General features: G+C 22.6%; 358 protein-coding genes across 358 annotated transcripts; 174 read left to right on the top strand and 184 right to left on the bottom strand.

The window, feature by feature from the left end:
- Positions 1 to 2,785: 2,785 nt before the first annotated feature.
- SRAE_2000192400 (La-related protein 1) lies at positions 2,786 to 4,785 on the bottom strand (the record flags this gene model as incomplete). Its single annotated transcript, XM_024652934.1, has 2 exons — positions 2,786 to 4,281; positions 4,344 to 4,785. 2 exons carry the CDS (start codon positions 4,783 to 4,785, stop codon positions 2,786 to 2,788), a joined length of 1,938 nt encoding a protein of 645 aa, XP_024506460.1.
- Positions 4,786 to 5,245: 460 nt separating this feature from the next.
- On the top strand, positions 5,246 to 7,571 carry SRAE_2000192300 (Hypothetical protein; the record flags this gene model as incomplete). The annotated part of the gene is made up of 6 exons (XM_024652933.1): positions 5,246 to 5,308; positions 5,350 to 5,809; positions 5,858 to 6,754; positions 6,857 to 7,253; positions 7,299 to 7,493; positions 7,544 to 7,571. 6 exons carry the CDS (start codon positions 5,246 to 5,248, stop codon positions 7,569 to 7,571), a joined length of 2,040 nt encoding a protein of 679 aa, XP_024506459.1.
- Positions 7,572 to 8,791: 1,220 nt separating this feature from the next.
- On the bottom strand, positions 8,792 to 9,652 carry SRAE_2000192200 (Mrj; the record flags this gene model as incomplete). Its single annotated transcript, XM_024652932.1, has 3 exons — positions 8,792 to 9,485; positions 9,546 to 9,582; positions 9,631 to 9,652. The coding sequence occupies 3 exons, from the start codon at positions 9,650 to 9,652 to the stop codon at positions 8,792 to 8,794; spliced, it is 753 nt and encodes a 250-aa protein (XP_024506458.1).
- Positions 9,653 to 21,479: 11,827 nt separating this feature from the next.
- On the bottom strand, positions 21,480 to 22,108 carry SRAE_2000192100 (Hypothetical protein; the record flags this gene model as incomplete). Its single annotated transcript, XM_024652931.1, has 2 exons — positions 21,480 to 21,973; positions 22,045 to 22,108. 2 exons carry the CDS (start codon positions 22,106 to 22,108, stop codon positions 21,480 to 21,482), a joined length of 558 nt encoding a protein of 185 aa, XP_024506457.1.
- Positions 22,109 to 23,025: 917 nt separating this feature from the next.
- SRAE_2000192000 (Hypothetical protein) lies at positions 23,026 to 23,621 on the top strand (the record flags this gene model as incomplete). The annotated part of the gene is made up of 3 exons (XM_024652929.1): positions 23,026 to 23,103; positions 23,319 to 23,443; positions 23,489 to 23,621. The coding sequence occupies 3 exons, from the start codon at positions 23,026 to 23,028 to the stop codon at positions 23,619 to 23,621; spliced, it is 336 nt and encodes a 111-aa protein (XP_024506456.1).
- A 185-nt stretch (positions 23,622 to 23,806) lies between these two features.
- SRAE_2000191900 (Hypothetical protein) lies at positions 23,807 to 24,349 on the bottom strand (the record flags this gene model as incomplete). The annotated part of the gene is made up of 2 exons (XM_024652928.1): positions 23,807 to 24,192; positions 24,241 to 24,349. 2 exons carry the CDS (start codon positions 24,347 to 24,349, stop codon positions 23,807 to 23,809), a joined length of 495 nt encoding a protein of 164 aa, XP_024506455.1.
- A 239-nt stretch (positions 24,350 to 24,588) lies between these two features.
- Positions 24,589 to 25,041, top strand: SRAE_2000191800 (Hypothetical protein; the record flags this gene model as incomplete). The annotated part of the gene is made up of 1 exon (XM_024652927.1): positions 24,589 to 25,041. The coding sequence occupies one exon, from the start codon at positions 24,589 to 24,591 to the stop codon at positions 25,039 to 25,041; it is 453 nt and encodes a 150-aa protein (XP_024506454.1).
- A 386-nt stretch (positions 25,042 to 25,427) lies between these two features.
- SRAE_2000191700 (Transcription termination factor 2) lies at positions 25,428 to 28,305 on the bottom strand (the record flags this gene model as incomplete). The annotated part of the gene is made up of 3 exons (XM_024652926.1): positions 25,428 to 27,826; positions 27,872 to 28,178; positions 28,219 to 28,305. The coding sequence occupies 3 exons, from the start codon at positions 28,303 to 28,305 to the stop codon at positions 25,428 to 25,430; spliced, it is 2,793 nt and encodes a 930-aa protein (XP_024506453.1).
- Positions 28,306 to 29,972: 1,667 nt separating this feature from the next.
- On the bottom strand, positions 29,973 to 35,184 carry SRAE_2000191600 (Brefeldin A-inhibited guanine nucleotide-exchange protein 3; the record flags this gene model as incomplete). The annotated part of the gene is made up of 2 exons (XM_024652925.1): positions 29,973 to 35,041; positions 35,094 to 35,184. The coding sequence occupies 2 exons, from the start codon at positions 35,182 to 35,184 to the stop codon at positions 29,973 to 29,975; spliced, it is 5,160 nt and encodes a 1,719-aa protein (XP_024506452.1).
- Positions 35,185 to 35,546: 362 nt separating this feature from the next.
- SRAE_2000191500 (YL1 nuclear family and YL1 nuclear, C-terminal domain-containing protein) lies at positions 35,547 to 36,887 on the bottom strand (the record flags this gene model as incomplete). Its single annotated transcript, XM_024652924.1, has 1 exon — positions 35,547 to 36,887. One exon carries the CDS (start codon positions 36,885 to 36,887, stop codon positions 35,547 to 35,549), a length of 1,341 nt encoding a protein of 446 aa, XP_024506451.1.
- A 275-nt stretch (positions 36,888 to 37,162) lies between these two features.
- SRAE_2000191400 (Hypothetical protein) lies at positions 37,163 to 37,870 on the bottom strand (the record flags this gene model as incomplete). The annotated part of the gene is made up of 1 exon (XM_024652923.1): positions 37,163 to 37,870. The coding sequence occupies one exon, from the start codon at positions 37,868 to 37,870 to the stop codon at positions 37,163 to 37,165; it is 708 nt and encodes a 235-aa protein (XP_024506450.1).
- Positions 37,871 to 42,066: 4,196 nt separating this feature from the next.
- On the top strand, positions 42,067 to 43,925 carry SRAE_2000191300 (Calponin repeat-containing protein; the record flags this gene model as incomplete). Its single annotated transcript, XM_024652922.1, has 2 exons — positions 42,067 to 42,700; positions 42,835 to 43,925. 2 exons carry the CDS (start codon positions 42,067 to 42,069, stop codon positions 43,923 to 43,925), a joined length of 1,725 nt encoding a protein of 574 aa, XP_024506449.1.
- A 249-nt stretch (positions 43,926 to 44,174) lies between these two features.
- On the bottom strand, positions 44,175 to 44,619 carry SRAE_2000191200 (Hypothetical protein; the record flags this gene model as incomplete). Its single annotated transcript, XM_024652921.1, has 2 exons — positions 44,175 to 44,468; positions 44,521 to 44,619. 2 exons carry the CDS (start codon positions 44,617 to 44,619, stop codon positions 44,175 to 44,177), a joined length of 393 nt encoding a protein of 130 aa, XP_024506448.1.
- A 4,173-nt stretch (positions 44,620 to 48,792) lies between these two features.
- On the top strand, positions 48,793 to 54,153 carry SRAE_2000191100 (Myoblast city; the record flags this gene model as incomplete). Its single annotated transcript, XM_024652920.1, has 2 exons — positions 48,793 to 52,390; positions 52,427 to 54,153. 2 exons carry the CDS (start codon positions 48,793 to 48,795, stop codon positions 54,151 to 54,153), a joined length of 5,325 nt encoding a protein of 1,774 aa, XP_024506447.1.
- Positions 54,154 to 55,687: 1,534 nt separating this feature from the next.
- On the top strand, positions 55,688 to 57,967 carry SRAE_2000191000 (Macrophage erythroblast attacher; the record flags this gene model as incomplete). Its single annotated transcript, XM_024652916.1, has 3 exons — positions 55,688 to 55,777; positions 55,820 to 55,942; positions 56,819 to 57,967. The coding sequence occupies 3 exons, from the start codon at positions 55,688 to 55,690 to the stop codon at positions 57,965 to 57,967; spliced, it is 1,362 nt and encodes a 453-aa protein (XP_024506446.1).
- Positions 57,968 to 58,059: 92 nt separating this feature from the next.
- On the bottom strand, positions 58,060 to 58,809 carry SRAE_2000190900 (Hypothetical protein; the record flags this gene model as incomplete). The annotated part of the gene is made up of 2 exons (XM_024652915.1): positions 58,060 to 58,616; positions 58,668 to 58,809. The coding sequence occupies 2 exons, from the start codon at positions 58,807 to 58,809 to the stop codon at positions 58,060 to 58,062; spliced, it is 699 nt and encodes a 232-aa protein (XP_024506445.1).
- A 1,164-nt stretch (positions 58,810 to 59,973) lies between these two features.
- SRAE_2000190800 (Bifunctional glutamate/proline--tRNA ligase) lies at positions 59,974 to 62,148 on the bottom strand (the record flags this gene model as incomplete). Its single annotated transcript, XM_024652914.1, has 1 exon — positions 59,974 to 62,148. The coding sequence occupies one exon, from the start codon at positions 62,146 to 62,148 to the stop codon at positions 59,974 to 59,976; it is 2,175 nt and encodes a 724-aa protein (XP_024506444.1).
- A 2,597-nt stretch (positions 62,149 to 64,745) lies between these two features.
- Positions 64,746 to 65,222, top strand: SRAE_2000190700 (Proteasome maturation factor UMP1 family-containing protein; the record flags this gene model as incomplete). The annotated part of the gene is made up of 2 exons (XM_024652913.1): positions 64,746 to 65,032; positions 65,078 to 65,222. The coding sequence occupies 2 exons, from the start codon at positions 64,746 to 64,748 to the stop codon at positions 65,220 to 65,222; spliced, it is 432 nt and encodes a 143-aa protein (XP_024506443.1).
- A 1,732-nt stretch (positions 65,223 to 66,954) lies between these two features.
- On the top strand, positions 66,955 to 68,112 carry SRAE_2000190600 (F-box domain-containing protein; the record flags this gene model as incomplete). Its single annotated transcript, XM_024652912.1, has 2 exons — positions 66,955 to 67,518; positions 67,567 to 68,112. The coding sequence occupies 2 exons, from the start codon at positions 66,955 to 66,957 to the stop codon at positions 68,110 to 68,112; spliced, it is 1,110 nt and encodes a 369-aa protein (XP_024506442.1).
- A 485-nt stretch (positions 68,113 to 68,597) lies between these two features.
- On the bottom strand, positions 68,598 to 69,515 carry SRAE_2000190500 (Hypothetical protein; the record flags this gene model as incomplete). Its single annotated transcript, XM_024652911.1, has 3 exons — positions 68,598 to 69,014; positions 69,064 to 69,393; positions 69,441 to 69,515. The coding sequence occupies 3 exons, from the start codon at positions 69,513 to 69,515 to the stop codon at positions 68,598 to 68,600; spliced, it is 822 nt and encodes a 273-aa protein (XP_024506441.1).
- Positions 69,516 to 69,673: 158 nt separating this feature from the next.
- On the bottom strand, positions 69,674 to 71,170 carry SRAE_2000190400 (FAS-associated factor 1; the record flags this gene model as incomplete). Its single annotated transcript, XM_024652910.1, has 3 exons — positions 69,674 to 70,013; positions 70,061 to 71,058; positions 71,111 to 71,170. 3 exons carry the CDS (start codon positions 71,168 to 71,170, stop codon positions 69,674 to 69,676), a joined length of 1,398 nt encoding a protein of 465 aa, XP_024506440.1.
- Positions 71,171 to 74,163: 2,993 nt separating this feature from the next.
- Positions 74,164 to 75,285, top strand: SRAE_2000190300 (Nucleosome assembly protein (NAP) family-containing protein; the record flags this gene model as incomplete). The annotated part of the gene is made up of 3 exons (XM_024652909.1): positions 74,164 to 74,169; positions 74,317 to 74,622; positions 74,671 to 75,285. 3 exons carry the CDS (start codon positions 74,164 to 74,166, stop codon positions 75,283 to 75,285), a joined length of 927 nt encoding a protein of 308 aa, XP_024506439.1.
- A 317-nt stretch (positions 75,286 to 75,602) lies between these two features.
- Positions 75,603 to 77,564, bottom strand: SRAE_2000190200 (Zinc finger, RING-type domain and Zinc finger, RING/FYVE/PHD-type domain and WD40/YVTN repeat-like-containing domain-containing protein; the record flags this gene model as incomplete). Its single annotated transcript, XM_024652908.1, has 1 exon — positions 75,603 to 77,564. The coding sequence occupies one exon, from the start codon at positions 77,562 to 77,564 to the stop codon at positions 75,603 to 75,605; it is 1,962 nt and encodes a 653-aa protein (XP_024506438.1).
- Positions 77,565 to 78,542: 978 nt separating this feature from the next.
- Positions 78,543 to 80,249, bottom strand: SRAE_2000190100 (Zinc finger, C2H2 domain and Zinc finger, C2H2-like domain-containing protein; the record flags this gene model as incomplete). Its single annotated transcript, XM_024652907.1, has 1 exon — positions 78,543 to 80,249. The coding sequence occupies one exon, from the start codon at positions 80,247 to 80,249 to the stop codon at positions 78,543 to 78,545; it is 1,707 nt and encodes a 568-aa protein (XP_024506437.1).
- Positions 80,250 to 80,618: 369 nt separating this feature from the next.
- Positions 80,619 to 81,242, bottom strand: SRAE_2000190000 (Zinc finger, C2H2-like domain-containing protein; the record flags this gene model as incomplete). Its single annotated transcript, XM_024652905.1, has 1 exon — positions 80,619 to 81,242. One exon carries the CDS (start codon positions 81,240 to 81,242, stop codon positions 80,619 to 80,621), a length of 624 nt encoding a protein of 207 aa, XP_024506436.1.
- Positions 81,243 to 81,372: 130 nt separating this feature from the next.
- SRAE_2000189900 (Zinc finger, C2H2 domain and Zinc finger, C2H2-like domain-containing protein) lies at positions 81,373 to 84,336 on the bottom strand (the record flags this gene model as incomplete). Its single annotated transcript, XM_024652904.1, has 2 exons — positions 81,373 to 83,009; positions 83,052 to 84,336. The coding sequence occupies 2 exons, from the start codon at positions 84,334 to 84,336 to the stop codon at positions 81,373 to 81,375; spliced, it is 2,922 nt and encodes a 973-aa protein (XP_024506435.1).
- A 1,179-nt stretch (positions 84,337 to 85,515) lies between these two features.
- SRAE_2000189800 (Vacuolar protein sorting-associated protein 11 homolog) lies at positions 85,516 to 88,155 on the bottom strand (the record flags this gene model as incomplete). The annotated part of the gene is made up of 2 exons (XM_024652903.1): positions 85,516 to 87,846; positions 87,892 to 88,155. The coding sequence occupies 2 exons, from the start codon at positions 88,153 to 88,155 to the stop codon at positions 85,516 to 85,518; spliced, it is 2,595 nt and encodes an 864-aa protein (XP_024506434.1).
- Positions 88,156 to 88,436: 281 nt separating this feature from the next.
- SRAE_2000189700 (Hypothetical protein) lies at positions 88,437 to 89,411 on the bottom strand (the record flags this gene model as incomplete). Its single annotated transcript, XM_024652902.1, has 2 exons — positions 88,437 to 89,135; positions 89,181 to 89,411. The coding sequence occupies 2 exons, from the start codon at positions 89,409 to 89,411 to the stop codon at positions 88,437 to 88,439; spliced, it is 930 nt and encodes a 309-aa protein (XP_024506433.1).
- A 1,083-nt stretch (positions 89,412 to 90,494) lies between these two features.
- On the bottom strand, positions 90,495 to 92,927 carry SRAE_2000189600 (Gemin6 family and Uncharacterised protein family TMEM39-containing protein; the record flags this gene model as incomplete). The annotated part of the gene is made up of 4 exons (XM_024652901.1): positions 90,495 to 91,022; positions 91,262 to 92,204; positions 92,246 to 92,740; positions 92,791 to 92,927. 4 exons carry the CDS (start codon positions 92,925 to 92,927, stop codon positions 90,495 to 90,497), a joined length of 2,103 nt encoding a protein of 700 aa, XP_024506432.1.
- A 3,687-nt stretch (positions 92,928 to 96,614) lies between these two features.
- On the top strand, positions 96,615 to 99,071 carry SRAE_2000189500 (Hypothetical protein; the record flags this gene model as incomplete). The annotated part of the gene is made up of 5 exons (XM_024652900.1): positions 96,615 to 96,930; positions 96,973 to 97,150; positions 97,221 to 97,450; positions 98,215 to 98,417; positions 98,499 to 99,071. The coding sequence occupies 5 exons, from the start codon at positions 96,615 to 96,617 to the stop codon at positions 99,069 to 99,071; spliced, it is 1,500 nt and encodes a 499-aa protein (XP_024506431.1).
- Positions 99,072 to 99,459: 388 nt separating this feature from the next.
- SRAE_2000189400 (GDP-Man:Man(3)GlcNAc(2)-PP-Dol alpha-1,2-mannosyltransferase) lies at positions 99,460 to 102,417 on the bottom strand (the record flags this gene model as incomplete). Its single annotated transcript, XM_024652899.1, has 7 exons — positions 99,460 to 100,032; positions 100,284 to 100,960; positions 101,027 to 101,107; positions 101,154 to 101,365; positions 101,566 to 101,700; positions 102,157 to 102,252; positions 102,329 to 102,417. 7 exons carry the CDS (start codon positions 102,415 to 102,417, stop codon positions 99,460 to 99,462), a joined length of 1,863 nt encoding a protein of 620 aa, XP_024506430.1.
- A 373-nt stretch (positions 102,418 to 102,790) lies between these two features.
- Positions 102,791 to 103,325, bottom strand: SRAE_2000189300 (39S ribosomal protein L35, mitochondrial; the record flags this gene model as incomplete). The annotated part of the gene is made up of 2 exons (XM_024652898.1): positions 102,791 to 103,089; positions 103,142 to 103,325. The coding sequence occupies 2 exons, from the start codon at positions 103,323 to 103,325 to the stop codon at positions 102,791 to 102,793; spliced, it is 483 nt and encodes a 160-aa protein (XP_024506429.1).
- A 5,965-nt stretch (positions 103,326 to 109,290) lies between these two features.
- SRAE_2000189200 (EG:8D8.7 protein) lies at positions 109,291 to 110,035 on the top strand (the record flags this gene model as incomplete). Its single annotated transcript, XM_024652897.1, has 2 exons — positions 109,291 to 109,590; positions 109,637 to 110,035. 2 exons carry the CDS (start codon positions 109,291 to 109,293, stop codon positions 110,033 to 110,035), a joined length of 699 nt encoding a protein of 232 aa, XP_024506428.1.
- Positions 110,036 to 111,933: 1,898 nt separating this feature from the next.
- SRAE_2000189100 (Ubiquitin-like domain-containing protein) lies at positions 111,934 to 114,423 on the top strand (the record flags this gene model as incomplete). The annotated part of the gene is made up of 3 exons (XM_024652896.1): positions 111,934 to 111,987; positions 112,026 to 112,169; positions 112,228 to 114,423. 3 exons carry the CDS (start codon positions 111,934 to 111,936, stop codon positions 114,421 to 114,423), a joined length of 2,394 nt encoding a protein of 797 aa, XP_024506427.1.
- A 202-nt stretch (positions 114,424 to 114,625) lies between these two features.
- Positions 114,626 to 115,582, top strand: SRAE_2000189000 (Domain of unknown function DB domain-containing protein; the record flags this gene model as incomplete). Its single annotated transcript, XM_024652894.1, has 4 exons — positions 114,626 to 114,703; positions 114,746 to 115,081; positions 115,135 to 115,230; positions 115,274 to 115,582. The coding sequence occupies 4 exons, from the start codon at positions 114,626 to 114,628 to the stop codon at positions 115,580 to 115,582; spliced, it is 819 nt and encodes a 272-aa protein (XP_024506426.1).
- Positions 115,583 to 115,703: 121 nt separating this feature from the next.
- SRAE_2000188900 (Gamma interferon inducible lysosomal thiol reductase GILT family-containing protein) lies at positions 115,704 to 116,210 on the bottom strand (the record flags this gene model as incomplete). Its single annotated transcript, XM_024652893.1, has 2 exons — positions 115,704 to 116,102; positions 116,154 to 116,210. 2 exons carry the CDS (start codon positions 116,208 to 116,210, stop codon positions 115,704 to 115,706), a joined length of 456 nt encoding a protein of 151 aa, XP_024506425.1.
- Positions 116,211 to 119,736: 3,526 nt separating this feature from the next.
- Positions 119,737 to 120,227, bottom strand: SRAE_2000188800 (EF-hand domain pair-containing protein; the record flags this gene model as incomplete). The annotated part of the gene is made up of 2 exons (XM_024652892.1): positions 119,737 to 120,023; positions 120,062 to 120,227. The coding sequence occupies 2 exons, from the start codon at positions 120,225 to 120,227 to the stop codon at positions 119,737 to 119,739; spliced, it is 453 nt and encodes a 150-aa protein (XP_024506424.1).
- A 5,469-nt stretch (positions 120,228 to 125,696) lies between these two features.
- Positions 125,697 to 129,922, bottom strand: SRAE_2000188700 (Nipped-B-like protein; the record flags this gene model as incomplete). The annotated part of the gene is made up of 2 exons (XM_024652891.1): positions 125,697 to 129,856; positions 129,898 to 129,922. The coding sequence occupies 2 exons, from the start codon at positions 129,920 to 129,922 to the stop codon at positions 125,697 to 125,699; spliced, it is 4,185 nt and encodes a 1,394-aa protein (XP_024506423.1).
- Positions 129,923 to 130,088: 166 nt separating this feature from the next.
- On the bottom strand, positions 130,089 to 130,967 carry SRAE_2000188600 (Alpha-ketoglutarate-dependent dioxygenase alkB homolog 4; the record flags this gene model as incomplete). Its single annotated transcript, XM_024652890.1, has 1 exon — positions 130,089 to 130,967. The coding sequence occupies one exon, from the start codon at positions 130,965 to 130,967 to the stop codon at positions 130,089 to 130,091; it is 879 nt and encodes a 292-aa protein (XP_024506422.1).
- A 446-nt stretch (positions 130,968 to 131,413) lies between these two features.
- SRAE_2000188500 (High mobility group protein DSP1) lies at positions 131,414 to 132,031 on the bottom strand (the record flags this gene model as incomplete). The annotated part of the gene is made up of 1 exon (XM_024652889.1): positions 131,414 to 132,031. The coding sequence occupies one exon, from the start codon at positions 132,029 to 132,031 to the stop codon at positions 131,414 to 131,416; it is 618 nt and encodes a 205-aa protein (XP_024506421.1).
- Positions 132,032 to 134,466: 2,435 nt separating this feature from the next.
- Positions 134,467 to 134,807, bottom strand: SRAE_2000188450 (Crustacean neurohormone family-containing protein; the record flags this gene model as incomplete). Its single annotated transcript, XM_024652888.1, has 2 exons — positions 134,467 to 134,634; positions 134,691 to 134,807. 2 exons carry the CDS (start codon positions 134,805 to 134,807, stop codon positions 134,467 to 134,469), a joined length of 285 nt encoding a protein of 94 aa, XP_024506420.1.
- A 436-nt stretch (positions 134,808 to 135,243) lies between these two features.
- SRAE_2000188400 (Asator) lies at positions 135,244 to 136,466 on the top strand (the record flags this gene model as incomplete). The annotated part of the gene is made up of 4 exons (XM_024652887.1): positions 135,244 to 135,316; positions 135,371 to 135,929; positions 135,978 to 136,131; positions 136,173 to 136,466. The coding sequence occupies 4 exons, from the start codon at positions 135,244 to 135,246 to the stop codon at positions 136,464 to 136,466; spliced, it is 1,080 nt and encodes a 359-aa protein (XP_024506419.1).
- Positions 136,467 to 136,747: 281 nt separating this feature from the next.
- SRAE_2000188300 (Zinc finger, nuclear hormone receptor-type domain and Nuclear hormone receptor, ligand-binding domain and Zinc finger, NHR/GATA-type domain-containing protein) lies at positions 136,748 to 137,602 on the bottom strand (the record flags this gene model as incomplete). The annotated part of the gene is made up of 2 exons (XM_024652886.1): positions 136,748 to 137,418; positions 137,506 to 137,602. The coding sequence occupies 2 exons, from the start codon at positions 137,600 to 137,602 to the stop codon at positions 136,748 to 136,750; spliced, it is 768 nt and encodes a 255-aa protein (XP_024506418.1).
- Positions 137,603 to 138,153: 551 nt separating this feature from the next.
- SRAE_2000188200 (Zinc finger, AN1-type domain-containing protein) lies at positions 138,154 to 138,869 on the bottom strand (the record flags this gene model as incomplete). Its single annotated transcript, XM_024652885.1, has 2 exons — positions 138,154 to 138,761; positions 138,812 to 138,869. 2 exons carry the CDS (start codon positions 138,867 to 138,869, stop codon positions 138,154 to 138,156), a joined length of 666 nt encoding a protein of 221 aa, XP_024506417.1.
- Positions 138,870 to 138,929: 60 nt separating this feature from the next.
- On the top strand, positions 138,930 to 140,713 carry SRAE_2000188100 (Transmembrane protein 161A/B family-containing protein; the record flags this gene model as incomplete). Its single annotated transcript, XM_024652883.1, has 3 exons — positions 138,930 to 138,998; positions 139,244 to 139,401; positions 139,447 to 140,713. The coding sequence occupies 3 exons, from the start codon at positions 138,930 to 138,932 to the stop codon at positions 140,711 to 140,713; spliced, it is 1,494 nt and encodes a 497-aa protein (XP_024506416.1).
- Positions 140,714 to 140,892: 179 nt separating this feature from the next.
- On the top strand, positions 140,893 to 141,957 carry SRAE_2000188000 (Protein TSSC1; the record flags this gene model as incomplete). The annotated part of the gene is made up of 1 exon (XM_024652882.1): positions 140,893 to 141,957. One exon carries the CDS (start codon positions 140,893 to 140,895, stop codon positions 141,955 to 141,957), a length of 1,065 nt encoding a protein of 354 aa, XP_024506415.1.
- A 135-nt stretch (positions 141,958 to 142,092) lies between these two features.
- On the bottom strand, positions 142,093 to 142,862 carry SRAE_2000187900 (Hypothetical protein; the record flags this gene model as incomplete). The annotated part of the gene is made up of 2 exons (XM_024652881.1): positions 142,093 to 142,581; positions 142,626 to 142,862. The coding sequence occupies 2 exons, from the start codon at positions 142,860 to 142,862 to the stop codon at positions 142,093 to 142,095; spliced, it is 726 nt and encodes a 241-aa protein (XP_024506414.1).
- A 583-nt stretch (positions 142,863 to 143,445) lies between these two features.
- On the top strand, positions 143,446 to 144,993 carry SRAE_2000187800 (Polycomb protein EED; the record flags this gene model as incomplete). The annotated part of the gene is made up of 2 exons (XM_024652880.1): positions 143,446 to 144,799; positions 144,851 to 144,993. The coding sequence occupies 2 exons, from the start codon at positions 143,446 to 143,448 to the stop codon at positions 144,991 to 144,993; spliced, it is 1,497 nt and encodes a 498-aa protein (XP_024506413.1).
- Positions 144,994 to 145,098: 105 nt separating this feature from the next.
- On the bottom strand, positions 145,099 to 146,802 carry SRAE_2000187700 (Major facilitator superfamily and Major facilitator superfamily domain, general substrate transporter and Major facilitator superfamily domain-containing protein; the record flags this gene model as incomplete). The annotated part of the gene is made up of 4 exons (XM_024652879.1): positions 145,099 to 145,747; positions 145,789 to 146,209; positions 146,254 to 146,605; positions 146,644 to 146,802. 4 exons carry the CDS (start codon positions 146,800 to 146,802, stop codon positions 145,099 to 145,101), a joined length of 1,581 nt encoding a protein of 526 aa, XP_024506412.1.
- A 1,939-nt stretch (positions 146,803 to 148,741) lies between these two features.
- Positions 148,742 to 150,190, top strand: SRAE_2000187600 (Phospholipid/glycerol acyltransferase domain-containing protein; the record flags this gene model as incomplete). The annotated part of the gene is made up of 3 exons (XM_024652878.1): positions 148,742 to 149,131; positions 149,177 to 149,783; positions 149,826 to 150,190. The coding sequence occupies 3 exons, from the start codon at positions 148,742 to 148,744 to the stop codon at positions 150,188 to 150,190; spliced, it is 1,362 nt and encodes a 453-aa protein (XP_024506411.1).
- A 467-nt stretch (positions 150,191 to 150,657) lies between these two features.
- On the bottom strand, positions 150,658 to 163,932 carry SRAE_2000187500 (7TM GPCR, serpentine receptor class g (Srg) family-containing protein; the record flags this gene model as incomplete). The annotated part of the gene is made up of 3 exons (XM_024652877.1): positions 150,658 to 150,888; positions 150,938 to 151,518; positions 152,193 to 163,932. 3 exons carry the CDS (start codon positions 163,930 to 163,932, stop codon positions 150,658 to 150,660), a joined length of 12,552 nt encoding a protein of 4,183 aa, XP_024506410.1.
- A 249-nt stretch (positions 163,933 to 164,181) lies between these two features.
- SRAE_2000187400 (Tubulin binding cofactor A family-containing protein) lies at positions 164,182 to 164,590 on the bottom strand (the record flags this gene model as incomplete). The annotated part of the gene is made up of 2 exons (XM_024652876.1): positions 164,182 to 164,367; positions 164,411 to 164,590. The coding sequence occupies 2 exons, from the start codon at positions 164,588 to 164,590 to the stop codon at positions 164,182 to 164,184; spliced, it is 366 nt and encodes a 121-aa protein (XP_024506409.1).
- Positions 164,591 to 164,808: 218 nt separating this feature from the next.
- On the bottom strand, positions 164,809 to 168,022 carry SRAE_2000187300 (Hypothetical protein; the record flags this gene model as incomplete). Its single annotated transcript, XM_024652875.1, has 2 exons — positions 164,809 to 167,364; positions 167,405 to 168,022. 2 exons carry the CDS (start codon positions 168,020 to 168,022, stop codon positions 164,809 to 164,811), a joined length of 3,174 nt encoding a protein of 1,057 aa, XP_024506408.1.
- A 92-nt stretch (positions 168,023 to 168,114) lies between these two features.
- On the top strand, positions 168,115 to 169,584 carry SRAE_2000187200 (Hypothetical protein; the record flags this gene model as incomplete). Its single annotated transcript, XM_024652874.1, has 5 exons — positions 168,115 to 168,147; positions 168,348 to 168,363; positions 168,416 to 168,651; positions 168,689 to 169,420; positions 169,459 to 169,584. The coding sequence occupies 5 exons, from the start codon at positions 168,115 to 168,117 to the stop codon at positions 169,582 to 169,584; spliced, it is 1,143 nt and encodes a 380-aa protein (XP_024506407.1).
- A 440-nt stretch (positions 169,585 to 170,024) lies between these two features.
- On the bottom strand, positions 170,025 to 171,592 carry SRAE_2000187100 (Hypothetical protein; the record flags this gene model as incomplete). Its single annotated transcript, XM_024652872.1, has 2 exons — positions 170,025 to 171,496; positions 171,568 to 171,592. The coding sequence occupies 2 exons, from the start codon at positions 171,590 to 171,592 to the stop codon at positions 170,025 to 170,027; spliced, it is 1,497 nt and encodes a 498-aa protein (XP_024506406.1).
- An 807-nt stretch (positions 171,593 to 172,399) lies between these two features.
- Positions 172,400 to 172,930, bottom strand: SRAE_2000187000 (PRKR-interacting protein 1; the record flags this gene model as incomplete). Its single annotated transcript, XM_024652871.1, has 2 exons — positions 172,400 to 172,774; positions 172,820 to 172,930. The coding sequence occupies 2 exons, from the start codon at positions 172,928 to 172,930 to the stop codon at positions 172,400 to 172,402; spliced, it is 486 nt and encodes a 161-aa protein (XP_024506405.1).
- A 2,286-nt stretch (positions 172,931 to 175,216) lies between these two features.
- Positions 175,217 to 175,552, bottom strand: SRAE_2000186900 (Hypothetical protein; the record flags this gene model as incomplete). The annotated part of the gene is made up of 1 exon (XM_024652870.1): positions 175,217 to 175,552. The coding sequence occupies one exon, from the start codon at positions 175,550 to 175,552 to the stop codon at positions 175,217 to 175,219; it is 336 nt and encodes a 111-aa protein (XP_024506404.1).
- Positions 175,553 to 175,841: 289 nt separating this feature from the next.
- On the bottom strand, positions 175,842 to 176,388 carry SRAE_2000186800 (Protein yippee-like CG15309; the record flags this gene model as incomplete). Its single annotated transcript, XM_024652869.1, has 3 exons — positions 175,842 to 176,058; positions 176,126 to 176,253; positions 176,311 to 176,388. 3 exons carry the CDS (start codon positions 176,386 to 176,388, stop codon positions 175,842 to 175,844), a joined length of 423 nt encoding a protein of 140 aa, XP_024506403.1.
- A 3,849-nt stretch (positions 176,389 to 180,237) lies between these two features.
- Positions 180,238 to 181,725, bottom strand: SRAE_2000186700 (Protein kinase domain and Serine/threonine-/dual specificity protein kinase, catalytic domain and Protein kinase-like domain-containing protein; the record flags this gene model as incomplete). The annotated part of the gene is made up of 1 exon (XM_024652868.1): positions 180,238 to 181,725. The coding sequence occupies one exon, from the start codon at positions 181,723 to 181,725 to the stop codon at positions 180,238 to 180,240; it is 1,488 nt and encodes a 495-aa protein (XP_024506402.1).
- Positions 181,726 to 181,973: 248 nt separating this feature from the next.
- SRAE_2000186600 (Acyltransferase ChoActase/COT/CPT family-containing protein) lies at positions 181,974 to 184,256 on the bottom strand (the record flags this gene model as incomplete). The annotated part of the gene is made up of 2 exons (XM_024652867.1): positions 181,974 to 184,109; positions 184,155 to 184,256. The coding sequence occupies 2 exons, from the start codon at positions 184,254 to 184,256 to the stop codon at positions 181,974 to 181,976; spliced, it is 2,238 nt and encodes a 745-aa protein (XP_024506401.1).
- A 415-nt stretch (positions 184,257 to 184,671) lies between these two features.
- On the bottom strand, positions 184,672 to 185,668 carry SRAE_2000186500 (Serine/threonine-protein kinase 16; the record flags this gene model as incomplete). Its single annotated transcript, XM_024652866.1, has 2 exons — positions 184,672 to 185,597; positions 185,653 to 185,668. 2 exons carry the CDS (start codon positions 185,666 to 185,668, stop codon positions 184,672 to 184,674), a joined length of 942 nt encoding a protein of 313 aa, XP_024506400.1.
- Positions 185,669 to 185,704: 36 nt separating this feature from the next.
- Positions 185,705 to 187,362, bottom strand: SRAE_2000186400 (Glycosyltransferase 25 family member; the record flags this gene model as incomplete). Its single annotated transcript, XM_024652865.1, has 3 exons — positions 185,705 to 187,076; positions 187,115 to 187,202; positions 187,287 to 187,362. 3 exons carry the CDS (start codon positions 187,360 to 187,362, stop codon positions 185,705 to 185,707), a joined length of 1,536 nt encoding a protein of 511 aa, XP_024506399.1.
- A 694-nt stretch (positions 187,363 to 188,056) lies between these two features.
- Positions 188,057 to 188,894, top strand: SRAE_2000186300 (Zinc finger, C2H2 domain-containing protein; the record flags this gene model as incomplete). The annotated part of the gene is made up of 3 exons (XM_024652864.1): positions 188,057 to 188,075; positions 188,127 to 188,410; positions 188,448 to 188,894. 3 exons carry the CDS (start codon positions 188,057 to 188,059, stop codon positions 188,892 to 188,894), a joined length of 750 nt encoding a protein of 249 aa, XP_024506398.1.
- Positions 188,895 to 189,078: 184 nt separating this feature from the next.
- SRAE_2000186200 (Coenzyme Q-binding protein COQ10, mitochondrial) lies at positions 189,079 to 189,627 on the top strand (the record flags this gene model as incomplete). Its single annotated transcript, XM_024652863.1, has 1 exon — positions 189,079 to 189,627. One exon carries the CDS (start codon positions 189,079 to 189,081, stop codon positions 189,625 to 189,627), a length of 549 nt encoding a protein of 182 aa, XP_024506397.1.
- Positions 189,628 to 189,765: 138 nt separating this feature from the next.
- Positions 189,766 to 190,921, bottom strand: SRAE_2000186100 (Transmembrane protein 144; the record flags this gene model as incomplete). The annotated part of the gene is made up of 3 exons (XM_024652861.1): positions 189,766 to 189,961; positions 190,041 to 190,683; positions 190,726 to 190,921. The coding sequence occupies 3 exons, from the start codon at positions 190,919 to 190,921 to the stop codon at positions 189,766 to 189,768; spliced, it is 1,035 nt and encodes a 344-aa protein (XP_024506396.1).
- A 6-nt stretch (positions 190,922 to 190,927) lies between these two features.
- SRAE_2000186000 (Hypothetical protein) lies at positions 190,928 to 192,203 on the bottom strand (the record flags this gene model as incomplete). Its single annotated transcript, XM_024652860.1, has 4 exons — positions 190,928 to 190,946; positions 191,144 to 191,627; positions 191,679 to 192,064; positions 192,109 to 192,203. 4 exons carry the CDS (start codon positions 192,201 to 192,203, stop codon positions 190,928 to 190,930), a joined length of 984 nt encoding a protein of 327 aa, XP_024506395.1.
- Positions 192,204 to 192,426: 223 nt separating this feature from the next.
- SRAE_2000185900 (Hypothetical protein) lies at positions 192,427 to 193,413 on the bottom strand (the record flags this gene model as incomplete). The annotated part of the gene is made up of 3 exons (XM_024652859.1): positions 192,427 to 193,080; positions 193,120 to 193,262; positions 193,335 to 193,413. 3 exons carry the CDS (start codon positions 193,411 to 193,413, stop codon positions 192,427 to 192,429), a joined length of 876 nt encoding a protein of 291 aa, XP_024506394.1.
- Positions 193,414 to 194,163: 750 nt separating this feature from the next.
- On the bottom strand, positions 194,164 to 197,122 carry SRAE_2000185800 (Mei-P26; the record flags this gene model as incomplete). The annotated part of the gene is made up of 3 exons (XM_024652858.1): positions 194,164 to 194,334; positions 194,383 to 194,801; positions 194,848 to 197,122. 3 exons carry the CDS (start codon positions 197,120 to 197,122, stop codon positions 194,164 to 194,166), a joined length of 2,865 nt encoding a protein of 954 aa, XP_024506393.1.
- A 1,022-nt stretch (positions 197,123 to 198,144) lies between these two features.
- Positions 198,145 to 201,379, top strand: SRAE_2000185700 (Isoleucine--tRNA ligase, cytoplasmic; the record flags this gene model as incomplete). Its single annotated transcript, XM_024652857.1, has 2 exons — positions 198,145 to 198,248; positions 198,289 to 201,379. 2 exons carry the CDS (start codon positions 198,145 to 198,147, stop codon positions 201,377 to 201,379), a joined length of 3,195 nt encoding a protein of 1,064 aa, XP_024506392.1.
- A 233-nt stretch (positions 201,380 to 201,612) lies between these two features.
- Positions 201,613 to 204,208, bottom strand: SRAE_2000185600 (Formin, FH2 domain-containing protein; the record flags this gene model as incomplete). The annotated part of the gene is made up of 7 exons (XM_024652856.1): positions 201,613 to 201,720; positions 201,765 to 201,796; positions 201,836 to 202,162; positions 202,217 to 203,555; positions 203,610 to 203,966; positions 204,006 to 204,082; positions 204,124 to 204,208. 7 exons carry the CDS (start codon positions 204,206 to 204,208, stop codon positions 201,613 to 201,615), a joined length of 2,325 nt encoding a protein of 774 aa, XP_024506391.1.
- Positions 204,209 to 205,008: 800 nt separating this feature from the next.
- Positions 205,009 to 206,241, top strand: SRAE_2000185500 (Organic solute transporter subunit alpha/Transmembrane protein 184 family-containing protein; the record flags this gene model as incomplete). Its single annotated transcript, XM_024652855.1, has 2 exons — positions 205,009 to 205,409; positions 205,452 to 206,241. The coding sequence occupies 2 exons, from the start codon at positions 205,009 to 205,011 to the stop codon at positions 206,239 to 206,241; spliced, it is 1,191 nt and encodes a 396-aa protein (XP_024506390.1).
- Positions 206,242 to 206,279: 38 nt separating this feature from the next.
- SRAE_2000185400 (Diphthamide biosynthesis protein 7) lies at positions 206,280 to 207,251 on the bottom strand (the record flags this gene model as incomplete). Its single annotated transcript, XM_024652854.1, has 2 exons — positions 206,280 to 206,878; positions 206,939 to 207,251. 2 exons carry the CDS (start codon positions 207,249 to 207,251, stop codon positions 206,280 to 206,282), a joined length of 912 nt encoding a protein of 303 aa, XP_024506389.1.
- Positions 207,252 to 207,419: 168 nt separating this feature from the next.
- Positions 207,420 to 212,732, bottom strand: SRAE_2000185300 (THO complex subunit 2; the record flags this gene model as incomplete). Its single annotated transcript, XM_024652853.1, has 3 exons — positions 207,420 to 211,820; positions 211,870 to 212,403; positions 212,454 to 212,732. 3 exons carry the CDS (start codon positions 212,730 to 212,732, stop codon positions 207,420 to 207,422), a joined length of 5,214 nt encoding a protein of 1,737 aa, XP_024506388.1.
- Positions 212,733 to 215,261: 2,529 nt separating this feature from the next.
- SRAE_2000185200 (Hypothetical protein) lies at positions 215,262 to 216,567 on the bottom strand (the record flags this gene model as incomplete). Its single annotated transcript, XM_024652852.1, has 2 exons — positions 215,262 to 215,953; positions 216,018 to 216,567. The coding sequence occupies 2 exons, from the start codon at positions 216,565 to 216,567 to the stop codon at positions 215,262 to 215,264; spliced, it is 1,242 nt and encodes a 413-aa protein (XP_024506387.1).
- Positions 216,568 to 216,806: 239 nt separating this feature from the next.
- On the bottom strand, positions 216,807 to 222,539 carry SRAE_2000185100 (Adenylyl cyclase V; the record flags this gene model as incomplete). Its single annotated transcript, XM_024652850.1, has 6 exons — positions 216,807 to 217,021; positions 217,080 to 218,163; positions 218,217 to 219,499; positions 219,572 to 219,785; positions 219,992 to 220,192; positions 222,498 to 222,539. The coding sequence occupies 6 exons, from the start codon at positions 222,537 to 222,539 to the stop codon at positions 216,807 to 216,809; spliced, it is 3,039 nt and encodes a 1,012-aa protein (XP_024506386.1).
- Positions 222,540 to 225,055: 2,516 nt separating this feature from the next.
- Positions 225,056 to 227,484, bottom strand: SRAE_2000185000 (Transducin beta-like protein 3; the record flags this gene model as incomplete). The annotated part of the gene is made up of 3 exons (XM_024652849.1): positions 225,056 to 227,270; positions 227,330 to 227,378; positions 227,469 to 227,484. 3 exons carry the CDS (start codon positions 227,482 to 227,484, stop codon positions 225,056 to 225,058), a joined length of 2,280 nt encoding a protein of 759 aa, XP_024506385.1.
- Positions 227,485 to 227,701: 217 nt separating this feature from the next.
- Positions 227,702 to 232,364, top strand: SRAE_2000184900 (Cytosolic carboxypeptidase NnaD; the record flags this gene model as incomplete). The annotated part of the gene is made up of 10 exons (XM_024652848.1): positions 227,702 to 227,739; positions 227,894 to 228,254; positions 228,305 to 228,318; positions 228,487 to 228,560; positions 228,609 to 229,379; positions 229,423 to 229,596; positions 229,660 to 229,824; positions 229,874 to 230,001; positions 230,040 to 231,927; positions 231,982 to 232,364. 10 exons carry the CDS (start codon positions 227,702 to 227,704, stop codon positions 232,362 to 232,364), a joined length of 3,996 nt encoding a protein of 1,331 aa, XP_024506384.1.
- Positions 232,365 to 232,430: 66 nt separating this feature from the next.
- Positions 232,431 to 234,465, bottom strand: SRAE_2000184800 (Transglutaminase; the record flags this gene model as incomplete). The annotated part of the gene is made up of 3 exons (XM_024652847.1): positions 232,431 to 232,523; positions 232,569 to 234,193; positions 234,243 to 234,465. The coding sequence occupies 3 exons, from the start codon at positions 234,463 to 234,465 to the stop codon at positions 232,431 to 232,433; spliced, it is 1,941 nt and encodes a 646-aa protein (XP_024506383.1).
- Positions 234,466 to 235,131: 666 nt separating this feature from the next.
- On the bottom strand, positions 235,132 to 235,720 carry SRAE_2000184700 (Hypothetical protein; the record flags this gene model as incomplete). Its single annotated transcript, XM_024652846.1, has 2 exons — positions 235,132 to 235,443; positions 235,496 to 235,720. The coding sequence occupies 2 exons, from the start codon at positions 235,718 to 235,720 to the stop codon at positions 235,132 to 235,134; spliced, it is 537 nt and encodes a 178-aa protein (XP_024506382.1).
- Positions 235,721 to 235,867: 147 nt separating this feature from the next.
- SRAE_2000184600 (Hypothetical protein) lies at positions 235,868 to 236,218 on the bottom strand (the record flags this gene model as incomplete). Its single annotated transcript, XM_024652845.1, has 2 exons — positions 235,868 to 236,006; positions 236,058 to 236,218. 2 exons carry the CDS (start codon positions 236,216 to 236,218, stop codon positions 235,868 to 235,870), a joined length of 300 nt encoding a protein of 99 aa, XP_024506381.1.
- Positions 236,219 to 236,670: 452 nt separating this feature from the next.
- Positions 236,671 to 239,054, bottom strand: SRAE_2000184500 (PDZ domain and LETM1-like domain-containing protein; the record flags this gene model as incomplete). The annotated part of the gene is made up of 6 exons (XM_024652844.1): positions 236,671 to 236,982; positions 237,034 to 237,256; positions 237,294 to 237,376; positions 237,424 to 237,754; positions 238,092 to 238,943; positions 238,999 to 239,054. The coding sequence occupies 6 exons, from the start codon at positions 239,052 to 239,054 to the stop codon at positions 236,671 to 236,673; spliced, it is 1,857 nt and encodes a 618-aa protein (XP_024506380.1).
- Positions 239,055 to 240,935: 1,881 nt separating this feature from the next.
- On the top strand, positions 240,936 to 241,987 carry SRAE_2000184400 (Hypothetical protein; the record flags this gene model as incomplete). The annotated part of the gene is made up of 4 exons (XM_024652843.1): positions 240,936 to 241,209; positions 241,269 to 241,478; positions 241,519 to 241,855; positions 241,894 to 241,987. 4 exons carry the CDS (start codon positions 240,936 to 240,938, stop codon positions 241,985 to 241,987), a joined length of 915 nt encoding a protein of 304 aa, XP_024506379.1.
- A 1,562-nt stretch (positions 241,988 to 243,549) lies between these two features.
- On the top strand, positions 243,550 to 245,565 carry SRAE_2000184300 (EPS15 homology (EH) domain and EF-hand domain pair-containing protein; the record flags this gene model as incomplete). The annotated part of the gene is made up of 3 exons (XM_024652842.1): positions 243,550 to 243,646; positions 243,693 to 244,193; positions 245,102 to 245,565. The coding sequence occupies 3 exons, from the start codon at positions 243,550 to 243,552 to the stop codon at positions 245,563 to 245,565; spliced, it is 1,062 nt and encodes a 353-aa protein (XP_024506378.1).
- Positions 245,566 to 245,929: 364 nt separating this feature from the next.
- On the top strand, positions 245,930 to 247,936 carry SRAE_2000184200 (Hypothetical protein; the record flags this gene model as incomplete). The annotated part of the gene is made up of 5 exons (XM_024652841.1): positions 245,930 to 246,112; positions 246,183 to 246,676; positions 246,868 to 247,192; positions 247,378 to 247,421; positions 247,555 to 247,936. The coding sequence occupies 5 exons, from the start codon at positions 245,930 to 245,932 to the stop codon at positions 247,934 to 247,936; spliced, it is 1,428 nt and encodes a 475-aa protein (XP_024506377.1).
- Positions 247,937 to 248,014: 78 nt separating this feature from the next.
- SRAE_2000184100 (Beta-1,4-galactosyltransferase 7) lies at positions 248,015 to 249,003 on the bottom strand (the record flags this gene model as incomplete). The annotated part of the gene is made up of 4 exons (XM_024652839.1): positions 248,015 to 248,173; positions 248,213 to 248,468; positions 248,512 to 248,850; positions 248,891 to 249,003. The coding sequence occupies 4 exons, from the start codon at positions 249,001 to 249,003 to the stop codon at positions 248,015 to 248,017; spliced, it is 867 nt and encodes a 288-aa protein (XP_024506376.1).
- Positions 249,004 to 249,285: 282 nt separating this feature from the next.
- SRAE_2000184000 (Hypothetical protein) lies at positions 249,286 to 250,966 on the bottom strand (the record flags this gene model as incomplete). The annotated part of the gene is made up of 3 exons (XM_024652838.1): positions 249,286 to 249,937; positions 250,345 to 250,796; positions 250,961 to 250,966. The coding sequence occupies 3 exons, from the start codon at positions 250,964 to 250,966 to the stop codon at positions 249,286 to 249,288; spliced, it is 1,110 nt and encodes a 369-aa protein (XP_024506375.1).
- Positions 250,967 to 253,754: 2,788 nt separating this feature from the next.
- Positions 253,755 to 255,266, bottom strand: SRAE_2000183900 (SWIB/MDM2 domain and Homeodomain-like and SWIB domain-containing protein; the record flags this gene model as incomplete). Its single annotated transcript, XM_024652837.1, has 1 exon — positions 253,755 to 255,266. The coding sequence occupies one exon, from the start codon at positions 255,264 to 255,266 to the stop codon at positions 253,755 to 253,757; it is 1,512 nt and encodes a 503-aa protein (XP_024506374.1).
- A 757-nt stretch (positions 255,267 to 256,023) lies between these two features.
- On the top strand, positions 256,024 to 257,301 carry SRAE_2000183800 (Protein phosphatase methylesterase 1; the record flags this gene model as incomplete). Its single annotated transcript, XM_024652836.1, has 4 exons — positions 256,024 to 256,194; positions 256,245 to 256,354; positions 256,644 to 256,712; positions 256,761 to 257,301. The coding sequence occupies 4 exons, from the start codon at positions 256,024 to 256,026 to the stop codon at positions 257,299 to 257,301; spliced, it is 891 nt and encodes a 296-aa protein (XP_024506373.1).
- A 41-nt stretch (positions 257,302 to 257,342) lies between these two features.
- SRAE_2000183700 (Translation initiation factor eIF-2B subunit alpha) lies at positions 257,343 to 258,322 on the bottom strand (the record flags this gene model as incomplete). The annotated part of the gene is made up of 2 exons (XM_024652835.1): positions 257,343 to 258,142; positions 258,184 to 258,322. The coding sequence occupies 2 exons, from the start codon at positions 258,320 to 258,322 to the stop codon at positions 257,343 to 257,345; spliced, it is 939 nt and encodes a 312-aa protein (XP_024506372.1).
- A 214-nt stretch (positions 258,323 to 258,536) lies between these two features.
- Positions 258,537 to 259,471, top strand: SRAE_2000183600 (ER membrane protein complex subunit 2; the record flags this gene model as incomplete). Its single annotated transcript, XM_024652834.1, has 3 exons — positions 258,537 to 258,582; positions 258,624 to 258,938; positions 258,981 to 259,471. 3 exons carry the CDS (start codon positions 258,537 to 258,539, stop codon positions 259,469 to 259,471), a joined length of 852 nt encoding a protein of 283 aa, XP_024506371.1.
- A 49-nt stretch (positions 259,472 to 259,520) lies between these two features.
- Positions 259,521 to 260,681, bottom strand: SRAE_2000183500 (Cht11; the record flags this gene model as incomplete). The annotated part of the gene is made up of 2 exons (XM_024652833.1): positions 259,521 to 260,053; positions 260,114 to 260,681. 2 exons carry the CDS (start codon positions 260,679 to 260,681, stop codon positions 259,521 to 259,523), a joined length of 1,101 nt encoding a protein of 366 aa, XP_024506370.1.
- Positions 260,682 to 261,287: 606 nt separating this feature from the next.
- On the top strand, positions 261,288 to 262,317 carry SRAE_2000183400 (Hypothetical protein; the record flags this gene model as incomplete). The annotated part of the gene is made up of 2 exons (XM_024652832.1): positions 261,288 to 261,396; positions 261,446 to 262,317. The coding sequence occupies 2 exons, from the start codon at positions 261,288 to 261,290 to the stop codon at positions 262,315 to 262,317; spliced, it is 981 nt and encodes a 326-aa protein (XP_024506369.1).
- Positions 262,318 to 262,501: 184 nt separating this feature from the next.
- On the top strand, positions 262,502 to 263,842 carry SRAE_2000183300 (CstF-50; the record flags this gene model as incomplete). The annotated part of the gene is made up of 2 exons (XM_024652831.1): positions 262,502 to 262,554; positions 262,603 to 263,842. The coding sequence occupies 2 exons, from the start codon at positions 262,502 to 262,504 to the stop codon at positions 263,840 to 263,842; spliced, it is 1,293 nt and encodes a 430-aa protein (XP_024506368.1).
- A 781-nt stretch (positions 263,843 to 264,623) lies between these two features.
- Positions 264,624 to 266,300, top strand: SRAE_2000183200 (Pre-mRNA-splicing factor CWC22 homolog; the record flags this gene model as incomplete). Its single annotated transcript, XM_024652830.1, has 1 exon — positions 264,624 to 266,300. The coding sequence occupies one exon, from the start codon at positions 264,624 to 264,626 to the stop codon at positions 266,298 to 266,300; it is 1,677 nt and encodes a 558-aa protein (XP_024506367.1).
- Positions 266,301 to 266,566: 266 nt separating this feature from the next.
- On the bottom strand, positions 266,567 to 268,161 carry SRAE_2000183100 (60S ribosomal protein L3; the record flags this gene model as incomplete). Its single annotated transcript, XM_024652828.1, has 3 exons — positions 266,567 to 266,824; positions 266,976 to 267,552; positions 267,797 to 268,161. The coding sequence occupies 3 exons, from the start codon at positions 268,159 to 268,161 to the stop codon at positions 266,567 to 266,569; spliced, it is 1,200 nt and encodes a 399-aa protein (XP_024506366.1).
- Positions 268,162 to 274,124: 5,963 nt separating this feature from the next.
- On the top strand, positions 274,125 to 277,698 carry SRAE_2000183000 (Formin, FH3 domain and Formin, GTPase-binding domain and Formin, GTPase-binding and FH3 domain and Formin, FH2 domain and Armadillo-type fold domain-containing protein; the record flags this gene model as incomplete). The annotated part of the gene is made up of 3 exons (XM_024652827.1): positions 274,125 to 274,301; positions 274,350 to 274,830; positions 274,886 to 277,698. The coding sequence occupies 3 exons, from the start codon at positions 274,125 to 274,127 to the stop codon at positions 277,696 to 277,698; spliced, it is 3,471 nt and encodes a 1,156-aa protein (XP_024506365.1).
- Positions 277,699 to 279,259: 1,561 nt separating this feature from the next.
- Positions 279,260 to 280,559, top strand: SRAE_2000182900 (Astacin-like metalloendopeptidase; the record flags this gene model as incomplete). Its single annotated transcript, XM_024652826.1, has 5 exons — positions 279,260 to 279,384; positions 279,446 to 279,564; positions 279,611 to 279,734; positions 279,785 to 279,922; positions 279,977 to 280,559. The coding sequence occupies 5 exons, from the start codon at positions 279,260 to 279,262 to the stop codon at positions 280,557 to 280,559; spliced, it is 1,089 nt and encodes a 362-aa protein (XP_024506364.1).
- A 114-nt stretch (positions 280,560 to 280,673) lies between these two features.
- Positions 280,674 to 282,314, bottom strand: SRAE_2000182800 (Prolyl 4-hydroxylase alpha-related protein PH4[alpha]EFB; the record flags this gene model as incomplete). The annotated part of the gene is made up of 1 exon (XM_024652825.1): positions 280,674 to 282,314. The coding sequence occupies one exon, from the start codon at positions 282,312 to 282,314 to the stop codon at positions 280,674 to 280,676; it is 1,641 nt and encodes a 546-aa protein (XP_024506363.1).
- Positions 282,315 to 283,355: 1,041 nt separating this feature from the next.
- Positions 283,356 to 285,026, bottom strand: SRAE_2000182700 (Hypothetical protein; the record flags this gene model as incomplete). Its single annotated transcript, XM_024652824.1, has 3 exons — positions 283,356 to 283,827; positions 283,875 to 284,733; positions 284,783 to 285,026. The coding sequence occupies 3 exons, from the start codon at positions 285,024 to 285,026 to the stop codon at positions 283,356 to 283,358; spliced, it is 1,575 nt and encodes a 524-aa protein (XP_024506362.1).
- A 306-nt stretch (positions 285,027 to 285,332) lies between these two features.
- Positions 285,333 to 287,598, top strand: SRAE_2000182600 (Kinesin, motor domain and P-loop containing nucleoside triphosphate hydrolase domain-containing protein; the record flags this gene model as incomplete). Its single annotated transcript, XM_024652823.1, has 2 exons — positions 285,333 to 285,376; positions 285,414 to 287,598. The coding sequence occupies 2 exons, from the start codon at positions 285,333 to 285,335 to the stop codon at positions 287,596 to 287,598; spliced, it is 2,229 nt and encodes a 742-aa protein (XP_024506361.1).
- A 38-nt stretch (positions 287,599 to 287,636) lies between these two features.
- SRAE_2000182500 (Hypothetical protein) lies at positions 287,637 to 291,187 on the bottom strand (the record flags this gene model as incomplete). Its single annotated transcript, XM_024652822.1, has 3 exons — positions 287,637 to 287,795; positions 287,834 to 288,577; positions 288,635 to 291,187. The coding sequence occupies 3 exons, from the start codon at positions 291,185 to 291,187 to the stop codon at positions 287,637 to 287,639; spliced, it is 3,456 nt and encodes a 1,151-aa protein (XP_024506360.1).
- A 152-nt stretch (positions 291,188 to 291,339) lies between these two features.
- SRAE_2000182400 (Hypothetical protein) lies at positions 291,340 to 292,749 on the bottom strand (the record flags this gene model as incomplete). The annotated part of the gene is made up of 1 exon (XM_024652821.1): positions 291,340 to 292,749. The coding sequence occupies one exon, from the start codon at positions 292,747 to 292,749 to the stop codon at positions 291,340 to 291,342; it is 1,410 nt and encodes a 469-aa protein (XP_024506359.1).
- Positions 292,750 to 293,268: 519 nt separating this feature from the next.
- Positions 293,269 to 295,929, bottom strand: SRAE_2000182300 (GPI ethanolamine phosphate transferase 3; the record flags this gene model as incomplete). The annotated part of the gene is made up of 6 exons (XM_024652820.1): positions 293,269 to 293,424; positions 293,473 to 293,567; positions 293,628 to 293,822; positions 294,724 to 294,738; positions 294,789 to 295,408; positions 295,445 to 295,929. 6 exons carry the CDS (start codon positions 295,927 to 295,929, stop codon positions 293,269 to 293,271), a joined length of 1,566 nt encoding a protein of 521 aa, XP_024506358.1.
- Positions 295,930 to 297,429: 1,500 nt separating this feature from the next.
- SRAE_2000182200 (Oxysterol-binding protein-related protein 9) lies at positions 297,430 to 299,775 on the top strand (the record flags this gene model as incomplete). Its single annotated transcript, XM_024652819.1, has 5 exons — positions 297,430 to 297,651; positions 297,701 to 297,859; positions 297,910 to 298,152; positions 298,351 to 298,662; positions 298,720 to 299,775. The coding sequence occupies 5 exons, from the start codon at positions 297,430 to 297,432 to the stop codon at positions 299,773 to 299,775; spliced, it is 1,992 nt and encodes a 663-aa protein (XP_024506357.1).
- A 521-nt stretch (positions 299,776 to 300,296) lies between these two features.
- SRAE_2000182100 (Locomotion-related protein Hikaru genki) lies at positions 300,297 to 303,053 on the bottom strand (the record flags this gene model as incomplete). The annotated part of the gene is made up of 4 exons (XM_024652817.1): positions 300,297 to 300,991; positions 301,033 to 301,206; positions 301,256 to 302,044; positions 302,456 to 303,053. The coding sequence occupies 4 exons, from the start codon at positions 303,051 to 303,053 to the stop codon at positions 300,297 to 300,299; spliced, it is 2,256 nt and encodes a 751-aa protein (XP_024506356.1).
- A 1,818-nt stretch (positions 303,054 to 304,871) lies between these two features.
- Positions 304,872 to 305,939, top strand: SRAE_2000182000 (Galactose-1-phosphate uridylyltransferase; the record flags this gene model as incomplete). The annotated part of the gene is made up of 1 exon (XM_024652816.1): positions 304,872 to 305,939. The coding sequence occupies one exon, from the start codon at positions 304,872 to 304,874 to the stop codon at positions 305,937 to 305,939; it is 1,068 nt and encodes a 355-aa protein (XP_024506355.1).
- A 118-nt stretch (positions 305,940 to 306,057) lies between these two features.
- On the bottom strand, positions 306,058 to 306,454 carry SRAE_2000181900 (Alpha crystallin/Heat shock protein family and Alpha crystallin/Hsp20 domain and HSP20-like chaperone domain-containing protein; the record flags this gene model as incomplete). Its single annotated transcript, XM_024652815.1, has 2 exons — positions 306,058 to 306,067; positions 306,117 to 306,454. 2 exons carry the CDS (start codon positions 306,452 to 306,454, stop codon positions 306,058 to 306,060), a joined length of 348 nt encoding a protein of 115 aa, XP_024506354.1.
- A 622-nt stretch (positions 306,455 to 307,076) lies between these two features.
- On the top strand, positions 307,077 to 307,409 carry SRAE_2000181800 (Alpha crystallin/Hsp20 domain and HSP20-like chaperone domain-containing protein; the record flags this gene model as incomplete). The annotated part of the gene is made up of 1 exon (XM_024652814.1): positions 307,077 to 307,409. One exon carries the CDS (start codon positions 307,077 to 307,079, stop codon positions 307,407 to 307,409), a length of 333 nt encoding a protein of 110 aa, XP_024506353.1.
- A 337-nt stretch (positions 307,410 to 307,746) lies between these two features.
- SRAE_2000181700 (Alpha crystallin/Hsp20 domain and HSP20-like chaperone domain-containing protein) lies at positions 307,747 to 308,238 on the top strand (the record flags this gene model as incomplete). The annotated part of the gene is made up of 1 exon (XM_024652813.1): positions 307,747 to 308,238. One exon carries the CDS (start codon positions 307,747 to 307,749, stop codon positions 308,236 to 308,238), a length of 492 nt encoding a protein of 163 aa, XP_024506352.1.
- A 163-nt stretch (positions 308,239 to 308,401) lies between these two features.
- SRAE_2000181600 (Iron-sulfur cluster assembly enzyme ISCU, mitochondrial) lies at positions 308,402 to 308,992 on the top strand (the record flags this gene model as incomplete). Its single annotated transcript, XM_024652812.1, has 3 exons — positions 308,402 to 308,444; positions 308,529 to 308,870; positions 308,919 to 308,992. The coding sequence occupies 3 exons, from the start codon at positions 308,402 to 308,404 to the stop codon at positions 308,990 to 308,992; spliced, it is 459 nt and encodes a 152-aa protein (XP_024506351.1).
- A 505-nt stretch (positions 308,993 to 309,497) lies between these two features.
- Positions 309,498 to 309,818, top strand: SRAE_2000181500 (Alpha crystallin/Hsp20 domain and HSP20-like chaperone domain-containing protein; the record flags this gene model as incomplete). The annotated part of the gene is made up of 1 exon (XM_024652811.1): positions 309,498 to 309,818. The coding sequence occupies one exon, from the start codon at positions 309,498 to 309,500 to the stop codon at positions 309,816 to 309,818; it is 321 nt and encodes a 106-aa protein (XP_024506350.1).
- A 946-nt stretch (positions 309,819 to 310,764) lies between these two features.
- SRAE_2000181400 (Alpha crystallin/Hsp20 domain and HSP20-like chaperone domain-containing protein) lies at positions 310,765 to 311,235 on the top strand (the record flags this gene model as incomplete). Its single annotated transcript, XM_024652810.1, has 1 exon — positions 310,765 to 311,235. One exon carries the CDS (start codon positions 310,765 to 310,767, stop codon positions 311,233 to 311,235), a length of 471 nt encoding a protein of 156 aa, XP_024506349.1.
- A 2,445-nt stretch (positions 311,236 to 313,680) lies between these two features.
- Positions 313,681 to 314,088, top strand: SRAE_2000181300 (Alpha crystallin/Hsp20 domain and HSP20-like chaperone domain-containing protein; the record flags this gene model as incomplete). Its single annotated transcript, XM_024652809.1, has 1 exon — positions 313,681 to 314,088. The coding sequence occupies one exon, from the start codon at positions 313,681 to 313,683 to the stop codon at positions 314,086 to 314,088; it is 408 nt and encodes a 135-aa protein (XP_024506348.1).
- A 2,080-nt stretch (positions 314,089 to 316,168) lies between these two features.
- SRAE_2000181200 (Thioredoxin-like fold domain-containing protein) lies at positions 316,169 to 318,379 on the bottom strand (the record flags this gene model as incomplete). Its single annotated transcript, XM_024652808.1, has 3 exons — positions 316,169 to 316,534; positions 316,578 to 318,202; positions 318,253 to 318,379. The coding sequence occupies 3 exons, from the start codon at positions 318,377 to 318,379 to the stop codon at positions 316,169 to 316,171; spliced, it is 2,118 nt and encodes a 705-aa protein (XP_024506347.1).
- Positions 318,380 to 323,753: 5,374 nt separating this feature from the next.
- SRAE_2000181100 (Lamin Tail Domain domain and Intermediate filament protein family-containing protein) lies at positions 323,754 to 325,481 on the bottom strand (the record flags this gene model as incomplete). The annotated part of the gene is made up of 2 exons (XM_024652805.1): positions 323,754 to 325,229; positions 325,284 to 325,481. The coding sequence occupies 2 exons, from the start codon at positions 325,479 to 325,481 to the stop codon at positions 323,754 to 323,756; spliced, it is 1,674 nt and encodes a 557-aa protein (XP_024506346.1).
- Positions 325,482 to 327,319: 1,838 nt separating this feature from the next.
- On the top strand, positions 327,320 to 328,044 carry SRAE_2000181000 (Peptidyl-prolyl cis-trans isomerase B; the record flags this gene model as incomplete). Its single annotated transcript, XM_024652804.1, has 3 exons — positions 327,320 to 327,442; positions 327,485 to 327,996; positions 328,038 to 328,044. The coding sequence occupies 3 exons, from the start codon at positions 327,320 to 327,322 to the stop codon at positions 328,042 to 328,044; spliced, it is 642 nt and encodes a 213-aa protein (XP_024506345.1).
- An 11-nt stretch (positions 328,045 to 328,055) lies between these two features.
- SRAE_2000180900 (Pyridoxal kinase) lies at positions 328,056 to 329,023 on the bottom strand (the record flags this gene model as incomplete). The annotated part of the gene is made up of 2 exons (XM_024652803.1): positions 328,056 to 328,810; positions 328,855 to 329,023. 2 exons carry the CDS (start codon positions 329,021 to 329,023, stop codon positions 328,056 to 328,058), a joined length of 924 nt encoding a protein of 307 aa, XP_024506344.1.
- A 1,208-nt stretch (positions 329,024 to 330,231) lies between these two features.
- Positions 330,232 to 332,910, top strand: SRAE_2000180800 (N-acetylgalactosamine kinase; the record flags this gene model as incomplete). Its single annotated transcript, XM_024652802.1, has 4 exons — positions 330,232 to 330,265; positions 330,301 to 330,870; positions 331,420 to 331,530; positions 331,676 to 332,910. The coding sequence occupies 4 exons, from the start codon at positions 330,232 to 330,234 to the stop codon at positions 332,908 to 332,910; spliced, it is 1,950 nt and encodes a 649-aa protein (XP_024506343.1).
- Positions 332,911 to 333,363: 453 nt separating this feature from the next.
- SRAE_2000180700 (Hypothetical protein) lies at positions 333,364 to 333,670 on the top strand (the record flags this gene model as incomplete). Its single annotated transcript, XM_024652801.1, has 2 exons — positions 333,364 to 333,465; positions 333,512 to 333,670. 2 exons carry the CDS (start codon positions 333,364 to 333,366, stop codon positions 333,668 to 333,670), a joined length of 261 nt encoding a protein of 86 aa, XP_024506342.1.
- Positions 333,671 to 334,916: 1,246 nt separating this feature from the next.
- On the top strand, positions 334,917 to 335,438 carry SRAE_2000180600 (Hypothetical protein; the record flags this gene model as incomplete). The annotated part of the gene is made up of 2 exons (XM_024652800.1): positions 334,917 to 334,979; positions 335,028 to 335,438. The coding sequence occupies 2 exons, from the start codon at positions 334,917 to 334,919 to the stop codon at positions 335,436 to 335,438; spliced, it is 474 nt and encodes a 157-aa protein (XP_024506341.1).
- Positions 335,439 to 335,573: 135 nt separating this feature from the next.
- On the bottom strand, positions 335,574 to 336,566 carry SRAE_2000180500 (Eukaryotic translation initiation factor 3 subunit I; the record flags this gene model as incomplete). Its single annotated transcript, XM_024652799.1, has 1 exon — positions 335,574 to 336,566. The coding sequence occupies one exon, from the start codon at positions 336,564 to 336,566 to the stop codon at positions 335,574 to 335,576; it is 993 nt and encodes a 330-aa protein (XP_024506340.1).
- A 218-nt stretch (positions 336,567 to 336,784) lies between these two features.
- SRAE_2000180400 (Ubiquitin-conjugating enzyme, E2 domain and Ubiquitin-conjugating enzyme/RWD-like domain and Ribosomal protein S27, mitochondrial family-containing protein) lies at positions 336,785 to 338,897 on the top strand (the record flags this gene model as incomplete). The annotated part of the gene is made up of 5 exons (XM_024652798.1): positions 336,785 to 336,878; positions 336,925 to 337,360; positions 337,466 to 337,506; positions 337,652 to 337,736; positions 337,796 to 338,897. 5 exons carry the CDS (start codon positions 336,785 to 336,787, stop codon positions 338,895 to 338,897), a joined length of 1,758 nt encoding a protein of 585 aa, XP_024506339.1.
- Positions 338,898 to 339,076: 179 nt separating this feature from the next.
- SRAE_2000180300 (Protein MEF2BNB) lies at positions 339,077 to 339,583 on the top strand (the record flags this gene model as incomplete). The annotated part of the gene is made up of 3 exons (XM_024652797.1): positions 339,077 to 339,137; positions 339,179 to 339,356; positions 339,406 to 339,583. The coding sequence occupies 3 exons, from the start codon at positions 339,077 to 339,079 to the stop codon at positions 339,581 to 339,583; spliced, it is 417 nt and encodes a 138-aa protein (XP_024506338.1).
- A 431-nt stretch (positions 339,584 to 340,014) lies between these two features.
- SRAE_2000180200 (Trehalase) lies at positions 340,015 to 340,739 on the top strand (the record flags this gene model as incomplete). Its single annotated transcript, XM_024652796.1, has 3 exons — positions 340,015 to 340,466; positions 340,504 to 340,633; positions 340,695 to 340,739. The coding sequence occupies 3 exons, from the start codon at positions 340,015 to 340,017 to the stop codon at positions 340,737 to 340,739; spliced, it is 627 nt and encodes a 208-aa protein (XP_024506337.1).
- Positions 340,740 to 340,762: 23 nt separating this feature from the next.
- On the top strand, positions 340,763 to 344,528 carry SRAE_2000180100 (Trehalase; the record flags this gene model as incomplete). Its single annotated transcript, XM_024652794.1, has 5 exons — positions 340,763 to 341,655; positions 341,695 to 341,932; positions 342,681 to 342,871; positions 342,911 to 344,059; positions 344,099 to 344,528. The coding sequence occupies 5 exons, from the start codon at positions 340,763 to 340,765 to the stop codon at positions 344,526 to 344,528; spliced, it is 2,901 nt and encodes a 966-aa protein (XP_024506336.1).
- Positions 344,529 to 344,701: 173 nt separating this feature from the next.
- Positions 344,702 to 347,333, bottom strand: SRAE_2000180000 (MSP domain and CRAL-TRIO domain and PapD-like domain-containing protein; the record flags this gene model as incomplete). The annotated part of the gene is made up of 8 exons (XM_024652793.1): positions 344,702 to 345,317; positions 345,358 to 345,659; positions 345,708 to 345,839; positions 346,326 to 346,550; positions 346,601 to 346,749; positions 346,794 to 346,877; positions 347,070 to 347,229; positions 347,274 to 347,333. 8 exons carry the CDS (start codon positions 347,331 to 347,333, stop codon positions 344,702 to 344,704), a joined length of 1,728 nt encoding a protein of 575 aa, XP_024506335.1.
- A 2,367-nt stretch (positions 347,334 to 349,700) lies between these two features.
- Positions 349,701 to 350,881, top strand: SRAE_2000179900 (CMP-sialic acid transporter; the record flags this gene model as incomplete). Its single annotated transcript, XM_024652792.1, has 3 exons — positions 349,701 to 350,219; positions 350,267 to 350,633; positions 350,682 to 350,881. 3 exons carry the CDS (start codon positions 349,701 to 349,703, stop codon positions 350,879 to 350,881), a joined length of 1,086 nt encoding a protein of 361 aa, XP_024506334.1.
- Positions 350,882 to 351,234: 353 nt separating this feature from the next.
- On the bottom strand, positions 351,235 to 353,084 carry SRAE_2000179800 (Hypothetical protein; the record flags this gene model as incomplete). Its single annotated transcript, XM_024652791.1, has 3 exons — positions 351,235 to 352,668; positions 352,719 to 352,915; positions 352,958 to 353,084. 3 exons carry the CDS (start codon positions 353,082 to 353,084, stop codon positions 351,235 to 351,237), a joined length of 1,758 nt encoding a protein of 585 aa, XP_024506333.1.
- A 2,304-nt stretch (positions 353,085 to 355,388) lies between these two features.
- On the top strand, positions 355,389 to 356,472 carry SRAE_2000179700 (CMP-sialic acid transporter; the record flags this gene model as incomplete). The annotated part of the gene is made up of 2 exons (XM_024652790.1): positions 355,389 to 355,847; positions 355,888 to 356,472. The coding sequence occupies 2 exons, from the start codon at positions 355,389 to 355,391 to the stop codon at positions 356,470 to 356,472; spliced, it is 1,044 nt and encodes a 347-aa protein (XP_024506332.1).
- Positions 356,473 to 356,874: 402 nt separating this feature from the next.
- On the top strand, positions 356,875 to 359,199 carry SRAE_2000179600 (Nuclear pore complex protein Nup107; the record flags this gene model as incomplete). Its single annotated transcript, XM_024652789.1, has 2 exons — positions 356,875 to 356,953; positions 356,999 to 359,199. 2 exons carry the CDS (start codon positions 356,875 to 356,877, stop codon positions 359,197 to 359,199), a joined length of 2,280 nt encoding a protein of 759 aa, XP_024506331.1.
- A 224-nt stretch (positions 359,200 to 359,423) lies between these two features.
- On the top strand, positions 359,424 to 359,847 carry SRAE_2000179500 (Tax1-binding protein 3; the record flags this gene model as incomplete). The annotated part of the gene is made up of 2 exons (XM_024652788.1): positions 359,424 to 359,606; positions 359,644 to 359,847. The coding sequence occupies 2 exons, from the start codon at positions 359,424 to 359,426 to the stop codon at positions 359,845 to 359,847; spliced, it is 387 nt and encodes a 128-aa protein (XP_024506330.1).
- A 195-nt stretch (positions 359,848 to 360,042) lies between these two features.
- SRAE_2000179400 (Basic-leucine zipper domain-containing protein) lies at positions 360,043 to 361,638 on the bottom strand (the record flags this gene model as incomplete). The annotated part of the gene is made up of 2 exons (XM_024652787.1): positions 360,043 to 361,559; positions 361,611 to 361,638. The coding sequence occupies 2 exons, from the start codon at positions 361,636 to 361,638 to the stop codon at positions 360,043 to 360,045; spliced, it is 1,545 nt and encodes a 514-aa protein (XP_024506329.1).
- Positions 361,639 to 368,637: 6,999 nt separating this feature from the next.
- On the bottom strand, positions 368,638 to 373,056 carry SRAE_2000179300 (Vacuolar protein sorting-associated protein 53 homolog; the record flags this gene model as incomplete). The annotated part of the gene is made up of 3 exons (XM_024652786.1): positions 368,638 to 370,161; positions 370,212 to 370,337; positions 370,696 to 373,056. 3 exons carry the CDS (start codon positions 373,054 to 373,056, stop codon positions 368,638 to 368,640), a joined length of 4,011 nt encoding a protein of 1,336 aa, XP_024506328.1.
- A 278-nt stretch (positions 373,057 to 373,334) lies between these two features.
- On the top strand, positions 373,335 to 374,009 carry SRAE_2000179200 (40S ribosomal protein S12; the record flags this gene model as incomplete). The annotated part of the gene is made up of 4 exons (XM_024652785.1): positions 373,335 to 373,383; positions 373,522 to 373,569; positions 373,619 to 373,688; positions 373,730 to 374,009. 4 exons carry the CDS (start codon positions 373,335 to 373,337, stop codon positions 374,007 to 374,009), a joined length of 447 nt encoding a protein of 148 aa, XP_024506327.1.
- A 1,316-nt stretch (positions 374,010 to 375,325) lies between these two features.
- Positions 375,326 to 376,396, top strand: SRAE_2000179100 (Adenosine 3'-phospho 5'-phosphosulfate transporter 2; the record flags this gene model as incomplete). Its single annotated transcript, XM_024652783.1, has 1 exon — positions 375,326 to 376,396. One exon carries the CDS (start codon positions 375,326 to 375,328, stop codon positions 376,394 to 376,396), a length of 1,071 nt encoding a protein of 356 aa, XP_024506326.1.
- Positions 376,397 to 377,534: 1,138 nt separating this feature from the next.
- Positions 377,535 to 378,302, top strand: SRAE_2000179000 (Hypothetical protein; the record flags this gene model as incomplete). The annotated part of the gene is made up of 1 exon (XM_024652782.1): positions 377,535 to 378,302. The coding sequence occupies one exon, from the start codon at positions 377,535 to 377,537 to the stop codon at positions 378,300 to 378,302; it is 768 nt and encodes a 255-aa protein (XP_024506325.1).
- Positions 378,303 to 379,656: 1,354 nt separating this feature from the next.
- On the top strand, positions 379,657 to 381,556 carry SRAE_2000178900 (Drab5; the record flags this gene model as incomplete). Its single annotated transcript, XM_024652781.1, has 5 exons — positions 379,657 to 379,744; positions 379,792 to 379,992; positions 380,575 to 380,623; positions 380,820 to 380,923; positions 381,003 to 381,556. The coding sequence occupies 5 exons, from the start codon at positions 379,657 to 379,659 to the stop codon at positions 381,554 to 381,556; spliced, it is 996 nt and encodes a 331-aa protein (XP_024506324.1).
- A 538-nt stretch (positions 381,557 to 382,094) lies between these two features.
- SRAE_2000178800 (Anosmin-1) lies at positions 382,095 to 387,063 on the bottom strand (the record flags this gene model as incomplete). Its single annotated transcript, XM_024652780.1, has 3 exons — positions 382,095 to 383,945; positions 384,537 to 384,611; positions 386,938 to 387,063. The coding sequence occupies 3 exons, from the start codon at positions 387,061 to 387,063 to the stop codon at positions 382,095 to 382,097; spliced, it is 2,052 nt and encodes a 683-aa protein (XP_024506323.1).
- A 5,049-nt stretch (positions 387,064 to 392,112) lies between these two features.
- Positions 392,113 to 394,831, top strand: SRAE_2000178700 (Amine oxidase domain-containing protein; the record flags this gene model as incomplete). Its single annotated transcript, XM_024652779.1, has 3 exons — positions 392,113 to 392,205; positions 392,248 to 392,579; positions 392,737 to 394,831. The coding sequence occupies 3 exons, from the start codon at positions 392,113 to 392,115 to the stop codon at positions 394,829 to 394,831; spliced, it is 2,520 nt and encodes an 839-aa protein (XP_024506322.1).
- Positions 394,832 to 395,313: 482 nt separating this feature from the next.
- SRAE_2000178600 (INO80 complex subunit E) lies at positions 395,314 to 396,566 on the top strand (the record flags this gene model as incomplete). Its single annotated transcript, XM_024652778.1, has 2 exons — positions 395,314 to 395,850; positions 395,892 to 396,566. 2 exons carry the CDS (start codon positions 395,314 to 395,316, stop codon positions 396,564 to 396,566), a joined length of 1,212 nt encoding a protein of 403 aa, XP_024506321.1.
- Positions 396,567 to 400,177: 3,611 nt separating this feature from the next.
- On the bottom strand, positions 400,178 to 402,133 carry SRAE_2000178500 (Calcium channel, voltage-dependent, beta 2b; the record flags this gene model as incomplete). The annotated part of the gene is made up of 3 exons (XM_024652777.1): positions 400,178 to 400,218; positions 400,378 to 401,950; positions 401,993 to 402,133. 3 exons carry the CDS (start codon positions 402,131 to 402,133, stop codon positions 400,178 to 400,180), a joined length of 1,755 nt encoding a protein of 584 aa, XP_024506320.1.
- Positions 402,134 to 405,630: 3,497 nt separating this feature from the next.
- Positions 405,631 to 407,809, bottom strand: SRAE_2000178400 (Hypothetical protein; the record flags this gene model as incomplete). The annotated part of the gene is made up of 2 exons (XM_024652776.1): positions 405,631 to 407,545; positions 407,784 to 407,809. The coding sequence occupies 2 exons, from the start codon at positions 407,807 to 407,809 to the stop codon at positions 405,631 to 405,633; spliced, it is 1,941 nt and encodes a 646-aa protein (XP_024506319.1).
- Positions 407,810 to 408,472: 663 nt separating this feature from the next.
- SRAE_2000178300 (Hypothetical protein) lies at positions 408,473 to 408,829 on the bottom strand (the record flags this gene model as incomplete). The annotated part of the gene is made up of 1 exon (XM_024652775.1): positions 408,473 to 408,829. One exon carries the CDS (start codon positions 408,827 to 408,829, stop codon positions 408,473 to 408,475), a length of 357 nt encoding a protein of 118 aa, XP_024506318.1.
- A 136-nt stretch (positions 408,830 to 408,965) lies between these two features.
- SRAE_2000178200 (Hypothetical protein) lies at positions 408,966 to 412,328 on the top strand (the record flags this gene model as incomplete). Its single annotated transcript, XM_024652774.1, has 6 exons — positions 408,966 to 408,987; positions 409,028 to 409,525; positions 409,564 to 410,654; positions 410,873 to 411,135; positions 411,176 to 411,717; positions 411,805 to 412,328. 6 exons carry the CDS (start codon positions 408,966 to 408,968, stop codon positions 412,326 to 412,328), a joined length of 2,940 nt encoding a protein of 979 aa, XP_024506317.1.
- Positions 412,329 to 412,455: 127 nt separating this feature from the next.
- SRAE_2000178100 (Hypothetical protein) lies at positions 412,456 to 413,046 on the bottom strand (the record flags this gene model as incomplete). Its single annotated transcript, XM_024652772.1, has 1 exon — positions 412,456 to 413,046. The coding sequence occupies one exon, from the start codon at positions 413,044 to 413,046 to the stop codon at positions 412,456 to 412,458; it is 591 nt and encodes a 196-aa protein (XP_024506316.1).
- A 147-nt stretch (positions 413,047 to 413,193) lies between these two features.
- SRAE_2000178000 (Nucleoside phosphorylase domain and Uridine phosphorylase, eukaryotic family-containing protein) lies at positions 413,194 to 414,099 on the bottom strand (the record flags this gene model as incomplete). Its single annotated transcript, XM_024652771.1, has 1 exon — positions 413,194 to 414,099. The coding sequence occupies one exon, from the start codon at positions 414,097 to 414,099 to the stop codon at positions 413,194 to 413,196; it is 906 nt and encodes a 301-aa protein (XP_024506315.1).
- Positions 414,100 to 415,353: 1,254 nt separating this feature from the next.
- Positions 415,354 to 417,662, bottom strand: SRAE_2000177900 (Ribosome biogenesis methyltransferase WBSCR22; the record flags this gene model as incomplete). Its single annotated transcript, XM_024652770.1, has 5 exons — positions 415,354 to 415,893; positions 415,933 to 415,973; positions 416,022 to 416,443; positions 416,810 to 417,585; positions 417,627 to 417,662. The coding sequence occupies 5 exons, from the start codon at positions 417,660 to 417,662 to the stop codon at positions 415,354 to 415,356; spliced, it is 1,815 nt and encodes a 604-aa protein (XP_024506314.1).
- Positions 417,663 to 418,089: 427 nt separating this feature from the next.
- SRAE_2000177800 (Nucleolar complex protein 4 homolog) lies at positions 418,090 to 419,515 on the top strand (the record flags this gene model as incomplete). Its single annotated transcript, XM_024652769.1, has 3 exons — positions 418,090 to 418,736; positions 418,781 to 419,450; positions 419,504 to 419,515. 3 exons carry the CDS (start codon positions 418,090 to 418,092, stop codon positions 419,513 to 419,515), a joined length of 1,329 nt encoding a protein of 442 aa, XP_024506313.1.
- A 102-nt stretch (positions 419,516 to 419,617) lies between these two features.
- SRAE_2000177700 (TBP-related factor) lies at positions 419,618 to 420,601 on the top strand (the record flags this gene model as incomplete). The annotated part of the gene is made up of 1 exon (XM_024652768.1): positions 419,618 to 420,601. A coding segment is annotated over one exon (984 nt), but the record flags the coding sequence as incomplete, so codon positions are not given.
- Positions 420,602 to 420,886: 285 nt separating this feature from the next.
- SRAE_2000177600 (Tetratricopeptide repeat protein 27) lies at positions 420,887 to 423,217 on the top strand (the record flags this gene model as incomplete). The annotated part of the gene is made up of 1 exon (XM_024652767.1): positions 420,887 to 423,217. The coding sequence occupies one exon, from the start codon at positions 420,887 to 420,889 to the stop codon at positions 423,215 to 423,217; it is 2,331 nt and encodes a 776-aa protein (XP_024506311.1).
- Positions 423,218 to 423,524: 307 nt separating this feature from the next.
- SRAE_2000177500 (Fas apoptotic inhibitory molecule 1) lies at positions 423,525 to 424,130 on the bottom strand (the record flags this gene model as incomplete). The annotated part of the gene is made up of 2 exons (XM_024652766.1): positions 423,525 to 423,968; positions 424,008 to 424,130. 2 exons carry the CDS (start codon positions 424,128 to 424,130, stop codon positions 423,525 to 423,527), a joined length of 567 nt encoding a protein of 188 aa, XP_024506310.1.
- A 2,747-nt stretch (positions 424,131 to 426,877) lies between these two features.
- Positions 426,878 to 429,820, top strand: SRAE_2000177400 (Protein kinase domain and Serine/threonine-/dual specificity protein kinase, catalytic domain and Protein kinase-like domain-containing protein; the record flags this gene model as incomplete). Its single annotated transcript, XM_024652765.1, has 2 exons — positions 426,878 to 427,151; positions 428,643 to 429,820. 2 exons carry the CDS (start codon positions 426,878 to 426,880, stop codon positions 429,818 to 429,820), a joined length of 1,452 nt encoding a protein of 483 aa, XP_024506309.1.
- Positions 429,821 to 433,063: 3,243 nt separating this feature from the next.
- On the top strand, positions 433,064 to 435,381 carry SRAE_2000177300 (GPI inositol-deacylase; the record flags this gene model as incomplete). The annotated part of the gene is made up of 4 exons (XM_024652764.1): positions 433,064 to 433,204; positions 433,240 to 434,283; positions 434,461 to 434,762; positions 434,814 to 435,381. The coding sequence occupies 4 exons, from the start codon at positions 433,064 to 433,066 to the stop codon at positions 435,379 to 435,381; spliced, it is 2,055 nt and encodes a 684-aa protein (XP_024506308.1).
- A 3,269-nt stretch (positions 435,382 to 438,650) lies between these two features.
- On the top strand, positions 438,651 to 454,139 carry SRAE_2000177200 (Megalin; the record flags this gene model as incomplete). The annotated part of the gene is made up of 2 exons (XM_024652763.1): positions 438,651 to 438,792; positions 439,906 to 454,139. 2 exons carry the CDS (start codon positions 438,651 to 438,653, stop codon positions 454,137 to 454,139), a joined length of 14,376 nt encoding a protein of 4,791 aa, XP_024506307.1.
- Positions 454,140 to 454,984: 845 nt separating this feature from the next.
- On the bottom strand, positions 454,985 to 455,632 carry SRAE_2000177100 (MSP domain and PapD-like domain-containing protein; the record flags this gene model as incomplete). Its single annotated transcript, XM_024652761.1, has 1 exon — positions 454,985 to 455,632. The coding sequence occupies one exon, from the start codon at positions 455,630 to 455,632 to the stop codon at positions 454,985 to 454,987; it is 648 nt and encodes a 215-aa protein (XP_024506306.1).
- A 354-nt stretch (positions 455,633 to 455,986) lies between these two features.
- SRAE_2000177000 (Cyclin-dependent kinase 1) lies at positions 455,987 to 456,964 on the bottom strand (the record flags this gene model as incomplete). Its single annotated transcript, XM_024652760.1, has 2 exons — positions 455,987 to 456,397; positions 456,446 to 456,964. The coding sequence occupies 2 exons, from the start codon at positions 456,962 to 456,964 to the stop codon at positions 455,987 to 455,989; spliced, it is 930 nt and encodes a 309-aa protein (XP_024506305.1).
- Positions 456,965 to 457,376: 412 nt separating this feature from the next.
- On the top strand, positions 457,377 to 458,572 carry SRAE_2000176900 (Protein-tyrosine phosphatase, receptor/non-receptor type domain and Protein-tyrosine/Dual specificity phosphatase domain and Protein-tyrosine phosphatase, catalytic domain-containing protein; the record flags this gene model as incomplete). The annotated part of the gene is made up of 3 exons (XM_024652759.1): positions 457,377 to 457,702; positions 457,774 to 458,386; positions 458,441 to 458,572. 3 exons carry the CDS (start codon positions 457,377 to 457,379, stop codon positions 458,570 to 458,572), a joined length of 1,071 nt encoding a protein of 356 aa, XP_024506304.1.
- A 237-nt stretch (positions 458,573 to 458,809) lies between these two features.
- On the bottom strand, positions 458,810 to 460,281 carry SRAE_2000176800 (UDP-glucose 6-dehydrogenase; the record flags this gene model as incomplete). Its single annotated transcript, XM_024652758.1, has 2 exons — positions 458,810 to 460,222; positions 460,267 to 460,281. 2 exons carry the CDS (start codon positions 460,279 to 460,281, stop codon positions 458,810 to 458,812), a joined length of 1,428 nt encoding a protein of 475 aa, XP_024506303.1.
- A 4,539-nt stretch (positions 460,282 to 464,820) lies between these two features.
- On the top strand, positions 464,821 to 465,747 carry SRAE_2000176700 (Hypothetical protein; the record flags this gene model as incomplete). The annotated part of the gene is made up of 1 exon (XM_024652757.1): positions 464,821 to 465,747. The coding sequence occupies one exon, from the start codon at positions 464,821 to 464,823 to the stop codon at positions 465,745 to 465,747; it is 927 nt and encodes a 308-aa protein (XP_024506302.1).
- A 65-nt stretch (positions 465,748 to 465,812) lies between these two features.
- Positions 465,813 to 466,599, bottom strand: SRAE_2000176600 (Thiamin pyrophosphokinase 1; the record flags this gene model as incomplete). The annotated part of the gene is made up of 2 exons (XM_024652756.1): positions 465,813 to 466,510; positions 466,554 to 466,599. 2 exons carry the CDS (start codon positions 466,597 to 466,599, stop codon positions 465,813 to 465,815), a joined length of 744 nt encoding a protein of 247 aa, XP_024506301.1.
- An 829-nt stretch (positions 466,600 to 467,428) lies between these two features.
- SRAE_2000176500 (Probable ATP-dependent RNA helicase kurz) lies at positions 467,429 to 470,820 on the top strand (the record flags this gene model as incomplete). Its single annotated transcript, XM_024652755.1, has 2 exons — positions 467,429 to 470,158; positions 470,200 to 470,820. 2 exons carry the CDS (start codon positions 467,429 to 467,431, stop codon positions 470,818 to 470,820), a joined length of 3,351 nt encoding a protein of 1,116 aa, XP_024506300.1.
- Positions 470,821 to 471,858: 1,038 nt separating this feature from the next.
- SRAE_2000176400 (Transcription elongation factor SPT5) lies at positions 471,859 to 475,238 on the top strand (the record flags this gene model as incomplete). The annotated part of the gene is made up of 4 exons (XM_024652754.1): positions 471,859 to 471,869; positions 471,937 to 472,018; positions 472,056 to 472,133; positions 472,179 to 475,238. The coding sequence occupies 4 exons, from the start codon at positions 471,859 to 471,861 to the stop codon at positions 475,236 to 475,238; spliced, it is 3,231 nt and encodes a 1,076-aa protein (XP_024506299.1).
- A 401-nt stretch (positions 475,239 to 475,639) lies between these two features.
- Positions 475,640 to 479,953, top strand: SRAE_2000176300 (DNA topoisomerase 2-beta; the record flags this gene model as incomplete). Its single annotated transcript, XM_024652753.1, has 3 exons — positions 475,640 to 475,663; positions 475,718 to 476,112; positions 476,152 to 479,953. 3 exons carry the CDS (start codon positions 475,640 to 475,642, stop codon positions 479,951 to 479,953), a joined length of 4,221 nt encoding a protein of 1,406 aa, XP_024506298.1.
- Positions 479,954 to 482,173: 2,220 nt separating this feature from the next.
- On the bottom strand, positions 482,174 to 484,004 carry SRAE_2000176200 (AMP-dependent synthetase/ligase domain-containing protein; the record flags this gene model as incomplete). Its single annotated transcript, XM_024652752.1, has 4 exons — positions 482,174 to 482,689; positions 482,739 to 483,251; positions 483,298 to 483,903; positions 483,951 to 484,004. 4 exons carry the CDS (start codon positions 484,002 to 484,004, stop codon positions 482,174 to 482,176), a joined length of 1,689 nt encoding a protein of 562 aa, XP_024506297.1.
- A 1,287-nt stretch (positions 484,005 to 485,291) lies between these two features.
- On the top strand, positions 485,292 to 487,227 carry SRAE_2000176100 (Dystrobrevin; the record flags this gene model as incomplete). Its single annotated transcript, XM_024652750.1, has 5 exons — positions 485,292 to 485,315; positions 485,360 to 485,486; positions 485,527 to 486,059; positions 486,106 to 486,666; positions 486,712 to 487,227. 5 exons carry the CDS (start codon positions 485,292 to 485,294, stop codon positions 487,225 to 487,227), a joined length of 1,761 nt encoding a protein of 586 aa, XP_024506296.1.
- A 174-nt stretch (positions 487,228 to 487,401) lies between these two features.
- On the bottom strand, positions 487,402 to 488,117 carry SRAE_2000176000 (LysM domain-containing protein; the record flags this gene model as incomplete). The annotated part of the gene is made up of 2 exons (XM_024652749.1): positions 487,402 to 487,872; positions 487,920 to 488,117. The coding sequence occupies 2 exons, from the start codon at positions 488,115 to 488,117 to the stop codon at positions 487,402 to 487,404; spliced, it is 669 nt and encodes a 222-aa protein (XP_024506295.1).
- Positions 488,118 to 489,022: 905 nt separating this feature from the next.
- SRAE_2000175900 (Isocitrate dehydrogenase [NAD] subunit alpha, mitochondrial) lies at positions 489,023 to 490,114 on the top strand (the record flags this gene model as incomplete). The annotated part of the gene is made up of 1 exon (XM_024652748.1): positions 489,023 to 490,114. The coding sequence occupies one exon, from the start codon at positions 489,023 to 489,025 to the stop codon at positions 490,112 to 490,114; it is 1,092 nt and encodes a 363-aa protein (XP_024506294.1).
- A 223-nt stretch (positions 490,115 to 490,337) lies between these two features.
- Positions 490,338 to 493,755, top strand: SRAE_2000175800 (Myosin heavy chain 95F; the record flags this gene model as incomplete). Its single annotated transcript, XM_024652747.1, has 2 exons — positions 490,338 to 491,736; positions 491,783 to 493,755. 2 exons carry the CDS (start codon positions 490,338 to 490,340, stop codon positions 493,753 to 493,755), a joined length of 3,372 nt encoding a protein of 1,123 aa, XP_024506293.1.
- A 3,493-nt stretch (positions 493,756 to 497,248) lies between these two features.
- On the top strand, positions 497,249 to 497,853 carry SRAE_2000175700 (Phosphatidylglycerophosphatase and protein-tyrosine phosphatase 1; the record flags this gene model as incomplete). Its single annotated transcript, XM_024652746.1, has 2 exons — positions 497,249 to 497,398; positions 497,440 to 497,853. The coding sequence occupies 2 exons, from the start codon at positions 497,249 to 497,251 to the stop codon at positions 497,851 to 497,853; spliced, it is 564 nt and encodes a 187-aa protein (XP_024506292.1).
- Positions 497,854 to 497,880: 27 nt separating this feature from the next.
- On the bottom strand, positions 497,881 to 500,164 carry SRAE_2000175600 (Armadillo-type fold domain and Telomere length regulation protein, conserved domain-containing protein; the record flags this gene model as incomplete). The annotated part of the gene is made up of 2 exons (XM_024652745.1): positions 497,881 to 498,510; positions 498,548 to 500,164. 2 exons carry the CDS (start codon positions 500,162 to 500,164, stop codon positions 497,881 to 497,883), a joined length of 2,247 nt encoding a protein of 748 aa, XP_024506291.1.
- A 450-nt stretch (positions 500,165 to 500,614) lies between these two features.
- Positions 500,615 to 501,344, bottom strand: SRAE_2000175500 (BTB/POZ-like domain and BTB/POZ fold domain and BTB/POZ domain-containing protein; the record flags this gene model as incomplete). Its single annotated transcript, XM_024652744.1, has 2 exons — positions 500,615 to 500,985; positions 501,026 to 501,344. The coding sequence occupies 2 exons, from the start codon at positions 501,342 to 501,344 to the stop codon at positions 500,615 to 500,617; spliced, it is 690 nt and encodes a 229-aa protein (XP_024506290.1).
- A 536-nt stretch (positions 501,345 to 501,880) lies between these two features.
- SRAE_2000175400 (Thioredoxin-like fold domain-containing protein) lies at positions 501,881 to 502,487 on the top strand (the record flags this gene model as incomplete). Its single annotated transcript, XM_024652743.1, has 2 exons — positions 501,881 to 501,980; positions 502,033 to 502,487. 2 exons carry the CDS (start codon positions 501,881 to 501,883, stop codon positions 502,485 to 502,487), a joined length of 555 nt encoding a protein of 184 aa, XP_024506289.1.
- A 1,468-nt stretch (positions 502,488 to 503,955) lies between these two features.
- On the top strand, positions 503,956 to 505,728 carry SRAE_2000175300 (Calreticulin; the record flags this gene model as incomplete). The annotated part of the gene is made up of 1 exon (XM_024652742.1): positions 503,956 to 505,728. The coding sequence occupies one exon, from the start codon at positions 503,956 to 503,958 to the stop codon at positions 505,726 to 505,728; it is 1,773 nt and encodes a 590-aa protein (XP_024506288.1).
- A 193-nt stretch (positions 505,729 to 505,921) lies between these two features.
- On the bottom strand, positions 505,922 to 506,326 carry SRAE_2000175200 (Hypothetical protein; the record flags this gene model as incomplete). The annotated part of the gene is made up of 1 exon (XM_024652741.1): positions 505,922 to 506,326. One exon carries the CDS (start codon positions 506,324 to 506,326, stop codon positions 505,922 to 505,924), a length of 405 nt encoding a protein of 134 aa, XP_024506287.1.
- A 1,251-nt stretch (positions 506,327 to 507,577) lies between these two features.
- SRAE_2000175100 (Hypothetical protein) lies at positions 507,578 to 508,555 on the bottom strand (the record flags this gene model as incomplete). Its single annotated transcript, XM_024652739.1, has 3 exons — positions 507,578 to 507,672; positions 507,729 to 508,076; positions 508,543 to 508,555. 3 exons carry the CDS (start codon positions 508,553 to 508,555, stop codon positions 507,578 to 507,580), a joined length of 456 nt encoding a protein of 151 aa, XP_024506286.1.
- A 1,453-nt stretch (positions 508,556 to 510,008) lies between these two features.
- SRAE_2000175000 (Hypothetical protein) lies at positions 510,009 to 513,302 on the top strand (the record flags this gene model as incomplete). Its single annotated transcript, XM_024652738.1, has 5 exons — positions 510,009 to 510,167; positions 510,217 to 510,530; positions 510,589 to 510,919; positions 512,955 to 512,972; positions 513,288 to 513,302. 5 exons carry the CDS (start codon positions 510,009 to 510,011, stop codon positions 513,300 to 513,302), a joined length of 837 nt encoding a protein of 278 aa, XP_024506285.1.
- Positions 513,303 to 513,319: 17 nt separating this feature from the next.
- On the top strand, positions 513,320 to 513,737 carry SRAE_2000174900 (Calponin repeat-containing protein; the record flags this gene model as incomplete). The annotated part of the gene is made up of 2 exons (XM_024652737.1): positions 513,320 to 513,493; positions 513,612 to 513,737. The coding sequence occupies 2 exons, from the start codon at positions 513,320 to 513,322 to the stop codon at positions 513,735 to 513,737; spliced, it is 300 nt and encodes a 99-aa protein (XP_024506284.1).
- Positions 513,738 to 517,194: 3,457 nt separating this feature from the next.
- SRAE_2000174800 (Cysteine-rich repeat-containing protein) lies at positions 517,195 to 518,496 on the bottom strand (the record flags this gene model as incomplete). The annotated part of the gene is made up of 1 exon (XM_024652736.1): positions 517,195 to 518,496. One exon carries the CDS (start codon positions 518,494 to 518,496, stop codon positions 517,195 to 517,197), a length of 1,302 nt encoding a protein of 433 aa, XP_024506283.1.
- Positions 518,497 to 519,992: 1,496 nt separating this feature from the next.
- On the top strand, positions 519,993 to 522,983 carry SRAE_2000174700 (Translation elongation factor EFG, V domain and Elongation factor, GTP-binding domain and Translation elongation factor EFTu/EF1A, domain 2 and Small GTP-binding protein domain and Translation elongation factor EFG/EF2, domain IV and Translation protein, beta-barrel domain and Elongation factor G, III-V domain and Ribosomal protein S5 domain 2-type fold, subgroup and Ribosomal protein S5 domain 2-type fold and P-loop containing nucleoside triphosphate hydrolase domain-containing protein; the record flags this gene model as incomplete). Its single annotated transcript, XM_024652735.1, has 2 exons — positions 519,993 to 520,112; positions 520,158 to 522,983. The coding sequence occupies 2 exons, from the start codon at positions 519,993 to 519,995 to the stop codon at positions 522,981 to 522,983; spliced, it is 2,946 nt and encodes a 981-aa protein (XP_024506282.1).
- A 541-nt stretch (positions 522,984 to 523,524) lies between these two features.
- SRAE_2000174600 (Pre-mRNA-splicing factor RBM22) lies at positions 523,525 to 524,588 on the top strand (the record flags this gene model as incomplete). Its single annotated transcript, XM_024652734.1, has 3 exons — positions 523,525 to 523,578; positions 523,620 to 523,673; positions 523,713 to 524,588. 3 exons carry the CDS (start codon positions 523,525 to 523,527, stop codon positions 524,586 to 524,588), a joined length of 984 nt encoding a protein of 327 aa, XP_024506281.1.
- A 353-nt stretch (positions 524,589 to 524,941) lies between these two features.
- SRAE_2000174500 (NADH dehydrogenase [ubiquinone] complex I, assembly factor 7) lies at positions 524,942 to 526,295 on the bottom strand (the record flags this gene model as incomplete). Its single annotated transcript, XM_024652733.1, has 3 exons — positions 524,942 to 525,380; positions 525,419 to 526,026; positions 526,083 to 526,295. The coding sequence occupies 3 exons, from the start codon at positions 526,293 to 526,295 to the stop codon at positions 524,942 to 524,944; spliced, it is 1,260 nt and encodes a 419-aa protein (XP_024506280.1).
- Positions 526,296 to 526,460: 165 nt separating this feature from the next.
- SRAE_2000174400 (40S ribosomal protein S14) lies at positions 526,461 to 526,959 on the bottom strand (the record flags this gene model as incomplete). The annotated part of the gene is made up of 2 exons (XM_024652732.1): positions 526,461 to 526,771; positions 526,815 to 526,959. The coding sequence occupies 2 exons, from the start codon at positions 526,957 to 526,959 to the stop codon at positions 526,461 to 526,463; spliced, it is 456 nt and encodes a 151-aa protein (XP_024506279.1).
- Positions 526,960 to 527,401: 442 nt separating this feature from the next.
- Positions 527,402 to 528,456, top strand: SRAE_2000174300 (Etoposide-induced protein 2.4 homolog; the record flags this gene model as incomplete). The annotated part of the gene is made up of 3 exons (XM_024652731.1): positions 527,402 to 527,476; positions 527,520 to 527,692; positions 527,745 to 528,456. The coding sequence occupies 3 exons, from the start codon at positions 527,402 to 527,404 to the stop codon at positions 528,454 to 528,456; spliced, it is 960 nt and encodes a 319-aa protein (XP_024506278.1).
- Positions 528,457 to 528,572: 116 nt separating this feature from the next.
- Positions 528,573 to 528,932, top strand: SRAE_2000174200 (60S ribosomal protein L36; the record flags this gene model as incomplete). The annotated part of the gene is made up of 2 exons (XM_024652730.1): positions 528,573 to 528,772; positions 528,815 to 528,932. The coding sequence occupies 2 exons, from the start codon at positions 528,573 to 528,575 to the stop codon at positions 528,930 to 528,932; spliced, it is 318 nt and encodes a 105-aa protein (XP_024506277.1).
- A 164-nt stretch (positions 528,933 to 529,096) lies between these two features.
- Positions 529,097 to 529,565, top strand: SRAE_2000174100 (Acyl carrier protein, mitochondrial; the record flags this gene model as incomplete). The annotated part of the gene is made up of 2 exons (XM_024652728.1): positions 529,097 to 529,273; positions 529,320 to 529,565. 2 exons carry the CDS (start codon positions 529,097 to 529,099, stop codon positions 529,563 to 529,565), a joined length of 423 nt encoding a protein of 140 aa, XP_024506276.1.
- Positions 529,566 to 529,965: 400 nt separating this feature from the next.
- Positions 529,966 to 532,654, bottom strand: SRAE_2000174000 (Ricin B lectin domain and Glycosyltransferase 2-like domain and Galactosyltransferase, C-terminal domain-containing protein; the record flags this gene model as incomplete). The annotated part of the gene is made up of 6 exons (XM_024652727.1): positions 529,966 to 530,639; positions 530,686 to 531,207; positions 531,265 to 531,783; positions 531,834 to 531,860; positions 531,965 to 531,985; positions 532,594 to 532,654. The coding sequence occupies 6 exons, from the start codon at positions 532,652 to 532,654 to the stop codon at positions 529,966 to 529,968; spliced, it is 1,824 nt and encodes a 607-aa protein (XP_024506275.1).
- A 2,185-nt stretch (positions 532,655 to 534,839) lies between these two features.
- On the top strand, positions 534,840 to 535,433 carry SRAE_2000173900 (EB domain-containing protein; the record flags this gene model as incomplete). Its single annotated transcript, XM_024652726.1, has 1 exon — positions 534,840 to 535,433. One exon carries the CDS (start codon positions 534,840 to 534,842, stop codon positions 535,431 to 535,433), a length of 594 nt encoding a protein of 197 aa, XP_024506274.1.
- Positions 535,434 to 536,691: 1,258 nt separating this feature from the next.
- Positions 536,692 to 536,986, top strand: SRAE_2000173800 (Hypothetical protein; the record flags this gene model as incomplete). Its single annotated transcript, XM_024652725.1, has 3 exons — positions 536,692 to 536,715; positions 536,760 to 536,923; positions 536,962 to 536,986. 3 exons carry the CDS (start codon positions 536,692 to 536,694, stop codon positions 536,984 to 536,986), a joined length of 213 nt encoding a protein of 70 aa, XP_024506273.1.
- A 1,411-nt stretch (positions 536,987 to 538,397) lies between these two features.
- SRAE_2000173700 (CD2 antigen cytoplasmic tail-binding protein 2) lies at positions 538,398 to 539,368 on the bottom strand (the record flags this gene model as incomplete). Its single annotated transcript, XM_024652724.1, has 4 exons — positions 538,398 to 538,443; positions 538,500 to 538,873; positions 538,919 to 539,131; positions 539,177 to 539,368. The coding sequence occupies 4 exons, from the start codon at positions 539,366 to 539,368 to the stop codon at positions 538,398 to 538,400; spliced, it is 825 nt and encodes a 274-aa protein (XP_024506272.1).
- Positions 539,369 to 539,776: 408 nt separating this feature from the next.
- On the top strand, positions 539,777 to 540,654 carry SRAE_2000173600 (Thioredoxin-related transmembrane protein 2; the record flags this gene model as incomplete). Its single annotated transcript, XM_024652723.1, has 3 exons — positions 539,777 to 539,929; positions 539,982 to 540,533; positions 540,574 to 540,654. The coding sequence occupies 3 exons, from the start codon at positions 539,777 to 539,779 to the stop codon at positions 540,652 to 540,654; spliced, it is 786 nt and encodes a 261-aa protein (XP_024506271.1).
- A 571-nt stretch (positions 540,655 to 541,225) lies between these two features.
- Positions 541,226 to 544,686, top strand: SRAE_2000173500 (DNA-directed RNA polymerase II subunit RPB2; the record flags this gene model as incomplete). Its single annotated transcript, XM_024652722.1, has 3 exons — positions 541,226 to 541,419; positions 541,458 to 542,419; positions 542,462 to 544,686. 3 exons carry the CDS (start codon positions 541,226 to 541,228, stop codon positions 544,684 to 544,686), a joined length of 3,381 nt encoding a protein of 1,126 aa, XP_024506270.1.
- Positions 544,687 to 544,824: 138 nt separating this feature from the next.
- On the top strand, positions 544,825 to 545,859 carry SRAE_2000173400 (Cyclin-like domain-containing protein; the record flags this gene model as incomplete). Its single annotated transcript, XM_024652721.1, has 2 exons — positions 544,825 to 545,111; positions 545,163 to 545,859. 2 exons carry the CDS (start codon positions 544,825 to 544,827, stop codon positions 545,857 to 545,859), a joined length of 984 nt encoding a protein of 327 aa, XP_024506269.1.
- Positions 545,860 to 546,658: 799 nt separating this feature from the next.
- SRAE_2000173300 (Myosin light chain alkali) lies at positions 546,659 to 547,188 on the top strand (the record flags this gene model as incomplete). The annotated part of the gene is made up of 2 exons (XM_024652720.1): positions 546,659 to 546,671; positions 546,746 to 547,188. 2 exons carry the CDS (start codon positions 546,659 to 546,661, stop codon positions 547,186 to 547,188), a joined length of 456 nt encoding a protein of 151 aa, XP_024506268.1.
- A 1,575-nt stretch (positions 547,189 to 548,763) lies between these two features.
- Positions 548,764 to 550,587, top strand: SRAE_2000173200 (RNA polymerase I-specific transcription initiation factor RRN3; the record flags this gene model as incomplete). The annotated part of the gene is made up of 6 exons (XM_024652719.1): positions 548,764 to 548,832; positions 548,877 to 549,009; positions 549,055 to 549,263; positions 549,332 to 549,359; positions 549,406 to 549,958; positions 550,002 to 550,587. The coding sequence occupies 6 exons, from the start codon at positions 548,764 to 548,766 to the stop codon at positions 550,585 to 550,587; spliced, it is 1,578 nt and encodes a 525-aa protein (XP_024506267.1).
- Positions 550,588 to 554,769: 4,182 nt separating this feature from the next.
- SRAE_2000173100 (G protein-coupled receptor, rhodopsin-like family and GPCR, rhodopsin-like, 7TM domain-containing protein) lies at positions 554,770 to 559,122 on the bottom strand (the record flags this gene model as incomplete). The annotated part of the gene is made up of 6 exons (XM_024652717.1): positions 554,770 to 555,393; positions 555,580 to 556,528; positions 557,285 to 557,439; positions 557,491 to 557,712; positions 557,768 to 558,007; positions 558,898 to 559,122. The coding sequence occupies 6 exons, from the start codon at positions 559,120 to 559,122 to the stop codon at positions 554,770 to 554,772; spliced, it is 2,415 nt and encodes an 804-aa protein (XP_024506266.1).
- A 3,317-nt stretch (positions 559,123 to 562,439) lies between these two features.
- Positions 562,440 to 563,503, top strand: SRAE_2000173000 (Cyclin-T; the record flags this gene model as incomplete). The annotated part of the gene is made up of 3 exons (XM_024652716.1): positions 562,440 to 562,660; positions 562,757 to 563,094; positions 563,145 to 563,503. The coding sequence occupies 3 exons, from the start codon at positions 562,440 to 562,442 to the stop codon at positions 563,501 to 563,503; spliced, it is 918 nt and encodes a 305-aa protein (XP_024506265.1).
- A 1,334-nt stretch (positions 563,504 to 564,837) lies between these two features.
- SRAE_2000172900 (CD36 antigen family-containing protein) lies at positions 564,838 to 566,586 on the bottom strand (the record flags this gene model as incomplete). The annotated part of the gene is made up of 5 exons (XM_024652715.1): positions 564,838 to 564,888; positions 564,966 to 566,030; positions 566,091 to 566,417; positions 566,473 to 566,498; positions 566,547 to 566,586. 5 exons carry the CDS (start codon positions 566,584 to 566,586, stop codon positions 564,838 to 564,840), a joined length of 1,509 nt encoding a protein of 502 aa, XP_024506264.1.
- A 4,625-nt stretch (positions 566,587 to 571,211) lies between these two features.
- SRAE_2000172800 (Cyclin-like domain-containing protein) lies at positions 571,212 to 572,310 on the top strand (the record flags this gene model as incomplete). The annotated part of the gene is made up of 5 exons (XM_024652714.1): positions 571,212 to 571,402; positions 571,453 to 571,666; positions 571,713 to 571,773; positions 571,813 to 572,124; positions 572,171 to 572,310. 5 exons carry the CDS (start codon positions 571,212 to 571,214, stop codon positions 572,308 to 572,310), a joined length of 918 nt encoding a protein of 305 aa, XP_024506263.1.
- A 1,388-nt stretch (positions 572,311 to 573,698) lies between these two features.
- Positions 573,699 to 575,882, bottom strand: SRAE_2000172700 (CD36 antigen family-containing protein; the record flags this gene model as incomplete). Its single annotated transcript, XM_024652713.1, has 2 exons — positions 573,699 to 574,937; positions 575,535 to 575,882. 2 exons carry the CDS (start codon positions 575,880 to 575,882, stop codon positions 573,699 to 573,701), a joined length of 1,587 nt encoding a protein of 528 aa, XP_024506262.1.
- Positions 575,883 to 581,900: 6,018 nt separating this feature from the next.
- Positions 581,901 to 583,913, top strand: SRAE_2000172600 (Homeotic protein distal-less; the record flags this gene model as incomplete). The annotated part of the gene is made up of 2 exons (XM_024652712.1): positions 581,901 to 582,518; positions 583,308 to 583,913. The coding sequence occupies 2 exons, from the start codon at positions 581,901 to 581,903 to the stop codon at positions 583,911 to 583,913; spliced, it is 1,224 nt and encodes a 407-aa protein (XP_024506261.1).
- Positions 583,914 to 586,091: 2,178 nt separating this feature from the next.
- On the bottom strand, positions 586,092 to 588,921 carry SRAE_2000172500 (Nose resistant-to-fluoxetine protein, N-terminal domain-containing protein; the record flags this gene model as incomplete). Its single annotated transcript, XM_024652711.1, has 4 exons — positions 586,092 to 586,421; positions 586,480 to 586,619; positions 586,690 to 587,203; positions 587,650 to 588,921. The coding sequence occupies 4 exons, from the start codon at positions 588,919 to 588,921 to the stop codon at positions 586,092 to 586,094; spliced, it is 2,256 nt and encodes a 751-aa protein (XP_024506260.1).
- A 1,837-nt stretch (positions 588,922 to 590,758) lies between these two features.
- On the top strand, positions 590,759 to 592,813 carry SRAE_2000172400 (Exocyst complex component 1; the record flags this gene model as incomplete). Its single annotated transcript, XM_024652710.1, has 1 exon — positions 590,759 to 592,813. The coding sequence occupies one exon, from the start codon at positions 590,759 to 590,761 to the stop codon at positions 592,811 to 592,813; it is 2,055 nt and encodes a 684-aa protein (XP_024506259.1).
- Positions 592,814 to 594,419: 1,606 nt separating this feature from the next.
- SRAE_2000172300 (Ribose-phosphate pyrophosphokinase 2) lies at positions 594,420 to 595,424 on the top strand (the record flags this gene model as incomplete). Its single annotated transcript, XM_024652709.1, has 2 exons — positions 594,420 to 594,533; positions 594,582 to 595,424. 2 exons carry the CDS (start codon positions 594,420 to 594,422, stop codon positions 595,422 to 595,424), a joined length of 957 nt encoding a protein of 318 aa, XP_024506258.1.
- Positions 595,425 to 597,408: 1,984 nt separating this feature from the next.
- Positions 597,409 to 598,019, top strand: SRAE_2000172200 (Hypothetical protein; the record flags this gene model as incomplete). The annotated part of the gene is made up of 2 exons (XM_024652708.1): positions 597,409 to 597,509; positions 597,554 to 598,019. 2 exons carry the CDS (start codon positions 597,409 to 597,411, stop codon positions 598,017 to 598,019), a joined length of 567 nt encoding a protein of 188 aa, XP_024506257.1.
- Positions 598,020 to 598,214: 195 nt separating this feature from the next.
- SRAE_2000172100 (Hypothetical protein) lies at positions 598,215 to 598,986 on the top strand (the record flags this gene model as incomplete). The annotated part of the gene is made up of 2 exons (XM_024652706.1): positions 598,215 to 598,435; positions 598,488 to 598,986. 2 exons carry the CDS (start codon positions 598,215 to 598,217, stop codon positions 598,984 to 598,986), a joined length of 720 nt encoding a protein of 239 aa, XP_024506256.1.
- A 4,866-nt stretch (positions 598,987 to 603,852) lies between these two features.
- On the top strand, positions 603,853 to 605,115 carry SRAE_2000172000 (Zinc finger, C2H2-like domain-containing protein; the record flags this gene model as incomplete). Its single annotated transcript, XM_024652705.1, has 3 exons — positions 603,853 to 604,002; positions 604,043 to 604,168; positions 604,213 to 605,115. The coding sequence occupies 3 exons, from the start codon at positions 603,853 to 603,855 to the stop codon at positions 605,113 to 605,115; spliced, it is 1,179 nt and encodes a 392-aa protein (XP_024506255.1).
- A 101-nt stretch (positions 605,116 to 605,216) lies between these two features.
- Positions 605,217 to 605,592, bottom strand: SRAE_2000171900 (Hypothetical protein; the record flags this gene model as incomplete). The annotated part of the gene is made up of 2 exons (XM_024652704.1): positions 605,217 to 605,437; positions 605,484 to 605,592. The coding sequence occupies 2 exons, from the start codon at positions 605,590 to 605,592 to the stop codon at positions 605,217 to 605,219; spliced, it is 330 nt and encodes a 109-aa protein (XP_024506254.1).
- A 600-nt stretch (positions 605,593 to 606,192) lies between these two features.
- SRAE_2000171800 (Tetratricopeptide-like helical domain-containing protein) lies at positions 606,193 to 607,775 on the bottom strand (the record flags this gene model as incomplete). The annotated part of the gene is made up of 3 exons (XM_024652703.1): positions 606,193 to 606,558; positions 606,603 to 607,289; positions 607,335 to 607,775. The coding sequence occupies 3 exons, from the start codon at positions 607,773 to 607,775 to the stop codon at positions 606,193 to 606,195; spliced, it is 1,494 nt and encodes a 497-aa protein (XP_024506253.1).
- A 269-nt stretch (positions 607,776 to 608,044) lies between these two features.
- Positions 608,045 to 608,573, bottom strand: SRAE_2000171700 (Adrenodoxin-like protein, mitochondrial; the record flags this gene model as incomplete). Its single annotated transcript, XM_024652702.1, has 2 exons — positions 608,045 to 608,309; positions 608,356 to 608,573. 2 exons carry the CDS (start codon positions 608,571 to 608,573, stop codon positions 608,045 to 608,047), a joined length of 483 nt encoding a protein of 160 aa, XP_024506252.1.
- A 228-nt stretch (positions 608,574 to 608,801) lies between these two features.
- Positions 608,802 to 610,447, bottom strand: SRAE_2000171600 (Endoplasmic reticulum lectin 1; the record flags this gene model as incomplete). Its single annotated transcript, XM_024652701.1, has 2 exons — positions 608,802 to 610,313; positions 610,364 to 610,447. 2 exons carry the CDS (start codon positions 610,445 to 610,447, stop codon positions 608,802 to 608,804), a joined length of 1,596 nt encoding a protein of 531 aa, XP_024506251.1.
- A 4,005-nt stretch (positions 610,448 to 614,452) lies between these two features.
- SRAE_2000171500 (Cathepsin D) lies at positions 614,453 to 615,695 on the top strand (the record flags this gene model as incomplete). Its single annotated transcript, XM_024652700.1, has 2 exons — positions 614,453 to 614,514; positions 614,570 to 615,695. The coding sequence occupies 2 exons, from the start codon at positions 614,453 to 614,455 to the stop codon at positions 615,693 to 615,695; spliced, it is 1,188 nt and encodes a 395-aa protein (XP_024506250.1).
- A 1,313-nt stretch (positions 615,696 to 617,008) lies between these two features.
- Positions 617,009 to 618,216, bottom strand: SRAE_2000171400 (Hypothetical protein; the record flags this gene model as incomplete). Its single annotated transcript, XM_024652699.1, has 4 exons — positions 617,009 to 617,201; positions 617,259 to 617,616; positions 617,660 to 618,010; positions 618,060 to 618,216. 4 exons carry the CDS (start codon positions 618,214 to 618,216, stop codon positions 617,009 to 617,011), a joined length of 1,059 nt encoding a protein of 352 aa, XP_024506249.1.
- A 391-nt stretch (positions 618,217 to 618,607) lies between these two features.
- SRAE_2000171300 (Hypothetical protein) lies at positions 618,608 to 618,889 on the top strand (the record flags this gene model as incomplete). Its single annotated transcript, XM_024652698.1, has 1 exon — positions 618,608 to 618,889. One exon carries the CDS (start codon positions 618,608 to 618,610, stop codon positions 618,887 to 618,889), a length of 282 nt encoding a protein of 93 aa, XP_024506248.1.
- A 92-nt stretch (positions 618,890 to 618,981) lies between these two features.
- Positions 618,982 to 619,979, top strand: SRAE_2000171200 (Protein phosphatase 1 regulatory subunit 7; the record flags this gene model as incomplete). Its single annotated transcript, XM_024652697.1, has 2 exons — positions 618,982 to 619,074; positions 619,131 to 619,979. 2 exons carry the CDS (start codon positions 618,982 to 618,984, stop codon positions 619,977 to 619,979), a joined length of 942 nt encoding a protein of 313 aa, XP_024506247.1.
- Positions 619,980 to 622,212: 2,233 nt separating this feature from the next.
- SRAE_2000171100 (Sugar/inositol transporter family and General substrate transporter family and Major facilitator superfamily domain, general substrate transporter and Major facilitator superfamily domain-containing protein) lies at positions 622,213 to 623,825 on the top strand (the record flags this gene model as incomplete). Its single annotated transcript, XM_024652694.1, has 3 exons — positions 622,213 to 622,341; positions 622,392 to 622,917; positions 622,996 to 623,825. 3 exons carry the CDS (start codon positions 622,213 to 622,215, stop codon positions 623,823 to 623,825), a joined length of 1,485 nt encoding a protein of 494 aa, XP_024506246.1.
- A 3,175-nt stretch (positions 623,826 to 627,000) lies between these two features.
- Positions 627,001 to 628,593, top strand: SRAE_2000171000 (Sugar/inositol transporter family and General substrate transporter family and Major facilitator superfamily domain, general substrate transporter and Major facilitator superfamily domain-containing protein; the record flags this gene model as incomplete). The annotated part of the gene is made up of 2 exons (XM_024652693.1): positions 627,001 to 627,114; positions 627,157 to 628,593. The coding sequence occupies 2 exons, from the start codon at positions 627,001 to 627,003 to the stop codon at positions 628,591 to 628,593; spliced, it is 1,551 nt and encodes a 516-aa protein (XP_024506245.1).
- Positions 628,594 to 628,715: 122 nt separating this feature from the next.
- On the bottom strand, positions 628,716 to 629,369 carry SRAE_2000170900 (Epidermal growth factor-like domain-containing protein; the record flags this gene model as incomplete). Its single annotated transcript, XM_024652692.1, has 1 exon — positions 628,716 to 629,369. The coding sequence occupies one exon, from the start codon at positions 629,367 to 629,369 to the stop codon at positions 628,716 to 628,718; it is 654 nt and encodes a 217-aa protein (XP_024506244.1).
- A 553-nt stretch (positions 629,370 to 629,922) lies between these two features.
- Positions 629,923 to 630,683, top strand: SRAE_2000170800 (Myc-type, basic helix-loop-helix (bHLH) domain-containing protein; the record flags this gene model as incomplete). Its single annotated transcript, XM_024652691.1, has 2 exons — positions 629,923 to 630,198; positions 630,249 to 630,683. The coding sequence occupies 2 exons, from the start codon at positions 629,923 to 629,925 to the stop codon at positions 630,681 to 630,683; spliced, it is 711 nt and encodes a 236-aa protein (XP_024506243.1).
- A 1,556-nt stretch (positions 630,684 to 632,239) lies between these two features.
- Positions 632,240 to 634,809, top strand: SRAE_2000170700 (Actin, alpha cardiac muscle 1; the record flags this gene model as incomplete). The annotated part of the gene is made up of 4 exons (XM_024652690.1): positions 632,240 to 633,031; positions 633,082 to 633,399; positions 634,420 to 634,542; positions 634,600 to 634,809. 4 exons carry the CDS (start codon positions 632,240 to 632,242, stop codon positions 634,807 to 634,809), a joined length of 1,443 nt encoding a protein of 480 aa, XP_024506242.1.
- A 2,132-nt stretch (positions 634,810 to 636,941) lies between these two features.
- Positions 636,942 to 639,642, bottom strand: SRAE_2000170600 (Protein argonaute-2; the record flags this gene model as incomplete). Its single annotated transcript, XM_024652689.1, has 3 exons — positions 636,942 to 637,372; positions 637,418 to 637,584; positions 637,625 to 639,642. 3 exons carry the CDS (start codon positions 639,640 to 639,642, stop codon positions 636,942 to 636,944), a joined length of 2,616 nt encoding a protein of 871 aa, XP_024506241.1.
- Positions 639,643 to 640,294: 652 nt separating this feature from the next.
- On the top strand, positions 640,295 to 641,030 carry SRAE_2000170500 (Thioredoxin-like fold domain-containing protein; the record flags this gene model as incomplete). The annotated part of the gene is made up of 2 exons (XM_024652688.1): positions 640,295 to 640,360; positions 640,401 to 641,030. 2 exons carry the CDS (start codon positions 640,295 to 640,297, stop codon positions 641,028 to 641,030), a joined length of 696 nt encoding a protein of 231 aa, XP_024506240.1.
- A 134-nt stretch (positions 641,031 to 641,164) lies between these two features.
- Positions 641,165 to 642,064, bottom strand: SRAE_2000170400 (Ethylmalonyl-CoA decarboxylase; the record flags this gene model as incomplete). Its single annotated transcript, XM_024652687.1, has 4 exons — positions 641,165 to 641,406; positions 641,464 to 641,595; positions 641,644 to 641,835; positions 641,884 to 642,064. 4 exons carry the CDS (start codon positions 642,062 to 642,064, stop codon positions 641,165 to 641,167), a joined length of 747 nt encoding a protein of 248 aa, XP_024506239.1.
- A 775-nt stretch (positions 642,065 to 642,839) lies between these two features.
- On the bottom strand, positions 642,840 to 644,772 carry SRAE_2000170300 (Hypothetical protein; the record flags this gene model as incomplete). The annotated part of the gene is made up of 2 exons (XM_024652686.1): positions 642,840 to 644,645; positions 644,692 to 644,772. 2 exons carry the CDS (start codon positions 644,770 to 644,772, stop codon positions 642,840 to 642,842), a joined length of 1,887 nt encoding a protein of 628 aa, XP_024506238.1.
- A 1,277-nt stretch (positions 644,773 to 646,049) lies between these two features.
- On the top strand, positions 646,050 to 647,419 carry SRAE_2000170200 (N-acetyllactosaminide beta-1,3-N-acetylglucosaminyltransferase; the record flags this gene model as incomplete). The annotated part of the gene is made up of 3 exons (XM_024652685.1): positions 646,050 to 646,198; positions 646,245 to 647,103; positions 647,150 to 647,419. The coding sequence occupies 3 exons, from the start codon at positions 646,050 to 646,052 to the stop codon at positions 647,417 to 647,419; spliced, it is 1,278 nt and encodes a 425-aa protein (XP_024506237.1).
- Positions 647,420 to 647,688: 269 nt separating this feature from the next.
- On the top strand, positions 647,689 to 648,466 carry SRAE_2000170100 (Hypothetical protein; the record flags this gene model as incomplete). The annotated part of the gene is made up of 2 exons (XM_024652683.1): positions 647,689 to 647,810; positions 647,854 to 648,466. The coding sequence occupies 2 exons, from the start codon at positions 647,689 to 647,691 to the stop codon at positions 648,464 to 648,466; spliced, it is 735 nt and encodes a 244-aa protein (XP_024506236.1).
- Positions 648,467 to 651,355: 2,889 nt separating this feature from the next.
- SRAE_2000170000 (Hypothetical protein) lies at positions 651,356 to 652,057 on the bottom strand (the record flags this gene model as incomplete). The annotated part of the gene is made up of 1 exon (XM_024652682.1): positions 651,356 to 652,057. One exon carries the CDS (start codon positions 652,055 to 652,057, stop codon positions 651,356 to 651,358), a length of 702 nt encoding a protein of 233 aa, XP_024506235.1.
- Positions 652,058 to 652,816: 759 nt separating this feature from the next.
- On the bottom strand, positions 652,817 to 653,988 carry SRAE_2000169900 (Arf GTPase activating protein family-containing protein; the record flags this gene model as incomplete). The annotated part of the gene is made up of 2 exons (XM_024652681.1): positions 652,817 to 653,883; positions 653,934 to 653,988. 2 exons carry the CDS (start codon positions 653,986 to 653,988, stop codon positions 652,817 to 652,819), a joined length of 1,122 nt encoding a protein of 373 aa, XP_024506234.1.
- Positions 653,989 to 654,883: 895 nt separating this feature from the next.
- Positions 654,884 to 656,157, top strand: SRAE_2000169800 (Phosphatidylinositol-glycan biosynthesis class S protein family-containing protein; the record flags this gene model as incomplete). Its single annotated transcript, XM_024652680.1, has 3 exons — positions 654,884 to 654,944; positions 655,058 to 655,518; positions 655,564 to 656,157. 3 exons carry the CDS (start codon positions 654,884 to 654,886, stop codon positions 656,155 to 656,157), a joined length of 1,116 nt encoding a protein of 371 aa, XP_024506233.1.
- A 157-nt stretch (positions 656,158 to 656,314) lies between these two features.
- Positions 656,315 to 657,374, bottom strand: SRAE_2000169700 (Immunoglobulin subtype 2 domain and Immunoglobulin subtype domain and Immunoglobulin-like domain and Immunoglobulin I-set domain and Immunoglobulin V-set domain and Immunoglobulin-like fold domain-containing protein; the record flags this gene model as incomplete). Its single annotated transcript, XM_024652679.1, has 4 exons — positions 656,315 to 656,806; positions 656,870 to 657,075; positions 657,121 to 657,212; positions 657,253 to 657,374. The coding sequence occupies 4 exons, from the start codon at positions 657,372 to 657,374 to the stop codon at positions 656,315 to 656,317; spliced, it is 912 nt and encodes a 303-aa protein (XP_024506232.1).
- Positions 657,375 to 661,514: 4,140 nt separating this feature from the next.
- SRAE_2000169600 (Hypothetical protein) lies at positions 661,515 to 662,312 on the bottom strand (the record flags this gene model as incomplete). The annotated part of the gene is made up of 2 exons (XM_024652678.1): positions 661,515 to 661,861; positions 661,925 to 662,312. 2 exons carry the CDS (start codon positions 662,310 to 662,312, stop codon positions 661,515 to 661,517), a joined length of 735 nt encoding a protein of 244 aa, XP_024506231.1.
- A 504-nt stretch (positions 662,313 to 662,816) lies between these two features.
- Positions 662,817 to 663,796, top strand: SRAE_2000169500 (Transcription initiation factor TFIID subunit 8; the record flags this gene model as incomplete). Its single annotated transcript, XM_024652677.1, has 3 exons — positions 662,817 to 662,881; positions 662,930 to 662,970; positions 663,021 to 663,796. The coding sequence occupies 3 exons, from the start codon at positions 662,817 to 662,819 to the stop codon at positions 663,794 to 663,796; spliced, it is 882 nt and encodes a 293-aa protein (XP_024506230.1).
- A 630-nt stretch (positions 663,797 to 664,426) lies between these two features.
- On the bottom strand, positions 664,427 to 665,167 carry SRAE_2000169400 (Hypothetical protein; the record flags this gene model as incomplete). Its single annotated transcript, XM_024652676.1, has 3 exons — positions 664,427 to 664,851; positions 664,904 to 664,937; positions 664,991 to 665,167. The coding sequence occupies 3 exons, from the start codon at positions 665,165 to 665,167 to the stop codon at positions 664,427 to 664,429; spliced, it is 636 nt and encodes a 211-aa protein (XP_024506229.1).
- Positions 665,168 to 665,506: 339 nt separating this feature from the next.
- Positions 665,507 to 674,694, bottom strand: SRAE_2000169300 (HAP1, N-terminal domain-containing protein; the record flags this gene model as incomplete). Its single annotated transcript, XM_024652675.1, has 6 exons — positions 665,507 to 667,229; positions 667,274 to 667,347; positions 669,021 to 669,202; positions 671,040 to 671,072; positions 672,749 to 673,078; positions 674,664 to 674,694. The coding sequence occupies 6 exons, from the start codon at positions 674,692 to 674,694 to the stop codon at positions 665,507 to 665,509; spliced, it is 2,373 nt and encodes a 790-aa protein (XP_024506228.1).
- A 113-nt stretch (positions 674,695 to 674,807) lies between these two features.
- On the top strand, positions 674,808 to 675,316 carry SRAE_2000169200 (Hypothetical protein; the record flags this gene model as incomplete). The annotated part of the gene is made up of 3 exons (XM_024652674.1): positions 674,808 to 674,875; positions 675,076 to 675,114; positions 675,163 to 675,316. 3 exons carry the CDS (start codon positions 674,808 to 674,810, stop codon positions 675,314 to 675,316), a joined length of 261 nt encoding a protein of 86 aa, XP_024506227.1.
- A 3,164-nt stretch (positions 675,317 to 678,480) lies between these two features.
- SRAE_2000169100 (Zinc finger, C2H2 domain and Zinc finger C2H2-type/integrase DNA-binding domain and Zinc finger, C2H2-like domain-containing protein) lies at positions 678,481 to 679,758 on the top strand (the record flags this gene model as incomplete). The annotated part of the gene is made up of 1 exon (XM_024652672.1): positions 678,481 to 679,758. One exon carries the CDS (start codon positions 678,481 to 678,483, stop codon positions 679,756 to 679,758), a length of 1,278 nt encoding a protein of 425 aa, XP_024506226.1.
- A 1,397-nt stretch (positions 679,759 to 681,155) lies between these two features.
- SRAE_2000169000 (Zinc finger, C2H2 domain and Zinc finger C2H2-type/integrase DNA-binding domain and Zinc finger, C2H2-like domain-containing protein) lies at positions 681,156 to 683,441 on the bottom strand (the record flags this gene model as incomplete). The annotated part of the gene is made up of 4 exons (XM_024652671.1): positions 681,156 to 681,291; positions 681,350 to 682,341; positions 682,409 to 682,704; positions 683,351 to 683,441. 4 exons carry the CDS (start codon positions 683,439 to 683,441, stop codon positions 681,156 to 681,158), a joined length of 1,515 nt encoding a protein of 504 aa, XP_024506225.1.
- Positions 683,442 to 683,626: 185 nt separating this feature from the next.
- SRAE_2000168900 (Obg-like ATPase 1) lies at positions 683,627 to 684,817 on the bottom strand (the record flags this gene model as incomplete). The annotated part of the gene is made up of 1 exon (XM_024652670.1): positions 683,627 to 684,817. One exon carries the CDS (start codon positions 684,815 to 684,817, stop codon positions 683,627 to 683,629), a length of 1,191 nt encoding a protein of 396 aa, XP_024506224.1.
- A 204-nt stretch (positions 684,818 to 685,021) lies between these two features.
- SRAE_2000168800 (Small nuclear ribonucleoprotein-associated protein B) lies at positions 685,022 to 685,694 on the bottom strand (the record flags this gene model as incomplete). The annotated part of the gene is made up of 3 exons (XM_024652669.1): positions 685,022 to 685,503; positions 685,554 to 685,647; positions 685,692 to 685,694. The coding sequence occupies 3 exons, from the start codon at positions 685,692 to 685,694 to the stop codon at positions 685,022 to 685,024; spliced, it is 579 nt and encodes a 192-aa protein (XP_024506223.1).
- A 254-nt stretch (positions 685,695 to 685,948) lies between these two features.
- On the top strand, positions 685,949 to 686,367 carry SRAE_2000168700 (NADH dehydrogenase [ubiquinone] 1 beta subcomplex subunit 7; the record flags this gene model as incomplete). Its single annotated transcript, XM_024652668.1, has 2 exons — positions 685,949 to 686,167; positions 686,215 to 686,367. 2 exons carry the CDS (start codon positions 685,949 to 685,951, stop codon positions 686,365 to 686,367), a joined length of 372 nt encoding a protein of 123 aa, XP_024506222.1.
- A 125-nt stretch (positions 686,368 to 686,492) lies between these two features.
- Positions 686,493 to 688,139, top strand: SRAE_2000168600 (Hypothetical protein; the record flags this gene model as incomplete). The annotated part of the gene is made up of 1 exon (XM_024652667.1): positions 686,493 to 688,139. One exon carries the CDS (start codon positions 686,493 to 686,495, stop codon positions 688,137 to 688,139), a length of 1,647 nt encoding a protein of 548 aa, XP_024506221.1.
- Positions 688,140 to 688,335: 196 nt separating this feature from the next.
- On the bottom strand, positions 688,336 to 689,007 carry SRAE_2000168500 (Acidic leucine-rich nuclear phosphoprotein 32 family member A; the record flags this gene model as incomplete). Its single annotated transcript, XM_024652666.1, has 1 exon — positions 688,336 to 689,007. The coding sequence occupies one exon, from the start codon at positions 689,005 to 689,007 to the stop codon at positions 688,336 to 688,338; it is 672 nt and encodes a 223-aa protein (XP_024506220.1).
- Positions 689,008 to 691,268: 2,261 nt separating this feature from the next.
- On the bottom strand, positions 691,269 to 692,359 carry SRAE_2000168400 (Alpha-(1,3)-fucosyltransferase C; the record flags this gene model as incomplete). Its single annotated transcript, XM_024652665.1, has 2 exons — positions 691,269 to 692,258; positions 692,303 to 692,359. The coding sequence occupies 2 exons, from the start codon at positions 692,357 to 692,359 to the stop codon at positions 691,269 to 691,271; spliced, it is 1,047 nt and encodes a 348-aa protein (XP_024506219.1).
- A 128-nt stretch (positions 692,360 to 692,487) lies between these two features.
- On the bottom strand, positions 692,488 to 695,014 carry SRAE_2000168300 (Serine/threonine-protein kinase D; the record flags this gene model as incomplete). The annotated part of the gene is made up of 3 exons (XM_024652664.1): positions 692,488 to 692,679; positions 692,726 to 694,570; positions 694,610 to 695,014. The coding sequence occupies 3 exons, from the start codon at positions 695,012 to 695,014 to the stop codon at positions 692,488 to 692,490; spliced, it is 2,442 nt and encodes an 813-aa protein (XP_024506218.1).
- A 905-nt stretch (positions 695,015 to 695,919) lies between these two features.
- Positions 695,920 to 696,873, top strand: SRAE_2000168200 (Ribosomal RNA-processing protein 8; the record flags this gene model as incomplete). The annotated part of the gene is made up of 1 exon (XM_024652663.1): positions 695,920 to 696,873. One exon carries the CDS (start codon positions 695,920 to 695,922, stop codon positions 696,871 to 696,873), a length of 954 nt encoding a protein of 317 aa, XP_024506217.1.
- Positions 696,874 to 697,550: 677 nt separating this feature from the next.
- On the bottom strand, positions 697,551 to 697,932 carry SRAE_2000168100 (Zinc finger, LIM-type domain-containing protein; the record flags this gene model as incomplete). Its single annotated transcript, XM_024652661.1, has 2 exons — positions 697,551 to 697,729; positions 697,818 to 697,932. 2 exons carry the CDS (start codon positions 697,930 to 697,932, stop codon positions 697,551 to 697,553), a joined length of 294 nt encoding a protein of 97 aa, XP_024506216.1.
- A 5,401-nt stretch (positions 697,933 to 703,333) lies between these two features.
- SRAE_2000168000 (DNA repair protein complementing XP-C cells) lies at positions 703,334 to 705,212 on the top strand (the record flags this gene model as incomplete). The annotated part of the gene is made up of 5 exons (XM_024652660.1): positions 703,334 to 703,880; positions 703,947 to 704,447; positions 704,499 to 704,779; positions 704,820 to 705,080; positions 705,123 to 705,212. 5 exons carry the CDS (start codon positions 703,334 to 703,336, stop codon positions 705,210 to 705,212), a joined length of 1,680 nt encoding a protein of 559 aa, XP_024506215.1.
- A 559-nt stretch (positions 705,213 to 705,771) lies between these two features.
- Positions 705,772 to 708,272, bottom strand: SRAE_2000167900 (Transmembrane GTPase fzo; the record flags this gene model as incomplete). Its single annotated transcript, XM_024652659.1, has 6 exons — positions 705,772 to 707,195; positions 707,272 to 707,278; positions 707,326 to 707,755; positions 707,800 to 707,929; positions 707,970 to 708,113; positions 708,170 to 708,272. The coding sequence occupies 6 exons, from the start codon at positions 708,270 to 708,272 to the stop codon at positions 705,772 to 705,774; spliced, it is 2,238 nt and encodes a 745-aa protein (XP_024506214.1).
- A 483-nt stretch (positions 708,273 to 708,755) lies between these two features.
- On the top strand, positions 708,756 to 709,901 carry SRAE_2000167800 (Cytoplasmic tRNA 2-thiolation protein 1; the record flags this gene model as incomplete). Its single annotated transcript, XM_024652658.1, has 4 exons — positions 708,756 to 708,851; positions 708,888 to 709,435; positions 709,502 to 709,724; positions 709,764 to 709,901. 4 exons carry the CDS (start codon positions 708,756 to 708,758, stop codon positions 709,899 to 709,901), a joined length of 1,005 nt encoding a protein of 334 aa, XP_024506213.1.
- Positions 709,902 to 710,129: 228 nt separating this feature from the next.
- SRAE_2000167700 (ATP-dependent RNA helicase SUV3 homolog, mitochondrial) lies at positions 710,130 to 712,292 on the bottom strand (the record flags this gene model as incomplete). The annotated part of the gene is made up of 4 exons (XM_024652657.1): positions 710,130 to 710,791; positions 710,855 to 712,028; positions 712,069 to 712,204; positions 712,246 to 712,292. The coding sequence occupies 4 exons, from the start codon at positions 712,290 to 712,292 to the stop codon at positions 710,130 to 710,132; spliced, it is 2,019 nt and encodes a 672-aa protein (XP_024506212.1).
- An 844-nt stretch (positions 712,293 to 713,136) lies between these two features.
- SRAE_2000167600 (Splicing factor 3B subunit 5) lies at positions 713,137 to 713,450 on the bottom strand (the record flags this gene model as incomplete). Its single annotated transcript, XM_024652656.1, has 2 exons — positions 713,137 to 713,270; positions 713,309 to 713,450. 2 exons carry the CDS (start codon positions 713,448 to 713,450, stop codon positions 713,137 to 713,139), a joined length of 276 nt encoding a protein of 91 aa, XP_024506211.1.
- Positions 713,451 to 713,846: 396 nt separating this feature from the next.
- On the bottom strand, positions 713,847 to 714,197 carry SRAE_2000167500 (Hypothetical protein; the record flags this gene model as incomplete). Its single annotated transcript, XM_024652655.1, has 1 exon — positions 713,847 to 714,197. One exon carries the CDS (start codon positions 714,195 to 714,197, stop codon positions 713,847 to 713,849), a length of 351 nt encoding a protein of 116 aa, XP_024506210.1.
- Positions 714,198 to 714,342: 145 nt separating this feature from the next.
- Positions 714,343 to 716,126, top strand: SRAE_2000167400 (Signal recognition particle subunit SRP72; the record flags this gene model as incomplete). Its single annotated transcript, XM_024652654.1, has 2 exons — positions 714,343 to 714,386; positions 714,425 to 716,126. 2 exons carry the CDS (start codon positions 714,343 to 714,345, stop codon positions 716,124 to 716,126), a joined length of 1,746 nt encoding a protein of 581 aa, XP_024506209.1.
- Positions 716,127 to 716,233: 107 nt separating this feature from the next.
- SRAE_2000167300 (Cirhin) lies at positions 716,234 to 718,265 on the bottom strand (the record flags this gene model as incomplete). The annotated part of the gene is made up of 2 exons (XM_024652653.1): positions 716,234 to 716,419; positions 716,463 to 718,265. 2 exons carry the CDS (start codon positions 718,263 to 718,265, stop codon positions 716,234 to 716,236), a joined length of 1,989 nt encoding a protein of 662 aa, XP_024506208.1.
- A 424-nt stretch (positions 718,266 to 718,689) lies between these two features.
- On the top strand, positions 718,690 to 720,982 carry SRAE_2000167200 (Zinc finger, nuclear hormone receptor-type domain and Nuclear hormone receptor, ligand-binding domain and Zinc finger, NHR/GATA-type domain-containing protein; the record flags this gene model as incomplete). The annotated part of the gene is made up of 3 exons (XM_024652652.1): positions 718,690 to 718,860; positions 718,911 to 720,104; positions 720,953 to 720,982. The coding sequence occupies 3 exons, from the start codon at positions 718,690 to 718,692 to the stop codon at positions 720,980 to 720,982; spliced, it is 1,395 nt and encodes a 464-aa protein (XP_024506207.1).
- Positions 720,983 to 723,990: 3,008 nt separating this feature from the next.
- On the bottom strand, positions 723,991 to 724,554 carry SRAE_2000167100 (Hypothetical protein; the record flags this gene model as incomplete). Its single annotated transcript, XM_024652650.1, has 1 exon — positions 723,991 to 724,554. The coding sequence occupies one exon, from the start codon at positions 724,552 to 724,554 to the stop codon at positions 723,991 to 723,993; it is 564 nt and encodes a 187-aa protein (XP_024506206.1).
- A 312-nt stretch (positions 724,555 to 724,866) lies between these two features.
- Positions 724,867 to 729,061, bottom strand: SRAE_2000167000 (Frizzled-4; the record flags this gene model as incomplete). The annotated part of the gene is made up of 4 exons (XM_024652649.1): positions 724,867 to 725,718; positions 725,816 to 726,388; positions 726,923 to 727,064; positions 728,946 to 729,061. The coding sequence occupies 4 exons, from the start codon at positions 729,059 to 729,061 to the stop codon at positions 724,867 to 724,869; spliced, it is 1,683 nt and encodes a 560-aa protein (XP_024506205.1).
- A 2,244-nt stretch (positions 729,062 to 731,305) lies between these two features.
- On the top strand, positions 731,306 to 736,280 carry SRAE_2000166900 (Hypothetical protein; the record flags this gene model as incomplete). Its single annotated transcript, XM_024652648.1, has 5 exons — positions 731,306 to 731,315; positions 733,049 to 733,348; positions 733,649 to 735,618; positions 735,682 to 736,059; positions 736,110 to 736,280. The coding sequence occupies 5 exons, from the start codon at positions 731,306 to 731,308 to the stop codon at positions 736,278 to 736,280; spliced, it is 2,829 nt and encodes a 942-aa protein (XP_024506204.1).
- A 570-nt stretch (positions 736,281 to 736,850) lies between these two features.
- Positions 736,851 to 740,098, top strand: SRAE_2000166800 (Phospholipase DDHD1; the record flags this gene model as incomplete). Its single annotated transcript, XM_024652647.1, has 4 exons — positions 736,851 to 736,983; positions 737,030 to 737,838; positions 737,909 to 738,979; positions 740,057 to 740,098. The coding sequence occupies 4 exons, from the start codon at positions 736,851 to 736,853 to the stop codon at positions 740,096 to 740,098; spliced, it is 2,055 nt and encodes a 684-aa protein (XP_024506203.1).
- A 2,718-nt stretch (positions 740,099 to 742,816) lies between these two features.
- SRAE_2000166700 (Hypothetical protein) lies at positions 742,817 to 743,302 on the top strand (the record flags this gene model as incomplete). Its single annotated transcript, XM_024652646.1, has 1 exon — positions 742,817 to 743,302. One exon carries the CDS (start codon positions 742,817 to 742,819, stop codon positions 743,300 to 743,302), a length of 486 nt encoding a protein of 161 aa, XP_024506202.1.
- A 756-nt stretch (positions 743,303 to 744,058) lies between these two features.
- SRAE_2000166600 (Low-density lipoprotein (LDL) receptor class A repeat-containing protein) lies at positions 744,059 to 745,243 on the top strand (the record flags this gene model as incomplete). The annotated part of the gene is made up of 5 exons (XM_024652645.1): positions 744,059 to 744,112; positions 744,179 to 744,280; positions 744,358 to 744,513; positions 744,566 to 744,781; positions 744,857 to 745,243. 5 exons carry the CDS (start codon positions 744,059 to 744,061, stop codon positions 745,241 to 745,243), a joined length of 915 nt encoding a protein of 304 aa, XP_024506201.1.
- Positions 745,244 to 747,032: 1,789 nt separating this feature from the next.
- Positions 747,033 to 750,259, bottom strand: SRAE_2000166500 (SWI/SNF-related matrix-associated actin-dependent regulator of chromatin subfamily A member 5; the record flags this gene model as incomplete). The annotated part of the gene is made up of 4 exons (XM_024652644.1): positions 747,033 to 748,684; positions 748,892 to 749,473; positions 749,510 to 750,088; positions 750,130 to 750,259. The coding sequence occupies 4 exons, from the start codon at positions 750,257 to 750,259 to the stop codon at positions 747,033 to 747,035; spliced, it is 2,943 nt and encodes a 980-aa protein (XP_024506200.1).
- Positions 750,260 to 750,782: 523 nt separating this feature from the next.
- SRAE_2000166400 (Zinc finger, C2H2 domain-containing protein) lies at positions 750,783 to 751,091 on the top strand (the record flags this gene model as incomplete). Its single annotated transcript, XM_024652643.1, has 2 exons — positions 750,783 to 751,019; positions 751,068 to 751,091. 2 exons carry the CDS (start codon positions 750,783 to 750,785, stop codon positions 751,089 to 751,091), a joined length of 261 nt encoding a protein of 86 aa, XP_024506199.1.
- A 108-nt stretch (positions 751,092 to 751,199) lies between these two features.
- Positions 751,200 to 751,574, top strand: SRAE_2000166300 (Hypothetical protein; the record flags this gene model as incomplete). The annotated part of the gene is made up of 2 exons (XM_024652642.1): positions 751,200 to 751,375; positions 751,427 to 751,574. 2 exons carry the CDS (start codon positions 751,200 to 751,202, stop codon positions 751,572 to 751,574), a joined length of 324 nt encoding a protein of 107 aa, XP_024506198.1.
- Positions 751,575 to 751,647: 73 nt separating this feature from the next.
- Positions 751,648 to 754,028, bottom strand: SRAE_2000166200 (DNA excision repair protein haywire; the record flags this gene model as incomplete). Its single annotated transcript, XM_024652641.1, has 2 exons — positions 751,648 to 753,528; positions 753,570 to 754,028. 2 exons carry the CDS (start codon positions 754,026 to 754,028, stop codon positions 751,648 to 751,650), a joined length of 2,340 nt encoding a protein of 779 aa, XP_024506197.1.
- Positions 754,029 to 754,657: 629 nt separating this feature from the next.
- Positions 754,658 to 755,009, bottom strand: SRAE_2000166100 (Hypothetical protein; the record flags this gene model as incomplete). Its single annotated transcript, XM_024652639.1, has 2 exons — positions 754,658 to 754,831; positions 754,872 to 755,009. The coding sequence occupies 2 exons, from the start codon at positions 755,007 to 755,009 to the stop codon at positions 754,658 to 754,660; spliced, it is 312 nt and encodes a 103-aa protein (XP_024506196.1).
- Positions 755,010 to 757,665: 2,656 nt separating this feature from the next.
- SRAE_2000166000 (Hypothetical protein) lies at positions 757,666 to 757,974 on the bottom strand (the record flags this gene model as incomplete). Its single annotated transcript, XM_024652638.1, has 2 exons — positions 757,666 to 757,755; positions 757,816 to 757,974. 2 exons carry the CDS (start codon positions 757,972 to 757,974, stop codon positions 757,666 to 757,668), a joined length of 249 nt encoding a protein of 82 aa, XP_024506195.1.
- Positions 757,975 to 758,136: 162 nt separating this feature from the next.
- On the top strand, positions 758,137 to 761,793 carry SRAE_2000165900 (E3 ubiquitin-protein ligase TRIM71; the record flags this gene model as incomplete). The annotated part of the gene is made up of 6 exons (XM_024652637.1): positions 758,137 to 758,207; positions 758,295 to 758,599; positions 758,652 to 758,716; positions 758,770 to 760,915; positions 760,970 to 761,484; positions 761,602 to 761,793. 6 exons carry the CDS (start codon positions 758,137 to 758,139, stop codon positions 761,791 to 761,793), a joined length of 3,294 nt encoding a protein of 1,097 aa, XP_024506194.1.
- Positions 761,794 to 770,045: 8,252 nt separating this feature from the next.
- SRAE_2000165800 (Formin, FH2 domain-containing protein) lies at positions 770,046 to 774,375 on the top strand (the record flags this gene model as incomplete). Its single annotated transcript, XM_024652636.1, has 4 exons — positions 770,046 to 770,076; positions 771,419 to 773,202; positions 773,256 to 774,170; positions 774,250 to 774,375. 4 exons carry the CDS (start codon positions 770,046 to 770,048, stop codon positions 774,373 to 774,375), a joined length of 2,856 nt encoding a protein of 951 aa, XP_024506193.1.
- A 425-nt stretch (positions 774,376 to 774,800) lies between these two features.
- Positions 774,801 to 775,585, bottom strand: SRAE_2000165700 (Bardet-Biedl syndrome 7 protein; the record flags this gene model as incomplete). The annotated part of the gene is made up of 3 exons (XM_024652635.1): positions 774,801 to 775,064; positions 775,125 to 775,228; positions 775,345 to 775,585. The coding sequence occupies 3 exons, from the start codon at positions 775,583 to 775,585 to the stop codon at positions 774,801 to 774,803; spliced, it is 609 nt and encodes a 202-aa protein (XP_024506192.1).
- A 395-nt stretch (positions 775,586 to 775,980) lies between these two features.
- On the top strand, positions 775,981 to 776,292 carry SRAE_2000165600 (Hypothetical protein; the record flags this gene model as incomplete). The annotated part of the gene is made up of 2 exons (XM_024652634.1): positions 775,981 to 776,130; positions 776,182 to 776,292. 2 exons carry the CDS (start codon positions 775,981 to 775,983, stop codon positions 776,290 to 776,292), a joined length of 261 nt encoding a protein of 86 aa, XP_024506191.1.
- A 141-nt stretch (positions 776,293 to 776,433) lies between these two features.
- Positions 776,434 to 778,096, bottom strand: SRAE_2000165500 (Bardet-Biedl syndrome 7 protein; the record flags this gene model as incomplete). Its single annotated transcript, XM_024652633.1, has 3 exons — positions 776,434 to 777,534; positions 777,588 to 777,902; positions 777,962 to 778,096. 3 exons carry the CDS (start codon positions 778,094 to 778,096, stop codon positions 776,434 to 776,436), a joined length of 1,551 nt encoding a protein of 516 aa, XP_024506190.1.
- A 320-nt stretch (positions 778,097 to 778,416) lies between these two features.
- Positions 778,417 to 779,220, bottom strand: SRAE_2000165400 (Putative L-aspartate dehydrogenase; the record flags this gene model as incomplete). The annotated part of the gene is made up of 1 exon (XM_024652632.1): positions 778,417 to 779,220. One exon carries the CDS (start codon positions 779,218 to 779,220, stop codon positions 778,417 to 778,419), a length of 804 nt encoding a protein of 267 aa, XP_024506189.1.
- A 203-nt stretch (positions 779,221 to 779,423) lies between these two features.
- SRAE_2000165300 (Methyltransferase type 11 domain-containing protein) lies at positions 779,424 to 780,465 on the bottom strand (the record flags this gene model as incomplete). The annotated part of the gene is made up of 3 exons (XM_024652631.1): positions 779,424 to 779,788; positions 779,843 to 780,356; positions 780,403 to 780,465. The coding sequence occupies 3 exons, from the start codon at positions 780,463 to 780,465 to the stop codon at positions 779,424 to 779,426; spliced, it is 942 nt and encodes a 313-aa protein (XP_024506188.1).
- A 5,625-nt stretch (positions 780,466 to 786,090) lies between these two features.
- Positions 786,091 to 786,439, bottom strand: SRAE_2000165200 (Hypothetical protein; the record flags this gene model as incomplete). Its single annotated transcript, XM_024652630.1, has 2 exons — positions 786,091 to 786,228; positions 786,281 to 786,439. The coding sequence occupies 2 exons, from the start codon at positions 786,437 to 786,439 to the stop codon at positions 786,091 to 786,093; spliced, it is 297 nt and encodes a 98-aa protein (XP_024506187.1).
- A 138-nt stretch (positions 786,440 to 786,577) lies between these two features.
- SRAE_2000165100 (Prospero homeobox protein 1) lies at positions 786,578 to 795,106 on the top strand (the record flags this gene model as incomplete). Its single annotated transcript, XM_024652628.1, has 6 exons — positions 786,578 to 786,625; positions 787,244 to 787,306; positions 792,129 to 792,362; positions 792,522 to 792,933; positions 792,996 to 794,106; positions 794,782 to 795,106. The coding sequence occupies 6 exons, from the start codon at positions 786,578 to 786,580 to the stop codon at positions 795,104 to 795,106; spliced, it is 2,193 nt and encodes a 730-aa protein (XP_024506186.1).
- Positions 795,107 to 798,376: 3,270 nt separating this feature from the next.
- Positions 798,377 to 799,782, top strand: SRAE_2000165000 (Platelet-activating factor acetylhydrolase IB subunit alpha; the record flags this gene model as incomplete). The annotated part of the gene is made up of 4 exons (XM_024652627.1): positions 798,377 to 798,414; positions 798,469 to 798,547; positions 798,591 to 799,265; positions 799,324 to 799,782. The coding sequence occupies 4 exons, from the start codon at positions 798,377 to 798,379 to the stop codon at positions 799,780 to 799,782; spliced, it is 1,251 nt and encodes a 416-aa protein (XP_024506185.1).
- Positions 799,783 to 800,279: 497 nt separating this feature from the next.
- SRAE_2000164900 (Lissencephaly-1 homolog B) lies at positions 800,280 to 800,810 on the top strand (the record flags this gene model as incomplete). Its single annotated transcript, XM_024652626.1, has 2 exons — positions 800,280 to 800,684; positions 800,730 to 800,810. 2 exons carry the CDS (start codon positions 800,280 to 800,282, stop codon positions 800,808 to 800,810), a joined length of 486 nt encoding a protein of 161 aa, XP_024506184.1.
- Positions 800,811 to 801,060: 250 nt separating this feature from the next.
- SRAE_2000164800 (Ribonucleases P/MRP protein subunit POP1) lies at positions 801,061 to 803,459 on the top strand (the record flags this gene model as incomplete). The annotated part of the gene is made up of 3 exons (XM_024652625.1): positions 801,061 to 801,785; positions 801,826 to 802,814; positions 802,864 to 803,459. The coding sequence occupies 3 exons, from the start codon at positions 801,061 to 801,063 to the stop codon at positions 803,457 to 803,459; spliced, it is 2,310 nt and encodes a 769-aa protein (XP_024506183.1).
- A 3,744-nt stretch (positions 803,460 to 807,203) lies between these two features.
- On the top strand, positions 807,204 to 809,391 carry SRAE_2000164700 (G protein-coupled receptor, rhodopsin-like family and Cholecystokinin receptor family and GPCR, rhodopsin-like, 7TM domain-containing protein; the record flags this gene model as incomplete). The annotated part of the gene is made up of 6 exons (XM_024652624.1): positions 807,204 to 807,383; positions 807,445 to 807,604; positions 807,728 to 807,987; positions 808,106 to 808,817; positions 808,884 to 809,108; positions 809,348 to 809,391. The coding sequence occupies 6 exons, from the start codon at positions 807,204 to 807,206 to the stop codon at positions 809,389 to 809,391; spliced, it is 1,581 nt and encodes a 526-aa protein (XP_024506182.1).
- Positions 809,392 to 809,719: 328 nt separating this feature from the next.
- On the top strand, positions 809,720 to 810,302 carry SRAE_2000164600 (Fer3-like protein; the record flags this gene model as incomplete). The annotated part of the gene is made up of 2 exons (XM_024652623.1): positions 809,720 to 809,961; positions 810,020 to 810,302. The coding sequence occupies 2 exons, from the start codon at positions 809,720 to 809,722 to the stop codon at positions 810,300 to 810,302; spliced, it is 525 nt and encodes a 174-aa protein (XP_024506181.1).
- A 1,108-nt stretch (positions 810,303 to 811,410) lies between these two features.
- On the top strand, positions 811,411 to 812,567 carry SRAE_2000164500 (Hypothetical protein; the record flags this gene model as incomplete). Its single annotated transcript, XM_024652622.1, has 3 exons — positions 811,411 to 811,501; positions 811,544 to 811,682; positions 811,778 to 812,567. 3 exons carry the CDS (start codon positions 811,411 to 811,413, stop codon positions 812,565 to 812,567), a joined length of 1,020 nt encoding a protein of 339 aa, XP_024506180.1.
- Positions 812,568 to 813,676: 1,109 nt separating this feature from the next.
- Positions 813,677 to 814,393, bottom strand: SRAE_2000164400 (ADP-ribosylation factor 1; the record flags this gene model as incomplete). The annotated part of the gene is made up of 4 exons (XM_024652621.1): positions 813,677 to 813,838; positions 813,916 to 814,040; positions 814,088 to 814,198; positions 814,246 to 814,393. The coding sequence occupies 4 exons, from the start codon at positions 814,391 to 814,393 to the stop codon at positions 813,677 to 813,679; spliced, it is 546 nt and encodes a 181-aa protein (XP_024506179.1).
- Positions 814,394 to 816,330: 1,937 nt separating this feature from the next.
- Positions 816,331 to 816,554, bottom strand: SRAE_2000164350 (Mitochondrial import receptor subunit TOM7 family-containing protein; the record flags this gene model as incomplete). Its single annotated transcript, XM_024652620.1, has 2 exons — positions 816,331 to 816,407; positions 816,455 to 816,554. The coding sequence occupies 2 exons, from the start codon at positions 816,552 to 816,554 to the stop codon at positions 816,331 to 816,333; spliced, it is 177 nt and encodes a 58-aa protein (XP_024506178.1).
- Positions 816,555 to 817,396: 842 nt separating this feature from the next.
- On the bottom strand, positions 817,397 to 821,151 carry SRAE_2000164300 (Alpha/beta hydrolase2; the record flags this gene model as incomplete). The annotated part of the gene is made up of 7 exons (XM_024652619.1): positions 817,397 to 818,432; positions 818,479 to 818,580; positions 818,675 to 818,746; positions 820,233 to 820,245; positions 820,489 to 820,879; positions 820,917 to 821,103; positions 821,144 to 821,151. The coding sequence occupies 7 exons, from the start codon at positions 821,149 to 821,151 to the stop codon at positions 817,397 to 817,399; spliced, it is 1,809 nt and encodes a 602-aa protein (XP_024506177.1).
- A 710-nt stretch (positions 821,152 to 821,861) lies between these two features.
- Positions 821,862 to 822,395, top strand: SRAE_2000164200 (Hypothetical protein; the record flags this gene model as incomplete). The annotated part of the gene is made up of 1 exon (XM_024652617.1): positions 821,862 to 822,395. The coding sequence occupies one exon, from the start codon at positions 821,862 to 821,864 to the stop codon at positions 822,393 to 822,395; it is 534 nt and encodes a 177-aa protein (XP_024506176.1).
- A 1,008-nt stretch (positions 822,396 to 823,403) lies between these two features.
- SRAE_2000164100 (Histone-binding protein RBBP7) lies at positions 823,404 to 824,729 on the bottom strand (the record flags this gene model as incomplete). Its single annotated transcript, XM_024652616.1, has 2 exons — positions 823,404 to 824,585; positions 824,631 to 824,729. The coding sequence occupies 2 exons, from the start codon at positions 824,727 to 824,729 to the stop codon at positions 823,404 to 823,406; spliced, it is 1,281 nt and encodes a 426-aa protein (XP_024506175.1).
- A 328-nt stretch (positions 824,730 to 825,057) lies between these two features.
- On the top strand, positions 825,058 to 826,726 carry SRAE_2000164000 (Nicalin; the record flags this gene model as incomplete). The annotated part of the gene is made up of 2 exons (XM_024652615.1): positions 825,058 to 826,531; positions 826,572 to 826,726. 2 exons carry the CDS (start codon positions 825,058 to 825,060, stop codon positions 826,724 to 826,726), a joined length of 1,629 nt encoding a protein of 542 aa, XP_024506174.1.
- An 86-nt stretch (positions 826,727 to 826,812) lies between these two features.
- SRAE_2000163900 (Iron sulphur-containing domain, CDGSH-type, subfamily and Iron sulphur-containing domain, CDGSH-type-containing protein) lies at positions 826,813 to 827,360 on the bottom strand (the record flags this gene model as incomplete). The annotated part of the gene is made up of 3 exons (XM_024652614.1): positions 826,813 to 826,932; positions 826,976 to 827,284; positions 827,334 to 827,360. The coding sequence occupies 3 exons, from the start codon at positions 827,358 to 827,360 to the stop codon at positions 826,813 to 826,815; spliced, it is 456 nt and encodes a 151-aa protein (XP_024506173.1).
- Positions 827,361 to 827,561: 201 nt separating this feature from the next.
- On the top strand, positions 827,562 to 828,383 carry SRAE_2000163800 (Peroxisome biogenesis factor 2; the record flags this gene model as incomplete). The annotated part of the gene is made up of 1 exon (XM_024652613.1): positions 827,562 to 828,383. One exon carries the CDS (start codon positions 827,562 to 827,564, stop codon positions 828,381 to 828,383), a length of 822 nt encoding a protein of 273 aa, XP_024506172.1.
- A 2,642-nt stretch (positions 828,384 to 831,025) lies between these two features.
- On the bottom strand, positions 831,026 to 832,600 carry SRAE_2000163700 (Alternative protein ASNSD1; the record flags this gene model as incomplete). The annotated part of the gene is made up of 3 exons (XM_024652612.1): positions 831,026 to 832,033; positions 832,074 to 832,538; positions 832,580 to 832,600. 3 exons carry the CDS (start codon positions 832,598 to 832,600, stop codon positions 831,026 to 831,028), a joined length of 1,494 nt encoding a protein of 497 aa, XP_024506171.1.
- Positions 832,601 to 833,047: 447 nt separating this feature from the next.
- On the bottom strand, positions 833,048 to 833,948 carry SRAE_2000163600 (Hypothetical protein; the record flags this gene model as incomplete). Its single annotated transcript, XM_024652611.1, has 3 exons — positions 833,048 to 833,167; positions 833,228 to 833,837; positions 833,884 to 833,948. 3 exons carry the CDS (start codon positions 833,946 to 833,948, stop codon positions 833,048 to 833,050), a joined length of 795 nt encoding a protein of 264 aa, XP_024506170.1.
- A 234-nt stretch (positions 833,949 to 834,182) lies between these two features.
- SRAE_2000163500 (Mediator complex, subunit Med24, N-terminal domain-containing protein) lies at positions 834,183 to 837,361 on the bottom strand (the record flags this gene model as incomplete). Its single annotated transcript, XM_024652610.1, has 2 exons — positions 834,183 to 837,166; positions 837,214 to 837,361. The coding sequence occupies 2 exons, from the start codon at positions 837,359 to 837,361 to the stop codon at positions 834,183 to 834,185; spliced, it is 3,132 nt and encodes a 1,043-aa protein (XP_024506169.1).
- A 1,164-nt stretch (positions 837,362 to 838,525) lies between these two features.
- Positions 838,526 to 838,960, top strand: SRAE_2000163400 (Protein lethal(2)essential for life; the record flags this gene model as incomplete). The annotated part of the gene is made up of 1 exon (XM_024652609.1): positions 838,526 to 838,960. The coding sequence occupies one exon, from the start codon at positions 838,526 to 838,528 to the stop codon at positions 838,958 to 838,960; it is 435 nt and encodes a 144-aa protein (XP_024506168.1).
- Positions 838,961 to 840,807: 1,847 nt separating this feature from the next.
- On the top strand, positions 840,808 to 841,539 carry SRAE_2000163300 (Cleavage and polyadenylation specificity factor subunit 5; the record flags this gene model as incomplete). Its single annotated transcript, XM_024652608.1, has 2 exons — positions 840,808 to 840,929; positions 840,969 to 841,539. The coding sequence occupies 2 exons, from the start codon at positions 840,808 to 840,810 to the stop codon at positions 841,537 to 841,539; spliced, it is 693 nt and encodes a 230-aa protein (XP_024506167.1).
- Positions 841,540 to 841,628: 89 nt separating this feature from the next.
- Positions 841,629 to 842,113, bottom strand: SRAE_2000163200 (Hypothetical protein; the record flags this gene model as incomplete). Its single annotated transcript, XM_024652606.1, has 2 exons — positions 841,629 to 841,731; positions 841,788 to 842,113. 2 exons carry the CDS (start codon positions 842,111 to 842,113, stop codon positions 841,629 to 841,631), a joined length of 429 nt encoding a protein of 142 aa, XP_024506166.1.
- Positions 842,114 to 844,251: 2,138 nt separating this feature from the next.
- On the top strand, positions 844,252 to 845,640 carry SRAE_2000163100 (Zinc finger, C2H2 domain and Zinc finger C2H2-type/integrase DNA-binding domain and Zinc finger, C2H2-like domain-containing protein; the record flags this gene model as incomplete). The annotated part of the gene is made up of 4 exons (XM_024652605.1): positions 844,252 to 844,417; positions 844,466 to 844,614; positions 844,781 to 845,372; positions 845,525 to 845,640. The coding sequence occupies 4 exons, from the start codon at positions 844,252 to 844,254 to the stop codon at positions 845,638 to 845,640; spliced, it is 1,023 nt and encodes a 340-aa protein (XP_024506165.1).
- A 192-nt stretch (positions 845,641 to 845,832) lies between these two features.
- On the bottom strand, positions 845,833 to 846,776 carry SRAE_2000163000 (Exosome complex component RRP4; the record flags this gene model as incomplete). Its single annotated transcript, XM_024652604.1, has 2 exons — positions 845,833 to 846,604; positions 846,649 to 846,776. 2 exons carry the CDS (start codon positions 846,774 to 846,776, stop codon positions 845,833 to 845,835), a joined length of 900 nt encoding a protein of 299 aa, XP_024506164.1.
- A 1,220-nt stretch (positions 846,777 to 847,996) lies between these two features.
- SRAE_2000162900 (Dynein heavy chain, cytoplasmic) lies at positions 847,997 to 861,985 on the top strand (the record flags this gene model as incomplete). The annotated part of the gene is made up of 2 exons (XM_024652603.1): positions 847,997 to 848,249; positions 848,298 to 861,985. The coding sequence occupies 2 exons, from the start codon at positions 847,997 to 847,999 to the stop codon at positions 861,983 to 861,985; spliced, it is 13,941 nt and encodes a 4,646-aa protein (XP_024506163.1).
- Positions 861,986 to 863,266: 1,281 nt separating this feature from the next.
- SRAE_2000162800 (Polyglutamine-binding protein 1) lies at positions 863,267 to 864,093 on the bottom strand (the record flags this gene model as incomplete). Its single annotated transcript, XM_024652602.1, has 3 exons — positions 863,267 to 863,784; positions 863,833 to 863,946; positions 864,084 to 864,093. 3 exons carry the CDS (start codon positions 864,091 to 864,093, stop codon positions 863,267 to 863,269), a joined length of 642 nt encoding a protein of 213 aa, XP_024506162.1.
- A 140-nt stretch (positions 864,094 to 864,233) lies between these two features.
- Positions 864,234 to 870,023, top strand: SRAE_2000162700 (ARID/BRIGHT DNA-binding domain and Chromo domain-like-containing protein; the record flags this gene model as incomplete). Its single annotated transcript, XM_024652601.1, has 5 exons — positions 864,234 to 864,245; positions 864,298 to 864,737; positions 865,316 to 868,326; positions 869,049 to 869,078; positions 870,001 to 870,023. The coding sequence occupies 5 exons, from the start codon at positions 864,234 to 864,236 to the stop codon at positions 870,021 to 870,023; spliced, it is 3,516 nt and encodes a 1,171-aa protein (XP_024506161.1).
- Positions 870,024 to 870,156: 133 nt separating this feature from the next.
- On the top strand, positions 870,157 to 871,013 carry SRAE_2000162600 (Transmembrane protein 98; the record flags this gene model as incomplete). The annotated part of the gene is made up of 3 exons (XM_024652600.1): positions 870,157 to 870,343; positions 870,406 to 870,888; positions 870,958 to 871,013. 3 exons carry the CDS (start codon positions 870,157 to 870,159, stop codon positions 871,011 to 871,013), a joined length of 726 nt encoding a protein of 241 aa, XP_024506160.1.
- Positions 871,014 to 874,039: 3,026 nt separating this feature from the next.
- On the bottom strand, positions 874,040 to 874,468 carry SRAE_2000162500 (U6 snRNA-associated Sm-like protein LSm1; the record flags this gene model as incomplete). Its single annotated transcript, XM_024652599.1, has 2 exons — positions 874,040 to 874,326; positions 874,384 to 874,468. 2 exons carry the CDS (start codon positions 874,466 to 874,468, stop codon positions 874,040 to 874,042), a joined length of 372 nt encoding a protein of 123 aa, XP_024506159.1.
- Positions 874,469 to 874,882: 414 nt separating this feature from the next.
- Positions 874,883 to 877,685, top strand: SRAE_2000162400 (Translation elongation factor EFG, V domain and Elongation factor, GTP-binding domain and Translation elongation factor EFTu/EF1A, domain 2 and Small GTP-binding protein domain and Translation protein, beta-barrel domain and Elongation factor G, III-V domain and Ribosomal protein S5 domain 2-type fold, subgroup and Ribosomal protein S5 domain 2-type fold and P-loop containing nucleoside triphosphate hydrolase domain-containing protein; the record flags this gene model as incomplete). Its single annotated transcript, XM_024652598.1, has 2 exons — positions 874,883 to 874,933; positions 874,989 to 877,685. The coding sequence occupies 2 exons, from the start codon at positions 874,883 to 874,885 to the stop codon at positions 877,683 to 877,685; spliced, it is 2,748 nt and encodes a 915-aa protein (XP_024506158.1).
- A 2,397-nt stretch (positions 877,686 to 880,082) lies between these two features.
- Positions 880,083 to 881,426, top strand: SRAE_2000162300 (Transcription factor HNF-4 homolog; the record flags this gene model as incomplete). Its single annotated transcript, XM_024652597.1, has 4 exons — positions 880,083 to 880,092; positions 880,155 to 880,237; positions 880,287 to 880,977; positions 881,038 to 881,426. The coding sequence occupies 4 exons, from the start codon at positions 880,083 to 880,085 to the stop codon at positions 881,424 to 881,426; spliced, it is 1,173 nt and encodes a 390-aa protein (XP_024506157.1).
- A 4,446-nt stretch (positions 881,427 to 885,872) lies between these two features.
- On the bottom strand, positions 885,873 to 887,093 carry SRAE_2000162200 (Hematopoietically-expressed homeobox protein HHEX; the record flags this gene model as incomplete). The annotated part of the gene is made up of 3 exons (XM_024652595.1): positions 885,873 to 886,025; positions 886,370 to 886,557; positions 886,652 to 887,093. 3 exons carry the CDS (start codon positions 887,091 to 887,093, stop codon positions 885,873 to 885,875), a joined length of 783 nt encoding a protein of 260 aa, XP_024506156.1.
- A 1,613-nt stretch (positions 887,094 to 888,706) lies between these two features.
- On the bottom strand, positions 888,707 to 889,480 carry SRAE_2000162100 (Protein ARV1; the record flags this gene model as incomplete). Its single annotated transcript, XM_024652594.1, has 3 exons — positions 888,707 to 888,906; positions 888,958 to 889,336; positions 889,379 to 889,480. The coding sequence occupies 3 exons, from the start codon at positions 889,478 to 889,480 to the stop codon at positions 888,707 to 888,709; spliced, it is 681 nt and encodes a 226-aa protein (XP_024506155.1).
- A 1,408-nt stretch (positions 889,481 to 890,888) lies between these two features.
- On the top strand, positions 890,889 to 893,872 carry SRAE_2000162000 (Sterile alpha motif domain and Sterile alpha motif/pointed domain and Sterile alpha motif, type 1 domain-containing protein; the record flags this gene model as incomplete). The annotated part of the gene is made up of 3 exons (XM_024652593.1): positions 890,889 to 891,051; positions 891,091 to 891,318; positions 891,375 to 893,872. The coding sequence occupies 3 exons, from the start codon at positions 890,889 to 890,891 to the stop codon at positions 893,870 to 893,872; spliced, it is 2,889 nt and encodes a 962-aa protein (XP_024506154.1).
- A 1,965-nt stretch (positions 893,873 to 895,837) lies between these two features.
- Positions 895,838 to 900,929, top strand: SRAE_2000161900 (RNA-dependent RNA polymerase, eukaryotic-type family-containing protein; the record flags this gene model as incomplete). Its single annotated transcript, XM_024652592.1, has 3 exons — positions 895,838 to 896,085; positions 896,124 to 896,549; positions 896,594 to 900,929. 3 exons carry the CDS (start codon positions 895,838 to 895,840, stop codon positions 900,927 to 900,929), a joined length of 5,010 nt encoding a protein of 1,669 aa, XP_024506153.1.
- A 353-nt stretch (positions 900,930 to 901,282) lies between these two features.
- SRAE_2000161800 (Hypothetical protein) lies at positions 901,283 to 901,719 on the bottom strand (the record flags this gene model as incomplete). The annotated part of the gene is made up of 2 exons (XM_024652591.1): positions 901,283 to 901,393; positions 901,435 to 901,719. The coding sequence occupies 2 exons, from the start codon at positions 901,717 to 901,719 to the stop codon at positions 901,283 to 901,285; spliced, it is 396 nt and encodes a 131-aa protein (XP_024506152.1).
- A 733-nt stretch (positions 901,720 to 902,452) lies between these two features.
- Positions 902,453 to 903,935, top strand: SRAE_2000161700 (Hypothetical protein; the record flags this gene model as incomplete). Its single annotated transcript, XM_024652590.1, has 5 exons — positions 902,453 to 902,495; positions 902,563 to 903,030; positions 903,094 to 903,518; positions 903,572 to 903,856; positions 903,909 to 903,935. 5 exons carry the CDS (start codon positions 902,453 to 902,455, stop codon positions 903,933 to 903,935), a joined length of 1,248 nt encoding a protein of 415 aa, XP_024506151.1.
- Positions 903,936 to 904,080: 145 nt separating this feature from the next.
- On the bottom strand, positions 904,081 to 906,108 carry SRAE_2000161600 (BcDNA.GH03163; the record flags this gene model as incomplete). The annotated part of the gene is made up of 5 exons (XM_024652589.1): positions 904,081 to 904,341; positions 904,409 to 904,650; positions 904,718 to 905,425; positions 905,488 to 905,846; positions 906,068 to 906,108. 5 exons carry the CDS (start codon positions 906,106 to 906,108, stop codon positions 904,081 to 904,083), a joined length of 1,611 nt encoding a protein of 536 aa, XP_024506150.1.
- Positions 906,109 to 907,872: 1,764 nt separating this feature from the next.
- On the top strand, positions 907,873 to 908,391 carry SRAE_2000161500 (Hypothetical protein; the record flags this gene model as incomplete). Its single annotated transcript, XM_024652588.1, has 3 exons — positions 907,873 to 908,043; positions 908,089 to 908,155; positions 908,213 to 908,391. 3 exons carry the CDS (start codon positions 907,873 to 907,875, stop codon positions 908,389 to 908,391), a joined length of 417 nt encoding a protein of 138 aa, XP_024506149.1.
- Positions 908,392 to 908,532: 141 nt separating this feature from the next.
- SRAE_2000161400 (Thioredoxin-like fold domain-containing protein) lies at positions 908,533 to 909,236 on the top strand (the record flags this gene model as incomplete). Its single annotated transcript, XM_024652587.1, has 2 exons — positions 908,533 to 908,607; positions 908,658 to 909,236. 2 exons carry the CDS (start codon positions 908,533 to 908,535, stop codon positions 909,234 to 909,236), a joined length of 654 nt encoding a protein of 217 aa, XP_024506148.1.
- A 91-nt stretch (positions 909,237 to 909,327) lies between these two features.
- Positions 909,328 to 910,455, bottom strand: SRAE_2000161300 (Protein C3orf33; the record flags this gene model as incomplete). The annotated part of the gene is made up of 3 exons (XM_024652586.1): positions 909,328 to 909,507; positions 909,553 to 910,200; positions 910,237 to 910,455. The coding sequence occupies 3 exons, from the start codon at positions 910,453 to 910,455 to the stop codon at positions 909,328 to 909,330; spliced, it is 1,047 nt and encodes a 348-aa protein (XP_024506147.1).
- A 195-nt stretch (positions 910,456 to 910,650) lies between these two features.
- On the top strand, positions 910,651 to 911,097 carry SRAE_2000161200 (ATP synthase, H+ transporting, mitochondrial F0 complex, subunit g; the record flags this gene model as incomplete). The annotated part of the gene is made up of 2 exons (XM_024652583.1): positions 910,651 to 910,875; positions 910,927 to 911,097. The coding sequence occupies 2 exons, from the start codon at positions 910,651 to 910,653 to the stop codon at positions 911,095 to 911,097; spliced, it is 396 nt and encodes a 131-aa protein (XP_024506146.1).
- A 540-nt stretch (positions 911,098 to 911,637) lies between these two features.
- Positions 911,638 to 913,122, top strand: SRAE_2000161100 (Speckle-type POZ protein; the record flags this gene model as incomplete). Its single annotated transcript, XM_024652582.1, has 4 exons — positions 911,638 to 911,667; positions 911,910 to 912,038; positions 912,083 to 912,946; positions 912,994 to 913,122. 4 exons carry the CDS (start codon positions 911,638 to 911,640, stop codon positions 913,120 to 913,122), a joined length of 1,152 nt encoding a protein of 383 aa, XP_024506145.1.
- Positions 913,123 to 915,249: 2,127 nt separating this feature from the next.
- On the top strand, positions 915,250 to 916,400 carry SRAE_2000161000 (Speckle-type POZ protein; the record flags this gene model as incomplete). The annotated part of the gene is made up of 4 exons (XM_024652581.1): positions 915,250 to 915,333; positions 915,376 to 915,787; positions 915,845 to 916,224; positions 916,272 to 916,400. 4 exons carry the CDS (start codon positions 915,250 to 915,252, stop codon positions 916,398 to 916,400), a joined length of 1,005 nt encoding a protein of 334 aa, XP_024506144.1.
- Positions 916,401 to 918,521: 2,121 nt separating this feature from the next.
- Positions 918,522 to 919,698, top strand: SRAE_2000160900 (Speckle-type POZ protein; the record flags this gene model as incomplete). Its single annotated transcript, XM_024652580.1, has 3 exons — positions 918,522 to 918,605; positions 918,651 to 919,523; positions 919,570 to 919,698. The coding sequence occupies 3 exons, from the start codon at positions 918,522 to 918,524 to the stop codon at positions 919,696 to 919,698; spliced, it is 1,086 nt and encodes a 361-aa protein (XP_024506143.1).
- A 1,888-nt stretch (positions 919,699 to 921,586) lies between these two features.
- SRAE_2000160800 (Peroxisome biogenesis factor 10) lies at positions 921,587 to 922,890 on the top strand (the record flags this gene model as incomplete). Its single annotated transcript, XM_024652579.1, has 2 exons — positions 921,587 to 922,517; positions 922,739 to 922,890. 2 exons carry the CDS (start codon positions 921,587 to 921,589, stop codon positions 922,888 to 922,890), a joined length of 1,083 nt encoding a protein of 360 aa, XP_024506142.1.
- A 64-nt stretch (positions 922,891 to 922,954) lies between these two features.
- SRAE_2000160700 (Hypothetical protein) lies at positions 922,955 to 925,741 on the bottom strand (the record flags this gene model as incomplete). Its single annotated transcript, XM_024652578.1, has 1 exon — positions 922,955 to 925,741. The coding sequence occupies one exon, from the start codon at positions 925,739 to 925,741 to the stop codon at positions 922,955 to 922,957; it is 2,787 nt and encodes a 928-aa protein (XP_024506141.1).
- Positions 925,742 to 925,976: 235 nt separating this feature from the next.
- On the bottom strand, positions 925,977 to 927,273 carry SRAE_2000160600 (Trimethyllysine dioxygenase, mitochondrial; the record flags this gene model as incomplete). Its single annotated transcript, XM_024652577.1, has 2 exons — positions 925,977 to 927,088; positions 927,150 to 927,273. The coding sequence occupies 2 exons, from the start codon at positions 927,271 to 927,273 to the stop codon at positions 925,977 to 925,979; spliced, it is 1,236 nt and encodes a 411-aa protein (XP_024506140.1).
- Positions 927,274 to 927,898: 625 nt separating this feature from the next.
- Positions 927,899 to 928,354, top strand: SRAE_2000160500 (EF-hand domain and EF-hand domain pair-containing protein; the record flags this gene model as incomplete). Its single annotated transcript, XM_024652576.1, has 4 exons — positions 927,899 to 927,911; positions 927,968 to 928,065; positions 928,145 to 928,244; positions 928,311 to 928,354. 4 exons carry the CDS (start codon positions 927,899 to 927,901, stop codon positions 928,352 to 928,354), a joined length of 255 nt encoding a protein of 84 aa, XP_024506139.1.
- Positions 928,355 to 929,198: 844 nt separating this feature from the next.
- SRAE_2000160400 (Nematode cuticle collagen, N-terminal domain and Collagen triple helix repeat-containing protein) lies at positions 929,199 to 930,383 on the bottom strand (the record flags this gene model as incomplete). Its single annotated transcript, XM_024652575.1, has 3 exons — positions 929,199 to 929,224; positions 929,274 to 930,132; positions 930,189 to 930,383. The coding sequence occupies 3 exons, from the start codon at positions 930,381 to 930,383 to the stop codon at positions 929,199 to 929,201; spliced, it is 1,080 nt and encodes a 359-aa protein (XP_024506138.1).
- A 3,012-nt stretch (positions 930,384 to 933,395) lies between these two features.
- Positions 933,396 to 937,281, bottom strand: SRAE_2000160300 (Solute carrier family 12 member 1; the record flags this gene model as incomplete). Its single annotated transcript, XM_024652574.1, has 5 exons — positions 933,396 to 933,860; positions 933,981 to 934,143; positions 934,200 to 935,850; positions 935,919 to 936,924; positions 936,985 to 937,281. 5 exons carry the CDS (start codon positions 937,279 to 937,281, stop codon positions 933,396 to 933,398), a joined length of 3,582 nt encoding a protein of 1,193 aa, XP_024506137.1.
- Positions 937,282 to 939,119: 1,838 nt separating this feature from the next.
- Positions 939,120 to 940,848, bottom strand: SRAE_2000160200 (Two pore domain potassium channel family and Two pore domain potassium channel domain-containing protein; the record flags this gene model as incomplete). Its single annotated transcript, XM_024652572.1, has 4 exons — positions 939,120 to 939,542; positions 939,591 to 940,144; positions 940,187 to 940,343; positions 940,402 to 940,848. 4 exons carry the CDS (start codon positions 940,846 to 940,848, stop codon positions 939,120 to 939,122), a joined length of 1,581 nt encoding a protein of 526 aa, XP_024506136.1.
- A 1,922-nt stretch (positions 940,849 to 942,770) lies between these two features.
- Positions 942,771 to 943,310, top strand: SRAE_2000160100 (Protein of unknown function DUF1301, TMEM70 family-containing protein; the record flags this gene model as incomplete). The annotated part of the gene is made up of 2 exons (XM_024652571.1): positions 942,771 to 942,797; positions 942,864 to 943,310. The coding sequence occupies 2 exons, from the start codon at positions 942,771 to 942,773 to the stop codon at positions 943,308 to 943,310; spliced, it is 474 nt and encodes a 157-aa protein (XP_024506135.1).
- An 80-nt stretch (positions 943,311 to 943,390) lies between these two features.
- On the bottom strand, positions 943,391 to 945,032 carry SRAE_2000160000 (Hypothetical protein; the record flags this gene model as incomplete). The annotated part of the gene is made up of 6 exons (XM_024652570.1): positions 943,391 to 943,840; positions 944,018 to 944,408; positions 944,467 to 944,546; positions 944,648 to 944,733; positions 944,793 to 944,946; positions 945,009 to 945,032. 6 exons carry the CDS (start codon positions 945,030 to 945,032, stop codon positions 943,391 to 943,393), a joined length of 1,185 nt encoding a protein of 394 aa, XP_024506134.1.
- A 5,245-nt stretch (positions 945,033 to 950,277) lies between these two features.
- Positions 950,278 to 962,298, top strand: SRAE_2000159900 (Brain tumor protein; the record flags this gene model as incomplete). The annotated part of the gene is made up of 5 exons (XM_024652569.1): positions 950,278 to 950,291; positions 958,430 to 958,563; positions 959,089 to 959,156; positions 959,796 to 962,093; positions 962,149 to 962,298. 5 exons carry the CDS (start codon positions 950,278 to 950,280, stop codon positions 962,296 to 962,298), a joined length of 2,664 nt encoding a protein of 887 aa, XP_024506133.1.
- Positions 962,299 to 964,204: 1,906 nt separating this feature from the next.
- SRAE_2000159800 (GPCR, family 2, secretin-like and GPCR, family 2, extracellular hormone receptor domain and GPCR, family 2-like domain-containing protein) lies at positions 964,205 to 965,876 on the bottom strand (the record flags this gene model as incomplete). The annotated part of the gene is made up of 4 exons (XM_024652568.1): positions 964,205 to 964,504; positions 964,570 to 964,993; positions 965,050 to 965,141; positions 965,205 to 965,876. 4 exons carry the CDS (start codon positions 965,874 to 965,876, stop codon positions 964,205 to 964,207), a joined length of 1,488 nt encoding a protein of 495 aa, XP_024506132.1.
- Positions 965,877 to 969,548: 3,672 nt separating this feature from the next.
- On the top strand, positions 969,549 to 970,380 carry SRAE_2000159700 (Hypothetical protein; the record flags this gene model as incomplete). The annotated part of the gene is made up of 3 exons (XM_024652567.1): positions 969,549 to 969,603; positions 969,649 to 969,955; positions 970,005 to 970,380. 3 exons carry the CDS (start codon positions 969,549 to 969,551, stop codon positions 970,378 to 970,380), a joined length of 738 nt encoding a protein of 245 aa, XP_024506131.1.
- Positions 970,381 to 971,930: 1,550 nt separating this feature from the next.
- Positions 971,931 to 975,188, bottom strand: SRAE_2000159600 (Histone-lysine N-methyltransferase SETD1; the record flags this gene model as incomplete). The annotated part of the gene is made up of 3 exons (XM_024652566.1): positions 971,931 to 974,043; positions 974,092 to 974,861; positions 974,907 to 975,188. 3 exons carry the CDS (start codon positions 975,186 to 975,188, stop codon positions 971,931 to 971,933), a joined length of 3,165 nt encoding a protein of 1,054 aa, XP_024506130.1.
- A 1,098-nt stretch (positions 975,189 to 976,286) lies between these two features.
- SRAE_2000159500 (Cytochrome b-c1 complex subunit 1, mitochondrial) lies at positions 976,287 to 977,838 on the top strand (the record flags this gene model as incomplete). The annotated part of the gene is made up of 3 exons (XM_024652565.1): positions 976,287 to 976,305; positions 976,352 to 976,431; positions 976,483 to 977,838. The coding sequence occupies 3 exons, from the start codon at positions 976,287 to 976,289 to the stop codon at positions 977,836 to 977,838; spliced, it is 1,455 nt and encodes a 484-aa protein (XP_024506129.1).
- A 335-nt stretch (positions 977,839 to 978,173) lies between these two features.
- Positions 978,174 to 979,523, bottom strand: SRAE_2000159400 (Sequence-specific single-stranded DNA-binding protein; the record flags this gene model as incomplete). The annotated part of the gene is made up of 2 exons (XM_024652564.1): positions 978,174 to 978,617; positions 978,666 to 979,523. 2 exons carry the CDS (start codon positions 979,521 to 979,523, stop codon positions 978,174 to 978,176), a joined length of 1,302 nt encoding a protein of 433 aa, XP_024506128.1.
- A 1,728-nt stretch (positions 979,524 to 981,251) lies between these two features.
- Positions 981,252 to 983,428, top strand: SRAE_2000159300 (Hypothetical protein; the record flags this gene model as incomplete). Its single annotated transcript, XM_024652563.1, has 2 exons — positions 981,252 to 981,728; positions 981,767 to 983,428. The coding sequence occupies 2 exons, from the start codon at positions 981,252 to 981,254 to the stop codon at positions 983,426 to 983,428; spliced, it is 2,139 nt and encodes a 712-aa protein (XP_024506127.1).
- Positions 983,429 to 984,712: 1,284 nt separating this feature from the next.
- SRAE_2000159200 (Hypothetical protein) lies at positions 984,713 to 986,465 on the bottom strand (the record flags this gene model as incomplete). The annotated part of the gene is made up of 3 exons (XM_024652561.1): positions 984,713 to 986,164; positions 986,209 to 986,361; positions 986,406 to 986,465. The coding sequence occupies 3 exons, from the start codon at positions 986,463 to 986,465 to the stop codon at positions 984,713 to 984,715; spliced, it is 1,665 nt and encodes a 554-aa protein (XP_024506126.1).
- A 1,575-nt stretch (positions 986,466 to 988,040) lies between these two features.
- Positions 988,041 to 989,063, top strand: SRAE_2000159100 (tRNA pseudouridine synthase-like 1; the record flags this gene model as incomplete). The annotated part of the gene is made up of 4 exons (XM_024652560.1): positions 988,041 to 988,302; positions 988,351 to 988,629; positions 988,675 to 988,763; positions 988,803 to 989,063. 4 exons carry the CDS (start codon positions 988,041 to 988,043, stop codon positions 989,061 to 989,063), a joined length of 891 nt encoding a protein of 296 aa, XP_024506125.1.
- A 1,910-nt stretch (positions 989,064 to 990,973) lies between these two features.
- On the bottom strand, positions 990,974 to 991,861 carry SRAE_2000159000 (Collagen alpha-5(IV) chain; the record flags this gene model as incomplete). The annotated part of the gene is made up of 1 exon (XM_024652559.1): positions 990,974 to 991,861. One exon carries the CDS (start codon positions 991,859 to 991,861, stop codon positions 990,974 to 990,976), a length of 888 nt encoding a protein of 295 aa, XP_024506124.1.
- A 1,659-nt stretch (positions 991,862 to 993,520) lies between these two features.
- On the bottom strand, positions 993,521 to 995,365 carry SRAE_2000158900 (Vesicular glutamate transporter; the record flags this gene model as incomplete). Its single annotated transcript, XM_024652558.1, has 1 exon — positions 993,521 to 995,365. One exon carries the CDS (start codon positions 995,363 to 995,365, stop codon positions 993,521 to 993,523), a length of 1,845 nt encoding a protein of 614 aa, XP_024506123.1.
- A 2,340-nt stretch (positions 995,366 to 997,705) lies between these two features.
- SRAE_2000158800 (Transmembrane protein 194 family-containing protein) lies at positions 997,706 to 999,078 on the top strand (the record flags this gene model as incomplete). The annotated part of the gene is made up of 2 exons (XM_024652557.1): positions 997,706 to 997,802; positions 997,856 to 999,078. The coding sequence occupies 2 exons, from the start codon at positions 997,706 to 997,708 to the stop codon at positions 999,076 to 999,078; spliced, it is 1,320 nt and encodes a 439-aa protein (XP_024506122.1).
- A 1,005-nt stretch (positions 999,079 to 1,000,083) lies between these two features.
- SRAE_2000158700 (Hypothetical protein) lies at positions 1,000,084 to 1,001,424 on the bottom strand (the record flags this gene model as incomplete). Its single annotated transcript, XM_024652556.1, has 1 exon — positions 1,000,084 to 1,001,424. The coding sequence occupies one exon, from the start codon at positions 1,001,422 to 1,001,424 to the stop codon at positions 1,000,084 to 1,000,086; it is 1,341 nt and encodes a 446-aa protein (XP_024506121.1).
- Positions 1,001,425 to 1,001,660: 236 nt separating this feature from the next.
- On the top strand, positions 1,001,661 to 1,004,489 carry SRAE_2000158600 (Hypothetical protein; the record flags this gene model as incomplete). The annotated part of the gene is made up of 5 exons (XM_024652555.1): positions 1,001,661 to 1,001,716; positions 1,001,774 to 1,001,828; positions 1,001,872 to 1,001,911; positions 1,002,109 to 1,002,927; positions 1,003,027 to 1,004,489. 5 exons carry the CDS (start codon positions 1,001,661 to 1,001,663, stop codon positions 1,004,487 to 1,004,489), a joined length of 2,433 nt encoding a protein of 810 aa, XP_024506120.1.
- A 2,026-nt stretch (positions 1,004,490 to 1,006,515) lies between these two features.
- On the bottom strand, positions 1,006,516 to 1,008,060 carry SRAE_2000158500 (Hypothetical protein; the record flags this gene model as incomplete). The annotated part of the gene is made up of 1 exon (XM_024652554.1): positions 1,006,516 to 1,008,060. One exon carries the CDS (start codon positions 1,008,058 to 1,008,060, stop codon positions 1,006,516 to 1,006,518), a length of 1,545 nt encoding a protein of 514 aa, XP_024506119.1.
- A 10,288-nt stretch (positions 1,008,061 to 1,018,348) lies between these two features.
- SRAE_2000158400 (Sema domain and Plexin repeat and WD40/YVTN repeat-like-containing domain and Plexin-like fold repeat-containing protein) lies at positions 1,018,349 to 1,022,392 on the top strand (the record flags this gene model as incomplete). Its single annotated transcript, XM_024652553.1, has 5 exons — positions 1,018,349 to 1,018,391; positions 1,020,186 to 1,020,731; positions 1,020,785 to 1,020,882; positions 1,020,936 to 1,021,074; positions 1,021,137 to 1,022,392. 5 exons carry the CDS (start codon positions 1,018,349 to 1,018,351, stop codon positions 1,022,390 to 1,022,392), a joined length of 2,082 nt encoding a protein of 693 aa, XP_024506118.1.
- A 350-nt stretch (positions 1,022,393 to 1,022,742) lies between these two features.
- SRAE_2000158300 (Cell differentiation protein RCD1 homolog) lies at positions 1,022,743 to 1,023,752 on the bottom strand (the record flags this gene model as incomplete). The annotated part of the gene is made up of 2 exons (XM_024652552.1): positions 1,022,743 to 1,023,535; positions 1,023,574 to 1,023,752. The coding sequence occupies 2 exons, from the start codon at positions 1,023,750 to 1,023,752 to the stop codon at positions 1,022,743 to 1,022,745; spliced, it is 972 nt and encodes a 323-aa protein (XP_024506117.1).
- Positions 1,023,753 to 1,024,308: 556 nt separating this feature from the next.
- SRAE_2000158200 (Glycoside hydrolase, family 1 and Glycoside hydrolase, catalytic domain and Glycoside hydrolase, superfamily domain-containing protein) lies at positions 1,024,309 to 1,025,918 on the top strand (the record flags this gene model as incomplete). Its single annotated transcript, XM_024652550.1, has 2 exons — positions 1,024,309 to 1,024,474; positions 1,024,519 to 1,025,918. 2 exons carry the CDS (start codon positions 1,024,309 to 1,024,311, stop codon positions 1,025,916 to 1,025,918), a joined length of 1,566 nt encoding a protein of 521 aa, XP_024506116.1.
- A 103-nt stretch (positions 1,025,919 to 1,026,021) lies between these two features.
- Positions 1,026,022 to 1,026,456, top strand: SRAE_2000158100 (Hypothetical protein; the record flags this gene model as incomplete). The annotated part of the gene is made up of 1 exon (XM_024652549.1): positions 1,026,022 to 1,026,456. The coding sequence occupies one exon, from the start codon at positions 1,026,022 to 1,026,024 to the stop codon at positions 1,026,454 to 1,026,456; it is 435 nt and encodes a 144-aa protein (XP_024506115.1).
- A 3,891-nt stretch (positions 1,026,457 to 1,030,347) lies between these two features.
- Positions 1,030,348 to 1,031,664, top strand: SRAE_2000158000 (Protein-tyrosine phosphatase, receptor/non-receptor type domain and Protein-tyrosine/Dual specificity phosphatase domain and Protein-tyrosine phosphatase, catalytic domain-containing protein; the record flags this gene model as incomplete). Its single annotated transcript, XM_024652548.1, has 2 exons — positions 1,030,348 to 1,030,808; positions 1,030,854 to 1,031,664. 2 exons carry the CDS (start codon positions 1,030,348 to 1,030,350, stop codon positions 1,031,662 to 1,031,664), a joined length of 1,272 nt encoding a protein of 423 aa, XP_024506114.1.
- A 596-nt stretch (positions 1,031,665 to 1,032,260) lies between these two features.
- SRAE_2000157900 (Putative methyltransferase KIAA1456) lies at positions 1,032,261 to 1,033,490 on the bottom strand (the record flags this gene model as incomplete). The annotated part of the gene is made up of 3 exons (XM_024652547.1): positions 1,032,261 to 1,032,811; positions 1,032,858 to 1,033,069; positions 1,033,117 to 1,033,490. 3 exons carry the CDS (start codon positions 1,033,488 to 1,033,490, stop codon positions 1,032,261 to 1,032,263), a joined length of 1,137 nt encoding a protein of 378 aa, XP_024506113.1.
- A 1,510-nt stretch (positions 1,033,491 to 1,035,000) lies between these two features.
- On the bottom strand, positions 1,035,001 to 1,036,589 carry SRAE_2000157800 (Bile acid:sodium symporter family-containing protein; the record flags this gene model as incomplete). The annotated part of the gene is made up of 3 exons (XM_024652546.1): positions 1,035,001 to 1,035,668; positions 1,035,898 to 1,036,421; positions 1,036,471 to 1,036,589. The coding sequence occupies 3 exons, from the start codon at positions 1,036,587 to 1,036,589 to the stop codon at positions 1,035,001 to 1,035,003; spliced, it is 1,311 nt and encodes a 436-aa protein (XP_024506112.1).
- A 537-nt stretch (positions 1,036,590 to 1,037,126) lies between these two features.
- SRAE_2000157700 (Probable ATP-dependent RNA helicase DDX20) lies at positions 1,037,127 to 1,039,408 on the bottom strand (the record flags this gene model as incomplete). Its single annotated transcript, XM_024652545.1, has 3 exons — positions 1,037,127 to 1,038,910; positions 1,038,953 to 1,039,174; positions 1,039,222 to 1,039,408. 3 exons carry the CDS (start codon positions 1,039,406 to 1,039,408, stop codon positions 1,037,127 to 1,037,129), a joined length of 2,193 nt encoding a protein of 730 aa, XP_024506111.1.
- A 270-nt stretch (positions 1,039,409 to 1,039,678) lies between these two features.
- On the bottom strand, positions 1,039,679 to 1,040,401 carry SRAE_2000157600 (Hypothetical protein; the record flags this gene model as incomplete). The annotated part of the gene is made up of 3 exons (XM_024652544.1): positions 1,039,679 to 1,040,190; positions 1,040,233 to 1,040,307; positions 1,040,347 to 1,040,401. 3 exons carry the CDS (start codon positions 1,040,399 to 1,040,401, stop codon positions 1,039,679 to 1,039,681), a joined length of 642 nt encoding a protein of 213 aa, XP_024506110.1.
- A 1,570-nt stretch (positions 1,040,402 to 1,041,971) lies between these two features.
- SRAE_2000157500 (Hypothetical protein) lies at positions 1,041,972 to 1,043,339 on the top strand (the record flags this gene model as incomplete). The annotated part of the gene is made up of 1 exon (XM_024652543.1): positions 1,041,972 to 1,043,339. One exon carries the CDS (start codon positions 1,041,972 to 1,041,974, stop codon positions 1,043,337 to 1,043,339), a length of 1,368 nt encoding a protein of 455 aa, XP_024506109.1.
- Positions 1,043,340 to 1,044,947: 1,608 nt separating this feature from the next.
- Positions 1,044,948 to 1,045,950, bottom strand: SRAE_2000157400 (Nematode cuticle collagen, N-terminal domain and Collagen triple helix repeat-containing protein; the record flags this gene model as incomplete). Its single annotated transcript, XM_024652542.1, has 2 exons — positions 1,044,948 to 1,045,685; positions 1,045,747 to 1,045,950. The coding sequence occupies 2 exons, from the start codon at positions 1,045,948 to 1,045,950 to the stop codon at positions 1,044,948 to 1,044,950; spliced, it is 942 nt and encodes a 313-aa protein (XP_024506108.1).
- Positions 1,045,951 to 1,047,087: 1,137 nt separating this feature from the next.
- On the bottom strand, positions 1,047,088 to 1,049,216 carry SRAE_2000157300 (Tyrosinase copper-binding domain and ShKT domain and Uncharacterised domain, di-copper centre-containing protein; the record flags this gene model as incomplete). Its single annotated transcript, XM_024652541.1, has 4 exons — positions 1,047,088 to 1,047,344; positions 1,047,394 to 1,048,163; positions 1,048,227 to 1,049,041; positions 1,049,097 to 1,049,216. 4 exons carry the CDS (start codon positions 1,049,214 to 1,049,216, stop codon positions 1,047,088 to 1,047,090), a joined length of 1,962 nt encoding a protein of 653 aa, XP_024506107.1.
- Positions 1,049,217 to 1,051,578: 2,362 nt separating this feature from the next.
- Positions 1,051,579 to 1,053,215, bottom strand: SRAE_2000157200 (Hypothetical protein; the record flags this gene model as incomplete). The annotated part of the gene is made up of 3 exons (XM_024652539.1): positions 1,051,579 to 1,052,630; positions 1,052,697 to 1,053,138; positions 1,053,177 to 1,053,215. The coding sequence occupies 3 exons, from the start codon at positions 1,053,213 to 1,053,215 to the stop codon at positions 1,051,579 to 1,051,581; spliced, it is 1,533 nt and encodes a 510-aa protein (XP_024506106.1).
- A 2,972-nt stretch (positions 1,053,216 to 1,056,187) lies between these two features.
- On the bottom strand, positions 1,056,188 to 1,057,210 carry SRAE_2000157100 (Fringe glycosyltransferase; the record flags this gene model as incomplete). The annotated part of the gene is made up of 3 exons (XM_024652538.1): positions 1,056,188 to 1,056,423; positions 1,056,557 to 1,056,840; positions 1,056,885 to 1,057,210. 3 exons carry the CDS (start codon positions 1,057,208 to 1,057,210, stop codon positions 1,056,188 to 1,056,190), a joined length of 846 nt encoding a protein of 281 aa, XP_024506105.1.
- Positions 1,057,211 to 1,058,574: 1,364 nt separating this feature from the next.
- Positions 1,058,575 to 1,059,194, bottom strand: SRAE_2000157000 (Hypothetical protein; the record flags this gene model as incomplete). The annotated part of the gene is made up of 2 exons (XM_024652537.1): positions 1,058,575 to 1,058,736; positions 1,058,811 to 1,059,194. The coding sequence occupies 2 exons, from the start codon at positions 1,059,192 to 1,059,194 to the stop codon at positions 1,058,575 to 1,058,577; spliced, it is 546 nt and encodes a 181-aa protein (XP_024506104.1).
- Positions 1,059,195 to 1,061,673: 2,479 nt separating this feature from the next.
- SRAE_2000156900 (Phosphatidylinositide phosphatase SAC1) lies at positions 1,061,674 to 1,063,751 on the top strand (the record flags this gene model as incomplete). Its single annotated transcript, XM_024652536.1, has 5 exons — positions 1,061,674 to 1,061,736; positions 1,061,900 to 1,061,993; positions 1,062,052 to 1,062,114; positions 1,062,175 to 1,063,584; positions 1,063,642 to 1,063,751. The coding sequence occupies 5 exons, from the start codon at positions 1,061,674 to 1,061,676 to the stop codon at positions 1,063,749 to 1,063,751; spliced, it is 1,740 nt and encodes a 579-aa protein (XP_024506103.1).
- Between the last annotated feature and the right edge of the window lie 2,679 nt (positions 1,063,752 to 1,066,430).

Below are 1,066,430 nucleotides of genomic sequence, written 5' to 3'. Positions count from 1 at the left end.
AAGGAAAAAAATATATAAAAAAAATAAACTATTAAATCTTAAGCTTTAATTATTTTAAGAAAAATATTATTAATCTATATTATCAATATACTTATTAAAAGTATAATTAAAATTTTTTTTTTACAAATTTAATATTAATAGAAATTAGAATAAAATAAATGCAAAAAAGATATTATTAAAAAAATATGCCTTATTTTATAAAGAAATTAAATAAAAATTATTAAAATATATAAGTTTTTTTTTTCAAGTTTATAAAGTAAGACAATAGATAGTTATATTTAGTAAGAAAAGCTAAATAAAAAAAAAAGTATATAATAAAATAGGAAGACAATAAAAATAATGTTATAATTTAATGTAACAATTGAAATAGATAAAAAAAAATAATCTTCAATATTATAATACAATTTTTGTTATGGGTTTAAATTAAATACTACACATTGGTTGACAGGGATAAGTGCTAAGAATAGGAAATAATGTTGTCCGTTGGAATGGTGCATATTAAAATTGAAATATTACCACACATAAAATAAAATAAAATATAATTTTTCCTCTTTCCTGCCTTTCATTGAAAAGATAATAACAGTTAAAACATATTTTATTCTAGAAAATCTTTAATACAACAAACTAATATAACACTATTTCTTTTATAATAGTGTGGTGGTCGAAAAAGTGAATATAAAATTTTTATCAATTATAGCATTATTAAAAACAAAATTTTAATATATTATATTTTTAATACATTTTATCTTCAATAAAATTATTGATTATCAAATATTTAAATTCAATGATAATTTTTTTTTCCTAAAAAAGAACTTATAAAATTGGAATATACATAGGTTAATGTTTATTAAATATAAAGTTACAAAGACACATGTAGTTTATATTTTATATAAAGTGAATTTTTATAAAATTTATAATAAACTTTGTTAAAAATTAAAATAAATATTTTTAGTTAATAATTAATATTTGCACAACATGTTTATAAAAATTGTTTTATGATTTCTGGAACAATTAGATGTTTCACACTTTGAGAAAATTAAATCTTTATATTTCTTTCTTCAAGTATAAATGTTTTTGAAAAAAATTTTTTTTTTTTATAATTTACACAACATTTTAAAATTAATGAAAATTGTAGCTTACCAAATACACAAAAAAATATGACAAATTATTTAATGAATATCACAAGAGTACTTTTTATTTTTTAAATAAGTGTAAAAATAACAAAAAAAAAATAAAATATTATCTAAATTATAATATCATTATTATCAAAGATGCACCTTAAAATATCTTATTAAACTTGTATAAGTTGTCTATCATTTATTAATGACTTTTGAAATATTTATTAAAAAAAAGATAACGATACATATAACACATTATTTATATTAATTTATTAAAAAATTATATTTTATATAAATGTTAAATTTACCATATAATCGTACTATACTAATATTTTAATTACATATTAATTAAAGATTACTACATTAGTTATCTTTTATTTATAATGGGTAATTTTAAGATACATTTAATGTTATCAGTAAATTTTGAATGACACATAAAATATATAAATTACTTTATTATAAGCATATATATTATTATTTTTCATTCTTCAACAAAGGTTAAATCTTTACTGTATAAATTTGTACTGTAATTATTTTGAAAAGGATTAAAAAAAAAGCTATAAAAACAATGATGAAATTTTTTTTTTGTCAAATAATATTTATAGATAAAATTTTTCCTTTACCAATAGTCATAATAAAAGAAAATTATTAAATTAGTAATTCTTTTTGTTTAAATTCAAAGATAGAATCATAAATTTTACGCATCAAATTTATAAATATTGAATCTTAATTTTATACTCTTTTATACAGAAATAATTTTTTAATAATGTTAAAATCATTTAAAACAATATGACATCATCAATTTCTAACAATGTAAATTTTACTAAGTTATAAAAAAAAAATTATTTTATTTTAAAACAATAAAACTATATAAAAAAAATTTATTTTATATGGGTATGGTAGAAAACAAATAAGTTAGCTATTATACCAAATAATTTTTAAAAAGTAATAATATAAATAATTAAAAATTTTGTTATGCAATGTTACTTCACCAATCAGAAATTTTATAAAAAAAAAAGAACTGTCAAATTAAGCTTCTTTGTTGCTTGTCGTAATTACAAAAGCAGGTGTCTCATAATGTTTACAGCATATACTTCATTCATTGAAATTTCATTGTTAGTTTTAATTTACATTATTTATCAAATAATGCATAAATTAATATTGATACAATTATACGTACAATTAAATTTTTATATTATTTATAGACTAATTGATAAATATAGTATACTAACTACTTTGTTAGTAAATTGTAAAAAAAAAAATTGTAAAAAAAGATAGTTTTCATTATAGCGTTAAACAATACTACCAATTCAAAGCAAAAATTAATGATAAAAATATTGTATTAACATTATGAGAAAAATTGTAAGATAGTATTATATAGTCTTCAAAAAATTCATAAATCATTTGTTTTCGTTAAAAAAAAAACAATACAAATTTTTCTGTGTATACAGGTGTATAACAATTTACATCAGAGGGTATATATACGTATCCTTCTACCCCTGAAAAATTACCCATGCATACCAAAAAGTAGACTTAAAAGACTCAACTTAGGCACTTAAAAGTCTAATGTTGCATAAAAACAATTAAAAATAACGCTTGAGTAGTTATAAAGCTATGTACAATTTTGATTAAAAATCTTTTTTTTTTTTTTTTTTTGACTTTTTTTTTTAAACCGTCACAGAAACATTATTTGTCTCCTCTGTCGTATTTTTTGTTTCGTCTATCAAAGGCCAACTTTCAGGATTAATCTTTGTTCTAATAAATTGATAATCATCGGACATTTCCAGTGTAGTACTACATTTCATAGCTTCAATAACAAGATTTATATCATTAGTTAAATTTTTGATTTTTGGGAAACCTGCAACTAATGATAATGAAATATATCCATTTTCATCCATTTTTCTACGTATAAAGAAATCTTTAATAAGATTTTCTTCTGATAGATAATATTCTATTTGGCGTAAAATACAATCTTTAATTTGATCTACACTCATTACACTTCCAAAAGATGGATTTCTATATTGTGGTTGAAAGTAAGGAGTATAAGGCACATGAGGCAATGAAGGGAAAGCAGTAGTGATAAATGGCTGGTTTGAAAATTTATTAAATGTAGCTATATCTGGTGGGAATATAACTGCTTGATGCGTTAAATTTGGTATGGGTATAAATAATTGTGGTTCAACTGATACTACTGCAGCCGTTGCTTCAGCAACTTTTGTTGAGTCAAATGATGGTAAACTATAATATGGTCCCATTTTTTTAAATTGGTTTTCAAGTCTTTCCATATAATCTTCACCATCTTCTGTTCCATCTCCAGTATTTGGAGCCCCCTCATCCCATGATGGTAATTGACCACGTTCTTTATAATGATTATTTTGTTTATTACCACGATAATCATATTCATTAGAATTATGTTCTCCAGAACGACGTCCTCTATAAGGTTTATGACGTCTATTAAAATTATTACTACCATCTTTTGATTGATCATTTACTGGAATTTCACCATTTAAATTATTACACTCTGGAGGACCTGTTATTCTAGGTGAAATATTTTTTTCAGGAGGTGATGAAACATTATTTTTTCCATTCTTCTTCCAACCTTGATGACCTTGATTTTGATAATAATAACCATCAGTTCCCTTGTCATAGTAGCAATATTGAGTATCATCTTTGAAATTTTCACTATCCTTCCAATCACCATCAAAACCATCATCCTCTTGATTTCCATTAATAGGTGATTCATGGTATTTCTTGACGGTTTTACTAAAAACTTTTTTCCTTGTTTTTTCACCAGATTGTTGGTTGTCTACATTATCATTAGAAACATTGCCCGAAATTTCTACACTATCAACGTTAGCCGATATAACACTCTCTACTTTATCATCGTTTATAAATACTTGCTTATCTACATGTTCACCAACTTCTCCATTATTGTAATTTTCAAAATGTTTTTTATCTTTTTCTTTTTTATTATTATTTTTTATTTTCTTATCTCTTTGATTTGATTGATCTTCTTCACTCTCTATCTTAACAAATTGTCCTTCCTTAACATTTTTTTCACCAGTACCAATTGATGGTACTGTTGAGAAAGGAAGAAAATTATTCTCCGATGAAATAGGACATTTTGCTTCCTTTTCTAAAATTAAATTTTTACGCAAAATTTCTAAATAAACAATAATAATTAGTAATAATAATTAAAATTTAATATATTATAAAAAAACTTACCACTATTTCCACTAAACCAAGCATTTTTAACTGGCATTGGTGCGGGAGACAAGACAACTTTACCACTATTTTTGTTGCTATTTTCAAAACTAACAGACATCTTACCTTTAGCTTCATTGATTGATTCCTGTAACTTATCATTAACAAGTGTCTTAAGATCATTCTTTATTCTATTTCCATTTCTTCTTATGTTTCTTTTTTTGTTGTTCCGGTTGCCCTTGTTTGAATTTCCATTTGTAATACTAGAAGAATCAATATCTGTTGTGGGTTTGGTATTTTTTGAAGTAGATGAATAAACAATAGTTCCTTTAGAAGAATTGTTATCACCAGATAATAAAACTTTAGCAAAGGACATTTTTCCTTTTTCAGAATCCGATTTTTCTAGGATACCATTACCTTGAACAGCTGAGGTAGATTTAGGGTTGGTTGTTTCAGAAGTCATTATCCAACCTCCTCAATTGATTAACTAACTGTAGTACAAGGACCCTAAAATTTATATAGACAATAAAATTATTAAATATTAGTAAACAATAATTTATATTAAAATTAAATACGACAGCAATATGGTGTGACGCTTATTTTATTGGAGAGAAATAAATACCTAATGGGATTGAATAAAGAACGACTTTGGAAACGCGAATACACTTTTTTATCTATATTTTGGAATAATATGTATTAATATTCGTATATTTTACCATCCAGAGTACTTTTCCGACCGCTTGTAACTTTTTGTTCTCTTACATTTTTATATATAATTTTTATTTTATATTAATCAAGTATTGTCATATAATGCTTTAATTTATATATTTTTTACCATTCTTCTTTATCTTATTTTTAACTATTTTTAATTAATATGTTATTATATTCTTTTAGTATTTACAAGTCATAATATTTATTTCTTTATGAATATAAATCTTGAAGACGGTGAATTAACTCCTTCTCCAACAGAAAGAGAACCTTCAGTTGTATGTTTTAATATTTTTTTTGATGTTTATTATAATTTCAGTTGAAAATACGTCAGTCTTTTCAAGGATCTACAACACATTTAGATGATGATCCTGAAATTGCCAGACTATATCAAGAGGCTCTTTATACTCTTCCTGATACAAAAAATCAACGTGAAATACCTCATCGTTTCAATGGACAAATTGCAAATGTTTCTTCACTACCAAATCATAAAAAAAGAAAGCGTAAACGTGCAAAAAACGTTCCTTCATTAAATCAAAATTTCCTTGGAACTCAGAAAAATATATATCCCGGTGAAACATCTCCAAATAAAATCAATAGTCCTGTTAAACGTAAACGTGATTCTTCAGCTTATTCTAATAGTGTTGATTCTCGAGGAAATGCTAAACGTTTCAAATCTTGTAATTTTAAAAGTAATATTAATAAAATTACTAAAAAACCAACACTTCCTAAAATGCCTTCTTCTTTGGCTGCTGAAGTAAGCCGTTATTTTAATACAAGTAAAAAAATGCAGTATTTATTTGATTTACCATCTGTAAATTTTGTAGAAGGTATTGGTACTTTTAATGCTGAAGAAATATTTGAAACTGTTTGGGATATGACAGTAAATGAGCTTCGAAAATTGGATAAAAAATGCAAAGAACTTCATTTAGAAACAATAATTGCTGAAAATATGGTTCAAGAACAAATAGGTACTGAGAAGCGATATAAAAGAGAATTAGTTGATATCCAGGGGAAGTATATGAAAAATGTTAACTATACTGATATATCTTCTGGAAATTTAAGACTTCCTGCAAAGCTTAATGAAGCAATGATGAAACATGATTGTTGTTTAAAAATTTTAGAAGAATTGAAAGAACAATATACTCTGAAATATAATAAGTATCAAGTTGTTGCTGTATCTTTTAAAAAATTTACCGCATTTCACAAACATCTTTTTGAGTACAAAAAATTACATGATAATTTTCTTATGGAATTGGATTCTTATAATCAAGGTACAAATGATTACAATAACAAACATAATGAAAGAGATATAATTTTTGATGATGAAGTAAGATCAGTCAATTATAATCGAGATTCTGATCTTTCTGATCATAGTAGTGATATGTCACTCTGTTCTCGGAACTCTCCTTTCCGTCCACCACCATCTCCACCATTATTTAATCAAGAAAATAATTCTTCTTGTGGTCCTATGAATACTTTTTCTTCATCATCATATGGTCATGAAAATAGAAATAATCTTTTATCGAATTCACCAATCTTTGACAATAATGATAGAAACAATTTTGTTAATAATTGCCGTGGTATTGAATTTTCACCCTCACTTGTGAAATGTACTACATCAGATAGCAAAGATAAACAAAAAGATTTTAATTTAGTCGACAAAAATATCTCCTATGGTAACACAAATTTTAACAGTCCTAAATCTATAAATAATTGTATCGGTAAGCGTAGCACACCAAATGTAACCATGGAAATTAAAACTAATTCGAGCTTTGTATATAACGATGATAACAGTAATAGTGATAACGATGTTATAATTATAGAGGAAGTTGTAAGATCTGAATCATCAGTACAACCAAATTCAACATCAAATTTAAAGGATGGAAATTCATTGTATGGTCGTGCTGGATCGTGGACTAATATGCAAACATATACAAAAAAAAATGAAAATTCTGATGATTTAAAAAAACGTCAATTAATGGGTCCTGTACCTATAAATAATTGTAGTAATTTTTTCCCATCTACTTCATGTAATGGTACCATATTACAACCTGTTCATATTAATAATCATATTGAACCTGAAATAAGTCCACCAAAAGATAAAGAAAATGGTATGACACCAGCTATGGTTAATAGATATAATTCATCCATAGAAGATATAGATGAATTATTATGTTACTATGATTTGTATGGTCAATGTAAAGACAATAAATGTAAAAGGTTAGTTATTGATAATAAAATATTAATAAAAAAAATAATATTTAGTCTTCATGGAATGCATAAAAAAGTTTTAATGGATTGTATTGATTATTGTATACGTTCTGAAGATATTTTTATTAGCTTACCTAAGCCAATTGATGAAACATTGGCATATTTTGTATTTACAGTCTTAAGAGAAAATAATTATAACTACAAAGAAACTATAAAAAGATTGCAAAATTTTGTCAACAACGGGTATAAGTAATGAATTAAAAAAAAAGGCACTTATAAATATTTTTGTTATTTTTTAGTACCAGCAGCGTTAGGGTCTTTCAATGATAGTTGCCTTATTTTCTTACAACCAAAGTTGTTTTATTCGGATTAATATGTTATTTCTAAATATTTTTTTTTCTTGAATTAAATTAATATGTACGTAAATAATTTATTTATATGTACATACAAATTAAAGTAGTATGTAAATAAAAACTTTTAATTTAAAAAAATCAATTTATTATATAGTATATTTAATCTTTTTTATTCGTGACATATTGTTAAAGGAAATATTTTTATTAATATGTTTTCAAAATAAATTTTTAAAAATTTGTTACAAAAAGTTATATCAAGAAAAAATTTATTATTAATTTTATAAACAATGTTTTAAATATTTCATTTTTAGTTTGTTAAATTACATAATAATAATATATCAAATTTTAAAAATTCACATGAACATTACCCTTGAAATTTTTTTACATTTGGATCTAGTTTATTTTTTGCAGTGTCATTTACTTTTTTTTCCTCCTGTAGTTCTTTTAATGCTTTGGCCTTCCGGCGGCATCTAATTACAAAAAAGATAATAAAACCAATTATCAGTAGAATTAGAAAACTTGTCACTCCTATTGCAATATAAATATGAACATCAGTAAATGTAATACCAAAAATATCAACCTTCTTAGGAATCATTTTTTTTTCTTAAATTAATATTCTAATATTTTTTTTTTCTCAGAATATATTTATAAAATAAATTTTTAAATATTAAAATGATAGAAAAATAATTATATTTATATTTTATTAATACATAGAAATATTACATGAATTTATGAAAATTATATATACAAAATATTTTATGAATATTATTTTATATATTTGTTTATAATAAAAAGATTCTTATAATATTTCAAGAATACTTTTTATTTAAATTTCACAACATATATCTCTACTAATTATTTATCTTTTTAAAATAAAAAAAAATGAAACAAGTTCTGTATTTTTAATTGTAATTAAAAAAAAGACTGTTATATTTAATATAATTTATATAAAAATATTTGATGAAAGAACTAGGAAAGTGAAATTGATATTAGAAAAATATTAGATTTTTTTTATATCAAAATATTAATATCACTTTCTTTAACAAAATGCTTTGTTGAGTGAATTTATAGTTGGTATCTATATATCACTTTTAATATTATCTATAATTTCAAAGACCTCCAGTTCACTTATAAAAAATTTTTAATGTATTTTTGATATTGAATACTTCAGAGAGATTATTTAATGAGAAATTCTTAGCAAGCACCAATAGCAACTTCTTTACCATTAATTAATTTACTTTTAAGAATACCATCTTCTGTTATTTCAATAGTTTCTATTCCATTATCTTCTTCTTTTTTTGTTGTTACTCTTTTACCATCAATTATTCTTGTACTTGTTGTAATTTTCTTTGCATTTTTTCCAGGTTCATTACTGGAAGAGAAACGTATTACAGATGAATATCCACTATCATTCTCATCCTTCTCATCTTCAAAACTTTTGGCATGTTTGAAGAATCTATGTGGCATTGATTTTTTGTGAAATGCTGCAAAAGGATCTTTTGTCTCGAAAAATGAATGAAATGGACTGTGGTGGGTGAATGCTGTATGGTGATCTGGAAATTTGAATGGATCTCCAAAAAATTCATTAAAAATGTCAAAAGGACTACGGAAAGAGTTATGTGTAAAGAAAGGATTTTGATGTTGGAATGATCCAGTTGAATTACGATGGCGTCCAGAGGCAAAATTTGCTCTGGCTGATGGTGCATGATGTCCTCCAAATGAATGACGGCTAAATGTTGGGCGAGTTTTAGATTTATCATAATCTGCCCGTTTCTTTGTATCAGAAAGAATTTCATATGCTTGGGCAATTTCTTTAAATTTTTTTTCTGCTACCTCATGATTGTCTGGATTTTTGTCTGGATGCCATAAAAGAGCAAGTTTACGATATCTAAAAAAAATTATTAAAGTTAATTATTATTCTTTTAAACTTTATAAAAAAAAAACTTACGCTTTTTTTATATCACCTTCTGCAGCATCTTTGGCAACTCCTAAAATTTTATATGGGCACCTTGATTCATTAAAGTCAAAATTACATTCACTTGTACGTGGAGGCATATTTTAATTATATAGATTTGTCGTAATGATAAAAAAAATAGAAGTAATTAATTATTGATATCAATAAAATATGTTAAACAAGTATGTTTCAAATTTAAGAATAGATTGAAAGATAATATTTTGAAAGGGTTAATTGAATTGTAAATATTGTAAATAAAATTATATTTTTAAAAATTTATATATATATTTAAAATTACAATACACTCTTTCAAAAATAGTCCTCTATTTTGACTTGAATTGTTTTAACAATTTTCACTTTATTGTAAGTTTATTGATACAATAGAGACTATATCTATTAATTAAAGCCTGTTGTTAGAACCTTGACAAAATCAGCAGGAACCAAAATATGTATACCCCTTTCAGAAGTAATAACGTCTTGCCCAACGTCTATTTATATAAGTTCTCTGGTGAGTCGTGAAAAGTTTGAAGATATGATTTTTATCTATAAATAAATTCATTAAATAAATTAAAAAATTTTTTATTTAAAAAGTATATTCAATTTTTTTACGAATCATTGGTAAATAAATATTATAACAATCCTTTAAAATTTTTGTAAGAAATAAACTTTTTTTTTTTTTAAATGATCTTAAAAGAAAAGAGGTATAGAAAATATTTTAAGAAATATAATGGAAAATTTGTGAACATGAAACAATAAAAAAAAAATTTATGTCATTTATAAATATATATATATAATTATATATATACATATATATATATATATTTTATATTAAAATATACTATTTAGGAAGTTATAATAATAAATAAATTTAAGGTCTTTTTATTAGTAATAAAGTGATGAAAGATGTAATCATCGTTATTTCTATAAAAAAAAAAGCAAATAAACAAAAATAAGATGAATAATACAATAATTATGTATAGTAAAATTAAATAAGGAAAAAAAAAATTGTTTATTAAAAATAAATAAAAAAAAAATATATAAAATTATAAATATTTTTCTATATAGTACTATTACTTTTAATAGTATGATGTTATTATAAAAAGTAATCGTTTAATAAAAATTATAATATTATCTAATTATATTAACAATATTTTAGTTAACATTTTCACACTTCAATTGGTTGATTTATGAATATTTATAAATAATACTATTTCTTTTTGGTTATCATAAATGGTCAGTGACACGAAATAATACTTGAATGTTAACTTATTTTTAATACATAGGCTAATAATATTTATAATAAAAGAAATAATATTCATGGAAACATTTAACAATATAGTAAAAAAAAAAAAAGAAATATAATATTTTTATGATTGTATGTAAAAGTTCATTGGAGAACAAAGATTATTGAAAGTCATAATAAAAATTTAATCTTTATATCATTATAAGATACTGTGTAAATTTGTCAATCACTTTCTTCAATAAATGGTGGTCACTCCTCTTTCACTTTCATATAATACCTCATTCTGAAACACAAACAATGTATATGTAGTTTTACTTAGAAACATCTATTTTATTACTATTATATATTTATATAAAAATAAGAGGTTCATTATGTCTTTATAATATCATTTTAGGGAAAAAGAGTATTTTTAAATAATAAAATGAACAAGTCTAAGGTAATTTTAATTGAATCATAGCACTTTCATTGCCCTTCAAGAATAGAAAGTATATATCTTTTATTTTTATTTACTTTTACAATAGACATAAAATTTGTAATCACATCTGACTTGTAGGAAAGGATGATCAAGTTTCAGTAATCACTTCATATCTTTCAATTATAGATGATTATTGAATATCATTACAATTTTTAAAATGACTTTATGATACTTTGAAAAAATTGTATTAAAATAATAAAACTTTTTTATTTTTTTTTTTGAATAAAAATAAATAATAATGAGTTTTATTTAATGTTATTTGAATAAATAAATCAGATATAAAAATATATCTTTTTAAATCATAAAAAAGTTTTATAATACTAAATAATTTAATATATATATAAACAATAAAATGTAAAAAAATTTTAATTAATTAAAAAAAAAAATTTTTAGGTAAATAAAAAGAAGTAATAAAATAAATGAAAAAAAAAGGTAACAAATAAAAAGTTTCTATATTATGATATTATAATGATCCATTACAATATAAATTCATAAAGTACATATTATCTACCTTATCATATCAAGTAGTATTCAATAGAAGTTTTAGAGTGTTGTTAGGGTTATATGATGTTACGATAGAAGAAAATAGGAATCTATCTATTTTATTGATATAAAATAATCAGATGGAAAATAAAAAGTATTTATGAATGATTTTATCATTTTACTGATCCTTTGACAAACTACGTCATTATCATATGAAAGTATATAGTAATAATAGCTTGTTCCCTCTTTTATAAATATCATGTTATATTTAGGTTGTAAAAATATAATTGAATAGGTTTATTATATTATATATATATAATATTATATTTTATTAACTTAAAATTTTAATTAATTATATACTACTATTTACAATAAATAATTTTTACCTCTTTTGTTTAAATATAAAAAGAGGAAGGAAATAAATAAAGTATCTAAAAAAAACATGGTAAAATTTGAAATGTCAACATAAATATGTTTATTTAATTTAATTTCAAATTAAATAAAAGTTATTCAAACATTTTATATTAAACTTTGAAAATCTAGTTAAAGAAAATAAATTACCTAACAATATTTTAATAACAATAAATAACAATATAATTTTAAGATTATCTTTGTTAAAATTAATATAAAAGAGTAATATTTAAAATTGCAAAATTAATATTTTTATATGCCATACTAATAATTAAGCAGAAGATGCCTGGTAAATATCAATTCATATTATATATATATAATATAATATAAAGATATTTAGTAAATTAATTTTAAATAAATTTATATTTAAAAGATGTAAGATAATACATCTCTATCCTTGTTATTTATTTGTGTATTGCCCTCAAAAATTTATTAAAAGGTAAAAAAAAAATAAATAAAGAAATTATTTTGTAATTAAAAAATCTTTTTTATTTTAATAACAAAGAGTTATTATTATTACAATATAATATATAACATTAAGTTTCTTTTTGACATAATATTTTAATAATAAATAAAACGATAAAGTGAATAAAAATTTTATTAGGCGTAAAGTTAAAAAAGAGTTAACACAAATAGGAATATTAATATTTATATGAATTTTAAAAAATGTTATTATTTAGAATGTATATAACAAAAATTAAAGTATCTTGATTTTTGGAAAAAATTTTTGTTAATTTTCTCATAATCTACTATAAAACTAGACACTTTAAGAAAGTTTTATTTAATCATTTTGTAAATTTAATATTTTTAAAATATTAGCCTACAACACATATATATATATATATATTGTTTAATAAAAATTTTTGGTTTTATTATTATAGTAAACTAGAAACATTTTCCGGTATGAAAAGTAACTAGGTAACAAATTTTAATAATAATGTGATAAGGATTCTTTTGAAGTATGTGGTGATTACTGTTTTTAATGTGATTACAAAAATGTAACTATAAAATAATAGGAGTAGGAGGGGGGAAGTAAAAAAACAATTTTTCTTTTTTGAATTAAATAAATGATATAAATAGGTATTCAGGCATGTTGATTTAGGAGAAAATATAGTTGTTGAGACATTTGTTATCAACTAAAAATTAGCTGATTATTTTACAATAAGACAAATTACGCACGTAGTAGAAGTGTTATATTGTAGAAATATTAACTATTTTCTTTGTTATAAAAATATTTAATATCAAACAGTAAATATGACAATTATAGTATCATTTTAATAAGTAATTAGAAAACAATCATGATAAAAGTAAAATATATAAAATATACCGGCTTTGGAATTTAATATTTTTATTGATACAGATTAATTTTGTATCTCTAATATATTTTAAAAATCTTTTATTAATAATCTATCATCAAGTATCAATTGATACTTTATAAATAATTTCTATTAAAAAAAAATTAAAATAATTTTATGTAGGGTAGTGGGTAATAAGATCTTTTTAAAAAAAAAAAAAAGAAATATAATTACAATTGAATCAGGAAAATTTTTATATTTATGATTATAGGTTGAAATGAACATTTATATATTGTCAATATCAACATAAAAGTAATATATGTTGATATGATAATTAAAAAGAGAAGCTTCAAAAATAATATAGATGGAGAAATAAATAAATAAATAAAGATTATATATTTGAAAAAAAAAATTAAATAATTAAATTTTTATATAATATAATTCACTAAATAGTTAAATAATAATAAGAATAAAAAACCTTGACAATTTGTATTCTCTTGGTCAAGATTTATAAAATTAGTCAAACTATATTTTTAATTTTATACACCTAATTATTTTTCTCTTCTTCTCATCTCTAAAAATTTTTTCTTTTTTTTTAAAAACAAATTTAAACCTTTGTAGTTTTTTTTTTTTTTTTTGAAGAAAGTAAATAAAAGATATATTAACTTCCTACAATATTATGTCTTCTTCTAGTTAAAGGAGGAAAAGAGGAAATAAATAACTAGTCTTAAGGTGGTCATTATTTCTAACAAATATATTTTTTATTAAAATCTTTTGAAACAGAAGCTTTTATAACTAGAAAAGCACTTATATTCTTGAAAAAGGTAAACTAAAAACATTTTGTTACTTCATCTTTTTAGAGACTAGTTTAAGCAACTTTTTTAATTATCACATATTTTAACAATTTGATATCGAGATGGTTTCCAGTTAAATTATTGGGTAAAAAATATTTTAGGGATATTTTGTTAATGGGAAATGTTTATCTTTTTTGACAAATTAAAATTGTAAATTATTATGGTATGGTATATTGACAAAAATGTTAATGTCGAATGTAGTAAATTAGGCTTATTTTTTTTTTTTTACTTATTCAAAGTTAATATAAATAAATTAGGTAGAATATTTTAATAAAATAAAATAAAAAAAAGTGAGATAGTTTTAGAAATATTCAATATAACATAAAATCTTAAAAATAATTTGTTTGATTAACCAACAAAATGAAGAAAAAAAAACTAGTTAATTAATAGGACGTATATGTTATATATATAAAGTACATTATTATTAAAAAAAAAAAACTTTTTTTATACTATACAGTATCTATTTTTTTTTAAATAAAAGGACACTTGATAAAACTAAAAATTATTTACTTTACCATTTTAAGAATATTATAAAAGTAAGATTATACTTCAATAATTTTAATAAAATTTTTAATGAAAAAAAAAAAACAATATTTTTGATGTACAAATTACTTTGATAGATGATGTTTAATTTTAAATGTTTAAAACATCTGTTTTTAAAAATTAAAATCTAAGAAGAGAGAGATAAAATAAGTTCTTATATTCTTTAATATTATTATAATAAATGTGTAGTAAAATAGACAATGCCAATATATATTAAAATATATAATACATAATAAATAAAAGAAAAAAAAAAGTTTATAGCAAGGTGTGATATATGTAGTTATAACATTTATATTGATAGAAAGTCTCCTACTGATTTTTTTTTTAATATTTTTTATTAAACTCTTTATTTAATCCTTCAATGACCAAAGAGAAAAAAAAATTTTTTTTTATTGTTATAATAATGACACATCTTAAATAATCTGTATAGTTTATTGAAAAATGATAAATGATGGCGAATGGGATTTTTTTTTTTATTTTTACAAAACTTTGCACATAAATAAAGCACAAAAATAATATTTTATTACTACTAGATAGGCAATCTTTTTTTTTTACTATTATTGTTTGTATATATATATATATAATGATAAATGACAATTGTTAAGTCAAAAATTGTAAATTTGAAAAATGAATAAAAGATAAAACGATTAACAATGGTGGATGTTAATAACAAAAAGACATTATTATATTATTTAGTGATTAAAATAATAAAGTAATATTTTTGCAAAATAAGAATAGTATAATCTTCAATTTTATAAAGATAACTGACCATTGAAGTGATTAATAAAAAGGGGGAACATATACATATGCATTTGATTTAGCTGACAGTTTATTATTATTAAACTAGAACGTTAATTTTTAAATTATATATTATATAATAAAAATATTACACTATTCAATTAATTTATGTTGTAGTAAATTTCATATAAACAAAATATATTCATATTTATCTCCAGAATGGATAATTTAAAATATTATATATGATAGTATATAGAATTTAAACAATTACGTGCAGTTAAATTAATCGGTATATTTAATCTTTATGAAAAATTACTTCCACAATTCTAGTATTAACAATTTTAACTAAGGAACCTTCATTTAATTAAATAACGTTAAAAAGAAAAAATGTAAAAGCAAAGAGAATAATGAAGTTCTTAATGTTATTAGAAGGTAATTAATTCATCAGCAAATATATAGGATTAATTTTGAATAGTTTATGAAACTGATTATATATGTATAAGATTTATTATAAATAATTTTAGATTAAAATAAAAATTTAAAAAAAAAAAACCAATAAGTAAGAAGTTTAGTATTATCTTAAATTTTATATGAAAAACTTTTTTACCCTTGAATAATAGAAATATCTAAACTTGTAGAGGATAAGAAGTAAAATTTTGAAATTAAACTAGCTAAATGTGTTATAAATGTTGTCCTACTACAAACATAATAAAAATATGAGTAGATCAGATTATATATACACTTATATCTTGTTTTCAGTTTAATAAAAAAAAAAAAGAAATAATAATTTCCTATGATAGTGTAAGAAAACTTTGTTCTTAGTTTGTTTTTGTTAAAAAAAAATTAAAATATAAATTTTAAGTAATATTATAAGAAGATTTAATTAAAAAAAATTGACCATTACTAGTGGTGATAAGGAAAAAGTATCATTATTTTTTTTTTCTTAAAAAATATTTTTGTTTATCAATAGAAGAGGAAAAAAGTTTTTTTTTCTACTTATATACCAAAATACTTAATTTTAAAGCTAGTTTATAAAAATGATGGTAATGACAAATGAGATTAAAATTAAATTATTATATAATATTTTCATTACCGATTTATAAACAAATAAGAAATTAAATGAAATTTTATGAGAAATTAGGAAGAGCAAAAAAAAAAAGAAAATAAAAAGTATAAAATTTATTTTGTTTGATAAACTTGAAATATAATATATTATTATTTTAATAAAAAAGATGAGAAAGATTATCAGTTGGTGATTTTAAATAATAATAATAAATATACTATACTTATTACCTTTAATAATATATTTCAATAATAAAGTATAATTATGTAATAATATAGTAATATAAACATAATATAAAATATTTGGTAAAATTATTGATAGAAATAGGAAAAATTAACAAAATATAATAAGACATTATTCAATTACCAAAAGAGATAATTAAATATTACTTAGTTAAGGATATATATGTTTATCGTTTTGACAAAAGATAATATATAAAATAAATTGATAGAAGGGTCATAATGATATAGTTTATAAAGATAAATAAATGACAAATTTTTATTTTTACTACAAAAAAAAAAGAAGAAGTTGATATTTATAATATATTCACAAAAGCATTAAACAAATTTATTATCAACAAAATATTAACTAACTATAATATTTACAACAATAAAATTATTTATTTATATGTTATACTAATATTAACAAAATTCTCCTGATTCCATATTTTAATAGCTAGAGAAATTGTAATGCCATGACAACATGATTATTATTATACTAAATATAGTAAGCAGTTGTTACAACTATTATTGTAAAAACTGACCATTTGATATAATTTTATATATAAGAAAAATAAATATGTATTAAATGCATTATTTATTGTATACTCAGGCTTTTAATATTTTCTTTAAAAAAAATTTTTTTTACTTTAAATAATAGTTTTAACTTTCCAAAATTAAAAACAATAAAAAAACAGATTAAATTTATTTTTTTTTAAACTTTATATTTAAAAATATAAAGTTAGAAAATAATTTTCATTTAAACATAAAAATAAATATAATTGGAAGGAAATTAATCTGTCAAACATCTTATCTCATAACTAAGAAAACGGAAATTCTTCTCTAAACTTACTAAAATAAAATAAGTAATAAATTTTTAAGTTTGATGTATGTTAAATTAAAAAAAAAAAAAAAACGGAAAAAAATTAGTTGCAAGTAATATAATTTAGTAAAAATTATTAAACATAAAATGTTTCAAAAAGAAATAGTAAAGTCAATTTTTCATAGTAAAAATGTAAATGTACTAAAATGTATAATTTTTGTTAGATATGTGTATATATATTATATATAAAAATTTTTATAAGATGAATAAAATATTTAAAATATATTAACAAGGATGAATAAAATATTACTTGTGTTCTAAAAAAAGATATACGGCATAAATTAGATTAAAGGGAAAAAAATTTTTTTTATTAGTATTAACCTGAATTATTAATAAAATAAATGTTTTATGATAAAATATTATATAATAATAATGGTGGCTAAAAAAAAAATGATATTAAATAAAGTTATAATAATAGTATGGATAAAATGATACAAAATAATTGATAATTTATAAAACAAATTAGAATGGATTATAATGTGTCATGGTAGATTTAAAAAAAATATATATTTTTACTAAAAAAACAACATAAAATAAAGATTTTATTAGAAAATTGATGTGATATATAAATATATACCTATATTTAAAGATATTTTATATGATAATATAAAATAAGACTTCAAAATATAGGATAAATAAAAAGTTTTGTCATTTATAAAGAATGGCAAAATGAATGGTAAATATAAAAGTTGACATTGATTATTATATATAACAAACTATATAGTTTCTTTCTTTCAATATACTATAGCATCTGGTCATTTTTACCTTCTATAAATGGCCTTCTCTGTAAAATTATAGAAAAATTTTTAGATGATTTACACAGTTATGGGTAATATAACATCAATTTAATGAGGCATATATATATACATATGAAATTAAAATATGACATATTATATATTTGATAACAATAATAATACTAAATAACAACAAAAAAAAAGAGTGTTTTTAAAAATTTAAACAATTAAAATATGAAAATTTGTAAAGAGATATATTGAAAAAATATTTTTAAAAATATACTTTATAAAAACCTATTGTAAAAGCTTAAAAAAGGTATAAAAAGAGTATATTTGATTTCTTTTAAAACGATTGATTATTATTATTTGAAATTTATTAAACCATTTACATTTTACTCTGTGTGACTCTTTAAGAATAATAATAAGCACTTTACACTTTCAATGAAAATTATTCAAATTTTTGTCTATATAAGTATATACATAATAATCAGTTATATAAAAGTATCATATACTCTGTTATGATAAAATAGGTGTAAAATTAATAGTGAAAAGAAAAAATAAAAATAAATATTTAATTCTAAATATTATATTAAATATAAAATAAGTGGAAAATTTAAGATATTTATTATATTTCTTTTAAATAATTTTTTCACGTTTTCATTTTTTCTTTGTTAATTCTCCTTAAACTGAAGAACAGGTTTAAAAGTCATATATGGATTTATATAAAAAAAAATTATTTTAAAAAAGTCAATAAATGAAAGGATATATTCATTTTTTTTTTGTTATAAAAGAAATGACTGGAAATGACTAACATTTATAATAAAATAATTTTAATAAGTGTTAATAATATTTAAAAAAATAAATAAATAGTTTTTTTTTAAAATCATTTTATAAATATTATTTTCAAAATTTATTATGATAAATACTATAAAACCAAAAGAAAAAATGAATCAAAAAGATCCACGATTGACTTAGTTATTTTCAAAGGTATATTTTTAAGTTTAACCTTCATTTCACCTCATTAAATTATGGTATGAAGTATTTTTAACTGGAATATTTAAAGTGAAGGTAGATTTTATAAAAAAAAAAAGTCATTTATATATATATGTATAATGAATTATAGACTTCAGAAAAATAAATGTGCAATTAACAAATCTATTTAATATTTGAATGGATGAAAAAAAAAATGAAATATTTTTGTTACACCAAAAAATGATTAAGAAAAATTAAGTAAAAAAAGAAGAAGTAACAAACCAGAATAATAAATAATTATTCTAAGGTTGGTAAAACTAATAAGAGGATGAAGTTTCAATATATATATATATATACATTTTAAAACATTAACAGTTAATAGTATCAAAGTTTTCAATCAAAGTAATTAAAAATATTGTAGGAAGCTTAAGTGGAACTAAATTTTGTTAAAATATTTATAAATGAGTTTTTAGAAATATTTTAATTGTTATAATGTTAGGTAAAGTAATAAATATAATTAACCTTTTAAAATTCTTTTATGTTTAATAAATATATAAGATATTCTTTTATCTTTTCATTTTTTTTAAATTAACCAAAAAAAAAATTATATTGTTAATAGGGTTATTAATAATTTTGAAGATAATAGAAGTTTAAAACCATATTTTATTAGTTCAATGTTAATTTTAAAAAAAAAATATTTCATATAAAAAGGTCATCACCAAGTAACAGACATTTTATACTAAATAGAAAAGTTTTTTTTTCCTCAATACTTGTACCGAAAAAAAAAAGTAAGAATGCTTAAGTAAATAATAAAATTTTTAACAAAGTTTAAAGTTCCGTTTTTAAACTTATTTATTTTATTTGTATTGAGGAGCAGTTGCAAGGTAGGATTTTGTTAAATATATGATTAAATATATGAGTAATAATTAGGTATTATATAACATTTAAAAATTCTTACAAACTTCACAATAAAACTTTTATTCAAAAAAATTTAACTTATATTTAAATATTATTAAATAAAATTTTTTTTTTCTTTTCAATTATTAGAAAAATTTCTATATTTGAGTAAAATGATGATAAATAGTAATAAAAATAAGTTGATATTTTTTTTATTATTTTTCTAGGTATAGTAAAACGTTATATTTTACTTGATATTTATATACATGTTTGCCTGAAGAATTTGTTTTAAAAAAAATAATAAGACCAAAAAATTTATTACTCCTATGTTATAAATTTTTTTTAACAACATTTAATATAATAGAATGATTTAAGATATAAATAAAAATATTTGTAATATTTATGATTATACTAAAAAAAATAATTTTTTTTTATTTTTTTTAAAAACAAATAAATATTTATGTTAAAAATATATTATAATAAAAAAAGATAGAAGGTATTATTTAAGTTAATAATACTTATGAATGTGTCATTGTAAACAAATAAATAAATAAATAATATAGATACTCTTCATATCAATGTATATTAAATATACATTGTCAACAGTTATCTTTAAAAAATAAAGAGTTCTTATTAATTAAAAAAAAAAGGAAGTAAAAATGAAATGTGAGATAAATATATATTGATGTATAATGTCGTACAAGTATATTTTAATTCCTTAATTAATGAAAAACACGTTTTTATAAATGATTTTTATATAAACTTTCGTAATTTTGTTAAAATATATCATTTAAGGAATATAGATATAGGTACTATTATTTATATTATGTTTATATATATATATATATATATATTTATAAAATATTTTATAATAACATGTCCCTATTTAACTGATGACCTTGCAATTTATCTCTTCTTCACCTTTATTTTATGAAGAAATTAATTTCAAGGCTAGTATAAATGAAAAATTAATAGTAAAAAATAAAGACAGTACATAAAAATTTAAGTTTTACTTTTTTTTTTTATAATTACAATGAATAATGTTTTTAAGTTAAAAGCTAAAAAAAGATAATACAAGGATGATAAATAAAAATAAAAAAAAAACAACACTTAACTTATTTACCAACTCATCCATCCTTGAAATTTACCTTTTCCAAGCCATTTATCTAATAAACGTTTTGTCACCCTCCAAAAATTTAATCCTTGAATCATGTCATTATTTGATGGTATCATATAAATTTGCCCATACATAATAATATCGATAGCTTTCCAAGCATTATTTTTTAATAACTTTGAAATATGATTTTTTTTCTCTTCCGGTAAGTCATTTAAAGAATTTATCAATGTAGAAGGAGGATGATACTTTTCCCAAATTTCTATCATTCTCCTACTAACGACATCATTTGGTTGGTGATTACTAATTAAATTTACAATATCATTTCTTAGTAAATTTACATTGAAATTAAAAAAATTATCGTATAAAGTATTTAAACTTTCTTTTGAAATATTAAAAGATTTAATCGTATCATAAATTCTTTTGATTTCTTCAGTATTTCTAAAATTTCTTGTTATATCATAATTATAAAAATAATTATCATAAATTGATCCAAAACCTAAGAAAAAAAAAAGGAGAAAAAAAAGATTTTTATAATAAATTAGTTATAATTGGAAAAAAAAAATATACCATGACTAAGGTATCCTTTAATTAATACAAAATTTAATAGAAATATTAATAAAAATAATTTCATGGTTGTGAAAAATATATATATAGTTAAAATAACAAATTTAATATTTTTTTATAATACTTAAACTTCTAATACTATTATAAATTAATATATTCATTGAGTATTATAAAATTAACTTTCTAAATATCATGATATATTAAATATTATTTTTATGTTTATTTAATTTTATTATAAAGTTATATTATTCTAGGATTTAAATTAACATATATATCAAATAAAATCATATATATATATTTTTTTTATACATAAAAATAGTAATAAATTTTTATAATTTGTACAAAAATTACTATACAATACTATTAGCAAGTCAAATTGATATTATTTCTTTTTATACTTATAAATAAAATGTTATATAAGTAATAGATTTGTAATATTTTTAATTGATCCTCACAATACAACACAACCTCTGAGTAATAAAATATAATATAAGAAAAAAAAAATGTTTTTAAATAATGAAAATAAATTTTTATAATTTATTTTTAACAATAATGAATATTTTTACCTTTATTAATAATTTTTTTAACAAAAGTAAAGAAAAAAAAAATGAAATATGGTTAAGGTTGTCTGAAAATTTTTGTGTATTTCTATCAACATTATTAAGATGGATATCACTTTCATTAATAATTTGGTCAATTGTTTCTGTTATATTTTTATCATCATCAAATACTAAATCTATACCAACATATAATTGTATTTTTTATCCTGAGACAGAAGAAATTAATAATATTACTTATATATCAACAATATTTAGTTTTCAAAAACCTTACAATATAATACAAATCACTCTTTACATCATACTTTTTATTTTATCATTTGTAACAATGTATATTTCAATACTTCCCTACTACTTATTACCATCACCTATGGGAAAAAAAAAGATGTTCCTAACAATATTACCATTATTTACCTATTTAATAATAATGATAAGTATAAATCTTCAAGTTACATCACTCCTTCGCAGTAACAATATACTTTATAAAAATTTTTGTCATTCCACCGTAAGTTTTTTTTTTTTCTTTTTTCCATAAAATATTATTATTTCTATATAAAGAATAAATATCTTATCATCCCACACTTTGTATTTTAATCTTCTTATAATTAAACTATTTACTTTTATTCTAAAAAAAAAAAAAGTATAACATTATTTAAGATGATGATTATATTTTTAAATAGAAAATATACATTTTTTTTTATTAATTCGTATGTATTTTAGACATTATTAATAATAACTGAATTTGTACTTACAATAGATACATTTCTTGCACTTTTAGGATGGTTATTATATAGAAATGAAAAGAAAAAGGGAATGCTTAATGTTAAGGTTCTCGAAACACAAAGGTTTGTTTTATTAAATATTATTATAATAATTTACTTTTTATATAGAATTGTTAGTAATAGTAATTTTAATAATATAAATATTAATGAAACATATAGAAATTATGATGAACCATCATGTTGCCAAGAACATTACTATTATAATAATGCACAATATATTGAGGAACAAAATATTGAATAAAAAATTAATTTTATTTACCTATTTTTAATATATATATATATACTTATTTAAATTAACTATTATTATAAATTAATAAATTGTAATAACTTTGAAAATAATAATAAAACTTTGAAAATAAAAATTTTTTTTATTTTATTTTATATTTATAATAATGTACAAAAATATGAAATAAAGATAAACTTTTTCTATTGCTTGTCATAGGTATAAAAGATAGATGTACAGTATGCAGCAAGTGTATCACAATAATACATACATGCTTCCTCATTTTGGCAATTGTTAATCATTTCAGTAAATGGACCATCTATGAAATTCTTGATTTTTTCTAAACCCTGTGATTCATTATTATTGCCTTCTAAAACATCTTTATTGTACAATGAAACACATTGGTATAAAATATTATCAAGAATAGTATTACTACTTTCAGTATCTTTAATTTCTTTGTCAAATGTTAAATGCTCCATATTATCAAATGTTGAAGATTTTCTTAATTTTTCTGTCTTAAACATACTATCACCCAAGAGAGTCTCTGGAACAAGTGTACTTTCTTTCGTTAAACTGACATTTTTTAAATCTAAAATATTAATTAGTATTATTATTTTCTAGTAATTGTTAAACTTACTTTTACGTCTTTTAGTAATTTTAGAATCTGATATCATAATACTTTCTCGGAAGTATTGTGATTCAGTTAAACTTTTTAAACTTCTAGAAGAACAATTGGCAGTAGTCATCTTTTGATGTTGTTAGTAATCTAGTATAATAAAAAATAAAAAAAGTGATGAATTAAGCTAATATAAATCATGATTTTAAATCAAGGTATTCGTTTTAAGAATTGTATCCCAATGTATGTCACCTAAATTTTAAAAAAATTTGTTTATTCAAATATTTATAAAAATTTTTTATTTATAAAATTATATGATTATTTTGATAAAATAATTATCTTTTTTTTCTTTATAAATTTAAAATTTTAATGATTCCTACAAATAAACCTGGTCCATCATTACGTTTTGTTCCACCAATTGGTCAGACATTAGGATTAACAAAATTTGAAAATAAACTAATTAATGTATTTAATAAAACTTTAAAAACTTGTGGCAATAAAGTTGAGAATTTAAATCATGGTAATTATGAAACTGAAGAGTCCAGTTGTGATAGAAAATATCCAACAATAAACAAAGTAAATGGAAGAAGAAAAATGGAAATATATGAAAATGAAAATTGTTTACAATATTCAGATTCAAGAGTAGCCAGAAAAAATGATACTATTTATGGAAAAAAAACTTACAATCATATAAATGAAAATAGGTTTACATCTGTAAAGTATTCCTCTGGTCATAATAAAAAATCATTTAATGCTTTTGCTAAAAATCAAATTCTTGAAGTATTGGAGGCAGCTTCAATAGCTTTGGAAAATAAATTTTAACATATGATAATTTAAATATACGAACTAGTTCTTACTACTAAAATAATGATATTTATGTGTGATCTCTTAATAACAAATAATTTTAATCACATAACTATTTTATAATAAAAAGTTTGAGTACGTTAAATAGTTAAATAATTTCTTAAAAAATTTTCTTATTGAACGTAGCAGATGACATTAACTTTAGGAAACAGATTAAATATGCACTTATATTTCTAAACTTCAAACAGATTTCTTATTTGATTTTATTTTTTTATTATAATAAGTGTAAATAGAAACATCACTTTACATTAAACTTATTTATTATTAATATTTTTATTTACAACTATATTAACAATATTGAATTTTATGTAAAAAAATTAATAGATTTTAATGTTTTAGTAAATTTAACAATCAAAGATAAAAGCTAAGTCTTCATTATTAAGATGATTAGCCTTCTTGACCCTTGTTTCTCCAAGAAATTCCTTAGATAGTTCTCTTTTTCTATTTTGTAATTCTAAAACTCTATTTTCAACAGTATTTTTGCAGACAAATTTATGAATAAATACTTCCTTAGTTTGGCCAATACGATAAATCCTATCACATGCTTGATCTTCATTAAAAGGATTCCAGTGAAGATCTAACATGAAAATATGATTAGCACCAATCAAATTTAATCCAACGCCACCAGCTTTAAGTGATAAAAACATTATCCTCACGTTGTCACTTTTGCTGTTTATAGCACTTTGTGCCTTTTGCCGATCTTCCTGCGAAACTTCCCCTGTAATTTCAACATATGGAATTCCTTTTTTATTAAGATGACTCTGGATGATAAAAAACATTGAAGTCCATTGAGATATAATTATAACTTTATCTTTTGTTTCATTTAAAATTTTGCTCAAGTGTTTAAAAAGAGCTTTTACTTTGCTACTAAGAAAATTACGATTGAAAACTTCTAAATGATCATCACTTTGTGCATTACTCATCACAGATTCATTAAAAGATTCAGCCATAGATATGTCATCTTTCATTAGTTTAGCTGATTTTTCATCAATAGCATCAAAACAGTTAAGATCCAATCCAGCTTTTGTTAGATAAAGATGATTACAAGCCTGACGTAATCGTAAAAGATAAACTAAAATACAAGCCATCTTTTGAAACTGCCCATCACGTTCACTCATCTTTGCGTTCAAGAAAGGATTTTTAGAATCAGGAAGCTCATTATCGTTGCGTTTATCAGAAAACTCATCCAAGAAATTCTTTACAAATTTTTGAGCTGCTTTGAACATTTGATCATAAATTAATCTCTCATTAGGCATCATTTCTAGATTAACTTGTTTTACATGTCTTTTTGGCAAATTGACTAACTTTTCACCACTCTCTTCTGATGTATCATTTTTTGTTCTTCTAAGAAGTGTAGCTTTAACAAGAGTTTCAAGACGAAATGGACCTTCTTGTGAACCTGAACTCATGTATTGTCTCCACATAGCCTCCTGATCAATTGGATGACAATGTAAAAAACGGAACAATGAAAAAGCATCCATCATTTCATTGTGAACAGGTGTTCCAGTAACACACCAGCGATATAAAGAAGACAAAGCACTACATGCTCTAGATACTCTACTATTCCTATTCTTTATTGTATGAGCTTCATCCAAAATAACTCTTTGAAAGCAAACTCTATCAAGAACAGAAACTTTAGGAATTTTGTTTCCAACAGATTTCTTAGGTACATGTCCTTTCTTAAACTTGTGACCATTTTCTTCATCCTCACTATTGAAAACTGATGTAAATTCAGAAGCAATTGTATTGTAAGAAGAAATGACAACATCATATTGTCCCAATATATGTGGATCGTTGGTTCTCTTTGGACCGTGAAATTGATATACAGTTAAAAATCCACTTGAAGTAAATTTTCTTATCTCCGATTCCCATTGATCCATCAAACTAAGTGGAGTTATAATTAATGTAGTCTTAATAGGAATAAAAGCATTCTCTTTAGCTTTTACCCTTCTTATATGTTCTATTTGTTTATTAGCCAAAGCATTATTTTTTTGATAAACAAGAAGTGATATCATTTGAGCAGTTTTACCTAAACCCATGTCATCAGCTAAAATTCCCCCACATGGATAACTCTTCTCTCTTTCAATAAGAAACGCTAAACCTTTTTTTTGATAAGGATTCAATTCCATGATGAAACAATCAGGAGTTTCTACTTTCATTTTAGTGTCAAATCTTTCTATAAACGTTAACAATGTCTTAAAAAGATCTGCCAATTTAGATGTGATAGTAATCATTCTATTTTCATTCATTAATCCTCCAATAAGACGTTTTGTTTTGTTTACTGCAATAATAGTTTCTATTGTATCCCCATCTAAAGTTATTTCCTTTCCAGTAGATTTTATTTCATCTATTGCATTTTGTACTGCTCTATTATACTTAATTTCTTGTGATATTATCGGATTCAATACAACATCTCTTAATTCTTTTTTATCTTTTAATTGTTCTTTAACAACTCGTTCAGTTAGTGGCTGAGGTGAGCATAGTACCGGACCAGGTTTCTGCATCTTTCTGAAAGCTGCCATAGGTTTAACTTTTGGTCTATCTGGAGTATTAAACGTTGGAGGAGGTGACCTTCTTTTGAGAGTTTTTGCAATTTCACTAATAGTGTCAAAATTTTTCACATCCCGTTGATTCAATTTATTGTTGTATAGGTTGATACCAGTGTTTGAAGAAACTCCTTTGGTTATTTCATTATTAGTGATATTCTTATAAGAATTTCTAACATTTTGGCCAACTGTAGATCCTAAATGCAACTTATTATTATCGTTCCGTAGAAAATCAAAATAACCGTTCTTGGCTGTTCCACCAAATTTAGAATCAGTTACTTTATTTGCGTTACTGTTAACTTCATTATTCAATGCAGTTCTTTCATCTCCCATTCCGCTTAAACTTTTCCTAAATCTCTCACCTAAAGAATTTACTACATCTGGATCCATTGTCGACTTCTTTTCTATACAAGGAAGTTCAAATACTGGATCTTCATCATCAGAAATAAATATTGTTTCATCTATATCCTTAGTTTTATAATCTAAAACATTACTTTTAACAGGAATATTTGGTGGATGATGCTTTGGTATTATCGGTGATGGCATTGCCTACAATTAATTATAAAAATTAAATCAAAAAATAACTTACAGAGTTGTTATCTAAAAATCTGCTACTCGCCTTTAAATTCTTATTTACTGGAGTAGAAGTGACAAATGAGTAATCTCCAAATTTCATTGTCAAAATAAGATATTTAATCTAGAAACAAAATGCAAAAAATAAATAAAACACAAATTAAAAAGATAATTCGGTAAGAAAAATATTAATAACTGTTATTACATTGTACCAAATTACTTTTGTACGCCACTTTCTAACTTTGTAGAATCTTAAAATTATTAAATATAATAATGAAAATATAATGACATGAAATTATATGTAATGGTAGTGTCAGTAATCTTTTAAAACAAAAAAAAGACTACCGTTAAATTGAATTAAAATACTATAAAAACACTTCCGTATTTGTGTATTAATCTTGTAAATATTGTAAATAACACTAATATCTTACAACATGAGATTTCAAAATTTTTTGTCATTTCAAAAACAACTTTAAATGGTGTTTGATGAAATATATAATTATTTATAAATGGATAACGCTATGTAAAATGTTTGGTTGATTAAACGCAAACATACATAAGCATGACTAAAAATAGAAATGTTGGTAAATTACACATAAAATCTTCCAAGAAATAACTTTTTAGTACTTTGGAACACTTATATATGTACTGTGTAATTTATTACTATGATTAATTTTTTAAATTGTTATGTGGTGAAACTCATGTATTAGTCTTACTACACATCACTGATAATACTACCAGTAGGTATTTTAAAATATATTGGAAATTAAACTTTTAACTAACATTCTACATAAACCTTTGTATATCAACAAAAAAAATAATGTTTTTCCACATACAATTAATCCTTAAATTTATTCTAAAGAGAAAAATCAAAGTATAGTGGAGTTTTCTTGAATACAATATATTTAAATTTTAAAAGTAGTTTAATTATATTCAATTTATTCTCAACTGAATTTTAAATTGAAATTAAAAATCAAATTAAAAATTTCCATCGTCAATGAAGAAATAATAAATAGAAAGTAACTTACAATTTAGTTTGTACAATCAAAAAGTATTTGTAATGTTATAATTTTATAAATAAATGAGAAAATACATAAAATATAAAAATAAAACTATTTCTGATATGATTTTTTGAAAAATATTTTAAACGTCTTTATGTAGTTTATAGGGTAAATAAAATCTTGTTTAATTTTAGCGCCATCTGTTTTGTTAATAGGCACATTTCTTATAACGATAACCTAGGACTATACTACTAAAACTTTTATTTACATACAAAACTAAATATTATTAATAATAAAGCGTTAATAATAATTTTTAATATAAATAACTTATAAAGGAAAAAATAAAGTTTTATTAAAATTGGTTTTTTTATTTTAAATTTATGAATGTTTCAACAAAATATTCAAATTTTAAAATTACAATAACAACATGTATATGATTTTTCTAATAGTAATTGATTCAATAAAAAAAGTGAAATTATTAAAAAGTACAATTGCATACTAAAAATTTAACAGTAGTAATTTTTTATCATATAATGTAACATACAATTGATAATTTATATTAAATACAAACAATTTAAAATTACATATTCAGTTTTACTTTTTAAAATATAAATATAGTTTAAATTATAAATAAAATTTTTTTACTAATAATTAATATCTTTAAAATAATATTTTTTAAATTGAAAAATTTATTTTTTTATCAATTCCTATATTATTTCTATAATATTTCAAATAAAAAAAAATCAATTAAAAATTTATTTAAAAAAAATTATTTAGTAGTTTCTACTTGTGAAGCAAATCCAAAATTATAGTTATTTATAATTCTTTCCATATACAAACTAATAGCATTTCGAACATCTATGGATGTTGAAATTCTGTTTAAATCAGGAATTACAATATTAAATAAAGGCAACATTTTTTCAAAATTAATTTTTTCATCATTAACAAAGCGTAATATTAATTTTGATAATGTTGAAGATAATGTCATAATATTTAAATCTGTATCCATAATATACGACATATACGAATTTTTATCAGTATCTTCAGAAAAGTCTTTTGTTAACGTTAAATTAGATGTACTTGAAAATGGATTCATTCTTTTTGGCATCGCATTTATTGAAACACGTTTCTTTTTAAGATTAAATTCATCAATACTATTTTCTGTTTTTATTATTTTATAAACTTTCTCTTCATCATTGTTTGAGTATTCACTATTATCTAGTTGGATGAGTGTAAATTCTGTTGATAATTCACATCTTTCTCTTATTGCTGCAGAAATTCTGCTACCAATAGATTCATTTTCTAAAACAACTATCGTGTCTTTTAAACAATTAAATGTTAGAAGAAGAAGTGTAACCCAATGACAACTTTCTGAATTATAGAGGTATTCTTTTATATTAGCTTCATCATTATTAACAGAAAGACTATAAAAAGAATTGAGTAATACGGACCATGTTGCTCCAGTTAATTTATAAAAATTAGCCTCCCTCTCTTCATTAACTATCTTTTTGATAATATTTTTCAAGGCTGGTCTTTTATCTGCTTCTGAAGTGACGTAACTTGAACATAGTAACATTATTAAAAAAATTTTTTTTGATGTCAAACACATGTCAAAGTTCTTGTCTTTAAAACATGGTGTTAAAAGAATTTCATCAATAAAATTCAGAAGTAGTCTATGATTGACAAGATTATTGAAAATTTCTTTTATTAAAATATTTTTAGAAACATTTTCACAATCTTTTACATTTTCTCTTATTGTAATAATACCATTAACCATAACACAATTATTTTCATTTGAACAATTTTCATTTTCAATAAAAAACATTTCTTTGGCTAATAAAAATAATTCCTTTCCTTCAGATGTTTCAAAATTTTCTTTTAAAACTAATTCAATACTACCCATTTCATTAAATTTTGGATAAAAAACTTCACATAATTCTCTTAATGGTTGTAATGTTATTAAAAATGTTTTATATAATGAGTAGGATAAGATTAACCAACAATTAGGTGTAAAAATATTACACAAAGATTGTGTTAAATGTTTCAAACAAGAAATTGCTATTCTTGGTATTGCTAAATTACAAGATTGTGATATTGAATTGTTGAATAATTCCAATAAATCTAATAATATTTTTTCTGTCCATAAATTATTCAAATTTTCTGAAATGTATTCTTGTGCTAAATTAGTTATCAAACCCATCGTTTGCCTAAAATTTTTTAATCCACAACTAATTTCTCCTTGTTCTTTATCAACAAAAGAATCTGTCGTAAGCCAATTATTCATTATTGGAAGAAGATTATTACAAAATATGTATCCTGTTAAATTTGGTCCAATTTTTGAACTACTAATAGTCATTAAAAAATCAACAAAATTTTGTCGTATTTTACTGTGCATCTGTTGATTACAAGTTATTAATAAAGCAGCTAATTGTTCACATAAAGATAAAATTAATTCAATAACACATTTTTGTGAATCTGAAAATTTATTCCAACATGATTCTGTTATTTCAACATTATATTCTTTTGATAAATTTATATTTGAAGAGGTTAATTTTTTAAAAATTTTACCAAAATACATGTCTTCTTCTATTGATAATTGAATATCCTTTAAATTATGAATTCTTTCATTAATTTTTTTACTTATTTCATTTTCATTTTCTAACTCAATAACTCTTTTATCAATTCTTTTTAATAATTGTCCAATTGGATTAAAGTCATTATCATTAAAACGACGGAGTAATAAAATTTGTATTTTTGAAATACAACATAAAGCTGCCTCCCCAAGAATTTCATCTTCTTCCTCTTTATCTGAGTTGATGTCACAAGTTCCAAATATCATTCCTTTTGACTGCATATGTTGTGTTAAACAAACAATAAACTCTGACATTGTACTCATTTGAATAAAAATGTCTTTTATTTCCATATATTTGGCAAATACATCCATAATAGCAAATGATATATATGTTGAGACTGAACTTTCCCCATATCCAGCGGCATTATTAATAGATTTAAGAGCCGAGAAGAGTGGCTTCCAACCAGTGCCTAAAGATGAGTTATATCTTGTTACAATATCACTAAATATATGAATTATTTGTTCTTTACCATCAATTGTTAAAACATCTTTTACAACTAATAATTGAAATGAATCAAAAAAAAACATATTTGTATTAAAACCTTCTTTTTCATTTCTTAAATGAATAATAGTAGAATCTTTCATACATTCAATAGAATTTGTAACAACTTTATCTTTATTTCTAATACTAGCCATATCAATAAGATGAATTTTTATTAAATTCCAAACACTCATCGTATGTATTAATGGTTTTCCTTTACTTTTAAACATAATAGTTTTTAAAACACTAAATAAATCACTCTTACTTTCTACAGCAATTTTTTCATCACACCATTTCCATTTATTTTCAATAGCATTTCCAATAGCAATAACAAAACGTCTTAAATCTGGTAAAGGTAACATTAATGATGCTGTATCAATAAATTTAGTAGCAATATGATTTAAATAATATAAAATTTTAACAATATCTTTTGTGGCAAAACTATTTTCAGCAGTTGGTATTGGTAATGGAGAAGAGGGAATACAATTTTCATTTGTTGAGGTTGTAATTAATTCTTGAGGTAAAAGAAATGACATTTCATAAATATATTCTAATGTTGTAATTATATGTTTCCAGGTTATTGAAGCAAGAATTCCAAAATTAAGACCATACTCAATAATAAATGAAATTCCTTCTAAATCTTCAATTCCATCTTGCCATATTTTTCTAAAATCCATATATTTAGGTTTTGTAAAATCTCTTGTTCTTATTTCTTCTAGAGGGCAAATTAAATCAACAAGATGTTCTAGTGCAAATTCAACACCTGTAGAATAATTTAATGATAATGACATTTTTGCAAGAGATTGTAAAGTTTTTATTTCACTTAAACATTTTTCTTTTAAAAAACGTTTTTCACCTTTGATACTTTGTTTAGCTAATAGTATACAAAAAACTTCCCATCTTGATGAAATTAAATAATGTAACATATAATGAATAGTTTTATTAAAATTTTTAATAAAATTTTCATTATCATTATCTTTATTTATTGATGAATTACCAATACCTAAAACAAATCCAGTAATATCTTCAATCATATCAAATAATAAATTAACTTTTCCATCTTTATTAAGTAATTCTTTACCATTAAATATTGAAACATCGTTACTTCTAAGAAGATAAAATACTTCATTAACAAAATTTTCATTCATAAATAATAAAGATCCTGAATGAGTTATAATTGCTAGAAATACCTCTTTGTCTAAATTATGTTTATTTAATTTTACAGATTCATACATAAATGTTGACCATATTGTTAGATATATTAAATCACTTACAACATAGTGTGAATTTATATTTTCTAATGTTTGACTTTTTTTATAAATATCAACAGATAAATTTTGTACAATTTCATCTATCTCTCCATAACTTTCACTTTCTAATATCTTATCAAGTTTCTCTTTAACAAAATTAACAAAAATTTTTGCCAATTCTTTTAAACAAATATCATTGTTAGTATTTCCTTCATCTAAAAATGTTTCATTTTCTATATTTACTTTTTTATTTATTTCAATACTAGAACCATCTTCATTTATCTCATTGATATAAAAGACATCAACATTTGGTTGATAAGATGGAAAATTTTCTTTAATAAATTCAATATTTCCTTTCTCATTACATATATGTTTTAATTCACAAAATCCATTAGAAATTGTTCCAAGAATCTTAATAGCTTCAATTAAAATTTGAGGAATATTACATTGACTACATTCTAATAGACAATCCATAATAATATTCCAAAAAAATGATTTTTGTAATAGTAGTCTTCCAATACAAAAAAGCATCACTTGATTTGTAAATAATCTTTTTATCAATTTTAATGCTTCACCTCTAACTGAAACTGGTGGTTGAAGGAAAACTAAATGAAATAATTTATTTAAAGTATCTTGTGATTCTTCATTTTTTGAATATATTCTAATTAAATGCTCTATTATTTGATATATACTTGAAACCATTTCATTAGAAAAAAATATATCAGGTATTATAACTTTGGAGGAATTTTTTTCTGATCCTAAAATACTAGGTAATTGAAGTCCCTGTTTTGAACGTTTTGGTGAACACCATTCAAACATTCTTTTTATCAAAACACCTAAATCTTCATCTAAAGCATTCAAAAATGGTTTATGTTTACAGACACTAATTGGTTGTACACTTAATAATGAATATATAGCATCTAATAATAGTGTTATTTCATCAACAACCAATTCTTCTGTTCTTAGTCTTGTAATAAATTTTTTTATTAATGCTGTCATTTCCATAAAAACAGCTATTTCATCTTGATTACCAGGTATAGTTTTAGCATACTTATTTAAACAAAATGAATTTATTATTTGTGTTATTGTTCCTCGTACAGCTAATTTAACACTAGTTTCTTCAGTTTCTAGATACGTTTTTATACATAATTGCATACACTCATCTATATTTCCACTACTTATTCTAATATTAGATGATGAAAAAAGTTGCATAATTAATGTTAAACTTTGACACTGAATTTGTTTATCCCATTCTGGCATTTTTTGAAAATTTTTAACCAATTGTGATGGTAATGTATCTTCTTCTTTTTTTGTTGAATAATCTGAAGAGTATGTTGAATCTTGAATGATAAATTGAAGACCTTCAAATGCCACATGAGATAAACGACTTTTTCCATTTATTAAACATTGTGAAAGAAATATTAAACAATCTCCTCTTTTACATTCCACTGGTATATGGGCCATTTTTATTGAGTCTAAAAATAAAAAAAATTATTAACTAATTAAAAAATAATTAATTAATCATGCCTTTTGCTTTTTCAAAATAACCCTTAACTAATGCATTACTAGAGGTAGTCTGGTCAATTAAAAGTGCCAATTTTTCAAATATTTTCTCCATTGTATAAAAAATTAATAAATGGTTAGTAGAGTTTTTCAATATTTTACTTCATATGTAGTGATAATATTGTATAAAAAGAATCAATAAACATCCATAGTTGTATATATTCATATATAGCATTAAAAGGCGGTAGTAAGCCTTCCAGTTATGGCACATGTAACTGAGTGGTGTAGTATTTATTTTTGTTTACATAATATATTAGTCGAATTCTAATTATTCTTAATCTTTTTATCTATTCTTAATTATAAAAAAAAATTTTATTTAAAAATAAAGATACTTTTTTTTTAAAATATATGTTAACTATAAATTTATTCAAGTAATATATTAAAAATAGGAATTAAAAAAAAATTTCAAAATTATTATTAACAATCCACATTTTTGGATACTTTTAAATTTCTAAGATCAACTTCAACACTATTTAAATATTCCTCATACATTTTTCTTATTATTTTAAATTCTTCAATTGAATAATATGGAATTTCTGTTAAAGGGTCAAAATATTTAGCTGGTTTACCAGATATAGCACAAATAAGCCTTTCTCCTTTTTTAGGTACATTATGAATTGGTTCAACAGCTAAATGTAACAATCTTTCATCACCCTTCTTAATAATAATATCAACATCCATAGGCCTCATTTTTTTCTTATTTTTATTAAATCGTTTATTTTTATTTTCAATTTCCATTGCTTGATACTTTTGGAGTGAAGCAATATTTTGTTCGGCAGTTTTTACACTTTTTTCTAAAGCCTTTTCATGTTCTTCTGGTGTCAAAACATTTGGTTGAACATTATAAGCAGATATAGGAATATCTAAAACTGTTGATTTGTACTTCCTTTTTAATCGTCGCTTCTCTTCTCTTTCAATTGCTAAAATACTCTTTTCTGCCTCATCGCCATTTGCTTCATCATCAGTTTTATCACTATCTAAGAAATCTGAATCAATTTCATCACCAGAATCATCGATATCTTTTTCACTAAATAAATCATTTTCCCCCTCCGGAACAGTATTATCTTCTTTTCTATAAAAATAATCTTGATATTCAGGTGGTTCTTCTGCCATTAATTCTTTTTCTTCTTTTGTTAATAGTAATTCCATTCTGTTACCAGCATTAGCTCTTCTTGGTCTTCCTTTTGCAACTGTTTCTATTTTAGAAAAGTCAATAGACTCTTCATCAGATGACTCTGTATTCGTACTTTCATCATCATCCTCAACTTCTTCTTTTTCAACTGACATTCTTTCAGTTTTTTCCTCTTCATGAATTACTTCTTTAGATGTTGTCTCTAGTAATGGAATATTATTTTGATCTATTGAATTATCATCATCCATAGATGTTGTTGATAGCGATTTATCTTTACTAGATGATGCAAATGTTGCCTGTTCTCCTGAAATATTTTTACTTTTTCTACCTCTAGTACTTTTTCTTCGTGCTATAGAATCATTATTAGAAGTATCATTTAGTTGAATATTTTTTCCTGAACAACCACTATCCTGAGAATTATCTCTTATATTACGAGACTTTCTACCTTTTTTATTAAAAACAGATTTTTCTTCAACAGGCTCTGATGTTTCTTTACTAGCTGGACTATTTGTATAAGATATCTCTTCATCAATGTCCGAATCAATATGACTACTTTGAGTTACTTTGACTCTTTTAGAACGACGTGTAGGCGTCTTTTCAATAGGTTCATTACTTGGACGTTTCATTAAGAGTAAAATTCAATATAACGGATTTCAGAAGTATGAAAGAGGGATGCATTTATATCAAACAGTTATTGTTTTCTTTACAAGACGCATTTGGAAAAATGTATCTTAATAAAAAAGTAGAAATAAATTTATCATTAAGTTATTAAATAAGAAAAAGTAGCGTTTATTCAATATAAAGATTTACTAAATCAACTGTTATTAACTTTAAAATTATTAGAATAACTAGGCAATTGAATAATAAAAATATTATTTTTAACCAAAATTTTATTTTTGATTTAATGTGTATTCCTTTTTTTGTTATTTTGATGTACTGAATTCCTTTCACTATGTTTTCTCTCTTTATCAGATCTATATGTTAAAGTTTTATCAGCATTAATATTTAAATTTGAATCAAGTCGACATCTGGCTGCTTTATTAATTTTCATTTCTTCTTCTTTCAATTTTTTGGCTTTCATTTTTCTTTTTGTATAAACTATGCATAAAATGATACCAATAATTACAGCTATTACTACTACTATACCAGCACCTATTCCAACAAGTTTAAAAGTATTATTTTCTCCAACTTGTCTTCTCTCAGTTTCATTAAAACTTTTTTTATTTATGTTTATTGGAGGTTCTGTAGCTGATTCAGATAAATAAGTATTATCCATGTTATTTAGATGATCTTGATTTTCATTATAACTTTGATCATTTGGTGATTCATCTATATTTGTTGGCATAATAGTAGTTGTTGTAGTGATTGGTTTGATTGTAGCCGTCATTGGAGGTATTGTTGCAATGGGTTTTACTGTAGAAGGTTCTACTGTAGAAGCTTTTATTGTAGAAGGTTCTACTGTAGAAGGTTTTATTGTAAAACTTTCTGTCGTTACTTTAATGTTTTCTTCAGTGGAACTTATTGTGGTCCTTTGAGTTGCAGTATCTAATATTTCATCTATCGGTTTATTTGTAGATGAATTGTTGGAAGTTACATTAGCTTTTACCATTGTGTAAAAGATATAATTGAATAATTCCACTGATGTGTTTATTCAAATTGTTTTTATTCTTAATTTTTAAACATAATTTAAAATTTATGAGCATTTGATAAAATTCAAATCAATAATTTTAAAAAATTGTCATTTTTACTAATATAATATATTCATCAATTGTAATTTTTTTTTAAATAAAAAAAACGACATTTGTTCTTGTTTATAATAAAAGATTACATTCAAATGATCATCGAATATTATATTACAAAAATAGTTAGAAATTATAGAATCTTTTAAAAATAAACTACATTTTAACAATTATTATAAATTTAATGTATCAAGTTTGATGTTTTTAAAAATTGTTCCAATTAAGTTAAAAATTAATTTTCAAAAGTTTTTTAAACACATATTTATTATTATATTTTGGTCTGGAAAGATATCTCTGTAAATCAAACTAAATATAATTAAATTCTTAAAAAAATGTGATCAATTATCATTCCCTCAATTTAAAGTTTCTTGACTATACCATGAAATTCACTTTTTTTATAAATATTTTTTTACCATCAACCTTAATTTTAATTGATCATAACTTTTTAAGTATACTTTTTTTTTGTATTCACAGTTACATTCAATGTTTGTTGTGTTTGAAGAAATATCAGATGAGTAAAATTTTATTTTTATATTCATAAAAAAAAATGTTTTTATAAGATTAATATTGATATAGTAATAAAGACAACATGTAAATTAATCTCATATTAAGTAAACTTTAGATAGAAATTATTTCAATGATTTGGGTAGAAAAAAACAAACATGATATATAAAGTTAAAAGAACAATAAATTTTTTTTTAAACTTGATTTTCAACAATGTCAAAGTATCAAAATTATCCAAGTATTTGTAATATATTTTAATAATTTCAATAAACTTTTAGATAAAGTTAAATTTATATGGAAAGTATTTGATAATAGATTTTGTAAAGAAAATTAAGTTTTTTTTTTTACATAGTTATGAGGTAAACATTTTTAAATAATAAAAAAAATTATTTATTTCTAATCTGTTTACTATATCGTTTAAAAAATTTATATTTACAATTTTGTGATTCGTCATTTATTTTAAAAGTAAATGTATTTTAATCATATTTTATTTGATTCTTTCAATGAATCTTTATAACGATAATATTTATTACATTTTTGTAAATATAAATATAAGTTACTGATAGGTATTTATAGTGTATTTTGATATAAAAAATATATATAACAATACATGAGTTCGATGTTTTTTAGTACTCTAATCTTAAAGTATTTTTAACAATCAGCAATTTTTCAATATCTTAACTTTATAATCTTTAAATTTCTATTTATTTGTGGTAATTTTAATCAGGTAAGAAATAAATTGAAAAGTTAAATATTTTTTTTCTCCTATATATTGACAAAGACAAACAATTTTTTTTTCTTTAAATAAAAATCTTGAAAATTTGATTTTATCATATATAGTCAAAACAATAATGTTAAATGTGTAACCTTATTTGAAAAGTGACACAGCGATGGAGTTAAATAAAATGAAACAATAGTAGGACCTTGTTACTTTTTTCCATAAGTTATTTTTCTTTGAGTTTATATACAATTATACTCAAGTTTGTTATTTTTTTTTTTAATTCTTTTTTTTGTTTAAGAATTATTATAAATTTCTTTTTAAATAAATAAATGTAAAGATAGATGAAACAAATATATGTTATTTGGAAACTGAACTTTTAATCACATAAGAAAAAATTTTAACTACCTATAATTGCTGTAAATTGAACAATGATCATTCTTAAACAAAATAAATTTATTAAAATAAATATTTAAAAGTAAATGAAATCAAAAGTTAAAATTTATTGATGTACTTTATTTTCCATTTTAAAGATTTATAAGTTACAATAATACAGTCTTATAATCTCGGGTACATTCTAAAAATTATCTCGGTAAAATTAATTATCCTCAACAAGTAAAAGTTTGAAAAATTTACAATTAAGTAAATAAATTTCTTTCTTAATAGTTTATTTATATAGTTATAGATTAAATTTGTAAATAATTATATTAACAAATAAATACTAATTAAAATTTCTTATATATTTTTTTTTATTCTTTTAACCAATTTTATGATTTTTATTTTAATGTAACACTTTTAAAAATAATACATATTATATGAATTGAGATGACATAGAAATTCTTTTTTATAAAAAAAAGTTATTGAAAATTTTTCAAGTAACAAAAAAAATGTTTTAATGATCAATATGTTTAAATATTTGAGATATAAATAATAGTTTGTACATAAAAGATAATATTATCAAAAAATTTTTTGTATTAAAATACCAAATTTAATATTTAATTGTTTTAATAATTTTTATCTTTTATAATTAAAATTTTTTTTTGGATTATTTTAAAATAAAAAAAATAAATTATCAAATTTATAGTTTATAGTTTATGACAATATATTATATAAAATTGAAATAAATTAAAATTAAAAAAAAAATAAAACATTTATGTTTTATTATATCAAGATTATATATAATCTTTACAAAGTATTATTTAAAATTATTATGGTATATTTTAAAATCCAAATTTATAAGTAAAAAAAATTTTTTTTTAATCAATATACTATTTAAAGTGACAAATTATAATAATACATTCATCAATTTTGATTGTTATTAATTAATGATTTTTTCGAAAAATAATAGAGAACTAATTTGAAAATCTATTTTTGATTGTGTGAAATTGATGAAAGTGGGCGAATTGCAACGTCAATGATAATGTTGATTGTTTGAACAAAATTTATGTTATTTTAATAAATGTTATAATAAAATATAAGATTCATATGATGATTTAAATATATATATATGTAAATTGTTTAAAAATTTTATATTAAGAGGTGTATACCAGGAAAATCCCTTTTATTTAAGTGTTGTTTCCATTAAATTTTTTATTATAATCGTATCCTCATTTCAATAATAATAAATTGGGATGAAGGCAAGTTAAGATTTTGTGTAAATAAGATATATCCACCTCTGCTAATGTGGAACAGCTTAACTGATAGAGTGGGCGCTTTTTAGTAACTTGTAATCAACGTACATAAGAATAATTGATATATAGAAAGAAACTTAAAAGATAGTTGAAAATAATTTGTGCAAAGAATCAAAACAAAAATATATATGAAGCTAGTTACATTATCTTCTGGTAGAGAAAAGAAAAATAGCAATTGATAAGTATTAATAATACTAGGAAAATAAATTTACCCATGGGTTGAACAATATATTGCCATTGAATGGGAGACTCTGTAAAATGTTAACAATAAGATTGCTAACAACATTTGCTTCTGGCACTGATAATGATAGAGGTATGTGACTATGCCAATCATCTATTTTCTTTTTAATTGACTCTTTGAAAATAAGTTATTTGTTTTATGGCATAGCTTATGTAATATCACTTATTTATACTAATTTTCATTTTAAATTATATTACTATTTTTAAAATCATTAAGTTCTTAATACTATTAAATTAAGAATTAATAAATAATTTAATTATATTTTCGTATTCTAATATCATTTTGGGTAATCATATTTTTATATTCACTAATTTTAGATAAATCATGCCCGCATCCGCTGAAACTGAAGTTGCCCCTCAACCTGCCGGTAAGTTCATGTTTTGTGAGAAAAAAAAAAAAAAACTAAAGAAATATTTAAAATATAATATTAAACAAATTGTGTACTTTTATGTTTAAAATATATTTCAATATTACTAATCTTTTTATCAAATAAATTTTTACCACTCACATAACTAATCTTTTTGCTCATTTTTAACTGTTCCTGTTCTTTATTTCTTATAAACAAATTGAAAAAAAAGATTATATTCTTTAAAATGAATGCATGTTAATCAGCTTTTTAATGAACTTCTACCTCCATGATAGTATGATCCTCCGATATATTTGTTAAAAAAATAAGTAAGTCCTACTACCTTACAATTATTCTTTAATGAAGCTAACTACATAATATATTTTCATATTGCGCAATTTGAGATTGCAAACAATCGTGATACAATAGAAAGTCTGTAGTTGAGACATTTATTTTAACTTCACATAATATTTAAGTATTCCACCACTTTCATTTTTGTTATACTTTTATTTGTATCGTTAAAGTGGACTCAATTCTCATTATCATACTATCAATTATAATTTACCATGCTATCAAATTCATTTGATAATTCACGTTTCCAAACATTTGGTATTGATCCTAATAATTATGGTCCACAAATTTATCATTGTGTTGAAAGGTCAGTATTATCTAATAGGATGGTTTCTTCAACACCTGATGGCATGGTTAGCGAAAAATGTCACCGTCAGATGACAGAAAATACAGAAAGTAAAAATTATCTCTCAGCTATATCAGCTACACGTATACCACCAGATTTTTATTCATCTAACTATCAAAAAGAACGTTGTATTGTACCATCAGTAGAATTATCACCTAGGCAAGCTGAAGCTATAGCAAAAATTTATCCAAATAAAAAATATTCTGACAATTTGACTGTTCCTATTGATAGTTATGATAGTAATATATTTCCTGAAAATGTTAAGTATGGTAAATATCCTGAATTATCTGGAAATTATAATATATTAGGAAATAATAAAAAGACAAGTTATAATACTTCAGTACCACTTTTATCTAAATCACCTGTTGTCTCTTGTCCAACAAATACTATTCCCATATCATATAATAAGGTCAAAAAAAATGAAGAATTAATACATGATGATTTTTTTAATAATAAATCTAAATTGAGTCCTACACATGATAATTATTTTAATTCAATGCATGGTGAGTCATTATAGTATGAATTTTTATGTAAAGAGTAAAATATTAATATTTATTCTTTTAAAATATATGTTTACTTTAACAATTTAATATATTTTTAAATAAATATATAATATAATTTTTTTTTCTATTTTTAGAAGCTCAACCAAATGCTACAATGGAAACAACTGTTTCCGCTCCAACTCAAAAAAGAGTTGGACGCTGGACATTGGCACAACTCCGTCAAACTGATGGAATTATTCCATCACAAGCTGGTTGGAATAAAGGAGATTCCCAAAAACTTATGACAAATTTTGGTACACCACGTAACACTCAATTAAATGTAAAAGCTGAATGTTTAACTGAAATCCCTGAAGAAATTCGTCTTATGTCAAATGCTGAAGTACGCCTCCAATCTGGTACAAATAAATATTGTTCTCAAAGAGGAATGGTTGGATTTGGATCAGGTCGTGATGTTTGCCGTGAATCAAATCGTGTAAACACCAATCCTGCTGATCTTCCAGAACTTCCAGAAGAAAAAATCCGTGCTTCTGAAGGAATTGTTCGTCTTCAAGCAGGTACCAATCAATATGATTCACAAAAAGGAATGACAATGTTTGGAACATCCCGTCGTGAAACATGTAAGATGGTTGATTCTAAACATCCAGAATATGATCATACCCGCCCAGATCAAAGTGAAATACCACTTCAAGCTGGTACTAATAAATTTGCATCACAGAAGGGTATGACTCAATTTGGTACCAACCGTCGTGAAACTTCTAGAATTGTTGATGATAGACATCCTGATTATGATCCAGAAACAAGTATTGATCAAACAACAATTTCATACCAAATGGGATCCAACCAATATGCTTCTCAAAGAGGAATGACATCATTTGGACAAGGACGTTGGGAAGTTCTCGATCCATCAATTTCTTGGCAAAACCGCAAATCTCAAGGTATGGTTCGTCTTCAATCTGGTACCAATAAATTTGCCTCTCAAGCTGGAATGACCAAATTTGGTACCCCAAGAAATAATACATTTGAAGCTGAAGGTGGTGAGCTTCCATATGATGATATGAAAAAATCAGAAACTATTATACCTTCTCAAGCTGGTTGGAATAAGGGAGATTCTCAAAAAGGATATACATCATTTGGTGCTCCACGTGACGTTAGAGGAAAACATCTTAAACGTATTTGGGAATTGGAATATCCAGAAGAAGCTGAAATTTCACTCGACAAGTTGTAAGCGGTCAAATAATAACAAAATTGTGATATGCCTTCAACAAAAATACAATTATTTACGCTGTGTATTGACTAACTATATGAGATATCTTATGAAAGAATATATATAAATGTCTCATTTATTAGATTCTTTTATTAACGAAAATGTTTTCTAAAATTACAGTTTCATGCCATTGCTTTTCTTATATAAACTTTTATTTAAAATTTTATGCCATTTAAAAATTAAATTCTATATTATTTTTTTATTTTAAATTTAAAAATACTTTTCTTGTTTGACATCAATATGTTTAGTTGAAGTTATTTCAATTTTTTTTGTTCTATTTTGAAAAATCCAAAATCTAATTAATGATATAACATATAAAAATTTTCCAACAAAAGCATATACAGTTGCATGAGCCATATTTTGAATGTACCATTGACCTATTGAAGCAAAGAAAAATTTAGTATGTTCCATAACAGCATAATAACGAAGATCAACTTCTAATGAAAGTTTAAATTCTGAATATTTCATACCAATCATATAAATAAATGATAATCCAATTAATGTCTATAAAAAATGAATAATTATATATATTTTTTTTTAATTTTTTTTAACTTACGTAGTCAATACTTTCCCAAGATGCATCTGCATTAACAACTGAAGTTGAGGCACTTATTATTGCTGGTACAAGTAACATTAAACTTGTAATCATACACATATTTAAACAAAAGTTATTAAAATTTATATTACTATCATTTTTTATAGTTTCATTATATATATTCTTAGCATATAAAAGAAAAAATCCTTTACTAATAGCTAAAATTGGTGTAAATATTAATGTAAATGTATCATATTCAAGATTTCCAAATTCAAGCCATGATAATGATGCAAAAAATGCTAAAGGATATAATAAATAATAATCTTGTGTATCAATATTCCTTTCTTGTTTCTTTTCTTTTGTACTACTTTTTGTTGAAAATATATTCCAAAATTTTAATATAATTATAGTAGTAATACAATCACAAATTCGTAAAACATATAAACTTCCATGCCTATTTCCCGAATGAGCAAATGAAGTTAAAAATGTTAGAATTGTTTGAAAAAATGATAATGGTAACAATTTTTTTATTAAAGATAAAGAAAAAAAACATATTTTTGATGTTTCATTAATATTGGTTAATTTTGTTAAAAAATAAAAAAAGATAAAAGAAAATAAATAATGCATAAAATGGAAGACAAATGTTCTTAAGTCTAATACATAGTATAAAGCATTATGACTTGCTGCTACAAATAATGATGAGGTAACATTCAAAAGAAATAAAAAGAAAATATCCAATTTTTTTAATTTTAGTAAATCCATATAGTCTGTTATATATAGATAATTTATGAAAATGTTTTAAAATATTAAAAAGGTATTAAGATTGATCAGATAAAATCACAATTTGACCCATTTAAAAAGTATTATCAATTTAAAATTACGATACAATCTTGTAATATCTAAGTTATGTAACATTAAATTAAAATGGAAAATATTAAATGACCACTTTATAAATTTTATCCAATATTATTTATTGAAAATTGATTTTCAAATCTTGATTTATTCTATTGTTTTAAACTTTACTTTAAGTAATAAAATAATTTTTTTTACCATTAATATAAATAAATTGAAATTTAGTATAAAATCTAAATTTTATGACAACTTTTACCATATCAAATTTATATTTATTGTTTTTATAAAATTATAGTAAACGAAATATATAAACAAATCTTTTCAATGATTATTTATACCATAAAAATTTTTAGTACATGTTGATTAATTTTTTTTACCTACAAAAAAACTTTATGTTTTTTTATCATTAAAATAAAAAGATTTAATTTAGTAAGTTACTGACATACTAAATTTATAAAAATTATAATAAATAAAGTATATAAAAAGTATTAAAAAATTAAATTAAATATATAGTAAATAGAGCATTTAATAGTTGATAAAAAGTAAAAAAATGATGTTTTTTTATGTCACATTTTTAGAGGTAAAATCAGAAATCTAGAAAAATTTCCGCCAATTTCTGAATCTCTGAAAATAATAATGTTATAGCTATGAAAATTTATATTCTAGACCTACTTTTAAATAGAAATTGAATGAGACTAGTCCCATCTTCATAGGATAAGTATTTCCAGAGATACTGAAAAGTCGAGAACAATGAATATTTTAGAAAAATTTCCGCCCTTGGTCATATCTTGCTTCAAAATGAAGCTAAATACAAGCAGATTTCTGCAATCGTCTTCAAATGAGTTTTCATATGGGGTCTACCTTCAAAATATTTTTATATCTTTAACCACTTTAGAGATATAAAAAAATGGTGACAATGGATTACGCGCGAAAAAGTACCAAGCATAGTATTTCAAGAACGGTTGAAAATTTAAAAAAGTTTTCAACGTAGGGTATACCTTAAATTGTAAAAGAAGCCCAGCGCATTAAATTTCATGGACCTGTGACTTCATTTACCTGAGTTATCGCTAGATTCTGAAAACTTTTTTTGAAACGTATTTCTTATCATATCTTCATTTTTAGAAGTCCTATAAAGATGTAAATAGGCTTAATGAATTTCTCGTAAAAAATTGATCTAGAAACAACTGTTTATTTGTAAAATATCTCATTGTATCATAGAAGTCGAAATTTACATAAAAATATTCCCCAATTTCGCCTTCAACTTTGAATCCTTATAACTCCTGAAGTTTCAATTTTATAATATTGTTGATTATATTCAAAATTCATCCCACTTCAAGGGCTATCGAATGACTATAGTAGCATATTCAAATTCAAAAAAAAGTTGTTCGTTTATGGTCACAGTTTTAAAGGCAAAGTCGGAAATTTAGAATATTTTTAGCCAATTTCTGAATCTTTGAAAATAATAATGACATAGCTGTAAAAATTAATATTCTAGACCTACTTTTGAATAGAAATCGAATGAAACTAGTCCCATCTTCATAGGATCATTATTTGCTGAGATACTGAAAAGTCGGGAACAATGAATATTTTTGAAAAATTTCCGCCTTTGGTCATATCTCGCTTCATAATGAAGATAAATGTAATCAGATTTCTGCAATCGTCTTCTAATGAGTTTTCATATAGGGTCTACCTTCAAAATTTTTTTATATCTTTAAGCACTTTCGAGATATAAAAAAATGGTGACAATAGATTACGCGCGAAAAAATACCAAGCTTCATATCTCAAGAAACATTGGAAATAAAAAAAAGTTTTCAACGTAGGGTACACCTTAAATTATAAAAGAAGCCTAGCGCATCAGGTTTCATGGTTCTGTGACGTCATAAACTTGAGTTATCACTAAGTTCTTAAAACTTTTTTTTAAAAATATTTCTTACCATAACTTCATTTTTAGAAGTCCTATCAAGATGTGAATAGGCTTAATCAATTTCTCGTAAAAAATTAGTCTAGAATAAAGTATTTTTTTTAAAAATTTACAATATCATCATAGAAATCGAGATTTTAAGAAAAATATTCTCCAATTTCGCCTTTCAACTTTGACTCCTTATAACTTCCGAAGTTTTAATTTTTGAATATTGTTGATTATATTCAAAATTCATCTCGTTTCAAGGGCTATCGAATGACTGCAGTGGTATATTCAAATTCCAAAAAAAAGTTTTTTTTTTAAATTTTTATTAAAAAAAATTTTTTTAATTATTTATTTTTCTTTATTTGTTGTTCTAGAAAAATTTTTTTTATTAAATAAGCATTGTAATTTTAAAAAATATTATACATATGTATAATATTAAAAAAAAGTTTCTAGTATGTCAGTAACTTTTTATATTAGCCAAATAAAAATTACTAATTATAAAAAAAAAACATAACATTAAATTTATTATCATTAAGTTTATTTTAACATTATGAGTGTAAAATTTTATATAAAACGTAATTTTGTTGAATGAAATTCTTAATAATTGCTCGTTGATGTTACAATTTTAGAACAAAAGCAAATATCTTATCAAAAGAATTACTTAATTTATAACATATATTATTAAACTTTTTTTTAAAGTAAAATTAAATTAAAAGTAATTATTAAAATAGAATACAAATTGATCTTAGAAACATTTATTATAATTTTGAGTAAAAATATATTTGAATGGTTGATTTTTTTTTTTAAGTTTTTAAATTTTTACAAAAATTAGCATAATAAAATAATTTTCAACAAAATATTATTTCCAGTTTAATTAAAAAAATTTTGGTAGAATGATTTTTATTTTTAAAAATGACTCTACCGATACTGAATAGTATCATTTAATTAAATATTTTAAAATAAAAATCATATTAGTTTGGGTAAGATAAATAACAAAATTTGATCAACAATCATATTATTAAACTCTCAGTATCTGTTTAGAAATAATTTTTTTTTCTGAAAAGTACACTCTCATGAAATAAATATATTTTGATTGATCTTGTTAAAAAAAAAGTAGGAAAGTTATAAATTTAAATATTAATAAATCATATTTATTTTTTAAAACATATATTCGATAATGTCACTACCACTGATAGTAGTGCAAATGTTGACACATTATTTATTTATTTTAAATTGTCTTGAAAATAATTTTTCTTATAGAAGTTTTAGTTTAAATTTAATACTTTATATATTAAAAAAATGTTCTGAGTATAATAATTAAGATCAAGTAATTTGGCACATGCCATTAAATGTAGTAAATCGACGCGATTTATTTTTGGAATAATATTTTATAATATCGTTTTACTGGTAAATGTTTTTATTATGTTTACATTACTTATTATAATAATTTGTTATAGTTTAATCATATACTGATGTATCTTACAATAGTTTTTTTTTTAACTGTATAACTTTGTTTTTAGAGATAATATTAAATAATGAAAGAAGAAAATAATTATACATGTTGTATCGCTGCAGATAGTTTTTTACTTGAAACACCATCAAATTTTCAAGTACCATATTTAAATTTTTTTATGGGTGAAAGATTAAGAATATTACAAAATAATGGTGATTGGTGTTATGGTTGTTTAGATGAAGAACCAGAATTAAAGGGTATATTTCCATCTAATTTTATTTTTTATTCCGCAAATGATTTTGATGTTATAAAACAACCAAATAGTATTGAAATATTTGAAGGCGATGATGAATCAAGATCATTATTGAATGAAATTACAAATACTGTTAGAAATTGGTGGGCGCATATTCGCAATAATTTTGATATTGTTAACACATCATCAAATTATGATAAAGCATTCAGTATTATGGAAGATTTAATAGTAACAAGAAAAAGAATATTATTAAGAAGTATTCCTGCTGAAGAAATAAAAGAATTTAAAAATAAAGTATATAGAAAAATTGATATTGTAGATAATATACTTGGTTTAGAAATGAAAATTCATGATGATTATAGAAGAATTATTGAACCTGGTAGTTTATCAATTCTTGAAACATATGAAGAACATGTGTCAGCTTATGAAGAAATTAAAAATATAACTCAAGATAATATGTTAACAAAAATCAAAGGAAATTTTGGTTTATTTTTTCGTTTTCATTCAACAACAATATCAGTTAATTGTGATGTTGAAATAAAGGTATCTCTTTATGATTGTGAAAAAAATGAATTTTATAGTGAATCTTATGTTTTTGTATGGAATTATAAGACTGGAACATTTTATGATTCTTATTGTCAATTAATGTTTGTTGAATTAGATGATACTTGTAAGGAATCCGGTAGAGTTTTTGTTGTTTTTCAAGTTAGCAAAATAAGTCCTTTAGAAAATAAAATTCCAAATAAAAGAACTGGTAATCCTGAAGTTTGGGGTAGGCAACCATTAGCCTTTGGAATGAAAGATATATATAGTATTTTGGAAAATTCAATTGAAGGAGAATGTGGTGATTTGAATTTTAAACTTGATAAAGTATGGTCATTTGATTATTTTTCAAAAGGTGATAAAACTCTTCGTCCAGAAAGAAATGATGCAAAAATTGAATTGATGTGTACGACACAAATTTATAAAGGACATCTTAATCAAATTAGAGAAATTGCTTTTAAATTATTTTCTGTTAATCCCACTGTCATAATACCTCCTATTAAACATTTAGAAGTTGTTTGGGAAGACGATCCAGTTAATGAATTTTTTTTAACTCTTATTAACGGTGATTTTAATGGATTTAAAGTTACAGATAAGAGTATTGAAGTTCGTATACAGGTAATGGATGAAAAAGGAAATACATTAATGAATAGTATTGAATATACTACTCCTAATGGTACTCAATATAAAAGTATTCATGAAAGTAATGTTATCGTTGGAAATGATAAACCTCGATGGAATGAATTTGTCAAATTAACTGTTAAAAATCATTATCAAGAAAACATTTATCTTCGTTTCTTATTTTTTAATAGAAAAATGAATGATAAGGCAAAAACTGAACGTGGACCTTTTGCTTTATCTTTTGTTCCATTATTAAGAGATTTTAAATTAATTTATGAAGGTGAACATGATTTAATTGTATACAAATTAGATCCAACAAAATTTGAAGAACATGATGTTTCGTATATTTCATTACCTTCCTATCGTCATGAAACAAAAACTAATCCAAAATTTGTTTCTAAGTTAGGACATCCTTTTTTATCTATTTCAGAAAAAAATTATTTTGTTATACATATGAAAATGTATTCAACAGTACTAACACATAATCAATTAGTTATTAATGTTCTTCAATGGAAAATGAATAAACTTGATACTAGAAAAAATTTAAAAGAATTGATGAATAGTAATGATGTTTTTAGTGATTTAGAAATTTTAAGAATGTTACCTTTTATTTGTGATACATTATTTGAAATATGGGATGAGTTAACAGATCTTGAAAGTCAAGTTTTTAAAACATTGATCCATGTTCTCAAAGCCACCCATGAACCTAAACTTCGATCTTTTGATGCATTTTTTGATAATTATTTAAGATCATTTTGTTACAATACAGCATACTCTAAACTTATTAATCAAATGATTTTTCACTTAGAAAATGCTAATGAATATTATGAAGAAGTTGGAAATATATTTAAATCATTAAATTATTTAATGGCAATTATCGTATCTTCAAAAATTTGTAATGATTCTCTTGGACTTAGTGATAATGTTGAATTTTATATTCTTATTCAAAAGTTTCTTCATACTGTTAGTGATTTAATGACAAATAAAGAAGTTAGAATAACAATACAAAATCGAGTTGTCCAAAATATTGCCTCATTCATTCCTCATTTAACTGTTCGTGGAATTTTTGATATAAGTGAGATAACAAATTTTGTTAGTACAATGATGGATTATTTCGGAAATAATATTGTTCATAGAGAAAAATTAAATTATATTGAAAATATAATAAATTCAAGATTATTTGAAATAGATGAGTCTAGGTGTGTAATTCTTCCCAAGATTTTAATTATTCTTCAAGATTTTTTTTCAATTAATTTTAATGAATCCATTGATTTTGGATGTATTGTTGATTATATTAGACATAGTTGTAGAATCATATCTACAATTATAAAATTTTTATTTCCTTATTCAGCATTAGAAGATATTAAAAAACCTGGTGATCAAGAAGATTTTATGTTAATTGTGTGGAGAATCTTAAGACCACTAAATTCAATAATAATTAAATTATTAGGAACTCGTTATGATAAATGTTTTTCTGATTGTATAACTGTTTTCTATAGCATTCTTGATATGTTTTCAGCAGAAACATTTTTACGTTATGTTGAGGAACATGAAAATGTTGTTGATGCTTATAATATGACATATGAATTAAGTAGTATTGCTGCTGATTTAATTACAGAAGGGGGATATCCTAAAGTTTGGAAACAAATGTATACTATTCAAAGAAAAACAACTGCAAAAATATTTATGTTTTTGAAAGAAATTTTTATAATATATTTTACATATGAATCGTTTGATGAAATAAAGTGGAAAGAATTTATTAAATGTGTTGTCACTTTATGTATTAAAGCAAATGAATCTTGGTCTTCGATGGATGAATCTGAGAAAGAAGTTATTAGAAGTACAGTTATTTCATTAAGATCTTTATGGTATGAAATGCCAAATGAACAAAAAGGTGTTTTTATACCAAGTATTGTTGGTGATTTGTTAAGAGTTGCTGCTATTGATGATGAAGATATACGTGGAGCGATAACTTCTATTTTTATTGATATGATGGTAGTTAATTATCATACAAAAGGTAGTAAGGATATTATAGATAAAATAGAATGTGAAATGATAAGACAATTAGATTTAATGCTTGAAGAAAATTATGGAGATAATAAATTTAGAATTGATCTTATATATAATCTTAAAAAATGGGGAGAAAATGATAGAAATTTTTATAATTTACGTGGTCAAGATTTATTTGAAAAATTAGATAATCTTCTTATTTTACTTTTAGAATATAAATTTATTTCTTCTGGATCTGATTGTCTTGAGAATTGTATGATAAAAATAGCTCAACTTATTAGATTTTTAGATTCTATTCAACAATATGATTTATATGTTCGATACATTTATAAACTTTATAATATGAATATGTTATGTGATAACAAAGTTGAAGCTGCTTTAACTTTATTAAAACATGCTGAACTATTAAATTGGTCTCAAGAACCTTTACCAGAGTATTTATATCATGGAAATGTTAATAGAAAATGTACAAATCATATTCAATTAAAAGAATTACTTTATATTGAAATAGCTGATCTTCTTGATGCTGGATGTTTATGGGAGAAAGCTATAGAAATTTTAAAAGAATTGACATCTGTTTATGAATCAATTACATATGATTATCAGAAGTTATCTCTTCATTATAATCGTTTAAGTGAATTATATAAAAAAATTACTACTGTAGGAAGAATTGAAAATTCATATTATTTAGTTAATTTTTATGGAAAAGATTTTCCCCCTTACATCAATGGAGGAAGTTTTGTATTTAAAGATATTGAAAGGAGAAGTGCTTTTCAATCAAAATTAATTAATTCTTATGGAATATGTGAAATTGTTAATAAAATGGATGATGTTAGTAATCTAAAAGATGAAAAAGGTCGTTTCATACAGATTATTCCTATTAAAGCAATTCCAACTTCAAGAAAAATTTTAGATAGTAAAACAATAAGTCATGACATAAAATGGTATTATAAATATAATGGTGTTTGTAAATTTGAATATGGAAAGAAAAAAGAAATTCTTGAAAGTAAATGGACTACACTAGAAGATACAGAAACAACTAGAATGTGGGTATTGAAAACATTTGTTGAAACTGTTGATGTTTTACCTTTTTTAATGCCATTTTCTAAAGTAAGATCAATTAGTGAACCAATTTTAAGTTGTCCATTAGATGAAGCAATTATTGTTATTACTCAAATGAATGATGATCTTTATGAAACAGCTTCAAAAGTTTACAATAATCCATTAGAGAGTGTCTCAACATTAAGTGGTAAAATTCGTGGAATTGTACAAGCTTTCGTAATGGGTGGTGTTAAAAATTATAATGTTTTCTTTTCTAAAGAGTGTTTTGAGATTTGTGATGATAGTGAAAAACAAAAAATTGAAGAACTTCGTGATTTATTAATAAGACAAATCGTTATTATTGAATATAGTCTTTTTGTTCATGCTAGTCGAGCTTCTCAAATTTCTATTCCTTTCCATCAATCTTTAGTAGACAGTTATTATAGTTTAAAAAAAGATATTGAATCCAAATTTAGTGAAATTAATGATTCCTTACTTAATCCAGGTGATTCTATTGTTATATCAGAGCCTTCCACTGAAAAAACTCCATCTATTGCTTCAATGGCAATAAGTTCAGGAAGAGAAACGTTATTTAAAAAAGCATCTCAATCAGTATTAAGAAGTCCATTACATACACTTACCTCATTAAGATCTTCTAAATCTAATTTATATAATGATGAGAATAATGTATCAATTGAAGGAACTAGTTTTGATAAAAAATTATTGGAGAATTTTTCAAATATGTCTTTTGATACAACTATGGAAAGTACAACAATTCCAACCAAATATCGTAAACAATCTTCTACTTCAGACGTCAGATTCAGAAAGATTCCCTCTATATATTCTGACAAATCTGATAGCCAAATAACATCACCTCGGACTTCTGAAACACGTTTTGAATGTTCTCTAAATGAAGTTGATCCAAAGGAGCCAACCAAATCAATTAGTAAGACATGTTTGATGACAGAATTATAAGGGTGTATCAATTCGGCTAAAATATAATAATAATATTTAACAATTTGAAAATAATTTTTGTTTATTTATATAAAATTACTAATTATAAAAAAACTTTTATATGTATAATATTTTTTTTTTAATTTGTAGAAATGTTTTAGAGATTATTAAATAGTAAATAAATTGTTTTTAAAAAAAATTTTGATTAAATTTTTTGAAAAAAAATGTGTTTTTGCTAAATTTTTTTGATTATAATTAATTAAAGTAAACTTTTTAAAAAAAATTTGACGACTACATACATTTTATGTGTTATAATTTTTTTAATGTAAGCCTAAATACAAAACAAGGTGATAAAACTAAAGATAAATTAGAAAATTTTACAATAAAACATTGCCAAATAAAAAAAGTTTCAAATTTGAATTCTTTATCGAAATATTTTATGCATATAAAATTAATCTAATTTCAAATATGATCATTTTTAAAAAAAATTTATATAATTTTTTTTTAAATTTTTAAATTATATTGCATTATAATTTACCAATAGCCTTTTGTTGGTCTATAAAATAACTATAAAGCTGAAAAAAAATATTAAATTCAACAAAAACTATTTACGAAAAAATGGATATTGAGTTATGCTACACTTTGTAACAACTTAAAATAAATTTTTATTTTTCTGGACTTCTTTTGTTAATAAACTTTTGCTTTATAAAACCTTTTTAATACATTTTATATATTAAGTGATATGAAAATAATTTCTAAGTTTTTTGGGTAATTTTTTTTATCATTTTTCGGTGACTTTTAAAGTTATAGTTTTTTGTTCATATTTTTCTATTGTAAACATATTTAATATAAATGTTTGATTATAAATAAAAAAAAATATATAAATTTATGAAGTGGTTATTGATGTAATAAAAATAAACATGAAAATAAATTATTTTTCCATTAATGTTTATTATACATTTACAATCATTCTTGATTTAATTAAAATTTAGGAAAAAAAGATTTTTATAACTCTCATGACATTCTTCGATGACTAATAAAGTTTTAATTCTAATGAATTATTATGTTTTATTGTGTGAAGCCATAAAAATTTTATAATACTAAAATAGTAAGTATCTACAATTTTATAAAGGTTTCTTCACATTCATTTCAAATTTTAGATCTTAAAAATTTCACTATTATTTTAAAATAAAGAAAAAATTATGTCAAAGTTAATCAACAAAAATTTATTTTAATAAATAAACTTACTTAGATGTTTTATCTAACACACAATCATATCACCTTTGAAATATTGTTGAATGAAAATTAGATAATCAATTAAAAGATTATAATGTAAAAGATTTTGAGAAGTTGTTAAAGACCTATTTATAAAATCACTTTTCTCTTCTAAATTTATTTAAAATATCAAATACTATAACTTCAGCAGACAAATACACGACACTCCAAATGTCATTTTAAAAGTAAATTTTGTAAACAAAAAATTAGTATTGTTTTTTTTCTTCGTATATACGTGTCTTCATAGTGACTGATAATCATATATATAATAAGATATCCAATGACATTAACTTTCTATAACCTAATAGAAGCTAGTTTGCTTGTACTTAATGGTATTGCCATTATCAATCGTGAACGTGTCTTAAATAAGGTTAGTTTAATGTTATTTTATTGTTTAATTTTTTTTTTTTAGTGGCTCAAATCTCGCCAAAATACTTTTGAGTATGGACAGCCGCATACATCAACAGGAGCTGCTGATCAGATTTTAAATCTTATTGTTTCTGTACAAACTGTTATGAGAATACCATTAATTTTCGTAAACATATTAGTTATTTTTTATAAGTTAATTCTTGGTTAATTAGCATATTTCTATGTTTTTTTTTGTTATTTTTAAATTATTTCTACAAATAAGGTATGTGTGAAATTTAACTAATTTTACCATCCTAAATATATAAAATATAAAATACTATTTGTTTATATTTTTTAATTTTAATCGGTATATAATAATTCCCGTTATATTTTAAAAAAAATTTAATATTGTTAATGTTGCTATGGTTATCAAAAAGATAAGTCTTAACATCAGCACTTAAATACTAATTATGTTTTTTTTTGTCCAAATATTTGTATACAATGGAAACAACTAGGTACATTTTTTTTATATAGACTGTGTTTGTTATTGTTTTTTTTCTCTAACAGGTTAATATTACAGCTGAGGTAATAGTCATTTTGTTGAAGTTTTTAAACTCTCTACTCTTGATAGTTGATTATTATTTGTGTAGTTATTTTAATAGGTTTTTTTTCTAATGTGTAATTTTTTTAGAATAGAAATTGTGATCATGTAATTTCTGTAAAATCTACTTTTTTTTATTGATTAACGTGGTTTATTATAACACCAAAACATTTGTTTTCCAGTTTTGTTATACAATTTAAAGTGTTACTGTTTAAAAAATTTATTTTTTATTATTAAAAATTTATTTCGTGAATAGTTATATTATCCCATTAATCATATTTTATCGTTTAATTAAAACTTTTTACTTTAAGTATGTTTTGACTAATGGTTAATTAATTATAAACGAAAATAGTCAAAAATTTTAAAGTATTTATTTTGAATTTTTTTTCAATTGGTTATTATTTATTTAATATAATGTATTAAATATTTTAGATTATTATAAATTAAATAAAATATATTAAGAATATGGAACGTATAACTGAAACTACATGCCTTGAAACTCATTTAGTAAAAGGAATTTTTGAAACTTTTAATAAGCACTATAGATTAAATCAAAAAAATATTGAAAGAATGGCTATTCGTATTAGAGAACCTTTAAAAGTTTGTCGAAAGGCAATGGATGACGGTGATTTAGAAAAAGCTAAAAGAGCTTTAGCGCTTTTGAAAACACGTATTGAAACTTTGTCAGAAGAGATGACGGATAATTGGTTAAAAGAGCAGGCATTAATTAAAAATTTTAAAGAACGTTGGTTATACATTAATAAAGTTAGTATTGATGAACAACGATTTACACAACAAAAATTTCACAGATATTTAACGGAACATTTGCTTCGAATTGGAGCATTAAAAACTGCTAGTAAATATGCGGCAAAATATGGAGTTGAGAATTTGGCAAATTTTGAATCATATAATGAGATTAACAATATCATTACATCTATTGATCAAAAAAATTTAGAACCTGCAATAATTTGGTGTGCCCAACATAAATCTAGATTAAAAAAAATTAATTCTTCATTGACAATTGAGTTAAAAATTCAAGATACTTTATCAAATTTACAACCTAATAATAAACTTGAAGTTCTAGATGCTTTGAAAAAAGTCTTACATGAAAATAATTATGAATGTTCAAATTCAAAAATTTCAGAGATAATTGGAGCTATCATTGTTGCTGGTGGTTGTAATATTCAAAAATACAATGATATGGTGAATACAAAGCGATATATACAATTGCGAAAACTTTTTATATCAGATGCTTCAAAAATTTACGGTTTTTATGGTGGGACTCCGTTTTCAATATCACTTTTACTAGGTATATGTGCATTTAAATCCACTAAATGTTCAGAACAAAAAGATTCTAAATGTATTACGTGTCGCCCATTATACGTAAAAATTGGAAACAAATTGCCTACTGCTTCTAGACGGAATTCTATTATACTTGATCCAATAACAAAGGAAATTTTAAATGAAAATAATGTCCCTATGATGCTTCCAAATGGTTTAGTTTATGGAAAAAAACAAATAGATAAAAATTCTAAAGATGGTGAATTTTATTGCACAATATCTAATGCTTCCTTTCCTGTTGAATCATGTTTGCGTGTATATATTCTTTAGGAAGATTTTTTTATGTAAGATTATTTCAAGGTAAATAAAAGCACTGAAATCATTAGCCTTTTTATAATACAGTATATTTACAATATAAAAAGTCATTGTAATATTTTGAAAATACGAATTCTATTTTTTTTGCATTTACGAAAGCTATAATCTGTGAAACCTATAGACCCTGGAGCAGAATATTTATAGATGTCTAGTCCTCGACCAAGATCAACCTCCCAACCATTGTTAAATCGTATTAACCGATCGTGGAATTCACCATAATTAATGTCTAAAACGATATTTCTTTCAGCTAAACTTTCTTTTAAATTTTGCACTATATCATTACATTCGGTAGCACTTGTTTTTAATGATATCATTTTTAAATTTTTTGCATTTTTAACTAGAAACTCGCAAAATACGGCAAAATTTATTGTTTGACTTTTTGACTTTATGTATGGATCTTCAATACGTACAGCTGTAGTTGTATCATCAATACATCTGCCAAAAATTTTAGAAAATGGATAACCTTTGTCATCCTCATTAATTTCTATTGTTTCATTTAAAATTTTAGATGAAACATAACAACCACGTAATTTTTCCACTTTATCAGTATATTCCACAAGAACTTTATTAACAGGAGCCCTACGCTGATCATTTTGGTTTAATTCTACATTGTTATACAAATTAATTTCACCAAAAAAGAAAAAAAAAAACAAACCTTTAAGAGCTTTCTGGAGAATTAGACACACTTGTAAGTAAGCATCTGAAGCATCTTTTGCTTTTCCATCATCTTCAAATGCTTTTCCTTGAACAATAAATTTTCTTGCATCTGAAATGTATTCATCAACTTTATCTGGCATCCTAAAATAAATTATTAAAATTTATCTTTAATTTCTTTTATAAAAAAAGTGTATATATTAATAAATGTTTATTATTGTTCAATAAATAAATACTTAAATTGATAACATTTGATATAATGAACGTTTTTTCTATTTAAATTATTTAAACAAATATGTTAAGTAAATATATAATAAACTTTTTAAAAATTAAAAAATAATAAAATAATTAGATTAAAAGAGATTTATTTTTATTAAAAATAAATGTTATAACTATTACATTTTATTAGTAAATTTCTTTAAGAAATTAAAACTAATAAAATTTTCTAATAAATTTTAGGAATATTATACGTAGTTAAATAATTTTTAAAGTCATTAAAAACATTCTTTTAATTTTTACAATATATTTTTATTTTCTTATTACGGGATATTTGAAAATCAACTAATTTTAAATATTTTTAGATTTTTGTTTTAGAAATGTTTTCTTCTAAAATTTTTTCTTTAAAAAAATTTGTTTTTATTTCTTCATTGTAAAAAATATAATTATACTAAAAAAATAAAACAGAAAAATATTTTGTTGTGAAGACAAGTGTTAATTTTCGTTTTAGGATAAAATACATTTACCAGATCAAACTTTAACCCTCAAAAATTTTTTTTTGAAAATTAAAAAAAAAAAGCCAAAACTTTTAATTAAATTTATCTTTTCTTTAAATCTTAAATTAGTTGATAAAAGTTTTTGAAAAAAAGTACAACAAACAAAAATAAGCATTTTTGTACCGCTACTTATTTTTTTATATCAATATGTATTTATATTTCTGTTTTGTTAGAAACCTAGTTGTAGTTGATTAATGTTTAAGATTTTTTTTAAATATGAAAAATGTTTATAAAGTATATTGATTTTTTTTCACTTTATTACAATAATAATTTCAAGTTATTCAACATTTCCTGTTGAAAAATTGGAATTTTTTTTCTTCACTGTCATTTATTTATTAATATCAATACAATTAAAAATAACACTATTGTTTTTAAAAATTTAAAATATTAAATAGATAACAACTTACGTAATAGTTATATTTTAATAAAGCAACATAACATTAGAAAACAATCTTTTAGCAATAACATTATATATTTAAAAAAAAGACAATCATACTTTTCAAGTTAAACTATTCTTGTATTTCATAGAAAAAGTTAATTTTTACTTGATGAACCATCTGGAATTGCAATAAGTTTTAAGATATTGTCTTTCTTATCATAATCTTCATCGCAAATATAGAAAGACTTTCTTTGAATTTGAATTATATCTCCTTTCTTCAATGTTTTCAATGATTCTTCTCCAACCATTTCAATAATTTTATGACTATTTCTATTGATAAAGTCTTTCCAATCTTCATCTTTACCAACAATAGGTTTTGAAATTAAATAATCATATTCATTACAAATTAAATTAACTAATTTTTCATTCTTAGATTCCGAAAGCCATGTAAATTTCAATGTTTTCTTGAAATCAGTATTATTTGGATCATATTCAACAGACATCTCTGTAATAACATCGCCATTTTTGACGATTTTCTTAACATTCATGTTGCCCCAATTTACAAAGGTTACAACGTCTCCTTCTTTTAATGCTTTAGCATCTTCTTGTTCTAAGTATACTTTTTGACAATAATTAACTTTTTTCTTTCCAACACTTGGATTCTTTGGATGAAGATCAATTTCTTTACTAATTTCTTCAGTTTGATTTAAGACATTAACAGTAACTAAGTTTTCCTTTACAAGTCCGGTGTATCTTGGAGCAATTGGATCTATTACTTTCTTATTAAATGCCCAAATTTTATCCCATTCCATTGTTACAACAGATCGACTTCCACCCTGAGCTACAATGAAATTTTTTAAACCTTCAACAGTAAGACCTCTTCTCATTATTCCTCTAACTGTAGGTAATCTAGGATCATTCCATCCATCAGCTATTCCTTCATCAACCATCCAAGTTAATTTTCTTTTAGACATCATTGTATGTGTCATGTTTAATCTTGCATAATCCCAAATATATGGTTTTCTTATTCCTAAAGCATCACAAATATAGTAATATTGATCATCACGATCATGATATTCAGTTGTTCTTAAAGCATGAGTTACACCTTCAACAGAATCAACAACTGGGCAGGTGAAGTCATATGTAGGATAAACTTTGTACTTGTTACCAGTTCTAATGTGTGGTTCTGGTTTACAACGGTAAATAGTAGGATCACGCATTGCTCCATTATTTGAATTCATATCAATTTTCATTCTAACACAACATTTAATACCTTCTTCTGATCCTTTCTTCATTTCTTCCCACATCTGGAGATTTTTCTCAACTGAATTATTTCTATTCTTAGACTCCTGTCTTGCTTCACGCTCATTCTTCATAGTCTCCGCATCGGTATCATCAACAAAAGCTTTTCCTTCTTTAATACATTTCTCACAGAGCTCCAAAAGTAAATCAAAGTGATCACTTGAATGTGTCCATCTATCAGGTTTGATTTTCAATATTTCTAAATCACCTTTGATTACTTCTTCAAAATGAGCATTTTCTTTAGCTGGATTAGTATCATCAAATCTCATTATAAGTTGACCTTCAAATTCTTGTTGATAGTACTGATTTAAAAGAGCAGCTTTAGCATGTCCAATATGAAGATAACCTGATGCCTCAGGTGGAAATCTAACGACAACTTTACCTTTTTCAGCTCCAGGTAATTCAACAAACTTTCCCTTATCCTTTGTTTTCTCTTTAGGTTTAGTCTCAATTTTTTCTACCTTTGAAGGATCAACTTTTCCAACAAATTTATGAACATTTTCAAAAGTTTTGTCACCAAGAATCTTGTTATACAAATTTTTAAAATGAGTTTGTTCCATGAGTTTTTTGTCTTCAACTAATCTTACAAACAAAGCAAGATCAGCTAATGTTGTCTTTTTTGGGATAACTGTTGAACTAGAACTACTAGCAAGACTTTGTGAAACAGAATCTGGTATTGCTGTTTTTAATAAACAAGCAGAAAGAACATTTTCAATAAGTTGAGAATCATTAAAATTATTACCAAGAAGTAAAGCACGTTTATTGCTGTTTCTTGCGATAAATTTGGCAATTTCAACATCTTCACTATACCATTGTCCACCAACAAAAATTCCTGTTTGATCTTTGTTGTTTTCATCAAGAACTAGTAAACTTTTTTCATAGTCAAATCCAGAGAAAGCCAATACTAAAAGAGAAGTATAGGGTAATGAAGACTTTTTGACAATTATTGGAAGTGTTTCATTATGTTGAACTTTTGGAGCAGCTTTTACCAAAGTTGGTACATCTTTTTTTTCATTACAAGAAACCATCTCTAAAATTTTATTTTTAAATGAACATGGATTTTATAACTTACTTCTAGACAATTATTATAATGATAAATTAAAATAAATTTAAAATCTCGGTTATTAAGATATACTTCTCCAAAAAGATATCAATTTTTCGTAGTGAAACATTGATTCTGTTAGAGCTGGCACTAAAAATAAAATGTCTACATCTCCGTCCTGGTGCCATTATTGTCGTGTAAATATTTTTGGTCCATAGGTCAAAAATGTCTACATTTAAAAAAAGTTAATTTCTTTTAAAAACATGTAAGAAAAAGGAGCTTCAACTAAAAACTTCTGACAAGGTAAGGAAAAGAAAGAAAAGCCAGAGATCAACTGAAAATAAATGAAGAAGTAACACATAAAACTATTGAATCTGTGATTCAAATGAAAATAATTGAATGGAACTTCAACTAATCAAGAATTTTTAAAATAAATGAATAATGACTAATTTTTTTTTGTATTTGAAATAAATGACGTTGATGTCATACATTCTATAAATTAAAAGTTAATAAAACCAATAAATATTTTGTTATCAATTAAATAATTTTCTTATATTTTTATGACAAATATAACAATAAATAAATAAACAATTTTATTTAAAAATAATATAAATAGATGTTTTATAACAAAAATTATATGAAATAAATATATTTTATTACTTAGTTATTAATGATTTAAAATTTCTTTTATCTAAAATTTAATTTATCTATTAAACCTAGAAAATTATACATCAATTAATTACGATATTACTTTTTAGTTACCGTTTAATGAAACTTTTTGACACTATAATACATCTAAAAAAATAATCAAACAAAAGATATAAAAATTTTTTAAACATACCTAAAAAGAATATTTATTACAACAATTTATAAGAAAACATTTTTTTAACAAAAGCACAAAAATAGACAAATCAAACAACAAATATAAATATCATTCTTCTAGTTTTATAAATTAAAAGGACAGTATATGAAAAAGGAAAATATTAAAAAATATTAATGAAATAGAAAATTTATTTAGTTGATTCAAAAAGATTTTCTTTATACAAATAAAGTTTTATCAGGAGTTAGAAATAAATGTACTTATTTATAAGTTGAGTTTGATTTCTTCCCTGAAATTCATATCCAGAAAGTGCTCAGAATAGTATATATATAGTGAGGAACTCTGTGTATAAATAATTTTAGTGTTTGTAATGTTTTTTGTACTTTTGTAATTTTATATTCTAATATGTTTGATACTTATGATGGGTGATTTTTTAATTTTATTAATTACTTTAATAATTGTGTTGATTAATTGTAGAAATACGAACATTAATTCCTTTAAATAAATTTTTACTATAAAGTTATAAAAAAAATATTTTATTTTATGTAATTTAAATTTATAAATAAAATTTTATAATTAAAAATAATTTTTCTTATGAAAAATTAAAAGATCATCTTAAAGTCAATTTAACTTTTGTTGAAAAAATATTGTTGATCTAAAAATAGAAGTTACTAGTAAAGATTATAAAAAAAGCAAACGTTTTTTTCAAGAAATATTCAAAGAGAAAATACTTTAGACATGTTAGACAAGTCTACATATAAAATTTCTACTATTCTTTCTGACGTAAAAAATGTTGAAATGTATCCAATAATATATTTTTAAACTATAGCACTGAAAAAAACCTGTTTGAAGATACAAGTGAAAGAAACTGTACGTAAATATTGAAAGAAATGATGTCAATTTTTTTCTTCGGTGTGGAGTAGCCTTAACCTTATTAAAAATTTCTACTAAACATATTAATCAGTATATGAGATATATTAAGTATTTTTTTTAAGAAAAAGTGAATTTAAATTATTTTTTTCTGTTTTTTTTATTCCATAAAAATAAATCTTCAATATTTGTTAAAATATTTAAATTTAGAATTATATTTATAAATATATCATGATTTTTTTGACTCATCGTATATTTGACTATTCGTCTATATACTCCATTTTACGTCACCTCTTATGTTCTTAAAAACAGTGAGTGATTAGTTTTTTTTTTATATTTCTTTTTAATTATATGTAGATTTTAGTTTAAAATTAAATACTCCATGTATTTTTAGATATAAGTTAAGAGAAATTTTTCATAAAGAAAAACATCTATTCTTATAAAAATTAATAAAAGTATGTTATTAAATAAGTTACTTATTAGCAAGAAAAAAATTTTTTATAATTAAAAATGTATGAATATTTTTATTTTTTATTTAGTAATAATATATTTTTTATTGAATTTTATATATTAAATAAATTAAATACTGTAACAAAACTTTTAATTTGTAGTATTCTTACAACTTTTATAGTTTGTTCAAAATTAAAAAACTTATACATTATCAAAGTATAAGTACGTGTTAAAATATTTATGTAATTATGATTCCATTAAAAATATTCCTTTAAATAAATAGATAATATATATCTAAAAATAGGTAAAAATGTAAAATACGTTTGCATATCGTTAAAAATTAATATTTTTTTGTCTTAATATGATTTTTTTTTATTATTGGTATGTTGTATCCTTTGTCCAGGCGTCATCAAAATTTAATAAAAGTGTAGTTTATTTCTAAAATGTCAGAATCTGTTGTTTCCCTTTCTAAAAGACAACCAGATCTTTTAAAATCTCAAGAAGATGGTCCATCAACATTCACTACAGCAATTCATGATAACTTACATAAAGGCAATAGTTATATGACTGAAGCCACAAGAGATTCTCATATGGGAAATGCACCTATGTCTGGAAATATTCCACCTCATGAGTTATTAGCAAAACATTCTCACATGATAACTACTGTTGAAGATATGTTTAATCAAAGACAAAACCTTCTTGGAAGTGCTTTTGGAGAACAATTTTTAAGGTATTTTTAAAATAAATTAAAATAATTAATTATATTTTTTTTAAGGGAAATTGACTGTGCCAGTAAAGTAAATAGAGGACCAGAAGGATTTTCAAATTCTTCAAGACTTCATTTAGATGTACTTCTTGGAACTGATGAATCAATAAACTTTTGTGACTACTTGAATTATGAATATCATCTTCGTGGATAAACGTTTAAAGAAATTATTTTTATATATTTATTTGGATAACATTTTTTTTTAATCAAAAATAATACCAATAAACGTTTCTATAAATAGAAATTTGTAAAAAAATATTTTACCATCTTTGATTATTATCAAAGTTGACTTTTTTAGTAGTTATTTTAATTTATCACATGTTAAAAGTTATTATGATCAGTGATTTCAAGAATAGCTTTTGATTATTTCTTAACTATATAATATCGCCATATTTTATCACTATATTTGAATGACAATTGATTGACAAGTATAAGAACCTCGGTCAAATATGTAGATAGCCATTACTATTTATTATTTAGTTTAATTAGACGATTATACTATTTGTGACCAGTACCACGTATAATTAAGAATGTTCTTGTCTAGGCAAAGGTATAAGTATTTCTTAAACATTAATATATTATTAATATATATATATATATATGATTTTAACCGCCAAATCAGACCACTTATCTGGTAACGTTATAAATATTATAATACTATTATTCATCGTATTTTGTTAATTAATTAGAAATAAATTCTTAATTTATTCAATTACTATCAACATTACCATAAATCTAATTAATATTTTTATATGATTATAATGTGACTTTTTTTAGTAAACAATTTTTAAAGTACATGAAAATTTTAGTACGTTCTTTTTTAAAAATAAAAAAAGTATTTAAAGAAACAATGTGATTGTTAGAGTTGCTCTTAAGTAACAATCATTGACATAAAGAGGCGTTAATTAATTATTATTGTTTATATAGATGAAACCATTTGCTAACTTAATTGTTGTTTCCTATTTTACGTCATTATGTAACAGTTTTTCGATATAAAATTTTTTTTTATTGTATATTTTTTATAGTTATATAAAAAACTACCTAGTTTTTTTTTCTCTTATTTTTCATGCAAATGTTTTATCATATAAAAATTAATATATTTATAAATAAATAATAACATTTATCTAGTTAGTCAAATGAATATTTGTTGATTAATGAACTAGAACTATTTATATTTGTGATAACTTTATTCAACAGGTATTATTAGTAATTAATGTGTTTTTTATAAGAATCTTAACATTAAAGTTCCAGCACAAATTTGATTTTGAAACAAAAAAAAACTATTCCTATCTTTGTACTAATATATTGTAGCATGACTAATCAATTGAAACGCCATAAGATGTACTTAGTTAATCTTAAATTGATATAAAAACAGAATGAACGACTAAATTGCTTGAATGGGTATAGGTATATATAACTTGTTATTTTTAATGGTGGTTGTCATTATTTATTATATATATATAATTTTCTTATGTAAAATTTTCTCGACAATTTTTATGATATCATAAAAGTTTGTGATCTTGGATGTTATCTTGTAATTTACACTAAAAATATTTATTAAACAATCAACATTCGTGCTTTCATAAAATATATTTATATCTATTTTTAATTTTTTTATTTTATGATTAAGATTAATTATTTGACATTAATACTTTGTGTAATTCATCTTTATTAACTTAAAATCATAAAAAAAAATTGGTTTTTAGGTTTTTTTTATTCTATATTTAATTTGTATGCTGCCCATTTCCGGTAAAATTTTAATTTCCTAGTATTTTCTGTAAATTGTATAAATAAAATGTAATATTTTAGATATATTAAATTATACCAAAGTTAATATTATATTGACTACATTTTCTATATAGTTCTATTATATAATATAATATATAATGCATATTCAATTGAATGGGATATTTCGAAGATTAGATCTTCGGAGAAAAAGTAAAAAGTTGGACAAAAATAGGATGAATTTATCATGCTCATTATCTTCTATAAGTACACAAACTTCAGGTTTTGCTTCGATGGGTTCTATTGAGTTTTTATCAGAACAAATACTACCAAACAATATTATTTTTAAAATTCTAGATTATAATGATAATATTTATGATTTAGTAAAATTACGAGAAGTTTCGAAAGATTTTAAAACATATATAGATAATCGTTTATCATATTTACATTTTATGGATATTAGAAAAGGCAACATTAATTTTATTATTGGATCCAATTATACATATGGAAATTGGTATTTTAATAAATCTAAAAATTTGGCTTTACGAATAACTAGACGTTCCAAAGTAACCTCAGATAAAAATATTAATTGTATTCCTCATTCACTTGAGGTTATTGTTGATGATGAATGGTCCTCAACTGATGTCAATCGTTTACTTTCTTTATTAAAATTTTTTCAAAATTATCCAAAACAATTAGTTCTTGATGCTCCAATAATTGAATTGGTATGTTTTTCAACATGCATATATGATTATTTGCGTCCTAAATTTTAGATTGTGGTATCATTATCTTCAATTGATGTAAATAGGTGGTATGCATTTCAATGTTTTATGAAAGTAGCTAATAACTATGAAATGAGGATGTCTTCTATTAATGCAAATATAAAAAGACCATCAATCACCATGAATAATTTAGTTTCTGTATCAAATAATAATAGATTTATAAATAATAAAGAAAAAACCACACTTTTTAAAAATGTATTTTGGCCAACAGTATCAATATTTACAATAAGAATTTTCAAAGGACAAGAAGGGCATTTATTACGGTTGATTGACTATAATGTTAAGATGGATAAATTTTTTGACAAAGAAATATTAAATAAATTAAAAATTCAAATAAATGAGGAGTCAATAAATCTACCAAAGTTATCTGTTTCATCAGAAATATCAGTCTACTCTCATATGTCTGATAATTCACTTTCAAATCATACGTTTTCATCAGATTCTTTAAAACGTGGTGTTTTTAATTTTCGTTGTTGGGCAGGATCTTGTGGATTTGATTCACAATTTTGTCAAATTATAAAATCAACTGTATTTTAGTTTATAAGTTATTTATGACTTTGTATTTAAATTTTTTTAACCCTAATTTATTAATGATTTTTTTTTAATCGTATGAAAACAGGGTTTTTAATAGTATTTAAAATAATTTTAATAGCATTTATTAATTATATTTGCATATGAAGATTTTTTTACAAAAGTTTAGCATGCTTTACCAACTTTTTATTTTAAAATCATCAAATAAAATCTGTATAAATAATTCTAAAAACTTTTTTTATTACTTTTAATGAAATTTCATTATCTTTTCTTTATATTTATCAAGTTTCTGTACTTGATTATATTATTTTGTTACCATGTTATATTATCAAATTTTAATAAGTTAAAAAAATTTTATATTTTAAACAAGAATTGGTTATTGATAAAAATAATAAAATTGGAAAATTTTGTATTTTACTATAAAAAGACAATTCATATAAAAAAAGCAATGGTTTAAAAATACGGGAGACTAATTTTTAAAGAAAGTAATATTAATTGCTAAAAAATTTTCCAATAAAAGCAGCAATAAAAAAAAATGGAAAACCTGTCCAGACAAGTTTAGATGATAAATTTTTGATTGAACCAAATAATTCATGAGAAATTGTTGGATGTGACCATGATATTTTTTCATTACAAAAATCAGAACCTTTACAACAACAATATTTTCTTTTCTTTTCAACATTATTATCCACAAATGTTGTATCTATACATGCAATTTTTGTACCATTTTCATTAGGTTCAACATAATTTAACATCTCTGAACATCTTGGACTATGAAATATATATTCAAAATCTTTCCATTGTGAATTATTGCCAATTATTTCATCTTCAATTTTAGCAGTTTTATATTTATAAATTGATTTAGTTTCACAACCATGAAAAACTTTTGATACACCACCGATTAAATCCTACAAAAAAAAAGAAGAAAAATATACTATAAAATTATTTTTTTATTACCTTTTCCATGTAAAGTAAACAATATGGTTCAATACATTCTTTATAAACAATTGTCTCTTCATCTGACTTTTCTTTAGCAAAATAACATTTCTGAAGATCATCGTTTCCTTCATATTGAAGAACCATCATAGCTAAATTACATAATTCTCCTTTATTACAACAACATTCAGTACTTTCTTCACTATTTCCAGATTTATAACATCCTCCAAAATTTGTCCTACCTTTAAGATTTTCTTTATTTCCACAAAAATTATTTTCATCACAATTATACTCATTACTTGTAATATTATGATAACACCAACCACCTAAATCATCAACTTCACAAACACCCTAGAAAAAAAAATATATTTTTTCTAAACAGGTAAAAGTATTCTTACTTTTTTACTATCACTACAGGAACGTGAATAAACAAGATAAATATTTAGAATAAAAAAAAATATAGATAACTTCATTTTGACAAAATTTCTAATAGTATAAAAATTGCCTTTCCACATCATATCCACTACTTATTATATATTTATTAATCTATTAATCTTCAATGACTCTAATGTATAAATTTATTAGAAACCCTTAAATATTTTACAAAAAAAAATTAGCAATAAAAGATAAGTTAAATTTCTTCTACAAATACTTGTTCTCTAACTGGCCAAGATGCATCTTCAAATGTTAAGTTTAAGTCTTTATCTGAAACTTTACGTTTTGGCCTGTCAAATTTATATATAGCATATTCTGCTGTAGGATATCCAAGAGACACAATGAAATTTACCAAATCACCAATTTTATTATTCTTATAAAAACGACGCATACTTTGTTTACTATCTGGAAAACGAATTTTTACTGTTACAGTATCTTTTTCATCACTTCCAGGTTCATCAGGAACTTTTAAAGCAGAACTTGCTATCATTTCACTTTTTTTTATTTCCTCTAAACGTCGATTTTCTTCTTCCAATCTAGAAATAATTTTGATTTTTACATATTATTAATTTTAAAAACAAACCTTTGTAATTCAGCAAGTCTTTCTTGCTCCAATTTTCTAGCTCTATCTCTCGCCAGACTTTCTTCATAACCTTTACTTTGTTCATTGATTGTATTTTCACGATCTTTTCTTGCAACATGCTCTTTAATATCACGATCCTTAATAGTATTATATTTTTCACATGTCAAAAGTAACTTATTAATAATGCTATCATCAGAATCCTCAATTGAAAAACTATCATAAACGGAAAGAATTGCACGTTCTTTGATGAGTAAAAATACTTTTGGTAAATTACCTTCAGTAAGTTTTAATAAATTGTCACTTTGAATATTAAGCTTTTTAAACATATCATTTAAAGCTTTTCTATTTACAGTACTTGTAACATCCCAAGCCCATGATACGTATCGATTTGTAATAATTTCCTTGATAGTTTCGTTAAAAAATATTCTCAATGGAAAAATGTTATTTGATACAGACTTGTCATGAAAAATATAAATAAGAACAGGTTTTCTGTCTTGAATATTTGGATACGGTACATTAAGGGATTCTTGTATAACATCTGAAAGACTCCATTGAGTAAATGGTGGTGTAATCCCATATCTAGCTTCAAAAACAGTACTTAAATTATGAAGAGCTTCTTCCACACTGGTAAAGTCTTCAGGAATTAAAGGAACACCATTGGCTCCTAAATCACGATCATCATCAATAATCATACAATCATCATCTGATGAATAGATATAATCATCATCATCGATTTCATCATCGTCAATAATAATCTCCTCATCTTCATTTTGTCTTCTTAAATTATTTGATGAAGTATGATTTTTAGGAAGAGATTCATTATTTACTGAAGAATCATTAGAAATTAAAGCAGATAAAGAACTTTCTCCTGTATCACGTGTTAATCTTCTATCTCCGCCGATAAAGTCAAAGTTTTTAGACACAGCATTTTCAAGATTCCAATCAGATGCAACCATAACATCAAATGCCTCCTCTGTACTCACAAGATTCATAATTTCCTATGATTTATAAATGTATAAAATTATAAAAACATTTATAATAATAACAAACCTTATATCTCTCAATAAGTTGGCGTTGATGAGTAGATAGGGATATAGGAAGCTCATCCATCTTTCAAAAACTAAAATTGATTTTTTATTAAAAAGCTGTATAAACAAAAATTCACTAACAATGTAAATAAGTATTTAAAAAAACGATTAACAATTGTCTTTAGATAATAATACACATTTAAGCGCGTCAAAAGAAGGTGTGGTAAAACGTATCCATAGAATAAAATCAGTTTGGGCAAGTTGTTGTAAGAGAAATGAAAAAAAAAAAAAATTATGTAATGGACCTATTTGGATTTAGAACTGCCCAAGTAAACATATGTAAATTATTGATATGAATATGTTAAATAAAAGTTTTTCATTTTATTTGATTATATGTATATCATAGAGTAGTGATTGTGTAACAAATGTGTTCTTTTAAAATTGACATTTTTTTTTTCTATTAAATAATATGATAAATTTATTTTATACTTTCTTTTTTGTATTTTTATATTTTTATCATTAAATAATACAGTCATTTACTCAATGTGATAATTTTCTTATTTTAAATTATAAAAAAAATTTTTTTTTATATTTAAAGTTATTTTTTATCAAATTATTTGATACATGTATATATATTTCACGAACCATATGTGATTAGATATGCTAATATATAAGTTAGTAATAAATAACATCTTTATATACAATTATATATATATATATCTTTTTTTGTGTATTATAAAATTTTAATTATAACATTATTTATAGAATTAAATAGAATAAATCATCAAAAATATAAAGTTAAAAATTAGTTTAAAGATATAATATATATATTTATAAGTATGTATGTTAACAATAATGAGTTTATATTATAAATATTTACAAGTAAAACATTTTTTAGATAGTAAAAAAATACATTAATATTTCAGTGAAAAAACATATGACAAAAGATTTTTATAAATATTTATTCTATATCTGTGATAATTGAATTGTTATTACATTCTTACTTTTAAATATTGTTATTTTGATCGATAAATATTTATTTGTTTAAAATATTATCACCTATAAAATTTTATTTTACCTTAATAAGTTTAAAAAAATATAGGGTAATACTACTTAGTATCGAGTATGTTATTACATTTGTTATATTAACCAGATTTTTTAAAAAAAAAAACAAAATTTGATTTTAAAATATTTATCTGGTATTTAACAATAAAAAAAACACTTATTGTCAATATAAACAAAGTTTAAAGTTAAAATTCTTTTCTTTTTTTTTTGCTATTTTACTAAGTCATTTTGAAGAAGTAATTAATTGTAATTATTTAAAATTGTTTTAATATTACAAAAATAGTATTGAAACAATTTCTTAATTTTAAAATAACATTAAAAAATAAATATTAAAAATTAGTCTCCTACATTAAAAATCCATTTAAGTGAATTTACATATTCCGATGAACTTTTATCATATTATATCAATATACTTTGAAATATTTGTAGTATTATATACAAATTAGCCGAAAAAAATTGAAAAGTAGATTTAAAGTGTTATTAAATACTTTGTCTAAATATATTTTGTGTTAGTAATAATTGTAGATAAAAACAACTAAATATTATACATATCATGATTCTGGTATTATTAAATATCCCGTAACTATCAAATTTTGAAATATTTGTGTGCAGTGTATTTTTTTTTATCTCCTAATATTGATAGGAAAAAAAAAATTATTATTGGTATAAAAAATCAAATAATTACATATTTATTTTAATCAACTCAATAATAATCACTATTTCTAGGGTATATATTGGTCACATATTCAAATATTTTGTCATTTACATTAATATTTCGTCAATAAAATAAGTTAAAAAGTTCACTAATTATTTCTAATTAAATATAATTTTTGAATATATAAAAATAAAAAAAATATATGTATATAAATAATATTTGTAGAAAGGTATACTATTTTTATAAGAAATTATATATGTTAACTTTAAGGTTGGAAAATTTAATAAATTAAAAAATAGGCAGATGACTACTAAAATAATATTATATTCTGTGATAATATTTTTAAAAAATAAATTTTTATGTACTTTCATTAGGATGAATGTTTAATTGACTAAAAAATAAATCATATGGTTGGTGTGATATTGTTATAATGTATTAACTCTTTTTTTAAAAAAAAAAACATTTTTTTAAAAATACTAATCTAATTAATGAAATTTAAATTCTTAAATTTTATCTAACCTTTGTTATTTTTCTTTTATAAGCTTTTAATACAACACTCCTATGATTTTTATTACATCGACACAACATTACTACTATAATTCATAAAATTAAAATTAACTCTTAAATAACATGTCAAAAGTGCAATCTGATACATATATAAAAGTACACCTTTCTGAAGTCATTTTGCTTGGAGTTTATCTATCCCACCTCTTTGTTAAATATTATTTTACTTTTTAACTGTATAATTGATGACTGACTGTTGGAAAATATTATAAAGTTCCTTGTTGTGAGTTATACATTCCATACTAATGTATGGCTCCAAACAAATTTAATATTAAAATTTATCTGTCACTACCTACCCATAGAATTGAATAACACTGAGTTATATATAGCATTATTGTATCTATTAATACACATATAGGCTATTCTCACTATTCAAACATTTAATTTTATATACAAAATATTTCATCATAATAAATTTGAATAGCTTCAAAATTACACTTTTATATTTACAAAAAAAATGATAGGAATTATTATTATTTTAAACCATATTTTCGGGGTATAAATCAAATGAACTATTTAAAGTCTTTTTTTTTTTTTTTTGATAAAATATTTTATAAAAATTATTACAGTATATTTTTTATTTTAAATATTTAGAAATTTTCATGTATTTTACTTGGTAAAAAGCGTATGAGTTTAATCGAAAAGAAAGTGTACATATATATTTTTAGTTGAAGAATAAGCGCATTATTTCTTGATTAAATATTTGTCGTTATAGGACCGACATTTAAATAAAATTTAAGTAGTGGGGAAAGTATTACGATAGATATTTTTTACAGCTTCAAAATTTTTATATGGAAGTTGGTATATTTTATATATTTTATTTTTTTTTAAGTGACTAATTATTTTATAATATTGATGATAAAATACTTTAAATCAATCGTTGTATTTTGAAATATTTTTTTTTATATAAATATTGTAATATTATTATTATTTTTTTCTTTTAGGTTGACGACAACTTAAAAATGAGCTTTCCACGTATAAGTGATGAACTTTCTACTATTCCAATCTATATTGAAAAAGCACCATCTAATCAAAGAAAAATTGTTCAAGCTTTAAAAAAGAATCAGAAGGAAGTTTTCCTTGCTGAAGTTGAATTTTATAAGAAAATTCTTGAACTTCAAATTGAACACCAAAATAATGTTAATAAAATATTAGATGTTCGTGCCGCTATTATTAATGGAGAAAAACAAATAACCGATGAGGATTGTGCTGATGAGGCTATCTCTAATTTGACAGATGAAGATCAAGAGGTAATATTAAATGTAGTTATAGTATGATTAATGTAATTTTTTTTATAGAAAATCTTCCAAGGACCACCAACAAATGAAAAGGGTATTAAAGGATTTTGGCTTCATGTTCTCCAAGGATTCACTGAAACATCAGAAAGAATTCTTGAGAAAGATGAACCAATTTTAGAACAATTAAAAGATATCAAGCTTAACTTGTTCAATAACGGAGAAAATGACCAAGGATTTACTTTATCCTTTGTTTTCGGTGAAAATGATTTCTTCGAAGAAAAAGAGTTAGTCAAAACATATAAAACTTCTTATCGTCCAGAAGAAGGCGAAGAATTTTGGCTTTATGATGGAAATCATATTGTTTCTGTTGAAAGTTCCAAGATCACTTGGAAGCCAGGTAAAAATCCATTAGTAGGAAGACAAGGAAAAGATTCCTCATTAGAAGAAGCTTCATCCTTCTTTGAATATTTTATGGTTGCTATTAATATCAATGAGTGTTCTGATGAAGAAGACAAAGAAACAGCTTTTGTTGATTTTGAACTTGGTCAATTATTCCGGGATGAGGTTGTTCCACGTGCTACTTTAATGTACACTGGTGAATATATTGGTGATGATAATTTGGATATGTATGAAGATGATGAAGAGGAGGAATCAGATGATGATGAAGAAAATTAAATTTATACTTGTTATGCTACCTATTATGATTCGTTTATAGTAATTCAATTTAACATTATATATTGTTTATTGGTAATTGTAAACTTCGTTGTTGATTCTTGTTAAATCGCATAATTGAAAATTTTATAAAATTTACCACGATTTTATCAGGTGTCCATTAATATATGTAATGGAATTGTTTATTGTACAATAGGTAGTTGTGTAAATATTATCACCAAAGCAAGGAATCAAACTATTAAGTTAAAAGTAAACAAAATTTTTATCTTTGGATAATAATATTTTGTTATAATAGAAAAAAAAAAGATATAATTTATGTACTACACTGAATCAACTTTAGATAATTTGCTGTACATTTCAATAGTTATTGTCCTTTCTCTTTTATCAATTATTTCATCACAAGTATTTTCTAAGCTATCGATGATTTCGTTTTCTAAATATTTTATATCACTTTTAAAATTTTCAACAATTTCGTTAATTTTTTCTTTACTCTTTAAAAAGTAAGTATCTTCATTATTATTATTGTTTTGTTCTTCTCTTTCAATGGACGTTTGGTTTAATATTTCATTAATGTTTTTGTTAAGTCTTTCTCTTTCAATAGATAATAATGAATTTGTAATGGTTAAATAAATTGATTCTTTAAATGATTCAAAAATTTCTTCAATATTTTTATTAACTTCTTCTTTTTTATCACATATAAATGTTTGTCGTTTAATATATTCTTTTAAACATATATAAGAATGATTTCTATGTTTTATTATGACACAATTAGGACAAATATTTTTATATTCTTCTGAATTAATTATATTGTCTTGTGTTTCTTCATTAATACATGATAAACAAACAAATGATCTAGTCATTTTGTGTGACATTTCACATGAATGACACATAATTTCATCAGTAGTATCATTTTTTGTTTTTAAAATAAAAGCTATTGCTTCCTCTAAACAATAATTTTTTGATAATCCTTGTATTGGTACATCAGTCTTTTCTCTACAAATAGGGCATGTAATAATTTTTTTAATATCATTTGATGAATTAATATTTGTTTTTAAAACATCACAACAATTAAAACATAAACTATGACCACAATTTAAATTTCTTGGATCATTATATAAATCTAAACATATTGGACAACATAACTCTTTTTCAACATATAATGAATCATTTTTTGTTTTTCTTTTTATTATTTCATCATCAATGTTAACTTCTCTTTCAATTTCACTATCACTCTTTTCAATTTCTTCACAATTCATTTCAATTGCCTTAAGATTAATTTTATGCAATTTATCTCTGTACTTTTCAACATCATAATGTATAAATAATGTTTTATTTTTAATTATTCTAATTCCAAAATTTGTTGCATTTTTATCAATTTTTAGTATTATATTATACTTTTTCCAACAAATAGGATTATTTCTATTAGAATCTTCAATTTTCCATATATGTAAAGAATGTTCTTGATTTATATGATTTTTTACAATTGTTACAAAAATATGATAATTATCATACCATGATACACACCATATTGCATTTAAATGTTCAGGAAATGTACAAGTTTTCTTATCTGGTAATAATTCATCAACACCAACTGTCATAAATGATTTATCAGATGTTATTGATTTTGTATATTTAGCCATAAAATTATCTTTATTTTTTGATATAAATATAACCTGTTCCTCTTTTACAAATGGAAATTCCCATATTTTCAAGTCTTCCTCTGAAGTACTACTTTTTCTTTTCTTACCTCCACTAAGTAACTCACCTTTTCTTTTTTTTAATGTAAATGATTTACAATCTAATTGATAAAACCAAAATTCAAGTTCATTTTTTTGATAAAAAATAATTTCAATTAATGTATCTTCATTTCCATGTCCAGAAGAGTATTGAATATCATGATAATTAAAATTTTTTAACTCTTCACTAAATTTTATTTTTATTTCACGTAATTTAATTAAAATTGAATTATTATTTGATATTGAAAACATCACAAATTGATAAAATTTTTTTACATTATTATAAAATAAAATTACTATATGGGGAATTGTTTCAAGTGATATGACAAACAATGATATTTTAATCCATTTTTTATGGTAATAATCTTTATCAAAAATTTTCATTACTTCTTTTTCTCCATTATTAAGGTTAAGTCTTATGATATTTGAAGATATATTATCATAAAAATAACCATAATTTCCATCATTAGAAAATGCTATATTATTTAATGAATTATAACCACCAGAGTATGGAATTAAATAGTCAGCTTGTATATTAGTATTCATTATAGATTGATAAATTTTAAAAAAAATATATATATTTAAGATTATTGATAGGTAAAAATAAAATTATAGAAATGATATATAAATAAAATCAAATAACAAATTTAACAATGTTTACTCTCTACAATACAGATAACTCAATGATTCATGAAATATATATATATATATATTTTTATTATTAAAATACAATTCAGTTTTAAGATACAATAATAATGAAGAATACTATACACATTTATATTTGATACAGGTCCTTATGACCACCTTTCTATCTAAGCAATGCCCTTATAAAAACATTTAACAGTATTTATAATCAAAAGAAAAACTTAAAGTCCTATGATTGATAGTAATAGAAATAAATTTTATATATATGTATACTAATATTGTCCCATTTATATTCAGATAAAGATTTGACTTGTTATTTACTTTACAAAGTAATTTTACTATAATTATAATTTATTACAATACATCTTTAAATGTTTTATATTAAAAGTTAAAAGCAGAAATATTTTATCACATATTTAATAAAAAAAAAATGTTTCTAAATCTTTTATAAATAATAATAAATATATATAATTATAATAAAATTTTATAATAATAAAAAAAAGTTATTATTTATAGAAAATAATTCAAATATTTTTAATTACATATAAGAGAGTGTGCTAAAAATATTTTTAAGTAGTTTTAAATAATAATATAAAATATTTATAAAAATATTTATAATTTTATCAGGGCAAAAATTCAAATTCAAATAAATTTATTTATTAATAAAATAAAACTAAAATTTATTATAAAAAAAATTATAAACAATAATGAATATAGTTTAAGGTGATAGAAAAATATTAAATTTGATAAATATATTAACTTTGATTAAATAAGTGAATATATCAATCTTAACTAGAAAGAAATATGATATAGTACAGCTAAAGACTAAATATTTAATAGTTAATCATTCTAAATATTTTTCAAAGTATCAAATATTTTTTATAATTCAATTTTAAGAGATGGGTATGCTTGCTCAAAAACAATTTCATATGCTTTTAAATCATCTTTTGACATTGTTGATGCTACACATGTATATTGCATTGGAATTTTATCAAATTCTATATGATAATTATTAAAAAATGGTCCTATTTTACTGTGAACTCTTTGCCAGTGTTGCTCTAAATCAGATATATCATAATACTTTGGTTCTTTACATTCTTGACATGCAAGTATATTGTACTTTTTATTATTTCTATCCATGTGACTTTCCATGACATGGCGGATTAAATACCTTTCAACAGGAATTTTTTTATTACATATGCCACACTCAATATGACTTTTTCCTTCTGCTTTTTTATAAAAATATTCTGAATTAAGGTAATCACATTTTTCAGAACTATATGATAAAAAAAGTTGAACATTTCCTCTATTTTCTATTGGTTTACCACAATATGCATATATTAAATTAGGAAAACAATCTATAAAAAGTTGTTCATATTTTAATAAATTGTTTGCTGATATATTAACATATACACATTTATCTCTTCTTTTTTCATTAACATCAATATTATTAACAAATTTTAAACCACTGTGATAAATTCTAAAATGTTTTCTTAATTCATAGATATCATCAAATCCTTTTTCACATCGTTTAATGGCACATGAAAGAATTGGTGATTCAAATTCTTGATGATTATTATGATAAAGTTGTATATGTTGAAGAACATCATACTCATTTCTAATTTCTCTTCGGCAAAGTTTACAATTTGTTATATTTGATAAAGATAGTAAATTACTAATTTCATCTCTATCAAGAATAAAAGCATACTCTAAAAGGTATTTGTTTGTAGATAAGGTTGGTTTCAATACATCATATGAACATCTTAATCTTTTATTTGGTTTTTCATAAATGTCAACGCAACTACTGTCATCAAAATTATCCTTCTCAAATGTAATTCTTTCACGGGCTTTACGTTTATTTCCTAAAATTTCCTGTGATTCTGTTGTGCTTACACTAGTTCTATCCCTCTTTCTACTGTTATCAATATTTTTTGTGCTTAAAATTGATATTTCATTTATTTCTTTAGTTTTATTACTAGATCTTCTAGAAGAAATGTCTAAATCAATTGATAATTTACTAAAACTATTATTAATTTTATCATCCTTAGGTGTAGTAAATTCTTTATCATCAAAAAAACTTCTATTAACATTATTAAAATTTCTGTCCTCTAAAAGTTTGGGAACATTATAATTTTTTTGGACAACATTCTCATCTGTCAAAAGTAATCTACTGTTTTCTGTATTATCAAAATTTTTTTCATTGATAATATTACAAGAATTTTTTGAATCATCAATATTCTTGCTTACAGTATCACCATTACAAATAATATTATTGACTGCCATTTCCACTGAAGGTCTTAAAATTCTACACCTATCTAAATTTTCTTCACCAAATTTTTTTATATATCGCATATCACAATAAATAATACTAAAAATTCTAAAATTTGAAGAATATTTTTCAGATTCAATCATAGTATGAATAGTTTCATTTTCATGAACATGTTTATCAGTAATAGTATATGCTTTAAAATTACATTTAGAACATATCCATGGTATGTAATTCAAATGATCTTTAAAAATATGTTTCACCGCTTGTCTTTTTGTTAAAGATTCTTTATTACATAATGTGCAATTAAGTTCATCCATTTTCTTTTTTGAATGAATAATAAAAAAAAAAAAATTAATAACAATACAATAAAATAAAATATGGTAAATTGGAAACTAAAAAACCAATATTACATTAAAAAAAAGTGATAAAGAAATTTTTAACAATTATGTATTTTACAATCACATATAAAAAAAAGAATAGTTCAACAATAATTAAATATAAGAATTTACATATTAAAAAAAAAACTCTTTTTTTTTGGAAAGTTATATATCAATAAAAGACGGTAAAAATAAATTAGCAATATTAGATTAATAGTAGATACGTAATACAAAAAAAAAATTCATAAAATGAATATCTAAACATATCAAATGATAGAAATTTTTTTTTACAACTTTACTCAAATTTTTCTATATACTTAAATTATTTTCTATAGATACTTTAATAGGAATTGAAAAATAATAAATTTTTCCACTATTCTCTAATAATACATTTAAACCAAATTTTGCAGCATACAAAAAATCATCCTCAATCATTTTTGATATACATTTTACAAGTACATTTTCATTTAATTTTTTGTAAATATCATCTGAATCAACTTCATTTGTAAAATTGTTATTTATTTCTAAAAAATTTAAATGTAATAAAATGTGTTTTGTTACATCGGTACATTTGAGTTTTTCTTTACAAAAAAGGCAAGAAATGAATGTTCTAATACTTAAAATTGTACATTTTTTATCATTTTTAGAGTCTCTTAAAATTTTAAAACTTTGATTTTTAAAATTAAGTTTGTCCATATGTGCATAGTGTGTTATTTTTTCTAATCTATCAACAAATAATTGAACATAGGCATTTTTTAGTTGAGATGACAAATGATAAGTTTCAGATATATGATCAAGAAATTCTGTATCTTTGTAACATTCAAACTTACATTCACCACAACGATATAATGGGTATGTAATATGGCTTTCAATATGACTTTTTAGTAATAAAGTTTTAACCACTTTACCACAAAATAAACATGCATATACCATGTTATTTAATTCTTTGTAACCTGAAAACTGGAACAATAAACTTTTTTTTATAAATATGATATAAATATAAAAGTGCATTTTAACACATTTTAAAATAAGTTTATTACACAATATTCAATTATTTAAAAAATTATTTTTTGATAAAATTATAACAATTAATGAAAAAAGTTTTGTAATTATCCACAATTTTAGCATTATTCCTGGAACTAATTACAACACAAAAATCATCAGGTACCTGGTATTTTTGACATCTTGCTATAAAATTATTAACAAACTTTCTAATACGAGAATGTTTATCTTTCCAATGTCTTTCAATAACTGATATATCATTTGATTTAAAATTACTACAAAGTCGACATTGAAACATGAAACGATTAAATTTTAAATGTTGTGTTACAATATGATTTATTAAATCCGCACCAGTTTCATCAATAGCTTTTTTACATAAATTGCAAAAACATTGAATTCTTTTATTTTTTATTGCATCATTAAGATTGTTAGAACAGAAAATATAACTAAATGATAATCTTACATTGAATGACCAATTAACATCTCTATCTTTTGCACAATTGGATGCTTTACGAAACTGAATATTTTTGCAATTATCACAACCATCTTCACAATAAATTAGTTGAAATGGATACCCTCTATTTTTATTGTTAAAACTAATTTCATTATTTTTTTCATCATTTGATTTATGTTTATTACTATTATTAGAAGAAATTAATTTATCATTTGCTTTATTCAAATTCACCATATTTATATTTTCATTTATTAAACTTTCACTAGTATTAGTGGTTTTTATTTTATTAAAATCTTTCTTATAGTCATTTTTAGTAGAAGTAATTTGACAATCTGTAGAAACGTTATCATGTTTAATACTTTCTAAACAAGCCTCATTGTTATTTGAGGTTGCCTTATTTTCAATGATTTTATTTTCTATCTCAAAATTCGATTTATTTTTAAATTTATTATGTAATGTTGATTGCTCATCACTTGATTTACCATCTGAAGATTGACAATCATTTTTATTTTGTTTTAAATTTGAATTTTCTAAAGAATTTATACTATTTGTAGGGTTGCTATCTACCGTTGCTTCGTCATTTACAATAAAGTTTTTATTTGTACTATTGGTAATATTATCATAAGGTACAGATGTAGTGGCAAGATTTTCATGTGTTTTTTGTGTTAATGATTTTGAAGAACTTGTCACCGTATTATCAGAAATATTCTTATCTTTGATTATTGTATTACTATTATTTTTTTTTGATATATCAGGAATATTATCTAAAATGATATCAGGATATACATTTTCTTTATAAAAAGTATTGTTTATTGATTTTTCTTCATTTGCATTCAAAAGATTTTTACTAGTATTTGGTATTAGTTTAACATCTTTGTTACTAGAAACGTTTATATTCTTCTTAATAATTTTATCATTATTAGAATCGTTATTGCTTAGTGGTAGTATATCACTATCGTCATCACTTATAGGTTCACATCCAGAAACAATTAGTTTAAGAGATTCTGAGGGCATTTTTTTTAATTTTTCTTTTTGTTTAGATATTTGATCAGAGGGAATAACAGGTTGGTAATCTGTATCATCATCACTTATACTTTCGGCACCAGCTATTATTAATCCTTTTGATGAAATATTTTTTTCTAATTTATTCAAAGATGGTTGAAGATTCTCCAAAAAATCATTTTTTTTTGATGGTAAGTCAGATGGTTTATCATCTATTAAGATAGAACTGTTTATTGGTTTATCTGAAAAAAAAGAAAATTTAGCCATAAAAAAGTTTAACTTACCCAATTCATCAGGAGATTTGGGTTTAATATCATCTATCAAAGTTAAATCTGGAGGTGGTGAAGGAATATTTTGAAGTACAGCAATAGGTGGACCACAATATAATTCTTCAATGTCAGAATTACTATTCGATTCATGATCTTCATTATCATTATCATTGATTACAATAACTTCAGGTACTTTATCATCAACTTTTCTTTTTTTAACATTTTCTATGTTATGATTAACATTTAGATTTCGTTTCATAGAATCACGACCAATTGGTAATACAGGTTGGGATTGAAGTATGGGATTAGGTCTACAAACAAAACATTCTTCAAATTGTTTTTCATATTTTTCTAAAATATCAAAATCACCATCTATATACACACACACATTTCTTCCATTGTAATTACAAGAAAGATTGTTTACAAAGGGTATTCCTTTATGATACATAGTATTATTTATAAAATGATTCCTTATAGATTCAAAATCTAAATAATTACGTGAATTCTTATTTTTTCTATGGCATATAGCACACTTCAATAAATTATAATCATTCAACTTTAAATGAAATTGAAATACATGCTTAATCATTAAATTTTCAGTAACAAATGCTATTTTACAACACTTACATTCCCTTGAAATATAATGTTTTTTTGCAAAATTTAGTTTTGACAGCATTCCAACATCAAGATACCCAGTATTTCTCATTTTTTTTGGAGATTTAATTTTTTTCTCAACAGAATTAGTTGTGACAATTGTATTTGATGAATAAGGTATACTACAATTCCTTTCGCTGTCTATTTTATCTATTGTAGTAATATTACAACTATTTTTATCAATATTGTCTGGAAACGATATCATTGTACTAAAATCATTTTGTTCTTTTCTATTTAAAAATTTAAATATTCTTGATTTATCAATAGAATTGTCTTTTGCATTTAATAAATTAGAAATTTCTTTTGATGAATTGTCTACCATTATAAAATTTAACTTTTTAATTTCTTCCTCAGAAACTTCTTCAAGAAAATCATACAAACCGGTAAAATAATTTAAAAAGTATTCAAATTTATAATTTCTTTTTATTCCACAATTTAAATGATTGGATTCTTGTGAATGTTCTTCAAGATTAATATTATCAATAAAACTTAAATCACAATCGTAACAAATGTATGGTTTATATTTGAAATGATTCTGGAAATGAGTGTAAATTTTTTCTTTATTAGAATAATTCTTTTCACATATAAAACAATAAAATGTATTACTATTATTTGGTTTTTTTGTTCTGAGATCAATTATATCCATAATTCTGAAACAATATTTAAACTATAATGTATAAATTTATTAAATGAAAAACATTGGAATAAAATATTGAAAGAGAAATTAAGAATATAATGACAATGTACTTTAAACAGAGTGAATTAAAAAATCTTACAAATAAGTTTGTTGGTTTAATGTTCTATTTCTTTTATATGCATGATCTTGTTATATACAATAATTCCTTTAAATATCAGTGTAGATTAATTTGACATATGTCAAATAAACAAATCCTAATATACATTAGTAACTAAAAGTAAAAAATTATTTTTATACAGATGTAAATATATTAAAATGATTTTTTTTATATATAATAATTTCAAATTATTAATTCTGTTAAATTAACTAAACTAAAATATTCTTACTTATTATAGCTGAAATATGCAAATAAATATTATTATTAGATAATTATAATAAAATATATTCAATGTTGCTCTTTTCTATTAAACTATTATCAATATAAAAAGAAAGAAATTCCATTAAATTATAAGTTTAATATTGGTAGTTTATATCAAAAGTTTAGTATATAGAGTTTCAAAGTTTTATATATAATAATATATGCATCAAAATAATTTTAAAACATAGTGTTTATGTTGAATGAAATAATAATAACATTTAATAGACAGGATAATTACAATTTTCACAAAGATTAATGTAAGAAAATTTTGAAATTTTGACAATATTGAATTTCTTATAATAAGTTAATCTGAATTGTATTAAATTTTTAAATTTTTATATAATTTAAATTTTTTTTGAAACATGATTATAATATTTTAGAAAATTATTAAAAGAATCATAAAAATATTATATAATATACAAAACCATTATTGGGATTATGACATTATTGTATACATAAAAGTAAAACTTGAATTTTTCTGTGATTATATTTAGTTAATCAAATATAAATTGTTTCATGATAATTTTGATTTAACCTGGCTTAAAATAATTAAAAATTTTTTTTTTTCAAAAATTATATTTATTATTAAAAATTATATATAATTTAAATCAAAAATCAAATAAGATTAGTAATTTTTATAAAAGAAGATATAAAAAAATTTACTAAAATAAATTGTATATTTAAAAATGTTAATTTTTAAAAAAAAATTAATTTTTAGAAACAGGTAAATTTTAAATGTTAATTTCATTCAAATTTTTAATAAGTATTTTCTAACGAAACAATCCATTTTTAATCTGTTCTGCTAAAACATCAATAATATTATCACCTTCATTAATTTGTTTTTTTAAGATGTTGTAAGAAAATTCTTTATCAACCATTGGTAGAGGTTCCTTAATTAATTCTCTTTTATTATCACACCTGGGACATGAATTTTCATTAATACTATAACTTACAACACATTGAGAATGAAAAGAATGTTTACAAATAAAGCTAATTATTGGTAATGTTAATTTTTGATCACAAAGAAGACATTTATTTTTATCAAAAACATGAATTTTTGTATTTAGTTGATCCATTTCTTTAATTGTATTTTCTAATTGTTCCTGATATTCTAACATATCATTTTTTATTGTTATTATTTTTTTATCATAATTTTTTAAAATATCTACTAAATATGGTTTTACAGCTTTAAATTTTTTAGAACTATTTTTACTTAAAATATTCATAACCAAATAAGGATGTAATCCATTATTTTCAAAAATTACTTTTAATCCCTCATTTAAAACGTCATCAGATAATGGAGCATTAACTAAATAATTTACTGCTTGTTGCCAAGCACTACTTGTATTAATTTTTCTACAACATTCAACAATTTCTGGGAAATTTTGATTTTCCATTGCAACAGACAACTTTGCTTCATAATAATTAAAGAATCCATAACAAAAACCAAGAACCTCGGGTATGTTAAAAATTTGAGCATAGTGTATGGCTTGTGAGGCATTTTTATCATCAATTAAATCTACTAAATCTGTTTTATTATACTTTTCACCATCATAATTTTGTATAACATGCCTTAAAATAATATTTTTTATTGCTGGTGATACAATATTTTCTTCTTTACACAATTGAATTAATTTATCATATTTATCTTCATCTACAGTTGTTGAATTTGCTAATATAATAGATAATAATTCATCACTTATATTAGTTCTTTTAACTCTAATTAATGTTAAAAAATCTTGTGTTACTTCTTGTAATAATAATGTACTATATATTTTTAATATTTTGTCAAAAGTATCTTGATCAATATCTCGTTTAATCATAAAATTTACAAGAAGTTTTGAATTTTTTTGATCCTCAATTACAATTTGTGCAAACCATAAATATGATTGGTACTCTAGAGCAATAATGACTGCAGCATCAAATAATTTATTTTTTCTTAATAAAAACATTCCTTTATCAATGTTAAATTCTGATGGATGTTGACTTTTAAAAAATTCTATTAACCATTTCATATCTTGAAGTTTTATACAAATATTTACAATCAATGTTATATGATCATCATTTGAACATTTACATGAAACTAAATGTTCAAGATATTCACGAAGTAACATTAGTTTTGAACCTTCTAAATAACTTTTAATGACAAATGATGTCTCAACATCTCCAATTGCTTTTTTAAAATGCTTAAGAGCATTATCGTAGTCATTCTTAGCCAATAAATAAATTGCATATTTTTTATGTACATGTGATAATGACATTCCATTAGCTTCACCAAGTTGAATAGCAACATCAAACATATTTTTAACTAAAAGTAAATCCATTTTTTGTTCAGTTGTACTTTCAATTAAACTAATTAAATTTCCATCACTAGTTACAAGATATAAAATTCCACTAATTGTAAAAATAAAAGATTTTAAGGGTAATTGACGATGATGATATGTATTAATATTACATTCAGTATCATAAATTGTAAGATTAATTAAACTATGTGATGATTTCCATAAAACAGCAATACTTTTGCCAACATGAATTATTTGTATTTTATCAATACCTTTATGAATATTATCATATTTAATTGATGCACACATATGATTAGAATTGACAGAAATTTTTTGTACAATATCTTTTGATGCAAAAGCAATTGAATTTAAAGATGGATTAAAATCCCAAACTTGAACCATTTCATAATCTTCATTATCAATGTAACTATCAAATGAATCTCTTCTTATATCATAAACAAGGACAATACTTTTTGACATAATATATAAAATTGGATTTAATAAATTATTATTAACAATTACAATTTTTATTCCTGTTATAGCGTCAGATGATGTATTTTCTTGTTTCATATCAACATGAAACCATTCATATCGATGACGAGTTTTTGCTAAGTCACTTTTAGTATAATAAACAGAACCATTTGAAAAACTAATGATAACATAACGAAACAATTCATCAATAGTTATAAATTTTGGCTTTACTTGAGTATCAACTTTAATTTTTGGTAATTTAATTGTATTTTTTAATGTTCCTAATATTGCATCTTCTTTTTTTTCGATAAAAAATATTTTAATACAATATTCTCCATCTTTATCTTTCTGTAAAAATTTTTTAAACTTATTAAAAAATTAAAATTAACTTACACCTAAAGCAGCAAAACCTTTATTAACAACATCAAAATAAATAAGTTCTTCATCAAATGCATTAATATGATCAATCTTTAATTTTTTATCTAAAACAAATATTACTCCTCCATTTACAGCAAAGAATGTATGATCTACTAAAGTTTTTATTGAAACAATATCTAGTGAACATAAAAAATTTCCTATTTGTTCTTCATCATCTGACAATGAAACTAAATTTTCTTCAAAAAAAGCTGCCTTTCTCCAAGCTAAATTAGCATACATTTTGAAGAATAGATAAAAAAATAAATATTTATTAGTGAAACATATATTATTTAGGTAAACACTTTACCAATTTCATAATAAAAAACAACTTTAATTAAAAAAAAAATGTTTTAACAGTATGATTAAATATTATTTTTTTTTGAATTATAAAAGAAAACTTTTTGTATTTTTTTTTATTAAATTTTAAAATGGAAAATATTAAGCAAGATTAGTTATATCTGATTAAAAGGACATTTTATGATGAAATAAATTGTTAAATATGTAGTTTATAAAAAAAAGAATTAATCTTCATAATCTCCAACCATCATTTTTTTTTCAAGTTTTCTATCTGGTCTTGGTGTATCATATCTTGAACCATCTCCACTTATCATTGAACTATTGTTAATTAATTTTTTTAAATCTTCATGAATATTAAGTTGTCCACGAGAAGGATGAATAAATTCTAGTTGTTTTATGTATTTATTTTCATCATACTCAATTTCATCATCTGCATCATTTTGTTCCATAATATCATTATAATAAGCATCAATTTCTTCATTTAATGTTGTGTTAAAGGTTGGTTTACGACGATGAGTCCAATTGAATTTTTTTGTCAATTCATAAATTTCACTATTTTCATGAATAACAAATATTGGTTCCTTCCATTCGGATATTTCATCTTCACTAAGTGTAATTGTTACAGATCCAAATGACCATTTTAATTTAATTGCAACAAGTTTCCCATTATTTTTTATTGAACTAGCATATCCCTCAAAAACAATTTTTTCCATTTTTTTTAAATCTAATAAATATCCTTTATCTTCTGATGTTGATGAGTATATAAGTAAATGTCCAGTTTCAATGATACAACATCGTCTGGAGGAGGCTGATTTAACAAAATTTCTCAAAAAGTTACTATATTCTTTTACATTAATTTTACCAATTGCAACGACATCCCTTCTATCACTAATCAACTGATTCCAAGGAGGAAGTGGTACCTTCTATAATAATATTTTCTAAATTATTTTTCTAATATAAAAACTTACTTTATTCAATGTTTTACTTTCTTTATATTTTACACCAAAAATATCAACATTTTTTTTTAATTTTTCATTATCTTGAGTATTTTCCTTGTAGTCTTTGTCAAAATCATTTTCCATATTACAATCTGTATCATTGAAAATATCTATTTTATTTTGATTATTTTGTCCAATGTTAATTTTATCTTCAATATTAATATCTGATTTATTGTTAGAAGGAATTTGAAGAGTTTCCATATTAATTAACTATAAAGTCTAACAAAACTAAGAGATATTTATCATATTTTTTTATTTTACAAATTTGAATATATTTGGTTTGTACATCTTTTTCATATTAAGAATATAATTTTGTATTTTTTTTTGCATAAATTAAGTTTATAGATCAATTAAATAATTAGTTCAACAATTAAATGCAAAATTTATTGAAATCTAATTTAAATAAATTGCAATTTATTTTATTAATTGAATCCTATAATTTTTATATTTTCATAAATAAATGCCAAACATATAATGTCTAATAATTTAAAAATAATCTGTCTAATGAATTTTTAATAATTCAATTAAGTTTATTAAAAAATAAATATAATTTTTTATATCTTATAAATGACCAGATATATAAAAATGCTTTCAAGATAAAAATAAAATCTAATTAGAAGTAGATTGCAGAAATCCACATATGTTTATATTTATTATGAAACGACAAATGACTAAAAGCAAAAAATTTTTCAAAATGATCATTGTTTATGGTTATTTATTTCGTCAGCCAATTTTTATCATACAATAATGAAATTAGTGTCAAATAATTTCTTTTAAATAATTTATATAATGTGTTTATTTTTTAAAAGTATGAAATTATTTCTGCTTCATTGTTTACCAGGATAACATCGTTACTAACAAATTATATATTTGGTATATATTTTTGTTAATGTTTTATTCATTTATTATCATTTTTTATGTTGATTTCTTGAAGCACTTCTTTATGGTATAGTAATACATCTTTTAATATTAAATGTTAAGATTATTTTTAAAAAAAGACAATTTGTTAATAAAAATAAGGATTATAATCAACCGTTTTATAACACATATTATAAGTTTTTTTTTTTAAATGCATCAATGTTATCAATAAAAGTAAAAATCATTAAAAATTAATTTTATTAAAGTAAATAATAATGTAACCTTTTAAAGTTTTAAATCAATTATGTAAAGTTAATTATTTATTAAAGTATGTATAAATATACGATTTATACCTTTATACAACTTCATATATACACCAGTATTTATATTAATATTAAATATTATAATTATCAAACAGCAAAAACTTTAATAAGATTCATAAAATGGTTGAAGTACAACCTTCATTCGTTTTAAAATATGAGGCATAGAACAAACAATATCATTGATTTCATAAGGTGGATTTATACGAAAATTTTTTGCTATTAAAATTGCTTGTGTTTCAGATTCAATTTTTACCTGTTGAATTTTTTTTATTTCAAGAAATTCCAATAATGATTTTTGACGTTTTAACACATCTTCTTCACAATAATTTTTTGTATTTACTTCATTTGGAAGAAATTGTTCAAATATTTTACTAATAAATTCTTTATCTTTGAAACATGCTTTAGGATATTCTAACATTTGATCTTTATTTAAAACTTTAAATTCAACAATAGTCATTTTTGGTATAAATTCAATTGATTCAATTTCATTTTCATTTTTAAATATTGTTATAATAAAATTAAATGTTTCTGGATCAATTGAAAATACATTTCCTACTACTTTTGTTTTATTTTCAAGTAAAATTTCAACAGGCATTGTTATTAATTCAACTATTTTATTAGAATCCATTATCTAAAAATAATTAATTAAGTAAACTATTTAATAAAAAAAAATATATTTAAGTAATATAACTGATGGTATACATAAATCCAAAAACATAGTTTATATAAAAATGAATAAAAGAATTGTAAAAATAAATATTTTTTATTTTATAATAAAAATATTTTTAGTGTTTAATAAATATATTTCATATATACAAATTAATTAATATACAAAACTATAAAACAATTAACTTATTCTTTGTTAGAAACTTTCTGTTTTTCTCTCATAAGTGTCATTGAAAGTTCATTTTTTAATTCACTTATTAATTTTATATCTTCAAATGTTGGATTATGTATCCTTCCTAATACAACACGATCTTTAAAAAATTTTGCTAATAACAAAAAATTGGCAAACATTAACAATACTAGTGTTACAATATGTTGCCAATCTATTGTTAAACATAACATCCAAAATTGAAAAGCTATTAAAAATGCCTGATAAAATATTAAAATATTTGGAATAAAAACAGGATCAGCATTTAATTTATAACAAAGATAATGAGAAATATTTCCTGGTTCTGCTACACATGAATTTACCAATTCATGGGGTATTGCTAAATATTGAACACCATTATGTTCAACAATAGTATTTGCCTTATATTCATAGTATGGTTCCCATTTTTGTACTTTGGCTCTATATTCATTTTCAGGTAACTTTTCAAAACATCCTAAATGAACGGCATTTTTGTGAAATAAATCAAGATAATGAATTGGAATAAGGAAAGCAATATAAAGTGAAAATGATGTAAATGCAACAATAATAAATAATTCAAATATCCACATATAATCCAAATGCATATATATAGGATTACCAGTAACAGATTTTACCGGAGTAAATATACAGGGAATTAAAATTGCAAGGTAAGCTGTTGAAATACCAACAAATAATGCATGTCGGATACGTAATGATAAATCCATTGATAAATACTGGAATTCACCTTTTGCATAATATGGATTAGCTCCACAAAAATGTTGAACATACTCCACATCAAGATAATAAGGATCTTTAAAAAAATTTAAAAAGAAATTCTTGAGATTTTTAATTAAATGTGTCATAGTATAATCGAATCGTTTTAACTCTGCAAAACAAAGATAAAATTGTTTTATTTTAACAAATATTTCATTACGAAATATTATTATAAATAAAATTATTCTAAAATTTATATATTTTATTAAATGAAAAAAAAAACTTACGGTTGTAAAAAATACATAACTTTACTTATTGGATAGTCTTTATAAATTTTGACAAAAGAAAAGAAAAAACTTGATGTTATCAGAGTCATCATTGGAAATTTTAAGATAAAATATTCAACAAATGTTACAAAAAATGTTTGATATTTAGGAAAATAATTTCCAGCAATTTCTAACGTCTGAGAAACTGTTTCCCAAAAACATTTCGTCACTCTGGCACCTAAAATAAGACCAACACATGATAATAAGTATGGATTGACAAGATGTAGTTTCATTGAATAATGCCAATATGATTTTGGTAACCACCACAATGTTTTGTAAATATTTAAATATTGAAGAAATAATGCCAAAACTGAGTATAAAAAAAGTGTACATTCAAAAAATAATTTTGATTGTCCTTTAGGAATCTTTGGCCATGGTTTATGAATTGATGTTTTGTATGTACGAATTGACATTTCCATTCTTTTTCTAATTATTTCTTCATTTATACAATCAGGACTTTAAAAGTTTTATATTTAATGAAAAAAAAAGAAAGTAAATAAGCTTACAAATCGTCTTTATTTTGTTCAACTGGAACATTACTAGTTGTTGGTGGTATATTGGGAGATGTGTCTTGATGTGAATTTTGTAACTTGGCCAACCTAGAAGCAGGAATCTTTGGTTTTGACAATTTTTTTGAAAACATAATTTTAAACTTAAAAAAATAATTGTTTTTTTTTTAAAAAAACTATTTTTTATTTATAAATAAGATAAACTTTACTCCAATAAGTTTAAAATACGTGGAAAGGACATGATATTACGATTGAACATGTATTTCATAAAGTTAAAAACTTTATTTCAAGGTTATCCCTTTCATTGATTCTTAATTAATTACAATATTTATATTAATAAACAGTAGCAAGTTTTTGATGTTTATATAAATTTAAAAATCATAAATATATATAATAAAAGTGTGATCTAAATAAATAATAAAATATTAGTTTTTTTTTTATCATATATAAATAATTTTTTATTTCTAATATTGATTATTAATGTTTTCAATGAAATTATGAAATTGATATTTGTAGAGCATGAAATTTTTATTTTATGGTGAATTTAATTTTTTGTTAAAGTGCCACTTTTTTTTTAGATATCACATAATTGCCTAACCAAAAGTTATTCTTTAAATCTTTTAACTACATCTTTTTAATACTAAAAATTATAAATAACAAGAATTTTTATGTATTCAAGTTTATAACTTTAATACAAAATTAAAAAATTATTTTCAATAGCCACAAATTAATATATAAATAGAAAAAAAAATTTTTTCTCACTTGTTTTTATTTATCAAAAAAAAAAAAAATTAAAAGAAATAAAGTTATAATTCAAAGATTACATTTTAAAATATATAAATCACTATAAATTTATTAATAATCAAGATAAAAAAATTTCTAAAACATAAAAAAAAAGTTTGTTAATAAAAAATACTGTAAGCTATAGAAATAAAATATATTATGTTATAAGGTTATTTTTAAAGTAGCATACTTCTTGTTACTCTAATAACCATAAAACTATTAAATGTATTAAAATTCTTTAAAAATACTTATGTATTTGATTCTAATCTTTGAAATATAGATTTATTTTTGTGTATCAAAAAAAATTATACATGACAAATTTGTTGTTTTATTATTTATTTTTTAATAGTACTATTAAAATGATAATTTTAATAAAAAATTCATTTAAATATTTGATATTAAAAATGTATTTACCTTTGTATAGTTGTAATGTTAGCAAAAAAAATAAATGTATTATAAGTTATATTTAAATTATTTTTATATATTATTTTAATAAAACATGATAGATATATATAAAAAAAATTCCAGTTTATAATATTTCTTTCTTTACCATTTTTCTAGTAATTAATAATTTTCCTCATTATAATTTATAAGAAGCTATACAAAAAAATTATTAAAAATGCAAATTATATTTTTACCTTCATTTACAATGTTATAATATATATATTTATAAATCAACATTCTCAATATAGTATATTTTTTAAAAAGTTTTTCTAAATACTATGACTAATATACAATACTATAATATTTATTGATAGTGTTTTTTTTTATATATTACTAATGAAAATAAGTAATAGAAACTTTAAATGACAATAGTAATTTTTTATTTTTAATTGAAAATGTTACTCTTTTAAAATGTTATATAAATTTTACTACTTTCCTTTTTTAATTCCCAATTCGAAAAATATATCATATTTTGGTGGATATTCAAAACCATTACAGAAATATTTAGGAAAAAAAAAAAGTGTCTCCATCAATCTGTACTTAAACATTTATGAATATTTATTTATACAATTAAACTAAAAACATTGTTTAACATATTTATTTGTTATTCAAGGGAATGATTTATCACGTTTCACATTTTATCTATTTATCATGTATATTTAAGGAATATTCTTGAATTTTTATTGAAATTTTAATAAAATATGTTAAAAGTATTGTTTAAAATAAATGGTAAATAGATTATGAAATTTAAAGTGACATTATTAAAGTAATATATATTTTAACTTTTATTATTTTTTTTTATATTAAAATCTTATAATTTTATGTTAATTTTTTTTATAACATTATTATATTTTGATTATATTTATCATATTTATTATTTTACAAATTACTTATTTATTTAACAGTTTTTTTTTTCTTATATTTATAATATTAGTTTACAAAAAATTTTATATGTATAATTTAAATATTGTTTAAAAAGCTAATCGAAATGACAGCTGGAAGGATACTTTTATTTGGACTCAATATGTATAAATATATATATATATATATATAGATGATGAGATATAACAAATATAATATAAATAGACATATATATGTATATGAAGATGAGAAGTAAATGATATATAGTAAAATTGAAAACTGCGCAATACTCTTGTGTTCAACAGTTGAAAAACAAATTTTTTTGTTTTCTATGTTTTTTTTTTTATGTTGATAAATTTTAAACCTATATAAATTTAAACTATATTACTTTAATATATAATAAAAAGTATATATATTCTTGTATACTATTTTAATAAATATAAGTATTATTGTGATTCTTAAGATACTAAAATGTTTAAATGATATTACTAGTTTAACAAAAATTTATTTTATAAAATGAGGTAAACATTAGTAGAAAATTTATTAATCTAATTACTATACCAACAATTATATATCTTTTAATACCTTTCCTTTAAATAAAAATATTTTATATTATATTTAATTGTTACTATGTATGTATTCTAAAAATATTATTTTCTTTAATAATATTATATTTAAAGCTATTTATGTTCCCAGGGCATAAACTTTATTTCTATTTAAAAATTACCAAGAAATATTTAAGTTTATTTTCTTTTACTATAATCTATAATGCTTATTAAAAGTTATCTATTAAATATTTACATATTTTTCAACACATTTAACTTTTATTTTTATATTTATAATTCAATATAATATTCAGTTTTTAAAAATTTACGTGTTATTTTTTTTAACTTTTTAAAAAAATTGAGTGCATATAATAATTTATTTATTATACAAACACCTGATATACCAACAAAAATTTGATATTATTTTTATATAATATTATTTTATATAATTTTATTTATTAAAATCAATTTTTAAATTTAATATTATTTTATAACAAAAAAATATATTCATTGTAAGCTTTACAAAATTAATGCCTTATTTTCTATATTTCTTCATATTTTTTTTTTATTCAAATTCAAAAATATAATAAACTTTTTTTTTTATTATACTTATTTTATTTCAAAAATATCAATATATAATGTATATATATATTTTTTTTTATAAATTCTTTTAATATACATATATATTTAATAAAATTGTTTTATTTCATTGGAAAATATATAACTCTTTATAACACTTCATTGAACTTAATTTATCATTTATTAATCGTCAAATTTTCTATAGTCAATTTTAAAATATTACATTACATTAATAATGTGGTCATATATAAGATTTATCAATAACCAATTGCTATGTAATATTTAATTTTTTTCATTTTGGTCATTTTTAATAAATAATAAATTATATATTTTTATCTATTAAAAACAAAAAAAAATAATTTTAGTAAAATATTTATAATTAAAATTATCAATATATTTTTATAAATCAAAGTATAAAAGTTTATATTTATCTTAAAAAAGGTTGTGTAAATTGTTTAGACATAAATATAAAGTATATAAAATAAATATAAGTATAGTTTTTAAAAAAAAAAAATTTTTTTGAATAGAATATAAAGAAATAATAACAATGAAAATTGATTTATATAATAGTTTAAGATATATCTTTATTTTAGAAATATTTATTATATCATGCCTAATATTTTTCAACTTACTACACCAGATCTTATAGCCATATTGAGAATTTTAAAACCAGATATTTTCACAAGTGGAAAAATATCAGATATTAATAGTAACGATGAAAATTCTTTTGATATTTTTGTTGCAAACAATTTTTCTATGTATGAGGATTGTAAAAAACTTCGATCACAGATAACGGAATGGTTATTGTTAAATGGATACTCAACTATGCATCAATTTAACAAAGATCCTATAACTGATACTTGGATAATACCAAATGACAAATCTCGACCAGTAGAATGTGGAAAATATAGAGTTGCTCAGAAAGGTAAATTTATTTTTTTTTTACATTTATTATTTATATATTTAGTTCCTATAATTATACCAGATCCTTTATTTGATGAGACACCTTATTTATTCAATCCTATTGATGATTCTGGTGACAGTGGTTTTAATAGTAGTAGAACATTCTCAAATTTCTCAAATGACAATAACAATAACAATTTAATTAAAACAAAAAGTGCTACAGATAGAGTTTTAATGAAAAGGTTTGTTTTTATTATATATATATATATATATTTTTTAACAAATATATAAACTTTTTTTTCTTTCTTATAGTTTTGCACCAACACCAGCCCGTCATCCACCCTCCTACTACAAACAAACATTATCTCCAATGGAATGTCAGATTAGTGGTTATAATGATTCCTCCACAACAAATTTTAAAGATCCCCAATTATTTTCAACATTTACTATTTCATGTCAAAATAATGGGACAGAAAAATTTATCCACTTACCAATAGAAAATTCATCACTAACATCTTTAGAAAATGATATGCTGCCATATTGTAAAAATAACAATGCTTCTTTCTGTTCTGGAATATTTAAAATATTCATGTGTCAACAAAGAATATAATCGAAAATTATTATTATTATGATACTATTTTAAACCTATTATTTTTATATAAGAAGAGACTATTAGTTTTATTATAAAAATGCATATTATTTTTATAATATTTTTCAATAGAATTTATAATTTATATTTGAACTTTTATTTTAAAGGATAATATTATACAAAAATAAAATATTTTATTTATTATATCTATATATATAAATCTCAAACTAGATAATCTACTCTTTAAAGTTAATCTCATTTTGAATTAAATATAAAATTGATCTGGTAAAGCTTTACTCATTCTATTTCAAGTAATTAAATTTATCAAGTAAGCTACAATTTCAATTATCCAATAATAATAATTATAAAAAGTAATAGTTTTTAATATCATTTCCTCAATTTAATTTTTATCAATTGTATATCTTATAATAACAACTAGTTAATTATCAAAATATATTTTTCATTCATCGCGTCATTTATCAATCTAATGATACAACAATAGTCTCTCCCTATGATTATTTTATTATCATGGATTATAATTTAAACTAACAATATAAAAGAGTTTGGAAAAAGACTATATAAAGAACCATATATAGGAAATAACTTATTATTTTCTTTTATACATTTACTATACTTCTATAATGAAACTATTTTATTTTATATTTTCTTATACAATTTTTTTATTATTTTTTATAAAATATATTAATTGTAAGGAAGGTATTTTACAAAAAGATATAACAAATGAACAATATGATATAAGTAAAGGATTTAGTTATCAATTATCTTTAAAAGAATTAATAGAAAATTGTGTAGCAAAAATTAAAGTAGCAGCTACATTAGATCATGATTATAATTCTTTAATAAGTAAATCATTAAATGAGGGACGCCTTGATACAATTATTATACTTTTACAAAATAAGGTAAAATAAAAAAAAGATAACTTTTGATTTTTTTATTTTTATTTTTTTGTGAAAAAATTAATACTATTTAAAATATTTTAGGCAAAAAAATTTTGTACAGGTTTTGAAGAAAAAATGTTAAATGATTATTTAACAGATTTATTACCCTCAGTACAGGTTATGAGTAAATATTTTATAGAAAGTAGTGTAACTGGAATTAGAAACAAAGTTTTAAATGTTTTAAAGAATGTACTTGAGGAGGGTGATTATAAAGAATTTGAAAATGATTTATATAAAATAAAAAAACTTTATAATGGAGCAAAACTTGATAATTATTATAAAAATTTTTATGGAAAAAATCATAAAATTATTGATGGTTTAATTTATGATAGTATTGATAAAAAGAATGTTTTGAAATTTATGAAAGAACTTGAAAGTAAATTAAAAGATGATCCAAGACATGAGGAGTTAAGACAATTTATAATTAACTTGTATTCTATTAGACATGGAGAATTTAATAAAGGTGACATTTCAGAGAGTGATACTTTTGTTGAAGAGAGAGAGGATTTAGTTTTAAACAAGTTTAATTCTAAGAATAATGAAGAACAAGAAAATAATGAGATACCAAAAAATATTGATACTATTAAAATATCTAACAGTTTGAAACTTGAATAATTTGTCTCCTATAAATATCTTTCAATAATAATAACCTAAAATTAATATACTAAATTTAACCTTTTTTTTTTAAGGACAATAATTTCATAAAAGTTAATAATAAAAATTATTAAAATTTATTTTTAAAATCATTTTTTTCATAGGTATATCTTAACTACAAAGTAACATTTTATATTATAATTATAAATTTGGTAGACAATAAAAATTATATTAGAAAATACTGTATCAAAAAGAAATAATTTTTATCTATAAATATAGATTTAAAAATAAGTATTATTTCTTTTTGTTATAAATCTTTATACATTAAGTGTCCATTCTTGAATAATTTCTTTCAAAATAATAAATAAAATATTTTTATTTATCTACAAATATTTTTTTTATTAAATTATTAAGTCCAATTACAACATTTGTTCATTTTTTTAGCTTGTGTATAAAACATTTTACTTTGTTCACTTAAACTTTCACTTGCCTTTACTATATCATCTAATTTTTCTCCTCTATGTAAAATTGATTGAATAGTATCATGAAGGATAACTTTTGTTTCTTCCACTTCTTCTTGGACTCTTGTCATTGCATCAGCCTGTGATGGATTTTGCCATTTGACTAATTGTTCATTTAAAATGGTATAACTACAATCTTTCTCCTGATTAATAGAATTCCATTGAGATGGATGAATTTTAGAAATAAAATCATCTAAAACTTTTCCAAGCATTGTAAAAGCTACATGAGATTGATATTCAGAATCTGTTACACAAACACCAGAAAGACCATCTGAACGAACATAAGTATGACAATAGTATTCTTGTTCTTTAACACTTGTTCTAGCTGGTATAGCTGATCTTTCAACTAAAAGTTTTCCTGTAAATTCCATAAATTCTTTTACAGATCCACGTTGAAAAAAGCTAAAACTTGTTAGGTCAAAAGCTGTCTTAAAAGTCCGAACTTTCTTTTCCGCTTCATTCTTATGGAAAATCATAATAGCGTACAACTTCATTGTTAATCTAAAAAAATTATTACAAATGTCATTGATTGTTGCAACTATTAAATAATTAAAGGCTATCAATACCATTTTTTTAAAAAGTAAATAAAAGAAAAAATGTTTGCATTTTTGTAAAAAAAAATAATATATAAATATACATATAGTAAGTTTATAAATATCTTCAGTTATTTCATAAAAAATTTAATTTCATTACACCAACTATTTTCAAATACAATATCACTAAATTTTTCAAGTTGTTTTTTAGCTTCTTCTCTAATTTTATTTCTTTTATCAATACTTAAATTTACTATATCAATTATTGCTTCACTATATTCTGAAGATGTTGTTGCTAAAAAACCCCTACATTTTGATGAAGGATACTTATCAACAACAATATCCATTAAAGGTCCTCCAGAATTGTGTGAAATCATAATATTTCCAGCTGCCATCTGTTCAACAACAGATATACCAAAATGTTCATTAATCATTGTATGTATTCCAATTAAAGAAGTAGACATTAGTTCTAATAGTACATTAAATGGACAGTTCACTTTCCAAATAACATCATCTAATATTGATAATTTCCCACTATAATCTTTAAGCATTTCATAACGTTGAATGTCATCTTCATGACGACAACCACCAACAATAATAAGTTTAAGTTTAATATCATTTTTTTCTAAAACTTTTTTAGCCATTGCAAATGATTCAAGTTGTAATCTATGATTTTTTTCTGGCCTAATTTGTCCTACTGATAATATCTGTACAACTTTTTTATTTTTTAATACATCTTCTGATGTATTTTGAATTTTTAAAAATTCCTCAACATTACATGGTGGATAAACTTTTTTAGATTTACAATTCCATAGTGAATTAATATGTTTTTCTGTCCAACTACCATTAACCATTACTAAATCACTAGCAAATCCACAAAATTTATAAAATATAGCAAATAATTTGTAATAAATTAATTTACCATAACTAAATATAAAACTTTTTGATATCCATTCTGCATTATTGTAACTTGATTTACGATTTTCAATTAAATTTATCATATCTAAATATTATCTAACTAAAATCAAAATTTATAAAATTTGAAATACCTGTACTTATAGTAGGATAATGAACATAACAAGCAACTTTACATCCACCAATCCATTTAAATAATGGTAATATAATTGGATAACCCATCGTATCAATTACTATTTCTGGATTGTATTTTAATAATCCTTCCAATCCAACATAATATCCAGCTAAAGTTTGAAGAATTAATGTAAAACGAGGATAATTTGATGATTCTAAAAGCCAACGCCATCTAAAATATATAAATAATAAAATAAAAATGAAAGTATTGATAATTATCAAATTAATTAAAAAGTAGAACAGTAAAATTAGTAGTTCATCTTTTCTTTAATATCAATCAACAAAATATTATAAATTTATATATGTAAATAAATTATAGATTTTTGTATGTATGTATTATATATATATATATATAAATAGTAATAAAGTTACCTTAAAAAAATAAATTTAACATTATCTTCTGAAACTTCAACATTAAATCTTTCTTTAGCTTTTTGCAAAATATCTTTTGCTGTTACATCAGTGTCTCCTGAATAAATGACAAACTTAATTCCTCTGTTGCCATATCTAAAATGTACTATTTATACCATATGTGTGTTATTTACTATACATATTTAAAATGGTTATCTTTAAAAAATAAAATTATTCATCAATAAGATGGTTAGCTTGAAACAAATGAATGAATCTAAATAAAGTAACGTGCTTATATTTATTTTTGCCAACATAAAAAGAATATAAATTTCTCTATGACATCAAATAATATCTATAATAAGAAAGATGTTGATTCATTATAAATTAAAAATATTATAATTTCATTAAAAATACTATATATTCTGTAACATAATAGATATAGCATTTTTCATAATATAAAAAATATAAATGACGTTGAAAAATAACTATTTACAACAATATTGTCAAAAGAGAAACAATTACCATAGTATATCATTTAATATATTAAATTTCATTTCATCCAAGTGAAAATATATTACGTCATCATAAAATAAAATTTATAATAAGACTAACCTTTTTTGCATGCCATTTAAAGCACACCATAGAACTCTTTCTCCACCTCCACCTGCATTGCAGTATGGATGAAAAAATGCTACTGAATCTTTATTTCTACAATTAAAAAATTTTATTTTAATAACTAAATATATAACTAAAATCATTTTATAAACAAAAAATGAAAACTTACTTTACTCCTCGTAAATAAATTGATAAAAATATCAAAAATGGTACAGAAGGAAGGAAAAATATTATAATAAATGAAACTAAAATACCCATCTAAAATCCCTTATTTTAAAAGAAAATTTAAGTGTAAATCATGGCATGAATAAATAAATTAAAATTACTGAGTTCTGTTTCCAGATATTTACTCAATAACTAAAAAAAAACAAATTAGATATTTGTGAATAAAATACACTACATTAAAATAATATAATAATACAATTTTTTTTTTTCAAATTTACTTTATAATATATCAAAATCTTGGGACATATTTTAAAATTCCATTAATATATGACTTTCGGATATATTATTAAAGTTAATTTTGTGAAATAAAATATGTATGTTAAAAACAAAAATACATTTTAATTTCCTAGAATAATTTTCATTATGTTTCATAACAAATTATAAAATGAGACAAAAATAACAATTTTTAACGATCTTGAAAATATTTTAATGCTGTTATGTCATCCATTAGTATTTTGTTTCTTTCACGAACAAAATGACCCCTATCATCTACTCTTGGAGAATCTATATTATGGCGGACGTGGTAAGCTTTGTAAGGGTCATTAATGTAAAAACGTTTCTTTAACCAAAATGGTGTCATTAACTTGTCAAGCATCTCACATTCTCTTTTTGTACATGTTACATATTGTTCTGAAGTTTCTTGAAAATGTTCATCTTTAGCATATCGTTGTTTATGTTTTCCAGGTTTTGCATGTATCCACATTCCTTTAAATTAATAATATATAAATAAAAATTTAATTAATAATTTAAATCTTACCATTATTCAAACGTTTAAATCTATCCAAAACATCCTGACAAACTCTTTTTCTTCCTTCTTTACCATCAAAACGAATATGATATTCATAGTGAGGAATTCTGGCAATATTTCGTACCGAAACTACAGAACCAGGATTACAAGAAGTTTGAAGTAATGATGTAGCCTGTCTTAGAAGACCAACCATTTTATAAATTTCTTATTATAAAAATATTTCAATATTTGAAATCTAATTTTTCATAACCAATGTTGTCTTATGGTTGGTATAAAATATATTTAGTTCGTTTTAAGACCAAATAAAAGTTGCTCGTGAAAACAAATAATTACCCGATGACGGAGCATTCAAGTCTGTTAAATATAAGTTTCAGGCTGGTATATGTATATAATCTTATGAAAATAATATGCTTTTAATAGAGATTCAATAAATGTTGATTAAATACAGGCTACCTTTAAAAATATTTAATTTAGTATTGTTTCAATAAATTTTTAATAACTTTATAAAAAGTTTTTCTTCATAAACTATCATAAATATTTATGTGATGGTGGTATTTTATTGTTAAAGTAAGATTACATAAAATTATAATTTTGTTTTCATTAATTTAAATATACAATAATAAAAAAAAACTGTTTCTTATAAATGAAACATTGCTTATCTATTAACAATTTTAATTTCGGATGATATCATTTCTACTGTAGTTGAAACACCATTAAAACATTATATTAGCCAAATTTAAAAAGCATGTCAATTTATTTATTTCAATATTTAATTATTTTTAGATACTTATGGTCAAATGAATTAATTTTTTTTTTTTTGTATTCTATAATGTTTTTTTTAATAAACTTGTTTTTTTGATAAGACTATTTTTTGATAAAAATATATAAATTAATTGTTATTTATTATTTTTCAGGATTTCAATGTCATTTTTATTTAGTTATTAAGATTTTGGCTAATTGTATTTACAATGAAAAAATAATTTTTATGGACAAAAAAAATGGAATCACCATAGATGATTTTTTTTACAATAAATATGTGTTGCTTTTTTTTGGAGAACCTTAGAGGAATATATTTTTAAAACAATTTTTATAATAAATCATGGAAATGACTTTTAAATAAAGATAACTACATTTTCTAAAAATTTTATATAATGTAAAAATGATATAGATAACCCATATGAAAAATAATAAAATTAAGTTTGAAATTCTAAAAATAACAAGATAAGAAACTTTCTTATAGTCAACATTTTAGAAATTGTATAATATCATTCTTGAGGGAAAAACTACGAATGGAATGTTTAATTATAATGATAATCATATTGTTAATGGAATTAATTCATTAAAATAAAATTGATTTTTGAAATTTTTTTCCTAAAATTAAAATTTTAAAAAAGTAACTAATAAGAGAAAAAAAGTTAATAACTTTTTTAAAAATGAAGTTATTAACAAGCGGATGTTATCAAAAATTGAAAAAGTCTTTTGAGAACGTGATTCTTAAAATTTTAAAAGTAATAATAAAGATACAATTTAAAGGAAACGATTCATACTTCAATAATAAAAAAATTGAACCACATATTTAAAATTTTAAATAACATTCTTAAAAAAAAAAACAACATTAAGATTACAATATAAGATTCATGTTATGATATAATTTATGAATCATTTCCAATAATTTTTTCTAAAAATAAAAATTTTAAAGTTTACTAATTTAAAAATAGAAAAATTTGTTAATCATTGGAATATTTAAAAATTGTAGTCCAATAAATTATTCTTATCATACATTTTTTCGTTTTATGTTACTAGTCATTTTTAAACAAAGTGGAAGGATTAAAAAAAATTTAAAAATACATATTATAACATTATAATTTTTTTAAATTAAGTACAAATTCATATTTTATAATATATTTTTTAATATCCTGTAATATTTTTGTTTATTATTATATTAAATAATCAAAATATTTATATTGAACAAATATATTTAGTCAAAGAAATTTATTATTTAAATCGAAAGTTTTTTATCAATTGAAAAAAGATGCCAATAGTAGTACAATATAACATAGTATTCTTTTTGAAAGAAAAAATTTTGAAAAATATCAGATGAGGAAACAAGAAACAGTGGTTATAAAAACATGAATATATTTAACAAGTTAATAATATATGAAAATGTTAACTGTATTTAATGCGGATGCCAGCTACTCATCAAAAACACTGGAATGTTGACTACAGGTAGTCGGGTACATAGAAAAAAAATATATTAAATTTGTAGGAGAAAATTTTAACTAATCTCAATTAAAAATGGTGTTTTTTTTTAATTATTTTTATTATATATATATATATTATTTTATTCAATTATTTCATATATAATTTTATGACTATTATGTAGAAATACAAAGTTTTATATGTTCTGTTTATATTTATTATTTTTTTTTAGTTTTTAATATATTAAAATTAAATGATCAAAGTTTAAATTCATTGACAAATTATGATTAATATTTAGTTAACTTTTAATAGCGAGAAAAAGTATCATTGTAAAATATACATTATTATTAAGTATCTATATGAATAATGTATGACTAAATCTTTTATCATTGGATACTTTAATATTGTTCTAACAACACTTAACTTATTCTTCATATTTTAAAAGAAAGTAATAAGATTGCTTATTATTAACAAAATGAATTTCATTTACAGATTAGCCAACTAAATTAATATGCTTATCTTCGGTAAGTGATATAGTAAAATTTAATTATACAAGATACTATTTACTTTATTAATATCTTAAAATTTTGTCATATATTTATAAAATTAAATTTGGTATCTTGTTTTTTTAAATTTTAACGTAACACTAACCGTGAAACTTTCTTTTTATAATAAATAATTATTCAATTTATTTCTCTCATCTTATTGAAGTCATTGATGAACTTAATTTTTTTTTTAAAATTCATTCACCAATAAACAACATTTATATTACTGTTTCCTCATACATTAATTTTTGACTGTTACTTGACATTGTTTTAACATTCATTTTATTTAACATTTCATTTAATATGTTATTCCTTATTTTATAAAAATTTTATTGACTATATTGCTGTTGATTTTTAATTTAAAGTTTTAATTATATGATTATTATAATGAAATAACTGTGGACCAGTTATTTATGTATGTTATCTGTATTTTAAAGTTAATATTTAATTTCAATATGTTTTTATAAATTAAATTTTCTTAATTCTGAAAATACAACTTTGAAATATTTATAATTCTAATATCTTTGTAAATATTGTTATATAAATATATTGGAAAAAAAAATATTTTTAGTGTAAATGTATTAATTTCAACATTAAGAGAGAAAAATTTGATAATGAAATTTAAACATTTGATCTTTTTTTACTTTTTTGTTTCAATTTACCTGGAACTTTATTAGTTTTATAGTTAAATGTTAATGGATAGATAACAATCATAAAGGTTCTTGATTTTTTTAAAGTCATTAAATAATTTTAAAATATTATAAATTTGTTCTACTTTTCTTTTTTTAAATTATTATATATCTAAACTTTATATATATATATTACTTTTATAAGATTAAATTTCCTTTTGAACAAGCATATTTTCCTTTGTTGTTTCATATTCTGTTGATTGCTTTTTCCATATTTATAAATTTTATTTTAAGAATTGAACAGTTCCTTTAAAATCATTAGGTCAACTATAAACTTTTAAAAGAAAAGATGCTATTTTATTAAAATAGATTAATAATAAGAATTGTCTACTTTAATGTTGTTTTAAGTTTTATTAAAAGATACATTATATAATATAGTTGTTAAAGTGTCCATCTTTTTTAAAAAAAAATATGCTTCATAACAACTTTAAAACATTTTTATGACACATTTTTTTTTTATCAAAATTGTAATGTTTATATGAAAATTCTTTATTTAATTTTATAAAAAATATAATATAAAAACATAATTTTATATTGAATTTATATATATTTATGTGATTTATACATTGAATGGTAAATTGTTAGTTCTATAGTAATAATATTCTTAAGCTGTAAATAACTTGTATTTCATTTGTTTTTACAACCCTTAGTTTACATTCTTTCTTTATTTTTATCTTTTGAATTGATATTAAAATGAAGGAAAAAAAAAGTGTTTCAAAAATTACAAAAAAAAAAAAAAAAATCCCAGAATACCATTTATTTTTTGTCCTTTATTTATATAAAAATTGATTTAATATCAAAAATACAAAAAAAAAAAAGTGGAGGATAAAAATTTTTATCCCCATATTATTATAAAATATTATTTGATTGTAAATTGTTGTTATATTTAAATTAAATTTTATCTTTTCATTTCATCAATTTATAAGTTATTTATGAATACTCTTTATAACGATGTATATATTATTTAAAAAGTTTAATTCACAAAATTTTTCAATAGACTTTATTTTAAATGTTATCCACTATTAATATATATTTCTATTATTACTCATGCAATCTAACTATATATATATATATATTATAGGTATCATAAATACATGTTAATTTTATTTCTTAATGTTCAATAAAAATATCATCATTCAAAAACATTTATAGGTTTATAAAAAAAAAAAAAAAATTATTTCGTATACATTAAATGAAATGACCTTTATTTTATTTTATATTAAATGGTAGTACATTTTTTTTTCTCATTTTTACCTAAAAATATATTTTATTACGTGTTAGTAGGAATGATTTTTACTATAAATATAATGATTCACTTTTTCAGAGGTTATTTTTTATCATGTAACTTTTATTATATAGATTGTTATATATATACATATATATTTAAAGGTTTAAGATATATATATATATATCAATTGAAAAAAAAGAAGGTAATATTAATTCTTTATTGGATGTCAAACATTATTAGAAGTGATAGTTTTATTTATACGTTTTTTTTTATATATCTATTTTTATACTATATCAATGTTAAAATAGTTTTAAGGTTCATCATATAATATTAATGTTATTTTATAATGATAAGATATTATAAAATAAATATGTACTTTTTATTAAACTAATATTATACTTTTTTTTAATTAATCTTTTTAATAGTATATTATATTTAATTTTGTTATGTATATGTTTTTATAATATTTTTTTAAGAAATAATATTACTTATCCATTAATAATATATTATATTTTTATTAAAAATGTTTTGATAATGTTATATTGATCAATTAATTGTTATATTCTAAAAATATATTCAAGTTAAAAGTCCACTATTTAATTACATATATAATTAAAAAGCAAGAAATTTTAAGAATCATATTTTTATTGTTTTCTCTACTTGACTAGTATATGTCATGAGAAAATAATATTTATAATAATTTTCACAAATATGCTTAACTATTTTAATTATTTATATTTATTATATATGATGAAGATACTTGTTTTTAATATTTAATTTTGTATTTTTAAAGAATTATGTTAATTCAAATTTATTATTTTTAAAATAATTTACTATGAAAAATATATTTTATTACTTTTTCACAAATATAAATATATATAAATTTATTAAATAATATTTATAGAATTATAAAAGAAATAGTCACCTTATCATAAGTATAAAATTTATTATAAATAAATAATTGCCTACTTATTTTCAAGTTTATGGAAAAAATCTTTGTCCCAATATTCTTTTTTATTTTAATATACTCTGGAGAGGTTCTCCTTATTTATTTTGCCCATAAGAATTTGTATACTTTCTTTCTCCTTATTATTGATGATAATTTAGGCACTTATTGAAGTTGTCTCTTATCAAATGACTTCTATAAGGGTACATTAATAATAACTTTTTTTTTGGCAATATTTTGTTAACTTTAAATTACGTGTAAAAAAGATTGTATTTCTTATTGTGAGTATATATATATGTATAAATATATTTGTTAGTAATATTAGTGATATTTTTTGATAGAATAAATTTTTATATGTTTTCTATTTTTGTTCTTAATTTTTATCTTTCTTTTTTTTCTATTATATAGATACGATTATTTATATTATCAATTTTTAACTTTTTAGTTTTTATCATACGACAGATACATATATATATATATTTATATATCAAATAAAATAGAAAATTGTTTCATTTTAAATATAATATATTTATCATTTTAGTTATTTAAATATGGTTTATGGATGTGGAAACCAACTTATAAAATTTTTTGTTTTTGCTTCTAATTTTTTAATTTTTTCATTGGGAGCAGTAATTTTTTCTGTATCACTTTGGGCAAATTTGGATACAAAATTTTCATATCACCTTCGTCAATATTTTGAATCATTAAGTTTATATGATAGTTATGTTGAAGAATTAGCCAAGTATCAAGCATCTTTATGGGTATTAGTTGCTATTGGTGCATTACTTCTTTTTGTTGGTTTTCTTGGTTGTTGTGGTGCTTGTAGTGAAAATTCTGTTCTCCTTAGTTTAGTAAGTTTTTATTTATTTATATGATTATTTATTCTTGTTTTTGTAGTACGGAATTATTCTTTTTATTCTTACTTTAATACAAATTGGTGCAATTGTTATGGCTTTAATGAGTAGACCTGAATTTGAAGAGATAATAATGAAAGCATTGAAATATTCTGCTAAGGATGATCTACGAAGAAAACAACTACTTCCAATTGAGAAAGCATTTCAATGTTGTGGTGCTACCCCTGATACAAAAGAAATGTTTATACAATTAAATGAATGCCCAGAAAATTATACTGAATTTCCAGATTGTTACACGGTTATTACAGATTTACTTTCACAAAAATCTGAAGTTTTGGCTGTTGTTGGATTACTACTTATTATAATTCAATTTTTCGGTATTATATTTTCTTGCGTTTTATGCAAAGCATTCCGTGACCGTGGATTATCATATTATGCTTAAAATATCTTATGTCAATAATTATTAAAAAAAAATCTATAATTTAGATTTCTGTAATTTTATATTAATTGTCATTGTATAATTGTTTTTATAATTTCAAATGACTTTTATCAACCGCATTTTTAATTTTCTGGGTTTTTCTTGCCATTGAGATTTTAAATAATATTTTAGTTTATTTACACCTTATAAAATTTATTTTACACTATAATTACTTTACTGTAAAATAGTTATGTTCTTGTTGAAAAAAAAAATAAAAATTATTTATAAAGTATTCATTTTTAATTATCAATATTTCAAGATGTGAAAAACTAATTTCTTTTTTTTCTTAATACTTTATCAATACAGTGTAAAGTGCCTTTCAAGTCTTCTATAACAATATATAATATGCCATAGAAAATTCTTTTTAAATAAAGTTTTAGACTGAAACAATTATATAGCCAATTTCATTTGTATTGGGGATGAAAAAAAAATTTCAATAATGAAAATTTTTGTTATTACTTTTTTTAATTAACTCTGTGAAGTGGAATTTTGCAATTATTAAACTGTTACTTAAATTTCTTTGTAAAGTAAAATTTTATAGTAAATATTTTCATAAATTATTAGAAATTTTATTTAGTGTTACAAAGGCTAAGTAAAAACAATTACAAATCTATTTTAAACTTTATTAAATTAACACAGTTAACTCAGGCATAATTAACTCTTAAAAACTGGGTTTTATAAAAAAAAAAAACAAACTTTCAATTAAAACTTTTTCTCTTTTATATTAAAAACAAAAAAAAACTATTAATTATTATCTGTTAATTTAGTGCTCTTCATTTAAAATTACATAAAAATTTCATAATTTTTTTTTAATTTTCTCTTTAACTGTAAAAGAAAAACATAACACTTAAGTTTAATTATAATAAAATATTTACATAAGTGTGATAACTAGAAGAATATAAATTTTTTTTTAAATGAGGGAATACCATTTTGTTTATAGCTAAAAACTTTATTTTTAATTTTGTTCTTAATTTACCAGTAAGATATGTTGAACTAAATTTCTGTTGCATCTTAAATTTAAAAGAGTACAAAAGTTTTTATAGAATTCAGTTTGAAAAGATAATTAATATAAAAAATAAAACTTTAAACATCTCTTTTTAAAGAAAGTTTTAATTAATAAATTTTAAATAATCTTGAAAGTGATAATTAAAATAATAATTTTTTATATTCTTTTTTTTCAAGTTTATTTAGATGGTCAAAAGAATTTTAACTTAATATAATAGGAATTTAAATATTTCTGTCTTCTTTTTTTTTATAAATGTTGGCATCAGATAAAAAACTTGACACTTTTTTAAATTTTTATTTAACTGTAGAGTAAGAAAATATTTTTTGTAATCTTTAACATTTTACAGTTTCTTGTAATTTATTCTAATACATAATTATTATTAAAGGTGAATAAAAAAATTAAATATTTTTAATTTTTTTCATATAAATATCCTTAAAAAATGAAAATTGTCATAAAAATTTTATACAAATAAATTTGTAACTTTAAATTTTAAGATTAAATTTAAATAACAAGATAAGGAAAGTGCAACTTTATTAGTTATAAAATTTTAAAATAATATAAAATTTTTAATTATACTTAGAAATAACTTTAAATTTCTATACAAAAATTATTATTAATATAAATAAATATAAAACATTTTTAATTATATTATAAAAAAAAAATTATTAAACTAATATAAAAAAATATAACTTTAATAATAATAATAGATACATATAATTCCAAACAAATCTTTCAAAAAAGTATTGGTACAATAAATAGTTAAAAATAGCGTCAACAAAAAAGGTATTGTATTTACTTGTAAATTAATAAATTATATATATATATATTTAAGAATATTTATGATTGTTTTTGCATAATGACTGAAGCAATTACTGAAAAACTTCATTTTATAGATTTTTTTTCCTCTTACGTAAGTAAAATTTGTCTTTTATTTTTATCTTTTTATAGACACTAATTATTGGAATATTTTTATTAATATTAAGTTTTGCTTATCTCCATGCAACATGGATAACAAGAAATGATTTATTTAATATTGATAAAATTGCATGGATTATTGAAGAAATCTCTTTACCAACAAGAACAATCATTAGGGTATGATTATATTTTGTAATCAATGACAAATTTTATATAAATAATCTTTTTTTTTTAGGTTTTCCCTTTAAGTGAACGTCAAATGATAATTGCTTCAACAAATAATAGTTCACAATATATTAATAATTTATTACGTGAAGATAATACTGGTATTAATGTACCTGTGTTTCAAAATGATATATCAAATTTAAGAAAACATATTCTTGTTGTTTATGGACCTAAAACATCTGATAAAAATGGAAAATTATTAAAACATCTTAGTCATGTTGCCGGTAAAAAATGTTTTTTTTCATTTCATAAAGATGATTCTATATATGATATTTCATCAGGAATTGCAGAATTGACAAATTTTGCCTTTGCATTACTAGTTACAAGTGCTATTCATAAATTAAGAAATATTCAACCATCTCATAAATCAACAATTTTTTCTTTTTTACGTGTTTTACAATCTAAAGATTTTCATAATGATGAAAGAATTTATAGGCATAGTATTGAAACAAGATATTTATCTCCTACAGATATGCAAAAAAATTATATAAAAAGATTTTCTAGTAAAAAAAGTATTGAAGAAATGATTTCATCTTATACTGATTGGATTCCAGATGGTCCAAATAAAGAGGAACTTGTTAAGAAGTATACTAATCAGGCAATTGAAAAATATTGTAATTATATTATGAAAGCAAAATTTTTTAAATATAAAATGGATATTACAAGAATATTAGTTGAAAAATATCCACAAGTGATGGAGGAAGAAACAGAAAGATCAGAACTTTTAAAATTAATTAATATATCAGCAAAAAAATTAAGTAAACAAAGTGAAAATAATTTTTCATCAGATGTTTCTCTTGACAGTATAGTAGATCGTATTTATGAAAAATATTTTATAAATAAAGATAAAGAAAATACACCATATAAGTTATTAACAAGTACACTTAATCAAGATGAAAATGAAATTAATTTAAATGAGGATGAAAATGAGGAAGAAAAAGTAATAAAACGTGTTATACATTTGAGTGATCATTCTGATGAGCCTTATAATCCTCAAATAATGACAATTGAAAATGCTATTTATGGAGATTTTACAAGTAGAAGACAATCTTTTAGTCCATTCAGTAGTGATGATAGTGTGAACTCTTTTCTTTCAGAATCATTATTTGAAGATTCCCCAACCTCAATAAATGGTTCCAGGATTACTAGATTTAACACAGTTCCTAATGATAATTTATTATTAGAAGCTAGGAGGCGTCTACAATTTTCAATTAATCAAGGAATATCAAATTTATCTAGAAATAGTGATAACAGTAATGTTCACATTGAAAGAAATAATTCATCCTCACCTCAAGAAGAAGATATTATAATTGGTTTTGATAATCAACAACATTTTAATGTACCCAGTGGTAATGAAGAGTCTGATGGAGTTCATGAGTCAAATACATCTTCAGAAATTTCATCTGAAGAAAATAATGATGATGATAATTTGAATGAGACAATTAAATTAAAGTTTTTGAATGATGAAGAAAAAATTATTCCTTTTAGAAATACTATGAAAGTTGGAGATTTAAAAAAAACTCACTTCAAAGATGCTGTGAATCAACGTAAAATGATTCGCCTTATTTATTCAGGACAATTATGTCGTGATGATGATAAAAGACTAACCTATTATGGTATTAAAAATGGAAGTGTTGTACATGTACATATTTCAAATATTCCAGTAACAGTAAATAATTCACCCACCCAAGAATCAGAAACATTTAATACAAATGGCCAATTAAATATTGGAAATAATAGAAATTTTAATACAGAACACCAAAGTTTACATCCTTCTACAAATAATTTTGAAGGTGATGTTAGAATTGTAACACCATTAATTGATAATATTCAAGGATATCTTATAACATTTTTACAGACATGTTTTAGATGGATAAGAAGAGAAACAGAAAATGAAAATATTTCACCAAATTCACGGTTTTATTTTATATATACATTGTACATAAATTTTCTAAATAATATATTACAATACCTTGAAACATGGCGGTTAGAAATCACTCGTCCTAGAAATCGTCTTTCACTTGGAGAACATATAAGAAATAATTTTTCAACTCTAATTATGTTTGTATTTCTTCCACCTATAATTTATTTTCTTAATACTTCAATGACAAGTTTGGCCGTTGGAAGTGCTTTTATTACTTGTTTTATTTTCTTTATTACTTTGATAATTCTAAAGTATATTTACAATTTTTGGATAACCTCTTAAATAATCCTGTAATTATATAAATTAAATAAATCTTTTTTTATTATATTTTGTTAAGTTTCTTAACAAATTTTTTTTTAATAATTGAAATTTTAATATTATAATACACTTTACTTATATTTATAATTTGAAGAATTAATTATTTGAAATGTAAATAAACAAATAATTTTATATAAAACTTTTTGATAAATTTAAAATTTGGTAAATGAATTGTCAAATGAAAAAGATTTTAATCATATCATTAATATTAATAATTTTTCATGTTTATTCTAATATAAATGCTGTAAGTTTTAATTAATTATTATATATATCTATTACTATATAGTGTATGTCATCTGGAGTTTGTGGATGTGGACATTCATCATCATCATGTGGTTGTAAAGTTAAAGCAATGGGAGCTGTTATAAAACAATGTTTTGATGAAACTTGCCCACCAGGATACTCCTGTGAAAAGTATGGGTGTAAAAAAAATAAAGTTTATGGATCAACTATTACTAAAAGTGGTTTTATAATTTCTGATAATGAATATGTTAATCAGACAAATTTTTTAATAAATGATTTAGTTTCAAACTTAAAAACATATAAAGAAGAAATGGTAAATAAAAAAAATAAGTTTATTGATACTAAAAAATTAGATATAATTACTTTTCAACAATTAACAGTATGTTTTTTTTTATTTTAATATTAAATTTAAAAAAATATTTTTTTTTATAGAATCCAAATTTTTTATTTAAAGAATGTTGTAAAGCACGAAGATTACCTGATGAATGTTTAGAAAAATGTGATTTTAATAATTTTACCAAAACAACGGTCAGTTATATATTAATAAATTAAAAGATAAAATTATTTTTAGCTAAATAATATGTTTATTGGATACGATATTTGTCCATTACAGGCTACAGCAGAGATGCAATATTGTGCAGCACAAGGTAGAGATCACAGAAAATGTTGTAAAATTCGTGGAGTAGATAAAACTATAGCTGGTGATAAATGTTTGGCATTTTGTGATCAAAGACCTGGTAAAATATTAAATCTTGATTATAGTTATATTCCATGTTTTGATGTTTTTGAATTAATGAAATCATGTTTCTATGAAGAGGTTAAGTATCATGCACAACATCTGTTAATGAATAAATCAATCTTTCAAAAAAAAAATATCTAAAGGTATAACAAACAAAAAAAATTTTTATATATTTTTATAACATTATATTATTTACATATTAAAACAAGACATTTCATTTTAAGTATGATATATTTTATGTCTTTTTAAATAGTTTAATAAATTAACACCAAGCAGTATTTTCACAAATCTTTTGCTCCATTGAATAACTTCTATCAAAGAATTTTCCATTAACATAAACTGTTGGCCAGAGATTAACCTGAGCTCGATGAGTATTAATCATTGAATAATAATTTAAAGTTTCCCCAATTTGAGTTGAAGCACATTGCATTAATCTTTGTTGTGTTATTGGTGAAAGTCGAGATAAACAACGTTGATGGGCTTCTTGTAGATTAGCTAATCCCTGAATACATGTAACTAAACCAATATGTCTTTGTGGAAAATATGATATTGCACAATTTTGAAGTCTATTAAGTTCACATTCTGTTGGTCCATGCATGCAACTACATGCTAATTGTCTTTTTTCATTAAAAATACATTGACCTTTACCATATGGAACAATCTAAAAAAAAATTTATTTATTTTTTATTAATAATTATATTATTTAATATACCTGTAAATTCATAATACCTGGTCTTGTTATATGAAATGGCCATAGTTGTTCTCTCATTAATTTAGTACAATATGGGCATTGAGATTCAACAAAAATTGTAACATTTACTTGTTGACAGTTTGTCAATATAAAGATCACAAATAGTATAAGAAATGATAATGTTTTAATAAAACAATTCATTCTTTTTTTTTCTAAAAATAAAAATAAATGTAAAAATTTAAAGAATATCAATATATTTATTATTTATATAGTTAATGGCATATATATTCTACATTGAATCTCAAGGTAATTGTAATGACTTAAAAATATTTAAATATTCTGATGTCAATTAGATACCAAACAAACATGTAATTAAATAGTATAATTTAAAAAATTTTCTATCTTACTTACAAAAATAGCATTATTATTACAACAACTATTAAACAGGAATAAGTACAAGATTTAGTTATTATAATATTGTTAAGAAATTTATCAACATTTTGACAATTAACTACCTACGCAAAAACTATAATTGTTTAAGAAATGTAATTTTAAAATAATATAAAATATCATACCATATAATCATATAATATTTAATATAATTATTATTTATATTAAAAATATATAAGAAAAAAAAAAATTTTTTTAGTTAAAATTTTTAATAATAAAATGAATAGCTAATTGATAAAGAATATTACTTTGGTTATTGTATAAATTTCTAACACAAAGCCATTTATTGATAGTCCTACATTTATATAAGTATTTAAAACTAGATATCACCAGAACAGCTTTTGTATTTTTAAAAGGCATTTTCAAATGATTAAATGAATAAAACTAAAATAACACTTTGAAATGACGATAAATTTTTATAGATATATATATATATAATTAGATGAAATAAATGAAATTTTTATAGATAAATTATAAAAGTTATCAGATATTTTGTAACATTAAAAATATATGATATCTATATTTTGATTAGCAATTTGAATTGAAAAAAAAAAGATTTTAATAAATTTTTTTTTATCAACTTGTTATATTGTTGTTAATAAGATTAACATCACTATAAATATTTAAAAAATAAATACATATGAAAACTTTAATTTTATCTAATGAATCAAATTTGATTATGAGCTTAGTTCCTTTAAGTAGACAAATCTTTAATTAAAAATAATTTTGCTTTTATTTTACATGAATTTTTTTTTTCCTTAGTTTAAGATATCTATAAAGTATTTTACATTGAAAAATGACTAACTATCCTGTTTATAAAATGTTCATTGTTAAAATTTTAAGGATGGCGTAATTAATTTTTGTTTTTATTAAGATAAGGAAAAAAAAAGAGTAATAAGTGATTGTAAAATAAACAATATATATGTAGATAAAAAAAATTTTTTTTCCTGTTTCAGGATAAATGTGAAACAATTATTAAGGTATATTTGTTTGAAATTAAATATGCAACAATCTTTACATTATCTTTTATATAAAAAAAGAAGAAAAATCTTCAGATAAAGTAATTAAAAAGAATAATTGTTGGTAGGAAAATTTGGTTAACTGGATTACTTAAATATTCCTCATCAATGTCATCTGGAATACAATAATAATAATAATAATAATTTTTTTTTTAATAACAATACATTGAAATGGTAAATTGTCTGGAAAGTAATAAAATATGACAACAGTTTATTATAATATAATAAATAACATAACTGTTAGATATATGTATATATTAATATTCAGAAATTTTATACCAAAACTTCACAAAATATATTTAAGAAAAGACATATTACTTTTGATATTATTTCTGTTACTATATAAGATTAAATAAATGCTTTATTTAAACAAATGCTTAATATGTTTATTACAAAATTTGAGTTAATCTATGTTATGTAATGTCAATTAAAAATTTAAATTTTATTATCATTAATATTTTTAATTTTAAATCTACTTTTAATTTTCTAAAAAAAAAAGTAATGTTGTAATAAAGTTAAAAATTTACATAAATAAAAACTATCATTTTTTTTAAACTATATTAGATAAAAATCAAAAAAAAAAAATTTCCTTTTCTATATGATGAATAAAATATACCTATTCATGATAAAGAGAATATAATTATAGTAATAAAAATTAAAAATATTTTTTTTAATGTCTATTTCTGGTTAAATGATTACACAACATTAAAAGTGATAGAATGAATTTCATCTTAACAATGTATTACCAAAACTACTTTCTCTAATCCATAAATATTTCGTAAAAAGTTTTATATCCGTTTGTCAAATAGATATCTTCTAAATGTCCGTATCTATTTAATTTTGAATACGATAATTAATAATATTATTTCTTCAACTTGTTATTCATCTAACATAATCACATTCTTATTAACTTTAACTTTTAAAATTTATATTTTGTAAATTAAAGTTTAAACAATAATAATCAAAGAGAAAAATTTTAGGTATTGAAAAGAATATACATATATTAATATTATATGATCTATAAATACTTGAAGTAGTAAATATAGTTATTCTTTTTTCTTCAATTTTAGCACAGCTCATATTAAAAATTTTAGTATTATGTTACATATTAATTAGAAATAATTTATGATGCTCTATTTAATTAGAAAAATTTTTTATACCATAATATGATAAGATATCTTTCAAGTAAAAAAAAGAAACTTTTTAATTAATTATTTTTGACGAGAAATTTCTTTAAAATTAGATAATATTCTATTTAAAAGGTTTAATTATATAAATTTAAAAAATGTACAACAAAAGAAATAATATTATGTATAAAGTAAAAGTTTTCATTTTTCTGGTATTTTTTTAAATCACAAATTTAATTAAAATTGTATTTAAGATATGATGATTGAAGATAATTAAAAATAAAATTTGTATGAATTGAAACATATGTTCTATTTAATGAAACAAATTTCTATTACTATAATTTTAAACATTTAAATAATACAAATTAATGAAGAAAAAAATGTATTTTGATGAAATCTAGAATATTAAAAATATAAATACAAATAAAAAAAAAAGACTTTTTTAGTTTTAACATAATATTATTAATTATTAAACATAATTTTAATACTCATTTTAATAATTAACGTTATTTTAAAAATATGTTTTATAAAATAATATCATTATATTATTTCATTAAATTAATATAGAATCAAAAAAAGAATTCAAAAAATTCAAAAATAAAAAGAAAGTTTTAAAATTGTAGTAATAATATCTATGTCAAAAATAATAAATTTATAGTTTAACTATTTATACTTCAAACTTAATATTAATAAATTCTTTTATATAACATTTTTGTTATATGAAAATTAATATTAAATAAATTTTTATAGATCTATGACATAATTTATCACTATATAACAAAAGAAATCCTCCAGTATTAATAAAGATTACTATATTTATAATGTTTATAAAAGTTTTAATATTTAATTTTTAAAATATTTTATTAACATACAAAAAAAAACCTAATTATTTTTAGTTTATATAATAATAGTTTTATTTAAGTAACATATATTTTTTAAAATTATTCAATAACTTTGTTTATATAAAAATTTTTTTAATTATATTTACAAATGTTTTTATTTTTTATATTAAAAGGTGTCAAAACATATCTCTTTAATAAAAGATTCTTTTGAGATATATCCATCTTCATTTATAGGTAGTGATGAAAAAATTGAATCCATTTCTAAATTAGATAACTGTTCACCATATGTTTGGAGCATAAGACGAAGATCTGATACCTTAATAGATCCTGTTCCTTCGCGATCAAAAAAGTTTAATATAGGTTCAATTGTTTTAATAGGATTTTCAACATTTACCATATCTTTTTTTAATTCATTATACATTGGTATGAGAACATTTGCCCCAACACGCTCATCTACAAAATTAATTTTTAACAATTAAATATAAAATTACCTGGAGTATCAAGAAGACTTCCAAGTTGTTTATTAATACTTTCCTCTGATGGATATAAACCACAAATTCTTAAAGTTTTTCCAGCATCTTTAACATAAACACATCCATCACCAATATCATCAAATGAATTTATTGCATCACGTAAAATTTCTAAATCATCATTCATTTTTTAACAAAAATATTTAAATAAATGTAATTTTAAAATTTTACATTTATAACATTTATGATCAAGAAATATTTTATACAAAATTGATGATTAATAAAAATAATGTTTTTATCTCATATTAATAATAAAAATATAATTGTTAGATAAAAAAATTCTTATGTTATAAAATGTTATATTATTTTAAAATTTTTAGAAAAAAATAAATAAATACAAATTATATAACATTGAAAATAACAAAGTTTTATATTGTTAGGTATGTTAATCATATTCTATATATAGAAAAATAAAGATGTTTATATGATACAAAACATAACAATTTTTTTTATCATTTTTAAAGTTCATTTTATTTAATCTTGTTATATTATTTAATTAACAATTTCTTAAAATCCGATTTGGAAGTTGGCAAATAAACATTTTTTTTATAATATTTTTGATAAATATTAACAAAAATAATATATTCTATACTCAAGATCATCTTTGAGATGTTTTTATACTGACTTCTTGTTTATTCTAGTTTTATTTCTTATTTAAGTTATTAGACATTCCAGGATGTCTTTGGTAAAAATTTTTAGAGTTTATTAAAAATAGCAAAAAAATATTCGTTATAGTCATGAAGTTTTTTTTTCGTTTTTGAAAGCAAAATTTTCCTTAAGGTTTCACAATAAACTATGAATCACTTTCATTTTTTAAAGCATCACTCTAAAAAATATTTTAAAAAAAAATTACTTTAAATTTATTAAAAATATTATATCAAGATTTCATAACTTCAATAGATAAAATTTTTTTTTCATTCAGATATTTTTTGATTGGATTCAGTGAATATCAGTCATAAGACCAAGCAAATAATAAAAGTTCTCTGTATACTGAATCAATTTTTTTTCATTGCACACTTAACAAATTTTCCACAACAAACATCCACATCATATTCATCTATATGTTTCGATGAAATCAATTCAAAAGATTCACTAAGTCTCCGCTTGAAACAATTTACATCCTTGACATTTTTCTTTTGTGACTTTACATTTTTAGAATTATTCACACTTTTTTAATAACAAAAGAAAATAAAATAAAAAATGAATTACTAAAATTCATTAGAATACTTTTGTTTAAAAGAAATGATTTGATATAAAGATAACAAATAATTTCAAAGACATTTTTTTTTATATTAATATTAGTTATTTTTCATACATCATTAGCCTTAACATTTGATTACATCTTTTGATATCTCTATAATAATGTTATTTTAGATTTTTTTTTGTGTGGTTTATTATATTTGTTTTTTTAAAAAGAGAAACCAAAAAATTTGGTTTAAGATAAGTGGATCTCTTTTAGAATTACTGACGTACTGAATTAATAAAAAATAAAATAAAAAACTATTTGAAAATTTTTTAAAAATTTGAATAAATATATAGTGATTTGAATATTTGATAGTTAATAAACAGTAAAAAAATTGTTTTTATTTTATCACAATTTTAGAGGTAGAATCAGAAATCTAGAAAATTTTCAGCCAATTTCTGAACCTCTGAAAATAATGATGTTATAGCTATGAAAATTATTAATCATGACCAATTTTTTAAAGGAAATCGAAGGAAATTAGTCCCATATTGATAGGACAAGTAGTTTCTGAGATACTGAAAAGTCGAGAACAATGAATATTTTAGAAAAATTTCCGCCCTTGGTCATATCTTGCTTCAGACTGAAGATAAATACAAGCAGATTTCTGCAATCGTCTTCGAATGAATTTTCATATAGGGTCTACCTTCAAAATATTTTTATACCTTTTACCACTTTCGAAATATAAAAAAATGATGACAATGGATTACGCGCGAAAAAGTACCAAGCATAGTATTTCAAGAACGGTTGAAAATTCTAAAATGTTTTCAACGTGGGGTATGCCTTAAATTGTAAAAGAAGCACAGCGCATCTAATTTCATGATTCTGTGACTTCATAAACTTAAGTTATCGATAGATTCATAAAACTTTTTTTTATGCATATTTCTTATCATAACTTCATTCTTAGAAGTCTTATGAAAATGTAAATAGGCTTAATGAATTTCTCGTAAAAAAGTGATCTAGAAACAACCATTTATTTGTAAAATATCTCATTGTATCATAAAAGTCGAAATTTACATTAAAATATTCCCCAATTTCGCATTCAACTTTGACAGCTTATAACTCATGAAATTTTAATTTTAGAATATTGTTGATTATATTCAAAATTCATCCCATTTCAAGGGCTATCGAATGACTATAGTGGCATATTTAAATTCCATAAAAAGTTGTTCTTCTTTGTTCACATTTTTAGAGGTAAAGTCAGAAATTTAGAATATTTTTAGCCAATTTCTGAATCTTTGAAAATAATAATGTCATAGCTGTAAAAATTAATATTCTAGACCTACTTTTGAATAGAAATCGAATGAAACAAGTCCCATCTTCATAGGATAAGTATTTGCTGAGATACTGAAAAGTCGGGAACAATGAATATTTTTGAAAAATTTCCGCCTTTGGTCATATCTCGCTTCATAATGAAGATAAACGTAATCAGATTTCTGAAATCGTCTTCTAATGAGTTTTCATATAGGGTCTACCTTCAAAATTTTTTTATATCTTTAAATACTTGCGAGATATAAAAAAATAGTGACAATGGATTACGCGCGAAAAAGTACCAAGCAAAGCATTTCAAGAAGGGTTGAAAATTCTAAAATGTTTTCAACGTAGGGTATACCTTAAATTATGAAAGAAGGACAGCGCATCTGGTTTCATGATTCTGTGACGTCATAAACTTAAGTTATCACTAAGTTCTTAAAACTTTTTTTTAAAAATATTTCTTATCATAACTTCATTTTTAGAAGTCCTATAAAGATGTGAATAGGCTAAATGAATTTATCGTAAAAAATTGATCTAAAATCAACTGTTTATTTTTAACATTTACAATATTATCATGAAAGTCGAGATTTACGAAAAAATATTCCCCAATTTCGCCCCTCAACTTAGAATCCTTATAACTCCTGAAGTTTCAATTTTTGAATATTGTTGATTATATTTAAAATTCATCCCATTTCAAGGGCTATTGAATGACTATAGTGGCATATTCAAATTCTAAAAAAAGTTGTTCTTTTTCTGTCACATTTTTAGAGGTAAAATCATAAATCTAGAAAATTTTCAGCCAATTTTTATATATCTAAAAATAATAAAGTTATAGCTATGAAAATTATTAATCTAGAATAACTTTTGATAAGAAATCGAATGAAACTTGTCCCATCTTCATAGGGTCATTATTTGCTGAGATACTGAAAAGTCGGGTACAATGAATATTTTAGAAAAATTTCCGCCTTTGTTCATATCTCGCTTCAAAATTAAGATAGATGCAATAAGATTTCTGCAATTTACTTCAAATGAGTTTTCAAGTGGTGTCTACCTTCAAAATTTTTTTATATCTTTAAGTACTTGCGAGATATAAAAAATGGTGACAATGGATTACGCGCGAAAAAGTACCAGGTTTCATATCTCAATAACGGTTGAAAATTTTAAAATCTTTTCAACGTAGGGTATACCTTAAATCACGAAAGAAGCACAGCGCAACAAATTTCATGAACTTGTGACTTCATAAACTTGAGTTATTACTAAATTTTTAAAACTTTTTTCTAAACATATTTCTTATCATATCTTCATTTTTATAAGTCCTATGAAGATGTGAATAGGCTTAATGAATTTCTCGTAAAAAATTAGTCTAGAATAAAGTATTTTTTTAAAAATTTTTCTACATTATCATAAAAATCGAGATTTAAAAAAAAAATTCTACAATTTCGCCCTTCAACTTTGAATCCTTGTAACTCCTGATGTTTCAATTTTTGAATATTGTTGATTATATGCAAAATTCATCCCGTTTCAAGGGCTATCGAATGACTATAGTAGCATATTCAAATTCCAAAAAAAGTTGTTTTTTTTTTAATTTTTATTAAAAAAATTATTCAATTTTTAAGTTGAAGAAAATATTAAAACCATAAATTTTATTTTTAAATTTTAAGGAAGGTAAATAAAGCAACATAAATTAATATTTATTCCGATTTTTAAATATTTTTAGAGATGATAAAATTTTAAGATAGATAAAAAATCTTGTTATCAAATGATATTAATTTAAATTTTTATATTTAATATAAATATATGAATTATTATTAATTTATTTTTTAACAATTTTAAAATACATAAAAGTGTTGATAAATTAGATTAAATAAATTGAGTATATTTGTCTTACAAGTGTACTTGCTTGCAGGACATGATAAGTTTGCTGTTAACTATTTAATTAACTAGAATTATTTGTGAAATTACATAAAATTTCAACATGAACAATATTTGCTTTTTTTTTATTTTATATAATTTAACTTTTTTTTATATCTATAATAAAGTTTAGTATTTATTATTTTAGTTGGTTGCTTAATTTTTTTTTATACTTTATCAATTCTTAATTAATAAGATAAAAAAATAGAGAAAATTTCAATAGAAAAACAAAATAAACTCAAATTAATTTATATACTTTTTATAAATTATGATTACTGATGCTATTAAAAGTATCATTGATCCATATCAATAAATAAATTAAAAAAAAATTAATTTCTATCCCCAGTTTTTGTTATCTGCCGCTATAAATAACATGTGAAAAGCTTGATATGATTTGAAAAAGAATTAATTTAAAAACATTTTAATATCCAATAATTCTAATAGTTGAATTTAATATTATCTTATATGTGCATAAAAAAATTAATTATATTTTGTCTGATTTAAAATAATCACTATTTTTATTAGTGAAAAATATTTAATTTATACAATAAAAGCACAATTTTTAAAACTTTTTATTTTGTTGTATTTTTAGAAATAATAAATAGTAAAGAGGAAATTGATAGCAATGTAAATAAGATAGTTTATTTTATCAATGTGAAATTTCTTATTGAAAACATTTTCATTGATGTATAGTGTAAAAATGAATAAATAAGAATTATTTTTTTTATTTTATTGATAAGTCTTTTTTTTGAAAAAAGTTATGGTATCTAAAAATTCTAAGCCTAGCTTCAAAAATTTATATCTTGTCTAAAAATTATTATTTACAAAATGTTATTTAAAAAATGGTTTCTTTAATCTTTTTTTACTTTTGTAAAAAAATTTACTTCAAAATCATTTGAAACAACAATTTTGCACCAAATTCTAATGTTGTTCTTTTTGCACTTTATGCAGTAGTATCTTAATGAAAAAAATTATTTTTTATTTAAAAATGATTATATTTATCGTTGTCAGTGCACTTTTTTATGATATAAAAATTTATTTAATATTTAAATATCAAAATTAATTTTTCAAAACTCATTTCATTTTTTTATATTTAAAGGATTTAGTTATTTAATATTGAATGAAAAAAAGAATTAGATAAATATTTATTTTATAATTTAAAAAAAAACCACGGTTAAAAAAATATTTACTTTAATCAAGTTCGTAGATGGATGAATAAAAATAGCAAATATACTCTGATAAAGTTTTTAAGCCACCATCAAGTAGAGGCATTTGAAAATTAAAAATATGCTTGTAATTTATAATTGGAAGATCTAATTCATTTAATCCACGTAACTTAATTTCACCTTCATCATCATCTTTTATTTTATAACGTTTTAAAAGATAAGAACGCAATTCACACAAAACAGCAAATGAATAACTTTCCATAACATAGTTAACTAACTGTAATAACTTTTCTTCATCTAAACTTTTTAAAACTCTTAAAACTTCATTAAATGTGTAAGGATCTTTAAGTGATTCTTTAAATTTTGAATCCGTCTCTAGTATATTGCCAATATATTTTAAGTACTCTGAACCAGAAACATCTAAAATTGAACCACACTTCTCGACAATAAATTTTAATGAATCAGTCTCTTTGTAATTTAATGTAGCTATACTATCAACAATAAACATTTTTTCCCTGATTATATCATAACTTCTTGAAATAACTGAAATTTCTTCTAAAATATTCTTGAAAAATGAATTTTTATAATATTTATATTTTAATATAAATTTATATACAATGTTGAAATAGCTGGTAACTTCCATACTTCTTGAACTTTTTTTAATATTTTTGTTTTTATCTGCCTTCAAATAAAATCCTCTGAATGTTATTTCAGAATCATTTTGAAGTAAAATATTTCTTCCTTGAACCATACCCTCAATAATAAATTGTAAGAAAGTTTTAGGCGATTTTCGTTCAACATTTAAAAGTAAGCTTAAAACTTCATTTTCAATAATAAGCTTAGAATCACACAAAGATGCTACCAGATATCTAATACTATCATGTGGATTTATAATTCCAGTCAATACATTCAATGAAATTAACTTATAACAATCTACACGAGTAGTTGAATCAATTTTAAAATAAATACCCAATATTAAATAATAATATGCACTCATTATTTTGAAAGGTAAAGAATCCTCTTCTAAATTTAATATTTTAAAGTTCTTATCAGCTTCAGCCTGAATTTCTGACACTTTGTCGTCGTTTTTTATAACTTCATATAAAGCTTTTACAATAACACTACAAGTTAAAAAGTTTTCTGGTGATCCATCTAAATATTGTTTAAAAAAGTTGAGAATCTTTTCTTCAATAAAATATTTTGGATAAGCTATCAATGCTTCTGTCAAACTTTTAACTACTGCTTTTATCATTAAGGGATCTTTACAATTCTTTGAAAATTTAAATAAAAATGATATAAGTTTTTGTTTAACAAATTCATCATGTTTCATATCCTCTAAGTATGTACATCTTTTAAAAAAAGATATATGATAATATCTTATAAAAAGTCCAAAATGATAAATCATAATTCTTAAATTTGCATCTGAACTTGTTATGTTATGTTCATTAAAATGTTCAATACATTTAGTTACATATTTAATTGGTTTATCTGTCGTTTTTTGAGATATCATATCCATCTTACCTAAAGTTTTTATTGATCTATCCCATAAATTGTAATCTTTAATTAACATAAGACTACACAATGACTTTTCTAATGAATCCATTGTTGTTTTATTTAAAGCAATTTTTAAAGAACATATTGTATTACAAATTATCTCCACTAAATCTAAGACATTTTTTTTAAGCAACTCATCACTCATAAATAATTGTATATAAGGTAATGTAAGATCAATAAAATCTATAAACAAATCTGGAAGTACTTTACTTATCAAATTAAGAGCTGAAAGACATTCTGATAAATTTTCATTTTTTGTTGTATGATTATCTTCAAGATGATATGAAATTTGATTCCAAAAATATTTTACAAATTGTTTCATAATTTTTTGAACTAAAATACAATCCGTATCTTCTATACATTCAACAATCTGACAAAAAGAAACCTTTTTTTCATCATTATTACAATGTGATGCAACTGACTTAATTTCATTAAAAATATCACTTGGAATCTCAAGCGCATATTCCTCTTTAAACCATCTATTTTTTAAAAATTGTACAATTTCTTTTAGTATAGTTTGTTCCTCTTTTGGCATTACAAGGACATCTTTAATAACTTCAATTTTTAATTTATCTTCCATAACAGGTAAAAGAATAGACAATGATGATATAACAGCTTTTCTTACACTAATATTCTGGTCATTTAAACGTCCATAAAAAATATGAAAATATTTCTTCATTAAATCAGGTCTTTTTGATATACATTTAGCCAAAAAATCTACATGAACTTCTCTTGATTGTGCACTTAAATCTAGAGCCCTAAAAGTCATAAAAGGAAGTAACAAAGGCATATTAATAAGATCATAGTTAAGTTCAAAAATTGAACTTAAACATTTTGTTGTTGTAACACGTAATTGAAGAGGAATTTCTTTTCTTAAACATGATACAACTACTTTAAAAAAATTACGAACATATTCATTTATTTCTCTTTGAACAATTACCATTTTATTTGCCATCTCTACTTCAGATTTCGTCATTCCCAAATATTCTTCACAATCACTAAATTGAAAAAGATTTTTTAAATTCCAAATAAAAAATTTATTCATATTTCCAATCATTTTTTTCATTTTATTTTTGGTTCTCTCATTTAATCCATCATTATCTATAGTATTATTATGTTCTCTATTTATGAAATCTAAACATTCACCAATATGATAATATCTTGACAATTTGAAATTGTAAACTGATTGATTATTATCAGATTTATTTAAATAATCAGTAACAACACTTGAAAATAAACAATATTGTAATGGTGTCGCCTTCAATGACTTTAATACATTTTTTTTAACCATAGACAAACTTTCATATTGACGATTTTTAATCTCATCTAATTTTCTAGAAAAAATATCTCCAAATTTGTTTAAATCATATAAATTTTCTTTTACAATCATTTTACATAACTCAGAAGATATTTCGATACACATACATCGTACAACGATATCATTATCACTATGTAAAAAATTATATGACAATTTTTTAGCTAATGATATTAAAAATCTTTCAGATGCAGGCCATTCTGGTTTAAAAAGTAACTTTATTAGTTCCCTGACAAATTTTAACATTGATAAACGTTCAACCTTCTCAATATCTTTTTGTTTCATTTTTATCAAAAATGTTGACATGATGACGTCAATTAACTTTTCAGCTCTCCAAAATTTTACCAACAAAGCATTTACGGCATTTTCAATGTTATCATCAAAGTCATACTCATTATCATCTTCCTCAGTATGGAGAATACTTTGAATTAAATTTAGTAGCAGTACTGTAAAATCACTTCCCTCCTCTCTTTCTGTTTCATTTTCAAATTGTGTTGAAACAGTTGAATTTAAAATTAGTTCTGTCAAAATTTGACATTGATCCTCCGAATTTCGAAAGATAGTTGTAAGACACTTGTTAATAGGAAGTTTAAATGAATCTTCAAATATATTTAAAAACATATATGCTAATTCGTTTAAAACTTTACTTGCAAATCCAATGTAACCTTTTGCATGTTTAAAAAAATTTCCATACAATTCAAATACTGTAAATAATTTCCCTTTCAAAAAATTTATCTCTTTTAAATTATTTTTTTCACAATTTTTGCAATATTCATCAACTTTATAAATTAACTTTACAAAACAATCAAAGACAGTTTCTAAAAATTCTTCATTATTCAATTTTAAACCAACACGTGAGGTAATTATTTGTAAACCAATTATTGAAATATCAATAAACCTTGAACAATAAGATATTTTATCTTCAAAATCTGCTTCAAAATTTAAATTATCAAAGTAAGAGAAAATATCTATCGGAAAATATGAAATTGTATTCATTATATATTCAAGATATGAATGAGAAATTTTACTAATTTTTTTAAAGCAATAAAGAATATTAAATTCCTGATTTAAATTATATAAAATCATATTATTTAATTTGCTTTCCACTGTCCAAATAATACTATTTGCTTCATTAAATTGTATCCATTCCATAATAATATTTTGAACATCATTTAAAGCCTCTGTTTCAGAAAGAATTAAAGATGACCACGCAGGTTCTGCCATTTTAATTCCCTTATTTACATCAACTTTTAAATTATCTATCGTCTCACTATTTTCTTTATCCTCATAATCCACATCCATACTATCATCATCAACTGGAAATACATAAAAATAATTAATATTAATGAAAACATACATTGTAAATTTTCTTCCCCAAACATTACTTAGATTAAAAATTACAAAAACAATTACAACAACTTCTTATAAATGCTGCGCGAAAATAAATATCGTTATAAGAAACAAAATAAATGGAGTAAAATTTATTCAACAAAACAATCACCATTAAAAACAACATATTTTAACAAACCGTTATTTCACCTTATTATTTTATATAGTTGGTATTCTTATTTTCCCAATTCGAATTAATTCTTTTCCAAAAGATTCATACATTTCACCACCTTCTAGAAAAGCTGTTGCAGGTTCTCTCATTGTTAATGCAATTCTTCTTCCTATTATGTGTTTTGGAAAGATAGCATGATTCCAAACATAACGGGAATCATCAAACATACATAACATTGAACGGCGTGGCATATCAACAAAGCACAATTTTTTTTCCTCTGAATGTTCTAAAGTCATAATTGAACCATTAATTAAATTTAAACTAATTAAACGATTTCCCCAAATCCAAGTGTCATCTTTATGCATATCAATTGAGGAAAGACGGGATTCATCATACTCTAAATTACATAATTCAAAAGGCTGATACCGCCCGAGATCAGATTCCGATACATCTTTCATTCGTTGGAGAATTAAATCAGAGTAGTCCGGCATACCAACAAATCTATGTATTTTAACTTTTTGATATTTAAATGCAACCTGTGGCCCATAATCTTGTTTTCTACGTCCACTCTGTGACAATTTCCATTCTTTTTTATCAATACGATCAACTAAAAATTTTTCTTCTTCATCATTAATAAAATCTTTAAAAAGTAATAGTCCACCAATATCTACATAATCTTTATCTTTAAGTAATGCAAATGATGAAGAATCAAGTTTTTTTGTCTCAGCAACAATCTCTTCTCTACTAGCTTGATGAGACAATTCTGATAAAAATGCTTTTTTATGAACACTACTAAAAACATATACTGTATGATTTTTAAATGGATCATCTTCAAAATTTAATCTTTTGACACGTTCAGAATCTTTGCAAAATCTGCAAAACCTCACACCTTTGCAGCCGCATTTAACTGTACCCTCTTCACTCATTACTTTATTTAGGCCAACTAAAAAAAAAACACTCAATTGGAAAATCCACAATAGCTAAGTAAAATATTCCAACGTTATACATATTCTGGAACACTAATTTTATTATACTTTATTATTAAAACATAGTAAACATTAATTAAAAATCATAAAGTGTTATTTTGCATGATGCAATTTATATTCAATAAATGAAATCTAACAATGCCCTACGATGAGCACTAAAAAATACTAACTCTGCACAAACCACAAAGTTAACAATTGAGCTACCATAAAAATGCATAACTCTTTTAGAATGAAAATCTTTGTACAACTGAGGAAAATATAAAAATCAAATTAGTCAATAATAGAGGGTGTTTAAAATCGGTCAAAAAATATACAATAATAATAAAATATCATGAGATACAGAAAATGGGCAACAGGTATGATGGGATTAGATGGAATTCTTCTACTTATAGATCTTCGTCATGAAGATCCCCAACTTCGTGCTGATTTTCTAAACTCATATCTGTCATTGCTGAACCATTAGATGTAGATAAACCACTTTGTCCCGCTCTAGAAGGGCCGTTTTCGCCTCGGTATGTTTTCATTTCCTCTGCATATCGTTCTTTGTCCTCAGTTGCCTTTTTTTCATAAATCGCCTTCTCTTCATCAGGCAGATTTTTCCAAAACTTTCCTAGCTCTTGTGCTACCTGTCCAACTTTCCATTCTGGATGCTGACGTTGTACTTCCGGTCGTTTTTCATTTGAAAAAAAGAAAAATGCAGATAAAGCACGTTTTGGTGCATTTGGATCTTTTTTAGTTCTTTTACGCTTTTTAGTTACATCATCACCGCCATATGCAGCTACTTCAGCTTGATATCTTTCTGCATCTTTTTGTGCTAGCTCGTAAAAACGTCTTTTCTCATCATCAGACATTGTTTTCCATTTTTCAGAACATTTTTTTGAAATTTCTGTTACTTGGACATTTTCAGTTGGATACTTTTTTTTATGCTCTTCGTAACACATTTTTACAAAAAATCCATAGGGAGAAGTTTTACCCCTAACTGGAGGCTTAGTTTCACGCATCATAGCAAATTATAGTAAGACGGTTTAGAAATATAACTTATAACCTGAAATATACTAAGTTTTATTATTATTTAATATGTATAAATATATATATATATATTATATATACTATACATATATATATATAAATGTAAGACAAATACTCTATATACCACGTAATACGTAGAAATATTAACTCTCACAATCACTAATAAAACAGCTGGTTATATGATAATGTACGTTAAAGCTTTTATATATAGTTTGTTAGAAATGCGCGAGTCTATTAGGCAAATACATTGGGATATCCGAATGTTAAAAAGACATATTAGTATACTAAAGTGACATTAAATAATTTGAACATACTTTTTAAAATACTACTCTAAAAAGTTACATGTAATCATAATATAACTTATTAAATATATTATCTATATCCAAAACACAAGAGGTTAAATAGTGATAGAAGAATGTTTAATACATATAAATATATATAATCATAATTATATATATATATTTAAAATAATTAATCAAAAGCTTAATAGCTAATTATTCTAATAATATAAATTATTACCCGCCAAAATATTGTGCTACTTCTTAACATAAATGGTATAAATCAACATACAAATTTAATCAATCTTCATTTTTATATATAAAAGGAACTGGTTAGTTTTATCAAAGGTTCCCGAAAAGATCAACTAAAACATTAGAAAGTGTAAAAATTTAAGTTATAAAGAAAAAAACAGTGTATTAATAATATAAGAAATAAAATATATATTAAAATAATTGAAAGAAATACCGTATTATTTTAGTAGCTTTAATATAATATTAATTTAGGGAGAAATCTCTGAAGGCGATTACGGTAATTTTAAATAAATTTAATAAGGATTATATATGGTATCTCATTAAGTCACAAAGCCCCAATTATACTTGTTATTATAACTTGAAGCGCAATACCCCAATATAACTACTTTTCTATATTTGTATTATTCATGTTGATGTAAATAAAAGACAATATTAGTGTAGAACAACATATTTTTCTAAATAGTATTGTATGCATATAGGCGACACACCACCATTGCAATAATTTAGATGCGACCGGCGCGAATGTTTAAGAGCACTTATGACTATAGTGTGTATATAGGAAAGTTTAGAGTTCGCGACATAAGCAGTAACGTAAAAGCGCTTGTTAACTCAAAGATTAGATTCTATTTAGATGAAAAGAAAGACTATAGTAAGTTATGGATTGATAAAGCATATATAAAAATGGATCGTTCGCCACTTCTCGCATAGTAAAGTAAAAAGAAGAAAAAATATGACCATATTAAAAAAGAGAATCCAGAGATATGAAGTAAGGACATTTGTATATGTTAATTATTGAATAGTATATACGAGGCCAGAGATAGAAAGACTTATTAATAATAGTACTCTTAGGCCTTTCGACCAAGCATTTTTATATTTTAATGTTAGTAAAAGGCAGAAACGTAGAAATATAACATTATATTATATGCATAACATTGAATGTCAACCTTTTGCGCTCGAGTCACTTCTTAATAGTATTTACATACATAGTTCAAAACTAATATATATATAAAAGTATAGGATATCTATTTCAACATAAATTTTAGAGTAGTAATAATATCACATAGTGTAGATAACGTTTCAAATGTTAAATGGAAGGGAATAGGCAAGCATTACACGTTTTATTTTGTATTGATTGACTTGTCGTGTAGGTAAATTTTGTGACCTTAAAATATTTTTTTTTTAAGATAAATATTTTGTAAATTGAATATTAATATAGTAAAAAAAAAGGAAATTTTTTCTACTAATTATTATGGATATAACATTTTAAATTATTTTTAATTTTATTGGAATATTAGTAAAGAAATTATTTGTACTTTTTCAATAAAATTTTTATTTAAATAGTTGGAGATGTATTATATTTTACCTGTATTTGATATTTATTTTTGGTAAAAAAAAATGCTTTTCTATATTATTGTTTATGAATAAATAATAGTAAACGTTAGTTAAAATTGTTAATAATTTCAAAGCTTAAAATCTTAATTTATTTATCATTTAATGATAAGTTTGATTTGTTATCTACTGTTAACTATACATCGTTATATATAATCTTAAATGTTTCATATTATTCAAAGTGAAAGTTTAATGTTAATGGATAATTGATATAATATTACTTTTAAAAAAATTTAGTTTTTAATTAGTAGTATCAATTTTTATGTTATTTATGGAATATATGGATAGTTATAAAATTAAATTTAATATTTATTATTTAAAATTTAATATATCATTTTTTTGTTTGAATGAGACCAAAAAAAATTATAGTTTGAATATTTATTGTTACTTATGTTTTCCAATTTATATTTGATCATTTGATATAAAATGTTTTAGTAATAAAAATATTGTACTTTTTTTTACTTTTATTAATGAATTTAAATAAAATAAAATTATTTAATATTATGTGGTTCAAAGATATTCAAACATTTAATGAAAATTGAATTATCAAAACAATTTGTTCTGCATTGTGCTCTTAAATTTGGTGAAGTATAGGAAAAAAATTCATGACATTGAATACAAATTAATTCTAGTACATTTTTGTAATCTAAATTATCAAACTGAAGACAAATGTTTGTTCATAATATTAATATTTTGAAAAAAAAAATTTACTTACTTTACAAGTTTTGACGATTTTATATTTTCGTGGTGTACTATTTTGTAAAGATGCTTGGAAAATAATGATTATGATAAAAAGACAACAAGTAGGATATCTTTTTATTTTTAAAATCATTTTTTTAAAATAATAATAAAGTAAATGATAAAACAAAAATACTTTTGGATGGTTTTTTTAGTATAGAAACTTTTATAAAAAAGTTTTTTTTTTGAGTATTGAAATTTCGTTGGTAATTTATTTATTTATGAAATTTTATCACTGTTATTTTGGAATTTTTCAAACGTCATAGAAATTTCTATTTATAGTTAAACATGAAATAATAATTGTTTAATGCATTTTAAATTTATTTGCTATATTAATAAACAAATAATATTATGTTTCAAGGTAATTATGGCCAATAGATTTAAAAAAATTTAACATTTTATGCCAAAATTAAAATTTAACTTTAAAAAAATGTAAATTTTTAAAAGATATACTTAATTATAATATTTTAAAATGTTCATTTTTTAATATGATATTTTGATATATATATATAAATATATATATTTTTTAAATGACCATCAAACGTATTGAAGGTGGATTAATTATTGGATCTCGATTTAAAATATTAGAAAAATTAGGCGAAGGTATTTATTAAAAGTTTTACTTATTATCAAAAAAGAAAATTTTTTTTTTTCCAGGAGGATGTGGATCTATTTATACAGCAAGAGATATTAATACAGGAATTCGTGTTGCTGTAAAAACATCTGAAAATGGAACAGATGAGGCAAATATTTTAAAGATAGAAGCTGCAGTATTAAAACGTTTAGAAGGTAGAAATAATGTTGCTCAAATTTTAGCAGAAGGTAAAAAACAATCATTCTCATATATTGTAATGACACTTCTTGGTGGTTCTTTTACTGACTTAAAACATAAATGTAAAACATTTACAAGTTCTACATTAATAAGAATAAGTATTCAAATATTAAATGGTATCAAAGAACTTCATGAAGTAGGTTTTATTCACCGTGATATTAAACCTGATAATATTTGTATTGGTCGAAAAGGTGGAGCATTAAAAGTTATTCATTTATTAGATTTTGGTTTATGTCGTGAATATATTATTACAATTGATGGAAAAGCTACACTAAGGGAACCACGTCAATCAAAAATATTATTTAGAGGAACACCAGTTTTTTGTAGTATTGATGCTGGAAATGGAAAAGAGCAAGGAAGGCATGATGATTTATGGTCTATGATGTATGTAATAGCTGATTTAATATCATCATTACCCTGGAGATTTCTTAGAGTTTCTCGTGATGAAATAACAGCATATAAAATTGAGACAAAAGATGAACATCTTTTTCCAGGATATCCAGAGTTTATTGAAATAACAAAATATTTACGGACACTAACATATTATAAAAGACCTGATTATGGAAAAATTTATCTTGTATTAAAAGTAAGTAATTATATAAAATATTATTTTAAAATAATTTTTAGACTGTTTTAACTTCTAATGGTTCATTATTTACTGATCCATATGATTGGGAGGTAAAAAAAGTATATGAAGAGTCAATGGAGGTAGATGAACCAGATTCAGCATTTATGAATCAACCGATTCAAGAACGAAAATCTCAAAAATCAACAAATAAAGTTGGTAATACAAGTACACGTACAATATTTAACTTTTTAAGAAGTAAAAAAGTTAATGTATCTCTTTTACCTGAAGATTTAAAAATTCTTGACAATTGTTATACATTAGAAAATTTTGAAAAAACAAATATGAATTTTTAAAATATGACTTAAAAATTTTTTAATAACTTAAAAGTAAAAAACATATTTACTTATAACTTTCATAAAAAACATACAATTTAATAAATGTAATTTCATAATTTCATTTTAATTTAAAACGTTTAAACTTTAAAATTCTTACAAACGATTAATTTTTATATAAATAAAATAAAATAAAAAAAAAAAGTGTTATGAGTAGTTTAGGTAAAAAACTATTTTAACTAAAATATTTATATGCATACAATTTTTATATTTAATTATTCAATTTTTTATTATTTACCATTTTATTTTAGGTAATTAATTATTGGTATATCAGGAATTATGTCACATATTTTATCAAATTCTTTATTAAATATTCCATGTTCATAATTTTGAGAAATATAGTCAATAATTAAATTGATCTTGAGTAAACGTTGAATATCTGATTTATAATAAGTAATTGAATAATTAAATAATGCTACATTATATGATGCATACATTGGAGCAACAAACATTAAAATTGAAATTTTTTGACTAAGTTTACATAATAATAAACAATATATTATACGTAATTCTTCATCATTAACTGTGACGTGAGTCTCATGAGGGAAAAATTTTGCTAAAATATACTTAGCTTCAGGGAATTTTATAGAAGTTTTGTTATTAAAACAATATAATAATGAAAATAATCTCCAACATTTTTCTATTATTAAAGAAGACTGATTATTGTCAAGAATTGCAATTGGAGGTAATTTTTTTACAAATTCCAGTGCTTCAAATATCAATGAATAAATATTTCTTGTTATATAATTTTTAAATATAGAACCATCAAAATTAAAAAAAAATTTTTTTCTTCCCTTTCTTGGTCCTCTTTCTTTTTGAACAGCTGCTTTATTCATTTGTAAATCATAACATTTTCTTAATCTACATGCTGGACACCAATTTCGACGAGTTTTGTCAACAGGACAATTGTTATCTCCAGAAATACAAACATATTTAATATTTTTTCTAATACTAAACAAATTATAATTTATAAAATTATCTTACCATCGTTTCCAAAAACATCCACAGCCATCACAAGCATAAATTCCATAATGTCTACCATATGATTTGTCACCACATATTTGGCATGGTGTTTCAGATGGTGGTCCTCTCCCCATACCTTAACGTTATAAAAATTTTTTAAAATAAAATTAGCAAAACGTTAGGTAAAATGTATATAAAATGTTACTGGTAAACTCAAGCACAATCTTTTAATCCTGATATTATAGTGCTAATTATAATGTAAACTGATATACCTTATTTCTATATGTAATCAACAGGGATTTACACTCATTTGCACTTTTTCTTTTCTAATATAATTTTTACCTTTTCTTATATTAATTCATTAACTTCTGCCATTTCATGTGAATATTAAAACTATGCCTTGTGACAATAATAGGTCTTCTACTTTGGTTAGTTAACTTTATCGTATCTTTTTATATAATTATTTAAACAAATACTTTGTTTGAATATAATTTAAATTTATACTTTTTTTTTTATTGAAGAAAGCTATATTATCTTATATAAACATTAAGTGTTAAAATAATTGAATGGCAAATGAAACATTTAATCTTTAAATACATTTATTTTATAATCCAGTATATGTTAAAAAAAAACCGTTGTAATTTATATGGTATGTATTGAAAAAAAAAACTTTAAAATATAAAAATTATTGAATTTGACAAACATTTTGATTTTGGTTATGATTCAATGGAACTTGCCTTCGACTATTTTGCATATGAAGTCTAATATTTTCCATTCGTTCAGCCAATTTCCGATCTATTTCTTCTTGTGATAAATTTGGATTTTCCATTAAAATATTTTGCAATGTTTTAGCTAACATTTCATCATCTAAAACATCATTTCTACAAACATTGTTTTGTGTTATATTTGCCCTTGAAACCACTGAATTTTTGACATTTGATATTGTTTTCCTTTTTTCACAATCATGGTCTTTGGGAAATCTATGAGAAATACAATAATTTAATCCACATTTACTACATTCTATTGGAATTAATTCTTTTTTTTTACAATTTTCTACATTACATGAATTAGTAAATATTTTCTTTTTCTTTATTTTACAACCACTATCTATATGATGACTCATTTTTATATCAATGTTTTCATTTCTTCCTACAGGAACAGGTTTATTACACATAGGACAAATAGGGACTTGATTATCTTTTTCTAAACCTTTTTTACATTCATGACTTATATATTGAATATGTTGTCCACAAAAACATTCAGAACAAGCATCACATTTCATTGGAAGAAAATCTTTAAATAATTATTATTATTAATATATTATAATAAAAAATATATCTTACCTAATTTTCTACAATCAACATATCCACAATGTGTTCCTAAGTCAAAAAATTCTGCCATTATGATATGATAATATATATTTTAAAATTATTGTAAGTGAAAAAATTTAAGTGTATAATTATGGATGAAGGTATCAGATGTGCTTTTGAAATAAAGGGACGTCCTACCAATCTTGGGAAACTCCAACAGGTCTAGATGCTGTTATTGGGTATAACTTATTTAATGATAAAATTTTGTATTCGTAGGAAAATTTTATTAATAATAATATTATAAAACTTATTTAATGATTTAATTTTTATTTTTTTAATATTTTTAACAACCATCGACAATTTTTAATGACAGATTTTAATTCCAGCCTATCATTTAATGTCTTTCTTCATTTAACTAGACTCTTCTAGTAAACACAATATAACGTCATCGTAATCAATTTTAAGTTATCTACTGCTGTTTATTTTACTCTTGATATATCTGTTATCGTCAAAAATACTATGGCTTTACTAGGTTTTCATGTTATAGTTTCACTCATACTATTGTTTCTTTTTAATAGATTTAAAAGTAAATTTTCTTTTATAAATTTTTTTATCTCTAAAAAGTAAGTTGAAATTTTTTAAAAACAAGTATTTTACTTTTTTTTTAGTTTATATCGATACTTGCCACCAACATTAGAAGAATTAAGAAAGATCAATGAAAAAACATTTGGTAAAAGTTATCGTGGAAAAAATAAAAAACAAAAAAATCAAACTGTAGAAAATGATTTTAAAGTACCGAAAAATATTGAATATAGTTTACATGCATTCCCAGTTATTGATAGACATATATGTCAATTGAATTATTATCCAACATTATATTGGCTTATTGATTTTTCAATATTTGCAATTTTTGTTTTTACCATTTCTGAGACATTCTTATTTTTCTTTCCATCAAATCAAGATATCAATATTTCAATGTTATGGCTTGTATTGTCTTTTGTTTTTGCCCTCCAATCACTACTTACCTTAACATATTCATTTTTCTTTGATGAAACTTTTACCTCTGAAAGAAATCTCATTTTAAGTTCATTGGCAATTTATTTTGTTGGGTGTATGACAATAACAATGTTTGGAAACAAATTTTTGGATATTAATTTAGATCAGGCATATAATACTTTGACAGATATTATTAATAATTTTATTGAGTCACAGGAAATTGAAGGAATATCAAAATTAGAGAAACGTTCACCACTTCTAGTTTATTTATTATTTTCTGTTATATTTTCATTAATTGGATCAGCCTTAGTATTTCCTAGTCTTAGGTATGCCACAATGTATAATGGTGCTTTAAAAAGTGTATCAAAAATAGAAAAATTATTACTTCATTCAGTATTTTTATTACCAGTATTTATACTTACATTATTTACAACACCTGTAAAAAATGTTTTTGTTAATGGAGAAGGAAAATTTAATGTTACAGAACATCAATATGAGTTAATAAGAATGAGTTTTATATTTATATGGGTAATATTACGCCTTGTTGTTCGTATACCACATTTACAATCATTTTTAAATCTTGGTTATGAAAATGCCATAGCTTTAAAAAAAGAACATGGTAATATTAGTGCATCATTACTTATTCGTTCAATTCAACAATATTTTGTCTACTTTTGTGTAGCTTGTATTCAATATATAGCACCAATTATCATGACTATATGCCTTTTGTTGATTTATAAAAATCTTGGAAATATTTGTATTTTTTCAGAAAAGTGTACTTCACCAATAGAATCTAAAGTACCAGGGAGATTAGGTCATCTTCTAGAACCATCTGTTCAAGCTATTATATGGCGATACTTTTTATTTATGACATTATTTACAAATACTGCTTTTAGTATTTTTGGAATGATTAACAAAGTATATTTTGATACTGCATAGATTTATTTTTTTATAGGTTTTTTTATATATGTAATTTTGTTAATAATTGTTTATCTTTTGTTTTTTTTATTATTATTATTATAATTAAAAGTAAGAATTACTGTTTTTATCAGTTGTTATATATATATATTTTTTTTTTCTTCATATTATCATTATTTATATAATTACAGTATATAATTATGTGTGAACCTCCTATAATATATGGAATAGATTTACCTGCACGATGTTTAATTTCACTTCCTTCTGAAAATGATCAAAATTTCTTTCTAGTGGGAACACATGGTGTGAGAAATAAAAATGAATTACATGTTTTATTATATGATGAGGAAGTTGAGAGAGTCTCCACAACTTCATGTATTTTTGATAGGGGAGAGATAAAAGAAATGGCAGCAAATAATGGTAATCATGTTGCTATTGGAATATCAAGTGTTTCTAAAAATAAAGTAATTGGTAGTGTTGAGATTTGGGAACATGAACTTAGTGGAGATGATAAAATAAAGTATTCTACAAAAATAGATGTACTTGATAATTCAGATAATCAACCAAAAATAATAGAAAGTGTCAATTGGAGTTCTGATAATTTGTTAGTTGCTTATGATAATTTTATTCAAATATTTAATATTTCTGATAATTGTAAAAGTAATCAAAAGCCTTCTGAATTTTGTCAACGTGTCCTTTATTCAGCTTTTGATCCATTTTCATTGTGTAATGTTGCTTTTGCTTCCTCTGAATCTCATCTATCTCGTTGGGATTTACGTGAAAATGGGTTAGAAGATATTTTTGTAAATAATAATGTAACAAGAATAAGAACATTTGATTTTAATCCTAATAATCAGTATTATGTAGCTTTAGGTTGTGATGATGGAAAAATTATAATATTAGATACAAGAAATACTTATAAAATTTTAAATTCATATAATAATCACTGTCATTGGATTCAATGCGTAAAATATAATCCTGTGCATGATCAACTATTACTTACTACAGGAAGTGACAATTTAGTTTGTCTACACAATTCTATCTTAGATGAAAATAAAAGTTTTGATGACTCAAATGAAACTAGTAGTTTTTCAAAAAGTATTCCTGATGGTTTAATTACTAGACTAGTTGATCACGAAGATTCTGTTTATTCATGTGCATGGGGATGTGCGGATTCATGGATATTTGGAACATTAAGTTATGACGGTAGAGTTAATATTTATCGTATTAATCGAGATATAAAATATAATATTATGAATTTATAAAGATATATTTATTTCTTATTATGTGTGTACTTTATTATTAAAAACGTTATGTTATAATTTGACAAACTTAATCAATCTTCAATTAGCCTTTTTTTTTAATATTTATATTATAAAGTATCAAAAAAAAATTATAGATTAACATTTCAAAATGCAAATTTCTTCCCTTTTATTTTCATCTTCTTTATCCAAGTTATAGTCAATGTTAACATCTTTCTTTTCAATATCTTTAAGATTCATGTTTAATTGTAGTATATCTTTATCACTACCTTTTTTATCATTAACATTACTATTTTTACATTTTTTATTGCATTTACATGATCTAGTTAAAGGTAAATAATACTGCTCTTTTTCTGCTACAATACATTGTTCCATAGTAGGTGGAAAATTTATACAATTGCAATTTATTTTATTTTTATGTGAACATGACTGATAAGTACATGAATTATAAAAATTTTCAATAGGTATAACATTACATGATGTACAAATTGAAATATTATTAAATTTTGCCAAGCCCTCATCATTTAAACAACATGGTGATTTTGTTACTTCATCTCTACACAAAACATGATTAATATTATAATTTTTTAATGGATACTTAGATAAGTTATGAAATGATGGTTGTTTCTATAATAAAAATAAAGTAATAAAAAAATATACCATTGTCTTACCAAATTTTGAATACATTCATTTTCTTTTTTTCTCTTATTTATTTTAATATCCTCTTTTTTTTTACATTCATACAAATACCAAGTCAAAGTTATTAACAATATTAAAAGTATTAAAAAAATGATAATTATAACTCTCCAAATATTTACACAAAACTCTTCATGTATAAAACCATTTTTAAAATCAGTAATATCTTCATAAGGAAAATACCAATAATATTGTGGATGGTCATTAATCATTTGATAATGATATTAGTAATAAAAATAATCTAAGATTTTTTTATGTTCCAATAAAAAATTTCTTTATTAATATTATCATATAACAGAAGGATTTGCATTTTAAAATTAATGAAATTATTTTTCATTGGTTATTATATTATAAATATTAAAAAAAATATGACGTTATTTAAAAACTAAAATTGATAATAACAATAAATACATAAAAACATATTTATTTAAAAGATAAATATATAAAATATTTAAGATAAATAGATACAATATCGTAAAGTTTCAATAAATTTAATTAAAAATAAATACTTATGTTATAAACACTATAAAGTTAAAAGAAAATTAAATATTATCACAAAATAAAAATACAAAACCTTGAAAATTTGTTTATTAATCATAAACTGATAGTAAAATTTAGTTTACCTAAAAAAAGTCATGAAAATATAACAAAAAAAGTTAATGTTTAAACTGAGGAAAGTTTCAAAAATACACTTTATTCCAAATTTTCTAAGTAAAAGTTTCTTTTTTTTTTGCATCACAAATAGTTTGTACATTTTTTTATTTATCTATTATTTTTATTATATATTACTTATTAATGGGAGATTCTTTAGATGACCAAAACACAGATGTATCAGAATCAAATTTTTTTTCTATTGAAAAAACTAATTGTATTGATGAAAATGATTTACTAACACTAAAAAATGACAAGAGGATATCAGAGGCTGTTTTAGAAATGTTTAATCGTAATTTAGGTCTTAATTCTAGTATTTCACATTTTCTATGGAAAAGTAATTTTGATAAAATTTCCTACATTAAAATGAGGAATCAAAAATCACATAAAGGGACAGGTAAACAATTAAGAAGTACAAAAGAAGTGGAAGAAGAAGAAATTAATGAGTTTCAGTATAAAAATATTGCTCAAATAAGAATCAAGGATAGATCATTATCATCAAGTTCATGTTATGATGTAAAATTTTTTAAATCATTTGAAGGTGAACCAGAATGTTTTATAACAGCATGTAAAAATAAAATTTTTGTATATAAAATTGGAAATAGGGAAAGAGTTAGTGAGGTTGTTCATATTGGAACAATTGCATCAGGAAATGAGGATGAAGAATTTTTTGCCTTAAATGTAGGTTGTATTGAGAATAATACTAGGAGAATAATTGTAGCTGGTGGAACATGTAAAGTTGTTCAAGTTTACCGTGCTACTGATGGTATTTTAATGCATAATTTATATGGACATTCAGAATATATTAGTTCTATAAAATTTTCACCTATTGATCCTGAAATAATTATAACAGCATCAGGTGATGTAACATGCCGGATGTGGAATATTAAACATGGTGTTGCTATTGCTTGTTTTAGTGGTGCTTTTGGACACCATTATGATGTGTCTGATTGTGATTTTTCTTTGTGTGGAAATTATATAGCAACAGTGGGAAAAGATTATAAAGCTTTGTTATGGGGAATTAATAATGATGAAAATTCTGTTTCAATGAAATTTCCTAATTTCTCTAAAGATAGTGTATTATATCAATTTAAACTTCCTGAATTTACAAAACCTTTAAAAGAATTAAAATTAGAACAAAAATTAGAAAAATGCAAAGAAGAAAGTGTAACAAGTAATCTTCGGGATGATGGTTCTGTTAGTCGGACGACATTTAGAAGATTTCCAATTGCTGTTAATCAAATTCTTCACTCAACCATTATTGATAGTGTACGTTTTTTTAAAGATTATTTAATTACAAAAGATCAAACAAATATTATAAAAATGTGGAAATTTGGATCTCCAACAAATGGAATACATGGTTCAGGAAATATTTTAAATGCTGAAACAAGATATTTTGTTCTTAAAGATTTTATATTACCATCACCATCAGATACATGGTATAGAAAAATTTCATTAAATAAAAAATGTAATATTCTTGCTGTACCTACTCAGGAAGGTAAAATTTATCTTTTTAATGTACTGGAAAAAAAGACTTCATCTTTTCCAGTTGCAATTTTAGATCACAAATTTGGGAAATTAAAACAAATTGAAGTACGAAATATAGCTTTTAGTAATAACTCTAATTATATTGTGTCAGTTGGTGACAATCATACAATTAATGTTTTTAAAAAAATAAAAAAAAATATATAATTCCTATTTTACTACATTTTATGTATTGTTTCTAATAACTTTTTTCGTTTGTATTTTACAAATAGTGTAAATAAAATTGTATTAGTATTAAGTTTGCTTTTAAATTTAAATATTAAAATTTTTTGAATAAATTTCAGAAACTCTTGTAAGACTTTCAGATATTCTTGGATTAGTCGTAGAAATAGTTTCAATATTTTTTGTTTTTGATTCATTTTTTGAAATAGCATTAATTGATAATTCTTCTGATATTGTACTATTATATTTATTTATATCAGATTGTATAAAAGAAACCATTCGTTTGTAATATACTAACCATAATACAATTGCTCCAGAAAGAACAATGATATGTATAATCCAAACAAGTTTTAAACCTGCATAATCAAAAACAAATCCTATTAATGGTGGTGATATCATTTGAGAAATACCCTTTGACATATTAAGTGTACCTTGTTCAAATGCCTGCCTTCTTGGTCCAATTATTTTTGAAAATAATGTATTTAAACAGATATTTATAGAACTATAGGTACTACCAATCATAATTGTATGTGAAATATAGTATAAATAAGGATTACAAGGTGATAATTCTTTACACCATAAATATCTTGCTACATTACATCCAACAAATGAACTATTAAATGAGTTACCCGGTGAGTAATAAGTTATAACATTTTTGTAAAAACCATAAGGATATGTAATAAAATGAAATAAAAAAGCAGATAATGTACAAATGATAATTGTATTGCGTAATGAAATACTTAAAATATAATAATTATAAATAAATTTGTATATACTTACTATTTTTCAATGTTAACAAACACAAATAATAATGCTGTTAAGAGTGCAATAATGGCCCTACCTGTATTAACTAAACTAATTACATTAATTGATTCTGTTGTTGTGTATGAAAAAACAGACATTGATATAACTGCAGCTAATGTTTCAAGATTTGTTGAAATAAAAGTTTGACAAAATCTTGTTATATAACATAATAATACAGCTATACGATCATATGGTGGAAGTGATATATCATTATCTTCATCTTTTACTAAAATATCAACATATATTTCTTTAAAAATATATAATACAAGGATAAAATTTATGACAACAAATAAGATAGATACAAGTGCTGGTAGATTAAACATATGAATCTGAAAAAATCCAAATACACTATATCCAGGATATCCTAAAGGTGTAAATAATAATTGAAAAGCAGGTCCTAAATTAAATTTCAATTAAAAAAAAAAAATATTAAAAAATTACCAATAAATGCTCCAACAGCCATTGATCCTGTAATGTATGCAATACATTTTGATCTATCATCTGGTGAGCTTGCTCCAGATATGTATGCTTTCATTAAACTAACATTACTAGCCCCAATACCAGTAATAAATCTTCCAATTAATAAAAAAATTTTTCTATTAAATGGAATTATTTCTACATAAAAATAAACTAAATTTCCAAAAAATTGACAAAATAATCCAAAAAATAGTAATATTTTTATTTGTTTAATTTTATTACTTAAATATCCCATTATAGGAGAAAATAAAACATTTCCAATACTATATGATGCTATAATAAGTCCATAAAAAAATTCTGTAGCATTTGGATCAAGCTAAAATTAAAATTTTTTATTTAACTTGCCACACTTACAGTTTTTAGAAATTGATTAGTAGAAGAAAAGTAAAGTGTAAACTGTACAGCTGATGAAAATGCAAGAAGGCATATTACATGAATAGAACTCCAGGCAGTTTCTTTTTTTTTATTATTAATTATTATATTATTTTCATTACTAGTTAGTATTTTTGTCATTTTTAATATTTAAATATAATATTTTTTTAATAAAATAATATTCATGTAATTTTATATTAATTTTAAATAAACCTATAAAAGATTTTTATTATTTTGAATAGCTAATAAATGTATAATATTTAACTATTATAAAAAAATTAAATAATTATAATCTTTAATATTAATTTGATTATGCAAAAATAAAAATAAACTGTACATTAAATAATGATTAAAAAACAATTAAAAAAATGTACTTTATATGTGGTGAATTCTAACTTTTAAAGAAAAATCATATCATATTTAAAAGCTGATTTATATAATATATATTTCTTGCTTTTATTTAAATCATTAATAATCCATAATTTTAATTAAATACCATACCAAATGTTTATATAATATTTAAATTAAAACATTTTAATATTTTTTAAAATTAAATCATAAACTTTATTATATAAGAAATTTTCATAGATTATCTTTTTCTAAATAATATTTATTTATTATATTAATAATTAAGTATAATAAATCATCTTTTAAACTTTAATTTTATTGTTTCTGGATATTTTTAACTATATGATTAATTAATATGTTGATTTGTGTACAAGTTGATTATTCATAAATTTAATTAAAACTTTTTTCAATAGTTTAAAACTAAAAATATTAGAACTAGTTCCTTCATGATTGCATAAATATTTATTTAACTTGTAATAAAAAATTTTTTAATAAATTAAAAGTTTCTTTATAATTAGAAAAAAATTTCATTTACCATTGTTGTAAATAGTAATATTTGAAAAAAAAATTATGTTTATCATAGAAAATCATTATATTATAAATTATTATGTAACAACTAAAGAAATTTTTTGAACATCTACTATTATCTATCTTTAATCTTAAATATTTACAACGAAAATAAGAATTTTTACATTTAAATGGCAAAAAGTTTTTTAATTAAAAAACTATAATAATAAAATATAAAAAACTATGCCGCCAGCAGGGGTCGAACCTGCGACCTTGGGCTTATTAGACCCACGCTCTAACCGACTGAGCTATGGCGGCTTGAAAATGGACAATTTTTATTTATAAAATAGTTAATAGAAATATTCTAAGAAAAAAATGTCGTTGTAATTCTAGTTAAACATTAATTCTTATTTAATTAATTAATTTCTGATTATCACAAAAGTATTATATTATTAACATATTTTTTTGCCTCACTTTTATTATTTTTAAATTTAATTTCAATAAAATATGTAAAGCACATTTATATATTAGTGTTAATTAATTTAACAAAATTTGTATTTTTACTTGAAAAGTATTAAAATTATGTATATATATACTATAATTATAAATAATTTTTACATTTTTAAAAAATATGGCTATCAAAAAAAAATTTTTATTTCTAAATAATTTTCCCGAATAAAATTTTTATAATTTTTATCCTAGAATTTTAGACTTTTGACATATATATTGAAATAATCTTTTTCTCCAGTAAGCAAAAATAATTATTCTTTAATCTTTCAAAAAAAATATTTTCAAATTTTATTTATTTAAATAATTCTCATATAAAAATATTTTATTTTTTATTATTTATTTTGCTTATCATCTAAATTAAAAAATTATATAATTATAATTAAAAATTTTATATTATAAAATATCCTGTGAATTTTCCATAATTAAAATATTTTTTCATATAAACATATTCACCATCAATGGTAACATTTTCATAATTTCATGATAATATCAATTTTCAAAGAAATAAATTTATCAATATTTTTAAAAAGTGAGCATATATAACAAAAAATTAAGTCAAATAAATATGATCTCGTGGTAAAGTCGAAAGTCCAATTTTTCATATACCAACGTTCAACTGCATTAACTAAATAGAATATGGTTTTTTTTATTGTATAATATTCAATGTTTTGTTCAAATTTTAATATCTCTTTTTGATTGATTCAATAAATTTATTATGTTATCCTCTTTTATATATTTCTTATATTTGTATTGGATTGTAATTTTATGGTTAAGTGGATTTGTAATTATTTTATCTAGTTTTGCTTTTTCTACTGGTATTGGAGAATGGTCAGTAGGTATATTATGTTGGTTTTTTAAGTGGGCTAGTAAAATTCATGAAAATTTGGAAAATAATATACTTGAGGATGAATTTAATGATCAAAATCATAATTGTATTGATAAAAATGGGTTTAAAAGAAAATTATCAATGAATAGTTTAAAAATTATAGAAAGAAATGCATTGGAAAATTTAAAATCCAAATTGTTTGAAGAAAGTAGTGAGGGTGAATGTACTATAAATGAAACTGGACAAAAAATTATCACTGATTCCATTGATTTTATAACGGTAAAAAAAAACCTATTTTTTGTAAATAATTTTTTTTTTATTAAGGCTGGTTTTGAAGTAATAATAGATGATGAAGTTACATCTCGTTTTAAGGCAGAAACTTTAGTTTCATGGAATTTACTTTCAAGAACAAAAAATAAATACATTTATGTAAATTGGAGGGTAACATTAGTATGGGTTTTAGGTTGGATTACACGATATACTATATTACTTCATATACGTATGACTATTTTTTTATTTGGTCTTTGCCTCCTGATAATTTCAACAGCTCTTATTGGATTTTTACCAAGTAATTGGTTTAAACGATGGTTAAATGTGAAAGTTATGTTAATGTGTTTAAGAATATTTTCTCGTTCATTTGGATCTGTAATACGTTTTCATGATCGTCATAATAAACCTAAAAGATCTGGTATTTGTGTAGCTAATCATACATCACCTATTGATATTATGATATTATCATGTGATAATTGTTATGCTATGATAGGCCAAAAACATTATGGATTTTTAGGTTTTCTTCAAAAAACATTAAGCCGTTCAACAGACCATATATGGTTTGAGAGAAGTGAATCAAAAGATAGACTAGCTGTTATTAAAAGAATGCAAGAACATGTAGATGATTATAATAAACTACCAATAATTATATTTCCAGAAGGTACTTGTATAAATAATACATCTGTTATGCAATTTAAAAAAGGTTCATTTGAGATTGCTTCAACAATCTATCCCATAGCTATGAAGTATGATGCTCATTTAGGTGATGCATTCTGGAATAGTTCTAATGAAGGATGGATTAAATATTTATGGATGATGATGACGTCATGGACAATAATATGTGATGTTTGGTATTTACCACCAATGATTAAAGGAGAAAATGAATCTGCAGTTAATTTTGCAAAAAGAGTTAAAAAAATAATTGCTAATAAAGGTGGTCTCGTTGATTTAGAATGGGATGGTCAATTAAAAAGATCTAAAGTTTCAGAGAAATTAATTAATGAACATCAAAAAATTTATTTTGATCATTTGAAACGTAAAGGTTCTTTTACCTGTTTTAGTACATAATTTTTATTTATAAAAAAAAAATAAATTTAAAAGGAAGTTAATATCAATATTCTTATACAAAATAAAAAGTATCACAAGTCAATATTTTTAATAAAAAAAAAAGTTATATTTATATATATATATTTTTTTACACTAAAAATTATAACTTCACAGATTACTTTTAAAGATTTTATAAAAAATATTAATTTCAAAAATTAAATTATAGTATTTTTAATATTTATTTTACAATACATTAATATCTTGTTTAATTGAAAAGTTTTTATTTTCTGTAGTTGTTTTCCTTGAAATAGGGAGATGACAAAGATTGTCAAAAGAGATGTGCAGTTTCGATGTCTCTTGCAATCTCTGGGAACAATGATGACCGTATAGTTCAGCTGATAAGTCTGTGCTGAATATCAAATTTAGTCTTTCACCCCTATCTGACAATTCCCACTTATTTTTGATTTAAGAAAAAAATAAAATAAATATTAAATTACTAGACTACGTCTAACAACTGTGCAATTTACTGGATAAGTTGTATCTGGAAGTCTTTCCTTTTTCCTTATTTTTTTAAAAATAAATTTTCTGATTGGTGTTGAAACGTATAACAATATCCAGGTACCTGGAAAGATTGATAAATCATTAACAATTGGAAATATCATAACCATAATATAAAAATTGTCATATTGTGCATTTTTACTAAAATAACCACTAACATACTGGAAAAAAAAAGATCATATTAAAAAAATAAAAAAAATTTAAACATACGTTATCAATTCCTAGAATTAATTGTCCAATAAAACTAATAAATGCTGTTAAAAAGAAATTGCGTTCTCGGATAAAATTAAATTTTGTTTTTACATTACCATTACCATTTATTTTATTACTTCCTTTACTTATTTTTACTAAAATTAATAATGTAGACATATTAATTAAAAGACTTGCAAAAATAAAAATAAAAGTTAATATGCTCATTATTAAAAATGAGTTATACCATGCTGCATAATTCGTTATCCATTTTGCTCTAAATCCAATTTTTATATTTGATGAATTTTGTAAAACATAACACATTTTGTCACATAAAATTGGCCATGTTAAAATAAGTGGTAACAAAAAAATTGTTATCAAAGAGAATGGCAATAATTTTTCCCATAGAAATTTATGTTTAATAGGATAAGCTAATGAAGTAAATCTATTGAAACTAAGAAAAAATGTTCCAACTAATTGACAAACATTTGAATATGTTCTTAAAAATTCTAATATTCTTACATCAGTCTTATTTATATAAAGATTATAGTAGATATTTAAAAAAATTCCATAATTAGGAAAACGATGATGAAGTGTAAATGCTAAATATGATAATATATCAATAATTCCATTCCAAAATAGTAATGAATAAAATGTTGAATTAAAATTATTTTTCATTGAAGGTAAAATTAAAATTATTTCAATAGTTATTAAAAGAATTAATGATGGAATTTCAAAAATACAAGCACAAATAAATATTATATTTTGATATATCATTATTTAAAAGTATATAAAAAAATATCTAGTTATTCATAAATCATTTTGTAAAAGTTTACATAACATAAATTATAATTAACTTTTACTTAACTTTTTTATACTAAAATAATTGAATATTATATTACTAATAAACAAAAATATTTTATATAAAAGTATTAAATAATTTCAAAATTTAACTTTACTTATGCGGACAATTTAATACCCATAATAATATTTAAATTAAAGTAGTTTTCAGTGTAACTTGTGAATTTTAATATATTTAAAATAGTTTTTCACAGGGTTGTTAACAACTTTCTGTTAATATAATTAAATTATTAAAATAGCTATTATTTATAATATAAATAGACATTATTTAAATTGTGATTTAATTATGACATAATTTATTTTTAAATAATTTATTTTTTTAAAATAAATTTTTTAAACAAGTTAAACAATTTTTTTTTTAGTTAAAGAAAATATTATCAAAATTTTTATATTTTCTATTTAAATTTTTGCATACATGACTGGAATCGTTGCCTACATCTTTTATGTTCCTTCAACTTTGATTTGTTTGCTGTTTTTGGTCTTGTGCCACATTTTCTACATACATGTTTTGTCTTGATATTACAAACACCTTTTTTATGAGGTTTCTTAGATGACTTTGTTATTTGTTTCTTTATACGTTTTGTAACTTTCTTTGTTGTAACTTTTGTAACTTTCTTTTTTGTAACTTTTGTAACTTTCTTTGTTGTAGCTTTTGTTACTTTTCTTGTTTTTTCTGTTTTTTTTACCGGTTTATTATGTACAACTGGTCTTTTGGTAGTTACTGGTTCAGAAATAGAACCACCTCTTTTTATTTCATAATGATGTAAAATAATTTTTTCATTATAAAATCTACTTTCTGGATGAACATAACCATAAAATGAAAATATTGGTAATTTTGATACTTCTTCACTACTTCTAATTGAATAATAATCACTCTTCTCAATTGGACTTGAATCTTTAGGTAAAAATATACGAATTGTTGGAAGTACAATACTACCCTTTCTAATAGGTAACCAATCAGTAAATGTATAAATATGAAGTGTACGTTTACGATCATTTTTTTCACCAATATATTTATAATATAATTGTGGACCATATGTATAATGATTATCAAAATCAATATTTTTAGGTAATGGTGCAATATCAAATGAAATAACAGCATTTGAATTTTTTTCCATAAAAGCTCTAGGAATTCTATCATTGATTCTATTTGGTGATTCTTGTTTAAGTTTTAATGTTTCAAGTTTTAAGACATATGGTTGAATACAATAATAACATAAATGTTGAGGATATTTATTAGTTTTGTGATTAAATTGTAATGGAGCAACATCTTGTTCATAAACAGCAGTAGGTAATTCTAACATTTTTACTTTAGCTTCAGGTAAGAAGAATCTATTATTTTTAGATATATAAATATATGGTACTTCATATAACATATTTCTTTCATGAATATCATTCCATTGTGCTAACATAAAGATTTCTAATTGATATTTTAATGATGTTGGTTTATCTTTTTTAATATATCTATAAAATATAACTCTCTTATCACGATATCCAGCTGTATTTGGTTTCATATTGTAAGAAAGATAAACTAAATCATACTTGTGTTCAATATTATCTTGAGTCTTTTTTAAATAAATTGTTGGTCTACTATTAATTTCTTTTGTTGGTATTGATTTTATAGTATTTTCTAAAGTTTCACTTCTTGTTCTTATAAATGGATATGTTATTTGAGGATATTTTCCATCTTTAAAACAACTAATTAATCCTGTAATATCTTTATCATTATATTTCTCCGCTCCAGGGAAAATTCCCTCTGGTGGTAATGGATATTTACTATCACCATTGATAGCATAAACTTCTGGTAATGTAAATTTAAAGTTTTTAACCATTTCCCAATCAACATGATAATATAATGTAAAAACAGGAATTGTTGCTTGATGAAGTTTTCTTGTAACAAAACCATAATAAATTGTTGGTTTTGTTGGTGGAGTAGTTTTATTAGCCATTGGAAGAACATCAATACTTATGTCTTTGTCATCTCTTGGTCTAACATAAATTGTTGGATTATTATTTTTTCCAACAGTTGGAATGTCATCTGTTGGTTTTAATTTTTCAGTTTCAATAGTATATTCTGGTTCAGCAAATGGATTTGTACAATCATCTGGATAACCATTTTCTTTATGTTGTTGTAATAAACAATCTAATTTATTCATACCTTCTGGAACTCCAAGATATTCTACCTTAGCATTTTTTTCAATAAGATCATCATTTTTATCAATATAAAGATATGATGTTTGGTAGAATTTGTTACCCTTTAATATAGCTTCAAATGGAGCATAAATATATAAATATAGAATATATTTAACTTCAGTTGTTTTTGGTGTTTTTTTATGACTATAAAATATAACTTCATTATCAGTAAATTTCTTAGTATTAGGTGTCTCATTATTATTTAATTTTACCATTTCAACTTTTGGCTTCATTCCATTATTATATTTTGTTTTATAAATTGTTGGTCTATTATTTATATATACTGTGGGAATTTTCTCATTTTTTTCCAAATAATCTAATGAAATTGTTAAACCTGGATATTCTATAGCTGGATATTGATTTTTATCATGATTATAATTTGATATTAATTGTTTTGGTATTTCTAAATGTTTACCACCCTCTTGAATACCTAAATATTTTTTAATAATTTCAAAGTTTCCAATTGTATTTGGAATATAAATATATATATCAGGAATAAATATATCTCTTTTTTCAACAGCAACCCAATTATTATAAATATAAAAAGTAATTTGATGTGTAAAAACATTTTTAATATCATCATACTTTTTATTAATATTCATTACTCTTTTAATTTGATACCACATATGTGGTTGATTTCCAAGTTCTGTAAAACTAGGAGATGTTGTAGCATTTATTGGATGTGATTTATAATTATACTTAAGATTAATAGAACTACGAGGACGTTCATAAATAGTAACAAACAAATTGTTATTTCTAGATTTTTTTGGAATATCTTCAGATGTTGGTAAAGTAAAAGTATCTACATGATGAAGTGAATCATCAAAGTAATTAAGTGGTTGATTTGTTATCATTCCATTAGAGTCACTTGATACAATCGCTGGAGAAATAATTTTATCATCAAATGGACATTTCATAAATTTAGATTTAACATCATTACTAATAATTGGATCAGTTGGATTAACCATAATATATGCTGTTTGGAAGTAAGCAGATCCATCTATTAATTTGTCATATGGTGCTTGAATATACAACATTAATGTAAACTTTGGATCTGTATCATTAAGATTAACATACTTATAATAAACATTTTCTTTATTATTTTGTTTATCATTACTTTCTTCTTTTGGTTCTTGATTAATTTTTAATTTCATAATAGATATATCTGGATACGTTCCATCTAAATAACTTTTCTTATACATTGTTGGAATAAATTTATTATTTATTGGTGGTAATGTATTAAGTTTGTTAAGATATGATAAATCAAGTAATAATCCTGGATAAGAGAAAGAACTATATTTATCTTTTGAATGATCATAATATGAAATACATGGTTCTGGGGAAGTTTTACTATCTAATTCTGAAAAATCACCAATATTTTTAATTGATGGTTTTGAATCAACATAAGGATGATTTTTTGGAATATAAACATAAACTTGTGGAAGAATAATTTGCCTTCTTTCTACTTTATACCATGGTGCATAATAATATATTTTTAATTTATATTTTGGATCATTTTCTGAATTTTTCTTTATTTCCATAAATTGATAATAAATAATTGGTTGATCACCATCTCCAAGACCATTTGGTTCATCTTTATTATTCCATAATTTTATTTGTGGTATTACATCATTTGATGTTCTTGATCTAATATAAATTGTTGGTTCATTATTTTTACTACTTCTTGGAATTGTATCTTTAGGGTTTAATGTTTTAGTTTCAAGTTTATAACCTTTATCTTCATATGGATTATTGACATCTGGATAATTAGTATTGTTATTATTTTCATAAAAAGCTTGTTCAATAAGTTTTTTCTTTGGTCCTAGTATACCAAAGAAAGATAATTTTGCTGGTTTATTAATAAGTGGATCATCTGTTTTAACATAAATAAATGTTGTTTGTAAAAACTTTTTAAATGATAAAACATCATGGAAATCTTCAAAGAATGTAATTTCTAAATTATATTTCATTGATGTAGGTTTTTCTCTAATATATTTATATAATATTGTTTTATCATCTTGATTAGACATACTATTAATTTTTTTATCATTATTAAATTCAATAAGTGTAGCCATACTCTTAGAACCATTTGGGAATGATTTTTTATATATTGTTGGATATTTAGTTAAATATTCAGTAGGTGGTGATTGATTAGCTTTAATATGATCCATTTCAACTTTTAAACCAGGATATAAAATTTCACTAAAGTTGTAGGAATCATGATTATAGACTGAGACAAATCCTTCTGGTGATTTACCATTTGGAAGTGTTTCAAATGATCCAAGATAATTAATGATTGGTTTCTTATTTACAAAAGTATGATCTCTTGGTACAATAACATAAAGATCAGACAATAAAATTTCTCTCTTTATAACTTTGTCCCATGGTGCACTAACAAAAATAATAAAATCATATTTCTTTTCTTTACCAGAAGTTTTTTCAAATTTAATAAATACTGTTGGCTCACTAGTACTTTTTGGTTCTTCATTCTTTTTTAATTCTACAAATTTAAATCCATCACCTCTAACTCTTTCATATATAGATGGTAATCCACGGTAACCTTCTGTTGGAACAGTATGAGTTACTTTTTCAATTCCACTTTTTAATAAAGCATCAATAACAATACCATCAGGATAATTTTCATTAGAATAATCTTCAATAACACTATGTTTTAATGCATCATGAGTATTTTCATCTTGATTAAGATATGTTACAATAGCTGGTTTTTTTACAAGTTGATCTTGAATATCAATAAATAAGAAAATATTATGATTTTCAAGTTCTTTATTTTGATATAGTTTCCATGGTCCATCAACAAATAATTGAAGACTATACTTTCTATTATTCATTGGGAATTTAACATAAGTATAATATATTATTGTTTCATCATTTTTTCTTTCTTTATTCATTTTTATTTCTCCAGTAAATGGTATTAATGTAATCTTTGGTTTATTTCCATTTTCATCCATTTTTTTATATAATGTTGGATATTTTTTATAAGTTTCAAGTGGTACATCAGCATTTGCCTTAACATATTTAAGCATTAATTTTAATCCTGGATAAATAATTGGTGTATATGCTTTTGATGGATGATGATAAGTTGAAATCACTCCTTTTGGAGCTTTTTCTTCAGGTAATAATGAAAAATCTCCAATATATTTAATAATTGCAGGATCTTCATAATATTTACTTGGTTTTGGTATATATGCATAAATATCTGGAACAATTATTTCTCTATTAACAATTTTATTCCATGGAGCATAATAATATATAATTAATTGAAGTTTACCATTAGATTTCTTATTAAAATTATACATAATTGTTGGTGTATCTCCTAAATCTGATGACAATTCTTCTTCATTCTTTAATTCTTTTGTATTAATTTTTTTATCATAATAACCTCTTTTTTTAATATAAACTGTTGGATGATTTTTTTTAGCTTCTGATGGTACTATATCATCTGGTTGAAGATATACAAATTCAACATTTTTAATTTTTTCACAAAATTTACAATCAATATTTAATGGGAATGATGGATTATTTTCAATACACATATTACCTGTATATGGAATAATATCACTAGGTATATTAATAAATTCTATATTAGCTGGTTTTGTAACTAAATAATTATTTTTATCAATAAATACAAATAATGTTTGGAAATAATATTCAAGATCATTACTAGATGATGATATAATTAATTCCCAATTTGCATAAATATATAAATATAATTTATATTTTTCTTCATATGCAGATGGTTTCTTATACATATAAAATATTACTTCTTTATTTTTATATTTTGTTATATCAGGATTTTCACCTTTTTTTAATTTTATTAAATGTAATATAGGTTTTGTTCCATTACCAAACTTTTTTCTATAAATTGTTGGTTGATTATTTATTTCTATATTTGGAATAGGTAAATCACTATCAATATATTCAACATTAAGAGATAATCCTGGATAAATAAATTTATCATATTTATTATATGTATAAGAATAACCAGGTATTAATTTTGTTTTACTAATATTATCAATTCCACCAAAAGTTTTATCAATTTCATTTTTATCTCCAATATATTCAATTGAAATTTGTGGTTGAAGGAATAAATGATTTCTTGGTATATATATATACATTGGTGGAATAAATGATTGTCTTTTAGTAATTTGTTTCCATGGTGCAGAATAATAAATCTTAAAAATATATTCTTTCTTATCATTCTTTTCAACACGATAATATAATATAATTTTATTTTCATCTGTTACTAATTTTTTTTCATTATTTGATTCTAATTTTATAACAGTTGTTGGAAGAACTTTATCATCAGATTGTTGAATAAATATTGATGGATGGAATGATTTAACTCCTTCTGATGGTTTTTGACCTTTGGCTAAAGGAGAAACATTTAATCTAATTATTGATGCAATTTTATCAAAATTAGGATTATTCTCATCTGGTCTAATAATAACAATTATTGGTTTCTTTTCTTCTGGTATATTTTCAGGTATTTTAATAAACTTTTTAATTACCACTGAATCAATATATTGACTTGATGGAATTTTAATAAAAATAACAGAAAGTTCTATTTTTCCTTCTATAAATAGATTCCATGGACAGTATACATTTAATTCAATAGCATATTTTATATTATTATGATTTCGTTTAACATATCTATAGAAAATTAAAACATTTTTTGAATTGTTAATTTTAATATCAGATGGTTCATTAATATGAATCAATTCAACATCAATTTTTCTTCCAGAATATATTTGAGGATTTGGAACATAAAGAACTGGATATGTTGGTTTACCTATATTTGGAAGACTTTCTTCAAAAACAATAAGATCCATAGGTTCATTTGGTTGTGGATGTGTATATACTGGATATCTATCCATTTTACCATTTGTAATTATAATAGGATTCAAATGATCTGGAAAACCAATTGGACGTTTAATCCAATTAACTTGACATATTGGATTAAAGTATTTATGATGATGTGGTGTATATACAAAAGTAGTTTCTGGTTTTGTATCATTTCTTAAAAGTGAATGCCATGGTACATAAACATCTAATATTAAATTATATTTTCCATTTGCCATTATTTCATAACTATAATAAATAACTTCTTTATTGGAGAAATTATTAACATCAATAGGGGCATTTCTATCTGAACGATAGAAGAAAATTATTGGTTTTCCTCTTTTATATATACCAACACGACCATAAATTGGTGAAGCTGGAGGTATTTCATCTGATGAGATATATTTTATCATTATATTAACTTCTGGACTATAATTTTCAATATATTGTAAGATATTCCAGTCATATGGAATAATAAATACTGGTGGATATGGATTTGGTGAATTTAAATAGAAAATAGAATCTGGTCCAAAAATAATTTTATCTTTTGAAGCAGAAACATAAAATTGTGGAAGTTTTTTATTTTCTTTTGATAACATATCCCATGGTACATAAGTAAAGAATATCATTTTAAAAATATGTGGAGCTTCAGGAATAGTTAAATATTTAACAAATATTTTAATCTTTTTATCTAATCCATTAATAGATGGTATATTTGTTCCATTATATACTTCAAAGATATAATCAATTGTTGGTGTTCCACTATGTGGTACATATATAATAGTATCTTCAGTAGAAGGATTTGGTCTTCCAATATTTGTATCATATGTAATGATTTTTATTCCATTACCAGGATATGATGTTGGAATTACTTGTACTGGTGGTGGAATTGTTGTAGTTGTAGTTGTTGTTGTAGTTGGTTTAACTGTTGTTGTTGGATAAACCCATTCAATTTTATTTGATGGACAAGAAACAATTATACATTTATCTTGAGGAATATTTTTTGGTCTATTTAAATAATTAATTTCAATTTTTCTAGCAAATTTTCCAGTTCTTGGTACAACAAAATATACATTAGTACATTGATATTCTTTTTTATCAACTAATAAAAATGGAACTTGATAATATAATGTATATTGAAATCTTCCATCAACTGTTGTAGTTGTTGAATAATAAACAACTTCATTATTAGAATTAGCTTTAGGATTTGGTGATTCACCATTTTGTAAATAAATAATTTGGAATTTAGATGGTCCTTGTTGTGGAATTGGTTTCCAAATTGTTGGTCTCCAGTCAATTGGAATTGCTCGTGGTAACATATTTATAAATTGAAGATATATATTAGTATCAACATTATAATCTTTAGTATATATTCCTAATTCAGGATTATACATACTAATAAAGTTTCTTTGGAAAGCAACATTTTGTAATGGATTTAAATAAAATACATTATCAGATCTTATGAAAATTTTTTTGTGATCTGGTCCAATAACATTAACTAAAGGAAACTCTAATCCCATTTTTGTAATATGTTGCCATGGAATAAAAACATATAATTTTACCTCATACTCCTCATTAGTAGTTGGAAGTTTGACAAATTTAACAAAAATATATATTTTTCTATGAAGACCATCAATACTTGGTGATCCAGTTCCTCTAAATTCTTCAATTTCATATTCACAAACCATTAAAGAATTTTTACGAACAAAGAAAGTTATATCATTTTTAGTATGACTTTTTGTTGGTACTGAATTTCCTGAATAAAGTGGATAATTAATAACACCTGGTTTTGGTGGAACAGCAATTATTGCTTGACTTGGTTTTCCAGGATAAAGTGGTACTTGTGGCCATTCTTTTACACCAAATGGTGCAACTAAAACAACTGGTTTTTTGTATGCTGGTACACTTTCAGGACATTCAATATATTCAACATAAATATTTTGATCAAAATTTTCATTTGGTAAAACAATGTATAAATTTTTTAATGTTAATTTATTGTTTATGATATCACTCCATGGTGCATACAAATAAAATGTATACAAAATTTTTTCATCAGAAGTTTTAGTTACAGTATAAAAATATACAGTTTCTCCAATATATGGTTTTGTATTTGTTTCATTAACATTATGAATTTGAACAAAAGTAATTGGTGATTGATTTGGATTATATAAAACATAAATTGTTGGTTTATTATAAAAAGTTTTAACTAATGGAAGTGATTCTTCATGATCATGATAAACAATATCAAATGATGTTTCATAATCATAATTGTTAACATAACTAATTGTATATGGATTATATACATAAATGAATTTTGTATTATATTGTTGAAGATAAATAATACTTTCAGTAGTAATAATTTGTTTTTTATAATTATCAGGAATTATATAAATTTTTGGTAACATACAATTATTATCTTTACATTTTTCATAAAGTGAAACAAAAAATCTAAAGAAATATTTATCCTTACTTCCTTTCATTTTTATCATTTTTATATAAATAGTAACATTATCACTATTTGATGATACAATTGGAACAACATCCTTATTATTTTTAATTACTTCAAAATTAATATTTTGAGATTTTGATTTAACATAAATTGTAATATGATCTTTATAATAAGTAGTTTTTGGTATAATATTTTCTATTATTGGTGCAACAATTATTCCAGGTATAAGTTTTGATGCTTTATAAATATAATTAACTTTAAATTCTGGTTTTGGTGTTGTTGTTGTAGTTGTTGTTGTTGTTAATATTGGCCATTGACCAGATGAAAGTAAAATTATAACATATCTATTTGGTGGATTAAAAGTAACAGGATGATTAATAAATGTATAGTCAATATTTTCTTCAAATTTTATTCCTTCAATTTTTGGGAAAACAACAAATAATCTTGTTAATTTATATTCTTTTGTTACAATCTTACTCCATGGAGCATATATTTCAAATGATAATTTAAAAACATTTTTATTAACTTGAATTATTCTATAAAAAATAACTTCTTTACCAGTATAAAATTCATAATTAGCCTTTTGATTATCAAAAAGATATACAATAGAACATGTATTATCATTAAATTCTTTATAAATTGTAATAGAATTATCTATTGATTTTACTGGTGGTTTAGAATTTTTAGGAAAATATTGTAACATGACAGAAATTTGAATAAAGTATTCTTTAATATATATATTAGAATCTGGATTATATGGTAAAATAAATATTGGTTGTTTATATTCTACAGGTGGTTTAATAAGATATATAATATTTGCTGGTGATATAATATATTTATTATAATCAGGAGATATTATTCTTAATTCTGGTAATTCTAAATTATTTTGAATAATATGATTCCATGGAACAAATACATAAAACATTATGTTATACTTATTTTCAGTTTCAAATATTTTTACAAATTGTATAAATATAACAATTTCTTTACTATCTGTTGGAATTTGTGGTTTTTCTCCAATATTAAGATAAATAAATTTATGATTAATAACTTTTTGTGAATTACTTTTTGTAATATAAACAGTAATTGAATTTTCAATAATTTTTGTTGGAGGAACAGATCCTTGTTCATAAATAACTGAATAAAGACCTCTTTCTTCAATTGATTTTGGTTTAAAAATACATATAGTTGGATTAATTGCTGGTAATGTATTAATTTCAATATCTTTATTATTAAAAGTTGTCAATTCTGGAAGTTTACTTCCTGGTGAAACTATATAAATTTGTGGTTTAAGACTATCTCTTAATGTTGATGGTTCACTAATATATCTCATTTCAACATGTGATTCAAGAAGACTATTAGTAGCTGGAATAATAATATAAGCATTAGTTGCTTTAATATCTTCTGAAGCAATAAGATTATAAGGTCCATAATAATGAAGAATAATTTTATATTTTCCAGAGGTTGATTTTGTTAACTGAACAAATATTACTTCTTTATCAATATATTCTGAAATATCCATTTTACCAGATTCATCAACATAAACTACTGAAACACAAAATGTATTTTTATTTTTACAACGGAAATATAATGTTGGCATGTTATCTTTTGCTACAACTGTTATATCATCATAGATACTTGTATAGACAGTTTTAATTTGAACACCAACAAATTCCCATATAGAACTAATATAACTTGTTATTTTTGGGAAAAGATTGATATCAAAATTTTTTGGAGCTCCAATTACATAGACACTAAGAGTTCTATAAAGAAGATTATTTGATGGATTAGTGAAAAAATATGACTTTCTTAATACATATTCTTTATCCATAATTTTTTTCCATGGAGCACAATAATTAACAAAAAATTTATACTTATTAAATTCATTAAGCATTGTATAATAAATAATTTCATGATCAGAAACATCTTTACATTCACCACGTTCATTTGGTCCAAGAGGTTTAACTAAAATAGATACACGTTCTCCATGTGATGCTTCTCTAAAAAGTGTTATTTGATTGTTAATTCCACTAACTGATGGTTTTTCTCCAATACCTATTAATACAATCTTAAGTTCATATCCCATAGTTGTTGGATTAATTTGTTTTGATATATCCCAATTATCTACATATTTTTCTTCAGTTACAGTTTCTTGTCTAAAGAAATGTTTCATATCTAAATTTCCTGGATTTGTTAAGAAAGTCATTTTAAATTTTGAAACAAGTCTATGTTCTTTTGGTGTTGTTTTATAAGTAAGTTGTGGTAAATATGTTCTCATAGTTGACATCATTGTAACCGGAAAATATACAATAAATTCTAATGAATAACTATCTGAAACTGATTCCGGAACATATTTATACATTAAAATAATATCATCAGTATTTTTTCTTATCAAATCAAACTCATAATATGTACTAATATTTAAACTATCTGTTGGTTTAATTTTATATAAAATAAAACGAGAATTACATGGTTTATCTTTTGGATAAACAACATTCAAAGATGGTTTATTATTATCTACAACTTCTTGAATTCCCTCAATTCCTTCAGTCAATAGTTTAATACTTGATGGATAATTTGAGGCATTAGAAAATTGAAATAATAAAAGCAGACAAACTATTGAAGAAACTTTCCATTTATGAAAAGTCTTCATTTTTAAACAATACAATAAATCATTTTTTTCTTTCACTATTTAAGGAAAAATTTTTGTAAACATTATTAAATTAAATATCTATTAAAAAGACAAATATTTTCATTTCACACGAATTAATTTCTTTTCAACTTCGGAAAAAATATATAAAACAAATATATGACAAAAATTATATTTATAATATTCAAAACTTTTTAATTTTTTTCAAAATATTAAAAAGTTAAATAAATTTTTATAGCATTTATTTCTTTATTACTTTTTAAAACTGTCAGCTTTTTCTAAATATTCTTTAACTTGATTAATAAGTTGGCGTGCAGAACTTTCGGTGTCGTCATCTTCTGGTTGGTAAATTGATTCAAACTCTTTTAACTCTTCTAATAAATTTAGTTTTGATGAATCAATACGATCTAAGGCATTTTGTGTCATAACATGGTTTTCCTATAAAAAAGTTATATTAAATATTAAAAATATATAAACTAACCTGAAGAACTTCAGTTGCTTTTTTAATATCATAAGGGTCAGTATCTTCTTTAGCTTTAAGATTTTCAATATATTTTTCTGAAGATGAAATTTCTTTTAAATAATATTCATAATCTTTAAGTGTTCTTTTTAAAATATTAGCTTTAATAGACAAGGCTCTTTCAGCTTTTTTAACATCCATTTTAAAATAATATCAAAGAAAAATGACAATAAGAGTAAACTTTTTCCTTGTCTGGGGAAACGACATCTGTTATTCGTTTTAAAAAAATTGGTATTAAATAGTAGTTAATTACCTCTCATGCATTAAAAATTTATATATAAAAGATGTTATATAGTATATTTTATTTAAGAATTAAAATTATAAATTAATAACAATATAAATATATAATTGTGTTTATATTACTTTCTTAAAGCTAATCTAGATAAAGCATGGTGTGCAAATTCGCACTTTAAATCATTACTTAATGTTTTATTGCATTCTAAAATAGAAAATATTTTGATACTTATTTTATCGTAAAATTCAAATCGTCCATTACTAATATTTCCGTCAAATAAAAAACATGCTTTTATATTAGTAAATAAATCTTCATATTTTTGCCATGGACAAAGAATTATATAAGCATACACCCATTCAAGACTCATTTCAATGACTTTTTTTAATTCATTATTAGATGTTAAGAAAAACAAAGTTTTGACAGAAGACAAAAGATCTTTTTTTCTATCCCATTCTTCTAACAAATGTGATGACAACAACCCAACTTTTGAAAGTCTTAATGCAACATGATTAAAATAGAATTTAGAATATTCTTCATTTCCAAGTTTAAAATATTGTTCTAAAGGTCTTTTATATCTTTTACCAAATACTTGAAGTCTTTTTTTAGAAATTTCGTTATTAGCATTTTCATCAAGTAGTGATAAATCTTCAATAAAAGGAGAAACTTCGAGAGATTTTGAACCAATATCATTGAGTTTATCTTTTGTAGGTGAGTTTAGATACATTGCTTGAATATTAGAATTCTGTACATCAAAATAAAATGGTGTGTCACCAAAAATTTCATTAATAAGTATATAACTTAATTGTTTTAAAATTTCTTCTCCTAAAAGAACTTTTATCATTTCAGTTCTAGTGGCACTAGATGACTGTCTTATACATAATTTTGAAATACAGTTAAAATATGATGTAATTGCTTTACCAATAGATATATTTGGATTTGACAATAATTGTTCAAGTAAATGTAAAATCTTTAAAAAATTGTCCATATTTTCAGGATTTTTTCCTACAAAACATATGTGAAGTGCATACTTTGGTAATATTGTCATTACTTCAGAAATTACTTTTCTTGCAATAGGAGTTGTTAATTTAATTAAAAGGTTTGTTGTACTAATCAACATTTCAAAAATTTTCTGAGGTTGTTTACTTCCAATCATTGGTAAAGCACCAATTTTTATTGCTGCAAACAGGTGTTCCTGATTAAGTGAATAAAAAAATAACTCTTCTTGTCCTAATTTAATAGGATCAACTTGTAATTTATTGTGATTTTTCATTAAAATTTCAAAACATTTTTTTACAAGCTTTAAACAAAGAAATTCAACTATATCTTTAAACTCCTTTGAATCTAATCCAAATGTATTTCGTGTCCAGTCATATAAAAATAAGAATATTTTAGATAAATACAAAATTGTAATTCTATCCTTTGTAAGTATAAAAATATCCTCCAAATATATATTCAATTTTGTAATATTTTCTTTAGTCACAAACCATGAAATGTTAGTTTTTAATAAAGTCAATAACAGTTTAAGTGAAGGATTTAAAAGAGGATAACAACTAGTAGTGGAGTTAAACAATTTTTCAAAAAGTTCAATAAACTTGAACTTCTGAAGACTTGATAGATAAACATCATCATCGAATTTTATTCTTAAATCCTTCAACGTCTCTATAGTACTTTCTAAATATTCAATCGAAATTAAAACAGAAGCTAAGGCGACATCATTTTGTTTTTTGTTCAAAAGAGTATTAAAGGTCTCGTCAAAAAATTCTGCAAGCATCTCTAAAGCATTTCCACCACTCTCCGCTACAAATAATTTCAAAAAATTTAGTCTGTTGTTTTCACAACAAAAATTAATTGAAATTTTAATAATGTCTTTAAGGTTTTTTAAACTTTTTAAATCTACTTTACAATAACCAATAATAATATGTGAAATAGACTTAAGTGTTGTTGAATCGTTAACAATATTTGTAAGAAGTCTCAGTTCTTTAGTACTAACACTATGATGAAAATTTAAAATTATATATTTGTAAAGTTCAACACATTCTTTAATTTCTTCTTCCGTTAATAATGGAATTGAATCAAGAGTTATTTGTTTGTCATATAAAAATTCTGTGTTATTTTTATTGTGACTTATTAATAGAAAAATCCAAGAACAAAGTTTATGAATTTCTTCAATTGTTATCAAATTATCTAGCATGTTTTTTCCAACTTCAAAGATATACCTCAATAATTGAACAGATTGGGTAATAGCCAACGGTGAACTAGAATATACCCACCAGTGTGCAAAATTCAAAGATAACTTGATAGCGTCTTTATCATTAAAATACACCATTTGATGCAAAAAATCTAACGATTGAAGAGTTTGAAAATAAACTTTTTTCTTTTCACAATCAGATAGAAGTTTTACATTAACGACTTTTCCAAAATATGCCCTTCTTAAATCTGCAATACACTTTAAATCATACAATGACATACTTTCTTCAAGTGAATGTGATAAATCATGGTGTTTTGATTTACACTGATGACGTGAATATTCTTTTTCAAAAGATGTTGTTAACATAATACTGAGAAACAATTCTGCTGTACCACTCTCATCGACACCAGAAGCTTGTTCTAAGAGTAGTTTAAAAACTTCCACACCAACACTAGTTGATTCAACATATTCGACAAAACGTTGAGCTAATATCTAAAAAATGTAATTGAAATAAAAGTTTATGAAAACATACGCATAAAACTTCTATTAATTCACTGAATCTTTTGTTTTTCCCCATTAAGTAACCCAATTGTATACGATACACATTTGAAATGTTGTTTTTACCAATTGACTTACTACAATTCTCTTTAGGTGATAAAAACCAATCTCCACAGTCAAAAAGCATTTCAGAAACTGAAACCAAAGGTTGAACTGAATCAGATATTGGATCATAGTCTTTTTCCTTTTTTTCACCTAAAGCACTTATCACAGATGAAGAAGTTGTAAATTTTTTAATTTTATCTTTAAGATTAGGTTTTCTTGATTTTAAAAAAGCTCCTAAACCTTTTAAAGAGTTAAAAGCAGCAGCATATTCTATATAATGACTTTCACAAATTGGTAACCATCCACCATATTTATTATTTCTATCTGATACTTTACTTGAACTTAATTTTTTACCCCATGATAAACAATTTCCATTTCTAAGTTCATGTGAATTAATAGTACCTGTTCCTTTTTGTCCAACAACACAGTAAAGTTCTAATAATGCTTCAAAAAAATCAAATTCATCCTTCCCACATTCGTCAAGAAGTTTTAAAATTAATTTGGGTGAGTAACCATTTTCTAACAAGTTGATTATTTGACACACCATTCCTGAAGAATCTCAACAAATGAATACAAATTAATTAAAATATAATAAAAATTGACACTGAATTGGTGACTTGTTCTTTCAACTTATAACTAATGAACACAAACCTCAGGGCAATTTGGAAATATGTTCGAAATTTTTCTTTTCACCTAAAAATATTTCAATATCTAAATCCCCACAATGAAATTTTATTTTGGGAAATTGGAAAATCGTTTAACTTTTGAAATTATTTTATATAAATTTTTGATTGTATTGTGATCTTTCTTCTTTTGGATATTTTTTTTTGATTTGTTTATCCTTTTTCCCAACTATCGAAAAGTTTGCATAGAGGCATCATTTAAAAGGTTAGAAAAACTGTTAAAAAGTAAATTTATAAAATGAATGTTGTTGTTCCAGTAACACGTAAATATATTTTCAATATTCTATTTAATGTAACCATCGAAATTAATAATATTTTGAAATATATGAATCGAAGTGTAATAGGAATTTTTATGTTTGAAAAAGTCATTAAAAAGACCTTGGTTTTAGAAAAAGAACTAAATGACTTAGTGACAAAAGTAGAATTGTTAAACGATTGTGAAACTAAAGCATTTCTTATTCGACGGCTTTCAAATATTAGAAATATTTTCCAGGTTTGTTGATATTTTTGTAGTATTAGTTATCTTTTAGATCATTTTAAAAAATCAACATGAATTAGAAAGAAATTCAATTTTAAAAGAGCATTACTTTTCTATTAAAAATAAATTATTAGATCTTATCAATAGTGACGATAGAGATGATAAAAGTTTTTTGGAATGCTTAGATGAAAAAAAAAAATTTGAAAAGAATCTTTTTGTAATGGGAAGATATGTAGATGTGGACATTAAGGAGTCCTTACAATATTTGGTGGGACTTTTTTATTTGAAATGGGAAAAATTACAAAATTTTATTGAACAAAAAGAACGTTTATTGACAAGTTTTGAATTACAGGTTGAAGAATATTTTTTAAATACTTCAAACAATAACGATGGTAATTTAATTTTTATACTTGGAAAACTTCTCAAACTCAAAAATGATATAAAAATTGAATTGTTGATTACAAGAAAAATTATATTTTTCCCTGAAATTGAAGTTATTAATAGTAATTTTCAACAGATATTTCTTAAAACTATAAGTTTAATTAGAAAAATTGAAAAGAATATAGGGTGTTCTACAAAAGGTGCCGTTGAAATTAATGAATTAAAAAGTCTTGCAGGATTTGAAAAGTCAGTAGATAATGCTTGTGTTTCTCTCTTGCAAACTAAAAATGATTCTAATAATAGTGATTTGAAAATGAATTATTTTCAAGAGTTAAAAGGAAAATTAAATGTTGAATGGATCAAATCAAGTTCACAGGCAGTATGTTATTTTTTTTTCACTTTGGTATGTTTAAGATTACCTTCTAATATCTTTTCTTTAAGATTTCTAGCACTTTGTTTTTATTGTTTATATTTCATACATTTAATAACTACATACAAACATATGGTTGTCATATTCGTGACTTCTTCATCATAGAAAAAAAACAAAATTACATGAATTATTTTTAACTGTACTTTGTACATTTCTATTTTTTTTATTCTTATAGATATTTTTTTAACTTAATTTTATTTGAATGTATTTAATTATTCTTTTAACAATTTGTATTACTGTTATTATATATATTAAAAAATTATTACATGTAGATTTTTTTTATTTTTATGTTCTTAAACATTATGATAATAAATTTAACTTGAATATTCAAATGTTATAATTTAAGCATGTATTCAAATTAAAATGAAACATAAATATTATCTGTGTTTTCTTATTTTACATAGATATATAACAAAAAATATTTGTTTATTTAACCTTGTATGTTTTATAAAAAGAAAAAACCTTGTTTGTTCATGAAACTTTGAACAAAAATTGTTTTATTTTAAAAAACAAAATAAAAAATAGTTTGATCTAACCAAAAAAAAATTAAATGTACAAGTTATCATTTAAAATTTAATTAATTTGATGACTCAATAATTAATTTAAAAACATTACTACCGAGAGGATCATTGTGGCCAAGATCTACATCAACAAAATACTTTGAACAAATCTTATATATCTCTTCAATTTGTGAATCATCATCATGTAAAGAAATTCTTGAAATTTCATCTAAAGCTAACCAAATATCAATATATTTTACAAGTTCCGGTCTATTTTGAAATATATCAAAATGTCGGGAAAGAATAAGTTTTTTTAAAAGATTATTTGCTCTATTTGATGCAGTTTTTTCACTGTACGTTCCCAATGGATTTGTTATAATCATTTCATCCCGTAATCTCCTTATAATTGTTACTTCTCCTTTATAATGCTCTAATTGAGTTGATACTGGAAGATTTAAGTATGTTCTAATTGCATGAACAACAGCTCCTTCAAGAATTTCTGGCATTCGTAATCTAGCTAATGGTAATACATCATCAAAAGTAGCATCCAAAACAAGATGTTTTATTTTTGGATAATTTGCTGCTAACCATGTTGAAGGATAACCACCAATAGACCACCCATATACAATAATATCTTCTTCACGAAAACCTTGAGCCAAAGCATTCTGAAACACAGTATCTATTGCTGCTGCAATTCTATGTGGATATGTTTCACCAATGCTTTCAACAAATCCTGGTGTATTCCATCCCATTACAGAATATCCAAGAGGATGTACTCCATTTACTAAACCAACTTCGTAAAATCCAGCATTTCCTTCACTACAAATAACTAAATATTTTCCATTGCTATCATTTGTATTCCTCCTATCGAAAAAAATGGAATCAATAATGTCATTTTCAGGAGTTAATAATACCATGCGTTTAGCTTTATGAACTAAAAAATAATCCTTTCTAGCATTTAAAAATGTAGGTTGAAAGAAATATTGAAGAAGCGCCACTTGTCCAGGATATAACAATCTCTTTCCAAATGAATGCACCGCAACATATGAAAGAGCATCTCTAACAATATTAAATATACCCCAATCTGGGATTTCATCTTTTCCAACATTATCAAACATTTTTCTTTGATTTGCCATATTAGTTAAAGAATTATCAAAAGTAATTGGACCTTTTGAAATTTCAAAATCATATTTTTCATATACTTTAAATGTTTTTTTATTTAATGAGTTTGTTAATTCTTCTACAAATACACCATATTCTTTGTTCATAACCCTTCCAACAAATCTAGATGAATATCCAAAAAGGTAACAAATAGTTAGAACTCTAAATAAATAAGGTAATGATGTTGTATTTATTAAATTATTGTTAATAGCAACGATTAGTATTACTGGCCATAATGCCATGCATGTATATTTTAAACCACGAAGATTTGAAAGAATATGATTGCCAATATTTTCAAAAATGTTACTATTATAATAATAATCTGGATTTGCAAAAATTGCATAAAGTCTTGGTCCAAATAATACAGTTTTTAAATATTGCCACATCTCTAAAATGTAGAAAAAAAGATACTATTTTAAAAAATAAGGAAAAAATATAGTGGATTTGATGGAAATTTACCCGTAATAAAAAAATTTTTTTTCATAAAATATGCAATAATTTACATTCTTGAAAAAAATTTTCGAACATTCTCTCACAACGATTGAATGTAGTACACTGCCACTATAAATAAAAATTTGGTAGAAAATTCAGTTATGTAAAAGTTTTAACAATAAAAACAACCAATTAAATTAAAAGATTTATAATAATAATATTCCAAGGTAACAAATAAGCACAATTGTAAATAAAAATTACAAAGCAATTGTAAAAAAAAAAGTTATTTTTAATTTATAAAAATATGTTTACTAATAAATGTCATTTAAAAATTCCTGTACTCTAGAAATTTTATCGTTTATAAACAAAAAAATAACTTAAAAATAAAAAGTTTCAAAGAGATTTTAAAAAAAATTGTTGCAATTTTTTAACTTTTATGTTTTGAAACTTCAACATTTTTTGCTAGATATGATTTATTTTTAAAAATGGTATATAACCATTTTAAGTCATATATAAAAAAATTTTGAAATCAATATTTTTTTTAAAGTATAATTTTTAAAAAAAGTTATTTTCTAGTTTAGACGTAACCCTTGTCATAACTGACTACAATTTTTATCCACTAAATATGAATAATTTAAAGACTGACAATTGTAAATCTAGAAAACAGTATGACTAATGGAAAGCTTCAAGGTATTTGATTTATTTCAATAAAATAGGTTAAAAGTCCATCTTTCAAAATAATATAATTTAGTTGATTTCTAGTTTCAAATCGGGATCTATATATAAGGAAAATAAATTAATGATACAAATTATTATTTCTCAAAAAGTTTTGCTTTGATAATTTTAACTAATAATCTTGTTAACTTTCATCTTCTGTATCACTATCTTCTTTTTCTTCCTCTTCTTTTTTGCTTTTACTTTTACTTTTATTTTTTTTCTGTTGTTTTTCTTTTTCTTTTCTTTTTTGCCTTTTTGCCCGTTTTTTAGCAGTTCGTTCAGCTTCTTCTTCTTCTATTTGCTTTCTTTTTAAATAATACTCTTTATCGAGTTCTTCTTTTTTAGCATGTTTGTCAATAAACTCCAATCTTTCATATTCTCGTCTTCTATTATTACGAAAAATATGAAATTCTGCACTACCTGCAGCAGCAGATGAACCAACAACATTTCTAACGAAATCCGGAGCTTCACGGGGTTTTTCTTCTTCCGGAATTGCAGGAATTTCAACAAGCTTATCCTATAAGAATATCTTTTATAATTTGTAATAAATAAGAAAACATACAATATTTTTTTCTAAATAATTTAATCTAACTCGCATTGCATCATATGGATCCGTAGCTTTTTTCTCCAATTCCTCAACAGTTGGTCCACGACGTTTAGCCCGATTATTCATTATTTCAAGGTTTAATACTTTTTAAACATCTAAGTATAAAACTCCAAATAATAAACAACTTAAAATTTTTTCCATTCAAGACTTTTAGTTTTAATTAAAGTACCAATTACTTTATATCCTTTCATATGCATATTTTTAATAAAATCATATATTTAAAAATAAATTATTGTAAATATTTAAATTTTTAATCAATCAAGATTTTTGATGACTAGAAATAATATTTAACATTATATTTAACTAATTGTAGAATTTGATGATTAATGTTCTTTATATTTTTTTTAATTGATTATTTAATAAGTGGTATAGAAGTGAAATCTAATTTACCTTGAACTGCAATACATTATTTTCGGTTAGTTTTTTTCTTAAAATTATGTTCAACAATGATTTATATTTAAAGAATTTTTTTCTAATATTTTTATTTTATGTATTTTTAGCTTTAAATTTTTTTTAATTATTAAATTGAATTAGGAAAAAAAAAAGTTTTTTATAAGAAATAAATTAGTTTCTAAAACAAAATAAAATTGTATTTTTTTGGTTATAACTTTTATTTCCAGCATATAGTATTTATAACTTTAGAAAAATATAAGAATACAACAAAGTTACATGATTTAAAATAGTGTCTTTAAATTTACAATCGGTTTTAAACTTTTTTGTTTCAATATTTTTTTTATTTCTTTTTGATGATTGAATGAAGTATTTTTTAAAACATTTGTTTCATGTTCTGAACAGTAATTCAAAAAAATAAAAATCATTAATTGAATTTTTTTTTAGTAGAGGGTAGAAAAAGTTAAAATAATTTTCAAGATTTTGGCACAAAAAAAATGTATAATACTAGTAGTTTTAAAAAGTGTTTTTAATAAAAAGATTTTTAAGATTTATAATAGTTTAAATCTCAAATATAAGGTTAAGTAAATTGAAATTTATTGTTATTTTTTAATTGAAATTGTTTTTATTTTTTTTCTAGACTTTGTATGATAATTATTATTTATTTATTAATATCTGAACCATATGAATTTGAGATTATTGTGTATAGATGAAAAATTATTTTTGTTATTAATTGTGATTATTATTTTTATCACCATTTTAATTTTCACATAATGTTGAACTATATGTTTATAATAAATTAATTTCGTTGTTTAATATTATTTTTTTTATTATAAAATATATAAATATCAAAAATCAATAACTAAATATAACAATTTTTTTTAACAATAAAGTAAGTTATTTTAATTTACAATAAAACAATTTTTATTATAATATAAGCATTTAACAAAAATATGTTCATAGATCAACATTTAATCGTGCATGATCTATATTTTTCTATGATAAATATAGTTTGTTTTCTATCATTCAAAATAGAAAATTATTTTTATCATAAGATCTGATATACATTAAATCTAAATATTAATTTTTGTTTAAAGTAATTAAGATCAAAAACTATTAAATTTAAACAACTCCATTTATTTTTATTATCAATTTTATCTAAATTTTAACAATAAATAAAAACAACAAATATAAATGTCAAATGAAAGAAAACTTTTAAGTTTCTTTGTTTAAATCTTTTTTATACATTTTTCAAGAAGCAAATTATGCAAATTAAAATAATGTAATAAAATCAAAAATTTAAAATAATTCAAAGTACACTGTTTGTTTTAGCAATATAAATGTTCTACTATTAAGATTAAAAATTTGTAGTAGTTATAAAAAAAATTATGGTGTATTTTAGTATTAAACTATAAGATTTAAAGTATATTATAATTTTCATTTTATTAAAAAAAATTTTTTTTTTCAATATTTAAAAAACAATATAATATGATTCATATAACAGCTACTTATCATTAGTTTAAAACAAAATAAGTTTTTATTAAAAATGTTAATTTTTCAAAGAAACACATTTTTTTTAATATAAAAAGAATTATAAAAAGATAAAAATATTTATAGAAAAATAAGAACAATTTTTAAATAATTTTTAAAATATATTATACTGATTATAAATGTTATGATAAAACATATTTGTCTTAAAAATATGCAAAAAAAATATAGCTTTATTTGATATATAATTGTTTTTTATCAATACCATTTAACTTTTAATATTAATTAATTATTCAAATTCCATTCAAAAATTTATGATATCAATTGATAAATTAAAAAAATAAAAAGTTAATGGAAGATTTATTTTCGTACTATTTAATATGATATTTAGTAAATTATTAGTATTATATATTTTGTAAATACAAAATTTGTATATATGTGCAAGATGTTTTTTTTTTTTATAAATTAAATAATTTACTCTGTTGTGTAACAATTTGTTTGTGTATTAATTGTATTTTCCATTTTCATTGCCTCACTAGCTTTTACCCTTCTTGACTCTTCTTCTACAGCTATAATTGTTACCCATGCCTTGTGATTAGTTTTATTTAGTTTACTTTTACCCCAATGTTCAAAAAGAAGACATACAGTTATCATAATTACAACAAAAATAATGACAAACAAGCTTATAATGAAAAATAAAGTCTCAATTTGCTTCATCTCTTTCCAGCTTGAATTTAAAATAAATAATATATCTTCAGGTGAACTTAGTGTAGTGTTATCATCCTTCTTCATTTTGATAACTGTTTGCATCCCAAAAAAAAAAATAGGAAAATTAAAAATAATAGTATAGATTTCTTATTAGTGAGAAATGATATGACGTATAAATGAGATATCGTGTTGTAATCACTAGGTCCAAGAAATTCATTCTTTTATTGAAAGATAATTTAAATACCATAAAATGAATTACTAAAATTTTAATATAAAAATCCATGACAACTGTACACAATTTTGTTTTTTTTTTTTGAAAGCAATAAAAATGAAAGTTTTTTTTTTGCAATATATTAACTACGAATATACGTAGGAATAAAAAGACAACTCTTCAAAAATCACGTTCACCATCTTCCCAACCATTGTCTTTAACCATATGTATAACTTCAATGATAAATTTTCCCTCTTTGTATTTTTGTGATGCTTCAAATGCATGTTCATATTTCCATCCTAATGTTGTTTTACAACATTCACAAAAGATATCTGCTACTGCATGAAGACCTGTTAATAAAACTCTCTCTTCAGATGGGCCGCAACCAATATTAACCCTTAAAAAAAACAAATATTTTATTATTGAATAAATAATAATTGGATAATGAAAAATAAAATACTTACACTGAATTAAAAAGATATGCCTTTCCTTGAGATCCTTGAAAGGATTTTGAAATTAATTCTGAATGTTTAGCTAGATGAGCACGACAGTGTAAGCAACTATATGCCTTTGTTCCATTAGGAAAATAATCCTTAAAAAGAATTTTTTTTTTTTTATTAATTTTACCCTATCATTCATATAATGTTACCTGAAATGTTTTTAATTTTTTATCTTTTTTTTCAGTATTAATTGGATGAAGAACTTTAACTGCTGGAACAGCCGCCATTATATATGAAAGAAAAACTAGAAAATGTTAACTTTGAAAGAAATATATTTTAAAAGTATGCAATAGAAAAAAAGTAGATTGAAATATTATTTAGCATCCAAGACATGCACGTACTCTGTACTTTTACACTATTTTAAAAATAATGTTTCTGTCGCTAAAAAACATGATTATTCAATGTAATTTGTATATTTTTTCCTCAATAAATATACTTTTTTTTTTTAAATAAATTTAATTTAAATTAGTCTAATAATATATATATATATAGGTGTACTATTAAATGCGGCAACGAAAGAAAAGTATAATGTCGATTGAATATAATGTGATTGTCCCATTCGTTTTCTCCTCCTCTACTCTAAATATCGCTTCAATATAACGTTGTTGACATAGTATTTTTATGCAAAGGACAGAATAGGGATGAATGTGGTATGAACGACTTTTTTAATTAGTCACAATTCATGTTTGTTAAAAAAAATATATATATATAATAATAATAAAAAATTACATTAGTATTTTTTTTTTAAAAATTTAAAAATTCTATAATTAACAAGTATTTAATGAAATTAATATCGACCTATTTTGAAGTCTACTACTATAAAATCTTACTAAAACAAAAAAAAAACATGTATATAAAATAATAATAAAAAAAAAAAACGAAAAATATTTCTTTTATTATGTTTGCTTTTTATTTCCCCGACTGTTACAAGAGCATTAAAGGAAGTTAAAAACAAGCAAAAAATAAATATGCATTTTTTGGAAATCTAAGCAATTCTTTTTCCTTAGCAACTTATATATTTTTAGTATATCAGATGACCATTACCACAACATGTGACATAGAGAAAGCTAACACTGCGTTCCATTGCATTTTAATCACTTTAGTGTATCTGTTTTGTTTAAAATTATCATCAATAAAAAAAAAACCAACGCTTTTATATATTTTTTACAATATAAGATATATTATTTTCTTCGAATATAATAATACACATTATGATGGTAATGATTGTAAGACAAAAACAAAACAGCCAAAATAGTAAACAAAAAAAAAATATACAATTTTTAAAGGTTAAAGTTGAGAGAATTTTATTGTTCGGAAAAATGAAGGACTGTTTTTCCTTTTTGATGTTTGAAGTCTTACCAAATGTTATTTAGAACTTTTAAAAATAGTTTTTATAGATAAAATAATTTTACATATATATATATATTCCTCAAAAATCATTATTTACAAAAAAAAGGTATATTACATTAAATTTAAATAAAAATAAATAAATAAAATGTTCACTTTTAAAACTTTTTTCAATAAAAATTAACTTTAAATTTTTTTATAAAAGTTAACCATCAATAATAGTAAAGTAAAAAAAAAAAAATTTGGAAGATACAAAATTTTATATCATTTTAATCTTTTTTTAAGTATTTTTTTTTTAAAATGAATATTTAAATCATTTCAAATTTGCTTTCATTTTTATATATGTGTAAATAGAGTGTACTTATAAAAATACATACCATTTATAATTTTTTTTTATATTTCTTTAGTTAACCATATTGTAATTATTGTCCACAACAACCATTACATCAAAATATTTCAACAATTATAATGCAAAAATTTATTAATAGTTTTTTAAAACAAGTATTTTTCTAGCATTCTCTAAATAATTCTGAACAAATAAAGTTATTAACGCTATTGAATGTACTATTATAAAAGTAAAACTTTAATAAAATTTTATTTTTTGAATAATTTACCATTTAATTTTATATTATATTATATCTTATTTAAATTAAATTACCATAGTAACTTATTTTTTGTTATTACTACTGTATATCTATAAAAGATTCTTTGTTTATTAACTTTGCTTTTTTTTTTGTTATTAAAACAATATTTATAAAAAAAAATTTTAAAATATAAACTTTACTAATTTCCTGAATTCTAAAATTTTAGTAAAGTAAAAATTTTAAAGTAATATTTCCATTTAAAAGATAGATAAAAGCGTGAAAAATGAAAGTACTTTTTTAGATAAGGATATTTTTTATGGCAATTTAAAAAAAACAAATTTTAAAGACATTCAAATTTTTAATCAAAACTTTTAGAAGTATAAGTAATAACTAAGTGTGTATAAAAGAAAATGGATGGTTTTTTAGATTAAAGTAAAATTTTTGATAAGTAAATAAAAAAAAATATTTCAAAATTGTACATTTTTTAATAGATGTTGTTACTTATTCATTTTATGCTACTTAAAAAATCTGAATAAATTTGGAAATAATAATATTTAATTAACAGTGATAAAAATCAAATGTTAAATCTAATTAAATCAATTTCAAAAAAATTTATTAATTTTAAAATCATAAAAATATGTTACTTATAACCATATATTAAAAAATTTGTTAAAATTTAAATAATTTTTTTTGATAAAATTCTACCAATTTATTTTAACCATAAAATTTCAAATACTTTTATAATTTAAACAAACTTTCATCATGTTTAAATATTAAATTTATTATTGAAATGTATACATTTATGATTTTAAAGAAATTGTCAAAATAATCTAAAAATATTTTTTTATAAAAAACATTAATGAATTACAGATATGTTAAAGTTAGAAAATTGAAGTAATTTGTATTTCAAATTAATGACCTTTTTATTTTTAAAAAAAAATTGAAAAAATGGCACGACAAATTAGAAGGTATTTAAAAAAAATCTTTGTTTCTTGTTTATAAATAAAATTTTTAACATATTATTTATATTCATTTTTAATTGACAGTTTGTTTAATGATACTGTCATTCCAATAAAATATATTCTTTAAAGATTAAAAAATTATCTTTAAAAATGAAGTGTATGACAATTAAAAATAAAACATTTTGTGGAGAAAAAGTTTATAATTAAGATTTTTAAACAATATTGTTTTTAAATTTCAAAAACACATAAAATTTATCTAAGAAATTAATCTGTTATTTGAGAATCTTATAATTTTTTAAATAAACAAAAGGTAATTGCCGCCAGCAGGGGTCGAACCTGCGACCTTGGGCTTATTAGACCCACGCTCTAACCGACTGAGCTATGGCGGCACGCTGTGGGTGGCCTTCAAATATACCTAATAATATTTCAAGTTAAAAAAATAAATTTATCATCATAGCTAAATTGTTAACAATAAATTAGGTAAAATAAATAAAATTACCGAGAAATTTAATGTTTGCCGATAGTTAATGTTGTTGTCATTAAAATGTTTTGCTAAAGTTAATTAGTTTTTCCATCATATTAGTGTCACATTAATAATTATACAAATTATAGTTAGTATTAATATTTAAAAATATTTTTTAATAAAAATTATTGGAAAACGAAGCCAAAAATTATTTGATTGAAATTTTAATAACTACAAATTAATATATAAACATAAAATAAATAACTGTTATTGATTTTTCCAATATTGTTTTTCGATGGTAATAGTTACAAATAACTATAAATTTTTTTATATATTTACTTTAACAATTTTAAATATAATAAAATTTGTAGCATTGCAAAAAATATATATAAGAAGTATTTCCAATAAATGTTGTTTTTATTTAATTGAAATTTGTTTTATAAATTAATGTTAAAAGTATATTTGCAAACTGATTATATACTTATAATGTATTATGATTTAAAAACATTTTCAAAAATATTGTTAAAATATAGATGTATAATAAAGTTTTTGTTAATTTTAATTACCACGATATATTTTTACTTTGTAAAATTTTCAAAATTATTTTATTTGATTGATTTAAAACTTTTTAAAATATAATATAATTAAGAATAAATTTATTAAATGTGTAATTCATTAATATATGTATACAAAGTCATAATATTTATTGTTAGAAAATTGTTATAGATTATTATTTTTCTGATTCATTTGTTTTTTATTATTTTCCATTTTATTTTTAAGTTGTGTTTCAAATGTTGTCAATTTCTTTTCCATACCTTCATTAGCCTCACCAACACAAGATGATAAAAATTCTTCAGTTAAAATTTTGTTTTTATTAGTATCTTCCTCCAATCCAATATTTGATTTCTTATTGTTCTTCTTTTCTTTAACCTTTTGACATGCCTTAGAAGAAGGCTTATCTTTTTTATTTTTTCCATCAACCATTTGTTGTTTATTTTTACAACTTACATTAGTTTTTTTAACAGAACGATTTTCTAAGTTACGGTCTTTTTTGACACTTACATTTTTAATTGATGAATTTTTATTTTTTCCTTCCAAATCTTTGGTTGTTTTCTTTTTTGATATGACATGTTTCTTTATTGCATTATTTTTCCTTGGTTCTAATCGAATATTTAAAGATTTCTTGGCTTCCATCGGTAGATGTTCCCATTGATATGGATCTTCCATTTTTATTTTAGCTTCTTTCATTAATTTGCTAATTTCATTAAAACACATTTCATAATCTGGTTTATCATATACTCCTAAACCATCAATATGTTTTAATATACAATGAAAACCTTTTGGAAGAAATTTACAATATGTTTCATATGTACATTTAAGTTTCATTTCTTCAATATCTTCATCTTTATCTACAGCTCTCCAAGGTAATTCATTATAAAAGTCCATTGATAAGAAAGCCCAAGCATACATATCATCTCTTCTTCCAAGTTCTTTTCTTAAATGAGCATTTGGACTACAATGTGAAATTGTTCCTGTATATTCAACACCAACTTTTGGTTTTTTATTAACAACTTTTACAGGATTCTCTTTACTACCATATTCTCTTGATAATCCAAAATCAAGCATATAAATTATTATACCATCAGTTTCATGATTTTTATCACCAATAGTAAAGTTTGCTGGTTTTAAATCATTATGTAAATAACCAATATTATGTAAAGCTTGTACAGATTCTAGTGTTTGATATGCAACACGTATAAATGTATTATATTCAAATTTTTCTTCTGGTAAATATGTGCAAATATCATATAAATTAGGTCCAACAAGTTGTAATACCATATATGAAAATAAAGGACGTTGACCATTAATATATAAATTAGTAAAATGATACATATTTCCTTCAGCTTCTAATTTTCTTAGTATACTACATTCATAAACTAAACCATTTGATGTTGATGTACCTTTTTTATTTAATTCAGCTTTAAAAGCACCAGATATTGTTTCACCAGAACGTTTATGCATTGTACATTTGTAAACACATCCAAATCCTCCTTCACCTAATAAATTATGAATTTCAATTCCATTAACTTTTCTTCCTGTTAATTCATTATGTTTAACATTACTAATATTTTCATTGTCTAATGATTTATCAGATGGTTTAACAAGTTCATAAGATATAAAATTTTCAATTTCAACATTATCTGGCATATTTTTTTTTAAAAAAGGAGTTAATATGTTAAATATAATATAATAATATATATGACTTAATTTTATAAATTCTTGCATTTAAACATTTTATATTATAAAAGATATTCATAATTTTTCAAATTTTAAAACTATTATATTTTTAATAAATAAATAATAAAAAAAAATTTCATTACTTGAATTTATTATATATAATTGAAATTTATTTTTAAAAAATTTTTATTTACATAAAATTTATTTATATAACTTAATTATAAATCAAAAAGATCTTGCATTTCTTTGATTGATTCATGTAATAATTCACTAAATCTTTTGCTATCTGTATGTTTTTGACTTTTATAACTTGTAATATGAATTATTAAACTATGATTTCCACCAAAACGATAACATATACCATATCCTTTTTTATCAACAGCTCCAAATGCAGCTCCTTGCCACATTGCATCAGTATCATTATCTTCATCAACTTGATTAGTAACAAATGGTGGTTGACTAGTTGATAAAGTCCATTTTTGTTGAATATATGTATCCAAAAATTCATCTTTTTTATTTAATATTTGTGATAATACATATAATACAAATAAATGTCTATCAAATCCTTTTCCAACCATACATTGTTTATTATTATATGTATGAACTTCTGTTGCCTTTTTTAATAATGAATATTTTTCTTTTTTTGTTTTATTATTATCTAACATACCTCTTACAAAGTTACATGAATCTTTTGTAACACTTCTTAATGTTTCAGTTCTTGAATTTTGATAAAATCTAACAGATGCAGCTTCATAAGTTAAATCAAATTTATTTTGATCTTTAAAATAAGCTAATTGAATTGCCATTTGTATAAAACCATCTGGTGAAATTTTACCTTTTTTTATGATTCCTTTACCAAAATCTCTTAATATTAAAGATTTTAAATCAACATCTGTTGCTCTATCTAATGCCTCATTATAACATCTTCTAGCTTCTTTTTTCATTTCAGGTGACATTTCAAAATAAAGACGTTCCACTGGTATTTTACCTCTTTTAATTGGTCTTTGATATATATCTTCAATTACTTTTGGATATTCCATATTATATTTATCTGCTATAATATAATTCTCCATAAAATGATCAAACTCTGAACCATCAGCAATGGAATGTTCTGTTGTACCACCAAAACGACCACTTTTTGTTACAACATAATTAACACTTTTGTCAACCCATCTATTTATACCATTACCTGTTAAATTTTCAAGTAAAAATTTTTCTGTAGATTGATCATCATTAGAAATATCATTTCTATCACATAAATAAATAACACAAATAGAATTTTCAATAATTTCAAGATTTTTTTTATTATTTTCATTTGAAAGGAAAAATTTATTTCTATTTATAGCCCATGAATCTCTTTTATCTGTTGTAAAAGCAGGTACCAATTTTTCATCATCATCCATATTCTCATCTTTTAATAATATATCAACAATTTTTTCATATAAAACTTCAATTTTTTCTGGTACATTTGTTTTTTCATCAAAAGCATTAATTTTATATATTGCACCTTTATGAATTAAAATACAATAATTTGTTGGACCATTATTAATAAGATAATCTTTTTCTATACCTGGTACTCTACAACTACAGAAATTTTTTTTATAATGATTCATACAAAACATTCCTTCACCAATAGGTTTTGGTTGTTCTCTATCAATTGCTAATTGAGATTGACCTTCAAGATAAACAACGTGTGCAGCACGGCGTGCTTGATTTGCTGGTACTGGTTTAACTATATCAACATAACCAACAGAAGAATTAATAAGTAATGGATCTCTACCATAAAGATAAGCACCTTGTTCCCAAAAATTTGTAACATAATTATCTTGAAATAATGAATATAATTTTGTTGATAATTGAAGAATCTTTGAAGTAGTAGATTTTTTAAATTCTATTGCTAATGATTCAATTTTTAAAAATTCATCTTCAGGAAAAATTTCTTTAATTGATTCAATATATTTATCAACACTTTCATTAACTGATGGAACTGGTAAATTTGGTAACAAATAATCACATGAATTAAAACCTGGTGGATTTAATTTTTTTATTATACCTCTAACAATACCAAATAATTTTGTTTTTATTGATGGTTTTTTAGGATCTTCAAAAAGAAATCCTTTATATGAAAAATATGTATATTTTAAAAATTTTCTTAATAAATATACACTTGTTGATGTAAATATTGTTGATAAAATTCCAATTTTAGCATAATTTAATAAACAATATTCTTCAAAAATAGTAAATGTTTTATTAAATATGTTAGAATAATTTTTATCTAAATATACTCCAAATCCAATAGATGAAGAAATAAAGACAAAAGGTGATACTGGATAAAGATTATTTTTAAATGATAACTATAAAAATTATAATAATAAAATTAATTTAAAAAATTTTCAAACCTTTGTTTTGTAAAAAAATCTTTCAACTTTTGATGGAAAAGATGCATTTAAAGGGTATTCTGGTTTTGGACCCTTAAATTTCTTATCTACATTTGACGACATTTTAATATAATAACTATCTTTAGTAAGATATTTAAATAGTATAAAATGTTAAAGTAATATAAAAATTGCACTTTTAAATAGTAAATTTTTAGACGCCCATTTATAACTCACATTTTTGATAAAATTTTAAAAAGCTACATACTACAATTACACTATATACATTTATTTTACTATATTATATCTACTACTCGGTGACTACAAACTATAAAATTTTTTTTTTTACACTCTCTCTCTTTTAAAATTTATATAACTATATATAAAAGAGGATAAATTTATTGGTGTACATTAAAACATTATGATAACTATATATATTTTTTTTTTCTTCAATTTATACAATATAAGAAATATATAAATGTCAAACATTTTATGATATGTTTCCATTGAAATAATTATATTAGTAAATATAAATTGGATATTAAAATTTGATATCCAAAAATAATTTTAAAATTTCTTCTGTTGATGGTCTATCTATATAATTAACATTCATCATTTTTTTAATAAGATTTTTAATATCTTCTGGAATATTTAAATTTGCATCAAAACGTACAACTCCACTATTACTTCCCAATGCATAACTTCCACCTTTTTGATACTCCAAGTCATATGGACCTCTTAAGTGAAATAATGAAAAAAGTATACATCCTAAACTATATATATCAATTTTTTCATTTAATTCTGTTCCAACTTCACAATTAAAAAGTTCACATGCTCTATATGGCATTGAACATAACTCATTAGCTTCATCAATCATCTTTCTACTATGTTTAGAATCTATTATTGTTTCTATATTTTCTGTTGCTGAACCAAAATCCATTATTAAAATAGTATCTTTTTCATTTATTAACAAATTAGCTGGTTTTAAATCTCTATGTATAACAATAGGATTTCTATGATGAAGATAATTTACACCTTCTAATATATCATGAAAAAATTTTTTTATCCTATCTATACTTATATATGTTTTAATTTCTCCTTTATTTAAAATATCATACTCATCTTGTAATGTTCCATGTTTAATGTAAGGCATTAACATTAAAAAATTTCCTCCATCACCTGTTAGTGTAATATCTATTTGGTAGTCTAAAAGTTTTAAAATATTTTTATGATCAAATGATTGATGAAGTTCAATTTCTTTTTTAATTCTATTAACTAGATATGTTGAATTAGTTTCCATATGTTTTAAAGCATATTTTTTTGAATCATGTTCAACAAGATAAACTTGTCCAAAACCTCCAGTTGCTAGTAATTTTAATGTACGATATGTTTTATCATTTATTTTAAATGAAGAATTTTTTCCAAGACATCCTAATGAAAGATAATATAATAGATTAAAATCCATACCTAAAAATTAAATTATTTTTATAAAGTTTATGAAAAAAAATAGAATGGATTATACCATTAAAAAAAGACATTAATTATTATTGAAATAAATATTTATTATTAATAAATTATAATTCCTCTTTTGGTATTTCAACTTTTTCTATAACAATTGAATCTTCTGTATCACTAACATATCCAGGATCATTTGTATATCTTTCTGGTACTACAATAAGAGGATAAACTGTAAATGCTTTAAGATTACGATTTGAAAAATATTTTTTCCATTCAATAAATGGATGATTATCATACATTATTGGAATATACTCATCTAATGCCATCATCTTTTCTAATGGTTTACCTGCCAATAATTTTTTTGCTCCACTATTACTTAAAGCATAACCTAAAGTCCAGTAAGAATAGGTAACTGAACTAAGATGTCTATGACCAGGAATAAAATATTCTTTTGCTTTTGGATTTTCTTTTCTTCTACCTAAATAAATAAAATCCCATTCTTCATTTGTAGTATCTAAATCAGATACCAAACGCCTCAAAATTCCTGTTGCATTTTTAGAAAAACGAACATCATCCTCAAAAACAATCACTTTATTCAAATTATTTTTAACAACATTTTCCCAAATTTTGTAATGACTCATAAAACATCCAATTTCACCTTTTTTCATTGGTCTTTTATGATAAGGATCCATATAATTAGGAAGGAATTTAATTGTTTTACTAATATCTTCATCACTTAACTTTTTTCCATCAACAGCCTCCCATCTTTCATACATAAAACCAACAGTTTTTAATATTTCATCCATTTTTTCCATTCTTTCACTTCTTCTTTTTAAATTAATTAAATAAATTTTATCAAAAGAAAATCTATTTGGAATTGGGTAAGATTTTTTTAAAATTTTAGATGATGGTAAAGAATACAAATCACCTTCTGAAATTCTATTAGCAACAAATAAATTAATTAAATCTTCTTTCTCATTTTTTTCTAAATTTTCATAGTCAAAAAAATATCCATAATTATACTGATTATTAAGATATAATGGAATATTCATTATTTTAGCTGAATGAAGGAATACCTCAATTTCATTAGAATCTTTATCAACATTTCTAATGTTATCTTTTTCAAATGTTAAGTAAGATGAATCCATTTTTTTTAAATTTATATAAATAGGTTCTATTAATATATCATTAATTTCAAGATTATTTTTTTCATTAAATTCAAGAAACTCCTCATTTAAATCTGTTATTCCATAATTTTCTGCATTTGTTTTACCTTGAAAGCCATCAAATAATAATGATGAAACAATAGGACTATCTAATTTAGATAAATTTATTAATGCTTTTTCAGATAAGATTATACCAATATTAGAAATAAAAACTCGACCACAATTATTATTTCTTGCTAATGTTAAACTATTTTCACGCCAGTTTTTAATATCTTGATGAATAGTTATTGAATGAAATAATTTATTTAGTTCTTTCTTCCATCTACAATTAAATAATCAATACAAAATTATATATCTTACCGAATGAGGGCAGTATTTGTTGTTTCATCATAAATATAGAAATTAATTGATAATTTATCTTTTGGATATTCCCAATTTTCAACATTTCCTAAAACATAACTTAAAGCTTTAATTTCATTTGTTAGAACATTAAAGTTTATACATGTTAAAGGATACAAATGTCTGTAATCACCATCATCAATACTAGCACCAGGAAATAAGGATGTTGTTTGATGGAAAATTAAAATAAAGTATAGTAGAAATAACATATAAATATTATTTAAATTATTATATATCATAATTCTTAAAAACATTTTGTATTATATCTACTCTTAGACGTATGCCAATCTAATAATAACCTCTTTCTAACCGATTATTATTTTTATTATTCCTCGTCTGCTGCGCTACTTTTATATTCTCTTTTGTTATAAATAATATATACATTCATTTGATTGAACAGAAGTGGCAATGATTTTTTGAATAATTAATGATTGCTTTACTTATATAATCTATTAGTAGTAAAATATAGTTTAATATAATAAATACTTTTCATTTAATAGAATCACTTTTGTTATGTATAATTTTTCTTTATACAAAGTAACATGTTTTGATAAAATATTTTTATAAAATAACTCTGTACTATACTATATATTTTTTTACTACATTAATAAACTATATTTTTTTTTTCATATCTTATTGAAACATCAATCAAAAAATATTAAAAACTGGAAGAAAAGATATGTATAAATTTATAAATAAAATATAGAAATATATTCAATATTAGTTATTTACTTTATTGGTTATCTTAGTTTTTTTTTTATATTTAAAAGTTTTCAAAATGAAGAGACATTATTCCAATCAAAGTGTAAAATTTTTTTTACCATACCATTAAAAATTTTAAAAAATATTATTTTATAATTTAAAATATTATCTTAATAATTTAGATGATTATTTGTTTTTAAAATGGCAGAAACAAAAGAAAGTAATTCTATGAAAGTGAATGATAATAATAATTTGTTGTCCACAAGTTTAGAAAATAACATCAATAATAAAGAGGATACCAATAATATTGAAAAAGTTATAGATAATGTTATAGTGGGACCTGTAGAGAAAAGATGTTTTGTTCGAAGAAATGATAGTAAAGATATGGTATATTCTTATTCAGAAAAAAATATAGAAAACCCCTCATCAAGTTATGATAATTTTATTGACAACAACAAAAAAGATACAAAAAGTTTAAATAATATTAAAAATGATGCTTTAAATTGTGAATATATACAATTGTTAGTTAGAAATAGTAAAGCTGGTAGTAATATGGTATGTTTTAAATATAATAAAATAATATTTTGTTTAGAAGAATCGTTCTAATAAAATAAATATTGCAAAAGATACTACTTGCAAGATGATAGCAAAACGACTACGTTCCACAAAATTATGTGACATAAAAAATATTGTTTGTCTTATTGAAGATTGTGGTAGGATGTTTCAAGATATATCTGTTCTTGCATTTCATTTAACTTATTCACATCAAAATCATTATATGCCTAAAGAATTACGTACTACATGCCTAATATGTGGTCATAAATTTTTATCTATACAAGGTAAACGGGTTCATGCTTGTAATTTTCATAAAAAAATTTTAAAACAACATAATGAGGAATGTATTAAACAAACACCACGAATATATCAATGTGCCACTACTAACTTTTCTCATTCTAATAATGAGGAAAAATATTTAAACTGGGATGATGATAGTGATGAGGATATATTAGAAGAAATCATTTATGAAGAAGAATTATAATATTATACATATCATTTATGTACTATGTATTTGTTAATGTTTAATATTACTATAAATTTTAATATCATAACGATTTACATTTTTATAACAAAAATAGCACTATTAAAGTATTTTAGCTTTTTAATATTTTATTATTTTAGTTTTTTAAAAAAAAAAAATTATTAATAGAATAAATTTATACACTATGTATAATGTAAGAAGATACTTATTTTCACTACCAAAAGTAAATAAAAATCAAGTATATGCTGAAAAACGAGTTATTGGGTATTCATCTAGTCAAATGTATAATGTTGTAAATAATGTAGAAAAATATTCAGAATTTGTTCCATGGTGTAAAAAATCAGAAGTAGTTAAAATTAGTGATAATTTAACAATATGTGAATTAACAATTGGCTTTCCACCATTATGGGAAAAATATAAATCTAGGGTTACTAGCTTACCTCCATATGTTGTTCATTCTGTTTGTGCAGATGGATCATTATTTGAAGTTTTAGATACAACATGGAGATTTGGACCAGGATTATCTGAAAATTTAGATCAAACGTGTACATTATATTTTTCATTAACATTTCAATTTAAATACTCTATTCATGCTCAATTATCTCATTTGTTTTTTGATCAAGTTGTCAAAACAATGGTTAAAGCATTTTTAAAAAGAGCAGAAAATTTATATGGACCTCCATCATTTAATCATTTTGATAGTAACATTGAAATTATTGATTATAAAAGCTAATAATATTATATATACATATAATTATTTTAAAAAATTTTTATCTTAATTACTTTTATTAAACTACTAAATACACATTTATGCATTTTGATTAATTATCAAAATAACTGATTTTTTAAAGTTAAAGAAAGTTTATAAAGCTTAAAAATCTTTAGAAATACCCACTAAAATTGCTCCAAAAGAAGTTATTCCTATTGCTAAGGCAAGTAGTAGCATATTTTCTTTACCAGTAATCTCTTTAAAATAAAATACTCCCCATAAAGCAGCACATATTCCTGGGACCATACTTATGATAGGGAATGTTATGGCTTGACTTAAGGCATCATTAGCAACAAACCTATAAGTTTGAAAAGTAAAAAAAAAATTAATATAAATAAATATGAAAAATTAGTTAAAAAAATGAAAATAAAATTTACCATGACAATTGAGCTACACTCCACAAAATTCCTGTAATAATAGAAGGCAAGATAATTTCATTGTTAATTTCTGGTTTATTTTGTTTATATATAGAATAAATGATCATAAACATAGTTGATGTCACAAAAATTCCAGTATAATGTGAAAAGGCAAAAGCTATAGCATCTTTAGGTGCATCTGGATATTCTTTTGGGTGACTTTGAATATATACAACAGGAAGAAATGTGAAACCATAACACATTCCAGAACAAATAGAAAGAAATATTCCTATTCTCATTTTAAATTTTGGATTATTTATGTTTAAAATTTCTGTTTCAACAATAGTACTATCTGTATTATGTAGATTTGTTTCTTCATCTACCTCATCAACAGGTCCAAATGACTCTTGTGAGTCAGATCTTTCAATAGCTGATGATTTAATTCGTGAAAATAAGAAACCACCAATGATAACAAAAATAAGACCAAAATAATTAATTATTGGAGATTTAGGAATAGAAGGTATTGTATCAAATAATCCAAATCTTCCACATGCCCATCCAACAACACAATTTACTGTACCCCATATTAACATTCCTAATGCAACACCAATCATATTAATAATAGGAATTGCTGCTAAATTTCCTGTGGCCCAAAAAACTCCACCTTCAAAAGATTAATATCAAAAAAGAGAAACTTTAATCTTACCCCACATAGCTAATGGTTGAAAAGATGGAAAATTACTGTAAAAATTAACAATAACTCCAACAAACATTATCGTAAGACCCATTATCCATTGTACAAATACTCCATCTCCTGAATTAAATTTTTTTATAGGAACAAACATAGAACCAAAAAATAAAGATGAAATGGCACAAGCCAACAGTCCTACCACTGTTGACATAATTGGTTAGTGTTTTGTTAGTAATCTAAAAAACATCTGTTAAAAAAGTAATCGAAAAATTAAATATATATGTGATAAAATACACACGTAATAGAAAAAATTATTTGATAATGTAATAACATATTTAACAACTAATGAGAATATAAATAACAAAATTCTAATTACCAATAATCTCCACTAAATTCTTCTAATTCTTTTTCATCATCAGCAGATTTTTTTAACAAATTATACCTTGCAACTATAGAAGTACTTGTCCCTCTAATATCACCAACAGCAGTAATTTTATTAAGTCCATCCTTCATAATGGTTCTAAATAATCTATTTCTTCTTAACATTTTAATGTAGTATTCTTTTGCTCCATCACAATAACTTGAATTCATATGTAAAACTTCATCATCTCCACGTAAATCTTGCACACAACGATAAAATTGATGCCATTGTGCACTACCAAATGATGAAAATCCTAACATTATTGAATATAAAATAGCAAATGATACTGCTGATTTATTACATATTTTTGATTTATTATGAATTGCAAAAACAAAAAAAGATGAAACCATTGTCCAGACAGTCCAAATTATAGGACGATTTGCAAATGCCTGATAACCATCATTAGCAAACATGTCTCTTGTTATTAAAAATTTTTTTGCTCTATCAGTTAAATACATAGTCTCTACAATTTCTTGTCCTAATTTACTATCCCAATCTATATTTAATGTTTCCCCTAAATATTTTATTGTTTTTAAATTTTTTTTACAATATTCAGTTGCTTCTTCAATAGACTCAAACTGGCAATAAAATGGTAAACTTATTTCTGCCCCAAATCTAATAGATAAAGATGATTTTGAAGTAGAATCATGTACTGATTCATCATTATTTATAGAAAATCTTACAACTGCATCATTTTTTTTACGAGATTGTTTTTCTAAAAAATTACTATACTCCTCATCAATTAATTTTTTTAATTTTTCTGGAAGTTCATATGATACATTAAAACGCCAAGGAAATGTATACTTAATTAAAGGTCCATTAACAATAAATGCTCCAATTGGATAAATTGTAATTGTACCAGTTAGAATTATCATTTTAAATCTCATTCCCATTGGTGATTTCATAAATTCATCTGCCCTCTCTTTAAAATTTCTACAAAAAAAAGTTAATAAATAATTTTAAAAAGATAAAAATACCTTGCAATAGCTTGATTTTTCCTACCATTAACTAATTTTCCCAGTTTGATAGTATTTTTTTTTAAATAAGAAAAAAGTACTTGAGACAGAAGCATGACTAAATAATTAATTCCAAATAATTAAAAAAAAACCATAATAATAATAATAAAGTTATTTAAGGTGTAAAACCATTATTATAATCATAAAAAAATTGATATTATTATTTTTCAAAATTATTCTAGCATCTATATCATATAAAGCAAACAAAAAATATAATAACAAATAAACTAACTTTTAATAGATAAACGTCTCTATTAATTTGATTTATGTAATAACAACCTATAACTGTGTATTATTTTTCTTTTCAATAAAATTTTTCCTATTCATTAATCGTGATTCAATAGCTTTTTTTTTAATATGATGCATTCTTTTTTCAATTAAATCAAAATCAGATTTACCAAAATTTTCTATACCTACTAATTTCTTTAATGATCTACAATAATTAAAAAAATCATCAGCACCTTTTTTATATAATTCATCACTATCAATAACAATCTTATCAAAATATTTTTCTTCCTTTTCTTTATATTTTTTTAGTAAAGTTGGGTAAATTCCAATAGTCCCAAGTGCAGCAGTTAAACATCCAATTGGTATACCAGTAACTGGGAAAAGAAATGAAACAGTTAAATAAAATATTGATGATGAAAAGATCCACAAAAAACTTGGGAAAAATAAATGATAACCATTGTTGGCTTTAAAAAGTTCTCTTTTAATACAAAATTTTTTTCCTTCATCACTTAAGAAACAATCACTAATAAATTTATAAGGTATAGGAGTATCTTTTAATGATAAAAATTTATTTTTAATGTATTCACGAAATTCATCATAATCCTGTATATTGAATGTCACTGGAAATTGAATTTCTGATCCTTCTTTTAACAAAAAACTACCCCATGTTTTTGGAGTAAAATTATCATACAATGAAACTTTAAACTATAAAATTGGATTTAAAAATGTTGATAATATAAATACCTCAATGTCACGTATTGAAAAACTTTTATGTTCAATTAAAAAAGAATCAATTTCATTTTCAATTAAATCTGCCAATTTTGGAGTTAATTCTTTGTTAACCTTTTTAAAATAAAATTTTGTAAAAAAATTTTCACTTCGATATCCTAAAATTTAATTTATTATATATTATTATTTAATAAAAATTTTTTTAAAAAATATTAAAATAATATACATACCTTCTATGACAAGTGAAACCGTAGGAACTGATAAAGCAAAAGCAACGTAAATTTGTTTAGCATAATTAACTTTACTCATACTTAATTTTCTTAAAAGTTATTTTAATTATAAAAAAAATAAGTATAATTATGTTTATCGGTGTAGAAACATTTTACCAAGATTGTTATAAAATTCCAAAATCTTGATTTTAAACTATTTTTGTTAATAAAATTGTAGATGATATTTTGAATATTATTTTGTATCATATTACTTTTGTTATTAATATATGTAAACAATTTTACTTATCAACATCTAAAAATATATAATCAAAATTAGTTTTATTTAGATATAAATAGATATATTAGATAAAATAAATATTTTTAATTTTTATTTACAATTCATTTTTTAGTTAATCAAATGAAAGTTCCAAAATTTGAAATTAATATATTTTATATGTTTATTTTTTTTTTGTTTGTAATTGATATACATCTAAACATTAATTTTTAAATTATTTTTCATATGACTATCAACTTTTAAATATTTATATTATTTGATGTAATCTATGGTACATGAAAAATTGAATTTGAACATTTATTATTATCATAGAAATCTTTAAATAGTAATATATGAAATATGAAAATAAAACTCTATAAAATTACAATATCTAAAAAGTGTAATATTGAAAAAAATTAAATTTCAGATCACTTAAAAATTAAAGAGATAATATAATGATTTGCAAATAAATAGAAAGATAAAGTCAAAAGAAAATAAATTTCTTGAGATAATATTCTTCTTAGAATAACTTAACAGTTGAAAAATAATTCTATCCCATTTTTTTAAATAAAATTTTTAAATGTGAAACCGAGTCGTTGCATTTGAAGAAGAGTTAGATAAAGTTGCTGTTGATATGGGTGTTGTTATATTTTGAAGCGGATTAAAAACCAAAACAAGATTATTTTGTTTTGATACAGTTATAATATTTCCATCTGACCCAACTTTTAGACCTACACATCTTGAAACCTTAATAAATAAACATTATTTAAAACAATTTTACTATTATAAACATACTTTTACATCAGGACATTCATGTTCGGTAACTAAAATTCCATCAATATTAAAGCCAGATATGTGGTATCTATTGCCATGAGAATCTCCAACAAGAATTATATCATTTTGGGTTATTGATAAACCAACAGGATATGGAGTTATTGAGGAATTGCCAAATCTTTTAATTAAATTAGCCTGATTATCAAAAACACAAACATTATGTGCTTTATAATCAGAAACATAATAATATCCCTTGTGATATATAACATCAGAAGGTTCACGTATATGACGACCACAATTAATTACAAGACGACGATGAGCTTCTGGAATTGAATCAACACCAAACCCAGTTATTATACCCTTATTATCAATTATAATTAAAGTTTCCTTTTCTTCATCAAATGACATTGCATTAATATTATCATTACCTATTCCACTATCTAAATTTAAAATAAATAATTGTATAAATATAATAGAATAGCTTACTAAAGCGACATTTAAACATTCCATCATAGGAAAACATTTGTAATCTTGATGGTGCACCTCTATCCAATATGATATGCATCCAATTTCCACGGAATTGAAAAGTAACAATTTTTTTTGGATAATACAATAACCCTTCTTCACATCCACCTGAACCAAATACAAAATGTTGCATTTTTGCAGAAAATATAACTATACGATGATTATTAGTATCACATACAACAACATCCTCATCACGTCCAATTGACAATCCATGAGGAGCATTAAGTTGTTCAGGAGGATTTCCAAAAAGTCCTGCTGAATATCTTAATGACATTTCTTTACCTTTACATGTTTTACCATTATTTGAAGTGGTCATAATTAAAGAAGATGGTGGTGGCATTGAACTACTTCCTGTTGAAAAGTTAAACTTTTTATTGTATGTTGGAGACATAGGATTCAAGCTATAAAGTGGTGTATCAATATCGGGAATGGAATTATTTGGAGATGAATTATTATCATTATTTATACTATAAATTGGATTATGACAAGGTGAAACAGGAGAATTTTCAGCAAAACTACCATTTGGACAACCAACATATGGAACAATATTATTCATGTTCAATTTTTGATTATTATTTGATGTTGGAGTAAATACAGGGGCATTTGTGTTATATTGTGTCCATGAAAAATCTTTAGAACGATCTTGAACATTTCTAACATAATTATTTCCCTCAACATTTTGTGAAGAAGGTAAATCAGAATTTCTTACATTTTTATTATTATAATTATCACAATAATTTTCACCATAAGTCGAAGAAGAAGGTATTATGTCTGAAGTATTACCATCATATTCACAATCACCAGAACCATTATTGTATTGCATCCCATGAGGACGATATTCACGGGCTGTATTATTAGAATAATGAATATTAAAATCAAATGCCGTATTATTGTATGAATTTTGTTCATGAATATTTACTGGTATTTGATTTAATGGATAATTAGTATTTGAAATATGATGTTTTACATTATCTTCAACTTCCGATGAAAAAGAATTCCATATAAGTATTAAACATTTTGTCAAATAATTATGAATTGATGTTTTCAAGTGTTCTGTAGATTGTAATGGTGTTTCAACTTTTGTATCTTTATCAAGTTTTTTATATTCATTTATTAAATAATTAGCTTGTTCAAAAATAGACTTTTTTAATTTCCATAACTCTTTATCTAAGTTAGGAGAAACTAAATTTTTAACAAAATCAACCATATGAACTTCTTTTCCATTAAGAACAGTCCAATTATATCGTAATTTACCAAATTGATCTTTAAGTCCATTTTTTCTATGTTCTAAATCATTAATCATATCATTTTTCCAATTATTTAAAGCATCAACAAGTCTTTCATGTATAAATTCAATTTTTCCAATACCAATTGCAAAATACTCATCACATGCTTTCATTTCAGCTTCATTACTTAATAAAGATTCAGCATTAACACTTTCTTTTCCAATTAATTTTAAAACATCTTCAAATTGATTACATAACCCAACAGAATTCCATGTTGAACTTTCATTAATTGCATGATTATTATGTTTTCCAAAACATGAATTACATATAAAAACTTCACAATCATCACAAAAATAAGTTACTTTTTTTTGTCCACACTCACAATCAAGTGAATCTCTTTTTGAAGGTGCACCACCGTTTGGGGAAATTTCACTAAGTAATTTAACTTTATGATTTTGAAAAACAGAAACATGTTTATGCATTGTAACACATTGTTCACAAATATGTTTACATGATTCACATGCAGCAATTGCTTTGTCACCTTTATTACAAATTTTGCATATTTCAGAATTAGGTACATGTTTTGATTTATCTAAATGTTGAATAATAGGATAATCAAATGGTAAAACTTCATCAATACTCAAATCATCTAACGTTGTCAATTGAAAACATATTGGACAACGTATACAACCATTAGACTTCCAATTATTCTCTTTATCTGAATCAGGTGCATCACTAACAGTAAGGTAATTGCAAAAATTATTACACATAGAATAATTTTCATTATTTTTTTTATTTGATAAATCATTTCCGTTCTTTTGTAATTTAATAATACAATCAGTACAAAATGAGTGAAGACAACTTAACAATCTTGGAGAATATTTAATTTTTTCACAAATTCTACACAACAATCCATCATTAGAATCAGTTATAGAAGGTGTACTAAGATTTCCGACATCTTTAGTACAAAAATCAATTGGTGAATGCATTAAACCAGTCGTATCCGCCATGAAATAATCAAAATATTTTAGTCACAATGAAATATTTTTAAATATTTATTATAAAGAAGACCCTATAAAAAATTATTTAAATTATATCATATCATTAGAATAAAAAAATAACGCGAATGATGTTGATAGCTATACCTATTAAATATAAAATAAAAAAATGTCTATATAAAATAATTTTTTTTTATTGTTTTGACTATCCTATGAATACTTGAATCGATTTATAAACCTTATAATGATCTCTTAGACTAATGTAAAAAAAAAGGTAATAAAGCTAGAAGTTAAAAAATAGTTCGAGTTATTTAATCATTAATAGTCGTGTCATAATATTATCATCAACAGTATAATGTGTCAGTAGATAGTTGATTTTGGGAGTCATTAAATGATTGAGGGTCTTTGTGTTAATAAAGTCAAATTAAATTATAACAAAAACAAATTTTCTTTGAATATTGTAATAATGATGCAACGATATGAGGCTGGCAATAACATCTATTCTTATGTAACATTATGGAAACAAATTATTTGAATAGATTGAAATTTTGTCATTAATAATGTTTTTAGAAATTGTATCAAAAGAAATTGACCAAACACCAAAATTTTGATTAAAATTGATATTTCTTTATCAATATTATACAAAAAAAAAATACCATAGTACAACTTTATTCAAGAGGTTTTCTTTGTTAGAATTGAATAACATTGCCTCTGCGATGTATCATATATACAAAATTACATCTTCTACTTCATCATATTACATGTGAAAAATTCAATTCGTGGGATTTCACTCTTAAAAAGAACAATGGTAACGTAGTCCCAACAATTTTTCTTGTGGAAAGCTAAAGATGATAAATTATTTTTAAAATTACATTAAAAAATATAATAAAATATTACTAAGAGTATTATAATTATTAAAAAAAAATTTTTTTTATTGGAAATTTATTTCCAAATTAAATGATTACTTTCCGTGATTAAAATTATTTTAAAATATTAAATTTTTAATTTTTATATTTATTTTTTTTTAAATAGTTATGGGAAAACTTGATACAGTTACCGATAATATTAATTTTGCTGAAGAAGAAAATAAAATTCTTAATAATTGGAATGAAAATAAAATTTTTGAAAGATCATTAAAGTATGTTTATTATAAATATTATAAATAAATTTATTTTTAGACAATCTGAGGGTCGACCACGATATACATTTTACGATGGACCACCATTTGCAACTGGGTTACCACATTATGGTCATATTCTTGCTGGTACTATTAAAGATACAGTAACACGTTGGGCTCATCAAAATGGATATTATGTTGAAAGAAGATTTGGATGGGATACTCATGGTCTTCCGGTTGAATTTGAAGTTGACAAAACAATTGGTATTAAAGGTCCTGATGATGTTTTAAAAATGGGAATTGATAAGTATAATGAAAAATGCCGTTCTATTGTTATGAGATATTCAGATGAATGGAAATCTACTATACAAAGAATGGGAAGATGGATTGACTTTGATAATGATTACAAGACACTATATCCTTGGTTTATGGAATCAGTATGGTGGGTTTTTTCAGAATTAGTTAAAAAAGACCTAGTTTATCGTGGTGTAAAAGTAATGCCATTTTCTACTGGATGTTCAACACCATTATCTAATTTTGAAGCAGGTCAAAATTACAAAGATGTTGTTGATCCAGCTTGTTTTATTGGATTTCAACAGAAAGACAACAAAAATAGATATTTTGTTGCTTGGACAACAACCCCTTGGACACTTCCTTCTAATTTAGCATTATGTGTTCATCCAGATTTAGATTATCTTATTGTTGTGGACAAAAGTACAGGAAAAGAATTAATACTTCTTGAATGTAGAATTAGTGAACTTTTTAAGAAACCTGACATGTATAATGTTATTGAAAAAGTAAAAGGAAATGTATTTAAAGATATGGAATATGAACCATTATTCCCATATTTTGCTCATCTTAAAGATAAAATTCCATGCTTTAAAGTACTTACAGGAACTTTTGTAACAACTGATCAAGGTACTGGTGTTGTACATCAAGCCCCTTATTTTGGAGAAATTGATTATGCTACTTGTCTTGAACATAAAGTTATTACCAAAGACATGAAAATTGTATGTCCTGTTGATCAGGAAGGAAAGTTTACCTCTGAAGTTACTGATTTTGAAGGAATGTATGTTAAAGATGCTGATAAAGTTATCATGAAACATTTAAAAGATCGTGGTAATCTTATTAAACAAGAACAATGTAAACACAGTTATCCATACTGTTGGAGATCAGAAACACCTCTTTTATATAAAGCTGTTCCATCATGGTTTATTAAAGTTGAGACACTTATTCCTCAATTATTAGAAAATAATGATAAAACTTATTGGGTTCCAACATTTGTTAAAGAGAAACGTTTTGCTAATTGGCTTCGTGATGCAAGAGATTGGGCTGTTAGTAGAAATAGATTTTGGGGTACACCAATAAATTTGTGGGTTTCTGATGATTTTGAAGAAATTGTTTGTCCTTCTTCTATTAAAGAACTAGAAGAATTAACAGGAACTAAAATTACTGATATACATAGAGAAAATGTAGATCATTTAACTATTCCTTCAAAACAAGGTAAAGGAGTACTTAGAAGAGTTTCTGAAGTTTTTGATTGTTGGTTTGAGTCAGGTAGTATGCCTTATGCTCAACAACATTATCCATTTGAAAGAAAAGAAATTTTTGATAAAATATTTCCTGCTGATTTTATTGCTGAAGGTATTGACCAAACACGTGGATGGTTTTATACTCTTCTTGTCTTATCAACAGCCTTATTTAACAAACCACCATTTAAGAATCTTATATGTAATGGTCTTATTCTTGCAAGTGATGGAAATAAAATGTCAAAAAGTAAGAAAAATTTTCCAGATCCAATGCTTGTTGTTCAAAAGTATGGTGCTGATGCTTTAAGACTTTATTTAATAAATTCACCCGTAGTAAGAGGTGAAAATTTAAGATTTAGAGAAGAGGGAGTTAAAGATGTATTAAAGGATGTCTTTCTTCCATGGTATAATGCTTATAGATTCTTTGTCCAAAGAACACAATTATTTGAACATGACATGAATGATGAATTTAAATTTGTTGATAATGTTGAAAATGTTATGGATAAATGGATTCTTTCATTTACAAATTCTCTTGTTGCATTTGTTAGAAAAGAAATGTCAGAATATCATTTATATGCTGTAGTATCACCATTAACAAAATATTTTGATACTTTAACTAATACATACATTCGTTTGAATAGAAAACGTTTCCAAGGAGATGACAAACAAGATAGACTTGAAGCTTTATCAACACTAGGAAATGTTTTATGCATAATTGTTAAATTGATGGCTCCATTTACACCATTCTTCTGTGACTTTTTATGGAAAAATTTAAAGAAAATTTTAGATGCACCAGAAGAGTCTGTTCATTTTACTATGATTCCTGAAGAAAATACAGGAGTAATATGTGAAAGTGTAGAAAGAAGAGTTTTTGCTATGACATCAGTTGTTGATTTGGTAAGAATTTTAAGAGAACGAAAATCTATTCCTGTAAAATATCCATTAAAAGAAGTTATTGTTATCAATCGTAGTGAACAATTTTTGGAAGATTTAAAATCTTTAGAATCATACATATTGTTGGAATGTAATGTTAAACGTTTAACTGTTTCTCAAGATAAAGAAAAATATGGTGTTAGTTTGAAGGCAGAACCAAACTTTAAATTATTAGGAGCAAAATTAAGAGGAGATCAGAAAAAAGTTGTTCAATATTTGAAAGAAGCAAGTGATGAAGTATTAACAGAATTTCTTTCAAAGGGTGTTATGACAGTTTATGGTTATGAAATAACATCAGAAGAAGTATCAATAAAATATACTTTTGATGGAACAAAAGCTAGTAATGATGAAAGATATCAAACACATTCAGATGTTCAGACAGTTGTAATACTTGACACTGAAACTGATGATGATCTTGTAGAAGAAGGTTTAGCTCGGGAAGTTGTTAATAGAATACAAAAATTAAGGAAAGAAGCAAAACTTGTTTCAACAGAAACAGCTAAAGTTTATTGTCAAGTACTAGACAAAGATAGTCAGTTGTATCAAGTTTTAACAAAACATAAAGAAACTATTGAAAGTGCTACAAACACACCATTAATGATTGCTGATGATCTTCCATCAGGATTAAATATTAAAGCCACAAATTCGAGTCAAATAAAAGGAGTTACTATAACTGTAACATTGGTTTAAAATAATTTTGCAATCAATATTTTAATACTATTGCTTTTTTTATTTAATTAATTGGCTTTTTAAAATAAAATTATATTATTTTATATTATTTATTCTTTAAAATTTTATAACATATATTTAGATTTAAATAATTATCATACTTCATAATTATATACATAAAATCATTGTAACAAAACTTTTTAAATTATTTTAAATGGTTAGATGAATTAAAAATTTGTTAAGTTCAAATTCTTTTAAAAGTCAACTTTAACTATTCGTTTTCTTAGCTTACTTAATGGTTTCCCAAATGATTGTATTGTTTTAGAGTACCTCTCTGACTGGATTTTATTACGTTCAAAAACCTTAAATCCTTATTTACTATCTAGAATAAAATTGTAAAACTTACCATATTAGCTTTTTTAAAGAGATCAAATGCTTGTAAAAATATAGAAATTATTTCTTCAAGTTTTAACTTATCTGCACAATAATAACTTTGTAAATCATTTTCTAATGATTTAATTTCAGTAATTAATTGTTTTAATTTACAGCATATTGTAATATAATTTTCAAATATAGAAGATATTTCTTCTGTAGTTAAAAACGATTCAGCTGCCTCTATCTTAGTTTTAATTGAGATAAGTTGTTGATGTATCTTATTTGACATAGTTTCAAAATCATTCAAATCAAATGACTTAATACTTTCTAATTTATCATAAAGTTGATATATCTCTTTGGTATTAAAAGTTTCTGATTCAACTAATAAATCAATTATTCTAATTGTAGAACTTTTGTTTGTAACAGTTCCTTTAAAATTCAAAATATTAATAAATGAAGTTAACGTAAATCCCTTTGCATTACCATTATAACTACCTTGATTAAGAAAATTTCCAATCTGTAAACATTTATAAAAAAAATTATCTATACTTGGATTTTGATATAACATTTTACAAACATCTAGACAATTTTCACCAGTCTTAATATAATTTTTAGTGTCTACATTAAAGTTAGCTTCAAAAACTAACAATTCTAATTTAATTTTTAAATGTGGTTTTCTAGCAACACTCCAGACAAATGCTTCTGTACTATTTAATGTACTAAGTTCACCAATACCCAAAAAATATTTTCTCTCCTCTTCTGTTGGATACTGAAGAAGAAGATTAGAAAGAAGATCAATATCAAATGTGGAACGTTGTTCACTATCTAAAGCTTCCGCCAAAATGACACCTTTCAATTTGAATCTTGATAAAACAATTCCCAAATTCAGTGCTCTTTTCTCTGATAATCCTTTTGTCAATGATCGATTATTATTTCCACCAGAATTTCCATTTTCTTTAGCCCTCTTACCAAATGTTGCAATAGTTAATCTTCGGGATATTTTTTGTGGTTTTTCAAAGACTAATTCAATTTTGTTTCTCTCTGTCTCCTTAAATTCTGGTTCCACAAAATTACTCCATATGCTCGTTTTATTTCCAGAATCAATATTTTTAACAGGTGTCCAAGAAACTGTATTTGTTGTTTTAGTTTTGTCATATTTTGAAACATTTTCTAAACATTGATTATTCTCTTTAATTAATAAATTATTTTGTTGATTATCCTTAGAATTTTGTTTATTATTTTTCATTGGTAACGGTGGTGGAGGTGGTGGTGGCGGTCCTAAATTATTGTTCGAAGGTTTGACTACTTTTTGTTCATTTGTAATATTAGATTGAGAAACTTTTTTAGTTGAATTTGAACTTTTTAAGAAATTAGGCAATGGAGGAGCCTCAGGAGGCTTATTATTATTTTTAATTACTTGTGAATTTGTGTCTTTACTTATTTCTACAAAATCATTTAAAGGTAACTGTTGATAAACCTCTGTTTGTATTTCTACATCAATAGTTTTTTTCTTAATCAAGAGTACTTTTTCACTAAATTTGGTAGGTAATTCTGAAGAAATAGAAATAGCTCTACCACGACTGAATCCACTACATGAATTGTTATTATTTTCCATTAGTTTTCTAAAAGCTTCTACGTTACCTTCATTTTTTATATTTTGTTTGTTATTGATTATACTATTATTTAATGAATCTTTAATAAAACATTCATTGCCTTTAGAAAATTCCTCTTTTTCATTTTTACTCGGAAGAAATGAGAATAAAATTAAAATATCATCTTTAGTTATATCTAAACCGGATGCAATTTTTTCAATAAATTCCATCTACAAAAAATTTGTTATTATTTTAATACTAATATAATAAAAAAAAAATCTTACAAATGCTGTTAAATAATTCTTGTCTTTTGCAAGTTTCATGTAAGCCTCACTAAATATATTTAGAGGATGTTTCCCACTTTTACTAAGTTGAATTGATTCCTCAAGATGTTGACCTTTTTCAAATTTTATCAATTCATCATTCAATCGTGAACATTTGTAAAATGACAACGATGGAAGTATATCCTCTAAACCCATATGTAATAGGATATTTCTCATAATTTGACGTTGTAAAACTGAAGGAACACTTCCCAGAATACGATTTATAATTGATAAACTTTCAGCTTTTATTTGAGGTTTTAATTCTTTATCAGCCAATTCTAAGACACATTTTAACATTATTTTAATAACAGGGGCACTCTACAAAAGTACGATTCAAAACAAATATTAATAACTTACGGTTGATGAAGACTTGTGAAAAGAATTATTCTTTACATCAGATGATACTGAATTTCTCCGAGATGATTTGGAAATACCTAAAATTATCCATATATAAAATAATTATTATTATTCTTACAAAATGTTTTTGCAGCTTTCTTCTCATAATCATAACATGCATTTTTCCTCCATACCTTATCTGGCGTAACTTCACTTATATTCATTCTCCTGATCCAAGTTTATTTTGAAAATTGCAAAGTATTATTATTATAAAATTAAAGTAATAATAAATCATCAAAATAATTTAAATAAAAAACGATGACTATTTATATATTTTTCCAGAATTTTCTGTAAGTGTTTTTTAACTATTTTTTATCAAAAAAATTTTTTGTCTTTTTTTCTTGTCAATACTCTTGATATAACCTGTAAGGTCGCTAATAAGAGATTATGTAAATGATGTTAGCTAAAAAAGTATTTTACTTTACATTGTCCCACCTTTTCTTATCACTTATAATTGGATCGAGAATAATTATGAGACAATAGAGATATAATTTAAAAGTTGACTATGATTATTAATAATAAAATTTAATATGTTTATTTTTTATAAACATGAAATATTTTACCATATTAAAATTTTTAAAGTAATTATGTATTTTAATTTTTTTTTTTATTCAAAATCATTTTAATTTATTGTTTTTTTTATATTAAATATTATCTTAACTTTTGATACTACCATTACAAAGATTTACGAAACTTATTACTTATATTGGAATGCTGTGAGAAAATACATCATATTATGTTTATTAATTACATGTACATTTTTATTTTTGTATTTAAGTATACAACTACATAATGATAAGATTACCAATTTGAAATATTGATAAGAAATGTAATCAAAAGAAAATTTTTATGTTTGTAATCAATTTTTAAAAGTATTATTATTCTATTTGGTATATAAAAGATTTAACTGTGTATTTATTTAATAAATTTATTTTTAAAACATTTATACCTATAATTTGAAAAAATGTTTTTTTATCCAGAAGATAGAAGTTTTGGTACTAGAGATATAATAAGTACAAAAATACCAACAATAAATGGTAATGTCAATAATATATATAATCATTCAACATACTTAAATAAATCTATATTTAAAAATGAAACTCTTGATCCACCAGTTTTTTCTGATTGGTTAAAAAATATGTCTGCTGCTGATGGTATTATATTAACAATAGCTTCATTATCAGTTTCTTTTGTGTTGTCTGTTGGTATGGGTTGTTTATATTTTGTAAGAAAATACATTTCAAATGAAAGTAGTAGGCACGCAATGACATGGATAGCTTTAATGCTTCCAGTAACTACAACAACAAGTTTATTAGGTATGTATTTTCCTCGAAGTGCTAGTTTTCTTCATATTATTGGTACATGGTAGGTATAGTTTTTTTTTTTATATTTTAAATAAATTTTTAGTTTATTAATGATTTGTGTAACTATGGTTATAAGATTAATGAAATCTTTATTTAAAGGAGAAATTGGTATTATTGAATATATGACATTAAATGACATAAATTTTGACTTAAAATATCTTCCATTTTTTTGTTGTACCAAATCACCATCTTTAAAAAGATCTAAGAAAAATTTTAAAATTCTTACATTTCTTGTATCACAAACTGTTTTTGTTCAAATTATAGGTAGAATGTGTACAATTATAGCTTTTCTTGAAAACAGTTATAAACATCAAAAAATTTATGATATATCAAATGTAACATGTTTTATAAGTATCATGATTTCTGTATATGCATCTGAAGTTCTTTATAGAGTATCAAAAAAAAATTTATCAAAATATAAGTTTGGACTTATTTATATTATAGTTCACATATCACAAACACTATTTAATCTTCAAGAAGTATTTATCAATGTTTTGCAAAAGTTTAATGTTATTGAACCTGGATTTTTAGTATATCCTGAAATTAGAACTTTATATTTAGCGAGTTTTCTTTTTTGTTGTGAGGCATTCATTTTAGTTCTTATATTATTTTTTGCTATAAATCCAAGTAAAAATAGAATGTGTGATCGTTATATATCATCTGATGAAAAATCAAGTACAATGACATCAAAAGCTGAACTTGGTGAATTAGTTCATATGAAAAATGAAAAATTAATAAATAATAACAATTTATATTCAACAAAATATCCAATTAAATTGTCGGATACGATAAATGTTGATCAAGGATCAAAAAAGATAACTTATTTTTTTTAAAATTATTATTTAATAAAGCATTAATGTAAAATAAAATATTATTGTAAAGTTTCTAGGCGAACTGTAAAATCATTAAATGTACAATTAACAACATTAAAATCATCTATTTTAGTTACACCATATAATAAATCCTTACCATGATTATCATTTTTAATTTTTAAAGATAAAATATTATCCTTATTTTCAATTAAACTCCAACCACCATACATACAAGAGGTATAAAATTGTTGAATATTATTTTTAATATGTTCTTCTACATACCAAATTCCTCCATTAAGTTTTAATAAATTTTTTGGTTCTTTCATATTTCGTATGTCAAATATTCTAAAATTTTCATCATAACTACAAACAATATATTCATTTTCATGATATATGGAATGAGATATAAAAGTTATCCCACTATTATCAGTTGTTACAAATTTATCAATACACTCATTTAAACCTTGTCTTTTATCCCAAATTTTTAAAGATCCATCATCACCACCAGTTCCAAAAATATTTCCATCATTTAATTTTATAAAACCACATGACCATACTTCACAAGGTGATTTAACAAATGGTAACAAATGTACAACTTTATTTTCTATAATATTATATTCCTTATCGCCATCAATAATAAATACTGTTCCTAAGTTATCTGTTGTTATAATTGTATTATCATTATTTTTCCAACTTTGGCATTGATTAAGTAACATACCATCACTTAATTTATTACTATAAATAATATCATTATTTTTAACATTAATAGATCCTAATTTGCCATTTGTTAGAGATGCCAAAATATAATTACTTTTAAATTTATCAACACTAAATCTAAAAATTCCCGCTTCTGTTTTGATTTCTTTTATTTTTTCAAGTTGATTATTAAAAAATATAAATGATCCACTACGATCTTGAGAATTTTCTAATTGGTAGGTTGAAACAATTACTGAAGAAATACTTTCAAGATATTTACAATAAGCAGGACGTTGATGTAACTTGAATGAAGATATTTCCCTAATTTGAACCATTTTCTTGAATAATTAGTTTATTAATTAAATTTATATTAATATAACTATAAGTTATAACTTTCCATTTAAAAAAAAATAACAAAAATTTTATTTAAAGATTAATAACGTCAGATTAAGTTACAAATAAATACAAACAAAAACTATAAAAATGAATAAATACAAAAAAAATTAATGATAACTACTACCATGATGCCTTCTATTGTCATTACGATATTTATTATCGTTGTATCTTCGTGATGACGAGGAGTGATCACGATCACGTCTTGGTTTTTTAGACATTGAAGGATAATCATCAGTTTGACGATAAGAAGAAATTCGCCGTTTATGTGATGAATCATAATTATTTCTATCATTTTCACTATTTGGTCCTGTAATTTTTGCTCTGTTAATAACAAATTTTCTATCATGTTCTTTATTGTAATATTTAAATGAAGAACCAGATTCTTTGAATCTTTCTTCTTCTTCTTTATTTAATAGTGATTTATTTTTTTTTTCATCTTCCATATTATCAGGACTAATACTAACTGGCCTAAGATCATCAGAAGGATTTCCTTGAAATGATTTATCTTTCTTTTTTTCATCATTTAATTCATTCTTGTAAGGTGAAGACCTTTTATCATCGGAAAATTTTTTTTTATTTTCCTCGGAATGTTTTTTGTCATCAAATTTCTTCTTCTCATCTAATAATGCATCTTTACTATCATGTTTATCTTCATCTGCCTTGTTTTCTACAGGTTTATTAAGTTCATCCGCACTATTGTCGATTTGTCCTCTTAGATCAGGTGAAGATATACGTTTTACTGAATATTTTCGATTGTTGTAATTTTTATATTTTGTTGAATTTTCTGAAAAGCCAAAACTTTCTTTTTCTGGAGAATCTGGAGTAATTGCTTCTGCACCATTCGCCACTAAAATTTGTGATGACTCACTTTTTCTTTTGCTTTTCTTATCAGATATCTTTTCTAATTTTCTTTTTTTTTCAAAAGATTCTTTACTTTTTTTAACCTTAGAAGATTTTTCTTTATCATTTATTGTGTCATGACTTTTTCTAAGACGTTTTAAGTTTGATTTATCAGATGATTGTGACAATTCTTTTTTATCATTCTCTTTGGATGCCTTATTGTATTTATGTTTATTACTTTCACTTGGAGATTCTTTTACATTATCATTTTGCTTTAATGATTTTTGACCATCTTGAGATACATCTAACACTTTTGTATCACCATTAGTAGCATAATTTTTATCTGATGACTTAGAACGTAAATCTGATTGTTCATCTATTTTATTTCGCTCCAAACTTCTTCCTCTTTTGTCAGAATTTTCATTAGATTTGACATTATTTGTAATCTCACTTTTTGTTTCACTTTCACCATTTTCTTTATCATTCGACATTACTTGGAGCTTAGAAGGTGAACTATAAGAACCATTTTTTCCCTTAATAGAGTCCTTAGACATTGTTCGACTAGAACGATTTGAAGATTCATTTGTTGAAGCACCCTCATGTGAATTATCTCTACTAGCATTATCTTCTTTAGAAGTATCACGTAAGTTACTTGAATCTCTCTTAGAATATTTCCCTGAATTATCGGCAGAAGATACCTTTAACGTAGAAGTACTTTCAGATGACTTATTAAGTTTTTCTTTATTTTCAATTTCTTTTTCATTCTTTTTACTAACTTTATCTTCTTTATTTTTACTTAATCTTTTCTCTTTTTTATCTGTTTTATTTTTCTTTATACCGTCTAATAAATTTTTCTTATCTTTTAATTTCCTAAGAATTGTTATCCACAAAGGTAAAACTTTTGTTTTCTTCAATTCAGGATCTTGAGATCTTGTTTCAACAATTTCAAGAATTTTTTTACAATGATCTTTAAACTTTGGAAATATTTCAATCATCTCTGATACAACAGTTAATGCATTAACATGAGTTTGCATTTCATTTCTATTTAATAATTTTAAAATATGTTCACACAAAATGTCTTGTTCATTATATATAAAAGTAAAAATTTCTTCACTTACTAATGTATTATTGAAATCAAAGATAAGAGTATTTTTTACACTAGATTTTTTATCTTTTTCATTTGAACTTTCGTTTGTCGTATTTACCTCCATGTTATCAGATTGCTTTTTATTATCATATTCATTTTTTTTAACTTCATTATAAACATCATCCGAAATTTCAAAGGACTTAAGAAGTAATAAACCGCAGTTTGCACATTCATCATTAGAATATTGTGAGATACCCATTGGAATTTCATGAAATATTTCGCGAAGAATCTCTTTGGTTGATAATTTTACAGAAGACAAGTCATGAATTGTCCTTACAAATATGGAACAATAAAATGATTCATACCTAGATAATTGATATCTTGGCATAATACAAAATGTGACAAATTCTTTACAAAAATCAGAAGTAAGACATCCATTATCATTACGACTACCATCAACTCCATTAACTACATCAGATAATAAAGATGCAATAATTTTTCTTACACGCCGACGTTTAGGTTTGAGATCTTTTTGTTCCTTCTCTAAATCAGAAATTAAACTCTTCCTTTTTGCATCATCTTCTTTTCTTTTCTTACGATCATAGTCATCATCAAAACGATCCTCATAAACTCTCACATTTTGAATCTCATTAATTTTTTCTTTATACTTACTTGAAGGAAAAATTAATGTATCTACACTACATAGCCAAAAAAGACAATAAAGTCGAATTGGTATACATTTATATTGATAAGCATCTGATTCAGTCATACTTTTTTCAATTTTTTCCAATTCTTTAATAATTGCTTCTTTACAAAATTTATGTTTCTTATTGTCAACATTTTCATTTGCTGCAAATGCATGATTTTTACATTTTTTTTCAAATACTCTTTTAACAGATTCCCAAAAAGCTAAACGTTTTATTGACCAAGACAATTCAATATTCTTAACTTCATTATCTTGTAATAAATTCACAATCGATGGAATTTTATCAATACTTGATGAATTAGGAATTAATTCATCATTAATAATATGTATAAATTGATTTAAAACGTCCTGACACATGTCTTTTAATGCTAAATAATTTTGTTGACCTTCTTGATCAGTAGTTTTTAAACTTAATTCTTTAAGACTTAATTTTGTACTAGACAAATGTTTATATATTGAATAAAATGTACCATTGTTTTTTAATGCTGTGCATAATTCATTCCAATCAACTTTTGCTTTCGTCATATCACTTATTTCAAAAGCTTTCTGTAAAAATTCACCTCCTGCCATTGCAACAACTTGTTCATTTGTTAAACTTGATTGTGAAATTTTATAATTAAATGAATACAAAATTTCACCAAGTAAATAAAGAATATATGCATTTGACTCTGCCAATTTATCATCAACAAATTGTAAAATACAAGAAACATCAATTCCATGTTCAGCAACAATTCTTCCTACAAATTTGGACACATTTTTTATTGAAAAAAGATCATCATTAGAAATCCAAATTTTAAAGTTTTCATTTAAATATTTATATATTGTAAATCCAAGAACATCTAAACTTAGATCAGTCATAACTTTAAGTGTTTCAACAAGTATAGGTATCATAACATCATTAGTTTGAATCATTCCAATCATACATTTTAAAGCTTCATAAGGATGATCCTCAATAAATGGTGCCAATTCTTTAAAACATTCTCTAGCATTATCTTTTGAAATTCTATTACTATAAAATTTCATTAATGCATATACTTTCTTTTGAGCAAGACCTATACTTCGATATTCAACTCCAACATCTTTAACCCATGTCTCATACATTTTATAACGTTTTTCAACAGGAAAAAGTTTTAAAAGTTTATTTAACTTGCAACTGTATTCTTCAGCAGAAGAGGTAAAAGCAATTCCTGGTATTAAAATTCTTGTTACAAGTGCTTCAATTAAATTAAAATATTGTTGTGGAATTGAAAGGATATCTTCTTTACATTGTATATATGCCGTTACAATATCAATCAATCTCTTACAAACAAAAAAATGTTTTCCAAGATATGGTCCAGCGAGAAATATTATTGATTGTAAATCATTTACTATTTGTACTAATTTTTCAGAACCGTCTGGTAAATTTATTATTTCATTTAGTGTTGTTCTGTACTCAAAATCGTTTGAAAATGTTTTTTTTAATTTTTCCATTATTATATCACCAATAATAACACCAATATTAGGCATTATATTTATAACAAGTTGACTTGGTAATGTTTCCAACAAAGGTAAAGCAAGATCATATCTATGAATTCGAAATAGAGACCAAATATATCCTAGCTTTCTATGAGTTATTGAAAGTTTTTCCCAATCGTCAATCTCACCAGCAATTTTTTTGTCAGCTTTATTTTGAAATTCAATAACTTCTGAAGCAGTAATAAATGCTGGTGTAGAAGCTACTTTTTGAATTGGAGTATTTTCATCAACTACATCCATATTATAATTTAATTTAGAATAATCCATTTTTACTTTTGAGGCAACTCTAATACGTTTGTCATAATTCTCTTCTATTTTTTTATTCAATAAAATTATATCTGTATGTTTATATGGAGATAACTAAATAAAAAAAAACAGATTAATAAAAAAATAATAATTAAAAACATACCATGTAGTAAAGTTCTTTAGAATCGATGAGATTATGATGAGCAATAAAAGCAAACGCAGCACCAGTATTTAAAAAAGATATATCTTTAGAAATATTAAGATTTCTATCAACCTCATTTAATATTGCCTTTAATGTTGTTTTTGAAAATTTCATATTTTTTAGTAAAGTTATGTAGTAAAAACTCATTGTTGGAGTATCATTTAATTTTTGAAGAATTATAGTGAAAATTTTTGATTGATCCATGTTATGATTAAAAGAAAATTCAAGAAGATCCTTGTAATTTCTATTTGCTAACTCAGCTTGATCCTTTTCTGAAAGAATATGTTTTTCTAACGCCATACTTGTATCGTTAAGAAAAAGAAGAGATGCTAATTCTGTATCTTCAATTGAAACATTACTTTTGGAAATTTTATAAAATAATTGAGTTTTTTGTTTGACACATAATTTTTGTGCCGCTACAAAACAACTTTTTTCTTCTTCATCTGTCATATCTTGCTGCTTTTCAAAAATTAAAAAGCTTCCTTTCTTCATATCCTAAAATAAAATAATAATAAAATATAAAATTATTTCAAAAAAAAACATACTAATAAGTCAATGGCTTGTTCTCTTATTTCTAATATTCTATCATAACGCCTTTTAACTTCTGTATCACCAGGAACAAACTGTAGCATCATATCATACTGCTGTCTTAAAGTAACAATAATTGTAGTTACAATAGGACATTTTTTATGAATATTGTTGTCGGTAAACCATTTAACAATAGTAGATTTTACATCCTTATTGTCTTCAACAATCTTAAGAATTTCAGAATGATAATTTGCATAGTTGGTATTTACTGACGTAGGTTCATATTTTTCGTCCATTTTATAAAAAAAAAATAATATTTTACTATATCGTTTGAATTATTTGTATCTACAATTATAATATATTACACTTTAATAAACCAATTCTTCCATAGACAATAATAAGACAACATTAATTTGTAGCATAAAAATTATGATTTTTAAAATGCGAAGACAAGGAACACTTCTCCAATCGTCATACAAGATGAATTGACATGTACAATTCCTGATACATTCTTCGAATTTTAGAATAATCGCGATTAGCAATTTGTAATTATCCAAATTTCATATTAAATTATTATTATAAAATATTTAGGGATGAAACAATAATGTTATATTAATTATCGTTGTTATACCATACGTGACTAGTGCAGGGTCGATGTATCTTTTTTTTTCATATAAATTTAAAGTATATAAATTATTTTTTTTCCACATAATTATAGTAATTAAACTTTTTAATTTTATATGATGAAACTTTTGAAAGAAGTTTTCTTTTTTAACTTTGTAAAATGAGTATAAAAAATTTATGAGTGAAAAAAATAAATTTTCAAGTGTAAAGTTTTATAAAAAAAAGTGTCTTATCAAAATTAATCTTTTGGTTTAAAATTTAGAAATAATATAGTAAAATATTCAAATTTTAAAAATACAAAAACTAGAAAAAAGATTATTGTTATTTTCTATTAAATTAATTTTCTTTTTTAAATTTTAGATTAATTGATTTTGTTAACATAGGAATATTCTAGAAAGTTAAATATTCTAACAAATAGTTTAAAAAAATTTTTATATTTCAAAAGTTTTATTAAATTTAAAGAAATGTAAAAATACAATGGCATTTGATAACTGATTTTAAAGGTAAAATTTAAATTACTAATATTTTAAGAAAAGTGACATCAACTCTGTATTTTTTATCCACTATGCAAAACTACAAATAAATTGAATTTAAAAATTTTAAGAATTACTTACTTTATATATTATCATCTAATGATATATTTTTTCTTGTATATATCAATATCTTGTAATATTATTGTTTCATTACTATAACAAACTTATTATATTTATACTTAAAAAAAGTGTCATTTGTAAAGTTGTCTATTTTTATCTTGAAATCAGATTGTTAAAATTACTAAAAAAAACTTTTTTCTTCGATATTTGCTATTGTTTTGCATTCATCTACATTTTTAGATAAGCTTGTAATAATCACTTAATAAATTTTGTTATAAGTATTAAAATATTATCTGTCTGGATATTTCTATAAAATATAATAATAAGACATAAATAAAATACACCTACCATATTTTTTTTTAGTTTTTAATATGTACATATCTCATATTAATAAAGTAATACTCTAGTTTTTAGCAAAAAAAAATCTATCTCTAGATAGATTATTATATTTGAAAAAAAAAAACTAATATTAATGGTAATTAAAATTCTGATATGTATAAAGTAATATTTACAAAAAAACTAACAGTAGCAAAACAAATATATGTTAATATATTAAATTAGAATAAAGTTTTAACGATACATACATTTTTTATAAATTCTCCTATACTATTTTATCTAATTAATTATAAATTGAAATATAAACTTTGTAAACTATAATTACTATTAATAGAAAGGATAGCAAACAATTTTCATTGACAATAGAATAATGTTTATTGATAGTGGATCATTCTTTTGTTGAAAGTATAATGATGATCTTTGCTTACAGCAAAATTTTTTATCCATTTATAGTAGGACAACAAATTTTGATTTTATTTACAGGAGATTAATATTCCTCATCTATTGATAATAACAAATCTAGTTAAAAAAGTTTGTTTTATTTCTTATATTTTCAATAAAAAAATAACTATCTTCTGAGAAATTTTTCATTCATTTTTCCATTGATAAAAATATTTAGTCATTTATTTTAAATATTTTTTTTCTAAATTAACAAAAGATTTATTTTAATTTTAAAATAATTTCTAAAAATAAACAATGATAATCTCCCTTTTATTAAATAGTAACAATCTTCTAGAAAAATATTTTTAGAAAAAAAATGAAACCATTAGAAGGTATTAAGAAATAAAATTATCTAAGGTCATGTTTTTTTTTCTTTATTTTTATACTTTATATTTTTATTATTTTCTCTTCGTCTTAATTATTCTTTTTATAGTACAAACAAAATAACAAAAGTGTAATTCAAAACTTTTAGAAGATGTCATCAAACTTGATATATTATATTACCTTATATTTCTGCTGTAGAAACTTTTTATTTTAATATTATTTAAAAAATAATTGATAAACCTGACAAATATCAATAGGTTATTTATATCAGAGTAGTAGTTTTAGTTTAAAAAGTAAATTATTAAAGAAATTGTGAAAGAAAATAAATTCTATTTTTAATTAAATATTAGCCTTTTAATATCTATTATTAAAGTGGTTATTTATTATAGTTGTTGATTAGTATTATTTGTAATAAAATTAAAGTTGTTTTTTTATCTTTTATTATTGTATACATTTTTAATATTATATATATATATTAAAATTTTTATAATTATTTTTCCATATGGATTATCCACGTACAGGAAATTGTTGCATCATAATTTGTGCAATTTGTTGTTTTTTTGGTAATCCTTTTATATATCTTACAATTGTTATTGGATCTTTTTCATTGAATGTATCAGTTTTTTGAAGTTTGGGAAGATTTTCTTTTAATTGAATTTTTTTTGCTTTAGTAGTCAATAAATTCATTTGAATAACATTCCTTAATGATATCCACCAAATTTTAGTTTTTCCATATTGTGTATCATTACATAATGCTAAATCTTTGATTGGACCAAATATATCACTAAAACCATTTTCTTCCTGTGGTTCCGGATATACCAAACGTTTTTCTTTTACTTGAAGAAGTGCTTGTGTATTTATAACTAAACTATCATCTGTCAAATCTTCATCATTTTTCTGTTGATTTAAATTTTTAGATAATGGTCCTGCCTTGAACTTTGACCACCATGGATTACCATAAGAATCATATATTTGCCAATTATTATTTTTATTATTTGGAAACATATACGATTTTTTATATTTTTCATATTCACCTTTACAATTAAACATTGCATATCGATGAATTTTTTTTCTCAAATTTTGTATAGGTTTTTTTCTATCAAGTGAATATTGACTAGAAAGAATTTTACTTTTATCAGATGTTGGTTTAGTAATAAAGTCAATCTCCATACATATTTCATTGCGTATACTTCTTTTTCCTAGAAAAAAAAAAAATTTATAATGATATATATTTAATAAAAAAAAAGAAGATATATCTCTTACTTTCTAAAATTTTAGAACTATTGTCTTTTATTTCACATGAATTAATATCATTTGTTATTAAATCACTTTTGCATTCAAATTCGTTTCCAGGGAATTTGGTCTGGAAAATATTTGTTTGCTCTTTTGTACTTGTCCTCGACATTTTATTTATATCATTCTTTTTTTTAATCTTATCTAGTAAATCATTACTTATTTCTACAATTTTACTTCCATATTTTTTTTCACCGTTTTTTATCTCTTTTATTTTACTTTTAGTTGGGACATTATTTTTATTGTTTACAATTTTACTATTTAAATTATTTTGTGATAAATGTCCACATTTGTCCTTTTTTGTTTCTTTTAATTCTTTATTTCGATTTTTTTTAGTTTTTTCATTTCCAGTTTCAATAAATATCTCATTTTCTCCATCACGATTTTTATCATTTTGTTTTGCACTTGTTATTTTTTGTTGTTGTGAATTTAAATCGTTCTCAGTTATGGTAATTTCTTGTGTTTTACGTTTAATTTTATATATTCCACTTTTTTCTGCTTGTTTATTTATGCTACTCATGTTATAATTAAAAAATATACATGAAAGCATGATTTTATTATTTTTTTTAATACATATATATAAAATAATTATTTTGTTATTTTTGAATATAATTGTATAATTAATATTCATATACATATTAGTTGGTAAATATTATAATGATATAATAATTTATCTTTTTAATATTTTAATACTGATGTTTATTAAAAAATATATATTTACAAATAAATTAAAAAAGTTTAAGTGTACAATATATTTTATTATTGCTCTGGAGACACTTTTAAAAAATACGTTGTCATAATACCCTTTCCTTTAACATTTATTTCACCGCGACATTCAAATTCAAAATTTTCTTTTTCTAATATTTGTTTTACCTCTTCAGTTACTTGAATTTTTCCAGGAATTCCACTACTATCCATTCTACTAGCTACATTAACAGAATTTCCCCATATATCATAATGTGGTTTATCCATACCTTAATAATAAAATAAAATAATAATAATTTTTTTTTATAAAAAAAAAAACAAACTTACCAATAACACCCGCAACAACTGGACCAACATTAATACCAATTCTCAAATTAAAATTATTAAATGAATGATGATTTATATATTCAATTTTTTTTAATAATTCAATTGCATATTTAACAACAGCTACAATATGACGATTACCTTTTAAATTACCAGATAATCCACTGGCAGCCATATAAGTTGTTGAAATTGTTTTAATCTTCTCTATACAACTAAATTCATCACGATTTAATATTTCATCAAAATCTGCTATAATTTCATTTAATAATCTAAGACATTCAACACCTTCATTATTTGCATCTAATTCCATATAAAATTTATTAAATTCTGTTAATGTAGCAAAAATAATACATGCATTATCTCTTGCCTCACTATATAATTCAGAACGATTTGTTGGAAGTGTTGTTAAAAAATGATTTGCTACATGTGCAGGAAGTATATTTTCTAATACTTTTCTATTTTGTTGATGTTTCTTTTCCATTTCTACTTTTTCATCAATAGCTTGAAGTTTCCATATAAAATCATACCTAGCAATAAGTTCTGATCGTCGACTTTGAAGTGATATTAAAACAAAAGCAAAAAATACAAGAAATGTAAATGAATATTTTAAAAAATTATCTGTATTATTACCATCAATACAATACTGATTCATCTTTTCAAATAATGACATTTTATCTAATTCTGTATTAACTTTTGCCCATAAAAAAAATTGTGAATTCATTAAATCTGGAAATGGTACAAACCAAATAGCAATCAAACAACATGCACACAAAACTATTGTAATTAACATTTTTTCAAGTGCAAGTAATGACATAAATACACAAACTGATAACATAATAAGTAATGTACAATCTAAAATAATTTCTATTGGAAGATGATCAAAACTTTCATTTGATGTACATTTTCCATCACCATAAATACTTGCTGTATTATTATTATTATCTTTTTCTATACAACGAAAATGACAACTTGATACTGGATCAATAAAAAATTGTAAAAATATAAAGTATGTTGATAAAAAGAACATTCCTAAGATAAATATAAATTTATAAAAACGACTTAAATGGTATTGTTTTGGTTGACGATTCTATAAGTAAAAAAAAAATCAAATATTATTAATTAATAATTTATAATACTTACTAAAATATTTCGTAGGATAATATATCCAACTATTGTTATAATAATTACAACTGATGTTGCTCCTGCAGTTGCTACTTTTTCATTAAATAAACCCCCAGTACATAAAACCCCTGATGCAAGTGCAAATATTGTTAGTGCACATGAAATTTGACCTAATACTGAATTTTCTTTATATCTTAAAAATTTATCTTCCATTTTTCCTTTTTTAAATATGAGACTTCCTGGTTTACAATATTGTGATTTCCATGATTCTTTATTTATTGCTTTAATTCCTTGCATTAAATAATTTTCAACTTCTTCATCAATACCTTTTGATATATCTCTTTTTTGATTACCAGGTTTATCAAATCCTGTTATTTCAAAACATTTATTTGATGCTTTTGCAACTGTTTGTTGATGTGGAATTACAACTTTATTTTCATCTGGTATAACAAAATATGTTTTAACTTTATGATCAGCTAAATAACTTGATCTTGTATCACCATTTCCAAGTTCAACATTAAATGTACCATTTAATGCATTTAATGTTGCCTCTGTAATATGAATTCTTCCCGGTAATCCACCACTTTCCATATGATTTGCCAATGTAACATCATCACTCCATACATCAAACATCCATTTTTTTAAACCTAATATTCCACAATGAATTTTTCCTGTATGAATACCTACACGCATATTAACATTTACACCAGATAATTCTCTAACTAATTTTATTGCTTCAATCATTTCAAGACCCATTTGTACAGCACATATAGCATGATCAGGACGACCATCAGGAAGACCTGATACACAATAATAACAATCACCTAATATTTTAATTCTCATACAATGATTTTGATGAGCTATTTCATCAAATCTTGCAAATAATTCATTTAATGTTCTAACTAAATCTTGTGCTGAACATTCAGATGCTAAATTTGTAAAACCACAAATATCAGCAAATAATATTGAAACATTTTCATGTTTTCTTATATAAATTTTATGAAATAATCTTGTATCATCATTAGCATCAAAATCTCTTTTCATTTCCCAGGCAATATGTTTTGGTATAACTGATAGTAATATATTTTCTTGTTTTTCATTTTCTTTAACTAATGCCATTCTAGTCTCAACACATCTTCTTGTTTCACGAAAAGTTTTTCTTTGTACTAGTTCTATAGGATAATAAACAAAAATTCCTATTATGTTCATTCCTAACAATAGAATAAATTCTGCAATTAAACTACGCCAATCCGAAAAATGAACACAATGTGTTGCTACAGTAATTATTGTTAGCACAGAAGCTGCAAGAATAGATGGTCGTAATTGAAGTGGCAGCAAAGTATAACATATAAAAAGAAGGAGTAATGACATACAAGAATGAAGCAATATTGGTATTGTTCCCAACAGTATTCCACTAGTAATAACTATTAAAATTGAGATCACATAAGCATTAGATTTTGTCAAACAGCATGAAATAAATAAAATAATTGTAATAGAAGATAAAATTGCTAATTTTATCCAATCTTCATTTATTGAATGAAGAATAATACCAAAAATACATAATATTAGAACACATGTTAATGCTGGCTGAAAATTTTAATATTGATAAAAATAAGTAAATATATATATGTATATATATATATATATATATAATATATTTATTTATAATATATATTTATATATATATGTACATAAATGATTAGTTTATACAATAATGTTTTTTATTATTATTATTTTAACATTAGAATAAATATAAAATAAAGATAATTTTATATTAAATATAATGAACATACCTTCATTCTACCAGCATTCATATGTTTAAAATATTCAGGATATAAATTATCATGATGACATAATTGAAATGCTAGTGATTCTGATTCAACATCTTCATCTATATTATCAAGAATTTGAGAGTCTGTTATACCACTACGATTCCAATTATTTTGTAAAGGTTCAAGAACCGAACTATCCTTGGGAAACCCCATGTCGGAACTCTAAAAATAATAATAATAAAAAAAAATTATATTAATATAAATAATATTATTTTTTTTTGTTATGAAAATTATAACAAAAATATAATTGTTATTAATATTAAAATAATACTTATACCCTAAAGATACAAAACTTAATTGAAGAGGAAAAAATATTGAAGAATGGGCGTAACAATAAAGTATGTTTATATACATACAAATAAATATATATATATAATAGCATTGGAAGAAAATCACAATGGCAGTATAAAGTATTTAAAAAAATCTCTTCGTATCATTAATATCAACAAAAGTTAAAAGTATCTAAAAATCTTGACAAAACAAAATGCCTATGAATTATATAAAAATGTTGTCAAATTTATAATAGTATCTTTTCTAAGCGTGAAAGTTAACATCATTTTTTAACACCAAAACAATAATGGTACTGGAAAAGAATATAGAAGTAATTAAAGTTTAGAATTGTCATGAGAAGATAAGAATAAAATATATTTAGTAGGTTAAAAAAAAAAAATAAATATTTTTAATTGACATTTTGTGCTGTTATATATATATATATTATATTAAAGCTTATATTTTAATAAACTTTACATATATTATTTCAAAACTCCATTTCATTTATTTTTTACTTTTTATTATTTAGAAAATGAATAAAAATTTACACTACTTTCTATAATTGTTGCTTAATATTTAAGTAAAAAGCATAATGTTATGTCATGCATTGTATAATTTAGTGGATTTAATAACAGTAAAAAAAAAATACATGTAATTTTTTTATATATATTTCTAAAACTTAACCTGATCATTATAATAGTACAATTTTTACAAATAAATACTTATATATTTTAATTTTTTTTTATATTACCACTATTTTAAAAATAACAGATCATTTTTTTTTATTGAAAAAAAAAATCATTTAAAACATTAAAAGTCGAAATAATAAAGATATATGATTTTTTAAAATATATTTTAAAAGATGTGGCAATTTGTTAAATATTATATTATTACACAAAGAAAGAAAACTTCCGTTTAGCATGAATGAGACATATCTTAATATAACATATTTAAATATACCTATGAAATAATATATATTATGAAGGGAACAATATATTTTTTAGAGTTATAAATTAATTTTTATTGATAACGTTTTAAAAATATATCAAACAACAAAGTGAGTGCATTTGTTTGTATATCTCAAAAAGAGGTATTACAATTAAAAAAAATTTCACCAGTAAAAAGCAATCAACGTTTTTGTAACATTAAAAATTTTTAGAATATACTAATATGTGAATGTATGATAAAATTTAAAAGCATTTTCTTATACATATATTGTCAGCTTGAAAGTTAAAAAAAAAGATTTTTTTTTAGTAATATGTCTATATATAAGTAAGACTTGTAATTCTTTTTATATATGTTTATTGTCTGTAAAATTTTGATTAACATATGTGTATATATATGGTGTGCCACTAAAATAATGATACTGGTAGGAGTTGTGGATATAATTTTAAGTAAAATTAATAGTATTTACTTATATATTATAAAACTATATGAAAGTTTATCATGCCTTATAAAAAAAAAAGATTAAATAGATGGGAAATAAAACAATAATAATTTATTTAAACAAAAATAATATTTTTAACTTTTAATATCTATAAAACTTATTATTGATAAATGAGAAATTCCAACATTATCATTTTATTGGAAAATTTTAAGCTCAAATTTTACATAGTATCTTATAATCACAAAAATATAAGATAGTATTGTATGATAATACATAAATGGTATTTTCTTTTATATTTTGTTGATTATTCTCTTTTAACCATCTTTTTGATAGTTAAATAGTTAATGGTAGGAAGTAATATATATTTATACGTGACGTTATACTTTTTAAGAATCATAGTAATATAATAGTGAGGTTATCATTGTATAAAATCTACATTTATAGAGTAAAAATTTATGAAAAAAAAAATTTTTTAATGTTAAAAATCATGTTATGAATGTAATTATAAAGTATTAATAGTAGTGAAGATAAAAGTTTCTAAATGAAAATAATCAAAACTAGTAAAGCTGCCCTTAAGTGAATTTTGTTGATTATTCATTTGCAATTAAGAAAATTTTTGAATAAAAATTGAAATACATTTTACATGTTTTTAATAGAAAAAAAAATAAATTTTTTTTTTCATTTGTTATTTAAAAAAAAAAGTTTTATACTAAGTTTTTGTATATATAAATATTTATATATATAATTTCACAACTTACTAAACATACAAAACCAAACAATATGTAACTATACATTATTATATGCACTTACACGTTTAGGAGTTCTGGAAGATCGAATAGAATAAAGAGACATTTTAATAAAATGTTCTTTCCATCAGTCTCTGCAAGGTATCAAATTAAAAATAACTTTTCATTGCATTACGAAAAAAAATAACCCTGTAATTTAAAAATAATTTCTAAAAGTTTCATTTCAATAAAACAATGTTATACAAAAAAAAAAAATTATTTCCATTTATATTTAATACTAAAAAAAAAAAAATATTTTAGACAAAAGAAAATATTTTCACACTATGTTTATAAAAATAAAAAATTTATCTGTGCATTTAAAGAAAAAAAAAAACATTTTTATAGAAACTAAAAAAATATTAAAAAAGATGTCTTTTCGACAAAACTTTTAAAATTTCATTATCAATGATAGCTATATAAATTTCTACATAACAATTTTGTCTATATTATAAAATTTAGATATATATAATTAAGTTATTGATATTAAATTGATAGCAAATTTGAAATATTATAAAATAAGAAAGATAATTTTTTATAATCAAATAAAGCAAAATGTTTGGATATTTAAAATGATGTATTACTACAATTTGTCGTATAATTAAAATACAACTGTAAATGTCTTTCATTTTGTATGATATATGTTTTAAACTATTCATGTAATATGATATAAATACAAAATCTATATGTAAAATAAGAAAGCAAAATATAAAAAAAAAATAATAATATGCTCATTAATGATAGAAGCATCTATAGTTTTAATGTTTCCTAGTTGTTTTTTTTTTTATTATATAGATAAACGTGAAAATAAACAGTATAATACATATATAATATTTTAAGAAAAAGTACATATAAAATATATAATACAGTTATAATGGAATTAATGATAATCACGAAAATTAAATTTATTTCCATCTATTAACAAAAATTTATCTCATTTTATTTACAACTTCCTTTATAAATTCACATTATTTTGAATCCACTAAAATGGTCACATTTCTCTTAAAGTCATAGAATAAAAATAAAATTTTTCTAAATATTTCCTGTCATTCATTTAACAAATGTTTCATTTTAAATTTTCTTTTATGCCAAAATCTTTTTGAAAACATAATTTTTAATCAAAAGAACATGTTATGATAAAATTAAAGTATATTTTTTTGATAAATATAGTCATGTTTTTTATACAAAATTTGTATTTTATTTATGAAAACAATTTTTAAAACATAATTACTATTTTATATAATTGATATAAAATAACTCTGTTAAGAATTATATAATAAATATTACAAGTAGTTAAAAATTAAATTTGAAAAATTATGAAAGCATAAAAATATAATAAAAAAAATTATATATGGTATCTATAATATTAAAATATTAGTTAATTGAAAGAAATTATCAATTATAATTCATATTTTATGAATAATATTTTTTTCCCTTACTACACAGTTATAATAAGGACCAGGGAAAATTAGACTTATCTTATAAATTTAATAATAAAATATAAAAAATTTTATCAAAAATTTATCGATAAAATTTTATTATAATAGTAACTACATTTTTATAACTATAATTTTAATAAATAAATTTTTAAACACTAGTAATTTTAATTACAATGTTTTAGTATATTAATAAACTTTACTCTTATAATTATTGGTAAATCTTAAAATGTAATATAAAAATTTTTAATTTTTTAAATTATAGATAAAAAAAAAATTTTTTAAGTATATTTACAGTAAAAGTCATTGATATTATATGCATTGTAAGTAATAATTGAACAATAAAAAAAAACTTACTTAAGGTAAATTATTTTTATGATAAAAAGTTTATTTCAAGGCCAATTTTTTCATTATAATTATCCAAAATATCTTATGTATAATTTACTTTATATTACAACTTTTTTTTTTTGTAAGAAAATTTAATTAAAATATAATAATATGACTTGAAGAAGAGTTACATTAATTGTAATAGAAGTCATATCTATTATAAAATTAAAATATATCTATAATTTAATTTGAATAAAATTACTAGCAATAAAAAAGTACACTTTATAAAACTACAAATCTACCTTTAAATTTACATAACAAACATTTATATTTTATTAAAAAGTTAGTAAGACATATAGTAATAGATATCAAAAATTTAGAATTTTAACTTTAAAATATTAATTAGAATCGTTAAAATAAAATAAAAACATTAACTCTATTAGTTATAATAAATTGCATAAAAACTTTTTTTCTATACAAACTATGGCATATAAAAAAATAATTTATTATCAACAAAAAAATAATATAACTTCAATCTATCACGATTATAAAAAAAATGTTAGTTTTTAGTATTTGATAAATATTTTTTTTTTGTGACTATATTATGATAATATTTACTTTTCCCTAATCCTTTTTAAATAAAAACATTTCCAATTTAATTTAAAATAATTATGGTAACATAAAATTTAAAAATAGCATTTATGTGGTTCAAAAAGATAAACTACAAAAATAAAATTTAACAATTAACAAAATAACAAAAATGGAGAAAAAAAAAATTTAACAACATTGATATAGTATTTATATATTATGTATATATATATACTTAATCTACATGTCCATCTTCATATGTTTTTGATATGAGCATAAAGTTGTCGTGTAGATTTATTAATCTATCACGATGTCTCATCCCATATGACAAGTTAGAAATAACTATATTGGAATTAATGTTGTTAATAACATCAATAGGTTCTAATTCACGTAATAATATATTTAATGTGAAACTTGCTTCGATAAAGTATTTTTTTGTTGTTATCCATTGACTTAGGTAGTCTAATACACGTGCTAACTGAGTTTTGTCTAATGCACTAACAATTTCCTCTAAATCATTGCACTTTTCTTCAATTATAAATTTAATTATTTTTAAACACATAAATGGTTGTTCTAATTCAATGGCAAATAAAAAACCGTCTTTGTATTTTTTTTGTTCTATTAAATTTCTAATGGATTGTACTTTTGTTTCACGTTCAGCTATTTTAATGTTAAAAATTTGTTGCTCCTCCTCTGTGCAATCTTCCCAAATTATAAATTTACCATCATTACCACCTGTTATAATAAGAGTTGGTTGGTGTTTTCTGGGTACAACACATGTTGTCCAAATAAAACCATTATGCTCATTATCATAAGTTTTTTCACAAATTTTTTTGTTTAAATTCCATGTTTTTATTACACCATTTGTATCACAAGAAATCATAGCTTTATGACTTGGAATAAAATTAATTTGTGTTATACCAAATTCATGTTCATCAAATGTCTGAATACAATCTAAATCATTAATATTAAACATCCTAATTTTATGATCTCCACATCCTGTACAAACAAAAGGTGATGTTTCACAAAATTTGACACTATACACTGGTTTTGTGTGTCCTTTTAAAGTACCAACTATTCCTAGTTTCATGTTACTTCTTTTAATATGCCATAATTTGGCATTTTTATCTTTTGAACCAGTAACACAAAGTGTATCATTACTACTAACATCTAGGCACATTATTTCACTTGAGTGAGCCAACAAAGTAGAAGATGCTATAATATTTACCACTTTATCATTTATTTCATTCTTAACTGCTTCAGTAATATCCCACAATTTTAATGTATTATCTCCAGATACTGTAACAATAAATTGGCATGATGACTTGGAATTACAAAATTTTAAACAACTAATTTGATCAGTATGACCACTACCAAATGCTAAACATTTTGGTAAAAAACCAATTCCATTATCACTTGATACCATATTCCAAATTTTTAAATTTTTATCTTTTGATCCTGTTCCAAAAATAAAATCATTCCATGATGGAGAATGAATAGTTGTAACCATATCTTCATGTGCTTCAACTAAGATTGATGAATGATTTTTAACATTAAAAATATTTATATGTTTTGAATTACTACAAATAGCTATACAATTTGTCACTTGGGATATATATTCAACTCCATAAATTTGGTCATAATAACCTACATATGCTCTTTTTGATGAAAGTTTATCACCAATTGCATCAATAACAAGAATATCATTATTACCTGTACAAAGAAGGTATGATGATGTTACAGGATTAAATAATACTTCCATTAATGGTTCATGATGACCAAAATTTATTGTTTTGATGTGTTTTTTTATTTTTATATCATACTGATATAGTAATCCATTATCTGTTGCAAGATAAATAACATCATCTTGACTTTGATGTTTTACAGAGTCATATAATGGAGTTTTTAAATCTATTGAATCAATCAATTTATTTGTTTTAACATTTAAAATAGATAATTTCCCATCTGTTGATGTTGAAAATATTTTATTTTTGTCTGCACTTAAACAAAAAGATGTTACTCTCATATTATGATGTTCATTTTCAAGCTTGCAATCATGAGAATCTTTTTTTAGTATAACTCTATTAACTTCTCCTCGTTCATATCCAATATATAATATATCATCAAGTTCAAAATTTAAAGCTGTAACTCTAATAGCTCCTTTTATTGTGTAAACACGATTTCCATTTTTATTCCATACTACTGTAGTATTATTTGTCATTCCCATGGCTAAAAGATGCTGTTTATTGTTGTGTGCTAATAAAGCTACATAACAAGTATTATCAGTAACTCTCCATTGATGCTTTATATAGGGTTTTTCATGTGGCATACGAGGAAGAACAAAAATTTTACAAAGACCAGATACATAACAAACATAAGCTATATTTTCAACAACTAAATAAGCGCTTATAGTAACTTCATCATTATCAGTAGGGTCACGTATTTTATATCTAAAAAATTTTTAAAATAATAAAAATAAAAAATAATTTATTTTTATAATTAAACATACTTAATTGACCAATCATGTGGATCAATTACATTTATACAGTCATTACATCCTGAAAAAATATAAGTCCCATTGTGATTCCATTGTAAATTACATGATGTAAAAAGATTTTGTGATTTATATACAGGTTTTATAGCAAAACTAACTGTAGAAGACATTTAGTAAAAATAATAACAAAATTTTAAAGAATTTAACAACTAAAAATATGATTTAAATTAAATTATTGTTAAAAAAGAATTTAATAATAATTTTAAAACACTTTACCAAAATTAGTTTTGAAAAGAAAATTGTTTTACTTATATTAACACTAGAATAACAATTTCAAGCATTGGATACTTGATAATATTTACTTATTTATCCTAAAAATATTTTGTTATGATGAAACCTTTCAAACATTTTTACACTTGGAATAGGTAATTTTTATATATTTGATAATGGTATTGTTTGTTTTCCCTTTATAATAATATAACGTTCCTATAAAATAATATCGTGTTTGTTTTTATATTATTTGGTATTTTTTTTTTTGCAATATGTCAATTTTTCTCCATTGAAAAATTCTTTTTCTAGTCTATTTGCCAAACTGTTTTTCAATTTCTTTAAAAAAAAAGAACCAATAAAAGAGATAGTATCAAAAAAAATATTTCATGAAGAAAATAAAAATATGAATATTCAACAAATTGCCAAATTATCATACTCAAGTCTTTTAGTTTCTTCAAAAAGAGTACCAATGATAAAATTTAATAGAAAAGGGCCTATGTTAAAATTTGTCCCTGAAAAATTTCCTGTTTCATTGTCTTCTGTTGGTACTTCAAAAGATAGTTTTCAAAAAGTAGGAAGAATTTCACAATGTTTAGAGATTGATGAATCTGAGCTGCCATTAAGATATCGTCGTTCATCAATTACAGAAGATGAATGTAATATTATTAATGTAAGGTTTTTCTTTAAAATTTGTTTATAGTAACCATGGTAACTTTTTAGAATGGCGGAGTACTGTAGAATGTTGTTTATGAAAAATTACCAATAGTTTAAAATTTAAAAAAATTTTTAGATAGAATAAATGTTTCTTTTTTTTTCTTTTAATTTTATTAATTCTATTCGTAGCATCGATTATTTATTTTTTCTTACAAATTAAATTTAAAATAATTTTTATATTTTATTAGAAAAAAAAAAGAAAGTATGAATATACTGTTTTATGATTACTATGAATTGAATGGTTGTAGTGAAGAAACTAATAGTAATGTGACACCAGATGAATTAGCAAATTTATTTATCTTACTTATAGATCAGATTATGAATAGTTGTAGTAGGGAGGAAGAAGAGAAGCTTGCAAAAATTATTGAAGGGCTTTTTACAAAAACTGTACAATGTAAACCATCTTCATACTTTTTTATTACCTCAAAAAGATATAATCAATATATTTGTCCACCAAAAAAATTTTCTGTATCAAATTTTATCAGAACACCTATAAATAAATCATTGTCAACTGATGATGTACGAAAAAAAAATTTTAAAAAACATCGTACAAAGTCATCTTGTGGTAATGAATACAATAATCCTGAAAATGATACTAAAAATAAAAAGCAAAAATCAAATAAAAATGATGTATTAAGAGGTACGAGTAGTTCAAAAAATAAAAATGATTGGATAAATCAAGATGAAATATTGATAAATATTTTAAAAACAATAACACTTGCGAAATGTCAATTATCTATTATCTTATTTTGTAAATTGTTAAATGGTTTCGTATTTTATTGTAAACCACAACTTACTCAATCTCGTTTAAAAAGATTTGCCAAAATAGATGCAGCAAATTATTTGTTGTCATGTCTTAAACATAAGATGTCATCTTATGAAAATCCTACAATGATGAAAATTGCTACGGTTGATGCTTTAGCTATGGTAACATTATATATATGTTCAAAAGACAGTAAACTATCTATTAAAACTAGATTAATGGGATTGCTTCCTATATTTGCTAACGTTATTGTGAATATAAATTATATGTCTTGCACTTTGAATGTTACAATGTTCATCTTAAGAACATTAAAATCACGTAAGTATTTGATTAATTTGTTATTTTTTTATATATTCTTTAGCAAGGAATATTCAAAGTATTGGACGAATAAAAGGTTTTTGCTCTAATATAATAAACACGTTAAGCCCAATTTTACAATCACCTTCGATCACTTCACATAACTCTATATCTGATTCAATAGAAGTTACGAAAGTCGAGCGTTTACTGGAAATAATTTATTGTTTATCGAAAAATAGTAAGTTAAAATAATTATTATATTATTATTATAATTGATTATATTGTAATTTCTATTTATTAGGGAAAAACAAAAGTATATTTGTTGATTGCGGTGGTATTCAAATGACAAAAGATTTGTTTGAAAAATATTTTTTTCAACAACTGAATGATACTTCAACAATTAAGTTAGTTAATCAAGAAATTTGTTTATTTTTAATAGCTACTATTCGTTTATTTGCTAAGACAAGTATGTTAAATTTTTTAAATTATAATTTTTTTTAAATATTTTTTTTTAGAAAAAAGTAAACAAATACTTATTGAATTGAAGATACTTAACATGTGTGAAAAATTTCTATCTGAACTTGATCTTCAATTATCAATGACTAATGATCAGAATGTCGTTCGTCGCCTCCAATCACTACAGGTATTTTTTTTATCATATAAAATTTATATAAATTTTAGGATTCATTATGTGCTTTATGTATGCGGTGTCTACCAAACAAACAATTTTTTATATCAGCATCAGAATCACCACCATTGCAATTTTTATTGGATGAAGATGCAGATGATAATGATCAATTAAAAAATAAAAATTTATATAATGATAACAAAAATTTGAATGATGTTACATGTAATTTATTGTCTTTACAAAAAAATATTGTAAAAAATCAAAAGTATACGGTTGGTAATATTGATGACAACCAGGTAAATGGATCAAAAGAAGCAAATTTGTCTTCTTCAAGTATTCAAGATGGAGAGTGTAATGATGAAAGTAATGATTCATTTAATTTTAATAATACATTATCACTTAGTGATTCAGATGATGATAATATAGATGAAGAAGATGAAGCAATAATTTCATCTCAATGTAGTGCAGAATTTAGTCCTTCTGCAATTGATTTAGATGAAAGTGAATTATTAATTTTTGATGATGAAGAGTTATCTGAAAATGTTTCTAATTCTTTTATCAAAAAATCTCCATCTTCTAAAAAAAATAAAAAAAATACAGGAAAAACTTCAAAGTCACCTAATACTACTGAAATAATATATAAATCAAATATTTGTAAAGATGAAATTGAAAAAAATTATAGTATATATTTTGATGAGTATAAAGAAAAAAAAATAACTGAAAATAACAAAATTGTCTATAAAGATTATACTCAGGCGATTACTTCTAAATGTAATGAAACTTGTTCAGTTGGAAAATTTGTTAAAATAGCTTATCCAGAATTCACTGGACCAGATTTACATTATTCACAGGATGAAATGTTATTATCTAATAATGATGCAATGAAAAATATGATAAAAGACAACCTTCAAAGGCATAATTGTTGTCATAATAATTTAAAAACTATGGAAAAGACAGATTATCCAAAATTAGTTTACAATTTAGATGAACTTGTTAGTAATGAAAATTATCCAAATAAATTGTCAAATACAGATAAAGAGGATGTTGGAATTAAATCACATGGAAGTAATCATTTACTTTTTGAAAGTCGTTTTGAAAGTGGAAATTTGAGAAGGGCTTATCAAATGGATACAAATTTCTATCAATTAATAATATCTCCTGACATAAACCAAAAATCACATCATTATCAATGGTTTTATTTTCAAGTATCTAATATGGAAAGTGATCGTGAATATACTTTTGAAATTGTAAATTGTTTAAAATCTACATCAATGTTTTCACATGGAATGCAACCTGTCATGTTTTCGGTTATTGATTCACTTAGTAATTCAAAGAAAGGATGGCACCGTACAGGAAATAATATATGTTATTTTAGAAATTTATATACTTTAAACTCAAGAAATGATGAAGTAAATGAGAATGATGATAAAGGATTAGATAAAGTTAGATATTTTTATACAATAAGATTTTCTATTACATTTAAGTATCCAAATGACATTTGTTATATAGCTTATCATTATCCTTACACATATTCTTATTTACAAGCAACATTAGAAAGATTAGTTAGTAAAAAAAGAGATAAAATTTACTATAGAATAGATGAAATTGGCAAATCATTAAATAAAAATAATATGAAATTAGTAACAATTACAGCTGATCCATTTGATGATAATAGAGAAATTATTGTTATTTCAGCACGTGTTCATCCTGGTGAGACAAATTCTTCATGGATTATGCAAGGAATATTAAAATTTCTTTTAAATAATGAAGATGAAAAAAGTCATTTATTACGTGAAAAATTTATTTTTAAAATATTTCCTATGCTTAATCCTGATGGTGTTATTAATGGTAGTCATAGGTGTTCTTTAAGTGGTAATGATTTAAATAGAACATGGCATTGTCCAATTAAAAATATTCATCCTGAAATATATCATACAAAAGGTGTAATTCAATATTCTGTTGAAATACTTAAAAAAAAACCATTTGTCTTTTTAGATTTACATGGTCATTCTAGAAGATCAAATATTTTTATATTTGGAAATAATCCTGAAGAATCATGGTTAGATGAGGATAGTAAAATAATAAATGAAGAATTTATGAAATTACCAGAAATATTAGAATTATCATCTTCTTCTTTTAGTATAACTGATTCAAGATTTACAATTGCTAAAAGTAAAGAATCATCAGCTCGTATTGCTTTATGGAGGCAATTTGGAATAGAAAGATGTTATACAATGGAATCAACCTACTGTGGATTTGATAAAAAAGATCATAAAGGAAAACAAATTAATATTAGTCATTTAGAAAAGATGGGAGTTGATCTTTGTCTATCTTTTTTACCATTATTAAAAACAAATGTGATTCAAAAAAAATTATAATATTTGAAAATAAAAATAAATAATCGTTTTTATTTTATTTTTTTTTTAATAATATTTTTATATGCTTTATATTAATTTTGATAAAGCCCATTTTCGTTTTGGAAAATTAATTTCTTTTGCTAATTTACTTATTCTTGTAGCTATTGCTGTAGAGATAACCTAAAAATTTAAATAAAACAAATTTATTTTTTTTATTAAACTTACATTTCCTGAAAGACAATTTGTTGCTTTAACTTTAATAATATATATCATATTTGTATTAAAACCTTTAACATGATAAATTGATGGATCAACTGTAAATGTTTGTATAGTTTTTGTTTTAAATGGAATTATTAATCTTCTAGAACTTGTAAATATATGACCAAATAAATTTTTATCATTATCACAAACTGATATACTAAATTCATAGTCAACATCTTCATCATAAGGTGTAAAATTGTTAAATGAAACTGTTATTATCCATGTATCACCAATATTCATTTTTGTTGAATTTGTATTAATTAAAATTAAATGACCAGTTTCAGAGGGTATTTTTAATTGTTCTGACTCAAGAACTGGATGTTCATTATTATAAAATTTGCAAGATTTTAAAGCACTAATAATTTGTTTTCTAGATTCAATTGTACCATCTCTTGGTTTATAATTTTCTGTTACATCTTCTACTATAAAAGGATTAAATGTTGAGGGGCAAACTAAGATTCCTCCAGTAGTTGCTGTTCTTTGGGTAGGATTTTCTTGTGAATCAAATTGATAACCTAAATCACGATATCCTTTAATTATAGGATCATACTCTAAAACTCTATCAATTATATCTGCATTCATTTCAGAGAACATTAAATGTCCATCATATTTTAAATTAACAACACCATCAAATAATGCTTTTACTGGATATGGTCCACGTTGTCTTAATCCATTAGAAGTTGTTTGTGGTGTAGCATCTACAACTTGCCAACCATCATAAATTCCATATGATAAATCATACCTTTTAATCCATATTTCACACCAACAATGAAATGTCCAAATTCCTTCCTCTGATTCTGTCTGAAATCCATTTTTTATTCTTCTTATAATTCTTCTTTCCAATACCAATGAACCTTGTACATCATGACCAGCATCAGAACATGTTATTGTTCTTGTTGGTATTCCTAAACATCGAAGAATAGAAGTAAATAGGGGTGCAAATGTAAAACATTGTCCCCATCTTACTGGATTTTGATTTCTTATAAATATCACAAAAATATCTAAACTATTATCCCATTCTTCTGGTTTTCTATCATCACATTGATAAGTTTTTCTATCCCAATTTCCCAATAAAAGCCATTCATTTATGGCAAAACTTAACTTTCTTGTAATATTAATAATATCATTTCTTTTTGAAATACTTAAAAAATTATATTTTGTTAATTTTTTGAGAAGAATAGATGTAACTTCTACTGCTTCAATTGTAAATTGACAGTGACGCCATGGTTTAGAATTTATCATTTGTTTATCATCATCATCATTTGATATATAACAAACAGAGTCAAAATCTCTTAAAAGATATGCTGATAAAAATTCTTCATTATCCATATAAGTAGGATCTGAAGTGTCATATGGATTAAAAATAACAAAAATTTTTACAGTTGTTGAAAAAAATGGTTTGTTAAATGTTGATCTTCCAATAACATTAACATCCCACATTCCTATACATTCTTCATGTCCTACATTAATTGTTATTTCAATAATATTAGATGAAATATTATGAATCTTTTCAATATAAAAATAATCTAATGAATTTTTTACATCATTATTATTATTATGTAAATAAACTATTTTTTCATGATATTTATCTAAAAAATTTCATAAGAAAAAACTAAATTAATTTGATAAATAATTTACCTAATTTAAAATTTAAATAACTGCCAACATCAAAATCACCTTGAAAATTTTTTTGCAAAAGAAAAGTTATTTTACAACCACGTCTTATAACATTAAAAGATGAATTTTGTTCTTCATATTCTTGTGTCTTATTTTTTTGCACATTAAGGGCAGTAGCAAGTTTTAATTTACAAAAATCTAGCATATCAGAAAAACAATTTTTTGGAAAGGTTGCAGTAAGCATCTAGCCTCTAGCAATTTATTAGTCGTAAAAGTAATCTGTTATCCGATGTTACAAGAACACATTTATATGTGCTTCAACTTTCGACAAAATAGTTAAATGCTCTACAGGTGAGTCAGGACTTGTCATTTTTAAAAACTCAAATGTCCAAATAGGAAATTTTTTTCATCTAATCATTAAAGATGAATCAGATGTTCTTATTGTTGGATTGTGATTGAAATGACTTTGTTATTGAATATTTAAATATAATAAATATAACAGTTCACTAATAAAATATTGATAAAATTAAATTTAAAATTTATGGTGTGTTGATATTAAATTTTTTTTTAAAAAAAGATATTAAAATTTTAAGAAGATTATTTAGATATATATTTGCTTTTGATTCTTTATTATCCAATAAAAAGAAATAAATTAAAAAATTTTAAAATGTCATATTACTAAAAAATTATTAATAATTCTTAAGTCATGTATGTGTAATCTGACTAATCAAAAAATGTTTTTATAACGCATTTAACGAAAATTTTAAAAGCATATTTTTATGTTGACTTTTCTATATATAACATTTTACAATATATATGATTTCTATATAATCACTAATTTGTTAAAGCAATATATCTTTATAATAAACTTCTTAAAAAAAATAAAGGTAAGCTTTATTAAAAGAAATTTTTAATGTTGATTTCCTTGAATTAATACTGGAACATAAAGAGAAAAACTTTCATTTTCACTTTTATAAAATTTATCTGAATATTTTAACCATTCTTTTAATCTTTCTCTTAAAATATCTATACTTTCTTCATTTGCAAATATAATTCTTCTTAAATATAATTGTGTAACTATTTCACGCTCATCCATTGTATCAATGCTATTATTATTTTCAGTTTTTAATTTATTATCAAGACAATGAATAAGAAGAGCTCTTTCTTTAAGTTTTGTAATTCCATTAAAAGGAGATATTTGATAAAATCGTAAAAGATGATACTAAATTATATATATATATTTTAATTAATAATATTATGTTACTATTACATACCAATTGTATTTTATTCATTTCTTCTAATTGTGAAATAGAAATATTATTATCATTTATATCCGAAAGTTTAACAGGTAAAGAAATTTCATCTTTTAATTTAATATTTGATAAAAGTGGTACAAAATGTGCCTGTGATTTAGAAATTAAATTACTTGATAGAAATTGTTTATATTTTGGAGTTGTCCAAAAATGGCGTGTAAGTACATATTTTGGTGCAAGAATCATAAAAAAAAGAGAATATTTATTATTTATGGTAAAAACTTACGACATAAGAATAAGAAATTCACCAATAATTGGAAATTGAATAAGTACTACAACTGTTATTATTTTTAAAAAATCAGATGGAAACTACAAAATAAATTATTAAAATATTTAATATACCTGAATGTAACATTCTATTTCTTTTTTAGTAAATTGTTCTATTCCTATTTTATCTGATTTCAAAGCACTTCTTAATGAAATGTACATTTTTAACTCAGAAAAACAAAGTTTACAGCCATCAACTATTTGCCTATGTACAATATAATATCTAGGAAATTTTTTTTCAATAAAATTTTCATACTTCTTAAACATCCCAACAGATGATTTGTCATTTTGGGTATTTGAAAGCGAAATAACTGTAGTTGATAGAAATTGAATATTTTTTTGATAATTAAACTTTTTAATATTTAAAACAAGTGTATTGGTATTTACTCCAATATACCTCATTCTATGTAAAGCCATTTTTTAAAATATTTAATAATTAAATAAGAAAAATTGTTTTCTCTATAAACACGAAATAGTCAAAAGTTATATCAATTTTTCTTTAAACATTTAGTGGTAAAGTGTCTTTAGTTCTTTAATACTTATATTTACTTTGTAATAATTAGATTTAAAATAGATTCAGTTGTAAATTTTATCATTAAATACCAAAAAAATATAAACTTAAATAGGTTACTAATAATATATATAGTTGTAGTTATATATGAAATAATATGTTGCCATTAAAAATTCTACGCAAAATATTTTATTAAATTTTAACTTAGAAAAATGTAAGAATCTCAAAATAAATAAAAATATCATATAAAAATTAAAAATATATTAATATTTTATTAGTAAAAGATACATAACATTAAAACAAATCATAAAATATAAAATTTAAATTAATAAGTTTTAATATTTATGATAAAAGAAAATTAACAACTTGATCCTTTTTCTATAATAGGTGCATAAAGTAAAAAACTTTCATGGCCTTTAATGTAAAAGTTTCCAGAATATTTAAGCCATTCCTTTAACTTTTTTTTTAATACTTCAACATTATCGGTATTTTCAAAGTATATTTTTCTCATATATAGTTGCATGATTACTTCTTCTTCATTCATCTTATCTACATTTAAATTTAATTCTTCACGTAGTTTATTATCAAGACAGTAAATGAGAAAAGATTTTTCTTTAAGATTATTAATTGCATTAAAAAGAGATACTTGATGAAAAAGCGACAAATTAAACTAAAAAGGATAAAAATTAAAAAAATAAATTTTAATAAAAATTTTAGATACCCTTTGTTCGAAATCCATTTCTTCTAATTTTGGAATATTAATTAAATCTTTGTTAATCTCACAAAATTTTAATGGTAAATTAGATGATTCTTTAATTTTTATACCTGATAAAAGTGAGTCATAATGCAAATTATATTTTAAAGCAACATTTATTGAAAAAAAATTTTTATAATTTTTTTTAGTCCAAAAATGATGTGTAACAGATATTCTTGGTAAAAAAACACTGAAAAATTTAATTAATTTTAGAATTATAAAATTACATTGCTAATGCTAAAGGATAAATTGTTAGTGGTAGAACAGCCACAAAAGCAATTAAATATAGCTTGGTACGATCAGATGATGTCTAAAGTATTAAGTATTAGAAAAAAAAAATAACAATTTTCATCTAACCTTTATAAGACATTCTAATTCTTTTTTATCAAAATCTTCTAAACTTTTTTCATTATTTTTTTGTCTTTTACGTAAATTATTATACATTTTTAAATCTGAAACACAAGATTTGCATCCATCAAAAAGGTGCTTTTGAAAAGCATACATTGTGGGAAAGTTCATTTCAAAAGATTTTTTACACTTATTTAATATTCCATCAGGTTCTTGAGACAACTTTTTAGGAGACATGTGATGAACAGATGTTGATAGTAGTGCTAATCTAATACTAGAAGGAATTTTTTGATGTTGATATATAAAAAAACTTGAAGCAAATCTTGTTGACAATCCTTTCCTTAATATCACCATTTTTACAATAAAATAAAATATTTATTCTAATTCAAGAAAAAATATTTATATCAAATCATAATAATAATAATATATACGACGAGACATTATCAGTGGAATAATGTCACGAGAATAAAATTTAACAAAATGTAAAAACAAACAATTTTATACTAAGACATTTGGTAACATAAAAATGATAACTGAGATCAATGAAATAAGTTTATATAACTTAAATATATTAATATATAATTTTGGCAAAATAAAAAAAAATAATAATTCTAATAAATATAGTTTATACCCAAAATCCTAGAAAATACTAAATTGATAGTACCATTTTTCATTACACGTTTGATTCATCTGATTCTCCTTCTAATGATATCTTTGAATTATAACAAACTTCCCTAGTAGCAGATGGTATGGTAATCTTTTGATATGATGATATTGAATTATTTGAGGATATTGATGTACATGTATTTGATATTAAATCACTTTTAACTGATCCACCAATAGCAGAATCTTTACTTGATGATCCATTTGATGACATTGAAATTTGTGATTTTGAAAAATTAAATCTTTTTTCTGTTGCGTTAAGATATATATTTTTTTCCTCTATTTCCAATTGATCAAGTTCTCCTAATTTTGATTCTAATATATGCTCTAATTCTATTTGCCTTTTAGATAAGTCAATACGTTTTTGCATATTTTCAAAAACTACTATTACACGCATTTGTGTTAATGATGTAATTAGGTCTTTTAATTGATCATGAGTGTAATCAATAACAATTTTACCATTGATAGCAACGATAACGTCTCCTGCAATAAGACCTGCTCTTGAAGCAGGACTACTTTTTCTAACAGAATCTATGTATGTTATCGGCTCCACCTCATCAGATCCATCTCTTTTTAATAGATATGACTGTATTGTAAATCCAAAATTTTCATCTTTTGTGTTTTTTTTTATCAATAATGTTCGACGGCGATCATTTAATGATGGATTTGTCTTGACTGTCCTGTCATTTAATAGTTGATCCTCAAAAATATTCATCATATCTTTTCTTAATGGAACCTCTATGATAAATGTTGAATTATTTCTTCTACAACAAAATGACTTAGATGAATTAAGTATATTAAGATTAAAAGAAGGTAACCATCTACGGATGAAACCTTTTTGTGAAGATATACCAGAAATGTTATCACTAAAAAAATAATATTATATATAGATATAAATAAAAATTTGCAAATAATACCTACTCTATGATATTTGTACAATTTTTTGATATATCAACTGTATTATTTTCATTTGTCATCTTTTTTTTATACAAATATTAAATTAATAGAAGAAAATAATAACAATGATATATATATATAACTTTTAGGTAATAATACTGAAAGAAAGGTTGTTAATAAAAATTAAATTAACTATTTCGTTTCAAAAGTAGTAATAAAAATTTTTAAAAAAAAAATAAAATAAAATAAAAAAGAAAAATAATGATGACAAATTTCATACTAGTTATAGTTTCTATAGTATTTTAACCTTTTAAACAACAAAACTTATTTTATTAGGTGGAGAGAGAAGTTTACCGGAAGGAGGTAAAATGGATAAAATATATACACCGTTTATACATCTGTGTGAAATAAACATTTTCCTTTCTCATGTTCATGATTATCATGACAAAAAATACTACCGAAATGAATGTTTGGAAATACTAAAGTGTTAAGTCTAACAAAGGGAAGCAGCTTTTTAAAAATATTAAAATTATTGTGAGAAAAATTTAAATGAAAGGATACAAAGAAATTATTAATAAAAACGCCACGGGAAATAAATATTTTAAAGTGAAAATGATTCATAAAAAAGATTTATTTTTAATAATAATATACTATATAGTTAACATCTGATTTAGACTGCGTTAATAATTTTTATAAAATAATCCATTTTTAGTACATTAAAAGTAGGGAACTGGCATTAGTTTTATTTTATATTTATATATATGTATAATATATAGAAAATAATAGTTATAAAGATCATAAAAAGAAATTTATTTTACCTATAGTCAAAAAAAAAGGCATAATAAAAAGAATTTTTTTGAAGGGTACAAACTCTTGAAAATGTTTTTTTTTAGTGCCGATGTCACTCAAAGTAAATCTTGAGATTTTGTACAAAATACTTAAATCAAAAGGAGTTTTTAATTTTGAAGAGAGGTTTATTTTCAATAAAGAAGATAGTAATATATATATATTTTTTTTAATTTCAATATAAATTATTTACAACTTTAGTAATAAAAAAAAAAAATAATATCAATACAAATAAAGAATTACCAGAGAATAATATAATAAAAATTGCATTGTAAATGTTACATAGGTTGTTTTTGATTTTGAAAGATGTAATAATGGAAAGCGTCGATAAAATAATGATATAATGTATTGTTAAAAGAAATATTTATACGCAATAGGATAAATGTAATACTATGTTATAAGATATATCAGTATTTCAAGTATTAACTAAGTTCATAAATATGGCAATATTTTAAACTGGTTATAAAAATTTTATATCTTTAGTACTATTGTATTATTATAAAATAATATATAATAAATAAATACTTTATATTTAAACCATGTTTTGAGGACAAAGAGTAATATATATATATTTGGATTTATGGTTTATCATATGATATCGTTTTATACTAAGGGTGTAAAGCTTGTGTTTTTAAAATATAGATTGTATCAATTGTTTATACCTGCAATTAATATATTTTTAATATATCAATAAAAATAATGTCATTTTTATGATTTTAATTATTCTTAAAACTAATAAATAAAAAAAAAATAATGAAAACAGGATTTTTTTTTATTTAGGGAATAATTGTATTCAATTATTAATTTGTTAAAATAAAATGCCTTAATCTTTTAATTTAATCATCTGCTAAAGAAATATCATTAAAAAAAAACTAAAAGTGATTAATCAGAAATTATCAAAATTGTTTATTTTAACAGTTAATTATGAAGCACACTTAAAATTTGTCGGCAAAATTAATAGCACAATGTCAATATTGTTAGTGATAAATAAGGTCACATACGGCAAGTTGAAGTAAAACAAGAATTTATGTACAGTGTAATTTTTGTCAAAGTATAATTTTCTTGATATAAAAGCATCTTAATTAAACAAATAGAATTCATTATCAATTTTTGTGATGAGCTCGCTTTTGACCGCTTTTATTATATCATATTTTTTTATTACATCAATAAGAATTGATGGTGCTCAGGAGGTAGAGAAATCTATAGTTATTGTTCCTGTTGGTCAGGATCCAAATACCTCAAAAATTAAAGTAGTTATTCCTGTTCAGAAGGATGGTACAACAAATCCATTACCTTGTGTATTAGATGATGGTGTTCATGAGAATGGTCAAACATTTACTAAAGCAAATTTTCATTATAAATGTGTCAATGGTGTTTCAACTGTTATAGGTTTGTTTTATCATTATTTTTTTTTTTTAAAAATACTTATTAATGATAAAATATTTTAGCTTGTATCTCTGATGACAAAGCTGTTATTCAAATTGGAAGAACTTTTATTAAGAATGGAATTAAACATAAATGTATAAATAATGGAGATACTGTTACTTATGAATATAAAAGTACATGTTATAGTAATGGAGTTAATTATAATACTGGTGATACATGGAGAAATGGTACATTTCAAATGCGTTGTGAGGATGATAGAATTTCTATAAGTGGTAAGAAATGAAAGAAAAAATAATTTAATGCAAATTTTAGGTTGTTATACACGAAATGAAGTACCAGAAACATTATTACAAGTTGGTGAAACAAGAAAAATTGGATCAAAAAAATTTTCATGTGTTAAAGAAGGTTCCGGTAAAATAAGATATTCCTCCCAAACAATTGGTTGTGACAGAGATGGGGTAATTTTTAATGAAGGTGAAGTTTTTCAAAATCAACAAATTAAATATCGATGTAATGCTGATGGAACTAGTACAGCTTTAGGATGTGTTGATTCTGAATCAAAAGTTTTTGTAGAAGTTGGTAAAGATATAATGATAAATGATGTTATTTATCGTTGCTATAGAAACGGAAAGACTACTTTTTTCCAAAGGTAACTTTAAATAGTTATTACACATAATTTATTTTTAGATTTCATTGTCAAGGAAAGTCATTTGAAGATTGTTTAAATTCTGCAACAAAAGCAGGTAGAAGAAAAAGAACTGTAGCAATAAATGACGTATAATATTAAAAATAAAATTTAAATAATGCGATTTTTAAGGACAATATAAAAAGTATTATAACTAGTTTTGTTTTAATTTTTTTTTTAATATTTTTAGAAAGTTAAAATAAAAAAAAAATCTGTTAAAATATAATTTTAAAAGATTATTTTATTAATTAAATATCAATATCGGTAAATTATAGTTAATTTTTACCTTACAAAAATAATTATAAATTTTGTTTTCTGTTCAATGTCATAAATTCTTTTGCAATAAATATTTAAAATATATTTAATATGAATATTTTTGTTATTCTTTAAATATTTATAATATTTTAAAAAATATTTGCATGAAAAATAAAATATGATAACATTAATACAAATTATTTTTAAAGATTGTAAAAAGAATTTTTTTTTTTCTTTTTTTCAAAATGATACATAAAAAAATTTGTAAAATTCTTTTCTATTCATTAGATTTTAAAAAAATTTGTATATACATAAAAGTTGTCATAAATATTTTACTTTTATTAAAAAAAAATTATTTTATATATATTTATAAATTGTGTAATAAATTGACATATATTTAGGGCTTTTGTTACACCTAAATGAAAGATTGAATTAAATAAACTTAATAGGACAAGGAAAACCATTATGAATTAACGGAAATACTAAAATATATGATAATTATAAATTATATTTCATTAATATAATTTTCAATTATATAAATTTATTTTAAGGACCATTATCATCATAAATTGCCATAAATTGTTTATAATTACCATAGTAATATTTTAATAAACAAGAAATAAAAAAGTAAATTTATTTACATTTTTCTTTTTCAATGGTCATTAATAAATTAAAAAAATTAAATTAATTAAATAAATAAATTAAAATTTAAGAAACCTGATAATTAAATTTTTTTTTGGTATATTTTTCCATTTTAAAAACAAAACAATTCTAAAATTAACAATGCACTAATATTTTTTTCTAAATTTGTATTGTACTTAAGTATTTAAAATATATTTTGATAAATTTATCTAAAAAAGTTCCATTTTTAGTTTTTAATTATCTTTAAAATATTTTATATAACCAGTTTTATAATATTACACATTTTGTTTTTTTGTCGGAAGCATTCATTAATTCAATAAAAACGAGATGATACGGATCTTGAATGTTTCGTTGTTACGTCATATTATTTTTACAACCATAATTTTCTGTCACAATTCTTAAATTATGCATTTTTACGATCAATCTTGATGACAAGATAAGTAGAATATTTAAAAACCATATACCATAATTGATAAGCGCAAGGAAAAATTTTCATTTATAAATTGCTTTTTATTATTAAAAAAAAGTTAATCATATTCAGGAAAAGGTATTTCATAATTTTAAAATTGTTAAAATGGTTAATGTAATATAATAATTTTTTTTTTTATAAAAATAACTTTAAAGAAATTTATAAGATTAAAATGGCATGGCAAAATGTATTATTAATATTTTATAAATATACTTTTTTCCAAATAAAGATATTGATAAAATATATTATTTAAAATTAAGATTATTCTATTTTTATATATCCAATATCAAAAATGGAAATTCATATGAAATCTTCACCAAAATTTTTATCATCTAATTTTTTTGGAGGTTCAAAGAATACATTAAATTCTATGTATAATGAAAATAATGGTAATAAATAGATATAAAAATATTTTATAAAACTATTTAATTGTAGTTAATTTTTTAAAAGGTGGAATATTACCTCCAGCATTGTTACATGAATCAAAAGTTCCGAAATTTTATATTGAAGCAATAAAATGTTGTGGAGCATTTAATAAAAATCAAAATCCTACCATATCTCAAGTTCAAAGCCTTATGTTGACATCTCAATTACCAATTGAAGTATTAAAAAAAATATGGTGCTTTGTAAATATAAAATCTTCTAATCATTTAACACGTCAAGAGTTTTATTCATGTTTGGCATTAATTGCTTTAGTACAAAAAAAGATGTCCATAAGTGATTTAAGTACCGTAACACAATTGCCAATTCCTTTTTTACAAACATTTCAAGGTATAGATAGCAAAAGCGACAAAGAAATTTTTAAAAATAATCTACAAGGACAAACTTTTTTTGATGTGAAAGAAAGTAATGAAAAAGATGTTTGGAAAACACAAAATATTGTAGAGAAAAATACAAACAATTTTAATAATTCTCATCTTAAAAAATTAAAAAAAGGTATGATTTTATGTGTCTTAATAATATTATTTTTATGACAATATTATTACTAACAAAAATATGATTTTTCTTTTTTAGATAATCAAAAGTTATTTTTTATCTTTAAACATAGTTAAAAAAATATGATTATATATCTAATATGTAAAATCAAATTTTTTTTTAGTTGATACTAATTATATAGTTTAACAAAGTAATATAATGATACAGTTCATTTACCAAAAAATTTTTTTGAATTTAGATTTTTTACAATATTTATTAACCGTTTAATAATTATTAAGTTTATAACTTTCCCATAAAAGATGGTATTACATTAACTGATATTGTCAAAAAAAAGTTTAATTACAAAATTATAGCAGTATGTCAAAATGTTATTAGATACAGTTACAAATTTTGCAACTATTTTTATAATGTTATTTTTAACGTTTAATTTATGATATGTAATAAGACAGATTTGTTACATAATATGACATTATTTTTAAGAATTAATTTAAAGACATATCCAGTTTTTTCTACTCATAAATTATTAAGAAATACTGTATTTTTATTTTATGCTATAAATGTATAAATTATAGTTAATGGAATTTTTGAAAAAAAAAATAATAATTAATTTATTAGAAATTATTAGAAATTATTTTTTTTTTTGTTAGAGAAGCTAAAGACTAAAAAAAAAGAAATGCTCATGCATATAGTAGATTATTAAGTTTGTTTTGTGATAATAATTTCATTAAAAATTATATTAAATTTAAAGTATAAATTGAAAATAATTTAATTAACTATATATGTATATGAATATTGATAAACATTTTAAAGTAACAATAAAAAGAATCATTGACAAAAGTTTCTCATACTTACATATATCTAAAAATCATTCTATCATCAATGTTAAATTTTTAATATTTTATTTAAAGATTGGGATACAATAATTAATATATGTATCAAAATAATTGATGAAAGTAATAATATTTTGACAAAATCAATATCATCTTCATCTCAAGTATCAAAAACTACAAAAGGTAAAATTTTTATTATTTCATTAAATAATATTCATCAAATGGTAAAAAGAATAGCTGCAAGTGTTACAACATACAAAATGAATGACAAAGAAATAACAGGCAAAATTCAGATATTTAGTGAGACATGGGCTAATTTACTAGAACTTTCATTTTTTAATGAAACATTAGAAAAAAATCAATTAATTATAAATAAATTTGACCAAAATATGACGACAAAAAATTTTTATTGTTCAATTTGCCTACGAATGATAACATCAATTCCAATTAATTTTGAAAATTATACATATCACAGTGAATGTAGTAATTTTTGGATAAATTTTGTTAACATAGTTTTACCTAAACATTGTAATAAATCGTAGTATAATAAAATTATATTGTTTTCTTATCAATTGTTATAAAAATTAAAACTACTCTAATATAATATTTAAATTTTTCCTTAATCAATCCAATTTATAATTTTATCACTTATATTGATAAGATGAATAAATTTTTCAAATAGATAATATAATATTATCTTTCAATTGTAAATTGAATTTTGTAAAATTATTTTAATAATTGATCTTATTAAAATATAAATGTAATCTACTTAAAACTTTTACTTAACAATAGATGAAGTTGATTATTTTTCTATATTATTAATTATAACTTATTAAAATAAATTATTTTTTTTAAAAAAATTACTTAATTTTTAATATTTAGGTGATTATTTAGTATGATGGGAAGATGACTTTAACAATATGTTTCGATTACTCAACAAATGAAAATGAAAATAATATTTATGAAAATATTAGTATATCTCATTTTCATAGATTTGATACAAGTCCAGCTGTCAATAATAATTGGACAATTTTATGTAATAAATCTGTTGATACAAGTATAATAAATTATGACGAAGCTAAAAATAATGTAAGTTAAACAAGACTTTTATTTTATAAAAAATAATTATACTAAAAATAAAGATTTTTTTTTTACTTAGTTAGTGGATAATGTTATTCCCACTGTAACAATGATTTTATCTTTAATTGGATTGATAATTAACTTATTTTTTATTCATATTGTAATTGTGGGTTTAAAACGAAAATTATTACCTTTTAAAGGGCATACCTTAATGTTAAACAGATCCATTACGGATGCTATTGTTTCAGCAATTATATTTTTTTTCACAGTAATGCACAAATTTGATTTAGTTGTGGAACAAAGTTTGTTGAAAAATGGAACTATTTTGTTAAATTCAAGTTGCTACATTTTTACATACACAATTAGACATGGAAGAACATGGTTTACATTACTTTTAACAATTGATTATTGGGTTATTTCAACTGTTTATGCATCTTTAGCTATAATAACATTTATTGCTATAAGATATCCAGTATATACAAGAACAAGTATGACTGATAAAAAAATTTTAATTGGAACATCAACATTAACAATATTAGGTGTAATTTACAGCATAATTGTAATTTTTATCAGGTTGTTAATATCAATTTTTTTCTTTTTTTTTACATTTTTTTGCATTTTTTTTTTCAAATTTATATTTTTAAAACAAAATTATATGAGAAATTTTATCTATCTATTTTTATTTAAAATAAGTATTTTTTTTTTGATTTAAAAAGTGCAAAAAAGTTTTAAATTTCTTACTAATTTTGAAATTTTATTTTTAGTAAAAATGATGCTTTCAATGTATTTAATGGATCATCTGATTTGATTCAATGGACAGTTACAACACAAGATTATATTATGTCCATTTTTAACATAATAATTGTTACTTTGGCATTTTTCATAGTAATATTATCACATGTTTTAATTGTAATTTTTTTATATCGTCATAAAAAGCAATCTGGAAGTGCACATTTGCATCTACTGAAATTTCATCGTATGAGTATTAATATAACTATGTTTTGCCTTACTTGTGGTGTAATGATAAGTTTTGTTTCGCTGCCAATTGTTTTAAAAGAAAAAATTGATGGATTACAGGATTTATATAATGTAAGTTATTAGTTTTCTTTCTTTTTTTTTGTTAATTCTAAAACATTTACGTAATTGGATAAATATAAATAAGTTGAATGACATATTTAAAAAATAACATTACGTTATCAAAATATTTCTACTTCTTTTTTTATCGTAATGATAATTGTATAATCTTTTTTGTTATAATTTTATGTTCATTTTAGAATTCATCAACATGTCAGTCAGTTATTGCTACATATCAACTAAGGTTAATTTTACATAACACTTTTTTGTAAAAAAAAAAGTAGTAATTACATTAAATTAATATAACATTTTTTTATAGTATTTTAAAATTTTTTTTACAAAAAAGTGTTTAAATAATTAATAAAAATATTCTTTAGTTATGAAATGGCAATATGGTCCACAGCAGCAATAATAGGTTGGTTATCAAGAATTATATTGGATCCTATATTGAATATTTCACTGGATACAAGATTTTTTGAAGTTGTCAAAACAACATACCTTTTTCAAACTGCTGTCTCAGCAACACAATCTATGGCAAAATTTAAAGCTGCATCAAGTCCTGATATGAATGCAAGGAGGAAATTTTTATTAAAATGTTCTAATCAAAATGTTATTCCAATAAGTGTAATTATACCTAGTGGATCCCACTTTTTTAAATATTCAGAAAATTTAGAAGAAGTCAAAGACAGTAAGGAAAAGAAAAAGGAGGAAAAGAAAAAAAAATTCTCTCATGTGAGAATGGATGAAAGAATTTTGTGAATATGAAATTATATATTTATTAGAAAATAAAATAATCTATCTTAATTGTTTAATCTATAAGTTATTTAATATATATAATTAATTTAATACACAATATGGTGTCCAGGACATGTCACATTCCAATTCGACATCAACAATAGTAGCATAACTATTATCATTAAAAATTTCAATCTCACGTCTTATAATTTTGTATTTAACATTATTTAAACCTGATATCCTATCTCTTTTTTTTGACATCTAAAAATATGATTATATTTTTTTTAATCACATATTTACCTCTCTCTGATTACCAATTTGTTTATAATCCCGTTTTCTTTCTTTTCCATGTATATGCTTAAATGTATTCTCTCTATTAGTATCTAAATTTTTTGGTCTTTCAATATGTTCCGTTAACCCTTTCTCTCGTAATCTTAGATAAAATTCATCATCTTCTAAACCCCAACCCCAATATTTATTTGACATTCCATTTACATTTTTAAAATCATCCATTGTAAGCATTAAAATTCCACCAATAAATTTTGCATAATCATATCTAAAAATATTTTTTTTTCTATACGTGATAATTTAAAAAATACCTTTTAATTGGATGATATGGTCCAGCTGATATATGTCGTACTATACCAGGGCCAGGGTATGAATAATCTAATTTTGGATTTAATGGTAGTAAATCTACATCATGCATCACAAAATAATTACATCTTAATCGATCGCATTCAAGAAAACCAACATTAATCAAGGAAGCACGATTAAAACGATATTTATCTGTTTGATTCATAACTAATATTTGATGATCAATTTTTTGCTTATCTAAAAATTTTGTTATATGTGGAACAAATTCATTTAATTCTTCCAAACGTTGTCGGTAAGGCACAATTACACATAATTTATTATATGGTTTTACCTCTAAAATAGATCTATAATAAATTTTAAAGAGAAAAATATATGTCAACATACGGATATTCCCTTATTGCTTTATCAAAAAATAAATTTCTTGAAAACCAAATAATAAATAATGAAAAGATGATAGTAATGAAACATCTTTTTACTAATATTCTATGATGATACATTCTACCAAAATTTCTAAATTTTAAAAAAAAAGTTGTAAAAAAATATGTTTGCAACAAAATTGTGGAATTATGTCTTAAACAAAGTGTTTATTTACAGTGTGAAAATTTAATGATATCAAGAAAAAATTAATAATATTTACACGAATATATTTTAATAATATACTAAAAGTTTGTAGGTAAAAAACATTATAATGTTTAATTTTTTTTATCATAGAAAATATTGTTACAATGTTTTAGTAATATTAATTTAAACTACAATACACAAAATTTTAATAAGTAAATTTAAAATATTATATCCCCTGATGGTGTTTCGTTGTTTCGTGATGAAATAGCTTTTTTCTTCATCTCTTGCAAAAATTTTTTTCTTTTTTCTTCAAGTGCCGCTTTTTGTTGTTTTACTTTTTCAGTTTCAACCACACACTTTTTAGCTGTAGGAGGTTTTGGTCGAACTTTTTTCACAACTTTGATTACATCCTCTGTCTCTTGTAATTCTTTGTAATTATTATCTCTATATTTATCAGCTTTCTCCAATATTTTAGAATATTTATCTAATTCTGGTTGAATTACTCCATACCAGAAACTTGAGAGATCATTAACGGTCGTTGTTTCACCATATCCTTGAACGCCTTTTAAGCAATTATCTATATACTTGTATAATTTTCCAATATTTTTTGTAATCATGTCTCCATGTCCATTGACCTGAAGAAGTGTTGTATGACAATCATCACACATCATTTCTTTTTGTTCCGACAAAAGTGATTTCGCCAACGTTTTTCTAGCATCAATAAGAGATATGTTCATATCGGCTAATTCTCTATATGCTTCAGGGGTCTCATTTGATACAGTACCCCATTCAGTTGAAAATTTTTCTGCAATTTCTAATGGTTCAGCAACTGAGTCAATTCTTATATTTGTAACATATTTTTGAGGAGAACTATAATAAAAAAAATTTTTAATATAAAATTAAACTTTTTTTCAATAAAATAAATAAATAATTGTGGAAAAAAAAACAAACTAGTCTTTAATGTTAATTTTTGTTATACTAATAGAAAATTCATTATAAACAAATAATAATATAAAGTTATTATCCCTATTTAAACAAGTAAACTTATTATTATGTGCATTCCAAGTAAAAACTATAGTAAAAATTTAAAAATATCACATTATGCAAACTGATTTTACAAATAAAACTACAAGTGCTATAAAGTAAATAGTATGAAACCAGTACTAATATGAAACTAAATCACTGTTTAAAATAAATATTTTGAGGCAATAACTATATAATTTAAAAATAAATATATATAAAAAATTCAATTTAACTTTGTAATATATCAAACATACCTTTGTGAATTTGTAGTATTTTCTATTGAATCTTCTACAGTTAAGTTGTTCTTTTGAGACGGTAAGTGATAACCATTCAAAGCAACAGACACACTGATATACGTAGGTAATTGCTGATTTCTTTTCGTCACATTAGAAAGATCAAATTGATCATCTTGGACTGTAGATTTTTCGTTCTGATTATCATTTGTAATCAATGTTGATGAATTATCAACTGTATCTTTTGTTCTTTCTGATCGTTTAGGTTTCACCTTTTTAAAAAATCTTACAACTGGACTTTCTATAGGTGATGCATCTAGTGTAAGTGAATCTTGTGAAGAATCATTGTCATTTAACTTTGAACCTTTTTTTAATCGGAGTGGTGTGTCTTCAGCATCTTTCTTTGGTGTACGAAATCGGAAAAAATTAATTGACTTTTTTAAACCATTTTTTGGCGCGCTTGTATTACTCATCTAAAAATATTCGATACATCATATTATAAAAATATTTTAATTTAAAATATAGTAAATTTACAAATAATTTAAAACGGAAATTTTAATGATCATATAAAAAAATCAACTTTTATAGATACAATAAATAAATATGTACGTAGATTATATTTTAACTTTACACTTACAATCATTTATCCACTTAATGATAGGGTAAAGAAAAAACATTTATCAACTTACATCAATCACAATAAATTGAAAATTATTAGATAAATTAATTGTTATAAAAAAGTACCACCCATTAGGCACCTTAGAATAAAAAATGGAAAAAATTTGGCAATACTAGAAAATATAAAATGGAAAAATACAGAACAAAGAGTTACATAATTCCAATAAAAATGCAAAGCATAATAGTGCAACATGAATAACTTTTAATATTCTTAAGAATATTAAATATCATTGAACATAAATAATAATAAGACCACATACATTTGAGATTTATTCTTTAAAACAAAGCAGATAATTTATAAATTATTAACAAAAGTCAAAGCAACCAGTACTCTAAAATAAGTAGACAATTTACTTCTTCTAAATATAAAATCATTAACGTATATATATTATATCTTCTATAAATTTATATTTGAATAAAAATTTAAATTAGTCTCACGATCATGTTTTTTTTTTTTAAAATATATAGTTTATAATTAAAATAAATAGATTGAATTACTTTTTATAAAATATATTATATTAAAAAAGTGCAATATTTAAATTTGAATTAATTCAATGTTACTGATTTACAATAGAAACCACTATAACACTACTTTAAAGAATGCAATAATGTACAATAGAACTTACACAGAAATCAAACATTACCTAAATTGAATTTCATCATTAGTACATCCCTTTATATACTTTTTATCGTATACCATCCACCAAGTCAATTATTCATAAGATATAATCTTATTAAAATAAATACAAAATTTACTGTTTATAAATTTTTTTAGTAAAATATCTATTTTCTTATTTATATATATTTTATTATTTAAAATAAATAAAAATTTAATGTCACAGGCATAAATTTATTTAGAACATCCTGCATAAACTTTACTTTAAATAAAATAAAATTTAATATATATGTTTTTTAAACTATATACATTATTTATACAAGATGTAATTATTAAAGTTTCAACAGGCATAATTTGAAATCATGATAAGATTTAATATAAATATTGTTCATAATAAAACAAATAATAGTAAAAATAACAAAAAAATTAGTAGTCTAAATGTTTTACAAATTATATTTAGCACATAATCATTTTATACACATTTCTAAAAAATGACTAATAAAATGATATATTTCTGAGGGTTGAGTGTGACGTGTTCTAATGTCTTTTCTATTTCCTACCAAAATCTGCTTGTTATTAGTTTAAATTTAAAAGTAGCTATTAATGTATTCTTGAAAATATTTTATTTTAAAGATTTTTTTTCAGAATCAAATTAACAAGAATAAAATTTGTTTTCATGTATTTAATAGAGCAAAAAAAATGCAGAATTCATTTTCTTTATAAATTTGAAATTCATAGTTTATTTTCAATTTTATACAAGTATTCATAAAAAAAAAACTAAATTTAAATTTAATTTTATTTCATACATTAGGATAACAATATTCTTTCTTGAAATTTTCTAGAAACGCATTTTTCTCGGAAGTTAATTTTAAAACATGCATACTTTGTTTAGAAATAAAAATTTAAGAAAAAAAGCTTAATTGTTTTTTAGCCTACATTCCAAGAACGAAATGTTTTTTTCTAGGCATACTTACATCATTTGAAAAATTCAAAAGTAAATTTGGAATCCTCCCTTAATCCCATAATCAAATTAAAATTTATAGTTTACATTCAATTTTTTTTTCAAAATGGAATTTACATATACTATCATTTGATATATTAGATAGTAGTATATCTTCTTGTGACTTTTTCAAAATTAAAGCCGACATAATTTTCTTGAAGGCATCTCTTTAAAATAAGCAAATTTTGAAATGTGCTTTTTCAACATTGAAAATTAAGAAAACTTTAATATGGCAATAATTGTTTCCCAACCTTCATTTCAAGAATGAAGTGTCCCCTTTTAAAGACACTTATATTATTCAAAAGATAAAAAAATAAATAATGCGCCCTTATTATTTTTTTTAAAGAAATTAACTTATATAAAGTTATGATTGATTAAAAGTATAAAAACACATTCAAGTTAGTACAAAAATTTGGCTATCTTAAAATATCTTAAATATGAAAAAAGATATAGAAATGATAGAATAAGCAAAAGATAAAAAAAAATCCCCCGCCAACTTTTTTTCCTTTAATTCACAAGTGCTTTTTAAAAAAGTTACGAATCATTAAAATTTTTATGTATAGTTTTAGAATTATTTTTTTTACAAAAAGTTAACATCACAAACGTCTTCTTTACCCTTAGGCCCAATTTCACTTTAAATAACAATGTCACAACAAACGCTATTTTTGTTGTAACAGCTAAATAAAAATATAGTTTAAAAAAAAAAATAATTGCTCTTTTTGTTATCAGTGCATTTTTTTTCTTATAAAAGTTTATTAAAAATTAAGAAATATTCACAGTTCACTTCTTGCCTATATATATAGGATATTTCTAAAGATATTAATATATCCATTTCAAAATGTTCTGTTTTAAATAAAATAATAAAAACACAACCATGATACAAAAATATGTCTAGTTATGCTTTAAAAATACATCCTGTATAATTAACTGACAAAGATAAACTAATATCCATTAAATGCCTAGAATAATAAGATCATATCGACCAATAAGCGTTGTAAAAAAAAAGATGTACAATATTTAAACATTTTCATAAAAGCTTCATTTGCTTTAAAATTTTCATATAAAACATTATTTAATTGTGTAGATATCCAAAAATTTGTCCAATTAGATTATTAACTAGTTATCCGAAACTAATATTCACCAAACATTTTTATTTTCTTCAATTTTTGATACTTTAAATGGGATAGATGACGAACCATATGGATCATCGTCATCCTCCTCATCATCTGAATCTACCGACTGATAACCTGAACCAACAGAAAAAACATTAGGTCGTTTCTTTTCTTCTATAGGCGTATCTTCTTTTTCTTTTTTATTTTCTTCTTGAGTATAATTTTGCTTACTTTCTATATTATCATTAAAATTTAATTTTTCATCTTTTTTTCGTTTTTCTTCTAACTCGTTATGAAGAGCTGTAATAGCTTCCATGTGTTCAGGACCAAGTAAATTGGGATCCTTTATATGATTTTTTAACGACTTCATCATAACAAATGCTTGTATTCTTTTTTGTGGAAATATGGGTCTTAGTTGATCGTTGATAATTACCATACGTTTATCTTTGGGATCCATTAGATTGTTTCCTTTAAAATAATCCCACATAAACTTAACAACATCTGACCTTGTCATATATCTTTGACCCGTTAAATTTGATAATTCATCAGATAGAACACAGAAACGGGAGAAAGACGATTTACCCTTCTTTGGAACTTTGCTTGCTCCAGATTTATCACTTGTAACTGATTTACTTTTTCTCTTTGACACATTTTTATCATCTTTTTCAATCTTTACATCCTCAACTCCCAAATCTTTAAGAATTATACTTCTTGTTTCTTCATCTAAATTATCAGCATCTTTGAGATGATTTTTAATATATTTCATCATTCCAAATGCTTGAAAAGTATTAACACCTGTTAAGGCTTTTAATTTATCATCACATAACACCATTTTTTTATTATTTGGATCAATAAGTCCTTTAGATTTAAAATAATCCCACATATATTTAACAACATCTGATCTTCTCATATATTTTTTGGTTGTAATTGCAAATAATTCATCACTTACCATCATTATTTTTGTAAAACCACTACTAGCTGCAGGACGTTTTGTTGTTGATGAAGAATTTTTAGATTTACTATTAACGACAGATCTCTTGTTATTTGCAGCAGCACGACGACGTTTTATAGCAGAAGCCATGTCATTGCCATCAAAAACATCATTGTCTGAATCAATACTATTAGTTAATGAAGAACGCGACTTCAAACTTTTAGACTTCTTTTTTATATAATCTCTATCTTCTGGACCATCATCATCACTACTATCTGAACTTTCTATAGATTTAGATGATGGTGAATTTTGTTTCTCTTCATTCTTTATGGCATATTTTTCAGCAATATCTGAAAAATCTATTTCATCATCAGTTGAATCATAAGTATGTGAATCATCGTCAATTTCTTTTTCTTGCCTTTTCTGAATAACACCACTTATTAAAGAATCAATTAATTTTTTAAATGGATCAAAATTAAATTTGTACTTTTCTTTTAATTGTTTTCTTATAAATGAAGATGTTAGCAGATCTAACCCATTTCTTTCTATTAGTTTATTGATAAAATTACATATTTCAAGATTAGAAATTGGTGGTTCACCACTCATATTTTCACCAACCAAATCTAAAAAAATAATAAACAAAAGTAATGTTTAAATTGAAAAACATTTTAGTAAAAAATTTTAAATAAAAATTAAAACGCATACAAAAACGTGTTATACTGTTTAGTTGATCATAAATTAATACTACAATAGTACATACTCGTAAAAAGACAAAAATAATCAATCAAACTTTCATGATTAACATATTCAACATAAAATATAGTTGAAATAGCTTAATTTATTTCTTATACATTATTTTATATGAATATATATATATATATGTTATAGCAATTAACAATATAATTGAGCAAAAAAAAAACTTATTTTAGCATGCGCCTATTTAAACACATGTAAAGTAGATTAAACTATGTAAGAGATACATAACACATTTGCATATCAAGATATATGCTGAAATAGTGTCAGGTGTTGGAATAACGTTATTTTATGTGCATTGTTTAGATTGTGATTGAAGACATAGAAATATGTTCGTCCAAAAAGTCGGGTTGAAGACTAATTTTTTTGTGACGTGAGTTAAAGACGCTAATAAAAAGTAGCTAAATCAATGCACATATAGATATATATATATTGGCTATCAAGTATTAGCCTTTGACTTCAAAAAATTAATTTTTTGAAACAATGTAGTTTCCAAAAGTTGTTTTCTTTATAATACATTTTGTAAATAAACATAACAGCATCGTTATTCCACATTTCTAGTTGAATATCGTGTTTTTAAGAATACAAGTAAATTATAAATTTTTTGATAATGGATGAAGATTATAATCCCTTATCATGGAATCAATTTTTTGATGACAAAAAATTTGTAACAATTAATGAAACAGATAAGTTTTGTACTTACTTAAAAGGTAACTCTGGGCCAGTATTTTATTTTATTCATGGTGCTGGACTTAGTAGTCTAACATGGGCTGTTTTAACAGTGGGTTTTGTAAATAAAAATAATTTAGGAAGAACATAAATTATTTTTAGAATTCCCTTACAACAGCAATGGAGTGTCGTATTTTAGCTGTAGATTTAAGGGGACATGGAATGACAACAACCTCAAATGATTTTGATTTATCTAAAGAAACATTAATTAAGTAAGTGTATCTAATTAGTAGGTCTTTCTCATATATATATATTATTTGAAAGTCTAATTATATATTACAAAATTAGTTGTTATTAAAGCTTGGTTATTTTATATAAGCTTCGTCTTAATATTTTAATAATACTACTATGGTTTCCGTTTGTAGAAATATTAAATATGTATTTGTTGTAGTTATACTTTCTTTATACATAAGAAATTAATTTACTAATGTTTTCATTTAAAATGTATCTGTGAAGTTAAATTATTTAACTAATATTAAGATTTTAAATACATTTTTTTAGTGATGTTTATGAAGTATATAATACATTATATGGTGAAGAAAAGCCTAAGTTAATAATGATTGGTCATAGGTAGGATAATTTTTTTACAAAAATTTTATAAGTTTATTTTATTTTTAGTCTTGGTGGGGCTATTGCAATTCATTTAGGGGCTAAGAATATACTTCCAAATTTACAAGCTTTAGGAGTAATTGATGTTGTTGAAGGAACAGCTCTTGCATCTTTAACAACTATGCGTTTAATTCTAGATAAAAGGCCAAATTCTTTTTCAAGTGTAGAATCCGCTATTCAGTGGTGTATAAATACACATGTAACAACAAATTTAATTTCTGCTAGAGTATCAATGCCCGATCAAATTAAAGAAGAGAATGGAAAATTTGTATGGAGAGTAGACTTATATAAAAGTGAAAAATATTGGCAAGAATGGTTTAAAGATATTTCAAAACAATTTATTTCAGTCCCTGGAGCCAAAATTTTAATTCTTGCTGGTACAGATAGACTAGACAAAGAGTTAACAATTGCACAAATGGCTGGAAAATTTCAAATGGAAGTTATTAAAAAAACAGGTCATTTGGTACATGAAGACAATCCTGAAGATGTAGCAAATATTTTTATAAGGATGATGAAAAGATATAAGATGGCAAAAATACTTGAAGAATAAAAAATATTTCTCATATTACAATAAAATAATTTGTAAAAATATTAAATATATAATTTTATAAGCTCTTCACCAACATTTGCAGGAGTTAAAATTCCTAAATCAGTAAACAATAAATATATGTATTGTGGTGGAGTATAGTCAACTAGAGGATGTTCTTCTGATAAATCTTTATTTTGTAGTGTAGAAGTATTGTACTTAAATTCATTGGGAATATCTGCTTGATTTAGTGGATATTCTTTAACAAATTTAATACTTTCCGCCATGATACATACAGGTTTCTTATAGGCTCTAGCACATATAGCAATTCCAAGAGTTCCAATTTTGTTGATTATACCACCTGTCTCCATAACACCTTCGGCACCAACAAGAACAATATCAATTGATTCCATGAGATATCCAACAGCTGAATCTAAAATTAATGTACATGGAAGATTGTGTTTCCGTAACTTTTCGTACATAGTTCTTCCACTACTATCAGGTTGTGATTCTGTAACATAGACATGAAAACTTTTTCCTTCTTTAGCTCCAGATACTAATGCTTCAAATACCACCTTTGAGTATGAATGTGTTAATATTTTCATATCATTTCTAATATATGGGGAAGCATATTTTGCAATCATTCCTCTAGAATTATCTACACGTTCAGTAAATTTATAAGCTCTGCTTATAAAAATTTTAATTAATTCTTGAAAGTCAGACTGCAACGATTCTGATGATACTAAAGAAATAGAACGTATAAAAAGTTCAGATGCTGAACGAATGGAAGCTGTAGAATAATCTGTTTCACAAAGTTCATCTCTTGTATTATTTAAATCTTCTAGAAGTCCGGTAACGGTAGATGCTAAAATATTTGTAAAAAAATAAATAAATAATTATTTTTACCCGTTGTCTTTTTTAAAACTTCTGATAATGTCTTTATAACAGCTAATCCAGTAGACATATTTTCTTTGTTTCCTTCTAGAAGATTTTCAAAATATTGTTTTGGATTAAAATCATTGAGCATTAAAGTTCCTTCTTGCATTTTAGTTTAAAAAAGTAAATACCATGTACCAATATCAATTATTATTTAGAATTATTTTTTGGGTATATAGAAAATTTAACTATAATATAAACTCTGTATAAGACGAAAATCACTTTCCTCTATTTGGAGAAATGTTTTTATAATCGTTTAGCCTAGTAGCTTCTTGCAAAATAATTATTTCACTTTCATTATTTCTAAATAAAATTTATTTTTAATGGCACAACAAAATACTGAAGATTACACATGTATAGATTTTTATAGTATGTTAATTTAATATTATTATTTTAATAATATTATTTAGATGCACGAGGATTACTGAGAAAATGGAGAACTGATCAAGTTCGAAATTCTGGACCAATAATAGAAATGTGGGAGCATGTATTATCAAGAGCTCCCTCATCATTAGGTGATGAATTATGGCCAATTTTAGAACAAGTATGTATTTCAGCAATGGATGTAGCACGACATGATATTGTTCTTGATACTATTCAAAGACTTGACAAAAAATTTCCAAACTCTAATAGAGTTAGGAGATTACAAGCCATGAGACTTGAGTCTTTAGGAAAATTTTCTGAAGCAACTTATTTATATGATAATTTAATTAAAGCAGATCCAAGTAATACATTGTATGTTAAAAGAAAAATAGTTATACTTTTAGCTAAAGGAGATAAAACTGAAGCTATAAATACATTAAATGAACATTTAAAAACTTATATTAATGACACTGAAGCATGGAAACAATTAAGTGAATTGTACTTTTCTGAAAACGATTTATTGCGTGGAATTCATTGTTTAGAAGAATTAATGTTATCTAATCCTCATAATCCTATATATTTTAGAAGATTAGGAGAGGCACGTTATACTTTAGGTGGACAAGAAAATTATGAAATGGCAAAAAAATATTTTGAATATGCTTTAGAAGCTAATCCAAATTGTTTAAGATCAAGTGTTGGATTAATGTTAGTTTGTAATCAGTTGATTCAGTGTAAAAGTCTTTCTGCAAGTAAAAAAAACGATACAGTAAATAAATACGAGGACGTTTTAAAAAATACAATTTCTATAATTGAAGATGCTGAAGCTGGAAGTGAAGGCTTAGATCATGAATGGATTATAAGAGAACTTGAATGTCACAGAAAGATGAATGATTAAGTTTTTTTTTTTAATATATATTATAATGTGTATAACTTCAATAAAAATTTTATAATATATTCATTTTTTTTCTCGCTTCTAAAAACGCTTTTTTTGCTGTTTTAGTTAAAAACATTTTTTTCTTTTTACTTCCAGGACAAACTCCTTTGTAATCATCTTCGAATAATGCAAATATCATTATACCTCCTAATTTTTTTTTTGCTGCATATGATGCTTTTTCTTTCACACTTCTTTCTGTTTCAAGCCCAATCCAATCTCTATTATTGTTTACAAGATAACCACTTGCAGCATGATTATTCCAAATAAATTTAAAACTTCTATCAATTAAATAATTACATGAAATTATATATGAATATGATGACCCTAGAAAAGATGAGCCAATTGCTGGAGCGTATGGGAAATGTATATGTTTTTCTAGTAATTTATATCCTCGTCCATATGTTGGTATACCAAAAACTAATTTATGTGAAGGGACTCCATTTTTTAAATAATATTCTGTAGAATAAGCAGAGTTCATTCTTGCTGCTATGTAAATCTCATATGGCTCTGCATATAAAGGAGAGTTAAATCCAACAAAAGGTTCTAATTTAGAAAACATATGAAAATCATAATTCATAATTTGTATAAAATTTAAATATTTACTAATAGCAGAGAGATTATAGCTTTTCAATGCAATAGTATATGGTCCTGATACTGCACTAGTTAGAAGATATTTTTTTGTTAAATTTCGATTATTAAAAAGATTATAAAGTTTTTGAACTAATTCAGTAAATTTATCTCGTTCACTAGGCTTAGATCCACGACCCCAAGCGGGAAATTCCCAATCCAAATCGAAACCATCTAATCCAGAAAATTGAACAAAGTCAAAAATGCTATATATAAGATTATTAAACTTCTTGTCATCATATATTATTTTTCTCATAGATTCAGATCTAGGTAAAAAAGTTAATAAAATCTTTAAATGTTTATTTGTATTTCTAAGGTCTAAAACATCTTTCATATCTTCAATATGAGGAAAAACAATTTGATCTGAATTGTTTAGAAAACAAGAATTTATTAACATTATGTGAGTACAAAGAAATGGATCTATTTGATTTGTTACATCACTTCTTGCAATGTCATGATAGCACGAAATAATAGAATCATGTGATTTTATTTCAAAGGTAAAAAAAATTATAAAAAAAATAATTTCTGATTTCTTACATATCATTTCTCTGTAATAGATATAAACATTTGTTCGTATATATAAAGAAAAGGTCTAAAAAAAAAGTCAGCGCTCGAAAAAAAATAGTTAATAAATTATTTAGAATTCTCAAAATAAATTTTATTGTCTTTTTATACAAAAAAAGTGCAAACTAATAGAATATAAATAACTTTTATTTATTTGAATAAAATTATTCTTTAACATTTGTACAAGAAGAACACGTATTTTATAAAAATTTCCTTAAAAATATTTAATTGCATAAAAATAAATTTATCTCACAAAGTTTTAATTTGTTTTTGGTATTTTAAACAATCAGAAATTTGTGTAACAAATCGAAACAACTTTAACTATTGCAATCATTCTCTAATGTCATTAGATATCCCAATTTTTGTACCGAGCCAAATCATAATTCTTATAACACACGCGTTATATATAAATTTTATCAAATATTCTAAACAATGCGCTTTTAATTTAAGATATACTTCTCTTACAGCGAAACCTTGTTTTCATTTTGCGGGCATCACTGTTGTATCTTATTTGTACAACTATATTTAGTGTCTTTAGTGTCATCTACTATTTTTGATTTTAGAAATACCAAGTAATTGTTAGCAAATGGAGGCGAATTGTGACGACGACTATTTTATCATTCCATCGGTATGTACTTACCGTGATTTTTTAGAAGATTCATTTAATGATTCTCTTGGTGATAAGTTTTTTGAAAGTAGGTAGACCAATTATCTGAGATAGTAATAATAAAACTTTTTTCTTAGAAATGAGGCAGGAAATGAAAGAAAATGATTTAAAAAAGCAGAAGGATGTATCATCATTTAACAACAAACCGTCTGTAATGAAGACAAATAACACTGAGAAGGAAAATGTTGGCGAAGTATTTGCCAAACGAGAAAATTCCTCATCAAAAATTATTACTAAGCAATCAGTACCTGGTTCAGCAAGACTTCTATCTGCATTTGCCAAAACATCTTTGAAATCTGAAGTAACCAAAACTAAAGTTGAATTACCCTCAAGAAGAAGTGCTCGATTAGCTCAACCATATATTGAAGAAAGTAAAACCGATAACAAACAACTACCACAACCAATATTACCCACTATGCAAACAAGAGGACGTAGTCTGGGTCCATCTATCAACAAAATAAATTCAATTGGGAATAATGATTTAAGATCAACTAATAGAAGAATTTCAAGTTTACTGCCTAGTAATGCCGTACCAACGAAACCTGTAAATGTTGCAGTTGCTCCAAAAATGCCTGCACTTACAGCACGAGCAAAACGGGCTACTAGTGAACCACCAAAACCGGATAGGTCATCGAGAACTGTCTACAATCTTCGACAAAATGTCCAGAAACCCGACAAATATGAACCACCAACTATCCACAGAGCACCATCAAGCATCAGACGTTCTGTTTCTAGAGAGCCTATCTGTCTTTCACAAAGACGAGCTAACTCAGTTGGTCCAAGTGATAGACGTCCTCTTCTTCCTAGTCAAATTATAGCTCCCTCACCATCAAATACTAATTCAACTCCGAAAAAAGTTGGAGTTGTAACCAAGGAAAGGATTATGGCCATGGTTGAAAGATTATCTCAACCTAAAAAAAAACCAATCTTGCCAACCATTAATTATTAGAAATAAATAACGTTTTAAGTGTTTATATGTTTTTCTACTTACTAATGTTTACACTTTTTGTAAATAAAATTTTACCAGATTTTTGTTTTAATAAGAATATAATAAAAATTTTCTCGCGCTTTGAGACTTCTTTATATTGGTAAAGAGTGCCTTCAAGCGTGTTATTTTTTCTTTCTTTACTTAAATGATGAAGGTTGATATCAAAGATAGGGATACATTATACCGTCTTATCATAGAGTAAGTTAATGTTTTTTATAGGAAAAAAAATTTTTTTTTAATATTTAGACAATTATTATATGATGGTTATCAGCAAGTAGCAAATAATTTGTTTCAAACAATTGGTAATACTGGAAAATTGCCTCCTCCATGTAACAAACTTTTTAAAGTTGTTCAACATTCATTACATGATGGAGAATTAAACGATGAGGTAAATTTCGATGAAGAAATGGAAGATGATGAATATTACCAAGGGTATCCAGGACTTGATTTAGAATATGATGCTGATGTTCCAGTTAGTAGTCCAGAACCATCACTATATGAAACAATATTTTTAACAACTCATAAGGGACCTAGCCGTGCTGTTGCTTTTAGTGAAGATGGAAAATTAGCTGCAACTGGATCTCAAGACTGTACTATTAAAATTATTGACATTGAAAAAGTTGTAATGAAAGAGTCAGGGAATTCTGAATTTGATGCAAATCCTGTCATTAGAACATTATATGATCATTCTGATGAAGTAACTTGTTTAGCTTTTCATCCAAAACAACAATTACTTGTTTCTGGTTCAAGTGACAAAACATTAAAATTTTTTGATTATGCTAAAAGTGCCGTTAGGCGAGCTATGAGATCAATCACTGAAGTTGAAAGATTAAATGCTATATCCTTCCATCCATCAGGTGATTATATTGCAGTTGGAACAGAAAATAAAGTACTAAGATTATATTCAACAGAAACACAACAATGTTGGGTTTCATTACAACCGTTAGATCAACATATTGCAGCTATTAAAACAATAGATTATACTTGTACGGGAAATTTACTTGCATCTGGGTCATCTGATGGTGACATTAAAATATGGGATGGTGTTTCAGGAAGATGTATTGAAACTTTTCAAAAAGCACATGATGGTGATGAAATTTGTAGTGTTCAATTTACTAAAAATGGTAAATATATCTTGTCTTCTGGTTTTGATTCAGTGGTAAAACTTTGGGAACTATCAACAAATCGTTGTTTAAATGTTTATCATGCTCCTGGTTTTAGTAGTCAAAGGCTTTCTGTTAATGCTGAATTCAATCATACAGAAGATTTTATTCTGTTTCCAGATGAAAAGTCGTGTAATTTAAATTCGTGGGATTCCAGAACAACTGAGAAGAAAAAATTTTTACCTCTTGGTCATACAGCTCCTGTAAGAAAAATGAAGCATGCTCCAAATATGGCTATGCTTATTACATGTAGTGACGATTCTAGGGTACGTTTCTGGTACAAAAAATACAAAACGAAACAATATAACCAAGAACATATCTAATTGAAAAGATTATTTTACATTGATGAAAGTTTTAAATGAAGAATTGTATAGATCCACGACAACAAAAAAATGTATTATTCTAGCAGAAAATAAATCTTTTTTTTTAATATCATATATTAAATGACATTTTTTGGATTAGGAACTATTTGAAATGAGTTGTTTGTTTTATCATCATTTCTAACGGAGATATAACTAAGATGAAGAGTGTTTCTAAAGTATTAATTTTTAACCATTTTCTTAATACTTATATTAAGTTGACTAAAATGATCTTTATTAAGAAACTTGACAGCATTCAAGAATAAATAACAATATTGTTTTACTTGTTGTTGTTATATAATTTCTTTCTTGCTCATTTTTTCAATAAAAATAAAATATAATTTTTACTTTCAATAATAAATTATTTTTCTTTAATTTTTGTTTTTTTCAAAATCTACATGATTTAAAAATAAATTAAAAACGGTATGTAAATCTAAAAAAAACTTGTTTCAACATAAAAAAATGAACTCTTACAAATAAAATTTTGTTTTTTTGGAGTTATATGTATATTAAATTGTATTCTTAAATTGTATAAGTTATAAAAGTTTTAAAATCTTTTTTATTTTTATATTAAAACTTTACTTTTTTTTAATAGTTAAATTACAAACATATTATACTATATTTATATACTTTTTATAATTTCATTTTCATTTCTTTTATTTAATTTTTTTAGTTGTTTTATGATTATAGTTTTTCGGTCACTTTGTTTTGTATATTATTAAATAATTTATTTTTAGTTTTTATAATGTCTGATGACGGAGAAATTACTAATTCTTCTGAAGAAGTAAAAAATTCTAAACATGTGGAAAAAAAAGAATGTAAACCAGAATTAAAACCATTAAGTATTAATACTTATATGCCTCCATCTAGAATGATGGCAATGATGGCAAAAATCGATGATAAAAATTCAGAAACTTATCAACGTTTAAATTGGGAATTATTAAAAAAAAAGATTCAGGGAGCAGTAAACAAATTGAATGCGCAAAATATTGTTCCTGTGCTTCAGGAGTTAATGAAGGTTAATATTATTCGTGGAAAAGGTTTACTTGTAAAAGCATTAATTCAAGCACAAGCTTTTTCTCCAACATTTTCTAATGTTTATGCTGCTTTTGTTTCTTTGATTAATTCTAAATTTCCAAATATTGGAGAACTTCTTATTAAAAGATTAGTCATTCAATTTAAAAGATGTTATAATAAAAATGATAAAGATAATGCAAAAAAAATCTTGCAATTTATTGCTCATTTAACAAATCAAAATGTTATACATGAATTGTTATCTCTCGAAATACTTTTTACGCTTATGGAAACTCCTACAGATGACTCTATTGAAATGAGTATAACGTTCATTAGAGAAATAGGTATGAAATTAACAGAAATTTCACCAAAAGGGATTACTGCTATTTTTGAAAGATTAAGATCTATTTTGAATAATACTGACACTATTTCTAAAAGAATCCAATATATGATTGAAGTGTTATTTCAAACTAGAAAAGAAAAGTTTGCAGCTCACGTTTCTGTTCCTGAGGAATTAGATCTTATAGAGGAAGAAGATCAAATAACTCATAATATTTCATTAACAGAAGTTCTTGATCCTGAAAATAAGTTAAATTATTTTATGTTAGATCCAAACTTTGAAGAAAATGAAAAACAATATGATGAAATAAAAAGAGAAATTCTTGGAGATGACGATGATGAAGATGAGGAAGAAGAAGAGGGTGGTACTGTAAAAGAAGAGAATGAAGACGAAGAAAATAACGCTGATGAGAGTAACACTAACCCTACTCCTATGAAAATTATTGACTTAACAGATGATCAATTAACGGCTTTACGTAAATCTGTTTATCTTACACTTCAATCATCTCTAGATTATCAAGAAGCAGCTCATAAACTTTTAAAAAATGAATGGAAACCAGGTCTTGAAAAAGAACTTTGTAATATGATTGTTGATGCGTGTGCTCAACAGAGATCATATGAAAACTTTTATGGAAATCTAGCGGCTAGATTTTGTAATTTAAAACAAGAATTCCAAGAGTGTTTCGAGGAGATTGCAAAAGATGCTTACACGAATGTTCATCGGTTTCCAATTACTCAATTAAGAAATGTTGCCTTTCTTGTTTCACATCTTCTTTTTACAAATTCAATCAGTTGGGATGTTTTAAGTATAGTTAGATTAACTGAAAAAGACACTACTCCAGCAGGGAGAATTTATTTAAAATTTGTTTTTCAAACTATTGTTGAGAATATGAGTGCTGCAAAGTTTTATGAAAAAATGAAAGATCCTGAAATGGCTCATATATGGAAGGGAATTTTCCCCCGAAATAATAGAGAGGATATCATGTTTGCTATAAATTATTTTACAATGATTGATCTGGGACAGCTTACGTTAGATATGAGAGAAAGATTAAAAAAATTAAGCTCTTAAAATTTCGATTAACTGGTTTTTTTATTATTTAATATTTTCTGATTTGTAAATATAATTTTCATTTTAATAAATTGTATTTTACCTAATTATGTTGTAAATTTTACAATTCTTATAATGTATAATAAAACTTTGTTTTTAAAATAAAAGTTAGAAAAAAAAAACACAAAGTATAATAATTTTTTAAAACAATATATAGACAATAATTTTTAGTCAACAAAACTTTATTTTTAACAATAAAAGGGTAACAATTGATGAACTCCAAAACCTTAAGCTTGTTGTTCAGCCTCAAAATCTTTTTTAAGTTTTCCAAGGAATGCTTTCTTTTCAGCAGAGGTTTGGAAGCGACCATGTCCAAATTTGGATGTTGTATCAATAAATTTAAGATTGATCTTTTCAAAAGCAAATCTTTTTTTGTGAGTAAGAAGAGATTTTCTTAAAGTGATAACTCTCTTCTTTGATCCCATACATGATCCACGAATCATAATAAAATCTTGATTGACGAGACCATAATGTGGGAAACCTCCCTAAAAAAATTAATTATTTATATTTTAATAAATTAAAAATTTAGTTGAAATGTATAACTCAGTACGCGGCAGTTTCCTCATATAAATTTGGAATTGCTAAGCAAATGACATCATTGTAATAACAAATCAACTGTAGGAAAAATAAACCTACCATTGGGTTGACAGACTTTTCAGTCAAATCGAATTCTGTAGCACCATTGTTCTTTCCTTCAGCGGTAAGGCATGATTTGCCAATTCTAAAGACCTTCTTGTTCATCTCAGTTCTATGATGGTAACCTTTCTGACCAGCACGAGCAACGGTGAAGGCAACACGAGATGGATGCCAAGCTCCGATACAAGCGACTTTACGAAGACCTTTGTGTGTCTTTCTTGGAAGTTTCTTTGTGTGCCAACGAGAAGTGACACCCTTGAATCCTTTACCCTTGGTAACTCCGATACAGTCAATAAGTTCATCTTGGCTGAAAACTTGTTCAACTGGAATTTGTTTTTCAAGTTTTTCTTTAGCCCAATCAACTTTTTCAGCGATGGTTCCTCCATTAACTTGAATTTCCATAATATGAGCTTTTTTTTGTTGTCTTTTAAGAACCTTCATTTGGGTATGAGCAAGAACTCTGATAGAAGAACAGTATTTCTTCATCTTTTCAAGATCAGATTCGATACTCTTCTTACCGACTTCATCTTGCCATTTTTTGGCATACTTAGAGAAAGCCTTCTTCTTTGAACGATACCTAGAAAATAAGATATGAGAATTCGTTACAGGGCTTTGGTAAACAGCCCGAAACATAATTCTCATTCCCTCGTAACAATAAATTGTCATTGGAGAGTTATCTTTTATCATTATCATCTCTCATGACATAAATCAGAGGAGAGGAAACTTCATTAAGAAGACTGACCAAAGATTGGTATTTAAATAACACCTCAACAATTTTGGAAATGAGAATCTGAAAGGCTTTAAATAAAATAAAAACATACCAGCTTTTGTAGAATCTACGTTTGCAGTCTTCAGACAAGTGTTCAGCAAAGACAGTTTTCAAGACACGTGGTCCACGTGGAGTGTCGATGTATCCAACAATTCCGAAAATAACCATTGGTGGAGTTTCAATAATGGTAACGGCTTCGACAACTTCTTTTTTGTTGACTTTAGAACCTGGCTTCTCAACTTCACGAACAATGTGAGACATACCAGCCTTGAATCCCATAAAAGCAGTAAGATGAACTGGCTTAGATGGATCATCCTTTGGGAAAGCCTTACATTTACCGCGATGTCTTCTTGATCTTTTTTTTGGAGTGAATCCCATGGATCCATGACGAGGAGCAGAAAATTTCCTGTGAGACATTGTAACCCTAAAAAAAATTAAAATAAATATAATATAAATATAATAAAAAAATTAAACACGAATATAAATATAAGTAAAAAATGAAACTATTTAAAATTTTAATATTAATTTCTATGGGATAGTTTACTATCATTTGGAATAAAGAGTATAATTACAAGTATTCTTTTCAAGAAACATTTTTGGTAAAATACCTATTAAATTTTATTGTGTTTTAATATTTTAAGCCATTCTTTTTTATTTTTGTGACATAAAATTAAATAATATTTTAAAATTAAAATGATACTGTATGAATTAATTTTAAATATAATATTAAAATGAAGTATTGATTTTAAATGTATATCAATTGTGCAAATTGGTAATAATTGAATTATTAATAATTTAAACATAACATAAAATTTTATTAATAAATGACAAAATTTTTTATCAAATTGATTTTTTTTTCATACGTTTTAATTTGTTTTTAAAAAAAATAAATTTAACATAGTATACTTCAAGTATTTTATTATTTGTACTTTACAATTTTTTATCTTATTTATTACAAAAAAAAAATTAAGAAATTTCATACTGTATTAATAACCAAACGAATTAGGATAATGTATTTAATGTCAACATTAATAGATGATAAAATAAAAAATTTTATACAATCATATGTACGTTTTTTTTTTTAATTACAACTGTAAATTAATGAATACCTCCTCACATTCATTTATTAATACTTTCAATTGTATGTGTCATTAAATTTTTATAGATAAGATATTGTACAAAATTCTTCAAATTAAAATTGTAAAACATACTTTAAATAATCAAGAATTAATTATCAATAAATATTATCTTATTTCATGTTATTGATATGTGTTGTTTTTGTATTTAACAAAAAATTTCATATATTCATATGATTAATTATTATCATTATTTAGGAAAATAGAATTTTTTTTTAAAGATATTTTTTTTTTTATTACTCTAATATTAATGAAAGATTGTTTATAAAATTTATATATAAAAATTTAATTTAATTTTTTTTTCTATTTTTGTAATATATTAAAACAAAAAAAAAATAATTAAGAATAACAATATTCTAGAATGATTTGATAGTATCAAATATAAATTAAATTAAATTTTATATTATGAGTGTTATAATAAACTAAACAGATTTTTTTTTTATGTTCACAAAAAAGATAGTCAATAGAGAGTATAACAGAGAAAAATTTTCTTCATCTTAATAATTACTTTTTAACGACTCTAAAATGAGTTAATCATTTGTTACGCTATTAAGATTTTTGAATGTACTTTTATAAAGAATATACTGCTTTTAAATATTCTTAATTATTTGCCATACGTCTAATTGTCGATTTATTTTATACATATATATATATTACTATAAATATAATTAAAGTATCCGAAATAAAATTAGAAATCCAAACCCTTTATATATATATGTAAGATTTATTTGATATTTTAACAAAAGTAATATTATTATTATAATTTGGTATAAAATATTGTCATACATTATATTAATGTATAAAGCTATATGTTCATTGTTTTAAAATGATAATAATAAAATAAATTTAACATAATTTAAATATTTTCTTATATATTTAAAATTTTTTTTTATTATAATATAACAATTGTTGTTTCTAAGACTGTTTCTTAGTAGCATGAATTTTTTTTATTATGTTTAATGATTTATTTTATTTTTATATGACTACTTTAAATATTGTTTTAAAATGATATTTCATAAAATGATAATTATTTTAATGTTTATATATATTTTGAAATTGGTACAAATAAAAGATGTTTATTTATTTATAATTTAAATAGTTTTTTTTATTTTAAACTGAACATTTTTATGTATAAAAATGTTAATTCTGATTTTAACAATAAACACTTGAAAATTAACTCTATATAGTAATTTTTGGAATTTTTTTTTTTTTAAAATTATAAACAGTCAAACATTAAAATATAAATTAACATTTACATTGTATCAATGATAATATGTTAGTTGATATTTTGACTGACCTTCTAAATTGAATGATAAATATCATGTAATTAATATTGTTCTTGTATAATTAAAAAAATGTCTTATATTATTTTCATTTATAAAATATTTTATCTATTTTATTTATAATATTGTTTTGTAACCTTTTGTAAGAAGTTTAAAATTTTGTATTACATATTTTAATTATTATTAAAAGATACCTTATTTTCAAGATAATTATTTGTTTTATTTTTTAGTTTATAAAAAATTAAGTTGATCGTGTAAATTTCCAGTTATTAATGCTTCAAATAGTAATTGAAAGATTGTTGATTAATTTTTTTTTTATATTTTCTATTTGATTGTTTTGAATGAATTTTTAAGACAGTATACTTATAATTATAAAGTTATTTCTATATATATACATAAGGTATTATAATTATATATATCTATTTATTATTATTTATTTGTCAAATCATATTAATATGTAAATAAATATAAAATTAATATGTTCATTTTTTTTATCAAATATTTTTATTATTATAATATTAATTGGAAAACAATATATAATTTATGACAAACCCATGATTTTATCATTATTACTAACTTTAAGTTTAACTGTATAAACATTTTCCATTAAAAAAAATTCATTTTTTCCTCTTATAATATATTGTTTTAATTTCAAATATTTGATTTACATCATCAACCTAAATACTAGGCCTTTTTTTTTGGCTTTGTCATTTAAAAAGACTACAAAATAAATGTTTATTTAAAAAAAATAAACTGAATAAAGATGATTTGGTAAATATTTATGATTAAAGATTAAATTAAGGCATAAAAAAATTTAATATTTAATTATTTAGGCATTATATATAATATTTATACAAAGGCTATTCTTATATTATTTTACTATTATAATAGAATTGTACATTAAACTTTTTGTTAAAAAAAAAAAAGTACAAATGCTATGATTGAAGTATATTTGTTAAGAATTTTTTATTTAAAAATAAGTTGTTGTCAAGAAATATTTTTTTTTATTTTTTTATTAATAGAAATATTTTTAAATATCTAATGATATATGAGTCATTCTTAGGTAAAAATAGAGTATTGGTTTGTAGTATGATAAATAACTTGACATCAATTTTTATTATTCAATCATGTGAATATACAATTGAAAATAATATTAAAAAAAAAAGACTTTATTTTAATAGGTATGTTGAATCAACATTTATATATATATATATACATATGTATTGTTTATACCATTACTATACCTTAAATATATCTACATTAAAATAATATAATTTTATATATTAAAATAGATTGATTCTACCATAACTAGTTATAAACACTTGAATGACTATCTGAACATAGGTTATTTATCAATAGAATAATGTAAATTAAAATTTGGATGCTTATGAAAGTGAATCTTTAGATAATCTATTGTTCATTTTAAATTCTTCTAAATTTTCTTTTTTGTATATAGTCAAAACTTTTAAATAACCTTCCTTTTAATGTTTATAATACCAATTAAACAATTGATTTTATTTTTAAAAGTTAACATATATATGAAAAATGATATTTTTATATAAGTATAATATAATAATTTCATTAAAGAAATAATAATACAAATATAAAATATAATATTCTATTTTAATTTTAAATTATTTGAAAAATTTTTAATATACAATATTATATCTTTTTATTAATAAAAATTTAATATATATTATTATATATTTTTTTATTTTCTTTAATAATGAAGAAATATATTTTTAAAAAGTCTTAAATAACTTTTATACAATTGTAAAACAATTTATTTTCTAATTTTTGATGATTTATTTGCATAGAATATAGTATAGTATAAAAAAAAATTTTTGAACAATTACATATTATATAAGCTGTTTAAACTTATTTAACTTTTTTTTTTAATGGTATTTCTTTATAATAATTATATAAATTTTTAAAGCTAATTTATCTTGTGAAATACAAATTATTTTTTTTTTTTGTTAAAAATTTTTACTTTTTTTTTTTTTAGAAAACTTTCAAAAGTGACTTTTAAATAAATTAAAGTTATGTTTAGTAATCTAAAATATTAACAAAACATATGCTTACATAAATATTATCATTGTATTTATGTCTTCATAGATTTTCCATAAGTGTCGAAATTTTTAAATTTATTTAGCTACTTATATAATAGAAGTACTACTATTTATCATTTAATATTTCTTCAATGTAAAATGATAGAATAATATATATATATAAATAAATTTATAAAATATATTATTAATATTTTTATATTGTAGTTACCTTATCTTAATTTTCAATGATAAAAATGTGAATGTAAACATTTATAATAATTTTACCATAATGTTGTCATAGTTAACTATTTTAACAGCTTAAGCAAATAAAATTTTGTACTTTTACATGTTAAATTTTTTTTTTCCTAGACCAAGAAACTAAAAATAAATTGTTGTTTTTTTTTGTAAAAAAAAAAAGAAGAGTAATACTAATAATAATAAATTGTTACAAAAAAATCTAAAAGTTTATTTAATTATTACTTAACTTTAAACCTTATCATTACTTTACTAGTATTGATTCTATTTTTCCATATATTTATACTAACAACAGGCTTTTAGTATTACATTTTGCCTAGCAAAAATTTTCTTTTGGCAGTAAGCTATTTTGTGTAACATACTTCCGAAATATATGACAACAGCGGTCAGTAACTTTTAAACTAGTTATTTATTTTCTTTTTGCTGTTTTTAATCTTAGGGGATCTTTTTTAATACAATGCACAAAAGCATTTTATTTTTAATATAAATAATTTTTATACATATATAATATATAAGATTTGATGCTTTTTCCGTTTTTATTTATAGTAAAAATTATAAATATTCAATAGATTGTTGCGGAGATAATATTTTGACCTTAAATAATACTTATTACTGATAACTAATAATAATATTTTTTTTAATTATAATTGTTTTTTTTTTGTTATAAGTTTAGGATAAAGTGCATTTGTATTGTTTCTTTTAATTATTATATAGTATATATTTAATTGAATGACCAATACATATATAATAGATTTATTATTAAAAAGTGAACAAAAGTTTATTCTTAAGACATAATTCTATCATAATCTTGCATTAATATCTATATATCTTGATTTAATGGCATTTTAAGGATGAATAATAATGATGGTGATTGAATAAAACAAATGTCTTAGACTGCTGTGCGACATATGCATCCATTATTCAAATACCTTCAATTAATTTTCTTATGCCACTTTTTTTTTTAATAATTTTATTATTAAATTTATTTATATTTATTATAATTATATAATTTTTTTTTATTAAAAAGAACTTTCATTTATCTAAATTTTACTTTATATATATAAAATTACAAAGATATATTATTATAATTAGTATACAAATAAACATTATCCATATAAAATTAGTTTATATAATATTAATCGTAATGACAATATTTGATATAAAAAAAAAACTTTTGAAGGTTCCATTTTTTTTATTTATATTCTTTTGAATGTATCAAATTTTTATTTATAACATTGGCGTGATCAAGATGAAGTAACTAAAATGGGGTAGATTGTAAAAATTTTATGTTGCATGATGAAAGGAAAAATTTATATATTCCGATTTTTATTATTTACCGACATTCACCATTCTATTTAATATCTATTTTAAAATATTCAATTTTCATTATTTAAAAAGTTTTTTTTGTTTTTTAATATTTTAGATAAACATATTTAGAAAAAAAAAATTATTAAATCAATACTTTAAATGATATTCTATAATTTTGATAATTTTTAATTGTATTTTCAAAGTAAAATTTTGGAGAATCTTTTATTACAATTAAATGCTACAAACTTTTAGTATATTAATAATTATTTCCTTTGAAAAGAATATAATTAAAAATTTATAAAATCATACTTTATACAAACTATATTTCTTATTAAAATTTTATTATTATAATGGTTGTTATTGAAAAAACATCTAACATGAATAAACCACCATCACCAAGTTTATCTTCAGGATCATCCGCCAATGGTAATAATATTAATGATGACAAAACACCAGTAGCTTTAGATGGAAAAGATTTACCATTACCTAGTGAAGAAGAAATATTAGAAGAATTTGAAAATGTTTTAGTATGTTTATACAATTTATTAAAATAGTATTTTCTTTTTTTTTTTTAGAAAAAAATGGATTTACCTCCAGATAAAATTAGGTTATTAAGGGATTATGATTTGAAAAAAAAATGGGACTTAGTAAGAGATCAAAAAAATATGTATTCTGTTACAGATTCATCAGTTTATCTAGAAAAACTTTCTCTATATCTTGATCCAAAAACTTTTAAAAAAAGTAAAAAGAAACTTGGTAATGATACATCAACTTCTATTTTAAAACATATTGAAATTTCATTGAGAACAAATTCTATTGATTGGGTTAAATCTTTCCTTGATCCATCTACTAATAACGGTTTAAAAGTTTTGATTGAATATTTAACGCAATTACAAAGTTCTGTTGTACAAAATCAACTTTTGAATGCTGATAATATACCTCAGCAAACTACAACTGCATCTATTTTAAGTACAAGTGGAGGTTTTAGTTACACAAGTGGTGAATATTATGGTGGAAATACCTTAACAAGTAACTCTTCAAGTGGCCATGATGAAGGTATAATTAAATTAAAAAAGTTTTTTTTTTTAATAAATATATATTTTTTTTCTAGGAAATATAGGGGATCGTCAAACATCACTCACAAATATGCCATCAATATTACCTGTACCAACAAAACAAAATTTATTTCAAAAAGCTATTGAGGGAAAAAGTAAGGGTAAATTAAATAAATATCTTGGAAATCCTGAAAATGATATTCATGTTTGTGTATCATGTCTACGTGCCATCATGAATAATAAAAATGGATTTAATATGGTTTTTAATGATCCACAGGCTATTTATTGTATAACAAGAAGTATATTACATCAATCTTTAAGAACAAAAGCTTTAGTTATGGAATTATTATCAGCTATATGTTTAGTTAAAGGTGGACATGAATTAATAATAAATTCTTTCAATAGATTTAAATTAGATCATAAAGAAATTACACGTTTTCAATATTTAATGGGATATTTTCGTAATCCACAACAATTTCATGTTGATTTTATGAGTAGCTGTATGCAATTTATTAATATACTAGTTCATTCTGTTGAAGATATGAATTATAGAGCTTATTTGCAATATGAATTTACAATGTTGGGTTTAGATGATTACTTGGAGCAATTAAAGGATAATCCATGTGAAAGTCTTCAAAATCAAAGAATTGCCTATTTAGATAATTATTTGGATATTGCAAGTTTAATTGAAGACTCTTCTATAAAAGCAAATTTATTATTAGAAAAAGAGGAATTAGAAAATAAATTATCAAGGAAAATTGAAGATATACAAATTATTGAAGCTGATTATATATCAAATGTGGAACAGTTAAATAGGAGGATGAATGAATTAATAGAGGAAAAAGAAAAAATTCGAGGCGAATATGATAATCATGTTAATACATTACAAAGAACTTTGACGCAAAAAGAAAAAGATATGAAAGAAAAGGAAGCTAAATTTGAACTAAGGATTCAGGAATTAGAAAAAATTCAAAATACAATGGAGATTGGTTTGAAAAAAGCACAAGATCAACAATTAAAAATTATTGAAAGTAAAAAAAGTTCAGAGAAATGTTCTCCACCACCACCGCCTCCACCACCTTTACCTGGAAGTGGTTCTAAGAGGACAAATTTAACTAGCTCAACTTCAACTGTACAACCACCACCTCCACCACCACCATTACCAAATGATAAAAATAAAAAGTCAATGCCACCTCCACAACCACCTCCATTACCAACATCATCTAAAAATAGTGGTGGAGTTCCCCCACCACCACCGCCACCACCTATGGGTGGAAACAAAAAAGTGCCTATATTACCATCTAATGAAGCATTACCAATTAAAAAGGTTGTTGAAACTAAAAATAAACTTCCTCTCCTTAATTGGACACCAATGAAACCTACACAAGTAAAAGAAACTGTTTTTTCTAATCTTAATGATGACAAAATATTGGATATCATTGATTTCTCTGAATTAGAAGAAAAATTCAAATTAGCATCATTAGCAGTTAATACAAATTTAAAAATTGATTCACATTTACAAACACAAATGTCACCTGGATCACAATCAACTACATCATCAGGAGGAATGTCAACAACAACAAAAGAAATAAAAAAATCATTATTAGATGGTAAAAGAATACAAAATATTGCAATAACAAAAAGAAAATTAAATAAAAGTGGATCTGAAATTATGGCTGCTGTTCATCGTTTTGATTTAAAATCTCTCCCAGCTGAATCTGTTGATATTTTACTTAAAATTATTCCAACAATGGAGGAGTGTCAAATGTTTAAAGAATATGCTTTAAAAAATGAAAATAATTTTGATTGCTTAGCAGATGAGGATCAATTTTTGGCTAGTTTAATGAAAATTGAAAGATTAAAACATAAATTAGAAATTATGTTATTTATGGCATCATTTGAGGAGAGTGCAGCATTAATAGAACCAAATTTGTCAAATTTAACAGCTGCTTCTAAATGTATTAAAGATGCAAAATTATTCCATAAAGTTTTAGAAATTGTTTTGGCTTTTGGAAATTACATGAATTCATCCAGAAAAGGTGGAGCTTATGGGTTTAAATTAGCATCTCTAGATTCACTTCATATTTTAAAATCACCTTATGATCGTTCAATTTCATTATTACATTTAATAGCTGATACTATACAAAAACAATTTCCAGATCTCATATATTTTACAGAAGAACTTAAATTTTCAGAAAAAGCATCAAGTATAATGTGGGAGACAGTCTTAAGTGATATAAAAGAAATTGAACAACATTTTGAGAAAGCTAAAAATGAGTACAATATTAAAGGACCTGATTCTCCAATTCAATTGAAAGAATTTATTGAAAAAACAGAGAAACGTGTTCAGGCATTGTCAACAGCATGTGAAACAGCAACAATATCTTTTAATTCATGTGTAGAAGTTTATGGTGAAAATCCTAAATCGCAACAACCCAATATATTTTTTTCAAAAATTGCTTTATTTTCTAAAAATTTTATACAAGCAATTAAAGATAATGAAAATCGAAGGGTTATTGAGGAGAGAGCTAAAAATGATGCAATTAAGAAAGAAAAAATAAATCAACAAAGAAAAAGAATGAGTCAGAATAATAAAGAAAATGGAGATTTATTAAATGAGTTAGAGTCAAAAATTATGGCTGGACTTGATAATGGTCGTTCAAGAAATAAAAAGAATGGTTCAAAATTAGATTCAACTCAAATGGGACATGGTGACTTTGATTTATTAATATCCGGTCTCAAAGATTCACCATACATGGCTGCAGGTGGTAATTTTCCAGCTTCACGTAGAAGACCACGAAATTCAAGTAGAAGTCCCAGTACTGGAAATAGAAAAGTTGTACCAAAAGAAGTTAATCGAGAACGATAATTATTTATACGATTAATCATTATAAAAAAAAGTTATTTTTATTATGATTAAAGAATATACGTGTTAAAAATTGCTTTTTTTTTAATATGTTTTATGAGTTATTGCCAAAAATGGAATGTTGATTTGTCAGTTTCATATGTAATTTTTTTGTACCTGTATGTATACAAAAATGGTAGGAGTTAAATTTTTAGTTTTTTTTTTGTATATTCTTTATTGATATATTTATATTGTACATCTGTAAATTTATGATTTTTTTAAGTATATTAATTAATAAATTTGTGATATTTTGTTATTCAAACGACTATTATTGTTTATAAATTAAGTTTATTTGGTTTTTTTTTAAATTAAAAGTATGTCTTATTATTTTTTATGATATATCACAATAACTTTGATATAAAAGTAAATATAACAGCTATAACACTTTAAAAGTATAATTGCTGATTTGTAAATGTGCTTTAGATATATTTCAATAATTTTTTTTAACATATTTTTAATTTTAAATATAATAAAACTAAACTTTTTTTCAATAAAATATGTTTAATTTAAATATATAAGTAATTTTTAATAAGAAAAATTAATGTCTGATAATGAATTACTACAATGATATCAAAAAAATATATATATAAATGATGTTGAAATTTGTTTTTAATTAAATAATATAACTTGAATTATGTTGATATGTTACTAATCATGCAAAATTATAGTGTAAAAAAAAAGTTGCCATATTTACAATAAGATTAAATATTTATAATATTACGCAATTATCCATACAAATAAAAAAAAAAGTTTTTTTTTTTGGACATTATTAGTCATTTTTAAAAAAACAATAATAATTATTTTAAAAAATACAATAAAATTACATAACTGTAATATATAAAAATATCTGAAATGTTTAAATTATACAAATATTTAATCAGAAAAATTCTTTATACAGCTTTGCATGTTCTTTGTAAAATGATTACATCATTTTTTTTTTTTTTTGATATTAATTTCTAAAAATTTTCTCTTTATTATATAAAAGTACAAAAAGTAAAATTTTATTTATTAATAAAAATAATAATATCTAAAATGATAACGAATAATAAATAAAATACACATTTTTATATAAAATTTATATTATAATTTCTTTTGTATTGTCAATTTATCATTATGTAAACAAAAAATTTCTAAAACTTTGAAACTTTTACTACTTCCACTTTTAATAATACTTGTATAAAAAATTATATTTTAAATAAGGAAAACAATTAAAAATCGCTCCCTTCCTTTTTATAAGAAATATCAGACAAAACAATTATATTTATTATTAATAAACAATCACTCTTATTATCATATACAAGACTTGTATATTTAGACATTTTATTTTCTATGGAATAAACATAAAGGCGGGATTTAATATAAATTTAGATGAAGATTATATAAATAAAAAAATATTATGATATATTTAATTTAATATCAAGAAATTGTATAAAAGCATTTTTCAGAATATGTATGATACATTCATTATTCAGAAGTTATTTTATTAAATTTATTAATATATATATATATATGTTTTTTTAGAGATATGCTTAATAAATTTACATTATTTCATCTGGCTATTTTTGTGTATATTGGTTATGGAATAAAAGTTATTGATATTTTTAATCAAAAATATGGAGATATATATGAATTAAGAACAGTTTTTAATGAGTAAGATATCCATATTATTAATATTGTTAATTTTTTTATCATTTTACTTTATTAATTATAGTCCTTCTAAAAGTAATATTCAAAGGAATGCATTAAAACCGGGTAGTGATAAAAAATGGAATATTTTAAATCAAGAAAAAGACCACTTTGTTATTCCATATACAATAAAAGGAAAATTTAGTAAGTAATTATTAATTATGTTGATTAATATGTATATGTTAAATAGATTTAACTGAAAGAAAAATTGTAAGAAGAGCTATGGATGCCATAGAAAAAAATACTTGTATTGTATTTAAACCAAGAAAAAAAGAAAAAGATTATGTACAATTTGATAATCAATTTAATGAAGGGTATTTAAAAAAAAATTTTTTTTTTAATAAATTTTATTTTTTTTTTCTAGATGTTATTCATTAGTTGGAAGAGAAGGTGGCCCTCAAACAATTATGTTAGAATCAAATATCTATCAAACATGTTTAGCATTTGAAATAGTGGTTCATGAATTACTTCATACAGTTGGTTTATGGCATGAACAAATGAGGTTATCTTTAATATTTTGAAAATATTATAATTTTCTTTTATTTTTTTCTTTTAGATTTGATCGTGATAGATATATTAAAATTCATTATGAAAATATTGATAAATGGATGTATCCTCAATTTGCAAAAGTTGATACTGATGAAGCAACAACATATAATATACCATATGATTACAAATCAATTATGCATTATGGAAAAAATTCTTTTGCAAGAGCTCCTGGTTTAATAACAATGGAAACATTAGATAAACGTTATCAAGATATTATAGGAACAGTCAAAGACGTAGCTAAAGCTGATTACAATAAAGTTTGTCTAATATACAATTGTGAAAAATGTATGAATGATAAAAATTGGAAAAGCAAACTTAATAATTTTGAAAATAAACAAAATGATGATGAGGCAATAACTAAATCTACAACAGAAAGTACTGAAATACCAAAAAAAGTAACTTCAACTATGGAGTTATCTTCAACAACATCAACACAAAAACAACAAACTACAACAGATTATGGTTGTAGTGATTTATTTCCAAATGTTTGTAAAAGTTTATTAAGTGACTCAGACAGCCCAAAAACAATTTGCAAAATGTTCGGTCCAATTATGGATTCATGGTGCTGCAAATCATGTAAAATGGTTTAAATTATTCTAGATATAAATATGTGATAAGTACTTATTTTTATAATTTTTTTTTGTAACCCTAATTTAATTAAATTAAAATATATTAATTATTTATTTATTTATTTAAAATATTAATTATGGATGAAAATTTGGAGCATTTCGAGGTTCTGGACCACCTAAATCACCAACAAACCGTTCTTGAATATGTGGTTTTAAACCACATGGTCTTCTTGTTTCTTGTCCAAGTTCATGAATCCATTTATTAGATACCCATTTTACACCCAACAATACTGGACAAGCTGCATGCCTTGTTCTAAGATCACCTTCTCCTGATCTAAGTAAATTATACCAAAAGAGTGCATCATACTTAGAAGGTTGAACAGCAGTCTTTAATTCTGTAAAAACTGTTCCACCACCAATTTCAGGTTCTGTCATATAAAAAAGTACTGTTGCAATTCTATTTCCTGTTCCTAAATCAGAAAATGCTTTTACTTCCTCTTTTCTAGCAAAATCAAAATGAGGATCATAATGTCCACCAATACCATAATTAGCAATTTGAAGTTCTTCAGCAGTTTCTTGCTCAAGATTAGTCATTAAATCTATTCTATTATTTACTCTTTTTACAACTTCATGTTCATGTTCTCTTAACCAGGCACTTTTTGATATTCTATAAGAAGCATGTACTAATTTTCCAGTTACTGAATCTTGAACAGTTGCACGAGCAAGTTTAGGTGTAGCTAAATCTTGTATTGTAGAAATTTCATCATCATTCATAACATTTTTAAATAATACAGCTAAAGGATTAAATCTTAAGATTTCAACTTTAAATGGTGCAAGAATAAGGTATGGTCTATCTCTTTTGTAATAACAATATAATTTAGATAATTCTTTAACACTAACAGGAACTTCATTTCTACATAATGCTTCAGTAATTGTTCTTTCAGAATCATCATAACTTCCAGGTCGTCGATTTTGAACTCTACCAAAATTTCTTCTCATTTCTGATTTTTTAACGCCCTGTTTCTCTAATTCATCTTCATACCATTTAACATTACGTTTTGCACGTGGATGATTTGGAGCAATTTTAACTATTTCTTCAATTTCTCTTAATGCATGTTTTAAATTACCTTGTTTATAATATGAGAATGACAAATATTCCATAATTTCAGGTAATAACCTATGATTACTATCACTTTCTAAAGCACGCTCTTTTGCTACTTCCATCCACATGAGACAATGATAATAGTCTTCAGAAGTATATGATTGACGTCCAATTTCAAAGATATCCTCAATGGTCATTCTTTCACTTTTTTTATTTCCATGAATTATACCTTCAGTTAGTTCTTTTGTATCTAATCTGTAAGTATCTTGTAATCTTAAAAGACCAATTGCTGCTCCATTAAGGTCTTCATCACCAGGAAAACTTCTTGTATGTGAGTTAGCAAAATCTCCCAAGAAAGATTCACCTTTATTTTCTTTCATTACAACAGAAATTTTATTAAATTTTTCTGTCATTTCTTTAATAGTTTTAAATGCATTAATAGGATTTGTCATATTTTCTATATCTCTTTTCATTTCTCCAGATTTAAATTGTGTTGCAATTCTTCGTAATGTCTCTAATCGATCTTTCTCACTTTCAATGTAATTTTCAATAACATCAGGAAATTGTCTTTCCATTTCAATAAGATTTTTTAAATCAGCAATAGATGTGAAGACATCACAATTTATTAAATTAGTGGATATCACCACAAATAATGTAATTATAAAAAATTTCATCTAAAAAAAAGATTTTTGGTTAAAAAAGAAAAAATTAATTTTTAAATGTAACAATAGAAAAAATAATATCGTATATAACAATCATAAAAATTAATACAATACTTTTACTATGTTTTATGAAGGAGGTCATTTTATATATACTAAAAAGATATGTGCATTTTAATAAGAAATGTGTATTTCCTAAGGGTCTACAATAATACTATAACAACTTTACATTCTCTTTTTAAATAATTTCTTTTAATAATTACGTAAGTATACTGGTTTCACAATTTTATATCCTTATTTATTCATAAAAACAACAACAAATAAGAATATTTTAATTGAAAAAATTTTTAATTTTTTATAATTTTAAAAATGATATATATCATTGATAAAAATTAGTTGTTATATTTTTATTTAAAAAAAAAAAAGAAAATAAATTTATTATTACAATATTTTTTTATAAATATAAGATATATCTAAATTTATAATCTAAAATTAATATAAATTTAACAATTAAACAGTAAATGATTATTTGATATTTTTAAAATTATTTAATAATCAATTATTTTACTTTTATAATAAAATATGTAATATAAGCGTCGCGAATGGCAAACTAATAAAAAAGATCACCTCTTCAATCAGTAATATAAATTTATTTATAATTATATCATTTTATTCCTACTACAAAACTTTGACATCTGATGAGCATCTAACAGATAAACAGATAAATATAAAATAATATTTATGTGATTGCATATACATTTATAAATGGCACGTACAACCATAACTACAATTCTAGTTTGTAAGACTATTTACTAGAAACAAATGCAACAGATAAAAATTTATTCATGTTTCATAACTTTTATTTTAACTTAAAGATATTAAAGCTGACGTGTAAATTTCCTGTAAAACTAGTTTAGGTAGTCTTAAATTACAGAGTGCGGCATACTCTTATATAACTAATTTTATCATGATAAATTAATACAATCAATACAACATATTATTCTTAAGATTTTAAAAAAATTATTGAATAAAAAAAATACGATGTTAAATATTGTTTTATAAAACATTCATTACTGGATTAATAATAACTTTTTCATAGGGTGAATAAACGACAAAATTATATTGAGGATGAATTTTAAATATATATTCGCGATCCATCTTTATATTTGATATATTTAAAGTTGAACATATAACAGCAATGTTTTCTTCTATATTATATTTACATTGTTTAAAAAACACAACACCCCATATAGGAAAGCTGGCAACCAACGAAATTTCAAATTTCAATAGATTAATGTTTACAATCATATCATGCATTTGACGTTGTATTTCACAATAATTCTTATTCAAGTAATCTGTAAATGAATCATGTAACCACGACCACTTTCCATGAGGTGTTACTTTTAGTCGATTATTTGGTCTACCTCGTTTTCGACTACCAAATATATGATGATTTTTTAAATTCGTTGCTAATTGATTTTGATTCTCATTAAATATTTGTGTAGGAGGATCAAAAAAACATCGCATACTAAAAAAAAATTAAAACTAAAATAACATTAAAATTTTTCTACATACTTTTTTGCTGGAGAAGGGAAATATTGATTTGTATATTGGCTAAACTGAGTTTCAGGAACGATATCTTTATTTGTACAGTGAAACTGACTACTTTTAAATATTATATCATTTTTAACTTTTCCATTTGATTTCCAATCAAAATTAATATGATCTTCATTATTGTCATAATAACTCATATCATTTTCAACATTTGATTTTTGACTATTATTTTCATATTCGTTAATTTTTTCAAATTGTGAAATTTCAAAATTTATACTATTGATATCTGAAATTTTAGAATATTTTTCTCTTGACATATATAAATTTATGTTTTCTTCACATTTGATATTATTACCATCATTATTTACTGATTCAATGTTAAATAAACATGGAACGTTGTTTATTTTTACTGGTGAAAGAACTTCAATAATTGATCCCTCACGATTACCAACCTTATTTTCATCACCTTCCACAATATTTGTAACAAATTTTTCGGCACACTCATCATTGTTATAATTGTTAGTTTTTGATGGAGATATTTCTTGATTTCTAGTTGTGTAACATGAAGAAAGTGTATTTTTGCATGACATTTGTGATGTACTAGGCTCCTCTACAATATTATCATTTTCAACCAATTCTTTTGAATTACTTATTTGTAAATTTGATACACATAAATCAACATCTCTTGCAAGAAAATTATTACTATTATTTTCTTCGTATTCCTGCATTTTCTTTATCTTTACATTGTCCGATGATATTACATCATAGTGTAACTCACCAATCATATAATTATTTAATTTGGGTAAAAGTTTCCTTATTGAAGAAATGTGAAAATCCGAATGATTTTTTTCAGTCTGTTTGTCAAATGACTTTCTTTTTACTAAAATATTTTTTATTAAATTAATACTTTTTAATATAAGAGCACCTACATGTATTTGGAAATGAATCTTTCTGGAGACATTTGATTGGTCGTCGTTTTTTTTCCTGGAAATTTGGAACTTTTATAGGTGATACTGGTTTTAAAAAATGACTATCATCAGATTTCCTTTTGGTGGAATTGACAAAAATTTTGTTAAATAATTTACTGCGATCTTTGGATGATTGATTTGAAGTAGCATTTAAATAATTACTTCTTATGTTAAAATTATTTAATTTAATCTTCTTTGGAGACATTTTACATGAAGATGAATTTTAGTTAGAATCAACAGTTTCTAAGATGGAATAATAGAATGTATAAAAAAAAGGCGGCTTAAACATTTCTCCAAACTCAATAATGTATACTAAAAAAATTATGTATAATAAATGTTATTTAGTCCTTTTAGTAGGAAAAAAATAATATATGCAAAAAACGGTGACTGTAATCATATTTTTTTAAGGCATAATATATAACGTATATTGAATTCTCATTATTATTATTTTTAGAGTAACGACATTGTTCATAATCAGTAGAATATTGATATTTGTACTAACTTTATAAAAATGTCAAGTAGTGTAAATTCTGCAAAAGTCATTATCTGTTTAAAGTATGTTTGTTATTATTATCAAGTAATTTTTTTCTAGAAATAAGCATAATGGAAATGTAACCAAAAAGGGCAAAGTTGAGGCATTGACTGACAATACTCTAAAAGTCCATAGACCTAAACTTGGACCACAAACGTTTGGACCGTTTAACAAAATTTTTGATGATGACGTGAATCACCAAAGAATATTTTATGAAGCAGTCAAAATACACGCTGATGAAGGATTTAACGGCATAAAATCTTTTATAATATCGTATGGTTTCTCAAGTTCAGGGAAAACTGATTTAATGTTTGGTTCTGATATAAAAGAACTAGGTGGGATTTTAAGAGAAACTTTGGAATATATCAGTAAAAAAAAAAACCAAGATATCGGTAGTTGTGTTGATTTTTATTATTCTGTTTTTGAAATATGTGGTGATAAAATTTTTGATTTATTGTCTGATGAAAGGAAAGAAATTTCAATCGTTTCAGATGACGGCAATAAATTAGTCGTTAAGGATTCGGTTGTTTTACCTTTATTAGACATTAAAACTTCTTGTAGTTCAATACGTAATGCTTTAAATAGAAAAAGTCTTGCATCTAATGTTGATTTTGAAATTGTAGCAAGATCACATGTATTAGTTAAGTTAAAAATTGTTACAAAAAATAAATGTGGGGTGATAAATTATGGTGAATTAGTATTTTTGGATCTTTCATCTACAAATCTAATCATGGATCTACAAGATAAATCAATCAATTTGGAAATTAAGGCTGTTAAGATGGGATACGTTTCATTGAATACTCTTTTGGAAAAAATTTTGAAAAATCCGCTACCATCACAATCATTTAGAGAGTCAATGTTAACACGTATATTAAGACCAGCATTATCAGGTGCCTATACTTCTTCTATGGTTTTCACTGTTACTATGGACCATGTACCTCAGGATGCTCTTCAATCATTGGACATTGCCGATAAATACCGTAGACTAAAGTGTTGTTCGCTGAAAGAAAGTTTAATTTCACTAGAAGTACGCAGAAATATAAAGAATATTCGAATACCTTTGTGTGATGTAAAAGAAATTGAATTAATTGGACTTGTTCCAACAAATACTAAATCAAAAGAAGATATTCAAACACTTCACCGAGAAATTGAGAAGAATAAAAAACAATATGAAATATACACAGATATGTTAAGTAAAATTGAAATTGATTATGAAGAGAGTTCTAAGATTTGCAATGAAAAAAGTATTCAACATGATTACTACTTAAAGGAGAAAAAAGATGCTATAAATCAACTAACAAAAATTAACTGTGATAATTGTGAATTAAAATCAAAGGTTGATAAATTGAAAATTGAGATAGCAAGTTTGCTTACTAAACTTAGTGTTTTACAAGAGACCTTTGGTAAGTATTTTGATAAACTTGAAAAAATTAAAAATAATGGACTTTGTTTGTTGGATAAGAATTCATTCCTTGACAATGCACATACGGAAATGAATGATAACTTGTCTTATAAAGTTAAAGATTTAGAAGACAATTACTTACAAACACAGGTTTTAAGTAAGGAATTAATTAACAAGCAGGAAGTGTTTATGAAAGAATTAGATGATCAATATCGTCAAGATAAAAATAATTTTCGACAAGTTGAAATTGCTTTACAGAGTTATTGTGGTAAATTAAATGAATATTCAAAGGAATTTGAATTAAGTGTTAAAGGTCGACTACCTCCAGATGTTAGAAATGAATTATATGATAAAGTAAGTAAATTACGTGATGTGTTATTAGTAACTATAGAAGAAGCAAGAAATAAATGCGAAATAAAAGAAAATGAATGTTTTACAAATATCGAGAAGATTATCAAAGATGAGAAAGAAAAGGTCATTAATCTTTTTACGGATTACAAAGAATCATTGCTACAAGAATTTTCTAACACCCAAGAAGCTATTTCAGCTTGTAACACATATGGTACAAAAGTAGAATTAATCGGAAGAGATATTGATGATGTAAAGAAAATACTTGAAGAAGTTAATTCTGTTAAAGTTCCTACCATAGATATGACATCTTTAAATCTACCTCCCAAAGAAGAATGTATTGTAGATGAAAATGCCATTTCTAATTCTTCACCTAGATTGTCTACATTAGAAAAACCACACATTGTGAATGAAGTGTCTTATATTACAAAAAAAATACTTGGTGAAAATTACCATAACAGAATACAAGATGAAGAAAATAAAGAAAATCTTTAAGAATGAAATTTTAAATTAATAAAATAAATATATTGATACTAATTATAAATAAAATTATTTACCAACCAAAATGAATTATTTTCCTCAATCTCCTTGTTACTTTCCATTCCGTCAGAATTCATAATATCAAATGCTATTAGAATATCATTTTCACTGGTACAATTTAAAAACATACAAGCCATTATTTCTTCTTTCATCTTAAAACAAATTATAGCTATTAAAATGATAAACTTACATCAGGGAGCATTTTAGATTTCCAAAGTAGTATACATGTATTAAATACCATAGATATATTTCTGGAAATTTCTCTTAGCTCTTCAATATAACTTTTTAAGATAGAAATGTCTTCCACTTCAATTGCTCTTTCAATACACATTGCCATTACTTTTGATCTTGAATATTGTATATCAAATAAATCACTTAGTTGAGTAAGTTTCTCAATTTTTTTGTAATTATCACTAATAAAAATTAATTCTCTCACCAATTCTTCACCATCACAAAACATAATCTGAGCTGGTATACGTTTACATCCTAATTTCAAGGACAATTTAACTTTTTCAAGTTGCCTTTTTTGTAAATCATATTTTTCGTTATTAATATTATTAGAAATTAAATTTAAAACTCTTTCAGCAAAAATTAAATTCTCATCATTGATATCTGGAAGGGACATATTTAAATAATGATTACTTTTTGCTAAAAGAATTTGATCAATTTTTTCCTCTGACAAGTTTCCATCATTTCTTATTAAATGAATTGGTATTTTGTCAGGTGAAACCTTTTCAATTAATTCAATCATTTCATCAAGTAGCAGTTGGTTAACTTTTTCAAATGTAAGAATTTTATCAAAAATAACAGTTCTAATATCATTTACATCCATTATCATATATTTCCAATCCTGTTCAGATAAACATTCAGAATTTCTAATTAACATCATCAATAAATTCCAAGCTTTACCATGATTTTTTCTTGCATCTATTATCTGCGAAAACATTGGTGTAACACCATGTTGATTAAAAATAATCAAAGCAGACCTTACTTCTTTTTCAATTTTATATTTTTGACATTCATCTATTAGGGGTTTTCCTTTTAAATTAGAAGCACAAAAACATTTTTCAATAGATTTATATGTAAGAAAATTTGGGAAATTTGATGTCATGACATCTAAAGCAGCCATTGATGTTTGAGAACAATGTTCAAGAATTAATGCCATGTCTTTTTCTGCACATGAATCCATATTTTTTCCCTCAAAATATGAAAATATTTTAACTAATAAAGGAATATTATCAATTATGGTTGCTGGAGACATATGTTTTATGACACTTTTTGCAACTATTTGACTATCAATATTTAAAAATGTTTCAAGTGTTAATGAAACACCTCCATTAAGTCTCAACAAATACTGAAGATAAAAGTAACAATGCATTATATAAACTTCCATCTCAACAAATCCCCTTTCTGTTGATATTTCAGATAACCTCATACTATAATTTGCCAACCCGCATTTTTCATCAATTTCTAATATACGTTTCTTCAACCAGTCAAAAGAAATAGTTTGCTGATTTTTTCCTTCCAAATAATATGGAATAATATCAAGGTTTTGTTCCATTATCACATTCCAACTATGTAAAATTAATTCTTTTTCTTTTTCAAAATATTCTATATGTTTTTCAGTAAATTCATCTAAAAATAAATATGGATCAATTTCATTTTCTGGTTGTCCTTTAATATTTGGCAATAACTCAGTATATTGTCTTGGATTTACACTTTCTGGAATATGATATAACATTATTAATATGTAAGGTTTTAATAATTTTCTATATGATTTTATTAATTCTGTAGCCATATCAATACGCTCCTCCTGTAATATAAATATTCCTAAGTCAAGTAAACTCATTTGTTTTACTTGATTAAATTTTTCAATATCATCCCATTCACCAAGTTCAAAAATAAGATTACTATGAGAAATAAGAAATTGTAACTCCTCTGAAACTTGAGATTTTAATTTATTACAAATTTCTTTAAGTTTCAATTGAAAATCATAGTCAGGAAAATTACATTTAAGGCATTCATTGACAACCCATTCTTTATCTTTTATTTCATTTAATATAGTTAATAATTCATCTGATGGTTCTTTAGCATCATTCCATTGAAATTTATTAATATTATCAATATCAAAACAATTATGTTCTTTAGCTAAATCTTTTGCTTTTTCATAATTTTTTTGAGATAATAATTTTTCTAGATAAATTTCAAAAGTTGTATTTTTTATTGTATTAATTGAAAGATCTATTTTCCTTGATTTATATTCTATACTTTTTGTTTTTATATTTTTTTGAAAAAATTTATATGATAGAAAATATAGTTTTTGAAATAAAGTAAAAATCCATAGGAAAAAGACAAAAAATAATGAAGTATTTATAGATGAATCTTTTCTATCAAGCTGATAAAAATCTGGAGCATTGATACCATTAAAACATATTAATTTATCTTCATTTCCCTTGGATAGTGCAAGACAATTATTAAATATTGACTTTACCTTTCCAGCAATTATGTTTTCTGATATTTCTTCATAATTTTCCTGGTAAATATCTCCATTATTTACTAGTAAAGTTATTTCCTTATTTTCATTGGATAAAATAGAAACAAAAATATTTGAATCTTTTAGTAATATTGTAGGATCTAATATTTGAAGAATTTTCATACTTGGTATAGAAGCTATTATAACTTTTCCTAAATTTGTTAATGATATAAGTGATGTTTCATCTGAATTGGTTGAAAATGTTATTATTGATTCATACTTGTAAAATGAACTTATAAGATTTAAGAAAGAATCGATTTTTTTAGCAACTTTATTTGCACCCAAAAATAAATCAAAAGATTCACCATTTGAGTTGGAATTTCTATAAACACTAACACCATAATTATCAATAATAGACAATTCTTTTTTATTTGTTTCTTTAGATTTTATAAATACACTTGATGTTATTAAAATATTATATTTTGAATTATAATGAAAACAATTTATATATCCATCTGATTGAATAGTTATATTGAAAACAGTTTCAATTTTTCCATCACCAGCCAACTTAGTACATATAAATGAACCATTACACTGAAGCATGTATACTTTATCAGTCCAATAATCATCCTCTAATACCACAGATTGCATACATGAGATAGAGTCAAACACACTTTTAGTATTATTTGAAAGTTTTATAGTATTTTTAAAAACACCATTAATATCAAAAATATCTAAAAAACCAAAAGATCTTGTGATAAGAATTAGGTGACCTGACTCAGAATATTGTAAAATTGCCTGATCATGAAGTACATCTTGTTTTAATTTAATAACACTTTTTAAAATTAATTTGTCATCTTTTATATTATTAACTCTCATAACTCTGTCAGGGGTAATAGTAACAATAGATTCAGAATTTTTTAATACTGCAATTTTAAAAGAATTTCGAGGAACAAATGGTAAAGAATACACTAAAGCATCATTAATTTCGGGTGAATTTTCCTGAATAATAGATGCTGTTGAGAGACTCCATTCTTGTAAACATGTTATCTCTTTTATTAATTTATCCATCTTTTTTTTTCTATAATAATTAAAAAAAACTATCTTTTTATGGATGTAAAAGTAAAATATCAGGTTAACAACCAAATAAATAACTATAAAAAAGAAAATATTGAAAATTTTATCAAAATTGAAATTATATAATTATTTTCTCTTTCTTTAATTTACATGTTTTTCAGTTTTTCAATTTTACGTTGAGATGTTTTTGTTGGTGATGAGAGTGCTTTTTTGACAATAAAAGATCCTGTTTCTTGTTTTGGATGCTTTTTAGAGTACTCTGATAGGCAATGATTTCTGGTGTTAAGTAACTGATGAGAAAAATTCAATTGATTAGAATTTTCAATAGTCCTTCCACTACGATTTTTGGCAATTTCAGCCTTTTTACGAGGAGATGTTCTAAGTTTATCAATGATTTCATCAGAAAAAATGTTTGTTCTATTTGTATTTTTACCATAATATACATCATTATGTGAAATTTCTCCTTTTTTTACTTCTTTAAAAATTTTATTTAACCTTATATTATATCTCTTCTCAATATCATTATTTGTAAAAAGTTCTGAAAAATCTGTTGGAGGTTTTGGTTTTAATTGAATGTTATTTTTAGATCGAGATCTAGTTACAGTTTTAGCAAGCAAGAAAAGACTTGTAGACTTTGGCATATTTTTTTTTGAAAAAGATGAAGATGGAAAAGAAAAGGAAGAATTACTTCTACTTGAACAATCAACTATTTGGCAATTTGAAGCAGCCTGAGATCTTGTAAAAGGTGTTTTTGCAATTGGATTTGTTTGTGCTAAAACAGAAATTTTGTATGATTCATTAGATTTTCTTCTAACTGTTTTCATTTTAAAAGAAGGTGTTTCATGAACAATATCATTACTCTTTTTAGTATTTCTTTTTTTATTGTCTGGTGTTTTAAGTAAACATTCTATTTTCTTTTTTCTAGGACTGCGTCTCAATTCAAAAGTTTTTTCCTCAATTTTTACCACTTCTTTTATTTCATCTTTTACTTCATTTGAAATTTCCTCTTTTGGTAATTGTTTTTCATCATTAATTTCTTCTTTTAAAATACCTTCATTGTTTTCTATGTCAAAACAAATTTTTTTAGCAACATTTTGTTCACATTCACCAGACAAATCATCATCAGCCGTAATTTTTCTTTTTAAATTTTTTCTTAATTTAGAAGCCATACTTTTGTCATCAGGTGTTCCTGGTACTAAAACTTTATCTCCATTTGTTTTTTGATTTTTTATTGGTGTTTGTGGTGGAAAAAAACTACAGGAATCGTCATTTACAATTTCATTTGCTTTTTCTTCGATTAAGATCGAAAAGTCTGTTTTTATCAATTTTTCTGTAGTTCTTTTCTTTTTTTTAGTAATTTTTAATAATTCTGCATTACTATATCTTGATGGACTATCATCATCACCGCCCAACAAAAGCAATTCTTCTAATTTCTTTGACCTTTCAAGTTTCTTTTTTTTCCTATCTTCTGATTTATCAATAGATTGTCTTGATGAAAATTCTTTTCCTATAGAGACATAATTATTTAAATCTAAAGAAATATCTTCAAAATTCATTTCATTAGAAGAATAAGAAAAAAATAGTTAGAATATATTTTTATAAAAGATATATAAAAACCCGGACTAAGATATAATACACACGAAGGGTATCTTTCTTCCAATATATTGTTTATGTTTTAAAAAGAAAATATTCATATTCCTAATTGTTAGTTTATATATTATTTTTTAACTTATTTATAAAATCCATTTTTCATAAAATAAATTTACTTTCCATATTTAATTATACAAATATGTACTTTTAATGTTATATAAATGTTTTCATTTTGATTAAAATTTATTTATATTATATATTATTTATATCATAATATTTACAAATTAACAATGTGATAACATTTTATTTTATAAATTTTTTGTCACAAGTTATTAAACTTTAAATTTCTTTTTAAAAATATACTATCATAATGATTAAAAAAAATTAACCTATTTAAAAGAAATTTATATATCATTTAAATTATAATTTTATAAAATAAAAGTTTTTTTATTAACAATAAATAAATATATTTAATACAATTAAAATTAACGTGTTTTTACATAATAAATTATTGATAAAACCGTAGAAAGAATTAAAAATGTAATAAAATTAACTGCTTCAAAAATAAATTTGGGAGCAAATACTTTAAAAAGCATTAAATGTCTTCTGTGTACAATACACATTATACATATTATTAACATCTGAAAAATAAAGTTTTTAATTAAATAGATTATTAAAAAAAAATTTACCTTTATGCCAAATAAAAGAGCAAGATTTAAGGGAACCGGTACAAAATGTGTATTTTTTATTAATATATTATAGGTAAAGATAACTGTTATAAAAACTGCTCCAAATAAATTTATTAGTATTAATAATTTAGGAATAAATGTTAAACTAAAATTACCAGGAACCCCAACAAATGCTGCTAACCATGGAATTGTAGGAATAGTTGTTTGATTAAATAATAGGAAAAAACCATATGAAATAATAAAGTAGTAGTTAAGTGATAATACCTGAGAATCATTAATAGAAAAAATATAAAAATACACTAACAAAACTGTAATACAAACAATTGATAATGCAGAGTTATCTCCAACAACTAAAGCTATTTCCAAAATAAATAAATGAAAAAAAGTACTAATAAAATTTACAAAAGATGAAAATAACAAAGCTATTAATAATGACAAAAGTACAAAAATATGTGTTGATAGTGCAATATAAAAATTAAAATTATTAAACAAGGAATTATTTTTGTTTACAACAAATCTAAGTATCCATGAAATTGAAATCATTGTTATAAAAATATGACTTAATTGTGAAATCATTTTTTGCCAAGTATTAAAAGAAAACAATTGTGTTGATAAAATATAAAAATTGATACTAATTAACAATCCAATAGCTATTACTAAACGAAAAAAGTAAAGTGTGTTATCAAATGAGATAAAATTTGATACTAAAAATGATTCAGTACAATTTATACTTTCTTCCCTACATTTAAATAATTCTGATGATATAATGGTACAAAATAATACAAAAATTGAAAAAATTGTTATATTAAAAGAAAAAGACTTTGAAATACGGTAATTTTTTTCAAAAACTTTAACTACATCATAAATAAGTAATGTTTGAATGATAAATTTTAAAACATATGGTTCATGAACTATATAACTATTAGAAAAAAGTGAAAGTAAATGAAAGACATATAATAATAATGATAAGAATGGAATATTTTTTAATAAATTTTTTTTTGTGATAAGCATTTTAATTACTTTTATAAGTGATATTAAAACACTAAAAGGTAAAGCAAAAGCCATTATCTCAAGAGCTAGAGCATTTTTTGGCATAAGTATTAATGATATACCTAATAAAAGAGTTCCTGATCTAAAAGTAATATTAGATAATGAAATAATAGTTCCATCATAAGTTATTTGAAAAAGTATAGTATCAAATAACATTAAAAGACCGGTTATAATAAGGTTATAATCAAATGTTACCCATACACTTCGTAATTGTTCCTGAATTAAGTATAATATATTAAAATAAGAATCAACATTATCATCCAAACCAAAGTTATATTGTTGAAGTATGGTTTGAAAATTTGTTGTCATTCCAGAATCTTCACGACTATACGCTGTTATTAATCTAATAACTTGAGCAATATTAATTTCTAACAATTTAAGTAATTCATAAAATGGAAAAAATGTTTCAACAACTACACCAATATTTGTAAAAGGTAAAGGTATTCCTAATAAAAACGAAAATGTTGGTACAAAATCAATTTGATGAAACTTATTAATTCTTTTTCCATGAACTATTGGAACTTTTGAATAAGCTAAAAATCCAGCTTCAACTTCTAAAGTACTATCACCACCATGATTTCCATCATTCGACATTCCATGATCACCCATAACAAAAAGTATTGTCTCATTATCCATTTGTTTAATAACATCTCTTAACATTTTATCCATTTGATCTAATTTTCCTAACATTGCAGAATGATTTGGTCCATATCTATGACCACAATGATCTACACCCAAAAAATGTCCAATAATAACATTCCAATCATCATTTGCCATTTCATTGTATAAATGATCTAATACAATATTATCAACAGTATTCAAATCAAATACATCAAATGACGGTGCAGGAAATTGTTTATTAAATTTATTTTTAAAAAGTGATGTCCTAAAAGTATTATATTAAAAATATTTTTACCCATACCAAGTATCATCTCCCATAAATGTTATATTGTATCGATTTAATATTAATTGATTAATGATATTATCTTCATCAATTTCTCCAGCATCAAAATTATCTTTCATATCAATAAATGTAGGCAAAGAACCAGTTGTTAAAGCTTTAATACGTTGAAATGTTGTTGTGGGAGGATCAGCAATAAATAAAGATAATATTGTATTATTTGGTTGATCATTTATTAATTCTTTAGCAATTTTTATTCTTCCTTTATACTCATCACCTAAATTTCCACCAGAATCCAAAAAATCATATCTTAATGCATCAATAATTATCCATATAGCTTTCTTAAATGAAGGTTTATTCCAACATAAATGTGCCCGACCTCGAAAATCTTCACACTTTGAATAATAATCTAATGAAGGTTTTTTTAATAAAAATCCTTTTTGAAATATAAATAATGCTATTATATATGATGATGATAAAATTATCCATTTAATAGGAATATACATAATTATTAAAAAATTTTTTTCTAATAAAAAAAATTTAATTAATAATTTTTAAATAAATTTTAATATCTTCTTATATTGTTGTGAAAAAAAAAAAAAGTTTTGCAGTAAATTTCTTGGTACAGAGTCTATTTATAATCAGTATTGTAAATTGTGTATATAAAGACCAACTACACAAAATATTTGTCTTTAAATATAATTTTTTTTTTCAGATAATGACTTTAATTACATTTTTATTGAATAATAAAATGTTAAAACTATTATTTTATGACCAATTTTCATTTAAAAAATTTTTATGTCAAGAATATAATAATATATAGTTTTTTTGTCATGAAAATAAAATTATAAATTTTTTATTATATATTCAAATACATCAACCCTTATAACTTAAACTTTTATTTATATTTATTTTAGCCATCTTATTTTATTTAACCTTCTATATCTATTGAATATTTAAAAATAGATTTTGAAGTATTATTACTACAAATCAATTATATATTTTTTTTATTATAAATTATATATGAATATATATTTTAAACTATGAAATGAAATAAAAACTTTGACAGATTATAATATTTTCTTAGTTATATTAATTACTTTATATTATAATTATTATTGTTTTGATGACGTGTTAAGGTGAAGACACCTAGTATTGTAACTCTTTTATATCAATTACTTTTTTTTTTATTAAATCACATTTTTAACCTATGTTTTTAAAACGATTAATTTTTACATATTGTTTAAAAGTTTTGATATATTATCTCTTATATATACATATACATTTTGACTATTAGATTTTTACTATAAATTATTTGGAATTTATTATAAACCATATATTATTTCTATAGTATTTTTTTTATTATACAAAATATAATTTAATTATTATGAGTAAGATTTATTTATATAAAAAAATCTTTGACGTTATAGTTAATCAATTTTTAATAAAAATTTCTTGTTTAAAACACATTTCTTTTAATATTATATTTTAACTAAAAATTTCTCTTTCTACATGTACTCACTATTTTCTCTGGGACAGACGCTTTGGTCCAGTTTATTGGCTAGAAATGGCAACTATTTACTGTTCCATAAACCATAGTAAAAAAATTTTTTTTCATTATTAATAAAATATAACTTTCATTTTTTAATAATTAACGATTAAAGTTTTCAAAATAAAAATAATGAATAATTTTGCATTAATAATTAATTTTGAGTATTTATAGAATTGTAACCAATAAATATGATGTACTGTGACAAATTAAATAACCAATATTTGTAATATTATCCCAACTATTGCTTTTGTTTTTAAAACAAACTTTCAACTTCATTCCGTTTTTTTTTTTTTTAAATAAAGTATCAATCCTAATAATTTTATCATATAATATTCTATCACTTTTTTTTAGTATACATTTTTTTTTCAGAAACAATTATTATTAAATTAATTTTTTTTTATATTCAAATTTCGAATTTTTATAACTATATTCAATAAATAAAGTAATATTTATCATGGAAGGACCATTATCAAAATGGACTAATTTGGTACATGGTTGGCAGTATCGTTGGTTTGTCTTACAAAATGATATTCTTGTTTATTACACGTCAAGAGAAAAAATGCTCCGTCGACAACAAAGAGGTTGTATTAGATTAAGAGGAGCTACAATTGGAATTGATGGTGTAAATAATTCTTTATTTACTGTATCTGTGGATAATAAAATTTTTCATCTACAGGTAAATTTTATTATATAAAAATAAGTATTTATTATTATAATATTTTTAGGGAAGAGATCAAAATGAGCGTGATAAATGGGTTAGAGCTTTAGAAAAAACAATACATAATTTATGTGGATATTATAAACCTGCTGAACAAGATCCTTTAACATTGTTAAATGAAAAATTATTAGAAGCAGATAATCATTTAAAAGTTGCTATGGAAGAGGTAAAAAAAATATATATACAAATATTTATATATAATTATGATATTTTAAGGTACATATTCTTGAGTCAATTGAAGAAACATCAACAAATGAAAAAAAAGCAAAAATAAAAGAGATATTAAAATCCGGTAATATTTTACTTGATACAATAAGAAGTTCTGTTATATTTTTACAAATGGTTAAAAGTCAAATAGATTCAAATGCAACGCGTAAAACACGTTCTGGATCTCTTGCACCCAGTAATAATGGTACTGATGATGATAAATCTGTGTCTCCTGTTGCAACTATTAAAAATGTATGTTTTTTTTTCTTTCATATTGAAACTTTATGTTGTTCAATAAATTTTACAAAGAGTAAGAGAACAAAAGCTACCCTTTTCCTTTTAATACTTTATATTCTTAAAAAAATTTTTTTATGGATAATGTCTTTTAATATTATATCTTATTTAAATTATATTTATTATTATTATTATTATTATTTTTGAATATTATAGGAAGAAAAAGAAGTCGTTAATATTGTTCCACCAATGTCATACTCATCTTCGGAGGACGAAGACGAATTTTTTGATGCGCGTTCATTAAACGGTGAAAAAAATCATTCATCTTTAAATTCAGAAAAACGTATTTCAGCATCATCTTTTCCAATTGATGAAGGAATAATGAGAGTATATAATCAAACTGATGTTGAACCTGATTGGGATGATAATCATGAAGATTTTGATCAAATTTATGAAAATAATGAAGAAAGTGACTTAGGAAATGTTCAACAACAACATGGAAGTGTGTTAATGCACCTTTTGTCACAGGTATGTTGTTTATATTTTTTTAATAAAAAAAAAATTTATTAAAATATTGATATTTAGGTAAGTGTTGGTATGGATCTTACAAAAGTTACTTTACCAACATTTATATTGGAGCGAAGATCATTACTTGAAATGTATGCAGATTTTTTTGCACATCCAGATGATTTTGTTAGTGGGACTGATCTCGAAACGCCTGAATCAAGATTTATTGCAGTTGTACGATATTATCTTAGTGCGTTCTATCCAGCTCGCAAAAGTGGTGTTGCTAAAAAACCATATAATCCTATTTTAGGAGAAACATTTCGTTGTAGATGGACAGTACCAGGAATGGAATTAACTGGTGAAAGGACAACATCTGGTCCATTTCCAGGAAGTGATAAAAATCAATTAACTTTTATTGCAGAGCAAGTTTCACATCATCCACCAATATCAGCATTTTATGCTGAACATCCTGGAAAAAGGATATCATTTAATGGTTTTATATGGACAAAATCTTCATTTCTTGGATTATCAATTGGTGTTGCTAATATTGGATTTGGAACAGTTACTTTACATGATTATGATGAAGTATATAAATTAACATTTCCTAGTGGATATGGAAGAAGTATTATGGGTACTCCATGGATTGAATTAGGAGGAAGAATAGAAGTTTCATGTGAAAAGACAGGTTATACTGCTGAGATAGACTTCCTTACAAAATCATTCTTTGGTGGTAAACCACATAGATTATCAGGTTCATTATTTAAACCAGGTGTTAAGAAACCAATATTAACATTACGTGGAGAATGGAATGGTATTATATATGCTAAACCATTAAATGGTGATGAGTATGTTTTTGTAGATGTTAAAGCTAAATCTGAAATACGAAAAGAATGTGACCCAATTGCCAAAATGGGAGATCGTGAAAGTAGACGTCTTTGGAGGCATGTTACAACAGCATTATTTAGGAATAAAATTAGCCTAGCAACCAATTCTAAATTATGGATTGAACAAAGACAACGTGATGAGGCTAAAAAACGAAAAGAAAAAGGAGAAGTATGGAATAACATTTTCTTTAAAAAACAAGATGATAATTGGGTTTATGAAAATTCCTTAGGTAAAAGAACAGAAATTTGATATAAAAGTGTAACTCTATCATATGTCAACATAAACTTATAAATACTAAAATCAAACACTAAACTTTTTTTTTATTAAAAAATACAACAATAGTATATATTAAAAAACTATACTTAGTTGTAAATAAAAGAAAAAACGTACTATTCAGTTTTTATAAGGCCGTTTTTTTTTTTTGGATAAAAATAAGTGAATAAATTTCTATTTATTTTTAATGTGTTAATTTTTAATTATAATATTTTTTAAATTTTTGATAAAAAATAAATTTTTAAAGCATAAACAAACTTTTTATATAATACTTTTAAATATAAAAATAATTGATATAATGATATTAAGATTCATGTTAAGTAATTATATATAAATCACTTTCAAAAATATTCCCTAAAAATAACAATTTTTGAATTTCTAAATTTAAATATTTATATTTTTAATATTGATACTATAGTTATTATTTATTTTTAAATGTTTATTAACTTGTTTAATACATTTAGATAAAAAATAATAATTGAAATTTATTTGATAACTTATAAACAATGTGCATCGCCTGTTGGATTTTTTACTTCTTCATATAAATCAACACCTCCATCTGGGGGGATATCATAATAATTTTCATAATCAAATGAATATAATATTTGACTATTAGTTGGAGATGGTAAACTTTTTTTTAATGATAATGTTTTATCGAGTTCAATAGAGGGTATTGGTGTAAATAATGGTATAGATGGTCTTACTATTGGTCTTGATGCAGGCATAGTTAATTGAATATTTCCATTAGGTAATTGGTGCATTTGTATAAGATGTGGTGGTATTTCAATTTGTTGGATACCATTTATTTTTATTGAAGGATCTATTATTGATAATGGTGATGATGTATAATAAATTCCAGTATTATCTGTTATTGTAGATGATGAGTTAGTTGGAATAGAAGGTGTTGCATAAACAATATTATTTGAATTAACCATACTATTATGCGAATTTGAGGAACGATCTAAAGTTGATGATGTCATACCAGAAGATGGTTCACGAGATTTAAATCTTATATGATTAAGTACATTTGGTAAAAAATTTTGAATTTTTTCACTTGGTATATAACTTTTTTGGTTTAAAAATACTTTCAATGTTAATAATGTTAAAAGAATTAAAAGGAAAAAAATTATAACAAATAAAATTATATCATTACGTTTCAATGGATCATTTGAACTTTTAAATGTTGTTGGATCTAAAAATAAAAATAATTTTAAATAGATATAATTTTATTACCTAAACATATAGGTGGCTGTGGTTGCCATGTACCACTTTCTGTACAAGTAATTTGTAAGTGTCCCATCAATTGGTAATTTTCATCACATTTATAAATTGCACTTGAGTTAAGAGTATAACTATTTGCCTGAAAGATACCATTAGCTATTGTTGGTGGAATTCCACAATCAATTTCTAATATAAATAATATAAAATGTAACAATAAAATTATAAATAAACTTACTTTTACATGATGGAATTGTATTTGACCATTGACCTTCTGAGGTACAAACACGAAATGGTGTATTGGATATAGTTTGATCAAGAACATATCCTTTTAAACATTTATACTCAATTAATGAACCAAATGTCAATGAATTGTTAACTTTTATAATATTTCCTTTCTCCCAATATTGTGGTTCTGGACATGTTATTGGTTTACATTCAGGAATATCATAAGACCATAAACCATCATCATTACATCTTCTTTTTGGTTGTCCAATTAATTTAAAACCATATTCACATGAATAAAATGCAATTGTTCCAATGGTAAATGTTTGTGATGAAAAGATAACTTTTGAATTTTCTGAAACCCCAGGATTTGTACAATATTTTGGTTTTGTTTGACATATAAATGAATTCCATACACTTTGTGATGCACTTATCCATTTCCATGATGCTGGTTTACCAATTGCTGCTGCTAATGCCTCATTACTTTTTATTTCAGGTGGTTTCTCATACCAATCATTTTCATTTTCATTTAATATATCCCCATCAGCCCAGTTCCAACCTGATTGTGATCCAATTAAACCAATCCAATAGAAATTTGATGCACCGGGTGATGATGTTAATGCTGATCTAATAACTGTCCTAGTAACATTTGTTATTCTAATTGGAAGAGTACCCCCAATATCAAGACAACTTTTTTGAGCATTTTTCCAGTCAAGTTTCTGATGATGTGAAGATGAAAAACATGTTCCTTCATATACTGCTAAAACATCCATTTTTGATAAACCACATTGCCAGGGTGCTTCTAAAAATTTTTTTTGAGTATGTAAAATTTTTTTTATAAATTTATATTATATTACTTAAAGAAGTTTTTATTTACAAGTATATTATTCAATATTTTAATATAAACATAAATTTTTTATATTAATTGTTAAAGTGGAATAATTTAATTTTTGAATTTACAAACATTGAAAAGTAAAAATAGTTTAGATTATCTTAAACATCTCTTTGTTACTCAATATTTTTTCATACATAATCTTAAGTTAAAGCTAGATTTATGTAAAAAGATAATCTCAAAATACTGTATGTTATTATAACAAATGTGTAATTAAACATTTTTGTAATTTCTAGTTTTCTACCAAAAAAAAAATTCCCATTATACTAATTGTATTAAAAATAAATATATAAAATATTATCAAAAAAAAACAAAACTTACGTATATCAATGGCATAAGCTTTAAATTCACAAAGATGTAATTTACCAGCAACAATCATTTTAATTTTAGATATATTATTACCCTGACAATGAACAGTTACTGTTTCATTGGGAGTATTAAGTTTTTGATGAATAAATTTAGAACAACTATGTTTTTGACCATTTGAATCAATTAAAAATATATCTGAAATGATTCCTGATAAATGTCCTGTTACATATGATATTGCCCTTATTTTATATGTTGAAAGTAAATCTACACTCCATGATGATGATTCATAAACAGAATTTTCTGTTATTGAACACATAGGAATTGTAGTAACAGCATACATTGCTGAATTTCCTGATGACTGAAAAGATGGTTTATCTTTAGCAACATCAATACCACATAATGGAACATCTCCAGACCATGTACCATCATCCTCACATTTTCTTTCCTCATTTCCAATTCTTTTAAAATTCGTAGAACAGGTATACTTTGCAATACTTCCAACCTCATATGGAGATGAATCAGGTAGATATATTTGACAATTTTCAGGAATTGTTGGTTGTAAACATTTTGGATATACAAAATAAATACAAAATAACAATAATAAAAACATCAAAATTAATGTTTTTTTGAAAAAAAATACTAGGAGATCAGTATACATTGATTTTACTTTAAAATAAAATTATATTCAATTTAATCCATAAAGTAAAATTTAAACATTTATTAGTTAATAGTTTTTAAATAATTTTATAAAATATTTTTTGTTAAAATTAAATGATTTGTACTGTGATCTAAAAAGTAAAAAAGTTAATAATAATGAAATAAAAGTTTTTTTTTTTCTATATTCTATTGTAAAAATTTTTACACACATTACGATGTGAATTAGAAAATATATTAAATATAGTTTAAGTAATGATATATTCATAAATGAAAAGAGGTAAAAGAATATGAACATTTAGAATAATTTAATTGTATAGATTAAGAGGAAAAATGAAAGAATATTGTGAAAAGTAGGAAAACTATTTAAACTATTATATATATAATTTTTCAAGTTTTGACGTATGAATATCTTTAATTGTTAAAAATTGATAGGTTAATCACGGTACATATAATAATATAAAATGACAATAATAGTAATGTGTAAATAAATGGTGGCATTTTTAGAAGATATATTATTAAATACTAATTAAAATTAATAATATTTTATATAACATAAATATTGACATATAATTTAATTTTTACTATAATAAAATAATTTTGTAGATATATTGTTTATAACTATAAAATTGTTAAAATGTATTTAAAAAAGATAAATTATCTAGCTTTGATATATCTTCTCGATAAACATATATTCATTCTAGTATCTTCAGAAATTTGTGATGAAACAATAAAAACAAAATACCTTATTGCTAAACATATAAAGAGGCTTGTAAGAAACAGATAAACATTATAAGATATAAATAAGATATGATTCAACTTTAATAATTATATCTTTTATTTAAAATGAGTTAGATGGGTGCGCAAAAGTGATTTTAATTACAAGAAACAAAATATTACTTTATAATGACATATAATTTGAACAATTCATTTTAATAAATAAAAAAATAAGAATTACTTTTTTAATTGTTAAAAAGCAGTTTTATAAAATTTTTTTTTAATAAATTAGCTATATATGATAACATTGAACAATTATATCAACAGTTAACTACATATTTTGAGTATATCTTCAAAAAGATATAAAGAGGATAATAATACCAATTTTCGGTTAATTTTTTAAAAAATTTACAATTTAAAATTAAATTATCATTTAAAAAAAATTTTAAAAATAGTAAATTATTTTTTTTTTTATAATATTATACAATTGATGAGTGAATTGATTAAATTAGTTATCTGCTTATTCACAGGTATATAGTATTAACATATTTATTGTCATATTAGATTATTATAAAAACCCACTTTTTGAATGAATAAAACTTTGTTTAATTTTTTTTTTCTGTCACAATAAATTTTTTTTTTATTTTTCTTATAAAGATATTTATAAAAATATATTTTTATTCTACAATTTTTAAGGTTAAATTTTATTGTTACATAAAAAATATTTTATATTATCCTTCAAAAAAATTAATTATTACTTTTGATTATAATAAAAAAATACATAAAATGTATAAATTTTTTTTAGGAAACAAATTTATATGAAATTTATTAATTGCTTTAATCAGTATATATATCTATAATTTTTATATAAGTTTGTAATTGATAGTTAATAAAAATTTTTTACACATCAATCTTCTGACTGTACATTTTTGAATAAAGTCTCTGTCATTTTATATTATTTATTATAAAAATATTTATTTTCTAATTGATTAATATTTAATTAAAGATATCAAATTTTGAAGAGAGAAAGAGACAAAAAAAAAGAAGATATATAATTATGACAACACGACGTTACAATCCTTTACTTGATTCATGGGTAATTGTGGCTGCTAATAGATTAAAAAGACCTTGGAGTGGAGAAAAATATGATAATGATTGTCTTAATAACCATAACAATATTTTAATTGATTTACCTAAAAGTAATCCCTTAGCTCCTGGTGCATTGAGAGATAATGGTGAAAGAAATCCAATGTATAATGGAATTTATGTATTTGAAAATGACTTTCCAACTTTTAATAAATATAAACAAGACATCAAAAAAAATCATTCTGAGAAAGATGATCTGTTTGTAGAGGAAAATGAGTTATCCGGTATATGTAAAGTTATTTGTTATAGTGAAAAAACAAGTGATAGATTGAGTATAATGAGTGTTGAAAAAATTTGTAATATTTTAAATACTTGGTGTGAAGAATTTGAAAAATTAAAGTATGAATTTGATTGGATACAAATTTTTGAAAATAGAGGTGCACAGGTTGGATCGAGTAATGATCATCCACATTGTCAACTTTGGGCAATGAATTATATTCCATCAATACCATTACAAAAAGATAAAATGCAAAAATTATATTATGAAAAAAATAGAAAAAATATGCTTTATGAATATATGAAACGTGAAATAGAAAAAAAAGAAAGAATTATTGTTGAAAATGAGGATTGGATTGTTTTAGTACCATATTGGGCATTTTGGCCATTTGAAACAATGATCCTACCAAAATTTAATATTCAATATATAACTGAATTGACAGAATCAAAAAAAAAGTCATTTGCCATTATTTTAAAAATATTACTTTTAAAATATGATTTAATATTTGACTATCCATTTCCTTATATGTTTGGAATAATAAATGCACCAAGTGGAGAATACTTAAATAAATTTAAAGATTATTGGCAACTTCATTTTCATTTTTATCCTCCCTTACTACGATCATCTACAATTAAAAAACATCTTGCTGGTTTTGAAGTGTTTTCTGAGCCTCAAAGAGATTTGACACCAGAAGATGCTGCTAGTATAATAAAAAAACAACAAAATAATGAAATACACGAACTTTTAAAGTATTGTAAATAAAGTTCAAAGTAATAATATCTATATTACAAGAATTTTGTTATTGTTAAATAATTATAATTAATAAAAAATAATTGAAATATTTTTTATTTTAAAAATATAATATGTATGTAACTAATATCTAGAAAGCGCTTTAAAAATGTCAAGTAAATATGTTAAAAAGAAGTTAATAATTATTACCTCTTGTCAGCTGTTAATGTTAAAATTCCTTTACTGTTAAGATGACTTTTAAGTGTCAAAACATTTACATCTTGTGGTAATTTATAAGTTCTGTTTATTTCTCTTGACACTGAAGATTCTGGTGTATTAGATTCATGTTTACAATGTATAACTATATTTTCTCCAATTATTTTTACTTCAATTTCATTTGGAGCAAAATATTGACATTGTAGGGTTGCTTCAAATTTATTAGAATCATTTTGAATTGTAACAACACCGTCTTCTTTTTGTAATGGCCAATCCCATATACTGGCAGGAAATCCTGTTGTAGACGTTAGTGAATTTTGGTAATTTGGCATTTTATATATTAAAATTTTTTAATAATTAAAACCTAAAAAATATATATTAATAGTTTGTTAAAAATTATGTAAGAAATATTATATTTATAAACTTTACCATTGAAACAATAATTTGTAAAAATGTTGAATATTTTAACTGAATATTTCTACTCACGAACTGAATAATTACTTATTCTTTATCATTTGAATAAGATGATTTAGATATAAGTGCTAACATATATTATCATTCAATATCTGTGTTGATTCACCATAGCAATATAAATTTCAAATGCAGATACTGACAGAGAAGTTAACAAATTACATTGTTACAACTTTAATATTAAATTAAAGCATCTATTTTTTTAAGTATTTTTTTTAAATCATTTAATTATTAAATTTATCAAATTGTTTTTTTTTGTTGTTTAAAATTATATCTATATGAATTTACTTTAAATATGACAAAATATCTAATCTTTAATTTGTTGCTTCAGATTTTGTAAAATTAACATAACAAATATGTCGAAGATTAATAAAAAATTTCAAGATGTATGAATAGGATGTTATGAAGTAAAAAACAATAACACCCCTGTTAAATACTAAATTTTTTTTTGCAATTATTTAGTAATTTTAATAATTATAAAAAATGAAACGCAGTTATTTTAATTTAAATCAGCCTATTATTGATTATCCATATGAAACTAATAATGAAGATGGCTTTGTGAAATCTACTTATTTTCATAATAGTTTTATTTTAACTTTTCATTTAAAAAATGTTAATGCAAAAGAAATTAAATTTAATGTTATAGGTGATAATGTAAGAATCGAAATAATTAAAGAAGGAAAAAGTAAAAGTGCCAAATTTGTTAAAAGTAGTTACAAAATATACAAACTTCCTGAAGATGTTGATTCAAGATCCATAAAGTATATGTTTAATGATAATGGTGATTTAGTAATAACAGGAGAAAGACAAAAATAACTCAAAAACATATTTATACAAGATAAATATAAAATAATATTTTTAAATTGACATTACTATTATTGTATTTTATGTTATCATAATTTGTACCGATTACTTAAAATAAATATTAAGATAACAAAAATCTTAAAGTTTTTAAGAATTCATTCACAGTAAATTAACTAAAAATATTCTTTGTAAAACATGGTTTTCAGATGACTTTACAAGTGTTCAATGTTAAAAAAAAAAAGATTTTAAGATTAAATGTAAACTAATCTTATTCTAACATAACAGATAAACATGTATAAAAGAAAGAAAAAACGAAGAATTAATTTATTATGAATACATATTTCTTTAGATGAATCAACATTCACGAAGCCATAATTTTCCATGTATTGGAAGATCTATCCAAAATTCTTTATCTTCTAGCTATTCATCATCATTTAGAAGTTCCGGTATAGCAAAATACCATGATACTTATCATTCCCCATATGCAAATTATGATTGTACATTCATAAGAGGAATCATTCCATCAAAAAAAGAAACCTATATATGTGATTGGCCATATAATCAGAAAAATAATGGATCTGTTACTGCAGTAACAAATGGAAAACGTATTGAATTGTCATTTGATGTTAAACGATTTAAACCAAAAGAAATTAAAATATACGTTGATGGAGAAAGATTAAATATTTTTTGTAAACATGAAAAAAATAATGAAAGCAATGTTTGTGGGACTAATATATCAAAAACATATCATCTTCCAAAATACATAAATCCTAAAACTTTAACACATGAAATAACAAAAGATGGTGATTTAATAATAAGAGCATCAAAAAAATTTATATAATATTTCGTTTTTAATGTAAATTTTTTTTATAATCTCAATTTCTTAATTTTTAAAAAAAAATAAAGTAATATTTTAAATGTTATAACAAAAAAATCTTGTTAAAATCAATTTTAAATTATTAAATATTTTAAAAAAATAACATCACAAGATACTTTTGATATAAATGTTTTTGGAGAAAAGATACTGCGGAAATAAATCTATACAAAGTAAATTTTTCTTATTTTAAATTTAAGAAATGATGAATAATTGTAAAAATATTTTAACTTCTATTTCTAAAACTTCTTTTCAAGTACCAAAATATACACAGTTAGCAAATTACCATCAAAAGGTAATTGATCATTATGAAAATCCTCGCAATGTTGGAAGCTTAGATACAAAAGATCCAAATGTTGGAACAGGAATTGTTGGAGCTCCAGCTTGTGGTGATGTTATGAAATTACAAATAAAAGTTGATGATAATGGTAAAATTGTAGAGGCTAAATTTAAAACATTTGGATGTGGAAGTGCTATTGCTAGTAGTAGTTTAGCCACAGAATGGATTCAAGGTAAAACTACAGAATATGCTAGTAAAATTAAAAACGATCAAATTGCTAAAGAACTTTCTCTACCACCTGTTAAACTTCATTGTTCTAGTTCGTTTAAAAATTATTTTATTTTTTAACAATTTATTATATTTTTAGTGCTTGCACAGGATGCCATTCAGGCAGCTTTAAATGATTATAAAAAAAAGCAAGAAATGAAAAACACACAATAAAAAAAATTTTTTTTATAAAAATAACGAAAACTATTTGTTGTAATATTGTTCTAGTTAATTAGATTTTTTGAACATTAAACCATTTTTTTTTCATTTTTTATTTCTAAAATTCAATTAAATCACAGGATATGCATATTTATTTTTATAGTTTTGATTTGCTATTGAAAAATTTTACCAGATATAAAAAACATATGTTATTTTATAGATAGCATAAATAAATTTATATTATAAATATTATTGTTATTCGGTAGGCTTTTCTTAATCAAAAGATATGTTTTTAATTAATAATCACAGATATTTAAAAGATTTTACTATTTTACTATAGAAATGTCGAATATTTAAAACAATTATAAACACCTATAAATAATAATATTTGTGAAAGATTATAAATAAACTTTAAAATATTAAGAAATAAAGAAAGCTTTATCTTGTGTTAAAAAAAAGCTATAAAAGAATGATATATTTTATATTCACTATCATTTTTATATTTTTTTAAATCTTGACTATGTCAACTTCTGATAATAAGTTAGTTTGGGATTGGCCATTAAGTCATTCTGAGGATGGTGTCTTTACCTCAAAAGAAATTGATGGCAAAATTGGAATTACCGTTGATTGTACATTCTTTAAAGATAATGAAGTTAAAGTAATTGTTGATAAGGACAAAATCGACATTCATTGTCTTCATGAAGAAGTTGAAAAGAGTGGTTTGGTTTGTAAAAGAGAAATCTCAAGAACTTATAGATTACCACAAGATCTTGATCCAAAAACTGTAAAACATTCTTTAAAAAATGGTGAATTAACCATAACAGTTGAAAAAAAAGCATAGATTTTTTTTTGTATTAAAATTTTAGTTTATTAAAAAAATAAATATTTTTTTTTTGTCAATTTGTTTTTAATATATGTTTAAAAATAAGGTGTAAATTAAAATCACCTTAACTAAAATATTTTCACGTGGAAATATAATATTTATCCATCATATGATATCTTTTTTAACACTTCTTAAATTTTATTAAATAAAAAGAAATCATGATATGTATAAACAGATGAGGGTGAAAATGATATTAAAAAAAATACTAATACTATCAACATTTTTTTTAATTCAATTAAATAATTTTTAATGTTTTAATAATCCTTTTTGTATAAGTTGAAAAAAAAAGGTGTTAAACTAGATAAAAATATTCATAATAAAAAAAGTATTCATGTCTTTTTATTTTTATACTTAAAAAAAAAGTTTAATTACCTTTTCATACACATATTGTTTGGATAAGATAACTAATTTATTACCACAAAATGTGTGTAAAATATTTAATTTTTGGAAGTAAACAGCTGCAAACTTAACAATAATCTTGAAAAACAAATACAATATGATGACGTTGATTCTTAAAACTATACTTTCAAAGAATACTTTTGTATAATAAAAATACACAACATTTAATTGTTGAAAAATAAATTTTACCTCAAAACAATAAACAGCATTTTAATTTTTTTTAATAAAAAAAGAACATTTAATTGAAAATCATAAGATTTTTTAAATGACATGTCCTACATTTGTGAAATATTTAAAAACAAAACTTTCATACTTTGATTTATGTTAGCCAATTTTTTTTGTTTTTAAGTAATTAAGAATAAAAACAATTTGAAACCTATGACATTATCTACGCACAATATTGTTTTTTTCCTTGAAAGTTCAATGTAATTAGAGTCGTATAAAAGGGAGAAATATCATGAGAAATCTAAATATTTTATCACATTTATTTTTTTAATTTTAAAAAATGTCTGATAATAATAATATTTCTAATAATTCTTCTAATTTACTTACCTTATCAACTGAAAATTCTCAGACAGACAAACCAGCAAAATCACCTCTTCCCTCAAAAGCAGATGACAAAAAGAGTGCTTTTGTATTTTCAACATTATTAGAAAAAGGAAAAGACCAAATTGTTTGTGATTGGCCACTTGCCGGTAAAAATGATGGATTATTTAAATCAAAAGAACTTAATGACAAAATAACTCTTACATTAGATTGTAGAGCATTTGATCCAGAGGATATTCAAGTTTCTGTTGAAGGTGAACGTGTTGGAGTTCATTGTGAACATCAAAAACGAAAAAATAGTACAACATGTGAGAGAAAAATATCAAGGACTTATAAATTACCAGGTTGTTATGATACAAATACATTACAACATAAAGTAAATGACTATGGAGAGCTTATAATAACAGCAAACAGATCACCTCGTCGTTAATCTTTACTGAAAAAAAAACTTTTGAATGAAAATAACTTTGAAAAAATTATATGAACTATTTTACTTGATAATACCAACTTATAACCTACTTTTTTAAAATATATCATTTTTCGAATCATTTTTTTTCTATTAACGAAATAAAAAATTATAACTAAATATTATGAATATAAATATAAAAGTATATCAATTTTAAAATTTTTATAATTTTCATACTAAAATTAACTTTTGTTATTTAGTTAACTATTATTTTTTTACTTGTACTCTTTTTTTTTATTGAAATAGAAAAAAAAACTTTAAAATATTGTATTTACAACTTCTTGTAACTTTTTAATACATCTATAAGACATCAAAAATTTTAATTTCAAAAATGTATTAAATTACGAAAGTTATTTTATTTTAAAAAAAATTTTAAAAAAAAATCAACACAAGATTAGAATTATAAGACATTCAAAGATTTCTCTAACATGTCAAAGATAAACAATAGTGTTTGATATCATGATTAATAACAAATATTTTGATTTATACATATATATATATTTTTTAAGAAAATATGCCTAATAATACTAAATTGTGTTATACAATTAATGTCAAAATTTTAGTAATTTCAAGTACTTATTAATAAAATATTGTATTTGAAATTCAATCATCACTATTAAAATTTCCAAAGTTTTATTTTTTTTTATAATTAAAAAATAAAAGAAAAATTTTATAATAAATGTGAACGGTTTCAACAAAATATTTGAAACTCAGCGTTTTATGAATATGATATCTTGAATATTTTTGCTATAAAATGATTTTTTTGCTAGATATTTGGTGGAATTATAATACATGACTCTTTTTTTACTGAGAAAATTGTAGATATCATATCTGGACAAAGAAATATAATAATTATTCAATATGTGAGAAAAAAAATTTTTTTTAATTCATAAACAACATTTTTTTTAATCATTTTTTTAGTTTGTAAAAGTTTATAATAGGTAATTTAGACATAATAGAATTTTTATGAAAGTATGTCTAAAGTAATTAGAGAAGTTTGGAAAATTGCGATTTTTTTAGACAAGTAATATTTTAATTTGAATAATTAATATGTGTATAATTTTAATCCTTTGTTTAAATTTTTTTTATAAAATGAAATCTTTCAAATGACTTTTTTTACACTTTTGTATTGAATGAATATAAATTTACAATAAATATACAATTTTGTTAGAAGAAATCTATTTTTAAAAAGATTTTCTTTTTCTACAATTCAGCTTTTCGTGTAAATTAATCTTTTTTTTGGAAAAAATTCATCAAATATAAATTGTTTGCCACTTTTTTTTTAATTGTAAAAGTCATAAATTACAAACGTTTTGGTTACATTATATAATTTGTAGAACAAAGTTTTGATAACATTTAATTTCAATAAAAAAATTTCATTTTTATGAATAATTTTGAACATTGTAAAAATTTGTTTTCAAATAAAGTTATTTTTACGATTTATTTTTTTATATTAAAACAAATACTTAATTTAAAAACTTTTTATCAAATGTTTTATATGACATAGATAATATTTTTTTATATTTTTTATAAAAATAGAAATAACTTTAATGAAACTGTATAGTAACCAAACTTTTCATGTAGTTTAAATTTTTTTATCAAAGAAAATTTAATAATTAATCAACTTTATATCATTTTTTTTAATAAAATTTACTTGTCTTTTTGATAAATCTGCACAACTAATCCTTTTTATTATTAAATAAAATTATTGTTATTAAAAATTTGATGTCAAACATATATTTTAATATTACAATTATGTTTGTTAAATAATTCTAAAAATAACTTCATTTATCATCATCTATTAAAGAACCAAGAATAAAAATTTCATAAATGTAAGAGATATCTTCTGGTTGTCTGTAATTCTCAGAAAAACAAAGGCAAATTATTTATTTTTTTTACTGGAATTTAAAATTAATAACATAATTATAATCAATAATTTAGTTAGTTAATTTATAGTTAAATGGTAAATGTGGTAAAAATAAATGTTATTATTTTTATTTTAAGATAAATAGAATGATACGTTATAATAAATGTTGAACAATTTAAAACTTAATAGATGTGTTTATTCTCAAGAATAATAGAAAATGTGTCTAAAAAACTCTCATTATTTTACAACATATTCTTTTTTTTTCCATCAATTTTGCAACATCTTTAAATAAAAAACCAATCATTTAAAAAGAAACATTGAATTATCGCATCTTAAGATGTCTTAATATTGTCGACAAAAGTTTTAAAAATGTACTAAAGAAAAAAAAAATCAATCAAAAAAAAAATAATGTTTAAAATTTGAAATTATGAGGTTGGAAAAAATGTACAGACTTGACAATAGGAGGTGTCATAGAAAAAAAAAATACACCATTAATAATAATTATTTTCATTATTTCAAATTACTTTTTAAAAAGTTATAACATGTTATTTGCCGGCTCAACATCTAAATATAATTTACATAATTATAATTCTACTACTAATATATCATCTAATATTGATAGAAAAAAAAGTATTAAGAAACGAAAAAATTCAGAAATGTGTCCATGGCCACAAAATGTTGATGATAAATATTTTAAACATACAGAAACCAAGAAAAATTCAATAATAGTTGTTAATGGTTCTCAATTTAATAAAAATATTGTTGAATTGACTATTAAAGATGATATGCTAAATATTAAACTTTCTCAGCATGTTAAAGAAAATGACAAAATATGTACCAAAGATGTAAATCGATGTTATAAAGTACCTCAAAATATTAATTTGAGTACGTTGAAAAAAGAATTTAATACAAATGGTGATTTAGTTATTAAATTAAGAAAAAATTCTTAACAATATGTATAAAATTTTTTAAAAAATTTATTTTTCTTATTTTGTATATTTTACATATATGTAACATATTTATATTATGATACTTTTATAAGTTAATAAATATATAATTGTCAATAAAATTTTTTTTTGTTATTATAATAAATTTTAAAAATGACATAATTGATATAAAAAAAAACAACTGTTCGTTGAATGTTATCATATTTTAAAAAAATACCTAAGTTAATCATTTATTATTATTTTCATTTATATATAGAATTTTGAAATCTGCTGATTTTTTTATAAAAAACCAAAAAACGAGTCTGTTTTAAATCATAAACAATAATATAGTGTTGAAATGAATGATTTAGTTATTGGTTTAAAAATAATGATACCAAATGTTCATGATTTTTTCATGTATAATTGAAAAATCATATACAAAAATATCTTCAAAATTATAGCTTAACAATATTCTTTAAAAAAATATTACGTTATTTTAAAATTTTGATATACATTATCTAAATATATTTTAAAATAATCAATCAAACTTTATATACTTAAGTGTGGTAGAATAAAATTACTTTTAAAAAATTTGACATTTTTTTTAATAGAATTTGATTGGTTTTAAAATAAATGAGCAAAAAATTTTTTATGTCATTTTTGTTTTTAAAAAATAGAACTATTACTTAAGAAGAAATTAATTATTTATAAAAGTTTATTTTTTTAAGATTAAACTTAAACTTTATGATAATTATTAAAAAATATAAATAAATTTATTAACAAGTATAAAACTTTGTCTTTTCAATTTTTTTTAAATTTAATTGTACAGTAATTATAAAAAAATTTAACCTAAGTTTTAACCTATACCTGAAATATTTTATATTTAAATTTTCCTATAATATTTTATCATTAAATTATAAAGTAAAAATATTTTTATAAAAGCTAATTTTCAAAAATATAATATATCTCTTTTATCTTTTGTAAAGATTTGATTAAAATATTCAATAACAAATAATTCAAAACTTAAAATAATGAAGAGTAATTAATTTTGTTAAATAAGTAATAACGTTTTTAATCTTTGAGATCAATTGAGTAAAATAACAGTTATAAAAAAAATAATTAACATTTTAAAAATTAGTTTTTAAATGTGGGGGAAAGAATTATTATTTATCTCATCAAATAAATATTATTAAAAATATTGTCAATCGAAATAACTCTTTTTTAATTTAAATATCTGTGGAAAAAAAATATATATTGTTTTTCAAGATTATACTATTCAAACTTTTTTGATCAATTTTTGACAAATTTTTAAAATACTTTATCATTGATTCTATAGAGATTTTTTTTTTATTCTCGAAAGTTAAAAATAAATAGAAGGTGTATTTGTATTTAAAAGTAATTATTATTTTAAAATTAAATATTTTACTGATTATACTTTAATAAGATTTTCAATATTACTTTAAAAGTTTTTAAATTATTATCTGACCCTGGTATATAAGATTTGTTTAAAATTTCTAAAACATATTAAAAAATTCTTTATATTCTAACATCTTATAATTTATTTGGTTTGACGGGATCTATTTTTGTACAAAACTAGTAAAATTGTATATTAATAATTCAATAAATATTCAATAAAGAAGTTTTAGCAAATAGAAAACAGTAAAGTTAAGATGTATTGTTGGTATTCATTATGTTAATTCTAAATCAACAAGTTCTATTGTTAATCAAAAATCTTTTCACATATATAGAATATTTTATACTAATTGCAAAGATGCTAAATACTGTTATTTCGTAATATGAAAATATTTATAAATAATTAAAGTTATAAAAAGATTTTAAATAAAGTTATACTTTTTTTTTTAAATTAATTAGATAAAAACACATTTTTTAATAAATTATAAAAAATTATTTTATTTATATTTTTGAACATATAAAAAGAATAATTATTTAACAATAATATAATAAATATTTTTTTAATTTTATCATGACGTAAAACTTATAGATATAAAATAAATTATTAGAATATTTTTTTTTTACAAAATTATATCTTTAAGTTTTTTTTTTTCACCCATTTAATAGTCTGTATAAAATAACATTTTTTTAGTTATTTAGAACTAATTTTTTTCCATTCTACTTTAGGGAATGAAACTGTTGTGTCATGACGTTTACTTCTATGCCTATGTTTTTGATCACCACAAACATATTCTACTAATTGTGGAATTTGTTTATTATCATTATAATTATCTATATGTTGTTGACTTCCAATAAATGTACCACATATAAAAAGATAAGGTGAACCAGTATGTGCTGTTAATGTTTGAAGATTTTTTTCTACTGTATTTGTATCATCAATTTTATCTAAATAAAAAGTAACTAAAGGAAGTCCATAGGTATCACGAAGCATATGTTCAATACGTTGAGTATTTGAATCTGTTGAATCTGCATAAAAAACTGCTGGAAGGCGTTTAATCTAATTAAAAAATGTATTATTATAATATAAAATATTTAAATACCTGTTGTGTTAATGCAGCTATAGAAGTTTGTGAACTAATATCATTATTATTTTCTGATACTTCTGATGAATTTCTATAAGAACTACCTTGTGATGGTAATGAATTTGTCTTTTCATAATTATCTTCTTCAACATTTTCATAAATACTTTTTTGATCATCGGGAACATAAAAATTATCTTCTTTTTCTGTTGATTTTACATAATTTGATACAACATTATTAGAATATCCTTGATTTATATTTGTATCTTTAGTATTATATAAACTTGATTCCATATTATAAATATTTGTTTCTTTTATAGGAAGTGATGTTTGTATTTGAATTGGACTTTGTGTTGTTTGAATTATTTGTTGTGTTGGTTGTTGAATAGCTTGTGGATATCCATTATTTATTTGTTGATTATTTGTTGATTGAATATTAGTATATGCATTATTATTAGGATAAACTACTGGTTGAACATTTGTTGGTTGTCTTATTCCAATATTTTGATAATTATAATTTGTTGATTGTGAAGCTACAGGAACATTATAATTAGATGGATTAATACTATATTTATTTGATGGATATATAGGAGCTGGTGTAATTTGTACTTGAGGTGCAGCTGTAGGTTTTTGTGGAGGAACATATGTATATGTTTTTGGTGCTGGTGGTAAACCAACTGGAACATTAGATGAAGTATATGAAGAAACTTCATTATTTATATTATATTGTCCATTACTTGTATATAAAGATGTTGGTTGTGAAACTTTATTATTAGTATATCCATTTATTGTATTTGGTATTTCATATGGTTTTTGAACAGTAGAAGGTGTTTCACTATATGATGATGGAACAATTGATGGTTGATTAACATATCCTTGAGGAATTGTATATGGAGAATTTACTGTGTTTTGATATGGTAAATTTGATGAAACAACTTGACGACTATTAGTTTCTTGTCCACTATATATAGATGGATTATTTACTGGTGTTGGTTGATTTACTGAATAACCATTATATCCAGGTTGAATATTATATTCCATATTATAAGAAGTTTTAGTATTTTTAGAATAATCAGAAGGTAATTTTTCTGAAGAAGGAGAAATATATGTCATTTTTTCTTGTTGTGAATATGAATTTGGTAAAGTATAAGAAGAAGATGAAGGAAAATTAACATTTGATTGAGAGGAAACAGAATATCCTGATGATGGTAAAACATTTGATGTTTGATATGCTGATTCTGGAATTTTAAGATTAGTTGCATATTGAGTTAATGGTTGTTCAGGAAGATTAACCTGTGAATTTCCTTGTAATAATGTAGATAAATATGGATTTTGACTTGATATTCCTTTTAAATTATCATTTTCTACATTATGAACTGACTCTACATACTTAAGATATTGAGCCAAAACATTTGGATCTTGGCTTGCTAAATTTGCTGTATTAATTGAAGGTAAATCTTCAATTGTATTTGTTTCAGCAAAAGAATTTTTATTATTTCCTTGTGGACTCGAGGAATAGTATGAAGAAGCTGAACTTGGAATAGTATTAAAATTTGAATTTTGAAATAATTTACTAAAATCATATTCTCTAATTTCAGGATATACACTGGGATTTTGATTTGTTGAATAAGTATTATATGATGAAACTAAAATTATAATATTTATATATATATATATAATTAATAAAAAAATTTACCTATATTCGTTGGAATTTGATGATTTTCATAATTATTTACTCCAGTATTGTAAAAATCAACATTCGGTTGAGTAATAGATATTGTAATTAAATTAAAAATTAAAAAAAAATAATTTAAAAAGTTCATTACTCTTAAAATTAATAATTTTATTATAAATAATAGATGAAAATACTTTTATTGTTATAAATTAAATATTTCAATAATTAGTAGTTATTAGTCTTGTAATCACGAAAAATTGAAAAGAGTAGACACATCTATCGTTTATTTAATATAAGTAAAAATATTAACACGGGTATAAATTGGACATAAATGTCAAGGGACCTTTTTCACGATATATTCAAAACACAAAAGAAATAAGCCGAGGTTGTCAAATTTAGTATTATTTTAACGTTGACACTTTATTACCTACTTGCTCATTGCAACTGTTTAAAACTTGAAAATATACTGTTATTTGTAGTTGATTATAATTTTGGGTTGGACAATTAAAGCTCCAAACATGTTTTGAATATGTTTATATTATTATTAGATATTTTTACTTTAAAAACTTTGCTCATAATAATTCCTATGACACATTGTCAAAGTTTAGAACAAAAAAGATAAATAAGCTTTATGACATAATCTTTATATAATCACTTTAACTATATTAACATTTAAATTTTAAGTATGTCTTCTGGAATTACTGGACACGAAGGATGACTTATCTTTTAACTATTTTATATTATTGTATCTATATATATATATATATATATACATTTCACCTAAAAATTAACAAAAAAGAATTTTACTAAAAGCGAAGATAATCTTTATAAATGTGATTCCGTTTAAAGTTATACAATAACATATACTTGAAAAAAGTATAGAAGACAATATATACAATTCTTTAAAAGGACTAAAATATAATAAAGTATTTTTAAGAATTTCAATTGTAATTGTAATGTAATATTACAATAACAAAAACCAACAAATTTTTTAAAAGAATATTATTTTAATGAATATGACAACATAAAAAAATTAAAGAACACTAGTGTAAATATCAAAAGTGTTACAATTTTCTAATATTAATAATAAACTTTAATTATTATACCAGGCTATTCTAATGACAGCATGAAAGTTTTTTTTACAATTTGATTTCAATAATTTTTGTTTTAAAAAAAATTCTGTTAAATTTTTTTTAACATATTTCTCATTTTTTTAAACTTTTTTTAGTACAATAAAATTTAGGTAAACATTTTTGGACCAAAAGATTTGTTTTTCTATTCACGAAGAAAATTTGCAACTCGTTTTGACATCTCTAGCATAAAAACATTAGATGATGTAAATTCAAGAAAAACTTTAAATTAATTAACTTGATTATTCATTCATTTAATACTATTTTTGAAATGATTTTTTTTTGTATTAATTTGCTTATTTATTATAAAAATTAATATATAAAATGCAATGATCTCTTTTTTTACTTTTTTTTTAAGTCAAATATTTTGTATTCAATGTTGTTTTTTTAATCCAATGCAACATAAATATCAAAAGAATTTTTTTTAATAATTTACGAGTATTTTTATATAATAAAAATGTTTTAAGTTGAATTATCTTATCTTAATTCGTCGACGTTTGTATACAAACTCGTCTGAAATTATCCATTGTTTTATTTGGGTGATAATGATTTAATAGATATCGCATTTTGTGATATATAGAAATATATTTATTGTGATTGGATTTTTAAATAATAATTTTTTAAATAAAAATATTGATGTATAGTTGGAGTGGTGGAATCAGTTCAGAAATTTATACAAATATATTAATTGTTTTTGCTTTTCTATTATATACGTATTTTAAAAATATTTTTCTTTTTAAAAATGTTCCAAAACTACAAGTTTTCTGTTTAAATATAATTTAATCTTTTCTTCTTCAGAAAGTAATATTATTAGCTTTAAAAATATTCAAGTCATTTTTTATTTTAAAAAATCAATCATAATACTTTATTCAAAATTTCTATTACACAGCAGTATAAGTTTTTTATTTGCATATTTCTTTAAGTAAACAAGAAACTTTCAAAATAAAAACATTTTGCTTTTAAGAAATATGTTTTATTTTAAATTATATTTTTACTTTGAATTAAAAATATAAATATAATTTCAATATAAATATCTAAAATAATTTTAAAATAGATATAGAAGATTCATATTTAAGAATTTATTAAAATAATTCTTTTATAATAAATTAACTTTTATCTTATTCTATTTATTTAAAAATTTTCTATCAAATACTACCAAATATTTCTTATTAAAATTTTTGGCTAATAATTTAGATCCAGGTTAATGCTTGAAAACTATTCAACATTTCATTATGATAGATCTGTCGTTTTATAGAAAATTCATTCTTTTTCAAGTATAAATAATATGGTTCTATTCCTAATCTTAATGGAACATTGAACATATTTTTATTATTATAAATATCCCAAACAATATATATATGTGATTAATATTTTTGTAATAATGGTCATCTTTATTTTCTGATATGATAACAACAATATATCAATTGCCATCAAATTTTTTATACAATTGTTTAATATATAAAAGTTCAGGATTATTTTAATATTTTATTACTATATTGGAATAATAATTTCTTTCCATCAAATTTTTCTTCGAATATAACATATTTTTTACTTTCAAAAAGAACTTCAAAAATATTTCTACACTCATTGGTATCAATTATATTATATATTACATTTTTTATTTTGATATGCCATTTAAGTTTTGTGTCATTACAATCAAATAATTATAGTATTTGTATGTCAATATTATACATATCTTCCCCATTGAAATCAAAAAAAATTTTTTTATCAATATTTATGACTTCTTCTTCTTCTTGACAAAAAATGGAGAGAATTAATTTTTATAAAAATTATAAAATAATGATAAATAATTTGATAGTAAAAGTATTAATAAAAAATGTTTTTAATATTTGTTTGTTTTTTTATTAACATTTAAAAAAAATTATACATATATTTTATATTCAAATTTTCAAAAAAAATTTCTAATACATGGGTGACTCTAAAATTAAGCCATTATTAATTATGTTAAAAATTCATCCCATTTCAAGGGCTATCAAATGACTACAATGGCATATTCAAATTCTTAAAAAAGTTTTTTTTTGGTCGCATTTTTAGAGGTAAAATCAGAAATCTAGAAAATTTTCAGCCAATTTTATATCTCTAAAAATAATAAAGTTATAGTTATGAAAATTATTAATCTAGAATAACTTTTGATAAGAAATCGAATGAAACTAGTCCCATCTTCATTGGGTCATTATTTGCTGAGATACTGAAAAGTCCGGAACAATGAATATTTTTGAAAAATTTCCGCCTTCTGTCATATCTCGCTTCAAAATCAAGATAAATACAAGCAGATTTCTGCAATCGACTTCTAATAAGTTTTCATATAGGGTCTACCTTCAAAATTTTTTTATATCTTTAAGTACTTGCGAGATATAAAAAAATGGTGACAATGGATTACGCGCGAAAAAGTACCAAGCATAGTATTTCAAGAACGGTTGAAAATTTAAAAATCTTTTCAACGTAGGGTATGCTTTAAATTATGAAAGAAGCACAGCGCAACAAGTTTCATAGCTCTGCGACGTCATTAACTTGAGTTATCACTAGATTCTTAAAATTTTTTTTTAAATTTTTTTTCTTATCATATCTTCATTTTTAGAAGTCCCATGAAAATAAGAATAGGCTTAATGAATTTCTCGTAAAACATTGATCTAGAAACAACTGTTTATTTTTAACATTTACAATATTATCATTAAAGTCGAGATACACAAAAAAATATTCCTCAATTTCGCCCTTCAACTTTGAATCCTTATAACTCCTAAAGTTTTAATTTTGGTATATTGTTGATTATATTCAAAATTCATCCCGTTTCAAGGGCTCTCGAATGACTATAGTGGCATATTCAAATTCCATAAAAAAAAATTTTTTTAATTTTTGTTAAAAAAATTTTTTAATTATTTATTTGTTGTTTTGGTATAAAATTTTTCATTAAATCAACATTGTAATTTACATAAAATAAAAATACATATGTACAATATTCAATTTTTAAAAAAAAATTTCAAGTTCGTCAGTAACTTAAAAATTAAGCCAAAGTAATAAGTACAATATGTTATTTAATTTACACTTTAATTAATCTTTTATATACAGAAAACAAAACAATCACAAAAAATTTTCTTTTTTTTATGCTTTATAATTATATTTTATAAGAATACATTTATTCTACTTATAACATTTTTAAATTTTTTAAGCACATTTTAAAAACTTTATTGTAATAAACAAATTTGTTTATTTATAAATATATATTTTAAAAATATTCTTCTCATAATAACATTTCTAGAATAATTTTTGCTATTTTTATTTCTGGTATAATTTGCTTTATCTATAAAATATTTTACATTTTTGTAATTTTAAAAGTTTATATATCTATTTTAGTTTAAAGTATGTAAAAGTATTGCAATATTTAAATTATATAATTAAAATTTGCTTATCTTTATTTTATCTTTAAACTTTATATACATGTATATTATATGAAGCATTAAACTTTTCATAATTTATAGATTTTTTTTTCTTTTACATTTAAAACCAGAACTAAACATTCAGTATAAAAAATAGTTTTGTTTTGTTTTTATTTATTACAATAATAAATAATAAAATTAACAAATATTTTATCATTCTAATTAATTAATCATATTTTTTTATTTTAAATCTACTTTTTGTCTTCATCTTAAGAACAAATAATCCCTTTTTTTCGGTACTTATTTTATAGGAAAAAAAATATAAGACTGCAAAAATTATTTCTTTATTATTATTAGAAAAAAATTAATATTATTATAAATTGTAACTAATAAAAAAACGAAAAAAAGCATAAAATAATAATATTGTTGAATTTTTATTACTTATATTATAAAATATCGCAAAAATGTTAGAGATATAAAAAATACTTATAATGTAGAGAATAAAATTATGCATAGGCAATTTTTTTTTCATAAATGCTATTTTTTAAATGTTTAAGAATTTTTCCACCTTTTTTTTGATCTTTTAATTATTAGAACTAACTTCAATATTAATTTTTAAAAAAAAAGTAACATTGAAAATGTTTCTACCAACTTTTTTTACATTTAGATCGAACTTTGTTCAAAATACAATGTTGCAGTGGATAAGAATTCTGAAATATATGATGCAATATTTATAAGAGAAGACATAATTTTCTAGTAAAAGAATTGAACTTGTTTTGATAAAGTTTTTTTTAACCCAGAAAAGTAAAAAAATAATAATAATTTGAAAGAAGATTTTTTTCATACAATTCTCAGTTTTATATTTTTTAATTACATTGAAAATCAAAATTCATCAATGGTGAAAAAATATTTTAACATTAAAAATTAATAATGCGGAAACAAAATTTAATATGAGAAATAATAAAAAAAAAACAGTAATATACGTCATCACATTCATTTACATAACTCTGCAACTTTCTCTTCCCTCGCGAACAGGATCAAGTTCTTCTGTAGAGGTACTTTTTCCATCATAAAAGGCAACAACTTCATCATTGGAATCAAACAATTCAAGTCTAAAAGCGTCACCAAGAATCCACTCTTGATTCTTCATAACAAGATTACTTGGTGGATTGTGTTTGAATCCAGCATTAGCAGAATAAACTGTCACAGTACCATTGGAAGGTAATGGCTGCTTGTTTGTAAATTTATAAACAACATCTTTTTCAAGTGATGCCAATCTAAGTTTGTATCCCTCTAAAGAAATGCTAACTGTTCCTTTATTTTGAATTTTAATAAAAGCACCTTCAGTATCAACCTCAGCAATTTCTAATGGTCCAAAAGATTCGGCAATAATGCTATAGTTTTTAACAACGGTTACTGGTTCGTTATTAATTATTTCAATAACTTGTTCGACAGGTTGTCTTTCTTCTAAACGTGGTCTTTTCACAGATCTTCTCTCAGTCCCAAAAAAATTTCTTAGAACACTTCCAGATAAAAAAGATGAAGAAGCATTGAGATCCTGTCTATTTGAAAGATCAGCAGAAGAAACATTGGTTATATTCAAACGGGTTTCCTCACCTTCCAATAAATGACGATAGGCATCTAATTCAACATCGAGTTGAACTTTAATATCCATGAGATCACGGTATTGTTCCATGAGATTTTTAATTTCTTGGTCCATATCATTTATTACAAGATCTTTTTCAGCAATTCGTTTGTTCATTTCAGAACGAAGTCCAGCTACTTTGTCTTCACTTTCACTTAATCTTTGTTTAAGATCAGAAATTGTTTTCTCCATTGTTGATTGCGAAGATTCAAAAGAAGAAATTCTTAATTTAAGATGAGCGGCTTCTTCTGTAGCTTTGGCAGAATTTTCTCGAGCGTGTTTGACTGCTTCATTAGCATCGTTTAACTTAGAACGATACATGTTATCAATGTCTTGTCTACTAGCTTGGAATTTATCTTCATAATCTTTTCTAAGAGCATTCATTTGTTCCTCAAATTGTGATTGATATTTATTTTCAGCATCTCTATGAATAGCAGAAACATCTGCAATTCTAGTTCTTTTTATTTCTGTTATTTCAGATTGATAAGCTTTTTCTGCAAAAGCTAACTTATCTTTAAGATTTTTAATTTCTCCTTCAAGTGCCTTAAGCTTAACCTTTTGCTGATCAGTAAATATCTCACCATATTCAGCTTTGCTTTTCCAATCATTTAATTGAGAAGTTGTATCACGAAGTCTAGCCTCAGCACGATCTCTTTCAACTGCCAATGTGGCATTTTCTCTATTTAATTGATCAAGTCTATCTCTAACATCCTGGAGTTCATTTTCCAATTGAGTGCAAATTTTATCATTTCGCGAACTGTATGATGTTTCAACTTCTTGAAGTTTCATTTCAAGTTGAGATTTGTCATTCTCCAAGCGTCTGACAATCTGAAAAAACATATAATTTATTATACAAAATAAAATCGTATATCAATAACATACATCAATGTAATTGGCTAATCTATTGTTAAGATTACCTAGTTCATATTTTTCTTGAACACGAGTCCGCTTTATTGGAGAAGTGGTAGTATTCATGTTAGCTTTTGAAGAAGAGGTGGACTCATTTGTAGCGACAGATGCTTCACGAGTAGTTTTCCTTGTACTGCGTTTAGCAGGTTTTCTGGGTGTTGCAGTTGACATATCTTAAAAAAACCTTTTGAAAAATAATAAAATGTTCTACCAAAACAAAAGTACTATTTAAAAAAAAAGTATAATTAGAAATTAAGTAACTAAAATAAAAAAATATAAAATAATTAATAATAAATAGTAAACATTAATAGCAAAAAAGCGACATTTCATAAATCTTGTACGCCCCGAATTACTTAGGCAATTTAATGAGCATTTATATGTAAATAAAATGTGTGGTCATTAGTAAAACGGCGCAATAATTTTCCCGCCTGACCTAATACAAAGGTAGGACTATATGCAACAATTTTAATATACTTTTGTAAAATTTAAACACAATCCTACCGAACACACAAAAGGTGACTTATGTCCAATGCAAAATACTTTGTTCAATGCACTAAATAAAAAAGAATAGTATGTTCTGCTAAGAATTTCATTTGGGGTGGGCGTAATTCCACATTTTCCCTAACTGAGATCTCCAAATGTGAAAATGATTTGGAAAGACATATATTTATTTGAGCATGGGAGGAGTTGTACAAATAAACGGCAAAGTTAGAAAAAAATTTTTCTTTTTTTGTGATTATATCAGTAGAAAATTGAAATGTATATTTTAGAAGAGAAATGAGAAAGTTCAAATATATATTGTATGTTTCAAAGTTCCTCTATCTTTTACTATTTTAAAATAATATTTAATTTTAAATTAAAAGATAGTTTTTACATTTATATTTTTTTTAATTTGAATTATGAATAATGAATATTGTTATAGGAAAATTTCTTTTTTATAGGACTTTCTGTCTTATCATGTTTATGAATCATCTCTTACTTTTTTTCTTAGCTATTAGTTTTACTGTTAAAAATGTAGAAATATCTGACATTTAATTTATTCTGATGTTGAGTTATAGAACACAAATAGTACTTTCAAATTTTTATAAATTTTTTTCACATACTGAAGCTATCCATAATAAATTCATTAAATTTTTTACATTTAACAATTACTCTTTGTCATTTTTTTTTAATAAATATACAAATTATTGTGTGATAAATTCATAAAAAATTCAATGACAAAACTATAAACATAAAAAATATTTATCATAGTTTGTTACTTTTTGACAGAAGAATTACCATTATTTTGGTGCAATTTTTTTAATGTAAAGGTACCCTAATCACGTCTTATTTAAAGGTCAACTTATTATAAAGTTAAAAAAGCGCTATGTATAATTAAATGAAGGTTGAAAATTTTTTTATATTTATACTTTTACTAAACTAATGTAAAGTCAAAACGAATTAATGTAAAAATTTTTAAAGGCCACAAATATATTATTTAATATCTTAAAAAGGTACATTTTCTTTGAATGTGACAAAGTTATTTACTGAATTAGAAATAAATTTAGACATTATTAATTTTCTTTTGTCAACCATATTTCCTAAAACTTTAAATTGATCTCGTAATTTTTTTAAATTGAAAAAGTATAAAAATAATCTTTTACTCAAAAAACAATGTTCTTTTCATTTTCGATGTTTTGTTTATACAATTATATAAATTTCTAAAAAAAAAATTCATTGTAAATGATATTTCAGATAACTTATAATGAGGAGAAAAAGATCTTATATCAAACGATGATTGTAAATAAAAGTGCATTCATTAAATTTTAAAAATAGAACAGCAAAATTGTTTTTAAGTACTTGACTGATGTCATTTTTTGTTATCAAAGTCGTATCCTGATTATATTATCTTTCGTGACAAGACAATTTGAGCTTTACGTTGCCAACATGACAATATATATATTTGCATCTTTGATTCATTTGTCGTTATAAGTATATAGATATATACAAATAATTATTATTTAAAAAATATGAGGTTAGATATGTCTATTTATCCTTTACTTTCTATTTTTTTAATTTTTTTGTCTTTATTGGTTCCAGTAACTTATTCAAAAGAAGAACAGAAACCAAAAGGGCCTAAAGTTACGGATAAGGTATGTTGATGGTATTATTAATTTTATTAAAAAAAATTTAAGGTTTTTTTTGACATTAAAATTGGTGAAGAAAAAGTAGGTAAAATAGTAGTTGGATTATTTGGAAAAACTGTCCCTAAGACTGTTGCTAATTTTGTTGAACTAGCAAAAAGAGAAAAAGGTGAAGGATATGTTGGAAGTACTTTCCATCGTGTCATCAAAGATTTTATGATTCAAGGAGGTGATTTCACAAATGGAGACGGTACTGGAGGTCGTTCTATTTATGGAGAGAAGTTTGCTGATGAAAACTTTAAATTAAGACATTATGGACCAGGATGGCTTTCTATGGCTAATGCCGGACCTGACACTAATGGATCACAATTTTTTATTACAACAGTTAAAACAAAATGGCTCGATGGTCGTCATGTAGTATTTGGTAAGGTTCTTGAAGGAATGGATGTCGTTAGAAAGATTGAAAACACTAAAACACTTGCAGGTGATAAACCTGAACTCCCTGTTGTTATTGAAAGTTGTGGACATATTGTTGTTGAAACTCCATTTTCAGTTGAAAAAGAGTAGATTTAATTAAAAAAAACTTTATATAATGAAAATATAGTTTTTAAATAAAAAAATACTATAGTTTTTCCGTCTCTATTTTAATAGTGGGGCATAAAATCTCATACCTACTCTGGACCAATTTTATTTCCCGATTTTGTGGAAGCGATTTGTCCAGACAATACTCATTTGTTTTATGTAAAATATGTTGAAGTGATGAGATTGTATTACAGACGGCTTGTTGTATATCATTACCTAGAATATCCATCCAATTAATGAGAAGGCTAACAAAAACATCTCCAGTTCCTACACAATAAATATCTATTTTATTAATTTTAAATCTGTATCTTTCACATTGACCATTTTCGGTAAGTCTTGATGCATATGCAAAGAAAATATTTTTGTCTGTTGGGTGTTCAACTCCACTTGAAACTACAACACATTTAACACCATGTTTTGTGTGAATTACATTGATTGCCTTTAGACAATTTTCTTCAGAGTCAATAGGTATACCTGTTAATTCACCTAATTCAAATGCATTTGGTGTAATAACATCAGCAAGAGAGATAATCTCATCTCTGTATACTGGCATTAATTCTTTGGGTGTATAATACTCACCACAATCACCCATAACGGGATCACAAACATAAATTAATTCAGGATTTACTTTTTTACATTCTAAAACAATTTCTTTAATTTCTTTTAAAAAATCAATCTTCCCAACATATCCAGTTACAATATGACTGTATTTTGTTAAATTATTTAATTTTAAACCCTCAAATAAATCTTTTAAATCATTACTTGTAAGTCGTTGTCCTTTAACATGCTTATATCCTAAAAAAAAGTTATGATAACTTATAGATGGAAAAAATATTTACCAGTATGATTTGAAAATTGAACAGAATTAATAACATCAACTTCAAATCCATTTAATTGTAATGGAAAAACTGAACATTTATTGCCTGCATATCCACTAACAACATGACTTTGTATACTTAATACACGTTTAGATTGTCTTATAGTTTTTAAACGGTCTATTGCTTCCATTATTATCTATAATTATTGTTTTAAAATAATAATATTATAATAAAAATTTTTCACATGATAAAATAAATGTTAAAAGTTATTATATTGCAAGATATTTAATAACAAATTAAAGACAACCTATTGTTAAACTAAATGATAATTTATTTATAGTAATTTATTGCTATTCAATTTTTAATCTCAAACTTTATATCTTGATTGGAAAGATTGTGGAGACCAATGTTTTAAGGAATTTAAAATTTATTTATTAAATTGTGAGATAAAAAAAATAAATATTAATGAATTAGATTTTTTTGGATATAATTTATCTTATCATTAATTTTATAATAATAAATAAAGTAATATTTACATGACTAATTTTATAATCTGTTTTATTAAAATTATTAATTTATTCTGTTTTTAGTATAACTTTTTATTCTATACAAAATTTTTATCATTTTATAAAAAAGTTAACAAAATTTAATAAAAAAATCAACATATAAACTATACAACTCACTTTAAATGTAAGTTTAATTAGGATAAAAACTTTTTTTTATTATCATTAGTATAAAATATTTGATACAAAATAATTATTTTTCCTACAACAATATTTTTATCATTCTTATTTGATAAATTTAAAATAGTTTTTTTTTTCAACTTTCCTATTGATAATTATTAAAAGAAAACTATACATAAAATTTACATAAAAATATGATCAATTTAACCTATAAAAAATTTTTACAATTTTTTAATAACAAAAATCATTTTTCATATTTTTTACAAATATTTATAGTAAAAAAAAATGAATTAAAATTTATGAAACAATAATTTAATAAATAATATTTATTTTTCCTATCAAATTTTTTTTTATTAAAAAAATAATTTTATTTAACTAAGAAACTTTAATTTTTTATTGTTAAAATATGATGTTAAATATGATATGATAATTTTTAAAAAATAGTTACACTTTTGTAAACTATTAATATAATAATATATAGAGTAAAAATAGTTTAAAAATGAATAAAAATATATGATATGACCAAAAATTTGTGATGCCACAAATTGATAAAATACAGTACTATAAAATTTTAGTAATTATTAAATATAATCATATATATTTTAAAATATTTGATAAATAAATTTTTAAAAAGAATTTTTAGATAAGATAGTTAATAAAATATAATTATCTTAAAAATTTAATGTCAACAATTTTTTTTTAGATAAAAGATAAAATGAAAAGATTAATTAACATAGATACAGATCAAGGTAATTAATTATTTTTTATCATAATATTTTTTAAGGTTATAAGAAGGGCATTGAAATAGCATCGAGTGTATTAAAAAATAATGGTGTTATAGCTATTCCAACTGATACTATTTATGGTATATGTTCTTCACTTTCTAATACAGATAAAATATATGATATTAAAAAAAGAGAACATTGTAAACCATTAGGTATTTTTTTACCAAATATTGAAGCTATTGATAGAGTTGCAATTGTTCCAGATTCATTAAAATTATTGGTAGGTAAATTATTACCTGGTCCAGTGACATTATTATTTAAAAGATCACCTTTATTACCAAAATCATTTAATCCTGGAATTGATAAAATTGGTATTCGTATACCAGAATCTAAATTTGTACAAGAATTGGTAAAAAATTTTGGTGAACCAATTGCTCAAACTTCTGCAAATAAATCAGGTGCAACTTCAAATCCAACATCTATTCATCATTTTTCAGATCTTTGGGAACATCTTGATTTAATTATTGATGGTGATAATCAGTTTTCTAATGATAATGATGAAATATTTCATCCCGGAAGTACAATTATTGATTTAACGGAAGTTGGATATTTCTCTATTATTAGAAATGGTATAATAAAAGAGAAAGCAGAAAAGATATTAATAAATTTTGGCTTAAGTAATATGAAAACAAAAATTGGTACGATCAAATAAAAATATTTAATGCATTAATAATATATGACAATATTTTTGTATACTCTAAATCATATACATATTTAATTTATATATATATATATATTACTGTTTGTTTATTTCATGATTTTTCATCCAAATTCACTTTAATAAATTGATCCTCTTATAATGTATTTAAAAATGCTTTAAATTATGACAAATTGTAATAAATCTCTATAATGATATTGTCTGCCTTATCAACTGTCGATTACCTGACTTTTATAATAAACTACTCTATTTCCTATACAAACATTATTGTAGTTGACAAGATATAATATAATACTCATATTATAATCATTATTTTATTATATATTTCTAATATCTTATATATTTTTTTAATTAAAAGTTTAATTTTTATAATTTATAAAAAATTAACAAAAGTTTTTTAATATACAATAATTATAATCTTTTATTTATTATTCTTATTTTTTTTTAATTATTGATTTAGAAAAGAATAAAATGTCCGTTGATATTGTACACATGTGTAAACTATTTGAAGAAAAATATGGAACCAGACCGCAATGGAAAGTTAGATGTCCCGGTAGAGTTAATTTAATTGGTATGTTTTATAAACTTTTTTGTTATCTCATCAATTTTACATTATTTAAAATAAAATTAATATTTTGAATTAACGTCAATAAAAAAATTTTTTTTTTTCAATAAAGTTATATTTTTTATGTGATAATAAAAAATATATTTATTAGGTGAACATATTGATTACTCAGATTATTCTGTTATCCCAATGGCAATTGATCGTGCAATATTCATACTAGGAGTTGAGTGTAATGAAAATACATTAGAAATTGCCAATGTTGAAAAAGAAATTTATCCAGAGAAACGATTTTTATTAAATGATATAGAAAAATGGCATGGATGTAATAATCCTACATGGATTGATTATTATCTTTGTGGATGGAAAGGAATAATAGAATTCTTAAGTGAAGGTGATGATTGTAAACTTAAAGGAATGAAATTACTTGTATGGGGTGATATACCACCATCATCTGGTGTATCATCTTCTAGTTCAGTTGTATGTGGATCAGCTTTAATGACATTAGCAATTCAAACAAATGGAAAACATTTTGAAATTATTAATAAAGGAGATTTTGCTGAACTTTGTGCAAAAAGTGAAAGATATATTGGTGTTGAAGGAGGTGGAATGGATCAGGCATGTGAAGTTCTTGCACAAAATGGATATGTTTTAAAAATAGATTTTAAACCTTTAATTGCACGTCCAATTTCATTACCACAAGATGCTATATTTGCTGTGATTCATTCTGGTTCAAGTCATAATAAAGGATCAAATAATTATTATAATCAACGTGTTGTTGAGTGTCGATTAGGGGCACAAATTATAGCAAAAAAAGTAAATTATAAACATTGGATGAATATAAGAACACTTGGACAATTGTCAAAAGAAGTTTTTAATAATAAATGCCCAAATGATATGTTTAATGTTGCGTTTGAAAATTTAAAATCTGCCAATGATGGTAAATATACAAGAGAAGAGGTAAAAGAAATTTTGGAAATTGATGATAGTACACTTATCTCAACTTCTCTTAATTCAAATACTACAGAAATGAAAGAATTTGTCATAACACCACGTGTTTATCATTGTTTTTCAGAAGCTAATAGAGTTATTGAATTTGAAAAAGCATGTGAAAGAAATGAAATATCATTAATGGCAGCATTAATGAATGAAAGTCATAATTCATGTAAAGTATTATATGAATGTTCATGTGAAGAGTTAGACTCAACAGTAAAGATATGTCTTGAATCTGGATTTTTAGCTGCAAGACTTACTGGTGCAGGATGGGGTGGATGTGTTATTGCACTAACGACAATTGATATGAAAGAAAAATTAGAAGAAAAGGTAAATATTTTATTTTGGAGTCATCCATCTAAAGGAATTGATTTAACAAATATTTATGTTGCCTAAATATTATACTTTTTACTATATATTTGGTCATAATTATTTAAAAAAAGCTTAACTTTATTAAAAACATTAAAAATACTTTAAATATCCATATTTAAAGTTTCAAATGGAAATCCCAAGAGTTGGGAGCAGGTGTTTAACAATTATTTTATTTTTTTATTTTTTCCACTACATGCCAACAATAAAAGTTTTTTCAATTAAATTTTTTTACAGTTACATTAAATAAAAATTAAAGGTTCCACCTCTTTCTTTCACTAATTTGTCATTAATTTGCTCCATATGGCAATATATGATGAAATTTATAGTGCCACTCCTTATCATTTACTATAAATTGAAAAGCTTATTTTAACTTAAAGACAATTTTTACTTTTTTTCGAAAGAGTTTAGTAATTGATACAACTAACTATGGCTACTAATTACTATCAAAATATTGTAATCTTAATTTTAGCTATGTTTATGGTAATTGTTGCACAAGTAGCAAACTCAAAACCCACTAAAATTGAAATAGTTGATGATGCTTTTGGAAGACAGGATAGATCTGACTTCAGGCCTCTTCAGGTAATAAATTAATTTTAATATCTATATATATATTATATTTTTTTAGTTTGGTAAAAGACAAGAAAAAAATTTTAGACCACTTCAATTTGGAAAGAAAAGTGTTTATAGACCATTACAATTTGGTAAAAGATCATTATTTTCGATAGGATATGATGAGTCAGGTACTGATGATGATACATTTTTTATTCCTGTAGCAGACTATTGAATTTTATCTAAAAAAAAACCACTGATTTAATACAATTTTCTTAATATTTTCATTCAAAAAAAAAACAAAGAACTTATTACAGTAAAAATGTCAAAATTTGTTTAAAAAAACTAAAATTTTTTTAACTTAATCATCAAACAAAAACTATCATAAAATTTTTTTATTGTGATAAATGAAATTAATTATGCTAAATAAATATTTTTTTATACATCATTCATTAAAAAAAATTTTTTTTTTCAATTATTTTCACATTAAAATTCGTAATATTTAAATATGTTTTTTTCATTATATTAATTTATTAATCCTTTTTTATCGTACATATTCAGATTGATATTTTACAAAGCTCCTGAGAGATTTTCTTGTTACATTATTTTTGTTGTCTTTATAATTGCTTAAAATAGAAATAGCTTTAGAAAAAAGAATATTTTTAATTTAATAGATATTTTTAAAATTAAAAACATTTTATTCTTACACTTTTCGGCAAACAAGATAATAAATTTTATTTTATGATACGTATTATTTTAAAGAGAATTCTATTATAGAACTTTAAATAAATTTAGATAATAAATATTTCAAATTATTTTAAAAGTATATGAACAAATTTGAAAATTGAAATTTAATTTAACCTTTTTAAGTTAACAATTTTTTGATGAAAATAATTAAATAATTTTTGGATTTTCTATTAAAGTTCGATGATGTTATATGATAATAAAATTATCACAGTATATTATCTAAAAAATATTTTTTTATTTTATTAATTCTAAAATTTATTTTTTATTTTTTTTTTAAATTAACACATTAACATAATGTTATTATTATTTTTTTTATTGTAATAGTAGCAATATAATAAATAATTTATTTTTAATTAATTTGAAAAAAAAAATAAATAAACAATAATTTAAATATCAATTTTTCAAAAAAATATATTATAAAGGTATCCAAAGGATTAAAAACATTTTCTGCACATTTATTTTCATATATTGCGTGAAGAATAAAAAAATGGAAAATAATAATAAATAATCTTATCAATTAATTTTTTATGATAATAAAAAAAACACAACAATAATTGTAATTCTCATAGAATTGACACAATTAAAACATAATTTTTGCTATTTTACTTTTATAACATGCAAAATTGATTATAACTTTAAACTGTCTAACCTTGAGATAGTGGAATAATAATCTTTTCATAATTAAAACATTTATATACACATTTTATGTTCACTATTTTATTCAATCTAAGAAAATGAGTTTTTTAAGATTATCAATTGCTTGTACTTTTTTGGCTGTATCTTTTCATATATATCAGGTATTTTTAATATTTTTAAAATTATATATATATATATTTTTTTTATAGAACCAAGTAGATTGGTGGATTTATATTCCAGTCATCTTGTCTACTGTTCCATTAATTCTATTTTACTCTCCAACATGTAAAATTTTTAGAATGATATCATCAATTATTATTGTTTGTGGAACAATACAAACAATATTTTTAACATGGATTATTTATCATTTTATTAAACTTTCATCAACAGGAGGATCTTTAAATGAAATCAAAGAATCTAAATATACATTTCCAATTGCTTTAGCAACATTGTCTAATATTTATATACGTTTAACAACATCACAATCACTTGGATGTTTTGGTTTAATTAGAAATATTCTTCTTACCGTTTTTGGAACAGTAATATTTTTATGTATGACAGTATCATTATGTTCTTATGATGAAACATTACACCATTGCAATTATATTAAAATAATTTAAACATTTATTAAATAATTTTTTTTTAACATCAAAAGAATTATAATTTTTTTTTAATAGAATAAACAATTCTTAAAATACTTTATTTTTAACAAAAAGGACACATAACTTTGAGTTATTTTGTAGCTAAAGAATTTCTTATTTTTCCATTTCAAATGTTTTATATTTTTCATCTAATTCTTGTATACGTATATAACCATCTTCACCACCAGTTATAACAATATCTCCTTCTGGATGAAAGACAAGAGTATTAATAGGACCAAAATGTCCTTTAAATTTAGCAAATTCTTGTTCATAGATTAAGTGATACATACGTGCTTCAAATTGTCCTGAATTAGTTGATGTTTGGGTTACATTCATAGCTTCCTCACCACCACCAAGAATGATATGATCACGGGTAGGAGATATTGCTGCTGAATTTACTGGTCTTCCTGATCTAAATGATTTCAATAATTCAAGAGTTCTTGCATGATAAACTTTGGCAGTTTTATCAGTAGAAGAAGAAATAAGGAAATTTCCATCTTTTGATAATTGTAAATCTGTTATATTTCCAGAATGTTCTTTTGTACTTTTTAAAACTTTTGTAGGATTACGAATATCATATTGTTCCAATGCACCATTTGACATTCCAACTGTAACAACATTATCCAATTCAGAAAAAATACAAGATTCAGAGTCAACGTCAAATTTTTTAAACAATACAGAACCTTCTTCATAATTTTGACGTTCAACAGTTTGATTTGGGTCACGAATATCAAAGACACGCAATATTGATGGATTTATTTGCATTTTTTTGGTTGTATATGCTGCTAAATTTCCACTATATGAAAAAGCACAACTCCTCGTTGTAACTTGATTTGTCATTGAAGTAATTTTTTTTCCTGTACAAACATCCCAAATTTTAACTGTACAATCACCAGAAGATGATAATAGTCGCCTTGTATCCCATGTTACATCAATATCCCAAACAGCTCCTTCATGACCATCATATGTTCCAAGACGTTCACCATTATCTGTAAACCAAACACATAAAGTACGATCTTTAGCTGAAGTAAATATGAGATCTCCTTCCAAATTGATGCGAACACGTGTTAAAGCTCTCTCATGTCCTTTAAGAAGAAGTGGACGCATTTTAATTTCAATCTAAAAAAATAAATAACATCAAAAATAAAAAAAATATAACAAGATTTTAAAAAATTATAAAATATACGTAAGTCCAATTTATGCTATAAGGTCTATTGGGAAGTAAAGGCGCGGCGCCACAATAATTGTGTTGTTTCTTAACATTATATACAATTTTCTTTCTTTCTTTTCATTTCTGGTCATATTAAGCTACTGTATAAAAGAAAATGTTAAATCTACGTGACAGAATAAAAGGTAAAAATGAAAACAAAGAATATACAAGAACACGTATTGAAGTACGAGATAGGTTATTGGCTGGAGGTAAATTAAAACATATATTTTACTATTCTTCAAATATATTTTCTAGAGATGAATGATTTGCAGCAAGCTCTTGCCAAAATGCCATCATGCAGCTTATCATTTCCAAATAATAATAATTATGAAATGAGTTTGATTATAACACCAAAAGAGGGTATGTACTATGGTGGTACATTTGAATTTGAAATTACGGTCCCTATGGAATATAACAATGTCCCTCCAATTGTAAAATGTAAAACACGTATATGGCATCCAAATATTAACGAACAAGGAGCAATTTGTTTGTCTGTATTACGGCCAAATTCATTAGATGGTCATGGATGGATGCCTACACGAAGGCTTATTGACGTTATCCACGGACTAGACGCTTTATTTGGAGATTTAATTGATTTTGACGATCCATTAAATATTGAAGCTGCGACACAATACCAGAAAAACATTGGACTTTTTAAAACAAAAGTTCAAGATTATATTTATCGTTATGCGTCTACAAAAACGCCCAGATTTCATTAAATAATATGTTTCATGTGTTTTTACTAATAAAATACTACCCTGCAAAGATGTTATTTTTAACTGTGTCTTTCGAATAGATTTGTTACTTCTACACATTGGAGAGATATACCTACAGTTGGTAAAATTCTCAACATCACTATTTTAAACTTTTTTTTTTTAAATTATGTTCAAAAATTCTATTATTTTTCTTACAAAATTTCATAGAAGAAATATATCTTATTCAATAATAAAAAAAGCCATCTTTTCAAATGAATTTTCTTTAGATAAAGAATGGCATGAGAGACATGATAATATGAAAAAATTATCATTAGGTGGAGGTTATGAATGGATTGCATCTGTACAAAAAAAGTTTATCGGAGGGGGTAAAGCAAGGTTGGTATTATTTATTTATTTAATAAATTTTTTAGTGCTGTTGATGTGGATGCTGCTGCTTGTGGAGCTGAGGAAAAGGATCAAATTGATGATATATTACAATTAGTTTATAAATTACGTCATACAGATAATGCATCAGATTTTTTACCTTCAACTGAGTATGCTGTTTTACGTTTACTATTAAAACATGATCAAATATCTGATTTATTTAAAATTTTAAATGATCCTTTAAATTATGGAGTTTTTCTTAATGAACATATTGCCTGTCTAGCTATTAATCGTTTTATTGATAACAAAGAATATAGTTCAGCAGCAAGAATTGCAACTATTGTTATGCAACAAGAAATGTTTGATTCACAACTTCTCAATAAGTTGTCAATTTTTTCATTAATTAAATTTGTTGAATTACCAACTGAAGAAAGAAAAATGGGTCCAGAATTGTTAGCTGTTAGTGAACCTTTTGAAGAGGATGATGAATCTCCCACTTTCCGGTATCCATATTTAAAGAACAATTGGAATGATGGTCATTTTGACATTAATGATAGTGATTTATTAGTTTCAAAAAGCTTAGAATGGTTTAGTAAAGTTGTAGAATACAAAGATCCAAAAATGAAAGAGTCATTAGAACTTATTAGCTATGCTATTGGAAAGAAATATGAAAAATTAGAAGAATTTTTAAAAAAAGATACACTAAATTCTATTAAAGAATCAGCTTTGAATATTGTAAGAACTATTTGTAAAGAAACTTTACAAAGTTTAGGAGAAGAAGATGTTGATGTAAAGAAAAAAGATATACTAACTGGGTTAATTTCAAAAATTGGCGATGGCATTTCTGAAGGTGACTTATTAAGTGATGAATTAATGAATGATTTTAAAGTAATACAAAAAGAAGAAGAGACAAAATTAAGTTCGATGCAAAAGGATTACTATAATGCATGGAATAAACGTCGTGAAGAACTTTTAAAGAGTCAAGCAGAAAGATTAAAATTACAACTTAGACTTGAAGAAATTAGTACAAGTAGAAAAGAGTTAAGTTATGAGAAAGAACTTTTGTTCTTCTTTGAAAACCGAACAAAATGGGAGCTTAAAGCTGCAGAGAAGACAAAATTACTTGAAGAAATGAAAGCGTCATCATAAATAATAATTATCATATAAAATGTTGTTATCTTATTTTTAGGTAATATTATTAGTTAATTATGTATTAGTTGTTTTCATATATTTTATTAATAACTTTTATTATTTATAACATTGGTTATTATCCTTTTTATTTTTATAATTGTTTATTGGTTACTAGAATTTATTTTTATTTTTAGAATATGTCTGCCAATAGAAGACCAGGTTATTTATCAAATGATTGCATTGCAACTATAAATTTTAGTATGTTTTCACAAATTACTTGATAATATAAGAATTTTTAGTATCTGAAAAAATTTCGGAGTCACTTCATATTCTAGATCATGATCCATCTCTAGCATTATACCAAATGCAAGTTCACATTCATAAGACATTACCAAAGATAACATCAAGGAAATATAAAATGATAAAAATTAATGAACAATTAGATGGAGCATGTTTTGACATAGATAATTCAAAGGAGTAAGACTATTAAATTTTAATAAAATGATCTATGATTTTTACTTTTCAGTGCTGTTAATTGCATGTTAAAAACATCGCCCTGTTTACAACGTATGAAGAATAAAATGAATGAATGTCTGTACTTCAGTCAACAGTTAGATTATGAACATAAACGCTTAGGCTACTTGCATAATTGTGATAATAATATTCCAAATGATACATTGTCAACAACAACTACTACTCAATAATTATAATGTCGATTAACATGAAAAAAAAAGACTAAAATAGAATAGAATATTGCTAATTTTATCTAGAAATTCTAATTGTCTATAAATTTGATCTCATATAGCATAAAATGATATTTTAATAATAAATGATTACATATTTTAGTATTTTATTCGTCTAATAATATTTTATAAATTTAACAATATCATTTTTTTAATTATAGAAAGGTGTAATTATTCTATAAACTTTCCACAACTTTTAAAAATTATTTTTTAATTATTAAAAGAAAATTAATAATAAAATTACAAAAATAAAAATACGATTAAAAATAATTATAATATTCGATTGTATTAAATGATTCAACCCATGTGACTTTAATACGCTATAAAACTTAACAATAAATATGTACATCTATTTAAATGTATCATATATGACATAAATTATTATATTATAGATGATACCTTTTATTTTACGACTGCTAATAGTTATTTTATGTACTTGTCAATTTTATTTACATGTTAATACACAATTACTTCCACCAATAAGAAGAAAAAGTGGAGATGTTTCATTACCAACATTAGAAGAAATTTTAAAAGTAGTTGGGACTTCAAAAGTGGAAAATGATGCCTGTGAATTTCAAATTTATGGTGTAGAAAATGTCTGTGATGAAAGAGATACAAAGAATTATTTTATATATTGTACAGGTAAATTGATGCATTCAGTTATGTATCATAAGTTATTTAATGATTCCAAAACATTTGTTGACAAGCCATTAAAATATAATCCCAATAGAACTATGACAGATTTTTTAAAGCAATTTCCAGAGGCAGTTGAAAAAATTGATAGAGATAAACTTTTAGATTTTGTTAATAGATATTTTTATGAAGAAGGTCATGAATTAGAAAAGTAAGTATAATGTTATTTGTATCCTATCATGTTGTAGTTGTACTTCAATTATTGACTGGTCTGAAAAACCAGAAAAGTTAATGAAGATCAATGATGACACTTTAAGAAATTGGGCATTAAAATTAAATTTTATATGGAAAAATCTTTGTAGAAATGTAAAAAATGATGTTAGTATTAATAATGAAAAATATTCATTAATATATATACCAAACAATTTTATTATTCCAGGTGGTCGTTTTCGTGAATTTTATTATTGGGATACATATTGGATAATAAAAGGATTACTTCAATCTCAAATGTACAAAACTGCCAAAGGAATGATTCAAAATTTTTTTTATATAATTAAAAAATATTCATTTATTCCAAATGGTGGTAGAATATATTATTTAAAACGATCACAACCAGCACTTCTAACATCAATGGTTGATGAATATTTTACAGCAACCAATGACATTGATTTTCTTTTTGATGCTATGCCAATTTTAGAAACTGAATTGTCGTTTTGGGAGAAGAGACGAACTGTGAATGTTACTGTAAATGGAAATAATTATGTTGTTTTTCAATATCGTGCTGATAGTAATGTACCCCGACCGGAAAGTTATTTTCAAGATGTTAATACAACTAAAAATATTAAAGGATGTGATAAAAAAAGAGAGATATGGAAAAGTATTAGTTCAACTGCTGAAAGTGGTTGGGATTTTTCAACAAGATTTTTATCAAATTATTCTGAGTTTTCTTCTTTTCAAACTACTGATATTGTTGAAGTTGATATTAATGCAATATTATGTAGTATTTATGGAACAATATCTAAATTATATAGATATATGGATTATAGTGATAAAAGTAAAGAATTTGATGAAAAATATAATAAATTTATGAAAACATTTAAAGAAGTTTTTTATAATCCAAAAAGATTTGGATGGTTTGATTATAATATTAAAAATCAAAAATATAACTTTGAATATTATGCATCAAATCTTTCACCCCTTTATTGGAAATGTTTTGGTAGTGATGAAGAAAAAAATATTCCATTATTATATAAAAATTTAGAATCAAAGGGTATATTTAATTTTAGGGGTGGATTACCATCAAGCTTAATTGATTCAAAGCAACAATGGGATTTACCAAATGGATGGAGTCCAAGTAATCATATGGTTATTATGGGCTTAAGTAGAATTAATAATACTTAGTATGTTTTATAATAATAATATATTATTAATATTTTTAGTTTACAAAATGAAGCTCTAAATTTGGCAAAACGTTGGATTCTTTCCAATTATCGTACTTTTAAAAAAGAAAAAGCCATGTTTGAGAAGTATAATGTTGTTAGTGAAAGTATTGGACGTGGTGGTGGTGGTGAGTATGACGTTCAGGAAGGTTTTGGTTGGACAAATGGTGTTATACTTGATTTATTAACAAAATATAATAATAATTTGACTATAAATGATTTAAATGATTTGTGTGATGTACTTTATCCAAATGATAAATGTAATTTTACTATTACCAACAATTATGTTAAGCCAAAAAAATCTTTATCTATAGGAATTTTATCCTTTTTACCCATATTGTTTGGGTTAAATTTTAATTTTTAATAATGCTATAGAAATGTTTGAAAAAATTTTTATGATATAATTATATATATATATATAAAAATTTTAAAAAGTATTTTTACAAAATGAAAATTGTTAAAATGTTTTATGTATATTTTGATAACAATTATTTTTGTTTTTAGTAATAAAAAAAAGTTGAAAAATATGACTATTTTTTTTACATAACTATACTTTTAAAATATTGAAAAAAATAATTTGTTGAAAATTTATTAATAACATAATAGATTTTAATAATTTATTACATTTTTTTTTCAAAAGCAATATATTAATATTTAATAAATATATTTAAGAATTATGAAAAATTTATTAAAAGATTGTATAAATAATTGAATTATATTTAATATAAAAATAATTATTTTCAAATAAATTTATTATTGTTAAAAAAAGTTGATTGATGTTTCTAAATATTAAAGCGATATTATCATTATTTTACTTTACAGTATTTTTGCTAATATTAAAGTCACAAATAATATTATCATTACCTAAAAGTTATATAATACGAGATAATTGTTTAAGTGAAAATAAAAATAATGAATATAATTGTGATAGAAATGTAACAAATATTACAAAAAATTATATTATTTATTGTTCAGGAAGTTTACAGTTAAATTTATTATATTATAAATTATATGATGATCCAAGTAAATTATTTAGTAGACCATTAAAATATGCACCACAAAAAATTGCTAATATTTTTTTTGATAAATTTAAATTTATTATTGATAGTATTGATATGAATGATCTTAGTGATTTTGTTGAGGAAAGTTTTGAAAAAGAAAATTCTGAATTGAAACGGTAAGAAATTTTGTTAAATTATTTATTATTATTTTATAGATGTGATGAAATAGAAGATTGGTCTGAAAATGTAGATCAAATATTGGCAATCAAAAATGAAACATATAGAGAATGGGGAAAATTTTTACATAATAGGTGGAAAAATTTATGTTATCAATTTGATGAAGATGTCAAAGATCATCCAATAAAATATTCATCAATCTACCTACCAAATAAATTTATTGCTTCTGATATAATTCTTGAAGGTAATAGATTATGGGATACATATTATATAGTAAAAGGATTATTAGCTTCACAAATGTATGATACAGCAAAAGGAATGATTGAAAATCTTGTACATCTTGTTGATATTTATGGATATCTTCCATTTGGATATCGTATATATCATTTAAAAAAAACAACAATACCTTTACTTACATTAACTGTTAACCTGTACTATCAATGTACAAAAGATTTAGAATTTTTAAAAAAAGTATTACCAACTTTGGAGAAAGAATTTTTATTTTGGGAAAAAGAAAGAAGTGTTAATATTCAATTAAATGGAAAAAATTATACAGGTTTTCAGTATCGAACATCTTTAAATGTTCCTAGATTAGAAAATTTTTATTCTGATTATGATATGGCAAATCATTTAAAAGATTGTGATCAAAAAAGAGATTATTGGAGGAAGTTACAGACAATCTCTGAGAGTAGTGAAATATCTTATAGATGGGTTAATTTTAATAATTCTATAAATGCTACATTAGATACAAATATTTTACCTATAGAATTAAATTCAATATTATGTAATGCTTCTGGAATAATAGCAAATTTTCATAAACTTACAAAAAATATTAATAAATTAAATATATTCAAAAAAAAGTATATACATTTAAAAAAATCATTTAAAGCAATTTTTTACAATACTGTTGATGAGATATGGTATGATTTTAATTTAACAACATTCAAACATAATAAAAGAATTTATACATATTCTTTTTTTCCTGTATTTTTAAAATGTTATGATAAAGAAGAAGAAGGAAATATTGTATATATGTATGAAAGAATAAAAAGGTTAAAATTTCACTTTTCATTTGCAGAAATGAAGGAACCATACATAATGAGAACAACTCAAAATGAACATGAAAATTTATATTATTCAATTAATCAAATGATTATTGAAGGTCTATTTGAATCAAAAAATATTTAGTAAGTAATTTTTTTTATCATTAAATAACAATTTTTTAGTCTTATAAATGAAGGAAAAAAAATAATGAATCGCCTACTGGAGAGAGGTTATAAATTTTTTCAAAAATATTATACATATTTTCCTGGAAACAATTCTACATCATTTGAAAAAAAACGAGCTTTAAGTGAATATGGATTTGTTAAAAGGTTATCATTAGCCAATGGAATTATTTTAGATTATTTAGTAAAATATGGAAATGAGATACAAAATGATTCTAATTATAATAATGAAGAAAAAATTATTAATAAAAAAAATATAACTTTGGTAGATTCTCGATATTCTGATAAATATGATATTATATGTACAACAACAAAACCAAAATGTCCATCAGTATCTGTTAAAATTGGAAAAACATTTGGAGATACAATTTATATAATGATTAGTCAAATATCTAAGATGTTATCAAAATTTTTCATTTATATTATATAAAAAAATTTAACATTTAATGATTAAATTTTATTTATATTAAAATTAGCTAATTAAATAAAATAGTTATCACATAAATCAAAATAACTTACTAAAAATATATTTCGTTAGACAAAAAAAAAATACATCGAATTAAGTTATAATTAAAAAAATAATCAAATTTAATGATAATATGTTTACAATTCATCTTCGGGTAAATTATTTCTATCATTTGAAAAACATTTTTCATTAGAAGGTAATTGAGTTGTTGTAGAAAAAGAAATTGTATTTAATTTTAGTAATATTATAAGTTGAAGAATTATCAATATACCAATGGCAAAAATTATAATATTTTGTCTAAAAAATAAACTTGATATATCATTATTTTGATGTTTTATAAATTCTATGGTTGAATTTTTTTTTAATACAGATATTGGTTGCTCAAAATTTTGTTCATTTTTTAAATTTTCCTTTAATTTACATGTTAATTTTCTTTCAACTTTTTTATCATCACTCGACTCTTGCCATATTTTACCAAAATCTTCAAATTTTAAATTATCATTAACAGCTATAGCCATTAACAAAAAACGATCTCTGGAGATGGATGTTTTATATTCATTTTGTAGGTAAAGTCTTATTATTTCTTGACTATTTGGTTTAAGAATTCCAGTTGATGGGCGAACTCTAAATTTTTCAGGTGATGTTATTCTTATTTTATAAAATATATTTTGATTAGATACATTTTTTATAACAATAATTTCAACTAAATCATTTTCATTGTCTACTGATTTGAGAGAAATAGTTGTTGAGGGACTACAAAATATATATATAAAGTTAAAAATTATTAACATACCACATTTGTATTATATCACTTGTAAACCACTCATCTGGAGGTGCATTAATTTTTTCCTCAACTAATGGTTTTAGATATAATGGAATATGATTATTTTTTCTAACAGAATTACTTCTTGGTGGTACAGAAGGTGGTAATTGTCCTTTTGAATTTTTTAATCCTATTCTAGAAGAATTTCTATTATTTTCAAAGTTACCTTCACTTGTTTGTGAAGATGTCATTAAATTATTACCATCTGAAGACATAACTAATGGTGACACTCTTCGAACATCCTCATCATCATCTCCACCAAATGAGACTGTCTGTAAATTATTCATAATCAATATAAAAACATGAAAAAATAAACTAACTTTACGGACAAATGATGTATTTAAGTGTGGTTGTTGTTCCAAAGTAGATGTTTCATAGTATCCCGAGTCTGTTTGACAATCATGGGAAGATGTATATTTGGCCATGTCTTCCATATTAAATTTATAATTGTCCTAAACAATATAAAAAAAATATTATTTATTATTGATTATTAAGTATATTTGTAGTCTGATTATAATTTTATTATAATTATAATTATATATATATTTTTTAAAAAAAGTAATATGATAATATAAATACAAATTGATTTGAACGATTAAAAGTAATAGAACTATTGTTAATCAAAAGGTACTACTAATAAACTTATATATATTTATCGTTAATAATCTATTTAATATTTTTAAACAAAATAAAGTTAAGTTAGTGTAAACCTTTGACACTTTTATCTTGTTTAAACATCTTTAAAACTCACAATACTTCCTTTAAGCTTTTCAGAAACTTCTTCTTTTTTTTTAACAATCAAATACTATCTTATAATAAATAATAATAATATAAAGGAATTAATCTATTGAAAAATAATAAGATCTCTATTATTTTAATTTTTATTTTAATATGAAATAAAACACTTTTTATATATTTAAAGTAAAAGTTTAACTTACCTCACCCCCAAAAGATGTTGGAATATATTTTTTGGGTAAATAATTATTAATTGTCTCACCTGAAATTGTATAAAAATTATCAATTTGTTCTTTCTCAAAAGTTGATTTAATAATTCTCCAAGTTGATTGCATCAACAATGATGATTCAAATAAATATATAGATTTTAAATAATTTGGATAATAATACTTAAAAGCATTAAAAAGAAATTTAAAAAAATCTATATTCTAAAATATTAATTGATTAATATAATTATTAGTATTTTAATAATAATTACCAAAGTATAAATTGAGGCTTGATACATATTAACCATTAATGCAATGGGAGCTCCTTTTGTCATAAAATAGTGACGTTCAAGAAAAAAAATTGTTAATTTTTTTATTATACTTTCTGATTGATTATCAAAGCGTGTTAAATTAATCCATACTATAATAATATATATTGTTGTTATGGAGAAATATAAAGCTTACATATTTCATTATTATTATTATCAAAACCATGAAAATACATTAATTGACTTTCTAGTAAAGATTTAAATTCAAGTATAGACACACCTGTAAGAAATTGTATATATATATATAAATTGATAATAAATGATGGGTAACATATGTATGAATAAATTATTTTTGTTTATTTTTCATTCTAAACTTTGTTACAACTATAACTATAATAAAGTTCAACTTTTTTTTTCTATGATAAGTATAAAATATAAATAAAATCTTAAATTTTATTTGATAAACACATACGTTTAATATTTATATTACTTCTCCATTTTAATGCTTCTAAAAGTACAGCTTGAGTAACATCTAAATCATAATTTCTACTAATAAGTGTATTTTCTAAATACCAATCATTGTTTAAAATTATCTCTCTATCACTTTTATTTGCTTTAATAAATGCTGGATTCTATAATGATAAATTGATTATAATTTGTATATACATAAACTTACATTAATGATATTCTTTTTAAGTTCATTAATGTTATCATTAGTATTTTTTTTAATTTCCATTATTAAATTTATCACGTATAATTTTCTCACTAACTTATTTTTAATAATAACATTTTAAAAAGTTATTGATAAGTAATATATGATATGCTTATAATAAAATATATATCTTTGCATACCAAATTTTTAGTTTATTTAAATTGATTTTCTTTACTTTTTCACAACACTTAGCTGTAAGTCAACAATGAAATGTGAATTTAAGTAATGATATTTTAAATAATTTTTTTTTAAATAACTTAAAAATTAAATTTTAATTTAGCAAATCATTATAAATAAATTAATAAAAGTTTTATTTATTTTAAATAATTATTCTGATTATATAAATATATAATTATATAGTATAAACTTTGAATTAAATAGTAATTTTGACAATTATATTTATTGAGAGTTGATATGTCATTAAAAAAAATATATATATATATTCAAAATTAGCTATTTTAATGTGGCAAATGGTATTTTTTCAAGAAATAAAAAAAAAATTAAAAGTATGAAATATTCAAGGATAATTCCATTATTGTTATTTTTAAATATTTTTATAGTAAATTATAAAAAGAATGCATAAGATTGTTAATTGTAGGTGTTAACAAGTTACAGTTAGTTACCTTGAGTCCTGATATCTAACGCATTTATTGATTTGAAATATTAATAAAAGTTTCAATTAAAAAAAAATCTATTCACATAAATATTTATATTGATATATACAGCAATTAATAAATTTAATTATTTTTTTTTTCCCCTAGATTATTAACTTTTATAAACTTTTTTTTATGGTTCCACTTGATTATTCATTGTTTCAATAACTATATAAAAAAATAAATTAAAAGTTTTATGCTTTTTTTTTATATAATATATATTGATTATTAAAATAATAATTTAAATATGAATATTAATTTTTATCCATAACTTGTTTACAACTCATTCAATTTTAATTTCTTGGTTTGTAAAAATTGCAAAAATTTGAAGAAAGAAATTTCTATAATTTGTATAACTGTTATCTTTTTTTTTATCATTTGAAAATATTTCTTTAAGTAGAAATTAATATAATAAATAAAAAAGAATATGTATATATATACTATTAAATGTTAATTTATATTATGTTTAATAATTAGTGGTTATTCTTGAACTAATTTAAGAAAAAATATACAATAAAAAAATATACTATATTTGTAGGGTACCTAACCAATAAACATGATTTATATTATTTAGTGTTATTATAAAATTTTTAATTTCAAAAATATATTTATCTTTAAACAATCTAAGAAGTGATTATTTTTCGATCAACTTGGAAATAAATGTCATAATCAAATATTATATACTTAACTTTGATAAATAGTATTTCCATACTCTTATTTTATTTGTTATTTTAACTGGTTTTTTTTATACAATTTTAAGCGGTAAATTTTTACCTGAATCTGTATTATTAATTAATATATTTCACACCATAATGTTACTTATTTATGATTTCAATTTCTAGAACTAATTGATTAATTATTAATATCTTAGAAAAAGTTTTTTTTTAATGAAAAAAATATTAAATTGTTTATATTTTATTTAATTATATAAACATTTTTTATTATTTTTCTTTTATCATAAATTATTTTAACATTATCACACATTTTTTTTATATTTTATAGAAAAAAGTTTGTTAATATTTAATTATTTTTAAGTATAGAAAATTGAAACTATGTATAAGTTCATTATAAAATATTTTATTGATTTAATTTAGATTCATTTTTATACAATTTTGTCATTTTTTAAGAATTATTTCATTTTGTAATTAACATAAAACACTTAATTATTATATTTATTTTTTCTATAAATTTTTTTATTTGAAATCAGAATATTAATTAATGTAAATTTGTATTAATACTAATTTTTTTTCAACAATTTATTGCGATAAAATTTGTTGTATTAATGTAAAACAATATTTCTGATCTTTTTTTTTTATTTTCTCAAAATATATATAATTTTGATTGTGCTTTATGAATATTAATTTTATATAGCATTAAAAAATTGCTAATATTTGACCTTATAATAAAGTTATAAAATAAATTCATGTTTTAAAAGTTATTTTTAACATTAAATTTTTATATAAATAAAACTAAATTTAATAATTTATATTTAATGTGATGAATCATTTTTGTATTCAAAATTGTTTTACTATACAAAATATGTAAAAATTTTATATTTTAGCATTCTTATCAAATGTTATTAATAAACATTTATAACAACTAAGAAATATATAATATATTACTTTTTAACGACAATTTTTATTTATTCAATAAGTTTTATACTAGTCAAATATAAATATATATATCATAATTATTTTTATTGATGTAATAATATTTTTTGAATTTTAATTTTAGATCTATGGAATCAAAGACAAATGGCAATTCATTGAAACCACTTCAATCATCAGAAAATGATAATGATAATATAACTATAAATACAGATTTTTCTATTACATCACTAGAACCTGAAGATGTCGATTTGGAATTAAATAAAAATTCAATTCCTACAATACGACCATCAATAGTAGAACCAACCTCTTCATTATGGTTTAAATTTTATGTTGTAACTTCAATGATTGCTATATGGAGTTCATATACATTATTAATAAAATATACTCAAACAAATGTCTCACAAGAAGATTTATATTTTTCATGTGCTATTCCATTTTTTAGTGAAATAGTAAAAATTATTATTTGTTTTTTAATGCTTTTCAATGAAGTTGGAATGGAACCAAAAAAATTTTTTCGTTATATTAATAATAATTTATTAAAAAAACCAAAAGAATTATTAAAATTAAGTCCTCCGGCATTATGTTACATTATACAAAATAATTTAGATATTATTGCAATGAAAAATTTACCAGCCGGTGTTTTTCAGGTATATTTATTAATTATAATAATTAAAATATATATATATTTCTTTAGGTTACATCACAATTAAAAATAGTTTCAACAGCCATATTTATGGTTATGTTTTTAAAAAAAAAAATTTCAACAAAAAAATGGATATGTATTATATTTTGTTTTATTGGTATTGCTATTGTTCAAGTAGGAAATATGCAAAAAAATACTTCAACAAAAGTTGATGAAAATGAAAATCCAATAATTGGGTTAATTTCTATTGTAATAGTTTGTGTTGTTGCTGGTTTTGCTGGTGTATATTTTGAAAAGATGCTTAAAGATGGTTCACAAAATAGTTTATGGATAAGAAATATTCAATTATATTTTTGGGGTATACCAGCTTCTTTTACTTGGATTTTAATTGATAAAGGATCTCAGGTTTATGATAAAGGTATTTTACATGGATTTAATTTTAAAGTTTGGATTGCTGTATGTTTAGCAGCAATTGGTGGAATTTACATTTCATTAATAATGAAATATCTTGACAATATTCAAAAATCTTTTGCAGCAGCAAGTACAATTATTGTTGTAACAATAGTTTCTGTTATAATTTTCACAAATTTTCAAATATCTTTCTTATTCATTATAGGTTCATGTACAACAATAAGTTCAATTATTGCATATAATAAATTTAGTTAAGCTATTCAATTCAATTACTTTTTATCAAATTAATATTTAAAAACAATGTTACTAACTTATTTGTCAAGTCAATTATTTTATTTATAAATAATGGCAATTAATTTTAATTTATAAGCAAAAAAAAATTCCTTGTATTATTATAAAATATTCTTTACAAATAAATGGTTACAAAGAATATTGTTGTAAATAAAGATATTTTATTTTAATAATATGTGACAAAATATTTTGTAAAATTTTCTTTTTAAAAATAATATTAAAAAAAACACATATTTTTTATAGTGATAATTATTTTTTAGAAAAATTATTACAGTATAATACAATATAATATCTAAATTTTTTAATAACTATTAACACTATTTGAAATCAAAAAGACTATCAAATTCATTGGAACCAGTATTATTTTTACTGATCACATTATCAAAAATATTATCATTCATTGGTTCTGAATCATTTTCACTTAAAGGACCATCCAACATATTAAGATCAAAATTAAAACCATCATCTATATCTACATCACTATTACCGCTTTCATTTATAATAGGATTAGTAGCATTTAAAAAATTAAAAATACCTTCATCGTCAGGAAAACAAATTTCATCATCATTAAAATTGTCAGCATCAAGATTTTCATTCAAATTACTAACTATAGTAAAGTCTTCATTTGATAAATTTTGTTTAGATATTTCCATAATATCAATATCATCATTAAAAATAACTGTTCTTGAAACTTCATCACTTTTTTTCTCAACATTTATATCAGAATTTTCTTCGTCATTGATAAAGTCACCACCTATGGTGTTATTTATGATATTAGAACATTTCGGTGTTTCGGTTTCGTCAGCAGGTTTAATTTCTTTGTTCGGTAAATCTATTTCGTAACTTCTTTCTTTTTGATCAGGAGTGAATAAATTAGTGATACCTAGATTTGAAAAATCTTTAGGCATTTCATTGTGTTTGAATGAGTTTATGTCAGAAACATCTGATAAATTGTCAAAATTAAAATCTTTTGAGTTCTCTTCAATATATTTAATGTAATCATCTATTCGACGATTAGAAGATTTACTAGAATTAAAATTAACTAGTTTAGATTTTACTTGAGAATTATCTGAATTTGTTGGCATAAAATCCATAATGTCGTCATTACTTCTATTTGAACATATATCAGACATCTCTGATGATAATATAGAACATTGTGAAGGAGCAAGTGAATCATTTAAAAGCTTGTTAATCTCATTTATATGTTCCATTGATGATCCTTTACTATTATATAAATTTTGTGTCAAATTATTTTCCTCTTCTTTTACTGATGATACAGAAGAAAAACGATCTGACTCATTGTCATTATTTTTGTTGAAAGCATTATCATTCTTACAAATTAAAAAGTTTGATTTTACTGATAATTGTGAACCAGAAAGTGGTAGTACAGATTCATTCAAAGAATTGTTTGGATTTTTATCCGTTAATCGAGTATTTTCATTTTTACGTTTCTCTAATGTACTATAAAGTTTTTTTTCTTCAATTGATAAAGAACACATTTCTATAATCCATTTATAAATATTATTTTTATCTTGCTTATAAACTTCATTCTTTACATGCTTCAGTCTACTTCTTAATTGTTCAACATCACTTTTTAAAAGATTTTTTTTGTTCTTTAACTTAACATTTTCATAATTAGTTCTTGAACTTTCACAAGTTTCTTCTGACCATAAAATTGTGTCTTTCAAATCCTGATATGAATTAGTCAACTCAGCATATGTCTTATTCATATTATTATTGTTTGAAGCATTCTAAAATAATTAATGAAAAAAGAATTAAAGATGAGAAAGTTGAAATTTACCTTTAAGCTAATTAATAAATCAAGTAATTTCTGTGCAGAATATCTTTTTTCATCTAATTCTTTAGCTTTTAATTCTAACTCTTCTTTCCCTAACATAACACTCATATCAAGATACTTTTTTTTTACTTGAATTTTTTTTAATTCAAATTCCTTTTCAACAGTCAAATTTTTTAACTTATTGTTAAAATTTCTAAATTCTACAAAAAAAAAATTATTAAAATTAAATAATCCAAACTTACTAGTATAGACATCTTTTAAAGTAACAGTTTTTGGATCGAGAATAGCAATATCTGGTACAAGAGTATTGAATTTATTTCCCACATATTGTTCTAACAAATCCGCACTATCATTAGTACTTCTATCCATAATATTAAAATTTTTTTTCTAAAAAAAAATAAATTATAACAATAAAATTGGATAATCTATAATTAAAATCATTTTCGATAAAGTTAAAATAAAAAAAAGATGACATTAATATAATATATGCATGTTATAAGCTTATTAATTTTTATACATAAATTTACACATTACATTTAAAATTATTTTAAAGAAAATCTATTGTCTTGTACTTTTGAATATAATTCTTATATACCTTAAGGTAATATCTAATATATACAATACTTTATAATTTTTTGAAATAACATTTTATATTCAATTTTCATCTTATTAAAAGATTTTTTTATTTGGATAATCAAATAAACAATATTTATAACAAAAAAAAATGGTAAATTTTATTTTTTTTTTTTAAATTTTGATGTAAATATATAAGTATAAATATTTTGTAAAATAATATCAACAAAATGTTTATATACAGTAATTTGTTAAACATTTTTATTCATCATATTATTTTATAACTCAATGGTTAATTTTATAGATGTTTTTAAACAATGAATGTATCTTGATTTTCAATAATATAAATCAACTTTTAATACTTTGATTAACAATTTTTTTATTGTATATTTTAGTAGAGCTTATATTTATACTTTGCTTGTTTATTTTGATAATTAATGTTGTTAAGAAAAAAGTTTCAAATATTTTTTTAAAGAGAAAAACTAATAATATTTTTGAAAATATTGATATAATAAATTTTGTTGAAAAAATAGATATTTAAATTTATTAATTATCGTATAAATTAGTTTTTTTATAAAGATTAATCTTAAGTTCAAAGTTAAAATGACTTAATTTAAAAAAAAAATTAATATGTATTATATTTATTTAAAAAGTTACTGGTACAAAATTTTAAGTAGATTATAAAATATATACTATTTGTATTTTTTAATTTTTTTATCTGATCAAATTTGCAAATATGGTACATAATTAAATATATTATTTATTTAAATTTATCTTTAATATGAAACATATTTTGTGTAGTACATTTATTTATTAAAAAAAAAAAAGAAATTTTTTCTTTATCTAAAACAAGAACCATTTAACGAAGATATAATGAATTATTTATGTCTGTCCTTAAATCAAACTTGTTCAAATAACATAATGATTATTATACATTTATGCCCTCCAGACATAAATTATACTAAATATTAAAAATGCGCAAAAAAAAAAAATACAATATTACCTGAAACAGTTATCTTAAAATAAGTGTTTTGTGCAGTTTACATAAAACTTTGATACGTTTATTAAAACAAAATTCATATGCTTTATTATACTTTAAGGTTTAATGAAAGATAAAATTTAAAAAATGTATATTTAATACATAAAAAAGCTTATATTCTTTAATAACCAATTAATATTAATATTTGAAGATAATTTGTATGAACCTGATATTATTCTATCTACAAACTTATCGTAATAACGTACCAGATCAAGTTTACTAACAAAGAGTTTGTTCTATTATAAGCTATTACAGGAGTATTTTTAAAATTTGAATGTAGTAAGTTTAAAATTTTATCTAAATACATAATAATAATATTTGTATTTTTATATTTAATATGAATATATATATATACATAAAAAAAGAAATAATAAAAAAAATACATAAGGAAATTGTATATTTTTAAATATTTATATTCTAATAGTTTTCTTTAAAAAAAATTTTTATTTGCTTGTTATTTTAATCACTATAATAATGATTTCTTTTAAAATGATTAATATATTTTTATCTGGATTTTTTTTTCTATTCATAAGTTTATTATTTTTAATTCAAATAAAAAAAAATCCTCCTCTTTCTTTAATTTTTTGTTATATTGTGTCAAAAAAAAAATAATTTTATGATAAATTTGTTGGTCTTACTATTTTTTTCTTTCTAAATTAACAAATGTAGCACAAATGTGTAATGCAAAAATTATACCATAAAAATGATCATTCTTTTTAAACATTTATCATCTATACAATTTAAAGTAATATTTTAGAGATTAATTTGGATAAACATATTTATTTTTAATAAAAGGTATAAAGCATTTCAAAACAAGAATTAAATCACTTCTTGGTAACAACGCAATTATAAAACTGATGCGTAATATTGTCATGCTTATAACTAGTTAAAAGATACCTAATATATTCCAGCATAAAGCATTAAAATTACTCTAAAAAAATTGCAAAATGTTGTATATTAATATCTTGTTTTAGATCAGCTAACTTTCTTGATTTATATTCTTATTGTGAATTTCCATTTAATCAAATATTAGCAATCATAATTTTATTAAAACATTTATTATGGGATCTCATGTTAAAAAAATAAAACCAATTAAAGATGGCAAAAATACTAAAGAAATTACTATTAATGTGGATCAGGATAAGGATAAAGATTTAGAAAAAATTAATGAATTGGAAACTTCTGTTATTTTTAAAATCTATATAATTATTGGAATTGTTGCTTGCTGGGGATCTTATAATATACTTATTAAATATACTGTTGTTAATGTAAAAGAAGAGGATAAATTTTTTTCTGCTGTTGTACCAGTTTTTTGTGAAATTTTTAAACTTTTTCTTGTGTATTTATTATATTTTAGAGAACAAAATTATAATATTAAGAAATTTTTTTCTGGCCTTTATAATGAAATATTAATGAAACCAATTGATTTTTTAAAAATTAGTCCTCCAGCTGTTTGTTTTATAATTCAAAATAATCTTGAAATAATTGCTGCACAAAATTTATCACCTGGTATTTATCAAGTAAATTTTAATTTTTCCATTTTATTAGATAATATTTTAGGTAACATGTCAACTAAAAATTGTATCATCTGCACTATTTATGGTTATTTTTTTAAAGAAAAATCAGTCAATTAAAAGATGGATTTGTATTTTTCTTATCTTTCTCGGTATAATAATATCACCATTTGGGGAAGAAATAAATAAAACAGTAATAATTGGATTAGTTTCAGTTATTGCTATTAGTATACTTACTGGATTTGCTTCTGTTTATTTTGAAAAAATGTTAAAAAATGGATCACAATCTTCATTGTGGCTTCGAAGTATTCAACTTTATACATGGGGACTTATTGCTGCTATCATTTGTATGGTATCAAAAAATATTGATAATATTGTTGATAAAGGCATTTTTCATGGTTTTACTGTTGTTGTTTGGTTAGCAACATTTGTATTATCTATAGGTGGTATTTATACTTCCTTGATAGTAAAATATTTAAATAGTCTTTATAAATGTTTTGCTTCAACTGTAACAATTGCTTTAGTTGCATCAGTATCCGTTTTCCTTTTTAATTCTCCTTTGTCATTGACTTTTGTTATAAGTTTCACAATTGTTGTTATAAGTATAATAACTTATAACTTAGTTACATAACAATATATAAAAAAATACAATAATTTGCCTCCAGATATTCATTTCCCATATTATCAAAATTTTATTTTGTTAAGTTGGATTTACCATACACTATTTATTCTATCATTAAAATTAATCTTTTTATATAGAATTTTTAAATTGTAATATTATTAATTATAAAATAAAGAAATTTCTGGATATTTTTTTTATTTTTTTTAAAATCCATTATTTACTTAAAAAAAATATTTCTTATTAGTTTTAAATTAATTTCAAACTCTTTTACAGCGAATACATTTGGAAAAGTGAGTTTGTGGGAATAAATTGACATTTATTGTGCATCTTCATTACTTTTTTTTTCTATTATTTTCATTCAAAATCTTTCTCTTAGACAAATATAATTTTTTAACACAAAAACAATAAAATATGGATTCACTTGATACATCTTTAATGCTAACTTCCTCAACATATTCATTAATGCCAGAAAAAGATTTGGTGCATACAAGTAAGTAAAGTAACTTTCATTTTTTTAGTTAAAAATTTTTTATAGTTAATCATGTAATTATTCGTGATAGTTGTATGTTTCTTGAAAATTCAAAAAATTTTAAAATTTCGGTTTCACAGTTACATGAAGCTTTGAATAAACTTGTTTCTGTTTTAATTAATCGTCCAATTACAAGTCAAACTATATCAAAGTTCATGAATGATACAATTGATCAACTTGTTGTGGAAAGGAATATATATGGTTTATTTTTACAATGTTTTGATGTCGATGAATATGTTAATGCTAATGAAAAATCATCCAATTCTGTAAGAGATGATTTACTTTTCAACAATCCTGAATTTAGAACATTATTTACTTTATTAAAATGGTCGGAATCTGTTGCAGAAGATACATTGGATGGCTTTGCCAGTGGTCTTAATTTACTTGATCAAATGATAAAATTAGATAATGTACTTGGAAATACAATATTGGAAGTTAAAAATGGTCAAAAACCAATTACTTCATTGTCAACAGATCTTCGTTTTAAAAATGATGGTTTATTTTTAAATAGTAAAGATTTAGAAAACATTCAAGATATGATTAAATTAATTGTTGGTTTTATACGGTGTGGTAGAATTGATGAAGCATTACAATTGGTAATACAAACTAAATTTGCATGTATGCATTCATTATTAAAAGTTAAAAAATATGTACAAGATCCTACACTTTCTTCTTCTGAAAGTAAACAATTAAAATTTCTTTCTTCTTTTAAATCTAGAGATTTTACCAAATTTGTTGCACAAAGTTTCCTTGACAAGGATTTTTCTACTTATACAGATATGGATAAAGTTCTTTTTGCGTCTGTTTCAGGTGAACTTAAATCACTACTTAAATATTCAACAACTTTTAATGATAAATTATGGTCATTATTATCAACAGCCGTTGATGCTCGTTTTGATGAAGCTTTAGAAATCAATTTTGGTTATAAAAGTAAACTAAAAAGAAATGTTGAAAAAGCTATGACAGTTGATTCTATTTTTGAAAGTTTAGAAAAAAATGATATCGATGACTACTATGGCCTTGTAAAATATATTGTGACGGAACAATTTTCAAAATGTATAGAATTTATGTATGGAAAAATTAAAGACAGCAAAAGTGGAAAAGTTACACTTGGAAAATTAATACATCCAAATACGGTAAGAATGTATGCAAACTTAGCAATTTTATTCAAGAAATTCGATATAGAAATGGATTTAAAGATGGCGGATGAGATTATTTCTTCATATATTGATATCTTAAAAGATTTAAAAGAAAATAAATACATTCCTTATTATTTAAGCACATTATCATGTGATATACAAGAAGAAGAAGCGAAACTGTTTTTAAGTGAAATTGCAAATGAAGATGATCGTAAAATTCTTCTTAAATATTGCAAGAAGTATGGAATGGATACAAGAACTATTTGTCTTCTTCTTTGCAATAAAACTGATAATTCTTTTGACTCTTCCTTAAGTGATACAGATATAGAAAATAAAATTACATCATGGTTGTGGCTTCTTGATGGAGGAAATGATACATTAGTGGAGGCTCTTGAAGAAGGTTGCAAATTGTTACGTTGGCTATTAATAAACAAGAAAGATTTTTACTGGGAAAAAGTACTGAAAGCTCTACCTGATAACATCGTTTATGATATTGAAAAATTAAATATTAAACTTGATAATAAAGAAAAAAATGATGACATCAATTTGGAATTTCTTTCATTTAAACTTTTTGATAGCATTTGTACAAAATATCAATATTGGAGTGATTGTTTTGAAAAAACTTGTGGTACCTTTGAAAAACTATCAAATGAAGATTTGTCAAAGTTATCTTTTGTAGATAGAGAAAATTACCAAAGAGAACTTTTTGAATTTGAAACAGAAACTGCTAAGTGGAAAGAAGAATCATCAAGAGCAAAAGATATTTTTATCAATGAAGTTAATATGGCTTTAAATTTTCCAAAAGGATGGTTTACTTCAAGAATTAATGATAACTCACGTGTAGATGAATTAAAAAAAATACGCAGTATCTGTCTGTATCGAACATTCAAAATGTTATTGGAATGTCATATTGTTAGTAACGATTATAATGGTACAATTACCATTTTACATAAACTTACTGAAAGTAAACGGCAATTTATAAAAGAACTTGATATCGAAGATCGAGAAGACCTTTTTAGAAGTGCCCGTAATTATGTTGGTTCATTACCAGATATTTTTAAAGAATAAAATACAATTGAAATTATTCGATTTTTGTTTTTACTTTTTTTATATGTATAAAAAAATATAAGATAAGATTGTTTATTTTGAAAAATAATAATGACTCATGTGTATAATACTACACTTTTCTTACTTGTCAATTGGTAAGAGGTACCACTGACCTTATTTAATTTTCCATCGATTATTTCTTATGACACTATCAAAACAGTTATCTTAAATTATTACTTTTCATTATGGATATTTCTGCATTTTTTCATACTCCTGGTCAACCATTAGAATGTCTTTCAATTGCAGTTGAATTGAGAAAAGAAATAATATCAACCTCCGATAATGAAATTTCTTATAAAGTTGGTTTAAAAATAGGTGGTGGAATTGACCAAGATCCTAGTTTATCACCTTTTAAATACCCAGATAACGTATGTTAATCTGATAATTCTTTAAAATATAATTTAGGGAATTTACATTACATCAATTGATGCTAATGTTGCTCAGAAATCTGGTCTTCGTCAACACGATAAAATATTACAAGTTAATGGACATGACTTTACTATGATAACACATGAAAAAGCTGTTAAATATATTAAAAAATATCCTGTTCTTAATATACTTGTTGCCAGAAATCATATTGGAAATCTTGAATCACAGTCAAAAGTATAAAAATGAAATTTATTAAAATTTAAAAATCTACAATAACCTAATATTACTAAAAAAATGTTAATATTTAATATAACAAACAAATCTATTTTAACTGAAAAAAATATAAATTTAATTCATCTGTTTTTAATGTTTATGTTTTAAAATTTAAACTATCCGTAGAATGAAAAAAAAGAAATTATTTCAACATTTTATATATTATTGACCTCCCAGATTTATATAATTATTCATGATATGATCAATTTGTTGATGATTATTCATAACGGGAAGTAAAGTTTTTGCTTGACATACACATTGTGCATTTTTTGCATTCAAAAGTGCTTTTAATTTTTCATTCTCTTGAACTAAAAGAGCATTTTGTGTCATTAATTTATTTTTTTCTTTTTCAATATTTGTAACTTTACTTAACATTTCATCATGTTCCTCTTTTTTTCTTTTACGATATCGAACAGCTGCAGCTTTATTTCTTTCAAGTATCGTATTTCGTCTTTCATCTGGTGGTAAATCTGATGTTGTTGATCTTCGGCCACGTCCTCTAGGTGCATTTGATGGAGGGTTTTGAGAATTATTTGTTGTACCTGAAATTGATTGTTTTTTGGATGAACTATTGATAGAATTTGATGAAGTGGATGCTGTAGATTTTTCAGATTTTTCAGAATTAACAGAAGAAGGATAATAATCTATATTTGAATTAGTTGAGGAACCCATGCTATTATTAAAAGATGAAGCCTCTGATGCAGGGCAAAGTGTTTGTATTGATGGTTTTTGAATAGATTGAATTCCTCCTTGTTGATTCCATTGACAAGTATTATGGACACTACCATCAATATTCTCTTTTTTAACCGGTAATGAAATATAAGATTGTGAATTAGTATTTTTAATAAAATTATCCGGTTGAGAGACCTTACTTGTACTGAGATTTAATAGTTGCTCATTTGTATCATTTTGTCCTGTTGATGAATCTATTATTCCAAATGTTGGGTTATATGATTGTGAAAAACTATTACTATTATTAAGTGTAATATTTTCACTACTTTTATTTGATAATGAGAATGTTAAAGAATTATCAGTAGAATTTGATGGTCCAGGATTATTATTAAAAGTATTTAATGTAAAATTAGTTAAATTTTTAGCACTACTTATATTTTGTGTAGCATTAATAATTCCAGAATTATTATTACTTAGTTTATGTAACATTGCTGCTTGGTTATTTCTTTTAAATTCATACTCTAAGAAACTTTCAATTACATCTGCCGTTTTTGGTATAAGTGTAGCTGAGTCATTTCCTGTCGTCGATTCTATTAAAAATTGCCTATCCTGACTTTCTTTTATCTTAGCCGCTAATTGTAAAATATCTGGACTATCATTTTTTAAAAAATTATTCTCTGAGCATGTACCTTTTAAAAATTGAAGTACATTATTTACACCAGGTGACAATGTTGTTGTATTATTTTTAGATGTTTTAAGAAATGTTATAGATGGTGAATAAGTAATATTAGTACCTGGATTTGGTATTAATCCTTGTTTATTTAATTCTTCAGGACTTCTATTTACTTTTTGATTTTCTTCTTTAAATGTTATATCAAAAGGATTTATTCGCATAATATCATATATTTCTGATGCAGATTTTGGACTGATGTTTAGTATTGCTGATGATAAATTATTAGCACCAAATCCTATATTTGGTGACATTCCATCAAAAATTTTTGGTGTTTCTAAACTTATAGGATCTGGCATTGTTGTTAAACGTGATGGTATCTGTTTACCTTTTGTAATGGTATCTTGAAATGCCATATTATCAAATTTATTTTTTTTAATGAATAATAAAAAAAAAAAATAATAATTAGAAAAAATAATTAGAGATCAATGTTAATGGAGTTTTTTTTTTAGTAAAATTATTTTATAAATTCCACCAAAATATAAGAAATTTTCTTTATATCCTATATTATCTTATTCATAAATTGAGTTGATACACTGGTAGAAATTGATGGTTTTAAAAATATTAGAATTTTTATATAGTATTAGTTTAATATTTTGTTTCCTTAAAAACCATTTCTTTTTTAAAGTAATATTAAATATTAATAGTTTTTGAATTCGTAAAATCTTTAATATCCACAAAATAACTGAAATAAAACCAATAACATGAAAGGAGATAATACGAATCCATATAAAAACTTTCGGATAATCTGTATTTGATTCTTAAAAATAATAAGTAGAAGACTATGATTATAATTTTGATTAAAAAAGTAAATTTAACGCTGTGCTTTAAGATAAATATTTTTTATGTATAGGATAAATATAATTTTGCATTAAAAATGTATCAAAAGTAGGATTTAAAAAAAATCATTATTTTATAAATAATTTCACAATTTAATTTTCATAAAATTTTTTTTTATATTGTTTATAAAATTGATTAATATATATATATATATATATATATATATATATTTATATATATATATATTGTTAATCAAAATTAATTTGATTAAAAATTTATTGGATATTTAAATATAGATTTAAATTGTTTTCGTTAAAAACAAAAAAAAAACATATTTGAGTTTTAAGCTTTGTAGAAAAATGTAAACAATAAGTAATGAGAAATTTTTTCTTTAAATATACATATGACTGTGCAGACAATCAAAAAAATTATCAAAATCATGTTTATAGTTAGTTATACCTGTATAACGTGCAAGTGAACCTTCTAATCGATTAAAAGTAGGAAGATTCATATTATCAAAAATTATTTATCAATACATTCTATTGAATATTAAGTTGAATAATTTAAATGGTAAGTTAAAAAAGTATCATAGATTAAAATTAGTAATTTTTTTTATATAAATATTTTTAGAAACATTTATTTACACAAATTAGTTTTAAAATTTCTATCATAATAAAAATAGTTTAACTATAAATCAAAAATGTATGCAATAAAAATTTTGATAAATTATTTAAAAATAAAAAAATTCTTTTTGATATTAAATTATATGTGGATTGATTTAAAAAAAATTTTTGTGACATATAATAATAATAATATATTAATATTTTTCTGATACGTAAAATATTACAATTATTTTTTTTTCTTTTTACGTCAAAGGTAAAGTGAATTTTAGTTTGTTAAATAACTATTTCAATTAAATTAAAAGGATCAACAATCATAGTAAATTGGTAATGACGCTAAAACATGTTAAATAATGATATAGCATATTTTAATTTTTAATTGATGATTAAAGATAATTAATTGGAGACCATGTTCTAAATATTAGTTAAAATATCATTTAGTGAGAAGATTAATGATAATAAATATTAAAGTCATAATGGTAAGATTTATATTATTAATTGAAATGTAATTTACTTTAACGTAAAAATACATTATTAATATTTTTATTACATACAAAAACATCAAATTTTTAATTTTATTGAGTATTTATATATTTAGACTTATCATTATCATTTTTTTTTCTACTTAAGAAAGTTTTAGAAAAATTTAATATATTATTTAATGTTATATCTTATTGTCTTATCTATTTAATATCAAATGTTATAATTTTAAATAATAAAAGAGTGTAAATTATTTTATTGAAAAGTATGTTTTATCAAAAATATAAAGAATAATGATTTTTTTTTTAATTTGTAGTTAAATATCAATTTATTTAACATTATAATATTAGAAAATTTTCAAAAATAAAAAAAAAATTTTTATGAATAGTAAGGCATATTTATATAAATTATAAAAATTAAAAAAAAAAAATAAATTTTTTTCTATTACTATATTCTTATTTATTAAAAAAAGCTTTAATCTGTACATAAAGTTGACTTTAAAAATGCAAATAATTTTCACGATTAATTTTAAAACTGTATTTCTATTATACATAGACAAGTGGATAGAATATAAAAAAAATAAAATGGAAAATATTTAATTTTAAGAAGTTAAGTTATTTAAAAAGTGAAAAGAATTAATTCATCTAATGTTAAATTTTGTAGACAAAAATATATATATTGTAGGAATATTTATATGAGTAAATATTATATTTCTGAAAAGTGATATATCAATTCAAAAGTCAAAATATGACAAATTGATTTTTTTTAAATATAACCACAAAATACAATAAAAAAAAAAGATTAAAAATAAATGATTATTACATAATATTTGTAATATTTTAAACAAAACATTTGAATTAATAAGTTATTTTTATAAAATATATGTGTATATATTTTAAAATAAAATATATAATTAAATTATATAATAAAGTATATTTAGATAAGTTTATCATTCTAAAATTTCTTTATATTTTAATGATAATAATAAAAAAAAAAACAAAAAAGGTTAAAATACTTTTACCCACTATAAAAATGATTTTTAAAGAAAAAAAATTTGGATTATAATATTTATTGTATTATTATATGATAAACAAATTGATTATCAATATGATAATTATTAAGAAATGATGTCATATCATAGAAATAAAAGTTTTTTTTTTTATTATCTCAACAATTTATAATTTCAATATAATCATTTTCACGTATATTAATGTCGTTTAAAAATGAATAATGTAATGCGTCTTTAGGATTGTCGATACTTTTACCTTCGTAAGCTAGTAACTTTATATAAAAATATATATATATATATTTTTTTTTATTAACTTTTTAAATTATATTAGTTATAAATTTTAATATTCTACAAAATTAATCCTTTTTTTAAATATCTACAAAATTCAAACATTAAAAATTATAAATTAATTACTTTTGTTAGGAACATTAATAAATATAATGTATAAAAAAATTAAAGTGATTAAAATAATATAAATAATTTTTAAAAGTGTAAATTTTTAAAAACTATTTTTATCATTCAATGAATATAATTTTTTAGAATCTAAATATATTTGTCATACAAAATCTAATTTATTATTATATATATATATATTTTTTTTTTTGGTACAAATCTGATTATATTAAAAAAAAAACTTGATTACATTTCATGAAAGTATTTATTTTATAAATAGAATGATACAAATTTTATAAGTTTTTTTTTTTTAAACTTATATGTTATTAAACATTTTTTTTAGAAATATTTACCACTATAGATATAATCTAACACATTAGTATGAATGATTAACTAGAATTTATTTTTTTTATATAATTTGATTGAAGCAAATTTTAACTAGACTAAATATGTTTTATGAAACTTTACATTTTTTTTTTTATTAATAATATCATTCGAATGGCATTATTTTATAAAATCTAATATTAAAACTGGTGTTTATTTTTAGAAGTAATTAATTAAAATTAAAGTAAAATTAGTATAATTAATAAGCTTGTATGAAAATATTTAGTTTATTACAAAAAAAAAATACAATATTTGTTACCAAATACTCTCAATGATAGTTTTTTTTTTCTAATAATAAATGTTAAAAGTTTATACTTTATATGATAAAAGTTTTAGTACTAAAAATATATTAATATTTTAAATTGCTTAGAAATGTTAATATTAATTATGAACATTTTTAATATTGTATACATTTTGCAATGAATATTTAATAATTTATAGAGTGACAAAAATGTGATATGAGAGAAAAATATAATATTATTATAGGTATATATATGTAACAATAGTAATTACTTTAAAAAGTTTTACATAACAATATTATAATTTTTTAATAAAGTTAAATTTAATAAAATAGTAAGTACTATATTTAATTTAACTACATCTTCCTAAAGTTTCTAAAAATAAATTACAGTTAAAGTATTTTATATAATATAAAAAGAAAAAAATTAAATTCTTCAAATGGAAAAATAAAAAAATATATTTTTTTTTATTATTACACTCAACAATTGTAATGAAGAAAAAAAAAATGAAAACACCAATTTCTTAAAAAGGGTAAATATTTCATAATACTTTATATAATAAATAAAAATTTGTATTGTATATAATATTAAAACTCAATCAAAATAATATTAGTATTAATTAATCTACTATTTATTATAAATAACATATAATAATTATTCAACTTTTAAAATTAGTTAAGTGATATATAAAAATTATTAATGTTAGTGTATCGTTAATCATGAAAAAGGGAATAATGCATATTTAAAATAAATTGTTTTATAAAATATAAATAAAAACAGGAAAATGATAATTTAAAAAGTTTATCAAATAGTATATTTTTATACTTATATATATACTAAAACATACACTTAACAAATTTTTTTTTTTAAGAAATATTTTAAAATTCTTTAATAAAATAAATTAATAATATAATAGCTTCATTATAAATTTTATTATAATTATTCATCTTATATAGATATGTTAATTTAGTAGTCTTTTAAACTTTTAAATAAAAAAATATAAACTTAAAATTATAACTTACAAACATCCTATTTTTCTTTTTATACTATATCTATATTTAAACTAGTAAAAGAGAAAGTATTTTAAGAAATATAAAAGCATATACATAGACAAATTTTTATATTTTCTCGACTATTGATAAAATAATGGTTATTTAGATGTCTTTTCATCTTTATACATACATTTATACTAGTTAAATTTTATTTTAAAAGCATGTGCCATTATATATTGAAAATGTATATAAAAATAAAAAATCTGCCCTTTTGGTAATGCTTAACCAAGAATGTGTATTTTTTGCTTCTATGATTGCAGAAAAATTATGACGATATGGTAATATAACTATTAATTTATTAAATAAAAATTTATTAACAAAAAAAAAAGGATTTAAGTAAATATTTTAAAAGGTATACTTTTATATTCAATTTTTATATATATATTTTTATTCCAATATTAATGAAAAATAATAAAAGTAATTATGTATTTGTTTTGTTTTTTTTTTAAAGTATCATATTTTTATACAAAATTTAAAACTTAAAGGAAGTTAACAATAGCCGTTATGTCAATAAAAATTTAAAAAAAAAAAAGAAATATAAGTATAAATAATTTTTTTTTTTTTGGAAATATTTACAATTATATATATATAATACAAAGCAAAACTATATGTTATAAAGAAATTTATATTTTATTAAACTTCAACTAACAATAGTTTAAGCAAAAAAAAAATAATAAAAATATAATGGTATAGAATTGTGACACCTTAATTATTAATTCTTATCATGATCCTATAATAGTGGTTAAAGAAAAATAATATTACAACATTTTTTAACTCTTATGTACAAAATATAATCATTGTTGCCTTATAAATGATACTTTAATATTATAAAAAAAAAATGTTTATTTTCTTTAGAAATATTTTATTAAAATAAAAATTTATAGATAATAATAATTTATATATTTAAAATGGTTGTGTAAAATTTTATAACTCTATAATAATTATTTGATATAGTATAGTAATAATTTAAAAAAAAAAAATTCAACTAACATTAATTGCTTTAATATATTTTAAAAGTAGTTAATAATTCTAATAAAAATAATTTTACTATCATAAAAATAAATCGCTTTATTTTTATTATTAGCTATAATATGCAATTTAATCAATGTCTTAATTTAATAAAGTAATTATATTATTACAAAAATAAAAATTTATAAATTCTATTCAATATGTTATTTATAATAGGTAAGATTAAAAATTTTAACTATTATAAAATTAACAAATAAAAGCATCTATAATTAAAGTATAATAAATAATCATTATGTCTGGGTAAAAATAATAAAATAATAACTTATATTTTATTCATATTATTTTTATAATCTCAAAATTTAAAGCATACAATCTTACTACAAGTTACACTATGAAAACCAATTACTATTAATAAGTATTGTTTAATCTGTTTATATCTAAAATAAGTTATAACTTATAATATAAATGTAAAATGGCATCATAGATGAAATAATTTTATAATTAGTTCATTATAATAAATTACAAACAAGAATAAAATAAATAGAAAATTATTATTAAAATTATTATTTTTATTATAGGTAATGTAAAAAAAATTAATTTATTATAGTTCTAATAATTATATTTCACAAACTGTTTTTCTTTTTTTTAACGTAAAAATATATTTTTTTATTCAACTAATTATAATGATTTTATCCAGTAATACAAAAAAAAAAATTTAATTACGACAAAAATAATTAAATATAAAAAATAAAAAAAATTATTCTTTAACTTTTATAATTGCATTTCTGTTACTAAGATAAAAATTAAATAAATTCAATTTAAAAAAATATTTTATTAGAATTGAAATATTTTAAAATTAAAATCTATAGGTATTTAAATATAATAAATAAAAAAAAATTATTTCATTTTAAAATTTCTAAAAAAAAAAATAACATTTTATCAATACAAAATCAATAAACATAGCATGATAGGATAATATTTAATTAATTTTTTTAAAAATAAGTTATCTCAAGATTGTAATAATATTAGTAATTGTAAAATATAAACATTATTAAAAATTTATGATATAAATGATATATATGAAAAATACGACAATCCTAAAGATTAAAAGTTAAATGTCCTTGTCGGTTTAAATTTACATTTCCAATAAGGACTTATGAGTAGATGAATTTTAATCACAAAAAAAAAAAATTATTCCACCCAACTATGACCTTAAAAAAATTTACGTCAAGATTAAGATTATTTTAATTTTAATATGCTTTTGGAATTAATATATATTTTCTAAACTTTAATTAACCTAGTAATTACGTAATGTTCTGAAAAATATGTAAACTAGAATGAAAATAATACTTAAAATAACTTATATACACATATTTTAACATTACAAAAAGCTTTATTTATCGGAAAATATTATATAATGCTCTTATTATTAATATCCCATGTTATGTTCTTCATCAGGAATTCGAACATCATCGATCTTCAAAATCATACGAACAACTTGGGCTGCCAATGAAATTTGTTCTTTTTTCGATAACAAAGTTTCAATGACATTGAGAGATTTCATATCATTTGTTCCATTATATAAGGCATCAACACCTAATCTTGGATTTTTCTCAGTAATTTGTTGAGCACGTAATTGTGTAACTGTATCGATTGGAGAGAGACCAGAGTTAGCAGCCAAAGTCATTGGAATACTTTCAAGTGCCTCAGCAAAAGCCCTGTAAGCATATTGTTCCAGTCCACTAATTTTATCTGCTTCCTCTGAAACAGCAATAGCACATGCCAATTCAGCAGCACCACCTCCATAAACAACACGACTATCCTTGATGAGATTTCTAACAACACACATAGAATCATTGAGAGCTCTCTTGGCTTCCTCAATCATAATAGTATTTGCTCCTCTTAAAAGAATGGTACAAGCTCTAGTATCAGGGCATCCCTCAATAAATAACATGGATTCTTTCATTGTACCATAAGTTACTTCTTTAACAGTTTTAGCAAAACCTAGTTTGTCAGATGAAAGTTCACTAAATCTTGGAACAATTCTTCCTTTTGTAGCAATAGCAATAAGTTCGATTTCGGGTCCACCAACCCAACGAACAGCGTGGAGTTCATTAGCATAAAGAAGATGGGTTGCCTCATCATCGAAGCCCCATTGGCAAATAGCAAGCGTGGCACCAGAATTTTTAACATCTTTAATCATATTAAGGAAAACATCAACTTCATATTGACGAAGTTTTTTAAAATCATCAGTTGTTTCAATATCAAGCTTATGTTTAATTTTGGGCTTTGGTGGTTCAAATGGACATGTTAAGATAGCAATTTTGGCATCTTTAATTTCCTTTGGCATTTGAGGATGTGCCATTCCTTTTTCAAGAACGATTCCCTTAACTAAAGTACTATCTTCAAGTTTTCCACCGACTTTACCTTGAATCTTAATGAGATCAAAATTAACGTCACGTGAAGTCATATCAGCAACAGTCAAAACAGCATCCACAGACATTTCAGCAAAATGTCTATGTGATTTATTAACAATTTTGGACCCAAGAGAGGTCATAGCACTTTTGATAAGAGCTTCTCTATTTGTTATATCAAATTCTTCAGCAATTTTGTCCAAAGTTTCAAGAGCCTTTTTACAGGCAAGATCATAACCATCGGCAATTTTAAGTGGATGTATACCTTTGTCTAAAAGTTGTTCAGCTTGTTGGAGCATTGCACCAGCCATAACAACAACCCCTGTTGTTCCATCACCAATTTCAGCATCCTGAGCTTTTGACAATTCAACTAATAATTTAGCAATATGATGTTCAACATCCATCTTATCCATAATTGTAGCTCCATCATTTGTAATTGTAACATCACCATCAGGGCTAACAAGCATCTTGTCAAATCCTCTTGGTCCAAGAGATGATTTTACAATTCCAGCCACAGCACGAGCAGCTAAGATATGGGACTAAATTAAAAAATAGTTTTTTTTTTTATAAAAATTAAATTAATTCTTACCTTCAAAGCTTCAACACCTCTAAGCCTTTTTTGTTTTTCCTGTTCTCGCATAAGAATAAAGGGTTGCCCTGATTCATCGAAAATTAATTGCATTTGATTATCAACTCCTGTCATTGTTGCTAATATCTATAAAAAAAATAATATTATTTTAAAATTTAAATAAAAAGAGTAAAAATAGAACGACATTTGAAATTCATTTGGTATAAATCGATTTTGAGCTAATAGCTATTAATGCTATCGTGTCTAATATTGTTCTAGAATTAATTTATACTTCTAGAATAATTCAAAATACAATTAATTTTTAAAAAGATGATTAACAAAGGGAAAGAAAGGCAGAGAGGGCGGTGGTGGCGGGGTACCAAAGTTTAGTATAAAAGAAAAGAGTTGCAAGAGTTACTAAAAACTTTATACAATATAAAAAATGTTTTCTAAATTATATAATTTACGATTATTTATTAATTACATTTATTTACAATTTTTTGACTAATTTTTCTAACTTTTTCATACTTGAATCACTTAAACTTTCTGTAGCCATTCCTACAACTTGACCGATTGTTTGTGATAAATTGGTAGTAATTGATAAGTCATTTGTAGGTGATTCATTTGTTGTTGATAATTCAAGTTTTGAACGATATAGAGCTATAATAGGAGCTTGATCTGATCGTTTCATTGATCTCATGTCTAAAATTTTTTGTAATTCAGTATACTCTGATTCTGGTAACATTCTTATATAATCATCAACAAAATCTTCATTGTTTTTTAATGGTTGTATGACAACTTTAAGAACCATTTCTGCTTTTGTTAATGTTTTCGTTACTGTAGTTGTGTACATTGTTGGTGGTTTAGCTTGTACAATACTTCCTACAGATGGCATTGATAAAAGAAATGTTTTTAAGGAGTGTGTATCTAATAATAATTGTTCGGCTCCCGTTATAGAAATTGGTTTACATCTAAAAATTACCCCAAGATATTTGTTTACCATTTGTGTTACTAATTTTAAACAAAAATGAGCAAAGTATTTTCTAAGATCTGTAAAATAATCACGAAGAGTTGGTATTTTTTCTGTTAAATAATTTTTTAATGTTAAAATAAAAGGACTTTCATCTCCAACATTTTTTACTTTGGACCAGTCTTTTTTAATCATTTCATGTAAGATACTTTCACAAAATAATTCAATATCCGTTACTAAAATAAGCAATGCTTTATTGGATATTCCATAAAATAATTCAACTTCATTAGTAAAATCGATTGCTTCAATTCTTTGTTTTAATTTATCTTGTAATTGTAATGTTGTTTCAGCACACCAGTCAGCTGTAGCTAATAAACAACAAATAAAAAATTGTTGGTCATCATTTAATCTTTGAGAAGTATCATCTCTTACAAAATGAGGAAATAAACTTGCTGTTGCAGATAAACTATTCCATGAATTGTCTTTAGGTAAGAAAGCAACAATACAATCATTTGCATATTTTTGAAGACAATTTTTAAATATATCAACTAATTTCCATAGTAAAGCATTTGGATCAGCACATAATTTTGTGGAATCTGTTATTATTTTTTTTAACAATAAAAATACATCAGCACTTGAACTTAAAGAATGAGCTGTTGTACTGGTTTGTCTAATTGGTTTCTCAGATCCATTTCTTATTTTACTTGAACATTCATCTAAAAATTCAACAAGTTTTTTATTTTGTGCTGCAACATAAATATCAATAAAGTCATCAAATATTTTCCAAATAATTTTGTCAAAATTATAGTTATCTTTAGCTGGAAATCTTTTACATAACAAATTTTCAAAACTTTTTGTGTGATTTATACTATGCATAAGAAGTTTCCAATCTATTTCCATTCTTCTTCTTTGCATTAGGCGACCTAAAGAATTTCGAGTTCGATCACAAAATTCTTTGGTTAGTCGTCTTCCCATCTCCCATTGTGGTGGAAAAATTTTCATTTGTATTAATTTTTCAAAATCAGTCAATTTTCTAATAAACCATATATATCTTTCATTAATTTTGTCAAGCCAAGCAATTGATTCCGATTCAGCATAAAGTACACAATATTCTGAAAGTTGTAAATCAATAAACCATTTCCAAAAATTTTCTTCAACATGATTATTTAAAACAGCAGCTATTCTACACATGTCTGCCGTCGTCTGATTAAGAATACCTTTTTGAAAGACTATTTTTAAATCATTATTAAGTTGTTCAGATATGTCATTTTTTATTTGAACAACTTTATCTGACAAAATTTTTATTTGTTCAATATCTTGGTAATCATTAAATAATTCTAATACATTTAATACAGCTGGTAATTGGCTAACAATATCAGAATATTTTTTATCAGGTATCCATAATGATAATGAATTAACACCAGACAACAAAATTTGTAAATGATGTAAAGTTGTTATAGATGAGGTTAAATTTCTTTTTGCAACATCTAATTGTTTTATATCTCTAGTCATTTCATGAACACTTAACTCAGAATTTTGAGTTTTACTTCGTATAGAACGAATTTTTCTTTCTAACTCAATCATTGCTGATTGTATTTGCATCAATGCATCATTTCCATCCAATTCTATTTGTCCATGTGATTCAACAAGTTCCGCCAACTCATTATCAATATCATCTATTTCTTTTCCAACAGAAAAAATAATATTATCTAATTGTGATAAAGATTGTTCAGTAGGAAAAAGTTTATTTATATGATCTGTTAAATCTAAATCAGGCTTACAAAATTCAGATGTACACATTTCATTTATTAATAAATTAGCTGCCAAAGATACATTATGTGTTGAGGTATCAAAATCATTATCAAATGAAACTTCCTTTATTGATGGAGAATTCATTTTATGTTAAATAAATAATACTTTAATTTTAAGTCAATCTTAAATATAGATAACAAAAAAAAATTTTATTACTTTAATATATTAAAAAAAAAAAAAGAAAAACAAAACAAATTAAAGTATAAAAAATTAGATAGTACCTTTAAAAAAATATTGTTAAAGGAATTATTAAAATTATTTATTAAATATTTTATTATGAAAAAAAGAAAACTTACAACTAAAAGAGAAAGAGAGAGAGGATATATAATAAAATGACATTCTCTTTAGAAGAATGACGTGCAATGAGAAGGAATAAAATACCAAGTTCTCTTGAAACGAATACAGTATTAGGTAAACAACATTTTAAATTTATATATTTTTAATAATGAAAAATTTATAAGTACTTTATATTTTATTGTTTTTTTTATGTATAAAATTATTAAAAATATTTTTAAAAAATTAATTTTATTAAAATGGCAAATTTTTTAGGTTTTCGAGGATTACTGTTTAAAAATGGAAGACCAAGTTCAACAAAACGTAGGAGAGACCTCTGCCCAGATGGACATCAATGAGGCTGTCAAGAGAGCTTTGAAATCAGCATACTATGCCGATGGACTTTCTCGTGGATTACATGAGGCTGCTAAGACTTTAGATAAGTAAGTTTTTAATATTATATAATTAATATATATATTTATAGAGTTGCCGGACATTTCTGTGTTCTCGCTGAATCATGCGATGAGCCAATGTACGTCAAACTTGTTGAAGCTCTTTGCCACGAACATTCTATTCCATTGATCAAGGTTAACAACAAAGCCATACTTGGGGAATGGGTAGGTCAATGCAAGTATGATAAAGACGGAAAAGCAAGAAAAGTTGTTGGATGCAGTTGCGCTGTCGTCAAAGACTATGGACGTGATGAAGAAGCTGCTAAAGTTCTCCGTGATTACTTTGCCAGTCAAAAGAAAATGGCAAATTAATTGAATCAAGTAACTCTTTTGATTGTTTGATTTGTTATACTTGTTATAAAATTTTGTTTCATATATTTTTAAAGACTAATCTTTTTGTTTATCAATATCATTTTTTGTTTTTTTTAATGATATTTTATTAAATTTATTATTGACAATAATTAATACTTAATAGTCTTTTAATTTTTATTATAAATTAAGATAAGCATTTTTTAAACAAAAATTTTAATTGTCAAAAAATAATTTATTTATAAATGAAATATTATCACTATTTAAAATATTATATCAAATCAAGTTTTAGAAATTGTATATAAAAAAATTAGATTACTATTCTTGGTAATTTTCATTAAGTACTCAGAATTATTACATATTATAGTAGTGATTATTTTAAAATAAACTATTCGAAGGTCTTGTAAAAATATTAAAATATGTTTCATAAATATTTAAAAGTTTTATAATATCAATATACAAATACTATGAGTTTAACTATTAAATCGTATACTCATATATACATTATTATGTTTTATTTAATAATTATCATAATTCTATATATTATTTATTTATTTTCTTTAAAGAAATTATTAAATAACAATATTATACTAATTAATTTTATCTTAAACTCGATAAAAGTTGTTTCATTTTTCGATAAGAAAATATTAATATTTGTTAATAGTATTAATATTAGAATTGTAAAACTTTGGTGTTTTAGTTTAGAATTAATGTTAGATTTTATCTAAACTATTAAATAATTTTCTTATATATTTAAATCAAAATATTTATTTAGGATTTTGTATAGCAAACATAATATCGTTTATTGTTATAAAGTATTTTTTTTTTCTTACCAATATATCAAATTACTCAAAGTAATTAAAAAATTATATTCTTTGAATGTGATTTAAAAAACTTATAATAAAATTTATATGTAAAAAGTTTTTTAATATGTATTTTCAAGATATAATTTTAACTTCAAATATTATTTAACACGTAAAATAGGTTGGAAAGTTTATTACACGTGGCAAATGTATAGCATTTTTTCATTGTTGAATGAATAATTGCTTTTAATAATTTTGACTAATTTTTTTTTTCGAAATTATGGTTAATTAAATGATATGAAAATTTTTAATTTTCTTTTTTTTTCTAATATAACAAAATTTAAATAACTACTTACATTTTTAGGTTTTTTAAATCATCATTTTATGTAAATTTATTGATAAAATTAAAATAAAGTTTTATATGAATATATATATATTAGCAGATTAAAAATTATATTATTTATTAAATTAACATTTAAAAAGTTTTTATCAAGTAATATCTAGAAAATTAATAAAATGTTACCTCAGTATAAAAAAGAAAATGTTTATCAAGTAATGTTTATTGGCATTAATATGACATATTGGCCTAGTTATTTACAATTTATTGTACTATGTGGAGGTGTAATGTTTTTTTATCTAATTTATGCTTATGTTCAAGAATATATGTTTAAAGTTGATGGTATGAAAAATCTTGGTTGGTACATTACACTTATACAATTTTATTTTTATTCAATGTTTTCATGGATTGAAAGAAAATTAAAAAAAGAGAAAGGAATGAAAATTCCAAGAAAAAAATATTTTGAAATTGCTTTTTATACTGTTACAACAATTGGATTAAGCAATGCCGCAACAGGATATTTAAATTATCCAACACTTGTTATATTTAAATGTTGTAAACTTATTCCCGTATTAATTGGTGGTATTTTAATTCAAAAAAAAAGATATGGATGTTTAGATGTTTTGGCAGCTTTTTTAATGTCATTAGGATTAATAGTATTTTTTTTAGGTGATACAAAAGTTTCACCAAATTTTGATCCAACAGGTTATATAATGATTTGTGGAGCATTAATTGCAGATGCAATTATTGGAAATGTTCAAGAAAGAGAAATGAAAATTCATGGTTCAAGTAATTCAGAAGTTGTCTTTTACTCATATACATTTGGTTTTTTTTATATATTATTATATCAAATTTTTACAATGGAAATTTATACTTCTTTTATTTTTTTATTAGATCATCCAAGTCAATATATATTAATAGTAATCTTTTCAACAGTAGGGTATTTAGGAATTAATGTTGTTTTAACTTTAGTTAGAACATCTGGTGCATTAATGGCTGTTACGGTGACAACGTTACGTAAAGCAGTAACAATAGTCATATCATTTTTATTTTTTACCAAACCATTTACAATATATTATATTTATGGTGGATTAATAGTGTTATTTGCAATTTATCTTAATTTATACTCAAAAAATAAAAATAAATGGGATCCAATAATAAGACGTTACATGTCATCATTTATAGAAATCAAAAATATTTATTTAAAAAATAAATTTGGTAGAAATTTACCAAATGCTTTAAATGTTTAATTGTTATACATAAATATATATATATTTATATATATATATAATTATTATCGTAAATTTATTATTCTTTTTGTTATATTATTCTTAGAAATAAAAATTATGTTTACAAAGATTGTTAATGAAAAAGTTATTAATGAGTTTTTTTTTTTACTTTATTTGTTCCGTTTTATTTAAATTAAAAATATATTGTCATTTCTTTAGTCAAAATTTAATTAACTTTTTTTTTTCATTTTCAATAGATTTAATCAGTAACTAAAGTAAATCTTGATAATTTTTACAACTATTGTATGATAATATATAAATATAATATGAGGGATGTCGGCAAATTGGAAAATTTACAAAAAAAAGAAAAAAATTTTTTTAATTTCTGTTACAGTTACCTTGATTAAATTTTAAAAATTTATCATTAACATTATAGTATTAATCTATTATGTTAAAATTTTAATTATTTAAAATCATATAACTTAAGTTAAAATTTATAAAAAAAAAAAAATCTAACACATATGAATGGTTGTGTATGTCAGGTAAAATGAAATACAAAGTTTAATCGTACAAGTAGTTTTTAATTCTAATTGATCATTACTATTGTTTAGCAAACTTTGCACTCAAAAATATGAGATGATTATTTTTTAATAAAAAAAAATGTCAAGTGAATGATTCTTATTTAAAAAATATAAAAAAAAGTTTCTAAAATTTTTTTTAAATAAAAAACTAGTAAACATACATTTATTTAGGATAAAATGTGGTAAAAAAAATATGCGGAAAATGTTTTATTTTTAAAAACTTTGTTATACCAAGGTTCTATAAAATATTTTTGACACATCCTCACTAGATACCCTTGTACTATTTTTTTATAATATTATATATTGTAAATTCAAAGTCATGATTGATGAAAGAAAAAGAACATAAAAATTAAAATTAAAAACTATTTAAGTTGGTATCTTAGTATAATGGAATCATAAAACAAAAATATTTTATAATATTTCCCTTCAGTTACTTATTATAATATTTGTCATCATATAATATAATGACCAAAATAATATTTTTAATAATTTTATTTTTTATAAATATTGTGGATGTAATTTATAGTAATTCAAATATTAAAAATGATAGTAATTTTGATACTACATTACTAGAGGCAATGAATATTGCTACAGCTTCTGATAGACCATTAAGTATAGAAGATATAATTATGGCTAAAGCTAAAGAAAATGAAAAATTAAGGCCTTTGAATGAAACTATAGATGTAGATAATGAAAACAATGATGAAATAAATAAAACTATTAAAGAAAATGAAAATTCTACAAATATTAATAATAACAATGAGTTAATTGTTACAAAGGTAAGCCCAGATGGAAGTATTCTTTTTTCTTATACCAATTCTGATCAAAATTTACAAAAATCAAACAATTCTCAAATTAATTTTGTAAATGATAAGATAAACTCATTGGAATTTGATACAAAAAATTTATTTGACTTGAATAATCAAACAACAAATTCTAAAATGCTAGAAAATTATAAACAAACTCAATTAAAGGTTGTAGATTTTGATGATAATTTAAAACAAAAGTTCAATATTGAAAAAAATAAAGAAAAAATTGTTTTTGATTTCTATAGAATAGTGGGAACTTTTAAAAATACATCAAAAAGTAATTTTAACGAATTAAAATTTATTGAAGAAAAAGTTGAAACATCAACTTTAATATCATTAAAAATGAATGAGGCAAATCACTCAAATAAGTCAAATTTTAAGAATAAGGAACCAAATATAACAAAAATTTCTGATTTTAAACGAGATATAAATTTACATAATTCAATTTTATCCCAAGGGAATTTTGGAGTAACTGTTAGATATTTTAGCTATCAAAATTATGCAGTACTATTACCACTGATAATGTTTTTTTTATGAAATATTAAACAGCATTTTATCTAATTAGTAAAGTTTTTTTTTTTAATAAAAATACAATATACTTTTTTTTTCAAATATACTATAATTGAATAAAAAAAAATTATATAAGTTTAAAGACCAATTACTTTTTTATAAATTTATTTAATAATTTGGTAATATAATTGTTTACATCAATTTTTTTTCAAAATATAAATCTTGGAAAATAATTTAAACAGTAAAACGTTATCTACACTTCTAATAGTTTTATAATCTTTTATCAATGAAATTTTAAAATGGTAAATAAAATATAAAAAAATTTGTCATACTTTTTCTTCTTATCTTTTTTTTTAATTTTTTTTCCAATATTTGTATATAAACTATTTATCAATTTTCCACATTATTATATTGTCATTCATTCTATTTACCTATCTTTTTGATAATTTTTAAATATAACAAAAAAGATACTAAAACAAGTTATTACAATTTTTAAAACTTCATATTGCTAGAATAATGTTTTACTCATTAAAATAAAATATGTTAAAATTTATAAAAAAAATAACTTTAAAAGTAGTTTTTCCTTTTTTTAAACTATAGCACCAAAAATTATTAATATTAAAATTAAATTGGCAATACTCAAATTTTCAAAAGATAATTTAAGTGTATGATGAAAAAAGTTATATATATAAAATTAAAAAAAAGAACTTTAGTTTATAAAAAATAGTTTATATAAGATTGATTATGCATACAGATATATTTAAAACTTTATAAATAACTTTAACAATAAAAATGTTTAAACTTGTTTATTTAATAATTTGAGGAGGAAAATTTAATATTATAAACATTATAATATGTTGTGTATTAGCATGTCAATAAACAGATCTTTTCAATTTACCATTTAGGAAGTTAAAATAAAGAAATTTTTATATTAACAAAACTTACTTATCATGCTTGAATAGTTTAAATCATTTTAAAGCCAATTTCTTTGAGAATATACTGCTTCTTCATAATCGTTTTAAAATTATTACTGTAACAAGATTTAATTCTATATGTTATGATAAGTAAATTACAAAACATAATAACTTTTATTAGAAAATATATTAACACATATATACAGTAATCATGTATGGTAAATCATTATATTTTTAAATCATTATAAATATAAAAATTAATATTAATAAAAAAATCTTTATATAATTAATTTTTTCATATATAAATTTAAAAAAAAATTTAAATAAATCAAAAAAAAAAAAATGATCTAAACATTTTAAAAATAAACTTTTTTTTCTTCTTAAAACATTTATTTTGTCATTGTTTTTTTATACAAAAATTTTATACCTACTTTGCTCTAAAAATATCATTATTGATAATTTTAAAAATGATAGCTAATCACTTGCAACCAAGTACAAATCAACCAACTTTAAACATTCCACAACAAATTCCAGTATTTATACCTCAACCACAAGGTAAAAATTCAAACAAAAAAAATTTTTTTTTTAATTTGACATTATAGCACAAAACTTTATTATAAATAATAAAAATTTAAATGAGGCAAATGGTGCTTCAACAGGAGTAGGGGGACAACAACTTTCAATACCTAAGTGGGCCAGGAAATTTAGATGCCCTTGTTGTAAAACTGGAACTATGTATAGAAAAACTAGATTTTGGGTCATACTTATTTTAGTTTTTATAAATATTGTAGCCTTTCCATTTGGTCTACTTTTTATGTGTATCTTATTTTCTGACAGAATCTTTTATAGAAAATGTTATGATTGTAATCAATACATTACTGTAAACTTTTAATTTATTTATATTAACAAATCATTTAAAATTACTATATTCTCTTTAATTATTACAAATATACTTTTGATTTTATTTCATTATTGTTTAATTGAAACCAAACAAATGATATAGTATAATAAAATATCCTATATCATACGTTATTTCAATCTTCTAAATATATTTAATACTTGTAAGAAAAAACTTGACAAATTTTTTATTAAAACAACTAAAAAAAAATTATAAAATAAATTTTCTTTTCTATATTAATATTTTTTAAATAGTAATACTAGGGTACAAAGATAACTGATAAAGTTAAATTAGGAATAAATGTATACATTTCTAATATTACCAGCTACAATTTCTTTTCAAATAAGTCATCAATATCAGTTTTAACATTAACACAAATAAATAAATTTCTATCTCCTCTTACTACGACTTTCTGTTTACTATATTCACAAGACAGTTGGTGAAGGGATATCTATAGGGTAATATTATGACTGTGACAAACAAAAAGATTATCATTTCATTGTCTTTTCAAATCGTCTAATTATCATTTTCAGAAGGTATGTTTATTTCTAGATATATGACAAATTTATAATATTTTTTTAAAAAAATGTTCTGTTGGATGAATGATCATGTCCCTTTTATCACCACTGTCAAACTCTATCTCTTTTTATCGACTGAACATATAATTCTATGCGCTCTTATACAATGATAATATTTTAAAACATTTACTATAATTTTTTTTTTCTCTTGTAGATATATAATTATGGCTAATAGAAACGCCGGAAGAACAAGTGGTACTACTGGACCAACAAAAAATTGTCAATTTAAATTAGTTTTACTAGGTGAATCAGCAGTAGGTGTGTTTATTTTTTGTTTATTTTGTAAAAAAAATATATATATAAATAACTTTACATTTAATTAATAAATAAATTTAAGGGAAAAGTTCATTGGTTTTAAGATTTGTTAAAGGACAGTTTCATGAATATCAGGAATCAACAATTGGTGCGGCATTTTTAACGCAAACTATAAGTCTTGATGATACAACAGTTAAATTTGAAATATGGGATACAGCAGGACAGGAAAGGTATCATTCACTTGCACCAATGTATTATAGAGGAGCTCAGGCTGCAATTGTTGTTTATGATATAACTAGTCCAGAGTCATTCACAAAAGCTAAAAATTGGGTTAAAGAACTTCAAAGACAAGCTGCTCCAGAGATTGTAATTGCATTAGCTGGAAATAAAGCAGATTTGGTTGGGAAACGCCTTGTTGATTATGATGAAGCTTTAGCTTATGCTTGTGAATATGGCCTTTTGTTTCTAGAAACATCCGCCAAAACGGCTCAAAATGTTAATGATATCTTTTTAGCGATTGCTAAAAAGTTACCCAAAAATGAAGGTGGTGGTGGTCCATCAGGTAGAGGAACAGGAGGAATTAATGTTGCTGATGATGCTCCTCAACAAAAAACAAATTCATGTTGTAATAAATAAAATTATATTTTGGTGAAATAGGTTCATGTTATATATAAAAAAAACAACATTTTATTATAACTTACCACGGAATATCACGAGCTTATTTCTTCAATAAAAATCGCTTCATATTTACAAGATCATTTCACATAGTGAATTATAATTATTTAACTGAATAAAATAATCAAATGACATATATTTCATAACTTTCCCTATAAATTTGAACGAATAAAATTAATTTTATCATAAGATAATAATTTTTTTTTATTTCTTTCATCTTAAATTTATAAAATATAAGGGGAAATTTTTATACATATTAAATATATTATTTATTAACAAAAATATGATAAAACTTTTTTTTAATAAAAAAGAAATTCATTTTTTTAGTAACTTTTTATTATTGGGTGGTAAATTTTTGTAAAATATTAATACCAAAGATTTTTATTTAATAAAAGTTTTTTTTATGTAAACAATTTTTTTTTTAAATTATAATTATAATATTTATTATACAACTAAAATTATATACAATTTTAACAAGTAATTATATCACCAAGATTATTTAAAAAAAGCTAATACTTTTAACAACTATTATTATCAACATTGTAGTTAAAAAGTAAGACAATTTTTGTGAAGAACTTGATTCTAATGGTAACTCTAGGATAGTAGGTAAATTTTTTAATTCAACATCAGAGATATCTTTTGATGTCCTAAAAATTGTTTCAATTTGATTTCCTAATCCTTGACTTGTTACTGTTTGCATTCTTAATAAATAATCAGTATTTGGTGATAAATCTTTAAAAATAACATTTCTTTGATTGGGTGGTAGTATTGTTAAATTACTTGGTGAATTTCTAGAACTTAAATTTATTCTATAACCAACTAATGTTTCTGTTGGTTGTTTCATTGTTTGTTGACTCCAGGAACATGATACTGATGTTGGTGATAATTGTAGGCAAATTATTCCACTTCTTTGGTATGATTGACATATCTCTTCATTCATTCCTTGTGTTTCAATACATGAATATGTATAAAAAATATTTGTAAATAAATGTATTCCAGTATCATGTTCTTTAACTTCAATTTCATATTCACAATCAAATTGTAAATCTCCAAATGTAAAAATACATTCATTTGTTGTTCCTGTAATTATATCACTTTTACATGATTTACTATAAATTTTTATACTAAAATTTCTTTTTGTTGGTGAACACATTTTATGATTTTCCCATGATATAGAAGAATGTAGCGATCCAGAATTAAAGTATGGTGATGCAATAGCTGCTTTAAAATTAATCTGTTTATGATTAATTGTTTTATGATAAGGATCATATGTAATAACATCATTATTTTGAATTTCTTTCATATTATCATTTTTTATTGATGATTCACTTTTAGTTGTTATAACAATAAATGATGGATCTCCTTTTAATATACCATTACTACTTTCAGAGGTTGAATAAATTTCAACAATATAATTTTTATTACTTTTTAAACCTTCAATATTAACTTTTGTTGAGTAACTTGGTAATATTAAAACTTTTTTATTTATTTCATTAAAATTTTCATCATCATCATCTAATATTTGTACACCAATTGATCTTTTATTTTGAATATTTATATATTTTGAATTCAATATATCAGCAGTATTTTTATCACTTTCCCAATAAAATAAATGATATTCTTTTATTGGTAAATCAGAATATGGTGGTAACCATTGTATTTTATAACTCCATTCATCTAAATAATTGTTATATTCTAAAACTTGAGCTGTTATATTTAATGGTTCATTGGGAGCTTTTGCTTCTTTTGATAATTTAAATATATTTGATGTATTACTAAAACCAGCTGTACCAAATTCATTTACTGCAGCAATCCTAAAAACATAATATCTTCCTGGTAAAAGAACATGTTTAATAATAGCATAATTTTTTGTTTTCATTGTAATTGTCTGCCACGGAACCATCTTCTCAATATCATTTTGTATACCCCATCGCCATTGTATAACATATATATTAGCATTAGAATTAACATGACTTGGTGTTAATTTTTTCATAACCCATCTTATAATAGCACTACGTTTTCTTTTTCTTTCTTGAATAGAAATACTTTCAGGTATAGGTAATAAACGTGAATCTTTAATTTTAGGTTTTTTACAAACTCTACTACATCCTATTGTACAACATTTTTGTATATCTGGGCAATCACCATCACTAAAACATGCTGCTGAACATTCATTTACAATTAAATGTTTAATTTTTTTATCATTATTACATGTACCACTTTTTGTTAATGTTGAATTGAATAAAAATTGACAACTTTCATAACATTCCCCTTTTTCTCCAACATCATGACACATCTTTAATACACAATTATTTTCATCATCAAATGTCTCTTTACATGGTAAGATACACTACAAAAATAAATTATTATCATTATTATTTATTATATTTTGATTTAATATAATTATATTAATTTTATTTATTATTAAAATTATTTAATAATTTTAAAAATTAAATACCATTTTTCAAGAGAAGTATAAAATAAATTAATTATTTTTTGATATAAGATATTACTATTAATTGAATGATAATTTTTATAACAAATTTTTAAAATTCTTTATTCTTAAGTTTTATCATTTAAATCACAAATTTCATAGTTTAATTTATCACACTAATAAATTATATTTATAAGAAAAAGAAATAGTCCACTTTTATGAAGGATGATTTAAATTTACATTGTGTCAACCGGAAAAGAACGATTATTAACAAGACAATGTTAAATTAATTTTTCATGAAATCATCATTAAGTGTGAAATTTAATTAATGATATTGTGCTTTTAATTACCAATCAAATCTTTGAATATTTTAATTTTAGAAAAAAAAAATTTTAAATTAAAAATATAAATAATATTATATGATATAATCTTAAATAATATTTTTTTTATCATTCGATTCCAGACTGACTGACTAGTATTTTTAAAAAAAAAAAAACAAAAACTTACACTATTGCACTTAAAATCTTCTTTACATTCATTTCCTATGTCATGTTTTAATTTTTTCCTCATTGAATTGTCATTCTGAAAAGAAATAATAAATAATATTATATATTCTAAAATTGTAAAGATTTTAGTTATAACATTATGATGCAACAATTTCTTTACTTTTTTTTTCATAACCTTTATTATTACTCAACAAAAAGTGTATCTTATTGTGCAATTAGAATTTGAAATAATAAATAAAAAGTTTTTCCCCCAGTACATTGTTATTAATGTGAATTGAAAAAGTATGAATAATAACCAATCTTTGAATTATAATTATTTATATTAAATAGTATATAAATCATGATTCTTAAGATTTTGTTAAGTAGTGTCTCTTTATCAAGTATATATCAAGTGGAAACATATTGTTTTAAAACTTTTTATTACGAATATATATATATATATATATATATATATATTTGTTAATGCCAACTTTTTAAAGTATAAATAAAAATGTAATTGTAATTATTTTTAATATATATATATAAATTCTAATGATAATAGAAAAATTTACCTTCTACTATACTTTAATATTTTTAATTGTTATTTAAAAATGTATAATAAAAATACAAACCAAATAATGGCATTTAAATATTTTTATTTTATATAAATTCTTCTTTTCTTTTAAATTATATTTAAATTTTTTTTTAAATTAAAAATTATAAAAGTAAATACTAATAAAGTTAAATATCGTTTAAAAAAGATTCTCATTAAACATAAATTTATATACAATTAAAATACATTAAGAAAATTATGCAACAAACTAAAAATAATTATTTGAATTGCAGGTGTTTGTTTAATAAAATGTATTATTATAAAGTTAAATTAATAAAAATAGTAAAGGGAAGTAAATATTAGAAGATATTATTATTTAACAGTTAATAAAACATTTCATTTCTTTGTTTTTTTTAAACATATAATTAAATAAAATTAATAAATTTAAATTATACTTAAGTAAAGAATTATAATTTATATTAATAAATAGACATTACTTTTTATCAAAGGTATATCATTTGTTGACCTTATAATACATATAAAAAAAAAATACTATTCTTTAAATTATTAACAATTAATCATATCTTAATCTTTCTTAGTTGTTAACTCTCCCGAAAAGTATATTTAAACCTCATTCTTAATTGTGACAAAATTTTGAAGATTATAAATGATTGTCGGGATATAAATATAATTAATAAAAGGTCAATAGATGGCAATTTATTTGTTTTATGACGGTATGAGGTAAAGCTTATGTCGGCATTCCTACAAATATGCCATCATTCAACATCTATATTAAAAACACTATTGTTAAAGATATTATTTGGTAAAAAATTTCACGAACTCCTGCTGACATCATGAAGATTGACTAATTATAGAAGACATAATTGATATTATAAGAAGAAGAAATAAAAAAGTTAAAAATTCATTTTAAATTTATTTTCTTTATTGTTAGATGGTAAATATATAAAAGAAAAAGAATACTATATCATGTTAATTAGATAAAATTAACCTTAAAAAGAAACATATGGATAGACTTCTGTCAAATTATACCAAAGATAGATTATCTAAAAAGTGTCATGTTCAAGTGTTTTTTTTTTAAAAAAAAAGAGACATATTGAAATATTATAAACTGTTTGAGGAATATGATAAGTTTTCTATTAACTTAAGTATTCCATATGTTTTTATTATGATGGAAAAAAAAAATTACTACTAGTTATATTTACATAATTTATAATATATCAAAGAATTAGAGCAAGTCACATTGATTTAAATAAAATATGACAGATTCAGTAACCTTAAATATCATTTATTTCTATTTATTTTTAAAATTAAAATAAATCCAATGACAATAATTTTAACAGATTTAATCATAATACTATATAATCCCTAAAGACTCATCACTACTACCTCAAAATCTCAAGTGTTTAAAATTATATAATATTATACATATATAATATATATATTTTAGTAGATAAAAATTTTATATAAAATACTTTTTAAAATATTAAAGATATTAATTTCCATAATCATAACACCTGTATAATAAAATCCACTCTTTATATATAAGGACTTTTTATATTAAAAATATATAATATTAAAGATTATAATACTTGAGACAAATTATAGCATCTAAAATATCCTCATATAATATATTAAAAGATAAAAGAGAATTAATGAAATTAAAATGATTTCAAAGAAAAAAATACTAATTACCATAATCTATCTTAAACTTACGTAACCCTTTAAAATATAAGTGTTAGCGGAAAAATAAAAAAAGAAAAGAATTACATCATATAAATGATACCTTATTTTAGTTACATATATATATTATGAATGATTGATAATAAAAAAAATCTTTATAAAAACTTACATTATATCTTAATTCAAAATTTCTGTAACATCTTGATTGACATTTTGCTGATATCAAATCTCCTGAATCTAATTGAATAGAATAAACTAATGAAAGTATAGAAAATATAGAAAATATAATTTTCATTATATTTTTAAAAAAAAAATTATATTTATAAATATATATAGATATATAATGTAGATACAATATCTTAATTAATATTTTATAAATTTTTTCTTACAATCTATAATAAAGAAGAAAAAAAAATATTAATTTTAAATAAATATATACTAATTTAAATCTTTTTTAGGTATAATAAAGTTTTACAGTTTAATGAATATATACTAATAAAATAACAAATGTTCTATCATCAAACAACCACTGTGGTTTATAATAATAATTAAATTAAAATATGTGTTGGTTTAAAATAAATATTACAACAAAGTTGTTATTTTATTGTAAAGTTATTAATGATAAGAAAACAATTTTAATATATCATTAATCTTTGAGAAAGAATAATAGATAAAATATAATTTCTACAATCATATAAACATAAAGCAACATTAAAATAAAAATCTTTTTGGAGGAGAAGGAGGAGTTTTCAAAGTCTTTCTTTATGAAAATAAAAATGGTCAATGTATATATAGTTAATATATATCTAAATTTATATAGAGAATATATTATATATTTTATGAGTAAAAAAATTTTTACATTCTTAGGAAAAATTTTTATTTTAATATAAACTATAAATATTTAATGAGATATAATAATAATATAAAAAGTGTAATATTATACTTTTAAATATATTAACAAAAAAAAAAAAGAAAACCTTAATTTTACAATAAAAAGAATAATTTATAACTTATTAATAAATTTTTTAGGATATTATTATCTAAATGTTGTAAAGTTTCATAATTTAAAAATATAATAAAACAATCACCTGTAATACATGTTATCTTCTTTTGATTTTATCTATATTATAATTCTATTTACAACTATAATAATCATAATTAAATGCCCTTAACAAAACATTGTAAGCTGTTTACACATAATAAAGTATTAAAGAAAAGTAAATAAATTTATTAATAGAGATTGTTATTATTTTAATTATTCACATTCATTCTTCGATGATCCCATGAAAATGAATGAATGAAAATATTATTGTATAACAATAGATTTCAGTTATAAATTAGTTTGCAAGGTTAATAAGTGTTTCAACAATTAATCAAAACAATTGACTGTATTTACTTAGGAAGTGTTAAATGAATGAAGTAATATTGTTTTTTTATTTTATTTGAAGGACTTTTTAATGTACTTGTTATTGGGAAGTTTTATTAAGAATGTGATAATTAATTTTATATAAATTATTATATCTTAGATTAACCCTTGAAAATGATAAATTATAGAGTAATGAAAAATGAAGTAGAAAAGATACATTTAATGTAATACATCATTATAAATTACTTTTTTTTTTTAATTATCCATACTTACTAGTATTATTAAAAAAAAAATAATAACTTTATTAGAAATTTTTTAATATATAATAATAAAAAAAATAAAAAAGAAGTACGAAAATTTTAGGAAATATAATAAAAATTAATAATAAAATATAGATAAAATTAAAAGAATAGATAAAAGAAATTGTCCACATATGTTTAGATATTTCTAATATTATATATGTAAACTATCCATATAATGAAATTTCTTTTTTTTTTATTGTTTTTAAAATAAAAATGTCATTGTTTGATGGGAGATTTTATAGTATATATTTATATTTATATTGACAATAAAGATTAAAGAATATAATGTTGTGTTGAAAGATTAGGAAGATTTTAATTTGTTACAAATAAGGATTTAGAATTATATATTTAGAAAGATAAGTTAAATGAATATGACCCGTAACATTTTTATAGATTGAAGAAAGGAGTAAAACAAATATATAGGTAATGGCATTAGACGTAAGAAGATTAAAGAAATTTTTTTATTTTATTTTCTTTATATTAATCAAAGACTTTTAATAATTTTATATTGTAATAAAGTTCACTCTCCTATCTAATACAACATTGCGGCAATTTTTTAAGTAAAAACTTTTAAAGTTTCCGGCTTTTTATTTTTTTATATAGTCAAAAAGTTGTATTTGTTTCTTTGAATATTTTTTTTTTTGGTATGACACTTCTCACGTAATTTATTTAAATCTCGTGCAGCTTCACAACATATATATATATAGGTAAAGTAAACTCTGGCAGTGGTTAATCAAAAGCGGTGGTTTTTTATTAAAAACAAAATTTTTTTTAAACTATAACAGTTACAACTGTGAGGAGAATAATTTAGGTAAAGTAAATAATATGTTTTTAGATTTGATACATATTACTAATAAAAAAATGTGTGAAGGATTAAAGAAATGTTCTTTCGGTTATCAATCAACTTTTTAACAGTATCCTTATTTTAAATTTATTATAATAAAGTTAAAATAAAATGATTAATAGACAATGAAATATATGTATCTAATATTAGAAAAAAAAAGGATTTTTTTTTAAAAATATTAAAAACACCCACCCTTCATAAAATATTTCAATTTGATTATTTTTAAAGTATTTAAAAAGTAAAATGCAAAATTTTATAGTTATTATCAATTTTAACATTTAACAAAAATGAGGATAAGAAGGTAGATGACAAATATTATATAAAATGTAGTGGATAATTCCTGGAATAAAATGATTTGTGGTTGACATGTAATATGTTATTAAGTAATTGCCAATTTGTCTTAAAATTTGTTAAGAAGTTTGATATAATAATTGTGGGAATTGTTTTAAAAAGAGTTATTATTTATAATAATTGAGTATTTATCATATATAATATTATAAAATAATTTTGAATGATTTAAAATTTTTAGAAATTATTATAAATTAAAGGTACTTAAAGTTTAAAAAATATTTTGAAGTAAAAAAAAAAACAATATTGTAAGTATAAAAGATTTATAGATAGAGGTAATTGATAAATAAAAAACAATAAATAATGATAAAAAAAATATTCAAAAAAATTTTTAAACATTTTTATAATTTTGGCAAAAGTTATTTTAAAGTGTACTTAAATCATATAAATTGAATTCTTTTTTTTTTCTCACTTTCATTATTAAAACTTTTAAAACTTTTATTAATTCTTTTCTTTAACTTTAGATTGAGTAATTATTGAATAATATAAAATTATAAAATTATTTAGAAACTTTTAAATCCATACTTCAAAATCACTTAACTCTATTTAAATATAAATGAATCATTATATATTTTAACTTAATATAAAATAGAAGTTATCACAAAAATGTTAAAGAAGTAAAATAAAATTTGAGATAAACTTTAAATTTACAAACAATCATGTTAATTTTTTTGTTATTTAAAATTTTTTTTTTAATATATATTTTTTTGAGAAGAAAAAAGTTAATAATTAATATCTTCTATTTTATTTGGTATTTAATACATAATAAAAGTCAAATATCAAAAAAGATTTAAAGTACAAAAGATTTCAATTTTGAAATGTTTTATTATAAAAATAAAATAAGAAATATTATTCATAACAATGTTTTAAAATAGATATTTAATTTGTTTATTGGAGATCTCAAACTTAATATCCTTTATTCATTAATTTTTTTCTTGACAATTTCTTATTTCAAAATTTTGTTTATATTAAGAATATTATTTTTTTACTAAATCCAATTTATAAACAAAAATTGAAGATTACAGTATAAGTATCTGTTTAAGTATATTAAAATTTTCAAATAACATAAAATTGATAAGGAAAATACTATCTTGTTATTATTTGATATCTTAAATAGTACTTTTGGTATTATTTTTTTTTAACATAATTGATTATAAATTTTTAATACTCTTTGCCACTTTATGTTTATTTAATTAGTTGATATAATTTTTATTTAACTTGTTTTTTTTATATTATTTTACTTAGAAGTATTAAAATTTACCAAAATACAATTTGTGAAATAAATGTATTTTAAATTAAGTCACATTGATAAATAACATAATTACTTTATATTAAATTTGAAATAAATGTTAAATAAGTAGTAGTAATATTAATAGTATCTAGATTGATTTTTTTAAGTGTCAAGCATAGTTATAGTTAAAAATTTAAATTAATTTTAGTTTACCTAATTAAATAAAAATCTTATCAATATTTATATCAAATAATCTTATAATTGTCTATTAAATTTGAATGACAAAGTAATATCTTAAAATTAAATATACAAAAATTAGAGATCTTAAAAATTTATTAAAATATTAAATAATTCTATTAATTTTAAAATTTATTTAATTGGTAATATTTTAATATAAATTTTTAATGATTCATTAAAAATTTTAATAAATATTATTCATTAAATAAATAAGTAAAAGGTTATTAGTAAATTAATTTTTTTCCAAGCACAGAGTTACTCCGAGTTATGTTGTTTACAAGAACTGTCAAATATGTCAAAATTATGTAGGTGTCAAAAATAAATATTTGAAAGTATAATTATTTGATAGTTTTTGGTAGAATACTTTTGTTATCTGAAATAATCCATTGGGATAATATCTTACGCAAACTATAATTTATAACACAAATTATTTAAAAATATATCTTAATTGCACCAATTAGAATATTAATACAAAAAAACTTTGTTGATTTAAAAGTTTTATTTCGCCTTCAAGTTACTTATTGATAAAGAACATTTGTACATGAAGTATTAGATCAAATAAACATGAACATACTACATACATTGGTTAATTTTTTTCTATAGATTTTAGCTTATTTAATAATGAATGGCTAACTTAATACATGTTAAACAACTTATCTTAAAATTATTGTTTTACAAACGATTTCTTCTATTTAAATCAACCCACATATATAAACTTTTTTTATTGTTAAAATAAAACTATTGTTGCAATTCATACAAAATGTAACATTTTCTCCATCAACTTTTTTCTTTATACTATTATTGTAGTTTGTGTATTACGCAGTTTCCTTCAAGTTTACTTTTTTTAATTTTATACAATTTTGTCATATTATTCAATTGTGACACGCCTTTTTTAAGACAAATTTTAAATAAATTTTTGGAATAAAAGGAAGAAAATTACGTAATTTACAGAACTCTCATTGCTGATAAAGTTTTTAATTTAAAATCATTTTTATTAAAACATTTTACCTATGAAAATGATTAATAAGTTAAAAGTTTTCTTTATCATATATATTCAATTATCCTTAATTTTACCTATATCAACCTTAGAAAATACTACTAATACTTTGGTAATTATTAATATTTTAATTTTTTTTATAAAAACTTTTTAGAATTATGATATTGTAATTATTGGTTCTGGACTTACTGGATTGACTGCAGCTAGAGAAATAAAATTAAAGAATCCCTCTGCATCTGTTGTTATTTTAGAGGCATCAAATACTTCTGGAGGAAGAGTTCGTGGACAATTACTTTCAATCTCAAAAGATGAACCTTCAAAAAAACAGATGGTTGATATTGGAGCAATATGGATTTCACCATCACATAATGAGATTATCGAATTAGCCAAAGAGTTTAACCTCGACCTTTATTCACAAGCTAATTCCTGTGGTGAGAGAACAATATTTGTAAATAATAATAATACTCAAAATTTTAGATTTAAACGGTAAGTACAAAAAACTTTTAGATATATTTTAAAAAATCAGGAAGTATTTATGTTTAATAAAAAAAAAAGTAGTTTTTATTTATTAAAAGTTATAAGAAATGTAAAATATTGCAAAAAATTATTAATAAATTTAAATTTATTACTATTATTTTTTTAGACAATCAGATTGGAATCAATTACCTGGAGGTGGAAGTTCAATATTAGAATTATCTTCACCAACAATATTTAATGAACTTTTATCTCAAAACTGTCAAGATTTTATCAATTCAAATTCACTTTTAGAATCAACAAAAGATAGTGTATTTAGATTTTTACAAACTTTTTACGATGCACCAGCTAACTCTATATCAGCACTTCAATTGATGCTAACCCTTTCTAGTGAAAATGAAGATATTCAAACATTATTAAATAACCAAGGTCATGGTAAAAGTTTAATAATGAAAAATTCTTTACAATCACTTGTAAATCAAATGACAAAAGATACTTTAATCAATTATAATCAAGAAGTTTCAAGTATCTTTATACTTGCTGATAATGGTGAAGTTATAAAAAACAATAGCTTAACTGGTTCTCAAGTTTTTATTACTACTTCAAATGGACAAAATTATGTGGCCCAAGAAGTTATTGTAGCTATTTCTCCACAAAAAACTTCAAAAATAAGTTTCGAACCAGAATTAAATGACTCAGATAGTAACTTTTTATCTAACTATAAATCATATGGTGATGCTTACTATTTTGTTGCATCATTTACATCCCCATTTTGGCGTAAAAATAATCAAAGTGGTCAAATAATTTTTTCTGATCAAACTGCATCTAATTCATTGTATTGGATGACAACTTTTGACATTAGTGAAGATAATAATTGCCAAACTGAAAATAATATTGGATTATTATATGGTATAGCACATTTTGCTACAGAGTTAGATGAACAAAATAGAATACAGGCTTATACAAATATTTTAAAAGAAAATCTTGGAAATCAGACAGAAGAATTAATTGATATTAAAGATATCCAATGGACTAAACAGCCATATGTAAATGGGCTTGTTGGAGTTATTCCTGTTAATGGAATGACAAATTTTTCACAATTATCAGCAAATTTATTTAAAAAAAGAATACATTTTGCCTCACCAGAATTATCATTAAAATCAATGGGTACTATTAATGGTGGTGTTATCATAGGAAAAGAAATTGCAAATGCAGTTTTGCAAGAGATGACTAATTTACCAGAAATTAAGTTACAAGATGATTCAAGTAATAAAACAATAGTTAATAACATTATTGATAGAAACAATAATTCATATTTTATTACTACAATCATACCAACAACTGAAGAAGTGAACACAGATAAAACAACTTTTTATTACAATACAACACCTCATTATATTGAAGAGACAGCATTAACAAAATCAACTACAACACAATCTTATGAATCAACAACACCTAATCCTAATGCTTTTGTTTATAATACCAGTAAACATTATTTTGATGAAACAACTGATAATTCAAAGACAACTGAATCATATAATCAACAAAGTACTAATAGTCCAATAGCAAGTACTTATTTAAATGATAATTTAAATGAATTAACAACTTTGACAATGCAAACAACTGAAACAACATTATTAAATAAAATTAATTCAACATATATAGATTTTGAAAATTTCACAACACCAAATTATTTAGTAGAATCAACAACATACAACTCAACAACTAATTACTCTCAAATTGGTATTTTTAATGATGATGATAATTTAGATACTACCATGTTTCCATATAATACAACACCTCATTATACATATGATCAGACAACAGATATTACCTCAAATAAAATTAATAATAATCAAGAAATAAATGTAACATCTGTTTCATCAATAGAATCAAGTACCTTCCCATATTCTACAAGTTCACATTATCCAGAAGACTATGTTTTATCTTCTTCATCACAATCACCAACTACTCCAAATAGAGTAGAATTTTATACAACTGAAAAAAGTAGTTTGAATAATTCATTAAATGATAAAACTACAAAAGATGATTTTTCATCTGACTCATCAATTACACAAAAATATGCTGATGCAATACATAAAGTTAATGGTACAAATGACATAAATGAAATAAATAGTTTAATTTCACAAATTCAAATGGATATATCAAATGTTAGTAAAGAAGATAGTCTCTATTTAATTAAACAATTAAATGAGCTAATTGATATGTTAATTGATGGAATACAAAATAATCAAGGCATCTAATAAACTAACATAAATATAAATTAAGAAAATTATGTATAAATTTTTTTAAAAAGTATGGACTTTTAAAATGTATTGTAAAATAAATTTCCAAATGTATATTATAAAATTTTTAATTAAAATAAATGGTAATTGTACTTTTTCTATCAAATTTTTTATATTTATATTTGATGTATTATATATATGCTACGTTTTCCCTAAAGTAAAATAATTATTATAGCCAGGACATCATTGAAACTTGGAATAGTGTTGCGAAATGAAACGTAAATTTTTCATATAACGTACCAAAAGGTGGGACATATCATTTTATCTTAATTTTTTTATATATAATGATATATTATTTACATAATTTTATAAAATAATCTAACTTTAATACTTTTAATTTTATCATAAATTTAACTAAAAATATTTTAATAGTTTTTTTTTTTATTTTATTTATTTTATATTGATTTTTTTTGTAGATTTATGTAAAATATACATTCATAATGAATGAAAAAGAAAAACCATTATCTAGTAATACAAAACCATTACCCAGTCCATCAATTTTTTTTATGAATCCTCCAAAAAATTCATCATTATCGATACAACCTTTAAATATACAACACATCAATTCAAATCCAAGTGGAACACAACAACTTCAGCAACAAATATTACCTCAATATCAAATAGGGCAAAGCACAAATTTCGTAAACGGTGCACATTTTAATGGTAGTAAACATTATCAATCTTCTCAAACAGGTATTAATAGTACTATCAAATCACAAAAACCAATAATTTTGCATTCATTTGGTCAAAAAGTCAACAATCATTCTGAAAATGTTTTTCAGACAAATATTAATAACCAAATTAACAAACAAACAGATTGTTTTATTCCTTTAAACTTTAATCAACCAAAAAATAATTTAATAGAAAATTCCTCTTCATCAAATATAATTGATAATAAAATATTTTTTAATTCTGTTTGTCAAAAAATTAATCCAAAAGAGGAGTATAGAGAATTAAAAAAAAAATTTAAATTTTTAGTATATGTAAGGATCTTATTAAATAATAATAACTTTTTCAGGAAAATGAATGTTATCAAGAAGAGTTAAGAAATCTTCAAAAAAAATTGTTAAAATTATCAAGAGATAAAAATTTTCTTCTTGATCGTTTAATGCAATATGAAAGATGTTCAGATTCTAGTGATGATTCTGACTCTTCTGTAAAAACAATAGAAGATAAATCAACAAAAGTAAAGACGGTTAAAAAATCAAAAATCACAAGTTCATCTAGAAAAAAATCATCTTTACAAGTTTCAAATAATTATCAAAATATAAAAAAACCAAATAATAAAAATTTTCTATCTTCTAATTCAACAAAAACTACACAATTAAAAGCTAAAGTTGAAATTATGAATTTATCAAATGAAACTTTACTAGAAAATACTACATTAAATTCTAATCAAAATATATCAACATTTCTGCAAAATAATAACAGATATAGTAATATAGGGGAAATAGAAAATTATAATTATAATGATCAACAATCACCATTACATTCCCCATCAATAAGATTTTCTCAACGAAAATACTCATCATCAGCTATTAATAATACTACTGATCATAATATAGAACATATTATACCATATAATGAAACATTTCCTAATAATTTTCATCAATTTGATTTTCAAGAAGAAGATTATGTAAATTCTATTACAGGTAATGAAATTCAATATATAAAAAACAATAACAATATATAAATGAAAAGTATAATTTTAAAATGACATTATTTATTTATTTTTTTAATTTATGACAATTATTATTTATTTAAAATAAATAAAATTACATTTGTGAATTAAATTTTTTGATAAAAATAATTACTATAACAATATATATTTAAGATAAAAATAAATATTCTAGAAAATATCTTACAATACACATAAAAACTACAATTTTCCAAAATTTACTATAAAAATAAATGATATATCGAAATAAATTTAAAAAATTGTAGTTTTACACTTCATACAATGATTTATGATGTTATAAACCTTTTTTTTAATTTAATGTGAAATTATTGTATGTTGTTATATATGATAACAGAAAATTATTAGGTTTTTTTTTGCGTGCAATCGTTAAAATATATGTATGATAAGTTCCTTATTCTTTTATCTTTAAAATTTATTTATATCTAAAACTTTGAAAATATTATCTTGAAAAGTTTTCTTAATATGTAATAAATTTTCATGCTGCATCAGATACTCTACTATGAAGACATTTTTTTTTGATTTTAAGGATAACAATATACTCTTTCAATAGTCCTTGAAAAATAATAAATTTTGGATATAATCATGAATACACCAAAATTAAAATTTTAAATATTAAAGACGAAAACGGGAAATATTTTAATGTAAAACTTGACTTTCATGATACAATTTAAAAATTTAAGAATAAGCAAATGATTATAATTCAAAATTTTACGGAAAATTCATTGAGTTTAGTCTAATTTTTATAGAAAATCCAAAATTGTTATAAAAATGAATAAAAATAAAATTAAGAAAATTGGTAGTAGATTTTTTAATAAAATTTTTATAAAAAATAAATTTTAAAATAATTTACTTTTCTATATTTATTTATTTAATATGTTAATTTAAAATTTATATAAAATTATTGTTGTATTTTTTAAAAAAATTATACATATATTTATTATTCAAATTTTCAAAAAATATTTCTATTACATACGTGATTCTAAAATTTTTTTTAAAATTCATTTCAAAGACTATCGAATGACCATAGTGGTATATTCGAATTCAAAAAAAAAAGTTTTTTTATCACAAATTTTAAAGGAAAAATCAGAAATCTAGAAAATTTTCAGCCAATTTTTATATCTCCGAAAATAATAATGTTATACGTATGAAAATTAATATTCTAGACCTACTTTTAAATAGAAATCGAATGAAACAAGTCCCATCATCATAGGATAAATATTTGCTGAGATACTGAAAAGTCGGGAACAATGAATATTTTAGAAAAATTTTCGCCCTTAGTCATATCTTGCTTCAAAATCATGATAAATGAAATCAGATTTCTGCAATCGACTTCTAATAAGTTTTCATATAGGGTCTACCTTCAAAATATTTTTATACCTTTGACCATTTTCGAGATATAAAAAAATGGTGACAATGGATTACGCGCGAAAAAGTACCAAGCACATTATTTCAAGAACTGTTGAAAATTCTAAAATATTTTCAACGTAGGGTATACCTCAAATTATAAAAGAAGCACAGCGCATCAAGTTTCATGGACCTGTGACTTCATAAACTTAAGTTATCGATAAATTATTAAAACTTTTTTTTATGCATATTTCTTATCATAACTTCATTTTTATAAGTCCTATCAAGATGTGAATAGGCTTAATGAATTTATCGTAAAAAATTGATCTAGAAACAACTGTTTATTTGCAAAATATCTCATTGTATCATAGAAGTCGAAATTTACATAAAAATATTCTCCAATTTCGCCCTTCAACTTTGACTTCTTATAACTCATGAAGTTTCAATTTTCGAATATTGTTGATTATATTCAAAATTCATCCTATTTCAAGGGCTATCGAATGACTATAGTTTTATATTCAATTTCCAAAAAAAGTTGTTTTTCTTTGTCCACATTTTTAGAAGTAAAGTCAGAAATCTAGAAAATTTTCAGCTAATTTTTGTATCTCTAAAAATAATAAAGTTATAGCTATGAAAATTATCAATCCAGAATAACTTTTGATAAGAAATCGAATGAAACTAGTTCCATATCCATAGGATAAGTATTTGCTGAGATACTGAAAAGTCGGGAACAATGAATATTTTAGAAAAATTTCCGCTCTTAGTCATATCTCGCTTCAAAATCATGATAAATGAAATCAGATTTCTGCAATTTACTTCAAATGAGTTTTTAAATGGGGTCTACCTTCAAAATTTTTTTATATCTTTAAGTACTTGTGTGATAAAAAAAAATGGTGACAATAGATTACGCGCGAAAAAGTACCAAAGTCAGTATTTCAAGAACGGTTGAAAATTTGAAAATCTTTTCAACGTAGGGTATGCTTTAAATTATGAAAGAAGCACAGCGCAACAAGTTTCATAGCTCTGCGACGTTATTAACTTGAGTTATCACTAGATTCTTAAAACTTTTTTTTAAATATATTTCTTATCATATCTTCATTTTTAGAAGTCCTATGAAAATAAGAATAGGCTTAATGAATTTTTCGTAAAAAACTGATTTAGAAAAAAGTATTTATTTTTAACATTTACAATATTATCATAGAAATCGAGATTTAAAAAAAATATTCCACAATTTCGCCCTTCAACTTTGAATCCTTATAACTCCTGAAGTTTTAATTTTAGAATATTGTTGATTATATTCAAAATTCATCCTATCTCAAGGGCTATCGAATGAATATAGTAGAATATTCAATTTCCAAAAAAAGTTGCTTTTTTTTGTTCACATTTTTAGAGGTAAAGTCGAAAATTTAGAATATTTTTAGCCAAATTCTGAATCTCTGGAAATAATAATGATATAGCTATGAAAATTAATTTTTCTAGAACTACTTTTAGATAGAAGTCGAATGAAACTGGTCCCATCTTCATAGGATAAGTATTTCTTGAGATACTGAAAAGTCAGTTACAATGAATATTTTAGAAAAATTTCCGCCCTTGTTCATAACTTGCTTCAAAATCAAAATAAATTCAAGCAGACTTTTGCAATCGTCTTCTAATGAGTTTTAAAGTGGGGTCCACCTTCAAAATATGTTTATACCTTTAACCATTTTCGAGATATAAAAAAATGGTGACAATGGATTACGCGCGAAAAAGTACCAAGCATAGTATTTCAAGAACAGTTGAAAATTTAAAAATATTTTCAACGTAGTGTATACCTTAAATTATGAAAGAAGGCCAGCGCATCTGGTTTCATGGTTCTGTGACGTCATAAACTTGAGTTATCACTAAGTTCTTAAAACTTTTTTTTTAAAATATTTCTTATCATATCTTTATTTTTAGAAGTCCTATAAAGATGTAAATAGGCTTAATGGATTTATCGTAAAAAAGTGATCTAGGAAAAAGTATTTATTTTTAAAATTTACAATAATATCATAGAAATCTAGATTTAAAAAAAATATTTCCCAATTTCGCCCCTCAACTTTGAATCCCTACAACTCCTGAAGTTTTAATTTTAGTATATTGTTGATTATATTCAAAATTCATCCCGTTTCAAGGGCTATCAAATGACTATAGTGGCATATTCAAATTCCAAAAAAAGTTGTTTTTTTTATTTTTATTAAAAAAAATTTTTATCAAATCAACATTGTAATTTTAAAAAAAAATTTCTAATAAGTTAGTGGTTCTACAACTATGCCAATTATTTTTTCTATAAAAAAATGTTAATATATTTTATTGATAATTGAAATCACAATGTAATTATTTTTAAATGCAACTTAAAAAAAAATATAAAATTTAATAGTGTCAAAAATTTAATTAAGTTAAACGTTTACTTTTCAATGATTATTAAGTATTCATTAGTACATACCAGGTGTATTTGGCATTGTCCTTGGCATCATATTTCCTGTTGGCACTCCCATTTGTTGATTACCTCCAATACTTGATGGAACATTTCTTCTTTGTATACCCGACATATTATCTTCATAAGAATCATGATCAAAATCATCATATGGATTTTGATTCATTTCTATTGACATACTATTTTGATTATGATTTCCAAATGACATTTGTTTGGTAGAATTATTTAAAGGAATATTATAATTTGCACCATTGCTAATGTTTACATTTTGATTATACATTTGTGATGGGGGTTGATTATTTATTCCTAATAATGAAGTATTTTGTATTGGTATTTGTGGAATTCTATTAGGCATAACTGTTGTATTATTATTGTTATTATTTGAATTATTAATACCTAAAACAGTATTATTATTTAAATTTCTGTTATTAGAACCAGGTGTAGATGATGTCATATGAGATATTCCTTGAAGCATTTGTGCTGGTGTATATAATGTAGATGGTCCACGATTTGCCATTGGTCCTCTTTTTATTCTTGGTGGTGATTTTACTGGTGGATGAGTATCTCTCCAATATGCTTCTAAAAAATCTGCTAAATGTTCACAAGCATCTTCTAATTGATTTTCATCTAAAACAACATCAAATGATTCTGTTGGGCATTGTGCAAGTTTTTCAGCCGCAACCATTTGAACATTCATATTTCTTGATTGACTTTTTCCTCGTGATTTTATTAAACGTTGTAGTACTTTAGGTGATGATATTTTTATATAAACATGTATTGGAGATAATGATGTTTTTGATAATTGTGTTGGATGATTTATGGTATCACAATCTAACACAACTAATTGCATTGATCTTGCTAATTCAAAAATTCTTTCAATTTCAGCTTGAATTTCAGCTAATGAATTACTACTACGTGAATTGGCTCGTTCCATGATAGCTCTTTTTGTAGGATTATTTAATAGAGAACGTTTAGCTAATGAAATATCACTTGTGACTCTTGTTATTATAATTCTTCCTTCAAAACGATGTTTAAGATAATCAAAAACAGCTTTTTGCATCATATCTGTAACTTCGTAACCTTTTAATGAAGGACCTACTAAAACTACAGGTCTCATAGTTGGTACAACATCATATGGGGGTACATTTTCTTGTTTTTTAAACATTAATTTTTTCTTTTCTTTAGCAACAGGAGGGGTTGTAACAATAGAAGCAATTTTTTTAGGTCCATATTCATCCTCTCCATCAGGTGTTGGTGGTGTAGACCCTCTTGATGCTGTTTTTTGTAACATAGGATCCATAGTTCCTAAATTAGAGGTAGATGTTGAATTTCTAAAACCTTTTGTACCCGTTTTTGAAGTTTGTTGTCTAATATTTTCTAATTTTAATGGTGTTGGTATAAAACCAAGTTCATGACCTTCTTTAACTAATCGTCCAATCCACCAATCATTATTATATTTTTCTTTGATATGTAAAAAATCTTTTGGTTTAAAAGATACAGCACATCCATGTACTGGAGAATCATCATCAATAGAACCATCAAATTCTACATTTGTACAAACAGCAAATAGAACAGGATTATACTATAAACATATAATATTATATATAAATAATAATAAACATACTTTAGCATTTTCTAATTGATTTGCTGCTTGTTCTTCAACACTTTTTTTTATTGTCTCTCTATTTTTTAATTCTAAATCAAATTCATTTTCATGATGACTAAAATTAGAATCAACACTTCCTTGTCTTCTAAATTTTGACATGATTGATTTATCTAGAAGACTATGACGTGATATATAAAATAAAATATCTATTGATAAATATTATACTTTAAAAAAGTAACAACAATTTTAATTTGTTTTAAAAAAAAAACTAGGAAATAATAGAAAATGATAATATTTTGTTACCAAACAAAATAAATTGATTTTATAAAATATTTGTTGTTAAAATAGTAGAGACAGATTAAGTTATTTTTTTTTTCTTTTGACTTTCTCTTATCCAATTATTAGAAATATAAAAAAAAAATTAGTTTTAATTATAGAATTAATAATTAAGAATAATTTCTAAATAATTTAATTAGTGATGAAAAGTTGTTAAAATTTTGCACTATTCTTTATTTATAAAAGTAAAAAGATATTGATGTTAATATAGATATCCAACTGTCTTTTCAAAACAAGCCCACTACTGTTACACCTAAAATATTTTTAAAAGATATAAAGATGAGTCAAATTGACAAATATAAGCTTAATATCTTTATTCTTTAATTGCAGATCTCTGTATTCCTATATATCAACTATATTCACTGTAACTTGGTTTAGAAAATTTCAGTAAATTTATATATTATTGGTGATAGATAGTTAAATAATAATTATTATTTTTTTTTACCAATAGATATTTTTTATTTCCTTATTCAAATATTAATTATATATATTTTAAAAATTTTGTTATCCTATATTCAATTTGTTAAGTTACAAAAGTAATAGAAAAGTTGATTAAATAATTATAGTAAGGAAGATATCAAAAATTTTTGTCAATATAAAAATACTTGAGTTGACTGATATTTATAATTGCGTTGAAAGATTTTGTCGGTAGGATTGATAAAAAAATTTTTCTTAAGCTTGCAATGATGTTTTAAGATGAGAATACTTGAAATAAGTATCGTTTCAATTTTGTATAATTGTAATAAATGTATACTTTTATTCTTTCAATTATTATTTTATTTCAAGATACTATTTAAAATATCTTGAATAAATTTTTTTATTATTTTTTTCTTATGTAAAAATCGTATCTTAACTTTCTTAATTATATTATAAAAAAAATTGTATCACAAAAATTTTTCCAAAAATAAAAAGAGTATATAATTTTATTTGTTTTTTAGGTTCCAAATAAAGCAAATAGAAGTTGAATATAATATTATTGAGTTTTAATAATGGAATATATCCATTTATGGAACCTAAAAAAAAATTTTTTTTTTTAAATTATTAATGAACATCGTAATATTTTAATACATTAAATATTTCTATATGATAAAATAATATTTATACAAATAAGCAATGAAGTAAAGGAATTCAAAATATCACAATAAAAAGATAAAGAAGCAAAATGCATTCTAAATTTTATTTTAATAAAAAATTAGTCGCAAAAATTTAAAGTTTTAACATAAAATACTTCATAGAGAGAAAAAAAGAAAATATTTTATATTAAAAATATGAAATATTTAAATAGTATATCTATAATATAGAATTTTATACTAAATGCGATTTATATTATCATTAGAAAATTGCTTTTAAAACAACTTCAAAGAACACGTGAAATATTAAACTAAATTATAACATAAACAGTTTCAGATGAATTGATTATGTAAATGTAATTTGTCAATCCTATTAATATAATAGTTGCCAAAAATTAATATACTTTATAAAATAAATTTAAAGGAAGGAAAAAAAATAAATTTTATTGAAATAGGAAATTAAAAATTTAAGATTCTCAAAATAATAAAAAAAAAATCAAATTTTTAAATTAATTTATAAGGAATACATAAAATTATATATATTGGAAATTTTATTATTAATGTAACACAAAACTATATATTTAATGTTTATTAAAATTAATTTTTCATATTATCAAATGATGATAATATTAAAATAACAAATACATAAAAATAAATATATATATATATATATGTATATATATAAACAAAAAAATTTATAAATAATAATCTTTTTCAAAAGATTTTCTTTACTATAATTTAATTGTATAATAAAGATATTTTATTGAAAAAAAAAAGAATAAAAAAAAGTTATAATGTAATGCTCTTCTATAATTGAAATAGCCATTCTTAATATCTTTGCCATAACATGCCGTATAAATAAAGGATAAAGTTTTTTTTTTTTTAAATTTATATTAAATATTTTTTAAAAATAAAATAATTTATGTTTTTTTTTAAAATAAAATAACAAACAGCTGATGTTGTGGTATTGAAAACAGTTTTAAATTAATCTAACTGTAAAATGTAAAAAAAAAAATAAGAATGATTTAGTAATAATATGTTTTAAAAATTTTTTTTTTTTGTCTCAATAACATATATTATTAAAAAAAGGAAATCAATAGATTAATTAAAAATTTTGTTAAATGTTCTTACTAAAATAACATTAATTATGGTAAATTGTTATAAAATTATATATTCTTAATCTCTTCTTACAGTTTATATCATACCTAACATAAAATTATTTGATTCATAAATATGTATAAATGTCTAGTTCTTTTAGTTTATTGGTTTTATATTTATATCATGTCAAATATAAAATTTAATGTCAGGAAGTTTAGTAACAAGAATTGTCATGTTTAAAGCAATAATATCAAAGAAGTGCCATAAAAGCAATCTACTTTTTGTATGAAAAATGCATTTCTGCCATGTGTACTAACCACATATATATCAATATATTTTAACTCTATTTTTAAAGCATATGTTTTTATACTAAAAATGAAAATAGTCTTCATTTCTTTATATATAATATATATATATATGCCTTCAAAAATAACCTAAAGGACGTGGTTGAAATGAAATATAATTTGGTGAATATATACTTACATCTTTATATTTATTGAATGGTATAGTCAAAGCGTCCTTTTCTACTTTATTTTTAAACAAAATTATTTAGTAATGAGAAAGAAAGAGGAAAATGATGATGGATATAAAACTGCTTTAACTGGTAGTTATAAAATGGATATTTCTAAAAGTCTTTAAAATTACTTAAATTGTTTACTTATGTTAATTTTAACAAACTTTCATTTTGTCTAAACAAAATGAATAAAGTTTTAAAATTTTATTAATTATTGTTGAAGTTGTAGTTAGTAGACAATTTTTATTCATAATTTACTAAATTTTTTTTTTTATTTTTTTTAACAAAAATCTTTTAAGTAAAAAGTATTTATATAGTATTATTTTATAAACATTAATATATATTATAAGTAATCAATCAGACTGGGAATTGATATACTAAATAAAAAATAAATTTTATAACTTTATTTTTTTCTTATCTAATCTACTAAAAAAATATTAAAAATATTTATTGTCTAATAAATTTCTTCAAAAGTCGTTTTTTACATTACTTGAAATATATATAAAACAAAATATGACAAATATAAGTTAAAATAAGTATATGACATAATAAATGAAAAAATTTACATAAAATAAACATAGGAAAATGTGGTTTTTATTATTTTAAACAAATGCCATTAAATCAACAAATTATAAACTTTAACAAGTATCAACTTTAACTTTATTAATTAAAATATTAGCTTTTTCAACAATTTGATTTAACGTATCTTGTAAACGTTTTTTCATTTTGATTAAATTCAATTCTCGACTAACATCTTTTTCAACCTTAATTTTAAGTTCTTCCAACTTTATAACAACACCCTTATAGTTATCCAACTTTTCAACAAACAAAGAATTATCAAGATTATAGTTTTTAAAATTATCCGATATCTGGCTAATAACCTTTACATATCCATTGATTTCTTCAATAAGAAAACTGATGGTTTCAATATCTTTACTGGCATCCTCAAAAAGTTGTGGAGAATTGGTGTAACGTTCAATTAATTCATTTGCCATTTCAATTGCCCGGTCAGCAAATTCTTCAGTTCTATTCCATTCACCTTGTAATTCAATAGTTTCTTTTTCACACTTTTCAATATTAAACAATATTACATCCGTGTTTCTCATAGCCTCATCAATAATCTTAATATTATTATTGATAACTTTTTCTAAGTTATCACCAAATGACTTTTTTTTAAGAGCATTTAATTCATTTGATTTGTTTATAATTCTAGCTTTAAGCTTGGAAAATACTTCTTTTGAGCTAAGTAAATTAGAATTATCTGGTTGTTTTTCGGATTCTGATAAAAGTTCCACGACATCAGAAACAACCTTTAAAACTAAATCATTATTTGCTTTCTCGAGTTCCTTAGCTTCAAGTTCTTTTTTAATCATTACAATAGTTTCTTCAACTTTTTGTTTTTGTTTCTCTATGTCTTTATCAATTTTAACATCTCCAGTAGGAACAAATGCATCAGTCTTTGGTTTTAAATATTCAACAAGATCATTAAGCTTCTTCTTGAAAGTAAGAATATGTTCATTGACAGGTAAGGGATTCTTAGGAAATGCATTAATTTCCTTAAGTGTTTTAACAATAATCTCCAAGTCCTCTTTTGTTTTTCTTTGAAGATCCAATTTAGCTTTTGCCTTTTTTACTTTTTCAATCAAATCAGTGTATGCTGAACTTTGAAGTGGTAAAAGACTAATGTCCTTTTCAATATTCTCAAAATTTATATCCTTGAGTGGACTTTCTAACTTTTTAGTTACAGTGTTTACAATTTTTTTTTCAACCTCAGCCAACTTTAAGTCTACACTTTTAGTAATATCATCCAACTTTTTTTCATATTTTTGAATAAAATCCAATGTACGAATACCAGTCTCTTTAATCAATTCTTTCATTTCAAAAACAATTCTAGACATAATCAACAAATCGTTATTCTTGATATCAGTAATTTTAATGACGTCAAACTGGGCATTTTTTAATCCTTCAGAAGTAGTATGAAATTTTTTATTGAAAGACGAGATCAAGTTATCTAACATGTTTGTAGTCTCAATTTTATTTATAATTGAAGATTGTATATTCTTCAAGTTTCTAACCATCTCAACTTGTTCTTCAAACGCTTCATTTCTCACGTCATCTTCACTTTCAGTTATTGGTAATTTAGAATATTCGGCTTGCAACTTTGGTAAATCTTCTTCTTCAATTTCTTTAAGACTCTCATATGCTTCACCCAATTCTTTCAAAGTACTGTCCTCGTTGCTTTCAATAATTTCAGCTTTTTTTATCTCAACTTCAATTTTTTTAAGCATCTTATGAACATTATCAGCTATTTGGCGAATTTCGCACTTTCTCTTAGCATTTTTTTTCTCCTGAGCAATAAGCAAAGCAATATCATCTAAACGTACTTTCAGATCCCAAACATTTGAATTTGTAGAGTGCTGTACAACTTCCAAAGAAAATTCACTCTCATCAATAGCTGAATTTAACAATCCCTGGAAAGCACTAATCTCCTTTTGAAGCTCTACAAATTCTTCTTGAAGTTTTGAAATACTCATAATGAAATTAACTTTTTTCCTAAAAATTAAAAATCATTGCATTATAAAAATAAATATCCGTTAAGTAGAGACATTTCAACAATGATTAAAAAAAAAAAAAGAGAAAAACGACTATCAAATACTTTCTCAACGACTAGTAATAGCGTTTGGTAAATGTGAAAGCATAGTAGTTTTTTTAATTAAAATCAACAATGAACTTTAATATTTCATTGTCAATCCAAAGCTATTATGTCAATTTGATAAAAAATGAGACCTACGATCTATGACCCTCACATTCATCCATGATAAAGCAATGATATTGCAGAACCAGCAATTTACATAGGCATTAACCTCGTCATATTTACTGTTTCTTCCTGTAACAAAAACAGTTTTTGTTAACTGTGGAAACATATATGGTAAAAATAAAATTACGAGTTATTAACATAAAAAATCTATTTTTAATTAAAAACAATATTATTTTACTAAATATAAAAAATCAAAGTATATAATATTTAATTATTGAAATAACCAACAAAAAATTTCCTGAACAATTTAACGAAACATAATTTAAAGGGAACCAATGTATATGATCATAAAAACTAAAACGATCAAAAATTTAAAATGTTGTTCTTTTATACAGTGAATAAGAAAGTTCATTAAAATTAACAAATCATACAATTTTTTGAATTGTCATTTTCTCACATAGTAAGTTTATACCATCTCTTTTAACTTTTAGAATTTATAAAATAATAGTCGCCAAACTGAGAAGATTAAATTTAGATGAATCTGCTATTACCTATTAAAATTTTACTATTCTGATAGTTTTATAATTAACTTCGTTTTTATATTATCCATAGTAACATGGTATATTCAAATATTTATTTCATAAAATAATTATTATATAAAGGTTTCTTTCATACCAGTACAAATAATCCTATTATGAGTATATAGTGAATATAAGGAAATTTTATACATCATCAATTTCCTCCACAAGTGAAGTTTCTTTTTCAATATTTTTGGGTATGTATAGATCAACCACAATATTATTTGAAGATTTTTGATTATCCTCATTATTGCAATCTTCACTTTCGCTATTAGAATCGTCATTTGAACTATTTCCAGTTGATTCATTTTCAACAAATTCAATTAATTTATTGTTTTCAGCATTTTCAGGCATTGGAGCTTTTTCTGCTTCTGAAAGAAAATTTTGTAGTCGTGTCCGTAAATCTGTAACTTCTGGAACTGGGCCAATATTAGGTTTCTGAGATTCAATAGGTATAGTAAATAATTTTTTTACACGCCTATCTTCTTTTTCAGGATTCATAGTAGCAAATTTCAATAATTTAGACAAAGTTTAATAATTAAAGTAAAGACGCAGTTCCAGGGTGACTTAATATTCGTGACGAGAGGAGATCCGTTAAATACCGCCATTTTTAGAAAGAATTGTATAGTAATTATAAATGTCTAATTTGAAAAACAAAGGTAAAGTTATTTTTAAATTCATATGTATATTATTTTTTAGATTATAATAGAGCAGATAACCTTTCTAGGATATCTGAAGAATGTCCATTAACATCAAAAGAAAGTTCGTTTTCATCAACTTCCAGTGCAAGAGTCAACGATGAAATGCTAAAACATCATGGAGGGCAAAAATATAATTTAGATGATTTTCAAGAGAATAAAATTGATTCTAAAGAATTTATCAATGGTTCTCTTTTTTATGATAAATTAAAAATAGAAGAGAAAAAATTTTGTCAAGAAAATGTAATAATTCAGGATGATCCTAGATTTGAAAGATCCAAACAAGTAAAAGAAAATAGTTGGGAGCCATCTGTTTTTGAATATAGTTCTCCTCATGTACAAAATTTAAATCAGGAGACACCGAGAAGAAGTGGTGGTCGTAGTGACATTAAAGAAAAACTACAAGCACTTGACAACATTGGTTCAAAAAAATTGCCATCGGAAACTTTTAGTGGTTCTCCGTTAAATCCTCCTAATTATTTTACATCTACTCCAATAAGTAAGTTATGTTTTTTAGAGGTAATTTCTAATTTAAAGGAGATAACAATATTGGTCAAAGTAGGTTGTTCTCAAATTTTGATGGGCCTAATATATCAACAATAGCTGTAGATAATTCTGTTCTTTTTCAAGAATTTATGTCTAGTTTATTAAAAAGAAGAAATACTGTAAATGGTGTTAATAGTGCAAGAAACATAATTGTTGAAAGTGCAACTGATATAACAAAAAGAAGACGTCATTCTTCAACAAGCTCACTTTCTATAGGGAGCACTGTAAGAAATGTTTTTATTAAAGAGAAATTTCTTCATTTTGGTTTTTGTTCATTGAATTGTCAATCTATACTACCACTAACAATAAAAAATAATTCATCAAACATTATCAAAGGAAAATTAGAATTCAAAGGGAAAGGACAAATTTTTTCATTGTATGACGACTTTAAATTTGCGAACGGATGCATTACACTTGATCCAAATCAAGTTATTGTAGTGTATATAATGTTTAACCCAAATTGTATTGGTCTATATCAGGATACATTGTATATTTACTATGGAATTTGTAGTATCTCTGACAAACCAAAACAAAAAGTTCCAATTGCTGGAATCTGTGGTACGACAAACGTTAGTGTTGTCATTGATCAATCATCAAATATGTTAGTTAAAATTCCAAATGTAAATTTGGATGAGTATCTCTTTAAAACATCTTTTACAATTACAAGGTTTAATTTTACAATAAAAAATAATGGATCAAGAAAAGCTTTTGTCTTAATGATTCCATTTAAAATTGACACGATTTCTGGTAAATGTGAGGTTGTTGATGAATATGTAACATTCCATAATGGATCAAATATTATACTTGATCCATCAGAGCAATTTAATGTTTGTGTTTCTCATAGAATTCCAAGACTATTTGAACTTTCACAATCTTTTGATGTAAATGAGGATATCGAGGAATTATTTAGAATAGTTATTATGTATGGTGATGAAACACAGAGATTGCGTTTAAAAGAAGCTGAAATTAATTCGAAGTTATCGTATGACTTTGAAGGACATTCCTTAACAAAAATAAAATATATTAACGAAACTACTTCACAATCCAATTTTGTACTTGGTGATATAGAGTGTGAAGGTAAGGTACTAAAGAAAGGAATTTCTCGATCCATAATAAGCTTTTGTTTCAAATCTTGAGAATGTACAATGATATATCTTTTTTATTAATCTTATATAATAGAGCCATTATAAACAAATAAATATTTCTCTAAACATTTACGATAAGGTATTCCTTAGTAACGAGATTTTATTTGTTGTTAAAATAATTTTTGCCATACTGGCAATTTTTGTAAATTGTAAAGTTTTTAAAATTGTATTTTTCAATTATGTTTGGTCGTCTAAATAAAGATTCTAATTTCAATTCTGATTCCAATTCAGTTTATTTAAAATATACTAACGAAAATGATATAAAAAAGTTAAGCCTTGAGGATATTATCATTCATATCAGTTACTTAAAAAAAGAGGATTTAATTATGAGATACTACATGGGGCTACTTGAAAGTAATAAAATAAAAGGAATATTAGATCAACTGGAAACAACCACAAAAGAACTACGGAAACAAAGGTTAGTATAAGAAATATATACATCTTATAAAAGTTTCTAGTGAGCATGAAAAAAAAGATTTAGAAAATATTCAACAACATAGTATAAAAACGGTACTTCAAAAAAAAGGTAAATGGGATAAGGAAATAACAGAAGCCAATTCTCAATATCACAAGTCTTTAGAAAACTTTCATAAAAGTGAGAAAGAGCTACAAAATTACAAACACAGAGATAACAATAATTCTAATATACTTGAAATTTTTTACAAACAAATTTTAAGATTAATTTTATCGTATGAAATTAGTGAAATGCAATTAAAAAATATTCCTGAGTATAATTCAACTAACTCATCTCAATTGATAAAATTATTTAAACAACTTTTGTCAGAGCAAGAAACTTTTCATTTAGCAAGAAATAAATGGATAAATGCACGTACATTAGTAATTTATTCTCAAACTCAAATAGCTTTCGGTATTAAAAAGTGGGAGAAAATATTAAAAGAAAATTCAACTGATGAAAAAGATAGATATTTCGTTTTTACCGAATCTAAAAATAATTTTATGGCTGCATTTCAAAATATTGAGTCATGTCAAATTTATATTGGTAATAAAATAAAATTTCCATTTGTTACTAAAAATGAAATTTCAAGTGCGATACAATCATTAAATATAATGTTTGAAAATGTTTTAGATGATAAAAATGCAAAAAAATGTTTAGAACTTTTAAAAGAGATGCATTTAAAAGTGACAAATTTAATTCAGTGGTTTCAAAATATTATTTCAGAAAATATAATGAAAGATTTAGAGGATAACTGTAATAAAATGGTGGAGATTCAAGAAAAATTAGTTGAAGAGAGAAAAGAAATAATTTTCAATAAATTTGGAAATATCAATCAAAAAATTATTAATCACGAAAAAGAGGATTGGGAAAAAATTATTGAAAAATTAAAAACAGAAAAATTTATTAATTTAGATGTAATAAACATAATAAATTTATCAAAACCATCAAACTACAAAAGTTCTAATGATTTTTCAATTTCTATACAAAATGAACATAAATTAATTTCTAGTATTCAAGAAAAAATTAATCAATTTGAAGTTCAAAAAATATTATTAGAAAATAAAAAAAAATTAGTAATAAAAAGTCAAGACAAAAATCTTGAAAATGTGCTACATCAAAGAAAGATTAGTAAAAGTTCATACAAATTTGAATAAAATTATAATACAAATATTTTAAATATGGAATTTATTAATTAAATTTTTGAGATACATCTTAGTTTTATCATTTATATTTACATAACATAATGTACAGTTATTATTGGAAATATTTTTTTACTAATTCTTAACTTATACTTTTTTTATTATTCTTTGATTTATCATGTCTTTTTTTTAATAAACTTAATCTATGTTCTTCTGCAGCTTTTGTTGCTGGATCTAACTGTAAAGTTTCATTTAAACTCCATTCAAGAGATGGTTTATCTGTTTTATTTGTTGTTATTTTTTCTACTTCGGAGTTATTTCCATTAGGTATAGTAGCATTATTATTATCATTTAATTTATTTAATAATATTTTATTTTGATTTTCTAAATTTTTATTTGTAGTCATTGTTGAAGTCATTGTATTTTCTTGATTTTGAGATAAATTTGAACAAACAGATGATGAAAGTTCTTTTGATTTTGTAGTTAAACTTTTAGTAGTTTCTTTCTGTGTATTTGGATTGTTTAAAGTTTTTGACCGAATATCAAAATAATCAGTCAATGATCGTGTAAATTCTGATATTTGAGTTTTATCAAATAATGTTTGTGATATCTCTATAGATGCTGTCTGTACAATATTTTCTCCTTGAGGATTATAAATATTAGTTTTCCTATTAATACTAAATAAATACAATAATATGCTTCCAATAATAAAAGTCAAAATGACTAAAAGCATTGCTAAAGTTAATTATAAATATCATTAAAAAAATGTTTAAAAAAAAAATTTTTTTATATATTTATTCACAGTTAAAAATTTAAATGTCTAATAAAAGTATTATGTATAAAGATGTAGATGTACAGGTAAATATGTTTATATTTAAATTTATACGCTAGCAAGTCTTCGTTTTAATAGTGCTGTAACCAATTTAAACGGCCGCATTTCATATTCTAAATATGTATTTTTATCAAGGATGACTTGGTCCCCATTCAATCTATTTAACAATGCAACACAACAAACAGCAGCTTTAATATTTGCTCTTGATGTTAATGCAGTAAAACATGTTGATTCCATTTCAAAATTTCTTACACCTTTTTCTACTAGTTCTTTCAAAAATGTAAATTTATCTTCTGAATTGTAGTCACAAAATGCACCATCGAGTCTTGCTTGACCTTCATAAAAATCATCAGCACACAATGTTAATCCAGAACATTGTGGAATATTAATTAAATTTGCCGTTTCAATAATTTCAGATTGTAATTTTTCATCTACAACACAAGGTCTGGATACTTTTTTCCCCATAATCCACTGATTATACTCTTGCTTAAGTTCACCATTTAATGCTCCAGAACTAATAACTACAGTACCTGGTTCAACTCCAATACCACCTGAAGTTCCTAGTCTTATAAATGAAACGTCTTTACAATTAGCATAATGAAGTAATTTAATAATTTCATTAAGCATTACAGAAAGTGAAGGTGCTCCAATTCCATGATTGACCCAAAGAACTTTTCCAGTTTTGTAAAGACAATATCTATCTGATTTTGATAAATCAATAGGAACTTCGTAATTCATCTCTTTTGCAAATATTTTAGCATAATGTCCCATTCTCTTTGATGATCCACCACAACAAACAAATTTAACATCATGAAAACGACATGGTATATCATCATTGTTTTTATCTAGCCCAAAATGATACAAAAAATCACTTGAAGATTCAGTAATATTTTGATTATTTATAAATATATCACTGGTATCAAATTTCTTATCATTTCCAAGTGAAGGTGCCATATTTAACTAGTTGATTTTCTGCTATAAATTATCTTATAGTTAGTTAGTTATATAAATATTGAAAATTTATATTAAAAATTAAATTTTTAAAAAAATATTTTTAGTTAAATAATATATTTACTAGTAACTTTAGTATATAAAACTACTAAAATGAAAAATTTGATAGTAAAAAATCTTTAAAATAAAATTAAGTATTTTATATGATAAATGGTTCTATTTATATAACCTTTTTGTGTCATCAAAATATATCTTAATTGTTATATTTAAACCACGCCTTTTATGTTCAAAATTTATTAATTTGTTAAATAATATTTAAACTACACAAATAATATTTGAATAAAATATTTCATTCATGATGATTTTGTTTAATTTAATCAGTTTTTAATAAATAAAAAAACTATTTTTATGGTTTAAATTTAATATTATATGTTTCACTAAATATTTTTTTTTGCTTTATAATATCAAATGTTTTTGGTCATTCAACAAAAAAGATCATAATATATGTGCAGCAATTCAAAATCTAATTATAAATTGTACACAAACAAAATATTTCGCGCAATCATAAAATGAAACAAGTTAGTTAATGAAAAGTCATATGAGTAACATTAAATATAATTGGAATAAATATTAGAATTAATTAAAAAACAAATTCTAACTGTTTCATTTAAGTTAGATACATTTAACTGAAATATTTTCAAATAATTGCATTATTTTACAAAGAGTATATATACATTTTTAAATGTGATTATTTAGGTTGTTCTTTAAAAGCATCTTGAAAGAATATATTACAAGAATGTCATCATTTTATTAATGTTTGATACTTATGTTTTATTCTTTTATTATTTATTGTAGTCATCAAAACTGTAATAAAACCAAAGATTTTACATAAACAATGTAATCTATTTGTAAGATAGAAATAATTACAATTTTTCTTTTAAATAAAATATAAAGAATATGAAGTTGAAATTAAATAATACATAATAGTTTCCACGTGTTTTAAAAATTTAAACAAATTTTTAATGTACATTAATAATATTTATTTATTTACTGTTATCAACTAAATCCCCTTTATATATTTATTATAAATGGATAAAATTATTAATAGTAACACAAAACAAATATTATTGTGTTTATTTTTAATAAATAAAAAAATATAAAAGAAAAACTGATATTTTATTAAAATTTCCATAAAACTATACTATTATAACTTGATTAATTTAACATAAATTAAATGGAATAATAATAATTAAGAAATTAATTTTTTTTTATACATTCAACTTTACCATCAATTGTGGCAAAAAATGCCTCTTCTGTAACATTTAAAAATAAACCAGTTTCTACAACTCCTGGTATATTAATTAGAAAATTATTGGTTGAATGCCAATCATGATCAGATTTAATAAAAGATGAAGGAAAATGCCAATCAACAACATAACAATTATTATCAGTTATTACTGGACCACACTTTTTATGAGCCATTCGAAGTAAACATTTACCACCTAATGTTTCTTCTATTTTATTCATTAAAGGAACATACCCAAAAGGTATAACTTCAAGTGGAATACTTTTCCAACGTTCACCAAGACAATCTGATTTCTTTGAGCAATCAGCTATTACAAAAAATTTTTTTGAACAAGATTGAACTATTTTTTCTTGAGTTAAACAACCTCCACCACCTTTAATACAATTTAACTTGGAATCAACTTCATCAGCTCCATCAATACAGATATCAAGATGGGATAAATTTTCTAATGAATATACTGGAAGATTAGCTTCTTGAAGCCACTTTTTGGTCTAAAATCATATTTTTACAAAAGAAAAAAAAATTCTTACCAAAAAACTTGTAGGAACACATTTTATATCTTTTAATTCTCCTGATAATACCTTATTTTTTAAAAATTCAACTAAATATTTTACCGTACTTCCACTTCCCACTCCAATTTTACAACCATCATACACATGAGCTAAAGCACAAGCTCTAGCAGCAGCTTCTTTACCAGCTTCCATTCCAAAATCAGTAGATATGGTAGATTCTGAAGAAGAATGAAATGATCGAGTAGAAATAGACCTAATATCTGTTGATATACGTTTGTTCAAGTAAAATAAATTTGACGGAGACCCCTTATCACAATGATTACTGACCTCTCCATCTAATTTGCTCTGTAGTTCCTCTGTTTTATAGCATTTGGTTGTGTTGTCTGATTTTACAGTCGCTGTTTCATTTTCTACATACTCTTGGTTATGTGACACGTTACCCTTTGTATAAAACATGCTTTGATTAGATGTTGATAATCTTTGCGTGATAGGAAAATTTGTTTGTATGATACTTTCAACACAATCAAGACTAAATGAATGTAAAATATTACTTTTTTTTGACATTGATCTTTCAGAAATATTTTTAAAATTTATTGTTAATATAAAATTTTTTAGTTGATCGAGAAAAGAAATATTCTTCAATTTAAAATTAACTTTTTTCGATGAATTTTTTAATAAAATACTTTGTATAGTCATAATTTGTAGATCATTGTCTTTAACAAACTATACTACAAGTAAAAATTTTTTTTTATATTACAAAAAAAATATATGTATATATATTTGGAAAAAACCATAAAATGTATCGTTATAGAATTTCAGTAATCATTAATAACATAAATATAACAAATAAGTATAACAAATTTAAAATTTAATTTTTCTTTTTCTTCCTGAATACTTGCTATCATGGCAAACTTCTTTTCCTTGTTTACGCATTCTTTCTTTTTTAGCAATTATGTAATCTTTAGAACCTTTAGGAGCTTTTCGTTTTCTATTTCCATTTAAATTAAAACTTCTACTTTCAACAACATCACATTGATCAACTTCATCTTCGACTTCAATATTATCACTTAAAGCTTTAGGTAAATTTTGATGTCCTCCGGTATTTAAAACTAAATAATACTTTTTACGCCTTTGACATTCAGGAAAATCAACTACTGTTCCTCCACTAAATCCAGCTTTTACTGCTGCTCCTTTAATTAAATTTGCTTGAGCTTCTGATTCAGGATAATATTGAAATACGGCTTTTGATCCTCTTGTCATACAACCGTATAACGTTTGAAAGAATCTTAATAGTCGTTTGCGTGGTTTCTGATCATTTGAATTAGAATGACATAACCATTGAATAGCTGATATTGAAATAACTCCATCAAAACAACCAGCTTTAAAAGGTAATCCACAACCAATATCTCTTTGTATTAAATCACCTTCAACCTCTCTCATTTTAACAGCAACTTCAAGCATTGATGGTGACACATCAACTCCAATCCAATCATGTCCATTTTCAGTTATTACTTCACCTGACATACCAGTACCACAACCAACATCTAGAATGATTCCAGACATTGTATCAGGTAACTCTAGCAAATCAATGGCACGTTGTGCCATAGTTCTTTGAATTTCATAAACATGACTATTTGTATCATATTTTCTTGCTTCTGTCTCATTGTAATACTAAAAAATATAAAATAAAATAAAAAAATTCAATATCTTACTAATTCTGGTGGTCCACTTAACTCAGGTTTTGACATTTAATTAGAAAATAATAACATAAATGTATATAATAAATATTAATTTTTAAAATTATAAGCGATATTCCAATCTTAATTTTATATAGGTCTTATACAGAATTCAGTAATAATTACACTCTGTTTCAAGTTTTCTAATTTGTCCATTTATGATAAATGTCTTACTAGTCACCTTTGTTGAATTATCACATTTATTTATATGGACCACTATGAGCATTGTTATCTATATATTAATGCTTAAGACCTATTATTTTTTCTAATTTTATTATTTAAATATATCACTCAACACTAATGTTTTTTATTACATTTTATATTATTCGTTTTATGTGGAAATTTAAATATATAATTTAAAATTTTTATTCGATTTACATATTTCATGAAATCTTTTATCATTGTGATTTTTATCTCTTTACAACAAGTTATTTTATAGATGTCTTTAAACAAAGATAAAAATAATGACAAAAGTTTTGAGGAACTTATAAATTGTGGAAAAGTTGAATTTTTAAAAGAAAAATTAGAAAATTTAAAAATTTATGAAATTGATCCAGTAACGAACAATGCAACAAAAAGTAAAGAATTAGAGATATTTTTGAACACAGTTGTTGGATACATAGTTACAGAGAAAGAAACTAACGCTAAAATTGTTTTAAAAAAATTAGCCAAAAATATTTTTTCTTTTAAAGATACATGTATTTTAATTCTTCAAAAAATTATTAAATTGGGATACAAAGTATTAAATCCAGATAAAATGTGGAATGTTTTTAATTTTCTTAAAAATTTACCTCTTCCAGAAAAATTAAATGTTAATTTATTTAAAGATGATTATAATGTTTTAGAGGAGATGGAAAATGATAAATTTTTAGATTTATATCAAAATGCTTGGATGGTATTAACTAAAAAAAAACTTACTGGACCTTTGGTAAAAACTATTTTACCTTTTCTTACCAATAACAGATTAGAAGAATTTCCAAAACCTGAATTATTTGGTGATTTCTATTTTGCTTATTATAATCAAGGTGGTGTTTATGCAGTTTTAGCTCTTAATGGTTTAATTAAATTAGTTGTCAAATATAATTTGTAAGTTTTTAAACAATTTAATTAAATTATTTATCTTGATTTAGTGAATATCCTCAACTTTATCAATCAGTTTATAAATTGACAACATCCTTTGTACTGCATGCTCCATATGCTTTTCAATTTTTGGATACTTTGAATCTCTTTTTGTCTTCGACACATATTCCTTTGTACATTGTAGCAGCTTTTGCTAAGAAATTGTCAAGAGTATTATTGTGTGCTCCAATTTGTGTTATTAGGCCAATTTTAACTATATTGCAAAATTTGTTAACTAGATATGAAGGATTGAGAAAAATGATTCATAATGATCAATGTGTAGAATTAAAATGTGATCCTTATTTAGAGGATTGCGAATCTTTAAAAGATTGTAAAGCTTTGGAATCTTGTCTTTGGGAGATTAAAACATTGCAAAGTCATTGGCTACCATTGGTAACAAAAAAAGCTTGTTTTATTGACAAAAATATTGCAAGTATTGAAATTCCATATGTTTTTAAGACAAATGAAGAATTATTAAATATTTTGTTGAATAAAAAAAGTGGTGTTAAGGATGTAATGGATGATGAAGATTGGAATTTAAAAACAAATAATAAAGGATTGAATAGAAAATTTGTTTCATTAAAAAGAAAAGTTGTTGTTGAAGAAGATGTTAGTGCTAAAAAAATCGTCAATTCAGAAGAACCTGATGGAAAGTTATTAAAGGATACATTTAATTTTGTTGTTAGTGATATTTTTGTTAATTAGTTACATTTTTGTTTTGTTTTATTTTTAAGATACGTACATAGTACTTTGTTTTGTTATATATTAGAAATTTTTAATAACGTTAATTATACGTTGCTTTATACCTGTCAATCTATTATATGGGTTATCTTTACTTAAATTTTTAGAAAATGGATCAATTTGGAAGTAGTGGTAGTCCTCAGGCACCTTTGTCTGTGTTCGAACCAATGTCGAATTTCACAGCTACAGCACAAACACCAGCGTCAACGTCACATCATAATAGCTCGTCAAATGAACCTTCATCAATTATTGGACCTGGATCTGTATTTTCAAGTTCTGTTATTACTGGTTTAGGATCGATGGGACCTGGTTCTACTATTTGTTCTGGTTCTGCATTTCCTTTTAATGGTCCAGCATCTGTTTTAGGTAGCAAATTAGATCAAGATAAAAATCCATTGTCAAATGCATCAGGATCAAATAGACTAGACTTACCAAAAACACCAATGAGCATAATTAATAATGATTTTTCAATCGAAGGTTCCAAAATATTACCTCCTCAATCAAATATAGCAATGACAGTGATTGGTCAGTCTCATTCAGTTATAGAAGTTGATGTTCCTCTACCGACACTACAAAATATTGTATCAACAGTTAATTTAGGCGTCTCTTTAGATCTCAAAAAAGTAGCACAGTCTGCACGTAATGCTGAATATAATCCAAAGCGTTTTGCTGCTGTAATTATGCGTATTCGGGAACCTAGAACTACTGCATTGATTTTTTCTTCAGGTAAAATGGTTTGTACAGGCGCGAAAAGTGAAGATTCTTCTAGACTAGCAGCGAGGAAGTATGCAAGAATTATACAAAAATTAGGTTTTAATGCAAAATTTACAGAATTTAAAGTTCAAAATATGGTTGGTAGTTGTGATGTAAAATTTCCAATACGTCTTGAAGGTTTATGTGTTGCTCACGCTCAATTTAGTACCTATGAACCAGAGCTATTTCCCGGCCTTATTTATCGTATGGTTAAGCCAAGAGTTGTTTTATTGATATTTGTCAGTGGTAAAGTTGTTATTACGGGAGCAAAGTTTAAAAAAGATATAGACGAGGCGTTCAAGCAAATATATCCTTTGTTAAAAAATTTTAAAAAATAGAAGTTTTCAACTAACCTTTTAACTAATATTCTATGATATCATAAACTTATTCAAGCTGTAGATATTTTGTTTAAATCATGCTTGGTAAATTTTTTAATTTTAATAAAATAATGTGTTTTATCATTTAAATTTAACAAAAGGGTTTTTAACCAATTATATTTTCTAAAAATAAGAATATAACTTTATGACATTTCATTTATTTTTAGGTTTAATATGTTTAATTACTCAAAAATAAAAGAAATTTTTAAGTTAATAAGAAAGGTTGATTCCTTAGAGGAACTTGAAATGAATTTAAAAACTTATGAAGGTTCTCAGGATGATATTCTTTATTTGGCAAAATTTTTTCTTGAAGGCTATATCGCTTTAAATTATGTTGGTTATACTAATTTTATCAAAAATTTTCAAACTGAAGTACCTGAGTTTTCCTTTATCTTTTCTGATAAATCTTTATCAATTGTTGAGAATGCTTTTTCATTTGGATTAAATAAACCATATCAGAATTGTCGTGGATTACAATTACTTTATCTTTCAAAAATTATATATGATTCAATTAAGGAAAGTAAACAAGATATTTATACTTTATTTAATAAGTATCAATTATTATTATTGTGGGCATCATTGTTAAATGAACCTGAAATTTCATTAAAGGATATAGGTGAAGATCTTTTCGATGATATTCAAGGAGTTTTGTCAAAATCATGTTCTGGAAGTTTAGAAACTATGGATGAAAAATTAAAAGGAGACATTATTGCTTTTTATTTAACGTCATTTTATTTTAATCTTATATTTTATAATTATGATGAAGCTGAAAAAATTTTAAAAAGGGCAATGGAGCTTGGATGTTTTAATGTTGAATTTGTAGGAGTTCTTGGTAAAAGAACAAAATTTCAGGAAAAAGATATTGCTCAACTTGTAACTAATTGTACATTGAATGACAAAAAATTTAATGATGATGACTATTCAGTCATAAATAAATTAGATTTACCTGTTAATGTACTTCTTAATGATGATACACTTCTAGAAACAGTATGTAGAGCAGAAAAACATGAAGAAGAAATTTTATCACCTTTACAATCTTCAATATTATTAGCATTTGCATATTTTGAAAGAAAAAGTCAATTTAAAGATGAATTATTAGCTGAGAAATTAACTGCTTTGTATAATAAAGTGTTATCATCATCAAACAAATCTTGGGCTGTTACATGTACATCATTGATTGAAAGAAGTGTTTTAGAAAAAAATAATCGTAGAAAAGTAGAAAGATCATGTAGTCAAATTGAAGTTATAGCTAAATTATTAGATGGCATAGATGATAAAACTTCCGATGATGACAAATATTTTCGTATAAAATTGGCAATTCCTTCAGGAATGCTTCCATTTTGGAAAGTAAAAATGTATCATGCTGAAATATTGGTAACTTTAGGATGTATCTCGGAAGCACTTATGATTTATGAATCTCTTAGTGCTTGGGATTATGTTATTGATTGTTATAAAATGCTTAAACAAGTTGAAAAAGCTGAAACTCTTGTTAGAAATTTACTATCAAAACAAGAAAATCCTTTGTATTATTGTTATCTTGGTGATATTACACTTCAGTCTTCATACTATGAAAAAGCAATTTCTATATCTGGTGATAAAAGTGCTAGAGCACGTAAATCTCTTGGTGAACTTTTAATTAATAGAAATGATTATGAAAATGCTTATAAGAATTTGAAACGTTCTGTTGAATTACAACCAATACAATTAGGTGTTTGGTTTAATCTTGGGCACTGTTCATGGAAAATTGAAAATTATCAAGATGCAGTAACTGCATATCATCGTTGTGTTTCATTAGAACCAGAGCATTATCAGGCTTGGAATAATTTATCTGCTGCCTATATTCGTTTGGGACAAAAACCAAGAGCACAAAAAATACTTGAAGAAGCATTGAAATTTTGTTTCGATGACGTCAAAATGTGGGAAAATTATCTTTATGTCTGTATTGACAATGGAGATTTTAAATCTGCTGTTAAAGCTTACCACAGAATTCTTGATGTTGGAGAAGGAAAACTTATTTTGGATAGTGAATGTCTTGAAATTATTTGTACTGAAGTTAATAAACTTTCAAAAAATGATATTGTTAGATTAGAGTTATTGAAACTTATGGCCAGAATAACATCAAAAACATCAATTAATGCCAATGTCTGGAGAGTTTATGCTGCTTTGAAAAAACCACAAATTGATGACATTGATGCTGTTATTGGAGATCAAAAAATTATTACAGAATATTCTTCATACATTAAACTTTTAGAGAGATGTATTTTAGCAAATAAATTTCAAGGTAAAGATTGGTTAGAAAATGTTGGTAATTGTATTGATGCACTTAATGATCAAATTGCTCTTCATGAATCCAAACTTTTATTTGCAAAACTTTCTCGTGATCCAAATATTGATCGTGTTAAGGGACAGGTTGATTTTGATCTAGAAACTTTAATTAAAAAAATAATAAAAGTTCATGGTAAATTAGATGGTTGTATAACTGCAGATTCTGATGATGAAGATGATAACGTTTTCAATGTTGAATCAAAGAGTGATTTGTCTAAAATTCTCCTTACTGCATCTAAATTAATAGAATAATTTCTATTTTATTGTTAATTCTTATTTTTTTGTTATGAATCTGTTATAATAAATATTGTTGTTATTTTAAATTTTTATATTAATTAAGGTTTTTTTCATTTCTACAATATACTTATTCAAGAAAAAAGAAAAATATTTTAAAGAAATTAACATAATTTTTTTTTAAGTATAAATAATTATATTTTAAAATTCTTTATTTTTATTTCAAAATTAATTAATTTTTAATTTCATATCTCTTAAAATTTTAAAAATCTAAAACAAATTTTTTTTTAAATTCTTTTTACATTAAAATTTATATGAAAACAATTTATGAATTACAAACTTCATCAATTTTTTCATCTTCATTAATTTCTTTTCCATTTATAAATAATTTATGTATAACACCAATCTTTTTTTTACCACTAGAACAGTTTTTTATGTAACATTCAGTATTGTTAAAAACAAAATGAGTTTCAGTTCCATCATCAACAAACTCACCAGCAGTCTCAATTTTTTTTCCATTTATCCAAACTTCCATACTATCTTTATCTAGGCAAATTCTTGCCGGTATACCAAGAATATAAGCATACCATGTTACTAGAGATTTTTTTTGTTGTTCCTGAAATTTTTCAAATGTCTTTCCTGCTACTTCAAGGGAATATTCATATGAAAATATTCCTAAAGCTTCTATTGATATTGAACATACAGCATTTTCGAGGCGAAAAGTTTCTTTTCCAACTAATTTAAATTGCCAATTTTTATTAATAATTACCTAAAAAATATAAAATTATTTTAATAAAATTTTACCTACTTCACCATCAATTCTAACTACTCTTCTACCTGTTGTTGTTCCATGTTCAAATTCTACCTTGTAAACTTTTTTTGACATTGGTACATTCCATGTTGCAACAAGATCAGAACCTTCTAAATCCATTTTAAATTTTTATAATATTCAATATAGTATATGTTAAAAATATTAAATACGTTATCTCTTAGCAACAAATTATGGCTAAATGAATATGATATATGAACAGATAAATCTTAAAGCACCTTTTATGTGTATTTATTGAATAAAATACACTATATTTTACGGTAAAAATACATAAATAATTAATAATTATATATAATATAATATTAGAAAAAAAAAGTTTAATAAAATTATAAAACTACAAATGTTTTTAAATGTAAATAGTGCGCAGGTAAAAAAAAAAGAACTAATTTAAAGGTAAAGAATATGTATATAAACATTTTTAATTTCTAATTATGATAATAATATAAAAAAATATACTAAAATAAATAAAAAGATAATAAATAAAAGTTATTAAATTTTTTTTTAAATATTATAAAAGTGTAATAAGTTTAAATTTTTTTAAAATATTACAGCTTGTTTAATTTATTTTTAACAAAAATAATAAATTTAAAAAATAATTATTTATATATAATTATTCATAAAATTTTTTTTATCTAATTCTAGATAAATCATAAAATTTGGTGTTAATTTTAAATATACTTAAGTTAAATTTTCTAATTGTCAAAGTTGCTTAAAGTTTTTGTTCAAATAAACTTTTGTACTTTAAATTAAATTTTAATTTTTTTTTCAGAGTTATTTTACTTGAACTAAAACAATATCAATTTTTTTAACGTTTAAGTTTATAAACTAGAATTTTCTTTTTACAATTTGAAAGTGAAACTTTTTCCTAGTAATAATAAGTATTACCTATATTATATAAAAGACATTTTTTTTTAATAAATAAATTGTTTTGTCTTTTCACAAAATGTCAACTTGAATATTATATTTATTTATCAATCATGATATTTGTTAAAACTTAGTATTAATTTGCATAACATATTTTTTTATTTATTTTTATAAACAAAACAAAATATACTTATCAAAATATTTTAAATTTATTTTTTTAAGCTTTTTCATTGTGTATATATAATTTATATAATTATAAAAAATTAGTTTAATTTGTTATATTATATGAATTATATATGATTAGTTTTATCACCTTCCCTAGAACTAGAATAATTTTTTTAAAATCATGTTCTATGTATCAATCTTGATTTTATTAATTGTTTCCATTCCTTTTTATATATACAAATTTTTAACTAAAGTTTAAAAAAAAAATTTAAATCAAAAGAATGCTATTAAATAAATATTTTCTAGTAAATATAAAACTTGCTTTTTTTTCTAATAAACCAAATGAGTATAGTATGTTTCGATTTTTTTTAAATATTATTTACAATTTTTCTAAAGATATAACTTAAAATTATATATTTTAAAATTTAATGGTCATTTTAATATTTGTTCTTTATAAAAAAAAATTTTTTTTTTCAATAGGTATCATTTAATAACATATTTATATCCATTTATTATTAACTACTTTTTCTATAAAAATATATTATTTTTAAAGAAAAAGCTATAAAATGACCATAATATATACCTTTTTATTTTTATTAAAAATTTTTATAAAATATTTAAATTTATAAAATGGCTATTTATTTGTTAGTGGACATATAAATATATATATATAAATATCACAGTAAAGTAATTTATTTTGTGAAAATAAAAAAAAAAAATTTTTTTTTCAATTTCAGGATATGCTTTTCAATTTGTATTTTATACTGACCAGCATGTTATTTAAAAGATATAGATATATATTTCAATAATAATAAACAATGTCTGTTCTTATGAAAGCAATTATTTTTTTTTCTTTTTAAATTCACTCTTTTATATATTTAAAATTAATTTGTATACAAACGGAAATTGACCCTTTTTTAAATTGCCTTATATAAATATATAAAAAATATTTCTCAGTTACTTATAATTCTAAGTTCAGTTGGTGAAAAACTACTTATATACTTTTTGAAAAAAGTGCATTTTATTCCACAATTGTGATTGAAAAACTTCCTTTTATTTCATCTGACACACATTAATACGTTTTGATTGTTGAAAAAGTGCATTTATATTTCAAATATACTAAAGCTAAATTATTAGTATTCAATTGTGGGAGAATTCCTTTTAAATAAATTTTTAAAATATTGTATATTTACATTTAGTATAATAATACTATTGTAATTATATATATATTTTTAATTTATAACTTTTAGAATTATTTAACTTAATTATATAAATATATATACCAATTTAAAAGACGATAGTTTAATATTATATAAAATATTTCCGTCAGATAAATATATCTAGTTTATATAGTATATTTTTGTTATCTTTATTTTTGACAAATTTTCAATTATTTTCATTTGTTCTTATTTTTTTTTTCGAGGTAAAATTTTTTTCTTATAAAATTATATATATTAGTGTTATCTTTCTTTACTTTATTGTTAACACAAAAATATTGATATATATATTTTTTTTAAAAACCTTTTTTAATATTATAATAGTAAATAAATAGTAACGTCTTGATTTTTGAGTAAGATATTAATATATTATTATCGTTATTTAAGATGATAAAATTTTTCTAAATGAAACAAATGTATATTATAAAGAAGATTGACCTTAGCCAAAGATAACAATTTAAAAGAAATATTCATTCATTGATATAAGATATTTGTTAAAATTATTTTTAAACATTTGATTTTTGATTTTACATTATTTTATATTAACTTATTCTTCTTCTTAGAGTAAAACTTTTATCGCATTAAAAATATTGTAATTTTACAATGGCCACTATATTGTGTCATCAACACCAACTACATTCAAATCAATGTAAACCAGGGTCATTTACTAGCAAACACACAAACAGTACATCATCTTTAGGAGAAAGCGATGATGAAATAAAGTATTATGATAAAAAATCAAAAAATCAACAAATGGTTTATAGATTTAGCAAAAGAAATTCAGAATTTTCTTTAGCAAATGATACAAATACTACTAATATTAACAAAACAAGTACTAATAAAAATTTCAGAAAAGAATTTAAAATTAAAAAGAGATGTAAGTAACTAAAATTATATGTTTGAAAAATTAAACATTAAAAAAAATTATATATATTTTTTATATAGCATTAATTTTTTATTTTGTCAAATAAAATATTTTAATATAATAAAAAAAAAGAGAAATAAAAAAAGATGTAAATAACATCTTTTGACTTTATATTTTTTTTTGACTGTAAACAAAATATAGTATATTTTTAATTTTATAATTAAATTGTAACTTTAAGGAGTACTAAATAGTATATTTTATTATTCATTTTCAAAACGTATTATGAAATAAAACTTGATGTGATTATATAAATAATTAATAACATTTTTATTAAAAATTTAACTTTTAAAAAATATTTTTTTTAAAAGAAATACCACCTATATTAATTTATGATTAAAATATAATGTTATCTCAAATTTAAATACATTAGAATTATATTTTTTTTTTTAAATGAAAATTAGTGATTAAAAAAGTTTTTCTTTTTTTTTTAAGAAAATGACAATTCTTTCATATTCCTGTCAATTTTCAAAATTCATAAATTCTATAAGTAAGTGATAATGCTAATATATATTTGTTATTCATAAAAATAATAAAATTTTAGTATTTTATTATCATAAAATATATCTTTATATATTTTATAAAAAAATTTATTTGTAGTTATTTTTGACATAGTAATAATTTATCATATACTTCATTATTATTAATTACATTAAAAAAGTCATAATAGTAATATTATATAAAAAAAACAATTGCATTATACGTTTTTTTTTAAATAGATTATTATTTTGTCAAAAATAAAATACATATTTTTTAATATTAGTTTTAAAGGCGCATGACTTATTAAAAATTGAAACTTTTTATTAGAAATAAAAACTTATTACTTAGAGAATCCATTTTTTATTATGTTACAATGAGATTTTAAAATGGGTTGTTTTTATTCTTCAAAAAAGAGAAGACGAAACCTTTAAACAGCAATTTTTTTGGCTTTCAGTAAACTTAGGAAATACCTAGTTATCTAGCTTTTTTGCCTTCTCAATCTTCTTAAATTAATTAGAAACGCTAGATTTTGAAAATCTAAAGATTATTAATACTTCTTTTACAGTTTGTCTTAATTTAGATTTAAAAATGCTTCTTAACTTCTTATTTCCTTCTTTGCATCTTTTGAATCATTTTAGTGTAGTCGAAGTACTTACAAAAATATTATTTATATTTTCTATAATTTTTATAGCATTTGTAGTTTTTTGTACTCATAAATGAAAACTATGCTAATATTGCGTTTAAATAGCATTATAATAAAACTAAAAAATAAAGGTGATAAACTTTATTTTTTGGCATGTTTTTTTATGTTCTTTTTTATTGAAGCAGATTTCTAAGAATCCAACAAAATGCTTAACTTTATTAAAACAACATTAGTAATTAATTAAAGCCAGCTGCAAGCAATGCACCTTTATAAATATATATACTTTTTTTTTTTGAATAGTCTGATATAATTAATTATTTTAGTTGGAAAATCATTGGATAGAAATAATAATGATAACATTAAACATTTACAGTTGATTGAAAATAATTCAAAATTTAATTCATCATTTGCTAATCATTATTTTGATCCATCAAACTATTTTTCATCTCTAATTTCAAACTCGAATATATCATTAAAAGAAGATGTCTCAGGTAATTTATCAAAAAATAAAAACAACCTGTCTAAAAGACAATTCAATAAGAACAATAATTTGAAATCAAGAACCTCATCATTTAGTATTGACAATTCTACAATTAACACTATTTTTAATAATGAAGGAATTGTAATAAAAACAAGTTTAATTTTACCTTTACGAAGTAAATACGATCTAGAAGAGCGTTATGAGGTGCACCAAAAAATTGGAAGTGGTAACTTTAGTGACGTTTTTTTGTTATCTTTAAAGAGTGAAAATAAAAACCAAAAACAGGAAATTGGTAGTAAAGATAATCACCATAGTAAATGTTTTGCATTAAAAGAAATTAACAAAGCCAAAATGGAAGGGAAAAATTTTTTTGTTGAAAATGAAGTTTATATTCTTTCAAATTTTAAACATCCAAATATATGTAATCTTATGGAAGCTTTTAATACAAAATCATCTTATTTATTAATATTTGAATTGGCATCCAAAGGAGACTTATTTGAGGCAGTAAAAAAACTTGGTCGTTTATCTGAACCAACTGTATCTTCTATAACATTTCAAGTTACATCTGCTCTAGCATACCTTCATTCTAATAGAATTGTCCATCGTGATGTTAAACCAGAAAATATATTATTAAATTCAGATTTAACAGTTAAATTAACTGATTTTGGTTTAGCATGCCATGTTCCTACAAACAAATATTTATCAAGAATTTGTGGAACAATGAGTTACGTCTCACCAGAAGTTATTATGGGTAAATATGGTGTTGAATGTGATATGTGGAGTTTGGGAGTTGTTTTTCATATAATGTTAGTTGGTCATGCTCCATTTAGAAGTCAAGATAAACAAAAACTATTTAAATTAATTTCAAAAGCTCAATTTAGTATGGAACATAAATCGTGGTCATCTGTAAGTAGAGAAGCACGAAATCTTGTTCTTAGATTGCTTACATTAGATGTCAATCAAAGAATAAAAGCAAATGAAGTTTTAAATCATCCGTTTATAAAAAAAGATTTTTATTAATGTTAAAGTAATTATATTAAATAAAATCAAAGGTTATAATTAATTAAACCAATTTTTGTTTGTAAAATATATTTGTTAAACAATTCTTTTTTTTTTCTATTGGTTCCAATTAGTTAGAGACGTTTGATTTTGAAATCCTTGAGATTTTAAATTTTGTTAAAAACTTTTTAATTTTTATTATATTTAATAAATTGATTAAACTTGTTGTTAGTAATAACTGAACATGGTTTCTCACACTACTTCTTTTACTTTAAGTAAATATATATTTTTGATACTTTATGATTTAATTCGCCTCTCATTTTTAAAATGTCAAAACTTTCTTCAAAATTGTTATTTTTAAGTTATATTTAATGAATTAATTTCCTCCATTTAATTTATTCAGATAATTTTAAAACAAAGAAAGATATAAAAAAAAATTTAATTTCTTATATAAAAAATTATTAAAAAAAATGTTCTTTAAAATAGGCTTAAACTCTATATTCTAATTTTAAAAATAATTGAAAATATATATTTCAATAGTTAAAAATGCCATTGATTAAACCATTTATACTTTTTATCTTTGAAAACTTTTATGTTTTTTTTTGTATTAAGTACATATATTAGGAATTTATTATATTATACACTACTATGTAGGAAATTAAAATAAGAAATTGTATGGCGTATCCCTTTCGAAACCAAAAGATAAGTCAATTACAATTTTTATTATATCTTAACAAAATAACAATAATTTAAGATAATTTAACGCTAGTGGCCACTTATAATTAATAACTAATAATTTGAGTATAAAACTTACTAGGTATTCAGCACTAAAATTTAGTTAACTAATAAGACTAAAAAATTTTTTTTCTAGCTCGGTATTTATACTCGATTAGTGGCGCGTATTTAATTTTAAATATCTAAGATACAATGTACAATTCAAAATACTTGTACAAAAATTAAAGTACAAAAATACAAAGATTAATATAATTCCTTATTATATTTCTCTTTACAGTTCTTACATTAATTTTTCAATAAAACAAATATTTTGAAAAGTTTGAATCTATTTATGAAATTTTTTTAAAGATATCTATCGAATTATTAAGTTTGATAAAAGAATTTCTTTAATAGAAAGAAAAAACTTTCTTTTTTAATTATTTTAGTTTATTTTTCTACAAACTAAAGAAAAACTAAAAATATATTCTTTAATTTTTTGTTTTCATCCATTTAACTTTAGAAAATCAAAAATAAACTTTTTTTTTCTATGTGTCTAAAATTATATTTAAAAAAATTATTCATTTAAAGAATAATTTTAGTAATGATTTATAATTTATGTCTTTTTATAAATCATAAATTTTAATTTTTACATTGTTGTTTCAAAAAAATTATTAAATAAGATTCAATATTTTACTATTACAAGAATAAAAAAGTCTTGAATTGTTTACTCTTTTTCAAACTTCTTTATTTATTTATGAAATAAAAATACATTTTTAAATTCTTATTATAATGTACAACAAAATATTATCTGTTATACAATAAAATCAAATTGTTAATATCTTTATTTTAATAAAGATGATTGACTTTTATTCCTAATAAAAAATCTTTTAATTTTATTTTTAAAATAAAAATTTTTTTTTTAAAATATATATTATTAATATATCTGATTATTAATATTATAGCTATAAATTTTATATGTGTTTTTTTTCAAAAATGACTTTTTAATGTTTTCAAAGTTTTGGATACAAAGAAACTTTTTTTTTTGCGCTTCAAAGAATTTGAAATTTAATTTTTTTTATTTTTTATATTATTCATATATACGATTCTACATTATATAATCATTTTAATGCTCATCTTTATCATTAATTTAATTATTGTTTGCTATAAAATATAATTGGTTAAAGGATTAAAAAAGTATTCTGATTAAAAATTAATGCATTAAAAATAAATACAAATTTATTTACATTTTTTGATTCAAAAAAAAGTGTTACCGAAACTGAATTGTATCCGTGAAATTGATATTGAATCTTTTTTATCAAATAAAATATTTTTTGAATTATTTTTTAGAAAAGTAATTACATCAAATGATACAATTTTCCTGACGCAAGAATGCACAAGTAAAAGTGTTATTTATAAATTTATTATTAAATTTTATGTGAAAACAAAAAAATATAAAAATAGAATTTTCTTTTTTTAGCAATACAAATTTTCTAAAATAATTATTTTCTAATAAGTTTATAAAAATAAGGAGAAAAGCGTTTACCCTTTTTATGTTAACTAATTAGTTATGAAATTTACTTTTTTAATTTTATAATAAGAAAAATTTTTTTGTTTATTATGAAGTATAAACTTTTAGGAAATTAAAATCATTAAATAAAATTTTTTATTTTATATTAATTAGAAAAAAAAGATTACATAAGTAAAATTAATTATATTTTGTACCAATCAAATAACATTATTGTTTTCCATGACAATTTTGACATTACCTTTTATCACTAAAGAAATATTATTTATCAGAACATCCCATTACATAGTTATTTTATTATTCCAACAGATATTTAGTATATCGTAATTGCAAGAAATAAAAAAAAATCAACTACCGTCAACTAATTATTTGACAAAAAAAATATGGCAACTCCGGATCCCCCGGTGTTGCAACCCAAAAATTTTGCCAGTCCACATCTGAAAGAAGTGCCTGGCTTAGTAAATAATACAGGCTCAACAATAAAATATGATAAAATCTTTTAATATTTCAATAACAGTTGGGTTAGTAAATACTTTTGAAAGTATGATTATCAAATAATTTTGACTCAACTATTAAAACAAAGTTTAATTTTTTTATTACTATTTATATATATAATTATATAGTTTTTACTGTTATAATAAAATTAAAGTAAATAATCTATATAAATATTTTGATATTTTCAAAAAAAAATCTTTTTTTAAAAAATTGATATAATATTATAAGCAACAGTTATCTATATTTCATTTCTTTTGATTATCTTTTTAATATTTTTTGAAAAGAATCATCTATAATATATTATTTTTTTTATCAATAATTAATTTTCAAAGAAAACAACATTTTTCCATATTTGTATATTTATTAATACATTTATCTTTAGTATATTTTTTTAAATGCTAAGTTATAGTAACTTGGAAAAACGTTCATCTACTAAACTTTAGTACTTCCTCAAATTATTATGAATTTGAATATAAATTTATCAATATTTGATTAATAATAAAAATAATTTTATTTCCATTATTTTATTAATGTTTTTTAATATTGATAGAGGATATAAATTATTTTTTATATTATTAATAATATGGATAATTTATGATCTCAAAACTAGTCTTCAACAATTTAAACATTCATGTTCAATGACTTCTATGTGGAGATATCCACAGCTTTATGTAAGGAAATTTAATAAATTAATAATTTTTTTTAGTCTTTATATGAAAATAAAGATTTAAGATATAATTTTTATTTATATGGTGAAGGTCAATATTTTTATGAGTTATCACAAAGTCAAAATTTCAATGGTATTCCTATTATTTTTGTTCCAGGAAATGCTGCTGATGCCGCAATGGTTAGAAGTATTGGATCAATTTTACAAAATAAAACAGAACGCCTTCAATCACCCTTTCGATTTAATGTTTTTTCCGCTCATTTTAATGAAGAATTTAGTATATTTGATACAACAATTTTAAAACGTCAAGCAAAATTTCTTATAAATAGTATTATTGAATTAGAAAAATTATATAAAAATAAACGAAATAAAAAATATGTTTTATTGGGACATTCAATGGGTGGTATTGTAATAAAAATGGCATTGAAAAATTCAGAATGGTTAAGAAAAAATACAGCATTTATTTTAGTTATGGGTACAATGTTAAAAGATCATCCAATTAAAATTACTAATGATTTTATTAATATTTATCATCAAATTTCTTCTTTAAAAGATATACCGGTAATATCTATGCATGGAGGATTTATGGATGAATTGATAGAAGAATCATTGACTAAGGATAATAATTCATTAACTGTTGGTTATCAAGGTATTGATCGTGTTTGGTCGATGGCTGATCACAAATGTCTTGTTTGGTGTAATGAAGCACAACGATCTATTTCAAGACTATTATTTGAGTACGCAACAACTTCTGAAAAAAATATACCTCTAACAAAGTTTAATTCCCTTTTTCAAAGAATATTTAATTCATCAACATTCGATTACAAAATCATTAAACAACAGGAATTAGATGATAGTTATGAACAAATTAATAAAGGACTTTTAAATAAAAATGGATATATTTTCGCAATTGGAAAAATTAATTTTAACCTTCCATTACTGTATAAACATAAAAACAAAAATGACATAAATTTGTATCCTATAAAAACATACTTTTACAGTCGTCAAATGGAATATATTTATTCTCTTGAAACAATTGAAACAAATGAAAATTATTATAAAAATAAAAATACAAAAATTAAGGTAATAAAAAAATTAGAAATAGAAAATTTAAATCCTTCATTAATAAAGAAAAAATATAAATTTAAAGAAAAATCAGGATGTATAAAAGTTTTTACAATTCCATATTTATCTACAGAAATAATTTATAAAATTATATTAAAAAGTTCAAATGATTTAGTATCAAAAATTTATTTTAAGGGAGATAATCAACAGGCAATTTCTATGAATAATAAATTATTATTTAATTTTTTTGACAAAAATACAAAATCAGATGGTACATTATTTGTTATATCTAATTCTAAAACATTTTTTACCAATTCATCTATTGTAGAGTATGAACTTAATTACAAAATTGATTTTAGTTTAACAATATTAAGAGCAATCAAAATTAATATTTCTAATATTCCATTTTTATTATCATTTATGGTTATTTTATTTTCTTATGATACCAATTTATTGTTTAAAATATTGTCTATACAGATATTATTTTATACTGTAACGTAAGTTAATAATTATATCAATAATATATAAATATATTTTTTTTATTTTAGAAGTTCAATAATAAGTACAACTATTTTATTTTTAATTGGAATAGTTATTATTTATTGTCTTACCAATTTAGGTGAAACATTGGTAACAGTATCAGAAATATTAAATATTAATGATATCATCATTAAAATATATAGGTGGATGTATGAAAAAGTATCATATAATTTATTAATAACATTATGTAGCTTATTAAGCTTATTTTTTCAACCTTTATATCTAGTTTACTCATTAATTTCATTATTATTATCTCCAAACATTTTAATATTTTTTATTTCATTTATTTTGTATTTACCAACATATTTAATATTTTATCAATTACCGGATTTTACTTTTTCCTTCAAAGGTAACAGATTATATGAATGGTCAGCAATCATTCAACTTGTTTTCATGTACTTTTCAAGAAAAAAAAAAATCAATATTTCTCCATGGATATTTTTACTTCCATACTGGTTATTAATTACTTTTAATAATTCAATTTTTACTGTATGGGAATATATAATGATAGTACAAGCAACAAGTATTTCTTTAATGTTTTTGAAGATCAAAATAATTAAATTAAAAAATTCATAAAGATGTTTATGTATCAAAAAGTTCTTAATTATTTATTTAAAAAAAAAAAAAAACTCCGCCTTGGCATATTATTTATATATACATATATATTGTACATATATATATATATATATATATATTCATAATGAATAGTTTTAAAGATGAAGATCTATTACAGAAACACTACATTTTGAGACTTGTTCACGATAAAATCATTAATTATTTTTGTATAAATAAATTTTTTTTTTTGTTAATAATGTTATGAAAAAAAATCTATATATTTATAAATATAAATATATTTATTAAATATAATAAAATTATTATTTTATTTTAGCTTTTATATTTTATCTTGATTATAAATGTAACAAAAGATAAATATCTACCATTCACGACTTTATCATATTTCCTCTTTTAATAAAGATGATATCTTAAGATACCTGTAAAGCTATACCGCAAATAAAGGATAATTAGAGGATATTATATAAAGTAATATTGATAGAAAGAAATTATATATGTACATATTTTTGGTCCATGATGGGGGAGATGTAAAGTTAGGTTAATGTCAAGGATGAAGTTTTTCTAATACATCATTCTACACCTTTTGATATAAATAAATCCGGATAATTAAAGATTTTAAGAAAATGTTAATTAAAATGTCTTTAAAATGTTTTAAAATTTTAGTTATATAAAATTTTTAAATCAATTAAATAACTAAAAAATTTATTATATTTTTATATTTAATTTATATAATATTATATATTTAAATTTACCTATCAAAAATTCAATTTCTCTTGATCTTCTTTTACCATTTTATATTTTACCATAATTCTCTTACAATTAAATTATTTTTCCTTCAAAATTTAATTCTTCTTTTACCTTTTCCGATTTTCTTCATCATACTCTTATCTTCAAAATAATTGGATCGCGCAGTTGACTTTTTGGAAAAATTTATTATAAATGACAGTACAAAATAGTCTCCACACCTATACATTTATACACAATACTATTCATCTCCTCATTAATTTTTAGTATAAAATTACTTTTTTTTTTTAACATTAATTTCTTAATTACTTTTTATAGTTATATTTATCACTTTTTAATATTTTTATTTTAAAATTAGTTATGGAACATTAATAAATTAAAACTTTGATAATATATTACTAATTATGATTAAGAAACTAAATATGTATAACGTAACATTGATTGATTTTTATGGCATTATATCTTCTTTGCCTAATTGATAAATGTCATTCAAATTCTTTATCACTTTAATTACCTTACATCATAACCTTATAAATTAAAGATCATACTACATTGTTCTGTTTATTGGGAGTAAAGCCTATCATTTCCTATATATTATAACAATTACACAAACGCCATCTCATTTTGAATCATTAAAATTTAGCACCAAAACAAGTTTCCTATCATTTAACCCTTTCAAAAATAAACTGTCTTTTTATTGTAATATTTCTAAGTTCTACTTTCCATTGAGTTAAACAAATTATATATATATATATATTATTTTTACTACAAATAAAAAAAAAAAATCTTATATATTTTTGTAAACACCCTATTTTTTATTAATTTTTAATCTTTTGTTATAAGTAAATGAATATTAAAAATAATACTGTCTTATAAATTAAAACTGTTTAGATGACTTTTAATTATGATCATTAACATTTTCATAAAATAATTAAATTTTTTTTTTTCCTATTCTTTTTTGCACAAATCAGACGTCGATATGTTTTATATGTTACTGTCTCTTTTTATATAACTAATCCTACTTTTTTTTTTAAAATTTATATTATATTTTAATATATATGATATAAATATATATATATTCATTGATATTTATAATAAAATATAAAAGTTTATTAATATATGTCTGTGTATCTTCATTTAAATACAAAATTTTAATAAGTTTTAAATAATTGAAGAATGTCTGTGAATAAGATAGAACTATTCTTCACAATCTCTTCCTTTTTAAAAGCCATTGTTCAAATTGTATTATTATGAAGTGGTAGTAGGAAACTGATGATAGGCAAATAATACTAAGAAAGAAGGAGTGGTTATTTGTAATTAGTGATGGTCACAGATTAATGAAGAATAGTGAAGCTTATCTAAGTTTCTTTAAATGATTCCTTTTCTCAAGCTCCTTTATTAGAAGTTTTCTATTACTCTATCATTACGGTTCATTTCACTTTTTTTTTCTATCAATATTTTACCTCTCTTCTTCATCATAGAATAATTTTAAATATTGTTATTATCATATAAGCTTTGATTCTTAAAATTTTGTAAAGCAAGATTTTTATTAAATTTTTCTTATATAATAAATATCTGATTTTTATTTTTTAAAAAGCATTATACTTTATTATAAAAAAAAAATTTTTGTTTTTCAATTTATATTTATACATTTTTCAAGGTTTTTTTTCTACTATTTTTATTGTGATTGTATTGGTTTGTTATACATTTAACTGTTTTCTTTAATCTATATTATATTTATGATAAAATATTATAATAAAAAAAAAAGACAAACTATATAATGATTAAAAAATATATTATTTTAATTCATTACATATAAATAAGTAATCTAAAAATATTGTTCTAATCTTTTGAATATTCTCTTATTACAATTCTATTTTCTTTACACATAATATTAATTCTTCTTTCATTATATTTATATATTATTATTATTATTATTTTTTCTTTTTTTTTTTTTTGAAAATACATTAAAATTATAAACTAAAACTTTCTTTCTTTAAAACATGATTATTCCTTTTTAGGATATATTTATGTAGTGTGGAAGAAATTAAAATATTTTTACCCGAAACTTTTATTTCTTCTTTATCTCAATACAATTATATATCTCTCTTCTACTGGTGACCGGTAAAAAAGGTCATAGATTTATAAATTTTATAAAAAATCTAGAAACATAATAAATTGCACATTTAATTATATACTAAACTTTTACCTATTACAAATTTGACATAACTATTTCTAAAGATAACAAGATATAATTAATAAATTGCTAAATTATAAATATTATTTATAAATATAATTTTAAACATTTATAATCTTTTAATTTTACACCTTTTGATTTTCATGATTGTTTAGTTAAAATATATAATTCACATTGATTTATATATAAATTATAATAATAATAAAAAAAAATATTATGGTAGATGAATCACATAATTTGAAAAAGTATTTTATATTACTATTTTTTTTAATATAAAACTATTCAATAAAAATATTTCTATTTATAAAAAAAAAATTATTACAGATCATTTATGGCAAACTGTTATACTTTTGCCAAAACTCCACACCGAACAGCTACCAGTACATTTTTATTTTCTCTTCTATTATTATTTGTATATTTTAATTTATTTAAAGCCGAACGGCCTAAAACAGTTTTTATTCATAATGGTCATGGTATGTTTTTTTTATTAATAATATAAAAAAATTTATTTAACTAGTTATTTTATTTCATTTTATTATTTTTTTTTTCATCTTATTCTTAGTACAAATATTTTATATCTTTATAAAAAAGTTTATTTATCTATTAACTATATCATAAAACTTTTTTTTTTTTAAATAGTAATAACATTCATGTGATCATAAATACTTTACCAGTTAATTAATAATAATTTAAAATATTAGTCATTAAATATTTTTGATTTAGTTAATTAATAAAGTACGAGTTTTGATAACCGTATAATATCATCTAATTTACTTTTCACTTTTATTTACCATCTATTAGACAAATAAATTTTTCAATAACTTAGTACTTTTTGTTTTTTTAATTGTTAACATTTTAAGATGTTCAATTTTTTTTTTTTTTTGTCCATTCAAATATATATTTCTTATATTTAAAAAGAAAAAAAGATATATTCCACTTTAGTATTATTATTCTTACAAAAACAATAGAAAAAGCTTAATAAAAGTATATCACGAGAAAACTTTTTTATAAAATAAACTATTCATCATTATTGAAAATGACAATATTACTTTATATTTAAACTATACTATTTATTATTAATAAAATTTTGTACAATTTAAATAACTTACCATTAACAAATTTATCACATTTTCTAAAGTAATAAAAAATAAAAAAAAAATCACTATAAAGTTATTTAAATTGGAGAATTAAAGTAAATAACATATATAGACTTAAAAAAAAAAATTTTTAATATATAAAAGATTGTGTGAAAAGATTTTTATATAAAATACAATATACTACCTAATTATTCAGGGTAACCTTGAATACAATTTATTTTATAAAACAATTCATAAAGAAATTGTTTAATAATATGCTTCAATGATAATTGTATTTAAATTTTAAAAAAAATGTAAACTATTTTTAAGTAATATTCATATTTTATTGTTATATTTAAATTATCCTTTTTAATATGTTTAATTTTATATTATATATAATAATTAATTTTTCCTATAATTAATTTTGTATACTCATATAATGTTATGTATTATTATTGTTTTATAAATAGGTGATTTTTTTTTTATAAATTTACAACATTTTTTTGTCAGCAGGCCTTAGCCGTTCACATCGTGTAGAAGGAGCTTCATCAATTTCACTTACACACTCAACAACAGCCGGTGCATGTAATGAGGATGAATTTCGTTGTGATGATGGAAAATGTATTAGAAATGAGTGGCGCTGTGATGGTTCAGGAGATTGTATGAATGGAGAAGATGAACGTGATTGTCCTCATCCAGGTTGTAAGACAGATCAATGGCAATGTGATAAATATGAGTGGCATTCTGTTTCTTGTATTGCTGAGTATCAACGTTGTGATAATATTACTGATTGTTTTGATGGTTCTGATGAAAAAGATTGCCCCTCACCAATGGTTTCCTGTGATAATAATGATGGTTCTGTTTTTCAATGTGCTGATGGAAGGCAATGTTTTAATTCTAGTAAAATGTGTGATGGAATTTTTGATTGTAGAGATTTAAGTGATGAGAAAAGTTCATGTCGTGAAAATCATACAGCATGTTTTCAATATCAATTTAGATGTGCTGATAATACTCAATGTATTCAAAAGTCTTGGGTTTGTGATGGTACTAAAGATTGTGTTGATGGTAGTGATGAACCTGAAAGTTGTCAGTTTAAACCTTGTCAAGTAACTGATTTTCAATGTAAAAATAAAAGATGTATACCTAAAAAATTTCAATGTGATTTTTATGATGATTGTGGAGATTCTAGTGATGAAGAAAATTGTGGACATTATAAATGTTCACCACATAAATGGGCTTGTCCAAATTCAGGACACTGTATTGATGAAGTAAAACTTTGTGATGGTATTAGTGATTGTCCTGATTCAAGTGATGAAAAAAATTGTAGTTCTAATCTTTGCCATACATTAGGTTGCCAAACAGGATGTATTAAATCTCCAACTGGTGGTAAATGCACCTGTCCAAATGGTTATAAATTAGATGAAAGATTTCAAAGAACATGTTCAGATATTAATGAATGTAGTGAATTTGGATATTGTGATCAATTATGTGAAAATCATAGACCTGGATTTACATGTTCATGTAAAGGTGGTTGTTTTACACTTAAAATGAAAACAGCTGATCCTAATGGTGGAAATAGTACAATGAGAGGATACTGTACATCTCCAGATCCTGAACAAATGAGATTGTTTGTTGCTAGAAGAGAAGGTTTATATAAAATAAATCCATATTCTACAAGTGATGAAGCTAAAAAAATAACATCAGGAGAATTTTTGTATGGTGTTGATTATGATTATGCTGATAAAAAATTATTTTGGACAGATAGATTGGCACATGCAATATTTTCTGCCGATTTGAATGATAATGGAGATATTGATAAAATTAAAAAATTAGATTTAAAAAGTTTAATTTTTCCTAGAAATTTAGCTGTTGATTGGATAACAAAAAATTTATATATAATAGAATCAGGTTCAAGAAGAATTGATGTAACAAATTATGAAGGAGATCGTAGAACAGTTCTTATAGCTGATAGTTTAATATTACCATTAGATATTGCTTTAGATCCAATTCATGGTGAATTATTTTTTACTAATCAGCATAATATAGAAGCATGTTCTATGGATGGTTCTAATAGACGTGTTCTTGTTGATACACATACACATCAAGTTTCAGGAATTGTTGTTGATATTCCTTCTAAACGTGTATATTGGGTAGATCCAAAAGTTGATAGAGTTGAAAGTATAGATTATCATGGTAAAGATAGAAGAATTGTAGCACAAGGAATGCGTTCTGTTCCTCATCCATTTGGTTTAGCATTATTTGATGAAAATCTTTATTGGACAGATTGGACAAGACTAGGTGTTATAAAAGTTGAAAAATTTGGTTCTAATTCTGATATTATATGGACAAAGAAAGAAAATAATGTATTTCCAATGGGTATTGCTGCTTATCATTATGCCTCTCAACCAAATGAACAACAATCAGATTGTTATGATGTTAAAATTCATAATCCATGTAAAAATGCAGAATGTGAAGGAATGTGTGTTTTAAGTTCTTCAGATTCTACAAATATTGTTGGTTATAAATGTGCTTGTCCTATAGGACAACGTCTTGTTGGAGGAAGTAAATGTATTCCTGCAATTGATTATTTATTATTTAGTTCTAATAAAGTTGTTCGTGGTATATATCCCAAAATTCCAAATAATGCATTAGCTGAAGCTATTTTACCTATATCACCATCTTCTCAAAGAAGAATTGGTATGTACTTTGCAGTTGAATGTGATGTTCATGGAAATTCATTCTTTTATGCAGATATAATGGATAATACAGTTTTTAGAATAAAACCAGATGGTGAAGGTAATGCCCCAATTCTTGTAACACATAATGATGGATTAATTTCAATGTCATATGATTGGATATCAAAACAACTTTACTATATAGATAATATTAGAAATGCTTTAGAAGTAATAAAAGTTTCTGATCAAGGTTTATTAAATGCCGATCAATTAGAACATCGAAAATTATTAACAAATTTACGTGACCCAGTCTCTGTTGTAGTACATCCATGGAAAGGATATCTTTTTTATGCTGAAGCTGAAAGACCAGCAAAAATATATAGATGTAGCATGGATGGATCTGATTGTTTTGTTATTCGAAATATTTCATTAGGAAGACCATCTTCAATGACAATTGATTTTATTGAAAATCGTTTATATTTTTCTGATTCACTTCTTAAAATAATAGGTTCAATTAAATTTGATGGTTCTGATTATCAAAATATTCCTGTTGATGGAGCTATTCCTGTATCAATTGCTATTATGGATGAAGATTTATATTTTATTCATCAAAGACCATATAGTATACGTATGATTAATAAGAAAACAGGTGGTGATGGTAAAATTATTCGTGATTTTAGTAAAGAAGAAAGAAGTATATTTGGTATTAAAGCATGTAGTGAACAAAATCAACCTATTCCTGATTTATCAATTGATCATCCATGTCATAATCATGATTGTGGACATTTTTGTTTTGCTATACCACAAAATTCAACAAATGGTAATGAAGGAGAAGTTACAAAAAGATGTGGTTGTAAAGATTCATTTAAATTAGCTGAAAATGGTTTAACATGTGTTAGAGATACAACTGAAATAACAGAAATTACATGTCCAACAAATGGAACACATTTTCAATGTTCAAATGGTAGATGTATACCAATGGAATGGAAATGTGATGGTGAAATAGATTGTTTAGATGATGGATCTGATGAAATTGGTGAAGATGGTAAAAAATGTAGTGGTGATATAAAATGTCCAGAAAATACTATTAAATGTGAAATAACAAAACGTTGTATTAGTGCATTATATGGTTGTGATGGTGATAATGATTGTGGTGGTGGTGATTATAGTGATGAAGATCCAAAATATTGTAAAGAAGGTGAATCACCAGTATGTGGAGCAAAAAAATTCCAATGTGCTAATAAAAGATGTATACCAGAAGCATGGAAATGTGATTCAGATAATGATTGTGGTGATGGTAGTGATGAAGATTTAACTTTATGTCATAATCATACATGTACAGTAAATCAATTTTCATGTGGTAACTCTAGATGTATTCCTGTTTATTGGTTATGTGATGGTGATGAAGATTGTTATGATGGAACTGATGAAGATAAAGAAAGATGTCCACCTATTCAATGTAGAACTGATCAATTTAGATGTTCTAATAGTAGACAATGTATATCATTAAAAAATCTTTGTGATGGTCAAGATGATTGTCAAGATGGTTCAGATGAAGATTCTTGTCTTATTGAAAAAGGTAAATGTGCCGATAATCAATTTAAATGTGTTACATCTGGTATTTGTATACCAAAATCATGGCATTGTGATGGACAAAAAGATTGTGATGATGGTAGTGATGAACCTAGTAATATTTGTGGTATCAAAACATGCCCTAAAGATCATTTTAGATGTGATAATGGTAAATGTATTCTTTCATCATGGGTTTGTGATTCACAAAACGATTGTGAAGATGGTTCAGATGAAGATCCTAAAAATGGATGTAGCAGTGATAATAGTTATCAAACAGTTAGATGTCCATTTGAACATACACCTTGTATTAATGATCCTAATATCTGTATACCATTCCATCAACTTTGTGATGGTAAAGAACATTGTCCAGGTGGTACTGATGAAGGTGGTAGATGTTCAAGAGATTTATGTGCTGCTGATAGAGCTGGTTGTGCATTTAAATGTCATAATAGTCCTAATGGACCTATTTGTTCATGTCCAATTGGTGAAATGGTTGTTAATAAAACATCATGTGATCAAGAAAATGAATGTCTTGATCCAAAATCATGTTCACAAATTTGTACTGATGAAAAACATGGTTATAAATGTTCTTGTGAAGATGGTTATCAACTTAGTAGAGATAAAAAAACATGTAAAGTTTCTGAAAATCGTGATACTATGAGAGTATATGTTTCAAATAGAAATAGAATATATTGGTCTGACTCAAAACTTGATAATTGGAGAACATTTGCTGCACAAGTAGAAAACGCTGTAGCACTTGCATACGATTCAGTTTCAGAAAAAATATTTTGGTCTGATATTAGAGAAAAAAAAATTTTTTCAGCAACACTTAATGGAACTAATATTACTACTTTTATTAGTGAAGGTTTAGATATTACTGAAGGTATTGCAATAGATTGGATTGGAAGAAATTTATATTGGGTTGATTCATCTCTTAATACTATTGAAGTTGCAAATCTTGATAAAGAAGGTGCCCGTGCAGTTTTAATTCATGAAAATGTTGATCAACCACGTGGTATTGCACTTGATCCAAGAAAAGCATTAATGTTTTGGACTGATTGGGGACAAAATCCTCGTATAGAAAGAGCTAATATGGATGGTAGTGATAGAAAAATTATTGTTAATACAAAAATTTATTGGCCAAATACTATTGCATTAGATCTTACAACTAATAGAGTTTATTTTGCAGATTCAAAATTAGATTATATTGATTTTGTTAATTATGATGGTACTGGAAGACATCAAGTACTTGCATCAACTAAATTTGTTCAACATCCACATGCTTTAGCTATATTTGAAGATATGATTTATTATAGTGATAGAAGATTACAAAAATTACAAGTATATCCAAAATATCCAAATGGAACATTTGATGATTATCCATCACATAGTTTTTCTAAAGCACTTGGTGTTGTAGCAACACATCCACTTCTTCAACCTAAAAATGCAAATAATCCATGTAAAAATAATACTTGTAGTCATATATGTCTTCTTGGACCAAATAACAAATCTACATGCCTTTGTCCTGTTGGTATGATTCTTGATAGTTTAAAAAAGAATTGTATTAAAGATAACAAAGATTTTATTTTAATTATACAAAAAAATAATATTTATGGATATGATTTAGATAAATCATTAAATGGTACACCTGCTTTAGAAGGTATTGTTCCAATGGCTGGTTTATCTAATGCTTATGATGCTGATATTGATACTACTTCTGAAGAAATATATCATTTAGAAAAATCTTCAACTGCTAGATTATTAGGTGCAAGTGTTATAAGTATGGCAAGTATTTGGAAAACAGCAATTAATACAAATAATAAAACACAAATTTATGGAAGTACAATTCCTGATGATAATAATTGTATGGCATTTGATTGGAATGGAAAAAATTTATATATTGGTAATAAAATATCACAAAATATTGAAGTTTTAAGAGTAAGTGGTAATTCAAAATATAAAGCAACATTATTAACAAATGATCAAAGTCCAACAGCAGTTGCTGATCCTGTTGCAATAGCTGTTGATAGTGATCGTGGTTATATTTTTTGGCTTGATCGTGGTAATGGAGCTGTTTCACCTAAAGTTGGTAGAGCTGATATGGATGGAAAGAATGCTTTAGTTATTGTTAATAATGATCTTACAGAACTTGATCATATTGCTTTAGATACATCTGGTCAAAGAGTTTATTTCACAGAATCTAAAGCTGGAAGAATTACTTCTGTAACATATGATGGACAAGATAGACATTATGTTTTAAATGATGCAGGAAAACAACCAAATGCTTTAGCATTTATTGATAATAAATTATTCTACTCAGATTCAGCTTTTGATAAAATTTTTGTTGGTGATTTAACTAATCCCAGTACATTCATTGAATTTAAAGTATTTAAAAGTGATATTGAAAATCTTAATAATCTTAAAGCAATAAAAGTTTCACAATCAGGATCAACTCATCCATGTCGTATTAATAATGGAAATTGTGCACATCTTTGTATTCCAAGACAATTTAATCAATATTCATGTATTTGTTCATCAGGATACATAACTGAAGGAACTAATGGTTGTCGATTGTATGATGATTCATTCCTTCTTATAGCAACAAAAACACGTGTAACAGGAATACCATTAGATACAAGTAATGGAAAAGGTGTTGCTATACAACCAATTGGTGGTAATGGTATAACATCTATAGATATAGAACATGAAACAAAGTCAATATTTATTGCTGAATCTCAAGGTTCAAATAAAGGTATTTCACATGTATCAATAGGTGAAGGAGAAATAACACAAATTGTAAAAGATTCATTTGGTAATTTTGTTGTTAAAAGTATTGCTGTTGATTGGATTAATTATAATCTTTATTTTATTACTGCTGATGCAGACCGTAGTCATATTGAAGTTTGCCAATTAGATGGAAAATATAGAAAAATTATTCTTACTACAAAAACAGAAACACCATCATCAATTGCTGTTGATCCAATTGCTCGTTACATTTATTGGTCTGATCGTGGACAAAAACCTACAATTCAAAGAGCTTATTTAGATGGAAGTAATAGGCAAGTTATAGTACATGATGGATTAAAAGAACCTACTGATCTTATTGTTGATCCAAATACACATTATGTATATTGGACTGATGCTGGATTAGATGGTATTTTTAGAGTTCGAGGAGATGGTGGAACACCAGAACTTGTTAGAAGTGATATTGCTGAAGCAACTGGAATATCAATTCTTGGTCAAAATATGTATTGGACTGATAGTAGATTAGAAAAAGTTTTTATGGCAAGTAATAAACCAATTCAAGGAAATATGATAATGTCACCAACAACTATAGCAGCAGCTATACCTAATTTAGGTGATGTTGTAGTATTTGATCAATTATCTCAACCAAAATCTAGTTCACCTTGTCATATTACTGATAATCTTAGAAAAGCACCTTGTCCACAATTATGTTTTGCAATACCAGGAAGTCAAACACCAAATTGTGCTTGTTCTAGAGGAGTATTAAAAGGAAAAAGTTGTGAAGAACCAGATAGCTTTTTATTGTTTTCAGATGGTGATCAATTAGTTGATTATAATCTTGTACCAAATATTAAAGCACCACCACCATTAAGAGATCATCTTCCATCTATTTCAAATCTTCAAACATTTGATGTTGATGTTAATTTAAGAAGAGTTTTTTATGTAGAAGAAAATCCTGCAGGTACTAATATTTCATGGTTCCCAATGAATCTTCCATCATCTACAAGACAAGTACTTACACCAAATAAAGAAAAAAAATCCGTTGATTTAGCTACTAGACATATTTCTGATCTTAAATTAGATTGGCTTTCACAAAAACTTTATTGGACAACTGGAAGAACAGGAAAAATATTTGCAATTGATGTTCAAGGAAATCATTTAGCTTCTATAGCTACTGGTGATTGGACTTATGCACTTACATTAGATCCATGTTCAGGATTACTATTTTGGTCAGATTCAGGATATAAAGCTTCTGGTGGAGCTTATACACCAAGAATTGAAAGAGCAAATATGGCTGGTGGTGATAGAGAAATTCTTGTTTCTGAAAATATTTCACTTGCAGCAGCATTAACAGTTGATATGAAAGAACAACGTTTATATTGGGCTGATGTTAATAGACTTGTTATAGAATCTATTGGTTATGATGGTAAAGATCGACGTGTTATAGCTTCTGGTTATCGTGCTAAATCATTAGATATTTGGGATCATTGGTTATATTTATCAGATCCAATATCAAATGCTATTTTTAGAATGGATAAAGATACAGGTAATAATTATGAAATTGTTGCTTCTGATAGAAGAATTCCTGGAACAGTTCGTGTTTTCTCTTCAGATACTGATGTTAAATTAAGAAATCAATGGTGTGCTCTTCATACAGCAGAATTATGTAGAAAAAATAATGGTGGTTGTTCACAATTATGTCATCCAATTTCAACAGATATTGGTCTTTCAGCTACAAAAGTTCAATGTGGTTGTGCTGATGATTATGAATTAGTTCAACAACCAGGTGAAGATTATCCTACACAATGTGTTAAAAGAGAAAATGATCAAACATCATGTCAACCACCTTATAATTTCCAATGTGCATCTGATGGAAAATGTATACCATTATCTGATACATGTAATGGTGTTTCAGATTGTTCTGATGCTTCTGATGAAGAACAGTCATACTGTAATACACGATTCTGTCCAGAAAAATATTATTTATGTACTAATAGACGTTGTATAAATGAAGATTTACGTTGTAATGGAATTTCAGAATGTGGTGATGGATCAGATGAATTAGATTGTCCAACTACAGCTATATGTGGTGAAGGTATGTTCCAATGTGGAAATGGTCATTGTATCAATGCAACAACAAAAGTTTGTGATGGTCATTTAGATTGTCATGATGATACAGCTTCTGATGAAAATTCAACAACATGTCCAGGACTTCCAATAGATTGTAGAGGAGTTCGTATCAAATGCCCAAATACTAATATATGTATTCAACCAGCAGATTTATGTGATGGTTATAATGATTGTGGAGATAAAGCTGATGAAAATAAACTTTTCTGTATGAATCAACAACCTCCAAAACATTATGTTAGATGTCCAAATGGAAGACTCATACCAGAGACTTGGCAATGTGATGGTGATGCTGATTGTGAATCTTCTTGGGATGAAACTCATACAAATTGTACTGATAGTACAGGTAAAAAAATTTGTGTTGGTGAATATCTTTTCCAATGTAATAATGGTAAATGTATTTCAAAAGCTTTCATTTGTGATGGTGAATCTGATTGTGTAGATGGTTCTGATGAATCATCTATTCATGCTTGTGGTAATAGAACATGTTCTGAAGAAGAATTTCATTGTAAATCAAATGCTTTATTACCTCAACCAAAATATGAATGTATACCAAAATCGTGGGTTTGTGATGGTGAAGTAACATGTGCTAATGGTGAAGATGAAGCTGAAGAATTATGTGGAGTTTCTAGAAAAGATTGTAATAAAGGAGAATTTAGATGTAAAAATTCACATTGTATTCATGCTGCATGGGAATGTGATGGAGATGTTGATTGTTTAGATGGTAGTGATGAACATGCTAATTGTACTTATACAGCATGTCAACCAGAATTCTTCCAATGTGCAAATCATAAATGTATACCAAAAGGATGGAAATGTGATGGAAACTTTGATTGTGAAGGTGGTGAAGATGAAAAAGATTGTACTAGTGATCAAACATCAGAAGGAATTGATTTTAGTTCATGTCCTTCAGGACAATTTGCCTGTACAAGTGGTGAATGTATTGATGAGAAAAAAGTTTGTGATAGAAATTATGATTGTCAAGATAGAAGTGATGAATCATCTTCATGTTTTGTTAATGAATGTGAAATATCAGATAGTCATCTATGTGAACAAAAATGTGTTGATTTAACAATAGGATATAAATGTGAATGTTTTGATGGTTTTAGAATAAATGAAAAAGATAAGAAATCATGTATTGACATTGATGAATGTTCTGAAGGAAAAAGTGGATGTTCACAATATTGTGAAAATAAAATAGGTGATTTTAAATGTTCATGTGGAAATGGTTATGAATTAAATAGAAATGAAATGAGTTGTAAAAGAATTAATTCTGATGAAACACCATTCCTTATATTAGCAAATAAACATTATGTTAGAAGATTAACAACAGATGGTAAACAATATGAATTAATAGCAAGAGGTTTTGAAAATGTAGTTTCACTTGATATAGATATGGTAAATAAGGAAGTATATTTATTAGATTCAGGAAAACTTCGTATGTACAAAGTAAGTCTTGATCAAATAAATGGACCAATAAAAGATTATGAAACAATTGTTAGACATAATGTTTATGGAACTGAAGGTATTGCAATTGATTGGATTGGTAGAAAATTATATATGTTAAATAGACAAGAAAGATCACTTAAAGTTTGTGAATTAAATGGTAGATATTGTAAAACATTGATAAGAGATCGTATTCAACAACCTAAAGCTATTGTTGTTCATCCAAAAAAAGGTTTTCTATTTTTCTCAGAATGGTCATTATCACCATATATTGGTCGTATAGGTTTAGATGGTTCTCCAGAAAAGGATGATCCTATTGTAAAGATAGCTGAAAATGATCTTGGATGGCCAAATGCATTAGCAATTGACTATTATACTGATAAATTATATTGGGGTGATGCTCATTTAAATGAAATTGGTTTTATGAATTTTGATGGTACTCATAGACGTAAATTGGCTTCTAAATTAACTTCTCATGTTAGTAGTATGATTATTTTTGAAGATTATGTTTATTGGAGTGATTGGAATTTAAGACAAATTATTAAGGCAGATAAATGGACTGGTAATAATGAAACAGTTCTTGAAAGTACTTTACAACTTCCAAATGATCTCAGAATAGCACATAGTTTAGCTAAACCAATGTATGATAATCCATGTGGTTCTAATAATGGTGGTTGTTCACATCTTTGTTTAATAAAAGAAGGTGGTGAATCATTTACATGTTCATGTCCAGATCAATTTACTCTCCAATCTGATAATAAATCTTGTCAAGCTAATTGTACAGAAAGACAATTTTCTTGTGGAGGTGAAGATGCTAAATGTATTTCAAAATTATGGTATTGTGATGGGGAACGTGATTGTGCAAATGGAGAAGATGAACCTGGACCAGAAATTTGTGGTGTTCGTGTTTGTCCAATAGGAGAATTTCAATGTAAAAATCATAACTGTACAAGACCATTTACTTTATGTGATGGAATAGATGATTGTGGTGATGGTAGTGATGAAGTTGATTGTGATAAACCATGTGATCCATGGATGTTTAAATGTAAAGATACAGGAAAATGTTTACCAAAACATTTCTTATGTGATGGTGATAGAGATTGTAATGATGGTAGTGATGAAGATGATATTATTTGTAAAGTTGAAACTAAAAATTGTACTGCAGAACAATTTAGATGTAATAATAAAAAATGTATACCAAAAGCATTTGTTTGTGATAATGATGATGATTGTGGTGATCTGTCTGATGAACCAAATGAATGTGTTAATGTTGAATGTAAGAAAGGATGGAGTAGATGTGCATCAAGTTATCGTTGTATACCTGATTGGGCATTTTGTAATGGACAAGATGATTGTAGAGATGGATCAGATGAAGTTCTTTCTAGATGTCCAGCATGTGATGAAGTTGGAGAATTTAAATGTCCTTCAACTGGAAAATGTATACCATTAAGATGGAAATGTGATTCAGAAAATGATTGTGGTAATAATGAAGATGAAACAGATCCATCATGTGGTGGTACTTCTAGACCATGTTCTGAATCAGAATTTAGATGTAATGATGGAAGATGTATACCAGAAAGTAAAGTATGTGATGGAACAATACAATGTATTGATGGATTTGATGAACAAAATTGTAATAAAAGACAATGTCGTGAAGGATATAGACAATGTGCTGAAGATGGTACATGTATTCCTGAACATAAATGGTGTGATAGAAGAAGAGATTGTCCAAATGCATCAGATGAAACAAGTTGTCATGGTAATATAACAAGAAGATCATGTACAGAATTTGAATTTGAATGTGGTGATTCAGTTTGTATTCCTAAGAAATTCCAATGTGATGGAGATTTTGATTGTTCTGATAAATCAGATGAAACTAATGATCAATGTAAATCAGCTCAATGTTTACCACCACTTAGATTTAGATGTGCACATTCAAGATTATGTCTTAATGTACTTCAATTATGTAATGGTATAAATGATTGTGGTGATAATGATTTTTCAGATGAACATCTTAATATGTGTGATAGTTTTGTTGGTTATGATGAATGTAGCTCTGATGAATTTAAATGTTCTAATAGAAAATGTATTAAAATTGATAATGTTTGTGATCATGTTGATCATTGTGGTGATGGTAGTGATGAAATAGGATGTGCTAAAGCTAAAGGAAAAACATGTACATCATCAAAAGATAATGGTGGATGTAGACATTTATGTACAGATGTTAAAGATGGCTATTTTTGTCATTGTAGAGATGGATATCAACCAGATCCTGATAATCCATTTGATTGTGTTGATATTGATGAATGTAAAGGAAATAATACATGTACACAATCTTGTCTAAATACAAAAGGTGGATATCTTTGTAGATGTTTAGAAGATTATGAAAATTCTGTATTTGTTGGAGCAATGTCAGGTAAAGATTGTAGAGCAAAAGGTGATCCAGCACAAGTTATTATAGCAGCTGATGATGAAATTGTAGAATTACATTTATCTGGTGGTAAAGGAGTTAATAGGCATGCTGTAGCAAATGCTGCTGATACAACAGGACAAAATGATATTATAGGTGTAGAATTTGATCCAAGAAGAGAATTAATGTTTTGGATTGATATTACACAAAAGAAAATTTTTAGATCTGCATTACCTAAAGGTAATCAAAGTCATGCTGGACAACCACTTGAAATTGATTTTACATCACTTGGAATTACACCATCAGCTATTAGTGTTGATTATGTTACAGGAAATCTTTTTATTGCTACAATAAGTGATGATGCAAGTACATCAAGTCTTATTGCTAGAAAAAAAAGAATGTCTGAACCAATTAAAAATACTGGTGCTATATATGTAGCAAAGAATGATGGAAGATATTTTACAAAACTTATTGGTTCACGTTTAGAAATGCCAACAGCAATTGTTACATTACCATCAATTGGAAGAATTTGTTTTTCTGATAGTGGTATGAGTGCTAAAATTGAATGTTCTGATATGGATGGAAGAAAAAGAAGTATACTTGCTAAAGAATTAGTTTTTGCTCCATCTAGTATGACAGTTGATGAAGGAAAAGGAAACAGAATTTATTGGACTGATCCAAAATATCATAAAATTGATTCAATTCTTCCAGATGGTTCAGATAGAAAAGTTATTGTTAAAGATAGAAAAACACCTTATGCTGTAGATGTATTTGAAAATAATCTTTATTGGGGAAGTAAAGAAACTAAAACATTATATGTTCAAGATAAATTTGGTAGAGGAAGACTTTATGTTTTAGCTTCTGGATTAGAAGATATTCATGCAATTCGTATTCAACAAAGATTTGCCAAAGATACTAAAAGAATTGAGGGTTCATGTAAAACAAGTGAATGTTCACATATTTGTGTGGAACTTCCTAATAATGGTTTCCATTGTATCTGTCCAGAAGGAAATCTTCAAAGTGATGGTAAAACATGTTCTGCATCAAAAGTTGAAGCATTAGAAATGCCTCAACAATGTAAATGTGAAAATGGTGGTGTTTGTATGGTAAATGGATTATGTGATTGTGGTGATATGGAAGGTGAATATTGTCAAAAAGGTTCTTCTGTTACCAAACAATTAATTGGATCATTTAGAAGTGGTGCATTAGTTGGAATTTTATTAATGATAATAGCTTTAATAATAATGGGAGTTATAGCTTTCTTAGCAATAAATGCTTACCAAAAAAAATGGTTATTATTTAAAAAGAAAGAAGGAAATGATCCCAGTGTATCTTTTAGTGGTAATGTAATATCCTTCTCTAATCCAGTATTAGAAAATAAACAAAATGAACCAACACAAATAGAATACCAAACAGCTACATTGACAGCTGTATCAACAGATGAAGGAACACCTTCAAGTACAACATTTTCTAATCCAGTATATGATCTTGAAGCTAATGATAGTTTAGAATTAGCACCAACTTCGTTTAAAAATCATACCCCAGTAATTGATAATAATATTCATAAAGATAAAAAAAATATAGAACCAATGACTGTTGAAAATCCTTTGGCAGATTTAGATGAAATTAATCATATAATTGAACCACCATTTAATGCAACAACATCAAGAGGTGATTTTTTAAAAAATCCAACAGTTCCACCACGTCCAATTAAAGGATTAGAAAAAGACAAAACACATCTTGTACCAGACCAAATATCGGATGTGTAAATTTAATTAATCAAAATTTATTTCAAGAATATGCATAATATCATTTTACGCCATATATTTTATTATTTTTAATTAAAATTTAGTTATTTTTTACACTTTGCCTTACTTTATTGGCTTACCATGCGTGTATTAATTCCAAAATATATATATTGTTAATTATTTTCATTAATACTGATTGATGAGTAAATAAATCTTAAAATTAAAATTTTTTTTTATTTTTAAATAATACTAAACAATTTTAGTAAATACTTTTATTTGGATATTATAAAAAAAGTTAGATGATATAGTAATTTATCATAAAGGTATAAAATAATTTTTTCTATGTTATAAATAAATAAAAAAAAATTTTATAAATCAACATTTTAATTTTTTTTATTTTCAATTCTTCTGGAGTTATAAAAAAAACATATAATTAAAAATCGAAAAGATGTTATACGTTGTATGTTGAAAACATTTGAAAATTGAAGAAACGTTTCGAAGGAACATATGTATACAAAAGGTTAAAAAAGTTTAGCACATTAGTATCTGTATTATTAAAATTTATGAAAACATTTTCAAAAAGTTTTTTACAAAATATGTATCTTGTAATAAAAGTTATTTTTTCTAATACATTTAAATTTTTGTCTAATATTTTATCATACATTTTAAATTTAACTTTTGTCATAATTTTTTATGAAATAAATTAAGAAATAGGAGAAATTTTGTACTTGATTGACTTATTAATTATTATTAGAAAATTTAATAAAAATATTATATTTATTCACTATTTATAAATCAGTTGAATATTAAGCTATTATAATTTAATAACACTGGTTATTATTTGTCTATTGATTCTATTTTTTATTTTATTTTTTGTTCTCTCCTTTTTTATCTTCTTTTTTTTCTTCCTTTTTATCTTCCTTTTTATCTTCTTTTTTATCCTCTTTTTTTTCTTCTTTTTTTTCTTCTTTTTTATCTTCTTTTTTGTCTTCATTTTTATTTTCAATACTTTCATTAGTTGAAATTTTCTTTTCTTCTCTTGAATTATTTAGAGTCTTAGCTTCTTGTGCTGTAGACTTAGAGGCTTGAATAAAATCAGATCCATCCTCTTTTTGAAATAAACACCACATTCTTTTAACACCTTGGTAACTAAAACTTCCAACCCATACTTTTTTTGGTGGTCGAGAATCTGAACATTTAGCATGATAAAAGGCAAAAAAATGTTTGTAAGATTCAGGAACTGTTTTACATATAAAAGCAATTTGAATCATCTGACTCGAGTTTGGTGGAATATATCCAAGTGGTGGTCTTACCCGAAATATTTCATTTGAAGTACACTTTATTTTATAAATTTGTCGTTCACTTGTAGTATTATCTATACGAAGTTTAATAAGACAAACTTTTTTATCAAGATCATCATTTTTAAAAATAAGTTCACTTTCAGGATCTGTTTTAAGTTGAAATTCAGGTTCACCGGCTTTATTTGCAAGATCCTTAAGTGGTTTGGCAACCATCTTAATATAACGTTAATAAATAATTGAATCTATTTTATTATTATTTTAAATTACAAATTTTAATTAACTTTGAATATTTTAATATTAATATTTATTTGAATTTATCAAAATTTATTCATATTCAAAATTATTTTTTTTTAATTTTACAAAAATTTATGTTAATAAAATAATAGAAAAGTTTTTAAAAATTTTATCATTCAATTTTTTTTATAAATTGAAATGATACAAATGTAATATTTTAGATAAATATATTAAATAATTTAAAAATACTTTTATTTTGTTTAAATGTCACCTTATGTCAAAAAAAAATAATTAGTCAATGTTTACAGCATTATTAACTTTTTAATGATATTCTTAACGTATAGGAAATTTGAAATTTCCTCGTTTTGTAAAATATTTATGTATTAGTACATATTTTAGATTAATACGTTTTATAGGATCATATATAAGCATTTTTTCTAGTAAATCTATACCATCACGATTTAAATAATATTCAAGTTTTCCTCCAAAACTTTTTTTTTTCCATTTTGGAAAGTTTGGATTATAATTTTGAAGTGATTCAATCTGAGGCCAAATTGATGGTGTTGGTGTACCTAATTGTTTAAATATTTTATATAATTGGTCAATTTCAGAATCTCCACTAAAAAGAACAACATTAGAGGCCATTTCTGCAAATATACATGCAATAGACCAAACATCTACTGCTGTTGAATATTTTTCTGATCCAAGCATAATTTCTGGTGAACGGTACCATAATGTTACAATCTATTAAAATTATTATAATTAATATAAGTAAAAAAAAAACTGTTTTACCTCATGAGTATATGCACGAAGTGGAATTCCCGTAGTTCTAGATAATCCAAAATCAGCCAGTTTTATACAACCTGAATTGTCAACTAATATATTTTGTGGTTTTAAATCACGATGTAATATTCTTCTTTGATGACAAAAACACATAGCTAGACAAATTTGATACATAAAATTTTCAACAATTTTTGGTTCTAATACTCTACCATTTGTATTTCTATCCATATATTTTTTTAAATCCATTGATAAAAATTCAAATACAAGATATATTTTATTAGGTTGAATGATTACTGCTTCAAGTGAAACAATATTAGGATGTTTTAATTCTCGAAGTATTGCTATTTCTCTTACTGTTGTTTGTGGGATTCCTTCCTCATCCTCTCCAATTCGAATTTTTTTAAGTGCAACAATAGTTCCACTAAATTTATGTCTTGATTTATATACAACACCATATGCACCTTCTCCAATTCTTTCTATGTTAATAAAATCATCGATTAATAATTGTTTTTCTTTATTTAAAAGCATTTTTTTTTAAAATAATGTGTTAATATTAATTTATTATAAACTTTGGAATATTAAATGAAATGATTTATTTTTTTATGACATTGTAAAACAATAAATATATTAACATTTAAATAATTGTTTTGTTATTTAAATTTTTGTAAAACATTAAAATTTTATAAAAAAAAATATGATTAATTTTTATAGAAGTAAAAAAAGTATTTTTAAATTTAACTTTTTAAAAACAATAATTAACCTAAAAAAAATAATGTAAAATAATAAAAATAATATAAAGAAAACAAAAATATTAGTTAAATATATTAAAATCTTAACGTGTATTTAAAATATACTGGTAATCAAATTTATGTTTAATTTTTTACATTATAAATTAAAATTAATTTTATTTAAAACATGTTTTTCTTGGGTTTTTTTTATTATGCCCGATAGTAGTCAACATTCAAATTATGTTGAAGAAAATAAGGAGCAAAAAATAGGAAAAAAACATCACAACGGAAATATAATTAAAAGAATTGAAAAAATGGAAGGTGAATCAAAATTAACAAAAATAAAAAAAGAAGAAGGTAATGCTAGAACATTAATTCAAGCTTGGTGTAATAGAGCATTCCAAAAAAAGGTATCAGGACTTCGTGAAGAATTTGTATCATTACGTCGTTATGTTCCTAAAGGTATTACAATAAAAGCATTTCTCTCGAATCCAGGTCTTTGTAGATATAAAGATGTCCCAACAAGTGATGCCAATAGGTATGTTATATTTGTTTTTTTTTTCTTTAAAAATTAATAAATTTTTAACTAAAAAATATAATAAATTTTAGAGTTATATTAATTAATAAAGGAGTTGAACAATTTATTCATGCTAATTATACCTCGACACCATTTAGCAACAAAAGATTTATATGTACTCAAGGACCAATGGATTGTACAATTTCTCATTTTTGGTTAATGGTATGGCAAGAAGAAGTTGAAAATATTATAATGCTTTGTAATATTATTGAAAAAGGGCAAAAAAAATGTTCACAATATTATCCAATTACTCCTGGTACATCAGAAACTTATGATGATTATACTGTAAAACTTGTTGAATCAAAAATTTTATCAAAAGATGCAGATACAGTTAAAAAAAATATAATATTATTATCAAAAAAAGGTGAAACTGGAACGAGAACAGTATTTCATTATCATTGGCAGGATTGGCCAGATAGAGGTGCTCCACCAATTAATGCAACACCATTCTTTATTTTATCTGCTGTCCGTGGAACAAAAAGACCTATTGTTGTTCATTGTTCTGCTGGAATCGGAAGAACAGGAACAATTGTTGCTATAGAATATGTCTTGGAACGTTTTAGTTGTGGACAAAGTTGTGAAGCTATGGATCAAATTTTAAAAGATATGAGAGATCAAAGGGCATATAGTATTCAAAATGAATATGTAAGTTAATTTATTTATTTTTTTTTAGTAAATATATACATATATATTTTTAAGCAATATATGTATATTCATCGTGTTTTAATGTATTATATATTTGAAAGAGGAGGAAAAGTAACAAATGAAGATGTTTTAAAAAATTATAAAACATTTTGTGATGATTACAATTCAATGGTTAATAATATATAAAAACAGATTTTTTCAAAGAATTTTTCAACAATAATTATAATTACATTTTAATAATATAATTTTCATATGTGATTGACAAAAAAAAAATTTTATTTAATATAAAAATTGAATTTATAGGATATATAACATATAAATAAAAAGAAAGTAGTAACTAAAATATTTAATATATATTATTTAACATCAAATTATATATTTTTTTTTAATAATATTAATATTTTACAAAAACAATTTATAAATTTAGTGGAAAAGACTATAACTTTGTGTTGGAGTTGTACCAATTGTAAAAACTCTAAAACCAATTTTTTTTAAAAGGCTTGAATTTAATATTCTTCTTCCATCAAAAATGGTAGCTGGATTTACCATAGAATTTAAAATTCTATTATAATCATATGTATTAAATTCATCCCATTCAGTTAATATCACAATAGCATGTGAATTTTTTACTGCTTCATATGGACATTTATGAATTGTAACATGATTATCAATAATATTTTTGTTAGAAATGACAGATAGCAAATCTGATCTTATTGTTGTTTCAGGAACTTTAGGATCATAAATATGTAAATCAGCACATTCATCAAGTAAATGTTTTCCTACAGCAATAGCAGATGATTCTCTTGTATCACCAGTATTTTTTTTAAAAGCGAAACCAAAAAATGTTATTTTTTTTCCAGCAACAGTATTAAAAAGTTCTGTAATGATACAATGAGCAAATCTTTTACGTTGCCATTGATTAATCTCAACAACAGAAGACCAATATGCAGCAGGTTCTTTTAAATTAAGAGATTCACATAAATAAACAAGTGATAATACATCTTTTTGAAAGCAACTACCACCGAATCCTACTGAAGCTTGTAAAAATTTGGATCCTATACGATTATCTTTTCCAATAGCTAGTGCTACTTGTCCTACATCAGCACCAGTAGCTTCACAAATTGCAGAAATAGAATTTATTGATGAAATTCTTTGAGCTAGAAAAGCATTTGCAGCAAGTTTTGACAATTCAGATGACCATGTATTTGTAGTAATACATCTTTCTTTTGGTACCCAATTTTCATAAACTTCAACTAATCTTCTTACTGCTTCATTTCCTTCTTCAGAATCTTCTCCACCAATTAATACTCTATCAGGATTAGCTAAATCATTAATAGCTGTTCCTTCAGCAAGAAATTCTGGATTTGAAAGAACTTGAAATTTCAATTCAGGATTTTTTTTTTGTGCTTCTTTTAATATTATTCCAATAGATTGTGCAGCTCTTACAGGCACAGTACTTTTTTCAACAACAATTGTAGAACCTTTTCCATATTTTGCAATCATTCTTGCTACAGATTCAACATACTTTAAATCTGGTGCCATTCCTTTTCCTCTACCATAATGTTTTGTTGGTGTATTTACTGAAATAAATATTAAATCAGCATTTTCAATTGTTCCTTTAACATCAGTAGAAAAAAATAAATTTTTTCCTCTTCTTTCTTTAACAATTTGATCAAGACCAGGTTCATAAATTGGAAGATCATCTGAATTCCACTGATTAATTTTTTCCTCATTTATATCCATTACAGTAACTTTAATATAATCACATTTATAAGCAATCATTGCACATGTTGGTCCACCAACATATCCTGCTCCAACACAAGCCACATTTTCAATCTTTAAAAAATAATTATTTTTTTTTCTTTTTACTTTATTTTTACCTTTTTAAATGTCATTCTTTTCTTATTTTGAATATATATATATATATATATGTTCTAAAAGAAACTTTTTTTTTAATATAAAGAAAATAAAAATATTAAAATTATATAATAGAAAAATTATTAAAAAAAAAAAAATATTTATAAAAAGAAAATATAACAATTTTAAAAACAAAAATGAAATTTTAACAAAATATTCTAGTATATAAATATTTACTAAGGTATCAAATAAATAAATCATGACTATTATAATGTTATATTTTAACAATCTCTTATCTGTTCTTTTTTATTTTAATACATATTATAAATGAAACAGTTAGCTAACCTAATATAATAATATGAAAGATTTTGTCAAATTTTCATTTGTATACAAATTTTCAAATATTTATATAAGAAAATTTATGAAGTTAATGGACACCTACATGATAAAATATTTTTTCATTAAATATATATAATAATGATGATGATATTATTTTTAAATATATATAAATAACATTGAAACTATGTATTTTTATAAAAATATATATATAATCAAATTTAAGATTATTATCTGAATTTTATGCTATTGGTAGCTTTAAGTATTACATTAACTTTTTCATGGAAAATCTTTTATATAATACTAATTTATCTAAAATAAAAGGATGCAAAATATTCTTAACAAAATATAAGTAAAAACTTGTTAATATTTATAATATATATTTTCTTAAGATATAGTGATATAATAAACAAAATATAAAATGTTTAATGAAATACATATTTCCTAGAAATCATAATATAAATATAGTTAAAATGTTTATAAATAAATTCCATCTTTTACTACTTTTAACAAAAATTTTTATTATAAAATTGAATAATTAAAAGAAATATTTAAAAGATTATATTAAATGTTAAAATGAAAAAGTGGTTATTAGTAAGCTTTACAAATTTTTAAACACATAAAAAGTTATTTAATCAGTAAAGTTTTATTATCAAAAAGGAAGTTAAAACTAATTAAAATGTTTTATTTAATAAATACTACTGATTTCAAGTTATTAATCACAATACTTTATCAATATTTATAATTAAAAAAAAGTAAAAATTAATAATCTAGTAATTGTAATCTGATAAAAAAAAATATCCTTTTTATTAGACAAAATTAATTATATACTTTTTTCCATATTTGTTCTATGAAACAATGGTATTAGTCTAATTATACTAATAAATTTTATGAATTAAATTTTTATTTAATTAAAAAAAATTAAACTTATTATTTACATTTAAGGTTTATAATATTATACTTTAATATTTACTCAGAAAATAAATCAATATTTAACAAAAGTATTATTAAAAATTGCATGAATATGAGTATAAAAAAAAAATCATGCAAATATATTCATCTAAAGATTGTAGCATTATTTTTTTTTTTTTATTTTTTTTTTTCAAAAAAATTCATAATATAAATAACAACTCATTTTATAATTGTTATCATTTAGCACAATTTTTGTCTTTTAATTATATAAATAAATATTTATCATATCGTTATAAATATCACAATTATTTTTTGTACTTCAAATGTAACAAAAAAAAGATATATTTTTGGAAAATCATATAAATAATAACATTAATTTTTCATTAATAATTAATATCAAATTTCAACATCAAAATTTTGTATCATTTCACTTTCATTTTAGCCTTTTTTAAATTAAAAAAATATTTTTATAATAATAATATAAATGCTTTATGTGATTTTTGGTGATTAAAACTTTTAAAAATTGTAGTCTTATTTGATTAAAAAATAATTTACTATTGATTATAATATAATTATCATTTTGGATAACTAAACACCATACTAAAGTATTAATTTTTATTTAAAATATAAAACAAGTTGACGCTATAGGCATAGAAAAAAATGTTAAAGTGCTTGTGTACAATTTTATCAAAATTTTATTAATATTCTTCTGAATATAGTTAGAATATAAATGATGTTTATATTTTAATATTTTAATAGATATTTTGATGTCACTAAACTATTTAAAGTCCATGTATAAAGTCATGGAGTATTTGACATAATAAATATATAATTTTTAAAAATATATAGGCAAACTTTTTTTTTCTATTTTCAAATTTTATAAATACAGTTTTGGAAGAAGAAATATAATTTTTTTTTTTTGAAAATAAATGATATTTAAATGAAAATTTAACATGAGTAGAAAATGAATTGAAAAAATTATTTTTTTGGTTTAAATTTAAACCAAGAACAATTGTAAATGGTTATAATCTTTTTTGAAAAAATATTTGACCACAATTCAAAACACACCTTTGATAATCATACTTTTTTGTCAAAAAATTATAATCATACTAAATTATGTTGCTTGGTACTTGATGTGATTGTAAAAATAGATGTCTTGCAAATTTTGATAAATTAATTATTTTTGTTTTTCTACTATTTTTTTATATTAAAGTTGTATTAATTAATTTAGATTACATTAATTACAACTATTTTAAAAAAATAATGCAAAAAAAATTGTTAATTATTGCATTTATTTATTATAAATAAAAACAAAAATATATTTGAAAAAATATTATTCCCTTTTTGATATTCAATTCATGTCTATATTCAAAGTGTTGAATTTTAATTAAAATTTAAAGCAATAAAATTATGGTAATATTTTTTTATCTTTACGATTACACATATCAATTATATAAAAAAAAAATGTTGATTATAAATTATAAAAATTTTTGAAAACTTTTAAATGCTAGTAAAATATAATTATTATATTCATTAAACATTTTTTCATTAAAAAAAACTTTGTGATGCTATTTTTATTTCATTTTACTAATAAATATAAAAGTAAAAATAAATTATCTTAAGTATGTCTCTAAACATTTATTTTGTTTATTTCATTTAACATCATTTTTACTTTAAGTACGGGATGGTTCATATATGCTTTTTCATTGGACCAAAATGACATGAATAATATAAGCAAAAGAAAAAATTTAAATATTATTCCTTTTGTAATAGTGCCATCTTTTTTTTTTATCTTTATTTGAACTATTTCAAAGCTAATTTGTAAATTATTTATTTAAATTTTTGTTAATTATACTTGTAATGAATTCTTAATTTTTTTATAAAAAGTAAATTTATAAGATGTAGAAGAAAGAATAACCATAAATAAATCTTCACAATAAAAATAAGTTTTTTTTTGGAGAATCTCAAAAAACATATAAAATGAAATAAATGACCTTTAAATAATGACAACTACAATCACATTTAATATATATAATGTAGAAAATATAAATAATTCATCTAAAAAATTACATATAAAACTTTCAACTATAATAATACAAAACACATTGATAAGGATAATGATTCATTGAAAAAAATTTTATTCTTCAAGTTTTGCCTTTGATGGGAAAATTTCAAAAATATTTGTGATAGAAAGAAAAAGTTGTAGAAAAATTTTTGTTAATCTGTCAAATGTTAAAATTTTAAACTTCTATATTTCATTTAATAGCAAAATTAACATGAAATTTCTTTAAAAATGCCAAAATTTATTTTTCAGTTACAGATGCAGTGAAGTATAATGGGTAATTTTTTAAAACGCCATGGTACATTTATTTTTGTTTAAAAAATTTTATTTTTAAAATTGAATTAATAATATGAATCTTTTAAAAAATTGACACATTTCAGAAAAACGTTAATAATTTTCTTTACAATGAAATTATTAACAAACTGTTTTAATTTTACAAATAAATATATTTTAAATTATATTAAAATTATTATTTAGAAAAAAAAGTAAAAAAATTTTAAACTTTTCCCAAATCACTCAAATTTTGATGAAAAAAAGAAAGTACACAATTTAATTAGAAACATATGTTAAAAAGAAAAAAAAAAACTAAATTAAATTTTGATAATAACTGTGAAAAATTTATAGACTAACTAAAAAGTAAAATTTTTAAATTTTCATAACTATTGAAAAATGAGTAACAATAAATCCAAATAAAGTAGTAGTTATTTCTACGATGAAAATTCTATAAATACACAAAATCATTGCGCTTTTTATTAGAAACTACTTGTTCAATTTTTATTATTAAAATCTTTCCTCTCATATATTAGAAAATCCAAACGTGGCTTGTCAATTTCTCTAAATATTAACTAATGTAACACATAAACAACCCTCATTTGCCTCATATATAATTGAATGTCACGTCACTATTTGTCGCACCATACGAACTCACATTAAACAAACAAATAAATGTGTATAGAGGATGGTGTGTGCGTGACAGTTATTGGTAGAGAACGAGCAGATATTTTGTATTCACAATATATTGGTGTTATATTGGGTTACCGACATTACACTTCAGTCATCTAAACTAAAATATTTTTTCTCATTTCATAATATTGTTGTAAAATTGAAATTAATAAAATTTTTATAAAATAATTTCAAATTTTATTTTTTTTCTATATATTATTCTATAATCAATCTTTTTAAATGTCTTTTATCCCTATTTTTAATTAGTTTAATCTTGATAAATAATATTATCAATTTATTAGAATTTTATTATTATATAATTAAAATGTTTGGTGATAAAATAAATATTTCTGTGTTATCTACATCAAGTGAAAAAGAATTACATAATAATAATTTAGAAAATGAACAACATGAAGAAAATAAAAATTTAGATGCAAATGCTTTATTAAGAAAAAAACGTGCTGAAGCTACACAACGATATAAAGAGGCTTTAAAAAATCCTTCTGATCCTGAAAATGCCAAAATTATTGCTAAAAGAGAACAAATGAGATTGGCTAGTAAACTAAGGACGGCTAGATATCGTGAGAGACAATACTTTTTAAAACATGGCCATCATAATAATCTTGAAAATGATACTGGAAATCAATTAGAAGAAAAAAAAAAAGCTTTAGAACAAGTTGAGCGAGAGATAAGAAAAACAAAATATAAATTGGAACAACTTGAAAATGTCAAGTCACAGATTCTTCATTCAATTATTAATAATACAAAACTTCGAACTTCTTTTACATCATCAATTATGTCATGTAAAAATGTACAAGAAAGTGAAAAAGATAATTGTGAAACAGAAGAAAAAATTAAAACATTAGAAACGTTACTAGTAAATGATGAGTACAATGAGTTAACGTCAACTAATAGTACCTCATCACTTACTGAAATAAATATTGATACCGATCCATTAAAGGCAATTGGACGGCTGTCATCATTGTGGTCAAATGTAACTACTATGATAAATGATGCCTTAGAAAAGTCAAATGTCACATCAAAACCTACTCAAAAAGATGTGTCTCCACTATCACATATACAGTCTACAAATGATTTATCATTTCAATCTAAAAAGACTAAAAGTTCTATAAATATTGATGAAATTACTGATAACTATGAAAGGAAAAAAGCACTAGCCCGACTAAGACAACAACGATATAGAGCAAGAAAAGCAGCTGAAGCTTTAAAAGGAGAACTAAAAACAAATTAACCGGTGTGATATTTAATAAGATATTTTGTATTACTAATGCTATATATATATTATATACATATAAATCATTTTTTTATTTCAAAATATAAAATAATAGGTTGATTAGATTTAATTAATAATACATCTTTTTCTATTTCATTTGATGTACTTATTAATCCTCCAAAAAATATTTCCTCATTCTCTAAGTTCCATTTATATCCTTCTGTTGTTACGACTGTCTTTTCTTGCATTATTGGAATGTATCCACATTTTCCTGTTAAATTATCCATATTAGGTGTAATTTTTACAATTGTTTCAGAAGCAGATGTAATTGTTATTAAATTATTTTCATCAATCAAATATGTTTTAATTTGTTCCTCAGAAATAGATTTTTGAAACATTAAAATAGAATTTAAAGAAGCAAGTGAATGATCAAATCTTCCACTTAAACCACCTAAAGCAAGAATTTTATTTATATTAGGAAATAGTGAATTTAAAGTGATTTGATGTAATACTTTTGAAAAATCTGTAAAATCTTGATTTGGTGCATGAATAAATTGAGATTTATTTTTAAAATAATTCCTTGAATATTCTGTAATAGAATCAAAATCACCAACAATATAATTGGGATCTTTTAAATTATATTCATCCTGGTATTTAGCAACTAAATTTGATGATCCATCAGTACAATATCTTAAAATTGCATTATTCCATATATGTGAATATAATTTTATATCATTCTTTTCATTTACTGGAGAATTTAACCAAATAGCAACAGTTTGATCTTTAAAAAGATATATAATATTTCTACAAATAACAAAAAATACCTGAATTATTAATCCATGGAAGTATGTGAAGAATACTTTTAGACATCTATAAAATTATACAATAAGTACCTTAATAGGCAAGTGAAGTACGTTTATGCTTTCAATTTAATATGAATTTTAATTGCATAGTAAACAGAGTTTGGAAAGCCGATATAATATTAAAATTTGCAACAAAAACTTAATAAAATTGAATTTTATAAAAATTAGGAAATTACTTTCTATTAAAATAATAGATAAAAAATTCTAAATATATTTTTTAAAATATTTTATAAAATTATATCACAAAAATATTTAATATTTTTTAATTTTTATATATTCTAATAAAGAAAAAATCAGTAATATAAAAATTTTATGATAGTACGTACAGCTACATTTGTAAGCTGATTCTTTTAAAAAATTTTTGTAGATCAAAATAACCTAACATATACATTTATTTTTAAATATAAAAAACATTAAAACAAAAATTATAAAGAATTGAAATCAAGGTTATTTGTTATACCTTCAAAAATTTAATTTTAAGATAAAAGCAAAAAAATTATTAAAGTTTTCTAATTAATTATTTTTTTTTTATTAATAATAGTGTCCTAACTTTGTTTCTAACTTGAAAAATTAAGATATTTTTATGTTTACTATTTATAGTAATTATTTTTACCATATTACTTATTTAAAAAAAAACAAATTTTATTTTTAGGCATCTATTTTTATAAATTTTTTCTAATCTACTTTATTAATATTTCAATTTTGGAGATTGTTTGTCTCTTACAACTATATTCTTTTTTCTGTTTATTAATGTTTGGTATTATATTACTTTGGATATAATTTTTTGGAAATATTTTACATATAAATTATCATTTTACCTAGTATTTTCATCAACCATGGACCGTAAACGAAAACAAAACAATGATGATAATGTTAATATTATTGATTCTTCAAATGATGTTGAATATGAAGCTTCACATGATATATCAAATTCAATTATATTATCCTCAAAAAGTAAAAAGAAAAAGGTAACAGAACCATGTATTTCAACTAAAAAATTATCACGAAAAAAAGTTGAAATGCAACAAAAATACAAAGAAAAGAAGTTGGCTAATTTATCTAAAACTAAGAAAAAAAAGCTAGCTAGGGTTGCTGCAAGAAAAGAAGAAAAAATAAATTTAGAAAATTTATTTAGTGAGCTTCAGCAATACCAATCGCAAAGTGGTAATTTAAGTTTAATAACAAGTAGTATGGATGCAAAACGTAAAAAAGATGACACAAAATTTCCATCAAAAGTCAAATCCATTGATAAAGATGTATTAAAAAAGTGGGAAAATGATAATGATAGGGAGCAAAAAGATTTTTTTGAAACTGATTCATCTTCTGATGATGAAGATGTCGAAGAGGAAATGAAACAATTTTTTAATAAACTTAATCAAAAGAAAGAAAATCAAGTTATTAAAGAAGAATGTAATACTGATACATCTGTGGAAAAAAATAATTCTGTTACGAAAGAGAAAATTAAGCCCAATGAAAAGGAGGATTTATCACCAATTGTAGGACCAAAAATTGCAGTCAACAGACTAGACAGTATACAAGCCCAGAGATCAAGTTTACCTATTTTTGCAGAAGAACAAGAAATTGTTGAATCTATAAATGATAATATGGTAACAATTATATGTGGTGAAACTGGTTCGGGTAAAACAACACAAATACCACAATTTTTGTATGAAGCTGGATACACATCTAAAGGTCATCTCATTGGTATTACTGAACCACGACGTGTTGCAGCCATGAGTATGGCATCAAGAGTTGGAATTGAATTAAATGATACGGATTTATCAAGTTATCAAATTAGATTTGAAGGTAATAGAAATATAAAAACAAGAATATTATTTATGACCGATGGTGTTTTGATGCGTGAATTACAGCAAGATATTATGTTGTCAAAATTTTCAGTTATCATTATCGATGAGGCACATGAGCGTTCAATGTATTCAGATATCTTAATTGGTATTTTATCAAGAATTGTTCCGTTGCGATCAAAAAAAGGATTTCCATTAAAATTAATAATAATGTCTGCAACATTACAATTAGAAGACTTCATGCAAAAACACCTTTTTCCAACAATAGAACCAAAAATTATTAAAGTTGAAACAAGACAATTTCCAGTAACAATTCATTTTGAAAAGAATACACCCAATGACTTTTGTGATGCTACATTTAAAAAAGTTTGCCAGATTCATGAAAAATTACCTCCAGGTGCAATATTAGTTTTTGTTAGTGGTCAAATTGATGTTGAAAGAATTATTAGAAAATTGAAAGAACGTTATCCAATTAGTAATAAACGTAGAAAGTTTCAAACAAAAAATTTAAAAAAAGTTAAAGACGAAACAAATCCTGACATTGACGAGTTTGGTGTTAATGATGCTGCATGTTTTGATGAACATTTAGATGATGAAATTATTTCAGAAAAAAGTACAGAAATTCATCCACCACCACCCGATTCTCAGCCACTATATTGTTTACCATTGTATTCATTATTGTCAACAGAAAAGCAGAAAAGAATTTTTAATCCAATACCTGAAAAATCAAGACTTTGTATAGTAGCAACAAATGTTGCTGAAACATCTATAACTATTCCTAATATTAAATATGTAATTGATTCTGGAAAAGAAAAAAGAAAAGAATATGATGTAATAACTGGTGTCAATCGTTTTGTTGTAACTTGGTGTTCTCAAGCTTCAGCAAATCAACGTTCTGGTAGGGCTGGACGTGTACAAGCAGGACATGCATATAGATTATACTCATCTGCTGTTTTTCAAGGTTTTGACAAATTTTCAATGCCAGAAATTTTAAACAAACCTACAGATCAACTTGTTTTACATTTAAAATCAATGAATATTGTTAAAGTGATAAATTTTCCATTTGTTACCAAACCAGAAGCTGATCAATTAGAAATGAGTGAACAAAAATTGGTTAAGATGGGTGCATTAAGTGTTGAATTGAATGGTCAAGTAAAAGAAGCTAAAATAACAAAATTAGGTAGAACATTAGCAGCACTTCCATTATCACCAGAATACGGTAAAATGTTAATAATGGCTAATCAAAAAAATCTGTTTAATTATGCTATAACATTAGCTGCAATACTAAGTGTAAGGGAACCCCTAATTTCATTAAGATCAATTAAAGGAAAAGACAATGAAAATACAATGACATTAATTAAACAGGAACTTGTCAAAAGATATAAATTATGTAGTTCTGGACAATCAAAATTACTTGGAGATATTACATTACTACTAAAATTAATGGGAGCTGCATTATATGGAAAATGGAATCAAAAAGAATGTGAAAAAATGGGCTTAAGATACAAGGCTTTTTTGGAGGCAAAAAAAATGAGGAAACAATTAATAAAATTGGTAAATACAAATTCAGATGGAGTGATTGATGGTGGGGAAATAAATGTGGAAGATGATTTAGAGCCTCCATCTGAAATTCAATGTAAACAATTAAGACAGATTTTAGTTTCATGTTTACCAGAACGTATTGCACGGAAAGTGGAGGGAAGTGATAATCTGGATCAAAATGATATACCAAAAGGTGCATATTATTGCCAAAAACTTGAGGTTTGTATATATAATCTTTTTTTTATATTTATAATTTTTAGGAATATGTTTTTATTGATCCATCTTCAATGGTTTATAAGTCTCAACCTGAATATGTATTGTATCAAGAAATTGTTCAAACAAGTGAGAAACGTCTAATGACAGGATGTTGTGTAGTTGATGGTGAATGGATTTCTCTTCTAGCTCCAGAATATTGTTCATTCTATCCTTTTGAAAATAAAGATTCTTTGAACAATAAAGATGAAGTAGAAATTTATAAATATAATGAAAAACTTGGAACTGTTGTTGAACAAGTTAAATGCTTTTTTTCACCTCATCAATGGAATCTTGGAGTTTGTGAACGTCCACTTCCTGTTAACATAGTGTTATATAAATTTTTTGCTTATCACATTCTTGAAGGAAATGTTTTAAAACCACTGAAAAATTACAAAGAATATTTGTTAGCTCAGCCTTCTAGTTTACTTAAAAACTGGGCAAAATTACAAGAAAGAACAGAAGCATTCATTAATAAATTAATTGAAAGAGAAGTTTATCAAAAATCAAAATTAATAAGTTTGTGGAAAAATGGTGAGAGAGAGTATTTGTTGGAAGAATATTTAATGTGGTTACCTGAATCTATTCATGATAAAGTTGCATTGGAATGGCCACCTATTGAAGAATAAGAATAAATTGTTATTTTTTTTTGTTGTTATTGTTTTGTTTGTTAGTACGTCTCTTTAAAAACCTTTACATTAGTTTTTTTTTTATAATATTATTGTATATAAATTATATATAAAAGTTTACCTTCATTTCTACATAATATTTTCTTATGTTAACTGTTTTTAGAAGTTTATAAACTACTTTTTTAACTAATCCTTTATTAATAATTTACTTCACAAATGTACAATTTATAACAACTTTAAAAATATGTGATTTGTCAGAGTTAAATTTTTTTTAAAAGTAATAATGGAAAAATTTGAAGTAAATATAATTTTAAGAAAAAGAAAATAAACAATAAAAACTAATGAATAATATTATTATATTAATTTTATATATCACAAATTACTGTTTTAAAAATGTTTTAATTTTTACAATAATTTCATAAATTTTGAAATAAACTTAAAGTATACAGGAAAACATACAATTAAAACTATTCTCATCTAAAATAAATATTTAATCTGACCCTTATATATTCAAAAGCAATAAACAAGAAATCTATTTTTTTAAAATTTAAATAAAAATTTACTTATGATGTTAAAAGATAACGGGATAAAGTTATCATTGTAGAAAATTATACTTAATATGTTAATTATATTTTGAATATTAATTTTTGTAATTTATAAAACATTAATAAATTTCTAGAATTATACGTAAATTGAATAGACTACCAATAATAATTTTAAATTTAAAACTTTCATATATATTAAATATAATTGTATGTTAATTTAATTAGCTATTTTATTTTACATGTTTATTGATACTTTATGTATAAAATTTTTTTAGAAAAAATATAAATGTGCCGATAACAGCTATTTATGATACAACTTAAATACATAATAAACTTTTAAATTATTTTGTTTGTTTGTTCATTTACATGGTATCAGTTTTTGGAAAACACTCCAATTATGGAACTTTTCATATCAATATAAATCATCTACAACAAAAGTAATTTTACACGACTGTTATATAAACAAACTAATATTGGGAAGACGTTTACTTTTATGAGAATAGTGTATAAGTTTATTCTATTGCATTGCTACGCTAAATTTCTAATATTCCACTTAATTTTTTTTTTTTAGATTTTTAAAATTAACCTTACTAACAAATAATATTAATATGGCATATAGTAGTGATGAAAGTACAGATGATGAGAAGAAACAGGTAAGTTTTCAATAACAATTATTTAAAATTTTTTTAGAAAAGAGAACTTATTTCAGATGATTCTGACGATGATGATGAAGTTGTTAAAAAGCGAAAGAAAACAAAAGATAAATCAGTAAGTTTTAAATTAATAAAAATTTAAATTAACTTTTTTTTTCAGAAAAAAAGAAGTGCAAATGAAAGTAAAAAGTCAAAGAAAAAAAGTAAAAAGGCAAAGTTAGAGGTAGAAGATATTTCATCTTCTGAAGAAGTAGTAAGTAATATTGATGAAGACGAAGAAATAGAAGATGATGAAGAAGAACATGACAGAAAAAGAAATACTAATCCATTTATAAATGATGATGTTTCTGAATCAGAAGGTGATGAAATGGATTATCTATCTGAGGATGAGGAAGTTGATGATGTTGAAAATCTTCGTCAATTAGAAGAAGAGGCATATAGAACTAGAAATGATAGACCTTCAGATCTTTATAAAAATATGTCCGAAAAAGAAATGACAAAATATTTTGAAACTAGATATGCTGGAGCAGCTCGTGACGACGACGACAATGTTGATGATGATTCAGATTTAAAATTTCTTAAAAAAAATAGAATTGCTAGAACAGATGCTGATGCTAGTTTATTTATTATCAAAACAAGAATGGGTGAAGAGAAACATGTTGCTACACAATTGTTTAGAAAATATTGTTCAGAAAAAAATCAAGGTTTAAATCCTCAGATTTGTTCAATTATTACTAAAGAATCTCTTAAATCAATAATTTATATTGAAGCCTTTCAAAAGTCGTCCGTAATGAATTTTGTCAAAGGGGTAAATGGAATATTACAAAGTACCCAATTTAATAAGGTTCCAAATGATGAGTATTTTGATACAATTGCTATAAAAAAAGAAAACGCAAAATTAGTACCTGGTAATTTTGTTAGATTTAAAAAAACGCTTTACAGAGAGGATCTTGCCGAAGTTATTGATAATGATGAAGAAGATGGTCGTGTTTTATTGAGATTGTTACCAAGAATTGATTTGACTAAACCTAGAGGTGCTATGAGAGATACAATGACATCAGAACAAATGGCTGAAAAATCAAAAAAAAGATTTACAAGAATACCTAAAGCACCATTTAACATAGAAAAAATTAGAAAAATTGGAGGTGATGTAGCTAAAGAGGGTGATATGTATATATTTGAATCTAATCGTTACAGAAAAGGATTTTTGTATAAATGGTTTAATATAGATAATGTTTATACTGAAGGAGTTAAACCAACAGCTGATGAAATAAATTTATTTAAAGTTTCTGAAAGTATGAATGAAAACGATGGATTTAAAAGGCAAAGAATAGAACACTTATTTATGAAATATGAAGTTGGAGAAAAAATTGAAGTTCATGAAGGTGAATTAAAAAGTTGTCGTGGTGTTATTATTGAAGTAAAAGATAAAATAGCAGTTATTAAACCTTTAAATCTTGGTAAATTTAATAATCAAACTGTTGAAGTTACAACTGATAAAATAAGTAAGTATTTTGAAATTGGAGATCATATTAAAGTTGACAATGGAAGAAATGCTGGTGACACTGGTACTGTTGTTAAATATGATGGAAAAGAAGTCATTTTTCTTTCGGATTTAACTAAAGATGAAGTTAAAGTTTTACCAAATGATTGTACAATTTCTATTGAGGTATCTGTTGGTGTTGATTCATATGGAAAATATTCGTATCTTGATTTTGTACAAATTGATGGAAAAACGGCTGGCGTCATTATTAGAATTAATAGGGAAAGTCTTGAAATTCTTACACAAATGAATACAATTGTTACAAAATCACCAGCTCAATTAATGGGAAAAATTAACAATAAAACGGCAAAATCTATGGATTTAGCTAAAAATGAACTTCAATGTAATGATCAGGTTACAATTGTTGATGGTCCATTTGCCCAGAAAAAACAATTTGAAGAAACTGTTGTAGGAACAATTAAGTTTATTTTTAAATCATTTTTATTTGTACAAAATACAAAAAGAAAAGAGCATGCTGGTTTTTTTGTCGTCCGACAAAGAAACGTCCTTAGATATGGTGCTAAGATGCCTGAACAAAATGCTGAAAGATTAAACTTTGATGATATTTCTAAATTAAAAACAGGTGTTTTAGGTGCTACTGATAGTAATAAACGTGATGATATTTTTAAAATACCTAATTTACCAGGAAATAATCAAACAAGAACTTCTTTTAATTCTTCTAGTGGAAAGAGTGGATTTAATAATCACAATAAAAATTCATTTAATGGATTTGGTGATAAGCAACAAAAACCCGGAAAGGATCCATTATTTGGAAAACAAATAAGAATTAACAAAGGTCCTTATAAAGGTTATTATGGTGTTGTTAAAGATATAAACGGAAATATTGCGAGAGTTGAGTTACATACAACTTGTAGAACTATTAATGTCGACAAAAGTAGATGTATTCTTGTTGATAATAATCCAATTCCAGTACAAGAAACAAGTGGAAGCACTTATAGAAATGACTATAAATCTACTGGAGATGATGAAGGTCTTATTGAAAATGAGAATGATAAATATGTTCCAAGTAAAACTCCTATGTATGGTGCAAAAACACCTATGTACGGTTCACAAACACCAAATCCATTTGCATCAGATTCAGATATATGGAATCCACTTAACTCACCTAGACATCATACTATGAATTCAGAAGAAGATTATAATTCATTCTCATATAATGATGATTTAAATATTGCTTCTGTTGCTCCTCAAACTCCTGGAGCATTTATGAATGCAGGTACACCATATGGTGGTGTCCCAATGACTCCTGGAATTGGTATTGATGCAATGACACCAATGAATCGAAGTGGACAACAAAATAATTATGACGATATGATAAAAAGTGGGTGTTGGATAATCTTAGATTCATATGTTAAAGTAAAAGGAGGATATGGTAGTAATGATAGAATAGGAGTTGTTTGTGGTTTTGACGAAACAGGATGTAAAATAAGTTTCGAAGACGCTAATAAACATGAAACCATTGAATTTGTTGATTATGATATGATTCAACCTGTTGAACCTAAGAAACAAGACAAATGTGTAATTATTTTTGGAGATTTACTGAAAGAAAAAGGAGTCGTCGATGACATTACTGATAAAGAAAAAGCACTAATTAGATTACAAAGGACAGGAAGACTTCATCTTGAATATTTAAAGAATATTTGTAAACTAGTATGAATAGAATTTCTTGAAATTTATATGCTTTTAAATAATAATTTTTCTCATATACTAACGTCTGAAATTATTACACTAAATTTTTTGTATTAATGTTAATTTTTGTTACAATAAAATTTTGTTTTATATAAAATATTTTTTTCACTTTATTTCTTCCTGTTGTATCTTTCGCTACTCTGACATATTTTGTTCCCGCGTTTTTGTTCTAAACAGATTGTAAGCGCCAAAGTTTAAATATAGTAGATATTGTATATGGTTTTATCTCACAATTAATTTTAGACATTCTTACATACTGTTTTTCGTTAACGTACGTAAAAAGTTTTTTGTTCAGTCCATTTCTTAAAGTAATTTTTTTTCTATCTAGATACGTTTTGGGATATTACGTATTTTATTAACACTTAATAATGTCTTCAGATGATAGTGATTTTGTAAGTTGAATTAAATTTAGTTAACTAAATATTTAAAATTAATTTTTTTTTAAGGAAGAAGTAATTGTTAAAAAAAAGCAACAAACAAAAAGTCCAAAAAAAAATGGCCCATCTCCAAATGCTACCTTAACACAAGAAGATCTCAGTGTTTTTACAAATATTGATAATGTTAAAAATAAGAAGTCTGGAAAAGTCTCTATTGAGCAAATGTATCAAAAAAAATCTCAGTTAGAACATATTCTTTTACGTCCCGATACATATATCGGTTCAGTTGAATATACTGATAAAGGAGTTGCTTGGGTCTATGATATAAACGAAGATAAATTAGTTCAGCGAGAGATTAGTTATGTTCCTGGTTTATATAAAATTTTTGATGAAATTTTGGTTAATGCAGCTGATAATAAACAAAGAGATAGAAGAATGAATCTTATTAAAGTTGATATTGATAAGTAAGTTTATACTATTTATATAAATTTTTATGTTTATAGAAAAAACAATGTAATTTCTGTTTTTAATAATGGAAAAGGTATTCCTGTAGCTCATCATGGTGTTGAAAAGATGTATGTCCCTGAACTAATCTTCGGTACTCTTTTAACTTCATCTAATTATAATGATGATGAAAAAAAAACAACAGGTGGAAGAAATGGTTATGGTGCAAAGCTTTGTAATATATTTTCTACCGAATTTACACTTGAAACTTCTAGTAAGGAGTATAAAAAACAATTTAAACAAACATGGATTAATAATATGACTAAGGATAAAGAGGCAGAGATTTCAAAGGCAACTGAAGATGATTTTACAAAAGTCACATTTAAACCTGATTTGAAAAAGTTTAAAATGAAGGAATTGGATGACGATATTATTGGACTTATGGCACGTCGTGCTTATGATATTGCTGGTACAACACCAGGTGTTCGCGTTTATCTTAATGGAAAATGTCTTCCAGTAAAATCATTTAAAGAATACGCTGAAAAATATGTTGAAAGTATGATTGGTGGTAACGAAGAAGAGAAACCTAAAATTATTTATGAAAAAGTCAATGACAGATGGGAGGTCGCTTTGACTGTATCTGAAAGAGGATTTCAATCAGTTTCTTTTGTCAATAGTATTGCGACTTCTAAAGGTGGTAGACATGTTGATTATATTGCTGATCAAATTACCTCTAATCTTATTGACGTAATTAAAAAAAAAGCTGGTGGTGCAAAAAGTGGTATATCTGTTAAACCATTTCAAATTAAAAATCATATGTGGATTTTTGTTAACTGTTTAATTGAAAATCCAACTTTCGATTCTCAAACTAAAGAAAATATGACACTTCAAGCTAAAAGTTTTGGAAGTAAAGCTGAAATTAGTGAGAAGTTCTACAAAGAAGCAACAAAATGTGGTGTTGTTGAGGCAGTTCTTTCTTGGGTTAGATTTAAACAACAAGAACAAGCTGACAAAAAATGTTCAACAAAAAAATCTACTAAGATTAAAGGTATTCCAAAACTTGAAGATGCTAATGAAGCTGGAACTAAAAATTCTTCCAAATGTACTCTTATTCTTACTGAGGGAGATTCTGCTAAGACACTTGCAGTTTCTGGTCTTGGTGTTGTAGGACGAGATTATTATGGAGTATTTCCATTGCGTGGTAAAATGTTAAATGTACGTGATTGTCCTATGAAACAAATTAATGATAATCAAGAAATTGGGAATATGATTAAGATTCTTGGACTCCAGTATCGTTTAAAGTATGAAACTGAGGAAGAAAGAAAGACATTGAGATATGGTCGTGTTATGATAATGGCTGATCAGGATCAGGATGGTTCTCATATTAAAGGTTTACTTATTAATTGGATTCATTGTAATTGGCCAGGACTTATGAAAAATAATTTTGTGGAAGAATTTATTACTCCCATTGTTAAAGCATCAAAAGGTAGTACTTCTATTAGTTTTTTTTCTTTACCTGAATATATGGAGTGGAGAAATAGTACAGATAATTGGAAATCATATAAAATAAAGTACTACAAAGGTTTGGGTACTTCAACTTCTAAAGAAGCCAAGGAGTATTTTAGTGATATGGACCGTCATAGAATTCCCTTTACATATTCTGGACCTGAATGTGAAAGAGCTGTTGAAATGGCATTTAGTAAAAAGAAGATTGAAGCAAGAAAAACTTGGCTTTCAAATTGGATGAAAGAGAAAAAAGATCGTCGTGAGAATGGTGGTATTGAAGAATATCTATATAATAAAGATACTAGAAGTGTGTCATTTATTGAGTTTATTAATAAAGAGTTAATTCTTTTTTCAAATATGGATAACGAAAGATCTATTCCATGTCTTGTTGATGGTTTAAAACCAGGTCAACGTAAAGTATTGTTTACATGTTTCAGACGTGCTGATAAGAAAGAAGTTAAAGTTGCTCAATTAGCAGGAGCTGTAGGAGAGATGTCCGCTTACCATCATGGTGAGCAATCTTTGATGATGACAATTATTAATTTGGCTCAGGACTATGTTGGATCAAATAACATTAATTTATTGTTACCTATTGGTCAATTTGGTACTAGACTTCAAGGAGGAAAAGATTCTGCATCGCCTCGTTATATCTTTACACAATTAAGTCCTGTAACCAAAACGATATTTGTTCCAGAAGATGAAAATGTTCTTAGATTCCTGTTTGAAGAAAATCAGAAGATTGAACCAGAATGGTATTGTCCCATTATTCCAATGGTTTTGGTTAATGGTGCTGAAGGAATAGGTACTGCCTGGAGTACCAAAATACCTAATTATAATCCACGTGATGTTACTGAAAATATTCGTCGACTAATTAGAGGAGAACAAATGAAAAAAATGATTCCATGGTTCAAACATTTTGAGGGCACAATTACGCAAGTTGATGAACAGAAATATATTTCAAGTGGACGAGTTGGAATATTAGATGATGAATCTCTAGAAATTACAGAACTTCCTGTTAAAATGTGGACTCAAAACTACAAAGAAAGTGTATTAGAGGATCTTTCTAATTCCAATGATAAATCTCCAGCGCTTATTCAAGACTATAGAGAATATCATACTGATCAAACGGTAAAGTTTATTGTTAAAATGACAGAACAAAATATGAAGAAAGCTTTATCTCAAGGAGTTCATGAAACTCTTAAACTTCAAACAAGTATCAATACTTCTTCAATGGTTCTATTTGATGCTGAAGGTTGCCTTCGCAAGTTTGAATCTCCAGAACAAATTTGTCAGGAGTTCTTTGAAGTCAGAAAAAAAAAATATATTGAAAGAAAAGAATTTTTGGTTGGAATGCTAGAGGCTCAATCAAAACGACTATCTAATCAAGCACGTTTTATTATGGCAAAAATTAAGGGAGAAATAATTATGGAAAATAGAAAGAAAAAGAACATTGTAGATCAGTTAATAAAAGAGAAATTTGATCCTGATCCGGTTAAAGCATGGAAAGATCTTTGTAAAAAGAGGGAACTTGAAATGTGTGGTGAAATTGAAATTGAGGAGGAAGAGGAAGAAGTCGGAGACTCTGCTGAGGGTTCTTCTGATAGTGGATTGAAAAAACGTTTAGTCGACTACGACTACTTGGTGAATATGGCTCTTATTAAGTTATCTGAAGAAGAAAAAGATCGCCTTCTTCAAGAATCTGCTGAAAAACTAAAAGAGTTAGAAACTCTTAAAAAGAAATCGTGGGCTGACTTGTGGGAACATGATCTCAAAATTTTCGAAGAAGCATTAAAAAAACAAGAACAAAAAGAACTTCAAGATATTGAAGGTTCAATCAGAACAGCGCAATCTAAATTACTTAAGGGAAGTTCTACTGCTAAATCAAGAAAAAGTAAAGGAGGTGTTAGCGCATCATCTTTCAAACCAAATCCTAATGCAGAAATTGTAAAAGTTGAGAAACAACATCTTTTAAACAAATATGAGAAGAAAGTTAAAAAAGAGAAGCCTGTTAAAAATGAAAAAGAACAGAAGAATGGCGGACAGACTATTGATAAGTTTTTAGTTAAACTTGATGACAGTAATGTTGTTGCTGATGCTAAAAATAATGCCAATACATCTGTTGATGATGTTGTCGAAATTCTTCCTGCTAAGACTGAAAGCAAGAAAAAGCAGCCTCCAAAGAAAGAAACTGCTAAAAAACAAACCAAAAAAAGAAAAAGAAAGACTTCATCTAGTGAAAGTGAGGGAGATAGTGATTATGATCCTTCAACAACCAAAAAACAGAACAAAACTACAAATGAAACATCAAGAGGTCAGAAAAAAAGATACATTGTTCTTGATAGTGACAGTGATTAAATTGATCTTTTTGTATTTTTTTTTTTCATTTCTTGTCTTTTTTTTGGTACTGTTCAATTTTTTTTTTAATAAAATTTGATTTTTTTGTTTTAATGTTTTGAAAAAAAAGTATTTTTTAAAAAAGCAAAAGATATATAAAATAAAAAATTTTTACTTAACAGTTTTTAATATCAACATGGTAACTATTATGATATGAAATATTACTTTTAAAAATCTAAATTTTCATAAGTTTATTGCTACAAGAAGAGATCATAAAAACAAATATATACTTTAACAAAATTATTGACATTTCTGAAAATAGAGTAATTGAAATCAAATAATATGGAATTGTTAAAATCAGTTTCTAGAACGACATAATAAAATTTCATTTAAAAAAATAATAATTTTAAAATTCTCTAAAAGAAAAATAAAATTAACAAATTCTAAAAATATATATAATTTTTAACTTTAGTAATAATAATTATATTGATAATAAAAATAACTTTTTGAAAAAACAATTGATTCTTTAAATTTTGTTGTTGACATGAAAATTTCATTAAAATAATTAAAAAGATATAAGAGTTAACAACTTTTCTAAAAATGAAAATATCAAAAATCTAATTTCACAGGATGATAGAAAATATTTAAGAGCATGTCATAATAAGGATCTAGAAAAGAAGCCAAATTTAGAAAGTATTTATATGAATGTTAAAGAAGTAAAGAATTTTGGAAATTTTATATACTTCAGTAGTAGAAACTTAAATTTCATATTAATAATTTTTAATAATATTTTTTAAAAAAAAAGATATTTAGGTTATCATTAAAGATTCATATTAAGACATATTTTATAAACCATTTTTGAGAAATTCTTCAACAATAACAATTTTAAACCTTAAAATTTTAAAATGAGATAAAGAAAATAAGTTAATCTTTATAATATAACAATTATCTTAATCATAAACAACTTTTGAATCATAGTAAAATATATCTTTACAATGTTAATTATACAAACTAAAATAATGGTAGTTTAACTTTTGTCATTTTGATAAACATATTATTTTTATTAAAATGTATATTCACTTCTTAGAAATTAAACAATATATTTTTTTTAAAGAAATATTAAATCACTTTGATATTATTTTATATCTTTATAAAATTTATTAAACAAAATCTTATATATCTAAAAAAAACCATTAAGTTATATTTATTATACAAATCTTTTACTTCCTTTGAATATGTAAAAAACAAACTTTTAATAAAAAAGACACAAAAGCAAAGATTAGAAATCTAATAACACAATATAAAATAAATCACGTAAATAATCATAATGATAAAAATTTTTTTTAATAAAATAACTTACCATACAAAAAAAAGAATAAGTGTCTTTTTTTAATAAAGAAAAAATTTTGCAATGTAATCTTGTTTATTTTTGAACGCTGGTAAATTCTTCCTGAAAAAACACGATAATAATATAAACAATTAATTATTTTCTAAAGTTATATCATACAAACTTAAAAGTAGAAACATTTGAATTGTTTTAATCTTAGTTAAAATATTGATTAAAGATTGTACTTATAGCTTAAGTTAAAAGATATACAAAAATTAAATTTAATGCTTTAAGTTTTCTTAACTTTTGAGATATAATCTTCATTGAAAAATGTTTTTACTTTCTGATTAATTTTGAAGCACAACGGTTAATATTTTTTCAGTTTTTTTTCTTTAATATCATTTTTTTTAATTCGAGAATAATAAAAGATATAAAAATATTTTGAATCTAAATTTTTTTTTTAAAACTTTTTTTTTCTTATTTTTTTTATCTCAAACGAAATATACTTAAAGGAGGGAGATTTTCCAAAATATTTATTGCCTCTACTTTTTAATATCTCAATTAAAACTTGTCATTTTATAATGGAATTAGTGTCATTTAATTTCACTTTTAGTGTTGATTTAAAATATTATGTAATACTTACAAACACTTTTATTAGTTTTAGGGATTCAGATATTTATCAGAAAAAACCTTCAAGTTTAATTTTCTAATTCCATTTAAGTGTAGAATTTATCATACTATTAAAATATTTATCTTAAAACATATAACAATATTTAAATTTTATTACTTTAAAGATATTATAATAGAAATATATTTTTTAGTTAATAGTATTTAATTAATAAAATAATTGAAATGACTGTTTTATATTTCTATTTAAAATCAGAATCCCAAAACAATCAAAAGATAAATTTGATTTATATGAAAATTGCTTGTTTATTCATAATAATGTCTCTTATATCTCTTTTTTTGATTCTTGCAAGAGTCCTAGGAAAATCAAAAACAATAGCAAATCTTTCAGGAACTCTGATATTTTCATTTTTTAACATAGTAATCATATCACTTTTAAAATATTCTATATTTTTTTCAGTTATTACATTTCGTGGAATGACAACTGCAATTACAGGAGCTCCAGGGCAAATACTTACAACTTGAATTCCTTTTATTTCATGAAATTTACTTAAACATTTTTCAATTTTCCAATGTGGTACCAATTTATCATCTTTATCATATATTAAATCTTCTTTGTTAGATATTAATTCAATGTTTGAGTCTGATTTGACAGATACAATATCACCAGAAGAAACCCAATCTGCACATGTATCAAAAGTTGGTGCATATCCAAAAAATTTTGTTGAATTAAATGGGCGAATAAATAATTCGCCAACTATGTCTTTGTCAGAATTTAAACCACGAACTTCTCGAACATCAATCTAAATAAATTTAATTAATAAAAGAAGTATTTTTTTTTTAAATTTTTACCTCATATCCAGGTAAACATTTTCCAACACTTGTAATTAAGTTACTTGTATTATCTGTTAATAAAGGTACTGAACCTGTTTCAGTTAAACAATATCCACAAGCTATTTGTTTTGCATTTGGCATTTGTTTAACCAAATCAGTTAATATATCTTTATGAACTTTTTCTCCAATAAGGATACATGTTTTTATAGATGTCATTGTTACTTTATGTGCCATTGAAATTCGTAATAATAATTTTAAGGCTATTCCATTAGTCAGAAGACAATTAACAAAATTTTTAGCTATTGATTGAAAAATAAATCTTGGAATTGGTGATGGTTCACTTATAATAGTTACTGAAGAATGAATAAATGGTGTAAATACCATTAAACAAAAAACTGAAATACGATACATTGGTAATGCTACACATAATTTTGTATTTTTATCAATTCCTATTGAAAATGAAGCTGTATATGCACCATTTATCAATTGATAATGAGATAAACCAACAAGTTTTGGTTTATCACTATGTCCCTAAAATAAAATATTGAAAAAAAAAATTACTTTTTATTTAACTTACTAATGTATATTGAATTGCAGCAAGTTTATGGCAATTCCACTTTCTGTATTGAGGTAATTTTTCAATTTTTTCTTTTGTTCCTTTACTATAAATATCACTTAATGTAAATGTTCCTGCATGACGATGATCCTCATCTGCTAATATGACATGTGTTAAATTTGGTGCAGATTCAATTTTTAAATTTCCACGTGGAAATTTTTTCATTTCAGGATATAAATTTAATATCATATTTCCCATTTCATCAGAATCTTTTCCAGATTTAAATAAAATTATACCCTTAAATCCACCTCTAACAATCAAATCATGAAAATATTCTGGTGAAGACATTTTTGGTGAATTTAGGCAAAATATTATATCAGCTCTGGTACATGCTAAAGCACAAATAATAGCATCATAGTGATTATATGAACAAATTAATATTTTTGAACCTTGTGGAATACCAGATACTAACAACCCTGCAGCTAATTGATCCATTAATTGAGATATTTTTGCAAAAGTTAGGCATATTTTTTCACTATCACAAATAATAGCATTTTTTTCATCCCAAGTATCTCTTGAATGAATCAATTCTGGTATGGTTTTTTCTAATGGATCAAATTTTTCATCCTTAAAAAATTATTTAAAAATACTATTTAAAATTAATTAAAACTTACATGTCTTGTAAAATCTAAACAATAAACTTCTTCTTCCTTAATCTTTAAAGGCATAGTTTAAATATATTATTATATAATTTAATTTTTCTAGTTTTATAAAATCACAGTCTTAGTGATAAAGAAAAATGGCTAACTATAAACAACTATCAATTTGCTCCTCTCTTTCTACAACACAATATCAATTATATTATTATATTGCCAATGAGATTAAGTATATTGTTTATGTATAGATATTTTTATTTTTACAGTGCTAAAGTTTTCTTTTATTAATTTAGTGATATTATAAAGATATGATTGTTACTAATATTTCGTAAAGAAATTTACTAATGACAGAGAAGAGTATATTTTATATAATAGGTATATAAAATTTTATAAATTAATTATCTATAATTGTTATTTTACCATAGTTCATTCTTCTCTTTATCAATATAATACAATTTGATGTTTAGGAAATTAAAATTTAAACTTCTTTATAACATTTTAATGGCACATAATGGAAAATTTTCAAATGCTTTTATAAGTAAAATATTTTAACTATTTTTAATTTATTATCAAAAAAAAAAAAACTACTATAAATTAGTTACATATTTGGTTGTTCAATAAAATTAATTTTCTTCAATTATCAAAAATAGTAATATATTTATTAAAAAAAAAAAAATATTTTTTTAATTAAAATTTGTGGATAGTATTTCTTAAGTTATTTTACAAAATTATAATTGTATATCATTCATTATAAAAAAACATATTAAAAAAAATCTTTATACATATTTTTTTTTACTATAATCAATCATATTATATTAAAAATTTTAATTTAATAAATAAAAAAAAAAAAGATGTATACACTATGTGTAATAGGATATATACCTTTATATATTTAAATAATCTCTAAATACATTTTATATCTTTTATTATAAAATATATTTAAAAATTTTTCTTTCATTGTCCCAATAACATAAAATGCTTTCTCCCTCTATTTTCATTTTAAAACACTTTAATATAAGACAATATATTGGCCTGTCTTATGTCCTCACCACTGTTTCAGATATAGTTGGAAATATAGCTTTCTATGTCCAGTAGTTATATTCGTTATCAAATATATTCTTTCTCCTTTACATATATACATTTTTAAATTGGCAAATAAATGGAGAATCGCTTTTATGCCATTGATATTTTAAAATACTTTTGTTATATATTAATCTTTTTACAAAATAAAATATGTTTTTTTTTAAACTATTTTTTATTTACAAACATTTTATTTGATAATAATTGAAAATTATGAATGTTGCAATATTTACTTTTTTTTTTTCTTACTTTCAATATACACTATAAAATATCTTTATCATGAATTATTCAATTAAATATTCAGTAATATTTTTTTTTAAAATAAATTTTTCTAATAAATATTTTAGATTAAAATAATATTAAAAATGTGGAATGGTTCCGTTGTTAGTGTGGAACGGGATTCTAATCAATGTAATGTTATACCACAAACAGAAGGGTATATGAATGAATTACAAGGATTAATTGAAGAAATGAGTATGTTTATAATAAATAAATTTTTAACTTTACATTTTAGGACAACAAGACTTTGATTCTATACGTTTTGCTACATATCGTACAGCTTGTAAACTACGATTTATTCAAAAAAAGGCAAATGTACATTTAGTAGATATTTGGAATATGATAGAATCTTTTCGTGAAAATGCATTAAATGCTGTTCCACCACATTCAACCTTAAAATTTTCACGTCTTGAATTATTACTTACATCAGTTTTCCATAATCTTAATAAACGCCTTCCAACAACTCAACATATTGATACGGATAAATCAATTTCAACATTATTATCCTTTCTTTTAGGTGCTTATGATCGCCAACATAATTTTAGATTAACAATTTTTTCTGTAAAAATAGCACTTTCAGTTTTATCAGCTGGAAAATTAATTGATAAATTACGTTATATATTTTCACAAATATCTGATTCACAAGGAATTATGGAATGGAATAAATTTGTTCAATTTCTTCAACAAATTTTAGCATTACCTAAAGCAGTTTTTGAAGCACCAACATTTGGGTATACTGATAGTTGTCCTGAACAATGTTTTCCAAAGGTTATTTTTAATTAAATAAATAATTGTTTATATACATATATTTTAGGATGCAAAAACAAATTTAAATACATTTCTTGATGTTATTCTTTCTGAAACATGTCCACCCTGTTTAATGTGGTTACCATTACTTCATCGTATGGCATCTGTTGAACATGTCTATCATCCAGTTGTCTGTGATTCATGCCAAATTCGTAGTTTTACAGGTTTTCGTTACAAATGTCAACGATGTTCAAATTATCAGTTATGTCAAAATTGTTTTTGGAGAGGTCGTACATCTCAAAATCATTCAAATGAGCATGAAATGAAAGAATACTCTAATTATAAATCACCTACAAAACAATTAGCACATTCAATACATAAATCTCTTCAATGCATTCCATTAACAGGAAAATCTAAAAATTTAGAATATGATTCAAAATTACAAAGACCTATAGATTTATCAAATATTATACCAGTAATGCCAAATTTTAATAAACATCAAATACATGATGTGACATCTGACTGGAGTAATAATTTACCACCAGGTACTTACGGTAACACAGGAAGTTTAGATGATGAACATAAATTAATAGCTAGATATGCTGCCAAACTTTCAGGAAGACAAAATGTAAGTTATTAACTTTTTTTTTCTTTATTATATTTAATTTTTTAGTATAAAGAAAAAAAATTAAACAATAATTTATTAAGATATGATGGAGTTGATAGTTATAATGAAAAAATGATAATTGCTCAATTAGAAGAAGAAAATTCTGAAATGTTAAGAGAATTAGCTGCAATAGAAAGGCAAAATAATTTAATTGACAGTAATGGACAATTAAGTGGATTAAAAGAAAAAAAATTTGAATTAGAAAATAAAATGAGATGTATGCAGAATACAAGAAAAGAACTAATGCATCAATTAGAACAATTAATGAAGCAATTAAATACAACAGATTCTGGTAGAAGTTATAAATCAATGAGTCAAATGCCAGAAACACTTACAGGTGTTAATTCAAGAATAACAAATGCTTTTAGAGAACACAGTTTGCCAACTAATAGTCGACGATCTATGTCCCAAATCCCTGCTTCACAATTGCAAGGTGATTTGCTACAGGCAGCTGATGCTATTACAGAAAATGTATCAGAATTTATACATGAATTAGATATGGCAAATGAAGATATGTATTAATTATAATATATCATAAAGTGCCTCCATAATTTTAATTTTTAATGGATCTCTTACTTAAATTTTTAATTAATAATGCTAATAATTGTTAACTTTATTTTTTTTAAACAAAAAATGAAACAATAAATTATTGTCTAACACTTTTGTACAAATATTCATATTTATATGCAATTATATCTAGTTATTTTTAAAATGATAAAGCATATCATTATCTTTACCCGTTGAATGTTCTAAATGATTTTCCTCTTCTATAAAAGTTAGTAGTAGTGGTACTATTACAAATATAATAATAACTGCTAAAATTATCATCCAAATACCGTTTGTACTATTTGGAGATTTAGCATCAACAAAATGATAAGTTCCAACATGCATTTCATCATCTGGTAAAGCATCCCTAACTTGTGCAACGACAGTATCTGTTTTTACAAAAATATCTTCAACACTTTGTTCTTTTTCACTATCATCACTTATTAATCGTGCCTTTTCATCGTCAAAATTTTCAAAATTATCACTTAAATCTATATTTTCTCTACTCATTTTCTTTAATAAAATATCTCTTTTTAATTCTGACACTGGAATACGAATAGATTTTAATGCATAAATTTCTTGGTCATTTAAAATATTATTAAATCTTTTAATATCCGATACCTAGAAATAAATATATTATATTAATTAATTAAAATTTTACAACATACAGATACATTGTATTGAAGTGCAATTTTATTTATTGAATCTTCTTGCTTAATTTTTTTTTCTATCCATACAGTATTATTACTAAAATTTCCTGGTGTATTATTAATACAATTTGCTTTATTATACGTTGAAAAACCACCTCGTGTTCTGGGACGTAACTTAAAATTTTCTATTGTAGAATTTTCTATTTTATTGTCCATATTATTTATATTCATTATATATATATTTTTTTTATAATAGAATAATCTTTTTTAAAAAATTAGTATAATTAATTAAGAAAGAAACAATATGAAGTTAATATAATTAATGTTACGCTTAAAAATGGTAAAACAATGAGCTGCAACGTCACCTCAATGTGTAAAGAGATATTAGTCTTAAAGACATATTATTCCAATGGGAAGTAATTTTTTTTTTTAGTTTGCTCTCAATTTGTTAATTCACATATTTTATACTATAATATGATAAATGTTTGAAATTTATATTTATTATATATTATTGTAGTTGATCTAAAATGTTTTTTTTTCTACTGATAATTTTTTTTTTCAACATTTATATTATAGTATGTATTATTAATTAGTTTTAAAATTATTTTTATAAATTCTTTATAAAAAAAATATTTTTGGTTATAAAGAGTATTTTATTAAAAATCTACATCTATTTTTTGGTGGTTTTTAATATTTATATTTTTATACTTACAATTGATAATATGATTTTTTTTCTATAAACAAATATTTTCGTATTTATAAAATAAATTAAATACTGGTCTTTGTTTTTCACCAATTATATAAATATTCATTAATTATTTTATTTTTTTTTATAAAAGTAGTTTTTTCTTTAGATTTTTAAGAAACCTTTTTCAATCAATAACTATGAGGTTATTACTTATATAACTGTTCACTCTCGTTAGTACGCTTTTTATAATTATATACAGCAAAATGTATGTATATAAATATATTCAATCATTATTTATTATTATTATTTTATCGTCTGTAAAATTAAAATTATATTTAATTAGTATATATATATCAATTTTTTTTACAAACTTATTATTTAAAAAAATTATGTGAATTTATAAATTTTCTATAATCTTTTTTAGTCATTAGAAATGTTAAAAAAGGCCTTGTTAAATTCTACCTATGTTTCAAAAGCCTTAACTGGTCGTGCTAGTTTTTGTAGTGCAGCTCAGGAAAAACGTCGTGTCACATTGATCCCTGGAGATGGTATTGGTCCAGAAATTTCTGCAGCAGTTCAACAAATTTTTGAAGCAGCAAAAACACCAATTGAATGGGATCCAGTAGATGTAACTCCTGTAAAAGGACCAGATGGTATATTCCGAATACCTGCACGTTGTATTGAATTAATGCATGTAAATAAAGTTGGACTTAAAGGACCTCTTGAAACACCTATTGGTAAAGGTCATAGATCATTAAATTTAGCAGTAAGAAAAGAATTTAATCTTTATGCTAATGTTCGTCCATGTCGTTCTCTAGCTGGACATAAAACATTGTATGACAATGTAGATGTTGTTACTATTCGTGAAAACACTGAAGGTGAATATTCTGGTATAGAACATGAAATTGTTGATGGTGTTGTTCAATCAATTAAACTTATCACTGAAGATGCTTCAAGACGTGTTGCTAGATATGCTTTTGAATATGCTCGTGATAATGGTAGAAAAGCTGTAACAGCTGTACATAAAGCTAATATAATGAGAATGTCAGATGGATTATTTTTGAAAATGTGTCGTGAACAAGCTGCGCAATTTCCAGAAATTGAATTTAAAGAAGCATATCTTGATACTGTCTGTCTCAATATGGTTCAAGATCCAGGTCAATATGATGTTCTTGTAATGCCTAATTTGTATGGAGATATTCTTTCTGATCTTTGTGCTGGTCTTATTGGTGGTCTTGGTGTCACACCATCAGGAAATATTGGAGAAGGAGCTGCAGTTTTTGAATCAGTTCACGGAACTGCACCCGATATTGCTGGTCAAGACAAAGCTAATCCAACAGCTCTTTTACTTTCATCAGTTATGATGTTACGTTATATGAATCTCGGAACTTATGCAGATAAAATTGAAAAAGCATGTTTTGATGCAATTGCTGAAGGAAATGCTAAAACTCGTGATTTAGGAGGCAACGGAACATGTTCTTCTTTCACTGCTGATATTTGTGCTCGTATTCGTAATATGGACTAAATTGTTTAAATGTTGTTATTTTTCGATCTAAAATTAAAAAATAATATCTTTTATCGTCTTATAAAGGTATTGTTTAGTAAACACTTTTTTGAAAGAAGTGTTAAATTTAATTAATTTAACACAAGATAGGTATCTTTTTTTTTTAATAATAAAATTTTCAATTAAATTTAAATTTAATTAATATAAATGATAGTATTTTTTGTTTATAAATATTATACTTACAATGGCTGATTCGATTGATTTTCTTTTTTCTAATAGTCAACTAGCATTTATTCCAGATTCAAAAGAAGGTTTTATATTAGCAGAAATACTTCCATGTCTTGAAAATGAACTTGTTAAATTAAAAGTTTGTGATACAAATGAAGAAAGAGAATGTCATCTTGATAAGATTTTACCAGCAGATAATGAAATCAACATTGACTATGATGATCATTGTGCAATGAAATTTTTAAATTCAGGATCATTGTTACATAATTCAAAGAACAGATTCATGAAGAACAAAATTTATACATATGTTGCAAACATATTAATTTCCATCAATCCATATAAATCAATTTCTGAATTGTATACTTCAAAAACTATTCATGAATATTCTGGAAAAAGTTTAGGTGTAATGCCACCACATATATTTGCAATTGCAGAAAAAGCATATAATGAAATGCGTCGTTATAAGTTAAGTCAGTCTATAGTTGTTTCTGGTGAATCAGGTGCAGGTAAAACAGAATCACAGAAACAAATTTTGCGTTACATATGCGAGAGTTGGGGAATATCAGCAGGAAACATTGAACAAAGGATATTAGAGACTAATCCTATTTTAGAAGCTTTTGGAAATGCTAAAACGATAAGAAACAATAATAGTTCTCGGTTTGGAAAATTCGTTGAAATACATTTTGATCAAAACAATCATGTTACTGGAGGATATGTTTCTCATTATTTATTAGAAAAATCTAGAATTGTATTACAATCAAATGAAGAAAGAAATTACCATATTTTTTATCAATTATTAGCTGGTGCTTCAGATGAATGGATAAAAGAATTTTGTCTTGGAAGCATTGGAAGTTATAATTATCTTAAAAATGGAGTTCAACAATTTTTTACTACTTCAGAGGATTATGAAAAAATTCCTAATTCAAGTAAATCATCAAAAAATTTCTTATCAGATGCCATGATAAATGATTATGCTGACTACAAAAAACTTATTTCAGCGCTACATGGGATTGGTTTTGATGATATGAAAATAAAAAACATTTTTCAAACAATTGCTGGTATTCTTCATCTTGGTAACATAAAATTTGAAGAAAATAATGAAGGAAATAGAGGAGGTTGTTCTGTGACTCTTGATTCTTTAGAATCACTTTCTCATGGATCTAGATTACTTGGAATTGAAGAAGATACACTTAAAATTGAATTAACAGCAAGATTAATGCAAGCAACAAGAGGTGGGGTTAAAGGAACAGCAATAATGGTTCAATTAAAACCAAATGAAGCATGTAATGCAAGAGATGCATTAGTTAAAAAAATCTATGGAAAATTATTTGATGAAATTGCTAGTTCAATTAATAAATGTATGCTTTTTAATGATAGCAAAAATTTCATTGGTGTTTTGGATATTGCAGGATTTGGTAAGAATAAAATTTTATTCAATATGTATAAATATATTTTTTTTAGAATTTTTCAAAAGAAATTGCTTTGAACAATTTTGTATAAATTATTCAAATGAAAAATTACAACAATTTTTCAATGATAGAATATTAAAACAAGAACAAGAATTATATGATAAAGAAGGACTTGAAGTTGAAAAAATTCAATTTTCTGATAATTTAGATTGTATACAAGTTCTTGAAGGTAAAGGAACAGGTATTATTGATTTGCTTAATGAAGAGATGAGACTTCCCAAACCATCATATGGACATTTCACTGAATCTATTTTACAAAGACATTGTGATAATTTTAGAATTGAAATTCCAAGAAAATCATCCGTCAAAGAACATAGAAATATTAAAAATGATGAAGGTTTTATAATGAGACATTTTGCCGGTAGTGTTTGTTATGAGACAAAATATTTCTTAGAAAAGAATAATGATAGTCTTCATATGTCATTAGAATTAATATTAGAAACAAGTAGTAATCCTATTCTCAAGTTGTTGTTTAAATCAGAACAAAAATCAAATAATAATCAACCTCAAATAAAGTCTTCTAAACTTTCTTCACCATCAGTAAGTAGTAAATTTAAAAATCAATTAGATGAATTACTTAATAAACTTAAAAAAACAGGAACTCATTTTGTTAGATGTCTTAAACCAAATTCAGAAATGGTTTCTAATAAATTTGATGGTCAACAAATATTAAATCAACTTAGTTGTAGTGGTATGATAAATGTTCTTGAATTGATGCAAGAAGGATTTCCTTCAAGAGCTGTATTTCAAGAACTATATGATAGTTATAAAAATTTGTTACCAGAAAAATTGAAAAATTTAGAACCAAGAATATTTGCTAAATGTCTTTTCAATGTTATCGGAATCAAGGATAATGATTATAAATTTGGACTGACAAAAGTTTTCTTTAGACCTGGAAAATTTGCTGAATTTGATAGACTTATGCGTCAAGATACAGATGAAATGAAATATTTAGTTAGTAAAATACAATGTTTTCTTAATAAATCTCGTTGGAATTGTGGAATTTATTCTGTTATTGCTCTTAACAGATTAAATAAAAAAATAATTCATAAAAGAACATATATTATAAAAGTTCAAGCTTATGTAAGAGGATTTTTAGTAAGAAAAAATTACAAACCTATCTTAAAATTATACTCAAATACAAAAAAGATTGAAAATAGTTTATCAAGTTTATATAACTTGATTGAAAAACTTGAAGGTTCTAAAAAAGAAAAATGGGCAAATAAAGTTGAAGAATTTGAGAAATCAATCAAAGAATTCATAAATATATTAATTACAGATGATATAAAAGTATTAAAAAGTAAAGTATCCTTTTTTGATGATTTAAAAAAACAATTTGATACTATTATCAAAGAGATAACAGATGAAATTACAGAAATAGAAACAAGAAAAGAAAAAGAGGAAGAAGAAAGACGTATCAAAGAATTAGAGAGAATAAAAATGGAAATGGAAGAGAAAGAGAAAGAGAAAGCTGAAAAGGAAAAAGAATTAGCTATACAAAAAAAACGTGAAATGAAAAATATAGAATTAGAGGAAGAACGTAAATTACTTGAGGAAGAAAAACAACTTCGTCAACGTCTACAAGAAATAGAACAAAAGCACAAGAAATTATCAACAGAAACTACTTTGTCGACAGTCTCAGAACAGAAGAAATTAGATTCAATTATGACAAATGCCTTTACTTCTTCTGAAAAAACAGAATTAATTAATAATAAAAAGGAACAAAAATCTTTATCTGAATCCGTAGAAACAATGATTGATGAAAATGCTGATATTGAAGAAATTATTTTAAATCTTCATAAGCTTAAATATGAAATACTTAGAAACACAATCAACACTTCAAAAAATAAAAAAATTGTAATGGCATGTCGTGCAGAATTTCATCGCCGTCTTCATCAATTCCAAAATTGGAAAAATAAAAATCAGACGAAGATAAAAAATTCCACACCTTCTAAATATTTTTAAACTAATAGAAAAAGAATAGACGTATTACAATTATGACAAATGTCACAAAATATAGTATGTAGTTATTTAAAATTATTATAGATATTTTTAAAATATAACTTGAAAAAAATTATTATATTAAGTATAATATATATTTAACTTTGCTTGATAATATTTTTATAAGCTAAACCATTTCTAACTATATTTTTTTTAAATCAAAAAGTTTTTTAAAATAATAATTAAATAAAAGATATTTTACCTAGTTTTTTTTTAATTTATAATAATTAAAAATTCATTACTCATAATTTCTAAGTTTATTATTAATTGGTAACATTGCTTTTGATTAGTATATAAATTTGAAAATCATTTACTTTTTTTTATTTATATATTTAATATGTTAGTTTCAAAATTTATATAAATTCACTATTATATTTTTTATTCGGATTTTCAGAAAAAATTTCTAACACATAAGTAACTCTAAAATTAAGCAATTATTAATTATATTAAAAATTCATCCCATTTCAAAAGCTATCGAATGAATATAGTGTTATATTCAAATTCAAAAAAAAGTTGTTTATTTTTGGTTACAGTTTTAGAGGTAAAATCAGAAATCTTGAAAAATTTCAGCCAATTTTTGAATCTCTAAAAATAATAAAGTTATAGCTATGAAAATTAATATTCTAGACCTAATTTTGAATAGAAATCGAATGAAATTAGTCCCATCCTCATAGGATAAGTATTTGCTGAGATACTGAAAAGTCGGGAACAATGAATATTTTAGAAAAATTTCCGCCCTTTGTCATAACGCGCTTCAAAATAAAGATAAATACAAGCAGATTTCGGCAATCGGCTTCAAATGAGTTTTCAAGTGGTGTCTACCTTCAAAATTTTTTTATATCTTTAACCACTTTTGAGATATAAAAAAATGGTGACAATAGATTACGCGCGAAAAACTACCAAGTTTCATATCTCAAGAACCATTAAAAATAAAGAAATGTTTTCAAGGTACGGTACAGCTTAAATTATGAAAGAAGCACAGCGCATCAAGTTTCATGGTTCTGTGACTTCGTAAACTTGAGTTATCACTAAATTCTTAAAACTTTTTTTTAAACGTATTTCTTATCATAACTTTATTTTTAGAAGTCCTATAAAGTTGTAAATAGGCTTAATGAAATTATCGTAAAAAATTGATCTAGAATCAACTGTTTATTTGTAAAATATCTCGTTGTATCATAAAAGTCAAAATTTACATAAAAATATTTCCCAATTTCGCCCTCAACTTTGACAGCTCATAACTCATGAAATTTTAATTTTAGAATATTGTTGATTATATTCAAAATTTATCCCGTCTCAAGGGCTATCGAATGGCTATAGTTGCATATTCAATTTCCAAAAAAAGTTGTTCATTTTTAGTCGCATTTTTAGAGGTAAAATCAGAAATCTAGAAATTTTTCAGCCAATTTCTGAATCTTTAAAAATAATAAAGTTATAGCTCTGAAAATTATTCATCTAGATCAACTTTTAATTAGAAATCGAACGAAACTAGTCCCATCTTCATAGGGTAATTATTTGCCGAGATACTGAAAAGTCGGGAACAATGAATATTTTAGAAAAATTTCCGCCCTTAGTCATATCTTGCTTCAAAATCATGATAAATGCAATCAGATTTCTGCAATGGTCTTCAAATGAGTTTTCAAGTGAGGTTTACCTTCAAAATTTTTTTATATCTTTAAGTACTTGCGAGATATAAAAAAATGGTGACAATGGATTACGCGCGAAAAAGTACCAAGCATAGTATTTCAAGAACGGTTGAAAATTTGAAAATCTTTTCAACGTAGGGTATGCTTTAAATTATGAAAGAAGCACAGCGCAACAAGTTTCATAGCTCTGCGACGTCATTAACTTGAGTTATCACTAGACTCTTAAAACTTTTTTTTTAATATTTTTCTTATCATATCTTCATTTTTAGAAGTCCTATGAAAATAATAATAGGCTTAATGAATTTTTCGTAAAAAACTGATTTAGAAAAAAGTATTTATTTTTAACATTTACAATATTATCATAGAAATCGTGATTTAAAAAAAATATTCCACAATTTCGCCCTTCAACTTTGAATCCTTATAACTCCTGAAGTTTTAATTTTAGAATATTGTTGATTATATTCAAAATTCATCCTATTTCAAGGGCTATCGAATGACTATAGTGGCATATTCAAATCTCAAAAAAGGTTGCTTTTCTTTGTTCACATTTTTAAAGGTAAAGTCGGAAATTTAAAATATTATCAGCCAATTTCTAAATCTCTGAAAATAATAATGCTATAGCTATGAAAATTAATATTCTAGACCTAATTTTGAATAGAAATCGAATGAAACTAGTCCCATCCTCATAGGATAAGTATTTGCTGAGATACTGAAAAGTCGGGAACAATGAATATTTTAGAAAAATTTCCGCCCTTTGTCATAACGCGCTTCAAAATAAAGATAAATACAAGCAGATTTCGGCAATCGGCTTCAAATGAGTTTTCAAGTGGTGTCTACCTTCAAAATTTTTTTATACCATTAATAACTTTCGAGATATAAAAAAATGGTGACAATGGATTACGCGCGAAAAAGTACCAAGCACAGTATTTCAAGAACGGTTGGAAATATAAAAAAGTTTTCAACGTAAGGTATAACTTAAATTATAAAAGAAGCACAGCGCATCAAGTTTCAAGGACCTGTGACCTCATTAACTTGAGTTATCACTAAATAGTTAAAACTTTTTTTAAAACTTATTTCTTATCATAACTTCATTTTTAGAAGTCCTATAAAGTTGTAAATAGGCTTAATGAATTTATCGTAAAAAATTGATCTAGAATCAACTGTTTATTTTTAACATTTACAATATTATCATGGAAGTCAAGATTTGCAAAAAAATATTCCCCAATTTCGCCCCTCAACTTTGAATCCCTATAACTCCTGAAGTTTCAATTTTCGAATATTGTTGATTATATTCAAAATTCATCCCTTTTCAAGGGCTATCGAATGACTGTAGTAGAATATTCAAATTCCAAAAAAAGTTGTTTTTTTTTAATTATTTATTTTTCTTTATTATTTTAGTATAAATTTTTTTTATTTAATCAACATCGTAATTTAAAAAAAAATTCTATACATCAGTGACTCTAAAATTAAGATTAAAATCTGAAATTCAGAGTTCCTGTCGTAAATTTAAAATCTAGAATTTTTTTATATAACATAAATTTTGATTCTAACACAAACACAAAAAAAATTTAATTTATCTTTTTTTGTGTAAAATAATATGACACTGATTTTGTAATAAATTCAAATTCCAAATCAAAAATAAAAAAGTTATAAAATTATATTTATACATTTTCATAAAATATTTACATATTGAAAAAAAATTAAAATTATTTGATTGACATAAATTCTTACAAAGATTTTTTTTTATGTTTGGAAATATGTTGTAGAGAAAAAAGAAAGTAAAATTTTGATAGGTAATGTTCTTCTTCTAGAAAATGTTTAGTTATATTGCATTTTATCCGTCATTAGCCTTTAATATTGCAAAAAACTACCTTCAACCAGGAAAATGGGCATGGTTTAATAGAATTGATGACGGTCTTATTGTTGGTGCTTTACCTTTCAAATCAATGGTAGAAGATTTAAAGGTATTTATTATAAAATAAAATTTATAACTTAATTAATTTAGAAAGAAAATGTAGGAGGAGTTGTGTGTTGTACAGAACCTTTTGAATTAGCTGTTACTTACAATTCAATGGATGATGAAGATTGGAAAAAAGAAAATATTAAATTTTACCACATTCCAATGACTGATTTTTTTGGATCAACTTCACGCGTCAATATGTTAGGTGCACTTTCATTTATAGAAGAAGTTAATAATGAAGGAAAAAGTGTATATGTTCATTGTAAGGCAGGAAGAACACGTAGTGCAACAATTGCTATGTGTTATCTTATAAAAAAATATAATTATATGCCAAATGTAGCTTTAGAATATTTAAGAAACAAACGTCCACAAGTATTATTACGTAATGCTCATTGGAGAACTGTTAATGAATATAGAAGATATTTAGATGCTCAATCTAAAAGTCCTTTAAAACAATAAAAAAAATAGTTTAAAATGTTATATTGTTTATTTGTTATTTAAAATTGATTGAATATTTTTTATTAAATGATATGCATAATCTCTTTGGGTAAATTTATCTTCACTTGACATAAATTTTTCATCATTCATTAGAGAATTAACATTACTAATCATATTAGTGACCCACATCAGTACTTCTTTTAACTCTCCCTCTAATGAATCTTTTAGAACAGAAGAATTACATGATTTAGTTATTGCAATGTATACTGATATACAAGGTGTATTAAATGTTTGCTTATTGTAAGTACGTATTATTTTTAATATTCTGAAGACTTTCGAGACAATTGATACAATTTGTGGTGTATTTTCCGCTATAATTACTAAATCACCAATTGTTAGTAAAATTTTTGTAATTATAGATTGATTGCCTTCCAAGTCATTCATTATCAAAGAGTTTCCATAAAAAACACAAAGTAAAGTAGAAATAATTTCACTTATCTTTTGGTGAAAAACTTTTGGATTAACTTTTTTTAATTTTGAAGCTGTTAAATTTAAAACATCCAGAGATAGTAATCTTTCAAAAGATGACGTTACTTCATTTACAAATGATTTTATAAATGGAATTATTAAGTGTGGATTAAAAGTTAATACAGAAACAAGAATACTTTCACGATATTTCTAGAAAAAATATTAATAATATTTTAATGAAACTTACCTCGAAATCTTCAAAATAAAATTTATTTTGTATATGAAGAAACATTTTTAATATTATTGGTGCAAAATCTTTATATCCTAAAGCTTTTTTCTTAAGTAGTGAATCTAAACATTGTACTCCTCCAATAAATGTTAACCGATCTTCTGTGTCAGAAATTTCATTTATACAATCAGAAATATAATGAAATTCTTTGTAAATTTCTTCTGTTTCATCATCACTATCTAAATCCTTTTTATATGATTTCTTATTTGATGTTTTTAAAAATGAAGGCAAATCATCATCGTCACTATCAAGACATGTTGATGAATCATCAATACTAAAATTTTTAATCTCAATTGTTGTGTTCTCTATAGTATTAGATGTCTCCTGTTCATTAACATCAACATTATCAAAGATTTTTTCAAGAAATAGCAATTCCCAACTTTTGACTAAATTTTCATCTTCCCAATCTTTGATATTCTTGTACTTATCTTCATGATATTTAATTTCTTCAATAAACCATGCAATAAAATGAAATGTAATTTGTTTTCTACTTTCATCTGCACTAAGCATCGAATTCCAACTGCACATAATAAATTTTTGAATATGTTCCTTAAGATCTTCTTTTTCACTATCATTAACTTTTCTTATCATAATTTTTAAAGCAGCTGCAATATTTAATAACTGTGCAACACTCACAAAATCTGGCATATCTAATTGATTTTCAAATTTTTCTAAAATAGACTTTACTATATCTAAATATTCCTGTGAAGATAAACATTCAGATATTACAAAAACAAATTTATTAAAAATTTTGACTCCATTTGAATTAGAAATATCCATCATTAATTCTGTGACTATTGACGATGCAGCTTCCCTTATTCCAATATTCTTATTTTTGTATATAGATATCAATTCTGATACAGTAAAAGAAGATTTTAATAAAACAATAAATAAATATTGGTATTGTTTACTGTGTAGTACACGATAATTTTTAAAGATATCATTCACTTCCGTATGTTCAAATAATTTTTTGACAATATTATAACATAAGTTTTCATTGAATTGACTAATTTTATAACAAAAATATAAAATAAAATGAGACATATTTGTTTTTAACAAAATAAATGGAACATTTCCATAACAAATTTCCAAATCATTTAATAATTCATTAATTATACCATGTTTTTTGAAGATACCTCTTAAATTACATATTTTGATACGAATATTTAATAAAATATCAATAAATAATTTAACTTCTGAATCATTTGAAATACCTTGAAATATATTAAATAAATTTTTTTCTGAATCAATTGTTAATCTCAAAATTTGTGCAATATTTTCAAATTTAAAATAAGTATTATGTGTTTCTTCAGTAAAATTTCCCAATGTAAGAGAGATAACTTCGATGGCCTCCTTTGGGCGAAGTAAAAATGTAGGGTATAAAAGATTGTCAATTTCATTAGAGGTTAGAAATGACCTAACTGATGGAACAAATGAATTTATAATTAATTCTGTATAAAAAAGAGTAACAGAAAATGGTGAAGCATCTGGTAATATTTTCTGTGATCTTTTCAAAATATCAATTAACTTTTGTCTTGATTTAATTTCTTCAGTTTCCTTTAACAATGATTCCATTTTTAAGTACAAAAATTTTTTAAATTTATATTAATACCCATTAATAATTCTTTATAAATATCTATAAAATGATATCTCTTTAGAATAAGTTCTAATTTACAGTAATAAAAATATTATTATATAATTATTACAATACAAAAGACTGTAGATTCTTTTAATAAACTTTCCTTAAATTATGATTATTTAATTAAAATATTAAGTTCAAAATAATAACCAATTAATAAGATATAGTAAATGTGATTATAAACACAAATGATAAATATTTTTATAGTTTATATTATTAAAAAAAATATTAATCAAACCACTTTATGTGTAAAAATTCATTACCTTTTAAAAATATTAAAAATGTTTAAAATACTATTTTAAATATGTGTTACTAGGAAAATGTTATAAAATATATTTGATACAAATGTACAGTAAAAAAAAACATTATTAATAAAACATAAATACTTAATAAGAACTAACATCTATATTTTTTCTACCCATCCAATTTTTTACCCTTTCACAAAATCTATTTAATTTCTTATATTTTCTATAGTGATAACGTAATGATATTACGTCATCAAAAACATCAACAGACAAGTGATTCCAAGTATCAGAACAACAAAATTTATCATCCTCCAATTTTACCAATCTATTTATTGCAAGAAAATATGAATCCGAAGTATTATCATAGACACTTAAGTGTGTAACAATATCAGCCAAAATAGCAACATTATTTGTTTTATTAATTACTTTATTTATATATTTTTCTGTATATTTCTTTAATGTACCAATTTGAAAAAGATTTGATAAATTAAAACATAACATAGCATTGCAATCTAAAAAAAAATTATATTATAAATGAAAAATTAAACATACCATCAATTGGTTTTCGAATTGGACAATAATGTAAAACTCTGAGAAGTTCCAAGAAATCACTTTCTTCAGTATTATCTAATAAACTTATGTCTACATTTTTTTTATTATTAAAAAATTTTGAAAAAAAAATTGAATATTCAGAGAGATATCCTGGGTTTACATAAAAAATAGTTTTACCAACAATTAAAGGGTAATTCCTTGAACGATTAGGAGTTGAAAAGTCGTCATAAATAAAAGGTTCTTTCTCCTCTGCATCCATTGATTCAAATGAGTATACGGAACATGTTTGAATATTAAAATCCAACTGACTATGTCCCATAACTTTTATAATTTTTTAAAAAATTTTTAACTTAAAGGGAATTTGAGTAATGGTTGCACCATACAAATGAATTTTTTAAAAAAATCTTTGCAAGACGAAATTTATATATATAAATTAAATTAACTTAACTTAAAATAAGTTAAAAATAAATATATATAAATATTTTTTATAATTAATATTATATCAAGAATCAACTACAATTTTTTTATTTATTTATTTATTTTTAAATAAAATTCAAAAATTTAATGAATACTAAATAATTCATATTTTAAAAAAAATATTTAATTGTAAATTATGTTTATTATTTTCCACATTCATTAACTTTCAAAAAATTAATACATTTCTTTGTCAAATGGTCAAGGACATTGCGTATAAAATTTCTTGATAACTCCGCAGTAGATTATCTTAAATATAAAACCATGAAAGGATATCTAGAAAAACGGTGAACTAAGAAATTATACTCCTCCCATATACACGTGTATCTAGAATTTTATAATAATAAAGTAAAAGATTTAATCCTTATTTAATTTAAAATCATGAGATCATATATTATTGGAATTATTTTAGCTGCTACTATAGTTTTTGTTAGTACAAATACTGATGTTGAAAAGTCAGAAGCAAATCCTTTGTCAAGAGGTAAATTTTAAAAATTTGTTTTTTTATAAAATAATATTCTAATTTATTATAGGATGGGGTGATGATATTAAATGGGTTCCATGGGAAGATGCCGTTGAAGTAGCATTAGAAGAAAATAAACCAATTTTCTTTTTAATTCACAAAGAATGGTGTCAGGCATGTAAAAATCTTAAAAAAATATTCCAACAAAAAAATGCTCAAAAAGTATTTACAACATTATCTAAATTCTTTGTTATGACTAATGCACAGGATGAAGAAGAACCTCATGAAGATGAATATAAACCAGATGGAAATTATTCACCAAGAGTTTTATTCCTTGACAAGAGAGGAGATGTTATGGAAAATTTTGTTAATGAAAAAGCTGAATACAAAAATTACAAATATTATTATTCTAATCCTTCTCATATTTTTGATACAATGAAAAAAGTTATTAAACATTATGGTAAAGAAGTTCCTCAATTAAGAAGTCCAAATAAACTTATTCCAAAAGATAAAAAAGAATTGTAATCTATTTATAGTACAAATTTTTGTTTTATATTTAAAATAAATTGTTTACTTATAATGCCTTGATATATATAATTTATTTTTTAAATAACCGAAATAATTACAATACTCTTTTTCAATTATATTATAGTAATGTATAATAAATTAATCTTGAAATAAAAATTATAAGAATAAATTATTTACTACTTATATTAGGTATAACATCAATTTTAAATTATCGATTCTCCAGACAAATGTATAGTATTTTTTTTTGATATTAATTATATAACATGAATATGTATTTAAACAAAAGTTATAATTTTTACAACTTATTTTTTTAGAATAATTGTTTTCGTAAAGTATAATAAAAAATGTATAAATTTTTAAAATTACCATCTTTATTACAAAATAGTTTCTTTTTTTTATAAATATGATAGGCATATTTCTATAACAATATGTTAGTTTATTCTTATTTTAAAGAAAAATAACTATTAATAGGCCTTTTATAACATTCATCTCAAATTTTACACATATATAAACTTCTATTTAATTTTAATATTACTTAACTTTATATTTTCCAATATTTATATTTCATAAGTTTCAATTTAAAAAAAAAAACTCAATTCAATGAATACTGTATGATTTCAAAATATCTTTTAAACATTTTTCAAATTTTGAACTAACAAATAATTTTTTATTTAATTTTTTTTATCAACACAACATTCTATATTCATAAAAACAATAATTATATAGAAAAAAAGTTTATTTAAACATCATGAACAACCACTTCAATACTGTCGCCTGACAGTAGTTTCCTTTTGAGCTGAGATAATCTCATGAATACTTGGTAATGCCTATATATGTTATAATTTTATAAAATGACTAGAAATTATTTTAATATTATTGTGTGCAAAGCTTGTTATACTTCTTTACTAAAAATAATATACAACTAACTACTCTTTTAGAAAGTATTATTCAAATTTGATAATTACTTTTCCTTTCTATTACTGTGATATGATATATAGGTTAACATTTATTAATATGTTAAAAGTTTTCCATTAAATATTTACAGAAAATACAATTTTTATAACTATCTTTTTTAATTATGTTGTAACATTAATAAGTACATACAGATAATGAGGTAAACTACAGAAATATATATAAATATATATATATATCCTATAATTGTAAAATGGTTGAGTTGAAAATTTAGTTATTCACATTTATAACAAGCTTGAAAAAAAAATCAGACCTCATCAGACCAGCTGGATGTATTTTGCCAACTCTATTCTAGAATATTCGGAATTATAATATTACGTGGCCAGCTATTAAGCAAATAAACATTATACCAATAATATAGTTTTACTTGTATGTATCAAAAATATTTATTCTTTTTTGATATATTAATTATTTGTACTAAGTACTCTTTTCTAAATTCGAGAAAATTTTGTTTGCCAATTTTTTTATAGTTATATATATATATTTTTTAGGTATGACACTTTATTTACCTATTTTGTATTTTATTTTTATTTTTGGCCTTCAAATAAACTGTAATGAAGAGTCTAGCGCCTCATTTGAAGCTGGACAGTTTTCAAAACCAAGTATTCCGGAAAATGTATATATGTTTGAATATTTTACCGGAAAAGATCAATTAAAAAAAACGTGGGTAGTTTCAAAAGCTAAAAAAGAGGGTGTAGATGAGGATATATCTAAATTCGATGGATTATGGGATATATCAGAACCATCCAATGTTTTAATTCAAAATGACATGAAATTAGTAGTTAAAAGTAAAGCAAAACATCACGCTATTTCATCTAAGTTAAATAAACCATTTGAGTTTAAAGAAGATTCATTAGTTATTCAATATGAAGTATTATATGAAGAAGGACAAGAATGTGGTGGTGGTTACTTGAAATTACTTGTAAAAGGTTCAGAAAAAGATTTATCTTTATTTAATGACAAAACACCTTATTCAATTTTATTTGGACCTGATAAGTGTGGTACAACTGCTAAAGTTCATTTTATTATAAGATTTGAGAATCCAATAAATAAAACAATTTCTGAACATTCTAATGGTAAACCTCTTAATCTTAAAGACCCAAATGCACTCTTTGATGATAAAAAGAGTCATCTTTATACTTTAGTTATCAATAAGGATAACACTTATTCAATATTAATTGATAATGTTCTTCAAGTTAGTGGAGATTTATTAAAAGATATGGTTCCACCATTGACTCCACCAAAAGAAATTCATGATCCAAATGATAAAAAACCAAGTGATTGGGATGATAGAGAAACTATATTTGATGAAACTGCTACAAAACCTGATGATTGGGATGAGAATCAACCAGAAACAATTGTTGATGTAAATGCCGTAAAACCATCAGATTGGCTTGAAGATGAAAATGAATTAATTCCTAATCCTGAAGCAGAGAAACCAAAAGATTGGGATGATGAAATGGATGGTGAATGGGAAGCTCCATTAATTAAAAATCCACGTTGTGAAGGAGTTAGTGGTTGTGGAAAGTGGACTCAACCAACAATTCCAAATCCAGCATATAAAGGTAAATGGAAGAAACCAAAAATACCAAATCCAAATTATAAAGGAGTATGGTCTCCAAAATTAATTGAAAATCCAAACTATTTTCTTCCAAAACCATTTGATGAAATGTTACCATTCTCTGCAATTGGAATAGAACTTTGGACAATGTCTAAACAAATATTATTCGATAATATCATCATTACAAATGATCTTGATGTTGCTAAGAAATTTGCTGATGAGACTTTTGCTCTTATAAAAAAGAAAGAAGAAGAATTCGAATCTATTAATAATCCATCAGTTGGATTATTTAAACAATTAATTGATGCAACAGAAGATAAACCATATCTATGGGTTGTTTATGCTCTTTGTGTACTTCTACCACTTATATTTGGTGGTATTTATTTATTTGGTAGAAAAACAAATACATCACCTGTTTCATATGACAAAGAAAGAGAAACTGTTGAAGAAGTTGAAGGAGAGGAAGAAGAAGATGATAACAAAGATGAAGAACAATTAAGTGGAAGTTCAGAGGAAGATGATAAAATTGTCACAATAACAAAAGATGATCTTGAAGAGGAATTACAAGGTAGCGAAAATCAAGATGATGACAATATTTCTCAAAAAGAAGAATCAAATACAGATTTACCAAAGGAGGATGCTAATACAGAATCTCCAAAAGAAGCCGTCCGCCAACGTAAAGTTCGTGCCCGTCGTCAGGATTGATAAAGCTTTCAACAAATATATCCTTTGGATAAATGGGTTTTTTTCTCTTATTTTCAATGATCTGATATTTTCTTATTGTACCAATAAGAAAGTGTCATTTGTTTTGTTTTTGTGGACATTTAATTTGTTCAAAATTATAAATTTTATTTAATAAATTTTTAATATTAATATTTTTTTGATAATATTTATAAAGTTATTCAACATTATCAAGATATGATTTCCTGATATCGGAGTTGTCGGAATTTTTAGAAACTTCTGTTATAGGTACCTGTCTTGTACCATCTTCGTTTCTTTCTAAATTTCTCCTTTGTTGTCGTAATATGATAACTTTTCTTATTAAGTAATGATTTGTAAATGACATCAAAAGGCAACAGGCACCAAAAAATGTTGTTAATGCAGCAAATAAAAAAAATACATCATTGTTATTTACATCATTACTTCTTGTACTACTATATCTACGAGATATATTTGTATTAACAAAAGTTGTTGTTGTTGATATATTTGTACTTAAATTATTTTCTTCTGATTTGTTAGGTGTTAATATATAATTTGAGTTATCAACAATATTTCTAAAAGTATGATATATAACAGAACTCATATTTTAATTTGCATATATAGAAAATATTTTTGATGCTAGAAAGATAGAAAAAAATGATAAATAATATTATATTATAAACTTTTCTTCATTGAAAATTATACTAAAAATTTATGATCTATTAAAACGAAAAAAGATATAATATTGTGTTAGGCAATAATAAATTTATCAAAGTTAAAAAATTCTCTAAACAATCTATTTATACTATCCAATATTTAATTTCCCTGATTATACATAGTATTTATTTTGCTTGATAATAAGATCTACAATAAAATAAATTTTTATTTATATTGTTAGTAATAGAAAATATGATTTATAAATATAAAAATATTTTGTGAGATTGTAATAATTTATAAACATTATTATTAAATATATTAAATTTGTATAATTTACAATTTTTTTTTTTTGAGAAGATTAATTTTTATAGTATAAATTAATATATTAATAAGACACTTTTTGTTATTTTATGTTAACTTGAAAAAAAAATTTGTTGATTATCATTATTTTTTTTTTGTAACTGTTAATTTATTATTTTCAAAACAAATTGTAAATATATAAACTGTAAAAAAATATTATTTATGAATAATATATTATAATTTTAGGTTTTAAAAAGTTTTTACCATCACTATATAAAAGCACATGATGAATGATTTTATTTTAATATATATTGTGAAAAATATAAATAAAAAAAAATACAAACTTTTGTAGATTTTTTTTATATTAATAGTTATGATAAAATAATTTCTAATGACAAAGACAATTTTTATTAATGAAAGGTATAAAATGAATTTGTTTTTAACAATTATAATATTAACAAAAGTTATAAATATAGTTATTATTATTTAAATAATTTTACAAAATTAATTAAAAGTAGTTAAAATTTTACATAAGTAGGAAATAATTGGTATAGAATTTTTTAAAATATATCTTCCAAAAAATCTTCTTATAGTTATATATTGTTTGTTTGTTTTTTTTTCAAATAATTTTTGAATAGGAAAATTTAAGAAGATAACTAACTTTTCACTAGTTATAAATTTTAGTTGATGAGATATATAAAATATATAGTTTAATTGTTGATACAAATAAACTATATTTAAACAATATTTTAGAGTTTTTTTTTTTTAATAGAAATGATATGTATAATATTATCATATTCAGTAAGATTCATTCATAAATAGATTTTTTTTAGTATTATCTATAAATTAAGATAGTATGTTGTTACGGCACTTTTATATATTTTAATATTAAAGTAAACTATCTTCCTTCATAATTTGGATCATCTTCATATTCATATAACTGTTTATATAATGGACAACAATAACAACACCAACAACTCATTCCAATTAAAACTAGAAAAAAAATAAATTTTTATTAGATAATATATAAAAATGTTTTTTTTTTTTACCTGCTAATAAAACTATGGAAGCTATTATTATAGCAACAACAGCACCTGTAGGAATTGCAAATGGACAACAGGAAGGTTTCCAACTTCCCATATATGGCCAGGTACAACACCAATTATAATTATCCCAATCAGTTGGTTGTGGACAATAAGCTAAATATCCATATCCTGAGGGGCACCAAAATATTCTACGATTTCCTAGTCTACCTTCAATGTATTGTGTGATAGGATCATTCAATGCTTGACCATTTGTATAATCAATAAAAAATGCTAATATTAAGCATGTAGGAAAAATATAAAATAAATGCCGTACAATCATACTAATTAATGTATTAAGATATAATAAAAGATCTATAAATAAAAAAAGATATAATTTATTATTTAAATATAAAATATATATAAAGTTATTGATATTAATATTAAATAAAAAAAAAATTATATAAAATAAATATATTATTTTGTTAATTATTATATTATTTTTTTTAATATAAATTATTTAAAAAAAAAAAAGTTAATAAAAATTACAGATAAATATAAAATTTTAAAATAAATATAATAATAAAAAATAATTTTATTATATTTATATATGTAGGAGTGATCAGTTAATTTTATATACTTAATTATCATACATATATATTTTTTTTCTACAGTCTTATATATGATTATGTCATCACATATATTAAAATGAATCTTATCATTTTTGTTGTACAAAATTATTATAATACTTTTGCTAAGAAATGATGCGTCAAAACAACATAAAATGTACACATTTTATTTTATTCAACGTTTGTTTACATTCTTCAATATTTAAGCATACCTCTGTAATACATTCCTATTATTCTCGATAAAGTAAAGTTAAGACCTAAATTTGTATAAAAATCTCATATGACAAATTGAATTCAATGACATACTGAGGATGATTTTTGTTTGCTTATAGAATTTAATAAGATCAATGAATAGAGGAAAAAGGTTATATTATATATATATTATAATTTAACTTAAAAATAATTAAATGTTTCTAATAATATGTTAATAAAATAATTATATTTTATAAATAAATAAATAATAATATTAATAAAAATTGTCTTGAAATAAATTTGATAATATGAAAATAAATGTTATTACGAATGAGTCAGGTGGTTGAATTATTAAGAAGTATACAATTTTAAAAATACAAGTAAAATTGTATATTTTATACAAAATATTTTTATATATATATAAGTAGACAAATTATTTAATGTTACTAAAGAACTTATATTTTAAAGAAAAAGAAGATATTTAAAATAATAAATATGATCAATTACTTTAAAGATTATAGTATTGTTATTGAAAAATTAAAAACAAAAATTTTATAATATATATATAATAATAATAATAATAATCTAACAAAAGAAAATATATAAATATACATTAATATATATATATGTTAAAGGACATTTTTAGTTACATATGGACCATAGATGATAGTAATATTAAATACTATGTAGTATTTATCGATATAAAAATAAAGGAAATAATAGACAGATTGACCTGAACAGGTTTATTAAGGTGTAACGGTTTGATAAATAAATAATGAGGACCAAAAGTAATTGTTTACAAATACATATATTTAAATGGTAGAAAGAAGATGTTGAACATATAAAGAGAAAAAGCCATTTTATTTATTAGTAGATAAAATTATCAATAATTATATATTGTTATAAGGTATAAAGATTATATTAATACAAATAATATTATAGAGAAACAAAATTAATTTTGTATCTTTAAATCTTTGTACTTTTAATTAAAAAATTTAATTGATTTTAAGATTTAACTATTACATGATAATATATAAATAATTATTTAAATAAATAATTTTTTTTTTAATTCTTATTCTTTTTTAATCTTAAAAAAAATATTTATAAAAATAATTTTATACAAGAAAAAATAAAAATTGAGTAAGACTGGAAATGTATAAAAAAAATAATGGTATGTAAAATTGTAAATTATTTGTATATCATATATATAAATATATTATTCAACATTACATTTATTTTATACAAAAGTAAGAAATTTAAAAATAATTAATATAAAGTAAAAATATTATATATTATAATATGAGTGATAAGAAATACTTTATTGGGTATTTTTATCATAATGTAAATATGTTTCAAATAATAATAGTAATAATTAAATGTTAAAATATACTTTTGATAATAAAATATCATTTGATAAGAAAATGAATATAATTTTTATTGATAAGTAAATTTTAAAAACAATAAATAAGAAATTTAATAAGTTATAATGACTAATTTTATTAATTTTTTTTATTTTATATTATTTTCTATAATTATACCTTCAAAGGAGGTTGATGAATGCTATAAAAGTTGTGAAAAAACTAAATTTGGATGTAATACAAAGTTAGTTAAAACTAATATAATATCTGAAGGTGGAATTTATAAAGCAAGTTTTTTTTGAATAAATAATTTTTATTAATATATTATTTATTTAGTTAAATGAAGGAATTTTAAATTTTACATGTCTTTTTGAATCACTTCCAGGTGTTGTTAATGTAAAATGGAAATTTAAAAAATCACCTAATGTTTTAAATCAGTTACCTGAAAATAAATATCAAGTTAATAATGATAGAGAAATGTATAAAAATATTAAATGTGATCAATTAAAGTACTCTCATGATTGTAGTGGCAATGATAAGGGACATCTATCATTTTCAAATTGTATATTAGAAGTACGTGATATCAGGATGACTGGATATTATAAATGTGAAGCTATAGATTCTTTGACTGGTCAAGTTTTATCAACAGGGTGTGTTTTGCTTTGTTTAAATTTATTTTCTCATTAGTACATTTTAAAATTTGTTTAGAGCTGAAACTAAAATCCGTGTGATTGGTTTGCAATCAGTTGAAGTTGTCAACAGTCGATTAGTTTCTTTGAAAAGTGGATATGTGCAAATAAAAGTTTGTGCAAATTCATATCCATTTATAACATGGATATTAAAAGACACAATACTTCAACCGAATGAAAGTAAATATTACTATTCCTCATCCAAAATGAGTAATGTACCATTTTATAATATCGATAAAAATGAAGATAAAAATTTTCAAAGTATCAAAAATTTATCATTATCTGATCCTTACTGTTATTATGTACAATTATTTATAAGTAATGTTAATAAGGATATTGAAGATTTACATGTTAGTATTTCCAATGATATAGGTAATTCTTTGGTAAAATTAAATTTACAAATTGAAAACAAAAATTCTAGTAATAGAAATAAAATTAAAACAACTGTTATAATATTATTTGTTTATATTTTTTATAAATATTTATGTAAATTAATTTAACTTAAGATATAACATATTTTATAAAATATGTTTTCTTTTCATAGTAATAAAAATTTTGTTTTATTTTTTATCTTATTGTTATATGTATTAAAATATTTTTAATAATTTGTACTATAAAGTATTAATAATTTAAATTTATTACTCCAAATATACAATCTTATTTTTATCTTTAAAATAAACATATAAAAATATATATAAATATTTAAAGATAATTTTAACTATAACATATATAGTTTATAAAATTTACATTGATATCAAAAGGTAAATCACAATTTTTGTAGAAAAAAAAATGATTTATAATGCATTAAGATATTGAATTAAATTTTCTTAATATTTTACAATATCTAAAAATTTACTTTTACCTTCAGATTTGTATATACTATTAGTTTAGTGATTACAAACATTGTTAAGAATATTTTCTTAACTTTTTTAATTATATGTTGTAATCAATTTTAATGGAATACTTTAATTTTACAAAATATTATATTTATATTAATGTCTGAATATAAAATATTACTTGAAAAAAAAAAACTATACTTTCATATTTTTTGATCACTAAATCAAAGATATCTTTAAAATTATATTTAATAAAAAAAAACCATAAAAATAAAAAAATAATATAATTTAAAAAAAATAATAATAATAATAAAACAGCTGTGAAAAAAAAATAAAAATTAAAAAAACATGTTTTCTCATCTATACACTACTTTTCCCATTAAAATATATACTTTTGATTATTTAAAATTCTATAAAATACAGTATTTAATTATTTTTTTCTCAAATTATTATTGAGTTTTTGTAGGAAATTAAATAAAAATTTGAAGGATTTCTTCTTGAGTTTTCTTTAAATTAAAATTGCCTTCAATATTATATACTTGATTTTTTATATTATGTTATGAATATTTATGTAGTACATATGTTTATAATTTATCAAAAAAAAAAAAAAATAAAAAGGTCTGATGTAATGTATTATGATGGAAGGTAAAATAATAAATATTATTTAATTTTATAAGGTTTATTAATCATCACTCATCCTACGCTTTTATATAATTTGATAGTTTTCGAGAAATTTCCTAACATAATTAAGTAATATGTTTACAATTAGAAATTTTTTTTTTCCCAAACACAATGTGATTTTTCAATATTTAAATAATATTTTAACAAAAATCATATTAATAAGTTTGTTTTATGATGATTTTTTTTTTCTATTTGATGAGTAATCAGACAAAAAAAAAAAAACTAAAAGAAGAAAACAATGCACTTCAAATTTTGTTTAGTAATAAAAATGTTAGAAAAGTTATCAAGTTTTGTTTTATTAAGTTACGTATAAGTAGGTATAGTTATGTTTTTTAGATCTTAATTTTTAAAGATGATTCTCGAATTACTGTTAGAAGAATAGAGAATTTTAAAATAATGTTAAAAATATGAAGTGTCGTTACTTTTAATGGTTCTAAAAAATTTAGTATTTAACTTTTTATCTTTAGTTTTACAATGTTTTAGTTATAATTTTTAAATATTTTATTTCTAATTTTTTTTTTTACTAAATAAAGAAATTTTTATATTTTAATTTATTTTGTTAAATAAATTGATAGTTATATATAAATAAAAAGTAAGATTTTAAAACTTTTCTTTATTTAACAAGTAATAAAAATCAATTATTATTTTATTTAAATGTTAATTTCCAGATAATTGTATTAAAATTATAAAGTATTAGCAGTATGTTTCAATTATAACTAACACATATATCTACTTTATAATTGTTATTTAAGTGAGAAACGTTTATTTTATTGAATGATCATTTTTTTAATTTTAGATAAAATAAATATCTAAATCTAAGCTTAAATCTAGTTTATCCGATTTTTTATACTTTACTTAACCACTTTAGAATGCTTCTAAAATAAAGGTAATGCTAAAAAATTTTTTCAAATTGATTTTCAAATATTGACGAATCGGGTGTAAACTCATATATACCTCCACCCTGACAAAATTTCATTACATGTCAAAGGGACTTCCTTAATTTTATTAGATAATGTATAAAAGTATATCTATAGTGATATTAATAAAATAAAATATAATTTAAATTTTTTGATTTATTTAGTCTACATAACTTTTTTTAGTCTATACAAAAAAAAAGATTAAAAGATATATCTAATTAATGTTTATATATTAAATATATTTTTATATTTATTGTTATATATTAAATATTACTTATTTTTAGAATATCATTTATTAAATATTTAATATATAAAGATGTCTGCTCCAATGGATCCAACTGCATTAAAAGTTGCCGCCGCAACTAATATTCCACAAACAGCAGAAGGACAAAGAAGAACAGCTAATGGAAAATTCACTTTAGCTCAACTAAGACAAACTGATGCTATTGTACCTCTTCAATATGGAACAAATCAATTTGACTCACAAAGAGTATGTTTCTTATTTCTAATTTTTTTATTATATTATAATATATAAATATTATACAAAAAAAAAATAATAATAATATAAAACATATTTAATTTTTAATAAAAAAAAAACTTTTTTTCAGGGAATGACAGGATTTGGAACGCCTCGTGATGTTAAAGGAAAACATCTTAAAAGAATTTGGGAGCTTGAATTTCCTGATGAAGCTATTCCAGATGATCAAAAATTTAATCCTCAACAGCAACAATAAACGATTGATGATGTTAAATTATGATTAATTTGATAATTGTAATAATGTTTTTGTTCAAAATCATCTTATTACATTTAATTTTACGGTAATATACAAGAATATTTTATTTACAACAAACTTTCTTCTAAAAATCAATTATGTTTTTTTTTTAAATTCATTAGATTACATAATAAATAGAATCTTCAATATATATTTGTTTGAAGTTAAAAATAAATGTTATAATTGTAACCTTGTAATAAAATATTCATTAAAATACAAGGAAAAAAAAATAAAAATGTTTTTTACTGATGTTTATAAAAAATTTTTTAATAATATTTTCTATTTTTTTTAAGTTTGATTAATTTTATATTTTTAGATTTTTTTAAATTGAAGTTTGAATTTCTTTGACAATTTTTTTTTATTGTAAAAATTAAAATTTATAATTGAAATTCAATGTACTAACAAAATCTTTAAATAATAAAAATACATTGCAATTTTGTTGCTATAAAAAAAACTGCTGTCAATTTATTATTATATAAAATTACCTTTATAAACTTTAAAAAACTATTTTATATTATTTATATAATATTATATTTCATTCATAAAAAAATATAAATATTACTTATAGTTATAAATTTTATAATGTTATATTTTATTTAAACATTTGAAAATTGTTATATTGTTGTAATTTTAAAATATAAAATAACTGCAATATTTAAGTTACAATCAAAAAATGATTATATATTTTGTTACTTATTTATTAATTTTTCAATTATTTAAAAATATTTAAACTTATAAAATAACTATTGTAAAGATATATAATAGAATGTCAAAAATTATTATTTGTATTAGACATATAAAAGATAAGGTTTTAATTAAAATATTAATATCTGTAAATAAAAACTTATAATTGAAAACCAATTTTTTTTATTTGTTTTAATATCAAATTTTCTTTTTTAATTTATTTTATAAATATTTATTTGATTATTTTTTAATAAAATGGTTATTACATTGTCATTTATATTTTACTAAGTTTTTTATTTTTATTACATTATTTGAATATATTTAAATGATAACATTTTATTAATTTTTATTTTTTAGTGATTATATAACAAATGCGACTACTCATTTTTTGAATATTTTTGTTTTGTCAAACTTTTTATCTTATTTATTTATTATTGAAGTAATGACTTAATGATAAATTATGTCAAATTTTTATATTTGAAAAATAATTAGAAATAAATAAGTCAAATAAAATTTTTTTAATTAATCAGTGTACTTTGAAAGGCATAATTATATATATATATATATATATATATATATATATATAGATTAAAAATAAATTTTCTAAAACACTTGAAAAATATGAATAACAAAATATTTGTATTTTATCTATAAATATTTTAATACAATTAATATATCATAAATGTATATGTTATCCACATTTCATTTCAATTTATTTTATAATTTCAATGTTTACATTAAGTTAGAAAATAATTGCTAATATATAGAAAATCCAATAGACGTTATTTTAAAAAAAAATATATATAAATTATTAGTTGAGTACAAATCTAATTATCCAATTGACATGTACAAATTTTAATCAAATTTAGACTAAAGAATTTTTTTTTTTTTTTCAAAGTGTCTATGATATTTAAAATATCTCTTCACTAAATGAGAAACTAAGATATTGTTATCTTAATTAAGAGTTTTGATAGAAAAAAAATAAATATTTCTACTTCAAAATTTTATCTCTTAAGTGGTATTGCTCCATTCCCAACTAACACCAAAAAAAAAAGTATACATATGCAAATAACACTAACCTTTGTAAACATTTATTTTAGCAAAAAAAAAAATTATATATAGTTTTATAGTAATGAGGAGAAAAAAAATAATATTAAAAAGTAATAAAATTATAAATAAACAATAATAAATAATATATTATAACGTAAGATTATGGTATACATTCTATAAATTAATAATTTATTATATAATATTTGTACTAATTTATTGACAAAAAATAAATGACATACTTTGGAATTAATTTAATATATACAATATTTATTAAAACTATAAGTAATGTTTACTTATGTATTAAAAATGATACCTTTTATAATTCTAAACAATAAATGTTTACAATGATAAAATAAAAAACTTTAATTTGAATAATCACTATAATATAAATATTTTATTAAATAACATTTTAATAAAATTCACTATAAAAAATATGATTTAAATTATTATTTACATAATTTCTTTATTAACTATTAAATGAATCATATAATTTTTTATAATAATTAAAAAAAAAAAATAGATTATAATAATATGGATATAAAAAATTTAAGCAATGCAATATAATACAAAATTTGATACTTAATTTTAACTTTTCAAAAATAATTAATATTTAATGATTTGTAGTTTGAAGATAAAAAATGTACTAAATATATTTATGTTAAAAAAAAATTTTAAATAAAAGTTTCATAAAAAAAAAAGTTCAAACCATTGTTGATATTTAAATTGTTTAAAAATAATATAATTAATTAAAATTTTTTGCAATATTTCTAAATAATTAAATAATAATTTATGAATTCTGATTTTATCAACAATTTATTTCTTTTGTACTTATTGATATTACTTTGGTAGCTTCAAATATAAAATAAATTTTACTTTTTTTTATTTCTATTTAAAATTTATAATATTAATTGGTTTATATAATTTTTTTTTTACTTATATATTTTTAACTTTATATATATATTAGTATATTATAATAAAATATAAGAATTTTTAATATATCCCATAAATTAAAATATATTTTCTCGTAAATTTTCTTCTCAGTTAGTAAAGTTAATCATATTTCAAAACAACTAAAACAGTACATAACCTTTGTCTATATTATTTATTAAACTCTAGTCGCAATTTACTCACGATTTTATAAAATATACCAGTTATTACTTTAAATTCTTCTTCATAAAGATTCTTTTTATCAACATTATTACAAAAGAATGAAAGCCATTACGATATGATTTATTAAGTTTATTAAGAATGTCTTTGATATAAATGACGGTAAAGTAGTTGTTAATCTTAAACTGACAAAATAAAACTAATTGTAGAAATAAGGTTTATAATATTCTATTTAACCTGTTAAAGAATGTAATTGATTTAAGTGATATAAAGAATGCTAACAAAAATATAATAGTAAAATTATTGTTTATTTTTTTATTAATTAATAAATCACATTTATGTAAAATAATATACAATTTATTATTTGTTGTAGTGATAAGATTAAAATTTTCGTATAACAAGAAAATAAAGAGTTAAAATAATTAATAATAGAATTTTAATTAACAAAATTTCTATTAAAGTTACAATTTTTCATCGAATTTAATAATAAAATATTAAGAAACAATAAAATTCATTAATAAAATAAATTATCGGTATATTATATTAATTATATATATAATATTAAGAATTTTCTTAATTAATTGGCGAGTTTTTCAACAGCTGATGCTTCTATATCACCTCTTACATTATCGTTCATTAGCACCTGACTAAGAAAAGATTCAACTTTACGTCCAGGGTGACGTCTACGAGCTCTCATTACTACTGTATTTGGACAACAATATCCACTTGTTCCAGCGTTTACATCGTATCCTGAACAAGTGTAATCAGTTGGACATTCTCTTGTATCTCCTAATATAGTACATGGACCAATAGATTCAGAAGCATAACAATCGGCTTTATAGTCACTTGGAGCATAACAGAAATTACCAAGACCACATATAAATCCATTAGGACATGATGGTAATGTAGGATCATCAGCTTCAACACATGGACCAACTTGGTTAGTTGCAACTGTATCATATGTTGGGCAACACCATTCATTATCTGTATCACATATATGTCCCTCTGGACAAATTCCACCAATACATTGTCCAATATTTTCTGTTGATGAACAAGTGATTGGAGATGTTGTACAACAATTTCCTTCACCAACTCCATCTAAATCATCACAATACATTCCTCTTGGACAATATCCATTAACACATGGTCCAACAGATTTTCCACCTTTATTACAGACAGAAGCAGAAACAGCTGGGCAACAAATATTACCAGTTGTACAGACAAATCCAGCACCACAATTTCCATTTATACATGCACCAATAGCAATTGTTCCATCAAGACATTTTACACTATCAGTAGTCTCTGCACAACAAAGTCCTGATTTACATGTATATCCTGAACCACATTGTCCAGATACACATCCTCCAGCTGCTTGAGTTCCATCAGAGCAAACGAAAGTAGCAGTAACAATAGCACAACATAAATTACTAGCTGAATTACATGAATATCCTGATGAACAACCACCATTATTACAATAACCAGCACTAGCTTGACCATTTGGACATCTTTGAATTGTAATAGTAGCAGGAGCAGAAGCTGTTGGACAACAATTATTATTAACACATGAATATCCTTGTCCACAATATCCAGAATTACAAGGACCTGAAGATTGTCCACCACCAGGACAATAACTAATCATCATTGTATTAGTATTAGAATTACAACCATTACATGTTGATGATGATTGTTGATTAGGAATAACTATAACTTTTGGTGATGCTTGTGATGATGAAGATGAGCAACAATATCCATTATTACATGATCCTGTTGAACATGGGTTTGAATCTGAACATGAAGCATATGTGCATACAAGTCCAGAAGAAACAGATTGACCTAAAATAAGGAATATGATGGTTTGGAAAAAATATTTTCGAACCATTGAGTTAAAGTTAGTATTGAGCACACTAGGGAATGTTAATAAGGGTTATAATAAATTAAAATAATAATAGTTTTCTATATACTGCACTTTATTTGCTGCTTTCTTCAAGGTATTTTATTTAGACCGAATATAACTTCTAAGCAAGATGAATTGCCAAAGTTATAAAGCATTTTCATTGGGTTGGGTTATAGGGAGTGTTCACGAAATATTTGCTTTACGAGAGCTCCACTTCAATGAAATAAGAAGGTTGACCGTAAGAAGTATAATCACTTTTGTCCTCCGTCAAACTTTAACCTCTATTTATTCTATACTATATTAATGTTAAGAGACAAGAATACTCTTGGTCACCGAATAGAGTACCTTCTAAAATAATACTGTAGGCATAAATATATATTTATATATATATATATATTATATATTGTGACCATTACTAGTGTGTTGGTACGACAAACTTATTGTAGCTAATCATTCCTCATACACTTGCATAGTTACACACGTTCCAATTTAATTCTCAAGAGTGGGATAATAAAGGACTATCAAGATAAGTCGAATCTAGTTGTGAAAGAAAGACCAATACACCTAAATAATGAAAAAGCGCTTTTGTTAAAGAATAAGTTAACTAATACAAGTTTTAAAAGTAACGTCACAAATTTATTAAGGGAACCAACCAATTCCGTCAGAAATTAATTCAAACCAGTATCAATTGTCACAAAAAAAAAAACTAAATTATGTCTTCATAAAACTAATAAGTATACAAAAATAAACTCTAGACAAGTTACTCACGTTTTTCATTGTCATGTTTATTATCTAATCTTCAAAAAAATAATTGATCGCTACATATATCTAATATTAATATTTAATTACTTTAATCGTATAAGTTTTTATAATTTACAAAAAAAAAAATTCTTTTTATTACTATAATTCAATAATTTCAAATAATATCATTCTTACTTCATATCTCTTCAAAATTCTTAATTATATATTTAAACTAATATACATTCCAATGTAGATAAGTGAATGATTTAAAATAATAATGAAAACATCTACTATTTTAATAGTATTAAAAGGTTACTGTTTAAAATAAATCTAAAAACGATATTTAAAATAAAAAATATTATACTTTTGTTGATAATTAAATATAGAATTTAAATTCATTTTACATTTTATGATGAATTCTAATTAAAAATATTTCAGATATTTTTAATATTTATTTTTATTAAAAGTATTTAAAAAAGTTCAATCATTTACCAATAAAAAAAAAAGTAATGAAAAATTAAATTAACATTATTTTTTATATAAAAAATAAAAAAAAAATTATTTTTTTTTAAAAAAAATATAATATATTAGGTATTGTACATAAAAAGGCGGATTTTTTTTTCAACTTCCCTACAAGATATTTGATAATAGAGAGACATTATACCACACATAGCATTTTTTTAAATTTTTAAAAATAAGTCTTAATCTTAATTTGTTTTACTAAAAAATATTTTTTCAATATGGATGATGATTTATATGACGAATTTGGAAATTATATTGGACCAGAACTAGATTCTGATGACGATGATGATAACAATGAAAGAATAAACAATCAAGAGTCAGACCACTCCGATTCAGATGTATATTTTTCTTATTTATTTCTTATTTAATTTTATTATTTTTAGAATGACAATGAAGGTAACAATATGGAAGATGATGCACAATTAATTGGTTCAAGTGCAGTTGTTCTTCATGAAGATAAAAAATACTATCCATCAGCTATTGAGGTATATGGTGAAGATGTTGAAGTTTTGGTTGAGGAAGAAGATGCACAACCATTGACGGAACCGATTGTAAAACCTGTTGGTCAAAGGAAATTTAAAACAGAAGAGTATAACTTACCAAATACTATTTTTAAAAAAGAATTTCTTGTTGATATGATGGATTTTCCAGAATTAATGAGAAATGTAGCTATAGCTGGTAACTTACATCATGGAAAAACAACATTTATGGATTGTTTGATTGAACAAACACATCCAGATTTTATTAGAGGAGATGACAAAGATACCAGATTTACGGATACATTATATATTGAACAACAAAGAGGTTTATCTATAAAATCAATGCCAATGTCGTTGATAATGGAAACATCAAGACAAAAAAGTTATCTTTTAAATATTATTGATACTCCTGGACATATGAATTTTAGTGATGAAGTTACGGCTGCTTTTCGTGTTGCAGATGGTGTTGTAATAGTTATTGATGCTCATGAGGGTGTAATGATGAATACAGAAAGACTTTTAAAACATGCAGTATTAGAGAAATTACCTATTACAATATGTATTAACAAAATTGACCGTTTTATACTAGAATTAAAATTACATCCAAATGATGCTTATCTTAAACTACGTTTTATTTTGGATCAGGTTAATACTATTCTTCAAACATTTTCAGATGATGAAAATTGTCAAGTAATGTGTCCCTTATTAAATAATGTAATTTTTGCAAGTTCTCGATACAATATTTGTTTCTCCACACTTACATTTTCTCAAATTTATGCAAAGACAGCTAAAGTGAATGCAGAAGAGTTTAGCAAACGACTATGGGGTGATATTTATATGGATCCAAAAACAAGGAAATTTGTGAAGAAGATGCCATATCCAGATTGTCCAAGAACATTTGTTCAATTTATTTTAGATCCAATTTATAAAATATTTTCCCAAGTTATTGGTGATGTTGATACAGCTCTTCCTGATATGATGGCTGAATTATCAATTCATCTAACTAAAAAAGAGCAGAAGATGAATATAAGACCATTAATTTCATTAATATGTAGAAGATTCTTTGGTGATTTTACAGCATTTGTTGATTTAGTTGTTAAAAATTTTAAATCTCCATTGAAAAATGGTATTGTAAAAAGAGAAGTTTATTATACAGGTCCAGGTGAAACAATTATTAGTAATGCTATAGATAAATGCGATGCTAAAGGTCCATTAGTAGTAAATACAGTTAAAAATTATACAACTACTGATGCTATTAATTTCCATGTTTTTGGAAGAATTTTCAGTGGAACATTAAGATTAGGACAAAGTGTTAGAATTCTTGGAGAACGTTATAGTATTCAAGATGAAGAAGATTCAAGGATAATGACTGTTGGAAAATTATATATTTGTATGGGTCGATATAATATTGAAGTTTCCAGTGCTCCGGCAGGAAATTGGGTGCTTATTGAAGGAATTGATGAACCTATAATGAAAACATCAACAATTATGGATGTCAATATTAAAGATGAATTGTATATATTTAAACCATTAAAATTTAATACCAAAAGTGTCGTGAAATTAGCAATTGAACCTATTAATCCATCAGAACTTCCAAAGATGTTGGATTCACTTCGAAAAGTTAATAAATCATTCCCATTACTTACCACAAGAGTTGAAGAATCTGGAGAACATGTACTTTTAGGGACAGGAGAATTATATATGGATTGTGTAATGCATGATATGAGGAAGGTTTACTGGGAAATTGATATAAAAGTTGCTGATCCTGTTGTTCCATTTTGTGAAACAGTCATTGAAACATCATCAATGAAATGTTTTGCAGAGACACCCAATAAAAGAAATAAATTAACAATGTTTTGTGAAGCTTTAGAAGAAGGTATTTCTGATGATATAGAGAAAGAAGAAGTAAACATTGAATGGAATAAAAAGAAGCTAGGGAAATTTTTTGAAAATAAGTATAACTGGGATATTTTAGCTTCCAGGTCAATTTGGGCTTTTGGACCTGATAATAATGGTCCAAATATTTTGTGTGATGATACATTGCCATCAGAAGTAGACAAAGATTTGTTAGGGTGTGTAAAAGAAAGTATTGTTCAAGGTTTTCAATGGGCAACAAGAGAAGGGCCATTATGTGAAGAGCCAATAAGGAATGTTAAATTTAAAATCATGGATGCAGAAATTGCTAAAGAATCACTTTACAGAGGTGGTGGACAAATGATTCCAACTGCACGTCGTGTGGCATATTCTGCATTTTTAATGTCAACTCCAAGATTAATGGAACCATATTATTTGGTTGAAGTTATAGCACCTGGAGATTGTATTCCTGCTGTTTATGATGTTTTAAATAAACGTAGAGGTCATGTAACTAAAGATTCACCATTGCCTGGATCACCTTTATATTTATTAAATGCATACATTCCTGTAATTGATTCTTTTGGATTCGAAACAGATTTAAGGACACATACACAAGGACAATCTTTTTGTATGTCAACATTTAATCATTGGCAAATAGTTCCTGGTGATCCTTTGGATAAATCTATTGTTATTAAACCCTTAGAACCTTTACCAGCTCCATCTTTGGCTCGTGAGTTTATGATAAAAACTCGAAGAAGAAAAGGTCTTAGTGAGGATGTATCAGTTGTTAAGTTCTTTGATGATCCTATGCTTTTAGAGTTGGCGAAAAACCCTGATATCTTAAAAAGTTATGCTGGAGATTTTCATGTACAGTAATTTTTTTTTTGTTTTGTATTTTAACTATTATTCAATAAATGAATTTTATTTTATTTTTAATCATGTGTTTTATTTCACCAATTTAAATAAAAAAGAATGGGACAATTTTTTGAATGTTGCAGTTTATAAATCTTTAAAAAGCTGTTTTTTATTATGCTTGATAAATGTGTAAGGATACATGGTTTACTAGAAAAATTCTAAAAATCTCACAATTGAATACTCTAAAAAAATTAAAATTTTTATTATACCCTTAAATATACATATTAAAATAAAAACAATTATCAAACTTTAAATATGAATTTTTATTTGTCTAAAGTTTGTAGTTGCATACTTCAAAAATCATCTAAAATTATATTTTTTTATAGAACTAAACTTCATTGAAGTACTATATCATATATGAAATTATTATATTTTAAGAACTTATGGTCTCAACACGACTTTGTATAACTGTCACTGTTAAAAAAAGCAACATTTATTTTATTATAAAAACAAAATAAACAAAGTTGAAATTTTTTTTAAAATAAACTACTTTTTTTTTACCATGGCTTATCGTGCTGCAGGAAATTATAATATAAGAAATCAAACTGATTCTGGAGTAAGTTTATTATATTAACTTTTTTAAATTGTATTTTTCAGGAATTTCCAATTATTTGTGAAACATGCTTAGGACCAAATCCATATGGAAGAATGGTAAGTTGTAAAATATTTTAAAATAATTTAATATTTTAGATGAAAAATAAAAATTCTTCGGAATGTAAAGTTTGTACACGTGTTTTTACATCATTTCGATGGCTTCCTGGTCGTGGTGCTAGATATAAAAGTACTGAAATTTGCCAATTATGTGCTCGATTAAAGAACGTATGTCAAACATGTCTTCTTGATCTTCAATATGGTCTTCCTGTACAAGTTCGTGATCAAATTCTTCAGGTCAATGATAATGCACCAAAAGACGGTGCTAACAGAGAATTTTATCTTCAACAGCAGGAAAGAAATCTAGAACTTACCGATGGAACAACACCTGGTGGTGTTTATGGACAAATTCTTGATGATGGTAAAAATACAGTTTTAACAAAACTAGCAAGAACACAACCGTATTACGATCGTAATAAGTCACATGTCTGTTCATTTTTTGTTAAAGGTGAATGTAAAAGAGGTGATGAATGCCCGTATCGTCATGAGATGCCTAAAGATCCAGATAATCCACTATCTCAACAAAATATTAAAGACCGATATTATGGACAAAATGATCCTGTGGCGTCTAAGTTGTTAAATAAGGCTAATGCTTTACCAAAATTGATACCACCAGAAGATATAACTATAACAACTTTATATATTGGTAGTTTAGTTGATGTAGATGAAGATGATCTCAGAGATAATTTCTATCAATATGGAGAAATTACGAATGTAACAGTTTTACCAGAAAAGAAATGTGGTTTTGTCACATTTGCTACGAGAAGTGCTGCAGAGAAGGCAGCTGCAGCAACATTTAACAATTTAATTATTAATGACAAAAGGCTTTCTGTTAAATGGGGAAAACCTCAAACACAAAAAGCAAACTGTACCAGTACAATTAATCTTGCTCCTGATTTACCAGCAATGTTTTAATTTTTAATAATTTAACTGTTTGTAATTAATTTTTTTTACTATATTGTAATTATTTGTTTGCAAATTGATTATACATAAAAAGTATATTTTCTTATATTATTTCTACAGGTTTTATATAAAATATATTGTATTAAATAATTTTTAATCATAATTCAATTAAAGCTAATAAACTGAAGTAATCCTTCAATTTGTTTTTTAAAATAGTTATATATTGTAAAACTACTTCAAAATTGAATTTCAAAATACGGCTATTAACTATATTAATGTTTTTTTAGAATCATGTTAAAATGAAAACATTATTGATAAATTGTGGTAACTAATATGATAGTAGTTTTTATATTATATTAGTGTGTTTAATTTTTAAAGGCTAAAGGATAACCACCTCTTTTGTCTAAAATTCCTTTTAATGTTTTAGGAAATATACTCATTGCTTTAAATTTTAAACCCATTTTTTCATCTTCTTGGCCTACCAAAATATTAAAAGCATCAAATAATTGTTTTTGTTTCTTTTCATCATTTCCTAGTGCGCGTAGTAACATTTTAACTCTCATTGCACCACCTAAACGAAGAATGAAGTCTTTTTGTGTTATAGGACCAAAAACCAAAGCATCTTTTTCGACAAGTTTTCTAAGATACTCAAAGTTTACATCTGCTGTAATATCATATTCTCCTGGATTCTTTAGTAAATCTTCAACTTCTTTATGATTTTTGTATCCACGTAATGAAAACGATTGTCTTTCTCCATTATGACCATAGTCAATTAAAATTCCAAAACCACCATAATTAATTATTCTAAAAATAAATGAAAAAAAAATATTTTATTGTCAAACCTTTGTGTAATTTGTGTTATAAATGTTCCTGCATCAGGAGAAATTTCATATTTTTTAATTGAATCACGTTCTTTGATATAATTAGGAATCATTCCCTCCGTATGAATATTTCCAGCTTTACTTTCCATAAAAACTAATTTATTTTGTTCATTAAGATTTATATAAATTTCTTTAAATTTTTTGGCATCGTTTCTTATAAATTGGTGAATTGGTAGTGCATCTAAAAATTCATTACAGAAAAAAACTGAAAAATTTTCAGGAATATCGTCAATAAGTTTGTACCAATAAATATCAATACCATCAAAAGTTTTGTTATGTCTATAATAAGATTTGTCATTTACTACTTTAGTTACTGATCCACAAAGAGTCTTTTCTTGAATTTCTGATAAAGAATTAGAAACCTCAAGTAAGTGAATAGACAAATTTTTCAATGAATCAAATCTTCTAAGTGACTGTAAAACATCACTCATTAATTTTCCAGATCCTGGTCCACACTCTACAATTTGCCAATCTTTTTTCCATCCAGTATACATTAATTCTGAATAAATCCAAATAGCTATTGTTTCTCCAAATATTTGACATAATTCAGGAGCTGTTATAAAATCCCCCTTATTACCAAATATTTTAAACTTGAAAAAATTATAATAAATTATTATTAACATACATCATCATTGTTAAATTTATTATAATATCCTGAAGCGCTACTAGCTGCTGTTTGCATATACTCATAAACAGTTATTGGTCCTGAAACTTTAATTTTATCTTTAATAAATTTTTCTAAAAGATTTTCATTTTTTGTATCAACATTTTTATTTAAACAAAGAGTTTGTGTTGTAAAACGTCTTAATTGTTTTAATGAACGAAAAAGGACCACCATAAATCTATAAAAAATAATAAAATTTCACTATATTTAAAGATATAAATTAGTGATCAACTTAATATAATTTTATAAAAATAAATGTAAAATTTTTTAATCATTCAACAAACGCCATTTATGAAAAAAAATCTTCCGCGTATAAGAAAACAAATAACAATAAAAAAATTAAAGACGACGTCCACGGCGACCACCTTTTCTTCTAGTACAATCAGATGGAATTGGAGTGACATCTTCAATACGTCCGATTTTCATACCAGAACGTGCCAATGCACGAAGAGCAGATTGAGCTCCTGGTCCTGGTGTTTTAGTTTTTGTTCCTCCTGTAGCACGAAGCTTAATATGAAGAGCATTTATTCCAACCATCTTACAACGTTCAGAAACATCTTGAGCAGCAAGCATAGCAGCATATGGAGATGATTCATCACGATCAGCTTTAACCTTCATACCTCCGGTAACTTTAATAACAGTTTCTTTTCCTAAAATATATTATAAATCAATTTTTTCAAGTATAAAAAATACCTGAAAGATCAGTAACATGAACAAATGTATCATTGAATGATGCATAGATGTGTGCAACACCAAAAACAATTTCTCCTTCACGAACTTGTGGTCCTAAGCTAATAACTGGTTGCTCCTCACGAACTTTGCCTTTACGGTTAGACATTTTTATTTATCCCCTGAAAGAATAACATTATAAAAAATTGAAAAAAAATAATAACAAAAATGATTGTTAAAAAAATTATTCTTAATTTTATATCAATGATAACTATAATCATAGAAAAATCTTGAAGCTCCAGAAAAAAATACAGGTCAAACAAATTTTCAAATATTTTGGAGAAAAGAAAAGTTGAAGTTTACAATAAAAATAAAATGATACTCAGTCAAAGTTTTCCCAATTTGTTTCATCACGAAAGTGTTGTATTACGGTGGTATATTTGCATTTGGAAAAGTGACTACAATTTATCAAATGATTTTTTTGTAAATTTACTCTTCTTAATTTTATAACTTATAAAAATTAATATTTTTAACGATATTTCTACCTCTAAATATTGTTTGATTTGTTATAATTGTATATATTTTAATTATTTTCTTTTCGGATCTAATTCATGGCCATAAATTTTTTTCGAGTTTTTGTTTGGGATTTTTTAGAAGGTGTTAAATGTTCAGTAAAAGGTTTTTTTGTAAGGTTTAATATTAAAATTTATAAACTAATAAATTATTTAGGTAATAAGAGAACTAGATAGAGTTACTCATATTGAACCAAAAACAAAAGAAAAAAAAGAAATAAAAACAGTATTAAGTGAAAGACGTCGGGTAGAAGCTGAAAAAAAAGACGTCGTCAGCCCAAAAAAGCCATCCGACGAAGTACCTGTAAATAATATGCCAATATGGCAAAGGTTAGATATTACTCTTTCTAACACATTTATATTTTCTACGCTAATCTTTTAGAATTCTTAAGATCATATCTTATAATTTACTATCTGTATTTGTCATCACCATAATTCAATATATCTGTGAGATATTTAAATCAGCTGAAGCTAATGGATCTGTATTGGCAATTATTTTAACTGTCATTATACATTTAATTGGTTATGTTCCAATTATATTTACACGTATTTTAAGTATTTTATGGCATTCTGATGTTTCAAATACTGCGTTGAGGTATAGAGGTGTTACATCTTCTGATTCCTCACCATTTTCTGTCAAAGCAGCTGACTTTATTTTTACAATTGTATTTGAACTTATTTTCAACATTCAAACAGTTTTCCTCAAGTATTTTCCATGTCCTGTTGTTATAAATAATATTTTGATTTTCATTCATTCATCTTTACTTAACTCTTTGTATAGTTTTGAATATTATTGGATGGCTTTGGGTTGGAATACACAGCGTCGAATTGCAACAATTGAAAATTCTTGGCCTTATTTTGTTGGATTTGGAGCAATTTTGGCATTTGCTTCAACATTTTCTGAAAGCACAGTTATAAATGGTTGTATTTTTGCTTCTCTTTTTCCATTTTTTATCATTTCAGGGTATTTAAATAACTTTACACCTGCTAGGAGAGAAATACCTAGTATTCCCATTTTTAAATTTTCCTTTTTTATTGCAGACAAACTTTCATATCGTATTTTCGGTTCTTTAAAACGTGCTATGTTTAAATAATTTACAAATTTTTAACATTAATTTATAATATTTTAAAAATCGGTTTATCCAATATTATTATCTTAAATTTTTTTTTATTTCTTGATTTTATATTTACTTCTAGGTTTAGTAATATAATGGTTCAATCAGCTGCTGTTGAAGGTTTGGCCATAGGTCTTGAAAAAGGTGTCCGTGTCACCAAAAATGCACGTAAAATGAGACAAAACCGTAAACGCGGTGCTGCCACCAAAAAAACCAAGGTCGTTCGTGAACTTGTTCGTGAAATTACAGGATTTGCACCATATGAACGTCGTATGATGGAATTGCTTCGTGTCTCGTAAGTTTGTTATACCAATAGCAATAATTATCTTTTTTTTAGTCGTGATAAGAAAGCTTTTAAATTCACAAAGGCCCGTGTTGGAACTCATCTCCGCGCCAAGAAGAAGCGTGATGAAATCCAAAACATCATGAACCAAATGAGAAAACAACACAAATAAATTTGTTAATTTAAAGTTTCATTGTTGATTTTGTTGAAATAAATCGTTTTTCCAATATTTTCTTTTCGAGCGGTTGTATATCTGCAATTTTTTTATTTAATACAGATACAACATAAATAATTTTTTTTTTACTTTTTATTTATTTTCGCATTATCTTAGATATTATGTTACGTAGAACCATTTTGTCAGCTTCGAGAATAACTAGTATAGCCATCAGAAGTACATCTGTTTTCCAACCAGCATTAAAGTTTACTCCATCAAAAGAAAGTATTCAAAAAAGATGGTCACAAGTTGAATCTCCTGGACCATTTAAGCCTCCAAAACAACTTACATTTAAAGAAGTATGTATTTTATTTTTTATTTAATTATATTTTCAAAATAATTTAGGTTGAAGAACGTGTATTAAAAGCTATAAAGACATGGGATAGATTCCCACAAGATCGTATAAATAAATTATCATTGGATGCCAAATTTGAAGAAGATCTTGGCTTTGACTCTCTTGATCATGTCGAAATTATGATGGCACTTGAAGATGAATTTGGATTTGAAATTCAACAAGAAGTTTCTGAAAAACTTAAATCTCCAAGAGATATTTTTAATTTAATTTGTGAACGTGAAGACGTTTATAATTGATTCATCATCTGTAGGCGCATACTTTTGCACGAAAAATTTGATTGGATGATATATCCAAAATACTTTAACTTAGTTGTAAAAATAAATTTAATGATACTTTAACTTTTTTTTTAGCTTTTTATATATCGATCTTATAAATATTTTATGTAGTTAACTTTCCATTTTGGAAATAATAATTTGTTGGATTTTTATGGTTTGTAAGAAGTTTAAAGGCAACAAAATTGTGATAAATATTTATATTTAATCAATTTATGAATGTAAAGGTGTTATTAAAGTTTATTTAATTAAAATACAGAAAATTTTTATCTATGTACAATTTTATAAATTTCTTTAATAATTTATGTAGTTTGAACATTTATAAATATACAAAATAATAAGTTAAAAAACTGATGTGTGTATTTTATTCTTTATAACCTCCAACATCCCATTTTTGATATATATCAGCTTGATTGCATGGTGCAAATATAATTTTTTCATTATCAGCTTTTAAACAATCACCAGTTTTTACATGCACAATAAGTTTTAATTCTTTATTGTATTTGAAGACTTCGTTGTCATTTGGAATTTTTGAAACTGTACATCGATCAATTTTAACTTGTTTATCAAAATTTATAATACTTGGATGTACCAAACAACTATCATCATTTGCAAGTTTGCCTCTTTCACAAAAAGACCAAAGTTGATTACCACCAAGGTTATGACAAGTAATCAAACCAGGATTTCCAGATTTTTTATTACCTTTTGTATCTATACAATTATTTGTTCCTAAATTTTTAATAGCACCTAATGATATATAATCATATGGAATAGGTGCTTCAGGATATATATTTTCAAGATACCATCTAAATGATTTGCAATGTAAATCTTTTCTAAGTTTTTTTCTGTCTGTAAGATCACCCCTATCAACATTTTGGGCACTTGGGACCATTTTATAGAAAAATTCTTTATAATCATCCATCCAAACATCTGCCGTTCTACCAGCATTTCTATAAATAATATTTGCAGTACCTCCAGGAAAAGTATATGGTGTTGTAGCTCTGAAGACATGTCCAACCCTGCTACAAACATCAATTTCTAAAAAAAAATTATATTTTAAAGAAATTTTATATTTTTAAATTACCTAATGATCCTCCACACATCCAGGCTCTAAATGATATTTCTAAATTTTCACCACCCCATATTTTAAAAAGAGGATCATAAGCTCCGATATCATAAAAAAATTGCCTATCAATAGCAAATAAACCACCCGCAATTGTTGGAGTTTCAATTGGTGCAGATTCATCATAATTTTTTCGAATATTTTCTCTTTCTGGTACAGGATACCATCTAAAATTCATATTCCAATTGAAACCACCCCAAACATCAGCAGAAGCTGTAAGATAATCAAAATTACTATCAGAAATAACATCAATTATAGGGGCAACGATTCTTCTTCTATCTTCTGAAACTCTGGCAATTAATGGTTCCAACCATCCTTCAGTACATTCAACATGAGCATCTAAAAATAATAAAATAGATGCTTTTGCCATTTTAGCTCCAACTAATCTAGCTTTAATTAATCCACTTCTTTCTTGTAGATGAACAAGATGTGTTTCAACAGGTAATCTTTTAAGATAAGCATCTAATGGTTTTTTTAGAAAATCTAAAAATAATCAGATAAATTATATTAAGATTAATGAAATAATTCATTTTTTTTTACCTTTAACACTCATATCATCAATAAGAATAATTTCTTTTATAAGATTTAAATTTGATCTATTAATAATTGAATGTAAAGTTCTTAACAATGTACTGAAAGCTTCATTATGAAAAACAATAACAATTGAAACTTCTCTCAAGGTTAAACGAGAAAATGTTTTTGCTCTTTCTATACATTTTGCAGATCTATAATCAGGTAATGTCCTATTAATAGACATCATATTTGATGCTAACAAATTAAATTGATTTTCTTTAAACATTTCTTTTTCTTTTTCCTTCAATTCTGATGGTATTTCAACAGCGGATCCACCCTGTCCAGGACCATCATTATCAAATCGTAATCCTGCTAATAATGAATTTAATTGACTCTCAACTATTGAATTTCTAGCTTCTTCTAATTGTACTAAATTTCTATTTCCTCTTACAACTTTAGATTTATTTAACACAACATGTAAATTTTCAATCTCATCAACTGATTTTTTTACTTCAGGTATTTCTGTATTAAATAATAAAAAAACATCTAAAATAATCCAAAAAAGTGATGTTGCAATTATTGCTAAGATTACTTGCTTTCTCTTAGCAAACCGTCCCCACATGCTAAAAAAATATATATATATATCAAAATTTAAATTATAAATAACAATTGATTTAAATTTATTGATAATTAAATAATATTGTAAAAATCATTATGTTACACTTACACGTGTGAAATATATTGTAACCTTAGATTTGTAAAGAGTAAATATAATTTATTACTTTAGATAGAAAAATGTAACATAGGAAGCTATAATAAGTGACCCTTGACTTATGAAATTATTTAAATTACAAGTTTATTTTACCTACAATATAACAAACATATGATTATTATAAAGAAGTTAAAGTTTAACAAAGTCATATATAAAAGACTGTAAGAGAAAACTCATTGAAAATTATTGTGAAAAATATATTTTAATATTATATAAGACTATTACTTGAAAAACAAAAATAATATAAAAAATTAAGTAAAATATATAAAAATTATTATTAATAGTAATAATTATATATTTATTAAGAAAATTCAAATATTACAATGGATTAATTGTTTGATTACGTGGAATAAAATACTTCATACCTTTTACTAATACTACAATTGTATATTATGGTAGATATTTAAAAAGATATCCTTAACTATATTAGATTCAAAAATAATATTTCTTATTTTTTTATTAAAACAATTAATTTTATTAATAAAATTTAATTATTATTAAAAAAAAAATAATATTTATTCTTATCAACATTTTTTATATAACAATTATAGGGTTAATATAAAACTTTTTAACAAAATGTATACAAAAAGTTGGAAGAGTATGTTCACATGCAATTTTTAAATTAAAAGATAGATTATTCCACATAAATTTTTTTTTTACCATTTAACTTTTATCAAAATTATGTTTTTAATATTTTAAATATATTTTCATTGTTAATTTTATTTTGTAGGTATTTAAATTGAATATAAAAGTTTTAATATTTGTATTTTATGAAAAATACAAAGTATTCACTTAAATATACAAAATGTGTTTATAATGAAAGAAATTTGAAACCTAGTTTTTATATAAATTAAGTATCTTTTAAATGTTTTCTTAAAATAATAAAATAAATAAATGTGGTAAAAAATATTAATCCAAGTTTTTTAATAAATTATTTATTTAAAAAATATAACAATTTTTAAGAAAGCTAATTTAAAAAATCTTTCATTTCAATTGATTATTATAGAAAAAAAATTTAAACTTTTTTTTATCAAACAACAGTTTTAAAGTTCTTTTTTTTTATTCTAAATAACTTTGATTTAGATAATTATACAATTATCATTACTATAAAAAAATTGTTACATTTTTTAGCACTGGTATTTTATTATATATTATCAGTAAATATTTAATTTTTATTGTTAATAATTAATAACTTTTCATTTTTAATTTTTAATCATTTAATATACAGATGGATAAAAATATTTAATATGCGTATTATATATTATTTTCTTCAAAAGAATGTTCATATAATTTTATTTAACATTCAACAAAAATTTTTTTATTAATTTTAAATCTATAATAGTAATGATAAAAAAAACTACTTTTTTTGTACTTTTTGTGAATATAAATTAAAAATTTTAATTAAAATTAAAGATACACCATCAATCAAATTAATATTTTCATTAAAAAACTAATTTATTTGAATAAGAAAATGTTTTACTATTTGTACTTTTGAATACAATTAATTAAAAGCAGTAAAAAAATTTTAAATAAAAAAATAGGTTAATTTTTTGGTTATATCTTTAATTTAATTCTAAAAAATTATTTTTCAAGTTTAAGTTAATAATAAAATAAGAATAGTTAAAATACTTTAAAGTTTTTTTATCGTGAGAATAAATACCAGTCATTAGATGGTGAAAAAAATTTTTCAATTTAACAAATACAGTCAAATTCTAGAAGGACATAAGAATAAAAATTACAAATATCAAGATTCTTTGATATAAGAATATCTATTTTTAGTTATCAATTTTAATCATAGAAATAAATTTTTTTTTGTTCACAGTATGAATAATTAAACATTATAAAAGTGTTTTATAAAATATTTATATAAAAATAATTTTATTTATTTTTTATTAAATAAATAGTTTTTTTAAATAAAAGTAATTTGATATGGTAATATGAAAAAAAGATAAAGTATATACTTACTGTAGAATCTTCAATTATCATGGTATAAATAGAATTTATATTCAAAGATTTTAAATATTATTAATAATAAAAAAATACCTAACTTTTAAAATTGATAGAATAAAAATGTATCAGTAATATTTTAAAAAATACTATAGAAAAAAAATTATATTTTATAAAGCAAATGCAATATTTCACGTTAATTATATATTAATTTCGTAAATTGTCAACAGACGATAATTTATTTTTTTCGAAAAAAAATTGTAATTTCAATTGAACAATTAAAATATTTAAAAATAAATTTTTAACCTATTTATTTTTATTTTTTAACTTTATAATGAAATAAAAACTTTCAAATTTTCTATTACACTTTTTAAAAATTTTTAAAAAGCAAAATTGGATAAGTAAAGGTTGTTTAATTTGTTTAGATTCAACAATGTTTTTAAAAATTTTACAATTACCTTTGCACGAATTATTTTTTTACTAATTTTGGAGTGTAATGAATGTTATCAATATGTTTGCTTTTAATATATTATTATTAAAAAAAATTTAAAATAATGGTTCTTAATTTCTTAAGTAGATTACTTTAAGAAAAACTACATTTATATATATTCCGGAAAACCTGATAATAAATAAAATTTTAACTTGCTACATTCTTACAAATGAATGCTTTTTCAACTTTACAAAAATCTTTCTTGACTAGCTCGATTCTTTACTAAAACCAACAGAGTTTTGTTTACTTTAAAATAATAATACTGCAGAAACTAGTTCATAAACTAGATATAAACATTATATGATATTAAAGTTTTAAGATCTTTAGTATTTAAGGATAAAAATTTGTTTCCAATAATATTTTACAATTAAATATTATATTAAATAACTCATCATGAAATTTTTCTTTGCTACACTTATTGCATTAGCTTTTACATCATCAGTACAAGGAGATTCCGTTTCAAATGGAAGAATTAGACGTCAAGTTGGATATGGATTTGGAGCTCCTGTTCCAGCATGCAGTCCTACATGTTTAGGTGGAGCCACTTGTGTTAGAGGAGCATGTGCCTGTGCCGAACCAACAGTTGTTTATTCTCCAGTAGTAGGTTGTTCTCCATTACCAATGCCAGCAATGCCTGTTCCTACTGGAAGACTTATTCCTCAAGCTATACCAGGTGCTCCATGTGGTCAACCAGGTGTTGAATGCACTGGTGGTTCAATTTGTTCACTTGGTGTTTGTGTATGCCCACCAGAACTTGTTCAAGAAGGTACTGTTTGTGTCTTAAGACAAGTTTACGGTGTTGTTCCACCACCACCACCAGTTGCCGTTCCAGTTGCAGCTCCACTTTTGGCATTAGGAGCTCCATGTGCAATTAATGCTGGACCAGCTGCTCCAGCTTGTGTTTCTAATGCAATGTGTTATGAAGGAACTTGTAGATGTGCACCACAATTCACTCCAACAGCAGGTGGTTGTATCATGAGAAAGTAAAAGTTATTTTATTTCCTATATATCTGTACATTTTTAAAATAAAAATTCCTAAATTATAAATTATCTAAATTTATTTACTAGAACAATTTTGATACAATAATTTTTGTTATCTAACTATCATTTATTTTTAATATCATAAAAATTATGATGAAAATGAAGTTAACTACAAATACAATAATTAAAAATTTTAGTTATTATATAATAAATTAATGTTATTACACAAAATATTAAATCAATAAAAATTGTTTATTCTTATGAAAAAATATATTTAAGTTTAATATATAATTTTATGAATAAAATTTTAGTTATCATATTACTTACTTTTAATTTTTGTAATTTTTTTTTAAATAATACCAACTGATGTGTATGTCTCTATTAATTTACTAAAAATAATTTATTATATTACAATGAAATTGTTTTATCTGATAAAGTTATCAGGTGCAGAGAATCATTCAAAATTATTTACAAAGTATTTTTTATATTTGAAAAAGTTATTTTGACAAATAAATAATAAAAAAAAGAAGAAATTTGTAATAAAATTAATTTAAGCAAAAGACACTAAACTCTATATATAGAAACTGGCAAAAGAATAGCCCAATGCGGGGCTCGAACCCGCGACAGCCAGATTAAGAGTCTGGTGCTCTACCGACTGAGCTAACCGGGCATGTCTAAAGTGAAATTTTTATTAACCATTAATTTTCTTAATAATCCTAAAATAAGAAAAACAGTTTTTTCAGTATATTTTAGTTTTGATAAAAGTGATATAAATAAATAAAATAAAATTTAATATGCAAAAAAAAGATAATAGAAGAATAGTTTACATTTAATAAAACATTTTATAAAAAATATCCAATAGTAAAAAAATTTGCATATAAAAAAATCAATTACCATTATTTGATTTGAAACAATAAAACTTTGAATCTTTTCTTCTACGCAAAAAGACACTATGAATTTCTAAAAGAAAGTATGATAATTAAAAAAAAATATATCCAGAAGGAACAAATTAAAATCTTATTTTAAGAAAGAAGATAAAAGTAATAAATACTTAAGGGAAAAATTTTTTTATTATTAGTTTTCTGATGAATGATTTCTTTTTCATATCAAATACTTATTATTAAATTCAAAATATTTTATTTTTCTATTTATTTATCATTTAGTTACATTATTAATTTGTCATATATTTTCCATATTTAAATAATTGCAATCATATAGTTTTTGTAGAATATTCTGGAAGTGAAAACTTATATTAATACTTATTATGTATAAGATTTTATCAAAATATGTATGTATAAATTTATAATATAATTATCACCCCATACATTGCAGTGTAGAATGATAAATATAATTCAAAAGAGAGAGATAGAAAGTGGTAGTAATGTCTTACGCTCATATCCTGCTGAATGCACCGGATCCCGTCCGATCTCCGAAGTGAATCAGCTGCGAGCTATCTTAGTACTTGGATGGGAGACCTCCTGGGAACCGTTAGTGGCGTAAGTCTTTTTTGCTAGAAATTAACCTTTTCTTTTAGTAACATTTTAATTTTTTTTTTATAAATAACAAATGTTATTAAATAAATTTTTTTTCCGTTTTTTAAGCAATTATTTCTACCCAAATGGAAAAAATGCTCAAAATCATTTTATGAATTATAAATATTTTTTTATAAGGAAAAAACTTTACTTCCATTATAGAGTTAAAATCTCAAAAATAAAAAAGGAAGTTGTAATAATTTATTTACAAATGTAGTAGGAAAAATTGTTTGAATCATACACTCATAATTCAAGTTTGTAGAATAATGAAACTTGCTGAGCTAAGTATTTTTAAACTTTTTAGATATGGTTCATGTTAAAAATATTTTTTAACTTTCAATTTTTTAAAGATGAAATAACGTTGAAAAATGATATACCAAAAAAAAGTAAAACACATTATATTTTAAAAATGGTTAATATTTTTTGAAAATTTATCAAATTAGAACATAATTAAAATATTGACAATGGTCCAAAGCATTAAATTATATGTTTGTAGCATTTTATTCATTTAAATTATTATCATATCTTTATAAAATTTTTAAAAAAAAATAATTCTTGACATATTTTTAATTAAAGAAAACTATGAAAACAAGGCTATGTCTAAATGATTATTCCAAAGTAATTAGTGCATAATTGTCTATTTATTTTAAGAATTATATGTTATATAATTGAAGTTGATTTTTATTAAAAATTATTTTCCACTTACAGCTCAAACTTTCCATTCATCATGATTTCCTATGTTTTAATTTTTTTTTATTCATTGACTGTATTAAATATTTATTATTTTCCAAAATCTTTTGAATGAGAGTTCTTTAATTTTCAAATTAAAGAAAAAAAGTTATTTTTAAAACACTTATAACAAAGTTCAAGTCTGTAACCTAGAATATATTTGATCTATTTTTAAATTGCTGAAATTAATAAATACATTTTTATTAAACAGACATATTCTAAATGAAATTGTAAAAACAAATCAAATGAAACTAGTTTCATCTTTATAGAATAAGTATTAGCTAAGATGTTTAAAGTTGGGAAAAATGAATATTTTAGAAAAATTTCCGTCTTATGTCATATCTAGCTTCATAATAAAGATAAGCACAAACAAATTTCTGTAATCATCTTCCAATGAATCTTTACATAAACTTTATCTTCTAAACATTTTAATTTTTCTAATCATTCTTGAAATATAAAAAATGATGACAGCAAATTACACGAGAAAAAGTACCAAATTTACAAAAGGTGAGTATCAAAAACTGTTCCTTTAACCTTTCTTTGCCCTCAGACCAAACTTCACTTCAAAATCACTTTAAACAATTATTTTTCAACGAATGCTAATGTTGTTCTTTTTTGTTGCAATATTATCTATATAAAAACATAATCATTTAAAAAAAAAAATTACACTTTTTGTTTTCCAGTGCATTTTTTAAGCAAGAAAAGTTTATTAAAAATTAAAAAACCATAAATAATTTTCACAACTTGTCTCTTGCCTATATATATACAAATTAAATAACAAATAATATATATATAGGATTAATTCATTTACTTATTTGCTCCTACTTCATCTTCTTCTCCAAACATATCATATGCATTTTCATTCTTTTTAGTTATATCTTCAATTTCTGTGTTAATCATTTCATATGTCATTTGATAAGCTTCAGTATTTCCTTCATTAAGAAGTCTATCAGCAATTTCAGTAAGTTCTTCAATAGTAGAAACTGATTCATCCTTAAATTCTTTCCCTGCTTTTTTAGCAGCCCAACGTAATTTTCTTTTCTCAGCAGCATTAAGTTTCTGTGAACTATTTAATCTTTTAAGAGCTTTACTAATATCCTCTTTAGGCTTTAAAATGGTTAATAATTTCTGAAACAATATTTTTTTTTGCTCTGTAGTAATCATTTCAATAGGAGTATCATCAGTCTGTAAAAAATTAAATGAATAAAAGTACATTTAAACAAAAAATACAGTTTCATATGTCTCTCCTTTTGATTCACGTTTTTTAACAGCTTCCCAATCAACTGTTTCAAGCCATTGATCTTTATACTCTTCAGTGTCTTTCTTAAAAATAAAATTTCCATGGATATCAAAATCACCATCCTCTTCATCCTCTTTCATATTAAATGGAGTTATTTTAATATCTCCATCATATGAAATAGTAGCTTCTTCCTGACCTTCAATCTAAGAAATACTTTTTTTATAATTTTCTCAATTTATATATGTTACCTTTTTCATATTTAATCTCTGATAATCATCATTATCTTCTTCATCACTATCTAATGTATGCTTATTTTTCCACATAGCATCATAATCTTTGTCACCACTGTCCACTTTATCAAAGGAATCAGTTTTCTGACGTTTTAATGATTTCGAACTTTCAGAAATGTTATCGTCAAAATGAACTTGTCTCTTAGACATATCTAAAATATCAGTAATTTTGATAAATCAAAAATTTATTGCAACAAAACTTGAATAAATTAAATAAAACAAGTAATAAAATTTATATCAATCGAATCGTTCTTAAATACACCTCCCCATAATTTGCATATAGTTTTGGAACTTTGTCCCAAATATTTTATTATGACGTCTTTAATATTAATATTACAATATTTATATTTAATAATTTATGTAGTATTTGGTAAATTATTGTAGACGACAGTAAAAGTATTTATTTAAACAGTCGGTAACAAAAGGTGTTTTATAAAAGTTCAAAAATATTAATACCAATAATTTATATTTAGTAGCTTTCTTACTTTCCGTATAAAAGCCAATATAAATTACTTTTGTTCCAATTTTATACTTTACTGTTTTATAGAATTATACAAAATGATAGCAATGCCAAAAATGGAGGAATTGAAACATATTCTAACACTACATCATATTTTAAATATTTTATTAAGTATTTCATTTATTTTTACTAAAATGGTACCCTTTGTAGGGAGATTATTGTATGATGATAAACATCTCTCTTTAGACACTGTAAGTTTAAATTCACAGTATACATATAATAAATTTACATTACTCTTTCTAGAGAGAACATGAAATTGTTGTTTTTTTGGCAGTTGTAATCTTATGGAGGGGTAAAAAAGCTACAAATTGGTTACACTATTTAGAAACAGTTTTTAATTTTTCAAAGACAGCAAATGTTTTTCTTTTTTTAAGAGCTGATTTACTATATGGAATTGTTTATGTAGTCATAATGACAATTGTAATTGTAGTATTTCCACAGCCAGCTTATCACGAATCAGATAAAGTTACATATTTTAGGTCAGATGATTTATATAAAAAAATTAAGGAAAATACAAATACAGTATGGGTAGTCGAATTTTATACAACATGGTCCCCAGAATGCCGTCATGTAACACCCGTTTTCTCAAAATTAAGTGAGAGATTTGCACTACCAAACTTAAGATTTGCAAAATTAGATATTGGTACTTATCCAAAAGAAGCTGAAAGATTTAGAATTAATACACATCCCTCAAGTAAACAATTACCAACAATATCTATTTTTAAGGGTGGTGTTGAAGTTGCTAGAAGACCAACAATTCAAAATAAACGCGCAGTGCCTTTTATTTTCAATGAGGTTAGTTATATAATTCAAGTATCATGTATTTTTTTTATAGGAAAATTTGATTCTTGAATTGGATCTTATTAATACTTATAATGAATGTAAAGAATCTTCAAAAAAAGTTAAAACACATTGAGATTGACATGAACAAATAGCTTAGAACATCTAGTTTATTTTGTCAGGAAGAACTAGAAAAGTAGTACTAATCACTGTTGCCATTTAAACTTAATTAACTGCTTTTATTAATTTACATTATATTTGATATAAATATATAACTTAAAAAAATTATTTTCAAAATTTCTGTTTAAATTAAATATTAAACATTTAATTACAAACTATCGATTTACATACTAAAAAAACAAAGCGACTTTAACAAATATAAAAGAAAAATATCTATTATTAAAAAAAACAAACTATAAAAATACCATTTTAAATGATAGAAGTCACGTTTATCCAATCATAAGAACGTAAATATATTAAAATAACAATGTTATTAAATTATAAATACAATTACTAGTTGGAAACGTAATTCTTCTAACTTAACTTTTTATTTCGGTAATTGTTAAACGTAGAAAGAAATGTAATGTTCATACAAAAATAAATATTTGGGGGTAACATTTCACCAATTAATATTTCTTATAACGCTTATTATAGGTGAAATATTTTTTTCGGCATAGTAAATAACATAAAGGGGTATTTACCTTTTTATGATGAAGAGAGATATTTCTGATAAGTTGTCATTGGAGGACAAATGGAATTTAATTCCTTCTTTCCTTCAAGTGAGAGGATTATTAAAGCAACATATTGCAAGTTATGATTATTTCGTAGATGTAGATATTAAAAATATTTTAAAAGCTAATAATAAAATAACAAGTGATGCATCTCCGTATTTCTATGTCAAGTAAGTTTTTTTTATTTTAAAGGCATAATTTTTTTTAGATATTTAGATATTCGTGTTTTAATGCCACAGGCGGAAGAAGGTTTTGGACAAGTTAGTGAAACAATTACTCCTCATGAATGTAGACTTCGTGACATGACATATTCTGCTCCAATAGTTGTAGATATTGAATATACTAGAGGTAATCAAAAGGTAATAAGACATAATTTGACAATTGGCCGAATGCCAGTAATGTTAAGATCAAGTAAATGTGTTCTTCGAGGTTTGACTGATAAAGAAATGGCTGAAGCACAAGAATGTCCCTTAGATCCTGGTGGCTATTTTATTATTCGTGGATCAGAAAAGGTAGTATTAATGCAAGAACAATTATCAAAAAACAGAATAATGATAGGACGCAATAGTAAGAAGGAACTTATTTGTGAAGTACTTAGTTCAACTAGTGATAGAAAAAGTAAAACATTAATTACCACTAAAAAAGGACGATACTATTTGCGACATAACCAAATGACTGAAGACATCCCAATAATTATTATTTTTAAAGCAATGGGTGTAGAAAGTGATTATGATATTTTATCATCAATTGGTGAGGAAGATAATTTTATTTCTGCACTTACAGCGTCGATTGAGGAAGCTCAAAATGCTGATGTAAATACACAATCAAAAGCTCTTTTATATCTGGCTTCGAAAATGAAATTAAAGAAAAGTTATGGTGGAGCGTCAGGTACTTCTGTAATGAAAGAGTATGATGCTTTAGATTTCTTAAGAAATTCTATGATTTGTCACATTCCTTCATCTACCAGTGACATGAAGATGAAATCAATTTATCTTGGTTTGATGGTTCGTAGATTGTTGGAAGCTGAACAGCATATATGTGATGTTGACGATCGTGATTTTTATGGAAATAAAAGAATTGAGTTAGCCGGATCTCTTATTGCTCTAATGTTTGAAGATTTGTTTAAACGTTTTAATGCGGAGTTAAAAAAAGTTGCAGATAATTCATTAGGTATATTTTTCTTATATTTTATATAAATAAATTTAATTGTAGGTAAAACACTTGCTGCTCCTCTTGATATTGTTAAACATATGCGCCAAGATATGATTTCAAATGGATTAAATAATGCTTTGTCTACTGGAAATTGGACCATCAAAAGATTCAAAATGGAAAGAAAAGGTGTTACTCAAGTTTTATCTAGATTATCATATATATCTGCTCTTGGTATGATGACACGTATTAATTCAACTTTTGAGAAAACAAGAAAAGTTTCCGGACCACGTTCTTTACAGCCATCACAATGGGGTATGTTATGTCCTGCTGATACTCCTGAAGGAGAATCTTGTGGATTAGTAAAAAATCTAGCATTAATGGCACATATTACAACTGATTCAGATGAAGATCCAGTACTTCGAGTATTATATAATTGTGGTGTAGAAGATGTACGAAGTCTTCATTATAGATCTGTTCATTTATCAAATACTTTTATGGTTTATCTTAATGGTTCAATTGTTGGATTAACAAAAACACCAAAAAAAATTCTTGATACAATTAGAGCTGTACGTCGATCAGGATTTTTAAATGAATTTATTTCTGTTAGTTCTAATACTCAACAAAAATCTATTTATATATCTAGTGATGGTGGAAGACTTTGTCGACCATATATTATTATAAAAAATGGAGAATCTGCAGTTAAACAGGTACATTTAGATGAATTAAGGACAGGAAAAAGAACATTCGATGATTTTATTGCTGATGGTCTTATTGAGTATCTTGATGTTATGGAAATGAATGATTCTCATATTGCTGTTTATGAAAAAGATATAAAAAGTGATACTACACATATGGAAATAGAACCATTTACTTTGTTAGGTGTTTGTGCTGGATTAATTCCATATCCTCATCATAATCAATCTCCAAGAAATACCTATCAATGTGCTATGGGTAAACAAGCTATGGGATCAATTGGTTATAATCAACAAAAAAGGATAGATTCATTAATGTATTTACTTGTATATCCTCAAAGACCACTTGTCAAATCAAAAACTATAGAATTTTCAAATTTTGAAAAATTACCAGCTGGTCAAAATGCTACTGTTGCCGTGATGTCTTTCAGTGGATATGATATTGAAGATGCTTTAGTGTTGAATAAAGCATCTTTAGATAGAGGATATGGTCGTTGTTTAGTATACAAACATGCAAAGGCATCTATTAGAAAATATCCCAATCAATTATGTGATAAATTGATGGGACCATCAATTGATATGGCAACAAAAAAACCAATATTTAGATATGCTGCAATTGATGTTGAAGGAATTGTTAGGACGGGAGCAAGAATTTATTCTAAACAAGTAATGATAAATAAATTTATGCCTACTGTTAGTAGTGGTATATATAATACTTCATCTGATGCTATTGATGTTGGTTATAAAGATGTTGCTGTATCATATAAAAATCCTGTTCCTTCATATGCTGAAAGAGTTTTATTAACGTATAATGAAGAAGATGCACATTTAATTAAGATTCAGTTAAGACAGACTAGAAGACCAGAGTTAGGTGATAAATTTAGTAGTAGACATGGACAAAAAGGAGTATGTGGATTAATATCTCCTCAAGAAGATATGCCATTTAATGATCTTGGTATGTGTCCTGATGTTATTATGAATCCTCATGGTTATCCAAGTCGTATGACAGTAGGAAAATTAATGGAATTACTTTCTTCTAAGAATGCTGTATTAACAGGTCGTTTTCATTATGGTACTGCATTTGGTGGTGATCAAGTAAAAGACACATGTGAATCTCTTGCACAACATGGTTTTAATTATTTAGGAAAAGAAATGTTAACTTCTGGTATTACAGGACAACAATTATCAGCTTACATTTATTTTGGACCAATTTATTATCAAAAGTTAAAACATATGGTTTTGGATAAGATGCATGCTAGATCAAGAGGACCAGTTGCCGTATTGACACGTCAACCAACAGAGGGTAGAGCTCGTGATGGTGGTTTAAGATTAGGAGAAATGGAAAGAGATTGTCTTATAGCATATGGAGCATCAATGCTATTAATGGAACGGTTAATGGTTTCTTCTGATCAATTTCAAGTTGATGTATGTTCTGTATGTGGGTTAATAGGTTATGGTACTTGGTGTCAAAAATGTAAAAAATCAGGTCATATGGCTACAATTAAAATTCCTTATGCTTGCAAATTATTATTCCAAGAGTTACAATCTATGAATATTGTTCCACAGCTAAAAACGGAACGTTATACTAATTAAATTTACCGTTTATTGTTGTTTTTGTTTGTTATTTTTATTAAATATTTTTAGTTGTTTTAAACAATTAATATGTCAAAGTGTTATTCTACTATTTATCTTAAAAATATGTCAGAAAATACAAACATTTTTAGATAATATATGTCAGAGAGTGGTAAATCAAGAAAACGTAACAAGTCTGATGATAATGCAGACAATTACACATGGCAGTTTCCAAGATTCAAGTATAATATTACACCTGAGGAAGTTCCACTTTATAATGAAACATTAGAATATATGAGAAGAGATAATTTGGCAAGGATTGATAGTGTCACACCATTTGATTATCATTTTTTTAAAAAACGATATGTTGATTATATTTTTACAATAGCAGCAAGATTACGTATTGAACCAATGATACGTTATCATGCAATGTTTCTTTTTGATAGGTATTAATTTATTTAAAAATTTTATAAACAGTATTGTGTTTTTTTTTTTAGATTTTCATCTCGCCATATTGAAGATTGTTTTGGAGCAGTATGTGAATCTGAAGAAGGAACATCAGATACTATAAATTCTGAAAAATGGAAACATGTTGAAGCTAAAGTATCAAGAGAATTAACATTACGTGTCATGACCTGTTTTCAAATATCTCTCAAAACATTTAGTTCTAGAGATTTTTTGTCATCTGATTATACAGCACGTTGCCTTCAAACTTTTGGTCATTCATATACTAAAGATACAATTTTAAAAAGTGAATTAAAAGTTGTTTTAACTGTTCAATTTAAATTTTGGGACAGAGAAAATCCACTTATTTATGTTGAAACATTACTAGCTGTATTATGTAATAATTGCCAATTTCTTGAAGAAAATATGGATTTATTTTATCAAAAATGTATATTTGTACTAGATTACGTTCTTCTTAATACTCAAGATATTTTTAACTTTTTATTAATGAACAACTACAATTATACTGTTGATAATATTGGTCAATTACGTTTTAATCGTCTTTTGTCTGATTGGTTACTGTTAGCAAGTAGTGTCATTTATTGTGCATCTTTATCAATGAAATTTACAGAATTTCAAATATCTAATATGTTAGATATTCTTTCAAAGAACACAATGGTGCCAATTAATGATATTGAAAAATTTTCAAATGCTATTTTTAAAAAAATCAGATACGATGTTAATGAATAACTTTCTATTAAATTATTTAAAAGTGAATATTTATATTGCATTACTGATCTCGTAGTCTTTTATCTTCAGAGTTAGCAATAATCACTTATCTTTCATTTATTTTACAACATTATTAAGCTCTTCTTTTTTAAAATCATTTTATTCTTTTCTTTATTTCTTTTTATATATATATATTATATATATATTTATGATAATTGTAATACTGGTCTCTTTATAATACCACATTTTTAAAAAATATATAATAAAAGATTTTATAAATTCAACAAACTTCCCACATCAAATGTATATAATTATTATAAGAATTTATAAGATATAATAATGTGTATATACATATATTTATCTATCATTAGTGAAAATTAGATAAGCCTGTAGAAAAATGTGATAGAACAAAAATGATAATCAACTTGTCTTAGGTAAAATTCTTAATTCTTGCCATAGATTAAAGAAATGATTGGAGTTATAATAGAAAGCATAATAACGGCAGTCTTTACTACCAATCAACTTGGTGGGTGTTGAAAATTTGAAGAGTTTTGTTCGCGGAAACACTTTTTATCATCACAGATTAAGATAGATATTGTATAGCTAGTATTGATTCTTTACTATTATTCCACTAACCAGATTCTTAAAGTGATCTTTATGTGGAGAGGCTGTTAAGAGTTATGAGGTAGAAGCCAGAGAAGATATATATTTACTTATATCCAACAAGGGGCTGGGAGAGAAAGAGGCTGATACATTATTAAGTTGCAGTACAACTACATCTCGCAGTTGATTTAGCCTCACACTATACAATCTTGTAGCAATGCCATCCGCAGGTAAGTATATTTTTTTTTATCATATTTTATCCTTATTTATCTTATTATATAATTATATTATTATCATATTTTAGATAAACTTAAAGAAGTTTTCAATCTTTACGACGAAGAACTCGATGGTAAAGTCGATGTTTCACAAATCGGAGATGTTATTCGTGCTTGTGGACTTAAACCAACCAATGCTCAAGTTAAAAAAGCTTATGGTGGAGAGGAAATGAAAAAAGGATCTAAGAGAGTTACTTTTGAAGAATGGCTTCCAATTTACGAACAAGTAAAAAAAGAAAAGGAAGTAGGATCATTTGCTGATTTCTTGGAAGGACTTAGAGTATTTGACAAGGAAGAATCAGGAAAGATCTATAAAACTGAACTTAGGCATGTATTATTAGCTTTAGGAGAACGTTTAACTGCTGATGAAGCTGATGAACTTTTGAAAGATGCTGCTGATGCTGAAGGACTTGTCAACTACGAAGCTTTCATTAAGAAGGTCATGGCTGGACCATATCCAGATGATCTTTAAAAATCTATCTATGAAATCCTACAAATCAAAAAAAGTCTCTTTATTTCATTCAGTAATCTAAATTTGATTTTTTATATTGTCAATGTCGTTTTGTCTTTGTCAGCCAAAATAAAGTTAAAAATCTGTATTCACATATTTTCACATTTCAAAAGAATGTGATTTTTCATTGATTTTTTCTATGTCTAATTGATAGTTCTAAATGTTAAAGCTTTATATTATAAAATTATCATTATTACGTTTTATTATATATATATATATATATCTCAAATATTATATCAGCTAAAGTTACATAGCTATTGAGAAGATCTAGAAGACATTATTATTTGTATCAATAATGTATATCGATATAATCAAACAATAAATTTTCATTTCCAAGCACCCACGTAATGTTTATAGTGTATAAATAATATCAAAACTTAAACAAGATTGAATTGTTTTAAGATTTCTAAGATATATGTATACTTAACATTCAAATATATTTTTCTTACTTCAATTTTTAAATATGTAAAGTATTATATAAATTGTGTAAATTATAATATTTTTTTTATATTTACATTATAAAAAAAATAATGAATACTTAGAGTAAGAAATATTTTTTAATCTAACTAATAATAAATTAATTATCATTTAATAAAAAAAGAAAATTGTTATAATAAAAGTAATATAATACTATTTTTTTAATTTATTTAGTCAATTTAAAAAAATATATTTTTAAAAGTATGTGCAAATAGACAAAATCTTATTATCAATTAAAATTATTTTAAAATTAATAAAAATTGTATTTGATTACTTTTAATTATTTTTTTATAATTTGAATAATCAAAAAACTTTTTATGCAAAATTAAAAGAATTTTTTTAAACTTAACATCTATTTTAATTTTTATAAAGTAAATTTGATAAGTTAACAAATGTTTTTTCAAGTTATATGCATCATTTTTTTATATTTTAAGTTACAAAAAAAACTAAACAATAAATTAAAAAGATCATGTTACTTATATATCAGAGACACTTTATCAATAAAAAGTAAACATCTTAAGAAATATACAAAGAGTTGAGTAAGAAAAGTTTTAAAAACAATTTGTGTGATTGACAATTTATTTTTTATTAAAAAGAAATTTGATAAATCTGCAAAAACACAAAATTAAAATTTTTTTTATGATAAAAAATGAATTATATTTTAATAATAAATTTATATACCATAGTTTTTTTATGTATATACCAAAATTGGATTAATCGTAATATATATAATTTTCTTTAATAATTAAAGGTTTTTTAAATTTTTATTAGTTAATTATTTTTACAAAGGATAAGGTTATGAATACAAATATTTCGAAATAATATAAATTTACATTAAAGTTGAAAAAAATGAAGTAGTAATTTTTGGTTTTCTATAAAATTAATATACTTAACATTTATTAAATAAATATTCCACCAACTTGTTTTATTCCGCTTTGTCCTAAAAAGAAAATTAATTTAAATATTGTGAAATAATTTTAAAATAGTTTTAAAATAATTTGTTTTTAAAAAATAAATTTATATATATATTATTATTATTTTTTTTTTATTAATATTTAAATGGAGACTCATATGGAGCAACGGGTACCTTGGCAAAATTCTGAAGAATTTCTTATAATGTATAAAAATGTAAGTTTTTTTAGTTTTATAAAATTGATTAAATTTTTTTTAAGAATGTCCCTGAAGCAGTTTCTCGATATAAAGATATAATTAAAAAGTTTGCTCTTTTTAATTCATGGCCTGATTCAAAAAAACGAGAAATTCTTAGTCAATTTGAAATGTCCTCACATCAAATGTCTTATCATTGTAGTGAACTTGTACAATGTTTTTTAAAAGTTAACCTTTATTTAGTCCCATTGGATATGCTAGAAAATTTTATTCAATTTCTAGCAAAAACGGCAACTATACATGTTGGGCATACAACACCAATTTTGACACAACTTGTTTCATATTTGACTCCTGTTGTCACTGATAATATAAACAATAGTGGTGTTGTTGGTCCTTCTAATGAACATCAAGAAAAAGTATTTTATTATATTCACAAGGCTATTAAAGATATGGTAAATTGCAATCCTTTGACTGGTAGAACTTTAGTAAAAATTGTGTCTTCACAATTTCCTTTTTATAGAAAGTCAGGAAAAATTATTACTGGTTATGTAAAAAATTTAATAATTTTAATGAGTTATTCAAAGTATGTAAAAGTGGATATATTTAATGTACTTATTGAAAAATTTGTTGGACTGGATATTTGTGTTACAAATGACACTGTTATTGAAAAAAATAATGGTTTTTTGTTAAATTCAATTTTTACTCTTGCTGTAAACAATGATAAAGAAAAAACAGAATATGAAAAAGAATATCCTCCTTTAAGTAACAATAATTTAAGCAATACACTTGATTTATGTTTATTATTATTATTAAATTATATTTCACAACCATTTGATATTAATATTTTGGATAGTGAAAACAAAGAAATAGAATGGGGTGAATCATTTGTAAGAAATACAGAAACAGATTTAGCAGCATTGATAATGCCATCATTTATACAACATGTTGTTCCACATTTTGGTTTGAAAAATGTACCATTTATATATTTCTATGCATGTGGAATTCATCCTCCTTCTAGAACAACAATTTTAACAGAATTATGGATTTTATTCCTTAACAATCAATCTGTTAATACAAATAATATTGCACATAATGCATGTTTTTATTTGTCTGATCTTATAACAAGATTAGAGAATTTCTCTATAAGGTAAATTTTTATATTATTTTAAAATATTTTTTTTTTTTTATAGTACATGTATGAAAGTTCTTCGAGAAATGGCAAATTGGATTCATGGATATATTGAAAGATATGATGATAGAAATTTTGAAAAAACTGCTGGGTACCCTCAACATAGTTGTTTTTATGTAATTGTTCAATCAATGTTATATATTTTCTGTTACCGTTACAGAGAATTTGTTGATAGTGACTATTTAGATGATATTGCAAAATTAGATGTATCAAAAATTATTTTTTGTTCTTTACACCCTTTGGAATTTATTGATCCAGAAATATCTGTATCATTTTCTGTTGTTGCCAAGTTACTTCAACTAGAATATTGTTCCCATCTAATTTCATCTTCTTCTCGAACAAAATCTATTTTTGAAACACAATTTCCATTTTCTTCATTAAATCTTCCACATTGTTCAAAATATTTTGAGAAATATTTTAGACATTTTACACCAATTGAAGAAGAAGCATCAATGTTAATAGACTCAATTAATGCTTCCTTCCAATCAGTAAAATCTTGTCGTATCGGTGACAATAATACAATGGATGAATACATGTTTTTGGATGATACAGATGGTATTTCTAACAATTTAGCATTGAAATTTTAATTAATTGTTTATATATTTTTTTATTGTTATTATTAGTGATTAATAATCACACTGTTTTTATTATTTAAAAAAATGTTTTATACTTAAATATTTTTTTTTTATTCTTTTAAATATAATGATATTTTTTAATTAGAAATTTTCACCAAAACTAACTTAAGTGTTTTTATAAATTTTTTTTACATAATAAGTATATTCAAGATTGTTGTACTAATTTCTATAGTACAAAGTTTTTTTTTGATTAATATAAAAAAAATGCTTTTATAATGTTTTTAAATTTATTAGAAATTTATGTAACTAATTAAGGACAACTTTTTAAATATACATATAGATAATTATATACTTTTATAGTTTAATTCAGAATAATATTTGTGATATTAAATTGTCTTAAAAACAATGATTTTAAAAAGTACAAATAAGTGGAAGATAAATTAAATTAATCACAAAATACTAAAAATAATAGAATTTATCATAAAAAATGGTTTTTAAAAAATATAAATTTGTAATTATTGTTACATCACTTTAATATGACGTCATTTAATTTCTTAGTTAAATGACATTTATATAAAATTTAAGCTATTTATAACTAATGATAAAAAGTTCTATAAAAGATTAAAAATTTTGCTTCCTTAAGCTTACTTTTGGTTAAAAATTTTTATTATATCTCGATGCTTAAACTTACACTTCTAATAATTGATTATTTTTAAAAAATTTTTGTCATAAATATATTTAAATAATTATTTTGTATGATTTAATTTTAGTAATTTTAAAAAAAAAATGTAAAATTTTAATATTTTATTAAAAACTAAACTTGTAAGTAATATTTTTTTCTATGTTTTATTATATAACTATTTTTTAATTAACAGTTAATGTAATTAAACAACTTAAAAACATAAATTTTTAATGTTGTTATTTTTTAAAAAAAAAGTATGAAGTTTGTTGCAAATATTGATAATATTTATCTAAATAAAAATTTTGTTTTCTAAATTTTCAATTAAACTTGATAACAATTTTGTTTATAATTTAAAAAAATTGTTTTTTTAAAAATAATTATTTTATTATTTATATTTATTATTTACAACAAATATTACAGTTTATGATAATATATTATAAATATTGTTCATTCATCACTACTTTTATACTTCATTTTTCGACTAATGACATTTTATTTAAATTTATATATGTGCTCTTAAATTTTTACTTCTAAATCTTATTTTTGATGTTTATTCCTTTTTTTTTATCAAAGATACAAAAAGTTATTACTGTATGTTCTATTTAACATATAGTAATATTAAAAAAAAATTCCAGAAGCATAAATCAAAATAAAAAAAAATTTTTAAAACTTAAACTATTTTAAATAAACTTTATAAATACTGCATATTCATTTTGAGTAAAAAAAAAAACTTAGACTTGATAGAAATATGTGATACATAATTTAAACTTAAAATAGCATTATATAAATTATTTGTAATAATAAATTATTATTTGTAAAAAAAATGTTTTTACTTTTAAAAATTGGTCATTTTTAGCATAATTTTATGTTGTCTTTTTTGTTATTAAAATTAAGCAGCAATTATGATAACAAGATATTAGTATACACTAGTGTATAATTTTACTTTATATTAGCATAAATTATTCAAATTTAAAACAAGAATTCTTAAAAATTTAAATATTTATAAAGGTTTATTGGAGCTTTATATCAATACGATAAAAAAAAATTTATTTAAATTTTACAATCTAAAAATGTACTTTGTAGGAATAACATAATGAATATTTTAACATTTTTTTTTATAAAGGAAACATTAAAAATTTAATAAAATTGGCATACAAAAAAATAAAAATTTACATTGAAACAATTATTTTTATTTTGTTAATATTCCATCAACTTTATTGTTTGCCTTCAGACAATTTGTACCAAATTTATTTTATGATGAAATTAACTATCTATTTAAAATAGATCTTCCTGACTTTTTATTTTATTGTTTGCCATTATCAGATTATCTTTTAAAAATAATTTATATTAAAAGTTAATTCTTTATAATTAACTTTTAAATTTATCAATTAGTAAAAAGAATTAAATGAATGTTTTTTTTTTAAATTTTTTACTTTATCACATAACATTGTCTTAAAATATAATTTTAATGAATACAAAATGTATTCTTACAAGTAAAATATAGGCTAATTAAAATAGCCATTTGAATAGAAATAAAATGATTCTTTTTAGTTATATTTATAAACTGTTATTCATATTATATATATATATATATATATGTTATCAGATGTATATAGGACATCTTTGTCAAGATGAATTAAATTTTAATAACTACTATTTTTTATTTAAATTATCAAATCAGTTAAAAAATATTGCAGAACATTTTTTAAATTTAGTCTTTAACAACCTCAATTATTAGAATTAATTTAGTAAAATAAATAAGAATTAAAAATATTTTCTTCCTGTTATCCATAATTTATTGTTAATTAATACATTCTTATATATAATTATTTATTAATAAATAATAAATTTTTTGCTTTTTAACTATCCAGTTATTTAACATAATATAAATTATAAATTTTATTTTTTACATCACTTACATGTATTATCTTATCTTTTTTTAGCCATTTTTCAATTTAATTTTTAGTTTATTAATGTATATTATAAATGGTACGAGGCATATGATCAAAAACAATTATAAAAATATTGTTTTTAACAATTTAATATGATAAAAAAAAGTTTAATTACAATCATTGAAAGGCAAATTTTCAAATTAAATATAAAACTTTAATATTCAATATTTTTAAAAGTTCAAATTTTTAAACTCAAATATTATTATAAAAAGATAAAAAAAACAACAATTTTATAAATAATTTTTAATGAAAAACAAAACTTTATATTTGTTGTTATTTTTTAACAAAATTAATTTAACTCTGGATGTTTAAAAAAAAAAAATTATTTATCAGATTTAATTAAAATTGGTTTTTTTTGTTACAAAATTAAACGTTATTTTTTATTTTTGTGACTTATGGTCCCTTAACTTTTGATAAAATAAATTTTAGTATATCTAAACCAATAATTTTAAAGATTGCATTTTACTTTGATTAATATTACTATCCTCAAATACTTCAATTTTAAATTAAAAGGACAATTTACCAAATGAACCCTCAATCATATTAAAGTTTAGGATAAAAGAATAAAGTGAATTATTGATAATAAACAAAATAAGGAAAGCCTATTTATAATATTATTGGATAATGATAGTTAAAACTGTCTCATTTAATAATTTAAATATTCATAAATATAAAAAAAAAACATTAGAAACCATATTTAATTTATATATTATTTTGATATATAATTTTTATATAAAATCCCTCGATTTAATTAAAAAAAATGCTTTGTTTGTTATATAACTTCTAATTAGTAATTCTTTAATAAAAATATATTATTTAATTTCTCTCACATTCAAAATATATATATATATTCTTTTCCACACGATTTATAATTCTAATGCCATTTTGTATTGGTGTTTCTTCATTTTCAATAATTTAATAATAAATTTGATGCAATTCATCAAAAGCCATTTACCTTATAACATTCTTCGTTACTAGTATTTTATCTTTAAAATGAATCCTGTGAAATTACATGCATAACTTATTTGACAAATATATATATAAATATATATGTATAAAATATTTATTCTCTCCTTTAAAAAAGAAATATACATAGACTAAATAGTATTATTTTATTCAATTTTTTTTTTCACTATTTTTTATAATAAGTCAAAAACGATAAATGATATATGATTAAATAGTTTAATTCTATATTAATAAAAGTTAAATGATATAGCAAATATTTGTTTCTTTAATAATATTTTTCTTTATTTCATAAGTATTATATTCCCTTTTGTCTAGCTAAAACTAAAGTTTTATGATTAAAAATGTTTTTTAAGATAAAAAAAAATATATATATATAAAGGAAAAAAAAAGGAAAATATAGAAAGATATTTACATACATAACGTTAAACTGTTTATTAAAAAAAAATGTTAAGGCAAAAATAATAAAGTGATCCATTAGAAGTAATGCTTTGAAGAAAGTTTTAATTTATTAGTTTGTAGAGAAACTTTATATCATCAATGTGCTTTGTTACAATCATATATATTTATAAAACTCTTTAATATTATTCAACATAACTACGTCCTACGGAAGTCAAACCGCAATATTCGTTTAAATGTTTTTTTAAATTGTAGATTTGCCATAGCATAACAAAATGGATTCAATGGACTATTGCAATAACAAAAGTAATAAGACATACTGTATAAAAGATTAAAAGTTGGCGAGTTTATGCATGATGCACAGAAACCGTATATTGTAGCAAGAATATAAAAAGGTGTCCAAAGAACTACAAAAGTTCCCAATATAACCGTAATGGTTCTTAAAGCTTTTCTTGCTCTATTTTCACTTCTTGATGCATTAATATTTCCTGAGTTTTTCTTGTTGCATGATTTACCAATACCAATTGAATTTAATTTTGATATTTGTGGTCTTCTAATTAATCTTAAAAATCTTGTTAAAGAATTTGCTGCTGTACTGGTAAAATTACTTCTTTCTAATGAAATTTTATAAAATTTTCGTTGATTTAATGATATTAATGGTTTTCTAAAATTTTTTTCCTCATCATCTAGATAATGACTAATGACACCAGAATTTTTTTCTTTATCATATCTATCACAAACTTCATTTAATAACGCGGAAGCAGAACGTGCCTTTACTCTGGTTGATGACTTTTTTAAACGTCTAGTAGACCCTCGATGCAACTAAAATATAAAAAAAAAAAGTATATATATATAAATAAATTGAAAAAAAAAAATGAATGGTTTTAGAAAATAAGATTATGTATGCTTTGATGGATGGAAGCATATATGACAATAGAAAAATTAAATTTTTTAGTAATAAATGGGGTTTTGTGATAAATTGACTTTATGGGATTCATAAAAACAAACCTTAGACCGTAAAAATGAAGCTGTTTTAACAGACTTTTTTTCATTCAATCCATTATTTGAACTAACTCCCATGTGTACTGTATCATTATTATTTTGGTCTTCCAATTTATTACTTTCTTCGTTTAAAGAATATATATTAGATGATGTTTTATCTATTTCAAGATATTTTGTAATTTTTTTGTCATCATCTTCATCATCCTCATCATTTTTTGATAATAAATTTGACGTTGTTGTTATTGTAGTAATATTTTCTTCATTATTTATTTTCATTGAACTTTTTTCATCTTGTGTTAAACAATTATCTGTTGGTGGAGGTGGAGGTGATGTTATTGAAAAGAATGAAAGTGAAAATGTTGATGTTGCAGGAGAGATATGACGAATACTTAAACGATTAATTTTTCTTCTCGATGCACCACGAGAATTTAATGATTTTGTATCATCATCAATAAATGGTATTTGATCTTCAAGTATACTAAAACTTTTTAATATACTTGTATCATTTATTTCGTTATCTTGATTTTTTATAGTAGATTTTGATTGAATATCAATTACTGTATATGTATCTGTTTCATTAAATATTGGTTGTATAGATGCAATTTCAATAGCAGTTTCTATAATTGGTGAATCATGGAAACGTAAACTATTATTTCTTAACATTTCATTATTTTTGTTAAGTTTTGGTGGCAAATTTGCGCTGCTAATACCACTATCACTACTATTACTGTTAACAATTTTAGCATCCTTATTATTTTGTTTATGAATTGTTATAATATCATTATTTTCATTAACATATTTCTCATCTTCTTTTTTTTGTATATCTATATTTGTTAACAAAACTAGTGAACCATTGTAACTATTATTTTTAGTTGAAGAAAGATTACAAGGTAAAGAATTATTTAATTGAGGTGGTTGTTGACATGCAGCATTAACAGAATATAATGTATGAGATCTATAAAATAAAAATGATAAAAAGTATATCATTTGACATTAATAATATTGAAGTTATATATTTTAACATATAACTATCATTAGTTAAATGATATTTGAAATTATTAAACACTTATATGCATATGTTAAAATCTAAGTCCCTACAATTATTAACTTTGACATGCTTTTTGCGCGAATTTCACTATAATAAGTAAGTCACAAATTGCTTCCCTAAGGATATTTTATTGGATAAATCCAATTATATGATTCGTGAAGAGATATGTACAAGTATGTGCGTTGATAAGAAGTCAAAGTAGGAAACTACATTGCAAATAGTTAATTTATATTTTACTTAACACCCTGACTTAAGAAACTCTAATATATATTTATTAAAAACTTCAACGCTGAAAATAAGGTTCCCTTAAAGCAGCATGATGCTCTACATAACAACAACATAAAGTTTAACCAACTATTGTGCCAATTTACTAAAGTGGTACAAACATCATTTGTCAAAAAATAATCTTATTTTTAATATAATAAAAATTCTTTCTTTTCAATCATTGTTTTACTAAATATTAAGTAAAAATAATAAATAAATAAATAAATAATAATATTTAATATTTTTACATCCTTGTTTTTCAATAATAATAAACTTTTAATATAATTTTATATCATGAATAAAAAAATATTATAAAATAACTTCCTATGACGTCATTTTAAAGTAATTTAATAAAAGAAAGAATGAATAAAAAAAAAATATATATATATATAAACATACCTAGAATAAGTACTATCAGAAGTATCAGGTTGTGAATCAAGAATACTATTAGAAAAGCCTGTTTCTGAAAATGCTGGAATAGTTGTTGAGACATCCGCTGGTTTCATATGACAATTCTTTTTCATTTCTGCTACAAGTGCAATTCTACCTTGGCGCTAAATATTTACATTATTATTATAAAAATATAATATTATTATTTTTATCACCTGCTCATTTTTCACTGCTAATTTTTTTGCAGCTCTATAAATTCCATAATAAAGAATAAGCATTATAACAAGGGTAGACCAATAATAAGAAATATACATAGTCATATTTACATAAGGATCTGTCATAAATGGCACTATACAATCCGTTGAATCAGGTGGTCTTTTATGGCCTGTAAATGTTTCATATCCAAAAGTAGAAGCAGTAAATAAAACACTTGGAATCTAAATATTATTTATTTATTTATTTATTATAATTATAAAAATAATATTAACTAACCATCCATATTGCTGTAATAATTAATAACATTTTTTTTGGTGTTCTCCAATTTCGATATATGGCAGGATATTTAACAGAACAAAATCTATCAATTGTTATACCTAATACTGTGTAAATTGATGCAAGACAAACAGAATAATCTACAGATAACCACAGGTAACAAAGAAATTCTCCATAATGCCAATGATTGTTATTTAAAACCACATATGTAAAAACCGGAAAACCTTCCAAACCAATAATCTATCCAATATTCTGTTAATTTTTTTTATATTTTTTAAAAATATTTTTACTTCAATGTCCTAACTATTTTTAAAAAAAAAAAAGATAAATTTTTTATTTCTTACATCAATCATCAAAATGTCTAGATATAAATATTAACCCCTAATAAATCTTTCTGAATATACATTTTTATTAGTCTAGCTTAAATTTTGATATAGATAAATTTTATAACCCCAAATGAAATCATTTCTTTCATCTTTCGTTTAAGGCAATCTACAAAGTAAAAACTATGATTTAAGAAATTTTATCTTTATTTAAAATGGCAATGTTAAAGTTATCATATCTGTCGACAGATATTCATTCATATCATTTTCTGTCATCATAAGAAAAGCTCTTAACATAAAGAATTTAGGCCCAAGGGACTATCAATCACACCATTAAAAAAAATACATATGAGTTAATTTTAAATTATATAAAATAAAATTATTAATGTAAAATTTCTCTCGTAGGCAAAAAGATAAATATAGTTAAAAGTAAAGATATGTTATAAAAAAAAAAACAAAAAATAAATAAATAAAAAATTAATAAATTTATCATTGTATTTGTTAATAATCTTTATTATCTATATAAACTTTAATCATTTTTAAATTTATCATTAAATACTTTAAAAATAATTTAATTAAATATTATAAAATGTTGCGCAATTAATTATAACTTTTTTGTTTCAAATTTAAAATTAATTTATATTAACTATCTCAAAGAGTATTTAATTTTTTCATCTTAAAATAACATTTATAAAAATTAAAATATAATATAAAAAATCATTATAGAAAAAAAAATTATTATATTAATTAGAATAAATTAATTTTTAGGACATTTTATATAAAAAATAATGTATAAATTAAACGTACCAAATCTGAAACAGCTAAACTGAAGATGAAGTAATTTGATGGTTGACGAATATTTTTTTCTAAATAGTACGATAAAAGCACAACCAAATTACCCAAAACTGTTATAACAGATAAAAAACCCATAAATATTATTAATAAAATGGAACCAATTCCAAAAGATACAGGTGGTCCTGGTGTTGTTATAACATAGTTTTCCACCAAAACAGAAGAATCATTGAATATCATTTTTATATATATGCATGTATATTTTCTATACTTTTCTTATCATCATAGATTAAATGTAATACACTTAATTAGAAAAAATATGCCATAACGAAAATTAAAAGGCACTAATTGTCTTTGATACAATATTATTTTATTTTTCTTCAAAAAAAAAAAGAAAATACCTTCAATAGTGTAAATAGTTTAACAAAAATTTGACCATTACAGATTTATTAGGAAATTGAAAATAAGGCAAATTTAACTCTTACTTCAGACACTTTTATCAGCTAAGAAGAAAAGTTGGATATAAGTAAAAACTACATTCAAAGATGCACTGATAGCTTAAATTGGACCGCCTTGAAGAAAACCACGCCTATAAAAATTCTTTATATTTCTTTCCTTGGTGGTTTTTAAAAAGAAAAAAAAATTTTTTTTTATATTTAATATTTATCGGTAGGATGAATAAATATAAATTTATCAAAAGTACTTCTAATGAGGATTATTTTTATATACATTTGAAAAATTATGTTATTTTACAAAATTTAAAACTCATTTGACAATTTATATTGTACTTAATTTACATTTTTATATGATAAAAAAAAATTAATAAATAAAACTTTATAATTACAAATTATTTTAAATAAGTAATTTAATAAATTGATCATTAACTGTTAAAATTTTTAATGTTTTTAAATAACATTTAAGTGTATTGTAATATTTTTTTAAAAAAATATATATATATATATATATATTTATTTATTAAAGGATTATTGAAAGTAGTGTCAAGGTTATACGACTAAGATTTTCGCAATTATCATTTATAAATATGAAGGCAATAATATAACATTATTATATTTCTTCAATGAAATCATTACAAGTGTTAGCATTGTTTTTGTATGATTAATTAAAATAAAAAAATTTTGATAAATTTTTACTATTAAAAGTAGAGTGATTAATTAATTTTTATTTTAACAATTTTCAGTTAACATGATTATTTATTTTGTAATTTTCATTATATATGAATTCATATTTTTCCATTTAATCATAAAAGACAAAAGTTTAACCTTAATAAGTTATTTTATCTAACAAACAAAAAAAAGCAATAGTATAAATTTTAATGTAAAATTTTTATTTATTTATTGTTAAAGTAGAAAAAAAAAATTATATATTTGACAGGAAAGTATCATAAAAATTATATCAATAAATTATATAATCATTGGTAACAATTAGGTTAAAAAAAAATTCGATCTAAAACTTATAAATAATTTATATTTTAATAAGTTATTGTTATTTTAATTTAATATTAATTTGTATTTTCAAATCAACATTTTATTTATACTTAAGTTTTATACTAAATATAGTATTATGAATGTTTTATCAATTCTTTTTTTTTTTTATTTAAAAATGTCTTTTTAAATAAATTTTTAGCATTTTATTTTACTTATTATTTGGAATGAAATTTTGCCTGTTGTTTTGATGTTAAAATTTTATAATAAAACTTATTAATAGATATAGTTTGGTTAAAAGTATGTTGTACATTTTAATATTAAATTTGCTACAAATAAAATCATAAATATAGTAAATTATTTGTAAGAGTATTGAATTAAAATCAATTGTATTATATTTTTTTTATTTTAATATATTATAACCACATTATAATATTATGTATCATGTGTAGTTTATAATAATCATATACCCATTAAACAAATAATAAAAATTAAACTTTTTTTTTAATTAAAATCTTAGTTCAAATAAAATTACAAAACAAATATATTGTTAAGATAGATATTTTAAAATTATTAAAATACATATTTATGTTGTTTGCTAAATTATGATAAATCATATCCTTAAAACATTTACTTAAAATGTTGATTTATCCAATGACATTAGTATCATTAAAATAAAGTATTGTAAATTTACATTTAAAAAATTGTTTAGTCTTTAACGATTCTCATGTCATAATTAAAACTATATTAGTAATAATAATTAATCATTGAAACTAAGGAATAATTTTTAATCATCTTTATATATGTATTAATATGAATTTTTTTTATGTTCTTTGAAAAAAAACTACTTATGTAAGAAATTCTTCCTTTTTTTTAATTTTTCATTCTATATTTATCTTTTTTTTTTATTGCAAAGCAATCAAATAGAAAACATCATACTTCTCTAATGAATATTAAAAATAGTATTCATTATTTTGTAAATATTAATTAAACATTTAGTGCATCATACTTTTCTAACTAAATTAAGAAAGTAATATTAAATTGGCAATAATATTTTTATGTCAAAATTTAATTATTAACTACAATATAAACACAAAACTAAAACACATATTTTAAAATCAAACTAACAAGAAATAAGCAAACATTTAGCAATATAGTAAGAAGTGTTTGATACAGGTTATTTTTATTAAATTATATTAAAGCATTAATAAGTTAAAATAATTCCATATATTACAATATTTAGCTATATTTAATTATGGATTTATTTTTATGATAAACTTATAATTATATAATGTTATAGTATGAATTTATTTTTTATTACCTAACAAATAAAATGAATTTATCTACTTTTTATCCTAAAATATCACATGCTTATGTGGAAAAATTATTCAATTTATTATAATAATATTAATTATTTTTCTTAATAATATTATATTACAAAAAAAATTAATAAAAATTAAATATATAATTTATAAATTATAACAAATAAACTTAACAAAAATTTTATTATTTCATCTAATTTTTTAATAAATTTTAGATTTATTTAAATATACTTACATCATTAATTTTGTTATAGTAAATCTTTTCATATACTTTTATCCCTTTTAAGCATTATTTGAAATTAAATATCCGTTGTTTTTAAGTTAATTTCTTTTATATCTTATACAATAAATTTGATTAATGTCATTTCTAAAAATTATATTATTGTAATAAACATAAATTTCACCATATAACAATTTTTCTTTTTTTATGTTTCATTTATTATGTATCATATATTATATGATATTATTATTCCATTCAATGGCATAAATATATTTAACAACAATACTTTGTTAAGGCATTCATATAAAAACAATTTTATTTTTTGATGTTGCCGACATAACCATGTATGAGTACATTTCTCCAAATAATCCAATGACGAAAATCATTGGCAAAATATTCATTAAGGATTAAAAGGTTGCATATAAGATTTTTTTTACAATCATTTATAATGACAATATTAAACAGATTTACCTAATTAACTATCATCGTAATATTCTATTTTTAAATATTTTATTTAAATTTAATAAATTATTCCAGTTATATTTTTTTTACCACATATAAATAATAGGTATAATGTCAATGTTGGATAGTAGGATTATTGCTGGTCTTCAAAGCCGTTTTAAAAAGCATGATAGAAATATGTGGATATTTACAGAAGAGGAACTTGCTAATGTGCCTAGTATTAAAGATGGTATGTCAGCTCAAGAAGTTTTGAATTGTAGAATTAGAACGGCAAATTATATAACACAAATGATGATAATGCTCAATAAAAGAGCCACGGGTGTTAAAAGAATGTATGTTTAAGAAGATTATTAGTATTTTTCTTTACTCTTACTACAAATGAAGTTTTAATTATTAAAAATTTTAATAATATGCACTTGTTTTTTTAGAACACAATTGTGTACGTGTATTGCAATTACACATATGCATCGTTTTTATACTTTACATAGTTTCAAACATTTTAATATGATAGATGTTGCAGCATCATGCCTTTATTTAGCTTGTAAAACAGAAGATTGTTATAGGAAAATATCATATGTTATTCATGCATGGTGGAAAATAAAATATCCTAATGAACAACCTCCAGATGATAAAGATGATTCATTTATACAATCTAAAAAATTAATTGAAATGATAGAAAATTTATTGTTGAAATCTGTTAATTTTGATATGCAATTATTAATTCCACATTATGTTGTTTTACGGGTATGCCAAAGCTGTAAAGTAGGTATGTATTAAATATTTTTAAAAGAATAGTTTTTTTAAATAATATTTTAGATCGAAATGTTATTTCTGCTGCTTATTTTTATGTTATGGATATGATTCACTTAACTGATTGGGCTGTGAGGTATTCAGATGATACACTTGCTTGCTTAGGATGTCATTTAGCTATAAGTCATGCTATTGGTGATGGTGATGAAAGATTAAAATCTACTATTATGGAGGTTGATCCTTGTGAGTATATTATAAAAAATAGCAACAATACGATATCAAGATCACTAATTAGTACGTTGGCTAATGAATTCCTGTTTTTCTTAGAAGATAACAAAGATAAAATGACATTTAGACGTCACTTGAGATTTAGAGAAAAACGAGATACAGGATGTTACACAAAAAATCAGGCTATTGCAATCTAGTACTTTTATATGTATTCATTTTTATGTTAATGTTTAATTGTATACTTTGGTAAAAAAAATAAATAATAGTTACAAAAACATACTCTGTGATTATTTTAATTTATTTTTAGGTGATTATCTTTAAGTAATAGAGTTAAATATCGATAATAGCACAGTCAATAATAGTGATTTACTATTCTTAACATTGAAAATACTATTATTCAAGAAAGTAAATATAACATTGAGAAATTTAAGAAAAAAAAATTTTAGTATCATTGAAATAGAATTAGTTTATGTAAGTTGTAAAAGCAATTTTTTAAAACTAAAAAATTAGATAAAAAAAAGAGAGGGATAGGTACTGGAGAAGTAAAATATTTTTTAACAAAAAAAAAATTCATTAGTAATTACTTTGCTACAATTTTTTTTTATATCACCATAATAAGACATCATCAATATATTATGGTAAGTGTTAAATTGCACTTAAATTAAGAATTTTAAAAAAGAAGATGTAGATAAAATTTTAAGAAGAATGAAATTAAGATGTTAGATAAATAAAAAAAATTAGTTCACATTTTTAGAGATGAAATTTTATTACAAAATAAAATTATAATAAATAGTTAATTATTTTAAGTATTAGCATTTTAAGTTATAAAATAAGTCAATTGGACTTGTATATTAAAAAGTAAAGTGTCAAAATATATGCTTCATCAACAATTGTTATTCAAAGTTAATACTTAACAAATATAAATTTGTACCCATTTATGCTTTTATAGTGTAAAAAAAATATCCAATAAAATTAAAATGTGGTTAATACCTATCAGAAGGCATAATAAAAAATGACTTTTCTTTCTATAGTATTATTTGCATTCAAATAGTTATTTTATATTAAATTAAAATATCTTTAATAAAAATGTCAAAAATATGACTTTTTAAAATTTGGATAAGTAAATTTTAATATATATTATTTTTATAAAAGTATTTTTACTGTTCAAAAATATTCCAACAATTTATTTTTGAGGTTAAATAGTTTTATTTAAATTGTTTTGATAAAATTTATTTTTAAAAAAAATTATATAATACTATTTATTTTTATTATATTTCAATTTTACATGACAATATAAAAACTTATGATATATCAAATCTTGACATACAAATAAATGGTTTGATAAAATTATAAAAAATTTATGAGACTTATCAATATAAATTAAGTATAATTTTATTTTTAACTTCATATTTTCTAACAAACTTTGGTTATTTTTTTATATCATTATGTAATAGCAAATATATACTTAACTGAAATAAAATGACAATTTACAAATTATGATTGTTTATTTTTCGATATTGCAAAATAAGATTTATATAATTGGATTATCAGTTTCCGTTTCTTCATTTTCGACTAGATTACTCTGAAATATATTTTAAATTAGATAGTATTTAATAAGAAGAAATTTAAAAAATTAATCATTTTAAAATAAACACTTACATTTTCAGAAGTGGAATCGTAGTAACTCTTATTTTTGTAGTAAGACCAAAGTCCGAAGGACAATACAACACATGAAGCAAATAAACAACAAATTCCAATAATAATTGCAATAGAATTAAAGAATGAAATTCCATGCATCAATTCTTCTCTGGTTTGTGAGTCCATTGAAATTGACTCCTTCATATAAAAAATAGGGAAAATAAGATTATCTTGTTTTGATGTTACTTGAAATATTTTATTTAACATTCCAAGATTAATTTGAGATCTAGATTCAACATGAATTGTAACTCCGGTGTCAGGTTCAATTTCAAGATAAGTTACATCATCATTTGTATCATTACTTATGCCAGTAAATTTATCACTCATTTCTGGAGGACATGAAGTAAAGTGAGGAGGTGAAATATATATTTTTGGAGCATCTGGAACGCAAACAGAAGCATCTATTAACCCATTTGGATGACAACCTTCAATTTGAATATCTGTATTATTAAAATATCTAGGAGTTGAAGGATCACAAAAACCTTTTCTTTTTTCTTCTTGCATATTTGACATAGATTTTGAAGAAGTATACATATAACTTTTGACACCTTCAAAATTATTTTTTTTTTCAAAATCAAATACTATACTTCTACAAGCCTGGCCAGCAAATATTATAATAGGTTTTGATGAATCAATATTTGGAGGATACATCTGTCCATCAGTTTCACGGATAATTCTTGCTTCCTCTCCATACCAGTAAGTTGTATCTAATTTTCCATACATTCCATTCCAACCATAAATATGACTTAATTTACTTCTATCTTTTAATCCAGTATCAATTGTATATACACCATCAGAAGTTCCATTTTTATTATAAAAGAAACCAATTTTTTGATCAATTTTAAAAACATCACATATTTGTGATAATAATGGTTGAGAACAAATTAATCTTAAAATAGGATCTTTATATCCTTCAAATAATGCTTCTCTAACGGTAATATTAATAAATGGTGAAATATGTTCAGTTTTTAAAAATACATCAATGGCATTTCTTAAGAAAAAATGATTTGAATATTGTGCTATTTTCTAAAATTTAATAATAAAATATTATATATATATTTTTTTTAATTAATGATAAAAACTTACTTGAAAAACTACACTTGGAATTACAACATAGTCATCTAGTGAACAAGATTTACATGATAAACTTTCATTAAAATAATAAAATCTATGATTTTCATACTCAATTTTAGTATCATTTTCTAAAAATTTAATATTCATTTTTTCTTGTCTTTCATCAAAATAGTATGGTCCAATCTCTTCTAAAATAGGTTTATCACCCTTACTATAGATATCTTTTGAATTTTTTACAGAATAAAAGTAAAATCTAACACTCATATTGTAGATAGGTTTTTGCCATGCTTTTGTAATTGCATTATATGTTCCATTTTCATCTCTACCAAGATAATCCATCTAAAAAAAAAAAGTTTGTTTTTTATAAATTTTAATTAACAAAAAAAAACCATACCTTTGCAAAGACATTATTTATGTAACCTGGAACAAAATACAATATTGGTGCTCCCATAAATATTAAAATAATACCAATTAAAATGACAATTCTTGAAGTGTTTAAGGATATCATTTTTATAAGTTAGAAAAGTTTTATAATATATTGGTCACTAAATAGTTAAGTTACACGTAAATTTTTATTTTTTTTCCTATAATAAAAAAATATATATATTTATGTGTAAATCAATGAAAAAATGTTAGATATATTTGTATATAGTAAATATAGTAAATGTTTTACGATTATATTTTCAAAGTAAACAACTTAACGAATGAAAATTATGTAGAAAAAGTAGATTTTATTAATATAAAATAGATGTAAATTATTAATAATAATAAAATACTAAAAAATAAATTACATAATATTGTTATATTTAATAAAATATTTTAGGTTAATTAAAGTATAAAGAGAAAAAAACAACTTAGTTTAAGTTACACATAATTGATAATATATTTCATCATAATATATACCATTCCAATTTGTTTGTGAATTTACTTTTTATAATCAGAAATAAACATAATGTTGATGAAATGTGTGAAATTGAAGTAAAATCAATTTATGATTAAAAATAATGAAAGTTTATAAGTAAAATATTTCTATAATGTCATTTGTTTGAATTATAAATCACCACATTTTGATTTTTTTTGTCTGTTGGTAGTGTTTTTAATTTGGCAATTTGATTTGTGTAATAAATATTGACACATTATTAATATCAAAAATAAATTTTAATATTTTTTCTCTTCAGCAATTTACTGTTATACAAAATGTTGTTTAATAAATGTGATGTTTATTTGATTTCATTTTTATTTTTATATCTGCTTTTAAAGTAAGGTTGAATTGTTTATTTTGTAAAAGATTAGTTGTTGTGTGATTTGAATTTTTATTATTTTATTGTCTTTTTATTTTAATTGGACAAATTTTCATAAATGTATATGTTGTATGTGATGAGGATAAAGTAATATTATAGATTAGTTGGCATTAAAAACAAATTATCTATATTTGATTAATTATAAGAATTGATAGTGTAAATTATGGAATGATATATCTTTTTATTTCAATGCCAAGTGGTATGTGAAACTGTTGGTCTTATTGATAATAAAAGTAGAAATTGTTTATAATATTTTATAATTATTTTAATCAATTCAGAAAATGGTTTATTTATATTTCTTAATTTTAATTGATTACTGTGCTCACTTTCATTTTTTGTAATATATTTAATACGTTAAGAAATTGTAAAAATTATCAAATAAAAAAGTTAAAACTTCAAACTTTTCTTGATTAAGTTTGTTGTTATGTAGATAGAAATAAACTGCTGTGGTTTTTTTTTTACAATCTATTTGAAAACAGTAATTTTTGAAGATAGTAGAGGAGAGGGATATGACGATGTTCCGAGTAATTCAATTGTTATGATGTAAATTTTTTTTTTTAAATAGAGGTTAATGTGGTTTGTACATTTCTTTTAAAAACTATTTTAAAAGTACTTTATCAATACAAAGCTTGGTTTGTTTTATTAGATTTCTTTCTTTTTTTTTCATGTGATTTTCTCTTAAAAATCGTATATGACAAATCATCTTATAATGTATCAATATAATATATAACACTTTGCAACAATGATGTTTTTAAACTTTTTTTTTTATTTGATAAACCAATAAAAGTATGTAAGATAAACTTATGAACTTGTTATAATTGTTGTAAATATAATAATGCCACAAATAATGGATTAAAAAATAAATCAAGCATAGTCAAAGCAACTTATTATTATTCATACATTTTTGGAGAAAATGAGGAAGAAGAAGTTGGTAAAATATTATGTAGATTTCATGTAAATCATCTTTAATTTTATCTACCCTATAATAAAGTTCAGTTAAAATATTGTTAAATTATATATTTAAATCATTTTATTTGTTAGTTAATACATCAATAATAAAAGTTATCACAATAATATTATTTTGTCAGACATCTCTTCCTTAAAAATGATCCATTAGTTTTTTTTTAACAGTTAAAAGCTAACTATTAATTTAACATGAATATATTATTATCTTTTTTTACCTTTTTATTTAATAAAAATGTTAGTGAAATAGCTATAATTTTAATAATTTTTTGTTTACGATAATCTTTACAATGATTATTACTTTTTTCTTTATTAACCTACAATTTTCTTATCTCTTTGTTATTTCTTATGTAGTAGTGTCTTCTATTCCTGAAATAGTTTAATACATGTAACAATTTGTACTTTGGTTAGCAAAAAAAAGTACATTTATACATTAAAAAAGGAAAAAAAAAAGGACACAAACTAAAAAATAACACCATAGATCAGTTATTTTAATTTCTATTTATTTTCATGATGATTTTTGATCTCTTAATTTTTTATTAAATTGGAGCTCTTCATTCAATTCATTATTTATATATATATATATATATATCTCAGTTTATTGCTAAAATTAAAAAAAATAATATTTTTTTAAAATAAAAATGCTTACAGTTAAATTAAAGAAAAGAAAAATTTATGATGATAATAATAAGGGATTTCGGTTTTTGATAAAAAAAAAATGATTGTTATTGTTTTTTAAAACATCTTTAAAATTCAAATGTCCCAGAGATCGTAAAAAATGTCATTAGAAGTCATGATATTTTATTAATATCAAATAAAAATTTTAAAAGAAATAGAGAAGAGGGAAAATAAAACTACTATTAACACAAGAAAAATAACATTTTCACACTTTTTTGATAATAAAAAAAAGTTCCCCAATAAAAGAAAAGCAACTTTTAATAATATTAATTTAGAAATACATACTTTAACATTTTAACAAATTCAACAAAATGTTATTTATCAGTGGTTTTGTCAACCTAAATTTGTTCAAAAAAAACTTTGAAAATACTTCTGATGAAATATTAGTTAAAGCTGTAGGCAAAAATGGAAGAGACTTCAGCAAAAAAAAATTCACAATTGTCGATTGTAGACTTCTATATCAATAGAAAGTAGGTCATATGAAAAAATCTGTGGATTTTTATAATACTTATGAAAATTTTCACTGTTTTTTTTTTTCTAACAATATAAATGATATTAGTATAAGAAAAAAAATTTCATTATTTTATTAATCAAATTCAAAAGTACTTTGAATGTAAATTATTTTTTTATTCCAATAAAATTAGTTGAAAAATAAAAAATTTCTAGAAACTCTAAATTACGTAAGGTTGATGTAAAAAAAAATATATATATATATATCTAATAGATGTTGGGCATGAAAATTTTTTTAAACAGAAAACATATTGTGAATATTGAGATCCACGTGAATATATAAAACCATTATTTTATGCTTATCTTTAAGATAAAAATAAAATTTAAAAAAAAACATAAAAATAAGATAAAATCATTTTAAAAAATTCTATCATTAAAAAATACTCAAATGAGTGAAGATAACTTATGAATTTTAATGTTGAGTTATGCAATATAAACATATTTTTAATTTTATCAATTATACTTGTAATAAAATACATCGATAACAACTAATAATATAATTTTATTATTTGTTTTTGAAAAAATAAAATTTTCTAGAAAACTTATAATGTTTTTAAAAAAAAATTGTTTCAATAACATTTAATGAAACTTATTTCTATCGCCATTGAATCAGAAAATATATATATATATATTATGGCATATGTTTATCCAATCACATTTTAAAAAAGATTATATTTATTTGTTAAAAATATACGTTTAATATTAAATATTGTATATTAAGATAATACTATATATTTATGGCATACATTTACACAGATCAGAATTCAAAAATATATGTAGAATTATTTTTGTATTTAAAAAAATGTTACTAGTTAGAATATTATTAATGTAATTGTTATCCAACATCATTTAGAATTACAAGTATTAAATGGATTCATGTGTGTATAATACTTATATGATTAAAATAAAAATTTTAAATTATTTTAAAAATAAAAAAGTTTCACCTAGTTTATATAAAACTAAAACAGTAGGTCATCAAAATCGGTCCTCATTATAAATAAGATAATTTAAAATCTTAAAAGTTTTTCTTTCCACTCTTAATATTATTGATTAAACTCCATAAGATTTTAAAATATTTTCCTACAGATTTGCCCCAATATAAAATTAACCAATGAAACCATTTTTTTTTAGATTAATAAGATTATTTTGAACTTTTGTATTACACAATTCCAAAAGATTAGAATCTTTCTACACATACATTTCGTAATGGTTTTAAAAACATTGACAAAAAATTGCTATTTTAAATTGATAAATTTAAAATGATTCTGCAAATTTCTTTTTGTCAAATAATTCTTGACTATTTTAAACAGCTAAACATAAAATTATTATCTTTACATATATAATGATACCCCTTGATGACATCTTTTGTATAGCATGATAATAATAAATTAAACTATAGTAATAGTTGTAATTCCTTATTTTGTTTTCGTAATCATTTTTTTTTTCAAATAAAATTAAAAAGTTGGTGAAATTCTTTTTTTTTCCATACTTTAGAATTAATGAAATGTTAGAAGTTGTTGTATACTTTTCTTTTTTCATGTATTTTACTAATTCAAAAATCTTTTATAATTTACACATTACTATAATTTTGAATATTCGAAAATAATTTGTTAAATATTTATTTTATTTGACTTTTTTATGAAGAAATTTTTTTTATAGTATGAAAGATTTTAATGTAAAAATGATGAAACACAGAAGTAATATTGTTTCAAATGACAAATCTTCTCATGAAATTTTTAATAATAATTTAAATTCAACATCTGAAAAAGATTGTGAAGACAAATTGTTAACAGCAAAAAGGATAGGATGTTTTGTTATATTAGAAATCAAAAGTAGACTTAATCAATCAAGACATACAAATCATTTTAAAATGTATGTTTATATTTTATTTTTCTTTCAATTTATAAAATAAATATTTTTAGAAAAAATTGTCATGTATGTTATGCCATTGACTATTTTTACAGGTTTGTTTCTGAACATGGAGTTGAATTATTTGATATAGTTGCTGTTGCTACATTGTCTTTGTATTATGCTTTGAAACAAAAAACAAATAAAGTTAAACTAATGGAGTTTGTTTATCTTTATTTATTTATTCGTTATCCAGATATAGCCTTTGAAGGTGAAGTATGGCTTAATGTATGGTTTTTAAAATTCTTAATCTTTTAATATTTTTTTTTTTTAGTATTCACAACCAACCAGAGAATTGTTTCTTTTTATTGAAAATGTTTTGATTAAAACAATAGGTAATATAATGTAAAATATTTTCTTTAAATATATTTTAGGATTTAATTCTGATATCATTGACAACAACACCACTGGCCTTTTATTTTTCCAGATAACGAGAGAATTAAAGTTACCAGAAAAAATTTTTATAAGAGCTTGCTTCTTCTTTGGAGAATTTATATATTTTACAAATTTGGATAGAAAATTTGATTCAGCTACAATTGCTGCCACATCAATTGAGTTAGCTTTGAAACATAGAAATGAAGGTAGAACTGATTTTATACAGTTTAGAGATTCCCTGGCAAATGCAGAAAGTTATGCTTTAAAATTGTTATCTAAAGATGATGAATTTTTTTCAGTTCTTATAAAAGGTAAAAAAAATTTAATTATTTTTTTTAGTAATATTTTTTTTTCTAGAATGTTCAAACGAGTTCATAAATATTATAGAAAATTTAAAATATGATAAAAAATTTGTTAACTTTGTAACTGGTCGTTTTGAGTGTATGAAAAAAAATAGGATTTGGATGGATTTTTGTTTTAGACCAGAAGTTATGTGAATTGTGTGACAACCTGTATTTAATAAATTATTAGAGCATATAAATATTTTTTTTTTCTAAAACAATATTTTTATATCTAGTTTGTGGTATTATTAAATACAGTTTTTTACTTTTTACAGATAAAAGTTAAGCATAAGAATAATTTACTTATATGGTAAACTATGGTAGTCGTAAAGTTATAATATTTTTTTTATGCTTATAGAATTTTATTTACATCACTTTTAACTATTTTTCCCTTTTGAAATTAAATATATTGTTATTTATTTATTAAAACATCTTTAATTTGTTATATCAAAAGTTTTTTTTTTCTGTCACAAAAATTTTTATTACTTTTATCAGATTCATCTCAAAAGTATTTGTACTTTAAAAAAGTCACCTTGTATTGTAATTTTTAAAGTATGATCAAAGTTTTAAAAAAATCTTTTTTAATTGAAAAATTGTAAAGAATGTTTATGATTTTATTATTTTTTGTCATAAGTTTTTTATTCAAAATTTGTTTTTATATAAAATATTTAATTTATTACAAGTAGTGTCTTTTGATTTTACGATAAATATAATTTTTAAAATTATTAGGTTAAGTGTACTTTTAATTTTTTACTATAGCTGTAAAGTAATCTTAATCATTAATATTACTACTTTTCTTGTTAACTTTTAATGATTAAAGAACTATTATTGTGATCGAAGTTTCATAATCTTCAACAATAAATTTTTTAATATCATAAAAACTTTAGATAAATGTACTCTTATGAAGTTTAATATTAAAAGAAAGTAAATTTGAACAATCAAAATACTATTAATAATTATTTTTAATAATATAACTTTAATGATTATGTCTTGTTATGCTTTTTATATTTTTATATTAACATTATAGTAAACATGCATATAAAATGAAAAAATATAATTCTTAAAAAAAAATTATTTATTCTAGTATAAAATATAAACTATATAGTATAAAATAACCTTAACCATACAATTTTATTTTAATTATATGTGAAAAATAATATGAGACAACATTTTTAGATAAAATTAATATAACAACATATTAACAAAAAAAAAAAAAAACCAATCATATGTATTAACAAAGTAAACTTCAATTAAAATGTTACACTTACATAAAGTTTTATTTTTAGTCTAAAATATATTTTATACGCGTTTAAAAAGAAAATATATATATATATATATGTATATATTTAGAATAAATTTTTTCAAGTCACAAAAATATTTAGGTATTCAATTATATTAGTGATAAACCCGTATCATCATGTCATATATATAATAATATATATATATATATATAAGAACAATTATTGTTTTAAATTTTGACAAATAATAAAAAAAATTGAATACAAAATTGATTGGAAAAAATAAATTTTATTTCCTATTTATTTTTATTCTGTAAGAATAACAGGTGGTGTTTGTGAACTTGGATGAATTGAGGATGTTGTTGAATATTTTTTTGATCTTCTAAGTGAACAAAAAAGTAATATAGCAATAATTATAAGAAGTATACCAAAAATAGTACTAAAAAGGCATCCCCAATAAACAAATCTTTCAATATCATATAAACGATCTTTGATTTCTTGTAAATTTGCCTTCCCTATTTCAACATCTTCACGTAACGACATGACAGGAACAAAATTTGATTTCATTTTAGGATAGTAAAAATTACTAATATTTGCACCATTGCGAATGGCAAAATTAATTTGTAGTTTTCTGGAAGCTCTTAATAAAGTTCCTAGGCGAGGTTCTACATCAATAAAAATTTGATCAGTTTCTGGATTTGGAATATCCATTCCTTCAATTGATTGTTGAACATATTCATCAGCTCCAAAAAAGTTTGGCATTGATGAAACAATATCTGGATTACCTCTTAAACATCTACTCAAATCCATAATACCATTTGGCATACAATTATCTTTTTGTTGATCAAAATATTTTTTTGTGTTTGGATGACAGAAACCTTCATTTTCTGGTCTAGACCAATCAAAAAGTTCTGTAGGAGCTACAAAACGGTATCCTTTAACTCCATAATAGTCAATTTCACTTTCAAAAACTAAATATATTGAACGACAAATAAATGTACTAAAAATATAAATTTTTTCATCTTTTGATATATAAGGATGTAATAAACCACCATCTGTTCCATTAATTAATGATGCCTGAGATTTACTCCACCATGTTGGTGGAAGATGATTATCACCATTCCAGGCAATAATTTTTCCTAATGTTCTACTTCTATCTTGACTTCCATCACGAATAATATATTCACCATCAAATGTATTATTTCTTTCATAAAAAAGACCAATTCTTTCAGGCATATTTAGTAATGATTCACAAAGTATACTCATAAATGGTAATGAACATATTTGACTTAAAAATGGATCAACATAACCAACAAAAAATAATTCTTTTGTTTTGACATCTAAAAATGGTGTTTGCAATTGAAGAGCAGTTGAGGCAACTTGCATTGCTGGATTAAGAGCTGCATCAACAAACTTTTGATACACTATATTTGGTATCCAAACATGATCATTTTCCAAATCACAATTACTACATGATTTATTTTTGTTATAATAAAAGTTCATAAAATTTCGGTATTTTATCGTTCCATTACCTCTTGAAATAATCTAAAAAATAGTATACCTAACTTGTTTAATAATATAAACATTAAAAATAAATAATATTTTTTTTTTAGAAAAATGTTTAATTATATTATATATAAGAAATATAATTTTATAGCATTTTGACTGGTATGCAAAAATTTTATTACATATATGTATATATATCAATAATGTTTTACCTTATTACTATAAATATTAAACTATCATTCATATATATATATATATTGATTCTTAACTTTTAAACTTTTGTGTAAAAGATATTAAAAAATAAAAAAAAAAATCAACTTATATTAATATATAATATAAGATACGTCATACATTTTAATTTATCAAATACAAAAATGGTTGATGTTAATATAATATATATTATATGTACTAATAAAATATGAACTATTAATTAATATTTTCTTAATTAATCCTTAATAATAATTATATAAAATTATATTTTACGTGCATTGTGAAAAAAAAGTAATAAAAAAGAATATATTATACTATTTTTTTGTTAGAAAATTGTGTATGTACTTAATTAAGAATAAAAACATGATTGTGATCAAGACAAAGACTGTATTCAAGTATGTAATATTTTACATTCTTTAAACATACCTTTTTATATTGTTTTTCATCAAAAACATATGGTCCTTTATTAGCAATTATTGGTTTATCTCCATTTGTTATATTATCAGGATTTGTAATAGAATGAGACCAAACATTAAGAGTAATATCATAATCAGGATATTTCCATTTACCGAATAAACTTTTTTGTTCAACAAGTTGTTGTTCATGAATTATAGATTCTTCAATAAAATATGGCATTAATACTAAAACCATAACTCCTCCAATTAATAATAATGTACCACAAAATGCCGAAAAACTACATCCAAGTTTTTTATAAATACTGCTCTCTTTTTTTTTGTATGATATTATAGAACTTTTTGAAGCTGCATACTCCATATTTTATTTAAATAGGTAATATTGAAAATGTAACAATAAATTAATTAACGAATACGTTAGGTATAAAAGTAAATAATTTTAGTAATTAGTGTCTATAAGTATAAAAAAGTATTAAAAAATAATTAATAATATTCTTGAAAAAAATATAAATCATATTCACTATCATATACATAAGTAAAAACAAAAATTTATACTTTGTATTAAAAAAAAAAAAAAAAAACTATTCCACAGTTGATAAAAATTAAACATTGATAATTTCTGACAATAACCAAAAAAGGTAAAATTTTCCATAATGAAATAATTTTATAGATGGCTTCTGACACCCATCTAACATCAAACTACTAAATATGCAGGTAAAAAAGGTGATTGAAAGAAACAAGAAACGGGTTTTCAAATGTAGTCACATTAGCCTTGTTTTTATTTTATTGTTGATGACCTTTTTCCCAATTCATGTATATTTTATAATTTTGCTTTAAATTTTTATATCATTTATAAAAAAATTCATTGAATATTAATATATTTGTAATGGTTCAAAACTACTTTATGATAAGAATATATAAAAAAAAGGAAGAAAAAAAAGATGCTATACACGAATTTTAATTAATAATTTACTGACAAATTTAGTGATTAAAATTATATGACAAATTGAAGTTGTTATATTACCAAAAAACGTTTCGACACTCTATTATGTACAAATCAAACATATTAATATAATTTGTTCATAAGCTAATCTTTTTTTTTTTTTTTTTTGATATTGCGTACTTCTTCTACTTTAACATAAAAACTTATTACAATATTTTTGCAAATTTGATATAAAATTTATTATCACATATTTTAATCAAGTAAGATGATAGAAGTGTGATAAATATTTTTAATTTTACAGAACAAAAAAAAATACATTTATTTTGCTAATATAGGTTGTAAAAAGTGGAAATAATTGATAATTTATATTTTAAAATGTTGTAAAAATCTTTTATTCTAATTTTTTATTTAATGAGTCTTGAAAATTTTTATTTTGATCATGGTAAAAAGTTTTGCAATCTCTTATTAACATTTCATTATTTTTAAAACTAGATACTTTTTTTTTATTTTAAAAGTATGTTATCAAGTTGTCAGGGTTTGCATTTTATTTATGTCATTTTTTTTACAATAAACTCATAACCTACACTTTATTTTTAAGGTAATAAATGAGGGATGATTTCAAACTTGTCTTGACAATTTAATTTAAATATATTTTTAAATGAGATAAAAGGACAATATATTAATTTATGTTTGACAATATTGAAAATTAATTTATTTTGAAAATGATTGATACTTTTGACATTTTTTTTTTATAAATTTACTAATCTTTTTTTTTTCTTACAACATTATTAATTTTAATATATATGTTTAAAAGATTTAAAAAAAAAGATGTAAGAAATTTTCTTTTATAAAAGGACATATAAGGAGTATAGTTTATTGTTTAAAATAAATAAATAAATAAATAAAATAAGACTCCTGGTTTACAATACCTTAACATTCTCCTTAAATATTTTTACCGCTTTTTACAATGTCTATTTATAATAGAAATATTTTCTAATTACTTTTTAAAGGTTTTAAAATTTCTATTTTCTTATGCAATATTTTCTCTATTGTCTTGATTAACTTTACACACCTAAATAGGTACAATTTTTTATTTTGTATAACTTCATAAATTCCATAATATTAAATCGAAAATCTTTACGCAATACCCTTTTAAACAATACATTGCCGGATAAATCAAAAGTTTATAATGAAAAGAAAGTAACTTCAATATAATGATTAACCTCATAAAAAATTCTTTTACATATAACTTTTCCGTATCAATAAATTATAAAAAGAATGTTAAAAGAATTAATGTAACAATCTCAATATATCTATATATGTATATGTTTATTTTTCTCATCAATCAAAAAATCTTTTAACATGATACTATATTTTTGTTTTAAAAGATTGAAAAGAAAAATTTTCAAGAACAGGAAACATATAAGATTAATAGATGTGTATATTTTTATCGTTTTCTTTAAGATAAAATATATAATATTAAAAATGTTTACAATATTAAAAATTCCTTGTCTTGTCGGCATATAAATATATATTATACACTGTAACAATATATATATTATTTTTGCAGTTTATGAATTAAAAGCTGCGCAAAATAAATTATAATTTTGCAAAGAGAGGTACTGATATATATATAAGTACTTTTATATTTCAAAGTTTGATATGCCGGATTTAGTTTATGGTAAATTACTCTTAACCATGCCACAAAATTTTTATCCCAAATAAAGGAAGCTTTGTGAATAAGATAGTAGAGTGAAACATATAATTGGCATGAACTTTATATTATAAACAAGTGTGAAAAGCTTTACTTTGATCCATTATTAATTTTTGTTTGGTAAACAGAGCAATTAACTAAATCCCTGGATATTTGATAGAACAATTATAAGGTGACGCAATCTATTCCCTACCAATCACAATTATTACTCTTCTTTTTTCTCAATTATCTTGTCTATATATAATATTATATATATAAACAACCTTTATTTTAAAGCTTATTAATGAGATTGATAATCATGAAAATAAAACAATAATTCAAAACTACTGACCTTGGGTCCAGAAGCGCCATATGCTTATGGGATTTTTTAAAAAAATTGTATCCTTGAACGTTATTTTTAAATTACAAATAAAATTAAAAAAAAAAAAAAGGAACTCTTGCATATGTGAACAGAGAATAGACTTTGTTATTATACTAATAAATAAAAAAAAAAATAAAAAAATCTAAAATTATCATTCAAATAAAAAAGTAATAAAAATTATTCATACTTCATTTAATTTTAATCATCTTAAGATCATTATCAAAAGTTACCGACTTCAGATAAAATACCACAAAAATGAGATACCGCTACTATATTTTTTTTGATTCATTCAATCATATTTATTTTTATTATACTAAATATCCTTAGAGAATGCTACCTTTTTGACCAGAAGCTACTGCTGTGTCGCATTATCTGATGTAAGGTTAAGAATGTCCTTACAGATTCAAAATTACATCTTGATTGACACTTAAGACATCTTGAGACGGATATAGGTGAAATAATAAGAAAAAAAGATGTCAAGTTACGATAATTTCCAGTCTTAAGGTAAATATAAATAATATATTTTTACCTTTAAGGATAAGACTACAGATTACATCTTTCTAATGTGTAAAAAAAAAAAATAATATTGTTAAATATAAATTTAGGCTTTCTTTTTTTTTTTTTTTTACTTTTCTTAAAGAAGAATACTACAATTTTAAGTAATGGTTTAGCAATAAAAGACATTACAAATATATAGTAGTATACAATTTAAGGTATGAAATAGACATAAAAATTTATATGTAAAAATGTATATATACCCAAAAAAAAAAAGTATAAAATTTTATGATAATAGACAAGAAAAATATAATACCTACCTATAAAAATAATCAAAAACAATTGTTGATGAGCTCATAAAATAAAATAAAAGTTTAATATACTATTTTTTTTTTATGATGTAAGAGTAAAATATAACAAAATAAAATAAAATGTAATTTATTTTTCCAATTCATTTGTTAATGTTACAATACTTTCTTTTTTTTATATATATTTTATTTAAAAAGTTTATTAACTATTTAAACTGTCTTATAAGTTTCTTCAAATATTTTTGATTACTATTGTTCATTGAAGCATAAACAAAGAAGATATGTATATATCATCACACCTGCAATATAAAGAGATCTTCAACCATCTGGGATTTTTAGTATATGTCGGTGGTTCCTTTATTATATTTATACTCAAGGTAGGACTATGTGTTCTACCTGTAATTTTGATTAACCAATTTCAACCGCCATTTCCTTTTTTTCCTTCTAATCACACATCGTTGTCATTTGCTTTATTTTCTACATACATACATATATATATTATTATTATTATTACTATTTATAAAATAAAATATAAAACAAAATCAACCACAAAAGATAATTGCTTTCCTCATATATATTCACTCTTTTATCAAAATACTACTTCTTTTTCCAACACACCGAACTATCAGAATTTAGGCTATTCATTCTATTGTTCCACCATTCATTCATGGTTGCTTGTGATTGAATACAAATCAAGGACATTTTCAGAGTTCTTTTCAAAATATCATATAGATATCTGGTGAAGCGACTGGTAATTACTGTAGAAATAAATTCTTTTCATTTACCATCATTTTATTTACTCCATAAAAATGTATCCATTTCGGCAAAAAAAAAAATTATAGTTAAAAATTATTTTTATATTTATTCTATAAAATGAACGTCATATTGTTATGAAAAATATGAAATATCTTTTATTTTTAGTTTTGTTTTTCAAAGTACCAATTACTATATAAAACTAAAAATGCCAAAAGTGTTTTGTTATTTTCATGGAAGTTAAAACTCAACATTTACCAACCTATTTTTAAAAAAAAAAAAAGAAAAGTTTTTTATTCTATTTTACAGAAGATATATCTATATACATATTGTCATATATATATATACTCTTACCGTATCAAATTTTTATATTTCAACATATATCATAGTATATATTTGTGATTGCTATAAAGATAATTGCTAACTTCCTGCTCTGTTCCTGGGATTTCCGCCAACTGCTTACCCTTTCACAAATATTGATGATGAGAAAAAAAAAATTAGAATTTATTTTGGGTTTACAAACTTCCTTTAGGTTAATATTATAAACTATTTTTTATTTTATTTTACATTATCAATCTAAAAATGGGGTTATATACTAAAGAGGTTGGATTCAAAAAAATATTCTTCCTTTTTTTTTTATTATTATATTTTAGTATTAATTTAAAATATTTTTCTTTACACATCTATACATTTTATGTGTGTATATATAAATATCTATCTATATAAATGATACTTTCTTTTCTTTAAGCTGCATTTAGCTACCTTTTCTTATCTTCACAGTGTGCTTTTAATACAGGTACCTTTCAACATGTGTCCACGGCACGAGACATGATTACTGTGGATTCCATACTGAGTTCCAACCTTAACTATGAACCTTTGTTAGCGACTTCCAACAGTGAAAAACATGTGTTAGGCCTCTATAGGGGGTCTGATTATTATTACAGGATTTCGGAATGAATCTTGTATTCATTTGTTGTAGATATTCTAAATCTCTTCCATATATAGTTACTCAATTTTAAATAGATAAATGTCGGCTTAAATGTATGATGTATAGATAATAATAATATTACATATACCTTGTTAAGAGAGTGCCAATTTCATTAGATAAATTTTTCCAATTATTATTATATATAAATAATGATGATAAACTACTAACTATAAATAAATACTTTTTAATATAATATATTATAAACATATTATAAAGTTTTAAAAAATTCATTTATTTTATTTTTTTTTTAAATATTTTTGTTTTATAAAAACATGTTTAAGATAAAAATTTTATTTATTTCTTATTTTAATTTATATAAATAATATATGTCTTAAAAGATTTTCTACTGTTATATTTTATAATCGCAACTAATCTATTTTTATTTACTGTAATTTTGGTAATTATTAAGAAATGTTTCTATTTTTATAAGCTATCCATCTTTATATTGATCATTCACCCTCATATTATTATTATCATTTAATACTTGCCCCCAGAAACCTTGACTTTCAAACTCTTCTATATATTTTTAAGGGATGCTTTTGTGTCCTTTTTATATATAGAAAATATTATAACCAATGATATGTTAACTCCACCTTATAATATGAACCGCCCACTGCCTATTTTTGTTAATGTCAGTCAACTGTGGCAACCAACGTTATGATCAGAGCCTTCCCTTGCCTCCAACCAATAACGCCTCATAACTATAGCTTCATAAATATAGCCTTTTTTCATAATCCATTAATTCGGTGTTCTTTCAGACTAGCACAAGTTATTCTAATCACTACCTTGCGTCTATAATACCATATAATTATATAAAATGTCTTGTGGCAGCGTTGAAGCAACTAAAGACCTTCAAAGCTGTAGTTATGCAGAATTAGATGGTTCTAAAGATATTTCTAATATTTATTCACGACAATCTACATCATTAGACTATTCACAAATTGGTGTAACAAATAATATTGATACAACTACATCTCCTGGTTTAGCAGATGCAACAGCAAAATTGGTAGCTGCTGCAGCTAATTATTCTAATAACGGAGTATATAATAATCCTCCTGATTTTAGAATTAATACAGTCCAAGGAACTCCCTATTTTTATCCTGGATCTTTCACTTCTTCAACAGCAACACAATTACAAACAATGACACAAAATTCAATTTATAGTACAGCACAAAATGGTAATCAAGTAACAAATCCATTTCTTTATCATCAAAATACTTCAAGTCCAGAAGGTTTTGGAAATGATCATACAACAAAAATTATTGAAGGTGGAGAAGTAAGGATAAACGGGAAGGGAAAAAAAATAAGAAAACCAAGAACAATATATTCAAGTCAGCAATTACAACAATTACAGAAACGTTTTGAACGAACACAATATTTAGCATTACCAGAGAGAGCTGAACTTGCTGCAACATTAGGGTTATCCCAAACTCAGGTAATTTATTATTTTATATAAAACTTTACACATTGTAAATCATCTTATCTATTTTCATACATAATCATTATAATAATTTATTTGACACACCATAAATCTTAACCAAAAAAAAAAAAACAATATATCATGGTGTGATGATATATAAAAAGTTTTCCTTTAATACAAATTAATAAGTCCTTTAACTTTTTGACATCTCTATTTTCGGCATAATCCTTTTCTACAAAATATTAACTTCTAATGCCAGTTTTGCGGTATTTTTAAAGTAATATATTTAATAAGTATAACTTGCCTGTGGGTCTTCTAATAACATGCACATAAGGTAATTACAGGTGTTCTAAATATATAGCTTCTTTTTACCTATCCGAAATTACTATTACATTTGTATATACCAATTATCTTTTTCTTTCTTTTGTTTTAACTAAGTAACTGTATATAACAAAAAAAATATATATATAATAAAACAACATACCTTTATATATTATATTAAAGATGCATCTTTTTTATAAATTCTCTATCCTATAATTGTTTTTAAAAAAAAAAATTATTCCTTTATCTGTTGCTTCAATCTAAGGGAAGTAATTTTTTGGACACACCTGTCATATCACGTAACTCAATCACCTGGATTTTTTGACAATAATATAGAGGGTGGTTTGAAATATATAGATATTACGCAATTATGGCATCTTATATACAATAAGATGATAAAAAGATTTAAAATGTTGATTTATATTAAAAAAAAAATTTTTTTTAATCTTATAAATGGTTATTAATAAATGTTTTATTTTATAGGTAAAAATATGGTTTCAAAACAGACGATCTAAACATAAAAAATTATCAAAGAACGGTGATGGAGATGATGATAGAACATCAGATGATGAAGATATGGCAGCGGGTGATACATCAAGTAGTAATGCTGATGGAACAAATAGTCCTGATCCTGATGATATATCACGATGCCAAAATACATCACCTAATCATGGTTCTGGAACAAACTCTAATCCATCATCATCAATACCACCTATTTCCGCATCAAATCAAAACGTGTCAACAACATTACAATCTACAGATGACAGTAATAATACTGTTCCATCAACAATACCACCAACCTCACAATGGAATATTTCAACAGGAGCACCACCATTTACATCAGGATTAATGATACCACCACAAACAAATCCATCCTATCCATATAATTCATTTCTTTGTGGACCAAATTCACTTCCACAAAATATGTTTGGAAATACTGGTGTATCCTCAATTCCAACACAAGGAGCATTTGATAAATATCCAACAGGAATGGAAAATACATTTGATATGAAATCATATATGTGTGATCCTCAGACACATTATTATCCACAACAATATTTTAGTGGTACACAACCATACAATTATTAAAACAAAAAAAAAGTATATATATATATATTTAAAAAAAAAAATAAAACTAAAAAAAATAGTTGCCCATATATAAAAATTGTTGTATTATACTTTATATAATCCAACATAATATTTTTTTTTAGAAAAATCATATCAAAAAACTTTATTATTTTGAAGATTTTTTTTTTATAACATGATTCTTCAACTTTTATCTATATTGATATATTGAAAGTATTCTCTCTCTCTCAATAAACTTTCAACTGCACTGTTTGACACCGGCCAAGTATTTAAAAAAAATGTTATAGTTTATGTTGTGTATAAAGTTTAATTAATGAAGTAAAATTAATTTATAATATTTCTTCTTATTGTGTATTTAATATACTTTTTTTTTTATATTTTAATAGGATTTTTTTTCTATCCAATTTAAAATTTACAAAATAAAATATATATTAAACTTAATATATATATACATTATATCTATTTATTACCAAACAAAAGGATTACTGTAACATCATAACATTTTCTGTCAACATTTTTTTGTGTCTACATTACATTTATCTCTATTACTACTTTTAATGTAAAAAAAAATGTATCTATAGATAATGACATACAAAAATCATTCATTCAATCACTCATTGAAAATTTTCCATAAATAATATTCTTAACAAAAGTTTTATCAAAAATTTTTTTTTTATGATGGTTGTTGGATTTCTTCAATAGATGATAGGCACACCATAACCTGACTTGTTATTATTTTGTCAAAAAGAATGTATATATCAATATTTCTTCTTCTTTTTTTTTTTATTATTTTTCTATAGACATTAACACTGAAATATATATATATATTTGTTGTAAAAAAGAAGAAATAGGATGATGAAATTTTTATTTTGTCAATGAAAAAAAAATAAAATAATAATATATACATATATATCCTATCCACAATTTATCTTCTTTAGTATTATATATATATTTGGACATATATATAAATGTATATGAGTAAATAACAAAAGAAAAAAACTTTTTTTATTTTAAAAATAGAAGTTAGGTTAGGAGAGTGTTTTATTTTTGTGTACAGCTTTTAATTTATAAAAAGATACGGTAAATTTTAAGTGGATTTTTTTAGATAGTTTATTTTTAAAATATAAGGGAAAAAAAAAATTTGAAAGATTTAATAATAAGGGTTATATATTTTTGTTAAATAAATATTTATAAATATTAACTTAAAAATTTTTATATATTTGAAATAAAGATAATTATTAAACATTTTAACAACTATCATATATCTAAATAATATAAAAAGAAGTTATATATGTATATATATAATTATCTTTTTATATTAAAAATAATGACAACTTTTTATTATCATCTTTATAACCTTGAAAAGTACTTTGTCATTGTTTAACATCTTTAATTAATTTTTCATAAAGTTCATCCTTATATATATTATATGAGAAAAAAAAAAAGTTGAAGTTTAAAATTTTGTGAACAATTATAAATAAAAATACCTTAATATTTAATCACTTTTTTTATATAAATTAATTTATTTAAAATAAAGTCAATTTTTTTTTATTTAAAATAAATTATAATAAAAAAATTGGCATATAAATAATTTCATGAGTATTCATTGACCTAAATGTATTAAAAAAAATTTTTTTTTTATATTCTTTTTTCTTTTTACAATAACCTACAGTTATTATGGTATTAATTGTCCACTATATCAAATATAATAAAGATGATATATCTTTATATCAATAGTCTATTTTTAGAAAGAAAGTTTTATTATAAATATATGTTCAAATACATATATAACATTTGTATAATAATATTGTTTAAAGTTTATAATAAAAAAAAAATATATATATATATAGTATATTATTTTGTTGATTATAACATTTAATTATACATAAACTAGAACTTTTTAATATAATTACTCCTTTAAGAAAACAATCAATCATTAATACTATTTCTTAAACATTTTTTTTATTACGTAATAAATTTGTTATAAATAAGAGAAATGTTTAAAGTTTAAGCAACATTGATCATTTTTTTGTTCAATGGTTCTTTCCCTCAAAAGATAATTATAATGTTGATATTATCTTATATAAAATATATAATAAGAAAAATAAAAAGTAAAAACTATAATATTTTTATGTAAAAGTATTATTTAAAAAAAAATTTAATTTATTAAAACATTTTTTTTTAATGTTCATGTTCAATAATAGATATATCATCGACATCTGACTCATAATCTGGGCATCCTTTATGATGCTTCAATTTATCACCCTCCTTTCCATGAACTTTTTTAATTTCTTTTCTCTGTAAATCTAATGGTTTTCTATTTTTTTTATATATTGACATCTCAACACCATAATCATAATTTTCATCCTGACTTACTAGTGAATTACTTTTTGTTAAAAATCTTCTTCGTTCAGAAAATTTAAAAATATTTCTAATTGGTCGAGAAACAAAAACATCAACTAATGCTGAGACTACTATAGATACCACAACAATTCCCAGTGTAACAGATAACTTAAAAAAAAATAATAATTATAATTATATTTTTTTTTTATTTTATTAAATAACTTACATATGCCATTGTTGTTGCATGAAATGGTCTATGAAGAGAACTAAAGTAGTATAAAGCAACAGGTTCAGAAATCATAAAAATTACATAGGATAATTTTGAGAGTGGATAAAAGATACGCCATGATAAAAATACACTAATCACTAAAAAAAAAAGAAGATATATATATCATGTATATCAATTAATTATAAAAAACTAAATATATATACTTACAATTACTTTTTTTATCAAGTAAATAAATTAAAACTAATAATACAACTGACCATAATATATTTGAAAAAGTTGAGTATACTGAAAATAAAATATTCCATGATTTATCAATACCAGATATAATAAATAAATATGGAGTATAAATTACCAAAATTGCTATTATTAAAACACCAATATATAATAAAATATCAACTACTTTTGAGAATGATTCATTGATAATAAATAAAGCAAATAAAAATCCAACAAAATATGGTCCTATATGTGAGTATGGTTGAACGAGAATTTTATTAATATAATCTTCTGTACCATTATTTTCAACAAATAAATGTGTTGGTATCAATGCTGGAGGTGTTTTATATATAATTGTTATAATAAATGTATATGTAATTGATGAAATAATTAAAAATAAAGATGTATATATTGTTGCTTTTGGAAAATTTTTGTTAATATATAATAAAATCATTAAAATTATAAAAAGTTGAGCTGCATTGGCAATTAAATATGATCCATCTAAACACTAAAATTATTTATTATATATTAATTATTATTTTATAATTTTTTTTTTACTTAAAATATTTAAAAAAATAATAATTTCATTTGTTTTTATAAATTTTTTTTTTGTTACTTAAAATTCTTTTACAAGATTATTATAATATCTCTAATTACTTGTCTCATATTTTTATATATATTCTACACCACCTGTATTGTAGATAGATAATAAAAACATTAGTTAGACATGTGATGCCATACTTGAAATATTATTCCTATTTTCTTTTTATTAAAAAAAAAAGCGTAATAATAATGTAAAAAGGAAATTGTATTGAAAAAAAGAGTCATTTTTACTCAATGACTTAGTATGTAATTAAATTTCCCTTTTTACTTTTATTAAATAAAATAAAATTATAGGATATAATTATGAAATATGATCATTCACAATATATATATATAAGTCTAAAAACTTACAGTTTCTTGATAACCAAAAAAGTTATTAATAAATAATAACTCTTTCCAAAATTCTTTTTCACATCTATCAGCCATCAAACTATGTGACCACATTGGACCATTTCCAAGTCTTGCAAAAAGAAATGTTGTAAAACAAAGAATAAATGCATAAATTGGAAATATTCTTATAGCTCTATCTAAAATTAATTGTATCGTATTTTTTATTGAATTAACATGAACATGAAGTTTTAGTGTTGTTGAAAGAGCTGAAAGTACTAGAAGACCATCAACATGATATAGATAATTAATAATTGGTTGTGCTATTAACATTTTATTAAATGAATATAAAAATCCAACATTTTCCATGTATGGTGCCATAATATTAAAAACATTTCCAATTATAAGAAATAATGATGATAAAAATTGAATACCATCTAATATATGCATCTTATCATATGGACGTTTTGTTGAAAAACATTGTCTAAAATTTTTTTTTATTGATACAGCATTAGTTATATATTTAAGATGTAATATTTCATCAACTTCAGATTGTTCAAAAATTGACATTGTAAAGACAAATAAAATCCAAAGACAAAATATAAATATAAAAATAAATGATTTTGTTGATAATTGTGGTAATGGTTCACAATTAATTTCTATTGGCATAGGTGCTAATGATTTTAAAATAGTTTTAGATTCTTCTGATGTACAATATGCTGGTGTACATATACCTAATTTTATATTTGGTGCATCATAATGTGTTGAAGTATGACATTCTTCATCAAATTGTTTTATATCACCTTTTAATTCAAATTTAACCATACAATATCTTGATTCAAAATAATTTCCTTCACTTAATAAAGCACATTGTTCATAATCACCTAACCAATGATAATTTCCATCAGAGATACCAGAAGGCATCTTGCCAATTGAATCAAACCATGCTAAAAACCAACTATTTTTCATATATTGTTTTGCCTTCTCTAATTGACATTTTTTACATTCATTTTCATTTTGTGGACATTCTTTACTTACATAATTCCATAATTCTTTTACAGCACAAGATAATTGTTTTATTTGCCTATCACAATTGATTGTTAAATTAAATACTGAAGTATCATCACAATATTCAATTACTTGATCTTTTACACTAAGTAAAAATTCAATAGATGGTAATCTAAATTCATCCAATGGAACTGGAGGTTTAGGTGTATATTTATGACATAATATACATCCATAACAACTATTATATAATATAATAAATAAAAATATTATAATAAAAAATATTCTCATAGTAAAATATACAATATTATTATTGTTACACAAAATATATGTTTATACAAATTAATTTTATAGATTGTTTTTTTTTTCTAAAAAATAAAAATTGTTATCAACTATTATATAAAATTTAATGTTTAACAATAATAGAAATATTATTAATATAATAGGGGTAAAGGTTGTAATGTTGTCGATAAATGATTGCCAATAAAAAGATCTTTTTATATTTTGTTCAACCATGTGTGATAAGAAGGCATCTTTTTAATACATCGTCATAGAAAACTTTAAAAATATTTTTAATTAAAATATTTTCTCATTAATTTTACATTAATTGTCTATATATATATACATATACATAATTCACAAAAGAAAATAATTGTAGTAAAAACAAATTTTTAAAAAAGTTTTTTTTTATTTGATTTTTAATTAAACTATATTATTTAGGAGATGATGTAAAAGATAACTGGTAGAGAAAATTAATATTACTAGACATTTATTTATTATATTGATATAATGATTAAGGTAATATAATTTTTATGCACAACATAAATTTATTTAATTAAATATAGTGCTTAAAAAAAGTTTCATATACTTAATCAGTAATATTTGAACGACATTTTGTTTGCCTTTACATCTATTTGGATTTTAGATTATTAAGTATATTTGTAACTAATTTTTACTATCAGTAATTACTAAATCGTTATCAGTAATATGATAAAATTTAATATATATTACTGAATAAAAAAAATTATCTTTATTTAATAAATGTTTCATACTTATAAATAAGTTATTATACCATTATTTTTTTTTAATCATTAAATAACTTTTTTTATTTAAAATAAAATTATATATATACATTACTATAAAATTATATTTTAATGATTATTAAAAGTTTTAATATCCAAATCACAAATTTAATATTAAAAAAAAATGATTGAACTTCAAACTTCCTTCCAAATATAAAATTCAAATTTCTCTCCAAGATTGTTATAAAATATTAGTTCCACGTTAACAATCATTTTATAAAAATTACATTTTCTTTGTTTTTATCATAACTATGTTTAGAATCTTTTTTTCTATAATAAATATTCTTTAAAAACAACTTTTGAAAAGTGTAAGTTGGTATTTTTATCAAAAAATTAACACCATGAAAAATGTTATTTATAATAAAAATGGGAAAATAAAAAATGTTCATAGTTCTATTGTACTTTGTTCATATTTTCTAAAGTTTATTGTTCTTTTTGTTAAGATTAATTTTTTAAAAGTAATAATAATAATTTATAAGTATTATTTTTTATATTCAAGAATGATAAAACTTTTCAATAACTTTAATTAAAATAAATATTTCTAATTCTTTTTTTTTTAATAATTGAAAAGGTAAATTTAAATAATTATAGTTTTTATATTTTAAAAGATATATACTAAAATTATCATAATATACCAAAAACAAATAGATTTATAAAAACTTAATTTACTTTAACAAAAATGTAAACAAGTTTAATACTAAATACAATATATATTTCTCCAACTCAAGTTCGTCTCTAAATCAAACTTAAATTTTTTTTATACATAACTATCAATTTTTTTTTATTATTAAGTTTATTTTATTTACTATATTAAAGTTTTTTTTAGAATAAAAAAAAAGTACCTGAAATAAAGCAAATATATTATTCCTATCAGTGTACATCATCCCAATTTTATTTATATTTTTAAATATTTATTTTTATATTTTGTACATAGTTATTATTAGATATAATGTAAGTTATTACTTAATATTATTATTTATACTACTCTTTTTGTTATTTTTTTTAAGATATAATTATTATTTAAAATAATATATATTTACATTAAAATGAATAAAGATAATCTTGGAGATGATTATCAACCAATTTCGGCAAAAGAAGAACATGATTTTAGGATGTTGTTAGAGAAGAGTAACCTTACAATTGGTGAAGCAGAGAAATTTAGTTTTATGTTGACGGATCAATTAATGCAGTTAGATGGAGCCAACATTGAAAGTATTATGGGAAGTGAACAAGCTGTTACTGATCTTATGAATGTCATTGATTCAGCATTAAATGAAACTATTACATTAGGTGAAATGTCAACAGAATTTGATAGTTTAATAGCATTTGTTAGAGAGAGTGTTGAACTTATTGAAGAAAAATATAGTTTAGGAATGTTAGAAATGAAAAATACACATTTATTAATTCATGAATTGGTAAAATTTATTGAAAGTATTGAAAGTGTTGCTGATGAACATATTTATATTCTTCAAAATGCTAATTTAAGTGATCCAACATCAATTAATAGATGTACAAGTGCTGCTAAAGCTATTCAAAATTTTATTAAAGAAGAAACACCATTAAAAGAAATAAAAGCTTATCAGGAACATTTAAAAAATTTAAATAAAGTTACAGATACTTTTGTAGATAAATTAATGGCACACCTCTCACCATTATTTACTAATTCAAATACTTTTAGAGATTCAGGTGAGGAAGCTTATGAATTATCATTAAGAAAACATAGTCAACGTTTTCATTCACTTCTTGTTTATTCGAATCTTATTTTATGGTTAAAACAAACTAGACATGGTGTTTATACAGGTGCCATTCAAAAATATGTAGAATTAACAAAACAAATCTATAAAAAAGATTTTCAAGTTTTTTTTGAAACATTAAATAAACATTTAACACGTTTTGACAAAGGTCGCACTTTATCTAGAACTATGTTTACAACTGAAAAATCATTTGTTGAATCTTTTCAGGAGGAAGAAACAAATATTCTTAATCTTCTTGATACAGCATTATTTGAAGTTAGTAGTGTTGTTGAAAGTGAACAAAAATTTTGTACAAGATTCTTTCATATTCATACAGATATCTTTTCATCTATTGATACACAATCAATTCAATCAAGTGATAGTGGTAGTAAAAATAGTGATAAGTTATCAAATGATCAAGTAAGAATAATTATATCACCATTATTTGATGTAGTAAATGGTCATCTAGAACAATTTGCCAAAACATGTTGTAAACAAAATCCATATTCAGCAATAACTTTATTTGTATCAATGAGTAAAAAAATAAGTAAATATCAAAATACAAATAGTTATTTTAGTGTTATATTTGGAAGATTAATGGTATTAATAAAAAGACAATTTGATTTTTTTATGGAAACTGAAGGTAAATCATATTGTGAAGTTAAATTAATAAAAAGAACAAGAATTAAAATTATTGATGCTATAGATAGATTTTATAATCTTGCTTTAATAGCTGAAAAATCTATTCAAGGTGCAGAGAGGAGAAAAGATTTAGATCGATGGTATACAGAATTAGTTAGTAAATTAATAACAACAATTGATAAAATGGCTTCTTCACCACATTCTAAATCTCCAAGTAGTGTTGTAAAATTTGAAAATTATCATCATTTATATTCAAGATTATCAGAATTAAAAATTGAATGTTTGGATAAAAAAAGAAAAGAGATGAAAAAACTTTATCAAGATAACATTGATTTATATGTTAAAGAACATATGGGTAGACCATTAGAAAAAATTCACCTATTTTTTGAAAGAATAGAAAGAGCAATAGAATCTGGAATGTCACCTGAAGAAGTTGGATATCAAACACAATTTAGTAAAAATGAACTTAAAAAAGTTATTTCATCATATCCTGGTAAAGAAATTAAAAAAGGTCTTGAACAATTATATAAAAAAATGGAAAAACATTTAACAGAGGAATCAAATCTTCTTCAAGTTGTATGGAGAAACATGCAAGATACATTCCTTAAACAAATAAAACATTATCAAAATTTGATTGCTAAATGTTATAATTCTTCAAAAATTGAACTTGAAGTTTCAATTGATGATGTATTACAATTTTTCAGTGAAATAGCTCAACAACATTAAATTTCTATCTTTTTTTTTTTAATTATTATATATAATTTTTATATTATAGAAAAAAAAAATAAATAAATATTCTATTAAAAAATTATATTTTATTGTTCATCTTAAAATCATAAATTTTTCACGTTTATCATTTTTCAATGATATGAATGTTCACTTATCATTTTAAAATAACAGTACTTGTTTTATATTTCCTTGACAAAGTTTAATTTATCAGTGCAATTTATATTTTATAAATGGACTTCACCATGATATATTTATTTTAGTTGTTATTAGATACTTTGAAATATGTTTCTTTTTGATAAATGTTTATCATTAAAATTATATACATTTTATCAATTTTTTAATTTAGTATATAAATTAGTATTAAATCTAGGTAGACAAAGTAGAACGGGAAATACCAAAATTAATTTGTATTTTACTTTTTATTGTAAAATTAATTATTTTACTTTCTTTTATATAAATTTATTTTGATTTTAGACAATAAAGTATGCTTCTAGAAAAGAAATGTCACTTAGGCTCCTTTCAACCATTGGAAGGTAAGTCTCTGTTTTAAAATTTATTTTTTAAAAAAGATTTTAATTGAGTAAATTCTTATCAGAATGGCATATAAATATATTAATCTATAAAATAAAAATAAGTATATGTATATTTTTATATTATCATTTATATATACATATATGGTTAGGCAATTTTAAATTATATTTGTTAAAATATTAGCTAAATGCCATATAACAAATCTTATCGGGACATTTTGATTATTATGCCAGATTACGTCAACTTATTTATCGGTATTTTATATAGCATAAAAAGTAGTAATAAATTTTAATCTTAAGTAAATGACATAATATCAAGAATAAGCATTTTATTACCTATATATAAAGAAAAAGTTTAGATTATTTTAACTTAATTTAATTCTAAAGACATTAATGAGATGTCGTCAATCTCTATGTTTTCATTTGCCGTTGGAAATCAAAAAAATAATACAAAAACAATTATTATTAATAATGATAACGGTTATTTTGTTAAAAATTCAAATATTTTATCCCAATCGTGTAAGGAAAATTCTATTTCAGGTAATATTTTTATTGATATTTTTTTTATGTTAGAATTATTAATTGATTAGTCGCATGAATTATAAGTATTATACCAATTATTTTTATCTTTTGATTTTATAATAAATTTCACCTGAAATTTAATATAAATATCCACTTATTTGTAATACATCATTTCTAATTAACTTCAATTTTCAAATTTTGACCTTTTATCATTTTGATAAGATATATTTTGTTATCTTTTTTTTTAAACTTATATCAAAGGGTCTTATATCAAATAATATCTAAAAAAATTTTCATTAAGCATTTATCAAAATGTAATATTGACCGATTTTATTACAAAAATAAATATATATTTACTTTGATTATATTTTTTTTACTATAATTTTAGGTTGTCGTATCGGAACTTCTGTAGGAAATTCTCTTCCTAAACGTTATATATCAACACCAGAAGTGAAAAAAGAATTAAAAGTAGAAGATAATAATCTTCTATTTCATCATACAACAGATTTAAAGCTAAAGAGGAATTTAGGTGCCGAAAATTTCCTACCAGAATGCCAAATATAAAAGTTTTTAGTGGTAGTTCACATAGAGATTTGTCTCAAAAAATTTGTCAACAACTTCAATTAGATGTTTCAAAAGCATCTTTAAAAAAATTTAGTAATAAAGTTAGTTGACATTTTAAAAAAAAAGTAATATGTAATTTTAATTTTAAGGAAACAAATGTTGAGATTGGGGAATCTGTTAGAGGTGAAGATGTTTATATAATACAATCTGGTACAGGTGAAGTCAATGATAATTTAATGGAATTGCTTATAATGATAAATGCATGTAAAATTGCTTCATCATGTAGAGTTGCAGCTGTTATACCATGTTTTCCTTATGCTAGACAAGATAAAAAAGATAAATCTAGAGCTCCAATCTCTGCTAAATTAGTAGCAAATATGCTTAGTGTTGCTGGAGCTGATCATATTATCACGATGGATTTACATGCTTCCCAAATTCAAGGATTTTTTGATATTCCTGTTGATAACTTATATGCTGAACCAGCCATATTAAAATATATTAGGGAAAGTATTCCATCATGGCAAGATTCAGTTATTGTTTCTCCAGATGCTGGTGGTGCAAAACGTGTCACTTCTATTGCAGATAGACTTAATGTTGATTTTGCATTAATTCACAAAGAAAGAAAACGTGCAAATGAAGTTGAGAAAATGACATTAGTTGGTAATGTAGAAGGTAAAATTGCCATTTTAGTTGATGATATGGCAGATACATGTGGAACAATTTGTCTTGCTGCCGATAAATTAGTTGAAGCTGGTGCTAGTAAAGTGTATGCATTTTGTGTTCATGGTGTTTTTTCTGGACCAGCAATTAAAAGATTAAATGCTTCAAAATTTGAAGCTATCGTTGTTACAAATACAATACCACAAGAAGAGAATATGAAAATGTGTCCTAAAATTCAATGTATTGATATTTCAGGGATTTTAGCTGAAGCTATTAGAAGAACTCATAATGGAGAATCTGTTTCTTATCTTTTTTCACACGTACCAATGTAAATATATTTAAAGTTTTTTTTTAACCGTGTGTCATTAAGTTAGAATATCTCTGATTATTGTTATTTTTTTAATATCATTTAATCCTATATATTTTTATATATAGGCGAGAAACGAGTTGTGAAAAATTATTTTCAATTTCTTAATAAACTTTTCTAACATAAAAAATTACTTTAATAATTAAAAGTACAATCAATTCATTAAAGCATTACCTTTCAATATAAATAATGCAACAAAAAAAAAACAACATTATCATTTGTGCAAAACGATTATTTCATGTGATTTTAAGGTGAAGTTAAGTCTAAGAGTAGAAAAAATTTATAAAGCTTTTTTGAATGTAAACTTTTTGTAAAAAAATAAATATGAAACTAGTTATGAAATTTTGAACTCAAACTTGAAATATTACAAATTTTTTAAATTCTTAACAAAAGTTCAAAGTTCTATAACTTTTATAAATATTATTTATCAATGAAATTAAAAAAAAAAGTATCCTAGATTATTTTTTCTCCAACAATTTATGTACTTTACATTTCTATTTTTTTTTCTCATTAAAATATTTCAAAGAAAGTAAAATGTTTTTAATTTTAATGTACTTTATATATTTAATAGATCATAACTTTCATAGAGCAATTTTTTCAATGTGATAATAAAACAATAAAATATGTAAAACTCGGTTTTCTTTTGAATGAATTATATATTGCTAGAAAGAGACTTTTTGGTTTTTAAGATATAAGTTATAAAAAACTTATATTAACTTAAAGATTTTTTAATCTAATTTTAAAAAATAACAATTTAAATTAAACTTTTTTAAGAATAGAAACTAACATTAATTAAAAACAATTATAAAGAAAAACTTCCGTTATTTAATATAACAGAGTCATTTGAAAAGTTCTTGACTTAAGACATTAGTCATAAGAAAATGAAACCACAACAAAACCTATCTTGAAAAGAATTTTTTTTCTATCACGGGAAATAAAATATAAAGTTGGCAAGCCATTTGGTTTATCAATTATTGATATTTAAAAACTATTCAATTTAAAAATTATTTTTATCATGAATAAATTTAAAAATTAGTAGTAATAAAATATCTTGTAAAAAAGTTTTACAGTCAAAGAAATGTTCAATGATATGATAAACGTATTAGAAGAAGATGCTTTTCTTTTTTTTTTTGACTATAAAAGCTTAAAAAAATAATAAAATTGTTATATCGTTATGGTATTTAATTATTTATCAAATAAATACTATTTCTAAAATAATATATTTATTTATTAAGAAAAATATTTTAAAACTCATCAATAAGTATTTCATTATAAAAAAAAATTTAATTAATAAATAATAGTTTAAACAGAATGTATAAAAAAAATTATAAACATGATTTCAAAGATAAAAATAACTATGAACAGTATGTAAAATTAAAAATCATTAGATCATTATATGTGATTAAATTAAATATAATCTGTTAATATATTAAATACATTTATAATAATAAAATTATTTTACAAAGTTATTGATAAAAAGCAAAATAGTATTTATTCTACAAAAACATAGATTTTGAAATTTTAAAAGTATTCATTCTATTCCATATAAAAGTTTTACAAGTTTGAATTAAATACCATCTTTTTCTATTCAATTGAAAATCCAATTCTTTAAAATAAAATATTAAAAAGATTTATAAATTATTATCATTTTTAGTATCAGTATAAATGATAAATATGTAATTATCAATTGTTGTCAAATACTTTTTGACAAAAATTCTTTTCAAATGATATTTTGAAATTTATTAAAACGACTAATTCACATTTTTATCTTTATTGATATTATCATAAAGATATAAAATAGTATTGATATCATCATTTCTAATATATTTACGTATGTATATGTACTTGTTATTTGTTTTAATCTAATAACTATTCATTCTTTTTTTTTAAAATCATATAATATAATCAACATTTTAATTTAATAAAATATATATATATATTAATTATAGATGAAAATATTTTTTACCTTTTTTTTTCTACTTTTATGGGTAATACAACTTAAAGCACAAAATTATCAAATAGGTGACAATAATACTATAAGTGATTGTATGTATGTTATTAAAAAAATCTTATTTATAATTTATATTTTTTAAGGTCAAATTGTTCAGTTGATTCTAATGGAAGAACATGTTTAAATAAATTATTAAGTTTTGTTGAAAATGACATTGTATCACAAATTAGACGTTATGTTGCAGTACAAATTAATATTGATCAATTTCATAGAAGACATAAAAAGAATTATAAAAGTGATTGGGATAATGTAAAAAAAAATTCAACATTAATAATGAAAGAAAATTTACTAAAAAATGATATTATTTCAAATAATACAATTTCAAAAATTATCTCCATACTAATTGATGCTGTTAGTGGTGAATCAAATAAAATTATAATTTGGACAGCACATTATAGTTGTCCAATAGAATGTAACCAATATAATTTATCATGGAGAAATGTATTTATATCTTCAATAATATTGAACGGAGGATTGATTATTGGAGTGTTCCCTTTATTTTTAACTATTTTAAAAAGAATATTAAATAAAAATAAACATTTAAAATAAAAATGATTTTATATTTTATTAATAGTTAAGTAATATAGATCTATATCAATTCCCTAACATTATATTAAATTTCTTATAATCGTTAGCATATATTTGCATATCGTGTTTTCATTCTTTACCTATAATAAGATTATATTAACTTTTAAATAATCACTTAATTGTATTTATTATGATTATTTTAATAAAATAAATCTAATGAAATTAACTATATTTTTTATTTTTCTCCATATTTCAATTATTTTTTCTATTGATAATGAAAAAAATCATAATGAATTAATAGGTAAAGCATTGGAATTAATAAATACAAATGATTGTACAATTCCTAGTTTTATCATAATTCTTCCAATTTTTTATCTTAGACGATTTAAAAAAATTTGGACATTGTCAAATAACGATAAATTAGAAGATTGTAAAAGGTGATAAAAAATAAATTTTTTTTATCAAATATATAAATTATTTAATTTTTAGTATTTGGAAAGAAACTAAAGAATTTGTATATCAATTACCAAGAGTTCTCCAAAATAGATTTATTAATTTTATTGATAAAGAAGAAAGTGATAAAACAAATGCTAATTTTATTTTAGAATTATTACCTGAAGAAAAAGAATTTTTTGAAAAAACATTAAATAATGTATCAATGACAATGGAAGAAAAAGTTGAAATATTATCTGTCTGGGGAAATGAACGTTTATCTACATCAGCTATGGGACATTTCAATAAATTTCTTGAAGCAATAGTACAAAAAGATAAAAAATTAAAAGAAAAAATTGATAATCTTAGTCCAGAAGCAAAAAAAGCATATAAACAAATTATAGAACTTCAGAGATTAAAACAAAATATGTTTGAATCATTTTCTAGTAGTGTAAAAAAGGAATTGGCAAATATATGGAAAAATGACATTATAATAAAATCAAAGAACTTTGAATTAGAAAGAGAAATGTTAACTTTAGATGGAATAATTTTTTAAAAAATTATTAACAATGTGTTTGTCCTTAACTAAATAATAAATTATATAAATAAAAATATTATCATTTATAACTTTGTTTCCAAACATGTAATTTTAAATTTTACAAATATTTATACTATAAAATTATATTATTATTAAGCAACTAATTACCAATTTAATTTTATCAAGTTTACAAACTTTTTGATTTATAAATCTAACACAAAATTTATTAATTTTTATATAGCAATCTATTTTTGTAAAATAATTGCAACTTAAAAAATTATACTTTTATTATGATAAAAACTTATTATCTATCATTAGTACATAAGTAAAAGATACTGTGAAATGGAAAATAAGAATTATTTTACCATGCTTATTAATAGTGTTATCTTATCAAAAAAAAATATTTATGAATTGTCTGTACTTTATTATATTCTTTATGAAAGCACAAATGTATTTTAATGTTATAATTACTTTTTTATATTTAATTGCCCCTTTTAAGTATTTATCATAAGATAGAATTTTAATAAATTATACTTGAATTCTTGTTAGTCAAAAAGTAAAGGCATTCAAAAGATGATATAACCAATACAACTTATACTGGTTTAAATACTAGAAACCACAATCACACAAATTTTATTAAAAATGTTTATAAGTTAAATTTATGAAAAACTGAGTATTCAAAGTCAAATTATTTATATTTACACTAATAGCCTAAAAAACAATATTAACTTTACTACACAAATAATATAAAGTCTTTTATGAAAGTTTTAGACTTTAAACTTTTACTGTAATCTTATTATAATAATACAATTATAAATTCAAAAACGTTTATCTGAAAACTAGAGTATAAGAATAAAAGTATACTAATATTATAGTCTTTAGAATAAAACAAATTTTAATCATAATCATGAATATAAAAAAATTTATAAATTAAAAATTATAGTGAATTAAGTTTAAAAAACGAAAAAAAAATTTTTTTTAATATATATTTACTTTCCATGATAATATTGAAACTTTTAAATATAAATAGATGATTTTAAAGTACATTATTGCTACAATTCAATAAAACATATTCAAATTTTAATGAGATCTCTTCAATTCTAGATATAATAAAAAGTGTAATTAGAAAAAATGTTTCAAAAACAAAATAATATTTTAAGTAAATGAAATTGTGAAAAAATTAGAATTAGTACAATTAGCTAAGTTCATTTTTTTGATTTTAATCCACGTTGAAAATACTTTCTAATATATTATGGTTCTAAGATATATTGCTTGATACCTTAGCGCATGCAATTTATTATCATAATTTTTTTAACTTAAAAGTGATTATAGATATAAAAATGTTTAAAAGGTAGAACAAATATGAAAAGGTAATTGAAAATGATTGCAAGAATCTGATTGCAATTATCTTAATTTTGAAGCGAGATATGAGCAAAGGCAGAAAATTTTCAAAAATATTCATTGTTCCCGAATTTCCACTATCTTAGCAAATAATGACCCTATAAAGATGGGACTATTTTCATTCGATTTCTTATCAAAAGTTATTCTAGATTAATAATTTTCATAACTATAACTTTATTATTTTTAGAGATATAAAAATTAGCTGAAAAATTTCTAGATTTTTGATTTTACCTCTAAAACTGTGACCAAAAATTAACAAATTTTTTTGGAATTTGAATATGCCATTATAGTCATTTGATATCTCTTGAAATGGGATAAATTTTGAATATAATCAACAATATTCGAAAATAGAAACTTCAGGAGTTATAGAGATTCAAAGTTGAAGGGCGAAATTGTGGAATATTTTTTCTAAATCTCGTTTTCTCTGATAATATTGTAAATTTTAAAAATAAATACTTTATTCTAAATCACTTTTTTACGAAAAATTCATTAAGCCTATTTACATCTTCATAGGACTTCTAGAAATGAAGTTATGATAAGAAATATATTTAAAAAAAAGTTTTAAGAATTAAATGATAACTCAAGTAAATGAGGTCACAGGTCTATGGAATTTGTTGCGCTGGGCTTCTTTCATAATTTGAGGTATACCCTACGTTGAAAATATTTTTTTATTTTTAATGGTTCTTGAGATATGAAACTTGGTACATTTTCGCGCGTAATCTATTGTCACCATTTTTTTATATCTCGAAAGTGCTTAAAGATATAAAAATGTTTTGAAGGTAGACCCTATATGAAAACTAATTTGAAGACGATTGCAGAAATTTACCTGCATTTATTTTGATTTTGAAGTGAGATATAACCAAAGGCGGAAATTTTTCTAAAATATTCATTGTTCCCGACTTTTCAGTATCTCAGCAAATACTTATCCTATGAAGATGGGACTTGTTTCATTCGATTTCTATTTAAAAGTAGGTCTAGAAAAATAATTTTCATAACTATAACGTTTTTTTAGAGAATCAGAAATTGGCTGAAAATATTCTAGATTTTTGACTTTGTTTATAATACTAGAGTTCAGAAGGAAAACTTTTTTCTTGAATTTGGTATCATAAATGTAGTCATTCGTTAGCTCTTGAAATAGGATGAATTTTAAATTTCATTATTAGCATTTTAAAATTGAAACTTCTTGAGTTGTGATAATTTTAACGTTAAGAGCAAACGTGGAGACTATTTTTATGTAAAATTCAACTTCCATGATTTAAGCTAAAAATTAACAGACGATTTTAAATCAGTTATTAAAAAAAATTTATTAAACATAGTTTCAATGTCATAAAACTTATTTAATTCGAGATATTATAAGATACATAATTTTAGAAAATTTCTCGAGAATGTACTCGTAATTGAAGTAAATGTACTCTTAGCATCATAGGTTTTGATGCGTTTGGATAGTTTTAACTTTTAAGAAGTAATCCTCATATAATATTTTTTTATAACGTTGAATGGTTCTTGAGATACAATGCTTGTTATTTTTTCAATTATAAACATTCGTTTTCTTTTTAATATTTTAAAAATGTTTAAAGATATTTAAAAAGTTTAAACGTAAATTCAGCATAAAAATTGCTCAGAAAATATTTGCGAAGTTTACTTGCGTTTATCCTTATTATAAAACAAGACATGAACAAGGGCAAAAAGTTTCTAAATATATTTTATAGCTCTTGTCTTTTTATAATTTTAATTAAAACTTGTCAAATAAAGATAAGCTTGGTCCCAGATTAATCCTTTTAAAATGTTCATTTATAATAATAGTTCAGAATATGTAAATATATTTAATCACTGTTATTAAAATTTTTAATAAAGTATATATTTCAATTATTACTATTTTATTTGTATATAAATATAGTATATCTCATTTTTAATTCTTATATCATATTGAAATATAAAAACGTAGCATAATTACTTATAGAAATTAACTTTGTTTAATAATTTTCTTTATGCAAATTTGTTTTTAGATTTAACATTTTCAGAAAACAAGTTTATAACTTAAATATTTTTGTTGTTATAAATTAATTCACATATACACTATTTTTTGAAAAAATTTTTTTTGTTTAAAAAATGAATAGATAAAATAGTAAATTTATAGAAACAACAAAAATTATGAAAAAATATTTTTAAATTAAATATATAATATGCACTAAAAAAAATAGAAGTGTATGAAAGTAAAGTATAAAAAATTTCCAATATCATTTTATAATTGATGTAAATGTATATACGTATATATTTTTTCAAGTACTGAAATTCCGTTTTTTTTATCAGCATACAAACATTTATTTTCAAAATTTAGCGATCTATCAATTAAATTAATATTAATCATTTTTTATTTTTAAATAAAAATAAAATTTATCATCGTCTTTGTTATAATATTTATCAAAAAAAACCATGTAATGTATTCTAAGTTATTCTTTTTCTTGAATCTTTTACAGACTTTTAAAGAAAAATGCAAATTTTTTCTTGTTAAAATTTTCAGTATACTCGTTGAATACCTTCATTCTTTTAGACTAAATCTGTATTTATGTTTCATATTCAATAACATAATTAGAATCTTTAAACATTCCAAAATATACTTTTACAGAAGTCTATAAAATTTACATTCTGAATATTCAAAGTTTGAAAAACTGTCTTTTTTTACAAAGTTACTTTCAGAAAAAATTTTTTAAATTCTCCAACAGCATTAAAAATACAATGATCTACAACATATATTTTTTATTTCTTTTATCTTCTTTACTCAAATCATTGATATCTGTTCATCTATTTTATTTGTAGTAAATAATTTACTAAGTAGCATAATTCTAATATTTTTTCAGGAAGACAAAATACGATAAAATATAGATCAAATTAAAGTATAAGAAACACAAAAATACATGGAACAATTAAAATAAAGTTGAATGTATCTACAAATAGTAAATTAAAATGTATGAAAATAATTTTGTGATAATTTAACTAATGATAAAAATGGACTTTGGTATATTATTAATAAATAAAAAAAAATGTAAAAAGACTTTGATTTTATATCCATAATTTGAAACAAATATTTGTTAACTTTTTACTACAGAAAAATAAATATTATACCAAAAAAATATATATATAGGTTTAATTTTAACAGTGATTTATATAAAATGTTTTTTTTAAATAATTAATAAATTATGTTGTTTGTTAAAAGTATATTATCGAAGATATCTTTAGAAGATAAAAGTTTAAATATAAATTTTCTATGTTTGATAAATTTGTAATTTAGTATTCTGATTTAATGATCAAAGTTCATTTCTTATGATAATAGTTTTATAATTAATAACCAAAATTATTATGATACATCTTTTAATATATTTACAGTTTAAATTTTTAGACTTCTAGTCTTATAGCAAAAATATATATATATTATACCAAATAAAAAAAATATAAGATCTATTTAATAATCAATCATTAAATTCTATGCTTCAGAAAATGGCATATACACCAAATCGCCAATATAATGGCGCATATTATAAACCATACTCCAGTGAACGTCAAAATTCATTTTTTAAACGTGACAGTATAATATGTCCTATTTGTGAAAATTCAGAAAAAAGTTATACTCATAAAGTAAGTGAACTATATAAAATAATTTTATTATTTTTTTAAGGAATATGAGTTACATTGTGTAACTATTTCTCATATTATAAGATCAGCAAATTTATATGGCGAGTCACAAACTTTTTTTTGTAATATTTGTGAATTCAAATGTTTTTCAAAGGATGACATGATTGATGTTAGTTTTACATTATATTTATTAATTAATTTATTAGTTTTTAGCATGTAAATACATTGTCACATGATGAAAATGTTGAATCTTATCAAAAAAATACAAAATATAAAAATTTAAATAATGTACCAGCAAAAAAACGCAAAATTGTGGAAGGAACTGACTCAGGAATAGTTGTTCCTACAAAATGCCATGGTTATCATGGTAATGGTGAAACAATGACAAATCTTAGTAAAGCATCAACAGATGGTGGTTTTCATGTTACTAGATCTGTACGTAATGAAGTAATTAATAAAAATGACGATAAATGTAATCAAATATCTGCACCTAGATTTACTGTTTTAAATAGTAAAAATGTTCCAGGCATCCGTGAAAATAATTTTGCGCAAAAAAAACGAGATGCATCAAGTGAAAATTTCAATATAAGTTTTCCAAAACAAGCCGTTCCTATAAAAAAAACTACAAATGATGAAACTGTTAATAGAAAATGTTCAAAAGAAGAGATATTATTAAAGGATGATATTGATAAAAATTTTAAATTTGTTGAGGAAAATCAAATATCTGATTTAGAGACAATTACATTATTTTCCACTATTTATTCATCTCCATCAAATGATTTTAATAATATGAAATCAGTTGATTGTATAATTTCATCGAATGAAAAGTTGAATAATAATGATAATAAATGTGGAGATGTTAACGAAATTTTGAATAAAAAATATGAAAATGTTGGTTTCAATGATTTAATGGATTCTTTACGTAACAGTCATGAGTATATTTCAGAAAAGGAAAAAGAAGCCCAAACGATTAAAAAAGAAAAAGAAGAAAAAGAGAAAGAATTACAAAGAATTATTAAAGAAATAGATAATAGATGTCAAAATATTGATAAAGAGATAAATGAAAAAAGAAAAGAAGTTCATTTTATTTTAGATAAGTTGCGTGAAATTGTTTAAAAAAAAAAGTAGAAATAATTAATTACATAATCTTATTTATATTCACATTTTTTTTTGTATTTAATTATAACAAAGTTGTAAAATAACTAAACTTATATAATTTATACAATTGAATCAGCAAAATCACGTAATAATTTCATATTTTTTCCACAATTGTCTCCTAATTCAGATAAACTATATGCTAAAATTTCTCCAAAAAATGCAAATATATCTATAGAAGTTGATAAAATTAATATAGGTAACTTTAAAATAAATTTGCTAACACGATATAGCTCATAACGAAATACAGCAATAAATCTATGACTGTATGATTGTATACATTCTATAAAAATATTATTAAAAAAAAATTAATATTTTTTTTTTCTTACCATAATGATCATGAAGATTTGTAAAACAAAAGTAATCAATGAAACTAGCTAATTTACAATGAAATGGTGTTTGTAATTCTTTTGTAATAGATGATTTTTCAGTAGACATTGTTATAAGAAAGACATGAATTAAAAATAATATTATTGAAACTCCTATAGTTGAAAGGACAATATTTTTATTAGAAAAATAACTAGAATTTTTATAATCCTTTTTTTTAATACCATTACTATAGTATCTATGTACTTTTTGTATTGTTTTTAATTTATTATTAGTCATGATAATTTTAAGTATCTATAAATATAAATAAATATTAAAGTATAAATTATTTTTCCTTATAAATAAAAATATAACTTTTATATTGACATATTTAACACAAAGACCTCGTGATATAAAACAACCTCTAACATGACTCCTTTTTAACTCTAGCATATAAAAATATATAAGAGTAGCGCATATGGTAAAATATAAACTAAGATATAAACCTAACTTGAATTAAGAATGAATATACAATATGTAAATATAATTGATTATATTTCAACTTTAAAATAATAGCTTAAGAATTTGCGCATTTTACTGAAACATAAAACTTTGTAAATTTTACAATATATTATTTCTGTAAATTTTATTTTATTATCAAATAATTGAACAACTTTAAATAATTTACTAAGTAAGTGTAAATGAAAGTAAATGAAATGAATTGTATAATTATTATTCATTGCAAAAAACTACAACACAACCAGGGAAAGATGGATTAACTAAATTTGAACACGTATCTTTCTCAAGACTAAATGTGAATCCACTTCTTTTACATTCAATCTCTTCATTACAATGTAAACTTTTAAAGATAACTGTTGTTTCATATTTTTGTGAAATTCTTTCACCAATCTCTTGTAATAATTCATCTTTATGGAATTTGTTCTTAGCTTTCAAGTATTCAAGTTCACCACTTAACTTTAATAATTCACATTCATCATCTGTTATTATTGCATCTGACAATTGTGAATAGTCAAAATAGTCTTTAACATCAACTGACCAATCCATTATAGATTTATCTGTAGGTGCAGTAAACCATAACTAAAATATAATGATACTTAATGATTGTAATAACAAAAACTTACATTTTCATATCTAAATTTATTATCAATAAACATTAAAAATTTCTTTTCATTTTGATCTCTTGTATAATATTCAATTATCTTTTCAGATGGTACAAATAATTCATTATTTTTATAATCTTTATATGTATTAATATAAAATAATTTATTTTGTCTGGTTACCATATTTGATGGATTTAATAATAATGCATTTTCAACACTTTGCCCAACATCAAGTCCACGATTTTCATTATAAAAACAAACATGTAAATATTCAAAATAAGAACTTAAAAAGTTTGATATTTTATGTCCATTTACTTTTGATAATTTTTCAATACATTTATTTTGACATGATAAAACAGAATAATAAATACTTGTAAAAACAATACTAATTTCTGGATTATCATTTTCAATTGAACTAAAATCAATTCTATCTTCACATGTTAAACGACACTTCTCCTCTTCTTCCCATAATTCTGTTAAACTACTTTCAAACCAATATATACAATGATTCCATTCTTTATTATTATATGCTTCAACACCATTCATATAACTTTCTTCATATTGTTTCTTTAAAGCATCAATTAACATTTCTCTTTTAAAATTATCCTGTTCCATATAATATTTTAAACTAACTAAAGCATCTTCATTTTTTGGATTACCAACAATTGCTGTGTATGAATATTTAACAGCTCTTTCTAAATCTCCTAACTATAATTTATATTTTAATTATTTAACTCTTAAAAAAAAACTAACTTTATAATAACAAAAATGAAGATATTCAAATGGTTTACCATTTTGAAATTCTTCATATACCTCAAAACTTTTCATTGGTGGTCTTTCTTCTGTAAATTTCCATATTTGACATCTAAAAAGACAAAGAGCTTTCTGTGCTTGTGTATACATTAATGAATGAAATAAAAGACTTATATCATCATTAACTTTATGATTCTCTTTTAAACCAGCAATTTCTTTGGCACACTTTTGTCTACACCAAAGTTTTTCTCCCATATAAAAATTAAAATCTTCTAATGCTTTTAACATAAAAGCAATACAATCACCCCAATTTTTATCAGTATATGCTGATTTACCATAAACATAAAGACTTTCAAAAGTTATGTGTGGTTCTTCAGGAGTACAATAAAAAATATATGGTAAACATATTATTGATATAATAATAGATTTTAGAAAAACCATCCTAGGACAAATTTAAAAAGCGATCTAGTAAATATAAATTATAGAATATTATCTTATTCTACTATTATATATATATCTAAGTTTTTGCCACGTCTGTTGATTATATTAAACTATACGGCCAGATATATTTAAACACAGACATTCTTTTTTAATACACCATTTTACATAACATTTATAAGAAGAGAGTAATTTTTATTTCTATAGAATATATTCTATAAATCTAGGTGATAATAATTTGTAACGCAAAAAAAAAAAATATTTTACAATAATTAATGAGGTTCTGGTACATGGCCATCAACATAAAAGTTTCTTGTCATCTTTGGCAGTGTTACTTTTATTCCATCTAACTCTTTACATAAAATAATTTGACATGATAATCTTGAATTTGATTTTACTAATGGAGCCAAATCTAACATATCTTCTTCCTCCTCTTTTGGATCTGGTAATTTATTTAAAAAATTTCCATCAACATATACATGACATGTAGAACAAGCTAATGATGCTTCACATGCACCTTCCAATTCAATTCCATATCTAAAAGAAGTATAAATATTTTGTAGTATTACAAGAAAAAATATACCTATGTGCTAGATACATAACATTATCACCAATTTTTCCTTTAATATTTTTTTCAGTTCCATTTCTTAAAATATATGTTATATTAACAGATTCACTTTCATCTTTAGGATCTATCCATTCAAATTCACCATGTTTTAGGGGTGGTGTAATTGTCAATTTTCGAAAAAATGAATTTGTATACCTGGGTGAGATAGGAAATTTTGAAAATAAGGATATCATAATATTAATATATTAATTTTCATCATCCATTTCCACTAAAATTTCTTAGAACGAAAGAAAAATATTTTTGGAATTCAGTATTAAAATAAAATAAAATTATTAATTATATATATTTACAAAATGAAATAACTTTTTTTTTGATAAATTTATAATAAAATATTAAATTTAAAAAAATTCGATTTAGCTTAAACGAATAACTACCCGAAGCATAAGAAGGATAAAAAATTTTTATAAATCATCATGAATTATTTCATTAATTTTATTCTCTTTATTTTCTACCGCTTTTTGGCCTTCTTTTCTAATTGTTTCTGAATATCCATTATAAATTGTTATTATTTTTTCTATCATATCTTTTTGAATTTGTTCATTATTTATATTAATATATCCATATTGTATAAAGTCATTCATTCTATTACAAAAAGTTCCAGATATAATAGTTAATATGTATTTACATTGAGTTGGTTCTTCCATAAAAAGTTGAATTGCTTCAGATCTTTTGTTGTACAAATTTTTGTCACAACGTATACGAACTTCAGTTTGACGGGCCTGTTTATTTTCATCACAAACATTTCCTCCAACATAAAGTTGCCTTACTTGAATTACTTTTCCATCATCTGTTATTGGTAATCTTGACTTGTCAGCTGAAACCCACTTTATATGAGATGAAATATCAAAGAAACCAAGATTAAGAACTTTATAATCATGATCACCTGGTTTACCGTGATATTGTTCAATATGAGATTCAAGACAAAATCTATGCCTCCACCATCCTTTTCCACCAGTAATACATTGTTCTCCATTAAAAAAATTTCTTCTTATTCTGTTTAAACTAATTTTCTTTGCTACATTACTAGCAATAGTATTTTGCTCATTAGCATCAAGCTTGTCAAATATATTAATATCATCGTTTAGTTTAATTTCAGTAAGAATATCACTCTGATCTTCAACATCAAAAAATTCCATACTTGGTAGGTCAGAATATTTAACCAAACTATTTGCCAAACTTTCATAGTCTTCTTTATCATCAAAATCTACAAAACGTTCAGATTCTTTTTTTTCATCTGAATCGACATCCTCATCAACTTGTAATTGAATTTCCTTGGGATTATCAATTTGCTTAACAACTTTTATTTTAATATTATTATTTACAATCATACTTAATTCATTTGCTATATCTTGTTCTCTTCCTTTTATTTCATAAACTAATCTTTTAGGATATGGATCCACTCTATCTTTTGGTTCTTTCAAAAAACAAGAAATCATATGTTCCTTTTTCTCTGGTGGTTTAAATGAAGGATGACTGCATAATCTATCAGTAGCAACAATAATTTCATATTGACAAACAGAAACTTCAACTTGATTAATAACAATATCTTTTGCTTTTTCAACACAAATATATATAAGTGATGTGTTACGTGGTTTTCCTGTCAAATCACAAATAGTTCCAGATCTATATTGTACTGAGTAATAAGGAATATCTTTTCCTTGAATTTGTTTTTTTGGAGGATTTAGATGATCAAAATATTTTTCTTTAGGTGTTTGAAAAACAATATTTCCTAGATAATATTCATCACGTTTTTTTGTTTCTCTATCTTCATGATATTGAATGATATGCCTACCATGACATACTTCATAACTCCAATAAACATCAACTAAATAAGAACATACTTTTTCTTTTATTAATGGCATTATTAATTCGGATGGATGTGGACCATAATAGGACGATAACTTTGTTTCTTGCTAAAAAAATTTTTAAAAATCATTTATATATATATTTTTTTAATTCTTACCTCTGTTTTAACAATTGGAAGAACACACAAATACTTTTCTTTATCAGGTGTTGTAAAATTTAAGATATTATTTTCTTTAATCATGTTTTCATTGAAGTCATCCCATTTGTTATATTTTATTGAAAACATTGTTGAATCATCGTGTAAAAGATTAGTAGATCTTATAAAAACTAATTTTATAAGTAAAAATAAATAAAGTTTCAATACCAAGTACATTTTTAATAAATTATATTATAATAAATCTAATGACTATTGGTGCATTGGATGTATATTTATTATTTGACATGTAGCCAGTATCCTTTTTCCAATGCAAGTCTGTTTGAAAATTCATATATTAATGGAAAAATTACTTTAATATAAATAAATTATATTTAATTTTACATAATAAAATAGTGTAAAGTTTATTAATTTTTTTTTCAAAAATATTTTTTATCTTTTTTTTATTGTATAAACATTTTAAAAAAAATTTATCCTATGTTTATTTTTGTAGTATTAAGCAAAATATAGTATGATGAAGTATCAATACTAATATTTAAAGTAACAATCATTTTTTCTATTATGAAACTAATAATTTTTAGATCTTTTTTTAAATTTTTTTTCTTTTAAATAACAATTTCATTTTATAATTTTACAAATGTTGTTTATTTTGATTTGTAACAAAAAATCGATTTCAATCTTGACATTTTTTTTTCAATTCTTAAGATACAACTACTAATACCTTAAATGACAATTAAATTTTTCTTGAACATTATAAAATACTAGTGAAATTAGCATTTGTACATTTTTTTTGTTAAATGGTTTGATGGTCAAATCATTATTACTGAAGTTATAAAAGTAAAGATGACAATTCCGAGCCCCATTGACTGAGAATACTTAAAAATCTTACTTTTCTACTAAAATAAGCATTTCATGTAAACTTTGTACGTGCTTCTTATAACTACAAGGGATAAGAAATGCTACATAAAATTGAACTCTCTTACCAGTTTTGAGTTGAATAATCAATTTCTAGACTAAATACGAGTTCTACATCCTTTTAAAGTGGTTTTAACTTTTTTTCCTTAGTATGAATGCCATCATTTATGGAGAATTAATTTTTAATATAAATTTTTTATGTTGAAGCAAAAATTTTAATAATAAAACATTGTGATTGATAAAATTTTAAGTTTTGATAAAATTTGATAATAAGTATAAATTATCTTTATATCAACTAAAACCGGTCAATTATTTTTTGTTTTATCATTTATAAAAATGCAAAAAACATTTATTTTATTTAGTGATAAAGGACAATAAATAAAAAAAATAAAGTAGGTAAGGATGATATGAGAAGAAGATTTAAAATAATAAAAACAAAGTTGGAAAAATTGAGCAATTCTTGATTGCAAAAAAAAATCAAAAAATAAAAATTTTGTTTTCTCGTATGAAACTATTTCATAAAGTTTTCTTTTTCTTTTGTACACATATGAAAGATTCATTGCCTTCTTCAATGTTTTTTTCCATAATATTCTATTTTTTTAAAGATATTTCTAATACATTCTCATTCTGAAATGAAAATTGTTAATAATAAAAGTATTTTGAATTTGAAACTTTATTACATATTTACTAAAAATTATTACTTGTTTTTTAAAATTTGAATATTGTGAAGAATCTTTATACATAAAAAAAATACTTTTTGATAAATAATTTGTATTAAACTTTGTGTTGATTTTATTAAAGTTCATTTTTAAATTTGTTTAACAAATCAAAAGTATAATCATTAAAGTCAAATATTTTTTGTTATTTAAACTGAACCACTAAATTGTTTTTTTAACTTTTCCAACTCATAATAGTAATATTCAAAACATTATCACTATCATGAACAATTTTTATTAATTGTAAAACAGAATTTAACATACATTTAAGGATTTTATACAACAACAACTTATCATGTATATTAATAATCTCTTTGTTATTCTATTTGTAAATAAAAGTAACAATATTTCAATTTTAATATAATACATAAATGAATAAAGTTATTGGATAAATAATTATAATTAGAAGAAATATCTTTTTCATTTTTCCACAATCTTAATACATAAAATATAAGAAGATTCAACAATGATATCAATTAATACTTAATTTTGGACGATTATTTAACAATGTTTAATACTATTTACCTTTTTTGATAACTGAGATTATATAAAATTTTGTATTTTAGTAGATTACTGTTTTACCCCTTTTTTGAAATTACTTTATTCTAAAAAATGTTTTCATTTTATTATTCTTGAAATAAATTTTATGTGAAAAATGTTTGAAATTAAATCAGAAAAAAAATTAAAGCAATAAAACATTTTCTAATAAAAGTAATAGTGAATTATATTTTTTCAAAAATAATAAAAATTTATTTTGTCCCTAAACTTGTCAAGAATTTTACAGATAAGGATAAAGATTTATTAGATATCAAAGTAAATATTTAAACACATATAAAAATATATAACATTAATGATATTGACAATATAAAATACAACAAAATATTGCCTCCAGTTTTAAATAATGTAAATTTAACTTGTCCTAAAAGAGAATTAAATTTATAAAACATTGAAAATGATATTAAAATAAAACGTTTAAAATATGTAGAAGAAATTAAAAAATTTCAATTACCAGTAGTTTTATCATTTCAAACTTCTTCAGAAATTTTTAAAGCTTTACTATTAAGACATTAATATGTTTTATGGAAAAATATGGAAATAATTTTAACAAAAAGTTTATGTTAATTGATTGTAAATTTCCATATCAATATAAAGTAGGTTATAAAAAAGGAGCCATCAATTTCCATGATCCTTGTGATTTTTAAATTTTTTTGTCTCTTGTGAAGATAACAACAATTTTTATATAAATTTAAAAATTCCAATATTTTATTATACAAAGTTAAAAAAAACCACAAATGTAACTTATACTTTTATTAAAATAATACATCAATTTTCTAATTAAAATTTTTAGAATTTCAAAATTGCACAAAGTTAATGTTGAAAAAAAATTTCTTTCTTTTTTTTTATAATTCCTTTACTGAAATAATAAATATATCATTAATGATAATGTCATAAATTATTATTTACCTTTATGATATAATTAATTTCTATAAGATTTATATCAATAATATTTCCGTTTACATTTTTTTTTTAACTAATAAGCAAATATAATCATTTAAATACGAAAAGTACAAAAACTAGGATCCGTTATGGTATCACTGTTATGAAAAATAATTAAAAACATTTATTATTTAAAAAATTCAAAATATTTTTGATAATTTAATAATAAAAATATAATTTTATTTTTAATAAATTAAAATTAAAAATTAAAAAGTAAACTTAATAGTTCATAATTTAATAAATTTATGATTAATGAATACGGTAAATGCAAAGCAACGATCAAATAATTAAAAAGGTAAGAAATATGATAAAATAATTTAAAGATTCAAAGATTTATGAATGTGAAAAATGTCTAAAGTTTGTATTCATTTCCTAATTTTGATTAAAATATTGGTTTAATAAAATAAATCTTATTTATAACAAAAAAAACTTCAACTTTGAAAAAAATCTTTTGAATATTATTAAATTTTATTCATTTACTTTGATATATTTAAAAATAAAAACAAATATGTTATTATATTTAATGTTTGGAGTATACGTAAATTATATGTAGTAGGAAGTTTATCATTTTTCATAATAATTTATGAACAAGGTTAAAATACAGAAGATAAGCTATTAAAATGCAAAGCATTTTATTTTAATCATATTTTAATAGTTTATCATACTTTATATATAATTTGGACCATAAGCTACCAAAATTTATTTATATTTGTCATATAGTGAAATGTTTCTTTTTATCATGTTAATTTTATCTGTCATTCATAATTTTATTTTGATTCACGTTACAAATAAAAATTTCATTTCAAATTGAAAAGATATTTGTTATCAGTCATAAAATACAGGATGTTGCTGTCATGACTACAGAGATAAGTTTAACATTTTTAAAGTTTGATAAGAAATCATCTTTGTAGTTAACCAATTATATAAGAACTCATTTTTAGTTAATATTTGTCATTTAACTAAAATGGTTAAAGCAACATTGTTAATATTTCTCGCAGTAGCCGTTCTTTGTGACGCTATTATTAGGTAATTTTAATATTATTATTAAAAAAAAAGTTTTATATAATAAAATTTTTTTTAGAATTCCACTTGAAAAAGATACATCAATTCGTGCAAAATTGAGACCAAATGCCCTTCGTGAACATCTTCTTACAAAACACGTAAAGGGATATAAACCAAATAATCTTGCATTTAATGAAGGACTTTCTGATTATGAAAATGCTCAATACTATGGTACTATCTCTGTAGGTACACCAGCACAAGACTTCAAAGTTCTTTTTGATACTGGTAGTAGTAACTTATGGCTTCCATGCAAAGGATGCCCAATTTCAAATCTTGCCTGTGATTTCCATAAACAATTTGATTGTTCTGCTTCAACTACTTGTACATCAACTAATCAAGATTTCAATATTCAATATGGTTCTGGATCAATGTCTGGTAAAGTAGATACTGACACCGTATGCTTTGGATCATCAGGATCAGGATATTGTACCGATAAAACTCAAGGATTTGCCTGTGCTATGCAAGAACCAGGTATGGCATTTGTTGCTGCTAAATTTGATGGTATCCTTGGTATGGGATGGGATTCAATTTCTGTTGATAAACTTAATCAACCAATGGACCAAATTTTCTCAAACAAAAATGTATGTAAAAACCAAGTTTTCGCTTTCTGGCTTAACAGAGATTTGAATGGAAATACACAAGGAGGAGAAATGACACTTTGTGATATGGATTCATCACACTACAAGGGACAAATTGCTTGGGAATCTCTTACAGCTGAAGATTATTGGAGAATTAATATTGGTGGAGTTAATGTTGGAGGACAACAAGTCAGTGGAGCAGTTTCAGCTATTGTTGATACTGGTACTTCTCTTCTTACTGGACCAACTGCTGAAATTGAAAAGATCCAAAAACAAATTGGAGCTATTCCAATTATGCAAGGAGAATATGAAATTATTTGCAGCAAAATTCCAACTATGCCAAATGTTACTTATACTATTGGTGGACAACAATTCGTTCTTACACCAAATGACTACGTTCTTAAAGTTACCCAAGCAATGACCACTGTTTGTATCTCAGGATTTATGGGATTAGATATTCCAGCACCAAATGGTCCATTATGGATTCTTGGTGATGTTTTCATTGGAAAATTCTATTCCGTCTTTGATCACGGTAATAAACGTGTTGGATTTGCTCAAGCTGCTTAAAGGTTTCTAAAATATTTTGTATTTAATATTAAAGATATTTTGTTTTTATTATAAAATTTAATGACTAAACAATAAAAGATAAAATATACATATTTTAAATTAAATAAAAAAGTTACTTTTTCAATTTTGATAGTGGCATTTTTTATTAACCGTTTCTTTTCTGAATTTGAATCTTAGTTAATTTCTTTTTTCAGATTAATTTAAGAAATGTCTGTTAAACATATTCTTAAATATATCTCACTTTTTCTTGTTTCTCTATCGGTAATCTTCTATATCTTTTTATTCAAAAGAATGTTATTCTCTAACAGACTGTTAATAACTTCTATTTAGTTTAATATGAGATTTTTAAAATAAATTAAAAATTAGTTAATTAAATCTATTTTTAACTTTTATATCTTATTTAAAAATATCTAACATTATTGTTTTTAGACAATCTTCATGAAATTGATTCATGGATAATGTCTCAAAATTAATCTTCTGATCTGAAAGTTAATATCACTATTTTAAATAAAAAGTTATAAAACTTTATTTTTAAATATTAAAGTATAAAATATTTTTTAAAGTTTATACTTTTTTGAATTATTAAAACTACTCTTAATATTTGAATTAATTTCTGATCTTTTAATAACATGTTCCCCAAACTCTTTTCCATCTTCTTGTGAAATCAGATTGTTAATCTCTTCATTGTATAAAAAATTATATTAATTTTTTTTTTCGAAAACAAAATCTTAAACATCAAATTTTTTTCAAAAGTGGTCTTACAACGTTTTTTTAATTCTGACTATAAAAAAATTTCCTGTCTTTTGATCTCAAGAGTTAAATTTTTTTTAATAAATAATTTATATCATTGTCAATCATATACCGATTTAGTGATTATACTTTCAATTACTAAAAATTTATTTTTATAATTGATATATTTCCTAAAATTTTATTGAGTTTTTTTCTTTCTGCAAAATTCCAGAGTTTAAAGTCTTTTTGTGAAATCTTAACATACTTTTCTAAAAAAAGTTTTTCCTACAATTACGTGGTAATTTTGTTTTAAAAAGTTTAACTTAATTATTTCCAGTACATATTTCATTTCTACAATCTTTTCTTTTTATAATGAATTTCTGAAAATTTTTTTTATATTTTCTATCATCATATTAATTAGTTTGATATTAAAAAGTACTAAACAAAGATTTTTTTTTCTGTTAAAAAAATCACAATTAAATAAAATGAAAATATGTTTAATTTATTTTAAGAAAATTCCTTTACTAAAATTGAATAGCACCAAAAAAAAAAAACTATAATTTCTGCAACATATACTACAATTTTTAAGTATCTTCATTTGCTAATTTAGTTAGTCTTTTAATTTGTATCCCTTGACATTTTAATAATATTTCTCGTAAGTTTTCTTTTGCCTTCTCCACATTTTCGTCTTTTTGAAAATCGAAAAAATAATCTAAATTGTCAATTTGTTTTTCTGAATTGTCACCTTTATCAAGTTTTTCTTCATATATATCAAGTCTATAACAAATATATACTATTATTATAGTAAGAATTATCACTATAAAACCAGCCCACATTGATGTTTTGTAAAACATTATGAAATCATCTGATGCATGTATACGGTCGGATGTTCTCCGATAATATTGCATCATTCCATAATAAAATGTTTTGAAAAAATGTCTATTAATATTATTTATAGCCCTCCTATTAAATATCATATTTGTTTTTTGTTTTTTTAAACCAAAATTAGAAATTCGTTTTTCTCCTTTTCCCATACAAATGGGAAAACAAGCCATTGGATACAAATCTGTATTAAGAGTTGTATTAAGGTACCAACTATGATCTTGTTTTTCTTTTAACAATTGGCCCCTTAAGGAAGGAGAACTTATAAGTACATAACACCAGGGACCGAAATTCCAACCAGCTCGATATTCTATAATTTTAGTTAATAATAAAAAAAAATAATGATAACATACTCTCATTTCCATTTCTTCTTTGAAATGAATGTGTAACTTTTTTACTCTCATCCCATACACCTTTTGCCTTATAATATGGATGATTTTTTGGTAATCTTACATTTCTACATTCACTATGTTTCCAATAACCACTACTTCCCCATTCAACTTCTGGTAAATTCAAATTCTTTACTTTTTCTTTATCTGATTCTTTCTTTGAATTTTTATAAAATTTCATTTTATTTGTAAAAACAATTCTTGCATTCTCCCAAACTACACATTTTTGTCGTATAAAACTACTTTGATAATTTTTATTTCTCCTACCAAAATAGGAATAATATGTTTGTGCCTCTTTTGTTATACAGTCACCCTCTATATTGACACTTTTTTTTTATAACTAAAAAAGGATTATAAAACATACCTAAATGATTGGAGGGATCAAAATAAAGATTATATAATATTTCATTGCCCTTTGTATACGTATAATATAAAGAATATACCTGAGAAGTTAATATAAAAAGTATTATACTAAATAATATCAAATTTGAAGTTTTCCTTTTTTGTATAATCTTGTTCATTTATATATTTTTCTTTCCTCCTATACATTAAATTATACTTTTTCATTTTTTACTTTTACTTGTAGTCAAATTTTTCAAAATTGAAAATTTGAAATTTATCTTAAGATTTTTTAAAACATTACTTATTTTAAGATACAGTAGTTTGATATTTCATTTATTTAAACTACACTTTTCAACTTTAGAAAATATAATTTATGCCAGAGTGTCCATAAAACGAAAGAAAGATGAAAACCAATATTTAAGATGAACATTATTACATATAGTATATTTAATTTTGTTGTATGATTTTTGGTTAGCGAAATACTTTGGAATAAGGTTTATTAATTTTTTCTGTTACTAATTATCTTACATTACAAAAAATTTCATCATTTTATTTTCATATAATTTGAAAATGCGTGTACCTAAAGGAGTTAAACCCCCACTTTTTCTACAATTGAAATCCCGTTTTCCGTTGTTAGATTCCATAACCAGACCATCACTAGGAACAGTAGCTGTATTCGGAGTTGTTTTATTGACAAGTTTTGCTGTTTACGAAGTTACAATTCAACCAAAAATTAATAAAGATTACTATAAAGAATGTCAGATGGAGAAAAGAAAATTATTACATGGAACAAGGGAGGATCATGCTCAAGGATTACGACCATGGAGTGATCCATTTCAACCACCTAAATAGATTTTTTTAATTTTCGTTTTTTAAAATTTATTATTGTAGATGTTATAGTACAAAATATAATAAAAGTTTTTTTTTCAGGGAAAGTTAGAGAAATGAGTGAAACTAAAGAGCCTAAAGATGTTGAGTATATTGAATTTGAATTGAATGAACCTGTAAATCTTAATGATTTGGATGAGAATGAAGACGTAAGATTTGTATATTTCTAAAGTAAAGTCTTATTGTTTTTTTTTTTTGTAAATAGGCTATTGAATTGATTAACAATAGATTGAAGGTGTTTCCTGATGTATCCCGTTTCCATAATTTAGCATATTTATCACTGCGTCAAAATTTACTTGTGGAAATTCCTGAATTAGATATACCAAATTTGGAGACTCTTGATTTATATGATAATCAAATAACTGCTATAAAAGGATTGGATAAATTGACAAAACTTCGTGTTTTAGACTTAAGTCAAAATAGAATAACTAAGATTGAAGGTCTTCAAAATTTGGTTAATCTGGAGGATTTGTCTTTGACTTATAATAAAATTAAAAAAATTGAGGGTTTGGAAAACAATTTAAAACTTGCTCAACTAGAGTTAGGTTGCAATAAAATATCAAAAATTGAAAATATTTCTCACTTGGAACATATGAAAAAACTTCATCTTGGAAAGAATAAGATTAAAGTAATGGAGGGATTTGAAACGATGAAGGAGTTGGAAATTTTGGGTCTTGCTGCCAATCGTATAACAAAAATTGAAAATTTATGTACATTAAGTAATTTACGAGAACTTCACATTTCGGAACAAGGAATTAAGTCATTAGAAGGTTTGGAAAATGTTGTTTCTATTGAATTATTAGACCTGTCTAAAAATATGATTTCAAAGATAACTAATATTGAATTATTGACAAATTTGACAGACCTTTATCTTAATGACAATGAAATTGAAGATATTCAATCACTAAATAACCTTGGAAAACTTAAGAAATTAGATACTTTGTATCTTGAGAGAAATCCTATTCAAACTAATGATCCCGCTAACTATCGAAGAAAAGTGATAATTTCAATTCCTTCACTTTCTCAATTGGATGCCACAGCTTGTCGCGTTTAAATTAAATTTGAAGAAGGAATAATTTTTTAAAAATACTTTAAGCATTGTATGTAGCTTTATTTTGCTTGTGAAACACAATTAAGTTTAACTTAAAAAACAAAAAATACATTAACATATTTCTTGTTCGGTTATGCAATTACCATGAAGTTATGTGTATGACTATTATTAATTATAAAACTATTTTATTTAATTAATGTAAATTTTCTTAAAACATCGTAAAAAAATATTTTAGGGGTAATCTTTAATGTAGTTGATAAAAAGTACTGCTTTACGGATGTCTTCACTCAGCTTAAAAGACTTAAAAATAAAAAGTATTTTTAACGTATAAAAATTTTAACTTTACCCTGAAAATATACACACTTAGATGAGAGTACACTTCTTCAAACAAAAATGGTTTTTATTTAATTTTATGATTTCTTTTAGAAGTGGTGCCTTCTTAAATTTTTTCATAAAAAAATTTTTTAATACATTTTATTTATATTACGTATCATAAAAATAACTTATTTTAATTTTTTCTTATTTTATAATCTTAAAATCAACTAATTAAAAATTTTTTCTTTACAAAAATTTCTAATACATTTTATATGCAATACAAAACATAAAAATTATTTGAAAATTTCATCGAAAAAATTACAAATTAAACAGCAATTTTTTCAAATAAAAAACTTTAAATTTTTAAAAATCATAGAAAGATTTTTTTCTACTTTTTAAATGTAAGAAGAAAAAATTACAAAAAACATTTCATTTTTGTTAAAAAAAAATATGCTTGTATTTAAAATTCTAACAAATAATAAAAGGGGTTTCCACTTGTAAAATTCAACCTAATTTTATACGCTAAAAGATAAATATACAATAATGTAATTCATTTTCCCAAATTTTAAATTTTTCATCGAAATACTACTACTATTATCATGAAGAGAATAATTGCCCACTTCTAAATCATGATAATTATAGTTGCAGTAATCGGTATTTAAAAGATTACTTGTTATTATAGTTAATTTTCGAATAACTAAATAATTATTCTCACACATTTTGTGTAAAAAACGACACAATCAAAAAGTTAATTTGATATCATTTGAAATCATCAAATTGATACTAAATATTACTGATTAATATTAAATAACAATTTTATTATAAAACATAATATATATTATATATTTTTTAATATTATTACATACATCTAAACATTTTAAAATGTATATTTATATATTGCCGTATAAATTTGATATTTTTATTTCATGAACGGTCTGGTATTGCTTTTACTTTAAAAATGCACCAAATATCAGCTTAGTATTTCAAGATAAAAAGAATGTTTCTAATGTTTATAGTACATTTCTATATAGGAATATAACATTTTATTTCTTTTACATATATTTTGTTTAGTTTAAGAAATTCCATTAGGAATATGTACTAAAAATACATTTCGTAATAAAATTATCATCTTGTTTTAAAAGTATGACAAAAGTTACTAAAGAAAAGTTTGTTTTTATTTTTTTCAAATTAAATAAGTATATTTTAAATATCTTGCCACGTGAGTAATTTTGAAAAATTATCATCTTACTACTTTATCGATACCATTTTTCTATTGTTAAATTTTAATATTTCTTAATGCGCATAAACGTTTTTTTTTTTGTATGATAAGAAAAATAATAACTTTTATATATATAAAAGAAGAATGTTTGTATATGAACTTTTTTCTTTAATAAAATTACACATAATTACTTTCCATAATTTTTTTGTTAAAAAATGACATTGCAAATAATTTTTTTGAAAAATTTATTTATATATATATTACACATATGATTGTTTTTCATATAACAGGTGCTTTTATATATGTATTTATTGATAATTATTTTAGATTGTAAAGATAAGTTATTATAATATAATATAATAGTGTACTTCTCTGCATACATCTCATATCTATCTACGTGCATAATAACGCAATTTTTTTCTAACTTTTTGCCGCTACTTAGCCTAACAAAACTTTTAAATTTCAAGTTCAATCAAAGATTTATTAAAAAGTAACAGTCGTTTATTACTATATGTTGATTGTGTTATAATGCATTCTTGAGAAAGGTGCAGATGTTCTTTTATTTAATATATAAGTCTGTTTGCTTTTTATTACTTGTGTTTGTTAGTTTTATAAAATTTCTGTTTTTTCATTTTTATTATTCTATAAAACGTTTTTAAAAGTTTAATTTATTTTATAATTATCTTTTTTTTTTCGTTAGTTATGATGACAGCAGAACAGGCATCATCTACTGATACGTCAACCGTTGGAAAAAATGAACAAACTACTGCTTTATTGTCTCATGAATCTGCTGCACAAAATTTGAATAAAGCAAAAGTTTCAGGACTTGAGGTAAATAAATATTTTAATTAAAATTATTAATAAAAAAAAAATTTTTAAAGGGGAAACTAACACCAACACTAATCCTTTCTATGATATTTGCTGTTATGAGTTCATTTCAATTTGGTTTTCATATTGGATGCCTTAATGCCCCAGAATCATTAATCACTAAATGGATTGAAATTAATCACAAAGAATTAGGTGGTGATCCAAAAGATCCTGAAGAATTTAAATTTCTTTTTGGTGTAATTGTTGGCTTATTTGCATTTGGAGGTATTTTTGGTGGATTTTTTTCTGGAGCTGTTGCTGATAAATTTGGAAGAAAGAGGGGTTTACTACTAATTAACATTCCAATACTTATTGCCACATTATTAATGGGTTTGGCAAAGTATGTTGGAATTTATTATTTTCTGTTTGTTGGAAGATTTCTTATTGGTATTTCTTGTGGTTTAGCTTCAGGACTTGCTCCAATGTATTTATGTGAAATTGCCAGTGTCAATTTCCGTGGTTTATTTGGATCTCTTAATCAGTTGTTTGTAACAATTGCTATTTTGTTTTCACAAGTACTTGGTCTTCCATATATCTTTGGTAATGAAAATCTTTGGCCTTTAATTTTGTTATTTTCACTTGTTCCTATGTTTATACAATTAGTGTTATTACCTTTAGCACTCGAATCTCCAAAATATGATCTTATTATTAAAAATAATAGTGTTGGTGCCGCAGGATCATTAAGAAAACTTAGAGGATGTGAAAATGTAGAAGCTGAATTGGAAACATTAAGAAGTGAGGCTGATGAGGCAAGACGTCGTCAAAATGTCAAGATGAGCGATCTGTTTAAGGGTGAATTAAGATGGCCAATGACAATTGCTATTGTTATGATGTTATCACAACAATTTTCTGGTATTAATGCTGCAATGTTCTACTCAACAGAAATATTTAAAAGTGCTGGTTTGAAAGGTAATGCACCTGTTTATGCAACAATAGGTATGGGATTGGTTAATGTCATTCAAACTGTCATTTCAACATGGCTTGTTGATCATCCTAAATTTGGACGTCGATCATTGCATTTGATAGGATTAATTGGAATGTTCTTCACTTCAATAGCTATTGTAGGATCTTTGTCTCTTCAAAAATCTGATGCTTCTAGTGATATCAAACAATTTGGTTCATATGGTGCTATTGCATTTGTCTTGTTATTTGTTATATCATTTGCCACCGGTCCTGGTGGAATACCATGGTTCTTTGTATCTGAAATTTTTAGTTCTTCTGCCCGTGCATCAGCAAGTGGCATATCGTGCCTTGTAAATTGGTTTGCTTCATTTCTTGTAGGAGTATCTTTTAAAGTAGTTGAAAGTATCCTGGGAACATATACTTTCCTTATTTTCACATTTTGCCTTGGATTTTTCATTTTCTTTACATATAAGTTTGTTCCAGAAACAAAAGGAAAAAGTGTTGATGAAATAAAAGTTGAAATGGATAGAATGAAATCTTTATAACTCATATGGAAAAAATTTGATATAGTGGACGGATTTTTTATACTAACATTTTTTTTTTTTATGCAAATATTTTAATTTTTTTTTAAAAGATGTGTAATAAAATATAGTAAAGTTATTAAAAAGTAAAAAAAAAATAAATAAAATATTTGGATTGAAAAAAAATTATTTTTTGTTCACAAACAATTTTTTATTATAGAAATAAAAATATAAATAATACTTTTTTTGTTTTAATAAACTAATGTTAGATTTTTGTAAAAAAAAAAACATTTTAAAACTAGATATAATATTAAAGAAGTAAAACATGAAATTTTTTAATCTTTAAAACTTTTAAAATTTTAAAATAATCACTTATAAAATTCAAAAAATATTTTTAGAAATTATTTTTCCCTATATTTTGAGTACCATATACCTTTAATATCTTTTTTGGTGTTTGAAATATTTAACAAAAAACAAAAATATTTTTTATGCTTTATTTTAATGCTTATTTTTAGTTAATAATTAATATTAGAAAATTAATTAAAGATTATTTTTTTAATACCTTTAATTATTATATTAATATTGTTTTATACATAATAATATTCGTAATACTAAGAATGAAAGCATGCAATTAATTGTTTAAGGAAATGTTTTTAATATTAAATTTATTATAATATACAATTGGGTTATTAAATATATAAATATTTTATTAGCAAGTATTTAAGCTTAGATTAAAAATGTTATAAACCAGATAATACAGTAAATCTAAAGAAAACAAATAAAATTGTCTAAATAACAAAAGGTAATTGATAAAAAAAAATTATAAAAAAATGTTTTGATTATGATGTCATTAAACATAATAAATAACAAATATAATTTACTACCAATAATAGTTAATTTTTAATAATTATATTCTGATTTGAATCATTAAAAATAAACTACTTTTACAAAAGTGTAAATAACTTTTCTCAAAAACAAGGACATTAAAATTAAATTTTGTTGAATGATAGAAAAAACTTTGATGTATAAGATACTATAAATTTAAAAATTAATCAAAGTTAAGAAGGTAGTTTATCAAAGTGCAAATAAAGTAAAAGAATTAAACTTTTTTTATACTTACAGGAAAAAAAAGTTAATTCTAACTTTAAAAATTTCTAATAACTTTTTTAGAAATAAAGGTTTTAAAGTTCTGATTTATAATTTCTGTTAATATATAACTCATAAATTATTTACAAAAAGATTCTTAAAAAATAATAATTTTAAAACATCAAAATTAAAAAAAAAAGTTTGTAAATGAGTCATTGAAATATTGTTGATTATTGAAATTTCATGAGAAAATTGCAGTAGATTTATTGAAAAATCAAGTCTTTTAAGAGATTAAAAAACCTGAAAAAAATGGTAATGATCGTACAAATTTAGTAAAATTGAAGTTTAAGAATTTTACAAATTTCAAATAAATCTAAAGTACCACTTTGAAAACTTTAAAGTTCACTATCAAACAATAAAAATGATATGAATATATTTGTAAATAAACTAGATTTCTATTCTTAATAAAATGTTTTAACTGACATATTCTTTAATTTTTATCATTAAAAATGTCTTAATCTTATTTTTTTTTTGTATAAAAATAAAAGAATGTTCTTTCAAATGAGTAAAGATATATTTTTTAATCAAAACAATATGAATACTACAATTTATTTTTTAAAAACGTTAACTATTCAAAGTCGGCTTAAAAGTGATTAATTGTCTTTACCAATTACATATGACCTTTTTTTTATATTTCATCTTATCAATCCTTTGGCAAATTTTTATGATTTTTGATGCTAAGGCAAAATAACTTTCATAAAAAATAGGTAACATTGGTAATGATCTAAGTATTCAATAATAATTTTTTTTATTTCATCATCAATGATAAATATATTTTTATTCTAACCTTAAAATTTAATTACATACAAAAAAAAAATACTTCGTGACATATTTATCAGTAAAATATAACTATAAAAAAATCGATACTTTTATTAACCATTTTTAATAAAATTAAAATATTATAAGTTCAACATTATTTTTTACTTAAAAGTTTGTTATCTATTTTTAATTAACAATTTCATTGAGAAATATATTGCAAAAAAAAGTAATAGAAAAATTACATAAAATTTATAAACAAGGTTTGTTTGAATTTTATGATTATAAATGATTAATTTTTTAAACTTTAAAATTTTATAAAAAATATAATTTAAACTTTTACCATCAATTTTTATAATGTTATTATATGGTAGTATGAAATATACTTAATAAATGTGGTAAATAATAAATTTTCATAGTTATATTAAATATCAAAAACATTTACTAAAAAACAAGGGATATTCCCTTTTCTATAATTAGAAAGTTTTTTTTTTATATTTTATTTTTAATTTTCTTTTATTTATTCATGTTACTTAGGGACAAAAAAAAAGAGGTATAATTTTTAATTAAAAATAATCAATCTATTAACCTATACATTATATTATTTTTTTTTTGTAAAAAAGTGCTTCACCACATAATCATTGGTAATTTAAAATTAAAAAAAAAGTGCCTATTTACTTACCCATGGATAAGAGGATGTTCCTTATATCTAAAAATAAAATGGGTAAATTAACAATTTTTCAAGTAATAAAATGTTTCATTATATAATTTAACATATTCTTAAGTTACCTATGTATATTATAAATTTTCTTTTGCTATCTTATTAAATTTGTTATTTAAATTTTTTCAATGGTTTTTTATATTATTTTATATTTATGTAAAAAAAATCTATTATTTTATAAATATGTAAAAACAATACAACTAATTTAATATTTTTATATGAAAAGAAAATGTATATATTAAAAAGAATTTTTATTATTACGAAATGTTTAAAAATTTAATTATACATTTTTTAATAAAGATAAATACATAAAAATAGAATATATAAATAATTCATTATAATGTATAAAATGAAAATTAAAGATTTACACATTTTGTTTTTCAAACTAGATTATAAAATTTATTGACCATTTTTCTAAACTACTTATACCTTATAGTGTAATTGTTAATCAACTAATATTTTGATATATATATATATATATTCTTTATTTTTATAAATAATTTATCTATTTTTACGTTATTATAAAATCTTAATTTTTATAGTTAATGTTATAATTTAAATATATATCTTATAGTAATGAAGGAAGTTGATGACAATTTAACAACTAAAACAAATCCAACAACATTACCAAGTATATTAACTTCACAAACAAATGATTCATTAGATAAAATTAATCCAGAAGTTTTTAATGTAACTAATATAATATCTATTCTAATTATAATTTTTTTTTAGGGTAAGTTAACAAAAGTACTTGTGATTTCAGCTTTTGGATCGTTGATTGGAGGATCATTTCAATTTGGTTATAATATTGGTTGTATGAATGCTCCATCTCAATTTATAATTAAATGGATAAAAAAAAATAGTTATTCAATTACTGGTCATGTTTTGGAACAAAAAAATGCTGAAACAATTTTTGCTATTATAGCTTCTATTTATTTTTTGGGTGGTATGATTGGTTCTTTATTGACAGGTTTCATTGCTGATACATTTGGAAGAAAAAAAGGTTTAATTTTGAATAATATTTTTATTTTTATTGGTACATTATTACAATGTTCTGCTATATATTTTAAATTTTATTATCTTTTGTATGCTGGAAGATTTTGTATTGGTATTTCTTGTGGTTTAGCAACTGGTTTAACACCAATGTATTTATGTGAAATTGCTCCAAAAAATATGTTAGGATTATTTGGAAATATGAATCAAGTTTTTATTACATTTTCAATACTTTTTTCACAGATTCTTGGTTTATCACAAATATTTGGTACATCAACAAGATGGCAATTTATTTTAGTATTTCCAATTATTCCTATGTTATTACAATTATTAATATTACCATTTTCACCAGAATCACCTAAACATGAATTAATAGTTCAAAATAATATTGATAATGCTATAACATCATTAAGAAGACTTAGAAATGAAGAAGATATATATGATGAAATTGAATATTTAAAAAGAGAAGATGAAATAACTAAAGTGATAGAAAAAACTTCATTAAAAAATATTTTTAAAAATGAGTTACGTTGGCCAATGCTTGTTGCAATTGTAATGATGTTATCACAAAAATTGTCTGGTATTGATGCTGTACTTTTTTACTCAACATCAATATTTGAAAGTGCTGGACTTAAAGGTAGTGCTCCAATTTATGGAACAATTGGAATTGGATTTGTATTATTTTTACAAACATTAATATCAACATGGCTTGTTGAGCATCCAAAATTTGGAAGGCGACCACTCCATTTATTTGGATTAATTGGAATGTTTTTTGCATCTATTGGTTTAGTTGCATGTTTAATAATTCAAAATCAAAATGTATCTAATATGGTAAAACAAATTGGATCTTATGGTGCTATTGTTACAACAATCATTTATATACTTTCATTTGCCTCTGGTCCAGGTGGTATTCCATGGTTTTTTGTATCTGAAATTTTTAATTCATCAGCTCGTGGAATTTCAACATCAATTGCATGTTTTGTCAATTGGATGACTGGATTTTTTGTTGGTCTTATCTTTCCAATAGCTAATGGTTACCTAAAAGAATATACATTTTTAATTTTTATTGTATTATTAGGATTATGTATTTTATTTGTTTTTAAATATGTTCCTGAAACTAAGGGAAAGAATGTTGACGAAATTCAGGTTGAAATGAAAAGAATGAGAAAATTATAAATATGTAAAAATAGATTGATGATTTATTTTATAACATTTATAAAATCTTTATAATTTCAATATTAATAAATATGATGTAAAAATTATTTAATTATAACAAAATCTTGACTTTTTTTTTATTATTACTTTTTATTAATTTTTAATTTCATTTTCAATTCATCCCATAAATCATATTTTTCTTGTTTTTCATGATTATTATTTTTATTACTACTACTATTATCAAATTCATTTATCATATCATTATTAATTAAAAAATCTTCTAACTCCAAATTTTTTTTCCTCTCCTCTACATTTAAATTTGAGGCAATATTTTGTACAATACTATTAGTACTGTTTACTGTTACAGATAAATTATCAGTAATTTGACCAGATAAAATTTCTTTCTGATACTTATCACTTTTTATTGTTAATTTTAATGTACTAAAAAAAGCTAAAATATAAATGATTCCAACAATTGATGTGTAAATGTAATCAGATAATAATACAGTGTGATAAATTTCTGTAGTATTTTGATTTTTAGTGGTACACACTTTATCTTGACAAAATTGTCCACTATAACATTCATTACATTTACAAAAATATTCAGATGTAATATTTGTATAGTAACATTGACTTTCATGCTTGCAAGGATTAAATTTTGTCTCTTTACAAGTTCTATTAATACCTGAATTGTCAATAGCATGGTGTTCTCTAGTCTGAGCTTTTTCATTAAATTCACAATATATTGAAGTACAAAAAAGTACAATTATAATATAAAATTGAATATATAACTTCATGTTGAATTTTTTTTTCATTAATGAAATGAAATTTTTTTTTAAAGTAAAAATTATCAAACAATATATAATTTTGAATTTTAAGTATATTCATAAATGATATTTCTATTAATTAAATAAAAAAATTTATAATTAATCAAATTTCATAACATTACTTATATATATTTTTTTTTGATATAAATATATTTCCATTAAACTATTTTATTTTATATTTAAAAAATATTTTTGTACTAAAATAAGTTTTAAAAATTAAAAAGAAAATAATTAAAAATTTATTTTTATATTTTAAATTAATAATGTAAAATATGCAAAGACATTAGAAGTGTTAAGTAAATTTACCTACCATTTTATTAAGAAATTTTGCTATGGAACACCTGTCAATATAAGTGAAATATTTTGCCAATATCATTAAAGTCTGCTTGAAATATCAGTTTAAAAATTAATTGAATATTATATGAGTTCAGAAGGCATAAAAATGTGTTATGTATAAAATTATTATCATTTTAATATTATAATATTAAGGCTATAAATATTATTAGAAACTTATTAATTTAATATGGCAGAAAGTTTTGAGAAAATTAGCAAAAAATTTCACAATTATTGTGATTCTGATAAGAATATTAAAAAAAATAATAATGATGATGAGAAAAATAAGGAAAAAAATTTTTCTAGTTTATCAACATTACCTTTTCCATTATATAATGAAGATTCATTGGATGAAAATAGTAGTAATTTTGATAATCAAAACTTTGGAAATTTAATTCATGAAAAAATATATTCTATTGAAAAAAGAAATGCTAGAGAAAGAACTAGAGTACATACTGTTAATCAGGTAATATTAAAAAATAATATATTTTTTTAAAAATATTTAATAAAATATAGGCTTTTTTGGTACTAAAACATCACATTCCATCATTAAGAATTTTCACAAAAAGAGTTTCAAAATTAAAAATACTTCGTGCAGCAATATTGTATATTGACACTTTATCCAATTTATTAAAGGATCAAAGATTAACAATAAACTCCACTACTATGGAAATTGGAAGAGGAAATAATAATTTATCAAATACAACCATAATATCTCCAGAAACTTCTACATTTAATATGTTATCTTTTCAAACTCATTTTAGTCCAGCACTAGTTGCTGCTCATACATTTCCATATTTTGATTATGATTCTTTTTATGGAAGAGTAAATTATCAAACAAATTCAAATAATGATTTATTAAATTCATCAGTAAAAAATCCCTATTCATTAGAATCACTTTATAATCAACAATCTTTTATGAGTAATGCTTTTTATAATATTGAAATTTAGTATTTTTTTAAATAAATATAAATTAAAATATATTCACAATGTATTTTGTGCTTATTATATGACTAATGTATACAAGCTTATTATAAACATTAAAATTGTACTTTTGTCATTTTCATTTTTTATTCATCTAGTTTAGTGGTAGAGAAAATAAAAATTTTTAAATTTTAGTACTTAGAATTTATGATAGTCAAAAGTAATTATATTAAAATTCTAGTAAAATATGTTAAAACAATTCTTTTAATTTATTTCAAATGTTAAGAAAAAAAAAATACTTTGTTTTAAAGACTAAATTATTTTTTTTTTATATTCAACTTATTGAAAACATATTTTTATATATAGTAAAACAATTTCATTGAAGTGAAAACTTATATTATTGAATACTTAAACTAATATAATAAAATAAAATTTTGTCAATAGTATAGTTTAAAAGATAATTTTAATTATATAAAATAAATGTTTTAAAATATTGAAAATAATATAAAATTCGTTTAGAAAGTTAAATATTTTGTTAATTCGTATAACAATTGTATAATAAAATTTATTTTCTCGGAAAAATTAACATAAACTGTAGGAGTAAAGTAATTTTTATAATATAATATAACTTATTATTATAAATTTTTATTTTTCTAGTTTAAAAGTATTCTATTAATTAAATCATAATTTAATTAAAAGAAATTGTTAATCAAAACAAAGTTTCTAATATCTAATTCCTTCTGAGAATTTGTTTTATAATAAAAACAAATATTTATTAAAACTTATTTGTATTAAATTATAAATAACAACATAATTTTTCGATTATTAATTGTTTTTATTAACTTAAAATTTTATATTGTAAAAATATTATACTTTTAATCTTTATAATTCTTAAAATATATAAAAGCATAATATACCAAGAATAACTTAATCAAAAGAAATACTCCTACACCAACAGTTGAAATGTTTTTGTTGCATTATTATTTATCCAAAATATATAACAGAAGGCTTATCGTCAAAACACAAACTTATAATAACAACAGTAATAAAGTTAAACTCCCTCATTCTAATATACTATCTTGTTGATCGCTTTTCTCTTTATAACATTAAAATAAAATCATACCACATAAAACGAATTCCAAGTATTACGTAGGAGCAGTTAAGAGGCAACTACTTTTGCATTGACTAAGCAACATTTGTTTCAACCAATTCTCCGAAAATATCTATCGTTCATTTTTATTGAATATATATATACTGTTTGCCTATCATTTTCCTCACAACTCTTAGTAGTTACTTTTAGAAAGCTCACTCAGTATCTTTTCAAGTATCCGAAAAGCTTTTGCATCATTATATAAATTACCTCTTAATATTTTTCTAATATATATTTGTAAGTAAATGCTTACTTTTATTTATCTTTCCCTCACATTAGTAATCTGATTTAATCATCACTTCACATTTCAATTTCGTTTTGCAATATATTTATATTCATTTGCAAATTTTACCTCATATAAATACCATATTTACATATAATATATTTTTTTTTCATCATTTTTATATTTTAGAAAAGTAATTCTATATTAATCATGTGTGACGAAGAAGTTGCTGCCCTTGTTGTTGATAATGGATCAGGTATGTGCAAAGCTGGATTTGCAGGAGATGATGCTCCACGTGCCGTCTTCCCATCTATTGTTGGAAGACCAAGACATCAAGGAGTCATGGTTGGTATGGGACAAAAAGACTCATATGTAGGTGATGAAGCTCAATCAAAAAGAGGTATTCTTACTCTTAAATACCCAATTGAACACGGTATTGTCACCAACTGGGATGATATGGAAAAAATCTGGCATCACACTTTCTACAATGAGCTTCGTGTAGCTCCAGAAGAACACCCAGTTCTTCTTACCGAAGCCCCACTTAATCCAAAGGCTAACAGAGAAAAGATGACACAAATTATGTTCGAAACATTCAATACCCCAGCCATGTATGTTGCTATTCAAGCTGTTCTTTCTCTCTATGCTTCTGGACGTACCACTGGTGTTGTCCTTGATTCTGGAGATGGTGTTACTCACACCGTACCAATCTATGAAGGATATGCTCTTCCACATGCTATCCTTCGTCTTGATTTGGCTGGACGTGATCTCACTGATTACCTTATGAAAATCCTTACTGAACGTGGTTATTCATTCACCACAACCGCTGAACGTGAAATTGTTCGTGATATCAAAGAAAAACTCTGTTATGTTGCCCTTGACTTCGAACAAGAAATGGCCACTGCTGCTTCATCTTCTTCTCTTGAAAAATCATATGAACTTCCTGATGGACAAGTTATCACTGTCGGTAATGAACGTTTCCGTTGTCCAGAAGCTATGTTCCAAGTAAGTATACTAAAAAACAATAACATTATGTTAATTTTTTTTCTTTTTAGCCATCATTCTTGGGTATGGAATCTGCTGGTATTCATGAATCTACCTACAACTCTATCATGAAATGTGATATTGATATCCGTAAAGATCTTTATGCTAACACCGTTCTTTCTGGAGGTACCACAATGTATCCAGGTATTGCTGATCGTATGCAAAAGGAAATCACCGCTCTTGCCCCATCTACAATGAAAATTAAAATCATTGCTCCACCAGAAAGAAAATACTCTGTCTGGATTGGAGGATCCATCTTGGCTTCTCTTTCCACCTTCCAACAAATGTGGATCTCCAAACAAGAATATGATGAATCAGGTCCATCAATCGTTCACAGAAAATGCTTCTAAATTCTTTATCATTTTATTATTGTTTCTTTTACAAAAAATCTAAATACTTTTACTCAAAGAAACTTCAAACTGCTAATTGATTTTTTGTGCCTTTGACTTTAAAACAGCTTTATAAAATTATTAAAATAAATGTCATTCATTATATCATATACCCTTTCTTTATTTTTTAATAAGAAAAATAATAATTTTATAATAATAAAAATATTTCTAAGAAAATAACACAATATAATATATATTATTTATAATATAATAGAATATTATTGTTAATAGACTATGATAAGACAAAGTAAAAATATAATTATTTAAGTAGCTTTATGTTAACATAGAAAAAAGGTATACACTTTGTAAATATACAGAAAGTTTAAAAAAAATATAGTTAAAGATAAATTTTTAAATATCAAAATATAATTTTATTACTTTTCAAGTGAAAGAAAATAATTTGATAAAAAAAAATTGTAGCATAAGATGAAATATAGTATAAAAAGTTTGATAAAAAAAATTTTATTTGTTTTTATTTTTTAAATTCTCTTTTATTTAATTATAATTTTAGAAAATTATCTTTAGTGTACTTTTTTTTTAAAATATAAATTCATATCAATTTTATATAATATTTTCATATTTACCAATAACTTATATGTTAATCAGAAAAATCAGTTAAGTAATTATAGTATATAAATGTCAATGAAAACAAATTAATAGTCTACTTAAAAAAAATTTTATTTTTATCATGATTTACTTTTATTTTAATCATTCTTTCAAATGACCTTTTTTTTAAATAAAAATATTATTCATTGAAGTACATATTATTTTATAAAATCATAAGAATAACTTTTCTATTGAAGAAACGATATACCAATCGTTAATTAAAACGAATTTTAATATTATCTTAACAATTAATAAACTATTTTTTTAAAATTAAATTTTTAGATAAAAATATAACTTAAAAAATTATAAAAATGGTAAGTAAGATATATTAATTATATTATTACTTTTTTTTAGAGTAATGGATTTGTTTTGGGAGCATTAGCATTAGCAGCAATTGGATATGGGGGAAAATTTTTTTTACGACATCAAAAATCTATAAAAAAGGCTGCTGAATCTTTACCAGGAGCAAGTGATGCTGTATGTTTAATTGATTTTTTTTTTCAAAATATAATTAATATATATTTCTATATTTAGTTTTCAAAATATTATAAAGGTGGTTTTGAACCAAAGATGACGAGAAGGGAGGCAGCACTAATTTTGGGTGTACAACCATCAGCAAAACCAATTAAAATAAAAGAAGCTCATAAAAGAATTATGATTGCAAATCATCCTGATAGAGGTGGATCACCATATTTGGCAGCTAAGATTAATGAAGCAAAAGAAATGTTAGATTCAAAAACATAAAATTAATGTGCTATAATTTTTTTTTACAAAAAAGTAGTATTCAAATAAGTAGTTAATAAATTTTTTGTATATCTTTATACAAATGTCTTGTGATATTTTGAGCCTTCTTTTTTTTAACTAAAAAAAAGTTTTTTTTTATATTAGAAAAATATGCCTGATAAAAGATATTTATGGAACTTGAGTAATCTACCAGAAAATTCTGACTTTAACTTAAGTGGTACTTTTACATGTTTTAAAAAAAAATTATATTATTTTAACATCATTGATTAACATTAAATAAATAATTATAAAGTAAAAAAAATTAATAATACATAAAAGACAATAATATTTTTAAAAGTTCAAATTCAAAGAAAATCAAACAATTGCATGAAATTATAAAAAAACATGTATTTAGAAGTTAACTATTTTTTTTTATTGTTTCCTTATAAATATAAATGGTAATAAGAAATACATTCTACATTTCATTTTGGCACAATATAATACTGTATTCTTTTTAAAATGAAAAAAATAATGTTTAAACTTTTATATAAAAAATAGGTTGTTTATAAAATTTTTGTATTTATATATTATTTTATTACAATAATTTATAAAATAAAATTAATTTGCTTCATAATTTTCTTTTAAAATATTTTTTTTACCGTATTTTTTATTTATCAATAAAAATGAGTGAAGAATATTTTTTTTATAAAATAATAGATATTTTTCCTTTTCTTAATTTAAATATGCCATTGGTAGAATTAATTTTTCATTTGTTTATAATGTTTATTGGATATACAATTCATATTTTATTAATTTTATCTATATTTAAACTTCGAAAAACTTATGATATTTATAAAGAGCCATTTTATACAATAATGATAATCTTGTCATTTGTTGAAATAATTGGTCACCTAGCCAATTATATAATATTCATTTGTTTCCGTTTTTTACCTTTGATAAACTATTTTCTTGAACATTCCCCACCTGCAATTCTATTTACAATTTTCTTTGACATCGTTGAATGTTCTTTTATTGCTCAAGAAAGTTACTATTTACTTATTGGTATCATCCGTTATATTGCTATTAATTTTAAAATTCAAAGTTCATATGTAAGTTAGTATTTTAATTTATAATTATTATTATTTTTAAAAAAAAAAGATTTTAGAAAAAATTTTATATCCATCCCATTATTTTATTGTTTTTATTACAAGTATTGAAATAATATTTGCTCCAGTATATTATGATAAATATATAATTGATATAGATAGATATATATATGCAAGAAATATCTCTATAGGAATATATAAATCAAAATTATTATTTATCAATAATGAAAACCGATTATTATTTTCAAAAACAATTTCATTAATTATTACAATATTCTCAGTCATAATTAATATTCTTTTATTAATAAAATTCAAAAGAAATACCAAACTTTTAGTTAACACAACAACAACAACAACTTCAAATAATCAAAAAAATGAACGAAAATTAAATTTTTATGTAACAATTTTATCAATTAAACAAATATTTTATTTTATTTTATCTTTTGACCTAGCTTTTAGGCCAAAAATTAATGATAAAGATGATAGTATATATTATCTGATGCAAGGAATTTTACCTTATGCAATGCATTTAAATTTTTTTATTAATCCTATTGCTTTCATATATTTAAATGTCAATGTTAGATGTAAAATAATTTCTTTTTTTAAGAAAAAGTCATTTAAAAAGTTTGATAATATTCATACACATATATTAAGAAAAACTCATACAAAAAAAATTAATAGAACATGAACAATTTTAAATGTTCTTTAATTTCAAGAAATCTAATAGATTTATTAAAGAATAAAATATGTAGAAACATATTAAAGGCAGATATATTTATTTTATTCTGTTTAAAAATGTATGCTAACACTTATTAAATGTTTATATATTTTAAAAGTGAAATGAAATATGATTCCTGATAAAAATTCATGAATGAAGAATTTTTTATAAATTATTTAAATTTGATATAAATAAAGTAAATAGTTTTAAAAATTAAATAATCATAAGTGATTTATATTATAATAAAAAATATGAATTGATTTAGTTATTTAATAAAATATATTGTAAAAAAAGTTTTTTTTTTAAAACAATGAATTTATTTTGTTTGTTTAAACAAAAAATTGTTCATATTTTATACGCGGATGAAATTCTATATCAAGAGTATGATCTTTTTTTTTATTCTTATCAAATAATTTTTTTTCAAGATAATGATGTCTTAATCGTGTACAAGCTAAATCAGCATAATAACATGGAGTTGGTATACTAATAGGAGTAGTACATCTTGTACAAACATTTGCCATCCAACAACTAATTAGACAAATTTCATTTAATGTAAGATTCCAATCATCGTATAGTGCATATACATGACATGGTTTGGATGTTCCTAATACTCCTTTATGAAATACAGCATAAAAATCTAATAATTCTGGATTAACAATATCCTTTGAAACTATTGTATTTGGTGCTACATTTCCATTTGATTGTTTATTATTAACATTTTCTGAATCACAAAATTTAATTCCATGCCTTTTTTGAATAACTAAAAATGTTATTGTAGGAGAGTATTTAGTATTAATGAAATTACATGCATCATTAATCGATTTAACTTCATGATCCATAGTTATTTTAAATTGTGAATCTGCTACACCATCACGAAAAAAGATTATGTGTTTTGGAAGTGTACCTGTTTCTTTTTCAAATGACAAAAGACGTTCCTCAACTTGTTCTTTTAAATATTGAATTGTTTCCATACTTTAAAAATAAAAATTATAATTTTATTATAATAACTTACGCCTGTTTACCTTTATGAACTGTTGTTGTATGAATTTTTCCTGAAACTGCATATTTTGCTCCCAAAATATCCATTGACCCAACCACAGCTGATATAGATGGGTGGCGAAGTTTTTCATTATCATGTTCAGATGAATGAATAACATCAGCTCCCATAAAAATTGTTGGACTATTCTTATTAAAAAACTTTTTTTTAAAATTAATCAAATTTTTATTATTACAATCATAGTACAATGATTTTGAAAGTCCTCCAAGTTTACCATTCATTTTTAATGATATATTTGTTGTAACATTACACATACTAATTTTGGTATTAATTTTTTCTATTGTTTTTAATTTTAAAATTTGTGAATGGCATCCAATGAAACATTTCTGTTCACATAACATTTTAATTTTTCCATAATAATTTAATGAATCATAATTAATTACAAAAATTATTAGATGATTTTTAATTTCATTATCTTTTATCATTGTTATGTTTGATTCAATTAATTTAAATAAATTTCCATTTTTTTTAAAATCAGATACATATTTAGGTTTTGGATTTTGAGTAAAATCACAACCAAACTTTGAAACACTATTAATTATATGTTCAATTATCAAAATACACTTTTTTTTTCTACTTTCATTTTCTATTTTAGTCATAAAAATAATTCCATATGAAAAATTTTTTAATTTTTTATTATAAAAAACACGATCTTCTTTTTTTGAAGGATATTTTGTTTGAATATTTGGAAAAATTTTGGCTTCCGTCTCTATTTGTTGATCAATTTTTACACCATAACATTCTAAATATTTACTAGCTTCATCTTTAAAATCTTTCAAAAATTTATTGATATTTGAAAATTTGACACTTGGAAATGTTGTACATTTTTTTACCATTATTGATGATAAAATTCCTTCAAGTTTTGTTTTTAATCTTTGAGGTTTTATTGATATTTTAACAAGTTCCATTGGTATTAAAATATTAGCCTGTCTAGGATTCATTTGTATTAAAGGTAATTTTGGATATTGAAGTGAAATATTATAAACTTTTTTAAAATAATCTGAAATTGTTAATTTTTCACCATTCATCATTATTAAAGTTTTTTCAGGAATTTTATTTACAACTTCATAAATAGTAAATTCTTTTATATGATTATAACTAACTGAAAGATTTATTCCTTTTAATAAATTTGTCATTCTTTTTCTCTGTAAATAATTCATAGATGCATTTTTTAAAAGATGTTCTATTTTTTTACTACCATTAACTTCACAAAAAAAATCTATTGCAGTAAGTTCTGATTTTGAAAAAATACCATGAATTTGATCAACATTTAAAATATTTTGTGAACGTGGTCCTAATAAAATACTAAATGATATACCAGATAAAATTTGTCTTAAAAAATCTAAATCAGATTCTCTGGATACATTTTGAGTTGGCTTAAAATACAAACGATTTCCTATCCCTATCCATTTATTATTATATGCATTTTCATAGGATGATTTTGAGAATTGAGTTAACATTAAATTTAAAAAACTTCTAGACTCAGAATGTAAAGTATTATTTGTATTATTTAAATTAATTTGAAAATATTTTGCCTTTTCAAAACGAATATAATATTTTTTTTTATTGTTAATATCAATACAATATTCATATACATCATCTAAACATTCTTTTGCTACATAAAGTAAATTTGAATCATCATACACAATATAATGTTGAGGAAAATTATTTTGATCATTAGTTAATGCCTTCATAAGAAGATCCCGTTTGAAGTTTTTTTTTAAATTTTCACATATTTTTTTGTTAGAATTTAAAAAATATACAGTAAAAAGATTTACATTTAAATTATTTTTAAATGAAAATTTATAACAATTAGTTAAAACTTTAACAGTTTTACCAATTGATAAATGTTCATTTTTCCTCATTCTGAATGGTTTGTATGAGGAACTTTCAACTGTATTAAATGTTTTCAAACATATATCTTTTTTTATACTTTCATTTTCTTTAAACGAAATATCACTTTTAGGCAACATAATAATTTCAACCTATAAACATGAAAATACGTTTTATCAATTTAAAAATATTAGTATATATTTTAAATAAAAGTTTAAAAAATTGTTATTGATGGTACTTTCAACTTATTGGTAAAGTTAAAAATGATAAATAATTAATAATTTGTAAATAAAAAAAGAATGAAATATTTAGTAATATTTCAGCAATTTATTATAATGATAGATCATTTTATCTAATGTTTTTTTAATTTTATAAATATTTAATTAGCATATCCATTGCTACTATATAGATACTCATAGATAAAAAAAATTAGTCAATACTTTTTATATTTTATAATCACCTTTATATAAACAAAATGAATACATAAAAATTTTATTAAAATCAAATATAGAATACAATAAGAAATTTAGTTAAATTTCCACTTGAAAACTTTATATTGTAAATCATAAAAAAAAAATTTTTGAAAAAAAAAATATTTCTGGTAAATGAATTTTTCATATATTCAAATTTTTTTCCTTGAAAAAGTAAATACTTTTAATGAGATATTTATAGTACTATTTTACAAAATAAATATACATAAATTTAACATTTTAAGTAATTTCAAATAATGTAAGGAAGTACATTATCCCAAAGTATCAATTTTTTTAATAATTTATTTTTAAATTTATAATTATGAGAAAATTAAAAATTAGTTATTTTTTTGATATTATTCATCCCCAATCATATATTGGATATCAAGTATGTAAAATTTAAAAAAAAATATTTTATTATATTTTAGTTGCTAAAAAAATCAACTTCTATTCTTTCAAATAATTTTGATGTTAATGTTGAATTTTTTCCTATCTCTTCGAAAAGTTTTTTTCAATCTAAAAATATAGTCAATTATGAAAATATTCCACAAAATCAACGAAATTTATTAAACCATGAAATGGAAAATATATGTAAACATTATTCATTGGATTGTGGAAATAATTTAAGTATTGATCGAACATTTAGTAATAGTTTTACTTCTATTTTTTATTTATTAATGAATAAAAGAGAATATCCTCTTTATTATGTAAAACTTATTGAGGCATTTTTTGAAAAGACATGGAAAAATAGAATTCAAATAAAAAATGGATATCAATTTTTCAAGATATCTCTAGAAGTTGGAATGCCATTTGCTAAAGTTGATGATCTGGTTTCTAGAACAGAAAATGAAATAAATAAAAAGGAATATAAATCATATTATCAAGAACTTATACAAATGGATAACAATCATTTACCTATAACAAATTTTCAATTTTTAGATGATCCTGAAAAAAAAATGACAATTGATTCTGTTATGAAATTTGTAATACTATATGATAAAATAGAAAAAGATTCTTGTAGTTTAGAAAAAGTGATAGAAGAATATTGCAAGTATTAATTTTTATATGTGTACATGTGTTATTTTGAAATTTTATATTAAAAAAAACATCATTTTGCTAATTAAAATACTATTGTTTTTTTGTGTTAAAATTTTTATTAGAAAAAAAAAAATTTATTTTATTGTATTACCTACTAGTTTTTAATTTTAGAGTTAAGAGCAAGTAAATGATGTTCGCTACCCCATAATTTTGAAGAATATTTTAATTCAATATCATGTAACTCTTTTGAAGATAAACCTTTGGCATTACTCAATTCCATATACATTTCTTTTGCAGTTCTTATAATATTAACATCTTTTTGTGCTAATTTATCTATTATTTTGTTAAATTCATCATCTGTTTCATAGATTTCATCAACAAGACCCATTTCTAATGCTTTTTTGTGTGCCGTTAATTTACTCATTACAAAAAGTTTAATTGCATTATGCTTACCAACAATTTCAATTAATTTTGAAGCACCATTCCATGTTTGAACAACACCCATTTTACCTTGTATAACACCAAATCTTCCACTTGTATGCATAAATCTTAAATCACAATTTGTGGCAATTTCAGTTCCACCCCCTAAACAACATCCTTTTATATTTGCTATTGATAAAATTGGTAAATTACTAAGATCTTGTAAAACACCCCCAAAATATGAATTCATCCAATACCCTAATTCTGGTGTAGCTATTTCTTTAACAAAATTTAAATTACCACCACTACAAAAATTTGAACCTTTTCCTTCAATAATAACAATTTTACCATTTTCCCATTCTTTTAATTCATTAACACATTTTTCAAAATCAACAAACATTTTACCTTTATTAATTTAATTAATTTTTATATTTTATAAAAAAAAAAACTAACCTGTGATGGCATTTAATTTCTTTTCATTATCGATACAAATTTTTCCTATTCCTTTTTCTTCATTTTTTTCAAGAGTTACCTTTCCACCACTAAATTTATTAAAAATAATTCTTGCTTCATCAATATTATAGTTTGCTTTAGTGTAATGTTGTGATGCTGTAGAAAAGGTCCTTCTTATCATTTTGATTTTTGATAAAAAAAAAAATTTTTTTTGTTCAACTTATTAAAATAATATTCTTAGCAAGAAGTTGGTAATTTATTTTAAAAACATTTAATTTTAATCACTATAAAAAAATATTTTTTATAATTGTGTTTGTCTTTTTAAATTAGTTATATTAGAAATGAGTGATTATCAATTTAATTTTATTGATTTTGTTTATTTATAACTGATATAAAATTAAAAAAATAAATGTTTTTAAAAAATATGGCTTTATCTAATTATTCATAAATTTAAAAAGATTTTTTATGTTCTCATGATTATTTAACAATAAGTTTTTTTTTTAAATTATAAAGAAAACAATTAATATACTATGCAAATTCTAAAATATGAACTTGATAAAAGTATTTAACTATGATTTTAATTATTATTTTGTTTAACTTTTTTAACCCAACATAAGAAATAAAACAATTATATAATAATTATTTTATATATGAATTTTTTTTAAGTTTTAGTACTTTTGCAATACATTATAGTAAAATATATCTAAAACTTTTTTATGTAGAGCAGGTAAATATTTAATATAATTAAAAATGTCTTTCTTTTTTAACCTTAATTTTTATAACATAGAAATTGTCACCTTAACATTTAAATTTCCATAACTTGATTTAAGAAAATATTTTTTAGTAATATATTACTAAATTAAATAATATATAAATACAAAAAAAAATAGTGAAACATATTATAATAGTTAATAAGAATTAGGAATGTATAGAAAAATTAATTTAAAAAAATAAAATTATTTAAGAAATCCAGTTCGAACATCTGTAATGGGTAAAGAAATATTTTTGTACTCAGAATCCTTATACATAGCATTGTTTAAATGATATACAATATCATACAATGCCAAGAGACGGGTTGTCATTTCCTTTTTTTGTTCTAATCTTAATGGTTTTCTTTGCCAGTAAGAATAATGAGTAGACTCTGATTCATCAAAATCATAGGAAGTAGTTAAATAACATAAATTTCTAAATGCCATATTTTTAGACATTTTTCGTATACATTTTCTTTGTTGTTTGGTAATTGATTCTTCATCATCAGAAATCTCTTCTTCGTTACTAATACTATAATCTATGCTTTTATATCGATAAGCATTTTTCCATGTCATTGGAAAATATTTAGGTATTGAACATTCACCTCCTGATGACTCTACTAAGGTATTTAATCTATTTATTAAACAAATAATTGTAGAAATAGGAAATTTTTCAGATCTACGAATATCAAAAACATCTCCAAACATTTCTGTAAACTTTTGTTCCATACTTTTCCAATCATAACAAAATATTTTAAATCCTCTTGTTGAAAATAAAATATTTACAATATTGCTCATTGTCTGAGAATTATCAATTTCATAAACATTAAATGAAAATAATTTTGATTTTGGTATATATATATTAATATATGCTATTTGTTCCTTAGAGTCTCTTACAGCACACTTTATATCCATAAACATTACTTGTTGTGCGCCATTTTTTGCAAGATTTTTCAAATCATTAATAACTTTAAGAGCTGTTTCGGAATCTTCAATATACATCATTTTAAAAAAATCATAGTGTGATTCTTTATCACAGTCATTACTACATATTTTTGGATCACACTCCACAAAAAGTGATGATGTTTCAATTCTAAAGTAACTGTCTCCAATTTCTGGTTTAATTAATCTAGAAGGATAATCCATTTGTGAATAATGTTTATTGATTTCCTTAGGAATAACTCCAATTTCATAATCACAATCTATTTTAAAATTATTAAAAGTATAATAAATATCAATGTGGTTGGTCTTAAGATGATGAAGTACCTCATCCTTTTTATTATCATGCACCATAGTATCAAATAAATGATCCAAAAAAAGCTCAATTTTAATTTTTCCTTTTTCATAATCCACAAGCAATTTTTTACAATCAAAAAAACCACTTCTGCTTACAATTTTACCATGGTAAAACATTTCTTCTTGATTATTATCAAGGTAAGCATCCATATTTAAGTTGCACCAAACTTTTCGAAAATGTTCAAAATTTAATAAAATATCTGCATCATCTATTTGATTAAGTTTGCATCGATTAAGTCCAAGATACTTCAAAAGTTCTTCAATTGATTTTGTAATTTTTTCTTCATCTTTTGGAAACATAAGACAATTCCAATTATCTGCAATTAAGTTTCCTAAATTTAATCTAAAAATCTTTCCATCTTTAGAGTCACCACCAAGGTAATTTAAAAAATCTGTAGTTAAGTTTTTAACTTGCAAAGCAGACTGGAGATATGTTTCAGGTAAATTTATTAATTTGATTAATTCTTTGTCCTTGAAAATGATATCTAACAAGCTATAAGGACAGGGTACTTTATTTTTTACATCTCTTTCTATTAAATCACGAACAATAAGACGCCTAACTTCTTTGTTATTGTACCGTATAACATTTACATATTTTCCCCAAAAATCATTTAATTCTGGATACTTAGAAGTTTCATCATAAAAAATTGTAATGATATCTCTGATATTTCTTTTTGTCAATTTTAACTTTCTTTTTTGAATTTCATCATTCATAAGCTAAAATTCAAAAAAATAATTACAAAAAAAAAACATTTTTACATACCTTTAAATTTTTTTCTATATCTTTAGGATCTCCAGAACAACTTCCAATGTTAGATAAAAATGTACTGATAGAAAAGGACATCTTTTAAGTTAAAGTAAAAATTTATCACAAAATAAAATAAAAAATTTAATAGGTTTTTTACACGAAATTTTTTTTACCAATCTTTCTTTATGTCAAATCTTTTTAAGACGTAAAATGCAAACTGTTTCTTTTATCAAAAAAATTGTTAAAATTAACATGTAATTATATTTTTTAAATTTTAATTTTATAGTACTAAAAATATAATCTTCTACTTATGATACTTTAATTAATGTAACTTTTCTAATTCATTTTAATTAAATTGGACTTTTATTTCTGTACAAAGGTAATAGAAAATTGACTGAAATATTATATTAGTTCAATTTTTTGTTTCTCAGAAGAAGAATAGTTATAAATAATTTTTGTAATAAGTTTAATTAACTTGTTTCTTATTTCATGTTAGAATTTTTAAAAAAATTCTTAATTTTTTTTCCTTTATACATTTTGATAAAATATTTTTTATTGTGTATACTTATTCTTTTAACATATTTAAAGGAAATCTCTTGAATTATAAAAATAAAATCAAATTTAAAAAAAGTTTTTTTTGATTTAAAAAAAATTTATTTTACTATTTTAAAAAAAATTTTACCACCAAAAATGATATTTATTTATAAGACTTTTAAACATTTTTATAAATTATTGAAAATATTTTATAAACATGATAATTGTAAAAGTATAATAATTAAGTTTTTAATTAGAGATTTTCTAAACATAATCCTGTTTAAATTTTTCATTTCTTGTTATGAAGTAATATTATTATATGTCTTTTATTATTAATATATTGTTACAAATATTAAAATGATATTTTTAGTGTTTTCTTAATTAGTTCATTTAATTGTTTACATAAAAAGATTTACAAATTAAATGATTATAATTTTAAATAAAATTATTTTTGTTTAATAAACTTATGTTAATAATATATACATGATTTATAGAGATTATAATTATGAATATCATACATAGAGATTAATGGTGATTTAAAATTTCAATGTTAAGGAGAAAGACTTTATATCTTTTATTCTTTGGAATATTAAAATGATTCTAAAAATTTTTATAAATTTTAATATTTATTAACAAAGGAAAAAGTTATTATCAATTATTAGTATGTTATTTATATTATCAAACTTGCTTTGTATTATATTTAAAATATTGAAAAGCAGATAAACTTGATATCTAAAATTTTTACATATTTAAATACCTGACAATATTAAAAATTTTTAAAAACATTTCTGATAGCAAATCTTTATTATTTAATTATTTAAAGATAATTTTAAAATATTATGAAATTATTTTATATTTTACTTCTTGTAAAAGTAGTATTTTTAAATTTTTTCATAAATGCTTCAGAAATTTCAACAGCAATTAACAATAGTACATTTTCAAATCATAAAAAAAATTCTTTGGCGTTACTAAATGGTAACACTACATGGTTAGTTATTACTTTTTTTAGTTTTTTTTTTACATTTTAACTATAGGTATTATTATAAACATTATACTGTAATTTCAAATATTATTGAAGGTCAAAAACCTGATTATTTAAATAGTTTAACTCTTGTCTTACAAGTTAGCAATGATCATTATATGAATAGATTTAAAAATCATCTAATAAATTGGGAAGGTCTAATATCTCTTGGAATTTTTATGTTGAATACTAAATTGATATCAACAGAGACAAAATGTACAATATGTACTATAAAATATTTTCTAAAAAACAGAAAAAATGTTTCTGTTCATTTTATTTTCAGGAAAAAAATAAATATCTCAAATGATGATATAATTTATATTAAAGAAGCATCATATTGTGATCAATTTAATTTTAAAAATGGAATAAAATCATGTATTACTGTTCCTTCAAAGAATAAATTAAAATTTCTACAATCATATCCAATAAATATATTAAGAAATGTTGCCAGAAAATTTTCCCAATCCAAATTTTTAGTGATTTCAGATTTTGATCAAATATTTTCACCACATTTTGCAGAAAAAGTATTACCTGTTGTTAAAAGTGTACATGCAAAAAATAAAAAAGCTGTTTTTGTTATTAGAAATTTTGAGACAGTCTCAAAAAATTATAAAGATGGCCCAAAAAATAAGAAACAATTACATAAAATGTTAAAAGAAGGAAAAGCTTTTGTTTTTCATTATAGATGTATAGTTAATTTTGGAATACCAAAATTAAAAGAATGGTTTAAGGTGGTAGATAATAATAAAACATCTATTCAATTTCAAGCTATATATGATCAAGATGGTTGGGAACCAAAATTAATTATTCCTGATGATGCACCATATAATGATGAAAATTTTCCTTATTCATTTGCTGATAATAATAATATAGTAACTATTAAAATTATATCCCAAATATTTTAATATTTATTTTTAGATGTGGAGTCTTTGTCTTAAGGAATATAAATTTCTTGTATTAAATAATGTATTTATATATCATCTTGGAGTTAAACCAGCTGGAGAATCTAAAGATATGGGAAAATTACGGGAACTTAATATGGGAAAATATACATATGCTCGAAAATCATTTCTTCAAAGGCATGAAAAAAAATATTCAAAAAGATTTGGTATATGTATGAAAAAACCAAATTTTAAAGAGAAAAACAAATTACTAAGTGATAATATTTTCAAAACAAAAAAATCTTAAAATTCTAATAAATTAAAAAAATAATATATATATGTTGGTTGTATATATAAATAAATATTATATTTTTTTTTTAATTTATTTGAAATATTTAAATTAATATAATATATTGAAAAAAATTTTTTTTGTTATAGTTGAATTAAATAACATTGATAATTTTGTATAAAATATATAGTGAAATAAATTTTTGAATACTGATTAGTCAAATTTATCTTTTATAAATAAACATAAATGAAAAAAAAACATTTTTGGTATAATTTTTGTTTCTTAATATGGAACATAAAGTTAGGCAAGTAGAAAAAATAAAGTGCCTTGAAAAAGCATTACTTTTATTAAAGTATAAAAAAGAAATACTTAGCTACTCTTCTAGTAGATCACTTTCTGATGAATTTGGGTAATATAAAACATTTTTTATATTTTTTTATATTTTATTTTAGTGAAAAATTTAATTTAATGATTGAATTTGAAATACCTACAGATTTGGCAACTGAAACTGAAGCAACTTTTGTTACTAGTATTGATTCTAATTACTCAAAAACATCAACTACTCCTGCAAAAAAAAATCCTGAAGTGCCTACCTCTACATCCACTTCTACTTCCACTACTACTACAGAATCATCTCTGATTTCTGGAAAGACTAAAGAAAAAGAAAAACCAAAAAATGATGTAAAACAACAAACTAAGGATACCACATCTGTTCCATCTGGAAATAGATGCGTTGAAGTAAAAGTTTACCTTAGATCATATCTTGAAAATAACAGAAATGATGGTGTTCTTGAAAGATATGATATAGAATTAAATCCTTACAAAGATACCTTAAAAGATATAATTAAAGTACTTTTACCAAAAAAAGATCCATTACAAGTAATGAGAGATGGTGTCTATTTCACCAGAAATGATTTTGATGCTGGTATAGATTACAATAAAGAACAGAAATGGTTATGTTGTTTCCCTTATGAAATGTACATACCTCTAGTTAGGATATATAGTTCAATAGTAGAAAAAGAATTCAAAATGTCATTTGTTATTGATGATATAAAAAAAGTATAAAAAAATTTGTATGCTTTGTAATTTGAAAATAAAATTACAGAGAGGGGTTATCACTAACAATAAGAAATATACAATGATTTTCATTTTTTTTTAATTGTAAAATAAATTGGAAATAGTTTTTTTATGATGTATATTTTTTTTTTCTTCCAACTCTTAAATTTAATAGTAAATATTTTTCTTATAATAGAAATATATTTACTTAATAATTTCTTATTATTGACCAATTAATTTCAATAAAAATTTATAATATTTTATTATAATTTATATTTAATTTTGGATTAAAAATCTATTAAATACTATTGGAAAAAAATATATATATTATTAGATACAATTTAATTTATTTTTCAATTCAATTAAAAATGATTATATCCAAAAAAATTAGAGTGTTCCATAAAATACATCTAGTTTTTAGTGACAAATTTAAATTGTGATTATTCATTAAATATTTAGAAAAAAAAAGTACATGAAATTTGTCTTTAAATAATTTTATAAATAAATATTGTGGCAAATAATATTTATTTTTAATCATGGCTTTAAACATTCAATGAAATATACTGATAATATAAAGTTTATTTACATTATTATTAATTCATATGATTTTCCCGTTTAATATAATCATATTTCTGAAGTAAATATTAAAGTGACAAAATTTTAAAATATGAAAATCAAACAATATAATATGTTTACATAATTGGTAATATTAAAAATGAATAAAAAATAAAAGTTTATTTTAATAATAGTATAAATTTCAATTATTTACTTAAAAATTTATATTCAGCTATCTCAATATATTTTTTGTGAAAACAATTAAAACGAGAATAGATAACTGGAGAAGTATTTGTTTGAATTTATTCTAAAAAAAATAATTTATAATATAATTAAAATAATATTAAAAATTACCGTTATAGATATCCATAAAATTTTAAAAAAGTTTATTGTACATGTATTATTAGTAATAGTATTATTTTTATCCAATAAATTATAATCATCCATATAATTTTTGGTAAAGTCTCTTGATTCACATAAGATAATATAGGCAAAATTTATTAATAATATTATCACAATTATTATAAAATGTCTAATCATAACATTAAATATTTTAAATAATCAAAGTCTAAGTTTATAACATTTTATCAACTATGGGTCTGTATTTGCTATCAAAAATGAGTACAACACCAAAATTGTTTTATTGATAAGCACACTTTTTATTCAAACATAATTTAACATATAAATGATAAACTTATTACACTCTTTTATTTAATGCTTATTTTAAAATAAAAAAATTAATTGTTCTTTTCTATAAAAAAAATATATTATTAACAAGTCATTTTAGTATATTATAACAAATTAAATTAAAAGTTAAACTAATTTAATAAAAAATTTTTTGTAAAAAAAATATGATTTCATAAGTTTAAACTAGTATAATGTAATTAATAAAAATAGTTAAATACTATTAAAAACATATATATGACGGAATGGTAAAATTTGAAAACAAAGTACACTTTATTTTTATCATACCTATACTTAAATATAACAAATTTTTTACTTGTTTATTTTTATTCTTTGTAAAATAAATTGTTTTGTTATTATGAAAGAAGTATGTTTTTGTAAAAAAGTTTACAAAAAAAAAAGATTGCAATATTCTATTTTACTTCAAGAATTAAGTGAAGATTTTTGAATGTAAAATTAGAAATTACAATTCATTTTTTTGAATAATTTTTTACTTACATTTTTCTACAAAATGTCAACTTTGTTTTTTAAAGTGTATATTTTCTAATTTTTATATTCATGTTGTTGGGTTTATTTACTTTTTGTAAGATAATTATATAAATTAATGGAATATATAATAAAGACTTAAATGAGGTGGGATCGTTTAAAAATAATTAAACAATTGAAATAATTATTAAAAGGAATTTTGAAGTTATTCACAATTATTCAATTTTAAATAAAAAACGTCAATCTACTCATGGTAAATCAAAATATGGTTTAGAAATAGAACAACTGAGATTATGTCCAACAGGATTAGTGAGAATCTCCAGAATTTTAAAATAATAAAGAAAGTCAGGAAGATTCAGTAACTTAAAATCATAAAATTACATAATATTTTATTGTATAGGATCACATAGTTAAATGGAACTTCCAACCTGATCAAGAAATGGAGAAGATGTCAGTTTTGGATGGAGTTCTAGTAATTCATAGGCAATATGAATGCCAGAATATCAAGAAGCTTATTCAATACTTTGGCTTCCTAGTTAATCTGAAACTTCAATGAATATGTAACATATTCTTTTTGTCGAAAACTATATAATGGTAGATATTGTTAAGCGAATTATAAAATTAAAAAAACCAACAAAATATTATATTTTCAATAGTTATATATAAAAAATATTTCCCAAAAAAACTCATTTTCCTTAAATTATCTATTTAAAAAAAATGAAGATGATGTTTTTTTTAATAGTACATAAAAAAAAATTTTTTTAAATAATCAAATGTACAAACAAGTATATATTATTTGTTATCAAACTAGTAGATAATAATCTACGTAAATAGTAAAAAAAACACTTGTATAAATTTTATAATAACACTTAAAAATAATTAGTTAAGTATATTTTATTGTATAAAAAATATTAATTTTAAAATACAAAAAAATTTTAAAAAAATAATAAATTATTAGTTTTAAAAATATTCTTTTAATATTATATATAAAATTAATAAAAAACTTTTTAACAATTAAAAATTATTTGTAATGTATTAGTTATATATAGGCAAAAAATACCAATCTTCAAGTGTTAAAAATTTTTTTTTATCTTTATCAAAATTCATACTTTTATTTGTATGTATTAATAAGCAAAAATATTAGAATATATATTATCAATAAAGTTAAAATGATTAAAATTTAATGACAGATGAACTATTTGAAAGTGAATTACATGCCCAAACTTCAATATTTTCCTCAATAAAAAATTTATTATTGTTGTTTTTTAAAGCATTTTGTTTATTTTCTTCTTTGTCTATTTCATCCTTAACTAGTTTTACACGATCATCAAATAACTTTTGCGAATCCTCAAAATCACTTGTTGCTTCAGTTATCTGTGTTTTATCAATATTCTCATTTTTTGTCTTATCATTACCACCACTAATTTTTTTCACCTTTTTTTCTGATTTAAAAATTGTACTTTCATTCTTAGTTCCATCTTTTATAGTAAATTTATCTTTCATACTTTTTATACTAGCTAAAAGAGGATTTTTTTTACTAAGTTTTTCATTTTTTTTATCCTTTTTATTTACATTTGTTTTTATATCATTATTATTTTGATTTGGTAAAGTACATTGATTACTTTTATTTAAATTATTTTTCACCAAACCATTTTCACACTTATTTTTATCATTTTGTACCTTAACAACATTATTATTTTCTTTACTATCTTCATTTACTTTACAATCTTTATTACCAAATTTAGATTGTTTTTTACCACAATTTAAAAAGTTTTCATTCTCCTCCTCATAATTTAAATTTATTTTTTTTTTTTTACTATTACAGGTAGGTGTAGAAAAAAATATAATAGACAATAAGATACATAATAAATACATATTTCACTTAAATTTAATAAAAATAAGATAAATACATTTTATACGATTATGAAATGTATATTTTAATACATTATCAAATTCAAATTTTTTTTTGTTCTAAATATTACTATAATAATACATTTAGATAGCATGTGATTTGTTGTAATCATTTATAAGTTAATATTGAGATTATCAATTTGTTTTGTTAAATGATTTTGTTTACAATTTTGTTTTAAAATATTTTTTTAATTTTAATAAATTAGTAATTATAGTATATTAACAAACAAACAAACATAAAAATTTATTTTCAAAAAGAATTTAGTAATAATTAATTTTTTAAAAAAAAAGTTATAAAGCTTTAAAAAATATGGAAAATTTTAAGCCTAACTTTAAAATTATTTAAAAAAAGCTTAATATAATAATTAATTTTTTTCAATCTTTTTCTATTCTTAAAACTAAACTTCATTTCAAATAATTATTCTTTGCAGCAGATGGTATTTTTACATTTTTCTTCTGGAATATTTATAGAAAACATATATTCTTGGAGAAATGACTGCACTTTTCGTTATCAGCGCATTTATATATTTTAGAAAATTTTATTAAAAACTAAAAAAAAAGAAACTGTTCACATTTTATTTTTTGTCTATATATATGTATTATATATTAAAGATATATAAACTATTTTAATGCTTTAGAATTAGCCTCCCAGGCACGTCATATCCAAGGGAAAAAAATGAAGCAGATGACTAATTAGTAAAGTTAAATTTTTTTCATTTTCATTTAATGTAAAGGAAATGTTGGTTGAAAATTCGAATTATTTGGTGAGCTAAACAAAGACATCATATCATCAATGGCTTTTTTTCCTTGAGAATCATTGTTACTGTTAACCTCATTTACATTCATATTTCCTAAGTCAAGTGATAACAATGACATATCATTTGATTGTTTTATATTATTTGTTGAAGAAATCGATGGAGTAGGTGCACTTGCAAAAGAACCAAATAAATCATTAGAAAAATTAGTATTTACTTGATTGGTTCCAAATGGCATAGTAGGTTGCTGGTAAGTTGGTTTACTTGGAGAATTAAATAAGGACATTATATCATCTATAGATTTTTTTTCTTGTGTACTATTGTTACTATTCATTTCATTTAAATTCATATTTCCTAAATCAAGTGATAATAAAGATGGATCATTAGATTGAACTACATTATTTGTTCCAGAATTGGTAATTGTAGGTGCACTTGAAAATGAGCCAAATAAATCATCTAAATCACTTGATTGTTTATTTTGTATTGTAATTGGTGGAGAAACCACAGTATCAGAAAGATCAATTAAAGATGCTTCAGTTTTAGGAGACATAACCTGCTTTTGTGTTGTAGTATTAGATACAGTTTGTTGAGGAATAACTGTAGATTGCGGACTTACATTTTTGATACTTTTTGTTATTGTTCCACTTTCAATACTTGCTAGTAAATCTGATGCTTTTGCAACAGGTGGTACCCAACCTTTTAATTGATATTTTCTTGACTCATATTTTGCTCTTAGAAAGTGTTCCATACCAGGACCTGATCTGGGTCGGATAAAATTTACAGGTAACTCTGCTTCATAAACAGCTTTTGCTTTTGCATTACCCATTAATCTCATAAATTGCACCTGTTCTGGAGTCCACTTATCTAAATTAACACTTTTTATTTTTGAAATATGTACACCTAATTGGCGATGAAGACCAGCACAATTAATACAAACAAAAACTCCCAAATTATGTGATGCCCATCTTGGTTGTTTTTCTCCACAATCAGCACAATATTTATTTTCTTCTTCTTTAGTTAATTTTCCAAGAATTTCTATATATAATTATTATATAAAAATAAAAAATTTTTAACCAATATTTTACCTAGCAACTTAGTTTCAAGCTTAGCAGCAGCTTCTCGTTGAGCTTTAGATGTCATTTTTGTATTTAATATTATTGGCAATTTATTAACCCGTGTCCGAAATATTTATATATAGCTAAAATTTAAAATATAATTTAAAAAATTTAATAAATATAATAAAAAAATAAACAGTAGACCATATAAGGGAGTAGATAATATTAACCATTGACACATCACAGAAACTGCTTACAAATATTCTTTTTAGGACGCTTAATTTATAATATGAAAGACAAGTAGGCTTGTTAAAGGGTAAAATTTATGCAATCTAGTTGGATTGTGTAGCCAATTTGATATTACAACGGTTACAGTAAATTCTAGAGAAGTTCTATAATATCCGACGACCGGATGATGGTGTATTTGCTACTCTTGATCAATAATGACGATAACTGTTCACCCAGTAAAAAATACTGACGGTCATTCTTTTGAATTTTTTTTTTTTTATTTTATTAAATTAAATAATAAAACAAAATTATTATTATTTTAAAAAAATTTTATTATTTGTCTTATTCCAGGGGTAAAAAAAAAATATATATATATATAAATCTTTTTCTAATGGATAAAGAAAGTGAAGAAATAAGAAAAAAAAATGAAGAATTTTTAAAATCTCCTATTGGGATTAGTCTTCAATATGATAGAAAAATATGTAAAATTTATTTTATAACAATAATGTTAATATTTTTTGGAATATGGTATGAAACAACTAAAATTCAAAAAGCTAATATTATATCAATAGATAATGAGAATATAATCAAGAGTAATGTTAGAATCAATATAATTTCTGAGTTCTTATCAAAAGAAAGAGGAGAAAGTATAGGAAATATGTTAACAAATAATTTAAATTCTGAAAAACTAGTTGATAATATCAATTTTAAATTTTTTTTTATTGTTAATAAGTCTATTGAAAAGAAAAAAGATGACACTTTGTCTTTTACATTTAATTTTATTCCTGAAGAAAGATGGAAATACTTTACAAAGTACGTTGTTTTTTTGAATAAAGAAAATTATGTAAATATTAAATACACAAAGGATATGACTGATGAAGAAATATTTAAAAGGTTAAAAAGCTTAATTGTTGATGTCCTTATAGATACACATTTAATTGATATTTTAATGAAAAGGGAAACAGGCAAAATTATGAATTCAAAACATTTAGAGTATATGTCGCCAAAATATCAAAATCGATATATATGGGATTCATCTGCCTTAGCTAGTAAATATAATGTTCAAGTAATTATCTTAAGAAATTCATTTAAAAGAAGAGAAAATAATATTTTTGAAAAAGATATTGAAAAAGCTTTAAATAATTTTAAAAAAAAACTTGATGGTTCTGTAAAATTATCTATAACAATTGAAAATCTTTATGGAATTAATATTGATAATTTTTTGGAAACAGATATAACTGGTAAAAAATTTATAAAAATTGGTAGTAATGTTGAAAATTTAATGACAACCATTGATCAACAATTATCAGGAACATTATCTATTGATCCTCAACTTAAATTAGTACTCCTAGAAAATAGTGGAAATTTTGTATTTATTAATGAAGAAGTAAGTTTTTAACTTTGTCAACATAATATTAATTAATTTTTTAAGGGTGATGATGAAAATGGTATTATTGCAGCTGGTTGGGGTTCTTTATTATCATTTACAACATCTATCTTGTCTAATAATGATAATGATGAATATGATATTCAATTAAAACAAGTAACATCATTTTTATTTGGATCATTAAAAACTTTACTTGGAATACATAGTGATTTACTTTCTATATATCAAAAAACAAAAACTCCATTATCTGATTGGGAAATTCAAAAATTTAAATTAAGATTTTTTATAGATAAAGTTCTTTCAACAATACATAATATTAAATCAACTCATGCACTTATATTAAAAGTTGAAAATATGGAAATATCTGAAAATGTTGCAAATAAAATGAATGAGGCAATATATTTACTTAAGAAATCACTAAGTGATTTTGAAAGAACAGGAATAATCAAGTTAGATGATATAACAGTAGCAGCAGAATTGTCAGAGAGTGTTGCCTCTGATCCATCATTAGTTTCACTATTATATTTTCCATCTGATCAAAAAATTGGTGTTTACCTTCCAATAGCTTTACCTGCAATATTCCCAGTCCTCCTTTCATCTTATAGTTTTTATGTAGATTGGAAGAAAAATAAAAAATAAGTTATTTTTAAATACTATTTATTTTATTATAAAATATTTATCGTATATAAAATTTATATATATATATATATTTTTTTTTGTTGTTGATTATTATTGCAAATTAAAAGAGATCCATTATCCCAAGGTTATTTTTTTTTATCAAGAAAAAAAAAATTATCTAAATATTAAATGGTGATGAGGCATTTTCATTTCGCCTATAAACAAAATCTGGTGCTGGTACAATTATTTTACCATAACCAGGTCCATTATCCCGTCTTATACAATAGAAAGATAATAATATTTGACTAAATTTGTTTCTAAATCCTTTTTTTGATATTAATATATCAATTAAAAGATAAAGTAATACAATGGAACTTAAGGTAAGGCAAATTAAGGTAAACCATAATAATCCATATTTAAGTTGAATTTTATCCAATGAACGAAATATTGATATTAAAGATACTTGATGTAATGATGATGTTATTTTATAGTTATGTATATTACCATCATTATAAATATCTACAAAAACTGTTCCTTTTGTGTGACCAGCAAAATTTGATAATATACATGAATAAAATCCAATATCCTGAGATTGTATACGATTAATTAAAAGTGAACCATTAGTTAATACTTCAAAACGACTATTTGTATAATCAAGATCAATACCATTCTAAAAAAAAAAAAAATTTTTAATAAAATAATTTATTAAATAAAAATTATATATATAACATACTCTATGCCATTTAACGGATGGATCTGGATATGCATCAGTTGTTGGGCAATCTAATCGAACAGAATCTCCTAAATAAGGTCTTGATGGAGACATATTTAATTCTTTTTTATTATCTGGAAGTTGATCTATATATGCTATAATTAAATGAATTGTTTCCCCAGTATTAGAATTGTCAGTATTTTTACAATAATAAAAACCTTCATCATCTATAATTTATTATAAATAACTAGTAATAAAATTTTTATTATTACCATAAGATATATTAGATATTATAAGAAATCCAACTTCAGGTATAAAATGATTTGTTTTAACTTCTCTATTATATAATATTGCATTTGAATTACTTAAAAATAATAAATAATAATAAAAATTTATTTTCTTACCTAGTTACTTTTGCTACAATTTCATCATTTTTATACCAAAATGCTGTTAATTTGTCACCATTATTACCAATAACCAATGGATCACACATTAATGCTGTTGTGGCACCAACAGAAACAAGCATCTCACTAGTTGTTTTATCATTAATTGTATTATCAAAATTAAATAAACCATATAATTTATGATTAACAATTAAAGAATAAAGAATAGTTAATATTAGATATTTTTTTAAAGAATAATTAGTTATCAAACATGAATTTTTCATATTGTAAATAAACAATAAATATATAATTTTTTAAAATTACAATATAAAAAAAATAATAGTAATTTTATTTAAAAAAATAATTATCTATTTTTTAAAGAAAACTTTTTAGAACTTTAATATTAAATATTTCAATATTATATTGTAATTTATATATGCTATAAATAATAAATTAATAAAATATTAGATTTGATATAAAATATATATAACTTTTTGTAATCAAAATGTAGAAATAAATATGAATAAAATGAATGAGTAATTGAAAAACATGAATTATTTACAAATTGTGTTATGAGATGGTAAATATTAATACATAAACAAAATTATGGATAAACGTTTTATAAAAATTTGAAGTGTCAAATTGTTTATCATATTATAATTTAAAAATTTGACAAGTAAATATTTTATATAGTTATTATAAATTATGAACCAACTGTTAGTAATTAAAATGTGCCATTCTTTATATATATATATATATATACTTTTGTAAGTAACTCCACCTTTATTTAATATTCTCCTGATTTTCTGTTCTTAAATAAACTTTTATTATGAGAGTATTATTGAGAAAAAAAAGTTCTGGTCTGGTAAGAACAGATTCTTTTAATTAGAACCTAATATATATATAATCAAATAGTTTTTATCTAATGTCATAAAAGTAAATTTCTTTATGTCATACAAGTGTCACTTGTAGAATTATGATTATGCAATGATTTGAAAATTATTAACTTTTTTTTCATGCTTCATTGATAATCATCATTTGAATTAATGTTATATTTTTAAAACAACAATTTATTATATATATATATATAGAAAGAAATAAAATCTATAACAGATTTATTTTTCAATGATCCTTATTTATAAAATAAATAAATACAAAATAAAATAAGAAAAGAATTATAAAGTATAGTATATAAAAATATTTTATAAATATGATGTTACCTATTTGAAAAATTAATACAATTGTAAATTTAAACAAATAAAAAGGGTATTTTTAAGTTTTAATATGAAACTATAAAATATATATAAAGATAAAAATAATCCATTTTTCTTTACTATAAATATACATAAAATTACGCTATATTGGAGGTCATCAAAAAATTTTCGATTATTCTTTAGATAATTGCTTTTATCAAAAATTACTGGTAAAATTTCTTTTGACACATTTACTTTAAACATACAAATTTATTTTTAATAGTAATTATTATATTGAAAAAAGAGACCATTTTGTTTGAGTATCCCCCTAGATAATGAAACTTTAATAACTTATAAGTATTATTAAATTTTGTTTATAAATGTATACCTATTAATAAATTAACAAAAATAATTAAATTTATTATCAAAATATTGGTAAAATTATCAATAAATAAAATTTTTATTATAAATGATATATTTATATTTTTAAATTTGGTATTATTTTACCTAAAATGAAAATAATAGAATCAAAAGTATTACCATTATTAAAATAGTTTCTCCAAATAAATTTTAGTTGAAGCATGATATAATTTGAAAGTAAAAATAACAATTTTATATAATACATTAAAAATTCTTATCTTTTCATTACAAATGAAGTAAAAAAAAAGGAGTTATGTTTTAATATATATATATATATATATGGTAAAGGAATAATATTATAAATAAATATTGTCGTCAATGTAAAAACAATTTTTCTTAAAATTTATCATCAAAATATGTTTAAATTATCTATTTAATAGTATAAAAGATATAAATAGAAATTTGAAACTTGTCCTTTTGGATAAACTATGAACTTTTATACATCAAAACACTTTTATAAAATAAACATAAATATTAATGTGTGACAGTATATAATTAACGTATTTTCTTTAGACATTTAAATCTCATGTCCATTGACACTTGTGTATGATGTATCGGAACCTTTTGTATTCCTTACTACTCTTTGATTGAAGTATATAATTTTAATTTATTGTTTAAATTAGTATAAAAGAAATCCTTAAAAATAGTGTTACTACAGTTTAAAAATGCTTACTCAAGAAAATTAAAGAAAAAAAAATCTAAAAATAGTTATTAAATATTGAGATAACAAAAAAAAGTATACTTTATTAAAATAATTATCTTTTTCTATTTAAAAAAAATTAAATATTTGTTTACTATATAAAAATATTTTTTTTTTATAATGAACAGATTTTAATTAAGTAAATAATAATAATTGCTACCAATTGTTTGGTAAATAATGTATAACATATTATAATTACAATAAAATTACCAAACTATTTTTCAAATTTCAAATAGTTTTATTTTATAATAATAATAAAAAAAAAATAATATTATTAAAAATAATAATTTTTTTTTAAATAAACACAAAAACATAAATATCCTATTGATTATCCAATACTTGAAAATAAAAAAAGAAAGTTATACATCTTAGCACAATTAAGATAAACTTTACAAATAAAGAAAAATGTTTTTGTATTTTTAAATAAATAACATTTAAAAACTTATTTTTAAGTAGGCACAAAAATTTTTATTTAAAACATATTTACTATAACATATTTTAAAACGTAAAAAAAAAATAATTTGAAAACAAAAGATTAAATTAGTAAAATATTTAAAAACAAAGTTTAAAATGTCATATTAAAAAATTTTTTTAATGAATAATTTACGATACATTAGTTGTAAAATTTAATTTTCCACCTGACAGATGGCAAATTAATAGAAGCATCAATAGTTCATTAATATCTTTTTAATATTGTTATAGATATATTATGAATTTAAAGTCTAAACATTATTTGAACACATAATATATAATTAAATTGAAAGAGAAAATAATTTTTGTGAACCATCAAATTGATAATAATAAAATAGCAACAGATTGATCTGGTGCAAAAAATTTTACAATATTTGATTGAATATTTGATGGTCTTCCAATAATTAATGTGCTTAATTGTTGATATAATTAATTATTCATTATAATATATATATAACTTTTAAGAAAGAGTTAAATACTAAGACCAATTAATTACGTTAAGTTATAACCTGGAGTTGTAATACTACTTAATAATAAATAAAATATTATGCCATTATAAAAATAAAAATTTATAAGTAATATTTTTTTTAAATATAAAATGTACTGATGTTTTTCTTAAAATTCTCACAAAACAAATATTTCCACAGAAATGACTAATTTATGAAAACATAATTTGTAAAAAATCTTAAAATACAAAAAATAAACATTTATTTTACTTTTCAAATAAAATAATAAATATAATTTTATTAAAAGATTTAAATATCAAATTAAAATCATATGTTTAAAATTAATATAAAATTTAATATTATATATATGGGAGTAGAAAATAAATTACCTATTTATTATTATAACATACAACTAATTATAAATTTTAAATTAATTATTGTTATATGAAAAATAATATATAAATTAATATTTTTAAATTATAAAGATTTAATTATGTAATTGTATATATTGATGTTAAATGATCTATTATAAAATCTTTTAACAACATTTATTCAATACAATTATGATAAATTTATTTTTACAAAGTATCAAGGCATATGGAAACTATTTTACTTACTTTTATATCAATGTAATTATTAAGTTTAGAGATAATTTAATGAAAAATATTTCTTTTATCCATTTAAATATATTATGTACATTGAAAAAGGATGAGTGATAATGGAGGAGGAAGTTGAAATATAAGATGACTCTTTTTATAAAAACTTTTTTCAATAAATTTTAAGGCAATTAATATTTCAAAGAGGAAGTTACTTAAGATGATAATTATATGTAAATAAGATAAGATATGAGTAATCAATTCTTGATAACTAGATTATTTTGATATATATAGTTACCCCAAAGGGATTGTATTAACAATTTCAAAATTTCATATTAATTTTATTATATCAATTTACAATAATAAGCTTTTTTTTTTATTATTTATTTTTATATATTTTAAAATAAAACATTTAAAAATAAAGTTATTATTTCCTTTTTAAAGTATATATTTTTTTTTAAATATTTCTTTTATTCCATTTTTTAAAAACATTCAATTTAATTTGATATCTATCCAAAAAATGAGTTTTCATAAAATAACAAGGAATTATTATTGTATAAAAAAGCCATCCTATGATTAATAAATTGTTTATCAAATAACTCATCCATAAATGTTTATGTAAATCATTCCAAAAATGTATTAAAAACATTACAATACAACATATTGTTAAAAATAGTATTGTACAAAGTGCTTCCATAAATAATGCTTGTACTGCACTACCATTTTTAAGTAAAGAAATTGATGGTTTTATATAATTAAATTTTCCTAATTCATATAATATACCAATTGATATTAATATCAATCCTATGAAATAAAATAAATATAATAGAATATTTAGAAAAATAAAATGATCATATGTTATTGGACCAGCAGTTTTAAATTCAAAGATACGTAATAATGTAACATTTTCATATCTAACATAATTAAATAATTCTTTTTCAATAATTTCATCTGACCTTACTTCACCTAAACATTTAACCATTAATATTATAATTCCAGCTATTGCAAAAATATTAATTAATATTGTTATCATAAAGGATAAAAAATCAAATGATTTAAAACATAAAAGGGTACAAAGATGTTTATATTTAACACAAAATTGATAAACAATACAAAAAAAAGTACAAATGAAAGTGATATAAGCAATTGTTATTGATATTTTTATCATCATTTCTGTCCACTCTTTTGCTGGTCCATGTACAATAAATCCTTTAATTATTACTATTGGTTGTGGTCTTATTAAAATTCCTACCATAAATACATTGAAACATTCTAATAAACATGATACTTCTAATAATCTTTTTAATGAGTATAATTTTTTTGGGCATTTGTATTCATATGAATATAATAATAAGATATTTAATATAATACTTATTGTAGATAAACATGGTATAATTGTATAATAAGTATATTCAAAAAATAACATATTTTAAAGTTTTGGTTTCAAAATTTTTATGAATAAGAAAAATGTTAAAATATTTTTATATATATTTTTAAATAATTATAAGTTATATATAACCTACAATTATAGGTAAAATTTTAATTGTTTGCCATTTTATTTTAAAACGTTTTTGAAAAAAAAAAATAGAATTTTATGATAATATGGATATAACCTATTATTATTTGAAAATATGGGCGTGGTTAGTAAACTACTAATGATATCATGGAAGGAAATAATTGGAAAATCGTTTTGAATGTTTTCTTTTTTATTATATAGAAGAAGACACTTTTTTTAATAGTTTTTTTTTTTATTTTCACAATGGCTTTTTATAAAGTTAGTAATAATGTACCAACTGAAGATGAAACAATGGATAAAATACTAAGGTATTCAATTTTAAGATTATTTAATTTTAAATATATTGATGAAACAAGTGATAATGTTGTATCATTATTTGTCAATTTAACCAAAGTATGTAAGTTAATTATTTTACTTTTTTAATAAAAAAAAATAATATCTTTACAGATTTGAGATCATTAGGTAATCTTTCAAAAAAATATGCAGAACATTCTGGTAGAACAGATGTACAATGTTCAGATGTTCAGATGGCATTACTTGAAGTTGGTACAAAAATAGAAGATTTAACAAAATATATTAAAGAAAGTTCACAAATATCAGAATATTGTTCACAAAAAAATCCTATGATTTATCCACAAAACCCTGAACCAGAAAAAGTTATGCAAATTGGTGAAAAAAAAACATCATTATATGTTCCATCATTTCTTCCACCTTTTCCTGATCCACATACATATATAAGGACAAAAATTCAATCTGAACCAGAATGTAATTATGTTAATGTTAGGATAACAGAAGGAAATAATTTAAGAACAAGTCAAGAATCTGTTAGAGATTATATGCTTAGAATACACCCTACAATTCCTTTATTTCCTAAGTATGTTACAAAGGCTGAGGAAGAGTCTAAGATAGAATATTATCAAAGGAAGTTAGAACTTTGTAGAGAATTTGTCCCTGATTTCAAGGTGAATTATGAAAGTAACTATTTAAATGGTACTCCACCATTAGAAGACTTAGAAATGGCTGAGGATGAATTTAAACAAAAACTTAAACAACAAGGATTATCTGAACATTTATATTATACACCAATATCCGTAAAACAATTAGTTTTTGAGAAAGTCCCAACTTTTTCATTACTATTAGATCCACAACCAGAGCCTTGTAATTACTTAAGAGCCATGCTACCAAATGACAATGTTAATGAGGAAGATGGAACAGATATGTAGTTTAAAAAAAATACGGTTTACTTTCAAAAGATAACAATTAATTTATTTTTATTATTTAGAAAAATAATTTAAATTATTTCTAATGGTCAATTCTTCTATATAGATCAAGTAAAATAAGAATAATAAAATTGTTTTCAATTTCCAAACTTTTTTAAAATTTTTAAATGTTAGCAAAATATATTTGTTATATTCGTAAAACATTTTAAAATTATTCAAACAGGTTTTTGCTAGTTATATTTATAATGGATTTTTAATTTTTCATAATAAATTGTCGTCTATCTTTAATGTGTCTATTTTTAATTATAATAATTTTTTAAAACACTAGGAAATAAATTGATGTAAATAAATATACACAATAAGAAAAATATTTTTTTTTCGGAGAATTTCAAAAATACATTTCAAACAAATATCTTTAACTAATATTTTTAGTAAATTCATTAGTATATTGACAAGAAATATTATTTTAATAAAAAAAACAAAAATAAAATGCATGCTGTAAAAGGAGGGAATATAAAATACAGTAGTCAACAGATGTAAATAAAAGATTTACATTTAATGTCTTCATTTAAAAAAAAAGATCTAGTTTAGGTATATATTTATTAATAGGTATAAATTAAAGAAGTATTATTTTCAACATTGAACTGATTGTTCATGGTCATTTGAAATTAGAAGTTCATTATTTGAAAGTTCTTTGGATGTATTTTCTATTAATAAAGTGTTTTTTGGTGGTTCAATGTATTTACATGATTGTGTTTTACTTTTATATAAGTATAACAAAAATAAAAAATAACTAAATATTAATAGAATTGTTGATAAAATTTCTATGAAATAAGAATTTCCAAATTTAAAGAATGGTAATCCATCATCAAAATTTTCTAAACACCCATCAAGACATGTACTTTTTTCTGTATAATTATAAAAAGTATAAATTTGTTTTCTTCCAAATTTTACTATACAAAGATTAAAAAATTTGATAGCAAATGAAAGTATAAATATTATCATCATTGAAGATCCCCATGATTTATTTTTTGATGATGATATTATATCTTTGATGACTGTTAAAATTACTACAACAATTTTAAAAATTATTGTCATGAAAAGTATGACTAATGATCTTCGCATCCATATTGGTTTTTGATTTCTATAAATATCACAGAAATTCAAATTATCAATGATAGTATTATGATAAGTTACGTTAAATAATCGTGTTAAGTTTAAATTTTCCTCTTCAATACATCCTCCAAATAAACCAACTGGATGATTTTTTTTTCCTATTGTATACCAATTATTATGAAGCAAAGCAAAAATGGATAATAATATTGAAAGAATTGCTAATAAATAAATAAAAAAATAAAAAACATGAAATGACATTTTTTTTTCTTTAATTAAATATTTTTATATTTTATATGATCTTTTAAACTAATTTAAATATAACTCTTTATTCAAAATTATTAATTAATATAAACAATATATTTATTTAGAAAAAAAAAATTTAAAGAATATTATTTATTAAATAAAATAACAAACTTTTATCATTTTAATTATAAATATGAAGATTTATTCCTATCAAACGATAATACAACGGAATCCTAGTAAATTTTTAGTTAAAATGAAAACTTCAACTATATACAAATTTTTTTTTTAAAATTATATTTAGAGAAAACCCGTAATAAAAATTATTATTACTTAAAGTAATATCGAGTTATTTTTCTATTTATATAATTTTTCGTTTGTTACAGAAACAATGCCATTTTTTTCAATTACACCGCTAATTTTTTGTGGAGATTCAATTTCTGAGAGAACATTTTCTAAAGATAACATTTGTTGTAAAAAATTTGTGATTTTTCTTGGACTATTTGTTTTTATTGGAGTATTTGGAAAATGTTTTGAAGTAGTTGAATTTATATTATTTCTTGATACAACACCATTTGATATTTGTTTGTTATTATCAACTTTTGTCAAGATATTTATTCCAATATCATGAATTTTATTATGAAACATTTTATATTTAGATGGAGGTAATCCATTACTTGCTCTATGTTTTTCATAATCTTTTTCTACCTCTCTACGTGTAGCAATTTTTTTTAAAGAAAATTCTAAATCACGTGTACCTAATCTTCCTGGGACACCGAGACCTAATGGGGTAAGTTCAGATAATGAATCATTAGAAGATGACAAAGATTTTGATACTCCTAATGAAGTTGTATGATTTATATGTTGACATTTAGGTTTAACCATTATCATATCAGGATCACTGTTATTAATAAAATATTTTTTATTATTATTCACAGCGCGAGGGGTAATTTCATTATCTTCAATGGTATTGTAATTAATTAAAAGTTCTTTTATAGGACTACATGAAATATCTCTTGTTTCTAATTCTTTTTTATTATTTATACTTTCTTTGATGGGTGTTGAAGACATTAATATACTTATATTATTTTCTATTGGAGTTATTGGTATATCACTAGTTGGATCATTTGGATGTTCAATATTATAATAACTATTATCTTTTCTTGAATAATTATCGTTTTTATAAGTAGGAGAAATCATAATAAGTTCATCATCTGTATTTTCATTAGATTGTGTATTGCAATTAGTAGATACATTTTGAGAAAAAATATTACATCCAATTGCTGCTAATTCATCACTTAATCTTCCTTCTATTGGATAATATTTACATTTATTATTTTCTTCATCCCTATGAGAAATTAAAAAATTAGAATTCCTAGAATCTGATCTTGCAGATACCATTGGTGTAGTATAAAAACCACTATCATGAACTTCAACTTCAGAAGCTAAAGAATCATATAATGAGTCAGATGACATTGCCCTCCCAAACATTGAAGGTTTTTTTCTAAATTTACATAACTCCTCCTCAGCTTCTTTTAACATTTCAAATACTTCAATATATTTATCTTGTAACTCAGAAATTTGTTCCTTTAAATATTCATGATTAATAACCATTTCACCAAGTTGTTCTGTTAAATGTGCATTTTCTTCAATATAAACTTTCTCCTGACTTTTTTGTTCAATAATTTTTTTCATTAATTTTTCAATTTCTTTTGTCTGCTGAAAACATTCTTTATCTTTTTCATTAATAATACTTTGTAATCTTGATACTTGTGAATTAGCTTTATCTAAATATCTTGTATATTCCTCAGCCAAAGACTTCTTCTCTTCTTCAAAAGTTTTACTTAATATTTTTAATTCTTTTGCTTCATTTTTCAAATAACTATTCTCCTTCTTCAACCCGTCAATTTTATTTTTTAAAGAATCAATTGAATTATTAATATTTTTTTCATGCTCAATTACTTCCATGTCATCCTCTTTTTTAATTGATCTAATTAATTTTTCTTTATATTTAACTTGATGTTTTAATTCATTAATAGTTTCTGCATTTTTGGTTAATGAGTCATGCAAAAATGAATTTCTAAAAATTTTAAAATTATTTCTTAAAAATTTTCTAATACATACCGTTCCCTGAGTTCTTGATTCTGTTCCAATAAACTTTTTCCAATCTTAGCAGCTAACTCGAGATCTTTCTCTTTCTGTAAAAATTTACGTTTTAAATTATCAATAGAAAATAATAAGTATGGAACTAATTTTATTTCTTCTTTTGTTACTGTTGGTATTAACTTATTTTCATTAAAATGAAAATTTTTAGTAATCATTTCATTGTTAGATTTCATTTATTAAAAGATTCAAGTTATTTGAAAGTCAACCAAAAGTAAATATATAAAATAAAAAAGAATAGTATGTATAGTTTTTGATCAATGGTGATAAAGCATGTAAATAAATGATAGTAAGATGATTATTATTATTTCTAAATAACAATTAAAGATTATTATAGTAAGAGAATAATAGTATAAAAATAAACAAATAAATAAAAATATCTTTATTGAATAGTTTGATTGTATTTAATAAAGTACCACTAAATATGAAAAGGCTTTAATTTCAAACTTTCATTATATATATAATATTAAATTTACGTAAATATATACATTTATATATTATATAATGTCAAATAAAGTTTGTCAAAAAAAGTTTTTATATAATCACGTAAGAAAAAATACAAAGTTTTTATTATTAGATTATTTAATGAAAATAATGTAATATTTATTATAATACAAGGACGTCTTTTATTTAAAAAAAAAAAGACGGTTAGTCGGAAATAATGAAAAAAAAAAAAGTGATTTATAAATATAGAAATTAAACTATGACTAAATGTAGTTAATAGTATATATTTTCTAAAATAACTGCTGTAGTGTAACAAAAAAAAAATTAACATATATATATTTTTATAACAATAAATTATTTTATTCATTCCAGGGGATATATATTTTATTGGATTTCATAAAAATATAATACGAATGAACAGTTGGAAATTAAATGTTGTAAAATTATATATATATATATATAAATTAAAAATGATCTAATTAAAAATTTTTAAGATGTATAGGTGAACACTATTGTATTAATAATACATTTTATTAATAAAATATATCTAAAAATAAATAAGTAAAAACCTTATATAGGGTGAGAAAGTAAGATGATTGATAATACTTATGGTACTTGGCCATCTTTTCTTATAATGATAAGTCTTTATTTATTAAATTTCTTACTATATTAGAGTGTCACAAGATAGTCATCCTTATTAGCTTTTGTTATTTAAATGTTATGCTTCTGATTATCGATCAAGCATATTGGTTAATATTAGACCACATATTTATGGTTATGAAATATTACTCCTTATAATATACTTCTTAAATTACCACTATATTAAATATAATATTATTAAAGATAAAAAAAAAAGAAAAAATTATTTAGCTAATGCAAAAAAAAAATAATACTACAATATGTATCGATAATAATCTTTAGAATAATTTGATTTAAGACAAAATAAATATATTTACTATTGTTAAATAATAATATTTTGTTAATAATAAGAAATATTCTATTCAACAATAATTTGATTAACTTTCAACGGTAGAAGAGTTGTTTGACGTAAAGCATTGTTTGAAAAAATCAGACATAATTTAGATAACAAGTTTAATTCAAACAAGTATTTAATATTGATAACTAATATATAAACATTTTGATAAATTTAAAATGTATCAAATAAAATTTTTTCCTTTAATTTTTTTTTAAATATAGTTTTTATAAAAATTTTATGCCATACTAATTTAAGTTCCTCTATGTTTTAAAATTTTTAAAAACTTACTTCCTCAAGCATATGAATAACCTTAACAACATCATCTTCCATTCGTTTTTGGTTAACAGAAATGCTCTTCTTCAAAAATGGCCTATCAGATGTTTGTAAATAACTTTGAAATAGTGTTGAATCTGTTGATAATCTCTGAGCATTGTCCTGTTTTATCATTCTTTCTTGACGTGCAGTCAAGTCTAAAAATCATTAATTGTTAAGCAAAAATCAATTTTTTTTTTTTTTGGTACTTTTTTATTTTTCATTTTTTTTTTTCAAAATAAAATGATAAATTTTTTGGCAAATAAATAATATAAAATATTTGACTTTATATTTTATGTGGTAAAATAAATAGACAAAGTATAATAGTTTAACTTTAGTTTAAACGTTTATAAATAATAATAAATAATGATAATTTATATTTATTTTTTTTTCTATTAAAATGAATAAATATATATTATTCACTTTATAAAACAATTGTTTTTAAGTAACTTTTTTGTATCAACATTACTTTACTAATCAAAAAAAAAATAATCTCACCTTTAAATGATAATTGATATATTTCATATAAGTTTTCCATTGACAATTTTAACCATTTGAATATAAGAATTTAAAAAAAATGTTAAAATATATACTAAAATATATCATAAATAGTAAAAAAAAATTATGCTTATATTTAATGAAATAAAAAAATAAAATTCGTATGTAAAAGATTGATAAAATTAATAAAATTGCTTAGAAATAGTATATTTAAAAAAAAAAAAATATTTATCATTTTTGGAAAAATGAATTATTGACAAAATGGGGAAATGAGTAGTAGATAGCTAAAATAGTTAAACTAAAAAGTAAGTAATATTCTTATCCAAATTTAGTGTATAGAAATAAATTTATGTACTATATTTCCTTTAATATTGTTTTGTAAAATTTTTTTTTTAAATAAAAAAATAACAATATTTGCTTGAAAACCATTCTTACTTTGTTTATCATTTCAATATAATATAGTATTTTAAGGATGAATTGTAGAGAATGTAAAAAAAAATATTATAATGTCGTCTGTTACCAAAAAATCGATTATCAAGATTAAAATAAAAAAAAAACTAATAAATTTTATTTATTTAATTTTAACAAATTTATATTGATTTAATGTAAATTTGAAAAGATATTATTTTATAAATTAAATGTAATATATATATATATATAAAACTACTTGAGATGGGTGAAATATTATATTAAATGATTTTGTTTAATAAGATACATGTAGCAAGAGAAAAGAAATATATTTTATATAGTTGAGGCGTTGATTAATAGCATTGCTGATTCTTTTGTTTAAGATATTACAATAATAATAATAATTTATATTTTTTTTTCTTAATATTTCATCATAACTTATTTTATTTTTTAAATTAAAAATAAATATAATAATACTAATTATTGTAAATAAATATATATATATATATATATATATATATATATTTATACATATATTACAATGAAATTAATTCTAGCTAATAATACTTTTTAGATATAGTTTAGCTTGGTAATATTATTTATTCATTTCATCTAAAAGGTGATAAATACTTATCTTTATATCAATATTGTATACATTGTTTAAATTTTTAAAGATTATCTCAAATTACTCATTCTGATAAAATGTCACAGATCAGGGAAGCTGAGGTCGTATTAAATTATGACGTCTGGTAATTAAAAGTATTACACACCATTTATTAAAATATAATAGAATATGAAGCCTTGATATTTTATACTTAAGAATTTTTAGAACACCAACATATATATATATATGTACAATATATTAATAAAAAGAATAGAAAATAAAACATTCTTTTGATTAATATTTTAAGAAATATTTACATGAAAAGAGGTTAAATTTTATTTAAACAAAAATTTAAAATAGCTTTTTAACAAAGATATAATTATCATTTTAAAGTAAGGGAAAACGTTGTATATATATATATATTTTACAAAATAAAATATTATATTTCTTTACAATCTTTAATACTCTTGTCTAACAAAACTTACCAAAATACATAAGTTCCTCAAGGATATCATCTTCTTTAGATAAATAGTTATTTTTACTTTTAGAATTAATTTTGAACAGACAAATAATGTAACTTTAAATAAAAATTAATTTTATTATCAATATAAATAGGGTAAAATAAATGTTAAGATAGAAGATCAATAAACTATCTTAAATATATATATATATATATTTCATACATTATAATTAAAAAAAATATATATAACTTTAATTGTAAAGAAAAAAAAATATATAATGTATAATTAATTAATGAACAAAATTTTCTTATCGCATTAATTTTTATAAAAATTAATGAATCTACACCTATTATGTAATAGAAATTTTTATTCTATATCATACATCTTTTTGTACTTAAATTAATTTTAAAATTTATATATAATTATTAGATGTGAACATAAAATAATAATAATAATAATTAAAATATATAAAGTTTATTAGAAAAAATATAAATATATGATATTAATAATTGTAAAACAGACTATTCTCATATTTTGTTTATGAGATATATTTAAGCATTACAAATATATATATATATATATCATTTTTTTAGATATATATGCAATAAGTCATTTATAAATTTTAATTGCTGTTATGACTAAAAACCATTAAAATTATAACTTTTTTTATTTTTTCATATTTAAAATTAAAAAAATATCTTATAAAAAAATAGAAATGTGTCAATAATTATTTAAAAAAAAAAACACTAATCGTAATCGGCTTATACCAATACAACATTTTATAAATTTATTTTTTTATTTTTTATATCAATTTCAAAATACTAAAGTAATACTAAAATTTTAAGTTAAACTTATTTAAGGTGTTTAAAATAAGTTAAAATGCATGAAAGCTTGAATATAAAAATATATTATTTATATGTAATAATAAATAAAGTACTTAAAACTTACACCTTTTTTTAGATTTTTAAAAACTTATTATTTATTTTATATATAATATAGAAACGACATTTTAAAAAGTATAGAAAATGTATAAATGTAAAATTTTGTTTATCATATCTTGCCATCTATCTCCACCACATAGAAAAATTTTTTTTTTTTTAATAAAAATTTACACAACAATGCTATTTGTTAGATAGTTGTTGGTATTTGAAACATTAAAAGCAAAAAATATTTGTATATTTTTGTAAATGAAATCTTAGCTATGTAATTAAATATACCATTGAAATGAATTAAATGAATAGATTTTAGACAAAAAAAAAAATTGATTAAATAGAATATTAAAAAGACTAACACTACAACAAACAATATAATTGATGAAAAAACTTATGTTATATTATATAAATCAAAAAGAATATAAAATGATAAAGTAAAGGTGATTAAAAAGTCTAATCATTTTCAATTTTAAATTAAACAATACAACATTCATTTTTTTTATTAACTTCTGTTAAATAAACTTTTAAGAATCATTATTTATTAATACTTTTATAGAATATAAAACATATTTAGTAATCACTTAACGCTACTTCATTTTTTTTTTTACAATATAGATGTAAATAAACTATTTTATGTTAAAAATTTTTTCTTTTCAAAAAAGAAAGTTTACATTTATTTTAAAGATTGAGGTTAAAAAATTTTTATACATTATCAGCTTAAGTTAAAATTAAACTATAAATAGAAATTTTTAAATATTTTATTTTATTTTAGTAATAATTTTTAAATTATATTAAACATACCAAAATATTCAATTGCTTTGATAAATTGATCAGTTGATACAATATATGATGATCCTCTATGTTTTAAGGATATTAACATTTTATCCAATGGTAATGATTTTAAATCCATTATATTATTATTTTGTTTATCCATCTTATCAACAACATTAATATTCATACTAAAAACTTCATTTTTTGAAAATTTTTGATTCTTAAAAGTCAACATCCAATCTAATAAATTTTCTGTTGATGTATAGCAAGATGTCAAATTGTGAATATCAATTCCAAAATTTCTTGCCTTTTTATTTGTTTCATTGTCAAAAAAATCAGGAATTAGTTTATTTTTCATATCTGAAAATTATATAAATGTTTAAATTAAAAAAAAAAATATATCTTGAATTTGTATAGCTTCTTTTCTAGTTTATATTTAATATTTAAATAATAATTCTAATTTTCACAAGAAAAATTATATCTTTTTTAATAATAATAAATATATTCTTCTTTTATTTTTATTCTTTTTAGAAATTAATTCTTTTTATATATATTTATAAAAACTTATAACATGAAGATAAGTTAAAAATTGTGAGAAGATATTACTTAAATTATTTACTACAATACAAGATATATTCAAGAGTATAAAAATTCAATTTCATTTTATCTAATGATTGTGTTAAGTAATATGAAGGTACTCACGTAAATGGGTACTGCCTATATCTTCAATAAATAAAGTGTCACCAATAAATGATATTTTGATTGTTTCATAAAGTAATTTAATAAGCTATTATATCTTCTTAATATATATATATAATGTGAAAAATTTTTAATTAACTATATAAAAGACATTATACTATTTTAAAACAAATATAAAATTATCAAAAACTTCAAAGATAGATATAATTTAAAATAAATTATAAACGTCACCTTCTTTCTATAATTACTTATCAAGCTTTGAACTGAATCATAAAAATATATTGATGATTAACTAAATTCAACAGACAATATGTGTAACACAAACTATGCCTTTTTTAGTTAATATTTTAATGACAAATATCTTAACTCTAAATATATTATAACAATATTTATTCTACAAATAAATCATGAAGAAAAAAAATCTTTAAAAATTATTTTATTTTAAAATATTAAATAATAAAAATGAAACATTTTAAATACCTATATCTACATATTATAATAATTATATTTTTTCACATTTTTATTTTTATAACTTTTACATATTATTTATATTAAAAGTATATATACAAGATTAGCTAAAGAAATGTCTATTTAACCATAAGGTATTAAAATTATAATTTATTATATAATATTATTACAAGAAAAAAAATAAAATATAGAAATATTAAGTTGCAGAAATGTTACCATACTAATTTCCGAAAAAAAAAAGATGAAATGTTAAACAAAGAATTATTAATATATTACACTATTAACATATCGAATTATTTTATCTTATATAAAAAATATTAATTTTACTACAAAATGTTTTTTTTTATTCATAAAAAAAAATTGTTGTGAATTGAAATTCATAAGTAAAATAAATTTTTTTATTTTCCTTCTATTGATATAAAAAAAATGCGTCGACATTGAAGTTGTATGAATAGAATTCATTTAGTTATGGACTTTGCATTATTTTCAATTACGTAATTATAAATAATAAAAATCTTTTATAATATATATATATTTATGAATAAAAAAATAATTTAATGAAATATCTTTGTGCATTTGCATTATTTTTTATATAAGATACTAAACATTTATCATATTTTATCAAAACTTATATACATATATAAAGTTGTCATAAATATTTATAAAAACAATGAAACCAAAAATATTGTATTTTTATCTTGGAAGAAATTTTGTATCCAAATAATATATTGTACAAAATTCAATTTTTTTATTTTTTTAAATTTTTAATAGAACTTACAAAAGTTCAATAAAGATATGAACATTCCCATTTATAAAAAATATCATACCATTTTTTATAACTTTTTTTAAAAAGGATTTTAATAATAATTAAGAAAACCCAAAAATCAACTAGTTATTTTACCACCCAAATTTTTATTATGATATGCAGGTATATACATTTTCTGAGATTTCCGTCTCACCGCATTTTATTTTTGGAATGATTTGTTTGAAGTCTTATTCTTGTGACGATTTGATGTCATCTCTCCAATACTACTATAATTTACCCATTCTACATTAATTTTTTTATACATTTATTATTTCAACAAAATGTTAATATTATCTTTCATTTTATTTAAATTATTCATAATTTTACTCAATTTATTTAATTATATTTAATTTATACATAACTAGTAATTTTTTTATAATTATAGGTTACATCCTGATAACCCAAAGGAACAATGCGTGAAAAGGTAAGATTTAAAAAAATATATAACACATATAATAATTTTTATTTTTAGTGGAAGAAGAAGCGTTCACGGAGACTTCGCAGAAGACGCCGTCAATCGAAGCGTTAAATCAATTTATCTTTGCTACTGCAGGTATGGATGCTTTCTTTCTGGAGACATTGATTTCCTACTCAAAGTTAAATGGACTCGTCTCTCATGTTTATGAATATGCTAAAACTGCTTTTGAATAAAATTCTGAAGTCAATTTATTATTTATGGAACTGGGAAATAGTTTCATATATTCATATTGTTCTGCAGTATGCCTGGTTATATTGTTTATTTAATAAACGTTGTTATGTTAATCTTTTTTAATTTTAAGCCACTTATTTTGATAGTCATGTGGTAAAATATATATATAGTACTTTTGAATGAAAATATTTATTGAAGTACTAGTTTTTTTCTTAAATAACATGTTGGACAAAAAAAAATTATTTTAGCATATAAAATTTTATTAAAAATATAAAAATTCATAGTTTTCAGTAATTTTTAATTATTGGTACAAAGTGATAGTTTTCCAAAAAATTCTTTTGACAGCATAGACTTCTATAATACTTGTTTTAGATAAAAATTCAAGTATATGTGACACATTAAATCATTGATTGGAAAAATTAATCTCATCTGATATATATATTGGTTCTTTTAATTGAAGATACTTGATCATTATTTGAAAACAATTAAATTTAATAAAAAAAATAGTTGTTTAAATCTTGTCCCTAATCTTCAGGGCAAAAGGATATCAAATTTATTTAAACTCAAAAAGGTGTAACTAAATATATTCAAATAAATAAATTTTTTTTAACTTCCATATGTTTTAACTTTAATAATTTGTAAATTTTAGTTTAACTCTATTTGTTATTATATTTAACATTTTAAAGCAATCATAACACTAAATGTTTTTATGTGTCAATGAAAAAAATTATTTACGTTGATAATTTTGAATAATAAATAACAATTAGATATATTTCAATATATATATATATCCCTAAAAAATATATTGTAACAATAAAATGATTGAAAGTAATGCCAAAAGTTATACAATAATATTATAAACATTGATGTCGTCATTTAAATATATTGTAAATGACCGATTTATTAAACAGTTATCAGATAATACATTTTAAATCATATCTTAATTTTTGAAAAATAACTATCAATTTATTATGTCAACCAAAGTATATTCATATTTTTTTTTATTCTTTCTTATGTATTTCTTGATATAATAAATCCAAGATTTATATGATATGATATCTTATGTTTATATTATCATACATTTATAAAATCCAATCATCAATAATAAAAATATTATTTTTATCATGATACTTTTATTTAAATGTATTTTAAAAAAAAAGCACAACAAAAATAAATATTTGTATTAATTGTAATAAAAAGTTAAAATATTTGACAAAAAATGTGAGGATTAAGGGGAAAATTATTTAAAATATAAATAAAATTGTACACAAAATTCTGCAAATATTTCTTGCTAAAATAATAATTACTCATTAAACATTTAACCATAACATTACATATTATTTATATAAATGAATAATAATATTATATAAAAAAAAAGAATAAAAAAAATTGTATTATTTAATTAATTCTATAAATAAAAGAAAAATAATTTTTTTTTAATCAATAATAATTATATTATATTTGATTTAACTACAATTTACATAAATATTTAATAAATTTTTGTCATTTATAGCAATTATTTTTTTTTAAACCAGGTTAGAAATATTTTCTATTGTAAAATATTTATATGATTATATTTTAAATAATCGTATAGTCATTGGTCTACTAACAAAAACATTTTTTTTTACTTATATTTAATAATAATAAATTGATTAAAAGTATTGTCTGTAATACTATAATTACAAATAATTAAATTTAAAAATATATATTTAATGACTAAATAATTAAAAAGATTCTATAAATATAAAATGATCTTTAATAGTTCATAAACCAAAAACGATTGTAAATAGATAAAACAAGTAAATATAAAATAATATATTTTAAAATTAATGCTAACGTCATAAAAACTGGACCTATAATTTGTAAACAAAAAAAGGTAGTCAGCAATTTTTGATAAAAATTTTAAATTAAAATAGATTGTGAATTTAATATTAATATTCTATACCACATAAAATAACAAAATTTTCTAAAATTCTTTTAAGTTATTATAAGTAGTTTATTAAATTTCAAGTACTTTCCTAACATGGCAAATGCTTAAAACTTACTAACAAGTTTAGCTAAAAGAAATATTACAGATAAAAAAACTATCCTAAATAGTAATTTTGTATGTTTTTATGTGTTAATTTAAATGTCGATTGAATAAAATTAATAAATAACCAAACTAAATTAATATCTTTATTCTTACTTCTTTATTAGTAAATGTTGCTATTGTTATTATTATCCCATAACAAAATTTATTTTTGTTAATTTTTCAAAATTGGAACATTTAATAAAAGTTTGCTTTCATTTTCACATAAAGGTTATGTAATCTTACACCCTACCTATTGAAAATTACAATAAAAAACATCTTATTTTTAAAAATTATTTACAAAAAAAATTACCATAGATACTTTCTAACTTTTTGAAAAATGTTTTTACATTAATGTAAACATATATAAAACTTTTTTATTCGCTTAAATTTGAGAAAATATTTAAGACACCAAATAACATCTAGTACCGTATAACTATCCTATATTAAATGGTACGTTAAAAATTTTAATAAAAAAAAAATATGAATCAAAATTATAGTTTAATAGTTTCAAAACCATATATGTTTTAAATAAATGTCGCATACTAGTTATTTTTTTTTTAAAAAAAAAGTCAATATTTAATAATTTTCAATTCTGGAGCTTTTTTAGAATCATAATTACAAAAATTACATATTTTTCTTCAGGATACATTGACAATATAAATAACTAGCGCAAACATTATATGAGGTCGATAATATTACGTTAAAAAAAATGAAATGTTAATTGAATGTTTATACCTTTACTGTTATAACGTGAAGTTTAAGTTTAAAACAACACTAAAATTATTATAGTCGGTTATTTCAAATTGGAGTTTTGTTGCCGAACGTATATATCTTGTAACGATTGCGCACAGAGGCCACCATTTACATACACTTCTTGAATGCGCACATATAGGCGTTGTTACCCATCTCATGTAATTATTGGCATATGTATTTTAATCTGCCACGCTCCTCCTTATATATATATTCCAACTTTAAATTCAACTAATTACCTTTGGATTTTTTAAGTATTTTTTCTAATTACCACTACTTTGCTTTAGGTTTTTAATATTGGATAAAATTTATTTCAAACTATGACAACAAAGGAACCTACTAATAATCAACCAATACAACAAATAACAACATATAATAATGTACAACCACAGCAAATGGTGTTATTAAATGGCGCTCAAAATCAACGAGTGCCTTATAAATTAGCAAACCCAATTCCGATCAATCCTTTAAATCTCCAACCAGTAAATGCACCAACTGCAGGTGGACAATATTATTTTATAGTACAGCCTCAAGTGCCTTCAGGGCAACAAATTATGATGAATGGGGCTCAATTGGTACCAATTTCTGGTGCACAAACGATAACGATAAAAACAGAAAATTGTGGAGATCAAAGTATCATTCAGACGACGGGTGATCAACAATTTATACCACAGTCAATTATTATTCCACCACATATTATGACTCCAACAACTTCGAATTCAATGGACATAAATAATAGTAATATGACTGTAAATATGGGAATAAATTCTAATATGCATCAATTAATGTCTAATCAAGTTAATTCAAAAGATAATCCAATAGAAAATTCTCATCCTAATTCAATTTCTCAATTAACACCATTAGAAAATTATCATCCTGAGGAACAACAAATTTCTCAAAATGGGTTAATGGCAAATGATATTGTAAATGTGCAATCTCAAGACATTTCAAAACAAGACGATCTTAATCAAATGAGAATTACATTAGGCAATTTACAATTTCAACAAGATCCAAATGATCCTCAGAAATGGATAGTTATAACAGAGGGTCAAAATGGACCTTCATCTGGTGTAATTCAGCAAACATTGGTTTCAAATGTTATAGAAGCAATGAATAATGGTTCATCATCTACCTCAGAATGTCCTTCACCTTCTAGTATGAGTATGAAAGATAGTAGTTATAATTCATCTACTAATCGTTCTGCCAAAAGAGCATCAGGAAAACGGGTGCCATGTGAGTGTCCAAATTGTCAAAAAAATGCAAATGTTCCTAGAGAAGAAAAAGTAGCAGGGCATTTATGTCATCTTTGTGGTAAAAAATACTCAAAAGTTAGTCATCTGAAGTCTCATTTACGTGCACATTTTAATGATCGTCCATATGTTTGTGATTGGCCAAATTGTCCCAGAAAATTTACTAGGAGTGACGAACTTCAAAGGCATAGACGTATCCATACGGGTGAGAAGAAATTCTTCTGTAATGTATGTGGAAAAGGCTTTATAAGAAGTGATCATAAAAGTAAACATAGTAGGGTTCATGATAAAAAAGGTGAGACATCACGAAGTTTGGGAATTCTTGAAGAAGCGTCCATGCATATTTAAAGTATTGTATTTATATTAAAAAAATTTTGCATTTAATAAAGTAAAGGAAAAATTAAAAAAAAACTGTAGTTACAGTAGGAACTTGTTATAATTAATTTGATAAAAAATAAATAATAGATAAAAATATTGTTTTAAAACAAATTGTTTCTATGAAATTATGGAGAAGAATAAAATTTATTGTATTTAGTAATTTTAAAATTTTGTAATAAAATGATATCATAAAAAAGGTAAAAATTTTATTAGTTGTGTAAAGATTTAGAAGTTCCTTTTTAGATAGTATTATACATAAGATATTAGGATTAATTTTATATCAATAGAGTACATTAAAATGTCAGTATTTTTGATTTTTAAACATTTATATACAATTTTATGATCACACCCAAATTATTTTTTTATGATTTTAAATAAAACATTTTTATATAGTAATATTTTATTTCCAAATTTTTTACTACAACTTTGAACATTAAGAAATATTTTAAAACAATACTACCTTGAAAAGGGTTTATTTTTTCAAAAATTTTTAAAATATTTGAATTATTTTGACATTTGATTGTAATCAAAACTTTTTATTATCTAACATTTTTTAATATTAAGTTGGTAAGTACAAAATTTATTATATTAATAATCTTTTTTTTTTAATTAAAAAAAATATAATTCTAATTGATTTATTAATAAGGAATAAATATAAATTATATTTTGTTTATAATTTCTACAAAAAAAAAAATAAAAAGGTTGTGTATATATATTTTATTTTTTGTATATACATAAATTTAATAAACAAAATTATATTATAAAAAAAAGATTGAAAATTAGGTTGTTCATTAGTATGAATATAACTTTTATCTTTTCAAAGAAAAAAATTATAAAGTAAATCTATTTGATTATAAATAACTTGTAAAGTAACTAATGAAATATTTTGCTGTTATAATATTTATTACTTTTTTTTCTAAATAAAAAAAGTGTACAAATTTAGATAAAATCATAATAATTTAACTGTTATAAATTTTTATTAATATAAAATTTTGAACAAAAAAATTATTGATGAATGGTAGTTTTTTTCCTTTTTTATATAAAAGATAAGTTTATCATGTATAACCATATATAATTTTTATAAGCATTAAATATTTTGTCAAAAGTTGTTTTATCAAAATGATATTAAAATATTAATGATATATATGTTCATTGCTTAATTATTACTCGTTTAACATTTCAATATTTTTATAAAATATACAAAAATTAAATTCTATTTTTTTTAAATACACATCTACTAGAGTTTTCATTAAATTATCAAAAGTAGAGGCCAATATTTGTAAACTATATAATTCTAATACACATTTTTTTCTAAATTTTTGTATATATTTTCATTTTGTAAACATTTTAAAAAAATATACTATATTTTATACACCATTCCAAGGGACCTGACTATTTAATACACTATCTATTGTTGCATTTAATTTAGCAGCACTTTCTTTATTATCCTGAGGTTTCCTATTATTAATTCTATTTGAATTGAAATGCGTTCGTAAATGCTTACTATAAAAAAAATAAAATAAATTATTATTACATTATAAAATGAAAAAAAAAAATCTACCTCAAATGATCACTTCTTATAAATTTCTTATCACATATTTCACATGAAAATTTCTTTTCTCCAGTATGTATACGTCTATGACGTTGAAGTTCATCACTTCTAGTAAAACGTTTTGTACAATTTTGCCAATCACAGACAAATGGTTTATCACCAAAATGACTACGTAAATGACTTTTTAAATGACTTGTCTTACTATATGTTTTATTACATAAATGGCATATATGAACTCTAGGTCTTTCACCTCTAGGCATGTTAGCACTATTAATACAATTTGGGCATGTACAGGCACATCGTTTTGAAATTTTTCTCCCATTAACAGTTGTTATTGTACTACTGTTATTATTGTTTGTTTCATTTTTAGGTTGACTTATGCTATTATTAATATTCATTGAGGCAGCTATTGTAGCAGCAGTTATTGGAGATTGACCAGCTTCATTTGTAATTATCCATTTTTGTGGATCAGTTGGATCTTGACGAAAATGAAGATTACCTAAAGTAATTGTTTGTTGATTAGGAAGTACGAGACTAGCAGATTTTTGACTTTGTAAATGAACATGAATTGGTTGATTATTATTCTGATTAATTGAATGATTATTTCCCTGATTTTGTTGTTGTATCTGAACTTGTTGTCTATTATTTTGTTGTAAAATAATTGGTTGCTGGCTAATAGTATTTCTATTAAAATTTTGATTACTATTGTTGGATGATGTGCTACTATAAATAACTTCTTGTTTAATCATTGGAGATCCGTGATTATTTTGATGTATCATAATTTGTTGATTTGAATTTAATTGTTGATGAGAATTTATTTGATTTGGAGCATCTTGGATGTAATCCGGCTGTACTGCCATTAAAGACCCGTTAACTGATATAAGTTGAGTATTTATTTGACTGTTTACTTCATTTTGTTGATGAGTAATTACTTGACCGTTTATTTGATTTGGTCCTTCAACTTCATTAGACACATTCATTTGTACAGGAATGAATGTGAACTGGAATAAAATATTATTGTAAGATTTAAAAAAATCAAAAATATTTCTAAAAAAATCAATTACACACCTGTTGTTTTTGTGGTATCATATTTTGTGGAGCTACAAAAAATACTTGTTGTGCTCCAGTAGAATTGTTTTGATTACTTGGTAGGGAACTACCAACACTTGTTGCGGGATTCTGAATAAAAATAACTTGCTGTTGTGCTGGATTTATACCAGGTGGCAATATAACTTGGAATGGCTGTCCATTATTAGTTGGTTGATTACTCATATTCCTACTAATATTATTCATCTCACATTTGATCTGTGGTTGTGATCGGATAATTAAATTAGGATGCTGTAACGTATCCGTGCTCATATTTACTAAATTTATATACAAGGCATGTAAAAATCACTTTACTTAAATTAAATGGCAATCTGAAATATGATTTGGATTTTTGAAAATCAAATTTTAACATATCTAAATATGATAATGAAGCATAAATGATAGTTATTATGGATAAAATTAAAAAAGCCATGTTTAGGCGCAATAGGTGGAGAAGTGAAAAAGGGGTATGAAGCCAGAATAATACAATGACAGCCCACTAAAGAATAAAATATAAGAATATTGTTAAAATTTTGTACAACCAAACATTCCTAGCCATTTTCTCTAACAATTGATAGATATAGGGGTGTGTCATTGGAAATGCATTTAACGCGACCGCGACCCAAATATAACGCTGATAATATGATAAGATATGATATTTATAGGTAATTTCAAAACTTGATAAAAAAAATAATCAACACATACATATATATATATATATATATGTATTTATATATATGGACAATTGACTTTTATAATAAAAGATATTTTAATTACTTAAAAAAGAAATTATAAGTATTACATATCAAAGATATGCAAATGATTACTTTATCCGAAAAACGTACAAATAAACAAAATTTTTAGTTGTTTGTTGCGGCTGTCGCATCTCAGTAACAAATTGTTATCATTACACTACACCCATACCTGTTTTTGATGTTATTAAAGTTATACATACAAAGCTCTTATCTCTTAAATGTGACTTTGTCTGACTTCTCTGATCAGAAAATTCAGTCATTGTCTATCACCGCCTTTCACCCGTTCAACGTCTCAATCAGAAATACCTAAAAATTTTATGCGTAACACCCACAGAAAAATTAAAAGCTATCTAAAAATATAACACACATCAACATTAGTAACGCGATTTTTTTAAAGATAACAAAAATAATTATCTAATTTAACAAATATATCATTAACAAAAAATTATTTTTTCTTTCCAGCAGTTAATCCAGCTCCAGCATTAAATTTAAAAAGAATAATATCTCCATCTTCGACAACATATGTCTTTCCTTGTTGACGATATTTTCCTGCTGCTTTAACAGCATTTTCACTTTTTAATTCCATTAAATCAGCTACCTTCATAACTTCAGCCATAATAAATCCTTTTTCAAAATCAGTATGAATACGCCCAGCAGCCTGTGGAGCTTTTGTTCCCTTCTGAATTGTCCAAGCCTTAACCTCATCTTTTCCAGCAGTAAAGAAATACTCTAATTGAAGAGCTTTATAACCTATTTTGACAATTTTATCTAAATTTGATGTTGCTCCAACCTCTTTATACCATGCTTCTCTTTCATCAGGATTCATTTCAATATTTTTTAATTCAAATGCTCCTGAGAAAGGTATTATTGTAGCACCAGGATCTGTTTCATCAATAAAAGCTTTGATCTTAGCTAACCATTTATTTTTTTTACGAATGTAGTCGGTTTCTGTTAAATTAACAAGGTAAACGATTGGTTTTGCAGTAAGGAAAAGATATTTATTTAAAACTTCAATTTCTTTTTCATTCCATGTTGCTGATCTTACAGGTTTTCCAGATTCAAGAACTTCTTTTACTCTAAGTAAAGTATCATATTCAACTTTTTTTGTTTTATCATTAGCTCTTATTGCTAAAGTTTCAACTTTCTTTAAAGCAGGTTCAAGAAAATTAAGATCTTTTAAACGTAATTCATTGTTTATAATTTCTAAATCTCTAACGGGGTTAACGTCACCTTCAACATGAGTAACATCTTCATCCTCAAATGCACGACATACATGGAAGAGAGCTTCACATGCAGAAACATGAGAAAGAAAAGCATTACCTAATCCTTGACCTTCAGAAGCACCTTTTACCAATCCTGCAATATCAGTTACATTTAAAAAAGCAGGTACTTTTGAAGCTGGTTTATAAAAATCTACTAACCAATCAAATCTCTCATCTGCAACAGCTACACGACTTTCATTTGGATCAATAGTACAGAATGGATAATTCTCTGCCTGAGCTTCAGATTTAGTTAAAACATTAAAAAAGGTTGATTTTCCAACATTTGGTAAGCCCAATATTCCCATTTTAAGATTAGTACCAACACGACCTATTAGAACAGTCTTCTCCTCAACAACATTCTTCTTTGGTGGCATTGTCGTAAATTATTAAACCTGAATAATATACAACTTGATGTTAAAAATGAAATATCTTACTATATCAAATATTCTCATTGAGAAAGTTAATAACTTATGGTTACAATGTGTTAAACGAGATCGTTATGTGTATTATTAAATAAAAAGAGGTTAAATAAAAAATACATAAAAAAAGTTAATAACGCCTTCAAAGTGATAAAACAATTAGAAATTTTGATTTTGTGGTGGACCTGGTGGTATTTGACCGGGTGGCAATTGACCAGGTGGAATCTGTCCTGGTGGAATTTGTCCTGGTTGTAATTGACCTGGTGGTAATTGTCCAATTGGGGGTGGTATAAATTGTGGTTGCATTATTGGTGGGGCAGGGCCTCCCATTCCTCTTACAGGTCCTTGAAGTCCAGGTACAGGTTGTTGTGGAACAACTCCCGGCATACCCATAGGTCTTTGAGCTGGATTTGCCACTCCTGGTCCTCCACGTGCACCAGCTGTTCGTAAAAATTTAAGTGGATCATCCTCTCTTGCTGGTGGACCATCAACATTCATTGAAACAATTTGTTCACCTCGAAGAAGAACCAATCCAAGAACTCTTTTCTCCTCTCTATCACCTGTTTTTTGACCATTTTTTGCTTTAATCTTACGAATTTCCTCACAATCTACTAATATGATATTCATATGTTTATCAAAAGCTAAATAAAAAATATATATGAATAAACTTTTATTATAATTATATATCTACCTTTGAAATATCCAATAAAAACTCGGCTATCTTGAAAAATTACTCTCATTCGATGGTTCAAATGAGCCATCATTTTATTATTTTTTCCAAGAGTCTAAAAGTAATATATTAAAAATAATAACTAAAAAAGTAACTTACCATGATTTTTTCTTATCAAATATTCTGTTCACAAAAATAATAAATCTAATAAAAACTTAATATAACAAGTTTTAAAATAAACCTAACGGAAAAAAATACTTTTTCAATAGTATTCGTTGATTTGCCAAACGTCGAATACTTTTTTCCAAACTTTCAAATTCTATTCAAGACAATGTAATGTTTAGCGTTATTCCAATATAAAAATTTTATCACAAGAAAATAAACAATTCATATGCTTAATTTGTTTTTATAGGATCATGGGTACAAAATTATCTGTGAGTTTGGAGAACTCCATGTCACCAAACACTGCCCCAAGAACCGATCGTCCTCCTACATTTGATCCTTTATATGGTTTTCCAAAAGGAAGGAAACCTAGGGAGATGAAAGTAACTATGGAAGAAATGGATGAATGGAAGCTAAATAATGGACAAAGAGATTATTGTGCTCATCATTTAATTGATTTACTTAAATGTCAGGTAATATAATTAATCATTTTTTTTATTTACAATGGATAATTTTTTAGAGAAAATATGCTCCTCTAGCTGGACATGCTTGCGATACCGAACGTCATACCTGGGATCGTTGCGAGTATGATGATTATATTATGAGGATCAAAGAATTTGAGAGAGAAAGACGACTTTTGAAACGTAGAGCAAGAAAAGAAGGTTTAGAATAATAGGTTTATTATAATGTTTTTTTTTAAAAATAAATTAGACGTACACTAATTTGATTTTTTTATTTGTTTTTTTTCAAATAACTATTTTGTTAAATGTAGTTTTGTATTATCGTTTTTTTTAGAATATGGATAGGTTAATTGAAGCTGTAGATGGATTAGTTCCTTCTAATTGTTTGGATGTCTTCGATAAAGTTGCACAAATATCATCCTCTAAAAATACATTCTCTCCAACAGTAAATTTAGGATGGGTTTTAATGGCCAAAATTTTACGAAACTGTAATGAAGAATCTTTGAAAGGATTTACACAGCGTATTCAAAAACGTCTTGCCGATGTTACTAAAGTTCGTGTATGTGATGGGACAATTATTTTTGTTCATACATCTTTGAAGTTATTTCCTACGATTATTAATAATAACCAAAAGCTTCTCAAACACATAACAACTCTTTTATTAGAACATGCTTTTTTAATTAACCAAGATTCATGTGATGATTATATAGCTGATTTAGTTAGTGAGATATTTTTGTTGGTTACCAAAAATAATGCTCTTAATGCATTGTTAATTTCTATTTCTGAAATAGTGAATAGTGGTCAAGATAATACCAGAGAAAGTGATGATGAATTTCTTAAGTTCTCTCCTATTTTAAATGATGAAAAAAGAAATTTTTTTGTTATTCAATTATTAAAACTTTATGCCACAAACATTATGAAAGTAAATACAATAGGTGAAACAAATATTAAACTTTTTATTGGTATAGCTGATTCTCTTAAACGATTTGAAGATGATTGTATTAAAAAAGAAATTTTTAATTGTTTTAAATGTCTTTCTATTAGATGTAGTCATTATGTTTTACCTTATATATCGGATATTTCTAACATTATATCAAGTTATGAAAATGATTCTGATGTTTATGAAATGAACTCATTTCTTTGTGACAAATTTGGTACAGCTAGTACTTTGTACCTTATGTTTCCGTTTATGTTGACAAAGATTTTAGATTCCAACAAAGAAAGTTGCCTTATTGATGATGGTAATGTTTGCCGTTTGTTGGCTTCAATTATAAGAAAGTGTGGATATTTACTAAAACCAATAAATCTTTCTCAGTTACTTAAAAAATTACTTACTGATTTTGTTAAGTTGCGTAAAGTTACAACTGAATCTTTATTACTTTTAAATGCATTTTTATCTTTGAATCACGAAAAAGTACCAGTACCAGTCAATGTTGCTCAAAAAATAATTTGGGAAAGTAAATTTGACAATGAACAACTTACTAATTTTGAATTTCAATGTGCTTTGGAAAATTGCAAAATACTTTGTTCGGTTATATCAAGACCAAGAATTATTGGAATAAGTAGAGTAAGAGTTGATGATGATCCAATTTACAATAGATGTAGTACGATAACTAATGATTTAGAGATTAAAATAGAAACGGAAGAAGCTGAAGAGGTTACTGTTGAACAAGTAGATTATGAGAAGGAAGATGAAGAGTATTTAGCTATGAAGCGTCAATGGGAGGAGACTACTGCCATTCTTAAACTTAAACGTAAAGCTCTTGAAGAAGCAACTATTCAGGATGAGGAAAGTAAGGAAAAAGAGATTGTTAAACGTGTACGTTTTGAAGAGAAAGAACCTGAGATTCCAGAAAAAACTAAGAAGGCACAAGATAAAGGCAAAAAGGTTATTAAACCAAAATCTGCCTTCATGGCAGTTATTAAAAATAATGAAGCTACCAAGTCTATTGATGAGATGTTTGCTGATTTTTGCCCCGAATAATAATTTTTGTTTACTGTTATTCTTTTTTTACCTTGTTTTGTTTTACTATTGTTGTTTTGTTGTAAAATAAAAATAAACTTTAAATGTTAAAAAATTATTTATTTTAAGTACAAATAAAAAAAAACAAATGTGTAAATTAAGGTTAATCAAAATACACTGGGTTAAAATGAGATTCTTGAGACTAAGTCGTGAGAGATTATTCCTCGTCTCCAGGATGTTTTCTTTTTACACCACGAGACGCTACTTCTTCTTCACTAGGTGGCACAAAGTCCTCTGAGTCATCGTCTTCACATGCTTCAGGATCATTAAGAATTGAAAGACCCCGGTCATTATCCTCATCTTCAGCTCCATCCTCACCGTCATCATCCTCAGCTTCTGTATTCATAGTCATTTCCATCTCCGTTCCAGTTTTGTCAGCTCCATCAAGATATGTCAATTGTGGTAACATCTTGAAAATAGCTTCACGATAATTGTCCAAGAAAGAGATTGGATTGTCAAATGTATCTAAAGATTTAAGGTTATCTAGCTCCTTTAGTGGTTCGAGCTCCTCAAGTTTTTCAATTTTGTTAGAACATAAATTAATATGAGCAATTTCCATATTTTTTGTAAGATGTTTAAGACCACCTGTTAAATTATTGGCAGAAAGGTCAATAACCTTCAAGTTAGCTAACGTTGGGAATCCCTCTAATGAAGATAGTGAGGTATTAATAAGAGAAATAGATTCTAGTGAATCAAAACCATCAGACAACGCTTCAAAATTTTCAATTTTACAATTATCTAAATAAAGATTTATAAGATCCTTTTTTTCGGTTCCATTAAGTTCTTTTTTGATTCTCTCCTTGATGGTTTCTTCAGTAATATTAGGCATTTTAAATAACTGGTAATAAAAATATTATTGGAAAAATGTCACAAATGTTGGAGTAGTTGAATGTATGAATGTGCGGAATGGAAAGACTTTTATAGTACTCTGTCATATACTAATAATAGCTGGCAGTTAATGTTAAATAACTTTTATATAACTCCACCTTGTTTTTTGTTCAAAATGTCAAGGATCTAAGCTGTAAGGCAGGATAATCACATATATTTTAACCTGACCTGCTTCGTTTTTGCGCCAAGTTTAATGATATTGATGATTTGTAAAACGCTTACGTATGGTGCGATTGTATAATATTGCGCATCTTTAATACATTGTAGGAAATGAGCAATTTATATTCAAAGAATTATCTATGTATATAAGCAATCCATATACATGTATATACATATATACGCAAAGTTCGGGATGGTTAAATTTTCTTATATAAATGGTGTTTTGATAAACTTCTAAGCATGGGTAGTCAAGTATTTCATATTAAATTTTTTTTTTTTGCAAAGTCAACTTTTTTGTCAAAATTTGGCCCAAGATAAATTTAAAATTGTGTAAAGTTTTTTAAAGATTATATTTGGTTTAAAATTTAAAAAACATTTTTTTATATCATAATTGTAAATATGATAAATATAATTTAATTATAAATTTTTATAAATTAATTTCTCGTAAAACTTTGAAAAAAATTATTTGAAAAAATTTATACATCTAATTTTGAATATTATATATATTTATCATAGGTTAAAACAAGTATTTTAGAAAATGTAAACCATGGTTTTTTAAAAAAAGTTTAAAACAATAAAATTAAAGTAATATTTATTATCTTTACAGTATTTATATCAATTATGTCAACAATTATAATTATAATTGATAAGAATTTTCTAAAACCTTTAAGTATTATGAAAATATATTTATTATATTCATGAAACATTTTTTAAATATTTAATCATCTTTTTACCAATTATATTTGTAATAGATTTTTCTCAAAAAAAATTTTTGTTTATTTTAAATATCTTACTTTTTGATTATAATAATTTTTTTAAATTTTGGAAGAAAGCAATTATTTAAAACACAAGAAAAAGTATTGTCATGGTGAATATGTTTTTCAGGGTATCTAGAAAAATGTTTTAAGATAATACTTTTAGATATTAAATTAATTAGTATGATGATAAGAAAAATTGTTTTTAAAAATTTTATTTTACCAAGGAAAGATTGAAATAATAAACTACATTATAAAAAAAATAGTAACATTTCTAAAAATAAAACTAATTAAAGTCGAATATTATAAAATTGTAAAAAAAACCTTCAAAAACAGTATATTAAGATTTTATAAAATAATCTTCATTCTAAAATCTTTTACTAGAAAAATTAAATACATTAAAGTATAGGAATTAAACTAAAAAAATGTATAAAATAATAGAAAATATTTTTCAATAATAATAACTACAATTACTAGAATGATGTATGACGTAAATAACTTATTTAAAGGAAAAAAAATTAAATTTAAAACTTTGAAATAAAAAGATAAAAAATCTTTTTGTTGGCAAAATTTCGAAAATTGTATAAGACCAATAAAGAAAAATTGGATTTAAACTTTGAAGTAGAATAATATGAAGTAAATTTATAAGAGAAATAATTTTTTTTGAAAAAAATTTGATTCATGATTTTTACTCCTGACAGGAAAGTATAAAAAATATAACTGATAAAAGAAAAAAAATAATAACTATTTTTTTTGCAATGAAATCATTAATAATCTGATTTCACTGAAAAATAGAATCAATTTTGGATCATATGATACTAGTAATTTAGAATTAAATTTTAATTCAGAAAAAAGTTGTAAATATTTAAAAAATAATAGTTTCATATTTACAATAGTAAAAGATATAATATCATTTTAAAAATAACTATAATATGGTTGTGATTTAAAAATTCGATAAGATATAATTCATAAATTATTTCCATTTAAAGTCTTTATAAATAATTATTTTTGATTTTTTAAAATTAAAAACAAAACTAAAAAGTCAATTGCCATATCGAAAATCATTAATAACATGTTCAAATATTTTTGTTGGTGATGATGTTATTGATAGGTTGATGAAACATTGTATTCTTCTAAAAATAGAATATGATAAAATGCCATTCATTATATGAGTAGTCGATATAAATACAATTGAAAGAAGTAATTTATTAGGACTACCACTTGAAAATAGTCGCATTTTCTGGTCCATTAATCAAGAAATCAAAATGGATTGGTTGATTAATAATAATTAGTATAAAATTTTCCAATATCTAGAGATATAATTTTTTTTTAAACATTGATTGTTTTGTAAAATCCACATTTGTATATTTTTAAATTTTTCATGTGAATTTTTACTTCTAAATTCAATAAGTTTTTTACAAAGATTACAAATATTATAATCATATGGCTTTTTTTCTAATGTCCATCCTTTTTTTCTATATTCAAAGTATCTACTATATATAATTTTATTTTCCATCAAAAAATTAAGATAAAAAACCATTTCATCAGCATTTTTATAATCATCCATTGCAATAAAAGAACTTTGTGGAAGAATATTTTGATAATTTCTTCTAGCAGTCACAATTGGGACAATATTAAATGTTGAAGCTTCCCAGTAGCTAATTGTTAAATAATCTTTACAATCAGCTTCATCCATTACAATATAAAAATAATATTTTTCATAAAAATCTTTAATTGTTTTATTTGTAGTATTAAGATTTTGCTTATCACATCTTTTAAATTCTTCTAATTTTATTTTTGATTTTAAATTATTTATTACTCTTTTTTGGCCTTCATTTAATGTACAATCTTTGTTAATCCAAACAACTGGTAAATTTTTATTTTTGAATATGTCATTTTGGTTAAAATTAAATGTTTCATTTTGTAACTTTTTATCATAAAACCATGGACCACCATATGTAAATATTATGTCACTTTTTGAGTTATAAGAAAAAATTAAGTTAAAATAATTTAATGGAAGTTTGTAATTTCTTTTAAAATCATTCTTTATAGTGGGAATTGGTGAACTAATTGATGTGTATACATTAAGAATTTTATTATTATTTCTTTTAGGGAAGTTTATTTTAGCTCTCTGTTTATCAAAAGAATAATGTTCTTCAAAAAGGATGGCATTAACATATTGTATTTTATTACGATTGAATATAACTTTACAATTGAGAACTGTGCAATTTGAATTATTATAAAAATATTTATTTTTATTCCAACTTAAAATTGTAAACTAAACAAAAGATATAAAAATTGAAAGAGAAATATTGAACATACTTTTGTATATACATGTACATATAAAGATGCAAATAAAAATATAGAGAGTAAAATCATTAAGATAAAAATATTAATTTTTTTGAATAGATAAATTTAAATACATATTATAAACAATATGATTTTTAAAATGAAAAAAAAAACAAGTTTTATCAAAATAATTTGTTTTTTGAATTGTTTAATAACATTTATATAAGACTTGTATTTGTCACACGAGATGGGATAATTGGTGTAAAAAAAGTTGATATTATTTGCTCCAGCTCAGTAGACATATAACGAATACCAAGACGTATTTCAAGATCACGTATATCTGCTAAAATTTGTGGATCCTGTAACCAAGGATGTGCTAATGTTTCTTCAATTGATAACCGAGCATCTATCTAAAAATTTATTATTACTATTTATTAATATAATTTTTTTATATACCTCTACTTTAAATAATTTTTGAATTAAATCAACAGCTTCACTTGAAATTTCTTTCCATGGATCATTAGGAAACATGAATGCTGCATTTTGTATTTGATCACTTATTTCTTCACCATCATTAAAAGGGAAAGTTCCTGATAAAGTGACATATATAATAACAGATAAACTCCACATATCTAATTTTTTATTGTAACCTTTTTTTTGCAAAACTTCTGGTGCTAAATATGCTGGTGTTCCAACAATTGTTTTTCTAAATTGTGCATCACCAATAAATCGTGCATAACCAAAATCACATAATTTTGTCTGCGGAAAAGCGATTGTTATATCACTAACAAGTACATTTTCAGGTTTCATATCAGCATGACAAATATTCTTTAAATGTAAATACCGAAGTGCTAGTAAAATTTGTATTATTAAAAATTTTGTAATTCTTTCATTTAAACGACCCATTTCTTGACTTAAAATCATTTCTAACATATCACCATTCATTTTTTCCATAACAACAAAAATTTTATCTTTTGTTTCGAACATTGATTCAAGACGAATAATACCATGGTAATTTATATTTTGTAATATAGCAACTTCTGTTCTTAAAGTATCAATTGTAGTAGAATTTTTTTTTGAGAATCTATCTTTTGCAATTACTTTAATTGCAACTTCTCTTCCACTTAATCTATGAACACCACTAAATACAGTTCCAAATTGACCACTACCAAGAATTTTATCACTTTGAACTTGATATAATTGAGCAAATTGTAAAGCAGGTTCAGCTGATACAGGATCAGATTTAAGTTGAGGAGGTTGTAATGCTTGTTGTAATGTATGATACCAATTTTGAACAACACATATAGCTTGATTTATATTTGATGAGGTAGAAAATTTCTTTTGATTTGATGTATCAACAGGAAGATATTCACCGACACAAATAACTTGATTATGAATTGTTCTTATTTCAAAACAATGAGGTGGAAATTTTGGATGAACTGGAGGTCCATCATATGGCTGTAAAAGGAGAATTTCAGAAAGCTGGATTTGTTTATAAACACGATATGGATTAACACCTCCATTATATTCATTATATAATGATATGATGCCATCTGTCAACACCCAATAATGTTTTAATCTCCTTTCAGGATCATTTAATAAAAAATGAACCATCCATGATTCAATAACAGGTCCTCTTTTTTGTGTTCTAACAGCAGCTTGTCCTGGTAATCTTGCTAGAGGTATTAATGATTCCTGATCATCAACATGTTCATCAAATCCCTCTAAATTAGAACTTAAATTTAAAACACTATGAAATGTTTGTTCATTAATAGATGTATTATCCATATTTGGTGTTATAGCACTTTCACTTAATTGACAATTCATTGGCAATAAACCAGCACATTTTTTATGAACATTTACTTTACAATCTCTACATTTTAATCCTTGTTTTATAAGACCTAATAATATTTTATCACATACCCTACAAATTGTAGGAGTTTTATAATTATGAACAGCCAATGTATGGGGTAATTCAAAAGCTTGAGATGGTGTCAATGATTGATCTTCACTTAATATTGGTGGTTGTATAAATCCATCTGCACCAATAGAAAATTTTTGTGAAGATGATGGTTTATTATCATTTTTAGCACAATTATTTCTTGATGCAAAAGCACATTTTTTATGAAAATTACATTTACATAATGAACATTGTAGACCTTGTCTTATAAGACCAACAAGAATCTCACCACAATAATCACAAAATGTGGGACTTTTATATGAATTAACATTTAATGTATGAGGTTTTGTTGGTTTTTCATTTCTTTCAATTCTAATAACTTCTACAACAGAACCATTATCCTAAAAATATTATTTTTATTATGATAATATTAAATTTACCAATTGATCAAGTGATGATAAATGTTGTAACATATTTGGAGCATTATAATTATGAACAAATAAATATAAATCACTATTATTTGATACATTAATATTATTATCATATAATGCACTTTCAGCTAGTAATCTTGCTTTTTTTTTTAAATTTTCAAAACTTTCTGAATCACAGTTTCGAACTAATATCATTGTTTCTTTAACATTACCAAATTGCATAGTTATTGTAATTGTTTGTTTATCATTCATATTAATATTTGAAACAAAATCCATCATAGAATTAACCTGGGAGACATTTTGATTTCCCAATTGTTGTGTATTAAAGGTATTTAAATTATTTACAGTAGATTTATTATTTGTAATATTACTATTATTTGAATTTGTCAAATTTTGCATCCAATTTGATATCATTTCTAAAAAGAAAATATTATATATATATATATATATACACATAATAGTTAAGACAAAACAATAGAGTAAAAAATTAAGTATAATATGAATGTGTGAGTCAGTAATCGCCTTAAGGTATACCTGTTTTTATTATATTAAATAATTATTTTTAATATAAAACTAAACTATAAAATAGATACAATAATTTTAAATTATACATAATTTATAATAATCAAAGTGATCAATACAAAATAAAACAATATCACATAGTTTGTTAATAGTAATATAACAACATATGAGAAATTATAGGAACGTCCTTCATAAATAGTATAAAAATTCTGACCCTTTGAAAATATTTATAAATGTTTATTATATTAATATATGGATGGTATATATTGTCATAAAGATAGGCTGTGTTAATGATTAATTAAATAAGTGATTTTAATATGTTTAACAATAGTATGAATTCATTTGTTTTAATATTATTTAAATGTATATGAAATTGATAGAAAGATAGGAAGTTTTTTCAAATGTTAATTTATGACTATTTAAATTGAGAATTATTATAATAATGTTATTAAGTTTTAAACTAAAATTCAATTATTTATTATAAAAAATATATGTTATTTAAAATTAATTTATACAAGTTATTTATCATATAGTCCACAATAAATTTTTTTTTTTTTGGTAAATGATAAAATATTATTTACTAAACTTGATTTTTATATTACATCACTCAAAATTTATTAAAGTTTATTTTTTCTTGTTTATAATGTTGTTATTATAATAACTGTTTATCAGTTAAAAAAATTACATCATTTACTAAGAACTTTTAAACAGATCATTGGAGAAGTGATACTATTTTGTAATAATTTTTACTTTAAAAAATTTTACTTAATTTTTATTTTTTTATTAATTATTTTCTAATGAGTACATCTAAAAAAACTACTGATTTAAATATTGAGTCAACAGATACAAATGGTGAAAAGAAAATAAGAAAACGTCCATGGAGAAATCGTGTACGAATGTTGGCAAAAAAACGTACTGAAAAAGAGACAATTAAAAAATTAAAAGAAGCTGTACAAAGTGGAGAAAAAGATGAGACAGAATTGAGTGAATTTAAAGCATCTGTAAAAAGAAGAAAGAAGAATGTTTCTAAATCAGAAGATGACTTAACAGAAGATAATAAAATTGAAAAAGATAGTAAATCTGAAGATTTAAAAAAATTATCAAATTTAGAAGATAAACTTATTGGTGCACAATTTCGTTTTATTAATGAAAAATTATATAAGATGCGTGGAAATGAGGCATATGAATTTTTTAATAGTGATCCTGAACAATTTGCTATTTATCATGATGGTTACCGGCATCAAGTAAAGAAATGGCCAATTAATCCTGTAGATCGTATAATTCAAATGTTACGTGGAGAAGCAAAAGGAAAAGTTATTGCAGATATGGGTTGTGGAGATGCTAAAATTGCAAAAGAATTAGGTAAAATGCATAAAATATGGTCATTTGATCTTCAACAGACAAATGAATATGTTACTCCATGTAATATGTCACATGTTCCACTTGAAGATGAATCAGTTGATATTGTTGTTTATTGTTTATCACTTATGGGAACAAATTTAGCATCATTTTTAAAAGAAGCTAATCGTATCTTGAAAAGTAATGGTCAATTAATAATAGCAGAGGTTGTTAGTAGATTTAAAAGTATTAGATTATTTACAATTGCATTAGGAAAGTTAGGTTTTGAAGTAGAATCAAAGAAAATTTTAAATAACTTTTTCTCTATAATTATTTGTAAGAAAAGTAGTACTGTTAAAGCTAAACGACCATTTGGATTAAAACTTGAACCTTGTTTATATAAAAAACGTTAAATTTTTGTTTTATTTTGTTGTTATTAAGTAATAAATTTTTTTTTTATTAAGTAAGAAACATTTTATTAAGACATTTCATGAAAAACAGTATTTATATAATTAAACTTTCAAAATTATTTATAATATTCATAATGATTCTGTATCCATTTAAAGTATCTTTTAAATACTTTATTATTAGGATTTAAAGTTTAACTGATATGTGTTGTCTTTATTTAGAAAGTCTAATGATGTTGAGGATTAATTGGAGCAGTAAAGGCTTCCGCTGTCATAGGTCTGTTTCTGTAATAATAAATGCTTAATAGTATAAATTTAATTAACCAGAATTTAAATGTAAATTATAAAATAAAAAATTAAAGTTATCAAAACAGGTTAAAGCAGGGTATTTTAATCAGAATATTTATTCCTTTGCCTCTTCTTTTTCATCTTTTTTTTCAAACCTAGATCCATCATCCATACAAAGAGCTCCAGCCCCTAATCCAAATCCAACACCTTTTGGTCCATGTTTACGACCATAACACTGTTTACAGTAAAGTTTATCTTCATGTGGGCAGACATTAGTTGAATCAACCATTTTATTACAAAGTTCTAAATTATGTTAAAGTAAAAGAATATTAGTAGTAAAGAAGAACAACAAAAAAAATAAATAAATAAATAAGACTGAACAAAGCACAAAATACCTACGTCATTTCAACTTCAGTATTACCAAATCTCTCTCCCATATCCATAGTAAGAGCACCTGCTCCAATACCAAAACCTACTCCTTTTGGACCGTACTTTCGGGAATGACATTGTTTACAATATAATTCAGCAGCATGCTCACAACAATTTGTAGAGTCAAGTAATTTATTACATAAAGCTAAAAACAACATATCATATAGACAAAGGACATTTAGACATTAGACATATTTTTAAACAAAAAAAAAATATATTAATAATTAACTTACCACATTTGAAACAAAATTTGTGCCATTTATATCCTCCTGCTACCATTTCCTCAGCAGCATATACACTTTTTCCACATTTTGGACATTTTGGATGTTCAATTGGCTTGAATGGCATTTTTTTTTGCTAAAACAAAAAAAAAAAGATAAATAATAATAATAATAATAAGATAACGTTTTATATATATTATATATATATATTTTATTTTAAAACACAACAAATAATATTTATAATAAATATTAACTAGATATGTTAAAATAAACGAAGTTAAAAATGATAGTTTTATAATATAAGTTACAATGTTTAAAGAATGTATAATATCAATTTAAAAAGAAATATATATTTTGTTAAATGCTTTTTACCTATATCTATTGAATGTTAAAAAAAAATAGTATTTGTTAAAATATTACTGAAATATTAATAGTAAATAATAAGAAATGTATGGGAAAAAAATTTAAATTGATAAAGAAATATTGATAGGAAAAAAGTATAATAAATAAATAAATAAAATTAAATAATCTTTTAATATAAATAAAATATTAAAATGGATATTAATTATAATAGTATAATAGATAGTAAGAATAATAAGATATAAATAATGATATTGATATAATATGTCAAGGAAACTTAAATAATATATGAAGAATGTACTTTAATTTTACTAAATTAAATGTTAACAATTCAAGTATCATAAAAATCAGTCCACGTTGTCATTGTCAATTATTACATTGAAATAATAAAAGTTCAATCCAGTTTTTGACAAAGTATATTAATCCTTTTTAACGAGAAAGGTTGAAGTAAGCTTAGATTGTGTTGTATAGCTTTAATATCTTACAACTTCCAACATAAATCTGGTAAAATTTTTACAACTTTCTTACACTCCCACACATCTTAAAGTAAAGAAAAGAATAATGATATAAAAAATACCGAATCTATTTATTAAACTAATAAAAATTAATTAATGTTTTGATAAACTAAAGACCAGAAACTTTTTATATTTATCCTAAATAATTTGATTGTTAAATTACAACTTGAAAAGATATAGTAATAATGTATTATATAGTAAAAATTATACTATTATATATAAAGGTAAAGTTAAAAAATTGGAGACAAAACACTAAAACATAAATAAACATTTAGTGAATTATGTGTGGCTTTTTTTTTCATAAAAATGGATTATAAATATTTGTTCTTGAAAGACAAATTTGAAAGCATACATATAGAATAAGTAAGAAATTTTTGTGCAAACATTTGTCTTACTTTTCCTTTATATATCTTGATTTGACGTCTTTTTGAGATGAGTTATCTTTTGAAATGTAATGACGCATCTTTTTTCATTATTCATTCAAAACAATTATATTTTTAAAGGTAATATGAATGAAAAGTAATGTAAAATAATTTTAAGCAACTATAAAAATGATATGTCTTTTTTACATTCTAATAAAAAAAAAATTTTTTTTAAAAAGCTGAGAAAGTTTTAAAAAATTAAATATCATAATGGAAAACGTTATTGATATATGTATTTTATAACAATTCTGATAATATTTTTGTAACTAATTTTTGATTTTAAATAAAATAAATGTATGGGGACATAAATTAATGTTATTGTAATTTATATTTTTAAATGTAACAAAAAGTTTAAATAGAATAGATAATTTACTTATAAAAAAAATCTAATAAATAATAGACTAACTTTTATATTACAATATAAAGATATTTAATGTGAATAGTATGGTAGTAAAATTTAAGAGTTAAAAGTGAATTCTACTCATTAAAATCAATTTATATAATTGAAAAGATTTATAATACTAATGTAGTAAAGAATTTAATAAGGATTATTTGATGTAAAAAGCAATTATATTTGAATAGAAAAATATGGCCACTAATTAAAAAAAAAAGATTGATTTATAATTAAAAAAAATAAATCTAGTTTATAGGATATAATAATAAAGTTGAAAAAGTTTTTAAAACTAGTAAAATTTATAAATGTTTTTTTTTAGATACCAATAAAATAACATCTATTAAATAAATTATAAAGTAAATATATACTAAAGAAATATGTATTTTAGATTCAGTATTGAAAGCATCTTTCATTGAAGTTAAATCTGTAATTTATTATTAAGAGTAATAATATATTATTTGATTAAATAAAAATATGGGCTATTATAATATTCAATATTTAAAAACTGTTTTTATGGTTTCTAAAGAATTTAACTTTAACTATGACTAAGACTAAAATGATAAAAAAAAATTCAATAATATCTTTATCTAAAGTATGTCTAATCAAATAAATATAACTACATAATTTATAAGATGATATGCATATGAAAATATTTTGTTGATGAAGCAAGAGCTTATTTATATGATAGATGATAAATTGATTACTTAATTTAATGAAGTATACCAATAAATTTTCCTGTAAAAATTTTTACTTTAATTATTAATCATCTGATAAATACCAAAATGTTTCTAGATCATTCAATATAAATCATTAGTAGTATTCAGTTTTTTTTTTTTGAGTTGTTTAATATATATATTTTTTATATGTAGCCTTTATCATGAGTATTAAGTACTTTCAATTGTCAAGTGTTTGGCTAATATTTTTTAAATGTAATATGTATAAATAATAAGTAAAAACTATTGAATTACCAACTAAATAAAATTCTAGTATTATTATTTTTAGTTTTTAAATTTTAAAAATATATAAAAAAAATTACTATATTTATTGAAAATACTTTATATATTTAAAATTAACATTAAAGTAAAAAAACAATACAAAAGTCATTATTGATAATAATTTAAAAATATATAAAAAAGAATCAAAAATAAAACATCAAGTATCAGATGGCAAGTACAATATTTATAAGATACAATAAACAAGCAATATAATATGATAAAAAAAATCATGTAAAGATAGTAAATTATAATACAATATTATAACCAACTTTTTTTTTATAATAAATATACAATTAAACGTTGTTGTCATTTACATATATCTATATAATTAATGTTAGTAAATATGTCATTAACATTTTAAAAACTTATAAAAACTTTACTAACACCATTTGAATAAAAGTTTATATTTTTTAGTGTAATGTCATTCTGATCTGATACAAAATTTCAAAATAATATGCATATAAAGTTTTGGTAAAAAAATATATTATAAAAATCTGATTTTCGGCAGTTTGGGTGCCCGAGTGGTTAAGGGGCCGGCCTGCTAAGCCGTTGGGCTTTGCCCGCGCGAGTTCGAATCTCGTCCCAAACGTTACTCGTTTTTAAAGATTCAAAAAACATTCCATATCTTTTTTGTAAACGAGAAAAATACTTTAAAACTATCATTCAACAGGAATTATAACAAATGCAAAACACTTTTTCCTAATTAATATTGTCATTTAAATTATTCAAACATTTATCATTTTATTTGTAAACAGTTTAAATTAAATTATAACAAATATCCAATTCGCTGGATAATAATCAAAAACATTGTTAAATAAAAAAAATTTTTTTTTGATAATAATTAAAATATATTTTATATTGCTTAATTATTAACAATCTCCTAGTACATAATTACATTTACAAAAAAACATGTTTTAATTACATATTCAATTATTTTTTTTCACTTTATTGTATACTTTATATTGAAAGCAATATTTTAAATTATTCAGTTTTTAAAAAAATATCAATTAAATTGCTCTTTATTTCTAAGGTGATGTAAATTAACATATGTTCTATCAACAATAAGAAAATTTTCTATTTTTAAAAATATCCACAATAATGGTTTTCGTGATTAAATAAATTAGTATCCTGTTTCTTGCTGTTTAACAATTCATAAAACCAAATATATTCTTCTTTTAAAGTTTAGTGGTTTGAGTTAATTTTACAAGTCAAATAATTATTTTGAAAAATAATAATGGATAAAACATGAATCTCCAAAGAAATTTAAAAAGTGATAACATATGATTTGGAGAAATAAAATAATTATATTTATTATTGTTAGTATATAAATTTATCTTTAATAATCTAAAAAAAGAAACTTTAGAATTAAAAAAAAACTTTATTAATAACTCTGTTAGTAAATTCTGATTTTAAAAAAAACTATAGAATTCTAAGAAAATATTGAAAAAGATGCCTATTGCAGGAATCGAACCTACGTCGCCACGGCCACAACGTGGAGTACTAACCACTATACTAAATAGGCCGAAGGCTCCAGGAACGATGCTGTCCTTTAAAGAGCAGCTATATGATAAGAAATTATACATGTGTGTAAGTTGACACAATAGAAAATTAATCGTTATTTAATAATGTAGCTCAACTTATTATTATAATAACAAAGAAAAATTTTAAATTGATAACTTGTTTTGTGTAATAAATTACTTAAAAATTTAAGATAATTTTAAATAAATGATTTATCTCAAAAACAATTTTAATGAAATATTTTTAGAATCACAAAAAAAATTGTATTATAAATATCTACTTTAAAAAGATTTTAAAGTTATAAATTATCCACAATTTAAACTATTAGTGTATATTTTTAATGTGTAAAATGTTATACATAAACTTGTGATCTTAAAGGATTTCTAAAACTTTAAAAATTTTACAGTGTTAAGTGATTTTAAAACTTTAATCACGTATATATTTTGACTTCGATAGCCGATAAAGTAAATAGTAAATAAATAGAAACAATATTACTAATTTTATTCTAATAAAAACATCCGTCATACATTAAATATAAAATAAACAGTTTTTTATATAATTTTTTTTGGTAATTAAACTTACTTTTATCAATTTATTTGTTTAATAAAATATTTTAAAAGTACATGTTGTCATCGAGAAAAAAATAATTGAAAAGCCACATTCAAAGAAGAAATTTTTTGTCTATAATATAACACTTCATTTAATTAAATTTCTAACTTGTTTCTATGAACCATATCAAAACATTCTCATTTGTTGTTATAAATAATCTTTAAAAATTTGTGTTGACTCAGATACAAAAACCTTTTTGTTTTTCGTAATCAATTATATCAAAAAATGTCATGAAATTTTTAGCCTCATTGTGAAAAAAAAAGTTGAACTTTCGAATATTAATTTTAAATATACTTTTACTCACAATCTCTATTTGATAATAATCATAGAATTCCGACAAGATTTTTACAAGAAATAAAATGAATAAAAGAAGGAAAATGTAAAAAATGTACAAACATTATATTAAAATTTTTTTCTTTAGTAAACAATTTAAAAACATTGTATACCATGCAACTCAATAAAACATTATTTTGAAATATACTTTTAGATGTTTTAACTTGAAGCTAAAAAATAAGGTTATATATTTTTATATAATTGACATTATGTACACTAAGGAAAAATATACTAGACAGGATTTCACATTCAAAAGATTTTATCTTTATTGAAATAACACTTCTCCAATGTTATTGTAAATTTTGCGCTAAATTTTGAAATAATATGTTTACTTTTGTCTTAATCTTTATTAATAGTTTTATAATAATTTTTATAGATTGCAATGAGAACTAGACGAAGCACACAACAACCTTTGAAAATTGAAGATCCTATATCATTTAGTGAATCTTCCAGTTCTGATAACTCATCAGATGAATATGAACCAGATGTTGAGTATAAAAGAAGAAAAAATCGTGTAAGGAAAACAGATGAAACAGAAAATGTTAAGATGTTGAAAGAAAATACTAATACAAAAAAAAGATCTAGTCCTATAAAAAATTCTTCAGTTCCAGTAAAAAAAACAAAGAATAAGGTAAAAGATGAAGAAGAGGAATTGTCATCTGACGGAGATGACTGGGAAGATGTTGATCTTGAAGATGATGTACTTGTCATAAATCTTGATGGTAGAACATTAGACCCTGCTGAAGAAAGGAAAAAACGTTTAGCAGCAATAAAAAGACGAGAAAATTTGGAAAGGAAAAATAAAATTAAAGGAGAACATGTTAAGGAATTTGTTGATGTTTTGGAAAATTTATGCAAAGGATACATTGCATTCAAAAATAATTCAATTGATTTTGAGGCAGATATCAAGAAAATAGTTAAATTCAAAGGTAATTCAATTGAAAATAAAGTAAAGAGTTTTCTTGATAATATTGATGATTGTATTCAAAAATTAGACGAAAAATTATTGATTGAAGCACCTTGTCCTAGTGAAATGAAAAATGAATTAAAGAGAACATTTTATTCTTTTATTGCTTTGAACACAATCAACATTAATTGTCGTGTTTGTTCTCCATGTAATCCTCCTTCTCTTTTGTTAAATGTAAAAAAGTTAAAATTTGAAGGAGAAAAACGATATTTTTTCATTGAAATATTTAATAAACCAAAAGAAAAATGGATTCCAATTGATGTTATGTCTAATGAATTTGGAAATTTAACAGCCGAAGCATTTAATGATCCTAATATAATGTACATACTTTCAATTGATTTTCGTGGTGTCATTCGTGATGTTGTTGGTAAATATACAAAGTCTTTTATCTTTCATAGATTTAGACAATCTAGATTACCAAAAGAATTTATGGACGAAACGTTTAGAATTTACAGTGAAGGAAAACCTATTGACAATTATTTTGACGACCTTGAAAATACACTAATGTTAAAGAGTTTAGAAGAGCAAGGTTTTCCAGATAACATTTCTGATTTTAAAAGTCATCCCTTATATTGTTTAGATAAGGATGTTTTAAAAGCTGAAGCCGTTTGGCCTCCAGATACAAAACCAATTGGTAAAGTTGGAAAGTATAATGTTTATCCCAGAAGCTCAATTAAACAACTTTATTCATCCATAAAATTATTAATGGAAGGATTAGATGTAAAAGAGGGTGAAGAACCAATTAAAATTGTTGGAAGAATACCTAGAGCCAGTGATAGACCAGATATGGTTGAACCTGATAAAAAACCACTTTATGGAGTATGGCAAACAGTAAAGTACAAAACTCCTAAACTCGTTGATGTAAGTAATATCATAGAAAATTAATAATATTTTCTTTCAGGGAAGAATTGAACCAAATAAATATGGGAATTTATACATATTTAAACCGTGGATGATTCCAGAAGGTTGTGTTCATATAACAGAGTATACAGATTACAAAAAATATGCTGATGAGTTAGAGATTCAAGCTATTCCAGCTGTAGTTGGCTTCGACACTAAAAAAGGAAAAACGTATCCAGTATGTAGCGGTTTTGTTGTCCGAAAAAAGGATGCTAAGAAATTAACTGATCATTTAGATAAAAATAGAGAAAAAATTCAAAAGGTTTGTTAAACATTATAAAAATTATTTATGTGATTTTTCTAGGTTAAAGCAAGTCGTAATGCTAACAAAGCTAAACGACTTATTGAAAGACAAATTAACCAAGCAAATATTTTAAATCCAACTAAAGAATAACTACTGATTAAATTAAAGTATATCTTAGTGAGTATTAAATAATTTTTATATTGAAATTTAATTTAATATTTCTACAATAAACATTTTAAATATTATAGTTCTTACATCCTCTTCTTCTGTTATCACAAAAGACGTTTATATTTAAAAAAAAAAAAGTCGTTTAAACGACAATCCAAAATAAAAGTGTATTCCAATTATCATTGGAATTCTCTGCACTTAGCTCAGATCTAGTCTTCCATCACGGTTTATTTATTTATGTGAAGGAAGCTGTGGGTTTAACTCATAGAAATCATACCCAACAATCATCATTTTGTGCAGATTGGAATCATCCAACGTTGATTAACGTTTCTTGCCTTTTCAATATACTCTATGTATAACGACTTTCAATATAAGTTGGGTTGTGTTAACATACACACAAAAACACAAAGTTCATTGCTTTGCAACTGATAAAAAAAAAAATCTTTTTTTAATGGTAAAATAACTAACAACAATAAAATTATGTCTTATTTTTATAAAAATAAAAAAAAACTAAATCTTTTATTTATTTATTATTATAATCCTAATGTATTAAAAATTTTTCTTCGAATTTATCAACATCACTTGTAACAAGGGTAATGTTGCCCTTCAATACTTGTAATGTATTTATTGTATTATTTATAGAACTTTTTTCATCGGAATATTGAACTGTTTCCTGTTTTAAAATACTTTGAATTTCTTCATGAGCATTTATATAATGATCCATACACGCTTCAAGCTCTCTTTCTGTTTCTACAATACCAGCATGAGCATGATGATGAACATCATTACGTATTTTACGTGTTAAGTGATATACAAGTTGATTTTTTAACAATTCCTCTTTTCCTCTTGATTCCCATTGATACTTTTCAAACATATATAAACCCCCATAAATAGCAACTGCTGAACCAAGTACTTTCCAACTAACTTTACTTATAACCATACCACCAACTAAAATTGCCCCAACTCCTAAAGATGCAAATGAGGAAATGTTACTAATAAGATTTCCCACTTTTGCTGCTTTTCTAAGCGTGTTTTGATCATCTGATTCACTTTTTAATCTAATACGACCACCGGGTTCTTTAGTTATCTCTGTCATTATTGGTTCATCTATCATAGGAGAATGTAATCTTGGAACAGCAGTTACAGGTTCACCTGATATTAATGAAATAAAACGACGTGCCAAATTAAAAATTCCTAGAGAAAAATGAAATTCTAAATCTTCATGAAAATCAACAAGAAGTGTTGTACAATCAACAAATATTCCTATTCTTGGACGTTTAACACGTTTCCAAGCACTATCAATTTTATCAGAAAACTCATTTTGATAAATATCTTTAACACAACTATATATTTGTTTTTGTAATGAACGAATACGACTTTTTATATTTGTTTTACATAAACCTTCTATTTCTTTCGTAATTTCATCTTCCAAAAATTGAACTAATTTTAATTTGTATACTTTTAATGGTTCACCTTCAGAAATTCTATCTTCAAATCTTTCAATTATTGTTGGTAATTTTTGAGTAACAGTAAAAAAATCTGTTGATACACGAAGATGTACTTCTTCTCTAATTTTTTGTGTTTCGTTTCCAATATAAGCAATTAAATCATCAAATTCTTGTCTTGATTTATTACAAAATTCTGAATGTCTTGACCATTCATCTTGTAAAATTTGATTTTTCTTTTTCAAACCATTTAATACAACTTCAATGTTACTAATCATACTACTAACAATTAGACGAATTTTATTAGCTCTTGTTTCAAATTTTGTAAGAATTGCAGACTTTGAAATACATTCTTTAAATGATTTTTCAAAATGTTTAAAAGCATTTGCTATGTATTCTTTTCTTGTATCCAATCCTACTACTTTTTCAGGATGAAGTCTTTGTTCAAGCATTTCTTTTGCAGAAATAAAAAATATACGATTAAGAGCACTTTGTTCAGTACATACTTCTAATTCCTTAACTAAAAACTCAATAAATCTTGACATATGTTGTTGCTTTACTAATTCTACTTGTTCCTTGGAATCATCATCACTTACATCCCATCTATTATTAAGAATAAAAATATTTGGTCTACATAATTTCTTACTAACTTTAAGAAAAAAACCTTTTTCTGCTCTAGTCATTGCCGATTCACCATTACATACAAAAACAAAAACATCTGCATCCAAACAATGATCATCAATCCATGAGTCTAATTCTTCAGAAAAATCTACACCTGGACTATCCAAGATTACAACATCATTTTCTAACATATCAGCTGATTTTTTTGGATAATGAACACGAACTAATGAGGAAGATCCTAAAGAAGGTAAATCTATATTGTTGTCACTTAGTGCATGACCAAGAAGATGAAGTTTGTCAAATGAAATTTTTTCACTACTATTGTCTATTGTTAAATATTTTTCATTATTTTCTGATCCTTCTAACTGAAGAAAGCAACATGTAGTATGACCCATACCTTGTGGCATTATTTTTCTATGAAGCATTGCATTAATACAAGTACTCTTACCATTACTTGTTCTAAAAAAAAATGATTAAAATAAACTATTAAATGTAAAACACACCTTCCAAAAAATACTACTTTCATTTTATCTCTATTGAAAGTTTCAAGAATAGCATGTATAGATTCTAAATTACTTTTAGCTTCCTCAAATTTATCAGGTGGTATATGATCACAATTTCTACTAGTAGCATCTATAATTAATTAATATGTAATTTGATTATTTATAATTACCTTCATAACAATTTGCCATCTTTTCGGCATATTTTTCCAATCGTAAATATATTTCTTCAATACATTTTTTAGCAATTCCAAACTTTTGTAATGGACCTTCTCCATTTATTTTATGACTATCGAATAACGATACTTTTTTTAAAGCTAAAATATAAAAGTTGTTTGTTAAATAAACAAATAAACATTGTTAATTTACATACATTCGTCATTTTGTAAACCAAAATGTGATTGGCAAGATGAGTTCAAAAAATCATTCACTGGACCATCACCAGATCCTAAATTTCCACTAAATTTTGCTGCCATTTTTAAGAAATATTTCTAAGGCTATATTACTATCTAAATGAACACAAATTACTTAAGTTATTCAAATATGTCCTATTTAGTGTACGTTGTTCAACAAATTGGTCCTGCTACGAATACTGATTTCGTAATCATATACTAAAAGAATAAAAATTTCCAACTGTTACTTTTGAAAATATTTGTTTCAAGATGTTAGTTAAGAGACTGATAGATACTTAACAAACAATATATATGTAAGTTAAAAATAATTCATTATCAAAGTTATTACTGAAACAAAAAAATTCACTTGAATATTAAAAGTCTTTTGTTTAAGTAAAGCATATAATCTTGGTTAATTGTTGATTCTCCAGAAAAATTTTTTAAACAAAGAAAGTTTTAACAAGTAACTACTTGTAGGTATGCATAATAAAATTAATGTTGTTTCTCGTTGGGAAATAAAAATTTTCTTTTTGGTAAAATGTTAATTTTCTTTTATAACAATTTAAAATGAAATGTACTAATTGTGAGGAAAAACCAAGAATAAAAGCTGCAAAAACTGGTCAATTATTTTGTGCTCCATGTTTTACTGATTGGTTTGAAAAGGTATATTATTATTTTTAAAATGAAAATAATTTTTAGGATGTTCATGAAACAATAATTAAATGTGAACTATTTAAAAGAAATGAAAAAATTGCTATTGGTGCAAGTGGTGGAAAGGATTCTATTGTTTTGTCACATATAATGAAACGTCTAAATGATCGTTATGATTATGGATTGAATTTTTACCTTATTTGTATTGATGAAGGAATAAAAGGGTACAGGGATTTTTCAATAGAATCTGTTCTTAAAAGTGAAAAAGATCTTGAAATTCCTTTGATTATTTTGTCATACAAAGATCTTTATGGTTGGACCATGGACGATATTGTAGCTAAAATTGGAAAGAAAAATAACTGTACATTTTGTGGTGTTTTCAGAAGACAAGCTTTAGATAGAGGTGCACAAAAAATTAATGCTAATAAATTGTTGACTGGCCATAATGCAGATGATTTAGCTGAGACAGTTTACTTAAATGTTTTACGTGGTGACACAGCTAGACTTCAAAGATGTGGTGCAAATATAACAGGAAGTGAAGATTCACTACCTCGAGCAAAACCTTTAAAATATTCTTATGAAAAAGATATTGTTATGTATGCATATTTTAACAAACTTCAATATTTCTCAACTGAATGTATATATTCTCCAAATGCTTTTAGAGGAAATGTTAGAACATTAATAAAAGATTTAGAAGCTATTAGGCCTCGAACAATTATGGATCTTATTCGTTCTGCTGAAGAATTAACTTTAAAAGATAATGTCTCTGTACCGGATTTATTATTATGCCAAAGATGTGGATATATTTCCAGTCAAAAAATTTGTAAAGCTTGTCTTTTGTTAACAGGACTTGAAAAAGATGATCCTAATATAGGCATTACTAAGGTATGTAATTTTTTTAAAAATATATATAAAACATTTTAGAAAAAAAAATGGAAAGCTGAAATTCAAATTGAGAAAGAATCACTTGAAGTTGATGGAAAAACAGGTCTAAGCTCATGTATGTCTAAAGATGAAGGAAAATCAGCTTGTGAATGTGCTCAGCAAAATTTGGATTTTTAAATTTAATGATTGTAAAAAGTATTCATTTTATGTATGTACTTAATGTCTATTATTTTACACGGACTTTAATTAAAATATATATATATATGATTATGTAGTAATTTTGTTTTAACTTACCAAAATTATAATATCAACAACCATTAGTTCAAAAATAAAAACATTTAGTAAAATTAAATAAAATAATTTTATAAGATACAAACTTAACAAAATATATAATTTTCCAATTATTTAGTTTAATAAAAATTTCAAAGCATTTTGAATATGTTTATCAGCTTCTTTTTCTAATTCTTTTACTTCGATATAATCTGGAAACATGTCTGGAAAATGGAAGGACATCCACAAATAAAATGTAATTAATTCATATACAGAAGAAAAATTTAATAGGGCTCTTTCACTTCGAATTTCTTCAAAAGGATATTTTATAAGATCACAAAACCACTGGAAAGATATTGTTTGATTAGTTGAATATCTTCTTGCAATTTTTACAAATGATGTTAGCAGAAACATACAACCTTCTGGATTGATTGGTGCTAAACAAAAGGTATATTTTACTTTCAAAGGTAAATCAATTGCATCAATTAATACAGCTAAAGATCTTGTCTGATAGAAATTACACAAAAAATAAGTATCATTAACACGACAAATAGATTGAAAAATATCTAGTATATTAACTAAACTAGCGTTTGGTAAATGATAACTAAATATTTCAATTTGTTCGTAAGTTGGAGAAATTCCACTTTTTTCTATAGGTTCAATTGGTGTTTCTAAAATATTTTTTAGAATTTTTGTATATTTACTATCTAATGTCATTACTTCTCCTTTGGAAAATTCTGAACCATATCTTCCAGCACGTCCAGCAATTTGTAAAGCACTGTAAACTGGTATTAATTCTAAAGCATTTTTATATATCGAAGCAAATATAATCCTGCCAATATTTAAATTTAAACCCATACCTATAGCATCAGTAGCAAGAAGAACTTTTGTTGAATCATTTGGATCATTAAATTTTCTTGCCTGTTCAAGTTTTGTTTTCGGTGGAAGTTTACCATATATAATTGAAAATTGAATTCTTTCTTTTCTTAATTGTTTAGCAAATTTATAAATTTCCCCTACAGAAAAAAATATTATTGCGTCTCCTTTTTTAATTTTTGAAATATCCTGCAATGGATAATCACAAATAGTTAAAGGTGCTTTTCTTTCATAATTCGTAACCACAACATGTTCACCTATAGGATCTAACATTTTTTTAACAATATCTAAAGAAGCAACTTCTCCACATAAATGAACTTCTTCTGCAGGAACACCAAGTAATGCCCGTGTAAAAGCATATCCTCTTTGATCATCACGTAAAAGTTGAATTTCATCAATAACAGCAACCTCAACCGGATTCGTCAAAGAAAGCATTTCTACTGTACAAGTACAATGACTAGCTGGGTTATCTGCACCAAAAACAAATCTTCGATCTTCTCCTGTTACTAAATCACACTCTAAACCAACAGATATGGCCTTTTTATATATTTCATGGGCTAACAATCTTAAAGGAGCACAATAAACACCACTTTTTGAAGATTTAAATCTTTCAATAGCTGCATGTGTTTTACCAGAATTTGTTGGCCCTATGTGTAAATATATTTTTCGAAGAATTTTCCTTGCTTCAGGATACCAGTTATGCGGTTGTGTCAAATCTGAAGTCAATTTTAAATCTTCTAATGAATCCAAATGTGGATATATCTTTTTAGCATGATCCAAAAATGATTCAAATAAAATATCTATTGAAGCTTTTTTATTAAATATATCACTTAAATATAATTTTATTTTCATATCAAGATTTTCATCAAGAATACACATTTTTCTAAAACTTCTAAACGCTGTTATAAATATTTTTTCTGAAAGTCCTTTGTCAGAAGACATTTTACGTATCATAGGACGTCGAACAAATTCATCAAGTATTGAAGAAATTTGCGAAGAATGTAACTTTTCTAAACCATCAACATATTCAGGTTGAAACTTTTTTGGTAGTGATTTAACAACTATAGGCTCTAAAACATCTTCTAAAGGTTTTTCAACTAATACCCTTTTACGGCCATGAAATGCATTATTATAAGGCAAGCTTTTTTTATTATTATGCTAAAAACTAATTTTTAATAAATTTAGAAACAATACTTACTGTTGCTTTTTTAAAAAGTAGTGGTGAATTATTCAAACACCGCAAAGGAATCAAATTTAGTCGATTTACTCTTGATTTAATTGCATTTGTAAAATAAAATCCTCTATACATATCAAATTTATCATAAAAATGTTCTCTAGAAATAAAAAATTTAAAGAAAATAACAGTTTCAGTTACACAATAAAATTTCCACTTGAAAAAATGAATTTCATTGAAACGTTCATTTCAACATTATTCCACACAAATTTATTTTTTCTCGAATGGAAAAGTTATAAAATTAATAGTAATTACTGTAACATTTGTATCCAGAATTCACATTAAAGTAGAATTAAAAAACAAAAATTGAAAATTTTAAAGCTAAAAGAAACAGTAACCATAATATGTTATTAAATTGTAAACGTTACTCTACATGCATACTAAGTTTTAAAATAAAATTTGTTTTTTTTATTTCAATCTTAAACGTAAATGTGGACTTTCATACAACAAACTTAATTATTATTAACCCTTTTTTAACAAAGAGTAGAGATTTAATTATTTATCAGTCATTAAAAACATTTTTTAGAAAATTCGAAAAAAAAAGTTTGTTATTTTACTTTGAGCAAAAGAAATGTGAGCAAAACAATAAATAAAATAATGATATTACAATGCAATTCGTAGATTATTAAAATTATTTCTTTAACTTCTATTAGACTTTTAGAATGTAAATTAATTCCAAAAAAATGCATTTAATTTCATTGTTCATATTAATAAAATTAATAGGAGATATTTAATCTTGAAATCTTTTTATAATCACTGAAAGTTTCAAAAAAAATGACAAAGTTAAAAGCAAAAATACTTATTTACAACAAATTTTTTTTATTTTGTTTATTGTAATAATTAACTTTCTACAACAGCAACATTTTTAATTTTTAACAGTACAAAAATATTGCTTGCCTTTGTTTGATTACTTGAAAATTCTTCATAAAAAAAGTAAATAAAAATGTTAGTTTATCAAAGAAAGCACATTAAAATATCAATTTATCAAATTGAATTAATCTTAAAAACATTTTTATTTAAAAATGTAATAAATTATAAATCATCCAATGGTGACTTTTCAGGTGGTGGTCCACAAGGTTGAATCATTTTCTTCAACAACTCAAATTTTACACGCGCTTTACTTTTATTCTGTGCTACAGCAACATATGATAAATTATCTTGATGCCCTAAAAAATATTTTAAAAAAAAAGAAAAAGTAACATACCAATTATTGAGGATAAAGTATCCCTATGCTGATTTGTTAACCATTCCCATCTTGTAGAATCAGCATGACCAGTACCAACAAATTTAGAATGTAAATGTTCTAATTGAGCTAAAACGTGAAATCTTTCTGTAGGAGCAGTCATAATGCAATTTAAACTTTTATCATATACATATTACCACAACGTTTCTTAATGAAAGACAAATTTTGAACTAACAAATAAATGTGTCGTTTACTCTTTAACATATTTTAAATATTTTATCATTAAATATATGTTTTGATATGTGATAAATTCATGTTAGAAATTTATTTATAAAAATATTAAAACAAATTAAAGTACTTATATTATGTTGATTTTACTATTGTGAAGTTAAATTTTTTTAAACAAAATCAATAGTAAATTATAATAAAAAATATTTTATTGTGGTTTTAATAAACAGAAATATGAACAATATAAATAACCTAAATAAAAGAACAAAAAGTTTTTTAATCTAATTAGCTTTTTTATTATCAAACACATACTATGGATATATAAAAATTATTATTCATAAATTGATGAAAACCATGGTCTTTTACTATCATCGTTTTTAGTAATTTTAGATTTATGAAATTCCCCTAAAATTCTTTCTTTTTCCAAACATTCTTTACTTAATGTTCCATTAGCTTTCTTAATTCTCCACATAAAATTATTAATTGGATAATCAGGTTTTTTCCAAAAATACATAGTAGTATTAAAAAAAATCAAATATCCTGCTAGGCATAAAGAAATTTTTCCAATAATAGAATGATTTTGAAACTTTAAATAATAAAGAAGTTTTCTTTTAAATGATGAACTTTGAAAAGATTTATTAAATTCATTTACATTAGAGTTTCGTGAATTTTGACTATTCATTATTATAACTTTCTGATAAAAATAGCCAAAAAATATAATCTTATAGTAAAAAGTTTTTAAATGTTGGTCTTAGAACGATAAAATATGATAAATATTCTACCAAATATTAAGTGTTGTCATTTACTAGTGGTAAGAATATTTAAACATGGTTAAGAAGAATACTCCACCGCTTATGCCAGTTTCAAAAGAGTATGTTTTGGCTCTAGTAAAATTAATAATTATTTTAGAACTGAAATTTATGAAGATGCTTATGTTGCATATCGTCGTTTTGAGAATGAAAAATGTCTGGAACTTTTAAATAAACTGGATCAAAATGAAATTCATGTTATGGAATTAAAAGCTCAGTTACTTTATCGTTTAGGGAAGTATACTGAGGCATCAAATGTCTACGAAAAACTTTTTCGTCAGTGTTCTGATGATTGGGAGGATGAAAGAAATGTTAATTACATGGCAACTTTTACGATGCAAAGAAGTATTAAAAAGATTACTACAAAAATTAATCCTTCTTTAGAGACATATGAACAACATTTTAACTATGCTTGTTATTTAATTGAAGATGAAAATTATACTGAAGCTATTAAATATTTAGAAAAGGCACAAAAAATGTGTAAGGAAATTCTTTATGAGGATGGATTTAGTGATGAGGAAATTGAAGAAGAATTGGCTATTATTAGAGTTCAAATAGCTTATGCTTATCAAAAAATGCATCTTAAAGATAAGGCTCGTATTGCTTATGAAGCAATTAATAGGGATCTCATTAGTGATTCTACAACTTTGATTGTTTTGTTGAATAATTTACCAACAGTTCAGGAGAAAGTTAATATTAATGATACCAGAAAAAAGATGAAATCTGCTACAAAGTTAGACATTCATAAATTAAATAGAAACCAACAAGCCGTTTTAGCATTCAACCAAGCTGTTATTTCACATCTATCAAAAAGCCCAGAGCAATTTAAGAAAGCACTTGAAAGTTATAAATCAATTGCAGGTGAAACAGATAATTATAAATTATTATGCATAGCTGAATCTTTAAGAAGTAAAGACAATTCATGTTTATCTGAATGTTGTGGATCTTTAAAAGATGAAAAGCACAAGTTTTGGTTAAATATTCAATCTTTAGTTCGAAACAAGGACTATGTTGGAGCTACAAAATATGCACGAGAGTTTGTTCCCTCAGATGTAAAGAATACTCTGTCATATGCAGGATTGTTAACAAGTTTAGATATTTTTAATAAATTTGATAATCCTGAAACTTCTCTTATAAATGTTGCATTGGCTTTAGAAAAAACTAACAAAATATTAGCAAAAGAGGCCTATGCTGCAGCGATTAGAATTTCCAATCGTTACAAGAAAGGAAATTCGAATATACCTGTTATTGAATCTTTACTATCTACTGATGACAAGTCAACTATCGTTGGTCTTATCAAAGCTCTTTCTCGAAATAATTTTACAGAAGCTGATGAAATAGCTAAAAAATATTTAAGTTCAATTAATTCTCCTTCTACAAAACTTATCGATGTTGATGCCATAGAAAATGATGATTCAATATTATATACTCAGAAATCAAAAATTGGTAAAGTTGACGCTTCTCATGATACTGACAAAAATCGCAGTGATGATATTGAGAAGGTTAAAAAACGAGTTCATAGAAAACGCAAGCCTAAACTTCCAAAGAATTATGATCCAAGTAAAACACCCGATCCTGAGAGGTGGTTACCAAAATATGAAAGAACATCTAAGAAAAATACCAGCAAAAAATTGAGAGATAAAAATATCGGAAAAGGATCACAGGGAGTTTCTACCGGAGAAAACATGGACTACTCAAACAGACCTGCCACTTTTAATAATACTCCACAATCTCCGCCACAGGGTCCACGCCAACAGCAAAAGAATAACATTACAAAGAAGAAGAAAAAGGGAAGAAAGTAAAAGTTTTAAACTAGTATTGTTATATCTTTTTTTTAAATAAAATATTTTTATTATAAAACAACAAAAAACATAAAATATAACAAACAATTAAAAAATAACAAATTAAACTAATTACGCCCATAACGGCTAATGGAGATTGGCACATTTGATGGTGCTCCACGAGATGAAGAATATGACATAAATAAAACATCTTCAGAATTGTTGTCATTAATCCATTGTGGCACGATGTAACATTTTTTATTTGAGCTTTTTTCTATTTTCTGAAGATTTAGACTTTCTAGTACAGGTGAACCCTAAATAAAATATATGTAAAAAATAATATAAAAAGTTACTTACTTGGCTGAGGCCAGACACAATTTTCCAGTTATTTTCTGACACAACAATTAATTTTCCATTCTTAACACCATATTCTAAGCCATCAACAAAACCACCTTGATCTTTTCCAAACAAAGCCTCATATGTAATTGATAAACCAATTTGTTCCAAAGTATCTAAATTAAATAACATCAATGCATGATTTGGAGAAGAAGTGGATACAACAATAACATTCTCTTTTATAAATGTAAAACCAGTAATTGAATGTGCAATATTTAATGTAGAAAATATATCTTCACATTGTTCTCTTCCAAAAACTACAAGTTGATTTCTACTATTCTTACCAACAAATAAAGTACCAGTTGTATTTTTCGTTAATTTTGTCAAACAAAAACTATTTTCAACATGTGCTAATGAAACCTCTTTCTTCTCATTAAAACTATATTTAGAAATAGAGAAATTTCCGCTAGACCAGATGACAAGATCATCTTCAAGAATAATAGAGGTTGATTTATATGGTAACGCCAAAACTTGTTCAACAGGCTTTTTTGCATCTAAAGAAATTTTGTAAACACAAGTCAATTTATCAGTTGAAATGGCAATATAATTGCCATTAGGCGAAATTTCAGCAATTGTAATATAACGCTTTTTAGGAGAATCTATCCGTAGAACATTCTTTGGTATATTCTTTAATGTATAACTATCTCCAACTTTTTTACTTTCATCAAAGTCTGTATCTGCTCTTAACCATATCTCAACGTATGTAGAATAGGAAAATAAAAGTTTGTTAGAATTTTTAGCAACTCTTGTTTTGTTTAATGACCCAAAAGTTTTTGTTTTTTCGTGTTTTTTTGAAACATAAAGTTCATGTTCAGCTCCACCAGAAATAAGCCATTGATCAATAGCAGCAAGAGCTCTAACATCATTTGTATGAATTATTCGCTGTCCTTTAGTTGCATAGTCAAACTTTTTTTCTTGAGATGTTAAAGCAGAGATAACCTGTATACGGTAATCAGCACCAGATGCAAAAATATCAGTTCCATTTACTGCTAATGCTAATACATGTCCCTGATGAGTTGAAATAATCTTTATTAGAGAACCATTTTTTGAATTCCATAGACAAGTTCTTCCCATTGAATCACCAGAAACAAGAGTTTTTCCTAAGAATGTTAGCGACCATACAATTACTTCAACATTCATATCCTTTTTTGGTAACTTTACAACATATCTTTTAACTTCAGTAGTTCCATTAAGTTTAATAAAAATGATTGCATCAAGAATACCAACTCCAATTACTGATGTTTCCGATGAGTAAGCAATAGATAAAACTCTTGTTTCCATATCAATATTTATCCTTGATTTAATATAAATTTTATCATCATTTTCTTTATCAATAACACACAAATATATTATTCCATTATCTGAACCAAGTAAAAATTTATGATCAGATATATTTTTTATACACCAAATAGAAGAAGGACAAATTTGAAAACTTTTTGAAATTCCCGTAAATGGATTAATTTGGTAAACCATTCCATTTGTAGCAGTACAAATTGCATAATTATCAACCCAATCACAAGCTTCTACATCAACATTAATTAAAGGAATACTTAATTCAAGTACCATGTTCGGCATCTCAATAATATTCCAAAATTCAATTAATGATATAGATTGATCAGTATTATCAAGTTTTCTTACGGCACATAATTTATAGATGGAAGTATTAATACTTAATGCTGATGTTGTATAACCTTCAGTAGAATATAAATTTGATTGTTCAACAATAACTTCCGAACGTCCTGTCTTCCTAATAGATTTTGTCATAATTATATAATGAAAAAAATAAAAAAAAAATTTTTTCTTATTTGAAAATTGAAATTATTGGGAAAATATAATATTTGCAATCGTGTTGAGAGAGAATTTTGATTATAAACAAGCGCGCATTACATGACAGTAAGTTTTGTTAACAATCATCTTGTGTAGATTTGCTTGGAAAGAGTGATGGAATTAATATTGAAGATACACTTTTCGGCATTATTTATTTCTATTGTGTGATGGACAGCATTTTATAATTGTGTTTACAAACTTTTTTTTTGATTTCTTGCTTGATTTGTTCTAATCATGTAATATATAAATAAAATAGTTGCTTCATTATCCATTTTTAGGTATTGATCTATACGTTTTTTTTTTTTAATATCAGAAGACCGTCATTACTTCTGATTGAGTGTCAAACTACTTATATTAAGATATGACTTCTAAATTGGAATGTAATTTGATTGTTTCTGATAATGGTAATGTTGGGCAGAGTCAGGATAATGATGTTGAAAACAAACCTCTTCGTACAACACCTGGTTGTAGAATATGTGGTGATAAATCTTCTGGTGTGCATTATGGTGTTGTTACATGCGAAGGGTGTAAGGTATGAATAGTTTATTATCAATTGGATTATGATTTTTTCTAATATTTTAGGGTTTTTTTCGTAGATCATTTAAAACACATGGAAAATATGTTTGTCCGAAAGATAAGAATTGTGAAATAAGTAAAAATACTCGGAATAGATGTCAATTTTGTAGGTTTAAGAAGTGTGTTGATGCCGGAATGAGTAAACAATCTGTAAAGTATGGAAGAGCAAGGAGAGAAAAACAACGAGCAGATAGAGAAGAAATATTGAATGATAATAGATTCTCTGGTGATGGAATGATTTATACACCTGAATCTAGTCCACCAAATTCACAATATGCAGTGAAAGATATCAACAGTCAGGAACGAGTACTCCAGTCGCAACCTGTTGTGTCTAATGGTGGTTATACAATTGTCATTCCACAGAATTCTCTTGGTTGTAATTATAATGTATCTGGTATAAATACTATTATACAATATCAACAATGTTCACCAGTCGAAAATAACATCTATGACAAATCACCTCCGACAGTGTCATCTGTCATGCCAATATATGAAGAAGAACCACAAGTATACGGTGAAATCAAATATCAAGCAGTTCCTTCTCATTCGGATGAAAATATACTTCAAATTAAAGATGAAGTTATTTATGCTCCAGTGACGAATGACTTTCTTGTGCGACTGATAGATCGTTTTAGTTCACTTGTATTAGGTGAAATGTCAAGTTATCTAAGTGCAAAACACAGTAGTGTTGATCAGAATCTCGAACTTAAATTGATCTCACAGGACCGCTTTGGTGGCTGGATTTATTTTTCGAAAGAAATCTTAATTTATATTCAGAAAATAATTGACTTTGCCAATGGTATAGATGAATTCAAGCGTTTGGAGAATGAACATCAGTGTGCTGTTCTTAAGGATTCTGCTTTTGAATTAATGGTTGTCATTGCAAGTCGATTAATTGATCTAGATAACACTATATATCCTCTAAAAGCTGGCAATATATCAACCAGAGTGTTGATGTCAGGAAGTACAGATGATGTCAATTTTATGCAGGATATATATTACACAATAACAAACATATCTAACTATAAATTTTCAGATGAAATACTGTCATTGATTGCTTCATGGATGTTTGTTGAAAGTTTTAAAACAAGAACTGAATATCTTAGTCAGATACAGGAATATCTAGGTCATCTTCTTGCTCCTAGATTTAGTGGTGATGTAAATATGGCACTTGATGAAATTTGCCAACTTATTAATCAAGTGAGAGGAATTTCTTATAACCATCGACTATTAGTGACAGAATTGTATAATTCTGTAGATATTAACATTAAAATACTTTTCCCACAATTGTATATAGAATTATTTGTAAACACCTTGTAGCATTCAACAATATTTTTTGGGTACTAATTGCTTTTATCCCCCATATTTTTTTAACAGTCAAAGGGGATTGATAAATAAATTTTTTTTTGTAATTAAAATAATAAATTGTTAATTGAAAATAATATAATAAAAGAATTTTAAAAAAAGAAGTTTTTTATATCTAGTTACCATTGAAAAATAACATACAAAGTGTAACCGATATATTTATTAAATAAACATTTTATACATAAAAAACGTTAGAATTTTTTTAAATAATCTGCTTAGACATGTTTCAGAGAATGTATCGTTGAGAAAATATATGTAAAATAGTTTTATTTATTTAAATACTGTTTCATGAAAAATAATAGTATAAAAATTTTTGGAAACTTTTTTACATTTTGACACAATTATTAAGATGAATGTTAACTTTTTTTTGTTCTTTAATAAAAGCTTTATAAAAAATTTTTATTCTTATATCTAATAGTTTTACCTAAAAAATTTAAATAATATAAATAATAATAGTTAAAAGATTGAAGAATGGACTTATTTGATGTCTGATCTCTTGGTAGTTTTTTATTATAAATGAAAAATCACAATGTTAAAAATAAAAGTTATCGAGTAATTGATCCGTAAAAGAAAAAGATTCTGAAAGAATTTAAATCATTTTTTTATAGACAATTGATTAAACTTGTTTGAGCATTTTTAGCGTACTATTGTTTTTATAATTTTCTTTTTGTGTTTTATTATAGTATTTTTCTAGAGAAAAACCAGGAATTTAGTTAAAGATAATTAATTAACTATTTTTTTGTTATTTTACACAGACATAGTTCTAATATAAACAAAATATTTTTTTAATACTAAACATTTTGTAATTTTAAAAAAAAATTGTTTAATTTCAAGTATGAAACTAATCTTCACTATAAAATCGTTTGCAATCTTCATCTTATTGCTTAACTTTGTATGTTTTTTTTTTTATTACAAATGTAACATCTGAAAATTAATACAAATAATTGTAAATTATTTTTTACGGTTAACATAAATATCAACATAAATTTCAGAAGAAGTTACACTAACTTTTAAATATTAAATTAATCAGTATATTGATAAGAAACAATATTTTAAAATTTTCATTTTAACATGCAAAGATTACAGTAATAAAATGTATTTTAAAAAAATTTGCATCATTTCTAAAAATATGGTAACTGAAATTAAAAGCCACATAATTGTAGAAAATTAAATTTTAAAAAATCATATTAAAATTTCAAAAGATGGTCTTAATTTTGATGTTTATGTAAGAAAAACAAAACCACCAAAAGCTATAAATAAAATTCTAAAATTATTAAAAACGATAAAAAAGTTCTTATTAAAAAATTAATTTTAAAATCATTTATTTTTATTTATTTAATAGATTAGTTAAATATTTATATAAAATCATTATTGTATTTTTAAAAGAAAATTATACATATATTTTATATTCAAATTTTCAAAAAAAATTTCTAATACATACGTGACTCTAAAATTAAACCATTGTTACTTTTATTCAAAATTCATTCCATTTTAGAAGATATCGAATGACTACAATGACATATTCAAATTCCAAAAAAAAATTTTTTTTATCATAATTTTAGAGGTATAGTCGGTATACTAAAATCTTTTCAGCTAATTTCTGAATCTCTAAAAATAATAATGTTATAACCATGAAAATTATATTTCTGTACCAACTTTTGAATAGAAGTCGAATGAAACTTATTCCATCTTCATAGGATAATTATTTCTTGAGATACTGAAAAGTCGGGAACAATGAATATTTTAGAAAAATTTCCGCTTTTAGTCATAACTTGCTTCAAAATCATAATAAATAAAATCAGATTTCTACAATCGTCTTCAAATGAGTTTTCAAATAGGGTCTACCTTCAAAATTTTTTTATATCTTTAAGTACTTGCGAGATGTAAAAAAATAGTGACAATAGATTACGCGCGAAAAAGTACCAAGCATAGTATTTCAAGAACGGTTAAAAATTTAAAAATCTTTTCAACGTAAGGTATATCTTAATTTATGAAAGAAGGCCAGCGCATCTAGTTTAATGGTTCTGTGACTTCATTAACTTGAGTTATCGGTAGATTCTCAAAACTTTTTTTTATCATATTTCTTATCATAACTTCATTTTTATAAGTCCTACCAAGATGTGAATAGGCTTAATGAATTTCTCGTAAAAAAGTGATCTAGAATCATTTTTTTATTTTTAAAATATCTCATTGCATCATGGAAGTCGAATTTTGCAAAAAAATATTCTCCATTTTCGCTCTCAACTTTGAATCCTTATAACTCCTGAAGTTTCAATTTTCGAATATTGTTGATTATATTCAAAATTCATCCCATTTCAAGGGCTATCGAATGACTATAGTGGCATTTTCAAATTCCAAAAAAAGTTGTCCATTTTGGTCGCATTTTTAGAGGTAAAATCAGAAATCTAGAAAAATTTCAGCCAATTTTTATATCTCTAAAAATAATAAAGTTATAGTTATGAAAATTATTAATCTAGAATAACTTTTGATAAGAAATCGAATGAAACTAGTCCCATCTTCATAAGGTAATTATTTGCTGAGATACTGAAAAGTCGGGAACAATGAATATTTTAGAAAAATTTCCGCTTTTAGTCATATCTTGCTTCAAAATCATAATAAATAAAATCAGATTTCTACAATCGTCTTCAAATGAGTTTTCAAATAGGGTCTACCTTCAAAATTTTTTTATATCTTTAAGTACTTGCGAGATATAAAAAAATGGTGACAATGGATTACGCGCGAAAAAGTACCAGGTTTCATATCTCAAGAACGGTTGAAAATTTTAAAATCTTTTCAACGTAGGCTATATCTTAAATCACGAAAGAAGCACAGCGCAACAAATTTCATGAACCTTTGACTTCATTAACTTGAGTTATCACTAAATTCTTAAAACTTTTTTTGAAACATATTTCTTATCATAATTTCATTTTTAAAAGTCCTATGAAGATGTAAATAAGCTAAATGAATTTGCCGTAAAAAACTGATTTAGAATAAAGTATTTATTTTTTAAATTTACAATATTATCATAGAAATCAAAATTTACAAAAAAATATTCCCCAATTTCGCCCTCATCTTTGAATCCTTATAACTCCTGAAGTTTTAATTTTCGAATATTGTTGATTATATTCAAAATTTACCCCATTTCAAGGGCTATCGAATGACTATAGTGGCATATTCAAATTCCAAAAAAAGTTTGTTTTTTTTTTATTAAAAAAAAGTTTTAAATTACTTATTTTTCTTTATTTTTTTGTTGTTTTAGTATAAAAAATTTTTATTCAAATTATAAGTTAAAAACTGTTGGTGGTATTTCTTAATATTTCTGTCAATGGTGATTACTTAAAAGTAGATTTTTTTTAATTTGAACTCTACTTGAAAATATGTTACTTATAACTAACTGATTATTTTCATTTTTTTTTTTGTTCTAAATATTTGTAATAAAATCTTTTCTAATAATTGTACATAATTTTTTGTGAATTACCAGCTTAAATAAGGAAACAAGGATTAGACTAATGATTGTGTTATTTATTTTGTCTGAAACTTTAAAAGTTTATTTTTATGATTACCATAAAAAGTTAAGTATTTAAGTTTTTTTTTTGTCCCAAATATATCAACTGTTGTTCTTTAGTTATTATAAACAAGAAAAAGTAAGATAATTATAAAGTTGATAGATTTATTTTTATAAGTATTAATAATTTATGAAACATGTAAATTATCAAGATATTCATTTATCTAGTGAAGAATAATTATTAGATTTTTTTTTATACAAACATTTGATACGATCTACAAATGAAGATGTTCTTTTGATACCATTATTAGACATAATGTTACAGTACTTATTTTTATAAATTTTATTTTCAAATTCATTTTCAATATTATATGATTCTTTTAAATTTTCTCTTAACTTTTTCTTGAATATTCTTAAAATTTCTAAATAAAAGTATGTTTGTAGGGAGGTATTTGTCATTGAAGTAGTAGAAATTGAGGTATAATCAAGATTACTTAAAGATAATTGCTCCTGATTACTAATTGATTGTAATGTATTTTCATGAGAAAAACAATTGGATAGATTTAGATTATCACTAGTTATCTTATACTCATTTTCATATGGTTCTAAAATTTTATTTATTTTTGATAGTGTAATTGTTGGAAATTCATTTAATATAATTTTTACTTCTTTTTCAACAAGTTTATTTGCTTCTAAATTTGCCTCCCTATTAAGTATTAGACAAATCCGACGTTCATTACTCGTTAAATGGTTAAATTTCTCACTATAAATATTTATCATTTTAGATGATCAATAATATTCAAAAATTGTTTTACTAATGAATGTTAAATAAGATATATTTAAAGAAAAAAAAAACTAATTATATATTCAATTGTATTTAATATTCAATATTTAAATTTTTTTGAATATTACTTAAAATAAAATTAGTAGTTGTAAAAAGTTTTTTTTTTTTTTCTCATAGGCAGACAAATTAATAAATTTATTTTTATATTTCAATCTATACAAAAAGTAAATAAATATCTTTGATGATCAACGGGTATTAAAATAATATTAAAAACAAAAAAAAAATTAGTATATATATTTATATAATTATTATACAGGTTTTCTTAAAGTTCCACTCATCATTGCATTATCATAATCATCATTAATAACACTATTATTTTGCATTCCATATCTGGATAATATATACCTTGGTGGTGGTGGAGGTAATGTTGTTGGTAGATAAACAGTTGTTTCATTATTTATCTTTTGAACATTATTTAATGATATATGTGAAAAACAATAACGATTAATTATTATTGATAATAAAAGAACAATTGAAACAAATATTCCTAATATGGCATCTGAAAATGTACTAGTTGCTATTATAATATCCCAATGAATTTGTGATGATGATGAAAATAATTGAACAGCATAATAAAACCAATATGTTGTAAAAATAAAATATAATATAGTAAATAAAACAATAATTGTATTACGTAATAATGGTTTAGAATTTGAAACAATACAATTATTTGGTAATTTTTTAGGAGATATTTCTTTAAGGCATCCAGAAAATATTGGAAGTAATGAAAAGATAAGAAAAACAATTTCACGTAAAGAATTAAAAAGATTTTGTAAATGTGAAAATCCTGATGAAACATTACATATACCAGTTGTCAAGTCAACATTTGTTGATTTTGTCATAAGAATTAAAAGAATAATTGGAAATGTTAAAGTACATGCAATTGTTGCTGTTCTAAATTGAAATTTTCCCTTCTCTAATTTATCCTCATTTTTATTATTTATATTTAATGATCTTCTCCAGGCAAAGGAAGCGATGACAGACCAAAGGCGGGCAGTTGTTCCAAAATAATATGTCAAGATTGCTATCAAAACACATGGAATATGATGAAGTTCTGGTACAACAACAATAGATATATGATTGTATGTTGTACATGAAATCTAAAAAAGAGAAATAAATCAACAAATGTCAATAGATATATTATAAATTTTAAAATATTTAATAAAATAATTAATCAAATTTTTTCTTTTAACTTACCGAATCTCTAAATTGAATGTTTATTAATCTAACAAAACTTGCTAATGAAAAGAAAATAATAGAAAAAAATAATGAATAATTGAAATAATTCATCTTATTCCATTTCCATATTATTGTTATAAAACATATTGAAACTGATATACAAAGTGATATAAAACTAATAATAGCTAATGAGTATCTGGCATGTTCTTCTATTTGTTGTTGTTGTACTGATTCAAATGCATAACATTGTGATACACAACGATTTGTTTTATTTATATAAACATGTGTAATGGGATCACATTTTTTCATTAATTGTATAGGTGATTTATTAGAAATTTGAAGATTATCATATAATGTTAATTCATCTATATTTTCATCACTTTTATTATCCTCATCTTCAGGTTTATTTTTTTTATTTTCTTTTGATGTTAAATCACCCATACAAACTTCATCTCTATAACCATTTTCTAATGGATATCTGGAACAATTTAATACAGATGGCCATGGTAAACTAAAATCCCTTAATACTGGTTCACATTTTTCATGTACTTCTTGACAAATTATCCTACATGGTCCAATTGGAATTGGTACCTAAATTATTTAACATTATTTAAATTTATTATAATGTAATAGTTTAATTTAAACCACTGTCTTATTTAATTACCATTAAATGTAACAATACATTAATTTACAAGTATAATTTTATTTATACTATTGGTTAAAATAAAAAAATTTTAAAACATTTGATTGAACCATATTTTAAAAGTGCAACTAAAGTTATAATATATATTTACATTATATTTATTTATTCTTACATTATTTAAAATTATATTTTACCATTAATATAAATTGTATAATGTTTAAAAATAATAATTTAATACAATATTTTAACTATATTTATGTATAATTTGAAGTAATCTATTAAAATAAATTACTATTATTATCTCATTATTTTGATAATATAGTTAAGTTAATAATGTTAAGAAAAAGATATATATTTAAATAGTATATAAAATTAAATAATTTAATTTTTGAAAAAATAATAAATAATATTTATACTATTATATATACATATGGTTATTAATTTTTTTAAATATTATATCTATATATATATATATAACTTGCCTTATCAGTACACATTGGAAAATATGTTGAACAAAGAAAAAATTTAAGTTGTTGACTACAACCCGTATCTACAAGCATATTATAGCTTTCAATAGAATTAATTGCATCTTTTTCATTTTCATCTCCAGCCAAATTTGGATATCTATAAATATAAATTTAATAATTGATAAATTACCCTTCAATAAAATTATTTACATAAAATATATTTTTTATTAAATTATTTATAAAAATATTTTTTTTTAAACTATCATTAATAACATCATTTATAATAGTCATCAATCAAATTAATAAATATATATCAACAAACAACATTATAATTACCTCCCATATCTTCTACTCAATCACCTATTCTATTAAATAAATCTTTTTCCACATCTGGTGAAAAAAGAATTCCTTAATTAATCTTCTTATTTTAATAATCAAAATATGTTTTCATTAGATTAATAAAAAAAAATAAACTTGTCATTCTTAATAACACAATTAAATGATATTTTAAACGCCACATTTTTTTTTAAGTTCATTTACAGGTCAATTAATATAATTATCTTTCTATATAATTATACAGTCTTTTTTTTTTTTTCGTTAATTCCTCTATTAATGATACATATATATATATTTAAGTAAATTAATTAGAAAAAAAAATGTGCCAGTAAAGTGTCAATTTGAGATAAATATTTAATAGTCAATTGAAAAATTACTTTTGAGAATAGTACATTTAAACATTTATCATTTCATTTCCACATGAAAATTGTAAGTTTAAATACTGGTAAAAAGAACTTTACTGACCTACTACAAAGAAATTTATCAAAATCAAATTTTTTTTTGTCATATTATAATAGCAATAAATTACCCCAAAACTGCTCATTTTCTTTTTTTCATCAAAATTTAATTTTATAAAAAAATACTAATAAGATATTTCCTTTAAATGTTATTTTAATTTTAAAAATAAATAAATAAAATATAATATTTTTTTTTTTTTTAGTTTAATAATATAATAAAAATTTATAAAAATTTTTAAAACTAAACCATAAATTTTTTTTTTTATCAAACAACTGTCTTAAAAATGATTTATTTAAAAACAATTTTTATTACTGTATACTTTGAGACATATCATTTTTAAAAAGAATTGACTAAATTTAATAAATGAGATATAATTTAGTTACTTTAACAATCATTCTATAAATATTATTGTTGTTAAACTGTAATGAATAAGTGTGCCGTTTTTACATTCATCAATCATTTAACGATTGTAAAAAGTTCTAGTTACTCTTGTTAAAGTGTAATATTAATTTATCTAATATCTATCTCTTTTTTTTTATAAGATGCTTCATTAATAAATCCCTCAAAAGGTTAAATAAAAACAAAAAAAGATGAAAATCTTAATTAATAGATATAATTATCAACGTTTAATTCATCAACACTTTCAATTTTATTTATAAAGATAATTATATTATAAATATCTAAAAAAATTTTTTTTTTATGCTTTCATTTTATCAATAGATATCTTTAAAGAATAATAAAAATCAACATATATTTATTTTAACAATATATTTATATATATATCTTTTGGCATTTCTTTACCCTTAACAATGGGTATGTCATGATAAATAGCCAACCTAGTGCCATTTATAACTTTTGATATACTTATCCCTGATTTCTCTTCTAGATAGTCACTAGTAATAATATTTATGGGTTATATATACACAAAGACAATGATTTATGAATTTGGAACAATTTTTTCAATAATATTACTGAACAAGAAGATATTAATTTTTATTTCACTACAAGTAATTCATTTAATATTAAATAGAGGTATTTAATAATGAGGAAATTATACTTTAAATATAAAATTGTATACTAATATAAAATACATTAAAGTTATCATTAAATAAAAAAATCATTACATGAAAATGATCATTATACTAATCTATAAAAATTTTTAATCATGTTTTTTATTTCTTTAAATAGTTATAAATTTTTTTTTTTTTTTTAAGATTTCTAATCATAAAATTAATAAACATACCTTGTAATTTTATATGGTAAAACATTTTGACAATAATCAAATGTAATAGGAATACATTTTGATATTTCATATGAATAAGAATATTTTAATAATAATAATAATAATATAAATTTCATTTTTATATAGTAGAAAATAAATTTTAAAATTGATATAATGACAATATAAGTATAATCCTTTTCTTTTTAAAATCCTCAATATATCTCTTTTCGGAAAACTCTTTAAAAACAATCTTAAACCTCTTTTCAGACAAAGACTATTATTATATCAAATTATTCACTTCTTTCTTATCATTCACACCAAAATGTCCCTTTAAAATCGGCTTATACTTATTTTGAAACTAAAAATAAAAATAAAAATTTTAAAATATATATATATTGGTACTTTAATTAGAAATATATATAAATATATATGTATGTATACATTATATTTATTTATAAAATAAGATTAAAAAAAAATATAGAATAATTTGTAAGATAATTTAAACTAAATTCAAATAGCTTCCTGACAGTCTACAATATGACAATGTATTTAAAAATATGAAAATACATATGTGATTATGGGGTGGAAGAAAAATTTTTAGTTAGCCCTGCCTTTTCTATATCACATACACAATGAATGTGTTTATGCAAATATATATGAGGTTCCTATATATACATATATTTTGTTAGATACTTTTAATGGGTGGAATTTGTGGAAAAAGATTTTAAAGATAGGAGAAGTTTTGTAGGAAGGTAATTAATTATGATAAAAAGTAAAATGCTTTGACAGAGGCACAAAACATCAGGTCAATTTATAAAGGGTCAAAATGATAGGAATAAAAATTTGTTTATTTTATAATAATAATAATAAAAATAATAACGTGAACATTGATATTGTTAATGGAAGCATTTTAATCATTTAATCAACAATAATTCATATATACTAAACATTACTATTTTTGAGTATATATATTATAATAATTCTTTGATAAGATTAATAAAATAATAAGAAGTATTTAAATATTTTAATAATTTTATACAAAAGTTTATTAGTTATTTTTATAGCTTTTAGATAAGACAAATTATCTACTATTTTAAGTAGTTCTCCATTTTTAAAATAAACATGAACAATATTATATTATATTTAATTATAAAGAAAATTTATTACTTAAAATATAAAAAAAAAATTTTTTTTTTTCTAAAATAATTATCTCACATTACAATATAATAAAATTATAGCTATTGAAAGTAATTTGTAAATTAAAAAATATTTATAATTATTATTTTCTTTTCATTAAACATAAGATAAAAATATGTTATTTAATATTTTTTTTTAACTTTTAAAAAAAAAATCAAATGTTTTCAATTTATTATTCATTTTATTTATAACAATAAATTAAATAATTAACATTAATTTTTCAAAGTAGAATGTTAAAATTATTCTTTTAAAAATATCAACATTCTTCAAAATGAATTTTTTTATATATATAATTTCTCTTTTATATGTTAGTTATTTTTATTTTAATATAAAGAAGGCTATTAAATATTTAATTGATAATTTTATTTCTTATTAGTATAGTGCTTTTTTATGAATGAATGTTTGTAGAAAAATGAATGGATAATGTTTATATATAAATATATACATATATGGATTTGAATAGACTTCTTTCTTTTTTTTGTAACATAAAAAGATTTTATAAAAATATTATTTATTGAATAATTATAAATAGTCTACTTTTTGAAATATGGATAAAAGCTTGTTCTCACTCTCAAGTGTCTTGAATTAAAAATTTTTAGTGACTTTTGATTTTTGTATTAAGATGAATTATTCTTTATTTTTCTTTTATCATACCATCATCTTGACTATATAAAATGGTTTCAATTATTTGTTACGGATTAGCCATAACAGATGTCTTGGTAAAGTCTTCCATAAGGCAATATGGAAGTTCTTTAATTTCATGTTAATCTTCTTCATTTTATTGTTACTTAAAGTACAGATGTCTTTAGATAATTTTTGTTTTCAATTGTAAAAAACAAAGTATTTTTTCATAACAGATTTTAATTTTGATCTAATTTTTTAAGTTTTAAAAATAAAGTTTGGCATAAAATATTAATAATATTACATTTATAAGATTTTATTATTTTATATTTTTAAAAATTAATGTTTTAATTAAATATTATTTATTGAAATTGCTTAAAAAAACTAATTAATTTTAAAATTAATATATAAAATTATTTTTATTTTTTAAAAGCATTAAATGAACTCATTATTTTATTACATCAACCATGAAACAATATCATTTTTTCTAAACTTTTTTTTTTCCAAATACAAAATGAAATATTTAACAAAAAAAAATTTTTTTATTTTTAAAACTACAAGCAATGACTATTTGTAAGAAGTATTGTATAATATTTACAAAATTTGTTTAAAAAAAAGAAAAAAAGAATACTTTTTATAAACTGGAATGTTATATTTTTATCAATACAATGTATTAAAAAAGTATCACTTGATGAAATAATAAAAAATTTGAATAACTTAAATATTTTTGGAGACTTTATTTATTTACTCCTGTAACAAATATTTTAAAGTTATTACTCTTAAATCAAACATTTTCAATTGGTTAAACAAACACATCTTTGAAATTCAAAAATATTTTAATTACAAAATTTGCCATTATCACTTAAAAATATACTTTAATATTTTTGATAAAAATTAAAATAATTGCCAATTTAATAATATAATTTTATGTACATACAATTTTATACATATTTAATTGATATTTTTATTACATTATTGTTATCACATTAAACTTTTTATTATTTTATTTATTCTTTATTTTTTAAAAAAACCTTAAATAGTATATATGATTATCTAAAATAATCATAAAAGTTTATTATATTTGATTTTATATTAAAATGAGAACATTTTTTGATTAACATAAATATATATATATTTTTTTTTATTTAAAAACTACTTGAAATGTTGTTAATTATATTGATAATATACTTTGGTGTGAAAACATACTAATAATGTAACTGAATGTTAAATTAAATATTTTACATTTACTTAGCACTCAAAAATATATTTGTTAATCAAAGATATTTTTATAATTTCATCCCACTTTTCAGGTATTTAGTCTCAATAATAGTATTAAAAGAAACTTTATAAATATTAAAACTAATTTTAATACTATAACTTTTTTTTTATTGCCAATTTACATTATATAGTTATATTTTACACTAGTTATTTTTTTTTTATTCTTATCAGATATCAATTACATTTATATTCAAATTATTTTGTAATTGAATATTTAGCACTTTTTTTTATAAAAAATATTTTTGTAAATATAATTTTTAATTTATCTAGTAACAAATACTTTTTTTTTATATATATACTTTTAGCTGTAACTTTTTGTATTAAAATTTTTAAGAATACATAAAATTTTATTAAGAATAATTATTTAGTATTTATAAATTATAAGATGATACTTGATATTACAAAATATAAATACATTATTTAAAAGTTTATTAAAACAAATTATATATATTGATTTATTTGTAGTTTCAAAATTAAATAAATAATAGAAAATTGTACATTTAAATCAAGTTGATTGTCTATAAATATCTTTCTTTTACTATAAATCTATAAAATGTTCTTCAGCACACTACGTTAATATAGTTGCGCTTTCTTCAAGATAAAAGAAAGCCTACTCTTTTGATTAAGATCAGGGATCAAAACAAAAGAGATACAAGTATCTCCAAATCAACAAATTTCTGTTTATTTATCAACTCATTATAACTTAATATAACTTTTTTTTTAAATGAATAAATATCACTTTATCATATTAAGTAAAATAATTTTTTTTTAAAAACATTTTTAATCATATAATATTTCATTGGCTATAACTGATAATTTTATTTAAATATAAATATCTCATAAATTATTTTTATGTTTCTGATTATAAATTAACATAACAAAGATTGTTTTAAAAAAAAAAGTTATAAAAATCTTGTCAATTAGTTTTTATAACCAAAACATATAATATTTCGTTATTTCGTTTGAATAACAATTTTTAGAAAAAATATATCTCAAAATATTATTTTTAATAACCTTTTTTTTCCTAGTCAAAACGATTTCTTTAAACTTTTTGGACCGCCTCGGCATTTGGCCAGCCCAAAGTGTTAGTCAAAGTGGTAACACTGCTAAAGATACTGAAAAGAATAAGATCACAAAAGTTGAGTTAACAAGAGAAGAGGGTTGCCTCCCGATTGATAATAATATTAGTATAGCTAGTAAAACTTATATTTTTGAGGTACAAGATCAGTTAAAAGAGATTAAAGAGGAAGAAGATACCGACGAAGGCATGGTATCCTATACAGAAGAAACTTCCTTCAAACCAATTTTTTTACATTCTATTTTATCAGGTAAGCTTTTATTTCTATTATATTGTAATTAGTTAAATTTTAATTAAATTATAATTATTAATAATTTTTATATTATTTGATATTATATAAACATTTTTATATCAATCAATTGAATAAGTACACACTTTAAATGACTTTCTTATAATTTTTATATTAATATTATTTATATTTTTAATATTATTATAATCAATTTATTTCGTTACCTGACACCAAAACTCACAATAACTTTTTAGTTTAACCATCCACTTTATATCTTAACATTTTGGCATAATATATATAATAAAATAATATTTTCTTTAGAAATTACACATTCATTACAAGATACATATGCTGTCGTTGAAAGTTGTATTGAACCATGTCCAGATTTAACTCAACCACCATTTAATTTAAAAATTAAAAGTCTTGGAAGGCAAATTGTATATTTAAAAACAAATGATTTTAATTCAACTTCTGACTATGCAACATTATCACCATCAAGTAAAGTTTTACATTGTATGAAAAATGGTGTTATTTTAACTGATGGTGAGGTAACACATTCATTAAAATTATTATTAAAAAATGGTACATCTTGGAAGGCTGGAATACGAAGTGCCATGAAAAAATGTCATATTGATGGAAATTGGGGATTATTAGCAATGCAAATTTTATCATCTGGTAATATTAAATTTAATATTTTAACTAACATACCACCAACTAATGAAATTAACGTGACTAATGTTGAAACAAAAATTTGGCTTGTACCAATTAAAAAAGTTTTTATTGATCCTAAATCTTTTAATAATGATGAGGCAGACAAGAGTGCTCCTGTTATAAAAAAGAAAATTATTAAAAAAGTTGTAAAGAAAAAAGTACAAGAAAAAAAAGATAATTCCCCATCTAATGATAAAAAAGAAAATACACCAGAAGTTATTAGTGAGATAAAAGAAGATGTTTCTAGTGTTTCATATGTTATAAGAATGGGACAAAGCCCAGCTAAAGATGGAACTTCATTAAAAGAAGAAATTATTGAAAATAATGAAGATAAAAAAGATGTTGAAGAAAATACAATATCAGATGTAAAAATAAATGGAATTAGTAATTTAAAAAATTCTACTTTAGATAGTAGTAATTTAGTCAATGATACAAAATTAAAAAATTCATTAGATGAAAAAAGTGAAGAAAAAAAAGATATATTATCTAATCATAAGACAATTGATTGTGATGATATTGAATTTATTGAAGAACCACCAATTGAAAATATATCAACTAAAAAAAGAATATCACTTGAAAAGTCATTTTCACCACCTTCAGAAATTCTTAATGATATTTCTATTGATTCTTCAAAAGATGACTATACAAATAAGAGTAGTCCTTCATCAGATAATACTACAAGTGGAATATCTTCTGCTCTTTTGTCGGAAAGATCAACTATTTCAACAAAAACAACTAATTTATCATTTGATGATTTGAAAAAAAAACTTGATACATTATCATCATCATTAATAAAAGAAAGGGAAACAACACCATTAAAAGAAACATCACCACAAGGAAGTAATACTAAATCAAATATGATTAATAAAATGAATGGTGATAAAGAGGAGACACCTACATTATCATCTTCATTAGTTTTTACATCAAAAAATAATTCAATAGATATGGATAGTAATTTGTCTATTAGTGATTGTAGTAAAGATCTTACTTCACGTAGTAATATTTTATTAAATACTTCATATAAAACATCATCATCAACATTAGCCAGTGATTTATCATTAGACCGCACATTAACACCATCTTCTAGTTCAATTATGAGTACTATTAATACTTATCCAATAACAAATTCTGGATATTCATCTTTAGAAACATACTCAAAACATTTATCATCAAAAGAAAATCCATTATCTGCATCTTATACAGCAATTTCTCCAGCAAGTAGAGAAATTATAAGACGTAGTGCATCAAGATCAACATGTATAAATAATAATACAGATAGTCATCATATTTTAAGAAAAATTGATACAAATAATGGTTTTAATAATAGTTTCTTATTAAAAAAAGATACTCTTGGAACAGTAAAAGAAGATTGTGCTGTTATAGAAGAAAGAGTTAGAGGAATGCAATCAGTTAATGTAGCTTCATTACAATTAGTTTTAAAAACATTAAGTTATAAAGAATTAGGTGAGAAACGTCAAGTACATCCTCATTGGGATGAATTATGTGGGCAATTATTGAACTCGGGGTATTATAAACTTATTGATGAAGCTGATAAACTTCTTTCTGAATGTCAAAGAAATGTAAGTTTTTATTATTTTTAAATTATTACTTTTTTTTTTCTTAAATTTAATATTATATTATAGGTTCATATCAACGAACATCTTATTAATCCAATAAAAATTCTTACAAATCTTCAATTATTTGTTTTAAACCCTGTTGATATGCTTCGTGCTCCAATGGATGAGGGAATACTTTGTTTTCCATATGGATTAATTCTTGATAAAGCATTTATGTTAATCAATATGGTTAAAAAAATGATATCAAAAGATATTGATCCAGGAACATCTGTTAACTGGGAGGAATTAGCTAGCTTAGCTAAGAAAGCACAAATTCACTATAAAAAATTTGTCGAAAGTGAAGTTGAAAAAAGAATGGGTGAAGTTAACAAATTGACAGCTCAACAAAGGTTACAAAGAATTGATTCATTTTTAATTGAGACAACTGTTGAACAACTACAGAAGGTAAATAACTAATTTTAAATCATAAAATGATTTTATTTATTTTTTTTTAGCAAACCCATCAAAATAAAGATGAACTTCATTGGGAAATGGAACAATTGAAACAACAAAATATTTCTTTGAAAAAAGATAATCGTGAAATGAAAGCACAATTAATGAGATTTGAAGGAAGAATTGAGATGTTAGAACGTAAATTTAAAACAATAGCTAGACTTTTGCAATAAAAAAAATTTTTTTTTCTTCTTGTCCTTTATTACTATTTATTAATTAAAAATTTTAAAATATGTAATATTTTTTTTTTAAACATTAATTACTTATTTTTTATTTTATTTTTAGAATATTTATAAAATTATAAGTAATTTTTTTTTTCTTATATTGTATTTAAGAAATAATATTTTAAAATTTATTTTATCAATTTATTTATATCTATATCATTATCAACAAAAAAAAAAAGTATGCATACATAGTTAAAAAAAAAAATTATCATATATTTTTACAATAAGAAATGAATATAATTTTTTTTATCAGAAAATTTAAATGGAAATAGCTTGGAGCTTCGTCATCTTTTTAGTAGACCTTATGGTAACATAGGTAGACTTGTTACTATATAAAAAAGATTATTATTATTATTATGTGTAAAAATAAAAATATAATTATTCTAATTGAATTATTATTATTTTATAAAAGAGGAAATGATTAAATTTATAATCTTGTCTTTTAATATTTTACGATAATCAATCAAAATTTGTCTAACAAATCATTTTTATTTGTCTACTTTTAGAGTTGTAAATACGATGATAACTGAGGAAAAAGTAAGCCCAATACTTGAAAAAAAAAATAAAAAAAAGAAGGTATCACCTTTGACTATTCATGAGGTACGATGGTTTTATAAAAGAAGTAATGAAACAAAATGGCTTCCATTTAAGGGTAATTTTTTTTTAATAATTATATTTTAAAATATATTATATTATAGGATATGACTCAATTAATATAGAACTTCATTATCGACAAATGTTTGGTGTTCCAATAGAAGAGGAAGCACAACATTTATTAGAAGAATGTTCAGATTCAATTGACATTATAGTGATGGATGGACTTTATCAACTTGATTCAGCATTTTTAAAAGTTTATCCTATCTATTGGAAAGATGATGATTTTGATATTTGTCGTGGTATTTGGTTTACAACTTTTGATATGCAACCAATAAACAAAGATTTGGCTGAACGTATTGAAAAACATCATTTACAACAATTCTTAGATCAAACAATACCATTTGGTCCTGTTTTTAGTGATAAAGATACTACTAAACGCCCATTACTAACATCATTTGAAACTCCAACAGAAGAAGTAAGATGGAATTCTGTTATTGATATATGCCTTTTATATAATAGTAAAACAAGTAAATTATTAAGATATATTTCATGGTCAAAAGCTATACCATTAACTAGGGGATATCCTGATGAGGCATTATTTGAAGATGGAAAACCTGATTTTACGGATTTAATTTTAGTTGTCCATGGTATAGGACAAAAAGGTTATGAAAATTTAATAGCTAAAAATACAAATCAATTAAGAGAATTATTAACACCAATTATTGATAAACAATATACTAAATGTAAAAAAAAAATGATAATGTTACCAATTGAATGGAGAAGTCATTTAGTATTAGATGAAGATATGAGTTCACATATTTTACTTAGTAAAATGAGTAATTTAAGAGAAACAATGAATGCAGTTGCTTTGGATATTATGTATTATCAATCTCCATTATATAGAACAGAGGTTTGTTTTTTTTTTAACATAATTTAATTATATCATGAAAAATACTTTTATATTTAATTTTTTTTTTAAGATTGTGAATGGAGTAATTAGACAATTAAATGATGTGTATAGAACATTTATAAAATATAATCCAAAATTCAAAGGAAATGTATCAATATTTGCACATTCACTTGGTTCTGTTATATCATTTGACATACTTTCAAAATGGTCACCATTACATATTTATGATGAGTATGTAACAAATGCTTTAATGACAAAAATAGAATCATTGGAAGGATCAGATAGAATAAGATTGTGTAATTATTTAGATTCAAGGCAAACATTATTTGATAGTGTTCAACTTGAAGATATTTTAGATGAACAGGAAGAAAGTCTTATTTTTAATGTTAAAACATTATTTTGTGTTGGTTCACCATTAGGAATATTTTTGGTAATGAGAGGTGCTACCCCAAAAACATTTGAAGCATTAAATGGTAAAGTTGAAAGAATAATTAATATTTATCATCCAATGGATCCTGTAGCTTATAGATTGGAACCAATATTCCATGAAAATTATAAATTTGTTAAACCATTAAAATTATTTTCATATACTGATGAAAAGTCACATACTTCATCATATAATTTCAACTTAGAGTTAATGAGAGATTATCAAAGAAAAAAACTTGAAAAAATATCAAGAAATCAAAGTCCTATTGTGGAAATTAAACCAAATCCAAATGATGCATTTTTAGAAGGGTATAACAGTGATGAATCATCATCTGAAAGTTCTCCAACAAATAGCACTAACAATGTTAGCAAATTAAAATCACAACATGAAGATGTTGTTGAAAGTAAAAAAACTGGAAGCTGGTTTAGTTCAAATAAAAATAAGGGTCCTAAGATAGAAGAAAAAGCTATTGATGCATTAGAAACACTAGATACAACTGGTGATTTAGAAACTTTAATAAATATTGTTCCAAAAGATGTTAAGCTTAAAAGAAGAATTGATTTTCAGGTGCAAAGAAGTTTAATGGATAAAAGTTATGTTGGAATGCTAAGAGCACATTTTTCATATTGGACTAATCCTGATGTAGTTTCATTTATTGCAAATATTATGCTTAATGATCATAATGAAGGATTTGGTGAAGTAATTGAAAAAGAGGTATAAAAGTTTTTAAAAATATTTATTAACAATATAACAAGTCTAATATTTGTAAAACTTTTTAAATTATTTAAATATATTTTTATAACATCATTTATATTTTTTATTTATTTTATTCTATACAAATGTATTTTAATTATCAGGCAAAAATACTGGGGAAAAAATGTTGGAGATAAAATGATTTTTTTTTACTAGTTTTTGAATCTCATAAAATAGTAAACATTTTCCATAAATAATTTGTTTAAGACAAATCAAATGAAACCAGTCTCACCTTTATAGGGTAATTATTAGCTGAGATGATAAAAAGCCAGGAACAATGAATATTTTAAAAAATTTTCGTTCTTGGTTATATTTCACTTAAAAATAATGAGACAAACAAACGGGTTTCTGCAATCAACTTCTGATTACTTTTCAAATAGAATTTACGTTTAAAAAAAGTTTTACGCAACAATGTTTATTTTTTTGTTAGCTTTCTAGCTTGAGTTGTGAATATATGCTTAAAAATTTTTTATATCATCATTTTTTTATCATATCTAAAAATAAAAAAGCCTTATCAAGATTATACTAGGTTTAATGAAATTTTCATAAAAATCGAATGTAGAAAACATTATTTTATGAAAGGCGATTTAGATAAATAAATATTTTTTACTTTTGTCACTAACTTTTATTGCTTATATCTTCTAAAGTTTTGACTTTAAGATATTTTTGATTATATTCAAAATTCATAATTTTCCAAGAGTTATCACATGAAGTATTGTTTTTATATTTAAGAAAAACTTTTTTTAAGAACATGAAATTTTATTTATCATAAAATATTTTAATTATTATTTACAAAACTTCCATAATTTTTTTTTAAAATTCATAATATATCATAAATCATAAAAAAATTTAAGTTAAATTGATAATGTTTATAATAGATGGCATAATATAATAAATTCTTTATGCGAATTTTATTAGAAATTTTATGTATTATGAAGTAAATAATAAAAAATCGTTTCAAGTGTAATTTTCTTTAAAAATTTATAATTCAATTTATATATCTTTCAATATATATCAATGCTTTACTATTATTTATAGGATATCTATCACATGAATGATATATCAAAAGAGCATTCATAAATTCAATTAGATCATAGAAATTAAATATATTCATAGTAATTAAAGTTGACTTATAGTACTTTTTTTATACAAATCAAATTTAAATAAAATATTTATTTTTTAACAATTAAATTTTTTTTATAGAATAAATTGTTAAATATCCATACAAATAAATAAAGTTAAAGTTCTAAAATCATAGACATAAAAAGCTTTTTATAAATTTTCTAACATCATATTAATATTGTTTTAAAAATTAAAAAAATATTTTAACTCTTGGAATTGTTTAAATAGATAAAATCTAATAATTGATAATCAAATGTAATTTTTGTAATAAATAAATTGAACATATCTAAGATAATCTTTACCATGCTGTTGAATTTTTCAGATGTTTTTTTTCTATTAATATTATCTTAATTTTTACAATAAAATTGAAAAATAAAAAAGATATTATTATTAATTTTTCTTATTATTGACAATTAATTTTTCATCAACATCAAAAACAACATAATTGAAAAAAAAATGCATTTTAAAAATCCTCAACAACATAACTATTGAAACTCATCTAAGGAATATTTTAAAAAAAAGTCATACTTCATGATAGTTGTTTGTAAGATCGATAAGAAAAACAAGAAAAGATGTAATTTGGTAACAATATTTTTAAAAACGTGTTACAGATTCAATGATTTAGTTCATTGTTTTCTATTCCCTACAAGTAAATTGTAGTCAAAAAAAATGTATTATATAAATGAACCACCTTTTTGATTGTTTTTACTTTTTTTATATTTCAAACATTTGTACTTTTTTTTTATCTAATTTATTTAGAAAATTTTTTTACTTTTTTTTTTCATGGAAATTATTTTAAAACATATAAAAAGAAGTAACTTTTTTTTTGAATTTACATTGTATAGAATAAACTTTTTTTATTGTTTTATTTTTTAATAGTAATGACAAATGATTTATCAATTGAAACATGTTTAAAATTTAGTTTAATAATTTCAATAAACTTTTTTCTATTATTTTTTATTAAATTTTACAATAAAATAAAGTTATAAATCTTTATTTATAGATTAAAATATTTATCAAAAATCAAAAATATTTATTAAAATATATTTTAAAAATATTTTAAATATATAAATTTTAATATTTTTTTACGTTATCAAAATTTAATCACACTTTAAAAGGAGGAAAAATTATATTATTTGAGATAAGAATAATCTTTTATATGTTTTCCTGTTAGATATAAATTTTAACTGTAACTTCCAAAATATATATCCTGTATATATTTTAAATATCATCACATCTTTTTAAATTATCTTTTTTTAAAAAAAAAAAAGTAACTATTATAAATATGATTTATAAAAGCTAACAACAAACATTATCGTTGTTTGTTATTTGAAGGACTTTTTGTTATTAAATAAAATTTTATTTTCAACTAAAAATTGTAAATAATATTATTGATATTAAAAAAAAAAATAAAGATAATCAAAAGATTTTTCCATTAAGATTATCCTTTTTAACGTAAATTACTATATTAATGCTTGTTTGTTTATTTATTTATATGATGATAATATATTTCATTATAATTGATAATTGTTGATTATATTAACTAAATAATGTATTATCATAAATTTTAATAGATATGTTTTTAAGTGAGTACTATTAAAATTATTATAATTATAGATGTATATAGTAATTTATTGATACATTAAAAAGTATAAAAATAATTCAGTACTTCTTATATTATAAATATATAGTATTTCTTTAATATTATAAATATTTATAAATAAAAACAAATGTACTTCATATATATTTTTATATTAAAATTAAAATATACATATAAAAAAGAAATAAAATTTAAGAACTTATTTATAATAAAAATTAAAATTTTAGCATTTAATTTAATGTTTTTCTATATTTTTAGTAATTTAATTTGTATATGTAATTTCTTTTTCTTGCTCTTTTTTACTATATAAAAAAATTTTATTTGTTTTTTTTTTTTTTTGTAATTTAGAAACTAATTAAGATGTTATTTTTAGAATGGATAATGAACAAAAATTGATTAATATTCTTTTTCTTTATGATAAAAAAACAGACAATGAAAATAAAATAATTACCAAAATAGATTTAGGATGGACAAAAGAAAATGAGAAACTAAATAAAAATTTTGAAAAAATAGCTTATTTTATCTATACAAATCAACTTATAATGGAAAAAATTTTTAAATATATCAATTGTTATAATGATAGAAAAAATCTAGAAAATATTTGTAAAGAATTTAAATTATATAGTAGAAATGTTCCTTGTCATAATTTTAAAAAATTAGGTAACAAAAGATTTGATGAATTATTTATTGACATATGTCAAAGTAATTTTTTTTTATATATTAATGGAATAAATGAATGTTTCAATTTAGATGAGAGTGATAATAACAATTTTAATTTTGAATACAAAAATTTTGTTGATTTTATCTTACATTTTTCAAAAAAGATTAAACATATTTCATTACATATAAATGGAATATTTAACAATTCACATTTATTGTCAACATCATCCATTATATATGACAATTTATTCAATTTTTTACCAAAAAATCTTTACACTACTTCGTTAAAATACACCCATATAAGAGAAGATAATAAAAAATATTTTCTTCTATTAATAAGAAGACAATATACAACAAATATGTGTTTACATTCATGTCATTTTCATTCTAATATTCTAAAATTATCATCTTTTAAGATGCCAAAACTTTTAAATCTTTCTATTCATCTTCAAAATCCTTTATCAGAAGTTGGTATTTTAATTAATAAATGTAATATTGTTAAAAATCTTTTTATTTTTGTATATCTTAAACATGATGAAGGTTTTATTGAAGAAAATTGGAAAAATTTATTAGTTGCATCAAAAAATATTACAACATTTACATTTTCTATATATGCTTTATGTGATTGTCATAATAATGATTGTTTTTATTATACAACTATTCCACAATATATTTATAATAATGGATCAAAATTAATGAAAATTAATGGTAAAGAAAAATTTAAATTAGAATATTTAACAATATTAAATATTAATCATAAAATTAAATGTAAAGTATGTAAATCATATTTATCATATATAGATCGTAGATGTTTTGTATCCCCAGAAAGTATAATTACACTGGAACGTAAAACTCAAAAAATAATATGCCTTCGAACTTCTCAAATTTCTAATATATTTTAAACTTTTCTAAAATGTTATACCCTATTAAATTAGTTTTTGTAATTTTTTTTTATATATATTTATATACTATAATTTACTTATTTAAACTATTCTTAATTATATTGGAAAAACTATTTTAGTTTGTTTTTATTATTTATTAATTCTTTTTATTTTTCTATTTTGTACTTTTTTTTTTCCTATTGTTAAGTTAATCCTATTATAATACCATATTATAATATTTCATTCAATAAATATAAAATAAAAAATAATAAAAAATAAATAAAAATTTTGACATTTTACAATTGTTAAATATTATGTAAGATAAATAATTCTCTAGTAATAATATAATTCAATTCTTAGACAAAATTACATACCCGATTTGGTGAAATAATGGGAAAGGAGAGGTTGACATAAACTTTTATGTAGATTAAGATTAGAAAAAGCATTCTTTATTTATAACATAAAACCACCTCCTAGAGATAGAAGAAACATTAAGTTAGAAGTATATTGAAATTTTTAAGAAGCAATTAGGAATAGAGCAATTCAATTGAAGGCAAACCCCCAATTTGATGACCTCCAAAAATGATGGTAGTATAAAAGAGAATATAATGAAATTTCTATATACTATCATTTTGTAATATTATCATGAGAAAGAATTAGGTTCTGAAATTTGATAAATTATTAATTATTTAATATATGTACATTATTTTGATGATAAGTAGTATTTTATTTAGACTAAAGAGTGAATGCTAAAAAATTTGTTGTTAAAAAATACTTATGTTTTATATTGCTAATAATTTACTTTTGTTGGCATGGTGTATTGAGGCAACTGTAAGTTTTATAAAAAAAAAACAATTTTTTTTTTAATTTATTATACTAATTTTTTTTAAAATTAAGAACCAATTTAAATTTAAATTTCATCATGTATTATTAGATGATGCTTTAGAAATAAATGATTTAGTTAATAATAAATATACAAAAAATTACCATGAAATTAATGTAAGTTTTTTATTTATTTATTTATTGACTATATACATATAATATATTATTATATTTTTTTTAATAAATTATTTTAGTTTAATATTTCTATTAATCCATTTATGTATAATGGAATATTAATGAATTTAAAAAGTGACTTAGATCTTCATCAAACTAGTTGTGAAACATTTGAGCATATACTTATTCTTGTAACTAATCAAAAAAATATAACAATCGGGTGTACAACTTATATGGTATAAAAAAAATATATAATATTTTAAAATTTTAATTAAATATCATTTTTAGACTCATTTTTTTCAATCTCCCTTACATTTAACATTTCTACTTCCGGCTTATGAAGCATTAAAAGAATTTATTTCCTTAACATTTACTCCATTAAGATTTTCATGTTCAGAGTATCATTCATTTTTAAAGCAATGTCCTAATAATCCAAAAAATTGTATACCAAAACATTTATTTTGTGATGGAAAAGATAATTGTGGATTAAATGGAGATGAACAGGTAATTATATTTTTTAAAATATAAATTATCATACATCATTTATATATTATTTTTTTATTATTTTTTTTTTTTTAGAATTGTTATTATGTTAATGATGATATTCCATTAGAAGTTAGTATTATCAATAACATGCCTTTCAATACACCTTATCTTTTATATGGATTTATTTTTTTAATAATTATTATTACAATAATCATACTTCTTTTTATAACATATTGTATTAGAAAAAAATATATAACAAAACAAAAAAACGGTTATTGTAAAGGAATATTTGGAAATAAAAAAAGAAGACAAACATCATCTGAACCAGAGGAAACAGTAGCATTACTAACATTAGGATTGAAAGGATTTTTTCCACAAGCTGTTCCGAATCATATTGAAAGTATTCATGATAGTATTAATAAAATAGCTACTAAGAATACGGGTGGAAACTACCAAAATATAAAACAAATAAAAAGATAAATATTTGTTTTCTTTTATGATTTATAATTAGATTTTTTTTACTTTCTATAGTTTTAACGAAAGTTTAAAATTACAGATTTTTAATGATAAATAATATTTAAAGATTTTAAGACTAAAATAAATGTTTGTTTTTCAAAACCAAAATAATTATTAATATCATTTTTTGCACTTTTAATATTTAGTTATATATAACAAATAAGTTTTTTTTTTAGTTTCTAAAATTATACAAAGATTTATCACATCATATAAGATTATATTTAGTTACTATAATTTTAAATAATATAATTTTTGTTGTTCTTATTATGTTGTTAATTTATACAAGTAAAAAAAAATTATTTTTAATAACTTTTCAATTTAATTAGAGAATAATTTAATTTATCTAATTACTCATCTAAATATAATAAAAATAAATCTATATACCAAAAGTATAAATTATATAGTTATTTTTACCAAAAAAAATTTGTATATTAAAAATGTTAAAACTTTAGTTATTATTTAGCATTTTATTTTAAAAAAAACATGAATAATTTTAGATAAACAAAATTGTCAATAGTTAGGATAAAAGATAAATATCTTTGATTTCCTTATTTATATTTATTTTATCTATTCTCTGTACCAATAATTTTTTCTTTATCATAAAATTTAATACAATAAAACATATATTATTTTTATTAATCTTATTGTCAATTATAACAATATAAAAAAAACAAAAAAAAAATGTATTATTATAATAATTTAATTATTGATATATAAAAGATAAGAAAACAAAAATTTTACAAAGTTAACTTTACCATAAAAAAATTTCATGTACTTTAATATTTCATTAAAAACAAATCTTAAAAGTACTTCAAAACTTACATATCTAGTGATTAAAGATTAAATTGTGGCAGTTATATATATGTTTGAAACTTGGTTGTTTTTTTTTTCAACAATGTTAAATTTTTTAAAGTTGTAAAAGTATATACCCAGAAAAATTTTACTATAAAAAAGTAATAAAACAACTATTTATCTTTAATATAAAAAAAAATTACACAAGAAGTAAATTTATTTAATGTTAATAAGTTTTACAAATAAAGAGTTGAAAGATTCATTCTTTGTTATTTTAAATGGATAACTAGAATTTAATACAATTATTTCAGAAAGTGCACATTTGTATTCAATGAATCATTTTTTTTGGTCTTTGTTTGATTAACATCTTGTTAGAAATAAAACTTTTAAAATAAGTTTATGAATTTTTACTTAACTAATGAGGGAGATAATATCCATGATATTTTTTCACTTTACCAAGAAAAAATTACCCAGATAATTTTTTTTATAATGAAAGCATATTCAATGTATAAAATTTTGTCAACTTTGATAATATTAAAATAATTTCTGGTACATATTATATAAGGAATTCTTAAGAACATTGTATAAACAAAAAGAAAGTAAAAAACAATTATACTAATCTTTATTTTTACTTTTAAAAAATGATTCTATTTTTTAAAAATATATTTATATAAACAGTTTAAAAGTCCAATAAAATAAAAACAAAAAAATTTACTTAAAAAAATTAAAAATTCATTACAAATACAATTAGCCAAAGGCTGAATTAATGACAATAATTAGCATAAATAATTAAAAAAAAATGAAAATTTAAACCGTGAAAATAATAAAGAAAAAAAATTTTTTTTTAATTTTATAAAAGAGTTGTACTTCTTTTGCATAATGTTCTTTAGAAAAAAAAAATAACACTATTAAAAATGATTAGTGTCAAAATGAGTAATACGGAATTAATTACTTGCTGCTATTATCCTTTAATTTCTTCATAGTGCTTTTCACATTGTTTGGCAATATCCTTGAATTTCACCCATTCTGCCTTTTTATTCATATTTCGTTCCATAACACTAAGAAGTTGATTTACACGAACTTTTATGTCTTCAGGAGTTCTTGATAACATTCTAAAATCTAATCTATATCTAGGTATTGTACGAATTTTTTCACAAATCAATTCAGCTGCTGCATCATTATGCCATCCTAATTCAGACATTTGCACCAATAAAAATCTATCATCTTCAGGTAAAAATAATTTTTGCCTGTGACCAGCTGAAAATAAGTTTAACTGTTCTAGTGGTTGTACACTATCATTTATTGCTTTATCAATAGCTTTTTGAACACCTTTTGTTTTCTTCAATCTATTTTCTCCTTTCTTAACATTACTCAATATCTTATCTTTATCTTTTAATAAATGTACTTTAACCCAAAAAGTTTTACTATAATCTTCAACTTCTTTAAAAGTTTTTGATGGAATATCCTGTGATATACTTTGTATGTCCTTTCTTCCATACTTTTCACATCCTCTAACAAAAGCAAGAAATTCTCCCTTAGTCCATGCTGGAAATCCTTCCTGTAAAAGACGTTCTTTCTCTGCTTGTTCAGATTTAGTAAGGGGTTTAGCATTATCTATTTTCTTTTGTTCAGCTTTTTGTTTTTTTAAAGCTTCTCTTGGATTTGATATATTTGTTGGTAAGGGTACTTTCCAATCAATTGTTTTTCTATAGTATAAATTTTCTTTTTCAACAAGTTGATAACATCTTTTTGGATAAAATTGAAATTCTTTAATATCAGGTTGATTTTTTGATCTAGGTGGTTTATTAGATTTCTTTGTTTTTTTATTATCATTGAAAATTTTATCTAATTCATAACATTGTTTTCTTTCACGTTTTGGAGGTTCAATCCAAAATTCAGGTAATCCTGATTTTTGTTTTTGTTTCTCTTTATAATCCTCACCTTCAAATGAATATACATTAAACTTCTTATTATCCTCTTTCCCTTCTTCTGTATCAAAAGTCATATTTCTTAAACTACTCTCTCCAAATTGTTTTAATTTATTATTTAATTGTTCAGTTTTTTCTTCAGCTTTAGCTAGTATTGTATCAATGTCATCATCAGTGACTGTAGCATCTTTACTTGCAATAACAGCATCAGCTCCATGTCTAATCATACTAAGCATCTCATCTTTACCTAGTGTCTTTTGCGCTTCAGCCAACCTTCCTTGTTGTATTACAATATTGTCCAAATAAAGTTTCATTTCAGCTTTTTCTATAATTCTTTCATCAACAGTATCTTCAGTTATAAGTCTGAAAACACGTACTTGTTTTTTCTGTCCAATACGGTGAGCTCTATCCATAGCTTGAAGATCCATTTGAGGATTCCAATCTGAATCGTAAATAATTACAACATCAGCTGTTGTTAAATTAATTCCTAAACCTCCTGCTCTTGTTGTAAGCATAAAGATAAATTTCTCAGAACCAGGAGCATTATATTCATCAATAGAACGTTGACGATCATCATGAGAAGTTTGACCATCCAAACGACAATACTGGTATCCTCTCCACCAACAATAGTCTTCCAGTAAATCTAACATACGTGACATTTGAGAGAAAATCAGCACTCGAGAACCTTAATAATAAGATAGATATATCAATCATAAAAAAATTTTTTCTTGTCAGAAGTGTATCTGACATTTTACATATATATAAATATAAAATGTCTTATCATTTTCCTTTTTATATAGTCCATATTTAATATTTTTTTATTCTATTAATTGCAATACATTAGCAATATAGAAATAATTATGGACAATTTAAAATAAAAATTTTTACTTACCTTGGTCTTTTAATTTGGCCAATAATTTATCAAGTAAAACCATTTTCCCACTGTTATCTACAAGATGCTTATCTGTAGTATATGGAGGACCAGGTTCAGCTCCATCAAATAGATAAGGATGATTACAACATTTTCTTAAATGCATCAAAATATTCATCATTCTAGTTTTTTCAACTTTTCCAGCTCCATTTATAATATCTAATTCTTTCATTAAAATTTTAGTATACCATTCTCTTTGCATATTTGACAAACCAACATATACTTTAAGTTCTTTTTTAGGAAGTAAACTTTTTTCTACATCACTTTTTAATCTTCTTAGTAAAAATGGTTGAAGAACCTTATGAAGTCTTTTAACAATTTCTTCATTATTTCCAAGACAACTTTCATTTGAAAACCAGGAATCAAAATCCTCTGAATTACCAAATAAATCGGGTAGTAAGAAATTAAGCAATGCCCATAATTCATGTAAATTATTTTGCAATGGTGTTCCAGTAATAAGTAATCTATTAACTGATTTTAACTGTCTAACCATTTCTGAAAGTTTTGATTTTTCATTTTTAATTCTATGAGCTTCATCAATAACTATAAATTGCCAAACAAATTTTTTTAAAATATTACTTGTTTTCAAGACCATTTCATAGGATGTTGCAACAATATCAAATTCATTAGTTAAAATTTGTTCTTTAATTATAGTATTTCTTGTAGCTTCATCACCAATCAAAGAAACTGCTCTTAGTGTTGGACACCATCTATTTATTTCATTTATCCAATTTTGTAATGTTGATTTTGGTACAATTACAAGAAATGGTCCATTAATTTTTTTAAAATGTTTCATATATCCAAGTAATGATATAGTCTGTAAAGTTTTACCAAGACCCATTTCATCGGCTAAAATTCCATTAATACCATTATGATGAAGATTTATTAACCAATTAACTCCCCTAATTTGGTAATCTCTTAAAGTTCCATGAATAAATGGTGGTGATTGTGTAAACATAAAAACAGAGTTACTTTGTTCTTCTGCAGCCAAAAGTTCCTCATCTTCCTCTTTCTCTGTCTTTCTATGACGATTATCACCAACTTTTGTCTTTGTTTTTTTAGAAGGGGTTAAAGAAGTTCCAACATCAAGATTTTTTGAAAAAGATTCTGTTTTACGTAGAAGATCTTCAAATCTTTTATATGAGTCAGATGGAATATCTAAAATAAATAATATTAAAAAATTAATTAAAAAAATTTACCGCTTAACCCGGAAGAGGTTTTATTTTTAACTGTCTCTTTTTCTGAAGGATCAATGTAGTCATCATCATCTTTATCAATTTTAGGTTCATTTTGAGGTTCAGAAACATCCATCTCCTCAACAACCATCATGAATTAATTAATGAAGTTTATTTACTAAAAAAGTAACCGTAAATGAACAGAATGAAAACTTTGTAAAACTATTGAAAATGCAAAGTGCGTTGGAAAAGAGCATACGATTAGATATAAAGATGCTAATAAATAACGAAACATAACTATTTTGCCAAATTATTTTTATTTTTTAATTGTATTATGATTCATAATTTGGCAACTTGATTTTAATTCTGTTTTAAACTGTGATAACTTTTTTTTTACAAAATCATATTACTAGACCAATAATACAGATAATCATTTGTAGTCGATATTATTTTTTTCAAATATATATTAAAATAAATTAAATTTTTGGAAATTTTATGACCCAAATTCATCAAAATATTTTTATCAGTGATCATCAAGTTAGACAAAAACACCATAATAATATTTGGAAAAATATACCGCTCATATAGTCTTAACAAGAATTTGGAATAATTTTTCATACGTTTCTTTTGTTTTGAAATATTGGATTTTTTTAATTATAATTTTAATTGTAGATAAAATGCCTATTAGTGGAAAAGAACCCCATAAAAAAATTCCATTTATTAGTCCAATGGTTAGAGTTTCAAATCTTAAAAATGATGCAAAAGAATTTATAAAGAAAAAATGTATTGAGTGCGGTGAGCGTTTTGATAGTACAATAAAATATCAAGAACATTTGGTTGTTCATGATTTAGTAAATTTATGCTATACTATTGTTTCAGATGAAAAGATAACCGGTAGATCTGTTCCTAAATTAGTAAGTTTTATATTATTTTAATAATATTATTAAATTTTTATTATAAAGGACATGTCATGCAATAGTTTATGAAACAATTATAACATTGCTAATTAATTTCCATATTAATTATTTTCATATTCAAATAAATTTTTTTTACTTCCAACATTTTATTAGAAATTTAATATTTGTTATATAGCTATGGTTTGTCTTCAACAATCTCAACTTACATCATATTCTTCATTTGATTTGGTAAATTTTGTTGATGGATGTACTGCTTATACACAAAAGGTAGATATTAATGAAATTTCTTTGGAAAATGGATTTATTACTATCAAGTGGAAGAATCCTAACCCGTATTTTATTAAAAATATACAGTTAGAATTTATGCAATTTGCAACATCTCCGATATTTAATCCTTCTTTTAGTAAACATGAGTGGTATTTATTATCTAGGGATGCAAAGGAATACAAAAAAATGATTGAGTTTGGTTATGAATGTATGCTATCTATAGCTTTCATTGATCATGATGATAAATGGTTTGCTCATGAAGTGTCTCACATTTCGTATTGTTAAACTAATTTATAAAAGTAATTGTTTATTTTAATTGTATGTTAGATAAAATATTAAAAATAAAATACAAAAATTTTTAGCTTCTAAATCTTTTAAACAATGGATGTCTGCTTTCGACATTTCCTTTCGCTACTGAATAACTTCCTCCATAACCACCAGAATGAACATGATCACCTTCTCTTTTAGAGTAATTGGAATCACGGATTCCATCATAAAGATCATCCTTCGTTCTTTCTTCTTCAGCATCAGCATCGTTTGTTCTTAAAACATCTCTTAATAAAGTGAGTTGTTCTTCTTTAGTTGCCAACTTTAAATCTTCTTTTTCAATACCTGGCAGTTGATTTACAACTTTGTATGCATATCCTTGATTAACTAAGAAACGTTGTCTTTTTCTTGAATATCCCATTTCCACTGTATCTTGTGAAACTAACGAATAGAAAAAAGCATTAAATTCATCAGTCGCATTTTTTTTTGCTCTTAAAATTCTTCCCAATCTTTGAGCTTCCTGTCTTCTTGATCCACCATGAGCAGATACCTGAATTAAAACATTTGCTTCTGGTAAATCAAAAGATGTATCAGCAATCTTTGAAACAAATATTGTGTTAACTCTTGGATTATTCTGAAAATTTTTAAGAATTTTCATTCTCTCTTCTTGATTTGTTTCACCATACAAAAATGGTTTTCCCATTTCAATTGCATACCTTTTTAAAGCATAAACATTATCTGAAAATACAATTATCTTATCGTTTCTTCTTTCATGAAATTTTATAAGAAAATGACAAATTCTATATTTATGTGGATTCATAACAGCAAGTAGAAGTTTTTTAGCTTGTGAACTTGTTAAATAATATGCATAGAAATCAGGCTGCATTGGACACCAAACTTCAGCACATTGAACTTTTGCAATGTGACCGGCTTTCTGAAGTTCCATCCAATTAGCTTCATAAATTTTAGGTCCAATTAAAAAGTTAAGATCAGTAATTTTATCATCTTCTCTTACGAGAGTGGCAGTAAGTCCTAATTTACAATGAGCTTGAACAATAGTCAATACTCTTCTAAACATTTTAGCAGGAATTGTGTGTACCTCATCAAGAAGTAATAAACCCCATTCTTGACTTTCAATGAATTTCATTGCTTTTTCTGCTTCAAATGAACGTTTACCGGAAAATGCAATCATAGAATATGTACTAAAACAAACGACTGGTTTTTTCGCTGCCTCACCTTCTGGTACCGCATCTCGATGATCTCTGGTAAAACGAATAATTTGATTTTCTGAAATTGTACTCCATAATTTAAATTGTGACTTCCATTGTTCTACAGAAACATTTGAATTTGCAAGAACTAATGCGCGTTTATTAATTGTTGTTGCTGCTGTAACTCCAACTAAAGTTTTACCAGCACCACATGGTAATACAATTATACCAGAACGAGCACGAGAATTACCAAACATTTTACGTAAAGATTTTTCTTGATATGGTCTCAAAGTTGTTGATGGTTTTAAATCAATTTTTAAATCTGGATTATCAGTGTCATTTCTAAAATCATATTCAGCTAACAAAGGATTATCTAATTCAATGCATCGTTTTTGAACTGCTTCTAAACTTTCTTGTTTAATTTCAAATGTTAAAATTTTTAATTTTTTAACGTCTTCATCATCCTCTTCATCTTCTTCTAATTGTGTATAAAAATCATTAATATCATCGGGAACATTAGATAATGGAACGGTAGTTGTTATAGGTGTTTCATTTGCACCAGGAAATCGAATTTTTTGAATGTTAGTTTGTGCAACTATAGTTGCAGCATCCTCAGGTTTATTTTTTCCCTTTTCTTCAACTAAACTCTCTTGAATAATTTTATCTTTTAACAGCTTTTGTATTATTTCTGAGTGTTTAGATTCAATAAAATATCTATTGTGTTTAAGTACTAATTTTACTTTCCCCGTACTTTCTGTGCAAAGCTTAAAGAAGAACAAATTTTAAAATAAAAAGATAAACATACTTTAATAAAGTTAATTATTCCCTCGGGTAGAGGAGATTTTGATAAACGTTCCAAATATTCTATTATATCACTTGTTTGAAAGCCAACTGACACCGCCGCATACAAAGAATAAGCTGTCATCTGATATTCGTGAATAAAATCTGGACGACATACTGGCTCGGCAATAGCAATTAAGAAATCTTGAACTTGTTTATACACAGGTGACTGGCTTTCTAAAAAAATATGTCCGTCCGGAGCAACCCATAGAGGTCTTAATTTATGATCTGCTTTTAATTTTTTATTGGTTCCATCTTTACTACTTCGATAATCTTTAGCGCCAAAATCATCTGTTAAAGCAGATGACATTGTTTCAGCATTAGCTGAAGCTGCTTTAGGTACATTAAAACCATCATTACTTCTAGATTGATCATCACTGTTGCTAAATTGAGAATTATATTTACGATAAAATTTAGGTGGCATGAAAAAACAAGATTTTGAAAAGTATAATAGAATATGTTCTTGACAACTTTATTCCACAACAAAATATATACTTCGTTTTAAGAAACTGAACAAATTATTACCAAGTTATCAGTGAAAGTTAAAACACTGGATACAAGGGATATTTTAGTTGTATGAAAACTTTACAACTAAGAGCTGAAAAAAGGATTTCAGATAAAGAATACAGTTAACGCATTGTTAGCTAATTTTTAAATGTATGAAGCATATAAAAAAAATTAAAAGTGTATAATCTATAGTCTAATTAAGCAAATTCTTAATATTTTTTTAAATAAGTTCTTTTTACCATATTAGCTTAGTGTTATTTTCTATATTAATATAGGCTGTATATTTGTTATATTCTTCTTTGTATCTGATTGATTCTAATTATCTTATGGTACTTTATTAGTTACTTCAGAAAAATTCAAAGATTATCATAATTAATTATTTTTATATTAAAAAAAAAGTTTTTTAGATGTGTACAGTTATGTATTAGTAATTATATAAGTTGTACGGCTATACAGGTATGGTTAGTACCAAAAAAATATCTTAACTGCATGTTAGTAATATATCTTAAATCAACTTATAACTGGATTAATCTTTATACTTTATGGTTAAAAAAATTCATTTTCCTCTGTCAATGACTTATATTTTTCAATATCACTTTTTTCTTCATCATTATTGTCATCTTGAACTCTGTTATCACTATCTTTCAAATCATTTAACGAAAAAGAATTCCAAATTTGAAAATCTAAAAGAGTAACTTTCTTTTTATATAATTTACCTTCCTTTAATTATTAATATTATTTGTGATAAAATTGAACGTACCTGATAAAAAAGAACAGTTACTTTTTCATCTTGAATTTCACTGACAGTTGCATCAACATATTCTCCATTGTGACGTTTAACCCTACACTTTTGATTTTTGAGTTTACACAAGTCGCTTAGATCTTGTGACTTTAACATGTACAATTAGAAGAAAATATTATAAATGAATTTTAATATTCAGTGATAGTCATCAACAGAAAGTGGTTATTGATGAAATTTTATTTTCAATTGATGAATAATCAAATTTTACGGTGTGACGTATTACTATTATGTCACTAGAAAAGAAAAATACCTATTATAAAAAGTTATTTTTTTACTTGAATATCCTTAAAAACATGTAAGAGAAATTTGAAGTAGTAAGATTTTATTTTTTCTATTTTTTTTTCTTTATATATTTAAAAAAATAATATTTAATATGGGTTTGATTGATTGTATTTATTAAAAAAAATATAACAATTAAAAGGAAATAAATCAAATTAATTTAAAAAAGATACACTAATAAAAAATGATACCAAAAAGTATAATTTACTACATGTATTTATCTTTATTAAAAACAAATATTTCAGAAAAAGTTATTATAAGTTTTTGACATTCAATTAATATCAATATTTAAGATACCAAACATCAAATAGTGTTTTAACGCAGTAAAACTTAAACAATTTTTTCTATTTTTACATCTACTTTTATCAATTATTAAAAGAATCATAATTGTATATAATAAAAACTTTTTACTGTTAACAAAATTTACTTCCAATATTCATAAAACACTTTTAATTGCTTAATAAAATTTTTGCCAATTATATTTGTAATTGATTTTTCTCAAAAAATTTTAGTTTATTTTTAATATATTAATTTTTAATTTTAGTTTTTTTTTTTAAAAACAAAAAGAGTCACCAAGACAAATCTTTACAAAAAGAATCTCTTTTTTAATGAATCAAAAACAATATTTTTAATTATGACTTTTGAAAAACAAACTAATTGGTATAATTATAAAAATATTATTTTTATAAATTAAAAAAATTATTTTAAATTTTTGTAACAAAAAAGTATTGAGAAGATAAAATATTGCTAGAAGAAGTTATTGCCATTTCTGAAACAAAAATTATTGAAATCAAATACCACTGAATTGTAGAAAAAATCTTTAAAAATAACAGACTAAGATTTTATAAATTAATCTTAACTTTGAAAATTACTATCAGAAAAATAAAAACATTAAAGTATTAAAATTAAATTTAAAAAAAAATATATTTATAACGGTAAAAAACATTTTAAAATAATATTAGCTACAGTTACTTATTTGATACATAATGTAGAATTGTATAAGTAATGTATATAAAAAATAAGAAAGTTATATATAATATTTTAAATTAAAATGGCAATCAACATATATGAAAAATTAATTTTTTAAAAAAATTTGTATCTTGAAACTTTATTCCTGACAGGAGTATTTTAAAGAGATAATTTATAAGAGAACTGAGTTAATAACATTCTTCAAAATGATACTATTAATAAGCGGTACTCATCCAAAGATAAAGAAGATTGTGAAGCACATGATATTTAGAATTTTGAAATAAATATAAATTTTGAAGATTGATATAATGTTTTGAAAAAAGAAAACATTTAAAAATGTTTTATAATTTAAAAATTTGAATGTTATCTTAAAAAATCTTTATCTTTTTTTTTTGAAAACAATGATAATATGATTTATATTAAAAATTTATTTTAAGAAGAAATTTGATAAATTACTTTTAGTAAGATTCTCCAAATATAATTATTTTTGAATATTTAAATTTAAAAGTAAAAAACTATTAACTTAATATCCATATTGATAATAATTAATAACATCTCAAAATATTTATATTAATGATGATAGTGTAAACGTACATTTTTAATTATATCAACACTACTTGAATATATAATATCTTACTTAATGATGATGAAATATTATCAATTTAAAATTAAAAAAATAATTATTCATTATCAATTAATTTTATGCAACTTAAAGTCATTTATTTAATATTAAAATTGCCTATTGTGATATCATTTACTTAAAACCAATAAATTATTTTTATCATATATTTTATATTATTAGTCATTTTTAGGCAAAACAGAAAGAGTAAAAAAAAAGATTTAAAAATACATTATAACATTGTAATAGAAACAAAATTTTATAATCCAAATACAAAGTTATATTTTTTTTTAATAAATTAATTTTTAAAAAACGCATGTATATTATATTATTAGAACAGCTATATTTAAATAGTTAATTATTGAAATAAAATAAAGAAAAAAAGTTTTAATATATAAGTATTTTAAAAAAGTATATATAAAATTACTTTTTTTTTATTTGTTTTTAAAAAATTTTTATCATATTTCATTAGATAAAATATTTATCGCTTACAATTTACGTGATATATTTGGTGGTACCTGAAATAAAAAATGGAACATGAATAAAAATTGCTAGAAAAGAGAGGAAACAATTGTATTATAGTAAATTAAAAAAAAAATTTTTATTTTAAGTTACATTGTAAAATTAATTTGTCAAAGAAAGTGTATAATGATTAATACATATCAAGTTTCTAAACAAACAAAGATAATCTTTTGTATTTGAAAACAATCTCATTAAAAAACAATATTCTTATAATATCTCTTGTGAAAAATAAAGAATTTCTGTAGTGATAAGAAAATAAATTTTAAAAACATATACTTATATATAAATAAAATTTTTAGTATAATTTTTCACAGACTATCTTCATCTGGACCAGATTTAAGTGCACTTACTAAGTCATATATATTATATGTTAAAGCTCTTTATAACTTTTTTTTTTATCTCTCTCTTAGATAAAATTTGTACTGAAAGTGATTGTGTTGTTCTTCTGCGTATCTGAAAAAAATTTACGCAACGCAATATTCTATATTATTAGCATAAAATACGCACACATACTTTGGTAAGCCTTCTCCTTCCTAGTGTTATTGCCAAGAATAAAAAATCATTATATGAAAAGGTTAGTAGTTGTAGTGATTTTATTGCAAATTTCACATCGCAATCAGTAATCTTAAAATTGTTGGCAGTTGTTATAATAGATGATTTTTGCTTATTCATTATATATTCCTACATTTTTCTTATACTTTATTACTTAATATATTTTATTATATGTTCTGAAATTAAGTTTTAATTTTTAAGTTACTCATATTACTTGCATAAAATATATTGTATCTTTTATACTTGTGATATCATACTTTAAAATACATATATATATTAGATATGGAGCGAATCAATCCGCTTGAAAAGATTGAACAACTTCTTACATGTCCTATTTGTTTAGAAAGATTTAAGTAAGTATATAATTAAATTTTTTTTTTTATTTTTTTAAAATTTTTTATATTAATTAAAATATTTTTTATATATTTAAAATTTTTTAGAAATCCTAAATTATTAGCATGTCAACATACATTTTGCCTTCATTGTCTTGATGGATATGCAGAATCTTCAATTGGTAAATTAAAATGCCCTGAATGTAGAGCTGAACATAATTTACCATATGATGGAGCAAAAAATTTACAAACAAATTATACACTTGTACGATTTTTAGATATTCATCTTGAAGCTTCAGGTGAAAATACAGAAGAAATTGAAGCTTACATTGATAGATATAATATGGAAAGATGTAAAATATGTGACGAAAAGACAACTTGCGAAAACTGTTCACATTGTGATAAAAGAGCATGTTGGTTTTTATTAAATTTAATATTTTATAAATAAATATTTTAAAATTTTAGGTAGTGATTGTCGGAAAACACATATGCAAATGGTAAAGAAAGATTTAGGACGATTAATGAATCAGGTTAGTATAAGTTAAAAATATAATATATATATATTTTTTTTTTATTTGTGTAGGTTAAACGTCTTTCAAATCGGTTAACGGAGTCAATTTCAAATATTGATAAAAGTATTGAATTTACAAAAGGTAATTGTGAACATTCAAAAAAAGAAGTTCAAGAGTATTTTGCTAGATATCAAAAAGAACTTGCGAGGAGAGAACAAAATTTTCTTTCTGAGATAGGTGTATTTCAATCGACAGAGTTAACATTATTGAGGTGCTTACGTGAAGCACTTGAATTGGAAAAATCAAATATTGATGATTCTTGTCAATGGGTTGAAGAAGTTATAAATAATAATAAAGATTATGAGGAAACTAATTTAATTAAGATGAAACAAATGTTTGTTGAAGGATTAGATTACTTAAGGAGTTTCCAACCAGATCATGATGAATATTTTGGTAAAAAATTAAGATTTAGTCCTGGTGATGATGCTGCAAAACTTCCAATGGCAATAGCAAATTTTGGAGAATTAACTTTAAGTTTACCACAATTTGCCGGAAGATACCTACCATTAGAACAACATTATTTACCAAAATCATTTAAATTGAATCTTGAAAGTGATTGTTTCAAAATATCAAAAAGATCACAGGCATTAGAAGAAAAAAATAATGAAAATCGAGGATTTTCTAGGCTTGGAACAAGAAAATCACCACCATTAGATGATAATTTAAGTAGATATAGTAGATCAAGACTAAGAGTTACTGGATATGATAGTAGATCAGGTAGATCAAGTCCTGAAATTTTTCCAAGTAATGATAGAGTTGGATCAAGTCCATGGAGCAAATTACCAGACTTAGAAATATCAAGAAATAATAAAGAAAATGATATTATAAATAAACAAAGTAACAATGAAATACCATCAAATAAAATAACAATAAAAGAAAAAATTTCAATAAATAAAAATAATGATTTATTGTTAAAACAAAATGATCAAACAAAAAGAATTATTGAAAATCCTTTTCAAAGTCATATTCCGGCAGTATTTGCAGTTGCTCCAAATAATGTAGTTAAAAATATTTGTGGAAATGGTCCTTCATCAAGTCAAATTAAACCATTAAATATAGAAACAATAAAAAATGATGGTTCAAGTAATGATAGTAATAATTCTGTTATCAAGCCAGAAGCCAAAAATAATGTAGAGATTTTTTCAGTAACTTCTGAAAAACCTCCTGTTCACAAATTTCGTTGTATTAGCCGTTCACAGTCACGAAATTTTGAACGACAAAATAATGAAAAAAAGGAAAGTTCATCTCCTGCAAGTTTATCATTTACTACAACATCTCAAAAACCACATGATACTCCAACAAATAATAGTGTAAAAAAAGAAAATCCATCTGAAGATATTACACCAATAAGTGTTATGCATTTTTCTGGAATATCACTTGTTGAAAGAGTATCACCACTCCCCACATTTAATGATTCATTTGATTTTTCATCACCTGATGTTTCATCAACTACTGAGGGATCATCATCAACAGAAATTAAATCAAATAATGCTGAATTACCACCACAACCTCCTACTCCAAAGATATCACCAAAGACATCACCAAAAGAATCTTCAAAAAATAATATTAATGAAAGTACCTCAACATCAATTACTAATAGTGATATACCAACATGGATTTTAAGGAGACGACAACGTAATAATGGTAGTTATGGTAGAGCAAAATCAAATCCTGAACCTGAAGCAATTCGCCATGCCTTAACATTATCATCAATACCATCATCTCAAGATAATAATACTCATAAAAGTAGAATTAGTTCACGTGATGATAGTCCATCAGGATCAAGTAGAGTTCAACAATTGTTAAGAGAACGTGGTGATCGTCTCTCATCAATTGGTGGGGATGGGCGTATTATAAATGGTCACCAGGCATCTAATAATACTACTACTAATAATATTAATGAAATTTCTATTGGAAATGATGAAAAAAAATCAAAATCAATAGGAGTGACTCATAGTAATTTGATAAGAGAAAGAACACCATCAATTGATAGAATATGTAGTAATAATAATAATAATATATTAACAAGAGTTAATTCATTTTCATCATCAATAATAAATTATGAAAGTAAATGTATACCAAAATATGTTATTGGTCAAAAAGGTACCAATGAAAATGAATTTAATTGTCCTCGTGGTATTGGTGTCCTACCTGGTGGTGAGTTTGCTCTTGTTGATAGTTACAATTCTAAAATATATTTATATACAAAAGATGGAAAATTATTAACATCTTTTGGTAAACATGGATCAAATGATGGAGAATTTGATAATTGTTCATGTGTAGCATTTAATAAATTTAAGTATCAATTTATTGTTACAGATTCATGTAATAATCGTATACAAATATTTGATTCAACAGGAAGATTTGTTAAAAAATTTGGTAAAGAAGGAACTGGTGATGGTGAATTTAGAAGTCCATGGGGTGTGTATGTTGATGAGATGGGATTTATTTTTGTATGTGATAGAAATAATCATAGATTACAAATTTTTGATCAAAATGGAAATTTTATAAGAAAAATTGGTAGTAAAGGAAATGGTCCAATGCAATTTAATAATCCACTTTATGTATGCGTACATAGAAGATCACAAAATATATATATTTCTGATTCAGGTAATAATCGTATTAGTATTTTTGAAAGTGATGGTAATCCATTATTTCAATTTGGAAGTGAAGGTTTTATGCAAGGTTTCTTGAAATCTCCTCGTGGTTTATTTGTTGATGATCAAGTAAGTGTTAAAATAATTATTTATTTATTTTTAATAATCATAATTATTATAAAATTTTTCCTTGACATTAATTAATAATTTGTTACAATAAATTAATATTTTTTTTATTATTTATAGGGTTTTGTTACAGTTGCAGATTCTGGAAATGGGAGAGTTCAAGTTTTTTGTCCTGATGGATCATTTTATTATGCATTTGGTTGTTGGGGTACATCTGCCGGTCAATTTAAAGGTTTAGAAGATGTTGCACTTCTTAACGGAAATTCAATAGTTGTTTCTGATCGTGAAAATTGTCGTTTTCAAATTTTTTAGCCTATTGACAAATTTTGTTCTTTAAAAGTGTAACATTGTATAATAAAATTGAATTAAAAGAACTTTTTAATATTAAATTTCTTTGATATATGATATCAAAAGTCATTAAAAAGTTTAAAAAATTATAATTGTGTAATTTATTTGTATTAATAGAAAGAAAAGTTATTAAAATTATTAACTTTTTATGGTAAAACTTTTTATATATTAAAAATTTTATAAAATGAAATATAATATTATATATTTAAAAATATTTTTATTATATTTGTCTCTAATTAATATTTTATAACAAAGAAAAATTATATAAAAATTGATTAAAAATATTATAATAAAATAATAAGAATTTTTAGTAATAATTATTTTAAAAAGAACCATTACACATATTTACTGTACTTTTTTAATTGTACTTTTTTTTAACATATTTTGGTGTATGTTTAAACATTTTTTAACAGTATGTTAAAACAAATATATATTATTTAAATTGTGAGATAATTTGTTATTATTATAATTGTATAAATTTAAATTAATAATAAATTTGGAAAAAATATTTTCTCAAGTTAAATAAATAAATAAATATTTTATATATTTATATAAATCAGACAAAAGCTATTAAATATTTTTAAATCAAGGTTTTTGATTTATATATATAAAAGAATTTTAAAAACTGTTAAAGAAATTTTTATTGTAATTTAATAATGGTTAATATATTCGTGATTATGATAATACATTTTTTTTTTTTAATTTTAAAGTTAAATTTTTGTATGAAAAAAAAAAAAAATAATAAGTGTGTCAAATTTAATTATATTATAATTGTAATATTAAATTTCTACACGATGTTACATGATCTCAAGAATATTAAACTTTTGTAATTTATTTATATATTAAAAGATGAGTGGAAATTTTTAAGGAGGAAATTAAAGGAGTTTACATAAGCTCAGACTGATTTCATATATATATATATATATAAAATAAACAATTTAACTAAAGAATATTTAATAAAATATTTATAAACCATTTATTTTTGTTTAAGTTTAATTACCACTAAAAATATTTTTCTCATATTGCCATATGCTGATCATTAAAAGTATTTATTATCATTTGTGTATATAAATATATACAAATAAATCACGCCTTTCTAATACTTCTAGTACTGTTAATTATTAAAACTTATATAATGATTTTTATTACTCTTTTAACAAATAAATGTATCATAATTTGCCATTATCATTATATCGTATAATAATAATATTATTAGATATGTAATTTCTTTATAAAAAAAAATTTTTTTTTTCTTTATTATTGTCTCCACCTAAAACATGAAATGTACTAATATTCATTGAAGCGTCAATGTTAATTTTGGAACTATTTACAATGATCATCAACAACCTCGGCCATTATTTACATAATGCCGGCAATTCTACTAACAACCAAATAGGTCGTTGTCTTTTTACATGTAATGTAATATTGAGGAAATATAATAAATTATTTCAAATAAACACTTGACTGAAGCCTTGAATATACATATATATATATATGTATAATAATATATGTGGTTCTCATCCAGTACCGCTAAATAAAATGAGATTCATGAAAATATAATTGCCTACCTTAATATGAGAAAATTAGATAAAATTTGATTTTAATTATCAATTCTTAATTATTATATTAATTAATGTTTGTAGTATGAAAATAACTTTAAAAAAAAAAGAAAAGTTTTTACTTTTTTTAAATACCTAATTTATATATAAAATATGACGACACATTTTTCTCTTAATTCTCTGTATAACTTTAGTATGCATTAATTTTAAATTTATATCATTATATCTCATTACATTTTTAATATCACAGTTAACATATATTTACAGTATACATAACTTGAGATAAAATTATTAATAATAATAATAATATAAATCTTATTTATTATTATCAAATATTTTATATAAAAATGTTTCTAACAATCAATTTGAAAAACCGTATTCAAACTATATTGTTAAATCAATTTTTATTCTTTTAGAGTTATAAATATTAATTGTTTAACAAACTTTTGTCAAAGTGTAATGAAAATGTTGTTTTTTTTTATACACAATTAAACTATTATCAACGTTGTTTGTTATTATAAGTTAAATGTAAAAAAAATATATTTTACCTGATGATCTAAAAAGTAACTTTTTTTTTTCTAATAATTTAATAGTTTTTTCTCCTTGTTAATATATATATTGTGATAACAATTTTTAACCTTTGATAGAATATATATATTATTAGATTTAAGGTTGGAACTCTGAAATACTACCTTATGTCAATACAGCTATCCTTAACTATCTCTAAAAGTGCACTTTAATAGAAGACAAGTTTAATTCGTACCATAGAATAATTTAATTCCTAGAGACAACTTTTTTCAAACAAAATATCATACTTTTAACAGTTAACTTAAATAATATTTTTTTTTTTTACTTTTCAATATAATATATATTATACTTTTAAAATTTTTTTAATGGTATTATTATTGTTATCAGATTTTTAGCTATTAATTGTTTCATTTTAATTATTTTATAATATATTTTATTTTGATTTTCTTAATGATTAATTTAAATGTCATTATAAATTAATTTTTCTTTGTATCAACTTGTTCAACTTAAAAATATCTAACATTTTCTGATAGAATGTTTATATTTATTAACCTATTCCTACCATTTTTCAAGATCCTTTTTGCAACTAAAATTTTATTTACACTTCACACCTATGCTTGATTTTATAATTTTATATTTAAACCTGTTTAAAAAATTATTACATCTTATTTTTGACCTTGCTACTTTTTATATAAATATTTAGCTTCATTTTTACTTATAAAATGGAGAACACATATTCATAGTCTTATTATTATAAATGATTTTACAAAATTTAAGGGAAAAATAACGTTCCTAAACTTTTCTTTCTCTCTCACATACCCTATATGCTCAATTAGTTTCAATGAATTGATAAAAATATTTTATTTGTATATTTAGACTTAACGAGAAATATAAATTGAAAACTAGGGATACTGTAGAATTTGTATAAGGATGAAAACAGGAACGAGGTCATTAATTATGATGAAGTTTTTTTTTTATTTTATTATAAAAGAAAATCAACACTGTATCTAATTTTCCTCCTATCTATATTTATTGGCTATATTTATTATATTTGACAACATTTTTGCCCTACTAAAATTAAATTTATATTTAGAGAAGGCAAAAAAAAAAAAAAATTAGAATTTTATCTTATTTCACCTCATATTTATATATATAATATTTTAATACTTTTATTTTTTTAATTTATCTTTTATACTTTTTATATTATTATTATTTTTTATTATATAATATATATTATACTATTATGTTTATAAATATATATATATGTATAAATATATCAAAAAGTATTATAATTTTAATTTTTGATAAAAATTTTTATTTTAATAAGTTGCATCATTTTATTATAAAGCATACTACACCATTATGATTATTTACCTTTTATCGTTTTTCATTGAAATTTTTAAAACTTTACTATTATAATTATATAAATAAAAAGAATAACCGATAAAGTTAATTTTAAATATGTTCTTTGATTGTTTTGGTGTAAAAATATAATTAGGTTATAATTTTTAAACTATTTATACAATTAATTTATATTATTAGCTTTTTAAATATTTTTTTTTTATTATCTTTTTTTTTTATTAAAATTAGACAATGTAACATTCATTATTAAACTTGATCATTGTACAAAAAATAAGTATTATTTAATTGTATAATTTTATGATAAGATGTACAATTTTTATACATAATGGTTACAAGTTGATACATTCAAAATTTATTCATCATTTAATTTCTTAATACCCATAACCTGTAGAAGAGAAATTTTACAAAAATTATTAGCTATTATTGCAACCTGTCTCCTTTTTTAATTATCTTTTTATATTTATTTTTTATTTTTTTTTTTAATTCTACTTATCAGCCTTTTACCCTTCTTTTAACTTCTTTAGAAGCCTGTTTCTACCAGCCTTCTCACATCCAACTTCCCTCTTTACCTTTCTGGACGATAAAAAACAAAAATCCAGAATTAAATAATTTCAACAGCTTATAAAGTATAGCTGCCCCAAGGCTTTTTTTTTAATATTTTCCCCGTCATTCAACCCTAAAATGATTTTAACTTTGTTGCGCATTAAATATTTATGTTTTTTATTTACAACACAACTTTTTGCAACAACTCCCCATCATATGAACCTCTATTATTTATCTAATCAGCTGTCTGATAGTGAGGAATATCAACAAAAAAAAAATTTCCTAGAAGTTGGTTGTATATTTATAATACCACAACAGGATAGTTAAAATATTTTTTCACCGTCCAGTTAACCCTCTTTAAATATTAAATCTTATAATCATACACTTAATCAACTTCCTATCCTTAAACATTCATATTTACTATTTTAATTTTATTTTATATTTATTTTATCTTTATCTCAATTAATAGTTGTTTTTTGTTATTTACCTCATAATAGTTTTTGACTTCTTTATTATTTTTTTTTGTTATTTTCCATTTAAACTATCATTTTTTTTATCTTGGTATAAATTCAAATAATAATTTGTTCCGGGTAAATATTGTGACAAAATTTAATAAATAAATCCATCTTTTTCTAATTACTAACCTCCTTAACATGATCAAATACATTTTTACAACAACTCGTTAATACTAATTTTGACCTAAGAAAATTATACCGACTACTATAAAACTTTTTATTTTCCTTTCTTTTATTTAAACCATTCTTAACAAGCTTTCTTTGTTCTCATAAACATATAAATATTTTCTTTTTATTCCATCATTTAACAAAATAAATGTGATTTTTATTACAGTGGTCTTATAAATATATATATATATATCTTGTTAACATATTCTGGACATTTGTATTTTATTAAAAAATATATATTTATATTTATAATATATAATAGATAAATAATTCCATTCTAAGAAATATTTTATTTTTCAACCAACTTTCTTCCTTTTTTTTTAATTCAAAACAAACTGAAGGCATCTAAGATTTCATAAAAAATAATACTTCTAATTTTAGTGTTCATTCAAAAATTATTCATCACTCCTTCATCATATTCCACCACTTTTTTGAGAAAACAAAAGAAATTCAACATATATTTACCTTTCTTCTTTCATGCTCATGGCATGGCAGCCTTTTTTGTGAAATGTAATAGTTATTTGAGATGTTGTTTTTCATGAAATTGGATCTTTTTCAGTGAGAGATAAAATATTCATATATATCTTTATATCTAAATATATTTATTATATTATATTATATATATGGATATATCTATCTATCTATATATATATAATTTAAAGGTATTGAAAGTTGGAATTTTAGAAATTTGACTACAAATATAGAACAAAAAATTTATTAATTTTTATTTAATGATAATCTTTTATCATCATATTATGTAATTTTTGTTAGAAACTTGAATATACTTTTATCATCCAACTTTTATATGCGCCATAATCATATTTATAAATATTTTTAACAATTTAAATAAATGTTTACCCTAAAATCATTAAAAATTCATTTATTTATATTAAATTCAATATATTAATCATTACTAAATAATATCTTTAAATATCTATAAATATTTTTCAAATGATTTTACTTTTATTAAATAGGGAAAAAAAACAATTCTAACTGTGTTGTATCAAAGTTGATTTTTTTTTTATTATCATTATTTGTTGATAAGATAAGATTTCTATAATTTTTTGATAAAAACATAAATTGTTGATAAAGTGGACATAAGTTAGTTATTTTTATAAAATAAAGCTTAATATGATTTATCAAATTTTAACTTTAATTATTAATAATATTAGCTGATGTATAGTATACTTTAATATATATTTCTTTTATCAGTATATAACAATTTTACCAACTTTATAATAGAGAAATTAAAGTTTATCATGTAATAATATAAAAATGTTGTTTTTTTTTATATGAGAGAGAATAAGATAAAGAAGTTTTAAGATATAACTTTAATATATTTTTTTTTTTACTATATTTTATGTCATTGATAAAAATTAAAAAGCCATTATTGTACTTTTTAATATATTTTTATTTTATTCAATCTTTTTCTGTAAACTATAAAATTTTTTAAAATTACCCATAAATAATTATTTTTAATGTTTAAGTTAAATCAAACAATGATATTACTTGTAGTATTATACACATTTAAAAATCATAATTAACACTTTAATTTTAACATTAATGTTTAAAGAAACCTCTTAAATTTTTTAATATAAAATTTAAGTACATATTTACAGAATCTTTTTTATAATATTTATGCTCATAAATTGTACATGTTTTAAGATTTATCATTATATATATATTTTAAAGTATATATATATATATGTATACATTTATTTGTACCACTTTTTTTACAGTATCCTACTACATATATGGCAATAATATATGTCTGTAAGCATATTATAGTTTACATATACTTTTATAAATAATAAAAACGATTTATGTTATATTTTATTAAAGCTTACTTTTTGATCTATATTTTTATATAAAATATAATTCCCTTTTTAACAAATTGTTTCTATTTATCAATGCTAATATTATGTTATAAGACAACATATCCATCTTCATAACAAAGGATAAATTAAATTTTCCTAATGATGTCTCATTTATTTATTTTTCTTTTGTCTTACAATAACAAGCCTTTTGTCGATTTAAAGGTAATAATAAATATTATATTATTTTTCTTTTATTATCCTTTACTTTTAATGGTTTAAATCCATTATATTGATAGTGGTAATAGAGTTTTGATTAAAAATTCTATTGTCAATTATACTCTTAAAATTGAAGTATTTTTGTCAAAACATTCATGTTATATTTGATAATAATTATCAAATGATTTTTTCAATAGTAGTATTCACATATCTTATTAAAGGCGGAATCATAAAATGCCATTATTTTTGAATGTTTCCCCCTTACAAACAAATATTTACAGTCTCATAATATTTTTCAATTTTACTTTTAAAACTCCTGTTCAAAACCAAAACATCCAATATTTATTTGTTTAAGCCATTGCCTAATTATCCAAAATATCAACTCACATCTTTTCTTAACCATATTTTATTATTTTTTACAACAGCTTGTTAATTTAACTTTATGGCCATCTTTTCTTTTACTCATGTCAACGAGCTATGCTTCTCTTAATAATAGTTGAAAGCAAATAAAAATATGAAATATGGGAATTGTTAAATTTTTTTGGAAAAACAAACTTACGGTATAATCTCTTTACTTTAAAATAATAAAAAGATACATTATATAATATATATAAATATATTATATATTATATAATATATATTTTAACTAATTAGGTATATATTTTCTTTGGTCTTTTTTGATGCTTTTAAGTAATTAACTAAAAAATTTATTTAAATAATATTTGGCTTTGTTTTTCCCCAATTTTAGTGTGTAAATATGTTTAGTTCCTAAAAATTAAGCTTTCATTTTTTAAATGACATTATTTGTTTGTTTACATTGAATGTTAAATAAAGAGTGATCTGTTAACTAACAAAATATGTGATTTAATGACATATTGCGCAGTATCATTAAATAAAAAGAGTTGAGATGTTTTTTAAGTGTTATCATTTCCTATATTCAATTTTTGATTTTATCTTCTTTGTTACCATTCACTGTATATCTACTAATTATTGCTTAAGTTTTAATAAGAGTATTTAATATTATATAAAATCATGTAGTTAATTTTTTTTTTTTTTATTTTAATATAATAACAACTTCATTAATTCTTTATTTAAATTTTATACAAACACTTATTAATCAGGTGAAAATAAAACTTTTCTTTAATAACACCCGTATTAATACCTTCAATCTTGTAATCTATACTAGCTTATCACTATATCTTAAGCAAAAATAAAAATATTATTTTGTTTTAGTTAAAAAAAAACTTGTATAATCAACCTACTATTTTTCTTCGCATTTTAAGTACATTCCTTTTATGATTCATAAAATTATAGTAGTAAGTAATTTTTATCAAAAAAAAATTTTTTCTTTTACTATTCTAAGCTTCTTTATATTATTAGTATTAAAAATTTTTTGTCAATAGGCATTTTTTTTAATATCATATCTATTGTTATAATAAGTATTTTTAAAATAATTTTTTACTTTTTTCCCATGAGTAATCATTTATTTAAAAAAAATATAAAAAACGATGATGAAAATTTTTGTTGATGTATTAAAAGGTTAACTTATGTGATTTATATCATTATTGTCTTTACTTTTTATTTTAATAGATATTAAATTATAAATTTAAACAAAAAAAAAATAATCTAATATTAATTGTAACTGGTTATTTAAATGTAAGTTGACAGTAAATTAATATATAAAAATTTTTTTTTTCTTATACTTTTTTAATTTAAATTATGTTTATCAATATAAATCACATAAATTTTGAATTGTTTAATATTAAAATGACCAACTTTATTATCTTATCATTTGATCTTCCAACTTGTTAAAATAAAAACTTGAAAATTATTTTATAGTAAAAAAGATAACATTGTATATTTATATAAACATTTTTTTTTTCATTGCTTAAAAGATAAATGTTAACAACATATGTATTATGCTTTTTATTGTATAATGAAAATTAAAGGATTAAATTAAATATAATATTAATTCTAAGACTTTTCATTTATACATACTTTTTTTTCTTTTTTTTAAATTTAATTCTTTGTTATTATATATATTTTATACATTAACTTTTTTTTTTCAATTATTTACAACTTCAAATGACTTATGATTATCCATCAACATCTTCTACCTAACCAACTTTGGTCTTTTAAGCTTAACACATTAACATTGCCAAAACCTACTTTATAAAAATATTCTTTCTGTAATGTACAAATTTTTATCTATCAGCTAAAAAGTTAATTCATCGTGTGAAAATTATTCAAGCTTCTTTTCTAACTCATTTTCTTTTTATCATATATTTAACAAATCTTCAAAATTTTATATTCATATACAACTTTGACTTGATTATGATAATAAGTTTACTATCTTACTTAAAAGAAGTTTAAAATAACATATTTACAAATGGAACTTTGAGAATATATTGATATTATTTATTTTAAATCTGTTAACTTAACTATAAATTGTGTGAAAATTAATATTTTATTTTTATGGTAATAATTTAATGTGATATTAATAAAATAATTAAAATATTTAGTTTTAAATTTATCTTATTTTTTTTTTTATTTTTGACTAGTATATGAATAATCATGATAAAAAAAGTTTTATGAAGGTGTAATATTAAAAGAAGCTAAAAGCATGTATTAAATTTTTTTTTTCTTAAAATCTTAAGATTATCCTAATATTTAAACAAATTTCTTATATTAATAATATTTTTTACATCCTTCTTTATATAATACTTTATTAGAAAAAAAAAAGACAATTTGTTATTCGTGCCTTTTATTATCTTCTCATTTTAATATATCAATAAAAAAATATTTAGAGAAGTTATTTTATTATCATTGTGAATTGATGTATTTTTTTAAATATCTATTTTAATTTTTTTTTGCTATATAGATAACATAATGATATTGGCTAATGATCATTTATCATTGCAAACACGTTTTTCTCCATCAACCAACAATCAAATTAAATTAGAACCATCATCATCCACATCTTCATCAGCATCACCTGCATCTGATTCAGACGATACAATTAACGTTTCATCACCAATAAGACAATCTACCTCAACACAAGATATTATGTCAGTTTCTCCAAAATCTGAAAATTTAAATTCTATAATAAATGGTGAATCATCTAGTCCTCAACAAAATAATGGTAACTCTAATGAGAAATCATTAAATATTCAAAAACCAACAAATATAAATACATTATCTTCTTCTAATATTAATTCTACAATGGATTTTAGTGTATTATTAAATTCTATTAATTCAAAAGAACAATTATTAGATAGACAAAATTGTTTAAAAGATAAAAATATTTCTGATAAAATTGAAAAAGGAATATTATCATCAAGTATTACTTTACAAGATATTATACCTAAATTACCATCAATGACATTAGATAATATTCATAGTAATAATTTTATTAATACTTTTACTCAAGGTGATCCTAATGCCATTTTACAACTTTCTCAATTACTCACAAATAGTGGTAATTCAAATTTATTTTCAGGAACAAATTTTCCTAATTTTGGTGGACATCTTAATAATACTAATATACAAAGTAATAAAAAATTATCACAAGATTCTATTTTAAATAGTACAATTAATAATATGCAACAATCTAATGGTAATGAAAAAAAAAGAACTTATCCATACACATTTCAATATTGTGTTTTATGTCAAAAAAATGTACATAGTTCAAAGTTACCATGTCATATAAGACAATGTCATGTAGCTAAACCAATGTTTAGATGTCCTTCATGTGACTTTACATCAACATATAGTAAAAATAATGTTAAATCTCATATGGTATCATTACATGGTTTAGCTGGTGATCCAATATCATATATGGATCAATATAGTTCACAAGTTGAGGAATATATGAAAAAATGTTTTCCAAATGTTAGGGGTAGAGGAAGACCTGTTCATGGAAGAAATTCACCAAAATCTCCTCAAACAAAAAGACAACAACTTCAAACACAAATTAATATGATTCCAGAACAAGGGAATGTTAATCATTTATCAGGACCTGGAATTTCTGGACAAATTAATCAATTTAATATGATGTATAATCCCCTTTTTAATAAAAATATTAATCCAAGTTTTGGCACAACATTAACATCTCAAAATCGGTTTAGTAATCCACAAATTCCAACATCTGTCAATCAACTTAATACATCCTCTTTTCAACACCCACCTCCTCCGACAAACTGGGGGAATTTACCAGTAATTAGTAATGGTGATAAAAATTATACACCAGTAATGATGCAAACAAATCCATTAAATATATTCCCTTATCTTAATAATACACTACCAAAAGGAGATTGTTCCCTTATAAACATTCAAGACGGAGTAAAGTTAAATTTACCTTCAATTTCAGAAGGTAACATTAAAAAACATAAACAAGATAATCTCCCGACAACTTCTATATTTAATATAACTAGTGTATCTGACTTTTTAGCTAATTTAAAAAATAAGTCACCTGAAGAGTTAAATGATGAATATAAAGTAGGCGATAATGAAGTTAAATTAAATAGAATAATGATGGATGAAGAATTTTTTAAGCCTAAATATTTTGGATTTTATCCTTATAACACATTTTGTTTACTTGATGAAAATTTTATAAAAAATACAATATTTGATATATCTATTGATGATTATCAGAAGATATCAAAGGTATGTTTTATTTATATATAAATATAAAATAAAAAAAAATTTTTATTTTGAAGATGATTAAAAAGTCAAGTTTAGACTTTTATCAACGACAAAAACAACACCAAGAAGAAAGATTGTTATCCTTTGAAGAACAGTCAAGAATAGATGAAATAAAGAAAGAATTAAAAGCTCAACCTTTTGAAATTTTATTTGCTTTACATAAATATGATATCTCTGTTCTTACAGCTGAAGATGTATCATTAATTTTTTCAATTGCTCCAACAAGTGTTGATATACTAAGAATTAAAAAATTGACACAATATAATAAATTGTCATTAACAGAGGCTGAATCTTTTATTTCTCAACTTGCATCTATTGAAAATCTTCCAAAAAAAATTTATACAATGAATTTTATATACAATAAATTCAACAATTTATATTTAAATATAATGAATCATTATAAAAAAATCTCTACTTTAGTTAAACAATTATCTCAAAATAATGCTTTAAATGAATTATTTAAAATTATTCTTATATCATTAAATACAATTTATTCTATTGAAAATGAACCATCAAATAATAATAATGATAAAAATTTAATTGATGATGAGAAAATTTTACCAACAATTAAAGGATTTACATTTGAAACATTGGAAAAATTATTTATACCAAAGATTGATAAAAATTTATCTAATAATGAAAGTATCAATACTAAATTTAATGATATATTTAAAAAAATTGTAGGTAATATATATATTGAAGAAAGTAAAAAACAAGAAATAGAAGAACTTTCTAATATAATGAAAGAAATTTTAAATTTAAATTTTGACGAAATTGAAACATTTTTATCAATTATTGAGGAAAGTTTTCAAATTTTAGAGAATGAAAAAAATTTTATGACTGAGAAAAGTCAAGAAATTGTGACAAAATTTATTGAATCAAGTTGTAAAAATATGATTGATATTAAAAAAGAAAAAATTAAGGCAAAAGTAAGTTTTAAAAAAAAAAATTTTCCCTTTTTTTTTTGTTGTAATAATTTAATTAATTTTTTATCTTTTTTTTTTATAGAATACAATTGATGCCTGTATAACATTTTTTTGTGCAAGTAAAAATTATGGAATGTCAAATTCCTCTACCAAGTCATTTTTTTTAAAATTAAACGAAATTCTAAAGAATCTCATTACAGCATTTTAAAAACACCCATCTCAATTATATAATAATTGTTATTTTTGTACTTCTTTAACAATTGATTTTTTTTTCCAATTCCGGTACTTTATTTTAATGGAACCAAAATTGTTATAAAACAAGATTTTGTATAGTTTTAAAAAAGTTTTTTATTTTTTTGCTTATGAAATTGATCTTTCATATAAATCCACTTTACTATATTGTTATTAAATATATATAAACTTGCTTTATTTTAATAAAATTTATTATTTTATATTTTCCTTTAGACAGAGGAAAAATAAATTTTTTTTTTTCAATTGTTAAAGCAAACAATCTTGAATATAAATTGGTTTATTTTTTTTATATTATAAAATAAGTAAGATTAAAGTCATTTAATAAAAAAAACAAAAGAAAATAAAGTAAACGGAAAATTTGAATCGCATTATTTCATTTATTTATAATTTTGTATTGAAAAAGTCAATAACATTATCCAATGAATAATTATCATGTAAAGTTTCAATTAACTCATTAACTTTGTGTTTTGAATTTTGTCCTTTCATTTTAAATTTATCAATGTACAAGTCAGTTATAATACCAATTAATCTATCAAAATAAATTGCCTGTTTTTTATTTTCTTCATGTAATTTATCATATGAGTTTAAAATTTCATTTAATTCTGGTGAAAGATAATTTACATCATTAAATGTTGATTTTATTTCCTAATAATGAAAAAAAAATTTTTTTTATTTATTGTTGAAATTTATATTGAAAATACTTACTTTTAACGCTTTTGCCATTTCTATTTTAAAAAGAAGTTTTGTTTGATATTCCATTTTTGGATGCATCAGTTTCAAAGTGTGTGGGATACTTGCATCATCAATTACTAAAAAACAATATTATTTTTCAAAAAGATATACTCCTCATTATAATGAATACCAAATATCTACATTATAATGTATCATTGGTGAATAATACTAAAACAAAACAAAAAAAACTCACCAACATTTAAATTAACTTTATATTCTTTTTCTGTAATTTCTTTACTTATAACATCTTTTAATATAGCTATTGTACTCAAATTATCACTTTCATATATAGCTTTTCCTTTCATGTAGGTGGCTCTTAAAAGTGTTCCACCGTTAAATGTACTTTTAAAATAAAATTTTGCCTCATCCAGAGGTGGGCATTTATTTGATACTTGACTACAACACATATATAACCATGAATGTGCCTCTGCCATATTAAATTTGCCTTCTATTATTAATTTATTTAACGGTCTTTTACTATCAAAATCATGAATTTTTTCATGTAATGCTAATGGTTTTATAGAATAAGTACGTAACTGAAATTAAGAAGATTTTTAAGTAATTTATGAAATTTAATACTTTTTATTAATTTTTACTTAAAAGTAAAAATAAGTTTTATATATTTAAAAAAAAAATGATATTATAATAAATGTTTATATTTTAGCATTAACATATATACTCCTTTTTTATTATAATATCAAATCTTTTTTGTTTGTATCTTTAGTTTTAAATAACGGATATGTTACGTCAAAATAAGAGGAGTAACATATTTTCTTATAATTATATAAATAAGATATAATCATAATTATGATATAATAATTTTAGGAATATGTCTAAAAAAAATTTTACTACAATTTTATCTTATCTTGTTTTAATAGTCCTAATTTTTGGTATTTTAACAATAAATAGTATTGAATCTGCTTCTTATGGAGAATATTTGATATCTTATGATAATATACAAAAAAGATCTCCACCAATGGTAACTTTAAAGATTAAAAAAAAAAGAAATAAAAATTATATTTTTTTTTAGATGAAATGGTATTCAAATTCAAAACGTGGAGGTGACTTATGTGGCTGTAATATGGGATGTTTTTATCGTTCATTTGGAGCATGTTCTGCATGTTGTTCACTTGGAATATAGTTATATAACTATGTCTTTTAAATAAATTACCATAAAATGAAGTAGATTAATTAAATTTACTATATTTTAAATATTCTCAATTGTGTCAAAGTATCAAAACTACATTCATTATGTTATAATAAAAAAACTATCTCACCATCATCATTTCCATAAAAAAAAAATAATTTGTTTTTTAATAATAAAAGTTTCTATTTTACTACTTACCTGACATGTTTTTGGTAATCCTTTTGGAACTATATATGCTTTTAATGTACCATATTGTCCCTCAACAGATCGTATACGTATTTCAATACGATTTGTATTAGATTGACATCTATATGATGCTAAAAGAGCATTACCATGTTCAGGAAAAATACTAGTATTTGTTAAAGAGACAACACTTAAATTTTTATCAACATCCATTAATTCAACATTAACATTACATTGTAAAACTACAAAATCAATTGGAAGAACTAATTCAATTGTTAATGTATAACAAGCAAGTTCTTTATTTAAAGTAAAATTATCATTAACAACAAACTCTGGAGCAATTATAATTTCTTCATCATCTTTAGTTGCAGCTTCTTGAAATTTTGTTCTATATTCCTGAAGTTGACTTTCTAAATCTGTTACTTCTTTTTTTAATTGTTCCATTTTAATATCAAACTGTGGAACACTATTTGTCTCACCTTCCTTATTATTTTTAGGTGGTTCTGTTGTCAATGAAAAAATCCAACCTGAATATGATGAAACAATAATTTCATCATAATTAGGATTTGTGAATTTCCCACAAACAATTCCTGTTATTGAATCTTCACAATTGTAACTTTGTTTTAATGTTAGATTATCCATCTCATCTGCATTAAAAAAATCTATTATTCCATCATCTTTACCAATAATAATATCAGGATGACTATTTCCATACAATGAATAATAAAATACGGAAGTTATCTTAGAGATAGACGTTGTATCAATCTCCCATAATACTTTTCCATCTTTTTCAGGTAAATCAAGTAATCCAATTTTTCCATCTCTTGTTCCATATAAAACTTTTTGCCTACTGTATCCACCATCATTCATATATAATGATAATATATTTGCTACATCACTTATTTTGATAACATAACATAATTCTCCATTACTTAATACACGTATTTTTTTGTCTTCACATGATATTACAGGTGTTAGTCCTCTCCCTACCCAACTTCCTTCAGAAACAGGAAGGCATATCACATCAGTTATAACTTCACCACAAATATAACTCTATAATAAAAATGAAGATATATCTAAATTTAAAAAAAAAGTATTTTTTTTACATTTGTTTCCTGAAGATCATGATAATGTGTTAAAACATTTCGGGAACATATTAATAAATCTACACCATAGACATACATTGCCGTTATTGGTTCAGTAAAATTACATTCAAAAGAAAAAAATGGTTTTCCTTTTCTTGAATATCCCTTAACAAAATTATCCACACCAATAAAAATTCGATCTTGAATAGTATTAAGTGCACCACCTAATTTTACACAAACAATTGGTGGACCAGATAATGTTTTAAAAACAACATTATAAGATGAATCTCTATTTTCAAGGCAAGTAAGAACACCATCCTGACTTCCAACAACAATCTAAAAAAAAAACACAATATTTGAATATTTAAAACTTTTTGAAAAATTATCTCTCAAACCTTTATCAAACTTTTATTTTTTTTAGACTTTTTTTTAGCCTTTTTTTCATCATCATTTAAAGTAATTATTTTTAGGCAATCTTGAGAAGTAGTTCCAACTTGGAAAATATCTATACGTGATAAATTTAAATTCATTTATAGCTCTTTTATAATAAGTATTATTCCAGATTATTCTGACCACATTTAAATGAATAATCGTTTCTATGGAAACAAATTTATTATAGTATGATTGTAAATGTAACAATTTTATTTATTAATTATATTTATTAATTATATTTTACAAATTTTAAATTAATAAAAATTTTGCTTTTTATAAATTTTTATTTTTAGTTTGTTTTTTTTTAAATCTAAAAATATTTATAAAAAGAATAAAAAAATTTTTATATTAAATAACTAATGTTTTTTTTTTTAATTGTAAGTATTTTTAATAATATTTATTAAGATTTTAAAAAATATTAACAAATATGTATACCAGATGGTTTATATTTACATCTATGAATACTTGCTAAGAAAGAAAAATATGTGGCATTTCCTGTTACAGCACCAGGTTTAGCTGGATTTTTTCTTCTTATTTTAACATTAAATCCATCCTCTCCTGTAACATCTAATTCAACAATATGCCATTCTAACATCTCTGGATCGGCTATCAGATTAGCTTCAACATTATCAAAACCAAGATTTTTAGCTGCAATAGCTGCTCCAGCCATTGTATTAACATTATTTGGAGCCAATTTACAGAGATGGCGAACAGGACCTGAATAAAGAACTTTTAATGTTGATGTTTCCATAGCCTCATCACATAACTTTTTTAAATCACCAAAAACTTTAAATGAAGATGGATGTTTGATCATTGATATTGATAGTTTTTTTAATTGACCTAACTCAGCCATCTTCATGATATCCTCTGCAGCCCACAAAGCACCCGTTGGAACAAAAATTGATCTATTATATTTTTTTCCTAAGTCTTCTACTAAATTATATGTCTCCTGATCAGATAAGGCTGTTGGTGAACCAATAAATAAATTACATTCACTTAAAATAATTTTAGCATACATTTTTGTAATGTCAGGATGAGCAACTTCAACAACCAAATCAATATCTTTTAAATTGTCTTTTGTTATATCATTTAAAGGTAAAATATTATTATCAACATCAGGAGTTCTATTCCATATTTTTATAACTTCATAATCATTATCCTCATCTAATTGATTTTTTAAAAATTGACCTAAATGTCCAAAACCAATAATACCTATTTTCATTATAAAATAAATCAATTTTTTTTTCTAGTACACCTACAAAAAGTAATTATTTTAAATAAATAAATAAAATAACAAAAAAAAAAAATAATAATTATATATATAAATATATATGTCAAGGAGTATAAAAACCTTTTTAAAAGTAAATAATTTAAAATAATAATAATAATAATATATATGAATGAATATAAAATTTAAATAAAATATTAAATTTTTTCAAAAACTAATATTTCACCACCACTTAATATTCCCATTTCTCCACTTTTAACAATTTTGTTAACAGTTCCACTTAAAAATATTTTATTAAATTCATAGAATCCTTTTGGTAAAATATTTAATGCTTGCCCTGTTTTTATTAAAAAACCAATTAAATCTGACTGAGCAAGCCACATAAATACCTTATTTGAACTAAAACAATAATAAAATGGTTCATTTGTTTCTTTGGTTAAATCAATGTTTTCAATAAAATGTAAATTACACTCTTTTGCAATCGTTATCATTTCATCTTTACTATGTAATGAAGGCATACCACATGCATACTCTAACCCTTCAATTTGTTCACGATGTAAATCTATTTTAGAGTTATATTTTGATGTAGTTAATAGATCATAACATACAAATTTACCACCTTTTTTAAGAACTCTTGAAATTTCTAATAATGCTGGTTTTAGATCAACAAAATATTTTAATGAATATATTGCATAGGCACATGAAAATTGATTATTATTAAATGGCATCTTATGACAGTCAGCCTCAATTAATTGACATCTTGGATATATTTTTCTTTTTTTTAATTCTTCATTACCAATTATTACTTCATTTGGGGCAATTGTAACACCAGTTATTGAAGCTTTAGTATAAGCTAAATCACGAATAACACCACCAATACCACAACCAATATCTAAACAATTTTTTGTTTCATCTAATTGTAATGTTTCACCTATCCTTTTATGTAACTCTTCAAGAGCATCCTCCAACAATATTGATTTATTTCTTGGAGGAACAAAATGAAAATTTCCATTAAAATATTCATCAATAACACCAGACATTACTTCATAATAATGAGTTGTCACCGGACCATGATCACCAGTTTTTTTAGCTTCATTAAATAAAATATGATGTTCATGACAAAATGAAACCTATAAATTTTTTTAATAATAATAATTATAAAATAATTAAACTTACCAAATCTTGTCTATTAAAATAATATAAAAGTTTCAAGAAATTTTTAGTCAAATCAATAGACATATTTTTATATATTTAATATATTAAAAGTATATTTATTAAGAAATTAATAAGAGAAAACTTTTAAAAAGGTCAGACAATGTAAAATGAAAGATTTTATAAATAAAAAAAAAAAATAATTCTCCGAAGTTTATAGATGACCTTACTGATGATGACCTCTTAAAAGATGAAATGTTTTATCTTCTAAATACATGAATATTCTATTTATCTACTATTAAAAATTAAAATAAGTTGTTGTAATTTGAATAAATTTTAACTCAATCAGTGATATTAAATTTATTTTTTGAACTTATCTTTCAACTTTCAAAATTATTTTTAAAAATAAAAGATGTATTAATTTATTATTTTTTAATATAAATATTTATGTTAATCAATTGTATTTATATATCTTAAATTATATTTTTATTATATAAATTGTTTAAAAAAATTAATTTTTTTAATTTTATTACAAAAACAAATTTTAAATTAACTTCAAAATGATTCATACAAAATGGGTAAAAATTTTCTTGAATATTTTTTTTTCTATCAATTTAATTATTATTTAAAAAATTAAAAAATATCAGTTCCTTATTTATCTATGTGTTTAAAGATTATGATTATCTTCAGGATATAAACTATAAACTATAAATTTTATCAAATAAATTTAAATGCTTCCTTCTTATAAATATATAATAAGTATGAATAATTCATATAAAACTTTTTTAAATACATATTAAAAACATTTTTATTAATATATGTAGCACAAACATTGTCATTTTATAAATTTATTATAATATTTTATATAAAAATAATCTTCAGATCATAAATCATTCTTAACTTGTACAAAGTTTAAAAAGTATATCTTTGATTCATAGATTGTATTTTTCAAATATATAATATAATTATAAAATATTATACCATAATTCAAAATATTAAAAAAAAAGTATATTATTATAATTAAAGAATAAAATTTAAAAATAAAACTTTCTCATATGAAAATATTGTATTTTTAACTAATAACATTATTTTTAATATTAAATACTTACAATTTAAATAATAATACTTTATTGATAATTAAAAATCTTACCATTTTTTCAATTTTTATATAGATTATTATGAAAATGTTACAATTAATTATTCTTTTTAAACATTTTTAAAAATAAAAATTAAATTTTTTTTTAGAAAATAAAATGTTAATTAAGAATAATAAAATCATGGTATTATTTGAGTAAAAAAATTAAGATTTAAAAAAAGAACATAAGAAAAAGCAATTAAATGAAGTTATTTTAATTTATCATATCATTAACTAAGTATATATTTTAGGTTAAAGAACATAAATATATTACTATTATTTGTATAAGTTGTTAAATTAAAGTTTTAAACTTTTTTTTTTCAATCTGATAAAAAATATATTAATTTTTATAAAATTAATAAAAATTAAATATATTAAAAAAAAAGAAAATCATTTTTTCTAATGTGTAAATGAAGATACTTTTATTTAGAACACACTTTACATACTATTGCACATCTGTTTTAATGCTAATAAAAAAAAAGTGAAGAAAAAAAAATACATATATTCATTCTTATATATACCAATTACGTTATCTATAATTTTAATCAAAGACAAATTTATTCTAGATTTAAATTATTATATAATCAGTTAAACATATTCAAACCAATTTTTTTTTTCTTTTTTTTTATCTTGAGAAACATATTAAAAGAACTTTAGTGTAGAGAGGCATACTAGCAACTTTAAATATTAAAAAACGATTTTGTTACAATCATTTTTATATATTAGAACTATTATCATCTTTTTAAATTATGAAGAATGTTAAAATTTTTAATAGATTAACAAAAAAAAAACAACATATTAAGTTATATTTGTTTTGTTGATATAATTTTTTATTTATAATAAAATATAAATGTAATTAATATTATAATATCAAAACTTGTAAATAGTTTTTTTATTCATTTTATTATGATTCACATCAAAATATTTTAGATAATTGTTCATATTCTTAAATACTAGTATTATTGACTTTGATATATTTTTAATAATTTCCTTGATGAATCATTAGATTTTTTTCTAATATTAAAAATAAAACTTCTATTCATGTGATAATACTTTATGTTGTCATTTTTTATACATTTTATAACATTAATTAATTAGTAATTAAATATTAGTTGCTAAAGTTTCTTTTTTGATTATAAATTTAAATATGTAACTGTTACGTGATGATATTTTCTATATAACAATTATAATTTAAATCTTTTTTACAAATATAATAATAATAATTTTTTCAATATTTATAATTTTATAAGTTACTTTTATTAAAAACTAAAAGTATTATTGATATTAATTAAATAGATAAATCAAATTTTATATTTATATTATGTTTATAGGAAATTTAAAAAAAAATTTTTTTGATTTTAAAACAAAAAGTACCTATTTAGAGAGACTTTGATTTATGTATTTAAAAGCACTCAAATTATTTAACCAAATAAATTTAAATTTATAAAAAAATATAAATAGCAATATAAGGATAATTAAATAATATTTTTTTTATCTAAATTAATTTTCTTGTTGTAGTAATTAATTATTTTTACTGTTATATCCTTGTTCTTTAATTTTTTTTTTAAAATATATCTCTAACTGTTTTATTAATTTTTGATTTTAATGGATTGTTAACAAAAAAAAAAGAATCATCTTCTAAATTTATGTTATTGGAGAAAAAAAAACTTTTTTATTTACATTTATTTTCCATTTTTTTAAAAAATATTTTCACTGATTTTTTATGCATCTTGCCTGTTATCTTTTGAGGATTTATTTTCATTCTCTAATGATACGACTGTTTTTGTAAGTTTTGAATTACTTTTCTTATTACTACTTATTTGAGGACTCTTAACTTAACACTTCTTTAATTAATTTATCAAAGGATATACTGTATATTATTATACTTGTCTTTCTTATTTTTTACTAAAAAATAAAAGAAACAATAAGATAAGAATGAAGCAATTACCGTTTCTTTTTTTTATTGTTGAAATTTTCTAAACTTTTTATCATTGGAAGGAAATATTTTTATGATCTAATTATTAATAAAAGTATCCTAAGTACATTAAATTTTTTTTTATAAACTATTTCAATATATTTTTGTACTATTGTTTTTTTCATTTTTTTTTATAAAAAAATTCTATCATGAATTTGATGGTGTGTATTAACAAGAAACATATGAAAATAATATTGGTGGAGAATGTGTTAATATTTTATTATTATTAATTTTTTTTATTCAATATTTAGAGTAAGATTTACTTTTTTTTAGAAATAATAATATTTGGAATAAAAAAAAATAATAATTTTTGATACCAATTTATTCAGGAATATGATAAAAAATATTAAATTTTTTTTTGTAATATTAATAAAATATCAAAATTATTTAATAAATTTTACTTTTGATTTCTTTAAAAATTGTGTAGAATTATTTTATTATGTTATTTTAGTTATTGTTAGATTTTTAATAAAATTTTATATCCATCATTTATAAAAATAAAATGGTTTAACTTCTGGAAGGTCTTCAATATTATTAGTTAATATGTTAATAACTTTTTATGAATATATTAAAGTTATCATAAGAAAATTACCACTACTATGGAGGATAAAATTATTAAAGAGAAAACAAGCAATTATTATTTTTATTGACAAAAACATTTAACTCTTTAACCATAAACTTTTAGGGATAGTATTATGATAATAAGTCTCAGTTTAAATAGATATTTATTAATAAAATTATAGGTTGTATCATTGTTAAGATGATTCATTTCTCAAAAAAAAATTATACCCTTCTTTTCTTTATGAGTAATTACTTATGATATCTGATATTGGTACTTCTTAGAAATATGATATTTAGGAAAAATCAAAATTTTGTCAAAAAAAAAAAAATTTACAGTCTTGTTAATAAATTTGTTATTATTTTATATAAGAAAAAAATATTTAACAAAAAAAAAGAGAAAAAATTGAATCACCTTAATATTAAGGAAAAAAAAAGAAATTATTTCTTATATTTCAAATAAGTATATCATATTCAATATATACCTTAATTTTTCATTCATTTGTATAGTACTCATTTTACATCATGCCTTTTTTTTCCTCTATTTTATCAACAAAATGGAAAACAGTAATATTTTATGTGAAATGAATATTAAAAGATTGATAATATTTTTTTAATATCTATATATATATCTATATATATTTATATTATTTTCATATTACTACTTTATTTTAAAATATAATATAAAACAAAATATTATTTAAAAAGTTTCCGGAAATCTTTTTAAATATTAATATAATCTTCCTTAGTTGTCAAGTTTGTTTATACCATATATCCTTTGTACCTTAATATACACAAAATACAATTGAACGACCTTTTTTCTAAGTTTCTAAGTTAATATATTACCATATATTAAGTTTATGTATAAGAAAACTATCAAAAATGTACCTTTTTTATTATGTTTGACGTAATAGTTAAGCCTTCTTATTATTTATAATCTTTTGAATTTTTATTAAAAGATATAGTAATAGTTATTAATTATTAAAAGAATATTTATATTATTTAATAATGTAAAGAGGATTTGATTAATTCATTTTTTTTTTACAATAAACAATTACATGAACATTGAGAAAATATTATTAATTGTTGTTAATCAGTAGTATTGTTATTTTAACATTTTTATGGAATTCTCAAGACAACTATTTACATTATCTGTTACACTATCAATTAATAATTAAATGAGAGTTTTAAATTGATGAGGGTACAATTAAATAATCTACAATACCTCTATTTTATAAAATAACAAACATTAATCTGAATATAAAAGAAAAACTTTGTCATAACTTCTCTATAATTCATAACAAGGTCATATCTAATTATACAAACAACAACATACCATTTGTCTTTTTAATATTATGCTTTATATTTGTGGATAATGAACTTATAGTAGTAGGAGCATCTTTAATGCTTACCCAACCTCAGAAATGTAAGAATGTAAGATTACTTTTCTAATAATAATGATATAGTTAAAACTTGATAAAAAAAAAAGCTTATAATCTTTATTCTTTCTTTTTATGGATAACACAGTAAAGGAAACAATAAAGATATAGGTAGACGACAAAGAATTAACTCAAGATGAGAAGAAAATGTCTTGTACTTTGTTTCATCTCAAAAGCATTGATAATTTTAAATTTTATATAGTTAATAATAACGTAAAATTTCAACAATATTTTTATATTAAAATATTTTTTTTTATATAAATAAAATATTTATTAATTAATTATAATTATTATGATTACTTTTTAATTACTTTTCTTAATTATTACAGGTGTTCTCTTGTATAACAAAAAAAAAAGTAATTTCTTTATTTTTTTTTTAAAACAATTATGAATGGGATTATTAATTTTAGATAAAAGTTTCAATGTCAATTGTAAATATATTTTAAAATTCATACTTTTTGTAACACCTGTTCATATTACTTTGATTGTACCAATCTTTCATTTTTTTTTGTTAATGTTCATTGTACTATGTAATAATATTTTGTTTCACAAAAAAAAAAAATTTTCTTACTAAATTTATATATTTGGCACCTGTTTGTGTTAGATTAACCAATAACACAAGATTGTTCTTTATCTTTTTCTTTGTTTTTATCAAACTTGGCAAGTTGAATTGGTCCGGACTGTTGTTGAAGTGAAGTTTGCATTTTAAAAATATGTTCACTTAAAAATTTAGTCATTTCTTCCTAAAATATAAGGAATTATTAATATTTATTATGTACATCTATATATTGTCACCTGAGTCAACAATTTATCTTTAGAGGTGTTGGTTGAGGATGTGTCTTTATTAATAACATTATCCTGAGTAGTACTTTTACTTTTACATTTTACGCTTTCATCAACTCCCAAGATAGTATTAGATATCTGGGATATTTTTGTTTTACTACTATTTTCCATTCTATAAAAAATAAATGATATTTATATATTATTTTTATAAATATAATATATATATATAAATTTTTTTTTTCTCAAAATAAAAATTTATTATTTAAATATTTTTTTTTAATGAATATTATATCATAATTCCACAAATTAATGTTTCAAGATAAACTCAAATTACAATTATATATATATAATATTTTTGTAAATGATAATAAGACAAACATCTAAGATTAAAAATATTCTTAATAAATTAAATATCAAATTTCTAATAATTAAATATGAGATTTAAAATGTTTAGTGACACCCTGATTAAGAATTACATCCCTAATTATAATCTAACATTTTATTAAAAAAAGTTACAAGGTCTTTAAGTTATTCTTTTTTATATTTATAGTACCTAATAATTATTAGGTGTTATTGAAGGTAACGGAATATTGTATATTAATAATAATAAAAGGTACCTTATATATAAAAAAAAAAATTTTTTTTTAAAGATAATAGCCCAAACATCAATCAGTGTGGCCTTTAGAGTTTATATAAGGTCAGGTGAATTTGCTTCTTTTATAATATATTAGTTAACAATGATACTTATTATTAAATATAATATTTAAGAGTTTAAATCCGTGAAGTCACAAATAATTTGTACTTTATTGGATAAAGTAAATATTTGGTCTTTTTATAGAACAGTTTGTAGATGATGTTTATATGAAGATATAATACATTTAGTATGTCCAGAAAAGATAATATAGATATATATATGATTTAAAAAAGATAAATACAACTCCTTGAACATCACCTCAGACAGCTGTCTTTATACAGTATCCATCTTATATTTGTCCAGAAGCACCTGGTAATATACTGTATACTCTTAAATATTTGTATGTAAGGAAAAAGAAAATAATTTTAAAGATTCATATTTACCACGTCATCTTTTTTTTTTTTTACTTGTTATTTATTAAAATATATTTAAAAAAAAAAAAAATGATTAAAATATTATATATATTGTATTGTATAAAATTACGTCAGACATTGTAAGAAAATGGATTAACTTTACTTGAAATATCTTTTTACAATTTTTATGCCTAAAAATTTTTATCTCTTTTTGAGATATATTTCTATTAGAGCATATCCTACTTCATATAATTTAGCAGTCCTATAGATATTTAATATATATATATATATATATATGGGTACACAACTACCTCAGTCTTTAACTATCACAACTTTATTTGGCTGACTAAATATATAAAATATTATTAACATCTTTCCGGTTATCCACATTATCTTTATTTAATACCGCTACCATATTATTGTAGATTTAGAAATATTGGTACTTTAAAAGCCTTAATTACCGGTTGGAATTAGAGATTATAGGTAAATTTATTATTTCCCACAATCAACGCTCCATTGATCGTTGGGAGATATTTTACTTAATATACCATATTTATAGATACAATGATATATTTATGTATTATTATTTAATATATTATAACTTTTTGTGCATTGGCGAGGAAATTTAAATGATGATATATTTTTATATATAATATTTAAAGAATAATATTATTTTTATTATAAAAATAGGTATACTTTTTTGATAAGACAAGTACAGAAGTTTTTGATTGAGATAATCAACCAAAAAATAATTATGTCTTTTTATATATAATAATAGAATAAAGAGTTATTTACAAAAGCAATAGTTATATGTATATATATGTATATTTAATAATAATGATGAAGATCATTATCAGGAGCAGTGGATCGTGATTTATAAAAAGAAGTCTTCTACACGATCTCCTGTTTTATGGTAAGACGATTAGTTTTGGCTAATCTCCTTTTCGTTAAATCTTCAACATACCGGAAACTACTTGAATTAGCATTTCTTTGTTATTAATATTATGGATAGAAATAATATATAGGAATGAGAAATAGATTCTTTGAGATTGTCATGAAGTGATAGATGATATTTGCAAAAGACCAAATGTATATTATATTTATCAAGTATTTAAAAATGAAATTGAGTATGTACAAATGTAGTTATGTTGATCATTATATCTTTTTTTCTTTTTATTTGAAAAAAAAATTTTTTTTTTTTTTTACTTGCTTGATAGTTTTATTAAAAACTTGTATTAGGCAAAATAAAATAAAGAGATATGATTATGTGATTTAATGATGAAATTATAGTATATTTAAATATTATATTTAATATATAGAAAAGTAACTTTATAATATTTATGATTATTAAGTAAAAAAAAAAAAACTAATTATTATTTAAGAATTATATATATATATATTTTTATTATTGATATTATATAAATTTAAAATTATTATTGACAGACATATATAATATTTTAAGTATATGACACATTTTTATTATTAAACTTATATTTATATTATCATCTAAATTTATACATTCTTTATTCTTTAAAAATAATACATCCATCTTTATGTTATCAAAAATTAAGTGATTTTATATGAATATATAATAACTTAAATGTTATAAATTTTTCATGCCAATTTTGACTTATCGTATCTTAATTATGATGATGTTTGTGTCAACTACTCACTAACCACATCAATCACACCGTAAAACTGCCTTTACTTGCATATGCTTATGAAGGTTGAATGAATAAGGATTTTTATGTAAAAATTTTCCTCTAACATTTTTCAAAAACATTTTTTGGTGATTCTTGGTTATTGAAGTGGGAAGACATTTTTATTTTATCATAAAATAATATATACACATATACTTCTTCTCAAATAAATTCATTTATCACAAACAATATAAAGAATGAAAGTTTATTTAGGCTTTTAGTTTGATTAGCTTTCCACACCTTATGCCTTAATATTTTATTCCGACCTTATGGCAGAATCTTTTATATTCACTTACATCTCCATTTATCATCTATTTTAATAATATGAATATATTAAGAATGTATTATTTTATAATATAAATACTTCCTTTTACCGTATTACTTTTATAAGTCACGTTTCTTTATTAGGAAATTAAAATTGTAGATCATTTCCGCTCACCTAATTTTCTAACAATTTAATTTTTGTATTATTAATATATATATATATATATATATATATATATATATATATATATTATACTATATATATATAGATACTATGACACGACATACATATGTAATAAAAAAGATAGATAGATAAATATATTGTAAGAGAGATTACTTTTTTATTTAAAATTCAACTTGATTATCTTTTTACACCATTACAAATAAATTTATAATAATATATATATATATTGATGATGAACAGTTAGAAAGTATAATATGTTCATAAAATGAGGTAAAGAATAAAGACAAGCCGCGATTACCTCTTCTTTTCATGATCAGTCCATTGTTTTTAAACATTGATTGTTTTTTAATTTTAAATTACTCCTTGATATAGATAGATAAAAGGAACCGATATAATATGATGAAAAAGCAATTTGTTACTTTTGAATGATAGACTATATTCTTATTAAAGAAAATTAAAATGGAAAACAATAAGCAACAAGAAGATTAAGGTGAGGAAAGGTAATCAACCATTTCCTGGACCGGTCATTACCTTTAATTTAAATTGACCAATTAAGAAAAAAAATTATAAATAAAATGTAGAGGTTAATTTATTATTTTTCTTTTTAAAATAGTTAAAGAGAAACATTCCGTTAACACCTAAAAATAGTAATTTAATTGTATAGGACCGGAAAGATTTCTTTTGACAGTTATTGTAATAATTACATTGTTATCCTTTAACCCTCAATCATCAATTTCCAGCTTCTAAAAATGTCCTTGAAATAATAAGTGTATCTATAATATATATATATAATATAATATATTTATAAAATATTGTAATTTTATAATATAAAAATATTATTGCTTAAGTCATCTCGTATATTAAAACTAAAGATTGTATTTAAAAGTAGTTTTGAGAAAAAGTTTAATTGAATTTCATTAATTACCTCTTTTTTGATATTATAAAATTATATATCTTTATTTTAACTTTCATACTCTTTTCCTTATAAAGACGATATCAATTTCAAATACAATTGTCTTTATCATTCTATATCCAGTTCCCATCTGGAGTCATAAAGTTTTCTTAGCCACACTTTTGAATTCCCTTCAGTAATCTGCACTTCTTTTAATTCAACTATTTATCCACTTCAATTATATTTTCTTTCTAACACATTCAAACAACTACTTTTATATTATTTTATTTTGGAGCATTTTCTATAAAAATATATGTCTATTTCTTGAAGAATGATGAAAAAATTTAAAGATATTAGAGAGAAAATGAATTATATAAAATTATACTATTTTCTATGATTATTTTCTGTTGATGATAGGGGAAATAAGCAATTAGATTGTGGATAATGACATTAGATAAATATAAATTCTTATACTGTATATTGGCTTCTCAAACAAAAACCTTCACACCTGTATATTAGTGATAAGTTTATATCACATCGCCATTTATTACAAGTAAATATCCCCTTAGTTTATTTAAATTTGCACATATCACACCCCCTCCTCATAATATTGCTTTATATATTTTATTTAACTAATATTCTTACCTTTTTTTTAAAAAAAAAAATAAAAAATTATTGTTTTTAAATTTTTAATAAGAATATCCTTCTCAAAAAGAGATAATAGGTAATTAATCTTCTATAATTAACTGTATACCTTTCCTTAGATACCCACAAATTAATAATAACAGACGGTAATATAACCCCTCCAGAGATTACATCATTAAATCTATAAAGACACCTATCTTATTTTGAATAATACTATATATATATATATATATATATATATATATATATATATGTGGCCGCTTTTTCATAAACTCATTAGTAACAAATTAAAGACCCATCTCAATTGTCTAAACAAAACATAACTTATATAACTATCAATGACTGTCATTAATCTTTAAATATATCTAATTTTTTTTTTTTTAATTTATAATAAATAAAACATAGTTTATTTCTTGAGTTATAGTTTTAAAATTTATTCAAGAAATTGATGAGTTGGTTTATAATATTTTTTTGTTTAATCTAGTAATTCTATACTGAACTTTGTTTAACTCACATATCAAATTTTAAGGCATTATCATTTTCTAAGATACAGTAGATGAATACATTATATATATTTTTAATATATATATATGTATATCCAAAAAAAAAATAAACAAAAATATTTTAAAAATAATATAAATGAATTGTCTATTATTAATATATTCTAAAGAATAATACTTTTAAATAAGTATTAATTTTAAATTTTTTTTTTATGTTCAATGTAGACATTAATGATATACCATCTTCATCATCACCTTGATTCGTGTAATATACCACTATTTAATGGATTACATTACATACTGACACCATATAAAATTCATAAATAGTAGGCGGTGATATGAGTAAGACTAAGTCTCAATTCTGATTGTTATTATAATAACCACTATCTTGGGCGGGTCTTTTTCTCAGGAACTAAACTTACCTCCCTCCCATTCTTCAAACTATTTCTAATATATGTCCATATATATAAATATATAACATTTTTATATTTATCATATCTTTCAAAGGTATTAATAAAAGTTCTTATAAACAGTTGTTGAACTAAGCATATTTATATAATCTATTCATTGGTACTATTTTAAAATCATAATATTTTTATTTAATATTAATATTTGTTGTTAATAATAGCAGATAACAAAAAGGATGTCTTCTGGTGGAGCCATACCAAGTTCCCTATTACACACAACTAACTTTCCACTTCCTCCTTTATTTCCACAAGCTAATTTCAAGATTCCTGGTCTTAATGTATCAAATTTATTGCCAACAAGCAATAGTAATCATAATTCACCATCACCACAGAGAATTAAAACAAAACGAGTTCGCCAACGTGTCGACGCTGGAGAACCAAGAAATTCATACCAAGTAAGTTTTTTTTTTTTTTTTTTTTTATTTTAAATATTATAAAATATAAATATTATTACATCATAAGAACTATTTTTTTTTAAAACATTTTTATTATAACACATAATACTTCTTTAAATTGATATGCTAAATATATGTAAAATAATATTATCTCTCTAGAACACTACTAATCATACAACTTTTCTTCAGAACAAAATTCGTCAACCAATTTCCAATAACATGAATAATATAACTCCAATATCTAACAATTCTATTTTTAATAATTCAAATAGTAATTCTTTAATCGGATCAAATCTTAGTACATCTTCTGAATTGCTTGAATTAACATTAAAAAATATTGCTGCAAATAATAGTAGTAATAATATTGATGGTGAAAGAAATAATAAAATTAATGATGATTTATTTGAACAGGATGTTGAAAATGTTAAAGATGAAAATGTTTCTGATGGTGAAGATAAAGAATCAGAAGAGTCAAATTCTCTTACGTCATCATCATCATCAAAAAGAAAATCATTTACACCTAAACAATTACTTGAAGAAGATGGTGAAGATTCACATGAAAGTACTAATTGTATGTTTAAAAAAACATAACCATTTTTTTTATAATAATAATAATAATATTTTTATTTTTAGCTCCAAATTTAGATCAATCCGGTGGTGATGAAACTGTAAGTGAAAGTGGTAATATTGATGGAATTGAAAATAATAAACCAGATAATTCAAATCAAGACACCACAACAATTGTATCTGATATAAATCAACATTTAGGTGATGGTTTATCTAAATTTCATGAATATATGGAAGTACAAAAACGTATATATAGTGGTTTCTTGGAGCAACAAAAAAAAGTTGGAATTATAGAAGAAGCTAAAAAAAATGGATTGACAAATAATATTAATTCTAACTTTGCAAATTCTCTTACTATGGTACAAAATAATAATCAGATAAGTAGAGACATGCAAAGATTAGCAAGCGCCTTAAAACAAGAAATTCTTACATCTCTGACCGGTAGTATTGATAAAGTTATTGCTGATTTTACATCTCAAGAAATTGCTTCAAGAATTGGAAATATAAATAATTGTAATTTTCCATTTAATAATGCATCAGAAAACAATAATTTACTAGGAAGATCACCATTAATTATGCAATCATTATATAACAATCAATTTAATAATGTTAATCAAAATTCAACAACAACTAATTCATCAAGTGGAATATTTCCAAATCCTTTAACTAGTGGTTCCTTTAATCCATTTACAACTTCTGCTTTAATAGGTAATATGTCATCATTGATAGGTGGTATTCGTCAAAATGATGATGAATGCCTACCACCAAGAAAAAAAAGAAGTAAAGTAACAGATTCTGTTAGAATATCTCGTTACACATCTAGTCAAAATTCTGGCTCAGTTCCAAATTCAGAAAGAAATTCACCAACACTTCCCTTTAATTTTACATCATCTCTTGTTAATCATTCATTATATGGAAATTCATCTTTTATGAATTTAAATGGAAACAATGAGGAAAGAGATGAATCTCCAATTAATTCTGATGAGTTATCTGATTATGGAACAAATTATGATGGTCCACAAAATTCACAATTAACACCTATGCATTTAAGGAAGGCAAAGTTGATGTTTTTTTATACTAGATATCCAAGTAGTGCTTTGTTAAAAACATACTTTCCTGATATTAGATTTAACAAAAATAATACAGCACAACTTGTTAAGTGGTTTTCTAATTTTAGGTAAGTTTTATTTATCTTTTTTGTTTATAATAAACAAAAAAAAATTTTTATATATGTTAAGCTTCAATGATCATAATTAATCATATCTCTAGGAACCTCCTTCTATTTATTATTCTTACTTGTATATTAATAATTATAATAATGCTTTGATAATCCTTATAAAAATGAAAATTCAATAAAAACAAGATAATTCCAGGAAAAAAAAATGTTATACAGTAATTTTAAAATCCTTTACAATTATATAATGATACCAACTTAATGGTATAACATGTATATATCTAGTTGTGTCTTTTTTAAAATATAATCGTCACTTTAACTTTTTTTGGTAAATGTTTAAAATACATAAAAATATGTGTTAGAGAAGGAGAAATTTATTTTTTTTTTATTACTATTATTTCTCCCATAATTTAAGTTAGAATAGTGGGATTAAAAAGAGATAAAGATGATAGAAATACATGAGTAATTTCTATTTCAGATTACTAGAATTTATAAAATATATATTTTAATTATCATATGAACCTTGAAAATATTTCTAAAAATTATCAATCATAAAATGAGATTAAATATATTTATTTAAGAATATTTACAATAATAACAAATATTTATCAAAAATATATTAAAAAAAAAAAATAATATCTTAACATTATTCATTAATTTTTATTTTTTGATTTTTAGGGAATTTTTTTATAGTCAAATGGAGAAGTATGCTAGACAAGCAATTGCTGAAGGAATTAAAACTAGGGATGAAGTTGTTGTAACACCAGAATCTGAAATATATAAACAATTAAATCAACATTATAATAGAAATAATCATATTCAACCACCGGAAAGGCTTCATTTAGTTATTCAAGAAACATTAAGAGAATTTTTTTGTGCTATTCAACATGGTAAAGATGCTGATCCAAGTTGGAAAAAAAGTATTTATAAAGTTATCAATAGACTTGATGAAACTATTCCTGAATATTTTAAAGATCCTAACTTTCTTGAAAGATTAGAATAAATTAACATATTTTTATCTTTTTAAAAATCAATACTCTTAAAACGTTATCATATAATATATTATGGATTTCTAATCAATTTCCACATTACATTTTTATATTTTTTTTTTTATTATTGATCTGCTTGCCTTATACTCATTTTACTTCATTTATATGTCAATTATTTTTTTTATATGTACATTAATTTACTATTCAAAAAAAAAAAAAAAATAAAAACGGAAACTTTAAAAATAAACGTAACTTGTATAAAATTTATAGCTTAATAATTTACATAAAATAGTTATCAGAGAGCAAATGTTAATAGATTAATAAAGTTAAAAATAATTATAATAAAATGACATTTATAATTATTTTAACTATTATAATATTAGTTTTCTAAGAATATTATTTCTCGTTAACAACTAATTAAAAAAAAACATGCACTTTTACTTGATTAAAAAAAAAAATATGTATATATTTTCCTTATTGTGTTTAATGTATCTTCATAAAATTTTATTCTTTGTTTTTATACATATATATATATTTGATAAAAATGAATATGTGTTTTTAACTACTCATAAAAGATATATTTTAGCATTGCTTTTTACAATCAAATAATAGTCTTTTATAGATGTAGATGTAGATATATATACATTTACTTAGTTGGACCGCTTCTAAAAATTATATCACATTCTTTCATTATCTAAAATAATTTTATAAATATAAATATTATTTAACCAACTTATATATAATTGACAATAACGTTACTTTTAAACATTTTGAGAAAAAGAATCAAATTAAATAAATACAAATATGTATGTCTTTTAATCATTTCTATATAATGCCTAAAAATAATTAAAAATAAAAAAAAAATTTGTATCTTCTTTTCTCTTTTCTGTTATTATTTTTTTTTTTTTTAAATTTTAACGAAAACACATACATATGTACAATATATACATTTATACATATATATATATCATAGACATATTCATGTCTTTTAATAAAAAAATTACTATAATTAATTTCATTTTCTTTCTTTTTTCATTTTATATTTTTAATATAATATTTCTCTATTTTTAATTTCTAATAGTTATTTTTCAATTTTAGTAAATATTTAAGTGGGTGTAATTTAAAATATCTTATATATATATATTTTGTCATCTTATAAAACAATATTTTAAAATAAAATAAAATAATTGTAAAAAGATAATATAATATAAAAACATTCTTTAAAGCTACAATTTTTGTCAAAAGTCTTTTTTATTAGTTTTAATTCTTTATATATATTTATAATATATTATTCTATACTCATTTATCCTCTTTGGAAACTGATAAAAATATAGTTTTATTTCTAACATTAACTATATGCACAATTTATTTCTTTTTCTTTTTATTTCTATATTTCTTTTTTACTTTTACTTATTAGAAATAATGATACTATTAAGTTTTTTAAAATTTTTTATTTAATTTACTCACAAGTCATTATTATCGGTTTTTTTTTTGACAAAAAAAAAATTAATTGAAAAAAGATAGTTTTTATTTTTATTCATTGCGCCTACCTTATATTTAAATATCATTTCAAAACATATCAATTAAGTATTTTTTTTTTCTCATTATTTTTATATTATCTATCTTTGCTCTGATAGATTTATATAATAGAATTATTACAATACAGATTGTTATTACTTTTCTTTAGGATACCTTTATATAGTTATTATTAATAAATCTTTTATAATACTGTACTGCTATTATAACTGTATCTTTTTGTTATTATATATATATGTAAAATACTGGAAAGTTTCTTTTTCAAATTTTAATTATATAAAGAATAGGGTTAATATAAAAGGAATATATGTTATCGCATCACTAAATAGGATCAAAATCTTGTTAATATTTTTATTCAAATTCATTCAGATAATCAAGTGTTATTTATAGATGAATATATTATGTAATGATTGATTTTTAATTAGAGAATAATTTTAAGGAACAATGAACTTCATTACTTAAAACCTAGGTCAATTAAATAAGATTATCATGAAGTGTTAACAACATTTAATATAATTAATAGTTACTATTTATAAAAAAAAAAATAATAAACAATAAAAGTTTTTAAATAAAATTTCAATTGCACTAAAAATTTGAATATAATGTATAAACAATTTGAATATGCAAATGTTGGATTTAAAAAAAAAAATTTTTTTTTTTATTAAATATGTCTAACTATTTACACACGTCCATTACACATCTTTCCACACAATTTCTTCATCAAATTTTAACTAAAAGCATTCTTGTCTTGTAACGCGTTTATTGCAATGTGTCTATTATATATCTTTCATCTACATATTTGATAATTTTTAATATTTTTTACTTTTTAATTTTTAAATAAAATAAAAAATTCTCATTTTTAGTTATATCTTATTTATTAACATATAAAAATCTTTATAGACAATGATAAATAATCTTTAATAGTACAATATGTCACATCAATATTTTGATGCGCTTCGCCTTCCTTCACTTTAAACATTTTTATCCATAGTTGTACAATTTACCCTTTATCTATATTTTTCTATATATTTATTTCATAAAATTTGTATATATATTTTTTTTACTAAATTAATTAAGTACTTTCTATATTATAGATAATAACATAATTAAAATTTTTTTACCATTATTTTTTTTTTGTTTTTTTAAAATAAATTAGTAGTTATTTGTTACAAAATATTCTTTGTCATTTCATATCTACAATTACAATAATATTTAAACGTGTTATAAAATAGATAGTGTACTTACAAAGGTAAGAATTTCAACATTCTATTAACTACGACAAAAAGTCACAACATAAGGATTAAAATATTGTAGACATCACATACTTGCGTTTATTTATTGATATATATGTGTGATATATTTATTAGTATATATATATTTACTGTGTTCTAGTGATTTAACGAAATTTGAGATTAAGGTTTGATTGAATAAAAACAAGTATCTTACTATGTATTTATATATAAATATAACTTCTTGAGTCTAATGACAACAAAAAGTGGTTGAATGAGTCATTATTTTCGCGCATTAAATGAATAGGAGAAAGTTTTTATGTCAATTGGAAAGTTTTCTGTTTTACATAATTATTATCATAATGTTTTTATATTTAACCTATTAAAAAAATATTTAAAGAAAAAAAATCAATATTCTTTTATATATAATATATATACTTTTAGAGGTTTTTTTCTTCCAATAAGTGAAGAAAGAATCTTTTCAATTTTTTTTATTTATTATTTTTAACAACAGTAAAAATGGTAATGAATTTGTCTGATAAACAGCTTGCTGACTTGTAAGTATATTTAATTTAATTTTTTTTTATTTATATATAATTTTGTTTTTTTAGAAATATTGCTATTGCTGATTACTTGAGGCAGAAAGGATTTGAAGAAACTTTTAAAATATTTCAAACAGAAGCTAATGTTGTATGTTTTTTTAAGATAGAAATTTAAAATTTATATCTTTAAGGATAATCAAACATTAAATTCAAAAAATGATACAGATGCATTGGAAAGAAGATGGAGAGCAGTAGCTCGACTACAAAAAAAAGTTACTGATTTAGAAAAAAAATTGCAAGAATATGAGACTGGTGGTTTAACAAATACATCTTTGCCTGGAGCTACAACTCGTGGATCTAAGAAGGCTGATGAATGGTTACCGAGACCACCAGAAAGACTTGAATTAACTGGTCATAGAGGACCTGTTACAAGAGTTATTTTTCATCCTATATATAGTGTTATTGCTTCATGCTCTGAAGATGCATCTATAAGAATTTGGGATTTTGAGACGGGAGATTATGAAAGATCTTTGAAAGGCCATACAAATGTTATTAATGATATTTGTTTTGATGCAAAAGGTAAAATGCTTGTCTCTTGTAGTTCTGATGTTTCAATAAAAGTTTGGGATTTTACTGGAAATTATGAATGCTTAAAAACGCTTAAAGGTCATGATGCAGATATTTTGACTGTTGCATGCTTAACTAACAGTGATCACATTTTATCTGGTAGTCGTGATCGTACCATAAAAATGTGGGAACTTGCTTCAGGATATTGTATTTTTAATTTTTGTGGTCATGAAGATTGGATTCGAATGATAAGAGTCTCTCCAGATGGATTGTCTTTTGCCTCAGCTTCAAATGACAAGGTTTGTTTACATTGTAATATAATATATTATTTACATTAAATTTGTTGTATTTTTACAGACTGTTCGTGTTTGGAATATACAAACTCGTCAAGTTCGTTCTATTTTATCAGAACATGAACATATTGTTGAAGCAGTTGCTTGGGCTCCACCACAATCTGTACAATATATTGTTCCTGGAGAAAATAAAGAAAATACTGAATCAAATAGTTATATTTTGATAACAGGATCTAGAGATAAGACAATTAGAATATTTAATACTGTTCAAGGTTTTTGTATGTATACTTTGACTGGTCATGATAATTGGGTTCGAGATCTAATTGTTCATCCGGGAGGAAAGTATCTTATATCAGTTGGAGATGATCGTACAATGAGAATATGGTGTTTTGATCAAAAAAGAAACATTAAAACAATAAATGCACACAATGGATTTGTGTCATGTATAGCTATGCATCATTTACAACCATATATTGCAACAGCTTCAAATGACAGTAGCGTTAAAATTTGGGAATGTCGGTGAAATAAAAAAAAAAGGTCCTATGCTTCAAATTTAGTGCTTTGTGATTTGTAAAAAAAAAAAAATAAATAAAAGATGTAAATTATACAAAAAGAACCTTTTAATTATATATATTTGCGCTGCCTTTATTATATATGAATGAAAAAAGAGCTACACCGATATGGAATGATGATGAATAATAATACAATGAATGGTGATTGGAAAAAGACATTTGATAAGTATATTTTTTTTTTGAGTAAAATATCCTGGCTTATAGCTTGTATCTTCAGATTATAATATTGCTCTAATTTAGATGTACAAAATTGACATTTTATCTTTGTTGGGATAAATATTTTTATCATAATTATTACTAAAAAACTAATATAAATTTATTTAAATGTTTTTTTTTTTTGTTATACATATATAATTGGATTGCCAAGTTTTATTTGAATAATGTTTAATTAAATTGTATAATAATAATAATAAGTTGTTTTTTTTTTTTCTTAATTATAAAGTAGAAAATGTCTTCTATCATTAGATCTGTCATCCAACAGGAGATGCTTATTGGAAAGGTAATTAATCTTTCAAAAATTGGACTTCAACAAGTTCCTTGTGTTCAAGTTCGATGTCAACAAAATGAATTTAATGATTATATAAAAAAATATCATGTTAAGAGTTATGATTATTGGGCATTAGATACTAGTAAAAAAACAAGAATTGGTGATACAATTTTAATAAAAAGTTTAAGTGATGGATTAGAAAAACCTTCTATAAATGTTAATCATCAAGTAGATAGAAGAATTTTTGAATTTGGTAATGTTATCGATCCTGTAACTGGAAGAAGAGTTATTGAAAAGAAATTCTTTGATGAGATTGAATTAGAAAAAGAAGTTGCAAATGATGTTAAAGAAGAATTAGATGAGGAGGTTAGTTATATATATTATTAATAATTTTATTCATTTATATTTTAGCTTCCACAATATTTTTGTGCAGATCGTGAGATAAAAGAACAAAAGGTATTTGAAGAACACTCAAAATCTAATGATAAATAAATTTGTTTTAAAAATATTTAATGTTTAGATATTTTAATTTGTTAAATGGTAATTGAAATTATACAATTTTTTATTATTTTCTTTAGTTTGTTGTTAAATAGTTAGTAAACAACAGTAATAATATTTATAAGTTTATTTGTAATTTATATCTTAGTATTATCTTTATAATGGTTTTTAACCCTATAATATTTATTTAAAAATTATACATTGTTTATAATGATTCTTTTGAAATTTGAGATAGTTTATTATAATGTCAGTCAAAAAAGAGAATGATAATATAATGGATATTGAAAACTCAGAATTTATTGTACCAAGAGTAATTGAAAGTACATCATTTTTAAAGGAAAGAATTAATCTATTGGCTGATATTTATGATGCGATTGGAAGTAAAGTTCCGAGTGATGTTAAACCTTCAATGCCAAGAACTTTATTACAAAGATTACCAAGGCATATGAGAAGAAGAGCTATGAGTCATAATATTAAAAGATTACCTGTAGCAATGAGAAAATTTGGAAAAAATCATTTATCTAAAAGTAAACATAGAAAAAAGGCTCCAAGTAGATATTGGAGAAGGAGACCAATTAATTTATATAAAAATTATATTCAAAGACAACGTTTATATAGATGGTTAGAAACACATATTTGGCATGCTAAAAGATTTCGTATGAAAGCAATTTGGGGTTTTAAAATACCTGATAAATCTTTTCAAAGATCTCATCGTCCCATATATCGTTCTTCTAAAATTCATTCAACAGTAATAGATATAAGTTACTTAAAATGTATCCAAATCATAGGTGATTCTCAGGAGAGTATTATTGATAAAATGAACTTATGTTGTGGTGTTGGAAAGTTACCATCTTTTTCATTTAAACCTGCAAAAAATGGATTGTTTGAAAAAACAATAATGTTTTATACTAAAAATAAATATCCTTTTGGATTTATTGGACCAATAAGATTTTTATGGGCTGAAGATGAGTAAGTTTGTTTTTAAATTTTAATTAATTGTATATTTTAGATCAGAGACAAAATCATTAATTCTTTGGATTCATCCATCAATATTTGAAAAAGTTATGGATAATTTAAAAAATATTTTTTCTTTATCACCTCAACCACACATTGTTAAGGATAAAAAACCAATAACAATCAATGATTATAAATCTCTTAATAAAAACACAATTATTGAAAGATATAATGGGGATGGTGTTGTTGTTAATGATATATCTGATGAGGTAAATCGTTTTAGATTGTGTGGTCCAAAGGCATTACATATACTTTTACGTACTTTTAAAATTACCTCAGTTAATGGAAATATTTTAAGTTTTTTGTCGGATTCAAGTAGCTCAGGAAATTGCCAACCAAATCGTATTTTTTCTTTAACAGTAACACGACCAAATATGATTAAAAGAAAAGGATTATTATCAAATTTAGAATCTTTAACAAATATATCAATTAATGATAAAGAAATATTTCAATTTCATGAGTTTGGAATTGATGAAGAAAAATATATCAATAAGTATGGAGAAAATGGTCTAAAGATTTATTTAGTAAACCGGAAGGCACAGAAAAATGGTACTTTATCAGTTTATGATGGTTTTGACATAATAATTCCAAAGATATTTGCAAGGGAATTTTGGCAAAATATTCAATTATCAAGTGGACATGTCTCTGGTTTACATAGTATGAAACATCTGGTATATGAAAGTTCTCAATTTAATTTTCCTTTTGATGTTCCGGATTCTGTTATAAGTAAAGTTGAAGAATTAAATGAAACAGTGGAACTTAAAACTATCTATGAAAAAAGACCTTGGAATAGAAGAAAACAATATTGGAGAACTTTTAAAATAATGTTTCCTTTTTCTTTTGAGTGGCATCGTTTGTTATTTGAATGGAATAAAGAAAAATTAAATATTAATGAAATGGAAGAAGATATTTTTGTTATTAGAGATAGAATGACATTAAAAATAATTGATTGTTATGTGAAAAATAAATTAACATCATTACCAGGTAATTTATGTTAAAAAGTATCAATATTTATATTTTTATTTTTTTTTAGATGAACTAATAACTACTAATCGAATGGGTCTTGTTCCTGTTTCTATTATACCAAATTCTCGTGGTATCCCAAAAAGATATGCCATAATATGTAATAGTTATGATGAAGAAACAGGAAAAAATGATGTTATATCAATGAAGGAAGTTATAAATAATGATAAAAAAAATAATAAAGATGATTTAAAAGAGATATGTGAAGATGAATTTGTTTGGAAACCAATTAGTTTATTAAAAATGTTTCCTTCAGAATGGAATAATAAGAAGGGAAAAGAAATGTCGAGAAAAAAATTAAAAAAGGATAAGATAAAAAATAGATTAGAAAGACAACAAAAACGTTTGGCTATTGAAAAGAAAGAATGTGAAGAAAGGGCTTCTCTTACTTATATTAAATCTTCTCCACCATATCAAATAATTGGAAGGGTAGTCTCTGGTTCTTATTCTTTTTCAAAATCACATGGTCACGCCTTAGGGTACATTTCATTATTATCTCTCTCTCAACAATTAACTCGAGATAAAATATTATTTAGAAATATAAATTCCTTCAATTATTTTAAAGCAACAATTTCAGTAATTTCAGATGAAAGCCTTGAACTTTAAAATTATCATTTGTTACTTACCTGATTATTTCTTTTTATTTATTTGTTGATTTTGTTTGTTTCATTGTAATTTTTTTGTTAACATTAATAATTTTAATAAAAATTTTTTTATCTTCATGGATTATAATTCTTATTTATTTTGATAAATAAAAAAATTGTTTTTTTAGTAAAATATTTAGTTATAATAAGGAATAAATTTAAAATAAATGCCAATATTAAATGATAACATTAATTTCAAATATATAAATTTATTACGGCTAATACTTGTAAATTAAAGATGATAATCAACATCGTAAGAATCATATTTCTTTTGCTTTATAAAATGATATATTTTGTTCATAATATGTACCATTTTTTAAACAATTTAAAGTCAAATGTTTAAGCATAACATTTTTTTTGACAAAAAATAATTGACACTATTACTAACCAAGTTATTTAATGTAAAAAAAAAATACTATTTTTTTAATCTCTTAATGATAGTGTCAAATATTACATCCTCTATTGATCTGAAATGTCGATTATTTAATACTCCTTGATTGATGTTTTTTAATACTATAATGTAGCTATAAAATTTATTTTGACATCAAAATTCTTATTTAACTTTTTTTTTTGTAATAATGAATTATTTTAAATTTAAGTTGTAAAAAAAGTGTTTATCAAGTTTGCATTTTAAGGTTATTTTTAAATTGCGTGCTTAAAAAGACAAATTTTTAAGTATAAAATAAATTTCATTTCCAAAACTTTTTTTGATAAATGCCATTTAATGAATTTTCTCTGTTTTTAAATCAAACAACTAATATATAATTAATATTAGTTAAATGAATAGAATTGTTCTTAAAATTAATAGTTAAATTTTTGTCAAAAATAACTGAGCTAATACATACTTTTTTTTTAAATTTATTATGTTGTTTTATTTTATATTTTAGTTATATAATATATAGATCAAACAACAAAGCATTTAATTTTATTACTTTTTTTTTTTGTAATTTTGTATCATTTTTCAACTACTGTCAAAATGATTTAAATTATTAAAATTCATCATTTTAAACTATTTTGTTGTTGCATTTTTGTTTATTTTAAATATATATTTTATTTAATATTTTTTTTCATTTTTAAAAACTTTAAAAAATAATATTTTATTTAAAGAAATTCAATCTTTATGCCTACTTGTGACTGTCATATTATAGTTTTTACTTGTATTTAGCTCTGTAATAAAAAATAAAACATTGTACTTTCAAATACATTAATTAAAAATTCGAATTTTAGCATACATAATATTTTTATGAAATATTGAGTCTGTTTTATATAGCATATCCTAACCATATATATATATTTATATTTGAAATATAACAAAATTTGTAAACACATCTTGTCATACAAAACTAAATTCTATAAAATCCCTTGAGTCCAATTCAACGTTTGATGCATTGAATTTTGATTATTTCACAACATCACTCAACAACTATTTTCATATTCAATATTAAAGGATATCTCTAAAATGTAGACGGTTGCTTTGTCATATATATTAGAAAAATGCTATTTTCTTTGTATTATATAAATTTTAAGTTAAATGAAGAATATACTTAAACATTTCCTTATTAAATTTATCTTTTACAAAACATTTTAATGACTTGCATATCTTTATTAAAATAATGATATTAAAATGGTAAAACAAAAAAAAAAAAGTTTTGTGTAAGATTATAATAAATTTATGCTTCTTATTCATGTTTTGAATAAAGAGTAATTTTTACTATATGAGAAAAATGATTTAAAAATTCCTTTAAGTTTTCAATAATTGATGATGTGATTATTTGTTACTTTGTACTAATGTTAACATTAAAATTTTGTCTTTAATCCTTCATTGCGAAGTATATTGAAATTGAATTTTTGTTGATAATTTAAACATAACAATAATTTATCTATTTCTTTTACTTTTGTTAAAAAAAAATAATAGATGACTTTTAAAAAAATTACTTCTAAAAATAACTTCTTTGAATATTTTTATTCAATCAAAAAAAAATTATTATATAATATGTTTCACAACTTATGTGTATAATTATTGGGCGAAAAATGCTAATAATACTAGCATTAATAGTTATTATAACTATTTATAGGTAAATTTTAAAAACACTCAAGTACATATTATTTTATAAATTATTTCCAAATTTTTTAGTTATTGAAATTTGTTATTTCACCTATTAAGAAGAAGTATTACATATTCATAAAAATATACTTTAATAATTAATGTACCTTAAATTATATAATATAACTTTATATTTTTCAAATAAAAGATAATATTTTAGTGTCTTTTTTTTTAACATAAAATAATAAAAGATTAATAAAAAAAAATTTTTTTTTTCTTAATATAATTCTTATTTATTTTTTTTTCTAAGATATCATTTAAAAATTGTCATACTAAGAATTATAAATCTTAAAATTTGTTTGTGCTTTTATAGACCATTTGTTTTTTAGTTTCTTAGTTTTTTATACTTTCAAAGATTATTTTTTTCGATAACTATTTAAGTATATAACTATTTTTCATTATTGTTTTTGTTTAAATAATCGACATTTGCCGTTCTCATTATTAAATAAATGTACTATTATTTAATAAAGATAAATTTAAAATATTAAGATTTTTTTTTTTACATTATTATTATATATTTATATAATGATAAATATTTCATTAAACAAACCTACTTATACTTATTATTCATTAACAAAATATAATGCCTAGAGTAATTTTACTTTTAAACGTCAATCTTTTTATAAGAAGTACACAGCTCTAATGATATAAAATGATATAAAAATGTAAATGATTGTTATAATCGTCCAAATCTATTATTATAACAATACAATTTGTTTTTCAATTTCCTTCAATATGTTTATTACAACAAAAAAAATTTTTATTTTATTTAATAATTTTTATTTTTCTTTCACAATAAAATTTTTGTTACGTTTTTTTTTATATATATATCTTCTGTAGCAATTACTTTTGGGCATATTATAGTTAACTATGACATATTTATTTATCTTAGGTAATTTTATCTAACTAAATTTTAATATATCCAAATATTTGTCCCGTCTTCCCATCTGCCACGCAATTTAATTATCATTTTCATAATTTTTACCCTCCTATTTATTACCAAAACCTTATTTATTTTTAATCCTTTTTTTTATACTTTATTTAAACAAATATTTTTTTTTTTCAACTTTGATATTATAGAAAAATTTAAAGTATAATTATTAATTTATTTTATCAAAAATTTGTAAATATAATGTTTATTAGTTTTTTGTAACTTTTTAATAATACAATTATAACATATTAAATTTACCATTATATTTGTTCATATGTGGAATATATGAATACTTATATTTATTTTTTCATTATCATTGATAAGTATTTACTTTAAATAACAAGATATATTATATAATTATAGTTTATATAATTTTAAAATTTATAAACTAGTAAAAATTATATTCTAAACTATTAAATTTTATTTTTAGTTACAACTATTTAATTATATTTCTAAATATTTTATATATCTAACAAAGAAAATATAAGTGACAAAAAAAAAAATATTTTAGTTATTAGATAATATATCAGAGCAAAAATAGATACAGCTGCAAGGCATGTGTCTAAAAGAATTCTTCTATATACTATTGTAATTTGTTTTTTTTAATATATATATATTATATTATATATATTTGTTTTATCAATTTACCAAAGTAGAATTTCTTCAAAAACATGAATTACAATGATAGCGGAGAAAATGGATTTGATAATAATTTACCGTTACATAATAATTATGAAAAAAGTTTACTTCCTCATTTAGAGATAACTTATATTGCTTGGATTGTTTGTTGTTCTGTTATTTTTTGTCTTTCTGTTTTTGGCAATCTTATGGTTGTTTATGTTTTAACATCAGTAAGTTACTTCTTTTTTTTTTTATTGTATAATATTAATAATTTTTTAAAAATCTTTTTAGACAAGATATATGAGAACATCAACCAATTTTTATCTTTTAAATCTTGCCTTATCAGACCTTTTGTTATCTGTAATTTGTATGCCGGTTACTGTAATTCAAACAATATATAGAAGTTGGTTATTTGGAGACATATTATGTATAATATTTTCATATACACAACGTAAGTATTAAAAATAAATTAACGTGCAATGTACTTTTTTTTTTTGAAAAACATTTTAAAAAATAATAGTAACTAATTAAGTAGAAAATATTTGTTGTAATTATTTATAATGTTATTTTTCAGCTGTATCAGTTTCTGCTTCGGCATACACCTTGGCTGCCATTGCAATGGAACGTTATATTGCTATTTGTAAACCATTTCAATCACGTCTGGTTCAGACAAAATCACATGCCTGTCTTATGATATGTATTGTATGGTCAGTTGCCTTTGTTGTTAATCTTGGTTTTCTTTTTAATATTGAAAATATTTCTTATGATCCTGAAAATCCTGACTTGAAAATGTGTACAAGTACAGCTTCATATAAGACAAAATTTTTTTATCAAGTAAGTATATTAGTAATTATATTTTTTTTAATTTAAAATGATAAAAATTTTTCTGTTTTAAAAATTTTATATATTAAAAGATATTTTTTTTTAAATTATATATTTTATATTATTTTAGATATATGTTACAATTGTTTTATTAGTTGTTCCTTTAATTTTAATGGGTGTATTATATGGATATGTAATTTCTTCATTAAAAATGGGAATAAAAATGGATATTGCTGCTATAGGAATTGAAAGTAATAATGATATTTCATCATTTCAAATAAGTGAAATCAATAAAAAACAATCTAAAATTTCAATAGATTCAGTGAAACGAAAATGTAATTATGAAATTTCTCGTAATCCAGCTACTGAAAAATTATTAAATGATGAGTCAAAAAAATTAACATCTAATGGAAGAAGTGCAACATCAACATTTATTCATGGTTCACCATATGAAAATACTAATGATGATAAAGATAAAAATCCAAATCAAGTTTATGGAAAATTTTCTGTAACAACACTAGAAACAACAGTAAGATCAACACACTCATCAAAAATAATATTAACTAAACAAAGACTTATTCGTATGCTTATTGTTATTGTAATTATATTTTTTATTTGTTGGACTCCCACTTATATTTACTGGCTTTTGGTATCAGCTTCTGACTACTTTTCAGATGGAACATTATGGAATGATAATATGAATTTAATTTTAACATCAATTTCTTATGTTGCAACATGTGCAAATCCAATTACTTATTGTTTTTTAAATGCTAAATTTAGGAATGCACTATTACATGTGATGGGATGTAAAAAATATGATCGTCGTCCAATAAACTTCAAAGGTAAGTTTTTTTAAATTATTTAATTTTAATTTAATTAAATATTATTTATTTATAATTTTTTTTAAGATAAACATAATCACGCTAGATATGCTTTAAGGCATGATCTTGGAACAACGGATAGCAATTCCAATTTACGGGTTAACAATAATAATAAAGAAGGAAAACCACCATTACCAAAACAAGTAAAAAAACAATATCGTCATTCTATAAGTACCAATGACTACACATCAATAATATCAGATGAAAAAAAGAAAGCAGGAAAACAAGAGTACACAAATTGTGATGTAACAGGTATATTATAGAGGCAAAACATTTTTTTTTTTGTTTAAAAATAAAAATATGACAAAAAAAAACTTGTTAAATAAAACTTTTTCTTTCCTGGCATTTAAAGAACAAATGAACTTTTCATGGCAAGTTAAATTTTTCAACAAAAAAGAAAAGACATGAAAAATTGAAAAAGTTAATGTTTGTATGTCAACAGCAAACATCTAAATATATAAATACCATATTAAGATATTATTTTTATTTAGAGATCTCAAGTATAATAAATAGATTCATTCTTTTTACCTTTTAGTGACCCTTTTAATTATATAATATAATAGTTCATGAAAATACTTGAAACATTCATAATTGACACTGTATTATATTTGTCTATAACTTATATAAAATAATAAGAAGCTTAACATGATCAATGAAACGCCTATTATTATTTGATTTGATAATTGTTTAACCATCCTTAAATGACAACTGTCATTGATGGGAGTATAAAATGAGTAATAATAAAATTGAAACAAAACATTACTCATTCTTGATACCTATTAAAAGTTCAACAAGAAATTATATAACTTATTAATCATTTTCTTAATTTATTAAAAAAAAATTCTTTTTTTTTTTTATTTAAAATGAGTTATCCAAATTTTTATTCTCCTAATTTTCAATATCCAATATCTAGTCCAGAAGATTTTTATCCTAATAATATAGAAAAAAATGAAAATAATTATTATAAAGATTACCAATATTATTATCATGAAAATGAGGTATCATTTAATAATCTAAATTATTTAAATACTGATAATGAGGGTAATTATAAAAGTCAGGCTAGGAGGGATGCAGCAAATGAAAGAGAAAGAAAAAGAATGAAAAGGTAATATTTATTTATTTATTTATTTATATTTTATAATAATTTATTTATATATTTTTAGTTTAAATAAAGGTTTTGATGAGTTACGCCAAAAACTTCCATCATTATCATATAAAAAAAAACTTTCAAAAGTTGATACATTAAAACATGCTATATCATATATTCAACAGTTACATAAAATGCTCCAAAATGCTGAAAGTAACAAGAAATATGCAATGGTAAATATTGTTGATCTTCAAAAATTAAATAACAAAAAAAAACATGGTAATTCAAAATTTGAAGAAAAAGAAGATAAGATAGATGAAAAACATATATTAAATGCCAAAGTCTGGATACCACATTAATAATATTTTATATTAATATAAATTTATATATCTAATAATATATAACATTGTTATCATTTTATCCAAATAATCTTATTAATAAAATTTGTTTATTTTTTATATTAAATAAAACTTTACATTTCCAAAATCAGCTGTTATATTATTAGATGTTTTTCTCATTCAATTGAGTTGAAATCTTTATGTAACAATAATAATCATAATGAGCTAAGTAAACCTCAGTTACAATTTAACTATTTTTCTATTATCTTGAGCATGAGAAGTTGCGCAAGATGGTTGATTGAAGAGGCACTTAATTAATCAGATTGGTAAATATAAAATAAATAGATTTAAACATAGATAAAGGGTAAAAAAAAATAATAATGGTTTGTTATTAAATTTTATCTAAATAAATAAAAAATTTTAAAAAAAAAGAAGAAGATATTTTGAAGGAAAAAAAAATTTAATAATATAAATGTTATATTATGTTATACATTTTTTTTTATTAATATAAAATTTGTTATATTTTGATAAATATATCTATTGACATTGTAAAGGAAATAACATTATAAATATTTTTTATTATGCGTTAATTAATATCTTATTCTGGTATTATTAAAAATTTTTATTTAAATTAGAAAATTTTTTCGGTTAATCAACTTCCGCACCATCAATTATCAAATATGTAGTACTTCTCATTAAATAACAAAATTATATTTATGATTGCTTTTCTATATATGGGTACAATAAATAACATCTCATAAATTAACTAAAGGTATAATAAAAATATGTATGTATATATGTATATATTTTGGGCGTCTTTAATAGATATATACAAAACTAGTGTATATGATGTTTTCTAACAAGTAAAATATTAAGGAATTGATTCTATAGTTGAAAGATTTTGTATATTTGATTTTTATAATTCTAATTTAATTAATTTTAAAAATACTTTAATTTGGAAGTATTGATAAAGTTTCTTAGCTTTTATACTTAAAATATACTTTTAAATTATTAATTTTATAAAAATTATTTAATAATTTAATAAATTTTTTATTATATTTTAATACATGTTACTACTTTTTTTATTATTATTACTATAATATATATATATGTGTAAATTAATATTATAATGGATATTGCAAAAGAAAATATAAGAAATTTTTTAATTAGAGTAAGAAAATGGTTAAGAAAAAAATGGGAAGAATGTGCTGATGTTACTCGTATGTTATATAATAATTATTTTGTAATTAAATTATATTTAGAAATGAAATTTGAATGGCCAATATGGACACCAGTAGAAGTTGTTGAAATGGTTGGAATAGAAAATTATGATTCATCTTCAATGAAATTTCAAATGCCATTTTTTTGGAAAAGTCATTCTGTACCAGCTACACGTTCTTGGTAAGTAGAAAAAAAAAAGATATTTTTTTGGTTTTAATTATTATTATGAAAGGCAAATATATTAATAAATAATATTTTTAATTATTTTATTTTAGGGGAATAGTTGTATGTGGAATAGAATGTTTTTTTGGTTTATTTTGTCTTCTTCTTAATATAATCCATTTTGGTATATTTATAAATACAAATTCACGATATATGTATTTACAGTGGATGGTTTTCATGTTAACACTATCTGAAATAGGAGTATTTTTTGCCTTTAAATTATTGTTTATTATTGCACTAAATGAAAAAAATCATAAATTATTACGGGTACAAATGATATTCCAATATGCTACCAGTGTGGTACTACTTCTTAATGCATCATTTTCAATTACAGCAGATTATGGTGGATATAATGAAGAAAAATTATATGGTCAAAAACAACCAATTTTAATAAGAATTTTAGCAATATTATCATTAATATTTGCTGTTGCACAGTTATATTTACGATTAATGACAGTTCCAATATACAATTTTATGGTTACACAAAGACGATTTTGTAAAAGTTTATATAATTGTCGTTGGAGATATAGAAAAAGAGTATATTTTACCTATTGTTCCATAAGAGAAGATGATCTTAAAAATAAAAAAGAACAACAAATGCTTCTGGAATTAAAAAAAAGTCAAACAACAACTAGAAGGAAAAAAAAAGTTAAAAAAATCGGACAAATTCAGAGGGGAATTAGAAAAAAACAAGGTGGTGAAAATAACATTCAACCTAATAATGCTTTACTTGTCAAAGTAATGGAAAAAGATCCATCCAAAATAAAATTATGTATTATATTGGATGAAAAAAGTCTTGAAGCTGCAAAAAAACCATCAACTTTTATTTTAAATGAAGAATAATAAATTGTTGATCTTTTAATATACATTAACATTAATATATTTTTTTTAATATTGTCAATATAAAAATAAACTTGATAATTAAATAACATAAAATGTTATTTTAATTTTAATTATTAGTTCAATTTTTAAAAAACAATTTTTTTTTAATTATAATATTTTAATTTGTACTTTTATTGACAATAATATATTATTTTGACAAAGTTGTATGAAAAAAAATTATAGTAAAAGATTTGAAATAATTTATGAAATCAATTTAAATTAATAAATTAATGACTAGAAAAAAAATATTACATATTTTATTATATAAATATATATAATGATTAATTACTAATATTAAAAAATTATTTTTTTATTATTGAAATTAAATTAGTATTTTAGAATTATTGTATTAATAATATTTCAAAAAAGATTAAAAAAATTAAGATGATTACTATTTATAAATCATTTCCTAATAAAATAAATATAAAATCATCTATAGAAAAGATAAGCTGTAAAGTACTTAATTTAATACAAAACTTTTTTTCTACAATCTTTTAATACAAAACAAAATCACTTTTACTTGTAAATAGTATTATAAAATCTATTATTAAAAAGTAACTTATGTATTTTAAGAGTACTAAAACAAACTTCAAATTATACAACAGCATACATTTTGTGTTTGTTAGAATTTTTGTTTAATAAATACAAAAATATATATATGTTAAAATGTAAATAATCCTACAATTCATAGCTAATTAATGAAAAATATCATCCAATTAATTAATCAATCGAATATTATATTTAATATATAGAGATAAAATACATTTTTTTTTCTTATACTATTGAATAATTAAAACAATTAAAAAAAAATAACCAATTTCATTTATAGTAATAATAACCTTCAATAACTCTACAATAACATCTTCAATAAAATAAGTTTAACTATTTAATTACTTCATACATTTGTATGTAACAATTGAAATTTTTTATATTTATTACTTATTTGATGTATGTATACACATTATGGATAGAATCAGTGCAACTTGTTTTTGACAAAGTCGAAAGTGTTGATTCTAATAAAAATAAAAAGAAGTTTTTTTTTTATTTGGTAACATTAATGTTAGAAATATTTAATTTCTGTTCTTGAGTTGGTTTGAAAGCCAATCGAGACCCTCATAAAGACCATCTCCACTTGTTGCACAGGTTGCCTGAATGTACCAATTGCGATTTCTCAACGAGTGGAGTCCGAGTTTATCTGTTACTTCAGCTGCATTCATAGCATTTGGAAGATCCTACAAAATAATATATATATTGTTATTAAAATAAATATTTAAATTTTAAAAATAAAATAAGTATATGAATAACTTGCCTGTTTATTAGCAAATACAAGTAAAACAGCATCTCTGAGTTCATCTTCAGCCAACATTCTCATAAGCTCTTCACGGGCTTCACCAACACGTTCACGATCATTACTGTCAACAACAAAGATCAATCCTAAAAATTACCAGTAAAACAACTTTAATATTATAAAAGAAATTTACCTTGTGTATTTTGGAAGTAATGTCGCCACAAAGGACGAATTTTGTCCTGACCGCCGACATCCCATACAGTAAAGGAAATATTCTTGTATTCGACAGTCTCAACATTAAATCCTGTAATAATTACATACAAAATAATTGAAAAATCTATTTAATCCTACCAATTGTTGGAATAGTAGTAACAATTTCACCAAGTTTCAGTTTGTATAAAATGGTTGTTTTACCAGCAGCATCCAATCCAACCATTAAAATGCGCATTTCTTTTTTGCCAAAAAGGCCTTTAAAAAGATTCCCAAAAACATTACCCATACTAATCAATTATAGTAAGATATAGTAGAAACACTAAAATATCCAAATATTTAGTAGTGTCAGAAAAAAATACTACACAAGAAAAAACTGAATACGTGTAAGCTAAAAACTCTTAAAACGAATTACGTATACTATTTACAAAGAGAGAAAATGGAGTATATTTGAAAATGAAACATCAGGCTTAATGGAAGGTGATGAAATGATTTTACTATAAAAAGAGGTTTTTCGCACTTTAATTATTTTAAAACATTTTCAGTGACCTAGAAATTTGATAATTGTATTAAAAAAAAATTTTTTTCTTCCTGGTTATAAATCTTGGCTATATGATTGAAAGCATTAAACTATACACTATTACAAAAACAAATATACTATTAATCTTAACATCAATAATTTTTCCTAGCAATGACAGGCTGCCCTAAATAATTATGTCATTGATAGAACAAGCATCGCATTTACAAAAATGTGCAAGAATAAAATAATATTTTTGTATTGAAAATACTTTTAATGAAAGTTTTATAAATAATGTAAATAAAAATATGAGTGACCAATAATAAAAACAAAATGAACCTATGATAAGAAAATTATAAAATGCAACTGTTTTACAAAATACGATCAACGGATAGTAAAGAATATAAAACACGTCACTTCGAACTGCGCCCATTCCAAAACTGGAACAAAGATAGACGTTGGTCGATACGACACAATCGATATATAATTATAGTAAGAATGACTCGTGGTACAATTCACCAGGCGTATTTTTTTTAATATTGTAGCAACATGGGATTAAGTAGATGTAATTTTTTGGCCATTGTAAATTAATTAATTACAAAAAAAAACACAAATTGTATATTTTGTTTTAAAAATATAAAAAAAAAAAACTTATTAACATAAATTAGCTTTGAAATTATATCATGTCATTTATAGATAATAATAAGAACATAATGTAATTTTTAATAAGGAGAGTAGGTGGAAATAACTTATATTTAAATGTGTTTCCATTAAATTTTACTCTCATTTAAACATCATTACATTTCGCGAAACAATTATAATCATTTAACTTTAATAATTAAATATATTTAAAAATAAAAATAATTATCTATTCAATTTACAATATTATAGTATTATCTAGGTTTATAATAATTAAAAGGAAAAAAACCATTTGTCTACAACCAAAGACATTAATTTAATTTTTAAATATCTTTAAAAATATTAAAAATATCTTAGAAATATAGGAAGTATGAAAAATTTTAGATTGTTTTATATTATAAGGGCAATACTAAACGATGAAATATTCTAAAATAATGATGGCTCTCACTTTTACTTTGTTTTAATGGAAAATATCAATAAATATTTTAAATTAAAATAATATCATGCTATTTAATTTTTGGGAAATTTTAACTAATACAAAAAAAAATTAAATTTATAAAGTAAAAGTAAATGAAATATTATGTGATATAAAAGAAAAAGATTTTTATTTTTTTGTAGTTTTATATTTTCAAATATACCAAATTATTAATTGATAGTTTATCCAATTTTTAAATGTATACATAAGCACATTCTAAATATTTGTTATCACTCATCTATATAGTATGGCTATAAGATAATACTAAATTGCGTGGCAATAATTCATAATAATTGTATATAAATTAGCAGGCTATGAAATTTGTTTTTTAGATATTTAATTGTTTTTTTTCATTTACATAATTTTTTTCATAGTTTATTAAATGTTAGCATGTATCATTTAATGATCATATAGTGATTTTAACTATTGAAACTTGTATATTAGGCTAAATAAAATAAAAACACGATTAGACAGATATTTTTTATTAATATAAAATATACTTTAAACATATTTTTTGAAACAAACAATAAAAAAACAAAATTTATTTTACATTAAATAATCTCTACAACATGACTATCAAGTTTAAAAAATTTTTTTATCCCCAAAGAAGAGAGAGAAGAGAAATTGGCACAACTTCTCCATTTTGAAGTGGATCCGAACCATTTCTTATTCCTAAAAAAATAAATAAATATATATAAATCAAAATAATTTTAATATACCAAGAAAAATAACAAACGGAACAAAACCATATTGTACAGCAATTCTAATTCCAGTACCAATAGTATTGACTGCATTTTTTTGTGAAGGTGTCAAATTCATTGTTAATCTAAAATAAAATAATTTAATAGTACTTTTAAAAAATAAAAAAAAAATTTTATTATTAAAAAATTAAGTAATTTAACAATTCTACTATTGACTATATTCCAAGAATCCGTATGAGACATAATTATTAATTTCCACCATATTGTTGTGATTCATAAATTATCTCCATTTTTACCATTACTTTTCCTTAATCAACATAAATTAAAAAAGCATGTTGTTTTTCATTTGATTAAAATCATAAGCAACATAAATTTTTTTTTTTAATTTCAAGAAATTAGTCTTGTTAACAGGTTGGTAAAGATAATATTGAAGAAATTTATTTACAAAACTAAATTATAAATTTCTTTAAATCTTTTTTATTAAAATTAAATTAATTTACATTAATTTATAAAAAGTTTTATTGTGTTTTAAACAAATAAATTTTATCTTTTAATACAAATGCAAAAAATATGCAAGTTGTAGTATTTGGTGCAAACAAACTAAGAAGACGGTATAAAAAAATTCATCAAGCAAAAAATTTTGCTACAATATATGTAATTGAATACACATATATCACATTAAAAATATTATTATAAAATTAGTGAATATAAGTAAATATCTTGAATTCTTAATTTCTTTTTCAATCAACTTTCATTGTTTTGAAAAAAAGTTACAATAGATTCACTATTGTTCTACCACATATTTTTTAATATTCCAAGAAGGCTTTCATTTTTAATTAATCAACCTTCTTCTCATCTGAATTATTTTCACATTTATACTTTTTCTTTTGAAAATAAAAAATCAAAAAATGACAATATGTTATATATTATAATTATTTATTTTTTTTATTAAATATATTATTAATACTGTGAATAATAAGCTGTGACTGCTGCATCAGCATACTGAACTATAAATCTATCTATCCATGTAACACTATTTGGCTTCAAACTTTTGCCTTCTAAAAATCCAAGATGACCTCCATGTTTTGTTAATACATGAGCTAAATTGTTTTTCTTTTCACAAATATTTTGGACTAGATTATACAATTGCTCTGGAACTATTGGATCATCCTCTGCATTAACAAAAACCATAGGTATCTTAATTTTAGGAATACTATTAATTGATCCACACCACTCGTAAAAATCATCTACAGAATTAAATCCATAAACTCTTCTATGGTAATGTTCATCTAATGTTACATTAGATGAAGCAGCCCATATTTTTGCTTCATCAATCAATCCAGATTTAACATGTGGAGCTATAGCTTTATCATAATGCTTCCACAATATTTGTTTAACTTTTTCTGTAATAATATAATTGTATAATCTCCTTCCATTTTCCCAATCATGAAGAAGTACCGATGATTTTACAGCACAATATCCTTGATTTATTGACATACCACATATAATTTTTTCCGACATTTCTTCTGTCAATTTTCCAATCCATCTTGTTGTTATGTTAGCACCCATAGAAAAACCAATATTAATAAATTTACTGTCAGGATATTTTTTAAATAAATCAAGCATCATAGCTTTCAATTCTTTAGTACCACCATAACAGAAAATACGATTTGATGTCAATTGAACATCTTTTAATGAACCAAGATGATTCAATACAGCTATCCTATAACCATGTTGTTGAGCATAATGTACACATGTTCTAATATAATTTGACTCTGAATTATTAGCTATTCCTGGACATAATGCAAGAGTAATATTTTTTTCATGTAATGATTTGGATATAGGTTCAAAAATATCATAAATAACTGTAGTATTATCATCTAAAACAACAAAACATCTTTCATTGTATGTTCTTTGTAATTGGGGATGTCCTAAAATTCCGTATGCTCCTGTCTGTATATGACCATTTTTACCCCATAATAATGGTGCTATGTATCTAAAAATAAAAAGTATAAATTTAAATATAATATAATTAAAAATACTTTTCATTTAAAATTGGACAATTTTGAAGAATTTCTTTAATTGATAAACCTTCATGATTTTCTTTATTATTATTGGATGTTGTAACTAATGGTACTGAAGAACTACTATGAGTTTTTAAAAATTTAAATATAAAGAAAAAAAATATAAAAATAAAAAGAAGTCTTGCTGAATCGATATTTATTTCATAAAGATTACTTCCAGTAAACCATTGAGACAAATTTTCCAGTAGCAACATAATATTTGGTACTATAATTTTTCATTAAGTATCTATAATAATATAAATATTAAATTAAAAAAGGAATAATAAAATTCAAATATTTTGAATCATAAAAAAAAAGAAGGCGATGTATATAATAAAATTAACAAATATTATAAAAATTATAAAATAGACTATTTTATGGTAAATAAATATTTTAGATATTAATAAAGAAATTGATAAAAATTTTATACTATAAAAGTATTAAGATAGAAATATATAAATAAAATATAAGGTGAAAAAAATTACAAACATATATATATGTATATATTTAGGCGTGTTAAATTGTAAAAAATGACAGGAAAAAATAAAATTTCAAAAAAAATATATATATTCTAACATCATAATCATATTTATATAATAAAAAAAGGAACTCTAAAAAATTTTAGTAATAAAATGAAAAAAAAAATGTTCTAATTCTTTATTTCTTATTTTATCCCAAGAAGAAAAATGCTAATCTGACTTTTATCAGTTATGAAATAGTTTTTATTAATTATCAATATCTCAAAAAGATAAAAAAATGACATGAAATTGTTTATATTTTAAACAATTTATATGTTCTATAGATGTATAGAGATTTCTCGAAAATTAATATTAAAAAAACTTATAATAATAAAAAATGTTTATTAATATACGCAATAAAAAAAAATTATTTATAAATTTATAATAGTTATAGAGAGAATTGTTTAAAATATTTTCCATATCCAACATAAAATATTAAAAAATATAGTTATTTTTTTCAATTTCAGAATTTATGAAACTCCTTGTAATATAGAGACAATTCAAAATCTATAAAAAAAAAAAGCCGATCGACATTTAAAATAATGGACAACATTTGTCCTATCACAGAAACATTTGTTTTAACATATACTAGTCTAGTTAACATTGGACAAATTATATTTTTAATGGATTTTTTAACTATTAAATAATTTATAAACAAAAATAAAATAATTTTTTTATTTAATAAGTTTTTTACATATTGTATAATTTTAACAGGGAGAAGACTAACAAATGATACTATTGTAAAACATTTAACATTTATAGATTTTAAAATAAAATATTATCTTATGGTAAAAATTTTGAAATTTTCCAAATAAAATATTCATAAAGAGACGTCGTTAAAATGAATAAATATACATATATTCAATAAATTTGTAGATATATATATATATATTAGAGATTATAACATATACTAGAGAACTATTTTATATCTTTTATATTATATACTATTTCATTTATTATAGTAGTAAGAATGTATAAAAGTTGTATAACCCAACTATCCTTAGAATTGCGTTTTATTAGGGTTACTTAATATTCAAAGAAAGGTATCGCTTCTCGAGCTTTTTAGCTCAGATCAAAGTGTAGTATCTGTTCTTATCAGCTTAATCTCTGGTACAACCATCATTGATGGTTTTGAGATTAGATGATTTTTGGGACCTGAGTGGTTGTTGAAGCTTGCTTCTCACTACTCATTGGTCGGCCCGGTATTGCACTTACCGCCGGGAACGGCCTAAAATTTCAAAATACAATTGTATTTTCAATATAAGAGTTTATTTCTGCTTATTGAAATGTCAATGGGGAAATTGATGCCGAAATGCGTACATAGAAATAAGTGCTTTTTTACATTAGAATTCAACAAAATATTTTATTAAAAAAAATTAATACTCACTTACATTAGAGGTGGTATTTCGTGATAATAAAAAAATTAAAATAATGTTTACAATTAATTTAGAAAAAATATCCATTAAAAAACCTTTTCCAGCAAATAAAATAAGCCTTGTTTTTGGATTCCAACGTAAATGTGCCAAAATAACTCCAGCTAACATGATGTGGACATAGCTCGTATATTTTAAACATTTCAAGTATTTTGAAATTTTCTCATTTTTTGAAAAATCATATCTAATCAGATCATGTATTTCCTTAGAAATAAAAATGGCATTAACAATATTGACAATAGCAAATAATAAATATATAAACAGATATATTATTAAACCAATGTTAGCATTAATGTATGTCAACAAGTCTTTAGAATATGGCTCCTGATAACATAATAATTTTCTGATATCCGAAACAGTAGAGAAAAAAGATAACAATGAACAAAGAGCATAGTGAGTCATAAAAAGCATTAAGAAAAAAAATTGAAACTACAAATAAGCAATATAAAAATGTTTATATACTTACCTTTGTCAATCCATTGTAATTATTAAAAGTTTTGTCTACATCAATTGTAGTATAAAGTGAATCATTTTTTAAAATTGATGATTTTTCATAAGATTGGTTTTCATTCAGTTGAATTGTTACAAAATTTTCATCGTTTTTATTGAAATGTAAATAGTCATCTGTAGAATTTACAGGAGTAATTGTCATACTAAAAAAATTATTTAAAAATTTAATTAGCAAAAACTTACCGGCACATTTTTTTTGTATAAAATAAAATCTATGCTATCTTTTTTTTGTTGAATGTGATATGTGTCAATTAATTTATATCATAATAGTTGTTTTATTGAATTAAAAGGTATTACATAAGAAAATAAAAGATCAAAATTCAAAATGTCATTCACATAGTTACATAATGATAGAAGTTTTATTTTATACATATAAATGTAAAAAGATTTATCTTTATCAAAAGACTTTTGAAAAATTCATCATTAAAAACTAATAACAAATAGTTTTAAAAATATTTTTAATCTTTTCCATTAATTATTTATATGCAGTTGAGTCATAGAAATATATAAAGTAATTTAACCAATATTTGTGAGAAAAGTTGTTTTTTAAATATTAACTTAAACTTCTTGTCATTTTTTAAAATTACAACTTATTCATTTCTTTTAATAAAAGTTATTAATGGCAATATAAGAAAATGGAAACATATATAATAAATTTTTATTATATATTATTATACTTAAATAAATATATTTATTAAAACTTATGATCATAAAAAAATCTTCCAAATAATATTCAATTCTTAAGTGAAACAATAAAACTCTTATTTGTATACTTATTTTAGTAGTTATGGAAACAACATCAAAAATTGATTGTTTTAATCTCCATTATATATCTATTTTTCTTAGTGTATTATTATTCTTACTATTTTTTATTGTTTAAAAAATATTATAGAAGAAAAAAATGCTTGAAAATCATGATGAAATTACTATGGAAAAAATTAATGAACAATATGCTTTATTGGAAGAAAGTAAAAATGATGATTTAAAAATGTATAATATTATCAGTCAGATGTCTGGACAACAAATAGAACAATTTTTAAAAAATTACAAAAAAACAAGTGAGGATTTAAAAAATACCGATAATTCAACATTAAATTTACAAAAACAAGCAGTTATCAAAATTGAAAATTTTTATTTACAATATAAATTGAAGAAAAATACACAGGAACGTTTAAATAAATGGGAGAATATTTCAATTGCAAGGAAAAATATTTTATTTGGTAAATTAATGGAAAAACTTGAAGAACAGTCCTGGGATGACTCCAAGCACAAAGCTATACGAACCCTTCAAATGTTAAAAAGTCGTAATGAAAAAATTAATAGAAATATAAAGTTAGGTGCAGAAACAATTGAAATTCTTAATCAACGTGCTAATATTATAAATTATAAGCTTTCTAAATTGCAGCTAAAAATTGATAAATATGATATAAAATAAAATATATAATTACCTATTTTCCTCTGGGACAATTTCGACAATAAAGCCAATATTGTATTTCTTTATTTCCATAAATATATCCAGGTTCCATTTTTTCTAATGGATAAAAACCATATCTAAAATTTGATCGTTCATATAGTGGTTTAAATATATCTTCAAATGTTGGAAACAAGAATGATTCAATGTAAAATTGTTTAAATGATAAAAAAAATATAATGAATTTGTGAAAGTACATCCAAATATCTGAAATACAATAATTTTAGCTTAATATTTAGATTTTTGTTACTGGAAGTTTAAAGAATGAAAAATGTAACAATGATCTTTTACATATTATAGACCATATAAATATTAACTTTTAAAAAACACTAATCTGATCAAAGTACATGTACAAAAGAAAGTTTTGTTAAACTATTAATAAAGTACGTTTTAATGTCCAAGTATTTAAAAAAACTTTTAAAAATCATTTTTATTTAATAGTAGAAAATCCGGAAAGATCTATTATATACGTATTAAAACAATGTACTTAAGTAACCATTTTTACAATTTATATTACTTATTTAAATATTTTTATCTAACAAAAAAAATTATTAATACAATGGATAGGAAATTAAATAAATTATTTATTATTTTTTTATAATTTAAATAATTTAACATACTTGTAAATAAGATAATTATATTTATAATAATATAAAGAAAAAAAACTTTTAATGTTTGAATGTTTGCATTAACATTGAGTTATTATTAAATCATTTCTAAAACGTTCCTGATCATTAATTCTATTCAATAAATCAAATTATAATCCGGATAAAACATTTTATTATAGTTACAGCGTTTCATTCAAAAAAGTTAACTTTGTACAAAACATTCAAGTAGACAAAAATACGATTCCCACTAAACAAATTAAAATATGTAAAAAATAAATTTAATAACATATAAGTACAAATATTTTATTTAAAATGTTAATAAACAGTTAGAAAAAAAAATTCAGAGAGAAATTATAACTTAAAATTACATGTTATTTTCTTTTTCTAGCTCATGAGCAGGTGTATCATTTTCTTCATCATTATAAATATTATCCGACATTTGCCAAACTTGCATTATATTATCTTCTGATACCGAAGACAAAACCCAAGGTTCATTTGGATTCCAGCAAAAATCAGATATTTTTGCAGTATGGCCACCATGAACAAATAACATCTCTGGTGGACCATCTTCTGCATCTTCATGTGTTTGTTCTTCACCAATCTTAGATAAATCCCAAACAATTAATCGACGATCAGTTCCTGATGAAGCTAAGATAGTTTCGTTGTGTGGTGACCATTGTACTTGGAAAATTTCATCTTTGTGAGCTTGGAATGTATGAAGTTTTAATTTAAGATTTCTCAAATCCCACAAACCAACTGTTTTATCAGCAGATCCAGTTGCAAGAATATATTCAGAATATGGATTAAAGCTGAGACAATTTACCTCCGCATCATGAGCTTCTAAAGACTGTGATGCTCTGTCAAATTGATTAGATCGTGTGTCCCAAATCATTAATTTCTTATCGTCACCTACAGATCCAAATACAGAATCATGAAGACTATGCCAAGCAACATCTTCAACAACTGCAGTATGTCCTCTAAAAATACACTTAGCATTTAAAGAAGTAGCATTATTTGTTGCACCACGAATATCCCATAAGCAAACAGTCATGTCATCGGAAGCTGACAATAAGTGACCTGGCATATGCCCATTCCATGATAAACCATAACCTTCTTTTGTATGCCCTTTTAAACGAAGTTGTGGACGACATACTCCATCAGAAATTGGTGCTGAAGGATGTTTAGTATAATCAAATATAAATACATCAGCTGAAGGTGATTTTGTAGCAATTAGATTGGGATTTTGTGGCATGAAACGAGCTCTATTTACTTCTCCATCATGATTTATTCTTATTTCAATATCAATTCTACCTTGAGGATTGCCAAATCCTCCAAATTCTGATCGATCTGCATCATATTTACTAGCATCAAATTGTGTATCAGAGTTTGGAATATGTAATTTAGCAATAACAAGATGATTTTGTTCATCTGATGTATGGGTACCGAGTATAAGACGATGAATTGAATAATCACTTCCTTCAACTTTCTTCACATCAGGAAGCCATTGAACAGTTAAACTCGGCCATTCTAAAGCATGAGTCATAATCTAATAAATTACTTATTAAATAATTTTTTTTTTGAATAAACTAACCATATCATATAAAAAAGGTGTATTTTTTTTCCATATTTTATATTCTTCATTAACAACTTGCTCTTCAATATTCTCTGTTTCACTTCCACGATGAGCCATCCTTAAGAAATCTAAAGTATATTATAAGATACAAAAAAATTAATATAATAAAATTAATAAACCTTGAAAATAAAGTTTTGTACACAAATGCTACGCAATAACAAAAATTCCCGCGTACAACTTATTCCAATGAAGGATTTATATAATGTCTTATAACGAAGTATGTTGAATGCTTTTTGTGTACTTGACAGGCCGTAAGATAGCCAGATGATATATATATCCAACAAAATTAACCGTTGGAAAGAGCAATAATTAATTCATTTAAACTATATCATTTCTACTATAAAAAATAAATTTATTGTTATATAAATGATATTATATTTAAAAAATGTTAGATGATTTTTTTGATATAATGCGTGATTTTATATCCATAATATGCTTATTAATTTTATTTAAACCAACTTTTATCCTACCTATTCAAGTTTTAAATAATCCACAAGAATATGAAATAACAGCATATAGACTACAACAATATGATATTGGAAGTTACTCAACAGGAAGTAAATCATGGAAATTTCAATTTGATGCTATTCTTAATATTGAAAATTTATCACAAAAATGCGGTGTAATTTTATGGAAAGATTTTATGAAAACTAATTTTAAAAATATTATATCTCAAAGTAATGGTGCATTACTTATTATTATTCCTCAAAATATTGATAAATTATCTTCTGATGATAAAAAATTAATGGAAAAATTTGAAAATTTTTTTAGAAATGTTTATACTAATTTAGCTATTTTTTTTGTAGAAGATTCTAAAAATGTTCAACGATTTATAAATAAAATGCAAGAAGTAACTATTATTGATAATTCATATTTAGCACAACTAGTAAATTTAATATTTAATAATGTTTATCAATTATCAACTTTAAATAATTTGCCAAATAATCTTGCTAAAGATTTTCAAATGAAAAATATTCTAGGTGTTCTTTCATCAGGAAATGAATTAAATCCTATAATTTTATTTGTTGCCTACTATGATTCACATTCTATAATACCTGGTTTATCTGTATCTGCCAATTCAAATGGAAGTGGTGTTGCAACATTGTTAGAATTATTAGTTATATTAAGCAAATTTTACGAGTATAATAAAACTACACCACAATATAATATGATGTTTGCTTTAACAGGTGGTGGAAAATATAATTATCAAGGGACTAGACAATTAGTTGATTATCTGTATGAAAAGAAAAATGAAAAAAATATTGAATTAGTTATTTGTCTTGATTCATTAGCCAAGAAAAATTCTATAAATGTACATTTATCTAAAAATCCCTCAGATAAAAGTGCTACTTTTAGATTTGTTCAAAATTTAAAATTATTTTCAAATGGCGCTGATGTTAAAACTGTTTCAAAAAAAATTAACTTAAATCAATATAAATTAGCTTGGGAACATGAAGTATATAATATTAGAAAAATTCCTGCAATAACATTATCTAATATTGATACACACGATTCCCCAGAGAGAGACTCTTTATTTGATACACATTCATCATTATCCATTGGTATTCTTTTAAATAACATAAAAATAATATCTGAAACAGTAATTTCATATGTTTTTAATATTCCATATGAATCATGCAAAAAATCAAGAAGTGAATGTTCAGTGTTAAATAGTTCTATCATATCAAAAGAAGGAGTATCAACCTTTCTTGATATAGTAAATTCACATTCACGAGCACCACCACAACCTTTAGATGATTTAATTAGTCAATTACAAACAATTGTTGAAAAGTACAGTAAACAAGATGCTCTAATTTCACAGTTTATTCCTGTTGATGTCAACCTTTATTCAGTTTTGGGTAAGTTTTAACAAAAATAATATCAAATTAATTTTTTTAGAAGATAAAATAACAATCTACTGTACAAAATCAATAGCTTTTGATATCGTTCTTGCAGTTATAATTTCACTTTATTTATTTACCTTAAAATACCTTGTCAAAAATCTTCAAAAATCTTTAATCAATACATTTCCTTATTTCTCAGAACGCAGATAATACAAAAATGATCTCATACAATAAAATATTACCTAATTTTATATTTTGTTTTCTAAAAAAGTAATAAATTTTATTCTATTTATTTACTATTGGAATCCACCATCTTTTTGCTTATATCCTAGATCCCTAGCTACTCCTTCATATACAGGAGAATTGTCAAATCTAACCATTCTTGATGCATTTATATTTCTTGGAACTGGTGACACCTAATAAAATAAAGTTAATTGATTTATGTGAATGTAAATCTACCTTCTTATGTCCTCCATCACAAATAGGACGTTTATCAGTTTGTTTACAGTTACACAACAAATATTCTCCATCCTTTTCAACTTGAAATTTTACAGGTCTATTCATAGTGAAACCTGACATATTATGTGTTCCATCACAAAAGGGTTGTATCTTACTGTAACCACAAGCACACCAAGAATATGTTTTCCCTGCTTCAAGTTTAACACTAACAGGCTTTTTAGCAGCATCAATTCCTTTAAATGGTAAGACATCTGCAGAGGGGTTTAAAATCTTAACTTTTGAAGCAGCATTACGTAAAAATAAAACATTCTTAAAATTAAATAAAATAACTATGATATATTATTAATTACACACTTACAACTCTGCAAACACGACTTGAAATCATCTTTTGGTCAAAAAAATTGATGTAGAAGATAAAACAAAATTTAACTACTCATAACGAAAATTTGGAATTATATATATTGTAGGTGGTGACATACACTCTTACATTATTAAAACATTAAAATGAATGTAAGAAATCTTATCAAAAGTACATCTTTCTATGGTATTGATCAAAATTGCCAATTAACTTTTATTTATAAAAATAATGTCTAATAGTCCTAAAATTATTGCTTCAAGAGTATCACAACAAGATGCTAAAATTCTTGATAAAGTTGTTGTAGAAATGTTTATGGAATCATTAAAAAAATTTTGTAACATTGATGCAAACTATATATACCAATTACAAAAACATGAAGATGAAGCAAAATTATCAATAAATTCTTTACTGTGGATTTATCGAATAATAAATAAACAAACACCAGGGCAAAAAATATTAGGACTTACATATTCGAAACATGGATTAATACGATTAATTCTTCATTATATTTTAGATACATTATTACCTTATTTAAAAAAGTATTTTTCAAAAAATATTCAATTTCAGTATGATGCCCTTTGTGGTATTATTGAACTTCTACAACAATTTAATTTTCTTTGCTTTGGAAAATACAATACATTTTCAGAGTTTATTCTTAACATTTATTCAGAAACATCAGTTAAACCAATTATGGATGGTGGAAATGATATTGAACTTAAAAAAGAATTATTATTTCATTTATTTAAAGACTTAATATTGGTTGTTACACCAATTTTGCAGGGGCTAAAAACAATTAATTGGAAAAAAATATTTTTTAAAAAAACATCAAATCAATTTTTGGAAAATGAAATAATAGAAAGTCATAATGTAGCATTTGTTCCTATTATATGTACTTCATGTAACATGCCCGCCATCTTTCCAGTTCGTAATAAATTAAATGTACCAAATGCATGTTATCACTATTTTTGTTACTATTGCTATGATCCATGCATTAGATGCCCAAAATGTGATTTAGAATTGCCAAAAGATGGTGAAAGTTTTGTTTTTTAAAAATACTTTAAGGTAGTAATTTTTTACTTAAAATATAAATTGATTCTAATATTGGTTATTACAATAAATTTAATTATATATTAAAATGTTTAAATTATATAAAAAAAAGTACATAGAAATTATCAAAAAGTCGAAACTATAATAACGCATCAAATTTAATGATTTCATTAATTCTCTAACTCACGTTTTAAAAGTATTCTTGCAAAAGTTTATAAAAATAGATTTTTTATTGAATATAACATTAAAGAAATTTTATAGAGATAATACTAGACTTAATGAATTTATCGCAAAAAAAAACTTGTCTAAAAAAGTATATTTTTCTAAACAAAATTAATTGCATTATGAAAATCGTTTTTTACTAAACAAATATTTCCAACTTTTGTCAACAACATTAAATTAATTATATCTTTTAAAATTTTAATTTAAAAATATTGTAGATTTTAATTAAAATTTATCTCGGCTACATTTTGAAGCCATTGACATACTAAAAATTTTTCTTAGAATTAAAATGTTGATTAAATAAAATTTTTTTTTTTGAATTTGAATATCTAACCATAGTCATTCGATAGCCCTTGAAACGGGATGAATTTTGAATATAATCAACAATATTCTAAAAATAAAATTTCATGAGTTAAAAGCTGTCAAAGTTGAAAGCGAAATTGGGGAATATTTTTATGTAAATTTCAACTTCTATGATACAATGAGATATTTTAAAAATAAGCAGATGATTCTAGATCACTTTTTTACGAGAAATTCATTAAACCTATTCATAACTTTATAGGACTTCTAAAAATAAAGATATGATAAGAAATAAGTTAAAAAAAAATTTCAAGAATTTAGTGATAACTCAAGTTTACGAAGTCACAGAACCATGAAACCTGATGCGCTGTGCTTCTTTCATAATTTAAGGTATACCTTACGTAGAAAATATTTTTAAATATTCAACCGTTCTTGAGATATGAAACTTGGTACTTTTTCGCGCGTAATCTATTGTCATCATTTTTTTATATCTCGCAAGTACTTAAAGATATAAAAAAATTTTGAAGGTAGACCCCACTTAAAAACTCATTTGAAGACGATTGCAGAAATCTAATTTTATTTATCATGATTTTGAAGCGAGATATGAACAAAGGCGGAAATTTTTCTAAAATATTCATTGTTCCCGACTTTTCAGTATCTCAGCAAATAATGACCCTATGAAGATGGAACTAGTTTCATTCGATTTCTTATCAAAAGTTATTCTAGAATAATAATTTTTATAGCTATAACTTTATTATTTTTAGAGATATAAAAATTGGCTGAAAAATTTCTAGATTAATAATTTTACCTCTAAAAATGCGACCAAAAATGAACAACTTTTTTTGGAAATTGAATATGCAACTATATTCATTCGATAGCCCTTGAGACAGGATGAATTTTGAATATAATCAACAATATTCGAAAATTGAAACTTCAGGAGTTATAAGGATTCAAAGTTGAGGGCGAAATTGGGGAATATTTTTATGTAAATTTCGACTTCTATGATACAATGAGATATTTTACAAATAAACAGTTGTTTCTAGATCAATTTTTTACGAGAAATTCATTAAGCCTATTCACATCTTAGTAGGACTTATAAAAATGAAGTTATGATAAGAAATATGTTTAAAAAAAAGTTTTAAGAATCCTGTAATAACTCAAGTTTATGAGGTCACAGAACTATAAAACTTGATGCGCTGTGCTTCTTTCTTAATTTAAGATGTACCGTACGTTGAAAACATTTTTTTATTTTCAATGGTTCTTGAGATATGAAACTTGGTACTTTTTCGCGCGCAATCCATTGTCACCATTTTTTTATATCTTGCAAGTGGTTAAAGATACAAAAAAATTTTGAAGGTAGACCCCACTTAAAAACTCACTAGAAGACGATTGCAAAAATCTGTTTGAATTTATTTTGATTTTGAAGCGAGATATAAACAAAGGCGGAAATTTTTCTAAAATATTCATTTTTCATGACTTTTCAGTATCTCCGGAAATACTTATCCTATGAAGATGGGACTAGTTTCATTCGATTTCTATTCAAAAGATGGTCTGGAATATTAATTTTCATAGCTATAACTTTATTATTTTTAGAGATATAAAAATTGGCTGAAAAATTTCTAGATTAATAATTTTACCTCTAAAATTGTAATAAATAAAAATTTTTTTTTAGAATTTGAACATGCTACTGCAGTCATTCGAAAATTTTTGAGGTGGGATGAATTTTTAAATAATTAACAATAGTTTAATTTTAGAGTCAAGTATGTGTTAGAAATTTTTTTTGAAAATTCGAATATTAAATGTTTGTATAATTTTTTAAAAAAATACAATAATGTTTTTATATAAATTTTAAACTAACTTATTAAATAAATAAAAAAAATGAATGATTTTAAAATTTACTTTTTTATAAATATTTTTTTTTTAAAATCTACTACCAATTTATTAATTTTTTTTTAATTTATATAATAATTAAGTACTTTAGTACTCTAAAAGAGATCTGAATTTCAGAATATCAAATTTAATGAATATTTAAAAAGAAATTAAAGTAAAATTGCTTTTTTAATATTTTATAACAGAACATTTTTATAAAATACAAACAACAATTAACAATTAATAAATTTACATTAAACTATAACCCATTTTTCTTCTATAGCTTTTATTATATAATCTTGTGCCAATAAATCATAATCACTAAAGGAACAAGAAATTAAATCTGTACCCTTTACTCCTGAATCTTCATAATATCCAATTTTTGATCCAAATTGCATAGCTTGTTTAGGTTGACTGAAAATCTCTTTTGATAATCCTTGCCTTTTTAAGTATACTCTTAAAATAGATTTTTCACCTTCACCTCGAGGTTTTTGAAAATTTGATTTCATATTAATCGGAATAGGTAAAGCAAAATAAATAAATTGATTTGTCAAAAATGGACTTAGAATTTTACGATCAAGACAATTTAAATAATTCCTAGTTGCGTCAATAACACGTGAATCTCTTCCATGATTCCTTTCCCCCAAATAAAATAATTCTTTCTGTAAACAAAATGCAATTTCATCGTAGTTATTTGTATTGTTGTAACATTGTCGATGTTTCATATAACCACCAAATATTTCATCAGCTCCAGAACCATTAAGAAATAGATTACTATTGCAATAAATTTCTGAACCATCCTCTAAATTATATCCTTTACCTAAGAATGCAAAATGTTGAACTAAAGCAATACTTTCATCCATTTTTGTTAACTTTGGTCTACAAGCTTTGTGAATGAAATTAACTTTAGCTTTTTCAATTTCATCTCTAGATAAATCACAACAAACAAAGATAATTTTATTTTTTGGAAATTTTTCTTTAAATTCCCTATAAGCTCTTATAGATCTTTCTCTATCTGGAGTTGAGACAACATTTTTGTCATTTAATACCCCTACATTGATCAAAAATAAAGGTGTTTCAATGGGAAGATTTTGTAAAACTGTATATGAAATAGCAACACTATCAATACCACCTGAAAACATAATTGTAATAGATTTCTCTTTATATATCTGATAATCCTCGTAAACTTTATGTAAAGTTTGTCCAATTTTATCAGCATACATTCCTTCAAGTTCTTCATCATATACACAATCCTTGGATATCTTAAATTTTTTTTAATAAATTATTTCATTTTAAACTTACATTAAATTTTTTAACATTTGGAGGTTGTATGAATTGACTATTTAATATATCTTTTGTCCACACTGAATTTATATATTTAAAATCTATTAAACTTAAACATTTTATATGAAATTTATTTTCATCATTATTCAAATTTATCTCCATGATTGTTCCTGATGGAATTTCAATATATGATCCATCGTCATCTTCCTTGATAGAAGTTGCTACTGTAATTGTATGCTTAGTCTTAAAAGACATAAGTAATGAATATCGGCCAATTGGATCCTTACCAATAATAAATCCTTTACCATCATCTTTTTCCATAACAAAAGTATAACCATGATCCCATGAATCAACCAATTTAATAACATTTGATAAACATTGCCCCTTCAATAGTTCAATTTTATTTTTAACATCAAAGTTATTCAACTCTGGTATAATTAATATTGGCTCATTCAATGAATTAATAAAAGTTTCATTTTTATGCTTAAAATAATTGAAGAAAGACAAAAAAAAGACTAACTTACTTTAATAATAAATGAAACCATTTATAAGGGTAGATATTTTGATTATGTGTCTTTGAAATTAAAGACGTTTCACCAATTTTTCATAATTAAAGTTGCGAAAATCCAAAAATAATTATCATATAATTGTCTTCGTTAAAATAACTTTTGATAGTATTAATGATTCTTGATTAATTAACTTTTAAAATACTAATTTTCAAAAAAATAGTTGAAATATGAAAGAATTTTTATCATTCGATAATTTATTAATATAAAAAAATCTTAAATGGTAAGACTTTTTGATTTAGTTTTTTTTTTTTAATAAAATTATATTAATTTATATACAACACTACTTTTGAAACATGGATTCAATGGAACAATTTTTAATTTTATTACAAGAACATATGAAATTTTCAATTTCATATAAAAAAATAAATTATCATAGACAAAAAAAAATGAATTTTTTACAAGCATTTTATTCACAGTAGTAGATTAGCAAGCATTAATAATAGGAATTAGTTTACTAACTGCATTTCTTACATCTTCTATTAGTGGTAAAAGTACATATTTGTTATTATCCTCCAGCTTTAAACTAATTATATCAGCGGCAGCCTGAGTAGCAATAAACTTAGTTTCAAATGTCACAACTGAAATACCTTTCGCAACACTTACAACATCTTCTACAGGAAAATTGGAGAAAATTCCTGCAACTTTAAAAGAATTCCATTCAACTGGATATCCAGTAACCAAAAGACTTGATTCGTATGCTTCAGTAGTCAAAACACTTTTTAGATCTAATTTCTGAAGTTTATACTCTAATAATTTTAAAATCTTTTCTTCATTTTTTGATTTAGAAGTTAATTGTCGGTCAACAAGATCAATGTCAAAGTATACAGTTAGATCCAATCCACTATTTTCTTCCTCCATCATTTTTGTTAATCTATTTTCAATATGAGAACAAAATTGTTCAAAGGCAGCTTCGGGATTCTCAAATTTAAAACCATTTAAAGCCTCTTCAACAGAAAAAACTTGCAAAATAAGACCATACTTGGAAGCCATCATTCTTGAAAATATCTCATCTTGTTTAGCTTTGTTCATCATTACCTGAACAACATACATAACTTCTGGGTGTTCTTTGTTTAATTTTTCATACAACTTTTCAAAAGTACCATCTTTTTCTACATTTTCATATACAACCACAGCTTCTGGTGCCATATTACATAGAAGATCCAAATCATCAGCTTCTTCTGAGAGAATACCAATAAAATCTGTAACATTTGTTCTACAAAAAAAAAATTAACAATAATAATAATAATTTCCAAACATACATTAAAACATCTCTTTTATCTTCAGGAACATCACTATAAATAACAGCCCAATTCATTAAATCCATTTTTTCGTATAAGGTAAAAAAATTAAATTGAATTAAATGTATGTAAAAGTTTTGAATAACAAAGAAATGTCATCGTTTTCCCGGCATCTAAAATTGTTTCAATGATTGTCGTTATAAGAAAAAGTTATAGATAACCAACAAATATAAATTTTTATTTAAGCATATTTTTTTAATTAAATTATTTATTACATTAATTTTGTACAGAAAAAAAATAAGTTAGAATTTAATACGGAGTTAAAGTATTTCTTTGAAACGATTTAATGTTGCAAATTGTAGAATTCCGTTGTCACCATTGTCATCGAAGTTAAAAATTCTATAATAGATATCAATTGTCACAGAAAATGGATCAAGTCTTGCAAGGTTAAATATAAATTTTCTATTTACAAATGAATACAATTTTGAAAGTTCTGGTGTTTGTGGGGCAACTGCCATTTCATAGATAAATTCAAGTATAAAAGACACTGTTGGTTTTAAATGTCCACTTAATGTTTCTTTATAAAATCTTGAGAATACAATTTCTAAAGTATTCATATTTGAATCTACTTCAATGGTAGAAGCTTGGTCTTCATATATCTCTTTGTGTTTCTTATTTTCAGCAACCCAAATCATACAACACATTGATCTTACTAGAAGCCTCGCTAATGCAGACCTTCTTGGTTGGTGTGTTGCTATATACCACGTATCAGGATTAAGAATTGAATCAACAATATGTTTTGTGATTTGATTAAAACATTCATTTGGTCTGCAAAATGATATAGAAAGTAAAAGAGAAGTAGCTAAGTCTAATTCATCAGGTGTTTCAAGCCTTGATATTTCTTGAAAACATAAATCACACCATAAAACTATTCCTCTTGTATTAATTTTACGATCCATTATATATAGTGCTTCAGGAAGGACGAAATTTTGTTTAATAGTATATACCATGGCATCAGCGATAAGATTTAAATTTGGAGTTTCTTTATATCCTAATACCGGTAGTACTTTCCTACATCCAGATATTAAATAATCGGCTCCAGGTGGTAGGTAACCTCTATCTTTGATTAAATCATTTGTTTTGGAACCTAAAATATTAAACACAAAATGCCATTTATCGTAAAGTGTTTCATCATCAAATTTTCCTTTTTTAAATACTAGTTGAATTGCATCAAGTACATCATTTCGAGCACGAGTATTTCTAGCTGTCTCCAATGATTGAACCAAGCAAATAACTAATGATGGCATTGATCTAAAGCACCATATAGCATCTAAAACGTTACACTTTTCATATAATTTTTTTCTTAAATCTTCACACAATGTAAAAGCTATTTTTGGAATTAATTTAATAACTTGAATAAAATCAGATTCTTCGTTCCAAAAAGGTTTATCATCGTATAAATCATTTACAATTTTTCTTATTTGAATATCTTCTTCTTCATTGTCTAATTTTTCAGTACATTTTAAATCATCTGTCTTTATATCACTGCCCTCTGACATTTTTTCATCATCTTTGGTTTCCTTTTTAATTTCTTCTTCATCCTTTTCTTCAATATTTTTTTTGATATCTTCTTCTTCTATTACATTTTCAACAGATTCCATTTTTTCTTCGTTATCTTGCGCTACTTTTTTATCCTCTAGTTCAACACTTTTTCTAATGTGTTTATTTTCATCGTTTTCTTTTTCGGTAAAAATTTGATTTAACTGACCTACAACATCTTGCGGTGAATCATCTACTACAGTCATTGGTATACTTTTCCAATCAAAATCAGAAGTAACTTCAATAGGATCTTCTGGTATATTAATACTTTTATCAATTTTTGTAATCCACACGTAAAATAAATAATTTTCCTCGTTTTCATTTTCTCCTTCTTCCTTTGTTAATCCAACAAATTCTTCAATACTAAAATCTGGAAAATGAAAATATAATTTAAAAAGCAACATTAATGTTATATCAAAAAGTTCTAAACGAATTGTTTTTGTATTTTCATCTATTGAATCATTTATATTCTGGCACAAATAATTAATCTTTGAAAATAACCTGCTTAAATTTCCAAGTTCTTCTTTAAACCATATTGTCATTAAAATACCATTAAAATTTTCTCCCCCTTCTTTAATTACATTTTTTAAACCCGTAAAGACTGTTGAAAGATTATCAAAAGGTAATTTAACTAAACTTTCCCATGCATTTATACATTCTTCTAATGAAAAATTTAAACTAGGTTGTAATAATAATGCTTCATCAAATTCATCTTTTTTCTTATTATATTCAGAAGATCTAAGAGATATTGCATCATTCATATCAGATTCATTAATTAAATCTTGTCTCCTTAGTTCTCTCATTAAAATTTCCCAAAAACAAAATTTACATTGAAAATCAACAATATTTAATATTTTTGATTCTGTTACTATTTTACCAAGAATTGTTACAATATCCATCTTATCTAAAACCCGTAAATCATATAGTAATGATTTAATAATTTGAGGAAATTTTACAATTGCAAAACCAAACACTAAATTTCCTTCACGTGTTGTTTTATTGTTAAATAAATTATATAAAATTCCTTTAAACATATCATACAACATCTTAGTTTTAGTAAATTGTAAATTTTTTGATATCATATAAATAGCTTCAGCAATATCTCTTGCTGATTCTAATGTTCGAACAGTAGCATATACTGTTATCATTGATGAAACTGCCTCAAAATCAAGCCTCAAGCCAGTAGTATATGGACGTTCCAATAATGATTTAAAAACTAAAACATTTTCTCTAATATAGGTAGATATCAATGGATATTTATTTTCAAGAATAAGTGCCCTGGATTCTAAAAGTTTTTTACATTCACTTGACTTTTTTGAAACAGCATGTAATAATACACAATTATATCTATTTTTAAGTAATATAAGTAATCTTTTGACAACAAAATTTGTAAAACTTTCACTTGCGTTCCATGTTATTAATTCTACATACCAGTTAAAAATACTTAAAATTTCTTCCGCAAGTTTCATTGTATCATTTCCTTTACTAGAAGGTGGCTTTTTTTTAGAAACCAAAAAATCAACAAATCTAAATAAAAGGAAAAAGTTTCCTATATTTTTCTTATCAAGGTTTTCAAATTTTGTTTTTAAAATGACTCCAATAACAATGTCACCTGATATAACACATAAATTTATTAAACTTTCTAGTAACTTGAAATATTTTAAACTATATTTTCCTTCTTCAAATAGTGACCTTATAATTAAACCTAAAAAAAATTATTTGCAAAAATAACAATAAATAAAAAGAACATACCACAAATTTGGTGCATCTCTTTCCTCGTTAATACTTTATTTTCTATGGCATTCTTTATTATTGGAGCAAATTCAGAATTTCTTACTTTTCCAAGAGCTGCACATTTAACTATATTAAATATTTTAATAACAATATCTTGTTCAGGCATTCTGAACGATGTACATTAAATTTGTGATGTTTGAAGATTTTGACAATGCAAGAAACGTTTCTCCAATAATATTGTCAAAAATTATTTTGTAGAAATTTAGAGGGGGAAGATATAAATTCATTGAAGATTTTTACTAAATTTTAAACATTTGTAAAGGTTTTTATAGTAAAATTTTTTTTCTATTAAAAAGAATTTTATTAAATCTATTTCCATACTTTTTTTCAAAATATTTATATTCAATAGAAGCATATTTTTGGCGTTGATTATTAAAATGTTCTCTTTTATAATTTGAAATTAACTGTTCATGAAATTTCTTTTTTTTTTAAAGAAATTGTATTTATCATAGAGTTCAGTTGTACTTTCTAAGTTTTTTTTTAAAGTCAAAAAAATATGTTATCTGGTAAATTTTCTGATAATAATGAAAAAAATTGATCAGAAAATTAAAGTTAAAGCATTTTTAAAATAACAAAAGTTTTTACACTATAAAAAAATTCTTGGTCATTGTGTTGATAAAAAATGTTTAGAAGTATAAAATTCATTGGAAAAAAATATTTTCTTGAAGGAAATTTCCAACAAACTTTAGATATCTTTATTTCTGATTTGTAAACTTTTGTATTGATATATTTTATATTATTTTAAAATCACTAATGTTGTAGTCCAATATAAAAAACTTCAACAAAATATTTTAAAAAATAAAAATTACCCAGCGTGTTTGTCAAAAAGTTAAGCAAAAAAAATTGTGATTTTTTTATAACCTTTGTAGATTATTTGAATTTATTTTCTAGTATAATTTTAAATTAATAATGAAAAATATATTTAAGTAAAAAAAGTATATTATTAAATGCTAAAATCATTTATTATTTTTTTTATAAATAGAAATTATTTTTACACAGTATGAAAATTTTTTTTAAAGTTCATTTACAAAGTAAATTGAGCTATTTTTTTTAATGTTATAAAAAATAATTTTTCCAGATTATTCTAATACTTTCTATTTTTTAGTATACACTTCTCTTAATGTCTTGTTTAAGCCAAATATTTCGTAATTTTTTATTCTTCTTTTCCAGAAAGCTCCAGAAAAAGATAAAAAATAGTATAAATAATGTAGTTTAACTGAAAGAGTAGCAACATATTATTTATTTCTATACTACTATTGCTACATACAAAATGCTTAGCCGCAGATGTGTTTTTCCTCTTATCATTCGCCCATTGAAACTCTTGAATGATTCAATATTAGAGGACCTTGAAAAAAATTTACACTCTAATGAGCCTCTTTCTAATTTAAATGATATAAATGATAAGAATTATGTAATAACTAATGATAGTATATTATTGAAATTTGATGTTTCACAATATAAACCTGATGAATTATCTGTTAATTTTATTGATGGAGTTCTCGTTGTTGAAGGAAGCCATGAAGAAAAGGATGATGCACAGGGATTAGTTAAACGACATTTTATAAGAAAATTTAATTTACCAAAATCTTTAAAGGCTGAAGATATTAAAAGTGAATTGTCAAAAGAAGGAATAATGACTATCGAAGGAAAATGTCATGTTGAAGATGATAAAAATGTAAGAAACATACACATTAATGTTGAATAAGTTTATCTCTTTTTTTTATACTTTTATTTTGTATTTTGAAATAATAAAAATTTTTTTCCATATAACTATAATGTAAAATTAATATTTATATAAATACAAATAGATTATTTTTTTGTATTTATTAAAATTTTAAAATAAGTGATCTGTGAAATCTTAAGTCAAACTTTATTTTAGTAGTGTAAATATTTTTATAAATTATTGATTCAAATTAAAAAAGTCAAATATGTACATATTTATGGTGCTTTTCTAATGGCAAAAAAAGTCTAACATATTTTAAAACATTTATCAAGCTTTATATATTTTAAAATTAATAAATCTATGATAAAAAATATTATAGGATAAACAAAGTTTTAAAAATTATTTAATTTGATTTTTTAACGATAAGAAATATATTATAGATATTTTAATTAAATAGATCATCATTAAAATATGGTAATGATAAAATATAAATTAAAAATGTCAAAAGTTAATTTATATAACACTTTCGTAAGGAGGATTTTCACAAATAAAGCAAAATAAATTTTTATTTGGAATTTGAAAATAAAACTAGAGTTATTAAATAACTTTTTAAAAATGGTGAATTTCGAAGATAATCAACACAATCTTAAGAATGAAACTTTGAAAGTTCTAGGCAATCAAATTTAATGATAATGCAGAGAATATTTTGAAATAAAACTCCACTTTCATAATTTAATTTAAAAATTTAAGAAAAAAATAAATGATTCTAAATCATTTTCCATCGAGAAGTTTATTAGACCTAGTTTAATTTTCATAGAACTTCTCTAATTTGTAAAAAGATAAGATATGTAGTTTTAGAAATGTTCTCTAGATTATATTCATAACTCGTGTTAAAAATCACATAAAAATATGAAACCTGTTGTGTTAGTTTCTTTCTACAATTTAAAGTATACTTAAAATTGAAAATACTTTTTAATTTTCAACAAACTTTAGAATATAATTCTCAGCACTTTTTTGCACGTAATTTACTACTATTATTTTTTTATCTCAAAAATGATTGAAGATATGAAAATGTTTTGAATGTAGAACCTAAATAAAAATTCATTAGAAGTTAATAACAAAAATCCGTTTTCTTTTATTTTTGTTTTGAAACGAGATATTATGAATGACAGAAAGTTTTTTAAAATATTTATTGTTGCTAACTTTAAAGTATCACAGCTAATACTTATTCTATGAAAACAAGAATATTTTTATTTTTTTTCTTATTAAAATTGTTTCTAGAAAATGCTTTTTTTATTAATCTATAAATTTCTTAAAAAATTTTAAATTTCTGACTTAACTTTTAATAATATTTGTGTTTTTTATTTTACAATCTTATGTAAGTAAAATAATGTAATATTTAATACTAATTGTGATAAATAAAGTCTTTAAAATTAAATTAATATAGTTAAGCTAACATAATTTTATATTTAAAATATTAATTTTTATATTATAATAGTTTGTATGTGTTATGAACTATTAATATATTATTAAATTTAACTTAAAAAAATCTATTTATTTCTTAATTTAAAAAAAATCACATCACAATTTTAAAAATTTTGTTTTCAATAAAACTTTATTTTACAAATTATAATATTTAAATTTTATTTGCTACAACAAGATAATGTACTGTTGTAATTTTATTGTCTTTAACAAACAACTAGTATTGTAAATTTGTCTAAAGTTTTGTAGTTTTATACAGTATCGTATTATATAAAATTCTTAATTATATAATGATGCCCTTTAAAGAAGTATTCAAACAAATTTCTTAACAAGACAAATTTGGTATATAGTATATTATTCATATGTAGCTATATTTAATTGTTGTTATACATTTAATTATTGTAAATATGAATCCTTCTATAAAAGTTGAAGAGAATGATGCTAACTCAAAGATTGAAATATCTCAATTAAATCATGATTCTTATCTTTGTAATAGGAATCCAGATAGTAATGATTACATTGTTGGATTGTATGTTTAGATATTTATATTTAAAATTTTTTAATTTAGATATCCATTGTCAAATTATACATTTGCAGTAAAAGATGCTCAATCAGAAAAGGATAGTTCTGTACAAGCAAGATTTCAAAGGATGCGTAATGAATATCAAACAATTGGAATGAGACGTAGTGTTGAGGCTGTTATGCTTGTTAATGAACATAACACACCACATATACTTCTTTTACAAATAGGAACTACATTTTTTAAATTACCTGGTGGTGAGTTAATGCCAGATGAAAACGATATTGATGGATTAAAAAGAATATTAAATGAAACTCTTAGTTCACCAGAGAAACCACCAACACAATGGAATGTTACTGATATGTTAGCTAAATGGTGGAGAAGTAATTTTGAACCTCCTCGTTATCCTTATGTACCTAGTCATGTTACAAGACCGAAAGAATGTTGTAAATTATTTCTTGTTCAACTTCCTTCCTCAGCTTATTTTGCTGTTCCTAGAAATTTTAAATTAGTAGCAGCACCATTATTTGAATTATATGATAATGCAACAGGATATGGACCTGTGATCTCTACACTTCCACAACTTCTCAGTCGTTTTGAAATGAAATATTTAAAATAACAAATTAACCAGTTTTTTCTTTGTTACATTTTATTTTTAAAAAATAAAAAATTTTCTTATTAATAATATTATAAATTTATAATTAAATTTTAGTTAGTAGAAATGTTATTAACTAAATGTTGCTTATGATGTTCTTTTAAATTTGTCCTTCTTGAATTTATATTTTTAGGTTGATGATGAGATGTATTATCACTACAAAAGGCAAAAAAAAAACATTAGTTAATTTACATATTGAATAAGTAAATTACGCATGAATAGCTGTATTTGGTGTTGTAGCCTCGATATTTTCAACCTCTCTTTTTAAAGCTTCTGTTGAGGCACTTGGACCAACTTCACGAGGATTAGATCTTGAACTTAACATTTTTTGTGATTTTTGGGTATCTTCAAGAAGAGCAGTTCTTGTACTATGTTCCTTTCTACTACTTCTAACAGGTAATGATTCTAATTTGTCAACTTTTGCATCTTTACCAGTTGGTTGAGCTGAAAGCTCTCTAAGTTTTTTTAAAGTAGATGGATCATTAGCCAAATAATAAATAGCTCCAAGAGTAATTAACAAAACCAAGATAATAAACATTACCAAATAAATTGTTTAATTATTAATTTTTTTCATTATATATATTATTATAAATTTAAATAGATGAAAAAAAAAATATGTACAATTTATATCAAAATTTGATTATCTTTGACAATTAATCAAAAATCTTATCATATTATCATGAGTAATATGAAATCGTATAAATTTGTTACATGTTAATGATGTGAGATTTAAAATGTCGTTCAAATGTTAATAGTTCATTATAATAAATGAATTCCCAAAAGAGTTTTTAATATATTAAATGTATAAATCTATATATATCTATACATTGTCAAGATATAAAAGTTTATAAATAATAAGTATGTTGACTATCTCATGAAACAATAAACTTGATCATTCTTCAAATACAATATAAATATTTTTAAAAGTATTATTTAAAACTCTTAACTTTTTAACAATACTTAATAATACAATTAAATTAATAAAGCCTCATTATTTTCATTATTACATAACATGTCTATAGATAAATACTTTATTAGATAAACAAGCTTCAATCATGACACCCAATTGACCGTTTATGGCATTTTAATAATGATTTGTTAAATGGATAGCACCTTCTGGTGTAACATTTTACTCATTAGTATAAACATGCATCAGCTAATAAAAACTCGGCATTAGGCAAAACAAGTAATATGGTGCATTAAAGTAAAGATTTTAAAAACCCATATGTTATATCACATTCATCATTTATATTTTGATATTTTAATTCATCCAGATTACATCATGACAAAAAGTGTGGTTATAGAATTTGTATATTTAAATAAAAATGCCGAAAAGTCGCGTTTAATTAGGAAAACAATGAGGTTTATAAGGATTACATAAGTTGCGGCAATTTTTAACAATTTATTTTGGTTTGAAGTAAAAAATTTGATTTATGAATAGATTTGTACATTTAAACATTTATTGAAGAAATTTTTTAATAATAATTTATTATGATTATTATATATATATTTTTATATTAAAAAAAAATAATATAACAGCTTCTACAAATAGATAGCAGATGTAATAAGTAAAAATGATAATCACTACGTTAAACAACATCACATATCCGGTTAATTTGCAACTGATTGTTTTAGGTGCCATATTGCGCAAGATTAAATCTTTGTTAAAAACTAATTTGAAAATGCCAAATAGTTTAGTGGATTAATTAGGCTGAGCAGGTGATATTAAGCAATTTGATGAGCATGAACTTTTAAGAACTTCCGTTAAACTTTAGGTAATATTTTTTAAGGTTATGATATAAAATGGTATATAAAAAATATTCTTTCAACTTATAATATTGTTATTTTTTATGATAAAAAATAAATATAAAAAATTTTGTAATTGTAAGATTAAATTATGTTGAAAATATTTTTTTTTATACAATATAGTATTACAACTAAAGAGGCACTTGTACTTTATAACATCTACTAGAATGGCGTAACTGATATCCACTTTTACAAAAGAAGAGTTGCATGTATTTTACTAATCAAAACGATACTTGAACGTTTTCATATCCAGCTGATGACCTGTTGTTGACCTGCTAATTAAGATGATATTTTTATGTTATTAAAGTTAATATTTAGCAGATGTAATTGTTTATAAGTATGGGATCATACCATTATTACATAATCTAATAAAGGTTTACATAATTAAAATTACGTTGTTTTTTTTGTAATAAATACATTTTATTATTCCTTTATTTTGTTAAAAAAATTTTATACAAAAATATATGGAAATTGTTAATTTTAATAATAACATTGTAAAGAAAATTATAGATAAAAAAAGAAACATTTAACTAATAATTTTGATTATGGTTATTTACACATTATGTGGTTATACAATATTTTTAAAAACAGCTGAAAATGGCCTTTGACGATTAGTATTACATTATGCAATCGGTTAGTGGTAAAGATCATTCAATTTGTTATGGCACTACTTCTTGATAACCATAAAAATGTTACGCCTATTAATGCTATTTCTAAATATACCATATATAATTTCATTGGCCATCTAAATAAGGAAATGGGAGGGGTTAAAATAAGCATAATGTTGAATAACACCAACAGTTAGCTCATTTTTATTCAAAGATTAAATATACTATATTATTTAAAAATTTTTTTTTTTTTTAATTTGATATGAATAATTTACAACCACTAATGAATGAAGTTCTTGCTAATTTTGCTGCCAATATTAATTGTGTAAATAGTACAAATATTCATTCATCAACACCAAACAATACTATATTTCCAACGGCACTTCAAATGTTAAATCATACTAATATAACATTACCTTCTTTATATTGTAAGTTATTTTAAAAAATAGAAAAACATATTATAACAGTAATTTAAGCTTTACAATTGTATTTATTATCCAACCAAATAAATCTTGAAAGCCTTTTTCAATTGCCTGGAGAAAAACAATTATCTCCAAAAATAAACTCTCCAACATTTCATTGTAATTCTTTTATAAAGCAGGAAGTAACGGATAAATCTAAAGAGGTAAGATATACATATATATTTATCAAAAAAATATAGCAACAATTATATATTAATAACTCCCCTATCTTAATCAAAGTATTGTTGCTTATAACAGGAAGGAAAAGAATAATTATACCACTAAATATCATGACATTTCGATCATTTATAATATTTTCCTTATTTTTAGATTTCCAATAATAATAATAATAATAATAATAACAATAATTTTTCTATACGAAATATACTGTCACCAAATATTAAAAATGTTTCAAGTACAAATAATTCCTCAAAATTACAATTAACAAATAATGAATGTCAGGTAGTTGAAAATAATGAAACAATTGGATATACAATGGATGCATTATTAATGACTGATGGTAGAAGTAAAAAAAAAAAGTACCAGTCAAATTCTCCTGATTCAATTGTTTCACAACCTAGTACATCATCTAAACATGTTTGTAATGAGTGTGGTAAAAGTTATGCAACATCTTCTAATCTTTCAAGACATAAACAAACACATAGATCATTAGATTCTGAACATGCAAAAAAATGTCCTCATTGTGATAGGGTATATGTATCAATGCCAGCTTTATCAATGCATTTATTAACTCATAAAGCTCAACATAAATGTACTGTATGTGATAAAGTTTTTTCAAGACCATGGTTATTACAAGGACATATGAGAGCTCATACAGGTCAAAAACCTTTTGGATGTGCTCATTGTGGTAAAAAATTTAGTGACCGTTCAAATCTTAGAGCACATATTATAACACATACAGGTTAGTATAAATATTTTTAAAAATATAAAAATACATCATATTGAGAGTAAAAAAATAAAATAAATTAATCGTAGATATTAAAATTATAACAACAGTTTAATCTTTTTTAATATTTTAAAGGAATTATTTAAAATAATATTATTTTATTGCAGGGATTAAGAAACACAAATGTGACAGTTGCGGAAAGATGTTTGCTTTAAAAAGTTATCTAAACAAGCATAAAGAATTAGTTTGTCCAAAAATAAAGAAAGAAAGGGAAGCATTATAGTGTCCCATAATATGATCCATTAAATACCAAGAGATTCTAAATAGATGATCAATGTAACTAAGAAAATTATAAATTTCTTCAACTTTTTTTTTTTTTATTTTTAACATTATATGTAACATTACCTATAATAAAAAATTTTTATTTACACTAAGACATAAATATAGAAAATAAAAAAAAAGAATATAAAAATTATTACTTATTAAACATTCCATTTTTTTTCATTTCTTCCAAAACTTTAACAGCAACATTATGAATTACTGGAGGTAAAGATATATCTTTTAATTCATAACCTTGACTCAATTCAAAGGCTTTAGATACAGTCCAATCATTAATATCTAAGTGATAAGTAGCTAAAATTCTAACACAATTTGCAAATCGAATAGTATCAAGCATCAAATCCCGTGGTACATTATTATGAGGATCTGAAGACCAACCAATTGCAAGATCACTATTTTTGGGATCATAAGGATATACCCATATATTTCCATTACAACCAAAAACAAAAGACACACCCTTTTCATGTTTAAATAAATGTGTCTTTGAACGTGTTACAAGATAAAATGGAACTTTTACTAATATTCCTTTACCAAGTTTTCCATATTTACTACTCCTTGTTTGAAGTAATATTGTTCCATCCTGATATATAGAATGTATCTCACCAGAAATTAAATCACCACGTACTAATAAACTCTGTAAAGCCAGTTCATCATTCAAATTTCTTCTTTGATTTTTTATTCCTGGCAATTGAAAATTTGTAAAATTTAACAAAGCTTCTTGTCTTGAAGAAATATCTAATTTCCATCGTCTTTGTTGGACTTCAACAACACGCCCAACAACAACATCACCAACTTCACCATTGTAAACACCACCATATGGATTTACTTTTATTAGTTTGTTAACTTTAGTTAAAACTCCACATACTGTACTAACTGAAATTCCATTAACATCAATAATACCACTTCCTCTAAAAAAAAAATTATTTAAACTAAATTTAAATAAATAAATTACCTAATATCATCATTATCAAGATTTAATTTTTGTCCTGGTATAACCACAATTAGATCATCGGAACGTTGTCGGGTTCCCTCACGAATATTGGTTTTTGCATAATCTCCTAATGAAAAAGTAGTACTCATTTTCTTTCAGTAAATATTACATATTTGTAATACAATGTATAGTGCACAAATTTTCTTGCAGATTTTCGTGTCAAGATGTTTAATAGGAAAAATTAAATAGTAGATGAGTTATTTACGATAATTTAAAATAATTTTAAAATAAATTTTTATCTATATTTTTCTTAATTTTAAAAATATCTTGTGTAAAGATGAAAAATAATGTTAATATTTTTTTTTTATTTCAAATAAAAATGAGAAATTGTTAAAGTTAAAAACATAAATTAACCATTAACAATTAAATTTTATTCATAAAAAAAGTAAACTATATTCCAGGAAATGTATCTTGTTTCAATTGCAATGAAGCCAGAAGTTTTACCACATTAAAAACCAAAAATCAATTAACAATATAAAATTTGACACAATAAATTAGTTGTACACTTTTAAATCGTAAGAAAAGTGTTTTTAATCAAGGTTAATACATACAAGTGCAATGATAGTATCTAATTATTTTTTAAGAATGCTCCATCATGAAAACACTCCCCTTTTGTTGTTAAATACATCAATTTAAAAAATATTTAAAAAAAATGTAGGAGAATTGATGAGACATTCGAGGACTGTCAGTAAAAAAATTTATATAAAAATGAATATTAAAATTTTTTGTTCATCTAAAAAAAATATTTTAGAAAAAGAAGATATATTAATGTTACCAGACATTATAAAAATTTTAAGCCTTCTTTTCTGCATTTTATTTAGAGTCTGGGTATTTACTTATTATGTTAAGTGTACGCGACTCCAATGTACGTACAGAATACGCGCACAGATATTTCTTATGAGAGGACAATTGCCCTGTCATCGTTGTTCGATTTTAAAATAGTTGTTGCCTTCGTGGCTTTTTAAGATAAATCTTTTTTATCAATATCTCAATTTAATAGATTAATGTGTTTTCATACTTCCCATAATATTGTCTTTTTTCATGTAAATATATATTTTTTTTTGTATTAAACTAAATTGTGTTTTTAAAAAAATATTGGTATAATTTTTATATTTCCCCAATTTAGCATTGAGTACTATCCTTTTTTTTATTGTAAGTGTGTACTCCGATATATTACCCAGGAATATTTTGTGTAGTTTAAACTACAAATATTGATGACGGCTCATTTTTGATCTTAAATATACTTAAAATTTAAATTGGATGATACATATTTTTATTTGTTATTATATATATTTTTTTTTTTTTCAGAATGACCGATGTTGATCAGGAACCCATACTAAATGGGAACTTAAATCATGATGAATCTTTTACAAATTTGGAAAATGTTGATATTTCTAATTTTACTGAATTTTTACTTGATATGATTGGCATTCTTCTTAATAGCAAAGATGAAAATATGCCACAAATTTTAACAGCAATTGAACAGTCAGATGAAATTATTCGTAGATTTATTTGTTCTGTACATCAATCTGTTTTAGTTGTTAATAGAACTGTTCATAAAGGTTAGTAATTTAACCATATATTGTTTATAGAAATGTTATTTGTTTTAGAAAATGATAGAGATGATGAGGAAAAAGTTACCGTTGCTTTTTCTATTGCCTCAGAAGTTGTATTTATTGGAGAAAAAACTTCAACTATTGTTTTTATTAAAAAAGGACCTGTAATTGATACTGAAAAACCAATCGCTGAACAAGTACGAGTCAATACTGTTTCTGATGGAAATCCTTATGAAACATTATTAGTTAATATTTCAAAAATAACAACACCATTTTTTAAATCATTTATTAATGAAGCTCGAAGAGGTGAAAGAGATAGTGGAGATAAGTTTGCTCCAACGGTGGAAAAAAATTTAAGTGAAGTTGAAGTTGCTTTACTTCACTTAAAACAGAATATTGAGATTCCTGACATTGATCTTGTTATTGATCCAGTTATTGCTGAAGTCGTTAGTAAAGCTCGGTCACAATTACGGAAGGCTACTGTTGCTGATTTACAAGATAAAATTTCTGACACAAATTTTCTTAATCAACTTCAAAATGGTGTTAATAGGTGGATAAAAGAAATTCAAAAAGTTACAAAACTTGATCGTGATCCAGCTTCTGGTACTTCATTGCAAGAAACAGCTTTTTGGCTTAATATGGAACGAGCTCTTCTTAAAGTTAATCAAAAAAGAGAAAGTGAGGAAGTTGTATTGACCCTTGAAGCACTAAAAAGTGGTAAGAGATTTCATGCTACCGTTTCATTTGATGCTGATACTGGATTAAAAGAACGTTTGGCTCTTGTTAGTGATTATAATATGATTATGAAAGATTTACCATTAAATGATTTAATGAGTTCTATGGATTTAAGTAGTATTAACAGTGCACTACAGTCTATCTTTAATCAATTTAAAAAATTCAGGAACTCAAAGTATCCAATTAGTCGTGCTTATAAGCTTGTTGAAGTTATTTCACGAGATTTGGATATGCAAATGAGGAAAGTACTTAGTAATAGTTCATTTATGCATATGAAATTCTCGGATGTTGAGTATACTTACAATGAATGTCAGAAAATTTTTACAACATGGGAAGAAGAGTGTGCTAGAATAATGTCTATTTTGAGGGATGCTTCAAAGAAGAAAAGAGAAGATGGAACAACACATGCTAAAAGTTACCTTCGTGTTAATCCACCTCATAAAAAATTAGAAATGAGGATAGCTGAGATAAAAAAAATAAGAACACAGCATGAACAATTAAGAAATGTTGTTAATAGAGTCTTAAGATATCAATCTGATAAACTGGGAAATATGTTTGTCTATTCAAATGATGAAAATAAAGCTCCATCTACAGATTCAACAAATGAAAATGGTGTTTTGAAGCAAATTGATTTTGCATATGAAACAATAAAAAATGTTGATGCCATCGACACAACTGAGCATGGTTCAGAAAGATGGTTTGAAGCAATTAAACATTACGAAGAAATAATTGATAGAGTTGAAACTCAAATTGCAAGTAAACTTTGTGATCAATTAAATCGTGCAAAAGATGCTTCAGAGATGTTTGGAATTTTTTCAAATTACAATGCTCTTTTTATCAGACCTGCTATTCGTGGTGCCATAAAGCAATATCAAGATAAACTTATTGAACGTGTAAAAGCTGATATTCAAGAATTAAAACATAGATATGGTAGTAAGTTAGCTGAACAAAGAGCTACTTTCATCGCAATGACTATGTATCTACCGACATGTGCTGCCAAAATTCTTTGGGTTCGCCAAATTGACAGGCAAATTCAAATGTTAATGAAGAAAGTTGAAAATGTTCTTGGACAATCTGCTGATAATCACACAGGTGGAAAAACATTAAAAACTGAATGTCAAAATTTTAGACAACTTTTGAATTGTGAGGAAATATTTAATGAGTATATTGAATCTGTTAAAGATAAAGATTTATCACCAGCTGGTGAAAAATTATATACAGTTGAAAACAGAAAAACACCTGACAGCAAAATTGAAAGTATTTTGAAAGTAAATTTTAGTACAGATGTTATAACTGTTGTAAATGAAATACGTAATTTGAAACATATGAACTTTAGAATTCCATTAAAAATTGCTTCAATGACTCATCAAGTGTATCTTGTTTATCCTTTTGCTGTTTCTATCATTGATTCTATTCGTACATATCATAGTGTAAATTTAAAGGTATCATCTAAACCTTCCATTGCTCTTTTGGTTGCTACATATAAAAATGAGATTCATAGTTTAATTGAGGAAGGATCTGCTTTGACATGGGATTCATACAAAATTGAACCTTATGCTCAAAAATTAAGTGAAGTAATAACTAAATACAATGAAAAAGTAGATGAACTACTTAACGTTGTTTCACAAATAGAAATTAGTCTTGATCATCTATCAATTTGTGCATATGAAGTAAAACAATTCACTAGTCTTCTCAACGATATTCAAAAAGGTATAGATTTACTAACATTAGGAAGTTATTCAAATTTAAAACATTGGGTTGCTAAAATTGATGAAGATATTGAAAATAGACTTGCTTATCGTGTTGAAGATGCTATTAATTTGTGGGATTTAGTTCTTCGTCAATCTCGTGAAGACATTGAAGATGCCAGAGAGGCAAGTAAATTGATTCCAGAAATTATGCCAATAGAACTTGAATTACGATTAACTTCTCAAGTTATGCAAGTTTATCCTTCATTAGAACAATGTAAAGCTAATTTATATGATCAATTATATAAATGGCAATCAGTTATAATCGGTCAACAAAGAATCACATCAAATAAATATACAGTAATGTTGGAACATGATACTGATGATGATGGTACTTATCGTCACGTTTTGAAAAAAATGCCAAATAGGATGACTGTTTTGATAAATGTTTACAAGACAATTGATAAAGTTATAGCAAATGCTTCAAAACATATCGGTGAATGGATGAGATATCAAGGACTTTGGGATATGCAACCTGATGTATTATTTGAACAACTTGGAAAAGATTTATCTAAATGGATGGAAGCTTTGGTTGACATTAAAAAATCACGTCATCAAGTTGATTCACAAGATCCTAAATGTGAAGAAAATTGTTTTATTTTCGATCATACAAAAGTTCAACCAAAAGTTTCTATGAAATATGACTTTTGGCATAGAGAAGTTATTAGAAAGTTTGGAAGTATTTTAGGAAAAGAGATGCAAGATTTCTTTGATGAAATTCATAAATGGAGAATTGATCTAGAAAGTCAATCTGTTGATACAGGTACAACAAGTGATGCTGTTCAACTTATTACATATGTTCAGAAATTGAAAAAAGAAGCTAAACGTTGCAAGGATACTGTTGAACGTTTACAACATGGACAAAGACTTCTTGTACAACAAAGATTTTCGTTCCCATCAGCTTGGTTGTATGTAGAACAAGTCGAAGGTGAATATCAAGCACTTAATGATATTTTATTCCGAAAAGATAATGCTATTCAAACACAAGTTGTTCATCTTCAATCAAAAATTAGAGAAGAAGATGAATTGGTTGAGAAAAGAATTGAGGATGTTCTTGAAGAATGGAACAAAACTAAACCTATTCATGGTTCTCAAAAACCAAGTGAAGCTCTTGAAAATTTGGCTACATATGAAACAAAATTAAACAAATTAAGAGAGGAAAGAGAAAATATGGTAAAAGCAAAAGCTGCATTAGAAATTACATCTAGTGCAAAAATGAGTGCTATTCCAAATGGTTTGGATGTCACAATGGAAGAATTAAATGATTTAAAGAATGTCTGGAAATCTCTTGCACCAATATATGAAACTGTTGATGAGATGAAAGAAAAGACTTGGTTGTCTGTACAACCACGTAAAATTAGGCAAAGTTTAGATGATATACTTGAAAAGATGAAACAATTACCTTCTCAATTTCGTTCATATGAAACATATGACTATGCCAAAAAATCTTTGCAAAATTATACAAAAGTTAATTTAATTGTAGCTGATCTTAAATCAGATGCCTTAAAAGATCGTCATTGGAAACAACTTATGAAAGAATTAAAAGTTAATTGGAATATACAAGATCTTACTCTTGGTCAAGTATGGGATGTTGATTTATTAAAACATGAAAGTGTTATTAAACAAATATTGCTTGTTGCTCAAGGTGAAATGGCATTGGAAGAATTTTTGAAACAAGTTCGTGAATTTTGGCAAGATTTTGAAGTTGAATTAATCAATTACCAAAATAAAACTAAACTTATTAAAGGATGGGATGATTTATTTAATAAATTGAAGGAGCACATGAATTCTCTTGCTGCTATGAAATTATCACCATACTACAAACAATTTGAAGAAGATTCATTATCATGGGAGGAAAAATTAAATAAAATTAATGCCTTGTTTGATGTTTGGATAGATGTTCAACGAAGATGGGTTTACTTGGATGGATTATTTAGTGGTAGCGCTGATATTGCTTCATTATTACCAATTGAAAGTGGCCGTTTTGGAAATGTTTCGACTGAATTTTTAGCTTTAATGAGAAAAGTTTCGCAATCTCCACGTATTTTGGATGTTGTTCATATACAAGGTTCACAAAGACTTCTTGAAAGACTTGCTGATATGCTTGCTAAGATTCAAAAAGCTTTAGGAGAATACTTAGAAAGAGAACGTTCCTCATTCCCTAGATTTTACTTTGTTGGAGATGAAGATTTATTAGAAATTATGGGTAATAGTAAAGATATTACACGTTTACAAAAACATTTGAAGAAAATGTTTGCTGGTATTATGTCCATAGATTACAATGAAGAAACAAAATTAATTACATCTCTTAGTAGTAGAGAAGGAGAAATTGTTGAACTTCTTTTACCAATTGATTTAAATGCTTATAAAAAAATTAATGATTGGTTAACTGCTTTAGAAAAAGAAATGCAACACACATTAGCAATGTTATTTGCTCGTTCAGTAGCTGATTTCTCTAAAATTGATATTAATGCACCTGATTCTACTCCATATATGAATTGGCTTGATACATATCCTGCTCAAATTATTGGTATTAGTGTTGAAGCTTGGTTTACAACATCTATTGAAAAACAGTTTATGCAAGGAAAAGATGCTAAGAGTGTTCTAGATGATGTAGAAGCAACCTTATCTGTTCTTTCAGATGGTGTTTTACGTGAACAACCACCAATTAGAAGAAAGAAAATTGAATTATTAATTACAGAATTTGTCCACAAAAGAGATATTGTTAGAAATTTGTATGAGAAAAAAATTAATAGTATACATAACTTTGAATGGCTTAAAGTTATGAGGTTTTACCTTGATAACACTACTACAGATGCTTCAAAAATGTGTCTTGTTCGTATGGCTAATGCTGAATTTAATTATGGATTTGAATATCTTGGAATTCAAGAAAAACTTGTTCAAACTCCACTTACTGATCGTTGTTATCTTACTATGACTCAAGCACTTCATTCACGTCTCGGAGGATCACCATTTGGTCCTGCTGGTACAGGTAAAACAGAATCTGTCAAAGCATTAGGTCATCAACTTGGAAGATTTGTTCTTGTTTTCAATTGTGATGAAACATTTGATTTCCAAGCTATTGGTAGAATTTTAGTTGGTCTATGTCAAGTTGGTGCTTGGGGTTGTTTTGATGAATTTAATAGACTTGAAGAAAAAATGTTATCTGCAGTTTCTCAACAAATTCAAACTATTCAAGAAGCTGTTAAAGCGGGTGGTGATACAAAAGTTGATCTTGTTGGAAAGAATTTATCTGTTAATCCTAATATGGCAATATTTATTACAATGAATCCTGGATACTCTGGAAGATCTAATCTTCCTGATAACTTGAAACAATTGTTCCGTTCATTGGCTATGACACAACCAGATAGAAATCTTATTGCAGAAGTTATGTTGTTTTCTCAAGGTTTTAGAACTGCAGAAACTCTTGCCAAAAAAATTGTACCTCTTTTTATACTTTGCAAAGAACAATTATCAAATCAATCTCACTATGACTTTGGACTTCGTGCATTGAAATATGTTTTAGTTTCAGCTGGAAATTTGAAGAGAGATGAAATTTTAAGATTAAAACAAGAAGCATTATCTAAAGGAAAAGAACTTAGTGAAAATGATTTAGCTAATATTAAAGCTGAACAACAAATTTTGATACAATCTGTTTGTGAAACTTTGTTACCAAAATTAGTTTCAGAAGATATGACATTACTTTCATCTTTACTACAAGATGTCTTTCCTGATGTTCAATATATTCCAAAACGTCTTGATGAACTTCGTAATGAAATTTGTAATTATTGTGAACAACATATGTTATGTTATTCTACAGTTTCTGGTGAACGTGGTGCAATGTGGTTGGATAAAGTAATGCAATTATATCAAATAACAAATCTTAATCATGGTCTTATGCTTGTTGGTCCTTCTGGAACTGGAAAATCAACTGCTTGGAAAGTTCTTCTTAAGGCTTTAGAAAGATATGAAAAAGTTGAAGGTGTTTCACATATTATTGATGCTAAGGCTATGAGTAAAGATGATTTATTTGGATATATGGATCAAAATACTCGTGAATGGAGTGATGGATTATTTACACACATAATCAGAAAGATAATAGATAATGTTCGTGGAGAAAATTCTAAAAGACAATGGATTATTTTTGATGGTGATGTTGATCCTGAATGGGTTGAAAATCTTAACTCTGTTCTTGATGATAATAAATTACTCACATTACCAAATGGTGAACGTTTATCTATTCCCTCAAATGTTAGAATTATATTTGAAGTTTCTGATTTAAAGTATGCAACATTAGCTACTGTATCTCGTTGTGGTATGATTTGGTTCCCAGAAGAAGTAATAAATGAAGATATGTTATATGATTCATATCTTAATAAACTTAGAAATCAAAGACTTGATATTGAATCAAATGGATTCTCATCAGATAGCAATGATTTCTTATCTTATAGTGCACAACAAACAACTCAAACGGCTGAAACTATTTCTATGGAAACATCAATGCAAAGTGCTTCAATGATTACAAGTACTTTTGGAAATATTTCTTCAAGTGTCACTTCACCATCTGATACTATTACAAATAGAGTATTAGAGATTCAAAGAATTTGCGCTAATATTCTCAATAAACATTTAAGAGGTGATGGAATTGTAGGTTCAACACTTGATTATGCTTTAGAAAACATTGATCATATTATGGAAGCAACTTCACAAAGATTAGTTTTATCATTCTTTTCAATGATGAATTTTTCAATTAAACAATTGTTAGAATATGACACTAATCATCAAGATTTTCCACTTACAAATGAACAAATTGAATCATATATTGAAAAAACTATGGCAGTCAACTTAGTTTGGTCAATGTCAGGTGATGGAAAATGGAAGAGCAGAAAAGAAATAAGTGATTTTGTTAGAAGATCTTCTACCTTCCCAATGCCAATAGATGATGAATATCCAATAATAGACTTTGAAGTTACTATTACTGGTGAATGGCAACCTTGGTCATCAAGAGTTCCAAAGATTGAAATTGAATCTAATCGTGTTGCTGCATCTGATCTTGTAATTCCTACAATGGATACAGTTCGTCATGAATATTTGTTAAAGATATGGTTGTCAGAAAGAAAACCATTGGTACTATGTGGTCCACCAGGTTCTGGTAAGACAATGACTCTTCTTGCAGCTCTTCGTTCACAGCAAGATATGGATGTTATTAATGTTAACTTCTCTTCTTCTACTACACCAGAATTATTAATGAAGACATTTGATCATTATTGTGAATATAAACGAACACCAAATGGAGTTGTTTTGGCTCCTGTTCAAATGTCAAGATGGCTTGTTATTTTCTGTGATGAAATAAATCTTCCAACTCCTGATAAATATGGAACACAAAGAGTTATTTCTTTCTTAAGACAACTAGTTGAACAGAATGGTTTTTATCGTACATCTGATCATGCTTGGGTTTCTCTTGAAAGAATTCAATTTGTTGGAGCATGTAATCCACCAACTGATCCAGGAAGACATCCTTTAACTCTTCGTTTCCTTCGTCATGTACCAATTGTTTATGTTGATTATCCAGGAAGAACATCTCTTATTCAAATTTATGGAACTTCATCAAGAGCTATGCTTCGTATGATAACATCACTTCGTGGTTGTGCTGATGCATTGACAAATGCTATGGTTGATGTTTATCTTGCTTCACAAGAACACTTTACTCAAGATGATCAACCACATTATGTTTATTCACCACGTGAACTTACAAGGTGGGTACGTGGTATTAATGAAGCTCTTATTCCTCAAGATTCATGTACTGTTGAAGGATTGGTTAGACTTTGGGCTCATGAAGCATTAAGATTATTCCAAGATAGATTAGTACATGACCAAGAAAGAGAATGGACAGATAATTTAATTGATGAGACAGCTGCTAGATATTTCCAAGGAAATTGTAATATTAAAGAAGCTCTTCAAAGACCAATGTTATATTCTAATTGGTTGACAAAACATTACTCACCTGTTACTCAACAAGATTTACAACAATATGTTCAAGCAAGACTTAAGACATTCTATGAAGAAGAATTAGATGTTAAATTAGTTCCATTTGATCAAATGCTTGATCATGTTCTTAGAATTGATAGAATTTACCGTCAACCACAAGGACATCTTCTTCTTATTGGTGTTTCTGGTTCTGGAAAAACAACTCTATCAAGATTTGTTGCATGGCTTAATGGTTTATCTATTGTTCAATTGAAAGTTCATTCAAAATATAGTGGAACTGATTTTGATGAAGACATTAAAGCTGTTTTAAGAAGAGCAGGTTGTAAAAATGAAAGGATTTGTTTCATTATGGATGAATCAAATATGCTTGACACAGGATTTCTTGAAAGATTAAATACACTTCTTGCTAATGGAGAAGTACCAGGATTATTTGAAGGTGATGAATATACAACTCTCATGAGTCAAATAAAAGAAGGAGCACAACGTCAAGGATTAATGCTTGATTCTGGAGATGAATTATATAAATGGTTTACCTCACAAATTATCAAAAATTTGCACATTGTATTTACAATGAATCCAAGTGGTGATGGTCTTCGTGAAAAAGCATCAACATCTCCTGCTTTGTTTAATCGTTGTGTTATTAATTGGTATGGAGATTGGTCTAATACAGCACTTTATCAAGTTGGGTCAGAACTTACAAATATTCTTGATATTGATCAAGATAATTATAGTACACCTATTACATTTGAACCATGTTGTTCTCTTATTCCAGAAAAAATTTCTTATCGACATGCGGTTATCAATTCATTTGTTCAATGTCATAATAGTGTTGGTAAAACTAACATTTCAGAAACGAAAAAAGGACATCCAATGATGCCTATAACACCAAGACACTACCTTGATTTCATTAAACATTTCCAAAATCTATTCCATGAAAAACGACGTGAATTGGAAGAAGAAAAAGTTCATCTTAATATTGGTTTAAGTAAAATTAAAGAGACTGAAGAACAAGTTTCTGAATTACAAAAGAGTTTACAATTAAAAGGCAAAGAACTTGAGGATAAAAAAGTTGCTGCTAATGCAAAATTAAAGGAAATGCTTTTAGATCAACAGAAGGCTCAAGATGAAAAAATTACCTCTGAAAAATTACAGAAAGAACTTGCTGATGCATTAGTTCAAATTGGTTCTAAGAGAGAAATTGTTCAAAAAGATCTTGCTCAAGTTGAACCAGCTGTTGAAGAGGCTAAACAAGCTGTAAAAGGTATCAAGAAAACACAACTTGTTGAGTTAAGAAGTATGCTTTCGCCACCAAATCCAGTTAAATTAGCTTTAGAATCTATTTGTATGCTTCTCAAAGAATCTGTCACATCTGACTGGAAGACTATTCGTAGTGTTGTTGTTAGGGATGATTTTATTAATAAAATATTAACATTTAACACAGATCAAATTAGTTTTAGTACACTTGAAACAATGAGAAAATATACTGAAAATCCAGAATTTGACTATGAAAAAGTCAATCGTGCTTCTGTAGCTTGTGGTCCACTTCTTAAATGGGTAAAAGCTCAATTACTTTACTCTGAAATGCTTAATAAAGTTGGTCCATTAAGAAATGAATTAATGAGATTAGAGAAAGATGCTGAATTAAAAACTAAGAAAGGTGAAGAAGTAAAACAAACAATTGTAGAATTAGAACAAAGAATAGCTGCTTATAAGGAAGAATATGCTGTTCTTATTGGTCAAGGAGAAACTATTAAAGCAGACTTAGCTACAGTTAAAGAAAAAGTACAACGATCAATTGATTTACTTGGTAGTTTACGTAGTGAATATGATCGCTGGAGTAGAAGTTGTGATGGTTTTTCACATCAAATGGAAACTCTTATTGGAGATACATTACTTTCAGCAGCATTTTTAGCCTATTCTGGTTATTATGATCAAAGATTACGTGATGAATTATTCAATAGATGGTTTGTAAATCTCCAACAAAATGGTGTTAAATTTAGAAATGAAATTTCAAGAATTGAATATTTATCTAATGTTGATGATAGATTACAATGGAATAATAATGGACTTCCTAAGGATGAATTATGTACAGAAAATTCAATTATGTTACATAGATTCAATAGATTCCCTCTTATTATTGATCCTAGTGGACAAGCCATGGACTTTATGCTTCGTCAATTTGCTAATAAAAATATTATTAAAACAAGTTTCCTTGATGATTCTTTCAAAAAGAATCTTGAATCTGCACTTCGCTTTGGTAATACATTACTTGTACAAGATGTAGAATCATATGATCCAGTATTAAATCCTGTTCTTAATAGGGAAGTTAAAAAAACTGGTGGGCGTATACTTATTACAATTGGTGATCAAGATATTGATTTATCTCCAGCTTTCCAAATATATTTAATTACCAGAGATGCATCTGTACAATTTTCTCCAGATGTATGCTCTAGGGTTACTTTTGTTAACTTTACCATTACTCGTGGTTCATTAGAAACTCAATGTCTCAATCAAGTTCTTAAATCAGAAAGACCTGATATAGATGAGAAGAGAAGTGATTTATTAAAATTACAAGGAGAATTTGCCGTCAGACTTCGTCAACTTGAGAAAGCTTTATTATCAGCATTAAATGAAAGTAAAGGTAAAATTTTGGACGACAACAGCGTTATTTCTACATTAGAAAAATTGAAAAAAGAGGCACAAGAAGTTGCTAAGAAAGCTGCTGAAACTGATCAAGTTATGATGGAAGTTGAATTAGCATCACAAAAATATGTTAGACTTGCTCATGCTTGTTCTCTCATCTACCTCATGCTTCATCAATTGGAAGAAGTTCATTTCCTATATCATTATTCTCTTGATTTCTTATTAGATATCTTTACTGTTGCTTTACATTCACCTCAACTTAAAGGTGTTGAAGATTATGGTGTTAGATTATCAATAATTACAACAAATCTTTTCCAAATTGTATATAAACGTGTTTCACTTGGTATGCTTCATGTTGATAAAGTTGTTTTAGCTATTCTTCTTCTTCGAATTTACCTTAAAGGTGAAGCTAAAGAATTATCATATGAACCTCAATTTGATCATTTACTTTTTGGATCAGATTTAATTGGATCAGAATCTTCAAAATTAAAGGCTGATGTAAGTGAAGCATTAAAGAAACTTCCTTTCTTAAGTCATCAACAAATTGTTTCATTAATTAAACTTACAACTGTACCTGGTTTTAAAAATATTATTAGTAAAATTGAATCAATACCTGATTTCAAAGATTGGCTTAAATCTGATAATCCAGAAACATCAACACCAGAAGTTTATGAAACAGCAGAACCATTAACTGATATTGGAAAAGCAGTATATAATCTTTTACTAATTCATGCAATGAGACCAGATCGTGTAGTGGCTTCTTCGCATTTATTAGTTTGTTCAGGATTTGGTAGTGAATTCATGCAACAAGATAAAGTTGTTAATTTAAGAGAAATTGTAGAAAATGAAGTACAATGTAAAGTTCCAATTCTTTTATGTTCTGCTGTTGGTTTTGACGCATCAGGTAAAGTTGAAGATCTTGCAGTTGAGATGAATCGTGAAGTAACATCAATTGCCATTGGATCATCTGAAGGTTTCAATCAAGCTGATGCTGCATTAAATTCTTCTAGTAAAACTGGAAAATGGATTCTTCTCAAAAATGTTCATCTAGCTCCTTCATGGTTAGCACAACTTGAGAAAAAATTACATACATTAAGACCACATCCAAACTTCAGACTTTTATTGACTGCTGAAATACATCCAAAACTTCCAATTTCTGTTGTAAAAGCATCACGTGTTTTAGTATATGAACCAGCATCTGGATTAAAAGCTAACTTATTACGTAGTTTATCATCTATTTCTGGGTCAAGAATTTCTAAATTACCACATGAACGTTCTCGTTTATATTTCCTTGTTTGTTGGCTTCATTCTATTGTTCAGGAACGTCTTCGTTATACTCCTCTTGGATGGGCTAATACATATGAATTTTCAGATGCAGATCTTCGTGTTGCTTGTGACACATTAGATGCTGCTGTAGATATTAATGCAGCTAAACGAAGTAATGTTGATCCTGAAAAATTACCTTGGTCAACTTTACAAACATTACTTTCACAATGTATATATGGTGGTAAAATTGATAATAAATTTGATCAGAAATTATTAGATTGCTTTATTAATAAACTATTTACATCAAAATCATTTGGAAATGATTATGTTTTAATAAAAAATATGGATGGAAAGAATTCATTAACAATTCCTGAAACAAATACAAAAGATGGTTTTGTTAGTTGGGTTTCAGGTTTATCTCCAACACAAATGCCTTCATGGATTGGTTTACCTAATAATGCAGAAAGAGTTCTTCTAACTGAACGAGGACAATATACATTAAAGAATCTCTTAAAAATGTCTGGAGATGAATTAGCTTATGATGATGAAACTGACAAAAAGAATGCACCATCTTGGATGATAACATTATCTGAACTTGCAACAAAATGGCTTAATTTATTACCAGAAAGTATTGATAAACTAAAAAGAAATAAAGATAACATTAAAGATTCTCTATTCCGTTTCTTTGAAAGAGAAGTTAATCTTGGTGCTGCTTTACTTCGTGATGTTCGTCATGATTTAATTGAATTAAAAGCTGTATGTAAAGGAGACAAGAAGCAAGATAATAATATACGATCATTATCATCATCTTTAAATAGAGGTTTAGTTCCACAAAATTGGCAACGTTATGTTCTTCCAAAGAATGTTACAGTTGCTTCATGGATGGCTGACTTTGCAGAACGTATATCACAACTTGTAAGATTATCAAAATCAGACAATTTAAGAAGCGAAGAAATTTGGCTTGGTGGAATGTTTGCACCTGAAGCATATATTACTGCAACAAGGCAAATGGTAGCACAATCTAATGGACTTGCTTTAGAACAGCTTAATATGCATGTTAAAGTAGGAAAAGAAAATAAAACACCGGATTCATTCTCAGTTAAAGGGCTTATATTTATTGGTGGAAAATGTCAACCTCCAAATAATGTTATAATTTCAGACGACGTATACAATGAAATTGATACAGTACACATCTCTTGGTTATTAGATAAATCAAAAACATTATCTATAAATCTACCTGTTTATCTTTATAATAATAGAACAAATCTTTTATTTACACTTGATTTTGTACCAGAAAAAGAAAAAGAATTTGAATACTACGAAAGAGGTGTAGCTATTGTTGCTAATTCTGTTATTTTTTAAAAAATTTAGTTCACTAATTATTATTTTTTGTACTATTTTATTTTGTCCTCTTTCACATATAATTAATAAAGGATGGTTTATAACTGATAAATGGCGACAATGAATATATTAAATAAAAAATGGATTAGTGTTTTAAATAATCTTTTATTATACATGATAATTTTTTTACAACTAAAATAAATATTTTAAATAAATAACTGTTTTATTTCTTTTTTATTTAACATATATTTATGTAACTTGTTTAAAATATAATAAATTAGTATTTAAAAAAACAATTATAAATAAAATTGATCAAAAGTTTAAATAGATGGTGATAATTAAAGAGATATATGAAAAAGTTGGTATTTTTTATTAGAAAAGTAACAAATACTGAAATAAAATACTTGTTTTTTTAAAATACTTACATCTGATTTCATACTAATATAATATTTAATTGATATTTTACAAAATGGTTTCTAGTACATTATAAAATCTGCTTGTTTATATTTTTGTAATAAAGTAAACTATTAACTTTGTTCTCCTATCAATTACCTTTTTGAAATTTTCCTGTCAGGAATAAAGTTTTTAAAATAAATCATATTTCTTATCAATATGCTTATTATTATAGCTATAATTTTTATAGTTAACTGTTTTATTCTATAAATAGATTACTTATATAGATTATATACCTTTTAAACTTTATTTTTATTTATAAATAGATTAAAAATTAAGATTTCTTTATAAAATTTTAATATACACTTTTGAAACAATTCCGTAATATTTTATCTCATTTACCACTATTTTTGAAAATGTTAGTAACTTTTTTTTAAATATATATATCCATTTTTCAATATTTTCTCGTTACAATAAATTTGAAAAAGATTTTGTTTTATTTTAAAGAATGATATTTTTTTATCATTACTTAAATGCTGTTTTGAGATTTTTTTAAAATATAATCTTTGATACTTCCCGATAAAAAAAAAACAAATTATTATTTTGAAAATTAATATATAGTTATTATTTATATTTTGTTTTAGAAAAAGCTTTATTGTTTAAAAAATTAAAATCACCACAATTTGAATAATTAAAAAATAAATATTAAAATTGTAAAAATAATAAAATAAATATGTCCCTACTAAAACAGTACCGTTTCGCAATAAAATAGGGTGTAGATGGTTTTATGATAAAAGGTGAAACGGAAAAGTATCATTTTTTTTTACTAGCATTAATTACTAACTAAATAAATATTATTTTTATATATAAAACAATTTAAATAAAAATTTTAATTAACATATATATACATTATTCCACATTATCTTCATTCTCCACATCTACATTATCAATTGTTGAAGCCATTTTGACCTTCACCTCATTATCATCGTTATCTTCTAATCGAGTACTTTCTAGACAAGCCAGGCGAAAATTATTTTGCCCGTGTTTATAACATGGAAGCGTCACTTTAGCTTCTGGATGAGATGGTGGAAGCCAAGAGACTAATCCTGATGGTGGATACCAAAAGTAATGTTGCCCTGAACCCTCATCAAACATCTCCCTCCATCCTGGTGCTAATGGATATGTTAATAATAAATGATGTTTAGCTTCTAAATATTCCATTTGTAACTGATATACATTATATTTTGGTTCCCAATTAAGGTGGCAAAATTCTACACAAACATGAAATGGATTATATTTGTTAGGACAATATTCAGCAAAAGGTGGGTATTTTTTTTCACTAATTGAATTTTCTTCCTCATTTATATTATTTTCACAAGCTGTTTTTTTTGTTACAGGTTCCTCTTCATTTGATGGTACATTATCTTCTATATTAATAAAATTTAATAATTTTTTTTTTAATAAAAAATACTAACCTTTAATTATTCCTCTTTTTTTTAATTTATTTAATAAAGCAGATGACAGAGGCATATTGAAAATGACAAATAAAAAAGTATTTAGAATGTAAACAACATTAAATTTTATACACCCTATAACTTTTATTTTTAAAATTTTATTTAAGTGCCCCCTTCTCTATTTACTTAGTATTTAAATTTATTGGAGAGAAAGCAAGTCAATGTTGGGAAAACGTTTCTATAGAGACGCATTTGTGCATCATTTGACTTACAATTATACATCAAAGTGCACAAATTTTACACCAGCGACACTACTAAACAGAATTTCTTTGCAATACCGCATTGAGGAAAGCAAACTATTACTTTTGAAATATTGTTATTTACTTCATTATTAAAAATTAAAAAAATTTCTATCAGATGTCATGAATATACAGGTTAGTTATTTAAATATAATTATATTATATTATTATTTTATTCCAATTATAGTGTGGTGAAGCTCCATTTTTAAGCGAAGGGTTAGAAGTTAGTGCCAAGTTTAAAGGTGCTTTCTGTGAAGCTAAAATAAAAAGAATTGTTAAAAAAGATGTTAAAATTAATGTTTTATTAAAAGAAGCACCATTTGGAAGTTCTGTTATAGAACCAGAATGTATTGTTTCAGGATCATGTGAGGTTAATCAAAATGTTATTATTAAATTAAAAGATAGAAATATAAAAGCAGCTATTAGGCAAATTCGTGATTTCTCTAGATATTGGGTGGAATTTGATGATGGTGATGAAAAAGAATTAAGTAGAAATCAAGTTAAATTAAAAGGAAAGAAACATTTTGAAGGAGAGATAAATATGGATGAGATGCCTTTAAATAATCCAGATAAATTAAAAATAGATGCAAAAAATGAAAATGGAGAAGAATTAGGGCGAACTAAAAGGTAGGCTAATAATGTTACAATATTTTACACTAACTAATAATAATAATATATCTTGTTAATATTGCTAACTAAATAGTATTTTCACTTCATGCTAATCTATAATGATTATATGAACAAGATTGGGCAGAGGGATATCAAATGAATTACATTATGGGACATAACGATATAACTTTGTAATAAACTTTGATCTTGGAGTTTTTTTTCTAATGTACTATATTAAGCAGTTTGTGAACTATTTAATATGAAAGACATTGGTTTTGTAGAAGGTTTAATTGTCTATGTCCACTTCAATATATTATATAATATATATATACCCTTTGCCTAGTTAGTGTCATTAATTTTGATACTTTATTCCATTCATTATTTTATTTTTTATTTTTGTATGCTTAGAATATCAAATTATATATTTTCCCAACAAAATTTTTTTAAGAACAATTTTGAATTTAATGAAGAAGAAAATACTATTATAATGAAAAATTATTATAGGCCAAATATATATAGTTATCGTGATAGTTTTTCTATACCCTTAAAGTTTGTCTTATTAAAATTTTATATTTTTTAATTTAATTTTTTTTTAGTGATAGAGCTTGTAGAGGAGGTTCAATAATGTCGTCGCGATCTCGGACACCATTATCAAATGATAATAATTGTATTGATAGTAAAATTGAAAAAATTAAAAATGGTTCAAAAAATTTAGCAACAACAAATACTTCAACACGAAATGCCACTGATAATAAGTATTTTCCATTTGATTTAGGAACAATTGATAATTTTACTGTTGGTAGAGTAGTTTTATCATTGGGAAAAGAAAATGATTTTTCTAGAGCCGCACCATCTGTTATTGTATCACTTAAAGCATATAAAGCTTTCTCAACAAATCTCAAAGTGCCAACTGAAGATAATGAAATACCATTAATAAGTTTTGTTACATCAAAATTTTTTATTGCACAACAAGATACATTACGACCATTTAATGGTAAATGTTTAGAATATCTACCTACACCATCTGTCTTTTTAAAATCAGCATATTCCAAAGCTCAAGCTTTTTTAGATAATGGAGAATTACCAAAAGGTATTGAACAACAATGGGTTTTTTATAAAGAAAAGAAAATTTCTTCATCAAAGAAAAAAGAAAAAGTGAATTTAAGAGATGACGATAAAGGTATTAAAAAAAACGGGCAAGATAAAAAAGAATCTAAAGGTATTGATAAAAATATGAATTTAAAACTTCAAGAAAATGAAAAATCAAATAATGTAAAAAAAAATTCTACTCAATCAACTATTTCAAAAGAAAGTACTGCAAATGGATTAGAAGTTGAAGAAAAACGAGATTTTGTTAGTTTTGTTGGAAGTGAAAAAACTCCTAGTACTGCAAGTTATTCTAGTTCTGATGATGAAGAAGAAATGGATATGAAAGAATATCTTGAGAAGAAGGACAATTTTACTGCTAGATTTTTTAGTTATGCTGGAAATATTTGTCAAAATTTTATTGAATTACCTATTATTAGATCAGATGAAGTTTTGGATATATATAAATTGACAAGAACAATAGTTAAACTCGGTGGAACAAGAATAAGAACAAATAATAAATGGCCTATAGTCTACAAAAAAATGCATTTAGATAATTCTAATTTATCATTAACGGAATTAGTTCAATTTTATGACAAATATCTTCATGGATTTTTGAAAGTTAATAAAAATTTAGGATGGTCTGCAGCTGATAGTTGTAAAGATTCTTATGGATTTACTAAACGGCGTACTTCAAATCTCATAGAAAAGAAAATTACCTCTCCTATGTCTCCTGAATTACCTTCTTCTACAGATACTTCTTCCAAACCTAAAAAAAGAGGGAGAAAACCAAAAGATAAAACTATTAATAATATAGCTCCTATTGAAGTTTCTCAAAATATTATTGATACTTCTTCAGAATTAATTAAAGATGTTTCAGACTTAAATGATCGCAAATCTCCACAAATAAATTCAACGAAAATTAATAATGAGAATTGTATAAATCGTCCTTTGAAAAGGGAACGTACCAAGTCAGAAAGCGGTGGTTTGCATTGTGATGAAGATAATATGCATAATAAAAGAAAATATCCTAAACGCAAATGTAGAGAAGAAAGTGAACTTCGGGAACGATCCGATTCTAGAAATTCCCATGAAAAAAGTATTGAAAAAGATAAGACAGATGTAGTGGGTCGTGGAAAATCTGAACTTGGTGATAATTATTGTAACGCAAATATCTTTACTATGTTTAATGTTGGACAAAAAATGTTAGGTTTTGCAGATGATAGTTATTGGGATTTGCGTATATTAAGTTTTGAACAACCTGAAAAAAAAGCTCTAGTACGTAGGATAAAAGAGATATGTGGACCAGATATGGTATTTAATAAACTTCAAAAAAAATTATTAAAAGGTGTCATGTCAAATATGAGTTGTTTTGTACATTATTTGCGGTGGAATTCTCGTTATGATGAACATTTAGGATTAGATAGAATTTATTTATTAAAAAGTGATCAAGCAACTTTTGAAAGTCAATTTTCTGAAAGTATACCTGAAAATCTTATGAAAGAAATAGTAGAATGGTGTAATTCATCTGATGGTATTAAATCAGTAAAATATACCTGTTATGAATCTGATGATGAAGATGATAAAAAATTAGATCTTCATGACAAACCTACGGATTCATCTATTTCTAGTACTACCATTGATTTGACTTGTAAAGAAGATATAAATGATCCAAAGTTTTTAGATAGTAGTATAAATAATATGCAAATTACAAATGAATTAGTTATTAAAAAAGATATAAATGAGACAGTTGAGGAAGTTGCTAGTAAACAAAAAGAAGTAGTTTTAAAAGATTTTGACATAATTAAGGATCCGCAAATTTATAGTTGTGGATATTTTTCACACATCGAAAAACAATCTTTAAAAGAAACAGTTTTTTTCACATGTAATGAATCTCAGGAAATTGATAGCTCAGAAACAGTAGATGATTTAGCATTAGAATGTAGTGAATTATTTGATGGATCACCAGATTTAGAAGATTTAGGAAACGACAGATCATCACTACAATCACAATTAAAATCGGCAATTCGCAAGAAAGCAAAACGTTTAAATCAATATATTCCTTCAGAAATAAGAAAACGACGTTTACAAAATCCTCAATTTGATGAAAATGAAGAATTAATATATGAATGTGCTGAGCCTTGTGTTAAAGCTTTATTAAGAAAATATGATGAACCAGTTACAGAAGATTACTTAAAATTAGTAACATCAATGTCAGATGATGATGAATTTAGTGAAATTGATGAATTTTTAAACAATGAATCATTGCCAACAACAAAAGATATTGAAGAAATACAATTTGATAAAGATATTATTACTGAAAAATTAGGAATACTACGACAATATTATACTAAAAATTGGCTCGATCTTGAAGAAGAAGATGATAGAATTATGAAATATTTATTTGAAAAAGATATTGCTGCTCATCGTAAAAGAAAACAACATGGTGATTCTCCCTCTTGTCAAGCATTTGAAAAAATTATGGAAGAAGAGCGTTTAGATAAAAGATCTCAAGAAAATGGTGAATGACTTTTTTACAAGTGTTATATTTCATTGTTATGTTTATATTATCACAATTAAGTATTTTATCTTAATAATTTTCTAGTATATAAATTTTTATATTTAATTAGTGTAAAGTTTATTTTTTTTTTTTTCTTTGACTAAAGACCACAATAGTTTATTTATTCTTTTTTATAAAATACATCTTTGGTATTTCAAAGATAAAAATTTCTTTTATTTTACTTGATAATGATATATTTTTAGGACAATGAGGATGGATGAACCAATAAAAATGAGTGAGGCAATATTAAAACACGCTTCTCTCCCTCATAACATGCGCTTTTTATGTTTATCATAAGTTGGTAAAATGTATACACTTTTTTCTATAATACCGCTTTTTTATCTAGGCATATTAATAGCAGTTAAATTTTGCTTTGCCGAAACTTAATTTCACATACATACATACACAATATAAGTCACCTGATATGAAATATGTGAAGAATATATTATAATCAGCTTCTTATTCTACTTACTTTTCATTACTTATTCACATTTATATTTCTTTTGTTCTTTGAAAACAAACATTTCTTTCCTGCGCATCTGCGTTCTTTCTCTCACTATTATTACATAACGTTATAAACTTCAAATAAATTTCTTTTCATTTGCACTTATTATTTACAAATCTTTTTTGACACATTGCTTTCTTCTAAGCTTTTTGTAAATCTTTATTTAACTTTATTTTAGCTCTTTTATTCCTATCTTCATCTTCTCAAGGTCAGTTGAAACTATAGTAAATACCTTTAAACTCATGAAACTTTTTTCTATTACAAAAATTTTGTGAATTTTATTGTCTTTTTACCCTTATAATATTTTACTTTTTAATACTATAACTATGCGGCTGTTGAAGTGATATAGAATAAAATAGAATTAAATGTTTATTTGAAAATAAATTTCTCTTTCATTTATTCTATTTAGATCAATGAACAAAACTTTTTCAATAGATTGCGCGATAAAAATTTCTTTTATATTGCATATATGAATTAAGTATCTTAGAAATGATGCATTTTTTTTTTGTTATTAAAGATGATACATATATATATGTATATTTATGTTTGTAAATATTGTTTTGACCTTATTCTCCAAAAGATACAATTAATGGTTTAACTGTTTATACTTTTTGTATTTTCAATACTTGAACAGTTTAATATTTTTATCTTTTACATATTTTTCTATTGATAATTTGAGCTTTTATATTTTTATATACGTGTAATTAAAAAAGAATAATAAAATGTTTATGAATGCGATGGTTTTATATATTGATTATGTATAATGTTACCTCAATTTTTAACATTATCCTTTTAAATATATAATTTTAGATTATTAAAAAAAAGTAATTTTTTTGCGTTTAAAGTATTAAGAAAGATAGGGTTATTTATTATAAGCTAATAAAGAAGCTATTTATATTTTATTATCTGCATTTATTTAATGAATGCATTTGTTATATACCAATCATTTGCACTTTTAACTGTCATATTACAAATTTTATTTCTATTCAATTGAATTGGTTGTTTTAAGTAATTTTTTATTACTAATAGGACATAAATTACTTTTAGTATTTATATGTTAACATAAATGAATATAATATCTTTGTTAATTAAAATATTATTTTAAATACTTAACAATTTTTTTTTTTTAGAATTAGAAGTATACATTTGTTGAATATAATTATTCTACTCTTTGTTGTCTGACGATTTTTAATCTAATAAGTAATAACTAACTGTGAAGAACAAAAAAACTACTTTTTATGTGTAAGGTATACATATAAGTTGAGACTTTTTAATAAAAAGTTACAATGGATCCAGCTGTTGCACTAGCTTTAATTGTATTGGCAGTTGTGTTTTTGATATCATTTTCAATACTAGTTGTTATGTGTAAAAGTAGATATCAATATAAAAGATTTTTAAAGTCAAATAAGAATGGATTCAATAAATTAAATCAGGATAATTGGGATGAAATGATTCAACTATCTCCTCTTATATGTAAGTAGGATATATATTTTTACAATTTGTTAATTGAAATTTGCAATTTTTTTTATTTTTAGCACAAGCATTAGATAATAATCCTTGGTTAGGTGACGCAACAGGCATTTTACAACATTGTGTATCAATTTTACGTTTATGTCATCAATTAACAGAAACATTGTCAAAAGTTCCATCTAATGAATTGTTACCAATGTATAGTGATTCTATATCAACGTCAACTCAACGTATCTTAAAAGATTTTGATTATTTTCTTAAAACACTTGGACAAAAGAATGCTGATTTAGCTGTTATTGAGGCAAGAGCTTGTGCTTTGGTTTCAAGCTCTTTTGCATTGACTATTCCATTTTCTTTGATGTTTCCAAAGAGCAAAAACTCATGTAAGGCATTCATTACGGAAATGGAAAACCATACTAGTGTACTAAAAAGTTATGTCAAGTATGCTGAGGAAAGAAATGAAGCATTAATTATTTCAATGGCCGATAATGAAAATATTAAAAATTATTATGATAATACACCTAAAGAAGAAAATAAAGATAATGAGGGTAAGACATCTCCGGAATTATCTAATAATATTCCAAATGAGTCATCTGAAATGGATATTATAATTACAGAACTTCCAATTTCATCTGATGATAATAATACTAATAATGAAGAAAAAGTATCATGAAGCATTGCATAATATTACATTCATATTTACAATTGATGGTAATATTTTTTAGATCTCAACAATTTTAATATCGCATTTTTGCAGTAATTTTTTTTTCAATCAAAGGGTATTAACATTTTTTAAATCGGGTACACTGAAAAATTTTTGTTGCAATTTTTTCAATTAATTAGACAAACATGTATAATTTGTTAATGGTTACAAACTGAATTTTGATTCTTTTTTAATATATATAGAAAATAAATAAAATGTTAACAATTTTTGTTATTTTTTTTAATTGTAATAAATTTTTCTAAGATAAAAAAAAATGTACTGATAACAAAAAATGCTATTATTTAAACAAAAAAATTTTTTTTTGTTATTTAAACATTGTGTCAAAATTTTTTTATACACTACAGAATGGTTGTTTGAAGTATAATTTGACCTAAGGGTATAACGTGCTTGAGGAAAATATCTATCTTGTTAAAGTTTTGTAAAAAACTATTTTGAAATTAGCATTTGAATTTTTTAAAAAATTAGTTGTCAATAAAATTAAACAATAATATTTTAAGTGAATTAATTTTCCTACATTTAAAATACTATATCATTTTTATATTTGTTCTTGAGTATTTTATTTATTTTAATGTATTTTGTACCTTTACTAAATAATCATAACTTTTTACAAAATAATTTTTTCTATACAATTATATTGAAATGAAATATGTAATTTTCTAGTGCTTCTTTGAATACACGAAAAAATAAGTATTAAAAATTGTAGTTTTTTTTGCCTTATCAACAAATTATCTTTCATTACAACAAAAAATAATTTTTTCTTGTCTATACATAAATTAAAAAAAAAGTATTTTCATTTTAAAAAACCGGATTTTGATAAGAATTTTCAATTATAAGGTATTTTGACGAGAACTTTAATAACTATTTTTAAAATGAAGTGGTCTACATGCAGTTTTCAACATGAAATAGGGAAGATTTCAAAGTATATCATACTAGAGACTTATAAATAAAATAGTTTCAAAAATGCTTTCAAAAAATAATCATTTTAAATCTTTTTAAATTCATAGTTAAAAATTTTATAAAAAAAGAAGCCTCATCTTTGTAATATAAAAACTATTTATTATAAACTGTAATCCAATAAATTATTCTTATTATATATTTTGCGTTTTTCTATTATTAGCCATTTTTAGACAAAGTCGAAAGATTAAAAATATATTAAAGTACATTATATCATTTATTTTGCTAAAATTTTAATTGCATATAATAAAATATTGATACTATAGTTTTTTTTTTTCAATAATACATATTTAATTATGCTTATGTATGTAGCTAAAAAGATAAATTAAATTTTAACATATTACATAAAATTTTAGTAACTTTAAAAAATTTACTAAAGTACATCTTTATAAAAATGTCATGTTTTTAATAGTATTATAGAAAATAACCACATTAGTATAATTATTAAATATAGGCCTCAAAAGATTACTTTGAAATTTTCAAACAAATATCATATAAAAATGAATTGTTTTGTAAGTAAATAAATACTGATTTTATCAAAACATTTATATATAAAAAGATTAAAATTAAAATGAATATATTATTATATCATTACACTTTGTTTTTAAATTTTGTTAAGATAAAACATTTATATTCTATAAAAATAAATAATTTTTATTGTCTTGTACTTTTAAAGTTATATTCTGCTCTTATTTAAATAAAGTATCAAAAGAAATGCTCTGTATATTTATTTAACAATAGAAAATAAAATAAATGTCAATTTTTTTTAATAATGTTTAAAAATAAATATGAAGTAGTTCAAATTTTTTGATTTATAATTTTAGATTATTATAAATAAATATATATTTATTGTATTTTATAAGATAAATTTATAATAAAAATATATTTATCAAAATATTACATGAGATTGAATGAAATATAACTTATAGAAGATTTATAAATCATATATTATTTTAACCTTTTTTAATGAGATTTACCTAAATAAAATAATTTCTATTTTTTAATAAAAAAAAATAAAATTAACATTGAAAAAAGTATTCATTTTACATTTTTTTGTTTATGATAGCAATATAGAAGAAGGGAAACAAGTTTAAAATGTTAAAATTAATGATATATAATTATGAAAATTATTGACCAAAGATTCAATTAAGAACAGAAACCATCTTTCGTATGAAAAGAGTTGATAAATATAACTTTAAAATATCTAATTAAAATTTGTTTTAATTTAATTTTTAACAAAAATTCCAACAGATTAAATATTATATATTTTTAAAGAAATTATTTTAAAATCCACAATAATTTATGTTTTTTTTTTTATTTCTTATAAAATTTAATTTAATGTATAAAATGTTTGAAACAGATGAATGAATTTTGTTTTAAAAATAGTTTTCCTCTTTATATGATAACGTTATTATTATACTTCAATAGCGATAAAACAACGCTAAAATTATTTGATGTAATTTTGTGATTTTAAAATGGGGAAAAGTTAAGAAAGTTTAATCATTACGTTTATACCAAACTAATGAATAAGCAATTTAATTCTATTTTATTTAATAATTGATTTATTAATTATAGGGGTTGTATTTTAATTAAGGATTCACTCAATAAAAAAAAATTATTCTTAAACAATAATTTTCATTCATAAGGTTTAATCAAAAAAGTTTATTGTTAAATTTTAATAAAGATTTTTTATATTAAGGGTTGTTTAAAAGAATTTACTTTTTAATTCTATTTAAATAAAAATAAAACTCTTCCTTGTTGATTATAAACATGTATAATGAGAAAAGAAAATGAATAAAAAATAGGGAATCAACAAAAAAGTGGAAAAATTTTAAATGTAAAATAAATAAAGTATATTATTATTAAAAGAAGTATACAAAAGAGATGTTAACATTTCTAAAAAAAATTTATTATTAATTCACTAAACATATTAAATATATAGTGATTTTATAATCATCATATTAAATATAATTATTATTTTAATTTTTATTATATTCATAAGAGATTAAAAAATAAACCTTCTAATACATATTCTCTAACATTAATTCTTTTCCCCTAATTTGTTGTTCACCAATTAAAATACCTTTCTCACCCAAAAGTTTTGCACGTCTTTCATATTCAATTCTTGTTTCTTCAATTTTTTCATCACACATTGTCAAAATTAATGTTGGATCAACCTCTTCTAAATTTACTTTTTTTGACTCATCAATTTCAGCAGCTAAAATTACATTCTCTCCACGAATAAGATAAACACCTCTTGGAATATCTCCGTAATACTTATCTACAAAAATTCTTTCAATTGCTTCATCTAAAACAATATTGACAAATTGATCTATTGAAGATAACACTCCGATTAATGTTTTACCATCCCGAAGTTGAACAATAATTTTTTTTCCTAATGATTCAAGCAATGAAACAGCTCCTACTAAATATGGATTTGACAGTTCCATGCTTGAAATAATTTTCTTTTTTTTTCTTTATAAATAATTTTTTAATGACAAAAAAAACAGAATGTAAATTATCTTTTATAATAATAATGGCACTCCTGTTATTATTTCATGAATTAAGACTTGGAGTAATGTTATTCACCAATTTTCCCATAACGCAAATATTTAAAAAAAATTTTTAATATATAAAATGGTATTTAAAAATTAATTTTTTTTTTAAAATAATAATTTTTTCATTGATATTTGAAATAATAAAAATAAAATTTCTTATTTTTTTATATTATATTTTATTTTTATTTCCAAATTTTAAAAAACTTTTCTTTTTAAGACCCCAAGTTTATTATTTGTATAAAATAATATTTCAAGTGTATATATTTCATCTGATAGAAAAGATTTTAAAATAATTAATATCTAAAAATGAATATCAAAACAAATGAAGGATTAACTCTTACAGAGGCATTTTCAAAAGTAAATTTAAAAAAAATATTATAATAAATTTCTTTTTTTCTATAATTTTTTTTAGACTGGGCCAGAAAATGTAAGAAATGTTTGTATTGTTGCTCATGTTGATCATGGTAAAACATCATTAGCTGATACATTAATATCATCTAATGGTATAATTTCATCGAGAATGGCTGGAAAATTACGTTACATGGATAGTCGGGAGGATGAACAAAATAGGGGAATTACTATGAAATCAAGTGGTATTTCATTATACTATAATCCTATATTTATTAATCTAATTGATAGTCCTGGACATGTTGATTTCTCATCTGAAGTATCTAGTGCCATTTATATTGCTGATATTTCTATTTTAGTTGTTGATGTTGTTGAAGGTGTCTGTTCACAAACAGAAACAGTATTAAGACAAGCAATAAAATGTCGTCATGATATCATTTTAGTTATAAATAAAATTGATAGATTAATTTGTGAATTAGGATTTGATACCAGTCAGGCATACAAGCATATAAGAAGGCTAATTGAACATGTTAATAGTTGTATAAGTCAAATATTACAGGGTTATTTAATTGATGATAAATGGGAAGAAATAGATAAAGAGGAGGAAAGAATTCATTTTGATCCAACAAAAGGAAATGTTATTTTTGCCTCTGCAACCCATGGTTTTGGTTTTGGATTAGAAGATTTTGCCAATATATGGTGTGAAAAATTAAATATAACAAAAGATGAATTAAAAGTTTTACTATTTTCTGATGTTTATATTGGAGCAGGAATGAAAATATTACATGATGCTGAGGCAAAAGGAAAAAAAGGATTATTTGAAAAATTAATTTTAGATCCTATGTGGGAGATATATAAATGTGCTTTTGAAAAAAATGATGTTGAAAGGTTAAGAGAATTAGCTGGTAAGATGAATATTACAACAAAATCTAAACGTATCAATGAAATTTATGATGAATTCATGAAAAATTGGATGCCATTGACAAAAGCTTGTGTTAGAGCAATATATAAATGTAATAGTCCTAAAACTTGTTTTAAGAATGAGGATAAATTAACGAATCTTTTACAAACAGAATGCCATCCTTTAGCAAATGACATCAGAATAGCTGATGAAGAAAGTAGTAGAACTATTTTAACAATAGCCAAAGTATTTAAATATGGTGATGAAAAAGTGGGGATGTGTAGAATTTTATCTGGAAAAGTTAATGTTGGTCAAAAACTATACTTTTTAGGTGATAAAAATCAAAAAAAAAATAATTCTGAATGTGAAGATGAATTAAATAATGATGAGATGTATTTAGTAAGTATAACACAACTTTATATTATGATGGGTAAAGAATTAATTCCTGTATCATCTGCAAATACAGGCCAAATTTGTGGAATAACTATAGATTCTAATTATAAAAGTATGACTTTATGTTCAGATTTTATTAAAGATGGTGAAATTTCTTATAATGTTTCATCAGTTGAACCTTTAGTTCATGTTTCAATAATGCCAACTGTCTCTGGAAATGATGAATTTGAGGAATTAAAAGAGGCCCTTAAATTGTTAACTGTATTTGATTCATCGGTACGTGTCTTTGAAGCAGACAATGGTGAATTAAATCTTGTAACAGCTGGTGAAGTACATTTACAAAAATGTTTAGAAGATCTTAAAGATCTTGGTCAAATAAATATTACTGTTTCACCACCAGTTGTTCCTTTTCTAGAAACTATTATTCCTGAAACAAATTTATCATACACCAAAATAGTTTTTAATCAAATGACAGAATGTAATATAAAAGGTGGTATGGTTAATATTAAATTAAGAGCTGTTCCATTACCTATTGATGTTTGTAATATTATTCAAAAAAATAAATATTTGTTGAAAAAACTTCGGGAAAAAAAAATTGATGAAGAAGATGTGAAATTTAAGAAATTTTATAATGATTTTAAAAAGGTATGTGAAGAATCTCTTCCTGGATATAAAGGAACATGGTGGTTTAAAAAGTCAAAAGAAGATATTTTGAAGATTGTTGATAGAGTTTGGTGTTTTGGGCCACCCAAAGCAACTTCTAATATACTTTTTAATAATATTCAAGGTAATACAGACATACAAAGTAATGTTTGGAATACATTTAAAACACGTGGAAAATGGATTGATCAAATATTTACCGGAGGATTTGATTTAACAATGACATCAGGACCTTTAGCAAATGAACCACTTCAAGGTGTCGGTATTATTGTTGAAGAATTTCATATGACAGATGAAGAAATAGATTCTTCAATTCAAGGTCAACTTATAAGTGCCGTCAAAGGAACAATTCAGGCATCACTTAAAAAACATCCATTAAGACTTGTCACTCCTATGTATCATTGTTTAATTCAAACATCTCCAAGTGTTCTCGGAAAAGTACATACTGTAATTTCACAAAGAAAAGCTAAAACAATAAATGAAGATGTAAATCAAGCTAATGGTCTTTTTGAAATTGAAGCATACATGCCCGTCATTGAATCATTCTCTTTTTGTGAAGATCTTCGTAAGAAATCATCTGGATTAGCATCAGCAACAATGGAATTTTCACATTGGCAGATAATTGATGAAGATCCTTACTGGATCCCAACAACTGAAGATGAAAAAGAACATTATGGTGATAAGGGAGATAGTGTTAATCAAGCTAAAGTATATATGGATAATATTAGGCGAAGAAAAGGATTATTGACAGATGATTTAATAGTTATTAATGCTGAGAAACAAAGAAATTTATCAAGAAATAAATAGTTATTGAATGTTGCCTTTTATATAGATTTAACTTATTAAAAAAGATATTAAATTTATATGTTTGTACTATTTCCAACCAAAAGTTGGATATATTCTGTTGAAATTGTTTTTGTTAATTAATGTTATAAAAATATACTTCATCTTTATAGTTTAATATTATTTACTTCAACTTATTATAATAGTAATGTACATTTTTATTTGTAATTTAATTGTAAAAACTTCTAACATTAACCAATTAGTAATGAAATTATTAATTAAAAGGTTTAATTTAGTATAAAATTAAATAATTAGAATAAAAAGTACATAACTACTAGTAAGATAATATTCATACCATATAAATATAATATAATTTACGAAATACATTATACAAACATCACACTTTTTATCATATTTATATTAAACTTTATGAACGCGTTGACGAACTTTAATCTTTTATAATTCAAATCAATAAAAAGTTACTAAATAATACTTTTTAAAACAAATTTCCGATAAACATTACGTTTAAAAAAAAAGTATAAAATAGTAAAAATAATTATAGTAAAATTCAATTCACACAAAAATTCATAAAATTTTTATTCTACTTAAAAATGAAGAATACACTAATTTATATAAAAAAGATACTACTAGAAACAATATACCATTACACATATATATACATTATTTCTCTAACATCTGAATTAAGGGTATCTCTAAATACTCTTTTCAACAGTATAACATATTTTCTTTTATTAAAATACATTGTTACATCTGAAGAGAGGTGAAAAATTCATGTAGATGGCAAAAATTAATATTATATTACATGAAAAATAAAATAATTAATATGTTTTAAAATTTTTTACTATTAAAATGTTTTTTTTATTTTTTTTTTATTCTAAATATATATATAATATTTAATTTATAATAATATATATTGTACTATGAACAAAAAAAAAAAAATTATCTATTTCATATAGTTATAACATCAAACATATTTAATTTTAAATGATATCGTTTTATTTATTAATGGCCAGAAAAATGAGCTGTCCTGGTTGTGAAACTATAAGACATGTAGATTTTTTTTTTATATATTGTAAATGCTATACGTTTATTCATTACTTAAAATTGTTATACTCATAAGTATGTTTGATGATTAATTATGTATGAACAATATATAAAGATTAATAAGTGTATGTATAATATACACGAAAGAAGTCTTTATATAACACTTTTTATAATTATTTTGCAAATAAAGCTTAAAATTTTGTAATTATTTAAATTAAGTAGATTTCTATTTAAAATAAGTTTAATTTAAGGTATTATTTCTTTTTTTTTGCAATAAAGTAATAGTCTTAACATTATTAAAAATAATTATCTATTGTAATACTAGTATATATATATACATATTAGGAATGTAGTTGTATTATTATGTATATATTATATTACTTATTAAGCAACTGTAATTAGTGATATTATTATTATTATTATTAATATAGAATCATATAGAAATAAAAATTTATGTATTACATTTAAATTGATAGAAAAATTAAATATAAAAAGTTTATACTAGTAAAATTTTAAATATAATATTTTTATAAGAAATGTTGCTTTTACTTTTCTTATTTGCTTGTATGATATTTCTTTTTATTAGTTTTGTTACATTTACATTTAATTATGTTGTTGCATTGATTCACTAACTTGTAGCTAGTCAATATAAACACCTGATAGGAATGATTTTTGATTAAAGAAATGTTATACTTTTTAATATGTTTGTTATATATATAAAAGCCTTATAAAATAAGTAAACATATAGTATCTTATTATGGAAAATATTATTATATGTATTTTTTTTTTTATTTAAAACATTTAATTTTTTTTTTTAAATTATTTATTAAACTTGTCATTTTTAATTTTAATATATTGTAAAAATTAATTAACGTGAAAATAATTTATTTGTTGTTTAAAAATTTTTATTATTAATTGTTAGAGATAAGTATAATATAAACTATATATATAATATGAATAATTTCTTTCTAACTATTTTAATCATTTTTATAAATTCTCTAGATTTAATAATATTGTTAATCAAGTTTTCAGATAAAGTAATGTTGTGAATTTTAAATATAGAAATATATATATATTTTAAGAAATTATTTTACATAGGCTTTTAGTATTGTAGATAAAAATTTTAAATAAAGATAAAAATATTTAATTGTTTAGTTTTTTTTTTATTTTAATAATGATATATTATTTTTTAAAATATAATTCAATTATATTTTTTATGATTTAATATTTTTTTTTATAGAGTAATATATAGAATTTTTATAGGATTATAAAACAATATATATATTTTTAAGAGATATAAAAAAAGAATTTTAAATTTTTTTTATTGAAGAGAGTTAAAAAAATAAAACGATAACAATGAATGCAGGTATATTTTTTGATAAAGTTTTATAAATATATTAATTTTTAAAAATTAAAAATACTTTTTAGAGATAGTCATTGAACCTTGTGCTGTATGTGGTGATAAGTCGACTGGTACACATTATGGTGTTATATCATGTAATGGTTGTAAGGTAAATTTTTAACAATATTTTTATTTTTTTAAAATAAATTATTTTTTAGGGTTTTTTTAGGAGGACAATTTTACGTAATCAAACATTTACATGCCGTTTTAATGAAAATTGTACAATAGATAAAAATTTTCGTTGTGCTTGCAGATTCTGCCGTTTTAAAAAGTGCCTTGATGTTGGTATGAAAAGGGAGGCAATTCAATTTGAACGTGATATTAATTCAAGTCCAAGTATAAAAAGAAGTGATAGTCTAGATAACATGGATAATTCTGGACCTAATTCTAATAAAATGAATGGTAGTGAAACTCCTTCTCCTAGTTTAATTGGTAATCCAGATAGTTCAATTGTAAATAATATGCAAACTCCTAGGAAAATAAAAAATGAAGTTATTGATTTATTAATGGAATTAGAAATAAAAAATAATAATGCTTTATGTATGCATTATAGATCAAGTATTATCACTTCAAATTTAATAAATAATGGTAATGGGAGTGCTGGTGCTCCTGTTGATGTACTTCAATGTACAACAGAGGAATTAAATGAAATTTCAAGGACAACTCTTTTAGTAATGGTTGACTGGGCTAAAAATGTTAGTCCTTTTCCAGAGTTACCAATGGAAGATAAAATTATTCTACTGAAAAATTATGCACCACAACATCTTATATTAATGCCTGCTTTCCGTAATCCTGACTCAACAAGAGTTTGTTTATTTAATAATCCCTCAATATCTGAAGAAGAAAATGGTATGCAATTAAATTCTTTTGCTGCATTTAAAACTACAAATATAACACCAAGAGTTTTAGATGAGATTGTTTGGCCTATGAGGCAACTAAGAATGAAGGAGGAGGAATTTGTCTGTCTTAAAGCCTTAGCTTTTCTTCATCCCGAAGCTAAAGGATTAAAACATGAAAATCAAAAGAAGGTACGAGAAGCAAGGAATAGTGTTTTAAAAGCATTATTTGCTTTTATAAGTTCTCAAAATCCTACTGAAGCACCAACAAGGTATGGAAATATTTTATTACTTGCTCCAGCATTAAAAGCATTGACACAACTTTTAATTGAAAATATGACATTAACTAAATTTTTTGGTCTTGCTGAGGTTGATTCATTGTTATCAGAATTTATCTTAGATGATTTAAATGATCAATCAAAAACACCTGTGGCTTTACAACAACATCTACAAAAACCTTAATATATATATAGGCGAGAAAAAAAAATGTTCACAATTTTTTTTTCGATTTTTTAATAAAATTTTCTTAATCAAAAAAAAAAAAATGTAATGATAACAAAGTAATGCAATCGTTTTTCCAAAAAATTATGTTTTCATGCAATTATATAGCAATTAAAAAATGTGAAAAAGTTTTTAAAAATGAAGTTTAGTCCAAGTATGAGAAGGGACAAAAAAAAATAGGTGTAATGTTGAATTTTTGTGGGAAATAATTTTTAAAATATGTACTTTTAAAACTAAATTTAAATTTTCAATAACGCAAAAACTTTAAAAAAAAGTCGCTTTTTTGCTGAAATCAAAAAAAAAAACATAACTAAAGAACTTTTTTTTTTACATTTTTGAGTACTTTATTATCATATCTTTTTTGGTTTCTTAAAATGTTCTATATAAACCAAAGTTTTTTTTAAAAATACTTTTTATTTTAATGTTATTGCTGGTTCTACTATTTTAAATATAAAAATGCCTATGATACGATAGATTAAATTATGAAAAAAATGATTCAGGTAAATGTTTTCAAAATCAAATGTATTGTGAATTATAATATACAATAATTTATTATAATATAAAAAAACAGTTTATCAGTAAATATCTAAACTTAGATTATCTAAATCTAATCAATAAGAAAGTATACTTTATAAACGGTAATTAAAAAAAAAGATTTAATTTATATGAAAAAAATGGTAAACAAAAATTTCGATTATGATGCTAATTAACATATGAAATTTAATTTTCTTTCAATAAACTTCATTTTTAAAAATTAGAATTTGACATAAATTCTCAGAAATTGAGTAATTTTAGAAGAAAGTTAAAAAATTTTTTAAAAATAAAGATATTGAAAAATGAAATATGATGAAAGGTAGTGAAGACTTTGGTACACAACATATTAGAGATTCATTTAATGGATACAAATTTGAAAGGGTTTCTTAAAAATACAAATTAAATAAAATATTATTTTAAAAAAAGAAGCCTAGTAGTTTTTAAAATAATAACAATATTAAAATTCTGATTTTAGATTTGTGTTAAAATAGAATCCATGAATTATTTATAAATAGGTTCTTCAAAAAAAAATAGTTTTAGAATATCTAAATTAAAAAATAAAAAAGATTATAAACGAGTCATAGTAGTATTGTCAAAATAATGTTACCTTAATGAAAGAAATATACGTAGATTCATTGAATAATCACCCACCTGAAAAGGAGCTAAAAATAATTTTAGAAGACTTGTAATTTATTTCTTGTATGTTATTATACTTTGTTGTCAAATTGTTTTCAACAATAAAAAGTAATTTAAATTACGTAATAAAATATATGTTAAATTTTAAATAGAAAATCTAATTAAAAAATGTTTTATTATTCTTGAATGTGGAATGTAACTTGTTACAAAAGTATTTAAAAATATTTAATTATTTTAGAAAAATTAACATTACCATTTCAAGATAAATTAAATTTTTTTATATAATTTTAGGTTATGTCTTTAATATATAAATTATTTTTAAGTATTTTCTTTATACATTTCAATTATATAATATTATTTTAAATAATTTATAATTCTATGTTTAATAAATAATTTTTTATTATTTAATTTTGTCTTTTTAAAAAATGGAGGAAAAAAAAAAGTTATTTGATGATTTTTTTTTCAAAATAACATTAATCAAATAACATTGATGTTTTTATGAAATATTTTTTGACACCACAGATTAAAGCAATTTTCAAACAAATATATTTGATTAATTTTGTATTTAACTAAAAATATATATGAAAAAAAAATTTGTATTATAAACAAATATAATAAAAAAGATATAATTAAATTTATTTTAATAATTTCTAATAAAATATTTTTTAGTTTATAGAGATGATTATTAAAATGACATACTTTAAAATATATATTTATTTTTATGGTATTTATTTACATGACATTGATAGAAATATAATAAACATATACTATTAGAAAGAGTAAATTTTATATCATTTTATTCATATAAAAGAATACTGTAATTAAAAATGTCTTTGGTTAATTTTTTTACACTTTCAAAAAAATATTAATTTTTTTAAAGTTTACTTTGAAGTTTTAACATAAAGCTTTAACTATACTATGTACATATATACATGTATGAATTAATAAATAAAATGATAATAAAAAAATTATCTCTGGATTTTTTGTAGAATTTTATGTATTATTATACTTATTAATTCAAATATACATTATGTCATAAAATTTTTTCTTAAAAAAAATCTTAGTATTATTCAATAGTTTATCTTGAAAAGCGTTCTTAGTAAACATTTTAGACAAATTGACATTAAAAAAGCAATTAATTTTTTAAATTATTTTTTTCTTAAATAACTTTATTTTTCTAGTGCACTAATACTATTGATCATTTACTACATCATAAAAAATAATTTTTTTTTTAAAAAATTGAATAATCATTTATTTTACATTGATATAAAAATTTAATATTTACCTGTAATTGTAAAATAATTTTATGAAAAAGTATGTTAAACATATAATTATGATAAAAAAAAGAAGCTGAGAATTTTTTTTTTGTCTCTAAAGGTGTTTTTAAAAAATTATTTATCAAATTGTTTAAAATATTCCTCATTGTAGTGAGTATCGAATATTTTTAACAGAAGTATATTTTGTTTTATAAATATTGACATTATATGTTTATACTGATAAATTTTAAAAACAAAAATATTAAAAAAAAAAAAATAAAACATTTTAGGTAATTATTTTTTTTAATATTATTATCATAAAGATTATAAAAGTTAAAATAATATAATTTATTTTTTTTATATTGGAATAGTATTTTTTTTTTGGACCATACTAATCATTATCATAAAAATGTTTCAATATCTTTTAAGAATGAACTATAGTATTTTATTGAAATTAAGATATTTTAAATATTATTTAAAAAAAAATTTAAAAATATTAATTCTGTTTATGGGGAACAATAAAAAAATAGAAATATTTTTTTTAATAATGAAAAAATAAAAACAAATTTATATATTAAAATTCTATATTTATAGTTTGATTCTTCTCTTATATAAATTTACGATAATTAACATATTTCTAAAAGTTTGTGTAATTATGTATATAAATATTTAAGATATAGTATTAAGGGGTTTTTTTTTTAAGAAACAAATAATATAAAATGTAATAAATAATAAAATTTATCATATTTTTATTTATTATTCATTAAATTATTTTATAGTTTTTAAAAAACTTTAATTATTTTCATGAAAAAATCAAAAAATTAATTTTTACATATTTTTATTTAATATGATTAAAAAGTTATTTTATCTATTTTTACAATTTATAAAATACTGACACAAAGAAGTAGATGGAAATTTTATTTAGTAATTGTATCATTAATTTCTTAATATTTAATTTTCTGTTAATATTATATTCTATTAATATACAAATTAACTTTTAAATACTATGTAAAATTAGATTATATAATATATTTTTTAAGTTATCTTTCTTGTACATTGTACTTTATTTTATAATATAAAAATAAATTTTCTAAATATGACTTATCATGGTATCTATACAGTAATACTATTTTTATATTATAACAAGTTTAAATATTATATAATAATAATAAATTATTATTATTTTTTTTTTATAATAACTATTTGATTAACACTGAAATCACGGTATATTTTAATAGTATAATTAAAATTTTATCTTTTATTTGCATTATTAAATAAATTTATCTCTATCTAAATTATATAAGTATGTATTTAAAATATGATAGAATAATATGATTATAATATTTTGATAACATAAATATTTAATTAAAATAAAGTTATATTATTATTATAACTCTTAAATCTTGAGGTAATCTTATATAATATTTAATAATTTTTATATAAAATAAAAAAAAACTAGATACAATTTATCAAAAGAAATAGTATATGTTAAAGTACATCTAAAAAGTAGTTCTAATATTTAGAATATAAGATTAAAAGTAAGTAGACTCTTTTTCTTACAACAAATATGTATATATAGAAAAATAAATTTATATAAATGCCATAGTTAGCGAGGATACAAGATGCTTAATGTACTTTATCAACTATTGTAATAGAAAAAAAAATATATATATAACAATATAATACCTGTTTTAAAACAATATTTTTTTTTTTTTCAAATATATTCTTTTTTCTTATTTGATTAAAAGTTAAATCTATTTTTTTTATATCAAAAATATATAAATATTTTTATAATCTAAAAAGTAAATGAAAAATTTTTTTTTTACTTAAAAAAATAATAAAAAAATATATATATATATATAATCAAGGAAAGTAAATAATTTAGACATATTAAATATGAAAAAAAAAGTATATATCAGGAAATATTTAACCGGCAAGAATTGTTTAAAGGTATATAAATATTAATATTTTACAATTTACTTTAATAGTTTTGATGGTATCCTGTATGATTATTAACATCATATTTAACCATATTTCTTCCTCCTGATATTCCATTTATTAATTCATCATCATCCTCACCATCCTTTCTTATTCTTCTCCATTTAGCTCTTCTATTTTGAAACCATGTTTTAACCTATAAAATATCACAATAACATTAAAAGTTTAAAAAAAAAATTTTTTTTTATCAAATAAACTATTTAATGAATATTAAAAGGTTAAGTATTACACTTTATATTTATTTTTGTACACTCCTTTACAAGTTAAACTTAATAAATGGTATATTCATTAGCAACTTGGTAAGTAAACTTAGTGTCAATTACTTGTTAATTGTATTGAAATAGAACTCTACAATTATTGTAGTGATTAGAATTTTTTGTTTACAAAACTTAATCATCCACTAAAATATTTGATATCTTGGTATGTCAAAAGAAACAATAATTTTAAGTTAACATTAAAACTTTAGTTATTAATACTTACCTGTCTTTCTGATAATGATAATGATTTTGCCAATTTTTTACGTTCCTGAGGTGATAAATATTTGTGGTTGTCAAATTTGTGTTCCAGGGCATCTGTTTGTTCATTGGTAAAACGAATTTGTCCACCTTTTCGTTTTTGGGATGATTTACTCATAAATGGATTTAACCATGGAAACCTAGGATCCCAAGCTAAAAATATTTTTAATTATTATATAAATATATTTAAAAAAAAAATTATTTTGTTATTTGTTTGTTATATATTATTATAATAATATTAACTTACAATTAACTATAGGTAACCCACCAGAACCAATTTGTTGTTGTGCCTGCATAGCCATTGTTACATAATTTACAGCATTTTGCCAATTAGGATTTGGAAAAGTTCCATAAGGATTATTATTATTACCATTAATAGTTAATAATGGATTAGAATTATTATTATTTGCAGTTGCTGCAGCTAACATTAACATAGAATGATTATTAGGCATATTATTTATTAATGGTAGTTGAAGACCAGCTGTCATAGATTGAAGAGGATCAAATGAGGATTCTGGTGTTGATGAGGATGTAGATTGTTGTGAACAATCAGGTGACTCATTTTTTATATTATTATTTCCTACTTTGTCTTTTGAATCTTGAACTAAATCATTTTGTTTTATAGAAGGATTTAGTAAATTACAGATAGAAAATCCAATTGGAAAAGATTTGTCTGTTGATGAAGTCATTGTAGAAAGATAAGAAATGTGAAATGAAGATAATTTGACAAAAAGTTACTATCTATTAGCTAGTATAAATTGTAGGCGTGTCGTACAGTAATGAATAATAAAGTGTTATTTCTAATATACATATGTACCTCCTTAATGTAAATATTGATGATTGTAGTTAAGAAAGTGATAATCTTATATGAAGCACAGCTATTGCTCATGAGTTTTAATTGATATGAAAATTGAGTAAGAGGAAATGAAACAAAATAACACTAAAAAGTAATTTGATATTATAAGGGTAATTTTTCTTCTTTATCTATTAGAATCTTAATTTTTACCAATTATAAATAAAATATTTTTTAATAAATATATTATAATTTTAGAATTCAATATATATCTTGAATATCAAAATACATATATAAAAATAGTTATTGTTTTATTATATTTTTAATAATTTTATTTTGTATTAAGTTAAAAAAAAAATATATATATATATATAAATATTTCATATCAATGTTATTATAAAAATATATAAACACGATAATTCTACAAATTTTGTAATACTTCAACTTCTCAATTAAAAGATGATTCTTTATTAAAATAATTAAATCAAAATGTCTTTACATTCTTAAGAACATTTTTAATAAACTCTTCAATGAAAGTATTCAATTTGCTTAATAAATCTAGTATCACTCATACCCAGGATCAATTACAAATATTATTGCTGATTCTCAATTGAAAGGTGTATTGTATATCAATGACAACAAATGAACCTTTGTATTTTTCAAGAGGCTTTGATCGGCAAATTAATCAAAAAGAGTTAAGAGTTTGTTGATGAAGAGACCGGATTAACGCGGTAGTAGTAGAGACATTAAAAATACAGTACAAATTACTTTATTGCAACCCATACATTGATACTAACAATAAAATCGCTTAATAATCATTTATTAGTATTTCTTTCATATTATTGATAAATAGTGAATACTTATAAAGCTATTTAATAAAAAGAAGAGTAAAAAAAAATCTTTATATAAAAATTTAACTATCATATATTTGTTGAATGTAAAGAATTTTTTATATCTCATTATAACATTTTTTTTTAATTTTATTTTAATACAAATCAAAAAGATATAAGAAATCACGTTATTTATATGATTCTTTTTATATTATATATTATTTGAAATACTTTTATTATTTGATGTACATTACATTTATTTAATGTTAAATTTGACATAAATTAAGGGACTAACAATATTTAATTAATTAGATTATCAAAGTAAACAATGTAAGAAGATTTTTATTGTAATGGTATGAATTCCCAGAGTATAACGACAAGCTTATTATTAAATTAATCTTTTAAATACAGTAGTTGAAGTCAATATTTATTTTGAAAATGAGCAACGTTATAATTCAATTAACGTCAATCAACAACTTGTTTACTTTATATGGTCATGACATTAACTGACCAGGATAAGTGCCATTAGTTAATATAATGATTTTGATATTCTGATGTAATTGATAGGATTAAGTTAACTTCAAGTGGTAAATGAGATTAAATAAACATAAAATAGCTACTAATTTGTCATGTTTTATATTTATTAAATATTCATCTATCATTATTTAGTGATAAAGTATTAAGATATATAATATTCAATAGATTCTTTAAATATCAATGATATGATGACACAAAATGTTATTATATATTTCGATAAACTTGGATTTAACGTTCTTTGAATTTGAATATGTGAAAGAATTATAATTAATGAGTACAAAAATATTGTTAACCAATGTTCTTCAATATCCCAAATAATAACTAAAGTTTTATATGCATAACCTATAAATAAAATATAACATTTTATTTTTTTATTTTTCTAATTTTACATACCATAAGATCCTAATACACAATTAGTAAACTCTTTATTATATGAAATTATTTGTATTTTTTCTTTTGTTATAATAAAGTACATAAATTTTAAAATTAAACAATAAATAAAATACCCAAGAATTATCTGAACTGTTGTAGTATAAAACATCACAGCTGTATAATGAATATCATTATTGTCATTTTCATTAATTTTTATCAATTTATACCATTTAACAAATGTTTCATTCATTAATAATACCATTACAACAGTCAATTTACTAGTAACATCCTCATTTATAAGAACATGTCTGTAAGCTTTTATATTTTGTAAAAATATATCAATACATATTAATGGATAATCATCTTCTATGTACTTGTCTACGTATCTATTACAATATTTCTATAAAATATTATTTCTCACATTTTTAAATAATTCACTTACACAAATTGAGAGACGAATAATATTTTTTTCATATTGATGATAAAGATTATCAGCATTCCTCCCACAATTAATACAAATTTTTTTTCTTATATCTATATCCATTTATAAATAAATTTATAAGAAAAAAAAAATATTGTTCTTTTTTTTATTAATAATTTTATTTATTTAAAAAAAAATAATAATTATTATTAATTTATATAATCAGAAAAATTTTGGTATTAACTATTAATAATTTTAAAATCTATATGTTATAAATTATATACAATCTCTAAACATAATATTAACGTCAATTCAAAATATTTTTTACATTATCGCATTTCCACTATTCTTCTTAAGACACATTTAATGATGGCCGCTTGATCCAAACCGCGCAATTCAATTTCCTGGTTGTCAATAATGGTCAGTCTATTTATGTGTGCTAGTTAAACTTAAAAAGTATATGTATAAACCTATAAATTACTTTTTCTAACCTTATTTTGTTATAACAAAATATTTGTTAACTCGTTCACTCTTCAATAATATTGAATATCTAATGTAAATATCCATTATTTTACAAAAAAATTTATTTATTAACTTGTATATAATATAAAAATGATTTATTTATTATAATAATTTGTTTTATGGCTATCCAAATATTAATTAACAATTTTTTTTAAAAATATTTTTATTATATTTAATATCAACTTCTACAAAAATTGTTTTAATATTTATAATAAACAATATTATCTAAAAAAAAACTATAATAAAATATTATAAAATATTCATGAAATGATAATATTAGATTTTTTATAATTTAAGAATGACAAAGGTATATGCTGTCAATTTAAACAACCACATAATCTTTGTTTTGTCTTTAACTTTTTATTTTAAAGACATTTTTGAAAATTTGTCTTTATTTATTAATATTTTATAAAATATTTTTATTAATATTTACTTTAAAAATATTTATTTTATATATTTTTTATTTAAAATAATTAATCATAAATAAAAGTTAATAATATTTTCTTTTTATAATATAATATTTTTTAAAATTAAAATTTTTAAAAGGTTTGAATCACTAAAAAATTTTTCATATTCAGAGAAGCAGAGCCTGTACCTTTGCATTCTTCAATTTCATAAACCAATAGGGCTAGAGTATTACAAATTCGAAATGAGTATATACAAAAAACGTGGCATACAAGCAGAAGAATATATATTCTTTAGTTAGACATAAAGTGTATCAGCGTCACCCGCATATTCATCTTATATTTCCCTACATACATTCAAACATTTGAAATGTGTTTGTATATTGAAAGGTTCTCGCATCGGACACAACGTATCATTTCCGAGTGTAGTTAGCATTTTTGTTATTTCTTGGATTACTCTATCATGAATATATATTTTTTTGTCTATATTTAAACTTATTAAACATAGATATTTTTAGATAAAATTTGTACAAGTGTAACATTATACTAAAGATTGGTATATTGATATTTTATTGTGTATACTGCATTATCACATTAGTCAAAATATGACTGATCCACAAGATTCGGACCAAGAATTGAGGATTGATGAATCTCCTGAAAATGATAGTGATATTCAATGTCTAGGAGAATATAATGTTTCAGATATTAAAAAAAATACAAGTAAAAACTTTAATAATGCCGATATTTCTGAAAAACATGAGAAAAATTGTAAGACTTTAGAGAATAAAAACATTGATAATAATCTAGATGATACTACTAACATTACTAATGAAAAAATTGAAATAAATGATATAATAACGGAAAGAATAAAAGAATCTAATGACATAGATAAGAAAGATGATGAAGAATATAAAATTTCATATGATAAAAAAGCTGCATCACATTCTCCAAAATTAGTTGAAGACATTAATGGTACAGGAAAATATGAAACTAAAAAAAATTATATCATGAGAGATATAAGAGATATGCATAAAGGTAAGGAATATTATATTTATCTTTTTTTTTTTAAAAAAAAAACATTTTTTATTTAGAAATAATATTAACACCTTCAGCTGAAGGATTGTTAAAAATTCCTCAAAATCGTATTTCAATTGATGAAACATCTGTAAGTAACAATAATCAATATATAAATCGTAGTAGCCGTGCTTCATCAGTTTGTAGTTCTTCATCATTACAAAGAAACAAACGAAAATCTAATACTCCCAAACATGTTAATTTTATATCTGAACGTTTAAGTAGTTCCTTTGAAGAAAGTGAAGTGCAAAAACAAAAAATTCTCGATATTTTACAGGGAGCTTCTACAGATACAGAACCAAGAATTAAAGGAGAAAAACGAAAAATAGATGATGATGAAGAACATTTTACAAATGAAAAAAAAATTTGTGATGATAAAACTATACATCAAAATAATGTATCTAAAAATGACAAATTACCAATATCTAAAGTTTTTAATAATGCAGAAACAACATTGGGTAAATTATTAGGTGAAAAAGATAAAATCGATGAGAAACAAAAAGAAATAACTACAAAAAGTTCATTAAATGTTGCCTCACCAAAAGATGCGAACTTTGCTCCAATAAAACCAAAACCATCTCCTGCCATGATTTTCAAACCAATGAAATATCAAACATCTCCTAATTTGTCTTCACAATCTGCCTCTATAAGTAGTTCGAAAAGTCCTACAAAGAATTCTGTATCATCTTTATCTAATAATAAAGATAATTCCACTTTAATGTCTGGTAACAAGCAACTAAATGCAATTGCTCAATTATCTAAAAATATTTCCAAACCAAATGGTCAATCTCAAGGAAAATCATTAAATGATAATGATTTATCACAATCAACTTTAGCTACACCTTCAACATTATCAACAGCTCCACAATCAAAAAAACGTACTCAATATCATAAAATGATGAATAGAAATCAGGGAGAACCAACAGTTCGTGAAATGTTATCACCACAAATAAAATATACACGAAATAAAACTGAACAACAACCTCAATCTATTGTTTCAAGACCCAATGGTATAATGACACAAAATACATCATTTATCAATTATCCAACCAATGTTTATCCACAACAAATGCTTGTAGCTGCTGGTTATTCTAATTTTCCTGGACAACCTATTTATTCAAATACACCATATAGTTATTTAGTACCTGCATCAAATAATTTACCAACACAAATAGTTAATGAATCAACATCACCTCCAAAATTAGCACCTGTAGTTGATAATTCTAGTAGTGTAATTAATGGTAATAAACCTGATTCTGATGATTTTAAAGAAATGCCTGACATTCAACATACAAAAGCTCAGGTAAAAGACGACAATGCAAGTGCAAAAGAAAATAGTAAACCAGCAAAAATTAAAAAACTTATCGATGAGAAAGACATTGAAGAGGTTAGTAGAGCTTTTGAAAAAGAAGCTGAGAAATGTAATGGATTACGAGGAGGACGAAAACGTAAAATATTAAAACATTCATTAGATGGTGGAACAATGATAGAAGAACATCCTGAACCACCTAAACATGTTCTTAAAAAATCATTAGAAAAAATTGTACCGAAAAATCTTCTTGAAAATGCAAGAAATTCTAGAGATAAGAAAAAATTAGGCGTTCCAACACCACAAAAAAGAAAAGCATCATCTAAAGAAATTCAACGTTTACTTGATATGGATTTTGGTGTTGGAAAGTCACCATTTGAAGAAACTAATTGTGACAAATATACTCAATCTATTTTAAAATTAAGTAGAGAAAATGAAGACAAATTATCTACAGTAAGTGTTGATAGTATTATTAAAGGATATTGTTTACAATGTAATAATCCATTACCAACTCCAAGAACAAGAAAGTCAGAAATTAAATTTTGTAATAAAGATTGTGAAAAACAATATAATACAAAAAATAGACGATCTCTTAGAGACAATGTCTCTTTATCCAGTGATGGCGCAAAAGAACCTGAACCATCATCATCAAAAGATATTATTACTGAAGTAAAAAAAGGAAGGGGTGGAAGGAGAAGTAAGAATGCTAAAGTTGAATCTCCTGCCATAGTTGAAACACCGAAAACATCAAAGAAGACTCCAACACCGAAACAATCTCCTAATATACCAGCACCAAATCTTGTCCCTGAAGTTCCAACAACAGATCAAACAGTTTTTAAATCACCATCCTCAAAATCTATCAGTGAAGAAGATAAATCTCCCATGCCAGTACTTGAAAGTGCAAAATCTCCAACTTTATCACCACAGGTGACACCTAAAGAAATTATTGCAAATTCAATATTTACAATTGAAGGATTAGATGTTTACAAAGTGAAATCATGGACACCCTACGAAGTAATGCTTTGGGTAAACGGACTTTGTAAAAATGAATTGGGACAAATATTTAAAGATGAAGAAATCGATGGTGAATGTCTACTTATTTTAGATAAAGAAACTTTAAAACAACATTTACAATTCAAAGTTGGTCCTAGTATGAAAATTTTAGAGGAAATTAAAAAATTAAAAGAATTACAAAAATTATCATAGTTAAATATTTAATATACAGTCAAAAAGTATTCTTTTTTTTTTACTTTCCCAAGGGGGAGTTTTTCTTATTTGCAATATTAAAATATATGTTAATAAACTCATTTTTGTATAATTTTTTATACTATTTCTTTCTTATAAATTGTTAAAAATAAAGTTATAAAATTATTATTAGAAATAAATAAATTATTATCCAACTAAAGTGTTTTTTTTTTTTGTATTTTATAATTTACACTTTAATGTTTTTAAAAGTTTTTTTTTGTATATTTTTTGTGATATGTAAATAAAACTTATTGACAGTTACAATTTTATTTTTTGACTTATAAATATTTTTTAAAATCATATTTAAATAACATTTTAAGTTTGTACGAAAAATATTAAAAGTTAAATTATTATTTGTATGTAAGTACTTGAAAATGTGAATTATGTTTAAAGAAAATGTCATTAACAAAAAACATATGCTTTTTTTTATAAAATCTGAAAATAAGTAAAAAAAGTTTTCAAATAATTTACTATATCTTAGTAAAGAGAGTATTAAAATTTATGAAATCATGTAATTTTAAATAAAAAAAATATAAAATAAAAAAATTTTAATGATTTTTATGTAAATAGTTTTGGGTCAAAATTTTACGTTGTAGTATTATATTTTTTAAAAGTTCACCAAAAAAACTTTAAATTTTTGTATAAATATATTACGTAATTTTACTGTTCCTGGAAAAAAACCTTTATATTTAACTGATAATCTTTTATTTTTTTGCATTTAAATTAAACTTTTTTAAAAATACATAAAAATAATGAAAGAAAAAATTGAAAATAAATCGTTATTAATACTTTAAAAAAATATCTCAATAAAATTAAAATTTATTTTTAAATATTTTATAGAATCTAATTATTATTTAGAATTTTATAATGTATAAAGTTAAATATTAACCCAAAAATATTATTATAACTTATATAATATATTTATACAAAAATTAAAAGTTTTATTGGTGCTCTTTTTAAAAATAAATAAAACAACGTAACAATTACAACCTAAAATTACAAATATATGTAATCAAAACATTTCCTCTTTTTTATATATAAAGATTTCATGGTTTCTAATCCCCTCTTTTACTGTTATGTAGAATAAACATATAAAGCAACATACTGTTAATTGAAATGTAAACTCACTTATGACAACCAAATTAGTTTCATTTATAACAACTTTGAAAATATTAATATTAAAAAGTTCTTATTTAATATAATTTATTTATAAAATTAAGTTTAACCCCTTTTATCCTTCTTAAATAAAATTATTATTTATTATGTCATAGAAATTAATAAAATAAATTAAAAATTATATATATTTAAATTTGTTAAATACAATATAGTAAATTGCCCAAATATTGTAAATATACATTTAATTATTTAAATTAACTTTTATATAACGTTTAATTTTTAAATATTAAAAATTATTAAAACATATTTATAAAAGCTTAAACATAATTATAATTATAAAGTAAAAAAAGTTTTAAATATCATCAATAACAAAATATTATTGTTGAAAAATCTGATTATTCAAATTTTTTCGAATAACAACTAAACATTTGATGTTTTAAGCAAAATTATGCATAATGTTAATAGTTTTTTTAATCTGTTAATTCTTTATAAAGTATTTTAAGGATAATTTTATATTTTTACAATAATAATTTTTTCAATTTTAAAAAATTTAATGTAGATAATGGAAAAAATTTCCTTTGTGATAGTAATTAACATTTTTTTGCATAAAAGTTAACGTATTAGATTGCCATCTGTGCGAAATTCCAAAGAATTTTAATTCAAAGAAAGAGATATTATAATAGAATTATTTAAGCAGATTTGTTTCTGCATCGTGGTAAGAAATGACCTGCGTATCATTTATTTTACCTGAAAATCTTTTTTTTTGATACATTTTTTTTTATTGTAGTCACAAATTAATATATCATTATAATGGATGAAAATAAAAATATTGATACTGAAAATATTGATGAACTTGGTTTAGATAAGATTCTGGTTCTTGTTGATGATTCTATTTCTAAAAAGAACTTTTTGACAGAAAAACAACAATTTGATGACATTTCTTTGTTACCGTATAATAATAATGAATACAATCAAGAAGTTTCAACAGAAAATGAGGGGACCAATTCAATATTCCAAGAAAATGATTATATTAATAAAGAAAATGAAGTACTTTTAAAGTAAGTTTAATATTTTGAAATTTTAAACTAAAATTTAGTCGAGATGAGATGATGGAAGAGGATTTAATTAATAATTTCATAGATGACGATGAAGGATTAGTAGATGAGTTGGATAAACCAAGAATAACAACAATATTTGATCACCCAAATACAGATTCTAGTTTTATTGTTATTGTTCCTTTATTGGAAGAGAGAGGATTTGAAGGAATTATTGATAAAGTTGTTTGTGAAATAGAAAGTTTTATGAAAAATCGTTCATTGACTTTTTATGTTGAACCATTAAAAAAGTTGATTAGAAATTTAAATTTACTTACTAGTGAAATAAAAATATCAATTAATATGAAAGAGGACACTGATAAGTTATTTAACGCTGTTCAAGAGTTAGCACAAACATTGATTACAAATACAGGATTAGATTGTTCAGTAAAAATTAGTCAAACTTTTTATACTTCAATAGTCTTTAAGTAAGTTTTTGATAAACAATTTTTTTATTAAAAAAATTATTTAGCCCTAATGATGGCTTGCTACCAGTTGAAACTATGCGTTTTGGAAATATATTACACCCAAATCGTTTTATTTGTCATAGAACTCATGAAGCTTCTGATTTTGACAAATATCGTAGACTACTTAATGCATTTCATGGATCAGATGACCTGCCAAATAGTATTATTTTAGATTTAGAACATGACAAGGGTGAATTTTCATTAAAATTTGGAGCTAATACATATCTAAAAAAAGATCCTTATGCTGAGGAGGAAGAAGCTAATGAAGTTGTTATTAATCTTTTTGCCAATTATATAGCTTTCAGAAAGTTTATTTTTTCTATTAAAAATAATCCAGATGGATTGTTAGATGTAGAATTATACTTTGTTCTTAAACATCCTCTTCAAGTCCGTTGTTGGAGATATGCTAAATATAAAACTGCAGGTGAACGTATGAGTAGAATTAACATGCTTCGTGTCTCAACTTGGAATTCTGATGATGACAATAACATCCCAATAAGTGAAGCTTTTGTTGTTAATGTATCTTTAAAAAGATTAAAGTCATCTCAATTATATGGAATTGTTAATAGATTTCTAGCAAGATCTGATTGTGAGGCGGAATACCGTACTATGTCAATAATTAATATTACAACAAGAGATTATGTTTGTGATCCCGTGGATGATTTAAAATATCAAGAAACGATAATGGAATTACCATTTGATATAAAATATCTTATTTCAGCAGTATTTATGAGAGGTGGTTTTATAAAGGATGATTTATTACTTGATATTAAAAAAAGGAATGAATTCATTGATACTGTACTTCAATATTATTCACAAGATAGTATTTTAACAATTGATAGTTTGGAACGTCTTGTCAAACAAATAGACAAACAAGGAATATCTGATACTGTTATAAATATGTTAAAGTATCTTCATAATGAATTTGAAATAAGTGGAAAACAAATAATTCAAATACAAGAAGATCAAACACGTAGTGGATTTGTTAGATTAAGAAAATTGGTAATTACTCCAACAAGAACATTACTTATGCCTCCAGAATATATAATGTCAAATCGAGTTTTAAGATATTTTGATAAAAATGGTGAACGTACACTTAGAGTTGTCTTTCGGGATGAAGATGGAGCAAAAATGCGAACAACTAGTACTGGTGATTATCTGATTAAACTTACTGTTGGAAATTGTTTGGCAAAAGGATTTACAATTTGTAAGATTCAATTTTCATACCTTGGTTCTTCTAATTCACAAATGAGAGATAATGGATGTTATTTTATTGAAAATCAAAATGGTTTAGAAGTTACTCATGTTAGAAAAACAATGGGACATTTTAGAAGAGAACCAATACCAAAATTGATGGCTCGTATCGGGCAATGTTTTACACAAGTTCATGTTTGTGATAAAATAGAAATTACAAATTCAATGATTGGATTTATTGAAGATTTTGAAGGTGGATTATTAAGAAACGGAAAATCATACATCTTTTCTGATGGTTGTGGTTTAATTTCATCTGCAATGATGGAGAGAATTGCTAAAGATATTGGAATATTTCCTATTGTTCCTTCATGTATTCAATTTAGATTTCAGGGAATGAAAGGTGTTCTCGCTATTAGTGAAAAACTTAATTCATTAAATAAGGCATTTGAAAATTCTAAAGGAAGTGTTATGACACAAACTGCTTTTAAAAAATTAGCCTATCTATCTCAACTTCATTTTTTATTTAGACCATCTCAAGAGAAATTTTATGCACCATGGGCTAATAAAATTGAAATTGTTAAACATTCTGCTCCAACTGTTGTTTGTTTAAATAGACCTGTAATAAATATTTTAGATCAAGTTTCTTTAAAACAAAATCCAACTACAAATGAAAGGATCAGAGAACGTATTCATCAACTTTATGATCAAAATATTTTTGATGCTACAGAACCATTAATTGATGAGTTTCATTTAAGAACAAAATTAAATGAGTTTCCAAAGTTTTTAAATTTTAAATCACTTCGTTTTGATGATGGTTTTACATTAACAAGAGAACCATTCTTTAGACAACTTCTTACTGCCAGTACAATATTTACAATTAAAAATATAATGAAACGTATGAAAATTAAAATTCCTTTTTTTTTGGGACGTACAATGTTTGGAGTTGTTGATGAAACTGGAATTTTATCTCCAGGACAAGTATTTTTCCAATACACACATAATATTGATCAATATAAAGATTCAAATAATGACAGTTTTGCTAAAGTACATGTAGGAAGAGTTATGGTTTCTAAAAATCCATGTACAAATGGTGGTGACATTAGAATGTTTGACGCAGTTGATATAAAACAATTACATCACCTTCGAGATGTTATAGTTTTTCCAAGTTGTGGACCAAGACCACATCCTGATGAAATGGCTGGATCTGATTTGGATGGAGATGAATATTCTGTTATATGGGATGATAGATTATTTTTAGATAACAATGAAAAACCATTTATCTTTACTAATAATATTGATAGAAATCTTGAAGATGCTAATATTGGAAATTTAGATGAAGAAATGAGAAACTTTTTAGTAGATCACATTAGACAAGATTCTATTGGTCTTATTGCTAATGCTCTTTTAGTCAATTCTGATATATATGGTATTGATAGTAAAGTATGTCAAACAATTGCTCAAAAACATTCAATAGCAGTAGATTTTGCAAAATCTGGTGTATATCCACCACCATTGACAACAAAAGGTACTAAGAAAAATCCTCCTGAATTACCAGAACGTTTTCCTGATTATATGGAAAAAAGAAGATTTCAATCATATGAAAGTCCACGTTTACTTGGTCAACTTTATAGACGTCTTAAAAAAGTTGATGATATTCTTACTATTTCATTGACACATACTTCTAAAGAAGAAATTGAAATTGATTCAGAATTTGTTATTAATGGATGGGAGGCATATAAAGAAGTTGCATTAAATAGGTATCGTGCTTATAAAGCAATGTGTGGTAATATTCTTGAAAGTTATAGCATAGAACATGAATTTCAATTATTTTCAAGTTCTTTTCTTAACTTAAAAAATCGTATAAGTGATGCAGATAATGATGATTTATCTCAATATAATACTGCTCACGTTATTGAATCCCGACTAAAAAATGTTATTGCTGATGTTAGGACAACATTCTTTCAACAATTTGAGGAGGGACGATTATGGTTACAATGTACAGAAAAAAAATTACCTAATGAGAATAGTGAAGTATTTAGAATTAGACAGGTTCTTGAAAGAGATTACATTTATCCATCAGAAGAAATGATGAAATTAGCTAGTGCCTATTATATGGTATCGTATACAGATAATCATGAAAATCAATTTTTGTCTTTTCCTTGGACATTACGTGATATTTTAGTTGCAATGAAAGTAAAAGCAAGATCTAATCCTAATTGTACTATTACAACAAGACAACCATTGGCAGAAGAATTGACGACAAAAATTTTTACTTTCTCAAAAAAACATGCTTTTTTCAAAGAATTTCAAGAAGGTTTTGGTCCATATGGAAGATATTGTCCAATGTTAAAAAAATATGTCAAACATTATAAAGGTTTAGATAGTTTACTATTTTTTGTTTGTAATTGGGCATCAACAAATGAACAATTATCTACATTTTTAAATGTTGAACAAATTTGTATAATATTTACAAAATTCTTAACAAATACACTAATAAAGATGAATTGTGAATCAGTTTCACCTAATTATCTTCCCTCATATATTGAACCAAATTCTCCACCTGAAGATTTATCAAAAATGCGTCATAGTATTGGTAGAAAATTTTTAGATTTTTTACGTGTTATTTCATTACAAAGATTTAGAGATTTAAAGTTTTTAAAATTGGATCAACCAAATACAGGATATGATTTAACATTAGTAAATAAAGAATGGGTTTATCTTCATAATCATGGAATGGAAACATATCTTAAAATATCTTTATCAAAAAATTTCTATCATGTATTACCATTCCTTTCTGAGTACACAAATGAAAGACCAACACAAGAAGTTATTGCTGATATGGAACCATTTGTTGTTGAAGCTAGTGGTCAATATAGTGAAGAGGAATTAAAAAGTATGATAAATTCTCTTCGTCAGGTTATTGGTATCAAACATCTATCTCTTCGAAACATTACTAGAGGATCAAAAGGTAAAACTCAAAGATATATGGTATCAGCTGTTGGAACTCTTAAAGAACGAAATGCTGTTAAATATCATCTATCAGGATCTAAATATCGTACTGTACCCTTTTTTAATAATCATGCTGCATTTACTGTTAATAATTATATTGATATTGAACTGGCATTATTTTTAGCAAAAGAATGTTAAAAAAAATGTATTTTTTTAAATAAGATTATTTTTATAATTGTAAATATATATTTTTTTTTTAAATTTAATTAATTTAATATTTGTTAAAAGTATAATTTAAATAAATTATTGATAACAATATTTTTTATACGGTTAAAATTTTATTATTTCACCTTTTTATAAATTAAAATACAGGTAAAAATGAACTGTATATAATAACAACTCTATTTTATATGATACCATTTAATTTTAATAATTAAAGCACTTTTATATTGAGATAGGTATATGTATATATTTTTAAAGAGAAGAAAATATACAGTTCTAAAAGATTTATATAATTACAATGTTTCACTATCAAAAATAGTAAAACCAATTCAGCAGTCTTGTTTAAAATGTTTGCTAGAAGAATTACTTTCATCAATGACACTTTTTCTTTTCCTTCCTTTCTTTTCAGTACCGTCAATAGAGAAAAAAGTCAAACCACCCTAAAATAGTAAATAAATAAAAGTATAAATAAAAAATTTACCATTAAAAGAGGTATAGCAGGTGTTGTATTTAATACTTCAATAAATTTTCTGAGATCATTCATTTTTCTAAAAGCAATTATACCAATACCTTCTGAAAATGAATCAACAAAATAAGGATTTAAACCATTTGAGTTAGAAAATCTTAATAAATCGTATGGTGAACAACGTGAATCTAAATCAACAAGCTTCAAAGAATAAAAATCTTCATTATTATTATTATTGTCTGAGGAATCCGGTTCCACTAACTGTTTATCTTCACTATCATCCATTATTTCTGAATACATATTTAATTTTTAATCTAACTTTAAACAATACACTATAATAAAGAAAAATATAATAAGGAAAAAAAAATATATATAAAAATAATATAATAAAATAATACTCATATAATATTTATAAAAGTAAGATAAGAAAAATTATACTTCTAAACAAGAAATCAGATTATAAATATAAAAAAGGGTAGTAAAAAAAAGTAAAAAAAAAAAAATGTTGTTACTAACCAATTTTTTATAATAAACTTGTAGATGAAACGAAAATGTATTAATAAAAACAAATTATTGCACATACAAATATATATCAAAAAAATATATTACTTTCTTCACTTTGATTATTATTTTTTTTTTTAACAATAGAAGAAATTAAATTGAAACTATAATAAAATAGTTGGAATAATGCCTATCAAAAAATTTATTGTCAGATGATAGATATATACTTACTATATTTAATGAAAGTGAATATTAGGTTGTTTAAATAAAGATTTATTAACATATAAAGCTATTTTTAAAATATAATACTTTTTAAAAGTTATAAAAGTAATATAAAAAGTATATTTATATCCTTTTATTATTTTTTTTTGTATCAAATATTAATATTCTATCTTTAAAATATTTTTTTATTTATATTTAAATATTAATATAACATTCTCAAGTTAATTATTAGTATATTGTTTAAAAAATTTATATATCAAAGTATAGATTATTTAAAAATTGTAAAGTTACAGGCAGTTGTACAATTTTTATGGAAGATAGTTTATCTAATGATCTTTCTTCAAACACTTCTGGTATGTTTACTTATTTTTTCAAATTTTTTTTTTATATTTTAATCTATAACATAAATATTTTTTTTAGAAGCAAAAATTTATTTTCGGGATTTAAATAATTTATACAATAAGAATTCAATAAAATTAGGTATTATGGAAAATTCATGTTTTAATGATGATAAACTATGTGGAATTATACAAAAGAAAGATTTAGTTAAAAATATTGATGAAATAAATTGTCAAGAAAAATTTCAAATAGTAAAACCACAAACAACATGTGTTGGTTGTGAAAAACATGCTGAATTACTTTGTTGGTCATGCCAATATAATTCATATGAGCCATGTATTAATTTTTATAATAAAACATCTAAAGATAATGAAAATTTACAGGACGAAGTTTCAAAAAAAATAAAAAAAATAATGGAAATTGGTGCGAAAACTTCATTAACAGAAATGAATATAACAGAATTAGAAAAAAAAATAAAAGAAAAAAAATGTTCCGTATATTTATTAGGAAAAAGAAAAAAGCAATTAGAATATTCAGTTGAAAGCAAAAGTAAGAAGATTAAAGATTTGAAGGATAAAAACAACTGTGCGAATGATTATAAATTAAGTTTAGTAAGAAAAGTTACAAAACATGAAAAACAATATAATAATTCTTCTAAAAATATTTGTCGAAGAAAATGTGAACGTATAATATGTTTATTAAGCAATATTATTCCTATTACAAAAATTCAAAGGTACATAGAATCTCCAGTAAAAAGTGACTCTGTAGTCAAAATGATAAAAGAAGCTGCAAATGATGTCATACCACTAGATTATAGAGCTCTTTTAAATAACAGTGAAAAAATTGCTTATGACATTTACCAAGTTTGTGGATGTGAAATACCTGAATTAGATAAGTATAAAAATTTAAAACAACAAATAAATAATGGAATATATTCAATGAATATTGAGTATAAAAAGCAACTTGCTGCATTAAATTTCCTTGTTTTAATAACAGAAACATTGGTTCCACTACTCAATGTTATTTTACCATTTCAAGTAAGTTTATTTTTTAAAATTTTATATCAATAACTTTATTTTATTATTTTTAGTTTACTCTTAAAACTATAGTAGATTGTGACTCCTGGGACACTGACAATTTTGAAGGAACATGGATAAAGTTAAATTTTGTCATAACACTAATTTGCTTACAAGCTTCAATGCCACCAGAAAAGATACATTTCCTTAAACCAATGAAAAACCTTGTTGAATTAAAAGTATACTGTAATGATTGTATCAAAAGTGGTAATTTGGTACTATATCCACGGGCATTTAGTGGTAAATTAAAAGAAAAATACTGTGAGTTATTTGCTGAAAATAAAAAATATACAGAAGAGGTAAGGATAAATATTTTCATATTAAATAATAAAGTAACTATTTTTTTTTAAGTTTGCTGACGATTGGGATCTTATATAATAAAATAAAAATAACAAAATATATGGGTTAGTAAAAATACATTTATTTTTTTTTTTAAATACTAAATAAATAACTCAATTTCTTTTATATTATTTTGAAACAATTCACAAAATGCTAGTACGATCACTTAAAATAAAGGAACTTGTTATTTTCTTAACTCTAAATCCTTAATACGACTTTTTAAAGATTCAATTTCACTTGTTAATTGATTTACCTTCTCATCATATTCTTTTCTTGTAACATAACCTTCATTACTATATGATGGAAGGGTAGGAGATTTATTTCTAAGAATAACTTTGTCGTCAACATTACTACCAATCGTGGGAGAGAGGACATTTGTAGATAAATGTGATACAGATCTGTCAAATTTTTTTTCTATCTCAGGAGTATTTGTTTCTTCAATTGCCTATAAATTTTTTAGTAATATAAAAATATTAAAAAGATAAATAATATTTAAAAAAAAAAAAACATACAGTGTACCGGTTTTTTATAAACATTGCAGATGGTGGCCTTTTACCTACTGGTTTAATTCTATTTACTGTTGGTCCAAGTAATTTTGCTGTTGGTTTATTATCAAAAAGTCCACCTCCTTCAGATAAACTTTCAGGATTTTTACTACCTCCAGGTGATGGTAAATTATTATCATTGGATTGATCATGTCCTAGTGATGTATTAAGAGATGTCATCATTCCTCCACCTAAAGAAAATCTACCAGCTAAAATAAAAATCATACAACAATAATGTAATCATAAAATATATATATTAAAAAATAAAAAACATACTATTCATTGGATCAAATTTTAATTTTGAACCAATTAAATTTCTCCTATCAGCAACAGAAACACCATCTAAAGGTGAACTTATCCTATTCATTTTATTATTTCCAGGAGTATGAGACATATTATTACTAATATTGTCAGGACTTTTATTATTATTATTTCTTGATTGAGTACAATCTGCGTTTAAATTTTGATTGTTAATGTCTTTGCTAGGACTAAGGCATCGACTAACATTACTAGAATTATTCATACATCCGTTAGTATTATTAAGAGCAGCATTGCTATTGTCTTGTGTTGTCATTGTTGCATTAGATGATATATTACTTGGAATTGTCATATTTTGTTGAGCAGCTATTGATGACAGAGATGATGTTGGTGAGGATGTTATAGATGATGAAGAGTTTAATTGTGTTACTAGTGTTGAAACTGATTTAGGTTTTTGTGGTAATGCTGGTGGAATAACACTAGATATTGAACTATTTGGAGCTGGCATTGGTGGTTTACGATGAACAGGTGTTTCAGGTATTGGTATTTCACGATATTTTGTAAAATTTGCTGGAAAAACCCCGATTTTATTTGTTGTTAGGTGTTTGCCTTTAAACCACCCTTCTTCAACATTATTACGTTCAATAATCAGAATTCTATCACCTTTTTTTAATGTTAATTCATCATCACGAGACGCTACATAGTCAAATGCAACTAATGCAATATCTAAAGTGTAAAAATAATGGAAAATGTTTATATATATTTAAAAAAAAAATAGATAAATCTACCTAATTCACTTTCTATTGATGTATTATTCAAATGACTGCTAGTTGTACTACCACTCTCTGAGGGAGTTCTTTTTTTATCAATATTCTCTGGTGTGTCAGAAATTCTTTCAATATATGAATCTGGAAAGACACCTTTAGTACCATTAATTGACCCAAACAACCATCCATTATCTTCACCTTTATCTAGTACTCTAACAATATCCCCTGGTGTCAAAGATAATTCATCATTTTCTTGTGGAATATATGAAAATCTAACAATAGCATCATAAGGAAATGTATCAGATGATTTATTTATATAAGAATTTTTCCACCCTATATTATTTCTATTACTACCAGGAGACTCCTGAACATCTATTTGACTTATACGATTTATCATATCTTGCACCTTTCCACCATTCATATTTAATCTAAAATACAAATACATAATATTTAACAATTTGTAACATTAAAAAAATAACAAAAAAAAAAGTTTATAATATAAACAAAACAAAATTTAAATATATAATCAGGAAAAAAAATTACCCCTAAAAATTTTTTAAAATATTTTAACAGATAGAAAAAAAAATTTTTTTTTAATTACCAAACAAAAGATATTTTAATAAAAATTGATGACAAAACCATGTATAGTTAAAATCAGATAAAATAATACTACGAAACAATGTAAATAATAAATATTTGTAATATTAGATTCTTTACACAAAATTATAAATGTGACAGAAAAAAGATAAAAGCTTTAACTTTGAAATAAAAAGCATTTACAAAATATTATTTATGTACAAGTTCTTAAATAGAACTATTTTAATAACCTATCGACAAAAGAGAGAAAATACTTCCACAATTAAAACATGTTTTTTTTTTTAGAAGTTTTCACACAAGAAATCGGTAAAAAAAAATTATGTTATCTTGTAAAGTGTTTATTTTCTTTTGGAAATCAATTTTAGTATTAACTATATGGGTGTTTGTCTTTACATACAATATTATGATTCATTTGTTTGAAGATTTATAATGTTACAAAAAAAGTAGTAACATTTAAAATGGTAAAAGAATTATAAAAGAAATAAATTATGTTTATTTTTTTTTTGTTAATAATATTAAATATATGTCTAGTGGTAATATTTTATCTTATATAAATAAATAAATATAATATCAATATAATATATGTGGATTGAGTATTAAAATTGTGCCAATAATCATATCGAGTACAGTCAGTATAAAAATAAATGGATAATAATGAGTCATTGATTAGAAATTACTAAAGTAAAATACTTTTAAAAAGAGTATTTTTAAAAACGTATAAACAATTATATATAAATGTATAGTTTATAAAATTTTGTAAAAGTATTAATTTTACATTGGCAAAATATTTTTACAAGTCAAGGTAATGATAAATAATTATCAATAAAAATTATATTTATTATGTCAATTATCAAGGATGACTCATGTCCTTGTGACATATGTCATTTTTGTTAGAGTATATTATGGAAATATTGTTTAAAATATTAAATATATCTTTATAGTAAGAAAGTAAAAGAAACTCAACAATGATCTATCAACATAATTTTTATGAAAAGTACTTTTATGTTAAACATTCAAAATAAAATTTCTAAATTTATGATTGATAATACTAAGTACATAACATATACAACAATAAATAAGACTTTTCTTACATATAAAGCGATAGAAAAAGGGGAGTAGTGAAACTATCATCATTACCTTAGATTTTATAGGTGATAACTTTATAAAGTAAAAATCACAAATGTATATTATAATAAAATTTATTGTTTAACCATTTTAGAAATTATTATTGTTTAAAATCATGTTATAACATAATGATCATTATTGTATAAATAGAAAAAAAAACTATATAAGGTTTTATAGGATTAATATTTTAATAATTATTTAAATCTTTTAATAAATAATATTATTTACATTAAATATATATAAAAAAAAAAGTTATACATATCGTATATAATTATAACTCTTTAGTATTTATTAAAATCTTTCTAAAATTACAGTAAATAGTATAGTGTGAATGTAATATTTAGTAAACATTTTATTTGAAAATTGTTCTACATTTCTTTAATAACTCAAAAAACGGAGGATAAAAAGAAAAAGATCAATACAGTTCGTGAATAAAATATTAAAACAGTAGCAATATAGATATAAATGAAGTCATCGGCAATAAATTGTATACATCATACCAAATAGTTCTTTATTATTTCTATACATTTATTCTAGTCAATACAAGTAATTGTAGTTTAAAAATATTTATAATTTTTACAATATATTATTTTTTACAACAACATACTTATTTATTTTACAATTTATTTTTATTATACTAGTTTTTTTTTTTAAATAATAAAACTTATTGTTCTATCAACAAAAATGAATGAAATCAAAAGTATAGGAGAATTAGAAAAAGAAGTATATTTAAATTCTTATGAAATTTTTAATCATAAAAGAGTTCTGGGTGATGAAATTGATAGATTTAGGCAAAATTTTATTGATAATGAAAGACCTGTAGAATTTGGGGCTTTAATTAAATTGAATCATAAAGTATGTTTATTCAATTATCATTCTTAATATAATTTTTTTTTATAGATTCTTGAGGCTTTAGACACTGACATTCAATCTCTTTTCGACAAATCAAATATAAAATCAATTACTGGTAATATTGAGAAATTAACTGAAAGATTATCACATTTATGTAAAAAACAATTTTCAGCAGAGGAATTAAGTTTATTTGATCCAAAGACACTTAAACCAAGTAGTATAGCAATAATAGCCGATGAAAAATTGTTAGATTTAATAGAAAGTGAAAAAGCTGTTAAAGCAAATGAGGAAAGTCTTTTTTCAACAACTATTGTTGAAGAAGTAAATGAAGAGGAAAATAAAGAATTTTAATTTAAAATAAAGATTTTTTTTGTAATAAAATTTTTAAATGTTTTTATACATAAATATATTTTAAATAGATTATTAAAGGGAATGTATTTTAATTCTCCTGTTAATCATACTCTATATATAAATATATTTTTTTTTGTAGTAATGACATTGACTTCAAAAATTAAACTGTCATTTTTTTATGATATTATTTCACCACATTGTCTACCTATTTTTACTGTAAGTTGATAAACTTTAACAGTAGTAATTTAATCAAAAAATAAATTTAGGAACTTTCAAAAGACATCACATTTAAAAATGTAAAATTGGATTTGAAACCAGTAATTGTATCAAATATAGAGTCAGAATATGGTTTATCTACTGATTTTGTAATGTCAAAAAAACATAATGACGTCAAATTGATTAATGCTCTTTACAAATTTAATATGGTAATTCCTGATAATTGGATAGAAATTTTGTTAGAAAATAAAACAGAATATGTACAAAAATTTCTAGCTAACTTAACTAGTCATAATGAGACAAATCAAAAAGATCTTATTAATATTAATTTAAAATTACTTAATTTATTTTGGGTAGAAAAAAAGTTAGACATTGATAAAACTACTTTAGAAGATCTTGTTAAAAGTTTTACTTTTTTTAATACTGAATTTGATTATGCAAGTAGTGAACAATTAAATGAAAATGTTAATATAGCAAGTAATGAAGATGTAAGTGAAACACCATTTTTTATTTTGACAGCTCCAAAAAACCGTCGTTATACATATAGAGGCTATGAATCTATACCATTAATTAAAAATGAAATAATTTTACAAAAGGATAAATTAAATACTGTTATTTGTAATTTATAAAGATAAAAAAAAATAATATTTTTTATAAATTTTATGATAAATCTATGAAAAATTATCATGACACCTATAGAGTTCAACAAAATTAATTCATCTATTTCTTAAATTTTTCTTTAAGTCCATTATACTTTATTCTCATTGAATCAACACCACGTCCAAATTTACGGTAACCAACAGCAACATAACCCATTGTCACAACAATAATATAATAAAGATTTTTAAGTGCACTTGCAGACAAGTAAGCAGCATCTTTCATGATTGTAAAAAGAAGAACCTTAAATAATAATTACTATTAGTAAAGAATAAACTTAAAACATACTATAAATTTAACAAAAGGAGATGATTTAATAATTCCAAATGATTGAGTTGGAACTGATTTAACAGATTCCATCCATGATTCTTTTTCCCACATACCAAGACCTCTTTTATCGGCAATTTTCTCTGATAATAGTAACTTATTGATAAGTCTAGAATAAGTTGGGATATGTTCAAGAGAATTAATATGTTCCTTATTATTTGGACTAGGAATTTTAGCATAACCTTTTCGTACTAGATCTTGATTCATATTTACAAAACCTAATAAATTTTTTTTAATTGTCATTTCAACATCAACAGAGTCACTATTATCATGAGTATTTTTGATTACTGTAAAATTAACTTTCTTATCTTTAATTTTTAATTCATTTGTAAGGTAATTTAAACCTTCTTCACTAAATTCAATACCGGCTAACTTTAAATTTAATGGTTGTACTTTTTTGATAGGTGTAATAAATGGAATTGTACGAAGAGGTTGATGTTCAACTTTAAAAGTTCCAAAAGGAGTTACTTCCTTTACGATTCCTTTTAGTGGTATTTCTCTTTGTATAAAATGTTGTGGAATTTCAGTAACATGTTTAAAACGACGATAATTAGGTGATGTTTTTAAATATATAGCAACTCCTACAATTCCAGTAACTATAATTCCACCCTAAAAAATGACTAATTTTTTTAAAAAATTACTTACTCTGATAATTAAAGGAGAGTACAATTGGAAGAATGAGGCATCCTCAGCAACAAATGGTTTGTTTATTGCTAATGTTTTACCTGATTCACCAGTTTCCATTAAATATGCTAATACAATACATAAAGTATTGAATTTTACTCGACAGTGTCTTGAAAAGAATAAATTTGTCTTTATTGGAGAAATACTACCCTTGTTTAATATCAAAGATTTCCATCCCATAATTTGATCAAACTTCTTATCCAATATTATTGATCTCAAAGTTTTTAAATATTTTAATAGTATATTTTTTTGTCTTGTGATTACAGTCTTTTCTTTAATATTAAATATCATCCTTTTTTTAGCTGTAGTTTTTTTTCACGTATTCTTAATTGCTTTAAAATATTTCTTATTAAATTATAGGAACTATCTATCAAAATGGCTACCAGAAAGTTAAATATGTTTGAAAAAATAGCCAATATGACTGGTGTACTTTATCGTTACCAAAAAAATCAATTTCCAAGAAGATGTGAACTTTTAAAAAAAATAGCTAAGAAAGAACTTGCTCCACCAAATAGTGCTGATATTCCAGCTATTCGACGTGACTGGAAAAATCTTTTAAATGCCATTGAGACAAAACAATATAGAAATCTTTCTGTTAAAGTATGTACTTATATTTTAAAAATACATTAATCTTATTATCAAATTTTTTAGGAATTTCTCGTTTACTCTGCCGTTGGATTAGAGATCGTATTTTGGTTCTTCGTTGGTGAGATGATTGGACGCAGAAATATTTTTGGTTACATTGTTCCTGGAAGCTATGTATCAAAGGACACTAAGAAGGAAGCCAAAAATGTTGTTGTTGAAGATAAAACTAACTTCTAGATCATAGTTTCTCCTAATATTTGTAATTCTAAACATAGGATAAAAAATATAGTGACACTTTAATTTGTATCGTTTCTTGAATATTAAAAAATTTTGTAACTCTATTGATTATTTATCTATACAAAAACTTTTTTTTCGTTAAATTTATATATTAAAGTGATTTTTATTATGTACATAATATAGTAAATTAATATAAAAATGATTCGCAGTCAGCAGGATTCGAACCTGCGCGGGCAAAGCCCAAGTGATTTCTAATCACTCTCCTTAACCGCTCGGACATGACTGCATGGGGAGGCCGAAAGGTAATCTTTTTTGGTTCCAATTAGTAGTAAAAGTAGTTAAAGATCAAAATATTTCTAACATTTATTATTTTTAAATTTAAAATTATTTATTTTTATACGAATAATGCTTTGTATATGTAATATAGTAACTAAAATCTTTTGAGAATAACTTCATTGCCAATAAAAATGGATGATTTTTTTTAACCAAGTGCTACTTATAAAAGTTTCACAAGCATTTGTTATAATCATTTATGTTAAAATGGAAACAATGTTAACAATGAACAAAAAGGTAGCTTATTTGAAAAGTTATATATTTGAATATACATCATAAAATAACACTATAATCTTTTTTTCTATAAAAAGCAGTTTGAGTAACTATTTATTTTGGACTTTAGCAAGATATGTATTCTTTAATAATAAACAACAAAGTCATCCTTTATTTGATTTTTCATAGTTTTTAAATGAAAGAAAAGAAACAGTATATCTAAAAAGTCATCGATCTGATTATATATAATTGATATTATTTTGTAGATTTCTTATTTAAATCAAATTTTGACAATATTTTATGCTTGCGATATGACAGACTCTGTGACACAAAGTGCATATTCAAATTTTTGTTGTACTTATTTTGATACTGCCAAATTAAACATAACTTGGAATGTAATATAATATATTATTTATTAAACATTTTTTTTTAAATTTAGATTGCCGCTTTTACAAAAATTAGAAAATTTCACCTAGATAATTTGAATTTAAAAAGTTTGCCATTTGAAGATAATTATTTTTCTAATTCATTTTGGGAAATTCATCTTAGTGATAATAATTATTATGGAAATCTACGATTAAGTCTTAGACTGAATTCAAAAAATCTCGAAATTATTGTTACAAAAACAAAGTTATCAATATCAACCATTATGAATAATACTACAATTAAACATTTTGACAACATTTGTTCTTTTTCCAATGTAGCAAATAATATATGTGAATTTACTGAAAGATTTGGTTTAAAGGGGCATAAAAGTACTCTTGATAACGATTATTTAACAATTTTTTTAAAAATGGAACATATTTTGAATGAAAATGAAAATTATTTCAAACCTAGTAACATAACTTCTGTTACAATGACCAAAGATATGTCAAATTTTCTTAATAATTCAGAAATCCAACGTAAATTCAAAAAATTTTCGGATTGTACAATTATTTGCGGTGACAAAAAACTTAATGTCAATAAATTTCTACTTATTTTACATAGTCCTGTGTTTGAAGCCATGTTTTTTAACAAAAATACATCAGAATCTAAAGAAAATTGTATTACAATTTCTGACTCATCAATTGAAGAAGTAGAAAATATGGTTAATTTTCTTTATAATTTTGAACTACCAGAAAATCTTAGTGTAGAAGATGTTACAAAATTATTAAAATTGGCTGAAAAATATGACATTAAAGAACTTAAATTTAAGTGTGAAGAAATACTTATGGATGAAATATCAAATGATAATGTTTGTGATTTTCTTGAACTTGCTGATACTTATCATTCTAAAATCTTGAAGGAAAGATGTATTAAAAAAGTATGTTGCAGTAGAATATTAATTATATTTAACGTTAATTTTTTTAGATAAAACAATCGTTTCTTATCGTATCAAATGATGAAAAATTTTTACATTTAAGGAAAAATAGTCCAAAATTGATTAATGAAGTTTATGAATTTATCTTTTTGAAAAATAAATCTCATAAAATTGAGTGAATTTATTATTTGTATGTGTAAAGATGCATTAAGATGCATCTAAGATCCATTAAATATATTTTATATATGTTTTGTTTATCAAAACATAAAGAAAATATTATAAAACAAAATTTTATTTTATAAGAAAACTTATTTTCTTAAAAGTTACATTTTAGAGTGATTCCTGTTTGAATCATTTATTTCTATAAAATAAAGTCTTATATTAATTTTTGTTTTATATATGTAAAAAATCATTTTTAAATTTATCTACATTAAATAAAATAATATTTTTTGATAAATCTATTTTTATCTTTGTTAAGAAAAAATTTATAAACTTTTGTCATTCTACATATAAAAATATTTAATTACCTGAAGGATACATATAATTTTTAAGAAATCATGTATACATCAATTACAGAAAAAACTTTTCGTCATTCTGATAGAAGTTTAAAGCGAAATTTTTTGTATATTTGTTTATGAAATTTTTGTTACATATAAATTAATTTTATATTAAAAAATATTTAATTATAAAATAATAAATAAATTAAAACAAGGTAATCAGTCTTCAATATGGAAAATTTATTATTTTATGAAATTCTTTAAAATATTTTATTAAACGGAATTTTATTGAATTAATAAAAATGCATATATTTAATTCAATGAAAAAATTTATCATTATGTTGTTTTATAACAATAATAAAAAATATTTTAAATTAGTATAAAGAATTTTAAAAAATTAATAAAATAAAAAAGAGATATTTATATGAAGTAAAATGAAATTAATAGCATTTTAAAAATTGTATCACTTTTAGAATTACTGATGTACTGAATTTAATAAAATTAAAAAAAAATAAATTAACTAAAAAGTTTAGAAGAAATATTTTCTTATATTCAAATTTTCAAAAAAAATTTTTAGTACGTCAATGATTTTAAAATTAAGTTTTTTAATAAATAAATATTTTTCTGAATAAACATATTTGTTTTATCATAATAAATTGTTTTAAATAATCATTTAAATGTTAAAAATAATTTTAAAATATCATGTATAAAAATAAGTGTATTTTTTAAAATAAAATGTAATAAATGCAACATAAAAAAATAAATTTTTTGTGACTAAATATTTTGTTTTCTTTTTAATCTAATGTAAAAAGATTTAACAAAATAATTATACTTACTTTTAAAATTAATGATAAATTATTAACAGTTTTTGTTTTAGTTAACTAAATTTATATTAATATATCAGTATAATATATAAATATTAATTTTTACTCTAATTTTAAAAAATAGAGAAAAAACTAAAGTGTAAATTAAATAATATATATTGTATTTTTAATCATTACTTAAAGCAACTTTGATCTTATTAAAAAATTGATTGTGATAACTTTGTATTGTTTTTTTTATTATATTATAATATATAATAAATAGAAAAATATTAATAAACTAATTTTTTTATTGTTATTATTAAAAAATATATAAAAATTGTTGAAAATATTTTTTAAAAATACTTTTATTTTTAAATCATTTATCATTTTTTCTATTATTTTTACAAACTTTAATTCTCTCCTATTTTTGCTAAAATGTTGAAAAATTAGAAAAAATAATTATTGGTAAAGATAAAACTATTTTTTATAATTTTTATAGGAAAGACAAATACAAAACTGATCTATAGAAAAATACGTTCGATACACACATTTGTATAATTATTTAAATCTTTTAAGAATAACTTCATTGCCAATAAAAATTGTTGATTTTTTTTATATCAAAAACTAACTAAATAAGTTTCACAAACATTTGCTATATTCATTTATATTAAAATAAAAACAAAGTTAACAATTAACTAAGTGGTAGTTTGTTTAAAAAGTTATAAATTTTTAGATAGTGCATGAAGTAACAATAAAATCTTTTTTTTTTCTATAAAAAATATTTTAATCAACTACTATTTTTTGAACTTTGACAAAATTTGTATTCTTTACTGAATGAACAACAAAGTTATTTTTTATTTGATTCCTTGTATTGTTGAAATGAAAGAAAAAAAAAACAAAATATTTTGAAATATCTAAGCAGACTTTGATATGATTATATATAAATGATGTAACTTTGTAAATTTCTTGTTTAAATCAAATTTTGACAATATTTTAAAATTGCAATATGACAGATTCTGTTCCACAAACTTCATGTTCAAATCATTATTATATTTCTTCTGGTATTGCCAAATTTAACATAACATGGAATGTAAGATATTTAATTATTTATTAAACTTTTTTTTTAATTTAGATTCCCAATTTTACAAAAATTAGAAAAGTTTACCTAAAGAATTTGAATTTAAAAAGTTTGCCATTCGAAGATAAAAATTTGTCTGGTTTATTTTGGGAAATTCATCTTAGTGATGGTAATTATCATGAAGAACTAAAACTAAGCTTAAGATTGAATTCAAAAAATGCTGAAAGTAATGTTACAGCAGGAATATTATCAATATCAACTACTATGAATAATTCCACTGTTAAACAGTTTGAAAACATTTGTGTTCTTTCAAATAATGAATTTATTACAGCCCTTAATTTAGCTGGACATAAAAGTACACTTGATAATGATTCTTTAACTATACTTTTAGAAATTAAATATGCTTTGAATGAAAATAAGCATAATTTTATTTCTAGTAGCATGACTTCTGATACATTGGACGGAGGTATGTCAAATTTTTTTCATAATTTAGAAATCCAACGAAAATTCAAAAATATTTTAGATTGTACAATTATTTGTGGTGACAAAAAACTTATGGTCATTAAATTTCGACTTACTTTATTTAGTCCTGTGTTTAAAGCCATGTTTTCTAACAAAAATACATCAGAATCAAAAACAAATTGTATTGTAATTTCTGATTCATCAATTGAAGAAGTAGGATATATGGTTTATTTTTGTTATAATTTAAAACTACCACAAAATCTTAGTGTAGAAGATTTTACAAAATTATTAAAATTAGCTGATAAATATGAAATTAAATTACTTAAATTTAAGTGTGAAGAAATACTTATGGATGAAATATCAAATGATAATGTTTGTGATTTTCTTGAACTTGCTGATACTTATCATTCTAAAATCTTGAAGGAAAAATGTATTAAAAAAGTATGTTGCAGTAGAATATTAATTATATTTAACGTTAATTTTTTTAGATAAAACAATCGTTTCTTATCGTATCAAATGATGAAAAATTTTTACATTTAAGGAAAAATAGTCCAAAATTGATTAATGAAGTTTATGAATTTATCTTTTTGAAAAATAAATCTCATAAAATTGAGTGAATTTATTATTTGTATGTGTAAAGATGCATTAAGATGCATCTAAGATCCATTAAATATATTTTATATATGTTTTGTTTATCAAAACATAAAGAAAATATTATAAAACAAAATTTTATTTTATAAGAAAACTTATTTTCTTAAAAATTACATTTTAGAGTGATTCCTGTTTGAATCATTTATTTCTATAAAATAAAGTCTTATATTAATTTTTGTTTTATATATGTAAAAAATCATTTTTAAATTTATCTACATTAAATAAAATAATATTTTTTGATAAATCTATTTTTATCTTTGTTAAGAAAAAATTTATAAACTTTTGTCATTCTACATATAAAAATATTTAATTACCTGAAGGATACATATAATTTTTATGAAATCATGTATACATCAATTACAGAAAAAACTTTTCGTCATTCTGATAGAAGTTTAAAGCGAAATTTTTTGTATATTTGTTTATGAAATTTTTGTTACATATAAATTAATTTTATATTAAAAAATATTTAATTATAAAATAATAAATAAATTAAAACAAGGTAATCAGTCTTCAATATGGAAAATTTATTATTTTATGAAATTCTTTAAAATATTTTATTAAACGGAATTTTATTGAATTAATAAAAATGCATATATTTAATTCAATGAAAAAATTTATCATTATGTTGTTTTATAACAATAATAAAAAATATTTTAAATTAGTATAAAGAATTTTAAAAAATTAATAAAATAAAAAAGAGATATTTATATGAAGTAAAATGAAATTAATAGCATTTTAAAAATTGTATCACTTTTAGAATTACTGATGTACTGAATTTAATAAAATTAAAAAAAAATAAATTAACTAAAAAGTTTAGAAGAAATATTTTCTTATATTCAAATTTTCAAAAAAAATTTTTAGTACGTCAATGATTTTAAAATTAAGTTTTTTAATAAATAAATATTTTTCTGAATAAACATATTTGTTTTATCATAATAAATTGTTTTAAATAATCATTTAAATGTTAAAAATAATTTTAAAATATCATGTATAAAAATAAGTGTATTTTTTAAAATAAAATGTAATAAATGCAACATAAAAAAATAAATTTTTTGTGACTAAATATTTTGTTTTCTTTTTAATCTAATATAAAAAGATTTAACAAAATAATTATACTTACTTTTAAAATTAATAATAAATTATTAACAGTTTTTGTTTTAGTTAACTAAATTTATATTAATATATCAGTATAATATATAAATATTAATTTTTACTCTAATTTTAAAAAATAGAGAAAAAACTAAAGTGTAAATTAAATAATACATATTGTATTTTTAATCATTACTTAAAGCAACTTTGATCTTATTAAAAAATTGATTGTGATAACTTTGTATTGTTTTTTTTATTATATTATAATATATAATAAATAGAAAAATATTAATAAACTAATTTTTTTATTGTTATTATTAAAAAATATATAAAAATTGTTGAAAATATTTTTTAAAAATACTTTTATTTTTAAATCATTTATCATTTTTTCTATTATTTTTACAAACTTTAATTCTATCCTATTTTTGCTAAGACGTAAAAAAATTAAAAGAAATAATTATTGGTAAAGATAAAATTATTTTTTATAATTTAAATAGGAAAGACGAATACAAAACTGATCTATAGAAACATACCTTCAATGCACATGTTTGTATAATTACTAAAATCTTTTAAGAATAACTTCATTGTCAATAAAAATGTTTGATTTTTCTTATATCAAAAACTAATTATAAAAGTTTCACAAACATTTGTTATATTCATTTATGTTAAAATAAAAACAAAGTTAACAATAAATTAAGTGGTAGTTTATTTGAAAAGTTGTATATTTTAATTATATTGCATGAAAAAAACAAAAATCTTTTTTTTTCTATAAAAAAACAATTTAAGTAACAATTATACTTTGAACTTTAACGAGACTTGTATTCTTTACTGAATGAACAACAAAGTTATTTTTTTACATGATTTCTCATAGTTTTTAAATGAAACAAAAGAAAAGAAATAAAATATCTATAAAAACTTTGATATAATTATATATAAATGATATTATTTTGTAGATTTCTTGTTTAAATCAAATTTTGACAATATTTTAAAATTGCAATATGACAGATTCTGTTCCACAAACTTCATGTTCAAATCATTGTTATACTTCTTTTGGTACTGCTAAATTAAACATAAGTTGGAATGTAAGATATTTTATTGTTTATTAAAGTTTTTTTTTTCAAATTTAGATTGCCGATTTTTTTAAAATTAAAAATATTTACCCAGGGAATTTTTATTTAAAAAGTTTACCATTTGAAGATAATTATTTTTCTAATTCATTTTGGGAAATTTATCTTAGTAATGGTAATTATAATGATTATAATGAGAATGTTAAACTAAGTCTTAGATTGAATTCAAAAAATCTTGAAAATAATGTTACACAAGCAATGTTATCAATATCAACCATTATGAATAATTCTACAATTAAACATTTTGACAACACTTGTTCTTTTTCGAATAATTCAAATAATGTACGTGAATTTACTACAAGCCTTAATTTAAATAAACATAAAAGTACACTTGGTAACGATACTTTAACAATATTTTTAGAAATTGAATATATTTTGAATGAAAATAAACATTATTTCAAACCTAGTAGCATAACTTCTGTTACAATAAACAAGGATATGTCAAATTTTCTTAATAATTCAGAAATCCAACGTAAATTCAAAAAATTTTCGGATTGTACAATTATTTGTGGTGACAAAAAGCTTAATGTCAATAAATTTTTACTTATTTTACATAGTTCTGTGTTTGAAGCCATGTTTTCTAACAAAAATACATCAGAATCTAAAGAAAATTGTATTATAATTTCTGATTCATCAATTGAAGAAGTAGAAAATATGGTTTATTTTCTTTATAATTTTGAAATACCAGAAAATCCTAGTGTAGAAAATGTTATAAATTTATTAAGATTGGCTGAAAAATATGATATTAAAGAACTTAAATTTAAGTGTGAAGAAATACTTATGGATAAACTATCAAATGATAATGTTTGTGATTTTCTTCAATTTTCTGATACTTATAATTCTAAAATCTTAAAGGAAATATGTATTAAAAAAGTATGTTGCAGTAGTATATTAATTATATTTAACGTTAATTTTTTAGATACAACAATGTTTCAGTATCATATCGACAACTGAGAAATTCTTACAATTAAAGGAAACTAATCCAAAACTAGTTAATGATGTTTATGAATTTGTCATTTTTAAAAATGAAATTCTAAAAGAAGAATGAATTTATAATTCAAAGTAATTTTTGATGTTATTACATTATTTATATGTAAAAAATCATTTTTTTTAATTTATCTACATTAAATAAAATAATATTTTATGATAAATCTATTTTTATCTTTGTTAAGAAAAAATTTAAAAACTTTTGCCATTCTACATATAAAAATATTCTCATTACCAGAATGATACAAATATATTTTAAGAAATTATGGTTACATCAATTTCAGAAAAAAACTTTTTGTCATTCTGATAGAAGTTAATAGCAAAATTATTTATATATTTTTTTTTATGAAATTTTTGTTACATATAAAAAAATGTTTTATTATTTTGTAACAAATAAAAAAAAAAGATAATCATTTATCATTATTGAAAATTTTTTATTTTAAGAAATTTTTAAAAATATTTTATATAAATGAATTTTTTTGATCTAATAAAAATACTTATATTTAATTATATGAAAAAATTTACCATTATGTTGTTATATAACACTAATAAAAAATATTTTAGATTAGTATAAAGATTTTCAAAAAAATTAATATTATAAAAAAGAAGTTCTTATATAAAATAAAATAAAATAAATAGCATTTTAATAATTTTTTAAACAAAAGAATAAGATATTAATGATGCTAAAAGAGATTTTTACTAAATCATGTAAAAATGATATGTTTTTTTTTAGAACATCTAATTGTTTTGAAAAAATTTTTTTTGTAATTATTTTCTTTAGTGTTAAAATAATATAAAGATAAATTTTTTCATAGAAGTAAAAAAAATTATTTTTTATAAAACATTTATCTTTTCGTTAATAAAGATTTTAATGTTTTAAGAAAAAATTAGTTGTTTTGTCAAGCATTTGTTGTAATGATAGAAAAATTTTTCTTTGAACAATGTTTTTGTCAACTTTTTGAATTTTTGAAAATAATAAAGGTACAGCTTTGAAAATTCTTTTTTTAAACTAAATTTTTATGAGAAATCAAATGAAATTAGTTTTATTTTTATAGAATAATTATTTGTTAGTGAATTGAAAAGTCTTAAACAATAAATATTATAAAAAAATTTCTGCAATTTACTTTAATTGAATTTTTATAAAAGATCTATCTTCAAAACATTTTTATATCACCAACCATTTCTATGATATAAAAATTTTGAAAATGATTTATTCACAAAAAATTACCAAATAATATATTTCAAAAACATTTCAAAGTTAAAATAAGTTTTTAATCTAAATTTCATTAAAAAGTTGGATTAGTCTAATTCATCAAGTCTTATGTTTTTACGTTTTCATTTACTTGAGTTAGAAGTACATTGTTGATAACTTTTTAAAACTACATATCTTTTCATATATCAAATTATGAAAATCACTTATAGATGAAACTAGGCTTTATGAATTTATTATAAAAAAAAAACTAATTTAAAATTTTCTGTTTATTTTGAAAACTTTTAATTGCATCTTAAAAATAGAATTTTATTTAAAAATACTCTCCGTTTTTTCCCTTAACTTTTGATTACCTATGACTTCTGAATTTTAAATTTTAAGATTTTATTTATTAGATTCAAAATTCATTATTTTTCAAGAGCTATTGGATAAATTTAGTTTTTTTTAATTCCATGCAAAGTTGTTTTTGTAAAAAATATTTTCATAAATACAATTTTCTTTTTTAAATTTATTAGATAATGTTAATTAATTGACGACTAAAAATGATGTACTTTTTTAATGTTATTAATTTAAATATATAATTTAATATACTTGATTTTGACCTTTATTTGTACATAAGTTTTAAAGAATTTCTTTTTAAGACAATTAAATCTTATCACTAATTCATGATTAATTATTAAATCATTGATTTTTAAAGTTTTATACTTAATCAATTATTATAGAAACTTTTTTTATAAAAATGGCAAGACTATTTCCTGCAGATATATCAGAAATTATAAGAGCATCAAATCGTGATGAAGAACATATAAATTCAATAACTGAAATTATCATTAAAAATCTTAAATTATATTTAAATCCAAGAAAAATTCTACAATATTCATATTATGCACCAGTATTAGCAAAAATTATTTATTATTCATCAACATCATTATTAAAGAAACAAACATTAGGTGAAGAATATATGAATTTAATACAAGTTGTTTCAAGATCAAAAAGACAACTACCTTCTGTTTTTATTCATATTATATTTATTATTTTTGAAGGATGTTCTAAATTATTTGAAAAATATTTTTCTATTCTAACACTTCCTTACTATATTAAATGTAAAAATTATATTTTATTAGATGAGATAGTTAATGATAATGAGATGATTGAATATCTTTCAGAATGGAAAGATATTATAAAAAACTATTTATTTCCTATTATTGAAAAGTTACATTTATCATATTTTTATCTCATTGATAATAATTTTTATTCATTATCTAAAAGATTAACAAATATTAAATATTTTTCATTAAGTTCAAATACCTCAATACAAATACAAAAATTATTATTTTATATAGGTATATTAAATTTTATTATATCATTTTATTTAATATTTGATGGTGTATATAAAATATATATAAAATATCAAGAAAAAAGAAATTATTTACCTATTAAACATACATTTTCTAATACTAATCAAAACAAAAAATTACTTGAAAAATATTTAGAAAAGTCTAAATTTACATGTCCTTTATGTTTACAAATTTCATTTCCTGCTTCAACACCATGTGGACATGTTTATTGTTTCACCTGCCTAACTACAGGTGTTTTAAAAGAAAATTCTAAATATACAAATAAAGACAGACCATTGAAATGTCCACAATGTAGACATCAATTTGCCTATAGTCGTATTATTCCACTATTAAATTATTAATATTTTATTATCTATTATACAAAGATCATTTAAAAAAATAATTTATATTATTTTTTAATTTTTTTAAATTTTAATAAATTATCAAATTAAATTAAAATTTTTAATAAAATATTTATTTTTATAAAAATGTATAATATATTTTTATCATTGTTAAAAATGAAATTCAAAATTTTTTTTTAATTTTATTTATAGTTGTCAGCTTTATTGGAAATATTAAGGGAGAAAATAAAATATGTAGATATCATGGTGATTGCCCTAAATGTGAAGAATCTTATGCTTTAAGATATTGTTATCAAAATGAATGCCATTGTGTTGAAAGAGTTCCTGTTTATAGTGATAATTAATTTTAATCAAAACAAAAATAAATTATAACTGATAAAATTATATAAATATATATAAAAATATTTTTTAATAATATAAAAATTTTTGTTTAATATAATTTAATCCATGAATATGTTGTGGATAGACAACTTTAATTGATATTGGATTAATGTTATCTATATAATAAGTATTATTTACAACAACAACAATATTTATATCTTCATTACACTGATTTATATTATTAGATGTTACATAAATATTTATATCTGTTCCATTAATTAATTTTGTTTCATTAATATAACTTTTCTGGAAAATTAAAATATTATTTGGGGAAATTTTATCTGTTTTAATAAAAACATATAATCTAGGAATCTTTCCTGAAACTATATCAATTCTATTCTCATATGGTACAATATAATTTTCATAGTTAATATTTTTTCCAAGAACAGAACATTGACTTTGTGGTTCACCTTCATCATATGTTGTAATTGTTTTAATTCTTTGTGAATAATTATAAAATGGATCAACATCATGCATAATAAGAACAGTTGGATCATCATATTTTGTTAAAAAATTATGAGGAATTTTAACATTTGCTGTTACATAAACATTACCAATATTTGTTCTATCAAATTCAATAATAATATTAATATTTGAATTATTTTTTATTGGTTTGAATGCTAAATCATTTTTATAATAAACATCAATATTCTCTTTTTTTGCTGTTTTACCATTTAATTTAATATACAGTTTTTTAATATTACTTTTATGTGTTATTTTAATTTGTTCATTATATGATAAAATTTCAATATCATATATAAATTCATTATCATTATTAATATAATTATGATTATTACCAATAATATATTCAACTGATGCACCATGTAGAAGTTTATCTTTTGATGAGTAAAATGGTACTATTGATATTGGTTGACCAAAATTTTCATCCAAATATTTATAAGGAACAATTACATAAATATAAAATTTATATGTTTGATGATCAAAATTTTTTACCATATATAAAAGAATATTAATATCACTTGTAATCATTTGACGATACTTTTCAACTTCTAAAAATGATGTAATATTTTTTGACTTAATTTGATTTTTTTTTATTAATGATGAATGATAAAAAATCTTAAAATAAGTTTTTTCTACATCTTGTAGTAATATTTCATCATAGTTAAATTTTAACTCATCAGAAGGTTTTTGTTTCCCTGTTATATAACTTAAAGATGTTTCATTGATTTTATTTTTCATTCTTGGAGGAATATTTATCTTACAATTATATTTAAAAGTACCATCACTATGAATTGCATCATCATTTAAGTACATTTCAGTAAAAAAATTTTTTATATCATTTGACTTTGAAGTTTTGTATTCAAAGAAAAATATAGTTTTTTTATGATATTTATTTAAAATTACATCATTTTTGTATTGTTTTGGTAGGATAATAATATTATCAAAATTCATTGAAACACCATTTGTATTTCCACATTCAATTTCTATTTTTTCAGGAGGTGATAAAAATTCATTCAAACGATTGTTACTTCTTTTTTTTATCACTGGGTAATCATCTGCTGAAACTAATTTATCTTTGAAATCTAACACAACTTTTGCCTCTATATTTGGAATGATAAAATCATAGCCAATTGGAAAAACAGCAAATACTTTAAGTAAATTTACTGGTTCAAAAGTCAAAGCTAAATATGGTATAACTACATCAACTTCTAATTTGTATTCTTCAATATTTTGTTTATAATAAGAAATATTATATGCAATTTTTGTACGATCTTGTTGTACATAATCATATGGATCATCAGCGTAAATAATATTATCATCTAACAATAGATCAGTATAAGTAAAAAATAATTGTGGAAATTTTGTAGTTTTAAAAGTTATCATGTTAGTTTTCATTTCGGAATCAAATTTTATAACTTTAGGTTTTAAAAAATAAGGTTTTTTTGGTTGAAAACCAGGCATAACTCCTGAAGGAAGTTCTTTTCTCTTATAAATTGGTGTTTTAACAATAACATTTGACTCATCATCATTAGAAATATATGTTATTTTAATATCATATAAATTATAACTTTTATTTGTATGTAAAGGTGGATAAAAATATGGTTGAATAATTGTTTCAAAAATTTTTCCTTGTTTTGTCAATAATATTATTGTTAGATTTTTGTCAGAAAAATTATCTTCACTAAGTTTATTTAATGAATTAATCATAATTATAGTTGTGTCATTTTCTAAAAAATTACTTTTTCCAAAATTAATATCTATATAGGAGAAATTAGCTTTTTGAGTAAGATTTGATTGTTGTGTTATAATTTCAAGATTTCTTTTATTTTTCTTAAAATCAATTTTATATTTTACATAAACTAATCGACTTAAAAATGCATATTTTTGGGAACATGAATGAATTTGAAATATTTCAAAACTTGTAAGTCCTGTTTTATGAGCATATTCATATGGAATATGTATTTCAATGATTGTTATAATTTTATTTTTTTTTATCTTTTCAAGAGAAATATAAAAAGTAATTTTACTTAAATTTATACCATCATCTTCTGTTTCATTGTAACTTTTATACTTGTATATTATATTATCTTGTGATACCATTGTATTTGGTTGTTGAATATAAAGAATTGGTTTGTCATCAGTTTCTCTTTCTTCTAATCTTGTATGAAATGGAACATATATTATATCATATCTAAAATTTTTGATTTCCTCTTCATCATATATAAAAGATTCATTTATTGCATTTTTACATCCATGTTCAATATTGGATGATAATTTATTATCTTCATTTACTAAATCTGTTTCATTTTCAATATGTTTTGCCTTACTTAAAATACCACCTTTATTTTTCATTACTTCATGATTAGTATTAATTGTATCAGTGACATTTGGAGTAGCAATATTTATTTTAATATTAATAATAACAAATATTATATAAATTTTAAAAATATTTAACAAAGACTTAAATAAAATCATTGTTATATTAAAAAATAATCAAAAAATATGTTATTTATAATAACTATTTTATCATAAAAATAATTAAGACCATTAAAATAAATTTAAAATTAATATTTTTAATTTACAACTATTATAAATATTCAATTTTGTTACCCTCAAAAAGACTATTAGCTCTTGCTACCATATCATCATAATTTAAATATGCTCCACACATAATTCTTTTACCTTCAAATTCTTTTCTTGCATGAAGGATACGTTTATTATCCATAAACATTACAGTACCTGGATTTAAAGATATCTCTAAAGTATTATCTTCATCATTTAATATTTCATTAAACTTTGTATATGATTGATAAAAAATCATTAAGTTATTGTAATCTTCTTCACTTCTACCAATAGTTATATCCATTCTATCATAAGGATTAAATCTTATTTGCTTTATCTCATCATTTGATGTTTCAATGATATTTGAATAATTAACACTATGATAACCTGTTGATGTATTATCACTAGGTAATTCTTTATAGTGATGATAAAATTTATTGTTACTTAAAAATTTGTAATAAGTAGGATATTTTTTGTTAAGATTTTGTGCGCAATAAAAACCATCAGTTAAAATATTTTCACCACCACTTTTTGATTTTTGAAGACAATGAAGTACTTGAATACCTGGGGTTTGTTGAAAATATGTACCATCTGTATGTAAACCTATTGATGTTGAGGTGTAAGCTGTATCAGCGTGAACTTCATCTTTATTTGTACTTGAATTAGAAAATACCCAAAATGAACCAAATAATGTATTTTGGATACAGGCAATTTTTTCACAAAGTTCTTTTGTATATTTAGAGTCATGATATGGTACATCATTAATAAAAACTAAACCATATTTAAAAAATTCTTTATAAAATTCTCTAACATCTAAATTATTATATGATAATGGTTTTGAATTTGAAATAAATAATTTTTTATTCCACAAAATTTTTTCTGGTATTTGATTATTTTTATAAGTATTTGATTTTAAGATTGATTTAATATCATATTCACTTTTATGACCATCTTTCCATTTAATAAATATTTTTTGATTTTCTTTGTCAAATTTTATGTCAGAATTATTATTAATTTCTGATTGTTTCCATAGATCGTTTAATATAACATTTTTTTGAAATGTTTTCCATGTATAAGATTTTTCACTTTTACAATGATCACGTAACCAAATTAAAGGTATTTTTATTATTTCTCCATCTATAAAAATTTTTTTATTAATTAATATTATATATATTTTTTTTAATAAATATTAACATACCTTGATTTTCTAATTGAATTCCTTTTTTATTATCACATATATTTATATTATTAAATTTTTTTAATAAAATATTTGTTGTTGAAAAAAATTTTTTAAAAGTTAAATTTTTTTTTATAACAAACATTTTTATAATAATACTTTATATATTAATAAATGATAATTAAGTATTTGAATAAAATCAATAATTTTTAATAATGTCATTTATATATCATTAGAAAAAAAGATAAAACTATAGTCTTTGAACTTTTTCATTACCATTATTTATAAAAAAATGAACTTTTAATCATTTGAATAGATATGTAAGTTGATATTATTCACTTTATTATTATCATTCAAAGTGCGATATTAATCATAACAATTCTATCTAATCATTTGAAATAAAGTACTCTGAAGAAATAAATTTATAAACAACTATTCTTTAAAATATATAACATTCTTAAGTTATTTATGAAGTATGAATCTCAATTACAAACTTGTTCTCTTTACTTAAATTTACATTCTAAGTGAAAAATTTTTGTAAAAATATTATCAACGAAAGTGAAATTTCTATCATTATTGTAAGCAATTTTTTCTATAGATAAATGTCATTATAGAGAAAGTCACTATTTTAATTACGTTGTATTTATCTTTAAAGTGGAATAAATATAAGAATACTCTTTTTTAAAATATTGTGAGTATAAAATGTTTACTTCTGTTAAAATATAATTCATTTTAGTAAAATTTTACTATACTAAAAATTATTAAAAATTATGGCTTCTTGGGGTAAGTAATTATATAATTAATATTTTATAGTATATAAAAATTATTGTTTTTTGTAGATCAATGTCTTCGTGAAATGTTTCGCCAACATGATAAGGATATGAGTGGTTATATTGGTAAAGAAGATATCCTTGTTATGCTTCTAAATGCAGATAAAGTATGTTAAAAAATTTAAAATAACATTGCTATTTGTTTTTTTTTTGTAAATAAATTTATTTAACTTTCTTTTTTTTTAGGTAAAAGAAAATGACCCAATTTTTAAAACAAATTTACGATTCCTCATTAACATAATTAAGGAAGCTGACAAAGATGGTGATCAAAAAATTTCATTTGAAGGTACAGTCTACAATTATATTTTTTTGTTAATTTATTATGGTAATTTAAATTTTTTTATTATTATAGAATTCAAAGAGTACATTAACAAGGCCAACGAACAATCAACATAATGAAATTTTACATTTTTGTTTGTGTGATTGAAATTAATTAATTTTTAAATAAACTTTTTCCTTCACAAACAAAATAAAATATATATCCTTCAAAAATAAAATATCTAATCTTTTAATCTTTTTAAAAATGTAAAAACTTTTGCTAATCTTTTTACAAACACCAAATCGGATAAACACACCACTTGTGTAAAGTAATTTGTTACCTTATCTTTTGCAAATCATTTATTTAAATGATATTTTTATTTTATTATGTATATGTCTCTATTCAAAAACTTAATCATGTTTAATGAAAAGAAAAATTTTCGAAAAAGTAAAATTTAAATTGATTGATGGATGAATAAATTAAATTTACATATATAAATATATATATAAATCCTTTTATTATCTATTTTTAAAATCTATATTTTTATTAGTAAAGATTGTGTGAAGTATTTTTAATGAAAAAGTTTTATTTACTAAATCATTTTACAATACAATAAATCAAAAAAAGTTTGTAGGTAAAATCTAAAAATAACTATCTGAATGAATATACATTTATTTATATATAAAATATAATATGTTATGTTAGATTATTGCTATATATTTTTAATTATTATAAAATTGATATATTTTTGTTATGCATCAATGGAAAAAAATAGATTTAATTAATTTCAAATGTATTATGAAAAAAAAAAGCAAAAGATATTAAAAATACTAGAATTCATAAAAAAAAAGATAATAATAATAAAAAAAAGGTGTTTTTATATCTAAGAATATTTATTTTCAAAAATTTACAGAAATCTCTCAGATGAAAGACAAGGATAATATTAAAATTAAAATATCATAATGATAAAAATGACATAATTTAATAACCTGGTGGTGTTCTTGGTGCTAAAAATAATAAATTATTAGTAATGATATTAATTATAATATAACTTACTTGGACATTCTGAACAACTTCCCATGTCACCGGGTAATCCTGGTGGACCAATTGGACCAGGTGTTCCAGGTTTACCGTATGGGCCTGGGTTTCCAGTTTCTCCTTTTTCTCCTGCATCTCCTTTTGGACCTGGAGCTCCTTTGTCTCCTTGTACTCCTGGTAATCCTGGAATACCTGGTTCACCTGGACGTCCTGGTGGTCCTGGTGGTGCAACTCCTGGAATATGTTTACCTGGAGCTCCTTTATCTCCTGGTCTTCCTTGTTGTCCTTGGATTCCTTGTGGTCCTTGTAATCCTTGTGGTCCTCTTGGTCCTGGATTTCCTGGTTCACCATTAGCTCCCATCTCACCTGGATAACCTTTAGCTCCTTTATCTCCTGGTGCTCCAGGTGGTCCTGGTGGTCCTGGTGGACATTCACGAATACAACCAGTTGGAGCACTTTGTGTTGCTGGAGCATCACTTCCTGGAGATCCATCTTTGCCTGCTACACCATCATTTCCATCAGTACCAGGAGTACCTGGTTCACCTGGTGGTCCTGGTGGTCCATATTCACATGGACAACAATCAGAAGAGGATGGACTTGTAGATGAGGCTTCGACAGCAGCACTTGGGGCATTATTTCCATTACCAGCAGCATATGAATCATCTCTGTATGGTTGTTGACGACGAATTTCTTTACTAAATGCATTTTGTGCAGCCATGGCAGCTTCACGTGAATCATGTGTTTGAATAAAGTGTCCAAATAACCATTTTCCATTTCTGTTAGCTGTAGCTTCTCTTCTCATTCTATCAGCTCTATCATGTTGTCCTTTACCTAATTGTACTGTAACAACTTCACTCCACAAATCTTTATTTCTACTCTAAAAAAAAAGGATTTTAATTATAAAAAAAATGTAAAACATAAAGAATAACATACTCTGCAGAATTCAATATCTGACACAACAGTACTTTGAATTCTTTGAATATATTGATATGCAACAGGTAAAACAACAACTGAAGCTAACATTGTGACAGTGGAAAGGGCAACTGTAATAAAAGCAAGTCTTCTAAAATGTGCAAGATCACTTTCGTTAAATTTAACCATCTTTGCTTCCTCAGAATTTGATTTCATCCTGCTATAAATAATATATAAAAATAATTATAATTTCATAAAATTTCAAAAAATATAATAAAAAGTAGTTAAAAGAAAAAAAATGTAATAATAAAAGTATCTCCTGAAAATTATTATAATCAAATAAACCTCAATTACTAAAATATTTGTTATGTTTCTATACATATATATATTTATTGTATAGAGGTCATAAAATATCTTTATTATTATACATCTATTGTCTGGACTTTAAAAAAGATATATATAAAAGTAAATTAAAAATATTGTTATTATAAGGTAATGATGTAGGTGAATTTATTTCTTTATAATAATTTAAAATACTTGATATTACTAATGTGAAGTACTTTTTAAAAAAAAAAATGTATAAGAGTTTTGATTTTGTAGCTATATAAAATATACTAGAACTAATTTAAGGATATAATAAGATTAATACAGGATTTTATATTAGAAACTTTCTAAAATTCCATTAAATAAATTGTATTTCTTAAACTAATCATGTGAAATAAATAACATATAATTTTATATATATATATATATATATATATATATTAAAAACTCTTTCATTTATATATTACTACATCATATTTTTTTTTATTAATAAATATCATTGAAGTTAAAATAAAATAAATAATGAATACCAAAAAAAAAAAATACATTTTTTGACTTTAAATCAAGTGAAATTTAAAAATATACTGATATTTATTTTGAATTCCTCAATTTATAAATAATTTTATCGTTTTAAATCCCACCCCAAAAAAAGTTACTTTTTGGCAAATAAAATCTTATTTGATATCATCCATATCCAGTAATATAATCCTAAAACATGTCTTTAGAGGTACTCAATTTTGAAGACAACTCCACCTCTTCAAAAATTTTTACTATTTCTTGTATATATTTATCTTAATATAGTGTATATGTATTGAAAGAAACTTTATCAGATTATAAAATTGAAAAACCATTTATTAAATTTTCAGATTATATAGATTATTATTAATAATCAAGGTAACATTTATTTGAAAAAGATAATGTGATGATATAAACAAAATACATGTTTTAGACTAATTTAAGGATGCTAGAATAAGAATGAGACCGGTATTAATTGTGCTAACAGTGTTGATTAATTTGATTTTAATTAATTTAGATATGTCTGGAATTTTTAAAAATTAAAACTTTTGAGACACATTTTTAGAGGTGATTTTAATTTACCTTATAAATCAAAAACAAAGAAGATAAATGAAATTAAAATAATTTAAAGTGCACATATAAATTTTTTTTTGTTGTTTCATTTAACAAAAAAACAACATTCTTTTAATATTTTAGTTGAAAACTTTTCAATTAATTTTCATTTCATTCACATAACTTTGTCCAATAAAAATTTTTAATTTCTCCTGATTACCATCAAATTATTATTTTATCTTATTTATATTGTAAAGGTGTTAAAATAAACAATTAATGCATTGCCTTATCTTCATCCGTCTCCTCTCTTACTTTATCAAATAATTCATAACAAAAAAATTAAAAAAGATAATTATCTCACATATTTAATATCTTATTTTTTATTTGCAAAAAAAATTTTTTTTAATACTAATCTATTTCTTTTTATATATCTAAGTGGAATTTGTTTTTGAGGTCCTACATTCTTTTTTTTTTACCTTAAGCTGGCTTGTCAATAATTTTTTTTTTTTTTTAATATATATACATTTATTAATTTATTTTATTTTTTTTTTATCTTTGATTATTTTGATTACAATAAACTGGAAAAATGGATTTTTTTATGTGTTATGTTTGTTTCAAAATCATTCATGGATCTATTAATTTTACATAGTATTAAAATATATTTAATGATATAAGAATGTGGTTAATAGATAATTAACGTTAAGATAATGGATTTTATTATTATGTTTAAAATAATATTAAAAGAATTTTTATATAATTTTATACAAAATATATTAAAGAATTAAGTAAAATAATTTAACTTTTCTTCTACAGCTATGAAGGATAAATTCATAATAAATGATAATGATGATATATATATTTATAAAATAAATTACAGTTTTTTTTTTCTTATCAAAAAAAAAAACTTGTTGAGATGACGTAACGATAATTGTTTTGTTAAATAAAAAATATATAATAAAATAATTAAAATTTTTATGTAATTGTATATATTCAAAGACATATTTTATCTTTGATTTTATTTAAAAAAAGAAATAGACTAAAATGACCTGGTGTGAGGTTAATATAATTACTTAACAATTATGAAAAAAAAAATTTTTTTTAATATAATTTAATTTTTTTTTAAAAGTTATTTTGTATTATCAAATGTAATATTATTTTTCAAGATTTTTATAAATCAATATTTTGATATATAAAAAAAAAATTGATATATGTTAAATTTTTTTAACGATTAAAGATATATGACCTCATTGAAGTGGAAAATTATAGATGTTATATATTTTTTAAATTTACTCAATAATTATTGGATTACCAAATGATGGTAATAGTTAGTAAATTCCAACTTTCTATATAAATTTGAATTGTGAAAGATCATTTATTTAAACATGTAGTTTTAAGTTATCTTAAAATAACGTCAAATACTCAATAATGAAATAATTAATCTGACAATGTATATACATTTCATTCTTTTTTTTTTATTTATTCTTCAATAAATCTTAAAAAATAGTTGAAAGTTTTTTATTTTTTTTATCTTTTATAATCAATTAAACTCATAAATCAATCAGTCACCCTTGGGCATTTAAAACATTTTATATTTTTATATTTATGAATAAAATAAATCTTAAATTTTTGTATCAATTTTTATATTAATTTATCTATATATAAATCTACAAAAAAAATGTTAGAGATGTATATATATATATATATCAAACTATAAAATATATAAAAAAAAATTTTCACATAACAAATTCAACAAATTAGTTTTGTTATGAAGATAAATATATAATTTGAAATAAGAGATTATCTTAAATGTATTGTATTGGCAAATGATATTTTTCATTATGAATAGAATGTTAGAACACTGGTTTGGTTACCCCTTATCATTAATGTTGGAGGAAGATCTTTTGTCAGCATATCTAACCATGCCATATAAAGGGAACTAGGAATTCCTTCACGTGGAACAGGTAATGTTATAGCAATAAGATTTGAATTCTTTGAATGTTGAAGAAGAAGTTCTCTCATTCTTAATTCTCTATATGTTCGTTTTTTTTGATGTTGTACAGCTCCTGGTGTAATAAATCCTTTTTCAACATCTTCTGTTGTATTTGTTGTTACCTTCCATTTAGATATCATTGTTTCAAATTCTTTTATTGTATTATTATGTGGTTTTTTAGAAATATCTTCAATAACCTTAACATCATTACATTCAATTCTAAATTGTGCAAGTAATGCTGCCATTTGTTGTTCATCAGCATGAGTACATGCCTGTGATGATGCTAAGGTAAAAACTCTTAATGTTGCACCCTTAAAAAATAATTATTATAATTTTAAAAATTATTAATTTTAATAAAAACTAGTTTTATCTGGTTTTTATTATATAAATTAAATATATATTTTAATAATATAATTTAATAATATTATTACCTCAAGATATGACTTTGGTAGCCGCAACAAATGTGGAATTAAAAGTGTTAGGCCGCCATCATCAAATAACCACCATACATCAATAATTGGATTTTTTGGTTTCATTCGGTATTTATTTATTCTTTCAATTGTATCTTTATCAGGTATAGATATATCAGAATCACTATAATAAAAAAAAAAAAATTAAGTGACGTTAAATTTAATAAATAAAATTTATACCTTTTCATTTTAAAACTTAATCTGTTTTGTGTAACTTGACGAACCATTTGTGACATAGAAATATGAGAATTTCTTCTCTGTGGCATACCATTATTATCAGATTTTCCATCTTCTTTTAAATTAACTCCTAACTGAAATTCTGATGAGGAACATTCAAGTCCTAAATTTATCATTGAAGTAGTACTAGAATTATATGTTTTATTAAATAATTTTTCATCATTAGAAATATCAATCATCTGTTTTTGTGCCCTTACAACAGTTGACAATTTTCTTTCCATTTCATTTGATGGATGATGTAATGTTTTTTCTAACATAGTTTTAATTTTTGAAGGTGTATGTAATGGAGTTGAATTTGGAGTTCCATCTTTTGTATTACTTGATTTTCTAGAATGTAAACCATTATAAGCTTTATAAACATCTAATTCAGTCAAAACTTGACTAAAGTCAAAAGAATCATCACTATTTCTTAAAATACCAACACCATAATTATTTAAAAATGCATCTCTTAACATTCCAACATAATCATTAATTTCTTCAATATTTTTTACATCAACAAATTTCCAATTTGATTTGAAACCTAATATTAAAACATTTGGTTTCAATTTACCTAAACCAGATATTTGAAAAAAATTTTTTACACCATTTCTTAATTTTAAATTAACTAAAGGCATATAAAATGCTTTTATTCTATTAGTATGTAAAAAATGATTCATTTTTGTTTCTAACATTTTCATTATACTATATGTTCTTTCATTATGATTATATGGAATAACATGTCCTGCAATTAATAATGAATCACCTTTTGTTATACTATTAGCAAAATCAATTAATGGTAGACGACTTGCTGGATTTCCAGATAATAATAAAATTTGTGGTCTATAATTTTTTACATGAATTTCTGTATTTGTTAATTTTTGTAATGAATGAAGAGCATTTATATATAAATGTGCCTGATGTGAATCACCCCAATTAACATCTGGTCTTAGGTAATGCATATATCCATATGTTGATACAAAAAATATTATAATTAAACCAGTTGTCCATATAGATATTAATAACATACACATACCACATAATATAGCACCAAATAATGCTATCCATTTATTATAATATGGAAATTGTGGTCTCCATCCAGGTGAATTAACGAATGATGCATCAAAACATGCATAATTTACTAAAAGATATGATGCCATAAAAAGATTTGTAACAACATTATTAATTGAATTAAGATCACCATATATAATTAATCCAAGTGTTAAAAAAGATAATAAAATGTATGAACGTCGTGGAATGTCACCTTTTCCTAATTTAGCAAAATATTGTAAATGTGGAAATAATGAATCTTTACATACAGCATAAAAATTTATTGGTCCCTGATCAAGATTAGTTATAGTTGATGAAATTGTCATACCAAACATTCCAGCAATAACTAAAGGTCTCCAGGCTGCTTCTAATTCAGCAACAGGATAAAAATTCATTATACCATATCGACAAGTATTATTAAATGAACATTCAGGTTCAAGCCAACTCATACTTTCATTATCCATTTTTGGAAATTCAATACCAGATGCATCTCTTAACATTGTTGCTCCTGATGCTATAACACCAATTATATACATAATAAATGTTGTTCCAAGTGATGTAAATAATCCTTAAATTATTATTTTATAAATATATATATAAATTATTTTATAATAATATATTATTATTTTTTTTTACCTAATGGAACATCTCTTCCTGGATCTTGTAAATTATCTGCAAACATAACACCAGCCATCATACCAGTAAATCCAGGAAAAAAAACACCAAAAACTGTTATAAAAGTATTATCATTACGAAATTCTGGGAACATATTAGCTTTAGCTGTCTGCCAACTATATCCTGTAACACCTCTAATAAATTGATAATCATTAACAGGAAAAAATGTTCCAATAACCCAATCAAGAAATGATAAATAATATGATGAATGAAAAATAGTTGTTAATGTATTATTAACACCAGGCCCAGCATATGATACTAACATTAATAAACATAATAAAATAGATCCAATAATTCGAATATCATTAATTTTGGCATTTGTTAATAATGGATATCCAGCTTCAACTAACAAATCAGATATCAATTCAGCAATACCAACTAAATATAAACCAGCCATAGCAACATTAGCTATTGAAAAAATAATTCCTATTGAACCACCAAAATGTGGTCCAAGAGATCTTGAAAGAATATAATATAAACCTCCTGCTTGATGTTTACCATTTGAACTAATTCCAGAAAGTGATAAAGCAGTTATTGCTAAGACAAATGATGAAAATGTAACAATACCAACACCACCTAAAATTCCTGCCTGTCCAGCTACAAAACCCATACGTAAGTATAATAAAGTACCAACAATATTTGTATATGATGGAATATATACTCCTTTAAAAAAATTTAATTTAACTTTTTCTTTCTTAAATCTATTACCACCATTCTCAACAACAATATTTCCATTATCAATAATTTTAGATTCACTTCCTTGTTTTTCAAGATCAGCATAACTTTTTCTTGAACCTATTAAATCTTTTCCTAAAATTAATTCACCCATAGATGGTCTTCTGCTAACATTTTTATGAACAGTTTGCCTATAATGTTCTATATTTGGTAATTTTTCAATTGTTAACCAATTCAATATAGTATCATCTTTATTCATTGTTTCAATGTTATCAGAAGACACAGAAAATACCTATAAAAAAAAATAAAAAAAATAATTTATTAAAAAATTGATAATAAAAAATTTTTTTACCTTATTGATAGTTGTATCATTATCAATAATTTCTTTAAATATTATATTTTTATCAGTTACAGTTTCTAAATTTGATGGCATACTAATATTTCTTTTTATTTCCACAACACTAGTATCTTCAACTATCAATTTATTATTGTCTTCATTATTTGCCTTATCTTTTGATTCATCATTATTTGTTGGGATTTCAGTATTATCTTCAGTAGTAATTTTAATATCAGGCAAATTGCTTACATTATTCATTGTAACTTTTATATGCAAACCATCATCTGAAGAAGTGTTGCCATTATCAGACATATTCCCCTAAAATTAAATTATATATAGACAAATTAATATAATAATAATTATATGTTAACATTATTAGATAAAATTATTATAAAATATAAAACAAGTTTAAATGAAAAAATTCGCTGATTGCTACACTATTTCAAGATTGTAACACTTTAAATACCAACTAATATAACTTATGAGAATATAATATTAAACTTAAATTAATAGTAGTAGCATTATAATAATCAATTTTTGAGATACTATAAATTAATAAAAAACAAGATTTTTAAATGTTATTTTTAGTGGTATCATTATTAATTTGTAATGTGATCATTAAATGCGCACTTTTATTGTTTTAACACCAATTAATCTCAATTTTTATCTTATTGTAAAGTTACAAAAAAAATTTTAATAAACTAATTATGGAATGTGATTATGTATTGATTATTTTAATAATTTTTATATTTAAAAAAAAATTTATTCTAAGAAAAAATAGTTATTATATTTTATAACTTTTAAAATTATTACTAATAAATTATTTTGATATGTCCTTTTAATTAACTAGAGATTATTATGATTATCAAATATATTATATGTTTATATTTATATTACTTTATAAATATGATAAACTTGTAAAACTACGTTAATATTTATGATATTATTAAAATTTTATATATAGTTGTACTTTTTTTTTCTATAAAAGATATTTTATCTATAATTTCTAAATAAAAAAAACAATTTTTTTTAAACTAGAATTTAAAGTTAGTAAATATTGTTTTATTTAATCTAATTAAATTTTAACTAAGTAGACACAAACAAAATTTGTTTTTTTTAATTTATAGAAATGTAATAAAAAGGTTAGACAAATTAATAATTCTTGTAACAAACATTTTACCATCATAATCTAATTATAATTGTTAATTTTATATTAATTAAAAAAATTAAATTAATGATTTTATATATAAAAAAATGTTATAGCATTAATTTATATTATAAAAAAAAGTAAATGTTTTAACTTTAATTGTATATTTTATTATTTTAGTTAAAATAATTATAATAATGAATTACAAATTTTATTTTTAAACATACATTTGCTGGAATGATAATAAAATTTGTTTTCTTTTTCAACTTTTTATCAACAGTCTCATCAATAGATTTTTCAACATCATCATCTAAGTTTTTTTTTTTTGAAGTTTCCATTTTTAAAATTTCTAAAATATATTATAGTTAAAAAATATATATATATATTAATAAATTTTTGTCAATAATAAAAATATATATTATTAATTGAAAAATCTGTAAATTTTAAAAATATTTTGTCAACTAAATAAGGTATGCTAACCTTTACCAATCACTAAATCTTTTATTACTTTGCCTATATTTATCAAACCATTATAATAATAATCTTTACAAATTTTTTCAAAAGATATTTTTTTTAATGTGATTATTTTAACATTCTATTAATATATTTCTCTTCATAACAAGTTTTGGGCAAAAAATTTTTTTGTATAAAATAGAACTGCTACTGGGTGATCTTGAATCGAAATTAACTAATATTTTATCAAAGCTTTTTTGAGATTAATACTGACAATACTATTATATCATAAAGAAAAAAGTATTATATTACTTTTTTTTTTGTAGTAATATAAGCTCTTTAACTATTTTATATAGTTATGTTTAAAAATTTAAATAACTGAATGATTAGTTGGTTGGTACTTTTTATTTATTATTATTTAATTAAGTACAAATAAGTGTCATCAATATAAGTTTATACATATAATATATGTATATATATGTTATTATATAAAATTAATTTAAAAAAATTATGAAAAACAAAAACTATTAATAAATTATAATTCATTAAATTATTCACTCATAAGTTTTAATGAATTATATTCATCTTTATATTTTAATTTTGTTGCATATAAACTACTTCTTCTTTTTGCCATTGCTTGTAAATTTTTTTGTAAATTTTTCTGTAAAACTATTGTATTATTTCGACTTTTATCACTTTGTTGTGATATGTGATTCAATTGCCCTAGTGCCTGAATATATTTACATGTATGAGGATTATAATTTGATGAATTTAAAGTTATAAAATTAATTGAATCAAATTGTGTTTCTTCAGATTCTAATGATAGTGACTTTTGACGTTTAAATTTATCAAATGGTGACAATGAGAAACGTCTCCTTCTTAATCTCCTTTCATTTCTTTTTTCCTCCTCCAAGGCTGCCGTAATTATTTGATCTAAATTTTTGATAACTGATTGTAATTCACGAGGATGTACCTATAAATTTAATTTATGTAAAAAAAATTTTTTTTTTTTTTAATTTACATTAAATTGTTTAGCAATCATTTTTAATAATGTACCAACTGTAATATGTTCACCATTAATGTATATCAAAGCATCTTTGGCTTTTGCTGGTGATCTACCAACAACATGTACTATTTTCATCATCTCTGAAAGTGTACTTATCATCATTGACATTATAGAAATTCCAACACTAAGATACAACAAAACAATAGCCGTTTGAAAATTTGTTCTTGGTTTAGGTGTTAAATCACCATACCCAATTGTTGTTATAGAAATAAAACTCATATAAACAGCATCAACATAATTAATATTATCAATCCAATAATGAAATAAAAATAATCCTAATGTTGTATGGAGAAATAAAAATATCATAATTACCTGTATTGGTAGGGATATACTACATTTTGGTTTAAAATTTGGATCTGTAGATAATGATGCCCGTAAAAGCCATATAAATTTTGCACAACTTTCACCTATATTTCTAAAAACTGAAAACATTAATGGAATTCCTAAGTAACTGTAACCAGTACAAAATATTTTCATATTTTGTCCTGTTGGTGATAAATTTCCATAACCTATAAATAATTATAATTTTTTTTTTTATCAAATATTAATACCTATTGTAGCTATTGTTGTAAATACAAATAATACTACATTTCTTGTTTCTTCTAATTTTATATTTTCATCATAACTATGAAAAATATATACCCCAAATGCAATATATCCTAATAAAGTTAAAATTAATATTAACTGTGGTAAACAAGCTCGAATAATCTAAAAAGTAATAAATATGTTTCATTATTTTATAAATAAAATATATATATAAACATACTTCTATTTTAAACCTTTTTTCTTCAACTCCTCTTCTTTTAATAAAATCTTTTTTAAATAATTCCCATGGATTTCTAATATGAATTTTCTTATTAAATACTTTCATTATATAAGGTTTATCATTAGATTCACTATTATCATTTGAATAATCATGTAATAAAGGTGAATAATTTTCAGAATCTTTTCTAATAGAATTATTTTCAATCATATCATAATTTTTGTTTATAAATTTTTCTTTTTCCATACTATTATCAAAATTATCATCAATTCTTGTAACAATAAATCTTTTCTCTGAAATTTTTCTATATCCATTTTTCTTTATTTTTTCATCCGTTTCCATAACTTTACCCTCTAAAATGATACCTTTTTCAATATTTTCATCATCTATTAATGGTATATTATCAATGTCAAAATATGTGGATGTATTTAAATAAAGAGAAGATTCCATTTTTATTTTTTTTCTTAACAAAACAACTGTTCTTACTGTATCATAGGAAACTGAAAATGTAACGCATATATACTTTTTTATGATGGAAAAATATAATGATCATTTAGAAGTAGAAAATAATGTCAAAATATATTAAAATCAAAACACGGAATTAATATATTGACATTATGATCATTTATATAAACAAACTTTAAAAATAATATTTTAACGATACTTTATAGATGCAATACCAAAAAGATATATAATATTACTATTTCATAAAAACTTTAATTTTATAAACGATTATTAAAACATTTCTATTACTAATGATGAAAAAATAAAAATTTTTTTTTTCATCTTCATTCAATAAAATTAATTTTTATATAAAGTAATAAATATATATATATATATTATATTATAAAATAATAAAGTACAGCAAATAAACTAACAAAACACTTCTTTTTTGTAAACTGTTTTTTAAAAGATTACCATTTTTTTTAATGTAGACAAAAGTAGTAGTAAATTAATACTTTGATAAAACAAACATAATATTCGATGAAAATTTATTTCATTTAAAGGAAGATCATTGAAAAAATTTTTCTATTTTAACATTTAAAAATAGTATAATTAAATTTTATACACAATAATACATAAATTTATTGTATGGTACAATAATAATAAAATTAAGCGCTAAAAATATGTAATAAAAATCATTTTTTATAAGTGCAAAAAGTATTACCGGGAATATATTTTATCAAAGTATAAATAATAAAATAGGGTAACAAAAAGATGCCTCTATCTCAATAATTTATTGAGAATAGGATTTTGTTATAAAAATTAAAATAAGAATCACAAAAATACATTAAACTAACAAAATATTTAATGTGAAAGTATATTATCATGATGATTTAAAACAATATTTTTTTATAAATCAACTTATATATTCTATCTATATTGAATTATTACATGAAGACATCTAGTTAAAGACAAATTTCATAAACTACAACCTTTTAATATGTAATATAATATAAGAAAATCTTCTCCCAATTAAAGCTGGTGTAATTTTTCTCATTATAATAAGACACATAATAAATTTAAAAATTTTTATCATTTATGATTTATCTATAAATAATTTTTAATGAAAACATTTTAACATTTATTTTTTTTTTTGTTAATATGTTGCTTATTAGATATTAAGAGATTATGTTTCAAGGTTTTAATAGGAATTTTACAATCAAACTGCACAAAATAAAGATCAATGTAACACGTTGATCTTTTTTTTTTAACATTTTCTTGATATTTATTCTCTTTAGTTTTTCTTGTCATGCTGATAATGTATTTTTAAATTAAAGTTGCTTAATAATATATTAATCATTTTTAATTGTAATATTTAACATTTGCTTCCAATTGAATTATATTAGCAAAAAAAAAAATTTTATAATTTTGTTATACTATAATCTTATGCAACGGTGAAAAAAAAAAAGACTGTGTAAATACTTTGATCGCACTGGTTTTTTTTTTTGTACAAAATATCAAATGAATATTTATTAGGATCTAAAAATATCACATATGGAACTTTTCATTTCCGTAATTAAATATTTTGACAATAACCGTAAATAAAAGGGTTGATTATTTTGTTTTAAATAAACCAAGGTGCGGCCGGGTTGTCGTTTCAAAATTTATTTAAATATTTTTTTCTTAAAATTTAAGAAATGTTATCTGTTTTAAGGAAAGGATTACTTAACAGTAATTTTAACAATTCTTCATCAATTGTTAAAATATTTTTAAAACAAACTACATTTAGATCATTGTCTAAATCAAATGTTATTTTTTCTAACAAAAATGTAAAATTAGTACCTTTGTCATCATTAGACAAAGAAACTTTAGGCCATTCAATTTTACATTTGAAGGAAAATGGGGCTGAGACAACACCCACAGATTCAATGAAAAAAGGAGTTATTGCAGCTAAGGTAAACATTGATATTTAAATAAATCTTTATATCATAACATTTTAACAATAATAATTTTTTTTATAGATATTTTCATTAAGTAGTTCTGCACTTGGTGTTGTAATGATACCAGTTTTAACAAATTACCTCTGGGTTGCAGCATCAGAAAAACCATCAATGTTGTTTTTTACAGTATTGGCAAATTCATTTCTTGGTTTATTAACATTTACACCATTATTGTTACATTTTTTGGTTAAAAGATTTGTTTGCAATATTTATTATAATCATGATACAGAAACATTTACCTCTGTACATTATAATTTTTTTTTAAAAAAAATGGCATTACAATTTAAGGCTTCTGATGTTGCTGATGGTGATACAGCTCCTGAAGCAAAAAAATTATATATACCATTAGCTACATTATTTATTAAAGGAAAACCTTTTATAGTAACTTTAGATAAAAATCAATATAGAGATCAGTTAGCTTTTGAAAAAATGACAAAAGGAATCAAAATACCAGAAGGTGCTGATTAAATAATTTTACAAATTTTAGTTGTTATAGATTTATTGTTTAATGTATAAAATATTTATTATAATAATATATATATATAATTTTAATAATTAAAAGTATATTCAGAATCTATTATATATTTATTTTTTATTGGATTTCCTTGTTCATCAAATTGAGGTCCTGTTGTTTTTGGAATATATATATTTTGAGGTATTATTACATTATCAAGATCACCTGGATGTTGACTTTTTTTACTCCTTGAGACATCATTACTATTTAAATGTTTTGATATTGTTGAAGTATGGGGACGATAACTTTTATATTTTTTTTTTCTTTGTCGTCTTTTAATATCATTATAATAACTACATGTTGTTGATTTTTTATGACTACATCTACATGTACAACTTTTTTCATCATAACTATATTTTTTTTTATTACAAATAGTTGTATCAGTTCCATTATTTGAGTCATCATCCTCACAACAACTATATTTTCTTTTTCTTCTTCCATCTTTATAATTTTTTTTACCAGATAGATGTTGTCGACATTTCTTCTAATAAAATATTATTATTTTTACAATAATAAAAAAAAAAGTAGTATAATTTGTTAACAAAATAATAATATATAATAATTATATATTAATACATTTTCTGAGTACTATGAATAATTAACTTATATTATGTAGATAAAATTCTTTTCATCTAGTTTATATTTAATATTAAAAACTTACACATGAACAAACTGTTAATTTAACCTTATTTGATGGGCTATCTTCTTCATATGATTTATCTCTTTTCATTATAATATCTTTTTTAATTTTATTATCCTCAATAAATTGTTTATCATTGTAATAGTTTAAATTTTGTTTACCTTCATTTAATGGGACATCCTTTTTAGAAATATTATAATCTTTAATTTCCTCATCATACTCTTCCTCATGATTACCTAAATAATTATTGGTCATAATTTGTCCTCCAATATAATCATCTTTTATACTACCGTTCTTTTGTAATTTTCCATAAAATATAATAATAACAACAAAACAGTATGCATTAATGAATTGAAGAATAATTAAACAAATTGTAATAGCTAACCAGTAATCTCTTACATCACCAACCCACCTATAAAAAATCAAAATATATAATATATATATATCTAATTAATTAATAATAAATATACCATATAATACAATAGGCTGTTGATGTTAGGACAGAACTAATCATACATGGAAACCATGGCCAAATTAAATAACGAGATTTCTAAAATATATAAATAATAATAAAAAAATAAATAATATAAATAAATGTTTACATTAAACAACTTAAATCACTATCTAGTTTTATAATATTATTTGACTTACATTATGAATCCCATAAACCAAAGCTAGTGAAGCAAAAAGTAGAAAAAAAGAAACAATGAGACATAAAATTTGTATAATAAATAAACCTTAAATAAATAAAATAATAAAAAAAAAGGTATTAAATTATAGTATAATATTATGATACCTTCTATTATTCTAGATGTCCTAGCTGTTGATGCTCCAACACAAGGACAATAATATTCACATTTTAAGTTTGCTTGAGCCATTGTTACCTCACTACATTGTGATAAGACTCCTGTTTGCCATCCAAATAAAAAAAGTAAACATAATGAATAAATCTAAAAAAAATTATTTTTTAACATATGATGTTTTAAATATATAAAAATCTAATGAAACATACACTACTCCATATTGCAACAGTCATAGATCCATCTTTTATGTTACAACAACATAATGATATGGAGTTATTTTTCTTTAAATTAATGTTATTTTTATGTTGAAAGTATTTATTGTTATGTAATGATTGCCCACGATACATATTATTATTATATATTATATATATATATATATATATATTAGTAATATATATTATAAAATTTAATATAAAAATGTACTTTTTCTTTCATTAGCACTATTCCAAGAATATGAATATATATATATAAGAATGATTTCTAAAGTATGGTGAATCAGTATATATTTAATAATTATTCATAAGAAAAGAATGATAATATAATATTAATTTGGTAATAGAAAGAGTTATAATTTTTTTTTCAGGATATATTATATGTTTTATATATATATATATATATTATTATTATTGTATATATATATATATATATATATGTAAATAGAAATATATATATAGATGTATGTATTGGTCATTTTATAAAATGAGTACAATATCACCTACAACCTGAACACTTTCTAATAACAATAATGTTATCATTTTCTATATCTTTATAGTTGGGTGTTTATTGTAGATAGATGTATATATTTATATATATAAATATATATTTAGTTTGGTTATTATTAGCATATGATTATTATAACTGATATACCAGGGAACATTCTTTCTTTCCTAACAGGTATAAAAATAAGCAATTTTCTTTGTACTATTATTGAAGAAATAAAGTTTAAAGGGAATGATAAGATGACTTAAGAACAATAAACATTGTTATATAATACCTCATACAATAGATAAGGTGAATTGTTAATTAAATAACTACTTTTTATTTCAAAGTATTATAAATTTTTATGTACATAATACTTCTAAAATTCTTTTATAAATTATAATAAAAATTGATACTTTATAAATATATAAAAGAAAATTTCCTCAATTGCCATAATAATATTATATATTTATATTATAATATCCATTTTAATTTTTGAATGAAATTATTTTATCATTTATTTATCTAATTATAAAAATCATTATATATATATGCATATATTCTTTTTATCTTTTTTAAATTTATACCTTCTATATATAAATACAACTAGTCTTATATATTATTAAACTATATGAATTGAAATATTTTTAACTATCAAAACTTAAATTGCCTAAAATTAAAATCATGTTTCCATATTTAATTAGGAAAGGGGAAAAAAAAATTTTAAAAATGAAAAATTTTGGAATATGAATTATATCATCAATAGATGATAATATATTATGGCAACATACACAATTTGTAATATAATGGTGACGAAAAAATAATTAAATTTTAATAAATTAAAAATAGTGATTTATAAAATATTTTTTTTTGTACCATTATTTATATTCATTATACATATATTTGTAGTATTTTATTTTTAATTACCATGAATCTCTAATATTCATTCTTTTATATATATATATATATATATATATTTTATTTTGGTAGATCTTTGATCAGCAACCTGATTTGTTTTCTAAACAAATTCTTTAAAAATAAATTTCTCTCTTCTAATAATAATTCAAACCAACTTTAGACTTTTTAATTTTATAAAAATTTCCACTCTTTTAAATAATATATATCTAGTAGTATTATATTTTTAAACATGCTCTTTATTTATAATGTATTTTTTTTTTTTTTAAATTGCTTACTATTTATAAAAATTTGTTTAAACAAAAAAAAATTGTAATTTTTTTTTATTAGTAATTGTCAAAAGATTGTAGCTAATATATTGTATTTCTAGAGATTTTCAACAATGTATTTATTATAACGAATATTGGGTATTCAATAAGAATGTCAAAAAAAATTTTTTTTACCTCTATAAAATTCGAAAAATTTCGGGTGAAATATCATATATATATATATATATATATTTTAAGATATAAAATTTTATATTTTTTTATTTTTACTACAACTTTTACTATTATTTATTTCTCTTTTACAATTTTATTACTTCATAGAATCAGTGAAAAAAAAAAACTTAATTAAAAATACATTAATTTAACATGCCCACTGAGTATATATAATATAATGTAACTTTCACTATATAAATTATATAATACAACAATATTTTACCTCAAAAAAAAATTAATGGTTTTATTTGAAGATTTATTAGTAGGGAAGGTTTTTCCTAAAGTCATTTGTTATTCATTACTCCCAGTTTTCCATTGTATATTATTTGTTATTTTATAACATATCTACCAATATTTAAAAAAATATATTTATTTATTTATAAGGGGAGAGAGAGAGAGTATGTTTAAAAATAAAATAATATTATAAGATGCCCATTTTTTTTTTTTTTTTTTGTTGATTCTAATTTTAATGTAAAAAATTTTTTTTTCTAATACTGCAATGAATTATAATTCAAAACTTGATATTCTAGCTTATTCTGTTTGTGGATCATATATATATATATATATATATATAAATTCATTTTTGTTGATTATATAATATATAACATAGTATTATATGATTAATGATGAAAAATTTTTCAACTTTACTATTCCATTATCCATTCAATATCTAAAGAATAATCCTTCTAAGTTATTTATTGTTCTCATGGTTTTAATAAATATTTAACGAAAAGTTTTTTTTTTCCACTATTCATAAATTAAAAAAAAAAAGAAAGATTTTTTTTTTTTGATGTGTAATATTGACAAATTAACAAGTTATTATTATTATTAATTTAGAAATGAAAACATTCTATTTGATTATTATATATTTATCATGAATATAGAAACAACCTATTTATGTTTTTTTTTTTAATTTAAATTGGTGTAAATTTATTTTATATCAAAAATTTTACCACTCAATTAATTTTAACATTCCATTATAGTATATAAATAGGAGAACATTTTTGATTGTAATAAATTTTTCAACAAATGCAAAGATTGTATTAATTAACAGAAAAAAAAATATCTGTCTCTTTTTGGTATGTATATATATATATATATTATAAAGTTTTTCACTTTAATTAACTTTAAGATACTAAATAGAAGGATGACTTTTATTGTAATATATAGATAAAATAAATGGGAAATTATACATTTTTAGAAAGTTAATTTTTTTTTTTTTGAGCAATGTTTAATTTTAAAAGTGATTGGTTTATTTCGAGTTTAAATGTATTATATATTGTATAGTTATTCATTGACAATTGAATGTACAATATATATATATATATATATATTGTGTTAATTAAAAAATATTTACATTAAAATGTTCTTTGTAATAATATTTTTATATTAAAGATTCACATTAATTTATTTTAATATTTCTTTTATTAATTAATAGGTGGGTAAATTTTTAGATTATACAAGATTTTTGATCCTATAAAAAATGTATATATGTGACAAATTTTTTTTTTTTTATCTATTTTCAATTATCTCCAAAAAAAAAAGTGTTTTATCTTATAACATTTTATGAAGTTACATATTTAGATATATTAAAAATAAATTAATAAAAAAATAGTAAGATAAGAGAATAAAATGTTACATTAAAGGGCATTTTTGATAAAAACATTACATTATTAATTACTTCCTTCTCTTTTTTTATAACCTATTTTTTTTTTTAAATTGAACATATTATTTTATGTCATATCAATAGAGGAAGAGAGAATCTTCAATTACACTAAATCTATTCATTACTCCTTTTTTTTTTGTATTAATCTCACAATTGTAATCCTTAAATTTGAGAAAAAAAAGCTTATCAATTTTTTTATCACATCTTTAGCCATTTTCTTTCTTTCCAAAAAATCTGAGAATGCACGTTTATATAAACAAATTATCAATTACATTTTAATCATTCTAACTTTATTTTTCAAAAATATTATTATTATTTACACTTTAACAACAAAAGCTCACTTTGTATTCTATTTTTTTTATTTTTTTTTTTTTTTGCCTCTTTCATAAGTTGGCCAATGGCAAAAATAAAAAACAGATAAATAATAAGGAAAATAAGGAAGACATATGTAGTAGAAAATGTTAATCATAAAATTATCCTTGCTTGTTATTCTTTTTTTTTTACTATAAATCTCTTTATATACCATAAATATACAATTTAAAGTTATATTACTATTTTTTAATTTGAAAAAAAAGATTTTTTTTTTTTATAAACTAAAACTAAAAAATAATATATATTTATATGGTTTACTTTTAATAATATATATTTATATTTGTAATAAGACAGATTATTAAAAGAATTAACTTTAGGGTATATTAAAAAAAAATATCATTGGCAAAAAAGAATAACTGGATAATTTTATCAGTTAAGACATATCTTGACAAATAATACGTTTAATTCTGATTATAAAATTTTTAAGTTATCATAGTGATATAAATTTATATAAAAGTGTTTTACTCTTTTGTAAGTTAACAAATATATTTTTCAAAGTAAGTGGTCTTTTAAAAGAAGAATTGGTTATATTCAAGTCACGTATATATATATACATATATATGTATTTATATTCTAGAAAATACTTTAAATTTATCTTAAATGATCAAAGTTCTGAAGAATTTATCACCTATAAATTATATTACTAGGATTTTATTATATAAACTATATTTTAGATTAAAAAATAAAAACTTTAATTGTTCTATCGATCATTGCTTTTATTTTTTTATTTTAATTTCACCTATAACGTAAACAAATTTTTACTTTTATTTAATATCACTTTTTCATTTGATTGTTTACACATTTAGAGAAAAAAAAAACGACTATATTTCAGTGTTTAATGTTTTTGAAATAGGTACCCACAGCCTCATCGTGTTTACTTCCTCCTAATCCTTAAATTTTTTTGTCAACCATGTGATTTTCTTATAACATTTTTATTCGCCTTATTTTTTTAAAATATATGCTAATAAATTTAAATTTTTTTTATAGATTTAAATTTAATACCAAACATTTTTCCATATTTTTATACTACAATTAAAAAGTATACAAAAACCATATATTTTTTTTTGATAATATTCCAAAAAAATTGTTTATTTTTTTTTATTCCTAATTTCTATTGAAGAATTATATATATATAAAAAATAATAAGGAGTAAAATAATAAAAAATTCTTTTTATGAGATTATCTAATTCACATTAAAAAAAATAAAATTATTGTGATTATTAGTATATCATAAAAGTTTTTTTTTAAAAAAAAAAAAACAAATACAATAAGAAGATAATTCTTAATGAGAACCATTATTGGATAAGTTTGGGAAATTATTATAATAAAAGAAAAAAAAAAGAAGAGATGATTCGTCAACGGTAAGTAAAAGACAAATGAAAATTTACCCATTCCAAGGGGTGATCCATTCCAAAAGATGATTGTTTATTTATTTGTGACGGTAGAAATGTTATAAAAATGAGTATAAAAGAATTTTTATCAAAATTGTTCTCTTTTTACACATTGTTAATGTATATCTTTTTTCTTTCATTACCATTTCTCTTACTATATTCTTATATATATATATATTTTGGACAAAGTAAAAATTAATAGAGTTATTTTTAAATAATTTTAAAAAAAAAAAATAAAATTAGTTTGAAAATATGTTTACTATTAACAAAACATTATAATATTATTATTCAGACAATTTATTATATTAATAGAAATAAAATTTTATTTACACTATATTAGTATATATTAATATTTTATTTTGTTAATGATTTACCTCTTTTATTATAATTAACTTTAATTATTACTTTTATTGTATTTTATTTTAATTATTTTTAACAATTGAAGGTGGTCTATCATTTAAATTTTAAAATTATTCATTCATAAAATAAATTCTTTTCTTTTTTTTTAACTTAGTTTAGGCGGTTAAAAAAGAAATATTAAGATAGTCTTCTTTTATTTAGTTAATACAATGCGATAAGTTATAATTGAAAAAAGAACATTACAAAAATTAACTACATTTCATTGCCATTTATGCTTTGATAGTAAAAATTTATATATATGTTAATGTACACGACGCACATCCGTTATATTATTTTCCAACATCAATTTCTATTACCAATACACTAAAATATTATATTAATGTACAAGAGGATGAAAAATAATCGCTTTTAATATACTAGATAAGAACGTATATTTACAATTTTTTCACTCTCTATTTTCTAATTAACAATAAAAATTTTCTATTTTATTTTTTTTTTATTTAGTACTATAACATTGTTTAAACCACTTTTCACTATGTCTAGTTAATCTAATATCAAAGAGATGGACCACCATCATTTTTGTTAAATTGATCATTTTTAGCATTTTTCTATTGACATTTGAATAAAAAAAAAAAAAAACAGGATTTATAAAATAATGTTAAGAATTTATATAATATTGTAATAATACGATTTCATTTATTATAGATAAAGGTTACTTTTATTAAGATATTTCTACAATTAAATAAAAAACAAAAAAAAGATTAGAAATGTATATAACATTTATTTAATTAAATTTAAGAAATGCCTATAAATTTGTAAAAAAGTCAATCATGTATTTGTTAACAAATATATATATATATATATTATAAAGAACTTTGACGATAACTTTATAATAAAAATGTTAAATTAAAGCTTAATAAATTATTGATGACTTCCTACTTATTATTTAATATTAACTTTTCACTGACAGTATAAAATAATTTTTATATATAACTACCAATTTTTTTAGTATTAAAATTATTTTAGAAAATAGTTTATTTTAAATATTTATTTACTTTTTATTTATATCGTAATACTTTACCTAAAGAAAAATTATTATTTGAATAAAATATTATAATAATAATAATCAAGGTCAGAATTGATTCAATTTTTATAATAACACTTACCACTATTTATAAAAAAATATTTAATATTTATAATCATAACAATTTTCTAATTGCCTTTTTTTTACATTTATTACCCAGAAAGTAAAGATTTTTATGTCATTTACATATGAGTAGTTTTTTTTTTTTAATAATAAATTACTTTTTAATAAATACTACATCTTATCATTTTATATAATAATATAACCTTTTTGGTTTAATCTTTTCAATTTTACTATAAAATAATTTGTGTCACTCTGTCCTAGGTTCTTTTTGTTCTCAATATTTCAAAATGCAATTGCCTCAAATACAGAATATAGGCATATGTTACAAAAAAAAAATTTCTTTTATTTTACTAATGATTATTTAATTTTTTTTTTTTTATTTCGGAGTCTTTTAATTATACTATTTTGAAAAATATAAAAGAAAAAAGATAATAATAAAGATTAATTATTTTTTTAAGAAAAACCATTAATTTACATGTATATCTATTTATTTTTTTTAAGAAAAAAAAAATAATATTATTACAATATTAGACGTTTTATTTTAAGACATTTAAATTTACAGTAGATACAAAGATTTATTGTTGTTGTTATTCTTTTTAAACGTCATGTCAAAACAAGTTTCATAAAATATTTTATTTTAAAAAATAAAATTAAAATTGTCTATTGTAAATTTGATATTTATACATACTATTTTTTTTTTTTCCTAAAATATTTAATTTATTTAATAAATAATTTATTTTTTTAACATTTTACAAAGTGAATATTCATATAATATTTTTTAGCAATAATTGTAAAATAATATCCATTTACTTTGAAAAATACAGTAAACAAAAAAACAAATTTTTTTTTTCACGTTAGCCTTGAATTATATATTCATATTATATATATATATATTTTTTTGTCAAGTAAAAACAAACTAGATATATGTAATATTTTTAAAAATATCATTATTCCTAGACTCTTTGTCTATCTCATTTTTGTTTATTATCGAAAACAATCAACAAAATATAATAATATTTTATTTATAATTTTTGTTTTCCAATATATATAAACTTATTAAATTATTGCTTTAAAAATATTATATATCTTTTATAATGTAAAATGGATTTAAATTGACGTTGTAATATTATTAAATAACATTTAATTTTTGATCAATTAAATGTAGATAAGAAAAATAAAAAAATAATTTTATTTTTTTTTTTGACATCCTATTTTGTTATGTAGTCATTTATCATCGATATGTAATTTATTTTTTTTAACTCTATATTAATGTGTAATTATATCTTTTATACTAGTTGATAATGAATATATATATATATATATTTTTACAAGACAAGGTTTAAATTGTAATATATATAATATATTTTGTTTAGAATAAAAATTTTTTTGTTTCATAAAATAATTTCCTTAACCATCTATTGATATAAGCTATTACACAAATTTAATTTGATATATAATATTATATAATAAAATAAAAAAGATTGCATTTTTATTCTTATATTATTTATCAAAAAAAAAATTATCTTAAACTTGAGTATTTACTTTTATTTTTATAATAAATTTTATTGTTTGGTTCATTTTATTACTTCAATCAAAATAACTTGAACATTATGAATGCTTTATAGTTAATCATAATTCAACTCAAATATAAATGACTGAAAGAGTAGAATAATTAAAAAATTTTTTTATATATTTAAAACATCCTACAAACGTTTTACACATACATCTGTTTATGAATCAAGAACATAACAACTTTTATTTAACACTCTCTTCATTCTTACTTCAATATACTTCCTACTCTATAAACATTGATTAAAACTACAATAGTGACAACCCATTCCAAATTTCCTTTTAAAGATATTGAAATATTGAAACGCTTCAGATGAGTTATTTATATAATAATTACCCATTTTGACCCTTTTGTATAGTATATTCATTCAAATTTTACATCAAATATCATTTTGTATTATTATTATTTTTTTTTATTTGTTAATATATGTAAACAATAACAAATTTAATAAATATATTATATTAAAATATAAATATAAATATATATATATTTTTTTTTATATAGTAATAAAAATCTCTTTTTTATATAATATACTTTTGAAGTATAAATACATAAAAATTTATTCATATTTTTAAAAATAAGTTAATCAATTTAATAAAATAAATAAAAATTTGATAGACTTTGTCTAGCATTCGATTGGCAAAAATTTTATATCTTTTAATTTTTACAATAAACTTTTAAATAGACATATTGCCACTGTTGTGTTTATCTGTGTCTGTGTATGTTAAAATATAAGCTGGAATGGCTTTTTAAATAATTTAATCATTTAGACGGAGGCAGACAAAATATCTGATAAATAGTATATTAAAGTCTTCATACAATTATAATAAATCTTACTAAAAATTATTAATATTATAAAATATATTTTTATTAATTTGTATAGTTAAATGTTATCCCAATTTTTAAAGGTTTCACTTTAAAATCTTTTTATTTATTTTTGTTTATTTATTAATTCAAAATGACAGCAATAACTAACAGATCGTAATATAAATATAACTATTCAAATGGCCTACTTAATGATACTTTCATATTTCTAAAAGTAGTAATGCTTTTATATAAGCTTAACTTTTTACATGCCATACATAACACAATTTTAACTTCAATCCATAGTAAGCTCTTTTAATAATATATATACATATACATATAATAAATTTATCTGTTTATTTCCAATTATTACTAGCTATTCCCATTCATGACTTCTATCTTTAGAGAAATCTTTATATATTGGATTAATGATAAATTGTAATGTAACATTCTTTATAATTTTCGAGACATTAGTAAAGCTGTATGTGTTCAAAAATGCTTTCATCTATACATATATAAATATATAAGGAATGTATGCTTAGAAAAATATTTATTTTTACCATTCTTTTATCTATACAAAGTATTTTTTTTTCTCATTCATACTTACAAATAATACTATATATATATATATTTTTTTTTACTATGATTTTATGTAAATTATATTGAAAATTATCATATGACTGTATTTATTAATTCAATAACACAATTATCCATCTGTTAAATTAGCTAAAAACAACAAATAAATATCGTTTTAATTATTGGCACCCTGATGTCCTTCATAAATTTTGCCGGTCACTGGTCTCTATTATTGTATTTCCATCTTACCACCACATTTTAAGTGTTTATAAAGTTAAGAATATAAAAAAGGTCAAATCATAAGATAAAGTGAAGTATATTTATTGAGGAAGTAATAATTTATAAAGAGATACCGATTTTTAATATCTATATATACTTTTATATTCTTCTATTTTATGAAGAAAAAAAAAAACGTAATGATTATTCATTTAAGTCATGTGTATATCTCTGGTATTATATGTGTGCCTTTGTTTGCTTCTATAATTTTTAAACTACCTTCTATTTGGTTATGTAAAAAAGTTATTTTTTTTGCATTTCATACGTTTTTGTTATTTGTTTATACATATATATTCACTATCTATCTAGCATCAACTTCATTCTCAATATAATATTATTCCAATTTCTCATTCAATCTTTGATCCCTTAAACATATTGACATTTTTTTCATGCTCTAAATGACTTTTTGTTATTTACAGACATATATTTCAATACTAAGAACATCCAAAATTGTTTCTCACATTATTGCCTACTTCCTCCACGTACATATAAATATGCGTTTTCATAGAAATAAAAACCTTTTCATCATCATAGACATTATATATATATATATATATATATATAATATTTTTCTAGGAACTTTCTTCTTATATTTAATTTTCCTTCTCAAGTTGTCACTCTTTTAAAACATGACAGATGGAAAGTAAAAGACGACAATTAAATAATATACATTATTGTTATGTTACTAGTGTTATGCGGCACATTATTATGGACAGAAGTATCATCTACATATTTTTGATCACTATCTACTTTCCTATCTTATTTTAGTGCGCAAATACTATATTTGTAATAATAATTATTTTTATATTCAACATCAGATTTCAATATGTATATAATATATTATTTATTATATATATATATATAATATACATGTATAAATGTAGCATTAAATGAACAATTCAATTTAACCATTTTATACAAAATGATAAAAATTAATGGTTATTGACCGTACTTAATTTCAATTAAAAGTAATATATTTATTTTAAAATTACTTTTAAATAAGACATGATTACATAAAAAAAAAGGACTACAAAATATAAGAAAACTAATGAAAGTTTTTTTGTTCTAAATATTTTAAAAAGTATATAAAATGTATAATGAAAAGAATTTTATATATATATTTATATGCCTGTCTTCAGGTTTGTAGTTGAGTATTAATTTGTTAACACTAGTTCCAAATATATAAAATATATAGCAAATATTGGCCTTGGGCAAAAATATAAATCTCAAATTTCATTTGTGTATTACGTTTTAACTATATTTTCAGGCATACTTTATTATATTTCAAATATGTTAGAGGAGAACGTGCAAAAACTATGAAGGGTTAGACTTTAATATATTGACTTTCCTCATCGATGAAGTTTGTATACCACTATTCATAAAACTTTAAGTCGATAATTTTTATACTAAAAATTTTATAAACCAAAAAAAAAAGTATTACTTATTTGAAATAAATAATTATAAAAAATTTTTAGTTAAAATATATTTTACCCTTTAATGTAAATTATTATTTATTTGATAATTATAAATGATAAACATTTGTTATATTCTATAGAAACATTTTCATAATTAGAGACTTAATCTAAAGAATTAAAAACATACATTCTTTTATTATTTTCCAATGTTATTTATATTAACAGATTAATTAAATTCGGCACAATTTACATATATCTTATTACCCTATCGATCATGATTATTAACGTCCTCCACATTTCACCCCAGACGTCATTTGCATGAACAAAACCACCTGTCCATTCTAACAGCTGCATAAAAAGAATAGTAATTGTAATGAAATAAAACACAACGGGAATTCTTATAATATTTATGATCCATAAATATTTTTAGTGGGCATAACTCTTATATAGAATTACTTACTTTTTTTTTTTATACTAAGCTATTCAATAAAGAAAGACTTTTTAATATTCTAAATTTGTCTAACAAACTAAAATTACATAGACGGTAATTATTTTTTTTTTTTTTTTTGAAATAAAAATAAAATTTAATGTCCTTTAATAATAAAATTCATCCATTTGTAAAAGGTAATTTACATTGACTAGGATTTTTTTTTTTAAAACTTTTATAGTAATATTATATAAAACAATATATAAAAGTAATTTGGTAAAAAAGAATGGTATGATTTTAAAAGTTTTTGTCTCTATTATTAAAAGTCATAACTTTTTGGCTTATACATTTTATTTAAAATAATCTGTTATCCAATACACTTTTATTATTACACTATATGACTAATTTTTTTTTTTTTTTTTTTTTTTTTTTTTGATTTTAGTTGTTCTACTCTTGAATGTATATATAAATATTTTTTTAAGAATATATTTATTCATCTTTACTTTAATTATTTTGGGGATGGTGTAATAAATTTTAGTAAAATACCTCATATAGTTGATAACTCACCAGAGATCATTTATAGATAGGGCCTATTAAAAAGTTTTAGGATTAATGACGATGGTTCGTTGAAGCATTTTATAAAACATATCTGCAATTTAAAAATGTTATGTCTGTATTTTTGAGACCGACATCATATAAAATATATATATGTATACATATCATCAGCCATTTCTTATCGTTGTCATCAAGATGCTCTCTTACATTAACCGATATTTCTCACCTCAGTAGTATTTTCATTTAGTTTCCGTTGTTTATCATCAAATTTATCATTATTATTTTGTAAAATAAAGTATAAAATTTTTTTTTTTCAAGACGATAGTTATAATTTTTATACTAATATATATTATATATATATAGTATTCTAGTTTTTTTTTTTTTTAATTTAAATAATATTAGTAATTAATTTTATTTGTACTGTGTTTATTAATTTATTTATTTTTCTTTTTACTTTACTTACATCATTTACCTTTGAATTTTTGAATGATACACTATTTTTTTTTATGTATTAAATTTTTCCAGATTTAATCATATATAAAATTGCCACAAGTGTATTTGGTATAATTCTTGAAAAGAGATTGTGAAAAGCAAAAATTAAATTATGAATATTAATTATATTTGTTTGTAGAATATTTCAATATATAATTTACGAATATAAATTTAATATTTAATAGAAGAATAAAAGCTTCTAATTTATTATAAAATATAATAGAAATATTTATTATTATTTTGCATATATATATGTGCATATTTATTGTTAATATTTATAAGTTTAATATTAAAATTTTTTTTTTGTTTTCTAAAAAAAGATAATTTTAAAAACTTATTGACGTTTATTTAATTTAAATAATATCAATAATATTTACATTTCTTTTTTATAAAAAGGACTTATTTTTTTTAATATATTTTACTTATGTTATGAATTTTTTAATTTTAATATATATTTTTTTAAAACATTTTTTTTATTATTTATAGAACTCGATCGGGAATGAGTGAATCGGATTCGTTGACATGTTCTGCTGGTTCTGATTCTGCGGATCCATTTAGCGCTCTTCTCGCCTCTTGTAATGGAGGATTCCGAGGAATGAACCTACAACCATATTCTAATGGTAAGTTTATTTAAAAATTATGTAGAAATTGTTTTAAAATTGTTATTATTATCTTTTAAACAAATATATTTGTTGATTAGATAATATATTTCACTAACATTTTAAAATTACCAAGAAAACGTTTATGTAGGTATAACAATAAGCATCGATTATTTTATCTTTATTCCTCCACGTACGTATGCTATACGTTTTTGTTAATCAATGATCGCCATTCAATATTCATTCTACTTAGTGTATAATGTAATAACTTTTGGCATATTTTTAATTTTTACTGTGACAAATAAAAAAAAAATGTTGTTTTCATTTGTATTGATGGCTTGAAAATAAGGGAAAAGTTGATTTACGTATATATTCACGTACAAAGTCATCGTAAATCTCTTATCCCAAAGTATCATTATATACAAGTGTTTATTATTTAGAAATAATTAATTTTTTTTTTTTTGCTATGTTATTAAACTTTTCTTTACTGGTTATAAGTTAAAGTAAACAATTTAAAAAACTATGTTCTTTGATTCTTATTTCTAGGTATGTGTACACTGGGTCAGACAGAGCAATTAGAAATTACCCAAAGTCAATCTGCTCTTCAGGATCAGGTAAGTAGATATTTTAAATTTAAAACATATATCTGAAATAAAAAGAGAAATTTTGAAATAACAGTTATTGCTTATATAAAACTGTATTCCAAATAAAATACTCTTTTGGTATTATTTTATCAATAAAAAATATAGCGCGTAAATTAAACATTCTACTAGTTCCCACTCTAAAGCTAGTGTTCATTTTTAAATTTTTTTAATATTCTTTAAAAATTTCTCAAAAGAATATGTCGAATAGTACTCCTAAGTAAGTTTTTCTTTTATTATTGTAATATACTTTATATTATGATACATTATTATTTTTTTAATTATTTATTTAGCACGCCAAAAAAAGTTGTGTTGGCAAGAAATTACCCATTGAATGGACGGAAAATTTCTGATGCTATTCAAGCGTATCCATTCATAAAAAAAGATTGTCACGATTTAGATTGGAAGCCATTAAATTCATTAGGCGACACTAATAACTATAATATTATTTTTGATATCACTAACACCACTACAAAAAGTACTTGTTTAGTCGATGAAGGGTACTCCTCTTTACTTTATAATATCATAGAAAAAAGCCATAAAAATTATTTCGTCAATATTAAACAGAAAGATTTTACAATTTTATGTTGTAATAATAACATAAATTTTCAGAATATAAAATGTGGAATTTGTGATGAGATGTATAGAGAACCTAAAGTACTTGCTTGTTTTCATTCATTTTGCAAACCGTGTCTTGAATTAAAGGTTAGCGAAAGACTTGATAACATTTTATGTCCAACTTGCGGGCAAGAGACACAAATATCACCAAGTCTTGGAGTTGATGGCCTTTTAACTGATTTTGGAGCTTTGAATGTTGCTGAGCAATATCGTCGTATGAATGGAACAAATAATGAACTTTTCATGTTTGGATCACCATCAAGTACATCTTCCTCACCTCCGCTTTCTGATTCTCCAGGTGATCAAGGATTTTCAATACCTCAATCTGTATTATGTAATGGTTGTAAAAGCGGTGAAAAAGCATCAGCATTCTGTAAAGATTGTATCAATTTTCTTTGTACTGCATGCACACAAGCTCACCAATATATGCACATTTTTAATGGACATCGTGTTGAGGAGATTGGTACATCAAAGTCAACCTCACCAACTGGATTTGAACAAATTAATCAATGCAGATGTTTAGAACATAAACAGCAACTTTTGTTACTTTTTTGTTTGACATGTAATTTAGCTATTTGTCATGACTGTACAATTGATCATCCTCAACCTCATCATGATGTACAGACGATTGAAAATGTTGCTACTAATCAAATTGAATCAATGGAAGATTTGATTCTTCGTGCTCGTGCTAAACAACAAGAGGTACATAAAATGTTTGTTATAACTGATACAAATCAAAATAAACTTAGTGACTCATTTCAAAAAGCACAAAATATTATTAATGAGAATGCTTGCAAGATAATGCAATTAGTACAGGAGATACGTAATGTTGTTCTTACTGATTTGGAAAATGCATTTTCATACAAACAATTGCAATTAACATTAGTTGATAAAGAAAATCAAAAGATGGTTCGTAAGATTGCTCAGACAATTGATTTTACGAGGCGATTGTTAAAAAATTGTTCACCAGCCCAGATTATGGTTTTCAAACCTTTACTAGATACAAGATTACAAGGATTCTTAAACTTTAATAGTGATTCAAATAATGTTCTTCAAACAGCTTGTGAAATTGATTACAACCCTCTTAGTTTGTCAAATGCTCGTCAAGCAGTAATAAATTTAATGGGATCAATTCATGTACCAAGTGATTGGAGTACACCTGTTGTCCAAAATAACAATTCTTCATCTGTTTCAAATAATCCAATACCCCAACAGGCATCTTCTACACCAATTACAGCTGTATTTAGACCGGGAAGTCGAAATGTTCGTTCACCAAATAATGGAATGATTACAATGAATGGATATGGTAATTCAAATTTACCTAATGGACGTAATGAATTTGGATCAAGTAATTCATTGGCTGGATACAATGAATTAGGACCAGCTTCACTTCCTACATTAAATTCTAGTTTTTTGAATAGTAACAATCATCAATATAACAATTTTCCTTCATCATTTCCATATGAAAAATGGTCAACTAATATTGATTCTATTATGCCATCAGTTGATCAATCTGATTTTGATGCTGGCATCAATACACCACATGAAATGGCTATATTAGGACATGCTTCATGTAATTCACCATCATTTCCACCACGTTCACAGGTTAAGAGACTTAAAATGTCATACCATTGTAAATTTGGAGAATTTGGTGTAATGGAAGGACAATTTACTGAACCATCAGGAGTTGCTGTTAATGGACAAAATCAGATTATTGTTGCTGATACAAATAATCATCGTATTCAAGTATTTGATAAAGATGGAGTATTTAAGTTTCAATTTGGTGAATGTGGTAAACGTGATGGTCAATTATTATATCCAAATAGGGTTGCTGTTAATCGGATAACTGGTGATTTTATTGTAACAGAACGTTCTCCAACACATCAAATTCAAATTTATAATCAATCAGGACAATTTTTAAGAAAATTTGGTGCTAATATACTCCAACATCCAAGAGGAGTTTGTGTTGATAGTGCAGGAAGAATTATTGTCGTTGAATGTAAAGTTATGCGTGTTATTATTTTTGATATGTATGGAAACATTCTTCATAAATTTTCTTGTTCACGTTATCTTGAATTTCCCAATGGTGTCTGTGCAACAGACAGTGGGGAAATTATGATAAGTGATAATCGTGCACACTGTATAAAAGTGTTCAATTATGAAGGAACATACCTTCGTCAAATAGGTGGTGAAGGTATTACAAACTATCCTATTGGTGTTGGTATTAACAGTAATGGAGAAGTTATTGTTGCCGATAATCATAATAACTTTAATTTAACCGTTTTTACAAGGGTATGTTTTTTTTAATATTATTATATATTTATATTATTTTAATCATTTTTTTTAGGAAGGAAAGTTACTTCATGCTCTTGAGAGTAAAGTTAAACATGCTCAATGTTTTGATGTAGCACTTGTTGAAGACGGTTCTGTTGTTTTGGCCAGCAAGGATTATCGTCTCTACTTGTATCGTTACCAACAATGCGGAACCAACATTTAAGTAGAGAAGAAATTTCATGCTGCTGTTGTTGAGATAAGTGGTTGAGCTTATCATTCTGGTTAACTTTTTTAATTTTGTTATTTCTTTTTGCTTAACTCATGGAAAATGATTCTAACTCGGTACACCAGAACTTTATTTTATGAAGTATATATGTGATTAAGCCAATCTTTTTTGGTTAAATTTTCGTTGTTGACTGTTTTTTTTATTAAATTATTATTGTATCAAATATCACTGTTTGTCATTAGAAATTTTTTTGTCAATATTTTTATATATTTATATTAATATATATATATATAATATATAATGTATATATATATGCAGGATGGTTCATGAAGTTGTTTCCATTTGATAGGTACATGTAAATAGTTTTTTTTTTTTATATAAGACCACCTTAAATATTAATTTTATAAATTATATATAAATTAGTTAACATTTGTTGATTAATTTAAAATTTATAAAAAGTTGTCATCGTAAATTAATGAAAATTAAAAAAAAACATTTATTTTACTGTTGATCAACTATCTATATTTTAAATAAAAAAAAATATGTATTAGTTTTAAAAAATTTTTAAATTTAATATAACATATACTATTATTTAATGTAATAAGAAAACTTTTATGAATCGCCCTGTATATATGTTAAAGTTTTATTGTCAATTTATAGGTTCACAACTTTAGAAAATTACAAGTAATGTTACTTATGAATACATATAGATTTTTGTAAATCTTTTTTTTTTGCAGAGAATAGAAGCAACATCTGTAATTGTTTTTTTTTTTCTAAAATCTTTATTGTTCTGTTTTCATTTTATTGCGAATATATGGTAAAATAATTTGTCTACGTTGTATTTTTTTATTGCTTAGTAATGGTATTTTTGTGTGTGAACTGTGGATGTATACTTTATTTCTAACAGTTGTTGGAAAATATCTTTGAAAAAATATTCTTAACAATAATTGCTTCTAAAATAAGGTGATATTTGTTCAAAGATTAATGAGAAACTTTGTATATTTGAAAATAAAATGTATAATTGTATTTTTTAACAGTACCACATTTTGACACGTTGTATATGAATAATAATGTTACATTACCGTTTTAAATGTTATTATATACTAAAAATCATTTTTTTACTTAAAAAGTAATATCCAAAGTTGCCATGAATGTGTTTGTTCTTCTACTATTAATGTTTTGTGTGTCTTTAGGTGTTTAGTGATAAAAAAATAAATCACTTAACGCTAATGCTGCGGGCAGTATGGTTTTTCGCTTTTTTACATTATAGATAAAACTTTTATTTTTATGGTATTTTTAACGAGTGATTTTATAGAATAAAATGACAGTTAGAGATTTTCTTTAATTTTTTTCTTTTACAATGAATTAATTGTTGTAATAGTTATTGCTTCATGAATATATTTTTAACAAAACATTTATCATTAGAATTTTTTTTTTTTTGTTTTTTATATGTCTTTCTTTTATATGTTTTTATTATTGTTTTCTTTTTTTTTATTATTATATATTAAACATCTGTAACATAAATATAATTTTTTATCTCTTGAAATATTATCATTGATTATATTATAGTTAATTATAGTTAAATATCTAATTTTTAATAGTGAGAATTTTTTTCATTAAAATAAAATTTATTCTGACAAATTATTATTTGTTACTTTACCAATATAAATAAATTTTTAATTACAAAATGGAGTTTTATTGAGTATTAAAATAAATAATATATAAAGCAATTTAATATAAAGTATAATAATTTTCTACCAATAATTGTTACCATAATTTATTGTCGATGGAAAATTTTATCCTTGATATATATTAACAATAATGAAATTTAATTTCACTGACCCGTTTTTGAAAAAAGTTATTTAATATAAAAACACAAATGTTTTCTTTTTTTTTTCACATATTAAATTAAAGAGTTTACTGCTTGAAATTTATGTTTATATGTTTCAATAACAGTTCTATTTGTATAACAAACAATAATTGCTACAAAAAGACCTTGTAAACCATCAACGATTTCACTAGCAACTTCATAAAATTTATTAGGAATTGGATAAATTGTTAAAATAAAATGAAGTCCAAATATGGGCATTAATAAAAAGATTGCTCTAACTGCCTTTTGATATTGCATTGGTTCTTCATGTGGATTATATTTTAATTTTTTAACTAGATGAAACAATACTGCTATCATATGACCAAGATTTGCCTAAAATAAAAAAGTTTATTAAAAATTAAAATATATTATATATATATATATATATATATACATACACATAGTGTAAACAAACAAGGTCCAATAATTGTCCATTCTATCCACCAATAATTGCTTGGGGCAATCCAACAATCTTTATTTTCGAAGTATATCCTTAAAAAGGAATAAATAATAGATGCAACTAATGGAAATATCCAACATATTCCAAAATATGGTTTCAAATTAATAGTACGACCCATAGGAGACATTAATAAACGATATAGATGAACTCCTTCTGCTAACATCCATGTAAAATTTGTAAGACGAAAATATCGTAATTGAATTGTAAATAAAAAACGACATGTTATATGATTTCTATAGTATAATTGTAAACCAGTTGTACTTGTGAAAAAAAAGTAATTGAATATAAAAACAAATCCATAAAAAAAGAATGAAATTAGGAGATGCTTATGTATAATAAACATTGGTTGTGATGATAATGGGCTTAAAAATTAATAATTATAATAATAAAAAAAAGATATTTTTAGTATAAATTTTACCTTTTCTTAGTAAAAATATATATTGCTGGAAGTATACCAATTGTTGATATTGAATAAGCAATAACTCCATAAAAAAGTTTACTTGTAGTAATCTATAATTAATATATATATTTTTTTTTAAAATAACAAATAAAAAATTTTTTTTTTTAACATACAGCTTTAGCTTCTTTACAACCTGTATAATCTGTCCATTCATATCCAAAAGAATTCTTATACCATTCACCATTTTTATTACAATTTTTTCTTGCTACATAAACATTATTTTTAATTATTTCATCATTATCATAAAGATATGATGCACAAGTATTTCTTTCTTCACTATTTGGTTTAGCTTCATTCCAACACTGCCAACCATCCCATGTTGATGGGCATACCTTTTCATTACTATATAATTTTTGTTTTTTAATATTAAAAGATTTCTTATTAAAATTATTTTGTACTTTTAAACAACACTCCTGTGCTGCAAAACAACATTCTTTTGTTTTTGTATAAAAATTAGAAGGTAAATTTGAAAAAAGATTAAAATTTTCTAATGATGTAAATTTTCCCTCAAAAATATTAGCACTTTCTGGTACATTATAAACAACATTAGGATTATTACAATGACAATTTGGATTAATTAAACCATTAATAATAATTTGACATATCATTAAACCAGCCAAACATTTTGAAATATTATAAGTTTCTTTATATGTATCCATACGTGGACTAATAAATGTATACCATAAACAATCACTACATGCTTGAGATGAGAAATGTGTGAAATTTAAAATACCATTTGATGATCTACATAATATTTGATTTGTTGAAAAAATATCAACACTCATAATTTAAAAAAAAATGATAAAATATATAAATGTAATTTTTAAAAATCTATAATAAAAATAAAATTTTTTAAAAAAAAATTACACTTTATAAAAGTATAATAATTAGTTTTAAAGAAATTTTCAAATAAATATAATGTAACTATTAAAAAAAAAAGAACAAAAAAAAAAGAATCATATATATGGCATATTTTATATAAAGTTCTAATTTTTGAAAAATAAATTATATATGTATTAAATTTACACACGAACGGTAAAGATATCTCATGAATTAAATTAACCTTTTATTCATGTGTTATATATATGATTACCATTTGAAAATAATATCTTTTTAAAAATCTAAAAATGATGTATTTATTTTTTTTCATGAAAATGGCATATAATTTTGATAAATATTTCTAATAAAATATTAAAATAAAACAGGTTAAAATAAAGGAAGTAGAAAAAATAAAGAATGAATGTGAATTGAGATAGTTAAATGTAATATATAGAAAAGCACTTGATAAACAAATAAAAATTTGATATTATTAATGTGATATGGTTATTTTATAAAGTTAAAGTTTTGAGTTTAATACAAGTAACTTGTTAAAGGATAAAATATTTATCTTTATAACTATATTTTATATTATATATGCATATATATATATAAATATTTCTATATATATTTCTTGGAATACAATTGTGAGAAATTATATAAGTAAAAAAATTTTAATTTGAAATGAAATTACTAGTTTGTGAAGAAGTATTTATTATCTTGTTAACTAATATGAAAACCTATGACTAATAATTATAAAAGATTCTCTCAAACAATAAAATAAAATTTAATAATTTTTTAAAGTAAGATAATTTTAACGCTTAAAAAAGATATATAATTTTAGAAAAAGTAAAGTTTTCTTTTTATTTACCAAAATTATGCGTAAGTTTTTTTTTTTAAACAATTAGTATAAATTTTAGAAAAAGCTAAACTAATTTCATATTTTTTTGTAATTTTTAAATAATGATTAATATAAAATATATATATTATCAAAAATCAAATGATTTTATCTATGTGTCAATTCATTTAAATAAGTAATTACTTTTTTAATCTAAAAGCTTTTTTATATAAAAAAATTTTTAAAATGGTTACATAAATAATTAGTTAATTTTAATATATATTTATGATATTAATTTTTAATCAAAAATTAAACTTAAAAAAATTATTTATCCTAATTTGTAATGATTCTAAGAATATTTTTTTTTTTTTTTAAAATAATAAATTATGATAGTTTTTAAGATGAATATGGTATAATAGCTTTTCCGCTGCTATAAACATTTCCTATCAATTATTGAAAGAAGAATATTCTTAATTTCTTCCTAAATGGATAGATTGAAGGAAGAAAAATAGGATAAAAACTGAAATATGAAATTGTCATTATTTAAAGATCTTGGTTAATTTTTTATTTTAGTGCTATAATTAGAAATTTCAAAGACAATTCACTCGAAGTCTCCTTCTACCATTTATTTTTATTATCTAATGAACTTAAGAAATACTATCTTAGAATATGTCTTTTAAAAAACATTCATTTATTCACATGAATCATAATGTTCAGAATTATTTAAGCTCTTGAGGTCATAAAAATATGCATAAAAAGGAAAAAAGAAGTACGAAGATACAGAAGCGTAGGAAAAATTTAAGTAAGTATGTGAAATCTATAAGTTGATACTTGAATAATATAAAAAATTATTAAAATGAATGACAAAAAATTTTTATAAAAATAAAATCAAGTAGTAGTCTCATTAAAAAAATAATTAATATATATTTTTAACTTAAATAAATTTATATAAATATAACATTTTAATAATTTTAAAATAAAAAATTTAAAATAAACTAGTTAATACCCACCAGATATGATGAATATATGAAATATTTAAAAGATCGTATATTAATTTATAAGGACAAATATCTAAGAGCTTATAATTTAAAATTCTATTTAGGCTAAAAGTTAGGATATTAAATTTATAAAATATATGGATACCATTCATATAATTTACTAAATACAATATATACATTTTAAAAAGTAAAAAATAAAAGTTTTATAAGTCTCATTATTATAATTGTTATTATAAACAAGTTATAATTTATGCCGTAAAAGTAATGTACATTTAAATACTTTGTTTTTAATATATTAAAAAAAATATTTTATATCCAAATTTAGATATATATATTTATTTATATTTATATATTATTTGTGTGGATTTTTTATTATTTATATATCCTTATTATTATATAAAATACTCCTTTGAGTAATACGTCAAAGAGGATTTTTAGAATTTTAATATTCTTTATAATGATAAACAAAATAATTTTCTATTTGTTGTATTACAAAAAAAAAAAAATATATATATATATAAAAATCAGTATAAAAAAAAAACACTTAAAAATTATTACTCTAAAGATTTGAAAACATCAAATAAAAATAATATAAAATTCACTTGAAATAGTAAATAATGTTATCAACTAGAGATAGACAAATGATCCACCAAGAAATGTAGTAATAGCAGAGGTAATATAGTTTCATTATTACTTATGTTTAAAGCAATTTAACTAAAAGATTAAAAATAACTAAAAATAAAAGTTAGATTTAAGTTATAACTTCAAACTAATATAAAATAATATTAAAAGTAGTAATTTCTAAAATAAATGTGAAAATTTATACTTCTCCTCCTTAATAATTTTAACAAGATACATAAAATAATAATAAAATTATTTTTAAAATAAAACTTAAATCATTTCTTACGGTAAATTTTTTTTTTAATAAAAAAATCTCATATTAAAAGTATCATTTCATGTTCATTTTAACAGTAACATTTAAAAAAAAATAGTAAAAAAAGTTTTTTTATTCCCACATAATTTTAAGTTATTAAAAAAAAAATTGTATACTTTTAATTATTTCATAACTAAAATATTATTTTATAATATATTGAAATAAAAAATATTTTTGTTATGAAAAACATCTGTCAAAAAGAAGCTTTCCTTGACTATATTTTTAATACAATTTCAATGATATAATCTTTTTGATATTTTAAATTATTTTCAATTTCATTCCAACATAAGTAGCACGAAATGAATTAACTTCAAAATTAGCTTTAACATTAATAAGTTAAAAATATGTTATAAACAAATAAATTAAATAATATAGAATTTTATTTTAATTATTTTTATATTTACAAAATGTTAAAAAAAAGAAATTTTGATGAAAAACAATATTATGAATATATCAAACTAATTATTTATTCATTTTTTTTTTTTAAATTTACTTAACTTATCTCATATCAATTGTAGACATAATTTTGGTAAAAATTGAAAAAAAAAAAAAATTATGTGATATGAAGTTTTGTTTTTAATTTTCAACCTATATATTTTTAATTGTAAAAATGGTTATAGTTTAGTCTTATCAAATTAAGGTAATCAAAAATGCTTTTTTCAAATAAAATCAATGACCTTTGTTAATAGTTTTTCTGATATATAATATAAAAGTATATATATAAAATGTTAAGAAATATGGGTCACTTAAGGCATATACAATAATGCAATTTAATATCAAATCTTTTTCTTTAATCAATCTGTATTTTGATGTTGATAACAGTTTATAAATAATTTATTTAAGAATTAAATTGTACTATCAGTATTTCAATATGAATAATTTGTTTATTGTAAATATATTATTATTATTTTTAATATTTCATAAAGGTAATTTTTTTTTATAATAAATTTTTAATGAATAAATTTTAATAGGATATTTTCAACTTGCTGCTGTTTATGATGGTGCTACTAGATTAAATGATTGTTCATCATGGTCAAGTTGGGGTCCATGTATATTTCCATCCAAAGAATCTCCTGTTCCATATTTAAAACAACTTACACCACTTTGCCAAAAACATTGGTTTTATCAATTTATTTCACAAAAATATGCTCCTGCATTAAACAGTTTTATGAATTATATGGCAGACATATTAATTGGTGAAGGCCCATGTGGTTTGTGTTCATATAAACAAAGTTGTGGATATGGAGGTAAACGTCAATGCAATACATCCCCATTTTCGTATGTTAAAAAAATGTTATATATATATGATTTAAAATTATATTTATAGAGTTAAGGGTGGTAGATCATTAATGCCATTTTATGTTGCTGAAAATGTTTGTAGTACAAAAGATCTTCATGGAAAACATCAAAAAAATTCTTGCATGGTTAATTATGAAAAAGTATTACAAAATGGTGGAGAATGTAAATTGTGGCCAGCACCAAGCGTCAACTTATCATCAATTGAACCGGCTTTTCAAGAGCATGTTAGAAATCTTCTATGGTATAGTTGTCTACCACAGATAACAAAAAATGTTGATGGTGATAAACCAAGAATTAAAAAAGTTTGCCGATGTTGTTGTTTTCCATACAAACCAAATCCTGTAACATTTATGTGCGAAAAAATGAAAGGTATGCCTGATGCTCCTGGATCCGAATTACTATAAATAATTTAATAATGTCAAATTTTTTAAATTTATATAAAAATTATTTTTACAAAAAAAAAAAAATTAAAAATAATAATTAAAAGATATTAATAAAATTTTAATTAAAAAAAAGTATTATTATTATTGACAACAAATTAAAGAAAAAATGTTACACAAAAAGAAAAATTTTAAGAATTTTTTTAATTATAATCATTACAATATTAGATTAATTATTCTTTATATATGAAGATAAAAAACTGTTTTTATGATTATCTCATAAATCAATATTAATAGTCATTTATCTAATTTGACAAAATGTAATAAACATTTTATCCACTTTGATTGATATTTTTTACACTTAAAATGTTTTTTAACTTTAGCTAAATTTTCAATCAAAAAAAGTTATTATAACTATTAAAAATTTTATTTTGACTACACTTTACTTAAAAAAGATTGATTATTTCAATTTTTTTTTCTGAGAAAAGAATATTATTTTGATGGTATAATATGTTTTTAAACAAATTATAATCTTTCTACTTTACCAAACTATGACAAGTAAATATAAAACATAAAGTATATGATTATGAAAACTGTTATTGAATTGTGATTTACAATATAACAAATATAAATTTAATTTATCATTTTTGTTTCTTAATTTAAAAACTCCAAAGTAAACATTTTTTGAAAATCATTTTTGAATTGTATCTAAAGATTGTTTTTTATGATTCTGATGACAAAAATTATCTTATCTTTTGATTTTAAGTTTATTTTTCTTATTTTCCAAAAGGGTTATTTATATTATTATGCATATATATATATATCAATTTAGTGATTATTCCTGTTAATTTTTTTTTACAAAATTTTAGTAAGCTGATCTTGTAAATCTTTTCCACAATTCTGTTATAATTTTTTACATCATTCTTTTTTTTTCAGAAATATAACTAACTTTTCTAAGTATATATTTAATTTTTCCGATCATTTCTTGTTAGTATAAGTTTATGAACAATTTCCTTATGCTTTTTAAAATGATATTTTTTATCATTGTATTAACTATTTTGATATTTATAAATATTATATAATGTCATTTTTAAACATATTTTTTTTTGAAATTTTTTAATAGAAACACATATTTAATGTTTTTTAAAAGGATTTTTTTCATATAAAAAATTAGAAAAGTTTGATAGTTTAAAATAAGCATATTTTATTTATATATTTTTATGTAAAAAAATGACTTTATTAAAAATGAATAATACTTTAAAAATTATTAATATATTTAAAAAAACTAAAAATTAAATCTAGAGATTTTTACTATATAAATTTTATTTGAATAAATAATTATCAAATATCAAATACCCTTTTATATATGTTCTTTTTTTTATTATTTATGCTAATAAATTTAATTTCAACTTTATCAATGATAAAAAAAATTTTTTTCAAAGTAATATATTATTAATTATAAAATTATTTTATATTATTATATATGCAAAAAAAAAAAAAATAAATCAATTTTCAATTTCCTTTGATAATTTATTTATATTTGGGAACTAATCCCTAAGTAACGAAATATTTATTTAATTTAGGAACTTTCTACACCCAGGATGACCACAAAGGCATGGGATCTTTTCATCTTCTATTGGAAATTTGTAATCATATGTAATTTCTTCGCCTTTTTTAATCAATCGTTTTGAGTAGATAACAATACGTGGATCTTTTCCTACTGAAATAATACGAGCATAAGAGTTTGGTACGCAACAATGATTGATAAATCGAGCTACACCACCTTTTAATGTTGCATCAATGACACATTGTTCATCGATACGGAAAAAGTATGATGATCCCATTCCACGGCGTTCATAAGCTCTCTCCCGTACATCACAAACAGTAGAACGGATCTTTTCACCAACATACTCTATGATCATTTCATTGGGATTTATATCTTCTAAAGCAAATAATCCATATCCATGTATATGCGACTTCTTAAATTGAGTCATCTTGTTTCTATATTTTAATTGGTTTTTTTTAGATACTGGTGCAAATCTTTCTTTTTCAACAACTGTTTGACGAAGTAAACTTTTCTCTTCCCTCTTTTTACTTTTTTTCAATAGTGATGCTGATTCTTCATCTTTTGAAAATTGTGCTTTATAACAATCTGTTTGTCTTATTAATGTTCTATATTTTTTAACTCCACGTTTATGTATACTAAGTTTAGAAGAACCACCTAAAGTTGGCAATATATTTCCAAGACTACGGTCGTTATAAAAAAATATTTCGTTATTAAATTTAATTGGTTTGGCAAATTCAATAGGCTTTAAATAATTCTTTGGAGCTTGAATAAAACACATTTTTATACCTGATTCTTTTAATGCATTTACAATATCAATGATATCCTCATCTTCCAAAACATCCTTTAAGAAAAGACGATCTTCATCATCTGCAAATCCACATTCAAAATATGATAATATCCTTAGTTTCTCCTCTTGACTCCTTTGTGGTGCATTACGAATTTTAATTTTTGGAATGTTAGGATTAAATTTAGATAAAACTTTAAAACGCCTATCGTCAAAAGCTTCAAAGTCATTGTCAACAATATTTGCCATTAACTCATCAACACCAAAATCATCATAAGCCGTTTCAGAATAATTCTGACCAATTTTCACACTTCCAACACCATCATCTTCATAGTAACTACTGAGAGCAGTTGATGATCTCGTTGTAGATGTAGATGGTATTGGTGCAGATTCACTTTCTAAAGAAGAAATTTTATCAGAAGCAATACTTGGTGGATCAGAATCAATGTCAAATAATTTTTCTTGTTCTTTGAAAACATCATCATCGTCTGGAGATATTGGCACACCAATAATAGGAATATTAAGTTTCTTTTCATTTTCCTCTTCAGATAATGGAGAAGGTATATTATTCTTAATTACAACAGGTTTATCCTTCTTCTTATCATTTGATGAAACTTTTCGTTCCTTTTCTTTTTCTTTTTTTTTCTTAGTAAGTTCTTTATCAATTTTTTGAATTTTGGGAATTTTTAAAACTAAACTCCAGTCAACCTTTCTAACTGTTTTAATTTTTTCTGCTAGAAAATTAATAGGTGCCTTAGTATCACGAGTTTCTATTTTTGAATCATCTGATTTTTTCAACGATTTCATGTAATCTTCATAAATATCATCAAAATCTTTGTCAATAAGTTCATGAACTAGACTGACCAATGATTTGTTAATTTTGGCATTCACTACTTCTTCAAACTTTATATTAAATTTTTGAAGAAACTCTTTAGAATTCAAAGGAATTTTACTAACACATTTTTGAATTACCTTCCCTAATTCTTCTCCTTTATCTGCCTCTTTTTGTGTACCCGATTCTTCACCATTCCTTAATTCATCGTTAGTAGAAACACTCGTTTTAATTTGTTCTAATTCTTGACTAGACATATTAAGAGAAAACGATATTTTTGGTCGATTGTTTTCATTGTTATTTCCAATACTTGAAGCATTTGATGTAGATGGTGTTTGTGATCCATTAACTTCTTGTTCTTGAAATCTTTGAGGGAAAAGCATTTTCAAACGATTTGCCAATCCAGTTCCATGAATACTATTAGAATCATTTGGTGTTTCTAAATTTTTATCACCATTTGAAATTACCACTTTTTCTTCAATCTCCTTAAAAGAAGAACTACATCTAGAAGTACTTTTTGAAAATTTATGTTCGGAATTTATTTTATTAAACTTTCTTGATTTCCGATGAGATCCATAGTCACTTTCATATGATGGACTTCTATTTCTTTTTAACCTCCTAGAATAAGATCTACATGTTCGATTCTTTTTGTACAATCTGTGATCACGGTCACTATCACTGTTGGAATTTGAATGCGACCTCCTCCTTGAATTATATTCATAATCTTGAATAGGTGTTCTTGGTGTTATATCTTTTTCTGGAGTTCTTCTTCTTTTAGATGATTTAATATGACTATCATTTGGAGAGGAAGATCGTTTTCTTATACTATTATTAGATGTTGAAACATGTAGCTGATTTTTACTAGAGGAAGATGTATCTGTTTTAGTAGGAGAAACCTTCTCTGAAACATCTTTTTCAGAAGGTTTTGTTTTTTCAAGCCACATAGACTTCCATTGATTTATAATTTCCATACTTTTAAGTTTCTCCATATTTTTTAACAAAGGAAGAGGTTCACCCGTAATTTTTTCATATTTTTGGGATAACCCAAAAGCACATAAATCGCGAAAACATTTAATGTTTTCTCCAAGAATAGATTTGTTATTAAATTTTTCAGCAAAATACTTTGCACAACCATGACTATCAAAAGATGCAACTGCCATCTTCATATGCCGTCCAGTTGTAGGATGGTATATAATTCTTAAATCTGTCATTGGAGGAGATCCATTCAATTCTTTTTTCAAGTAGTCTTCAGAACAATTATCATTTAAATTAAATATAGAAACATCTCTTATTGGTGGAAGACCAACATGTTTATTATCAATCTAAGAAATAATTAGTAAAAAATAATTAAAAGAAAAAAAACATACTTTTTTAAATGTTACTGGCCATAAACCATCTTGAAGATTATTTGACTTATAATCACTATATCTTCTTGGATCTCTAACATATTCACGACTTAATTCTGGTTCCTCACTACAAATACCATTTTTTCTTTTATATTGTCTTGCAACTTTTCCTTCCTTGTTAGTAACATAATTTTTAGTTGATTTAATAAGAACCCAATTATCTTTACTACGATGATGTCTTGATTGACCATTTCTTTCATGAATTCTATCAGCAAAATCTTTGTGATGTACTGAATACTCCATATGGTTCGGTAGAAAAATGATATATTGAGATTCATAAATAATTAATATTATCTATTATATTCAAAGAAAAGTCAGATTAAATCTACTATCACCAAAAATATATTAAAAATATCTAAAATTTAGAAATATTTTATTTGTAAACAACATATTAAATAGAATTATTAATATATATATATATGTATATACAATTAAATAAGATTATATAATAGAACTTTAATAAAAATATATTTATAAAAATGAAATTAAATATAATATAATTGACCCATAAAAAATGTACTATTCATCAATAAAAATAACAAAGATTATATTATATAAATAAAAAAATATAAGTATATGTCAATCCTAAAATTAGTAGATTAAAAGTAAACTTATATTTGAATATAATTATAGGTTATTCATTGCATTCACATTGCGAAAAAAAAAAAAAACAATATAAGAATAACGGTAAATGTTAGGTAAAAAATCTACTTAACTGATAAAAATGTTCTCTGATGAATTAGCAACATTAAATGAAATTAATATACTAGCCAATATGCAACAAATAAATATGGATACAAATAAAATTTATTGTTCTATTTTTAAGTAAAACAAATGAGTTTTAAATGTTTATAATGATATAGATAAATAAATTTTTAATAAGTATTATGTTGGACTAATCACTGGACACCAATAAACAGCTTCCCAAACCCGTTTGATTTTTTCTAAATCTAACTTTTAAATTTGGATAGATAAATAATTAATATCTAAATTTTATCAAGAAAAAGTACAATTTACGCCCCACGTACTAATTATGTAAAATGTTTTTAAAAAAATACAATGCCATATACAAAACAATAACAATTATATAAGTACCTATAATATTTTAAAAATAAACAACACTGCACAAAATATTTAATACTACATTTAGAGTTTTAAACTACCGTTTAATATTTAAAAACAAGAATAAAATTTCACTTACAACAGAAGTGGTACAGTCACAATACACCCGGCTATTTCAATATAGTAGGTGTCATTGTTCAACATTCAATTCTTAACAAGACTTTAAATTAATGGTCCCACAACGAAGAGTAATTTTTCTAGCTCATCTATAAGTATAAAATGTGTACGTTTTCTAGAAGTGATTTTCTAATTACTATACATATTGAATTTTAAATTTTTTTTAGGACAAGAATTGTGTCATTCCTTGAATATGGCTCTTAGATTTTTATCTAATTCAAAACAACTTTTAGCAATTAGGAATGCTGTAAGTTTCAGTATTGAAAACTCATTGATTTAATTTATAACTAAATTATAGCATGCATTTGCTCCAAATTCAGCTGATGTTTTGTCATCATCTAATGTTACTGAATCTACAACATTAAAAAATGGAATTAAGGTCGCTGTTAATAATAATGGACGTCCAATGACAACTGTTGGTGTTTGGATTGATTCAGGATCACGTTATGAAACTGAAGAAAATAATGGAGTTGCTAATTTAGTTGAACATCTTCTTTACAAAGGAACTAACAAAAGATCACAAGTTCAATTAGAGACAGAATTAGGTAAGATTGGTGCTAGATTATCATCTGTAACTAGTAGAGAACATACTGCCTATTTTGCTCAAGCTCCATCAGGAAAAGTTGAACAAGTTGTTGAAATATTAGCTGATGTTTTACGAAACTCTAAATTTAGTGAATCTAATATTGAAAAAGAGAAACAAATTTTGTTAAATAAGTTGGATGAAGTTGAGAATGATTATCAAGAGGTAGTTTTTGATAACCTTCATGCTACAGCTTTCCAAGGAACACCATTGGCTAAGAGTATTTATGGAACTACAGAGACAATTCAAAATCTTTCACGTAATGATGTTCTTAATTTTATTGATGATCATTACAAACCTGTTCGTATGGCCATCTCTGCTGTAGGGGGCGTTAATACTGATACAATTGTTAACCTTTCAGAAAAATATTTTGGTGACCTTAAAAATGAATACAAACGTAAAATTCCAAATAATTATGGAACTCGTTTTACTGGATCTGAATATCGTTATCGTAATGATTACATTCCATACATGTATGGTGCATATGCTGTTGAAGGTGTCGGTGCTTCATCAAAAGATGCTCTTCCTCTTAAAATTGCTTCTTCATGTGTAGGACAATGGGATAAAACTTATGGAGCATTACAAAATTCACCATCAACATTAATTCAAAAAATGTCTACAAAGGGACATATTCAATTATTCAACTCATTTAGCATCAACTATCGTGATACTGGCCTTTTTGGATTTTATTTTGTACACGAAGGTAATGATTTGGATGATGTAACAAATGCCGTTCGTGTTATTCAAAGAGAATGGAAACGTATTTGTACCTCAGCTACTGAAGATGATTTCCATCGTGCAAAACAAGCATTGAAAACACAAATTTTTACTTCATATGCAACTAGTCTTGGGTTAGCTGAAAAGAATGCTAAAGATTTGTTGAATAAGGGTGAGGTTCAACAACTTTCTGATTTAATGAATGAAATTAACCAAATCAGCTGCGAAACAATACGAGATGCCGTTACCAGAAATGTTTATGATCGCGACTTTGCTTCTGCTGCAGTTGGAAAGACTGAGGCTTGGCCAGATTACCAACATATTAGATATGGAATGTCATGGTGGAGATTGTAAAAAAAAATAATTGTATTGATTATTTTAGGAATTATAAATTTAATCGTTTTTAACTCATTTTTTCTTTTTTTTTTAAATATTGACAAAAAAAACACACTAAAAATCTAGATTTTAATTATTTTTATTATAAAACAGTCAGATGAAGTTAATATAGAAATATACAATAACAGTCAATTACTTAAAGAATTAAAAGTGATTGTGTTGATTAAAAAAAAAAAAATTTAATTAACATAAAATGAATATATTAGAAAAAAAACAGTATTGGCGTGTTACTATCCAAGTAACACGTTTTTATAGTTACATAATAATTGCCACCAAATTGTTATTACTATTATTTATTGGAAAAAATCTCCCTCTTGCTTGGTAACACTATCCATATTTGCTGGCATATCTTCAAATAAACTGTTTTTAATTTTCGAAATCTCTTCACTGTCTGTTGCTGAGTTGCCAGTGTTCGATATTTGAGGTCCATCATTAGCACCACCCATCGATGCCACTGATCTGGGTCCACCTTGAGAATGAACTGAGGGTGGGTTTTGCATTGACGCGGCACCAACAGAAGCTGGTCCACCTGACATATTATTTTGTGCAGGAGATTGTTTTATTTCATTAACAGGATCATTCGATTGCATCATCGGCATTTGATTTGATGATGGATTCATATCGTTCATTTGGTGTTGTATAGGTTGATTTTGAGATGCATTTATTATGTTATGTTGTGGATAGGAAGGTGTTGTTGGTGTTGCACCACCATTTGAAACTATATCATTCATCATTGGCTATGATAATTAAATTATTTATAAATAATTTTTTTAAATCATACTTACCTGCATTGAACCATTAGATCCTGGCATGATAAATCTACCATCAGGTCCCATTTGTTGTGATGGATCAATATTTCTTGGACTTGGTGCTGGAGGCATCATTGGACTAGGAGCTGGACTATTATTCTGTCCAAATGGTGTTCCAGCAGGACTTCCCATAAATTGATTTGGTGATGCACCAAACCTCATTTGTGCTGCAGCTTGTGCTGGATTTAATGGTCGACCACCATTAAAATTGGGTGGCATACTTCCAGGTCCACCAGGAGGAATTCCAGGTCCTTGTGGAAATCTATTTTGTGGTGGTGGATACATTCCATTTTGTCCATCTGGCATTCCTGGTTGACCATATGGTGGCCTTTGAACAGGCATTCCAGGAGGAAATCTAGGTGATGGTGCTGAACTTGGAGGACCTGGACGTGGGAACATTCCTGGTCCACCTGGTGGCATACCAATTGAACCAGGACTTGGTGATGGAAATGGTTGTTGAACATTTTGTTGACCTCCCATTCCATTTGGCATCATACCTGGTTGTGGTACTGGTGGCATTTGTGTCGGATTAGGTATAAAACCATATTCATGAAATGCTTTTGCTTCCTGACTCGATTGATTCATATCTCTCCTTTCAGGTGATGCACAATATAAATCCCAAAAAACAATCCACCAATTAATTAAAAAACCTGGTGCTTCTCCAGGATTAACAGCTCTGTTTACAACATTGTATTGTCCAGCTAATACTTCATTTTTAAATGTTTCAGCAGATTTTGAAGCTCCTATATGAACTAGATATTCATAAACATATCCTGCAAGTTTTTCTTTAGCCTGACTTTCTGGGACTGGGAATGGTTGATGCTGTAATGCCATTTTTGCAATTTCAAAATTATAAAAATTTTTAGTAAGATTATCAGTGATTAGTTAAAAAAATTACTGGTTAATAAAAATGTAATATTAGAAAATCCTTATAAAATTAGCAAAGTTTTTTTTTAATAAAAATTGCACAATAAAATAATGTCTGAAAAAATACACCAAAATAATAAATACATATAAATAGAAACAAAAAGTGGCAGTGTGTGTTTAACACATTCTGACATGTACAGAGCAAGTGCTTGTATAAAGCTTACACGATGTTATAACTACATGCTCTATGAGTCTCTCTGATAATTTAAGAAAACGCTATCTCATGATGTTTGTCCACATACATCTTACATATTCTGATCAAAGGGATCCATTCAGGAGTTTTAAATGACCTTTTGTTGCACGTAGAAAGTGAATAGATGTTTTAAATATTAATCAATTGTCTATTATATATTGGGGTAAAGTTTTAGTCGTAAAAATATAGGATATATATAAAAATAATATACTACCCAGTAATAGTATAACATTTTTCAAACAAATATATATATATGTATTTTACACCACAAAATTGCGCAAAAATTTTAAGAATTATTTTATTAATAATAAATATTGACCTCATAACATAATAAAATAGATACAATATTTCACAAAACAACATTTAATAAGATACATTATATTAATCTTGTTACAAGATCTATTTTTAAAAAAAGTATATTGCTACAGTATCATCTGTAAATTTTTTTAAAAAAAATATTGCCATTTTTAATATTTAACAAAACATTTTTATTGAAAATTTAAACTACATAATAATTTTTACTTCTACAAAAAACTTTCCAATAATATTTTTAAAAAAAATATATATATATACATATAAAAATTAACACACATAAAGAATTTCCATAAACAAATTATTTTTACAAATTTATAGTAAAAAAAATGATAAAATATTACCTCTTAAGTTAGAGAAACAATATACCATATATATACAATTAAAAAAGAAAAAAGAAAAAATTTAGTCCTCAATACAAACAAGCATCTCTGTATAATAAATTGTTTACGCTGCGCATTGGAAAACCGTTTTAACGGCCAGTATTCGCTTAGCTGCCATCTAAATCTTATAAATAGATGTCTTGAATGGAAATGGCATATAAAATGCGGGAGGAGATATAAGTGTTTTTAATTATTTTCTTTATTTTTATATATCTTTCTTTGTTGATTCTTGACCTTATTTTGAGTGATCCAAGGATGTATGAAATTATATTATAACTTTCTTCTTTTTTGTTATGATAATTTTTTTCATAAAAGGTCAAATAAAAGATTTATACATATATATATGTGACTTATAAATATAATATAAATTACACATTTCCTGTTGATAAGGAGGTTATTTATTAGTTTGTGTATCTGTATAACTACATATTCTACTCTTTAGAGGTATTTTAAGATTGTTATCAAATTTAAAAGTTTTACTATACCATATAATTTTAACATTATATTACTATTTCATACCACTATTTTATTTTACTTATTATTGTTTTGTACAACTATATTTTTGTTTGAAAACAATATACATTGTTTCTATTATTTATATGCATATCGTTGATTTGTTTTTAGATTTTTTTTATCAATTTTAACATAACGAAATATTGTCTTTATACACTTTGATGACATAAATTAAAATATATTCATTTTTTTTAGTTTTACTTATATTACTTACTATATATATTTTACATTAATATGTCTGTTGAATTGCCATCTTTTTCCAATGATGATGATGATGGGAATAAAAGAAATTTTACACCTGAATCAGATTCAGGAATGAATTCTCATCCAACAGGTGAAGATGACGATTCCATGAAATCAGATATATTTGATCAAAATGTTGTTGCAACATCAACTCCTCATCGAATATGTGATGATATACCACAACCTCCTAATATTTTAACTAATAAAGATATTCAATCAAAACATATTCAAAATAATTTAGGAGATTTTTTAAATACTTCAAATGATTCTCAAAAAGAAAATTTCGAAAGCAGTATTACAGATGATAGATCTGCTGTTGAAAATGGCCCTTTAACTGATGTATTATACAAAGATGATCCTGGAGCTCTTACAGAACATTTATTTAATACCAATTCTTTTAAAACATCTCAAATTGTTGATACTACATATAATTTAGAAAATAAAATAAAAATTTTAGAAGAAAAATATGTAAGTATTGCTATTTATTTTAAATAATCAACATTTAGGAAAAATTTCAACAAGAATACAATGCTGTACTTCTTGAAAGTACATCTAAAACACATATGATTTCATTTCAAGAAAGAAAAATTGAAAACCTGGAAGCACTAAAAAATGAACAGGAAAAACTTCTTGAGGAGAAAGATATAGTTATAAGAAAATTAAAAGATGAATGTGAGAAAATTCCAGAACTTACAACAAAGATAAATAATTTAGTTTCTACTATTAAAGAAAATGACTTTTCTCTTGAACTTCAAAAAGACCAACTTTTAAAACTTCAAAGAAATAATGATGAACTTTCAAATAAAATCAGGAAAGAAATATCAGCAGAATATGACAAGAAAATGAAAAAAGTGGAAGAGGAAAAAAACGATCTTAAGAGAAAAATTAATTCAGCTTATAACGACCTTGAGGACGCTAGAAAGAAAATAAAAGATAAAGATAATTCACTAGAAATTTTTATTAAAGAAAATAATGAATTAAAAGAACAGATTAGAGTTTTACGAGAGAAACCTTCTATTGTTGATGCTTGTCTTCAAACATCTATAACAGAATATGGGAGTGATAGTAGAGAAGATATTACACGTGATACAAAAAATCCATATGAAAGATCATTAGATATGTTACTTGATGGTGTTAGGACACCTGTCAAAAACTTTGATTTTTCAAATACAGTATTTACAACACCTGGTATTGGTGATCAAACAATGTTGAATAGGATTAGTAATGAAGCAAAAGAAATGCAATTAGCAACTAAAAAGTTAAAGATGGTTGTAGATTTCTTAAAAGGAGAAAAAATAGATGGTGTAGATGAGAATGTAAAATGTACAATTATAAAGCAAACAACTGATATTATTGATTCTGAACTTTTAAAGCAATTAAAAAAAATCATTCAACCTTTACAAATATTTGAGACACTTTCAAAAGCTCAAAAGCAAGATTTAATTGTTATGCAACAAGATAAAAATGAACTAAAGGATGTTATTAACAAATGTCGCAGTAGCATGGCAATTATTGCAAAAGAATATAAGATACATTGTTATGATGATGATGGAGAAATAAACACATCTCAATTCTGGAATAATTTGTCACTTTTTATTAGTGAGTTAAAGAAACAAATTGCTTATACTGCTAGAAATGAAACAAAAACTACATTAAATGGTTTTACACCGTTGCCCAAAAACACTAAATACCTCAATACTTCCAAAGAAGTTTTTACTATGGTAGATGGTGGTAAAATTTCTCCTATTTTTAGTAATCCCAGAAATGAGATGTTCACTAAAGAGGATAAAGAAAATGTTCTAAGAGATCTCTTTGAAAAGTATGGTGAAGCAAAAGAAGAACTTACTCGATGCAAAGAAAATTATAAAAAAGTTGTTGATGAGAAGAATAATTTAACAATTAATTTTGAAAAGAAAACAAAAGATTATAGTGCAAAAGAGAAGGAATATCAAAATTATATTAATGAATTAAAGGAAATGGTTGAGAAGGCACAAGATGAATTTGTAAAATCAGAAACAAAATTAAAACGTGCTAAAAAAATAATACAACGACTTGGTTTATCTTATCAAAATCATTTTAATCTCAACCACAAGGATATGAAAATTGATAGTGATGCTTATGATTGTTTCTCTGTTCTAAAGCACGTTAACGAGTTTACAAAAACTTAGTAGGAAACTTATTTTTTTTGTCTTCCATATTTTTTTTAACAGTCAAAGGGAATTGATAAAAAAATTTTTTTTTGTATTTAAAATAATAAATTGTTAATTGAAAATAATTTTAAAATAAAGAAATTTTTTTTTCAGTACCCAGTTACCAGTGAAAATTTACATACAGGGTATAACTGATATGTTTATTATATAGACTATACGGTTAAAACACTGATAAAAAAATTTTTTTTAAACAAAAATATACTAAGTAAATATTCAATACATAAATAAGTTAAATTTTGATTAAATAAACAAAACTTTTGAATAAATATATCTTTTTTTAAAATTATTTTTATATTCAAATTATTTGTAATTCAACTAAAAACTTCATAAAACTTACTAATAATAAATTTTTTTTAAATTGCTAATATTCAGAGAATGGAAATGCTATTTTTATACCCAATCACCAATTTCAATGATCAATTTTTTAAAATAAAGAAGAAAAATTTATGTTGACAGAAGAAACAGTTGTTATGATTTATAATTGAATTAATTTTTTTAATAATATTGTTTCAAACTTTTACATTTTTTATTGTTTATATGATGTTATAACATTTAAAAAAAATTCCTAAAACTTCCTTGTTAATTTTATATTTTAATTTCATAGTAAAAGTAATATTCAAATTTACATATTTTGATATAAATTTGTTTGTGATAAATTATATAAAATCAACTTTTGTTATTGTTACTTTTTAATTTACTTCTGAAGTATTTTAAAATAAGTGATATAATTTAAAATTAGTTAGTGAATGTATCCTTTTTACACAAAAATAAAGTATATTAATTGATTATATAAGTAATAAAGTAATTTATCATTTAATTTTATTAAAAAGATATTATATTAAAAAAATAAAAGATGGAAAAAATTGTACATTAAAAAATAAATTGGTATATAAGAACAAAATTTACATAAATTTATTTTTTACTTTATTTAAATATTTTATTCTAATCATGGAAACAAAGAATCTAAAGAGAAAAAGTAATAAATCTAAATCCCCTGATATTTTTTCAAGAACATGTTCAAGAAAACCTTAAAAATTAAATATATAATAAATATTATTTCATAGCATTAATGAAAGTTTTGAAAGAATGTTGGCCCTAGAAACCCTTATCATTTGTGATATGTGAAGGAGATAAAAGCAATAAATACTCTTAGTAGTAACAATAAATTTTTTATTTTACTATGTATAATAAGATTTTTAATTACAAAACAATAAAATTAAATCAAAAATTATTTAATAGAAATTATGACGCTGGTGATATTGGAGGATTTATCTTCTCTAACTCTTTTCGAATTTCAAATAAGATGTTTGTTGACAGTGGAGTTGACTCGTGTGAGGAGGTAGGAGATTCTAATATAGTTTCATCACATTTTAGGCTATCAGTGTTTGCAGTTCGAGAATTTTCTATTGTATTAATTCTTGTTTGATTTTTTTTTTCAAAAGTAGAATTAACTTCTACTTTAATTTCCGATGAATCATTTAAATGATATCTACTCAAGTTGGGTGATTTTATTAGATTTTCACGACTTTTTGAAATACTAGGTGGTAGAGTATTTTTAAAATGTGTACTTCGTTCATTTGCATTTAATCTGAGTAAATTATTTTCTCTTACAACTGATCTAGGTGGCGGCTGCGTTGGTAGATCAGATGTAGTTTGACTTAATGAATCATTTAATTTTCTAATTTTCATAAACGGTATTACTTGTGTGGGACATGGATTGGCTGTTTTTAATGTAGTTTTTTGTGATATTACAGGCCTTCTAGGAAAAAGAACAACAGTTGGATGAGATTGACGATCCGGTCGTTTTAAAAGTCGCATGCTACTTTGTTTTTTCATAAGTTCCTTTTCTTTTATTTCATAATCTCTTTTTGTTCTTTCAAATTTTATAGTAATTTGTTTTGTATACTCATCAAATCTACTTCGTAATTCTGTGATTTCAGCTTCGCGCGACTCAGCATATTTATTAAATTTATCTTCCAAAGATATATTTTTTAAACGTTCAGCTTCATATTTTGTTTTCCAATATTCAATTGAAGCAATACTAGATGCATTATTAAATTGATTTGTTAAGCTATTAAATGCAATAGTTACCGGTACATCATCACAATGCATTTGATCTTTTTCAAAACTCGTTAAAAAATCAACAGTCATTTTTTCAATTTCACCATATTTTCTTTTTTTTGATACTTTTGCCGATTTAATTCCTGTTTTTTTTAAGGTACATGTTCCACTTGCTTTTTTTTCCCAGTCATCCGGCTTTGGTGGAATAGTTTCAAAGAAAGTGTGATATAAAACTGGTAGACCACATCGAGGCGTTTTACAGCCAAATATAAGACGGAAAAATGTCCTCCAGAAACGTTCTCCATTTTTTTGTGGATTTGCAAACAATTCATACATAATTAACATAAAAAATGATAAACTAAGTTCATCGTTAAAAACTAAAGGTTCAGAAATCTCATCGTGAGTAAATATGACAGCAGATGTACTTCCATCATAATAAAGATCATTTATTTCTGCTATCTTTGTATGTTTTAATATTTGACGTGCCTTTACAGGAAAATAATATTTTATAAAATTATAAAAACTTAATAAATCACCAATACGGTAATCTTCAATAAAATGTGTAAGATAATAATGAAGAGTTGTTGAATCTAAACTTCCACTACGGTAACATTTTGCCACTGCAATTGGAAACTAAAATATTCGTTCAAATAATAAATAATAAATTATTAACCTACTTTATTATGATCTTTAACAAGAGGATAAAGTGCCTCCATAAATTTTAAATTACCGTTTCTTTGCTCATAAACATGGACAAAAGCCAATTGAACTTTTTTAATATTTTCATCGTTCCAATTTTGTTCAAGATTAGGATCACTAAAAAATTTCCCCTATATAATGAAATAAGAAAAAGAACAGAATTAACAAAACATACCAATGCTTCTATATCACTAACAGTTGTGGAGAACCAATCAGTAGATGGTGCTAATTCCATTAATATTAAATTATAAAATATGTATTTTTTATGAGTACAATGATGGTACAATATACCGCGTTCAGAATATTAAAAAATGTGTTATTTTGGAACATTATATCTTCATATCTTTTTCCATTTTTGCTTCAGAAGTCAATATTGGAGTTGTGCTTATGTTAATAAATTACCATTTGAAAGATGTTTACTTTTAAGGAATCATTGATGAAAATTTTTATCTCAATATCACACAATAGTCCAAGGAAATGTTGAATATAAAGTTTTGATATAAGTATTAAGTATTACTGTAAACGGCTTTGAAGTCTTATAAATTTTTTAAATAGGGATTCAATTTAAAAGATTAAGAATAATGTTAGAAAATATGATAATGTACTAAGTTTATGAGTTTATTATTTATGTAAGTGTCAACTTATTTAAAAGTTAGATAGCATTACATTGAAGTTTCTTATCAATTTAATTGAATCTTTTGTTTTATCTAATATTTTAATTAAAAGGTTTTTCCAATGAAATCAAAAGAAAAGCCGTATATGTAAACAAAATATCTGTCAGAACTAAGTAAACTTTTTTATTATTTGCAATTCTAATGAATTTTTAAAAATGGATTAGCAATTGAAAGGTTTTGATAAATTCATTATTTGTAAAGTAGATTTATTTCTTATTACAACACCAATAAATAAAATCGTTTAACAATAAAAAAAATCACTCCAGTTAAGAATATATTGCTTCACCAAGGTCAAATATACATTTGAAGTACAATATACTAAAGTAGTTAGTTTTGTTTATGTATGACTTTATAAATATTAGAATATTGTCATAAATTATTAAAATATAGCAAATTTAAATTTGACTTGTAATTGATTTCAAAGTGTAAAATTGAAAAATTTTTAACATAATTTGTTTCAACAAACAAAAACTATTTTTATTGAATTATTTAATTTTTCACTAGATATATATTTTTATTTAATTTACAAAATTAGTTAATTCTATTGCATTTTAACAAGATATGATAAAAAAATTAAAAAAAAAAGTAGAAATGATTTATTGTTTATTCAGTAATGTAATTTGTAAATTAGTTTATTATGTAGTTATAAGTTTGAATTGTTCGACTTTTTATAATCTTTTTTGCATTCATTTATACTTTTTTAAATAATCTTCAATTTCATTACACATGTATTATCGTTGACTACATTAACTTTTTTACTATGTACAACAAATTTAAAAACATTTTCAAGATCTTTAAATTTTTAAACAAGACATTTTATAATGTAACTTTACATATAAATTGTTGCTATAAAAAACATAAATTCAAATATTTGATAAAAAAATTTAAGACAAAAACACTTCCCCTCTTTAAACGTCTTGAATACAACAAAATATTTCATTTTAATCAAAAATGTGTTTTAAATTAGAAAGTACGACTCTCCACAAAGTTTTTAGTTCAATCTTTTGAAGATTAAATTAAATAATTATTACAAATTTCAAATATTGGAAATTAAATTTTTTTTGCTAATTTATTGTTAAAATTTCTAATTTTTTAAGTTTTATTAATGATATTGTTTTGAAAAAAGAATTAAAATCATGGGCTCACGCTACCTTTTACGGATATGTTATGATGGATCTCGATTTACTGAGATGGCTAAAAATCCTAACAGAACTAGTGTTATAAGTACACTTGAAAAAGTAATTTCAAGTATAGCATTCAATGGCCATTCATCTGAAGTTTTTTGTTCACCAAGCAGCAGAACCGATGCCGGAGTTCATGCTCTTAATAATGCAGTTTTATTGCGGCTTCCTCAAAGCAAAGATTTGGTTTCTAATAAAGAAGAATTTTTGAATGAGTGTAATCGTTTAATTGATTCTATCAATCCTAATTCATTAAAAATATTAGATTGTCATAGAGTAGCTTTAGGATTTAGTTGTAGACAACATGTTAGTTATCGAATTTACACCTATAGGCTTGCTATAGCAAAAAATTTTGACATTTTTTATAATCGTAAAAAATTTCCATCATTAGTATGTTCAACAGAAAGAGATTATTCATGGATATTACCACCTGGTTTTAATACAGGCAAAGCTCAAGAAGCATGTAATATGTTAAAAGGCGTTCATAATATGGCGAGTTTTTTTAAACATAGTTGTAGAGATAGAAATGAAATTTTAGCTTCAGGTAATCATTTACCTAGTACAATAAAAAATATATTGCTTGCTCAAGTTGGTATTGGAAAAGCAAAAGTTTTAGACAATAATTTTTATGATTATGTTAATATTTCTATTGTTTCTAGATCTTTTGTAAGACAGCAAGTATGTTTTTTTCTTTCCATTTAATTTATTATTTTTTAGATTCGAAGAATGTTATCACTTATTGTTGAATATAGTTATGGTAAAATAAATACGTCTACTATCAAATATTTTTTGAATAATCCCAACCCATCAAATTTTTATAAATTAAAAGTTTGTGTTGCACCTCCAAATGGATTATTTTTAACAGATGTTGTTTATGATCCTCGAATGTTTACACAACCTATTCCTTATTGTATAAGTCCTTGGGATCCCCGTAAAGGTGAAGAAGAGTTAGATGATTTGATTCTGAAAGATCCTTAAAAAGAAAATTATTTAAATTTAATATATATTTTTTAAAATTTTTAGATATATTATAGTATTATATATTAGTAAATTTTTTAATATGCATATATATCAATTACACATTTTTAAGTGTTATTCTTACAGTAAGTTAACTACAAAAATGATAATTATTAGTATTTGTAAAGCTGTGGTATATTTATTTAATGATATAAAAAAAAATTTAACGTTATAAAGTAATATTGAAAGTAAAAGTTTTAAAATTACGTTATAAATGAGTATAATTTTGTCCCTGTCAGCCTCATTAGTTCAGTTGGATAGAATGTATGACTTCTAATCATAAGGTCCTCGGTTCGAGCCCGGGATGAGGCTACACAACTTTTTGCACAATGACTTGAAATTTTATATATTTTTCTTAAAAAATATATTTTAATAATTTCATAAATATTTCACTAAATAATTTTTAAATTTCATGATATTTAAATAGTTTTTCCAAAAAATATTTTTTCCAAGAAATCACGACAAAAGTTTAATTCTATATATAATTATTTATCTGTTTTATAAATCATCACAATTAAATTTTTGATATAAGTAATTATATTAATATTTTTAGCATAACAAATTTAAATTAGAATGATGATTTTAAAACTATTGTTATTCTTTTATTTTCATAATAAATAACAATTAAATTATTATTTGACAAAATATGATATATTTAAATTTAGGAAAAAAGATTTTACACAAAATTTTTAAAAATATTTTTTTAAACAAGTTAAATTTGTATAAAACATTTAAAAATTCAGGCTTAATTTTAAATTCATTAACGTTATAGAAAATTTTTGTAAATTTGAATATTGGTTATTTCAATATTTTTATTAGATTAAATATTGACTCTAATAGTATTTTTTTGAACTTTAATAAGACTTCTTAAATTTGAATATTATATATATTTTTTAAGAAAACATTATTAATTTAGTATTGTTTTTATACTTACATAACAATTTATTAAAAATAAAGTTTTTTTTTTATTTATAATCCATCTTTCTTAAGATAGAACAAAAGGCTATCAATAATTATTTTACTTTTCCTCGTCTCCAGATTGACTCCAATAGTTCTTCTTTCATATCCTTTTTTGTTTCGAAATAACTTTTCATTTTAAAGTAATTTTAAAATTAAATCTTTGTTAAAAAAAATTATTAAAAGAAATTTCCGTGATGATAATGCTGGCATTTTAAATTTAAAAAAAAATTGTGAAAAAAATTCTATTATCATATTTCTGTATTTCATTTTTAAAATTTGTTTATTTATTATTTTATATTATAAAATTGAATATATATGTATTAGTTTTTTTGATAAGTTTTTAAAACTTTTTTAAATTATCAAATTACAAATAACTTAAAACAAATATTTTATTACTTTTATTTTTAAATATTTCTAATACATAAGTTATCCTAAAAGGGATATAAAATTCAACACTTTTTTAATATTTGGAAAAATAAAAAAATAACACTATTACAATGTTTTAATATTAAATTAACTACTAAAAATACTAATATATATATATATATATTTTGGTAATTCAATCATTTCCACAAAATCTACACACTTATTAAAGACAGGGTTTATATTAAAAATAATAACATTCAAATAGATATTAAAACATATGTATATTTAATACTAGTTATCAATACAAACTATAATAAAAAAAAACTAGTTTCAATTCATCAAATTATATAACTCAAATTAAATCATTAGTAGAAGATTATCATCTTAAATATATCTTTATATGTCATTTTATATTTTCTTACATCTTTCCTTAATTACAAAAAAAAAAAGATCATTACAATGGGATTTTTAATTGTCAATAAAAGAAAGACTAAATTTAAAAAAAAAAAATTGGCAGAGATTTTGGTTATTGTTTTTCTTTAAATTTAACGTCTTGTTCCATCTTCAAAGAATACACCACCATCTAATGCACAATACTTTGGACAAATTCCCCTTTCTCCTGGAGGTCCTGGTTGACCAATTTGTCCATTTTCTCCAGGAGTTCCTGGTGTTCCCGGTGCTCCAATAGGTCCCATTGGTCCTGGTGTACCTGGTTGTCCTGGTGGTCCTGGTCTGCCTGGTTCACCATTATCACCTGGTAATCCTTGTGCTCCTGGTTCACCTGGTTCTCCAGGTTCTCCTGGTAAAACTGGTTCAGAAATTGCTGGTCTTCCTGGTTCTCCTCTTGGTCCTGGAATTCCTATAGGACCATCTTGTCCTGGTGGACCAGGTGGACCTTGTGGACCTGCATTACCAGGTGTTCCTGGTCTTCCAGGATGACCTGGTGCTCCTGGACTACCTGGATCTCCTGGAGGTCCTTGTGGACCTGGTTCTCCTGGTGGACATGGAACACATGGTGGTGGAGAAGGTTGTTCACAAATTGCTGGTGGACGTCCTGGAAAACCTGGTGCACCTGGATATCCTGGTCTTCCTGGTTTTCCTGGCTTTCCTGGTTTACCTTGTGTTCCTGGAATTCCTGGTAAACAACATCCTTCACATCCTCCTGATTGACGTTTTTGACGTTGTGTAATAGTATGATTAATAAGTTGAGACTTAACAGAGATTGGTTTAATATCATGCATTTCAAATGCTACTTCAGATATAGAATTTTTACAAGATTCCATTCCAATATGAACTCTTGCTTGTATTGAATTAACATAATTATTTACAATAGGTAATGTTATAAAAACAGTTAAAATGGCAATAAATGATAATGTAACTGAGGAGTATGCAATAAAGCGATAAGCTTTTTCTCTACTCTCAGATTCAATCATACTTTACGAAGTTGATTTTAAATATAAAAAAAAAATAAGTAATACAATAGAATAATAATAATTTTAATATAAGAATATCAATTTTTAATAATATAGTATAAAAATTTTTTGTTAGATTAACTTTTCTGAAAATAAAATTCAAATTATAAAAATTACTATAAAGAAACATATATAAAGTTTTATATGGATAATAATTAATAAAAAGAGAAGCTTTGAAGGTAACAAACAAGGCTCTTATAATAATAAAAAGGATTGTTGATAACAGCAAGTTATATAAAAATTTTTCAACCTCCATATTTCTGTATCATATATATATATATATATATATATATATTATATTTATATATATGTATATTGAATAGAAGAAGTAGAAATAATGATAAAGAAAAGAAATATTGAAGTGTGTCATCCACAAAGAACATAATTATCTGTTCACCATCCTTTTTCCGAGGACATTTATATATTGTACATAAAAATATATATATCTATATATAAAACCATCCTAAGATAAATTAAAATACAATTCATTTCCAGAAGACAAGAAATAATCAGTTAGATAAAAGTATATATCATATTTTCAATACAAAAATTCTTACATATTTGGAAAAAAAAGATTCCTGTTACATCAGAAACTTTTATACTTTACTATTCAGGCTTCTTAGTGTACATTAAAGTGAGACGAATGAATAATTTATACATATATATATTTATATATTCTATCTTTATTATCATAGAAAGTTGATTTTTATATATATATAATGTCTAATCTAAATATATGCTTTTTTTTAGAGATATTTCATTTATAATATCTTATTTTGAAGAAAAATAAAAAAAAAAGATTTTAGAATAAGGGGTTATTAATTATAAACATTAACATCACTATTTATCATTTATGACAATATAATTATAATAAACAATCAAAGTTTACTATTAAACTGGCCTTTTTAAAATACTTAAATATTTAAAAAAAATAAATAAATATATTACAGCTTTATTAGAATTGTATTTAAACATTATTAAATTTACATTAATGTAATAAAAATTGCTAATTATCAAATTATTAAAATTCCTGTCTTTTTTAATGTTTTACTATAAAATTAAATAGTTTTATATCATATATTTATTTCCCCATAAATAGCATTTATTAATTAAAAAAAAACATATAAGCTATTTTTATTAATTGTTTTATTAACATTATATTATCAATAAAATAATATGCCTAAAATGTTAACTTTTGTAAAAAAAAAAAAGTATACATATATCTTTTTGCACAAATTACTGGAACGCTTCACTATTATTTTTATAAATCTTTGAATATAATACATTTCCTCTGATTACGAAAATTGTTTCTTTATGAGTACCTATTCATTGAAAATACCATAATAATTATTTACTTTTTATTTTAATTAACAAATATTATAACAAGGTTGATTTTTTATAGGGTTTTTAATTAACTTTATAAAACATTTTTTTGGATGTTATATTATGGAAAAGATTTTTTTTTTTTAAAAAAAAAACAAAAAAACTAACAAAGTTTTAGTGTCCAATAATCGCTTTATATGTGTCCTGATATTGTACAATGTATTAAAATACTTTGGTGTTTCATAGTAAATTTGATTAATTCTATATTATTTACAAATAAAGATAAATTGATTTTTTTTACAAATAATGTTGTGCACTTCTGGCATCATTTAATATACTGGCATTACTCATCATAAATGTATTTTTTTCTATTTCACCTAATTCTTCTCCTTCTGGTAAAGTTACAACTGGATGGGCAAATGAAACTGATCCTATTGAAGCTCCAAAATTTGAAATACCTTCAATTTCATTACCTTGTTCTCTTAATTTTTGTATTCCTGTTCTCCTAGTATTTGGATTTCTTCTTCTAGATATTGTTGACATTCTCCTTACAGCTGTTGAGACTCTTCTAATAATTTCACTCATTGTCTGTGGTGGTTCTTCTTCTTTTGCCCATTCTTGTAATTCTCCTGTTCCTAGTATTAAAAATGTTAATGCAGCAAAGAAATCAATACACATAGCTAAAAGGAAACATTCTTTCCATCCAGCTGGATCATGAGCTGTTAGGTGTTCTGTAACAATATTACCTAAACCAGCTAATGCCCCAATACCATTAGATATTCCCATTAATATTGGAGCGTAACGTGGAGCAATATCAAAATGATTAACATTGAATCCTGATAATGTAAAACCACTTAAACCACATGAAAGTGTTAAAACAGCTATTGCAATAACTGGATTTTTTACAAAAGCTAAAACACATAACAATAATGCTTCACAACAAAATCCAATTGTATTAAATAACTTTCTAACGGCTGTTGTACTCATTTTTCCTGTACTTCTTAAATAATCAGATGCCTGCCCACCAAATAATACAACAATTGACAATGATAATTGTGGTAATGCAGCAAACATTCCACCATTATGAATATCCATATTAAGAACATCTTTCATATATGTTAATTGATTACCAATTAATAAAAAAAATACCCAACCACGACAAAAATTTGAAATTGTTATAGCCCAATTTGGTCCAGATAAACATATTTGTTTCCAGGGAACTGTTGTTAATGTAACTTGACCAGATGAAGCAACAGGACCAATAGAATTAATGATATATTCTCTTTCAGCTTCACTAATACGTGGATGAACTTTAGGTGATGGTGCTGATATATACATCCAACCAATAAACCATATACAACCAACTATACCATAAAAATAAAATGGTGCTGACCATGAAACATATGAAACTAAAATTGCTGATAATGGTAAACCAACCATAACACCTAAATATGCACCAGTAAATGTTGTTGTAACTAATTTTGATCTTTCTAATGGTGGAGCAAAATATCTCCAAACACCATGCATACATGGATAAGCAATACCTAATGATAATCCCTGAGCTATTTGTAATGCAACAACAATTCCATCAGTTATTGGATGATAATATAATGCAATTGGTATAGCAATATTAATAAGTGAAGCAATACTAATACTTAAACCAAAAAGAATATTTGGTGCAAATTTTGCTGCTAATAAACCACCAGGTATTTGACTAGCAGCATAACCATAAAAGAAACTAGATTCAAGGAGACCTAATTGTGAAGCTGTCCAATGAAATTCTTTTGGATGAACAACACCATAAAGATCAGTAAAATTAGAAATCATTCTTGTTTTAGCTGCGCCAAAATTACATCTAATACCAAAAGCTAGTAAAAAACCAATATTAGCCATAATAGCAATTTGCCATCTTGTCTTTTTTATAAATAACTGATCTTTAGGTTCATTATTTGATTTTAATTGTTCAATATTTTCTATTGTACCACCGGATAATACTCTAGAAACTCTTTCAGCTGTACCTCTGGCAAGTTTTTTAACAGATCTTCGTGAACTATCAATAGCAGCTTTAACTTTTGAAGCTTTGTCATGGGCCTCATAATGTGCTAGGCGATCATCAGCAGATGGTAGTACAGATACACTCATAATATTAGTATATTATATATAGAAAAAAAAAATTATTAATTTTTTTTAGTAAAAATAACACTTAAAAAAGTATGATTCTAAAATGAAATATCAGTCCTTATAAATAGTATCTAAAAACATAAAAAAAATTTATACAAATATAAATTAAAAGTAATAAAAATAATATATAAAATATTTAAGATGAAAGAATAACATTCGGGAATCCCTTTTTAAATTATATTCACCCATCGATATATCATTATACAATAATATTTATAAAGGTGAAATAGAAAAGTATAGATAACTGTTTTTGTTCATTTTATAAGAAAATATTGAGAATAATAAATCACAAATTGTTACTAGAAATATTACAAATATATATTTATAAAAATAGATCTTTAGTGAGAAGATATAAAAAAAAATAACAAGATTATTTTTATAAATAAAAAAAAAATAGAAAAAGCTTTAAACAATAATATATGTCAAGATTTCTCTGTTTTTTTTTTATTTATTTAAATGATGACAAAAAAATTTTTTTAAACTTATCTATAAATAAAAGAAAATTTTTTTTACAATAATAATAATAATATATTTAAAACACCTTCATACATATTTTTCTTGATGCATCTGGTGTAATAGACATATATTTAACATATCAGAAACTTAATCATAAGATAATTGGAAGATGTATATTACTAATTTCTTAACAAACTATAAAAAGATCAATTAATGGCCTTCCCATAAATTTATTGTAGTATGTTTATTTCTATTAAATTAATTAATTTATCATCTCTTATACAGTTTTAAAATGACTTAACATTAAATTATATATGTATTAAATAATAAATACAGTTAACAATATTATTAGAACTTTTTAAATCCTTGCAGTTAACGAATAAATATATCTTTTAACTTTTATCCATACGTGTCCTGAATTTGTTAACTTTTAAGGGTAGATAATCTTTGATATATTCATTAAGAAATTTATCATTAATAAATCAAATAATATTTATATACATATATGTATATTCTAATATATATATCTTTATATATACAAATTACTATATACTATTTTTTTAATTATAGCTAAGAGAAATTCTAAAAATAATATTTTTTTTTATTAAGATTCTTATCTATGAAATACAAAAAAATATATTTTCCCATCAATCTTTTACCATATATGAATATAACTATACACATATAAAAAGTAATAGCAAAAAGTAATAATCATTTTTAATTAACTTCTTTTAAAATAATTTAAAACAACATAACTATATGTCAGACATTATATATTTATTAAATAGATCTTAATCAACGAAAAAAAAAATTATTATTAGTAAAAATAGAATTTATTTTTACAATAACAAATATAAATATCTATTTAAAATATAAAAAAAAAGTTATTTTTGGCTAATTAATAAAAAAAAACAATTATCTTATCTTTTACTAAGTAGTGATCAAAAATCTTTATTAACTTATATACTCATACATAAAAACATTTAATTTGATAAACATTAAAAAATAAAATGATCCTATTAAAGATATGATTATATACTATAACATAACTATGAAAATAAAAATAAAATTACCTTTTGAAAAAATTTGTAATAAAATTAACATTTATTTCAACGAAAGTTGTATTAAACTCTTTAAAATTTATAAAGTATTAAATAAAAATTTATGGTTAAATAAAACTGATATTTTTGTTATTATAAATCACATTATTAGAAAAAGTAAATTATATTTAATTTGATTATCAACAAAAAAAAATACTTAGATTTAAAAGTTGCTTTAAAATTATTAGAATAAATTTAATTTGTGGTAAAAATTATATATATATGTATATATATATTGTACCTAATATGCTCATAATCAAGTTTTGTTTGAAATTTTTGTAATTTAATAAATAAAGTACAATCAAAGTAGATAATAAAACAATTATATTATGATACTTAAAGTCGTCTACTTTTTTTGGGTGTCTTTAAATAGAAAAATTTTTAAATCTGATGAAAGATATTTTTAATTGAAACTGTATCATAACATCAATCTTAATTAAAAGTTCATCATCATTGTATTTTTATTAATTAAAATGTCATGTCGATGAAATTTTATTTAACAAAATAATATTATAAGTTATCTATAAAATTAAAAATATATTAATAAAAATTTTTTTAATGATAAAATAGATAATGATAAATCTCATTAATATAAGTGTTTTGAATTTCTCACATTTTCTTACAACGAAACGTTCCTTTGCCGCTGATTATGCTTGGTGGCATATGTACCAACTATGTGAGAACACTTGATATTTTTACCTATCACATACTTTTTTATACTTTTTTTTTTGAAACTTTTTTTTCAATGTATTATTATTTTAACTGGTTTAGTTTTAAAGGAATAGTACTATTATTTATTTTTACTACTTTAAATCATTCTGTTAAAAGTATTATTTTAAATGGTTAGTCATTAAACACTTTTTTATTATAACTTATTTAATTAACATTTTTATAGAGTTAACAGAAAAGCCACATCTACATAATGTTATTGAAGCTGGAAAATTTACAATTTATGTTCATACATTAAATGAATCACCATTTTCGTATGCTTTAGGTGATGTTTATGTACATTTAAATGTTCCTAGAGATAAGTATACAATTTTTATTGGTGAAAGTTATGATGAAATAAGGAAACAATATGTGGATCATACAAATAATTTAATAGACTTTCAAAGTTTTCTTAAAAGAAATTCTAATTTTACCGGTCTTCCTTTAACAAAAAAATCTTATATTGGTATTCTTAGCGATGTAAATTATAGTATCAAGGCTATCCATTTGAGGTACAACTTTTATAGATTTGTAGCATTTTTTGTTGGAATTTTTTTATTTTACAAAGCAAGGGATATTGTTAAGACGGAGACATTTTTTTATTCAACTGGTATTGCAACAGGATTATTTATTTCAATATTTGTAGTAGTATTTATTATGTATCGTTTTATGCCTAAAAAAACCTCAGCAACAGTTATGTATTTTGGTGGATGGGGTTTTGTGTCATTTGTTTTATCAATTTTCTGGGATGAAATCAAATCCATGATTTATAATAACTTTTTGTATTTTCAATTTTATGTCGGAATTGTTGTTATATTAGTTTTAGCAATATTTTATAAAAATGGTCCACCACAAAATGTAAGGACTATTAATTTAATTCAATGGAGCTTTCAACTTATATCATTATTATTGGTATTTTTTTCCTCTCAATTACTATCTTTTTCAATTACAATTTTGATAATACTTTTGATTTTAAATTTTTTGCTTTCACCGGCAAAAGTTATTGCTGGAAAATTAAATGTGACAAGGAAAAAATTGTTTCCAAGTCCTATAAAACCAAGACAATTTTTAACTATGGAAGAATATGATAAAGAAGGTGAAGATTATACCAGGCAAGAGTTGGAAAAACTAAGAAAATTTTGTTCCAGTCCAGAAGCTGATGCATGGAGAATAGTTAGTAGGATAAAGGAATCCAAGAAATTGGCAGAATTTGTACATGATGATGAAGATCCTGTTACATATATTGGTTTCAGAGAGGATGACTTTGACACTGATAGTAGTGATGATTTCAGTGATGAATTTGTACAGGAACAAATAGAATTATTAAAGACTAGTTTAAAAAAGAAAGCAGCTAAAAAACAAAAGTATCCATATAGAAGATATAATAATGATGTTGAGGATGATATCTAATATAATTAGGACTTAAAAAATTTTTTTTATTGATATTCAAATTTTTTTAATATTTAAATTAATAAAATTTCTAAACCAACAATAATTTTTTTATTACTTTTACACTTTTGATGAAAACATTAAACTTAAAAAATGTAAATAAAACAGGCAAAAAAAAAAAAATGTATTTAGAAACAAATACAATAATTGGTGCTAACAATATGGTAAAAAAATAATGTTTTTTTAATTTTTTTTGTTTTTATTGTAAAATTTAAAAAATTAACTACTTATAAATGTGTTTAGTAACTTGTTTTAGAATTCATGGCTCTTAAAATTTTTAACACGCTTAAAATATACTACCTTTTAATAAAATAATTTTTAAATTCATAAAAAAATCTAAATTTTAAAAAACAATTTGATTTTTATTAATTAAATACGATCAAATTTACTTTGTAATTTTAAAAAATTAAGTTTAAAATATATAAATTATCTAAAAAATTTTTTCTTTTAATTAAATTTTGTTAAACAAATTATTTAAAAATGGATCGAATCAGTTATTACAACGTCGCTACATTCCTAAAAATGTCAATTTCTTTCGGATTTTGTAAAATTGTTAAATCTGAAATTAATAGAAATAGATGAATCAAATTTTGAAAACAAAAAATATCACAGAGGTCAAAGAATAGATAACCCATGGATACTCCCATAGTAAGAGAAAAAGGATTCACTAAATCAAATATCAACCGATGTTAGTAACAAAATGGTAGATCCATATAATATTGATGATAGAAATTAAGTAAATATTTTTTATTTAATTGGATATTTGGTAGAAAGATTTTTTTATTTTGTATTTATTGTACCATAAATTATTTAATTTATGTATAATAGTATGTTTACTTTATTACAAATATAAAATTATATATTTCAAGAAAATTGTTCATTAAAAATATGTTGTATATTAAATACATTCAATGGTTCTTTAAGAACGGATATTTGCATTTTTTTTAATTCATAAGTATTGTTATTTTACAAAGCATTTGTTTTTAAATTTTGTGTTTGTTGATTTTGGATATGTGGAGGTAATCGTGCAGTCTGAACTGATGAAGCGTTTGATTGTACTGCATTTGATGATATTTCTGGATTTTCATTTTTTTTTTCAGAAGCAGCAGTATTTATATCCAAATCTTTAATTGAAATAGCTGTTATTGCTCCGGTTGATGATGTTGTAGATACTGAAGAATCCTTGCTATCATTCTTAGTATTTGTTGGTGACTCTGCTGTGTTGATGGATGCTGTACTTGATAAATCTTGTTTTGGTTTTTTATTAGAAATATTATCATTTACATTTTTAGTTTTATTTATAACATCTCCATTTATGGAAGATTTTTCATTTATTGAGATTGCTGTATTTGCTGAGGAAGTTGGAGCACTGTTGAAAACAGAATCTTGTTTTTCTTTTTGGGTTAAATCTAGTTGAGATTTACCTATTTCATTTTTAATATTAGATGATGTAGCTAATTTAGAAGGACTACCATTCGTATCTTTTAATTTAGCTGTTCCATTTTTTCTACGTTTTTTTTCTTCATTTAGTACAAGTTTAGCTATTTTTCTATTTAATCTTGGAGAAATTGGTTTGATAACACATTTGCTTGTATTAGCAGGAATAGCTGGAGCATTTGTAACTACAGAATTTGGTATTGTTGTAGGAGTTTTGGATTCAGTACTTCCCATTGTTGTTGTTGTTGTTTTTGTTGTACCACTTCCAGTTGTAACATGACTTTGTTGTTTAGATGATCTATCATATGAAGTATAAAAGGAATCAGTTGTAGGAGTAAGGCTACTATCCATATTGTTTTTATCATATATTCTGTCTTTTACTCTATCAATATTATCATATATGTGAGAATTCGTTGTTCTTTCTGGAGATAAGATATCCTTATATTCAAAAAAATTATTTCTATAATTTGAAGAACTATTTTTAAGACTATATCCATCAGTAGGAATATTGGTATTAGTACGCTCTTGAGAACTAAACAATGAATTTTTTGTATTTTTAAGATTTTCCAATATTTTAACAATTTTTGTTGCTAAAACACTTCCCTGTACAATTAAATTAGCGTTTGTACATAATTTGTCCCTAATTTCATTCTTATTTTTACCAATATACTTTTCACGACAACATTTTCCAAATTTTTTAAAACATTTCTCTTTTTTACTTTTGATTTTTTTTGATGATAATGACATTACAGAAGCATCAATTATTGTCTTATCATAGAAACCAATTTCAAATGACATTATAAAAGCCTCACCAGGCTTTAACTTTTTAATTTTTCCTGAACATTCAGTGATTTTTTGTTCAATTGACATTTTAAATAATAAAAAAATTTAGTAAATTTTTGTTGTTTGTTGCTTTTATAATTATTTTATACATGTCTTAATTTGAATTTATAATAATTTTAAACATTTGATTATTGTTTAAATGTTAAGGAGATCAAAAAAAATATGTATTCAAAAATCTGATCTTATTTAGAATGTTTGAAAAAAATTGGAATAATATTATTCTTGTTTAGTATTGTTATAGTATTTTTTTGGAAATTAATTTTATGATTCGAAATTTGTTTAAAAAAGAAAGTTATTTAAAAAGTGTTATTGAGTTACAGTAAGTAAAATTGTTTTACACAAAAATAAATAAAAAAAATGATAATTTATTTTATAGAAAATATTCATTATGCACTGAATCATTAGAGAATACAAAAATAACATCTAAGATAGTAAATTTACCTTCTAAAATTTCAAAAGATGATACGAATTTAGTCTATAATTATCGAGACATTAAATCAAAAAATTACAACTTGTCTAAACAAAAAAAATGGAATCCAAATTATGTCTTTTCAGATGTACAAACAAATATCAAAGATAAAAATTATATATATAGTGAATATTTTTTAAACAATTTTTTATTTCCTTTAGAAAATGGTGATAAAAAATTAATAAATGTGATAAGGAATGACGTGAAGAAGATGAATCTTTTAATATCATTATGTGGGAAAGTTATGAATCGTGTAGATAATAAGAATAGGAATATATATTTGGATAGATTATGGAATGTATTTGAAGCAAATAATTTTAAATTTACCTTAGAATCAATTAATACAAAATTAAGGGTATGGGAAGAAAACGGTAAATCATTTGATGTAAAAGAAATGTTAGTGGATTTGGAGACTAAAAAAAAGTTAATTCCTGATAGAGAATTCATGAATCATATGATTTATCAATTAGCCAAAGATGGTATGAAAAATGAGTTAGATAATTTTAAATCTAAATTAATTAAAAGAAATTTGTATTCTGATAAAGAATATACATTAGCTATGATAAGATGTTTATCAGTTAAAAAAGAGAATTCAAATTGTGATAATCTAATAACAACTTTTATTGAAAAATATGATGAAGATAATAAATATGAAGCATTGTCTCAAGCAATTCTTGGATCTTCACAACAGGCAGATTTATCACGAATATATTCACTAATAAGAAGAGCAATTGTTTTAACAGAAAAAGTAAATTATGGAATGTATAACAGAATATGCTTAAAACATGATGTTATTATGGATGTAATTTGGAATCTTGAAGTAATGTCTTCACCTACAAATAAAAATGAAATCCAAATTTTAATAGAAGATCTTTTGAATGATATAGAAAAAGAAGCGGGTTATAATAAATTATTAATGAGAGAATGTGAAAGACATATTAATGAAAGGCATTATAATACAGCTGTAAAATTTATTAATCAACTATTTATTGGTTTTACAAAAATAAACAATTATAATGTTGACAATTCAATTGAACATTTAATACAAAGAATACTAGAAAGTATGATAAAAAATCGTATTGATAGGGAAGAAATTAAATTTATTGCAAATAATTTGGCTATTTCCACTAATGATATAACTAATATTTTTCATAATTTAGCATCATGTATATTGAAATTTGAAGATCACAATAGTCATGAAAAATATGATATGCTTTTATACTTCATTAACGAAATTGATTCTTCTCGAGTGAGTCATCATCTCATCTATCCTATTTTAGAAAGTGAAAATGATTTTTTAAAAAGATTATCTTTTATAAAGATGTGGAAAGATATAGGATATTATGACTTAACAAAATTAGATTTCAATTTAATTTATCAATACATACTAAAACCAATAATTAAACAAACATCAAATGAAAAATCTCCTAAAAATGATTTTGGAAATTTGCAAGATATGGAAGAAACATTGACTAAATATAATATTCCAGAATATGTAATATTTAATTGGATATTGAATTTAAAGAATTATTTAAATAAAGAAAAAAAACAATATGTAGATAATATTTCAATTTCAACATTAAATAATTGGTTAGAAAAAAATAAAAGAAAAAAGTATATTCCAAAAACAACAAATAATGTGACAAGAAGTATACTAGAAGATTATATTAAAAATCAGGATTTTACAAATATTCATAAAATAATGATCGAAAAGAGTATATATAAAACTATAAATATTCATCCTTATATTAATAAAATTCTTGAAATATATTTACAATATGGTTGTTGGGACGAAATATTATTATTCCTCACAAATATTTCAAATAATATTACATTTTCTAATAATGAAGAAGAAATGTTAAGTACGGAGCAAATATTTAGAATCTTATATAAATTCACCGAAAATATGAAAGACATAGACGATTTGATAAGAGTAACATCTTATATTAAAATGAAATTTCTGAATACTTGTTTTGTTGACAAAAATATTAATAATATATTAGAAGAATTTCAAAATTTAATACTTAAAGTTTTGGATCTTGAAAATAAAGAGAAATTTACAGAAAACCATATTGACGATGTTCAGATGTTAATGAAAATATTATGTAATCATTTTCTATCTTCTTCATTAAAGAAAAAAATAAGAGATAGAGAAAAAATAACTCCATATCTTATGCATGAAATTTTAAATCGTTTAAATTGGAATAAGGCTGTAGAAGTTTTTCTTAAATTTCAAAGTAGAATGTATTGGTCAAATGGTTTAATAATATTGTTAAGTTATAGCTTAGAAAACTCTAATGATTTGATTCAACAAGATTATTTAGAATCAGAAGCTAAAAAGTATATGCCTGAAAGTCAGTTTAATTGTTTTCAAATGGCTGCATTAGCTAAGTCAAAAGAAATTGATGTAGCAAAAAAAGAAATTACTTATATGTTTAATTGTATTGAGAGTAATGACATTATTAATGTTTTTCAACTAATAGGAAAATTATCTTTTACCTTAAATACAAATGTGTGGCGAAGAAATTTCTTAGATCTATGTTTAAATTATAATTTTGTTAAAAATAAAAAAATTGTTTTGAATTTTTTTGGCAAAAAAAGGATACGAAAACTTAAAATATAGTTAAGTTAAACAATTACAAATAAATTTTTCTTTTAAAAAATATTTCATTAAAAAATTGTGATTTATTTGAAAGCGTGAAATGTGATAAATTTAATATCTACTTAATTTTAATCATTGTAATAATATAATATAGTATTATAAGTATATTTTGCACAATAAGATAATAACTATTTTAATTATTTCAAACTAAGATAAAAAAAACAACTTTTTTTAGAATTTGAAAAAGAAACTATAATCATTCGATAGCCCTTGAAATGGGATGAATTTTGAATATAATCAACAATATTCTAAAATTAATATTTCATGAGTTATAAGCTGCCAAAGTTGAGGGCGAAAATGGGGAATATTTTTATGTAAATTTCGACTTCTATGATACAATGAGGTATTTTACAAATAAACTGTTGTTTCTAGATCAAGTTTTTATGATAAATTCATTAAGCCTATTCACATCTTGATAGGACTTATAAAAATAAAGTTATGATAAGAAATATATTCAAAAAAAAATTTAAACAATTTAGTGATAACTCAAGTTTGTGAAGTCACAGAAACATGAACCTTGATGCGCTGTGCTTCTTTCTTAATTTAAGATGTACCGTACGTTGAAAACATTTTTTTATTTTCAATGGTTCTTGAGATATGAAACTTGGTACTTTTTCGCGCGCAATCCATTGTCACCATTTTTTTATATCTCTAAAGTGGTTAAAGATATAAAAAAATTTTGAAGGTAGACCTCACTTGAAAACTCATTTGAAGACGATTGCAAAAATCTGATTTTATTTATCATGATTTTGAAGCAAGATATGATCAAAGGCGGAAATTTTTCTAAAATATTCATTGTTCCCGACTTTTCAGTATCTCAGCAAATAATGACCCTATGAAGATGGGACTAGATTCATTCGATTTCTTATCAAAAGTTATTCTAGATTAATAATTTTCATAGCTATAACTTTATTATTTATGGAGATATAAAAATTGGCTGAAAAGTTTCTAGATTTTGATTTTACCTCTAAAAATGTGACCAAAAATGGACAACTTTTTTTGGAATTTAAAAATGCCACTATAGTCATTCGATAGCCCTTGAAATGGGATGAATTTTGAATATAATCAACAATATTCAAAAATTGAAACTTCAGGAGTTATAAGGATTCAAAGTTGAGGGCGAAAATGGAGAATATTTTTATGTAAATTTCGACTTCTATGATACAATGAGATATTTTAAAAATTAACAGATGATTCTAGATTAATTTTTTACGAGAAATTCATTAAGCCTATTCACATCTTCATAGGACTTCTAAAAATGAAGTTATGATAAGAAATATATTTTAAAAAAAGTTTTAAGAATCCTGTAATAACTCAAGTTTATGAGGTCACAAAACTATGAAATTTGATGCGCTGTGCTTCTTTCTTAATTTAAGATGTACCGTACGTTGAAAACATTTTTTTATTTTCAATGGTTCTTGAGATATGAAACTTGGTACTTTTTCGCGCGCAATCCATTGTCACCATTTTTTTATATCTCTAAAGTGGTTAAAGATATAAAAAAATTTTGAAGGTAGACCCCATTTGAAAACTCAATTGAAGACGATTGCAGAAATCTGATTGCATTTATCATGATTTTGAAGCAAGATATGACCAAAGGCGGAAATTTTTCTAAAATATTCATTATACCCGACTTTTCAGTATCTCAGCAAATAATTACCTTATGAAGATGGGACTAGTTTCATTTGATTTCTAATCAAAAGTTGATCTAGATGAATAATTTTCATAGCTATAACGTTATTATTTTCAGAGATATAAAAATTGGCTGAAAATTTTGTAGATTTTTTATTTTACCTCTAAAAATGTGAACAAGGAAAAACAACTTTTTTTGAATTTGCCACTATAATTATTCGATAGCCCTTGAAACGGGATGAATTTTGAAATTAATTAACTGTAGATAATTTATTATTTTATTAATTTAGCAAAGTAGTAGTTATAAACTTTATTCAAAATATAACAACAAAGAATTACTAGATAGTAAACTAAATTACCAAAAATCTTCTTCAATAACACATTTATAATAATTCCATTTTTTTACATCATTAAAAAAAATACATCTTTGATTGGTATCTTGAATTTTTTTTGTGAATTTTTCAGTGTAACTTTCGATTAGTTGTTCATATTTTGACATATGCTTTTCATCATATAAAGTAAATCTTTTTTTGATTCCAAATAACTCAACTGTATCAGGAACTTTTAAAGGAAGATCCTGATGGCATATTAAAATTTTTAAATTACCAAGAGGCATAAGACAATTAATGTCATTTAATATTACACGATTTGTTCTTAGTATTGTTATATTTGGTAAACATTTATTAATTACTTTTACTACTTTTTCATTCAACATTGGAACAAGAACTAATTCTAATTTTTGTATGGTTGTTGGCATCAATGAAATAAGATATTTAAAATTAGTAAGAAATTTCTTAATATTTATATTCTTATTCTTATTTAAAAAATCACTAAAGTATAATTTAAGTTTTGTCAATTTGGTAATATTTTTGATTGATAAATGATTCTTTTTACATCTCTCTTCTACATTGATGTTTTTTGTTAAATTGAAAAATAAAAATTCAAGTTGTAGTGATTCAAGATTTGTAAAAACTTGTAAATTTCTCATAATGTTTATGAAATATCTAGAATTTCTAACTCCAATTGTAAGTGAAGTTATATATTTATTTATTGATAAATAACTAAACACACGTGGTGTATAATTAATGTTATTTGTTCCATCAATAGTTTCAAGAACATGATTAAGATTACATTTTAATTTTATCTTGTATTTTCCAATAATCTTTGTTGTCAAATCAATTAATTTAATCATATTATCATATTCACATGGAGCAAATGTCAATATTAATGTTGCTTCTTTTTTTTTAGATAAATCATTAAAAACATGTTCCAGAACACTTGTATTTTTGAGAAGACGTTTATAATAGTGACTAAAAAATATACAACCAATTTCAAGTTCATGAAGATTAGAAAATCCTTCAAACATATTAGATTCCAATTGATTATACTCATTAGTTTTATGTGCCATAAAAACACTATCAGTAATTTTTATACGTTCAATATTTGGATGTTTAAGTTTGCTTAAAACATAAAGAATTATTGAATGATGATAAGAAAAATCTATTAAAATATCTAAAAATTTTGTATTTTCACGTAACTGACAGTTTAAATTTATTTCATTAAATATTTTAGCGACAAATAATTTACGTTCACTCTCTAAATATCCTTCTATCCAATTACTGTAAAAAATCATTGTACAATTTGATCTAAGAAATCTTTCACCATAAAAATTAATAAAATTTTCTTCCTCTCTATAAAATCTTCTGTCTCTTTCAATATTTATATTTTCAATTTTGATAACATTTAAACCATCTGAAGTTCCTTCTTTAACTCTAATATTAATACTTTGAAAGTCATGATAAAATGACATTTCTTTTGTAATTTTTTGCCAATAAATAATTGAATCTATATCTCGGGATGTTTTAGCTAAACTTTCAAAATCATTATAAGATGGAATCATTTTAAAAAGTTTTTTTCTTATTAAATCACAACTAATTAAATATAAAAGAAAAGATTCGTCACTCCAATTCATATTTATATTTTGTTTCTAAAATAAAAATAATAAATAAAAATTAATAAAAATTGAAAAAAAATATATAATAATATATAATTTTATGTAATGAGGATTTTAATCAAATATGATAATATATAGGTATGATATAATAAAAATGATGTTTGGTATAATATTTTTTTTTTGCAAAATTTATTGTTTCCCTTGGGCCGTTACAAGATTTATATTTTATAAGGACATAATATTTTACTAAATAACTAAATTTTTAAATTCTAAAATAAAAATTATCACATGGTTAATGGTATGAAATAATAAAATATAATGTATATTTTATTAACAATACAAAAGACTTTTTTATAAAAAAACATAAACATGTATATAATTTATGTATAATTTAAAAAAAAAATATTTTATTAGCATAATAAATAACGTTTTAAAGTATCAAATTTATATACACATTAGTTATAAAAAAAAATATCATAAAATATTTTATAATTTATATTCAAAAGAAACATTATATATTTTTAATATATTTATTGAAATTTATTAATAAGAAGACTACTATATAATAATTAATACAACAGGTAGATTAATTTTCAAAATTAAATATAACTTTAAAAATATATAATTTTTATAATTTATTTAAAAAATTATATGAAATGGTTAAAAATTTTGTATAATTAGTAAAAAATGGCAACAAACATTTTATATTTTAAATTTTTTGTAATAAAAATAATATATTATTCTGAATTTTATTAAAAATATTGTATAATATATCGGAAGAATTTCAATTTTAATGGTAAATATAATTATTGAAACAATTTTAATTAATATTAATTTGAACAAATGTAAAAAATAATCTATATTAACTTTTTTGTATTACACTTTATAATCTTTATATGACTTGGCTAATCTTTAAGCAAAAAAAAATATTTTATAAAATTTTTAAATATATATAAAATTAAAGTAAAAATTTTATAAATTGTTGTAACTAAAAAAGAAATAATATTTCAATTGGTTATATTATTTTATTGAATGTTTTACCTTTTTTCTTAACTGCTAATAATAGTTATTATATATTTTTTCTTTAAATGTTATAATATTTTTAAAAAGAATAATATGGAAAAATTAATTCACCATTGTATATCTGTTAAAATCAAAGATCCTCCTATTTGACATTTAAAAAAAAGAGTAAGGAAATAACCAATTATACATATGAAAATGTAAATGCTAAATAACTAAAGTATAAATATGCAGCTTATAATTAAGATAGTTAATACTCTTAATGACTACTAAACATTAAATACATATTTTCATTACATTTTTTTATATTAATCTAGAATGACATATTTTAGGATTTAAAATTATTAAATTATAATGAGAAATGTAAAAAATTACATCATTATATTCATTTGAAAATATGAGAACTTTTGTTAGATTGAGTATTAAATAAATTACCAACATAAAATGTATCTTTTTTTTGTGATAAAATTTATTTTAAAAAAGGAAAAAAATATAATATTTCAAAAATGTAAAAAATAAAAATTATAATTTTGTTATATTTGATAGGTATATTTAATATCTAATAGTTTTATATATCATGAATAAGCTTATTTATTACAAATACAATACAAAAAAAAAACTTATAATTTAAACTTTTAAGATGTGTAAAAAAGTTAAAACTTCAATAATATAAAATAGCATTAAATATATATAAAAATTTTTTATATTAAAAGAAAGTACCTCAGTTTAAGGCTAAGTTGTTTTTAAGAATTTAATAGTAACTTTGCTAATTCATTACTATGAAAAGCTAAATTTTATGCAAATTTATTAAAAAAATTTTATCAATTACTTTTTTTATATTTAAAAAAAATTACCAACTGCAGCATATTTTCATATTTTAATTTATCAAAATTAACATTTAAAAATATATTTTAAGACATATTTTATAATTTAATTAATACATCACTTTTTAATATCATTTTAGATTGATTACTTTGACGTGAAATAGCAAAATTTATTTTTATACTTAGAATAAAGTTTTAAAAAAAAAGCAACTTTTTTAAAAATAATCTTTTTTTTTTTAAAGCTTTATTACAAGTTAAATAAAATTCAAGGAAATACTTATCAATATGCATTTTTATTAAAAAAAATAAACAAAACTTTTAGATAAAAATAGTATTTCAAAGTTTCATATTTTTTTATTTTTTTTTAAAATTTAATTATATTAATTAATTTACATGTTTGATTGTTTCATTGAAATATTTCAATACCTTTTCATAAAAATATATGATATATTATCCTCAACATTTTTTGAAACATTACTTAAGTTATATTTTACGTTCATTATTTGAAATATTTTCTTTACAATTAGATTCACTGTAATTGTTCATATTTTTTTTTTATTAAATGATAAATTGTTTGGTATCAGTACAGGGAAACGGAAAGTTATTTAAATATATAAATACTAAAAACTTTATATATTCTAAAAAAAAATTACTTTTAAAAGTCAGGTATTAATATAATTCAGGTTACCTTCAAATATATCATATATAAATATAATTCAACATAGATAAATATAAAGTAAATTCAAATAAATATAGAAAAAATTGTTTTGATAATTCAATTATTTAAATATTTTATGACAAACTTAAAATTAAAACGGATGAACAAACAAACAAGATAAGTGATAAGATAATATTAAGACCCATATTTTTTTTATAAAAATTTAATTTAAAGTTTTTTTTATATTATATTTCACAAGGAAAAACTTTTAATTATAGAAATTTGATAATAACATCAATTCTAAATTATCTATACCATATTATCTATGCTTTATTTTATACATCTACACATTATTATATTAAAGTATTTTTTATTTTATAAATAAAAAACTTTTTTTTTTATTTAATTTATATATTTTTTGTCTAATGTATTTTCTCACATTACAAAAAAAAGAGACATATAATGAAATTAAACTTTTTGTTTTTCATGTTAAATGAAATACTTCTTTAAAAATGATATTCATGAAATTATTCAAAAAAATATATATATAAACAAGACATAAAATTAACAAATATTACGTCATATACTTCTATATTTTTATCTTTTATTAAATAAAAGGTCACACATAAAGATAAGATTTTCAAATTTCAAGAACAACCAAAAGATGTAAACAACATACCGCATGTTAATAATATATTTGAAATTTTTTCAATTTTAAATAAATTACAATATTCATACTAAATACAAGATATCATCTTAAAGTAAATGATTAGAAGTTACTCGATAAAATATTTTAATTTAATTCCATAAATAGCAAATGAAGCTTTTAAAATTTTAATTTACATTCTTTCATCCTATTCAATAATGTTCATTTTCTATTTAAATTATCTTTTTTAATTATAGTTATTCAAATTGGTATAAATTTAGTTGATTAAAATATAATATAAAAAAAATGTAATAAAGTACATAATAAAATTGTATATTAAAATATAATATTTACTTATTTATAAAAATTTTTAAACCAAAATATAATTGTTAAAAGAAGTAATTTTTAAAACTTGTTTCAAAAATAAAATTTGTTATTAATATATATCTTTGAATTTTAACAAATTTTATAAAATAAAACAGTTAAAAATCAAAAAATTATATATAATATAACTTTATTTCTTGTATCATTAAAAAGAAAATATTTCTACCAAAAATATATTTTTAAATTAATGTCAAAGAATCATTGATAAATAATGGTATTTGATTGACAGAATATTTATTTTTTTTTATTTATAAATAAAAATTACTACTTAAAAATAACTATAAAACAGAATATTTTTTTTACAATTCATCAATGGTCATTAATAAAAATATAATATTATTTTAAATATTTTACAATGTTACTATATATATATGTAATTAAACTTATTCCTCAAGTTTCAAATCAGTAATTAAAAATATTAATATTGACACAATGTAAATATTTTTTTGATACATCATTTTATAGTAAACACATTAAAATTTTCATTTAATTGAACTAACATTTTCAGATTTTTGTTTTCTATAAATTTTATAAAAATCAAAATTTGTAATTTGATTCTTATTACTCAGAATATACTTACTTAATAACAAAACTATTATAAAAAAATAAGAAAATTATTTTGATTTAAAGTATATTTTAAAGATAAATATCAAATTTATATGAAAAAAAAATTATCTTTATTAAAATTATTCATTTGTATGTATTATTTACAATAACTGTTTTTTTTTTTCTTATATTAAATATTTCTTATTTTCTCAATTGTATTATGTATATAGAGTTACCCTCCATCTGTCATAATCTTCATTTTCTCATATAGACTTAAATAATGTATACTTTTATGAACTTAACATAATTATTAGTATATATAAAAGCATAGATATAAACAATATTTATATCTTTTACTCAATCAACAGATATCATTTTAAAAATATGTACATTAAGATGTGTATTACTATAAATATTCAAATATTTTTATAACAATCCAAGAATGGACTTTTGTTTGAATACATTAAGAAACATCAGTTATTATTCTTATTTAGTGTAACTTTTGTTTATTTATCAACTAATATAACAGATGAACAGAAGTTTTATTCACATATATGGTAGTCAAACTTTCTATAATCCATCATTTCTTGTAATAGTCAAGCATATAAAATGAAGATAGTTAAGCAATTATATTGTTTCCTATTAAAACTTTCCTACATTAAACAGTAGTCTTTTTAAAAATACAATATATTATTTATATAAATATATATATATATATAATTTTACTCAAATGTAAAAGATGTAATCATGATTATAATGATATGTTCGCTTAGTTAATGAAAAATTTTTGATTATTTTTCATTTATTAAAACATCTGTATCATCATCACTTATCTACTATTCATTTAAGTGTTTAATTAATCTTATACACTTATTCATCTTTCATCTTTATCATAATCTTTTATATCTTTATTATAAAAATTATTTTAAAATTTATATATTTCCTGTTTTAAAAAAAAAAAAAACTTTTAACTATTATTTATTTAATTGAATCATCATCTTATATAAATTTATTATAACTTTAAAAAATTAATAGTATTAAGGAAAAAAAAAATCAATTTTATTTAATCTAGCTTGAAATAAAGAGATACCGCTAACATGTGTTTTCATTATATCATTTAAATATTATATTAAACCTTTGAAAAATCATGCACATAATAGTGTTTCGAAACTCTTTGATCAAGTAAAGATTGATGAAAATTTTTATTTTATTATGGTAATGTGACAAATATATAAAGTATTATTATGTTAATAGTTTATAGTTAGATAAAAGACAATACCTCAAATAGATTTATTTAATTGATGATATTATTTTAACTTCTATTTAATTTTATATATATTTTTTATTTATATTTCATTTTTAAATATTTTATTTAAAATCATTTATTGGATGACTATTTTTTTTTTAAATTGGTTTATCTTTATTTATCATCTTTTTTTTTACAATTGATTTTTTTATATAAAAAAAAGTACTATAAGATATTAACAACAATAACATTTTATACAAATATTATTTTTAATTTTCTAAAGATATACCCATTTCAAAATTATTTTAAAAAAAAATTTTCACACGCTATTTTTAAAATTTAATAACTTTGACTAATATATATATATATACTATTATATTTAAGATAAAATTTCTTTTATTCAAAAAGACTTATTTATTTTCATTGAAATAAAAATACTCTTTTGACATCTTCTTAAAATTAAAATATCTTCATAATGTCTTCACCTCAAACATCTATCCATAAAAAGTATTATATTAAAGAAAAATAATATTTTATCTATAAAAGCAACCTCTATAACAATTCCCTATTCTTACTTATTTAATTTATATATATATATATGGAAGTAGATATCATAAAATATATATATATATTCCTCCTGTCATGTTTCATCTTAAAATATATATAATATATCAATTTCATTTATTTGGTAACCTATCTTCTTGACATAATTCAATTTTTTTTTTTTAATATTATTATTCATTAACCAATAAAATTGATTTTAAATTGTAATATAAAAGTATTTTTTACACAAAAATACTGTACGATCATCTAATAATTTAATTCACTCATATATAAATACACTTTTTGAGCATTACTTATTCACCATCTGTCATTATTAATTACATCCGATCTTTTCATTTTACATAAATTAATATTACTTTTATTTAAACTAAAAAAAAAAAAATTTTTTTTGTAAAATTACCTCTATAAAAATATATAAATATATATATATATAAATAATATCTATTTCTCAAAATATTCTTTTTGAAGTTCATTTCTTCAAAGTATAACTACCGATATATTTAAAAAAAAAAAAAAGAAAAAAAAAACAAACTAAAAAGAATAAAACAATTGCGCTACTATGTTTATTGGAATGTTACATTTAAATTATTGTTTTTAAAATAATAGCCTATTATTGTATTTAGAATGCCTTTTGACAAAACTTTATCGTTATCTTTTCATATCTGCCGCACCAATTATTTTTGTTAAAATTATTATACTACCCATTATATATATTAGTAATATTAAAAGAACGTTAACTGAAGTATAAACTTCTTCAATACTTATCAAGGTTATTATATTTACAAAAATATATATTGACAATTAATAAGTAATTAAGACTAAATGAAGATTTTTACTTTAATAATCTTACTTTTTATGATGACTCTTGTTGGTGTAAATTAAGGTGCATCAAATAGAATTCAAGTAGTTTTTATCAACAACTTTTATTTTCAAGAGTTTTTAAAGAATGTATAAATTTAAAAATATATCAAATATATTTAACATTAAAATATTTTTAATAATATTAATAACAATTCAAAAAGTATAATATAAAACTAATAAGTATTCTTTTTTGTTATATTTAAATTATATTTCTAATTAATAATAGTATAATATAATCATATTACTATTATTATTATATCCATAAAAGTATTGTAAATTAGACACCTTTTTAATACTAATCTTTAGGTCATAAAATGGTTTCTTTTAATATCATATGTTTCTTCTCTTATCTATACTAAAATCATTCCCTTGAGATAAGTTTCAGATAAACCACCTGCTATATATTAAATTGTTTCTTCTAATAATGATTTATATATAAATTTTTCTTTTTATACTTCATGCTTATATATTTTGGCATATATTGGTTTAAATTACAGTTTTTATTAGTTAAAATATTCTATCATTATAATGTAATAATTCTTTATATCTTAAAAGCATTTCAAATAGAATTGCATTTAATTAAACAAATATCCTCAATATGATAACTAAAATCAAATTAATACAATTTTATATAAAATTCATCCTCCTAATTTATTACTATAAAACTTGGATTAATGATTTACTAAAAGATAAGTTGTCTTTAAATTTATTTATAATAACTATTATAAAATTAACTATAAATATTTTAAAAATTAATTATTTTATGATATTATTAAAATAAAAATATCAAAATATATTTTATACTATTATTATGAGTAAATTTACACTTAATAATATATATTTTATATTTTATTTAATCAGGTTTTTTTAACTGTTTTATAAAAATGTGTTTATATTAAAAGGTTATCATTTTTGTAACAAATAAACAGTAATGCAATGTGACTTTTAAAAAAAAAAACGTTGATTAATTTATTAGGATGTCTTTTGTTCTTTTTCATCAATACTTATATTATTATATATTATATATGTTTTCTATCTATAGAATAATGGCACAGAATTTTAATAAAAAAGAGTATATTAAATCAATTCTTTTTGTAAGGAATTTCCTAATTACTGTACACTTGAGTATACATATATATATATAATATGTGTAGTCACTTTTCAATGTATCTAATCGTAAAAGTACTTCCTTTTCTTTTCTTTTATTTATGTATACCAATTTGTAATGAAAAGGATAATTAAATTTTAATAAAGTGTTATATGTTTTCTATTTCTTTATTTTTTTTATTTTTATTAGGAAATATTATTATATTATATTAAGATCCATCAATCTTTTATTTTCCTCTATTGTAACATTTAATATTTGTAATCAATTTCTATTTCTTTTTTTTTTTTTTAAATTTATTATAACATTAGAAAAATTAAACTAAATTTAATCTTTTAATTATATATATTTTCCCCTTGTTGTTAGCGCGTAAAGGTGTAAAAATATACTAAAAATGCTACATATCTTTTATGATATCTTATCATTCCACACTTTTGATAGTAGTTATTATTAAAAATATACAAAATGAAAAGTCATTTTATTTTTGATAAAAATATCTTACCCGGCCATAAATATTAGTTATAAAAATAAAGAATATAATTAAAGGGAAGTAATATCAGGTGCTAGGTGTGTATCATCTCATCTATATAGTTTGCTTAAATTCTCATGTACTATGACTGTACAATTGATTGACAATCATACAAAACACATTGGCATTTATATGTATTCATCTTAAATATACAATATATTAATAGTTTATTACGTTAATTTACAACTTTTACTTTTTTTTTTTTTACAACATTTATATATTTGTTTAATATTATTAGATTCATATAAATTTTTATTATTAACTTTTAATATATTATTACCTTCTTACGTATTTCCGTTATACTTTCTTAACGATAATTTGATACAATTTTCCTATATTTTAAAAATATATATATACTTAAATGTGATATATTTTTACATTTATCTCAATAAATCTTCTTTTTGATAGGCCTTCTAAGGAATATTTATATTTACATTGGCTAAGTATTACAATTATTATAAAGGAAAAAAAAAAAAAAACTTTTGTTGATTACGTAATTATGCCATTTTATTTTCTATTGTATCTTGTTTATATTACTTTTGACAAAACTTTTAATGAAACATTTTTATTGAAAAACTTAAATGATTTAATTACATCAAAAAAAAAAAAGAAAAATTAACTTGTCCATAACATATCTTATTACTATTATACTTAATTTTATAGTTAGTGTAAATACTCTCTCCTCCTACAGTTTTTAACTCTTATAACATTTACATCCAAATACAATTTAACATAACTTTTCATAGCATTTCTTTAATCATTAATAACATGTAATCAATTATTATTTTTTTTTTTTAAATTTTATTAGTAATTACTATATATATTATCTATTCATGTACATCGCAAAAAAAAAACCCCTATAATTGTTTTTGCAGAGTTATTTTTTGATAATGAGTATTATTATTCATTCTATTGACATATACACCAATCTTTTGTCAAGTAGTAGTCTTTTTTTTTTTTGACGAAGAAGACAAATATAAAATATAATGTTTAGATCATATTGCCTTCTTTTTTTTTTTGTTATTCTAAATAAAAATTATAAATATATGTATGTAGAAACTTAAATATGTTTAATTGTACTTAGTGTCAAACTTGACAGATACTGTTTCATATTTTATTGTAATATAATATCATTATTAATGTTTAATATTAATTATATAATCTTTTTAAAAGTAATTAATTAGGACGATTTTTTTTTTGTAAAATTATTTATTTCATTAAAATATAATTTTAAACAATTTTTTTGGTTCCACTAATTATATTGCAAGTGACATTTTAACTACGCACTTTGTATTTATAATAAATTATTACAAATAATTTTTTTTTATTACTTCCTTATTTTATTAATTTTATCATTTATTTCCAGGTAAAAAAGGAAAAAAATAATATCAATGTTTATAACTTTTTTTTTTAAATTACTATAATTAATAAGGAAAAAGAAAGAGGAATATTAGTATTGTATTGTCAAATTAAAATTTATTATTCCAAATATATACATTGTTCTATTAAAAAGAAGAAAGAAAAAAAAAACTTTTTTTTAAAAAGTAAAAAAATTAAATTGTACAAGTCTTTGTATTAATCATCACATCATCAGCTATTACTATCAATATTTTGATCAAATCACTTATTAAAAAAGATATTATATATATATATATATTTTTATATATATATTTATATATAATAATAATATATACTATTGAACACTAAAAAGAAAAGTATCAACACATTAAATATAATATATTATTATTAAAAAAGATGTGGCAAAAATTCATAATAATTAAATATATTTTTGTTTTACCATTAATCTTTTTAATCTCTATTTGTCATTACTCTTCTCCAGTCCAGATTGCGATGGATAATCTAAATCTTCGCCATAAACAAGTTGTTGTATCAGGTTAGTTTTATAATTTAGCAAAAAGTTTATTCTTACTTATGTTTGTTGACCGGAAAAAAAAAAGATTTAAACCTCATATTTTATGTTAAAAGAACGGAGAAAATGTTGATTAAGTGGTTTTTGATACATCTTTTTACTTTTAATTCTTTTTAATTTAAAGGTGTTTTAATATAAGATTAATTAAACAGAATTATATAGTTACTATTAAAAAGATTAATAGTTTTTAAGAATTTTATTTTATTTGTTAAAATACTATGATAAAAATATATAGAAAGAACTTTTGTTTTATCTTTATAGTTATTTATTACATATATTCATTCCTTAGAGAAAATTTTAAGAACTTTTTATACTAATCTTTTTTTTTTATTTATAGTTTTTATCTAAAACTATACTACCAAAATGTATTTAAATATATATATATATATAACAAATATGTATATTTATTATTAGAAAATGACATTAATGTTTACAGAAATGATTTACTTTTAAAAATTTCTAAAAATAATAATTGCTATTGGAGGGGAAATGTGTTATGTTTTTATATAAGATGTTATATTAATGTTTAACATACTATTCATTAAATATGAAAAGAAAACTTTATAAGGAAAGTATGCGTAACAATTTATATATATATAATTTAAAATGTTAACTTTTGTCATTTTAATAATAGAAGAATTTAAAGAAATTACAATAGAGAAAAGAAAAACTTGATAATTATTTATATGACAATGATAAATATATATATATATATATGCATATACATTCAAGTATAAGAGTACCAAATTCCCGTAAATTAATCGCTTTGTTTTAAACTTTTTAAACAATAACTAAAAATAGGGACTTGAAAAATAAGCTTTTAAGTGTATTTCATTTACTTTATTATTTATATATATAATCTTTAAGAATAATAGAATTTAAAAACAATATTATGTTATTTTATAAATAATCATTATATAACAGAACTGTCTTTCTTTTTCTTAATCAACATAATGTTAAAATAAAACATTTATCTTGAAAATCAAAGATAAATTTATTGGTATGACAAAAAGTTTTTAAGACAATGATTTTATTAATTTTATAATGTTTTACATGATTTATGATAACATATTTAATTGGTAGTTAAATATAATCTAAATAATAATTTATTAATCTGAAAAGAAAAAATAAAAAGTTTGCTGTTCTTCAATTTATTACACTACTTCAATAAGTATTTCATTAAAATTACCCTATAGTAAATCAAAGAGTAGAATATTTTATATATATATTTTCTCAATATATATTACATTTTTTTTTTTGGGGTTCAATTTTTAATGTAGCTTGAAGTATCATTTTCCCTCATTTAAAACACCAACTTTTAAAAGTTTTTTTTTTTGAATAATTTTTGTTAATAAAAAAAAATTACGGAAATACAGAATAATAGATACATATTTTTTTCCTGATAAAATATTTAAAAATTCAAAATTAAAAGTACTTTATCATTAAAAAGAAAAATGACATATGAACTGAATTAATTTTTAATTTTAAAAAAATAACTTGAATGTTTAGTAAATTAAGAAAAATTTTTGTCATTTTTGTTGTATATTTTTTATAAAAATATTTTATATATATAGTATATAAAAATTAAAGAAAAAAATAATATCATTTAGTTTCTTTTTGTTATTACATCAATTCTTATTCCTGTTTAATTTGTCTAAATTATTCTATTTATTTAATAATTAAAAAATAAATTAGTAAAGATTCTTAAATTAAAACATTTACCTAAATGATTAAATTTTTATCAATATTTTTTTTTAGATTCATCAATCACAAGGTTTGTACATTCTAATGATGATGGTGACTCTCCTGCATACTATAAATTTTTAATAAATGATGATACATCAATAATAATTGGAGGAAGAAATGTGATGTATAATCTATCTATGCCTGATATGAACGTTAATGAAAAAATTGAATGGTCACCACAAAAAGGTAATATTGATGAATGTATAATGAAAGGAAAAAGAAAATTTGAATGTGCTAATTTTGTTAGAGCAGCAATTCAAGAATCTAGTGGTAGGATTATTCTTTGTGGTACACATGCCTATAGTCCAAAATGTCGCCGTTTTGATGCTAGAGAAAAATTTGAAAAAGCCAGAGAAATTAGGCAAGATTTTGATGGACAGGCAATTGTACCTTTCTCTCCAATTGATAATGCCACTGCAGTATTTGTTCAAGAGGTCAATGCTTTATTTACTGGTACTGTTTCTGACTTTGATGGAACAGATCCTTTGATCTTTAGAAAAAAATTTGAAACAGAAGGACCATTAAGAACACCAAAAGATGACTATAAAGTAATTGATGGTTAGTTATCAAAAAAGATTTATTATATTTACATTAATCATTATTATTTGTAGATGCACAATTTGTAAGATCATTCTCATATGGTGATTATATATATTTTTTCTTCCGTGAATTGGCTGCTGAGGCAAGAGATAATAACAATGAAAAACAGGTACATATAATATTATATATTTTTTTAATATAATTTTATAAAAATTTTTTTAGATATATTCTAGAATTGGAAGAGTCTGCAAAACAGATAATGGTGGAAGTGGTCCATTAAGAGAGAGATGGACAACATTTACCAAAGTTCGTTTAAATTGTTCATTACCTGGTACTTCACCATTTTATTTTAATGAAATACGTAAGTTTTTAAAGAAATAAAAAATGTTTCTAATAAAAAAATTTTTTTTTTTTTGATTTTAGAATCTGTCACTGAACCTTCATATAATAATGATCATAATAGTGATATTATATATGCTACTTTTTCAACACCATACACATCAGTTCATATGTCTGCAGTTTGTGCCTACAAAATGAAAGATATTGAAGATATCTTTGATAATAGTTTTTTTAAATACCAACCAACATCTGACTCTGCTTGGAGACCATATTTTAAAATTAACAAAAATAATAGACCAGGACAATGTAATCAAGATTTATCAAAAACAAATGATATTTCATTTGTTGTAAGGAATCCTCTTCTTTATGATACAGTTAAACCAATTTATAATAAACCAATATTTGCTCATGGTCCTGATAAATTTACAATATCATCAATAGCTATAGCTCCACAAGTAAAAACAGTAAATATTGGTAGTAAAGATGTTATCTATCTGGGAACAGATGATGGAAAAATACTGAAAATTATTGATATTGGTGATCGAAAACAAATGACAGTTTTTATACAAACAAGTAAAGTTTTTTTACCAAATGAACCAGTAACATTTTTAAAAGTAATTAATAATGCATTATTTGCTTTAAGTAATGAGATAGCTGTATCATTACCATTATATAATTGTGATCAGGCTAAAAGTTGTGCCGAGTGTGTTAGACTTCAAGATCCTCATTGTGTATGGGACACCAATACTGATATGTGTTTAGGATATGATAAAAAAAATATCAAAACAGTTGTACAATCTGTATCATCAGGTTTTTCTGAAATTTGTCCAAATGGACATTTATTACAAGAAGAGTTGTATGCTATATCAGATAGTGGTGATAAAACATTAGAAGAAATTATTATTAAAACTAGTGGTTATTCATTTATTAATATTTTTATTATTGGTATAACTACATTTATTATAGCACTTATTCTTGGTTTTGTTATTGGTTATTATGTCTCTCAGAGGCATGAAAAATCAAATTATAATAGTCAACATAGTTCAGTATCATCTTCTGGAGGTTGTTCTTCTGACTATGACTCATATGGAAGAGCAAGATTAACTAAACATGATGGATTAGCTGGATCAAAAATGGATCATATATATTCATCTGGACCGGGAACAAAAAATATGGATGCAGTTTCATTAATATTAAATATGAATCAAAATGCAGCCGCGATGCCAATGCTTGGAACATATACACAAGTTCAAAGTGGTGCAACAACACCAAGAATTGATAAAAATGTAATGAATTGTACATTACCAAGAGATTACAAAGTTAAGAAAGTTTATTTATAATTTATTACTTTTTTATTTTATTTAACCCAAAACTTTCCATATCAATAATGCTTTTAAAAAGCATCTTTAAAGTAATTTGAATGTTTTCATTCCGGTGGTAGCGGCGGCCTTACAAAAAAAAATACATTTAGTCAATTTTGATCTCCAAGTATTATTTTTAGTGGTACACTACTTGTTATAATTAAATATATTGTATATATAATAACTTATCAGTTCACTTATACTAATAAAAAAATTTAAACATATATTTATTTTGAAATTAATAATATTGTAGAGAAAATTAAATTAATTAAGTTAAATAAAAAAGACATATATTATACAGAGAGAGAGAGATATAGAGATAGAAGGTTTTACATATTTGCTGGTTCACGAACAAATGGACGTGTAATTTTTCCTGCTTTTTCTAAGTTATCTTTCAAACATGTCCAAGCCTCCTTTAATTGTGGATCTCCATCAATTTCTGTCTTAAATGTATCATCTTTAAGTTGATCAGGTAAAACTTCCAATAAACCATGAACAGCTTTAGCATTATAAGATAAACGACTATAACATCTAACAACTTGTTTAAATAATCTTGAAGTTTGTGAATTTCTTTGACTGGCAATATTTTCAACTGATTTCTTGAGTATTTTAGCAACATGATTAAAACGTTCATATGTTTGACAAATATAATTTAAACCAGTGTCTAATGTTAAAATTTTTTGAAGAATAAAAGATGCAACAGTCTTTGAAAGGTCAGATCCTGATTCCATAATACGAAGACATAATGGAACAATTTCAGTTTGTAAAAGTAATGCAATTACATCTTTATCTTCACTTCTAACTAAAGCACCAATAACTCCTAGTGAAGTTAATCGAACATACTCATATGGTCTCTCTGTTTTTGTTGTATGTAAAAAAGAATAAAGAAACATATGTAAATTTGAGTGAAGCATTTGCAACCGAGTGTCTTTATGAGATGCAATACATTGAAGGAGTGCTAATGTATTACAAACTGATGTTGACATTTGATTTGTCAATCTTGGTGGATGAATATATGGCGCAACAAGTAATATTTCAGTTAAAAGAATAGTCATCGTACCATAAGAATTCCAAAGCCATACAGCTAAATCTGGAAATTCTTCTCGTTTAGAACTAAGTTTGCTAGAAAATAATTTGAAAGAAGTATGATAAATATTTACCTTAAATTATGTAAAGCTGCTTCACGTTTTGTTGGTTCATGTAAATCTTTAATCCATTGTTTTAATTGTTTAACAAGTTCTGGATCTGGGCTTCCATTTTCTGATGTATCAGCATTAAGATTTTCAGAAACAGAATTACTTGGTGTAGAACTATGAGATAATGTTTGCATATCCATCATAAAAATATAAACAATTCTTAAAAAAAAGTATTATATGTTAATTATAACATTGTAAAAGACTGTCTATTATATTCCACTCATCATGTAGTATCGTGGTAAGACAAAATTTTTAAAATGTTCCTCTAAAGTAGGAGATATAGAGTTTGTAATATTATATAATGTGATAAAAATATAATATCGGATATGTAATTTATTTTTTAATCTTTTATATATAAGTGAAATATATTTATTAATAATATTACAACATATCTATTAGTAAAAAAAAAAATTTTACAAATGAAAATGATAGATATAAATAAAATTATGTTGACAAAAAATGTCATGAACTTTTATATTCCATTTCTCTAAGTCCCTTGAAAGACATAAAAATTGAACGTAAATGTGTGTCTTTAACTCATAGTGGTAACAATAAAATAAAATTTAAAACACTACAAACTTGTACATATCCAATTCTTATGGCATAATAAAAATCAAATAACTTATTTTATATCATTTTAAAGCAAATGCATTGATAAGATTTAACACAAATATATTGCTTTTTTTCACATTATTTAGCATGATATTTTGGAAAAAATTTTACATTTATTTTTTAATTATTTTATCTTTTTTCAAAATTATATATTGTGGAAATAAAACAGAACCAGGAAAACCGTTTCCTGATGGTTTTATATGGGCTGTTGGAAGTTCAGCATTTCAAATTGAAGGAGCAACAAAAGAAGATGGTAAGTTAAATAAAAATGAAATATTTTAAAAAATGGTATCTTAGGACGTGGTCCAACAATTTGGGACTATTACATGGGAGAAAAAGGATATATTGCTGATAATTCAACTGCCGAAATTAGTTGTGACTCTTATCACAAGTATGAAGATGATGTATCAATGGTAAAGAATCTTAATGTTACTCATTATCGTTTCTCAATTGCTTGGTCCAGAATTTTTCCACGAGGTATTACTAGTGAAATTAATCAGAAAGGTGTTGATTATTACAACAATTTAATAAATCTTTTGCTTGAAAATAGTGTTGAGCCTATTATTACTTTACATCATTTTGATTTGCCATTAGCATTACATTTTAAAGGTGGATGGTTAAATGATAATATTCAAGATTGGTTTGCAGAATATGCCCGTTTTTGTTTTCAAAATTTTGGTGATAGAGTTAAATACTGGGTTACATTTAATGAACCTAATCAACAAGCATTAGAAGGTTATTGTGGTAGTAATAATTTATTAGCACCAGGTTCATTTGATGAACATTGTTCTTGGACAGTTTATCAAGCTGTTTATAATCAATTAATAGCACATGGAAAAGCTGCAGGAATATATAAAAATGAATTTGCTAGAAGACAAAATGGAAAAATAGGAATAAATCTTGCTGCAATAGCATTAGATGCAGAATCTTTAAAACATCAAAGTGCTGCTGATTTATGGAATGATTTATATTTTGGAATATTTGCTCATCCAATATTTACATTAAAAGGAAATTATCCTCCTAGTGTTATAGCATTATTTCAAGATCTTATGAGAAGAGATAATACAACAGTTCAAAGATTAAGAATGTTATCACAAGAAGAAGCTATTTTATTAAGAGGTTCAACAGATTTTTTAGGTTTGAGTTATTATTATACTCGTATGGTTAAAAAAGGTTATGTTAAAACAAGTTCTAAAAATATTGGTGAATTATATAATAAAGATGCTGGAGTTACCTTATTTATTAATCCTCATTGGCAAAAAGTTGGTGATAGATGGATAACTCATACACCACATGGTTTATATAATTATTTAAATTATATTAAAACAAATTATAAAAATACATCAATTTTTGTTTTACAAAATGGTTGTTATGATGTTGGTAATGAAGGTTTAGAAGATAAAACAAGAATTGTTTATATGAAAACACATTTAGAAGCTATTCAAGATGCTATAGAAGCAGGTGCCAATGTAATTGGTTATACAGCATGGAGTCTTATGGATTCATTTGAATTTAGACATGGTTATACAGTTAAATTTGGACTTTATCATGTAAATTTTTCAGATCCAGATAGAACAAGAATCCCTAAGAGATCTGTTGAATTTTTTAGAAATGTAACATCTGAAAACAGAATTGGACCATATTTTAATGAAATAATTAAACAAGAAGATTATGAAAATATTAATATTCTTAATTGAATTTTATGATTTTATTTTATTTTATTGAATATTCAAATATATAATTTTTAGAATATAATTTTTTCTTTATAAATAACATTGATATTAAAAAAAATATACAATTATGATTGAAGGTCTTTGTGTTATTCTTTTATTTTTAGTTTTTTATCTTTTACATCAAACTGATGATAGTTTAGGAATAGTTAGAATTTATAGAGAATTTATAAATCTTCCATATGTAGATGTTTGTTATCATAATTGTCATAATCCTGTTGATTTAAAAAAAATATCAAATGTAAAAGATTGCCAGTCAGTTGATAATGAAAAATTAACACTTAACACATGTGTGGACTTTAATGAACATCATCTTAATAAACAAAATCCCATTGGAAAAAAAGTATCTATCTCTTCTGTTGAAACTACACAGACAACTCAAACAAATACACCATCAAAAAGTGATGCTTCAACAAAACCACAATCTGTTAATACACCAAATGACGACAGTAATAAAGGAAAAAGTGTATATTTATCAACAGTTTTAAGAAAGCACCTAAAGTAATGAAAAAAAAAGATTATTTTATTAAATAAAACATATAATTTAATGAACAAAATTTTCTCTTATACTTTTTATTATCTATATGCTATATTAATAATACTTAATATTGTAACATTTTTAAATTAATATAATTTATCTGATGTGCTATTTTTAATTATTTTGATGTATTATTTTATTATATATATATTTTTTTAAAAACATTAAAAATTATAAAAAAAAACTAATATAAGAAAATATTTTTATTAGTAGTTCTAGCTTCGGCATAGAAAAATAACTAAGTTATGTAAAATAGTTTAAAATTAAACAAATAGTAATAATAGAACAATAGTTTTTTTATTTTATATTCTTTTCTTCCAAAATTTAATTTGCTCACAGATTATATTGTTAAACATTCTTATCAAATATTTCTCAATCTCAAACATATGTTAGTTGTTAAATAATTTCAAAAATGCTAACATGTTTAATTTATATATCAATTTTATTTTTCTATTGATAATTTTTGAAGGTTATATTTAATAAAATTAACATTTATAAGAAAATATTTATATTAAGGGATTTAAAAATTCATAATGTTTTGTTACAACTGAATATGTATAAATCTATCAAAATAATTATTATATATAAATATAATAAATATCTTTTATTTAAAGTACTATGGTAAACTGAAAACTTTAATAATTTAAAAAAAAAAAAATTCATAAATAAAATATAATTATAATGTTGTCAAAAAATTATTTTTATATTTTAATGACGTGTAAATTTATTAAAATTTTATATAAAATTTTAGATATATATAAAAGGTTTATTTTCTATTATTATTTTAGTTCAAAGGGATTTTATAAAGCTTGTTTTTCAACTTTTTTTTTAATCCTTCTCATCTTGTAGCAACACATTTTTACCCTTGATTAAAATATTTTTTTATGTAAAATTTTGCTAGTTTTAATTTGCTATATATAAATATATCTTTTCTTCTTTACTCATGTTGTATATTTTATTAGCCAATAATATTCTATTTTGTAAAATATTTTACCATTCCCTTTTTTTTTAAAAATTAATAGAAATATGGTATCTAGAAAATAATTTATTAACAGGAAAAAGATTAACAAAAATAAAAGTTGAAATAAATTAAAAAAAGGAAAACATTTATAATGTTGAAAAAATTATAAAATATCTTAATTTTAAAAAGTGTCAAAAATTGCTGGGTTTTATTTAAAAAAAAATTATTTTCATAAAAACAATATCCTGTAAATTTTTGATACTTTTATTATGAAGTTGATAAATACATTTAGAAATTTATTTTATAATAATTGAAAAATCTTATTTTGTTATTGAATATAAAAAATTAGTAACATGATAGTTTAAAAAAATAAATGATGCTTTATTAGTTTATCAAAAACTCAAGCAAAGAATATTATAATTATTTTCAAATATTTACGATTAATATAAATAATGGATTTCATATATTTTGAAGATTTATACACATTTGTCTCAATTATATGATGATCCTGTGCTTTTTTAATGTATTTTGTGTGTACTTAAATTGATAAATATTGTAGCAAAATATTTTTATTGATAAATTTTTAACATTAATATAAGATGACATAATCCACTTTTTTTAATATAACAAATTTTTTTCTTAGATGTAAGTAAGATGTTTGTGATATTTATTGATAAAAGTAATTATATTTATTTAATTTAATTTTGTACTAAAAAAATAATATTGAAATAATTATGCTTATTAGCAAGTTAAAAAGATAATTATAATTTTAAAATAGTTTTTTGATTATGAAAATTTAATCTTTCAAACTTAATTTAACATAATTTTTATCAATCTTTTCATATGACTAATTTCACAAGTTTTATGATTTAAATAAAAATTATCTTGTTTGTAGTTATTATCACAGAAAAAAAACTATCTGGTATTTTACGAAGGTTAATATTAAAATTAATTATATAATATTTTTTATAAATAATTGGTTTCTAAAAAAAATATTTTACCATTTAATAATTAAAAAAAAACTACGGTAATTAGCTGACAATATGGCAAATTTTGTACTTTATAAAATTATTTAAAGTATTTATAAAACAAGATGTTATTGAATTAAAAAAAACACAACAAAAAACATTAGTGAAATACAATACTTTTAAACAAATTTAAAAACTTTTACAATAATTTATACTGGTAAATAAAAAAAATTTACTATTATATTGTTATAACACTATATAAAATTATTTTTAATTAATACGAAACTTTTTTAAAAAACATTGGTGTTATAAAAAAAAAAGTATTTGCATTAAAAAAATGAAATTAATAGCATTTAAAAATTTTTTTACAAAAAATAAAATAACTTAAATATTTATAAAAAAAAAAATAGTGACATTAAAAAATAGTATAAACAACACCTAGTTTTTTTTAAAAAGTTTTTCTATTAATTTTATATTGTGCTATAACAATATAATGGTAAATTTTTTTATAAAAAGAATAATATTTATTTGTATCAACTAGTCTAAATTATTGTAAAAGTTTTTAAATTTATAAAAAAATATTGCATCTCTTTATTGTTTTTTGTTGTATTTCTATTAATTCAATAAAACTTTGTTTTATAAAAATTTCCTATATTGTCAAATGATTACCGTAGTTTTTTTTTTAATTATTAAATGGTAAAATATTTTTTAATAAAACATTTATATATATGTCAATAAAAATTTTAATGTTAAAAAAATATTAGTTACATTTCCAGTCTCTTATCATAGTGACGGGGAATTTTTTTTTTATTTGATTAAATTTAGAATAATAGCTCCATTTAATTTTTTGTGATAACAAAAGAAACGTTGACATGGAGATAATTGGTTGGTGACTTAGAAAGTTTAGAAAGGAAAAATTGTTAATTTATTAAAAAATTATTCTAAATTTAAAACACGTAAACTTATTTTTGTATTTAAATATTTAAATTAATAACAAAAAAAATATTTCTTAAGCAATGACATATTTTATTTTTATAAAAACTTTAATATTAAATTATCAAATAATTTATCATATTTTGTTTCTTTTCTTTTTTTAATAAATAACAAATTTTTAAAAAAAATACCAATGTACATTTATCAAAATGTTTTTTTTTATCTTAGAAAAAAACAGTATCAATGAAAATAAAAAATTTGAATAATATTTTTCATAAAAAAATGATTGTTAACAAAATTATGTTTTTTAATGTCTAATTTTAATTAAAGATTTTAATTATAATATATTAAATAATACATTTTTATCTATAATAAATGAGTTACCTCAACAATAATATAACAATTAAAACTACAAATATTTGTTTTTTTATATTTCAGTACATATTTGTGTTATAAATATGAAATATAATATAAATTTATAAGTCCAAATAATTTTTTTAATCATAATATTAATTCTAGTTAATAAAAATTATTCATCAAATTGCATCGCTTATACATAATTAATTTATAATATTGTTATTTTAATAATTGTCATTTAAAGATTCTTTAATTTCTATAAAACAAAATAATCTTCATTTTTATTTACACTTAAGTAAAATAAATTTTAGTTGTATAATATTTATATTTTATCAATAATAATTTTAAATAGAATATGGCTTTGCACTGATAAAAAAAAACAAGATAGCCTTGATTACGTTATATGCTTTAAAAAAAATTTTTTTTTATTATTAATAATTTTAGGTTAACACATTTAAAATAAATCGTGTCGATTTTTTTTTTTTTTTGAATATTTTAACAATATTTATTTTTATTACAATCAATCCAAAAAACAATAAATTTTTATGTAGTAATATTCAAAATATAACTAATCAATTCTTAATAAAAAAAATAATCATTAATCATTGAGTATTAATTTTTATTTTTCCTAAAAATAATATGGATAACAACAAGGAGAGTGAAAAGAAAGAAGATGTAACACAACGTGATAGTTGTCGAATTCAGGTGAAACCTTCAAATAAAAATAGTCAAAGTGATACAAAAAAATTGTCAACATCAAAAACTACTCTTAGGAGAAAAGTTACCAGAAGACAAAAAGGTGGTTCAAAAATAGTACATAATGGAACAAATAGAAAAAGGAGTGGAGTGTCAACTCCTGCACCACCTCATGAAAAATCACTTGTTTTAAAACTTTTACAAATTGTTAAGGCACAAAATCCTTCACTTAATCAAAAGGATTCTGGTCCATCTCAATCATCTTTACTTGGAAATATTTTAGATGATTGTATTAAAAAAGGAATTGAAGGATTAACTATAGAGTATTTTTCTATTTCTAGATCAAAAGTTGAACCAGCTGAATATGTTAATTTTTTGCTTCCTGAAAATAGGCCAAAAAATAGGTTAGTAATATTATTATATCATAATTTTTTTTTATTTAATTTTAGATATCGTGACATTCTTTGTCTTGAAAATAAAAGAGTAAAACTTAAAGATATTGGAAATGATTATATTCATGCAAATTATGTCAAAACTCCTCGTTCTGAAAAAAGTTTTATTTGTACACAAGGTCCAACAACAAAAAGTTGTCTTGATTTTTGGAAAATGTGTATTCAAGAGGATGTTGAATATATTGTGATGCTTTGTCAATTTGAAGAAAATAATATAAAAAAATGTGCTAAATATTATCCATATGATAATGGATGTACATTATCTTTTGGTTCAGTTATTATTAATAATGAAAAGATAAATGAAAGTTCTGATATTAATTTAAGAGATATAAATTTAAAGATTCAACATGAAGGTGGAACCAAAAAGATACGCCATTTACAATATTTAGGATGGCCAGATAAAGGTGTGCCAGATCTTTCTGATACATTATTAAATATGCTTGATATTGTTAAAAAGTCAAATAAACCAGTTGTAGTTCATTGTTCAGCTGGAATTGGTAGAACTGGTACTTTTGTTTTAATACAAAATATTATGGAAAGAATTCATAATCCTGAGATTGGTGGAAATGATACAAGTATTAATATTCTTAAAGAAATGAGAAGTCAACGTTATGGTGTTGTTCAAACAGACTTTCAATATATCTTTGCTCATCGTCTTGTGTTGGCAAGTTATATTAAAACAAAGAAAATTGATGTTGAAGAAAATAAAGATCTTAATAGATGGTTAACTTTTTATAAGAAGATTTATGAAAAATATACAACAACATGTAAGACAACTAAAACTGGTACAGTTGAAGAAGATACTTAAAAAAAAAAAACTTTTTTTTTTCATATATTATTTTTAATTGTATTAAAAGTGTATATAATTATAGCATCTTACTAATACATATTATAATGTTTAGTATCTATCCATAATATATAAGTGTTAATTTCTATGGTAAGAAAACATTTCATTTTTCGATCATAATCTTTGATATGTAAATAAAATTTTCAAAGTAAAATGTTTTGTTCCATTATAATTTTTTTTAAACTTATTCTTAACAACAAAATATATTTATTTTAAAACCAATAGTGTAATATTTTTTTATTATTTTAATAATAATATTCTAATTTTTCCTTATATTTAAAGAAAATTAATTGACATTTTTCAAACAATTTGTAAAAAAAAAAGTTACTTTATTTTAATAAACGTGTACATATAATATATAAATGTTAAAAATAATAATAAAAAAATTATGTTATCACTTGTAATTTTATTTACATAGTATGAAAAACAATTATAACTAAAAAAAGTTATTTTGTTTTTTTTTTATTCTGACTGATTAATTTTCCATAGTAGTATTTTTTGTAGTATGACATTAATTTATTTATTATAAATTAAATCCATCATAATAGGATAAAATATTACGCAATTTTCTCAACTATACAACACCAATTTGCTGAATCATAAAAAGAATCTACTGTTTTTAATCCAGGAATACTATCAATTAAACTTTCTAATTCTCCTTTTTTAAATACATGATAATATCTATAATATGTTACTTCATGTAACATACTTAAAATTTCTGTAAATGCATCAGCAAAAATTTCATCAGTAATCTCATCAGCATACTGTTCTTCAACATTTTTAACAAATGATAATAATTTTCTTCCTATCATTGGACTCCATCTTTTTATTCCACAAAATAATTGTTCTGTTGTTGATTGTCTTTTAAGTGATTCAACAATTTTTGGTATAGCTGGTGGAATTATATCATTTTTATTATTTGTATCAACTAATTTTGACTTTGTTGGTGTATCATTAAATTTGATAAAATTAGATATTGTTGTTGGTAAAATTTTTGTTATTTTATTTGAAAACCAATTAGATATAGAATTGTCATTTGATAGATTTATTGGAATTGAACTTTTGATTATTCTTTCTTCTCTTGTACTTTCATTATTAAATTTAAAAACTAAAATATATAAATAATAATTTGAAATAATTTTTAAAAAACATACATGGTTTTTTAATATCATGTAAATTCCATGGTACTAAAACATCACTAGATGGAAATTTTCCATTTGGTTGTTCAAATGCCCAAGCATTAATAAAAAGTAATGAATTAGGTTTTAAACATTCTGATATTGATAATAAGGCTTCTTTACGTCTTTCTAAAGAAGTAAAATGATGTATAACGGAAACACATAAAGCTGCATCTATACTTTTTTTTCTTTTTAATTTAGTAATAAAATAAAAATAAAAATATTGTACACTTACTTAATAGGAATATTTAATGTATCTGCAACTAAAACATCAACATTATGCCTTTTCTCTGCCTTTATTAAAACATCGCAACAACAATCAAATCCTATAATATAACCATTTTCTAATTCATATTTAGCTTGCCCACAACCAATATCTAAGATTACGCAACCATCTGGAAGTTCTTTTAAAAATTTTTTAACAACAGGCCATTGGGTAACTCTACCATTTTTTGATGATGATTTTGGAGTATTTTTACATACACGTAAACAATGACCTGCTAATTGTGTATAAACATCATGAACATATTCATATTCAATTTGTTTACAAATATTATCATTATTAGTCTTATTAAAAGACTCCTTAATATTTTTATTAAATAAATTCATTTAAAAAAAAAACAAAAACTATAAAAAATATATATATACATAAATATTTATAGAAAAAAAAATAATAATTTCACATCAAATAGTTATGAAAATGTATAAAAATTTTAAAAAACAACAACACCCAACACCCAACAACTTTTTTAAACCATATGAAATATTTTATATCATTTTAAATTGCAATTTTAAGGAAGCCTACAATTTAACATGTCAGCTTAAAGCTCTTTGAAAGGTACAAATGACATAAAAATATTATATATATATATAGGAGTATCAAATTTATAGATAATTAAAAGAGGGGATAAAATATAAAGTCAATAAATTTAAAATAAAATATATAAATACATATATATATATATTTTTTTAAAATATATTTAATAAATAAAAAATTAATTAATTAAAAAGGTCTAATAAATTTTTTTTATAATTAATATTTAAATTGTTAGACATATTAATTTTTTAATGCATTAATTTCTCTACTATATATAAATGTTTTTACTAAAAACAAATATAATATTACACAAAAATATATTTTATATATTCTATATAGTTAAAAATACAATAAATAAATATTTAAAATAAGAAATTTTTCTTATACATAAATAAGTACTATAGTGAAAAAATATTTGATCAGATTAAATTTATAAATAAGAATCATTAAAAGAAAACTATATTCAATACTTCTTTTTTTTTTTAATATAAATATTTAATATAATAATATACTAAATTGTTGAAATGGCACAAATTAGTCAAAAAAATTAAGGCAATCATCAAATACTATATATATATATATATATATAATAAAATACTCCAGTAACATATATAGTTAAATATACATACTTCTTTATGTGCTTATTTTCACACAACATCTATCTAAATAATCCTTAATCTTCAACAAGAATATTTAATAATTTTTCTACATTATTTTGAAATGTATTTATTGACCAAGACAATATAAAATTCTTTGACAACGTTATTTTTTCTATTAAAAAAAGAAAAAAGTTAGCCAAAAAAAAAAACATCATTTATCTATTATATTTATTTTGACAATAGATAAATTATCAACATTTTCAATGTTTTAAAAAAAAAATAAAAAATAAGATGAATAAAAAAATTTTTTCCCAGAAAGTGATTATTATATCAAAATGCAGATTATATTATATGTAATATTATACTGTTAAAGTTTATTAAATTATTAATGTCAAAAAAAAAAAGAAAAATTATTAAAATAAAAAACATCTTTTATATTAATTTTAATAAATAAAAAATTACCAATTATTGCCCAGTTATAATATAGTACATTTAAAGTTAATGTTTCCATTAGTTACAATTATTACTCAAAATGTTTCGTGTTTATTTTTTAATAAAAAAATATTAACAAAAATAATTACATGTTTAAAAAAAAATAAAAAAATTGAAATTTATTTAATAAAAGAATTACTTAGAAATAATGCACTAATAAGATTTTTTATTTTTTTTCTTGATATTTAAAAAAAAAAAAAAATTAAAATAATCATGATAGTGGAATATTTTCATTTTTTGTTTCTTTCTTTTCCTTATAGTTTTTTATAAATTTCTTAACCAACCATATAATTACGAGTGGCTTGTCTGTGGCTAAAATTACAACTACTGGGGCAACCATGGCAATATCAAGTTCAGGTTCTTTAAAACTATACATTAACATCATTATTGCCAATCCAACATTTTGAATTCCAGTTTCAATACTTATAGTAATAGCATCAGCCAATGGTAATTTACAAAGTTTACTTAAAAAAAATGCAACAATATATCCTGACCATGGTAGGATACAACTTGCAATTAGTATTGGTATTGTTATCATTAAAAAGATATGATAATAAACAAATACACCTAAAGCTGTAAATATAATTGTTGAGATCCATGTTGCTGTTTTAATGTATTTTTGAGCATTTCTAACTAATTGCGGTTTATAATAAACTGTTAACATTCCAAAAAAGCAAGGGATAATTAAATTTAGGATGGCTTTAATCAATCCCATATATGGAAGAGATATGTTTTCTTTTGATAAAAAGTTTTCACCAAATACTTTCATCCATAATGGCATCATAAATGAGGCACATACTGTTTGTACGAATGTTAAACAAACTGATAAATCTAAATTTCCATCAAATATTATTGTCCAAAAACTGGATTTACCACCACCTAGAAAAAAAAAAGACATAATTTTTAATGTTAGTTATAAATATTTTTTTTTTAAATAATAATTTTAAAATAATTAAATTATTAATGGATAGTAATTTTATATCATAAATTAATTTCATATTAATTTAATATTTATGTGTATAAAAAATACTTATTAAAAATGTATTTTTAATTTATTAATATCACATAAATACATAAATTTATTTTATTTTTAATACTATGTTAATACCTGGTGATGATCCTGTTGCAATAAAACAAAATTTTACAAAATTTGGTTCCTCTTTTAAAATAGTTATACATAATAAATATGCTACTATTGGCATGAATAAAAATTGACATGTTATACTAACAATAACACCAATAGGTTTTTTTAATATTTCAATAATAGTATTTATATTTAATTGTGTTCCCATTAAAAAAGTTACAAAAAAAATAAAGCATGATACAACACCAGAAAAAATAGTTTGCCATATTATTTCACCTTTAGTTTTGTGAATTGTTATTAAATTATTAAGAGTTATATTTAAATTTGATGTATTATTTAATGGTTTAACAGTTATATGTGTTAATCCAATAAATGTTGGATGTAATTTTATAGAAATATTTGTAGTATAATTATCATCATGATTTAATTTAACATGACCAATTTTTGTATCATTATCAATATGGCATAAATATGTATCCATACATTCAAATTGAAATTTTTCATCAATATCACATCCATTAAGTTCAAAAAAATTAATAATTAATTCTCTTAATTAATTAAATTTATAAGAAATAAAGATATAAAAAAATAACTTACTCTGGACTTTTTAATCTAATTTCATTTTTGGATATAACTGTTATGTTTAAATTGTTTTCACATTTATCATTTTTGTTTCCATGTAAACATATTAGTATTGAAAATAATAATAAAAACATATATCTACTCATTATAACAATGATAGGAATAAAACATATTTTTATTGTATCATGAAAAATTTATGTGACATTGAATACCAATGTCGTAGTGGTTATTTTGATGAAAAGTAATTAAAATAGATTTAGCGAACATTTATAGGTACAAAAAAATGTTGAATAGTATCATTTAGATGTATTTATGTAAAACATTATGAAATTAATTTATTTTATATGATATAGTGAACAAAAGTACAATAATAAATTATCTGAGTCATAAACAAGTGAAAATAGAATGACGCAGAATTTAAAAAAAAAAAAATATCAATATATAATTATATAAAAACTATCTTTAAATTGTAAGAGAAATTTTTTTAAAATTATTATAATTAAATTATAAGTTCATCAATCTAGAAATGTAACTTATTTGACAAACAATGGTTTTCTTTGAGTAGATAGATTTTTTTTTAACAACAATTGTGTATTCAATTAAAATATATTTTGAAAAATTTTTTAGAAACAAAAATAAATAACCATAAAAATAATAATGTATAATTGATTTTAATTTATTGAATTAGCCTGAGAAATAAACCATTTCTTAGTAATTGTTTTATTTTCTTCTCCAATATTTTTTAAATTATCTCCATTTCCTCTTAAAGATGAAGGTGAAACAATTATATTATTATTTGATGGTATTGAATACCTCCCATTTCCTGTTGCAAGATTATAAACCTCACTATAAATATTTTTTGGATTTGATGGTATGGATGGAAATTTAATACTGTTAGGCCAGTCTTTATCAATCTTACCATATATAATATTTTTTTCATTTTTCTCTAATTCTTTTCGTAAACGGTTAACTTTTTCTTTTTCGCGTTTACGTAAAACTCTAAGTTGAAGAGTAAAAGGTTTTCTCAATTCTGCATCCATTACAATAGGATCATGTTTATAAATTTCTTTTTTTAAATTCATTCCTATAAAAATTGCACGCCATTGATCAATTGTCTTGGAATTAAAAATTTTCATTAATTCATCTCTTGAATATACATATAGTTTTTGATCATTAATATTTTCATTAAAATTATATTCTACTTTTGGTGTTTTATTATTATCATCTTCCATTTTAGTTGGACTAGAATTAATTTCACCTTCATCTTTATTTATTTCTTCATTAGAGTTTCTATTTAAATATGATAAATGTGTTCCACTTTTTTTACCCATATCTTTTTCAACTATTTTATCACTCTTCAACCTGAGTTTAGTAAATTTATCAAAGGCATTATTTCTTCTAAATGTTTCTTTTTTTGATTCTTGTATAAATTTATCTCTTCCAATATCATAAAAAATACAACTACAATTTTTAAATACATCTTTAGCACAAACCTGCCATTCACTAATACTTTTCATTTCATTTATTTTCATCATTTCATCTTTTGTATAACAAATTATTGGTACATTATTCTTTTCAACATAACGACCACATTTGAAAACATCACATAAATCACAACAAATTTCTTTAACAAAATCACCATTAAAATCTTTACATTCATCAAAAGCATTTCTATCCGTAGTTAAATGAGAATTCCTAAGAATATCCTTAGATAAAAATTTTACAGCTAGATTTTCAGAATCAACCATATCAGTAAATTTTATTAAATTTTTAATATTATCAATTAATGTAAATGATGCTCCATAATTTCCAAATCTTCCAGCACGTCCAATTCTATGTAAATATGTACAACAATCAACAGGACAATTTACATTAATAACTAAATCTATATGTTGTGAATCAACACCACGTGACAATAAATCTGTAGAAATTAAAACTTTTATTTTTCTATTTTTTAAATCACTCATAACTTTAGATCGTTCTTTTTGAAGCATACTTCCAGACATAAGTTGGATTGAATAATCCTGTAAATATTTGCATAATTGTTGAGCAAATTCAATTAAAAACTTTGTTTCATTCACAAATAATATCGCTTGATTAAATTGTTGCCTTTTCAAAATATTTGCTGCCAACACAGCAGCTGAAGTAAATTCATGTTTATCAATATTTTTAACTTCAAATTGTACAAATTGTTTAATTCCTAAAAGTTGTACATTTTCTGAGTCTAACCTTATCATTGTTGTATCAATCATAAAACCTGAAAGAACATCTAACATTTCTTTTGGATATGTAGCACTAAAAACACATGTTTGTTTATTTTCATTACAATGTGAAAAAATCATTGAAATATCACTTTGAAAATTTCCTTCAACCATTTTATCTGCCTCATCCATAACAAAAGTTGTTACATTACTAAGATCAAGAATACCATCACTAACAAGTTGTGCTAAACGTCCTAAAGTTCCTACAATTATTTGTACACCACTTTCTATCATACTTTTTTGACTTTTATATGTATTTTCACCACCACAACATAAACCAATCTTCAAATTCTTATAATCAATCTGTTGTAAAATTGAAAATATCTGTTCACAAATTTCTCTTGTTGGTGAAACTATTATTGTTTGAGGATATAACTCATTTTCCATTGTAACAATAATACTCATTGCAGCAAAAACTAAAGTTTTACCTGTACCAGATTTTGCTTGGACAAGTAAATCTTAAAAATAATATTTATAAAAAAAAAAAATTATCATTTTTACATACCCGCTCCACATAATGTCATTGGCATTGTTGCTGCCTGAATAGGTGATGGTTTCCAAATTCTCATTTCATTAAATTTTTTAATCATCTCTGAAGGAATAGATAAATTTTCAAAACATTCATTTGTCGATACATCCAATGTTCTTTGACTATCATCTTGAACATCAATATATTTAGTTATAAAATCCATGATTGAATATTTTTATAAAAATTTCTTCATTTATAACTACATAGATATTTAATAGTTTGCTTGGAAAACTGTCCCTAGTTGTTACTTTTATTTGTCAAATTAAAGAAAAAATAACCTGTAACTAAATATTTGCCTATTATTTTTGATTTTTATGAAATGTTTGTAAAAAATAGGATATTAAACATTTATCAGATAGTCAATTTTATTATTAATTTATACATTTCCATAGTTTACAAATTGTAGTAAAAAAATTATAATGTAAAAATTTTACTAATTAACTTTTCTTGCAGTGATATTTGCCTCACTAAATTCATACCATTTTACAAAAATAGATTGTTTGATTTCATCAATTAATGTGTTCCAAGTATTTTCTGAGATACCTGTAGGATTTCTAGAGAAAATTCTTTCTTTTGCATTTTCTAATTTTTTAGCCATCTCTTCATAGGCCATCTGTTCAACTCGTAAATCAGCAAGTAACTTCTCTTGTATTTTTATATACTTATCCTTTGAGGAATCATCAATTAAAAATTTTAATTTGTCAACAGTAATGTTAAGTTGTCCTTTGGATTCCTCTAGATCATCATTTAATAAAGGAAATTTTGAGGTAGATGATTGAAGGAGACCTTCATTAATAGAATGATTGATGGAACGTGTTTCATTTTCTATTTCATTTGTAATACACTCATTATGCTTTAACATATAAGTGTTTATGCTACGATAACTTTCAATTTCATTTTTCATTAATTCATTATTTAATTTAAGTTCTAACAATCTTTTGTATTCTAAAAAATTAGCATAAAATATGTTTTTAAAAAAATTAGTACCTCGTTGATAAAATACTTCAGCATTATGGATATCAGATTCTTGTTCCTCAATTCCTCTACGAAAATCATTGTTTTCTGGAAATATTATAAAAATTTATCAAAATGCCAACCTACGAATTTTGAGTTCTGAAATTTTATTTGCTATAACGTCCTTATTTGTCCTGTACATTTTATTAAATTTGAAAATTATAATAATAATACATGTACAATTTACCAATATAATGAAGATATATTAAAACATTTTATCTTTTTGAGATATTTTTTAATTTTTGTGGGAATTAATTTTTTTATTATTATTATAACACAGTTAGCGTAATTATTATTTTATTGATAAACATAATTTCCATAAAAAAGTATAAAAACATCAAAACAAGTTTATGTATCTTAACTAAATGAGACAATATTTTTAAGATTGATTATAAGAAATTTTTATTACATGTAAATTAAAAAAAAAAATCTTAAAATAAACCTGCCAACTTTTTATTGATAATTATTTTATAATTCATATGATCATAGTTAAATTCATATGACTTCGCAAACAAATAATGTTTTGAATTTTATAAATCAGTTTGTTTAATGTAACAATATCAGATATACTTGATTAATGGAATGATAAATCTAAGTATTTTTATTATGATAATTTTTCAATTTACTGGAAAATGTCAGTTAAAAAAAATTGTGATTATGTATATTAACTAAATTGATGTATTATCAAAGTTTTTAAATAAACATTTTATACCAATTGTTTAAATACTTCTATTTAAATGATTCTAATATAATTTTTATTAATTAAAAGGAAAGTTGATTGATAAAAAAAATTTTTATATTATTTAAAGATAATTAAGATTTCTAATATATTAATTTTTTTAACATAACTTAAAATATAATTGTTATCTTAAAAAAATTAAATTTTTAAAATAAAAATTAACTATAATGTTATTAAAAAAAAGAAAATAACAATAATTTTTCCATTGTGTACCTCAATATCAAAATATCAAATATTTATTATTTATGATTCAAAAATAATAAAAATAAATAAACAAAATTGTTACAAAAAAACAAGGTACAGAAAAAATGTTATATATATGATATAAAGTAATTGATATTATAAGAAACAGATTATAATTAAATATAAGATAAATTGATGTAAACAAAATTGGAATCTACTACAAATTTTTTTTAAATAATACATTAAGTAACACATATTTTTTTAAAAGAAGAAAATCTATTTATCATGAATAAAAAAAAATTGGAAAATATAATCATAACAAAAAAATTTTTATCTTGTATTCAACAAAAATCAACAGTATCTATAAAAATATAATTGAAAACAAAATTAACAATAAATAAATATTATATAATAGATATATTTTATTTTAATATAAATTTATATACAAACAAATTATCATAAAAATAAAAGATCATTATTTGCATTGTAGTGCAATTGTTTTAGTATAACATAATAAATTAAAAGGCTATACTTTTTTTTTTTTTAATTTTTATAACTATTATTTTAAAATAGAACCATTGTAAAGTATTTTATGTTATGATAAATTGCAATAAAATATTTTTAATAAATAGAGATATTCTTTGTTTAAAATAAAGTAGCTGTTGGGCAGTTGTTAGAAATTGTTATCACACTCAATTTGCTTTTAGTTATATATAATATATTTCAATTTTATTTTATATCCATTGATCTGCCATCAAAATTTAATTTATATTTTAAATATTTTTCTATCATGATTCAATTTTTATCTAAAGTTCCTAGAGGAACAGAAATAGTTTTACAAAATTATGAATTAATGGATATTATTTTATCTTATATAGATGATATAAAAGATCGTATGTCATTTGAAATGGTTTGTAAATTTTTTAGAAATTTATCATTATACACCATTTTACCATCATTAAAAGAGGGATATTTTAAAAATTTAAGTCATTTAAAAATTATTATTTCATATGATTCTAATACTGTTGATTTATGTATTGGCACTGATCCAAAATATAAATATATTATTAATAGAAATGTCATATGTAATGAATTATCAAATAATAATGAATCAACATGTATAGCTTTAATAGGTTATCTTCGTAGATTTTTATTACAAACAAGAAAAGTTTATATTGAAGTAATAGATGATAATGGAGAACGTGATTTAGAAGAAGTCATGTGGCTTGATAAATTTATTGTAGAATTAATGATAGAAATGAGGTGTAGAATATATGAAATAACACTTACACCAATAATTTATCCCTGTAGGAATAAAAAGATTTATGAAACATTAAAATTTATATATAAAAATTTATCAAAAATGAATGTAAATATTAATATTATATTAGATATTTTATGGAAAAGAGAAGATGAAGATATAAATATATTAGAATATGATTTATTTTATAATATATTTAAAGGTACAAATATAACATCAATTGTAATATCACCAAAAGATACATCTATACAATGTTCATTTAGAGAATGGATGAAATTATATTTTGATATAAAATTTATTAATTTTGAAAGTATTACAAAAGCTGTATTTTTAATTGATTGTAGATGTGTATGTTGTAGTCAAACATCAGGAAAAATTTATCAAAGTTTTTTAAGAAATTCACCATTATATGAGCTATCATTAAATTTTTCACCATTTAATGTTCTTAATCCAGGTGATATTTTTTATTATGTACCATCAACAATTGATGATTTACATATCTCTATTTATATGGATAATTTTGATGCCTATGAATGTCTTCAAATATTAAAAAATAAAGAAATAAAATTATTAAAAATTAATAATGTTGATTGTTTTCAATTTGTTGATATACCATATTTTTTAGAAAGTTTTCCTTTATTACGTGGTTTATCATTATCAGAAGTGGGTGCAACATTTATTACTCAGCTAGCGGAATATTTATATACATCTAATTGTATAAAAAATATTGAATTTTTAGAAGTTTTTTCAAAATTTGAAACAAAAGCATTTGTTGCATTAAAAAGTTTAAAACAAAAATTTCAATTTTCAAGAATGGATCCAACTTCTTTTGAATGTATTACTTTAGGGTTTAATTATGCTAATAATGCAATATTAATTAAAGAATACTCTAATTAAAAAATGCTTTTTATTTTATTTAATATATTTATAAATCTAATAAAGTTTTAATAGTTTGTTGTCCTCATTAATGATACTTTTTTTTTAAAAATAACTTATCTTTTTTCTACTTTCTTGCCCTAGGCATTATAAATAATAATTACATTTTATATTAGATAAAAAATTATTCGAGTCGGCAATAGTATTATATTACTAGATAAATCAACTAAAAAAGATTAAAATCAAGTAATATTGTTGCAAAATATATGTGTATATAAATATTTTACAATTAATTTCTTTATTATGTAAAAAGTTTGAAATCTTTTCAAAATAAATTGTAAATGATATCCTATATCTAAGAGAAGATTATTTTTCATTTAAATTTAAAATAACACAATAAAATATTAATAAGTAAAATAAAATATTTTAATTATCTTAACATTAATTAAACTAAATTTTGTCATTAGTAAACTTTTTAAAAATATAATTTGCAACAAATCAATCAAGAAAGATGACAATTGACATTTTTCATTGATAAAATAATATTAGAAATTAGTTGTGTTTTAAATATTAATTAAATGGTAGTATAAAAATTTCACAATAACAGGTAAAGATACACATTTATCGTTACTTTTTTTTATAATATAATTGTCTAATTACAGTAGTTTTAACTCCAAATATGATTTATCTTTTTTAAACTTTCTTTAACATTTATTTACTAAATTAATTTTAATCATAAGATTATTTAAAGTGTTATCTTACAATTTTTAATGATGTGATTTTGTAAATTAGACTATTGTCTAATAAAATTTTTTAATATATTAAAAGAAAAGTTAATTAATGTTTAACAAAAAAATTTTTATTATATTTTAAAATAAATACATAACTTATTTGTAAAATTTTTTACTATACAAATAAATGTTAATATCAAAAATATTGTTTTTTATATAAAGAGATAAAAAACAATAAAATTTATTAATTTGCTATCATTAAAAATTAAAAATCACGTTCCTGATAGTGCACCTGAATATAAGAATGGTATGATTAATGTCTGATGAAAAAAAAAATGAAATGATTATTATAATTTATATAAGATTAACGATTACTTTTTTATATAAAATAAAAACTAGTATTTATATAAAGAATGCTTTAACAACAATTTATATGGCAAATGATTACATAAACATGATTAAAGCAGAAGTAATGTACTAAAAATTAAGAAAATTTTCAATGGTTAAATAATTATATGTGTTACCATTAATTATGTATTTAAAAATATTTTTATAATTAAATAACATAATTTATATAATGTTAAAAATAAAAACTTTTTTTTATTTAATCTTTTAATAACTATTTAATTTTTAAATGAAAAATTGTAATAATTAAAATTTTTAAAGATTATCTATATAATTAATGATATCTTTTTTTTTAATATTTATTTAAATGAAGTTGTTATTATAAAAGATGTTTAATAAGACCTAAACATGCTACTATTTGATTGTTATTAATTATCTTTTAACATTAAAAAAAAATACTTTTTTACTAAAAAATCTTATCATAATAAGATATATAGAATTTATATTCCAATAAATTACTTTTTCAATTACATATTTTAAAACTTTGTTTAATTTAATAACCTGGTGGGGTTCTTGGAGTTGGACAATGTTCACAAGTTCCTTGTTCTCCAGTTGGTCCACGGGCACCTGGTAATCCTGGTGCTCCTGGTCTTCCTTGTGGTCCTGGTGCACCAGCATCACCTTGTGGTCCTTGAGGTCCTTGTTGGCTAGTTCCTGGTGGTCCTTGAATTCCTTGTACACCTGGTGGTCCTTGTGGTCCTGGAGCTCCAGCTGGTCCTGCTGGTCCGTTAACTTGGATGAGTCTACCTGGTTGTCCTGGTGCTCCCTTTTGTCCAACTGGTCCCATTGGTCCTTGACTTCCTGGTGGTCCTGGTAATCCACGTTCTCCTTTTTTACCATCTTGTCCATTTTTACCATCAGCACCTTTTGGTCCTCTTGGTCCTTTCAATCCTGGTTGTCCTTGTTGACCTGGTGGTCCTGGTGGGCAAATAATACATGGTTCAGCATTGATAGCTGATCCTAAAACAGCTCCATCACGTCCATTAGTTCCATCAATACCAGGGTTACCATCAGTACCATCTGGACCATCATCTCCTGGAGGTCCTGGTGGTCCTGGTGGTCCTTGTTGACATGTACAACATGTTGGTGCTGGTTCTGGATTGGCAACTGGACCATATCCATTAGAAACTACTGGTGGGTTTGGAGATCCATATTGACGTTTAGCACGAACTGTTGATGGTGTATTTTTGAAAAGAACAGACATTTCAGACCACATATCACGGGAACGTGTCTAAATAGAAAAAAAAAATTTTTTTATTAGTATAATATATTTAGAAAAATAATAGACATACTTTACAGAAGTCAGATTCCATAATAAGATGTGATTGGAATGAAGCAACATAGCTATATATCATAGGTAATGTAACGACTGAAGCAATAACAGCAACTGTTGATACAACAATAGCAAAGAAAGCAACTCGCTTCATTTGTCTTTGCTCCTCGTTGATTAAATAGCTATTAGAATTAAAAGTAGAAGTAGTAGATTTCTCATCCATCTTTGAAATGGGTGATTGAGATTGATATTCTGGTGATATCTAGTTAATCAGCTCCTTTTAAAGGATTTGAATAGGAGGAGGAATGAATGATGATATGCCGATGATTAAAGAATCCTGTTTGACATAGAAGATAGGATGGGTCAAGAAACCTTTTTTTTTTTTGTTAAAATATTTGTGAATATACAAAAATTGTAACATCATTAAGTAGTGAATTATAAAAGTAGAGAATAATAAATTGCGAAAAACGTATAAAGGATATCTTAATTTATCTTATTTAATATAGAAAAGTGGGAGAAAAACGTTTTCCGTATTCAGATATATTTTATATAGATAAAGAAACTTTTCCTGTAATAAGAGTAAACTTATTTACATGTTTCTATCTAAATTACTGCTATGTCTTTGTTGATCATTTAATGAACAGGTAAAAGGAATAAAAGATAAATATTCAAGATGTTTGTCTTTTTTTTTTTAGTAAACTTTAAATTGTAAAAGGATATCATTATTTTATACAATTATAATATAAATGCATCCCTAAATATTGTCTATAACTATTCGGTTTTTAGTTATAGTTTAATAACAAAATAAGTATAACATTGAAATATTAAATAATTAAACACATTTTATAAATATAATATTTAAACAAGTTTGAACTATATACAAGCTTATAATCATATTTTTTTGGTATAGAAATCAATTACAAACAAAAATATAATTATATTTAATTCTTTTTTTAATTATAATTTTATCTAAATAATATACTATAAATTTAATCTTTATTAAGTATCACAAATATTTCAACAAAAGAAATAATTTCTAAAAACGATCAAAAAATTGCATTAATCAAATTAAATAAAATCTTGAAATCAAATAAATATATAAAAGTTACCTAAATTAAATTCTCTTTTCTATATATATATATACATAATTTAAAATAGTAATAAAAAAAAATTATTGATGGTAAAAATTTTATTTTTAGCAAAAAGAAAAAGTTTATCATATTTGTATAATAAAAGATATGAATTTTTACAATTTATACATACATTAATTTGAAATTAATTTGTTTAAAAAAAACCTAAGTATTTTTATAACTTTTTTTTTCTAATGAACCCGCAAAGAAATAAAGTTAGTAGTAATTATCTAGGCAACTTTTCTTATAATATTTGTTTCATTTTTAAAAAATGAATTTTTTTTAGTTAAGGCTGTTGTAATATTAAGTTCCTCTGCAAGTTTTCTTTTTCTTTTTGGTATAGTACATTTATCTGATTTTTTTATTTTACATAATCCACAAGAATCTCTACAATTTTCTTCAAGGAAACTTAAATGTGAACCTGTTGATGAAGAACATTGATTTTCACTTTTCCATTGTTTACATGATACATGTCTATCAGTACATGCTGAAAAAAAATTATTGACAATTTTATGATAAATATTTTTTAAACTTACTATTTTTTAATGTGAAATTTGGTTTACATTTTTTACAACTTATTGGACAATTTATATTCATGTATTTTGGATTATCATTACATTCTCCAAGACTAGACCAGGTTTCACAACATGGATGTCTATCGAAGCAATCAACAAAAGTAACAATTGTTTGATTTGAAGAGTTTGTTTTTGGTGATATTTTTACATTAGTTGAATTTGAGTGATGCCCTCTTGAAATGGCATTCTTTATTGTTTTTGTAATATTTTTTAATGTATTACTCATCATAACTCTTGATTTTGGAGTAGGTCTTGGTGTAATAGGCATTGGTGTTGTTCTAATAATTGGTTTAAATGGTGCTGGTGTTGGACCAGGAATACATCTACCAAAGATACATTGTCCATTATAACAAGCATCAAATCCCTCAAATCCACTACATATACCACCTAATCTAACTTTAGCTACACAATGTGGAAATCCTCTTGTATCACAGAACAAATATCTAGAACCACAGGCTGGTTCTGCAAAAGTACATGTTGGTCTTGGAGCATATCTATATAATTGATCAGTATAAGCATTAGATAAACCATCACGATTTATTAATCTTGGGAATGGTCTCATTTCTGCAAAACTAAAATGTAATGGATTGGTACATGATTCAATATCTGGTGGATAGGCTGATTCTCGTACCCATCTTGGTTGACGATTTTGTCTCCATATTTCAAAAATTAAATCAACAAATGCATGATGAGCATAAAAAATAGGATCATTGGCACTAGTTGGTACTGGACTAAAATTATAAAAAAAAACAAATGAATATATTTAAAAATTATATGTATGTAATTATTCTTACCCAAAATCACCATTAATAAATCTATGAACTGCTCCATGAGAATATTCAATAGCACCATAATTGACAGGATATGGGCAACCAGCAGTCTGGGTAACATATGAAAGTACATATTCTACATTGGTTTGTTGAAGAACTTGATTAATTTGATTTTCATTAAATAAATTTCCTTCAGCTCCAACATTTCTTCTAATTGCATAAGCTCCTTCTAATGTTCTCCAATAAGCAAATGGACCAGTTGTAACATAACCATTCCAATCAGTTCCTCCAATAAATAAATCTGTAAAAAGAATAGAATCTCTTGGACTTGGAAGATAATTATCTAATGTTGAATCCCAATATGGTATTGCTAATGTTGGATCAATCATTTTTAATTGAATTTCAAATCTTTTTAAATATTCTCTATGCCATGGTAAAAAACCTGGTCCTGAATGTGCACCACCACCAGAAGATACATCTCTATGTTGTCTACCAATTGCATCATATTGTCCATTTTGTTTCATAATTTGTAATGCTCTATGATATCTATTTCTTTCATCATCAGTCATCATACGATACTCCTTTCTATATGCCATTTTTAATGGTTCACCATTAGGTAAAACACAATGATCTTGTGCAACCATTCTACCATTAAAAAATGGACATAAACATTGTAAAGACATACATTCAACAGGATCATATGCATAATTTCCACGATGATTTGGTGCAATTGGTATAGGTCTTTGAAATGTTGGTGATCCTGGTGCTTGAGGTGGCCATAATTGTGCATCTGCCTGTTTCTCATATTGTTCTCTTGACATTTTATCCATATGACGAAACTTTAATAAAAAAAAAATATTTTTTATTATAAAATTTATATTATTTAAAACATACTCTAATACAGATTTCTTTTATTTGTTCATTTGGAGCATCTGAACAATCTTCTTTAATTTGTGCAACAATACTATTACTTAAGAATAGTAGTATTAAGAACAAAATTCCTTTATTTAACATGAATCTTAAATATGTTATTTAAATTTTAAATTTCCAAATATATAGTTTTATAAAATATGTTATCAATCAAGGTTAAAGCCAAATAATAATATAAACCAGAAGCTATGTTTAAAAAAAAAATATAATTTGGGTACACTTATTTTAAACCTGTTAATATTAAAAATATAAATGAATAGGTGTAAAAATAAGTTAAAAAAAGTTGGTATTGTTAAAACTTTTGAATTATTTCAATCAAAAAAGTGATAAAAATATTTGTTTACAATAATAGTATATCTTGAAATAATAATACAAACATTTTAAAATAAACAATAAAACTGTTTTAATTCAATTTTAAATATATTTTAAATAGTTTTGAAAATGTTAAGTAATCAAGGTCGAAAGGGTAATCACGTTACAATTATAAAAATAATACTATAAAATAATGATAAAAATAAGCTAACATAAAAATTTTTTTCTTATTTAAATAGATTTGACTAACAAATTTTCATGCCAAGGTAACTATATATTCAATGTTAATTAATTACAAAAGAATTATTGTAGCACTAATTTTTAATAAAAATAGGTTATATAAGTTCATGTTACAGTAAAAAATTTTTTTATTAAGATAATATGATAAAATAAAAAATTTTTTTATATATATATTTTCTTTCTTTTAATATTTACTATAATTTTTCGTAAAAGATTAAAATATTTCAAAACATATACCCTTTCACCAAATAATAAAGTCCTTGATCCCACAAAGTAACTAGAAACTTTTTTTACAATAATTTCTTAGACAAATATATAAAAATCAAAAATTAACCTATAAATGTAAATATTTTTTTTATGAAAATATTTTAAACTAAATAACAATATATTTAAAAAAAAAATATTCTAATAAATAATAAGTAAACATAAATTGAAAATGATGTATTACAATATACATGTATTTTTAATTAAAAAGAAAAATTAATTGAAAAATTTTATTAATGAATAAATTTAAAATGATTTTAGCTTTATATATTAATGGCTTTTTAAAAATTCACGTAATCACATTTAAACTTCGATTCACCTTTTAACTTAACACCTGTTATTACTTTTTTCAATAGATAGTATATTTATTGTATCAATGAATCTTGGTTATTTGACCTTCCTTTAATTAGCAAAAAATTAGTTTCAATACACATTCTTTCTATTTATAAAACCTGTTAACTCATTTTATTTAATATGTTTCTATTAAAATCAAGTTTATTAGCTCCAGGTCAAAGTTATATAAAGTTTCTACTTTGATAAATTATATTAGCCATATTAAAATCAAATATCAATAAATGTTTTTCTTGTTTTATCAAATTCATTTTATTTACTAAATGATTTTTTCACAAAGTCTATTCATTTTATGTTCCACATTTCTAAGCACACTACCAGACGATAGACATTTTTGTAAAAGTCACACGTAATTAAAATTAGAAAAAAAAAATATATTATATAATCACAGATTACTAATACTTCCATATAAAAAAAATCATAAATACTTTTAATATAAAAAAAATTTATTTCCATGTTTAATTATAAATGTACATTGTATAATAATTTTATAAAAAATAAAAAAAAAATATTTTAACAAATTTTACATAAATTACAGTGATAGTAAATAATGTCCAAGATTATAAAATGTATTAGTAATATAAATTACAAAAATCATTTAATAAACACTTTTTATGAAACAAATATTAGTCATTATTTTGACAATGTAGTTTCTCTACTTTTTTTTTATATACAAATTAAAAGCAAATTAGAAATTTTAAAAAAGTTTTAAAAATTTATTAAAAAAAATGTATGAATTATTATTTTTAACCTAAATATTTTACGAAGCAAAAAAAAACTTTCTAATATTATGAATTTTAAGAAAAGTAAAAGCAGACCCGTGCCAAAAATTTGGTTTTTGTTAAAAATAATAAAATAAAATATTTACATCCCAAAAACAGGTAAGAGATATTTAATTTTTTTTTAATTTTAGACCAGTTAACTTTTTTAGTATTAAAAAAAAATTAAAAAATCATATATATTCATAAATAATTTAAAAAAAAAAGCTTAACATTCAAATTTAAAAAGTTTTATTAAATTTTAAACAAAAAACATAAAAATACAATGGAAGTTGATTTATTAATAATATTTAAATTACTAATATTCTAAATTTTAAAAAATTCTTAGTACGACACCGACTCTATAAAATTAAGCCCAAATTTTTATTGTGTGTAACGACACACTACTAATAAAATTTTTTTCTTAACAAGTGATATGGCAAGATGTAATGAATTTGATATGTTCACACCGCAATTAATCTACCTCTTTAAAATTTTTTTTTTTTAATAAATTTATTATTTTAAAAGCTAGGTGAATCACCACCATCTTCCATCATCATACCATCTCTATCGGTATTTTCAGATAAATCATCGATATTTAGATATTTCCTTGATTCGCAAATCATTGGAGGTAATGAATCTGCATAATCAAAAATACTTTCATCAATTTCATCAAAAGAATACGTCACTACCACAACCGGAAGACATTTAGCTAATTTTTTCCAATCTCTAATGAAATACAGATACATCTTCCTAACAAAAGATCCACTGCCGCGATTATTGCGACAAATCCGACAATACAACTTAACATCAAAATTCACCAGTCTACTTGGAATACCTGACTTAATATCTAACTGTAATATTTGTTTATTTTCATTGTCAAATTTGAAATACTTTATATTTATATCATTTGCACCACCCCAATTAGTATGCCCATCATCTAGCCTTTGAATTATTGGATCAGTCACATGAACATTATCAATAATAAATGTCCCAATATCTCCATAACATTGAGGAACACTATGACAAATCAAATCTTTTGAAATCTCTTTTTTTTTTAAAACAATTGCATATGCTTCTTCGGGTGTGATTTCTTGGTGTGAATACAATGGCCATCTACGATAGTATTTTATTGCATCACCATTAGGAAAATAAGGTTCTTCATTTTGCATTATTTTTGGTGCTGTTGAAGTTCCTAGTAATTCTACTTTTTCAAGTAATGATAAATATTTTTTGTGATTAAAATTATCACACCAACTATATGTTAATAAAGCTATATTTGGAAAATATGGAGGTGTCCGATAAGCCATATATATTCTTTTTATTAATCGTAATTTTTCATTACTATTTTCTTGATATATTAACCATTGTCTCCTTTCAATAATAAATGCACCTCTTTCATTTTTCAATCTTGCTCGGCGAATATTAGCATTCTCAAGACTGTAAGTTTCAACTTTAACTGGCTTTCCTGTTTCTTCATTTATAATATATTTATACCTTTTTTTATCAATATAACATTGTTTCCCTAGGTATCCATCATCAATGTTCCAGTTACTATCTGTGACTAATGCTCCTTCAATAGCAAAAGTAATGTCATCTTTTATATTTTGTGGAATAACCTTACAAATATTTTCTTCACCAATTCTACCCGGTATAAGCAAGTAACTTGGTACCTCGTTAAATTTTATTGCTCTTTTTAACTCCAAAGCAGGATAATTTATTGAACTATTTAATTTTTTATCTTCAATAATAATGTCCTTCTCAATTGCACAATTTTTTTCATTATCATTATTTATTACCTTTCCACCATTACCTACCATTTCATTATTTTGATTATCATTATTTAATTTCATGCCCTCCATTTTATTAGTATCATTCAATATTGACTTCTCAATTTCTGTTTTAATCTTACCAATATTTGAAAATGTACCACTTTTAGGAATAATATTAGTATAAAAATTATAAATAACTCCAATTGAATTGTCTTTAGATGGAATATTTATAAAAGTAGGAGAATTATTAGTATTATTGCCGTCAATACCCTCCAAATTAGGATCTGGATTATCAGTTGTTAGTACAAGCTAAAAATGATATTCGATAAAACTTTTGAGAAACGTACCCTAGCTTTTTTGTTGTCAGGTTCATCAGTATTTTTCATCTCAAACAGGAGCGTATGAAAAGTGAAATGGTGTTAAATGATACAAAAATGACCTATCTTTACACACTCAAGTTAAAAACATCCTGCGAATATTTCTGCTCAAGATACGCTTTTATGTTTGTGTATCGGTGTTCTACATACAATTGTTCGTATTAATATTTTTCCAAATACGTTATCTTATAAAGAAGTTAATGAGAATGGATTTCAAGATATTTTCCCTTTGTTAAAATGTAGAGCATCACCAAAACTAGTTAAAATTTTTACTTAAAAATGGTAACATAATTTTTCTATTAGTAATAAAAGAGAATCAATAAATGATGGAGATTGTATAATTTTACCAGATATTAGAATTTTTTAGTAAAATTAAAAAAAAATTTTATCGTATGATTCATTTACCTTTTTTTTGCCAATCATTGAAAAATATTCAAAAAAAAAGTAACAATAAAATTAATAGATCAAAAAGAAATAGTTTGATGAAATATATTTAAAATTTTTCAAATAAATTTTTTTTCCTACTTTTAAAAATAATAATAATACTTGAAATTTGAATAACAATTTTATTTCTCCATAATTTAACACATACAACAACAATAAAAAAGATGTATATTTATGATTAAATATTCATGTATTGGTTGTTTAAAACCATGTTTGATAAAAATTTGTCGTTCTTAATAATTTATTTTAATTTTTCTATATGTTATCGTTTGATTAACTTTATCAAATGAATAGAATTACAAAATTTTATTATCCATTTACAAAGTTTGAATGAATGAGTAAATATTGAAAGAAAAATTATTGTTTTTAACACTATAAATGATATAATTTTTTTGAAATAAAATTTCAGCTATTTTTTTAAAAGATTCTTTAATGCTTAATTTTTAAAAATATAACTTTTTTTAAAATGTTGGAAAATTTTATGTAAAAAAATTAAATTACTAATAAAAATGATTTTTTTTTAAATTTGAAGTAAATGGTTAATTTTTCTATTACTTTTTTAACGATAAATAAAGTTTAATATATGTCATTTAATTTTTATTATTATTTCTTTTATCATTTAAATAATATAACTTTTTTCTTCCATAAAATGATATAGTACATTTTTTTTTATAAAAATAAACTTTTTTTTTTATTATATAAAATTTAATGTACGAGTTATAGTTTTTTACTATTTTGGAAGAATTAAAAATATATTTGGAACAAAAAATACTATTTAATTTGTTTTGATATCATAATTAAAATTTTCCAAACATTGTTTAATATTTAAAAGAATAAGCAAATTTTAAATATATAGTGTTAGCATTAATGAATCAAAATATAATGCATATAAACATATTTATTAAAAAAAAGTTTTTTATATTTTAATTTGTAAAATATAAAATGATTTTTAGATATAGATCTATTTAATTATGTTTTGTATGATATTTTTAATAATGAAAAAAAAATACTGAAAACATAATTATACGTTTTATATTAAAAATTTTTTTTATATAATATAAAAGAACCACAAAAAAATAATTAAATTAATTTTTTAAACTTGTCAAAAGTACGTTTTCTTTTTATATACATAAATAATAACACGTCGAAGGCATATGGATTAAATTTTTTATCAGGGAATAAAAAATATTCTCTATATTTCCATAAATATTTATCTCCATATTCTTCCATATAATTATCTCTAATTAACCATACTTAAGCAGAAAAGCTTGTATTTTTGATATATGATCAAATGTTGTTTGAAAAAAAAAAAAGATTTTAAATTTTTCTAATTTCATTAACAAAAATTTAACAAGTTTTTTTAAATAACAAAATTCAACAAAAAGTTGATCATCTAAGATTTCAAGCAATTTTATAAAATTAGTTAATATATTACAGTAATGAAAAAAATAATTAATAAAAATTCAATTATACATATATCTTATAATATATCTAATTACAAAACTTTTTTATCATTGAATAGATTACTTTTTTTTATATTTTTACTAATTAGAAATAGATATCTACAATATTTTTTTTATTTTATATAATAGTATTTAAAATTAATCTAATAATTGATAAAATAAAAAGTATTTACAACTATAAAGTATCATATATTTTTACAAGGCAAATATAATTTTAAATTATTAAGACATTTTAATAAAAATGTATCCAGTAATAATTATCAGAATTATGTTATAATTTTTTTTATCATATACATTAGTAAAATTTTAAAAACTTTTTAAAAATTTTCTTTTAAGAAATTTAAAAAAAGTGATGGTTGTAAATCCTGTTATTTTTTTCTAAAAAAAACTAGATTCTTTTTTAAAGACAAAATTTAAAAAAAAAAAGAAAACTGTTTTTTTTTAAATTTTAACATCTTAAAGTTGTGTATTTTAGTTCTTATTACATTTAAGTTGTCAAAATATGATTTGTATTAGTAAAAAAATAACAAAATTAAAAAAATTCTGTATATTTTCAGTAATTTTTTTTTTCACATTGTAGGCATAATCAAAAACTTATTTAATTATAAATAATTCAACAATGTAGAAAGGCATTAAACATTAACTTATACAACAATACATAAACTGACAGTTAAATTATCCAATAATTAGATATTTAATTATACTCATATAAAATAAATTATGTAATGAAACGTTAATTAATTATTGTACTAAAATCGGCGTCCTTTTAATCAAATATATTAATAAAACATTTTATGGTAAAAACTTTTGTACAATATTATAAAATTTACAATCAGATTATATTAAATTCCACCAGAAGTGTAATCGTTAAATGTTTTATAAATAAAGGAAAAACAATTCTTTTTATTTTCAAATGTTTTTAAGAAATTATAGTCTTTCTTTTTTTATATACACTTATTGGAACTTTAAAATAATGACAATCTTTTTTTTTTTAAATTAAATTAAAAAATTTGAACCTAAAGACTAGAATTTAAGAAATTGGAAAATTTGTTAGTAAAGTTATACTATCTTCTATTAATACTTCATATTTTGGTTATTCTTTTCAATAAGGCAATGAATAGTTTTCATTAATCTTTCATCATCTTGATAAATACAATAATCAGGTATGATAAATTTAAATTTTTGATTATCAGTTTGGATATTATTAAATGAAAGTGATATTTCATTGCTTGGATCCAAAATTTCAGATGATATCTCTAAGTGAGAATGGAAATTAGATACAACAGTTAGTGGAAAGTTATAGTTATATTCTAAAAATAAATGTCATTAAATGTAATTAATCAAATGAGGTGTGAATTTAAATTATTATGTGAAACTTTTGATACTAACTTTTTTTTTAATTTTCATATTTTAAAAATAAATGATTTATTAAAAATTACCTACCTATAAAATATGAGAAAGCCATATCATCTGGTAGTCTATTATTTAATGCCGTTTCCAAGTAATTTCCATTTTTAATGTCATTTTTTATAGTTGACAAAATGGCATTACTTATACAAAACCCAGCTCCACCGGTAGCATATTTTAAATTAAAATTATTTATATATAAAGGATTTTTAATACTTCTTTTTCCAAAAAAATATGGTAAATTTGAATTGAATGTTTGGAGAAATTTTATCAATTGATCTATATTAACATAATTATCATCATCAAAATGACATGACCAACTAAAAAAAAAAATTATATGATATTAATAAAATATTTAACTTACAGTGAATTATGAAAAGCAAAAACTTCTAATTCTTTTTGCATTTTACATACAAGATCTGTTATTTTATGTTGTCTTCCACATTCTGTTGAAATCAAATGATTTCCAGAAACATTTGATATATCTTCATCATCATAATCTGATACAAACCAAATATTGTTAGGTAATTTTCTAAACCATGTATCTAAAATATCCTGAATTCTTGTATTATAATTTTTTGATGTTGTTTTTACTGTAATTGTTAAAAAATTACTAGATAATTTTGGATATGTTAGTATAGTAATTATTTTGTTAAAATATATAATAAAAAATAAATAAATAAAATTCATTAGTTCTAATTATCTTTTTTTTATAAAATATATTTTTAATTATTAAATGATTAGTATTGAATTTTATCTATAAAAGAAAATTTTTTTTATAAAAAATAATTAAAATATTCATTTGTTATATATTAAAGTATATCTTTAAATCTAAGAAAAGTAAGAAAAATAGAAACAATCATATTAGAAAATCAACATTGACGTTGACAGTTTTATCATATCGTAAAACAATTTAGATTATCATAATAATGATACATTAATGTTTTGACAAAATATTTTATAATATCAAAGCTTTACAACTTTTTGATATAATAATTTTAAAATAATATCTTTCATTAATTAGGTGGAGATACAGAAATAGGCGTGCCATAAATTATAAAAAAATAATAACATAAAACTTTGAATATATTTTAAGGACTATTAAATTCATTATACATTTAATTGTTATAATAATCAAAGATGAGAAAAGTTAAAAAAAATAAAAATAAAACTAATTACCTAATAAATCTTACTTTCAATTAATTTAAAAAAAAATATTAATATTGTTGTATTTTTTTTTACTATAATAAATATTTTAAGATTCATTGTGAGATAAAATATTTATTATATAAACATTAATAGTATTAAAAAAATATATAAATACTTTTTTATAAAAATTCAAAAGTATCTAGCAACATTTACTACTATTTTATTTTAAGTGTACTAAAAGATGTAAATATTTAGGTAGGAAAAAAAAAAAAAACTTTAAATAAAGATATTATCTACTAAATTTTTTCATTTATGTATGTTTAATGATAGCTATATTATAATCAAAGGTAATGTTTTATAAAACAGTAACTAACAATTATTTCCAGGAAGCACCTTAAGTGACATTAAAAAAGAAAAACTTCTACTGGATAATATATACGTTGTTTGAGAAAGAAAAATTATTAAAACTTTTTGATTGATAGTTTTAAGGAATCTGTATAAATGATTAATCATGAGAATAAACATTAATAATAAAAATATTTTATTTATTCTTAAAAAAAATTGTTTGAAATGTTACATGGAATGAGAAAACATTTACAATAATTAATATAAAAAGTATTTTAATCTATAATTATTTAATTTTATTTTAATATATATAATCAATTGGATGTATAGACAAAAAAAAAAGTATACAAATAAAAAAAATTTGAATAAATGTATAACAATTATATGTTAATTTTTAAAATTTTTAAGAAAATGTCACCAATCCAATAATATATATGTTTGGTAATTTTCTTTTAAAGTACAATTTTAAAATTAGTACTTTGTCTTTAATACTTTTTTTAAAATAATATATCATTTAAAAAAGTTTTGTTAAAAATAGAAATTTGAATATTAAGTAAAAATTATTTTTCATTTCTCAGTAGTTCTATATTTTTTGGATCATGTTTTCCTAATCCAAAATAATCAACAATTTCACGTCTTGTTTCAGGATCTTTTTCATCTAACCTTTTTAAAACTATATCCATTGCCTGGCCAATTTCTTGTTTTTGATAATGATGTTTCATCTAAACATATATTATGTTTTATAATACAAACAAATGATACAAAATTTTATATTTTTGTAATAAATTAAACATACCTTATGTTTATCATTTTTAGTTAACAAATGTTTGACAGATTTTGGCGGCCTCATTCTATGAATAATTTTTAAAAGATTTACCTTCTCTTTATTTTTGATATTATCAGATTCAAGTATCTTTGACTCAATAAGTTCAATAATTTTAGAGTAATCTGTTAAAGCATGATATTCACTAATTTTTTGTAGATCTTCTGAACTTAAAGAAAGTTTACGAAAAATACCACCATGAGCATTTAAAGGATCAAAAGAATTATCTGATCTTATTTGCCTTATTTTAGAAATATTTTTACTTTTAGGTAAGTGTTCAGCTGCATTTGGATGATTAAGATTTACAATACCAATTAAAAAAATAATAGTGCTAATAAATATCTTATAACAAATCATCGATAATCTAATCTTTTTTAAAAATTATATGGAATTTTAAATAAAATTGTCCTTAAAAAATTTAAATTAAATAATTTATAGTAATCTATTAACGTTAATTCAATTCTTAAGTATCATCTTAATATTTGCCTAACAAAATATTTCATCTTCACGTTTCTAAGATTAGATTTCACTCATCACCTTTGAACTTCAAATATATATAAGATTAAAATAAATCGGAATCTGTAATAATTAATTTTAATAAATAAAGACTACAGGGAATGTTAAGAACTAACACATAATGTTTACATAAAATCAAGTTTTTGAGACAGATTCGGCTAACATCAAACTAAAAACTATTGTATTTGTTAGTATAATAGGTATATAATTTATATTTAAAATCTAATCTTTATTTTAACTTGAATCTCAAAAAAATAAGTTTACCTTATTTAATGTATTCTAATTTTAAATATAATTTTATCAATGTTTAAAATTGTCGTGCTTATTAAAAATGTCACAAAAAAAAATCAAAGTAGTAACTATTTAAATACTAAAAGACAAATTTTAAAAACTTTATATTTATTATCGTTCACTTTTGATAAGTGTTTTAAAAAGTGTAACCCTTTAGTATAATAAATAAGTTTGAATTTCAAGCCTACCATTATAATAACAAAATAAAAAAAAAATACAACACTCTTGAATGTGTTAAACAAGATTGAAACAATGTGAAATATTAAAATTTTCGATAAATTGATATAAGAGTAGTTTTAACTTTTATACCTTACACTTTAATATATCACAATAAACAGCAACACTTTTTTGAACAAATAATTAAAACACTATACTTATAATAATTATATAATAAAATATAAAGATTAGAAAAATTATTTTATTTTAATTACAATTTGTCTAAATGTTGGAACGAAATGTGGTACAACTTTAAATTTATCGCTATCTAATCTTTTTTTTTTTAATATCGTTAAAAATAAAAACAAAGCTTTTGAAAAAAAAAGTACTTCTTTTTTTTACTCATCCATAAAGTATTTCTTGAGTATCCTAAAAACTTTTCAAAATTATTAGTGATATTATTTTTCGGGATAACAATACGTAAAAAAATAACTTTATGACAAGTATTTTTGTACATTCAAACTACATTCCGATTCTGATTACAAATTCCTTGTTACAACATTTTAACTAAAAGTTTTAATGAATCCACCTTCAACTAATGGTTTTTTTTCAAACTTTCAATATTTGTAAAAAATTTATCAATACTTTGAAAGAATTTTATCCTTTTTTTTCTTTCCGTAAAATTGCTTCAACAAGTTCCAAAAAAACTATTTTATGAGAGATAAAATTTGATAAGGTTGTAATTTTAAACCAAAAACTTTGTCATATTTTTTTTTATATATTATATAAAAAAAAGTAATAATCTGAACCCTATCAGCATCAAAAAATTATTTTATACATTCTTTACCCTCTTTATCAGTTATCGAAAAATCTCACAAAAATTAATATATAATAATATTTTTATATCATAAAATGTCTAGAATTTTTCAATAATTAATATAAATAAAAAAAACCAATTATAATAAAAATAAATTTATTAATATATGTAATTAAAAATAAAATGCCAACTTTATAAATTAAAAGTAATTATAAAAAAACTATTAAAAGTATTTTTCATATCCAATACAAGTTTACAAAAAGATTTATGTATTTTTTTTGAAATTTCAAAACATATGAAACTTCATGTTATATAAAAACAATTCAGAATGTTAAAAAAAATGGTAGACACTTTTATGTCTTATCACTAAAATAATTATTATACCGATTAAATTATATTTTTAGGAATATTATTTATAGTTTTTGTATTTTCATATATGATATATTTATTTTGTGAAACTATATATCAGGAAAACATTTAAATGAAAAAAAAAATATTTTTCAAAATTATTAAAACTTTAAATTATTTATATTAGGTGGGATTATTTACTCAACTTTGACAAAGTTTATTTTTAGTGAATTTATATTTTGTTGTATTTTAAATAATCTACAAAATATTCTAATAAACAAAAATAATATATTTATTTTTCTGGTTGAAAAAAAAGGTGCCTATTACATTAAATATTATCCGGAATATAAATTATTTATGTAACTTTTGCCTGATATTTTTTTTTGTAATAAATTATTACTTTGTGTTATTACACTTTTTTTCAATCATTTATTTACTAACTTTTATTAGTTACCAAATACCTTATAATAATTATATTTAAAAAGAGATAAAATAAAATAATAATAATAATTTTTTATATTTAAAAATTTTAACATTAATAACATAAAATAATTATTTTAAAGAAGCGCTACATAATTATTGAAAACAATCTTGATAAGAAAAATTATGGTTATGGAATTTGAGACAGGGTACCAAAATTTTCACATAAGTAATCTTCCATGTTGTCTTTAGTTAGTGGTATATAATAGTAGTATTAAAGTGAATAGTATGTGTATACCCATTAGTATGTCATACAACAATCCTATTTATATTTCTAAGCATAAAAATCATGTTTTATTACTTACAAGAGAGGAGTGGTATAAATTTTTGCTTCTTACTATTTATTTTATCTTTAAAATTGTATTTATTTTATTTTTTTTTTTTTACTTTTAGAAATATGCCAGATTTTGACTCTGACACGTATGAACGTTTTAATTTATACATTTCACCAGAGAAATTCTTCTTCGAACCACGAGATAGTATTGGAAATTTAGTTTCAAATACTTATTTGGAGATTGATAGATTTAATAATCAATTATCATTAAAAGGTACTTGAAGAAATTATTTTTTTTTTTTATCCTTCTTATTATATATATTTTTTTTAAGATGGAACATATTCACCAATTCCATACCAACAAGTAGATATTTTTTCAATATTTGGAATTTTTGGTATATATCCAACAAATCATGGCAATTTATTAGTTATTATCAAAAAAGCCCAAATTATAGGTTTTATAAATGGAGCAGAAATTTTTAAAATTTTAGAAATTAAGGTTATTCCATTTAATAAAAGAACTCCAGGAACGGTAGAATATTTAAATGAAAAACAGTTAATTGATATGATACATTATGTCATTACAAATGGTTCATTTTATTATTCAAATAGATATGATTTGACAAGATCAATGCAATGGTTAGCTGAATGTCGTGTACCAGAGTTTAAATCATTACCAATGATTGATAGAAGTGATAGTCGATTTACATGGAATAGGTATATGGCATCATCATTTATGGATAAACCTGATTTTAAGAAATATATATCACCAATTATGCAAGGTTTTATTGGTATACGCCATTGTACATTAAATCATCATGCATTTAAGTTGATCTTAATATCTCGTCGATCAATCTACAGAGCTGGTGTTAGATTTTTTAAAAGAGGAGTTGATTCAAGAGGTAATCCAGCCAATTATGTTGAGACAGAACAAATAATTGAATATGATTCATATGGTGATCCAAATAAAAAACAAATGACATCATTTCTTCAAATGAGAGGTTCTATACCATTATTTTGGAGTCAAAAACCAAATTTAAAATGGGCACCTATTCCTGCTGTCAATCCAACTGATGATCAATTAGAAGCATACCTTACACATATGCAAACACAATATAATTTATATAAAGGAAAACATTTATTAATTAATTTAGTTAATCAAAAAGGTAGAGAAAAAAAAGTTGGTGGTGAATTGGAAAGAATAGTTAGGCAAGCTAATTTAAATTTTGTTCGTTATGTTCCATTTGATTTTCATAAAGAATGCCATGGATTAGATTGGTCTAGATTATCTCTTTTAAAAGATGATGTTATTCATGATATTACTTCAGGTGGTTATTTTTTAACAATTAGTGGTGAACCAATTTCATTACAAAAAGTATTTTTTAGAACTAATTGTATGGATTGTCTTGATAGAACAAATGTTGTACAAAGTGTTATTGCATTGGAAAGTTTATCATTACAATTAATTGGACATAAGATCATTGATAATACATCAATGGTTAAATTGAATGAAGAATTTATGTGTATTTTCAAAAATATATGGGCTGATAATGGTGATGAGTGTAGTAGACAATATGCTGGAACTGGTGCTTTAAAAGCTGACTTTACAAGAGTTGGTAAACGAACAGTTAATGGTGCTATCAATGATGGTATTAATGCAATATCTAGATACTTCCGAAATAACTTTTGTGATGGATATAAACAAGATTCAATTGATTTATTTTTAGGTAATGCATTTCCATCAAATGATATTATACCTAAAATAGTATCTGAAAGTTCGTTAAATGTTTCTTCATTTAATGGTGCTGCAATTGTTGGATTTGTCTTTTCATTAGCAATGACAATTTTATGTATTTTAATATCAGGTAAATTTTTATTTAAATAGTTTTAAAAATTAATACAAAAATTTATTTTTTTTTTAGAAAACCTAAGTGCAACTTTATTTTGGTTCATTTTTTCTCTATGTCTTTTTTTCTTTATTTATTTAAATGGAGAAGAATTTGTCAACAAACCTAAGCTTAAAGTAGATTAAATATTAAACAAATTTTTAAATTAAATAATAAAATGAGGAAGAGTTAAAGATTTTCATCAAGTAAAAAAATATATATATAATATTATTAATATAACATATCAAAAAAATTATAATATCTTTTTTAGATGAAAAATAAAAATTGAAATAATATAATTAACAATTTTATTTAATGAAGAAATATGTTAACACATCTTTGTAAATAGACATATAAGTGCTTTTAGCAGTGATTTTATAATTGTCAAATTGGTATAGTAATATTTGTGAACTTTTTTAGAATGACATAAGTATTTCCAGTTTTTATAATAGCTTCTAGTTTACCAATAAATAATTCCATTAGACATTTTAAAGAGGAAACTGATTTTATAATGGTAGAAGGACAAATGTAAATCTATAGGAAATTACAAGGCTATTATATTTGTAAAGCATTACCTATGAAAAATAACTTTTTTTTTTTGTATATGTTTCAATAATATAAAATAAATATTATATATAAATTTAACATCGTAAAAAAATATTATTTGGATTATCTACAATTTTATCTATTTTTAGAAATTAACAAATGATAAGACGGTATGATTTTATTTGCATATCATGTTGATTATATTAAAGATGTTTGATATATTTAAATTGAAAGATAACGGATAGATAGAATTAAAATAAATGGATGTCTATCAAATTTTTAGCCTATTCATTATTATATAATAAATGAAAAAATATATATATATTTTATGATTATAAAATTCAATTTAATATTATTTTTTTAAATTATAGTCATGCTAATAATATGTTTTACTTATCTTATCATTATTTTTTTATATACAAAATTGGAGCATCAAATATTGAGTTAAGTAGGAATATAAACTTTTATATTTCTTTCGTTTGTAAATCAAATAAAGTAAATATATTTTAAGTAATATTTGATTATTTTACTATCCTGTTTTCCAAATATTTACATTCAATTTTTATTAGATTGATAAGTATTTGGTATATTATATATTTCTAAATATTTTTTTAAATATATTATCTTCTTTATTTTATTCACCTAATATTATATTATACGATTCTTTTTTTTTAATATTATTCGGCATGTATATTTCATTTGAAATTAAATTTTAGTCTAAAACTTGTTTAAGAAAATTTTATTCCTTTGATATTATATATAAAAATTTTTTATCACATACATCATAAAACGTCAAAAGTTTAAAATACGAAATTAAATATTCAAAATAACAACAAAAAAAAAACATAATGGGTCAAAAGCAAATTTTATTATGAAATTTGACGTAACTGAATTGTTTAAAATATTCTTAAAATGTACTTTATATAATATTAAATTTTATTTCTATGTCTCATGACTTCATTGATGCTCGTACGTTATCTGCATTTATAGATGGTGTCTGATTGCATTTAAACAAAGAAGCATCCACATCTATTTGACTGATGCCTTTATTTTTACGTTTTTTTTTTTTTTTTTTTATTATATATCTATCAATAATACTAGATTTATAAACATCATTATATAACAAGGACGAATGATAACAAAAAGGTTTATAAAATTTAAACTTTTAATGAATTATTTAACATTAAAAGGACGAAATATACATATATATACAATATTTTCTACATAACATTTATTTTGTATTTTTTTTTTCTATTTTCTTCAAAAAAATAGTGTATATATATTATTTTTGTTGGGGTGTATTACTTATATATTCATTATATCTTAACAAAAATAAGATATTATATTCTGAATGAGTGAAAAAAAAAAAAAAATTTTCCTTATTTATTTTATTAAGTAAGTGTCGAAAGAGAAAAATCTTTTTTTTTTTGCAAAAAAAAAAAAATGATAAAATCTTGTTGTCTAATAAAAATTGATGTTTATTTTATTTCTAATCACATATTTAAAATATAAATTTCTTAGAATAAGTTGGGTCTTTAATTAAAAAAAAATATATATAAAAATATTATTATTTGTATCCATAATATTTTATATATTCGTAACTTATTATTTATTTTTGAATAATTTTATTCTTCTAAATTCTCTGTCATATGACGCCAAACACCACCCCTATCGACTGGCAGCTGTCTTATAACATAGAAAGACTAACGTCTGCCTCAATAATATGTAGGAAGGTTAACAACAGATGTACCTTCAATAACTCACATTTTCTATAGTCCATAATTCAATCTTTAATCAATACTAAAAATGTCAAGTTTATTTTATTAATTTTTATAGATGTTATTTTTCAAAATTAATTCATTATTAACTAAATGGGTATTTTACTAGATAACAAAAAAAAAAAAATATTACTTAATTTTAATAGTATACATTTTTATAAAATATTGAACATTAAACATTTACTTTATGGAGGTGTATTCTTTATATTCTTTGTATATTTATTCTCTCATGATAAGATAAAATAAAATAAATCAATAAAACATTTTTGGTTAACAAATAGACTCTGACTCATAAAAGTGACTTTTTTTTGTAAAAAAAAAAAACTTTTCCAATAGTACATTTTTAATATTATTATTTTATTTTACAAAAAAAAAAAAGATTTTTTTTTTCCTAGTTATCTTTGGAAAATATTTTTATATAAATTATTTTCATCAACACTACCATATGTGAATTATTTTTGGATAACAAAATTTGTTTATAATTCTAGGTTCTATAACGTC

The sequence above is a fragment of the Strongyloides ratti genome (genome assembly GCF_001040885.1).
Source record: "Strongyloides ratti genome assembly S_ratti_ED321, chromosome : 2".
NCBI lineage: Eukaryota > Metazoa > Nematoda > Chromadorea > Rhabditida > Strongyloididae > Strongyloides > Strongyloides ratti.
This window is presented reverse-complemented; position numbering and strand designations above follow the sequence as displayed.